The sequence below is a fragment of the Mobula birostris genome, chromosome 23 (genome assembly GCF_030028105.1).
Source record: "Mobula birostris isolate sMobBir1 chromosome 23, sMobBir1.hap1, whole genome shotgun sequence".
Classification (NCBI taxonomy): domain Eukaryota; kingdom Metazoa; phylum Chordata; class Chondrichthyes; order Myliobatiformes; family Myliobatidae; genus Mobula; species Mobula birostris.
The window spans coordinates 40,803,180-41,920,127 of NC_092392.1; the positions used below are offsets into that span (position 1 = coordinate 40,803,180).

The 1,116,948-nt window shown below is 40.1% G+C and overlaps 2 protein-coding genes across 18 annotated transcripts in view; one reads left to right on the forward strand and one right to left on the reverse strand.

Annotated features, from left to right (window-relative positions):
* The first annotated feature begins 27,790 nt into the window (after positions 1-27,790).
* On the forward strand, positions 27,791-887,923 carry anks1b (ankyrin repeat and sterile alpha motif domain containing 1B). 15 transcript variants are annotated; one of them, XM_072241221.1, is made up of 28 exons: positions 27,791-28,136; positions 146,902-146,937; positions 283,529-283,609; positions 306,320-306,476; positions 433,360-433,656; positions 435,629-435,704; positions 448,892-448,993; positions 475,901-476,020; positions 501,496-501,671; positions 562,832-562,975; positions 650,592-650,757; positions 676,972-677,105; positions 718,137-718,305; positions 748,979-749,643; positions 755,550-755,622; positions 758,720-758,826; positions 813,239-813,337; positions 826,592-826,744; positions 856,618-856,725; positions 858,476-858,538; positions 861,983-862,162; positions 865,324-865,452; positions 865,970-866,041; positions 868,719-868,802; positions 872,426-872,563; positions 875,407-875,577; positions 884,159-884,248; positions 885,668-885,756. In XM_072241221.1, the coding sequence occupies exons 1-27, from the start codon at positions 28,006-28,008 to the stop codon at positions 884,213-884,215; spliced, it is 3,888 nt and encodes a 1,295-aa protein (XP_072097322.1). In that variant the 5' UTR covers positions 27,791-28,005; the 3' UTR covers positions 884,216-884,248; positions 885,668-885,756. The 15 variants fall into 15 exon arrangements, with proteins under 15 accessions (XP_072097322.1, XP_072097318.1, XP_072097319.1 ...); XM_072241219.1 differs by lacking the exon at positions 884,159-884,248 and adding an exon at positions 60,717-60,900 and having other exon boundaries at positions 28,047-28,136; positions 885,668-887,923; XM_072241217.1 differs by lacking the exon at positions 884,159-884,248 and having other exon boundaries at positions 885,668-887,923.
* A 114,850-nt stretch (positions 887,924-1,002,773) lies between these two features.
* The window catches only part of apaf1 (apoptotic peptidase activating factor 1), a 230,212-nt gene continuing 116,037 nt past the window's right edge, over positions 1,002,774-1,116,948 (reverse strand). Inside the window, exons 18-28 of one of the 3 annotated variants that reach the window (XM_072241592.1) lie at positions 1,105,275-1,105,403; positions 1,101,214-1,101,339; positions 1,097,524-1,097,643; positions 1,090,568-1,090,693; positions 1,083,764-1,083,871; positions 1,073,839-1,073,964; positions 1,061,734-1,061,853; positions 1,054,317-1,054,442; positions 1,040,678-1,040,803; positions 1,035,986-1,036,129; positions 1,002,774-1,003,600 (exon numbers count right to left, since the gene is read on the reverse strand). In XM_072241592.1, coding sequence (XP_072097693.1) covers positions 1,003,454-1,003,600; positions 1,035,986-1,036,129; positions 1,040,678-1,040,803; positions 1,054,317-1,054,442; positions 1,061,734-1,061,853; positions 1,073,839-1,073,964; positions 1,083,764-1,083,871; positions 1,090,568-1,090,693; positions 1,097,524-1,097,643; positions 1,101,214-1,101,339; positions 1,105,275-1,105,403 — 1,398 coding nt within the window. In that variant the 3' untranslated portion in view covers positions 1,002,774-1,003,453. Of the gene's footprint in view, positions 1,003,601-1,035,985; positions 1,036,130-1,040,677; positions 1,040,804-1,054,316; positions 1,054,443-1,061,733; positions 1,061,854-1,073,838; positions 1,073,965-1,074,878; positions 1,078,920-1,083,763; positions 1,083,872-1,090,567; positions 1,090,694-1,097,523; positions 1,097,644-1,101,213; positions 1,101,340-1,105,274; positions 1,105,404-1,116,948 lie in introns of those variants that run through there. The other 2 variants (XM_072241593.1, XM_072241594.1) reach the window with 2 other exon arrangements.

Sequence of the window (1,116,948 nt, forward strand, 5' to 3'; positions counted from 1 at the left end):
CAAACTTTGAAAGTCTGGATGCAAGTCAAAAATAATGTAAGTTACTATTTTTCACGGGATGTCATCTTAAAAAATTATGGGTGGGAAATGGTTCTTCTTGCCAATGGCTGCCAATATTAGAACATAGAACAGGATAATACAGAAACAGGCCATTTGGCCCATGATGCCTATCTAAATACAGTAATCCCATCTGCTTCCACAAAGTCTATTTCTCTCAGTTCCCTGCCTGTTTGTGTGTCTATTCAAATGCCTTCTAAACATTATTTCTGCTTCTAACACTTCTGCTGGCAGCACCTTCCGGCCATCTAGCATTCTCTGTAATTTTTTTTTAATACCTCGCAAATCTCCCTTAAACCTTTCCCTTCTCAACATAAAGCTATGCCTTCTAGTTTTTAACATTTTCACCCTAGAAAAAAGACTCTGAATATCTACCCATCTTTGTCACTCGTAATTTTATATTTTTAAAGGTTACCCTTGAGCCTCTGATACTTTTCAGAAAAAAATTAAGTTTGTCCAACCTCTCCCTATAACTCAAATCAAGATATGGTGAGCCTCCTCTGAAACAGAGCTGCCACATCCTTCCTAAAGTGCAGTGACCAAAACTGCACATAGTACTCCCAAGAGTGGCCTAACCAAAGTTTTATACAAGTGCTACATGACTTGCCAACTTGTACTCAGTACCCTGACCAAATGATGTAAGCATGCCATCTGCCTTCTTTAACCCTATCCACTTGTTTTGTCTCTGTACATTTGGGGACCCTGCCATTAACTCTCTCCTTCAGCACCTAACATCCCAAATGCACTGCCTTATTTGTACAGATTAAACTCCATCATCCTTTTCTCTGTCCAAATCTCTAACTTCAAAATTATAGTGAATCCTTTGACAACCTTCCTTGCTATCCACAATGCCACCAATTTTCATGTTTTTTGCAGACTTAGACTACTGAGTTTCATTCAAATCATAATAGATCCTGTCAGAATAATACCCTTTTACCAGAATCCTTCATCTAAATCCAAATAAACCATGTATCCAATTTACCAGTTCACCATGAATGCCATGTGACTTAATCTTATGTTCTCACCTACCATGAGGGATCTTGTCACATTCATTACTAAAAGTCTACTGACACTCCACCCTTGCCAGTCATTTTCATCACCTTCTCAAAAAGTTTGATTAAATTTGTGAGATAGAACCTCCTCCATATAAAGCCATGCTGATTTTTTATATATAAGCATGGACTTTTCCAAACACAAGTAAGTTCTGTGCCTTATAATCTTCTCCTGTAATTTACATAAGTAGTAGGAAAGGGTTGGTATCTAATTTCATGCATTATCCTTATTAAATAAAGGAATAGTCCCAGCTGTTCTCCAGTATCTTGAGAGTTCTCTTGTGGCTAAAGATGATACCAAGGTCTCTCTGTCAAAGCCCCAGCAATCTTCTCCCTTGTTATTCTGGAATGGATTCCGTTGACCCCAAGGGAGTTTCTCAGTGTTTTTCAATACACCCGGCACTGCTTCCCTGTTGTCAACATATTACAAGTGTCAGTGTTATCTGAAAATTTTAAACAGTTATTTGATTAATTTATGTTGATTTCATGCTTATTCATACAATATCAGCTTCTACTCATAGCACTCAACTGTTAGAATTCAACATTTAGTAATAAACTGTGATGTGTTTATAAAATACGTGATCATTTTGTTGTATGATATGGGCAATCATGGTCTTTCCATGACCATAATTGTTCTTGGTAAACTTGATCATAACAATGATAAACTAGTTAGGTTTAATATCACTGGTGTACGTCCTGAAATATATTTTGCAATTCATCATATAAAAAACTATAAATTACAGTAAGTTATATAAAAATTAAATAGTGCAAAAAGAAAGAAAAATATAGTGAGGGGTTCACTGTCAATTCAGAAATCTGATGGCAGAGGGGAAGAAACTTTTCCTGAAATGTTGAATGTGTGTCTTGAGGCTCCTGTACCAACTCCCTAATGGCAGCAATGAGAAGAGGACACATCCTAACTGATGAGGGTTCTTAATGATGAATACCATCTTCTTGAGGTATTTTCTTTTGAAGGTGTCCTTGATGTTGGGGAAGCTAGCACCTATGATGGAGCTGGCTGAGTTTACAACTTTCTGCAGGTTTTTCCATATCCTGTGCAGAACCCCCCCACTCCCACCACTTCAACAGAATTGGTCAGTTCTTCTGCAAGGTTCTTTAATGCAGGGGTTCACAACCATTTTTATGCTATGGACCCCTACAATTAATCAAGGGGTCCATGGAACCCAAGTTGGGAACCCCTGCATTAATGCATCTGTTGCATTAAAGCAGTTCCCTTCTTTCCAACACACTTCCTGATCTACTGAGCATTTCCAGTATTCCTTAGCTTTTGGGCTTCAGAAACAATTGGCATTTTGCAGCTTTAACAAGTCTCTCTGTCTTTCCTCAATAATACTGTCCATTAATCTACTAATATGAAGGCTCCATAAACATTAGGGCCACGTGGTGAACTTTGGCTTTGCCCTTTCAAAGACATTCCCTTTGTTTTATTCATCCATCTACCGCCTTCTGCAGTTTAAAACAAATGTCTCTTCACTTTCCCAATTCTAATGAAGGGTCTTCAACCTCAAACATTATTTCTGTTTCTTTGCCTAAATGACCTTTGGTGATAATAATTTTGATGCGTCAGTATTAGATATGACTGCTTGCAACTTAGATAGTTTCATCGAATCTTGCACGTGTACTTGAGACAGAAGGTGAGACCTCAATTGAAATTTCCTTCCAGAAAGTTAGTCAACACATGGTAGTTTAGATTTACTCATGTACTGGTAGCTCATCAGTATTCAAGTGTGAATTTCATTTCATTGTGATAATGATATTGCCAAACCTGACCCCAAAACAAATCATGCATTAATTACATACACCAGCAAATAACTGCAGACATGGGAAACTGTGGATTCTGGGATTCATAGCAGTAAACAAGATCCTGGAGAAAACTAGGTTACTAACAGTCTCTTTGTTGGGCTAGGGGGAGACAAATCTAGGGGGACAATTTAAAAGGGACCTGAGGGGCCAATTTTCAAGCAGAGGGTGATGAGTATTGGAATGAGCTGCCAGAGAAAGTAGTTGAGGTAGGCACAATGATATCTTTTAAGAAGCACTTGGATAGATAAATGGAATCACAATCAGGTTTGGTATCATCAGCATACGTCACAAAATTACTTAACTTTTGTGGCAGCAATACAATACATGATAAATAAATATACAGAAAAGCTGAATTACAGTATATATACAGTGGTATGCAAAAGTTTGGGCACCCCTGGTCAAAATTTCTGTTACTGTGAATAGCTAAGTGAGTAAAAGATGAACTGATTTCCAAAAGGCATAAAGTTAAAGATGACACATTTCTTTAATATTTTAAGCAAGATTACTTTTTTATTTCCATCTTTTACAGTTTCATAGTCATAGTCATACTTTATTGATCCCGGGGGAAATTGGTTTTCGCTACAGTTGCACCATAAATAATTAAATAGTAATAAAACCACAAATAGTTAAATAGTAATTTGTAAATTATGCCAGGAAATGTCCAGGACCAGCCTATTGGCTCAGGGTGTGTGACCCTCCAAGGGAGGAGTTGTAAAGTTTGATAGCCACAGGAAGGAATGACTTCCTATGACGCTCTGTGTTGCATCTCGGTGGAATGAGTCTCTGGCTGAATGTACTCCTGTGCCCAACCAGTACATTATGTAGTGGATGGGAGACATTGTCCAAGATGGCATGCAACTTGGACAGCATCCTCTTTTCAGACACCACCGTCAGAGAGTCCAGTTCCATCCCCACAACATCACTGACCGTCAACTATTTTGTTATTTCAAAATAACAAAAAAAGTGCCTGAAGCAAAAGTTTGGGCACCCTGCATGGTCAGTACTTAGTAACACCCCCTTTGGCAAGTATCACAGCTTATAAGCGCTTTCTGTAGCCAGCTAAGAGTCTCTTAATTCTTGTTTGGGGGATTTTCCCCCATTCCTCCTTGCAAAAAGGCTTCTAGTTCTGTGAGATTCTTGGGCCGTCTTGCATGCAGTGCTCTTTTGAGGTCTATCCGCAGATTTTGGATGATGTTTAGGTCGGGCGACTGTGAGGGCCATAGCAAAACCCTCAGCTTGCGTCTCTTGAGGTAGTCCATTGTGGGTTTTGAGGTGTGTTTAGGATCATTATCCTGTTGTGGAAGCCATCCCCTTTTCATCTTCAGCTTTTTTATTTTTGCTTCTAGAATTTTCTGGTATTTAATTGAATTCATTCTTCCCTCTACCAGTGAAATGTTCCCTGTGCCACTGGCTGCAACACAAGCCCAAAGCATGATTGATCCACCCCCATGCTTAACAGTTGGAGAGGTATTCTTTTCATGAAATTCTGCACCCTTTCTTTTTCCAAACATACCTTTGCTCATTGCGGCTAAAAAGTTCTATTTTAACTTCAGTCCACAGGACTAGTTTCCAAAACATATCAGACTTGTTTAGATGTTCCTTTGAAAACTTCTGACGCTGAATTTTGTGGTGAGGATGCAGGAAAGGTTTTCTTCTGATGGCTCTTCCATGAAGGTCATATTTGTGCAGGTGTCGCTGCACAGTAGAACGGTGAACCACCAGTCCAGAGTTTGCTAAATCTTCCTGAAGGTCTTTTGCAGTCAAACGGGGATTTTGATTTGCCTTTCTAGCAATTCTACGAGCAGTTCTCTCGGAAAGTTTTCTTGGTCTTCCAGACCTCAACGACCTCCACCGTTCCTGTTAACTGAAATAAAGTAAGTATTGAGTTAGTGTTCATGGGTTCAATGTCCACTTAGAAATCGGATGGCAGAGGGGAAAAAGCTGTTCCTGAACTGTTGAGTGTGTGTCTTCAGGCTCCTGTACCTCCTTCCTGATGGTAACAATGAGAAGAGGGTATGTCCTGGGTTGGGGGGGTCCTTAATGATAGATGCCACCTTCCTCAGACACCACTCCTTGAAGATGTCTAATTAACTAGGGAGGCTAGTACCCATGATAAAGCTGACTAATTTTACAGCTTTCTGCCAGTTACTTTGATCTTGTGAAATAGCACCCCCCCCCCCAATACTAGCCAGTGATGCAGCAGGTCAGAATGCTCTCCACAGTAGAAGTTTTCAAGTATTTTAGGTGACAAACCAAATCTCCAAAAAATTCCTAATGAAATATATCTGCTATCTTGCCTTCTTTATAGCTACATCAATATGTTGCGATCCTCTGAAGTATTGACACCTAGGAACTTGAAAATGCTCACTCTGTTCGATTCCTCTATGATGATTGGTCCATGCTCTATGACTCTGACTCAAAATGCTGCCTTACTTCATGAGTGTTTCCACCATTTTTTTATTTCCATTTTCCACCATTCTTGATTCTAGAAATCAAGAATATTTCTATTTATTAGTAAGTTTATATACGTAGTCTAATCTTTTTCAGTGCAACCTTTAGAGAAGACTACCTGCTTTCTGGAAAGTTACTATGAATAGATAAATTGGGCAAAATTAGGAAATATTTGTCATACTTTGCTGAAAGCCCTTGGTTCCTCTTGCCTTAGTGCCAGAGAATGAGATCTCCCCCATGAAAGATCATTACAATTGAAATATGGAGAAAGTGTGAAGGACAGGCCGAGATCTAGGCTTTTGCACATACGCATAAGAGGTATTAAAAATAAGGATGCAATGCTTTATTTGCACCTGTCACCTTTCAATTATATGGAAGTAACATTCAGTGCGAAATCAACTGCCAAAGGACCATTCTGTACGAAAGGATACCATGATATCCTTTCTGTTACTATACAGGCTTCCCTTGCCATTTGGGACTGTACAATCACGAGAAAAATGAAAAGGAATGAAATAATTTTAAGTTGGAGTTGTGGATGAAATTTGGAACTTTTTCTGTGATCCCTTTAGGAAATCAACACCACTCTTGGAGAGCACAGTGACCTTGACTTACAGTATACACACATAGGATGGATATTTGAGTCACAGAATAGATGAAACATTATTCTTAGAATATTAGTTTCATTAGATACTGAACTAAGAGGAAGGTCATAATTATTTAAAACTAATATCTTGAATTGAAAAAAACACTTTACAGTAACAGAGGATCCAAAAACTGTTTGCTCTCCCTACTTCTAATTTACATGTGAGTAATCAAAGTTTAAACCTGTTGTAAAAAGTTCAATATTTCCAAAATGATTTCCCATAGGAAGTGAATCAACTTATGGCATATCGTGTCATTTATTTTTTATTCTCAGAGCTCTGTGAATAAAGGCAGAATCTGATCTTTACAGATTTTAGATAAGTGTAATGTTTGTAATGCCTCAACTTCAAGCATAAATAACCAGGAATCCTGCTCATTTTAGATGAAGGCCATTTTACAAATAACTGTCATAAATAAAAAGGGCAAAGAGGATGTAGAATTCAGTTAATGAAGTGTATCTAATGTAGAATTAACTAAATATTCTCGAGGTTACCAATACAAAACAAATCTTAAATTTCTTAATATCTATAACAATTTCTGAAAATATATAAAATTTCTACAAACAAAATCGGTTTCATTCTAGAAGAGAAGCTTATTTAATTCAGTGTTACTGCAACAAAACTTTATTGATTCAATAAATTAAGCAGTTAATTTAGCGAGACCAAGGACACAATCATTAGCTGCTTGATCACAGATCTAGTTTGGTGAACACAAATACTACGTGGCATTTGAGACTGATCCACTTTTAGACCTAGTAGTGCTCACAAAAATCTTGGATGGATGTTTGCCCCTTTAAAATTGTGAAAGCTGAAAACTATGCCTGTGTAATTGCGAGAGTGCTTTGAACTGGAAGTGCATAACCGAGGAATTAGTATTCACTCGGTCAGCAAAATAATGCAGGCGTACACAAATATAAAACACTTAATTTGGAAATCATCAGATTGAGTATTACTCAGCAACCCAGAGTGTGCTTACCTTTCCAAATAAAATTCAAGGAAATGATTTTCCATGAGAATTATGATTTCCCAAGACTGCCAAAAACTGTTGGGTTTGCAGGCAGCAGCATGACTCTGGAAAACCTAATTTTCTAAAAGTTCATTTGGACATAAGCAAAATGACAGGAATACTGACAAGCATATATTTCATTACCATTTTTTCAGAAATAAATATTACAGCTGTTGGAAATATCAAATAAAAACAAACTATTGCCAATAGTTAGCTGGTCATACAACATCAATGGAGAGATAAATAGACATGATTTTTTAAATTTTTGGCTTAGCCCGCATGATTCTAAGGTTGCCAAGCTCATACCAAGCTAAAATAAATCTTGTGATTCCTTCTGCTGAATATCCCAATGTTCAGCTAACAAAATAGTTGCTCGAATACCCTAATGGCCTGTTGTATCAGGTTGCAGCTGGCACAGCCACCTTTGTGCACTTGTGTCTGGTACCCATGGGCAACAAGTGCTGGAGTTAAGAGCCACATAATCAGAGAATGGCACCTGTCTGATCTGACATTCTGATGGCATAATGTATGAGTCAGAATGCACAGTGGTACCAATATTTAGCATATAATCATTTTCAATGGTAATACATGTCAGATTTTGTTTCTGGTGCCCATAATACTGCATGAATGCAGCACAGGGAAGCCCACAGCCTTAATTTACTCTGGTGTAAAGTAAATAATGTTCCACAGATACTGCTTGCTGCAATCAAGGAAAAGTTATTCAGGTGGATTGTAATGCTCTCCTGTATCTGAACAGTCCCTGCAACTGAATCTGCAACTGTAGTTGTGATGGTAACATGTAGCATTTGTCAGTGAGGGACCAAATGAATCTGAGTCTTCTCACCATTTGCCCCGAGGAGATTCCTGCTGTAAGTCATCTCCATTTACTCTTCTCTCTGCTGCTAAGGGTCTATTTCCATCTCCTCCTCCCTCTCCGACTGAAGGTCCATTTCCACTTCATCTTCTCTCTTTAAACAGGTTGTCATGCTTGGAGTACTTTCTCTTCATTGTCCCTCCACAATGCATCTCAAGAGGAATAGCAACTGACATATCCAATACAGTTGGTTATTGCCAAAGTATTTTAGTAAGGCAAATTTTTGATTCTGCCAGATCATTCTCTGAAGAATAAGAGTAATGACGTCTGGAAGTGACAAAATGTAGTTCACTCCAATCAATTAGCAACGTATCTGCAGGCAACTGATAATCTCTTTAAACTATGAGATAGTAGGGGCCTTATGTTGTTAAATTATAGGTTTACCATGCAGGATTGAATAAGTGGTGTCAGCTGCATCACTGTGCAAGTTTTAGTATTAAATCAACATACATTATAATCCCCATCCTCTCTATAATCCTTGATAATGAATGTGTCAGAATGCATAAATATCCTTCCCAACATTGCAGCTGGCAGAACACACACTAAAAATATGTGTATGAAGATAGTTCATCAAGTTGAACACTGTTTTCTTCTCATTACCCTCCTAAAAGTTTGGCCTTAGACAGCCAAATTTTTTGGGTAATGGCTAGTGTCATAATTTTCCAGGGACAGCTAATTTATGAACTTCTCAATGGAAAGAGGACACCAACTAAATAACAAAAACAGAAAAAGCTGTTAACTCTGAAGGTCAGGCTGCATCTGTAGGAAGAGAAACAGAGTGAATATTTTGGGTAGAAGTACTTACAACAGAACTGAACTTTTATCCTTAAGATTTCTCAAGCCATTATGGGACAACAAATGGCAGGTTTGTCACTAGTTCCACTTAACATAAACATAGAAAGTATTCCCCTTCATGGGAGTTTGCACAGTACTGTAGTTATTTTATGTATTGCTCTGTACTGCTTCCACACAGAAAAAAACAATTTTCATGATTTATGTGAGTGATGATAAACCTGATTCTGATAAGGGTCTCTATTGTGGACTGAGAGTGGGAAGGGGGCAGCGAGAGGGGAATAATGGTTGGGAAAAGGGGTAGGAACGGGTGAGGGAGAGGGAAGCACCAGAGAGACATTCTGTAATGATCAATAAACCGATGGTTTGGAATAAATAATCTTGCCCGGTGTCTCATGGCTGGGTGTGACTGCACCCATATCACCTCTGTCCCAGTACTCCTCCTCTGCCACCTGACCCACACCCCTACCGCAGTGGTCTACCCTCACCATTCCCAACATCCTTTGCTCCCACCAGATTTACAAACCCGCTCTCCACTCCACATTGACTAATTCAGTACTGTGAAGAAGTGTTAGTTTATATATACATAAAATATGTGCTGAAGACTATTGCAGAGTAATGTATAAACGTACATCATATTCAGTGCGTATTGATGTCAATGGTCTGGATAGCAGGATGCTTCTTTCAATCGGTAGTGATACGTTACCCGAATTCATTGAAGAATTTGAGAATGGCAAAGGAGTGTCTGTGTGGTAATGCTGGGGACATCATGGCAAATTGGAACAGAATGACTTCATACTGGTTCCCTTAGTTTGATATTTTCTTAGAACTGACAGGTTACATGGGCAAATTCAGCATTGCATCCTTACTTTAATACTTGATGCATGAATGTACAAACACTCAGATCTCAGTTTGCCTTTCACCTGGGATTTTCTCACTGTTTCATTTTACTGATCACTTGTGGGGTGCAACTCATGTCCTGGCACTAAGGCAGCAGGGCCAAGGACTTTAGAGCAAAACAATTGGAAAGATCAACTGTCTCTCAGTTCTGCCTAATTTATCTACTAACACTAATTATCTAGCTAGCAGGTACCATTCTCCATTCTCATTAGGGTTGGACTGAAAAATAGGAATGGAGACATGACTATCAGAAGGTCATGGTTATTATTTAGAGCCTTGTCTGAAGGTCCCAAGTATTAATCCTCAGACCACAGTTAAGTACAAATAATGAAGCTCAAATCACAGCCACACAGAAATTACAGTTCCATTGTTTGGAAGCTATTTTTCAGTCTTCCTAAAGCTTCCAGGGACTAATATGTAAATTCTTTATTAATAAAATTCTAGTTTAAATTGTATTCAAACTACAGTACTTCTATATGAAATTCTTGCTGACAAAGGTTAACTTGAAAAACACAACTGTCTTTTACAAATTATAACAGGCACTAGGACAAACTTCTGTTGATGAAAATTAAAATAATACCTGATGACCTCTGGAAGTGTATCTTGTTACTAATTTTGCCACAGAGGACCTTAGACAACATTAATCTTAAATTTACTGTCCTACATACATTATTGAAAATGACACCTGTGGGTTTTATAATTAGCAGTTATTCAGATAATGGATGCTTTCATTGCAGCAATTTAGATCAAATTTGTTTTTGTTCTGTTCTAGTTTAATAGCTCCTAAATATTTTGTTGCTCTTCCTGTGAAACTAATTATAATGCACATTAGTGGGTTATCATTCTGTATAAGCCCTCCAGTAAGAAGTGATACAGATGGAGTTCAGTGTAGCAAATGCTGTCATGGTTCACTCAAGCTGTGAGTCTGCTACAGAAATCAGGGTTTTGACAGTGTTGGCTGCAAGAGTACATTACTTCATTAACAAAGTGACCAGGACATATGGACAGTGCTTGAGGCAATGTTTGGCTCCACATGCCTCTATTGGCAAATGCTAGAAATAGCTGCAGAGATTCATTTCATATTTACTTATTTGCTGATTTAATCTGCTCCAAATTTACTTCTATCCCTTTTCATTTGGCTCCCTCTTCTTAAAGATGTTGCATTTCAATTCACCCAAGAATTCTTTGCCTTTTCAACCCTCTGATTTTCCAATGTTACCTGTTAGCCTCAGAGATAACTACTGAATAATTGTTAGAAACCAGTTCTATGATCAAGGAATCAATTAAAGCCAAACATACCCTGATGCAATACACACAAAATGCTGCAGGATCTCAGCAGGTCAGGCAGCGTCTATGGAGAGGAATAAACAGTTGATGTTTTGGACTGAGACACTTAATCAAGGTTGGCCAGATGCGTAGGCTTCTGCTCAATGATATTCTAAAGTCTTTAAAGCAAAAACCTTTTTTTACATTTCCATATTAATATCTGCATATTAGAATTGGTTTATTATCACATGTATTGAAGTACAGTGAAAACCCTGTTAAACATGCTGTTCATACAGATCAATTCATTAAACAGTGCATTGAGGTAGAACAAGGTAAAACACTCACAGAATGCTAATTAAAATGTAATAGCAAATTGTAATAATATACATTATGCTAAAACAATAATAGAATGAAGTATAACAGTACAGGTGGACAATAAGGTGCAAGATCATCATCATCATCATCATGTGTCATGTCATACTACGTGGGCGATCATGGTCTTCCAACAACCATGATTGTTCTTGGCAAAGTTTTCCACAGAAGTGATTTGCTATTGCCTTCTTCCTGGCAGTGTCTTTACAAGCTGTGTCTTTACCTCAGCTATCATCAATACTCTTCAAAGATTGTCTGCATGGTACCGGAGGTCACATGCCAGGACTTGTGATATGCACCAGCTGCTCATATGACCATCCACTACCTGCTCCCATGGCTTCACGTGACCCTGTTCAGGGGGGCTAAGCAGGTTCTACACTTCGCCTGAGGATAACCTGGTAGAGAGAAGGAGCACCTTACACCTCCTTTGGTAGAGGCATAACTCCACCCTGCCACCCATATCTCTACCCTGCAATGACAGAATATTGAGATAATTATGGAAAAATTCATTAGAACGAATGCAAAAATATCACCAAAAACACTACGCTGTTAATTAGAAAAGTCAGTAATCTTCTTTGTTATTACATGTCCTACCACATCCAGGCAATAGAAATGTTGATCTGACTACAATTATATGCTTTTGTTCAACTATAATTTCCCCCTTTTGAAGTAGATTTGAATGTGTTGAAATTAATCCATTATCTTGAATTTGACACTTCATCACTGCAGGAGATATCAGGTGCAGTAACACATCCTGTGAAGTATAATAAAGTTATCAACAAAGAATGCTGTGAATCTCTCTTGACTGTTCAGTCCAAATGGTGTCCTGTGTGAAAATTTCCCTCCCGTATTATGTATAATCACAAAAGCATATAAAGAGCACACTCACCTTTTAATTTGATCAGAAAAATAGGCACCATAGTCTGATTTTGGATTGTCATAGAAGATCATGACTTACCATTCCTTTCAGGGGGTTGGTGTTGGAAGAGTATCAGCAAATAGGATAAGCAAAAGTACATAATGCGATTCCTGCTTCATCTCCATGAGATGAATGAGAGAAAGTGGCAACCACCACTATTCTGATTCTGGAACCTACAGCATCATTTAAAGGACTCGTTACAACTCATGCTCTTTTTATTTGCAGAGTTTGTCTTCTTTTCCACACTATTTGGTGGCTAGTCTTTGACCATCTATCATTTTTTCCAAGTTCAAGTTTATTTACCATTCAACCATACATGAATTCAACCACGAATGCACCTGCTGGGGCCAAGGTGCAAAACATAATACCAACATACATACACAGCACAAGGCACACGAGCACATATACAATAACAAGTAAACATATAGTCACACAAAAAATATATATATTCATAAAAATACATGAAATGTTATTGTATTTTTTCCTGTAAATGTCTGTAAGAATATCTCATGGTAGTATATGGTAACCTTTATGTTAAATTTACTTTGAACTTGTTTCAGGAGCCCTAGAATAACGATGAAATATATTTGTTTCTAAAGTCAGTGCTGACTGATGGTACCTTCTCCATCAACAAACTAAGAATCTTTTGTAGCTCTCAATCTTCTTGCTCACTCTCCGGTGATATCAGTAATATTCTACCAATCACTCAGTTTGTGATTTTCAAATTTTTGTTTGCAATTTGCTGCTCTTACATTTTTCTAACAAAGGATTCTGCAATTAGAATGTACATTTTTAATCAGTATTACCTAGAATTAGTCCTCTGTGCTGTGGATTATAAAATAAATCTGTCAGGAAGTGGATTTGAAGGTAATTTTTTTAACAATTAGAATGATATTTCACTCTACATCAGATAATGCCACCTGTTTGAGCTGACATGTTTCTCTGTCGATCTTATAAACTCTGAGACTGTTCTTTCCCTGTGTCATGTACAAGTGAGCAGGATTCCTCTTCTTCTTAGGCATTTCTTTCAGATGGAGGATAATTTGATTTCACCCCAGTTTTGAGGTTCTGAGGTGGCCAATACCATCTAGACATGACCACAGACCAACACACAAAAATCAGGAGGCAACACCTATGGAAAAAAGTACAGTCGGCATTTCAGGCTGAGACTGTTCGGCAGGATGATGTCATACAGAATGAGCTGGGTCCCTGTCCCCCAGCGAGGGAACGCTGGCTGCCTGATGGTGTGGGTTGTTAAATCAGTGGTTTTGATTTTCGATGTCAATTGTAAAGCATTTGGCCAATTGTAAGGGCTTAGGGATCATCCTGCTGAAGGGTCTAGGCCCGAAACATCGACTGTACTCTTTTTCATAGATGCTGCCTAGCCTGCTGAGATCTTCTAGTATTTTGTGCATGTTGCTTGGATTTCCAGCATCTGCAGATTTTCTCTTGTTTATGACCCCAGGCTGTTCCACAGATGGGGCAGGAGGTGACCAAAGGAGTATCTGGTTCGGGAGCTTGTGGAAATCTCTGGCCCCTGACCACTTGAAATTGAAAAATGTTCCTTCTCTATTTCAAGGGCCAAAGGTTCTCAGAAGTCAATGGGGATGCTACACTTCTTTAAGGAGGCTGTGGACACATTATAGAATCTCTTCCTCTGTCTAGCTGATAATCTCTATGATAGGACTCAGAAAAGTGTGTCTGCCCAAGAGGCTAGTGATGGACATGCTTGATGTCTGCCTTCACTTTCAGGTGGCTCCCAGGATAGATAGGTGGTTCACATTTTCCAGGGGTCTCACTGTGAAATCTTTATTTTCAGATGTCAGTGTGGTTCTACAGAACAGGTTGACAGAGGACTTCTCTCTTGTTGTGTGGTTCAGTGAAAGGGTCTGCATGGCTTGGAGTTTGGCTTCTGAACATGCACAAGTGCAAATTCCATCTGCTTTCTGAGCTTGCCTCCTGAGCTTTGGGTGATCTTGGTTTTGAATGTAGATGCTGTTGTTCGAGAAGTTTCCGTGTAGATCTGAAGATTGGTTTCAATTCTGCAGGAAGTTTGTTGAAAATGAGATGCAATGTTGTGGTGGGAAAGAATAGGAAGAGTGTTAGGGTAATGGTGCAATCTTACCTAACAAGGTGCTTCCCTCAGATTGATTGTGTTGTTGATTGGTTAGTTAGGATCACGGCTTACACACTGTCCTGCAGCAAAACCAAACTGGCTATGAATTTCCAGGAGCTGCAAAATTTGAAGCAGATGCTACATTTCCTCCTGATTAATGGAATAAGAAGCTTTAGTGAGTTCGAAGAAAAGCCATGTGTTGTGACAAGTGTTGCTCTCTACGTGTCTCTCGAGTTGTCACATGGTAAAGAGCATGCCAACTGTACACCTGAATGGATGAAGTCTACACTGCTACAGGGTGCAGCATTTTGGCTAGAGGAAGGAGGCAGTTCAGAAAGATCTGGGCAATGACATTTCCTGTGGTACAGAGCAGGGAGATCTCTTTGCAGTAATCACAGTCTGACCTGTCTCTGACTGAGCATCTCTGGGATCACCAAGTATATCCTTCTCAGATACGAATGGTGACATTTCGGATTCATGACTGAAACTCCTCCAAGGCTTAAGTGTTTAGAGGGGGCACGATACACTCCAAAACCGGTTATTTTTTAGTTGGGTCTGGCTTTTGTGACTTTGCTCTTCTTGATTTGATGCTGCTTTATTAAAATTTCCTGCCTTCAAAGTGACTATTGTTGAATAGGATGAAAATAGATTTTCTGAATCAATCACAAAAAAGACCCTATCAGTGGAAAACAAGCTGTCTGCAGAATGTGCATAGATGGTGCTCAGTCTGCAGAAACTTGCATGTCTATCAAGCATCTCATCATTCAATGATTTGTGTATTTCGGCTTCATATCTGGAGAGTGGAAATATCTTTAACAGAGCTTGGCAAATACTTGTCCAATATAATTAACAGGCTTTAATTCTAATCAGACAGTGTAACTGGTTCTTCTCAACGCATCATTGTATGGTTATAGCACCAGTAAATTCACTGAGTCTGCACTGTCCCTCTGTCTCTATGCAAGTGCAATTCATACGACTTCCTGCTACTGCCTCCCTGCTCAGACACCTGCAAATTCTTCCCTTTTAGATACTAATCCAAAGCAACACACACAAAATGCTGGAGGAACTCAACAGGTCAGGCAGCATCAATGGAAATGAATAAACAGTTGACATTTCAGCCTAATAGCTATGGTGCCCAAGACTTTATTTGTCAATGTAGAGCAGAGAGCGAGTTTGTAAATCTGGCAGGAGCTAAGGATGTGGGAATGGCGAGAGTGGAGTGCCGTGGGAGGGGTGTGTGACGGAGTGCCAGGAGCAGAGTGTGAGGCAGGTGTAGACACGTTCAGCCCTGAGACACCAGGCAAGGTCATTTGGTTTGTTGATCATTACAGAAGGTCTCTCGGGTGCATTCTGCTCCCTTCTCTCTCCCTCTTCCCCTTTTCCCAACCATGATTCTCCTCTCTCTGCCCACTTCCCACTCTCAGTCCACAGAACTGACCCAGATCAGAATCAGTCTATCACGAAATTCATTTTATTTTGCGGCAGCAGTACAGTGCAACACACAGAATTACTACAGTCATGTGCAAGAGTCTTAGCCACCCTAGCTAAGGTTATGCCTAAGACTTTTGCACTACTGTACCTCGAGTGGATCTCCTCACAATCTTCTCTGTTCCAAGGAGAACAAGCCAGTTTCTCAGTCTAACCATATAACTAAGGTCTCTCTTCCCTGGAACCATTTTTAAAGCCTTCATATCTTTACTGTAGTGTGGCAGGCACAACTGGAGACAACCATAACAACTGAGTCAGAACTAGTGTTTTATATAATTTCTTCATGACTTTATTCATCTTGAATTATGTGCCTCCATTTATAAAGCCCATATTCCACATATTTTTAGACTGCTTTCTTATTATGGCCTGTCAATCTCAACATGTATACCCCCAGTTCTCCAGTGACTATACTTCTTTTAGAATTGTAGTTTATATTATCTCAATTTTCCTGTCACTGCTCAGCATTATATTTCACCTACCACCTATCTGTCCATTCCACCAGCACATCTCTTGAACTCCGGTGGGCGGCACGGTAGAGTAGCGGTTAGCACGACATTTTACTGTACCAGTGACCAGGGTTCAATTCCCGCCGCTGTCTGTAAGGAGTTTGTACGTTCTCCCCGTAACCACGTGGGCTTCTTCTGGGTGCTCCAATTTCCTCCCACAGTCGAAAGACAAACAGGGGTTTGTAGGTTAATCGGTCATTGTAAATTGTCCTGTGATTAGGCTAGTGTTAAATCTGGGTTTGCTGGACAGTGGGCTCAAAGGTCCAGAAGGTCCTATTCCACACTATATCTCAATAAATAAACAAATCTATACTTCCCTGAAGTCTGCTACTGTCCTCCTTACAGCTCTTTATGCCTTCAAATTTGATGTAATGAACTCATAACAAACTCCTAAACCCAAGAAATTCTGCAGATGCTGGAAATCTCCAACAAAATCATGCCAACTTCTTTCAAAAAATCTATATTTCTTTAAGTATCTGTTAATTGTCCCTAATTATTATCTTTTCTAAGTTTAAACTCGCTCATGAATAGTTAGTGACATTAATCTCAGACCTTTTCTTTAACATTTCTCTGGTCTCCAGGCACCACCTGCAAATGCTGGGAAATTATGTCTGGAAGCTCTCCAATTTCCCTTCATATTTCCTTGATGACCTGTTCTGCATCCCACCTGAGCCTTGTGATATGCCACCTTTTGTGCAGTACCATCTCTCTATCAATGTTTAGCTGATCAGAATCTTAAGTACATCTTTTGTGCTATCATATTCTTTTTAGTAAAGATCCATGCAATCATTTAGTAGCTTAGCCATGCTCTCTGAATCTATGAGTCAATTTCCTTTTCAATCTCTAATTGATTCCATCCCTTCTCCTGTAAACATCTATAGAATCTATATATGGATTCACTTTCATTTTTCTTACCAGTCTTTCTTCAAACTTTGCTTATATGTTATTATTTCTTTTTGTTCCCTTGAACTTTCTGTAATCATTTTCAACTTGGCAACATGGCATCTGTCATGTATTCTATTTTTCCACAGTACGTTCTATCTTTTTTTTTAATCATCCTGGGAACTGAGAGTTCTGGTTTTAATTTCTGTACTCTTTCCTTCATGGCAATGCACTGATATTTTAGTTAGAGGCCTCCCACTGTTCAATTGCAGCATTGCCTGCCAAATTTTGACTCCGCTTTACCAACACCTGATCTAATTGAAATTGGCCACTCTTCATGGAATATATTTTACCTGGCATGGTCTGTATCCCTTCCTAAAGTCCTCTAAACTTTATGGTATCATGACCGCTACCTAGAAGTTTCCCCACTGATATTTATTTCCCTTTGCCTGGCTCATTTCCCATATCCACTCCAGCAATGTTATCTTTCTAATTGGGCTAGAAACCTATTGGTCAAGGAAATTATCCTGAATACACTAAAAAGGATTCCCTCTTCCTCTTGCCCTTTAAATGATTATGTTTCAAGTTGAATAACTTATTATTATTATTTCTATATGGCTTTTCAAAATCTTAATTCAAATTTGCTGCTTAGTATCCTTCCCAGCAGTTAATGGCCTACAGATCAGTGCAATTTCACTTCACTACTATTGGTATTGAAGTGAAATGAAAGCATTATTTCAGAGCACTCTAGTACTGCATAATTCTCTTTAATCGGTAGTGAAGTTTCTAGTTCCTAGTGTTTCTGAATTCAGAACCCATTTACTTATTCCCGTTACTCCACTGGCATTTAGGGCAGTAATGAAGGTCCTCCATCTCTGTCTGTCTTTGGCCATCTTCTCTATTGTGCCCCAGGTGTAGTTCAGGGTCCTCTTTTCTGCTTCTACAGTATGGCACCAAGTTGTCTTTGGTCTCCCTAGTTTCTTCCACCCTTCAGGGGTCCAATGAAGTGCTGTCAGTCCTGGGTGCAGACTCAGAAATACCGCCGCACAACAGATGTAGGATTCTTCATTGCTGTTTCTGTAACAATTGTGTTTTATGAATCAGGATTGTTATCCCTGAAGTGAACCCCCAAGCCTGGAGAATTAGTGGACCACTCTTAGTCTGACCTCTACCTTTTGACCTGTTTGTCATGGGTGACCCTACCAAGAGCCAATGCATGAAGCCCTTACTCCAGCCAGCATAGCTCTCTGGGTCACTAAGGCATGCAAGCCTCCAAACCCTACAAGGCTGTGGTCCTCTTGGAAGTCAGAACCCATTCCTGTTCCTCTATAGTCAGGTTTCTGTTACCACCACAAGCCATAATCTGACACAGCTAATTGTGCTTGCAGTTTATCAAACTTGTTTGATTTGCTCCTTGCATTTACTGACACTTCAAACAAAAAAGAGACGCAATTTATTTAATCCTGTTTTTAGAAAATCACAGGGAGCGGGCTTTGACTTTCATCCTGGATGGAAGGCTGCCAAAAGTGGACTAGTCACTGTCACATACAACGGTTGAATTTTCTTTCCAATAGAACTTTTTGAAGGTGAACATTGCATTTGGTCCCAAACTGCTTTAGTCAGTGGGAATCAGGGGCAAAAAAACTGTCCAGTACCTTGATTCGTACATGCCAAGAAGGAAGATGGCCTTGTCTACTGGAGGTCACCACCTCAATCCAAAGACCTAACTGTAAGAGTTCCTTTGATTGTATCTTTGAAATTGTGACTTTACCTTAAGATAGGCATAAGGCCAATTTGATGATAATTTCACAGTGTCCAGTTCCATTCACATTTCTTCAGGTAATTAAGATGAGTAAGATCGAGCTAATGTTTAGGCTTTTGCAGAAAAGTAGTAAGTAACCATTCTGCTAAATAAGTGTCGAGCAAAGATCATTTCTAAAACTATAACTTGCTGAGAACCAATTAAATTACCACTGTTGATTCTCCCACCTTCAATATCCTGGAGTTCACCATTGCCTAAAAAATAAACAAGCATACAGATGCCATAGCCAACAGTACAAATCAGACACAGGCCTTGTGTAGATGTTTTGTTCCCTTCGACTCCCCAAAGCCTCACCCACCCACAAACCAACAGTATACAACAGAACAATCCCCATTGTACCCACTGAGTGCAGCTCCAGCAACATTCATAATATTTCAAAATAGAAGTTTGATCCACTGGCTTAAATATGTACTCCTTTCACCATCAGGTAATATGGCTACAGTGAATTCCACAACAGTATCCTGAAATACCCACAATCAATACCACTAGAAGAGAAGAAGGTGCACTTTCATTCTTCCAAAACACACATTATCCTCACTTCAGCTCACTGTTCCCTCTAAGCTGCGCAGGTGCCTGGCTGGGCAGTAACTAAAATGCTCCCGCGCACATAACCTTCATTGCCATGCAGGTGGAATTATCTTTTATATAATGTTAATATAATTTTAAAATCTATGTTACTATAATTGTGAAATATCCTGTGATTATGTGTTAATGAATATAATCCAGAAATTTTCAAAATAATAAATGTACTACAACCCTTACTTTGAAATATTTTAGAGTTTCAAACTATTTACATTATTAGTGTTTCAAGTTATATTTTTACAAATTATAACAATGAACACAGAATGGAAGCCAATAGCTCATTGTTAATAAGTTGCCAGCCTGCTGAATGTTGACACTGTCTAGTCAATGTTCATAGAATGCTAATATAAAAAAAAATTTAAAATGCTGTGCAGTTTTCAGGCCATATCAAAATTTCCTGCTCAGAGCAATGATTGGTCCATGCAGCTGTAAAAAATATTAGAGTGAATGTTGCTTCAGCTTCTTACCACTGAAGACAATATGGTCAAACTGAATGGAACTAGGCCCTTTGGCCTACTGTACTGACTGCTAAGCACCCATTTTATCTGAAGAATGGAAGGAACATGCTGAAACTGTACTATACCACCATGAGAGAACTCTGCTCCCATCAGTGAATTCAAAATGCTTTTAAATGCAGAGGAGAATATCAGTTATTCTTTACATTATCAGTAACTTTATAACATGCATATGATTCAGCAACAATAGCATTCGTTTTTTGTGGAAACTCTAGTGGGGTGGGATTCCCCGCTGCCCTTCACAAGGCATGTCATCACAACAATTCTCCACAACCGTCTTCTCGTACTGGCTGGAGCTGCTCTGCAATGCCAATGTGAATTATGCCCATCCAGAGATCCCACACCATATACCCTACCCCTTATGCAGCAGGTGCCCTTGGCATCAGTTACCTCTGAATCCACAGAACTGTGAATGTAAGAATGAACTCCACTTATTTGGCACCTTTAATGTATCATTAGGTCACTTACTGTATTTTGTTGCAATATTACTTCAAAGGAATGACACTATATAGAATTTTTTTTGTTTTCCTGGGCATTGTACGATCCTATAAATGCTGAAAATCTAAATGTAATATTGCTACTTCATTTTCCCTTCCACCATCCTTCCTTTTGTTCTTTAATTACTCCACCTTTCAGTATATCAACAATGTTCCCTTTCTGATCTTCTCCTGATGACCTATTCTCTAGTTTACAAGCTGTACATCACTAACATCTGCAGCTCTGATAAAATGTCATCAGTCCAAGTATTAAGATATTTTTCTTCACAAGTGATGCTTGATCTGAATATTTCCAGAATGCCCTCATTTTGTCTTAAGACCATAAGACACAGGAGCAGAATTAGGCCATTCAGCCCATTGAGTCTGCTTCACTATTCTATCATGGCTGATTTATTAACCCCTTGAAACCCATTCTTTTGCCTTCTCCCTGTAACCTTTGTCACCCTTACTAATCAAGAACCCATCAACCTCTGCTTTAAAGATGTAACCTCTATCTTCTCAGGATACTTGGCTTTTAAAGATGTTGGTACCAGAATGCCAGAATTTTGTTGCCACTTTCATATCAATGTGTGGCAGACATGTTTGTGCAACAAAGTGTGACTGGAAATTTAGGTTGATCTTTAAGCTTGTTCTCCTACTTGACTACGGTAACTGGAAAAGCCTTGAAATCGCCATAAGAACTTTGTAGCTTTTAATTCTGTCATTTTCTAAATTTTCTTTGCTGCTGAAGTTATAGCAGATGAAGAGCAAGAAAATGGAAATTGTGCCTTGGTCATTGTATTTTCATTCTTGTCACATCTTGTGAGTCTGCAATATTTGTCAGGATTAATTTAATCTGCCATTAATTTGATCATGTTGACAATCATAAATCATTTTGCAAGGACATCCTGCATTTATGTAGTGCATTCCAAATTCCCAGAATGTTTCAATTGCTCCACGTTCAATTAAATACTTTTAAGTGTTCTGTTATGCTGCAGCAAATTTATGGACTGCTATATCATACTAATAACATACTAATGACCAGAAATACAAGAGATTCAGCAGGTGCTAGAAAGCTTGAGTAACACTCACAAAGTGCTGGAGGAACTCAACAGGTGAGGCAGTCTATGGAGGGAAATGGACAGTCAACATTTTTGGCTGAGACCTTTAACCAAAACCAGAAAACCTGTTTTGATAATATTGTGTGAAGGTTAAGTATTGGCCATGACCTCAGTTTTCCTTCGAAGTAGTGATATGGAATATTTTATACCCACCTATGAGTAAAGTTGAGCCCATAATTTAAACTCGTTGAAAGACAGCACCTGCAACTGCATTGCATTCCCTCAACACAACACAGCAGTTCCAGTTTAGACCTTTGTACATATCTCTGGAGCTGGATTTGGGCCCAGAAACCTTAACATAGTGATAAGTATGTTGTTAAATAAGAATCAAAGTTCAAAGTACATACAGTGCCTCAAAAATGTACTAAACTCAAAATATTTTGAAGTAGAATTTTTTGAGCTAATCTACAAAACATTATGCATCATGTCAAATCAAAAGAAAATTTCCAAAACCTGTCAACAACTTACTTGAAAATTAAAAACCAAACTTGAGGCTGAAAAAGTACTCATCCCTTTTGTAATTACTACGCTAACTTTCCTCAGGTGCAATACTGTATATAATCATACCAACTTACCTAATTTGATGTAGAAAATTGGAGGATCACCTGTTTTTAATAAATTTGTAAGATTAAATACACCCTCTCTGTGTAAGGTCCAATAGCATGGTAGCTTTTCAACAAACCAAACCAAAGTGAGGCCAAATGAGCATTTTAGACAAGTCAGGGAAATGATAACAGAGCAGCACAAATGTGCAGAAGGGTACAAGACTATCTGAAAGTCACTGAACATACCTCTGAGCCCACTGCAGTCCATCGTGAAAAGTGGAAAAAAATATGAAACCACAGTCATGCTGCCTAGGTCAGGCCACCCCTCTAAACTTAGTCACTGGAGAGGAATGGCACCTGTAAAGGAGGCTACTGTGACGCCAACAGTGACCCTGAGTGAGATATAGAAGTCAGTGGCTGCAACTGGAGATGAGGTTCATGGCTCCACAATCTCTAGGGCCTTGCAATCTCTAAGGTGTTTTCTAGAAGAGTGGCAAGGAAGAAGACCTAGCTTTAAAAAAAGCATATCCTTGCCTGTAAAGACTTTGCAAAGAGTCACTTAGAAGATACTGTAAAGATGTGGAAGAAGGTCTTGTGGTCAGATGAGAATGAATTGGAAATTTTTGGCCTCAACATTAAGTAGTTCATGTGGTACAAATCTAATACAGTGCATCAGCCAGGTAACACCATCCCTAAGTACGGTGGAGATGGCTTCATGGTATGGGGATGCTTTTTAGCAGCAGGGACTGGAAATCTGGTTAGGATTGATGGGAAGATGAACGCTGCTAAATGCAGGGACATCCTGGATAAAAACCTACTAGCCTCTGCCAGAAAGCTTAAACTGACTTTTTCAGCAGGACAAAGACCCAAAGCACACTGTCAGAGCAACTATGAAGTGGCCTCAAAAGAAGAAAATTGATGTCTTCGAGTGGCCCACTCAGAGACCTGACCTTAACTCGACTGAACATCTCTGGCAAGACCTCAAGATTGCTGAAAACTGCCACTCCCCAACTAACCTGGCACAGCTCGAGTAATTTTGCAAGGAGCAAACATGCCAAATCTTGTTCCATCACGTTGCGGAAAGCTAGAAGAGATTTATACAAAAAGACTACTGGCTGTAATGGCTGTGAGAGGTGGGTCAACCAAGTTCTGAGCAAAGAAGATGAATACTTTTGAACTGTTGATATTTCAGTTTTTGCTTTACAATCTCCCCTGTTTTTTTTTGGGCTATTCTGTGAAAAAAGGAGTTTGTGATTCACAAGTAAAAATTCTCAGTTAAATTGATCTGGTTATAATACTTAGTTATGTGAACAAAGGTTTGGGGGCTGAATACTTTCACAAGGGACTGAGTATGTCACTGTATACAATCCTGAGATTCATTTTCTTGCAGGCATACACAGTAAACCCAAGAAAATGAATCATTGAAAGACTGCAACCAACAAGATGGACAAACAACCAATGTGCAACAGACAACAAACTGCAAATACAAAATAAAATAAAATAATAATAATAATTAAATAAGCAATAAATATCAAGAACATGACATTAAGAGTCCTTTAAAGTAAGTCCTAGGTTGTGGGAACAGTTCTGGGATAGGGCGAGTGAAGTTATTCCCTTTGCTCCCAGGCCTGGTGGTTGAGGGGTAACAACTGTTCCTGAACCTGGTGGTGTGGGTCCTGAGGTTACTGTACCTTCTTCCTGATGGAAACAGTGAGAAGTGAGCATGGCCTGGGTGGAGTGGGTCCTTAAATACTGCTTTCATGCGACAGCACTCTGTATAGATGTATTCAATGGTGGGGAGGGCTTTCGCAGTAATGGACTGGGCTGTATCCACTACTTTTTGCAGGCTTTTCTGTTCAAGGACATTGCTATTTCCATACCAGACGGTGATGCAACCAGTCAATATATTCTCCACCATTCAACTAAAGTACAAAATGACATCTTCTCTCTCTCTTTCACATTCATTTCAGTACAAGTTTGATTTTAAAATATATTACTATACCGAACTGGATGAAAATACTTGGAGTTACTGTAGAAATAAAAACCTGCGTTTAATTTTTCTTCACATTTGCATATTTTAGCTGTAAAGCCATTTCTGCTTTATGCTTTTGGACTTTCAGATTCTGCCCCCCCCCCACCCTGTGTAATTGACTGTATCATGCTAAAAATTTATGATGATTACTTTCCAGTATGTGTGTATGTAAACTTTCCATTCTCAATTCATCAAGTCTTATATTCCCAATCAGCACAGAACTGTGCTTTGGAATGCATAATAAGTTTACACCTTTTTGCATCCAAATGTATGTAATATTGTATAATCACTGTTCCCTCTAAGCTACGTGGTTTTGTGGCCTCGTAGTAACTGAAATGCTCCCTCACACAGTCTTTGTTGCCTTGCAGCTGGAATAAAGACAGATGGGAAAATGTTTACGAAACATTAAAGATTTTCTTTGTTGTACTGTGTTTCATTATACCCTTCAACTAATAAAGAAAATCAAAAGTATGTGATTCTTCAATTTTCATTCTAAATATTCATAGGATGCATATTACAAAAAAGGTTTAAAGTGCCATGCAGTTTTCAGGAAGTGTAAAAAATTTTCTGCTCAAAGCAAGGATTGGTCTGCGTAGTTGTGGAAAATCTAAAGGGGATGTTGTGTATAATGTACTGTAATTGTACAAAGCAACTCACACAAAATGCTGGAGGAATGCAGCAGGTCAGGCAACCTGTATGAAGGAAAATCATCAGGACTGGAAAGGAAGGTGGCAGAGGACAGTTTAAAAAGGTAGGGGAATGGGTAGGAGCACAAGCTCACAGGTGACAGGTAGGTCCAGGTGAGGGAGGAAAGTAGGTGCATGGGGAAAGAGGGGAATGAAAAAAATGTGAGAAGCTAGGAGATGATAGGTGGAAGAGGCAAAGGGCTGAAGAAGGAATCTAACAAGAAAGGACAGTAGACCATGGAGTGATATGGGGAACCAGATGGGGATGATAGGCAGGTCATGAGGGCAGAGAGGGGATGAGAAGAGGTAAAAGGACCTCCAGAATGATGGAAAACAAAGGGGGTTGGTTAGCAAAATCGATGTTCATGCTGTCTGGTTAGAAACCAGCAAGACAGAATATGAAGGCATCTGGCCTCATCATGGCAATAGAGAGCAGACATGTCAATGGGAGGCTGGGAACTGGAATTGAAATTTGTGGCCACCAGGAGATCCTGGCTGTCGCAGCAGATAAAGGAAAGATGCTATATGAAGTGGTCCTTCTGTCTGCATTGGGTCTCATCATTGTAGAGGAGCCTGTGACAGGAGCACCAGCTGCAATAAATGACTTCGACAGTAGTGAGCAATTATTGGGGCCTCACTATCACACAGGAAGGACTATGTCTCAGTAACTGTATGGATTCTATTTTTCAAGATAATTGTAATACAAGTCTTTCCTTCAGACAGAATGGTGAGTTCTAGTATGATTACTGATTGTCCTGTGAAATTTGCAGCCTCTGATGGGGCAGGTGGTGCCTGATGGGGTGGGTCGTTCGGAAGCTCATATGTTCCTTCCACCATCTTCACTTGGCTTCCATGTGCTGCTGATGAGGAGATGTGAGATTCTTAGTGCTTTCTTAGCTGCTCCTTCTGCATTTTGATATTTCTCCAGGGATTCCACAAGCCAATGAAGATATATTACTTTTTACAAGAAAGCTTGAATAGCTTCCACTCACCAGGTGATCTTTGTAGACAGAGCACCATGTTGATTCTATTTTGGGAGTATATTATTGAGGAAGATGTGGCCAACTCATCAGACCTGACTGACTGTAATTAGAGCCCTGAAGCTGAGAACAACACCAAAATTGATTTGCTAATCCTGCAAATGGATTAAAAAGACATTGTTCACAGTAAGCATCCAGTGCTTTGAAATGCCAGTTATAGGTAGACCATGTCTCAATTTTTTCTGGAAGAGTGAGGATCTAAAATGATGCATAATGTTCCCAATTCCATTTTTTCAAAAACGTATCCACCTACTGTTTAAATGTCTGCCAATGATCTAGCATCTCTGTTGTCTGATTAAGAGAAATCCAAAAATTAATTCCCTCTGTCAGAAGGAATCTTAAGCACCTCAAATTTTATAAGATGGCATCTTATCAGTAAGGAAACATCTGTCATATCTCCATAGGATCTTATATCTTTCAATAAGATCATCCTTCATTCTTCTATATTCTAATGAATACAGATCTAGCCTTTTTAGCCATTTATGATCCCAGGAATTTTTCCTCTGAACAATCTCCAAAGCGAGAATGTCCTTTTTAAATAAAGGGATCAATACTGCACACAGTGCTCCTCATGCAATCTCACCAACCCTCTGTGCAATTTTCAACCTTCTTTACTTCTGAACTCCAATCCATTTGCAACTTTGTGGTGAGGAAGATCAAGGAGGCGGTTTGAGCGGTAGCATAGTCTGGCTTGGTCTTCACTGGGTTGAATCACAGCTACTACGTGGTGGTGGACAGCAAAGCAGATTACTTAAGATACTGACAATCTGCTATAGAAACCCAAAATGCTGGGAATACCCAAGTGGATCTAACATATGGGGGGGGGGAGGGGGGGAGAGAGGAACTGACAGAGAGAAAAAGAATGTTACAGATCAGTGACTTTTCATCAGCTTGATAAAAGGGCATTGACCTGAAAAGTTAACTGTGTCCTGTTTGCATTAGGTTTGTGTCATTTGACTCTCCCCCCAGGGCAGCAACACTGTTTACAAAAAGAGCCAGAGGGAGTCTGTGAAGGGCCTTTGAATAAATTACAAACTCATTGCCTAAACTCCCTGTCTCTAATGTATTAATATGCACACTCTACATGGACTTAATTAGTTAGAAACCCGTTAAGCTAAGAACTGGGTAAGCATTAATAAACAGACGGAATATGCCATTACTAACAATAGAGAGAGTGCGTGATTTATGAAAATTGTATCACTAATGACTCAATTCAAAAATACTTCATTATTTCTAAATTGCTTTGGGACAGTCTGATATCGGGAAAGGACGCCATATCAACGTAAGCATTTGTTTCTGGAAACATGACTTATCACTGAGACTATTCGGTTATTGCCGATAAAGTCACCGTGTCCCCAGGTGCCGCCTGTCCCGCCCATTTCTTGAAAAGGGATTTACAGTAACACAGCACGACCACAAAAAACCCTCCCCAACAGCTATCATTAGTCCTTTTTCAAAAATTAATTGCACAAAAGCAACAAACAGGTGGTGTGGGTTATCGGCAAGTAATTAATTTGAAACCACGATAATTTGAAGCAAAAGTGGATGTAGAGAGCCCGTATCGTACTGTTAGCCTACTGACCCACACAAGTCCCTATTCCTGCGTGAGCTTTGAACTCAATGCCCATGGTGCGTGACAGAGAGCCCCAGCAATTCCTCACCGCTGTCGACTGCACACTGGGAACTGGCAAGACCCGCAGTTCACGCCCTGACGTGATTGACAGCGCGGCGGGGCGGGCTTTGCGCGACGGGAGTAAGGGGCGTGGCCATGCTGCTGGCTCCACCCCGCCCCTCCCCCCTCGAGCCCCGTGTGATAGATACGGGAGAGTGGGCGCCGGCAGTGGGAGTCTTCTGTCACACGTTTGGTGTGTCGGTCCCGTTAGCCGACGCTGGCCGCTTTGGAGTTCGCTTTGTCGGGCGCGGGCTGTGAGGATGTAGCTCGGCTCTTTATGCTGCTGAACACGCGTTGCAGATCGGAATTTGTACTATTTATTTCTCAGCAGCCCCCACCCCCTCCCCTCTCTTTTCTCCTTTTGTATTATGGGGAAAGAGCAGGAACTTCTTGAAGCCGCTCGGATTGGGAATGTAGCTGTGGTAGAAAAATTGCTAAGTGGCAAAAAAGGATTATTGGGAAGTGGATCGGGCTCCATCCCACTCTCCAGCCTTTTGAGGTAAGTTAGAGAGATTTCTCCAACCGTACCAGTTGTATTTGTTTTACTACGGTGACAAATGTGCATTTTTATTACAATCCCGCGTTATAAACAGAGCAAATAGAAATACCTACAGCTCGAATTGTTAAAGGTAAAGTGAGGTGATTGTATCCCTTCCCATTTCCTGTCAGAATTGATTTTTTTTCAAGAGAATGTGCACAGTGAGGCTCCCTTTATTTCAAACGCTGTATTGTGATTTTGTTTATTACTAAATGGGTTAAATAATTAATTAAGGATTCACTCAACGGTGTTTTCTTCCTCTACTTTCTCAGCCGCCATGTGTCCCCGTGAGAATTTCCTCTGAAAGTTTTGTAAATATTTAAGGTTCCTCTGGGGCAAGGCGATGGTGCTGAAATTGAGGCATTTACAGGTGCCAAAGTAAAAGAAATCTTAACGCGTCGAAATGTAAATAGCTGCAACAAGACTGAAAAAAGTTGCAGCATCCGTGTATGTGTGAGTTGTTGCTTTAATCGTAATGTTTAAGGATGTTTGCTTACGTACCACTGGGTTAATAAAATGTGTTTAGAAATGGACGAACGATGAATGCATCTGAAGCATATGTGGCTTTGTAATTATGCAATAGGTACAGCACATTTACATGGGGCGGCAGGGGAAAGAAATTCGAAGTACTGAATGGGGGATGGGCTCCAGGACCAGGCTGTGGAATAGTAGTAGAGAGGAAAAAAATGCAAGCTACGGGAGGATAGTGATTGGCGGTTACACACTGGAGCATCGGCGAAATAAAATCCATCAGCATGAAAGATCATGCGGCTGTCGTATTCTCTTTCAGAATCACAACGGACGTAAGGCATAGCTTCTGGGTTTGAAAGGCGACTTTTGTGTTTGGGGTGATAGGGAGCGGGACAAAGCCGACACCAGGAGGCAGTTTCTCCTGGCGGCGGTGTTTAGCATTTCATTTGTGTTACAACGAGGAGGGATGGGACACATTGAAGCCAGATGAAGCGAGCGTTGACATTTGGCGAACCCTCTGGGTTCACTCGAGTTGTTTCTTGCTGCTCACTTTCAATCTCCAGTCACCTTCCTTGTTTCTCGCTCTGCCTAGTAAATCGCGCTCTTCGATGGTGAAGGCGATATGAACCCGCCTTAGCTGGGCGCACATTGCGGTCTCGGTTGAAGTTTAGTTTTATGTTTTGGCTGGACTTTCGCCATTTGAACCGGGCAATCTTAGATCAAAGTGAGCATCTCTGATAGGACAGCCTGTTTTCTTTTTTGGGAGAAAGTACTCATAACATGGCGTTGGTTCACACACTTTACTCTTGGATGCTTGGAATAACTGAGATAGTTCAATCCGGCTTGGGAGGTTGGGAGGTTTACGGATGAACATAGATACAGTCTGCATCATCTCAATACAATGAAGATCATTCCCGTAGCACATGGCTGCCAGTAGTGCCCGTTTATTTTGATGGGAGTTATGTAAGTTGTAAATATAGGGAAGCAAATGACTTTGCTATTAATAAATATCCGTTCTGAATTGACACAGTTGAGCTGTCATTCTTTATCAACATCTCTTCATTACTGGATGTGATTGTATTGTTTGTTTTGTCTACTCCCAGTTGAAATGTTGGAAAGGTTTCTGTTCCTACCTCTGCGTAATTGTTCTTGACAACAGTATATATTTATCATTCACTTGCGATCATTCTTCATTCACTGGTAGTACAAAGCACCCCTGACCAATGGCAGAGTCTACCTGTATGTTGATGTACTCACTTCATATCCCGTTGCCATAAAGTGTCCATCGATTTGCCTCGCAACAGAAATTTTCTCCAAATACAGTTGGGAGAAATGATCTTGCTTTTTGTTCCGTTTCGTGCCCACCGACTTTCTTCATGGGAACAGCGTAAAATTAGAAACGTGCTGTTTTTGGCTTTAGTGACAGACTTTGCTCAGAGATGACCTTCAGCTCACATCCGTGAAGCCTGCTTTGAAATGCGAAATGTGGCATGTTTTGATTCCAATCTGAGCTGATCTGGGCCTGGTGCCTGACGCTCCTCATCCATTCCTTTTTTTTGTTCCCTTTACGCTTAACTGTTAAAGTGCATTCCTCACAAGCCTCACTTGTTCTTTCCTCCATACATTGAGGTCATCTAAAGTTTGCTACTATTCACATTTTCAGCAGAAATATTCACAGAAAGTCATTATCCACCCCACCCTCTCTCTTTGTTGCGAGACCTATTACGCAATGCCCGAGTGTAACAGTTTTCAGCCTGGTGTTCAAATCCCCTGTCTTTCTTCGCAAAGTTAAGCTTAATCATCCTTGAACTTAATCACTTCTTCATAGGTACTCTTGATTTCAGCTGCCAAGGGGTTAATCTCTGAAATTTTCCTCCTAATTCACTCTGCCTCTTTCCTTTCAGGTAGTTAACCTATATGTTTAGCAAGTTTTAGTTGTCTGCCTTTGTATCTCTTTCTGTCAAATTTGATAATACTTTATAAAGAACCTGATATACTCTGCAACACACACAAAGTGCTGGAGGAACTCAGCAGGTTGGGCATCCATTAGTCTTGCGAGACCATGGATCTGCACCTGGAAAGTCCTCACTCTCCAGGGCGCAAGCCTGGGCAAGGTTGTATGGAAGACCAGCAGTTGCCCATGCTGCAAGTCCCCCCTCTCCATGACACCAATGTTGTCCAAGGGAAGGGCATTAGGACCCAAACAGCTTGGCACCAGTGTCGTTGCAGAGCAATGTGTGATTAAGTGCCTTGCTGAAGGACACAACACGTTCCCTCGGCTGGGGCTCGAACTCACAACCTTCAGGTCACTAGTCCAATGCCTTAACCACTTGGCCACATGCCCACTAGGTTGGGCAACATCTATAGAAAAAGTCAACCTTTCAGGCCGAGACCATTCTTCAGGACTGAGAAGGACTAATAAACTTTGTTACTCTAGGTAGAATATGGATTGGTAAATTCTATAAGCAAAATCTATATTGTGATTTGAGAGCTGAGGGTGTATTCAAATATATTGATCTAAGAATCATTTATGGATCTGCAAAGTGCCACTAGGCAAGCATTAATTGTGACACTTCAATATTCTGGGCTCCTATAGAAGAAATAATTTGTTTTACTGGTGTATTGAATAACTTGTTAGGATGATCACATTTGTAACCTTGATGGTTACAAATTTAAAATCTGTTTACAAAATCAAACTCTGATTTGCTAAGAGTGGTCTGCACCCACAGTTTCTGCAGAGTTATCAGTTGTGCCTGGTTGGAAATAGCAATGCTGAATGTTTTTGTGTGAGACTTTCCAAGGCTCAATTGGCAAGACCTTTGCTGTGGCAGGGTTTTGTATACAGTAATCTGATTATAAGAGGGGTAGACAAAAACTGCCATGAAACTGCTGAGGAATCCTTAACAGATAGCAAAGATGTGACCAGTTTGACAATTAATGTGGCAGTGGCAAGTTTTGTTTTAGTGCATTTTGGTGTCATTCAGAAACATTGAAAAACTATTGGGATAGATCTGTTTAAGTCTGCTTGGCAGCATAGCACCAAAGCAGATAATGTGCATAGGCTGAAGGCAGTCTTCTGCAGAACAGAGCACTGGGCCTAGGGCACGTGCTGTGCCAATGTACAAGGAATCCAACAGTGCCACGCCAACTCTACTGATTTTGGTCCAGCAGATTTATCCTCTGAGCCCTGCATTGTTCACATCATCTGCCATCAGATTTCTGAATGATGCATGAGCACTACTTTGTTACTCCTGCTTTTCTTTTTGCACTATTTGTGTGATTTATAGTAATTTTTAGGCTTTACAGGGTACTGCTGCCGCAAAATAAATTTCATGTCATATAAATCAGTGATAAGTCTCATTCTCAAATCAGAAAATTGGCATGCAAGGGAGGGAAAAAAGATAAGTAGAGCTTTACAATGGGTTGTATTAAATTTACATATTTTTAATTCTGTGAATTTTTATTTTTCTTAATAGATCCTGTTATAAATATTTGTGATTATTAAAGACATTGAAACATTCATAACCTGCAGCACTCTTAACATTCAATGAAGACTGTTGATAGGATCTCATTGACTGTCAAACTGTTCAGTTTGTGCAACTGGCTCTTTATTATGAGAAACTTTAGTGCTGGGACCTTGGCATCAACCATGCTGTGAGAAACATCGGATCAGGCAGCTGGCAATTGCAGGACAGCATAAGATTTACCCTGATTCAAATTGAAATAATTACAGTATTGGTATACTGCCAAAGAAAAAAAAAATCAGTTACATTTTTATTATTTAATGCTTCTGATCAAGCACAAATAATAGCTGAGCATTGTGACAGTGTTACTGCCTTAGTGATTATTGGGTAATTCCCCTGCTGAACAAATTCAATGACCACACTGACGTAGGTAACCAAGATTAGTTTTATGCAAATACTTTGTAACTATTACCTTTTCACTGCAGTTTGCTGAAAAAAAATTGCTTTTGCCCTAGTAACATAACATCGACTCTTTATTCCTCTCCATAGATACTGCCGGAGCTGCTGAGTTCCTCGAGCTTTTTGTGTGTTACTCTAGATTTCCAGCATCTAGTTTGCTCTAGTTTGTTTTCTTGACTCCTTAATGAGACTATTTAATGAGGAAAGTGGCATTAGATGTTGCACAATGCATTTGTTGTTAGTCCTGTTACTTGTCTTGCCACCTCAGATCAGAATGGTATTGGTAAGGAAGATGTTGATTTAAAAAAAAGGTATTGCTTGCTTTTTTTCCCCTTGCAACAATGTGTTCTATTGAAGTGCATGACTCACGGATCCTGTGCCAGCCCTAACCAGCACAAGATCTGCAGTAGATTGTCAAGTGTAGCAGGTTCATGCACTCTTGGTCCATTGGTAGAGTGCACTGATGAGTTTTCTGGTTGAAGCATTTCAGCAACTTCTGAGTTTCCTGTGGATGCAGGTTGCTGATATCTGTAAACTGCTGGTATTTGTGAGTAAATGCAGGTGCAAATGGATCTCAAAACGATTCAATCGGTAATTGCTAATCTATATCTTTTCAGGAGCACTGAGGTGATCATTTTGTAAAATACAATCAATCGTGTGCCTGTTTCAGTTTTCCTTACAATAATTTTGTGGAAGATAATTTATATCCATAAAAATTATGCCAGTAAATCTACCTGCAACTGTTGAGCTTTTGTGAAATAAAAGCAATGCTTCGGAACTTGCTAATGAACATTTGAGTCCATAATAACAGTATAGGCATGATATAACAGTAGCCAATTAATTTAATTTTCACATAATATTGTGAATTGCCCGTGGTGGGGGACCAGTTGGAGGACATGTGGGAACCACTTATATTTGATGTTGGTTCAGAAGTTTATACATATAAAAATAGAAGATACTTGAAGTGTTCACTTGCTTTGGTGGCATTCTTAAAGGGAGAAAGAGAGCTAAAGTTTTAGTTCAATGTATTTTCGTTAGAACAGAGAACACTTAGAAATAAGTAATCATAAGGACAAAGAGAATGGGGGGAGGGAGGGCTAAGATGATAAGAAGTGGCAGTGTTTTCTTGAAAGAAGATAATAAACCTAGGTCTGGACAAGATAAATGAAATTTGAAGTAACAGAAGGAAGAGGAAGAATATGCCGAAAATGTGAGATGCTAGATTGGAATAGCTGGTTATCAGAAATTGTTGAAGACTTTGCATGCACTCCCCATGACTCAACAATGTGCCAGGTTGAAATATCAATTGCTATTCTTTGAGCTTCTCTTGAACTTCATTGGAACAGTGATGGAGGTCAGAATAGGAGTTGGATGGAGAATTAATAATACAGGCACCTGGAAGCCCAGGTAAATCTTTGTGGACTAAGAGTTTTTCTGTAGTATGGTATAATATTTTAAAGTTTGTTAGAAATGGGTGTGAATTTCCTTCATTTATGACTGAATACCACCATGATTACATATTGAGGACTTAACTATCTTTGTGTTAATCCTGCTAGCACTATTCATCAAGTAAGCAAATATCATTGTGCTGCTGTTTCAAAAATCTATATTTTTTTTTGATGGAGAAGGAAAAAAACAACATATCGTTTTGTACTTATTCACCTCTTCTATATCTAAATATCAGTCTTTGAATATATCCCTAGTTTGCAGATACACCAATGTTGTGGGCTGAATCTCAAGTAACAATGAGTTGGAGTACAGGGAAAAAGTCTAGTGAAGCGGTTCCCAACTTCCAACTTGGTGTCCACGGACCCCTCGCTTAATGGTATTGGACCATAGCATAAACAAGGTTGGGAATCCCTGGGCTACTGGAACGATATCATGACACCAATATTTACCTCAGTATTAACCAAAAAAAAGGATGACCATTAACTTCTGGAAGAATGTTGCATACACTCTCGTTTATGTCAATAGCACTGAGGTTGAGAAGGTTGAATGATTCATCTTCCTAGAAGAGAATATCACCAGTAGCCAGTCGCATATAGACACCATGGCCAAGAGAGCATACCAGTGCCTCTACTTGGGAGCCTAAAGTAATTTGGCATGTACCCTTTGACGGTCGCCAATTTTTGTTGATGTTCTATGGAAAACATCTTATCCAGATGCATCACAGCAGCTGTTCTGCCTGAGACCACATGAAACTGCAGAGTTGTGGACACAGCACATCATGGAAACCAGCCTCACCTCCATGTGCACTCTGCACTTCTCGCTGCCTTGGTAAAGCAGCCAGCATAATCAAAGACTCCACTCGCTCTGGACGTTTTTTCCTCTATCTCCCTCCCATGTGGCAGAAGATGCAAAAACCTGAAAGCACATACTACCAGGCTCAAAGGCAGTGACTCCTGCAAAGGTTCAAGGATTCATTTCTTACAGTAAACGTATGCATGTATAATACAATTCTGATATTTGTCTTCCCCAGATGGCCACAAAATACAGAAAAAACACTAAAGTCATTGAAAGAAAAGACATCAACCCACCATCCTAAAAGAAAAAGAACCAAACCCCCCCCCATTCCCTCCCTCGCACAAAAGCTAACCGACTGCTCAGATGGAAAATGCTTCAATCTTCCTTGACACTTTGAGATGGAGTCAATCATGGCTCCGCACCCTGTCTCTGGTCTTCTCTATGAGGCAGCTCTTGATCCACTCCAGGGACAGCAGAGTGCTAGGTCATTCGATTCGAACTCCAAACTGCACATCACAGGCTCCAACAATTTCCGAAACACAAGCAAGACAAAAAGAACAAGCAGAAGGTGTAGAAAAAGTGAAATAGTTAAAGAGATTGGCTGTCTGGAAGATGTTGCCTGAGGAATCATTGTTTGCTGGTGCCGTCTTGACCGGAACAGTTACAGTACTATTGAATGGTTGGTCCCCTGCTAAGATAAGATGGACTCTTAACCTCACAGTCTACCTCATCATAGCCTTGTACACTACAATCTGCCTGCACTATGCTTTCCCTGTAACAGTAACTCTTCATTTTACATTCAGTTATTGTTTTCCCTTGTACAATGTGCTGTTGTAATGAGACTGTCTGTGTGGATAACATGCAAGGCAAGTTTTCACTTTGTGTTGGTACATGTGGAAGCAATAAACCAATTAAACTAATTTACCCTAGAAATTTTGAAAACTAGAAGTACTCAATACTTAAAAGGAGATTTAGTATGTCACTAAAGACACACAAATTTCTACAGATGTACTGTGGAGAGCATTCTAACTGTCTGCATCACCATCTGGTATGGGGGGGAGGTGGTGGGGGGATGGGCTACTGCACAAGATCGAATAAGCTGCAGAGAGTTGTGAACTCAGTCAGCTCCATTGTGGGCACCAGCCTCCATAGTATCCAGAACATCTTCAAGGAATGATGCCTCAAAAATGGGGCATCTTTCATTATGGACCCCCATTACCTAGGTCAAACCTTGTTCTCATTGCTACCATCACAAGCCTTGAAGGCACACACTCAACAATTGAGGAACAGCTTCTTCCCCTCTGCCATACAATTTCTGAATGAACATTGATCCCATCATACTTCACTACTTAATTAATTTACCTGTTTAATATTTATACACTTAATGTAATTCATTGTTTTTTCATCTGTTATTATGTATGGCATTGCACTGCTGCTGCAAAGACAACAAATTTCACGACATATGCTGGTGATATTAAATCTGATTCTGATATCCTCTCAAAGGACAAGCAGGAAGGAGCTAAACAAATGTGATTTCATGTGTCAAATATAACAAATATGTTTCTTAGAAATTCTTGGTGTTTTCCTTTTTGTGTTTGTCTCTCTCTATTTATAGTTTCCTTATAATATTCCAGCAAAAAAAATACTGACCAAGGTCTTGAGAAAGAAAATATCAACAGAAGTTGCTACTCCATCTGTCTTTGATCAGAATTTGGCTGATCATCAGATACTGAATGATAAGCACCTAACACTTGAAAGTCTGCACCAGTTTGGGTATTACAAGAAAGCAAAGTAACTGATGAAAATCCCCAGTATAAACCATATGATGTGCAAAATCCTTAATTATTCTGGTATTTTTTTTAAATGGAGATTGCTGTATTTTGTTAGTAATGTAATGCATTTGCTTTTCCTTCATATTGCATTTTTTGAGAAGACCAAAATTAAATTTGCATTTTCAGATTATTGTGTTCTTGCCACTATGGTTGGAAAACAGAAGATTTATTTACAGATTGCAGTTAAGTGGAATATTTTAATTTTTGGAAAACCTGGTGCAAGAGTCCAGAAAAAAAAAATCATTTTTATTTGACAGCAGAAAGAAAAACCAGCTAGATAGGTTTATTGAGGTACAAAATAAGAGGTTAGTAGCAATTCTTGGTTCTCTTCGTGATATCAGAAGAGAATTTAAGATTGGCATCCCTTTGTTCAGATAGCATGGTTGTTAGTGTTGAGAACAATGGATGTTAATGAATGAAAAAGATACATGGAGGAGGGATAATGAAGAAAAGTTAGTAATGACAATAAGGAGTCAAAGGCAATGAAGTGCGTTTCGAAGTGGAACATTGGAAAGTGCAAGCCTTCATCTTTCTGGCATTGTCATTTATTACTATTCAAAGGTAAATATACTGAAGTAAGTTTAGAAGCTGCAAAGTGGGCCCAGTAGACAGTAAATCATACTTAATGAGTTTATTCCTTTGTGAGCTGTTTTCCTTGTTTTTGGATTAGGAGCCATTGGAGCATGTGTTCGTTTGTTTATTTACTTAACTGAAATACAGCACGGAATAGGACCTTCTAGCCCTTTGAGCCGCACCAACCAGCGATCCCCGGAGTCAATCCTAGCCTAATCACAGGACAATTTACGATGATCAATTCACCTTCAAACCAATCAGTATGTCTTTGGTCTACGGGAGTAAACTGGTGCACCCGGAGGAAACTCATGCAGTCATGAGAAGAACGTACAACAATAGGCAGCAGTGGGAATTGAACCCTGGTTGCCGGTACTGTAAAGCATTGTGTTAACCACTATGTTACCAAGACCAGTTAAATCATGCATGCACACACCAAACAATAAGTGTTTTAAGGATCTTTTAAAGTTTTGATTATCTGGCAGAGGAAAGATGTGCCCATGCTTTCAAAACAACACACAAAGTTACCTTATAGTTGTTCAATCTACAGTTTTGACTGAGGTGAATATTTACTCATAATAATCTGGCACTTGGCTTACTAATACAGTACCTGTTGTCTAAATTTATCTTTTCCTTAGTGTTTTTTTTTGATGTTTAGTCATCCTTCTATTAAAAATATGAAAATATCTATGCTTCGAAATGGTGCAAAGTATTTGTCTAATTGCCTTTCACCTGTACAACTTTGGATCCAAAATATCATCTTCATAAATGAGGGTTGCAAAGTTAATATTGTCACTCTGTGTGATCAGGATTCAGGGCACAAAGCTATTCAGGATCCTGAAAGCTCATGCAAAAAGTGGTAATGATGGCTGGGGTACTGATCCAATAGTGCTTTAATGTCTAGGAATTTACCTGGAGCCTTTTGGCTAATTTAGGTTCTCCTGTGTGAGTGGTGAGTGCTGAATGCTGATACTGGAAAAAGTGATATGTTAGTGACCTTAGCATGAACACGGAGTGATTTTTTTCTTGAACTGGATAAAATTGCTTGACTTTACTCTGCCTACCATTTTACTTTCAGTAGAAGTTCATAATCAGATGAAATCTCCTTTTTAAATTTGTGTTAGTATTAAATGGAAAAAATATAATATTGTTGAGGATAGACTGTTTGAGGTTTAATATCCCATTTGATCCATAATCTTGACAATATTACACCTAATCTCATGTTAACACTTGTAGGGCGAATACAATGAAATGAATGATATATTGAAGCAATACACATAAAATTTGCTGGTGAACGCAGCAGGCCAGGCAGCATCTCCAGGAAGAGGCGCAGTCTACGTTTCAGGCCGAGACCCTTCGTCAGGAATTTAGTCCTGAAGGGTCTCGGCCTGAAACGTCGACTGCACCTCTTCCTAGAGATGCTGCCTGGCCTGCTGCGTTCACCAGCAACTTTTATGTGTGTTGCTTGAATTTCCAGCATCTGCAGAATTCCTGTTGTTTGCGATATATTGAAGCAGCTGGTTTTGTTGAAACAAAGTAATTTTATTCAAATTGAAATGGAGATTCTTCTAAGTATCTTTTCAAATAGCAACACCATTGTGATTCATTAATTTATTCAGGTTTAAAAGCCCTTTGAAAGATAGGAGAGAGAATAATTGTTATTTTTTTCTCTACCTTTAGGATTTGTTTACAGAATTGTAAGAAAAGTGAAAACTTGTATATTCATGTTATTTAAGCCATTCAATAAAATTCTGAGCTGGAAGTGTCATTTGAAATATGGTTGCACATGTCCAACTTGTTCTTGTAATTCATTTATGGATGTAATGATCTGTTGTGAAGGCTAACGGTTACTGCCTTTGCTACTGAGAAGCCTTGAAATCTAAGATTTGTACAGTGAGGAGTTTCTAGATTATAATCCAGCATTAGAGCAAATTATTTATTGAATGGAAATGAAGTAGCACTTAGAAAGGAACAGGGCGATGTTCCCATTTTACCTGCTCATAAAGCTGAGATATGATGGATATGTGAGTTTCTTCTTGAAGCAGGCTTGGTGAGTTTCAGCACTTTTAAAAACTCACTCTCTCAATAGTAATAGTGATGATGAAATTTTGAGGTATTGAAATGATAGTGATCAAGTAGCTGTTTCATTGTAGGTTATGCTGAACCTCTTTTGGGGGGGGGGGGGGAATCTGCATTTGTCCAAGCAAACGCACAATATTTAGCAAACGCACAATATTTTGCTTGCAGTCAGTGTGTCTTACAGGTGGCGAAATAGTTTAAGTCAAAGGTTCATTTATTATCAAAGTACGTATCCCTATACAACTCTGAAATTTGTCTTATCCAGATAGCCACAAAACAAAGAAAAAAACATGGAAGTCATAAAGAGAGAAAACATCAAATCCAACCCCCTACACAAAAACGAATAGCATCCTGATATTAACCCTCAAAACTCCCTTACCCGCACAAAAAAATGAACACACCAGAACATCAGCCCCCCAGCCACCCTCCCCTTGCTCAACAAAATGGAAAAGGAACAGGCGATTTAAAAAAAAGAGTATTAAAAGCCATAAATTTTAAAAAATCCACACTCCAGAAACGCAGTAGTCCAGTCAGTAAAGGCAGAACCACAGTGCCATCCTACGATATCACGACATTCATCAAATGAGGAGGACACCACATGAGGCAGAGAAGCCTACGCACTTGCCACAGAGCTACACAGCGACAGGCCGGTCACAGATCCCTACCCTGGCAGCGATCAAAAGGAAAGCAGTCGATACTGAACACTCACTTGCCTCAATGTCTCAATCTTCCTCGACACTTTAATCGGCGATTAATGAACATTTTAACCGGCACAGTGGAGTCAAAGATTGGCTTGCGTCTTGTCTTGAAGTTTCTTTGCGTCAAGGCCATCTGAGTTCGTGCTTGTTTCCCAGAATCTTCTTGGAGATAGCAAAGTGTTGGGTCTCTCAAACGCTCTCCAAACTGTAAATCACAGGCTGTAAAAGGCCAAGGTAACACACTTAAGGTGAAAAACAGATGTAAAAGAAGTAAAAAAAGACATTTCATGAGCTATCGGGAAGATGTTGACTGAGGGAACATTATATGCTGGCGCCATCTTGACCGCATGGAACGCCCAGTGCCTGACCTGTTACTAAGGAATGATGCACTGGCTTGTCCAATATACAAACGTTTGTAGTTTCAGTGGTCTCTGACTAGTATGTTAATAGTGCATAATCCAAATATGGGAATGCCATTAGATTATAAAGACTGGTGTTAGACATTCCTGCTTGAAATGGATATTGTCTGATAGTCATCTAGTCTTTTGCTATTTGTCACTTATCAACCCCAGCTTGAATGTGGTCCACTCTTCTGGTCTTTGTATGTCTTATCTGAAGACGTTCAAATGGAGCATCACTCTGACCATGGGTGAAGGGAAGGACTTAATATCAATAGTGGTAGGTTACTCACAAATTGGTTGACCTCCAATGATCATCATTATCATTTCAGATTAATTTATTTATCATGTACATCAAAAGATACAATGAAACATGTCACTTGCGTCAACCATCAAAGCAACCTAAGGATGTGCTGGGGGCAGCCCGCAAATGTTCCTGATAGCTGTGGAAGCTCAGCCAATGTGGCTGGCTGATGAAATCAACCACCTCAGCAAATACTGTCTCCATTCTGAGGACTTTCTACACCAGAAATGGCTTGCCACAATAAATTGCAAGTGACAATGGACCACAATACATGTCAGAAGAATTCCGTCTGTTTATGAAGAAAAATTACATCAGACATTTCAAGTCAGGTACTCATCACCCAGCAATGAATGGGTTAGCCGAAAAGTTTATCTAAATCTTCAAAAAGTCCATTAAAGCTAAGGACAAGGAGAACATATCTCTACAGCACAAGGTGGACAGCTTCCTTTTTGTGTATCTGAACTCTGTTCATGTGACAAGAAATCAAGCACCTACAGTGGTGTTCACGAGCAGGTATTTGAAGTCTCACATAGAGCTCTTGAAACCAGATCTACAGAGGGAAATGCAGAATAAACAATTCAGCCAATTACCAAATAAAACACCAAGGAGCTCTGAGATTGGACAGGAAATCCTATGAGGGCACAGCCTCAGGATAGAAGGGCCTCCATTTAAAACAAAGATGCAGAGAAATTTCTTTAGACAGTGGGTGGTGAATCTGGAATTTGTTACCACAGGCAGCTATGCAGTCTAGGTCATTGGGTGTATTTAAGGCAGAGATTGATAGCTTCATGACTGGACATGGCATCAAAGGTTACGGGGAGAAGGTCAGGGAATAGAGTTGAGGAGGGGAATAAGGATCAGCCATGGTTGAGTGGCAGAGTAGACTTAATGGGCCAAAAGGCCTAATTCTGCTCCTATGCATTATGTCATCACACTTGTGGTGCCAACACAGCATGCCCACAATGTCTAGCAGAGCTACAGCAACTGCAAAACAAGTATCTTTCCCACCCTCCCACTCGCGCGTACGCGCACACAGACTGACCACCAACCCCAGGACAGACTATCTCTGGAGTCTAACTTCTGGGTATGTCGACTTCAGTCTTCAACCTCGGGCATAGACCCTAAGACTTGCTGATCATGGGACTTTGAACTCCAGCTCTCGTGCTTCTGACATTCAGGCCGGGGTGGGGGGGGGGGGGAGGTGGTGCTCAAATGGTCACATTTCATTTTTCTTTCCAGTTTTATGAAGGACTCCTTGATGCTGCAATTGGTTAAACAGGTGGGCATTGTTCTTGAGGATGTCAAGGGTTATGGAGAGTTTGATGATCAGACATGGTTATAGTAAACAATGGAACAGGCTGGAAAAGACAACTGGCATCATCCAGCTCCTGTTATCTGTGTTTCTTTGCTGTCAGTATGAGAAGGATATTTCAGCTCTTGGAATTCAGTTCCTTTGTCCACAATTGGGACAAAACTGTAGCCAATAGTCCTAATGGACTATAGACTTGCATCAGTAAGCAAGTTGTTGTCAAAAAAGTATTGAAAGAAGCACTGTCATTTTGCTGTTTGGCTGAATTGAATGTGTTGAGAACATACTTTTGCATCGTTGCCAGGGTTGTAACTTCGTTTGCAGTCCAAAAACAAAAAAAAAGCAGATGTTGGAAATATTTGACCTGCTGAGCATTTCCAGCCATTTCCATTTGTGCTCTGCATTGCTTTTACAGGTAGTTGATGCCCATCCCCTTGTTGTATTTAGTATACGTGCTTGTTTCTTGATGTCATGGTGATGATGTAGACTGCCAGAGGAGGCCACCAGAAATAGTGATGAAAGTTTCAGCCTTGTTCTCTGCTATCAGGGAGGACCTCTTCTTGTTAGTGGTTTAAGATGTATGAGACTGCTAAAAATTGATCAGATGTGTTGGTTCTGAAATTGCTTGCAGCATGCTGATACAGCTGTTTAGCATGCATATACATCTGCATTGTAATTTCATCACTTTTTTAGGACACTTTAAGGCAGCCTGTGGCAAGATCTTTAAGCCTTGTTAGATGAAGTAGAAGTTCTTGTAGCTTGATTGTACTGGTAAAGGTGAGAATATGAGATTACGCATTTTTGTGGAATGTTTTATTGTTATTGATATCCTTGGTGCCCCGTTGATGTGTAGTTTTAAGTTGGAATCTGTATTTCGTGCATTGGTACAGCAGTAGCTAAAGTTATTTGTGTGACGATGATCATCTCTTCTCCCATTTTCACAATGGACAATTGAGCCACGTTGTTTGGTAAGGATCAAGTTGAGTAGGTTTTTACTTTGTTCTTTCACCAGCTGTTACACCCTCTTTAATGTGCATATGGAAAAGTATTGATTCAGCAGCTGAGGTAATCTTTGTGTATTTCTTCGCCCCTTCGAAGGGGGGAGAAAAGAAACAGATGTAATGTTTTGCACAGTGTGTAGTTTAAGAGAAAACCAGGACTAAATCTATAAACCAAGGCAGATTTTGTGAACTCCAGGTTGGTTAAGTATAGTTTATAGCTTTTTAAAATGAATGAAGATTTGTCTAAAGTGCACTTCCTGTAAACATATGCCAAGATACTATCGTTTTAAAGTGCCATGTAATGTGATTTGCTATGATAATGCAGATTATCAATCATATTATAACCGTTTGACCTGGAATTTCTTGTATGTTTGAATTCTAGGGAACAATTTATGGTGCTTGTTTAAGGGTAGCTTATCCAAGTTTACTTGATCTTTCTATTGATCCTTTAATGCAATTATAATTGAGCAGAAAACTGTACCAATAACAACCCTGATCTGAATTCTTCTACGTTTATGCTTCTTTAGAGGCTTTTTTCAACTTGTAAATTTTAGCCATGGCAGGAAATGGTAATTTTTCTGGAAATTTCCTGCACCTTTTTTTTGGGGGGGGTTGAGGAATTTGAGTTTTGGATCAAATTTAATGCATTTCACACAAATAACTAAATGAGACGTGCCAATCTGAAACAGCTTTGTTATAAAAGTAAAACTATTGTGGATGCTAAGCTATGTTAAAGAAGATGTATATGTTGGGTCTGTTGAAGAGCATTAAAGTTGATAAGTCCCTGGGGCCAGGAAGAATGTATCCCAGATTATTGAAAAAGACAAGGCAGGAGATTTCTGGGGCCTTGAAAGAGATCTTTGCATTAGCTTTAGTCATAGGTTAGGTCCAAGAGTACTGGCGAATAGCCAGTGTTTTACCTCTGAAGAAGGGGAGTAGAGAGGTCCTTGAAAATTACAGGCTGGTGAACCTTGTGTTAATGGTAGGGAAATTATTGAAGAAGATTCCTGGGCGTAGAAGCTAATCATATCTGGAAAAAGCATAGACTAATTAGGGATAATTGGCATGGCTTTGTGCACGGATAGTCTTTTCTTGAAAACAAGTATTTTGAGGAAGGTGTTTAAAGGTGGGGAAGTAGATGTTGTGTCCAATAAATATTGGACTTCAATAAATATTTTGATAAGGTCTGCTGTGGTAAACTGATTCAGAAGATTAGGACACATGGAATCCACAGAGCTTTCATAGATAAATTGTGTTGCAGCTGTATAAAACATTAGTTAGATCACATTAGGAGAAGTTCCATTTCTGGTTGCTGCATTACAGGAAGGGTGTGGAGGCTGTGTGGAGGGTATAGATGAAGTTAGTCAGGATGTTGCCTTGATATAGAGAGTATTACCTATAAGGAGAGGTTGAACAAGCTTCAGTTGTTTTCTCTGGAGCATTGAGGCTGAGGGGTTGCTTGATTATAAATACGTAAAATTATGAGAGATATAGATGGCGAAGGTGAGAGTCTCTTTTCCCGGGGTAGAAATGTTGAATGCCAAATGACATAGCTTTTAGCTGAGAGGGGGGAAGGTTTTTAAATGAGATTTGAGGTAATTTTGTTTTTGCACCAGGTAGTAAATGTCTGGAAGGAGCTGCCAGGAGTAGTGCTGGAAGCAAATATGACAGTCACATTTAAAAAAAAACATTTAGACAGACACATGAGCAGGAAGGGAATGGAGGGATATACACCATATGCAGGCAGATGGGATTGCCCTGTTTTGGCATTGTGGTTGGCACAGAAACCATGGGCCAAAGGGTTTGTTCCCGTGCTGGACTGTTCTATTTTCTAATGTGCGATGTGTTGCTAAGGAGTAGTTGTAGTTGTACTTCAGGGCAAGTTGAACAAGCAAGCATAAGAAAGTGGAATAGATTGGCTTTGTGTGATGGATTTAGAGGAGCAAAAATAGAAAGAAATTCCAGTGAAGCATAAGTATTGATATGGACTGGTTGGGCCAAATTATCTGCTTCTGTCCTATTCTGACGCTATGTAATCCCCACTTCTTTTGATTCCCTTTGCTCACAGGAATCTATGTTTGGTTTTTGGTTATATTCAAAGTGTCCTGTTCACAAATAATGAATGTGGTCCATTGGCATTATTTGTTCGATACTTTTCTCAGTGCAGCAATAGTTTTTACTAATTTCTCATTTGCCTTGCACCTTAGCATATGCTAATAATGCTGACAAATTTGGTTAAGATAATATATTAACACAGTGGCTATAACTTCAGGTGGCATTTCCAGGTTGTATTGCTGCAGAAAGTTCCAAGCTTCTGTCAGGAATGCACTTGCTGTTTCCAGAAACTTGCATATCACTGTCAATTTTGCCCTTATAAATTACTGCATGTGTGTTTATAATGTAGATTGGCCATGTAAACTTTTCATTCTATAATTACACCCTCCTGTCAGGTTGCACTGCAGTGTTTCCATTGATGAGGATGAAGATACAGTATGCAAGGTAAATAATATAATATAAATTAGTTCAAAGTAATTAAAATAAATTAGAGTTTTTGAAACAGAATACTCAGGAACATAAAGTACAAGTACAAGCTGCCATCACTTCTGAAAGTAACAGCCAGAGGAGTGGATTTGGTCACTGAAAGGAATGAAAGTTAAATATAATTGCAATAAGAGGATGTGATGCTGTCATTGTGGTAAGTTTTATACCTAGATATGATTGGGTAACTGGTATATTGAAGAGAATAGGATACATGTGCTTCCTGTAGGATGTTGATTTATTTTTCCCTTTTTTAATTTTGATCTGAGAAAATGGCAGTCCTATATCCAAAATTTATTATATCATGTTGGCAGCATTGATTTGTCTCTATAGAACAGAGCGAACAAAACATAATATATTAATTACTTGGGCATTTAGTGGTGTGAATAGTGAGAAAAGCTGTCTAAGGATGTAAATCAAATGAAAGATTGGGTGAAGTGTTGGCAGATGAAATTTAATCCTGGCAAGTGAAAGGTGATGCTTTCTTCTTTGAGAAGTCAAATAGGGTTACGCCATGTACAAGAAACGATAGGAAGGTAAGGAACGCTGCTGTACAGAGGGACCTTGTGGTTCAATTCCATAGATGTATAAAAGTGGTTGCTTGGGTAGAGATGGTGGTGAAGAAGGCATTTGGTGTGCTATCAGGGCAGAGTACAAAACTTGGGATGTTGTATATTAACTTTAAAAAACACAGTGGGTAGGCTACAAATGAGGTATTGTGTGCAGTTCTTACCACAACACGATAGGAATGCTGTGCTTGTGTTGGAGAGAGTGCTAAAGAGATTTACCAGAATGTTTTCTGGATTGGAGGATGTTACTTATTTATCAATTTTTTTTTTTTTGAAATATAGCATGGAATAGGCCCTTCGAGCCCTGCCACACAGCAACCCTACTCTAATTATGGAACAATTTACAATGACCAATTAAGGAAGTTTTTGACTACAAGTACCTCGGGTCAAGAATGATGAGTTCGGGGAAGGACATAAAGATACGGAAGGCGCTGGTGTGGAGGGCTATGAACTCATGAACTCAGAGGGCTTAAAAAAAAAGGATTTTCATAGCAGTCACAGAGTCCATCCTCACGTACGGATGCGAGATGTAGACACTCACTAAGACGATGCGAAAGTCTCTAGATGGTTGCTATACACGAGTGCTCCAGATGTCTCTTGATGTGAGTTGGCAACAGCACATGACGAACGTTGAGCTCTATAACAACCTATCGAGGCGAGAAGACTGCAACTAGCAGGGCACTGTCTACGCCATCCGGAGCTACCTGCCAGCCTAGTCATCATATGGGAGCCCAAGCATGGAGGATGAACCCTGGGCACTCTCCTAAGACTATGGTCAACACGCTCCTAGAAGACAGCGGCACAGCTAATGTAGATGAACTGAACACACTGATGAAGGAGAGGGAGAAGTGGAGGGTCCGTCATCGTGCCCGACGACGGCCCCCTGGGCCTGAGCTGACGTAGTAGTAGTAGTAGTAGTAGTAGTAGTAATTAATCTACCAACCGTTACGTCTTTGGACTGTGGGAAGAAACCCACGCAGTCACGGGAAGAGCGTACAAATTCCTCACAGACAGCGGCAGGAATTGAACCCTGGTCGCTGGTACCGTAAAACGTTGTGCTAACCACTATGCTACCGTGCTGCCTATTATTAGTTACTGGGAGAGATTGGATTGGTTGACCTTGTTTTCCAACAGTATGGAGGTTGTTGACAGATATATAAAATTATGAGACGATTTGATAGAAAAGATGGTCAAAATTGTTTCCCCATGGTAAGGGTTTGAAGAAATTGTGAGGACAGGCTTAAAGTAGAAGGAACAGTTTTATAGGGAATTTGAGGGGAAAGTTTTTTTTTAACCATTATGTGATTTATACCTAGTCACTGTCAGAGGATATGGCGGAATAGCTATAATTACTACATTTAAGAAATATTTATACAGGCACTTGGATATGCAAGGGATAGAATGATATGGGCGTAATGCAAGCAAATGGAATGTGTGTAGAAGGGCAAAGATCAGCTTGGATTCAGGCCTAGGGCCCACTTCAGTGCTGTGTATCTCTGTCATTAACAATTCAGTTGAGTTTTTTTTAATCCATTTATTGTTTGGTAAGGAGAGTGATTATTTTTATACAAGTAATGTTGATATTTCAGCTTGAAGAATAAAACTGCAGTGAAATTGATCATCTCCATAAATAAAAACTCCATGATTATCTGTCCATGATCATCCACAATTTCACAAATCGCTCTTCTTTCCACTACAAATTACCAGTTGGGTTGGTTTCTGACGTATATATTCACACATACAGTAACTGCAGTTTGCTAGGATTGTTTCAGCACTTGTATATTGAAGTGTATGATCACAAAGGCAAGAATCTTTCCTGTTGTGGTTGGTGGTTCTGATGAGGAATGCCTGTGTTCAGCCATTACACAGAAATGTCTTGGACTTGCATGTCCCTGCTGTGAATCTGAGACAAAGTGAAATAACTGTGCCAAATCTGTCACTACCAAATCATGCTCGGAAATCAGACAGCAATTTGATTTCAAAGCGAATACTTGGCTGGCAGGTTATGAAGTCAGGAAGCAAAATTTTAAAGTTACTTGGTTTTGCTTAAAGCAGCTACATTCACAATGTTGTGGTTTCAAATTTTATTTAAAATACTAATTTCTTTATTATTGACATGAGATTTAATATTTTAACTGTCACAATATTGGAGATGTATAAAATCATTTAAGACCTACAAACGTTTGTGTTACATGCTCTGACAAAAGGCAAACTCCATCTGCCTCTCCTGCCTCCCCGTTTTCCCCTTTGTCTCAGTATACTTGAGGCAGGTCATCCACAGCCAATGTGCTTAGGTGCTGCTAAGACCTTGCCCCCTGAACCCAGAGTGTCAAAGGTCAACAAGGTTAGCCATCCAATTCGGATCCTGTCAATTAAGGAGAGATGTTGAATAGAGATGGCAAATCCATGCCATGGGCCAGGTCTGGGAAGGTTTTTCCCATTGCAAAACAAGCCTTTTATGCTTTTGAGGGAGGAGAGCAAAGATATTTTCTGTGAGAATTTGGATTTGTTGGTTGTTGATTTTTAAAAAAATCAAAACCTGACTGGCCCCTTCTCCACTATAAGTTTCATTCATTAACTTCAAAATGACCTTCAAGCTTTACTGATTTTCCAGATCTTGACCGTTATCCACTCTGATCTGTAAATATAGAGGAAAACATTTAAAATCCTCTAAAAGACTGATAATTTCTGTATTAATTGAGGATCCATGCCATCCTGGCACATTTTGTGTGTGATTCATTTCCTGCAGACTGATTTTTCTTTTTCCCACTACCTTAATGTTGGCACAACACTATCACAGCTTAGGGCGTTTCGGCGTTCAGTTCCCGTGCCCTTCTTTCAGGAGTGTCTGTGTGCCCTCCCCATGGAATGTGTGGGTTTCCCCCCATACCTCCAGTTTCCTTCCACATTCCAGAGATGCACCGGGTAGGTTAAATGGTCATTGTAAATTGCCCTGTTATTGGGTTAAGGTTAACGTGGTTGTTGAAGGTTGCTGGGGCAGTGTGGCTCGAAAGGCCAGAGGGCCTATTCTGCAGTGCATCGCTGGCTAAAATAAATACAATTTCAATAAGTGTGCAAAGGGCTTTGGAATAGTAATTGGCTTGTTTAGACAATCTTTGATTTTTCTGGCTTGAATGTAACTGGGCAAAGACATTACAAAGATTAGCTTTATTTGTAACATGTACATTGAAATATATAGTGACTGACACAGTCAGAGGATGTGCTGGGGTCAACCCATGACTGTCATCATGCTTCCAATGCTAATGTAGAATGCCCACAACTTACTAACACTAACCATACGTCTTTGGACTGTGGGAGGAAACCAAAGCATCCAGAGGAAATCCACATGGTCACAGGGAGAATCTACAAACTCGTTACAGACAGCTGCAGGAACTGAACCCTGATTGTTGATTACTGGCATTGTAAAGCATTCAGAAAACCACTATGCTACCATGTCACCCATGAATCCTCGAGGCACGAATGGAATTGGTCTGGAGGACTTGTTTCCTTGTTGTATAATCCTATGACTAAATCAAGCCTTGTTTATAGTCCCTTTTTTATAATAAATGCTGTCAGTGTGCTGTTTATTTGAAAGGTCGAGGCCCATTTGTGCTTGGAAGGTCATTCCTGTGACATGATCATTCTGTATAAAACTCTACATTCAGTGTTTGGTGATGTGTTTGTTAATCTTGCAGCTGCTGGCTCCTGATTTATATTTTTTAAAAAAGCTGAGCTTTTTCCCCCAGAGCCTTGGCTTAAGTTCTGACATCATTTTTGGTAAATTAAATATAAAGATGGGTGTAATAATAGCACTGTTAAATGTTTTGAGATCCTGAACTGATCATAGAATAATAGTTTTGCCCTGAGTAATGTACTTTTATTCTGATCCCAGATGCTATAATCTGTGATGTTGAACTATGATATCATTATCAAATATTCCCTGTGGTTTAATTAATGATATGATGAAGATTGACTTGTTAAATTATTAAGAATAGAGAGGTTGGGTTGACTGACCCCAGAGTTAAAGTTGTGTGAAAATTAAGCTTGATGTACTGGTTGAAGCCCTTTAGGTTGCATTTTGGTTGGACAGATTAGTGAATAGGGATACACTACAAATGTATACTTTAATGTAACCATATCATTCTTTTTTTGTAATTTTAGAGGGTAGCTTAAAGGGCAAGATAACTGTACTAATAAAATAGTTTCTCAGTTAAGAAAGAAATCCTTAATGAAGTGTGTCTTGGTGAACCATATTGGCGTTTGCTTTGGAGTCCTGGTTTTGCTTCGGCAGATTTGATAGGACATCACATGTACTTCAATCAAATATGTTATGTAAGCAAAAGCTGCCTCACAATGCTAACTGTACAGACTGTTTAATCGGCTGTGAACAGTCTGCATGTAGCAAATTAAATTGCTGTCCTGCTGTATAACAATACAGTCCTTGAACAAAAAAGAAAATCAGTAGTAACTGAATATTAACTGTTTTTACTGTCAAGCGAGAGCTGGCATCAGATTTTTTGAATAGTGCAAGTTAGCTGTATTATTTTTTTTCAAAGAAATAGGATGGCACATTCTACTGATGCAGGTTTGGTAAAGCTATATTTGGGAGAATAGTCCCTTTATCATGGACCTTTTCAGATTTATGATAAAATACATTATTTTGTTCCTGCTATTAGCAAAGGTCATGGTACAATAAATTTTTTTTATTGCAGTAAAGCCTTTGAGAAAATATAAATAAAGCCGAAGATTTTTAAAGTTTCATTTAAAAACTGTTGGAAGGAGATTTGTTCCTAACAGTTTATCAAGTCAACCTATTATTTATTTATTGAGATACCATGTGGAGTAGGCCCGCTGAGCCGCACTACCTCCAATTTAACCCTAGCCTAATCGTGGTACAATTTACAGTGACCAATCAACTTGCCAACTGCTACATCTGTGGACTATGGGAGGAATACAGGGAGAATGTACAAACTCCTTCCAGGCAGCCAAGGAAAATGAATCCAGGTCACTGGTACTGTAATTGTATGAAACTGGAAGTTGAAGAAATGTTTTGTAAGGTTTTTGAAGGAGCTTCTGTGGCTAAGACATTAAGAATTAGTTTTGACAAGTGGATAAAGGTGGGGAAGCAGGGAAAAGATGAAGGCATCCGTGAAAAAGGATGCATAAAAATGATAAGTTGCCCCTTTTTCTTCTAATTCTAATTGTCACATAACAGCTGGTTATGATGTAACACAAGAGGCCTGGGATTTACTAATGATGGTATGTCACTTGGATAGCCCTGCGAAGGTTAGCCAACAGGCTTTCACAGACATAAGGCTATTATATTGTGGGGAAGAATATTGATTTGGATAATGGGTATATTCAAGTCCAAGTAAAAGTCAGAATTAATTGATTATCATTATGGCAGAGGAGGCCATTTGCCCTTTGAGTCAGTGCTTGCTCCCTTTAGAGCAGTCCGTTCAGCCCCTTCCCTCCCATTCTGTTACCATAGCCCTGCAAATTTATGTTTCTCCAATAACTTTCTAGTTTCCCTCTGAACTTCATTCACTGCCTTCGCGTCCACCACCTTCATAGACAGTGAATTCCAAGTAATTACCGTTCGCTGCTTTTTCATATTGTTCCCTGTCACTTTCTACAGTCTAAACTTATAATTCCTTGTGACCGCAACCATCCTTGTAAATCTGGACACTTTAGAATCAGAATATAAACATTATTTTTGTTTTGAGAATTGATAAAAAATAAAGCAAGTGTGAAAATTAAATTGTAGTAGGTACATACAGTTGAAGTCAGAAGTTTACCTACACCTTAGCCAAATACAAATGTACATTTAAACTCGGTTTTTCACAATTCCTGACATTTAATCCTGGAAAACATTCCCTGTCTTAGGTCAGTCAGGATCACTACTTTATTTTAAGAATGTGAAATGTCAGAATAATAGTAGAGTAAATGATTTATTTCAGCTTTTATTCCTTTCATCACGTTCCCAGTGGGTTAGAAATTTACATACACTTTGTTAGTATTTGGTAGCATTGCCTTTAAATTGTTTAACTTGGGTCAAATGTTTTAGGTAGCCTTCCACAAGGTTCTCATAGTAAGTTGCTGGAATTTTGTTCCATTCCTCCAGAGAGAACTGGTGTAACTGAGTCAGGTTTGTAGGCCTCCTTGCTCGCACATGCTTTTCCAGTTCTGCCCACAAATTTTCTATTGAATTGAGGTCAGGGCTTTGTGATGCCCACTCCAATACCTTGACTTTATTGTCCTTAAGCAATTTTGCCACAACTTTGGAGGTATGTTTTGGGTCATTGTCCATTTGGAAGACCTATTTGCGACCGAGCTTTAACTTCCTGGCTGATGTCTTGAGATGTTGCTTCAATATATCCACATAATTTTCCTTCCTCATGATGCTATCTATTTTGTGAAGTGCACCAGTCCCTCCTGCAGCAAAGCACCCCCACAACATGATGCTGCCACCCCCATGCTTCATGGTTGGGATGGTGTTCTTCGGCTTGCGAGTCTCACCCTTTTTCCTCCAAACATAACGATGGTTATTATGGCCAAACAGTTCAATTTTTGTTTCATCAGACCAGAGGACATTTCTCCAAAAAGTAAGATATTTGTCCCTATGTGCACTTGCAAACTGTATTCTGGCTTTTTTTGGGCAGTTTTGGAGCAGTGGCTTCTTCCTTGCTGAGCAGCCTTTCACGTTATGTTGATATAGGACCCATTTTACTGTGGATATAGATATTTGTCTACCTGTTTCCTCCAGCATCTTCACAAGGTCCTTTGCTGTTGTTCTGGGATTGATTTGCACTTTAAGTGCCAAAGTACGTTCATCTCGAGGAGAAAGAATTCGTCTCCTTCCTGAGCGGTATGACAGCTGCATGGTCCCATGGTGTTTATACTATTGTTTGTACAGAGGAACGTGGTACCTTCAGGCATTTGGAAATTGCTCCCAAGGATGAACCAGACTTGACACCATTTTCTGACCTCAATCCAATAGAAAATTTGTGGGCAGAACTGAAAAAGCGTGTGTGAGCAAGGAGGCCTACAAACCTGACTCAGTTACACCAGTTCTGTCTGGAGGAATGGAACAAAGTTCCAGCAACTTACTGGGAGAACCTTGTGGAAGGCTACCTAAAACATTTGACCCAAGTTAAACAATTTAAAGGCGATGCTACCAAATACTAACAAAGTGTATGTAAACTTCTGACCCACTGGGAAAGTGATGAAAGAAATAAAAGCTGAAATAAATAATTCTCTCTACTATTATTCCGACATTTCACATTTTTAAAATAAAGTAGTGATCCTAACTGATCTAAGACAGGGAATGTTTTCCAGGATTAAATGTCAGGAATTGTGAAAAACTGAGTTTAAATGTATTTTGCTAAGGTGTATGTAAACTTCTGACTTTAACTGTAAGTATTCAGAGAAGATAAAAATTGACACGTGAAAGAACAAGTTAGTCTTAACTTTTCCTGCTTGTTTTTAAAAAAATTGATTAATATGTCAGCTTTGCAATGAAGGAATTAAAGCTCCTTCCTGGTGTTAGCGATGAGAACAAGGCATGTCCTGGGTGATTGGGGTGTTTTAATGATGGATGCCTCCTTCCTGAGACATCACTCCTTGAAGATGTCCTGGATACTACGGAGGCTAGTGCCCATGATGGCACTATTCAGTTCCTCAAAATTTATAGAATATTGCTGTACTTTATTTATACTTCCAGAATTGAATTGCTGCCATGTTTCAGAAATATCTTTTTAATAGTTTGAACGCTCATCACGACAAATGTTTTGCTCATTTCTAAATTGATTATTTTGAGAAAATTCTTGGTAAATTGGCATGCTTGGTGAATTGGAATTTACTATTTAATTTTGTCCTTATTAATCCGATTTCCTCACTCCATATAATTAAGTAAAAATAAGATTGAAGTGTCACTATTACCATATATCCTTTCCAAATACTACAGGACACACAGATTGCACTGGTTGGCTGGCAGTTCATAGTTGCATAGTTAATCTTGGACTGACATGCCTATTTGTCACTTTAGCCACATATATCAGACAATTTAAAAAAAACAGGATTCTATTTTAATGAATTGCAGGCTTCTCATTCTATTATCTTAGTGAATGCACTAGCATCACCCTTTTTTGTCACTAACATATCTGTAAACTTCCAAGGAAGCCTGTTTTATATCGCACTAAGCCACCATCCTTGCTGCCTTTCTGTTTGCATAGCAAGTGAGAGGATGGCTGTTTCTTGCATTGGTAGTTCATGACAGTTCTGAAACTACTTAAACAGATTGATTATGCCACAGTAAACTTGCAAGTGAAATAAATCTCTCATTGAGAAATCTTTTGGAAGTCATGAGGAATGGTTGTTCTTTGTGGCTTCCTACAGCGTGCCACATGAAAAGAATTTGCAGCATGAAGAATACAGTATCTTCATTTTGCAACGTTTTTCCAACAGATGAAAGCACCACAGTGACAAAAAGGTTTTGATGGCTTCCAGGGCAGAAGTTTTTCAAAGTGCAACCTGATCATTCCTTTTCCCTCTGTTTTAACATTTGAATCAGAGTCTTCCCATCCTTAGTGCTTCTGTCAAAGAAGAGTGTTGATACTCATGGACATCAGAGTCACCAGCTGTTAAAAGAACAATCTTTGTACAATTTTCAAAACTCTTTATAGTTTTTATGCTTTGCATGAATACCATAACTTCACTACCCATCTTGTTGTAAATTTCAGTGATTTGATAAAGGATTCTTGGGATCTCTTGATCTTCAAAAATCCAAACCTAAAAGGATAACGTGGTTGATGTGAACAACTACATGGAAATCTGGCCTTGTGGCCTTTCATAGTAAGAGAGATACTGGTGACAGATACTGATACTAATAAAGATATCAACTTATTCCTTTCCCATTGCACAAGTGACCTTGTTATATTTCATAGTATTCCCAGTGAGTAACAGGAAAATTGTAATAATAAAAAAAACTGCAATCCTTAATCATTTTGTTTCTTAGCTTCTTAAACATTGAACCCCTGAACACTACCTCACTACTTTTTTCGCATTACTCACTTAACTGTTATATATATTACTTATTGTAATTTAGTTTTTTCCTCTATTATTCTGTATTGCAATGTACAGCTGCTGCAAAGACAACACATTTCAGGACACATGTTGGTGATTTTAAATCTGATTCTGATTCTTAAGGTAGAAAAGAGCATTGAGGGAAGAACCTGCATAAACCAGAGAATGTGCCACCCAGAAATTTGCTATTATTTCCAGTGGAAACTCCCCGTGACATCTGTGGCATAAGGCCAGAACCCAAGAAATAGGAGTGGACTTCTACATGCATTTTTAGATTTTTGAAAGGATGACGAGTACTTTTTCCTGAAGACTTGATCTCTGAAGCTTGTATCTCTTTGAACTTGCTTTTCAGTTACCTTAAATTCAGCCACCACATACCCTTCAGCTACCGCATACTTTTATTATTTTTCTATAACTCTGAATGTCTCCTGTTAAATGTGTCCTTAACCTTTCCCCAGCAGTGTTAATAATCACAAATCCTAACCTCCTTAGTTGTTCAAAGTAATCAGTTTAGCGAGTGTTTGAAAAGGAAGGACTAAATTCCATAAACTTTGCAGTGTAGGGTTTCCAGTCTAACCATCTTCAGTGCTGTTTGCCTCTCTCGTCAGCTAAACTTTACAGAGTTCACCTTCACTGGTGTCAAAATATATACCGAAAGAGAATCCTGATGCTTACTGATTTAGTTTCAACTTCTCTAAATATGGTGAGAAATTTTCTGTCAGAGGAAATTTTTCCCATGTTTGTTATCTTGAGAATTTATGGTGCAGTGCACGCAACCCCTTCTTTTGTAGAGGACTTCATTAAATATAATATTCTTAATTCAGAAATAGCAAAATCATCTAATGCAAACAGATACCTCAGGAACTATAAAGAAAATAATTATTTTGTAAGCCCTGGTGAGCAATATTACACTTTTCCCCTTAAAACAAATATCACAAAGAATTAATTTGTTCAGAGTTTTGCTATAGTTGGTTCTCCTCTGCACAACAATCCATTTATACATTGAGTTACAACTGCACTGAGTGTGATTTCAACCTCTGCTGAATGATTTTTCACCTGTAGGTCCAAGGCTTGATGTGTATATAAAATTGGACTGATCTTGGATTAGTCCCAAGGGGCTTGCTTGGCCAGATCTTGGCAAGCACACCAGCTGCATGTTTATTTCTTGATTTAGAAGACATATTTCAAAGCTGTGTATTCCCTTCAAGTCTAAGGGATGGATATGTTGTCTGACATTTCTAATATTAGTGTAGTGGCAGATGGAATTTAATCCTGAGGTGTGTCGTAATGCTCTCTGGGAGGACTGATAAGTGTAGGATATACGCAGTGATTGGTAAGGCCCTGGGAGCATTGTGAGCAGTAGGACATTGATAGACAAGGTCAAGGATCCCTTAAGTTGGTGAAGGCCACTAACAAGATACTTGCCTTCTTTAATCCTAGAGGGTGCTGAATCGGTGGAATTCATTGGCACAGATGGCTGTGGAGGCCAAGCTGTTGGGTATATTTAAAGTGAAGATTGCTTCCTGCTTAGTCAAGGCATCCAAGTTTACAGGGAGAAGGCCAGGAGAATGGGGTTGTGAGGGATAATAAATCAGCCATAAGGGAATGGCAGAGCAGACTTGATGGGCTGAATGGCCTAATTCTGCTCCCATGTCGTCTTATTATCCAGGTATAGAAAATAAGTGCAGGAAGGCTATGGTACAACTTTATTAAAATTGGCTAGCCAATAGCTAGAGTACAGTGTACTGATCCAATCACCACGCTATAGGAATTACAGGACTGTGTTGGAGAGGGTTTTGTGGAGATTCCTGGGATGGAACTTTTCAGTTATGTTGAGTGAGAGAATCGATTGGGTTTTGTTTTCTCTGGATGGAGGACATTGAGAGGGGAAGCCTGGCAAAGGTGTACAAAATTATAAGAGGCATAGATAGGGTAGAGTGTCGGAAACTATTCCATCTAGTTAGGGATGTCTGAAACTAGAGATAACGGGTATTGGGTAAGGGGTAGGAAGTTTAAAGGGGATCTAAGGAAGAACTTTATACACCCAAAAGTCATGAAAATCTGGAATGAATTAGCTGAGTTGGTTAAAGTAAGTACTTTCACAATATTTTACTATGCATCTGGATGATCATTTGAAACGCCAAGGTACAGACCAAGTGAATAGAGTTTTGATAATGTGAATGAGCATGATGGCAGAGGGCCTGTATCTGTACTTCAGCACCAAAATGTCCTTCTATTTTGTGAATTTACTATTTGACTATTCAGAACATTAAAAAAAATGATATTCTGGAAGAATAGTGAAGACGTGTCAAATGGTATTGCTTCAACTCAGTTAACCTTCAATATGCAACAGGGTTTCAACTGATGGAAAAATCCATTGCTATTTATACCAATTTATCTGCTTGTAATGTTCAAAATGTGAAAAGGGGAGTACAATCCAAGACATTTCACTTAATCATCCTGCTCAGCACGTTGTGTATTTTTTAACTAGCCATTTTCAGATAAACTTTGTAGCCGTTGTTGCATAGGAAGTCATGTGGAGCAGCTAACAATTGACATCACTTAATTCTGTACATTATTTAGTATTCATGGCACCCAGCATGAAACTCTAGAAATGTGATGCAGCTAAAAGTGATTTTGGGTGGGCTATTATGTATTTTTGTTACATAATTTTCAAGTAGAACAGTCCAATTACTAACTGCTCTGCTGGAATAGGGTCTTGTTTTGATGTACAATATGTCAAAATACTAACAATATATTTTTCATGAATTTGTACTCCGTGGATCTTTTCCGTGGATTGTCACCTTGTCGTGGTGGAGAGGCTTGTGTGGTCCTGAGTTCCCGAAAGCGATGCCGTTGTACTTTATTCATAAAGTTGCACAGAGTTTTTTAGTGTCAAAACAGGAGATGGGTTATTAAAACATTTGTTCTGCAATATTTATTGTAATGCCTTGAGCAAAGTGGGGAAAGAAAAGTAATGCTTGAGGAACATGCTAGAGGACTAAACTCAACAATGTCTCTTGGCTCCTCCCACTTTCTCCATGGGCACTAACATGGGCCCCAGCTGTGCTTGCCTTTTCATTGGCAATGTGGAACAGTCCATGTTCTAAGCCTTCACAGATAATGCTCCTCAACTATTTTTGTGTGCTACATTGATGACCGTATTGGTGCTGCTTCATGCACTGATGCTGAGCTCGTCAATTTCACCAACTTTGCCTTCAAATTCCACCCTGTCATGGTCCATTTCTCACACATCTCTTCCCCTTTCTCAATCTCTCTGTCTTCTTTGGAGACAAGACAGTCTGTTGATAACTTTCACAAACCTACTGACTCTAATAGCTGTCTTGACTATACCTCTTGTCATGGTGTCACTTGTAAGACTGCCATTCCCTTTTCCCTATTGCTTAGTCTCATTTCTCAGTCCTGTTGTCAGGAGGAGGGATCTCTATCCAGAACATTGGAGGTATCCACCTTCTTCAAAGAATGGGCGTTTCCCTTCTTTTACCATTGATGCTGTCTTCACCCCATCTTCCAGCTGTCTTTACAGAGATAAAGTTCTTTTGTCCACTCCATGTACATGCACATCCAACACATCATTCTTCGCATTTTCAATGGGATTCTGCCACCAAATATATCTTTACCTCTCCCGCACTCTCCACTTTCCACAGGGATTGCTCACTCCATGATTCTCTTGTCCATTCGTCCCTCCCCATTAATCCCCCTTCTGGCACTTATCCCTACCCATTCAGCTCCTCCCGCACCATTATTCAGGACCCCAAACGGTTCTTCCAGGTGAGACAATACTTCACGTACAAGTCTGTCAGGGCCTAGTGTATCTAATGTTCCCCATGTGGCTTCTATATTGGTGAGATCCGGCATAGATTGAGATACTGCTTTGTTGATTACCTTCACGCGGCCCGCAACAGAGAAGATTTTCTGATGGTCATTCATTTTAATTACACTCCTCATTCCCATTTTGACATGTCAGTCCGTGGCTGCCTCAAATACCATGATGAAGACGCCCTCAGGTTGTGTCTGGGTAACCTCCAACCTGATAGAATGAATATCAATACTCCAATATCCAAAATTCTATTCCCCTCCTTTTTAAAAAATTCCCCATTCTGGTTCCCTTCTTACCCCTTCTCTTCTCACCCAACCATCAACACATTCTGGAGCTCCTCCTCCTTCCCATTCACCCATAGTTGACTGTCCTCTATCAGATTCTTCTTTAAGCCCTTTACTACTTCCACCTATGACCTCTCAGCTTTTCACTTCATTCCTCTCCTCCATCCACCTGCGGTCCCCTTACCTGGCTTCACCTAGCACCTCTAGCTTCTCACTTCATTCCCCTCCTCCATCCACCTGCTGTCCCCTTACCTGGCTTCACCTAGCACCTCTCAGCTTCTCACTTCATTCTGCTTCTCCATCCACCTGCTGTCCCCTTACCTGGCTTCACCTAGCACCTTTCAGCTTGTACTCCTTCCCCCTCACTCCAGATGACTATGGCTTCTTCCTCCTTCCTTTCCAGTCCTGATGAAGGGTCTCGACCCAAAACATCAACTCTTTATTCCTCTCCATAGATGTTGCCTGACCTGCTGAGTTCCTCCAACATTTTCGTGTGTGTTACCTTGGATTTCCAGCACCTGCAGAATCTCTTGTTTTTAGAACACGTTGTTGGAGTTGGATATCCAATAAGCTCTATTGTTAGTTTCTTCATTCATCAGCTTTTAATTTGTGTTCCAAGTGCGAGCTTGTAGCAGGACACGACTGATCTCGCGAACTGATGGGTCCGACAGTTTGTGATAAAATTGAGATTTAAGAATGAAGAAAGGAACAAAGATACCAAAGGAGAAATCGGATTGAGAGAAAAGAGATTAAGAAGAAAATTGCATTCAATTTAAAGGGGAAGAACCCTTTAAGATAATCTTACTCTGCTTAAAGGAGATGCCCTATGATTTTGGCTATTCCCTTTCTGGGCCAGAGAGATTGAATGGCACCGTGGGACCATGCCTTGCATTGCGTTGTATCAACACTAACTTGCTGGGCCGACTATAATTTGGATTAAGTAACATTTTGTTGCAAATGTAGCTGTTTCTTGAAATATCTGGGAAGTTTGACAGCCATGTCCACTTTTAGCAGAACTAACAAGGTAGTGTTTCTACCTTTTATAGATATTGGTGAGTTATTTAGGGACTATTATAAGCATACACATAAATTCCGTAGCACATTTTAGCCAAAATTCTATTCCCTGCAAAAGAAAGGCAAATTGCAGTTTTGTTTGCGAACATCTATGCTCTGTAGCATATGAGGAGTAAACTTTTAAGAAACAAGGAGTCCTTACTTACTGGTGTGGAATGTCTGTGTTGAGGTTTTGCAACAGACTTTGAATCTATATTCTTGTAACCTCTAGGTAAGCATATCATGAAAGAAGTAGCTGACTCACAAATAAAGGAATGTGTTTTTTTTTGAAGTAAAAGTCACGTTTTGTTCTAAAACAATGTACATTTTGTTTCATTTGCAGAATGTACAAAGGACTGGTTGTCAAGCTTTGAGAGGACCCATCACTCGAAGGATCCTACAAGGGATCACAGCCTGAGTGAAATGGCTTTATTAGTCATAATGGAACTGGATGCTGATCTCAACTCATGCAGACAAGCCTTCAGAGGACTCGAAGGAACTCTGAATGGCTACATCCCAGAGCATGGGTAGGGGTGGTGCAGGGAGTTATCATTTGTACCCCAAGTGTTGAGTGGATTATTTGGAGAGACAACCTGCTTCAGCAATCCTTGCGTTAGGTTTCTGAGTAATGCGATAAAGCAGGCTTCTCCACATGCAGGGTGTGCAGTGAGATGTTGGGAGCACAACACTACTGAGATGTAGCCTTGAGGCTATTGTGGGGATCCAAATATCCTTTCTGACCAAAGATTCCAAGAGGAATTTCCATTTTCCTCCCTGTGCCCCTTTCTTCTCTCACTCATATAGCTTGCAGCTGCTCAGCTCCCTTTACTGGTGTGCACTTACTGCATTCTCCTGTTAAATCACATTAGCTCAAAGAATGGACACTTAATGCTTGAACTGTAATTTCTTGTATTTAAAGAAGGTATTGAACTATTTACTACAATTGAAAACCGCAGCAGTTGATAGATGACACATTTCCAGCACTTTATTGTCCTGCCAACTTTGAATAATTTTTGGAGCAATGTAAAAGTATTTGCTTTGAAAGGTAACTTGCATAAAATGCCAAATTATCAGGCAGCCAAATGCAATGACATGGATTATGAGGTTCTATTTATTGGAAAATTAATTGCTGTGATTTTCTGCTAACCAACTGAGGAACTTTTTTGCAAGCCCAGGGATTCATTTCCTCTGCGCAATATATTCACTGTTGCATATTGTATACTTCTTTAATATTCATTAGCTTTTGTTTTAAAGGTGAGGGCTTTTGAATTCTATTTTGGTTACCTTTAGTTGAAGGCAATGATATGAAGCCAGAAAAGCATGTTGGAATTTCATGTATTAATAAACAATTCTTGTTGACTAAAATTAAATACTACCTATTGAGTGAATTCTCTTGCATTATTAGTTTTCATTTTTTATCAGCAGGGTTTTCAGAGGTGAATTTGCAGGCTGCAGGAAAAGTTTACTTTTTAGTTTATAAATACATGAGAGGGACAAATAACTACTTTTTGATGTAGCATTATCTCAGGTTTGAATATTTTACAGCAATCACAAAGGCCATCTTTGCAAGATGGAATGTGGTTTTGGGCAGTTTGGTATTGTGTACTGGAGAGTCCAATGTCTTACAATCTTTTTGCCATTTATAATTTAGAGTGTATCCAGACCAGTTAACCATGAAATGTCAATGCAGTCAATAACTGGGGCAGCACAGTGGCTTAGCAGTAAGTGCACTGCTATTACAGATCCAGCAACCTGGGTTCAATTCCCCTGCTGTTCATAAGGAGTCTGTACAGTCTCTCTGTGACCATGTGCGTTTCCTCCCACAGTCCAAAGACAAACTGTTTAGTAGGTTAATTGGTCACATGACATGGCACAAGTTCATTGGGTCAGAAAGGCCTTTTTACCTAAAGTAACTTTGTGTTTTTGTGTGAGTAGTTAATTTAGCATGGTTGCCATTAAGGAAATTTGCCTTTTGATCTCTGCAGACTGTGGCTATATTTTGAACTTTTAAAAGTGAGTTTCTTGTTGACTGACTCTTATCACGACTTACGTTTGTACAATGTAACTCTTCCTCTTGCTACAACCAGGATGACTTGTTCTAGTATATTTTTTGTAAAAGTGAAACTAGCATGGCTTATTGGAAACAAACTGACATAAAGCAAAATCAGGAACGTTTACTGTCTATCAGGATTGTGCCATTACTGCCTGTTACTGAGTAGAATGAGAGTGAACTGTCATGAAATTTACTTCTGGTTTCTTGAAAGTGAGTAGGGGTATGCTCTCATATCTAAGGAAAAGGGTCAGCTTTGATATATATAATATTATAATTATTATTGTAACAGTACAATAAACCATCCACAATAAATGTCATGTTTCTACAAAAATAAGATCCGAATAATTCTAAGAGTATGTTAATAAAAATGCCTCTAAATTTATGTATTCAGTAGTTCTGCAGCATCAAGGTACGTGCATATTATTCATGGTGTACTGTATCACCTTCTAGCCTTCCTCTGATTATACGTTGAAACTCCACATTGAATTACACTTTTGTGAAGACCTGTTGGTGAAAAGGGTTCAAACACACTCTTTTTGACAAGCATTAATTGCCATACCAAGAGTGATTTGGTAGTACTATTCCTGAGCTAAGCTAGCCTCATCCTGAAGAAGGCAGATACCTGACTATCCATTGACCATTGGCATAAGATTTTCTCATCCATCACTGCCTACTGTACATTCAGTCCTTTTTTTGCCATAAGAACAGCTTCAATTAGATGGGATGGATGTGGTTAAAATACACTGACTCAAAACAGCACCGACAGATCAATTGCTAATACAGCACTGCCAGGACTGGTTATGTTATTTACTCGCCCAATACTGTCAGCTGTGGGAGTCAAATCCAGTTCATTGAGGATTGTAGACTATGCGAGCGGTTGCGCCAAATGCCGTTCCAATCTGGTGGATTTGCAAAATAGGCCCACGGGCAGTGAAAGCACGTGTATAAATGATTTCACAATGGTCTCATCAAATTAAAACTTTGCATTCAGCCATAATTTGTTTAAATAATTGAACATCAAACATCAATGATGTTGAGTTAGAAATGTTGATTGGTAGACATATCCTGGGTTCTGAAGATTCCTACAGGCAGGATTTCTAAGCCATTTTGCTCAATCCAAGTAACATCAAGACTGGATATGGGCAAAGGAGTGGTTGTGATGTTGCCTGTTTGGAGGTCAATAGATAGTGCAGAACATGCATAATGATCCTACAAGTCCCAAAACATACCCCCCCCCCTCCCACATGTCCTTTATACATATTAAACTTCAAAGGCATTCAGGATTGAACTGCTGTTTTAACCATGGGCCTGAACGATGGATTGGAATGATCTCTTCTACTGGTGTAAGTACTGAACAGGGGCTGGAGTTATTTTAAAAAGGTGGTAAAGGGGAGAAGATTGTTCCTTCATGCTCTCCAGTGCCTCGCCTCAGTCTCTAATCATGGGTTCCTTTTGAATGTAAAAAAAAACTTCAACTTTTCCACGTGTTGCTTGTATCAATTTCTGTCTATCTAATTCTAGTTTAAATTGCAGCTTTAGTATATGGTTTCATTTTCATATTTCTAATTCTCTTTCTCTTTGCAGTATTATCCCTATTTGGCACTTACTTATTCAACTGTGAAATAATCATCATGCAGTACTGATTTTTGTCAGCAGGAAAGCTTTTACTTAGCAGGTAACTTCTCCCACCCCAATTGGTTCCTGTGCACCTCAGAAATGGCTAATTATGAATAACCCTGTAATCATGATGGGGGAGATGTTTTCTTCCTGCTCTTTGATGTGATGATTAGAAAGGTCTGCACCCATTGAACTGAATTGAGCTGCCAGCTGTTTGTTGCTCATTATATTTTTGATTTTTGTGTGCACTTGGCTCAATCTAGAAGTCTAAAATGAACTGAAGGTCAGATACTTGCACATCTGATCTGCTGCTCCATTTGGGCCTCATTATTAGTCATAGTCATACTCATACTTTATTGAGTTCGGTAATAGAGCACTGACAAGAATGTCTGCATGTACTTCACATCTGACCCCCTAACTTTCCTCAAGAGCCTTCAGATGCACTGTGACTCTAGTGATTTCAATGGAATTATAGACACTGTAGGAAAAAAAAGTAAGCGCATGAATATTTTTTAACGTTCTTAATTAAAATTATTTCTAACTTTTATGTTTTATTTCCATTTTTGCATTCCATAAATGTGTTGGAGACATTTAAAGGTAGTTCAAAAGCCTTTGATGGACAAGGGCCAATAGAACATTTTGCAAGGGTGCCTCAGGACAGCATTGCCCATTGACTCCTTGTAGTTGGGTCCTTTACACATGGTGGGATGCTCTGGTATGGAGGGTCAGATCACTCACTCATCCATATCAGGAAAGGTTACCTTTGAGCAGTCTGGACTGTGAGCTTGAGCGATAGGCTAGATGTAGTGTGATCTGGCCTTGTAGCACAGATGCTATGGTTGTCATGATAATGAAAGTGTCAGAATTTGCTTTCGTGACACAAGCAGGGAAGGTATCTGAACCAATCAGTCCATCAGTGGAAAGGCTGGTGATATTTCAGCTCTGAACAGTTTGTACAATCTAGGTGGTTATTTCTGATCTCTTAGTTCACATGTTCTTTAATTCGTGGAGGTAATTTTATCGTATAAGTAACGTATCTTATCCAATTTTGTTATTGGAAAATCAGAGTCTACTCACTTTAAAACCACAAGTGTTGAGGCAAAATACAGCATATGTGGAGGTGCGTGTGTTTGTGTTTATACAGTACTGTGCAAAAGTCTTAGATACATATATAGCTAGGGTGCTGAAGATTTTTGCACAGTACTGTAGTAAGTTTATGTATTGATCTGTACTGCTGCTACAAATAAAACAGATTTCATGACATATGTGAGTGATGATAAACCTGATTCTGATATGGGTCTCTGTTGTGGACTGACAGTGGGAAGGAGGCAGGGAGAAGGGAATCATGGTTGGGAAAAGGAGAAGGGAGAGGGGAGGGAGCAGGAAGCACCAGAGAGACATCCTTTAATGATCAGTAAACTAATTGTTTGGAATGAAATAACAGTGCCTGGTGTCTCAGGGGAGGGTGTGTCCGCACTCATAATATATATGTGTTTATATTACCTGTGAGTCTGGAATATAATTGGTGACAGGTCCTACTACATCATTACTGTGCTGCATCACTGGTCCATCTGTGAAGTCAAACAACAAGGCTTAGTCTTGCTGAGAATGTTTTTTTTCCCTCAATCCCATATCACTCAGGCCCTGTGAAGGCTGGGAGGCTCTTTTTATTTGAGTGGTGATTCTCAACCTGAAGAATGGGAAAGGAGAGTATTTTTTTAAGAATTGATTTTAACGTTTTGAACTAATGTTTTGCAAATATAATTAATATAACAATGCAAAAATAATTGTCAAACCCTTTTTAGATTTTTTTTTTTAAGAGGCAAAGCTGAATCACCAACATTACCATCTGTCAGTGGCTGTCAGAATATTCCAGGAATGGGCTCTCTGGCTATGATATCTGCAGCCTAAATGGCGTTAATGCTTTCACTGAGCATTACTGCTTGACCTCTGGACACAGAAGGTTAGCAAAGTCAATCCTTTGCAAATACAGTAATTCATAAAGATTTGGGAAAATGCAGACTGCAAGGACTGATAGAGGGTTAAGCGCCTGCTTCTGGAAGATTCTGACAAATAATATTTTCTGTTTGTCTTATATACTCCTGTCCCATTTTACTTGCAAAAAATGCTGAAATTTGTGAATTTGATTAGTGCATTCTTCTTGAGCAGTGGATTCCGGCTAATTAGGCTATCAATTAATCGAGGCAGCCATTTATTTGCGACAACTCTTGAAGGACAAAAACTAAATCGAGAAAACAGCTGGGATTCCCTTTGTTTATTTGCTGCTTAATTGGCACAGGAGACTGCTACCGAACAGTTCCAAACTAGCGTAGGTCGCATGAACTTGAGTGAGCATTCAGCATTTTGAAACAATTCCATTCATGTGATACTTATGAAACAATTTTAGATATACAGTGCAGTGGATTCTGCTTAGAGTGATAGGTTTATAAATAGCGTAAGAAGCAGTGTTTTTTGCACTGGTTGTTGGTGAGAAATAAGCAGTAAGACAATTCAGAACTGTTTCGCTCACCGCGGTTTCAAGTGTTCAGGCTTAGAGATGCCAGAAAGTGCATGGAGTGAAAGTGAGCAACACACACAGAATTCTGGAGGAACTCAGCAGGCTAGGCAGCATCTAGGAAAAGAGTACAATCGACATTTTGGGCTGAAACCCTTCAGCAGAACACAGCAGGTGCTGCCTGGCCTGCGATGTTCCGCCAGCATTTTGTGTGTGGTGCTCGGATTTCCAGCATCTGCAGGTTTTCTCTTGTTTATGCAGTGAAAGTGAAATGATTTCACTACTTTAACAAGTTAGGAATTACAAAGATATCAACAATTAGGTTGAAAATTAAGATTGGGAAGATGCAATCATCTAAAGCATTGTATGAAGGCAATCCATTATCTACAGTAGGTGACTGCATTGATTTTGTACATTTACTGTCAATCATAAGAATATGGCAGATGAATTCCTCCATCGATAGCTATTAGGAACTAATACACATTTTATAGGACTGTAGTAAGATTAGTAATGTTCTAATTTGTTCTGTATTTCATTTAAAGACATAATTTGTAACACAGTTAAATGGTAGTTTGTCTCTTTTGTACCTTTTTAACTATTTCTATGAAACTTTGGCCAATTGGGACAGCTGCTAAATTGGGCTAAAATGTACTGGACCCAATATGTCCCAATTAACCAGAATCAACCGTATATCTGAAATTGTTTCATAAATACCACATGAATGGAGTTGTTTCAAAATGCTGAATGCATATAAATCAGCACTTCAGGCACTATTAGTGGGCTGGGGAGGGGGAGGGTGGAAACAAGGAGAGAAACAGTTTTTGTGTAAAGTTGAAAGGACTTCTGGTTTGGCGGGGGGGGGGGGCTACTGCACAGGACCAAAATAAACTTAGTTGGCTCCATCTTGTGTACTAGCCTACAAAGTACCCAGGACATCTTCAAGGAACGGTGTCTCAGGAAAGTAGCATCCATTATTAAGGACGCCCAGCACCCAGGGCATGCCCTTTTCTCACTATTACCATCAGGTAGGAGGTACAGAAGTCTGAAGGCAAACAGTCAAGTAATTTAGGAACAGCTTCTTCCCCTCTGCCATCTAATTCCTAAATGGACTTTGAACCCTTGAACACTACCTCAGTTTTTCAACATATATGATTTTTGTTTTTACACAATGTTTAATCTCCAATATTCCTATACTGTAATTGATTTACTTATTTTTTTTCTTCTATATTATGCATTGCATTGAATTGCTGCTGCTAAGTTAACAAATTTCACGGCACTTGCTGGTGATAATAAACCTGATACTGATTCTGCCTTTGATCATTCTGCGAAAAATCTTTGAACTGGAATATTTGATTTGTTTCTTTCTCCACACAGTCAGTCTGAGCTGCTGAATACTTGTAACATTTATTTTCAGAATGCCAGCATCTGCTGTGTTTTGATTTTATGTTTATTGTGTAATCTTGCCATCAATTAGGAAGCATTTGCTTAATTTACCTTGGGGGGGGGGAATTTTGAAGTGTGGATATATTTGCTGCTTTCAAATCTCCTTGGAATGTAACTGCAACTAGTCATTGAAAGTTGCCGCTCACATTGTGCATGCGCTCAATTTACTAGAAATTTAATCAAAATATTAATTTTACATAGTACAAATGAACTTAGTATTACCAGCAGTTTATTTTCGAGTAGTCTAACATGTCAAATATGAACTCTTAACATATTCAACTTTAAAATTTTGTATACCACTGACGCTCTCCTTCTTCCCCTACCCCTCTCCATCCCTTTGCCTCCCAGGCTTCACCAAACCTATTTTATCTTTGTCCTGATCATTTCTTTCCCATTATATTGTCCATTTAAAAAAATTTGTTTTGCAATCCACTACTCCAGGGATTCTCATCCTCGAGTCCACAGACCCCATTGCTTAGTGGTATTGGTCCATGGCATTAAAAAGGTTAGGAACCCTTGCTCCAATCAACATTAACATTTAATTTCACATAGTTGTGTATAATATTTGTGGAACATATCACCACCTGTCTGGTTTTCTTTCATAACTCTGTACCTCACCTGTCTTGTACAGCTTCAGTTATTCTTCCTACAGTCATATTAATCCCCATGTAGTTTTCCTGCTTCAAATTCACCTCAGAAAATATTTCAAAGTTTATGTTTTACCATGAAATTTGTCTTTAGATTTTGTTTATATACTGATGCAGGCTGGAATAATTTAACAGAATTTGCCTATGTTGAAATGGTGGGTTGCTGGGAATTGTAGGCACTAATGTTTCCTGGGGGTTGTAGTTCTATTGTAACCGATAGCTGCAGAATGATCTAGGGCTTCACAGGCTTTCAGATGTCTGCAGTGGAAGACATTTTTAGGTTTTAAACCAGAAAATTCTACTGTTTATGTAAGTTTTATTATTAATTTACAGATGTATATTTACAAACCTAACATATTGTATTAATTAAGACTTTTTTTTAGATAGAATAAATATATTATTCAGCTGACTGGTCTATTTCTACATGGTAACTTTCAGGAATTTTTAGCATAACTTTTATTTCTGATGCTAAGTTTCCTTGGCAGTTGAAAGTTTAAGATGACACATAGAAGATTTTGTAAAATAATTAAACATGTTACTTTTAATTTTTATTGTCAGTGTCCTGGTTGAAACCCCTTTATTTGAACTTCACAATGGGTTTCATTTCTGTTCATTAGTTCATTCCCAATTATACAAAGTGTTTTATTTCCTTTCTTGAACCTGATGTTTGTGGATTACAAGTCTAAAATTTGCATTTATAGAAGTGATGTTGAAGAATTTAATGTGTATGAAATTATAGGCAAATAAATGCTGTGCAATGCAGCAAGCTGCTTTTAAAACTGCTGTAGAAATACACAGTGCTGTCTTAGGCCTATTCAAAAGGTGTAACAGAGGTAAATTGCGATTATGTTGTAAATGTATTGCACATGTATTTGATTAGCAAGTATTTGCCTAATCTCAAGTTTTTTTGAGCTATAAAGTAACTAATCTATAAAGAATCTATTATACTCTGATTTCATTTATTTGCCATTTTCCCATTTATCTTTTTGAGCCCTCTAGCCTATCATTTTGCAAAACCTTCTAACAAATGTTATTAATGGATGTTTTAAATTACAAAGCAAAAATGATTAGTGGTCATTTAATGACAACTAGTGGTATTCTGAGGGCATATCCTGGAGCTTCACAGGAAATGGGGAGATGCAGGAGCATCCTCTGACATGCAGCCAATTGTTTGTGCAAAACAAGTTACAGTAAAAGAGCAAGTGAGCTGGTTAACCTGTTAATGTTCATGTCTTATAATGAAAAGACAAGTTTTGTTTGGGGCACCATAAGCCTCTCTTAAACGGTATCAGAAGCCCTTGTTAGGCCCAATTCAGCACAGAAGGTCTCTGTTTAGCACCTTCTCAGGGAGGCTATTTGATAAAATCCCACTCACTTGGTACAATTCATCATATGAAGGTTGAACTCTCAATCATTAACAGCAAGCCGAGTCTGAAAATTCAGTGAAGGGATAGGAGCTAATCAGGACTGAGAGTTTTGTTTTGTGGCTATCACACTAGTGAAGAAGAGCACTACCACTTCATATCTTGATAAATCCAGTTTTCTCCAATTCTCTCTTTGGGAATGTTCACCTGTTCTTCCTGGGACCTGTTGAGCTTCCTACATATACTGCCTTGGTTCTCCATTCCAAAGATGTACAGGTTGGTAGGCTGAGAGTCTGCATTTCTGTAGCTGGGTGGTAGGGGATTTACTGCCCATGTGAGTGTGAATTGGGAAGGAAGTGGGACAGTAGATTATTCTAATAGTCAAAAAGGGATAACAAATATTGGAAATATGAAATTTAAAAAATTTGTTCTGTTTTATTTTGATGTGAAAAGAATAAAAAAAATACAATCACTGAAGCGATTCGTTGTGCAATACATTAATAGAATTCTAGGTGTATCCAGTGTATTAAATTCAATGCAGTTACTTGACCAGCTCCTCTAGAATTATCACCTTTACTATCAAGTATGTAGGCAACAGGTGGTTGGGGGCAGCGGCGACATCTCCACCTGCAGAAACCCTTCCAGATTCTGTACCGTTCGGATTTGGAAATATATTATGGGATCCATCATGATTGTTGGATTCCTAGAATAACTTTCCAACAGCACTGTGGAATTATGTTCATCAGAAAGACTGGTAGTTCAAGAAAGGCTTACCATCGTCATCTCAAGAGCAATAGGCATTACATTGTCAGCAATGATCTTAAACCAAATTATAAATAATGCAACCATTACTATTTTACTTTGTGCTGGATATAGCTGCAACTAAGGCAGTCTTCTCCTTTAATCCTGTCAACTTCTGTTTTATAGTAGCTACTTGGACCTTGGCTCAACGAGTCATTGAGATCTGGCGACAAGTGCTTCTGGCAAACCAGAACAAAAAAGGGCTGTTTGGTGGATAATCAAATATGGGTCACTTAGACTTGGGAGGCCAGATGATGAAATCTCCCTTAGTTTGTCAGACCATAGTTAGAAATGGTGAAATAATTGGCCTTTGCTGTGCCATTGTTAGGGTCCAACATTATTTGATAATTTCGGGAACCTCTGGTACAGGGCTTCTTGTGTGCAGAGTTCTCTGGCCGTGGTCACAAAGAATAGCTATGCCCACATTCTGAAGAACAATCCACTCTCTTTCAAGAATTTTTGTCTTATTAAACTGTCTTCAGAAGAGTTTTTTTCCCCAAAATTTTCCAACCACCTGGTGTCAATAACAATTGAACTTTCAACTTTTGGATTAGCTCATATGTTGTGCAGGAAGAATGATCTCAATTGCCTTGTTTTTGTGTGCTTTTTGTGTCTTGAGGGTTGAATGATAGAAGAGGCCTAAGAGCATCTCATTCACCTGTTGTGCTGTGAAGGTATGGGGTACTATGCTGGTGAAATTGCCAAACATAATATAAAGTCAAAGCTATTATTTTTTTCAGTAATATTTGATAGAAGCTGGTGCTTTATTTTTGATTTTATAGGCTTGTTATTTTCAGTCTAATGTATGTGAATCTGATTTATTTTGCTGAAAACACAGACTGTCATGATGCTTTTTAGCATTACCGGTAGCTACCAAAGTTTGGAAACATGACCATCTTGTTGTTCTTTGTTGTTGTTGAGCTGGTATAGAGTGCATGCTGTGCAAAAATATCGTAACCTATGTGGTAGTGATATGAATACGGAGGGAACTGTGATTTGAATCAAAAGTACTATAGTGTGTATGGATGCAAATGGTAATTTATATCCCTTTTTGAATGATGTGTTAACTGACTGAAATAGCTCTCATTCATTTCTTTATTACGTGATTTTGTAGTTTCATTGGTAATTGATTTTATATTTACTGTTTTCATATTCTGCACTTGCTGGAATGATAATCAGAGAGAAAGTTTGTCTCTGGTACTCACAGATTTAATACAAAATTCAAAGTAACTTTATTATCAAAGTACATATGTCAGCATATACCACCTTGAGGTTAGTTTTCTTGCAGGCTTACTTAGTAAATCCAAGAAAAGTAATAAAGTCAGTGAAAGATCGCATCCAACAGGACGGACAAACAACCAATGTGCAAAAGGCAACAAGCTGTGCAAATGCAAAAGAAAATAATAAGAATAATAAATAAGTAAACAATAACTATCGAGAACATGAGATGAAGAGTCCTTGAAGGCGAGTCCATAGGTTGTGGGAACAGTTCAGTGATGGGGTGAGTGAAGTTAAGTGAGGTTATCCCCATTGGTTTAAGACCCTGATGGTTGAGGGGTAATAACCATTCCTGAATCTGGTGGTGTGGATCCTGAGTCTCCTGAATTTACTTCCTGATGGCAGCAGCAGGAAGAGAGTGTGGCCTGGATGGTTGGAGTCCTCGATAATTCCTGTGATAGCACCTTGTGTAGATGGGCTCCATGGTGAGGAGGGCTTTACCCTGATGGATTAGGCTGTATCCATTACTTTTTGTATGATTTTCTGTCTAAGGGCATTGGTGTTTTCTCATATAGATACAGAAATACAGATGTGTTTTATGGTTACAATACAGGAGCTGAAATGAAGAATGGTATTCATATAATACAGCATTAATCAGAATCACCAAAGAACATTAAAGATTTTCCAACTAGTCAAAGATATTGGCCTCAGATGAGAAAAGTAAATTCACTTAAATATGTAGATCTTCCTATGAACTGAAAACAGAAGAATATGTTTCATACAAGTTAGTAATGTGCCCAGATTTTATTAAAGCAGGTATGTTCAAGAACATCTTCAACCTCTCACTGCTGTAGTTGAAGGTTCACACCTGCTTCAAATGGACATCAATCATGAAGCGGTATGGTAGCAAAGCAGAAGGTGTAACGTTATTACAGTGCCAGCGCCCCAGATTCAGTTACTGCCAATGTCTGTCTGTCTGTACGTTCCCCCCATGACCATGAGGGTTTCCTCTGGGTGCTCTCGTTTCCTCCACATTGTGGGTTGATAGGTTAATTGGTTACATGGATTTAATAGGGCTGCTCGAGCTTGTTGGGCCAAAAGGTCCTGTTGCTGTGCTGTATCACTAAATCAAAAAAAAAATTAATGAGCAGTGTGAGCAGGCTTAACGACTGTCACCCAATAACAGTCACGTCTATTGTGATGAATTACTTTGAGAGATTAGTCATTGTTAAATTAACTCCTCCTTGAGCAAGGACCTGGACCCACTGCAACTTGTCTACCATCATAAACGGTCTACAGCAGGTGCAATCTTACTAGATCAGCTGTGACCACCTAGATAACAGCAATACCTACATCAGGATGCTGTTTACTCATTACAACTTGGCGTTTAACACACCTCAATACTAATCAACAAGATTCAAAATCTGGGCCTCTGTACCTCCCTCCGCAACTGGATCCTTGACTTTCGGAGACCACTGTCAGTGCGGATCAGAATAACATCTCGTTCTTGCTGGCAATCAGCACAGGCGTACCTCAAGGATGTGTGCTTGGCCCGCTACTCTACTTTCCCTCACTGCTGACTGTGTGGCGAGGCACAGCTCAGACAACTTCTGTAGGTTCACCAATAGCACCACTGCTGTTGCCAGAATCTTAGATGGTGATGTGGAGTGCAGAAGTATGATACATCAGCTGGCTGAGAGGTGTCGCAGCGTCAACTTGGCTCTCAACATGACTAAGACCAAGGAATTGATTGTAGAATTTAGGCAGGGGAAGTCAGGAAAACACACACTGAGGGGCCAGCAGTGGAAGGGATGAGCAATTTCAAGTTCCTGTGCATCGACATCTCAGCGGATCTATCCTGGGCCCAACATATTGAAGTAATTACAAAGAAGACGTGCCAGCAGCTATACTTAATTAGGAGTTTGAGGGGGATTTGATTTGTCACCACACTTATATAGTACAGCGGAGAACATTCCAACTGTTTGCATCATTGCCTAGTGTGGAGGCTCCAATGCACAGATTGGAGGGGGCTGCAGAGGGTTGTAGACTCAGCCAGCTTCATCGCGAGCACTAACCTCTCACCATCAAGCACACCTTCAAAGGGCAAGAAGGTGGCATCCATCATTCAGGACCCCCATCACCCAGGACTTGCCTTCTTGTCATTACTACCATCAAGGAGGAGGATCAGGAGCCTGAAGATGCACATTCAGTGCTTAGAAACAGCTTCTTCCCCTCCACCGTCAGATTTTTGATTGGTTCATGAACAGTTCCTCATTATTCCTCCTTTGCACCGTTGATTTACTTTATTTTTAATTATAATTTAGAGTAACTTTTCTACTTATGTTTCACATTGCACTGCTGTCACAAAACAAATTTCACGACATATGTCAGTGATAATAAACATAGTTATGATTTTGTTTCTAAAATGGAAGAAACTTTCTTAGTGTGATACATATCTCGCGTTGTTTTAATGTACACAAAATTTTTCTGTGCATATCAAAACAGTATCAGGGACAAATCTTAATCATCATTATTGTGATTGAGTTTTGATGTGAACCTATTTATGACAAGTGGGGATGATTATGAATTTGTAATAGAATCATGAAAAGAGGATTTAACAAGGAATTAGGTAATGGTTTATACACGTTTGGCAAACATGATACGTAAGGTGCCTTTTTCACTTAATGCTGAACCCCATTCAGTGTCGTACTGAATTTGGCTTCATTCAGCTTTTGATCTGCAGAGAATTAGCTGATCTTTAATTGCAGGACCCAAAATAGACATTACAATACGTCATTGTGCTGAGTTTAAAGGCAACAAAGGGAGAAATAAAGGAGAGTTCTGCTATTGATAACTAAGCTGTGATTAGATGAAACATGATCAGTTCCAATGGCTTTTTCAATGCTTGCAAAAAATGCTTTGGCACAGACTTGAAAATAGTTACCTAAGGAGGGAGTGGATTGCAGGTATTTATAGAATTGTGAACAAGAATAATTGATGTTGTCAGGAAAGAAAAAAAGAGCTAATTGTTGCTTGTAAGTAAATAAATTCAGGAGATCCTAGATGTTTTACTGAGAATTAGTGTCTCTGCTGCTGCCAAGAACAAATTAATGATTTGGAAAACAGCCATAATTGTATAAATCTTTTTTGTTTATATTTTTTCCTTTTATCTTGTAGAGTTGTGCAACTAGTAGAATAGAGTTGACCTGCCTTTAGTGATATCAATTTTCTGGTTTGAAAATGCAAAGAACATGTGAAAATTGTATAGTTGTACCGAATATAAAGAGTAATTGTGCAAGCTTTGGAGGGAATCAAATAGAGTAACTCATGCAACACACATCAAAGTTGCTGGTGAACGCAGCAGGCCAAGCAGCATCTGTAGGAAGAGGTGCAGTCGACGTTTCAGGCCGAGACCCTTCGTCAGGACTAACTGAAGGAAGAGAGAGTAAGGGATAAGAAAGTTGGAGGGGGAGGGGGAGATCCAAAATGATAGGAGAAGACAGGAGGGGGAGGGATAGAGTAACTCATGTATATGTTCAGCAAGAATTTGATATGCTTCATATTATATATCTTACTCATGATATTTTAGTTTGCAGTATCTTGCATTTAAAAGTGTATTTGTGGAAAAAGACAAGAAGTATTGCCACTATTGTCTTTACACAGTTGCAAAAGTTGCATTTGCAAACATTAAATTTACTGGCAGGCTTTTATGATTTCATGTGTTATTGTTTAGAAGTTAACAAGGCACATTTTTGCTTACCTTTTCTCCTCCCTCAAAAAGAATGCAAAGTAATTAAAATATTTTCAGAAAGCAAGGCACAGGAGACTTCAGATGCTGGAATCTGGACAAGTGAACAATCTGCTGGAGGAACTCTGTGGTCCGGTAGTGACAGTTGTTGGGGGTGGTGGGGTGGGAATGAATTGTCAGTATTTTGCGTCATAAATTTATAAAGATATTTATATATACCACCTTTTAAAACTTCAGGGCATCAAAATGTTGTTACTTTTAAGTACTCCTATAAGAGTACTCCATTGGTTCTGAACTACCTTCTTGAGCAATCGCTGGTTCATTTATGTGCCGTGTCATAAGGTGCTACTCTTTGTCCAAGGGTGACCTGTGGGCTAATGGTAGGGAAGGATTGCCCTACACTACCTTTGGTAGAGACCCCTCCTCCCATCTTGAACCATAGGGATGGTAATAAATTCTGGCCTTGCTGGTATTGGCATATCCCTCCAGATGAACTAAAATTCCTCACTACAGTAATTTAGGAAAAATGAGAGCCAAGTGCTGTTGAGGATTGACCCACAAATAGAACTGGAACAATGGCTAGATGAACTTCAGCACTGGAAATAATTTGGAAAATATGTAGCTTGGGTGGTTAATGGTTGGGTTGAGTTGTTCTCTGACTTTGGCAATTCATTTGCAAACATTTCATCACCATATGAGGAGACATCGGCAGGGCACTGTTGATTGTGGTGTGTCCTCCACGTTCGGAGTTCGGAGGAGACACCACAATCAACAGCACCCTGATGGTGTCTCCTCCTCTGGTGACAAAACGTTTGCAAGTAAACTGCCAAAATCGGACCATTTTAGCATTTTAGCTAGTGTGCTAGGTGGGATTTCTACAGTGCTCTCCAAAATATTACCGTGGACGTCTGAATGTAGTATGGTTTAAGAAGGTAAGAGCTTGAAGAAATGGTTGTCAAACGGGAACTGATTTTGTCAGGGTAGGCTACGGGTATCTGTTCAAAGAATAAAGAATGTGTGAACGGCCTGAGGTCTGAAGGAGATCATTAGGATGAGGAAGGAGACTTGGAGGCTCAGAATCGGGCCTATTGTCACTGATGAAGGCCATGAAATATGTTGTTTGTGGCAGCAACACAATACAAGATACTAAAAATTACTTTAAGTTACAAAAACAAATAAATATTGCAAAAGATGAATAATGAGCTTGGGTTCATGGGCCATTCAGAAATCTGATGGTGGAGGGGAAGAAGCTGCTATTAAAACATTGAATATGGGTCTTCAGGCTCCTGTACCTCCTCTCGGATGATAGTAACGTGAAGAGGCCATGTCCTGGATGGTGAGGGGCTTCAATGATGGATGCCCCCTTCTTGAGGTGTTACCTCTTGATAAAGTCCTCGACAGTAAGGAGGGTTATGGAACTAATGATGGAACTAGCCAAATCTATAACTCTTGGCAGCTTCTCACGATCCAGTGCATTGGAGCCTCCATACCAGTGTGTGCGGTGAGCACCAGAATGCTCTGCACCACAGGAATTAGCAGGAGTGTGGAGAGTCTTTGGTGATGTACCAAGGCAATGCTAAAAATCTTGAAATTGACTCAGAAGCACTGAAGTTTGGGAAGCACCAAAGGCATGATGCTGTCACTCTCTGCGAAGGTAATTGAAAGACGATTCAGACATTTGAGGTAAGTTCTATCCTAATAATGAAATATTACATTGTCTTCAATGGAGTCCTGGAGATTCAGACAGATAAGGAATAATAAGGGAAAGCCAATATGGTAATTTAGAGGGAGCAAGTTTCTGAAGTATGGAAGATTTTGTAAGTACAAATTGATACCATTTATTGAGACTTCTGGAAGATATTAAGTGGGGATGAAAATAACAGAATTACCAAAATTGGAAATAAGCCGGGTGGAATGGAAGAAAATGACTAATGGAGGCGTTGGGATCAAGGTCTCACACAGTTGGTAGTATTTTCAATGATCTGGAATTAGTGACCAGGTTAGAAGTTTGCTCATAATGACAAAGTGGAAAATTGTGATGGGAAACTGAAAATCAAATCATAGAGTAATATACTATGCATAAGAATTGTGAAATTAGGAAGAGTTTCTCCGCTCTATCCATTCAAATAACACTTGCATATGGATAGATAGAGATTAACTTAATGCATTTAATGGCAAGTAGTTCCTTTGCTTTTGGACACATATGATAGCTCATGATATTTGTGGCATTTCTGGTTGGGAGAAGTAGTTTTGTTTTGGATTAGCATCATATATTATCCAGAACTGGAATATAGCAGTTTTACAGTGATAGGTTGACCATTAATGCAAATTATTAGTGTAGATGAATGTTAATGCCTTGACTGTATTTATTTATATTTGTAATTCAACTTTTCATTGATCTGGGATCCAAGCATCATCAGAATAGACGGAACGAACATAAAGCTGGGTTCAAGTCTCAGCGAATATGTTGATGTATAGATAGGTCATCTATATTGAAAGGAGTAGTAATTGATCTAAGATGCAAAAGGAGGTGAACTGGTTATTTTCAATAAAGCTGGGTGTTAGAATCAGCAACCTATAACAGTAGATACAAAAGTCAAATCAGTACATTTCTGCACACCACATTGCAACTTCAGCATTATAAATATTGCAGTTTGGAATTAATTTTTCAATTCTTTCCATAAAATGTATATTGAATCTAACAGTTTTTCAATTGTGTGATGTTTAGATCTTAGTTAATATCACTGATCGTTATATTGAATTTCCATGGAAGCATTCATGTATTTAAAAAAAAAAGTACATGTTTCTGTCCCTGAATGATTTCTCTTTTGCTATCTTTGGCGGTAGTTAAATGTGCTTAAAAATACACATGATGATTATTTGTCCTGTCAGAGTATTTGGAAAACTATCCATTGCTAAAGTCAATGACAAGCCTGTTTTATTTTGGAAGGTTATTTTGAATGCACGTATGTCACTTGGAATGGGTTGCTCAGTGTTTAAGTTGCCCTTTTATGATTCATCTTGAGGCACAAATCAAAAATAATTTAAAAAATCTAATGTGTCAGAAAAGCTTTAGGACAAATGTAAGATGAAAACAGAATGTTTTTGATTGTGGGGCCCTGTGGGAATGACAATCATTGTGCCTTTGACTTGAATCTATCTTAAATTTTGTCCAGTAGGGTGCAGCATTATTGTCTGAAGTGGGGTCTTTAACTTTATTTCTCAAGTTATTAGATAATGGTAAGTTTAAAAGGTATAAAGATTCATTATTACTGATAATGGCATATAAATGGCTGTAAAATCAGGGGCCAATTTTACTTCACCAGTGGTGTTCAAATGATTGTAGACAATTTTGGAATGATGCAATCTGAGATCATGTGGGAGGGAAGAATGTACTTCATTGTCTAAACCTTAAAGCTATACGTACCAAAAGTAGAAAATTCGAAATATATCCAATTAGTAATTGGGGTTTGCAGGTAATACCTTTTAGAATTTTCACCCATTCTATTTTCTGCGTTTTTATTGCTAACCTATATTAATATTTTTTGTTGCGAGTTAAATCCATGGGAAATAAAGTTCAGATTAACAATGGCAACTTAAATTCCCTGTGTTGTAATATGGAAGCAAAATCTGCCCCAATAGATTGGGGCATATTGAAACCAAAATGATTAAAGTGAAATAACCTTATTTTTAGATCTGGATTTATCCTATTTTTCCTCTCTTGTGCAATATATCAAAGACAGACAACCAATTAATGGAAAACCCTGCTAGTTTTACAACTGTCTCCCCATACAATTCTGATCATTGTACGAGAACACACTGATCATGAATTTTCTTTACTTTGCCCTTAAATTAAGACTGGCTACCAAGTACAGTAAAAACCAACAGAGACTGTGGGCGTAGGTTCCCCTAAAATTGAAAGGTTTAAAATAAAATTTATTATCAGAGTACATACATATCACCACATACGACCCTGAGATTCATTTTCTGCAGGCATTCTTAGCCAATCTATAGAGCAGCAACTGTAAACATCAGGAATTATTAATGGTAAGCAAACTGTGCAAATGTAGATATAAATAAATAGCAATAAATAATGAGCATGAAATAACAATATAACAGAGTCCTGAAATGAGTGTTGAAATCCCCTTTTGTTCAAGGAGGCTGATGGTTGAGAGGTAGTAACTGTTCTTGAACCTTATGGTGCGAGTCCTGAGGCTCTTGTACCTTCTACTTGATGGCAGCAGCGAGAAAAGAGCATGGCCTGGGTGGTGAGGATCTTTGATTATGGATGCTGCTTTTCTACGGCAATATTTTTTGTAGATGCGCTCAGCGGTTGGGAGGGTTTTACCTGTGATGTACTGGGCGGAATCCAGTAACTTTTGTAGGAGTTTCGACTCAAAGACACTGGTCTTCCTATGCCAGACCGTAATGCAGCCAACACACATCTATCGAAGTTTGCCAAAGTTTTTGATGACATGCCGAACCTCTGCAGACTCCTGAGGAAGTAGAGGCACTCTCGTGCTTTCTTCACAGTAATATTTATATTTGTATGTAATTGATGTACAAGAGGTCCACGGAGCCTGTACAGTGTTGAAGCAGGGTCCCTTTGATTGCACTCAAGTGTAGAACCACCAGGCTTCACTCAGTGCTGGATCAGAATCTTTAGGGACATAAAGCTCAGGATTCAACACATGCTGGATCTGAGCACCAGCGATCTGCCTGGACGTGGGCATGGCTCTGACTGGCACTGACCACATTTTGAAAGAGTTCTCTTCAAGGAATGATAGGTTTTGAATTACTTGAATTTCCTCTTCTGCCTCAGCTATCCTCCCATATTTTACAGTTGTCTGTGTGAGTGATACTTTGTGAAATTAAAATGTGAGCAGCTACTTTTTTGAAAAATGCACTTTTATATTTTCTCTAAATGACTCGGAGTGTTGTATTTAGATAGATAGATAGATACTTTATTGATCCCAAAGGAAATTACAGTGTCACAGTAGGACAGATATACAAATATTTGGAAGTAAGAAACAATAAAAATAAGTTACCTAAAACAGTCTAACAGGAGAGGGTCATCATTTCCCTGGCTATAGGTTGACTCATTGCAGAGCCTAATTGCCGAGGGTAAGAATGACTTCATAGTGCTCTTTGGAGCAGTGCAGTTGTCTTAGTCTATAACTAAAAGTTCAGCCAAGGTGGCATGCAGAGGGTGAGAAAGATTGTCCAGAATTTCTAGGATTTTCCATGGGGAATTTGTTCTACCACAGCCTCCAGTGTGTCCAGTTTGACTCCTATAACAGAGCCAGGCTTTCTAATCAGTTTATTGAGCCTGTTGGTATCACCCACATTGATGCAATTGCCCCAGCACACCACTGCATAGAAAGTTGTACTGGTGACAATAGACTGGTGAGAGCCCAGCATACTCCAAGGGACCTCGGTCTCCTTAGGAGGTAGAGGTGACTCTGGCCCTTTTTTATACACCGCCTCTGTGTTGGTGCTCTGTTCAAGTCTGTCATCCAGGTGCATCCACAAGTACTTGTAGGTCCTCACCAAATCCACGTCCTTGCCGTCAATAGTAACAGGGAGAAGTGCAGGCTTAGTCTTCCTAAAGTCCATCACCATCTCCTTTGTTTTACTGATGTTGAGCTACAAATGATTCAGCTTGTACCATTTGACAAAGTCCTCCATCAGGGCCCTGTATTCATACTCCCATCCTCTCTTTATACATCCAACTATTGCTGAGTTATCAGAGAATTTCTGCAAATGACATGACTCACCGTTGCATCTAAAGTCTGAGGTATACAGAGTAAACAGGAAAGGAGCCAATACAGTCCCTCATGGGGCCACAGTGCTGCTAGTAGCCATATCTGACACACAGCTCTGAAGCCACACAAACTGTGGCCTGCCAGTCAGGTAGTCCATTATCCAGCATACAATGGAAGTGCCAACCTGCATTGAATGGAGCTTTTCCCCCAACATTGAGGGCTATATGGTATTGAAGGCACTTGAGAAATCAAAGAACATGATCCTCATAGTGCTGCACTGCTTAATGAAATGGGAGTAGGTTCTGTTCAGCAGGTAGTGTTTCAGGAACATGATTAGCAGATCATATATTATAGTTTTAGTTCTCTCACTGAAGTAATTTCAAACAATATTCATAACTCCAAGAAACTCTCTGCTGATTGTGCATGAGCTGCTCCCAGGATTTTCTATTATATGTTGTAAGATTCAATGCAACGTGACTAAATCTTGCATCTGTTCAAGATTTAAACATTCAAAATACATTTATCGTCAAAGTATATATACAGAATACAACTCTGAGAATCGTCCTCCTGCAGGTGGCCACGAAACAAAGAAACACCATGGAACCCGTTCAAGAAAACAGCAAACACCCAATGTGTGAAAAAAGAACTAATTGCACAGATGTCAAAAAGTGAGTGAACAGATCGGAATGCAAACATCAAACCAGGAATCCAGTAGTATTTAGTTCATTTCAGTGGTATGCCGTTTCACTGCTGATCCAGATGCATTCATGTGCATGTTTATTTTCAATTCAATGTGTGGCACTAGACAGTAATTCAGAGCAGGACTCTGGGCTGTATTTCCTCTCCATCAATCCTTTTATCCAAGCTACTCTCAGACATAAGGACATTAATGTGAGTGTACTTTTACAATTATTGTCCAAGCTAACTGTCTGCAGATCACAAGCCATGTGTGCCCCCCCCATCATAAAGTGATGCACATCTTTATAATAGGTGTAGTTTTCTGAGCTGAAATACGTAAGCTGTTTTTGTTCATGTCAAAATGTATTTAAAAGTAAATGTGCAAGATCCCTGTTGCAATTAGCACATTAATACTTAGGAAGTGCAGGTGTTTTCAAAAGTAGGAAGCAAAGCAGCCAATTTCCTCACTCAGATTGCTCAGGGCCACTTCAGAAGATAATGATTCTGATTGAAGGATAAGCATTGGCCAAGATACTAAAAGTGTCAGTGCAACGTTGAGGGCAGGTGGGCCTGAACCTGTGTTGTTCTGTTCAGTGCTCTATGTTCTAAATTCTTATTGTAATGCAGAAGAAATCTATTCAATCTGTGCCAGCTCCCAACAGAGCAATCCCATCAGTCCTGATGCCCCCTTCTTATTTCCACGCTGGTCTCACAAATTATTCTCCCTCACATCCAGTAACATTCTCTTTGATCCTTTGCCGCTGACCTGGACTGAGGAGAAACTTGCATTCAGTAATTAATCCAGCAACACTGGGCAGGAACCCACAAAGACACAACAAGGCCATGCAAACTCTGGGTCATTGGAGTTGTGAAGCTGGAATGCTAACTGCTGCCTTCTCTGACAATACCATTGTTTCTCAAAGTCGTACCACGGGAACTTTCATGTCCACACTAGAATGTAGATGGAGTCTTAATTAATGTCTCAATCAGAAGACAGCACTTCTGAGAGTACAGTAATCCCTCGCTGATCCGCCAGGTCATGAGCTTGGATATTTTTCAGCTGAGGTGTAGACAGAAGTGCGTTGCTCTTATCTGATTCAATTCTGTTTTTGACAGTTGATTATATTACATGCTTGGTTACACCAATAAGATTGTTAGTATTTATGATGTAACAAAACCACTGATTTAAGGTGGATTACAGAAAATCTTCTAGATTATAAAAATATAGTTCCAACTGGCTTTTATCATCAGGTACGTATTCCCTTATTTTGAAAGCAAATACAGTGGATTCTGGTTAATTGGGCCATTGGTTAATCAGGACTGCTGCTTACTTGGGACAACTTTTAGAGCAAAAAGTAATCAAGAAAATAGCCGAGATTCGCTTTGTTTATTTGGGATACTATGCTGCTTAATTGAGACAGGAGATTGTTGCCAAGCAGTTTCCAATTAGCGTTAGTCGTGGGAACTTGTGTGGCCATTAGACATTACTCCATGCTTAGAGCAAACAATTTAAAACAGCATCAGTTACATGTGTTCGTGTTCAAAAGGCAATGATGTTGGTTTGTGATAGTTGGTGAGAAATAAGTAGTAAGATGACTTAGAATTATTTTGCTTGCTGTGGTTACAAGCATTCAGGTTTGGAGATGCCAAAAATGGCCAGCTATGAAACTGAAATAATGTCACTACTTCAACAAGTTAGGAATGACGAAGGATTTGGAGGTATCAACAATCATCTTGGATGTTGCAATGAAAATGAAGATTTGGATGATAAAAACCTTGAATTGTATGAAGGCAGGGCATTATTTGCACTATGTGTCTCTGCTGATTTTGTTCATTTACAGTTAATGAAAAGAACACGGCAGTGTACACTGGATGAATTCCTCCATTGATAACTGAGAATCTAATACATAGTTTTATTGTGTTGTAGTAGCATAGTTAGTGTTTAAATGAAATACGTACTAAATACATAATTTGTTACTCAGTTAAATGGTATTTTAAGCAACACACACAAAATGGAGGAACTCAGCAGGCTAGGCAGCATCTATGGAAAAGAGTAAAGTCAACGTTTCGGGCCAAGACCGTTTAGCTTGCTTGTAAACAGTACTTTGTCATTTTTGCACCACTTTAATTAGTTCCATGAAGCATCTCATTGGGGCATCTGCTTATCTGGGCCAAAAGGTACAGGTCCCGATCTGTCCCAGCTGAGTGGATCCACTGTACCATTCAAGGTCTGTATACTATTGAGTTATTGTGTTTTCTGATTGATAAACCACACAGTAAACACGAGTTTTTTGGGCACTCTGTGACTTAGGCAAGTTGTTGTAGGAGGGGTGAAACTGGGAGAGGAGTGCCTTCTCATCTCCCTTGTACGTAGACTAGAGTGTTGCTTAGCAATTATCAGAGGGTGAGATGAATTATATTATTGCAAATTTGGACGTCAGTTTGGATTATATGTAACTATTCCTCAAGACTGTTTTAAATGAACTACAAGTAAATTCATTAAGCTTGAATTGCTTTGGTCAAGAGCCTTGATCTGTTCTGAAGTGCGGAGTGGATGAAGGAAATCAGATAAGAGCAAGTACAGGTCTGCTTTAAGTGAGTTCAGAATCAGGTTTATTATCACTGTTATATGATGTGAAATTTATTGTTTTGCCACAACGCAATGCTAAGGCAAATAGTCCAAGTAAAAAGGATAATGAGGGAGTGTTCATGAGTTTATGAACCATTCAGGTGGAGGGGAAGAAGCTGTACCTCAATCACTGAGTGTGATCTTCAGTCTCCTGTACTTGAAGTAACAAGAAGCAGGTATATCACACATGGTTAGAGTCCTTAATGATGGATGTCATCTTTTTGAGAGAATGCCTCTTGAAGGTGTTCTCAGTGGTGGGAGGTTTGTGCCTGTGATGGAACTGGATGAGTTGAGAACCCTCTGCAGCCTCCTCCAATTCTGGGCGTTGGAGCCTCCACACAAGGCTGTGATGCAAACGTCAGAATGTCCTCCACCATACATCTAAGGAAGTTTGCTAGAGCTTTTGGTGGCATTCAAAATCTCCTCTACTCCTAATGAAATAAAGCCAGCTGCACGCACCCTTCATGATTGCATCTGTGTCTTTGGCCCAGGACAGATCCTTAGAGATGTTGGCACTCAGAAACTAAAAGCTTCCTATCCTTTCCACCTCTGAGGATTGGTGCATGTTCTCTCAACTTCCCCTTTCAGAACTCCACAATCACTTCCCTTGATTTTGCTGATGTTGAGCATGAGTTATTGTTACAACACCGCTCAACAGTATGATCTGTCTCACACCCCTATACCACCCCATTGCCGTCTGAGAGTTTACCAACAGCAATGGGGCAACTTATGAATTTATAAATCAGCTAGCTGCACAGACACGAGTTGACTAAGCATGCATCCTTGAGGTGCATCTGTGTTGATTGTTCAGCAAGGAGAAAAAGTTATCATTGATCTTTTACTGACTGTGATCCCCTGATGAGGAAGTTGAAGATCCAGTTGCAGAGAGAAGTATAGAAGCCTAGGTTTAGGAGATCAGTGATTAATACCAAGGGGATGATGTTAGTGAATGCAAATGGTAATTGATAAAAAGTAGCCTAACATACAGCTATGTTTTGCTGTGGTCTAGGTTCTCCATAGCAGAGAGCCAGTGAGATTGTATCTGCTGTAGACCTATTGTGGCAGTGGGTGAATTACAATGGGTCCAAGTCCTTTCTCAGGCACAAGTTAGCTTTAGCCATAACCAACCGCTTGATGCACTTGATTGTGGTAGATATGAGTGCTGCTGGTCGATGGTTATTGAAGCAGTTCACTCTACTCTTTGTGGGTTGCTGCCCTTTTGAAGCAGGTGGGAACCTCAGACCGCAGCAGTAAGAGGTTGATGTCTTTGAAGATTCTAGCTAGTTGATCAGCACAGGTTTTCAGTATCCAGCCAGGTACACCCTCAGGCCTGATGCCATGCAAGGATTCATCTCCTTGAAGTTGGCTTTCTGACGCTGGCTTCCAAGGCAGAGGTCACAGGTCAACAGATGCTATGGGAATTTGCACAGGCGTAGTGTTGTTCTTCCTTTCAAAGTGTGCATAAAAGGCATTGGGGAAAGAAGTATCGTTTTCATTAATGTTGTTAGGTTTCACCTCATTGGAAGTCATGGCATGCAATCCCTGCCACAGCTGTTTGCTGAATTGCCTCTTTAATCTCATGACGACCTTCCATAGGTCATACCAACCAATATTATTTCTTGCAAATTGAAAAGGGAGTCTAGTCAAGTTAGTTCCTCCTTTGCACCTTCCATTGTGAATATATGTGGACATCTTAGCTGTGGATAGTCACTTGTTAAGAGGTTAATTGGGAATTTTGCTATGCAAAGCTGATCCCCACTCATTTATGGTGTCTTTATTTGCTAGTAGAATCTTCAGTTTGAATGTAAGTTGTAATTGGGATTCAGTCTGTGGGCACCTCATATAGCAGCAAGCATCCCTAGAGATTGTGCTCTTTTGTTAATTACTCCTGTGTTTCATCATGAGCAATTGCCTTTATTTTGTGTGACAGACAATTTAAATGCGAACAGAAAAAGAAAGCAGTCGACTGGGTAAAATAATTAAATATTTCTCAGTAACCACCCAAAAATGCATCACCAGGATATGACATGTGTTCTCAAGGAAATTGTACCAAAACCTGAAAAATTCCCCACATACGCACTTGGTTGAAGGAGCAGAGAAATTGCATAAGCATGTTCATATAAAATTGTAAATACAGATACCGAATGGATAGGAAAATGGTTATTTGAAATTGATTTGTGTGCTCGCTGAATTTGAATTTGTAAATTAAAATTGGATATTTTTGCAATTGATTAGCAATTGGAGAGGAGTGAAATTATTTGTGTGTTCATCTATGCCCAATCTCGTGCACAGCTACATCAACGGAATGTTGGTTCGTAATGTTAAATATTTTGGAATACAAATGTACAAGTGTAATTTACTTGTAAAGAGCATTAGACAGATCTTTTCAGTTGGACTGGATTCACAAGATCTGTATTTTGCATGGACCAGGTCTAGGACACAACACAGGAATGGGAAAAAAAAAGTTTAAAAAAAAATGAAGGCATAAATTTAGATTTATTTACCTCAGTGAGGTGTTCAAATTGATGCCTCGCCAAGGATTGTCACCCTGTTGTGATGGAGAAGTTCGTGAGTTCCTAAGCTTCAGAGGTTGATGCTTAACTCCTGGTCGGGTCACCTCTCACGTTTGGGGAAAGTTCCAGACAAAAAGTGATGTAACCAAGACCTTAGTGGTGGAGTTGGCAGCCGATGATGACACATCACCATGGCAGTGAAGGTCCGCTGTTATTTTGCATTCCATGCTCTGGATCCTGACTTCGATCTGTCAAGGATCATGTGGTGGTTGCCCGTGCATCAGCCCCTCCACATTAAACAAAGTCACACACAGGCGTTCTCCATTAAGAGAATTCACCCTAACATCCCGGGACAACCTCTTTGGAGAAAATCAAAGTGCGATCACTTGACTCGAGTGATCACACTACTGCTACTATTCAAATTGAATAGGTGTTTGTTTCCTTATGTGGAATGAAATATTCCCTCTGGTGTGGATATCCAGTACAGGTACTCAGATATTTTTAACATAAAGAGAAATTTAATTTAGAACCATCTCCCACAAAGTGGACAGTTGCTGGTTCAATCTAAATTGTTCATGACTGTGATCAGTAGTTTCTTGTTGGGTTATGCTTTTCAGGGTTGTAGAGCCAACTGTGGCAAATGGAACTTAAATAAAGCAGAAAATGCAAGCTTAGGACACAACAGTGGGAAGATAAATAGTTAACTCTGAAGTGTTTTCAACTGAGTGTATTAACTCTGTTTCCATCCCACAGATTTGTCCTGACCTGCTGAAAACTACTAGCATTTTCCTTTTAGATTTCCAATACCTTTCTTTTAAAATTTTCATATAGGATTGAGGCATGGATTAACTGTTGTTATAATATTGGAATGGTGAAAACTATTTGAAAAGCTGAATGACTTAGTCCTCCTGTTCCTGTAGTTCTTTGTTATAACATCTGTGTGTGGACTACTGCAAAAGGATCTGCCGTTGGCAGAATTATTACAGGCAACCAGATTGAAAAAAGGCAGTACATTTAAAATCCATTGTTCTCAAACCATTTTCAAAAGGCAACATCAATTAATTATTACTCCTGGTTTAGAGGCACACATCTTTTGATCCCCATTTATATAATTAAGAATTCTATTTGTTTAAGTAATTATTTGTTTGATTAACTGCTGGATTGTTGTGAGGTTTGGCCTGGGCAGGACTTGAATCTTTTGTCACAAAATGTAGAGGAGAGTTGACCCAAAAACAGAGCAGCGAAGATAATTTAACAGTTTACTAATAAACTGCAAAATAACAAGCCATGAGGGGCCATGAAACAAGAGAGAACAAATTCTAAACACAACAGGCAATAGGGTAATGGCTAGGAGCAACTGGTTAAAGCTGACTCATTCGATGGGTGAATAAGGACTGTGGATGAGAGCTGGGTTTGAATAGGCTGCAGGTGATGAGTTAGAAACAAGTTGGGTTCTCTACGTCTCCATGGATTACTGGGTGAAGTCAACTGAGGTTGCAGACAGGTGGCCCAGCAGGTGCATCCCTAACTCAGTAGGGAATTGGATGACCAGACAAAGTAAGAGTCATGAGTAGAGAGCCGGGGAAACCAAAGACAAGAGGAGTGTTGGGTGAGTCGATAAGGAGGAATTGAATGGACTCGCAGTGCTCGCCAGTGCTCATGTACATAGGCCGTTTGCATATTTGGACCATCCCAGTCCCAAAGGGATATCCATCTATGGCAGTGATGCAGATGGAGTAAGAGATAGGGTCGGTAGGGAGTCCAGGCTGTACGTACAGGCTGATCCAGATTGTTGCCTGCAGTGCCAGAGTCCTCCAAAGCCTCTTGTGCACTTAGAGCCATTGGGCTGTTGAGGAGGAGTGTGAGTGAGTTGGGCTATGGTGCTGGGTTGAGGGGCCTAAGGGAGCTTAGCAGATAAGAGGCCCATTGTCCCTACCTGTTCGTGCGATTTCCTGGACACAGTGAGCATTTGATGCATTGGTGATTGGCTGCTCCACAGTAAGCACACAAGGTGTTTGATCACAGATGCTCATACTTTTGTGGGGGGGGGGGGGTGGGGTTGAGGGAACTCTCTAACTGCATGGGCTCTGGAGGTGTTGCTGGTGAGGGTCCTGCAGCCTGTAATGGTTCTGGGAATAAACTGGAGTTCTGGCCAATGGTTCTGGAAGATTGCTCTATAAGAGGGCCAGAGTGATGAGGCCTTTGAGATCAGTGGGCATCTCCCAGGTAGACAGTTCATCTTTCAAGCTGTCCGAGTGGCCGAAATGATAATGTGCCAGCAGTGCTTTCGCATTCCATCTGCACTCCACCACAAGGGTCCTGAATTCCATGATGTAGTCCAGCACCTAGTGTGAACCTTGATGCAGGCGAAATATCCGATCCACTACCTTACTTCCACTTCCCGGATGGTCAAAAACCCGACACATCTCAGCAGTGAAATCCTCATACCTGTTGTAAGTAGGAGTTTAATTGTCCCATTTACCTGCAGCCCAGGTCAGATTTCACCCTGTCAGGAGAGAGATGATAAAGGCAATCTTGGCTTGGTCTTTAAAATACAGAGATGGCTGGAGCTCGAAGTGCAAGGCATACTGGGACAGGAAGTTGTATCATCAGATAGGGGATCCAGTGAAGTGTTCGGGCAGCAGAATTTGGGGCTTCAAGGGAGGTGGACTGGTGTGGGGCTCTTGTATCGAGAGGGAGAGTTGGTTAAGAGTGGTGAGCAGCTGGTGAGTGGATTCCTGCTGCTTCTGGATTGTGTGCTCATGCTGACAGACGACTTTCTTTAGGCAAGCATACTCTGCATGGCCAATGGCTGGTTCACTCATCCTGTCAGGAATTGTAGAGGAGACTTGACCCAAATGTAGAGCAGTATAAATGATATTTTTCTAATAAACTGCAAAAAAAAGAAGCAACAAGGGTCCGCAATGCAAGAGAGAACGGGTACTTAACACACCAGGTAACTGAAGGCCAGAAACAACTGGTTAAGGCCGGCTGGTTCGATGGGTGAACACAGACTATGGAAAAGAGCTGGGTTTAAATAGGCTGCCGGTAATGAATTGGAAGAGAGTGGCAAGTGACTCCTGTTTGCTGGGTGGAGACTGGGAGGGCCCTGCATGTTCAGGCCTGACATCTTTTTGCATTAATCACTTAAAAAACCAATGCAAAACCTCTGAAGGTTACTTGGGTACTTTTTTTTAACACAGTAAAATTCAGTGCTGACAATAAATAGCGATCACGTAGAATTTAAATTTTGCTTGCACAATGCTGTATAAAACACAGACTTTTGAATAATCTTTTTGTCTCTGGTATGCACTGTTTAATGCAAAGGTGGTATTGAAGAAAGCTGCAAGTGTATTAATGGAGCTGGGGGGAAACAAATAAAGGTGTGGACAATTGCATGAAAGAAAATGAAGATTTTGCTCTCTTGATTTACAGAAATTTGCTATGGAGGCTCTGAAGCCAGATAGTAATTGAAGGGTCTGCAGGTTTCAAACAACAACTAATGGTCTTAGTAAGAGAAAGTCAACAAGCCATCTTGACTGAGGGGATCATGTTCTTTGCAAAACCCACTTCTTTGTGGACTGCAAAGTAAGCTAGTTTTTCCTCACATGTTTGAATATCACACCAGTTTGAATAATGAAATCCACCACCTTGTGAAATCGAGCAGAGAAATGGCAAAGATCCTGAACGTGTGTTTCTCCAAAGTCAGGGTTAATGAGGAAATATAGTAGTTTAGTGTAAGACTTTGTTAATTTGACTTAATTTGTATTTACCAAGTCCAAAGTTGATCTTATTGATGGAATTTTTTAAAGGACAGGGATTAACTTTCTTTTTGCTGAGCAAGTTTAAAAAAATGCCATTCTGAACTGAATGGGGGAGAAAAAGAAATGCTGATTTTGGGGGCAGTTGCTTGCTTTATGAGGTTGGTTGTGGATGGGGAGCAGGTGACCAGGGAAAAGTATGCGTTTTGACTTCTTTACTAACAATAATGTTCAAGCACTTGGATTGGTCTAGGTTCTTTCAGATATTGTCTTTTTAGGTTAGTGTTCAAGCTTTGTGTGCAGACCTGCTCTAATCTACAGTACACCTCTGGAATATTTCCAGATGTGTGAAGGGATCTGAAATGCTAGGTCTCAATGGAAAAGGAATTCAGTTACTTTTTATTTCTATATTTGAAACTAGAAAAATTTTGAGAGTACTTTACACTAAAAGGACCCCTTTGAAAATTTTTCCACTACCTAAGTGTGAGTGTATACAGTATATATGGATGCTGTGATAATATGAGTTTTCATCTTATTCTCTGTAGACAGAATGTCTCTACAGCATTGAAGAGGGAAAAATAAATTATGTAGTGCACTCAAAAAAAAAAAATTGCAAATACTAACTTTTGACATCATTAAGTATTTAAAACCATTGGATTTCAACATCTATAGATAACTTCTCATCAGGAAGCTAATTGGTTACTATAGTGCGACTTCCATTGGTATCTGTTAAATTTGCTGCATAGTTTCAGGTGGATAAAATATAAAAATAACCTTTTTCATTTATCCAATCTTATCCTTTGTAAAACACCCAACATTTGAATGTTCAGCCACCATGGTTTAGAGTTAATTTTCTTGTCTTCGAGACTTGATTAAGTTTGTGTGAGAGAGAGGAGGGCAGTGGAAATGGAGGGAGGTAGAACTGCTTATTTATTTTATTTTAGCATTGTGTTTCTATTTCTGCTGGCCTTTTTTTCTCTTGTGAGTTAAGTCTTCCTCCAACAACTTTAACTTAACAAATAGCTATTCCAGTGTGTGAATGCTTTGTGGTTTTAAATTAATTCACATGCTCATCAGTATCCAATTATTGATAAAACATTTTATTCAAACCTGTGGTCTAGTATGAAACTAGTTTCCACCTCACCAGTGGTATAGTGTTGGTGATGAATAACGTGCTGTACAACAGTGACTTTGGCTCCCTTTCTCTTCCTGCTCTTAACCTCTTCCGTACTTGAGATGTAAGCATATCCATCCTCCAAAATATCTTCAATTCTGTCCTATGGAAACTGAGTCTTATTTCAATTGTGTTTGAATATTTAGGTAATTTTTAGCTCTTTGTCTAAATACATACTGTGTTATTCTGTTGCAGTGGTATTTGAAGTACACAGCAAAGTTTATTTATCCAAGCCCTCCGCAGTAACAAGGATTTGGGCAATTGTACTTTGTTTATGAAACTGCCAAATTCCCAAAAGAGTGACAATGTGGAATGGTTAATTAGTAGCTGGTGTATAATTGATGGGTTTTGTGTAATGTCATTCTTTACTTTTGTATATTTTCAGACTACAATTTCCAGTAGGTTCTTCAATTGTGTGTTGATGTTAGTGGTTGATCAGTTCTGAGCCTTGATGTCTCATAATGGAGTACGTTCAGCTATAACTTTGGTTCCCTGAAATTAGGCAGGTACATTATGAGAAAGAAACATAGAAACATAGAAAATAGGTGCAGGAGTAGGCCATTCGGCCCTTCGAGCCTGCACAGCCATTCATTACGATCATGGCTGATCATCCAACTCAGAACCCTGTACCTGCCTTCCCCCCCATACCCCCCGATCCCTTTAGCCACAAGGGTCATATCTAACTCCCTCTTAAATATAGCCAACGAACTGGCCTCAACTGTTTCCTGTGGCAGAGAATTCCACAGATTCACCACTCTCTGTGTGAAGAAGTTTTTCCTCATCTCGGTCCCAAAAGGCTTCCCCTTTATCCTCAAACTGTGACCCCTCGTTCTGGACTTCCCCAACATCGGGAACAATCAAAGAGAAAACAATCAAACAAAAATGGTATCTCAGGAGTGCATGGCAAAACATAATGGTGTTTGAAACACCTTGGGGTAGAGGGGCAGAGCAGGAGGTTGTTAGGATGGAGCCATATCTGTGCGGGTTATAAACTTAAGCACTTTGCATGGAATGAGAGGTTGGTGGCATGGTGGGTGAGAGTTTCTCAATTGCTACTACAGGCCCTCCCCAGTTTATAACGGGGCTCTGTTCTTCAGATCTGTTCAAAGCACTTGAACAGTTTGCAAGTTGGAAGTAAGGTCACAAACTATGTCCTCTCATGGCAGAAGATACTTGGAGCTCTGTAACAGTCAGCAGATCCATCCCACTGATTCTCTCCCCCTCCCCTTGCACTCTTCTGTATATACGGGCTTCACATGTTCGGTATTCATTAGCTGGGGAGAATCTGTATGATAAACTTATATATGTCAAATCTTAGCCTAAAATACCATGGCAAATTAGTAGGAGAATTAGTAGAAAGCGCAAGTGGTGCATGCGAGCTCGATTTCAATGTTCGAGAGAAGTTTGGATAGGTACATGGATGGAAGGGCTATGGTCTCAGTGCAGGTTGATGGGAGTGGGCAGTTTAAATGGTTTGGTTCGAACTAGATGGGCCAAAGGGCCTGTTTCTGTGCTGTATTTTTCAGTGACTTTAAATAAGTTAAAATGCAACTTTTTTTTTAGTTTTGAGTATTTCCAGATCTTAACAAGCAAGAGCAAATATAGAGTTGAGCTAAATGGCCTTCAGTAGCTGCTTACAAAGTTTATCATGTATTTGTAATTTATTTAATTTAAATATAATTTTCTCAGAATGTTGCCACTTCTCTAAGCAGCAAGTTGTGAAGGATATGTAAGAATGGGCTGCCTATTGCAAAATGGCTGATAAAATATCAAAGTAGCACATTCTCTCATCAGAAGTGCACTTTGCTAACATCAGAAGAAAATGCGAAGTAACTGGTTCAGAAATGCAACTTTTTATTGTGCATCTTGACAAGGATAATATGATTATTGGTAAATTGGTTTACTATTGTCACATACTGAGGTACAGTGAAAAGCTTATCTTGCACACTGTCCATAGAAATCAAACTGTAACAGTGTGCAGAATGAAGTGGTGTAGTACAGAGGAAGTGCAATGCAGGTCAGCAATTAGGTGTAATGTCACAACGAGGTAGATTGGGAGGTCAAGAATCCACCTTATACTAGCGAAACACTCGATCTTATAAGAGGATAGAAAATGTCCTTGTGTCAGTTATGTACTTTCAGACTTTTGCATCTTCTGCTTGATGGGAGTGGGGAGTAGAGAGAGTGCTCAGTTTGGGTGGGGTCTTTGATTTTGTTGGCTGTTTTACTGAGGCAGTGGGAACTGTAGACAAGAGTCCATGGAGGGGATGTTAGTGGTCTCTGTGATGCGCTGATGGTTTCTAGTGATCAGGTGTGGAACAGTTGCTATGATGATGCATAAGTAGGATGCTTTCTGTGGTGCATCAATTAAAACTGATGAGGGCTAAGGGGGCATGCAAAATTCCTGTAGCCTCCTGAGAAATTAGAGAGGCTGGTGAACTTTCTTGACTGTGTTGCTAATGTGGTTGGACTAAGACAGGCTATTGATGATGTTCACTCCTAGGAATTTAAGACTCTCAAAACCCTTGGCTCAGCACCATTGAAGTAAAAGGAGCATGCACACAGCCCTCCTCCCCTTCCTGAAGTCAATGACTAGATCTTTTGTTCTGCTGACATTGAGGGAAATGTTGTTGTCATGACATCGTATCACTAAGCTCTCTGTCTCCTTCCTTTACTTTGACAACATTATTTTTAGATTCAGCCCACTATCATCTGCAAACCTGTAGATCAGGCATAAAAAAAGGCTGGGAAACCTTACTGTAGATAGAGCTAGAGCAGAATCCAGCCACACAGTCATTAGTGTATAGGGGGTAGAGTTTGGGGTTGAAGGTGAGCCATATGGGGCATCAGTGTTGAGAATAATCGTGGCGGAAGTGTTGAGGCCTATCCTTACTGACTGACAAATATTCGTCAAGAAGTCTAGGTTCCATTCCTCAGAAACTGATTGGAAAGCTGAGCCTACTGGGCCTGAAAATCTCCCTCTGCAACTGGATCCTAGACTTCCTGACTGGGAGACCTCAGTCAGTCCGGATTGGAAGCAGTATCTCCAACACCATCTTACTGAGCACGGGGGCCCCCCAGGGCTGTGTGCTCAGTCCACTGCTGTTTACTATGCTGACCCACGACTGTGCTGCAACACACAGCTCGAACCACATCATCAAGTTCGCCGATGACACAACCATAGTTGGTCTCATCGGCAAGAACGATGAGTCAGCATACAGAGAGGAGGTGCAGCAGCTAATGGACTGGGCAGAGCCAACAACCTGTCTCTGAATGTGAACAAAACAAAAGGGATGTTTATTGACTTCAAGTGGACATGGAGCGACCATTCTCCACTGAACATCGACGACTCCTCCATAGAGATCGTTAAGAGCACCAAATTTCTTGGTACTAACCTGGCGGAGAATCTCACCTGGTCCTTCAACACCAGTTCCATAGCAAAGAAAGCCCAGCAGCTTCTCTACTTTCTGCAAAGGCTGAGAAAAGTCCATCTCCCACCCCCCCCCCATCCTCACCACATTCTACAGAGGTTGTATTGAAAGCATCCTGAGCAGCTGCATCACTGCCTGGTTCGGAAATTGCACCATCTCGGATCGCAAGACCCTGCAGCGGATAGTGAGGTCAGCTGAGAAGATCATCGGGGTCTCTCTTCCCGCCATTACAGACATTTACACCAGACGATGCATCCGTAAAGCAAGCAGCATTATGAAGGACCCCACGCACCCCTCATACAAACTCTTCTCCCTCCTGCCATCTGGCAAAAGGCACCGAAGCACTCGGGCTCTCACAACCAGACTATGTAACAGTTTCTTCCCCCAAGCCATCAGACTCCTCAATACCCAGAGCCTGGACTGACACCAACCTACTGCCCCATACTGTGGCTATTGTCTTGTTTATTCTTTATTGTAATACCTGCACTGTTTTGTGCACTTTATGCAGTCCTGGGTAGGTCTGTAGTCTAGTGTAGTTTTTGTATTGTTTCATGTAGCTCCATGGTCCTGAAAAACGTTGTCTCGTTTTTACTGTGTACTGTACCAGCAGTTGTGGTTGAAATGACAATAAAAAGTGACTTGACTTGAATAATAATTGGTAAAAGCAGAGATAACTATTGGCAAATATTCCAAAATAGAATACGTTGTCAAAGAATGTATGGGGATTCATCTGTGTGGAGATGCAGGGAGGATCCTGAGAACGCCTTTGTTAGTTACACAGCAACTATAAGCTCAATTTCCATTGGCCTTTGTCAAAGGCGTATACCCCCCATGAAAATTAGCTGTTTGCATCAGCAGCACTCTACATCAAAAACATTAACAAACAGAAGTTAATAGAAAGTTATATTACATAAATTACACATAGCTTATATGGCAAAGTATACATAATAATATTAGTGCAAGTTCAGAATCAGGTTTATTATCACCGACATGTGTTGTGAAATTTGTTAACTTAGCAGTAGCAGTTCAATGCAATACATAATATAGGAGGAAAAAAAATAAAAAGTAATCAATTATAGTATACGTATATTGAATAGATTAAAAATCGTGCAAAAAAACAAATAATATATATTTTAAAAAGTGAGGTAGTGTTCAAGGGTTCAATGTCCATTCAGGAATCGGATGGCAGAGGGGAAGAAGCTGTTCCTGAATCACTGAGTGTGTGCTTTCAGGCTTCTGTACCTCCTACCTGATGGTAACAGTGAGAAAAGGGCATGCCCTGGGTGCTGCAGGTCCTTAATAATGGATGCTGCCTTTCTGAGACACTGCTCCTTGAATATGTCCTGGGTACTTCGCTGGCTAGTACCCAAGATGGAGCCGACTATATTTACAACCCTCTGCAGCTTCTTTTCAGTCCTGTGCAGTAGCACCCCCCCCCCCCCCCATATCAGACAGTGATGCAGCCGGTCAGAATACTCTCCACGGTACATCTATAGAAGTTTCTGAGTGTATTTGTTGACATACCAAACCTCTTCAAACTCCTAATAAAGTATAGTCGCTGCCTTGCCTTCTTTATAACTGCATTGATATATTGGGACCAGGTTAGGTCTTCAGCGATCTTGACACCCAGGAACTTGAAAGTACTCACTCTCTCCACTTCCGATCACTCTGATTGGTGTGTGTTCCTTTGTCTTGCCTTTCCTGAAGTCCCCAATCATCTCTTTCGTCTTATTGATGTTGAGTGCCAGTTAGTTGCTGCGACATCACTCTACTATTTGGCATATCTCTTGTCACCACCTGAGGTTCTACCAACAATGGTTGTATCATCAGCAAATTTATAGACGGTATTTGAGCTAAGCCTAGCCACACAGTCACAGCACACACCCCTGAGGTGCACCAGTGTTGATCGTCAGTGAGGAGGAGATGTTATCACCAATCTGCACAGATTGTGGTCTTCCAGTTAGGAAGTCGATCCAATTGTCGAGGAAGGTACAGAGGCCCAGGTTCTGTAAATTCTCGAGCTGGATTGTGGAAATGATGGTATTAAATGCTGAGCTATAGTCGATGAACAGCATCCTGACGTAGGTGTTTGTGTGTGTGATTGAGTGAGTGTGAGAGAGAGAGAGAGAGAATATGAGAAAGAATGAGAATTAATTAATTAAATCTGGTCCAAAGTAATTTTTTGGTTTATCTAGTTGGTTCAGGAACTTGATGCAGTGGGACAGAAGCAATAGATGCATCTTGAGTTGTGTGTCTTCATGCTCTGTACCTCCTGCCTGATGACAGCATTGAGAAAAGAGTATGGTCTGGGTGGATGGTTCCTCTTTGATGAACGTTACCTTCCTGAGATCCCCTGTTGGAGATGCATAAAGCTGAAATGTTTGCCTTCCTGTCTGTTTTAGTTGAATTCTTGAAAATATTTGAGAGAAACTAACTTTTCCTAAGCAATCAAATGTTTGTTAAAATATTTGAGGGATTTCTTTATGCAAAACGAATACATATTCTATGATCTGACTTACAGTAATGTTAAGTGGGAGCCTCGAAACCCTGCGACAGGGGGAAATCAGGCAGCTGGTGGAGAAAGGCAGATGTTGGTTTGCTCTACTCTATTGGAGCAAGGTACCAATTCATATTTAAATTGGAAGGAATGGTAAATGCCCAATTGTGGTCTAAAGCTGTAACACATTCATCAGATACTTGTCACGAGAATCCCAATAGACTCCAACCCTGCTGTTTAGTACAATGTGGATAATTGCTCTGAGAAAATGATAAAAGGGTGTGCTTTCTTTAAAATGCTTTGCTTTTCTAGGGTTTAGGAATTTTGTTTGGCTCAGAGTTATCCGATTACTGCTGTAGCACACACATTAGGGCTGCAAGTCTTTCAGATATTCCTTTCATGTTTTTTTTGTTATTTTCCCACACAGCAGTCATACAACTATTCTAATTTTATTTGAATACAAGAAAAATGTATGTATAAAATTATGCATCGTATTTCAACAGGATACATGCTGTGGTCTATGTTAGTTATCACTGGTGTAATAATGAGCCCTATAAAGGTGGAAAACATTGGAAAGAGTGGATGATATCAAAGGAGCAGAATGGAATTGCAAATTGCTGGTTACTTTGAACCTAGAGGCGTTACATATTCTGAGGTATTTTATTATTTGTTATTTTTCTATTTTCTTTTTCAAGATTTCTTGGCAATAACGAATCCGAAAATGCTGGAAGTATTTAGCAGATCGGAAATCATCTGCAGAGGCAGAAAAAAGCAAAGTTAATGCTTTGGGTTAATTATCTTTCACCACCCCTTTGAAAAATTATAGATCTGAGAATGTTAATACTATTTTTCTCTCTCTACTGCCTTGCTAAGTATATCTGGCATTTTGTTTGTTTTGTTTTAGATTTTCAGAATCTGTAATATTTTTCTTATGGATAATTCCTTGGCAGCAATCTTGTAGCATTGTTCATACCAGTTGGTAGAGCCTTGCCACTAAGTCAGAGTTTATTGAGCTGCAAGGTGGAATAAGTCCTTTTCGCCCATCAAGCCGCGTTGCTCCGTTCTCCTGATTTAACCCTAGCCTAATCACAGGTCAATTTACAATGACCAATTAACCCATTAATCAGTATCCCTTTGGACTGGGGGTGGAAACCAGACCATCTGGAGAAAACCCACGCATGCCACAGGAAGGACGTACCGACCCCTAATGAATGATGTTGGAATTGAACTCCGAACCCCAATGCTCCGAGCTGGAATAGCATCACACTAACCATTGTGTCTTGTTGTGTATTGAAAACTCAGTCTGAAAACTTGAGTAAAAAAAATTAATTTTGCAGCTTAGTGCAATGGGGACGGAGTTGTGAAAAGACAGTAGACTAAAGTCCCATCTGCATTTTAAAGTGGATGCAGAAGATGTTAACAGTCGTTTGAAGTACATAGGTAAATAATTATGAAGAAATCTGTTCCTTTTTATTCAATTATCATATTCTTTTGAAATTGAATTCATCAAGCTGTTATGTACTATCATCCATTTTGTCCTTCATCTGGAAATTTAATAGATTAGTTGTAGACATATATGGTGAATATATTTAAGTTTATTGTAACATGAAGGTAATAATGCTACTTCTGAATTTTTTGATCCTTCATTGAAAAACGATGTGATGATTTTAGGAGTAAAGCTTCCCCCTGCCCTTTTTTCTACAAGTTTTTATCCTCTCCAGAGTCCTTTACTTACAGTCAGGATACAGGATCAAGTGCTTCCTTATGTTGAGAATTTCTCAAGTTCAAAGTAGATTTATTATCAAAGTACATATAGGTCTCCATATACAGTCCTGAAATTTATCATCTTGAGGGCATACTCAATAAATCCATAATAGAATAATAACTGCAATAGAATCAATGAAAGACTGCATCAACTTGGGCATTCAACCAGTTAAAATATTTGAGGGATTTCTTTTTATGCAAAACGAATACATATTCTATGATCTGACTTACAGTAATGTTAAGTGGGAGCCTCGAAACCCTGCGACAGGGGGAAATCAGGCAGCTGGTGGAGAAAGGCAGATGTTGGTTTGCTCTACTCTATTGGAGCAAGGTACCAATTCATATTTAAATTGGAAGGAATGGTAAATGCCCAATTGTGGTCTAAAGCTGTAACACATTCATCAGATACTTGTCACGATGAAGTATCAGTGTGCAAAACACAACAAACTGTGCAAATACAAAAGAAAGAAACAGAAAATAAGATTACTTTATTGTCGCCAAACAATTGATACTAGAGCATACAATCATCACAGCAATATTTGATTCTGCACTTCGCGCTCCCTGGAGTACAAATCGATAGTAAATATTAAAAAATTAAATTATAAATCATAAATAGAAAATAGAAAGATGGAAAGTAAGGTAGTGCAAAAAAACCGAGAGGCAGGTCCGGATATTTGGAGGGTACGGCCCAGATCCGGGTCAGGATCCGTTCAGCAGTCTTATCACAGTTGGAAAGAAGCTGTTCCCAAATCTGGCCGTACGAGTCTTCAAGCTCCTGAGCCTTCTCCCGGGGGGAAGAGGGATGAAAAGTGTGTTGGCTGGGTGGGTCGTGTCCTTGATTATCCTGGCAGCACTGGTCCGACAGCGTGCGGTGTAAAGTGAGTCCAAAGATGGAAGATTGGTTTGTGTGATGTGCTGCACCGTGTTCACGATCTTCTGCAGCTTCTTTCAGTCTTGGACAGGACAACTTCCATACCAGGTTGTGATGCACCCTAGAAGAATGCTTTCTACGGTGCATCTATAAAAATTACTGAGGGTTTTAGGGGACAGGCCAAATTTCTTTAGCTTTCTCAGGAAGTAAAGGTGCTTGTGGGCCTCCTTGGCAGTGGACTCTGCTTGGTTGGACTAAGTCAGGTCATTTGTGATATTGACCCCGAGGAACTTAAAGCTTTTGACCTGTTCCACTTGCGCACCACTGATGTAAATGGGGTGGTGCGGTCCGTTACTCCTTCTGAAGTCAACAACTAATTCCTTCACCTTGCTGACGTTGAGGGATAGGTTATTGTCTTCGCACCATGCCACCAGGTTCTTAATTTCCTCTCTGTACTCAAACTCATCATTACCCGAGATACGGCCTACAGTTGTGGTGTCATCAGCAAACTTATATATTGAGTTCAATGGAAACTTGGCTACACAATCATGGGTGTACAGTGAGTACAGCAGGGGGCTCAGAGTGATTGTAGAGGAGAGCTTGTCCCCTATTTTTACAGCCTGGGTCCTGTCTGTGAGGAAGTTGAAGATCCAGCTGCAGATCTGAGTGCTAAGGGCCAGGTTCCGGAGCTTAGGAATCATTTTATTTGGAATGATGGTATTAAAGACAGAGCTGTAGTCAATAAAAAGGAGCCTTACATATGCGTCTTTATTCTCCAGGTGTTCTAAGGAGGAATGTAGGGCCAGAGAGATGGCACCTGCCGTTGACTTGTTGCTCCGGTAGGCGAATTGCAAAGCATCGAGGTTGACCGGTAGGCTGTGGTTGATGCGTGCCATAACCGATTGCTTGAAGCACTTCATAGCAATTGATGTCAGAGCCACAGGTCAATAGTCATTCAGGCATGCCACCTTGCTCTTCTTCGGCACCGGGATTATCGTTGCCTTCTTAAAACATGAGGGGATCTCAGACTGAAGCAAGGAACAGTTGAAGATATCAGCAAACACTCCAGCTAGCTTGCTTGCACAGGCCCGGAGAACCCATCCCGGGATGCCGTCTGGGCCTGTTGCCTTCCTTGGATTTGTCTTCAGGAAGGCCCTTCTAACGTCCTCCTCGGTGACGATGAATCTCGATGCCACGAGGTCCGGTTCATCTGGAGGGGGCGGGATGCTCCTCTTCTGTTCGAATCTTCTGTAGAATAAGTTAAGTTCATCAGGAAGAGAAGCGCCACAGTTATTGATATTCCCAGCCTTTTCTTTGCGCTCAGTGATCTCATTTAAATAAGCAATAAATACAGAGAACATGAGATGAAGGGTCCTTGACAGTGAGGCTATAGGTTGTGGGAGCATTTCTGTGATGGGGTAAGTGAAATCATCCCCTTTGTTCAAGAGCCTGTTGGGTGAGAGTTAGTAACTGTTCCTGAGCCTGGTGATCTGAGTTCTGAGGCTCCTGTACCACCTTCTAGATGGCAGCAGTGAGAAAAGAGCATGACATGGGTGGTGAGGGCTTCATAGCAGATCTTAAGACTGCAATATTTTTTTTACAAACACCAATCTGACATTATTTTTACAGTTAGCATATTTAGTTTTCAAGAGTGTGAGCCAATAGGCTGGTCCTGGACTTATTTCATAATTTACTGGCATAATTTACATATTACTATTTAACTATTTATGGTTCTATTACTATTTATTACTTATAGAGCAATGGTAACGAAAACCAATTTCCCCGGGGATTAATAAAGTATGACTATGACTATGCATACAGAATGTATTCGACATCTGCAGTATATAGGGTTTCACTTGTTGTTTGCCTTTAATTCTTTTTCTTTTCTGATAATGAGAGCATTGAAAATGTTCTCGGCTCGCAATCTGATCAACTTACAATTAATTTGTTATGAATTCTCTGTAGAGGCTCATATATAATGCCCTGGTTAAGATTTCTACTGCTGATACTTGGGGATAATTCATTTAGTAGCTTTCTGTAAATGCAGTGTGTCCTGCTGTTAGAATGTTTTGGTTTCAGCTAAAGGTAAGGGACTATGATGTTCAACTTAGGAATGTTGTGTCAGCCAGTCAGGATGGTGGAATTGGGAGAGGTTCTAGAGAGAGCTGGACGGAGAGAGATTTGTGGACACTGGTGGGGTTCATGGTCTTTTTGGCGGGAGATGTGGAGAAGAGAGGATCAACAGAGATACCTGTAGGATTCGAATCAACGGGAAGACGAAATTGCAAGGAGTGCTACATGAGACGAAGAAGTCTAAGATGAGAAGCTCTACTGGTGATTGATGTGACTAATGGTTATGCCCTGCTTTTGGAAGATATGAGCTCCAACCACGTGCACATTTGGAGTTTAACTGTAATGTGCCCTTTTATTTTTTTTCTTTCTTTTCTTTCTCTTAATAACTGTTTGATAAAGCTGAAATTGGTAATTGTACCTTCTTTATAATGTTATGCAATGTACGATCTGTTATTTTTTACCAACCAATAATTGTGTATGGACGGTATTTACACAGCATTTGCTCAAATCTAGGTTTCTTTCATTGGAACATCACAATGTTCCTGTTTGGTTGAACTCCAAATCATACCGACCCTTGACGTATGTTGTTTGTGAAAGGTGGCCTTCTCACCACGGAGTCTAATCGTAGTTTACATAATTGGCTAATGAGCCAAGTTTGCATACAAGCCCGGTGAGGGGGATACATATATTTTTTTTAATGTGTCTTGTCATTCCTGTCATTATCCCAATTGTCAACAAAATGCTAGTTTTTCACCAGAGACAAAATAACATTAGATGATTATTCACTGTTAGCTGATATATTCAGCTAGATTCATTGTAGGATTTTATACCCCTAGATTATCAATGGATCTTTGGTAAAGTCTGAGATTTACTTGTAGAATAAGATCAATGGCATTGCAGTTGAAGAGAAGAAATAGCAGGTAGTTGGAAATAAAACTTGTGGAATGTAGTTTTGAGATTTTTAAACCCATTAGAAACATTACTATCAGTGTTCTCTTTGTTTTGATGACTTTACTACTGTTGCTTTATGTGGTTACTTGAGTTCTAGATTGCAAGTTTGAAAGAAGTTCATAATCTGTAAAACAATAAATATAATTGCAAATAAATGAGTATCCAAAATTTTATGACAAGGAGTTGTGAATGCGGTTTTAATTACCTTATTCTTCCAATAATGACCAATTTTTTTGGGTTTTTTTTGGCATGTGGGTGGGGGGGTGAGTTTGTTCTTATTGCTGCTAGTGTGATTTTTTGCACATGTGGGGGAAGTTCTGTTTTTCTTTGCATGGTTCCCATGGTTTTCCTTGTGTCGAGGCTGTCTGGAGGAGATGAGTATCAGAACTATATACTGCATGTTTATTTTGATAATAAATGTACCTTTGACCTTGAATGTTTAGACCTTTTACGGAAATGGCTGACTTAACTCTTGTAAAGAACTTTACTATTGTGCTTTATATTTATCAGCTGCATTAATTCTATTTGCTCACATCATTTGAAATCAATCTTTGCTTTATTGAAAAGTATTATTATTTCCTAATTAACTCTGAACCTTTCCAATTGTTTCCTTAAAATAGGTTGGGCCCACACTTGATTTTTTTTTACTATCTTTGTTCATGATTTTGCTTGCTTCTGCATCCATATTAATGTCACAGAAGTTTCCTGTGAGTATTTCTTTCCTCTTAACTAAACTGTATCATAACCTAATACCAGAATTTCCTACAACAGGCTTTTAAGACACTGAAGAAAAATATCACCAATGTCGTAACAGCAAAACCTCCAAATTCTCAGCAGAAATATGTAAACTAACACGGGCATCCTCTCCTAGGTCAACAGGCCCAAATCCAGATGCCTGACAGAAAATCACCAGACTGTTAGAAGATGTGCAACATCCCCACAAGACTCTTGAGAATTCTGGCCCATGCATGCTCAAAGTGGAGAAGGAGAACTTGAGATGATAATGGGAACCCCAGGGCAGTGTACTGGGAGCCCACAGGAGGTCTATACAAGTAGAAGAAACAGCACATCACTATAGAAACAGCCCCTTCAGTGCCCTCCTAACCTACCTGTGGAAAGGTCTGTGGTTCCCACAATAGTCTCATCAGGACAAAAATGGAATGGAAAACAAGAAAGAGAGATTTTTGTGTATTTTAAACCTTTAAAAGAAGGTATCACAACCAAATGTGAAAAGCGTAATAATAACTGAGTTCATTCATCCACAGGTTTAAAAAAAAATCAATGTACCCATTTTTAAGAAAACATTTGTATACCAAGTGAAGATAATGGAACTTGAGTGGTCAGATAATACAAGGGAGAGTATTTCTTTTCTATCTGTGTTACTTGATCAGAAAGCGGTGCATTAGAGTAACGAGTCATGAGTCCTCATGAGTAATGCCACAGGGCGTCTCCTGGTGTTTTAATTATCGGTGCGGAAGCATGGTATTGTAGTGGTTAACAGAATGTTACAACAGCGCCAACAACCCGAGTTCAATTCCACCACCTACTGTGAGGCATTTGTCCATTCGCCCTGTCACCATGTGGGTTTTCACCAGGTGCTTTCGTTTCCTCCCATTTTCCAAAGGTGTATGGTTGGCAGGTTAGTTGGTCACATTGGTGTAATTAGGCTGCATTAGGCTTGTTGGGCCAGAAGGCCCTGTTGCCATGCTGTATCTCTGCTAATAAAAGTAAAACTCTATTTTGAGGCTAATTTATATACTAGGGATATGATTTACAAGTGCTTTAACTGATGCATCTTTAGGAAGACAGAATTATCATGGGTTAATACGCTGTAGCAGGTAACGATGATCATGTACAACATGTGAATGTGGCAGGTAAAATGGCTCTTTGGTTTGTGTTTGAAAACCTAAAGTAGATGGTTTGTGTTTGTTCATGTGTAATAAATTTTTCTGAAGGTTATTATTTTTAGTCTGCTGAATTAATATCTGGTGTTCACATTATTTATACTGAATCCAGACTTGAGTCATGTTCTTGTGCAATTCAAACATCAGTTTTGGTTCTACCAAGTAAATTTATTACATTTGCCAGTTTCAATACATTTGTACTCTTCTGTGGCAGATGCATGCATTGCAGAGGTAAGGAAATTATGACTAAAGCAAATAATTTTGCTTACTGTAGCATTCCTACTTGGTACTGAATTCTGGGGGAAATATCTGATTGTGAAGGTTTAGAATGAATAAGGGAATTACTTTTCTAAAACAGTCCAAAGTATTTATTTTAAACAATGCAAAACAAATCTTGGTTGAGATACTGTCATTGCTGAGCTGTGCAAGTGAATATATTTAAGTAATTGAAACATGGGTAAATTATTAGTGAATGTTAGTAGATTTGTACAGCTTGAACTTTTAAGTCAACTCTTGTTTCCATGTCATATCCTGGCCAATGACCTTATTTGATTTCCCCCCCCCCCCCCTTTAATCTTATTTGTTGCTGGATAATAACAATGGTGGTAGGATGTAAAAATCCACACATGAAATTTACAGTTACAGGGTTAAGGTGCTACTGACAGGACCAGCATTTGTTGATCACCACTAATTGTCCTTGCAAAGGTGGAAGTGAGCTGCCTTCTCGGACTTTTACAGTTCCTCTGGTGAAAGTATTTATACACTTACACAATGCAGGTAGTTCCAGGATGAAGTTCAGCAGCAATGAAACACAATGTATGAGTAACACACACAAAATGCTGGAGGAACTCAGCAGATCAGGCAGCATCCATGGAAATGTATAAACAGTCGATGTTTCAGGCCCTTCTTCCAGATTGGAAAGGAAGGGGGAAGACATCAGAATAGGAAGTTGGAGGGAGGGGAAAGAGGCTAGCTGGAAGATGATAGGTGAAGCCAGATGGGGAGGAAAGGTAAGGGGCTGGAGAGGAAGGAATCTGATAGGAGAGGAGAGTCGGCCATGGGAAGGAGGAAGGGACCCAGGGGGAGGTGATAGGCAGGTGACAAGAAGTAAAAGGCCAGAGTGAGGAACAGAAGCAGGGAGGAGGGAAAATTTTTTTTTACTGAAAGGATGTCTCTTTAGAATAGAGATGAGGAGGAATTTCTTTAGCCAAAGAGTAGAGAATCTATGGAATTCATTGCCACAGAAGGCTGTAGATGGCAAGTCGGTGGGTATATTCAAAGTGGAAGTTGATAGATTCTTAATTAATATGGGTAACAGGAATAGGCAGGAGAATGGAGTTGAGAGGGATAATAAACCAACCATGATGGAATGGCGGAGCAGACTCGATGGGCCGAATGGCTTAATTCTGCTTCTATGTCATCATCTTATGGTCATGTGGTCTTGTGGAAGACCTGTCATTTAAACATACTATCAAAGAGGGTGCTCAGGTGGATGTAAAATGACAGTATTTTGAAAATCAGCAGGAGAGTAATTCTTGTTCCCTGCCCAAAACATATCTCCCAAACAGCATCACATCGAGGGAAGGAAACAGATATTCTGGTCATTATCCTGTTGGTGTTAGTGGGGTGTGCTGTGTACAAATGTAATGTTTCATTTCTTTTATTACAGCAGTGACTACACATCAAAAGTATTTCTTTGGTTTTAAAATGCTTTGAAAATTTCTAAGCTCATGAAAGATGTCACACAAATGCGTATCTTCATTCAGAGAAACTAAATGGGACATCAACCGTCTCGACTTCACCGCACCTTGTCCCCATTCCAACCTCACTCCTTCCGAACGCTCTGCTGTCCACTCCCTCCGCACTAATCCCAACCTTATTATTTAACCTGCCGATAAGGGGGGTGCTGTTGTAGTCTGGCGTACTGACCTCTACTTTGCCGAGGCACAGCGACAACTCGCGGATACCTCCTCTTATTTACCCCTCGATCGTGACCCCTCTAAGGAGCACCAGGCCGTTGTCTCCCACACCATCACCAACTTTATCCGCTCAGGGGATCTCCCATCCACTGCTACCAACCTTATAGTTCCCACACCCCGCACTTCCCGTTTCTACCTCCTACCCAAGATCCACAAACCTGCCTGTCCTGGCCGACCTATTGTCTCAGCTTGCTCCTGCCCCACCGAACTCATTTCTGCATACCTCGACACTGTTTTATCACCCCTTGTTCAATCCCTTCCGACCCATGTTCATGACACTTCTCACGCTCTTAAACTTTTCGATGATTTTAAGTTCCCTGGCCCTCAACGCTTTATTTTCACCATGGACGTCCAGTCCTTATATACTTCCATCCCCCATCAGGAAGGTCTCAAAGCTCTACGCTTCTTTTTGGATTCCAGACCTAATCAGTTCCCCTCTACCACCACTCTGCTCCGTCTAGCGGAATTAGTCCTTACTCTTAATAATTTCTCCTTTGGCTCCTCCCACTTCCTCCAAACTAAAGGTGTAGCTATGGGCACCTGTATGGGTCCTAGCTATGCCTGCCTTTTTGTTGGGTTTGTGGAACAATCTATGTTCCGTGCCTATTCTGGTATCTGTCCCCCACTTTTCCTTCGCTACATCGACGACTGCATTGGCGCTGCTTCCTGCATGCATGCAGAACTCGTTAACTTTATTAACTTTGCCTCCAACTTTCACCCTGCCCTGAAGTTTACCTGGTCCATTTCCGACACTTCCGTCCCCTTTCTAGATCTTTCTGTCTCTGTCTCTGGAGACAGCTTATCCACTGATGTCTACTATAAGCCTACTGACTCTCACAGCTATCTGGACTATTCCTCTTCTCACCCTGTCTCTTGCAAAAACGCCATCCCTTTCTCACAATTCCTCCGTCTCCGCCGCATCTGCTCTCAGGATGAAGCTTTTCATTCTAGGACGAGGGAGATGTCTTCATTTTTTAAAGAAAGGGGCTTCCCTTCCTCCACTATCAACTCTGCTCTCAAACGCATCTCCCCCATTTCACGTACATCTGCTCTCACTCCATCCTCCCGCCACCCCACTAGGAATAGGGTTCCCCTGGTCCTCACCTACCACTCCACCAGCCTCCGGGTCCAACATATTATTCTCCGTAACTTCCACCACCTCCAACGGGATCCCACCACTAAGCACATCTTTCCCTCCCCACCTCTCTCTGCATTCCGCAGGGATCGCTCCCTACACAACTCCCTTGTCCATTCGTCCCCCCATCCCTCCCCACTGATCTCCCTCCTGGCACTTATCCGTGTAAGCGGAACAAGTGCTACACATGCCCTTACACTTCCTCCCTTACCACCATTCAGGGCCCCAAACAGTCCTTCCAGGTGAGGCAACACTTCACCTGTGAGTCGACTGGGGTGATATACTGCGTCCGGTGCTCCCGATGTGGCCTTTTATATATTGGCAAGACCCGACGCAGACTGGGAGACCGCTTTGCTGAATATCTACGCTCTGTCCGCCAGAGAAAGCAGGATCTCCCAGTGGCCACACATTTTAATTCCACATCCCATTCCCATTCTGACATGTCTATCCACGGCCTCCTCTACTGTAAAGATGAAGCCACACTCAGGTTGGAGGAACAACACCTTATATTCCATCTGGGTAGCCTCCAACCTGATGACATGAACATCGACTTCTCTAACTTCTGCTAGGCCCCACCTCCCCCTCGTACCCCATCTGTTACTTATTTTTATGCACACATTCTTTCTCTCACTCTCCTTTTTCTCCCTCTGTCCCTCTGAATATACCTCTTGCCCATCCTCTGGGTCCCCCCCCCTTGTCTTTCTTCCCAGACCTCCTGTCCCATGATCCTCTCGTATCCCCTTTTGCCTATCACCTGTCCAGCTCTTGGCTCCATCCCTCCCCCTCCTGTCTTCTCCTATCATTTTGGATCTCCCCCTCCCCCTCCAACTTTCAAATCCCTTACTCACTCTTCCTTCAGTTAGTCCTGACGAAGGGTCTTGGCCTGAAACGTCGACTGTACCTCTTCCTAGAGATGCTGCCTGGCCTGCTGCGTTCACCAGCAACTTTGATGTGTATTGCGGGAAAAATTATTGATGCACTATATACCTTAATAATCCAATCTATGTCTACAGGTGCACTTAGTTAATTGCATTTTACCATAATTTATAGGATTTGTATGTCCTTATAAATAAAATAATTGTGTAAAGGTTAGTCAGAAAAGGTGATGTCTCGTTATCTACTTTTTATGAGTAACATGAGGTTTCCCTAATCTGACAGGAGTGAAATATTGGTGTGGTTATTTATTTGTTTACAAGCAAGACTGTCTTTTGTAATTAAGGTGACAAAGTACCAACAAATAGAACAGTAGTCCAGATAAATAATTTATTTACTAATAAAAAGAAAATGCCTGAAAACTGTCAGCAGAACAGGCAGCTTCTATGGAGTGAGAAAGAGACATGATCCCACCACTAAGCAGATTTTTCCCTCCCATCCCCTCTGCTTTCCACAGGGATCGCTCCCTACGTGACTCTCTTGTCCATTTGTCCCCCCCGCCGCCATCCCTTCCCACCGATCTCCCTCCTGGCACTTATTCTTGTAAGCGGAACAAGTGCTACACCTGCCCTTATACTTCCTCCCTCACCACCATTCAGGGCTCCAGACAGTCCTTCCAGGTGAGGTGACACTTCACCTGTGAGTCTGCTGGTGTGATATACTGTGTCCGGTTCTCCCGATGTGGCCTTCTATATATTGGTGAGACCTGACACAGATTGGGAGACTGCTTCGCTGAACACCTATCCTCTGTCCGCCAGAGGAAGCAGGATCTCCCAGTGGCCACACATTCTAATTCCACGTCCCATTCCCATTCCGATATGTCAATCCATGGCCTCCTCTCCTGTCGAGATGAACCCACACTCAGGTTGGAGGAACAACACCTTATATTCCGTCTGGGTAGCCCCAACCTGATGGCATGAACATTGATTTCTCTAACTTTCATTAATGTTCCTCCTCTCCTTCTTACCTCATCCCTAATTTTTAATTTTTTTTCTCTCTTTCCCTCTCACAATAACTCCTTGCCTGTTCTCCATCTTCCTCTGGTGCTCCCCTCCCCCTTTCTTTCTTCCAAGGCCTTCCGTCCTATGATACTCCCCCTTCTCCAGCCTTGTATCCCTTTTGCCAATCAACTTTCCAGCTCTTAGCTTCATTCCTCCCCCTCCTGTCTTCTCCTATCATTTCAGGTCTCCTTCTCCCCGTCCCACTTTCAAATCTTTTTTCCGTTAGTCCTGACAAAGGGTCTCGACCCAAAACGTTGACTGTACTTCTTCCTATAGTTGCTGCCTGGCCTGCTGCGTTCCACCATCATTTTGTGTGTGTTGCTTGGATTTCCAGCATTTGCAGATTTTCTCGTGTTTGCAGTTAAGAGATTTGATATTTTAGATTGATGGCTTTCACTAATGTTCTCAAGTATGAGAGTTTTCATCAAAGGACGTAGGTCTGCAACAATAACTTTGCTGGTTAATTCCACAGAGTCATAAATTCATTCAACGTAGAAACACAATTTCGTTCAACACAACCATGCTGACCATACATACCCTTAGTAATTCCTTTTACCTGTATTTGGTCTGTAGTCTTTTATACCTTGGCTAACTCCACTATGGACAGTTCCAAGCCTGGCTGTGAAAAGAGAAGTGATGGACATGGGGCTAGCAATTGCACCCCATAAAAACTCTAAACAGCAGAATGCAGACGAAATCCCCGAAGACCTCATCCCTGGGATAGGAAGGATCTTTGTCTAGCGGACTGAGGACTCTGTCGAGCTGCTGTTGGTGGCCTATGCCCCAGTAGGAGTGATGGGCCAAAGAGAGATATCACATGTACTGCTCAAGAATCTACCTTAATGTTTAGAGAATCTCTTTGTCTACCACCCACTCATAGTGCTTTCCATATTGCAACAATACTCTGGGCAGAGAAATTCTTCCTTAAAAACCCATTATATATTTTACCTCTTACCCGAAACTGATGCCCTCTATTTTTTTAGACCCCTGTGCAATGGGAAAACATTTCCTCTTTCTATCCTATTGATGTCTCTAATAACTTTTACTATGTCAGGTCACACCCCTTAACAGTCTCCTGTTCTCCAAGAATATAAAACCAGCTAATTAAATGTCTCCTCATAATAGAATTTTCTCCATTCATGCAGATACCTTGGTGGATTTCCTTTGCACCTCCTGTGCAGTTGTGTTTTTCCTACACTGTGGTGACCAGAGTTGCATTGGTTTTGGTTTATTGTTCTCATTTGTGCCAAGAGAGAGTGAAAAGCTTGTCTTGGATACTGTTCATACAGATCAAATTATTACGCAGTGCTTTGAGCTAGACCCCAACAATGCAGAATAAAGTATTAAAAACTAACAAAAATGTGAACAGTGGTAAATGATAAAGTGCAAGATCATAATGAGGTAGTTTTTGAGGCCAAGAGTCCATCTTATTTTATAAGGGGGTGTGACCTGTTGTAGTATACAAAGTTATTTGGGACATCTTATCCTACAAAAAATCCATTCAGGGGTCTGATAACAGTGGGGTAGAAGCTGTCCTTGAGCCTGGTGGCAAGTGTTTTCAGGTTTTTCTATCTTCTGCCTGATGGGAGAGGGGAGGAGAGAGAATGCCCAGGGTAGGTCAGATTTTTGATTATGCCGGCTACTTTGCTGAGGCAGTGAGAAGTATAGACAAAGTACATGGAGGGGACATTGGTTCTTACTATGTTCTGATGTGTCCTCAACTCTTCGCAGTTTCTTCTTGTCACATGCACAGCAGTTTCCGTACCAAGCTGTTAATGCATCCAGGAGTACATGAAAAATATTGGCATGAGTCAACGGGGACATCAGAAATTTTTTAAGCTGCTGTGGAAGTGAAGGTGTTTTTGAGCTTTCTTGGCCATGACATTGACATGGTTAGACCAGGAAAGCTGTTGGTGGTCTTCACATCGAGGATCTTGAAGCTCTCAGCCTGAACACCGTTGATGTAGACAGGAGCATGTGTACCGCCCCTCTTTCTGAAGTCAGTGACTAGCTCTTTTGCTTTGCTGACACTGAGGGAAAAGTTGCTGTCATGGCTCCATGTTACTAAGCTCTCCATCTCCTACCTGTACTCCAGCTCATTGCGATTTGAGATGTTGGCTCACCACGGTGGTGTCATTCTGTGGATGGAGTTAGAGCAGATGATACCACGCAGTCATGAGTGTACAGGGAGTAGAGAAGAGGGCTGAGGATGCAACCTTGTGGAGCACCAGTGTTCAGAGTAACTGTGGTGGGGTTTTGCTGCATTTCCTTAATGATTATGGTCTGTTGGTTAGAATGTCAAGCGTCCAGTTTGCAGTGGGAGGCATTAACTTCCAAGCTTAGGAATTTGTTAATGTCTGCTTGGAATAATAGTTTTAAAGGCAGGAGTGTAGTCAATATATAATAGTCTGACAAAGGTATCTTCGCTGTTCTAGAGTTGAGTGTAGGGCTAGGAGATGATGTCCACTATAGACCTGTTTTGGTGGTAGACAAATTGCAGTATGTCAAGGTTGTCTGGCAAGCTGGAGTTGGTGTGTGCCATGTCCGTCCTCTGGAAGCCCTTCATGATGATAGATGTTTGAGCCACTGGGTAACAGGATGGTCGTGGTCTTCCTAAAGCAGGAGGAAGCCACAGCCTAAAGCAAGGTGAGGTTAAATATGTCCACAAATCCTCCTGCCAGCTGCTCCGCACAGGATCTAAGGAAACTGCCATGGACACCATCTAGTTTTGATGCTTTTCCCTGATTCACCCCCTGGAAGACTGATCTGATGTCTGTGATGGTGACTGTAGATCCAGGTGCACGGAGACCGTCTGCGTGGGTGGTGACATTCTGTTCAAAACGCACATAGAATGTGTTAAACTCATTAGGAATGGATGTTGGTGATGCTGCCCGACTTTGTTTCATAACACATTATAGTAAGTAAGCTCTGCCACAGCTGACGGCTGGACACAATACATGGTACTTGAACTGTACACAGTATTCTGAATGCGGCCCAGCCAATATTTTATGTACTTGTGCAATAATCTCCCTATTCTTGTATTCTGTACCCTGGCTAATGAACACAAGTATCCCATATGCTCTCTTCACCTGCTCAGTATTTTCAGCATTTTCTGTTCTTATTTTAGAATCCATCTCCCACAGCTTTTCTGTTTGATTTCCTAAAAATTTATCATCCATAATATTCAAATGAATAGGAAGACCATTGATGGTTATTTTGATTCTTCATGATAAAATTGGATATGCTAGAATGGTTTTGTAAATGACTATTGATTGGAAAAGAATGTCCTTGTGTTGTTTTTAATTCTCTGAGCATGGTGGTTTCATTTTGCATAGAAATGATTACTCAGCCATCAGAAGAGCAAAACCATTTGGGCCGTGGCCTATTTATGTCTGTCGTCATTTTGCTTTGTGTGAGGGCTGATGGTGAATACATTTGGTTTGAGATGACTGGGGTGGTATAAAAATAATACCAACACATTAGGAGGCTTCAAAATGTATCAGATCAAAATAACTGAGGGGGAAAAAGAGAACTATTACAAACAAACATTGAACCAGACTTCAAAGATTGAAGGGCATGATAATAAAGTTGATTTTTTAATCTCTATGTATAATCAATTACAGCAAATTACTTCAAACCCTAATGCTTCAGCCAGCACTAATATGGTAAAATTTAAATGGACTATGTTGTCTGAATTTAGCACTTAAATTAGTTCATACTGTATACTTGAATATATTACTTATTGTTGCAATAAGTGATAGCGATGATTTAAAGGTGATATTGGCTGATTATACCTCGACTAAGCTTTGTTCATTGTTGATTAGAATTCTGAAGTTACATATTTAATAAACTTCAATTACACCATCTGTCTTTAAAATAATTCCAACCGAGTTACTTTGGTTTAATAAGACCTTAGGGTATAGGAGTAGAATTAGGCCAATCAGGCCATCGAGTCTGCTCCACCATTTCAAACCCATTGTTTTGCTTTCTCCCTGTAACCCGTAACCTCCCTACCAATCAAAAACCTGGTCAGCCTGCTGTGACAATGAATTCCACAGATTCACCACCCGCTGGCTGAAGAAATTCTTCTTCATCTCAGTTTTAAAGGGACGTCTCTTCATTCTGAAGCTGTGCCTTTTGGATCCTAGGATCTCCTACTCATGTACATACCCTCTCCACATCCACTCTATCCAGGACTTTCAGCACCTGGTAAGTCGCAATGAGATCTCCCACCATCCTGGAGTACACAGAACTCAGCAACATGCCTTGATCTTGCCAGAGGTGCCCAACGTGGGTAGAGAGCTACAGGACCTAGACTCAGTAATAACACTATACTTCCAAATCAAGATGGTGCATAACCTGAAAAGGAAACCGGCAGTAGTGATGTTCTCTTGCACCTGCTGCTCATTTTCCACTTGTGCCGTTGGCAAGTGCTATTGAACTAGACTGAGTGAGTAACTCTGATGCATTTTGTAGGTGGTGTACACAGAAGCCAATGTACACTGATAATGGAGCACATTAAGTACTTTGAATGGTAGATGGAGGACCATTCAAGCAGGCAGATTGGAAATGAATGTAGACTACCGAGATGGAATGCAAGTTGATGTTTCTCTAATCTGCATCCAGCTTCATCTCGGCAGAGGAGGTGGTTGTGGATGGACAAATCAATATTGGAATGGGAAGTGGAATTAAAATATCAGGCCAGCAGGAGATCCTTTCAAGATTCCATCTTGGTAGTCTCCAACATGATAGCATCGGCATCAATTTCTCTAACTTCCTGTAAATACACCCCTCTGTTCACCCTAAACCCCCTTATTTTTCCTTGCCACTCTGGCCACATTCCCCCTTTTCTTCCCTTCCTCTGCCTCTGTGACCAGCCATCACCCACACCTTCCTCCTGCTGGTCCCCACCTCCTTCCTTTTACTCTGTGCTCAACTGCGCTCTCCTTCATCTTCAGCTCTTTGTCTCTGCCACCTATCGACCCTCAGCTTCTCACACCTACCCTCCCACTCTACCTGACTTCCCCATTTCATCTGGATTTACCTATCACCTGCCAGCTCATGCTTCTCCTCTCCCAAACCCTTATATTCTGGCTTCTGCCCTTTTTCCTGCCAGTCCTGTTGATGGGATTTGGCCTAAAACCTTGACAGTTTATTTCCTTCCATAGATGCTGTCTAAGCAGCTGAGTTCCTCCGGTATTTTTACTCCAGATATACAGCATTTGCCAGCTTTCTGATGTGTCCTTCTGCACTCCTCGTTGATCTAGGGCAGGCATTCCCAACCTTTTTTTCCTGACATGCAGCCTTACCATTAACCAAGGGGTCCACAGACTCCGGGTTGGGAACCCCCTGACTCTAGGCTTTATCCCTTGGCTTGTACGTTAACAGTAAAATGAGGGAGTAGTGTTGGCCCTGAGGTTGCAGGTCATGGTGGCGTTCTTCTCTGTTTTAATTGATGGTCCACAGTTGTTCATAGATGCACCTATTTGAGCTGTCAGGTCTGTGCATGAACATCCTCTATTTTGCGCACACACACACTAGAATTTAACCTGAAGCAGCAACTGAGAATAAGAACAAAATTGTTTCAGTAGTATTATTCAATGGATTACTCTGACATCAATGGACAAAATAATTTATAATTTACTTTTGTAAGATTTTACATTCTAACTATTTTTTGGATCTCAGCATTTTTAAAATCAAGTTATGATTGGATTAATGTGTCTTCCTGTAGCCAAGATATTGAATCAGCTTTGTTCTCTATGTACGATGCCAAATCTTACCTCTGAGGGAATTGGAGGAATAGATCAACTCTCATTGCAAGGAGGCTGAAGATAAACTGCCAGAAAAATACACAGGGAAGAAAGTCTTTTTCCTTTGGGTCTTGCTAATTAATGATCATGAGAGGAAATGTTATGACAGGACAAAGAAATGCCTGATTTCATTCGAATAAGCATTTTTTTTTCCAAGCTACACTAATGGAAATATATCTCTAGCGAAGTTAGAGCTGTAAGTTAAATGCAGAGGTAGCAGCATTTTCTCCATTTATGTAGTTGAGGATCATCCCCAATCATGCATTTGGGATGTCTGTGATGTTTCGCTCTCAAAAATTATATACCCTAGATGATGACATGGTTGCGTAGCACAATGCTTCACAGTACCAGCGACTCGGGTTCAATTTTTGCTGCTGTTTGTAAGGAGTCTGTACGTTCTCTCAGTGACTGCGTGGGTTTCCTCTGGGTGCTCTGGTTTCCTCCCACAGTCCAAACTCGTACTGGTTGGTAAGTTAATTCGTCATTGTAAATTGTCCTGTGATTAGACTTGAAGGGCCGGAGGGGCCTACGCTGCACTGTGTCTCTATAATTAAAAGATATAAATGATATAAAATGAGGACAGCCAATGTAGATTCTGTGCTGACCTCTGTGGTTACGAATTTGAGGCTAGAACTAGGGGACATCATCTCAAGATTCAGGGGAATAGATTTAGGATGGAGAAGAAGAGAAGCTGCTCTTCCCAGAGAGTAATGAATCTGTAGAGTTCTCGCTGTCCAAGGAAGTGGAAGAAGCTACCCCATTATATGTACCTCTTGTGCTGGCAGCTCATTCCACACTCTCGCAACCCTCTGAGTGAAGAAATTTTCCCTCATGTTCCCATTAAACTTCTCACCTTTCACCCTTAACCCATGACCTCTGGTTGTGTCCCACCCAACCTCAGTGGAAAAAGCCTGCTTGCATTTACCCTATCTATACCCTTCATCATCTTGTATACCTCTTATCAAATCTCTCAATCTTCTACATTCCAAGAAATAAAGTCCTAACCTATTCAACCTTTCCTTATAGCTCAGGTCCTCCAGACCTGACAATATCCTTGTAAATTTTTTCTGTACTCTTTCAACCTTATTTACATCTTTCCTGAGGTAGATGACCACAATGTCACACAATACTCCAAATTAGACCTCACCAATGTCTTATACAACTCAACATAACATCCCATCTCCTGTACTCAATACTTCGATTTATGAAGGCCAGTGTGCCAAAAGCTTTCTTTATGGTCCTGTCTACTTAAGACACCACTTTCAATGAATCATGGGCCTGTATTCTCAGTGCCCCACAGTTCACTATATAAGACCTACCCTGGGTGGTCCTGTGACCTACTGAAGTGCAAAACCTTGCACTTGTCTGCTTTAAATTCCATCTGCCATTGTTCAACCCATTTTTCCACCTCATGCAGGTCCCTCTGCAAACAATAATAGCCTTCCTTGTTGTCTACTACATCCCCAATCTTGGTGTCATCTGCAAATTTGCTGATCAAGTTAACCACATTATCATCTAGATTATTGATATGGATGACAAACAACAGCAGACCCAGCACTGATCCCTCTGGCATTCCACTAGACATAGGCCTCTAGTCAGAGGGGCAACCCTTTCCTACTGTTCTCTGGTTTCTCCCAGAAAGCCAATGTTTAATACAGTTTGCCACCTTATCTTGAATGCCAAGTGACTAAACCTTCCTGACCAACCTCCTATGTGGGACCTTGCCAAGTGCCTTGCTAAAGTCCATGCAGACAACATCCACTGCCTTGCGTTCATCCACTTTCCTGGTAACTTCCTTGAAAAACTCTGAGGTTGGTTAGACATGACCTACCATGCACAAAGCCATGCTGACAATTAGTTCATGTCTACCAAATACTTGTATATCCGGTTGTTTAGAGTACCTTCCAATGACTTTTCTACTACTGATATCAGACTCACTGGACTGTAATTTCCTGGATTATTTTTAGAGCCTTTCTTAAACAGTGGAACAACATTGAGTATCATCCAATCCTCTGGTACCTCACCTGTCACTAAGGATGATTTAAGTATTTCTGCTAGGGCCCCGGTAATTTCTGCACTCGCCTCCTGCAGGGTTCAAGGGAACACCCTTGTCAGGTCCTGGGGGTTTATCCATTTTAATTTGCCTCAGGACAGCAAGCACCTCCTCCTCTGTAATCTGTATCAGGTCCATGAAATTGATACCACTTTGCATCACTTCCACGGACTCTGTGTCCATTTCCTGAATGAATACAGATGCAAAAAATATCATTTAAAATCCCCCATCTCTTTTGGCTCCACACATGGATTACCATTCTGACCTTTCACAGGACCAATTTTGTCCCTTGCAATCCTTTTGCTCTGAACATATCTCTTGAATCCCCTAGGATTCTCCTTCACGTTGTCTGCTAAGGTAACCTTATGCATTCTTTTAGTCCTCCTGATTTATTTCTTAAGTGTTCTGTTGCATTTCTTATACTCCAGAAGTACCTCATTTGTTCCTACTTGCCAATACCTGCTGTGCACCTCCTTTTTTTTCTTAACCATGGTTAATTAATATAGTTTGTATCATATCTATGAAAGGATTGCTGCCTTATGCAGCCAGTGTGTAAGACAGTCTCACCAGCATTTAACGGAAAGGCTTTTCCGAAGAGCTAACTCAGTACTTTTGACAAATTTTTCATGACTGCCATTATGTGGAATTTGACCTGATAAGGGTTGGGGAAAGGCAGTGCAAAGGCATACTAAATGCCTTTTGCAGTATTTAATGCTAACTGCCCTGGCAGATGTTCTAAACGTACTTTTTCATTTTAAGCATCAACTCACAATCATCCATTATTTAAACAGCCTGAATTATGTTTTTTTTGGCTTTCCATGCAATACAAGAAGCATCTGTCTATCATTAAATAAAAGTTTTATGCAATGCCAAGTGCAATGCCCTGGTTCACACCTTTGCTGTGATGCTCTAGGTAATTCACTTAGCAGTTTGTAAGAGCTGTTTGTTCTGCTTTCAGCCTGTTTGGGTTATTGTTGAAGATGAGGCATGATGTGGAATGTGTGCCATCCAATTAGTGGGAGGTTTTTCTTGGTGAGAGAAATAAGGTTGGACTTGAGCTTTTGTTCAAGAGGAGATGAATAGAGAAGTCGCTTGGGAGAACCAGTATGATCGAGTGGGAGACCTGTTTGTTGATGGACTGCGAGCGATGTTCGGAAGCTGGTGTGTGCTTTCATGTTGACCAAGGACCCTGTGCTTGAGTGACAGAGAAGTTCAGGATCAGCTCCGACTTGTACACATTTGACTGTTTAATTAGAATGGGCCCTTGTTGTTATTCTTTGCTAACCCTTCAGTTAAGATTCATAAATATAATTCCTTGAATCGTAATGCAGTGTGCTGTCTGTTATTTCATGGCATTAATTTGTAACAGGGTAGCAAAGGACCCAGCATCCACACAAACCGGGGTTTGGGGTGGGATCCATTGTGCTTCCATCACTAAAGTTTGGCGGGGCCGGAGGTTGTCTTCCTTAGATTTACGCAGCCAAGGAAACCAGGGTGTTTCACGGGTGAGTTATCAAAATAACAAAAAGCTGCTGGAGATGCCTAGCAGGTCAGACATCATAAATAGAGAGGGAAACAGTTAATATTTCCTGTTGAACGTTGACTAGAAAAGTGAGGACATGAGTGAGATTGAAGGTGGAAGAGAAGGGGAGGGGTTGAGAGAACAAAGGAAATTCTCGTGGTAGAGTAGAGATTGGCAAATGCAATAATGGTGTTTAAGAGAAGGTAATAAATGTTTTTTTTCCCCCTAGCTGACAGGTAGGGAGAATGGATGAGGGCGGTAAAGGAAAAAAAATGCTGTAAGATGTGAAACAAAAATTGTTGGAAATCTGAAATGAGAGAGAATGGAGATCATAGTTTCTGTGGAGAGTGAGAAAAGCTGAACTAATGTAACTGAAAGGTAACCCTGTATCAGAACCAGTTAGTTATGGTACAGATGCACAGATGGGTATGTTAAACTGTTGAACTCAGTATTGAGTTCTGGGGACCGTTGTGAAGTGCTGAGGAATCTTGGTCTCCGTTCCATCACAGACATTCTCTCTGATCTCTTCTGTCCTTTTCCTCTCTGCAACTTAAAACTAGCTCAATGTTTCTTGTTCTGATGGAAAAAATAATTAACCTGAAGCATGAACTCATTTATCTCTCCACAAATGCTGTCTGATATGCTGAGTACCATCAGAATTCTCTGGTTTTAGTTTCAAAGTTCCAGTATCTGTGCTTTTCTTTTGCCTCTCTGTTTTTCAAGTTATTCTCTGCATATCCAGATCACCGAGTAACATGCTATTTCTTATTAATTTGTCATCTTATCTCCTGCATTTTAAATGCCCAATGTGGAGTTCTGTTTATGAATAGTTGAGTGTTAAAAGAGGCCACTTAGATCAGAGGAGTCAACAATTAGTTTGAGAATGGGGAAGAAGAGTTGGATGGGTGCACTGCAAAAGAATAGTCGGTCAAACTGCAAATGGGATCTCTGAATTTTTTCCCAACCACTGGTCTAATCTAGAAAGGTTGAGGGCTTCACAAACACGATAAAATTTACAGCTGCTGGAAATGTAAAGCAACACACACAAATCTGATGACGGGTCTTGGCCCAAAGCATCGACTCTTTACTCTTTTCCATAAATGCTGCCCGGCCTGCTGAGCTCCACCAACATTTTGTCAAGGTTGAAGCCTTGCTTGAGTGGACCAGTTTTACCTGTGATCCACAGATACATGCTCAGACATCCCACCCTGCAAAAACTCATTTCAGGGAGGTAGCACCCTGCCCCCCACAAGCCCATATCCACCCCCCCCCTCCCCCTGGTCGACCTCCAAGGGTGTATGTAATACTTTGTTTGGTGATTTTGTTGTCTAATCTGTAAACCAAGTTGGGTATATGCAGAAAATGTGACATTAAAATATGTACTTATATTATCATGTTTATTCTATTACAACTTTAAGCAAGTCTGCAGGGAGTTTGCCTCGTCACGTAGGACATCAATAGTGTAGCTCCTTAGCAGCCAGCCAGCCATCTAGTTTAAATAACCTTAGCTATGCTAATGAACGACTGACACCTCTTTAATGCACTCAACATCTCTTTTACATTTTAACCCACCATGGGCAATAGAAAGGTCACTGCAGCAGACAGAGCAGCGAGCAGCAGTCATTATTTTTGAGGTCGACTGTAAAGCCTGCCCACAGAGAAAACTGAATGGTCTACTTAGTAGGGGTCCCCAACCTATTTTGCACCGTGGACCAGTTTCATATTGACAATATTCTTGCGGACCGGCCGACCGGGGTGGGGGGGGTGGTGTGTTAATCATAACTGGAATATAGGTGATAAGTCAACTATAAGTCACTTATAAGTGGCTAATACACTCAATTTCATTTCTAAAAGGGTTTATCTAATGAATTTAATATTAAACACACTGCATATTTTCCTCACATGAATATGATGATAAGTCAATTATAAGTCAATAGCATCATAACATTTTAAGTAACGTTTGGATATTAAACACACAGCGCATATTTTCTTCGTATGAACATATAAAATCATTGCAACACACCAATATCGCTGAATCAGTGGGAGCCCTGGGCTTGTTTTCCTGCAACAAGACGGTGCCAGCGAGGGGTGATGGGAGACAGCGATACTCGAAGAGGGTTCCTTATGTCCAGTCTATTCCGCAATTTAGTTTTCGTTGCATTCAATGCAGAAAACTCCGCTTCGCAGAGATATGTTGGAAATGGAAGTAACGAAAGTACCTCTGTGGCTATCTCAAGATATTCAGCCTTGACTTTGATCTAGAATGCCGGCAAAGATGTTATGGCAAAAATACTTTTCAGCCTGCCATCATTTGCAAGCTCGAGGAGTTGATCTTCCCACGCTGACATGGATGACACGTGCGTAATGAACTCGCATGCGTTCAAATTCAACAGTGTGTGACAGGGAATGAAGAAAGGTGCAGCTGACTCATATCACCAAATCATACTGTTTCCTCGCGGCCCGGTGGATGGAGACCACTCTTAGCATGAAGAGAGACCAATCAGGATGCTCCCTCTCCCTCTCCCTCTTCCTCTCCAAACAATCAATTTCTGGGATATTGTATATAATTTCCGGGCATCAGGGAGCCACTATCACTATGCAGGAGACTCCCGGAACTTCCAGGAGAAGTGGGATGTCTGCATGCTAATGACACAAGGTCCTTTATTTCTTCATTTTGCTTTGGAGTACATAGCAACATTCCACCACAAGAAAAAAATGTTACCGAATAAAATCAATGTGCTTTCAAAGTTTTTGAAAAATCTTTTAAGTTTGTTCATGATGTGGAAAGCAATGTTATGTGCTGTAGGTTGGTACATGGAGAAATAAATTGTCAATATGTGGGGTCTAAGTAAATGGCACTAATTTGTGCCTCCATTTTCTTCATTCAACAGCTTATTTTTAACCAAGCCACTACATCCCATTGTGTCTCCTCCTTGTAAGCATGGCAGGAGTGTTAAGTGGGTGTCAATCTGTTAGCTGAAGTGTGAAATTTATTCTATCAGTGGCTGGTAGTGCAATTTGCAGACTGCAGATGTAAATTTTTCTGGACTAAATTTTTTTCAACATGTATGTATTATGAAAGCTTTTATCCTGCTGGTTTTTAACAGGGTATCTTAATTTCATACCAAGTAAGTATTTTCCTGCCGTATTTGTGCCTGAGAATAAGCTTTCCCAGTAGTTTACAATGTTATAGCTTTTTGGTGAATGGTATTATAAAGTTAAGCAGTAAATTTATTATCAAAGCACAAATATATAACCATATATAATGCTGAGATTCGTTTGCTTGTGGGCTTATGCTCAGTAAATCCAAAAACCATGTTAGAATCAGTGAAGGACCAAACCCAACAGGACAGACAAGCAACCAATGTGCAAAATACAATAAACTGCAAATACTAAAGAAAAAAGAAGAAACAATAGTAATAAATAAACAATAAAATATTGTATTTTATTCAGTAAAAGTTAATTTATTGTTTCTCCAAATTCCGATGTGATACAAGTAGTCTGAAGTTATATTTGTGTTCACCTTCAAGTGGTCTTTCATAAACATAAAAAATTCTGAGGATGCAACACTTTCAAAAAAAACTTCATTGTCCAGTTTTATTATGGATTTTTAGGTAGATTAAGTAAAAAAAACAGATGCTGTAAGTTTATTTAAAATTATACTGGTGCCTGTGCTTTATAAACTTACATACATCAGAGCACTAAAATATTTTTTGGTGTTAGTTCTCACTGATAAGTACATCACAACCTTATCTCTGATCACAACTGTGCTGCAGAAAGGCTGTTATAAAAATATCTGCTCTGATACAAGTTTACTTCTGCAAGTTAATATGTCTTGTTGAAGAAAACAGCTGATTAAATCTCATTCACAGAAACCATGAGGACTTGGTGATGCATTAACAGGGACATGACTCCAAATGTTTCAATGTTATGCTTCCATGAATGATCAGATTTTGTAATTTGGAAATATGAGGGTGTGTGAATAAGAAGAATTGGATAGGAAATTTATTATTCCGGCTGATTCCTTAGTAAAGCTCAGAATGACCAAGATGATGATGTCATGATTTCATGGTTGGTGAAGCCGTGTGAACATACTGATTAGTACAAGAGTAGATCTCTTGGCCCCCTCAGGCTTCCTCTGCCATTGAATAAAATCGTGGCTCATCTGATTGTAGATTCTGTGCTCATTCCAGCTGTAACCTTTTACTATCCCATCCTGCTCTGCTAATCAAAATTTTACTCCTTTTGTCTTAAAAATGCTCTCAAAATCTCTTACTTCCACTACCTTTAGGAAACATAATTCCAGATTATTGATTCTGTGAGAACAAAAGTAATTCATTCATTTCAGTTTTAAGTGTACATCCCCTTGTTTTTTAAACATGTCTAGTAAAGATCTGTGGGATTCCGGCTCAATTTTTGAATGTGGCTGTTGAGTGCTCACTGATTGATGGCATAAACATTTCCATAACTAATGAGAGATATTAACCCAAGCCATTGTTAAAGTGTTGCCCACTGATTTATCAACTGGGCTGCTTGTTAAAAGTGCTCTCTTTCTGCAGACAAGCCTGCAACTTACTAGAGAAAATGATCTTGCTGTAAGTTCTCAGTAGGTTGGACAGCATCGTACAGGGAGAAAGAAAGTTAACATTTATCCGCTGTCAGAATTGTAGCTGGGAGACAGGAAAACTGTTCTGAACCAGAGATAAAGTCAAATTCTTATCAATGTTTATATATGTGGGTCCAATGCTATCAACACTTTTGTGTGGGACTGTGAGATTTTCTCATTTGGCATGTGATGTGTCACCTTCAGTACTTATTTACTGTGCTCACAAATTGCTAAGAAAAATGATCAAATTGACAATCAAATGTTTCCCAAGCCAACCATCACAAGGGGTGTGCTGACAAAGCACTCTCAACCTCTTCAGGACTCTTCATTCACATCAATAATTAAAATAAAAAGGACTTCTGTAATGAACAAACAGATGAAATAGGCAAACAGATGTGAATGCACTCAAGCATCATGACAAGTAATGTAATATCAGTCTTGACAGCTAGAGTGGCCTCATGGCTGATCACATTAGCTCAGCAATACACCAGCATGTTGCCTTCCTTCAGCAACCGCGAAAAGAATAAAGCCAGAAGTAATGATCTGTTTATTTCAGATAAGCCAGTGGATCTTTATATGTGTGAGATTACTTCTTTTAAATATATCTGTGAAGTTATAGGTGAAGCCATCAGTTTATTTGTTTAACAACAGGATGTGTCACTCAAACCTACTGTCATAAAATAGCTTGGTTTAAGTTATCATCATGAAAAATTCTGCAGATGCTGGAAATTCAAAGCAACACACGCAAATTACTAGAGGAACTGAGCAACTTAGGATCCCTTTCCAGTCTTGAAGAACAGTCTTGGCCAGAAAGGTCAACCGTTCATTCATTTCCATAGATACTGCCTGACTTGCTGAGTTCCTCCAGCATTTTGTGTGTGTTGCTTTGGTTTAAGTTGTAATGATTTTGTTTTTAAAAGTTGCATCCCACTGCTTTGTACATATGATTAAAGCATTGATTTTAAGTCCATAAGACATAGGAGCAAAATTAGGCCATTCAGCCCATCGAGTCATTCAATCATTATTGATTTGTCATCCCTCTCAACTCCATTCATCTGCCTTCTCCCCATAACTTTTGACACCCTTACTAATCAAGAACCTAACAACCTCTGTTTTAAATATACCCAATAATTTGGCCATCACAGCCATCTATGGCAATGAATTCCACAAATTCACCAGCCTCTGGCTAAAGAAATTCCTCCTCATCTTTGATTACTTAACAACTATATTTTGCTTTGTGTTCCATTTTCCCTGATTTGACATATATTTATGGTGACCTCCAAAGATCCTGTTTCCCTATTATCAATACCAGATACACTGTAATCATATTCATCAAATTCCATTTGCTTTTGATTGGTTGATCCATTTGTAATAAATCCATTGCATGCATTGATCTCACTAATTCTTGATGCCTTGTGGCCTAACTTGTTATCAATGAACTTAATGAAAGCACCTGGTCTTCAGCGATGCTGGAGGTTATGTTACTGTAAGGATCAGAGGGAAATGTTAATAGCTAGCCACCTGATTGGAGAAGAATTTGAGCAAGAACTCCCAGGGGTCATTGGATAGGTTGACTTTGCTGGAAGCTAAAAAGCAAAAGGGACATTTTATCAAATATTAGTAGATAAGTAAATATAAGATTAACATAAACATATTTTAACAAGTAACATGTGTGACAAAATGTTCATTGTTAGTCAGTTTTTGGACGTGGCCATTTACATTGAACATTAAAATTCTGTTAGATTTTGATGAAATATTTTCTTCTTTTTCTCAACTGGACCGGGTATTGTTTTCCTAGTGTCTTTGCCTAGAATTACTGTTCAAGACCCACCCAAGTTTCATAGATAACCAGGGCTGAGTATGGATGGTTAGTCATCCTGGCCCAGTCTGCATCAGTCTGATCTGTATGACAGCCCTGCCTCAGATAGTGTGGTGGCAAGTCACTCCTGAAAGCTTCGATTGGAAACAAACCCACTGCTAGCATTGCCAGCTGTAACATCTGTGTGTGATTTTATCATGGTCTTTAAATTTTCAAAGATTCATTTTGTTATCAAAGTATGTGTGTGGAATACAACTGAGATTTGTCTTCTCCAGAAAGCCATAAAATACAGAAAAACCATAGAAGTAGTTGAAAGGAAGACATCAATCCCCCTGCACGAAAAGAAAAAGAAACAAAAACTCGCATACCCCAACACCCCAGCCGGGACCTCGCACAAAAACTAATAGATCACCCACATGGAGAAACAACAACAAGAACATCAAATCCCAAACCTCCAGTCCACCAATCAGCAACAAGAAAGAATGGATAGGTAGATACTTCATTGATTCCAAAGGAACTTACGGTGTTACAGTGGCATTACAAGTACTCAGATCTACAGATATAGCCTAATACAGCCTAATGGCCGAGGGTAAGAATGACCTCATTTAGTGTTCTTTGGAGCAGTGCAGTTGTCTTGGTCTATTACTAAAAATGCTTCTCCGTTCAGCCAAGGTGCATGCAGAGGATGAGAAACATTGTCCAGAATTTCCAGGATTTTCTACAGGGTCCTTTGTTCTACTACAGCCTCCAGTGTGACCAGTTTGACTCCTATAACAGAGCCAGCCTTTCTAATCAGTTTATTGCACCTGTTGGCATCATCTGTGTTGATGCCATTGCCCCAGCACACCGCAGCATAGAAGATGGTACTGGTGACAACAGGCTGGTAGAACATGTGAAGGAGAGGCCTACATACTCCAAAGGACCGCAGTCTCCTCAGGAAGTAGAGGCAACTCTGCCCCTTCTTGTACATAGCCTCTGTGTTGGTGCTCCACTCAAGCCTGTCTTCCAAGTGCACCCCCAGGTAATTGTAGGTCCTCACCACATCCATATCCTCACCATCAACAGTAACAGGGAGCAGTGCAGGCTTAGTTTTCCTAAAGTCCATCTCCATCTCCTTTATCTTACTGATGTTGAGCTGCATTTTTAATTATATTTTTAACCACTAAATACAGTATCAAATGAAGATGAGGCACAATACATGCAAATAAGGTAAGAGCTGAAATATCAGAAATTAAATTTAAAAATCTTTTTGAAATATTTGGATAAGGAAATTCTTTATAAAATGTAGAACTTATGACCAATAGTTTGTTAATCAGTAAAACTATGCAATACTGCGTAATTCAAAGGGAGATGAGTTTGCAAATTCTTGAAATTAATGTTTGTTTAGTTGATTTGTGAATAAAGAGGATGAATGCTTCAAACAGTTGAACCTGTATGTGCACCATATCACTGACAGAAACATTAGGAATTACATGTGAAGACTGGTAAGAGATTTGTGAGAATACTTTCATTTTCTTGAAGTAATTATGGTGAATTCTGATAGCTTGGCTGTCTTCAGTATTAGGAAACCTGGGTCTTGAATTTCAGCACTGATATTCAGGACATCATTCCAAACATTTGTACAGATGTTGCCACTTCTTTTTCTGAACATTTGTCATTTTTGAGTTCTCAGTCTAATCATTGAAAATGGTTGGATGCATGACAAAATAAGACAATTCCTGAGCAAAAAAAAATAAACTGCTAGAAGAATTCAATGGTTCAAGCTGCATCTGTGGAAGCAAAGGGATGATGAACACTTTGTGTTGAGACTCTAGATCAGGACTGATCGTTTTGAGGGAAATTGCCCAGTATATAGAAGTGGGAGACCAGCTGGTGGATAATGGATTTTACCCGTTTGGGTGGGGAGGGTGGGAAATGATGGGCAGATGGAGAGTGTTGAAATAGAATCTAGTAACAATTCCACATTCCCATTAACGGAAAAGCTTACAAAAAGTAGTGGATACAGCACAGTCCATAGTAGGAAAAGCCATTCCCTCCTTTGAGCACTGCCACAAGAAAGCAGCATCCGTCATCAAGCTCACTCACCATCCAGGTCATGCTAACTTCTTGCTGCTGTCATTGGGAAGGAGGTACAGTAGCCTTGGGTCCCACACCAGCAGATTCAGGAAAAGTTTTTATCCTTCAACCATCAGGCTCCTGAACCAGCTCATCTCAGCATTGAACTGATTCCACAACCTTTGAGCTCACTTTCAAGGACTCTACAATTCATGTTCTCAATATTATTTATTTCTTACTTCTTTTATTAGTATTATAATTTTTGTGGTATTTTAACAGTGTGTCTTATTTATTGGTTGTGTGCCATCTTTGTGTGTAGTTTTCTATAATTTTATTGTGTTTCTTTGTATTACTGTGAATGCCCACAATAAAATAAATCTTAGGTTAGTATTTGGTGACATACTTTGAACTTCGGATTAGAGTTGAGTCTGGTACTGTATACCTTTGGCAGATCTTGAATATAGTGACAATGATTTCAGGAAAAATTATTTAAGAAGATATTGCATAAAAGATTTGCTACTGTGCACTTCCCTCTGCCGATTTGAATAGATACTAGGCACATGCTTCCGACATACACAGAAAGCTATTGCAAGTTTAAATGATTTCATGATTTTAGTAAGCATAATCTCATTTCTTTCCTTTAAAGTGAAGTTTTTACCAATTTATGTTTGTTCTGGATAATGAACATGTAGCTGCACATTGTTCAACACTGTCTTCCCATGGAGGCTAAAGCCTGGGAAGGGTAGAGTCAGACAGTGATAGGAGACTTGATAATTAAGGGGATGGACAGAAGATTCCTAGACTGTGAAAGGGACACCCGGATGGTGTGTTGCCTCTCAAGTGTTAGGTCTAGAAAGTCATGAAGCTTATAAAATGCATGGTGCTTAGAAAAATAGAGGGCTATGGGTAAGCTTAGGTAGTTCTCAGGTAAGGACATGTTCAACACAGCCTTGTGAGCTGAAGGGCCTGTATTGTGCTGTAGGTTTTCTACGTTTCTGTGTCACAAAGCGGCTGCAGAATCTTCTTAAGTGGTAGGATGAGCAGCCAGAGGTTGTGGTGCAATTGCTAAAAAGGGAGGAAAGGTCCTGCACAGTGAGTAGAAGAGGATAGGAAGGAAGCTGAAGAGCAAGACCTCCAAAGTAGTACTCTCTGGATAATTCCTTGTGTCACCTGCTAGTCAGGGCAGGAAGAGGATGATAGTACAAATGAATGGGTGGCTGAGGAATTGGTTCATGGGGCAGGGTTTCAGGTTCCTGGATAACTGGAATCTTTTCTGGGGCGGGGTTGACCTGTACATGAGGGACAGGTGGCACCTAAACTGGAGGGGAACCAAAGTTACTCTGGAATTGTACTATAGACACTCCTCCCCTCCCAGTTACTACTGGGCCATTGAGGAATAGATAGGCCAGCAGATTAAGGAAAGGTGTAAAAACAATAGGGTTGTAATGATGGGGGACTTCAAATTCCCTAATATAAACTGGGTTCTTCTGAGTGCAAGAGGTTTAGGTGGAGTAGAATTTGTTAGGTGCATCCAGGAGGGTTTCTTAAATCAATATGTAGATAATCCGACAAGAGAAGGGCCTGGTGTTGAGTAATGAGCCTGGCCAGCTGACCGATCTTTCAGTGAATGAGCAGTTAGAGAACAGTGACCATAACTCCTTAAGTTTTAAGATAGTTATAAATAAGGACAAGTATGGACCTTGCTGGAGAGAGCCTTTTGATTACTAATTGGTTTGATACAACATTATGGGCCAGAGGGCCTGTTCCTGTGCTGTACTGTTCTGTGTTCTAAACAGTTTTGTCATTTAATTTTCAATCAATGCTGTTGAAGAATTTAAAGGTCTTGCAATTTCTCACATTTTTTGGTTAAATGCAAGCCAACACCCTTGTAAGTGCCTTATCCAATAAGTTAATTCACCTGCACACATTGAAATTGATGTCTTTCTGTTTGAGTTGTGTTGTTAAATACATTTCAGCAGCTATTCTCTTACCTCTTTGTGCACAGTCTTGGAATCTAACATTTCTCCTAATAATACAAAACCAATTTGCATGACAATCACTTGTCACTCAGCGAAGTTCTTCTGTTCAGGTTTTTGTGCTTGGATGAAGTAATATTGGCATGTTCGGGTTCTTCAATTTCATCTGTGTCTGCAGAAGTACAAAGAACAGTGTAAACTAATGAACTCATGAAAAGAAAAATGTCAATATCTAGACCCTAATAAGTAAATTTGTGGAGCTGACTTTTAGTAAATGTATTGCAAGTCAAGGTGTTTAAGAGCTGTTAAACATGGCATTGAAATCTGTAAGCATATGAGCAAAATTTATAGTGGGTTCCATTTCCAGTTCATTTGTGCCACTCAGTAAGTGGTGAGGTTTTATGTCTGTACAAGGCCAGCCAGTTGTGGAATGTTGGTTAATCCATGTAAGATTCTTGTAAATAATACTAAAACCACATTGCATTTAAGTGAGTAACTTGAGCACTTATCCTGGAACAACACCAGGGTGATGGTGGTATTACTTAAGGAATGCAAGGAATTGAATTTGAAGTTTGGAAAGAACATTTTGCTTAATACCTCCTGGGATAATTTCGACAGCTTCACTTTTTAAATTATTTACAATGTACCTTTAATTTTCTTGCAGACGTACTGCGCAAGACTGCACATTTTACACCACTATATCGAGCGTTTCACCTAACTTTGGTTTTCTTTTAAGTAATCATAGCGTTCCCCAGCATTTTTCAATACTTTTGTCGTCTGAAACAACAACAATTCTATTTGCATAGTCTCCTGAAGCCTTTCACCGTGAACATCACTAATCATAAAACTGATGGCAGTATAGTGATAGATATTCACTTTCCACGGCCCTGGAGGCTTATTGCTAACCTCAGCTTTCTAGTACAGCAGCTTGACCTTTCTAAAGGGGTCAAAGTTGTTTGTGACAAAGTTAAACTTCTAACAAATATTATTTGTTCAGCTTCTTGTTGTGAACAAGAACCAGATTTTAGTTCTTAATGTAAATTGCAAGGTAATCAGTTTGAAGTTAAAAGCACAGCTTTGCAATCAGTGTTTTAGAGCACAGGCTTGCTGGCCCACAGCAGGGGCTGGCTGCTAAAAACTATGGTTTGCAATGTGAACTGATCATAATACTTGTCTACATTAGCCAAACGCAGGCTGTGAGGTATGTCCTTTAGCTCATCAAACATGGTTGCAGAGTTGATCTTCCAATAGTTGGGATGTTATGTACTCAGAGAGTCAGTACTAATTGTTTGTGATTGGGATCTCTATTTCCAGAAGCCTTTAGATCACCTGTGTGAATTACTTTGTCGCAGCAAAGTTATCTGAGAAACATCACATGCAAATAGTACCAGCTAAACAGTATAAGTGTTAGAAAATATTGGTGATTGTTAGGAATGGCAGGGAGAATGACAGAAAAATGGGGTGGTAGAAAGAAGAACCAGAATTCATTCCTCGAACCGATTTCTGTGATGGAAGGCTCAATCATCTGCAACTTGCTATGTTCTTTTGGTTCATAAGATTTGTACCTGCGTTTGAAAATTGTGTGTAGTTTGTACATCTTTTGTAATTCAGAAATGTTTTATAAGAAAGAAATTCTCTGAGTATTAAAGATGTGCTCTCAACGTTCTGTCTTCTTCTAAACATTTATTATTAACAATGTGTATAAACTACTTTATTAGATGGAAGGACCTCCTCCTTGGTAGTGAATGGGGACCCACCACTCTAGCAGTGGGTATTAGGAGCTGAACCTCACTGCAGAGACTAGACAGAAGTAAGTTAGTCTTTGAAGAGTAGGTGGGTGCTATACAAACTCCCCAAAATGAGGATACCCATAGATACCTATATTAGATGGGGCTGAAAATATTCTTCTGAGCTTATGGCTTTGTGAACAATAAACCCAATACCATAACAATGTAAAGATGGATTAGAAAATTTGAAGGGGAGCCTTAAATGAAATGAAAAAGTGGAGAAACTTTGGGAGAGAATTCTTCAATGCTTGGACCATGACAGCCAAAGTTATGGCCATCATACATGGAGAAATTTTTAGGTGTGTTGGGCTCAGAAATGGAGGAGCACATCTTTATTGATTGCAATTCGGCATGCAATACCTTCATCCCCTCAACACGAATGAATAAGCTTCAAGACCTTGGCCTCAATACCTCCTTGTGCAACTGGATCTTCAATTTCCTCATTTGCAGATGGCTCGGCTTGGCAGCAACATCTCCTCTACAATCTCCATCAGCACAGGTGTGCCACAAGGCTGCGCGCTTAGCCCCTGCTTTACTCAATTTATACTTATGACTGTGAGGCTAAGGACAGCTCCAGTGCCACATTTAAGCTTGTTGGCAACACCATTGTTGTTGGCCGAATCAAAGGTGGTGATAAATCAGCATGTAGGAGGGAGACTGAAAATCTGGTTGAGTGGTGCCACAACAATAATGTCTCACTTAGTGTCAGCAAGACCAAGGAGCTGATTATTGACATCAGAAAGAGGAAATCAGGGGTCCACAAACCAGCTCTCATCTGGGGATCAGAGGAGGAGAAGGTCAGAAACTTTAAATTCCTCAGTGTTATCATTTCAGAGGATCTGTCTCGGGTCTAGCATGTAATTGCCATTATGCAGAAAGCATAGCAGTGTCTCTACTTCCTTAGAAGTTTGCAAAGATTTGGCATGACATCGAAAACTTTATAAAACTTCTGTAGGTATGTGGTGGAGAGTATATTGACTGGTTGCACCACAGACTGATATGGAAACACAATGCCCTTGAACAGAAAATCCTACAAAAAGTAGTGGATATGGCCCAGTCATGGGTAAAGCTCTTCTCACCATTGAGCACATCCACAGGGAGCACTGTTGCAGGAAAGCAGCATCTATCATCAAGGGCTCCCCAACACCTAGGTCTTGCTCTCTTCTCACTGCTGCTATCAGGAAGAAGGTACAAGAGCCTCAGGGCCCACACCACCAGGATCAGGAACAGTTATTACACCTCAAACATCAAGCTCTTGAACCAGAGGGGAAAATTTTACTTGCCTCATCACTGAAATGTTCCTATAACCTATGGACACACCTTCAAGGACTATTCATCTCATATCTTGATACTTATTGTTTATTTATTATTTAATTTTCTCTTTTGTGTATGCAGGGATTGTTGACTTTTGCACATTGGTTGTTTTCCAAACTGTTGAGCGTCGTCTTTCATTGATTCTATTGTGTTTCTAGGATTGACTGTGTATTGTATTGCCACAAAGATAAAAATCTCAAGGTTGTATAAGGTGACAATATGTACTTTGATAATAAACTAACTTTGAAATTTGTACTAGATATATACATATGAGATGAGAAATTAGACAATAGATTCATAATTAGGGATGAATCATAAACATAGCTAGTTAAAAAGGGCTACATTGTCAACTTCTCATTCATTTTTATAAATTCTTATCAGCAACTTAGAACATTTGGGTTAATAGTTGTTGCGCTGTTTACTGTGGGAGCTAACCTAGTAACTAATTAGAAATCTGATTAATTTAAATTTCTATTTGAATTTCCTCCTGACAATCAAATGATCAAGTATGTGTTGATTATTTACCAACTAACAGGAAGCAGTTTGGTTAGCTTATAGTCATGTATAGTGCTTTATAAATATAACAAGAATACACAGTGATTCAATCAGAGTAGGCGTTTTCCAGTTCTGAACATGAATTACTTGTACTAGTCAGTGGAAAATAAATGCTTAATGGTATTTTTTTTTAAAGGAAATAATTAAGCACACGACTTATAAACCAAAACACATTGTGGCAAGTACAGAGCCAATCAATCAGCATTTGAAACAGAATTGGAATTAATTGTATTTTGCATTTTTTTTCATACCTGAACAACCAATGGTGGAAACTTGATTCAGTCAAATAAACAGTACATTAGATTTCACCCAACCACTTTTTGGCACACCAGGGTGATGCATTTTGACAGTTCAAGAAGGAGATTTTACAATTAACATGGAATTACTGATGATAATTTATTCATTGTTTTCTGGTGCGAGTGTTCTCTGTCAAATGCAAGGCTTTGTGATTGCTACAGTAATGGTGTTTCAGCATTGATACACAAGGCAGTAAATGAGTTATTTTTCTCTTCATTTATGTAATTCCTTTTTAGGATATCGTACATTAGGATTTATGATTTCAACACAGAAACTTATTTTAAAAAACCTGAAAGCAAAAATTGTTTATTAATTTAAAAAAAACAAATACCATTTTCTGCTCCTTGTGCTTTTGAGCAATCATCCAGTTTGACTTGAAAAAGCGAAAGCACAGCAGAAGCTGGAAGTCTGAAATTGAAACGGAAATTGTTGTGGATACTCAGTAAGCCATGAAGCATCTGTGGAGAATGAAAAATAGTTAACAGTTCAGTCAATAACCTGAATGTTCTGATGAAAAAACAGTGATCTGAAATATAACTCTGTTTCTCCTGAGATGCAGCTTGAGCAACAATGACCACAGCAATTTTTTAATTTTGTTCGTGCCTAGGTTGATTCTACCTCTACATTTAACAGTTCAAACGCAGATATCAGTGCTATAAAGACAAATAATTGTTGATTGAAATTATTTTTAATCTAAGTAATAGTTGTGTTAAACTACAGAATGTAGACATAATATGGTTTTAATTATTTGGCTGTAATACCTGTGTTCCAGTTAAGCATGCTGTGTCACATGTGCAAATTGACTTCCATGAAACATCAGTGATTGCACCGTAATAGTTTCAAAAACCTGTGAGATACTTATGGCTATCTTGGGGAAATATCATTTTTCTAACAATTCTGTTATTAATGAAATGTACTTTTCAGATAATATTTAAAAGTAATTTGTTTTGAAGTTTAACTAATTCTGCTGTGTCTTGACTGGAGAATTTAACTGTCTCAGTTTAATTTTCTGTGTACAATATTACTTTATGAGGATATAGAAAGACATTGAGTAAATTACAACATCTATGTTCCTAAAAATTATTGTGAAGTAATTTCCTCAATTTGTATGGTGATTCCATGTATGTCATCTTAATTCACTCCTGGTTTTGCTCTGAACAATGTGAGCTTCATTATTGTTTTACTGTACTCTGCACTGTGTGCAGTAATTCTTAATTCCATGAATGGAGATTTCATTTTTTTGTGGATGCTGCCTTAATTGTTAGGGAAAGTTGAGAAAAAAGCTAATTATTTAGGGATTATGATCCAACATATTCTTCTGAACATACATTAACTGAACAGACTGAATGTTTGAATTACTCAGCCTTGATGACCTCATCATTCAGTTCTCCCTTTCCAACCTGTAAATATTGACGAGTTCTTAGCCTGAACCTTGGTGCCAACCACATAATGTATGAAAGAGATTCTTAGATGTCAATTTTAAAATAAAAATTTGAAAGAAAAACATAATCAATTTTAAAATATAATTTAAAAAGAAAATAATAATCAATGCACCTGCAGTAGGGTGGTAGGGTAGGAGATCTATCCCAGTGCAAAACAGCGCAGAACCCAAATTAATATTAACAAAATCCTACCATTTCCATTCCCCACTTCAGTACAATAACACACATTCTATAATATGTTCAATTTCATATTTAGAGAAATACCTTTGTCCATTTCATCAGCAAGCAGCCACAGAGTTAACCAAGGGAGCTTTCTGTCTGGTCTTTTTCACCGGCAAGGGCATGATACTCTTTAAAAAGTACCTAACAGTGAGTCAACAGTTATTTAATACCCACATAATAAATGCAGAGTTTGTCTCGTGGAAATGATTTGAATGCTAAAGGTATGAGAATTCTTTAATTTTGATCTCAGGAAAGCAGTCAGTTCCCAGGAGTTTTGTTCTAGGATTTTGGCAAACAGAAGACTGAGAAGTTTTTGTTTCTTCACCAAAGAAGAAAACCCTTCATGTTTTTCTCCTAATCTTCCTACTTTGTAAGAGATTTGCATAGGGAGAAGATGGCATCTTGGTAACCATGTGTGGACTACACGTGTTTTGGGTGGTGTATGTCCTAGGATCAGAGGTTGTGCTTCTCCCAGGAATGCTGAAATCCAGCTAGGAAACAAGGGGCAGAGGCCTATTAAGATTTTGTTAATTCTCATTGTAGTTGCAAAATTGCTTGATGTCAATGGGATTGACCTCCACAAACTACAGGCCCAGCCCTGGGATAGAAATGAACTGGAAGGAGGTTTTCTTAACCTCTCATCTTTGCCCCATGAAGAGATCTTCACTGGGGAGGGGTGCAAAATTTGTGTGAGTGGTGGGAACAATGGAATAAAGATATTGCAGATTTTACCAGATACGTGCTAACTGGAGGGTTTTTTGGATTCCTGAGAGCAGCTTGATTCTTGAATCCTGTCTATTTCTTTCCTTCCTCCTCAAGGCAATCCTTGGACATTCTTTTATTAATTTACATAATACGGACATTTTGGCAAAGTCACATTTATTCCCCATTCATAGTGGACCTTGAGAAAGTGGCTGTGTGCTGTCGCCATTGCATTTGGTGTGGTGTGAGTGCTCTCACAATGCTGTGAGGGATTTCTACAATTTGCTGATTTTGAAGGAATAGCAATGTATTTCTAAGATATTTTGGAATGTGATTTAGAGGCAGACTTGGATGTGTGCCCTGCCCCTCCCTCCTAAGTGGTTGAATGTTGAGGTTTTGAGATTTGCTTTCAAAAAGCCTTGGCTAATTGCACAATTGTACACAGTCAATGATAAATGCTGCCACCGTGGTGTGCTGATGGTAGAAAGAATGAAAGCTTGAAGTGGTGAATGTGGTACCAATTAAATGAATAACATCATTTTCTAATGTGTTCACTTTGAATGCCCTTGGAGTTTGACTGAATCAAGCAGCTGGAGATCATTCTATCACACACACTTGTAGGAGGTGAAAAGGCTTCAGGGACTTGGGAGGTGATTCATTCTCCATGGTGTGGCAAGCTTTTGAAATGTGAGTAAAGTTGCAGAGCTCAGTCCTTTTCAGTTAAGTTTCTGGTCAACAGTAAGCTCCAGCGTGTGATGGTGAGGAATTTGGTTGTGAATATGACATGGAATATTACAGGCACCTAAAGTCTGTTTTGTCACTGTTCATTGCCTTGCATATATGAAGGAAGATCTTTGATTAATGACTGTAATTTTGCCTCTGTCACTTTCATGGCTGCTTTTTTCCAAATGGTACTAACAATTTAAGTTTCGATCTTAATAATACTAGTAATAATGTTAACATGCCAGTATTAAATTAGATTAGCTATATTTGTCACATGCACATCAAAACATTGAAATATATAGTGTGATGTGTTCCTTTACATCAAGGACCAGCACAGTCCGAATATTTGCTGGGAGCAGCCGCAAGTAGTGTTATACTTCTGGCACCAACATTGGATGACAACTGCTTACTAAACCTGACCAGCATGGTATTTGGAATGTGGGAGGAAACTGGAACTATCAGTGGAAACCCACACAGTCACAGTGAGAATGTACAAACTCCTTACTCCTTACTCCTTATAGACATGCACGGGAATTTAACCCCGTTGAGTGATCACTGGTGCAGTAAAGCGTATTCACCCCCACGCTACTGTACGATCTCTTTGTGATGGTACTGAGTGCATCTTCTGAATCTGTGAGGTGTATCTCTTCTCTGGCTATGTGTGGCTTTGGGTCCACGCAGGTCTTCGAGACTCACATGGACTTACTGTGTGGTGCTTCTGATATTTGTCATCTCTCAGTAGCAAATCACTGATTGAATGGGTCAAATAGATGCCAGCGTCAATATGGACCAAAAAAAAACATTATGTTTCTGAGCACGATAAAGAGTCACATCCTGTATTTTAGGTTGTAAGTTGTTCTGGTGTATTCAATGCTGAACACTGTTGATGGGTGTGGTTTCAGACTGCCGGGCACATTTTACAATGTAATTTTTATGTATCAATAACTTTCCATTTATGAAATTTTCATTGTTTTAAAACATGAACCACAACAAATTAGAATACACTTGACTGATGACATTTGCATTTTTCCATTGCTTTTGAAGTTTGCAACAAATATTAGCTGCAGTGGTTATAAGGGCATTTTCACAATCATGCAATGACCTTCAATGCTGTAGTGTCCTTGCATTGAGATCCTAGAAACTGAGCTATTTCTTGTTTTCAGTTAATGCCAATTCAATTACTACATGCCCTATGAATAAATTGATTGCAATATTGCTAAAGGCTTCCCCCTTATTCATTTCACCATGTGATATAATTTAAATGAATTTTCATGGTAAGTGGAAGTTTTGATGGTATTGCTGTTGGAGTATTTGATAGGGTTCAGTCAATGTTTTCCCTGATTGAGGAAATAGATCGTCCAAATGATCAGGTGAGAAATCTGTACATGGGCCCTCTCCCTCCCTGTGGGCATGCATCCTATTTATCAGAGAACAGAGAACCTCAGTGTAAGTTCAATTACTGGGAAAGTGGTGAGGGGCTATGAGATACAAGGACTTTCAAATCGAATCAATAAGACTTCTGAAGTTTGTAGCCTATCAGTTCAGGGCATGTTTTCACATCCCACAGAATATCACCTGATGTTAAGTTGAAAGAATTCGATTCTTGTTGACAAGCTAAACTGTGCAGATGCCAGGCGAACTAGACAGGCGAGGCAGTCATCAACACTGACCTGCAGGCTAGCTGATTTAAATATTGAATTAGTGAATCTTCCATCCATGGGTACCTTGGTTCTGAACTTTCATTGATGCAATTTCATCTTGAAACCACTTTTCTCTTAATAAAAATTTAAGAACTTTTCTCTGTTCCTTGGGATTTAGAGCTGTTGTTTGCAAAAAATAAACTGATATGAAATTAGCGTTGTTCTTCAGAGAAACAGGGATGTAACATAATTATTTTTTGTTTTGATATTTAAGCAGTATAAAGTCCTTAAGGCATTCCTTATGGTAACTAATGGGTAAAAGTAAGATATTACTTTTTTTCCCACTAGGGTGTTGCATTTCATAATTACAACCTACTTTTTATGAAAACATCTTAGGATGCGATAAATATTACTGCAAGATTGCAATAATATTATGAATGATTTTGTAGTGCTTGGAGATTTATCTTCGGCACAGGTTAGTGGACACTTCGTAAAAGTTACTAGTGTGTTGAGCCCTGAATGTGAAAACAACAATTTTCAATAACCAAACATTTTGTTCCAAAATGTAAGAAGTACGCTTTAGATAAACCAGTTAATTTAGAATATTCAACCTGGCAAGTGGCCCAAAGGATGAATTTCAAACTTAGATTTAAATCCAGAAAAAGCACCTTTGGTGTACTGCAGTCTGAGTGTCATGTCCAGTCAATTTTCCACATTGATGCTACCGTTACATTCTAGAGAGAATCTAAAATCTTTTATAAACCTAATGACTCCCATGGTTATGTTGACTATACCTCTTCCCACCCTGTCTCCTGTAAAAATGCCATTCTGTTTTCTCAGCTCCTTTATCTCCACTACATCTGTCCCGGTATGTGGCTTTCCTTTTCAGTACATCAGTGATGTCCTCCTTCAAGGAACAGTGTTTCCCTTCCTCCACCATTGATGCTGCCCTCACCCACGTTTCTTCAATTTCCTGAGCATCTGCGCTTACCCAATCTTCCTGCCGCTTTAACAGCAATCGAGTCCCTCTTGTCCCTACCTACCTCCCCATGAGCCTCTGCATCCAACGTATTCTTCTCTGCAACTTCTGCCATCACCAAAGGGATCCTACCACCAAACATATCTTTAACCAGCCCACCCCACCCCCCATTCCACAGGGTTCACTCACTCCGTTATACCCTAGTTCACTTGTCCCTCCCCTCTAATCTCCCTCCTGGTACTTATCCCTGCAAGAGGCCAAAGTGCAACACCTGCCCATTCACCTCCTCCCTCACCTCCATTCAGGGCTCCAAACAGTTCTTCCAGGTGAGGCAACACTTCATCTGCGAATTTATTGTATCCGGTGCTCTCGATGCAGCCTCTTCTTCATTGTTGAGACCTGTCGTAGATCAGGGGACCACTTCGTCAAGCACCTCTGCGCCATCTGCTGAAAGCGGAACTTCCTGGTGACCAATCATTTTAATTCCAATTTCCATTACCGTTCCGACATGTTGGTCCATGGCCTGCTCTTGTGCCACGATGAGGCCGGCCTCGGGGTGGAGGAGCAACACCTCATGTTCCATCCTGAAGGCATGAATATTGATTTCTTTTTATGGTAAAAGAAATTTCCCTTCGCCCTCCACTGTCCTTCTATTCCTCACTTTGGCCTCTTTCTTCTTCTCTCCTGCCTATCACCTACTCCAGTGTCCCCTCCACCTTCCCTTTTTCCTATGGTTTACTCTCTTCTCCTATCAATTCCTTCCTCTTCAGCCCTTTACCGTTCCCACCCACCTGGCTTCACCTATGACCTTCTAGGTATTCTTCTTCCCCTCCTCCCACCTTTTTATTCCGGCGTCTTCCCCCGTCCTCCCCTCCCCTCCCCCCCCATCCTTTCCAGTACACGATGAAGGGTCTTGGCCCAAAATATCGACTTTATTCATTTCCATAGATGTTGTTTGACCTACTGAGTTCCTCCAGCATTTTGTGTGTGTTGCTTTGGATTTCCAGCATCTGCAGAATTTCTCTTATTTATCATTACTTCTGCTGACAAATTATGTAGAACTCAGCGAAGAAACCAATTACAAGCACAGTTAACACATTGAATTTCCGTGGAGAAGGAGGCTCTGACGATGCAGCAAATTATGCAGATCAAATGCCAGTACTATTCTATTTTGTTCACACTTTTGGATAGTAATTATTTTAAGTGTTTTACCTTTTATCTTCCAGAACACTCTTCCTCATTCAATCCGCATTTCCAAAGCATTCTGATTAGCAGTAGTTGAATTTATCAAACAAATATTGCTTGGGAAACAGTAGTAATCAATTAAAAACATTGTTGATGCCATGAGATGTTAAATTTCTTTTGTCTACCTTTTTGCATTTTGTCATTTTTTTCCCACCCAGTGAATGTTGCATGTCATTGTCAAGCCATGTCAAGTCAATCCCAAGGCCTTGGTGATTACAGGGCCACTTTGGGTGTTGCAACAACTCATCTGGAGTTCAGTCAGAGCTCATGTTGTTGACTTGAACATTTCTACATTTTATACCAATCAATTATTATTTATGCATTTAAATGATCTGACAAAATTAAAAGCACAATTTGCATTTAGCTTTGACAAACATTTATTACTGACTTTATTTAGTAAGTGTCTTCATTTTATCTTGCAATAGGTGAGCACCTGAGCAGCTCAGACGTGTACTAGACTTACCCAATTCTTATCACTCATTATAACACACATTGGAATAGCTTTCCTTCCTTTCAATATTTCTTTCTAGTGCCTGATTGCGGTTGTGTCGGATAGAATTAGCAATTGAAATTCACATTGCTGATTGTATTATTTAACAAATAATCAGACAAAACAGAACATAATTTTATGTGGTTTATCTATTCAATCTAACCAAATACAATGCAGAATAGGCAGAGTGAACACAGTGACCCACTGTCTTCAGGTAGTAATGGCTTCAGCTGATTGGTTCAGATACAGCGTGGAATAGGCCTATCCGGCCCTTCAAGTCACACTGCCCAGCAATCCCCCAGTCCAATCACAGGACACTTTACAATGACTAATTAACCTGCCAACCAGTATATCTTTGGTCTGTGGGGGGAAGCTAGAGCACCCGGAGGAAACCCTCATGGTCACAGGGAGGACGTACAAACTCCTTACAGAAAATGGCGGGAATTGAACTTAATATTTTAATAAGAAATGAGACACAGGAGCTGTACTAGGCCATTCAGCCCATTGAATTTGCTTTGCCATTCCATCATGGCTGATTTATTATCCCTTTCAACCCGATTCTCGTGCTTACTCCCCATAATCTATGATGCCTTTACTAATCAAGATAATCAATCCTAATCTGGCAGATCAATATTGCAATATCTGATGTTCTCACATGATAAAGATTACTGTAGAATATCTTAATCATTTCAATTTAAAATTTTTATACCACAGTAGGAGGAACAGTTCAGAGAGGTGTATACTGCAAAATTATTCTGTTTCATATAATCAGTGAAAGTTAATAATCAACCCGACCTCCCCCTAAAATATTGGAAAACTGGAATAAAACTAGGAAATTCTGAGATTTCATTGTATATCTGTCAGCATCTCCAAGTTTTGAACCGATGCTGATGAGGTTAGTTATGTATTTGGAAGACTTTCCATTTTACTTGAGATTTTATAGGTAATTTGTTTCATATTTTCCAACCCAGATATTACCCTAGTGAAAATAATTTGTTGTTTTCAACATTCTCACCTCTGAATAAAATCCTATAGCATGTCCAAGAGTGTGATTAAGAGCAGATATTTTAACTGGCTGAATATTTCACAGATACAGTCCTTGAAATTCATTAAATAGCCTGCTCTTCCTTCATGTTCATAATATTGGCCACGATTTAAAGCTTGCACTATGTAGATCAGTTGCTTCTTACAGAATGGACACAAAATGTGAGTGTTGAATGATTTATTTTTGGATTGATTTTTGGAATCTCTGGCAAGGCTATAATTTATTACCTGTTGATGTTTGACTTTGAGAAGGTGGCAGTGATCTACCTTCTTGAATTGCAGTAGTCCTCCCCCAGAACTGTTTGGGTAGGGAGTTCAAGATTTCAAACTCTGTGATGAAGAACGAGTCACATATTTCCAGGTCAGGATGATATGCAACTTGGATGATAGACCTCCTCATGGTGCCTTTTCTCTCCATTTTTGCTGTTGTCTCACTTCAAAGTTTCAAAGTACATTTATTTTCAAAGAATGTATAAATTATACAACCTTGAGATTTGTTTGCTTACAGGCAGTCACAAAGCTGAAAGAACTCAATTTAAAAAAATAAAATAACGACCAACACCAGATGTGCAGAGAAACGGGGAAAAAAACACGAATGCAAACAATGGAAGTGAGCAACAACATTCCAAACCAAATGAGTCCTTGGATCTGAACCCCCAGAGCAGCCCAAAGTAGGCCCAAAGCCTCAGTATCAGTTCATCACATTTGCAGGCACAGAGCACTGCCTTCAAGGCGATCTACATAGCCTCAGCACCATGGAGAGAGGAGTAAATATTGTGGGAAAGTGAGCGAAATTGGCTCTCGCCTCTGATCTCAACCTCCTCTCTTTCCAGTCAGAGTTGGTGGGTTTGGGAGATGCTCAGAGTAGTTTTGGTGAGTAACTGCAATACATATTGTAGGTGGTACATGCTGCGGGACCTGAGCGCCATCAATGGAGAGAATGAATTTTTGAGGTGGTTAATGAGTGCCAGTCAAATTTTCTTGAATGGTGTAAAGCCCTTGAGAGACTCTTGCTTGGTACTAGCCCATGCCTTTGGAGAATCCATGCTGGATCACTTGGAGTTAATGGCAACCTCCTAGATTGTTAATGGTGAGGGATTTGGTGATAATGACATTGAATGTCAAGGGCAGTTGTTGCCTTGCATTTTTGTTGTATGATTATTATTTGCCACTTATTACCCCATGCCCAGTTGATCTCCAACAATCTCAGCAATCTGTATGACTTTAAGCATTGCAATATTCTCCCTTTGATGCCCATTGATGTTATTTTCAGCAGAGGTGTCTTGATGTCGCATTTTGTCGAATGCTGTGTTCACATCAAGGCCAGGCTCTCTGACTTCACCTCAAATTCAGCTGTTTGGTTCAATTGGTTCTGATGAGGTCTTGAGCAAAGTGCTGCTGGCAAAACCCAAAGTGGGCATTGGTAAATAGATTAGTTGTGAGTGATTACCTATAGATGCCTCTTGTCAGTGACACCTTCAAACAAAGTTCCAAGAATATTTATTATTAAAGTCTGCATAAAATTGTACAATCTTGAGATTTGTCTCCTGACAGAAAGCCACAAAACAAGAAACCTGAAAGAATTCATTAAGAAAAAGACCAACAAATAGGTCCACAGCCTCAGCCTCACTGCAGTGGATGATTTGCTGATGACTGAGGGTAGATTAATTTGGTGTTGTTTTGTACAATTGGATTTGCTTTTTATAAAATGCAAGGACAATTTCCCCAAACTCAGTTTGATGCCAATATTGAATTCTATAGCTTGCCTAGTTGTGCATCTAGTGCAACAGAGCAGATAGTTAATACTACCACTTGGATGTTCCATATCTCTGGTAGTCTGTCATTTCTTAACATCATGTTGATTGAATCAAATTTAATTCAATAATTTATTCAGTGGTTTACACCACAAACAATGCAATCAATGATATATGACATTTTATATTTCAGTCATATAAATGTGTGTAATTAAGTTGTTGCACACAGGCTATGTAAGTTAGGCTGGTATTGAACAAACAAATTCAGAGTGCATTTAGTATCAATGTATGTATAAGTTATAGAACCTTGAGATTTGTTTGCTTAACAGGCAACACCTTTTGGGTTCCTTAACAAGGAACCTGAAAGAAAGAACCCAATTTAAATAAATAAGACCAAGTCCCAGTGCCAATGGTGAAAGAAAACGAAACAAAACATGAAAACAATAGAAGCAAGCAACAGCAGCATTCCAAACGAAATTGAGTCCTTGGATCCAAATCCCCGATACAGCTTGGATTAGTCCCAAAGCCTTGGTAGTTAGTTCATCATATTAGTGGGCAAATCGCCATGACGTTCGCAGACCCAAAGCACAGCAGCTGAGGGCAGCCTCACAGCCTTAGCATGGTGGAGAGAGGAGCCCATAGACCATCTGGGCCGGTGTTTAAATTGTCTGAACCTTACACCAAGAGTTGGGCCCCACCACAGCGAATCACTCCGGGCCTAGATTTTGCTGCCGGAGAAACCATTCTCAACCTCTCCAAATCGGCTTGGCATATAGGGGGATCCACCCTCGCACTCACATAAGTTGGACAGGCTTCGAAACTCCTCTGCTTCGTCTTCTCCCTTCTGAATTGTCCACTCCAACTCCCAGTGCATTGATTTTGCAGCACACCAGCTGGGTACATCTCTCAGTTTCACTTTGCTCTCACTCGCCTCATCATTGTTTGCAGTGATAGGTTATCACAATTTTCTTCAAAAAACTGTTATTAATAATGGTGCTATTACCTCAGAAAATAACCATTCACAAATCCTTGCTCTTTGTATAACTATTTGTGTGCAGTAAAATAGAATATATTTTTCTATGTAACTTCATATATATTGCTACTGATGTTCGACACAGTGAGTCATTTTCCGCCCAAATGAAGCATAGCTATATCGGGAGTGGATTCTAATCTGATTTCTTTTTCTAATGAAGTACTGTAAATGTGCAGAGGGTAATGGGGTGAAAAAAGTAAATGGTTTTAGGAAAGGGCCAGGGATATATCTGATCCAACAGCCTTCACCGATGGTGTGTGTCAGATTTAGCTTAGTTCTGACAAATCGAGCATGAATATGAATTTCAATTCAGATTGAAGTGTAGCTGGAAAGGAATTCTTAAATGGGGTGGATCCTATTAAACAATTATTTGTCAGTTTGGAACTCCATGGAGATTCATTGGAACCAGGCGAATGGAGTAAGGGATGTGCACACCTTGTGGATTATCTTAAATTTATGACCAGATGCAAATAAGATGATGAGGATCGGACTGTTCAAGCTGGTCCTCAACAGAATCAAGACATGGGTCGGTGTTTCAGTGGTAGTTCTGCTCAGGCATAGTAGGGAATTAATCTTGTCAGACGGGGAAGTCTTCCAAGACGTACAGTCCCAAAGGTTGAAGGGCAGTGCTCAATCACTGTGTATTCTGAATGGTCTCCTGAATGGCTGTTTAGTTCTATTTTGCATGCTTAGTCGGTCCAAAAATAAAGCAACGAAAATTCAATTTACTGGTATTCTTAGCTTGATGTAATGGATATAGAGCAAAAGAGTAATACAATTTCAATCATCTCAAAGTAACATTTCAAATAACTTTCCTATGATTCTGAATCAAACTTGGCACATGAAGGCTAAACTGTTGTAATTTCTTGTAGGTTATTTACAAATATGGGAAGGTTTCTACTCGTCGAGCTCATTAGTTTAAGGGCTGACTTTCTTCAAAAGATAATCATTGTTTATAGCTTTACATTTATTTCGTTTCATCTTCTGCCTTCCAGGAAGCGGCTTCTGCATTCCAAACTGTCACCCACAAGGTAAGAAACCTTCAAATGTGGACATTAACAAAATGCTAATTTGGCACTGCAACTGCTCGCCTATTTTAATCATTTCAACCTCATTCTCTGAAGAGATTAATCTATTATTTACTGCTCCTGCTTGCATTGAAATGTTTTAATTGTAACATGGCTCTCGCAGTCTTTTTACCTACATCTTATTGATTTCATCCTATTCTGTTCTTACGTCGGCAGCCATTCTTTGAACAGATTGTAATCTCTGAAATTCCTGACTGTTTTATCCAGAACTCTTTGTGTTTAAACCCTGCAAGCAATTTTCTGCCCAGCAACATTGGTTAAGCTATGAAAAACATTAAAATTTGAGATGGAGCTAATTCGTCTCTTCTTGTCCCTCTTGACTTGGCTACTGCCTTGAATACAATTGATGCTACCTTCCTGCACAAATACCTTGTCACCAGTAGGTGGGAACTTGTCAGTTGGTTGCTTTTTTATCTGTTACCAAGTTCAGTAAACTGCTAGCAAAGGTTTTCCTTTCTGCTCCTGTACTTTTGCTTATGTTACCCCCAAAATCTATCTATTTGCTACTTAACCAACACGCTCAAAATGCTGGAGGAACTCAGCAGGCCAGGCAGCATCTATGGAAAAGTGTAAACAGTCGACGTTTCGGGCCAAGCCCCTCCATCAAAACTGAAACGTCGACTGTTTACACTTTTCCATGGATGCCGCTTGACCTGCTGAGTTCCTCCAGCATTTTGTGTGTATTGCGTAGATTTCCAGCATCTGCAAATTTTCTTTTGTTTGTCATTGGACTATTTTCTGCTTGCTGTTTTTCTTGTACATGCCATTACTCAACAATATTAGAAATGATGTACATTTGACAGATAAAGCTAATCTCTAAGATTTTTATCTTTCAATTTCAACTTGTGTCATGACCACATCCAACTCTACTTCACCATCTATTGGAACTCTGCAGTCTACCTGAATTCTATTTGTCCATTATCTGCCTGCTTGCTGACCTTTTTTAGAATGTGTTGGTTCTTGTCTTTAAATTCTTTTGTGGTTTCACTGCTTTCTCCTTCAGTCCCATTTTGTTTTGAGATGCCTCTGCTCTTTCAGGTTGGATCTCTTGTTAATCACTTCAGCACTGCCAGAGGTCCCATCACCTGTCAAAGTTTCAAACTGTTGATTTCCCTCTAACCTGATTACTTCTACTGCTCCACTAACATGCATGCATCTTAGAAGCCATCTCCTTGATCAACCTTGTGACATCTGCTGAGATATTCCTTTATGCAGCTCAGTGTCACATTCATTTGATTGTGGATTTGAAAAGTCTTTGGAAGTTTTATGCTACATTAAAAAATTCAGCAATATGTATGTGAATAGTTCATAATGATGGGAATCTCTTTATTATCATTGATAGCATAAATATTAAGGTAGCTTTCTCAATGAATTCTTCCTTTGATATTGTGCTGCTTACATTGGCAATTCACAAATCTAAACAATTACTTGTAATTTTGCTTTTTGAACTTTTATAACTTTTCCGTATCCTAGTCTTCACAAGATAAAGATCACTATTTTTTAATCTTCCAACTGTAACTATTTAATTTTTCTGTTCAAATTTGAAAAGATGGAATTTGAAATTCAATATATTCTTCATTGATCAGGCACATTTACCTAGGAATGATACAGTAATTTCAAACTTTAACCTTATGTATCAATGAATATTTTGTTGCAGCCACTTCCATTCACATCTACAAACTACACTGCCTGTAGTTTTCATTAATTGGCTTGACTGAACAAGTTTATCGGAAGTTAAGCTTCAGGAGAAGGGCAGCATTACATTTTGCATTTCTAAGTTGTAAAATATCAGGAGCTGGTGGAGCAGTCCCAGAGATCATAAGACCATAAGATTTAGGAACAGAATTAGGCCATTTGGTCCAATGAGTCTGCTCCACCACTTCATCATGGCTCATCCATTTTCCCTCTCACCCGCAATCTCCTGCCTCCCCCCCCATCCCTTCATCCCTGACAAATCAAGAATCTTATCAATTTCTGCCTTAAATATACATAAAGACATAGCCTCTGCAGCTGCCTGTGACAACAAATTCCACAGATTCAGCTTTCTCTGGCTAAAGAAATTCCTCCTCATCTCCATTCTAAAAGGACAGCCTCCTATTCAGACGCACTGTCTACTGGTCTTAGAGTATCCCACTATAGGAAACATCCTCTCCACATCCACTCTATTAAGGCCTTTCACCATTTGAAAGGTTCCATTTAGTCAGCCCTCATCCTTCTGAATTCTAGTGAATACAGGTCCAGAGCCATCAAACACACTTCATATGACAAGCCATTCAATCCTGGAATTATTTTCGTGAACTTCCTTTGAACCCTCTCCAGTTTCAGCCTGTCCCTTCTAAGATAATGGGCCCAAAACTGCTCACAGTACTCCAGGTGAGACCTCACCAGAGCTTTATAAAGTCTCAACATTAGATCCTTGCTTTTACGGTAAATTCTAGTCCTCTTGAAATGAATGCTAACATCTTATTTGCCTTCCTCACCACAGACTCAACCTGCAAATTAACTCTAAGGGAATATGGCACAAGGACTCCTTTGTACCTCAGATTTTTGTATTTTCTTTCCATTTATAAAATAGTCAATCCCTTTATCTACCATAATGCATAATTATTCACTGCATTCCATCTGTCACTTCTTTGCCCATTCTCCTAATCTGTCTAAGTCCTCTGTAGCCTCTCTACTTCCTCAAACCTACCTGCCCCTTCACTTGTCTTCATATTGTCTGCAAACTTTGCAACAAAGCCATCAATTCCATCACCCAAATCATTGAGCTGTAGCATAGAAGGAATCGGTTCCAACACAGACCCCTGTGGAACACCACTAGTCACTGGCAGCCAATCAGAAGTGGTTCCATTTATTCCCACTCTTTGCCTTTTCACAATCAGCCTCTGCTTTATCCATGCTAGAATCTTTCCTGTAATACCAGGGGCTCACAGCTTGCTAAGCAGCCTCACGTGTAGCACCTTGTCAAAGGCCTTCTGAAAATCCAAGTACGCAACTTCAACTGATTCTCCTTCGTCTATACTGCTTGTCATCTCTTCAAAGAGTTCTAACAGATTTGTCAGGCAAATCTTCAGCCTCCTCTTTCAGAACCCTGGAGTGTATTCCATCTGGTCCAGGTGACTTACCTACCATAAGACCTTTCAGTTTCCACGAACTTCACACACTTCATGACCCCTGACACCTGGAACTTCTACCATACTGCTAGTGACTTCCACAGTGATGACTGATGCAAAATGCTTATTCAGTTCGTCCCCATTGCTACCTCTCCAGCATCGTTTTCTAGCAGTTGGATAACCACTCTCGCCTCTCTTTTATACTTTATATATCTGAAAAAACTTTTGGTATCCTCTTTAATATTATTGGCTAGATAGGAGTGGAGGGCATGCTTGAGCCTATAGAGGTGGCGTGTAGAGGTTTTGCTGGCTGCTTGGCGTGCAGAACTTGCTCTCTCCATGGCATGGCGTGGGCTGCAAAGAAAAGAGCCATCAGGACAATCACAGAGGCTGCTGAGCGAGCCTCCAGATGACTATGGACCAAGAGATGTGACTCATGGACCAGTGCTGCTGGGACACAAGCCACGGCCTGATCAACCCTGGTTGGGTCACTTAGGCAACAACGTCAGATGTTGAAAGACCCAAAAACATCTGATGACCCCATATTTCATCACTGATGATGTGTTTCAGTGCATCCTAGGATGTACAGTATCTCAGCATCATAACACTGGGGAAGCTTCCCTGAGTGAATGAAAAATTAAAATTCTGGAAAGGGCACCTTAGCAAATAGGAACTTCTTTATTGGAGAAAAGTTACAGTGCTTAAAATTGTTCTCATTCAATTACTCAAAATCAATAAAAGTTCTGTTTTTTCTTTTCTAAATCAAAATTAGAAGCATTCAAAGATACTGATAAGAAATTTGCATTCTATTGGAGAGTAAATTCAGTGTGTGAGTTGCTTGAACATATCTTAGAAATAATGGATGTTATTCAGTTGAAAGATTGTGTTTCAGATAATTTATCCCTAGTAATTCAACCTTGAGCACATGTCCTGTTGCAATTAAAACAAATTATAGTGAAATCAGTAAATTACAGATTCTTCAGGGAATGGCATCAGCTGTTTTATTTTGCAGGTGTTTTTAATTTCAAAATGAAGATAATTATTTTGAGTAATCTTAGCAAACCAGAATCAGAGCCTAATCAGCTGTAACTATGCTGAGGGTTCTTCTAAACAACAGAGTTCAGCTCTGTTCAATCTTGTTTCATTGCAATCCACTCTTACTTGCAGTATAATTTTCAGAATTAACCATATGTCTCAATTCCACACAAAAGCTTCAAGACAGGATAACAACTTGCAAAAACTGTAAAAGGCAAGCCTTTGAATGAATAGGAACTTTTTTTCCATTTATTCCATTTTTTTTCAAAAATCTGGACATTGCCAGCATTTATCATCTGTCCCAAATTGCCTTGGAGAAGGTGGTAGTCAGCAGAGCTTCGAACCATTGCAGTTTAAATTGTGAAAGTATTCCCATGTAGTGTTAGTTCCAGAATTTGGATCCGGTGATGCTGAAGGACTACTGATATATTTCCAAGTCAAAATGGTGTTTCACATGGAGGGGAACCTGTAGATGGTACCCCTACTCTTCCTTGGTGGTAGAGGTTATGAGTTTTGTACGACTGATGTAGGTGAATAACCAGACTGCATTTCGTACATGTTACGTACTGCAGGCACCTTTTGCTGGTGATGGAGGGAAGAAACACTCAGAATGGTAGATGGCATGCAGTTAAGCAGGATTGGATGTGGTCGAACTTTCTGACAGTTGTTGGAGCTGCATTCATCCAGGCAGGTGGAGAGTATTCCATAACACTCGTGACCTGTGTCTTGTAGTAGCAAAAAAGGCTTTGTAGTGTTAGGCAGTGAGTCACTCACCAGAAGATACACAACCTCTTTCAGCCATTGCAACTTTGGGGCTCATCTACATGAGTTTTTGGTCAATGGTGATCCTCGGGGTCTTGTTGTTAGTGGTGACAATGCTATTGGATGTTAAGTGTTGATAGCTGGACTCTTCCATAATGGACTCGGTCATTATTTGACTCTTTTGTGGTGCATATGTTGCAATTATTCAGCTGGAATATTGTGTAAGGCTGACTAATTTATTAAATGAAGAATTGCCGAATTGAATCAATCAAATCATACCGGACAACAGTTTTTTATCGAAAGTGTTGTTTCCTCAGATTTTTTTTTATTTATGATAGACTGCTTGAAGCTGAACACAAATATAATTTCACATGATTTGTCTCACGTAGAAATTTGGAGAAACAAGAAATTAAGTTTTATTGAATATAATGCGTTTAATTGCATAACAGTACTGATGCTTTGCAACAGTTCAACGAAGCTAAAAATGTTTTGTGAGTGATTTTCATTTGTGTTCAGTGCCTGAGGCTTCTTGCCTAAGTGTCCAACAGTAATCAGCCAGCTTTGATGGATTCCAGTTGACCTGATACTGTTCCTCCATGACTGTTATGTCCTGGTGAAATCTTTCACCATGCTCGTCAATGACAGTACCAAGATTGGCAGGGAAGAAGTCTAAATGGGAATACAGAAAATGAATCTGTTGTGTATGTGGCCGGGTTACACATCGGGGCTATAAATAAAAACACTGGAGACGGGAGCTATGTTAACAAGATTCTTTACTGACTGAAAACGAACTGAACACACACGTACAGACCAATACGCTCCTAAATGCGCATGCTCAATATGCGCCTAATTGCGCATTCATTGACGTGTTCCTACAACATAAAATAGTCCCTTATTATAATGTGGGCTATATAGTACACTCCTCCCCTTTTATTTTAATAGTGTATCAACTTTTTTTTCACTGGGGCACTATGCTAAAGAAATATGTTTACTCCTAACATACAACTGCCTACCATTTGTTTACTTAGTAACTTAATATCAAATTAAAACAAAGTTACGTAATAATATCAAATTATAACAAGCCTTTTGTTTACTTTCGGTCTAAGACCCATTTATAACTCAAGTCTCGGGGGGGGGCGACTCTGCCCACTGTGCCCTACTTCTCCAGATGATGATTATGTACCAGCGGTAACGGAAGAAGCAAGTGAAGCTGTAGCAAAATTTCGCAAGAGGTGTGATGCATTTTTCGTCGCTTTGGTTTCCAAAAGAAGTGGTTGGTGATCTGCTGTCTCTGCTAGTTACTCAAAAGTCGGGCAATCCAATGACTCACAGAAGGATCAGTACTTTACCAGTAATCTTTCACCGCTTGAAGAAGCAGTTGATCGAAATCCTGTTGTTCATTCCATTGTTCTTAAGCTGCTGTTAAAATACAGTTTTGCTGATATTAAGGAATACCTGCAGTGCTATCTGTCTGAAGTTTAAAAAAAGAACAAATCTTGGTCAAGAAAATGAGACTGAACTCTATGCACTCTTTCTGAATTGTCTGGAGGATTCTATGTATGAAAAATCCTAGTTGTGCACAGTGCAAGAAAAGATTGCTTACCTGGCTCAAGAGGGAGGATTCCTTCAGATGCACATTCAGCACAAGTGTGAAAATAAGGCATTCGTCAGTCTTGCGAGACCATGGATCTGAGCCTGGAAAGTCTTCACTCTCCAGGGCGCAGGCCTGGGCAAGGTTGTATGGAAGACTGGCAGTCGCCCATGCTGCAAGTCTCCCCTCTCCACAACACCGATGTTGTCCAAGGGAAGGGCAAGGGTCGATACAGTTTGGCACCAGTGCCCACAGTGTGAAAATACAACAATAGAAACCTTACAGTTTGCTGCCAGAATTCAACTCTGTTTTGATGCTGCTTACCAACTTCTTTGTGCAAAACAAGATACATTGGCTGAGAATTCAAAATATGTATGTGCAAAAGAAACTTCCCTGCAAAGGATTAAGTGTATGATTCTCAATGGAGGAAACGATTGGTTCAAGATTTACCTTGTGCGAAAGCTGTTCTGTTTTGAATGGAATTGATTTTGTCCAAGAGCTTTAAAAAGGAATGACCAATTTTCTTTCTTTTCAAATCTTTTTATTATTATTATCCAAAATTTACAAGAGTACATCGAAGTAAGCAACGCTTACAATGTCTCAAGAAAAAAAACATTATTATAAAGATTGAAAATATTTTGGTAATTTAAAAAAAAAGAGAAAAAAAAACCCTACTAAGCAAGAAAAAAGTGAGGAAAAAACCCCCCATTAGGTGTTCAACCCCGGAGCCAAGCGTCATACAAAAAACTTCTAAAGATAAACATCAAACCACCAGCAAGAAAAAAAAATGTACCAAAGATTTACGATTAGATCGTGGAGGAAATCTATCAATTAACTCAAATGATAATAACGAGCAAATGAGCCCCATCTTTTCTCAAAATCAGACATAGGTTTAAAGGTTCGACTTCTAATTTTCTCCAAACTAAGACATAGCATCACTTGAGAGAATCATTGTGAAAAAGCAGGAGCTGATGTATCCTTCCACTTCAACAAAATGGCCCTCCGAGCTATCAATGTAACAAATGCAATAACATGTTGGTCAGACAAAGAGATACCACAGATATTTTGAGGAATTATTCCAAAAAGCACAGTTAATTTGTTAGGTTGTAAATTAATTTTAAGTGCTTTAGAAATTGTTGAAAAAACTGACTTCCAGGACTGTTCCAGTATAGAACAAGACCAAAACGTGTGTCAGTGTAGCTGTCTCAGTTTTACATCTATCACAATAACTATCAACATTAGGGAATATTTTAGACAATCTGTCATTCATCAAATGGTAATGATGTACAATTTTAAGTTGAATCAGTGAATGAACAGCACAGATCGAAGAGGAGTTAACCAGCTTCAGAATCCACATCCAATCCTCCATCATAAAAGTCAAGTTAAGTTCCTTTTCCCAGTCTTGTTTAATTTTAAATAAAGGACGCTTATCCCATTGTAATAGTAAATTATAAATTCTTCCAATAGAACCCTTCATCAAAGGGGTCATACTCGTAATAGTATCGAACAGGTCAGCATCCAATATGTAAGGAAAATTACTTAAATATTTTTGTAAGAAATATCTAACTTGAAGGTATTGTAAAAAGTGTGAGTAAGAAAGAGAATATTTATCAACTAACTGTTCAAAAGACATCAGTCTATCTTCTTTAAATAAAAGAATTAATACCTTTATTTTTCCAAAATAAAAAAAATTGGATCACTCAAAGAAGGCTTAAAAAAGTAATTTCGATAAATTAAACTACTAAGATTAAAAAAAATTGCGGAACTAGAGCCAAGTTTGTAATGAATGCTTAATCACAGGGTATAAATTTAAGTTAGCAACCTTAGGTAATTGTATAGGTAAAGCAGCGCCCAATAACAAGGTTAAATAAAACTGTTTCACAGCTTTCAATTCCAAGTCTACCCAAATTGGCCGATCATTCTTATCAACCCAATGTAACCAAAAGGACATGTATCGCACATTAACAACCCAGTAATACATTCTTAAGTTAGGCAAAGCGAGACCTCCATCCTTTTTCTACTTTTGTAAGTGACATTTACTAATTCTTAGTCTTTTATTATTCCAAATAAAAGATAAAATAATAGCATCAATCCGATCAAAAAACTTCTTAGTCAAGAAAACAGGGATATTCTGAAATAAATATAAAAATTTTGGTTAAATCATCATTTTGACTATGTGGATGTGACCAATAAGTGAAAATGTAAATGGATTCCATCTACTAAATAAATACTTCATAGAATCTACCAAGGGAGCAAAATTAGCTTTATAAAGATCCTTATAGTTTTTAGTGATTATAGCACCTAAATATCTAAAAGAATCCGTGACTTTGAAAGGAGTATTATTATATATAGAAACAGATTCATTTAAAGGAAACAGTTCACTTTTACTAAAATTTATTTTATATCCTGAAAAATCTCCAAATTCATTAAATAATTTTAGCAAGGCAGGAATAGATTCCTCGGGATTGGATATATAAACCAATAAATCGTCAGCGTAAAGAGAAATCTTATGAATGGTCTCATTTACAAAAATCCCATAAATATCTTTAGCAAGGGGTTCTAATATTAAATTAAATAACAGGACTTAATGGACAACCTTGTCTTGTCCCCCGTGAAAGCTGGAAAAAAAGGAGACCTACAGTTATTAGTAATAACAGTAGCAATAGGAGTTTTGTATATCATTCTAATCCAATTATTAAAATTAACACCAAAGCCAAATTTCTCTAAAACATTAAATAAATATTTCCATTCCACTCGATCGAACGCTTTTTCAGCATCCAAAGAGATGATGCGTTGTGGAGTTTTAGAAGAGGATGAATATATAATGTTAAATAATCTCCGAACATTTGAAAAAGAATAACGACCCTTTATAAAACCTGTTTGATCTTTAAAAATAATTTTACCCAAAATATTCTCCAACCGATTGGCTATTATCTTTGACAGAATCTTAGCATCGACATTCAATAATGAAATAGGTCTATATGAGGCACAGATATAGAATCATATCTGATTCTGTATGATGTCAAATAGGTCTATATGACATCCTACTAAGGAAGTAGGATCTTTATCTTTTTTAAGAATTAAAGAAATAGAAGCCTCATAAAAAGTAAAGGGTAAACCACCTTTCACAGAAGAATCCTCAAACATTTCCAACATATACGGAGAAAGCAATTTTCCAAATTTTTTTATAAAATTCTGCAGGATAGCCATCAAGTCCAGGGGCCATACCAGACTGCATTGTAGAAATAGCTTTATGAATTTCGGCTTCAGTAATTTGACATCGAGTTTTTTGATCCTCAACAGAAATTTTAGGAAAAGCAATCATTCGTAAGAAAGTATTCATTTTAGAAGAATCTACTGGACATCATGATTTATAAAGTTCAGTATAAAAATCTTGAAAAATCTTATTAATTTCTTCATATTCCCAAGCCAGTGTACCATCTTTCCTACGGATTTTCAAAATTTGCCTTTTGGCTCTAGCCGTTTTTAATTGAGATGCAAGCAGTTTATTATTTTTATCTCCAAACAGATAAAATTCTCGAATATTTTTTATAAACACGTGAAAAGAAAGAATATTCTCTACTATAACGGTGTAGATATCTCCATAATTCAATCAATCCAAAATCAGTTAAAAAGGAGTTAATAAGTGACGCAGAGTGATTTGGAAGTTGCTGATTGGTTGAGCTCTTGTCAATCAAAGGATTTAAACAACAGTTAAAATCCCCACCCGTTATCAACATATATTCATTTAAATCAGGCAGTAAAGCAAATACCTTTTTTAAAAAAGAAGGATCATCTAAGTTAGGACCATACAAATTGATTTTAAAAGTCTTTTTTCGTTTGATAGGATGATTCCAACCACGTACATTCCAACTTATTACATTAACCCCTTTAACTACCATACTATAATTTTATTCTACTTTACAGATGCGCAGAGCACATACAAAGAGCTCTGTGTGCTCTTTCTATAGTAGGCGGCTGTGATAATATGGTAGGAAATAAGGTATGAAAAAGCTTACCAAAGTAAGCAGTTAAATCTCCATCTTCAGCTCCTTCTTGCAGCCCAACAATTCGTATATTCCTTCGGTGAGACCTAGTTTCCAGGTCTATAATCTAATTTTGATATTTTTCCAAATGAGTTGTAGCTTCAAACAATTTTTACTTAGTTGTCTTCAATTCCTCTTCACGTGTAATAACTTGAGTTTCCAGGTCTTTAAGTTTTCCCAGAAATGACTTCATTTCATTACTATTCTTTTCCAGTTGGTCTTTAATCGACCAATTCTGATCTTTAATTGAATTCAGTGTCCGAACCATATCTTCAGCCCATGGTGGCATTTCATCAGATCTTTCCTTTCCCAGTACCTTTATCACTAGGTTCAGACAAGTCCTTCCCACTCCTCGCTCCTCATAGACATAGACATATTGTTCCCTCTTAAGAATTAGCAAATAAAAATTTTAAATTTGAAGTTTAAACTAGGGGGAAAGAACAGAACTAAGAGCAGCACAAAAACTGCTGCTACTCCATTTACAGACAGGCGCAGTCCGGGATGACCAATTTTCCTGCATCTTTCCAAAGGAAATTGTTCAGGAGAAGACGGAGATGCTGGTCTTTTCGGAGATTTAAGCTTATTGAGAGTTCGCAGATCTTCCATTATCTGTTCATCTGTTAACAAGTAATTTAACTGTGCAGATGCAGGTTTTTGTCTTTTGTCTGTAATTGGAACAGGGTCATTAGGTCTCCTCCTTAGTTTCCTAGTCATTATTGGCTTTACCTCCATAGAATCTCCTGTCAGTTCCACCATTAGTCTCTCATTCTCAATTATCTTTTTCTCTTATTCTAACTCAATCTTTTTTCTTCAAATTCCTATACTGCTGCTTTCTTCTCTTTAATATAATTCCTTTCCACTTGTTCTGTCTCCAGTTGCAGAAAAAGCTTTGCATTTTGTATTCTTTCCTTGTATTGTTGACCTAGTTTCTTCATCCTTTTCTGATACTCCTACAAAGTGCCTTCCTGTAACTGCTGTAGCTGTCTTTTGAGAGATGTCAATTTCTCCTCGTACATCTGCTCTTTTATTTCCAGGTAGTCTTCATCATCCTGCTTATTGGCAATAGCTGTCTCCCTTGCATCCTCTGTATCTTCATCTGAGTTGCGGCCACGGATACTGCGTTCGTCCTCATCGTCGATGCTGTCTAGCTCTTCCTCATCGTCGTAATAGTCGACAATGGGTGAGAGGAGAGCTGCGGACATCTTCCCCGCCAAGCTGCCCTCCTTCGTTGACACATCTAGTGCCTTGATGGTGTGCCAACTGGATTTTCCTGAGCCATTCACGTCCCAGCAACGGTGGTCCTCCCTTTTTCAGTACATAGAGGATCAGTTGCTGTGTTTTACCTCCATGGGTCACTGTCACTTTAATTTTGCCTTCAGGACCCACTTTCTGTCCTATATAAGTCTTTAGCAGTAGTTTAGTTTGTTTCAGAGGTATGTGCAAAAACAGTCGTTTGTAGTCACGTACAGAGATCACTGTTAAAGCCGAGCCTGTATCCAACTCCATTTTCAGTCTCACACCCGCCACTTGTGGAGTGATCCATATTACTCTTCGATCATCTTTCACGCAGTGAAGTTGCAGACAAGACAATTCACTTTTGTCAGATTCGTTTTCATCAGAACTGCCTTCTTTCATTTTGTGTGCCTTGTTATATTTTCCTTTCTGGGGTTTCTTGTTTCTCTGTATTTTGACTTTTTTCTGCTGTTTACTAGCTTTGCATACTCTGCCAGTGTGGCCCAGTTTGCCACAGTTTCTGCATTCTTTGTCTTTAAACCAACAGTCATCTGGGTCATGTGACCTGTTCCCACAACGGTAACATTTCCTTCCTTCATTTCTGTTCAGTGACATTTTATTTGTAGCATATTCCAGAAATTTTTGTTGTATCTCGGAAGCACCTCGTGCGCCTGTTTCCATTGATATTGCAGTGTTCAGCACCTTCTCTAATGTAAGGTCTTTTCCACCCAGGGGCTTCTTCACAGTACATGCCACACACTAACCTGTCCCTCAATGCGTCCGATAGACCAGCTCCAAATTGACAATGTTCGGATAATTTGCGCAATTCAGCACAATATTCAGAAATGCTTTCAGTTTTGCTCTGATTCTGATTGTGAAATTTAAATCTTTCAGCAATGACCAGCAGTTTGGGGTTTAAATGCTATTGGAGAGTGTCTACTATTTGCTTGAATGTTTTGTCAGCTGGTTTTTCAGGGATTAACAAACTCCTAAACAGGCCGTATGTTTTTGCTCCCATAATACTAATTAAGACACTGGCTTTCTTTTCATCATTAACATTGTTAGCATCACAATATAACTCCACTCTTTCAATGTAAATTGCCCAGTCTTCAATGGCACTATCAAATGCTGTAATGGTTCCAATCATCACCATCTTTGTTATGTTAGTTAAGGCCTGTTCTCCCCTTATTTTCCTTTTTGACTCGTGTGTCCTTTTTGCTGGTGCCACGAGCGCACTCCATCTAGATGTGTGTGTTGTTTCTTTTTATCTCCCTTCTGGGGCAGGCAGACCGTCAGTCCCTGGGGTCACACCGGCCGTGGTCTCGGCTGTGTCTCTTGGTCTCCTGGCATTCCCAACCTGTGGCTGTACTTCCATTTCCTTTCGGACTTGCGGCCCCATTCTGCCTTGGCTCGTACCTTGTATTCTTCTTTCGAGTGTTGTTATCAATTAAGACACGGCATTCCAATATGATGTAGATTCATTAACCTTATTGCCAATTTGTTGTGCATGTGGCAGGGTTACACAACAAAGCTATAAGTAAAAACGCTGGAGATGGGAGCTAAGTTAACAGGGTTCTTTACTGACTGAATCTGAACTGAACACACACGTACAGATCAACACACCTAATAGCGCATGCTCAATGTGCACCTAATAGTGCATTCAACAACGTGTTACTACAACATAAAGTAGTCCCTTATTATAATGTAGGCTGTACGGTACAGAATCTTTAGTGACATGTTGCACTTCGTGGTTTTGTACGCTTGAAGCATGTTGTCAACCTAGCTGCATATAGTTTGGTGCTCTGTAGTTGCTAAGAAGATTTTCAACAACATCCCTTTGAGGACTTTGTTTTTGCCTGCATGGTGGTTGGTGGCGGGCTAATGTTTTTGCTGAGGCAGGTGGGGAGGGGGAGAGGAGGGTTGATGCTTTGCTGCTGCTTGTGCGTGGGAGGAGGGCCTTGGGGTAATTATGTTTTTTCTGGAAGTTTTCTTCTGTTTCATGGATGCCTGTGAAGAGTAAGAATTTCAAGTTTTATACTATATTAAATGGAACTATTGAATATCCTTGAATGTCTTCCATGCGATTTAGATTATGAAGACACGTAGTCCTCTTCTATTGTCATTTAGTAATACATGCATTAAGAAATGTTACAATATTTCCTCTGGTGTGATATCACAAAACACAGGACAAACCAAGACTGGAAAAACTGACAAAACCACATAATTATAACATATAGTTACAACAGTGCAACAATACCATAACTTATGAAGAAGTCCATGAGCACAGTAAAAGTTCAAGTCTCTCAAAAGTCCCACATCTCACGCAGGCGGGAGAAGGAAGAACTCTCCCTGCCATGCCGACCATAGTCCGACTCTGAGTCATTCGAAAACTTTGAGCTCTGATCAGCTGTCCGACACCGAGTACTGAGCGCCATCTCTGTCTGAACGATTCGACCTCAACCTTGGTCGCCAACAGCAGGCAAAGCTGGGGATTTTGAGGCCTACCCTCCGAAAGATTCCCAACCATGCAGTAGCGACAGCAGTGAACGAGCGTTTCAGAAATTTTTCCAGATGTTCCTCTGTGCTTTCATGTCCCTCTCCATCAAATCAGAATTGTCCACGGCCCCTATTTAACAGATACAATATCATTTTTCACTGGAGGGCTGCGCACGTGCAGGTGTGCTGCTCTCTCTCCTCCGGCCTAATTTTCTCTAGTCTCACTAGAAGTTCTTCGAGTTGCCTGTCATTGACATGTTTGATTTGTGGACCAACAAAAATGCCTTCCTTAATCTTGGCATCAGTTATTCTAACTTGAATTATGAATTGAAATACCAGAGATAGGTGATTTTTTTTTAAAAAAATGGTGTGTGATAGGGAAATCTCATGCCGATTTTCATGATCAGCAGCCCAAAATCCATAAGGTACATCCAAACGTATTCAGGAAGCAAAATCTTTGTTGTCCAGTGTTGTCAGATAGTATGTCCATTCCTGACTTTACAGTGAAAGGTCATTGATGAAGAATGGTTGGGGCTGCAAACCTAGAGATGCAAAATGTTGTAAGCATTCAGCGAGTCAGCATTCATAGAAAGAGAAACAGAGTTAACAGTTCAGGTTGAACGTCATTTGTCAGAAATGGGCCAAAGCAAAAGAGACAGATGGAATAAAATGAGAACTTCAGAGAATGGAATGAAACTTCGTCAAGTTCATTCATAATAGTTAATGGTGAAATAGTAATTGAAAATGACAAAAACAGCAGATGCAAAAAATCTGAATCAAGTGGGACAAATGCGCCTGCTGAGTAGGAGTTATCTTCCTTTTTTTAAAGAAAGGGGCTTCCCTTCCTCCACCATCAACTCTGCTCTCGAACGCATCTGCTCTCACCCCATCCTCCAGCAAACCAAATAGGGATAGGGTTCCCCTCGTCCTCACCTACCTCCCCACCAGCCTCCGGGTCCAACATATAATTCTCCGTAACTTCCGCCACCTCCAACAGGATCCCACCAGCAAGCACATCTTTCCCTCCCCCTCCCTCTGCTTTCCGCAGGGATCGCTCCCTACGCAACTCCCTTGTTCATTCGCCCCCATCCCTCCCCACCAATCTCCCTTCTGGCACTTATCCTTCTAAGCGGAACAAGTGCTACACATGCCCTTACACTTCCTCTCTCACCACCATTCAGGTCCCCAGACAGTCCTTCCAGGTGAGGTGACACTTTACCTGTGAGTCAGCTGGTGTGATATACTGTGTCCGGTGCTCCTGGTGTGGCCTTCTATATATTGGTGAGACCTGACGCAGACTGGGAGACTGTTTCACTGAACACCTATGCTCCGTCCGCCATAGAAAGCAGGATCTCCCTGTGGCCACCCATTTTAAATCCATGTCCCATTCCCATTCTGGTATGTCAATCCATGGCCTCCTCTACGGTAAAGATGAAGCCACACTCAGGTTGGAGAAACAACACCTGCTATTCCGTCTGGGTAACCTCCAACCTGATGGCATGAATATTGACTTCTCTAACTTCCGCTAATGCCCCACCTCCCCCTCGTACCCCATCAGTTATTTATTTTTATTCCCCCTTTTTTTCTTCTCTCTCTGTCCCTCTCACAATCACTCCTTGCCTGCTCTCCATCTTTCTTTGGGCTCCCCTCCCCCTTTCTTTCTCCCTAGGCCTTCTGTCACATGATCCTCTCCCTTCTCCAACTCTGTATCCATTTTGCCAATCAGCTTTCCAACTCTTAGCTTCTTCCCTCCCCTTCCTGTCTTCTCCTATCATTTCGGATCTCCCCCTCCCACTTTCAAATCTCTTACTATCTCTTCTTTCATTTAGTCCTGACGAAGAGGCTCGGCCGGAAACGTCAACTGTACTTCTTCCTATAGATGCTGCCCGGCCTGCTGCGTTTCACCAGCATTTTGTGTGTGTTGCTTGAATTTCCAGCATCTGTTTGCTGAGTATTGCCTGTATTTTCTAATTTTGGTTCAGATTCCACTTACAGAATCTGTAGTATTTCAAACCTTGGAATAGATCAGCTTTGTTGCTGTTATTCAAGATTCAAGATAGCTTAATGTCATTTCCAGTACTCAAGCGGGAAGGAGAATGAAAAAATTGTTATCCCAGATCTAATGCAGCACAACAAAATACAATAAGATAGAGAACACAATGATAAAAACATTACAAAAATAGAAATACATAAGAAGGCTTATATACATTGATTGTACGTCCATCAAGTGACACTAGGCACAAGAGAGTGCATAAGGTGACCTTGACAGCCAATAATACAGTAGAGGTGTTGTGGGTTGGGGGTTGGTTAGTGGGTAGAGGTGTTGATCAGCCTTACTACTTGGGGAAAGTAATGATATAATATAGTGCTCCTCATCCCATGAAGACTATTTCAATCATAAAACCAGCTGCGCTCCTGTGAGTTCCCTGTTTTAAATTGTAATGGAGTTTTATGCTTTTAATTTAGTTCTTAGATCATAATTTGCAAAGGTCAGGCACTTTCTACATTTTTAGTCTGCAAGTTGTCCAGGCCTGATTCTTGGGAGGGACCATCATAAGTCTCTTAAGACCACACTGTGCTAGAAGGAGTATTTACAAAATTTATGTTTTAAGAAAAAGTAGGATTGAAAACGTAGGATGTTTTTTCCAGTATATTTGTTCACGAATATACCATTTAAGATTTCTCCCACAACTAATTGTCGTGGCTCTGTTTGCCAGAGTTACGTGATGAAGTCCTGAAACCTCAGCTCTGACAATTGGGGAAAGTGCTTACTCTGTAGGAGTATTTTTCAATGGGGAACATATGCACAAATTCTTTTCGACCATAGCATTTCGCAGTGTTACCTGGTGCTGTTCTGTCATTGAAGCTTGTAGAATGTATCAAAAGTCTCAATACTGCAATGCATATTGAGCAGATTTTTAGATCAATTGTTAGTTTATTGTGATATTACAAGTAGTGTAGGTCCTTATCTGGAAGGCCACCACCTTGTTCATTTTTATGGAGAGGAATAAAAACAATATCAAATATAATGGAGCCAGTTAAAGTCAAAGTAAAATTTATTTCCGAGGTATTTATTATCAAATCATGTTTGCAATCACAAGTTTTAAGGCAATTACTGAACCTAATTAGCATTGCTGAATGGTCTAACATTGTGTTACCATTCCATTTTTTCTCATTGTTACTCATAGTAATTTTTACGTATTGCACTGAACTGCTGCCACAAAAACAACACATTTCAGAACCTGTTAGTGAAAATAAGCCTGAATCTGAACCCTCAGATGTTCTAACTGCATCATCTACAATAAAATAGATTCTGCCTGAAATGTTGATTTTTTTTATTACTTATTTTCATAGCTGCTGCCTGACCTGCTGAGTACTTCCAGCATTTTGTGTGTGTTGCTTTGGATTTCCAGCTTCTGCAGATTTTGTGTTTGTGTTCTACATTTTTAACATCCAATTGGACAAAATGTTTGGTAGCAATATTGTGAGCTACAGAACTTTCTGAATTTCATTGACTAGACTTTCTTTAGAAAGCTCTATATATGTCTTGAAAGAACAATTATGACACAATGTGAACTCCTATATGCAGCTCGTTCTCTCAAGACAGCTGAAAGTGCACATTAATAATTTTCCAGTTTCTGACAGTGGTCTCTACCATTGTGACAGATGGAAAATGTCAGATTTATTGAATAAACTGTTCTGGCTCATGGTAATAAATTGTGAGCCATATATACAACTTGACCTATTACAGGGCTGAACTTAGTGATTGGTTTGATGAGGCCTGGAGTCAATGTGTGAGAATAATGTTCAGCCCCCACTTCTGAAGGTCGCAACAACATTGTTCTGGCTCCGAATGGTGCAGAGGCATGAATAATGTGTTTTCCAGTTTCCGGAAGTAATTTTCTTAATTACTTACTTCTAGATATCATAATCCCACATATTGTAACATAGTTGTAGTGGTGGATTGCTGCAACTGTCAAAAATAAGCGGTTTATGAAATGTGCAACTGCAGCTGAAAAAATTAGAACTTGCAGTGTTAATGACCTGAAAATTAATCTTTATCCCCTCTCAACAAATGCTGCCTGACCTGAATATTTGTTGCATGTTCTGTTGTTATTTGTCATTTCCAGGATCTAACATATTTGGATTTTGCACATACAGCCCATTTTGGAAGAAATTAAATCTCCATATGATCATTCCAGACAAATTGCATCAAATACACTTACCTTGATCTTCTTTTCCAGTCACAAGTAAATTCGAAAAGTCTGCATATATAAGTTAAATAACTCCCAATGTTTTTTTCCATTTTTCCCATTTGTAATCTAGTTGTTCATGAGCAGAAGTTTTAATAGATCAATAGATAGATAGACATACTTTATTGATCCCAAGGGAAATTGGGTTTCATTACAGTTGCACCAACCAAGAATAGAGTGTAAATATAGCAATATAAAACCATAAATAATTAAATAATAATATGTAAATTATGCCAGATGGAAATAAGTCCAGGACCAGCCTATTGGCTCAGGGTGTCTGACCCTCCAAGGGGAGGAGTTGTAAAGTTTGATAGCCACAGGCAGGATTGACTTCCTATGATGCTCAGTGTTGCACCTCGGTGGAATGAGTCTCTGGCTGAATGTACTCCTGTGCCCAACCAGTACATTATGTAGTGGATAGGAGACATTGCCCAAGATGGCATGCAACTTGGACAGCATCCTCTTTTCATACACCACCGTCAGAATCAGAATCTGAATCAGGTTTAATATCACTGGCAAATGTCGTGAAATTTGTTAACTTTGCAGCAGAGGTACAATGCAATACATAATAATAATGTTAAATAGTTTAATTAAATTACTAGTGCAAAAAATAGAAATAAAAAAAATAGTGAGGTAGTGTTCATGGGTTCAATGTCCATTCAGAAATCAGATGGCAGAAGGGAAGAAGCTGTTCCTGAATTGTTAAGTGCATGCCTTCACATTTCTGCACCTCCCTCCTGACAGTAGTAATGAAAACAAGACATGACCTGGGTGATGAGGGTCCTTAATGATGGACACCAGCTTTTTGAGGCATTGTCCCAGAATATTACGCAATGATATTATCAAGTTGTACAATTTCACAAAATTCTTACCAGCCAATACATTTTGTGTCAACTTGCATCAAAATGTTGTTCTTAAATGCACAGGAGTTAAATCTACACAACATCACGGAAGGTGCATTTATGTCAGTTGTAGAAACTGGCTGGAAGAATTGGTTTTGTTAATGCTTTATCATTAAGGGACAATAGAAATTGGAAGTACAGTCCAGCAATAATCAAAGCATGATATTGGAATGGACTTGTTTATCTGAATATACCATGATATTCAGACAATCTTGACAACGTACAAAATTTATTATTTTTGATGTTATGAATTAATTAGACCTAGATTGAATCTCAATGATATTGTATTCTTTAGTCATGTAGTCCTGCAGTATTCTGTATTGTACAGACAAGGCTATGGTTTTAGTTTGACTTTGTGGTTCCCCCTCAACCATCTTCATAAGACAGTAGAAACCACCTTAGGGAGAGATGTAAAAACATAGTATCAAATTCATGACAATGCAGAACAGAAGAATATCAAGCACAGGTGAACAATTTTCTTTACTGGTAGTAAAGGGGTGGAAGAAGAGTTTGGCGGGATAAACTTGGGCCTTTAGGAAACTGGAAAAGGTTGCCAATGCAGATATTGGTTGGAAGCTCATCTCTGCTGAAGTACAACACCAAGTTTATCTGCCTCAGCATTGACTAATGAAGTCAATAGACAGGGAACAGGGATACTTGAAACATTTGAAAACATAGACGTGGTTGAATAGATATGCTGGGTAATTTAGTTTCCTTCTTGGAAAGTTTTAAGAATCAGCAATGGATTGTTGTTTGACTCTGTACGTGTCAAACCTGAAACTAGAAACAGCGACAAGATCAAACCTCAATGTAGATCAGCACAGATTCCAGTTTAGGGAAGCAAATTATACAATGGCAACACAAGGAATGAAAGGCAGCTGTTTTTCAATATAACCGCAGCAGCCAGCCTCTATTTCATAGCAGATGCAAAAGACCTTAAGGCATGGTGTTATTGATGGATGATTGCGTCCTGTGATTACACCATGTGGTCAAGTTCCCACAGTTTTAGTCAAAGCCAATAGACTAGCCTTGTAGCCCCACTGGCATTGATGATATCTGCCATTAGTGCCCAGTACAGACAGACCTGATCGTATGCATCTGCAGATTGTGCATGTTTCAGGATTGCAGCTGCCGCATTCCAGTAGCTGCCAAACACTGCAGAGACAGAATTTAAAAATTGCTTCCAGTCCGCTAATTGTTTCTGTCAATTACAAAAGGGAAGTCTGGCACATTCTTTTAATTCATATGCAATTAAAATCAAATTTAAGGGTGCTGAACAGATTTGTAGCATTTCCACTATGTCTGGCACCAGCAAGAGCTCTGTTCCTACTGCTTTAAAGCCTAGTGTCAGTGCCTTAATGTGATAAAGACTTGCTGATAATTATCTTTACTTTCCTGAATTGTGTTTTAACTTGCAAGCTTGATTGCATCTCTATTGTCATCTACAATGGTTTGGAATGTACAGAAATTGAAAGGCCACCTGCATGTTTTTAAATGCTCAATAAATCGCTATAAATCCTTGAATATAGCTCAATTTTCTTTTGCACCACACTTCAAAATTATCCTGATGTGAGGGTTACATATTGAATAGAAATACTATATGGGGTGGGGGAGGAGACTTGGATGTGAGAATGAAATTTTTATCAAATTGAGTGAATGGCAACATATGATGTACTGAGTAATAATAACAAGATATGCAGACGTAAATGGGGAAAAAAGTGTAGGTAAAATTTAGATTGCAGATTTCGGACCTTTTGAACAGAAAATGTAAGATGGCATGATTTAAGTTCTCTTTGATATCTACATAATTATTGTGGGCACGATTTCCATATTGTACCAATGATGCCACATCTCCTTTATACCACCTGTCCCTCTCTCTTCTCAATTTACAGACATTATCTTCAGTGCTACTTATGATGTAGTTAAAATCCACCCACCCTTTACCATTTCCCATTCGTGTTTACCCCCTCACACCTTTTCTTGTCTGCCCATCACCTCCCTCTGGCAATCTTCCCCCTTCCCTTTCTTCCATGGTCTTCTACACTCTCCTAACAGATTCCCCCTTCTCCAGCCCTTTATCTCTTTCATCAATCAACTTCCCAACTCTTTACTTTATTTTCTCCCCCTCTCCCAGTTTCGCCTATCACCTACCATCTTGTACTACTTCCTCCCCTCCCCCACCTTCTTATTCTGACTTCACCCCTTCCTTGCCAGTCTTGATGAAGGGTCTCGGCCCAAAATGTCGACTGTACTCTTTTCCACAGAATATACCTGGCCTGCTGAGTTTCTCCAGCATTTTGTGTGTGTTCCTTATGAATCAGAATCAGATTTATTATCACAGGCATGTATCGTGAAATTTGTTAACTTAGCAGCAGCAGTTTAATACAATACATAATATAGAAGAAAATAAAATAAATAAATCAATTACAGTATACGTATATTGAATAGATTAAAAATCATGCAAAAAGGTAGCTTTTCAGGTTTCCATCTAATTAATAATAGTCTTTTTGGGCAGTTTCCTTACATTCTTGAATGTCCATGAAGTGGAGGTATGTACTGTATTAGACAGTCACACACACTCAAGTTCAAGGTTAAGTCAACGTTAATTGCCATTCAGCCGGACACATGCATACAGCTAAATGAAACATCATTCCTCTGGGGCCAAGATGCAAAACACAGTGACAATGGAGTAACACACAGTACATATAGTTACGATCCAGCACATACAGTCACAAAATAATAATAGCACTAGTCCCTGAGTGTGATGGCCTGAAGATTGACAGATTGACATAAAATGTGAGGTGCATATTTATGTAAGACAGTATAATTGTACTGGCACTGTTATAATAAAAGAAACAATGGTATTATTTTGTGAAACAGCAGTAATAAAAGATGAAAAGTGACCAGTGCGGGATGAGAGTGTGTCTGTGAGTTGGGGAGAGGGGCTGGGGAGGTGGGCTTGTGACAGCTGTGAGCATTCAGACAGGGTTATGTGTGCTTGGTGGCACCACGGTGTTAAGAAGTCCAACGGCCTTGGGGGAAGAAGCTGTTGTCCAGCCTGACAATTTGTTTTTTATCCTGTGATACTTGTGCCTGCCAGCAGGAGATAAGCACAACTGTGAGAAAGATGGGAGGGGTGCCTGACAATGCTCGAGGCACTGCGTATTCGGTGAATGTGGTTCTGGACTTCAATGGCAAAGCAATTGAAACGTATGGATGAAGCTGCATGGTTAAAGGTCAGTGACCAGTGAGGATAATGAAGGTAGCTGACTTTTAGCCCATTAATTACAATAATTTCTGGGGAAATTGGATTAGTAAAATCTAGCTGTCCTATAAACTTAGAGTTCTAATTGAAATGTAAAAGGCAGAAATGTCCATATTATTCCTTGTGGAATCCTGCATAGTGTTTTGAAGATCCTGATAAGTTTTTGGTTGGTATATTGAAAAATTCTGGAAGAGTAGAGAGCTTTTAGTCTTGTGTAGAGTAAGAATGGTACAGCTACACAACTCGAATTTAGATTCAGTCAGGGTCTTCCTGTTCTTTCCCTAGGATGCATGCTAACAGAAATGTGAATACAAGTGACCTTTAAACAGTGGAGAAGATGAGATCAAAATTGTTTTTGTTGTGCTAATCTCAATCATTAAATGGTTAAAATTGTCAGATTGGCAAAAGGAACGTTTCTGAGCAACAGGGGAGTGGTACCTTTCAATTTAAGTGGTTGTTTTCCTCAAAGGAAGCTAAAATATGTAGGTAAAGCCTGAGCTGATTGGGGCTGCCAGTGAGCCATGCTCTGCCTTTTGTTTAAACCCTGCAAATTCATACAATTGCTTAATTTTGCTCAAAATTTTTACCTAGCAAATATTACCTCACTTGTCAAGTCAGTTTTTATGTAGTTCATATTGAATATTTAAATTGTTACGAAAGTAAAAGACTGGGTGAAAAAATAATTCAATGTGTTGCTGTGGTTTCAAAAGCACTGTGGTCCAATATCTCCATTTCTCTGTGTGCTCTATGCACAGGAGTCTGTTCTAATTTAAGATTTCTGGTATAGATTTTATAGATGTATGCAACAAAATGAACTCATCTTTGTAAAATAAAAGGTCAGGTACATAAAGTATTCTAAAAATAACTGAAATTTCCACATTAAGAAGTCATTACTAACATAGGAAAATTAATCATTTTAAAGATAAGTTTTTGATATGCACTTAATTTTCAAGTTTAAGCTCAAGTTGAGTTTATTTTCATTCAACCATTCACAGGTAAACTACCAAATGAAACAATGTTCCTCTAGTCCAATGTGCACAACCCAGTACATATAACTCTCACACACAACACATAAAGTGATATTACCACAAATAAATTAACAATTAATAGATGCATTTATGACACAAGTTAAAAAAAGTTGGGTCAACTCCTGACACCGGTCACACACCTGGCATACATAACCAAGGCTTAAAGCTTCCTTTAGCTGACTCTTGGGACTCTCACCCACCCCACCTCAGCCATTCTAAGTGGAGAAGGGGCATTCACGTTTCTTTTGGGAACCAGAAGGCCATGCATCAGAAGCATATGGAAGTTCTGATGTGTGAAAAGGAAACTACCCACTTGCCCGACAGCTGCTTCCGGTTCCATCTGTGGAAGGGAATCCATTTTCCACATTGTCCCATTAGCCACCTCCAGAATCCATAGAACCAGAGTGGAAATAAGTTGTCATCCTGTACACGAGCAGACTGGCTAAGAGGAGGGGACAGTAGTTATACATTTCCAGACAGGCTTTGGAATGTCAGATATTTTCTAATTCTAGGAGAGTAAATGATATGTTTACATCTTTCTCTGAACATTCCTCCTCCCTTGATATTCAAATAGGGCTGTAAGTCCCTTACAATGTTGTTCCTGGACCAAAAACTGCACTGTAACTTAACACACACAAAGTACTGGAGGTAATTATTAGATCAGACAGCATCTATGGAAAAGAGTAAACATTCGACATTTCAGGCCGAGGTCCTTCATCAGGACTGGAGAGGAAGAGCCCCTTCCTTTCCAGTCCTGAAACATCGACTGTTTACACTTTTCCATAGATGCTGCTTGACCGACTTGCTGAGTTCCTTCAGCATTTTGTGTGAGGTTTCCAGCATCTGCAGATTTTCTTGTGACTGTAACTTAACTTCTGGGTAGCTGTTTGCTTCTGTTGAGTTTTGAGTCCAAAGTGGCAACTTAAATGATTTTATTAGCCCTTTTTGTCGAAAGTGACAGAACTTGTTTTTCATCAGGTCATTGAGTTTATCGACAGAGCTTCTGTTGTGAAAAATTGCAGAGAGTGAGTGGACCACTCTGATTACTCCTACCACTGCTAGTTTCCACTGTTGTAGTAAATAAAATTCCTCCAGAGACCTTGCACACACCAACAATGAAAAGTAATTATCTGTTTATGGTACAGTGCTGACCTTGTGAATGGAAACCTTGAAAGTTCCAAGCCTGAGGTGATTTCAAAATGATGGAATATATTCACTTAATTCTAGATAAGTGGCTATATAGGGAATAATTACATGGTTTTGCCAGACTCATGGTCTACTTCCAGCAATTCTTCTTCATATTCTGTCCTTCAGCTAACTATTAGCAACAATGATAATCTGATATTATGTAGACAGATGATGTGCTGTGGACGCAGCTGTTATTATTTAGAATTAATTTGCATTAAATTCAAACTTGATGTAGGCTCCTAATTGGCCATCCTTCAGAACGGACGCAGTCATAACATAAATGCCAGATTTAAATGCTTTTTGTGGAACTTTTCCCCTGAGCCTCTGCGCTTGTAGAGTGAACTGTACTCACTCTGATCTGAAACCATAAACAAGTTCAATATATGGAAATATCCAAAATGCATAAGAAAGACTGTGCTTGGGCTAAGCAGCAGCAAGCAATCATTTCCAGGTGAAATTGTACATTTGAGGAAATTAGCTCTGGTGCTTGTTTGGACGGTATAGCTGACACTCTATGCATATCAGCCATAAACTTAAAGATGTCACAAGTTATACTATTCACACGTTCCTGCCTTAATGATTTAAACTCAAGTGTTTGGGTACACGCTCTGACTTTTAGCGGATACTTACGGTATAAGCAGGAGCATATATCATGCTTCTCTGTTGCATTTATATTTGAAAAAATGCTTTTCAGAATTTGCTGCAAGATGCTCAAATGTTGTAGAAACATCACAAAGTGTACTTAAAATCAACAGGTTAAACTGCTCTTGTACTCAATCTGTGAGCACCTCAGCAAGACCGCTCTGGAACACTCATATCATGAATCTTCCAGCTGGTGCATAGCAGGATCTACAGCAATGCAAGCAGCTGCCACACCTCTGTCTGTTTTCTCTGCGCAGTGAAGGATGTTATTTAACCTAAAGGAAGATATGGTTAAACAGTGACAGAGCTTTTAGAATTATTTATATTAGGGGGAAAAATTTACTTACACAAACACTGGAAATCTTTATAGTCTTCTACAGAATTACACCATCCATGTCCTTTCCCATTTCACTACTTCACATGTGGATTGCCAAGTCCTGGAATGCATCATAAATAATGCAGTTCTCCTTTATGGGTGAAGTCTACCTTCTGGAGCTGTCTTTGGTCCATGAGAAGTTCTTGCCTGAGATGGGCTGGGTTCTGACTCGTACTCTTGGTCAATAGCTGAAGGGTGCTGAAACTGCTGGTGGTGTTGTACACCTGAGCACATTGCTGATGCCCATGTAGGACTGTACCCTTGGGTGGGTGGAGGGTTGTGGATCTTCAGTGACCTGAACCTGCACACTCAGTGACCTCTCAGGATACGGGTAGATACGGGTCAACACTGACACTCTGACAGCTCCACTCTTGCTGCACCTCCAGACCTGCAACTGAGTAGGGAGGCAGCCTGTACTACAGGTGTCTGATCTCTTCCCTCTTCTCCTCAGAACCAGCTCTTTGTACAATCTGAGCAGCATAAAGATCAGGGGTGTGGGGTTTGTTCATTATGTGTCATAGCGAATGACCATGGTCTTTCCATGAGCATGATTGTTCCTGGCAAATATTTCTACAGAAGTGGTTGGCCTTGCCTTCTTCTGGGCAGTGTCTTTATAAGGCAGGTAACCTCAGCCATTATCAATACTCTTCAAAGTTTGCCTGGCATCAGTGGTCGCATAACCAGGACTTGTGATATGTGCCAATTGCTGATATGACCATCCACCACCTGCTCCCATGACTTCATATGACTCTGATCGGGGTGGGGGGGGCGGGGAAGCAAGTGACCTGCAGGCTTGCAGAGGGAAGGAGTACATTACATTTCTTTTGGTAGAGAATGTATCTCCACCCCCCCACCAAGGGGTTTGGGGTGTGGGGAGGGGGAGCGAATGCAAAAATGAGACAAGTTCATGCATGCCATATTCCTGCTTCTCTCAGAGCTTGATTTATTATCAGAGTCCATACATGCCACCGCATATAACCCTGAGATTCTTTTCCTACAGGCGTACTTAGCAAATCTATAGAGCAGTCAGTGTAAACAGGATCAATGGACAACAAAGTGTGCAGATGTAAATATAAATAATAGAAATAAATAACAAGCATGAAATAATAAGATAAGGAGTTCTTAAAGTAAGACCATCGGTTGTGGGAATACTAGAAATAGAATGAGTGTCTTTATCCCCTTTTGTTCAAGAGCCTGATGATTGAGGAGTAGTAGTAACTTGAACCTGGTGGTGTGAATCCTGAGGCACCTGTACCTTCTACCGGATGGCCTGGGTGGTAAAGATCTTTGATGATGGATGCTGCTTTTCTGTGACAACGTTTCCCGTAGATGTGCTCAATGGATGGAAGGGTTTTACTTGTGATGTACTGGGCCAAATCCACTGACTTTTGTAGGATTTTCCACTCAATGGCGTTGGTCTTCACATGCCAGGCTGTGATGCAGCCAATCAGCGCACCTCCCACCACACATTTTTAGATGTTTTCCAAAGTTTTCGATGACATGCCAAATCTCCGCACACTTCTAAGGATGTAGAGGCGCTGCTGTGCTTTTTTTGCAATATTATCTGTAGATTTGGAATGGAGATTTGGAGAAGAAGGATTCTTATGTGAGAATGCTGTTCTTGGACAACAGTTCAGCATTTGATACCTTAGTTCCATCCAGGCTCGACAAGAAGCTCAGAGGCCTTGGTCTTGACCCTGCCTTGTGCAGCTGGATCCTGGACTTCCTGTCAGATCACCAGCAGGTGGTTAGAGAGGGCTCCCTCACCTCCAACCCTCTGACTCTCAATACAGAAGCCCCTCAGGACTGTGTACTGAGTCCCTTCCTTTACTCCCTGTATACCCATGACTGTATCACCACCCGCAGCTGCAGTCTGCTAATTAAATTGATTGGCCTTATCTCGAACAATAATGAGATGGCTTACAGGGAAGAAGTCGTATCTTTCACCTCAGATGGTTGAGGAAGTTTGGTATGGGACCACAAATTCAAGAACTTTCTACAGGGCACAATTGAGAGCATCATAACTGGCTGCATCACTGGGAACTGTACCTTCCTTAATCACAAGACTCTGCAGAGAGTGGTGTGGACAGACCAGCGCATCTGTAGTTGTGAACTTACCATGATTCAGGACATTTACAAAGACAGGTGTGCAAAAAGGGCCTGTAGGATCATTGGGGACTCAAGTCACCCCAACCACAATCTATTCCAGCTGCTACCATCCGGGAAGCGGTACGGCAGCATTAAAGCCAGGTCTAACAGGCTCTGGGACAGCTTCTTCCACCAGGCCTTCAAACTGATGAACTCATGCTGATTTGAGTGTACTCTATATTGCATTGACTGTTTATTTATTATAAATTATTATAAATCACTATGACTGCACATTTGGATGGAGATGTAATATAAAGATTTTTACTCCTCATGTAGGTGAAGGATGTAAGAAATAAAGTCAATTCAATTCAGTATATCTGTATGATGGGTCCAGGACAGGTCCTCTGAGATAGTGACACCCAGGAATTTAAAGTTACTGACCCTCTCCACCTCTGATCCTCCAAAGAGTACTGGTGCATGGACCTCTGATTTCCCTCTCCTAAAGTCCACGATCAGTTTCTTGGTCTTTTTAACATTGAGTGAGAGGAAAACTCAGCCAAGATTTCAATCTCCCCTCCTGTATGTTGATTCATCACCATCTTTGAAACAGCCCACAACAGTGGTGTCATCAGCAAATTTGTATATGGTGTTGGAACTGTACTTAGTCACACAGTCATAGGTGCAAAGCGAGTAGAGCAGGGGGGCTAAGCACATCCCTGTGGTGCTTCTGTGCTAATGGAGAATGTGGAGGAGATGTTTTTGCCAATCTGAACTGACTGGGCTGTACAAGTAAGGAAATCCAGGATCTAATTGTACGAGGGGGTATAGAGGCCCAGGTTTTGATCTGGGCTGTCATATTAAAAGGTGGGGGCGGGGGGCAGTGAATACTTATACAATTAATTATTTTGTGTTTTCTATATTTGTAATTAATTTAGATCACTTTGTAGAGATCTGTTTTTACTTTGACATGAAAGATCAGTGTCAAAAAAGATTATTGATAACCTGGTAGTGTGAGTTCTGAGGCTCCTGGTACCTTTTTCCTGATGGCAGCAGTGAGAAGAGGGGATGTCCTGGCTGGTGGGGGTCCATGATGATGGTTGCTGCTTACCTGTGACAGCGCTCTGTGTAGTTGTGCTCAATTGTGATGGACTGGGCCGTGTCCACTTCTTTTGGTACTGTACTTTATTGTCGCCAAACAATTGATACTAGAGCGTACAATCATCACAGCGATATTTGATTCTGCGCTTTGTGCTCCCTGGTGTACAAATTGACAATAAATAGTAAAAATTTAAATTATAAATCATAAATAGAAAATAGAAAAGGTAAAGTAAGGTAGTGCAAAAAAAACTGAGAGGCAGGTCTGGATATTTGGAGGGTACGGCCCAGATCCAGGTCAGGATCCATTCAGCACTCTTATCACAGTTGGAAAGAAGCTGTTCCCAAATCTGGCTGTACGAGTCTTCAACCTCCTGAGCCTTCTTCCGGAGGGAAGAGGGACGAAAAGTGTGTTGGCTGGGTGGGTCGTGTCCTTGATTATCCTGGCAGCACTGCTCCGACAGCGTGCAGTGTAAAGTGAGTCCAAGGACAGAAGATTGGTTTGTGTGATGTGCTGGGCTGTGTTCACGATCTTCTGCAGCTTCTTCCGGTCTTGGACAGGACAACTTCCATACCAGGTTGTGATGCACCCTAGAAGAATGCTTTCTACGGTGCATCTATAAAAATTAGTGAGGGTTTTAGGGGCAGGCCAAATTTCTTTAGCTTTCTCGGGAAGTAAAGGCACTGGTGGGCCTCCTTGGCAGTGAACTCTGCTTGGTTGGACCAAGTCAGGTAATTTGTGATATTGACCCTGAGGAACTTAAAGCTTTTGACCTGTTCCACTTGCGCACCACCGATGTAAATGGGGTCATGCGGTCTGCTACTCCTTCTGAAGTCAACAACCAATTCTTTCATCTTGCTGACGTTGAGGGATAGGTTATTGTCTTCGCACCATGCCACCAGGTTCTTAATTTCCTCTCTGTACTCAAACTCATAATTACCCGAGACATGGCCTACAATTGTGGTGTCATCAGCAAACTTATATATTGAGTTCAATGGAAACTTGGCTACACAATCATAGGTGTACAGTGAGTACAGCAGGGGGCTGAGTACACAGCCTGGTGGGGCACCGGTGCTCATAGTGATTGTAGCGGAGAGCTTGTCCCCTATTTTTACAGCCTGGGTCCTATCTGTCTGGTAGTACAAAGACATTGGTGTTTCCACAGCAGGCCATGATGCAACGTCAATATACTCCCCACCACACATCTGTGGAGGTATGTCAGAGTTTTAGTTGACATTCCAATTCTTAACAAACGTCTAAGAAAGCAGAGGCACTGCCATGTTTTCTTCGTAATGGCACTTACGAAGTGGCTGAACCCAGGACAGATCCTCTGAAATGATAACACTGAGGAATTCAAAGTTGCTGACCCTCTCCACCTCTGATCCCTCAACGAGGACTGGCTCATGGATATCTGGTTTCGTCCTCCTGAAGTCAATAATCTGCTCCTTTGTCTTTCTGCCATTGAGTGAGAGTTTGTCATGGCACCACTCAGCCAGATTTTCAGTCTCCCTCCTATATGCTGATCCGTCACCACCATTAATAGTGGTGGTGTTGTTGGCAAACTGAAATATGGCATTGTAGCTGTGCATAGCCTCCTAATCATAAGTATAAAGTCAGTAGAGAAGGGGGCGAAGCATATAGCCTTGTGGTGCACCTGTGCTGAGGGAGATTGTGGAAGAGATGCTGTTGTCTATCCGAAGTGGCTGGGGTCTGCAAGTGAGGAAATCGAGGATCCAATTGCGCTTGGAGGCATTGAGGTCCAGGACTTGAACCTTAGCTTTGAGGTAAAGAAGTACATTTGACTTCTAGAATTTGGCTCTTTACCCTTGGTGATGGACTTAGTCACCTTCTGCAGTCAAGGAGGTAAACCTGGCAGCTTGCAAACCACCTTGGCATACATTTTCATCAGCAAACGTGTCCCAAGTGTGCAATTGATAATTTCAAATGGCTAAATTTGTGGTTTTGTTTTGACATTTAGAAATGAGAATAATTCTAATTATAGCTTGCAATTGACAAAGAAAGTTAAGGCTATCATCTGATCTGGAGTTATACTTCAACTCAGGGAGGCATGTCAAACTTTGTAGCTCCTCAGCCAATTTCTTTCTGTATGTTGTGTAGTAGTTCTTATAGTTGTGTGTCCAAGAATGCGCACTTTCTAGGTTAGGTGTTTTTTTTAAAAAATGTTGACGTGTTGTTTTAACTGATTATAAGTGCCCTGAAAGCAAAGGAGATACAGTATCTGCATTTCTCAGTTATGTTTGTATGTAAATTGTTTGTTAGAGGCACTTCTGATACAGAGGTTTCTGCAGAGTTCTGATTGTGTGATATTAATATGAATTACTCATCAGCTTACTGTACTGTAATAAATAACAGGATGAAAATAACTATCAACTGTAAAACCTAATGGTAGAAAAAAAAGGAGTTTTTGATGAATGCACTAGTATCCTCATAAAATTTAAATTTGGAGCATTTGCAGTAGATGTCAGAAGTATAATATTAATTTATCACACACTGAGAGGCTACAATTGTTCTTTTGAGCTGTGGCTGAATATAGTCAAAGGTAGTGAAGCTCTATAGAAAATGTGACCTTCCTCTATTGCAGGGGTTCCCTACCCTTTTTGTGCCATGGACCTATACCATTAAGCAAGGGGTCCATAGACCCCAGGTTGGGAACCCCTCCTCTTTGAAGAGGAGAGAAAACAGGCAAGCTATTGAAATAAAGTGATGCACTTAGCAGCAGACTAAAAGTAACATCTAAGAGGTTCCTTGTCTTCAGGACAGCCTTTGCTTGGTACAGCTTTATCATTAATACTTGTCAAGTTTAGACACCCTTGGGGTATTATCTGTCCTGCAGATGGATGTAAAATTGAACTTGGGTTGCAGAATTTTGAAGAAGAGGACAAGAGTTCTCTCGGTATCATAACCAATACTGATCTCTTAACTAACATGAAATGGATGGCATGGTAGCATATTGATTAGCAAAACGCTTTACAGTTCCAGTGACCCGGGTTCAGTTCCCGGTAAAGAATTTGTACATTCTCCTCATGATCGAGTGGGTTTCCTCCAGGTTCTCTGGTTTCCTCCCACAGTCTAAAAATGTACTGTTGGCAGGTTAATGGTCATTGTAAATTGTCCTGTGGTTAGGCTCAGATTAAATTGGCATTGCTGGGCGGCGCGGCTCAAAGGGCCAGAAGGGCCTATTCCATGCCGTATCTTGATCAGTCAATCAATAAATAAATAAATTTAAAATGTATATCTTATTATTCTTATGTTATTCTTCTGTGTGAAATCCCTCTGAGCACAGATTGCCTGCATAATTTCCAGTATTGACTTTCTCGATAAAAGTAATGACAGGGTTACGTTTCACTTTTGTGATAAACTGAGATTGTCAAAGGCACTGTATAAATATGAAAGTTTATGTATTCATTATGTGAAGAATTCATCTCTGACCTGTAATGAATAACTATTTCTCAATCGTCATGTAGGCTGACATATGAAGCTGCTGACCATCGTGGAAAGTTCAGTGCTTTCCCTTGTGTCATATGTGTCAATCATCAGTTTTAAAAATGGCCGCTCATGATTCAATTGAAACTCAATATGTTAAGGTTTTCACTGGGATTAGAAGTTATTGGTACAGGTCACATCAGTTAAACTGAAGTTTATCAAAACAAGTCAACTAAGAGGCCGGAGTGAAGTCTGTGGGGAAGTGGTTAGATTAGCTGGAAGGCAGAACTGTAAATAATCAGATTCACCTTTATTATCACTGACATATGTCGTGGAATTTGTTGTTTTGTGACAGCAGTGCAGAAGGTAAAAAGATTACTGTAAGTTACAAAAAGAAATGAAATAAATAAATAGTGCCAGGAGGGACAGTGAGCTAATGTTCATGGACCGTTCAGAAATCTGACGGCAGAGGGGGAAAAGGCTGATCCTAAGCGCTATTCTCCAGCTTCCTCTACCTCCTGAGAAGAGGGCATGGTGAGGGTGTTTAATGACGGATGGCACCTCCTTGAGGCAGCGCCTTGTGAGATGTCCTCAGTGGTTGGGGGACTTGTGCCTGTGATGGAGCTGGCTGAATCTACAGCACTTTGCAGGCTCTGTCGATCCTGTGCATTGGAGCTCCATTTCAGAGAGTGATGCAGCCAGTCAGAATGCTCTCCACAGTACATCAATAGAAATTTAGAAGAGTCTTTGGTGATATTCTAAATCCCATCAAACCTTCGATGCTGGTGGTGTGCCTTCTTCATGACTGCATCAATATGTCGGGCCCATGATATGTTCATGCCCAGGAACTTGAAGCTGCTTACTTTTCCACTGCTGACCCCTCAATGAAGACTAGTGTGTGTTCGCCTGACTTCTCCACAATCAATTCCTCAGACTTTCTGTCATTGAGTACGAAGTTGATTTTCGAAAATCACTCAGCCAGCTGATCTATCACACTCCTGTACTCCCTCCTCGTCGCCATCTGAGATTCTGCCATCAGCAAATTGACAGAAGGCGTTTGAGCTGAGCCTTGTCACACAGCCATCAGTGTAGAAAGAGTAGAGCAGTGGGCTAAGCATGCATCCTTGAGGTGCGGTAGTGTTGATTTTTAAGGAGCAGGAGATGTTATTACCAATCTGCACTGACTATAGTGAGGAATGAGGAAGTCAAAGATCCATTTGCAGACCAAGCTTCACTCCCTTGTGGATCTCTTTGAATGCTGATTGGTTTAATGTTGTCTTGGTTCTTTTCCTCCTTTGTATAAAGGCAGGTTGTCACAAATGAATTACAAATTGCAAGGAGCCCAATAGACACACTGAGCACATTCTAAGATGAACTGATAAAGAATGGAATATATATATATTAAAAAATCTTGTGTTTGATTTGCTTTTTGGAGTTCAAGACACCTCAAAGAGCCTTTGCAACCAATACATTTGAAGTACAGTCATTTTACAAAAAAAAGTGGAAATATTTTGATTTCTTCTTGAGGTGCTAACACATATGCTGGCTTTTATTTCCCTCATACCTTTCCATCATTTCTTCAAGGCCACAAGTAGTTGTTGCCTAATAAGAAGATCTTGTGGCTGCAGGATGAATAGGTACATTGGAGATCAAAAGATTATGTTTCTTGTGCCTGCATTGCTGTCAAGAAACATTTTTGTTACTGCAGTTGTAGGATGGCTATGATTTGGAGATTAAATAAGAGGTGGGAATGGAACTGTGACAAGTGCCACAATTTAGAAAAGGGTAGATGGTTTGCTTATTTGGGACTGAAATATAGAACTGTGAGAACTGCAAATGATTGAAGGCCTTATTGTAAGTATAATATCTTCAAACTGAAAGCTCTTTTTTTAAGATGCTTTGTGGTAGATAGTGTAAACAAAGAATACTCTTGGAGACAATTTGAAAGAAAGCAACTTTCGGTAATAACTGTTAAATGTCAGACTGGAGACATTTAAGTTCATTTGAGATATTTAAGTTCATTTGAAAATAAGTTCACTTATTTTCAATTGGGGCAAGTAGCATTTGCAGTATTTTATCTTTTTTTGATATTGTTTGTACTATATCAAAAGTTCAATGCATGGAGGTAATTCAATATGGGTAGAATGAGTGCTTTATTTTACAGGAGCTACTAACATGTTTTGGAATTGAAATTGCTTTATTGTCACAATTGAAATTTTTTTGCATGGAGCAATATATGAATTATTTCAGTAGGTCTGTAATCCTTTCTGAACAAAATGTTACCAATATTTCCTCAATGAATTTTGCTCAACATACCAATCTGGTAAATTGCCCCCATTTGCAATATGCATACAACTGAAAGCTTCACACAGTGCTCATAAGCTAAGATAGCTTAAGAAGAAAAAGTTTGTCCAATTATAACAGTTAATAAAGAATTTTTATTGAACAATTATAACAATTGTTGAAGATTCAACAGGAAATTATGAAAATGAACCAGAAGGAAACAGAAATTAAATTTTGCTGACTGCCAACATATCTGTAAAAATAAATGATTGTGATTTACAATTGCTTGAAGAAATCACAATACTCTTTCCAAATAAGATTTTATTTGCAAAGAGTAATATGGCCAAGTATATCAAAATTTCATAGTTCCTGCTGGTGAAGAGCTGGATGGCAGCTGTTTCATGTGAGGAAGTGATTGATAACAGCAAACCCAATGCTGCAGTGAGAGAAATAAAATAAGATGTCATCCTATTCTGGATAGTCAGAAGCCAAGACTTACAATTAGGCATTGACAAGGCAGCAATATATGTCATTTTCAATTTGGTGGAAATGTATTTAATTATTTATGCTGAGGTAAACAGATCTGGATACTCATTCTCATTTGATTATCTGTATAGGAAAGCTGTTGTAGCCTTTAGCTTCTATATACAGACTCTCCATGTTCAAGAGGGTAAATAAACAGGGTGTTAGCCTACTCTATCCAAAATATTCAGATGATAACAATTGTGCCACTAGCTCAAGTTTTTAATCCAACATTTTTCCCTTAGGTCAGGGATTCCCAACATTTTTATGGCCATGGACCAATACCATTAAGCAAGGGATCCCCAGACATAGATGAAAGTTTGGGCAAGCTCTGTAACCAAATCAGTTAAAATAATTTTCTCAATATGACACACTGCTGAAATATTGAGGTCAATCAATCTGCAAGCAATATAAAGAACAGGGTTTGAAGTCAGCAGCCAGCACTGTAGGCTGACTGCTAAGCTCAGTGAAAGAATCTGAGTTTACCTTCATTGTTCTCCCAGGAGTTCATAAAGAAACTTGGAAGGTTTTCATTGTTCATTGTGAGGACTTTCTGCACCATAAGAAATAGGTGATACGCTCAAATATCTAAAGGTGTACCGTGGAGAGCATTCTAATCAGCTGCGTGACCGCCTGATACTGGGCGAGGTGCTATGGTATGGGGATGGCCACTGCACAGGATCAAAATCAGCTGCAGAAAAGTCATAACCTCAGACAGCTCCATCATGGGCATTAGCCTCTCAGTGTCCAAGACGTCTTCTAGCAGTGCTTCTTCAAAAAGGTGGCATCTATCATTAAGGACCCCCATCATCCAGGACATACTCTCTAGTCTGAAGGCACACACTCAACAATTCAGGAACAGCTTCTTCCCTTCTGCCATTAGATGTCTGAATGAACATTGAAACCATGAATACTACCTCCCTGCTTTTTTTTTTGCATTGCTTATTTAATTTAACTTTTAAAATATATGTACTTACTGTAATTCACAGTTTTTTATTATGTATTTCATTGTACTGCTGCGGCAAAGTCAACAAATTTCACGTCATGTGCCAATGATATTAAACTTAATTCTGATTCTGAGGCGTATCTTAACAGAATGGCCAAAAGTAAACCTCACATCCAAAAAAAATTAAAAGAAAAATAACATCTGGTAAAGTTGTACCACCAGAGTTGTCAAACTGCCATATATTTCTGAGACATTCAGAAGCATTCACAATTTTTATAATCTCAACAGGAAACATAATCATTAATATAATAAAAAGCTCAGAAATACTTGAAGCAATTTAACACTTTGGATAAACATACTTGCAAAGACGTCGAGTATGTTTGCCTCATCATCTTAAAAAGTATTTTTGATTTACCAAGCTCTGATCTGAAGTTTATAGGGCAGTTCCCTTTCATTTAAATTATATGACAGGACCCCTTGTGCCGCCTTGATTGCAGTGTAAATTTTTATAACAAATGCAAGATGTTGATATAAGGTCATCTTAAATTCTTGCTTCAAAGCTGCTGTTCATGAACACACGAGGTTCTGCAAAGCTGGAAATCCAATGTAACACTCAGAAAATGTTGGATGAACTCAGCAGGTCAGGCAGCATCTGTGGAAAGTAATGAAGAGTCGACGTTTTGGGCCGACACCCTAATCGGGACTAGAAGGAGAGGGGGAAGAAGCCAGAAGAAGGCGGGAGGGGGAAGGGAGTACAAGATAGAAGATGATAGATGAGGGATAAGGTAGTTGGGTGGGGGAGGGGGTTGAAGCAAGAAGCTGGGAGGTGATAGGTGGAAAAGGCAAAAGGCTGAAAAAGAAGGAATCTGATAGGAGAGGAGAGTGCACCATGGGAGGAAGGACACCAGAGCGAGGTGATAGGCAGGTGAGGAGAACAGAAGAGGTGGGAAGGGAGGCAGAATCGGGAATAGAAGAAGAGAAAAGGGGGGGAGGGGAGAAATCCATGAACACAGCCTGCTTCCCAATATTAAATCACTGACAAAATCTTTGGGATCACTAAATTTGCAAATGCTAGCTTATGGACTGTTAGGTTGTTGTTTCTCCTCTTCTCTATCCCTGCCCCCCCATAAAAAAAACTCCCATGATTCCCAGCAGGCAACTGCTTTGCTCTCAGACTTGGTCACTTTTCTTTATCCGCTCTGCAGTGTGAACATGGATCGTCTGCTCACTGGTGCACATTTTCTGGACATTCTGCACCATTGAAATTCCTGGCAATGAAGCTCAAACAAAATATTCATAGACTGGCTGTGAACTAAGCAATTAATCTACAGTACCTTAATGGATGATGAGTAATTACTAAACATTTATTATTTGTTTATTTGCCAATGAAAGAATTCATAGTCTGGTCAGTACTTCCAAAAGAGCATTACAGCCAATGAATTACATTTAAAATGCATCCTTTGTTTTCCATCCTCTATTGGATGTAATCTGATTGTGGGGAACTGGTCTGATTCTTTGCATGTAGGAACCATTTATCTCTTTCTACTGTATATTGGATCTGCTGTTACCATGCATTTGGACCTATATTGTCGATTCATCAAGTTGATGGATTTTTGATTACATCTGGTGCTGCTCCTGGATTCCACATTGAAACAGGATTGGTCCCCTGGTTTGATAGTAATAACAGTAGATTGAGTAAAGTGCACTGTCATGTTCCTAGAAATAGCTATACAATAATCTGGTACTTCCAAGCTCACTCCATTTCTTGTAATTACAGATTTATTTAACTGAATCTAAATTCCCCAATTGTTTTAATGGAATTTCAATGTATTCAGTACAGTCTTTGGTTTGTTATTCTACTATTATGCTGTTGGACGCAGTAACCTCTTTTACTTTGATGAAAACTGAATTACCTGAGCACCTTGGTTATTGTCCAAGAGTTGTCTATGCAGTTGCATGTACCTTGAAATCATATTGCATTGTGAATCATCCTGTTTGTGAGCATCTATGATGCTGTATCATCAGCGGTCACTAACTGGCCAAACTGTGAAGTGAACAGAAGTAAGATTACACTAATTACCATGGTACAGTCATTTGGTAGTAGGTAATTTGGTAGAAAGAGACTACTTTGGAGCTTTAGTTCTTTCCTTGGAACATTTAGTGCAACCTCAACATTGCCCATCAGAAGGAAAATGTGATCTGTTATAAAATCTTTGGAGATAGAAGTCAGGGCCATGTTGGAATCCTGTAGTTGATTCCTATTCTGTATGAATCAATATGTGCTGCTGGCAGACCATCAACTTGTGGAAATACACTCTTCGGTCAGCCCAAACTGTTGGTCTACCAGCGCATTGAGATGTCCATGGAAGAATGGTGCCAACTGACACGTTGCACGCTGCAGGTGTACGTGCTGAGAGATGCAGCCACCATAAGGGCTGTGTGGGGAAGGACCACTGTACATGGTTCTGGGAGGAAGCCCCTCAAGGTTTGTGGTATTGAATATAGAACCTCAGAGTGCCACAGCAGTGCTAGAACAGTATGAAAAGCACTGACCATGTAAGTAAAGAATGGAAAAGCATGGAACGATTTAATCCTGTAAATAATTTCTTTCTGTGAATAAAGTTTATTTTGTTGGAAAAAAATGATATTTTATTTTGCTGGAGTCTGCCAGTCAGGCCAAAGAAAGACTAAGATTAGTTCAAGGTGTCTTATTCATAGCAGGTAGAGTTATTGCTCCAAACCAGAACTCACAGGAAAGGAAGGAGGAAGCTTGAAATCAGTGGAACTTCTGTCTTTTTTCCCCCCTAGATTGCAATACATGTAAGACACTCTTAGATAGGCTTACTGATGAAAGACAAATGGAGATCACCGTGAGAGGAAGGGGTTAGATTGATCTTGGAGAGGGATAAGTGATCTGGGTTCAATTCCTGCCGCTGTCCATAAGGAGTTTGTACATTTTCCCAGTGATGGTGTGGGTTTCCTCCAGGTGCTCTGGTTTTCTCCGACAAGATGTACTGGTTGGTAGGTTAACTAGTCATTATAAATTGTATTGTGATTATTTTACGGTTAAGTTGGGGGCTGGAAAGCGTATTCCACACTGTATCTCAATCAATCAACCAATACATAAATAAATAAACAAACAAACAACTAAATAGCTTGGCACAACATTATGGGCCGAAGTTCCATAGTCGATATTCTATGTTCATGATGTATGTAGAAAGTGCCATAATTCCACATATTTTAACTGTTAACAAATTGGAGATTCCAACTCTGAATGAATTTTAGATATTTATATTGCATTTATTTTTGCCTACATTTGTGGACAAAGTTCCTTTGTTTTAGCAAGCAAATCATGATATAAATTACACCAGACTAATTATATAAAATATGATGCACCTCAGGTGAACTGAACGGTGGATTCATTTACTTGGAGATTGTTTGTTATGTGATTACAATTTCATGCACATGTAACATTTCCTGAAAATACACAATTACAGCTAGGTGGGTGGAAATTAACAAAATTACTTTGTCAATGGAAACAAAACAAATTTGATTTAAGTATCTGAGCATCAATAACGTCTGACTTTGAGATTCCACATCCTCACAGCCTGGTGTGGAAACATGAATGCCCTTGAATGGAAAACCTTACAAAAAGTAGTGGATACAGTCCATCACAGGGAAAGCCCTCCCCACTATTGAGCACATCTACACGGAGCGTTGTCGTAGGAAAGCAGCATCCATCATCAGGGACCCTGACTGCCCAGGTCACGCTCTCCTATTGCTGCTGCCATCAAGAGGAAGGAACATGAGCCTCAGAGCTCACACCATCAGGTTCAGGAACAATTATTACCCCTCAGCCATCAGGCTCTTGAACCAGAGGGGATAAGTTTACGCAACTTCATTTGCCCCACCACTAAACTGTTCTCACAATCTATTCACTCACTTTCAAGGATTCTTCACCTCATGTTCTCTATATTTACTGTTTGTTTATTTATTGTTAATATTATTATTATATTTTTATTTTTTCTCAGCTCAAGCTGATAAAACCTGAGGTACAGGCATAGCCAAGCACACTCATTTATCACTTGCTAGGAACTTTTAGACTATTCTACTGGTGTTTACTATTGTGGCTTTCTAGAGATTTAGATAAATATTGTTGTGTAGACTTAATTGTTTAATACTATTGTGTAGTGCCTTTGGGATGATACCAGTTGTAGATATTACTATTGGGGCAATGTATATATACCCTGTTCATGTTCCATAGTCTTTCAATTTCCTCTTTTAATTCGGCATACTTCTGGTGATTTTCATTTATTGATTTCTGTACACGTGTGTATGGAATGGCTCCATCTATTGAGCAAGTTGTTCTTGCTTCTTTATCCTATATTATTATATCTGGATGGTTATTTGGGATTGCCCTATCTGTAATTATGGATTGGTCATAATATAATTTGTTGGGCTCTGACTCTAAAATTCGATCAGCCTTGTGTTTTTAGTAAGGTATTGTGTCTTTTATGAGTTTGTATATTAAAACATGATTTTGGTGAATGATTGTGTAAGTAATCAGGTTGAGTTAAACTACTGCAGGTCCCTGTAATGTGTTGGATTGTTTTTGGTTTCTGTTGACATTTTCTGCATTTATTATCTTCAATTTTTGATTTTTTTGTGTTTAATACCTGGTTTTGTGTTGCCACAAGAAACCATTCTGTTTCTGGAAAGAGGTCTCCAACTCTGAGCCAGGCTTTTGGTGCTTCCTTGTTGACATCTAGTCTGCTCAGATCATAGGGATGTCTTCGATGGAGGGTCATGTTCTTCCATTGGTTAACTTTTTCTTCTGTAATGATAATTTCTTAATTTTTCTGCATTGTGCTTTCATTTAGTTTAGCGTAGTGGTGTATACTTCTTATCAGAATTGCTTATGCTTACGTGATGGGCTGAATCCTGTTTTTGTTGATGAAAGTATATCCTCAAAGGTTTTATCTGACTATTGTGCAATTTATTGCGTTTGTTATTCCTCTTCCTCTTTGTGTCCTAGGTAGTGTTAATCTAAGTGTATTTAAGTGAACATAGTGCTTTCTCAAATTTGTCATTTCAGTTCTTATTTTTCTTTGTACATTTTCCAGATATTATGCCAAAAGAATATGTTAATATGGTATAGTGAAAGTGTTTTTTTACCTTGGTTATATTTTTACTATTGAGCTCTGTTGACAGAGTTTCTTAAGCCTTGAAGTAAGTTCTGTTGAATTTTTTTTTCCTTTATCGCACAATGGTCTATTTCTTTGCTTGTTGATATCCTTGATATCAACAACAGATTATTATTATTATGGTTATTTTTTCTTTCTTTTTGTATATGCACAGTGTCTTTTGCACACTGGTTGTCCACCCTATTGGTGCAGTCCCTCACTGATTCTGTTATGGGTATTGGATTTATTGAGTATGCCACAAGAAAATGAATCTCATTGTTGTATATGGTGACATGTACGTCCTTTGATGATAAATTTACTTTGAACTTTGAAGATTTATTCCAGGGAATAGTGACAGACAGGCATCAGGTTGTGAATGGTAAGGGGGTTAAGCTGCTTATCACAGTTGTTCAGTTCCAGCATGAACACGAGGTTTTTTTTTACCTCTGTGGGAAAAATAGAAATACTTTTGAAAATATGTCAGATTTAATGTGGCCAATAAAAGTTGAAAAAAATGTGGAGCAATATACTTCAGGTTCAAAAGAAAAAGAAATGTGTTCCTAGATAGTTTTGCGCAAATCATGTGTGTGAATTTTATTACTTTTAATTATATTCTATTTAAGCCTTTATAACTTTATATCCTTACCATTTAGAGGTAAGTTATGTTTTTGAGTTACTTTCAATGTTTTGGACTGAAATCATTCAGAGAGAATAAGTTTTAAATTATCAGTCTGTTCTTTGAATTAAAAAAATTAACTGTAACGCCTTGCATTTTTTGGTTACACTTATTATCAGAGAATGCATACAGTATACAACTTGAAATATTTAGCTTCACAGACATCCATGAAAAACAGACAAACCCCAAAAGAATGAATGACAGGAAAACTTTAGAAACCCAAAGCCCCCTCTCCCCCCTCCCCCCTCCCCCCTCCCCCCTCCCCCATGCAAGCAGCAGCAATTTCCCCCTCCCTCAGCATCAGCACCCACCACCCACCAAACAACAGCAAAGCACCCAAAGAGAGACCATAATCTGCAGTCAACAAAAACTATTGCTTACCCAACAGTTCGACATGCCACAGGCTCTCTCTCACTCTCTCCCTCTCTCTCTCTCTAACAAAGGACAGAGAGATATCACCCATTTCACAGTGAAAGGGGAGACTGACAGTCAGTGTTACAATATTAATGGTCTGCTGCATCGCTCTTTATTCCGGGATTCTCCGACTCAAGAATTGGCAGTGAACTCTCTCCCCATTGAGAGAAAGAGAGAGAGAGAATGTGACCGCTCGACCACAGAGAACTCTGTTCATACATCCGCTGCAGAAAAATCCTGATGTTCCTTCTCCCACCACACCTTAGTCAGCAACACTGGCCTGGAGTTGGTCGTTCACAGGTCCGCACGCCAGAGGTGCTGTCTTCCAAACCGCACCTGGAAAATATTGGAAAATAGTCAGCCTGCAAGCTCCAGGAATGGGAACTCATCCAGTGCGTAAAAAAATGTAGTTTGAGTGCCATTGCAGATCAGGAGCTTGATAGACCCCCAAACACCTGAAAAGCAGAAAGGAGACACTAAAGAGAGGACTTTAATCTGTTTCCATAGATAAACTTGACGAGGCAGACACTTGGCACCACTTTAACTCCCACTCTTAGTTCACAATCGAATAGTCTGCTGCCTGATGATTAACTGATGGTCAGTTGAGGATTGGCATAGTTTTCAGGAGCTGAACCTTCTTTCTTTTAAAAATAGCTAGTTCTTGAGTATTGTGAAGGTTCATTGGTTAAAATCATGAAATGCTGGAATAGCTTGGTAAATCAGCTTGCATCTGTGGAAAAAGAAATGATCAGTGCTTTGAGTCCGTGACCCTTTGACAAAAGTCAGAATAAACTGCAGGTTAATTTTCAGAAGAGAAGATTGGTAGTGGAAGTTGTTGAACAAAGGGAGTGTCTGATAGGATGAGTTGAAATGGCTTAATGGGGACATTTATCAACACATTTAACTTTTAGTTCTATGTAATGAGTTGTTTTCATTAGCTAGACTATTTGCTGTTGATTACTGCTCAGTTTATTATATGTATGTATGTTTATGTGTGGGTAGTGTTAGAATTCAACAACAGAAGGGAACTCTGTTGGATTCAACCTTTTGAGTTTCTGGAAGCAATCTCTGACAACTTTGCATTACTCAGGGGTAGTTTCAGCTACATACAGGACAGTGCAATGGATGATGCCTGCCTTGTTACCTTGGATCATCAGAAGGTCTTTGGCAGGATAGCGTTCATGTACACGATAGACATGATCTCCTAAAGGTGTTTTAGAGAGGGAATCAAAAATTGGATCCAGCTGCTCTACACAGAGATCTAGAGTGAAGATTGAATCAATGACTGGGGAACAGATAGTTTCCCTATCAGCCTGGAGTCAGGCAGGATTGTGCACACTCCCCTGTCTTGTTTGTGTACTTCATCAGACCCTTTACTGAATCTGTTAGGAAGGATGAGTGCATAAGAGGGGTGACATTGGCAGGCAATGGAGGCACCAAGTCAAAACTTCCCTGTACGTAGACGATGTATCTTTTGCTTGGATCCATGATTAGTTCTCAGATGTATCAGCATCTGTGACCAGAGTAGGTTGGCATCCAGGGCCAGAGTCAACTGCAGGAAGAGTGAGGCCATGCACTTCGTAACTGGCCTGATCATTTCAACTTCCCCTTCAGCGTCAGGCCTGTTAACCAGAAAGTGACCATAAAGTGTAGGAGCAGAATTAAGCTATTCGGCCCATCGAGACTGTTCTACCATTTCATCATGGCTGATTTATTATCGCTCTCAACCCCTTTCTCCAGCTGCCTTCCCACAATCTTTGATGTCCTGACTAATCAAGAACCTACCAACTTGCATTTTAAATATACTCAATGACTTGGCCTCCACAGCTGCCTGTGGCAAAGAATTCCACAGATTCACCACCTTCGGGCTAAAGAAATTCCTCCTTATTTCTTTTGTAAATGGGTGCCCGTCTGTTCTGAAATTGTGCTCTCTGGTTCAAGATCCCCCCACAATAGGAAATGTTCTACATCCATTTTAACTGGGCCTTTCAATATTCAATAGGTTTCAAAGAGATCCTCCCTCACTATTCTAAACTCCATTGAGTACAAGCCCAGCGCCATCAAACATTCCTCATAATATAACCCTTTCATTCCCAGAATTATTCTCATAAACCTCCTCTAGACCCTCTCCAATGTTGACACATCTTTTCTTCGATAAGGGGCCCAAAACAGCTCTTAATACTCCCAACTGCAGTCTGAACAATGCCTTATAAAACGTCAAGATTACATCCTTGCTCTTATATTCTACTCCTTTTGAAATGAATGCTAATATTTAATTTGCCTTCCTTACCAGTGACTCAACCTGCAAGTTAACCTTTACGGAACCCTACACAAGGACTCCCAATTCCCTTTTCATCTTTGATCTTTGAATTTTCTCCTTGCAGAAAGTAATCTAAACCTTTATTCCTTGTGCCAACGTGCATGACCATACACTACCCTACATTATATTCCATCTGCCACTTCATTGTCCATTCTCACAATCTGTCTAAGACCTTCTGCAGACTCCCTACTTCCTCAACACTGTCAGCTTCTCCACCAGCCTCTCTTTGTATCATCCACTTGGCCACGGAGCCATTAATTCCAATATCCAAATCATTGACATATAATGTGAAAATAAGCAGTCCAAACAATGACCCTTGTGGAACACCACTCGTGACTGGCAGCCAACCGGTACAGGCCCCCTTTATTCCCACTCTTTGCCTCCTGCCCATTAGCCAATGCTACTGTCTTTCGTGTAATTCTATGAGCTCTTATCTTGATAAGCAGTCTCATATACAGCACCTTTTCAAAGACCTATTGAAAATCCAAGTACACACCCACTGACTCTTGTTTTTCTATCCTGCTTGTTTTTTCCCTCAAAGAAATTTGACAGATTTATTGTGCAAAATTTTCCTGTAAGGAAAACCATGCTGTTGCTAACTGGCTTATTTTATCATGTGCCTCTAAGTACTCCATAATAATGGACTCCAACATCTTTCCAACCACTGAGGTCACACTAACTGGCCTATAATTTCCTTTCTTCTGTGACCCTCTTTCTTAAAGAGTGGAGTGACATTTGTAATTTTCCAGTCCACCAGCAACATTCTATTGATTCCTGCACAACCTCTTCATCAATCTCCTTCATAATGCTGGGTATCGTCCAACTGGTCCAGATAACATATCTACCTGCAGACCTTTCAGCTTCCCAAGAATTTTCTCATTCATAATAGCAATGACATTCCTTTTGCACCCTGGCATTTTTGAATTTCTGGCATACTGGTACTGTCTTCCACAGTGAAAACTGTTGCAAAATACTTGTTAGTTTGGCTGCCATTTCTTTGTCACCATTACTACCTTTCCAACATTATTTTCTAGTGGTCTGATATCCATTCTTGCCTCTCTTTTACTCTTTATGTATATGAAAAAGTGTTCAGTATCCTCTTTAATATTATTGGCTAGTGTATCTTCATATTTTATCTTTTCTCTTCTTATGGCTTTTTTAGTTGTCTTCTGTTAGTTTTTAATAGCTTCCCAATCCTATAACTTACTACTAATTTTTTTGTTTTATTATGTGGCCTCTCATTTCTATTCATGCTGTCTTTGACTTTCCTTGTCAGCCATGGTTCCATCATTCTTTCTTTAGAATACTTATTCATCTTTGAGATTCTGCACTTTCCAAATTGCTCCCAGAAACTCCAGCCATTGATTTTCTGCTGTCATTTCTGCTAGTGTCCCCTTCCAGTCAACTTTAGCCATCTCTTCGCTCATGCTTCTCTCATGTCTCCTTTTACTCCGCTGTAATACTGACACATCTCATTTCAGCTTCTTCCTCTCAATTTGCAGGGTGAATTCTCTCATATTTTGATCGTTGCCTCTTAAGGGTTCCTTTACCTTAAACTCACTAGTCACGTCTGGTTTGTTATACAACCAATCTACAATTGCCTATTTTCTAGTGGGCTCAACCATTAACTGCCCTAAAAGCCATCTCATAGGTATTCTACTCTCTTGGGATCTAGTGCCAACTTGATTTTCCCAATCTACCTGCACATTGAAATCTCCCATGATTATCTCAACGTTGTCTATTTACAGGCCATTTTTATCTCCCATTGTAATTTGTAGCCCACATCCTGGCTATTATTTGGAGACCTGTACATAAATCGCATCAGGGTCTTTTTACCCTTGCAGTTTCTTGACTCTACATCTACATCTGGATCTTCAGGATTCTACATCTTCTGATCCGGTGTTATTTGTTTCTAAGGATTTGATTTAATTTTTTTTCCAACAGTCACCCCACCCCTTCCACCTACCCACCTTTCGTTATGATATTATTGGATGTTAAGCTCCCAACAATGATCTCCTTTCAGCCATAACTCAGTGAAGCCCACAACGTCTAGGTGCTTCAGGTCTGGTTTGGAGGGGCCAAGGCAAAAGCTGCAGAGGGTTGTAAACTCAATGAACTTCATCGAGCCTCCTCACCATCAAGGGCATCTTCAAAAGGCTTTGTTTCAGGAAGGCAGCAACCATCATTAAGGACCCTCTACCATCCGCCTAAAGAGCACAGAGGAAATTTACAAGGATGTTGCCAGGACTGGAGGACCCTAGTTATAGGAAAAGGTTGAATAGTTTAGAACTTTATTCCCTAGAGAGTAGAATGAGGTGAGATTTGATAGAGGAATACCGAATTATAAGGGGTGTAGATAGGGTAAATGTATGCAAGCTTTTTCCACTGAGGTTGGGTGAGACTACAACTAGAGGTCATGAGTTAAGGGTGAAAGGTGAACTGTTTAAGGGGAACAAGAAAGGAAGTTTCTTCATTCAGATGATGGTGAGAGTGTGGAACGAGCTGTCAGCGGAAGTGGTGAATTTGTGTTTGATTTCAACATTTAAGAGAACGTTGGAGAGGTACATGGATGGGAGTGATGTGGAAGGTTGTGGTCTGGATGTAGATCAATGAGACCAGGTAGATTAACAGTTAGGCACGGCCTAGCTGTGCTGAAGGGTATGCTTCTGTGCTGTAGTGTTCTATGACTCTATGACTCAAGATTTCAGGAACAACTCCTGGTCCCCTGCCATCAGATTTTTAAGTAGTCCCTGAACTTATGAATGCTACCTCATTATTTTGCTCTTGTTTTGCACTATTTTTTTTTTTAATATTTTGTATTGTAAATTAGGGTATATTTTATGTATTGCTCTGTACTGCTTCCGCAAAACAACAAATTTCATGATGTATGTTGGTGGTAAACCTGATTCTGAATCAGGACATGCAGAATGTTCTGCAGGCACTGCAGGACAGGGACACTATGGATTCTGTGGGTTTTTTGCCTGAGCAAATGGTCCAATCCATCTGGCAGAATGCGTCCATCACCAGATTTGACCAAGAAGAACTAAGAATTGACTTGCCAGGTGGTAAGAGATGAATCTTCAGAGCCTTCCTCTACAGGTGACTAATCACACCCTTCACTGTACACTGCGGTGGGAGGAAACAGTCACCCACCTCTTTGCAAAGTGTGGACTTGCTAAGAGGAAATGGGGTTGGATGCGGGGATCTGTGACTCAGTTCATCCCCGGTAGCTGCATAACAGAGGACTCTGATCCTGGCTGTTCCCAGGGACATCATGTATACTGGAAGATTGTCAACTTGGTGAAGGACACCCTTTGGTCTTCCTAAAACTTTTAGGTCTTCTAGCACGGTGAGGTGTCTGCAAGGGAAAGCTGCGGACAGGCATGATCCAGGTTGCAGGAGTATGTGCTGAGGGTCGCAATGAAACTTAGTGCAGCCAGTGATAAGGCTCTGGGGGAAGGACCAGAGTAGAGGGAAGGACTAGAGTAGAGTCCTCTTCTGCTTCTATATGTGGAGGGCAGTTGAGTGGGGAAGCCCTCCGAGCAATGAAAGGGTGTATCACCTCAGAGGCCACATGATTGCCACTGGTGCTATATTTCTAGCATTTTTTTTTTGAAGTTTACACTACTGGATGTACTAACCACAAATATCATGATCTGGTACTGGAACTGCAAGTCCATACAATGGATTGCAAGGGTTGCTGAGCAGATTGTAGGGGGCTCTCTTTTCCTCCTATTAGAGATACTTACCAGGAATGCTGCGTATGCAGCGCCTTTAGCGTTGTCAGTGATATCTCCTGTCTGTCCAATATTCTCTTTGATCCCTCTACCATCAGGCAGGAGATCCCATAGCATTAGGACAAGAACTGTTAGGAATGGAAACAACTTCTTCCCCTAGGCCGTAAGACTACCAAACTCCCTGCTGCCATCCAGGCTTCATCATGTATTAAGCACAAGTAGGGTAAAACTGTTTACTTCTTAACTTGTATATGCACCTTGTTATTTGCTAATTGTTGATGCACACATTATGTGTTATGTGTGTGAGTTATACATACTGTGTTAGAAACATAGAAAATAGGTGCAGGAGTAGGCCATTCGGCCCTTTGAGCCTGCACCGCCATTTATTATGATCATGGCTGATCATCCAACTCAGAACCCCGTCCCAGCCTTCCCTCCATACCCCCTGACCCCCGTAGCCACAAGGGCCATATGTTGTGCATCTTGGTCTGTGTTGTTTGGTTTGCTGGTGTGCACCTGCATGTGCATAATTGAATGACAATAAACTGAACTTGAACTGCAAAAGGTTTTTGATTTTTTTTCCCTATCATGAACAAAGTCTATTTTTGGAGAAAATGTTTTGCATACCTCGAAGACATGAGCCATTTTTGACTAAACTCAAAGGTGAAGGCACAAATGCTCAACTAAAAGGAAGAACAGACTCATGTCAAAGAAAGAGTGAGAGAGAGATAGAACATGTTTGTTTCAGCCAAGCACAAATGCTCTTTATCATTTGGGAAATGGCCAAAGGCCACTGACAGCAGCACCTACTAAGCTGTCTGCTTTGTCCCCAGACCAAAAAGTAACGTACTGATTTTACTCACCTCCAACAAAGTAAGCACGCTCAACAGTCAATGGAGATCAGCAAAGAATATTGTCTCCACAAGATGCATAGCCCTGAAATACGTTTAGGTGCTGCCTTCTAGAGTTACGGCAACATTATCAGAACATGTTCAAAAAATAATGATGAGAATTGATTTAATTAGTGCAAATAAACCACATTAATTGGACACAACACTGGCAAATGCATGTTATTGCATGAAAGTGGCAATTTTGGATTTTCATTAATTATTATGCCATTAACCAAGTGTTAGTCAAAGGGAGTGTTATTTAATGAAAGTTGGAAATTTATATTGCAGCTTCTACCTTGCCATGAAAGTTACAGATCATTCTGGTCTAAGCTGAACTGATAATAATGCTGATACTCCCAATTATATATTCTTTTCATAATCCCCTCATTGTCCATGTACCATGTTATTCAGCTGAGAAAACGAGAAGTGGATAAAATGTGCTGGAAATGGTCGCGTTACTCAACATCAATAAAGAGAGGTGATGAAGCTATCATGTTGGAATAGTGATCCTTCATTAGAACAGAAAACCCCAAAGGAACAAAATCTAATTGTTGAGTTGGGTTTGGCCTTTTTAGTGCTGTATTATATCATATGAATTTTTGGATTAAGATGAAAGAGAGTTACTTATTTATTAATTTGTTGAGATAAAGAGCAGAATAGGCCCTTCCAGCCCTCTGAGCCACGCCACCCAGCAATCCACTAATTTGATCCTAGCCTAATCATGGGACAATTTACAATGACCAATTAGCCGACTAACCAGTATGTCTTTGGACTGTGAGAGGAAACCGACACGGTCATAGGGCGAACATACAAACTCCTTACAGGCAGCGGCAGGAATTGAACCGGTTTTGCCTGTACTGTAAAGTGTTGTGCTAAGCACCACGCTGCCCTGCCATTCCGTGAATTTTTCCATCTGAGAGCAATGTGAGTGATCTAGTGTGCAGGCTCAATGAGCAGGTCAGAATTTCCAGATTAGTAACCATGTGATAGTTAATGTTTATTTGTCTACATGGTTCTGTTGGGTATGGATAGTGCCTTTGGCCTGGTTCAGCAGACAGTGTGGAAGGATAAGCACCTGCCTCTTGTACATTAAACATAAAATCAAACACATTCTTAATATTCATTGTTGGGTACCAATCCCCAAATCTCAGAATCAGTGGTTATGAAGAATGGCACTAAATTCTAAATTGATACGGAATGTATTTTGAGAAGGCAACCTGCAGATTAGATTGCAGCATTTGGGAGGTAGTATCTAAGAAGCTGTAAAAATAATTCTCTTTCAGAGTCAAAGGATTCTGTAAGTGAGAACTTGCTGTGCTCCGATGCTCACTGTGATGAAACGTCAGTTCAAAAGGGTCACTGGCACCCAGCAGCTATGACGCTGAAGAACTCCTGCAAAAAGATCGCTACGAAGCAGTTTTGAATTTACATTTTAACATTATGCAGAGTCCAAATGAAGGTGATAAATTATTAATAAATTGAACATAAAATATCACAAACACGAGAATGTTGGCCTCTAGCATTTTGTGTGTGTTGCTTAAAATAAAATACGCTGGAATCCCTTCACATTCGTATGGGCAACGTATACATTACTTTCACATTGGATACGTTGCTAAGCAGAAATTAAAGATTTTACTCTTCCCTAGATGGATCATAGTTTCACCATTATTCGAAGTGAGATTGCTTTGAAAATAGTTGAAATCCAAGTGATTAACGTGGGCAAAGTGGGTGAGAATTTGGGAAGATGATGTCACCTCCATGAAGTGATGTCAAAGACACTGTTGTTTCATTTTGATTATGACCACAATCTCCTCACAAGATTTGCATCCCATTCCACGTTGCTTTTCTGATTATGACGACTGCATTTTCTTCCTTTTTTTCAGGTTTTTCCACAACCATCTTATGTTATCCTTTGCCCTAGCACTGGGTAGGGCTCACCCATTTGGACTCTTGTTGCCAGCAACTGCTTCCTCTATAGAATTAATGCTATTACAATTTGATTTTACTTGCCCTCTCCATATTATGGATTGCCTTCTGATGATGACAATGTTGAATTGAATTGACTTTATTTCTTACATCCTTCACGTACATGAGTAAAAATCCTTGCGTCACGTCTCTATCTAAATGTGCAATTTATAGTAATTTGTAATAGTATGTACAACAGTACAGTCAGTATAGCATAGAAATGCAATTGTATCGGTGTGAATTAATCAGTCTGATGGCCTGGTGGAAGAAGCTGTCCCGGAGCCTGTTGGTCCTGGCTTTTATGCTGCGGTATTGTTTCCCAAATGGTAACAGCTGGAACAGTTTGTGGTTGGGGTGACTCGACTCCCCAATGATCCTTCAGGTCCTTTTTATGTACCTGTCTCTGTAAGTGTCCTGAATAGTGGGAAGTTCACATCTACAGATGTGCTGGGCTGTCTGCACCACTCTCTGCAGCGTCCTGTGATAGAGGGAATTGCAATTTCCATACCAGGCAGTGATGCAGGCAGTCAGGATGTTCTCAATTGTGCCCTTGTAGAAAGTCCTTAGGATTTGGGGACTCATGTCAAACTTCTTCAAGCATCTGAGGTGAAAAGAGGCGCTGTTTTGCCTTTTTCAGCACAGGCCAGCATGTACAGACCACGTGAGAACCTCGGTGATGTTTATGCTGATGAATTTAAGGCTGTTCACACTCTCAACCCCAGATCCATTGAGGTCATTAGGGGTGAGCCCGTCTCCATTCCTCCTGTAGTCCACAACCAGCTCTTCTGATTTTGCAGCATAGAGGGAGAGGTTGTTTTCTTGACACCACTGTGTCAGGGTGATGACTTCCTCTCTTTAGACTGCCTCGTTATTATTTGAGATAAGACCAATCAATGTGGTATTGTCAGCAAATTTAATTAGCAGATTGAAGCTGTGGGTGGTGAGACAACCATGGGTATACTGAGAGTAAAGGAGGGGGCTTAGGACACAGCCTTGCAGGGCACCTGTGTTGAGGGTCAGAGGGGTGGAGTTGAGAGAGCCCACTCTTACTAACTGCCAGTGAACTGACAGGAAGTGCAGGATCCAGCTGCACAAGGCAGGGTGGAGGCTGAGGTCTCTGAGCTTCTTGTCGAGCCTGGAGGGAATTATGGTGTTTAATGCTGAACTGTAGTCTAAGAACAGCATTCTCACATAAGCATTCTTCTTCTCCAGGTGTGTAAGGATGCCGTGTAGAGCTGTGGCTATTGCGTCATTTGTCGATCGGTTGTGTTGGTAGGTGAATTGTAGGGGGTCCAGTGTAGGTGGTAGCATGCTGCAGATAATAGTCCTTGACCAGCTTCTCAAAGCATTTGCTTATTCCTGAGGTGAGTGCGAAAGGATGCCAGTTGTTCATACATGTTACCTTGGTCTTTTTAGGTACAGGAACAATGATGGATGTTTTGAAGCAGGAGGGCACTCTACACTGGGAGAGGGAGAGATTAAAAATGTCTGTAAACACACCTGCCATTTGTGCTGCGCATACTTTGAGTACCCGCCCCGGGATGCTGTCCGGTCCCACAGCCTTGCAACTGTCCACTCGTTGGAAACACGTGTGTACTTCAGCCTCAGAGATGACCAAGGTGCAGGTTGCTTCAGTGGCTCTTCTCAGGGGCCCAATGTTGGTGACATTGAACTGAGCGTAAAAAAAGACTTAGCTCATCTAGGTGAGAGGCAGTGATGTTCGCAACACTGCTGTGCTTGGCTTTGCAGTCTGTGATGGTGTGCAGACCTTGCCATAAGCTGCATGTGTTGTTGGTGGAGAGTTGTGTCTGGATTTTGTCCCTGTATTGTCGTTTCGTTGCCTTGATAACTTTGCGTAGAAGGTAGATGCATTCCTTGAGGTCCTGTGGGTTACTAGCCATGTAAGCTCTGTCTTGTACAGTTAATGCTGCTTGCACGGAACTGTTGATCCAGAGTTTCTGGTTTGGATAGACCCTGACTGATTTTTGGGCGACAGCATCCTTGATGCACTTCTGGATGAAGCTTGTGACCCCATCTGTGAACTAGGAGACACCTTCATCATGAAGGACATTCCAGTTGACGTCATCAAAGTAGTCCTGTAACATGGAGACCAATTGGTCGGGCCAACAGAGGATGGTTTTAACTATGGCCGCCTCTTGTTTCAGCTTCTGCCTGTACATGGCAGGAGCAAGATGGAGGAGTGATTCGACTTCCCAAACAATATCATTTATATCTCGCCGGTCCTTTCACTTTGTCCTCATAGGTAGTGGGGACATTCTAGCAACACACATCAAAGTTGCTGGTGAACACAGCAGGCCAGGCAGCATCTCTAGGAAGAGGTACAGTCGATGTTTCAGGCCGAGACCCTTCGTCAGGACCAACTGAAGGAAGAGTTAGTAAGAGATTTGAAAATGGGAGGGGGAGATCCGAAATGATAGGAGAAGACAGGAGGGGGAGGGATGGAGCCAAGAGCTGGACAGGTGATAGGCAAATGGGATATGAGGGGATCATGGGACAGGAAGTCCGGGGAGAAAGACAAGGGGTGGGGGGAACCCAGAGGATGGGCAAGGGTATAGTCAGAGGGACAGAGGGAGAAAACGGAAAGTGAGAGAAAGAATGTGTGTATAAAAATAAATAATGGATGGGGTACGAGGGGGAGGTGGGGCATTAGCGGAAGTTAGAGAAGTCGATGTTCATGCCATCAGGGACATTCTACCTGTTTTGTACAGTTGTTCTGGAGGATCCTTTTCAGGTCTTTCCTTGGGCAGCCACTAAGGTGGTCACTTATCCCTGCCTGAGCTTCTTTTCACTTTGTTACATGAGAGAAACTGAGTGAGCTGTGGGGTTAGAGGGATGTGGGAATTCCTTCCGTTCCCTTCTCCCACACTCCAGCTCTGGAATGGAGTGACTCAAACCAAAGGCATTTCCTGCATTTTCAGAAGTCCAGGGAAGCTTCAGTGTCCAGGATCTCCATAGCCTCCCACATAGCATAATCCTGACATGTAGCTTGGCCAGCCATGTCGAGGCTTTCTTTTTGTATTTACACAGATTTTCCATTAAAAAATATGCAATTGTTACTCCTCTGGTTAACATTCCATTAGATGCTGAACCCCCTCTCGGTGCTCATTTAAAGTCACTTTTTTTCAGATTTTCTGTTTTATTGTTTCAACCACTGGTTGTGAAAATAGTATTACAGCTTCTGTTTTATTCCAGACTTACTCTTGCTGCTTTACTCCAATCGCATTCTTATTGCTTTATTCCAGTACTCACTCTGTCTGCTTTATCTCAGTAATACAGTGGATTCTGGCTAAGTAGGAACACATCAGGACCAATAATTTTTATCCCAGTTGGAGCTGCCTTAATTAGTTGAAGTTTAATGGTAATAGTGAAAAAGATATAAAAAAGACAAACTACTGTTCAACTGAGTAACAAATATGGATTTAAATGAAGTACAGAGCAACCTAGAAACACTGCTAATACTACTACAGTACTATAAAACTGTATTAGTTCCTCATAGTTATTGATGGAGGAATTCATTCAGTGTATGCTGCCTTGTTCTTTTGATTGACTGTAAATGACCAAAATCAGTGCACCTGGTGCAGATAATGGGCTGCTTTAATACAATGCTTTCGATGATTGCATCTTGTAAATCTTTATTTCCCTTGTAACATTTAAGTTGATTGATTGATAGCTTTAAATTCCTCATAGTTCCTTACTTGTTCAAATAGCGAAATTGTTTTATTTTCACTCCCGACCATTTCTGACATCTGCAAACCCAAATGCTTGAAACTGCAGGGAGCAAAAGAGTTTTGAATTGTCTTACTACTTATTTCTTGCCAACTATCAGTGTCAAAAATCACTGCTTTTTGAACGCAAACACAAAACTGACACAATTTAAAAACTGTTTGCCCTAAGCACAATGTAATGACTAAAGGCCACACAAGTGCATGTGGCTGACGCTATTTAGAAACTGTTCAGCAACAGTTCCCTGTCCCAATTAAGTGGCATAGTGTCCCAAATAAACAATCAGGGAATCAGGGCTATTTTCTCAATTAGTTTTTGTTCCTTGAAAGTTGTCCCAAATAAGAGGCTGCTCTGATTAACCAACGGCCCAATTAACTGGAATCGACTGTACTTTTGTTGCTTTCTCCCAACTCCAACTTCTGTTGTTTTATCTCACCTTCTACCCTTGCTGATTTTGTCTAAGTCCCACTCTTGTTATTTTATCCTTGTTCCACTCTCATAAGTGAAAGAAAAAAAAAGTTAGTGTAATCTATTTGATTTATTAGCTTTAAGAAGCAGTGCGATTGTTCTTTCATGTGAACATTTAGCTTCTAAAATTGGTCACATTTTGAGGTTAACTATCCTTTGTTTAGTTGATAGTTTAAAATTCTGAATAGTAGTGCAATACTTTGATGTGAATTTCTGAGAAAATTCCAAATAGGACAATTTGTATAGAATTATGTAGAATTTACTGCATAGAAATTGCCCATTTAACCTCACTGGTCAATGCCTATGTTTATATTCCCCATGAACTTTTTTCCCTTCTACTTCATCAAACACTGTCAACTTGCCCGTCTATTGCTTTCATTCTCATTTGTATCATGTGTTCCCTTTAAATCCATTCATCACTATTCATCTCTGCTTTTCGCATAATGTTAAAAATTTCCAGCTATGAATCATTCAGAGTAAAGACATTTCTGTTGCATTCCTGAATGTATTTATTAGTGACTTTCTTAGATCCCAGGCCTTTGGTTTTGAACTCTTTCCAAGTGCAACCAAAAAGAAGGAAAAAAAACAAGTCTTGTTCAGAGCAGTGGGTGGTAACTAGATGGTTAGTGCTGGCTTTAATGCTTGCTTCCAACTGTTCTTAACACATACCTCAATGATTTGGGTGAGATAGTGAAATGTAATATTTAAAACATTGACAATAATACAAAAGTGGGTGGGACCGTGATTTGTGAGGAAGAGGCAAAGAGAATTAAAGGAGATGTAGACAGATTAAACAACTGGCCAAATCATGTTCTGTGTATTCTACTTGTATAAAAGTGATATTAACCACATTAGTAAGACAACATATGGTTTAAAAAGCATTAGAGTGGATGGTGTTGCAGTACAAAGCAATTGGGTGTTCTTGTTTACCAGTCACTGAAAGCTATCCTGCAGATGTGTTAAGCAGTTAAGAAAGGAAATGGTATGATGGACTTCATAGCAAGAGGATTAGATGTCATCCTAGAAAAATACAGGGCCTTAATGAAAACACACTTGAGGTATTATGTGTTATTTTTGTCTCCTCATCTCAGTCTCAAACCTCTGTGAGGTAATTTTACTGTGTCTCCTTTGTTCGCAATACGTTTTACTTTTGACTTTTGAATTTATTTAATTTTTGTACCTTTAACTATCAATTGTCTGATGAAGTCATATCAACATTGGTCCAATGCAATGATAAGAAACTTTTTTTTTAACTCACTTGTTTATTTCTGTGGTTAGGGTTAATCAGCTGTAGGCATGTTATGTTGGCAGCAAAATCCTTGGGGATTTGATTTGACACAAATGAGAAATTACATTGTGTGTTTTTTGTGTGTTATGTAATAAAGAACTGCAGTTACCAATGTGCAATGCGGGCAGTTCACCTGGAACAGGAGGACGTTGGTGGCCAGGTCGCACACGCTCATGTCAAGCTGGAAGCTAATAACTGTAAATAAATATGTGCTAGCATTTTTACCCACATTGTTTTTCTTTATTAAGAACAAACAGAACATGGTGTCAGAAGCGAGATTGAGGTCTAAACACGGAGTGTAAATGAATATCACAAGCGACTAAGAAAGAGAGGCCAGTGCCAATGGGGAACAAAAGACTGTGTTAGAAGCAAGTGAGGTTGGTAGCCGACATGGCGATACAGCACGTTGTCCAATACGTTCACCAAGAGATTAAAATGAGAGATGCCGAAAATCCTCATAATGGATAACTTAAATCTTCCCACACCTATGCAGTTTACCTGTAATTTAAAAGTTAACTGGAAACGCTTCAAATAGTGAGTCAATATATATCTAGCAGCGAGCAGAGCCAAAGGGGCAGAAGAAAACTTGAAAGGGTCTACCTTTCTACACACACTGTAATTTGGATATCTGTCACAGCTTTCAAACCGAAGACACAGCCTTTACATTGGACACTCTGATGACAAAATTTGAGGAATATTTTGCCCCAGGTAAAAACATCACTTTTGAAAGATAAAAGTTCTTTTCCCATGACCAGAAACAAGGTGTGAGCTTTGACCAATTCTTAGCTGAGCTCCAGACACTGAGCAAGTCCTGTGAATTAGGAGGTTTGAGAGACTCACTAGTTAGAGACAAAACAGTTTGTGGAACTTCAGAGAATGGCCTCAAAGACAGATTGCTCTGTGAAAAAGATTTAACAGTGGAAAAAGCTGTAAATATGTGTAGGGTAGCGGTGACCGCATAATCACAAGCTAAGGAGCTGCACAGGGCAGAAATAAAAGTGCAAGCAGTGAAAACAGAGGGACGGAGCACAAGGCATTTCCAAAAGCCACAGCGAAGCAGAGAAATAGGCTTAGGCAGCAAATGTGGAGGTAGACATGTCCAGCTTATGGAAGGTCCTGCAATCATTGTGAAGTGGTATGAAGTGGGCCTACCAAGAGAAAGATGTGCACTGTTGCTAAGGAAATGGAGGAAGTTGTTGTGGATTCTCTGTAGACTCTGCATGCTGGTAAAACAGAATGGATTGTTCCAGTGACTGTGAATGAGACAGTAATTCCATTCAAGCTTGACACTGGAGCCCAGGTGAATCTGTTGTCTATGGATGATTACAAGACTCTCAATGTTAAGAGCAAGATTTACCCAGTTAAGTTAAAAGTGGCAGGCTATGCTGGAGAGAGCAATCTAGTAAAATGGGTCTGTATAGTGAGTTTCAAGCACAAGGGGCAGCACCTAAAGGCACAGCTACTGTTTGTAGATAAAGTATAGCGAATATTAGTTCTGAATGCACATGCAAAGCTCAACCTGGTGGAAAGAGTTTTCATAGTAGCTTCACAGACCAAAGATGGCCATGCAACACTCATGGAAGAGTACATAGATGTCTTTGAGGGGCTCGGATGTTTACCTGATAAAACTCAAAAAACTCATAACAGCATCCATGAGAGATCTAGGGTGGTTATGCAAGAGAAACACAAAACTCCACCTTCCAAAGATATTCATACACTAAACCAGCATGACAGTCAGAATTTCAGTGCTAAATAGAGAGATCATGATGAAGAAGTCACCACTCTTGCTTCCGCATCATGTAGCTGTGGTTCAAAATCTGTCTCTCATCGACTTCTGGTTGAACACTGGAAATCAAAAGTATCTCCATGATCCTCTCCGGAGTTGAAGAGGAAAAATAAAAAGGAAGATCAGAACAACAGCAACAGTTCAGCACAAACGAACAGGAGGAGTTGCTATCTATGATACGCAGCCAACAGAGGGATCTCTGTGAATTGAAACAGAATCAGTTGGAACTTGTGTAAAGACTCACTGATCACATGGATGTACTCCAGGCTCCGTTATGAGGTATATGGAGCAAATTATGGTCACATAGCAAGAACAAGAACAGAGAAGAACAGAAAGGATCTTGGCAGAAGGATGTGAAAGAAGGGAACTTGTTCAGAGTTCTCAAAAAGTCTTAATATTAATACAGAAAGTGAAAGCAATACATCTGTGGAGACAAATAGCAGACCAAAAAGGATCATTAAACAGCCTCAGAGCCTGATTGAGAGTTGCTGAGTGAATAAGGGGCTGTATTTGCTCACTGCAATTGAAGTTAATGTAAATGTCTTTGTTGGAAAGCATTATTATTTCTTGCAGGTTTATGAGGATGTACTATTATCTTTGTTTTTTTTTCATTAAAGGGGGAGGATGTGTTAATATGTGTATACATAATAAAGAGCTTCAGTTCCCAGTTTGCAATGCTGGTGGTTCACGCAGAACAGGAAGGATGTTGGGGGGGGGGGGTCACATGCTCGTGTTGAGTAGGAAGTTATTAAATTTAAATAAATATGTCTCAGTATTTTTACCCATGCTGTTCTTTCTGTATTAAGAACAAACATAACATTGTTTGTTTCAATGTGCATGTGACTAATAAAGCTAATCTTTTACACATTTCAAATATAATTTCTGCTGGTAGAATTAGGGCTGGTAAATAGTGTAATGGAATTGTTTTGTCTGCAGCTGGTCAATAAAGTAGATATACATCTGTCTCAGTTTAAGATAGTATTTTACAGATTAAAATGGATTGTCTGATTTCTACTTTTTCTGTCTAAAGCAGTTGCTCCAGAGAGTTGTAAAGCCCTTTTAACGGGGAAGACGGAAACCAATAGATTTGTGGAACAGAAAATAAGAATATTACACTTTTTAGCAATTTAGGCCATCATTTGAGTCTTAACAGTTTTCTTGCCTTAGAATTTCTACAATGTGCAGATAAGCATATTTGAAGCTTTATGAAAATTATAGAACATAGAATAGTACAGCACAGTGCAGGCCCTTCGGCCCACAATGTTGTGCCGACCCTCAAACACTGCCTCCCATATAAGCCCCCACCTGAAATTCCTCCATATACCTTTCTAGTAGTCTCTTAAACTTCACTAGTGTATCTGCTTCCCCACTGACTCAGGCAGTGCATTCCACGCACCAAACACTCGAGTAAAAAACCTTCCTCTAATATCCTCCTTGAACTCCCCACCCCTTACCTTAAAGCCATGTCCTCTTGTATTGAGCAGTGGTGCCCTGTGGAAGAGGCGCTGGCTATCCACTCTATCTATTCCTCTTATTATCTTGTACACCTCTATCATGTCTCCTCTCATCCTCCTTCTCTCCAAAGAGTAAAGCCCTAGCTCCCTTAATCTCTGATCATAATCCATACTCTCTAAACCAGGCAGCATCCTGGTAAATCTCCTCTGTACCTTTTCCAATGCTTCCACATCCTTCCTATAGTGAGGCGACCAGAACTGGACACAATACTCCAAGTGTGGCCTAACCAGAGTTTTATAGAGCTACATCATTACATCACGACTCTTAAACTCTATCCCTCGACTTATGAAAGCTAACACCTCATAAGCTTTCTTAACTACCCTATCCACCTGTGAGGCAACTTTCAGGGATCTGTGGACATGTACCCTGAGATCCCTCTGCTTCTCCACACTACCAAGTATCCTGCCATTTACTTTGTACTCTGCCTTGGAGTTTGTCCTTCCAAAGTGTACCACCTCACACTTCTCTGGGTTGAAATCCATCTGCCACTTCTCAGCCCACTCCTGCATCCTATCAATGTCTCTCTACAATCTTTGACAATCCTCTACACTATCTACAACACCACCAACCTTTGTGTCATCTGCAAACTTGCCAACCCACCCTTCTACCCCCACATCCAGGTCGTTAATAAAAATCACGAAAAGTAGAGGTCCCAGAACCGATCCTTGTGGGACACCACTAGTTACAATCCTCCAATCTGAATGTACTCCCTCCACCACAACCCTCTGCCTTCTGCAGGCAAGCCAATTCTGAATCCACCTGGCCAAACATCCCTGGATCCCATGCCTTCTGACTTTCTGAATAAGCCTTCTGTGTGGAACCTTGTCAAATGCCTTACTAAAATCCATATAGATCACATCCACTGCAGTACCCTCATCTATATGCATGATCACCTCCTCAAAGAACTCTATCAGGCTTGTTAGACACGATCTGCCCTTCACAAAGCCATGCTGACTGTCCCTGATCAGACCATGATTCTCTAAATTCCCAGAGATCCTATCTCTAAGAATCTTTTCCAACAGCTTTCCCACCACAGATGTAAGGCTCACTGGTCTATAGTTACCTGAACTATCCCTACTACCTTTTTTGAACAAGGGGACAACATTCGCCTCCCTCCAATCCTCTGGTACCATTCCCGTGGACAACGAGGACTGAAAGATTCTAGCCAGAGGCTCAGCAATCTCTTCCCTCGCCTCGTGGATCAGCCTGGCGAATATTCCGTCAGGCCCGGGGACTTATCTGTCCTAATGTATTTTAACAACTCCAACACCTCCTCTCCCTTACTAGCAACATGCTCCAAAACATCATCCTCACTCATATTGTCCTCACCATCATCAAGTTCCCTCTCATTGGTGAATACCGAAGAGAAATATTCATTGAGGACCTCACTCACTTCCACAGCCTCCAGGCACATCTTCCCACCTTTATCTCTAATCGGTCCTACCTTCACTCCTGTCATCCTTTTTTTCTTCACATAATTGAAGAATGCCTTGGGGTTTTCCTTGACCCTACTTGCCAAGGCCTTTTCATGCCCCCTTCTTGCTCTTCTCAGCCCCTTCTTAAGCTCCTTTCTTGCTTCCCTATATTCCTCAATAGACCCATCTGATCCTTGCTTCCTAAACCTCATGTATGCTGCCTTCTTCCACCTGACTAGATTTTCCACTTCACTTGTCACCCATGGTTTCTTCACCCAACCATTCTTTATCTTCCTCACCGGGACAAATTTATCCCTAATATCCTGCAGGAGATCTCTAAACATCGATCACATGCCCATAGTACATTTCTCTGCAAAAACATCATCCCAATTCACACCCGCAAGTTCTAGCTTTATAGCCTCATAATTTGCCTTACCCCAATTAAAAATTTTTCTGTCCTCTTTGATTCTGTCCTTATCCATGATAATTATAAAGGCCAGGGAGCGGTGGTCACTGTCCCCCAGATGCTTACCCACTGAGAGATCTGTGACCTGACCCAGTTCATTACCTAGTACTAGATCTAGTATGGCATTCCCCCTAGTCGGCCTGTCCACATACTGTGACAGGAATCCGTCCTGGACACACTTAACAAACTCTGCCCCATCTAAACCTTTGGAACTAATCAGGTGCCAGTCAATATTATCTTTTTTAAAACTTCATAACATGAATGGAACATTAAAATACTGTGGTTGCTGATCTTTGACTAACTTGTCAAGAAATTTTGTTTATAATTTCTACCAATTGAATAAAATAAGAAAATATTCAAAATTTTGGACCAAAGCGGATTTAACTTCTAATCAAATAAAACTGTTTCAAACAGAATTACATAAATTAACACCCTTTCCAATATCTGCTTCCTATCACTTGCTTCAAATGTAGTTAGATATGCATACACCCTGCTGCTGATGAAATTGCTGCATTTTAAACCCTGGTTAGATGAACTAGATAGATACAGAAGGTAAATGGCCTGCATCCTGCTTTCCAGTTATTTGTTTGACATTCTATTCACATCAAGCTCTCATTTACAAGTAAAAATTGACTGTGAGAGTGACGTGCTGTTTAATATGCTATAAGTGTTTATAAAGGGTCAGAGATGACCAACTGGAATTTTGTTCTCAAGATAAATGTGTTTATAATTATTTACTATATTTGTGAAGCCTCCCCGCTGCCACACAAATCCCAATTCATTCCTTGGGTATGGTTTTGTCTTATAAGGAGAGAGCCTAAATTCTAACACACTCTGTTCAGTTTAGATGAATGAAATGTGATCTCATGCTAACAGTCAACATTCTTACAGTATATGGCTTGATAGAGTAGATGTTGAGATGGCATTTTCCCTGACTTGGGTGACTACAGGCAGGGATCAGAGTGCCAGGATAAAGGGCTGGCCATTCAGGACTGAGATGAAAAGAAATTCCTTCAACTAGAAGGTAGAGAGTATTTCAAATTCTCTACTTAAGTGGGTTGTGCAACCTCAAGAGAGAAATCAATAGTATTGTTATTGTAAGGAATCAACCAATGTGGAATTGTCGAAATTAGCGTAGAAGTAAAGAAACAAGCATGATTTAGGTGAATAATAGAGCCAGCATGAGAGTCTTCCCTTTTGTCCACCCCTTGTTCCATGCCTTTAGATTAACCACCAACATAGTTAAAAGTAGCCTAATCCTGCTTCTTTTCCTCAAGTTGTTATTTCCTTGTACTTGGTTTGCGTTCTGTGAAAAATGATGCCTGACTGAGGAATTTTAATTTTCTTTTTGATTTAAAGACAATTCAATTGATAAAACTTAAAAATAAGGACCTTGATGCTTGTGAGGTGAAGCCAGCAGAATGTTGCCGCCATTTCGCAATCAGGCACTCCTGGGTTTAGTTTTGTAGCTGAGCTGACATTTCCAATTGATTGGCTGCAATCAGTGATATGAAAGGTGAGAAAGGTAGACACAGCTACAAAAATAAAAAAATAATTGAGATGATTGACATTACCACAGTACTTTCCTTTGATTGTCCTTCCTTGTAAGTGCCTAGTATAACCTAATTCCCAGTTAACTTGTTATTTTTTTTGTATTTTCAGTCTTGCTGATATCTGCGACCTCAGAGATCTGAAACGCATGGATTGTGTTTGTACTATTGTCAGGATGAGATAAAATTAAGTTACAGTACTTACTATAAGATAGTAAGCCTCTTACTATCTCTTCTTTCAGTTAATCCTGACGAAGGGTCCCGGCCTGAAACGTTGATCGTACCTCTTCTTATAGATGCTGCCTGGCCTGCTGCGTTCACCAGCATTTTTTGTGTGTGTTGCTTGAATTTCCAGCATCTGCAGATTTCCTCATGTCTGCGTTTTTAAAATTAAGTTATTCCTGGTTTTTAAAAAAACCTTACATTTTAAAAGCAACTTACAAAATCTCATTAGCTGTCAAACATAGGAGTTCGAACTAGACGTCTTAATCCATGCAAGCAAGCAGTGCTGAATTTTGTACAACATTCAAGCAAGTTTGAAATTTCCTCCACCATGCACTGAAAATTGGATGGGACATAGTGCCGGTAGTATAGTAGCATCTGAACCAGACTTTGGGGTGAGAGGTCCCTGGTTCGAATCCAGCCGGCCGCTTGCACGTGTTTTAATGCTGGATTGAGCATCGAGCAACTCGGACAAATACTAAAGGAATGGAAAAGTTGGCACCTGATGTGCCTGGCGTGGGAGGAACTTTACCTTTACCTTACAGAAGACCGAAGTTAAAATTTTGGAGGAGAATTTTGGTATGTCATGATGTTTTGTTGTTTTGGCTCCCCTATTTTCCACCCCTTTTTTCATGCCTTTAGATTGACCACCAACAGAGTTAAGAAGTGAAGCTATTTTGTAGCATAATGAGAAAGCAAAGTTATCTGCATATACATAACAATGTTTATATTTAATGGAGACTGCAGGTAGATTCCTATTTTGGTACTCTACTACTGACACCGATTTAAATCAAATTTGCAGGCTTCTACTTTGGACAGTTTTACTCATTATTTCCAAAATTTGTGATCATGTCTGAAAGCCATGCAACTTGCAATAGAGACAGGCAATTTCTTAATTTTCATTGATATCAAGTTACAATTGAGGAGCAAATTCTAATTTGTGTTTCCCTTGGCCACCAAATCAACATTGCTCTGCTCTTAACATTCTCTTTTGGAATGAGTAAATTTGTGAATCTGTTCCCTGAGGAACATGAGTTTGAATCCATAGCCATTTCTGGTTCAACAACATGAAATTTTGCACCAAATCTGCTGAGATAAGCATATTAAGAGAATGAAAATATTTCCTTGCTGATTTCTTTCCTACCTAATGAAAATATTATAACGTATAACAAATGAGCATAAATGAAATCAGTAGACAACAAGAAAGGCATTCATTCAATCCTCCTTACAAGAAAGAGGAATTTTTCCAGTTCCTTCAAAGTTTCATCTATCTGCAACTTTCTTCTGATTGATGGAAGATAAATTATTTATTTGAAGAGAACCATTTTTAACATGACAATGGTGGTAACTGTAAAACCAGTGAAATGAAATTGACAAGCTCTGGCAGATGATGTTAAGTACTCTAATTAAATGGAAGTAATTTTGTTTTTTCATAATTTTGTGAATGAAGTCTTTAAATTCCTCCATAAGTATGTATTGGTGTGGGTGGTAAAGTTGTAACATGTTGATGGTTGATTTCTTGGGTAGCAACAAAGAAATATATTTCCTGCATTGAAGATTTAGAAACTCTTTAGTGGAAGTCTGGAAATTGCATATGGCCTTTTATATGACATAGAGAGAAACCGTTTGTTCTTTTCAAATGGTATTCTTCAAATAAATAATTTTTCTTTTGAGCTTAAGTTGGCCTCACAAATTTACATCATTCTGATTCTCTCATTTATTGTTTCTGTAACCCATTCTGACATGCACATCTAACTCTTACATGCTCGTCAACTTGACCTGTAAGTCTATAAACCACCCACACTGGAAGATATTTACAGTGACCAATTAACCTACCAATATCTGTTGGATGTGGCAAGAAAGCAGAATACCTAAGGGAAACCCACAGGAAGAACATGCAAACTCTATGGAGACAACATCTGAGATCAGGATCAAACCTGGCTCACTGGAGCTGTGAGGGAGCGGCACTGTTTCTCTCACCACTATGTTGCCCTTTGCTGTTTTTCACACTGGGTTTTCTCTTAGTTTTCTTTTGCTGAGTATAAACAATTGGTACAGGCTGGTAATGTTTGGTCTGTGAAAGGAATTGAATTAAATTAACATTCTTGAAGGTTCGGTCAAGAGGGGATCTAAAAAGACTTGATATAGAGACTGGCAAATAAAATGAGTTATTTAGAGCCAAAGCAACAAAGGAAAACAGAAGAAACATTTGATAAAGAGTTTGCCGGTTTCATTCCACTGCTTTTACATTTACCACCATTGTCATGTTAAAAAATTGTTCTCTTCAAATAAATAATTTGTGTTCAATGAATTGGAAGGGAGTTGTCGATGGATGACACTTTGAAGGAACTGGGGAAAATTCCACTTTCTTGTAAAGAGAATTGAATCAATGCACTCCTCATTGTCCACTGATTTCATTTCTGTTCATTTGTTATATTCTATAATATTTTTATTAGGTAGGAAAGGAAATATTTTCATTCTTCTAAAATGGTTATCTTGGCTGATCTGATGCAAAATGTCGTCATGTTGCTGAACCAGAATTGGCTGAGGATTCAAATTTACGTTCTTTAGGATTTATGTTTTGTAACTTCAAAACATAAAACTAATTGAAATAAATTATGGAGCTGGGAGATGTGTGACTTAGTTTCGTTTTTACTTTTAGAAAGGTGCACAATTATGATGTAGTGGCATAATGACATATGCAATTCAAGTACTTTAATATATAACTCGTAATGAACTATGTAAACTACAAAGAATGCTTATTTACAATAAGAATCAAATAGTCATGAAGTATTAAATACATGACAAGATTATCAAGAAAGCTCATCAAGGAATTTTATTTTTTATAAAGACCATGATTTTAGTCAGTTCCTGAATTTTGGCTACTTATACGCAGTATTTGGGATATATTCAAATTTGTGGATATATCAGTATGCACAGGTATAGTAAACTGGAAAAAATGGCTTTCAGAGGAAAATATACATACCTAATTTTGCAGCATGTGTAAATATTGTAATCTCAGTATTTTATGCAGAAGCATAACTGTTGGCTTCTATTGGGAAGTCACTGTTGAATTGCCCTATATTCTCATTTAAGCAGCTGCGAGAGCTACATGTAGTCTTGTTCAGCACCTGTTTTTGTGTAGTTTAACATTCTAAACAGTGTTATGATCCTAATATGAAACATAAGGTTGCTATTAGGATCTTTCCTTATAATTTGTACTTTCCTTGCTTCTTGTATTGATGGATGCAGAATAATTTTCTTTGACCCAACTGAAACAATTGATGATGATATATATATCCAATATTCCTAATGAGAAAATTAAGATCTTTACAAAATATGGCAATCTGCCCTTTTGAGTTCTGGAGTGAGGTTTTGCAACACAGTGATGGAGAAATGTCTTCCAGCATGGAGTCTGTGCTGAAAGACCTGTCTCTGGGGAGAATAAAATGAATTAGAGTAAGATGAATAGAAAAACGTGTGTCTGGTGGTTGGAGTGGGCTTGTTGTAACACTTTGTTTACTCTACCAGGGGTGGCAAACCTACAGTCAGGATGGCATGTGAAAATAATTAGTTGGCACGTGACATGCAGTGCAGCCCCTTGATTCTTTAAATCCCACCCATAGTGAAAAGATACATTATTATTATCTTTACTGCCAAATGATGCAGTTTATGATTTCTTTTACAACCCAAGAGCGGAGAGATGTTTTCATGGGAGGTGCCTCACGTCAGCTAGACAGTTGCAAGAACATATGTCATTGGATGATATATTTTGAAATCCTTGAAGGCCTGGTGTATAAAATGGTATTTAGGTAGTAAGTGGTTGGGCTAATTGGCAATGGCTTCGCTCTGCTTATAATTTTTCTTCTGTTGTTTGTGAGTGAACCCTGGATATTCAGTGATAATGGTAAATACTATATGTAGTTTAGTTCCTCCATGAATAGTTATTTTTCAATTGTCTTTTTAAAAGATTACTGTTGATAATTTTTGAACAGGTTCTCTAAAATGTTTCTTTTATTTCAATTTGTCTCTATTATACTTTTAGTAATAGTAAAATGCATATACAGTAAATAAGCAACAGGTTCCTATCTTTTCCTTGGATAGTCCATAATTATTGTTACTAATTGATTAATCAATGATAATCTCTGCTTAAAATTACCATGGCACACAAGAGAGTTTTTTTCACAGGATCATCAGTAATTTAGGCACACAGTTTCAAAAGGGTTCAGCATCCCTGCTCTAGACTATAAAATCCATGGCTCAGCACATTCACTTATGAGGACAATAGGTCCTGTGAATGGATAATTGACACAGGTTGATAGATAATGCTTCCTGCTTCACTTGCATTTATGCAACTCCTGCACCTAATCTTCCTTTGAGATATTTATATTTGCATATTAAATCCTCTTTAAGTTAAGAAAGAAGAAGAAAGCCCTTAACTCCGAGTGGAGTATTTGGGGCGCCGTCATGATGGCATTTTCTTTTTAGCAGGCTTTCGTATTTTTACGAGGCTGAGTTGCAAGCTCACTGCTCAACCCAGCAAGGATGGAAAACGTGCAAGTGAGCCGGCTGGATTCGAGCTTGGGAGCCTTCACTCTGAAATCTGGCATTGCTGCCACTACGCCACCAGCTGGCCCTTTAAGTTAAGACTAGCCTTAATAATGGAGCTAACATTATGGTATCTGTTGATGAACATAAAACATACTGCAAATGCTGAGAAATCAAAATGGGGGGAAAAAATTCCTGGAAGTAGTCAGGATGTGTCTATCGGAAGAAAAAAAGAGTTCATGTTTCAGGTTGGATAATATCTGACGGGTGTGGCGGGGGGGGGTTGGTGGGGAAGGAGACTAGAGAAGCCTGTAAAGCTTCAGGGAGGTTGGGGTAAAACCAGGATGACAATGATAACAGAAACACAACAGACTTGGAGGTCTTGGAAAATCTGAAGCAAAAGCTAAATTGCTGGCAGAACTCAGCAGGAAGGTCCAGATGCAGGGTCTCAACACGAAAACACTAACTATCTCTTTGTGTACACAGAATTGTTAATTTTAAATTTTCATATAGAGATTCAGCATTGTAACAGGCCTTCTGGCTCAACAAGTCTGTGCTGCCCAATTACATTCACGTAACCAATTCACCCATCTGGATGTCTTTGGAATGTGGGAGAAACTGGAGCACCAGGGGAAACCCATACAGTCACAGGGAGAATGTACAATTTCCTTCAGATTCAGAATCAGGTTCAAAATCCTTGGCATTCGCTGTGAAATATGTTACTTTATTTCAGCAATACATTATAAAGAAAACTATAAATTACAATAAGAAATATAGTTGTAAAAATATATTAAGTCGTGCAAAAAGAGCAAAATAAAAGAAAAAATATAGTGAGATTGTGCACATGGGTTCATCATCCATTCAGCAATCTGAAGCCGATGGCGAAGAAGCTGTTCCTAATGCATTGATTATGTGTCTTCGTGCGCCTGTACCACTACCTTGATGGGAGCAATGAGAAGAGGGCATGTGCTGGGTGATGGGGGTCCTTAGTGTCAGGCGTTGTCTTTCTGAGGCTTCGGCAATTTGAAGATGTCCTCGATGTTGGAGAGGCTACTGGCCCATGATGGAGCTGGCTGTTTGCAACTTTCTACAGCTCTTTCTGATCCTGTGCAGTGACCGCTCCATACCAGATGTTGATGCAACGAGTTAGAATGCTCTCCACAGCACATTGGTAGAAATTTGCAAGAGTCTTTGGTGACATCCCAAGTCTTCTCAAACTCCTAATGAAATATAGCCAGTGTTGTGCCTTCTTTGTAATTGTATCAATATGTTGTGGCCCTGGATAGATCCTCAGAGATGTTGACACCCAGGAACTTGGAACTGCTTACTCTTTCCACTGCTGGTCCCGCAATGAGGACTGTTGTGTCTTCCTTTGACTTCCTCTTCCTGAAGTCCACAATGAATTAATTGGCTTTACTAACGTTTAGTGCCAGGTTGTTGTTTTGATACCACTCAACTAGCTGATCTATCTCACTTCTTTATCTCCTTAAATTCTGCCAACAATAGTTGTGTCATCGGCAAATTTATAGATGGCATTTGAGCTGTGCCTAGCCACACAGTTGTGGAACTGGAGGGAGTAGAGCAGTGGGTTAAGCATGTATTCTTGAGGTACTGTTGTTGATTATAAGTAAGGAGATGTTATTTCTGATCTGCACTATCTGTGGTCTCCAGATGTGGAAGTCAAGGATCCAATTGCAGAGGGAGGCACAAAGGTCCTCATGATGTGCCAAATACAGAAGAGTCAGATTGCTTTTCAACAACTAAAATACACTTCAAGTAAAGTCTAAGAGAATGGTGGGTTAGCAAGAGATGAGGTGTTTACATGGTCGTTGTAATCAAGAATGGGGCACTGAGAATCAAATGCTTATAATAAGTAATTCATTACTTAAACTAAGGCTGTATTCCCTCAGCTGTCCCCCTTGCTACTGAGCACCTCCCACTATCTCTATTGCCTCCCCCGCCAGAAACTCCTGCCACTGCCCCCAGGGGTGTGACATCACCCATTTTGGGAACCACTGTTCTAGCAGTTTACTTTTTGAGCTTGCAGATGTATCGGGTTGGTGACTGAATGGGAGAAGTTAAGAGAGTGAGAATATTAACAAAGGAACCTAGACAGAAGAATGTGGTAGTTGCAAAATGCATTATAGGCTGACAGGCCCCAGCAGAATGGGCTGGGCATTTTCTTCATTGCCAGAGAGTTAAAAATGGAAGGATGGATGACTGATACAGACCATGAAATCAAGTTGCATGAAATTGTAGTATTCAGAGTTGAGTCCAGAAGGCTGCTTTGTGTGCAGACCACTAATGAGGTGCTGCATTTGGCCTCATTGTGACATAGGACAGAGTGGGAGTGAGATGAGGAATTAACGCAACAGGCAACAAGGTAGCCTCTGTGAACGGAGCACATGTGCTCTGCAAAGCGGTCACTTAGTCTGCATTTGGTTTCTCCAGTGCTGAGGAGACCACATTGTGAACTCCTTTGTGCAGTGTACTGGAGTGAAAGAAGTGCAGGTGAATGGCTGCTGCTTCACCTGGAAAGATGGTTTGGGTACCTTAATAATGTGAAGGGGGGAGGTGAAAGAACAAGAGTTGCGGTACTTCTGGTTGCAAGGACTAACACTTTCATTACCTTTGCTGACAGTTTTTTAAAGATTAGCTTTATTTGTCACATTAACATTGAAACCTACATTGAAGTGTGCCATTTGTGTCAATGACCAACACTATCTGGCTCAGGGCAGCCCACAAATGTCAACCATGCTTCCAGCAGCAACATAGCAAACCCACAACTTACTAACCCATGCGTCTTTGGAATGTGGGAGGGTAATAGAGTACCAGGAGGAAGCCCCCCTGGCCAAGGGGAGAACATACAAGCACATTACAGAGCGGGAGATGAACCCCGATCGTTAGTGCTTTAAAGCGTTGGGCCAAGCCGATATGCTACCATGCTGCCCCACCATGCACCACCTTCATGTTGTCAGTTTCTAACTCTTCCCTTTTCTGGACCTCAGGTTGACTCCTAATATCCATTATAATCCTACTGACTCTGACTCCCACAGCTATCTCTTTGTCCAAGCCTCCCTCTTCTAAGGATTCTATTCCATTTTCACAGTTCATCAGTCATATTTGCTCCAATGATGTGACTTTCTGAAATAAACTGTGGCTTCTCCTCAATCACAGTTAATAAAGCTCATGAGCACGTCATCCACTTTCCATACCTCAGCTCTGACCCTGACTCCTTTCGAACAGAGTGAGGATAGCCTTCAGCTGGAAACATAACACATCGGTACCAATGACATAGCAAGGAAGAGTGAGGAGGTCCTGGAGAGTGGGTATAGAGAGCTTGGTAGGAAGTGGAAAAGCAGGACCTCGAGGATGGTAATCTCAGGATTGCTACCTGTGCTACGTGCCAGTGAGGGTAGGAATAGGATGCTCTGGAGGATGAACAAATGGCTGAGGAACTGGTGTAGGGGGCAGGGTTTCAGATTTCAGGATCATTGGGACCTCTTCTGGGGCAGGTGGGACCTGTACAAGAGAGACGGGTTACACTTGAACTACAGGGGGACCAATATCCTTTCAGGGAGGTTTGTTAGTGCTATTGGGGAGGCGTTAAACTAGATTTGCAGGGGAATGGGAACCAGAGTGCCAGAGCTGACAGTGTGGCTGGGGTGAAAATAAATGATGTTAAAAGTTCAAGCAAATCCACTAATAGAAAGGTTGTGAGTGGTGGTAAAAATCTTCTGAGGTGTATATATTTCAATGCTAGGAGTATTGCGGGGAAGGCGGATGAGTTGAGGGCGTGGATTGACACGTGGAATTATGACGTTATAGCAATTAGTGAAACTTGGCTACAGGAGGGGCAGGACTGGCAGCTTAATATTCGAGGGTTCCGGTGTTTCAGATGTGACCGAGGCAGAGGAATGAAAGGTGGGGGAGTAGCATTGCTTGTTAGGGAAAATATTACAGCAGTGCTCGGGCCAGACAGATTAGAGGACTTGTCTACTGAGTCCTTATGGGTGGAGCTGAGAAACAGGAAAGGTATGGCCACATTAGTGGGATTGTATTACAGACCAACCAATAGTCAACGAGAATTGGAAGAGCAAATCTGCAGAGAGATAGCAGGCAACTGCAGGAAACATAAAGTTGTGGTGGTAGGGGATTTTAATTTTCCATATATTGATTGGGACTCCCATACTGTTAGGGGTCTAGATGGTTTAGAGTTTGTCAAATGTGTTCAGGAAAGTTTTCTAAATCAATATATAGAGGAACCAACTAGAGGGGATGCAATATTGGATCTCCTGTTAGGAAACGAGTTAGGACAAGTGACAGAACTCTGTGTAAGGGAGCAGTTTGGTTCCAGTGATCATAACACCATTAGTTTCAACTTGATCATGGACAAGGATAGATCTGGTCCTAGGGTTGAGGTTCTGAACTGGAAGAAGGCCAAATTTGAAGAAATGAGAAAGGATCTAAAAAGCGTGGATTGGGACAGGTTGTTCTCTGGCAAAGATGTGATCGGTAGGTGGGAAGCCTCCAAAGGAGAAATTTTGAGAGTGCAGAGTTTGTATGTTCCTGTCAGGATTAAAGGCAAAGTGAATAGGAATAAGGAACCTTGGTTCTCAAGGGATATTGCAACTCTGATAAAGAAGAAGAGGGAGTCGTATGACATGTATAGGAAACAGGGAGCAAATAAGGTGCTTGAGGAGTATAAAGAGTGCAAAAAAATACTTAAGAAAGAAATCAGGAGGGCTAAAAGAAGACATGAGTTTGCCTTGGCAGTCAAAGTGAAGGATAATCCAAAGAGCTTTTACAGGTATATTAAGAGCAAAAGGATTGTAAGGGATAAAATTGGTCCTCTTGAAGATCAGAGTGGTCGGCTATGTGCGGAACCAAAGGATATGGGGGAGATCTTAAATAGGTTTTTTGCGTCTGTATTTACTAAGGAAACTGGCATGAAGTCTATGGAATTGAGGGAAACAAGTAGTGAGATCATGGAAACTGTACAGATCGAAAAGGAGGAGGTCCTTGCTGTCTTGAGGAAAATTAAAGTGGTCAGATCCCTGGGACCTGACAGGGTGTTCCCTCGGACCTTGAAGGAGACTAGTGTTGAAATTGCAGGGGCCCTGGCAGAAATATTTAAAATGTCGCTGTCTACAGGTGAGGTGCCGGAGGATTGGAGAGTGGCTCATGTTGTTCCGTTGTTTAAAAAAGGATCGAAAAGTAATCCGGGAAATTATAGGCCAGTAAATTTAACGTCGGTAGTAGGTAAGTTATTGGAGGGAGTACTAAGAGACAGAACCTACAAGCATTTGGATAGGCAGGGACTTATTAGGGAGAGTCAACATGGCTTTGTGCATGGTAGGTCATGTTTGACCAATCTATTGGAGTTTTTCGAAGAGGTTACCAGGAAAGTGGATGAAGGGAAGGCAGTGGATATTGTCTACATGGACTTCAGTAAGGCCTTTGATAAGGACCCGTATGGGAGGTTAGTTAGGAAAATTCAGTCACTAGGTATACATGGAGAGGTGGTAAATTGGATTAGACATTGGCTCAATGGAAGAAGCCAAAGAGTGGTAGTAGAGAATTGCTTCTCTGAGTGGAGGCCTGTGACTAGTGGTGTGCCACAGGGATCAGTGCTGGGTCCATTGTTATTTATCATCTATATCAATGATCTGGATGATAATGTGGTAAATTGGATCAGCAAATTTGCTGATGATACAAAGATTGGAGGTGTAGTAGACAGTGAGGAAGGTTTTCAGAGCCTGCAGAGGGACTTAGACCAGCTGGAAAAATGGGCTGAAAAATGGCAGATGGAGTTTAATACTGCCAAGTGTGAGGTATTTCACGTTGGAAGGACAAACCAAGGTAGAACATACAGGGTTACTGGTATGGCACTGAGGAGTGCAGTGGAACAGAGGGATCTGGGAATACAGATATAAAATTCCCTAGAAGTGGTGTCACAGGTAGATAGGGTCGTAAAGAGAGCTTTTGGTACATTGGCCTTTATTAATCGAAGTATTGAGTATAAGAGCTGGAATGTTATGATGAGGTTGTATAAGGCATTGGTGAGGCCGAATCTGGAGTATTGTGTTCAGTTTTGGTCACCAAATTACAGGAAGGATATAAATAAGGTTGAAAGAGTGCAGAGAAGGTTTACAAGGATGTTGCCAGGACTTGAGAAACTCAGTTATAGAGAAAGGTTGAATAGGTTAGGACTTTATTCTCTGGAGCGTAGAAGAATGAGGGGAGATTTGATAGAGGTATATACAATTATGATGGGTATAGATAGAGTGAATGCAAGCAGGCTTTTTCCACTGAGGCAAGGGGAGAAAAAAACCAGAGGACATGGGTTAAGGGTGAGGGGGGAAAAGTTTAAAGGGAACATTAGGGGGGACTTCTTCACACAGAGAGTGGTGGGAGTATGAAATGAGCTGCCAGACGAGGTGGTAAATGCGGGTTCTTTTTTAACATTTAAGAATAAATTGGACAGATACATGGATGGGAGGTGTATGGAGGGATACGGTCCGTGTGCAGGTCAGTGGGACTAGGCAGAAAATGGTTCGGCACAGCCAAGAAGGGCCAAAAGGTCTGTTTCTGTGCTGTAGTTTCTATGGTTTCTATGGTTTCTATAAGAGAATGCAAATACTGGAATCTGCAAATTTCTTTATCATGTCCCCCTACATTTAGAATCTGAATCAGGTGTATTATCACCGGCATGTGTCATGAAATTTGTTAAATATAGGTCTACATAGAATCATGCAAAATGAACACAGGCTATTTGGCCCAACTCATCCATGCTAACCAAGGTCCCCATCTAAGCTTGTTTCACCTGCTTGCATTTGACCGATCTTTTGAATAGTAAACAGCCTTGACAGAGTATGTTTCCTATGATAGATAGATAGATAGATATACTTTATTGATCCCGGGGAGACTAGGACCAGAGAGCACAGCCTTAGAATTGAGGGGCATCCATTTAGAACATTATTACTTCTATTTCCTCTCTTATACCTGACTTGCCCTTTTTTCTTCTCTTTCTGTACCTGAGCTGATATGAAATTCACTAACTCATTCTCCTCATGTTTCACTATGGTTCTTTATTAATTTTAAATCTCATTGTCTGGGGAGAATAGATTTAATGATGGAAATTCGTAGCTTGTAGAAAGTCATTTGAGTCAATGTTGGCCACGTTACGTTGAGGCTATTGTTCACGGATGCCCTATCCCTGTTGCTGCCTGTTGTTTTTCAGAAAGCCAAAGTATCAGGTATATTTCATCTGTAGAGACTCATTGTCTCTCCTGCTCATAGACAGGTCTGTTAATTGATATAGTTCTTAAACCTTGCAGGACATGACAAGGAACAGGCCAGAGGAAATTGTGGTTGAAGTCACTGTCAGGAATAAATATCTAATTTTGACCCAACAGTGAAGCTCTGTGGTTATAACTTACCTCAGGAAACAGGTTTTAACGCCATGGAGCTCTGCCATGTAATGCACAAATAAAGATTAAGGAGTTGAGTAAGATGTGACTGTGAACACTGATCAAAATAAACAACACTCCATTAGTATTTTAGCTAAAAAAAAACCCTCTCCTTTTTTAGTCTATTACAGTGGCTAACTAGCCTTAAATTGAACTTACAATTGTTGCTCTAGAGCAGCCATTGAAAGAAGGAGGAAGATTTTAACCACCTTGTTGGTGCCATCACCAACTTTTATACACAAATGCGAAGTTGAAGGGAAGCAGTACTCACTTCACTAACTGGCTAGAAGTTGGCTCCATTTCATGTCTTGGCCATCACTGTCTAATTAATGTGAAGTGTATTTACCCTGCTATTACAGGTTTGTGGTTGCAAAACCAAAACATTGACATCTTAGACTTGAAGGCTTTGGCATCTTTGCCGAGCTGAAGTGGTGGGAAATGGAGAAAAAAAAATCAACCGTTCAGCACAGGGCTGTTGACTGGACAAACTCAGTGGTATAAATCACAAGCTCAATTGCGTTTTATCTTAGCTTCTATGTACACAGTATTTTGCAAAATATTTGCTATCATCCAATTTAATGCTAAAGATACCCTGTAGAAATAAACAATGGCCATTAAATCATGTCATTTGTATTGTTGGAAGGAGTTAATTGCATAAGAGTATACTGTTGTGTTATGTACTTGTTAGATTAGAAAGACCAAAGTGCCTCAAGGAGTCTAAGGAAACTGAATTGAACCATGCAGGAACCAGGAACAACACTAACATTCGTTATTCTTCAGAGAGCTCCATTTCTCTCTCTGTGGGTCATCAGAGTGTAATAAAGAAGGAAATGCTAGAAATTGGTACATCAAAATGTCTGCAGTGTGCTAGAGGCAAATGAATATCTTGTTCACAAGCCACCCACTAAGAAAGTTAATAGGTCAAGAGGCCTAGGGCTTTATGAGGTACTGGATCAGCCTTCCACAAGGAATGATCTTTTCTTTCTCATTCTCCATTTGTGTGGTGTAGGGTGGGGTGGGGTCCAGCAGTTGGGGAGAGAGTTAGACTAACCAGGGGCTGAGTGACTGATTAGTAACTCATGGTGTGATTAAGGGTCAGGATGTTATGGTAGCCACTGGAAATGTGGGAAGGCTATTGTCAGGGATTGCAGTTGGAGGCAATAGATTAATGGAGAAAATCAGGGTGCTCAGCATGATGTTGCATTGGGAGAAGGGATCGGAAGGGAGGGATGGGCAAACAATTTACATAAATTATGGTGTTTGATACTCATCTGAAACCTGCCTCTTCAGTCACATAGTCTGCAAACAGTCTTTGCTGATGAAAATCCTGCAAATGGCACTCAGATAGATGTTTGTCACATGTTATTCAGCAACATCACCTGTCTGGATCCTCAATTTGTTATCACATCAGGTGTACTTAGGACTTACTGATCCATGTGATCAATTGCTAACTTACAGCTATTCTTCATTTTCCTTTGAAATTGAATGACCTCCAGCAGAAAACATGGTTTTGCTGATCTGAGTTCAAGATTTAAATACAATGGTTCTGATTAATTGGGCCACTGATTAATCAGGGAAGTCATTTATTTCTGACAACTCTTAAATAACAATAAGTAATAGAGAAGATAGCTGGGATTTCTTTAGTTTATTTGGGACACTATGTTGTTTAATTGGGCCAGGAGACTGTTGCTGAACTGTTTCTAACTAGCATCAGTCATGTGCACTTTTGTGGCCATTGGACACTACACCGTATTTGGAGCAAACAGTTTTTAAATAGCATCAGTCTTGTGTGTTTTTGTTCAAACAGCAGTGTTTCTCCTCATGGATAGTTGTCAAAGGAATAAGTAGTAAGACAATTCAGAACTACTTTGCTCACTCCAGTTTCAAGCATTCAACTTGGAGATGATAGAAATGGCCGGGAATGAAAATGAAACAATTTCACTAATTCAACAAGTTAGGAACTATGAAGAATTTGAAGGAATTGACAATCATTTTGAATGTTTCAATGAAAATGAAGATTTGGAGGATGCAATCGCCAAAAGCATTGTATGAAGGCAGTCTATTATCTGTGTGATGTATCTGCACTGATTTTGTTCATTTAGAGTCATTCAAAAGAACTATTAGGAACCAATACACAGTTTTATAGTACTGCAGTAATATCAGCAGTGTTCTAATTTGCTCTGTATTTCATTTAAATTTATGATTTGTTATTCAGTTAAATGTTAGTTTGTCTTTTTTATAGCTTTTTAATTATTTCCATGGAACTTTGGCTCATTGGAGCAGTCGCCTAATTGAGCCAAAATGTACCAGTCCTGATGTGTCCCAATTAACTGGAATCCACTGTATTTTAAGTTGAGCATTGGAAAAAAAATATACAAAAAGATGGCAAAGATATTAAAACTGTAGACTATAAAATATTCAAAAAGGATATGTAATGACATGAACATTGGACAAGATGGAGATGAAGCCAACTACTCTTGCATCCTAGCAATTCTGATCTTGAAATCTCTGCAAAATAGCTCTAATTGCTTAATTTTTCATCTCTAGTTGGAACTGTTTGGATTTGTGGCTCTGGAGCTTTGCCAAAGAACCTTGTTCAGCATTATTGCTTAATTGGCAGATAAATTCTGAATACAACAGAAAGAGTTGTTATCAGATCATATGTACCAACAGTATGGAATTTGGGCTCAAACCTTGAAGTTCTAAAGGAAATATTTACGCAACTCACAAAAGAATCACTCTGATACAAGATAGGTAAAAGTTATGACACTATTTGAAGACATGGTCAGGAATTTGGTTGGAGTTGTTTCACAGAATGCTTTTGAAAACTGAGAAAGTATATAAGGAACCCAAAAATATACCTTACATAAATTAACCTAATGGTGTATTTTAGCAAATAAGATGATTAAAAAAGCATATTTTACTTTGAATTCCTAACTAAAATTGGAAACAAATAGATATACGAGCTGGTCATCATGTGTCACATTACTGGCTTGATATGGTAGTGGTCCAGGCCAGTCTGGATGAGGATGTATGGAATTGATTTGTAGGTGTTGGCTACATCTAACCAGATGACTGTGACGTCGCCTGTCTTCTGCCCGGCCTCGAGGATCAATTGACTGATTGTGGAGGTGTGTTCAAAGCACCCAGAAAAACCTCGGATGCTGAATGAAAGAGCTTCTGTTCTTTCTGGATGGAGGTGTTGATATAAAGAAAGAAGCAGTCTGAGGATGATCACTTTTGAAAAAAAAACTTGATTACTTTGTAGGTATAAAGCCCAGTGCAGGATTAAACAAAGATGATAAACATGATGCTCATGATCAATGACATAATGAGTTGAATGAACTAAACTGATTAACTGAAAGAGAAATGGGTGCGGAAAGAATCAAACTGGGCAAAGGACAACTGAACTAAAAGGTCAGGGTATGGCAGATGTGACAGTTTAACCTTCAAACCAGCATTCTTACAGCATGCCAAGAGTGAGCATAGCAACAGAACACAAGGTGGTCATCCTGCATCAGCAAGGTCCTTCCCAAGAAGAAATTTTGCAACAGACTAGAGCTTGTTTTAAGATGTGCTGTCCAAGCTCTTCTGAAGAAACACAAAGAAATGGACCAGAAATGTAGAGCTTGACTACAAAAACTGAGTGCAATAGGTGAGAGAATCAACAAATTGATGTCCCTTCTAAATCAGAAGAAGTCCAACACTACTATCAGCTCTGAACTTATAGAACCTACTGGAACCCAAGTACACCCCTCCTCAGTGTGGAGAAGTCTTGTCAGAAGTGGGCTTCGTGGTAGAGTTGTTGCCAAAAAATTATTCCTCTGAAGGGGAAACAAAGCCAAGAGACTCACTTATGCAGAAAAACACAGACTGGAGTGCTGAGCAATGGCAGCAAGTGCTTTGGAGTGATGAGTCAAAATTTGAAAATTTTGGCTCAAACAGGAGGCAATTTGTAGAATTGCTGGGTGAGTGTTCCCAGCCAGTGGTGAAGCACGGCGGAGGTTCCCTGCAGGTTTGAGGCTGCATTTCTGCAAATAAAGTTGGTGATCTGGTCAGAATTAATGAAATCCGCAATGCTGAGAAGTATAAGCATGAAGAATGGGGCCTCTGATTAGTCCCAACTTCATTCTGCAGCAGACAGTGAGCCGAAACACATGGCCAAGGTAATAAAGAACTAGATTCAGCGAAAAGCTGTACAAGGAGTTCTGCAACAAATGGTATGGTCCACATCAACCAGCTCTTAACATCATCAAGGCTGTCTGGATTATCTGAAGCAGTAGATGCAAGTGTCATAGCCAAAGTCTGCAGAAGAACTGTCTCAAGTTCTCCTAAGATGCTTGGAACGGCCTACCATCTGATTTTCTTATAAAACTTCATGACAGCGTACCTAAGAGAATCAATGCAATTTTAAAGGCAAAGGGTGGTCATGCCAAATATTGAATTGATTTAGTTTTCTTTTACTGTTTACTGCTCTTTATGGTAAATTTTATGATATTTAGAAACTTTTCACTTCATTATTTTTGAAAGCATTTTTGCTTTAGAGAATTTTTTTATATGTACTTAAGAGAGTAATGTATGTTCCACGATCTCCATTCTGGTTTTATTGAGGATAGCAAATGTAGATTGACTGACTGCTTTTCAGACTAAAAAAATTCCATACATTCTGTAGACATCATGTATCCAGTTGCCTGTTGCTTTAATTCTCCATTTTGATCTACCTCTGACATTATCCCAATGAAGCCCAGTGCAAACTTAAGAAAAACAGCTCTTCTTGCAACCAAACACATGACGACCTTCTGGAATTAGCACTGAATTCAATAAGTTAATCAGACATATCAGAATTTATTTCTCATAGTCCCCAAATTTGAGGTGAAGTGTAGTGGAGGAGTGGTGATGGGAGTTTGGTTGAGAAAACTAGGAGAAATTCTGTGATAGGTTATGGAGTAAGGTTATGGAGTGATTAAAAAACAGAAATAATGGTGTTGCTGGTTAAGAGAGGGTCATAAAGGCTATTTACAGTTAATCTGCCCAGAGGAGATATAAATAGAAAGAGAAGAATGAAAACTCTTCTGATGGAAATAAATCATCAACATGTAATGTTAAACACAAGAGATCCTGCAGGTGCAGGAAATACAAAGAAACACGCACAAATGCTGGCAGAGCAAAGTGCTGATGTTTTGGGCTGAGACTCTCAGCACAAAATGTCAACTGCTTGTTCATTTCCTTAGATGCTGCCTGACCTGCTGAGTTCCACCAGTATTTTGTGTCTCTTGAAGAGGTAACGTTAAATCCATTTCACTTTCTCCATAGATGCTGTTCAATTAACTGCATGCTCGAAGTAGTGCAAAAAAAGAGCAAAATAGAGAAGTAGTGTTTATGGATTCTTGGACCATTCAGAAGTGTGATGGTGGAGGGGAAGGAACTGTTCCTGGAAAACTGAGTCTGTGTCTTTAGGCTTCTGTACCTCCTTCCCAATGGAACTAATGAGAAGAGGGCATGTGCTGGATGGTGAACGTCCTTAATGATGGATGCCACCTTCTTGAGGCACTGCCTTTTGAAGATGTGCTTGACGGTGGGGAGAGTTGTGCCTGTGATGAAGCTGGCGGAGTCTACAACCCTCTGAAGTTTTTTTTTTTCAATCCTGTACATTGGAGCCCCCGTACTAGGAGGTGATGCAACCTGTCGGGATTCTCTCCACAGTAAATCTGCAGATTTGCCAGTGTCTTTGGTGACATACTAAATCTCCTCAAAATCCCAATGAAGTAAAGCTCCTTGCCTTGCTTTCTTCATGGTTGCCTCAATATCAATATGCTGGGCCCAGAATAAATTCTTTGAGATGCTGAGACCCAGGAACTTGAAGTTGCTCACCCTTCCCACTACTGACCTCGCAATGAGGACAGGTGTGTGTTCTCCCAAATTCCCCTTTCACAATCAGTTCCTAGATCTTACTGACATAGAGTGCAAGTTTGTTTTTCCAGCACTTGTTAACTGATTGCGCTCCTATATGCCTCTTCTCCACCATCCGAAATGCGGCTGCTAACAGATCAGAGGAAACCCAACAGTGCAAATCCATGTGTCGAGATGAGAATGTTCAAAGACCATGCAGACAGTGGCTGAGGTCAGGGCTGACCCTGGATTTCCTGGAGCCTTGTGATGGCACCTCTTCCTCCAGTCTCACCAGTGTACTGTCCCCCACTGTCAAATGATCAAGAGTTCAAATTACAAGAGAAAACAGCACTGGAAGACTGCAATTCTGGAAAAGCATTTGAAATGTTTAAACATAAGCAGTGTGTACTGTGAACTTTTTAATATTTATGCCTAATAAATAACATTGGAAAATAGAAACCAAAAAAGTTGCACATGTTAGAATCTGCAGTAAATAACAAGGAACTCAGTAGGTCAGGCAGCAACGATGTTTTGGGTCTCAATGAAGGGTCTTAACCTGAAGCATTGTCTGTCCCTTTCCCTCCACAAACAGGAAAATAGAACTGGACAGCAGATATATCATTGAGGAAAAGCAATGGGAGAAAATTTCATAGAAGCAAGAATGTGTCGATGATAGTTGAAGAAAGTGGTTATTTGCTACTCCTTCCTTCCTTCCATGGTCTCCTATCAAATTCCTTCTTCTCCAGTCCTTTACCTTTTCCACCTATCACCTCCTTGCTTCTTACTTCATTCCCCCACCCCTACTATACCCTCTCTCCTGATTTCACCTGTCACCAGCCAGCTTGGTTTCCTTTTCCTTCCCCTTCCCCTCCCCCTCCCAACCTTCTTATTCTGGATTCTTCCTCCTTCCTTTCCTGTCCTGGTGAAGGGGTCAGTTTGTTCCTTTCCTTGGATGCTGACTGACTTCAGCTGAGTTTGTCCAGCACTGTGTGTGTGTTGCTCAAGACTTCTAGTATCTGCACATTCTTTTGAGGGTATGGTTTTAAGGTGCTTGGAAGTAGGTACAAAGGAGATGTCAGGGGTAAGATTTTTACTCAGAGAGTGGTGAGTGCGTGGAATGGGCTGCCGGCAATGGTGGTGGAGGCAGATACAACAGGGTCTTTCAAGAGACTCTTGGATAGGTGCATGGAGCTTAGAAAAATATGAGGGCTATGGGTAACCCTAGGTAGTTTCTATAGTAAGGACATGTGCGGCACAGCTTTGTGGGCCGAAAGGCCTGTATTGTGCTGTAGGCTTTCTATGTTTCTAATTTCTTGTGGGTACTAGTGAAATAAAAACTGGTTGGCAGAATCTCCTGTTAAGGCTCCAGACTTGTACTGGAAAAAATGTGTAGCAGCTCCCATCTCTTTCCATTGTGTTAAATCTGTTGATTAGGAACTTGCCAGGCATTTATGATTACAATGACACTGTGATGTATTTTAAATGCATATGCTAAGCATTTTCATGTCTATAGCTCATGTCAAAATTCTAACTTTTGTAGCCGAATTTTTCACAAGCATCCTGAGTAATGAGAGGAGCAAAATCAGCAATTATACTCGGGTCCTGCATGAGACACTGAGACACGCCAGACCAAACACTGAATGCAAAACTTCTCTGAAAAGTTTTGATTGATGGCCAGGTAATGTTTCTTGGCATAAAAAGTATTAAACGAAGTTAAAAACAGAACAATCTGAAAAGATAAAAGCTACTAACTAAAAATTTTGAATAATGAAAAACTATTCTCTAAATAAATCATACTGAAAATATCAAAAGTGCCCGTAAAAAGTATTCACCTCCCCCCTTGGAAATTTTCATATTTTATTGTTTTACAACTGAATCACAGTGGCTTTTTTTGACACTGATCAACAGAAAAAGACTCTTTCGTGTCAAAGTGAAAACAGATCCTTACAAAGTTATCTAAATTAACTACAAATATGAAACACAAAATCATAGATTGCATAAGTATTAATATGACACACCAAATCATCACTGGTGCAGCCATTTAGTTTAGAAGTCACATAATTAGCTAAGGTGTCCCAGCCGTATATAAACCTATGTGCAGTTAAGGTGTTTCAATTGATTATAGTCAAAATACGTATGTATCTGGAAGGTCCAACTGCTGGTGAGTTAGTATATGGAGGAAAACTACACCATGAAGACAAAAAGACACTCCAAGTAACTCCTTTGATAAGATTATTGAAAAGCACAAGTCAGAAGATGGATACAAGAAAATTTCCAAGTTACTGAATATCTCTTGGAGTACAGTTCAGTCAATCAGCGAGAAATGGAAAGAATATGGCACAGCTGTAAATCTTGCTTAGGACAGCCTGTCCTTAAAATCTGAGTGACCCGTGCAAGAAGGGGACTAGGGAGGGAGGCAAACAGGAGACCTATTCAACTCTGGAGGGGTTACAAGCTTCGGTGGCTGAGACAGGAGAGAATGCACATAGAACAACTGTTGCCCGGGTGCTTCACCAGTTGCAGCTTTATGGGAGAATGACAAAGAGAAAGCCACTGTTGCGGAAAAAAAACTCAAATGAAATCTTGGCTAGAGTTTGCCAGAAGTCCTGTGGGAGGCTCTGAAGTCAACTGGAAGAAGGTTCTATGGTCTGATGAAACCAAAATTGGACTTTTTGGCCATCAGACTAAACACTGCACATCAACTAACACACACCATCCCTGCCATGAAGCATCGTGCTGTGGGGATGCTTCACTGCAGCAGGCTCTGGAAGGCTTTTGAAGGTAGAGGGTAAAATAAATGCAGCAAAATACAGGGATATCCTAGAGGAAAACCTGATGCAGTCTGCGAGAGAACTGCATCTTGGAGAAGATTTGTTTCCAGCAAGATAATGACCCCAAGCATAAAGCCAAAGCTACACAGGAACAGCTTAAAAACAACAAAGTTAATATCCTGGAGCAGTCAAGTCAGAGTCCAGACCTCAATCCAATTGAGAATTTGTAGCTGGACTTGAAAAGAACTGTTTGCTCACGATCTTCATGTAATCTGACAGAGCTTGAGCAGTTTTGTAAAGAAGAATGGGGAAAAATTGCAGCGTCCAGATGTGCAAAGCTGATAGGGAGCGATCCACACAGACTCAAGGCTGTAATTGCTGCCAAAGGTGCATCTCCTAAATACTGATTTGATGGGGGTGAATTAATTATTTTGTGTGTAGCCCTCTGGTAAGCCTCAGTCTCACTCAGCTCGCTTCAGTCTAGGGACAGCAGCCTTCGGCCCCGCCAAACTGGATAATCAAGTTTGTGTGGATGCTGTGTGATGTACCCCACCCCGGTAAATAACAGACAATACTCCATATGCAATTAAATGATTACACTTTATAGATCTTACTGGAACTATGTAATTAATAGTGATAAAATATAAAAGGAAAGTAAAAGGCGCCAAACTTATCAAAGTTCAACCACTTCATGCACACCGTTGGAGCTCAATTAACAGAGTCTTCTTTCCACCATTCGATCCCCTCCAACCTCCTCGACCCGCCGCTTGGAACCAACCACGGTGGGCGACCAGATGCTCCACATGAGTCTGTCTTCGTTTCCTGTCCTCGCTGAAGACCCTGGGCCTCGGACTCCCCCTCGGGGTCCGTTCCGCTGCCCAGCTTACGGCATCATGTCTCCTCTCTCTGTCCCCATCTCGCCTTCTGTCCCAAAGCCCGCAAAAAACAATAGCTTACAGACACACAAGAAAGAATAACATCTATCCCAATTGGTTCAGTTCTTCTCTTATCAATAATATAACCCAAACAAGCAGAGAGAGAGAACTCCTTACATCACAGTTATTATTACAGAAAAGCCATTTTTATTATAACATAACAAAGAAGCCATTTTGTTAGCCTTCGCAGTAACATAAAAGAAGAAACCCTTTACATGTGTTTTATATTTGTAATTAATTTGGATCACTTTGTAAAGGTCTGTTTTCACTTTGACACAAAAGTAGATTTTTTTGTCAATTCGTGTCAAAAGAAGCCAAATTAAATCCACTGTGATTCAATGTTGTAAAACAATAATACATGAAATCTTCCACGAAGGTTGGTTACTTTTTATATGCACTGTATGTTTGAACATTAATAGAAACCGAGTCAACCCTTCAGGCATGCTCTTCCATTTAATAAAAACCTGACTGAACAGATTTTTGGCCTCCTGCCCTTTCTTGCTAGATCCTGTGAAACCCTTAGTTCATTTACAATACAAGACTGTTTGAGCCTACAACAATACAATAATATATTCTCTGACCCACAACACTCTGGGAGAGAGAGAGAGAGAATACAAACTGGATGATGTATTATTTATACTTTTCTTCCTTAAAGCTGAAAATGTTGGCATAGGATCCAAGAACTGATGCCCCACCATTAATGTTATGGAAGTAACAAGTTCCCTCTCTGCATGTATGCTTCATGTGGTTTTCAATAGCATTGGAGCAATCACAGGTTCCACATTTGTGCATGAGACTGAACTTGGTGGTACTTACAAATGGTTAAGTCTGGCTCCGACTGTTCCTGCACAACTTGAGGGCGTCATAAAGTGCGCCCTGGGTACTGAAAAGAAGTAGGAACTTCGATCAATGCTTGTCTCTGGGGTGAGAAATAAATCAAATATGATAGTGCTACCACTGAGCCGAGGTTGTCGGCAGTTCATTGAAATTCAGAACTGTTGACAGCACCTGTTCCAATGTCACTGACTGAATCTCAGGAGATGTACAATTCCACTCCAGTGTGGAAATACAACTCTGCTGCAGAATCACTTTTCAAATAATTACTGTGACAGTGAAAATTTAGCCTTCTCATCCACATAAATGCAGAATTGAAGTTGTCACAAAGTGGCTTGTTAATTAATTGGATCTGGTTCTAAATAAACTTAGCATACTCAAGCATTCAAATGTTATTGCAATGTGGTTGTGTGTTCATGTATTCAAATATATCAATGAAGAACAAATGAGGTAACAGTTTTAAAAATATTTTGCCACTCTGATCCCAGTTGAAAATTAAGCTATTGAAATAAAATGTGAACTAATGTTATGTCAATTAGTTGGCAAGTTTTGTTTTGTAGTAAGTACTGCTGACACTTTTTGAAACCCTGAGCATGGCAGTCTTTCTGAACTTCCTCACTTGATTGTGTGGATAGTCAGAGACTTTTTCCCAAGGCTGAAATGGCTAACACAGGAGGGCATAGTTTTAAGGTGCTTGGAAGCAGGTACAGAGGAGATGTCAGGGGTAAGTTTTTTACACAGAGAGTGGTGAGTGCGTGGGATGGGCTGCCTGCAGCGGAAACGATAGGGTCTTTTAACAGACTCCTGGATGGACACATATAGCTTAGAAAAATAGAGGGCTTTGGGTAAACCTAGGTAGTTCTAAGATAAGGACATGTTTGGCACAGCTTTGTGGGCCAAAGGGCCTGTATTGTGCCGTAGGTTTTCTATGTTTCATAGTTCAAGGAATTAAATTAATATACTTATTGCACATTATGCCACTGGCATTTAGGGGAGCAATGAAAGTCCATCTCTGACGGTGTTCAGGGCTTCCTTCATTGTGGCAGTAGCTTCCTCTCTGGTTTCACTACTGTCAGTCACACAAGTCTTGGATGAAGACTCAGGAATACCATCGTATTCAGATGTAGAAGGATTCTTCATTGCTGTTTCCGTAACAAGTTTGTTTGATCAATCAGGGCAGTTAGTCCTGAGCTGAACCTCCAAACCTGGAGGACCAGTGGACCACTCTTAGTCTGCCCTTTACTCTTTGACATGTTTGGCATGGGTGACCTTACCAAGAGCCAAAGCATAAAGCCCTGACCCCAGCCAGCATAGCTCTCTAGGTCATTGAGGAACACAAGTCTCCAAACCCAACAACAAGTTTGTGATCTTCTTGGATATAAATTAATATACAGTACCTGTCCTTTACTGTTGAAGTCCTTTAATGATTACCTCATACTGACTGTATGTGAACACAGCTCTAACTGCAAGTCCGGCAGCCTGTTCAACACAGGGTTTTCTGTGATTTAATTTGCAGTGGAAATTATGAATTAAAATTCAGCACAAAAGGGACAATAAAACAAAATCAGTATTATTCTGAGAACCTTTTAAATTTTTGTTTTGAGACAGCTACATCTCATCCTTTTATAGAGCACAGGTTGTTTCACTGCTGCTTTCTTTCAATGGTTCAATTTAACATCAGAGAATGTATACAATATACAACCTGAAATTCTTACTCTTCACAGACATCTATGAAACAGAGAAAAAAGAAAATGTTATTGGTGAAAATTGACCAAATTTAACCAGTTAATCCAATTTAGTTTATGAATTAGAACTTCTGAAATCAAATTTTCTATTATATATTTCTACTAAAATCAATTTTAATAAGACATTTTTACGTAATTCTCTTTTGTTAATGTGGCAACAATCTACCATTTTCCTAAACTTGCATTGCAATGATGCATAATGATGCATAAAACAAGCAGGATGGCCGGGACTTGTTACCAACAACACAATCTGAATTATGTTCTGCAGTAAAATGCAGGGTCATTATAACAATGCTTCTGGACAACAGCACATTTGGCAAGGTTTAACTGGTTGACAGTAACAGATCACTGAAGGTTGCGTATTTGGTTTTCTAGCAGTCTGGCTTTCTGCTGCTGCCTGTAGCGGGTGACCTTATTCCATGAACCAATTATGAAAGAGCAGCACAGAAGTGGCTTTTGATGTGGTCTACCGCATTACTTCCAGAGAAATTTGTTAAAATTGGCATCTGAGTAAAAGCTCACTGGCCTAGAAACTGTTCTGAGCCATTAAAGGAATACTACAAGTTTGCGATGTTTTATACCAAGGATTGTTTCTCTCCTGAGCTCACTGCTGCAAACCTCAGATGCATTGCAGATCTCAAGCAGACAGTGAATACTTTCTTCACAATGGATGATGAAGCCTGTGGCTCTGTGAACTGAGCCAGGAGGAAGAAGAGGACCAGGAGATGAAAGCCCATTCAAGGCCTGTTGGAGGTGAAGCATGGCTTGCTGAATCAGGGCTAGGTGCTGATTCAGAGGTGTGTTGGAATACAGCTTGACTGGCTGGAGATTGGTGTTTTGTGTGGAGGTCATGAATCAGGGTCGGATCAGAGCAGCTGTGAGCGGGGGATTATAGATGTTAGTGCAAGTCATAGGTCAGGCAGCAGAGATCTGGGGCATTGGTGATGGAGAAATTGGGGAGGTTTGTGGTAGGTGTTTCTGGGGATTTGAAAAGTTTGAGGTCAGGGCAATGGGAGGATCAGAGAGTGGATATTTGGGATAATGTCAACAAGGATTGGCGGCTGGGCACCTTAGGGGGTGAAAATCAGTATTATAGGAGGGGTTTCTGCAGGATAGAAAGTAGCAGATATAGTTATCTGAGTGGATATTGAAATATGATTGTTCTGGAAGTTTCCAACAACAGATGTTTTGAGACTCCTTTGGGCTAATTTGTCCTGCATTGAAAAAGGCCTGGTTGGGGGTTAGAGATAGTGTTATACAAGAAAAGAGATCACTCAATGCAGATTAAATGTGGAAATCAAGTCCAATGTGCAACTCAGAATCAGGTTTAATATCACCAACATATATTGAGAAATTTGTTGTTATGTGGCAGCAATACATTGCAATACAGAATAATTAATGTACAGTAAGAATGTATATATTATTTAAAAAGTTAAAGTTAAATAAATAGTACAAAATTTAAAAAATAGTGAGGTAGTGCTCGTGGGCTCATTGTCCATTCAGAAATCTGATGGCAGAGGGTAAGAAGTTGTTCCAGAGTCATTGAGAATGAGCCTTCAGGCTCTTGTACCTCCTCCCTGATGGTAGCAATGAGAAGAGGGCATGCCCTGGGTAATGGATGTCACCTTTATGAGGCATCGCTCCTTGAAGATGTCCCGGATGAGAGGAGGCTGGTGCCCGTGATGGAGCTGACTGACTTCAAATGAAAAAGTGCCTGATTACGATTATTGTGTGATACAAAATGGTTGTTACTGTATTTTCAGTTGGAGATTGCTGAAAAAAGTAGAGTTATGTCATCACATTTCTTTGCATAAATTGCTTAACTGTATTGAAAAATGATTTGGTTTGATAAAAGATTCAATGCTCTTTCAGAAATTACCCAAGTGTGGAGTTTTGGAAGGAGCTTTTCTAAACTTTTTGCTTTTTATATACATATTTTCATTTAATTAAAATCTGTAGATAGTCGAAGTTTAAATGCCCAACTGAGCATTCTAGATAAACTGAGAGAAAACGTCAAAAATAATGGGTTTCATCCATATGATGTAGAAGGCCCTTAGAATCCATGCTAACTCATGGGAAATGCCATTTCCCCCATCAGTTTTCTTTGTCATCCCCACATACCCATCAACTCCTCCAGACAGCATTGCTCACCTACACCCCGCAGTAGTGCGTTAACACACCAAGCTGCACAACCGGGACGTCCCATACACATCATTACTGGATGCTTGTGTAAACTTCACCCATGCTGCAATGGAGATCAGGATGAAACCCTGCTCACTGGAGCTTGGGAAGGGGGGTGGGGCGGGTTTGCAGCTCCACCCACTACATCACTACATTGCATAGAACATGGCACTTGAGGAAAATCACAAACACAAGAAATCCAACGCAACACAGGCAGAATGCTGGTCAGGCAGCATCCATGGCAAAGAGTAAACAGTCGACGTTTCGGACCGAGACCCTTCATCAGGACCGGCAGAGGTTCGTGTGGCAGAGAGAGAATATGGAGCTGTGGCAGTGACTTGGACAGGGCCAGCTGGCATCTCTGCATGGCGTAAAGGGTGGCGCGTAGAATGCGGAGGGAGAAGCAGCCAATTGAATGTGAGTACCTCAATGGGTCCAAATCGAGAAGCTTGAAAATGGATCTGGAAGCCATGGGGCACAAGATGGCAGCCAAGCCAAGTTCCCAGGATGTTTATGTGGCTGGTCTGGGTGAGCACATGGTCAAAGAGTCGGAGAACAGCAGAGATCATAGAGGGGAGCAGTCAGAGAGGGTTTCGCTAAACTATCATTGAAGGGAAGATTTAAACTTCTTCAGGGTGGGCATCCCTCGAAGCAATTTCGCAGTAGTAGTAGTAGTATCACAAACATGAGAAAATCTGCAGATGCTGGAAATTCAAGTCCTGAAGGAGGGTCTCGGCCCAAAACGTCGACTGTTTACCTTTTTTCCATAGATGCTGCAGAGTTCCTCCAGCATTCTGTGTGTGTTACTTGAGCACAATGTTCCTTTCATGTATTAGTGATGTCCAGTCCCACAGGAAAGCACATGATTCCATGTGCTTCTGCCACCATGGTTGTGGTTGGTGATGGTGAAAAATGGCTATGGAGACCAATATTTAAACAAAGCTGCTATATCACCTTCTATAATAATTTGGAGAAGACTCTGGTGACTGTGAAAATGGTATAGAGTAAGTATAACCAATTATTGAGACTGGGACATCATTGCTTTCACCCTGTATGACTAAACATTCAGAAATCAAAGCTTCATGAAGCAGTGTTTATACTGCTCTATGCAAAGTCCTGTGCCTGCTGATCAAATTTTGTTTTGTGTGTCATGAGTGTATAAAGTGGAATCTCGTTTAATGAATATTAACTACTTTGCCTTCAGAAGTTTTGTTATACTGAAAGAGTTCTGAGATGAGAGTGAATATGCTATTTGTATGAATGACTTACCTTGCTCTGAAAAGCACATGAAATTACCGACAAAATTTCAAAGGGGGTTAAAGTGAATAATTTTAAGAGAGTAATTCTAAAGACTTTAATTTGTGAAGAAAATTATCGGAGAGCTAATTTTCCTTTTGTCACAAAATGATGATTAAGAAAGGGGAATGACCTGATTTTTACAAACACTGAGAGGCATGGATAATGGAGATTAAAAAAATCATTTAACTTGGGTTCCTGATTACAAAAGCAGAGTACAAAATTAAAGAGCCTTAAGCTGAATTTGAGATTTGAAATGTTTTTATCCCCCAAGGGAAGTGTGAAATAGACTCCAAGCAAAAAGGATAAATAGTGTGTCAATTAATTCCTTTGAAAAATAGCTGGATAAAGTAAGTGTTTCAGGATTTTAGATTAGCGATAAATGATGAAATGCCTGAAGAATAATGGATTATCTGCCGTTGGAACTTTAGAAATGCTATTGTTGACCTGGTTTATTCATGCAGAGTTTTAGCAACAGATTGACATGTTGGAACTTCATTTAATTATTTGGGGAGTCAGGGAGTAATTTCATAAAATATACTCCTGCGTGTGGTTCCTTACTTCCTTGGGATATTGGTTTTGTTGGATTGAGCCCAAAATAGATGAACTGGTTCATTCCCTTTGTCTGTAACATTGCTCTTTATGCTGAATATATTTAAGTGCTGTAAACAACAGTAGGAATATTAAGTTTTAAAAAATAATTCTAGAATTGAGTACATAGCACTTTCACTGGTGTACATTGAATGGTTCTGCATTTCAGATCTGTTGTTCACATTTGGAAAAGTCATGTCAAATCATTTCAAAGCCAGATACTCTGTAATTACATAATAAATGTAAATTACTTATGATCAGCCAGCCTCTCAGACTCTGAATGTTAACTATTACAGATGTACAGCCTTGTTATTTCAGGTTTTAGTTGTCTGAACTTTAGAAGTGTAATTTTTAAAACTTTTTTCCCCTCTTTCTCAATTCACTCTTTGTGTCCATATTTTCTTCTGTTATGAAATTGACTTTGATTTCTCCCACTTTAATTTACGCTTCCTTTTGGTCTCTGCTACTAATTTTTGAGCCCTTCAAATTGATGGATTAAGGAGATACACAGCTGCTTGTTCTATTCCCTATGCATCACATATGCCAAATTTTCCTTGCTGTGATATGAGCTTATAAATTCAGCAAGTTGGCAGATGCTCTTTGATGCCCTGCTGTAGCATATTATGTCCTGTTATTATGTGAGCAAGTTAGCATCATGGAAAACTCATCCCATTTGTGGCTGCCATTATACTCACATGGGGTACATCAGACTCTGGACTTGTTTCCTGCCAAGTTCAGGTACAGACCTCCCTAATGCCCTGAAGACTTAGTCCTATTATGTAAGCAATTGCTTCTCACCAGAAGCAGCAGCAGGATCAGAAGGGTTGAATAGCTTGATGATTCCCAGCAGGCTTTGGAGCTTGGCCTGGCTTCTCATTGTTGCCCGTCTCTCCGTGCCCATTGATCACAATGGTACAATGATACAGTTTGCTCTGAAATGGACCACTGTGCACTGAGGTGAATGCCGAGTGTCCTGACAAGAAAAATGATCTAAAGCTGATGCAGCCTTTCTATGGCTACTGACAATTCTTATCCCAAACCTCACTGAAGAGATTGTCAAAAATTGCTTGCGTGGAATCTTTACTTAATCTTCTAGATTTGTTTTAGTGTTGTAATTAACTTTGAGCAGTAAATAAAGTTTTGTACAAATTGCTAGTATGATGCTTTAAACTCAGATTGTTTCATTTATCTTGTAGTTGAGAGATTTAAATATTTGCCACTGTTTACTTAATTTCACTGGTGAGAAGGCAGCCAACGTTACACCGGAAGTGGTTGCAGCTGATAGCCCTTCATATAAACTGTATTCAATTCATGCACTGCTGGAGTGTGGGCAGTTAGATCAAGAATAGGATTTTCTATCCAGCGCTGTCAATTCCACTTACTTGGGTGGGCAGGCTGACAAATGGTACTTGCTGCCATGATTATTGATGAGTTTTGCTTTTATCCTCCAGCTATGCAGAATTACAAATAAAAAATACAGCAATTCAAATGAGCTGTTGAAAGAAATCTATCTGTTTTGAATAAGCTATATTTTGCTATGAAAGAATTGTTAGAGAGAGTTAATTTTAAATTTAAAACCAAGAAATGTTACCAGTGGAATTGAAAATAACACATTCAAAAATAAAGAAGGTTAATAATTTATGATGCATTTTGCAGCTAAGAATTATTTTTAAAAAAGGGTAATTATGGTGCAGATAGCAATGTTCTAGAAACAGTTACGTGATAATAATTACATCATTTGCCTTGTGGATGATGATGAAGGAAGAAATTTGCCCAGATGCCAGAAGGAGTCACTCCACTTTTCATATGATACTGTGTGGTCTTTAGCATCCTGATGAGACTTAAATGTTTTGTTGGAAACTTTGCCTCAAAAGCAGATTAAAGATTAAAGCCTGAGGCTGCAGTACATTTCATTAAAGATCATCATGATTTGGGATGTGCTTTCTTTGCATTACTACCATCCAGCAGGAAGTACAGGAGCCTGAAGAACCACAATCAATTTTTCTGAGCGGTCCATAAATCCATGAAGACTACCTCACTATTCGTCTTTTGCTCTATTTTTTTTGTGATTTATGTTAATTTTTGCGTCTTGCACCGCACTGAATTCCTATCACCTTCTGTTCTCTTTGCCCTGTAATCTGTCCACTTACTCCCTTTTTGCTCCTAACTCTCCCCTTTGATGGCTGCATAGTGTGAAGTGAATGTATCCCAGATGAACTCCAAATGTTGTGACTGATTGAAACTGAGCTGCGTGGAAGTTGTAACTGAGAAATATATACATCTTTATTCACACAAGCAACCTTCTAGAGAGAGAGTGTAGGTGAATCCAAGAGAATCTCAACAATAAATGATTAACTGTAGTTTCAATTGCTATAATCACCTTCTTAACTTCAACATTTTGAATATCATCAGGTAAATTAACTGAATTATATACTTACAATGGTTACACATCCCTACTAGCAGAGCCCTTTTGAACATCCCTCAGTACAAACTGTAGATAACCAAAATGTACCTCTTTTGTTACAGTACTGAAGGAGGGCTCCTTGAATATACAGCTATCAAAGAAGGTTAAGTGATAAAACAGATCTGTCCTGACCTGTGCCCTAAGTGGTAGGGAAACAATGTGCTTATAGCAGGAACATTCATCTACCATTTTCCTCTATGTAGTTCCTATGGGACCAAATCAGAACATCCCACACCCAGTGATTGGTTTCATGAGTCACAAAGTATCAGTTGGAAGTACAAGTATAGGTTTTAGTCCCTTGCGATTGGTTCTCATTTTAGATAATGCATAATTATCGATCTGTAATGTCATAACTCAAGAATGATCACCAGCATGGGCACAACCATTCTTGCAATGAAAGAAATCTTTAAGAGGCAATGCATTAAAAAGGCACTATTTATCATTAAAGACCCTCACCACTATTCCAACTAAGCTGCACAGGTGCCTGGCCGTGCGGTAGCTGAAATGCTCCTGCACACATAGCCTTTGTTGTTGCATAGCTGGAATGATATCTTATAAAATTATAATCTTGAAATTATGCTTACATAATCTTAATCTATGTTAATATGGAGTGTCTTGGAAAAAGTATTCAGCTCCCACAACTATTTTCACATCTTACTGTCTCATTTTCTAAATGCGCACCAGCCACAGCCCTGCAGACCTTCGCACCATGCTGCCTTCATCTTATGAGAGACGGCGCACCACATGATCAAGTTTGTCTATACCTGCTCGTGCTGTTTCTATGCCTGATGTGAGAAGGTACCCACTGGATAGAAGCTTCCTTCACTGTGCTATCAGAATCTGGAACAGCCTTTCTGATGCTGTGGTTGGAAACGTCTGCAACGATGGGGTTCAAGCCTTCAAGAGTTGAGTGCACAAATACATGTCATCTCTGGGAGGGAAGTCACATGCTTCTTCATAAGCTATCATGAAGGGGACCAGGATGGCAATGCTTGGTTGTTGGTAGGTCGGGTTAATACCTGACTTTCAAGAGCACTTGCGAGTTATGTTCCAGTTGGACTTAGTCCTTAAACTGCTGGAGAACAGTGCGGAAAGAACAGGTGTTGTTTTCTCCCGGTAGGGATTAGTTTACAATTCCAAGAGCTCCTGCCACGTTTTGTCACCCTGCAACCTTATCCTTCAATCTCTTTGAATTATGGAGGACAGCATGTGTATAAATGTCTCTCTCCAGCAGACTTCATCATAACTCCAGTATTTCTACTATTTTTTAATGTTTCTTAATTGTATGTATGATTTTTTTGTGTTCTATCGCTGAGCAGCAGTGAACCATCTGATTGGCCTATCAGAGTTCTCTTTGGGAACTAGCTGACTTGATCAGCATTTCTGATCTGGCTATTGTTCATGATTGCATTTGATTTTAAAAAATTCCCTTTGTAATTACTATGCTAACTCTCCTCAGGTGCAATATTGTCTACTACCTTACCAACTCACCCAATTTGATGATGTAGAAAACTGGAGGATCACCTGAATATATTACCCCTTCTGTCTGTATGGTCCAACAGGATGGTAGATTTCCAACAGACCAAATCAAAATGAGGTCAAAAGAGTATTCAAGGCAAGACAGGGAAATGTTAATAGAGAAGCACAAATCTGGGGAAGGTTGCAAGACCATCTGGAAGGCACTGAACATACCTTTGAGCTCAATGTAGTCCATCATGAAAATGTGGAAAAAATATGAAACTACAGCCACACTGCCTGGGTCGGGTTGCTCCTCTAATCTTAGTCAAGGGCCAGAGAAGAATGGCACTTGTAAGAGAGGCTACTGTGATGCCAACAGTCACTCTGAGTGAGCTGCAGAAGTCAATACTTGTAACTGGAGATGAAGTTCATGGCTCCACAATCTCTAAAACCTTGCACAAAAAGGGTATTTAGGAAGAGTGTCAAGGAAAATGCCCTGGCTAAAAAAAAAGCAGATCTTTGACCACAAAGACTTTGCAAAACATCACAAAAAAATACTGTAAAGATGTGGAAGAAGGTCTTGTGTGGTCGGATGACACTAAAGTGGAACTTTTTGGTCTCAGCACTAAGTGGTATGTGTGGCGTAAATCTAATACTGTGCATCAGCCAGGAAACACCATCCCTACTGTAAAGTATGGTGGACGTAGTATCATGCAATGGGGATGCTTTTAGGCAGCGTAGACTGGAAATCTGGTCAGGATTGGTAGGAAGATGAATGATGCTAAGTACGGAGAGCTCCTGCTAGCCTCTGCCAGAAAGCTTAAACTTGGGAGGAAGTTCGTCTTTCAGCCGGACAATGGCCCAAAGCACACTACCAGAGCAAGCATGGAATGGCTTCAAATGAAAAAAATTGACATTCTTGAGTGGCTCAGTGAGAGTCCTGACCTTAACCTGATCAAACATCTCTAGCAAGACCTCAAGGTTGTTGTCCACCACTGCTCCCTAACTAATTGGACTACTGGCTGTAATAGCTGTGAGAGGTGGTTCAACTAAGTACTGAGTAAAAGGGGATGAATACTTTTGAACTGACATTTCAGTTTTTGATTTTTTTAGTCTTTCATGCTTTATAGTGTTCCCTGCTTTTGAGGTTCTACTGTGAAAATATGAGCATATGATTCACAAATAAAAAATCTCAGTTAAATTGATCAAAATCTCTGGTTCTAATACTCATTTATGTGAACTAAGGGCTAGGGGCTGAATACTTTTACAAGGCACCGTAATTGAGAAATACTTTGTAATTAATTATATGTTAATGATATACATTAATCCATAAATTTTCTAAATAACAAACACTCCACAACCTTTACTTTGAAAATTTTAGAACTTCATTTACATTGTCAGTGTTTCAAATTACAACATTATTACAAATTGTAACAATATACACAGAACAGAAGTCAGTAGCTCATTGTTAATAAACTATTGGACTGCTGAAAGTTGATACCGTCTAGCCAAAACATTTTACTTTTTGCCATTGTGCCTGACTTGGTTTATTTGTTTTATGAGTTGTGGTTCGTGTTTGTTTGATGTGCATATTACAAAAAAAAGTTTAAAGTGCAGCACAGTTTTTAGGCTGTGTAAAATTTTCCTGCTCAGAGCAATGGTTGGTCCATGCAGCTGTAAAATTTAGAGAGAACATTGACCCTCACCAACCGGGTCATGCCCTCTTTGTGTTACTACCATCAAGGCAGATGTGCAGAAGCCTGAAGACCTTCACTCAATGTTGTTGGAACAGCTTCTTCCCCTCTGTCACTAGATTTCAGAATGATTTAAGAATTCATGAACACTACCTTGCTATTTGTCTTTTGCACTTTGTTTTTGAAACTTATGTTAATTTTTGTGTCTTGCACTGCCATAAAACAGTAAATTTCATGACTTATGTCAGAGATAATAATAGAGCTTTTGATTCTTGCTTAGTGGTGCGGTGACTGGTGGCACGAATTGTGGGTATCCTTCAGGGTCACCTCTGCAGTAATTCTCTGGGAGACATACTGAGCATAGATGCAGGACAGGTTAAGATCCAGAATGAAGTTAGCGGTGATGGGCCATTGCCCTTTTGGTTTACACCAAGACAGATAACACACAGTATATATTGTGCAAATGGCATTTTTTGCTCTTGGGCTATGCATGGATAGCAATGTCCTCATGTGCTTTGAACACTATTTCATGTAACTGTATACATCTGGTTGCTTGTGTGTGTAAATACACTCAATGCATAGAGCATCTGGAAACAATTTGGCACTCTATAAGAAATACAGTATCTGATTAAATTCAATCACATACTGCCCTACAACATTGAGTTACACTGAAGAATTTCTGGACCATCCTTTCGGAAAATACAGCATTCTCGGAACTTTACCCTGAGAAGCAAGTCTGATTAATTTGTTCAAGTCTCTGGTGAGGGACCGAGCCCACATATCCTTGGCTTGGAAGAGTGTTACTATACTGAGCCACGACATTACAAAACAACTTCAGGCACTCAGTTTGACTAGAATCTCAGAAACTTTTCACAAAGGCAGTGTACTGTTAGAATTCAAAATCTGAAATAAAAACAGAAAATAGTGGAATCGCTCTGGATTCTGGAGGAAAGGCAGCATCTGTGGAAAATGGAACAGATTTCAGGGCAGCACGGTTGCATAGAGCTTAGCGCATTGCTTTGCTGTCGGGACAACTATGGTTCAATTCCCCCCAATGTCTTTAAGGAGTTTGTTCGCCCTCCCCTGACTGTGTGGTTTTCCTTCAAGTGTTCTGGCTTTGCTCCCATATTCTAAAAAGATGTGCGGGTTGGTAGGTTAACTGGTCACATGGGTATAATTGGTCACGTGAGTGTGATTGGTCACGTGAGTGTAATTGGTCACATGGGTGTAATTGGGCAGTGCAGGCTCACTGGGCTAGACAGGCCTGTTACCATGCTGTATTTCTAAATTAAAATTATATACTGCTGGCAGAACAATGCTGGCATTTTTAAAAAAAATAATCTATTATCTTGAGATTTGTTTGAGTTATTGAGATCAATCTCGAGCCAGGTTTGTGGCAGGGGAATGTTCTAGTTTGTGATAGTAGAATAAAGCAGGAAGTAATGGGGCTGGTCATAAAGATCTTAAAGATTATGAACAAGAGAAAATCTGCAGATACTGGAAATCCAAGTAACACACACACAAAGTGCTGGAGGAACTCAGCTGGCCAGGCAGCATTTATGGAAAAGAAAGAGTACAGTCGGCATTTCAGGCTGAGACCCTTCAGCAGGACTGGAGAAAAGAGGATGGGAGTCAGGGTTAGAAGGTGGTGGGGGGGGCGGGGAGGAGGAACAAACTCAAGTTGATAGGTGAAGCTGGGAGAGAGGGAGGAGTGAAGTAAAGAGCTGAGAAGTTGATTGGTGAAGGAGATACAGGGCTGGAGAAGGGGGAATCTGATCTTGAAGGTTAGCTTGAGTGTCACATGTACATCGAAACATAGAGTGTATTGTGTCATTTATGCCCATGGCCAACACGGTTTGAATATATGATGAGGCAAACCCACAAGTATCGTGATGCTCCCAGTGCCGACATAGCACACCCACAATGTAACTCTTGGAGATACTAGTTGAATGAGGAATTTGGCCCAACTTTTACGTTGTTTGCCTTGTGTTGTTGGAGCTTTGCTACTGATGGAACCATTTGAAGATAAGTTCACCTTTGATTAACCTTCAGAAGTTGGTATGGAGCGTCAGTTTCACTTATGTATTTGACTGATATTTGATATTGCAACTTTCTACAAGAAGAGCTGGGGTGGGGGGAAGAGAGGGAGCATGTGTGTATATGCCTGCTTCTAGATCTAGTGTGAAATATTTGGATTCATTAATGCTATGCAATGAGATTTCATTTTAAATGTGAGCAAAATACTTGAGATGATAAAGTCATTTGTGGCTTTGCCATTGACGAATTATCCAGTCAAAGTCTGTTTATAGTGACATTTATCACCCAATGAAAATGTGCTTGCACTGCCAAACTAACAAGATTGCAAATACCAGCTTCCTGAACTTGCTGCTGATAATCTTCACAATTCAAGTATAATCATTTCATTTTTAAGCATTAAACCTAAAACAAGGATAGTCCCATTTTAAAATAAAGTGGGGAAAATCACCCAATGCTAAATGTAATGGCAGAGAAAATCCAGTGGATGCTTGCTACCTCTAATTGGTGATCCACCAACAAAGTTACAGGATACAACACTTCCAGTTATTTTAAGCTTATTTAGCCAAAAATTAAAAGCCCCAGTTTTCCTCAAATTAGTATGCGCATGACAGCCATGTTGTGCAATACTGTGCTCAATGACCATGTGAAGAAATTCTTGGTTGGTAAGCATGTACTGATCACTTATTACATGACCTGCATTTTGCCACAGCCACAGGCTGGATTGTTATGCAGGTAGACCATGCAATGAGTCTGTTCTGCCTTCTTTTTCATTTGCATTTGTCAAAAGAAGTGAATGGATTTCAGAGATCATATTTGATAAGAGTGCCAGGAATGATACTCCAAAGAGCTTTTGAAGTTGCTCGTTGGTCTCTGGAACAAGTTTAATCCAAAGGAATGTTGTCTTTATAGATAAATAGATTGACAGTAAACTGCGGTCAATGAGGGAGTTATTTGGCACTGTGGAGGGGACATTGCTCTTTAATTCCTTTAGAGATTAATATTGTCTCTCCAAGCCAGAACATGTGCTCATATAAATGGAACTTTTAAATCTGGGATTTACCAGAAAAGCAATTTGGACATCAGTTGGGTCACCTGGGAATGATATTGAACTTGTTCAGTGGGAGACTCTGTGGCCAAGTTAATTTAGTCAGGGTGGGTTTGGTAAAGATCTGTACAAAGCTAAATGAAAGAAAATAACAAGTAGCAACAAACTTCATATTACCCATAGAACAGAAAATATTTATTTATTTATTGAGATACAGCATTTAGTAGGCCCTTCCGGCCCTTTGAGCTGCATCGACCAGCAACCCCTGATTTAACCATAGCCTAATCATGGGGTAACTTACAATGATTAACTAACCTACCAACTGGTACATTATTGGTCTGTGTTAGGAAACCAGAGCACCCGAAGGAAACCCACATTGTCACGGGGAGAACGTACAAACGGAAGGAATTGAACCCGGGTCGCTGGTATTGTAAAGCGTTGTGCTAACCACTATGCTAGCAGACTATCCAGAATTTTAATGAAATTTAGATGAGCTTTATAAACATTGCTTCTTATCGGTGGTTATAACTCCTAGTTTTTTTTTAAATGAGTAGTAAATTAAAATAATTGACATTTAATTTTGTTTTCATTACTGCTATTATTATTTGTATTAAATGGAATATGCTACTTTAAAAATGCTTTTTTAGTTGTTTAGAATAATTATTCTCATCATCTAAATCAACAACTACTTTAGTATTGTAGAAACATTCTCAATTTATTAGCAAAAGTGATTAATGAATATGCACTTCATACCAGCTTATTTCAAGTGCACAGTTTGAGCTGATGTTGCAAGTAGCAAAAAAAAATCTGGGAACTGATAATATTTCTTCAGCAGTTTGATCGCTGTGCAAGTGCGTGGACGTCAGCCAGTTAGAACAGCGAGAAGAGTTTAAAAGGAGACAGCGTTATAGAGCGGGTGTCAGAGGATCGGGCATCGGAGAAGAGAGAGACAGAGTAGGAAGGCTTTGGTTCAACAGGACTTTGGCGATAACAGGTTGAGGCAAGGTAGGTTGCCTGTATAGAATGCAGACAGGAAGTATGTGTGTGAGGCCAGTGTTTTCCGTGCTCGGTGTCAGATGTGGGAATTCCAGGAGACTCCTAGCCTCCTGGATGGCCACATCTCTGCCAGGTGCATCAAGCTGCAGCTCCTTAGGGACCATGTTAGGGAACTGGAAATGCAGCTCGATGACCTTTGTCTGGTCAAGGAAAGTGAGGAGGTGATAGAGAGGAGCTATAGGCAGGTAGTCACTCGGGGGCCTGGGGAGACAGATAGTGGGGAACAGTCAGTAGAGGGAAGGGTGGGATTCGGAGGCTAGGGAACACCCCTGTAGCCGTCCCCCTTGGCAATGAGTACTGTTGGGGGGAACAGCCTACCTGGGGGAAGTAACGTGGCTGTGCCTCTCGCACAGAGTCTGGCCCTGTGGCTCAGAAGGGTAGGGAAAGGAAGAGAATGGCAGTAGTGACAGAGGACTCTATAGTTAGGGGGTCAGACAAGCGATTCTGTGGATGCAGGAAAGAAACTCGGATGGTAGTTTGCCTCCCAGGTGCCAGGGTCCAGGATATTTCTGATCGCGTCCACGATATCCCGTAGTGGGGAGGTGAACAGCCAGAGGTCGTGGTACATATTGGTACCGATGATACAGATAGGAAAAGGGAGGAGGACCTGAAAGCAGACTACAGGGAGTTAGGAAGGAAGTTGTGCAGCAGGACCACAAAGGTAGTCATCTTGGGATTACTGCCTATGCTATGTGACAGTGAGTATAGGAATAGAGTGAGGTGGAGGATAAATACATGGCTGAGGGATTGGAGCAGGAGGCAGGGATTCAGATTTCTGGATCATTGAGACTTCTTTTGGAACAGGTGTGACCTGTACAAAAAGGATGGGTTGCACTTGAATCCCAGGGGGACCAATATCCTGGTGGGGAGGTTTGCTAAGGCTGTTGGGGAGAGCTTAAGCTAGAATTGCTGGGGGGTGGGAACCGAACTGAAGAGATGGAGGAAGAGACGGTTGGCTCACAAATAGAGAAAGTTTGGAGACAGTGCGAGAGGGAGGATAGGCAGGTGATAGAGAAGGGACGCGCTCAGACCAATGGTTTGAGATGTGTTTATTTTAATACAAGGAGTATTGTGAACAAAACGGATGAGCTTAGAGCGTGGATCGGTACTTGGAGCTATGATGTTGTGGCCATTACAGAGACTTGGATGGCTCAGGGGCAGGAATGGTTACTTCGAGTACCAGGCTTTAGATGTTTCAGAAAGGACAGGGAGGGAGGTGGGGGCTCGGCACCGTTGATCGGAGATGGTGTCACGGCTGCAGAAAAGGAGGAAGTCATGGAGTGATTGTCTACCGAGTCTCTGTGGGTGGAAGTTAAGAACAGGAAGGGGTCAATAACTCTACTGTGTGTTTTTTATAGACCACCCAATAGTAACGGGGACATCAAGGAGCTGATAGGGAGACGGATTCTGGAAAGTTGTAATAATAACAGAGTTGTTGTGGTGGAAGATTTTAATTTCCCAAATATTGATTGGCATGTCCCTAGAGCGAGGAGTTTAGATGGGGTGGAGTTTGTTAAGTGTGTTCAGGAAGGTTTCTTGACACAATATGTGGATAAACCTTCTAGAGGAGAGGTGGTACTTGATCTGGTATTGGGAAATGAACCTGGTCAGTTGTCAGATCTCTCAGTGGGAGATCATTTTGGAGATACGGATCACAATTCTATGTCCTTTACCAAAGCATTGGAGAGGGATAGGAACAGACAAGTTAGGAAAGTGGTTAATTGGAGTAAGGGGAAATATAAGGCTATCAGGCATGAAATTGGAAGCATAAATTGGAAACAGATATTCTCAAGGAAATGTATGGAAGAAATGTGGCAAATGTTCAGGGGATATTTGTGTGGAGTTCTGCATAGGTACGTTCCAATGAGACAGGGAAAGGATGGTAGGGTACAGGAACAGTGGTGTACAAAGGCTGTTGTAAATCTAGTCAAGAAGAAAAGAAGAGCTTACAAAAGGTTCAAGAAACTAGGTAATGATAGAGATCTAGAATATTATAAGGCTAACAGGAAGGAGTTTAAGAATGAAATTAGGAGAGCCAGAAGGGGCCATGAGAAGGCCTTGGCGGACAGGATTAAGGAAAACCCCAAGGCATTTTACAAGTATGTGAAGAGCAAGAGGATAAGATACAAGAGAATGGGACCAATCAAGTGTGACAGTGGAAAAGTGTGTATGGAACTGGAGGAGATAGCAGAGGTACTTAATGAATACTTTGCTTCAGTATTCACTAGGGAAAAGGATCTTGGTGATAGTATGGATGACTTACAGCGAACTGAAAAGCTTGAGTATGCAGATATTAAGGAAGAACATGTGCTGGAGCTTTTGGAAAGCATCAGGTTGGATAAGTCACTGGGACCGGAGGAGATGTACCCCAGGCTACTGTGGGAGGCGAGGGAGAAGAGCCTCTGGCAATGATCTTTGCATCATCAATGAGGACGGGAGAGGTTCTGGAGGATTGGAGGGTTGCGGATGTTGTTCCTTTATTCAAGAAAGGGAGTAGAGATAGCCCAGAAATTATAGACCAGTGAGTCTTACTTCAGTGGTTGGTAAGTTGATGGAGAAGATCCTGAGAGGCAGGATTTATGAACATTTGGAGAGGCATAATTTGCGTAGGAATAGTCAGCATGGCTTGGTCAAAGGCAGGTCATGCCTTACGAGCCTGACTGAATTTTTTGAGGATGTGACTAAACACATTGATGAAGACAGAGCAGTAGATGTAGTGTGTGTGGATTTCAGTAAGGCATTTGATAAGGTACCCCATGCAAGGCTTATTGAGAAAGTAAGGAGGCATGGGATCCAAGGGGACATTGCTTTGTGGATCCAGAACTGGCTTGCCCACAGAAGGCAAAGGGTGGTTGTAGAGGGGTCATATTCTGTATGGAGGTTGGTGACCAGTGGTGTGCCGCAGGGATCCGTTCTGGGACCCCTACTCTTTGTGATTTTTATAAATGACCTGGATGAGGAAGTGGAGGATTAGGTTAGTAAATTTGCTGATGACACAAAGGTTGGGGGTGTTGTGGATAGTGTGGAAGTCTGTCAGAGTTTACAGCAGAACATCGATAGGATGCAGAACTGGGCTGAGAAGCGGCAGATGGAGTTCAACCCAGATAAGTGTGAGGTGGTTCATTTTGGTAGGTTGAGTATGATGGAAGAACATAGTATTAATGGAAAGACTCTTGGCAGTGTGGAGGATCAGAGGGATCTTGAGGTTTGAGTCCATAGAGTGGTTGTAGAGTCAAAGCTGCCTTGCAGGTTGACTCTGTGGTTAAGAAGGAATACAGTGCTTTGGACTTCATCAGTCGTGGGATTGAGTTTAGGAGCCGAGAGATAATGTTTCAGCTATATAGGACCCTGGTCAGACCCCACTTGGAGTAATGTGCTGACTTCTGGTTGCCTCACTGCAGGAAAGATGTGGAAACCATAGAAAGGGTGCAGAGGAGATTTACAAGGACGTTGCCTGGATTGGGGAGCATGCCTTATGAGAATAAGTTGAGTGTACTCGGCCTTTTCCCTTGGAGCAACAGAGGATGAGAGGTGACCTGATAGATGTTTTAAAAGATGATGAGATGCATTAATCATGTGGATAGTCAGGGGCTTTTTCCCAGGGCTGAAATGGCTAGCACGAGAGGGCACAGTTTTAAGTTGCTTGGAAGTAGGTACAGAGGAGATGTCAGGGATAAGTTTTTTACACAGAGAGTGGTGAGTGCGTGGAATGGGCTGCCAGCGACGGTGGTGGAGGCAGATATGATAGGGTCTTTTAAGAGACTCCTGGATAGGTACATGGAGTTCAGAAAAATAGAGGGCTATGGGTAACCCCAGGTAATTTCTAAGGTAAGGACATGTTTGGCACAGCTTTGTGGGCCAAAGGGCCTGTATTGTGCTGTAGGTTTTATATATTTCTATTGATAACCACAACTGGAAATCATAAATAATAATTTAGGTTTTAACAATGACCTATGGTTTTCTTAATGAAATACAGTATTGTGCAAAATTGTTAGATACATTTATATAACTGAGGTGCCTAAATCATTTGCAGAGTACTGTTGTAATTGTGTGTATTGCACTGTGTAATGCTGCCGCAAAAGTAAACAGATTTCATGACATATGTGAGTGATGATGAACCTGATTCTGATATGGGTCTCTATTGTGGACTAAGAGTGAAAAGGGGGCAGTTAGGGGAAGGGAGATGGGAGGGAGCGGGAAGCACCAGAGAAACATCCCATAATGTTCATTAAACCAATTGTTTGAAGCTGATGGCCTTGTCTGGTGTCGCAGGGCTGGCTGTGTCTCCACCCATGCCATCTTCTGCCCCTGGCACTCCTCCTCTGCCACCTGTCCCACATCCCACCCATGGTGCTCCATCTCGCCATTCTCAACACCCTTTGCTCCAGTCTGATTTACTAACTCAGTCTGCACTCCATTTTGACAAATATAATACTGTGCAAAAGTCTTAGGCACCCTAGCTATAGTAGATAGCTTTTGCACTGTACTGTATGAAAACTTTATATTTACATCTGTAAACATGGTTACTAAATATAATTTACAATATTTAAGAGGACAGATTTTGTGGTTTTTCCTTCTATGAGTTTTTTTCATGCTTGTTAAGTGATTTAAGTTCTTTTGCATTTTATACTCTGCTGATCAATTCTAGTATTTCAGTACGGAGATAAAGGATGATTCAGTGGAGGATTCCTTCAAAGCAATTTTCTTTAGTATTATAACAATATAAATGAGATAAAAACAAAAGGGATAAAATGTTGATAATACTCAGCAAGTCCAGCAGTATCCATGAAGAAACAAGTAAGAGGAATGTTGGTTTTATATTTTATGGAGAGACTGGAATGGTCCATCAAAGCCCTAGCATACTTTTGGCAGTAAAGATAATGATGGTTATGATCTTATCGCTGAGCAGGACAGTTTAAGCCGGGGGTTCCCAACCTTGTGTCCATGGACCCCTCGGTTAATGGTAAGGCTTCATGGCATAAAAAAGGTTGGGTAGCCCTGGCTTAAGGTTTTCTGCCTTTTTTTAGTAGATATCAGCTAGCAACAGGATTTTAAGTTGAAACAGAAGAATGTAATTTGTTAATTGTACTGCCAACTAATGCTGATTCGAATTCATTAAAAAAAAATTATTTGATCACTTTATTTTGGTTTACCAGTATATATGGAGCAGTATTTATTACTCCAGTTTTAAAGACTTAAGAATGGGGACGTATATATAACTTGGATGACTGTGTCCTTCACTTTCAGATATTATATACTGGAATTTTGTCACCTTTTATCAAGTTTTATGGGCTATTGCATCACTACGTTACTTTGACTGGAATGAACTAAAAGGTATGATAGACTTTTCTGTGTTAGGCGGATTTCATCTCATCCCAATACAAATTCTGCCGCGGTCTCTGCAGACCTCAAAGTAACAATACCTTTACAATCATCATCTGTTTCTTCCAAGAGAAATCAAACTAAAAATAAAAATAGGAAGCATAATGTCAGGATGAGCAGTCAGCATTTAAGACTGAGAGGAGTAACTTGTACGCAGAGGAATATAAATATTTGAGGTGCTCTGTCCCGGGGCTTTGTGTAAGTTGATTCAAGGCTGAAAATGGTCTATTTTTGGGCAATATATGTAGCAGAGGGAATGCAAATTGGCTGAGAAAGTGGAGTTGAGGTGGAGGATGAACCATGATCTCAATGGCTTTGCAAGCCGCAGCGACCAACTGGCTGTTTTCTATTTAAGCAATTATATTGTGTGGGTTTTGTCTCAGTTGTCCTGTTGGATTTCTGGACTGATGTGCTGTACCATCAGGTACAGTAGGTATTGTTTGGCTGTAAACCAAAATTCAAATGATTAACAATGGAAAGTATATCAGAGTATCAAGTTAACCACAGAGAATCATAGAAACACTGAGCAGGTCAGGCATATCTATGGAAAGAGATATAGAATTTGCATTTCATAATGAAGACCTCTCGTTGGATCCTGACTCTAAAAAAGATTCTTTGGCCTAAATGTTAACTATCCCAATAAATTCCAAGTTCTGGAGAGAAATGGTTGAGTCAGAGTCTCTATTAGTGTACTTGAGCAGGAATGGACCTTTTAAAAATGCTATAATAAGCCTGCAACCCTCAGTTTGATGAGCTATTAGGAGACTCAGGAGATTTAACACTAATGATTCTTACAAATTCTTATAGATGTCCTGTGGAGAGCATTCTGACTGGTTGCATCACAACTAGATACAAGGAGTGCTGCCACAAGAAAGCAGCATTCATTATCTAGGATCCCCACCATCCAGGTCATGCTCTCTTCTCGCTCCTGCCATCAGGAAGGAGATGCATGAGCCTTGGGTCCCACACTGCCAAGTTCAGGATCAGTTATTACTCTTCAGCCATCAGGGTCCTGAACCAGTGTGGATAATTTCACACACCACAACTGATTCCAAACCGATGACTCACTTTTAAGGACTCTATTTATGTTTGCACAGATTGTCTTCTTTTGCAAATTGGTTGTTTGTCAGTTTTTGATTTTGGGTGCTATTTCTTTGATTTACTGTGAATGTCTGCATGAAAATTTATCTCAAGGTAGTATATGGTGACATATATAGTACTTTGACACTAAGTTTACTTTGAGCTTTGAGCCTGACATGGAAACTCTTGTGCCCAGGATCCCAAAAGGCTTCAAAGGGTTATACAAATTCTGCCATGGTGTCTGCAGACTTCAAACTAGCAATACCTTTACCATCATCCTCTGTTTCTTCCAAGAGAAATCAAACTAAAAATAGAACTGAGAAGTATAATGTCAGGATGAGCAGTCAGCATTTAAGACTGAGAAGAGGAGCAACTTGTACGCAGAGGAGCACAGGTGTCCCCTCGCTTTTCGAATGTTCGCTTTACAAAACCTCACTGTTATGAAAGACCTACATTAGTACCCTGTTTTCGCTTTCAGAAGGTGTTTTCACTGTTACGGAAAAAATCAGTGCGCGATAAAAAGCCGCGCGGCCCCAAGCAGCTGCTCTCCTCCGGATTCGGAACGGCATTGCTTTAACACGTTGCATTGAGCAGCCATTTGCAAGATGAGTTCTGAGGTATTGGAAAAGCCTGAAAGAGCTCGTAAGAGTGTTACATTTAGTGTAAAACTAGACATAATTAAGCGTTTTGATCGTGGTGAACGAAGTAAGGACAAAGTGAGTTTGACTTGTGGAAGCTGACGAAGATTATGTTGAAGAGGTTTTGGCATCCCATGACCAAGAACTGATAGATGAAGAGCTGATGCAATTGGAAGAGGAAAGGATAACAATCGAAACCGAATGCAGTAGCGAAATGAACGTGAAGCCACTGCGTGAGATTTTCGCTGCAATGATAAAGTATGACTTTAATTTTGAAAGGGTACATTGGTTTAGGGGATATTTGCAAGATGGTTTCAGTCCTTACAAAGAACTGTATTATAGAAAAACGTACGAGGCTCAGCAGTCAAGCAAGCCTTCCACATCAGCCACAGCAGACAACGAACCTCGACCTTCCGACATTGAGGCAGGCAGTCATGGGAGAAGATGAGCTGCCTGCTGTAATGGAAACAGATGACGAGATGACACCCCAGTGTCCCACCACCCCAACACCCAGGCCGCGGACAGATGATGCATCAGCCCCGACTAGGAGTTGAGGATGCCATCGTCTACCTGCTGAACCGTGTCTACGCCCACCTGGACAAGCCAGCGAGCACTGTGAGGGTCATGTTTTTTGACTTCTCCAGTGCGTTCAACACCATCCGCCCTGCTCTGCTGGGGGAGAAGCTGACAGCGATGCAGGTAGATGCTTCCCTGGTATCATGGATTCTTGATTACCTGACTGGCAGACCACAGTACGTGTGCTTGCAACACTGTGTGTGCGACAGAGTGATCAGCAGCACTGGGGCTCCACAAGGGACTGTCTTGTCTCCCTTTCTCTTCACCATTTACACCTTGGACTTCAACTACTGCATAGAGTCTTGTCATCTTCAGAAGTTTTTGGATGACTCTGCCATAGTTGGATGCATCAACAAGGGAGATGAGGCTGAGTACAGGTCTACGGTAGGAAACTTTGTCACATGGTGTGAGTAGAATTATCTACAGCTTAATATGAAAAAGACTAAGGAGCTGGTGGTAGACCTGAGGAGAGCTAAGGTACCGGTGACCCCTGTTTCCATCCAGGGGGTCAGTGTGGACATGGTGGAGGATTACAAATACCTGGGGATATGAATTGACAATAAACTGGACTGGTCAAAGAACACTGAGGCTGTCTACAAGAAGAGTCAGAGCCGTCTCTATTTCCTGAGGAGACTGAGGTCCTTTAACACCTGCCAGACGATGCTGAGGATATTCTACGAGTCTTTGGTGGCCAGTGCTATCATGTTTGCTGTTGTGTGCTGGGGCAGCAGGCTGAGGGTAGCAGACACCAACAGAATCAACAAACTCATTCGTAAGGCCAGTGATGTTGTGGGGATGGAACTGGACTCTCTCACTGTAGTGTCTGAAAAGAGGATGCTGTCTAAGTTGCATGCCACCTTGGTCAATGTCTCCCATCCACTATATAATGTACTGGGTGGGCACAGGAGTACATTCAGCCAGAGACTCATTCCTCCGAGCTGCAGCACAGAACGTCATAGGAAGTCATTCCTGCCTATGGCCATCAAACTTTGCAACTCCTCCCTTGGAGGGTCAGACACCCTGAGCCGATAGGCTGGTCCTGGACTTATTTCATAATTTACTGGCATAATTTACATATTACTATTTAACTATTTATTACTATTTTATATTACTATTCTATTACTAATTATTATTTCTATGACTATTACTATTTACTATTTACTAATAGTAATATTACTGTTACTATTTCTATTACTATTTATTATTTATGGTGCAACTGTAACGAAAACCAATTTCCCCCGGGATCAATAAAGTATGACTATGACTAGATACAGTACCGATTTGTGGAGAATGCAGCAGTAGCCGGGAGACACACAGCACATCTTTAAGAAAAAAGCCGAAATAAACGTTCTAATTAATTAGGTGCCGCCCCACACGTAACTGTCGGCCCAGATCAGAGGCGATGCAATCGGCAGTCTGCACTGATCTGAGCCGACAAATATGTGTCGGGCGGCACCTAATTAATTAGCATGTTTATTTCGATTTTTTTCTTAAAGATGTGCTGTGTGCCTCCCGGCTACCGCTGTACCACTGCATGCTTCGCAACAATGTATCAGTTGGCGGCCTGGAGGGTGGGGGCCACTGAACCACCCAACCTGCGATGACTCAGTCTAACACAACATCATCAGTGTGCTCGGCAAGCTGTCTTCCCGATTACGGTAAGTGATACTGCACTGTACATACATTATTTCTACTTTATATCGGCTGTGTATTTTTACATGTTATTTGGTATGATTTGGCAGCTTCATAGCTGAAAAGTTACTGGAGAGCGCTTGTGCCGTGTTTTTGCCAAGAGCGCTTGCGTGACATTTTCGCTACGGAGAACAGTGCAGTAATGATTGTGGAAAAGTATTCCTACTTTATATAGGCTGTGTATTAATCATATCATTCCTGCTTTTACTATGTGTTACTGTTATTTTAGGTTTTATGTGTTATTTGGCATGATTTGGTAGGTTATTTTTGGGTCTGCGAACGCTCACAAAATTTTCCCATATAAATAAGTGCTAATTGCTTCTTCGCTTTACAACATTTCGGCTTATGAACAGTTTCATAGGAACGCTGTACCTTCGGATGGCGGGGGAAACCTGTATAAATGTTTGAGGTACTCTCAGAGGCTCTGGGTGAGTAGATTCAAGTCTGAAATTGATATATTTTTGGGCTATATATGGATCAGAGGAAATGCAAATTGGCTGAGAAAGTGGAATTGAGGTGGAGAATGGACCATCACAGGCATGGCCTTCTCACTATTGAGGACATCTTCAAGAGTTAGTGCCTCAAGAAGGAAGCATCCATCACTAAGGAATCTCACTATCTAGGACGTGTTTTCTTCCTGTTGCCATCATCATGGAAGAGCTGCAGAGGCCGGATTTAACAACAACTTATTCCCCTCCAGCATCAGATTACTGCATGATCTATGAACACTACTGTTAGGGTGTATTCTGGGGTTATGCAATGTAGCAAATATTAATTTCAACAGCAACCTGTCTTCGGATCTGAATGTGGAATGTAGATTGAATTTAAAATGCTTTCAGAACAATGGTCTTCCCAGAGCTGCAAATGGGGTTGATTGCAAACCAAGAAACCCCATTCACCTGAGTTGTCTGCTTAAGCATGAATGCAGCTCAGACACAGAGGTGACCAACACTCATTTTGGGTGTGTTGGTGTGAAGATCTAGATGTTTGAAATTAGGTGTAATTCAAAGGAAGCATCATGAATGCATTATAACTATAGAAATGGTCCTGTTATTAACTTTGTTCTTTAACATATAAAATGTGATGTAATAATGGGTCAGAAGGCCTTTTCTTCCAGGAGTATCTCGAGTATGATGCCTGCTTGTTGTGCGGAATAAATTGTATATATCACCAGCTTCAGTGACTTTTATGTCATATGTCAGTGCTACTAAATCTGATTCTGACTTTCATGGGAGTAGAAGACCAAAATAATTTATTTAAGAAAACTTTGTGACAAGGAAATCCGCATTCTATATTTTGTCGATTTTTAAAAATTTCTTGTTTTTGCAACTTTGTCCTTTTGTTAAGATCCTGTCAGCCATCGAAAGCAACATATTACACTTAATATATTTAATCTCTCATATGAAATGATGTCTTAACCTTTCACTGGATAAACACTTTAATTATGCTCTTCATTATTGCAATTTATTCCTTTTAAATTCCTGCTGAGTGGATCTCCTCCTTTTTCATTGTTTTCATCATTTCCACATTATGATGCTCGTGACTGTTCTCATTGTTTGAGATTTGGCCTAAAATTGGGGTTATCTTCACTTTAAACATCTGTTCCTTACTTTTATGTTCTAAGCTTCCAGATAAAGCTTATCTTTAATCGTGTTCTATGACCAATGCTCTTCTTAACTCTACACCAAAGACTCTGATTTCTTTGAACTTTATCATTTCAATATATATTGATTTTCCAATTATTGTTTAGAAAATATCACCAGATTTTTTCTAAATTGAGATTTCATCCCATTTGCTTTTCATGTTGCCTTTGTAATTCATGGCATTAACAGAACCCATTCAGTCAATTGTGTCAATGCCAGCCATAAGATAAACAATTTCAATTAATCCTGCTTTTAGCTCCAGGTCTGTAGTCCAATAAGGTCACTATACCAGCTCCTCTACCAGATGTTTACAGCATTCACCTCCCTTTCAGGGAAACACAAACCACTCAGGCTGATTTTATTATACCTTAGCTCCTCTAATCTTCTTACCCTTTATCTATTAACCCTTGATTTTGACCTTCTTACTCAGAGAAATAAGCTGTTCTTGTTTACATCTTGGTTAGATCTCCCCTCAGCTCTATCGTGCCAAAAGCAGTAAACCCAACCTATTCTATTTTGTAAACTATTCTGTATTTCCTCATAACAAATTGTTTCCATTCTTGTGTATACCTTAGCTGAATCCTCTCTGAGCCATTTCATACTTATCGATGGCAATATTGATTTTTCTATTTTGAAAAATTACATTAAAATACTGATTGCTGGCAATACTACAGCTTTGATTGTTCTCATATTTTCTGCATTTACAGAATGACTTCATCTGCATAAACCTTGTTACAATTAACTCCTCCCAAATTTGATGGTCAAGGCATTTCACTGTACTAAATCTTGGTACAAAGAACATTTATTATCAAAGTAATTATGTTGTATACAACCCTGAGATTCAGCTTCTCCACAGAAAGCCACGGGAAAAAAGAAAACCAAGGAACCCGTTCAAGGAAAAGTATCAACCCCCAAGTGGAAAGAAAACAGATCACGCAAACATTAACATAAAAAGAACAAGAAAACGCAGAATATATAACACAAAATTGAAAGTGACCAGGCATATTTAGTTCAGCGCAGCATTATTATCTGCAGGCCATCCTGATTCAAAATCACTCAAATAGCAACAAAAAAGGAGCAGCCAAAAACCAGAAAGACATCATAATGTGAACTATAGAGTCTAAGCCACAAACCATATGGATTAAACCTTGCCCAAAATCCAGGACTCCAGCACTATCCTCCGACAGCATCAAGGGAGAGAGAATATCCGGGAGATTCATTGCATTTTTCAAAAGGTGCAACGCAACTTTTCACCTCTTTATGTTTCCAAGTGGTTTCAGTTTACCGTTGCTTTTTGCTCTGCAACAATCTCTTGGCTATGTGGCTGCAACCTCATTAATTAAATGCTTTCTCTTAAATAATGTCACTTCAATTGATTTTGCAAAATCAGCATGAGGTGCCAGTAGACTGGAAGAGAGTGTATGTTGTGCCTTTATTTAAAAGGGCCACGAAGAAAAACCTGGGAACTATGTAGGTCAGTAAGTCTAAAACCTGTGGTGTGTAAGTTAGAGGATTCAGAGGGACAAATGTACACACAAGTGTTAAGGTGGGTTAGTCAGGGGTAGTCAGTACCACTTTGTGCGTGGGAGATCATGTTTTACAAATTTGACCGATTTTTGATGTTGTGATCAAGGTTAGTGAGGACAGGAAAGCCGACGTGGTCTGTATTGACTTCAGTAAAGCATTTGAAAAGGTTGCACACAAGTAGGTTGCTGTGGAAGGTTAGATTGCATGGAATCCTGCAATATTTTGCCTTATTAATCTGTGCTTTAATGCAATGCTTAAATGCAATGCTTAAGTTACATTTAAAACACAACAGAAATCTTGAACACAATGATATAGTAAGGCAAATAGATTTGCATACCATAATGTTCATCCAAACCTTCACATACATAGATACAATTAAAGAATGCCATCCTGGTATTAAGAATAGCAATAGTTTGGACTTCACATAACACTCATAGATGAAAACACAATAGATGAAATATGTTTGATTTTAATTCTGAAAACTTTGAAGAAGAATTCATAAACTATTCAAAATCAGTCCAGAATAGTCATATTGATTACGGTATTTGCCTTTCTAAAAAGAGAAGAGTGAATATGCCCAGATGAAGAATCTGTATTGACTTGAATATGCCCAGGTGAAGAATCCGTATTGACTTGAATATGTCCAGGTGAAGAACTTGTTTTGACTTGGATATGTCCAGGTGAAGAACCTGTATTGGCTTGAATATGTCCAGGTGAAGAGTCTGTATTGATTTGCTATTTATATGTTGGAAAATTGATAAATTAGTTTACTAATGGCACATATACCAAAGTACAGTGAAATTCTTGGCCTGCACCCTATTCCTACAGATCAATTCATTATAACAGTGCACTGAGGTAGCTCAAAATAAAAATGGTAACAGAATGCAGAATGAAGTGTTACAAATACAGAGAAAGTGCAGTTCAGATGGAAAATATTGCAAGGTCATTAGGAGGTAGACTGTGGGGTCAAGAGTCTATCTTGTCATACTGGGGAACTGTTCAGTAGTCTTATAACAGCAGGATAGAAGCTGTCCTTGAGCCTGGTGATATGTGTTTTCAGGCTTTTCTGCATCTTCTGCCCAATTGGGCTGGTGGGTGGAGGGTGGAGGGGTGGAGTGGAGAGAAAAAAGGATGTTTGGGATGGGTGGGATATTTGATTATATTGGCTGCTGTATCAAGGCAATGACTTGTGTCCACGAAAGGGAGGCTGCTTCCCGTGATGTACTGAACTGTGTCTGCAACGCTGTGCAGTTTCTTGAGTCACCGGCAGAGCAGTTGACATACCAAGCCACGCTGCATCTGAGTAGGATGCAGTTTATGGTTCATCGATAAAAATTGGTGAGGCACAAAAGAGGACACACCAAATTTCTTCAGACTCCTGGGGAAGTCGATACATTGGTGGAGCTTTCTTGGCCATGACATTGTGTGATTCATCTAAAAATAAGTGGCTTCCATAAAACACTGATCTCATACTCAGTAGGCATTATTGAGGAATAAAACGTAATGTGGTGAATGTGCTTACATGATGACCAATTTTTGTTCATTCTGACAACAGCTGGCAGATGTCACTCTAACAGTTATAATAGGGGCTAGAGACAAGGCAATGCTGCTTGCTCCCTTCTGATCTTGAACAAAGTTGCCTGCAAAATCCAGTGATCCTTGTGTTACATGTAAGCAGGAGGTTTGATGAGAAGAACATGAGAGGATAGATGGAAAAAGTACACCAAAAGGAGCTTCAACTTCAAGTAACATCTTTGTTTAGTTGGTTGTGCTGTCACCATTTGAGATGTGAGATTGTGGATCAAGACCTTTTGTTAAGAACACAAAGTTTCAGGGAAGAGGTAGAAGCTACCTCATTAAATATCTTTAAGACACAGTTCGACAGATTTTTGCATAGCAGGGGTGTTTAGGGGTATGAGGAAAATGAATGAATGGACTTTATTTCTTACATCCTGCACATACATGAGGAGTAAAAATCTGTACATTACATCTTCATCTAAATGTGCAATCATAGTAATTTATAATAAATAGAACAGTCAATGTAACATAGAATACACTCAAATCAGCGTGCGTTAATCAGTCTGATGGCCTGATGGAAGAAGCTGTCCTGGAGCCTGTTGGCTCTGGCTTTTATGCTGCGGTATCATTTCCTGGATGGTAGCAGCTAGAATTGATTGTGTTTGGGGTGACTCGGGTCCCCAATGACGTTACAGGCCCCTTTTACACACCTGTCTTTGTAAGTGTCTTGAATCATGGGAGGTTCACAACTACAGATGCTCTGGGCTGTCTGCACCACTCTCTGCTGATTCCTGCCATTAAGGGAGGTACATTTCCCATACCAGGCAGTGATACAGCCAGTCAGGACGCTCTCAGTTGTGCTCCTGTAGAAAATTCTTAGGATTTGGGAGCTGATACCAAACTTGCTCAACCATCTGAGGTGAAAGAGATGCTGTTGTGCCTTTGTCACCACAGAGCTGGTGTGCACATACCATGTGAGATCCTTGGTGATGTGTATGCCAAGGAACTTAAAGCTGTTTACCCTCTCAACCCCAGATCCATTGATGTCAGTAGGGATTAGCCCGTCTCCGTTCCTCCTGTAATACACAACCAGCTCCTTTGTTTTTGCGACGTTGAGGGAGAGGTTGTTTTCTTGACACCACTGTGTCAGAGAGATGACTTCTTCCCTGTAGGTCACCCGTTATTGTTTGAGATTAGGGCAATCAATGTAGTGTCATCGGCAAATTTTAGTAGCAGATTAGAGCTGTGGGTGGCGAAACAGTCATGGGTATACAGGGAGTAAAGGAGGGGACTTAGTACACAGCCCTGAGGGGCTCCTGTCTTGAGTGTCAGAGGGGTGGAGGTGAGGGAGCCCACTCTTACCACCTGCTAGTGATCTGACAGGAAAAGGCAGGTGGGTGGAACTGAGTCCATGGCCTGGTCAGCCATGATCTTATTAAATGGCGGAGCAGTTTCGACAGGTCAGGTCGTCTACTCTTGCTTCTAATAAGTAAAGAATTAAAACTCAATCAATAGAGGATTCTTCTAGAACAGAAGAGGTAATGTAATTTCACATATTATTCTTTAGCATTGGGATTGTGATGAAAATGGTGATCCTCATTATGAAATCAAGAACATTTTTTTCTGCTTAAAGCATTTTGGAGGCATAAATTCAAGTTTGTGTGATGCCTGGTGATTCAGGATTTTACCCTGGTATTCATTTGGGTGGCGGGGTGGAGATATGTCTCCATCAAAGGGAGTATAAGGTGCTCCTTCCCTCCGCTAACCTGCAGGTCACCCTTGGGCAAGGTGTAACACCTGCTTAGCCCCCCCTCACCTAATCAGGGTCATACGAAGCCATGGTAGCATCTGTTGCATATCACAAATCCTTATTATGTGACCACTGATGCCAGGCAGACAATCTCTGAAGAGTATTGATAATCATTGGGTTACCCATCGTGTAAAGGCACCTCCCAGGCAATGCTAAACCACTTCTGTAGAAAAATCTGCCAAGAACAATCATGGTCAAGGCAAAACCATGATCATGTACATCATATGACAGCACATAACGAATGAACGATTCATTGATAGAATAATTCATGTGCAATAGTTAATTTAAGGCCATGTAATGCGTAAAGGATATTAATTTGTGAATGCTGCAATGATCCCTCTACCAAAATTTTCCAACTATTCAATATTACTTCTGGGATAGAGATGTAAATGAGCTCAAGCAGTCTACCTATTTATTATATTCTCTCCTAAAGCTCAGCCTTCCACACAAAAACACTTCCAGTACATGAAACCATATGGTTTATCCAGTACCGAAGAAGGGTCTTGTCCTGAAACATCGACTGTTGATTCATTTCCATAGGTGCTGACTGACCTGCTGAGTTCCTCCAGCATTTTGTGTGTGTTGCTCTGGATTATTCTTGTGTGATTGTAAATGTGTTCTGTTCCTAAGGAGATGATTATCCATCTTATTGAAAAACAATATGAACCATAGAAAAGCTGCATTTTCTAGGTTATTTTCACCCAGAAAATGGGATGGTGTTACAAAATAAAAGCAGAAACTTGTGAGGGAGTATGGTATCTTCATTGCTGAGATGAAGCTGTTGAAGGAAAGAATGACAAGCCGTTAAAGGCCAATTTATACTTCTGCATCAAATCTATGCCGTAGGTACGTAACTACGCGTCACAGTGACGCAGACCGCAACAACTGTGATTGGTAGCATCGCATTTCCTCCTACGCATTTCCGGTTGCTTCTGAACGATGAAGCGAATCGTCAAATCTACCTGCTGACATCCGAAAATATTTGAAATGCATTTCCTCATCCATGTCTCTCAGTGGCCGGACAAGCACAGAAAATTCACCCTCCTTCTGCCTGAATCCGTTCAATGGTCGTACACACCATTTCCTCCAACGTTTTCTCTCTTTTCTGCATTGCAGTAATTTCAATAAAAGTAACTCTTGTTCAGCATTTATTAGCTTCAACTCCAACATGATGCGCTCAGTTTTGTCGCCATTGTTTAAAGTACACAAAGAAACTCAACACAGTGGCATAAAAACCCCACCACCAACTAGCGTTTTGGCAGTGAATTGGCAGACGCACCAATGCACAGGTATAAATGCTCACAACGACGTAGGCTACAGCGTAGAGCCTATGCAGAAGTATAAATCAGCCTTAAGTGTATACTCGTAGGAAGAAAGATTGACCGTCGTGCAGGCCAGAGAGGCTGTATTGTGAGCTCCATAAAGAAAATCAGTGCCTTTAACCAAAAGTGCAATTTTGTCTGTTTTCTATTGAAATTGATTATAGAGCCATTCCCAAAGGTAGAAATGCTTAAAACGTAATAAAGAACTTGCTGTATCAAATTGTACAAAGGTTGATGGAAGGATAAATGGCATGAACACAATATATTGCTTGGCCTAAGGTCAGCCTGTAGAACAGAAAAGGCCTTATTGTTCAATTAGTGTTGCTGAGCCATTCAATAACTAAAAGGATTAAGGAATGATATCCCATCAGTAACTTGTACACGAGTGGTCAATGCAGAAAAGGCATGTAAGGAGTTATGGCCAATTTGCTCATTAAGGACTATTTGCAGAACCTGACATCTGATTTCAAGAGAGGTTGATAATACGTGTGGCAAGTTGGAAGATTTGGAAAAGATTGGTGGTAAGAGGAGTGCTTCGTCAAATAAGTGTGTCACATCCTTTTGAAATCGAAATGAGTCAGCGTCCAGCTTTTTTATTAAACAAGAAAGATCAAATGTGGTTATTTCAATGAATAATCAAGGAGCTTTAGCCACACGGGTTGTCTGCAATGACTTAGACAAATGAATTATTCTGAAGTAATGCACTGAAGATGATGTGTGAGGTTTTACTGGGGGAAGTAATGGCACAAAATGAATCAGCTTCTGTGAGAATATATTAATGACAAACAGTAAACATTCATTCTCTCCACAACTGGCATATGGTCACTGCGGTGGGAGCATTTGCAAACAGCACAACGGTATTTGTCCAGGCTTTTCTGACAGCACCTCTCAGGCCCTCAACCTCCAGTAGTAAGAAGGGAAAGAGCAGCACCTCTGCCTATACGGACTTCATTAAAACGGCTGTAGGCAAGGGTGTCTCCACAGAAGCCCTGAGATCCAAAATCTGTTAAGAGCCAGATCAGAGGAATTCAAGTCTGGTGACCAAGAGAAGTTACAAGAGGTCCAGGTACAATCACCAGAAAGCCATTTAATGAGCAAAGTGTTAATTCCAGACCAAACTTGAATCAACAAGGGATGCTTGACAGTGGCTTCAGGGCAATGATGCATACATCAGGATGCTCTTTATCGACTACAACTCAGCATTCAATATCACCATCCCCTTAGAACTGTTCAACAAGCTCCAAGACCTTGACCTCAATAGCTTGTTTTGCAATCAGATCCTCGATTTCCTCACTTGCAGACCCCAGTCAGTTCAGGTTGACAACAACATTAACTCCACAAACTCAGTCAGCACAGGTGCACTATAACAGTGGTGCACCTAATTAATTAGCTTGTTTATTTCAGCTTTTTTCTTAAAGATGTGCTGGGTGAGTCGTGGCTACCGCTGCACCACTGCATTCTTCGCGGCCCGGTATCGGTCTGCAGCCCGGAGGTTGGGGACCACTGCACTATAAGGCTGTCTGCTTATCCCCCTGCGCTACTTGCTTTACATTTATAACTGTGCTAAGCACAGCTCCAAGACCATTTTCAAGTTTGCTGATGAAACCACTATGTAGGCTGAATCAAAGGTGGTGATGAATCAGCATATTGAAGGGAGATTGAAAATCAGACTGAGTGGTGTCATAACAACATCCTCTCGCTCAATGTCAGCAAGACCAAAGAGTTGATTATAGACTTCAGGAGGAGGAAAGCGGACGTCCATGACCCAGACCTCATTAGAGGATCAGAGGAGGAGAAGTTTAGTAACTTTAAATTCCCCAGTGTTGTCATTTCATAGGACCTGTCCTGGCCTCTGCGTGTGAGTACAATTACAAAGAAAGCACATCAGCACTTCTACTTCCTCCGGAGTTTGCAGAGCTTTGCTGTGACATCTCAATCACTGACAAATTTCTATAGTTGTGTGGTAGAAAGTATATTCACAGGCTGCATCACACCTGGTATGGAAATACCAGTGCTCTTGAACAGAAAAGCCTACAAAAAGCAGTGGATATGGCCCAGTCCATCACCGGTAAAGGCCTCCCCAAACATTGAGCACATCTATATGAAACTCTATCGCAGGAGAGCAGCATCCGTCAACAGGGATCCCAAGCCACTCAGGACATGCTCCCTTCTCACCGCTACCATCAGGTAGAAGGAGCAGGAGCCTCAGGACTCACCCCACCAGGTTCAGGAACAGCTCTACCTCTCAACCATCTGCTTTGAACCAAAGGGGAAAACTTCACTCAGCTTCACTTGCCTCATCATTGAAATGTTTCCACAATCTATTGACTCATTTTCAAGGACATTTCATCTCATGTTCTCAATATTTATTGCTTATTTATTTATTCATTATTATTTCTTCTTTTTATATTTACACAGTTTATTGTCTTCTGCACTCCGGTTGAGCACCCTAGTTGGGCTGTATCTCATTGGTTCTGTAAATGTAATTATTCTATAGATTTCTTGAGAATGCCCACAAGAAATTGAAACTCATACAGTGACATACAGTTTATGTAATTTGATAATAAAATTTACTTTGAACTTTGTATTTTCAATTACAAGCTGCTGCACCTAGAAATGGACTTAGAAACATTCCTTCCTCATCATTAGATCTCAGTTCTATAACTTCCTCTCCACCAGCACAGTGGTAGGTCTTTTGGAAATAAGAGTACACCAGTTCAAGAAGACAGCTCATCACAGCTTCAATAGGACAATCTGAATGGGCAATAAATAAATCAGAATTAGGTCTAATATCACCAGCATATGTCATGAAATTGGTTGTTTTGTGGCAGCAGTACATTGCAATATATAATAATAAAAATAATAATAACGGTATAGATTGCAATAAGAAATATTTATTAAAAATAAGTCAAATAGGTAATGCAAAAAGAGATCAAAAATCAATGAGGTAGTGTATATGGGTTTACCAGGAGCGCTGTGCATGCGGGGCCCTTAGTATTATTAAGGATCCCACCCATCCATTTAGCAAACCCCTTTGACTTTCTACCATCAGGCAGGAGACTATGATGCATAAAAGCAAGAATGGTCAAGATGAGAAACTTTTTCCCTCCCCAGGCTGTCAGGCTTCTGAACTCCCTGCCGCATTGTATTGAAAGTGTCACTGGTTAATCCGTACCTTGCAATATCTAATATTAATGTACTTCTGTTTGTTATTTATGTGTGATTCATCTGTAGATTTTATCCTTACCTTCGTATGTTATTATGTGTTATGTGTACTATTACGCTTTACACCCTGGTTTGGAGAAATGTCTCGTTTCTATATACATTACGTAGTTATATACATGTATATAGTTAAATGACCATAAACTTGACTTGACTTATTGTCCATTCAGAAACCTGATGGCAGAGAGGAAGAGCTGTTTCTGAAACACCGAGTGTGTGCCTTCAGGCTCCTGAACCTCCTTGATGGTTGCATTGAGAAGAGGGCATGTCCTGTATGGTGGGGGTCCTTAATGATAGATGCCGCCTCTTTGAGGCATCGCCTTTGGAAGATATCCTGGATGCGGGGAAGGCTGGTGCCCATGGTGGAGCTGGCTGAGTTTCCAAACTTCTGTCACTTTTCCTGATCCTGTCAGGTGGATCCTGGAAACCAGCCGGTGATGCAACCAGTTAGAATGCTGTCTACAGTAAATCTGTAGAAATTTGTAAGAATCCTTGGTACGTACCAAGTCTCCTCAAACTTCTGGTGAAATATAGCCACTGTTGCGCCTTCTTTGTAATTGCATCGAGCTGTTGGGCTTTCAGAATGCTGTCTTTGCCATTGATGTCCGCTCCAGAAAAATTAATAAAGAAATTTAACAGAATGACTAAAGTCATTATACCAGGAAAAGAAGAGAAGCAAATGATGATGTTATAGCCAGAAGATATCTGGGAAAGTATGTTATAAATAATCTAGTAATGATTTACTGTATATCATATATAATATCATATATAATTGCCCAAGGCCATGTAAAGTAATATTAAAATGATTAACTTTTTGACATGTATTGAGAAAATCCATAACAAAGGCCACTTGGCTGACTGCAGGGTGCGTGGAATGCAAAATGACTACCATATTTTACTCATCATAGCTCCAGCACTTCAGAAGTAGCTATAAAGAGGCCACAGTTTATGAAGTTAACTTAATCCTTTATATACGTCATTCAAATTACCTCGTAGAGGAAATCTGCAATGGTCTTTACCTCAAAATGATGTTGATTGAGGATGAGCCAAAAGGAAAGTTTAAAAACTGACGATTTCTGTTAAGCAATGTTTTGCAACTGTGCCAAGTAGATTCATTGAGGAACAAGTGACTTATCCAACTTGTGGATTACCAGTTTAATTTTATCACCATCAGTAATGTACCTTGCATTTCCTGCCTAATGGCGTAAAAGGAGGCCTGTTGAGTATGGCCGTTTTCAGACTAATTCCATCAAACCTTTCCCCCCAATTATTTATCTGTAATCTTTTTTTCTCTCTTTCCATCTCCCCTCTTATTTTTAAGATTTTTCTTCCCTGTTAACCTGTAGTTAAGGTAATTTACAGTAGCTACAGTGGCAATTGGTGTCTTTGCTTGTCTTTGAGATGTGGAAGGGAAAACTTCCTGTAGAAACCTGTTCAGACGCAAGGAGAACCTGCGAACTTCACACAGACAGAACCGGAGGCTGTTGTGGTTTGTGCTGTAGCTTTCCTTCATCTGAAAGTGTGGCAGGGATGCTGCAAACACTGAGACATACGTATATGAGCATTTGTGGAGGTTAACTGTAACTGCCTGGAGCTTGTGTTCATTAATAACTGAAGCATAATGAAAAATGTTTCCATGCCACCAGCACCGGGAAACTGTTGAACCGAATGTCTTAACTTCACTTTTTTAAATGTGTTCTGATGCTGCAGAAAGAAAGCTTAACTTGTGGAAATGAAGGTTTACAGTCGTTATGACTACAGCAAACCAGAGAAGCATCATTAGTTATTGTTATGGTGTATTCTGAACCTTAGTACTAATTTTCTCTGTATGAAATAATATAACTTCTGTTTCTGGTAGCTAGAGTTTTAGGCTCCATTAACAAAAGAAAAATCTTGGGATTTAATTAATTGACTTATCAAAATCAATAACTAATTCTATACCACATTGCACTTGGCTGGATGTTGGTCTCTTTTTTGCCACAATAAGGTACACTCAGTGGCCACTTTATTAGGTACCTCTTGTTCACATTCTTTTGCTGCTGTCATCCAACCATTTCAAGGTTCGACATGTTTGTTCAGAGATGCTGTCCTGCACACCACTGTTAGTTCCTGTCAGCCTGAACCAATCTGGCCATTCTTGTCTGACCTCTCTCTTTAACAAGGTGTTTTTGCCCACAGAACTGCTGCTCACTGGATATTTTTGTTTTTCGACCATTCCCTGTAAACTCTAGAGACTGTTGTGCATGAAAATTTCACGAGATCAGCAGTTTGTGAGAGCTCAACTGCCCGTTTGGCACCAACAATTATTCCACGGACAAAGTTACTTAGGTCACATTTCTTCCCCATTCTGACGTTTGGTGTGAACAACTGAATCTCTTGTACATGTCTGCTTTCTTGTATGTATTGAGGTTTCACATTATTGGCTGATTGGACATTTGTGTTAACGAGCAGCTGTACAGGTGTACCTAATAAAGTGGCCACTGATTGTTTATTGTACACTTTTGCAAACTTCAGGTGCCTGAGAAAGTAGATATGAGAAGTATGAAATGGGTTCTAATGAGGTGTATTAACTCAGTGCCAAGAAAATTTAAAGTTGTTTTTGAGAAATTGCATTCCGGAATTGTCATTATTACAGACGAACAATTTCTAGGTGGATTTATTGATAGAAAATTGTCGTTAGAAGCCCAAATTTCACATTCAACAACAACGTGAATGGATTTTGATCTTGAGATGTGGACATACCTGCAAAACTGTGACATGTTTCCACTTGTAATTTTAACAGAGTAGATTGCTGTGGTACGTAAAGAGGTAAGCATGTTAATTTGGAATTAACTCGACATAGGATATTTCCTTCCACAGGGAACCGTATGTAGTGAACCAATTAGTCACTTTTACTGGTGATACCTGAGTTATCCTAACTTTGTGTTAATCACTTGCTAAGCTACATTTACATTAGTGTGCTTTTTGTTCCTTCTTCCTCTGAAGGGGCTTTGAGTTGCAACAGGGATGATTCCAGTTCTTAGAACTGTTGTCCAGGGTGTGAAATTGACAAAGCTGCACTTATTTTCATTCAAGGAATGAAAATTGAGAAATGATACCATCCTTGTCTTTAAAACGCCAAGAGGCAAAGATAATGTAGATGCAAACTGACTAATTAATTTGCCAGTAAGAACAGTACTTGATGGGATGACGATAAAGTTAATTGGTCTCTAGTGAGAACAGCCTTTAAAATAAATAATTCCCCTAAATCAGTGGACAAAAGAATAGGCAAAGGTGAAGCCAGTTACTTGATCGTTCAAATTAATTGTGCAGAAGCAAGATTGAAGGTCACAAAAGTGAATAAAGTTTAACAAACTTGATAAAGTATCATGATTTCCTGACCTGCTGACTTCAACATGTCAACAAAGAAAGCTATGGACAAAGAGAAAGATTCCAATTTTCCTTGATTAGCTTTCTGGGTAAAGGATATTCACAGTGGACTCTGCAAATGAGCTGTGGAAGAAACAGAATTAACTTATAAAAAACGTTTCATATTTTCAAGTTCCTTGTGCATTCATTAACATTTTTGAAGCCAATTTTGTGGATATTGTGAATCTTTCTTGCAAGTAAAACAATCTGAATGGTAATTGAAATGATTTTTCTATATATTCCCCACACCCCTTTCTTTCAATGTTTTCAGCAACCCTATCTATATCTGAGGCACTTGTAGCCTTCTGTTCGCTGTGGATTTGCATTTGTTTTGTTCCAGAAACCAATAATTTAAAAATCTGATGTTATGATTGTGAAGTGAGGAAAGATATATTGGAGCATAACAACATCTAGTCTCTTGTGTCTCCAAGGTATTTTGGTGAGTGGGATGAAAGAAGCATTTAAACAAATTAAGTTATTCCTCCACCACCACTCCAGTGTTGTGACCTGTGTTTCCATCTGTAACACAGTCATATTCCTGTCCGCCCTAGTAACATCAGAACAAAAATTTAGATTGACATTTCATTGCAGAACTGAGAGAGTATTGCATAGTTGGAGAAGCTGCCTGTGGAACACAGAATGAGAACAGTACAGCACAGGAACAGGCCCTTTGGCTCACAATGTTGTCCTGAACCAATTAAATTATTAATCAAATGGCCAATTTATCTGATCCCCTCTGCCTATACAATGTCCATATCCTTCCATTTTCCTCACATTAATGCACCTATCTAAACATCTCTTAAAAGTCTCTAATTTATCTGCCACCACCACAGGCAATTCATTCTAGGCACCCATCACTCTCTGTATTTTTTAAAAAAAAGCTTGCCTCTCACACCTCCTTTGAAAATACTCCCTCTCACTTTAAATGCATGCCTTCTGGTATTAGACATTTCACTTCTGGGGGAAAAAAAAGATACTGTTTGTCTACTCTATCTATGCCTCTCATAATCTTATAAACCTGTCACATCTCCCCTCAGCCTCTGGCGCTCCAGAGAAAACAGCTCACATTTGTCCAACCTCTTAAAGAATTAAATCAGGACTATCAGGTGGATGCAAAAGGTTACTGAAGTCATTATTTCAGAGAGTGAGGGGACTGCTGCTTCTTTGTTAGAAGAGCGTAACAACATGATGCACACGCAAGGTTGGAGGAGCAACACCTCATATTCTGTCAGGGTAGTCTCCAACCTGAGGGCATGTACATCGGTTTCTCTAACAAATAATTTCTCCCCCTTCTCTCTTTGATCCATTCCCCTTTCTGGCTGTCCTCTAACCCCTTCTTTTCTACTCACACGCCCGTCATTTCCCTCTGGTGCCTCTCCTCCATCACATTCTCCCATGGTACATTGTCCTCTTCAGCCCTTTACTTCTTCCACCTACCTCTCCCCCTGCTTCTTATTTCATCTTGCAATTCCCCACCCATGACCTTCCCTTCCCCCTCACCTGGTTTCATCTATCATCTGGTAGATTGCACTCCTTGCCCTCCCCAACCCTCATCTTCTTATTTTATTGTCTTCTTCCCCCTTCCTTTCCAGTTCTGATGAAGGGTCTCAGCCCAAAATGTTTTCCATAAATGCTGCTTGGCCTGCTGAGTTCCTCCAGCATTTCATCTGTATTCCTCAAGATTTCCAGCATCTCCTGTTTTTAAAAATGTTTTGAATTCTTCCCATTAGTTCCTCTTTAAATGCTGAATATACAAGAAGATTGCATTGCAGAGATCTGTATTATTGTTGAGTTAAGAGTCTGAATGTTGCTGATGTTGGAGTGTCAATAACAAATTACTGAGTTGCAGTGAAAGCAAGTTCAGTAATGAAGCTTTCCCTAGTTCCGCAAGGAGTACTTTAATAAGGGTCACCAGACTATGGTTTTCAGGTGTCCTTCAGAAAACATAAGATACCATGTTGCATTACAATAAACCTGCAGTGTTAAAATACCACTTGACTCTGCAAGTCAAAATATTACTTTAATTAAAATTGTTTTTGTATCCAATGCTTTCACAGTATAAATAAAACAAAATGACTGGAGCAACGGAATTAACTGCAGGTTTTCTTTGTATCTATAAAATATATAAACTACACTTCCTGTGGCTCAAGGACTTTCATTCCTTGTGATTTTCCTTGCTTTTGTTTCACAATTCTTTCTATAGTTCCAATTGTTCCATTTAATATCAGAGAATGCATACAATACACAACCTGAAATTCTTCTCCTCGTAAGACATCCATGAAAGCAGAGCAGTGACAATAAAAACATTAGAACTCAAAGCCCCCCAACCCCATGCACAAACAGCAGCAAAGCATCAATCCTCCACTTTCTCCACTTATTTCAGCAAAAAGCATCAGCACCCATCACCACCACCCACCAAGCAAGCAGTAGTGAAGCAGCCAAGAGAAACCATAACTTGCAGTACAACAAAAACTAACTGTCCACCTGACAATTTGACATGCTACAAGCTCTCTCTCTCCCCCCCTCCCTCTCTCCCCCTCTCTCTTTCTCCCCCTCTCCCCTCTCTCACTCCTCCCTCTCTCTCCCCCTCTCTCTTCCCCCTCCCCCTCCCCCTCTCTCCTCCCTCTCTCTTCCCCTCCCCCTCTCTCCCCTTCCCCATCTCTTCCCCCTCTCCCCCTCTCTCCCCCCTCCCCCTCCCCCTCCCCCCTCCCCCTCCCCCTCCCCCTCCCCCTCCCCCTCCCCCTCCCCCTCCCTCCCTCTCTCTCTCTCTCTCTCCCTCTCTCTCTCCCTCTCTCTCCCCCTCTCTCCCCCTCTCTCTCCCGCCCTCTCTCTTCCCCCTCTGTCTCTTCTCTCTCTCTCTTCCCTCTCTCTCTTCCCTCTCTCTCTTCCCTCTCTCCCCCCTCTCTCTCCCCCCTCTCTCCCCCCTCCCTCTCTCTCTCTCCCACTCCCTCTCTCTCTTAGAAGGCAAAGAGAGGTGTCACACAGCGAGAGGGGAGACAAAAAAAAACAAAACAATGAAGTCTTTCACTTTTCTGCTCAGTTATTTTTGCAGTATTTGATTAATGTTTTTGATGTGATGTCTGTGATTATTTCTCAGACTCTTGTCTATTCTCTCCTCTAAATGTTTCTGAATTTCTCTGCATGGATCTCAACAAAGTTCTGTTGCTCAAACTTTCAGTCTCTTTTCAATGTGGCTCAAAATTTAACCCTCAAATCAATAAAAATTATCTGCAAATGTTGAACCAACCTAGAGAAGCTACTGCACAGGAATACTTGCGTGGAAATGGCATTGCCACGGTTTCATGATTTCAAAACCAGCATTCTGGATCATGTCCAGTCCTGGTAAACGGAGAGGAGTAATTTAATACTAATTGACAAAGGAAAGGCTTTGCAGACAACTCCACAGATTATGCTGGTGCAATCCAGCCTTTCGGTGCACCAGACAAGGATAAAGCACTTGTAACTATTTTTGGTCAGTTGTGTAAAGTGAATGTGTTATGTTTTGTAACTCTAGAAACTAATCAAAAGCAAAACACAGGAGTTGGGAAACAGGTCTACTTCTTCAGTGACGTGGTGGTGCAATGAAGTGTGCCTTTATTATAACCCATAATGAATTCTGTAAACAACCAAAGAATGCTTATTCAAACTATTTATTTGCAATATACACAAATATCACTGAAATATTAAAAACACTACACTCCTCCCTGCTTATACACAGTGTTCCATATATAGAACTACTACTTAGGTCTGAAGATTTAATGGCTGTGGAGGATTTCTTATTCATGTGGGATAATGTCCTTTCTGACAAGAAGGTCGCTCTGCTTCGCAGGTGAGACTAATGGTTTTGAAACAATCTCTCATTCTGGGGCCTTCTCTGTGCTCTGAACCCATAATCTTTTAATCTTTTTAACGTTCTTTTGAGATGTTGGAGATGTTCCTTGTCATCCTCACTGGTTACAATGATGTCATCCAGGTAACACTGAGTGCCTGGGCAGCCTTGCAGCACCTCATCCATGGCTTTCTGCCAAAGTGAGGGGCAGATGCTAGTCCAAAAATAAGCCTATTATAGAGATAAAGCCCTTTGTGAGTGTCTGTGGTGAGAAACACCTTGGACTCTTCTTCCGTCTGTAGGTAGGCCTCAGTTAAGTCCACTTTGTTGGTGTTTCCCTCCAAAGTTCAAAGTAAAATTTATGATCAGAGTGCATACATGTTAGCACATACAACCCTGAGGTTCTTTTTCTGTGGGCATACTTAACAAATCTATAAAACAGTGACTGTAAACTGTAAACATCAGGAACTGTTAGCTGTAAACAAACTGTGCAAATGCAGATATAAATAAAAAGCAATAAATAACAAAAATGAAATAATAATATAGGAGTCCTTTAATGAGTGTAGCTGTCCCCTTTTGTTCAAGAGCCTGATGGTTGAGGGGTAGTAACTTTTCTTAAACCTGGTGGTGTGAGTCCTGAGGCTCTTGTACCTTCTACCTGATGGCAGCAGTGAGAAAATAGCATGGCCTATGTGGTGAGGATCTTTGATGATGGATGCTGCTTTTCTACGGCAACATTTCATGTAGATGTGCTCAATGGTTATGAGGGTTTTACCCATGATGTACTGGGCCGAACCCACTACCTTTTGGAGGATTTTCCACTCAGTGGTGTTCCCATATTAGGTTGTAATGCAGCCAGTGAGCGCACTTTCCACCACACATCTATAGAAGTTTACCAAGGATTTCGATGAAATGCCAAACCTCTGCAGACTCCTGAGAAAGTAGGGGTGCGCTCGTGCTATCTTCACAATAATGTATATATGATGAGTCCGGGACAGGTCCACTGAGATAGTGACAGCCAGGAATTTAAAGTTTCTGACCCTTTCCACCTCTGGTCCTCTGATGATTACTGGCTCACGGACCTCTGGTTTCCCTCTCCTGAAGTCTACAATCAGTTCCTTGGACATTGAGATTGAGTGAGATGTTGTTGTTATTACTGCACTTGTAAGCTGATTCACCGCCACCTTCGATACAGCCCTCAACAGTGGTGCCATCAGCAAACTTGTAAAGGGTGTTGGAGCTGCACTTAGTCATAGGTGTGAAGTGAGTAGAGCAGGAGCTAAGTGCACACCCCTGTGGTGCTCCTGAGCTGCAGGAGATTGTGCAGGAGATGTTTTTGCCAATCTGGACCGACTGGGGTCTACAAGTGAAGAAATCCACAGTCCAATTACACACGGCCCAGGCCTTGGGGTCTACTGATTAGTTTTGAGTGGATAATGGTCTTAAATGCCGAGCTGTAATCAATAAAGAACATCCTGATGTATGCATTTTTGCTGTCCAGATGTTCCAGGGTTGTGTGAAGAGCCAGTGAAATATCATCTGCTGTAGACCAGTTGTTTCAGTAGGCAAATTGGATCAGATCCAAACTGCCACTCAGACAGGAGCTGCTATACTTCTACACTAGCCTCTCAAAACACTTCATCACTGTGGATGTAAGTGCCACTGGTTTGCAAGGATATCCTCTATCCTTGACAGAGGGTATTGATCTACTTTCTATACAGGGTTAATGGTGACCTTATAATCACCACAGATCATGACAAACTCATCCTTCTTATCTACTGGGACTACTAACATTGCCCATGGGCTCCAGTGAACCTTGGAAAGAATTCTTTCAGCCTCCGTGTGATCTATTTCACTGGCTACTTTCTCATGGATGGTATAAGGAACCAGACGGGCTTTGTAAAATTTGGTTGTGGCATTTTCATTAAACACTATTTTAACCTTGATATGTTTGAGTTTTCCAATGCCATCACTGAACTGCTGTGGCATCATCCAGTACCTTTTTAATTTGCTTGCAGTTGACTCTATTGCCGGGGATGTGGCATGCAAGTTATGGATGGATCTCTAATGAAGTTGTAGTTGTCTCAGCCAATCATAGCCTCACAATGTTGGCCCTCCTGCTTTTACCACATTCAAGCCCAATGTGGCGTGTTGGTAGTTGCATATCACTGTTACGAATGTCATTCTCACAGAAGTTATCTTTTTTCGAGTATAAGTTCTTAGTTGGATATCTGCAGGCTTCAGTTCTGCATTTTAATTAATTTGCCATTCACTTCAGGTGTAAACCATATCGCTTGTCTATTGATACTTTTCTCATTGTAAATCTCAAAGTCACTCAGTCCTGTGTCACTCTCATTATTATCAGACTTTTCAACAACAGCATGCATATTAGTGCTCTTTTTGAAACTGCAACTTGAGTTTTTATCTTTTCTCTTCACTGTGCAGTCCATTTATTCTTGTCTTCCTGACATGCTCTTTGTATGTGTCCTACTTTGTTGCATGTTCTGCAAGTTTCGCCTTTAAACCTGCATTGAGCTGCTGTATGTGAGCCTCTATAATAATGGTAACACAATTTGTTTGGCCAGACAGGTTTCTGTTTCATCATCATCATTATGTGCCTTGTCATCTGACATGGCGATCATAGTCTATGACCATGATTGTTCTTGGCAAATTTTCCTACGGAAGTGGTTTGCTTTTGTCTTCTGGGCAGTGTCTGTACAACATGGGTAACCCCTGTCATTACCAATACTCTTCAGGGATTGTCTGCCTGGCATCAGTGGTTGCATAATCTGGATTTGTGATATGCACCAGCTGCTAAACTAACTATCCCCCCACCACCTGCTCTCATGGCTTCACGGAACCCTGGTCAGTAGGGGGGGGGGTGTCTAAACAGGTGCAACACTTTGTCTAAGGAGGGATGGAACGCCTTACATCTCACCACCCCACCACCCAAGGTTTCTGTTTAGATGTCATTCATTACACCGCCACATGAGAGATCACTTAGTTTGTGGAGTCTGACAAGAAAGCATTCAAGAACAGTTCCTAACAGAAGCACAACTCACCTTTAAAAGAACAGTTCAAATCGCTGTATCAATGGAAACAGCAGACAGAGACACAATTGGATTGCATGAATAAAATTGACTGTGAAAAAATTGTAACATGCATTTTTTTCTGTTTAGATGTTGCAGTACTCACTATTTATGAACTCATGGCCATACTCATTGTTTGTTAATTTCGTTAATTTTCTGCCTTTTTTTAAAACTCAGCCGCCTCTCTCCCCTTTTGAAGAAACACGAGCTGTGCTTTTTTTAAAAAATTTGATTGCCTCTTTCTCCTTGTGAAGCAAAAAATGTGTTGTGCTTCAAATGGTAGGTAGTCATCTTGGATTTATGTCAAAACTTTCTCATCACCACTGTTATGTTTGTATCCCTAGAAACAAATTGAAAGTATAACACAGGACCTGGGAAATTCGTCTAATTAGTTTTGCTTCTTCATGATGTGGTGGCGTCATGACGTATGCCATTCACGTACTTTTACATATAACCTGTAAGCAAACAATGAATACTTAATCAAACAATATATATATATACACTATTGCTCAAATATTACTGAAATATTAAATAGACTACAGAATGATGCACCTCAACCTCTTTCAGAGAGAGGTCCCATGTATTACTGAAGCCAGTCTTTAGACAATTTGATTAATTCCACATGGTTATGGTGATGGTTCTAATAGCAGCAAAAGCTTTGACTCCAGCCGTTTTCCAGTCATTGTGCTGAAGACTTGCTAACCACATGCATGTTTGGGTGGCTCCCGTGCTGCTCCAGCACTGGCTCCCCACTGGCAGTGTGGAAAATTTGCCTGGAGAATTGCCTAAAAAAACTGGGAAAGTCAATTTCACCAAATTGCTGCCTCGTCTTCCACCCTGATCAGCAAATTATTAGAAAGTGTTGGCAAAGTTGCTATAATTATGAGTTTACCTACCCATTACATCTTTGGATTGTGGGAAGAAACTGGGGGACCTGGAGAAAACGCACGCATTCCACAGGGATGACGTACAGAGACTCCTTAAAGAAGATGCCGGGATTGAACTCCGAGGTGTAGTTGCATCTTGTTTACTGTTACGCTACCAGGGGGTAATTCATGCAATAGAACACCTAGACCCCTCTTGGCTCTGCTCATTTGTTGTTTCTTTCATATAGATAATTACCTGCACAAGGTCACACTTCCCAACATAAAACCCCCCATTTGCCAGGTTTTCACCCAGTCACTCCATCTGTGTATCCCACTGCCGAAGCAGAGCAAGCAGGACAATAGGACATTTGGATTGACAAATTTTGACAGACAACTTGCATGGGAAGCCAACAAAAGATTGGTCAGAATGGGAGGGGAATGTAGAATTAAACTGGCATGTGACTGGAAGCTCAAGAGCATGCTTATGGTCTGAACAGAAATATTCTGCAGGCTGCCACCTGATCAGTGATTGGTTTCCCTGATGCAGAGAATGTGAAACTATAATTTGAACATTGAATGCTGTGTGTGAGAAGTGAGGATGAAGTGCTACTTCATCTGGGAAGACTGTTTACTTACTTACTAACCATTACGCCGCCGGCGTTCAGGGCAGCAATGAAGGTCCTCCATCTCTGGTGGTGTTCAAAGCTTCCTTTGTCATGTCGGTAGCTTCCTCTCGGTTTTCACTATTGTCAGTCATGCAAGACCTGGGTAATAGCTTTTACTTATCTGTGTTACTTTTTGTTCATGCTATTCATTACTTTACTAAGGACTTATACTTGATACTTATACTTTATTGTCACCAAACAATTGATACTAGAACGTACAATCATCACAGCGATATTTGATTCTGCGCTTCCCACTCCCTGGTGTACAAATCGATAGTAAATAGTAAAGATTTAAAATATAAATCATAAATAGAAAATAGAAAATGGAAAGTAAGGTAGTGCAAAAAAAAACCGAGAGGCAGATCGGACATTTGGAGGATATGGCCCTCCATTTGGAGGTATAGTTCCAAATGATTTTTGACTATTTTTCAACTTATGGACAAAATCATCTTGAGGGCATGTGTAAAAACAGAATCCATTTGTTACCCAGACACAGCCTATATTGACAAGGGAAAAGGTGGCACTTGAGCTGGTATTTCACTGTTTGCAGTTCAACGGGAGAAGGGAGTATTTGGTCGAGAAGTAAAAAGCAAGTCAGAAGGTCGATAGGAATTGAGTAGGGAAGATGTGCCTGATGGTTGAATCTTGTTGCAGGTGGCAAAGGTCTGGGAGGTTGGTTCCTGAATGTTCAAACTGATGGGGTGCAATTTGAGAATGAAGGATGCCTCGAGTGCAGAAAATATAAACAACTGAAACATTGAATACTTTCACAAAAAAAAACACAACCAAACTAAAATACTGGAATAACTCAGCAGGTCAGGCAGCATCTATGGAAATGAATAAACAGTCGATGTTTCGGTCCAAGGCCCTTCATTTGTTGTTTAAGCTCTGGTTTATTTTGTGATGCATTCATTCAACCAGCCAACAGAATAATCCTTAGATATTGCCCTTAGCCATATATTGACTTTGTCAGTGCCGAGTTTAGAAAGTCATTAGATATTTGCTTGTTCAAAATTATTTTTCAGGTGGCTACAGAATTGAATACTGTTAAGTTTGGAAAAACTAATCAGGACATTTGAGACTAGTATTTAACAAAGATTGCTGTCTAATCTATTACAGTTCAGCAGCTGTTTTTTAAGAATAGGAGGCACTATAGAAATGTTATGCTCTGATCCCATGCGACTGTTTCCAGAGGCACTGAAGTGGAAACAAGTTGGGTGGTTCAGGTACTGCAGATGATATTAATATTCCAGTAAAAGATCCTCTGTATTAGAAAACACATGCATATTAGCAAATTAAAGAATAAAGCAAAGTATAAAGATTAATATTGCCCAACGTAAGTGTACACACAGGTTAGCGAGGAAATATATTTCATCCTTTGACATTTTATTGTTAGATTTATGGTGGTTTCATAATAATAGAGGGAAAGGATTTTTTTTAAATCTTGAACTCTGCACAAGGAAAGAGTACAGGAGTTTCAAGAAACACTTAGCAGTGGGAATAGGAGTTTGGAAACCAAATAGCATTTACATTTTGGCATTTAAAGTGGAAAGTGATGCCCTGGAGAAATGATCATATGATCTGGCAGAGCTGAACAGATAAAATAGATGTGAGTTTGTTCATGATGGAACTAAATAGAGGAACACCTTCCAAAGCCAGTTTTTCAGATTTGGTTGCTATTACATGCATAGTTTTATAATACTTATCTAATTTCCACTGAATGCTGAATGAGAAATTTGGGGTGCCACTGTGGCGTAGCAGTTAGCACGACCCTATTACAGCTCAGGACTTTGGAGTCAGGAGCTCAGTTCCAGCGTCCTGCATAAGAAAGTTTGTATGTTCTTCCCATGTGCATATGGGTTTCTGTGAAGTGCTCCGGATTTCTTCCACAGTCCAGAGACATACTGGTTAGTAGATCAATTGGTCATTGTAAGTTGTCCTGAGGGTTATATCGCCAGGTTGTTGGGTGGTGTGGCTTGGTTGGTCTGAAGGATCTGTTCCACTCTTTATCACTAACTAAAAAATATAAAAAAAAAGAAATAGAATCAAAGCATACATTAAAAACTTTAAATATCAATATGGAACACTCTAAATTGCATCTGGTTTTAGCAATTTTGCTGTACCTTCTGGTAACCTTATATAATGTGATTAGATGGCAATCAATGCCACTTCTATTTGATTTAAAAATACTTTATGGGCTCAGTATTATTGCAGATTGTATTGCGTATGGGATTGAATTTAATAAATGATTGTAACATTACTTCATCAGAAAGTTCAGCCTTTATTTTTGTATTCCCTTTCAGCATTTGGCGGGGACCCAACGTAAACTGTACAGATACTTGTGGTTACACAGCCTTACATCATGCGGCTTTGAACGGACACAAGTAAGTGATGGAAAATACACTTTTTAAAATGATAGTAATGGACCTAAATAAAACACAATAGAATATTTTTGTGAATTTTCTCCTCTTAAAATAAAAGATGTGCTTCCTCACAGTCTTGTGAACATCACAATATAGAAAATATTTCTGTTCTTGGTCAGCAGGCCTGAGTTAATAACTCATCACTATCAGATGAGTCGCAGTATCAGATCAAAAACCCCAGTGAACTGTACCTCTATATTATTTTTAAAAGAATCAAGTTTAATATCACTGGCATATGTTGTGAAATTTGTTGACTTTACAGCAGCAGTACAATGAAATACATAACAATTGAAAAAAGATGTGAATTACAGTAAGCATGTGTGCATACATATAAAATAGTTAAATTAAATAAGTAATACATAAGTAAAAATAAAAGTAATAGTGAGGTACTGTTCATGGTTTGTATTGAGATCAAAGGAGAAAGCACAAAACCAGAGTAATGATATATTCAAAGATAACCAATTGCACCTTTTTAGTTTGTAAATAGTGGCACTGAGTCCAATGGGTTGGCTGAGTTTTAGAAAAAATTCCCCCGAGAGGAGTCACTGGAACAAACCCAGATTAATTTAAAGGCAGTGCAAAGACAGTAATATTAAAATGATGGATCGAGTTCATCACTAAGAATGTGTATAAAAGCAGGTATTATTTATCAGCTCTGACTAATTTTCCTCTTTAAAGATTTAAAAATAAATTTCTGCTGACTTATGTACAAGTGACTTGCTTGCTCCCTGAGTCATTTGATTTGGCTTAATCTTCATAAAAACCAAGGAAATGCAATTGAAAATGATTGTAGTTTTATCTTCTATACTCAGATAAAGTTCAAAGTAAATTTATTATCAAGGTACACATATATCACCATGTACAAGCCTAAGACTCATTGTCTTGTGGATATACTCAATAATCCATAGAATAACAACCAGAACAGAATCAGTGAAAAGCCGCCCAACTTGGGTGTTCAACCAATGTGCAAAAGGCAACAAACTGTGTAAATACAAAAAGGAAGAAGTAATAATTTAAGGACACCCATCACCCAACACATGCCCTCTTCTCATTGCTACCATCAGGGAGGAGGTACAGGAGCCTGAAGACAACATTCAGCAATTCAGAAACAGCTTCTTCCCCTCTGTCATTTGATTTCTGAATGGAACCCATGAACACTATCTCACTGGTTGTTTTTGCACTACTTATTTAATTTAACTATTTTATATATATGTGTGGATATTGTGTATATATATTTACTGTAATTAAATTTTTTTATTATTATGTATTGCAATGTACTGCTGCTGCATAACAATAAATTTCATGACATATGCTGGTGATATTAAACCTGCTTCTGATTCTGATAATAAATAAATCAGCATTAAATAGTGAGAGCATGAGATGAGGAGTCCTTGAATGTGAGTCATTTGTGGGAACATTTCAATGATAGGGCAAGTGAAGTTGAGTGAGGCTATCCCCTTTGAGGCAAATGTCAATTTAACCATTCTACCTAATGTATTGCCACACTTAAATTCAAATGTACTTGTGGGATAAAAATAGGGTCTTTATTCTTCCTTGGAAAACCTGATGGCTGATGAAATATTTGTTTTGTGATATAATGACTTAAATATAACTTAAGAACTCAATTAAAATTTGCAATTAAAGCTTCAAGTAAAAGCAAATCAAAAATATTTTAGCTGAACTAATCCTTAGATTCTAAACTTAATTTCTAAATTTGCATCTCAGTTTTAGTTTAAATTTGAAGGTAGTATATTACATTTTTAAATTATTTAAGCTAAAATGAAACTGTCAGTGTAAGTAAATCAACTTTTTAAATCACTACTGATCTTGAAGTGCATGCTGTTCAAAACGAAAAGCCTCACCATTCTGCTTTCCAGTACCACAGTTCTCAGATGTTAGAGTTGAAAAAAAGGAATGGAAATCTATAATTTTGTCTCTTCAGCCAATTACCACTGCTTCGATGTTTTTACAGTTTCCCCAAAGTAAGGAACCTGGCCATATGCCTACTGTAGATATTGGATAAACACAGCTGCAGAGCTGAGACTATGGTTCATTCTTAGGAGTTAGATGGAAAGGTTGTCCTATATTTCAAGAGCAACAAGTAGACTTTGCAGCCAGTGTCCATTTCCACCCAGCTCCTCTGTTTATAAATACGGGGATCTGCATTCAGGGACTTCCTGCAGTATGATGTCCAAGTGACCATCCTTACAAAGATGTTATTTGTGATTGGTTAATGCAGTAAATGTGCAATGTATAGGTATGAAAACTGTATGAATTCTTTGTTCACTTGCATAACTAATTCTACCTTATTTATCAAAGAGAAGCCATTGTAAGTGGGCTGTGGAATTAGTTGCAGTCAGAAGGTTCAGGAGTTACGGATTGTGCAGGAGCTAATCATATGAATTGTAAAGGTACAGTCAGGTAATTTATAATTGTCAGCTCAGAATCAGGTTAAATATCACTGGCAAATGTTATGATATTTGTTGTTATGCAACAACAGTGCAATGAAAAACAAAAATAGAGAGGAAAAAATGTGAATTACAGTAAGCGTGTGTGTGTGTGTACATATATACAAACGTTTGTAGTTAGCTTATATATAGTTAAATTAATACTGAAAAAATAGAAATAAAAAAAGTAGTGAGGTAGTGTTCATGGGTTCAATGTCTAATCAGAAATCGGATGACAGAGGGGAAGAAGCTGTTCCTGAATCACTGAGTTTGTGCCTTCAGGCTTCTGTACCTCCTTCCTGATGGTAACAGTGAGAAGAGGGCATGTCCTCGGTGATGAGGGTCTTTAATGATGGACGTGCCTTGATGATGGAGGCATTGCTCCTTGAAGATGTCCCTAATACTACAGAAGCTAGAGCCAATGATGGAGCTAGAAGCTAGAGCCAATGATGGAGCTGAATAATATGATAAGTTTTAATCTACAATTTGAGAGAGAGAAGGGAAACTCGGAAGTGTCAGTATTAGAGTTGAACAAAGGGAACTATGGTGCTATAAGGGAGGAGCTGGTCAAAGTTCACTGGAACAATAGCCTAGCAGGGATGACAGTGGAACAGCAATGGCAAGTGTTTCTGGGAATAATGCAGAAGGTGCAGAATCAGTTCGTTCCCAAAAGGGAGAAAGATCCTAAGGGGAGTAAGGGGAGGCCGTGGCTGACAAGAGAAGTAACGGACAGTATAAAAATAAAAGAGAAGAGGTATAACATATCAAAGACGGGTGGGAAGCCGGAGGACGGGGAAACTTTTACAGAGAAACAGAAGGTAACTAAAAAGGCAATACGCGGAGAAAAAATGAGGTACGAAGGTAAACTAGCCAAAAATATAAAGAGGATAGTAAAAGCTTCTGTAGGTATGTGAAAAGGAAAAAAATAGTTAAGACCAAAATTGGGCCCTTGAAGACAGAAACGGGTGAATTTATTATGGGGAACAAGGAAATGGCAGACGAGTTGAACAGGTACTTTGGATCTGTATTCATTAGGGAAGACACAAACAATCTCCCAGATGTAATAGTGGCCAAAGGACCTAGGGTAATGGATGAATTGAAGGAAATTTATATTAGGCAGGAAATGGTGTTGGATAGGCTGCTGGGTCTGAAGGCTGATAAGTCCCCGGGACCTGATGGTCTGCATCCCAGGGTACTTAAGGAGGTGGCTTTAAAAATCGTGGACGCATTGGTAATCATTTTCCAATGTTCTATAGATTCAGGATCAGTTCCTGTGGATTAGAGGGTGGCTAATGTTGTCCCTCTCTTCAAGAAGGGAGGAAGAGAGAAAACAGGGAATTATAGACCGGTTAGCCTGATGTCGGTGGTGGGAAAGATGCTGGAGTCAATTGTAAAAGATGAAATTACGACACATATGGATAGTAGTAACAGGGTTGGTCCGAGTCAGCATGGATTTACGAAGGGGAAATCGTGCTTGACTAATCTTCTGGAACTTTTTGAAGATGTAACTATGAAAACGGACAAGGGAGAGCCAGTGGATGTAGTGTACCTGGACTTTCAGAAAGCCTTTGATAAACTCCCACATAGGAGATTAGTGGGCAAAATTAGGGTATTGGGGGCAGAGTATTGACATGGATTGAAAATTTACTGGCTGACAGAAAACAAAGAGTAGCGATTAACGGGTCCCTTTCGGAATGGCAGGCGGTGACCAGTGGGGTACCGCAGGGTTCAGTGCTGGGACCGCAGCTGTTTACAATATATATTAATGATTTAGATGAGGGAATTAAAAGTAACATTAGCAAATTTGCCGATGACACAAAGCTGGGTGGCAGTGTGAAATGTGAGGAGGATGTTATGAGAATGCAGGGTGACTTGGACAGGCTGGGTGAGTGAGTAAATGCATGGCAGATGCAGTTTAATGTGGATAAATGTGAGGTTATCCACTTTGGTGGTAAGAACAGGAAGGTAGATTATTATCTAAATGGAGTCAAGTTAGGAAAAGGGGAACTACAACGAGATCTAGGTGTTCTTGTACATCAGTCACTGAAAGCAAACATGCAAGGACAGCAGGCAGTGAAGAAAGCTAATGGCATGCTGGCCTTCATAACAAAGGGAATTGAGTATAAGAGCAAAGAGGTCCTCCTGCAGCTGTACAGGGCCCTGGAGAAACCACACCTGGAGTACTGTGTGCAATTTTGGTCTCCAAATTTGAGGAAGAACATTCTTGCCATTGAGGGAGTGCAACGTAGGCTCACAAGGTTAATTCCCGGAATGGCGGGACTGTCATATGTCAAAAGATTGGAGCAATTGGGCTTGTATATGCTGGAATTTAGAAGGCTAAGAGGGGATCTTATTGAAAATATAAGAGTGGATTGGACACACTGGAGGCAGGAAGCATGTTCCCGCTGATGGGTGAGTCCAGAACCAGAGGCCACAGTTTAAGAATACGGGGTAGGCCATTTAGAACGGAGTTGAGGAAAAACTTTTTCACCCAGAGAGTGGTGGATATATGGAATGCTCTGCCCCAGAAGGCTGTGGAGGCCAGGTCTCTGGATGCTTTCAAGAAAGAGATGGGTAGAGCTCTTAAAGATAGTGGAATCAAAGGTTATGGGGATAAGGCAGGAACTGGATACTGATTGTGGATGATCAGCCATGATCACAGTGAATGGCAGTGCTGGCTCCAAGGGCCGAATTGCCTACTCCTGCACCTATTGACTATAATTTTACAACTATCTTCATTTTACAGCTATCTTCATTTTAAATCAGTCCATTATGTCATCAGGTTTGGTTCCTTGTCTGTCAAAAATATATATTTAATTTTCATTTGATCTCTGGAATATCCATGGAATCATCATGGAAACTTCAATATTCCATGTATCTGGAGAGGGCAAGTTAAAAGATCATAGACTGGGGTAATTTGTACTCTGTACAAGGATCCCCGTAAGTGCTATTATGAAGGCCCTGGAGGAGAAAGGCTTAGTTTCAGTAAACCATTTAAAATGTAGGGCCCAACTTGGCTGCGCAATAGATTCTGATGCAGTACGGAGGACCGTTCAGCAACATATCATTAGGTCTATTAGAGTGAAAAGCTGCTTAACGGACAATCAATCCTCTGAACCAATCTTGTACTTTGCATTAATCGGCCTTTATCTGCATGCCTTGACTGTTCTGTTCAACTCCACTACTAATGGAGTCCCAAATCAGTCCCAAATTATAGAGCAACTGTAATAAATCAAACGTTAAAAAAATTATCCAGCACATGAAGAACATAAAAGCTTACTGCTTTCCTTGGGTGTTTTCTGAACGTGAACTGATGCTTTATATATGTTCTACTGTGGGAGTGGTGATATATCAGCCAGCTGGGAACGGAGGCATATTTTAAATTCTAGTAATTGGCATTACTTCTGAAATATCTTCCTATATTTAGCTATCTATGAATTATGCATAAGACAGTGACTAAAACTGTTTCAATATTACACACATTCTTTCAATAGAGAGGTTGGGATTGTAGCAAAATTCCTCTGTTATCAAAGCAAATATTGGTAATCTCACACCAGTAACATTTGCAATCTGGTCCATTTAACAGAAAGAAACAATTCACTAGAAGTTCATTTGCACAACAAACCACAATCTGTTTTTGAGGAAAAGGGATTTTGCCAACTGGCAAATCACTTCATTAACCCTGATATATACACACTCTGCCTAAAATGGCTGATTTGCTCTGATGGATGAAATAACTAAAATGATTTTGAGCTGAGATACCAAAAAAAACGGCAACAGTTTATTACAAACAGGAAGAAATCTGCAGATGCTAGAAATCCAAGCAACACACACACAAAATGCTGAAGGAACTCAGCAGTCCAGGCAGCATTTATGGAAACAGTACAGTTGACGTTTCGGGTCGAGACTCTTCAGCAGGACCCTTCTGAAGGGTCGCAGCCCGAAACGTCGACTGTTCTCTTTTCCATAGATGCTGCCTGGCCTGCTGAGTTCCTCCAGCATTTTGTGTGAGCAACAGTTTATGACAGATTTAAGTGTAGGTCCAGAAGTTAAAGGGAGAGTGGGGATCAACTAAACCTGCTGTCACCACAGTAGTGAATGCAGCTGTTCTTTCTCCTGAATGGGGTGTGCAAAGTGTTCCAGTTGTTCTGCACCCGTGTACAGTATTTAGTTGTAGTTTCTAAGAGGCAGAGAAGACATTTAAATTGGAAAACTGGTATGAGAAGAGCCAGGAATGCATTTCCAAGTGTCAGAAGATTAAGATGAGACCTTCTGATTTTTTAATAGAAAAGAGTATCAATGAAGGTATTTTAGATAAATTTGAGGAGTAATATGAATTTGCTTAATGAGAGAGGAAAGATAAGACAATGAGAGAGGAAATATTAAATAGTTTGATATACTTGGAGTAGATAATGATGTACAAAGTTGAAAGTTCAGTGTAAAGTTATTATGAAAGTATGTATATGTCATTACACACTACCTTGAGATTCATTTTCTCATTGGTTTTCACAGTAGACCAAAGAAATACAATAGATATTACAATGGATGATACAATATCACGACTACAATAGATAAAATAGATATTGGCAAAGCTGGAGATGTTATTGATGAAGAAAGATTGGAAATACTTAGGAACAGGAGATTCATTAAGATTTATAAATTATGAGCTTTCCTTTAACATTGACATTAAAAATCAGAGATAAATGATTGATAAACATTTGGTTAGAACGATTAGAAAAGACATGAGATCCCCACATTGAGCAATGGGAATCAAGGAATTATTATGTGCAAAGGTAATATAGTTATCCAATTTAGCAAATATGTGGCTACAGACCAGAAGATGGAAAGTGGGATGAGGTAGGATAGCACAGCCATAATAGACTGAATGGCTTTCTACTGTCTTTCAAATATTTAACTTAATAGGAGAAACAAACTTTTTAAGTCTTTGTTGGAGGCCACTGAGTTTAAACTTTAACATAGAAGAAGCAAAAAAAAAGAAAAAACAGAATACTACAGCAAATGAAACCATCATTTTTGGATGAAAGCATGTAGACCCAATTGATACAAGATAAAATATAGTATATTGTTGATAGGGTTTTGTTTTCATTGATCAGAATTTTTTTCTGATCTCCTTTATCATGCTTCATCTTTAGACCCAAGTACAGGATCACACAGAGACTCAGGAGGGTTAAACAAAACTGGGAATTTTATTGACAAAAGAGACCAAGCAAAACAGTACATCTTACAAAGGCTTGGATAACTTAGATAGAACTTCTCTAGGCAATGACCAAGACAACTGAGCAAATGAGGGGTTTGTTCTGTCCCTTTAAATACACCCCAGGGCACGGAAGAATCTGTGCCTAGTCTATAAAACTCCAGACTTACAAGCTAACAACTAACTATTCCAATAAGAGACAAAAGTCCAAGTATTTAATTGGACATCTGCAAAGTCTCGGTAATTAATTGGAAGTATTCAAGGTCAATTGCAACTTAAATGTAAACTAGAGAAGACCTGAGAATAACTTATTAAAAACCCCAAAGTACAACAATACAGATAATTATAATTAATAAAGCGCAGAAAATACAAAATAAACAACAGCAGAAAATTCAGAGCCATCAGAATTCTCTACCAACAACCTGAAATCGTGACATCTTGTTGTCCTCAATTCTAACATGTAAACTATTTTGGGTTCCTTTGGATAGATGAATTAAGTGGATGATTCCTTTATAATTTAAGCATGTTCGTATTCATCTACTGAGCAAATCAAGATCTAAAATCACATTCTCTTCCTTACCTCTCTTTCCCCGTCATTATTTTCACCTTTCCTTTTGAATCTGTGACCCCTGCTCCTTCAACCAGTCACAAGTATGAACAATTGTTCTCAATCAGTCATAAGATAACTAAATATCAAATGCCAACTCCTGAAATGTTACAAGTGTTGATTTAATAGATGCTAAGATTTTCCGAGGAACATAGTATGGCCCTAACACATTCTCAACTGCCTTCCTGAGCAGATGTTTTTTATAAATTCAGTAACAAGCATCAGCCAATGCACAAATCCAAAGCCAGCTCAACAGCATACTAGAAATCAGTTTCTTTGAAGTATCCACTTAGTGCCCAATATGAATTTACAAAATAGCCACAGAATCTTTTAATTTACTGAATTAAAATGACAGACTCTACTAGGTATATTTTCAAATATTGAACTAAATCCTCAACCTCTCAAAAGAGAAAAATAAGGTGGACAAATATTTTCTTTTCCCGGAATGAAGTTGTACCACAGACATGGCCTTATTCCTCGTTACTCATTTGCAAACAACAGAGCATTTATGAACATCAAGATATGTTGCTTTCTTTGTTGATTCCAGTAATAACAAGTAATCGAATGAAATATTAGTACAAACAAATCAGTAAATAATTTCAGCTAATTTTGCATTCATCTGAAATAAGTAAGGATGACAACAATTCCAAGTCAGATTAACTATATCAGTGTCTATAAACTGTAGTGATTCACTACTTCGTGGAGGGGTTTCTATGTTGACCGAGTTCCAACTGTGTCTGGAAACAGTGAAAGAATAGTAATTTTCCAGAATGCCTGATACAGTTGTTTCGTGCAAATGCAAAGCTAAATCTCTCCCAATGGCTAACTATAGTTTAATTGATAAACAATAAGATAAGGTGGGGTTTAATTCAGCTAAGTTTACACTTTGGGTGGTCAAATGTAAGGGGAAACTACACAGCTAATGGCAGGACCCTACACAGCATTGATGTACAGAAGGATCTTGGAGTACAAGTCCATCGCTCTCTGAAAGTGGCCATGCATATACAGTACTGTGCAAAAGTCCTAATCAACATTATATAGCTAGAGTGCCTAAGATTTTTGCATGGTACTGTAGTAATTTTACGTATTGCACTGTACTACTGCTGCAAACAAACAAATTTCATGACATGTGAGTGATGACATGACCTGATTCTGATATAGATCTCTCTTGTGGACCGAGAGTGGGAAGGGGGCAGGGAAGAGGGAATCATGGTTAGGAAAGGGAAGGGAGAGGGAAGGGAGTGGGATGCACCAGAGAGACATTTTGTAATGATCAATAAGCCAATTGGCCTTGCTGATGTCTCAGGGCTGAGAGTGTCTGCACCCCTCCCCCCACCCCTGCCATTTCTTCTCTGCCACCTGTCCCTGCCCATCCTGCAGCACTCCACCCTCACCATTCCCAACATCTTTTGCTCCCACCAGACTTATAAACTCGCTCTCTGCTGCATGTTGACAAATGCAATACTGTGCAGAAGTCTTAGGCACCCTTGCTCTATGATTGTGCCTTAAGAATTTTGCACAATACTGTAGATAGGGTGGTAAAGAAGGTCTATATAAATGCTTGCTTCATTGGTCAAGGTATTGATATAACAGTGAAAAAAAGTCATTGGTGTATTGTGTATATTTCTGGTCATCCCAGGAGGGAGGTGGAGACTTTGTAAAGGGTGCAGAATTAGTTTACTGGGATGCTGTCTTGATGAGAGGGTATTAGCTCAAGGGAAAGTTTGGACAAACTTGGGGTTGATTTCTCTGGAGAGTCAGAGAGCAGATAACATTTCCAAAATTAAGAGAGTCGGTCAGAATCTTTTCTCAGGATAGAAACATCAAATACTTGAGGACATACATCGAAGGTGAGAGGAGGAAAGTTTAAAGGTGATGTGCAGAACATGTTATTTTTATATGGAGTGCGGAACAGGCTGCCAAGCAGAGTACTGGAAGCAGAAATAATAGTGGAGCTTTAAAAGGCTTTTAGATAGCACATAAATGTGCAGCAAATGGAGGGATATGGATCACATGCAGGCAGAAGGGAGTTAGTTTAATTTGTTATTGTATTTGGCAGAGACATTGTGGGTCAATGGGTCTGTTCCCATGCTGTACCCTTCTATGTTCTATACATTGTTAAACATGGGCTTCATTTTCCCTCTAACACACATTTCAGCTCCTGAAATGCTGTTGGTGAAGTAATGGGTGTTCAGTGCTGATGGTTGGAGTATGAATCAAATTAATAGATTTATCCTAGATATCAATCATTTTATTTAGTGTTGTGGAAGCTGCATTTATTGGGCAAGTAGAAATTACTCCAAGACTTCTGAGTTTTAGCGCACAGAAGGCAAAAAAGCCTTGAGGTGTGAGAAGGTGGGACCAAGCTAGCTTTCGACCAACTCTTATAGCTAGTTCTTCTGATAATGTAGAAATGATGTGGTTTGTCCATTTTGAGAGAATAAAATAGAAAATTAGAGAATTTGTTTAAAGCTACACAGACAAGATGCTGGAGGAACTCAGCAGGTCAGGCAGCATCTATGGAAAGTCGAGGCTTTGGGCCAAGACCCCTCCCTTCTTCAGGACTGAGAAGGAAGATGGAAAGATGCCAGAATAAAAAGAGGGGAAGGAGGCAAGTTGGAAGGTGATAGGTGAAGACAACTAGATGAGAAAGGTCAAACGCTGGAGAAGAAGGAATCTGATGGGGGAAGAGAGTGGGCCACAGGAGAAAGGGTAGGAGGAGGGATACCTGGGGGAGGTGATAGATAGGTGAGAAGAGGTAAGAGGCCAGAGTGGGAAATAGAGGTAGGGGTAGAAATTTGCTTACTGGAAGGAGAAATGGATATTCATGCCATCAGGTTGGAGGCTACCCAGACAGAATATAATGTATTGTTCCTCCACCCCGAGGGTGGCCTCATCTTGGCACACGAAGAGACCATGGATTGACGCATCTTAACAAGAATGGGAGTTGGAATTAAAATATTTGGCCACCGAAAAGTCCCGCTTGTGGTGGCTGCTACTGAGGTTCTCAATGAAGTTCTCCCCAGTTTATGAAGGGTCTCACCATTGTAGAGGAGGCTGCATCAGGTGCACTGGGCACAATAATAGCGTGGTGTTCAGGGGGCCTGAGTGTCTTCAGGACAGTTCAGAGATCCAATGTTTGCAAAGCTTTCTATTGCTATCATGTTTACAAAACAGATTCTGAATCTACAATTACGTTTGTAGAACAACACAATTATAATCTGTCACAGAAAGAGCTATGGATGCGCCTGTGAGATTGCATTGTTTGATAGATTTCCTAGTGAATTCTTTAGCCTCCTCCAGTATACTGTGTTCTCATCTTGCTTGGGAAGGTCCACAGTTTTGTTCTAACTCAGTGATTAACACAATGAGATTCTCAACCTGCCTCTTAGGAGGGATTTACTAATCCATGAATAAATTTGGAGAAAGCAGCAGCTTGGAGGTGGCTCCCCAATGTGCTATCATTTTCGGTATGTGACAGATGGCCAAACCTACGTCAGCATTCCCTTTTAGGGCAACATCATTAGCATCAAGGCCCTAATTAGAGTCTGTCATCTCTGTTGGGCAGGCGGTATCATTCACTGACACTCAAAAGGAATGCTCTTACCAGTAGACAAGAGCTGTATCTTCAAAGTTGCATTCAAAGCTTCCTGCAAAAGTCTCTGTGACCTCTGAGAATTCTTGCTCCATAACCTCTTGTAGTGAAGAAGGAACACTTGGAATGGAGACTGACGTCCACATGTCATAGGCATTGCATTTCCTCTTGCCCATTATGTGGTAGTGTGAGCAGGCCCTGCACTCGGTTGATCAGTCACCTCAGAACTTAACAGAACTGGAGTGGAGGCTAATCATCCTCCATTTTGAGAGACTATCTAAATAGGGAAAGCAGCCTCCAACAGCATCCATACCTAAACCCAAGCCATTACACTATGTCAAATTCAGTAGATCACTGCCTCACTGCCACAGGGCTTCAATTTTAAGAGGTAATTGGTTTATACATGATTATAGTAGAATTGGGGCTGTTGCCTGCTTAATAATGCTTACACTAGCTGTAACCTAATCACAGGACAAATTACAATGACCAGTTATCCTACCCCGTATGTCTTTGATCTGTGGGAGGAAAGTGGAGGACAAGTGAAAACCCAAACATTCCATGAGAAGGATGTACGGAGACTACTTACAGAGGAGGCCAGAATCGAACTCTGAACTCCAACGCCCCAAGTTATAATAACGTTGTAGTATCCACTACACTACCGTGGCACCCATTACAGTAGCTTCAATCAGATTTTAATTAGTGGGGTTACAGCTAACACTATAGATTCCATGGCATGGAAATGCTGAGACTGAGCAAACTTCTATAATGTTCCCATCTATTTGAAGTTGATCTTTTTTTTATTGACTAGCTTGACAATTGTTATTCCATCCTGCTTGTATCTGCATTGAACTTTGCTGACTACATTTATGTCAGCATTCTACATTTTATGTGGATTCATGGAAAATGAACTCTCATGTTCCTCTGAGAAGATGAAGTACAAGATCTGCCAATCTGAATATTTCCTTGTAGCCGCAGCTAGCAGGAATCCTTTATAAACTAGTTCCTATTAATGTGCAGAGATCTGCAGTGGGGTGCGACGTGAAAGTCACAAGTAACACTGCATCACACTAGAACTAAAGTCTCATCTATATACTTCGAAAATCCTGGAACCGCCATTGTCTCATCTGTTGGAAATTACTTAGCTATCCTCTGAGTTATAACAAAATGTGCCCATTTTGGTTTTAAACATGTGGTATTAAGTCCAGTTTCTTTTAACTGCCTCCAAGTTAAGTGTGATCAAAGTCTGAACATTTTTCTATTGAAGTATTTGGCTAAGATAAATATTCAGCGTTATGATTTTTTTACTATATGATAAACTGGTGAATATCTTTTCTGAATATCATCAAAAGCAATAAATGATTTATTTTAAAACTTCTCATTGTGCTTTATTTAATATGCTTGAGATATGGTTAAATTGTAGCCAAAGAACTTCATCAGGATGAGTACATCCTTGATAAGATCTCCTCTACCACCCGCCTGGATTAGTTGAGAGATTTGACGAGCTAGCATTAACCCAGTTCTCCCATGGTGGTATGAATGCAGTGGAACAGAAGGTGTTGAGGCTGAAGCTAGAGGTGTTGAGTGAAATCCTATATCTGAAGCACATGTATTTTGCTTTTAGACTGTGCATAGTTACTTTTGCTGTTGAAAACAATCTGAAATGTAACTGTCCCAGTCCAAAAGGAACTTCACTTGATGGATTTTTACACTTTGTTGGGCATATGTTATAATGTATAAGATATTGTTTCAAGGATGATTGGAACTTCATACTGCTTTCAAAGCATAAAGTAACATGGGACAATTTTTTTTTGAAATTGTCGCTTCCTCAGAATTGTTTTCGTTTATGATTTCTTGAAGTTGAACACAAGTATAATTTCAGACTACTTGTATCACGTAGGAATTTGAAGAAACAAGAAATTAACTTTAATTGAACATAATGTGTTTAATTGCATAACGGTGCTGACACTTTGCAATAGTTCAACTGAGCTAAAAATGTTTTGTTGATGATTTTCATTTGTACTCAGTGTCTGAGGCTTCTTGCTTAAGTGTCAAACAATAATCAGCCAGCATTGATGGATTCCAGTTGCCCTGATACCATTTCTCCATGACCGCAATGTCCTGGTGAAACTTTTCTCCATGCCCGCCACTGACAGTGCCAAGATTTGTAGGGAAGAAATCTAAATGGAAATAGTGAAAATGAATCCTTAGTGACAAGTTGCACCTCATGGTTTTGTATGCTTGGGGCATGTTGTCATCCAGTTGTACATAGTTTAGTGCTCTGTAGTTGCCAAGAAAATTTTCAACAACATCCTTGAATGCCTTCCATGCAATTTTCTCCAGTCCTGCTAGAAGTACTTTGAATTGCCCGTCACTGATGGCCTGTTTCATTTGTGGACCGGCAAAAATGCCTTCCTTAATCTTGCTGTCAATTATTCTGACTTGAATTATGAATTAAACTAACAAATATAGGCAATTTTTTAAAAATGGTATGTGATAGGGAAATTTCATGTTGATTTTCATGATCAATGGCCCAAAATCCACAAGGTACACCCAGAAGTATCAGGATGTCTAGTGTAATGTTAGAAGTATCAATTCAATTATTTAATTTACATGGAGGTGGGCAACAATATGAATGTTATGGTTTGTGGTTTTTATTCCTTTCTGCACCTTGTAGTGCACCTTGCTGTTCCATTAGCATTTTTGTCTGTTTTGTTTTATGAGGCGCAGTTGCTAGCTCGACACTCACCTAGCACAGATGGAAAGTGTGCAAGGAGCTGGCCGGATTTGAACCTGGACCACTTGCCTCGAAGTTTGGTGTGGATGCCACTGCACCACTGGCTGGAACAATGTTATGGCTTGGTTAAGCACTAATTCCCTGCACTTGACCTCAAGCAAATAGGTTAATTTGCTTTTTCCCTCTTCATTGAAACACCTGTTAGTCTTTTCAAGTTGCATTGTAGAAGAAGGTTGAATATATTAAACAGAGCTGCAGTAGTTCATGAGGTGCCTACCTGATATGCTAATTTAAATAGTTAAGTGCAAGTGCCAAACTTCCTTACTGAATAACTCAGCACATTATGTAAGAACTGTAAAGCCTAAATAATTGGATCAGTCAAATTAAACGAAATACTTTTAAGGACTAACTTACAGTTAAAGGGGCATCATTTCAAATGGCCTAGTATATATAGAGTTTACGTGGACTAATCTAACACATTTTCACAACACATGCCGGTGATAATAAACCTAATTCTGATTCTGACAATTTGTAATTTATTCGGTCCTGGGTGTTGGAGATATATTAGATTATTGGATTGGTGAAATGGCTTACAATGTTTTTGTCAAAAATTTGGCAGCACAGTTGGTAGAACTGCTGCACCGCAGTTTCAGTGATCTGGATTCAATCCTGACCTAGTGGAAATTTTGCATGTTCTCCTTGTGGCTGTATTGGTTTCCTGTGGTTGGCCTATTGCCCGACTACATCCCAGAAATATGTGGGTTGATGGGCTAGGTATCCTCATGGAGATGAGTGATTGAACCCAGGTGAGAATTGATGGGAATGAAGAAAGAACAAAATGAGTTAGGGTAGGATTAGTGTAAACATGGGTGCTTGATGGTTAGCGTCGACTTGTGCACCAAAACTCTGATTTCCTTGCTGTACTTCTCAATGACTCAATTACTACCAATGACATAGGTAGGAAAAGAGAGGAGGTCCTGAAAGCAGACTACAGGGAGTTAGGTTTTCTGTTTCTATGTTACTATTGTTGCTTACCATTCTTCTAAAAGTTTGGATGCTTTACAATATTGTAAAGGATAATTATGATCCAACATCTGATCAATAGCAAAAGACTGCAGGAAGAACTCAGGAAGTCAGGCAGCATCTGTGGATCTGATGATTTATGTTTCAGGTTGAGTCCCTGCAGTAGTTCAGAGAGTATAACAGGAAGATGGCCGGTATAAAAAGATGAGGGGCTGGGTGAGGCAGGAGCAAGCAAGTGAAATGGGGATTCTGGTGAGGAGAGGTTGATGGTCAGCTGGAGCCAGTGACGGAGGAAAGATAGAGACAGTGATATTAGCTGGGAGATGATTAGTGGAGATTACCATGGGATACAGATTATGGAATCTAATAAGGAAGGAAGGAAGGGATGGTGGGAAGATGGGAACAGTAGGAGAAGGGCATATGGGACCCAGTAAGTTGAGTGTGTGGATGATAGGTAGGTGGATGAGATAGAGGAAGGGACAGAAGATGGTTTCGGAAAGAGAGGTTTTGTGAGAGGGCCTGGTGGATTAGAATGAGAAAGTAAGGGACTTTGAGCTCCCAGCTGCAAGCTATTTTAACTCCTCTCTCTATTCCCCATGGACCTGCCTGTCTCAGCCTTCCCCACTGCCAAGGTGAGAGCAAACAAATCCAGAGAAACAGTAACTCATATTCTACCTGGGTAATCGACAACCCGCGCTATCAATATCTACTTACCAAATCTCTCTACCAAACTCAGGTTACCCACATCCCTATTTTCATAGTATCAATAGTGGGGGAGGCTGAGACAGACAGGTCTATGTGGGAATGGAGAGAGGAGATAAAATAGCTTGCGGTTGGGAGCTCAAGATCGTCACCATGGACAGGGCACAGGTGCTCAGCAAAGGGGTCACACAGTCTGCAGTTGATCTTGCCGATGTCGAGGCAGGAACATCGAGAGCACCAAGTATCAGATGAGATTGGAGCAGTTGCCTGGAACAGCTGTTTAGGTTCCTGGAAGCTGGCGAGGGACAAGGTGTAGGGAAAGATGTTGCTTCTCCTGAGGTGTGTGTTTGTAAATCTATTTCTGTGTTTAATTTCCCTGCCAATAGAGAAAAGGGATTCTAGCTTCCTTGAGTCTCTCACTGCCGTTCCAAGTGTTCCTTCTTCATTTTGAGAGGTTATGGATCAAGATTTCCTTGGAGTAACTCAGAATGTTGCTAATTTTGTAGGAAGCTTTGAGTGTAGAACTGGCCCCCAGAACTGGATATTTCCCACCACAATTCTGATTTGGGGAGTTCCATGAGTGAGACGGCCCAACAACTTACTCGATTGTTTAGCGTTGATGGAGGAAGCAGATCCCAATCACTTCAGTGTATTGGTAACTGAAGGAGAATTCATTTTGCTTTTAAATCCTAATTTCTTTTCCAAAAATATCCCAAACTACAACATTTTTCTTTATCTGGTCTTTGTTACACTAGGATTATAATACACTTGAGAAATTCTGCAGATGCTGAAAATCCAAAGCAGCACGCACAAAATGTTGGAAGAGCTCAGCAGATCAGGCAGCGCCAATGGAAATGAATAAACAGTCGATGTTTCGAACCAAGACCCTTCTTCAAGACTAGAAAGGAAGGGGAAAGACGCCAGAATAAAAAAGTGGGGGGGGGGGGAGAGGGGAAAGAGGATAGCTAGAAGATGACAGGTGAAGCCAGGTGGGTGGGAAAGGTAAAGGGCTGGAGAGGAAGGAGTCTGATAGGACAGAAGAGTGGACCACAGGAGACATGGGAGGAGGAGGGGACCCAGGGGAGGTGATAAGCAGGTGAGAAGAGATAAGAGGCTAAAGTGGGGAATAGAAGAAGAAGGAAAAAACATTTTTTTTACTAGGAGGAGAAATTGTTATTAATGTAATCAGATTGGAGGTTACCCAGATGGAATATAAGGTGTTACTGCTCGTATTGGCACGAGAGGAGGCCATAGACCGATATGTCAGGATGGGAATGGAATCGGAATTAAAATTTTTGGCATATAATAAATGATCCAAACTAACCTTTGCCTTCTGTGCACATAAACTAATTTCCCAGTAGGGGTCACCGGACAGTAACCAATAATCATTACTGGATCTTATTCTAAGTAGAGATTCCTTTGATTTTGTTTTTGATTTCAAATGAATTGTGGTGAATATCATATTGTACTCATTATGTCCTGCCATGTATGATGTGAGAGATATTTATTGACATAGTATAGAACTGAAAGAGAAATTTTATTTAAATTTACATATCACATACTACATTTTTTTCCTTTTAGCAGATGGTAGGTAAAAGCACTTCTTGCAATAGATATATCCATTATTAATACCTGCAGTTAGCAACACACAAAATGTTGGAGGAACTCAGCAGGTCAGGCAGCATCTATGGAAAAGAGTAAACAGTGGATGTTTCGGGCCGAGACCCTTCATCAGGACTGGAAAGGAAGGGGAAAGGAGTCAGACTAAGAAAGTGGGAGGAGGGGAGAAAGTAGTACAAAGTGGCAGGTGATTGGTGAAACTGTGAGAGGGGGCAGTCAGGATATTCCTGGGAAAAGAGTGAAGGGAAAACCAGGAAATGATCCCACTTGTTGAGTTGGAAATATTTCCCGTGTTCAAAAAAATCTAAATATTTCTTTCACATTTGTAACACGAAGGGTACTACCTGAGGAATTCCATAAATCTGGCATTGAGACTGCTGCCACCCTCTCCTTGTTGCTGTCAGTGAGGGCTGATGGAGGAAGGGACGATTCCATACAAATACTCAGACACTTAGACATTCTACTGGCGCAACAGAGTACTTTTGAACCATTCACACGCCCTTCATGAGGATGAATCAGAATCAAGTTTCATACCAGCAGCGTCTTTTTTTTGTCTTTGCGGCAACAATACAATGCAATACCTGGTAATAGAAAAGATGTGAATTTCTGCAGGTATATAATATATTTATATTAAATAGTTAAATAAGAAGTACAAAGATAGAAATAAAAAAGTAGTGATGTAGTGTTCATGGGTTCAATGACCATCCAGAAATCTGATGGCAGAAGGAAAGAAGCTGTTCCTGAATTGTTGAGTGTGTGCCTTCAGGCTCCTGTACTTACTCCCTGATTGTAGCAATGAGAACAAGGCATGTCCTGGGTGATGGGATCCTTAATGACGGATGCCGACTTTTTGAGGCATAAATCCTTGAAGATGTCCTGGATACTACAGAGGCTAGTGCCCATGATGGAACTGACTAAGTTTACAACTCTCTCCAGCATATTTCGCTCCTGTGCAGTAGCACCCCCCCCCCCGCCCATCCAGCTAGTTAGTTATGCAGCCAGTAAGAATTTATGTGAAGTATTCCTCTGCTTGCATTTAGTGAAGTGAGGTTAAAACTATCCAAACAACTCTAGTTAGTCTTGGCAACAAAATTAGCAGAGTGGTTGCATTCCTTGTTATCTGATTTGTGGGGAGTTTTTAGAATTCCATAGGTCAACCTTTGATCTGTTACTTATTTTTGTTGTTCATACCACTGTCACCCTTTATTTTACGTTCCATTGGCATTTGCAGACTGCATTCCATGGATCGTTGGCCATACAGGGCTGGACTCGACCCATTCTCAGTAGTCCCATCTCTCTCACTAACCGCCTGACCATCCTAACCTTCAGGTGCAGTTGCTCCCAATAACTTAGAGATCATACTGCCTTGTTATTTCACAAGTCCCAATGGTCTTGCCATGGCTCAAACTGCCAAGAAGCCCTTTCATTATTATAAAATATATCTAATAATCCGAGGGGTGGCACGGTCACATGTCAGCTAGCACAACACTTTATAGCGTTAGCTGTAAGATCAGGGTTCAGTTCACACTGCTGTCTGCAAGGAGTTTGTACGTTCTCTCCGTGACCATATGGGTGTGCTGTGGGTGATCCGGTTTCCTATCACATCCCAAAGACATACGGTTAGGGTTAGTGAGTTGTGGGCATGCTATGTTAGTGCTGAAACATGGTTACACTTGCGGGCTGCCCAGCACAACCCTTGTTGATTTGATTTGATGTAAGCAGCGTATTTCACTGTATGTTTTCAGTGTGTGACAAATAAAACTGATCCCTATTTCAAGAGGTATTTAGAAACAGTTGAAAAACAATAGGTAATTAAAAAAAAGTAAAATATAATAAATTCTCCTAGGAACAATCAGTTGGTATAAGCTCATTAAAGAATTCGTAGTAATTGATATAATATCAAACAGGCCACTCACCTTAATTTACATTTTTAAGGTTGACAGGCATTTTCTAACTAGACAAGAAAACGAATACTTCTTGGAATTCTTGTCCCAGGAGGGTGTGGACATCTGTTACTGAGTATAACACATACAAAATGCTGGAAGAACTCAGGAGGTCAGACAGCATCTATGGAAAGGAATAAAGGGCAGCCAGGGTCTCGGCTCAAAACATTGAATATTAATTCATCGACCCGTAGTAGTTGTTCAGAGACTTATTCAGATTGGCTGGTTGAAATCCCCCACAACGATAGGGAAGGTCTCGTGACTACTGAACACAGTGCTGAGCTCCTCCAGTGCCTGCCTGACTTTGACCTGAGGTGGAATAAACCAGGATAATGGTGGATAAAACAGATGACACTTGACCGCTATATGTTCCAGGTCAGGTGAGCAGGATTTAGACAGAACTGCCACATCAGTGTACTACAATGAGTTATCATAAAGAATACTCCACCTCCTCTACCTTTAAAAGTCTCAGATATCCTGTCTTTGCGGTGAATGGTGAAGCTATCAGGCTGCAGTGCTGCATCCATGACAGGGGTGAGCCATGTTTCTGTGAAGCAAAGTACAACAGCAGTCCATTATGTCCCACTGGTACTGTAATCTTGCTCTGAGATCTTCAGTTTTATGTTCCAGAGACTGTACATTCGCCAGCAGGATAGTTGGGAGTAGGTGTCTAAGGCCTCTGTGTTTCAATTATACCTGCAGCCCACCTTCCGCGCTTCAGTTTTTTTTTAAAGCGGAACTGCACTTGTGACCTTAGTCTACCTTCTGGGGTCTGCCAATTTTGAGGATCGATAGACTGTTTAAGTGTCTGAAAACAATGTTGCTTATTGCAGTACCCATGGCAATGACTGTGGATCTCAGCTGTCGTAGTCCTAAATAGTAATATTTGGTGAGTCCTTTGAAGCTGCATACAAAATGTAGCCACTTATTGGCATTATCTTGTTTCTCTGAAAAGATCTCTTTAAAGATTAGCCATGGTTTAATTGGTGGTGCAAACACTAAGAGATAACTGGTCTATTCCTGTTTCTGTTTGTAATAATCCTCTGTTCTTTTGAATGGCTTTGTAATATGTACTGAAATGCCTGACATACAGTTTAGTTCTAAGGCCAGATAAATCTGTTTCTGGCCATTCTACTCACATTATTAGGGAACCCCCTCTACATTTAAAGGCAAGTCCACAGATAGAATAAGAGAGTGGTGAGCCTGCCTCAGATCTCCACTGTGATCTGAGCTGCATTGCATGGTACAGGCATAGCTGTCCAACACGCATAATGTGCACACTTCTCCATGGACCCATTGGCCAGCCATCAATGCAGTCTGGTTCACTGATATTGTATTATTAAAGATGGAATCATGAAATTTTGGACGAGTCAAGATGCAGTATTCTGGCTTCATTAATGTCATTTCCAGTACAAAATAATTGTTGCTGCAGATCCAATGCAGCACAAAAAACAGATAAAGAACACAATATTTTTTTTAAAAATGATAAATATAAATACACAGCATAGCTTATGAGCTTATATACATAGATTGATTGCATGTCCATAAAGTGACACTTGGCACAGTAGTGTCTGTTCATAAGGTGTCACTGATAAGAAAATTAAAGTAGAGGTGAGCCTTACTGCCTGGAGAAAGTACCTCTTTTTGAGTCTAGTGGTCTTGGTGTGGATGCTATGTAAACTTCTCCCTGAGCGAGACAAACTGCCCATGAGCAGGGTGAGTGGGATCTTTCATGATCTTACTTGCACTTTTCTGTACATATGTTCTTGATAAAGGGTAGGCTGGCACCAGTGATATGTTGGGCAGTTTTGACTCTTGTTGAAGAGCCTTCCTGTTCACTGCAGTGCAATTTCTTTTCCAAGCTGTGATGCAGCATGTTAGGATGCTCTCCACTGTGCATCTGCAAAATAATGTATGAATGTGTAAGGTCCAGGTCTCTTCCACCTCCTCTGAAAGTAGAGACATCGATGAGCTTTCCTGACTGTGTAGGATGTGTTCTGGGACCATGAGAGTTTGTGTGTGATCTGCACTCCCAGGAGTTTGAAACTGCCTGCAGTTCCCACTGCTGTGCCGCTGATGTAGAGGGAGTCGTGGTGGTGCGAGTCCTCCTGAAGTTGATAACCATCTTCTTTGTCTTGCTGACATTGAGGAAGAGGTTATTTGTTTGGCACCAGACCTTGAGCTCTTCCTCCTCCTCTCTGTAGGTTGTCTCATTGTTGTTGGTGATGAGCCCCACCGCTGCCATGTCATCGGCGGACTTGGAAATATGATTTCTCAGGTGTTTGGCTGTGCAGTCGTATGAACAGAGAGTAGAGCAATGGGCTCAGTACACAGCCCTGTGGTGGCAAATAAGGTGATATTTTAAAGAAAGAAGTAGTTTAAGTTTCAGCTTAATAGTGTTTTGTCAGTACTTTGAAAAGTCCCCCATCCAAAATGTTAACTTGGTTTTCTTCTCTGCATGTAGTGCCTGACCTGTTGAGTATTTCCAGGATCTGCAGCATTTTGCTTCACTTTTATTTGTATAGATCTGTTACTTTTTGCCACCCAATATGTGTCATTGATGTGATGTTGCCTGATTCATTGTTACCATATTAGGTCGCATCCACAGTACTCAGTGTGAATCAATTCTGGGTAAAAATTGCAAGAAAAAAACAAAAGTGACAATGATTTCTTCAGAAGTGATAATCCTAGACTGTATCTGTTCAGATTCAGGAGCTCTTTCATATTTTCTTCTGTCACATTTTAGGTCATTGATGTTGTCTATATTTTGACTCGTTTCTTGCAGGGATGTCGTTCTGAAGCTGCTTCAGTACGAGGCCTCCACCAATGTTGCAGATAACAAGGGCTGCTTTCCACTCCACTTGGCTGCTTGGAAGGGAGACATGGACATTGTAAAAATTCTAATCCATCATGGGCCTTCCCATTCACGAGTAAATGAGCAGGTAGGCTTGCTTCTTAGTTTAAAGATATGAAGCACTGGGAGATGCAGACTGGTTTGCAATCTTCTCATTTTCTAACCATTTGAATGCTATGGTTTGGGATGCCGAAATTGTTTTTGTGAATTAACTTTTGAGGTTGCACAACAAAATATAATTTTAAGATTTTAACAGAGAAAATCTTATAGATATCCTTTCAGTGAAGTTTAAATCTTGTCTGTTATTTTGGTTGCGAGTTGAATTATCTCCCTCAGATGGACAACATTATATTTTCTGTGAAGCATAGGTTTGTGTCTCTGCATTTGGATGCCCCAAGTGATTGTTGTAGTCTGATGACCGGTTTGGATTATTAGCCTGTGTGTTAAATGGATTCTTCAGGTCTAGGCTTTCTTTTGTTAATTGTCTGCTTTATAGAATGTATACCAATTTATGCTATTGATTGATTTCCTTTATAGCAAATGCTTTTCAATTGTCATCATCACCTGGTAAATTTTTGGATTTGCAGTTGATTTTGGAATGTTGAAATATTTTCATTGGTAAAAGGATGAAATGGATGCATAATATTGCAGTATCACAATAACTGAAATCATAGAGTCAAGGTCATTGATCACTACAGCATCTAGCCCAAGTTGAATGATTAATCTGCTTAGTGCCATCGATCTTCATCCGGACCTTAGCTCTCCATTCTCCTCCCGTCCATGTACCTCTCCAAATTTCTCTTAAATGTTGAAATCGAACTGGCATTATTCTGCACACTCACCACCCTCTGAGTGAAGAAGTTGTCCCTCATCCTGCCCTTAAACATTTCACCTTTCACTCTTAACCCATGACCTCTAGTTGTAGTCTCACCCAACCTCTGGAAATAATCTACTTCCATTTACCTTGTCTATACCCCTCATTTTTGTGTATATCAAGTCTCCCCTCAAATTAGAAATTGGAACAACTTCTTGGGAATTATTCCCATTTGCACACTATATTTGTTTATCGATGTATTTCTGTGCAGTCTCTGATTCTGTTATTGTCCTTATGATTATCTTCTGTACTATTTGCATGTCTTGCATTCTTCCTTTGGGACTTGAGGCTGGACAATGCTTTTCATTCCAGATCATGTGCTTTCTACCTCAGCCTTCAAATTCTTTGTTTTGTTTTTGCCTCTGTTAGCCAGATCTCTGGACAAACTGTACCTTTGAGCTCCAATCCTCGCAACATGAATATTATTGCAAAAACAGTATTATCTGCAAAGTTTGCAACACAGGACATGGAAAACATCTGGCATCTTTTAACTTATCTTGGTTTTAGTAACTTGCTTTTTAGTACAGTCCATTACTTTGAATGTTATTGGATGGAAATAATATGACGGATACTTTATTTATACAAAACACAATGAGACAAATAACAACTTTAGCTTCTTTTGAATATTGGTCGCAGTGGGAGTGAGGTTGTCCATACATTCGAACCATCTTTCACGATGAACAGATTTAAGAGAGTCAGTCCGAATCACTGGAACAGTTAGTGAGGGTTTTAGTTGAAGGCTTAATCAGCGAACTGTGTTTATAGTAAAAGAGCACTCTATTTGTGTAGCATTAATTTGTCTGGCCCCTGCTCATGTAGCACATAGGCCCAACGGTGTGTGGACACGCCCTGGTGCTCATGAACCAGATCATCAGCTATGGGTAAATAGCCCCACTGCCTTGTGGGCAGCATCAGGAGAGATGGAGGCTATGAGATAAACCTAGATAGCATATCCTGAGTGGAGCCCTTAATGCGGCTGGACGCCATTGAGCGCTCTTCCGGCAGCTCGTGTCAACCATATTGCTTCATAAGCTTTCCTTTGGACTACACTGGTGAGGGCGAGAGGGGGATCTTGACAACCGGGCATCTCAGGATCTCCATACCTTCCACCCAGGCTTGCAATGATGATAAGTGTGAAGTGGTTCATTTTGGTAGGTCAAATTTGAAGACAGAATATAGTATTAATTGTAAGACTCTTGGCAGTGTGGAGGATTAGAGTGATCTTGGGGTCCGTGTCTGTAGGACACTCTAAAGCTGCTGCGCAAGTTGACAGTGTTGTTAAGAAGACATGCAGGGTGTTGGCAGTCATCAACTGTTGAGTTCAAGAGCCATGAGGTAATGTTGCAGCTATATAAGACCTTGGTCAGACCCCACTTGGAGTACTGTGCTCAGTTCTGGTCACCTCACAACAGGAAGGATGTGGATACTGTAGAAAGAGTGCAGAGGAGATTTACAGGGTGTTGCCTGGATTGGAGAGCATGGCTTAAGAGAATAGATTGAGTGAACTTGGCCTTTCCTCCTTGGAGCGACAGAGGATGAGGGGTGATCTGATAGAGGTGTATAAGATGATGAGGGGCATATTGTGTGGATAGTCAGAGGCTGTTTCCCAGCGCTGAAATGGCTAACACAAGGGAGCACACTTTTAAGATGTTTGGAAGTAGATACCGAGGGGATGTCAGGGGTGAGTTTTTCACACAGAGAGTGGTGGTTGCGTGGAATGCACTGCCGGCGACAGTGGTGGAGGAGGATACGATAGGGTCTTTTAAGAGAGCTGTACATGGAGCTTAGAAAAATAGAGGGCTATGCGGTAGGGTAATTCTAGGCAGTTTCTAGAGTAGGTTACATGGTCGGCACAACATTGTGGGCCAAAGGGCCTGTAATGTGCTGTAGATTTCTATGTTCTATGCTCTATCACCCATTGATCTTCGAGACAGATGGATGCCAACCACCGAATTTGTCACTTCAGGTTATTAGTTTAGCTCCTAGTGTGGGATCAAAGCCACAATATTAAAAGGTAAATAGATTACCAAGATAGTCATTGATTGGTGAACTCAATTTCTTGTTGACAATTGGTCTAAAATAATTAAATGTCAAATTTAAATCACATAATCATGATAATTTTTGTTCAAGGATTAGGACTAACTTCAAAACCTTGTTAAATAGGTGTTTATAATTTTTAGAATACGTTTTCCATGAGATGATTAAGCCACAGGTAAAATTGGAAATGAGGGAAATATTTGTTCAGGAAAAGCAAATGTGGTACTTTTTTTTGACTGGGCAGTAAGCTTGTCATTTTGATTGATTCTGTTCTGATGAACACATTTACTATGTTTTGAGCAGGGTATGTTCAATGACAGTATGAGGTGAATGGAGCAGAACTGTTTTTTTGACCTGTGTGTGATATGTGTATAATTTAGATAGTACCTATACCCGAGGTGGCTTTGTTATACATTAATTGTGTATTAGTAGGCTTAAAGTATGACACATGAAACCTATAATAATTTTAACAGGTTTTGAGGTTAATTTGATTAACGCCTAGTAAATTCCTCCATATCTTGCTTACCAAGAAGTATTCATGGGATGGAGAACATGTTATTGTATTGGAAATTTCCATAAACACTTCAGCCATAACAAATTTAATCACAATTTGAGAAAGCTTCACCTCATCTGGCTTCATTCACGCTATCAGCACTGAAAACTGACAAATTATACCCTTTTATCATTCTTGTCTTCCTTTTGAAAAGCAGCATACCAGGAAGTGTTAGCATTCCCATGAACCTGTGAAAACTACCTCATTATTTTGCTCTCTATTTGCACTACTTTTTATATTTTTATATATATTCTTATTGGAACTTGTAGCTTTTTTATGTATTGCACTGTACTGTTGGTGGGAAACAACAAATTTCACAACCTATATCAGTGTTAATAAAGCTGATTCTGATTATGATTCTGAAACCACTAACATTCTGGTGCCTGTGTTACAAAATCACTTTGTAGTTGAACATTGTATATTTCTTGCTAGGTAACTTAAAATCTTATCAGACTCTTATCAGATTTTATAAAGGAGTGCATATTCATTAACGTGTTGGTTCAGTGTTAGATACAGATGGAAATCATACAGGCACATTCTTTATTTTACCCATCGTGCTGATGTGTCATCACCAGCTTTTTTGGAGTCCTAATCAGATCTTTTAAATCTACCTAACATCTAAATAGCATGTGACTTTTATCTCAGATGCTTGCTTCATAGCAGAAAATCAATTTTGTATCACAACAGCAATATTTAAGAACATTATTTTGTGAAATTTATATCAAAGTATCAAAATAAATTTATTATCAAAGTTCATATATGTATGATTTTCCATTCAAGGACATTGGTGTTTCCATACCAGGCTGTATGCAGCCAAACAATATCAAACAATATACCACTACACATCCATAGAAGTTTGTCAAAGTTCCAGATAGATGTCATGCTGGATCTCCGCAAACTCCTAAGTTGAAGTTGAGTTAATTGTCAGATGCACAAGTATATGTTTGTTTGCACCTACTTGCAATAAGATACACAACATTCACAAGAAAAACATACAATGGTGCTAGAAAGTTTGTGAGCCCTGTAGAATTTTCTCTTTTTCTGAAGAACTATGACCTAAAATGTGATTAGATCTTCACATAAGTCCTAAAACTAGATAAAGAGAACCCAATTAAATAAATAACACAAAAAACATTATACTTGTTCATTTACTTATTGAGAAATTGATCCAATATTAGATTATGAAGACACGCAGTCCTCTTTTATTGTCATTTAGTAATGCATGCATTAAGAAATGTTACAATATTTCCTCCGTTGTGATATCACAAAACACAGGACAGACCAAGACTGAAAAAAACTAACAAAACCACATAATTATAACATATAGTTACAACAGTGCAACAATACCATAACTTGATGAAGAACAGTCCACGAGCACAGTAAAAAGTTCAAAGTCTCTCAAATGTCCCACATCTCACGCAGGTGGGAGAAGGAAGAAAAACTCTCCCTGCCATGCCCGACCACAGTCCGACTCTGAGTCGTCTGAAAACTTTGAGCCTCCGATCAGCAATCCGACACCGAGTACCGAGCACCATCTCTATCTGAGCAATTCGATCTCAATCTCGGTCGCCAACAGCAGGCAAAGCCGGGGATTTTGGGGCCTTCCCTCGGAAGATTCTTGATTGCCCAGTAACAGCGGCAGCGAACCTGCGTTTCAGAAATTTCTCCAGATTACATGTATTTGTTGGAAAAAGTATGTGCACCTCTGGGGTAATGCCTTTAGAAGAGCTATTTGGAGTCAGGTGCTCCAATCAATGAGATAATTCTGAAGGTGTGGGTTGTAGAGGTGCCCTGCCCTATTAAAAAGACACACAAAATCAGGTTACTAACAGAGCCTGCTCTTCTCAAGAAAGATCTGTCTATGTGCACCATACCTCAATCAAAGCAACTTTCAGAAGACCTTGGAAGAAGAATTGTAGAGATGCATGAAGCTGGGAAAGGCTACAAAAGCATTTCTAAAGACCTGAGTGTACATCAGTCCACAGTAAGAGAAATTGTGTACAAATGGAGGAAATTCAGTATTGTTGCTATTCTCCCTAGGAGTGGGCATCCTGCAAAGATCACATCAAGAGTACAATATGGAATGGCGAAGGAGGTGATAAAGAACCCAAGGGTATCAGCAAAAGAACTGCAGAAATCTGTAGAACTTGCTAAAGTCTCTGTTCATGTGTCCACCATAAGAAATACACTGAACAAGAGTGGTGTGCATAGAAGGACACCACCAAGCAAACCACTGCTCTCTGAAAAAAAAATTGCTGCAGGTCTCAAGTTTGCAAAAGATCACTTGGATGTTCCATAATGGTCTGGGACAATGTTCTGTGGATAGATGAGACAAAAGTTGAACTTATTGGCACAAATGCATATTGCTATGTTTGGAGGAAAAAGGGCACTGCACAGCAACACCAAAACCTCATCTCAAATGTGAAGCATGGTGGAAGGAGTATCATGGCTTGGGGCTGCTTTGCTACCTCAGGGCCTGGACAGCTTACAGTTGTTGCGAAAACAATGAATTCAAAATTGTATCAAGACATTTTACCGGAGAATGTCAGGGTAGCAGTCTGTCGCCTGAAGTTTATTATAAATTAGATAATGCAACAAGATGGTGATCCGAAAGACAAGAGAATGGTTTAACAAGATGAAAATTCATGTTTTGGAATGGCTGAGTCAAAGTCCTGACTTTAATCCTGTAGAAGTGTTGTGGAAGGACCTGAAGCAAGCAGTTCATGCAAGGAAGCCCACCAACATCTCGGAGCTGAAGCAGTTTTATGAGGAGGAATGGCCTAAAATTCCTCCAAGTCAATGTGCAGGACTGATCAACATTTACAGGAAAGGTTTGGTTGAAGGTATTGATGTACAAGTGGATTACACCAGCTACTGAAAGCAAAGGTTCACATACTTTTTCCAACAAATCCATGTAATGTTGGATAATTTTTCTCAATAAATAAATGAACAACTGTAATGTATTTGTGTTATTTATTTGATTGGGTTCTCTTTATCTAGTTTTAGGACTTACATGAAGATCTGATCACATTTTAGGTCATATTTGTGCAGAAGTAGAGAAAATTCTTGGGGTTCACAAACTTTCTAGCACCACTGGTATATTAAAAATAAATTATACGCTAAAAGAGGATGGTTTGCAGAAATAGGAGAAGGCCATTCCAGGACTTCACAGATGGTTTAATCTTTGCGGGATAAAAAGTCTCAATGTGTTTCACCAAGGATTATCAGATAAAATTTGGTACTGATCCACAAAGGAAAGTTTAGGACAGATAAGGCTGATTGGCTGAAAGAGATAAGTTTTAAGGGCAGCTTTCAAAGAGTTTCTAGAAAACATCTTATTCTAAACCACATATAAACTCATGCAAAACCTTTTTTATGTGTACCCCAAAACATCCAAGCCAGCTCAAGGAAATCATGGTTGCCTGAGATCCCATTTCATTGTACCAGCTTTATCAGATACTGTTGATGTTCTTTGGCCTGTTCTCTATTAAATGACTGCTGTGTCTGACTGTAAGTATGCACTAAAGGTAAAGGTATGTCGCATCCGGAGTTTCTCCGGTTAGCGGACGATTGCCCTCCACGCCTCTCTGACGTAGTGGGGAACCACGTACAATGCAAGTTACAGCAGTGGTTTGCCATTGCCGTCTGCCGGGTGAGTTTCCAAAGAGATCACCAGCTTGTAACCCAGCATGGATGGAAAGCGTGCAGGGGAGCTGGCTGGAGACCTTTCAACTACGCCACCAGTTGGGTCTAAATGAGGTCACAGAAAATGTGAAACATTAGGAATATTTTTATTGATTGTGGTAATGCTTTATCAATGGAAGTTTTCTTTTTTTAATCATTGTGATCTTACTGCATTTCTCCTTAATTCTCCCCTGTTAGAAATTAAAGAAAACAAAGGTAGGAACAGGATTCTGTAGTTCTAATAAAATATCAGTAATAATTCAATAGAATGCTTTGAGCCATATGAGCAGATCCTACATGTCACTTGGATACACTATGAAGAGAAAAAGTGAAACATTAAAGGTCAGGAATGTAAGAAAAATCTTTTTAACTATGCCAAACCAAAATTGCAAGTAAGTTAGGACATAGAACTTTGGGATAGATTGAAATTAAATTCTTCTCATCTCCTGTGCCATAAATAATATTCTCAACCGAAAAGTACAGCTCTTGGGAAGTTGTGATAACAAATAATCCGTTCTAAGATGTTATTAATTTAGAGAAAAATTGGAAAATCACAGAGGTAAAATTTTAATGGAAGTCATGGTGGTTCTGATGGAAAACTTGCATAACCCAAAGAAATTTATAATCCTCACTAACTTTGATGTATAACAGCCACCTCATTGTAAAGATTTGCAGAAGAATGATTCAAAGTCATCATATGGGAATGGAAAATAGCTAACATGTACAAAGAGCAAAATTGTAGCAAATAATATTTCCCATATTAAATGTAGTTGATATACTTTAAACATATATATTTAATAATAAAAAGTCTGAATTTTGGTATAGTTTATAACTTGCAAACAAATACATCTTCAGTGATGGTGGGATAGCTTCATGCTTGCTGGGTCTCATTTTTAAGTCCGTAGAAGCTGAGCCAAAAGGGATTTGTTGGATGAATGCTGAGGGGTTCTGTTCCCACCTACAGTCACTGATGGCTGGCTGCATCAAAAACCATCAGTTTCTCTGCACAAAATAAAGGATGACTTTGCATTGGATGACAAACACCTTGCAGATAATTGCTTGTAAGATCTTCTTTGGTTCACAAGGCAAATAAGAGCCACACTTCACACAAAAATATTGCGAAGCATTTGGAATTCATATTAAATAGTGTATCAGTGAGGCAAATATGTGGTATTTTATTTTTTTCAGCTGAAATGTGCTTAATTAAAGGAATTCACATGTTTGGGGTTTCAGAATTAATAGCAGGAATTTAACCTTTCAGATGACGGTTTCTTCCCAGTATTCTGCACACATTTATTGGTTCATTTGAAATATTTTCTAATGGAATTGCTTTTAATGGCTTTAGTCTAAAGCTTCAGTTTCATACTGTGTGCCAATCAACAGGTAATTAACACAAGTAATCAATATTTAAACAAAAAATGCCATGAATATCAATGTAAGTACCGTACTCTATAGGGTAGAGTGATGGCAGTGTTTACATGACCATACCAATAATCCAGAGACTCAAGTTCAAATCCCATCACAGCGCATGAGGAATTAAAATTAAATTAATAATCTGAAATTCATAAATCTAAACAGTTGATCTTTGTAATGATGACTATGATAATTAACATCATCCAGGCCACAGAAACCCATCTGATTGGCATCCCTTTAAATTCCTTTCGTTCTACCACTGTGCTGACTTCTGAGAGCATTTCAGAGGATGTGAAGGTTTAGGATGTGGGCAAGATGCTAGTCAATTATCTGCTCTATCCTGGGTCGTGTTGAGCTTTTTGGATGTTAATGGAGAAATTTGGCCTGTGAGACACTGTACCAGGAGGAGATTAGTACTGATGGTGCCTCTGAAAGTATTCTAGATTTTCTGTGCTCCCTTGACCCACTCTCCTCCCTCCTCTCTTCCCAGTTCTGAATACTCTGTTTATTACAGGATCCTCTCTACAGAATGGCATATGCTGCAATGACTGGGTTGTGTTCCTGGGATTGTGAAACTGTTCACAATTGTAGTGATATCCTGGACCACTGGAGAAAACTAGCTGCTTGTGGGGCAGAACTGAAGTTTGTAAAGGAAGTTGTGGACTCTACAGGAGTTGCTTGTGTAAAGAAGTTGGAATTAGTTGAAAACAAGTGCAGTATCGGTCTTTCAAAATCAACACTTTTAATTATTGTTATTTTAAAAATAAAAGAATAGATTATTCTTTTTTTTTCAGTGATAAGTTATTACTTAACCAGAATTTGCAGAAAACTTTATTTAAGGCTTGCTGTGCAATAACTAGAAGTAAGATGATGATTAAGTAAAAGTCACTGTCTGACTTTAGAAGTTTCCCTGAACCAGAACAAGATCTTTATTGGCCCAGCATATATAAATGGCAACAAAGGCAAAATGTAAGCTGGCGTGTGACGTGAATGCTGATCAGTTGCCCCTGCGGATGTTCGAACACTTGTAAGGAATTACAACAATAGACACACAGCAGCACTGAGTGGCAGGTGTGGTTTATGGAAACAAATGTTGCCAGCTAAATATTGTTTTTGGCAAAGCTTAATGGGATGTTTGAAATTAATATGAAAATGATCTGTGAGTGTTTCAGATGGAAACTTTCTAGTTCTCTGTTAATTCTGGTGGTTTCTTACTTTGCTGAAAGCTCAACTGGATTTTGCATTCTTGTGTCTAATAAAGGTTTTGTACCTGTTGTCCTTTTGGCATCTGCACTGATACATGCAGTTTGGTGACTGTGAATTGTGCATGCAACAGGAACATGCACCATTATGTCAGCAGTTTGGTATAACATCCTAAGGTGCAGTGTTTGCACTATTGCGCTGTTTAAGGGCACTTTCTATTGTAAAGTATTTCCTCACTAGTAATAGATCCTATGTTGCTAGTTGGTGGAGGACAATGTCATAGACTGTTGCTTAGCAAATATTGCTTACCAGCCATTCCTTCTGTTCAAAAGATGAAATGGAAGCATTCAGTTCCAAAACACTTAAGCACTGGGTAGAATGGTTTGGTTTGTCACTAACACCCACAGCCTGTGAATGAATTAAAATTTGCATTTAATCATCCTATGGAAAAATGCTTCCAAAGACAATAAACTTGATTAGCTGAAACTGTGTTTGTACAGATGTTTAAAATACCTACAGTATTGGCAATGAAACTTAATAATGATGTGACTTTTACATTTAGAACTTTAGCATAAACTTCATGTGATGTTAATCTGACGCTCTCTTGAGGGCCAGCACTCACTACACATTCAATCCATGACTTCTGCTCAGCTCAATATCTACCTGATCCAGAAAAGTAACAGTTCAATACGGTCTGCATGGGAAATAGAATTGACAACACAATTCATCTGAAAGCCATGTTGTCAAACTTACACTGTGGTGTTTCATTACGTGCTGACAGAAAATGCTGGCCCTGCAGTTTCATTTGACATGATTTCCTGTTCAGTATAATTTTATGGATATGCAATGTTTTGCTCATATCAAGTGCTGAGCAAATAATTTTCATAGCATTTGATATTTGCACTAATTTAAAATCACTTCTCTAGAATTAACCCATTTGTGCCCTGCATGTTTGATTCAAGATTGTTTAATGTCATGTCCAGTACACAAGTGTAAAGGAAACTGAAATAATTATTAGTCCCGATTTGATATAGCACAAAAAAACACAGTAAGATAAAGAACACAATATTAATAAAAAACACAATGAATATAAATACAAAAGAAAACTTATATACACAGATTGATTGTATGTACATAGGTGACTGACAAGAAATGATAAAGCAGTGATGGTTGGTGGTGTGGAAGGGTGGGTTAATGGGTGGTGGTGTTGATCAGCCTTACTGCTTGGGGAAAGTCATTGTGTTTTGAGTCTGGTGGCCCTGGCATGGATACATAGCCTCTTCCCTAATGGCAGTGGGACAAACTGTCCATAAAACAGGGCGGGTGGGATCCTTCATGACATTACTTGCCCTTTTCTGGCATCTTTCTGTATATATGACCTTGAAAGCAGGTAGGCTGGTGCCAGTGATGCATTGGGCAGTTTTAACATAGAAAATAGGTGCAGGAGTAGGCCATTCGGCCCTTCGAGCCTGCACTGCCATTTATTATGATCATGGCTGATCATCCAACTCAGCATCCCGCCCCAGCCTTCCCTCCATACCCCCTGACCCCCATAGCCACAAGGGCCATATCTAACTCCCTCTTAAATATAGCCAATGAACTGGCCTCAACTGTTTCCTGTGGCAGAGAATTCCACAGATTCACCACTCTCTGTGTGAAGTAGTTTTTCCTAATCTCGGTCCTAAAAGGCTTCCCCTCTATCCTCAAACTGTGACCCCTCGTTCTGGACTTCCCCAACAACGGGAACAATCTTCCTGCATCTAGCCTGTCCAATCCCTTTAGGATCTTATACGTTTCAATCAGATCCCCCCTCAATCTTCTAAATTCCAATGAGTACAAGCCCAGTTCATCCAGTCTTTCATCATATGAAAGTCCTGCCATCCCAGGAATCAATCTGGTGAACCTTCTTTGTACTCCCTCTATGGCAAGGATGTCTTTCCTCAGATTAGGGGACCAAAACTGCACACAATACTCCAGGTGTGGTCTCACCAAGGCCTTGTACAACTGCAGTAGTACCTCCCTGCTCCTGTACTCGAATCCTCTCGCTATAAATGCCAGCATACCATTCGCCTTTTTCACCGCCTGCTGTACCTGCATGCCCACTTTCAATGACTGGTGTATAATGACACCCAGGTCTCGTTGCACCTCCCCTTTTCCTAATCGGCCACCATTCAGATAATAATCTGTTTTCCTATTTTTGCCACCAAAGTGGATAACTTCACATTTATCCACATTAAATTGCATCTGCCATGAATTTGCCCACTCACCCAACCTATCCAAGTCACCCTGCATCCTCTTAGCATCCTCCTCACAGCTAACACTGCCACCCAGCTTCGTGTCATCCGCAAACTTGGAGATGCTGCATTTAATTCCCTCATCCAAGTCATTAATATATATTGTAAACAACTGGGGTCCCAGCACTGAGCCTTGCGGTACCCCACTAGTCACCGCCTGCCATTCTGAAAAGGTCCCGTTTATTCCCACTCTTTGCTTCCTGTCTGCTAACCAACTCTCCACCCACACCAATACCTTACCCCCAATACCGTGTGCTTTAAGTTTGCACACTAATCTCCTGTGTGGGACCTTGTCAAAAGCCTTCTGAAAATCCAAATATACCACATCCACTGGTTCTCCCCTATCCACTCTACTAGTTACATCCTCAAAAAATTCTATGAGATTCGTCAGACATGATTTTCCTTTCACAAATCCATGCTGACTTTGTCCGATGATTTCACCGCTTTCCAAATGTGCTGTTATCACATCCTTGATAACTGACTCCAGCAGTTTCCCCACCACCGACGTTAGGCTAACCGGTCTATAATTCCCCGGTTTCTCTCTCCCTCCTTTTTTAAAATGTGGAGTTACATTAGCCACCCTCCAATCCTCAGGAACTAGTCCAGAATCTAACGAGTTTTGAAAAATTATCACTAATGCATCCACTATTTCTTGGGCTACTTCCTTAAGCACCCTGGGATGCAGACCATCTGGCCCTGGGGATTTATCTGCCTTCAATCCCTTCAATTTACCTAACACCACTTCCCTACTAACATGTATTTCGCTCAGTTCCTCCATCTCACTGGACCCTCTGTCCCCTACTATTTCTGGAAGATTATTTATGTCCTCCCTAGTGAAGACAGAACCAAAGTAATTATTCAATTGGTCTGCCATGTCCTTGCTCCCCATAATCAATTCACCTGTTTCTGTCTGCAGGGGACCTACATTTGTCTTTACCAGTCTTTTCCTTTTTACATATCTATAAAAGCTTTTACAGTCGGTTTTTATGTTCCCTGCCAGTTTTCTCTCATAATCTTTTTTCCCCTTCCTAATTAAGCCCTTTGTCCTCCTCTGCTGAACTCTGAATTTCTCCCAGTCCTCAGGTGAGCCACTTTCTCTGGCTAATTTGTATGCTTCTTCTTTGGAATTGATACTATCCCTAATTTCTCTTGTCAGCCACGGGTGCACTACCTTCCTTGATTTATTCTTTTGCCAAACTGGGATGAACAATTGTTGTAGTTCATCCATGCAACCTTTAAATGCTTGCCATTGCATATCCACCGTCAATCCTTTAAGTGTCATTTGCCAGTCTATCTTAGCTAATTCACGTCTCATACCTTCAAAGTTACCCCTCTTTAAGTTCAGAACCTTGGTTTCTGAATTAACTATGTCACTCTCCATCTTAATGAAGAATTCCACCATATTATGGTCACTCTTACCCAAGGGGCCTCTCACGACAAGATCGCTAATTAACCCTTCCTCATTGCTCAAAACCCAGTCCAGAATAGCCTGCTCTCTAATTGGTTCCTCGACATGTTGGTTCAGAAAACCATCCCGCATACATTCCAAGAAATCCTCTTCCTCAGCACCTTTACCAATTTGGTTCACCCAATCTACATGTAGATTGAAGTCACCCATTATAACTGCTGTTCCTTTATTGCACACATTTCTAATTTCCTGTTTAATACCATCTCCGACCTCACTACTACTGTTAGGTGGCCCGTACACAACTCCCACCAGCGTCTTCTGCCCCTTAGTGTTACGCAGCTCTACCCATATCGATTCCACATCTTCCCGGCTTATGTCCTTCCTTTCTATTGCGTTAATCTCTTCTTTAACCAGCAATGCCACCCCACCTCCCCTTCCTTCATGTCTATCCCTCCTGAATATTGAATATCCCTGAACGTTGAGCTCCCATCCCTGGTCACCCTGGAGCCATGTCTCTGTGATCCCAACTATATCATAATCATTAATAACAATCTGCACTTTCAATTCATCCACCTTATTACGAATGCTCCTTGCATTGACACACAAAGCCTTCAGGCGCTCTTTTACAACTCTCTTAGCCCTTGTACAATTATGCTGAAAAGTGGCCCTTTTTAATGCTTGCCCTGGATTTGTCGGCCTGCCACTTTTACTTTTCTCCATAGTACTTTTTGCTTCTACCCTCACTTTACACCCCTCTGTCTCTCTGCACTGGTTCCCATCCCCCTGTTGTGAACTAACCTCCTCACGCCTAGCCTCTTTAATTTGATTCCCACCCCCCAACCATTCTAGTTTAAAGTCACCTCAGTAGCCCCCGCTAATCTCCCTGCCAGGATATTGGTCCCCCTAGGATTCAAGTGCAACCCGTCCTTTTTGTACAGGTCACGCCTGCGCCAAAAGAGGTCCCAATGATCCAAAAACTTGAATCCCTGCCCCCTGCTCCAATTCCTCAGCCACGCATTTATCCTCCACCTCATCGCATTCCTACTCTCACTGTCGCGTGGCACAGGCAGTAATCCCGAGATTACTACCTTTGCGGTCCTTTTTCTCAACTCCCTTCCTAGCTCCCTATATTCTCCTTTCAGGACCTCATCCCTTTTCCTACCTATGTCATTGGTACCTATATGTACCACGACCTCTGGCTCCTCACCCTCCCACTTCAGGATATCTTGGACACGATCAGAAATATCCCGGACCCTGGCACCAGGGAGGCAAACTACCATCCGGGTCTCTGGACTGCGTCCACAGAATCGCCTATCTGACCCCCTCACTATCGAGTCCCCTATCACAACTGCCCTCCTCTTCCTTGCCCTACCCTTCTGAGCTACAGGGCCAGACTCTGTGCCGGAGGCACGGCCACTGTCGCTTCCCCTGGGTAAGCTGTCCCCCCCCAACAGTACTCAAACAGGAGTACCTGTTGTTAAGGGGCACAGCCACCGGGGTACTCCCTATTACCTGACCTTTCCCCTTCCCCCTCCTAACCGTGACCCACTTGTCTGCCTCCCGTGGCCCCGGCGTGACCACCTGCCTGCAACTCCTCTCTATCTCTATTTTGACTACCCATTGTAGAGCCTTCCTGTCTGCTGCAGTACAATTTCCATGCCATGCAGTGATGGAGCATGTTTGGAACTTCTCCACTGCGCGTCTGTAGGATATCATCAGTATAGATGTGTAGAGCCCAGCTCTCTTCAGTCTCTTCAGAAAGTATAGGGTTGGTGAACTTTCCTGATTATGGAGAACGTGTTCTGGGACCTGGAGAAGTTGTGCGAGCTGTGCTTTCCCAGGAATTTGAAACTGCCTGGAGTTTCCGCTGCTATGCCTCTGATGTAAAGAATAGTGTGGGTGGTGTGAGTTCTCCTGAAGTTGATAACCACCTTTTTTGTCTTGCTGAAATTAAGGAAGAGGCTCTTTGCTTGGCAACAGGCCTGAAGCTTTTCCACCTCCTGTCTGTAGACTGTCTCATCATTGTTGCTGATGAGCTCCACCACTGTAGTGTTATCAGTGTATTTATTTAGAAATACATAGATGGGGTTTAAACTAGAAATTTATGTGTGACTGGTATATCAGGAAATGTTGAAGTACGCATAATATCTTCGGATATTTAGAGTGGTTTTAAGGACCATTCTCCTGAGACAACCAAGAAAGAGGAAAAATGTTTTACTGAAACTACTTTTCATGGTGTCGTCAAAGATGATGACCACGTTTTAATCTGTATGGGTGGCACAGATAAACAGAGAACTAATTAATTTTTCAACTGAATTTGATACAGCTATATTGGTTATGAAAATCAAACACCAAATGAAGGGAAGGAGGGCTTTTAGGGTAATATTTCCAGAAGCAGAACTGATTATTTTAAGCTTTCCAATCTATTAAAAATGCAATATTTAACTAGTATTCTAAATAAAGGAAAAAGAGCCCTCAATTTTAAAAATAATTCTAACCATTGTAATCTCTTACTGTTCCCTTAATTCTCAATTGGAACAAAGCAACTTGACTGATTAGAATTTTTCTGGTGGAAATAGCATCACTCTTTTCTTGGGGAAATGATAAAGTCCAATCTGTTTTAATTTAGTGGAGCCTATCCCACAATACTACATTGGAACATGATTGAATGGGATGGATGGTTGTTCTCCTACCAATGTGTGTGGTGGTGTTCAGACAGCTGTGAATATTCTCTGTGTAACTGTACATTAGTACTTGTTTCTAGTAAGATAGGATTTGTTTCAGAATCAGAATCGGGATTATTATTGCTGACATATGTTATAAAGTTTGTTATTTTGCAGCAGCAGTACAGTGGCTGGTTGCTTAAGCCTGCAACAGAAATAGCCACATCTTCCAATTATGTAATGTGTCAGTGCAGTGAAATGTCCCAAAATACTTAACAGAATGTTGTTAACAAAGTCTGGCACTGTACTGTGAATGGAGATTTTAAATGAAATGAGCAAAAGCGTGGTCAAAGAGTGGCTCTAGAAGTAATTCCAAAGTTAAGGATCTTGACAGTTGAAAGCATGGATGCTTTTGCAGGAGCAATGATACTTGGGTGTGTTTCTGGTGCCTGAATTTGATCTCAGAGATTTGTAAGGTTGATGAAGTTTTGAAAGCAAGGTATTGCTTAATCTGGTGACCATGGATATCAGCTGTCAGGAGTGATGTGTGAATAAACTTGGAGAGAATGAATACCACAGCAGTTTTCATCTCCACAAGCTTCCAGGTGTTAGAAAGAGTGAAGTGACTCAATTACCAAATCTAAAAGCAGTCAAAGTGTGGATGAGGGCTCCATCTTGATGAAATGAGCCACTGGCATTCTCTTGGCTTGGAACTTCAAATTGGCAGGCTTCATGATGGCACAGCTCATTCAGCTGAAAACTGAATGAGGCTGGATGTGACACTAGTTTTGTACAGTTTAAAAATTCTCACTCAGTTGCTAGGTAACAAGGGAACTGATTATCTGGCAGGGACTGAAGTGATGACTTTGGTCTTCTCAATATTACATAGGCGGAAACTTTCTGTTCACTTGGTACCGAAAATGGAATGTGAAAACTTAGCATTAGTTGTGCGGCTACTGGTGAGGTAGAGATTGGGGTTGGTAGCAAACAATTTGGAACTGTTTTCAGATGCTGCTACTGTCGGACAGCTAGGCAGATAACAAATTGCAGGTGACAGGGACAGAGCCATGGGAGCGCAGCTGGAATGATGTGGGAGCAGGAGGAGAAACCAATACAGATGATTCTCATTGCTACGATTGAGTAGATAAGAAGAAAATAAGCCTGTGATTCTACCCAGTCAGATGACGATGGAGCAAGATAGTTTGATCAAAAACCATAGACAAGCCAAGGGGAAGAAGTCCATAAGACCATCAAACCATAAGACAATAGGAGCAAAAGTAGGCCATTCAGCCCATCAATTCTTCTCCACCATTTGATCATGACTAATTTGTTATACTTCTCAACCCTTACCAGTCAAGAATCTATAAACCTCCACTTTAAATATACCCAATAAATACCACAGCTGTCTGTGGCAATGAATTCCACTGATTCACCACCCTCTGGCTAAACAAATTCCTCCTCATCTCCATTCTAAAGAGATGTACTTGTATTGTATGGCTGTGTCTTCTGATCATGTTGGGTTAACTTGAAGGTGTTGCGTTAAGCATGTAATCGATTCTCATTCAACAGTTAATTAAAAAGAATTGTGAATGAGCAGCTTTCACAATAAAATTGAAAAACCTAAAAATAGGAGAATCCATCAGAACTTGAAAGAAGACAGTTAAAACATTGCCAAACGTTGTCTAGGAATTTTAACACTAAGGCAATAACCCATTTTTATTTCTGTTGCGGATATTAAAGTTAGAGTAGCTTCAGCAAAAGTGAATTTGTTCACTGTTCAGTGCAAAACAGCACGTCAATTGAATCCTAGAGGCTAGAGTTACATTAATGAAAGATAACTAGAATATGGCAGTACCTGAGAAGTAGATATAAAATGTATTGCATTATACTGTATAGGTTTTGGTGGCATGCTGTATTTTTTGAATGGTATCATGGAAGTTGCCATTCAAGTGTCAGGGTGTTTGTTTAATATTTCATCTTAAGAGGACATTTGTCCCTAAAAACTTAATTTGTCTTCTTCCCCAGTTCCAATTCATTCCTTTCCGGTTGGCTGGCAATATATAATAAAACAAAAAGAAGGACTTGCATTTATTTAACCCTTTTCATATCCTCAGTTCTTTATAGCCAAAAAAAAAAGCTGCTATTGTCATTTTTGCAAGGGTTAAAAAAAATTGCTGTATTGCAAAAAGGAATTGGTCCACTCCACACCCAGACCTGATGGTTCATTTTGCACATCGAGGGGAAGGAGGAAGTGCAAAGGAGCATATGGGGCTGAATACATGATAGAACAAGCGATAAAAGTGCATAACTGATGCAGAAGTGATTAGAAGAAAAAAATCAATTAACGTGAAAAGAAAACTACATTGATCATTGGTGAAAGAGAATATGATTGGAGGTGAATGAGAGGAGACAAAAGAGACTGGATAGTCTTGAATCTGGAGCAACAACCAACATACTGGAAGAACTCAGTAGGACGAGCAGCATCTGTGGGAGGAAAGGAATTGTCAATGTTCCTCCAGCAGATTCTTTGGTGCTCCATGAACTGGAGGTGGAAGCAGAAGCAGTAGCAGAAGGATAAAATTGATTGCTTTCATTACCTGCAGCTTGCTAAGGTGACAGCATGAATTGGAGGTGGTGGGTGGTGGTGTTGAACAACAGCTTGGATAAAGGAGGGAGGAATAACTCCCTAGCTTTAAGAAACTGAGAAGAACTCCCAAGGGTTAAGACAGTGAGAAGATTATCGAGATGAAGTGGAAGTTAATTCAGAATGCATTTTGTTAAAAAGTGGGGAATTGAAAGAGGTGTGTTGGCTCTATGCATACTTCATGGATCCAAATGCCATGTCGTACATGGGAGTAGGGCATATTGGCTGTGGTGTTGGGAACACTGTCGGGTAGGTTGAAAATCCAAATGTTATTTCTCACTATTCCTGCATTGAAGGCAATATTGGGATATAATTCGAATGTTTCAAAACATAATTAACATTCAAGTTCTAGTTCAAGTTTAATTGTTATTCAACCCTACATGAATACTCATTAATACAGCCAAATGAAACAACATCTCTCTCGCGGGCAGCTGCAATAGATGACGACTCAGCTTGAGGCCTAGACACCACTATAACTGAAGCCACGCAGCTGCCCTGTCATCTGTCTTTCTAATGAACCAGTGAACCAAACTTGCAGTATCCCATGTTACCAATTTCCAGCAGGGTCTTGCGATCACAAGAAAGATGTCCAAGACAATCACTCGCTCTGTTTGTTAGGCTGCACCCCGCCTTCGCGCACCCATTCTGACACCTTCCTGTAGCAGGCAGCAACATGGTTCTCACCAAGTCCAGCTCCGTTGCTACCAAGCAACTTGCTAATGGGGTAGGCCTGCAGCCCTGATGTTCTTGATAACCAGCAGTGTCTTACGATCGTGAGAAAGATACAAAGGACGAACAATGGTATCTTTAGTTGGACCTAGAGTGGCCGCGTGCCACATCTTACTAGAAGTCCAGCCAGAAACCAATTAATTTTAATATGAAAATGCAATTGCCCTCTAGACAGCATTTGCTAAAATTAGTTTCCAATGTTACTTTGTTAATCTGTAGCATACCTTTAAAAAATTACGTTATAAATGTATGGCTAGTTTTCCAGCTTGTCTAGCATTTGAAAGCAGTTGCATATCAATTGTATGTCAATTTAAGTAGGACACCTGACAATTATAATGGAAGACAAATCAGTGATGCGTAGTTTAATAATTGAAAAGCAAAAAAGAATTGTATACACTAGAAATCTGAAATGCAAACAGAAAATGCTGGAAGTACTTAGGCAGAATCTATGAAGAGAAAATGACAGTTCATAGAGGATGCCATATAGTGTAAAGTTTGGTGTTGTGCTGCCTACTGATTATGTGCAGATAAAAGCTAACTGTCTGGGATCGGCAAAACCTACTTGGTTCTTTTTAAACATTATAAAAACTTTATCCAGTATGTCATGCAGTTCTGGAAGAACTATCAATAAGGCTTTCTGCAATTGTGGTTGAAACAGTTAGTTAATACTTGTTTATTTTTGCCGAATTCAGATCAGAAAAATTTGTAGCTGTCTAAATAGTATCATAACATCATAAAGTTATACAGCTGGGAAACAGAATCTTTGGCTGTACATGTCCATGATTGTCTAGTTGTCTAGCTGAACTATCCCCATCTTCTCAAATTAGGCCTACTACTACGTCGACTCAGGCCTAGGGGATCAGCGTCGGGCAGAATTAGGCAAATCAGGCCCATTTCCCTCTAAACCTTGCCATGTTCTTGTCTAAATGTATTTTAAACATTATAATTATATAGTATGTCTCCATCTCTTCCCCTGGCAGCATATTCCAAATTCCCAACTCTCTCTCAAAAAGTTGCCGAGCAGGTCCACTCACTTTTAAACAATCCCCTCTGGCTTTAGGCTTCTTTACCTGGGAATAGACTGTGACCATTCATGAGGAGACTAAGCCCCTGATGGTTTTACAAACTTTTTATAAGTTCATTCCTCAGCCTTTCATGCTTCAGGGAAGGAAGCCCCTACCTATCCAACCTCTCTTTCTAACTCAAGCCTTCCAGTTCCAGTAACCTCCTTGTGAATGTTTTCTGTGCTCTTTCCTGCTTGATGACATTCTGCTTATACTCAGGTGACCAGAACAGCATAGAGTATTCCATAATATTTTATAGCTGTAATGTGATGTTTCAACTCAATGACTCAACTTGTAGCTCCATGAAACCTTCGTGACTTCTTTGAGGCAAAGGTCATGATGTGAAAGAATGAGCTCTACTTGCTTGGGTGAATGCAGCTCAGACAGTACCTGGGAAGCGTGATACAATCCAGGCCAAAACTGCCTCCATGAATGGTGTCCCATCCACCACTCCTGAACAGTGCCTGTGGCAAGTGGCATCAACAAAATCCACAGCAGCAAAGTTCAGAGTAAATATATTATCCAAGTATATGCATGTCACTGTGTACAACCCTGAGATTCATTTTCTTGTGGGCATTTTCAATAAATTCATAAAAGAATAATAAGCATAATAGAATTAATGAAGGACTGAACAAACTTGGGCGTTCAGCCAGTGTGCGAAAGACGACAAGGCGTGTAAGTACATAAAGAAATGATAATAATAATAAATAAATAAACAAACAATAAATATCAAGAACATGAGGTGAAAAGTCCTTGAAAATGAGTCCATAGGTTGGGGGAACATTTCAGTGATGGGTCGAGTGAAGTTGAGTAATTCATCAAGGCAATTTTCAATATAATCTCCTACGTCAAAAATCTTTCTTGTTTACTGAAGACCCTGGAAGTACTTGTCAGACTCTTTGTCAGATAGTCTTTGACTTGGAATGTTAGCAGTGTTTCTCTTCATAACGATGCAAGTTGATCTGCTGACTATTTTCAGCATTTTATATTTTTGTTCTTAGATATTCAGCATCTGTAGTTCATTTGGTTTTCAAACTTATTACTAAGTAGAAATAGACAGTGGAGCATGTGATAGAACAACAATAATTGCTTCTCCATAATACAAGATCCTGATTTGGAAATTATTGCTATGCTCAAGCTCTCTTCAATAAATTTCCTTCTCTGTGTGTGAGAGATCTCAATCTTATTCTCAAATGACTGTCACCTGGTTGTTTTAGTGCAGCATTTCGACGTTAAGACCTGCAAGTTCCCTTCAGCAATAACATTTCTTTTAGTAGTCCAGACTGCAAATGTCCCATACTGTGAAAATTAATGTCTGCTTCTCGATATGACTGGACAAAGTTTGATCTCACTGAATGTGCCTATCTAACTGGGAATGATGAAGCCACCTGGATTCAGGGAACCTTTTCTAACCCCCACCCCTTTACTGGCTGAGCAGAGGGAATACTAAAAAAGGACCACTCAGTCTTGATAGCAGCTCCGGAACTGCATCCTGCCATACTACAGGGATCAAATCTCTTGCCAATTTATAGACTTGTCTCCTAAAAAGATCAGTGTCTCTCTTCCCTTTGCCAAAGGGCTTGAAAAATCAGTTCTGGCCTCCTTGTGGAAGCAGTATTTGGCAGGACATCTGGAAAGTTCATGGTAAGATGATTGGACATCTTCATACCTTTGCAATTTTCCAAAACATTCATATTTGTTCTGTTATCAGTAATCCTGTCTAATCTTCCATTGATTCTACCAAGAGAGCAGGACTCTAGTGGTTAGGGGCTGCTGCTTTCTCTCCTCTCTCTCAGTCCACAGAGAAGTAAAGTAGTGGCCATAGCCCAATCCGTCATAGACAAAGCCCTCTCCACCATTGGGCGCATCTACAAGGAGCACTGTCACAAGAAAGCAGCATCCATTAACAAGGACCCCCATCATCAAGGCTATACTCTCTTCTTGCTGTTGCCATAGGAAGGGTTGTACAGCTGACTTGGGTCCACACCACCAAGTTCAGGAACATTTATCAACCTTCAACTGTCAGGCTCCTAAACGAACATTGATAATTTCATTCACCTTAACTCTGAACTGCTTTTGCCACCTTTGGACTCACTTTCAAGGTTTCAGCGCAATCTATTTATTTGTTTAAAACGTACTTTATTTGTACAATTCATCTTCTTTTGCACGTTCATTGTTTGTCAGTCTTTGTAGTTTTTCAGTGGTTCCCTTGTATTTCCCTATTCTACTGTGAGTGCCTGCAAGAAAGTGAACCTCAAGGTAGTATATTTTGATAATACATTTGAATTTACTTTGAACTTTTTATTAGCATAATGACAGAAAGGAAGTTGCTGACACGTACATTTGTAAAAGCAAATTCAAGAGCAAAATGCCGAAGGAACCCAGCAGGTAAGACAACATCTGTGGAAATGAATAAACAGGTCAACTTTTCAGGCCGAGAGCATTCTTCAGGACTGTAAAGGAAGGGGGAAGATGCCAGAATAACGAGGTGGGGGGAGGGGAAGGAGGACTTGCTAGTAGGTGATAGATGAAGCCAGGTGGGTGGGAAAAGTAAAGGGCTGGAGAAAGAAGGAATCTGATTGGAGAGGAGAGAGGGAAAAAGGGAAGAACAAGGGTACTCAGGGAGAAGTGATAGGCAGGTGAGGAGAAGAGGTTAGATGCTAGAGGGGGTAATAGAAGAAGAGGAAAGGGGAAGGGAGAAAATTTACTAGAAGGAGAAATTGATGTTCATGCATCAGGTTGGAGGCTACCTGGATGGAATATGGGATGTTGCTCCTCCACCTTTGGAGTCGCCTCATTGTGGCAGAAAATGAGGCCATGAACCGACATGTCAAAATGGGAACGTGGATTGCAATAAAAATGGCTGGCCACCAGGAAGTTGACTTTTGGCAGATGGAGCAGAGGTGGTCTCCCAATTTATGTCGGATCTCACAAATGTAGAGGAACATCAGATGTAATAGATAACCCCAACAGATTCACAAGTGAAGTGTTGCCTCACCTGGAAGGACTGTTTGGGGCTCTGAATGGGCCTCTTAGCTCTCCTCCGCATCTGCCCATCATTTCCCCTGTTGCTCCTCCATCCTTTCCTTCCATGGATCGCTCTCCATGGACAATAAGCTATTTATTTATTTTCTCTTCTATATTATGTATTGCATTGAACTGCTGCTGCTGTTAACAAATTTCACGACACATGCTAATGATAATGAACTGATTCCGATTCCTCTCGTATCAGATTCCTTCTTTTCCAGCCCCTTATCTTTTTAACTCCATCACTTTTCCTATCACCTTCCAGCTAATCCCCCCTCCCCTCCCTTACCATTTTATTCTGGCGTCTACCCCCTTTCTTTCCAGCCCTGACAAAGGGTCTCAGCCGGAAATGTTGACTATTTATTCATTTCCATAGGTGCTGCCTGACCAGCTGAGTTTCTCCAGCATTGTGTGTGTGTGTGTTTGTTACTATAGATATCCAGCATCTGTAGAATCTCTTGTATTTATAGAACAAATTAAATGCATTAACTTTCCGTCTTTAACTATCATCTGATCTATCATGCTTCCTGATGTCAAACAGTTTAATTACAGCTTATTTAGGAGAATGCATATCCTTCCAATGTTTTCAGTTGTAATTAAATTATTGTTTATTTAGAAACATCAAAATTCAATGTACTTTTATTATCAAAGTTCATATATGTGACCATATACAACCCTGAGATTTCATTTTCTTAAGGGCATTCACAGTAAATACAGGAAACACAGTAGAAACAATGAAACACCACACCCAACAGGACAGACAAGCAACCAATGAGCAAAAGGCAACAAAATATGCACATACAAAAAGACAAGAAGAAATAACAAAAAATAAATAAATAAGCAAAATATATTGAGAACAAGATGATCTGTGTATAAGATGATGAGAAGCATTGATTGTGTGGACAGCCAGAGGCTTTTTCCAGGGCTGAAATGGCTAACACAAGGGGGCATAGTTTTAAGGTGCTTGGAAGTAGGTACAAGGGGGATGTCAGAGGTAAGTTTTTCACACAGAGAGTGGTCGGTGTGTAGAGTGCACTGCCAACAAAGACTTGAGCAGATGATCGACAACTATATTTGTTGGCCTGGAATTTCCTCCTAGCAGTAAAGGAAGAGTTTTGAAGTTCACTTCATGTGCACCGACCTGCAGATTTTTTTTCTTTTCCCTCAAACCTGTCACTTTATTTTTTTCAGTGCCCTCTACAGGAGATTTGTGGGATATATAGGTAGGAGAGTAGTGGTGACACTCAGTGATCAATCATATGGAAGGGCCCTGTTGGCTGTGAAATGGGAAACAAAGAATGGAAGTACAAATTAAATGCAAATTATTACACAGCAAAGAAAACAAAAAAATGAAGGCACATGGATGAAAAAAGAACTTAACCTTAAATTAAGAACATGTTTAACATTAATTCTCTGAAGGACTAAGATTTTATATTTGAAAAATAAGATTTTTAGGGCTAGAGAAGTTGTTCAACAGTAAATATCACACTGTGCCATTAAAACTCACTCTCTCCTAATAGAACTTGCCCTAGATTTCATTGTCACTTCTAGTATAGGGTTAAGTAAATGTGCCATGTCATTTAATTTCATTGTCAACTCTATTCAAGATTGCTTAATGCCATTCTGTGTACACGAGTAAAGAAGAAAGAAACAATTGTTACTGCAGATCCGAAGCAGCCCATAAAATCACAAAAGATAAAGAACACAATAATACAAAACACAATAAATATTGACATAGCTTATCTACATAGATTGTATTTCCATAGAGTGCTGCAAGGCTTTCCATAAAGTGATTGACAGGAAATAATAAAGAAGTCATAGTTGGGAGCGTGGAGCGGTGGGTTAGTGGGTAAATTGTTGATCAGCCCTAGTGATTGGGGAAAGAAAATGTTTTTCAGTCTGGTGGTCCTGGCTTTGACGCTTTGTAGTCTCCTCTCTGATGGGAGTGGGATAAACAATCCTTGAACAGGGCGGATGGGATCCTTCATGATGTTACTGGTCCTTTTCCAGCATCTTTCTGTATATACGTCCTTGATGGTGGGTAGGCTGGTGCCGGTGATGTGTTGGGCAGTTTTGACTGCTTGTTGTAGAGCCTTCCAGTACACTGCAGTGCAATTTCCCGACCAAACAGTGACTCAGCTTGTTAGGATGCTCTTGACTGCGCAACTGTAGAATGATGCGAGAATGGATATGCTCTTTCCAACCTCATCAGAAAAAAGAGACATTGGTGAGCTTTCCTGACTGAGTAGGATATGTTCTGGGACCAGGAGAGGCTGTGTGTGATGTGCAATCCCAGGACTTTGAAATTGCCTGCAGTTTTCACTACTGTGACACCAATGTTACAGGGGGTGTGAGAGGTGAGAGTTATCCTGAACCATCTCCTTTGTCTTGCTGATATTAAGGAAAAGTTTATTTGCCTGGCAGCAGGCCTTGAGCACTTCCATCTCCTCTCTGCAAGCTATGTCATCGTTGTTTGTGATGACACCATTTCTGTGTTATCGGCGAACTCGACAAGGTGATTGCTCAGGTGTTTGGCCATGCAGCCATGTGCGAGCAGAGTGTACTGCGTGGGGCTCAACACACAGCCCTTGGGGGCGCCTGTGTTGAGGGTGATGGGGAGGAAAGAATGGCTGTGCATCCTGACTATCTGAGGTCTGTTTGTTAGTTGCACAGTGGTGTATGTAGACCACGGAGTAGAAGTTTGTTCACCAAGGTCTGTGAGACAATAGTGTTGAATACCGAACTGAAATCCAGAAACAGCATTCTGACAAAAGTGTCCTTGTTTCCTAGGTGTGTCAGGGCCAGGTGCCTGACTGATGCTACAGCATCTGTCATCAAGCAGTTCTGTCGGTAAGCATTTTAGTGAGTTTCCAAAGTGGCAGGAATGGAATTTTTGTTATGTGCTCTTACCAGCTGTTCAAAGGACTTCATGGTGATTGGCATCGATGTTACCAGGCTGTAGTTATTTAATTCCGAAGGTGCAGAGTTCTTTGATACAGGGATGAGAGTGGCTGATTAGATGCATGCAGGTATAGCAGCGTGGGTGAGTGAAATGTTGAAGATGTCCGTGAAGATGTTGGTGGCTGGTGTGCACACTGCCGGAGTACTCGACCTGGAATGTTTTCTGGCCCATCTGCCTTACAGGCCTTGTCAGTCTGCAGAGTCCTCCTCACGTCTGCTGTCGTTACAGACAGTGGCTGCTCACCTGGGAGGAAGGGATAGTTTTCATGGATGGCATTGAGTTGCATGTCTTGAAGCCTGCATAAAAGTTATTTAGACTGTCAGGATGGGAGGTGTCACTGGTGCAGTCGATTGTTGTTTTTCATGCCTAGTCAGTAATGCACTTGTTGCCCAGTCATATACGCCTACAATCATTATCGGACAGGTGTTCCTGAATCTTTTGTGTGTAGGCTGCCTTTGCGCTCTCGTTGCCTAAGATGAGGTTTCTACTGGCTACTGTAAAAGTTGTTCCATCACCAGACTGGGCAGCAGCATCCCAGGCTTTAAGTAGACAGTGCACCTCTGCAATCAGCCAGGGCTTCTGGTTGGGCCATGAGGTGACCACTCTTGAGGTACCAATGTCGCCTACACACTTACAGATGTAGTCAGTGACAGGTAGGGCATAGTTATTGAGATCTGTGTGTTCTCCATTTATGACGACCTCCCTGAACATCTGCCAGTTAGTCCATCTGAAACAGACCTGAAATATAGAGATTGGCTCATTAGGCCATCCAGTGATGGTCCTCTTGACTGGTTTCTATGAACAAGAACTGCAACTGTACACTGCATGGAAAAACCAGAGTATTTCTGACAACATTTCCATTAGGAACAAATGATTACAGTCTAGATGAAGGGTCTTGACCAAAGCTGCAGATGGAGATGCTGATGGACCTTAAGAAGACTAAGCCTGCACCGCTCCCTGTTACAATTGATGCTGAGGACATGGATGTGGTGAGGACCTACAAGTACCTGGGGGTGCACCTGGATGACAGACGAGTGGAGCACCAACATAAAGGCTATGTACAAGAAGGGCCAGAGTCATCTCTACTTCCTGAGGAGACTGAGGTCCTTTGGAGTATGCAGTCCTCTCCTTCACATGTTCTACCAGTCTGTTGTTGCCAGTATAATCTTATGTGTGGCAGTGTGCTGGGTCAAAGGCATCAACACAGGTGGCCAAGAGGCTCAATAAACTGTTGAAGGAGACAGTTTGAAGGAGAAAGGCTGGCTCTGTTATAGGAATCAAACTGGACACACTGGAGGCTGTGGTAGAACAAAGGGCCATACGGAAAATCCTGGCAATTCTCGACAATGTTTCTCACCCTCTGTATGACACCTTGGCTGAACAGAGGAGCACTTTTAGCAATAGACTAAGACAACTGCACTGCTCCAAAGAACACTATGAGACCATTCTTACCCTTGGCCATTAGGCTCTATAATAAGTCAACCTATAGCCGGGGAAGTGATGAGGCCCCTCATGTTAGACTGTTTGAGGAAACTTATTTTTTATTCATTCTTACTTCTCTTCTAATATTTGTATATATGCTTATCTGTGCACTCGTAATGCTACTGTGACACTGTAATTTTCTTAGGGATCAATGAAGTATTTATCTATCTATCTTTCTATCAACTGACCATTTTTCCCCACGGATGCTGCCTGACCTGCTGAGTTCTTCCACCTCTTTGTATGCTCCCCCAAATTCCAGTGCCTGCAGTTTCTTGTGTCAGCAGCTCCAGGATTTCTCTTGTTAACGGCCTATAACTTAGTGTCAGCAATTGCTGTCAAGCTTGTACTTTATGAAGAATGACTGAACTTTGTTCTTACTGCAACAGCCAAATCTGGGCCAATTGCAATTCAATTGTCAGATTCAAGAAAGCCAATGTTCTTTTTCTAAATCTTTATTGGGCAGTCATCAAGGCAAAACCTGTTAAGTATTAACTCCCCTCCTTCTCCCAGGCAAGCTTGGTTTAAGTTGAGCACTTTAATAAATCACATTGAATCTTATCAATTTTGTAAAGAATTAGAACCATCACATCTTATAAACTTCTGTGTTATTCAAATTTTATTATGATCCTTCTGAAGTGAATGTCAAAGTTAAAGTAAAATTATAGTTGTGGGTTTTTATTCCCTCTATTGGAACTGAGAAATCAACTGACTAATTAACTCTTGTTCCTTCTTGGTCTTGGTGCAAGAAAACAGTATTCCAATTTGGACTGTTTTACTATGATTGCCCTTCAATATATTTTAATTGTAGAACTCCTAGAATACCTTTATAAAAGCTATTGACCTCACTCATCTCATATGGCCAGTTAAGTCACCAACACTCACAACACGCTAGAGGAACTCAGCAGGTCGGGCAGCATCTGTGGAAACGATCAGTCAACGTTATGGCCCGAAACGTTGACTGATCGTTTCCACAGATGCTGCCCGACCTGCTGAGTTCCTCCAGCGTGTTGGGAGTGTTGCTTTGACCCCAGCATCTGCAGAGTATATTGTGTTTACAGTTAAGTCACCAGACAGTTCAGAATCAGGTTTAATATCACTGGCATATGTTGTGAAATGTATTGTTATACAGCAGCAGTACATTTCAATACATAATTTAAAAAATTGTAAATTATTCTAAGGAGTGAGTGTGTGTGTGTATATATATGAAGTTAAGTAAGCAGTGCAAAAAGAGAAAGAAAGTAGTGAGGTAGTGTTCATGAGTTCAATGTCTATTCAGAAATCCAATGGCAGAGATCCACTGATTCAGTATTAAATATTAAATCAGAAAAATGTTGGTTTATTTAAAGGAATAAATGTGCCCTGGAAATGTAGAATTATGGTCTGATATCATGCTGTTGTGAGTTACACTTTGCATCCTGTACCACAGGCTTTATTTAGAGAATAATCTATTCTTGGCCAAAGCTGTAAGACTGTTAAAAGAAAGTGCTGCCCGACCAAAAAAAAGTGGCTGCCAAAAAAAGTAACCATGCAATGTGATATAATTCTGATCTCCTTCAACAATAAAATACCTGGGAATTGACATGCTTTCTGTTTACTTTTGTGGAAGTCAGAAACAGGAAAGGAGCAATCACCCTCTTGGGAGTATTTGATAGAACCCCCAGTAGCAGCAGAGACACTGAGGAGCGGATCGGGAGACTGATTTTGGAAAGGTGCAAAAATAAGTGTTTTTCTCATGGGTGTCTTGAGTATAGGGTTAATGGCAGGATTCTTAACCGTGTGGAGGAACAGAGGGGTCTTGGGGTCTGCATCCATAGATCCCTCACAGTTGCCACACAAGTTGATAGGGTGGTTAAGGAGCTTTATTGTGTGTTGGCCTTCAGTTGTCAGGGGATTCAGTACATGAACTGTGAGGTCATGTTGCAGCTCTATGAAACTCAGGTTAGACCACAACTGGAGTATTGTGTTCAGTTCTGGTTGCCTCATTATGGGAAGGTTGCCGAAGCTTTAGAGAAGATGCAAAGGAAATCTACAAGAACGCTGCCTGGATTGGAGAGCATGTCTTATGAAAAATGGTTGAGTGAACTATGGCTTTTCTCTTTGAAGTGAAAAAGGGTAGAGGGGACTTGATAGAGGTATATAAGATGATAAGCATTGATGGAGTGGACAGCCAACATCTTTTTCTAGTTGTGGCAGTGGCTATTATGAGAGGGCATAATTTTAAGGTGATTGGAGGAAGGTTTAGGGTGGATAACACAGGTGTTTCTTTTATCCAGAGTGGTAAGTGTGTGGAACGCACTGCCTGGGGTGGTTCTAGAGGCAGATACATTAGGAACGTTGAAAAGGATGAGGAAAAAAAATGGAGGGCTTTCGGGAGGGAAGCCTTGGAGTGATCGTGGAGTAGGTTAAAAGGTCAGCACAACATTGTGGGCTGAAGGGCTGTCATATTCGACGTCCAATTCAAAATGCTGACCATTAAAAATAAGAGAAATCTGTTTTGACTACCAATTTTACTCTTTTTCACCACATAATTCAGAAATAGTAATAGATTCAATTCTCTCATTTTCGGAGTAGTGATGTATTCCACAGCAGAATTCTGGCAGAAGATGTGATCGACCCTGACAATGTAGCTGGTAGCAATTTTATCTCTGAAATGAAATTTATGAGTTGTGTACAAAAGCCTAGGCTAATTCTTCAGTGCTGTCCGGAAAAAGTGCTGTGCTTTTGGAAGTGTTATCTGTCTAAAGCGAAGGTAGATGTGAGAAATCTCTTAACACTACTCCAAAACAAGAAGCCCGCTTATTATTCCTGGTGTCATGACCAATATTTACCCCTCATCCAACATCACCAACACAGAATATCTGGTCGTCATCACGCTGATCTTCTTGAAAGTTATAGTCGGCCCTCCTTATCCGCAAGTTCCACATGCGCGAATTCAACCAACCGCAAATTGAGAAAACCCGGAACTGCTCTTCCAGCACTTGTTGTTCGAACATGTACAGACTTTTTTTTCTTGTCATTATTCCCTAAACAATGCAGTATAACAACTATTTTACATAGCATTTACATTGTATTAGGTATTATAAATAATCTAGAGATGATTTAAAGTATATGGGAGGATGTGCGTAGGTTATCGTGAATCAGGATCGGAAAAACTCAAGTTCTCTTAGTAAGTAAGTCGGAACAGGTACATCTGGTATTATTTAGCATCAGTTAGTCAAATGTTTGTCTTAGTATATAGTATATATTTTACCTTTCTATGCATATAAAACACTTAAGGAACATATGTTTCAGCGCCAGGCTTGGGAACGGAAATTCCCGAGTTCGATCCAGTGACAGACCGCTCCCAAGCGCTCTCCATCCGTGCCGGGTTGATGTGAAGGATCAAAATCCCAAAACCCCAAAACCCCAAAACCCAATAATTAAACCACTGTGTTGCTTAGTAATAATTGTTGCTTTAATCGGGGCAGGGCTTTTCTCACTTTATCCTTTAAAATTGTTCTGATCGTTGACCGACTGTAGCCTAAGGCTTTTCCAATGACCGAAGGCATTTCACCTCTTTCCAATCGCTTTATTAGTTCCACTTTATTTTAAATCGTGATCGTGATTATTTTCGTGAACAGAAACACTGCGGATTCAGAGCTCCGCCACCGGGTCCTAATTAATGTCCACCGCACTGGTGGATATGAGTTAGCCCTGTTGTTTAAATGTAGATGATTACTTTAACTTTACAGCTGTGGTAGGTCTGCAAGATAATTAATGTGTATACTTGTGTAGCCCTGCCTGGACTCATCAGCTAGAATTTTCTGACCACAAAGGTATCATTCATGTACAACTCACATAATGACTTGTAAAGTAGAGATCCACCAGGAATCACAAATCCCTACAATTTGCTGTGCCCTTCTGAGCATGATAAAAGAACCATCTCACTCTCACCTGATACATGTTCAATTTCATCACTGATCTTCCTCATCTTTCGTGCATTACTTGGAGATTAACCTTACCACAGAATGTTCGTAATAGTACTTACCAACATAATTACTGTTTTAATGGGATTTATGTCAATCTTCTTTTTCCTTCTTGTTTGTACTTTCCCTCTTAGTCTAATCTTTCTTCTCTTTGTATTTTTTGTATATCTGATTTGCCCCAAATCACCCTTTTGCTGAAAGCAATCTCATTATTTCAGAAAGGAGGGAGAACAAACAGGGAGTGACTGATTTATTGGCCTGAGATTAGTGATAGGGAAGATGTTACTATCCATAAAGAAGGATGTAATATTAGACTAGCTAGAAATTAAGAATAGGAATAAGCACTGACAACATGGATTTATGAAAAGGATAAGGTTTGATTAACCTTATTCAACTCTTTGAGGATATGATTAGATAAATGGGGGGGGGGTTGTTGATGTAATATATTTAGATTTTCGGCAAACTTCAGATAATGAGATCTCTGCATGAGATTGGTCAAGAAGATTAAACACTCAAAATTGGTGGTAATTTTCAGGCATGGATTGAGAATTGGTTAACAAATGAAAGCAAAGAGTTGGAATAATAGGTCTTTTTTTCTGAATGGCAGGTGAGGTACTGCAGGAATTCGACCTGTTCCCAATCTGTATGAACAATTTGATTGAGTGGAGTAATGCTATGTTTACAAAGCTAGGCAGTGTTTTGAGTATTTGAGGATATAAAAAGGCTGCAAGACTATGCAGACAAAATAACAGGGTAGGCAAGTATATAAATGAGGCATATAATGCAGAAAAAACAATTGCAAATGAATGGTACAGAGACATGCAGATGTTCGTGTGAATGAAGTACAGAAAGTTGCTGGTATGTTGGCCATTATGGCAAGTGGGTTGGTGTTTAGAAATAGAAAAATATTGAAACAGGATCTAGTGCTTGAGAAATCTGGAGAAATATTGTTTCATACTACAGGTTGAGTACCCCTCCTCTGAAATTCCAAATCTTGAAGACCTCTGAAATCTGAATTTATTTGAGCACTGACATGACATCACAAGTGGGAAATTCCACAAGGCACTAGGAAGGTTCCCAGGTGAAAGGCTGGTCTCTGTGCATCACAGCCAGTTCTGCAAAGTGACCTCACATATGTAATGACCAGAAGTTAATGAAAAATAGAAAAACACTAAATACGTAATGTGAAAATGAAGCTCTTGATCATGTATAGAAAGAATGGATTAGTCCTTGTCGGATGAACGTAGGTTGCTTTAACAGTAATTTGACCATGAAACAAGTAAAGATCTATCATGATGAACTGAAAATTGAAGGTAATTGTGAATATTCAGCAGGCTGGGTGTAGAAGTTTGAGAAAAGGCAAAGCATTAAATTTTTAAAGATTTAAATTTTTTGAAGATAAAGCATCTGCTAATCACAGCAGAGAAATTCATTGATATGTTTGTGAAGATTGTCGCTGTGGAAATCTAATACCAGAACAAGTCTACAATGCGGATTGCTTTTATACTTTATACATGTAGAACCTAAAAGCCGGAAATGATGATGATCACAAGCGATCTTATTATATATTCAAAAATCCACAGCACTTCCGTCCCCAAGCATTTTGCATAAGGGGTAGTCAACCTGTATTAGGGTGCTGTTGTAATGTTTGATTCCTTTATTTAAAGAAAAATAACAGCATTGGAGGAAGTCCAGTTGAGATTCATTTAATTGGTAAGTTAGTTTATTACTGTCACTTGTACAGAGATGCAGTGAAAAGTTTATTTTGCATGCCATCCATACAGGTCATTTAATTATAACAATGCATTGAGGTACAACAAGAGCAAACAATACAGAATGAAGACTAAAGTGCCACTGTCACAGAGAAAGTGCAGTGCATATCAACACTAAAATGCAAAACTAGGTAGGTAGTGAGGTCAAGAGTCCATCTCAACAGCAGTTGGAAGCTCTCCTTGAACCTGCTGGTTTCTGCTTTCAGGCTTTTGTATCTTCTGCCTAATGGGATGGGGGAAAAGAGAAAATGTGAAGGATAGGTGACTAGTTCTTTTGTTTTTCTGATATCGAGAGAAATGTTGTCATGTCACCATACCACTCAGCTTCCTGTGCTCTGACTCATCCTTAATAGACATTAGACTAATGACAGTGGTGTCAGCTAAAAACCTGAAGATGGAATCAGGACAGAATCTGTTAAGTGTGCAGGGAATAGTGTCGGGGTCTCAGGACACAGCCAACAGAACTGTGCAAAACTCTTAGCCACATACATATGGCTATGGTGCCCAAGGCTTTTTGCACAGTACAGTAGTAATTTTATGTTTGCCCTGTACTGCTGCCGTAAAATGAAATCCATGGCATAGGTGAGTGATAATAAACCTGATTCTGATATGGGGCTCCATTATGGACTGAGAGTGGGAAGGAAGCAGGGAGAGGAGGCATCATGATTGGGAAAAGGAGAAGGGAAGGGAGGGATTGGGAAGCACCAGAGAGACATTCTGTAATGATCAATAATCCAATTGTTTGGAATTAAATGACCTTGATTTTCAGGGCTGGGTGTGGAAGTCAGAAAGTCAGGAAGTCAGGTCAGGAAGTCAAAGATCCACTTGGAAAGGTAGGCCTTGATTCCCAGGTCTGGGAGCTGAGAAATATGTTTGCTTGGCATTATAGTATAGAAGGAGGAACTGTAGTCAATAAACAAAAGTCCAGTGTAGGTGTCTGTACTGTCTAGATGCTCCAGAAGTGAGCGTAGTGCCATGTGCCGTGGACCTGTTTTGGCAGTGGGTGAAGGGTGTCTGTGAAGTTGGAGTTGATTCCCAAAACACTTCATGATGGTGGATGTCAGAGCTACAAAGTGGTAGTGAGTAAGGCACTTTGCCTTAGTTTTTTAGGCATTAGGATGAGAATGCTCTTCTTAAAGCACATGTTAACTTCAGATTTAAATAGAGAGAGGTTAAAAATACCTGCAAATTCCCCTGCCAGCTGATCCACACAGGATCTAGGAACGTGGCAGGTGCGCCATCTGGGCCTGATGCTTTCTGCGGTTCACTCTCCAGAAGACTGATCTGACGTCTGAAGTGGTAACTGTAGACTAATTCTTGGAATGACCAAGATTGTCCTTGGATTTGTATTTTTCACAACTTTGAAGGCTAAAGGATGATTTTTTTTCTTGATACATATAAAAAGCTTAGAATCATGACAGGGTGAACGCTGAGTTATCTCTACCAGTGGGAGAGTCTTTAATAAAGTTGTAGAAACATGCAGCATAGAAACCTAGCTCTAGGCTTAACCTGTTTGTAGCAGCAAAATTTGATCAAAAATCAAAACAAGACCGTGCCAGCCCGTGACCCCACGGAGTTGTTATATTTACGTGACACGCCCACAGCTCCAATGATTGCTCCAAAGAGTTGAATGCCTTATTCCGATCCTTTATTAGCAATTAGTAAACATTCAGTTAAGCATTATTAAACATTATCTCAGCCATCAGCAAAGATTTGACCTCCGCCGGTCCCAAGCTAGAAACTGCTACAAAGTAAGCGTGAATGCGTGACTTATGTCCTTCGCTATTGCCACACCCATACTTATGTGACTAGTTACCATAATGAACACACAGCATAGAGTACATTGCTCCTACACGATTGAATCAGTCTCCCACGTGGGACCTTGGTAAGGCCTTACTAAAGTCTTTGTAAATTGCACCTACTCTCCTGCTCTAATCAATTCATTTTGTTACCTCTTCAAAGAATTCAATTAAATTGGTTAGACAGTATCTGTCTTTGCACAGTCATGTTGGCTCTCTCTATTAGTTCCTGCCTTCACATGTGATTATCAATCCTTACCCTCAGAGTATTTTCCGGTATTTTCCCTATCACTGATGTTAGATTCACTGGTCTATCATCTCCCTTTTTCCTGCTGCCTTTCTTGAAAGAAGGACCATATTTGTTGTCCCGCAGTAATCTGGTACCTCACGTGTGTCCAGCGCAGATTCCAAAATCTCAACCAGAGTCCAGGCAATCTTTTTCTTTCCCACTCATAGCAGCCTGCAGTAAATCCATCCCATCTGATCACTCTCCTTTATTTATGGAGAACTGCACCGGACTTTCACTTACCCTATCACCAAATTTTAGTTATTTAGAGATACAGCATGGGACAGGCACTTCTGGCTCAATCAGCCGTACCAGCCAGCAACCCAACTATTTTACCCCTGCCTAATCACAGGGCAATTACAATGACCAATTAACCTACTAACCAACGCATCTAAAGAGTGTGAGAGGAAACCAGAGCACCTGGAGGAATCCCATACAGTCACGGGAAGGACATACAAACTTCTTACAGGGAACGCCGGAATTGAACTCTAAACTCGACCTGTGGTGTTAATAGTGTTGTGCTAATTGCTATACTACCGTGGCGCCGAATTCTCCAACAACAGAGACCAATGAAAGTATTTACTTAAAGCATTTTCTCAAGTGTCTGGCTTCATGCAGAGATTGTTCACATTGTCATTTATAGGGACTATTTTTTTTCTAGTTGTCCTTTTGACTTAATATACATGCAGCAAGCCTTCACATTTACCGTAATCCTATCTGCTATTGATTTACATGACTCCTTTTAGGCTTCCTCTTTTTAAGAGAGTCCCTCTACTTTTTATACCCTTGACAGGTTTCCCCATATACCTTTGATGTTTCCTTTTAATCTCTTTATCCAATCCTCAATATCCCTTGAAATCCAAGGTTCCATATACACATGCAGTGGCATGCAAATCTTTTACTCGAGTGCTTAGCTATTCACAGTAACAGAAATTTTGACCAGGGGTGCCCAAACTTTTGCATGCCACTGTACAGGAACATGTTGGCCTTGAAGTATTGCTCTTTCTCCTGTGAATGCTTCCTATAATGCAGATGTAGACTTATCTACAAGAAGGGACCTTCAATCTACATTAGCTAGGTTCTACTTTATGTTAATGAAGCTGGTATTCCCCCCAAAAAATATGCAAAGTTTTGGTCACTATCTCCAAAATGATCCCCACTGAAGCTCCCTCCACTTGAACAGCTTTATTCCCCAAGATAAGGTCCAGTTATGCTAATTCCCTTATTGCTGTATCTACATACTGCATCAAAAATCTGTTTGGGTTCCCCTCTGAGCCATTAATGCTAAGGCAATCCTAGTTAATATATGGAAAGTGTGAATCCCTTAGAAACATTACCCTAGTTTTATTTCATCTCTCCGACATCTGCTGACATATCAGTTCCTCCATCTCTTATTGACTTTGGGAGGTCTGTAATACACCCCAAGCAAAGTGATGATACTTCTCTTGTTTCTAACCTTTATGCATTTGAAGAGCCTTCTACGATACCCTTCCTCAAAACTAAGGCAATGCAGTCTTTGACTTATAGTGCAATACCTACCCTAGTGTCTCAGCTGAAAATTGTACACCTTGAGATACTGAGTTGCAATGTTTTACAGTCATGGCAACAGTGAGTCAACATATTTGCAAGAGAAAAGGTGGTTATTTAAAACAGGTGTGGGAGAATTTCATCTTGCAGAGCATTCTTAGACATCCCACCTCTCCCGGAAGTACCAGGAGTCTCCCGCATATCAATAGTGGCTCCCTGATGCCCGGAAATTATATACAACATCCCGGAAATTGTCTTTTTTGAGAGGGAGAGCGAGCATCCTGATTGGTCTCTCTTCTTGCTAAGAGTGGTCCTCAGCCCCTGGGCCGCAAGGACACAATATGATTTGGCGATATGAAACAATATGAGTCAGCTGCACCTTTCCTCATTCTCTGTCAAGCACTGTTGAATTTTAACGCACACGAGGACATCAGTGACTCAAGACGTGCAAAGGAATGAGTCCGTGACCCATTTGTGAATGTCCCTGGTGAATCATCTATGTCATCGTGGGAAGAAAATCAACTCCTCGAGCTTGCAAATGACGAAAGTTTGTTTGACATAACATCTCTGCCGGCATTCTGGATCAAAGTCAAGGCTGAATATCCTAAGATAGCCACGAAAACACTGAAAACGTTGCTTCCATTTCCAACATATTTCTGCGAAGCGGAATTTTCTGCAATGAATGCAACGAAAGCTAAATTGCGGAATAGACTGGACATAAGGAACCCCCTTCGAGTATCACTGTCTCCCATCACCCCTCGATAGGACCGTGTTGTTGCAGGAAAACAAGCCCACGGCTCCCACTGATCCAGCGATATTGGTGTGTTGAAATGATTTTGTATGTTCATACGAGGAAAATATGCGCTGTGTTTAATATCCAAACGTTACTTAAAATGTTATGATGCTATTGACTTATAAGTGACTTATAATTCAGTGGCCCCCAACCTCCGGGCCGCGAAGAATGCAGCGGTAGCCGGAACGCACCCGGCACATCTTTAAGAAAAAAGCTGAAATAAACAAGCTAATTAATTATGCACCAGGGGCATCTAATCAATTAGCTTGTTTATTTTGGCTTTTTTCTTAAAGATGTGCTGGGTGCGTTCTGGCTACCGCTGTACTGCTGCGTTCTTCGCGGCCCAGAGGTTTGAGACCACTTATAATTGACTTATCACTACATGGTCCGCAGTGCAAAAAAGGTTGGGGACCCCTGATTTAAACTAGCTGGCTAGCTGCCAAGGAGCTATGCTATTGATGTCCTACGTGATGAGGCCAAACTCCCTGCAGACTTGCTTAAAGTTGTAATAGAATAAGCATGACAATATAATATAAGTACTGTACATATTTTAATGTCACATTTGCTGCATATACCCAACTTGGTTTACAGATTAGACAAAATCACTAAACAAAGCATTACATACACCCTTGGAGGTCGACGGGGGTGGGGGGGGGGCTACCTCCCTGAAATGCGTTTTTGCAAGGTGGGATGTCTGCATTCTCTGTACCCTAGAGGAACTTGGAGGCTAGATCACTGACAGTATATAAAGTTTGTGGAATTGAAGGCTAGGCACAGAAGAAGATTAAAGATGAGAAAATCTGCAGATGCTGGACATCCAAAGGAACACACACTAAGTGCTGGAAGAACTCAGCAGGTCAGGCAGCATCTATGGAAATGAATAAACAGCCAACGTTTCAGGCTGAGCCCTGTCTTCAGGACTGAGAAGGAAGGGGGAAAATGCCAGAATAAAATGTGGCGGGAGTGGAAGGAGGCTTGCTAAGAGGTGTTTGCTAGATGCTGTCTGACCTGCTGAGTTCCTCCAGCATTTTGTGTGTGTACAGAAGAAGAACTGAGCCACAGACAGATCAACTCACATCACACTGAATGTCAGTACGGGCTAGGGTTGCCAACTTTCTCACCCCCAAATAAGGGACAAAAGTAGCAGTCAAATACGGGACACTTGTGTTTACCCCAAGGAAGACTACCATAATCATGAAGCCTTGCGTGGACACCTGTGTGCGCATACGCGTACGAACCGATTTTTTTTCCTACAAATCGGTTTTGGCTTCATCTTCCTGACTACACCGTACATACATTATTTCTACTTTATATAGGCTGTGTATTTATCATATCATTCCTGCTTTTACTATATGTTAGTGTTATTTTTGGTTTTATGTATTATTTAGTATGATTTGGTAGGTTATTTTTTGGGTCTGGGAGCGCTGAAAAAGTTTTCCCATATAAATTAATGGTAATTGCTTCTTCGCTTTACGCCATTTCGGCATGAAAGCTTTCATAGGAACGCTGTACCTTGGCAGGGGAAATACAGGACAAGGGCGGTCCCGTATGGGACAAACCAATTTAGCCCAATATACGGGATGTCCCGGCTAATACGGGACAGTTGGCAACCCTAGTACAGATGTAAAAGGATGAAAGGCCTGCTCTTCAGAAATGGATTATTTTGAAAATAGTGAAGTATAGACATTCAAAGGGACATGGCTGTTGTTTGCAAGTCACTGAAAGTTAAGTTCAGATGTAGTGAGCAGCAAAGTCCATTGGCTTTTATTTCAGGGGCATTTGACGACAGGAGAATAGGGCTCTTATCGTAATTATGTAGGATATTGGTAAGAACATTTCTGCATTATTGTGTACGTCCTCCCATGAAGGATATACCTGCATTGAGAAAGTACAACAATTGATTGATGGTTCCCAGGATGACAAGTTTTCTGTATGAAGAGGGATTAAGTATATGAAGCATGTATAGTATTCTCTGGAGATCAGGAGAATGAGATAATGTCTTATTGAAATTTATAACATACTCAGAGACTGCAGAGATTGGATGCAGGGAGAATATTTCCCTTGGCAGAGGTGTGTAGAATGAGAGGGGCACACTCTCAGAATAAAATATATGTCACTTAAGTTACATAATTTAGAGGGTGGTGAATGTTTGGAATTCTCTGTCCAGGAGGGTGTAGATGCCCAGTCAGTAAATTAATTGAAACATTCCAATTCAATTCAAGTTTAATTATCATTCAACCATACATGAATACTCATGAATACAGCCAAACGAGACAGGGGCCAAGGTGCAATGTACAGTACCAACAATCACTCAGCACAAAGCACACATAGCATGTATAAGATGGAAAGATTTTCATTCAATACAAGAGTCCAAGCTCAAGCCATCTAATGCCACAGAAATCTGCAGATGGCCCCAACGGAGCTTGTCTTCTGCTGAGCGAACCCTGGAGCCCCCATGCAACACTAACTCCAGCCAGGACGCCGTGCCACACTGCCTCCAGTGGAGCACACCAGCTTCGACACCGGGATATTTGTGGATATTATAGGTATCAAAAGATAGGGGTGGAATGCAGAAAAGATGTCACTGAGGTATAGCATCAGCTGTGACTGTGATGGATGGTTGAGGCTCAAAAGGCTGTATTGCCAACTCCTGCTACTGATTCTTGTATTTTCTGTATTGGTCTTGCTGTGGCAAGTTTCGTTCACTTGCATTCGTTTACAGCCAGTATTACCTTCATTTAAATTGCTCCATACTCTTACTTAACTGTCAATGGCAATACAGAGGGTATAAGAAATAAATGAGCAAAATTACTTCAGGAAGGAGAAATAGCTCAATAGACAATGAGGTCTTTGATCATTTGTGCCACAAAGTGATAAAATGTCTTAACATGCTGCAAATTGCACATTCTTGCATTGCAAGTTGCTGCAAATATGAATCGATAGTGGATAATGTTCTTATACTAATCTAAATTAATGACGGACTGAATGGTCTCCTTTAGCTGTGTTTATTGATGAGATTGGTCTGTAAATTTATTTAATGAAGTAGATAAGTGCTGCTCTGAGGCTTTGTATTCTATTCAATTATTTACATTTGAAATGTGAAATTGAATTATACTTGAATCTTAGCAAAGAAAAATATGTGAATCAATTCATTTTCTTTCTTCTGTATAAAATTTTAAATGGATTTTGCATGATGAAATCCACATAAAAGCTCTCAAACATTATTTACTGAAGTCCCATTTATCCATTCCATTCTTTTTTCAAGTGCAGTATAATCACCTTTTGCATTTACCCACAAATTACTATATACAAATTTGAAGAAAGTAGATCAAATAGTTTATTTATTTATTTATTTATTGAGATACAGTGCAAAATAGGCCCTTCTGGCCTTTTGAGCCATGCTGCCGAGCAATCCCCCAATTTAATCCTAGTCTAGTTATGGGACAATCATACGACCAATTAACCTAGCAACTGATAAGTCTTTGAACTATGGGAGGAAATTGGAGCATTTGGAGGAAACCTGCGCGATCATGGGAAGAAAGTACAAACTCCTTACAGGCAGTGGTGGGAAGTGAACCTGTGTTGCTGGTACTGTAAAAGGTTGTGCTAACCACTGTGCTACTGCGCCACCCTGACATTACTAGACTTAATTATCTGGATTGCCAAAACTGGCAACAACAGTTTGAATTTCCAAGGGTTTGTAAAAGTCTATGTATGTGTTCTTTTCTCGGGTTTACTACATGTTTCCTTAAGGCCAAAAAGTTAGCCATTTAGTCCATCAAGTCTGTGCTTGTTCTAGGTTTGAATGTGATCTCATCAATCAAATTCCTCCACTTATTTCTCTTCACCTGATTTTTTTCCTCTCACTTACACTCATCATCTCTCCATGCTAAAGTGGCCAACTAAGTAAACTAAACATCTTTGAGATGTGGGTGGAGACCAGACCTGTCAGAGGAACCCACTTTCTTGCAGAGAGTGCTTGTAAAACTCCACAGAGACAGCACCAGGGGTGAGGATTGAACCTGGTCACTGTAGTCACTGTGCCACTCTGCAGTGTTTCTTTGCAACTATTTACTCTGAACCAATAAAGTAAATATAATATTAATAATTAACTATGAAAACTATTTTGTAGTTTTTATAGTTAATTTTTAATTAAATATATCTCAGATTCTTTTTTGTCACTTGCAATTCATCATTATTATTAATTACACTGACTTCATGTTGAGGTGTTCAGTAAGGATCTGCCATGCGGCAGGTCTTGGTCAGAAAAGAGAAATGCTGCTTGTGAAGGAAAGCAAATCAAGTTGGCAGCTTAAATTGTTTGAAATTGTGCCTGGACAGGAAACTTTAAAGCCAAGAGTTGTGGTTGGAGGTAGGGTATTGCGTAACAATTCAACCAGTCTCTAATGACTTACTTGAAGACAAAATGATGAACTTATTGCCCAGAGTGGGGAGTGGCTGTATTATAATTATTTAGAACAAAATTGAATATATTTTAGTGCATACTACTGACCATGTGCTTGTTAAATTAGTATGTAATTCTATTTATGGAAGTTAATATAGTATATAGAAAGTAGGCTTACAATAATATTTAACATCAAATGATGTAAAATGTTTGCAAAAAAATGAACTTGGGTGGATTCAAGTTCTTGTGGTATTTTAGGTCCTGTTGCAATATGCTGAACTAGATATCCCTTTTACCGCGAAGCACCAAGTAGAAATTTCTTATGTCACATTCAGCTTTCTTTCTCTAAATTATCATTAGCATAAATATATGTTGCTGATGGGTAAAAATATAAATAAGCATTTATATGAATTTACTCTTAATGAGATAGTTAGAAGTGAAATGGTATTAGAATGAGATCAGTGCAAGGAAACACCGGCGAAACATGAAAAACATTTGAACTTTGGTTCAAATCCTAAAATAAGCAAATGCCAAGTTCAACAAGGATAATTTCTTTCCATGTTCTAACACTCTGAAGGAAGATAAACATGAGATGGATACTCATTTAAAAAAAATGTTAATGGACCAGAACTGAAGGCCAGCAGAAAATGGAAAATTATTATTGCATTAATTTATCAGTTCTAAGTTTTCATTAGGGGAGACATGAGTAGTGTGTCTTTCCTGGTTTGGTGATAATCCAAGTAGGATTATTGACTTCGACGTTAATGAGGTGGAAATCCTAGACAAGGTAAAATGGATCAAAACAAATGAGCTGCCGGTGATGGATGATATTTATCCCAGGGTAGCAAGAGAGATGATGAATGAGATATGAGGGGTTCTGTTATGTATATACTGAATGGGAATCAGTGACACTGAGGAGGCAGTACTACACAGGAAACAAATGTAGCACTTTTAGAAAGAAATTGTACTACAGTTTATCACATTGCTTGGATGTCTCATAGCAATTTTTAAATAATTAATTACTTAACTGTAGCCTCACCAGTCATATTATGCTCAGCAACATCTCAGAAAAATGGAAATAAATATCTAGTTTCTCAAGGTATATATGAGATGAATGTTGGCTGGGACGCTAGGAGAATTTATGTAAAAGACTCATCGGCTTTGCATTGAGAGTACTCAAAGCTGCCATCTAAGCTTAATCTAACACAGATTCAAGGTGAAATCTGCAAATGGAAAATAATTGGCTAATTATTAGGAAGCCACATCTAGGTTGGGTCTGATTTTAAGGGGTGATTCATCTTAAAGGGGAGGTTGTAACGAAGGGAAACAACAGTGATATTTATAGCAAGTGGTAGCCCAAATAATATTGTAGTTTAAATAGAATAACTGATCTCAACCATTCGAATTTAAAAAGTTGTGAGTGGATGTTGTTTCTGCAGAATCTAGACATCCTCTGTAGAGTCCAAAGGGACAGGGCCCAGATATTACAGAAGCATTTAAAAACATAAAATCATCAATAGCTTTGCCATCTCTGCACATAACTTTGGCTTACAACAGAGCTTGTCATGGCATTATGGTGCTGGGCCACTGCACTGCACTGTTTCAGACCTGATCACCATTCAGACCTCATGCCCAAAATGATGGTGCAGAGGACTAGTAGGATCAACTCTCTGAATCCAGCCCAAGCAGATATGAGCCCATAGGATCATGGGAGGAAATCGCAAATGGACCTGATTTAGGAAGGTCTGCTTCCGTACCTAGCAGAGTAATCACTAATTTATTCCCAATTTGAAATCAGAGGCATTACAGGCGATGGAGTAGAAAATCAGCATGTTCATCTTTTAAGAAATTGAACTCTTCTGACTGTGCTGCTAAGGCACACTTCAAAAGTAGAGCTAATATAATGTGCTAAAATATAGTACTTTTCCCCATAGCTTTGATTATTAGATTTTTTATGTTAATATTTCTCATTTGCCCTGATTGACAAAGAACGGTCTCCCTACAGTGACTATTTTATTACCTTGCGTGTTGCTTTCATCACATTCAGAGTTTTATGGCTGATGAATTTGTCAAGATGCCATGGGCAAGCTTGACAGAAGTGAACTACAAATTACTGTTTGCATGACCTTACAAAATGGGGAATGAAATGCTCCTGATTTTCTTCAGCATTTTTTTGAAAGTCAAAGCAAAGACCGGATGTCAATTATTCTAATTCATTTTGCTGCAGGTCCTATCAGGCTTCAGTCACGTTACGTCAGTGTCATTATTCTTTTTTTATCTCTTTCCCACTACACTTAAAAGTACATAAACCCACAGTTATCCAAAGAAAATGATCACGAAGTGTTGATTCAAAGGCCTATGAATTTGATTCTCGGCACAATGCAAGTAAATATTGATTTTTGTTTTCTTCTGGAGTGGTAGATCGCAATTGGGCCAGTTTCAGGTCAAGTTGTACCTCTCAAAAATGCAAGATTTTGGTTGAGAATCATGTTGTGTTAGCAACTTCAGAAAATAATCAAAAGAAAAACACAGGAGCTGTGATGCTTGCCTACTGAGTTTTTCCCTCCATTTTTTTAGTGAGGTGCTCACATATGATGTGGTGGTGTAATGACATGTGTCATTCATGTACTTACATATATCATATCATAAGTTATGTAAAAAAAGAACGATTAATCAAACAATATATTTACAATATTACTCAAGTATTAGTGAAATATTAAATACACTACACACCTCCCTGCTTTGCTATAAACTCCATCCCAATATAGAATGCATGTCAAATCAAATATGTAGCATATTGCTGTCTAGTCATTTTTTATATATATATATAAAAAAATACACACACACACACACACACACACACACACACACACATACGTACACACACGATATAGTATATAATACAACTACTATATAGACATCCACAGTTTAGTCAATTTTAAATTGTCCCTTTCAGGCTTAAAAATTTAATTCCTGTAGAGGATGTCTTACTCTTGTGGGATAACGCCTCTCCTGACAAGAGGGTTCACTCTGCATGACAGGTGAGATGTGGCTGTGAAACAATCTTGGGTTCTGGGACCTCCTGTGTGGTAGTTGTAAGAGTTGACTCAGGGACTGCAGGAAGTGACTCTGACACTTTTCTTCTCTAACCATTTACTCTGCTCTCCTCAACTGAGCGATGTGTCATCTTCAGGTGACACCAGATGCGATTTCCACTGTGTAGGAGAGTGGTTCAGTTCTGTAGTCCCCTGCCAGGACTGTTTGTCCAGGAGTAAAACATTGACCCCCCCCCCCTTGTTTGAGGAGCCCTCAGTTTGTCTCAGCTGTTTATCCTCTATGTTCCTCCTGAGATTGGGTTTGAGGAGATCCCAAGCCTGAGCGTAAGAGATGACCAAGGTGTTGTAAGTGAGGAAACAGATTCGTTAGGTCTCAAAGACGAGGACTCTGGACACAGTCTTGATAGTAAAGGATTTTATTTACAGAAGCAAACATGGGAAAATGGCAACAGAAGCAACACGCACACGGACACAATTTACAGTAGTCAGATCAGCAATAAAACACACGCGGACAATTAATAAAGTCACGTGGGAACAAAATACCCACGCTTGCGCGCGCACACACACACACACACGCGCACACGCACACACGCACACACACATATATACAACCAAGGTAAAAGTCAATATGATACCCGACACCCCTTTACTCTGTGCGGGCAGGCACGGCTCTTATGATATTAGGGACAATACCCTCACCCCTAACCCTATTCAATGCACAACTCACCAACAGCAGGGTGATCCCTCAGAGGCAGCAAAAAAAAAGAGAAAGTGTTAAGCACACGTGGCTTCCTTTATAGTGAGCAGGGCTGATGAGTCCAGCCCAGGTGATTCACAGGGAAGCCAATGGCCTGGTGCCAGCAGGGTTAAGCTGATTACAAAGGCCAATTGCCCGAGGTCAAGTACAAGGCTAATTAAAGGGGCCAGTGGTTGGTGTGCATTGATGGGTGAGGAGGGGTCAAACCTTGATTGGCAGGTGGCATGTCCTTTGACCAGGTAAATGGGCAGTGCTGTCACGTGACAGTTACGACCCCTCCAATACACAAGGAACAGCATAGCTGGTGACTTGTTGGTTGTGGAGTGTGCTGTATTGGGATATGCAAGCTTCTGATCCAGTTTGTGTAGTGTGTTCTGTTGACATTGCTTGCTTCTTAGGCTCTGGAGAAACCTTTCCACCAAGCCATTTGTAGCTGGGTGGTACGGTACAGATGTAATATGACAATTTCCATTCATTTTCAGGAATGACTGAAACTTTTCCGCAACAAACTGTGGTCTATTGTAACTGATGAAGTGTTCTGGAACACCAGTCCTTGAGAAGAGGCCTCTCAACACATCAACAATGTGCAAGGCTGTGGTGGAGACTATTGGGAACACTTCTGGCTACTTTGTAGCTGCATCCACCACTACTACCAAGAAATTTGTCCCCATGAATAGTTGGGCAAAATCTATATGAATCCTCTTCCAAGGCAATACAGGTCATTCCCTGGGATAGATCAGCGCTGTTTTTGGCATCTTTGGGACTTGTTGGCATTCTGAACAGTGCATGGCAAGCTGCTCGATCTGTTGATCTTACCCAGGCTACCAGGGAAAGCTTTGAGTCAGCACTCTCAGTTTGACTATGCCTAGATGACCGGTATGTTGCTCTTTCAACATTTTAGCTCTCAGCTTGGGTGGTACAACAACTCACAATCCCCACATTAGGCAACCCCTGTCTAGGGCAAGTTTAGCCTGGCGCTGGTAAAAATGGAGAAACTGGAATTTCCGCTACACATTCCAGCCATTGTGGGTTGACATGTAGACCTGAGAGACAGTGTGAAGTCTTTTCTGGTTTCCCTTTAGATCATCTCACCTGAAATAAGGAGACTTTCAATTTGCATTATGAAGAATACACCAAGAGGAGTGTCTGCTTTTCTAACTCTTTCAGTTATTTCCTTTCCCAAGGTTAAATGGGACAATACATTAGTCTTTGCATGATTAGTCGTCCTCTTGAATTCAATCTTGTAATTGTGTCCTCCAAGAAACAGAGCCCATCTCTGTATTTGTGCTGCTGCTACTCGTGAAGTCCCTTCTGTGGACTGAAAATAGAGACCAGTGGTTGATGATCAATAATTAGGGTAGACCATACAGGTACAGGTTGAAATGTTTTACACCCCAAACCAGACTCAAGGCCTGTCGTCAATCTGTGCATAGTTTTCTCTGCAGTGGTAAGGGAATGTGGTGCAAAGGCTATTAGGCGTTCACTTCCATTGCTCATAACATGTACCATGACTGCATCTATACCATAAGGTGAGACGTCACAGGCAAGCTGCAGTGGATGGTGTGGATCATAGTGTGTGAGTACAGTGTCTGTCGCCACCATTTCCTTTGCCTTTTGTAAAGCTACCTCACATTGTTTTGTCCATTGCTATGACTTCACAGTCTGTAGAAATGAGTTCAAATGGTGAAGTGCAATAGCCAGGTTTGGCAGGAAACTATTATCGTAACTGACAAATCCTAAAAAGGACTGCTACTGTGACAGATCCAGCACTACTTGAATTTTCTCGGCACACTTGTGTAAATACTTGTGTGTCAATGGTATGACCACTGTAATTGATGCTTACTTTAAAGGATTCACACTTGTCACTTTGTGCTCTGAGCCCATAATCTTCTAATCTTTTTAACACTGTCTTGAGATGTTGGAGATGTTCCTTGTCATCCTCACTATAACAATAATGGCATCTAGGTAACATCGAGTGCCTGGGCAGCCTTGCAGCACCTGGTTCATAGCTTTCTGCCAAAGTGCGAGTGCAGATGCTACTTCAAGAATAAGCTTATTTCAGTGAAAAGGCCCTTTGTGAGTGTTTATGCTGAGAAACACTTTGGACTCTTCTTCCATCCCTATCTGTAGGTAGACCTCAGCTAAATCCACTTTGCTAATGTGTTTCCTTGCAGAGAAGGTTTGCAAAGATATCCTCTATCCTGGGCAGTGCATATTGATCTTTCTGTACTGGGTTGATGGTGGCCTTACAATCACCACATATCCTGACAGATCCTTCCTTCTTGGCTACTGGTACCATTGGCGTTGCCCATGGGTACATTCAACCTTGGAAAGAGTTCTTTAAAACTATGATGTGATCTAACTCACTGTCTACTTTATCACAGATGATATAAGGAATTGGACAGTCTTTGTAAAACTTGAGTGTGGTATTTTCAATTAACACTATTTTACTCTTGATATGTTTGAGTTGTCCAGTGCCATCCCTGAAGACTGCTGTGGTATCATCCGCTACCTTTCTTAATTTACTTTCAGTTGATTCTGTTGCAGGCAAGCAAATGGTGGATGGATCTACAGTCAAGTTGTAGCTGTGTCAGTCAATCACGGACTTACAATACTGTCCCTCCTGTTTTTACCACCTACTAGCCCAATGTAGCTTGTTGGTTGTTGTATTCCCACAGGAGTTGCAGTATCTTTTCTCCAGTGTAAGTTCTTAATTGGATACCTGCAGTATCTTTGAAATGGTGTTCAAACTCATTTTGTGGAATGATAGAAACAGCCGAGCCAGAGTCCAAATCTACTTTGATTAATTTTCCGTTCACTTCTAGTGTAAAGTATATTGTTTATTTCTTGTTAGCTTTCACATTTTAAATCTCAAGACTATCCAGACCTGTGTCACTCTAATCATTGTCAAATTTTTTTATCAACAGCATGCCGATTAGTGTTCCTTTTGAAACTACAAATTGACTGTTTATCTTTCTTCCTTCCCTGTGCAGACCATTTTTTTTGACACTCTCTTTGTATGTATCCTACTTCGTTGCATTTTCTGCAAGTTTTACCTTTAGACCTGCATTGATCTGGTGTAGCTGAGCCCCTGCCACAACAGTAACACAATTTGTTCAGCCAGACAGGTTCCTGTTTAGGTGTTGCAATCTTACGCACACTGAATTTAATCAATAACTGCAAATCAATTGCATCTCTAGCTGCTGTTTCCATTGATACGATTTCAACTGTTCTTTTAAATATAAGCTGTGTTTCAGTTAGCAGCTGTTTTTGAATGGTTTTGTGTAAGATTCCACGAACTAAATGATCGTACAGTGCATCATTAAGCCCATCACTGAACTGGCAATGCTCGGAAAATTTCTTCAATTCAGCTATGTAAGCTGTAATGGTCTCCCCTTCCTTTTGATTTCGCCTATGAGTCCTAAAGCACTCTGCAATCAACAGTGGTTTCAATTCTAAGTGTTCCTCCATTACTTTCACAATATCCGCAGAGCTAATTTCTTTGTTTGGTTAGAGCAGTTAAACTTCTAAGGAAACTGTATGCTTTTCCACCCATTGTACTCAGCAACACTGGCACTTATTTTTTATCGCCTATTTCATTTGCTTGAAAATACTGCTCAATTCGTTCGGGATGCATCATCCAGTTATCTGTTGTGCAATGAAACGCATCTATCTTTCCGATGCAGCCAGTTATTTCACCTTTCTGTTTATTTATAATTTTTATCACCTGATACTCACCGTTTATGAGCCCGTGGTTATAATCATTGCTTGTTAATTTAATTCTTTTTCTGCCTTTTAAAAAAAATTCGAAGACCTCTCTGCCCTTCTGAAGAAAAACATGCTGCTGCGCTTCAGCAGGGAGAAGGTCATCTCAGATTCATTTTAACACTTCCTTGTCATCACTATTATGTTTTGTAACTCCAAAAACAAATTAAAAGAAAAAACACAGCAGCTAGGATACTTGCCCACTTAGTTTGTTTTAGTGAGATGTACACATACATTCTTCAAAATGATGTATGTCATTTACGTACTTCTTACATATAATTATGTAAACAAACAAGGAATGCTTAATGAAGCAATGTACAGTGCGTTGTAAAAGTATTTAGATCCTGCCCTTTTGTTTACATAAATGAGTATTACAACCAGGGATTTTCATCAATTTAACTGAGAATCTTTATTTTTGTATCACTTACTCCTTTTTTTCGCAGTGGAGCTCAAAAAGAACAAGCAGAATTGTAAAGCATGAAAAACTAAAAATTCAAAACCTGAAATGTCAGCAGTTCAAAAATATTCATCCCCCTTTCCTCAGTACTTGGTTGATTCACCTCTCGCAGCTATTACAGCCAGTGGACTCTTTGGATAAGTATCTATTAGCCTTGCACAATGTGATGGAGCAAGATTTGCCCATTCCTCCTTCCAAAATTGCTCAAGCTGTGCCAGGTTAGTTGGGGAGCAGCGGTGTACAGCAATTTTGAGGTCTTGCCGGAGATGTTTGATTGGGTTAAGGTCAGGACTCCGACTGGGCTACTCAAGGACATCAATTTACTTTATTTGAAGCCACTTCACGGTTGTTCTGACAGTGTGCTTTAGGTTGTTGTCTTGCTGAAAGATGAATTCCTCCTCATTTTAGGCTTTCTGACAGAGGCCAGCAGGTTTATGTTGAGGATTTCTCTGTATCTTGAAGCAATCATCTTCCCATCAATACTGACCATATTTCCATACCCTGCTACTGAAAAGCATCCCCATAGCATGATGCTACCTCGCCCATAATTGACAGTAGGGATGGTGTTACCTGGCTGATGGACAGCATTGGATCCACACTGTAGGTTTTCACAAATAACATTGAGGCATTTTAAGTTTAAGAAAGCCTTAAGAACTCCAAATCTTGCACACTAGGCATGCTAAAAGTACTTTACATAATTACTTATGTCAGACCAGCCACTTAAAGTGAGCCCCAAACCAACGTCGGATATTGTGAATTCTACCAATTACATTACCCTACAATGCCACACATACCAGTTACTGTTGAGACCAAAAAGTTCCACCTTAGTCTCATCCAACCAGAAGACTTTCTTCTACATCTTTACAGTATCTTTAAAGTGATGCTTTGCAAAGTCTTTACTTGCAAGTATATGTTTTTTTAAGCTAGAGCTTCTTCCTTGACACTCTACCATAAATACTCTTTTTGTGCAAGGCCTTAGAAATTGCGGAGCGGTGAACTTTAGCTCTGAACTTCATTTCCAGTTACAGTCTCTGACATCTGCAGCTCAGTCAGAGGGACTGTTGGCATCACTGTACACTCTCTTATGTGCCATTCTTCTCCAGTGACTTAAGTTTAGAGGGGTGGTCTGACTTAAGTAGTGTGGCTGTGGTTTCATATTTTTCCATTTTTTCATGATGGACTACACAGAGCTCCAAGGTATGTTCAGTGACTTTGAGATGGTCTTGTACCCTTCCCAAGATTTGTGCTTTTGTATTATCATTTCCCTGACTTGTCTTGAATGCTCTTTTGTCTTCATTTTGGTTTGATCTGTTGAAAACCTACCACACTGTTGGACGTCATAGCGAGAGGGGCTGTTTATTCTTATGAATTAATTGAAAACATGTGATCCTCCAATTTTCTACATCAACAAATTGGGTGAGTTGATCAGATAACATACAGTATTGCACCTGAGGAAAGTTAGCGGAGCAATTATAAAGGGGATGAATACTTTTTCAGCCTCACAATTTTAGTTTTTCATTTTGAGTAAATTGTTGAAAGGTTTTTTCATTTTTCTTTTGATTTGATGTGATGCACAAATGTTTTCTAGATTAGCTAAAAAAATCCTACTTCAGTTTATTTTAATTTTAGAAAACGAGACAATAAAATGTGAAAATAGTAGTGGGGGCTGAATACTTTTTCCAAGGCACTATATTTACAATATTTCTCAAATATTACTGAAATATTAAATACACAACAAATTACTGCTGCAAATTTTCAAATGTATCATTCCCCGTAGATCACTCCTCAGGGAAATTTGTTCACCTTGTCTTGGGAGAGTGGCATTGATCATGCCCGACACATTGTATTTGAATTATGCTTTGCCAGGATAGGACCCAATTCAGGTCAATGCCATTACTTACCATTTGTCATTTTGGTCTCTATCCAAGCCCCGTCACCCACATTGACAACAAAATCTCACTCCTGTTGGCCCAGATGATATTCGTTTAAAGCCCTAATTTCTCTCCTGCAGGCCCCTCCATCGCCCTGCACCCCAGCACGGCGCAATGCATGGATTTCCAGCTGGTCACCACCCCAGCTGAGCCCTCTGTCAGCTTTTGCAGCAGAATGCCTACAATGGAGAGTTATTGACACAATCCATTTTCTGGGTGCTGGACAATTTCTAAGCCAAAGTCTTTAAAGTAACTTGAGCTGAATAGAGTAGTTAAATTCACTATATAAATATCATGTTGTAATATGTTACACTTTGTACCAGAAACCTTAGGCATAGTTTATTTTATATGGAAGTTCATAGGACTCAGTAGTTGCTTGGTCTTTTAAAAGGAATTAGCATGCAGTGTAACATCAAAGATTAACAGCTTCTACACCAGCATCAGCAGGATCTGCTGTCAAGAGTTCACTTTGCTGAGGAAGTGCTACAGTTCATTACTTAATACTCCAATGTTTACTGTGGGATTATTTAAATTAAGGTAGTTCTGTATTTAATTTGTTACTTTCAATGTCTTGAAAATAGGCATTCATTCCATTTCTATGTTATATGTTTCATATATCCCATGTTGATTGAAAATAAACTGGTAATATAATTAAGAGGTTCAGGACATCAAAAGTGAAGCAATGAAACATCAAGGAGAACAAACGGATGACCTGTTGGTGCTGGCGGTAACAAAGCCAAATGAGCTGAACTGCCTTGTACTGTGCTGAATTCTGCACAAAAATATGTGCACAAGCAGAGCCTGCAGTGAAATAAATTACCATAATTGCCAGCTTACCTCTGTAATAAATGGTTTCTCGCTCCTATTGGCACAGATCCGTTCATAGTACTATGCCATAAAAATAAATCAGTAAGGTGATCTGCGCTTTTCAAATTAGCATTCACGCGTGTTTATTTCTATTGTATTCTGTGCCTTGAGCAGCTGAGGTTTGAGGCTTTGACAGCAAGGATTAAAGTCACATGGTCAGGAAACCAACCACCACAATGGACATTGCCCTGGTCCTCAAAACACAAACAGTGTAAAGGTCACTAAAAGCTTAAAAGACTCATTCTCATTAATGGATTATTTTAAAGAAATAATATTAAGGGTCAGTAGCTTTGCCGTGTCAATTCCATCATTTCAAACTGGCACGTTTATCATGCAGCCAGATTCAAGTGAAATTAAATCACTGGTATGTTACATACTACATGAGTAATTAGTTCAAGTTTTGCTGCGCAATCAATGGAAAGAGATGAGAGGTGAAAAAAATTAAAATCTCCGTTTGGACCACAATGATCATGCTGCAACCGTGTTGTAAGTGCTCAGTTTTAAAATATAGTGTGTAGACTCAGATCTAAGAGCACTTTTAAATTGTACATTAAAATATCATAATTCAGCAAAGGAGTCCATGCAGTTATGAAACAGTATTTTGTATCCCATCTCACACCAAATCCTCGTCACCAATGTTGAGCTGCATTGGTTTCTGATTCCCACAATGGTTTAGTTCCAACCTTCACTCTAATTATCAATCCCTTTCGTACCTCAGTAAACACCCTTTCACCACAAAGTCTGTGCTCTCTTTCGAATCTGGTACTAAAATCTGGTTTTTTAATCCATCCACCATCATCAATCATTATGCCTAGCTGTTACCCTTACTGTCCTAATATGGTCCCCAGTACCTGTTACTTTGATCAAACTTTCGGTCCGTCATCATGTGATTCTATGCCAAATGATGTTTTCTCTCTCCATCAACATTTCCCATCTTTCTGGTAACACACATTAGGCAATAAAACAGGAGTGGTCTGTTCAGATTCTTGTGCACGCGGTGCTGTTTCGCAAAGTCAGTGACGACCTTTTCGCCTCAGGACGATTTTCCTGTACTAACTCCTTATGCCTTGTTTCCTTAAGAGTCAAAAGTCTGTTCATCTCCTTCTTGAAAATACTCAGCCTCTGCAGTTCCCATGGTAGAGAAGTCCAAAGATAGGATGTGTTCTGTGTCCAGTATAGTCAAGAACATAGAACACTACAGCATAGTAGAGGTCCTTCAGCCCATGATGTAGCCAATCTTGTATTTTGAAGGGACACTCTATCCTTTAAAATTCCTTAAAATTTTGTACATTTCAGTGTGATCATCTTTTATTGTTTTGCACTCTGGAGAATATAAACTTAGTTTGCTTAATCTAGGGTTTTCCAGCCTGGGTTAATGGTAGGGTTCCCTGACATAAGAAAGGTTGGGAACCCCTGGTTTAATCTTCCCTCATAGGACAAATCCACAATCCAGGGTTTGATCTGGTAAATCTTTCTTCCCTTTACTGCAAGTTCTTAGATAGAGAGATCAGTCCAGGTATGGTGTCAGAATATATAATTTCAGCAATGCGTCTTTACACGAATCCTTTGAATCCTTATAATGAAGGTCAATATGGGTGTTTTTCTTTCTAAGTGCTCACTGTTGATGAATATTAATAAACTTGTTTTCAAGAATGCCAAGGTCCTTCTGAAAACCAACACCATTGAATCTCTTGTTATATTTTTAAAAAAGCTGCTTTTCTATTTTTTCTCAAGTTAATTGTCTCATTTATGACACATTTCTTTGTTTCCCATGTCCTGACTTATCCATGTGTCTTTGCTTACTTACTTAACCTGAAGTCTCTGCATCTTGCTAACAACTTGCACACCGATCAGCAAATTTAGTTACAGGTTCCTTTATCTAGTTCACTAATTCCAATTGTGAATGTTTGGGGCCCTTGATCCAGTTGCTGAGGGACCTACAAACCATATCCTCCCCATTCACTGTTTTGTGTCTAATAACCAGTCCTCATCTCACACCAATCCTCAGCCCATGGGTAACATTAGTTTCCTAATGCCATGCACTCCAACTGGGTTGATAGTTTTTTATATGTCACCTTATTGAAGGCCTTCTGAAAATACAATCAATCTATTAGTTCACATTTATCAATGTACTCTTGCAATGTCAGAGAAGTGTGACAAAATTGTCAAACATAATATTTTACATAAATGCATGTTCACTCTGCCAGTCCTATGATTTTAAGTGTTCAGCTTACAACTCCTCCAATAATAATTTCTAGCATTTTCTCTGCTACTACTGTGAGGTTAAGTATTCTGTTTCACTCCTTCTTTCCTTAAATGTGAGAGGTACATTTGCTACCTTGTAATCAATGGAAAATATTCCAGAATCCTTGAAACTTTAGAAAATGATTATCAGAAGACTATATTCATAGCCACTTCATTTAGACCTCTGGGAAACAGGCTGCCTTGTCTTGGAGATTTATTGGCTCTTAGTCCCATTAATTGCACCAATACCTTTTCATTCTTAGATTAATTTCTTTCCACTTCTCAGTCACTCTCCCCTTGTCTCAACTATTTTCAGGAGGTTTCCTCTGTCATCTTCTGTGAGGATAGACATGAATTATTTATTTAACTTTTGTGTCATTCCTTATTCCTCTGAATAATTTTTCTTGTCTCAGCCCATGAGGATTTCTACTAATCTTTTCCTTTTAGCATATCCATCAAATATCTTACAGTTCAATTTTATGTTTCTTTCGAGTTCACTCTTGTGTTTAATTTTTCCGTTTCTCATCAATGCCTTGGTCCACATCTGAAAGCTCCTAATCAGCAGGATTACTGCTCTTTTGGCAATGTAATAAGCCTTTTCCTTTGATTTATTAATACCTTGTTTTACTACAGTTGGGCCAACTTTCTTGTTGGGTTTTATGTGCTTGTACTGTAAACTATGTATTAGTTCTTTAAATGTTAGGCATTACTCGTGACAGTTCCTTGAGAAGACCAGATTGCGGAGACGATTGAGCATAAGAAAGCCAAATACCAGGAGCAGGTAGAGCAGTGCCAGAGGCAGGGGTGGAGAGCACGATGTGAGCCTAAAGAGGTGGGGTTATAGAGGTTTCATTGGCTGCTTGCTCTGCAGAACCTACTCTCTTCTTGGCATTATGGAGGCTGCGAAGAGAAGGAGCCATCAGGACCATCACCGAGGCTACTGAACAAGTCTCCAGATAGCCGTGGATCAAGAAGTGTGACCTGTGGACCATTGCTGCTGGGACTCAAACCCGGCTGGGTCAGCTGGTCAAGATATCTGATGTTGAGCGACTCAAAGCACCCGATGACTCCAAGTTACATCACTGATGGTGTGTCACAGCGCATCCCATGATGTATCTCAACGCCTACCACCATACTTTCTAATTTAGCAATCTTTCGTAAATTTCACAGGGCTCACATCTTCAAATTTTTGCTTTGTTTAAATTTAAAATCTTACTTGTCACAATATCACATTCAGACTTTATATAAAATTCCATCTCTTATTATTCCTGCACCTAAAGCATCCTTAACCACCAGATTATCAATTAATGCTTTCTAGTTGCTCACAATTGGATCCAAAGTAGCTTAAACCATACTAGCAACACACACAAAATGCTGGAGGAACTCAGCAGGCCAGGTAACATTTATTGAAAGAGATCAAAAGGCTGGAGAAGGGGGAATCTGATAGGAGAGGACAGAAGGCCATGGAAGAAAGGGAAGGGGAGCAGCACCAGAGGGAAGTGATGGGCAGGGAAGGAGATAAGGTGAGAGAGGGAAATGTGAATGGGGAATAGTGAAGGGGAGGGGAGGAGAGACATGTTCCCAGGAAGGAACCTCCCACTTACCTTTCTTCCATAGCCTTCTGTCCTCTCCTATCAGATTCGCCCTTCTGCGGCCCTTTATCTCTTTCACCAATTGACTTCCCAGCTTATTACTTCACCCCTCTCCCACCTTGTATTTCTTCCTCACCTCCCCCCACCTTCTTACTCTGACTTCTCACCTTTTATCTCCGGCACTGATGAAGGATCTCAGCCCAAACCATCGACTGTGTACTCTTTTCCTTAGATGCTGCCTGACTTGCTGAGCTCCTCCAGGATTTTGTGTGTGTTGCTTGGATTTCCAGCGTCTGCAGATTTTCTCTTGCTTGTGATTGAACTATACTTGGTTTCTTTTAAATTGAGCTGGAAAACACTCTTGTACACATTGCATGAAGTTGCCCTCCCATACTATTGCTGTTTGTTTGGTTTCCACAGTCTATGTAAAGATAGATTATTTTCATAATTTTTGGATAATCTTTTATGAACTTGGTGTTGCTTTTGGCTTGTGGATAAGCTTTTCAGCAATTTTCCATGCCAATACCAGGACTGCTTATTTCCTCTCCTGTGACATTGCCCGACACCATGTCTTCTGTAGCTCATATGTTGCTGTAAAATTCTTTCATGCCATTATTACGTTTAGACTTGACAATTTCCACACATTTCCAGATGGCCTGCTTTGTGCTACCCTCGGCCAACTTGTGACTATCCAAAATTCTGTAGTTCATGTCCTAGCTGGCACCAACTCCTCTCTCTACATCACACCCATGGCTGCCAACTGGCTTCCAGTTAAACACTTTATTTTAATCTTAGTCTTGATGTCAGATTCCTCCCTGACCTTCCTATATCACCAACCCCACTGCAATAGTCTTTGAAAATATTACAGTTCTACCCCCTTGATCATATCTGAATGTAATTGTTTTTCAAGTTTTCCATGAGCTGCCAAGACACTAAACTCCAGAGATCCTTCTCTAAATTGTCCTGCCTCCCTCCTGCTCTTTTCTGCTTTAATTTGTTCTCTAGAAGTGTCATTCCAACCAGGCCCTTGTCATTCATTCTAATAATTCTCTTTTGACAAAGTGATTTAAGAAAGAATTTTTGCTAAGGCTCTTCCTGAAACATCACACACAAAATACTGGAGGAGGTCAGCAGGTCAGGAAGCATTTATGGAAAAGAATAGACAGTTGACATTTCGAGCTCAGACCCTCCTTCAGGGCTGGAAAAGGAAGGGGGAAAAGGCTAGCTGGAAGGTGATAGGTGAAGCCAAGTCAGCGAGAAAGCTGAAGGGCTGGAGAAGAAGGAATCTAACGGGAGAGTAGTGTGGATAATAGAGAGGGAAGGAGGAGGAGACAAGGGGAAGTAGTAAGCAGGTGAGAAGAAGTGAAAAGTCAGAATAAGAAATAAAGGATGTGGGGTGGGGGGGGGCGAATTTGTGAAGTATCTTCACCTGGCTTTCTAAATTAAAGGCACTGTATGAATACAAATTATTCATATTAGTCATTCTTGCTTTAAAGAAAATAAAACCTTTTACTGTGGTAAAAGAAATGTAAGTAGTTGTAACACTAAAGCAGGAAAATAACATTCTGTTAATGTGGGGGAATTTGTTGTACTCAGGACTGGGAAACAAATCACGAGTGCACTGTAGAAAAGGCGGATATCCGTTTTTAATTTAAACTATTGTCTAAATTTTTTTGCTTTTTTGTCAGTTCTGTGAACTACAAGTTGCTTTACTTCAGAATTCACTTTCCTGACTTGTGATCGAACTGTGTTACTCATTTGCATTGTCATGGTTCTTCCAAATAGGTGATTCCTGTGGTACCAAACGTGGTCACTAAGCAGGATCAACACAGATAATGAATGAGTTTATTGAATTGTTGCATTCATTGAAATGTATTTGTCTAGTTTATTTATTTATTGAGGTACAGTACAGAATAGGCCCTTCTGGCCCTTCAAGCCACGCGGCCCAGCAGTCCCCCTGACCTAATCACAGGACGAATTAACCTACTAACTGGTACGTCTTTGAACTGGGGGGGCGGTGGGGAGCCAGGGCACCTGGAGGAAACCCACATGGTCACGGAAAGAACGGACAAACTCCTTTCAGGCAGCTGCGGGAATTGAACCTGGGTCACTGGGACTGTCAAGTGTTATGCTAACCACTATGCTACGGTGCCGCCCAAGTACTTGGAAAGTGATGATGCACTTGACTTTGACTGATCTCTCTGAATATTTAGGAAGAATAATTAAATTGCTAATATCCATCATGCTTGTTAAATACAAGAATGAATTCCAATTCTCCTGCCTCTGGAATTATTATATGAAACTGTACAAAATCCTTCAGTTTTTTTGTGTTCACTTGTGATATTCTGTATGTATGTTGCTGTTGAGGTCAGCATTTAATATCTATCTTTAATTTCCTTTAGAAAATACACTGGCAACCTTCCCTCTCAAGATGTCTACTCTCTCTGTACCAATGATATTGCTCTTTCTTATTGGAATTTGACACAGTGGCAATGAAAGAATTGCAATGTAGTACTGAGTCAGAATTAAGTGACATTTTGGAGGACACTTGTAAATGACAGTATTCCACGTTGTTTTCCAAGGACAGTGGTTGCAGTCCGTTTTGTGATTGGTTTTGATTGCATCCACTGTATTCCAGCATTGAAGTCATGGTGGAGATGTTACTATTCATTCAGTCCTGGATGGTATTGAGTTTCCTGAGCAGGGATTCCCAACCTCGGGTTTACGGACCTCTCGGTTAATGGTCAGGGTCAATGGCTTAAAAAACATCTGGAGCCCCTGTTCTTGAATACATTTGGTGTTTCAACCATGCGGACATGTGTATTCAACTTTCAGACGTGGATATTGTAGATGGTTGAAAAACCTTGGTGAGTGGAGAACTGAGTCATAAACTACAGATTTCCCCAGCCACCAGTCTGTAGTTGGTGCCACAACATTTATATGGCTGGTCCAGTTCAGTTTCTGATCACTGGTGACCCTCTCAAAACATTGATGATAGGAAATTTGACAATGGCAGCACCAAAATTGGAAAAGAGACCTGGGTTTGACGTACTCACACTCGGAGGATTTACTCACCATGAATCAGAGAAACTGGAATAATGGTATGAAGACAGTAAACATGTTTTGTTGGTCAATAGTCTGGGCCATCATCAAACCTAAAAAATGAGCTCTGGTTGAGCCTACAATTACATTTTGAAACATTAATCAATTCACTCATTGGAAGTTAGGGGTACAGTTGAAAGTGTTTGTGAGGTGATTTATGCAATTCAGAGAGGCATATGTAAGTGGTTTCAGAGGGTCTTGGTGGAAACAATTACAGTAAAGCTAAAGAAGCAACTCGCCTGTTGGAAGCTAGACACTTGATGACATGATTGGACCCCAGTTTGTCCCAGGCCAGTGTGTACAGCTGCCAGTCAGGTTTTGTGCTTCACCATGTTCTGGTAAAGTGAACTGCAGGCAAGTGATATCATAGCAATTGTTGGCTGTTCCTTGTGTTTGTGCTGTGTGAGGTAGCAGAAGGCAGAACAAAAATTGGAATTACTTGTCAGCACACAAAGAATCTAATCAAAATTAATACTCATCTTTTTAAAGAGGTTCCACTGTAGAGCACATAAAACCATTACACTCTAAGATACAGTTTCTAACTGGTCATGTCAGCACATTTATTTCATCATTCTATTTGAGCTTGGTTCTCCTCATTTATGTTCTACTCATACATATATTGAAACACAAATTACAGCCCGTAGCAGGAGCTGATTTTATTTTTGCCTTTGTCACTCCCCAGTTAGAATTTTAAAACCCTTATTCTGGCATGGCTGAAATCAGGACAAACCAAGGATTACATTGAACATTTACAGCCTCTGCACCCCAGCTTCATAACTAGCTCACATGGATTCTTGCCTACATGGTGGGGTGGAGATGCATTTCTACCAAAGTAGGTGTAAAGCGCTCCTTCCTTTGCTATCCTGCCGGTCACCCTTGAGCAAAATGTAGCACCGGCTTAGTACCCCCCCCCCCCCCCACCCAGCTCAGGGTCATGTGAAGCCATGGGAGCAGGTGGTGGATGGTCGTATGTGCAGCTGGTGCTCATCACAAGTCCTGGTTATACAACCATTGACACCAGGCAGACAATCTCTGAAGAGTATTGATAATGGCTGGGGACACCCATTTTGTAAAAACACCTCCAGAAGAAGGCAATGGCAAACCAGTTCTGTTGAAAAAACTGCCAAGGGCAATCATGGTCATGGAAAGACCATGATTGCCCACATTATATGTCATGGCACATAATGAATGAACCTATGTGTAAAATCTCTAATTAGGTAATTTGCTTAATATTCTCTCATATTGATCATTTATCCAAGGTAACCATGAGATTGATGTTACAGATGTAAGCTCTATTTATCCAAGTTTATTGATTCCCTTGTAGTTGTGTATTCAAAATTCCCCAAGGTATGCAGAATTCATCAGCTCCTGCTTTTAAATATTTGAGTATTCCAATGCACTTCCACTTTCTATTCTATGCAAAGACTCATCTAAAATTCTGCTATCTCTATGTGAATCCATTAATTTATCATGTCAATGTCACCCATTGCAATCATCGTTGCTTGATAATTTCCAATTAGCCCTTACAACATGTAAGGTGTCCATTTGGCCCATTGAATTGTTACTGGTTCACAATGCAATCCCAGCCTCTTGACTGAACCTGGTCACTGAAGCTTTGAGGCAGCAGCTTTACTAACTGTCTGAAAGATCTGATAAACTCCTTAGAGGACTTTCAGTGCTCCAGGGGCATGTATGAATGCAGCCTCATACCATTGTAGATTATGTAAATTAATAGGAATTTTATTGTTTTGTGTTCTCCCTTTATCTAGTTGCTAATGATCATAAAGTTGCACTGTGTATTATAAGCATTTTGTAAATAGACTTGTTGTCATTGTTCCTTTTCACTCCTTGTGGTACATTGAACGGGATTTTTTGCCATTTTCTTTAGCATTTGTCTGTTTTTTATGAGGCCGAATTGTTAGCTTGATGCTCAGCCCAGCATGGATGGAAAACGTGCAAGGGGTCGGCTGGATTTGAACCTGGGACCATTCACCTCAAATTCCAGTACTGTACTGATGCAGGCAAAATAGACCATAAAGACTATAAAACATAGGAACAGAATTAATAATTTTTTAAAAAATTTATTGAGATTCAGTGCAGAAAAGGCCCTTCCAGACCTTCAAACCATGCCACCCATCAATGCCTGATTTAACTCTAGCCTAATCAAAGGACAATTTACAATGACCAACTAACCTACCAACCAGTATTTCTATGTGGGAGGAAACCCACACGGTCATGGGGAGATCGTACAAACTCCTTACAGGCAGTGGCAAGAATCGAACCTGTGTTGCTGGTACTGTAAGGCATTGTGTTAACCTCTATGCTACCGTGCCACTCGTCATAGGTTAATATTTGCTTTGTTGAGGCAGGAGTGTGATCAGTGATGTGATTAAAAGGAAATGCTTAAAATAGAAATTAATATTTTAAAGAAAATGTTATCAAGAATAAGAAACCTTATTTTCATTTAAATTAGTTATTGACAGAATTAGCAAATGTTAAATTATAGCAATAGTTGTAGCACACTTTAGATGAAATTTATTAATGTGCAGTTGCAATATATAGTAGTTTCTGTAGGATTGAAAAATATCACTGGACACAATAAGAGAGTCATTTTATGTGTCCACATCATATATTGTGTTATGCGTTTTTAATTATCTCATTAATCAGACTAATTTTATTTACTGTGGCTATTATAGTTGTGAAATTAAACTCGTGTTTGTCATGTGAGCTCACATCCCAAGGCGAATCAGAGTATCCAGGGGTGCACATAATTGCTCTCTGCAAGTGACATTTCCAGCAGCCCTTACTGAGTAGCATTGAATTGTTCATTAATAATAACTGAATAATTCATGTATGATTGTTCAATTATCCACGAATGTATTCATCGTAGAAATTCACTTGCACTCCTACTCGTAAGAGATCGTCTTTGATTGCCTGTTTTAGGTACTTCTGAAAAAAGAACATCTGCAGAGCATTCCTTTACAGACGATCTGTCAAAATCTGCTCTCGGTGGCAGAAGAAGGCACGATAAAGTGATTATACCAGCAAGTGTTTATGTATTGATACACATTTCATTCCATATCAGTAATTAATTTTTTCTATGATTAGTTATTTTGTATAATTGTTGAATGTTATCCTATTTTTGTTGCATGTAGTGCCAGCACACTACAGCAATTGTCTAATACATGTAAATATACCCGGCAAATAAAGTTTATCTCTGATCCTTGAAGTGTTTGTGTTGTGTCCTGTACAGACTGAGGAGGAATCTCTAACATGCTACTGGATGATATAAACCACGTCTCTCTTAGCTGCTGATTATAGTGATGCAGAAGCTTGGTGGATATTCGTTTCAGGAAAGGTCTGTCTTCAACAAAAATCAAATGTCTGCGTCAACCAGGAACATGATTTCTTTTTAAATTTTCTATGTGAGCAATCCTAGTTATCTTCATAAACATTCATCATATAGAAAGTTTGCACCAATATGTTAATCAGCTCATTAAAATCGCATTTGAGTTAATCTTTGCAAATTAAAATTTGGCTCCTTAATACTCTCAAGCTCAGAAACAACCATAACTTTTTTAGCCATCCATGATGACACTTAACCTCTAATTCTCACAAATGAAAAGAAAAGCGCAGTCATCTCTAAATACTCTTCTGGATTCAATATTGGCCTTTCAACTATATTTCCAAGTCATGATGGTGCACAGCTTACAGAGGAACCAGCAGACAGTGTGTTCCCATGCTCTTCCATTCGCTGTCCTTCTTGGAAATAGAGGTAATTGAATTGGGAGGTAGATTGTCTTTATGAACCTCTGCAGTGCATTTTCTAGAGGATATACTCAGTGGCTACTATGCATTGGTAGTGGAGGGAATTAATGTTTTGGCTGATTGATGTAGTACCGTTCAAATGGTCTGCTTTGTCTTTGATAGTGTTGCACTTCCAAATGTTGTTGTTTCTTCCGTCATTCAGACAAGTGGCTGTATTTCGTCACACTCTGTGTCTTGCTGGCTTACTTACTGCCTGTTACTGCTGCTTGGCATTTAGGGAGCAATGAAGGCCCTCCATCATAAAGGATTCATTATTGCCGTTCCTGTAGCAATTGTGTTTTGGCCAGACAGGGTTGTGAGCCCTGAGCTAAACTCCTAAAACTGGAGGCTTGGTGGACCACTCTTAGTCTGGCCTCTACCCTTTGACCTGTTTGGCATGGGTGGCCCCACCAAGAGCCAAAGCATAAATCTCTAACTCCAGCCAACATAGCTCTCTGAGTCACTGAGGCACGCAAACCTCCAAATCCTGCAAGGTTGGGATGTGTCTTGCAGATGGTGGAAAAGTCTTGGGGTGTCAGGAAATGAATTGTCGAGAGCAGTAATCTGTTTAGATAATTTAGCTCTGTAGTCCTTGTGTAGGCCAGAACTATGATGGAGGCTAGAGCTGAGTTTTCTTGGTAAAATACAAACAGGGCATCAATGAGTAGGCAGCTTTAATTACTTGACTGATAACTGAAAATAGACAGATCGGGCAGTTTTTAACCAGCTTGGATATGCCTTATTTTATCTTGAGAATAGGACATACAAGAAACTTTATAAAAGCTGAGCTAGATGCTTGTACAGTAACTGGAACTGCTTGATTTAGGACAGCGGGTCTTCAGAGTTCAAATCTGTCAGTAAATTTATTGTCAAAGTACATATACAGTACTGTGCAAAAGTCTTAGGCACATATACATAGTGAGGGTGCCAAAGACTTTTGTACAGTACTGTATTTGTCAATGTGGAGCGGAGGTAGTTTCTGTGGTAACTTCTGAAGAAAAATACTCAATAATTCTGGTTTTGTTTTCTACTGTGATTATCAAAGGATTTATATGGGTATCCATTTTTGAGAAGCTTTGTACTATTCTGCTTTTGATATTGGTAACCATGAACAGGTTACGACTCTTCTTATTATGTCATTCCAATTTGTAATTCTGCTTCTTCCTTTGATTTTCCAATCTTTTCCCGAATATCTGTGAGCATTGTCTCTGCTTTCCCCTTTTGTTTCCAATTTTTCTTGCACTTTTTTTATCCCTCATACTTTATTACTGATGATAGTAGTTTTTGTTCTTGGTTGAATATATTTTTCCAGAACACTATCAATCGTGTTTTCAAATGTTTTCACTGCTCTTGCATCACTTTACCTGTCAGTATATCATTTGTCCATATTACCTTCCCCAGTTCCATTTTCATACTGTAAAAAATCAGCTTTTTTTTCCAGTTTTGTCATTTCACCAGAATTTCAATGGTCATTTGGTCACATGATCACAGTTCTTCACACCCAAGACCCACTACCCTAACTCTTCATCTTCACCTAGTTAATGATATTTGGGTATTTTTCATTGAAACTATAGCAGATACAAGATGTAACCATTTTTATGCACAGTGTTGTCAGATGCAGCAACTCTATGCATTTCTAATATGTATAGTATGTGAACATTCCTTAAATAAGAACCTGCCCATTGTGATTGTTATCATTCTTTGTCCCTTTCTCATTGTCATTCTGATCATTCCACCTTTTTCTACTCTTTACGTGAAGAAAGACTAACTTTCACTTCAGCTTCTCAATAGATCCTACCGTGCAATTTCTAATTACTAACAACACCTTGCAGTCAATGTCAGTAAGACAAAGCAATTGATTGTGGTCTTTAGAAAGAGGAAATTGGGAGAACACATAGCAGTTCTCATCGAGGGGTCAGCAGTGGAAAGGATGAGAAGCTTCAAGTTCCTGGTGTCAACATCTCTAAAGGCCATAACATATTGCTGCAGTTATGAAGAAGGCTATATTTCATTACGAGTTTGAGGAGATGTGGTATGTCACCAAAGACTCTAGCGAAGTTCTATAGATGTACCATGGAAAGCATTCTGAGTAGTTGCATCACTGTCTGGTATGGAGGCTCCAATGAACAAGTTTGAAGGAAAGCTGGAGAGGGTTGTAGCGCAAACACCAGGAAATCTGCAGATGCTGGAATTTCAAGCAACACACATAAAAGTTGCTGGTGAATGCAGCAGGCCAGGCAGCATCTCTAGGAAGAGGTACAGTCGACGTTTCGGGCTGAGACCCTTCGTCAGGACACAGAGGGTTATAGACTCAGCCATCTCCAGCATGGGTATGAGCTCCCTCCCCCACCAAACCCATCAAGGACATCTTAAAAGGGTGATGCCTCAAGAAGACGATATTCATCATTAAGTACTCACCATCCAAGACATGCCCTCTTTTCATTATTACTATTAGGGAGGAGTTACAGGAGCCTGACACTCACTGCCTCCTACCAATCAGCCAGTGCTGTAACCATGCCAGTAACTTTACTGTAATACCATGGGCTCTTAACTTGGTAAGCAGCCTCGTGTGTGGCACCTTGTCAAAGGCCTTCTGAAAGTCCAAATATACAACATCCACTGCATCCCCTTTATCTATCCTACATGTAATCTCCTCAAAGAATTCCAACAGGTTCGTCAGTCAAGATTTTCCCTTAAGGAAACTATGCTGACTTTGTCCTATCTTGTCCTGTGTCACCAGGTACTCCATAACCTTATCCTTAACAATTGACTCCGACATCTTCCCAACCACTGAGGTCAGGCTAACTGGTCTATAACTTCCTTCTGCTGCCTTCCTCCTTTCTTAAATAGTGGAGTGACACTTGTAATTTTTCAGTTCTCTGGCACCATGCCAGAGTCCAATAATTTTTGAAAGATCATTACTAATGCCTCCACTACCTCCTTCAGAACCCTAGGGTGCAGTTCATCTGGTTCTTAGGTCTTTTAGCTTTTAGAGCACCTTTTTCCCTGTGGTAGAAACTGTTCTCACTTCTCTTCCCTCACACCCTTCAACATTTGGCACACTGCTAGTGTCTTGCACAGTGAAGACTTCTGTAAGATACTCATTTAGTTCACCTGCCATCTCCTAGTCCCCCGTAATTATTTCTGTGGCCTCATTTTCTAGCGGTCCTATATCCACTCTCATCTCTCTTTTATCTTTTGCATACTTGAAAAAGCTTTTACTATCCATTTTGATATTGTTTGCTAGCTTGCTTTCAAATTTCATCTTTTCTCTCCTAATGATTCTTTTAGTTGCTTTCCGTAAGTTTTCAAAAGCTTCCCAATCCTTTATCTTGCCAGTAATTTGTGCTTTGTTGTATTCCCACTCTTCTGCTTTTCATTAGCTTTGACTTGCCTTGTTAGCCACAATTGTACTATTTTGTCATTTGAGTATTTCTTCAATTTTGGAATACATTATGAAGACCCTAGAGAGGTGTCCTGGCTCACCTCTGACCCCTGGTCAGATCAACCCATGATCCCTTGTCCCCCGGTAGCACATTAGAGTTGATGATGCTGCCATCTACCTGCTGAACAGAGTCTACTCCCATTTGGATAAGCAAGACACTACTGTGAGGATCATGTTTTTGATTTCTCGAGTGCCTTCAATACCATACAGCCCTCATTGCTGGTGGAAAAGTTCCGTTCAATGCAGGTTGGCACTTCCATTGTATCCTGGACAGTAGACTACCTGACTGGCAGAGCACAGTTTTTGTGGCTTCAGAGCTGTGCGTCAGACATGGCGGTAAGCAGCACTGTGCCCCTCGGGGGACTGTATTGATTCCCTTCCTATTTACCCTGTATACTTTGGACTTCAGATATAACACTGAGTCATGTCATCTGATGACTCAGCAATAGTTGTGTGTATAAAGAGAGGACAGGAGGATGAATACAGGGCCCTGGTGGAGGACTTTGTCAAATGGTGCAAGCTGAATCATCTGCAGCTCAACATCAGTAAGACAAAGGAGATGGTGATGGACTTTAGGAAGACGAATCCTGCACTGCTCCCTGTTACTATTGAGGACCTACAAGTACCTGGGGGTGCACCTGGATGACAGAATTGAGTGGAGCACCAACACAGAGGCTGTTTTCAAGAAGGGCCAGAGTTGCCTTTTCTTCTCATGTTCTACCAGTCTGTTGTCGCCAGTACAATCTTCTATGCAGTGGTGTGCTAGGGCAATGGCATTGAAGTGGGTGACACCAACAGGTTCAATAAACTGATTAGAGAGGCTGGCTCTGTTATAGGAGTCAAACTGGACACACTGGAGGCTGTGGTAGAACAAAGGGCCATACGGAAAATCCTGGCAATTCTGGACAATGTTTCTCACCCTCTGTATGACACCTTGACTGAACAGAGGAGCACTTTAGTAATAGACTGAGACAGCTGTGCTGCTCCAAAGTGTGCTATCTGAGGTCGTTCTTACCCTCGGCCATCAGGCTCTATAATGAGTCTACCATGACTATTATAACATTGCTCTTCTGACATGTCTTTTCTATTTCCTGTTGTAATCTGTGGTCCCATCCCAGCTACTGCCATCGGGGTCCTTTTACCCTTTCAGATCATTACTAATGCCTCCACAATCTCTTCAGCCACCTCTTTCAGAACCCTGGGGTATACACCATCTGGTCCAGGTGACTTATCTACCTTCAGACCTTTTAGTTTCCCAAGAACCTCCTCTCTAGTTGTGGTAACTTTATGCAGTTCATGACCCCTGACACCTGGAACCCACCATTACTGCTAGGATATTCCACGGTGAAGACTGTTGCAAAATACTTATTCAGTTCATCCACCATTTCTTTGTCCCCACATTACTATCTCTCCAGCATCATTTTGCAATAGTGTGATATCCACTCTCTCCTCTCTTTTTCACTTTTGGTATCCTCTTTAATATTATTGGCTAGCTTATTTTTGTATTCCATCTTTAGCTTCTTAATGACTTTTTTAATTGCCCTTTGTTGGTTTTTAAAAGCTTCCCAATCCTCAACTTCCCACTAATTTTTGCTCTATTATATGCCCTGTCTTTGGCTTTTATGCTAGCTTTGACTCCTCTTGTTAGCCACGGTTGTGTCATCTTTTCTTTAGAATACTTCTTCCCCTTTGGGACGTATTTATCCTTTACCTTCCGAATTGCTTCCAGGAATTCCAGCCATTGCTCTGCTGTCATCCCTGCCGGTGTTCTTTTCCAATCAATTCTGGCCAACTCCTCTCTCATCCCTTTACTCAAAGGCTCGAAGGTCCAATTTAATGTCAGAGAAATGTATACAATATACATCCTGAAATGCTTTTTCTTCGCAAACATCCACGAAAACAGAGGAGTGCCCCAAAGAATGAACGACAGTTAAACGTAAGAACCCCAAAGTCCCCCCCAGCTCCCCTCCCTGTCATGCATAAGTGGCAGCGAGCAATAATCCTCCCTCGCCCCACCGGCAAAAAAGAGCAAGCATTGGCATTGAACAACGGCCAGTCCTGAAACCTGGAGAACGGATCTCATTCCCGCAAAGAACCGAAGTCAGCGTGTAACTCCAGGTCAGGGTCTTCGAAGGAACCCTGAAAGGGAAAAATAAAGATATTAAAGATGGAAGTAGGGCTGTTTCCGAAGATGCAACAAGGAGTCGCCATTTAACACCATCTTAACTTCACTCTGCCTCCACTGTAATACTGATACATCTGACTTTAGCTGCTTCTTCTCAAAGTTCAGGGTGAATTCGATCAAATTATGATCACTGCCCCTAAAAGTTCTTTTACCTTAAGCTCTCAAATCAGTTCTGGTTCATTACACAACACCCAATTCAGAATAGCTAACACCCCCTCATGGACTCAACCACGAGCTGCTGTAAGAAGCCATCTCATAGGCATTCTAGAAATTCCCCTTCTTGGAATCCACACCAACTTGATTTTCCTTATCTTCCTGCATTTGAAATCCTCCATGACTTGTAACATTGACCTTTTGGCATGTGTGTTCTATCTCCTGTTGTAATTTATAGACCACGTTCTTACTGCTGTTTGGGGTTTGTATACAACTCTCATCAAGGTCCTTAGCACTATCCACAATCATTCAACACCTTTCAACCCTATGTTACCTCTTTCTAATGATTTGATTTCATTTTTTACCAACAGAACAGTGACGCCCCCTCTGCCTTACTGCCTGTCCTTTCAATACAACTGGTATCCTTGGATAGTGATACCTGCAATGTCATACATGCCAATCTGCAACTGTGCTACAAGTCCATCTACCTCATTCCGTATACTGCGCACATTCAAATAAGTACCTTCAGTCCTGTATTCATCCTTTTTGATTTTGTCCACCTTTCACGTTGCAACTCATCCTGTTGACTGTAATTTTGCCCTCTCAACAGTCTTTTCTCATTGTACATTGCCTCTGTTTGTAAACCAGCTACCTCATCTTCATCCACCTTTGCTATGATACTTCTTGAATTGAAATATAGGCAGCCCAGGACACTAATTGCACCATGCTCAACCTTTTGATTCCTAACTATGTCTGAGGTGTCACCAACATCTGCCTCCACTAACTGTTCTGGCACTCTGGTTCCCATCCCTCTGCAGTTCTTGTTTAAACCCCACTGTGCAGCATTAACAAACCTTACTGCTAGGATATTAGTCTCCCTCGAATTAAGGTTAAACCGTCCCTTCTGAACAGGTTCCGCCTTCCCTGGAGGAGAGCCCAATGATGTAAAAATCTTATGCGCTCCCTTCTACACCAACTCCTTAGCCATGTAATAACTGTATAATCTTCCTAGTTCTGGCCTCACTAGCACTTGGCATAGGTAGCAATCCTGAGATCACCATCCTGGAGGTCCTGTCCTTTAACTTAGTTACCCTTGACTCCCTGTGCAGAACCTCGTCACACGTCCTGGCTATGTCATTGGTACCTATGTGAACCACAACGTCTGGGTGTTCACCACCCCACTTAAGAATGCTGAGGACTCAATCCAAGATGGCCCTGGCACCTGGGGGTTGACATACTATCCAGGAATCTTGTTCTTGCCCACAGACCCTCCTGTCCATTCCTCTAAGTAACGAATCCCCTGTCACCACAAGGTGCCTTTTCTCCTCTCTTCACTTCTGAGTCACAGACCCAGATTCAGTGCCAGAGACCTGACCCCTGTGACTTTCCACTGTTAGGTCAACCTTGTCAACAGTATCCAAAGTGATATATCTTTTGTTGAGGGGATGGCCACAGGGGTACTCTGCACTGGCTCCTTAACCTTCCTGACTGTCACCCAGTTTCTTGTGTCCTGCACCTTGGGTGTAACTACCTCTCTGTATGTCCTGTCTGTTACCCCTTCAGCGTCCTGAATGATCTGGCATTCATTTCTTATGTTCTTATGTCCATTCAGTTCCAGCTCCAACTCCTAAACGCAGATTGTTAGAAGCTGCAGCTGGATGCACTTCTTGCAGTGGTAGTGGTCCGGGACTCTAGAGCTTCCCCTGCCTTCCCACATCCTGCAAGAAGAGCATTTCGCTATCCTGCCTGGCACCTCTACTGTCCGAGCTGAGCAGATACAAAGAACGGAAGGAGAAAAAAAACTTTTGAGTTTTTAAAAAAAAATTAACCTTGGGTTTTGTCATATACAACATCATAAGGCACATATAAGCGCATATACGATAGCAGTAAAATACAGTCACACAATAAAAATAATCCGATGAATACACAAAAGTCCTTGACTCCATGAATGTTGCAGCAATCTGCAGTCAAACACAATGCAGCTTGTCTTCTGCTGAGCGAACACCAGTGGGCAGCATAGTTGCCGCCAACATGGATGATGCGCCTCATTGTCTCTGGTGCCTCTCTCCTGGATGGCTGCAAACAGGCGACTCTGTGGCTTGAGGCCTCGTCCTCACTATGACTGAGGCCCCTGCTGTTCACCAACAAACCAGTGAACCAGACTTGCAGCCTTCCACATTACCAATGTCCAGCAGGGTCTTGTGATCACGAGAAAGCAACTAAGACAGTGGCTTGCTATTAGACTGCACACTGCCTTTGTGCACCACCTCCGATGCATCTCTGTCGCAGGTTGCAACACGGTCTGCACTCAGTTTCTCCCTCAACAAGCAACTCACTGATGTGATAAAGCTGCAGTACTTTAAGTTCTTAATGTCGAGCAGGGTCTTGTGATCAGAAAAAGTATTTTTAAGTAACACCTTTGGCTGGCCCTGTTGAAGCCATGGCATTCGAACACACCACCACTTACTGGAAATACTAAAATTGACAAAAATTGACTGAATTCATTCAAATTAACTGAAAGATTTTTAAGTGTTATTAGTGTATCTTACTTCTTTTAATTACTGCCATTTTAATGTGTTCTGTTGGTAAAACTAATAGTTCTTAGATTATGTATATTAGGGACATTCTCAAATGTTTATTCTGATGTCACTGATCTGGGGATACAGTTTAATTGAGGGTTGTACAAGATCAGATGTGTCATGTGGCAGTATTTACAGTCGGAAGGCCAGCTGCTTCATCTTCATTGGCAAGATATCTATAATCAATTCTTTTATTTTATGAACCTGTGCAGATTTGTGTTGCAAGAAGGAATGTTAATAAATATACAAGTTGCTGAACATCTTTTAAATAGCGCACTTGTGTACACATGGAAGCGCAACTTGCTTTGTAATTGATATAACCATGGCATCTTCACAGGCAACCATTCTGGCTCTGTTATTCTCTGTTGAAATATGCTATTGTTTGAAAGATAGTTTTAATTTGATTTGCAACTATCAGTGTGAAATGTTTCTCTGGAGGTCTGCTAATACATAGGGTGGTGTTTTCTATGGAGAGAGAGAGAAAGAGAGCAAGCAGGATAGTATTTATCCTTCTGTTATTGAACTTATTCATTCCTCACCCTGAGACCCCACATCTATTTTAACTATTTTTAATATCTTTATTATTTAATATTTGTAATCCAGGGAGTGTGAAGTGCAGAATCAAATATCGCTGTGATGATTGTACGTTTTAGTACCAATTGTTTGGTGACAATAAAGTATAAAGTATTTATTGTATTCATTTACAGGATTCATTGCTCTTCCTTGGTTGAGCTGGGCAACTCGGTACTGAGCCACATACTCCAGCTCTGGAGAAATTACACCAATTGTACTGTTGGATAAGGAGTTCCAAGGTTCAAATTCAGGAGGAAGGATTTATTTCTGATGGGTCATTGTGTGATTTGGAGGAGAACCGTTCGGTGATAGTGTTCATTTCCCTTTGATGCCTTTGTTCATCTTGGTGGTAGAGCTTGTGGACGTAAGAAATGCTGTTGGAAATTGTTTAATAATAACAATAATAATAGCTTTATAGAGCACTTTCAATGCAGATGATGTAGTTCAAAGTGCTTTACAAAGGGATAAAAGTATAAACTTGAAAATAAAATTAAAAAATAAAATAAACATGAAAATAAAATATAAAAGGTTGTCAATTAAAAGCAAGGTTAAATAAATAGGTTTTGAGCTGGTGTTTAAAAGTTTCAACAGAGTCTACATAACTTATAGTATTAGGCATTGAATTCCACAACTTAGGAGCATTGTACAAAAAAAGCTGACCTGCCAAATATCTTTTGAGGGAGATTGTTTTATAAATTTAAGAGACTGGTAGAAGAAGACCTGAAAGCTTTTGGTAGTTAACAGCAGTGCATTCAGCAGACATTATTCAATTCAGCCAGGTTGTGCTTGGAGTGAAGGGAGAAAATCTTTAGGGTTAAATCAAAGTTGCCAGCCCAGCCTAGTGGGTTGTTTTTTTTGTGGGTGGCGTTAAGCATCGCAAATGATGTGGCTGCTGCACTAATCCAGTGAAAAATAATGACCAGTGGTGGTAAAGATGTGTGGAGTCAGGACCCAGACCATGCCACAGAATACAAAGCCTCGCCACAGGTTTTACAAACTTCACATTATGTCGGTGGCCCATTTGTTTGGTCAGTGATGTTGGCAATGTTGTTAAATGTCGGGGCATGTAGTTCACTTCTCTACTGTTGGAGATGGCAATTGTGTGGAATAATCACTACCTGCCACATCAGTCTCCGTGTAGATCTTACTTTATTTAGCGAGCACCTGGGGAAAACCTACGGGGAGGACGTAGAGAGACTCCTTACAGAGGGCGCTGGAAATGAATTTCAATCTCTTGCACCCCAAGCTGTACCAGCGTTGTACTGACCGCTAGGCTGCTTTGTTCGCGGACGAGACACAAATGGAAATGAAAATTGCACAAACATCTCCCTTTCTGAAAGACAGAAGGAAGATCAGTGATGAAGAAACTGAAGTTTAGCCTAGGATCACTGCCCCCAAGACCTCCGATAGTAATGAGGATGAGTGAATAATCTCCAATGATCACAACCATCTTCCTTGGTGTGCGCTATAATATCAGCTGGGGGAAGTATTGCCTGGGTTCCCATGAGGACTCCTTGATGCTGTATTTTTAAACTATCCAGGTAGACAAATTTGCATGATTTTACAAGTGAGGTTTTATTTTATAAAACATCATTCTTCTGGTCTGTACTTCTTTCACCAATACTTTCATGGTCAATGTGAGCAGCAGTGGTTGACAAGCCCCCCAGATGGATTCAATCCAGATTTCCAGTTGGACAACTTCTTCCCCTTTCAATGATGTTTGAGAACGGCTGACTTTGAATCTTCCCAATTGTATTTAGCCTGCTTGAATACAATCAGCATGATTTTATTGGAAAGAAAGATTTTCCTCAAAGTTTGGCAAGACCATCCTGTGAGTTGCCAACTCTGATGCCTGCATCATGGCCAATTCCAGCAGGTACTTAGTTAGGATCAGGCAGACAGAGCGTTGCTGTCTTGATTGGTCTGAGCTCACGGTGTAGAGCAATGTAATTGGTGAAACGTACATAATTCACAACCACCGACATTGAGTTGGGGTTCACTTGAAGAGGCTGGTCTGACGTGATGAAATAAATAAGTAAAGGATTTTTACCATGCTTTGTGTTCAGATTTTGGAGTTCTATAAATGAATTGTTTAGGTTTTTCTTAAACATAAAATGCTTAACATCATTTTATTTGTAAAAATCTACAACGGCAGTAGTTCTATTGTTTTGTGTTTCCCATCCTTCTGGCAGATGCTGCCAATGACTAATGTCCTCTGTATCACTAATCCATAAAAACCCTAACACTGAGGTGGAAGTTTACTGTATAATGACTGTGTGTTTACCAAGTGATAACAAAGGAGCCGATACATGGGAAGTGGGATGGTTTGTGTGCAGTATGACTGGGATACTGTTTTTACTTTCTGCCAGATTCTTTGTTTAATTGTCATTTCTGTCACAGAGATTTGCTGCACATCCTCCATTGTGTTCAACTTCCGGATTCTGCCAACTCCCCAACAGTTTTGTGCTGAAATGCTGCTACCCCTTTGCTAGAACCTGCAAATGCAAATGCATGCAGAAGCACACTTCACACTCACACAGACCCACTTAACTTGTGACCACAAACAGGGGATTGATTTTTCTATGCCAGTTACTAACTCAAGTCTTTAAAATGGACCTGCCTTTTGTTGGTTTTATCTCACAAGTTCCTTTCTATTTCGCAAAACCATTCAAAGCTGAAATCCATCCTTTTTTGAACTTTGTGATAATCTCCTCACTGACTAACTCAGTCTCAAGTTTCTTATCACAAACAAGAGAAAATCTGCAGATGCTGGAAATCCGAGCAACACACACAAAGGGTTTTGGGCCAAAATGTCGACTGTACTCTTTTCCATAGATGTTGCCTGACCTGCTGAGTTCCTCCAGCATTTTGTGTGAGTTGCTCAAGTTTCTTATCTGAGATGGCATTAAATGTTGAAAAATTTCAGAAGTTTTCCTTGAAGGTATTAAACAAAGTCAACTGTTGTACGCTCAGTGGCCATTTCATTAGGTACACCTGTACACCTGCTTGTTAATGCAAATATCTAATTAGCTAATCTTGTGGCTGCAACTCAGTGCATAAAACCATCCAGACATGGTCAAGAGGTTCCGTTGTTTTTCAGACCAAACATCAGAAAGCTGCTGATCTCCTGGAATTTCCATGCACAACAGTCTCTAGAGCAGAAGTCCTCAACCTTTATTATGACATGGAGCCTTACCGTTAATCGACGGGTAGGAACTCCTGTCCTAGAGCTTACAGACAATGGTGTGAAAAATAAAAAAAACTAGTGACCAATAGTTCTGTGGGTAAAAACACTTGTTAATGAGAGGCCAGAGTGGTTTAAATGGACAGGAAGGCAACAGTGATTCAAGTAACCACACGTTACAAGTGATGTGCAGAAGAACATCTCTGAATGAACCACACATCGAACTTTGGATGGGTTACAGCAGCAGATCATGACCATACACTCAGTGGCTACTTTTTTAGGTTAAAGTGGTACCTAATAAAATGGCCTCTGGGTATATGGTCCTATAATACATTTCCTGCCTGTTCTAAAAGATTTTAAATAATTTGATTTAAAAGTACCACATGACAGTAAACTTGGCTTCAGCCTCTGGTTTTAGTTTGTGAGTGTTGGATCTCTGTTTAATTTCTGATCCTTAGGGTTCTTCCAGGAATCAAGAATGGCTAGCAATCTTAATTCCAAGATTTCCGTTTACCTTAGAGTACAAACAAACATACAAATACTAAGCAAACTGAATAAAGAGCTGAAAAACTATGCTCAGAGGGAAATTAATGCTAAGGGGTGTAAGGCAAAGGAATAAAGTTCAAAGTACATTTATTATCAAAGAATGTATAAATTATACAACTTTGAGATTTGTTTGTTCACACAAGAAACCCAAAAGAACCAAATTAAAGAAATAAAATAAAAGGCCAGTGCCCGATATGCAAGAGAAAGAAAAAAAAAACACAAATCGTGTAAACAATTGAAGCGAACAACAACATTCCGAGTCGAAAATTGAGTCCTCGGATCCAGAGTAGGCCCAAAGCCTCGTTTCTCAGTTCATCGTATTAATGGGCACGGAACACAACAGCTGAGGCAGTCTTCATAGCCTCAGCGCCATAGAGAAAGAGGAGTGTCCTTTGCAGAGAACAAGTGAAATTGGCTCTTGGCTAGGATCCCAACATCGTTTTTTCAGTCTACCTAGACCAGTGTTTAAATTGACCAAACAATGGAACAGCAAAAGACTCTGGCACCATGGAGAGAGGAGAAATCATCGTGGAGAGCGAGCAAAATCTGCTACTACCTCTGATCTGAGCTGACGTTTAAATTGTCTAAACAGTGAATTATACCTTACACTAGGACCCAGCTGCATTGAAAAGCTCAGGGCCTAGATCATACCACCCAGTGACTCACTCCAGGCCCAGATTCTGTTGCCCTAACCTGAAGCCGCAATCAAATCAGCTCAACACCCAGAGCGATCCAACCGTACAACCAGGCTAGCTATACGGGCACCAAATCTTGTCTGCCCTGGCCCTGACTTCTCCACTTGGTGCCCAGAGCGATCCAACCTCAGTTTCAGGCCAGCAGTATGGGCAGCGGAACTCCCTCCTACAACAATTCTGCAGTACACTGCCTCAGCTCATTCCCTGAACTCGCCTCACCATTGCTTGCCCCTCCACTGTTTGCAGTAATAATTTAACGCAATTTACCTCAAACATGCAACCATTGTTGGCAGAATTTCAGATGGTGGTGAAAGGGTGTATAGGAGCAAGATATAGCAGTGAGTTGAGTGGTGGCGCAGCAACAATCTTGCACTCAACGTCAGCAAGACCAAAAAGCTGATTAAAAGAAATAATCTTCTGTTATGGGGTTTTGATTTTGCTTTAGATTAGAATAAAATATACCTTTTCAATATTATGGTTAATCTACTATACATAGTTATGGGGCATTTCAATCTTGTTTCTGTTTCCATAATATCATAATGTATTTTGTATTTGTCTATACAAGTAATTAATACAAATATTGAAAAAGAAATGAAATAAAAGATGACACTTACGAAAAAACTCTCTTTGTTAAAGATAAGAGAAAGAAGATTTCTTAGATATTGATGAATTAATTAATAGGCTGCATACTTAGAACTATTACAACACGTGGGTAAAGTGCTTGATACCTAGCCAATGAAAAATGAGGAGGGTGATAAACTTACTTTAATTGCTCTACCACTTTCTGCCAGTTAGTGTGAAAAATACATGAGTTTGTTAAAAATCTTATAAAAAGTACTATTAAAACAACAATGGTTTCTAACATGAGTAACAGAAAACATTTGCTTTTAGAAGCTGGCATCTTTCAGAAATCAGTATTTTCAACTGCTGTGCAATTACTTAGTTGAAATGCTGTTTAAATAGATAGCAAAGCCACTTGCCCCTGTACAGAATTTGGTTATACATTGATTCGTGAATGCTTGGGCAAATAATGAGTGTACTATGGATGAACGAGGATGAGTGTTCTTAAATATGATAGTTATTCACAGGCAGTGGTGAGAATTCTCTTTACAGCTGAGTAGTTGAATGTCATATTCAGATTTGGCACACAAGAAGCTTTTCACTTGCAAGTAACACCTGCTAACATTTGACGGACAGTCCTCGGTAATTTAATTAGAGAAATGAATAGAAATTTAAATTTATGACATAATTTCATGAAAAGCCTTACTAGATTTTAAGTGTGCAGTTTGTCCAATGACTTGTTTTTAATTTGCTAAGAATAAATAGCCACAATACAACAGGCAAGGGATGTACAAATTCATTTCTTAAGTAATTTGATTTTTTTCTTCTTGGCTGTCTGTATAATGTGGTTTATTGCCTCTGCTGATCAGAAAACATGAGGCTGTGTGTCTTTGGGATATTGTCATAATCTTCAGGGTGAAGATTTCAGAAGAAGTGTCTGAACCTGAGAAATCCACAAAAAAAGCTGAAGGTTTCAGCCAATTAAAATCAGACTGATTTTGTATGGTATTTTAAAAATACCAGCGCATGACATAGTGCTTTTCATAAAAATATATATCTCTGATAAGCCTATTTCCTCTAACTAGGAAAAAATCTATTTCTTTTGGCTGGGAGTCAAAGACCAGGTGGAATAGATTTTGCATGATTTACAGGATTGGAAGGGAGATGAGGAACAAATTTTGACCCAGCTGGTGGTAATGATCTAAATCTCATTGCCTGAAGGTGTGGTAGAGGGCAGAACACTCATCATATGTAAAATGTGTAAACACTCATCATATGGCTGAGTTCTTGAAGAATTGTGACCTCAGGGACTTTAGACCTCATGCTGGAGGATGAGATTGGGTGAGATCATGCTTTCACAACTGACACAGACAGAAATGACTAGTTGGCCTTCTCATTCAACTGCTTTCCATTATTCTTTCCTTCATGGCAGTTTTGTGCGAATGTGGGAATGGAGATTGACAATGCAATCTGATGTTTGCATGAAGTAATAAAAAATAATGCCAGAAATAATCAGCTGGTCAGAGAATGTGGAGAGGCGAGCAGTGTGGGTATATCAGGGTGATGACCTTACATTAGAATTAGAAACCCTAAAATCTAGCGGGTTTTTAGTTAAAGCAAGGGATGGGGTGAATGAGCACCAAGTGATTGGTGGGAGACCAAGAGACAGAATGATGTTAATGGTGGTGCCAGCAGGGTAGAGTGGGGGTGGCGGCGGGGAGGGTGGTTGGGGTGAATGTTTATTAACCACAGCCGATGTAGAATGTTAAAGGCAAGTAATCAAGCAAAGGTTTAAGGAAACAAGTGAGGAGGGAGAGAGAAGAGAATCTGTGCTGTAGCAATGAGGTTTAAGAGGCTCCATTGGTTGGAAATTTGAAATAATAAAAAATATTTTAAACACCTAATCAATCAGGAAGCATCTGTGGAGGAAAAAAATTGAATTGGTGTTTTAGTCTGATCAGATATTAACTTCAGAAACTGTACCAATAGCGCCTTACATCCGGGTCACTTATTTAGATGGTAAGCTACTTCTGGCAGACAACACATTTCATCTTGCCAATTCAGAAAAAAGACCCATTAATTAAATCAAAATGGCAAAGGGAAGTTAAGACCAATAGAGTATCCACAAGAGATATAATTGGAGAAGATAAATCCATATAATGCACTCTTACTTTAATATTATTGGTCTTGTTATGTTTAATATCTCCAAAAACTAATTGGAAAAAAAAAATAGGAGTTGGAATACCTGTCTACTTGTGTTTTTTTTCCTTTTCAGTGCGGTGCACACACATAATGTGGTGATGTAATGACATATGCCATTCATGTAGTTTTACATATAACCCATAATGAATTATGTAGGCAAATGAAGAATGCTTAATCAAACAATATATTTACAATATTCCTCAAATATTACTGAAATATTACATACACTACAGTTCTTGACTTATTTTTAGTGATACTTTATTCATCAGTTTCGCAATTTTTCTGGATGGAATGAGCTCTGCAAAGTTAAGAACTATAACAGCACCAATAAACCAGATTCAGTGTTAATATACACATGCAAGATTACCATTGCATTTCTACATAAGGCTGTCAGTTGGAGTAAAAAAAAACAAAAATGCACATGTTGATGCTGAGGGATGATGGGAAAGGGTAATGTGTGAGAAAGTTTGTCCTCCATTGACTTTTGTGACCACAAAAAGACAGGAAGTAGTGTGCAAATAATTCAGAACAGATGACAATGTTGAGGGCAGGAATTAGTATTTCAAAGTGAAAAGTTATATGAGGAAACTAAGAATGTTATGTTTATTGACCAGCAACATTTGGTTAAAAAAATTACAGGTATTTACACATGGAAACATTCTAGCATGTCTATAAATTCAGTCTATGAAGAGAAATGTGTTTCTTATGGAAAGCAGTATGAATCTGTCATTTAGCAACACATGGGAGAATGCAATGCTGTCTCTTTCTGGATCATATTTTATTAAAGTCACTTTGCTGCCCCAGGCTTCATTATATAGTTAATAGATAAAGGCCAAAAAATGTCAACCTTAATATCATCTCCCTTCATGTCATAGCAGTTCAACAAAATTTATTTAAAATTAATTTTGTAGGCAATTTATGGTTGTGGGTATTTAGTTATGAAAAAGGCACATGAATGAAGCAATTGTGGATGAACACATAGATCACCAACTGATATTGAACTTGGAGCCTTAGACATTTACAGCACAAGCAACTATTCAATCTAAAGGCTCTTTCAAAGAACTATCATGCATAGTTGCATATCTTTGTTAAACGCTGTTTAAAAACAATGAAATGCTGTCTAACAACAATGAAATACTATCAATCCACATGAAACGCTGTCTAGGTAAGCAGCATCCATCATCAAAGGACCTCTCCACCCAGGACATGCTCTTTTCTCACTGCTGCCATCAGGTAGAAGATGCAGGTACCTCAGGATTCACGTCACCAGGTTCAAGAACAGTTACTACCCAACAACCATCAGGCTCTTGAACAAAAGGGGATAACTACACTCATCTATTGAGATGTTCCCACAACCAATAATCTCACTTTAAGAACCCTTTATCTTGCTATTTCATGCTCTCATTATTTATTGCTATTTATTTATATGTATTTGCATTTAGACAATTTGTTGTTTTCTGTGCGCTACTTGATCTTTCACTAATCCTGTTACAGTTACTGTTGTATAGATTTGCTGAGTAGGCCTGCAGGGGAAAAGAATCTCATGGTTGTATGTGGTGACATATTTGTATTCTGATAATAACATTTACTATGAACTTTGAACTTACCTTTAAGTTGGTATCATAAAATCCCTGTCCCACTCCCTTTAACTCCAGAGAATGTTTCCACCATCTTTCAGGTACCACTTTCCAGATTCTGTCAACTTTGAGTGGAAAGTAAAAGCCATCTCATCTCCTCTCTAGATGTTTTACCAGTAGTCATAAATATACTCCCTCTAGAGCAGCAATTCCCTTTTCATGCCATGGACTCCTACCATTAACCGAGGGGTCTGCAGACCCCAGGATGGAAACCCCTGCTCTAGAGATTTAACCCACTTAACTGACACTTTCTGTGCTGCCTCAAATTCTCAGCATCCTAAAGACCTCTATTTGCCCACCTCTTCACCAAGGAAACTAACTTCTCACAAATGAGGTCCTACATCCCAGAAAACCTCCTCGTTGTTCTTCCTAAAAGCTAGAGTTCGTTGTGAAAGTGTTAGTGCTCAGTGTTCAGCACAATATCACAACTCCATTCTAAGCAGTAAATTATAAAGTTCTTGCATTATCTTTTTGCATTTATTGCACTTGTTCCTCTATTTATATATCCAAATAATCTATACATGTTTTTAATTACCTTAACAAATTGCTTTCCCACTTTTAAGGATATGTGCTAGGGTGGCGGGGTGGAGATACGTCTATCCTTCTCACCACTAGCCTGTAGGTCTCCCTTGGACAAGGTGTTTCACCTGCTTAGCCCTCCTAATCAGGGTCACGTGAGGCCGTGGGAGCAAGTGGTGGATGGCGTATGAGCAGCTGGTGCATATTACAATCCTGGTAATGTGACCACTGACGCCAGGCAGACAGTCTCTGAATGGTATTGACAAAGGCTGGGGTAATTTGTCTTGTAAAGACACTGCCCAGAAGAAGGCAATGGCAAACCACTTCCGTAGAAAAATTTTCCGAGAACAATCACAGTTATGGATAGAGAAGAGAATAAGGACAGCAGAGTGAAGGGAGTCTTTCCCACAGGCACAGATTAAACACAAATGGAAGACTATGATCACCCACGTCATATGAGACAGCAGATAATGACGATGATGATGATGAAGGACATGTGCAAATAAACAGTAATTTTTCTACACTTTGAGAATTCCTGCTACTTGTTGTCCTTTTCTGATTGAACACTTCTCTCGATTAAATACCATCATACATGCTCCCATTTCACCACTGTAGCGATGCTGAGCTGATATTTAATCAACTTTATCATGTTCTGTTGCTTTACCCAGGTTCAAATTACTATTTCTGAAAACCTTATAAAACAGCTTTCTATACTTATAACTCACCTTACACTTATGACTGTGTGTCGAAGTACTGCTCCAATGCCATATTTAAGTTTACTGATGCGACCAGTGTTGTTGACCAAATTAAGGGTGGTGACAAATTTGCATAAGGAGGGGGAGAATGGAAGTCTGGTTGAGTGGTACCACAACAACGGCCTTTCACTCAATGTCAGCAAAACCAAAGAGTTGATTACTGAGGCAGCACGTACAAAGTGCTGGAGGAACCCAGCAGACCAGGCAGCATTTATGGAAAGGAGTACGGTTGACGTTTTGGGCTGTAAATAAGCTGTCTCCAGAGATAGAGACAGAGAGATTGAGAAGTTGGAGGGAGGTGTCAGAAAAGAGGGTGGGATGGAAGTTGGAGACAAGGTTGATGAAGTTGACGAGATCTACATGGGTGCAGGAAGCAGCGTCAATGCAGTCATCAATGTAGCATAGGAAAAGTTGGGGAGTGATAGCAGTGTAGCCTTGGAACATAGACTGTGCCATGTAGCCAACATAAAGGCAGGCATAGCTGGGACCCATGTGAGTGCCCATGGCTACACCTTTTGTTTGAAGGTAGTGGGAGGAGCCAAAGGAGAAATTATTGAGAGTGAGGACAAGTTCCACCAGACAGAAGAGAGTGGTGGTAGAGGGAAGCTGGTTGGGTCTGGTGTCCAGAAAGAAACAGAGAGCTTTGAGGCCTTCCTGGTGGGGGATGGAGGTGTATAGGGACTGGGGAAGCATTTTGTGTGTGTTGCTTGAATTTCCAGCATCTGCAGATTTTCTCTTGTTTATGAGTTGATTATTGATTACAGGAGGAAGAAGTCGGGGGTCCATAAGCCAGTCCTCATTGGGGGAATCAAAGGTAGAGAGGGTCATTAACTTTAAATTCCTCAGAGGATTTATCTTGGGATCAATACCTAAGTGCCATCACAAAGAAGACACAGCAGCCCTGTTACTTTCTTAGAGATTTGTGCAGGTTCCACATGTCATCTAAAACTTTGACAGACTTCTACAGATGCACAGTTGAGAATATCCTGACTGGTTTCATCATGATCTGGTATGGAAACACCAATGCCCTTAAATGGAAAGGCCTACAAAAAGTAGTGGATGCAGCCAGTCCATCACAGGATAAGGCCTCCCCACCACTGAGCACATCTACAAAGAGCATTGCCTCAAGAAAGCAGCATCCATCTTCAAGGGCCCCGACTGTTCAGGCTGCTGCCGTCGGAAGGAGGTACAGGAGCCTTAGGTCCTACACCACCAGGTTCAGGAACTGTTATTGCCCTTCAACCGTCAGGCTCCTGAGCCAGTGCAGATAACTTTACTCACCACAACAATAAACTGATCACAAGCACAACCTATGGACTCCTTTTAAGGACTCTCTTTCTTTAGATTTGTTTTCAATACTGTGAATTGGTGTCTTCATAGCAGACGATGATGCAGCCAGTTAGAATGTTCTCCATGGTGCATCTGCAGAAATTTTCTATAGAGTCTTTGGTGATCTACTGTATATCTTGAAGTCGTAATGAAGGAGAACCACAGGCTTGCCTTTGTCATGATTGCATCAGTGGGGTGGGCTCAGGAGTTGATGATGCCCAGAAATGTGGAAACTGCTCACCTTTTCCTCTGCTGACCCCGAAGAGTATTATTCATTTATTTATTTTCTATTTGCATAGCTTGTCAGTCATTGTTTGTGTGTAGTTTTTCATTGATTCTACTGTATTTCTTTGTTCTATTGTGAATGCCTGCAAGATAACGAATCTCAGGGTAGCATATGGTGACATATACGTACTTTGATAATAAATTTACTTTGAATTTTGAACTCTATGGCCAATTAAAAATAACCGAACCTAAAGAAAGAGACAATCCAACATTGCACCTTGTCTGTTGTCATTGAGATAGTTTCTCGACCCTCTTAATATCGAGGAATTCCATCATCTTTATAAGCCTCATATGACATTTTGTTGAATGGACTTTCAGAAGTCAGATAGGACAGCGGTCCCCAACCACCGGGCCGCAGAGCATGCGCTACCGGGCCGCGAGGAAACGATATGATTTGGCGATATGAGTCAGCTGCACCTTTCCTCATTCCCTGTCACGCCCACTGTTGAGCTTGAACGCACGCGAGGTCATTACGCACGCCTCATCCATGTCAGCGCGGGAAGGAGATCAACTCCTCGAGCTTGCAAATGACGGCGGGCTGAAAAGTATGTTTGTCATAACATCTCTGCCGGCATTCCGGATCAAAGTCAAGGCTCAATATCTTGAGATAGCCACAAAAGCACTGAAAACGTTGCTTCCATTTCCAACATATCTCTGCAATGAATGCAACGAAAACTAAATAGACTGGACATAAGGAACCCCCTTCAAGTATCGCTGTCTCCCATCACCCCTCGATAGGACTGTCTTGTTGCAGGGAAACAAGCCCAGGGCTCCCACTGATTCAGCGATACTGGTGTGTTGCAATGATTTTATATGTTCATACGGGGAAAATATGTACTGTGTGTTTAATATCCAAACGTTACTTAAAATGTTATGATGCTATTGACTGATAAGTGACTTATATAACCATATAACAATTACAGCACAGAAATAGGCGATCTTGGCCCTTCTAGTCCGTGCCAAATGCTATTCTCACCTAGTCCCACCGAACTGCACTCAGCCCATAACCCTCGATTCCTCTCCTGTCGAGATACCTATCCAATTTTTCTTTAAATAATATCAAACCTGCCTCTACCACTTCTATTGGAAGTTCGTTCAACACTTCAAGCTCCCCGTCCTCCCCTGATGATTGACTCATCACTATGAAATTGAGTGTATCAGCTCCTTATTACCAATATTCCGGTCATGATGAACACCCCCCACCGAACAGAATCGCCAAAAACACTTTGCAGAGAATAATATCCTGCGCACTGGTGCCCGTGCAAGGCTTCATGATCATTGTAGTCTTTCTTTGACAGCTACTCTAGTCCGTTGGCAACCCTACCCGCTCCCCCCCCCACCCCTGGGTCGGCCGGTCCGCAAGAATACTGTCAATATTAAACCAGTCCACAGCGCCAAAAAGGTTGGGGACCCCTGAGATAGAAGCCTGCTGTACATCCTTGTTAACATTTCTTCTTAGCTCATCAGATTCCACCTACACTACCTCATTTCCATGAAGCAGATGCAACTGTTTTCTTTCTTGGACTGGAGACATTGGTCTAGGGCAGGGATTCCCAGCCTTTTTCATGTCATGGACCAGTGCCATTAAGCAAGGGGTCTGTTGACCCCAGTTTGGGAACTCCGGAGCTGGCCGCTAACACTGAAAGTGTCAGCGTTTGCCTCTTTCACTCAGTTTTTTTAAAAAATTGGCAACAACCTTGGATTTCCTTGTTTGCAGAAATGTAAAGATGCTAAAATTGTTGCCAGTCACTTGCAGCAATTTCCCTTCTGCAGACTGCAGTGTTTTGCAGCTTTGTTCACCAAACCTAGGGAAATCCATTGACCTGAAGAGGATCTGGGTATTAATGAAATGGCTTCCATAATAAAATAATGATAATGTTATAGTTGGTTGTATGAGTTACCGGTCTGAGCAGTATGCTAATCATAATTTATTTTTCTATACAGAGATTTTCTCCTTTGGCAAACACATTGCATTTTGGTTTGTATTACCATCAGTTCCTTCAGTTTCAGTTTTTATTTTTAACTCTGAAAATTTTGGAGCTCTGAGGAATTTGTGATTTCAAGGCCAATATAATATATGCTTTTCAAGATGAGGGTGTTGCAAAGGGGGCGTTGGAAGCAGACCCAAGCGCAGGACACTGACACATAGGTAGCATTAACAGAAGAGTGTTTATTAACAGTTGCAAGGAAGGCCGGAGAGTGAGGATTAAATGCTCACGTGGATGTGAACGTTGGACAACAAACCGGAGGAACCCGGACTTGGGCTTGGACACGGAGCCGGGACTCGGGCTTGGACGCGGAGCGACAAAACCAAACAACGACAAACAATTCGTATCTTGACTCGGAGTAGCGGCAAATGGCCAGCAATCCTCAGCTGGTGAGGAAAACGACAGAATTCGTATCTTGACTTGGAGTAGTGCCTGAAGCGGCAAATAGCCGGCAATCACTTAACTGGACATGAAGGGACAGAGTTCCCGACTCGGAGTAGCAGCAAACGGCCGGCAAAACTCAGCTGGACACGAAAAGGACAGAATTCCCAAAGCAACCCCAGGTAGCGAAGCAACTTAGAGTCCACCAATCTCGGCGGTCCGGAACGCGTATTGCCACACTGGCTGAGGTGATGGTCCAGCCCCGAGTAGATGTAAGCTGGAGTTTTTATGTTGCCAGTTCAGATGAGAGTCAGGTGCCTTAATCAGGGAGCCAGGTAAAACACGGGGAAAAGGAAATTAACAGAAATAGGGATCAACAGACCGGACCTTGACAGTACCCCCCCCCCCCCACCCAATGGGAGCCTCTAGGCAAACCAACAGGCTTGCCTGGATTGTCAACGACCCGGGCGGGTGGAGGGGGGTTTGGCAGGAGGGCACAACGGCTGACAGGCACAGGTCCCTCCTTTGTGGAAGTCAGTGAAGGCTTTTCTTACTCAATTGGTGACAGTTCCTTAATCCTAGCTCAGAAGTATAATTCAGTTCACAATGACACATTGGCTTCTTCTAATTGTCATTGTAATTGCACATTTTTCTCATTTGATACCTGGGAGCTCTGAGTCACTCTTCAAACCCACAAGTTGTTTTCTGGACAGGATTCCAGTGGGGGAGTCTAGTTAGTGAGAGTTTGTAAGACGGTGTTTGTGTCCGGTGGGTCAGTGTTTGGCAGGACCATTCTGTTGCAAGGAGCGAAGGGAGTGGATCCAAGTGCAGGACACCGACACGTAGGTAGCATTAACAGAAGGGTGTTTATTAACAGTTGCAAGGAAGGCCAGAGAGCGAGGATTAGATGCTTATGTGGACGTGAATGTTGAACAACAAACCGGAGGAGCCTGGACCTGGAGCTTGGACACGGAGCCTGGACTCGGACTTGGACACGGAGCGACAAAACCAAACAATGGCAGATAATTCGTATCTTGACTCAGAGTAGCGGCAGATGGCCAGCAGTCCTCAGCTGGATATGAAAACGACAAAATTTGTATCTTGACTCGGAGTAGCACCTAAAGTGGCAAACGGCTGGCAATCACTTAACTGGACGCGAAGGGACAGAGTTCCCATCTCAGAGTAGCGGCAAACGGTCAGCAATCCTCAGCTGGACACAAAAGTGACAGAATTCGCATCTTGACTCGGAGCAGCGGCAAACGGCCAGCAAAACCTAGCTGGACACGAAAGCAACAGAATTTGTCTGACAGTGACAGGTATATTCCAAAAAAGAAGAAATTTTCGAATGGAAAAAGGATGAAACCATGGCTGACAAGAGAAGTCAAAGCCAAAGTTAAAGCAAAGGAGAGGGCATACAAGGAAGCAAAAATTAGTGGGAAGACAGAGGATTGGGAGGTTTTTAAAAGCTTACAAAAGGAAACTAAGAAGGTCATTAAGAGGGAAAAGCTGAACTATGAAAGGAAGCTAGCAAGTAATATCAAAGAGGATACTAAAAGCTTTTTCAAGTATATAAAGAGTAAAAGACAGGTGAGAATAGATATAGGACCCATAGAGAATGATGCTGGAGAAATTGTAATGGGAGATAAGGAGATGGCGGAGGAACTGAACGAGTATTTTGCATCAGTCTTCACTGAGGAAGACATCAGCAGTATACTGGACACTCAAGGGTGGCAGGGAAGGGAAGTATGCACAGTCACAATTACGACAGAGAAAGTACTCAGGAAGCTGAATAGCCTAAAGGTAGATAAATCTCCTGGACCAGATGGAATGCACCCTCGTGTTCTGAAGGAAGTAGCTGTGGAGATATTAGTGATGATCTTTCAAAAGTCGATAGATTCTGGCATGGTTCCAGATGACTGGAAGATTGCAAATGTCACTCTGCTATTTAAGGAGGGAGCAAGGAAGCAAAAAGGAAATTATAGACCTGTTAGCTTGACATCGGTGGTTGGGAAGTTGTTGGAGTCAATTGTCAAGGATGAAGTTACAGAGTACCTGGAGGCATATGACAAGATAGGCAGAGCTCAGCATGGTTTCCTTAAAGGAAAATCCTGCCTGACAAACCTATTACATTTTTTGAGGAAATTACCAGTAGGCTAGACAAGGGAGATGAAGTGGATGTTGTATATTTGGATTTTCAGAAGGCCTTTGACAAGGTGCCACACATGAGGCTACTTAACAAGATAAGAGCCCATGGAATTACGGGAAAGTTACATATGTGGATAGAGCGTTGGTTGATTGGCAGGAAACAGAGGGTGGGAATAAAGGGATCCTATTCTGGTTGGCTGCCGGATACCAGTGGTGTTCCACAGGGGTCTGTGTTGGGGCCACTTCTTTTTACGTTGTACATCAACAATTTGTATTATGGAATAGATGGCTTTGTGGCTAAGTTTCCTGATGATATGAAGATAGGTGGAGGAGCCGGTAGTGCTGAGGAAACAGAGAGTCTGCAGAGAGACTTGGATAGATTGGAAGAATGGGCAAAGAAGTGGCAAATGAAATACAATGTTGGAAAGTGTATGGTTATTGCACTTTGGCAGAAGAAATAAATGGGCAGACTATTATTTAAATGGGGAGAGAATTCAAAGTTCTGAGATGCAATAGGACTTGGGACTCCTCGTGCAGGATACCCTTAAGGTTAACCTCCAGGTTGAGTCGGTGGTGAAGAAGGTTGGCATTCATTTCTAGAGGAATAGAGTATAGGAGCAGGGATGTGATGTTAAGGCGCTGGTGAGACCTCACTTGGAGTACTGTGGGCAGTTTTGGTCTCCTTGTTTAAGAAAGGATGTGCTGACGTTGGAGAAGGTTCACTGGAATGATTCTGGGAATGAGAGGGTTAACATATGAGGAATGTTTGTCCGCTCTTGGACTGTATTCCTTGGAGTTTAGAAGAATGAGGGGAGACCTCATAGAAACATTTCGAATGTTGAAAGGCATGGACAGAGTGGATGTGGCAAAATTGTTTCCCATGATGGGAGAGTCTAGTACGAGAGGGCATGACTTAAGGATTGAAGGACGCCCATTTAGAACAGAGATGCGAAGAAATTTTTTTAGCCAGAGGGTGGTGAATCTATGGAATTTGTTGCCATGGGCAGCAGTGGAGGCCAAGTCATTGGGTGTATTTAAGGCAGAGATTGATAGGTATCTGAGTAGCCAGGGCATCAAAGGTTATGGTGAGAAGGCAGGGGAGTGGGACTAAATGGGAGAATGGATCAGCTCATGATAAAATGGCGGAGCAGACTTGATGGGCCGAATGGCCGACTTCTGTTCCTTTGTCTTATTGTCTTATGGTCTAATTCCCAAAGCAACCCCAGGCACCGAAGCAAGTTAGAGTCCACCATTCTCGGCAGCCTGGAACTTGCATTGCCACACTGGCTGAGGTGACGGTCCAGCCCCAAGTAGATGTAGGCCGGAGTTTTTATGTTGCCGGTTCGGATGAGAATTAGGTACCTCAATCAAGAGCCAGGTAAAACACGGAGAAAAGGAAATTAACAGAAATGAGGAATCAACAGACTGGACCGTGACAGAGGGTTCTAAACTATACACAACACTCCAAGGTGACTTAACAAGGGATTTGTACAACTGTGCTGAAACCTACTTATTTATATTCAATTTTTCATAATGAAAAGATAAACATAGCTTCAACTTCTGAAAATTATGTTTCCTGCCTGGCTATTATATTTGGGTAAATATACCTCCACTGAACTGGACTTTTCAGTGTATAAAAATAGCCAGGATCTCTTAATGTCCAAAATCGATGACTCACACATGAAATCCATCTGTCACTGTATTGCTCATTGGCTTTCACAATGTCATTGTAATTTCATACTCCTGTCTATTGTACTTACTGTACCTCCTGTCCTTGTCATCAACAATCTTGGATTGTGTCTTATTTGACTCATAAGTAAATCTAATAAATAAACCTGAGGCCTGGATTCTGATCTCATTGGGATATTCATTACTTCCTTCAAATTCAATTTATTCTTGTTGTCCTACTGTAAACTACAGATGGGAGTTTGGCATCGTATTTGTGCTTAGCCCACTGCTCTACTCTACACTCATGACTGTGTGGCAAGGCACAGCCCAAACTGCATCTATAAATGTGCCCATGGTACGAGTGTTGTTGGCAGAATCTCAGATAGCAATAAGGAGGAATACAGAAGTGAAATAGATAGACCGATCGAATGGTGTCATGACATCAACCTTACATTCGATGTCAACAAGGCCAGACAACTGAGTGTGGACTTCAGGAAGGAAGGGGAAGTCGGGAGAATGCACACCAGTCCTCATTGATGGATCATTGGTGGAAAGGGTGAGCAGTTTCATGTATCTGGGTGTCAACATCTCAGAGGTTGTATCCTGGGCTCATGCTATTAATGCAATCATGATGAAGGCACACCATCGGCTCTACTTCATCAGGAGTTTGAGAAGGTTTGGTATGTCACCAAAGACTAGTAAATTTCCTAGTTATACCATGGGGTGCGTTTTGACTGGTTGCATTACCGCCTGGTCTGGAGGCGCCAATGCACAGGATTCTAAGAGGTTATGGAGGGTTGTACATTAAGACAACTCTATCATGGGCACATGCCTCTCTACCATCGAGGACATTTTCAAAAGGCCATGCCTCAAGAAGGTGGCGTCAATTGCTAAGGACCCTGGCCAACTGGGGCATGGCCTTTGCTCATTTCTACCATCAGGGAGGAGGTACAGGGACCCAAAGACCCACACTCAATGTCTTAGCAACAGCACTATAAACAAAACCTTGCTATTTACCTTATGCACTATCTATCTATAAAATGTAGCTGTTTATTTATTTATTTATTTTAATTGCTGTAATTTGTTATGCCTGCACTGTACTGCTGCCACAAAACAACAAGTTTCACTACTAATGTCAGTGACAATAAACCTGTTTCTGAATTCTGAATAATCAGGAGTGTACACAAAAATTTAAATTAGCCAGCTTCAAGAGGGATGCATGTGCCCATTCTTGCTGTTGTGTAGTTATAGCATTTAAATCTGTAACTTCAAAATGTACGATTGTTTATGATAGTCAGAAATGGACCCAAGCCCTTGACTATGCACTGTCATTTACCACTTGGATATTTCTGCCCCACTGAAGTCAGCATGGGACAAGAAGTTATTTTTAGATGCACAAGCTGCTTGTGATAGATTCTTAAAACAACAAAGACTGTACACTTGAAAAAGCGACTGTTGGTATTTTTTATTTGTTGCATTAGAGCTTAGAACAATGATTCTGCCAACGACAGTGGTGTCATGGGCAAATTTTATGGATGGCATTTGAGCTGTTAAATAGTCATGAGTGTGGAGAGACTGGAGCAGAGGGCTGAATGCATATCCTTGAGGTGCACCTATGTTGATCGACTGCAAGGAGGAATTGTTACTTCCTCAATTATTCATTTGGATATATGTCTAAAAATGTATTCAGGCCTCTTCCTCCTCTGTTGGCTGACTGTGTGAAAATCTACTTACTGCAGAATTTCTGAGTTTTAATAACACAGAGGCTTTTTTTAAAACTTTCACTTTTACCATATTCTTCTCAATAGTTATTGCTTAGCCTCAAGGAGAGCCAGAAGCATTTATTTACCCAGCCCCTGCAATTTATGTCCATTTTAAGCAAACAACCAAAAGGATCCTTTCAAAGTTCCTCCACAGTGGAGTAATTACGCAGCTGAGGAAGAACTAATAGCTTTTGAAGTTATATAAAAAAGTTTTTATATTTGACAGTTTGCAACAGAACCTTTATTGTGTATAACAACAGGAATTCTGCAGATGCTGGAAATTCAAGCAACACACATAAAGGTTGCTGGTGAACGCAGCAGGCCAGTCAGCATCTCAAGGAAGAGGTGCAGTCGACGTTTCAGGCCGAGACCCTTCGTCAGGACTAACTGAAGGAAGAGTGAGTAAGGGATTTGAAAGTTGGAGGGGGAGGGGGAGATCCAAAATGATAGGAGAAGACAGGAGGGGGAGGGATGGAGCCAAGAGCTGGACAGGTGATTGGCAAAGGGGATACGAGAGGATCATGGGACAGGAGGTCCGTAGGGATCCCTGAACCCTCCCCCCGTCTCTCTGCATTCCGCAGGGATCACTCCCTACACAACTCCCTTGTCCATTCGTCCCCCCCATCCCTCCCCACTGATCTCCCTCCTGGCTCCTATCCGTGTAAGCGGAACAAGTGCTACACATGCCCTTACACTTCCTCCCTTACCACCATTCAGGGCCCTAGACAGTCCTTCCAGGTAAGGCGACACTTCACCTGTGAGTCAGCTGGGGAGATATACTGCGTCTGGTGCTCCCGATGTGGCCTTTTATATATTGGCGAGACCCGACGCAGACTGGGAGACCGCTTTGCTGAACAGCTACACTCTGTCCGCCAGAGAAAGCAGGATCTCCCAGTGGCCACACATTTTAATTCCACATCCCATTCCCATTCTGACATGTCTATCCACGGCCTCCTCTACTGTAAAGATGAAGCCACACTCAGGTTGGAGGAACAACACCTTATATTCCGTCTGGGTAGCCTCCAACCTGATGGCATGAACATCGACTTCTCTAACTTCTGCTAATGCCCCTCCTCCCCCTCGGACCCCATCTGTTACTTATTTTTATACACACATTCTTTCTCTCACTCTCCTTTTTCTCCCTCTGTCCCTTTGAATATACCCCTTGCCCATCCTCTGGGTCCCCCCCCTCCTTGTCTTTCTTCCTGGACCTCCTGTCCCATGATCCTCTTGTATCCCCTTTTGCCAATCACCTGTCCAGCTCTTGGCTCCATCCCAAGCCCTCCTGTCTTCTCCTATCATTTTGGATCTCCCCTCCCCCTCCAACTTTCAAATCTCTTCCTCACTCTTCCTTCAGTTAGTCCTGACGAAGGGTCTCGGCCTGAAACGTCGACTGTACCTCTTCCTAGAGATGCTGCCTGGCCTGCTGCATTCACCAGCAACTTTGATGTGTGTTGCTTTATTGTGTACAGGTACCTTGCTCCTAAACACCATATGGTACATAGTTTTAGAGGAAATATTAAGCAGATTAAGCAGTGAATGTAATATCTATCTATTTGTAGAAGTGCTTCACAGGAGTCAGGCTCTTGTAGTGTCGAATCATTCTTGACAGTTTGCATAATTCGCTGTTCTTATTCTCCAGGTGACTTCCAAGTGCCTTCACTAGGTAAACATTATAAAGGAGAGGGATGTTTCTGACTGGGGTTTGCACTTCAGGATTTTTAGTTGCATTTTTTGTAAGCTGAAAATACTGCAAACTTAATTACTTTCTGTTCATTAACCCACTTTTTGCTTTGATGTATAGTCAGAAGGTTATATATATAATACACTTTGAAAATATTTTCTTTTTGGAGTTCGTGTGTTGTGTTCAACATTGAATGTGCACATTATGAAAGGGAGTTGTGGCTTGAATCAGGCAGTCCACCAGACTTTAACTACTTAAACTTTGACTTGAATTGAGAGTGTATGAATTGTGAATGTGTGAGAATTTTCAGCAGTCATCAGCCACTTCCTCATGAATTCTCTGAATTATGAGGTTGAAACAGAGTGCATTGTTACTTCCCTTAACACTCGGGATGTGTTCCCCAGAGAAAGATTGCTAATAGAGTCATACCTAAAAGGAGTCAATATTCATTACACATAGAGATGGTATTCAAACAGCATTAAAAACCTCTGAGTGATAAATGAGTGCTTCATTGAGAATAGGTGACGGGTGTAACCATACAATGAGACTTAATGTAAAATACAATGTGAACTGATAAGTGGTAAACCCAATGATTTATTAAGGCACAGAATGTCTCTGGTTCAAAACAATACAATAGGACAGAAAAACATCACAGTCTATTAGTGTAATTCAGAAATATTGTGACCTAAAACAAGAGGTCCTCCTGACCACTTCCCTTTATCTGTCTCTACCTGTCAACCTCTCCTGACTGCATACACCCTCCCTTCACCCAGCTCTGTCTGCCCTTTACACCACCACCTCATGTTGTTCCACCTATCTCCTGTCAGCCACTGCCTGTCCCCTCCCTCCCACTCCTCTATACTGGCTTCTGGCACTCTACACTTTCAGTCCTGATGCAGGGTCTCGACCCGAAACATCAACGAGCCCTTTGCCTCCAGAGGTGTGCGTGACCACGGAATTACTCTAGCCGTTTGATTTTTCTTTCTTTTTTAATCTTTTTATTCAATAAGTGTACAAAGGGTAAACCGTAAAGGCACTAATACACTGTTAGAAATTACAGGAGGTATTAATACAGAAGAAAAAATTGATACAAACAGTGCAATTTAAACATAAAATAATATGGTAACATAATAGTATACTGATTTATATATATATATATATATATCAATAGAGAAAAGGAAAAAAAAACCCAAAAAAAAGACCCCAAAAAAAACCCACCATGCAACTAAACTAAAAGCAAAGCAAAGCAATGGGCTAACTTGGAAACAGGTAGAGTTAAAGAACTTAAAATCACGTCCTCAAACCCGACCTCCATTAAAAACAGTTAAAAAAAAGGCAAGAAGGGAATATAAATATGGAACAAAAGAGAAAAAAAATTACATTAAATGAAAATATTGAATAAAAGATCTCCAGGTCTGTTCAAATTTAAGTGAGGAATCATAAAGATTGCTTCTAATTTTCTCCAAATTTAAGCATAATCTGGGAAAACCAAAAAAAGGTAGTTGGAGCATTAGTCTCTTTCCAATGTTGTAAGATACATCTTTTCGCCATTAAAGTAAGAAATGCAATCATTCTACAGGCTGAAAGGGAAAGATTACTGGAAATTTTAGGTAATCCAAAGATAGCAGTAATAGGATGAGGAGAGATATCTATATTCAATACCATTGAGATAATATTAAAAATGTCTCTCCAAAAAGTTTCCAGAGTAGGACAAGACCAAAACATATGAGTTAAAGAGGCTATCTGCCCCGGACATCTATCACAAAAAGGATTAATATGAGAATAGAAACGAGCTAATTTATCTTTGGACATATGTACTCTATGAACAACTTTAAATTGAATTAGGGAATGTTTAGCACAGATAGAGGAAGTATTGACTAATTGTAAAATCTGCCCCCAGTCATCCACGGAAATAATAGAACCCAATTCTTGTTCCCAATCTGACCTAATCTTATCAAATGGAGCTCTCCTAAATTTCATAATAATGTTATGAATAATAGCCGTTACACCTTTCTGACATGAATTAAGGTTAATTATAGTATCTAAAATATATGTAGGAGGTAGTGTCGGAAAGGAAGAGAGTATAGTACTTAGGAAATTTCTAACTTGGAGATATCTAAAAAAATGTATTCTTGGTAAATTATATTTATTAGATAATTGTTCAAAAGACATAAGGGAACCATCTAAAAATAAATCCCAAAACCGTGAAATACCCTTAGTCTTCCAAATTTGAAACGCACGATCCGTGAAAGAGGGAGGAAAAAATATGTTACCTAAAATAGGGATTGCTAGCCCAAATTGGTTGAGATCAAAAAATTTTCTGAATTGAAACCAAATACGCAAGGTATATTTAACTATCGGGTTAGAGACCAGTTTGAGGCGTTTCAAATCAAAAGGAAGAGAGGAACCTAAAATAGAGCCAAGTGCATAGCCCTGAGCAGATTGTAATTCCAATACTACCCATTTAGGAATGGATAGCGTATCTTGGTCAAGTAACCAAAATTTCATATGTCGAATATTAATTGCCCAGTAATAGAATCTAAAGTTAGGTAATGCTAGACCTCCATCTCTCTTGGCTTTCTGTAAATGTATTTTACACAATCTCGGGTTTTTATTTTGCCAAATATGATTTTTGCACAAAATAGTTTCCTTTGTGTATCAAAGGCGGTGTCCATCATCAAAGACCCCATCACCCAGGACAGGTTACCATCAGGGAGGAGGTACAAGAGCCTGAAGGCACACACTCAATGATCCTTCCCCTCTGCCATCAGATTTCGAAATGGACATTGAACCCATGAACGCTACCTCACTACATTTCTTATTTCTATTTTTGCACTGCTTATTTAATTTAACTATTTTATATACACACTTACTGTAATTCAGTTTTTTCTCTCTGTTATGTATTGCATTGTACTGCTGCCGCACGGTTAACGAATTTCATGATATATGCCAATGATATTAAATCTCATTCTGATTCTGACTCAAAGCTCGAAGTCAATTTATTATCAAACTGTATATATGTCACCATATACAACCCTGGGTTTTATTTTCTTGCAGGCATACTTTATAAATCCAATAGCCACAATAGAATCCGTGGAAGACTGCTCCAACAGGGCAGACCACCAGTGTGCAAAAGACAACAAACTGTGCAAATATAAAAAAAACAATAACAATAATAAAAATAAATAAGCAGTAAATATCAAGAATGTGTAAAATGATATAGAATATCATTATTATAATGAGCAATGTGTGATTAAGTGCCTTGCTCAAGGACACAACACCTTCCCTTGGCTGGGGCTTGAACTCACTACCTTCAGGTAGCTAATCCAATGCTTTAACCACTTGGCCCCGTGCCCAGATTAGGAGGTACTGAGACACATTTAGACTGGTATGCACCACGTGAAGGCAGATGAAGATTGGCTTCATGGTTGGCACAGGTATGATCTGCCTAAGGGACTGTTTCTTTGCTGTCCACGGTTATATTAAACTCTGAATTAAAGGACTAAATTAACATAAGTTCCAGTCCGGCTGAATCCCTAAGGTCCAAATACACCGCCTAACGTAGACCAGGAAACTGAGCTCAGCAAGGAGCGATGGCACTGTACTGGGCCCAGAACATGCGGTTGCGCCGCCACGCATAAGTGGGCCGGCACCACCCGTTCCGACGATGCTGGTGCCAAGCTGTATGGGTCCTAATGCCCTTCCCTTGGACAACATTGGTGTCATGGAGAGGGGAGACTTGCAGCATGGGCAACTGCTGGTCTTCCATACAACCTTGCCCAGGCCTGCGCCCTGGAGAGTGAAGACTTTCCAGGCGTAGATCCATGGTCTCGCAAGACTAATGGATGCCTTTACTTTACTTTAATCAGAAATATAACTAGCAGTTCACCTTTCATCGTTTGGTTCATGTTTGTTGTCTATCAATGTAATTGTTTTTAATCCACCAATTTGGTACATGTCATTTGAGCAAGAAAGTTACGCGATTTGTTTTAACAAAAGGGAGATCCGGAGCATGGGTGGGGGGAACTGGAGCGGTGGGGGGAACTGATCTCAGTCCAAGATGTTTCAATGGAAGTTGCTGGAAAATTCCTGTGAGAAACAGGCGGTGCTGTCAGTATGGCAGGGATGTATTGTTACTGAGTAGCATGGGGTCATTGCAGGATGCAAAAGAGACACAAGACGAGCAGCCTCATCCTAAATTATCAAATGCATTTTTATTTATGGCAGCTGATTTAATTTAAATCACCTTTCACAAAGCCTTGCCAAAAGCAATGCTTCTATTACTGAAACTAATTCTAGCTGCTGACTTTGCGATCATTAGCATTTAAATAACCAAATAAAACAACCATCCCATCAGAGTTTGCAATCACACTGGCAATCGGAAGCCAGGAGCAAGAGTCCACACATCTGCTGGTATGTGTAACGTTTAATCGTGTTCAACTTCACCATAGACAGAGCCGGTGAAAAGAAGAGACAACATCTACGGGGGACAGAAACAGACTTAATATGTCAGGCAACACACATAAAATGCTGGAGAAACTCAGCAGGTCAGACAGCATCTATGGAAAAGAATAAGCAGTGTATGTTTTGGGCTGAGATCCTTCATCTGAATTTAGAAGAAAGAGAGAAGATGCCAGAATAAAAAGGTGGTGGTGGGGTGGGGGGGGGAGAGGAAAGAAGCTAGCTGGAAGGTGATACATGAAGCCAGGTGGGTGGGAAAGGTCAAGGGCTGGAGAAGAAGGAATCGGATAGGAGAGGACAGTGAACAAGATATACTCAGAATGGTACTGAGACCATCAGAGAAAGGGAAGGAGGAGGAAACCCAGGGGTATAGTAATAGGCAGGTGAGAAGAAGTAGAAGGTCAGAGTAGGGAATAGAGGGAGGGGCAGGGATTTGTTTACCAGAAGGAGAAATCGATACTCATGCAACAGGTTGGAGAGTATCCAGATGGAATATAAAGTGTTGCTCCTCCACCCTGAGGGTGGCCTCATCTTGGCACAAGAGGAAGCCATGGATCAACAGGAATGGGAATTGGAATTAAAATGATATAATAATTATTATTTCAGATCTTCCCACAGGGGCTTCCTGATTTTCTAAATGTTTCCAGTTTTTCTGAATGTTTCCAGTATTTGGTTTCAGAATCTTCCAGTGTAATTCAGGCCAGTGTCTCCTTTTGCAATCATGATGATTTACTTTCTCCCTTTTGCGCATTTTGTTTTTACCTCATTATAATTTAGGAGTCACACTCCTTTTGTTTTGTCATTGTTATCTATGGGGAAAAACGAGAGAATGCCAAGGTTTGAGGGTTACTATAATGTAAATGGATTTGAGTCCGTGATGACCTCAAAGCCTTCTTGGTGGTGAGGGAAATTTAAAAAAAAAGCCTCAATATTGAGCCTTTGTTCTCAGTACCATTCTGAGGGCACTCTGGCCTCTTTGATTATTCATGACTAATCAAAGACAAGATATACTGAGAATGGTATTGAGAACAAAAGCAACACATGCAAAATGCTGGAGGAACTCGCCAAGTCGGGCAGCATCTATTGAAATGAATCAATAGTTAAAAATTTCAGGCTGAGGCCCTCCTTCAGGAGTGGGACAAAATATTGACTATTAATTTCCATAGATGCTGCCTGACCTGCTGAGTTCCTCCAGCACTTTGTGTGCGCTGCTCTGGATTTCCAGCACTTGCTTTCTCATATTTATTGAGAACAAAAAAGCTTGGTATTAGCAGCAGATGGAGTGCACAGCCATGCAGACTTTCCACACACCTGGTCTTGATGAACAGTCTTGGCCTAAAACATCGACTGCATAGATACTGCCTGACCTCCAGCACTTTGTGTGTGTGTGTTACCCATTAACTTCCTTTTCTCTCTCTCTCTCTCCCCCTCTCTCTCCCCCCTCTCTCCCCCTCTCTCCCCCTTTCTCTCCCCCCTCTCTCCCCCTTTCTCTCTCCCCCCCTCCCCTCTCTCCCCCTCTCTCCCCCTCCCCCTCTCCCCCCTCTCCCCCTCCCCCTCTCCCCCCCTCTCCCCCTCCCCCTCTCCCCCCCCTCTCTCCCCCCCTCTCTCCCCCCTCTCTCCCCCCTCTCTCCCCCCTCTCTCCCCCTCTCTCCCTCTCTCCCCCCTCTCTCTCCCCCCTCCCCCCTCTCTCTCCCCCCCTCCCCCCTCTCTCTCCCCCCTCCCCCGTTCTCTCTCTCCTCCTCTCTCTCGTCCCTCTCCCTCGAGTCTGTGGCTTCCACATCAGCCATATCACAGTAAAGCAAGTCATCCACAGTCCCCAGTGACTGCTGGAGTATAAATAGAAGCCAAGAGACTTAGTGAGGTGCTGAGCTAGGCTGCTCACCATATCTTTTCCCCAAGTCTGAAAATAAACAAAAGCCAAGAGCAAGGGTGTGGAGTGGGTGGGGGTGGGGAGGGGGTATGCCAGCGAGCTCCTTGCAGGCAGGAGATTGTATTTCTGTAAATGAGCCTCTTGCCAAGTGCATCTGTTTATTGGTAAGCCTGTTTAGGGAATAACTGAATAACTACCCATTAGTGTTTCAGCAGCATTAATTAAGTGAGAATGCTTCCATAAGTAAAACAACCATGCTCACCAGACAATCAAATCATTTGTTGTGTAAACTTGAGGAATAATTTACTTAACAGAAGTGTTGTTCTACTACAGGTTATTTTCATGAGCTGTGATGTAAGAATTGCCCTTTATCAACAAGATCCCAATTGTTTAATTTGCTTACATAAAACAATGCCTTGGGCTAGGTGTTCTGCCTTTTTTTGTAGTTGTGATGGTGATTACCTTTGCTTTGGAAAACTTCAGAAATATAGACAAATATACTTTCAGGGCTGGTTGTGTTAATAAATCCCCAGCTCAGAATGTAAAATCAAAACCTCCTAGTTTGTTAAAGCTTGGTGGCAGTCCAGCACTAATCTCCAGTTGATGCTGCAAGCCCAAGGGGTTCTGCGTTGTCTAGCCCTGATGTCTGCTTAGCGGCTTGCACCTGCTTCAAGATTAGAGCTGTGGTGCATGATGTATGCTGCGCATATTGTAATCAGAATTGAACGCTGACATATTTCAATGCTCAGAGCCTGGAATTCTGTAAACATTTGCTGGCAGAAGGTAAAATTCTTCATCATTTTCTTCCTCCTTATTTGAAGCAATGGGTTACCTGAACTTGAAGAGCAGCAATGCCATGTGGCCCATGATTTTGAAATATATGTTCCTTTTAATTTTTAATCTGATATTTTATCCAAAGGTTGATGGAAACTCATGTTTTAGTTGTAAGACTGTAATAAAGCAGTGCTGAGTGGGACAATATGGAATTCAAGAAATAGCTGTAGGTTTTTATGGGATTCTGAAGCACATCTGGAGATGATGCTGAATTTGATGAAATATGAATTGTTTTTATTGGCTTCCCGCCCTGTTGGAATCATCCTAGATGTGATTCATTTTGGTCCAGTTTCAACAAAATCCTTGAATTAAAGAAGACATAAGAAACTGCAGGTGCTGGAATCTGGAGGAAGGAACATTAAAGGCCCTGGAGGAACTCAGCAGGTCAGGCAGCATCTTTGGAAGGAAATGGGCAGATGATATTTTGGAAACAAGAGAAAATCTGCAGATGCTGGAAATCTGAGCAATACACACAAATGATGGAGGAACTGAGCAGGCCAGGCAGCATCAGTGGAAAACTATCTCACCTGGCAATCCCTTAATTTAATCCTAGTTTAATCATGGGAAAATTCAGAATGGACCAGTTAACCTACCAACCAGTACGTCTTTGGGCTGTGGGAGGAAACTGGAGCACCCGGAGGAAACCCATGTGGTCACGGGGAGAACATACATACAGTGGTGGGAAGTGATCCCAGGTCACCACCATGCTATCATGCCCTTCTTTTCTAAAATCCATTTTCATAATAATTTAGGGTCATCAACAGGACAGCAAAAGTCCAGACATCCACAGTCACCATATTTGGACAGAACAGTTGGGTGCAGTTTATTTTTTAAATTGAGACTCCTAGTCAAGGCACTGGTTCACATCAGTTTCTCTGGAATTTCCTCATCTGTCTGTGTGATGTTGGAAGAATTTCCCCATGGGTTCAACATAAACATTTTCCCACCATTTTGAAATAATCTTTTGCAGATGTCATGTACATACCCCGAGGTTTTCAGCTGCAGCCAAAGATAAATAGCTGGATGAATACGAACTGAGGTTAGTTCCCCCCCCCCCCCACCCGCCCCATTTGACATCCCAAAGGGATGTTCTCAGAGGGGAGAGGGGAGATGTCTATAGTGTCCGGGCCAAGCCAGTGCACTAAGTGAATGGTATATCCATAACTTCTACTACAAATTCGTGACAAGTTTAGGGAATTAACCAAGTCAGTCAGTTTAAGACAATGAAGTGAAGAAAGCAACTACTTTATTATGTCTCTTTCCCCATTTTTATGCATGCTTACCTCGCATTGTGTTTTGTTGGAAGTTGAGATTGTCTATTGTAGTCCTTGTTTTATTAAAGAAAGTTTTACAAATTCCAGATGAGTCTATGCTGCAATATAGCCATGTGAGTGTTATTCTGGGAAAATTACAGTCTTCAAGGCTTAACAGTGAGTACAATTCCACATCATCAGCATTTTAAATTTGGATTTCTAGCATTCCATTCTGCTCTTTTCCTTGATCTATCACAGTTTTATCATTTAATCTTTCCTGCCTTCTGAAGCAACCCCTTTTGTTCACTCTTCCCCTTCCTGCTTTCTCTTTGTGCTTAAAACCAGCTTTCCTTTAACCTTATCACAAACAAGAGAAAATCTGCAGATGCTGGAAATCTGAGCAACACACACACACAAAGTGCTGGAGGAAGTCAGCAGGCTAGGCTCGTACTATGGAAAATAGTACAGTCGACATTTCGGGTCCAAACCCTTCGGCAGGACTATATCGACTGTACTCTTTTCCATAGATGCTGCCTGGCCTGCTGAGTTCCTCCAGCATTTTGTGTGTGTGTGTGTGTGTGTGTGTGTGTGCGCGTGTTTTTATCCCACTTTAACCTTTCTCAGTTCTGGTAAAGGCTGTCAACCTGAAGTAATAGAAATGTTTCTGTCTCTCATGGTGTTGCATGGCCTATTGAGTATTTTCAATATCTTCTGCCTCCATCTATCCATCCTGGAATAGGCCCTTCTGCCACCATCATCCCCCCCCCCCAAGAAAATTAACCCTAACCTATTCATGAGACAAATAACAACGACCAACTAATCTGCTAACCAGCATGTCTTTGGACTGTGGGAGGAAACTGAAACATCTGGAAAAAACTCATATATTCCACAGGGAGGACATACAGACTCCTAGCAGGGAATGCCAGGTTTGAACTCTGGCGCCCCAAGTTGTAATATCTGTGCCCTACCAAGGTATTTAACATTTTCACCCACCACTTGTAGTACTTCATTCTTATACATTCTTAGGAGAGTCTTTTCTCGCTCACTGCACTTGTACACAAGTTTGGGCATCATACAAAGTAGCACAGTGTACAGCCGGCTGACTGAAATTTATTAGCCTCTCAAGCAGCTGGCATGCTTATACAGACCTAACTCAGTTGTCCCACAATAAAGACAGTCCTTACTCATTGTACTTTATAAGGAGATAGTGCCCTGTGTCATATACACTACTTGTTACAAGCACCACGATTAGCTATAAAGACTCTGGTGGATATAAATATTCAATAACAATGCTGATGAGCTGGAGGAATGCAGATGTGAACATGTTGGTGGAATTGATAGCTACAGATCGGACTGCTGCAGCTATAGAACGAACAGACCACCTTTGAAGAAGTTTTCCTCTTCAGAACCAATACTTTCTGCAAGTTTTATGGGTATACCAAAGTCCCTTCTGAAGTTTCGTGTTAAGTATGGGTAGAATCTAATCACTTAACAGACAAATTCTAGAATTGTGTACAGTTGAACCTTGTGACAAAGATCAGATGCCCATATATTTCACATATAAGTGCAATTCCCCAAATTATAATTATATCTTTAATTTGCCTTTGATATATTGCAAGACTCAATGTGGAGAATCATAATACAGCACTTAATTATGCATTTTCCTCTAAATCAGGGGTTCTTAGCCTTTTTTATGCCATGGACCCCTTTGGCAGTTCAGTGAAGCCTATGGTAATGGACATCAAAGTTGCTGGTGAACGCAGCAGGCCAGGCAGCATCTCTAGGAAGAGGTACAGTCGACGTTTCAGGCCGAGACTCTTCGTCTGTCCTGACGAAGGTCTTGGCCTGAAACGTCGACTGTACCTCTTCCTAGAGATGCTGCCTGGCCTGCTGCGTTCACCAGCAACTTTGATGTGTGTTGCTTGAATTTCCAGCACCTGCAGAATTCCTGTTGTTTCCTATGGTAATTGCCTCGGTCGGTTAGCGTTAAACATGGATATTGTGTCTTAGCTGTCTAGATATGCAATCCTGGGCAGTACAGTATGGAGAGCAAGCTGTTGCCCATGTAGCATTTTTTTAAAAACCTATTCATGTGAAGGCTGTTGTTGCTTAGCTTGAATAAGAACATTAAACTGTAATGTGATGTGAAAATATCTGTATTTTCTGTGGGTGACAAAGTCACAGGTACTGCTAATACTACTGTGATTTGTCGCCTACATTCCTAATTGAAGGGACTGCCAAATTTCAGTTAGGGGTTAGCGAAAATAAGGATGTACAATTTTTTTTCCCAAACAAATTCACGGACGCCCTGGAAACTATACCCAGATTATTCTTAACTCCAGGTCAAGAACCCCGGCCGCAAATAACTTCTTACGGATTTCTGGACATTTTGAGGGAGTTTCCAGTGGGGAAATATGCAGATGTAATAGGAAGTTTATGCACTAAGTAAATCTACATTTGTTTCTTTCATCTTTTCTCATGTGCTCCCTAAGTTTGATAGTATGTGATAGGTAATTTATAAAAATGATACTGCGTTTATATAGGTCAATTAAAACTTAAAATGATCTCAGAAGTCTTTTCAGCTAATAGTGTTTTTAAAGTACAAACACTTTTTATTTTATGGAACAGTGGTTCAAAGCAAAGTCCTATAAACAGGATGTTGGAAGGAAATCCTTGTTCTTCAAATAGTGCCACTTAATCTTTAATCTGCAATTGATAAACAGACGTGCTTTGGCTTAATAATGTCATCAAACAGAGAGACCATTTCGTTCCTGTACCAAATTGAACTCAAAACTTGCCCCTTTTGAACGCATGAGTTGAAATTATTACCATTGAACTATGCTTACAGTTAGCCAATTTGTCATCTGACGGGAAAGAAGCTATGAAGAGCTATTTCATAACGCAGGACAAGGAGACAGAAATCCTTTGACGCTGCTCCCCCTTATTCAGGTCCCTATCTATTTTACTCTGTTACCAGGGAAGAAAATATAAGAAATCAAATGGTTGCAAACAATATTTATTTTCTTCATTTTAAAATGTAGGAAGAGACGCTCCTACTACATGGCCTGGTAACATATTCCATAGAACATATTACAAAATTGATTGAGCTTGGTCTTAATCTACTGAAAACAAATCATAGAAGAAGGAAATGATATAAGGTTAAAAAAAAAATCCAAACACTCAAGGCAATTTTTGCTATTCTCAAGAAATGGTTACAAAATGCAGAGAAAGTCTTGGGAACAGATTGAAATCATCATTGCGATGAAAAGAGCAGAAAGCTGGGATCTGAAAGGAAGGAAGAAAACTAACATGATGAATTATTTAAGTTACATCTTTCTTCAAAGTTTTATTATTAATATTCTCCTCGCCCCAATCCTAACCATCGAAACAGTCGTATCTTATGGAACCATTTGGAGTTGATCTCGCCGGAAGGGTACATTACAATCCTTATCCTGATACTTTACTCCAGATCTCTTACATGGTAACTGCTCTGTCCAAGATCCCAAGAAAATTGCAGGGAACAGCCCAGTCCTTCACAACCCTCCACTCCATTGACTCTATCTGGACGTCCTGCTGCCTCTGGAAAGCTGCCAACATCATCAGAGATCCTTTCCAGCCCATCATTTGCTCTTCTCCCCCTTTCCACTGGGAAGAAGATTCAGAAGCTTGAGGGCGCGAATCACCAGACTTGAGGACAGCTTCTATCTCCATGTTATCAGTTACTTGAATGGCTGCTCATACACGAAAAGGTGAACCCTTCATGGTCATTGAACATTTTATCCCCTGCACTGCATTTTTTCTGTATCTCCTGTTGCATTCTTTTTATTACCTCAATGATATATGACATAATGGAGATTATAAACACAAGAGATTGTGCAGGTGCTGGAAATCCAGAGCAACCCACACAAAATGTTGGAGGAACTTAGCAGGTCAGGCAGCATCTATGAAAATAAACAAACAGTTGAAGTTTTGGACTGAGACCCTTCATCAGGACTGGGAAGGAAGGTGCGAGCGGGAGAGAAGGAGGACAAGCTAGAAGATGATAGGTGAAGACAGGTGAAAGATTGTAGAAGAAGGAATCTGATAGGAGAGGAGCATGGACCATAGGAGACAGGGAAGAAGGAGGGGCACTAGAAGGATGTGATAAGCAGGCGAGGAAAAGAAGTAAGAGGCCAGAGTTGGGAATAGAAGAAGAGGGAAAGGAAGAGGAGAAAAAAATTACCAGAAGGAGAAATCGATGTTGGCTAGATGGAATATGAGGTCTTGCTCTTCCATCCTGCGAATGGCCTCATGGAAGAGGCAATGTACTGACATGTCAGAGCAGGAATAGGATAGGAATTAAAATTCTTGGCCACCAGGAAATTCGGCTTTTACACATGGAGTAGAGATCCTCAAAGTGGTTCCCCAATTTACGTAGGGTCCCACCACTGGACAGGAGGCTGCATCAAGTGCACCGGACACAATAGATGACCCCATCAGATTTGCAGGTGAAATGTTGCCTCACCTGGGAGGACATTTGGGGGCCCTGAATGGAGATGAGGGTGGAGGTGAATGGGCAGGTGTAGCACTTCTGTCACTTGCAGAGATATGTGCAGAAGGGAGATTAGTGGGGAGGGACAAATAGGAAATTGCGGATACAGTGATCCTTGTGAAAAGTTGGAGATTGGTGGCGGGGAGGAGGGAGTAAAGATGTGTATGGTGGTAGGATCCCATTGAAGGTGGTGAAAGTTGCAAGAATGATGCGTTGGATGTGGAGGCTCACGGGATGGCAGGTAAAGGAAGGAGGAACTCTATTACCATTAAGTTCGAGGGAAAATGGGGTGAGCGCAAATGTCTGGGAAATGGTGGAGATATGGGTGGGAAATGTCTGGGAAATGGTGGAGATATGGGTAGGAAATGTCTGGAAAATGGTGGAGTTATGGGTGACAGCAGTATCAATGGTAGAGGAAGGGAAGCCCTGTCTTTTGAAGAAGGAGAACATCTCTGATGTTCTCAAAAGGAAAGCCTCATCCTGGGAATAGATGCAGCAGAAATGAAGGAACTGAGAAAAGGAAATAGCATTTTTACAGGAGACAAGGTGGGAAGAGGTATAGACAAGATAGCCATGAGAATTGCTGAGTTTATAAAAGATGTCAGTTGACAGTTTGTATCCAGAGATGGAGACAGAGAGACTGGAAAGGGGAGAGAGGTGTCAGAAATGGATCAAGTGAACCTAATATCACAAATGACCTGACTTGGTCCAACCAAGCAGAGTCCACTGCTAAGAAGGCCTACTGGCACCTTTACTTCCTAAGAAAACTAAAGAAATCTGGCCTGTCCCCTAAAACCCTCGCTAATTTTTATAGATGCACTGTAGAAATAATTCTTCTAGGGTGCATCACAACCTGGTATGGAAGTTGTCCTGTCCAAGACCAGAAGAAGCTGCAGAAGATCGTGAACACGGCGCAGCACATCACACAAACCAGTCTTCCGTCCTTGGACTCACCTTACACCGCACGCTGTCGGAGCAGTGCTGCCAGGATAATCAAGGACACGACCCATCCAGCCAGCACAGTTTTCATCCCTCTTCCTTCTGGGAGAAGGCTCAGGAGCTTGAAGACTCGTACGGCCAGATTTGGGAACAGCATTTTTCCAACTGTGATAAGACTGCTGAATGGATCCTGACCTGGATCTGGGCCGTACCCTCCAAATATCCAGACCTGCCTCTCGGTTTTTTGCACTACCTTACTTTCCATTTTTCTATTTTCTATTTATGATTTATAATTTAAATTTTTAATATTTACTATCGATTTGTAATCCAGGGAGTGGGAAGCGCAGAATCAAATATCGCTGTGATGATTGTACGTTCTATTATCAATTGTTTGGCGACAATAAAGTATAAAGTGTAAAGGAGAGGGTGAAAGTTGGAGGCAGAGTTGATGAAGTTAACAAGGACAGTATGGGTGCCTGAAGCAGTACTAATGCTATCATCAGTGTAGCACAGAAAGAGTTGGGGAGCATTGCCAGGGATACAGAGCACTTTAGAGGCGAAGTCATTAGACCATAAGACCATAAGACAAAGGAGCAGAAGCCGGCCATTCGGCCCATGGGGTCTGCTCCACCATTTTATCATGAGCTGATCCATTCTCCCATTTCGTCCCACTCCCCAGCCTTCTCACCATAACCTTTGATGCCCTGGCTACTCAGATACCTATCAATCTCTGCCTTAAATACACCCAATGACTTGGCCTCCACTGCTGCCCGTGGCAACAAATTCCATAGATTCACCACCCTCTGGCTAAAAAAATTTCTTCGCATTTCTGTTCTGAATGGGCACCCTTCAATCCTTAAGTCATGCATTAGGTGTATTCAAGACAAGAGTTTGATAGTTTCTTATTTGGTAAGCGGTTTAAGGGTTACAGGGAAAAAGTAGGAGAATGGGGTTGAAAAAAAATCAACCATGGTTGAATGGCAGAGCAGACTTGATGGACTAAATGGACAAGTTTGGCTGTTATATCTTATGGTCTTAGGACCTGTCTAGAAGGCATACAAAATTTTAAAAAAATGTTCATTCCATCTTAGTGCATGTCATAATAATGAAGCAAGAGGCTGCTGGACAAGTATATGGAGGAATTTAAGGTGGGGGATTATATGGGAGGTAGGGTTAAAGGGTCGGCACAACATTGTGGGCTGAAGGGCCTGTACTGTGCTGTACTACTCTATGTTCTGTGTTCTAATACCAATACTTTTTGATGACACAGGAGCTTTAATATTAGACATTAACTTAACTGATTGTTTTTTCCTTTCTCTCTTAAAGATTGCTGGGTTGGCCACACTGATGCCCAGAAATATAATTAGAACTGTATACCATCAGGTGTAAGAGAAAGATAGCAAATTGTTTCACAGTATATATTATATTTGGCTGTTCATTTGAGGTATAACTTAGCTACTTTTGAAAGAGAAGTTTCCGTCAATTATTGTCATGTGATGAAGAAATATTTATTTTGAGAGGAAAAGTAATTTCTGCATTTGTGAAAATTTGCACTTAGTTGAAGTGCTCTGTGCCTGATATTTGGCAAGAGGGCATGAGAACACTGTCATCTGCTTACTATTTCATTCTATGACGCAGAGTTTTGGCGACTTTTCTTGTTTACAGTTAGAATATCACATTGAACGTTCAGTCATTGTGGTTTGAAGATGATTTACGTAAAAGCTGAAGTTTTTGGGTCATCTTCAATCTGTTTACTTTCTATAAATGGGAAGATTAATTATTTCCTGTTCTGGGTTAAATAATTTCAAAGCTATTTTCTTCCCATCCTCTAGTTCTTATTTCAGTGCAGCTGTCATCACCATTAGGATGGTTTTTATTTTGAAGAATTTTATTTCAGTATAATTTTGTACCAATCATTGTGGGTTCATGAAAGTAGCAAAGACTGACTCTGCCACTGAATATTTTTCCATCTATGGTTTGTATGTAGAGATTAGTTAATGTGGAGAATTACACTTTAGACTAGTTTATAATGGATCACATTGCTGAACCAATCCAGTGGGTAATCCTTTTTTCAGGGTAGAAGAACTAATTTCATGAGAAATGTTAATAATTAGTAAATTTTTCTTATTCATTTTACTGTCCCTTTCCATAGGAAAAGCAGCAGAATGGCTTGGAAAATGTGTTTTTCTTAGAAGTGTTATGTAAATATCTCCCGATATTGCTGATCCAAGATGAACCCCAGCTGCAATTGTGACAGCAAGATTATGACTAATATTTCCTTGGTCCATGTGAAACTTGGCAAGATTTAGTATATGAATTTTAAAGTAACTTTACTGATGTCAGCACCGTTTCACAATGCTTGAGTACCATTTGGAACCTTCTAGATTTTTTTTTAGATTATGAGGACATGCAGTCCTCTTTTATTGTCATTTAGTAATGCATGCATTAAGAAATGATACAATATTCCTCCGGTGTGATATCACAGAAACACAGGACAGACCAAGACTGAAAAACTGACAAAAAACACATAATTATAACATATAGTTACAACAGTGCAAGCAATACTGTAACTTGATGAAGGACAGGCCATGGGCATGGTAAAAAAAAGTTCAAAGTCTCTCGAAAGTCCCACATCTCACGCAGACGGGAAAAGGAAGAAAACTCCCCCTGCCATGCCTGGCCACAGTCCGACTCTGAGTTGTCCGAAAACTTCGAGCCTCTGACCAGCCCTCTGACACCAAGCACTGAGCACCACCTTTGCCGAGCGCTTCGACCCCAGCCCCAGTCGTCAGCAGCAGGCAAAGCCGAGGATTTGGGGCCTTCCCTCTGGAGATTCTTGATCGCACAGTAGCAGCAGCAGCGAACCGGGCATTTCAGAAGTTTCTCCAGATGTTCCTCCGTGCTTCTCACAGCTGTCTCCATCAAATCAGAATTGTGCACGGTACCCTATTTAACAAATATGATATCATTTCACCGGAGAGACTGTGCACGCTGTGTCGTGCCGCCACATTCTCCTCCCACCGCCACATAAAATGCACTTCATTGCATGATGATAAGGAATAAATTTGTCTTTGGTGACTTGTGCCACATCATAAAGATGGGAAAATCTATAGATGCTGGAAATCCAAAGCAACACCCACATGGAATGCTGGAAAGGCTCAGCACTTCAGGCAGCATCCACGGAAATGAACAAACAGTTGACGTTTCGTGCTGAGACTCTTCTTCAGGACTGAGAAGGAAGGAAGAAGATGCCAGAATAAAAAGTTGGGAGGTGGGGAAGGAGGATAGGTAGCAGGTGATGGCTGAAACCAGGTGGATAGGAGAGATAAAGGGCTGCAGAGGAGAAAGGAGGGCGACATCAGTATTCAAGCCATCAGGATGGCGACTACTCAGACAGAATATATTTGTACTTGGACTTTCAGAAGGCCTTTGACAAGGTGTCACACATGAGGCTGCTTAACAAGCTATGAGCCCATAGTATTACAGGAAAGATTCTAGCATGGATAAAGTGGCTGACTGGCAGGAGGCAAAGAGTGGGAATAAAGGGGAGCCTTTCCTGGTTGGCTGCCTGTGACTAGTAGTGTTCCACAGGGGTCTGTGTTGGGACCGATTCTCTTTACGTTGTATGTCAATGATTTGGATAATAGATTTGAAGGATTTGTTGCAAAGCTTGCAGATGATGCAAAGATAGGCGGAAGGGCAGGTAGTTTTGATGAAATGGGGAGGCTATAGAAGGAGTTGGGTGGGTTAGGAGACTGGGCGAAGAAATGGCAGATGGAATACAGTGTTGGGAAGTGTATGGTCATGCACTTTGGTGGAAGAAATGAAAGGGTAGACTATTTTCTAAATGGAGAGAAAATACAAAAAACTGAGGTACAAAGGGATTTGGGAGTCCTTGTGCAGGATCCCTAAAGGTTAATTTGCAGATTGAGTTGGTGCTGGGGAAGGCAAATGCAATGTTAGCATTTATTTCAAGAGGACTAGAATATAAAAGCAAGGATGTTATGTTGAGACCTTATAAAGCACTGGTGTGGCCTTACTTGGAGTACTGCGAGCAGTTTTGTGCCCTTTATTTTAGGAAGGGTGTGCTGAAACTGGAGAGGGTTCAAAGCAGGCTCCCAAAAATGATTCCAGGATTGAATGGCTTATCATATGAAGAGCATTTGATTGCTCTAGGCTTGTATTCACTGGGAATTAGAATAATGAGAGGTGACCTGATTGAAACCTATCAAATGGTGAAAGGCCTTGATAAAGTGGATGTGGAGAGGAGATTTCTTATGGTGGGAGTGTCTAAGACCAAAGGGAATAGCCACAGAATAGAGGGGCATCCTTTTAGAATGAAGATGAGGAGGAATTTCTTTAACCAGAGAGTGGTGAATCTGTTGAATTCATTACCACAGGCAGCTGTGGAGGCCAAGTCATTATGTACATTTAAGGCAGAGATTGTTAGATTCTTGATTGGTCAGGGAATGAAGGGATACGGGGAGAAGGCAGGTGATTGGGGCTGAGAGGGAAAATGGATCAGCAATGATGAAATGGTGGAGCAAACTCGGTCGTTTTATCAGGTGTTGCTTCTCCACACCGAGGGTGGCCTTGTCTTGCCACGTTTGGGAATATTTGGGAGTCTATTGGCTGCAGATAATATTTACCATTTATGAGATATTTATGTTTATTTTTCTGAGATAATGAAGATGTAGTCGACTTCAAACTGTTCACACTCTTTTCACCCTGGCAACCAGTGTAAAATTTTTCACCATTAAGTGAGAATAGCCACAAAATCCATTTAGGATCCTCCTGCGTCTTATGGACTTCACCTCATCTCCTTAAGCCTTCCCACTGGTGTTGATCAATAATCTTGAGGAACTTTGTGATTATCAAAACCTACTTTGTCTAGGCGCAAAATCAGTGTTATTGAATCTATTTGAAGACATTAAAAGGTGGGACATGAAATTGGTGACCAAAAGACTGCCACCTTCTTTGTTGTAGTTGAATTGTAATTGGCAAGTTTTATTATTGACTCTTTACCCACACAGGTAAATCAAATCAAACAGTACTTATTAATGTGTTTGGAACTCACAAGAAACTTTTTTGAGCAGCTGTTGATGAAGCTTTCCTCTTCAGGCTTGTATTCAAACTTTCACATCCAGTCCACTGTATTCTGCAGTAAATAATCTTTTTAGCCACTAATTTTATTTGTGGATTGTAAATGTTATATTTATTTCTTTCACACCTGTTCAGTGTAGGCTGCTTATTTCATCTGCAGCTTTCCTTGTTTCATTTTTAATTTCATCTTGCATTACTGAATAGTGTTAATTGCATAAGCTTTCTTCATGGTTTGAACTTTAAAGTACTGTAGCCATCCATGTCACTATCCTCTCAACTCCATACAATGCATACCAAATAAAAAACAATGATCCCGTTGCATAAGGTATGCTGTTATTGACCTACACCAGCCTGATTTGTACATTTCTAGTTTGCGCTGGGAAGGAGGAATAATAGATTGTTGGAATGTGGTTGTCAAGGTTCTCATCAATTGGATAAGGTGGAGCAATCCAGGAATGTGACCCAAAAAAAAAGATTCAAAAGTTTAATACGTCAGTGAACTTGTACCTCCTATAGTGCAGAATTGCACATCACGATCTGGAACTGACCTTCCTATTCTGTAAGTGTCAGCTTTATATAATATAGCAGGATATTGTTCTGTATTCATGGAATGTGAACTTCATGGGCAAGGACAGTCTTTTTGGCCTATCTCTATTGGTCTTTAGACTGATGACCTGCTGCCCATATTTTATATTTCAATTATGATACCATAGTTTTAAAATTGTGACATGAGAGATCTAGAGGTGTGGGTTAATGAGCCAGGGCTGTGAGTTCCATTAACCAATGGATCACAAAGCAGTAGGACAAGGCCTTCATGACCCAAGTAGCATGTGGCATAAACCCAACTTTCCCACATGCATGGTTCTCACAGCTTGACCGACACTTGGGGCCCTTCAGACGCAGGTCTCGGGTCCTGAAGCAAGCACATCATCAAACACCAGTGTACGTGAGGCTGGGCTCTGGGCTCTGGGTCACAGATGAGACCAAACCTGGAAATGGGGATCCAGGAATGAGCTTCACAGGGGATCATTCTAGCAACAGACCATTTCCCTGTCTACCTGTATGGTTCTTGAATACATTAGAAAACAGTTAATATTATAGACAGAGAACATCTGCTATAGGTCCATAAATCAGACTAAGTAAGGATAATAAATTTCCTGCCCTATAGATTATTCGCAAACCCAGTGGGATTCTGACACTGTGGAAGTTACATGGCTGCTATCACTGCCACAAACTTTCTTAGCTCTCAGATTTAATTAATAAACTTGATATAAATTCTCCAGTGGCTATGGTGAGAATTCAACATCGCTCCAGTGTAGTTCAGGCTTCCGAATTTCTAGGACAGCACATTATCTTTCATCTATCACAGCCTATAAAATGGATGCACCCAAATTTAATTTGCTTTATTAATAACTTGTTACATAGTGACAGAATACGTTCCATAAAATGTTAAATGGGTTTTCTTTCTTTTTGCCAGTGGAGATAGATAGTTGGATTTAACTTTGATTTAGTTCTGATTAAAATTACTTTAGATGGGTAATGTCTTGCTATTGTTGTAGGTTCTTTTAGAGAACCAAATAACATTCCAGCAGCTTAATTATAAAAGGAGCATTTTTATGTTGTAAACTTTTAATTGTTAACTGAATTGTCTTGTTCTTAGTGACTTCAGGACATTTACCATACCTCAGGATATCTATTTAATTGGCTCAGATGCTTTTGAAGGCAAGCTAGCCAATTACCAAACAAGTTATCTGTCGACATAATTCAGCAGATTTACAATTAATTATATCAGCTAGGAGATTCCAAATAATTAGAAAAGTAAGCATGTGTAACTGATATTTCCTCTTGAAAGTTCAAAAAATATATCTGTGCCCCAAGGTTTGGTCTAGTTTGGATTAATATATTGTGGAGGTGGTCAGCGAGTTGCGTATTGAATCTAATGCTATGTGTTTGTAATTAGTAATTACATATCTGTTTAGAGCTGGATTTTCTTTTTCTTGATGGAAATGAGGATGTAACAGCTTAAAAATTGGTGAGTTGCACTTTTTCTTAATTATTCATAGATGTTTATTGCCCAACCCCCCAAACTGTTTGACATATTGCCCCTGAGCTGTTTCCATATTGCCCCTGAGCTGTTTTGCATTTTCCCCTAAACTGTTTTACATGTTTAGAGGATGGTTAAGCAGCAACCACATTGGCGGACCTAGATTTATATTTAGTCTAAGTGGGGTAAGGTTAGTAGATCTCCTTCTCTGGAGGACATCAGTGAATTGATGATTCTATTTTCATAGTGCCTACCTTTATATTTACTACCATTTCATTCAAAATGTATTTAATTACTAGCACTAAAATAGCATGGTGAGAATCAAACATATATCTCCAGAACCCATGTCCATGTGTTGGATACCCCTCCATCGGTTTATACTAAAAGTAATTGTTGATATGCTGTTGGCTTGTTCACTCCTTTGTTTCTGTTCATTGTTGTAGAGCAGTGGAAACCCACACGAACCAATCAGGCAGCTTCTCCTTTGGCTCCCATGGTGCAATCTCCATGCGAGTGTATAGTCTGTCTGTGGTTGTCCTCCAAGAGGGCCACAACCCGTCGTGGCGTGCAGGCTTGCGTGCCTCAATGACATGGAGAGCAATGCTGGCTGGAGTCAGGGCTTTTTGCTTTGGCTCTTGTTAGGGTCACCCATGCCAAACAGGTCAAAGGCTAGAGGCTAGATTAAGAGTGGCCCACTGGTCCTCCAAGTTCGGGGGTTCAGCTCAGGGCTAACAACCCTGACTGGTAAAAAAAATTGCTTTGGAAGCAGCAGTGAAGAGTCCTTCCACATCTGAGTGGCCAAACAGACAGATGGAGGAACTTCATTTCTGCCCTAAATGTCAGCAGGCGTAACGAGCAGTAAGTAAATAAGTTTGAGGTTATAATGTCCCAATGTTTGTGAGCTTTTCTCCATTCTGGATTTTCACATTACCAACAATGACAGCCCAATGTGGGAGAAAATTGCTTTTTCATGACTCACTTGAAGAGGAGTTTTGGAATTTTAATTTAATTGATTTCTATCGGTCTGAACATTGTTTTCTTTGCTGTCGTGGCACTGTCAGGGTAGGCTTGAGCTCAGGAGAAGTCTGAGTTGTAAGTTCATTGTTTATTTATTTTATATAGCAATTAATTATTTGTGCAGAGCCAAAAGATGGCACATTGAGCATTCTGCACTGTCTGATGTGAAACAACTGGCAGTGTACTTGTTTTTTCTTTTGATTCCTTTCTGCCAGAGGTCTTGAGTGCAATGTGGTTAAAATACAATAAATTATAAATCCTGCCACAATTCTGGAAAACTGCGGCAAGTGTTGCTGCAGTGCACTATCTTTTGTAGACATTCAATAAATATTTTGCTGCATATTATCTAATTGGTGACTTGATGGAGTTGAGACAAAGGAGAAGAAATTCCATTCAAGTTATGTGATGGTTTGGACTTTGAGAGGCTGTTTCCTGGTTGGTAAACTATTGGAGCCATTGAGCATGGTCTTGGGGAAAGGGGCCAAGGATCTGAGACTGTAATGAGATCTGTAGTCACTGGTTTATGAGTCATTGAATTTTTTCCACAGTCAGACATCCCACCTCTCCTGGAAGTTCCGGGAGTCTCCTGTGTGTTAATAGTGGCTCCCTGATGCCCGCAAATTATATACAATGTCCCAGAAATCAATTTTTTTGAGAGAGAAAACGAACACGAGAGAGACCACGAAAGAGAGTGCGCGAGAGTGACCGCGAGAGAGAGCGCGCAAGAGAGAGTTCCAAAAAAAGAAAATATAAAACATACGTCATTCCAGACTACACTAAAGTGTACCCCTGCCTAACAGGGGTCAAAAATAATGACAGTGTTGCTCGCTGCACTGTTTACAACAGTGACCTTTCTATTGCCCTTGGTGGGTTAAGACTGTAAAAGACATGTTGAGGTGAGTTTAACAGGTGTCATTCGTTCATTAGCATAGCTAACGTTATTTAAACTAGCTGGCTAGCTGCTAAAGAGCTACTCTATTGCAGACATCCCACCTCTCCTGGAAATCTCCCGCAAATTTATGGTGTTACCTACCTGAAATAAGTTTTTGTAGGGTGGGATGTCTGCCAGTAGACAAAGATACTCAGTTATTGAGCATGGACATCATGAAGTTTGAACTTGATTGACTTTGGGATAAAGGAAACTGTAGGATGTGACAATTAATCAGTAGGGAAAGTGGACTTGAGACAGTGAATCAGCATTTTTTTCTTGTTGAATATTGGAACAGATTTGAAGAATTATCATTCAAATGGTTCCATTTATTATCAGAGAATGTATGCAGTATACAACCTGAAATACTCGTCTTCACAGACATCCACAAAAAGTAGAAAAACCCCAAAAGCTTAAATGACAGAAAAAAGTTAGAACCCCTCCCCCACACAAGCGGCAGCAAGCATCGACGTATCAACTCCTCCCCTTCCCTCCCACCCGTTTCACCCAAAGAGAGACCATGATCTGTGGTCAACAAAAACTATTTTTTACCTGCCAGTTCGAAATGTAACGGACTCTCTCTCTCTCCCACTAACAAGGGACAGAGAGTTATTACCCATTTTCACAGTGAAAGGGGAGATGGACAGTCGCTATTACAATATCACAGTCTGTCGTGCCGCTTTTTATTCCGAGATTCTCCAACTCGAGAATCAGCAGAGAATTCCTATTACTTTTTCTGATATTTCCAACCTTCTTACCATCATAAATCTAGATATGCATTTGTTTGACTCTCTTCATGGCAGCTGGACAAATTAATTCAAATAATAATTAAAGGATTAAAATAAAAGCCAGCATCAGTGAGAGTAACTGAGAAAGTAATAGATTTTCACATAAACCTATTTGATTTGTTAATATATTTCAGGGAAGGAAATCTACAGCTATACGGTCTAAATCAGGGATGGCCAACCTATGGCGCATTGCACCCCAGTGCAGTGCAATAATAATAAAAAAGTAAACCTACTCATGCAGAAAGTATTAACCAAAAACCGATTTGTAGAAAAAAAAATCTGTAACAGGAATTCAAGTAGCTTAGAGCTAGAAATGGGTTTTATTGAGAATAATGAGTGGTGTCTATCCTGTGTTGAATATCTACACGTATGTGCAAGTTTAGAGATATTAGTCTGCGGTTTGCTGAGTGTGCCAGGCTGAATGTATGAAAGCTAGGAAGTATGAATATGTGTAAAGGTGAATGTATTAAAATTAAATCATCGGTCGGTAACTGTAGGTAGTGCAGAAGCCTTTAAGATTGTTGGTTATGATGTCTAATGCAGGTAATGCCGTTACTACCTACTCAGCAGACATTGGGGTGTATTTTATTGTATTCATCCTGGTCTTGCACCCTACTTGAAGGAGCAAAGAATATCTAACCTTTTTTAAACAAATAAACTTTATTCATAATAAAAATTATTTACAAGGAAACGCCTTTTCATTCTTTACATGCATGGTCAATGCTTTCCACACAGTTCTATTGCACTCATACATAGTAATAGCACTGCCACCACACATGTGGCTCTCTGTGGTGTTGGATTAACTTCTACAATAATCGAGGGGACCTCCCACTTTAGTAGGAGAAGAACCTTACACCATGATCCTTCCCATTTGAGTACTTGCGGTGGTTACACCAAGCATCAGTGCGTCCCTCGGCATGTACACCTGCATCCCGGAATGTGACAGTCAGCAGCTTTCTTCCATGGACGTCTCGACGTGCTGCTAGACCAACAAGTTTCAGGCCAACCAAAGAGCGTCTTTCACTGAATTGATGATCTGCTGGCAGCACTTGGTGTTTCTGTGTGTGTGTGTGTGTGTTTCTCTGGGAACAGCCCAAAGATCAGATTCCTCTGTGACCCAGCTGCTCAGGATGAAATGCAACACAGGCCCATCCATCTTCCTCCTGACCCTCTTTGTAAACCCATAGTCTGTCAAGAGGTGGGCCAGTGTCTCTTCACAAACAGGAGAAAAATCTGCAGGTGCTGGAAATCTAAGCAACACACACAAAAGGCTGGAGGAACTCAGCAGGCCAGGAAACATCTATGGAAAACAGATTGCAATGGTTCGGGCTGAGGCCCTTCATCAGGACTGGAAAAACAGATGAGGGCTCAGAGTAAGAACGTGCACACCACACACACAAAATGCTGGAGGAACTCAGCAGGTCGGACAGCATCTATGGAAAAGAGTACAGGACTTTTTGGGCGGAGAGCCTTCGGCAGGGCTGGATGTTCATGGCATCAGGTTGGAGGCTACCCAGACGGTAAGGTGTTACTCCTTCAACCTGAATGTGGCCTGATTATGACAATAGAGGAGGCCATGGACTGACAAGTTGGAATGGGAATGGGAAGTGGAATTAAAATGGGTGGCAGACTGACCTCTACCTTGCGTTTTCTGGCAGACGGAGCATAGATGCTCAGCAAAGCAGTCTCCCAATCTGCATCAGGTCTCACCTAAGGAGAACTTATTATGAATGAGGACAAGTTCACCATACGGAGAAGAGTGGTGGTGGAGGGGAACTGGTTGGGTCTGGTGTCCAGAAAGAAATGGATAGCTTTGAGGCCTTTCTAGTGGGGGATGGAGATGTATAGGTACTGGACATCCATAGTGAAAATAAGATGTTCAAGGCCAGGGAACTTGAAATCATTGAAAAGATCAAGAGTGTGTGAAGTGTCATGGATATAAGTAGGAAGAGACTGAACAAAGGGGGATAAAACTGAGTCAAGATATACAGATATGAGTTCACTGGGGCAAGAGCAAGCAGAAACAATGGGTCTACCTGGACAGGCAGATTTGTGGATCTTGGGTGAGGGAACTATGAGGTTGGTGGCAGTGGGTAGGAGATCCCCACCCAGAGTTAATAAGGTCGATGATGGTGAGGGAGACAATGGCCTGGTGCTCCTTAGTGGGATCCTGTTTAAGGAGTAAGTAAGAGGAAGTATCTAAGACCTGTCGCTGGGCCATAGCAAGGTGGAGGTCAGTCTGCCAAACTACTACAACAAGCCCCCCCCACCCCATCTGTGGGTTTAATGGTGAGGTTAGAATTAGTGTGGAGAGAGTGGAGAGCAGAGCATTTGGAAGCAGTGAGGTTGGAACTGGAAAGGGGAGTGGTGAATTTGGGACAGTTGATGTCCCATTGGCAGTTGCAAATGAAAAGATCCAGATCAAAGGAATGGATGGAGCCAGTCAGCTCCGTCAGGGTCTGTGGTTGGTCCAGACTCTCCTGCTTGCTGTCGTCTAACACCTCCGTGATAACTTTTTCTAACTATGTTGAACCATCTGCGGAAGTGGACAGTGTGAATGCATTGGGGAAGAGTATCAGTCACGAAGTTACAAGTGTGTCTTGTAGCCAATAGGAAGTGGTTATCACTCATCATGAACCCCACACCCATTTTTGTAGATAGCCCAAGTTCCCCTGAGTCCTGGTTCAATATAGTTTGCATCCAATAATGATCAAAAACAAATCCGTTATGACATTGCATTGGCAAGTTCTCACATTGTTATCATTTCCAGGGTTTTAACACAGATGAAAAGCTCATATATGGGAAAATGTACAAAATACTCACAATTCAGGAGAATCGTCTTACGTTTTGCTTTTAGTTTAAGAGATTTTGGATAATAGAAATGATTCTGGGTTCCCTATGGTACTGGTTGGCATTATTTGAAACTGCTCCCTTCAGCTGTTATATTCATTTGTAATGGGTTTATATTTAAATTAAGTACAACCTTAGGAGAAATGTTGAGGCATGAATCAAAAAGCGCATTATGATAAAAAAAATGCAAAAAATATTTTTATGTGGCAGGCACTATGAGGTATTTGTGGGATTTTTTTCATATATATATTGAGCACAACGTACCTGTGCTGTATCAAGCAAAGCAGTGCATTATTGGTTTTTAAGATCCTGCCACCTTGCTCAAGACTATTAACACATTTGAGGTATAACGTTGTGGTTGAAGCTTAAAATTTTATCTCAGTCCTGTGTTTCACATCCACTCACCACATGACAGCAAATGTTTCAGTTCATCTTTCGTGCTGAACTCAAATGCTCATGCACCACTGTGTGGGGTTTTCGGAAATGTTGCAGGCACTTGCACTGTGGCTGAGCAAAAATGATACTTGTAGAGTTCATCACTTATCAGGCTTATTTAAAAAAGGAGTTTAATTTTATCATCTTCACACAAAATAAATGAATTATGCCACAGTTAGTTTAAGATTTCTCTTTTTTTTCTTATTTCGTATAGAAATATAAGCCATTATATTTCAGAGGTAAACCAAGACACTTGCTCTGTGTCAGAATTAATAATTTCCTTGCGTCTTCACAGACAACTCATGGCCATGTTATGATTCTGTTTTATGTTCATTCTGCTAGATGTTGCAGCTCAGGAGTCTGTAATTTATGCTTTTGATTGGCATGATGTGGCAGGTCCATATTGCCCGTCAACTTTAATACATATCACTTTGCCTCAGTTATTTCTTGATTTACTTACATCTCAAATACTAGAGGATGCATCTTTGATGGGAGCAGGGGTCGGGGGGTGGGGTGGTGTTGCAGGCTTTAAAGTAGTGTCAGGGTGACAGTTTTATTTGCACAAAGAGTTAGTTGCCTGGAACATGATGCCAGGGGAAGTGGTAGAAACAGAGAGGATAGTGATGATTAAGGGGCATCTAGACAGGCTTGTGAGCATGCAGAAAATAGTGGGGTATGGATCATGTGTACCAGATAGGATTAGTTTAAATTCGCATCATGGTCCGTACAAGAATTTTGGGCTGAAGGGCATTTTCCTGCGCTGTGCTGCTACAGATATACCGTGGAGGGCATTCTAACTGGCTGCATCACCGTCTGGTATGGGGTCTACTATTGCACAGGATCGAAATAAACTGCAGAGACTTGCAAACTTAGTCGGCTCCATCATGGGTACTGACCTCTGTAGTAGCCAGGACATCTTCAAGGAGCGATGCCTCAAAAGGATGGTACCCATCATTAAGGACCCCCATCACCCAGGTCATGCCTTGTTCTCATTGCTACCATCAGGAGGGAGGTACAGGAGCCTGAAGGCACACACTCAACGATTCAGGAACAACTTCTTTCCCTCTGCAATCCAATTTCTGAATGGACGTTAAACCCATGAACACTACCTCACTATTCTTTTAGTTTTATTTTTGCACTACTTATTTAATTTAACTATTTTATATATATATATATATATATATATATATATATATATACACACACACTTACTGTAATTCACGTTTTTCTATTTTTACCCATCGCATTGTATTTCTGCCGCAAAGACAACAAATTTCACTACATATGCCGATGGTATTAAATCTGATTTTAATTCTATGTTCTAATTTTGTACAAATGCAAAAGTTAATAATTATATATATCTTGTATATATTCTATTTTTGAAACTTTCTTTATCCACATTAAGTAATGAGGAGATAGTTTTATGTCAAACACCAATTAGATTTGAAAAATGAAATTTGACCTGGAAACCTGGTGCCTGTGTCCACAGGAAAACCTTGGCTTTATCTGTGTACTTTGTGCTTGTCTGACTATCAAATCCATTGGGTCTGTTTACTAGTATTGACATTGAATGCTTGATCCCACATTCATCAGTAGTTCTAAAGGGTTCAGTTCCTTTCCATTATTCAAAAATGGACACAGGAAATCCTGTTTGCAGTTAGTACCTTAATGAACACTGGAAGTTGAGCTTACTCAGTTTTACAACAGATTCTTTGTTAATTGTTTAAAGGGGAACATTTATTTTACTGTACAATAACTCATGACATCGAAAGCACAAGGCGCTAAATTATTCTTTCTGCCTAAAGCAGCTACCAATGTTAATGCTCTTCATTGCATTCAATGTGTTCGAGTTACATTTTAGAATTGATGATTCCAGAGAAATAATTGACTTAGCCTTGTAAAGCACATATTCGATCTTTAATGTGCTGGTTGTGAGGTTTACGTATATTACAGGAAGAATCATTTTCTTACTATAATATCAATACAGATGGAATTGTAAATTATATTGCAACACAGAATTTTATTTTGAAATCCACTAGGATATGTGAAAAATCTTTAAATGCATCTAAGACTCAAGGAGATGATTGTTCTCATCTCAGTGTTTGAGGAATAATCCATTTTCAAGTGCAGTGTAGTACAACAAAAAAAACGTCATTTTAGGCTTCACTTAAACTTCACAGGTGCAGGACTTTTTTAGTGTTTACCTACAGTGCCTATAAAAAGTATTCAACCTCCCCTTGGAAGTTTTCATGTTTTATTGTTTTACAACATTGAATCACAGTAGATTTAACTTGGCTTCTTTTGACACTGATCAACAGAAAAAGATGCTTTTGTGTTAAAATGAAAACAGACCTCTACAAAGTAATCTAAATTATAAAACAAAATAATTTGCATTTATATTTTTGTATTTTATATTTGTGTTTTATATCACTTTGTAGAGATCTATTTTCACTTTGACATGGAAGAGTCTTTCTGTTGATTGGTGTCAAAAAAAAGCCAATTAAATCCACTGTGATTCAATGTTGTAAAACAATAAAACATGAAAACTTCCAAGGGGGATGAATACCTTTTATAGGCACTGTATGATCTGTTACTTGCACTGTATCTGGAATAAGTACAGGTCCATGGAATAAACACATGAGATTCTGCAGATGTTGGAAATCTTGAACAAAACACACAAAGTGCCACAGGAACTCAGTAGGTTAGGCAGCATCTATGGTTGGGAATAAACAGTCAACTTGCTGGGCTGAGCTCGGTAACAGGGGAACTGCTTCCTTCCCTGCCTGACTTCAGATATTGTCCAACCACTGGGCAGCAGCAGAGGAGTGCTCACCAATAAACAAGTCCACAGTCCTGCAGAGTGCATTTCTGTGAGGACCCTGAACCAATGACTTCGCGATAAAATTCACCCTTTCTTATTTCAAATACTTCAGAGAGATCTCAACTTTGCTGAACATTCTGGCTGTCACAGTCTAAAAGTATGGAATTTTCTATTTAAAACAGCGATATGGCAAATTTTCTTCTTTTGGAAGGTTGTGAGTCGGAGAGGAACACAAGATAATATGACCCTGCATTGCTATTCAACCCTGACTGAACTGCCCAGGCTTTCTCTTCTTGCCAGTTCCATGCAACCTCACAGTCTCTGCTCTTACAATGACTTATCTTCCTCCTCTTTAAATATCTGCAGTTATCTCACCTGTAGATCCTCTGTGATGGAGATTCACTTCGCTCCAGATTTAGTTAACAGGTCCTCATATAGTTGATACATCAGGGTCCTTAGATAGTTTACAGGATCCTGGACTTGCTTATTTTCTGGTACTCCTCTGCTGAAGGGCCCTGAGGTTGGACGAGGAATGAAAGTGAGCAATTCCCCTACTGGTTATGCACTTTTGTAGAAGGAATGAAGACATAGACTATTTTTTAAACATGGAGCAAATTCAGAAATCAGAGGTGCAAAGGGACTTTGGAGTCCTTGTGCATGATTTCCTAAAGGTTAACTTACAGGCTGAGTCAATGGTAAGAAGGGCAAATGCAGTGTTAGCATTTATTTCGAGAGGATGAGAATAGAAGAGCAAGGACGTAATACTGAGGTTTTATAAGGCATTGGCTAGACCGCACAGAGTATTGTATGCAATTTTGGGCCCCTTATCTAAGAAAAGATGTGCTGGCATTGGAGAAGGTCCAGAGGAGTTTCACAAGAATGATCCCAGGAATGAAAGGGTTAATGTATGAGGACCGCTTTATGGCTCTGGACCTGTATTTGCTCGAGCTTAGAAGAGTGAAGGGTGATCTCACTGAAACCTATTGAATATGGAAAAGCCTAAAGTGGATGTGGAGAGAATGTTTCCTGTAATGAGGAGTCTAGGATCACAGGGCACAGCTTCTGAATACAGGGACATCCATTTAGAACAGAGTTGAGGAGGAATTTCTTTAATGAGAGGTGGTGAATCTGTGGAATACATTACACAGACAGCTGTGGAGGCCACATCATTGGGTATATATAAAGCAGATGCTGATAGGTTCTTAATTAGCAAAGTTATGGGGTGGAGAGGGATAATGAATCAGCCATGATAGAATGACAGAGCAGACTCAATGGGCTGAATGGCCTCATTCTGCTCCTATGTATTATGGTCTTGTGGTCTAACACCAAGCTGATGAGAGTTTCTTCCTATTCCAGATATGTAACAAATTAAACAAGTCCAAACCACTGTATAGTAAAAGTGAACTTTAATGCAATGGATTCTTGTTTTTTTTTCACTGCACTTGAAAATAGAGAATTCCCTTATTATTGGGATGAAGGAAATGGGTTCTCTTTGCATCCTGATTTTAAGCAACTTCTCTCCTTGTAACAATCACCTCTCATTGGCGCTTCCTCCGCCAGTGGAAACATCAAATTTGCTAGATTCGTTTAGATCCTATATATTTCACTCTTATCACATCTCATACTTCTGAGCTCCAAAAAACACAGATTGCTGGTCATGATAGCACAAACCAGTGACCTCTTTTGAACTGCTTCTAGTGCTGGTTTATGTTTTCTTAAATAAATTTACAAAAATTTTGCATCGTGCTTCAAGATAAGTGCCTCATCAACACCCTGTTCAATTGTAACGGTATTTCTCTGTATTAACACTTCAATCTCTGAACAATGAAGGCCAACATGCCACTTGCCTTCTGAATTATTTGTTACCTACCAGCCTGCTAATTCATTGTAGTTCCTGCACAAGAACAGCTAGATCCATTCATCTTTCAACGTCTCCATTTAGATTATAGTCTGTTTTTTGAATCCTCAAACTGAAGTGCATGAACTCATCATTTCCTACATAAAATTGAATGAAACGGGCAGTATCATGTTACAGAATCGAGATTATCTTCATTACAGTATTCCCTACCTGCCGCCCAGTCATTGAATTTCTCTTCAAAGGCCAGCAGAGTTAGTGATTTCAAGTATTTAAGTAGATTCTTAATGAACAATGGAGTAAGGGAGAAGGCGTAGATGAGGTTACAATTCTGATCTTATTGACTGGAACATCAGCCTCAAGTGGCTTACTCCTACTCCTGATTTGTATGTTCATGAACTGAAGCCTGAATGACATAAGAAGGAAACATAGCAAGGTATTGGTTTCTGCATCAGAAACTCATACAGGACTTGTTATAAAGCTTTTGCCAATGGTAGGAGTATGCCGTTTACCCAGAAGAGATGGGCATACTTTCATATCCGTCTCTAATATGTCAGGAAGACTGACCTTGATTAGATCGCTGACCTTAATAACATAAAATACTTCCAGCTTTCACTGTAACCATAATTTACATCTAAGCTCTTTCAGAAGAAAATTGTGTAAGTTAAATTAAAAACTTTCGTTTTCCTTTTAATGTTTTCATTTAAACAATAACTTTTTTGCTTCATTATCCTCTTTATTGAAAGGTATGTTTTTGCTGCCCACTTTGTAATTGAGTGTCTTTCTTGTCTTGTCTCAAACAGAACAACGAGAATGAAACCGCACTGCACTGTGCAGCGCAGTATGGACACTCAGAAGTGGTTGCTGTTCTCTTAGAAGAATTGACTGATCCCACCATAAGGAACAACAAGTTTGAAACACCCCTTGACTTGGCTGCTCTCTATGGTCGTCTGCAGGTGGTCAAAATGTTGATAAATGCACATCCAAATCTAATGAGCTGTAATACCAAAAAACATACTCCTCTGCATCTTGCTGCACGCAATGGGCATAAGGCTGTGGTTCAAGTCCTGCTTGACGCAGGCATGGAAGTGAATTGCCAGGTGAGTACAAGTTCTTTATATAAGACTGCATATAATTCAATTCTATTTTGTTTACTGCGCTTGTGCCAGCTATTTTAAGGAGCCATCTAATTAATCCCGCTGCTCTCTTCATTCAGCATACACCAGTAAAGTTTTCCTCTTCAAGTAAAATAACAAGTGAATTTTCTGCTGATCAATAATGTGGACTATGTCTTTATAAATAGAACAGAAGTATTAAATCCCAAATAGATAATAAATTCTTTGAAGTAATTTCCTCTGGTTCTGGGCTTTCATGCTCACACATAAATTATGTTCACATTTTTTATGGATTGATGATAGTCTCTGTGAAAACAGTTGACATGAAATGACTCAAAATGGTTTTGAACAATTTTGTAAAGATTTGAGTGTCACACATCACCACAAAACTAGTCTCGTTTAGTCTTTGAGAATTACCTGTTTTTAAGCAACAAATAATCTGCTGGAGGAAGTTACTGTGTGCAGCGGCAATGGGGTGGGGTGGGGTGGGGGGACAACTTCAAAGGAATTGTTGATGTTTTGGGTTTGAAATCCTGCACTTGGACTGAGTATGGAGATGGGAGATGTCCAGTATAAAGAAGAGAGAGCAAGTGGTGAGACAGGAGCCTGAAGTTATTGGTGGACAGAGGTGATAGGCAGATTGTGCCAGGTAGGAGAAGGGTTCTGGTTTTAAATTGTGTGTCTGCCATAAAGTTTCAAATAAACTATTTCACCTTTTTAATTTCTCCCTAAATTTTATAATGCAATGAATTCAAATGATGAAAGAGCCACCTGACCAATAAAAATTGTGCTTGGTACATCTACTGTGTATCTAAATTATTCTCACTACCTCCACTTGTAAGCATCATGGTTCTTTTAAATTCCTCTCAGTTATAGACTGTCTAACATTGATTTCAAAATAGTGCAATAGTGGAAACCCCATCTAGAACATCTGAAAGTTGCGTATTATTATAATAACATTCATATTGGGTAATATCTGATTGGGAAATTAACAGCTCAACAAATTAAAGAAGTGAATTACAGGCGTCACCCTTATTACCATGGGTTGCATTCCTAGAAAACGTTCTGCATCATGACTCTGTAACACAAGGCTGCACTGTGTGCAAATACGTTAAAAAAAAGCACATTGAAAATGTGTTGAATTATTTACATTTTGTTTGCACATGAGAGTGCATTTTATTCCATATCTGAAGTTTTTGGGTATTGATTTGACAAATACTGTATGTTAGGGTGAATTTTCAAAACCTGAACCACCATCTCTAATGTGACTTCAGTTTAATGTGTGTCCTGGTTATCAACAACGTTTGCAGGAACACCGAGTACATGTTATTCTCCAGTTAAATTCCTGGAAATGGTGTGGCATGAGCAATTTCCTTTGCTTGACATCATCAATTTCCAATCACTTAAAGGAAACAAGACCGGAAGAACCTTTCTGAATAAGCCCAGGCTTTTGCATCCTGTGCATCCATTTTGTATGAAGGAAAACAACTTAAAGTGTTGCAAAAAGCTTTGCTGTCTCTTATAACAGTATCTCTGCAGCCACTGTTGCTTAAGAAAGACAAAGATGGCTTTTTTGATATAAGTTAAGCTCTGAAGCAGTGAACAACCAAAACCACAAAGGGATGTAGTGAGCTTCAAAGTCCTCTAGATGCACTCGTTTTCAACCTCTGTTCATTTGCTCATTGCGACAATCTTTAAGACGTCAATTTTATTTGACTTGTGCAAGCAGTCTGGACGTACCAAAGCAAGAGGTAATACTTTTGTTTGAAACCAGCACTGCTTTGTTTCAAGTACCAACAGGACACTTTGTAATAATTACCAAATGCTTGTTTAAAAAAAACAGAAACTAAAGAAAATTCTGCTTAAGTCATGGTATGTTTTTCAATGTATTTTCTAGAAGAATTGAGCACTTAAAAATGAAATGGTGTTACAGGTATTTCATATTTGTGCTTTGCAGACTGAAAAGGGTAGTGCTCTTCATGAAGCTGCCTTGTTTGGCAAGATGGATGTTGTCCGAATTCTTCTAGAAGCAGGTAAGATTTAATTACGTTTTCTTGTTACACATCTGTGTTTTCCTCTAGAATTTCCTTTCGCCAGTTTAAGAACACATTAGAGGAAAAGTTGTCTTTCATCACGTTTTCTTAAACTTTCAAGGAAAGTTGATTTTAGGTATAGACTTTAAGCTTTCCTTCTTGTGTAATTCTATCTGGTTGCATCACCGCCCGGTACGGAGGCTTCAATGCACAGTGTCAAAAAAAGTGACAAAGGGTTGTCACTCAGCAGGCACCGTCGTGGGCACTAGCTTCCACACTATCGAGGACATCTTTAAGAGGGAAGAAGGTGGCATTCATCATTAAGGACACTCACCATCCAGGGCATGGCCATTTCTCATTACTACCATCAGGGAGGAGGTACAGGAGCCTGAAGACACACACTCAAAATTTTAAGAACAGCTTCTTCTCCTCCAGCATCTGATTTCTGAACAGTCTACAAACCCATGAACACCACCTTAATATTGTGTTCTGTTTTTGCATTGTTTATTCATTTTTTAATATTTTTCTTTGTAGCTTATGTTTTTGTAATATATTGCACTGTAGTACTGCCACGAATTTCATTACGTGTGTCAGTGATAGTAAACCTGATTCTGATTCTAATGGGACTGCTAATGTGTGGAATGCACACAGTTTTGAGGACGTTCTGTTAATGCTGTTTCGAACAGCAATTGTTTTATCCCCTATTGTGAATAGATGTTTTTCTGAAATTTAATTGATGTAGTACTTTTGTTAATAGCAGTATAGGCATGCTCCTTGACTGTCACTACATCTTAATTACTGTGTCAAATAAATGATTCCAGATAGTTAGTAGTTTTTAACACATTCTGAGTACTGTTAGATGCAGAGTTAATCATCACATATTTAAGGGAAGGGACTTGTGATATTGCATTTTAATGGTTATGCAAAGAGTGTCTTATTCTGTACTTTTAATGAAAGGCATCTCTTGTTTTTGCTGAGCCATGATATGTGTAGATCAAAACTACATCAAGGGCAATAGATTTTAAAATCTAGTTTGAGATTACATTTTATTTATAAAATATGTTTCTTAACCAGCTGGGAGAGAGGCTGCAGAGTTAGTAAATGTAAGGAACACTAGAGCCAAGATTAAAGTAGCTCACCCTATTAAGACTAATAAGGTTGATAATGGCTTTGGTTGTATAACATTGACGCTTCACCTTATCTCTTGGCATTCTTCATATTCAGTGCCTTGTGTCAAGATTATTACAGCTCGTGGGCAGCACAGTAGCACAGTGGTTTACATCACGCTTTGCAGTACCAGCCACGAGGGGGCAATTCCCGTTGCTGCCTATGTACGACTTTCCCGTGACCGCATGAGTTTCTCCCGGATACTTCGGTTTCCTCCTACAGCCCAAAGGTGTACTGCTTGACAGGTTAATTATAAATTCTCCCATGATTAGGAAAGAATTATATCACTGATTGAGATACAGTGCAGAATAGGCCCTCTGGCCCTCCCAGAGCTGCACCACCCAGCAATCAATCAATAAATAAATAAACAGAAGACTATTTAAGGAATTGTATTGAAATACACATGCCAGACCCAATTCTGGTTGTCTCCCTTCTTCATTTCCAAATCTCCAAACTTACGGATTTGCTCTATTCTGAACTCCATTATATCCTGGGCGTCTACAATTCCTTATTCCTTAACCGCATTGAGTTGTGCTCAAAGTATCCTCAGGTCTATTGATTATAAAATTTCAAAAGGGCACCACAGTAACGCAGCCTTTAGCAAAACACTGTGACAGCTCAGGGCATCCGAGTTCTAAGTTCAATTCCAGCATTCTCTAAACAAGTTTATATGTTTCTTCCTGTGGATGCGTGGGTTTCCTCTGGCTGCTCCCACTGTCCAAAGACGAAGTAGTTAGTAAGTTAATTAGTCATTATAAAATTGTCCAGAGATTAGACTAGGATTAAAATCGGTGGGCTGTTGGGTGGTACAGCTCAGTGGGCTGGAATAGCCGTTTCCGTGCTGTGTCTCTAAATAAAATAGAATAAAGGTAAATTTATCATCAAAGTATGTCACCATATGCTACCCTGAGATTTATTTTCTTGCAGGCATTCACATTAGAACAAAGAAATACAATAAAATCAATGAAAAACTACACACAAATATTGACAATCAGTGTGCAAAAGAAGACAATCTGTGCAAATACAGATGATAATAATAGATAAGTAAATAAATAGCGCTGAGACCATGAGTTGTAGTATTCTTGAAAGTGAGTCCATAGGTTGTGGAGTCAGTTCACAGAATAATTATTCCTAAACTGCAGGAAAGGACTATGTTTGGATTAACAAGACAAGGAGAGAAAGATAAAGGAGTCCCCAGCTGGCTTCTAAAGCAAATGTTAATAATGTATGACACGACTATGGAAAAGGGCAGAGATATTCTTTAGTCTTTTAATTTCAATTTTTTCAGTAACTTTGAACATGATGGCACTTGTATTAATTAAATTTGTTTGCTTACATGGATGTTGTAACTATATATTGACCTTTAAGAGCATGGAAAAAATTTTAGCCAATTTTTTTGTTATCCTTCCTGTCATGGCATTTCTTGAAAATTGAGCTGTCTTTGAATGAATGTCACTGAGATTCCCACATTTAGAATTCTATTTTCTTGTACCACAGTAATGTGTCTATTTGGAATGTTCACAGATAAATGCCGCACTCTGTTTCGAGGATCCTTTTAAAACAATTTTCAGTTTTTGTTATAATTTGAGAATGTTGGTCCCTTTGGCATCGTTCAGTATCTTGGGAGAGAGTGTGCATGATAAGTGGTCAGTAACCATGGGAAAATATGAATTGTAGCAGTGATAGGGGAAAGCAATCAACTGCACCCAAGGGAACACAGAGTTGCTTGTTCTTGAAAATACATTTTAATGGCAAAGAAAAAGATTATTAGGTATGTAAGAAAGAATGTTAGTTCCTCAGGATGGAAGGGCTTGTAAGTGAATTGTCTCATGTGTAGCATCACTTCAACCATAATACTCAAACTCACTTCCCCGAGTTTGAGTATTACTTGCTTTCACTGTATCTTACTGTAGCTGGTCAGGTCAATGTGGAATCTATACCAGTGAGGAAAAATCTGTATGGTGAGTAATTCTGGAGGTAATGCACTCCATACAGTATTTACACTGTACTTCTATTTCTCAGTAAGTGTCTCGTTATTGAGTATCCTTGGGCCAGGGTCTGTGGAGATGCAGGCTCATGGAGGTTTCAGAACATCAGTGAATTATTTCTAATGTCCTCATGGTAATCCCTTCCCATGACAAAGGATGAAATAGAGTTGCCGTTTCAGCAATCAGATCTAGGATCTAGAAATGAAGTGGTCTCCCTATCAGAGCCGAGTGAGTGTAAACAGGGTTACGGTGCTCTGGGTTTTGACCTTGGAAGGACACTGGCATTGGTTTGTACATCATACCAGTGTACTTGGAGGATCTTGTGATAACAGCATCAGTGATTCTTTCCAGTGCTTTGCCGTACTTCTTGCAGACTGACCCAGTTTTGGATGCATGCGGGAGGATAGGGGATCACTTCTATCCTGTGCACAAAATATATCTGCTGAAGTTCAGGCCTTGATTATCAAACATTCTTTTCCTCAGATGGCCAAGGCTGTGCTGGTGAATTTCAGTTTGTGCTTTGGTTATGAGATACCTCCTGAGATACAAAACTGAATCAGTTTTTTGGGATCTTTATCATTAAGAGTGGTGTTGTACAGGAGGAGGTCTTTATTGTGTGGATTAATTGTGTAAGACCTATTCTCTCTTACCTTTGGCTCAGCCTCTAAAGGTGCACATATGTAAGCCTTGCTGCCATACAGCACTCAGTGACTGAAGTTGATAGTATCTGGGTTTTGGAGTGGAAGCAAGGTGGATTAACAAATTGTCCTGTAGATTAGCTCCATTTCAGCATCAAGATTGCTGGAGGTGGGTTGGATCGTTGCAGGAAGAATGATTGAGAAAAGTGATAGTGACTTGCTTGAAAGCATTATGCAGTGTGTCTGGGCCTGCTGCAGACCTGTTAATTAAAGCCACATGGATAGTCTTGTTCCTAGGGAAGTAGACTTTAAAACTGAAGGATATCAATGTAAAGTGAGAGGGAAAAATTTAAAAGAGATCTTAGAGTAAGTTTTTTCACAAAATTGTCTGCTCTTGAAAATGCCTTTTGTTCTACTAAAGGTGGTGGGTATATGGAATGAGCTGCCAGCAGAAGTTGTAAAAGTGGGCATAATTACCATGCTTAAGAGACTGTTGCCTGTTCAAAGCAGAACACAATAAGATACAACAGATAATGACTTTGCTTAACAACTATATTTTATTACATTCAGACAGCTCAAAGATTCATTACATAGTTTCAAAGAAGAGAAAAACTATTATTTAATTTGCAAGCAACACACATAAAAGTTGCTGGTGAACGCAGCAGGCCAGGCAGCATCTATAGGAAGAGGTACAGTTGACATTTTGGGCTGAGACCCTTCATCAGGATTAACTGAAAGAAGAAATAGTAAGAGATTTGAAAGGGGGAGGGGGAGATCCAAAATGATAGGATAAGACAGGAGGGGGAGGGATGGAGCCAAGAGCTGGAAAGTTGATTGGCAAAAGGGATAATTTGCATCTTTTTTTAGTTACACAACTCTTTAGTTTACTTTAGCAACTTCCATAACCCACTACTTGTATTCAGATACACAAGAAGAGATTCTGCAAATGCTGGAAATCCAGAGCAACACAAACCAAATGCTGGAAGAACTCAGCAGGTCAGGCAGCATATATGGAAATGAGTCGATGTTTTGGGCTGAGACCTTTCATCAGGACTGCAAAGGAAGGGGGAAGATACCAGTATAAACAGGTGGGGGGAAGGGAAGAAGTACAAGCTAGAAGCTGATAGGTGAAGCCAGGTGGGTGGACGGAGGCAATAGGTGGAAAAGTTAACTAGCCGGAGACTAAGGAATCTGACAGGAGAGGAGAGTTGACCATGGCAGAAAGAGGAAGAGGAGGGGCACCAGGGGGAGGTGATAGGCAGGTGAGAAGAGGTAAGTGGAGAGCCAGCATGGAGAATTGAAGAAGAGAGGAGGGGTCAAAAATTACTGGAAACTGGAGAAATTGATGTCCTGTCGTCAGGTTGGAGGCTATCTGGGTGGAATATAAGGCATTGTTCTCCCACCCTGAGAGGGGCCTCATCGTGGCAGAAGGGAAAGAATGAGGATTGGAATTGAAATGGTTGGCCACTGGCAAGTACTGTTTTTGTGGGTGGAGCAAAGGTGCTCGACTAAGCAGTCCCTCAGTTTACGTTTGGACTCACCCATGTAGAGGAGGCCGCATCAGGAGCATCAGATAGAAGAGATGACCCAATAGGTTTGCAGGTGAAATGCTGCCTCACCAGGAAGGACTGTTTTGGGCCCTGAATGGAGGTGAGGGAGGAGATAAATGGGCAGTTGTAGCACTACTTCCACTTCTGATGTCATGGAAAGCAAAGCCTCATTCTGGGAACAGATGTGGTGGAAACACAGGAACTGAGAAAAAGGAATGGAGTATTTACAGGAGACAGGGTGGGAAGAGGTATAGTCAAGATAGCCATGGGAATTGGTAGGTTTATAAAAGATATCAGTAGACAACTTGACTCTAGAGATGGAGACAGAGAGATTAAGAAAGGGGAAAGAAGTGTCAGAAATGGACCAAATGAATTTAAGGGCAGGGTGGAAGTTGGAGGCAAAGTTGATGGTGTTCATGAGCTGGGGAGCATTGCCAGGAAAGACTTGGAATGTGGACTGTTCAGTAAGAAGGCAGACATAGCTGGGGCCCATGTGGTGTCCATGGCTAGACCTTGAGTCAGGAGAAATGGGAAGACCTAAAAGAGGGATTGTTGAGGGTGAGGACCAGTTCCACCAGGCGGAGGAGGGTGGTGGTGGAGAAGAATTGGTCGGGTCTATTGTCAAGAAAGAAGCTGAGAGCTTTAAGGTCTTCTCAATGAGGGATAGAAGTATATAGAGACTAGACATCCACTGTGACAATGAAGTGATCAGGGCCAGAAAATTGAAAGTTGTTGAGGAGATCAATGACGTGAAGTGACGTGGATGTACATAGGTGGGAAGGGATTGAACTAATGGGCTAAAATGTGCTCCCTAACTCTTTCCGCATTGCATTGACAGCTGTATCGGTGCTGCTTCATGCACCCATACTGAGCTTGTCAATTTCATCAACTTTGCCTTCAACTTCCCCCCTGCCCTTAAATTCACTCGATCCATTTCTGACACCTCTCTTTAAAAAGAAACTAAAATCTGTTGTTGCAGTAACTGAAACAAAGAAAATGCATTTGAATCTAATGATGTTCAGCAAAGCTGCCTTGGAGCAGTTTGTAAACTCAAAGAAATTAAGTGAAGGTGCAGGAGATAAAATAAATCCATATTAATTTTGAAAATTTTAATATTATTGTAGGCAATACTTTGGCAAAAATGCACTACTGTTTGCCGCTCAAGGATTCGATTCTGGAATGGCACCAGAGTGGTTGAAGAGTGGGCATAAAAGGGGCCTTTTCTGGTTGGCTGTCGGTGACTAGTGGTGTTCCAGGAGTTGTTGGGACTGCTTGTTTTAACATTATATGTCAACGATTGGATGACATAATTGATGGCTTATACCAAGTTTGCAGAGAATACAAAAATGGTGGGAAGGAGAGGAAGGCAGTGTAGAGGAAATAGGGAGTTTGCAGAAGGACTTAGGCATATTAGGAGACGGGCAAAGAAGTGGCAGATGGAATATACTGTAGGGAAGCGTATGGCCTTGCACTTTGAAAGAAGGAATACGGGTGTAGACTATTCTCTAAACACGGGAAAATGTCTGATATCAGTGGGACTTGTAAAGGGACTTGGGAGTTTTCGTACAGGATTAACTTGCAGGTTGAGTCAATGATAAGGAAGGCAAATGTGATGCTGGCATTCATTTCAGTAAGATTAGAATATAAAAGCAAGGATGTTATGCAGAGGCTTTATAAAGCATTGGTCAGACCACACTTGGAGAATTGTGAGCAGTTTTGAGCGCCTATGGAGGAAACGGTGTGCTGGCACTGGAGAGGGTCTGGAGAATATTCACGAGGATCATCCCAGCAAGGAATGCATTGAAGTATGAGGCTCATGGGCCTGTACTGGCTGGAGTTTAGGAGGATAGAGCATGGACCTCATTAAGCCTATTGAATATTGAAAGGACTGGATAAAGTGGGCATGGAAAGGATATTTCCTTTAGTGGTTTAGTCTTGGACCAGAGGGCACAGCTTTAGACCAGCAGGACGTCCCTTTATGTCAGGGATGAGGATGAATTTCTTTAGCCAGAGGCGGGTGAATCTGTGGAATTCATTGCCACAGACGGCAGTGAAGGCCAAGTCATTGGGTATAATTAGAGGTTGATAAGGTCTTGATTAGTCAAGCCATCAAAGGTTACAGGGAGAAGAGAGGAGAATGAGGTTGAGAGGGATAATAAATCAGTCCTGATAGAGCAGAATCAATAAGCCGAATAGCCTAAATCTACTCCCATGTCTTATGATTTTATGTTTATCTTAACTTCTCTTTGTGCCTTTTAGCCATTGCTGATGTCAGTTTGAATCAATATGCTGGTCATGCATAGCTTTCTAAAGTTAATACCATCCCCAGAAAATCTGTTAAGTATATCACAATAAAATAGCTCCTGTCATGAAATACATAAAACACTTAAAATAAGTGGGCTATGATATGAGTCGATTGTTCACTAGCAGCTTTTTATTTCTCTTGGATAATTGCCAAAGAAATAAGATGACGTTGTCAGTGAATTACTGGTACCTAATAACTGGATCAACCTTAAGAAGTATATCAAAGTTATAAAATCAACAGTACATATTGATTATGCTACATTAATTATTTTTCCATATTGAAAAAATGTTACTAATGTGACCCTTAGAAGTGTAAATTCTTAAGTGATGTCAATTTTATGTGGGATAAAAATGTCTTCTGTTTTTTCAATTTCCTTCTGTGTGGATTTCCCTTTTCAATGGCAGGATGTATTGTCCTTCCAATTTTGAATGCTGGGATTGATTCACATTAATTGGATTCAATTTTTTGTTCTTTAATGGTTGAAAGGGAGAGATGACTCTGAGCTTCCTGTTACCTTCTGTTTTAATCCTGAATTCTGCACCATATCTGACATCTGTTTGTTCCGTCCTGAAGTTGTTACAAATGTCCTTCTGTGGCTCAATGCAAGGTAGGGGAACAGAACCCCACCTTCTACCTTTACCTTACAGACTCAATACTAAAGGCAATGCGCTTTCTCCTTCCGTATCAAAACTACTTTAAGTCACCCATCTGTTATTTTGGCTCAGCCTTTCTTTCTCCACTAGCTCTAGCTAATAGACCTCCTCCTTTCCACCTCCCCTTCACCCCCATTTCCTCTTTTTCCCTCTGCTCTCTTCCCCCTCTTCCTCCCACTCCCTCTCTGCTCTCCCTTTCTCCTGCCCCTCCTGTGCCCCACTCCCCATCCCACCTCCACCTCCCTCCTCTCTACATCTGCCCTCTTTGCCCCACTCTACCCACCTCTCTCTACCCCCTACCCTGTCTCCTCTCTCCCGCTCTCTATTCCCGTTCTCTGCCTCCATCTCTCTACCCCCTGTCCCTCTGCCTTCCCCGTCACTCTACCCTCATCTCTCTAACCTCCAACCCCTCCCTCTCTATCCCTCTCACTCTTCCCCCTCACTCTCTACCCTCTCTCTCTATAGATGCAATGAGACCTGGGTGTCATTGAAAGTGGGCATGCAGGTACAGCAGGCGGTGAAAAAGGCGAATGGTATGCTGGCATTCATAGCAAGAGGGTTCGAGTACAGGAGCAGGGAGGTACTACTGCAGTTGTACAAGGCCTTTGTGAGACCACACCTGGAGTATTGTGTGCAGTTTTGGTCCCCTAATCTGAGGAAAGACATTCTTGCCATAGAGTGAGTACAAAGAAGGTTCACTAGATTGATTTCTGGGATGGCAGGACTCTCATATGATGAAAGACTGGATCGACTAGGCTTATACTCTGGAATTTAGAAGATTGAGGGGGGATCTTATTGAAACGTATAAAATTCTAAAGGGATTGGACAGGCTAGATGCAGGAAGATTGTTCCCGATGTTGGGGAAGTCCAGAATGAGGGGTCACAGTTTGAGGATAAAGGGGAAGCCTTTTAGGACCGAGATTAGGAAAAACTTCTTCACACAGAGAGTGGTGAATCTGTAGAATTTTCTGCCACAGCAAACAGTTGAGGCCAGTTCGTTGGCTATATTTAAGAGGAAGTTAGATATGGCCCTTGTGGCTAAAGGGATCAGGAGGTATGGAGAGAAGGCAGGTACAGGGTTCTGAGTTGGATGATCAGCCATGATCAGCCATGATCATACTGAATTGTGGTGCAGGCTCGAAGGGCCGAATGGCCTACTCCTGCACCTATTTTCTATGTTTCTATCCTGCTCTTTCTCTAGCCCCTCTGTCTATCCCCCTCTTACTCTACCCACCTCGCTCTAACCCCCCTCTACTCTCCCTTTCAATCCCTAGTCCCTCTCTCTACCTATCTCTCCTTCACTCTACCCTGTGCTCTCTACCCCACTCGCTCCACCCTCTCTCTCTCTCCACCTCTATGTTATTTTGTTTCTCCCATTTCTCACAGTTAACCAAAGAACCCAGATGTTCTTTGTAATTTATACCTATGTTGGCCACTTCCTATCAGAGATATTCCCTTTTCTCATCAACAGTCCCCGACATCCCCGGCAGCTAACTTGTTTCCCAGTGTTCCCTGATCCTAGTTTCAGCCAGAAATATTAACTGTTTCCCTTTTGATAAATTCTGCCTAACCTGCTTAACATTTCCAGCATTTTTGTTTTTATTTCAGCTTTCTAACCTTGTCATTTGCATTTTTCTTAAGTTTTATTAGGGATACCCCAGCACTAAAGTTTGAGGTTCTCTTGTGAAATATATGTAAGCACAAACAGGTTTATCCTGTGGTTGTATGGGTCAAAGTAGATGTACAAGGAACCAGGTTTTGAACCAGCCTTCCATACCATTGGCAAGCTAAGTGACAGCCATCCTGATACTTAAATAAAAACAGAACATTCTCAAAATACTCTGCATGTCAGGAGGCATTTGTTGAAGGAAAATCAATTAATGTTTCAGAACAGGTATCTTAAGTTCTTTTGATTTTCACTCTGTTATTGTTCAGAGACAATGTTAGCCATATAAAGTCTACCAAAAATGGTGATATCTTTGAGTGACAATGTGAACAAGGCTAAGGTTCATTACTTGGGCTGAAAGGAACTGGAATTAGGTCTATAAACATGAGAAATTCTGTAGATTCTGGAAATCCAGAGTAACACAAAGGAACTCAGCAGGTCAGGCAGTATCTATGGAAATGAATAAAATGTCGATGTTTCGGGCCAAGGTCCTTCTTCAGGTCTGGAAAGGAAAGGGGGAAGATGCCAGAATAAAAAGCTGGGGGCGGGGAAGGAGGAGAAGCTGGAAGGTGGTAGGTGAAACATCAGAATCAGGTTTATCATCACCGGTATGTGTCATGAAATTTGTTAACTTAGCAGCAGCAGTACAATGCAATACGTAGTATAGAAAAATAAGAGGAAGAAAAAATAATAAATAAATAAGTAGATTAATTATAGTATATGCATATTGAACAGATTAAAATCGTGCAAAATAGAAATAATATAAATTTTAAATGTGAGGTAATGTTCACGGGTTCAATGTCCATTTAGGAATCGGATTGTAGAGGGAGAGAAGCTGTTCCTGAATCGCTGAGTGTCTGCCTTCAGACTTCTATATCTCCTGCCTGATGGTAACAGTGAGAAAAGGGCATGCCCTGGGTGCTGGGGGTCCTTAATAATGGACGCTGGCTTTCTGAGTCACTGCTCCCTGAAGATGTTCTGGGTACTTTTGTAGGTGTGGTAAACCATGTATATAGGTTGTAACTGGGTTACCTGTCTGGACGTGCCTGGACGCGCCCCTCTGCTGACTGCTCCTGTTGCTCCTCCCACAGATCCCAGAATAAAGGCGATTATGTCACTGCTCCTTCCTCAGTCCAGGACAGATACTTAGTATGGATGTGGGTCCATTTACTGTTAATAAAATCCTTTCAGTATTTACTCTACTTAGAGTCTTTTGTAGTAATTGATAGTGTATCAGTAGGCTAGTACCCAAGATGGCTGACTAGATTTACAATGCTCTGCAGCTTCTTTTGGTCCTGTGCAGTAGCCCCCCACCCCTGCACCCCAATACCAGACAGTGATGCAGCCCGTCAGAATGCTCTCCATGGTACATCTATAGAAAGGTAAAGGGCTGGCAAAGAAAGAATCTGATAAGAGAAGCGAGTGGATCATGAGTGAAAGGGGAGAAGCAGAGGCACAAAGAAGAGGTAATAGGCAGGTGAAGAGAAGAGGAAAGAGGCCAGAATGGGGAATAGAAGAGGAGGGAGGGGGAGGGAAAAATTGTACTGGAAGGAGAAATTGATGTTCATGCCATCAGATTGGAGGCTACCCAGATGGTGAAACCCCACGTAAATTGGGTGACAATGAGGTCACTCTCAGGGTGGAGGAGCAATAGCTCATACTCGTCCAGGTAGCCTCCAACCTAATGGCATGAACAGTTTTCAGTAATTTGTTTTTGCTTTTCCTCTCCCCCTTTCCTCTTCTTCTATTCCCCAATGTAGCCTCTTATTTTTTCTTCTCATCTGCCTGTCACCTCCCATTCATGCCCCTTCTTCTTCCCTTTCAGCCATGATCAAATTCCTTCTTCTCCTGTCATTTCCCTTTGTCATCCACCTACCTTCAACTGTGTCAGGCATGAAAACTGGACTGGGGGATCTTCCATGATCTCCAACATTTTCCTGAATAAAAATGCACATTTATCAAGTGGTTTCTAAGAACGTTCATAAATTAATGGGGCACTAGTTCTTAAGAGAAAAACAGACTACCTTTGCCCAATAATCTTTGTAATTAAGCAACAATATACTTAATGGACTAAGTGATATTCTTACATTCAGCAGGAATAATACCTTCCCAAGAGTGATAAATAGTGCACAGATATAGGTGTTATTAAATCACTACCCAAAGACCCAACCTTTTAACTCTGGTGAACTGTTAAGCTATGGTTGAGCAGAATATCTGCTCTTGCAGAAAAGATATTCCAGTTGATCATTCAAGACATCTCTTAGCAAGATGAGGCTAGGTGGGAGCAAGGACTGTGACTATGCATCTGTTTCCATGAAGAGCTGAAAATGACTCCTACAGTAGCTAAAAATGTTGAAATGTTTTTGCAAAGATTTTGGAAAATTATTTACTGAGTGAAATAGATTCAATTGATGATGCGATTTATTATACAAAGATTCAACATTCCAGAGAACTTATGTGCCTACTGTAATGATAGAAATCATGAAAATAACAGGTTTATTAACTTAATAAACTAGCTTTAAGTCATCTTGGGCTCCAATCTTGGATTGCTTCTTAACATTGCATTTTCATTTTGCAGACGTCAGAGTATTTAATTAAGTGTAGACAAGTCAATGTCAGGACTTTCCCCAAGGCTAAAAACACAATGGTTACTTCATATTGTGCTTAAAGTTGCAGGTTACCATGAGATGACCTCCATTTGTAAAACCATCTTTTCAGCCATGCCCCACCCAAGGGTCCTTATTCTGACTATGTTCTCATCAATCTTCCTCTTCTCCTGGGACATTGATTCATTCATACATTAAAGCTGCATGTGCACTGAGCTTTTTCATACATGAGCTCATCTGATGTCAGGATCAGCACCTTTATAGAGACGTTGTTGTGACAATAATAATAATGAAACTATTTTCAAACTAAAAGTTTTTTTCCAATTCTTAGAATTGGCTTTTGCATGATGTGTGTGTTTGTGCTCTATAGCATACATATATTGCTCTTGTTTAGATATAACATTACTATTTTCACCTTTTTAATGGTGCATAACAGAAATTTATTCTCTGTGTTTTTCACACATGAACAAAATCTGTAAATAATCTAATGAAAAGCACTTTTCAAATTAGGGAAGAAGGAAAGGCATTTGAGTGCTTGTATCCTAACGAAGCGTTTCTGAAAGCTTTTCATTTGCTTAACTGTAGGTAATTTAAAATGTGTGTTGTTTCTCTAGGAATTGATGCTGGTATTAAAGACGCACAAGACTGGACTGCATTAGATATTCTGAAGGACCATCCATCCCAGAAATCACAACAAATCACAGCTCTCATACAAGGTAATGTGATATTCTATCATCAATTGAAATTCTTCCTTTGAAGCATTTGCAAAACAGTTCAGTTCTTCATCACCTGAAAATATTACTTATAAGTAAATGAAGAATTAATTTCACTTGAAGGTGAACTGCTTCTCACTTTGAGTTCAAGAATGAGCCATTTTGTTCATGAACCTCAGCAGTTTGGGCTGAGGAAGTAGTCCTTCTTAATAAAATGGTATGGCATGTTCTCATCATCCAGCCTTGTAAAGGTTATGTGGATAATAGTGAACTGAAAATAGATTGTGAATTCCATAAGTTAGGTTTAGGCCAGGTGCACTATTTAAACTAAATATTTCATAAAGTAACTGTAGAATGCTATTGTGGATCTTGTTCATTAAACATCATAAATCCAGCTTGTAAGAGAAAGGTTGGAAGACTCTCTGGACTAGTAAAGCATATTTCTACTTAGTTCTGTGCAGTTCCTATCACATACAGTACTTTGCAAAAGTCTTAGACACATATATCTATAGCTGCGCTGCCTAAGACTTTTGCGCAGTACTGTACTTGTCAATGTGGAGCAGAGAGCGAGTTTGTAAATCTGGTGGGAGCAAAGGATGCTGGGAATGACAAGGCTGGAGTGCTGCGGGAGGGTTGAGGGACAGGTGGCAGAGAAAGAGTGCCAGGGACGAGGGGGCTGGTGCGGATGCAGACACACCCAACCCGGAGACACCAGGCAAGGTCACTAGACTCCAATCAATTGTTTTATAGTTCATTACAGAATGTCTCTCTGGTCCTTCCTGCCTCCTTCTGTCTCCCTTCTCCTTCTCCCAAAAATGACTCTCCTCTCTCTGCCCTCTTCCCACTCTTAGTCCATAAAAGAGACCCATATCGAAATCAGGTTTATCATCACTCAATTTATCATGAATTTTGTTTTTTTGTGTGGCAATGCAATATATAAAAATAACTACAGTACTCTGCAAAAGCCTCAAGGACCCTAGCTATAGACATGTGCCCAAGACTTTTTCACATACTGCACAGTAGTTAAATGTCCACAATTATTACCACAATAATAAGCAATATTGTTGTGATGGTTTTTCAGAAATTCTATTGTATTCCTTTATTTTCCTGTATATGTCTGAAAGAAAATGAACCTCAAGGTAGTACGTAGTGACATGTATGTACATGGATAATAAATTTACTTGCTTATAATATTCAGACAATCTTTGACTTCTATCACCAACTTTGACTTGAAGGCTGTTGGTCATTTTCAAGATCCCTAATTCTTACTGGTTAATTTCTTTTCATTTCATCGAGAGTTATTCAAAATAAAAGCTATGCTTTCAGAGCGTAGCTGAATTGATGGTTTTAAGTTCTGTAAATAATATTAAGGCAAGAGGGTGAATATTAATATGAGATGTGTTCGATCCATTTTTGACACAGAACATGTGTTGCCAGAGGTCGAGGAGTTGGGTGTGGTGGGTTTGTAGGTGGTGGTGACAGTGGTTGAAAAAGATGCTTAAGTGGCATTTAGATGGGCACAAGAACAGTCAAGAAATGGGGGGACTGGATCATGTGCAGACTGTGACACCATGGTTAACATCGACATAGCTAGGTGAAGGGCCTGCACATGTGCTGTACTATGGTCCATATAATGTGTTGAATTAAATCCTCTTTTTAAATCAATGTTTATTAAAAGAAATGATTACAGGCTATTTCATGAGATATGCTGTTCTATGCAGTGTATAATACTGCAGGAAGAAGTTTAGTGGGTAATGGTGAAGGGATGGTGACCTTGAACATCCTTAAGTAGCCATATTGGAAAAAGGTTAGCTTATTTTTTTCAATAGAGAAGCTGTCAGGTGTAAATCAAGGTGGTTTAGTAGTGGGGTGTAAAAGGAGGTGTAATTCTCTTATCTTAATCTGACAGATAGGACATCCCTCTTATTAATGCTATCACAATTTTTTTCGTGGAATATCAAACCCATAAAACCCTGAGCACTCATTTTCTGTTTAAGTGCAAGTCAATAAATGCAGTTGATAGAAATTTTGAAATAAAAACAGCAGGTGCTAGAACCAGATAGCAAGTCAGGCAGCATCTGTAGAATAAGAAACAGTTAATATTTCAGTTTGATGTCATTCTGAAAAAAATAATCTTTGTCCTGAAACATCATTTCAGTTTCTCTTTCTGTCACCATCCACATTATGTGCCGTGTTGTATGTCATGGGTGATCACGGTCTTCCCATGTTGTATGTCATGGGTGATCACGGTCTTCCCATGTTGTATGTCATGGGCAATCATGGTCTTCCCATGTTGTATGTCATGGGTGATCCTGGTCTTCCCATGTTGTATGCCATGGGCAATCATGGTCTTCCCATGTTATATGTCATTGGCAATCATGGTCTTCCCATGTTGTATGTCATGGGCAATCATGGTCTTCCCATGTTGTATGTCATGGGCGATCATGGTCTTCCCATGTTGTATGTCATGGGCAATCACGGTCTTCCCATGTTGTATGTCATGGGCAATCATGGTCTTCCCATGTTGTATGATTGTTCTTGGCAAATTTCTCTACAGAAGTGGTTTGTCATTGCCTTCTTCTGGGCAGTGTCTTTACAAGATGGGTGATCCAGCCATTATCAATATTTTTCAGAGATTGTTAGCCTGGCATCAGTGGTCGCATTACCGGGGCTCTTTATTAAAATTCATGTATTTGTATCTAAGGTATGAAGTCTATTAAAACTCTTACTTCTGTCTTGTAAAACAAAGTTGTTTATAAAATTATCTGTACTTTCCTGAAATCCTGTTTTCCATGCAGCAGAAGCTGTCCACATTAAAGTTAATTCCAGGTATTGTTTAATGGATATCCTGCACAGAGCATATGACCGTTACTCACTGAACACTCAATTGGCAAATAACTTAGTCATTTTTTTAGTAACTGCACTTAGTCAGTATCTGAAATATAGATTGAGGCAAAAGTATTATTGAAAAATTTGAGTAGTTCCTTCTCAGTGGGATAGCATAGCAGTTGTGGGCACACTATACTGGAAGCACGGTGACACTGGTGGGTTGCCCCCAGCGTATATTCCGATTATGTTGGTCATTGATGCAAACAATGCATTTCACTGTATGTTTCGATGTACATTTGACAAATAAAACTAATCACTTTACCTTTGAATAGTATTGCAAAATATTTACAAAGGTTATTATGCTGCACGACCTCCATCTAATCCTACATTCTTTTGTTTTCCTTTGAATTTCACTTTAGATTACTGTTTAGGCATAACATAAGATTGCACAAGTTATACCAGTGTAACAATCCCACATATTAATCGGAGCATATTTTATTTGACAAAAAAATACTTTAGTTAAAGCATTCAGTTTACATGGTAAGTGAACACTTAAAATGAAAATGGTGCCTATTAGGCTGTAATTGGACTTGCCAATAGATGGGTTGACATTATTGAAATAATCAGATAAACAGGTAATATATCTTAATTCGTGCACATTAAAGTTGCCGACTTTATAAATGGATCATTAATGAACTATACTAAGAAAGTAATGTTTCCATTCAAGACTTATTTTTATTTGCTAAACTGTTAAGTTTTGTTTTAATCTAACTATTATAACATATTATTATTATTATAACTACTATAAAACCTGGTGGTTTTACAGCAGGACATACTATTGAGGAGTTGTTTGAGTTTGGAATCAATATAATTAACTTGAAATAGCAGCCAGAATGGGTACCTGCAAGCATATTCTTGTTGATGGTAATGAAGAGCATGGAAGGGATTGAATACGTATAATCTCTACAAGTGATGACAGCTTTCCATTTGAGTTTCCAGTTTCCAAACACCAAGCTACTAAAGGTGTTTGTAATAAACCCATATTCTTGTCTGTGAGATGCATTTACAATTATTTCCACTTACGTAAGATTGTCTCTTGCCACCTCTAATGCATAATTTTGAGGAGAAAATAAAAGATTGTGAGCCCTGTCTTTCCCTGTTCTTTTCTCTTGGTTGCTCGTTTACTGAAGTCTGCACAACCCATGCCAATCTGCCAGCTGTTCCTCCTGCCAGTCTAATTGGTATTTCTGATTCATCCCAGTCATCTCCAGCTATCTGATCTGTTGGCTTTGGCCTTGCATTTTTTTTTTTCAGTACAATCATCTTGTTTAAATGGTCTCTTTTACTTGTGACAAAAATATATATGTTTACTTTTGCTTATTCAGAATTCGGAGTACCCATCCATAGTTTATCTTTTCAATCATAGACACCTGTGCAGTACTGTCCAACTCTATATCCTAAGAAGTTTGAGCATTTGTTTGTGGTCTTTTCCAAGGAAAAATTATGCAGAGATGTAGCTTTTCTTCATAGTGCTATAGGATTTTATAGAATATAAGAATGTGATTTGGGCCTTGGTGACATATTGGTTCTTTGTAGAATTACCCAAACAACTTCACTCTCATCTCCTTTTCCAATAGCCACGAATATGTTTTATTTCTCTTAATTTATCTGTTTATCTGTTTTGGAACATGGTTATGAATCTGTTATAATGTACATTTCGAACATTAATTGTGTTCTTTGCAATATGCCCTCTCTAATCATGCCAAAAACCTTAAATATGTACCGTCCTTCTGTCACAGCAAAACATACAGTGAAATGCATCACAAGTTTCACCAGGCTTCTGACACCAACACAGCATCCCCACAACATGCTAACCCCAACCTGTATGTCTTTGGAATGTGGGAGGAAACTGGAGCACCTGGAGGAAGCCTATGGCATCACAGGGAGGATGTACATATTCCTTTCAGACAGCAGTGGGAATGGAACCCCAATCTTCCTGCTGGCACTGTAAAAGATTGCACTAACCACTGATCTACCATATTGTCCCATATATAAATACCTATCTGTTATTTATTCAATTGGTGAAATTTTTGTCACATGTGAACATTGAAGTCATGCCCTTTTGTGCATTAATATGCAATACAAAAAGTATAATCCCAACAATGATCTAAATACCTTTTCCAGTTTGAAAAGCAACCATTCATTATTTCTCCCTTTTCACTCCCTTGGCCAATTTGATCTCCGCATTGGTTCTAAATTTGTTCATAAGTTCATCAGATATTTTTTGAAAATTTGCATACAAAACAAAAGCTACATATTCCTAATCTACAAAGTGAAAACTGTGAATAAAATATAAGTTACTTCTAACAGTTTCATTTTTCACTTATGTCCATTCTTCTCCAAGTAACGATTAATTCTATATGAGATTATTTTTTCTCAAAGCCTACTAAACTGACTAGTTTCCAGATTTAAAGCTTACTTCTTTGAGCTTTAAGTGTCTGTTTACAGAAAGCTTTTTTACTTTGAGAGCTACCGGTGTAGCATGGCATGTGCAAATGCTAGCGCTGAGGCAAGGAAGGTACAGGAAATTAGATTAAGAGTGAAACCAACAACAAAAGTGTTTTGCAGAGAATATATTTTTTTCGTCTTCTAGAAAATATTTCAATTTATATCATCCGTTACTCCAGTCCAACAGACACCAGGTTGAAAATTCATGTGAGCAATATCGGATTAATATTCAGTTAACTTTCATCAGGTTTAATAGAAACAGTATATCATTTCAAATAAAGGACCGTGCTGCAACTTATAAAGTAATGATGAATAATGATAATAATGTGTGAGGATTTTAAGTATTTGTGTATTAATGCTTGCAATATCTTCATGTTCATGGGTTATGTGGACCTTTTATACTGATGGTACTTCTCCACCTAAATCACTTCTGCTTTGAGCATAGTTTCAAAGCTGGTTGAATTGTAACTGTAGCATAAAAATAGATTATGTTTGGTTTAGGGTATCCTAAGAATTCAGTTGAATAAGAATGTAATGATTTTTCTGTGGTCATCCCATAGCTGAGATACTTCGTTCAGTCCACAGTTCGTATTTAAGTTTGCTGACTCAATGGCCAAATCAGTGGTGGTGATGAATTAGCATATAGGAGGGAGATTGAAAATCTGGCTGAGTGGTGCACAACAACAACCTCTTACTCAGTGTCAGCAAGATCAAGGAGCTGATTGTTGACTTCAGAAAGCGGAAACCAGAGGTCCTCATTTGGGGAATCAGAGGTGGAGAGAGTCAGCAACTTTAAACTTATCAGTTTTATCATTTCAGAGGAACTGTCCTGGGTCTTGTACATAAATAAAATTATGTAGGAAACATGGCAGCTCCTCTAATTTCTTAGAGGTTTGTGAAAATTCAGCATGTTATATAAAATCTTGATAAACTTCTGTAGATGTGTGGTGGAGAGTATACTGACTGGCTGCATTACAGCCTGGTTTGGAAACACCAATGCTCTTGAACTCAATATCCTACAAGAAGTAGTGGATATGGCCCAGTCTATTATAGATAAAGCTATTTACAACATTAAGCACATCTAGCACTGTTGCAGGAAAACGGCATCCATCATCAGGGATATCCACCTTCCAGGTCATGCTCTCTTCTCGTTGCTGTCATCAGGAAGAAGGTGCAGGAACCCCAAGACCTACACTACCAACTTCAGGAACAGTTAGTCCCCTTCAATCATCAGGCTCTTGAACCAGAGGGAATAACCACTCACCCCATCACTGAACTGTTTCCCCAACCTATGGATTCACTTTCAAGGACTCTTCATCTTGATATTTATTGCTTATTTATTATTATTATTATTATTTGTATTTGTACCATTTGTTCTCTTTTGCACACTGATTGTTTTTCATGTTGCCTGTGGTCTTTCATTCATTTTATTGTTTCTTATGTTTGCTGTGTATGCCTTAAGAAAATGAATCTCAGGGTTATATAGTGTGACATATATGTACTTTGATAATAAATTTACTTTGAACTTTGATGATGTAACTCTGTTACTACTGCTAACAGAAAATGGAACTGTGGAACATTTAGCTGATTGTAGACAAAACTTTGAGGGGTCCTATTGCCTCATTTGAAATAGATTTTGATTTGCCTAAGCAATGTTGAGCTGAATTCAGTTTAGTTGAGAGATGAGGTTGAAGATGCTGTATTGAAGCACCAGGCTAACTAGTTCAATCGGTATGTCAGGTGAAGGTTACATATTGAAAAATTAAACCTTAGCTTGTGGATCGAGTTAATTTGTAAAATATTACATAGTGTGGGAATTCATTTCGGTGGATCATCATCATCAAAGAGCTGACATTACTTCTCATGCCTTGACTGTAATGTTTCCCAGGAAAAGATTTTAGTAATTAGTCTATTCAGTCCATTTTCTAAGTAGTCAATGGTTTAATTTCTTATATATGTACAATTATGCAAGGCATAAGTACTTGGAAGAAAGTTTGAATGATGAAAGCTCTTGTGACTATAGGTCAGGATAGTCTTGATAATATTGAAATCTTCAAATTAATAGGTGTAACTAGAGAAATCAGTGTAACTGAGGTCAACAGTACAGTGAAGTATTCTTATTAATAGTTATGCAGTGCAGCCATTATCTGTGCTTGGTTTTACATTTAATGTTCAGGTAACTGTTGTCATCTGTGGTTATATATAGAGAAATGCCAAAAATATTTTCAAAGTAATTTTCTGTTACTGCTTTTTCCACTTTATTGGAATCATTGCAGTTGATAAAGAGGATTAACACAAACCAATTATTTATCAAAATTTCTGTATTGGCCATACTTTCCTGTAATTCAGACTGATTGACAAATGTGAAGTTATTGAAGGATCCGCATTATAGACATTTAACATATCAAACATTGAATAAAGCAAAACCAGTTCCAAGCTGCATGATAGAAGTCTATTAATTACAACTTTAATAAATGAGCAAGCCTCCCCATTGTCTTTTCAATAAAGTATCAGATTTGGTTAAAAATTCCACAGTTATCGTTGGTAATGTTGCTCAAACCAGTTGACCAAATAATTGTTTTGTAATCACTCCCAGGTACAATTTTCTCTTGCAAGCTGTACTATTTGTTTTTTAGTAGCTTCATAATTCTGAGTAAGGAGTAGAGCTGGGAGTTGTGCTGATGTGCTTGTATGTAGAAGCATGTTGTAAGTTATACTAAGTGTCCCGGGAGTGAGCAATAATTTGCTTGAGCAGGTAATCATCCCCAGAAAGAAGATCCCAGCATGTTACTGACAGCTTAGTTAATTAACTGAAGAAATGTACTTCAATAAAAAAACAAGCCTCATTTAGTAACAGACAAAAATTGATGTCTTGAAGGAATTAGGTATTCTGAATTATTCAATGTTATAAATTCTCTGAACAGTTACTTTTAAATTTGATTTTTTGGTACTTCCTTAACCAGGGTCCCTTTTGCTGAATGTGTGGAGAATTTATTAATAACCATATGAAGGGCCAAAAAGATTTCTTTAATGTCTTGCACTGTACTGTTGCCACAAAATAAAAAAAAACGTCATGCATATGTCAGTGATGACGAACCTGATTCTGATAGAGATTTGAATTAATAAAGCACTAGTGAAATTTGTAATGCATTTTATCACATCCTTGGAAACATTTCAACCAGAATATTTGATTATTTTAAGTGTTTTAATATGGACAAGTATGTCAATCTAACCCATCAATAACAAAAATGAGATGAATGAACACAGGTTCTGTCAGCTAAGTTGAGAATTGTAATGAATTATTGAGGGATGTATTTTAGAAACTGTTGAATCAGTGACACAGTTTTGGAGTGATATAATACAGAAACAGCTCTTCTGCCCACCATAACATGCTGACCTTCTAGTACTCAAATATATGAATCCCATTTATTGGCACTTTGCATGTGAAGACCACCTTTGCCTTGGTGTTCCAAATGTTCATCTAAATGCTCCTTAAATGTTGTGAGAGTACCTGCCTCTCCCACTGACTCAGGCATTGTATTGAATGAAATGAAAGAGAAGGTTGGTAGCTTTAGGGTTGTTCACTAATCCTGGAGGTTAGGTCACAAATGTTTTGTTACCAGTTGAGGTGACATCATCAGTGCACAATTGAGTGTTGTTTCTGCAGACTGCTTGTGTTTATGTTGATCTGACTCGTTATTTTGATTTGTTGGCTATCGTACTGGCCACTAGTCTCCGCTGGGCCCCAGCCGACTGGATAGTTGAGTGATCTTCGCTGACCCATATCCCTGGTTATTGGTCATTGTGAGCGTTGGTCCTTCAGGTGTTCACGGTTCACCTCTTGGTCCAGATCCCGCAGACGCATAGGTTCGTAAATTGCGTCCAGTTCAATATGCTTGTTAATAGAGTCTTCCCTTGAGAACCAAGCTTCTAAGCAGTCTCTTGATTTCTTATTTTGTGCTTCTGCCAGGACTTTTGTAGTTTCCCTGAAGAACTTGTGTCCTTCTTGGCCTTCATGTAGTGAGATGAGTGACAGAGGAGTGTGTCTTTTTACGGCTAGCTGAAGTTCATGTAGTCTCGTGGATAGTTTTCTCCCCATCTCTCCTATATAGTAATTGGGGCACTCCCCACATTGAATTTGATATTAGCTACTCCAGCTACCATCCAGGTGAAAAATTATTTTCAGCTTCCTTCTAAATCCCTTATCTCTTATCCTAAACTTGTGGCCTCCAGTTACTTTATGTGTATGATGGCATTCAATCTGAGAGCAAATTTGGGGAGTTCCTGAATTGCAGAAACTGAAAAGTGATCAAAGAGAAGAATATTAAAATATTTGTCAGTGCCTTCCCCAGTCTATTGCTCATAAACCCATACACCATTTGCTTTCTTGCCCTGTAAATTATATCTGCAAGTCAGTGCAAACAAGGATTTAAATAAATTTGCTCTCACATTTTTCAGCTTTTTCAATTGGAAGGCTCCTAGTAAACATACTTGTGAGTGAAATGTGATGTAATGACATCTTGCATATTTTTTTCTAATTAGCATGCAAAATGCTTTAACCTGCTTTGCACACCTCCTTGTGGCTGGAAACAGAGCAGCATTGACAGCCATTGGGCAAATACATGCTTGAATGTACAGTTACAGATTGATTGAACCTTTCCTGTGGAATACTAATTTTAGCTGAAATTTCATTTTGAAATATATTGTCCATAATTGTGGTGATAAACTTCAATTGCAATATTTTAGAAATATTCTTGGTGCAGAAATAGATCTTTGAAAATTCTTCACAGAAGCAATCATACTTTAAGGAAGATTTTTTTCTTTTAAATATAGTTTATTATAGATCTTACATAGTGAATGACCTGAGTTAAGTATTTCTAAATATACATAAATACATTGTTTTACATAAATTCGCCACATCTTGTTTAAAGGAGGCTTCATGGAAAAGGTGAGTCAGCAAGAGTAACCGTACCAATTTATTAAGTAGTGGGATAGTCGAGATGAATGAAAACTTTCCACAAGTATAATATTACTTTTTTTTCCTGCAATCTGAAAAGAATGCCCACAGGAAAGATATAATGGAATATTTATTTATGTAGTGATACAGCACGGTTACAGGCCCATCCGGCCCAATGTGCCTGCACCACTCCGTTACACTCAATTAATCTACTAACCCATATATCTTTGGAATGTGGGAGGAAACCCACACAGTCATGGGGAGAATGCACGAACTCCTACAGACAGCGGCATGAAGTGTACCCCAGTTTCTGACTCTGTAATAGCGTTATTCTAATTGCTACACTACCGTGTCACCCATTTGGAATAATTTACTAAATAAGAACAATGATTTCCTTCCTATTTTGTAACTTACTTGTGAAGACTTCCATCTGTTACAACAGTTGTAAGTATTTTATTTTTACAGTGCATTTAACAATGGATTTCTGATCAGTGATGATGTGATGGTGAATTTGAAGAGTAAATGTTAGCTGAAAGGCTAACAGCATCTTGGGCAATGTATAACTTTTGGACAGTAATGGAAAGAATTATCTAGTAAGTGTTCAGTAGATGGATTTCCAAAATGCACATGATAAATGCCACATAAAAGATTATTCCACAAACTGTGAGGAAGTGTGTTTGAGGGTAATTTATTGGCACTGATAGAGAGGTGGTTAACTAACAGAAAACAGAAAATTAAAATCATTGGGTCAGTTTCAGATTGGGATTGAGTTAATGGTGGGTGTAATGATCATGACAGGGTTAGTTTAGGAATGGATAGGTTAAATGAGTGGTACGTGTCCACAGTTTTGTTTTCCTGGGAGTCCATGCTTGTGTTTACTGTGAGCGTCATGTGTCCCATACAGTGAAATTCATTTTATTAACAATCAACATAGTCTGTAGGTCTGCTGGGGGAAGCTGCAAGTGTAGATTATAGATGATAAAATGATAGACTATTAAATTCAAAACAAGGTGAAATTAATGCAGAAAATAGTCAGTTTGTATATATAACTTAGAAGTTGATATAAAAGCGTTGTGTAGGAAACGATTCAATTGTGAGGATCTACAGGATTTAGAAAGGTCTCCACTTTCACCAGGTGACTAATGAACTTGAAGAGTAAACTGAGTTTCATTGCCAATCCGTTTGTTCACTTTTAGAATTGTCACTCTAATGGTTGTATGATGTTGACCCTAGAAAAGATGAAGGAAGAGCACTATAAATCAGGCGAGTATTGAAGAGAGCATGGATTTCGTGGTCATCCCTAGATGGTGACAGAACAAAAAATCCCACAGGACTTCAGTAAATTCACTGGGGGATGTAGGAGAAAAAATATCCATCCATTGAGTGGTTAGGATGTGGAGTTAAGTTACAAGAAGGAAGAACTAGTGTAAACGTAACTTTGCTGAATCAAATAACGACAGCACAAAAAGATCGTTACTTATCTTTTCACCCGTTTATTTCTTCGAGCTCAGTCGGCGAGTGAACTTGGACCCAACATCAGGGAGAGACCCTTTCTCATTTCCCCGGCAGTTCTACAAGTTCACTGGCCGATGTCAGAATTGTCAGAAGTTATAAGGCCACCGATACAAAAGAACGATCAGTTTGATAACCATTCCAGCCAAGTCAATGGACTATTGATACAGAGAACAATTAGTTCGATAACTATTCCGGTCAAGTAAATGGACTATTGATACAGAGAACAATCAGTTTGATAACTATTCCGGCCAAGTGAATGGACTATTGATACAAAAGTACAATCAATTTGTTAAACACTCCAGCCACATTAATTAAAGAAAAGAATGTCCTACCTGGTTTGCTGGAGCCACAACTTAATGACAAAGATAAGAACCACTGTCAAATTTGTGCTTTAATTAAGAAAGGAATGATCTGTCTAATTTCCATCAGGTACTGCTTTTTGTCAAAATCAAAAGGTGTGAAAAGCCCAGAGACATCTTATGTCGATCTGGGTGAACTTTATCCTTATCTTGCTCCAAAGAAAGCAGCTGTGAGACATTATTCAAACACACTGCAGTCGCAGACAGAGTCAGTACCGAATCCATTGTTTACAGGAATCTTGAGAATCCCCCATTCCCTTAAACTTTATCACTAGTTTTGGCCACTTTAGGGAAGATGGAAAAATAAATGAGGTTTAATGTTCTAGCTCTGTATGAAGAAGTCTGGGAGCTTATTGTACAATGTAAACATTAGCAAAAAACTATTTGTGTTGTAAATTCTGTGTTAAGGACAAGCTTATGTCTATATATCATCTTCCATAGCTTTAAGATGTCACAAAGGCAATGTTAAAGTGCAGTCACTGCTGTAGTGTTGAAAAACGTATGAGCCAATCGGGGCAGTAATTAAACAAAATCTTTATTTTTGATAGAGACAAATAATGGGTGGAGTCGTGGACACTCTCTTTTTGTCTGTAAGTAGTTCACTGGATTACGACCACTTAGATGTTACCTTTAACTCTGGGAATGCAGATTCATGATTGCTTGAAAGTAGTATCACATGTAGATAGATTCAAAGGTTCAAGGTCAAAGTATGTTTATTATCAAAGTATGTATGCAGTATACAACTTTGAGGTTCATATTCCCACATACAGACAAAGAAGAAAAGCATGGAACCTGTTCAAAGAAAAGCATCTGACCCCCAATGCATTTTTGAAAAAGGAACAAATCGTGCAAGCAGCAAGAAAAAAAAACAAAACAAAAAACACAGAATATAAAACACCAAAACCATACAAAACATGAAACAGTCCAGGGATATTCAGTTCAGCTCCTTTCAGTTCAATCTACTGTTGTGTGGTTTGTTACCTTTAGGCCACAGAGCCTGTCCGTGCTAAGCAAAATGGCACAAAATAACACCAAAAATGGGGCGATCATAATGTGAACTATAGAGTGCAGTCCACAAACCACCTCAATTAAACCTTGCCCAAGACCCAGGACTCCAGCACCATCCTCTGGCAGCATCGAGCAAGAGGGAGAGAGAGACCATTCAAATGCAGACACCTTCCTTCAGGAGCAACGGATGAAAGCGATAGAGAGGCCGGTCACTCGCAGGTAGATGGTACTGCATATCCGTTTGCCTTCCGCTCTTGCCCTCGATTTCAGTCTTCCTCGATGCTTTAATCAGTGAGATCAGCGAGAAATGGAATCAATCATTCGCTGCACCCCTTCTCTAAGCTTCTTGGCCTCCAGGCTGCAGATTTCACTCAGAACCTCAGCAAAGCACCACATCACAATTGGCCCCAAAACACATCACCAAAATGTAGATCACAGGCAGATAGGATCATAAAGAGAGTTTTTGGCACATTGGCTTTTATAAATCAGAAAATTGAATATATGTCCCACCTGAAGAATGATGTCTCCTGCATCAGGAACACACATCAAGGTTGCTGATGAACGCAGCAGACCAGGCAGCATCTCTAGGAAGAGGTGCAGTCGACGTTTCAGGCCGAGACCCTGCGTCAGGACTAACTGAAGGAGCTTCAGTCCTGCGTCAGGAAGCTGTTTATTGACTTCAGTTCACCGAGCAAAACGATCTTTCCTCGGAAACATGGGTAAACTGTCCTCTGTATCTGGATCTTGGACTTCTGGACAGATATACCTCAGACAGTCCATGTTGGCAGCAGCATCTGTAGCTCCATCACACTAAGCACTGGTGGCCACCTGACCATGCCTCCCCACCCAACCCCCAGGGCTCAGCCCACTGCTGGCAAACAACTGTACTGCGAGATCCAGTTCTAACCATGTCATTAAATTTGCTAACGATACAGCAGTATTTGGCCTCATCAGCAATAATAATGAGTTTGACACAGAGAGGAGGTAGAGCAAGTTATGGACTCCTTTTCTCATTAGCATCCAACTCCAGATTGAGTCAAGGCTAAGCTTGGTTGTGTTAGATTTTAACCTTATAACCTGTGTAGATGAATATTAGCTGAATGTTAATGGAGTAAAGAGACAATTTATGACACTTAATTAAACATTAATAGGAATTGAGGTAATAGATTACAAGGTGAAATAGGCACAAAGTAGTTTTATTTTAAGAACAGATCTCTTGCACAGAGCTGGACATGTGTTGGTTAATTTTGTTTTCTGTTTTATGGATTGATTATTCCTGATAGACTTTGGTGCCTGTGAGCAGAAAATTTGTAATGAGTTTGATGTTACAGCACAGATCCTGTGAATAATTTATTGGTTCCAACCAAACAAACTGATTGGTTGTGACCAAGGTTCCTTATGTGGTTTACCATGACTCTTCTGGCTTATTCAATATTGTGATGAGGAAGCCTTCCTGACAATATTTAAATTAAAGGTAAACTATTATCATGTCTTGCTAGAATGTGTAGTTCATCCAGTAGCTTGGTTTGTGGTGTATGATAGTTTGTTTCTACATGACAGGCCAGGTTAGCCTTGAGCTGAGGTTCTTATAAATTACCTTATCCTGCAGAAAATAACATATCTGTTCATGAAAACAAAAGTTATGCTCAACCTCTTAGAAAAAAAAAGTTTGAAAGCCTGGATTCCATATTTTCCCTCTAAGATATCATTGTTATTAAACCATGTTTTTGTACACTTGTATTAAGCTTTATTACTTAAATGCTCAGTAGGTTAAAAGGTTTAAACTTCAAGTTTTTATGAGCTTGCAACCTAAATTTTAGCAGGTTATATAGCAGGCAGGTATTTTCGGAAGTTAAAGTGGTAGCCATTTTAACAAGATTAAATAGCAGCACCAGGTTCGAAAATGGATCTGGCAGATTTGATAACACTGATTATTAGAAGTTGAAAGTGTGGTACTTGGCTAATTTAAATTTCGACTGCTTCCAAGCAAAATTTGGGGATTTTCCACATTTTTGAGTAAGTCAAATGTTAGACCATAAGACAAAGGATACATTGGAGCAGGATTAGGCCATTCGGCTCATTGAGTCTGCTCCACCATTCCATCATGGTTGATTTATTAACCCTCTCAACCCCATTGACATTTGATGCCCTTACTAATCAAGAACCTACCAACCTCCACTTTAGATATACCCAATGACTTGGCCTCTATAGCCATCTGTGGTAATGAATTCCATAGATTGAACATTCTCTGGCTAAAGAAATTCTTGCCCATCTCTGTCTCTCTCTGTCTGAGGCTGTACCCTCTGGTTCTAGACTCCCCCACTATAGGAAACATCCTCTAGGCCTTTCAGTATTCCATTCTGTTTTCCATGTTTTATATTTTCCACATCTTGCTTCATTATACTAATCAATATATTCAACGCAGTTCTAAACTAATTAGCCAAGTCAAAAAACATGAATTTAATGGTATAACTTTTTAATTGGTTGCCACGCAGCTGGAAGCTGTTTCTTAACATTAACATTATGAACAGGTCCTTTAAATTATATTTACAGGGAAAGGAGTGTAGATTATTAAGAATGTTAGGTAGTGATAAACTATTGATAATTTATAATATATGTTCCTGTAAACTTAAGGAGAAAAGGGACATCTCATATGTATGATCAAACTGGGGCAAGATTGACAATATCACAGCAGACAGGATTTAATATGTACCTGTCACTGAGTTGAACAAGGTATAATAAGGGAAGTGGATAGATCAGCCACAAGGGAAAAGGCAGAAGTTGAAAGTTAATTATGATTAAATAGTAAAACAAAGAAAAATGAAGTTACAGCAAAAAAAATGCAGATAATGGAGTCACAAGAGGAATTTTAAATGGGATTGTTATACAAAGGTGAAGCTTGTATCTCCTGGGTGTCATTTGCATCCTGCTAGTTAAATCTCCATCTGAATTAGCTAGAAAATAATAGCTGTTTGTTAGAGATCAGGATGCTATCGACAGGCACAGAAAAAAGGCCCAGCACCAGGAAGTCTGATTGCACAGTGGGGTTTTGGGTGTCAGTCTCATGGGAGGTGTTTGAGGAACACATCTACTTTGTGAGTTGTCTGAGTCCTACTCATCAAAGTGAGAGTATTCTATCATATTCCTAACTCGTGCATTGCTAACAGTGGAACGGCTTTGAGGATCCTGAATGGGAGTCACCTGTTGCAGAATATGCGCTGGTCCATCCAAATTGTGTGTGTTTTAGTGAGAGGATTCAATGATGTAATAAACACAAGAGATTCTGAAGATGCTGGATATCCAGAGCAACACACACAAAATGCTGGAAGAACTCAGCAAGTCAGGCAGCATTTATGGTAAAGAGTAAACAATCAACATTTCAGGTCAAGACCCTTCTTCAGGACTGATGTGTTTTTTCAGGCATCAAAAAGTTTCTAGGTCTAGATCTCTAGCTGCCATGTTCTTTGTGCTAGATACGGCTTCATACAGTGGAGAATTCTTTCACTGGCTTTAGTTTTACTAGGGTTCATTGATGTCAGATGATCAAAAGATACATCGATGTCAGGGATAGTCATTTTCAGCCCAGCAATGGAAATCCCTGTTGCTCACTTCTCCCATTGGATCCTATTACGGTTTGTTACCACTGGAACTGTTCGTCATGCTCACATCAATGTAAATTTCTCCTTATGTAAGGTAGCCTGTGGTCTGGCAGTGATGTGAGTGAACTCAGTAACTGTGTGGAAATGCTCTGTTTCATACCAGAGACGTTTCTGGAGTTGCCACTTTCCATTGCACTGAGCCACATTACAAGCTCAAAGAGCAACATTTAAATAGGAACATGAACATGCAGGTAATGAATGAATGGATATAGACCACGTGTAGGCAGATGGGATTAGTTTAAATTGGCATCATGGTTGGTGCAGACACGGTGAACTAAAGACCCTACTCCTGTGCTGTGTTGTTCTTTGTTTTATATGGATAAGGGGTAGCCCACTCTCTGATGGCCTTGAACTTGAGTATCTGTGCACTGCAATTCAGATGCCTCAGAATCAGGTTTCAGGTTGACAATCATCAGCATATGTCATGAAACTTGTTAACTTTGTGGCAGCAATACTATGCAATACATGAAAATATAGAAAAAGAACCGTGAATTTCAGGAAGTATATATATGCATATCAAATAGTTAATTAAATAAGTAGTGCAAAAACAGAAATAAAACAATAGTGAGGTAGCATTCATGGGTTCAATGTCCATTTAGAAATCAGATGCCAGAGGGAAAGAAACTGTTCCTGAACCATTGAGTGTGTGCCTTCAGGCTCCTGTACCTCCTTCCTGAATAGGCATGTCCTGGGTGATGGGGGGCCTTAATGATGGACACCACCTTTTTGAGGCACCGCTCCTTGAAGGTGTCTTGGATACTACAGAGGCTAGTGCCCATGATAAGGGTTGACTAATTTTACAACTCTGACCTTCCATCCTACCCCTGGACTTTGTACTCTGTGCACTGGCAGTTTCAATTGGTACTCAGGAGAGAAACTGGAAGGTATCTATATCCAACCTATCAGCCTTTTGCCATCCCTGCCTACTGTATAGTCAGCAATGCCAACCATTTGAATGAGAATCACTGTGCTTCATTGGTAAAGCTCGGGTTAATGGTTTGATTATTTCACAGTAATCCATGCTTTTAATCAATTTATAGCAGTTTAATGAAGTTATTTTCACATTTTAATTATTTACGTCCATTTAAACTGCTGTGGGTCAGCACAGTGCACTGTAGGCAGTGCAGTTATCTCAGCGACTCAAGTTCATTTCTGATCCCCAGTGTTCTGTGAAGTGTTTGCACATTTTACCTGTGACTAACAGAGTCTTAGGTTCAATCAAGAGAGGGCAGGGCCTCAGATTCTACAGCCTGAGGCCCAGTCACCAAACTTGTTAATTGAAGGTCCTGGAGTGGAGACCTCTAGTACAGGGGATTGTGTGGGTCTGTGTGAAAGGACTGTGCAGCATGGGGAATGTGCAGGAGATGAGCGCAATGTTTAGCGTAGGCCAAGCATAATCCAGCCATTTTCATCATCTGCTCATTCCAGTGATCAACTGTGCTCTTACCTTCTTGATAATCTAGTAGGCTTTGTCCTTGCTCCATTGCCTCTCTCCCATCTTTCATGTACAGTTTGAATACACTCACAGACTGTAAGTCAAAAGACACTCTAAACTCGGTGCTCCCAAATTTTTTAAGCTGAGGGGTATGTGGACCGCAGGATGGGAACCCCTGCTTTAAGCCATTGTGTTTCCGTCTTCATTCTTTCACCACTCTCAGGACAATTGCTTCTCACAAATGTGTATTTAAAATAATCAAAGGACACCGAAAAATGGGAAACCACGACAGAAACAGGTAGCTAATAAGAAAAATGACAATTTTCTTGCTCTTTCAAGCAGCACTTGCAGTTCTAACATTTTAAGCATCTGAATCTAAAATTATCCTTAGTAAAAATCTTGAAGAGTATATGTTTCCTTTACAAAAACATTCAATACTTGGCTGGTTTACTGAGGCAACCGGAGGAATGAAGTATATGCTACCTAGTGCACATGGTTCCGTAATTCAGATCAAAAGGCTCATGACCATCCAAGGCTTTTGGGAGATTCCAATGCCTTGATGTAAATATTAATGAAATAAAATAAAACATATTAGAATCAATTCGAGGGGTATAATTTACCATATTTATCTGACGTTGCATGTCTGATTAAGTAGCAGCACTTGCCGTCAGTTTCCCATATATTTTTTGAACGAAGATTTGCATTGATCTTATATAGTGCTGGGCAACTGTGATGAGTGAAAATGAGTAAAAAAGATGACACAGCTCTTTAACAAGTCAAGTGGAAGAATACACAGAGACATGCAAAATCAAAATGAGGAAGTACAAGTTTGGGGGAAAAAAAGAGTAGATTGTGAGATAAGCAGTGATACTCATTGAGAGCCAAGAAAGGTCAAAATGCTTATTTTTTCCATACCTTCAGCACAAATTAACTTCTGACTAAATGAGATAACACATTTTTAGAGTTGTATTTCGGAACCAGAGGTTTTAGTAATAACCATCATATAACACAGCTAATAGTTAATTTACTCGCAAATGTCTATTTCGTACAATAGTGTGGCAACTTCATGTTATTGCATGTAATTCAAGGTTCTATCCAGTGCACCCTTTCAAGAAGCAGGATCATTTGGATTACAACATTTGCACTTGCTGTGCACTATGTAAACAGTCTCCCAGAAAGTTTTTTGGGTTGTTAGTGGCATTGGTTCCAGCATTACAAAGGAGCAGACATGAGATTCTGTGGACGTGAAAGAGACATCTGGATGGTATGTTGCCTCCCAGAGCCAGAGATGTCTTAGGCCAGGTCCATAGCGTTCTAGAGAGGCAGGGTGAGCAGCGGGAAGTCATGGCATGCATTGGTAGGGAAAGGGAGGAGGTCCAGAAGAGAATATAGGGAGGTAGGTAGAAGGCTGAAAAGCAGGACCTCCAGGATAATAATCTCTGGATAGCTGCTTGTGACACACACCAGTGAGGGTAAGAATAGGAAGACTTGGCAAATGTAGGTGCCCCTGAGGAACTGATGCAGGGGGCATGGTTTCCAATTTCTGGATCATTGGGATCTCTTCTGAGGAAGGGGATGGGTTACACCTGAACCCGAGGAGGATCCAGTATTCTTGTGGGCAGGTTAGCTAGAGCTGTTGGGGGGATTTAAACTAATTTGGCAGGGAGAAGGGATCTGGAGTGGTAGGGCTGAGAATGGGAGCAATTAGTATACCAGTGTGTAGTGAGACTGAGCAAATTTGCAGTCAGTGGAATGAGTTGAGATGTAACATGGGGGCATAATCAAGAGTGTGACAAATACAGGACTGAAGATGTTATATTTGAATGCAAGCAGTGCATGGAATATTAGACATCGGCAGGTATGACTTCGTAGGCATCATTGAATCGTGCCTGCAAGAAGATCATAGTTAGGAGCTTCACATCTAAGGATACACATTGTATTGAAAGGACAGGCAGATAGGCAAAGTGGGTGGGGTGTCTCAGTTGGTAAAAGTTGAAAATAGCAAGAGGTGACATAGGATTGGAAGATGTAGAATCCTTATGGCCAGAGTTAAGAAACTGCGAGAGTAAAGATGCCCTGATGGGAGTTATATGCTGGCCTCCAAATAGTGGCCAAGATGTGGGATACAAGTTACAACAGGAGACAGAAAAGGCATGTAAAAAGGAAATTATTAATATAGGCATTGGGGATTTCAATATGCAAGTAGATGCAGGTTGGTGCAGGATCCCAAGAGAGGGAATCTGTAGAATGCATGTGAGATTCTTTTTAGAGCAGCTTGTAGTTGAACCCACGAGGGTAAAGGCAATTCTGGAGAAGGTGTTGTGTATTAAACCAGATGTGATTAAGGATCTAAGGTAAAGGAACCTTTAGGAGACAGTGATCATAATATGTTAGAATTCGCCCTGCAGTTTCTGAGGGAAAAGCTAAAGTCAAATGTATCAGTATTACATTGGAGTAAGGAAAATTACAGAGGCATAAGAGAGGAGCTGGCCATCATTGATTGAGACACTAGCAGAGGTGATGGCAGAACGATAATGACTGGGGTTTCTGGCAGCAATTCAGAAGGTGTAGGATAGATGGATCCCAAAGATGAAGAAATATTCTAAAGGGAGAATGGGGGAACTGTGACTAACAAGGGAAGTCAAAGACTACATAAAAGCAAATGAGAGGGCATATAATAGAGCAAAAAATAGTGGGAAGTTAGAGGATTGGGAAGCTTTTAAAAACCAACAGAAAGCAACTAAAAAAACACAAGAAGAGAAAAGATCAAATACAAATGTAAGCTAACCAATAATATAAAAGAAGGTACCAAAAGTTTTTTCAGATATAAAAGAGTAAAAGAGAGGTGAGAGTGGATATTGGATCACTGGAAAATAATGTGAGAGAGGTAGTAATGGGGAAATTTTGCCTGACAAATCTTTTGGAAGTCTTTGAGGAAATAACAAGCAGAATAGACAGAGGAGAGTAAGTAGATGTTGTTTACTTGGATTTTCAGAAGGCCTTTGATAAGATGCCCCACTTGAGGCTGCTTAAAAAGATAAGATCTCACGGTATTACAGAAAAGATACTAGGATGGATTGAATCACAAACGAGAGCAAATCTACAGATGCTGGAAACCTGAGCAATACACACAAAATGCTGGAGGAACTCAGCAAGCCTGGCAGCATCTAGGAAAAGAGTACAGTCAATGTTTCAGGCTGAAACCCTTTGGCAGGACTGGAGAAAAAAGCTGGAGTAGATTTAAAAGGTGGGGGGAGAGGAGAGACAAAAACAAGGTGTTAGGTGAAACTTGGAGGGGGACGGATGAAGTAAAGAGCTGGGAAGCTTATTGGTGAGAGAGGCAGAGGCCGTGGAAGAAAGAAAGAGGGGGGAGGAGCACCAGAAGGAGATGTTGGGTGGGCAAGGAGATAAGGTGAGAGAGGGAAAAGGGGATGGGAAAATGGTGAAGGAGTGGGGGTGAGGCATTACTGGAAGTTTGAGAAATCAATGTTCATGCCATCAGGTTGGAGGCTACCCAAATAGAATATAAGATGTTGTTACTCCAAACTGAGTGTGGCTTCATAAGGACAATGGAGGAGGCCATGAACGGAAAAAGCAGGATTTCACAGTGGCCACCCATCTTAATTCCACTTCCCATTCCCGTTCCAAAATCTCTATCCATGATGCTATTTGTTGCCTGGCCTGCCGAGTTCCACCAGATTCTGTGTGTGGAGCCTGGATTGAAGAATGGCTGACTGGAAGGAGGCAAAGAGTGGGAATAAAGACAGCTCTTATTATGGTTGGCTGCAGTGACTAGTGATGTTCTGCAGAGGTCAGCGTTGGGACCACTTCTTTTCAGGTTATATGTCAATGATTTGGATTACAGAATTGATGACTTTGTGGCCAAGTTTGCAGAAAATATGAAGATAGGTGAAAGGGTAGGTAGTGTTGAGGAAGCAGGGAGTCCACAGAAGGACATGGACATATTGGGAGAAGGGGCAAAGAACTGGCAAATGGCAGAAGGAATAAAGGCATAGACTATTTTCTAAACAGGGAGAAAATTCAAAACTCAGAGGTGCAAAGAGAGTTGGGGGACCTCTTGCAGGGTTCTGTCAAGGTTAACTTGCAGGTTCAGTCAGTGGTAAGTAAAGCAAATCGAATGTTAGCATTCATTTTAAGATGACTAGAATGTAAAAGCAAGAATGTAATGCTGTGGATTTATAAGGCATTGTTCAGACCATACTTGGAGTATTGTGAGTAGCTTTGAGCTCCGTATCTAAGTAACGATGTGCTGGTATTGAAGAGAGTCCATAGAAGGTTAATAAGAATGATTCCGAGAATGAAAGGATTAACATATGAAGAGCGTTTGATGGATCTGGGCCTGCACTCCTGGAGTTTGGAAGAATAGGAGGGAATTCTTATGAAAAACCTATCAAATATTGAAAGACCTAGGCAGAGTGGATATGGGGAGGATGTTTCCTATAGTAGGTGAATCTAGGACCAGAATACAGTCTCAGAATAGAGGGACATCCATTTAGAACAGAGGTGAGGAGGAATTTCTTTAGCGAGAGTGTAGTCACTCTGTGGAATTTATTGCCACAGATGATTGTATAGGCCAAGTTATTGAGTATAATTAAAATGGGGGTTGATAGGTTCTTGAATAGTCAGGGTGTCAAAGGTTATGGCGAGAAGGCAGGAGAATGATGTTGAGAGGGATAACAAACTAGCCATGATGGGCCAAATGCTCTAATTCTGCTCCTTTGTCTTATGGTCTTATTATTAGTAATGCACAATGAAGCCGGCTGTTGAAAATATGTCCTTGCTTTCTTGAGTAAAATTTTTAGACACTTGAAATTTTAGTTTCTAATTAGACTTGTGACATAAGCTAGTCAAGGTATTTTGATTTATTATTGTCAGATGTACCAATGTACAGTAGAAAACTGGTCTTGCATACCACTCATATGCACAGCTAGATTTTCCCTGTCAATTCATGACAATGGTAAGGTGGTTCAAGATAAGGCCATAACAGAGTGCAGTATGAAAGTGTTAAGAGTACAGAGAAAGTGCATTGCAGGTAGAGATAAAGCCTTCGTGTGTGGCTGCATCAGGTTGTATGTGGCACCCGGATATGTGGGCACCAAGTACCACTATGTGCCCAGGTTCTACCTGTCGCCCTGGCTACAAAGGATGGGTGTGGCCCCACTCCCTCGCAACGCCCCAGTCAGCTGGTCGTTGCCGGCATACCTGTCCTTCGTAGAAAAGTTCTTCCAGGTCAACGCCTTTGACCACAGGGCCATCAGGCAGTGAGTGGTTGGCACGTTATGTCCTGCAGGCACTGCAGGAGAAGGACGTGATGTACACAGTGGGGTGGTTCCCTGAGCAGATTGTCCCGTTCTTCTGGCAAAATGCCTCATTGCCAGACCTCACCAGTAGGCACCAGGACCTCGCCTGGCTGGTGGTGAGAGGGTCCCTCCCAGTCAGATCCCTCCTGTACGCCTGGGACGTCGTCTGCACACCCTGATGCCCACGGGAGCACTGCAGTGAGGAGGAGTCAGTAACCCACCTCTTTGCACACTGTGGGTTCGCGGAGAAGGTGTGGAGGAGGATGGACGGGCTAGTGTCACGTTTCATCCCCAGCAGCTGTGTAACATAGGACTCTCTGATCTACGGGCTATTCTTGGGAACGCACACGGAGACTAACATCCGGTGCTGCTGGCAGATCATCAACTTGGTGAAAGACACTCTTTGGTCGGCCCAAAACTTGATGGATGGTCTACCAGCACATGGAGATGTCCGTGCCAGAATGCTGCCAACTGGCACATTCTCAGCTACAGGAGTACGTGCTGAGGGACGCACTGAAACTTGGTGCAGCCACCACAAGGGCCTGGTGGGGAAGGACCACAGTTTAGGGTTCTTCTCCCACGGGAGAGGGAAAGGGAGGGTGGCGGGGAGTATACCCCTCAACAATGGTGTGTAAAGATGATTCAACAGAGTGCCACGTGAGTGGCTGAAAGTGTGGAAATGTATAGAATGTAGTGAAAACGTCTGTAAAGGATTGGAAGTCATTGAATGGTTTATTGTAAATAATTCTATTTTTGAATAAAATATATTTTGTTAATAAAAAAATTGAAGCAATTTTCAGGAAAAGTAGCCACCTGGAGGCCAGTTAATGCATTTATTGAAGGATCCTAGAGTCACAGATAGGCAGGCTAAATGTAATTTGCAACTGAATTTATGCAAACACATCATCAGAGATGGAGTGAGTGGAGGCATAGTTGTTGGATAGATGAAGAGGGCAAGGTATATGGTTTCGCTAATGTAGATATTTGGTTCATGGATGGTTTTTGTCAGAGTACATAATCATCAAGTGTAATCCGCATCTTTAAATAGAAGTGATTGATTATTCTATTCATCCATGTGTTCTGCAATTACAGAGAATCATTCTGTTGAGCTCCTTGGCAAATATAAGAATTGAGAGTGGAATTAGGGTTTGTATGTCTTCAAACATGAAATCTGAATTGATCTTAGGTATTTGACGGGTTTAGGGAATATGGCTTCTTTGTAAATTCAATCAGCATTCCAATGATAAAAATAATCAGAACTAATTTCAAAATGTAATTGCATTTTAGTAGGGGGAACACGTTAATTGAAGTATGAATGTGCTTGTGTTTGAATGCTATTCGCAATTAAAATGCATTTTGTGTATGCTGGGTTTCATTTAAGTAAATGTCTTTTATTTTTGATTATATTTTAACCCTACATAAAGTGTGTTCTGTTTGGACATAAGCATATGGACAGAGTCCTGCTCCACCGGTCATCTAACTGGAGGAATTCCCATTCCCTTCTGGAATGCTTCCCTTGGCAAAGATTCATACTCTTCATAAAATTTAATCATTTCAGAATTAATCTTAATGTTATACTTGCTGTCAAATGATTGCCAGAGTATTGACAAATCAGAGTGTAGCGAAATTACAAGTAGAGCCACCTTTGCTAGCAAAATCATATCATCTGTTACCCATTTAGATGTTAACAAGTTTGTAGTTGAGATAGTCGAAGCATCATTGGGATAATCATATCGTAATGAACTTGTAACATCTAATATTTTAGTTTTATATTTACATCAGATTTTACACCAAGTGGCCACTTTATTAGTTATGCCTGAACACCTGCTCATTAATGCAAACATCAAATCATCCAATCATATAGTGGCAACTCAATGCATAAGTGCATGCAAACATGATCAAGAGGATCAGTTGTTGTCCAGACCAAACATCATAATGGGGCATAAATGTTATCTAAGTGACTTTAACTGCGGAATGATTGTTGGTGCCAGATGGGTGGTTCAAGTCTATCAGAAACTGATCTCCTCGGATTTCCATGCACAACAATCTCAAAAAAGATACAGAGAATGGTGTGAAAAACAATTAAATATCCAGTGAGCAACATTTCTGTGGGTGAAAATGCCTTGTTAATGAGAGAGGTCAGAGGACAATGGACCAGCTGACCGGAAGGTAACAGTAACTCAAAAAACCAGTGCACAACACTTCGAACTTTGAAGTGGATGGGTAACAGCTGCAGAAGGCTACAAACATGAACTCATTGACCATTTTATTAGGTACAGGTGGCGTCTAATAAAGTGGCTGCTGAGTTCATCTTCTCCCTTACTACTCTTTAGTTTCTGATGAATTATTTAACTCTTTTGCACACTCTGTCTTTTTGATCCATCACTTTATACAAAAGCAGATCTTTCATAATCGGAGAAGCTCCTTTGAATTCCAATTGTCATTGTAATGTCAGACACAGCAAACAACAAACCTCCACAAAAAGAATTGTAATAATCACCATTTAAGCGTTTTAATAATCTTGTCATAGAAACATAGAAACATAGAAAATAGGTGCAGGAGTAGGCCATTCGGCCCTTTGAGCCTGCACCGCCATTTATTATGATCATGGCTGATCATCCAACTCAGAACCCCGCCCCAGCCCTCCCTCCATAGGGGTTCATGCCAATCGGCATACTGTGCATAACTTCGCTACCCTTTCAAGAAAAATTGCAATAAATCAAGATGACCTTAATTTACCATTCTACCTTGGGCAATGCAGCACTCAGTACTACAATGGAGCGTAATAATAATTTTGTGCAGAAGTCTTTGAAACCACCAGAGGGGACATACATTCCTTATGTATTTGATGGTTGCTTGGTCATTTGTTTTCCATATTTAAATAAAATGCAAGATCAAAGTGACTTAAAATTGTCATTACTCACTGAAATGGAGGAATAAATGTGGGAAGATCCTTCCCATGAGTAAGGAGCATGAGTTATATAAAGTGAAGTATGACAAAAATGCACAATCTTTGTTGATGCAGTTTTAAGATACCAGAATGGCCACATTCCACACTGGGGGCAGATTTTCTATAAAAATGTTTGAAAAAAAAAGAGAAGTCTGTAGATTCCAAAACTACCAGGAAGTTAAAGTTTATGCTAAGACATGAAATAGATGGAAGTGTCAAGGCAATAAGATTATTCTGATATTCTGGCTGGATCACCTGCATTCTTCCTCCTTCCTCCTTTAGTGTTTCAAAAAAAAAGATAAAACTTTATCAACTAAAGGTAAATATAATAGCAGGTTGTCATGTCTCTTGCTGTTTTCAAATCTACAGATTATATCGTGCAAAAGATGAATCTAAAGGGAGCAGAAGAACCAGGAAAGCAGTGTCCGGTTCCCACTCCTCAGTCTTCCATTTCATCACCAGCAGCCTCGCCTTCCCTTATGGGCAGAGGTAAGGGAATATGGCCAGCCTGCTATATCCAGGCAAAGGTTATGTTACTGTAGGACTGAATACATTGCATTCAAATGTACAGATCTCAAGTGTCCATTGATTAACAATGAATTTACATTGTACACAAGCTAACATCTCGTTGTATGATGGTAGTAGAATCCTGTAGAATGATGTCTAGCTTTACGACCTAAGATATGACATCTGATGTGGTCATATCAATGTTGGCCATGTGGTGCTTTAACAAAGTTTTGTTTGGAAGAGGGTGGGAGTCCTTGATTTTGAATTAAATTGTCTGGCAAGTGTTGCCACAGTGGCATTTAGGACTTGACTTTATTTTCCACTGTTTCAACTGTTTCTCCACTTCAGCAGAGTTTCCCAGGCCTAGGAAATGAGGCAGGTTAACAGAAGTAGGAGATGTGTCAGTGCATTACTCTTAGGCTACGTCCACACTAGACTGGATAATTTTGAAAACGCTGGTTTCGAGTAAAAACGACCGGCATCAACACTAGGCATTTTTCAAAATATCTCTGTCCACATTAAAACGGATATTTGGGCGAATCTACTCCTACTGGGCATGCGCAGACACATCCACAGAAAAGAAGCAAAGAGGAAACAGTATAATATTTACGTTTCCGTGGCGGTGTTGTGCTATTTCCATTGGCCAAAAACTAGAGTACCAACAACAACAGCGAAAGAAAGTTTTCAACAATGTCTTCGAGGAATACAAAGAAAACCTGCGCTGGAAAAAGCAGACTGGACTTCTTCGTTTAGACAGACAATGAATTCGAGCTGTTTCTGTGAGTTACAAACGACTACAAAGTCAGCAAAGCAGTGGAGAATGTGGAGATGTTTAACTCCAAACAAGCAATTAACGTAGACAATAAAGTAAACAACACACACATGAAGCCGTCCTCTACCCAAGATCAACAAGAGAGTGGAATCTTCTGCCGCCAGACCTGCACAGTATTTCTGACATTAATATTTTTAAAGATAGACTCAATCAAATCAATTTAGGGGATCTAGTCAAAGAAACTCACTTTAGAATTTAACTCTCACGCAGTTCACACCGACTGTGCGTTATAACAGCTGTCTGGCAGTGCTTGCGCAGTACCAAGCAGAAGCAGAAAAAGCATTGTTGTTGTAGTGTTGTCATGACAGCGTTTTAAAATGTCTCCGTTTACCCTGTCCACTCTACAACGTGCTGCAATCGTTTTCAAATTTACACACTCTGGAGAGTGTTTTAGAAAAGCTCCGTTTTTGGGGGATGAAAACGCCGTTTCAATGTGGACAGAGGGTCAAAATAAAGAGAAAAAGCTTCGTTTTCAAAATTATCTGGCGTAATGTGGACGTAGCCTTAGACTGCGGAGCAGGATATTTTTCTATTCTAGATTATACAATAGGAGTAAATTGATATTGACAATTGTTTATTGCCAGATTCATTACACTCAAACACTGATATTTTCGTTCATTTGCACATCAATTATTCCTTTCTATTCCTGAAGCTATTTTTAGCCAGGATATTGTTGGAGGCATAAGAGACTGCAGATGCTGCAATCTGGAACCAAAACACAAACGTCAGTTCCCTGCAGGGGCTCACTCTAATATTTCAGCCTTCCCCCCTTTGTCTGACACAGCAGTTTTTTTGTTTTACTTTATAGTTGTTCTCTAACGTCGTGCTCCTTTCTGGTCAGCATCTATTATCCATTCTTGATACCTGGGAACTGAATGCTTACTAAGCTATTTCATTTTACAGTCAACTATATTGCTGCAGTTATGGAGTTAGGACAGATTAGGGAAAAACAGTAGAATGTCCTTTCCTGTAGAAAACCCGAAGGCATTGGAGGGAGTAGGTTCAAGGGGGATGTGAGGGGTAAGTTCTGAACTCAGAGAGTCGTGGATGTCTGGAATGCATTGCCTCGTATAGTGGTAGAAGCAACTACATAAGAGGCTTTTAAGAGACGTTTGGATAGGCACATGGATGTGAGGAAAATGGAGGGATATGGACATGGTGTCGGTAAGAGGGATTAGTGTTTGGATGTTTTTGATTTGCTTTTTAGCTGGTTTGGCACAACATTGTGGGCCCAATAGCTTGTTCCTGTGCTGTACTGTACTGTGTTCTGTGCTCTGCATTCTACACGTATGTGCAGAACAGTAGGATGACTAGAGTGAGGGTAGGGCTGATCAGGGACAGAAGCGGAAATAAGAAGGTAGGTGAGGTCCTTAATTGATACTATTCTTCAGTATTCACCAGTGACAGGGACCTTCACAGTTGTGAGGGCACTGTAAAACAGACTGATAAGCTAGGACATGTCAACGTTAAGAAAAGCATGTGCTGGAACTTTTGGAAAAATGGTGGAATAGATGAGAGTTCTGACGAAGGGTCTCGGCCTGAAATGTTGACTGTACCTCTTCCTAGAGATGCCGCCTGGCCTGCTGTGTTCACCAGCAACTTTGATGTGTATTGCTTGAATTTCCAGCAGCTGCAGTATTCCTGTTGTTTGAATAGATGAGAACCCGGGGCCGAATGGGATATACTCCAGGTTACTACAGCATACAAAGGAAGAGATTGCTGTGCCTTTGGTGATGATCCTTGATTTCTCACTGGCCATAGGAGTAGTACCAGATGATTTGAAGGTGCAAAGGTTATTCCTTTGTTCAAGAAAGGCAACAGGAGGAACCCTGAGATATACAGACCAGTGAGTCTTTCTTCAGCGATGAGTGTGAACAAATTATTTGATAACATTTTTAGAGACAGGATTTATTAGCGTTTGGAGATGCATAGTCTGATTGGCGATAGCATGGCTTTGTGAAGGGCAGGCTGCTGAACCAGCATACATAAATTCATTCACCTCAACACTGAACTGATTCAACAACCTATGGACTCACTTTCAAGGAGTCTACAATTCATGTCCTTAGTATTAATTGATTGATTGATTATTTATGTGTGCAATTTGTCTTCTTTTGAATATTGGTTGTCATTCTTTGTGTGTAGATTTTCATTGATTCTATTGTATTTTGTTCTACTGTGGATGGTGCAAGAGAATGAATCTCAAGATGGTATATGGTGACATACATATACTTTGATAATAAATTTACTGTGAACTTTGAACTTTGTGATCATGCTTCCTAAGCCTGATTGAATTCTTTGAGGATTTGACAAAGCAGATTGATGAAGGTAGAGCAGTGGATATGTGTATATGGATTTTAATAAGATGTTTGATAAGGTTCCCCCTGGTGGGCTCATTCGGAAAGTTAGGAGGAATGGAATCCAGGGAAAGCTGGCTGTGTGGATTCAGAATCGGCTTGCCCATAGAAGGCAGACATTGGTTGTAAATGGAATGTTTTCTGCCTGGAGTTCAGTGACATAATCTCCCACAGGGATGTCTTCTGGGGCTCTTTGTGATTTTTATGAGGAGATGGAAGAGTGGGTTAGTAAGTTTACAGATGACGCAAAGGTTGGTTGAGCTGTGGATATTGTAGAAGCTTGCGTAGGTTACATCAGGACATTGACAGGGTGCAGAGCTGGGCTGGGAAGTGGCAGATCAAGTTCAAACTGGAGAAGTGTGAATTGATTCACTTTGGATGGAAGGATGAGAACTGACTTGATAGAGGTATACGAGATGATAAGAAGCATTGTTTCAGTGGATAGCCAGAGACAACTTCTCAGGGCAAAAATGGCTAATACAGGGAGCATAATTTTAAGGTGGTTGGAGGGAAGTATAGGGGGGGATGTTAGTGATAAATATTTTACACAGAGGGTGGTGAATGAATGAAGTACCATTCTAGGAGTGGTGGTAGAGGCAGATATATTAGGGATATTTGAGAAAATCTGAGATTGCATACGGATGAGGTCTATGTAGGAGGGAAAATGTGGATTGATATTAGAGTAAGTTAAAAGGTTGGCACAAAATTGTGGGATGAAGAGCCGGTACTACCCTATAATGTCCTATGTTCTGTGTTTAGATGTTTTCATGGTCACTATTATTGATATTACTGTTTTATTCCAGATAATTATATAAATTTAAATTCACATCATCAATCCCAATGATGAGATTTGAACTCATGTCTCCAAGTTAATATTGCAGAATTAGATTTATATGCCATTCCTTCATTATGTACAAATAAACATGTTCAATTTCTTTTCTCGTTTATGAAAGTGGTGTAATTGGCATGACCTACATTTATTCCTCATTCCCAGTTGCTTATCAGAAGAGCAAATCGCCTTCAGGTGCAGTTACAGTCTGCTGGGTAAAGATGCTCTTGTAATGCTGTTTTAATATGGAGTGAAAGGTATTTACTCAAAGTTCAAAGTAAATTGATTATCAAAGTAGATATATGTCACCGTATCCCAACCCCGAGATTCATTTTCTTGCGAACGTACTCAGAAAATCCAAGAAACGCAATAGAGTCAATGAAAGACTGCAGTCAATAGGACGGACAAAAAAAAACCAGTGCAAAAGACTGCAAACTGTGCAAAAACAAAAAGAAAGAAAAATAATAATAAGAAGAAGAAATAAGTAAGTAATGAATATCAAGAAAATGAGATGAAATGGAGGCACCTCTTTTTCCTTTATTAGGGAGAGAGAGAGCCTGTACTATGTCAAATACTGGGTGAACGAGTAGTCTTTGGGGTACTGCAAGTCTATATTTTTGCTGTTACTTCGCTGCACGCTTGAGTGCTCGATGGTGGGTGCCGATGCTTCTTTTTTGCTAGTGAGGTGAAGTGTGGGGGGAATCATTGCTTGCTGCTGCTTACATGCGGGACGGAGGGGAGCTGGGGGGGGGTACTTTGGGGTCCTAACATTTAACTATAGTTCAGTCCTTGGGGGGCCACTCCTCTGTTTTTGTGGGTGGTTGCGACGAAAAAGCATTTCAGGATGTATATTGTATACATTTTTCTGACATTAAATGTACCTTTGAAACCTTTGACGTGAGTCCATAGATTGTGGGAACAGTTCAGTAATGTTCAGGAGTGAGCGAAGTTATCCCCTATGGTTTAAGAGCCTGATGTTTGAAGGATCATAATTATTCCTGAAGCTGGTGGTATGGGCCCTGAGGCTCCTGTGGCTCTTCTTCCTATTGACAGCAACAAGAAGAGAGCATGGCCTAGATGGTGGGGGTCCTTGCTATGGATGCTGCTTTCCTGTGACAGCACTCCAAGTAGATGGTGAAGAGTGCTTTACCGGTGATGGACTGAGCCGTATCCACTACTTTTTGAAGGCATTTCAGTTGGTACTTCCATACCAGGCCATGATGCAACCAGTCAATACCCTCTCCATTGCACATCTATAGAAGTTTGTCAAAGTTTTAGATGACATGCAGAAACTTTACAAACAACTAAGAAAGTACAGGTGTTGCTGTGCTTTCTTCTTCTCTCCTTTTGACTTTTAAAGGTGATGGTCAGTCCAACTTAAAGGTGCATTACTGCCACCAACTGTACTGGAGTGTGGAGTAGAGAATTGGGGGAAAAAACTTTACTACTTCTCTTTTCAAATGAAAGCTAAATTACACCAAAAAAGCCCTATGGATTCTAAGTAATGAATGTCGATCTTGTGTATTAAATTAAAGTCACTCACATAACTTAAGTTTTTTTAAATGAAACCTATCAACCCCCAAAGTTTGTAATGTAGCCTGCATTTGAGATCTTTCAATCTTATATGCTTCACATTGTAATAGAATGTGTTTAGCTGTTTCATAATGTAACAACCCAGAGTGATGTTTTCCAATAAGCTATAAGGAATAAATAAGCATTGTATGCCCAATACAATTCCTAATATAATTCCTTCCGTTCTTGTTCTGCCCCCTCTCCCATACGCCATCAGTTTTATATATTTTGTAAAACTGTCCCCCATAATGCCCATTATCCCACAGGTCTTGCCATAAGCCCCTAATTCTTATCCCTCCCAACCCCTTAGCTTCTGGTTTGCTAACTGGAAGGTGTAGATACACTGCATTCTTCATTATTACCAAAAATGAAGTAACAGCCGGTGATTCCAAGTCAGGACATATCGGGCTATCTTTCTAGGAGACAGAGGCTGTAGTTACTTTGAGAGCTGCTGTCAAAGTAGCATTGGTAAGTTGCTGCAGTGCATTTTAGGAGGTCCTTATTGTGCAACCAGGGTCAATTATTGATGGAGAGGGTGAATAAGTAGGGTGTGGGTTGAGTATAAGCTAGACAGACTCCGTACACCCTTGAATAGTGTCTTGTAGGTGGATAGACTGTGAGGTCCTATCTAATAATCTTGAGGTCAGATTCTATTTATGTAAGTTATGAGAATATTCTGGAACCTACTTGCACATTCTGCAGAATTTATCCAGCAGGCAATTTGCCAGTGTACACACATAGTGATGAAGAACTGGGCATGTGGCCTTGGATTGGTCAAATCGTAAGAGTCTTGTTTCTGAGTGATGACTAGTCTGTATCAGTCTTCAACATGGATAAACCCCCACCAAATCTTATATTCTCTGCTTATAAACTAATTACAGAGTTTAAAATCATCTGCTAAATGGAGCTGAGAACAATAGAACTGCTTTTGAATAACATAACATGTCATGAATGACATACTTGACTGATTGGGTCAGTAAGAATGGGAGATAGGTACTGTATGTGTTTGTGGTTTTTGAGCGAAACATTCGTTATGACATGAGGCATCAGCATGAGAGTGTGCCCGTGTTCCCTAAAAGATGAGAGCAGAAAACTGTCGAATTAGGTAATTGGCAATAACATGCATGCTTTGTTATTTTTTGAGTTCATACAGTTCGCTATGTTAGACCAAAATCACCGTAGCGTTATGGCTTGGAAGGAGTAAATGTTGCCCATTGAGCCCCTTCCAGCTCTATATGATCACAGTCTGTGTGACTCCCTGACCCCTTTCAATAGTCCTGTTTATTTTCCTTTCAAGCACTTATTGAGCTTCCGTTTGAATGTCAGAATTGAATGTGCCTCTGTAACTCCCTGAGCTAGTGTGTTCTAAGCTATAACCAGTTGCTGTATAAATGATATTCCTTACGTCACTTCTGGTTCTTTGCTCATCTGCTTCATTTTTTTAACCCCTTATCCTTGGCTCTTCTGCCAGTGGAAGCTCTGTTATTCTGTGTTTTCCCCCTCAAGATTTTAATTGCTTCCATAATTTTTCCTGAACCTTCTATATTCCAAGGACAACAGCAGTCTTGTAACTAAATCCATATATCCCTGGACTAATACTAGTAAATCTCTTCGATCCCTTCCAAGGCCTTGACATCTTTCATAAGTCATGATGTACAGAACTAGACACAATAGTCCAGTTGTTGTTGAAACAATAACTTGAATCGATAATTCCCTGGCTCTGGTATAATCCAAGACCTTGTATGATTTTTTTAAAAACTGTTTTCTCAAATTCCCCTGTCTTTTTCAACAAGGGGATCTCTCTCTGTATGTCTTTTAGAATTGTGTCCTCTGGTTTATACTGTCATTGAACATTATTTGTACAGAAATATAATTATCTGCAATAATTATATTTTTAAATTTGTTAATTCCCCAGAGAATATTCTGTTACATTTTTACTTAGATCTACTTTGATGTCATGCTAGTAAAGTACTACGAACTTCAGCAAAATCTCATTCTCACAGAGTGAAGTTAGGGCAACATAGTTCCCTTGGGAGTTCTAATCCTCACCCTCTGTCAATGTTACAAGGAGAGATCATTAAAAAGAGACTGTATACTCCATACCACAAACTTGATAAGTATGACTTCAGTGGTTAATTCTTACAAATGCACATTAGAATGGATAAATTGGATCACGAAATGGCGTAAAGCAAAGAAGCAATTACCAGTAATTTATATGGGAAAAATTTTTGAGCATTCCCAGATTCAAAAAATAACCTACCAAATCATACCAAATAACACATAAAATCTAAAATAACACTAACATATAGTAAAAGCAGGAATGATATGATAAATACACAGCCTATATAAAGTAGAAATAATGTATGTACAATGTAGTTTCATGAACAGGATCTCCAAAAATGATTTGTAGAGAAAAATCGGCAGGTACACACATGAGCACACAGGTGCCCGCGCAAGGCTTCATGGTCATGGTAGTCTTTTCAGGATAAACACATAAACACAAGTGTCCTGTATTTGACTGCTACTCCTGGTCTGTTGGCAACCCTAACTCCACACCCCCCACCCCCCACCCCCCACCCCCGGTCAGCCAGTCCACAAGAATGTTGTTAATATTAAACCGGTCCGTGGTGCAGAAAAGGTTGGGGACCCCTGCATTAGATATGGTAGGGCATAGTCTGGAATTAGGGTATATAGCAAACATCAACTTCAGCAAACAATCTTTAGAACTGAATGTGGATTGTAGATTAAATTTAAAATGCATCCTTGGACAATAACTTCCTGAAGCTGTGGACAGCAGTTAATTGAAAAACAAGACAATGCTAATTAGCATTCATTTTGGGTGTCTGGAGTGTAGGTGTGAAAAAGGAGGTGTGAAAATTATGTGTAATTCAAAGGAAGCATTGTAGATACATATAAAATGTCATAATATTGGGTCGAACAGGCCTCTTCCTCCTAAAGGGTCTCAATATGATGCCTTCTGTTCATTTTTGTTGAACAAAACACTTCTATATCCACTGACTTCAGTCTCTCACCATCATATAACAACAGATATAATTTGTGATGATTTCCTGTACGTGATTAGCAAGTTGTTTAACAATAGATTTGCTAGAAAATTGAAAAGATGTAGTATAAAATAAAATGTTGCAAAATGGATGAATTACAAGCTCTCAGGACAAAAATATTGGAGTAAACTATGTTGCTGAAATGTGTGTGTGCTTTATAAGGTTGAGGCTTTACCAAGTCACCTCCACCTAGAATGCACCTGTTAGGGATAATAACCATGGGTTCGTGTGCGGAATGTTATGTCCAACAAACTTGATTGATTTTTTTGTGATGACAAATATGATTGAGGGCAGGGCAGATGAAGATGATCAATGAGGGTGGGGCAATGGATGTTGTCTATGTGAACGTCAGTAAAACAGTTGACAAGGTCCATCATGGTTTGTCGATCCAGAAGATCAAGATACATGGAATCCATTGACATTTGATCAGTTGAATTCAAAATTAGCTTGGCCATGGAAGAGAGAGTGTAGTGATGGAGGGATGTTACTTTGACTGGCAGACTGTGACCAGTGGTGTTCTGCCAGGATCAACGCTAGGACCTCTGTTTCTGAGATATACACTGTAAATGACCTGGTTGAAATGCAGGTGTTTAGCAGAGTTGCAGATGACACAGAACTTTGTGGAGTTGTGGATTGTGAGGAAGGCTGTCATAGATACAGCAGGATGTAGTTTAGTTTAATATACAGCTGGACAAATGGAGCTTAAACTGGACAAGAGTCAAGTGTTGCAATTTGTGAGAAAAATGTAAGAGGAAAGTGCACAGTAAATGGACGAACTCTTAGGAGCACTGATGTGCAGGGGAGTCTGGGGTGCAAGTCCATAACTCCCTGAAAATGACAACACAATTGGATAGGGTCATAGAGAAGGCATATGGCATGCTTGCTTTCATTGGATGGCGCACTGAGTATATATGTTGGCAAGTCACCTTGCAATATTGATTGGAAGGCTGGAATGGCGGTTCAGAGATGTTGATGATAGGTCATTGGAGAAAGGGGATGGTTGTAAAGTGATGATGGGGATAGCTGTTGATGCCTGGGGGAGTCAGTGATGAGTGACGGCAAGGAGCAAAGTGTTGATTGGGCAGTTTTTTTGGATTGGGAGAAGGAAATCATCTTTTTTAATATTGCAAGAAAAGTGGGCTTGACAGGCTTAACTACCCATCCCTAGTAGCCCTGTGTGTGATGACTGGGGGAGAAGGGGGTCAGAGTGGTGATTGGTGTCCTAGTAATGAGGAAGTGTAGGGAGGCTGCTTATTCGACATGCCAGGGTTGTGGTGATAGGGGTGGGGGTGCGGTGGTGGCTGAGTGATAATTAGGTTGGAAGCTGTGGGTGGGTTGAGTGTTTGGGAGGGTTGGTGTTGGTTTGAGATCCAAGAGATGATGTCTAATTAGCAAGGAAGGCAGAGAACATCACTAAGGATGATGAGAAGTGATGGAACACCATGGTAATGACCTTCAGTGCTTGAGGCCGTAGCTGGTAGTGAGCCCAGAGAGCATGTTGGCGTACTGTGCACTTGATACATTTTGATGTCATGCTGAATGACTACACTCTGCAAACCTACAGCCTCCTCATTAACACACATGCGTAGAGTAGCTCTGTTAAAAGTGTTGAGGCGTTGCTTCAAAAACATTGTGCTTGAGAACTTCTGGGTGATGAGGCATCATTGGTTTAAAATCTGAGCTAAATAGAACTCTGAAAAGGTTTTTTTGAGCATGAAACATGGACATTGGTGAAGGAGCTTTGCATTTGTCAAGTGAAAATTTCATAAATATTTTAAAACAGAAAAAATTTTCTCTGTTCCAGCAAAGAATTAGTGCATTGAAATGACCTCCTTCGTTGCAAATGTCTTTTCGTCAATGAAAGCAATGAATTTGTATTAAATAGATACCTGGAAAATACTAGCGTGCATGATAGTGTTAAACAGTCCCTGTGAATATTGGTCTGTAGTAATGTTTTTATACTGAAGTGCAGACACTGCAAATACTAACATTTTCTAGGACATAATTTTTTTTGGCCGGCTGCCATTGAGCCTCTTATAATGAGAGTTGACTGCGCTTTCATGTTAAGGTAGCATGAAAATCACTTTCCATTTTGAGACACAGGAAACCACAAGCCATTTTTGTCATAATAAAATCACGGTGATACATGTTTGTGAACCAAAAACAGTTTGCCAATTATTTTTTTCACAAAGGCAGTGCTCCATTAAAGTGTTCCTACCTCACTAAGGCTGTTCATTAAATTGATGGTTCTATTCTGAGCTGCAGAAAAGTACTGACCATGGAGAAACATTCTGTTTTATAAATAATTTTATCTTGAAATACATACTTGTTTCTAAATCCAAGTGACATGCAAATCACTCTTGCACAATAAGCTGAATGTAAGAATTGCACTCTGGATCTGGTAATGCGTAACATTTTTAATTTGACAAAAGTGGAAATTAACAATCTTGATTCTCTGGTTTATACTTTCAAGCACTAATGTAATGTATTATTCAAATGTAGTAAAAAGAAAATCTTAGCAAGTCTATATATCTTTCAAACAAATTATGCTGCAAGGGTAAGTGAAACAACACACACACACACACACACTCACACACTCAGACACACACTCACACACACACTCACACACTCAGACACACGCTGACACACACACACACACACACACACTCACACTCACACACACACTCACACACACACACACTCGCTCGCTCGCTCTTTATGCAACAGATTTTGATATACAAAGTGAAACTGGTTCCAGTGATGCAGAGATAATCAAAGGTCAAAATCTACACTTGGGAATGAAGGATGTCTGGGGGAAGAGTGAAATGGGTGTGTGGAACTGTGCTGGATATAATACGAGTCAATATTTTTGTTGTGTTCACTCACCTATAACTGCTGATGAGACCCAAAGCCAGAAGACAGGACAAAGCCAGAACTCGAGATACTTCTTTATTCAGTAAAACCACACAACTACAAATCTCAAAACTCAACTGTACATCCCAAAGCATGACTATTTAAATCAGGGATTCCCAAACTGGGTCCACAGACCCCTTGCTTGATGGTATCGGTATTTCTGTGCTACTGTTACACTATGGCATTTAGGGCGGCAATGAGGGGCTTCCCTTATCATGTCTGTAGCTTTCTCTTGGTTTTCACTACTGTCAGTCTTACCAGTCCTGGGTGGAGACTCAGGAATACCATCGCACTCAGTTGTACAAGTATTCTTCATTGCTGTTTCCATAAAAAATGTTGTTTTACCTGTCAGGGTTGTTAACCCTGCCCCAGAACCTGGAGGACTGGCAAATCACTCTGAGTCTGGCCTCAAGCCTTTGGCCTGTTTGTCATGGGTGATCCTACCAAGAACCAAAGCATAAAGCCCTGACTCCAGTCAACGTACGTCTTTGGGTCATTGAGACACGCAAACCTCCAAACTATGAGAAGGTTGTGGTCCTTTAGGAGGAGTGGTATTGGTCCAGAGCATAAAAAAAGATTGGGAACCCTTGATTTACATGGTTTACTCATAGAACATTCAAGATGTTGAATTGGCACAATGATCAATTAGTGAAAGTCAGCCTGAGATTGATTGTCAGCTATCCAATAGGTGTTGGTTGTTTCGGCTTGCCGTAATAATTTTAGATAAATTGGTCACAGAAAGTGTAGGAAGCCCAGCTGTTATAATATGGGCAACTGTAAACCTGTCTGCCTTTGTCAAGAGAATAGAAAAACGTAACAGACCACTCTTCAAAGGGATCAATGATACACTGAAGATTAGAATGCAAGTATATCAACTAATTGGATTATAATTCAGGGTTTAGTCTTTTTGGTTCTTTCTGCTCCCTCCCTCTTCCTTCCCCTTCCCCAACTATGATTCAGCTCTCCCTGCCCCCCTTCCCACTCTCGGTCCACATTAGAGATCCATATCAAAATCAGGTTTATCATCACTCATATATGTCATGAAATTTGTTTTTTTTTTGCAGCAGCATTATAGTACAATACATAAAATAACTATAAACTGTGCTAAGGTCTCAGGTACCCTAGCTATATATATGCACCGAAGACTTTTGCACTGTACTGCTTAATGTGAAAAGAAGCTGTCCCAGCACTGTCCCCTGCAGAACACCACTAGTCACTGCCAGCCAGTCAGAATAAGCCCCTTTATTCCCATTCTTTGCCTCCTGCCAGTCAGCCAATCTTCTATCCATGTTAGCATCTTCCCTGTGATACAAAGGGTTTTTAATTAGTTAAAAATAAAAAAAGAAAAGACAGAGTTATTATCTACTTAAATAGAATAAAGAACTAAAGGTGGGAATGAAATTACAATTGAAAGGTAGGTGCTTGCTGACAGGACGTGTGCAACTGTGCCAACAGTTTTAATTGGGGAATAAATCTGAATACTTTCAGATTTGGAGCTATGGGAACACTTACTGTAAAACCGATTATCCCAGAACTCACTGAGCGATCATAGTATTAGTTCCTCTTTGGATGAGTTTCATTAGGTAACAGCGGTTGTGCCATTACAATCTGGTTCATTTCCTTTGCTGTTTCTCATTTAAATCATGAACAGTTTGTCTCAGATAATTTCTCTGGGGAATATAGTTGAGACATTTTAGGTAACTGCCAAATTATTCTAGCTGAATCAAATTCATCATGAGATTCAAGTGCATATAACTGTAATATCACATGCTTATTTAGCAGAAGGAGGAATATGTCTACTCTGATGTTGCAGTATCAAGAAAACTAAGGATGTGATTCATGGTTCTTTGCTGCCCCTAGTGGTGGTAGATCTCCATCCAAGCAAGTTGTCAAATATGTTTGAAAATGCTTAACAAATCCAATGTTAGGAGTTGTTCCAACAATGATATGTTTTCTACTTTTGTCTTCCTTAGATTTTCCAATGATAAATAACTATAATTGTACTGCACCAAGGGTAGTTCTTTTCTCTGAAAGTCATCTTTGTCAATTTCACTCGAGAGGCACAGGTTCACTTTTTTTATTTTCATAAACAATATCTATAAGTCAACTTTTATTCTTTCCAAGCTTGTCACCCAGGCTGAGATGAAACCAATGATTACTCACACCATTCGCAGGAAACAAGTATATAGAAAGTGCATATACACAAGATGGTGTTTCTATTTAGTGTATGCCATTTCAGTTTGGGTTTACCCGTAGCTCTTCTCACCAGCAACTAAGCTTCAAGGTGCATGGTGCTACTTGAAAGGGTGTTGAGTTTTTATTATAATGGAATATCTGCTCCAAGAACTATGGTCTAGGTGTTTGGGGTCAACTTGAGGGCAGGTTAGAGGAAGGGTCAGTAGCTGGAGACAAAGAATTAGGGCTGGAGGTCAGGTACCTGAGTGACTGTAGTGGGAAAAAGTTGATGGCAGTGAAAAAGGGACAGGATTTTGGGTCTAAGATCAGGTTAGCGATCTGTTAGTTGGTGAGAAGGAAGGGGTTGGATTGAGGCCTCCATCAGGGATCTCAGGGAATGGCTGGATCAGTAGCCTGGTCAAACCATACATTCAGACGGAGAAAGGTGTTCTTAGAAAGAGGAAGTTAGAGAGTGGGATTTTCCAGGGTTGTTGAACATGAGGAAGTTGGGAGCTTCTAGGTCTTTGGGTATCAGGAATGAGATTGGTGATTGAGATAGGGTGAAGAGTACAAGTGATAGGACCAAAGGTAAATTCGGATGTCTGCCGGAGTTCTAATTCAGCATAGTGTTATTAAAGCTAGTTGATGAGAGAGAGAGAGAAGATCATGACCATTCCTAGAGTACCTTTGGTGCTGTTTCTCCCCATGTGTTTCATAAACAAAGTTCCATGAGTAATGATGTCATCCTGAGTGCAAGTGATTTGGAATTTGTATCAGATGGACAAGGGTGAATCACTCCAAGAAGTGGCAAAACACATTTTCCAAATGATGCGAACTGACTCAGAAATAGTTATGGTCATTCTTTACTCCAGATGGTCCATTCCCAATCTCATTATACTGACAAATGCAGCATTATGCAATAGAATTTCTAAGGCAATTTGTTTTTAATCAGTCAGCAAATATATTAGAAACTGTTGTACTATTATGCTTCATGTGAAAATGAAAAATGTATTATTGTAAAAACATCAAATAGATCATGGTCAGTTAAAAAAATTGCTTTGTAGAATTATCTACCACTCCATGAGTCTCTGCATCCAACACACTATTCTCTGCAATTTCTGTAATCTTCAACAGGGTCCAACCACCAAACACATCTTTACATCCTTCCTGCAAACCGCCCCCCCCAACTCTCCGCTTTTTGCAAGGATTGCTCTCTCTGTAATTCTCTTGTCCATTCAGCCCTCCCCACTAATCTCACGCTTAGCACTTATCCCAGCAAACGACAGAAATGCTACAGCTGCCCAATCACCTCCTCCCTCAGCTCCATCCAGGGCCCCAAATAGTCCTTCCAGATGAAGTAACACTTCTGCAAATCTTTTGGTGCTGTCACCAGTGTCCGGTGCTCCCAATGTAGCCTCCTCAACGTTAACTTAGGTTGGGGGACTGCATTGTCGAGCACCTTTGCTCCATCGCAAAGGGGAGGATCTCCAACCATTTTAATTCCAATCTCTACTCACATTCTGATATTCCAAATTGTTGATATATCCACAACTGCCACAATGAGGCTACTTTCAGGATGGAGGAGCAATACCTCATCTGGGTAGTCTCCAACCGGTAAATTCTCCCTCTCTCCCTTCCCTTTTCTTCCATTCCCCACAATAGCTTCCCTCTTAACTTTGCTCTTCACACCTACCCATCATGTCACCTGGTGCCCCTCTTCCTTTCCGTTCTCCCATGGTTCACTCTCCTCTTCTATCAGATTCCTTCTTCTTCAGTCCTTTCCACCTAAAAACTCTCAGCTTTTCAGTTCATCTCCCCCTCCCTTACCCACCTGGCTTGCCTATCATCTTCTAGCTTGTTCTGCGTTCCCTTCCCTTCACCTTCTTATTGTAGCTTCTTCTCCCTTCCTTTTAAGTCCTGAAGAAGGATCTTGGTCCAAAATGTTGATTGCTTATTCCTTTCTGTGGATGCTGCCTGACCTGCTGAGTTCCTCCAGCATTTTTTATGTGTTAGTCTGGATTCCCAGCATCTGCAGAATCTCGTGTGTTAATGATTTGCAGCATTTTTATCCTTTTTAAAAGTGTACACAAACTCAATGTTATCCTATTATTTTCCTTTGGTTATCCTCCAATGTAAAAAAAATGTTCAATGATACTGGAACCTCCAAGTTTCTTTTTCTGATGGCATATTTAGATTGCTTCTCCCAGTCATGTTATTTCTTGCTGAGAGTGTTTGAATAAGAGTTAGGGATTTACAAGCTAATGCATTGTGTAGTGTGATTGTGAGGAACGACAGGCAGAGCATAAAGCAAAATTGGAGTCAGTGGGATGAGTTGTCGGGCAGGTGGACCTCATCAGCCTTGGATGGCAGCCCACCTAGGAGAAGGAAAATTCTGATTTTAAACTTCTGTTGCCTTGTGGCCATACCTACCCATGGGAAAGGCTTTGGGAGTAAACCCTGAGGAAGAAATCTGGAGCCAGGGTTCCTAAGAGAATTTGATGTTGTTTACAACTTCACTCTGGCAACCTCTGCAGCGACACTGGTGCCAAGCTGTATTGGTGCTTGCCCTTCCCTTGGCCTACATCAGTGACGTGGAGAGGGGGAACCTGCTGCATGGGCAACAGCCAGTTCTTCAAATCTTCCCACCCAGGCTTGCACCCTGGAGAGGACACAGTCCACCAGAGGTGCAAACCCATGATCCCCTGGGATCGATGGCTGCCAACAGGGATGAATTGAAGTGCAACATGGGGACTAAATTGAAAAGGGTGACAAGTAGAAGGTATGAAGACGTTATATTTGAATGCATGCAGTATACAAAATAAGGTCTTGTAGCTCAGTTAGAGATTGGCAAGTATGATGTTGTGGGCATCACTGAGTCATGGCTGAAAGAAGATCATAGCTGGGAGCTTAACGTCCGAGGATACACATTGTATGGAAAGAACAGGCAGATAGGCAAAGGGGTTGGGTGTCTCTGTTGGTAAATCAAATCTTTAGAAAGCAGTGACATAGGATCGGAAGATGTAGAATCCTTGTGGGTAGAGTTAAGAAACTGCAAAGGTAAAAAGACCCTAATGGGAATTATTTACAGGCCTCTGAACAGTAGCTAGGATGTGGGATGTAAATTACAATGGGAGATAGAAAAGGCAATCAAGACAATGTTATAATGGTCATGGGGGATTGGAAAAATCTGGTTGCAGCTGGAATCCAAGAAGGGAAATTTGTAATATGCCCATAAGATGGCTTTTTAGAACAGCTTGTGGTTGACCTCACTAGAGGAAAGTTAATTCTGGATTGGGTATTGTGTTATGAACCAGACTTGATTAGGGAGCCTTAAGGTAAAAGAACCCTTAGGAGACAGTGATCATAATGTGAAAGAATTCACCCTGCAATTTGAGAGGGGAAAGATAAAAATAACACATCAGTATTACAGTGAAGTACAGTGAATTAAATATGTATGAGAGAGGTGCTGGCCAAAGTTGTTTGGAAGGGACACTACCAGGAATGATGGCAGAACAGCAATGGCTGAAGTTTCTGGAAGTAATGTAGAAAATGCAAGATAAATACAACCCAAAGATGAGGAAGTATTCTAAAGGCAGGATAATGTAACTGTGGCTGGCAAAGGAAATCAAAGACAGCATAAACGCAAAAGAGAGGGCATATAACATAGCAAAAATTAGTGGGAAGTTAGATGATTGGGAAACTTTTAAAGAAAAACAGAAGGCAGCTAAAAAGCCATATGGAGAGGTATGACAAAAATGAAGGGAAGCTTGCCAGTAATATAAAAGAGGATACCAAAAGTTTTTTTCCAGATATAAAAAGTAAAAGAGAGGCAGGAGTATATATCACACTACTGGAAAATGACACTGGAGAGGTAATAATGGGGGATAAAGAAATGGCAGACAAACTTAACAAGTTCAACATGTCCTGATGGAGTATCTGGTACAGCTCTGAAAACCTGTGCCAACCAACTGGCGTGAGTGTTCAAAGGCATTGTATGTCTACTGTGGATGTGATCTCATTGGCTCTTCAGGTGGCCTTGATACCTGGAAAATACTAATACCTATGCCAGGATGCTGTTTATTGACAGCAGCTCAGCATTTAACACAATCATTCCTACAGTTCTGATCTAAAAGCTCCAGAACCTCTACTTCTGTACCTTCCTCTGTAACTGGATCCTTGACTTCCTAACCAGAGGACCACAATCTGTGTGGATTGGAAATAACATCTCCACTTCACTGACAATCAACTCTGGTGCATCTCAGGGATGTGTGCTTAGCCACTGCTCTACTCTCTCAACATTCATGATTGTGTGGGTGAGGCACAGCTCAAATGCCGTCTATGAATTTTGCTGATGATGCAACCAATGTTGGCAGAATTTCAGATAATGATGAGAGGGCATGCAGGAGTGAGATATATCAGCTAGTTGAGTGTTGTCACAGCCACTACCTTGCACTCAATGTCAGTAAGACCTAAGAACAGATTGTGGTTTTCAGAAAGGGTAAGATGAGGGAACACACACCAGTTCTGATAGAGGGACCAGACATGGAAAAAGTGAGCAGTTTCAAGTTCGTGGGTGTCTGTGTCTCTGATGATCTAACCTGAACCCAACATGTTCATGCAGCTACAAAGATGGCAGAGCAGTGGCTATAAAGATGAGGAAATTTGCAGATGCTGGAAATCCAAGCTACACACACAAAATGCTGGAGGAACTCAGCAGGCGAGGCAACATCTATGGAAAAAAATAAACAGTTGACATTTTTGGGCCGAGACCCTTCATCCAGCACTAGGGAAAAAAAAAGATGAGAAGCTAGAGCAAGAAAGTGAGGGGAGAGGAGGGAGAAGTACAAAATGGTAGGTGATAGATGAAATCTGGGAGAGGGGGAGTGGCGAAGTAAAGAGCTGGGAAGTTGATTGGTGAAAGAGATAAAGGGCTGGAGAAGGGGGATTCTTATAGGAGAGGGTAGAAGACCATGGAAAAAAGGGAAGGAGAGGAGCACCAGAGGGAGGTGATGGGCAGGTAAGGAGATGAGATGGAAATGGGAACAGGAATGGGAATGGTGAAGTGATGGGGGGGAGGTGGTCAATTACCTGAAGTTTGAGAAATTGAAGTTCATACCATCAGGTTGGAGGCTATTGACAGAATATAGGTGTTGGCTCCTCCAAACTAAGTGTGGCTTGATTGAGGCAGAAGGGGAGGCTACAGAGTGACATGTCGGAATGGGAATGGGGAGTAGAATTGAAATGGGTGGCCTCCGTGAGATCCCGCTTTTTCTGACGGAGGGAGTGTAGGTGCTCGGTGAAATGGTCTCCCAATCTATGTCGGGTCTCACTGATATACAAGAGGGCCACACTGGGAGCACTGGATACAGTAGATGACCCCAACAGGTTCGCAGGTGAAGTGTTGCCTCACCTGGAAGGACTGTTTGGGTCCCTGAATGGTTGTGAGGAAGGAGGTGTAGGGGCAGGTGTAGCACGTTTTGTTTGCACTGATCTCAGAATGGAGGTCAGTGGGGAGGGATGAATAGATATGGGGGTTAGTGGGGAGGGATGAATAGATATGGGGGTTGTGTAGAAAGCGATCCCTGTGGAAAGCGGAAAGTTGGGGGAGGGAAAGATGTGCTTGGTGGTGGGATCCCGCTGGAGATGCCAGATAGTGACTATTTTTCGTTAGGAGCTTGAGGAGATTTGATATGTCACCAAGAACACTTGCCATTTTCTACAGGTCTAGCGTGGAGAGCATTCTAACTGGCTGCATTACCATGATATGTAGAGGGGGGCCACGGCACAGGATTGAAGTAAGCTGCAGAGAGTTGCGAACTTAGCTCCATCTTGGGCACTCGCCTCTGTAATATCCAGGACATCTTCAAAAAGGCAGAGTCCATCAATAAGGACTCCCATCATGCCTTGTTCTCATTGCTTCTATCAGGAAGAAGATACTGAAGCGTGAGTGCACACACCCAACACATCAGGGACAGCTTTTTCCCTTCTGCCATCCATTTTCTGGATGGACATTGAACCCATGAACACAACCTCACTACTTTATTATTTCTATTTTTGTACTATTTATTTAAGTATTTGATGTATGTGTGTATATATATTTTTTTTTAAAAATCTAATTCTGTTTTTCCTATTTTTATGTATTGCATTGTACTGCTGCTGCTGCTGCTGCTAAGTTAACAAATTTCAGGACATATGCCAGTGATGTTAAACCTGATTCTGATTCTGATATATTTTTTATCAGTCTTCATTGTGAAAGATACTGGCACTATGCCAGAAATTTGAGAGTATCAAGGGGCAGAATGGATGCAGTTGCTGTTACTAAGGAGGAGGTGCCTGGGAAGCTGAAAGGTCTGAAAGTAGATAAGTCACCTGCACCCGATGGACTACACCCCATGGTTTTGAAAGAAGAAACTGAAGAGATTTTGGAGGCACTATTAATGATCTTTTAGGAATCACTAGGTTCTCGAATGTGTCTAACTAGAAAATTACGAATATAAGTCCACTCTTTTAAAAGAGAAGGAGGCAGAAGAAAGGAAATTATACACCACTAAGCACATCTTTCCCTCCCCGCCTCTCTCTGCATTCCGCAGGGATCACTCCCTACACAACTCCCTTGTCCATTCGTCCCCCCCATCCCTCCCCACTGATCTCCCTCCTGGCACTTATCCGTGTAAGCGGAACAAGTGCTACACATGCCCTTACACTTCCTCCCTTACCACCATTCAGGGCCCCAAACAGTCCTTCCAGGTGAGGCAACACTTCACCTGTGAGTCGACTGGGGTGATATACTGCGTCCGGTGCTCCCGATGTGGCCTTTTATATATTGGCAAGACCCGACGCAGACTGGGAGACCGCTTTGCTGAACATCTACGCTCTGTCCGCCAGAGAAAGCAGGATCTCCCAGTGGCCACACATTTTAATTCCACATCCCATTCCCATTCTGACATGTCTATCCACGGCCTCCTCTACTGTAAAGATGAAGCCACACTCAGGTTGGAGGAACAACACCTTATATTCCGTCTGGGTAGCCTCCAACCTGATGGCATGAACATCGACTTCTCTAACTTCCGCTAGACCCCACCTCCCCCTCGTACCCCATCTGTTACTTATTTTTATGCACACATTCTTTCTCTCACTCTCCTTTTTCTCCCTCTGTCCCTCTGAATATACCTCTTGCCCATCCTCTGGGTCCCCCCCCCTTGTCTTTCTTCCCAGACCTCCTGTCCCATGATCCTCTCATATCCCTTTTGCCAATCACCTGTCCAGCTCTTGGCTCCATCCCTCCCCCTCCTGTCTTCTCCCTTGAAGATGAAGGAAGGAACTGAAGGAAGATTTTGGATCTTCCCCTCCCCCTCCAACTTTCAAACCCCTTACTCACTCTTCCTTCAGTTAGTCCTGATGAAGGGTCTCGGCCTGAAACGTCGACTGCACCTCTTCCTACAGATGCTGCCTGGCCTGCTGCGTTCACCAGCAACTTTGATGTGTGTCGCTTGAATTTCCAGCATCTGCAGAATTCCTGTTGTTTGAAATTATACACCAGTTAGCCTGACTTCAGTGGGTGGAAAGATGTTGAGTCCATTAGTAAGGATGAGGCTTTGGGGTACTTAGAGTCACATGGTAAAACAGGCCAAAGTCAGTATGGTTTCCTAAAGGGGAAATTTTGCCTGACAAATCCATTGGAATTCTTTGAGGAAATACCAGACAGGATTGACAAAAAAGGAGTCAGTGGTTGTTATTTACTTGGATTTTCTGAAGGCCTTTGAGAAAGTGCCATACGTGAGGCTGCTTAACAAGATAGGAGCCCATGGTATTACAGGAAAGATACTAGCATGGACAGAAGATTAGGCTGACTGGCAGGAGGCAAAGCATGGGAATAAAAGGGGCCTATTCTGGTTGGCTGCCAATGATTAGTGGTGTTTTGCAGGGGTTGATATTGGGACTGCTTTTTTTGCACTTGATATGTCAGTGATTTGGAGGATGAAGTTGAAGGCTTTGTTTGCAGACAGTACAAAGATAGGTGGAAGGGTAGGTAGTGCTGAGGAAGCAGATGGTCTGACAGATTGGGAGCATGGTCAAAGAGGTGGCAGATAGAATATAATGTAGGGAAGTGTATGGTCATGCACTTTGGTAGCCAGAATAAAGATATAGAACATTTTCGAAACAGAGAAAAATCCAAAAATTAGAGATGCAAAGGGATTTGGGAGTCCTTGAGCACTTGGTTAACAAAAGTTAACTTGCAGGTTCAGTCAGTGGTAAGGAAGGCAAATGTAATGTTAGTATTCATTTTGAGAGGACTAGAATATAACAGCAAGGACATAATGCTGAGGCTTTATAAAGAATTGCACTTGGAGTATTGTGAGCAGTTTTAGGACCCTTATCTAAGGAATGATGTGCTGGCATTGGAGTGGATCCAGAGAAGGTTCATGAGAGTGATTGAGTGAATGAAAGAGTTAATGTATAAGGAGCGTTTGATGGCTCTGGGTCTGTACTTGCTGGAGTTTAAAGGAATAAGGGCCGACCTTACTGAAACCTATTGAATATTGAAAGGCTTAGGTAGAGTGGATGGGAAGAGGATATTTCTGTAGTAGGTGAGTCTCGAACCAGAGAGGACAGCCTCAGAATAGAGGATGTCCCTTTTGAACAGAGATAAGGAGGAATTTCTTTAGCCAGAAGGTGGTGAATCTGTGGAATTCGTTGCCATGGGTGGCTATGGAGGCCAAGTCATTGAGTATATTTAAAGTGGATGTTTATATGTTCTTGACTAATTAGGTCAAAGATTATGTGGAGAAGTCAGGAGAATAGGGTTGAGAGGAATAATAAATCAACCATGATGGAATGGCAGAGCAGATTTGATGGGCTGAATGACCAATTCTGCTCCTATGTCTCATGGTCTTATAGCATATGTCTAAATATTTCTACAATGCAACATTTTTCAGCAGCTCTTATTACAACTGTCAGTTGGCATGTCAGCTTTTGATTTTATTGTATGAGAAGTGTTAGTCTCCAATAGCAGATTATAATCCAATTCTTAAACTTGCTTTCAAACTTCATAATGTTCAAACTAAAAGGGTCGATAGTCTTCACTTATTGCTTTATCCGTGTTAAGTAGTTCATAGGAGTGTCTACAAGTATACATTTCCCAGTCATTCCCAACACACATGGTGGATATATCCACCCAGCCATATTTTCAAGATACAAAAGCACTGTGGTGAGGACAGCACAGTAAAACTGACTGTGATGTAGAAACTGAATGCAGGGTCAGTGATGCGTATCATGAATAATGACATTTGACCACATTACATAAGTAGTCTGATCTTTGAAGTTAAAATACTCACGGGAATTCACTGCTGAGCATATATGATATAATGTACATTTACAATTCATTCTGCGGTTTTAATGCAATAATTGGAGATATTTTCTGTTTATCCGACTTCCTCTGAGACCTTAAGAAGAATAAGTATAGATTTTAACAGAGTGGGAATTATGACAAACAGGCCCCCAAATCAAAGCCCAAAGTAAATTTATTATCGAAGTACATATATGTCACCATATACAACCCTGAGATTCATCTTCTTGCAAGCATACTGAAAAAACCCATAGAATCAATGAAAGACTGCACCGACTTGGGCGTTCAACCAGTGTGGAAAAGACAACAAACTATGCAAATACAAAATAATAATAATAATAATAAACAAACAAACAAACAAGCAAGCAAGCAATAACTATCAAGAACATGAGATGGAGTCCTATATATAGTTCATAATTTATAAACCAATTTCCCCCGGGATCAATAAAGTATGACTATGACTATATAGTTAATATATATATAGTTAAGAATTCTTTCCCAGCAGGTAATGCTACATGGACTAACAAACGGTCTGACAATGCAGAATTTAATGGAATTAATTTCCAATGCAAAGGCTGTTTCTTTTATTGGCTGTAGTTATTGTTGATTGGGATGAGTTCCCAGGCAATAATCTTACAGAGTCTTGAGGATGTAAAGAAACAATCCAGACCACCGTACATTATTGATGACTGCTGGCCTACCACTAGATTGCTCGTGAATGTAAAGAAAAGACAAAGCAACTGCATTAATATAATGTCTTCCATAGAACTGGGTCATCGCTTCTTGCTTTTCAGCTTATTTGAAGTTACTGTGTGAGAAACAATTAGGTTATGGCATGACATATTTATTGTACTAAACAAAAAGTAAATAAGTTATTTACTCCTTGTCATATCATTTTTGTAAAACTGTAGGTTTAGTCTTAGAAATAAAAGTTTTAGTGTATAGGACTGTTGTTCAGGTTTAGTTCTCAGCATTAATTGTAACCAGTGATAATCCACTTGGTTGCAAATCCCATAACATGCATCAGTTGCTTCTCCTCTTCTTTTTTCATCTTCTGAAGCTAGCGACAAATATTAGGGTCTGTCTCCCTGCCAATTGATGGCCTTCCTGTGCTATTAGCAGACTTTTGCACACTGTGGGGAGGGTCAGTCCTACACAAGATCCACTGTTGTGCTTTGACAATGACAGAGTACGATCATGTGCAGACAGACATCTGCTCTGCAAGTTCAATTGTACTCTACTTGCTGCCAAAGTGGGTTCTGTGAATCCAGCACAGTCTAGAATTGGCTAACTCATTTGTTGACATTGTCATCAGCAAAGCGGCTGAAAAATTGAAGCTGCTTTTTAATCACACAACCCACAAATTTTTTTGTTCTTCTCCTGCAAAAAAAATCATGTCTCTGTTAAAGCTCCAGTCTGACTTACCATTTTCATTCTTACTTGCTCCTAAGATTTTTTAACAGTTGCAAAGCTTTTTGAATGCAAGTTGCACTCTTTACATTAGCTCCCCATAAATGACATTAGCTGCTCTTTCTAAGCAGTTGTGGTTGATTCAAGGATTCCCTGAGACTGCTGGCAGCCCTGTGGTTTAGACAACTACAGCACCAATTGTGCTTTTATTGATTTTTACATTGTGGACATTTAAGCTCAATTGCCTCACCAATCTCTTGCCCTGCCAATGTTTGGAACGACTGCCCTAAAGTATTACTCCCTTTGGGTGAGAACTTTGGATTCTGTATAGTTTATAAGATCCTTGCACCTCAATAAACAGACTAAAGAATGCGTGAAAATTTTCTACACAGATAAATTTTAAAAGTAGCTGATCTTCTCTGCTCAGCCTCAAAGAGGTGTCAGTGTGCTTGTTAACGTCCAAACTGCAGCTTGGTGAAGAATGTCATGTCATGGCTAACTCATTTGTCAAGGACAGTGTGCTTTGAGATGTTGTAAAAGTCAAATAGTTCTGAATTGAAACAAAAATATCTCCTACAAGACAGTAGCATCACAGTAAATCTTATTTGTGTGAACTTCACTTTAGCTTTACTAATTCAATTGCTTTGCAGTAATACTAATCAATGCCGGATAAAGTAGGCTTTTGTGACTATTGTGTCTCGAGTTATCAGGGATTTAAATAGCAGCTGAGCTGATTCAGGACTGCAAGTCATGCACTGTGCTGAGGCGCATTATCTTAAGTTATCAAACGAAGTATATATTTTCTGGGTATAATATGATATTTAAGTCTTTCCCATTTCAACTTAACTATAAGCATAATTCCTTATGAACTTTAATATCAAAAGAATTTGTAAAGCTTGCTTATCTATTAAAGTGTTGAACATTTTCACTTTCATTGGAATAATTGAGCATTTTTTGTTGGCAGGTGAGGCACTACCTGGGGAGCTATCAAAGCTTCTGCTGGAAATCAGAGAGAGCCGCGATAAGGATTTTGATGACTTGTGCCAAGCAATTTCTTCATGTTCAATAGACAGTTTCACCAGTGTAAAGATATCTGATGATGACTCTGCAAAGTGTGAAAGCCAGCCTAAACATTCCAAGGTTAGTGCTGAACAAGGAACAGATATCCCAGAGGGAATATAACGTGTTAATTCTTAGTTCTTTTTGAGGTTTTATGAGTTAAACTCTGCATCAGAGTAATTCTTAGTCTTTCTGGATCTGAGAATTATGGCCTTAATTAAGTAAGGTGATTCATGAATTCCTAACTTCTTAAGACAAGCTCTTAAAATAAATAATATTGATATTAATATCATATTTTGATTAAGTAGCATTTTATAGCATACTGAGGTTTGGAATGACCACTTATGGAAAATGCTATGAATATAGCCGTCACTCATATCTCCAGATACAAAACAGAAAATATCTCAAAAACTTAGCAGGTCTGGCCTCTACTATAGAGAGGAGAAATAATTCACATTCCAGCCCAATGGTGTATAATCAGAGCCGCTCTGATAAGTGTCAACAGCTTGAAACATTCACGTTTTTCCTCTTTCCACAAATTGTTATCTGACTGTTATCTAAAGCAATTAGCTTCTCACGTCAGATTTCCAGCATCCATAGTATTTTGATTTTGATTCATAGGCCCGTGGTCAGTGCTTATTGGAGTTGTGTTACAGAATTTTGGCACATATGTTCACTGAACAATGTCTTATGTAAGTCTGTGTGCTGCGTTCAGAAAATAGCAACTTTCTTATGAATATTATTGGGACTGAGGTTTGTGTAACGTCAGAATGGAATCTTGAAAATCTGATGGATTTTAGAAGTGGAGGGAGACAGTAAAGCTCTGGGATCTTGGCCCAGCGAGGAAATATATCACTGAGAACTGGGTACATTTCAGGCTGACGCTGGGATTACAGTGAAATGTGTGTGTAGTCTAGACATTTGTTCTACGTTTTAAAATGATAGGTCTCTTGAGATGTCCAGCAAAAGCTTAAAAAAAACTGGACGTTTTGAGATAATCTTTTGAGATACCTTAAGTGCAAAGCTCTGGCAATATTAGGAGAATGGTCCTGATAATCCTGAATAGTTAATCTTAATCTGTGAATGCTTTATGGTTTTTTAAAATAAGAATAATTGCTGGCCTACATACTTAAAAGAATTGCTATCTGCTTTGTTGGAAAATATTTTGAGATAAAAAATAGGAAGTTTTAGAACTCCACTTTCTGAGTCGAAGTCTCCATTTCAACTTGTGATCATGCAAATTCCATAGAGCATTTTACAAATTGCAGGTAGTTTGATTTAAATATTTGGACATTCTGAAAAATGGTCTAATCTACACTCAGCGGCTACTTTATTAGATACACCTGACACCTGCTCATTAATGCAAATATCTAATCAGCCAATCATGTGGCAGCAACTCAATCTATAGGTACATGCAAGAGGTTCAGTTGTTGTTAAGAGCAAACATCAGAATGACGAAGAAATGTAACCCAAGTGACTTTGACTGTGGAGTGATTGTTAATGCCAGGCAGGTGGTTTGTGTATCTCAGAAACTGCTCATCTCCTAGGACTTTCAACAACGGTCTCCAGTGTTTACAGAGAAGAGTGCAAAAAAAAAATATCCAGTGAGTGTCAGTTCTGTGGGCAAAATGAGAGAGGTCAGAGGAGAATGGCCAGACTGGTTCAAGCTGACAGGAAGGTGACGGTAACTCAAAAACCACACATAACGATAACGGTGTGCAGGAAAGCATTCCTGAATGCACAACATGTCGAATCTTGAAGAGGATGGACTTACACCAGCAGAAGATCATGAACATGCAATCAGTGGCCACTTTATTGGGTACAGGAGGTACCTAATAAACTGGCCACGGAGTGTATAAGAATTAGCAGTACAAAACAATTATTTCACCCCTTAGACCTGCTCCATTATCAAAGAAATCAAGGCTAACCCTTTACTCTTCTGCTATAACCCCACATCCCTTGTTTTACATGCTAACTAAAATATGAATACTCAACAGCAACCACAACAGCACTGACTGAATATTCACTCTCTTCAGAGTGAAGAAATTTCTTCTCATTTGGTCTGCAATAACTGACCCCTTTAAACATATCACCATGGGTTCTGGATACCCAAACCTAAGGAAGCCTCATTCCTGCATTGAATTTATCAAGTCCTGTAGAAAGTTCATCTGTTTCAGTGTAATCACTGCCCATTTTTCTAAACTGTACAGGCCAATTCTACTTAATGTCCCTGTAATGTATGAAACTACTTTTTTTAGAGCAATGACTCCCCCCCCCCTCCTCCCCGCTCCCCGGGGTACATATGGATCTGTTGTCTGCAGATGCGCTGTTGCCTATGTATGCACATTGTTCTCTTGTTCTCTCACTACAATATGAATACACCAGTTAAAGCCATCTCCCGCGTGTGTGCCTTTATATAATCGATATGCGGTTGCGCACAGACACAAGAGTCGCCTCAGAAGTAAATCCTTCCATCTGAAGAACCATTCTGGTGCAGCTTTGTTGCACTTCCTCTAATCTATGTCATCCATCACTTGGGTAGAACAGCAGACCTGTTAACAATGTTCTAAATGTGGTATTATCAATATTATCAATCTAAATATTATCAATGCCTTGTGTTCATGTATTGTTATGTTTACACTTCTATCAATTCACATTAGATCATGTGTTCCATAATTATATTTAATAACCTTTGGTTTGGGACCTTATTGAAAGTCCAAATGAACCATTTCCCCCATACTGTAATGTCTGTAGCCTCAAAAGCAGATTTAGAGCTGTAGTGCCAATAGAGCAGAGAAATAGGTCCTTTTACACATGTACCTATCTACACAAATCAAAGATTTCCTCTTTTGAAATCTATGTTGCCACTGCCCAAACCTATTACTATTTTTTCTGTGTGTCATTACCGTTCCCCTAACTATAGGAACCACCAATTTCCCTGAAGATGACATCAGGCCCTGCAGTCTAGTTCTACATTTACCTTCTGTCACTTTTCTTCAGTAGTGGCCTTACAATCTTTATCTTCCTGTCTATGGGAATGGAATTTTGGATGACAATAGTTTGTACATCTACCATCTCTTTCAAAGGCTTGGAATGAAGGTAATCTATTCCCAAGAATTTATTTTCTTTCAGTCCCATTAATTTATCCAGAATAGATGTTACCTGTGAGGTTCTGTACAGTGGTTGTCCGGGGGGCAAATATCTTCTCAAGGCCCAGGCTTAGAAACAGGCTGAGATCTTCAATAAAACAATTCATTTAAATTACTTTTTAGAAGAAAAAATTACATGGCTCATACAATAATAATAATAATAACAAAAAGTATTTGATATTGGTATGGCTTGCATGATACATGTTGACAGATTTTTTTTAGTGATATATTAATATCTGAAGTTTCCATTACTGAGGTACAACACAGGACATAATTTTGTTGTGGTCAGGAAATGACATCTGGTGAAATGTACCAGTAAGTTGCTTATCCACTATCCCTGAGGTAATAAATGACAAGATTATGAAGAGATTCTGAAATCTACTCCAGGTTGCCACCTTGTGTTTAGAGGTAGAAACAATATTGTGATTCCTGTTAACAAAATTGAATACGAAATATTAATATCACAGTTTACTTTGGTACATGTCTGATTGGCACAATGGTGGCATAGTGGCTTCCGAAAACACAAGATTCTGCAGATGCTGGAAACCCACAGACAAAATGCTGGAGGAACTCAGCAGGTCAGGCAGCATCAATGGAGAAGAATAAAGAGCTGACATTTCGAGCTGATCCTTCATCAGGTATTATCAGTATAATCAGCTTGCTACAACGTCATGGACTGAAGGTTCTGTTCCTGTATTGCACTGTTCTGCTGTATGTTTGAAATAAACAACTTATATAGTACAGGCAGGACCTTCCATTCTGCACTTGAAATTTGTGTCCATTGACAAATCCATTTTTTCTCCTATTTCATTTGAGCAGAATGTTAAGTCATTGCTGTACATGCAGTTATTACTACTGACTGGCAGTTATATGCAACATAGGGGAAGAGAGCTGGTGTATTATACAAACAGGAGAAAGTCTGCAGATGCTGGAAATCCGATTCAACACTCACAAAACGCTGGAGGATCTCAGCAGGTCAGGCAGCATCTATGAAAAAGAGTATACAGTCAACGTTTCAACGAGACCCTTCTTCAGGACTGAGGAAGTATTATATTCAACCCAATGACTGTGCCTCAAAGTATGTCCAGTTCCACCCTCTAACGGATCCATTCAGTTGTTTCCAGTCCAAGGATGGCTGATACCCACTGTGATGCTTGCATACCCAGAATATAAGTTTAAGACATCTCTAGGTTTTGTTTCTTCCTTCCCATTCATAGAAGGGATGTGGGCCTCACTGACAAGCAAATTTCAGTAAGATCACAGAGGATGCCCTACCTCAAATGCAACTTCCCACACTAATTACAGGTGAACGCTGGTGGGTTGTAGCCTTGCCAGTGAGACCCACAATCCTTGTATGAATGGATTCGGATAACACAAAACCCAATCGTGTCTTAAACGTTAATTCTAGATACATACGTGAGCATCGCTGTTAGGGATACTGGGTTCCAGCGACCCTTGTTTGTGCTGAACACAACTTAATGGCTCCATCAGAGGGTGGGACGGGAGTTGTAGAAGTAGGAGGGACTGAGACAGAGCAGCAAATTTCCTTCCTTCCCTCAAAGGACCTCAATAAACGTTCTTTTTTTTTGCAACGTGCTGACAGTTTTGTGATCACTTTCATTTTGTATGTATAATTGAATTCAGATTCCCTTATTGTAGCAGTGCTGTTAATCTTACGATCTCTGGATTATTAGTCAGATCCTTCCAAGCACTTGACAGGATCATTTCTCCTGTATCCTGTATCTGCTCAGACGTATCCAAATTAAATTGTATCGGCCATTTGCCGATTTTATTAACTTGCTTACTGTTTAATCTTTGTTAGCTTTGATAGATTTCAACATCAGGCTGTGGATCAGCTGGTAGTACTTATCCCTCAGAGTCTGAGCTTTGCTGATTCCAGAGAACGGAGAACAAACTCCAGGCTGAATTTCCATACCAAGCCTATCCCAAATTCCAGGGTCAGGAATGTTGTGCTGCCTCTAAGGCAAGTAGATCCTACCTAATTTAATGAAACTAGGTGTGGTCTCACCAAAGCTCCAGGTTATTACCACAAAATTTTTTTACTGATATGGATTAATTTCTTTGTAGCACTATGCAGTGCTATACACTTCCCTTTATTGCATCTGCATATTAAGTTTTTTTTTTGCACAAGGACATAATACCAATATTCCAAATTTTCAGCTTTCAAAACAAAACTCTAGTTTACTATGATTTCTACTGGTAGATGACTTCATATTCTTCCACATTATACTTCATCTGCCAAGTTTTTACCCATTCAGTTAATCTGCTTATGTCTCTTATTAGCTTATGTCCTTTTCATAACTTTGTTGTCTCTAAAACCAGCAAACTTGGATACATTGTACAGGACTGTACTTGCTAACAGAGCGGAGAGCAAGTTTGTAATTCTGGTGGGAGCAAAGAGGGTTGGGAATTGCAAGGGTGGAGCACCACAGGAGTGGTGTGGGACAGGTAGCAGAGAAGGAGTGCTGAGGCAGGGATTGGTATGGGTGCAGCCACACTCTGAAACATCAGGTAATGTTATTTGATTCCAAACAATTGGTTTGGTGATCATTACAGAATGTCTCTCTGGTGCCTTCCTGCTCCACCCCTCTCCATTCCCCTTTTCCCAACCATGATTTCCCTCTCCCTGCCATCTTCCCACTCTCAGTCCGCAATAGAGACCCATATCAGAATCAGGTTTAACTTCACTCATATATGCTTGGCTGAACGTGCAGTGGCATGCAAAAGTTTGGACACCCCTGGTCAAAATTTCTGTTACTGTGAATAGCTAAGCGAGTAAAAGATGACCTGATTTCCGAAAGGCATAAAGTTAAAGGTGACACATTTCTTTAATAGTTTAAGCAAGATTTCTTTTTTATTTCCACCTTTTGCAGTTTCAAAATAACAAAAAAGGAAAAGGGCTTGAAGCAAAAGTTTGGGCACCCTGCATGGTCAGTACTTAGTAACACCCCCTTTGGCAAGAATCACAGCTTGTAAACGCTTTCTGTAGCCAGCTAAGAGTCTTTCAATTCTTGTTTGGGGGATTTTCGCCCATTCTTCTTTGCAAAAGGCTTCTAGTTCTGTGAGATTCTTGGGCCACCTTGCATGCACTGCTTTTTTGAGGTCTATCCACAGATTTTCGATGCTGTTTAGGTCAGGGGACTGTGAGGGCCATGGCAAAACCTTCAGCTTGCGCCTCTTGAGGTAGTCCATTATGGATTTTGAGGTGTGTTTAGGATCATTATCTTGTTGTAGAAGCCATCCTCTTTTCATCTTCAGTTTTTTTACAGACAGTGTGATGTTTGCTTCCAGAATTTACTGGTATATAATTGAACTCATTCTTCCCTCTACCAGTGAAATGTTCCCCGTGCCACTGGCTGCAACACAAGCCCAAAGCATGATCAATTCACCCCTGTGCTTAACAGTTGGAGAGGTGTTCTTTTCATGAAATTCTACACCCTTTTTTCTCCAAACATACCTTTGCTCATTGTAGCCAAAAAGTTCTATCTTAACTTCATCAGTCCACAGGACTTGTTTCCAAAATGCATCTGGCTTGTTTAGATGTTCCTTTGTAAACTTCTGATGCTGAATTTTGTGGTGAGGATGCAGGAAAGGTTTTCTTCTGATGACTCTTCCATGAAGGTCATATTTGTGCAGGTGTTGCTGCACAGTAGAACAGTGCACCATCACTCCAGAGTTTACTAAATCTTCCTGAAGGTCTTTTGCAGTCAGACGGGGGTTTTGATTTGCCTTTCTAGCAATCCCACGAGCATTTCTCTCAGAAAGTTTTCTTGGTCTTCCAGACCTCAACTTGACCTCCACCGTTCCTGTTAACTGTCATTTCTTAATTACATTACGAACTGAGGAAACGGCTTCCTGAAAATGATTTGCTATCTTCTTATAGCCTTCTCCTGCTTTGTGGGCATCATTTATTTTAATTTTCAGAGTGCTAGGCAGCTGCTTAGAGGTGCCCATGGCTGCTGATTGTTGGGACAAGGTTTGAGGAATCAGGGTATTTATAAAGCTTTGAAATTTGCATCACCTGGCCTTTTCTAACGATGATTGTGAACAAGCAACAGCCCTAACAGGCTAATTAAGGTCTGAGACCTTGGTAAGAGTTATCTGAGAGCTCAAATCTCTTGGGGTGCCCAAAGTTTTGTATGGTGCTCCTTTCCTTTTTGTTACTCTAAAATTGTACAAGACAAAAATAATACATTTAATAAAAATAGTAACATTTAATTTGCTTAAATGTTGAAAAGAATGTTTCATCGTTAACTTTATGACTTTTGGAGATCAGTTCATCTTCTACTCACTTAACTATTCACAGTAACAGAAATTTTGACTGGGGTGCCCAAACATTTGCATACCACTGTAGTATGTGATTGTTTCAGCTCAGGTGGGGGTGGAAAGAGAAGGCACAGGAAATGCCTTACTTACACCTAGCAGAAAATAAAACCCAGTCAGTTATTCCCCATCCGTCCTGCTGGTCTCTGAACAATCCCTTTGTATGTACAGGATGCCCATCATTTGGTCATTCATTACCGAGGGAGGACTGGTATTTTTATTAGGCTGGATGGCTCTCCCTTGACCCTCCTGACCTTATTTTACCGAATCTATACTTTGCTTAACAAACCCTACTGTTGGTTTTTGATTTCAGTTCTTCTTGACTTCTCATCCTTCATTATTTTAAAGCCCATTTTTCTCGCTATTTGATTAACTATTCACTGGCCCAGACTATTGGGTTAATGAACAAGACAGGCCTCAAAGAGGGGATATTCAACATGGCTGTTAAATTTTAGGAGAAAAAGTGCTTCCTGTTTTCTCTCCCAAACATTTATCTCTAATTTTGTCTGTTGTCCTATTTGATGTGAGTTCCGATTTCAAAGGAAATAAATTCTCAGGATGTTTACTGAACGATTATATCATCACAAGCAAATAAATGAGATGTCCTAAAGTCTTGTAAATTCAAAGGAACACGAGACAGGCTCATGCAAACTGCCCTCATTATTTCACCCAGTAAGCCTTCAATACATTATTACTGTGTACACGTTAATATGCATGTCCTCTTTGAATCTGTTGGGATAACTATTGTGTTTACCTGGTAACCAGTCTTGCCTGTTTTTTTTAGCCTAAGAAGTGACTTGGATGTGAAACTATTAAAACTCTGAGAATGAACTTCGAACACAGAACAGTACATAAGAGCAACAGGCTCTTTGGCTCACGATGATGCCAATTTATACCAATTCCAACATCACACACAAAATGCTGGAGGAACAAGTAGCATCTATGAAAAAGAGTAAACAATCGATGTTTCGGCTTGAGACCCTTCATCAGGACTGTACCAATCTCATCTGCCTTACATAGTTTATACCCCTATATTCTCCACCTTTTAAACATTGCTCATGTAAAGGAGCAATAACATCTGCCGCAGTTATATTTTAAAATTCATGCTTCACTGTCTTCCTAATGACACAGCCAGCTTTCCACAAGCTTTAGCAGCTGAAAATGAGCAATCAAGGCTTTTACAGCAAATCATAAACACCAGAAATTCTGCAGATGCTAGAAATCCACAGTGATACATATGCCTACTGTGTATTGTGTTAACAAAATGTATTTCCTTTTCTCAGTTCTGTCTTGGCTACACCTGTTCCCAGGATGCGGTTTTCCTTTCCAGGACATCAGAGATATCCTCTTTCTGCAAAGTACCGTGGTTGCCTCCTCCACAATTGATGCTGCCCTCAACTGCATCTCTTCCATTTCCCGAACATACACGCTCACCCCATTTCCTGTCACGTTAACAGTGGTAGATTTCCTCTTGTCCTTCCCTACTACCCCATGAGCATCCCCATCCAACACATCATTCTCCACAACCTCTACCATCTCCAAAGGGATCCCACCACCAAACACATCTTCACCTCCTACAAACAAGAGAAAATCTGCAAATGCTGGAAATCCGAGCAACACACACAAAATGCTGGAGGAACTTAGCAGGCCACACAGCATCTATGGAAAAAAGTACAGTCGACATTTCGGGCCAAAATGTATTCCTGTAAGCGGCCACCAGCCTGTTCACTTCCTTCTTCCCAAATGGTCCTTCCAGGTGAGCAATCTGCTGGGGGTGTCTATTGTGTCTGGTGCTCCTGATGTGGCCTCCTCTCTATTGGAGAAACCCCTCGTAAATTGGGGAACCGCTTCATCACACAAGTCCACCCCATCTGCCAAAAGCAGAACTTTCTGGTAGCCAAACAGTTTAATATCGATTCCCATTCCTGTTCTGACATGTCGGTCCATGACTTCCTCTTGTGCCAAGACAAGGTCACCTTCAGGGTGAAGAAGCACCACCTTGCATTCCATCTGGGTCATCTCCAACCTGATGGCATGAATATCGATTTCACCTTCAGGTAAAAAAAAATTCCCTTCCTCTCCCCCTCCTTCTATTCCCTCCTCTAGCCTCTTACTTTTTCTCAACTGCCTCGGATCTTTCTACCCTTTTTCCTATGGTCCACTATCCTTTCCTATCAGATTCCTTCCTCTCCAGCACTTTAACTTTATTACCCACCTGGCTTCACCTAACACTGTCTAGTTAACACCACTCCCCTCCCCCCCCACCAGCTTTTTAGTTGGGCAACTTCCCTCTTCCCTTCCAGTTCTGGAGAAGGGTCTCAGCCGGAAACGACAACTGTTCATTCACTTCCATAGAGATTGCCTGACCTGCTGAACTCCTCCAGCATTTGCAGCTTTGGTTTCAGAGGCATGGGAATGCGGGTATTTATGGAACTGAAGATTGATCCTTAGCTCAGGAGCGTACCTCCAGAGAATCTCCAAAAATGTGATTGTGCTTCCCATGCTTTCTCACATTCCCATGCCGTCAGGCTTTCCAACCCTACAAAAAAATGTAGCAGTAAAAGAGGTTTTTTTGGGAGGGGGAATAACAAGGATGTAATAACAGGTGGATGAACTAAGAGACACAATGAGATAATTTGTAAAGAATGGGCTTTCTCATATTTTCATCTCATTTCTGTAGTTTATAGGAGGAAGCCATTCAATCCATCGTCTATACTAGCTGTAAGAACCATTCTATCAATCCCATTCCTCCAACCCTTTCCTATTCAACTTCATCTCACAAAAAGAAACTGGTTATGTTCCATCCTAATTTTGCCTGCAATAGTTCTTCTGGTGGATATATTTAACCAGGGTGTCTATAAAAAGCTTTCTCTCGTGTCTGAGTTGGATCACATAGGTGGGCGTTTATTTTCAAGGACAACTGAACCACCTCTCACCTATTGTTAAGTTGATACATTTATTTGTGATGACTGTACTTCACACTATTACAGCACAGAAGACCGGGTCAATAGCAAGTCTTTCATTCTGAACGATGGAGTTCATATCAGTTCATATGAACTGAATCTCCCGGCTCCCTTTTATCTGATTCATCATAAAAAAAATATGTTGAGAAGTTTCTTGCAACGTTGTATGTCCTTCCTGCAAGTCACCATAGGCTGCTGTGTAGATTACAGATCACTATTTAATTCAGTATGTGCTTTGCTCTCATACGAAACAAGTGTTACCCTGATTTGATAATACAGTCTAGTTTATTAATAGTTAAGTTTTTATTTTATCTAAAAATCTTAGTGCCTGTTTTTTGCACATACAATGCTTTGTATTCTTTCAGTGGCAAAGTTAGGTTGGTGAGAATGCTTTGATACTTAGGTATCTTCAGAAAATTAACTGTAATTACACATTATGGAAAGCGTTTAATAACTCTCTACATCCCAGACCTCAGGTCCATTTATCACTTGGTAGAAAGCAGACAATAATTTGCTGGAACTGCAGGACCCACTTATGAAAAACATCCACTTATGCTGTGGCAACCCCATGGGCCAGACTACTGTGACTTCCAACGCTGTCTTCAGGACAGCTGCTTGGAGTAGCTGAGCTGTTTTCAGCAGCTAATCCAATGGACTAGGGTAATAAATTAGTTGTCAGTAATTCTTCAAGTTCACTCTGCTAGTTATATATATTTAGAGTCCCACTACCTCCCCTTTTTGTGTAGCTCAGTGGTAATTTTCTCAGGAGTGAGGAGAAAAGTTGAAATGACCAATATACCATGGATTTCTGTGTTATGTCATAAACATGTTATGCCTCATCTGGGGTAATAGAAAGAGCAAGCCACACATTACTCTCACCTCATGTATTGTAACCACTGCTGTGAGCGTCGCTATGTGATGAATGATTTTAATTAAACGTTAACAAAGACATCAATTACAGAAAATGTACAATAAAATATTTATTGATTGCAGATTAAAAAAACAGGATGGGAAATTAGGTTACTGAGGAATCCTTGTAGATAGAACACAGAACAGTACAGCACAGGAACAGGCCCTTCAGTCCACAATGTTGTGCTGAACCAGTTAAAAAGTAAATCAAAAACCCCCTAAAACTAATTCCTCCTACCTACACAATGTCCATCTCTCCCCCCCCCCCGCCATCTTCCTCATATTCATGTGTCTATCTAAACATCTCTTAAAAGCCCCTAATGTACTTGCCTCTACCACCACACCAGGCAGCACATTCCAGGCATCCGCCACTCTCTGAGTAAAAAATTTATCCCTCACTTCCCCTATGAGCCTACCTCTTCTCACCTTCAATGCAGGCCCTCTGGTATTAGACGTTTCTGCGCTGGGGGAAAGATACCCCTGTCTACTCTATGCCTCTCATAATCTTTATAAACCTCTGTCAGATCAGGATGTGTGGGACCTACATTCTTTGCTCTAAGAAATATACATTTTTATGCAAATATTGGAAGTTTAGGCATTAAATGTAAAGGAGTTCCTGTATATCCATCTTTAGTCCTGTAATACAAAAGGCACCTTGACTCCTAGAGAAATCACATTTATTTCTACACTTGCTGCCACATCTTAGTTATTATTCTGGGCCATAAATGAAAGAGTTTAAAGGTTAGGAACTTGATGTAGTTTCTACTATTAGCCAATGAGATTTTGCCAAATGAAGATGTACACAATAGACTTGAAATAACATAAAAGGAGTATGCCTAAATCTACACCTATTCAGAATAGATGCAGTGACATCAGGTGATGGGTAAATGGGTGGTTGTCATCTGAATGGTGGTATTGTGTGTTTAGGTTCGGGACAATAGCATCTTGTTTTTTTATCTCTATATTAGCGTTCATTGAAAGTCATGAATTTGTTGGCCTTCCAAAGTGGTTACAAATTAATGGCACTGTGAATACTTATGGCCAATAATTTATACCCTTTTATACATGTCATTATTGTTAGTACTAAAGTCAACCTCAAAAGTCCTGATAAATTAATGATTACAGTTGTTCAGACTTCAAGGTTTAAAACTATAAGACCATAGGAGCAGAATTAAGCCATTTAACCCATCGTGTCTGCTCTGCCATTTCATCTTGGCTGATCCATTTTCCCTCTCGGCCTGAATCTCCTGCCTTCTCCCTGTACCCTTTGATGCCCTGTACCCTTTCATGCCCTGATTAATGAAGAATCTCTCAACCTCTGCCTTAAATATACCCAATGACTTGACCGCCACAGCTGCCCGTGGCAACTGAATTCCACAGATTCACCACTCTCTGGCTAAAGAGTGGTTTATAAAAAGATTTTTAAAATAACCATTTTATATTCTTCTGTTTACATTTTTACATTCTCTTTCTCTCTCTCTCAATCCAATAAGTCTCTCTTCTCTTTATTTCTTTTACTATTCTAGATTTCGATTCAGTCCCTCTGCATTTTCTTCCAATCTTCAAGTAACTGCATAATGTGTTGGTTGCCTTGCTTACTACGGTCCCATGTGCCTCATTTTCTTAAGGTAGTTATCAGTTTGCACTTTCAGCAACTTTGTGGACATATCTGAGCTTTAAGATGAAGGCACAAATCAAACTATTTACAGAGGCGTTGCTCCTGAAGATGTTGCACAAATAACATTGGAAACAGATGTACAATAGGTAATTAAATACTGCTCTGTTAAAGTAAGTACTTCCCATTACAGGGAGGTGCATCCTTGTGGTTAAACATCAGGTCCAGAAATTAGCATCTTGTATTGTCAAGAATTGGTATGGCATTGAATTTATTTTTCTGATGAAAGTTCTGGTTGCAACTTTTAATAAAAGATACTTAAATATTATGCGCTTTCTTTCACAATTTACAGAAGTATCTCAGACTAATAGTAGGCATATAATTTACACTTCTTTAACAGAAGCATTGTTATCTACTCGTTCAGTGTGCAAGAGTTTTCAATACCTGGTTAGTCCAGGTTTAGGTTCCAATTACTTTCAATAACAAAGTTTCCTTTTTGAGGCAGCAAATTTTAATGTCAGTGCTAATAAAGTACTTGTAACAGATAAAGCCATGAAAATAATATTGTAAGAGTGAAACCTTTCCCTTGCTGGTGCAGCCTTTCTCCTTTCATTAGATCTCGGGGAGCCGTACAAATTCTTTTCCTCAGTTGTTGACAAAAGTTAATTCAGTCCAGCTGAAAAGGACGTGAAAATGGGTGCTTCTGCGAAAGAATATTAGTGCCTTAAAATTCATCCCTGTTTTATGCAACTAAGGAGCCATTATAAAGGTAGAAGTGCATTGTACTCTACCCAAAATTCAGTTCCATTGAAGTCTGTGGAATAACCTGTTCTGTACCTTACAATATTTAATTTATGCACTTTAGTTATGCGTAATTCATCTGTAGATTTTATCCATACCTTCCAAAGTTATTGTGCGTTATACAATACCAAAGAAAGTATTCACCCTTCTTGGAAGTTTTCATGTTTTATTGTTTTACAACATTGAATCACAGTGGATTTATTTTGACTTTTTTGACACTGATCAGCAGAAAAGGATTCCTTTGTGTCAAAATGAAAACAGATCTCCACAAAGTGATCTAAATTAATTACAAATATAAAACACAAAATAATTCATTGCTCAAGCATTCACCCTCCTTTAATATGACACATCAAATTATCACTGGTGCCATCAATTGGCTTTAGAAGTCACATAATTAGTTAAATGGAGATCACCATATGCATTCAAGGTGTTTCAATTGATTGTAGTATCTGGAAGCTCCAACTGCTGGTGAGTCAGTATCCTGGCAAAAACTACACCATGAAGACAAAAGAACACTCAGGAGATGGATACAAGAAAATTTCCAAGTCACCGAATATCCCTTGGAGTACAGTTAAGTCAATCATCAAGAAATGGAAAGAATATGACACAGCTGTAAATATGCCTAGAGCAGGCCGTAGGGGACTAGTGAAGGAGGCCACCAGGAGACGCCTGACAACTCTGGAGGAGTTACAAGCTTCAGTGGCTGAGATGGGAGAGACTGCGCATATGACAACTGTTGCTCGAGTGCTTCTCCATTTGCAGCTTTATGGGAGAGAGGCAAAGAGAAAGCCACTATTGAAAAAAAACTCACATGAAATCTCAGCTAGAGTTTGCCAGAAGACCTGGGAGACTCGGAAGTCAGCTTGAAGAAGGTTCTATGGTCTGATGAAACCAAAATTGAGCTTTTTGGCCATCAGACTATACATTATGTTTGGCGTAAGCCAAACACTGCACATCAACAAAAACACACCATCCCTACCGTCATGCATTGTGGTGGCTGCATCATGATGTGGGGATGTTTCACTGCAGCAGGCTATGAAGGTAGAAGGTAAAATGAATGCAACAACATACAGGAAATCCTGGAGGAAAACCTGATACACACTGCAAGTGAACTGCGACTTGGGAGAGGATTTGTTTTCCAGCAATAGAGCCAAAACTACATAGGAATGGCTTAAAAACAATAAAGTTAATGTCCTTGAATGGCCAAGTCAGAGTCCAGACCTCAATCCAATTGAGAATTTGTGGCTGGACTTGAAAAGGGCTGTTCACTTACAATCCCCATGTAATCTGAGAGAGCTTGAGCAGTTTTATAAAGAAGAATGGGGGAAAGTTGCAGTGTTCAGATGTGAAAAGCTGATAGAGACCTATCCACACAGACTCGAGGCTGTAATTGCTGCCAAAGGTGCATCTACTAAATACTGACTTGAAGGGGTGAATACTTATGCAATCAATTATTTTGCGTTTTATACCTGTAATTACTTTAAATCACTTTGTCAAGATCTGTTTTCACTTTGACATGAAAGTCTTTTTCTATTGATCAGTGTCAAAGAAGCCAAATTAAATCCACTGTGATTCAGTGTTGTAAAACAATAAAACATGAAAACATCCAGGGGGTGGGAGGTGGTGAATACTTTTTGTAGGCAACTGTATGTGTGTGATGTGTACTTCTATGCTTTAACTCTGGTTGAGAGAAACGTCTCATTTGAAGGTTTACATGTATAGAGTGAAATGACAATAAACTTTACTTAACTTGATTTGACATGCTTGCATATACAGAACACGGGACATTCTACTTAGCTCTTCCACCCCTACCTTGTCTTGTCTGGCTGATGGTTGACACTAATTCCATATTATGACTTGGAGCATTGCCAATAGCCTGACTTAGTCCAACCACATTGATGGCACAGCTGAGAAAGCTCACCAGTGCCACTACTTTCTCAGGAGGCTAAAGAAATTGACATTTCCCCTCTGATCCTCACCATCGACCACAAGAATCTTAAGAGAGTTGTCGATGCAGCTGAGAAACAAGCCTCCACTCCATGGACCCAGTATATACTTCTGACGGCCTCAATAAAGAAGCCAGCGTAATCAAAGATCCCATCCTCTCTTCCTCCCCCTCCTATCTGGCAAAAAATTTAAAAAATCTTGAAAGCATATAGCACCAGGCTCAAGGGCAGCTTCTATCCTGCTGTTATAATGCTGTTGACTGGTTCCCTAGTATAATAAGATGAACTCTTGACTCACAGTCTACCTCATTTCAGCCCTGCACCTATAGTCTACCTGCACCGCACTTTCTCTGTACTGTAGCACTATTTTGCTTTATTGTTGTTCTACTTTATACGACTGTATCTCAGTGCACTGTTGTAATGAATTGATTTGTGTGGATGGTATTTAAAACCTTAGTACAAGTGTCAATAATAAACATTTTACCAATTTATGAGATCAGTAATGTAAAAAAAGGTGGAAATAATAAATTCCAGTGTTGCTGGATGGCCAGCAGATGGCAGTCTTCTCTTCGAACCTGCCTGCCATCTGTAATAGCTTGGCATTTCAATAAGTTATATAAAAGGAATAAATGCAGGTGGTGAAGTCTTTCAAATTTAGACTTCCTAAATTCTCTATATTGTAATATTGAATTCAATATTGCCTTTCTATTAAACACAGACGTGTGTGTGCATGAAATATTGACAATCTGTCTTCAGTCATCCACCATGCACTAATAATTCTCACAATTATTTCCAAAGCTACATTGATTTCTAAGTTTATGTTTCATTTCCTTCTCTCCTTTGAGCATCGCAATGCTGTTGATCCTGCTCATATAATCATTGTCCTTTGTTGCATTCACATTATTAATTTATTTTAAAATAGAATTTCACTTCCTTTCCTTTAGCTGTTCCAAAGGATTTCAGGCAGGAACAGACTGAAGACCATGCCTGTAGCCATATGATGCTGGCAGATTATACTGTTTGTGCATGGCAAAGCAGCCAATAATGCAATCTTTGCGATGGCTTAACAGTTCTGACCCACATATTGTTTTGTCTTATTCCGATTATGTTGCACCCCAGTGACCACATTCAAATTACTGAATATTTTTAAGTATTTTAATTGTTTAAGCTATTCTGTTTATATTGTCATCCAAATTGAGAGAGGAAATAGCAAAATTAATTGCTTAATCTGTCTTACAGTTCAGAAAGCCAGAAGACTTTGATTAAATTATAGCACACCTCCTAAACTGTAAAATTGGGATTGATTAAAATTCAAAGAATATAATTACAGTTTGTAATCCATTATCCCTTTGTAAGGGCTATTGGTAAGATAGAATTCTGTTTAGTAAAGCTCATATAGGAATATTAGATAGGCCTTTTAACTGAATAATTGTGGAGTTATAAAGAAATAAATTTGTTTGCAAATCTTAATGGATTTGATGTAATATTAGCCATAATGTTTTTTAATGTTGTTAATGATTTATTCTCGGTGAAACATTTTATATTAGGCTTATCATTTAGTTAAAAGCAATTGGGAAAATTTGCAGCTCGGCCCTTTTTGCAATTAAAGATAAAGAAAATTCAAACACAGTAATTTTCTTTCCGTCTTTGTAGAATTGTACAAACTAGACGTCTCTTGGAAGTCTACAAGATTTCTTTCCTATTTCTGTCTTTAGCAGTGTAACAATAAATACACCTGATAGATAAACATGCATCAGCTTGTTAGAGGGACAGAGGATTATCAAAGGGCACCAGCATTCCAGCAACTGACTCAAAAACTTGGGAGGAAAAAAGGAAGATAGAGGATTATAGCAGGGGTTCCCAATCTTTTTTATGTCATGGATTGCTACCATTAACTGAAGGGACCTTGGACCCCAAGAAAAGCACATTATTACACTCAGAAAAAGATGATGCATGAGCTGGCATTTTAGAGTGTAGTTCATTTTACTGCTAGTTATTCCAAGCTCTACTGGAACAACACTTCAACCATACTCCTTCTGTGATCAAATTTCTTAAAGAACTTTAAAATAAGGTTGAATTAGAATCCAATAATTTTGTAAAGGTAAGCATCCATAGAGGCCGCCTGGCCTGCTGAGTTCCTCCTGGATTTTGTGTGTGTTGCTTGGATTTCCAGCATCTGCAGATTTTTCCTTGTTTGAAATTCTTTCATGTAGTTTATTCTTGACAAATAGCTTGCAAAGTATTGTCATCAAGGACTTTCATACAATTCCCATCAAAACATGCTGGGACTTGTATTATTGTCCTTTAATGCACAGAGGTAAATGTTGGTATACAATTGAGAATGAATGGATTTCAGCCATGGCTCCAAGTGCTGTCGTTATACTCTGGAGAATTTACCAAGTAAGTAGTGTTATAATGTAGAATGCACTACAAGTTCCTCTCAATCATTGCTACAATGTTCCTAGTGAAGTAAAATCTAACAAGAAATATTTTATATCTGAAAAGGCAATGCTACATCTGAACTGTTGGGTTCCGAATCTAAATGGACCTGTATTACAGTGCCAAGTTGAGAAGTCATCAGATGCTACTGAATATTCATTGCAAGATAACCTGGCTAGAACTCATGCTGCATCCAGGGCTCATGGAGGGGTTAGGTCTACTGAGTCGAGAATCAAGGCCTGGGGTTGGATGTTCAAGGCAGGTCAGTGGAAAGGAAGCCTAGTTGTAGGGGTCAGTTTTCAAGGAGGATTACGTTGTGGAGTTCGGGCAGTTTTCATTTCATTGGTGGAAGGGTGGGTGGTGAAGATTGTGGCACTTATGGAAGCTGTAGAGGAACACCTGAACAAGGGCCTATGCCAGTCAGGTGATTGGAGAGGGGAAAGGTTGGCAGAAAGTTGTTGTGGTCTCAAGGTTGAAGGTTCTCTAGCTTGAGTCTCATCAGGGCCTGCAAAATTTTGGCATTCAGTGGAGGAGGAGAGGGGAAGGTGGATGGGTGTTGGGTGACCTTGAGTGTTAGAACATTGAAGAGAGACGATTCCACATCTTAGTTGATGTCATGTGAGTAGCGAGGCATCAAAGGATCTGAATGTCTGGAGATCAGGAGCCTTGAATATCTAAAGATTGAAGCCTGAATCTTGGTGAGTCAAAAGCAATACATTAAAAGGAACATTGCACAAGGGATAATACAGTCCTCTGCATGTTTGCTGTGGAAACCACAGTTGTATCAGCTATAGAATAGTGAATCAGTACTGGAAATGCCTGGTTGAATTTTCAGAGTAATGTAGGAAAAACCTGAAATTGTCATAATTGTGTTTCATTCTGGGTAAAGTCAGCTTTCATTTCACTGATGCCCTGAAAATCTCCGTTATGCTCCTTTATTTCTAGGCCACTGACTCTACATTCATCATGTTGTACTATGGGCTAAGAACATTCAGTTACGTGTATCATTATTATATACTTAAAACAAAGCAGAAAGGGGCCATTCAACCTATCGGGTCCACTCCAGCTTGCTGAGGAACAACCGTGTAACCTCAGGCCTACTCCCTATTTACCTGTACCCAGGTTACTCATTCCCCTTAGATTTCTTGTTGACTATTGTTGATCCTTTGTGGCATTAGGCTGCATTAAGGAGAATTTTCAGTGGCAGGTTATCCCACCAGCACATCTTGTCAGGCCTGCATCCTCCCAGTCTCCACCCAGCTGACAGGAGTCACCTGCCACTCATCTCTAACTCATTACCTGCAGCCCATTTTAACCCAGCTCTCATCCACAGTCCTTTGTGCACCCGTCAAATCAGCCAGCCTCAGCCAATTGCTCCTAGCCTTCAGGTTGCCTTGTCATTGTTAGCCATCTTCTCTCATTTTGTGACCCCTAGTGGCTTGTTATTTTGCAGTTTATTATTAAAGTTATCGCTCACTACTAAATTATTTCTGCTATTGTGCATTTGGGTCAAGACTCCTCTACCTTTCCAGACAGTATGAGTGAAATGAATGATTGACCCAGCAGAGTATGTTCATCTAAAGGAAGTCGTCCGTCAACATGAGCACACAATCTAGAAGCAGCAGGTAAACTGGTCGTCTGGGAAACGTACGGTCCAGGGGAAGAGTTCCTGAGTGCCGTCCTGTTACATCTTGCATCCGTTGCTTATCAAGGAGTTCCAGAGGTCACATCAGGATTGTCCTGCATGCTAGGCATTGGGGAGGGGTGCACGCTGCTGTCAGGCCTGCACACGCAAGCTGCTCCCAGTCTCCATCCAGCTAACAGGAGTCACCAGCCACTCATTTCCAACTCATTACCTGCAGCCTAATTATACCCAGCTCTCATCCACAGTCCTCGTTCACTCATACAAACCCGCCAGCCTCAACCAGTTGCTCCTCACCTTCAGTTTCCTTGTTGCCTTGTTGTGCTAAGTGTCCATTCTCTCTTGTTTTGTGCCCTCTCGTGGCTTGTTATTTTGTAGTAAGTTACCACTCACTGCTCAATCGTCTCTGCTGCCCCATGTTTGGGTCAAGCTTCCTCTACGCTTCCTGATACACCTTCAAGATGCAGGAGCAGAACACCTATGCGGTAACAGAGAAATGTGCAGATTATGCACGGACAGGACCTGGGGTCAGGACTGAAACTGCTCTCTGGACCTATGAGGTTATCCAGATTGCTGGCATTGACATTTGATACTTAATTCATTCAAGTTCCTACAATTCATGTTTTTATTCAAACAATTTGATCTCCAGTGCTAGACATTTCCTGTACAAGTATCAGTTGCGATGAGCTTGTCACATCAAACAACATGATAACAGTTAGTTCCGTTGCCCAGATCATGATAATAAATTGTGGCATTTAGTTTAAGAAAGCTGAATAATATTTAAGCATTTTGTATCCAATCTACTTAAAGACATTTAGTGCAAAGACTAATCAGACATCATAAAGCAATAATGAATGTCATTAAATGTATAATGGTTTTCCATTCAAATTTTACTGGGGTATTTAGGTTACTGAACTGGAACCAGAGAGCTAGACTTTTGATGTTCAAGTCAAATCCTGTCTAACAATTTGTGAATTTAAATTCAGTTGATTAAATCAGTCGGGGATGAAAAGCTGGCCATAATGGTGACTACAGATGATCTAGATTGTTATAAAAGGCTATTTGATTTGCTCATATAGGGCAAATATACCACTGTAATATACCACTCCAGACTCTTCACTGCTGAGTAAAGTTCAAAGTAACATTTTTATTATCAGAGCACATACATGTCACCACATACAACTCCAAGGTCTTTTTTTTTCTGTAGGCATACTCAACAAGTCTATAGAATAGTGACTATAAACGGGATCAATGAACGAGCAAGTAGAGCATAGAAGACAACCACTGTGCAAATGCAAATATAAATAAATAACAATAAATAATAAGAGCATGAAATAACAAGGTAAAATGCCATTGGTTGTGGGAACATCTCAATAGATGAGTGTAGTATCCCATTTTGTTCAAGAGCCTGATGGTTGAGGAGTAGTAACTGTTCTTGAACCTGTTGGTGCGAGCCCTGAGGCTCTTATACCTTGTACTTGTTGGCAGCAGCGAGAAAAGAGCAGGGACTGGATGGTGAGGATCTTTGATGATGGATGCTGCTTTCCTACAAAAGCATTTCATATAGATGTGCTGAATAGTCAGCCATTCTGTTCATCAGTCAAATGGAGGTGAACATAAATGGCCTTGCCAATAGTACCTGCATCCTGAGAATAAATAAAAGGTAGGTTTGCACATATCTCTAGATATCTATGTATTAATGAGTTGAAGGACAATACAGAGGAGCTGCAGAGACAGTTTCAACAGATTAGGAATCTTGTCACTGGGTTTCAGAAGTAAGATGCTTTTTGCAGCGCAAAGTAGCTAGGGTTGAAATGTTAAAGAAGTCATATTGATTGAAGATTAAGGAACAGTGTATAGTTAGTAGGGTAAATGGCTAAACTCTGGGCTTACGTGCCAGACATGAAACATGCATTCTGTGTGCTGCAAAACCTCTGAAGATGGCGAAGTAGAGATTGTGCGTAGGTTGTAAGCAGTATCTGGCAGTCAATAAACTACTTTAATATCATTAGAGAAAAAAGCAAAGATTTTGGAAAGCTTTAATGGTCATTTCAAAAATGTCAACGGACTTTTGTGGCAGTGGCAACTGTTTGTGAAGGGCAAAGAGGTCTGAATTTGTAATGCCCATTGAACTGTTAAACCCAACTCAGTAAATGGGCACAAACTGGAAAAGAATAACTGTGCAGAAAAAATAGCCAAAATAATGGTAGGCTTCACAGCCTGGGCCATGTTTGTTCAGCTTCCTACCGGGATTGATGTATGAAAACGTCATAGAGAAGTCCATCGTTTGTTCGTTATGTGCTGTGTCATATGATATGAATGATCATGGTCTTTCTATGACCTGATTGTTCATGGCAAATTTTGCTACAGAAGTGGTTTGCCATTGCTTCTTCTGGGAAGTATCTTTACAAAGTGGGTAACCCCAGCCATTATCAGTACTCTTCAGAGATTGTCTACCTGGTGTCAGTAGTTGCATAACCAGCACTTGTGATATGCACTGGCTGCTCAAATGACTATCCATCATCTGCTCCCATGGTTTCTCGTGACCCTGATTTGGGGCGGGGGGGTGCTAAGCAGATGCCCAAGGGTGACCTGCAGGCTAGCAGAGGGAAAGAGTGTCTTACACCTCCTTTGGTAGAGACGCATCTCCACCCGCCATCCAGAAAGAGAAGTTGCTTACTGCATTTGTACATTTATTTTCAATTGGCTTTGATACAGCACCCAGACTGCTTGGCATATTCAGATTAATAGTTTTTCAGAGTAAGATAAAATCTTTCACTATCTTTTAAAGTAAAGTTAGTCAGTAAAGGAGAAGGCTGGCAAGGTGCATGAGGGGTTGCAGAGGTGAGGAGGAATTGTCATGTTGCTGGAATGGGAATTGAAGGTTATTGAGTTGGTTGCCCAAGGGATCTATCTTGGAAGGTCCTCCATTCCTATTCTACATAACTGGATCATCTCATTGCACAAGTACTGTCTCTTTGCAATGAGGCTCTATAGAAGTAGGAACTAAGATTCTGAAAGAGAGACCGAAGGGAAATAGATTTATTTGCTAAGGACAAATTAAATCATACATTGAAATGGAAAGAAGGGATATATCTGATTTTTTTGCAGTTCCGCATAGACCTGAGAATCATGAAAAGTGTACCGTTGAAGGAATCACTAAGGGATGTTCTCAGGGGTCCAGCCAAATGTAGAGCCCTTGGCTCAGGACAATATACAATATGTCACCATATACAACACTAAGGTTCATTGTCTTATGAGCATACTCAATAAATCCATAGAATAATAACCATAACACAATCAATGAAACACCACATCAGCTTGGGTGTTAAACCAGTGTGCAAAAGACAACAAACTGTGCAAATACAAAAAGAAAGAAATAATAATAATAAAGAAAGAAACAATAAATATTGAGAACATGAGATGAAGAGTCCTTGAAAGTGAGTCTGTAGGTTGTGGGAACATTTCGATGCTGGGCAAGTGAAGTTGAGTGAATTTATCCCCTTTAGTTCAAGAGGCTGATGGTTGAGGGGTAGTAACTTCCTGAATCTGGTGGTGTGAGTCCGGAGGCTCCTGTACCTTCTTCCTGATGGCAGCAGTGAGAAGAGAGCTAACCTGGGTGGTGGGGGTTCCTGATGATGGATTCTGCTTTCCAGTGACAGCATTTCATGTAGATGTGCTCAGTGATGGGGAGGGCTTTACCCATGATGGACTGGGCCATATGCACTACATTTTGTAGAATTTTCCATTCAAGGGCATTTTGGCAGTAAGAATATAAAAATATACCTGCACCTTTGAAAGAAGGAAATGGAGAAAGTGTGACTTTGGTGTAACATTTCGTACAAAGGTCCCAGCCACAATAATACATACGCCCCCAGCAATACCAACACCCCCAACCCATGTTACATTGTGTTACTCTTACTTGTCTGTCATTACAAGTAAATTTGCCATTATAAGTTGCCTTACCGGTTAGAAGAGCAAGTAAAAATATTAATAAATGGTGGTGCTGCTTGTGAGAACTGCACAGCTCTACTTACTAAATAAAACTCTGAAGGACTGAAGAAAATATTAACACAGATTCACAAGGATCGTGTCGGAATTGAAAGATTGTAGCTGTCGGGGAAAAATTGAAGAGGCTGGGCATTTTTCTGTAAAGAAGGAAAAGCTTAGACTAATTATGACTTCTACATTGTGAATGGCTTAGATAGTACAAGTGGACAGAATGTTTTCATTTGTAGGTAAAATCCAAAATTAGGGTCCACAATTAGACGAAGATCACCAATACATCCAAAATAAATGAAAAATTGTACAGCATAGAAGCAGATCATTAGGCCCACTGTGTCTAAGCCAATCAACATGCCTATCCATGCTAATCCCACTTGCTTACATTAAATCCAGATCACACTATTCAAGTACCAGACAAGACATCTCTTAAATGTTGTTTGTTTTCTTGCTTTCATAACCACCTCTGGCTTCTGATTCAACTATTAGACTCCAACTATTAACTACTCTGTGTAAAAAGAAGAATATTACCCTTCAGATCCCCTTTAAACCAGGCCTCTCTCACCTTAAACCAATGTCCTCTTTTTTTTGTAAACATTATTAGCATGGGAAAAGGATTTTGGCTGTCTCCCCAGTATTTTCCTCTCAATGTTATATACCTCTATCATGCCAGAAGCCTATCCAATCTCCTATGATCATTCAAACCCTGCAGTCCAGGAAACATCCTTGTGAACCTTTATCAGCACCTCTTTCTAGCTCAATCTTGTCTTTCCTATGGTGTAGCAACTAGAATGACACACAATATTTTAAATGTGGCCTAACCAGTGCTTCTCACAGGTGTCACTTCTCTCATGCAGAGAATGGTAGAATAGAGCAATGATTGGGACATAAACTTAGCGCAGTTTTAAAAGACTGAAGAAGCGGCTTTGAACTTTGAAAAGTACAAGTGGAAATAGTAAAGACTGAGATCTGAAAAGTGAAGAGGACCAAGTCGACTATAACTACCAATAATTGTGTTCAACCTTCTGCTTGCTTTTCATAATTCATCTTCAATGAATTATACAGGTATATGGAGGAATTTAAGGTGGGTGGTTATATTTGTTTAAGGGTTGTCACAACATTGTGGGCTGAAGGGCCTGTACTGTTCTACGTTCTAAGTACAAAGGCACAACTACTGGCAAAGTGTGCTTGTGCTTGAAAATGTCATTTTATTGTGAATTGTGTCACATTCAAGGATTCTAACTCTTTGTATATTTTACTACTTACTTCGTGGAGGATGGCAGTAGAGATTGGATTATGCTTGGATTATCAATGCCTCCCATGTTCCCTCTTTGGGATCCCGAAACATAGCACCAGTTAAATACAGGATTCCTGAAATGGAGATAAGCAGTTAGTCTAATTGTTAGTTGAAGGTAGATATGGGACAATAGACTAAGAGAAATTCATGGCTCTCCTTGGAGTGCTGTGATGTGATATCTACAAATGTCTAACTAGGCAGGCAGAACCTGTGCTCCAATAGACGGCACTGATACTCTTGCTATTCCACTGGCTGGTGTGTTAACTGATACCTTTAAATTCTCACTTTGGCAGTGTGTGGTATTCCATCTGCTTCAAGCAGGCTTCAATCATATAGGTGCCCAAGAAATGTGTGGTGACCTGCCTCAATGACAATCGCTCAGTTGCACTTACATCCAGAGTAATGATGTGCCTTGAGAGGCTGGTGATGAAACATATCAGTTCCTGCCCGAGAGGTGACTTGGATCTGCTCCAATTTGCCTGCCGGAGCTACAGGTCCACAGCAGATGCCATCTGATTGGCTGTTTACACAACCCTGGAACATCTGGACAGCAAAGATGCATACATCAGGATGCTCTTTATCAATTACAGCTCAGTACTTAATACCATTATCTCCTTAAAACAAGTCAATAAGCTCCAAGACCTTGGCCTCAATACCTTCTTACGCAATTGGATTCCGGATTTTCGCACTTGTAGACACCAGTCAGTTTGGATTGGCAAAAACATCTCCTCCACAATCTCCATCAGAACAGGTGTATCACAGGGCTGTTCTTAGTCCCCTGCTCTATTCACTTCATGTCAATGACTGTGTGACTAAGCACAGCTCCAACACCATCTTCAAGTTTGCTGATGACACCACTGTTCATAAGGATCTGCCAACACAACCACATCAGGGTGTCTGTATACAGGCAAGGGTCATCAGCTACGTCAGCAATGTTAACTTCCCACGAAGTCTTGGAGTAGGTTCATCTCAGAGTCAACAGAGATGAAGATGTTACCATCAAGCTAAACTGAAAGTTCATACTGAAATAGCAGGTATGTGCACTCCATAGGAGGAACAGACCTTTTGAAGGGAATATTAGGAGATCGAGGGCTGTTTATGTTAGGTAGTAATGCAGGGCACTTGGTTACATACGACCGCTCACTAAGTCAGCTGATGTGATTTAATACTGCTCAACGCTGCACGACAGCTTCCTCCAAAGTAATGTGGATTAATTCTTTACTGGTTTAAATATCTTGATCAAAACAACAAGCAGAAGCAGGGGTAGTCCAATCAGCCCGCAGTCCCCTTTGGACCCTCTGATATTTAATATTACCGTAAGACATAGGAACAGGATTAGGCCATTGGGCCCATCACATCTGCTCCATCATTCTGTGCTGGCTTGCTTATTATCCCTCTCAACCCCATTCCCCATAACCTTTGACCTTACTAATCAAGAACCTATCAATTTTCACTTTAAATATATACAAAGACTTGGCCTCTACAGCAGTCAGTAGCAATGAATTCCACAAATCACCACCTCTGGCTAAAGAAGAGGAAATTCTTTAAGAGTAAGCAGTGGACATTTTGGGCCAAGAGCCTTCATCAGGACAGATAAAGGGTTTTGGCCCGACACATCAACTGTTTACTGTTCTCCATAGATGCTTCCTGGCCTGCGAGATCCTCCAGCATTTTGTGTGTATTACTTTGATTTCCAGCATCTGCAGATTTGCTCTTGTTTAAGAAAGCGTTGAGGTCATTCAACATCTGTCAGTCACAGCATCTTGTATACTGCCTTGACATGCTGGATCAGTACATACCAGACGAGATATCCATGTATAGATGCCTACTGGAATTATTGTCATTTCTTTAGACTCAAGTTTGGGTTAAAATTTGTCCTGAGTATAATTAGAACAGGTGTTGGTGGGAGAACAATCAGCTATTTCTTCTCACCTTGGACTAAATAGTATTCACCTTCTGTGAAAGGCGTGCATATCTTTCTGAAGTGATAGCTTACATTGAATCGATCTTCACAATCCCGTTGTGATATCTCTTTCAATCCCATCCGTTGTGTTTTACTACTTCTACTTATATGCGTGATAGTTTTCTATATGAACTGTCTATATTTTCTACTATATGAACTCATATCTCCTAATTTTTTTTTGTTTTCATCTCTTTCAGAGAGTATCATCCAACAGATTGATTCAGTGTAGTATTTAGTACATTGGCACCACATAACTCATAGATTTCAATTGTATCATCTCAAGATTGATGATCTGCTTTGAGAGGATATGTCATGCTGTTCTAATTCTAATGCTCCTGCTTACCCTTGGACTATGATCTTGGCATGAATGCATCTTCTGTGTGCTCCTACCACAGAACTGATCTTGGTTTGCATCAGTTATTTATCTATTTATTTATATTTAGCGATTATGGTGCGGAGTAGACCTTTCTGGCTCTTTGAGCCGCACCGTCCCAGCAACCCCCGACCACCCTGATTTAACTCTAACTTAATCACAGGACAATTTACTATGACCAATTAACTTACCTGGTACATCTTCTTTGGACTGTGGGAGGAAACTGGAGCATCCAGGGAAAACACACGCATTCCACAGGGAGGATGTACAGAGACTCCTTACAGACAGCGCCGGAATTGAACTCTGAACTGTGAAAGCATCACTCTAACTGCTGCACTACTGTTGTCCCCACCTCCTAATTACATTGCTTCCAACTAATACTCTAAAATTGATCCAGCTTCTGTCCCAGTATAGCTTGTCTCATGCATTCTATTTGTTTTTGATATCGTCTCCCTCATGCATTGTTTTTGTAAAAATGATTTTCCAATCTACATTGCTCATTGTCTTTCTCATACATAGGGCATTTTTTGCCACTCATAACACCCACAACACATGAAACGTCCAAGTAACCTTGACTTGAAGTGTCCCTCTCTGCTTTTAGTCTCACGCTTCACTGCCTGTCTGTCCTTCCATGGCCCATTACACATTTGTGTTGTAACTTTCATAGCCCTGCAGCTTTTCACATCTGTCCACACTGCCCTAGAATTCAACTCCATCTCACTCAATAGACTTACCTTTATACTGGGGTCCTGGATTCCAAAAATAATGAGAACTCTGAAGATCAAGTCTTTATATCTTCTGGATGTTTATTTATAATAGTCAACTGTTACATTTCCAGCTAGGTTATAAAGTGCTAGTAATGCTTTTTATTCATAACCTTGAGGGCTTCGTAACATAATGCAATTTATATCCAATGTAATCAATAAGATAAAAACAACATCCATACTTTGATTTATCTGTCACAGTTCAGTGTACCCAGTAAATTCTTTCTTCATTCTCTCTATTGCTTGCATGGAAATTAAACATCACTTACAGTAACACGTACAAAATGCCATAGGAACTCAGCAGGCCAGACAGCACTTATGGAAATTAATAAATTACAGTGTACTAAAGCTGATGCTTCAGGCAGTGACTGTTCGTCAGGACTGAAAAGGGAGGGGGCAGATGCCTGAATAAAATGGTGGGGGGAGGGGAAGGAGGTAGCTAGAAGGTGATAGTTGAAGCCAGGTGGGTAGGAAAGTTCAAGAGCTGGAGAAGAAGGAATCTGATGGGAGAAAAGAGTGACCATAGGAGAAGGGAAGAAGAGGCACAGAGGGAGGTGAGGCGAACAGGTAAGAGGCCAGAGTGGGGAATAGAAGAGGAGAGAAGGGAAAGGGAAAAAAAATTCTTTAACGGAAGGAGAAATTGATATTCACGCCATCAGGTTGGATGCTACCCAGACAGAATATGGGGTGTTGCTCCTTGACCCTGAGAGTGGCCTCATACCAACAGAGAAGGCCATGGACTGACACATTGGAACAGGAATGGGGATAGGAATTTAAATGGTTGGCCGCTGGGAAACTCCGCTCTTGACAGATGGAGTGGAGGTGCTCAAATTAGCAGTCCCCTAATTTATGCCAGGTTTCACCAATGTTGAGGAGGCCGCATCGGGAGTATTGGATACAGTGGACAACTCCAACATTTTTGCAGGTGAAGTGTTGCCTCACCTGGAAGGACTGTTTGGGACCCAGAATGGAGGTAACAGAGGAGGTAAATGGGCAGGAGTAGCAGTTCAGTCACTTGCAGGGATACATGCTGGGAGGGAGATTAGTGGGGAGGGATGAATGGACTAGGAAATCACAGAGGGAGTGATCCCCCTGGAAGGTGAAGAGTGAGGGAGAGATGAAAGCATCACAGAGTGAGCGATATGGTTTTATTTTGTCCTGTTGTGAAGAATCATACACAATGTCTCATTTCGGTTAAAACAAGGGATCTAGCTTTCAACCATTGCCACTTCTCATACCACATTTCCGCATTTCTCATGTTAACTCTCTAAGATGCTGGAAATAATCAAAATCAAAAGTACTTTATTTGCAAAATACCTTCAGAGGCAGCCAGCATGCCTACAGTTGCCTTCCTAAATAAACCTTCCCACTGGGACTTCCATCATCAAACCGTGTTGCAAAAAGAGCCTGTAGTTAGTCACATGAAGCAATCCTCAAAGGATGACACCATTTGAGGAATAAATTCCCTACGGATCAATTTTATATATGATACATATGTTACCATGGTAATTGGTGATTGTATTAGAAAGCTACTGAGCATTGGAACCATCCATGGAAAACAGGGGTATCTTGCAGACAGCACAGAATTAGATCTTTTGCATCTGAACAATAAATTATTAGTGAATGGAATATTTAAATTCATCACAAATACTTTGTGTGGTGATGGCTTGACAGTAATTGCTTTCTCGATTTATCTTTTCAAGTTTAAGTGAGATTATGCACAAAGAATGTGTCAACCGTTCCTTCTTTTAATTGGTTGCAGAATCTTGTCAAAAATAGAACATTCTTGGTGTCAACAACTAGAGCAATTAAAGTATGCTTTATCATCCCATAAGGATTACCAAAATTAAAGAAGCTTACTGTAATCAGAGAAAGAGTAACTAAAATAAGGTACAGTGGATTCTGGTTAATGGGTACATATTGGGACCAGTACATTTGGCCCAATTAAGTGATTAGCCAGTTTCATAGAAATAGCGAAAAAGGTATAAAAAAAGACAAACTACTGCTTAACTCAGTAACAACTTATATATTTAAATGAAATACATAGCATATGAAAACACTACCAATACCTGTACATGCTATAAAACTGTGCCCTCGTTCCTAATAGTTACTGGCAGAGGAATTCATCTGATTGACTGTAAATGAGCAAGATCAGCGCAAACACCCAGTGCAGATAATGGATTGCCATCATACAATGCTTTAGATGATTGCATCTTCCAAATTTTCATTTTCATTGTAACATTTAAGATGATTAACTTGTTGAAGTAGTGAAATTGGTTTATTTTCACTCCTGGCCGTTTCCGGCATCTCCAAGTCTGAATGTTTGAAACTGCAGTAAGCAAAACAGTTCCGAATAGTCTTACTGCTTATTTCTCACTAACTAGCAGTGACAAAAATCATTACTTTTTGAACACAACCACGCACAACTGACCACTATTTTAAAAACTGCCCACTCTAAGCACAGTGTAATGTCTAACGGCCACACAAGTGCACGCAACTGACGCTAGTTAGAAATTGTTCAGCAAGTCTCCTTCCCCAATTAAGCAGCATAGTGTCCCAAATAAATGAAGGGAATCCTGGCTAGATTCTCAATATAGCCTTTGTTCTTTAAAAGTTGTCCCAAATAAATGGCTGCCCCGATTACCCGATAGCCCAATTAACCAGAATCCACGGTACTTTTTAATACTTCATTGTCTAGAAATGCTTTTATTGTAAACAGAAGAGCTTCTGCAGATGCTGGAAATCATGAGCAACACAAACAAAATGCTAAAGGAACTCAGCAAATCAATCAGGGCCTGGCGAATGGTCTTGGCCTGAAATATCCAACTGTTTATTCCCCTCCACTAACAAGTGCTGCTTGACTTGCTGAGCTCTTCCAGCATTTTGTGTGTGTTATTTATTCAATGTGAAGTTACTACTACCAGTTTTGCTGAAATTTTCTAAGTATTGATCTTTATTCCATTACAAAATTAGGAACATTGGAACAGAAGTGGGTCAATGATCCTGTAACACAGGGGTTCGTAACCCTTTGATGCCATGGACTCCTACCATTTACCGAGGGGTCCATAGACCCCAGGATGGGAACCCCTGCTTTAACACCTGTTCAGCTTTTGCATGAGGTCATGCTGATCCGTAACCTAATTAGAAGGGGATTTTACAGAGCAAGAATTATAAGTAAGAATTAATAACAGCTTGTGTTTCTTTTACTGAGAATAACTATTTTTTTAAATTCCTGGACCAGATGACCAGTTCAGTTTTGTATTTCCCCACCACCAGTTGTCAAGATTTTTGTCCAGACCCCTCTTTCTCATCAAAAGAACAATTCTTTTGTCAAACCATTTGATCATCTTAAATATATCAATTAACAAAATTTAATGATTCCAAACACTTAACTGACTGTTGGTCATCCCCAATACTGAAAATAGATAGTGGAGGTTACCAGTTGCGGGAGTGCTTTGTGACAATATTCTAGACCCAACCAACATCAGTTGCGTTATTAATGATCTTCCTTTCATCACATCAAACTTGGGGTTTTCACTGATAATTTGGTAATTTCATTTCCATTCATAACTTTTTAGATCTTGCATGCACTAAGATCTTTACTATATTCAGATTCCAGGCAATTAATTTTCTCCAAGTGGACAGGTTCTAAATATCTACCCTTGATATTCACTGTTGTCTTCAATCCCATCACAGTTGACACCTTGAAGCTCTGATGAAACTTAACAAGCTCAATGTATTCAGGAAAAGTCAGCCAGCTTAATCAAAAGCCCATTCATCAATAACCCTCTCCATTACCAGTGTTCCACAGGACACTCTGCATTCACTTGCTGGATGTTATCTCTCAAACTTGTAACATCTACTGCCAATTCTTAATAACTTCTTAATAATTCAATAAAGTCAGTTCTTAGAAAGAGAAAGGCAGCAAGTGTATGTAACAGCATCAGTTGCAAATACTCTTCCAAGGAGAATGTTATCCTGACTTGGAAATATTTTGCTAGTCTTTCATCCTCACAGATTCATAATCTTAGAATTTCTGACTGAACATATTTCAAAGTTCAAAGTAAATGTTTATTATCAAAGTGCATATACGCTATATGTACCACCCTGAGATTCATTTTCTTGTGGGCATACTCAATAAATCTATAAAATAATAACCATAGCAGTATCAATGAAAGACTGACCAGGGCATTAAACCAGAGTGCAGAAGACAACAAACTGTGCAAATACAAAAAGAAGAAATAAATATCAAGAAAATGAGATGAAATGTCCTTGAAAGTGAGTCGATTGGTTGTGGGAACATTTCAATGATGGGACGATTGAAGTTATCCCCTTGGTTGAAGAGCCTGGTGGTTGAAGAGTAGTAGCTTTTCCTGAACCTGATGGTGAGTCCTGAGTCTCCTGTACTTTATAGTGCTTTATTGAAAGAGCAAATTGAAGAAGGTGGTTAACCACAAGTTTCTTGTGTATTTGGAAATAGTCATTCACTGCAGACCTTGCCAACGAAGGCTAAGCCTGCGTCAGAATGGAAATCAAATTCACAGATTGCATTTGTGAACGCAGTTTCAAGTATTTTTATGCTGGTTTTAGCAATTTTTTTTTAAAGCCAATATAAACAAGAAGTCCAGGACACTTGTTTTCAATTACAGCTAATTAATTTCAACAGCCATAGCCACAATTATGATACTTAAACACTAAGAGTACTATACCTGGACTTATGATGATGACTGCAAAATGGAGAAAGGTGGAAGTCAGAGGTCACAGCAAAAGAGACAAGAGGAAAAGTCAACGTACAAAGCCGCATTAAACTGAAGCAAAAAAGAGAGATGATTAATAATAGAAACAAAGTTGTCAAATAAATGGAGTAAGAGTAAAAAGCAAAGTAAATGAAAAATAAGATGTGAAAATGAGAAATTAGATCAAGATGGACAGAATGTATGAGGAACAAAAGGAGAGCTACACTACTTTTTCCTTAAAGTTCTCACCCGATATAGGTATTTGTGTGAATATTTAACACTGTGGCTTGCTCTAAGTACAAGGACAAATCTGTTGAATTAACTGCAACACTAATTCTAGCTTGAATCACTTCAGTCACAGACTTCTGAGAAAGCTTATTTTTGTCAGTTTTAGTTTCCTAATTTACCAGTGTAGCTTTCTGCATTAATTTCCAATTTCCAATTACATGCTGTCATTAACAACTTCACTCAAACGTTCTTCAGATTATATTTAAAAGAGTCTTGTTCAAATTTGTATTCAGTTCACCAGTTGTAATATAAATTGAAATGGTGAACTGAATAAATCCCAGATCAATGATTTTGATCCTGTTTGTGACATCTGGTTGCATTACAGGACCAGTGACAAAGACATCTTGAAATTGTCTGCAACTGTATCTCTCACAACCTATTCTAAATCAGATTATAATGCATCAGTAAACATTATTCATTTTGTTCAAAAGCCTTCACTTCCCTTTCAAAACCAATTTAAAGGATACTTAATGGAGGTTTGTGAAATTCAAAGTTTATTCCAAATTCTCAGAGCGTCTCCCCACAAGTAGAAAATCTAAAGAAATTGTTATTATAATTAAGATTGCTCTCTTGTCTTTGTGTGTGTTTGTCCATCATCAACGTCGATGAGGACCTCAACACCATTATTGATGGTGTCGAGACTAGTGCGTCACTTGGATTTAAGTGGGGGAGAGTTGCACAGCGTCAGCCTCACTCTCTCTTCCCAATTCCCATCTGGATCCAGTGGCAAGACAGAGTTGAGACGGCTGGAGATGGGACTAGGCGCAGTGGATGACCAGGACGTCTTCTGTGTCTTGTCCTGCTCTACACCTTCCACGACGCTTGCAGAGACAGCCTTCTTGACCGTTGGACCTTCCATTGGTCTCGTCCGCTCAATCCGCCGGAGTCTGTCTTCACATGCTGGGATAGACAACTCCCTATCTCACCGAGGGTTTGAGACCCGTCGGCTACGCTCACCTGGTTTAGCCGGCTTGTCGAAGCTGTTGCCCGGGGTGTGGCCGCTGTCGCATGCAAACAGCTACGGGGAGCCACAGGTGAGAGCTGAGTGCCAGGTGGGGACCAAAGGTGGACTAACCACCTTGAAAAGAACGCGACATGTTACCCCACCAGAAGTGCTACCCCTCCCTGACACCCCATACACTCTCTTGTCTAGATAATATATGTACCACTATTACTTCAATTTTTTTCACAATCTAACTAATTTAAAAAGGTCCTTTAACATGTCCTTTTCGGTGCATATTGGGTTTGGAAGCCAAATAGTTTCCTCAATTGTGTATGTTGGTGCCAAGTATCTTCAGCCTTCCTGATACATACTTCCACTATTACATCAACAGGAGTCCACTGACTCATTTTCTTTCTGAATGCTGTTGTTTACTTTGATTGTGTGCACAATGTTTTTTTTTTCTCTCTGCACATTGAATGTTTGTTGGTCTTTTTTTCCCAATGGGTTCTTTTGGGTTTCTTGTTTTGTGGCTGCCTATAAGGAGACAAATCTCGAGGTTGTGTAATGTATACATACTATGATAATAAATGTACTTTGAACTTTGAGGAGTGCTTGATGTGAACTGCAGTTTCGATTGGGGTTCCTTCACCACTACTTCATGCTGCTTACAAAAGGAGGTAGAATTCTAGGAGTGGAAGAAGAGGTAGTGAACAAGGAATCTCAGTGTTAAATGTTTCTGGAGCAAGAAATGATACACTGGAGGAACTAAGTGGGTCAAGCAGCTTCTATGGCAGGAAAAAAACTATCAACATTTTCAGTCAAAGCTTTTCATCAGGCTGAATATTTCTGCACTTCTAGATCATGGGCAGCCACCCCATTGCAGAATACTATAACTGATGATCCTTTCACAGACTGAAATGGTCAGATAGTGTCACGATTGTTCAGGAGGGCATCCCCACTGGTGTCTGCCAGTCATTATTAAGCAAAGGAGAAATTTCCTTAAAGGCCAAAAGGTTTATCGTTCAGTCAGCATAGTTAATGTTGGATGCAGTCAGATGCTGAATTGAGGCAATTTCATTGCTGTGGCATTTGACTCCTTTTTCTGTTTTTGTGAATTTTTGCTCTATCTCAGTTGCCATATTAAAATCTGAGGTAATGTGGGAGTTGGGTGGCGGGGTGGAGATACGTCTCTACGAAAGGAAGTGTACAGCTCTCCTTCCCTACGCTAGCCTGCAAGTCACTCTTGGGCAAGAGGTAGTAACAGCTTAGCACCCCCACCCCACCAGATCAGAGTCATGTGAAGCCACGGGAGCAGGGGGTGACTGGTTGTTTGGGCAACTGGTGCATATCACAAGTCCTGGTTATGCGAACACACACCAGGCAGACAGTCGCTGAAGAGTATTGATAATGGCTGAGGTCACGCATCTTGTAAAGACACTGCCTAGAAGAAGGCAGTGGCAAAACACTTTGCCAAGAACAGTCACAGTCATGGAGAGGCCATGATTTCCCACGTCATACGACACAGCACGTGACGAACAAACGTGGGAGTGAAACGGAAAATACTACAAGCTGTGTGAATAATGAAGCACAGCAAATGTTCTGGATGCTTTACTGCATTTCATTGTTTACATAGCACACTAGGTAATTGAAATTCCCCTGATCCAGGGGCATATTAATTGCAGTGTATGGCCACCTGCTGAGCAATTCATCATGTGATGATACATTTGCCTAGTTTTTCTGAATTCACATGTTTGCTCTGGTTTATTTAGATGTCTTTTATTTACCCAAAAGTGTTTTTTTTTGCTCTGAGTTATCATTGGCATTGGAAGTCAATTTTAGAAAGGCTGTAAAGAAAATGAAGTAGTTACCTTCATCCAGGTAGACTAATGATAGTTTTTAGATTTTGGCATGCAAATTCAGGAATGTGGTTTTGTGATCATTTGTTTTTTAGTCAAGTATCAATTCATATTGTTGTATAACAATAACTGTTGTATCAATTATTATATCAATACATTCAATAATTAAATTAGCTCAGCAGATTTGGTGATAGTTATAGGATATTTGCACTATTGATACATTATTCATTTTATGCATTTGTTTTGATTAGCTTGCAGAGCAGAAATGATGAAAATCTATTATTCATTTAAGAATTAATTATTCCAAATATTCTTTAAAATTACCAGCATGTGCATTAGCAGAGGGCATGGAAGGAAGACCAGTGAGAGAACAAGAGTGTTGTCTGTGATGATAAATCGCTTACAATGCATGCTGTCAAATTCTGCTGCTTTGCTACATAATGTCTTATTTATTCAACACAGCAAGTAAAGGCAATAAAATATGTAGAAGGAAGCATTGATACAACTATGCCATTAAGATGAACTCCACACAAATGTGTATTTTTTAGTGGCCAGATGGTGGAGGGCAAGTGTTTGACTTGTTCTGGTGACAGATCATGGACCTGAAATGTTCATTCCACAGCTGCTACTTGCACTGCATTTCTTATTTTCTTAAATTTTGACTTTTAATCAGGAGAGCTTTTAATTTGCCTTCTTTCTGAGGAATGTAAGTGAAACTTTTGCCAGCCTTCTATTTTGCTGTGCATGTCCCACCAGCCACTTATTCATTGCCAAACTGCAGGTGTCCTGGTTGGGTCTGGGACATTCAATGATTCGCTATTGTCGCCTGTCTTTGACTTCCAAATTGCAAACAATAGTGTCAAGTAAAATGGCAACCTTTGTTCCAAAAACACTTCCCATGCTGTTCAATTACGTCTTGAATAGAGATGACATCACCAACAATTATAGTTTATTACAAAACCTTGTAGGTTCAATTGCCTAACTTGTTCTGCAAAAAAAATGTTACTCTTAAGGTTAATATGCTGTTATATCCTTGGTTACACTATGTTCCATCTGAATAGACATTCCCTTAATTCTTTATTCTGCATTTACTAATTGTCTCATAATGCAACATAGCAAACCAACTCTTTTTGGCAATCTTTTCTTGTAATGGAAAAACAGCCAATTATCACAGTCAATCCAAAAGATGAGACTGAAACAAAGAACCAGTATTGTTCAACAATAGAGTAAGTGAGCAACAGGCTTCTCAGACTGAGTAGTAGAGCCTATTATTTGAATACAGCAATGGGACACCTGATAGTATATGAATCCTAGAATTTGAAATGTAGAAGGGACATTATTGTACTCGAGGATTCGAGTACAGGAGCAGGGAGGTACTACTGCAGTTGTACAAGGCCTTGGTGAGACAACACCTGGAGTATTGTGTGCAGTTTTGGTCCCCTAATCTGAGGAAAGACATCCTTGCCATAGAGGGAGTACAAAGAAGGTTCACCAGATTGATTCCTGGGATGGCAGGACTTTCATATGAAGAAAGACTGGATAAACTAAGCTTGTACTCGTTGGAATTTAGAAGATTGAGGGGGGATCTGATTGAAACGTATAAAATCCTAAAGAGATTGGACAGGCTAGATGCAGGAAGATTGTTCCCGATGTTGGGGAAGTCCAGAACGAGGGGTCACAGTTTGAGGATAAAGGGGAAGCCTTTAAGGACTGAGATTAGGAAAAACTTCTTCACACAGAGAGTGGTGAATCTGTGGAATTCTCTGCCACAGGAAACAGTTGAGGCCAGTTCATTGGCTATGTTTAAGAGGGAGTTAGATTTGGCCCTTGTGGCTACGGGGATCAGTGGGTATGGAGGGAAGGCTGGTGCAGGGTTCTGAGTTGGATGATCAGCCATGATCATAATAAATGGCGGAGCAGGCTCAAAGGGCCGAATGGCCTACTCCTGCACCTATTTTCTATGTTTTTATGTATCCATGTTGGTCAAAAGAAGGATCTATTCATACTAATCCCATTTGTCAACCCTGCCTGAAGCCATTTATGTTAAAGCTCTTAAAGAGTTTAAGGTTTACTGTGATAAGGATTTTTGTATCTACTTCAGTTTCAGGTCATGAGTTCTAAACTGCCAAACATATTTTGGTGAATAAATTATTTTGCAGATCCCCAAAGGTTAACATAAATGCATGGCGCTCATTTTTAACCTCTTAGCTAATGCAAGTCACTTCTTCCAGTCACTCTGACTTGGATTATCAAAATCTCATGTACAACAGTCAAATCTCAGTTAAATCTCCCTACCATGCTTGAGCCAATCTCTCCTCATTATTAAAATTATCCAACTCTGACAATACCCTATAAATCTCTACTAGGTTCTATCTAGTGAAACAATGTTCTTCCTATAATGTAATAAACAGAAATATAGGCAGTATATTAATCATAGTGTAACTATTCTTATTGTACATGATTTCATTTCTCTTATTGTGTGGCTTTGCTGATAAAGGTAAATATCTCATATTGCTTTTGAAGCATCTAAAGTATCTGTTTGCTACCGGGGATTTCTCGTTATGCATTCTAAGATCTTTCTGACCATTTACACTTCTTGATACCTTATCACTTAATGTGCAATTGTCCTTGTGTATTATTCATACAATAAAAGAACTGAAAATGCTGGAAAATGTTGTTTTTCTTCCCACAGATGTGGCCTGCCCTGCTGAATACTCCCAGCATTTTCTGTTTTTGTTTTAGATTTCCGGCATCTGCATTTGTTGTTTCATGTACCGTACTGTGCAAAAGTCTTGGGTGTAAATATGTGCGTTTGTAAAACTGGTGTGAGCGAAGGACTTGGGAATGGCAAGGGTGGAGAATCGCAGGAAGGGTGTGGGACAGGTGGCAGAGAGAGAGAGTTCCAGGAGCGGAGAGTGGGGGCGTGGGTACAAACACACCCACTCCTGAGACACCAGTCAGTGACTTTTGATTCCAAACAGTTGGTTTATTGATCATTACAGAATGTCACTCTGGGACATCCCACTCCCTTCCCCTTTCCCAACCATGATTCCTCTCTCTCTGTCCCCTTCCCACACTCAGTCCACAATAGAGACCCATATCAGAATCAGGTTCATCATCACTCACATATGTCGTGAAATTTGTTTTTTTTTTGTGGCAGCATAACTGTGCAATACATAAAATTACTACATTACTCTGCAAAAGTCTTAGGCTCGCTAGTTTTATATCTATATATATATATACACACACACACAAAAGTTTGGGCACCCTGGTCAAAATTTCTGTTACTGTGAATAGCTAAGCGAGTAAAAGATGACCTGATTTCCAAATGGCATAAAGTTAAAGATGACACATTTCTTTAATATTTTAAGCAAGACTACTTTTTTATTTCCATCTTTTACAGTTTCAAAGTAACAACAAAGGAAAAGGGCCCGAAGCAAAAGTTTGGGCACCCTGCATGGTCAGTACTTAGTAACACCCCCTTTGGCAAGTATCACAGCTTGCAAACACTTTCTGTAACCAGCTAAGAATCTTTCAATTCTTGTTTGGGGGATTTTCTCCCATTCTTCCTTGCAAAAGGCTTCTAGTTCTGTGAGATTCTTGGGCCGTTTTGCATGCACTGCTTTTTGGGGTCTATCCACAGATTCTCAATGATGTTCAGGTCAGGGGACTGTGAGGGCCATGGCAAGACCTTCAGCTTGCACCTCTTGAGGTAGTCCATTGTGGATTTTGAGGTGTGTTTAGGATCATTGTCTTGTTGTAGAAGCCATCCTGTTTTTAATCTTCAACATTTTTACAGACAGAGTGATGTTTGCTACCAGAATTTGCTGGCATTTAATTGAATTCATTCTTCCCTCTGCCAGTGAAATGTGCCCTGTGCTATTGACTGCAACACAAACCCAAAGCATGATCGATCCACCTCCATGCTTAACAGTTGGAGAGATGTTCTTTTCATGAAATTCTGCACCCTTTTTTCTCCAAACATACCTTTGCTCATTGCAGCCGAAAAGTTCTATTTTAACTTTATCAGTTGACAGGACTTGTTTCCAAAATGCATCAGGCTTGTTTAGATCAGGCTTTGCAAACTTCTGATGCTGAACTTTGTGGTGAGGATGCAGGAAAGGTTTTCTTCTGATGACTCTTCCATGAAGGTCATACTTGTGCAGGTGTCACTGCACAGTAGAACAGTGCACCACCACTCCAGAGTCTGCTAAATCTTCCTGAAGGTCTTTTGCCGTCAAAAGGGGGTTTTGATTTGCCTTTCTAGCAATCCTATGAGCAGTTCTCTCGGAAAGTTTTGTTGGTCTTCCAGACCCCAACTTGACCTCCACCATTCCTGTTAACTGCCATTTCTTAATTACATTACGAACTGAGGAAACGGCTACCTGAAAATGTTTTGCTATCTTCTTATAGCCTTCTCCTGCTTTGTGGGTATCATTTATCTTAATTTTCAGAGTGCTAGGCAGCTGCTTAGAGGAGCCCATGGCTGCTGATTGTTGGGACAAGGTTTGAGGAGTCAGGGTATTCATAAAGCTTTGAAATTTGCATCACCTGGCCTTTCCTAACGATGAATGTGAACAAGCCATAGCCCTAACAGGCTAATTAAGGTCTGAGACCTTGGTAAAAGTTATCTGAGAGCTCAAATCTCTTGGGGTGCCCAAACTTTTGCATGGCGCTCCTTTCCTTCTTTTTCACTCTAAAATTGTACAAAACAAAAATAATACACTAATCTTGCTTAAAATGTTGAAAAGAATGTTTCATCTTTAACTTTATGACTTTTGGAGATCAGTTCATCTTCTACTCACTTAACTATTCATGGTAACAGAAATTTTGACCGGGGTGCCCACAACTTTTGCATGCCACTGCATACATGTGCCTAAGGACTTTTGCACTATACTGTCTTTACTCATAATTCTCTTGGTAGAATTGGATCTACTGCATTTGCACTTACCTTTTTCATCCGTGCAGACTCCTCTTCTAACCCATAGCTTTCTGCCCCATGTTAACAAACAGTCAATTATGGTGTGAAATGCAAACTTTTAATCATGACTTTTCCTTAACACTAAGTCAGTAAGAAGCATACAAACAGCCTACTACTGAACCCCCTACTTTCATCTTCTGCCTTCCAAAATTTCCATTTCCCTTTGCTTTCTGTGATTTCAGCTTATCACTTTAATTTGGATCATTTGTGCTTTTACTTTAACAGTCAGTTTACTGTGTTGGAGTGTGTTAAATGCCTTGCTAAAATCCATGTGGACTGCATCAGATACATCACCCACATCTTTACTTCCGAAAGTGTTTAAATAACTTAGTCACATTTTCCCTTAATATATCCTGATCTTCCCATAACCACTGGGCAGAGCTGGATGGGTTTATGAAAGGATGTTTGACCAATCTCAGAGAGTTTAGTTAATGCTACTATTAGTAGGAAATGCACTGCAGGCTAGTGGTTACAATGCATCTGGACTTCTAAAAAGTTTTTAATGGGTGCTACAGACAAGATTGTTTTAAAAAGTGAGGTCTTACAGACATGGAGGGTAATATATTAAAATGGGTAAGGAGTGAGTTAGCAGGAGAGAAAGCAAGAGTAGAAATTCAAGGACATTTTCAAATTTCGTTGCCTTTTGCAATCACATTCAGAATTATTATCATTGAACTATATTGTTCAATTTATTGTTTTGTAGCAAGCATATATTGCAAGAAAGAAAAATGACCATAAGTTACAAATAGTGCAAAGACTAACACGTGAATTTTCATGGGTTAACAGAACGTGCAGAAATCTGTTGTCAGAAGTGAAAAAGCTGTTCCTAAAGCACTGAGTGTGTATCTTCAGGATTCTGTGCCTCCTCTCCTTTCTTTTTAAATCTTTTTATTAATTTTCCAAAATTATACACAGAATAACGGTATTGATACAGAGAGATTGGAATAATCTTACTGTTGATAAACATGTACAAAAAAGACTTCAAATAATACAGGTGTAATAGACTTCCAAACTCTTAATATAGTTAATCATAGAGAAAAAAGAAATAAAAATAAAAAAAAATGCAAAGAACCCCCCCCCCAAAAAAACAAAAAAAAATAAATACTAAACCCAAAAAGAAAGCAAATGCAACAAAACAAGGCTAGACCAATATCTTAAATCGGATACATTCAATAATGTCGTCAACTCCGCTCCTCTATTCATATATTTTAAGTTAATAAGAGGGATTCGGGAAAGGTCAAATTACATCATATGAAAATGTTCTGTGCCTCCTCTCCAATGGTAGAACCCTAAAGTGGGCATGTCCCAGATGTTGAGGGTCTTTAATGAAGGATGCTGCCTTCTTCAGGCATCATCTCTTGAAAATGGTGGGAAATATGCTCCCGATGGAACCACAAACATCGCTGTTGGGCCCTTTGCTATTTACAATTAAAGTTATTGGCTTAGGTGAAACACAAACAGGCTTAGGTGAGACATGATATATTGTATTCAAGGTCATTAAGAATGGAACTAGCAGTATAAATTTAAAAAGATATTAGATAAGGAACTAAATGAGTAAATATGAAATAAGTAATTCTATGAGGAAGAATACAAAAGCAAAACACTTTCTAAACTATTGACATGCGGAAGGATTTGAGAACTTTTTGCACAGATCACTCAGGAATGTTTTTAGAGATACCTTGTAGAATAGGCCCTACCAGCCCTTCGAGCCGCAATGCCCAGCAATCCCTAATTTAACCCTAGCCTAACCCTAGCCTAATCACAGGACAGTTTACAATGACTAATTAATTTAAAAACTGGTACGCTTTTGAAATGTGGGAGAATTCCGGAGGACCCGGAGAAAACCCACACATTCCAAGCAGAGGACATACAGACTCCTTACAGATGATGAAATTGAACTCTGAACTCTGACATCCTGAGCTGTAATAGCGTAGCGCTAACCACTACGCTACCGTGGCACCCCTTCCCCTTTTGATGAATGGAAGGCAAATTTTGTTGGAGAGAGGGAAATATGCTCAAGTTTGGTGACAGTACAAAAAACAGGTAAAGAAAATAAATTGCAGAGAGGAGCAAAGAAAGAGCAGTGGGGTTAGACACCAGTCAAATGACTGGACAAGAGCTAGGTAGTTGGAATGCAGTGTTGAGAAATGTGGTTATCCATCTTGGTAGGGACAATCGAGCTGCTTATATTTTTTTTAACTATAAAGAAACTGGGAGTTCAGGAGAACTGAGATATCCTTGCATAAAATTCATCTCAGGAAGCAATATATAAAAACCTATATATTAGCCGACATGAGCTGGACCAGATCTGTGCTGTATGGCAAAAATAGAAATTTAGTATTTTAAACATACCATAGCATTTATTGCCAAGGGATTGAAGAAAAAGAAGTTTTACTGTACCTACATAGGACATTCATAATTACTGCAAACAGAGTGATGTGTTATAGGTTTAGTCTCCTTCCTCGAGAGGCATCTTCTCATTGGGGAGATGCTTCCTTCAGTATATACCATCTGGCACCTGGATTATTGTTAAAATCATTTCACCTCACCATAGCCTAACCTACCACAAAATACATATGTTTGGAAACTTATCCTTTGTCAGGAGGTCTTAACAACTGTATAACAATGGTGGTTCAGTGCACTCTCTTTCTGAAATTCAGTCCTGTGAGCTTTAACGAAACCCAGTTTTAGAAGTGGAGTACAATGTACTCATGCCCCTGTGTTACATATTTCCAACTAGGGTTGATTTTCTACAAACTTGCTTCTGAATGTTAATTTCTCCTCTGTAAACTTCTCCCACTTTAGTGCTGAGTATCCATCTTTGCCACCTGAGCCAAACACAGATGGACATCTTTGGTTGACAAGGATTAGCTGAGCCGAATGGCCTGTTTATGTGCTGTTTGACAAAAATATACTTCTATGTTTGTAAAGTCTTTACTATCCATTGAACTCCTATTTTTTAAACTTTTAACCATTTTTACTTCAACTCATAAAATTGTACTACTAATATCTGTACAAGCTTGCCAACTTTGTAGCAATTTAAACTAAATTGAAACATGTCTCTTTTGAAAAGCTGTACAGTCCATAATAGTCTCTTATATATCTTATTAACTTAAGATTGCTGTTTTTAATTTTTTTTAGATTTAGATTAGATTAGATTATGAGGACACGCAGTCCTCTTTTATTGTCATTTAGTAATGCATGCATTAAGAAATGATACAGTGTTCCTCCAGAATGATATCACAGAAAAATGAGACAAACCAAGACTGAAAAAACTTGACAAAACCCACATAATTATAACATATAGTTGCAACAGTGCAAAGCAATACCGTAATTTGATAAAGAACAGACCATGGGCACGGTAAAAAAAAGTCTCAAAGTCTCTCGAAAGTCCCATCATCTCACGCAGATGGTAGAAGGAAGAAAAACTCTCCCTGCCATGAGCTTCCAGCGCCGCAAATGTGCCGATGCAGCACCCTGGAAGCACCCGATCACAGCCAACTCTTGAGTCCGTCTGAAAACTTTGAGCCTCCGACCAGCCCTCCGACACCAAGCACCGAGCACCATCTCTGCCGAGCGCTTCGACCCCAGCCCCGGCAACAGGTAATAGGCAAAGCCGAGGATTTGGGGCCTTTCCTTCCGGAGATTCTCAATCGTACAGTAGCAGCGGCAGCGAAGCGGGCATTTCACTAGCCAGATGTTCCTCCGTGCTTCTCACATCTGACTCCGTCAAATCAGGATTGTGCACGGCCTCTACTTAACAAATACGATATTTTCCATCCAATGACTAAATGATCATCCTTCAAATACGGTACAGAAGGAAAAAATGCCCTTGTACAGAATGACATTTTTGTGAACAAATACTTATGGAATAATTTGAGATACAACAACACATATTTGCTAATGGAGCAGAGGTCAATATGCCAAATTTAGATCTATCTTCCTGAAAGCAAAACTGTCTGGGTGGGATACTAGCGAGATTTATTGATCTGGACAGCCGTTGAATGAGACTCTTGCCAGGAATACTAAGTTATTAATCCATCATCAGGGAAATAATAAATCGATAGAAAGTATCAAATAACAATTTTATTTTGTCAATTAAGGATTGTAGGAGATGCAATTGGCTTGAATGAAGGAGATCTGTTATCCTACTTGATATCATTGTTCAAAACACCAACCCAAAAGGGTGTGTGATCTGTCAATCCATGAATCAGATTTTACTCAAGTGTTCTTGCATTTTCATTTGATTTACACCTCAGAAGTTTGAAGTTTGCTTTGAGGAACTCAGCCTTTCCAAATTTACGTGCTTTATAGACCACCTGAGATAAAATGTTGAAATGATGCATAAAGTATCAAAAACAATGGAACTCATTGGAATTCCAAAACAGTCCTGATTGATAATCCTCTGTGTTGACTATCAGGAAATCCCTGCAGCAAAGATTTAGGGAAACTTGTATATAATGAACTTTACATGATCACTGACTTTAAATATTTTTATTATCCTTTATAAGATGGGGAGAGAACGCTAAGAAGAAAAAAAATACAGATGAAAGTCAATCCAGATATATGGATCAGAAAGCAATATCACTGCTGCCTAAATAAGTCAGCATGTAATAAATGCTCGCATTATTATATGAACAGCCTTCCCCCAATAATTCGATCAAAAATGCTGCTTATAGAATCAGTTGAATTCTATAACCAGCTGTTGCATCAAATCACATCACAGTAAATTAGCAACAATTTTCTTAAACCAAACTTTTTAATTTCATTCTTATTGATTGTAGTATTCATAAACCCTATATTGTCAGTATAAAGTGTAATTGTGCACTATTATAGATCCACATCCATATTTTCTCTTTGATCCTTTCACAGTATGTGGATAATAGTCCTGTCTATAACTAGGTAGTATGCCTGAATGATTGGCGCCCTGTTGCACTCACCTCAATTATAAGCAAATGCTTTGAGAGGCTGCTTAAAGACTACATCTGCAGCATACTACTACCCACATTGGACCCACTACAATTCGCCTTCGGATGGAACTGGTCTACCGATGATGCCATAGCCACACACCGTCCTCATTCACCTGGAAAAGAGGGATGCATAAGTTAGAATGCTCTTCCTGGACTACAGTACAGTATTCGACACCGTAATTCCCTCCAGACTTGACAGGAAGTGCAGAGACCTCGGCCTGCACCCCACCTTGTGCAGCTGGATCCTAGACTTCCTGTCGGATCACCGAAAGTGGTAAGGATGGATTCTCTCACCTCTGCCCCTCTGACTCTCAACACAGGTGCCCCCTAGGGTTGTGTCCTGAGCCCCTTTCTCTACTCCCTTTATACCCACGACTGTACTGCCACACACAGCTCCAATCTGCTGATCAAATTCGCAGATGAGATGACTTTGATTGGCCTTATTTCCAGTGGTGACAGCCTACAGTGGTGCCAGGATAACAACCTCTCCCTCAATATCCAAAAAACAAAAGAGCTGATTCTGGATTACAGGAGGAATGGAGACAGGCTGGGCCCGATCAACATCAATGGGTCTGCAGCTGAGATAGTGAGTAGTTACAAGCTCCTCGGTATACACATCACCGATGATCTCACCTGGACTGTACACACTGGCTTTGTGGCAAAAAAGACAAAACTGCATCTCTCCCATCTCAGGCGACTGAAGAAGTTCGGCAAGGCCTCCAAATCCTCAAGACCTTCTACAGGAGCACTACTGAGAGCATACTGACTGGCTGTATCACCACCTGGTACAGGAACTGTGCCAACCTTAATCACTGGGCACTACAGAGAGTGGTATGGACAGCCCAGCGCATCAGTGGATGTGAACTTCCCCCCATTGAGGACATCTCTAGTAGCAGGTGCAGAAAGAAGGCCTGGAAGATCATTGGGGCCACCAGTCATTCCAACCACAAACTGTTTCAGCTGCTTCTGTCTGGCAAACAGTGCCGCAGCATTAAAGCCAGTACCAATAGGCTATGGGACATCTTCTTTCTATAAGCCATTAGACTTTTAAATTCACATGTCTGTACATTGCGATGGAGTCATAACGCAAAGATTTTTTACTCCCTCGTTGTGGCATGGATGTAAAATTTTAAATAAATTCTGTCTAAAAAATTCTATCTAATTCTTCCCTTGACCTACCGCTTGGCTATTAGAACTGCTGCCTCATAGCTTCAGCAGCCTGGGTTCAATCGTCAACACTGGAGCTGTCTGTACAGAGTTTGCACATTCTGTCTGTGACCGTGTGAGATTCCAGCAGGTGTACTGGAGCTGTCTGTATAGAGTTTGCACATTCTCCCTGTGACTGTGTGAGATTCCAGCAGGTGTACTGGAGCCGTCTGATTAGAGTTTGCACATTCACTCTGTGACCGTGTGAGATTCCAGCAGGTGTACTGGAGCTGTCTGTATGGAGTTTGCACAGTCTCTCTGTGACCGTATGAGATTCCAGCGGGTGTACTGGAGCTGTCTGTATAGAGTTTGCACATTCACTCTGTGACCATGTGAGATTCCAGCAGGTGTACTGGTTTCTTCCCACATTTCAAATATATGTAGGTTAGTATATATTCAAAGAATTCAAATTCAAAGTACATTTAGTATGTAAGCAGTATACAACCCAGAAATTTGTGCTCCCACAGACAGCCATGAAACAAAGCAAATCATGGAACTCTTTCAAAGCCTCCCTCTACCCCCCGCCCCAATGCATGTGTAAAAAAAACAAATCACACAAATGACAAGAAAAAGCAGCAAAAACACAATACAAAAGACCAACCCACAAAGTCATTGGAAGAGTCCTTGTATATTCACTTCAGCTCAGTTCAGTTCAATCTAGTGCTCTGTCGTTCGTTATCCTAGGCCCCCCCCCACCCCCCCAATCAAAATCGCACAGAGCAGCAACAAAAAAAGGAGCACCCTGAAACCAGAAACACATCATAGTGTGATCTTGAGCCCAATGGACATGCATACATCTTCTTCCGGCAGCAACAAGCAGGAGGCTGGTAGATCCGCTGAACACCCACTTACCTTTCTCTCTCGTCTTGATGTGTTTTCAATCTTCCACTTTAATCTCCAATTTAATCGGCGGGATTGGCAAGAAATTGAGTCAATCATGGGCTCGCGTACTGTCTCTAGACTTCTTGGCCTTGAGGCCACACGCTTCGCTGGAAGCCTCACCATCCCCCTTGGAGACAGCAAAGTGCTAGATCGCTCAGTCAGCCCGAAAACACACCACCGACATGTAGACCACAGGCTCCAATAGTAGCAGAACCATATTTGAATGAAAAAGAAGACATAAAAGAAGTGAAAAGTAGATTTGTGAACTGTGTACAGTGTTAATGAACCTCTGTAAATTGCCCCTAGTGTGTAAGTGAGTGGTGAGAATATGGGGAGGATAGGTTACAGAGAAAGATCAGAGGATGTGATTATTCTGTGATCAAGAGTAGACCTAATGAGCTGATTGACCTTCTCCTAGGAGAATTTGAGAAACACGGAACCTTTATATGTTGTTATGTACAGTACCTGTAGCCTTCTTCCTTTTATGTGATAGATTCCGGGTTTTGGAAATCTTATTAGAGAAGCTTCAGCAAATTGTTGCAATTAATTTGTAGATGGTACATGCTGCGGTCACAAAGTGCACCAGATACTGAGCAGTGAATGTTTAATGTGGGGGAAGAAGTGATACCAATCAAGCAGGTTTATTTTGGATGGTGTTTGGGATTCTTGTTGAAGCAGCACTCCTCCAAGTGGAGAGTATTTTATCACACCTCCTGCAGATGGTGGGAAGGCTGTGTGAGTAGTACTGAGTCATGCACAGCAGAACACTCTGTGGTTGGTATGTTTAGGTTTCTCACCTGTGGTAACTCTCAGAATGTTGATGTTGGAGATTGGGGAAAGTAATGCCACTCATGATCAAAGAAGATGGTTATTCCTGCTTTCTCTCCCCTTTTCCATGCTGTATCTCATGCTCTTGTTGGTGGCGGGATGAAGCTATGTCTCTGCCAAAGGAGGTGTAAGATATTCCTTCCCTCTCCTACCTGTAGGTCACCCTTGGGCAACGTGGAGCACCTGCTTAGCCTCCCCCCACCCCCCTCGCCAATCAGGGTCATGTTAAGCCATGGGAGCAGGTGGTGGATGGTCGTATGAGCAGCTGGTGCATATCACAAGTCCTGGTTATGCGACCACTGACACCAGGCAGACAGTCTCCAAAGAGTATTGATAATTGCTGGGGTCACCTGTAAAGACACTGCCCAGAAGATGGCAGTAAATTTGCCAAGAACAATCATCATCGTGGTCAGACTGCCCAAGTCATATGACATGCCACATAATGTACGAACAAATATCTCATCTGTCTAATTCATTGAGTCTAACTAAAATCTGTAGAGGTGTATTGATAATTTCAGAACCAGATTTTTTTTAAAATACCAAATGCCTTGTAGAACCATTGGAAATAGGAGCAGGAGCAGGGGGCCATTCATTCCTTTGAGCTTGCTCCATCATTTAACACAGTGGTTCCCAAAGTGGGAAGATTCACCCCACCGGAGTGGGTGGGAGTTTCTGAGGGAGGGTGCAGTAAAGATAAAGGGGATGGTGGAGGAGGTGCTCGGTAACAAGGGGGCAGCTGAGGAATTATAGGTCTAATTTAAGAAATGATCCTCAGTGCCTCATAATTAAAATGTTCTCCTAATCAACTCATCTCTTGGTAACCCTCTGTAGCTCTTCTCTTAGACTTTGCTTGAAGCATGTTATAGTTGTTGAAATGCAATATGACACTTCTGTACTTAACATATCTTGAGAAATCTGGATTGAAGACATTGTGTTATTTCTGGGCCTGGCCCACAAATTATTGCCATTCACTGCTGCAGTACAGTGTTACCTAGTACAATGCCCATACTCTAATCACACCATGATGCAATTCCTGTGAAGTGGTGTAAAGTGCAGAATCTGCCCTTTCAAATGATCTTGACTGCGTTTTTCTAGCCCGCTGCCCCACTTTATGTACCTTCTTGCAGAAGTCAGCTTTAGCCTGTACTGTGATGATGTCACAACTCCCCCCTTTGTTGATCACAATGCTTGAGGTTGGAGTTGAACAATAGTCAACTGGCCGTGGTTGTTAATCCGTAACGAAAATGACAGAAGTAGACCGAACAAAAAAGTGTAATCAGTACAGTGTGAAGTATCTGTAATATGGATTTATATCAGCACTGAGCAACCAACACCAGCCAATATATCTGTTGTGTGAAAAAGTTTTTCGAATGAGGCAATGTAACCATCCAGACTCCTTGAACATTTCAAGAGAATACACTCTGATAAAGCAAACAAGAATCTTGACTTATTTCAGTCACTTTGTGAAAGCTTTCAGAAAATGAAAACACTTTGAAATGTGTTTGCCAGCATTTCACAACAAAACAATGCTGGTTTGCATGTTTCATATGACATTTCAATGCTCATTACTAGATCTGGAAAGCTGTATACAATTGGAGAAGAACTGATTCTGCCAGCAGTAAGGCAGATTCTGAGTACGGCTTTGCACATAAGTCACCAGACCGAATAACTAAAGCAACAACTCTGAGCAAAGATGAATAGATGAAATTTCTGAGAATGTGGAAGACACATTGTGCAATATACTTTGAACAGAATTTGCTCTGCAGTTGGATGAGTCAACTTTGGTAGTCAACAAAGCTTTTCTTTTTGGTTATATTTGCTTCATAAAAGATGAAATCATGGTTCAAGTATTCTTATTAGCAAGGGGACTAGAACAGTTACGAAGGGGGAGTCAATATTTTGGATAGTTGAGCAATATCTCAAAGATAAGGATATCCCACTCACTAACATTCTTGCTTGTACAACAGATGGAGCATTGTCAATGTCAGGACACTACTGTAGGGTTATTACCGTCTTGAAAAAAGCTGTATCTAATTTATTTAGTATTCACTATGTAATTCACAGACAACATCATATCGCAAAAAACCTAAGTGATGAGCTTCACAAATCCTTAAGTACTGTTATCACAATGGTAAAATAAAATTAAGTGTCATGCTTTAATTTCTCGACTATTTCGAGAGCTTGTATTATATTGATGAACAGTTTGTACATTTGCTGTTGCATACAGAAATCAGATGCCTCTCAAAAGGGAACTGCCTGAGACACCTTTATGTGTTTTTTGAAACTGTGATCAAATTCTTTGAAGACTTGAATGCTTCATTCAGTAATCAGCTCAAGAATATTAGACTTGACATTGCTTATTTGTCAGAATTATTCGCAAAATTTAATGAAATCAGTTTTCAATTGCAAGGAAATTATGGAAATCCTTATCAAAGTCAAATCAGTTGTCTCTACATTTCTGTCTAAGTTAACTCTATTTAAGTAGAGTACTGGCTGCTGTGATCTTCTCCAATTTCTGAGCGCCTCTGAGTTGGAAGAGAAAAAAAGAATACTGGATGTTGATCTTCAGTTATTCTGCCACCACCTGGGTGAGCTGCAGAAAAACATATCACAGAGATTTCAGGATCATCTCTCATTAAAATTCCAGCCTGGGTAACAAATCCATTCTTGAACACTTGTAATGAGGAATTAACAGAAAAGATGGAGGAAGAACTGAACTCACTACAAAATTAGTTTGAGCTGAAACCGAGGTTAAAAGAAAAGCAGGACTTTTGGTTGCAGAAAGGAAAATCTGAATTCTATACTGCACTGTGAACAAAGGTCAAGCTGTTCTTAATTGCTTTTCCAACATCATATGTAGTGGATCACAGTTTCAGAGCAGTTGCCCGACTTCTTTCAAAACAATGAAACCGACGGCAATTTACTGAACGTGGGTCTCTGAGATTCCTTCTGAGTGACGTTCAGCCTGACGTTGAGAAGCTGCTATCACTGCACCCAGCACATCCATCTCATTGAAAGGTGTAAAAGCAATAATGGACAACTACTGTACACTCTAAAATTGTTGATGAAATTTTACTGTAATTAAATTTAAAAAATTGAAACTTTAAATACAGTTGAGTATTTTTTGCAGTTATCTGTCACTGCTTGGAATTTGCAGTTCCTATTTTCTTTCACTGCGGATCGTAAAGCAAAATTCTTTATGGGTTTTATGTAATGGCCAGAAAGGGAGAGGGAGGCACTGGGGATGTGGTCTAGAGGCCAAGGGGGCAGTAACCCCAAGGAGTTTGAGAACCACTGGTTTCACACGATCATGACTGGTCACCCAGTTCATTATTCTGTTCCTACCTCCTCCCTATATCAAGAAGAAAAAAAGACCAACTTTCTGCATGAACGCATATACTGACCTGGTATCCAATGTTTCCTGTGATGGAGAATTCCATAAGTTGATCACTTCCTGTTTGGAAGAAAAATACCCAATCTCAGTTCTAAATGTATACTCTTGTCATGAGGCAGTGCCACTGGTTCCAGATGCTCCAACCATTGGAGATTTCCTCTCTGTATCTATTATAAATTTTATAGTTTAAAGTTTATAATTTTAATCTATAAAATATAAACCACTGAATTTTATAGGTTTCTGCGAGGTTTCCTCTCACCCGTAAAGACATTGGAGCAAAATTAGGCCATTTGGCCCAGTGAGTCTACTCTGCCGTTCCATCACAACTGATGCACATCCTTCTCAACCCCATTCTCTTGCCTTCTCCCTATAACCCTTGTCATCTTTAGTAATCAATAACCTAATGAATTCTACTTCAAATATATCCAGTGACTTGGCTTCCAACGCCGTCTGTGGCAATGAATTCCTCAGATTCACCACCCTCTAGCTAAAGAAATTCCTCCTCAGTTCTAAAGGGACATCCCTCTTTTCCAAGGCTGTTCCCTCTGCTCCTGGACTCCTGCACTATAGGAAACATCCACTCCACATTCACTCTATCTCACCCTTTCAATATTTGATAGGCTTCAATGAGACTTCCTCCCCCCCCCCCAGTAAGTACAGTAAATAGAAACTGAACAGAACCAATAGCTCGTCATCCATCCCAGGGATCAGGTTAATATAATGTTGTCGTACTTCTATAGCAAGATCAAGATTCCTCTCATAAGGAGACTAAACATGCACACAAAATTACAGATGGGCTTTCACTCAGGCCCTGAACAACTATGATGAGATATCCTTGTGTTATGTTTTGTACCTTCAAAACATTACACTAATTCAAAGGAAAACCAAAGAACCGGGAATGTGAGTCTAACTCTGTTCTTTACTTTAAGCCAGGTGCGCACGTATCGTGGTAGCATCATGATGTATATATTTCATGTATTTTTGCATACAGTATTACCATAATGAATTATTTAAACAATGAAGTATGCTTAATCAGTGAATATATTTACAAAATCACTCAAATATTACTGGAATATTAATTACAGAGCACCTTGCTCTTGTATTCATATTATTTTGAAGCAGAGGCCTGCATACCATGTGTTCCTACTGCTTGATGCCCCGAAGGTTTGCTTTCAGCAACTGGTATGGAAGGTTTTATTGCACCTTCTGTTCCTCCAATCTATCACCATTCAGAGAACAATGCCTTTCTGCTTTTTGCGCAAAGTAGCTACCCTTGTCTTAAACTACACCTGCCATTTGCCTTTCTAGTCTAAATTACATTGGAGATTCTTTATATCCTCCTCACAGCTCATACTTCCCCCACATCACAACAAATGAGGCCCAATCATTGATCCCTGCAGACCTCAACTAGTCCTACCATCCAGAAAAACTGTCAAATCTACCTTTGTCTTCTGTCAGTCAACCACTTCTCAGAGGTTTGCAGTATAATACCCACAATCCCATGTGCATTAATTTTGCACCTTAACGTCAAATTTGGGATCTCATTAAAAGCTTTCTGAAATCCATATACTTGTTTGTTATATGTTCTAGTCATACTTTACAAATATCCACCAGATTTGTTAAGTATAATCTTCCTTTCATAAATCCATCTTGACTTTGCCCAATGCCTTCAATGCTTTCAAAGTATCTGGTGTTCCCGATGCGGCCTGCTCTACATTGGTGAGACCTGTCATAAATTGAGGATCACTTCATCAAGCACCTACACTCTATCTGCCAAAGGTGGAACTTTCCGGTGGCCAAACATTTTAATTTTAATTTCCATTCCCATTCCCATTCAAACATGTCAGGCCATGGCCTTCTCTGGTGCCAGAATGAGGCCACCCTCAGGGTGGGGGAGCAACATCTTAAAATCCATCTGGGTAGCCTCCAACCTGGCGACATGAATATCAATTTCTCCTTCTGGTAAAAAAAAAATTCCCCCTCCCCTCATCTTTTATTCCCCACTCTGTCCTCTCACCTCTTCTCACCTGTCTATCACCTGCCTCTGCGTCCCCTCCTCCTTCCCTTTTCTCCTATGGTCCATTCTCCTCTCTTATCAGATTCCTTCTCTCTAGCCCTTTATCTTTCCTACCCACCTGGTATACAATACGACCTCCATGCTGAGTGTCTGCCCCCAGACTGAGGGGGAAGGGCAAGGCAAAATCACCTTTATTCAGGATTCTGTGGGAGGAGCCACAGGGGCAGTCCAGACAGACAGTTAACCCAGTTACAACATATATATGGTTTACCACACCTGGCTTCACCTATTACCTTCCAGCTAGTCTCTTCCCACCCCTGCAACCTTTTTATTCTGCCATCTTCCCCCTTCCTTTCCGGTCCTGAAGAAGGATCTAGGCCCGAAACATAGACTGTTCATTCACTTCCAAAGATGCTGCCTGATGTGTTGAGTTCCTCCAGCATTTTGTGTGTGTTGCAATGCTTTAAAAGTGTTCTGTTATTATATCGTTTATAATAGATTTTAGATTTTTACTGACTGCTGACCTTAAGCTTACTGATCTGAAATCCCTGTACTTGGAATACTCTGTTTTTAAATATCAGGGTTACATTAGCTCCTCTCCAATCTATAGGGATTGTTCCAATGTCTAAAGTATTTTAGAAATGTTTTCTTTATTTCCAGGGTCATTTCATTTAGTATTCTGATACCATTACAAATGCAATATTTTAGACAAATTTGTTTAGCTGGCAGAATATAAATTCTTAATCTGCAAATGTAGGATTTGAACTTGCTTCTCCCAGTTCATACTTCTGGGTTATTCAACTAGTAACATAACTAGAAGGTGGCGGTTGAAGATTGTTTTTCACAATTTGTGGCCAGTGATTAATGTTGTGCCATGGGGGTTAATGTTGGGACCCTTGTTATTTATTATTTAAGTAATTAATTTCTATACCAATGTACAAGGCTTGATATCCCAGTGCAGTGGCCAGAATGCTCCCACATCTCCATTCAGGGCCCCAAACAGTCCTACCAGGTGAGATAGCACTTCATCTACTGGGGTCGTCTATTGTATTTGGTGCTCCTGTTGCGGGCTCCCCTACATCGATAAATTGGGGGACTGCTTCATCGAGCATCTCCGCTCCATCCAATTCCTCTTCCAACATGTCACTCCATGGCCTCCTCTTGTGCCATGATGAGGCTACCCTCAGGATGGAGGAGCAACATCTTATGCTCTGTCTGGGTAGCCTCCGACCTGATGGAATGAATATTGATTTCTCTATACAGCAAAACATTTTTCCCTCCCCTTACCCTCATCTATTGCCCACTCTGGCCTCTTACCTCTTCCCTACCTGCCTATCACCTCACCTCCCCCTCCCCCCCATTGCCCTTCCTCCTTTACTTTCTCCTGTGGTCCACTCTCCTCTCCTATCAGATTCCTTTGCTGTGTAGCTATCCTTCTCCTTCCCCTCCCCCCATCTTTTTATCCTGGCTTCTTCCCCCTTACATCTCAGTCCTGAAGCAGGGTCTCGGCCCGAAACTTCTACAGTTTATTCATTTCATTGATGCTGACTGACCTGCTGAGCTCCTCTAGCATTTTGTGTGTGTTACTCTGGATTTCCAGCATCTGCAGACTTTCTCATAATAAAGACTACTTAAGGTAGCAACCAATGAAAATATATCAGTTTAATTGCCAGTAGCATTTTTTGCCATGAATGTATTTCTGCAATATGTAAAAACTTTTACATCTATGCCGATATTCTGGGTTGACATTTTCTAACTAGAAGATGGAAGGCAGAGTTCAGTAAATGCCCCTGTTGTATGCCATTATTATCCATTCTTCTGTGAAAAATTTTAAGCTGATATTTTTTATTAACCCCTTCATTTCTTTTTAAATTTTCAGTGTGGAAGTACAAAATAATTGAAAATTATAGTCATATTATATCTTTTTTTATATATTCTTTTTATTTTTTATTACAAATACACAAACAAAAAAACAAAAAAAAAAGCACATCCACAAAAACCACGACCTTAACAAAATCAAATTAAATATTGAGCAGCAAAAGGGAGAAAAATATAAAGGCAAAAGTAAACATACACAGCAGAGGTGCACCGCACCAAAAAACCTCAGTCCTCACCCCGTGAGAAAGTCCAATACAGGGCCCCATATCCTTTCAAACATGTCCCCTCTGTCCTCATTACATAGTCTCAGTCTCTCCAAATGTAAAGTATTTGCCAGTTCTCTCAGCCACAGATCGTACGTAGGCACAGAATCTATTTTCCACATTTGCAGGGTTAACTTTTTAGCAATCACCATTCCAAACAATATAGCCACTTTTTCTTACTTATTGGCTGAAGATAAGGAGCTTGTTGCTCCAAGGATGGCTATGAGCGGGTCTGGTTCCCACCGCTTCCCAAAAGCCTCAGAGGAACGGTGAAAAATACTTTTCAAGTATGCATAAAGCTTACAACATGACCAGAATGCATGTGACAAGTTACTGTTCACAGATTTACATCTATTACAAACTGGTGAAACATCAGGGTAGAAACTGTGCAACTTTTCTTTGGAATAATGGAGTCTATGTATTGTTTTAAACTGTATAGGTCTGTGTCTGATGTTGACCAAACAATCATATATGCTCTTTAAACACCTCCTCTGTCAGTTCTATACCCAATTCATCCACCCATGCCTGTTTAAGACCTGCAGTATTCAACCGAACTCCATTATGTAGGATCTGATAAAAATAGGATACCGCACTACAAGTAACAGGATCAAATTTATTTATTGCCTCCAGGGACTCATGTTTGTCTAAAACGTCGAAGTTAGGTATATAAGATTAGATTATGAGGACACTCAGTCCTTGTTTATTGTCATTTAGAAATGCACGCATTAAAAAATGATACAATTTTCCTCCAGAATGATACCACAAGAAAACACAGGACAAACCAAGATAAAACTGACAAAATCACATAATTATAACATATAGTTACAACAGTGCAAATCAGTACCATGATTTGATAAAGAGCAGACCATGGGCATGGTAAAAAAAAGTCTCAAAGTCCCGATAGACTCATCATCTCACGCAGGCGACAGAAGGGAGGAACTCTCCCTGACATGAACCTTCAAGCACTGCCAACTTGCTGATGCAGCACCATTGGAAGCACCCGACCGCAGCGGACTCTGAGTCCATCCGAAAACTTTGAGCCTCTGACCAGCCCCTCCGACACAGCCTCTCCGAGCGCCATCCTCTGCCGAGCGCTTCGACCCCGCCCCGGCCACTGAGCAACAAGCAAAGCCGAGGACTGGGGGCCTCTGGAGATTCTGGACCACACAGTAGCAGCAGCAGTGAAGCAGGCATTTCAGAAGTTTCACCAGATGTTCCTCTGTGCTCTCACTTCCGTCTCCATCAAATCAGGATTGTGCACGGCACCCTACTTGACAAATAACAGACATCACCACCGGAGTGGCCGCTGTGAGCTGCATCGCATCACCATCTTCTCCTCCTCCTCATTATCATTCAATGCTTGTTGGATTCCTGGCTGTCAGGATATCATACCTAGAATGAGAACGTAAGAGAAGTAATTTGCCAATATATATTTAAATGAAACACTTAGGAAAGACTTATCAAAATATAATTTGTGCATGACAATGTGAGGTTAAATATTCAAGAATCTCAAAAAATTATTAGGACCACAAAGCTGTTGACATTCCTTACCTTGTTGGATGAATGGACAAAGGGCTTTTAGTTTGAAATATCACTTGTTTGCAAGGAGTGATTTAATACATGCTGTGGTTCTATTGTCAAATATTTCTGTCATACTGTGCACATGAGACATTGAAGAGATCAGTTAATAGTGTTCTTGTATAATGTTGTCAAGTTATTTCTGGTGTAAGTTTATGAATTTTTGATTTTCTTTATTACATAGCCTCCCAGATGCATTAAAAGCAAACATACATAATACTAGAATAATTTTTTCATCACTCTATACGTATCTTCTAAAACAGTTTTCAACCTCCTCACAGTGTTGTCAGTTGATTATTATCAGAACAATTTATATTTTATTATTGTGTGTTCATTCTGCATTGGGTAGTGCTGAGTTCCAACTCGGCAGATAATTTCAGATCCTGACTTATTTCCCGGGTGCACAGGGGTGACTGAAAGTTACAAGGAAGAAATAAAACGCTGTATTAGAGAGTCAAGAAGACAGGAGGTGACTAAAAGTTGGAGACAGAATTAAGGACACTGTTTGGATAGCTGCTTTCACATTTAGCACATTCAAATGATGTATTTCAGGTTTGTAGATTGGAATGGTAATTTTGTATTGAGGGATTGAAATAGAGTTGAGCATAAAATTTTTGTGTCTCTTATTTCTTTAACCAAAACTCCTGTTATATTTCCATTAGAAATAGATGGAGAAGGCCAGAGGTGTTAAAATATTTTCAGTGGATATTTTTGATAGCATTTATCCCCAGGCAGAATTGTTAAACTATTTGATGTAATTTTCAGTTCGACAGTATGTTTTCTTATAAGTGACTTAGCAAATATATTTTTAAAACAACCTTTGTTCAGTGTATCTGTGAAGACTCTTATATTGTTCTTAGTTTTAAGGATGCTATATAACTTATTTTTGAGGCTGCCTGTTAGGTGATGAATCTCAAGGTTATATAATGTATACATATTTTGATAACAAACGTACTTTGAATTTAAATACAAATTATTCTTGTTACTTCGTAGGGATTATACTTGTGATAAAGTTAAAGAAGGTATTCCATAGAGCTGGATGGAAATCTAGTAGCAAATCATACATATAACAAATAGTTGTTCAAAGTACTTGAGAAATATGAAAGGTTCAACAACCAGACAATGGAAAGGACATGGCTTATCATTCTCTCAGAGAATCTTTCAGCACTTTTATGGACAGTGCCTCATTGGTGGAGATTGTGCTGACTTTATCCAGCAAGTTTCTGTTGGGAGATCCGCATAACTAAAATATATTCATTTTTAGTATCAATTGCAAGCATGAGTAACTTCACAATGACCAAAAATATAAGGAGATGGTGGGCATTTTGTGTGATTATTTAATGTTAGAATTTAAATCAGAAGAAGACACCATGGTGGATATCCCAAGGAAATTAATGATAAGCTGTGGATTCACCAAAATAATGGCACAGAAGAATGTTAAATCCGGAGGTGATCTTGTTTTCCATCCCAGGATTTTATGGTAGATAGGTGAGAAAAGTTTGCATAGCCCATTATCTGCCCAAGTTCTTTTTCATTGTAAAATTGCATCTGTTACTTTTCAATTTTGAGAAGTATGAGGGTTATAGGCCAGATAGCCTGATACCTATTTTGGGAATTTATTGGTGTCTGTGAGAAAGTAGAGTGGAACTGAGCACCTTGAATATTTTAATAAATGGACTGAGTTAGACTTCTTCAAAAAAGTGATTAAAATAAGTGGAATGTTAAGTCTTTTTGGCTTATTGACTTCCAAAAGCCTTTGATAAAGTGCCTTAGGTTAAGTTGAAATTTATGGAATTAAAGATAATATTGAACTTACTGGCAGGAGGTAGATTAGCAAAAGCACGGACAGGAGATAATGATTAGGCACAGTGTAACTAATGTAGTTTTACAAGGATCTATATTGAGGCTTAATACATTTACTGGCTTCGTAATGACTTCGATGATAAGATAGGTTACCTATATATCCAGGGTTTGAGATAATTCAAAAATGGGGAATAACATAATCTGTGTAAGTGGTAAATACTAAATTACAAAGAAATGTTACAAGGTCAAGCAAATGTATTTCAGTTTACAACAACTTATTTTGGATCTAACCAGGTGAAAAGATAAACATTTAAAACCTTGGAGGTACAAATATGCCTGGGATTTAAAATGCAATTGATGCGATGCAGTAAAAAGACAAAAAGCCTTGTAGAGTGTTGGCCTTCATGGAGGAGTGTACTTCAGCTGCTCCAGTCCCAGACTAGAGCTAAACTGGAGTATGACATGCTACTCTGGGCAACCTCCCTCAGCTCAAAGTGGATAAATGATCTCATCCTTTTCATACAATGCCATGGCTCTTATCTCAGAGTGGGCTCCAGTGTTTTTCCAGTTACATAAGTTTAATAAACCTAGGATCTGATTTGCGATTCAGTTTGCGCATGACAGTAACTCTTTAGAGTGAGGTGTAAACAAGGTGATCAGGAGAAAAAAGACTTTGGAACTTCAATTTGGAGTGAGAAGCCTCAGGATTAATATTCACTTGGGAGAAGGCAGGAAAGCAGAAGTATCTGGCAAGTTGACCAACCAGCAACAGGTCATTTTGGCACCAAGACTATAGAAAATTTGGTTTGGGAAGTGAATGTGTCAAGTGGAGGAGGCCTGGTAATAGCAAACTATGAGGTGCAGGTTTCATTAATTATATATTTAACCCAGGTATTATATTTCACCAGTCCTAAATGGATCTGTTTCGACAACTACAAATACAGCTTCATAAATAACGTTATGCACACAATATGTAGAACAAAATGAAGTATTCTTCTGTCAGAAAAAGTAGGTGTGAAGCAAAATTTTGTTCTCCCATTACTATTGGCCTTTCTTGCTGATGTTTTTTTTAAACTTAGTGTAAAGATACTGTGCGAAGTTCATAAAGAACATCAAATAATAATTCTATAAGCAACTGAATAACACATGTTAAAGTGTATACTGAAATCTACCATTCAAAATATTGGCACATACTGTCTATTGAATCCACCACCACTTTGCTTAAGTTCTAGAAAGAAGTGCTTCTGCTACTATAAATGGTTTAGCAATGGATCATAATGTTGTGCTCTAATTTTGATAGTTTGCTATTTTTCCCTTCTCACCATCTCCACCAGTTAATATACAAGTGTGACATTAATTTTAATCAAAAAGGTTATGTTTACACATTAATTTTATCCATTTATTTTTCCAGCAACGAGACCAGCCATCTCCTCCAAAAGGCACACCACTGACCGATGAGGAAGAAGGAGAGAAAAGCTGTGGCCCTGCAGGACTATGGGAGGCATTCACTCCGTGTAATGGCTGTCGACCCCTTGGCTTCCCTATTTTAACACAGGTTATATTTCTATATAATACCTTGCTGCTTGAATTACAAATCTATTGTATTCTTGTTAAATAAGCATGTTTGTTCAAAAGTGATGCATCAAATATGAATGAAGAAATGGACCCTCAGGAAGGTGCTGGTGAGCCACTTGTTGGACCACTGGAGGTACTTCCAGAGTGCTGTTTGGTAGTGAGTTTCTGAGTTTAGGATCAATACCAATCAAGAAGTGGCAATATGCTTCTATGTCAGGATGTTGTGTAACATAGGAAAGGACCCTGAAGGTGAAGGTGTTTCTGTGCACTTCCTGTTCTTCTCCTTCTTGGTGGTAGACATTGGAGGCTTTGGAGGTGCTTTCACTTGATTCCAAAGGTGGAGAATGTGAACATATAAGTTGATGGATGGTGTATTAATCAAGTCAGCTGCTTTGTTCTAATGGTGAACCTTTTGAACCTTTTGTATGTTGCTGGATTTGCATCAGAGAGTTGTGGCTGAGACATAAACATCGAAGGATACACATTTATTGAAAAGTCAGGCAGGTGGACGGAGGGTCTTTTGAAACACAATAAAATCAAGTCCTTAGTAAGAAGGGACATAGGATCAGAAGATGTAGAATCCTTGTGGGTAAAGATAAGGAATTGCAGGGGTATGATGAAGGAGACCCTAGCAGGAATGATAGTCGAGCACATTGGCAGGAGTTTCAGGAAAATGCAGGATCATTTCATCCCAAAGAAGAAGAATTATAAAGGGATGATGAGGCACCTGTGGCTAATAAAGGAAGTCAAAAAAAAAACAAAACGAGGGCATGTGATATTGCAAAAACTAGAGGGAAGCGAGGGGATTTGTAATCTCAAAAACCAACAAAAGGCAATTAAAAAGCAATAAGGGGAGAAAAGATGAAGTGTGAAGATAAGCTAGTTAATAATATAAAAGAGGATACCAGATTTTTTTTAGCTATATAAAAAGTAAAAGTGAGGTAAAAGTGGACATTGGACTACTGGAGAAGCAGTAATGGGGAAATTACTACTTATTCAGTGAATGAAAATGAATAAGCATTTTCCTGTGATATGCCAGGCATTCAAAAAAGTTGAGAGGGGTGAAGAAGTGAGAAGTCGCTATTAATAAGGAGAATGTGCTTGGGAATCTGAAAGGTTTGAAGGCAGGCAAGTCACATGGACTGAATGGACGAAACCCCAGGGTTCTGAAGGAGATAGTTGAAGAGATTGTGGAGGCATTAGTAGTGATCACAGAATCATTAAAATTAGGATTGGTTCCATGGGACTGGAAAGTCAATAATGTAACTCCACTCTTTAAGAAGCGAGGGAGGCAAAAGAGAGGAAATTATAGGTCGGTCGGCCTGACTTTGGTGGTTGGTAAGAATTTAAAGTCTATATGAAGTTTTGTGGTGAAGTTGGGGCACATGTGCACCACAAGGCTGTGTGCTTAGCCCCCTGCTGTACCCACTTTACACTTAGGACTGTGTGGCTAAACACAGCTCCAATTCCATGTTGATGTTTGCTGACAACATTACTGCCATAGGCCAAATCAAAGGTGGTGCTGAATTAGTATATAGGAAGGAGATTGAAAATCTGGCTGAGTGGTTGCACAATAACAATCTCTTACTTAATGTCAGCAAAACCAAGAAGCTAATTATTGGCTTCAGGAGGAGGAAACCAGAGATCCATGGGCCAGTCCTCATTGGGGGATTTGAGGTGGAGATGGTCAGCAACTTTAAATTCCCTTATATTATCATTCAGAAGACATGCTGTGGGCCCAGCTCATAAGTGCAATTATGAAGAAAACATGGCAGCACCTCTACTTCCTTAGAAGTTTGCAAGATTCCGCATGACATCTAAAACTTTGACGAACTTCTACAGACGTGTGGTGGAGAGTGTATTGACTGGCTGCATCACAACCACTGGAAGCACCAATGCCCTTGAACTGAAATGCCTACAAAAAGTAGTGGGTACAACCCATTCTATCATGGGTAAAGCCCTGCCCAACATTAAGCACATCTACATGGAGCGCTGTTGCAGGAAAGCAGCATCCAACATCAGGGAACCTCACCACCCAGGTCATGCTCTCTTCTCATTGCTGCCATCAGGAAGAAGGTACAGGAACCTCTGAACTTACACCACCAAGTTCAGGAATAGTTATTAGCCCTCATCCAGCAGGCTCTTGAACCATAGACGGTTTTTTGTCCTTTGCACACTGGTGGTCTGCCCTGCTGGTGTTATCTTTCATTGATTCCATTATGATTATTTGATTTATTGAGAATGCCCACATAGACCATGAACCTCTGTTATATTTGGCGACATATATGTACTTTAATAATAAATTTATCTTTGAACTTTTTTGTACTTGGAAAGTCAATGGATGTTGGTTACTTGGATATTCAGAAGGCCTTTGACCAGGTGCCACACTTATGAGACTGCTAAACAAGATAAAAGCCCATGTTGTTACCGGAAGGATAATAGCATGAACAGAAGATTGGCCAGCTGGTAGGAGGTAAAGAGTGGAAGTAAAGGGAGTCTTTTGTAGTTGACTGCTGGTGACTATGATGTTCTGCGGTGGTTGATGTTGAGTGTCGTATTTTTCATGTTATGTTAATGATTGGAAGATGGAATTGATGGCTTTATGGCCAAGTTTGTGGGATGATACAAAGATAGGTGGAGAGGCAGGTAGTGTTGAGGGAGTAGGGAGTCTGCTTAAGTGCCTGGACAGGTTGAGAGAATTGGCAAAGAAGTGGCAGATGGAATACTGTGTAGAGAAGTGTATGGTCATGAACTTTCATATAAAGAATATAAGTATTAATTCTTTTTGAAATGGGGAGAGAATTCAGAAATTGGTGGTGCAAAGGGAGTTGGGAATCCTTGGGAAGGATTCCCTAATGGTTAACTTGCAGGTTGAATCAGTAGTAAGGAAAGCCAATACAATGCTCACGTTCATTTTGAGAGAACTAGAGTAAAAAAGCAAGGATGTAATGCTGAAGCTTTATAAGTCAGACTGCACTTGGAGTATTGTGAACAGTTTTGAGCCCATGCTGTATCTAAGGAAGAATGTGCTAGCATTGGAGAGTGTTGAGAGTAAGTTTATATGAGTGATCCTGGGGTGTTAGGGCTATTGTATGAGGAGCATTTGATGGCTCTGAGCCTGTATTCTTTGGAATTTAGATGGTAGGGAGGGAATGCATCTGATTGAAACCAATGGAATATTGAAATGCCTGGATGGAGTGGATGCAGGGAAGATGTTTCTGGTATTGGCAGAATCTAGGAGCAGAGGGCACAGTGTCAGAATAAATGGACATCTCCTTAGAACAGAGATAAGGAAGGATTTTATAGGCCAGAGGGTGGTGAATCTGTGGAATTCATTGTCAGAGATGGCTCTGGAGGCCATCTTTGGGTATATTTAAAGTGAAGGTATTAAATTCTTGATTAGTAGGGGTTTCAAAGGGTATGAAGAGAAGGCAGGAGAATGGATTTGAGAGGAAGAAAGAGATTAGTTTTGACTGAATGTCAGAGCAGACTGGAGGTGCTAAATGGCCTAATTCTGCTCCTATATCTTAATGTCTGAGGTGCTTATCTGGGCAAGTAGAGAGTAGTCCATCATATTTTTGTCTTATATCTTGCAGATGGTAGAAAACTATAGGGCTGTGAGCAGGGCAACCACTCACTGCAGGGTAACCAGACTCTGACTTGCAGGCATTCATGTGCCTGGTTCAGTTGATCCTTGGTGACAAGGATGTTGATGGTGAAGGCTTCAGTAGCCATGATGCTATTGAATATTGAGGGAAGGTGATCTTTGTCTGGTACTTTTTCAGCCCAAGCCTGAATGCTGTCTAAGTCTTGCGTCATGCTGACATGGAAGTTTCATTTGCTGAAAATAACAAATGGAATTAAATATTATGTAACCATCACCAAATACCCCCCCCCCCACCCCCGCCACTTGATGAAAGATAGCTCATTAATGAAGCTCCCCTCAGGAACTCCTGTACCTATGAAGCACCTTCGATAACTCCAAAAGACTGAAGTTGGGTAAAATACTGGAAGGCTTTTATTCGCTGTAAAACCTCCATGCTGAGTGTCTTCCCCTGGACTGAGGGGGAGGGGCAAGGCGAAATCACCTTTATACAGAATTCTGTGGGAGGAGCCACAGGGGCAGTCAGCAGAGGGGCTTGGCCAGACAGTTAACCCAGTTACAACATATATATGGTTTACCACAACCTATGTCCTGGGGCTGGGTTAATTGATCTCTGAACAATCACAGCTTTATGTAAGATAGGCCCTAGTGATTAGAATGTTTTCCCCTTCTGGCCTAGTGATTTCAATTATTTCAGGATTCTTTGATAGTATGCCATACTGCAAACGGTAGTCACCGTCTAGGCCATGTTCTTTTCTCACTGCTGCCATCAGGTAGAAGATACAAGAGCCTCGAGACTTGCACTATCAGGTTCAAGAACAATTACTACCTCTAAGCCATCAAGCTCTTGAACAAAATGAGATAGCTACACCATTTTATTGAGGTATTTCCATAACCAATGATCTCACTTTAAGGTCTCTTTTATCTTGTTATTCCATGCTCTCATTATTTATTGCTATTTATTTATTTGTTTATATTTACATTTGCACAGTTTGTTGTCTTCTATGCTCTGCTTGATCTTTCATTGGTCAAAGTTCAAAGTTATAGATTTTCAGAATATGCTGCAGGAAAAGAATCTCAGGGTTGTATGTAGTGACATGTATGTACTCTGGTGATAAAAATTTACTTTGAACTTTGAACTATAATGTCTCAGCAGTAGAATTCAGCTTTTTTGGTAAATTTTGGAACTAACATTGTGTTAAGTCCTGAAACCAAGAGTCCCAGGGTCATACAGTACAGAGTCACTCAATTCATGCAAATGGTTAAGCATGTATGACAGATGACAAACCATAATGCATATCCTTGAGATGTGGGAGGAAGCTAGAACATCCCAGTGAAAGTCATGTGACCACAAGGTGAACGTATAAACTCTATATGACTATCACCAGAGGTTAGGGTTAAACCTAGATAATGACAACTGTGAGACAATAGCTCTGCTACCTACAGTGTTGTGGCAGGCACCCTGTAGCAAAACTTGGCAGTATGGAGGATCAGAGGGATCTTGGGGTCTGAGTCCATAGGACACTCAAAGCAGCTGCACAAGTTGACTCTGTGGTTAAGAAGGTATACGGTGCATTGGCCTTCATCAACTGTGAGACTGAGTTTAGGAGCCGAGAGGTAATGTTGCAGCTATATGTGACCCTTGTCAGTCCCCACTTGGAGTACTGTGCTCAGTTCTGGTCACTTCACTACAGGAAGGCTGTGGAAACCATAGAAAGGGTGCAGAGGAGATTTACAAAGATGTTATCTGGATTGGGGAGCATGCCTTGTGAGAATAGGTTGAGTGAACTCGGCCTTTTCTCCTTGGAGCAACAGGAGATGAGAGGTGACCTGATAGAGGTGTATAAGATGATGAGAGACATTGATCATGTGGATAGTCAGATGCTTTTTCCCAGGGCTGAAATGAGAGGGCACAGTTTTAAGGTGCTTGGAAGTAGGTACAGAGGAGATGTCAGGGGTAAGTGCATGGAATGGGTTGCCAGTGATGGTGGTGGAGGCAGATACGATAGGGTCTTTTAAGAGACTCCTGGATAGGTACATGGAGCTTAGAGGGCTGTGGGTAACCCTAAGTAATTTCTAAAGTAAGTATATGTTCGACACAGCTTTGTGGGCCGAAGGGCCTGTATTGTGCTGTAGGTTTTCTATGTTTCTATGTTTCTAAAATAGACATTGGTGAGACTTAGACAATCCCTTGGGATTGATGATCATTTATTTCCACTCTTGTCTTGCAGATCAGAGTCATAGAGTGAAACAGCACAGGAACAGGCCCTTCAGACTAACATGTCCTTGTTGACCAAGTTCCTGAACTGGACCCATTTCCCTACGTTTAGATGATATTCCTCCAAACTTTTCCTATGCACATACGGTACTGTGCAAAAAACTTATACACATACACTATATATTTAGGGTGCTTAAGACTTTTGCACAGTACTGTAGTAATTTTATGTATTGCACTGTACTGCTGCCACAAAAAAAACACAAATTTCATGACATATGTGAGTGATGATAAGCCTGATTCTGACATGGGTCTCTATGGTGGACTGAGAATGAGAAGGGGGCAGGGAGAGGGGAATCATGGATGGGAAAAGGGAAAGAGAAAAGGGAGGGAGTGGGAAGCACCAGAGAAGATGTTCTGTAATGATCAATAAAGCAATTGTTTGGAATTAAGTGACCCTACATCTTTCTGACACCCTCTCTAGGTTGGTCTGAGGGCTGGGTGTGTCTGCACTCACGCCACTCCAATCCTGGCACTCTGCCACCTGTCGCACACCCCTCCCGCAGCACTCCAGCCTCACCATTCCAAACATCTTTTGCTCCCGCCAGATTTACAAACTCGCTCCCTGCTCCATATTGACAAACACAGTACTGTGCAAAATTCTTAGGCACCCAAGCCATATATGTATATGTATCAATGATTTTTGCACAGTATTATGTGTGTCTAAATGTATCTTAAACCACATCTTTTGCTATTTTTTTAACACTTCTCCTGGCAGCTTGTTCCATGTGGTGGGTATATGGAACAAGACCTGATGCTCAGATCCCTTTATATCTTTCTCCTTTCAACCTTAAACCTCTCTCTCTAGTGTTAGTCTTTTTCTCATCTGTGACAATTCATCTTATCTATGTATCTCATGGTTTTATAAATGTCTGTAAGACGCCCCTTTCAACCTCCTTCACTCCAGGGAAAACAGTCCCAGACTATCCAGTCTCTGTATATACCTCTAGCCCTTCAGTCCAGACAACATTGTTGTGAATCTTTTCTATACCCTCTCTAGATTGGTTACATCCTTCCTATGGTGTAACAACCATAACTGCGCACAGTAGTTCAGGTGCAGTTTCACTAACTTCTAGTACAACTCTAGCATGTATTCCCAACCATTGGACTCAATGCCCTGACTTGTACAAGCAAGTGCACCATCTGTCTTCTTCACCACGCTGCCTATCAGCGAGGTCAATGTGTGGACTGTGGGCTCATCCAGAAATGGGTCCAGAGGGAACTGATGAAGTTGGGTAAAAAGTCTCAGTATACTTCTAATGTATGTGTGTATTGGTGAGCAAATGCTGCTTGATAGTACAGTTAATAACACTTTCCTTCATTTGGCTGATTTGGTTGTTTTGGACTAAGTTTTTCCTTCATTTGTGAATAGGGAATATCTGGGTATTTTCCACATTGTAAAGTAGATGCCACTGGCACTGCAGTCTTGGAACAGCTTGGTTTGAAGCATAGCTGGTTCTGGAATGCTAGTCTTCACTGTTACAGCTGGAATGTTGTCTGGCACAATGGGCTTGGCTGTAAATTGTGCTTTTGGTGTTTTTTGAGATCCAATGGAATGAACTGAATTGGAGGAAGACTGGCTTCTGTGATAATGAGATCTCAGGAGAAAGTAGAGTTAGATCATCAACCCTTTTTACATCTCATTTTAACACTGGCTCTTTTATTTAGCACCTCTCTAACCTTTCCAATGCCTCCTCAAGACTTTTGTTCGGTAATAGTATTTTTTGTGCATTATCCATTCTGCTCCCATCTCCATAGAGTAATTGGGAAATGTGACCATGTTTATTGGATTTGCACAGAACAGGAGTAAGCTCCCTGGCCCATAATGTTGTACCAATCTAATTACCCAAGTAATAAAATGCTTAACTAAATTAATCTCTCTGTTCTGTGCAGATCCATATCCCAACTAACAGCCTCTTAAGTATCTTTATTGTATTTTCTTCACTAGCATCCCTGGCAGGGCATTCCAGGCACATTCTGTGTAAAGAATTTGTCCCACACATCACCTTTGAACCTACTCCTTCCTTACCTTAAATGTGTGCCCTCTAATATTAGACATTTTGTCCCTGGGGAAAGAAGCTACCAGTTGATTTCTCTGTCTTTGTCCATCACCATAATCTTACTTGAGGTCTCCCCTTAGCCTCTGTTGTTCCAGAGATAGCTAACCATCTTTGTCTAACCTCTCTTCACGGCACTTAAGAACATAAGATATAGGAGAAGAATTAGGCCACTTGGCCCATTGAGTCTGCTCTGCCATTTCATCATGGTTGAGCCCCAGTCTCTTGGTTTCTCCCCATGTTCCTTCAAGCCCTGTCTAATCAATAATCTGTCAACCTCTTCCTTAAATACATCCAGTGATTTGGCCTGCACAGCCGCCTGGGCAATGAATTCCACAGATTCACCACTCTATAGCTAAAGAAATTCCTCATCTCCATTCTAAATGGATGCTCCTCTATTCTGAGGCTGTGTCCTCTGGTCTTAGGGGGACTCCATCATAGGAAATGTCCTCTCCACATCCACTCTATCGAGGCTTTTCAACATTCAATAGGTTTCAATGAGATCTCCCCCCCATTCTTCTGAATTCCAGTCAGTACTGGCCCAAAGCAAACATTCCTTTCAATCCCGAAATCATTTTTATGAACCTCCTTTGAACCCACTCCAATGCCAGCACATCTCTTCTTAGATAAGGGGCCTTGAGAACAGGCAGCAATCTGATAATCTACACTCTGTCCAAACCCTCCAAATCCTTCCTAAAATGAGTCAATGAGAATTGAATGAGAAGAGCAGCACTCTGGATGTGGGCTAAGTAGAGTTTATAAAGTTTATATAAGGAGTTTTATGTAGTGTTAATAAAGCTTTGGACTATATATTAGTTCAGATTATTATTTCATAGTCTCTAAACTGCTGTGAGATCTTCCATTAACTGAGAAGTTTGTGCACTTTTCTGATGCAATGAGGATGGTTTATGAAAAAAGTGGCAATGGGTGGAGGTGATGCTTCAGCTGCCTTCACTTTATTTGAGCTTATTTGCAATATAATCTAAAATTATGAGCTTTATTAAAATAAATCTTCTATTTCATCCCTGGTTGTTTCATAAAAATATACTTTGCAGTGGGAGGAATCTCAGCAGACAGTGGAAATATTTTAACCAGCAGGGCACTGCTGAGGTACAGACGTCATGATACACTTCTATTCTAATTCCCTGTGTTTAAAGTTGGAGGCAAGCAACAAGGCTGTGAGCAGAACGGAAGGAAGTACTATATTTGGTTATAGGAGGATTCTGGACTGTAGTGATGAGGTGCCATGGTTATGAACAAAAGCTGTGAAACTGAACTACATACAGGACTGACGTCGGAATAATTGTCTTTAGAAATGCAAGGAAAAAAAAATCACTGGATGTTTTAACTCTTTGAATGCTGAAGTACTTAAGCTAAAATATAATCTGCTTAAATCATTTCAATTTATTCAATTCCTGCTGACAATAAGTACATAGTTGCCTTTTTCTACAATTTTACCTTAAAGTCAACAATAGTGATTTATTTCAGTTTTATGAAGAGTTACATTATTTGGATGAGTAAATAAGGTTGTCAAGTAAGCTCAAACAGTGCACAAAATTTGAGGAGAATAAATCGATGGCAAATATGTATACCCTCATTGATGATGTGTAATAACAGTTGAGTATTAAAATACATTTAGCCTTTTCATCAAGTACTTGCCAAGCAAAAGATTCATTAGTAATGTCAAGAACATCACACCCACACAGTCACACTGTAGTGAATCCATAAGGGACTCTAATACGTATTCAGGAGATGAGTAATCAGCAGGAGCTAATGATACCCTGCTGCAGACTGATGTAACATGCAAACATTAAAAAGAAACACAAAAGGAAGTGTGCATTAGCAACTTTTTAAAGCCATTGTCAGAGCATCTTGTACCTAGATGATGAAATAACAAATTATTGAGTTTTTTTAAAGTGGTTATGTCTGTGAGTTCACAGGCAGACAAAACCATTGGAAATTTGAAATTGGGGGACTGCTTTGACAAGTCCGCCAACAGTAGAATTTCCCGGTGGCTGACCATTTTAATTCCTATTCCTGTTCCCGTTCCGACATTTCGGACCATTGCCTCCACTTCTGGTATAATTGAGGCCACTCTCAGGGTGGAGGAGCAGCACCTCATGTTCTGGCAACACTCACAAAATGCTGGAGGAACTCAGCAGGCAAGCAGAGTAAACAGTCACCATTTTGGGCCAAGTTACTTCATCAGGACCTCATATTCCTCCAACCTGATGGCATGAACATTGATTTCTCGCTCCAGTAATTTTTTTTGTTTTCCCTTCTCCCCCCCCCTTCCCTCTTCTATTTACCACTCTGGCCTCTTACCTCTTTTCTTCAACTGCCTACCTCCCCCTGGTGTCCCTCCTTCTTCCCTTTCTTCCATGGTCCACTCTCATCTCCTATCAGATTCCATCTTCTTTAGCCCTTTACCTTTGCCATTCACCTGGCTTCACCTGTCACCTTCTTGTTTTTTTCCCCTCCCCCCCACCTTTTTATTCTGGTGCCTTTCCTCTTCCATTCCAGTCGTGATGAAGGGCCTCGGCCGGAAATGTTGATTGCTTATTCATTTTCATAGATGCTGCGCAATCTGCTGAGTTCCTTCAGCATTTTGTGTGTGTTGCTTTGGATTTCAGCAACTGCAGAATTTCTTATGTTTATGTCTGTGTCCCCTTGATTTACAAATGGGAACAACTGAAAAAATGCATCCTGTTTCCTTTCAGTATTTTCCTACCTAGCTTCTGTGCCTCCATATTTTTTAAGTAGAGGAGGTGTTGCTCTTAGCAACACAAACTCCTTGGTTACCAATTTTTCTAACCTTGTAAGATCATTGTAAGGATTAAAAATAAATTCAAACCAACTGTTGTATACTTGCAAACTGTTTGCTGATGTCAATCCATATCATCTTTGCATTACTTTCGCATCCCTGCATTAACATTCTGTCTGGAGCATCCAGGGGTATTTTTAGAGGTAAAAGGAATAGTTTTACGAGACCACATTACAAAAATTTCAATGGAATCAGTACTTAACTGATACTTCTTTGTTGTCAATATGCATGGCAATTTATTTAAAATCAAACCTTCCCGACTGTTTGTCAAGAAAATTATTTTACTTTCTTTTCAATATTTTGATGTCCTGGAAATAATAATTGAACTCCATAAACACTTATTAATTCAGCATGATGGATACTGGTATCTTGCCTGGATCATGACAACCCACTGTTATCTCAACCTGCACAAGTAGGCAGATTCATTAACCGTGGGCTTGTGCATATTGCTTACACCCCTTGGAAGTCTGCAGAGTCAGGAAGCGATGACAACAATTTGTACCTTCACAAATCAGCTGATATCATCTGTTAAAGTTCGGCAAAGATCCTGGAAGGAGAGTTGGTTCTGCATATTTTATTGGGGTTTCATTGTTGGATATCATGCCATATCAGAAGCCGTGAAGGTATGACTAAGTGTAGGGTTTAACTTCATTGACTACTTGCAGAAATGGGAGGCTTTCATCAGGATGGAAGGAAGCTCCACAGAGCTGGGTGATGAATTAGAAGAAGGAAAATGTAGGTGGTCCTACTTACAATGTTTTTTTTAACCCCTGTAGTTCTTTTCCAATAACTTGACAGAGACACATACTGGACCAGGCTTTTCTTCTTTAAGGAAATCCTAATTTTTGTCCATATCTGTAGATATACAATAGGTCTAGAACCATCTTAACAGCAGCAGTCAAATTAACAAGTATTTTGACTTTCCACGCTTTCTGTTCCTTGCAAGCGGCTGTTGTGGACCTAATCAACATCTTATAATGTTGATAGCACTGTTGTGATAGGGAAGGTTTGTAATTATGTTGACACCTTCCTTCTTTACAGATAGAGAGCAGTAAACAGATTTCCCAGAACGTTGAGTTTCCCCAACGTAGAGCCACGGACTGCACACAGGTTACATTCAGAGCTCCTCCACAAAGCCTTCAGGTACTTTAGAAGTGAAAGGTTAATTTTACTGTTTTCTTGATCATGAGACAACTACATCAGCATTTCAAATGTAGTTGTATATCTATGCTTAAGAACTCAAGTTCATTTGTCATAGGATGACAAAAGGCTACAGAAGATAGGGTGTTGATGTCCATTTTGGCCTTTGGCATACTTTATATGCTAATGTTGTGTCTGACCTCTGAAGTCTTCTCTCACTTTTGCTGGGTAGGAGGCTGGCAGTGGTGGCATTAGAGCCCAGGTTTTGGCCAGGAGTTGGGTTCACGACTGGAGAAGAACCAGCATTTTATACTTGCTGGAACCATGGAGGGAAGGACAATTATAGTGCTGTGAGGGATTGGGGAAGTTGGGGGACAGCAGAACATGAGGTGGGAACAAGCAAGGTTCAGAGGGAGGGAGGCAGGTAGTGCACTAAAGAGGGAAATCAGGACCGTCACCAAATTCTGAATTTAGAGGGCAGAGATGGTGCAAATTGGGGAAGAGGAGTAGACAAGACGCTAGGGATGTTGGGGCAGTGGAAATGAGAGGTAATTGAGATAAAGGTAAGTGATTTACTCACCAAGCAGAATTCCCTGTTGAATGCTGTGGAGTGTCCAACAAGCGTCCCCAGTACAGCATGGCCCACGTTTCTCCATATTCCTCCAAATGAACCATTCCATGCATGGCTGACCCAGAAATTACATCAGGCAACCAGCATGATTGACAAAGAGAGTAGTTGACATGTGACACAAAGGTGGTTATGATCAGATTTCATTATAGAAAATATCAATGTGTTGCAGTTGAATTTTGAGACAACGGTCATGACAAAAACAAGCATCATCCAGTCCAAGTTTTATGTTATTCTTAATATCATTTTCACTCAGCCTTTGCCTCTACTATTGAAAGAGATCACTTGTATGCTGGAAAGAACAAGTCTTTGGACCTAACTGTTAAAATGGTCTAATATGCACCTCCTTATTATTGAAGTGCTCTGATACACAAAGGAAAAATTACAATGAAAACAGCTTCTGGCATTGAAGAAATTGATTTTCCTTCAATATAACCGTAACATACTTTTAGTATCATTAATTTCTATGTATATCTATGCTCTTTTCATGCACTGGTCCATTGAATATGACCACCATAAATACACTGGAGCTCTACATAGGGGTGAACTTTGAACACCTCAGTAGTTGTTTTTCTTCTGTAATGTTGTAATCAAGTTGTGCTAATATACTGGTTGTCAACTATAAAATTTAATGACCATTGAATTGGCAAACATTTCATTGATCAAACATTTTCAAGTTGTTGCTTGACAAGCATACTTTACGGGTTTCCTCTGAATTGCGGGCATGGTGCTATTTATCATTTTTAAATTCCAAGATAAGTGCTTGTCATCATGCTCATCCTTAATCATGTTCTCTTTTAGTATTTAATGGAAAATGGGTTATCAGGAAATAAAGATACTTCATATGAAATGACAGTTATTATCTTTTTATATAAATGTTCTCGCCTAGCCAAGTCAATAATGTATGTTGAATACAGTAGTAAATATAGAATATTCAGTTATAAAATAGATTGAATCTCATTCCTTGAGGACAGCCAACAAGTATTCATATAACATGTACCAAGGTTTTTGTTTCCTATGGGCCACTATTAGGGTGAAGGTTTAATGCTTCCATGTTTCTCTTTGCACATACATGCCAAAATTTTTGGGAGACGTTCTGAATCTGCACTGTATGTAAGTTAGGGCTGGTGATCTGTGAAGAAGGTGAATTAAGTGTGAGAATTAGCTTTCAGAAACGTGAGGCAATTTGAATTGCATTATGGAGGGGTGCTGAAGAATTAGAGTGACATTTTGTGGGCTGTGATGTTCTGTCAGTGACTTTGGAGAGATAAGTCTGAAGACCACCCACAACCAAAGAATGTATTTGCTTGTTGACAACTGAATGAAAGGAAGGTTCAGCTGAAAGCCAAAACAGCTGAAAGGCAGCAGTGTTTCCTCTCTTCTCCAGTCCTGGATGCAGGAACAAATTAGAGTCTAAGTACTATGAGACTAGACCCATCTCCTAACACCCAAATACCTTTCTACCATCTACAAGAAATAAATCAGGAGAATGATGGAATACTGTCCACTTGCCTTGATGAGTGCAGCTCTGAGAACACTAAAGAAGCTTAACATTACATAGCATTAGGCAGCCTAATTTGATTGGCACTCAACCCATCATCCTAAATATTCCCGTCAGCCACTAGCAGACAGCAGTGTGTACGAAGTTCAACATAGACTGGAGTTGTTCACTCAGCCAACTCCTACTGCACCTCACAGACACGTGACCTCTACCACTTCAAAGAATAAAGGTGGTTAAATGCCATGACTTGCAGGTTTATATTCAATTCTGACTCAAAAACATATTGATGATCCTTCGTTGCCACTGGGTCTAGATTCTGGAAATGCCTCCTCATGTACATTTGTGAGTGTACGTTTACCAGACAGACCGCAGTGGTTGATGAAGACACCTCAGCTCCCACTTCTGAAGGATAATTAGAAATGGTTAATTGGTAATCAGTTTATTTTTGTTATGAGTACTGAGCACCACTGGCCATTATGCCAATGATGTTTAGGGTACCAATGAAGATCCTCCATCTCTGGTGGTGATCAGGGCTTCCTTCATTGTGTCAGTAGCTTCCTCTCGGTTTCACTACTGTTAGGCCTGCAAGTCCCGGTGGAGACTCAGAAACACCATCACACTCAGATGTAGAAGGATTCTTCATTACTGTTTCCATAACAGTTTTGTTTTACCAGTCGGGGTTGTTAGCCCTGAGCTGAACCCCTGAACCTGGAGGACCGGTGGTCTGCTCTTAGTCTGTCTTCTACCCTTTGACCTGTTTGGTATGGGTGACCTTACCAAGAGCCAAAGCATAAAGCCCTGACTCCAGCCAACATAGCTCAGTGGGTCATTGAGACACACAAGCTTCCAACTCACAACAAGGTTGTGGTCCTCTTGGGTGAGTAGTGAGTTATAGTGAAAAAGTTTTGTTTGCATGTCAGCCAAACAGATAATTTCAGAACTTAAGTACATTGACATAGTACAAAAGAAAAGGCAATACAGAATGCAGAATAGTGTGTTACAGTTGCCATTGGGAAAGAAAGGGCAGTGCAGGTAGATGCAAGCTTCACTGTGGTTGATTTAGAGATCAGGAATTCGTGTTTATTGTTGAAGTTCTGTAACAGTGGGACAGAAGCTGTCCTTGAGCATGATGGAGCTTGCTTTCAGATCTTTCTATCTTCTGCAAGATGGGGTGGGGGGAGAAGAGAGAATTTCCTGGTTAGGAGGAAGGTTTTTGACTATATTGATAGCTTTACCTTTGCAATAGGAAGTATAAGTAGAGTCAATGGAGGGGAGGCTGGTTTTCATGATAGATTGAGCTGTATCCACAACTCTGTAATTTTTGTGCAGTCTTGTGCAACACACTTGCTATTTCAAATTGTGATGCAGGCGGAGTGGAAGCTTTCTATTGTGCAGCAATAAAAATTGGTAGAGTCAATGAGGACTTGCCAAACTTTGTTAGTCTTCTCTCGAACTAGTGGCACCAATGAGCTTTCTTTGCCATATCTAGATGGTTGGACTAGGTCAAGCTAATGATACATCAAGGGATGGGAAGCTCTCCACCATCTCCATCTCAGCACCATGGATACACACAAGGCAATAAATAAACATGAGGAATTCTGCAGAGGCTGGAAGTCCAAAGCAGCACACTAATATTCTGGAGGAACTCAGCGGTCCAGGCAGCATCTTTAGAAATGAATAAACAGTAGATGTTTCAGGCTGAGAACTTCCCCCCCCCCCCCGGGAAAGGAAGGGGGAGGACATCAGAATAAAAGGGTGGGGGAGGGGAAGGAGGATAGCTAGAAGGTGATAGGCAAAGCCAGGTGGGTAGGAAAGGTAAATGACCAGAGAGGAAGGAATCTGATAGGAGAGGAGAGTGGACCATGGAAGAAAGGACTAGTCCCTCCATGATTCCCTTGTCCATTTGGCCTTCACCACTAATCACCCTACCGGCACTCATGCCTACAGTGACCGGTACTACACCTGCCCATTCACCTCCTCCCTCACCTCCATTTAGGGCCCCAAGGTGGCCTTCCAGGTGAGGCAACACTTCATCTGCGAATCTGCTGGGGTCATCTATTGTGTCCAGTGCCCCCGAGGCAGTATTCCCTACACTTGTGAGACCCATTGTTAATTGGGGTCGAGCACCTCCACTCCATCGGCCAAAAGCGGATTCCTATTCCCGTTCCAACATGTCAGTCCATGAGCCACGATGAGGCCATGCTCAGGGTGGAGGAGCAGCACCTGTTTGGGTAGCCTCCAACCTGATGGCATGAATATTGATTTCTCCTACTGGTTAAAAAAAATCCTCCCTCCTCTCTTCTTCTGTTCCCCCCTCTGGCCCCTTAACCCCTTAACTCATATCACCTGTCTATCACCTCCCCCGGGTCCTGTCCTTCCCTTTCTCCTTTATCCTATGGGATATGTAGATTGCTGTCAAGATACCATTTATTGCCCTGAGAAACACACATTTTGTGTGTGTGTGTGTGTGTGTGTGTGTGCTGCTGAGGGCAATAAATGTTGCCTTGGCAGCAATCTACATATTCTATAAAGAAAATACATCAGGGGAGACTATCATCCAGGTATAGAGCTGGTGCTGAGGGCTTTTGCTGTATATTTGACTTTGAAATAGTCCACAGGACAAATCCTGACAACTTCCAGTAGTTGTAATGTAATTTGTCTCCATTCACTGTGCAACATTTGAATCAGTGCTACGCCCATATCCTTCATTAAAATGGAGCAAAATCTGGCGGAGCAGCACTTATCATCGTTATGTTGGCAACTTGCCACAGCCTTTTAATGGACTTATGAATGACATCACATGGGTACCAGAGAGATATTTCATTGTTGTGCCCTTCGCAGAGGACCTATGGGCTTTACTGAGCAGGAAAGCAACAATGTGTCTCTTCAAACAGTTAGATTGAAGACCCTTTATTGAGAATTGCAGCTGCTCAGTTTGATAGTCCCCCAAACAAAGCCGGAGTTATGAAATTAGCCCGCACTCTTTGGATGGAATCCAGGCAGCTTGCCAACTTCAATTATTTTAGTTTCCAGACAGATTTACAACACTTTTCATCACTTTGAGGTGGCACTGGTGGCACAGGAAAGTGAATGGCTTATTCCGTTAAAGATTGTCTGTATTGCTTAAAGGTGAATATCACCTTACAAAGAGCAGGGACAAGGTAACCAAAAGAAAAGTTGGCAGTGAAGCAAGAAACAAGTCTAACCTCAAAAAGATTGAAGGACAGAAAAACATGTGAGTTGCAAAGTTATGGGCTGCTATAATAGAATCTGTGCTGGAAAAGGCGTGAAATGGAGAAATCTTGTCTGATTGGGACAAAGGTTTTCAATGAGAGGTAGCAGCAACGAATTATTATGAAGATCACTGGCAAGAGCCCATGGACCTGTATGCAACGCGGAATGATCGATATTGAATGCATTAGGTGTGAAAATCATTGAATGCACCGATTGTGCAGAATTCCACCAACTGCTTTGGAAATACTTCAGTTCACCAGAACCCTACCCTTTATTCACCAGCAATCTCTCCCAGTCAAGACTCATACCCAAACTTCAAATGCTGTACCACATGCTCATTCTCTCAACACTTCCTGAAGCCTCTCACAATCTCACAGCTTGCACACATTGTAAGCTGTTCAGCCATGTCCGCCATATCCCGAACAATGCTTACATGAAGCCCAATGATGCATGCTCCACTTGTTTACAGGAAAAAGTGGCTCGAAACTGGAAACAGCAAGCACTAACTGGAAGGAACAGCTATCTTTGTATGTCCAAGCTCTCAGAGGATATGGCATTGGCCATTACTGGAAGTTACATGGAGGATCATCGATGGTGAAATTGGTGTCTTCATACCTGATTCTTCTCTTGTCATGCCACCACTTTTCATTCTCCATGTTTTAGGTTTTCTTGCTGCACGCAGTGTTAAAGATTTACCTCTATTTTCAATCCTTCCTTGACCACAAACTCACCTTTGTCACTTTATCATGTAGAATACACAAAACTGCAGGCTGATGAAGGAAGTGAAGAATAACAAAAAAAAATAGGTTATTCAATTTCATACAGACAAACACCAGATTAGTTCTTGACACCTTGTGTAGTTTAGAAGACATTATTGAAGTTAGATCTGTGCTTGATTGGACTGCGGCATTTTGTCTGAGCCAGGACAAGGACAGTAGAAGTCGGTTTGCTGGAGAGTGAAGTTACACATATTTTCTTTTAATAAATTCTTGGGATGAAAACCCATGAACTGATTACATATAAAGCCTAATGGATGTGCAGAACATTATTTCACAGGACAGTCCAGTAGAAAGCCTTCATTCAATGTGAAGAAGTCAGCCATTAACTTGGCACAAGCCCTCATACAGGTATTAGATTGTACCCTTTCCAGTGTGTAAGTAATGGCCCACAGTAATTGCATCCCATTGGACCCAATATTCAAACAATGTTCATGAAAAGCTATCGTGAATTTTCAATCATTCTATATTGAGGTAAACTATTGAAGATATTAGACTAAATTATTGCTTAGTAACTAATGACAATCAGCAAACAGGATTATCAAGGACTGTAATCCTTTACACTAATTGACAGAATTGGCTCAGATGTTTGGAGATTGATTAGAAATAGCTGCTTAGTATGGATGCATCAAAACCACGCTCAGATATTCTGTTGGGAAAGTATGTGAATATGTCTGTGAAAATTGACACACATAATGTAGTATATATTTATCTTGCCAGGTATATAGCTAATATATTCTAAAAATCAATATGTGTTGAAGAATTAGTAAATTGAGATTAAGAGCAAAAGTCGCTCACAGCTCAATTAGTTCTCAAAATTTGCATAGTCCACATTAAAATGTACTTATCTGAATCCATGCCCCAACTTTCCTGGATTCTTTGGTGGATATCTTAATAGATGAATACAGTAACAGTACGATGTTCATGCGTTTCATTGCAAATCCCTTGGTAAGGTGCATGTGTACCAAAGCTTGTAAAAGTGCAGGAGAATTCAGATGGCCAAATTTGATTGCGTATATGGAGACATTAGATGTTGCTTGAAAATCAAAAATCTACAGATGTTTGAGATCCGTAATAAAAGCATTAAATGCAGGAAATACTGAAATCACATTGTGTCTGTGAATAGAAAGATAGGATTAATTAACGTTGTTGCGCGGTAGCGCAGCCACACTGTAACTAAAATGCTCCTGTGCACATAGCCTTTGTTGTCACACAGCTGGAATTTTCTTTTAAATAATGTTAATATAATTTTGAAATCTGTGTTAATATAATTGTGAAGTACCTGGTAATTAATTATGTCAATATAATCCATAAATTTTCTAAATGATAGATGTACCACAATCTTTAAAACATTTTAGTGCTTCAACATACAGTATTTACATTATCACTGTTTTAAGTTACAAATTGTAACAATACACACAGAATAGAAGTAAGTAGCTCACTGTTAATAAACCGCCGACACCGTCTAAAGTGCTGTGCAGTTTTCAGGCCATGTAAAGATTTCCTGCTCAGAGCAATGGTTGGTCCGTGCAGCTATGGAAAAATTAGAGCAAAACTTTGTGACCTTTCAGAAGAACTGCAAAAATTTATAAGTTAGACACATATACAATGAAGAAGGAGGAGAGGACAAAGGAAATGTCAATGATAGAGAGATCAAGAGGCATGGTGAGGCTAATATTGGTTCTGACAACTTATAGATTTACATCGCAGTCTTTCTTGGTCAGCTCCTGATCACAGACAGTCCCTTTGTTCTCTCTCCAAGCTAGAACATGTTCAATTCCTAACTCTTGGTAGTTCTGTTGAAAGGGCATTGACCTAACATATTGAACCTGTTTATCTTTTTTTACTGATGTTGTCCTATCTAATGATTTTGCCTTGCCCACTGAGATTTGCAGTATTTCTATTTGTACATTGGATGTTAGTGTCCAAATTACTCTGTATTTTTATAAAAATTAATTGCTTTTCATTAATCAGAAGATGCTAATCTGTGAGTAGTAGCAATAAAACAAACAGAGCTAAAGGAAAGCACTTTGGCTACTCCACGTATTATAGTGGGGCTGATATCCCACAGCTGCCACCTGACTGAAAAGCTTTGAAAAGGCATGCGCTGCCTGGAATAGTAAATATTTGGCAATGCTCCATCTTTAGCTAAACTCTTCATTAACATTCTGTGGCATTTTCTTTAAAGTTAGGACATATGCTGAGGATGAAACAATGAATAACCCAAGCTTCATGAGCTGCAGTTTATTTGCTACTAGTTAACTTACTCATGTAGATCATAAAAGTCATGTCCACAATTAGGCAGCAATTAAACTCCAGTGGTATGTGCTGGTTAAGTTATATGAGAGCTATAATACTGGTATGTTCTAACCCATTGTCAGGTTGAATTAGGCGATTCAGTACATTGAATCGAAGATAATTAGCTGTTTTCTAGAATAATGCTTTAGACAAAGTATTGAGTTAAACAAGGAGAAATATTGACCTCATATCTTACAATTGAGTTCTTTAAAGGAATAGAAATCATTGCTATAAGCAATCTGAAGCCCAAGATAACCAATTTCTTAACTGATACATAATCTTAAAGCTTCAGTAAGGACGCAGCTTAAAATACTAACCAAATATTTCTGTGAAATGCCCAAACTTTATCTTCCGTCTAATTGTGACCATAGAGATGCAACAAAAGAGCTTAATGTGTTCAAGGTACTTCTACTAGTATTGACAGGATAACAGATGGACTTACTTTGACCTATCCTGCCTTCGGCAATTTTGAATCTTAGAAGCTTGATTAGCTTCTTTCAGTTCGCTCCATATTCAGTGTCCTCTGCGGGCTGTAGAGGTGGATCAATGCACTGACAAGATCTAGAATCCATTCGCAGAGCTTGAACGACAGGATATACATTTATAATCATTGAATGCAGTTTTCAGCTTTCTCTCCTCCAAGCTAATTGCAAATCTTCAGGCATCACCTGCAGGTCCATACCATTATTTGGCAGTATTCCACAGTAACTGATCAATATTGTAAGTAAATGTGAAGATGATCAGTTGACTGCAGAGCCTTGTAAAAGTATTCTGCCCCCAACCCTTTGTTCACATAAATGAGTATTGCATCCAGGGATTTTGATCAATTTAACTGAGAATTTTTATTTGTAGATCACATGCCCCTTTTCTTTCACAGTAGGGCTCAAAATCAAGGAAAATTGTAAAACATGAAAAACTAAAATTTCAAAACCTGAGATGTCAGCAATTCTAAAGTATTCATCCCCGTTTGCTCAGTACTTAGTTGAACCACATCTTGCAGCTATTGCAGCCAGTAGACATTTTGGACAAGTCTCGGTTAGCTTTGCATAAGATGCTGGAAGAAAATTTGCCCATTACTCCTTGCAAAATTGCTCAAGCTGTACCAGGTTAATTGGGGAGCAGCAGTGGACAGCAATCTTGAGGTCTTGCTAGAGATGTTTGATTGGGTTAAGGCAAGTACTCTGACCGGGCAACTCAAGGGCATCAATGTACTTCATTTGAAGCCACTTCATCGTTGCTCTGGCAGTGTGCTTTGGGTCTTTGTCCTGCTGAGAGACAAACATCTTCCCAGTTTAAGCTCTCTGGCAGAGGCTAGCAGGCTTTAATGCAGGATCTCTGTATTTAGCAGCATTCATCTTCCTTTTAATAGTGATCATATTTCCAGCCCTTGCTGCTGAAAAGCATTCCCATAGCATGATCTACCTCCACCATACTTTACAATAGGGATGGTGTTACATGGCTGATGTGCAGTATTAAATATTTGCCACATATACCTCTTAGTGTTGAGGCTAAAAAGTTCCTCTTTAGTGTCATCTGACCGCAATACCTTCTTACACATCTTTACTGTATCATATAACTGACACTTTGCAAAGTCTTTACAGGGAAGAATATGTTTTTTTATTAGCCAGGGCTTCTTCCTTGCTATGCTTCCAAAAATACCTATTTTTGCGCATGGCCTTAGAGATTGCGCAGCCATGAACTTCATTTCCAGTTGCAGCCACTGATTCTGCAGCTAACTCAGAGTGACTTTTGGCATCACAGTAGCATCTCTTAAAAATGCTATTCTTCTCTGGTGACCAGGTTTAGTGGGGCAGCCTGACCTAGGCAATGTGGCTGTGGTTTCATTTTTCTTCCACTTTTTCACGATGAGCTCTGAGGTATATTCATTTCCAAGAATGATCTTTTGTCTTCATTTTGGTTTGATCTGTTGAAAAATCTATCATACTGTTGGACCTTACGGACAGAGGGGGAAAGGGGATGAATACCTTTTCACCCTCACAATTTTAGTTCTTAATTTTTAGTAAATTTTTTACAGGTTTTGGATTTTTTCTTTTGATTTGACATGATGAACAATGTTTTGTAGATTAAATCAGAAAATCCTGCTTCATCTTTTTAATTTAGAAAATGAGACACTAAAACGTGATAATAGTTGTGGGGGCTGATTACTTTTTCAAGGCACTGTATATTTTACATAATCTCAATCATGAATGAAACAATGGTTCATTCTTCTTCATCCCTTTACATTTTCCACCTATCACCTCCCAGCTTCTCATTTCATCTCCGCTGCCCCACCCATCTAACTTCTCCCTCAGCTGGCTTCTCCCATCACCTTCTAGCTCGTACTTCTTCCCCTCACCCCATCTTTTTATTCTGGCTTCTTCCCACTTCCTTTCCAGACCTAATGAAGGGCCTCATCCTGGAACATTAACTCTTTATTCCTTTCTATAAATGCTTCCTGACCTGATGATTTCCTTGAGCATTTTGTGTGGGTTACCCTGGATTTCCAGCATCTGCAGAATCTGTTTATGACTGAAAATATAATTTATGATGACAATGCATCATAAGTTTTGTTTTGTTTCTTGAGTTTATGAACTTGGCACTGGTTGAGGTTTAATTTCAAACCATTATTTTTCAGTCGATTCTCACCCATATTTCACTCTAGGTCTATTCATCTAATTAGAAACTGGCTATTTACTCACTGTTTATGAGTTATTTTTGATGAGAATGCACAACCAAGCATCAGACATGCATTCTATATTAAACAAAATTGAGCTCCTATATAAACATATACAGACCTATGTCTTCTGTAATGCAAGAATGGTATTGGTGAATTGGAGTCTCAAACTCAGCACATCAGAATCAGCTTATGGAGACACAAGAAATTAAAATTAATAGCAAAGAATACAGAAAATACTCCATCGGCCAGTCAGCATCTGCAGAAAGAGAAACTACAGATACATTTTGGGTTTGTGGCTCTTCATTAGAAAGGAATTGTTGCAATTCCAAACTTGAGCTTAGCTTTGGAAAGAATCAGCCTGAAGCCCTGAACCAGTACAGATAAACACATTGCTGAGATACTGAGGGCAAGTACTGCTAAATTGGAATTTATGGCAGAATTCCACCAGCGTCTACTTGGCATCAGTAAACATATTGTTAGCCCTTTATATTTTTATGCGCATATCCAGTAACTTCTAGTATTTTTCCCACTTGGACATTCTTATGTCACTACAGTTCAGATTTTCACATTCAGAAAATGCATCGGTCTGTCATTTTTTTAGGTCTGTACAACCTCACATTTTCCTGTATTGAGTTCCATCTGTCAGTGATGTCTACTTATCTAATGGTTGGTTTTGCAGTTGCCTTGAAGAAATATGGACATAGCAATCTTTCAGGTTTTGAGATTCCCTTTGTACACATCATACTGTGACATCAAATTAAATGGATCTTTGAGGTCAAACTAAATAACAGTAACATTTCCTAAAGTTATCTTCTCAAAGCTGTATTCATAAAGGTGAAAAAAAGTCTGCTAAGTAATTATGGGTCAGTATAACCTTAATAATAACTTGGGCATGGAGCAATGTGTTTTATGTGTTGGAGCCTTGTATCTGTTTTTCGTCCCTGTTGTATTTTGTATTGCTTGTTTAATTATGGGTTATGGTAATTTATCAAGTGGATTGGGGTGCGGTAGGAGCAATGAGTATAGTCATGTATTTACCTTTGTGTTATTAGTTTAGTTTAGTTAGAGAGGGAGTGAGCCACGGAATTAATAATTTTTTTGACCTCTTATTTCGTTATTTCACTTGTTTTGCTAATTCTGATATGGCTGATTTTGATTGCTCAGTTTTGCTGGTTTCCTAATAAAAGATCGAATATACTTTTCTCAACTTGGAACTCAGTTATTTGGAAGTGTGTCACACAGTGTCGATTCCTGTACTCAGTCTCCCAGCAGTTTTGGTTTGTTCTTCAAGTAAGCACTATATTATGGTTAGACTGTTTTGTAAATATCTTAAGTTCATGTCAATTCCACAGTTTTCTGTGATTCAAACAAAAGATTCCAGACAGTGCTGCACCAGAGTTGAGTCACCAATGGCAACTGTGGGACTTTGAAGTGAAACTACGAATCTCCTGTCTCACAATGAAATAATGACAAACACCAACAGTTTCCAACATCTTTACTTCTGCAAAATCCATCCCGGTCTGTCACTATCCTCTAAGGACTTTTATCCCCAAATGGACACCAGAGGGAAGGAAAGGCGTCGCCTAGTTCAGGAGGAGGTGAGAGCAGTAGTGGAGGCGATGAGAGCCTGCAAGGTGGTGGGAATGAAGCAACAGGGAGCTTGGACAAGATGGGAGAATGCGTTTGAGAGGAAAGTGACCTGGGCTGATCTTTGGAAAGCCGAACCACACCGCATCCAATTTCTCATCCAGGCAGTGTACGATGTGCTTCCAAGCCCATCAAACCTGCACACATGGGGCAAGGCAGAGTCACCTGCGTGTCCACTGTGCTCCAAGTGAGGAACCCTCGAGCACGTCCTCAGTGGCTGTGCAAGGGCACTTGGTGAGGGACGGTACAGGTGGAGGCATGATCAGGTCCTGAAGACCATCGCTGAAGCTGTCAGCGCAGGAGTTGAGTGGACGAAGCGGTCCCGACCCTCCAAGCAGACCGTTGCCTTTGTCAGAGCTGGGGAGCAGCCAATTCCTGCCAAAAGAACATCTGCAGGCATTCTGACCTTTGCAAGGGACTGGCAGCTGTTGGTGGACCTCGAAGAGCAGCTGAAGTTCCCCAACCATATCGCAGCCACCACCCTGCGACCAGACATTGTCCTAGTGTCTGAGTCTACTAAGCAAGTGGTGCTGCTGGAGCTGACAGTCCCATGGGAAGATAGCTTGGAGGAACCCTTTGAAAGGAAGCTCTCCAAGTACGCAGGACTGGTCAGCAACTGTCAGCAGGCTGGATGGAGAGCAAGGTGTCTCCCAATGGTGGTTGGTTGTAGGGGATTTGTAGCCCGTTCTTTAGTTAGAGCCTTCAGCATTTTGGGCATCGAGAGAGAGAGGAAGAGGAGAGCCATCCGCAGTACCACCGATGTGGCAGAGAGGGCCTCAAGATGGCTGTGGCTCAAAAGAGGGGAGCCATGGAGTCATAAGTAGCTAGCCATCTGGACACAAGCTGGGGTCTGATCAGCCCCGGCTGGGTCACCTGGAGGAGGTTGTATGATGTTGAAAGACCTGAAACACCCGATGATTCCAGGAACATCACTGAAGGTGTGTCCAGAAGCATCAATAGATGTATGTACACAGCATCCATGTTACCCACTGTACCATCTAATTTAATGTTATCAACAAACTCAGACTTCAAGCCTACATTCCTTCATCATGTCATATGAAACGCTCATTAAGATTTAAGGCAAAATTTATACCTTACCTCAACAAACGTTTCCTAAACCAGAAATAAACTATAGCTATGGTAATGGTTAATGTGTAAGCAAATGCAGCAGCCATTTCTGATGTAAAAGAGCCCACAAATCTCAGTAATAATAACCTGTTTTTGGTGACAACGGTTGAAGCACTGAACCAACCATCTTCAGCTCTTGTGATAATTTTTACAGGGATTCTTAATTTTATAGGGATCATTTTTGAAAAAGGTGGATGAGGCATTCATTTAAAAAAAAGATTTGTTCACAAAATTATGTAATGTTGGGACTGGCCTTTTTGCCCATTGATGGCTCTCCTGTCTCTCCATGTGGCTCAGGTGTCCATTGAGAGGCCATCAATCATTATAGTAAATGTATTTTCAGCATGCTTACAGTTCGATTGCAATAATCAACCCTGTCCATGCTGCTGTTGCTATTCAGTGGGGAAGGAACTGAGAGCACTTTTGAAAGGAGCAATCTGCATCTGTCAGTAAGCTACATTCACAACTCCGTCATTTCTTGCAGTTCTTGACAAAGCAGTTTCCATACCAAGCTGTGATGCATCCAGAGAGCACGCATTCTTTGATGCATTTATAAAAATTGGTAAGAGCCATCAAAAATAAGCCAAATTTCCTCAGCCTCCTTTGGGGGCCTGGTAGTGTAGTGGTTAGTACAATGCTTTACAGCCCCGGCGACCTAGTTTCAGTTCCCGTCACTATCCGTGAGCAGTTTGTGCGCCCCTGACCACGTGGGTTCCTCCGGGTGCTCTGGTTTCCTCTCACAGTCCAAAGCTGTACCGGTTGGTAGGTCACTTGGTCATTGTAAATCGTCCCGTGATTAGTCTAGAATTAAATCAGGGGTTGCTGGGTGACCTGGCTTGAAGGGCTAGAAGGTCCTTTTCTTTCTTTTTAAATATTTTTATTAATTTTCCAAAATTATAAACAGAATAACAATATTGATACAGAGAGATTGGAAGAAGGTCCCATTCCATGCTGTATGTCAATAAAGAAATAAAGACGTGGGTGTGCTTTCCTGACTGTAGAATTCACATTGCTGGCCCTTGACAAATTGTTTTGTATTTGTATGTTTACAACAATGATACAAGTTTTAAAGTGAACAAGTATATTGTAGATCCTACAGGGGAAAAGGATATCAATAGTTCTTTCAGATGAATTGAATTATATATCCTTTTTTTATTTCAAAGAATCAGTCCACAGCACATGCATGGATATCTATCCATTGCAGAATTGTAATTTGTAATTCAGGTTAGTAGCACATTGGCTGACACTGGAAGGAACAAGGCATCCAAGAATGAAGGGTTGTGGTCACCTTGACAGCCAATTGCATTGCTGCTTCTATTTTTAAGATTTGAATCCTTTGTGGCATAGGTCTTTAGTTGAATCTCTGCTAAATAGGGATCAGTACTGTTCAGTCATTGTCAGGTGCAGTATTTCAGTTTGCAGAAGTGATAAATGTTGACAGCATGCATCGGGTGCCATTTGACTTCTGGCAGATTTTCACTTCTCCGGCACATCGCTCTTTACTAGATCAAGTGCCAGCAGAGCATGGAAAGCGACTTTTATTGCATAATTTGCATTATAAATGCATTTATTATTAATAATTAATATGGTATAATTTATTAATATTTATTATTGTTGACATTATTAATGTGCATAAAATTGGCTGGAAGAACCTCCTCTCTGATATTGCTATTGGTAATGTCCATTGTGAGACCAAATGTCAAGTTCCATAAAGTTATGTAACATTATGTGAGCGATTTCTTGCATGAAAGAATTAAGAACTTACTCAGAGTCGCTGTCACTTTGAAGATTTATGTTTTAAAACAATTTCTCAAGTCATCCTCGCAAAATAATGGGTGAGGGAGTTACTGGAAAGTACTTCTACTCTAACAAGATTCACAGCACATTTGTGGTTCAGTAACATCAGCAGCGTGTGAGAAGCCTTGAAAGGTCAAGGCCAATATTTTATATCATTATGAAATCATTCAGTCCCAGGATGTTTGTGTACTTTGTATCGTGCTTCTATGATCTTAATTAGGAATGATGGTACTAACGTGTTTTTCACTACTTTTGTACATTGTAGTCATTAGAGCAGCTTTAGGGTCTCATAGATAACAATTTTATAGTAAGTATACTTTAACAATGTAATATTTTGAGGGCTTAGGCAAAAGATGGTGTCTGTCACATTTCCATCATAAATAAAATGGGTTGGAATGTGCTTACCCCAGTCGGCAATTCCGGATTCTCTGCTATACCTCCAGACTGCGCCTGAGTCCAGCTTTGGTCCACTTTACATTTGGTCCTTCAGTTTTACACCAGTGGAGTTCTGGTGTAGGAATGGTGAATGAGAACCCCATTCCTCTTATGGGCTCGCCTAACTGGTGGAAAAATTTAAGTGTTTGAGTTATCAGTGTATTTAAATATTTATTTATATTTAATGTGTTTTAGTTAAAATTACATTTTAATTTCTTTTAGATTTTTGAAACAATTTTGCCTTCTGAATTATTTAACTCTGTTTGAATAACTTCTAAATGCCTCTTATTAGAGATTGTGACACTGTTCAGAAGCCTTTGATATAGTGAGCTGTGAAAGTCCATGCAGAAGTAGTGTTCTGATACCTGAGCCCACTCCACCCTGCATTTCTTCAATCCATTGTTTAGAGAACTGACTGTACATATATGTCACCATATACTACACTGCGTTTCATCTTCTTATGGGCATTCACTATAGTTTCAAAGAAACACAATAGAATCAATGAAAAACCACCTCAACAAAGTCGGACAAAGAACCAACGTGCAAAAGACAACAAAATATGCAAACATAAAAATAAATAAATATCAAGAACATAAGTTGTGAAGTCCTCAAGAGTGAGTCCACTGATTGTGAAATCAGTTCAAGTGTTAGGGTTAAGTGAACTTATCCCCTCAGGCTCAGGAGCTGGGTGGTTGAGGGGTAATAACTGTGACTAAAAGTGGCGATGTCAGTCTTGAGGCTCCTATATCTCCTTTCTCATGGCAGCAATGAGAAGAGAGCATGGCCTAGATGGTAGGGGCCTTTGATGATGGATGCTGCTTTCATGTGACAGTGCTCCTTGTAGACATGCTCAGTGGTTGGGAGGGCTTTTCCTGTGATGAATTGGGCTGTACTGGCTATTTTTTTGTAGGATTTTCTGTTCAAGGGAATTGGCATTTCCATACTAGGCCATGATGAAACAGTCAGGACACTCTCCACCACGGACTTATAGAAGTTTGTCAAAGTTTTAGGTATGTATCTACGTGTTTACCATTACAAAGTAATAAGAAACAATGACTATACTCAAAGTGAAAAAAACACTTAGGAATGGACTGAGATCATGGTATGAATTTCTTTATTAAATTATCATGACCAAATTAAGTAATTTTTAGTGAATTGCAAGTAAAGAATGAACACATCAAATAAAAAAAAAACAGTGGAACTATTTTTAAAGGAAAGTATGCAGCATTTTAATGTTTATAGTTTTTTAATGTCAAAAATGAAACAACCATGGATGGATGATGAAGGAATTATTGAGGTAGATCAATGGATTTTATCATTCATATGCTGGATATTGCAATTCATCTGAATCTGTCTTGCTTACAAATTAAGCACCTCACTAAATTAAGAATCCTCAATAATGCAGTATACACTATATAACATGCATTAGTAAAGTAGCTCAGGTTAAGTTGAAAAGGAAAAAGCATTGTTTCTGAAAACAATTACTAACTTGTATTTTTATTTCTGATAACCATGCAGTCCAGTACCACCAGCAAGTGTTCAAGGGAAAAAGAAACTTGCATCTATATGTGGACTGGCTCAGAGTTAGACTGGGGCAACCTCTGTCAAATAGTCCTCTATGAGCAAGCAAATTAAACCTGGACATACTTAAGGATTCTAAACTTTGAAAGTACTGATATTATAAAGTTTCTATTACTTACCAAATTTTGAGTTGTTGAATAAGATTATGAATTTACTGTTAACTTTACAAGTAGACTGGGGAATGCACTCGTATAATCTTGTGTGATAACATCGACATACGTCATGCTCCTTATGTTTGTTTAGTTAATTGGAAATAAAGTAAAGCAAGTTACTCCAGTTCAAGATGCTTAAATGGATAGAATTTCTAGAGTTATAAATAGCACACCAAAATTCCCATACAAGTTCTAGCTTCGTGATTTCATGGTACGCACTCAATGATGCAGGAACAGCTTCTTCCCCTCTGCTGTCATATCATGGGACACTGAGCCCATGAACACTACCTTACTAATTTTTTATTTCCATTTTTGCACTACTTTTTTACTACTTAATATATATATACCTACTCTAATTCATGTTTTTTCTCCCTTATTAAATGTTACATTGTACTGCTATTGTAAAGTCAACAAACTTCACAACATATGCCAGAGATATTAAACCTGATTCTGATTCTTACTGTAGAGTATTGCTTTCCTGAAGCATTGCTAGTTGTTTTGGTCAGTGTTAATCACTATATTGCATACATTTTTTGAAAGCTTCTTAGCAAATTGTAGCTCCCAACATGATAATTTCACATTGCTTTACTTGACTGATAATTTTCTTGTTATTTGCCATATCAGTGATTAACAGCCTGGAATTATGCACAGGGAAACTTTAATGGACACACAATTATTACTGTGTGTAAACAGACATATAGTACTGTGCAAAAGTCTTAAGCAAATATATATATAGTTAGGGTGTCTAAAACTTTTCAACTGTACTGTATTTGTCAATGTGGAGCAGGAAGCGAGGAGCAAAAGATGTTGGGAATGGTGAGGGTTGATCGCCACGGAAGAGTTGGCAGAGGAGGGGCAGGGCGTGGCATGGGTGCTAACACACCCAGCCCTGAGCCACCAGATAAGGCCATTTAATTATGATCAATTGGTTTATTGATTATTACAGAGTGTCTTTCTGGTGGTTTCTGCTCCCTCTCCTCTCCCTGCCCCCCTTCACACACTCAGTCCACAGTAGAGACCCATATCAGAATCAAATTTATCATTACTCATATATGTCATGAATTTTGTTTTCTTTTTTTGCAGCAACAGTACAATGCAATAGGTAAAATTACTACAGTACTGTGCAAAAGTCTTAGGTGCTCTAGATACATACATGTGCCTCAGACATTTGCACAAAACTATACATTGATTTAAATATCTGTTGGCTTGTGATTGTCAGAAGTACCGAGATGCAGTGAGAAGTTATCGCTTTTTGTGCCATCCGAACAGATCATGTCATATATTATTGCACCGAGGAAGGAAAAAGAAAGCAGAATGCAGAAAATATAGTGTTGCAGTTACAGCAAAAGCAAAATACAAAGGGCAAATAAAGTGCATAGATAAGATAAATAGATAAAGAGATCATTTTTCAGTGTATAAGAAGTTTGTTAACAGTGAGATAGAAGCTGCCCTTGAGTTTGGTGGTATGTGCTGGCAAATTTTCGTATCTTCTGCTTGATCAGAGAGGGGAAAAGAAAGAATGACCAGAGTGTGAGTGGTCCTTAATTGCTAGCTGTGTTCTTAAGGTAATGGGAAGTGTAGGTGGAGTCAGTGGAGGGAAGTCTAGTTGATGTGATAGACTGGGCTACATTCACACTCTGCACTTTCTTGCTGTCCTTGGCAAAGCAGTTGCTATACCAAGTTGTGATGCATCCAGATAGTATGCATTCTTTAGTACATTTATAAAAATAGGTAAAAGCTGTTAAGAATAAACCAAATTTCCTCAGCCTTCTGAGGAATTGGAGGTGTTGTGTGCTTTTTTGACTGTGGTGTTCACTTTGCTGGAGCTGGACAAATCGTTTTGTATTTGCAAACGAGAGAAAATCTGCAGATGCTGGAAATCCGAGGAACACACACACAATGCTGAAGGAGCTCAGCAGGCCAGGCAGCATCTATGGGAAAGAGTAAAGTCGATGTTTCGGGCTGAGACCCATCAGCAGGTCCTGCAGAAGGGTCTTGGCCCAAAATATCGACTATACTCTTTGTACAGTCTGCTGAGTTCCTCCGGCGTTTTGTGTTTGTATATTTGCAACAATGATAAAAGTTTTAGAGTCAACAAAAACATTGTAGATCCCGCAGGGAATATATACATATATACATATATATATATCAGTAATTCTTTCAGTTGTGAATTTTAATTTTTAAAAATCAGTTCACATCAAATGCTTGGATTTCTACCCATTTCAAATTTGTAATTTTGACGTTGTTTTCCTAGAAAAATTGAGAAAATCTCCAAGATATGAGAGGGCAGATGCTGAAAATCTCGAGAAACACACGAAGGAGCTGAAGGAACTGAGTATGTCAGGCAGCATCTGCCGCATCTTTAAGGGTTCCAACCTGAAACGTTGATTTTCTGTTTTCCTCCAGAGATGCTGCCTGACATATTCAGTTCCTTCATCTCTTTTGTGGGTTGCTCCCAATTGCCATGCTTTTGCCTTACTATTGGAGTTAACATTAATGATTGCAAACGCGAGTGCTTGAGCAGTCAGAATTTAGCTGTGTGCTTTTCTCTGTGCAAAGAAACGTTCATCTCAGTTCTGCTTCATGCTTAGTTTTCTCGCCTCTGTTTCTAAAATTCAAATTCTTGCTCCTGCTTTATTGTGTCTTGCTATGGATTGCAGACACTTGCAGTATTATTTCTTGAATCCAGTGTATCATCAAAGAGCTATAGCATGGAAACAGGCCCTTCAGCCCATTGAGTCTGCACTAACCATCAACCACCCAGTTACGTTAATGCTATGTGAGCCCCACTTTCAAAATTCTCCCCATATTCTCATCGATTCTTCCCCAATTCTACCAGTCATCTACACAGGAAGGATGAGTAGCTAATCAGCTGACCAACCTTTTCGTCTTTAGGGCATAAGGTGATGCCAGAAAACCTGAAGGAAACCTGCGAGGTTACGCTCCACACACGTATCACCTGAGGTCACGATGAGACCTAGGTTTCTGACACTGTGAGGTAGTGGCTCTACCAGTTGTGATACTATGATTTGTTCTAAATTTAAGATATATTATTTTATCCAGAAAGAGGAGTAAATAAGTGGTTGCCTAAATTACCTTATTGCAGATTAGGCCAGTATACATATTAATTAAATTACAAATAGCTCCTAGAGGCAAAAGGCTGATGCTAAATAATCCTGGCTGTCAAGTAGTTAATTGAAATAATAGATTGTTTGGCTGTAGGCTGACTAAAAGGAGAAAGTGAGGGAGAGCCCCTTTGCCAGAGGAAAGAAGGACTTGTGAATATATCTTTTGTTTAATTGATACCTTGAATGTGATTTGTCTTATATTTAATTTTAACTCATGAAAATAATATAGCAGAGTGGGTTCCCCAAGCCACTCTAAGACCCAGATTTAATGTGCGTTTTGTGTGCAGAGAATGCTGTAAGGTTTAAATACCTGCGTCAGTCAGTGGGTTGCATCAGATTTGGAATGTGTATGGGCGGGAGAAACCTCCCAATGCGTCAAGCACTGTTTGTCCTAGATTTCCCACACAGCTATGTAATAAAGCTGAATCAGAGACAAGCAAGACATTTTTATAAAGTTGCTACTGTATGCCCCTCAGCAACTAATGAGCATCACAGTGTTCCTTCTTGCTGGCAAATTAAGGGGAAATGATGTGAAGTAAAATATGAAATCACATTGTACTAACTGAAACATTAGTAATTAGATTTGAATGTAGTTAATTGTTTTGCTGATGGGTTTGGAGATGTGCTGCGTTAAAGGCCAGTGACGCAGCTGGCAGCTGCATTAACGTGTTGTGCAGCAGAACGTTGGAAGAGGAGGCAAGCCTTACGTCTTGCAACACTGAGCTCCCTGTATCTGTGGAGCTCACTCAAGGAGAGACAGCAGTTCAGTCAAGTCACATCCTCAGAGACAGGACAGAAAATCAGAGGGTCCCATGCTGTTCCCATCTATTTCCCAGCAGGCACTCTGAAGTTACTTTACATTTCAGTTGGGATTAATAATTAACCTGCTTACCCCTCTCACTTGAGGAAGTGATCAGAGAAATCAGATTTTTAAACATGGGAGGAAACAGTAAAATGCTATAAATTAATTAACTCAACCAATGGAAATATACTGAAAGAAGTATAAAGCCCAATGTGTTGATGTGGTTATGATGCCACACAATATATTTATGTTGTCAGGTCAATTTATTTACTGCAAAAGACTAATTACAAACTTTGTAACAAACATTAAAAGATATTTTAGGTCTGGATGAGTAACATAAATACCCCCATAAGAGAGATGGATGAGTAACATAAATATCCCCATAAGAGAGATGGATGAGTAACATAAATACCCCCATAAGTTACATTGCTTCAATGAGCAATCGCTCAATCATTCTAAAGTTCGGAACCATTGAATGCACATTTCACCAAAGTTACAAGGCTAGATTTCCAGAGTATTTGAAGGGTGTTTTTGATCCAAGGTTATATAATGAGCATTCCATCTTCAGCCAGTCTAGTAATTTTAATTTAAACAGTTGTTACTTACTTTGGTAAATGCTTTTTTTATATATTTAACTTAAGCTAAGAGTAGGCCATTGCAGATCCTTCAATTCAGTAATAATATTTTCAAATCAATAAACTGGGTAATCAAAAAGTTATTTAATTGTTGAGGAAAGACAGTAACTTGATATCTTTAAAATTCAGAATGTTTATTTAGCTGTGGCCAAAACACAAGCAGGAGAATAGAAATGTGTTAATTTATGTCACTGAGATTAAGTTTTGAACGTTACCATATTTCAAAGCATCTTCAGTTTGGTGGAAACCACTCAATCACAAGGCAGAAAGGGAAGAGGGTTGTTGAAGAGAGGGATTTTAAAGTGGTGGGGAGAAGTAGTAGGAAAGTAAAAATAGGGAAGTTCTTGAGAGAAGGAGCTTATAGTTAATGACACTACAAACATTTATTTATTTCATTTAGTGATACATACAGAGAAGGAAATTTTGCCCTTTGAGTGGTGCCACCCCAGCAACTCCTGATACCCCGATTTAACCCTAGCCTTATCCCGGGACAATTTACAATACTTGCCCGGTATGTCTTTGGGCTGTGGGGGGAAACTGGAAAACCCACACATTCCACTCGGAAGACATACAGACTCCTTATAGAGGATGCCAGGATTGAACTCGGAACTCTGATGCCCCGTGCGGTTAAACCCTGCACTGCTGTGGTGCCCTCCACAGTATTGCATCGTGGAGAGTGGAGAACAAAGAAATCAAGGGGATGAAGTGTAGGCACGCAAACTCCTGATGAGTAGGAATGGAGGGGTTGGACATTGAGAATTCAGGCTGCAACACTAAATGAAATCACAAAAGCTATCAGTAAACCATATTAAATTGATGAAAAAGTAGCGACGTTTCTGTTGTAAAATTGTCTGTCATCAGTTTCTAAATGAGCTTGGAAGATTCAGATCGAGTAGGAGCTTGTTGAATTCACCATTATCCATAGGGAGACTTAATTTACTATAGCCTGGGGAATGATTTGATCAAACATATCTGCCACTGGGTGTATTATGTATCGTATTATTTCTTCTCGGTGTACAGAATATGTGATTGTTTCCACATTAAATTAACATAAACCAAAGCAATTTCCTGCTGAGCCTCTTTTTAGTTATAAGCACAAGAGAAAATTGTATTGGTAAATGGCAGACTAATCAGTACACTGGTACCCAGAGTACACGACTGCACAGAGTAGTGATTCATCACAGGAGGGGTTCTCAAGCCTTTTTATGCCGTGGACCAATACCATTAAGTAAGGGTTCCGTAGACCCAGTTTGGGACTGCTGCATTGTAGTTAGGGTTGCCAACTTTCTCACTCCCAAATAAGGGACAAAAGTAGCAGTCAAAAACGGGACACTTGTGTTTACCCCAAGAAAGTCTACCACGATCATGAAGCCTTGCGCGGGCACCTGTGTGCGCATGCGTGACGTGCACATACATGACGTGTACATGTGTGTACGTGCCAATTTTTTTTTCTATAAATTGGTTTTGGCAATCCTGTTCAGTGAAACTACACTGTACATACATTATTTCTACTTTATATAGGCTGTGTACCAAATCTTACTTTTGCTATATGTTTGTGTTATTTTAGGTTTTATGTGTTATTTGGTATGATTTGGTAGGTTATTTTTTGGGTCTGGGAATGCTCAAAAATTTTTCCCATATAAATTAATGGTAATTGCTTCTTCGCTTTATGCCATTTCGGCACGAAAGGTTTCACAGGAACGCTTTACCTTAGCGGGGGAAATACGGGACAAGGGCGGTCCCGTATAGGACAAACCAATTTAGCCCAATATACAGGATATCCCAGCTAACACGGGAACCCTAATTGTAGTGTTCATGCTCCAGCAACGTAAGCCAGTCATCAGCACATATCCTGCCGTACCTCTGTCTGCCTGCTGCTGTGCCAAGAGCCAGTCAGAAACCCCTGCTTTCTGCTGGTACCCCTCCAGCCAAATATGGGCTTTTCCCCACATTGCTTAGTTTGGAGTGAGCCACCAGCACAGTGCACAGAGGCTGCCAGCAAGGGCTGGGGCAAGCGGCGTAGCCCTCAGTGGGAAGATATAGGTCTGAGAGCGGGCCAGAAGCTGAGAGCTGGCGTCACCCGCTGTGAGTCAACAGTATGCCCGGATCCTCCGGTTTCCCTTATCGTCTCCTGTTGGGTGTGATGGAAGCTGCCATCCTTTCCTCTTCCTTGCCTGTCTGCAGAGCTCTCCCAACCTGGAGATTTCTCTATGGTAACAAGCTCACTTAGTGGTTGCTGTGGACTTGTTGCCATAGAGAAAGCTCCAGGCAGTGTAGGGCAGTGCATCCAAATCAGGCAAGGAGACAGCAGCTTCTGTCACATACGATATGAGGTGATGAGGGGGATTGTTGGATTCAGGTGGTCTTGCAGTACAAGGAGCAGTCAATGCTAGTCCTTAGCAAAGGCTTAGTGTTACTGTGTCATCTAGGGTATGGCCCTGAACTCTACATCTCAGTGCCCAACAGTTGCACCAGACAATGCTAGTTCCCACAGGGAGTCATCAAACCTGCCATAAGAAGCCACTGCAAACACAGGCGTGATCCAGTGAGATCGCCTTAACAGCTTCATTGCTGTGGGGACCTCAAGCAGGTTTCCAACATAGCAATGGGTAGGGCAGAAGTTCACTCCAGGTTTCCAGCATTGCCAGTAGCATATTGCTCCACATTGTAAGTTTCAAATTAAATTTGAAGCATATTTATTATCTAAGTACGTACATGCCACCTAATAGTACCTTAGGATTCATTTTCTTGCAGGCTTTCACATTAGACTGAAGATATATAATAGAATGAATGAAAAGTTGCACACAAAGAAAAACTGACAAATGACCATTGTACAAAATAAGCAAACAAATAAATAACAGACAGATTATATAGAAAAATAAATAAATAATACCGAGGACAAGAGATGCAGAGTAAGTCTGTAGGTTGTGAATTGGTTCAGAGTAGAATGAATTTTAATTTCTTTAGGTTGATAGAAATTTTGGAAGTATAGATTTTAAAATCCAAGCAGCAGACTTGTTACGACCAACAGCTAATTCAGCTCTGTTTATTTTCTGGGGTGAACATGTAGGAAAAATGCATATCAGAGTGTTGTCACTGAGGATTATTAAGTTGTTGCCTGAGTAGGGCACGCATACTGTAGACAACTTCCTCAGTGAGCAATCAGAAGAATTTACACAGAGGAGCAGGAATCGTCATCACATTACTCTTAAGGTCAGTAAACTGACTTAACCTTCCAGATTCACAAACAGTGCCAAAAATCATTGAGGAACAAATCATGTAAGTAATAGAACATAGAGAATTTCATTCATAATTGGCAAGAGGGAGAATTGATGTGTTTTAAACTATCTCTCTAGTTTTCCAGTGAGTTTTAGATGTGTCCTTACTTTGTAAGAAATAATTCATTATAAATACCAGTAGGTATTAAATTAACAGGTTAGCGGGGTGGAGAAACGTCACCACTGAAGGAGATGTAAGGTCCTCCTTCCCTCCACTAGCCTGCTGGTCACCCTTGGGCAAGGTGTAGCACCTGCTTAGTCATGTGAAGCCATGGGAGCAGGTGGTGGATGGTCATCTGAGCAGCTGGTGCATAACATAAGTCCTGATTATTCGACCACTGGTGCCAGGTAGACAATTGCTGAAGAGTATTGATAATGGCTGGGGTCACCTGTCTCGTAAAGACACTGCCCTGAAGAAGGCAATGGCAAACCACTTCCATAGAAAAATTTGCCAAGAACAACCATGGTCATGGAAGGATCATACAACACGACATAGAGTGAACAAACATATTAAATCAACGATTCTTATTTGCAGAGTCATTTATTTATTTATCTATCTTCCTTCTTTCCCTCCGCCTTCAGGAAGGGGGAAGATAAGACAGTATCTTGAAGCACTGCAGTTCTTTTGGTGAAGGTAATATCAGATTGCCGTTTTGGTTGGAGTTGGTTGTGATATAACAGTAACAGGGATGTATTTCTAAGTCAGGGCTGTGTGAACTTGGAAGGAATGTGAACGGGTGTTCTGAAACTTCCTGCTGTCCTTGTCATTCTCAGTGGGTTTAGGAAGTACGTTTGCAATAAGCCAGTTGAGTAACTGCAGTGTATTTTGTCAACGATGCACACTGCAGCCCACATCATTCCAGAGCTGGAAAAAATGAATTCTCAATGTGGTGAATAGGGAAACAATCAAGCACTTAGTTTTATCCTAGATACTTTCTAAGTGGAGAGACATTTCTAAAATCAGAACTGTAAAGACAGTCGGGAGTTCTAGTGCAGGATTCTCTAAAGGGTAATTTGCAGGTAAGGAAGACAAATACAATTTTAGCATTCATTTTGAGAGCGGTAGAATATTAAAGCAAGAATGCAATGCTGTGACTTTATAAGGTGTTGGTTAGACCATATTTGAAGTAATGTGCCCCCATATCTAAAGAAGAATATGTTGGCATTGGAGAGCATCTGGAGCAGGTTTACAAACATAATGTTTGAGAAGCTTTTGATGGTTCTCTGCCTGTATTATCTAAGGTTTAGAAGGTTGAGAGGGGGAGGGATCTCATTGAAACCTACTGTATATTGAAGGGCCTGGATAGAGAGGCTGTGGAGAGGATGTTTACAAAAATGGGAGAGCCTAGGACCAGAGGGTACCATCTCAGAATAAAAAGGCATCCCTTTAGAACAGAGATGAGGATGATTTTTGTTTATCCGGAGGATGGTGATTCTGTGAAATTAATTGTCACTGATGACTGTGGAGGCCAAGCCATTGGACATGTTTAAAGCAGAGACAGATAGGTTCTTGATTAATAAGACTATTGAAGGTTATGGGGAGAAGGAAAGAAAATAAAGTTGAGAAGGAGTAACAACTGAGCTATGATTGACTGGCACAGCAGACTTAATAGATTGAATGCCCTAATTCTGCTCCAATGTCCCATGGTCTTATAGAGTTAGGCTTCTTGAGTGTTGTCAGAAATACTTTCACCCAGGCAGTGGGAAGATATTTGAGTGCACTCCTGACAAAGTGTCATGCACGTGATAGAAATATTTTGAGTTGTCAGGAGGTTAGAGAATACACACAAGGTATCTAACCTCTGACCTGATCCTGTCACCACTGTGGTTAATCCATTTCAGCTTTTGGTCATTGGTTTGTGTTCTTGTCAGGGATCTCAGCAAAAGTAATGCCATTGAACTTGAGGGTAGCTGTTAAAAATCACTTTTGCTGATGACAGACATTGACAATTACATGAAGTTCAAGATACTAATAGATAATAGAAAAGGATTTATAACATTGCAAAAAACTAGTAAATCTGAAGACTGGAAAAACTGAAGAACTTGGCAGAGCAGGACCAAAGCATCATTTAGGAAAAGAAAACTAGAATAGGTGAGCAAGTAACACTGGGGGAAAAAAAAGCAAGAAGCTCCGTGCTACAGTCATACAGGTAATTGAAATTTGTACGTACATAAAAATTTGAGATATGGAGTAAAGTTAGCATTTATGGAAAAATAAATAGTCATAAAATGCAGAAGAAACAACAAATTCTGTCATTTTTTATTTATAATCACTCAATATCATGTGGCTATAAGATTGAGATATGAAGTCACCACATTGTTTGAGTTGGCAGTCATAGCCAAGTCCTTCCCTTGCCGTACCCTCTCTAGTCTGAGGACATCTGAACAAAATCCTCAGGGCACAGCGCTGCCATGCTCATCATCTGTGAGGCAAGTCACTGATGAACTGCATCATGGGGAGTTGCAAAAGCCATGGCCAACTCTTGAAGTAGTTCCTTGGCCTTCACAACCCCTAAGTCACTGTGCTATAACCCATTACCCTACTGAACTTCAGTACTTCCTGTCAGTACTTGAAATACTTGATATCGCCTTTCTAAACTTTTCTAATTCGTGAGCCTTCCATAAAGTAGGAATCATCCGTAGGAGGTGAAAAGAAATTGTGAAAAATGGTAAAGAAATTAGACAAATATTTTGTGTCAGTAAAGCCTGCCAGAAATTGTGGAGGATTCTAGGTTCTCCTACAACAAGCTCAAAGGAGCAACTAGTATTAGAGAAAATATTAAGAGTGAAATCTGATAAATCCCTAAAATCTGATGAACTGCATTTCTCAGGAGATAATTCCAGAGCTGGTGGATGCATTGGTTGTCAACTTCTGAACTGCATAGATTCAAGAACAATTTCAACATTGGAAGGCAGCACAAAAGAGCGAGAGAGTGGAAAACTGTAGACCTGTTAAGTCAAACATCAGGAGAAGGGAAAATATAGTTATTAAGAAAGCTGTAGCTGGGCATTTCTAAAATAATAAAAGATCAGGCAGTAGCTGCATGGATTGATGAAAGGGAAATAAGGTTCCTGACAAAGGGTCTCGGCCTGAAACGTCGACTGCACCTCTTCCTAAAGATGCTGCCTGGCCTGCTGCGTTCACCAGCAACTTTGATGTGTGTTGCTTGAATTTCCAGCATCTGCAGAATTCCTGTTGTTAAGGTTCCACAAATCTGTTGGAATCAGGTCAGGACCATAAGTTGTAACTGGCAAAGTAGATTATAGTGAACCATCTGCTGTAGGTTATTTGAACATTCAGAAGGTCAGAGGATTATGAAAGACTGAATACTGAGAAAATATTATGGCATAGATTAAGAAATGGTTAATGGACAGAAAACTGAAGGTAAGAATAAATAGGTCTTTTCAATTTGGGAGGCTGTGGGCAGTGGAGTGGTGCAGGGATTAGCATCGGGTCCCCAGCTGTTCACATTCCATATGAATCATTCAGTTTGGAGGATTAAGTTTAATACATCTGGGTTCTCCACTGAGCTAGGAGGCAGCTGTAGACTGTGAGGAAGTTGCAGAAGGGCCTTAGCTGAGTAAATGGACAAAGAATTTCTGATGCAATACAATGGAAGAAAAAAATAGTTCTTAAGTGGTGGGATATTGAATTTGCTGCCTTCATACTTTGATCACTGTAATAAAAGGCAAACTGTATGAACAACATGTCTTTTCCACCTACCAGAGAAAGGATATACAGTACATTAGAACAGGGGTTCCCAACCTGGGGTCCACAGACGCCTTGATTAATGGTATTGGTCATGGCATAAAAAAGGTTGGGAACCCCTGATTCCGAGGGAGGGCAACAAAACTTGCCTGCTTCCTGGTGTAGTATCATTGTCATTGTGGTAAACCATGTATATATGTTGTAACTCGGTTACCTGTCTGGACACACCCCTCTGCTGACTGCCCCTGTGGCTCCTCCCACAGAGTCCTGTATAAAGGTGTTCGCCTTGCCCCTCCCCCTCAGTCCGGGGGCAGCCACTCACTGTGGAGGTCGTATTGTACAGCAAATAAAAGCCTTTCAGTATTTTACCAAACCTCAGTCTTTTGGAGTAATTGAAGGTGCTTCAGTCATTTAAAGAGAATTTAGCAATATCTGTAGTCTCTTGAGTTTAGAAGTTTGAGGGGTGGTTTCATTGAGATGTATAGCCTTCTTATAAGGCTTGACTGGGATAGATGTCGAGCCAATGGCTTCCCTGGATGTTGTGTCGAGAATCGGGCTACAATATCAAAGTAAAGGGTCAGACATTCATGACAGAGATAAAAAAGCATTTCTTTACCCAGTGGATAATGAATCTTTGGAATTCATACTGGTCATTCAAGACAAATTGATAGATTTTTAGACGTTAAGAGAATCAAAGGGCTATAAGTGCTGTGAAAAATAAACCACAGAGTTAGTGGATCATGGAGCAGACACAAAGGGTTTCATTTCTTTGTTCCTACCTGGTACTTTATTTGCCACTTATCATGACTGGCATCTAGGACTTCCTACATGTTGGCAGAGGGAGTTTCAATTGCTGAAGAGGTCCAAATGGAATTCAACAATTGGCAGCCATTAATTAATATCCCCAAATGGAAGGTTATTGATGAAACAAACTGCATTACACCCGCAACAATACCCCAGGCTGGAATGATTAACATCTAACAATCACTGACATTTTCCTGTGAACAAAGTATGACTAAAATTATTGGAGTCTTTTTTCCCCTTGATGCCCAATGACGTCAATTTCACAAGGTCTCTTTAATGCCACATACAATCAAATTCTACTTCTTGTCAAGGACAATCATTCTCATCTTAGCTTGGAATTAAGCATATGCATTATCAATGCTTTGAAATTTTCTTTGTCAAGAAGTGCAGATTCATAGATACTAATCTTATAAGTAAAAATGAATGCTTATACAATTGGCTTTATTCAATGGATGCTTCCAGTAGATTTGTGAACCAATTCTGTCTGTTGGTGAATATACTTAAAGAATAAATTGAATTATCTTCAGTGTCACTGAAAGAGATAATTAGTGTGTAAGCAAAATGTTTGAAATTTCCTATCTATCACTTGGCCTTGGTAACCACTGCTCATTGGTCCTTAGCAACCACATGCATGTTTCCTTGGTAACTGCAGTGCATTGAGCCCTACAAAACACATGAGTGTTTCCAAGGTAACTGCTGTCTTTTGGTCCTTGATATTTCGACATTTTAAAAGCTGTGTGGGTTTGGGTATACTGGAGGCCATTGTTCATGTCATTGAGCCTGTCTCAGATGCTACCAGTGGATAATGGAGTATGACTTAGCTCTGTTAAAATGAGCTGAAGCTTAGAGTCCAAAGTAGTACTATTGTATCACCCATTGTCACTCCAGTTTTCCAGTGAGTGACATAAATTGACTTATTCAAAAGTTGTCATAAAATATTCCTCCCATGAGCAATATAATCAGGTAAAATGATTTCCTCTCCCCCACCCTCTGCTTTACACACAGATTGTTCCCTTTGAGATTACTTTGTCCATTCATTCCTCTCCCCCGCCCCCCCCCCCAACTCCACTAATCTCCCTCCTGGCACTTAACCCCGCATGTGGCAGAAGTGCTATACCAGCCCATTCACCTCATCCTTCACCTGCATTCAGGGCCCCAAACAGTCCTTCTAAGAGAGGCAGCTCTACACCTGCAGATCTGTTGGGGTGATCTACTGTATCCAATGCTCCTGATGTGGTCTCCTGTACATTGGTGAGACCCGATGAAGATTGAGGGACTGCTTCGTTGAGCATCTCTGCTCCATATGCAAAAAGTGGAATTTCTCGGTGGACAACCTTTTTAATTCCTTTTTCTAGTCCCATTCTGACGTGTGTATCTATGGCCGCCTCTTCTGCCATGATGAGGCCACCCTCAGGTTGGAGGAGAAACACTTATATTCCATTTAAGTAACCTCCACTTGATGACATGAACATCAATTTTTCCAAGTTACGGTAACCTTTTCCCCTTCTCCTTCCTTCTTCTTTGAATCCCCACACTGGCCTCTTTCTTCTTCTCCACATCTGTCTATCACCTCCCCTGGTGCCCCTCCACCTTCCCTTTCTCCTCTGGTACACTCTCCACACCTATCAGATTTCTTCTTCATCTCTTCACCTTTTCCACCTATCCCCTCTCAGCTTCTTACTTCATTCCCCTTCCCCCACCCACCTGGCTTCACTTAACACCTTCTAGCTTGTCCTCATTTTCCCCTCCCCACCTTCTTATTCTGCCATTTTTCAGTCCTAGTGGAGGATCTCAGCCTAAAATATTGATTGTTTATTCATTTCCATAGATGCTGCCTGACCTACTGGGTTCCTTCAGTATTTTGTGTGTGTTGCTCTGAATTTCCAGTATCTGCAAGATCTCTTCTGTTTATTAACTTAATTATTGTTTTGGGATCTATCTTGTCAAATAACTGTCATGTCCACTTACATAACAAAGTCTTAGATTCTCTTGTGTTCTGTGATTTATAAGACCATAAAACATAGGAACAGAATTAGGCCATTCAGCCCATTTAGTCTGGCCACCATTCCATCATGGCTGATATATTATCCATCTCAACCTTATTCTCCTGCCTTCTCCCTGTTATCTTTGCCAACCCGATTAATCTAGAAACTATCAACCTCCGCCTTAAATACACCCAAAGACTTGGCCTGTGCAGCTATTTGTGGCAATGAATTCCACAGATTCACCACCTCCTCATCTCTGTTCTAAATGGGCATCCCTCAATTTTGACAACAGGAATTCTGCAGATGCTGGAAATTCAAGCAACACACATCAAAGTTGCTGGTGAATGCAGCAGGCCAGGCAGCATCTCTAGGAAGAGGTGCAGTCGACGTTTCAGGCCGAGACCCTTCGTCAGGACTAACTGAAGGAAGAGTGGGTAAGGGATTTGAAAGTTGGAGGGGGAGGGGGAGATCCAAAATGATAGGAGAAGACAGGAGGGGGAGCGATGGAGCCAAGAGCTGGACAGGTGATTGGCAAAAGGGGATACGAGAGGATCATGGGACAGGAGGTCCGGGAAGAAAGACAAGGGGGGGGGGGGACCCAGAGGATGGGCAAGAGGTATATTCAGAGGGACAGAGGGAGAAAAAGGAGAGTGAGAGAAAGAATGTGTGCATAAAAATAAGTAACAGAAGGGGTACGAGGGGGAGGTGGGGCCTAACGGAAGTTAGAGAAGTCGATGTTCATGCGATCAGGTTGGAGGCTACCCAGACGGAATATAAGGTGTTGTTCCTCCAACCTGAGTGTGGCTTCATCTTTACAGTAGAGGAGGCTGTGGATAGACATGTCAGAATGGGAATGGGATGTGGAATTAAAATGTGTGGCCACTGGGAGACCCGACCTGGAGTTCAAGGCTGGCGTCGCAGTTGGTGGCTGCTTCTTGCACGCATGCAGAACTCGTTGACTTTATGCGCTGCTTCCTGCACGCATGCAGAACTCGTTGACTTTATAAACTTTGCCTCCAACTTTCACCCTGCCCTCAAGTTTACCTGGTCCATTTCTGACACCTCCCTCCCCTTTCTAGATCTTTCTGTCTCTGTCTCTGGAGACAGCTTATCCACTGATGTCTACTATAAGCCTACTGACTCTCACAGCTATCTGGACTATTCCTCTTCTCACCCTGTCTCTTGCAAAAACGCCATCCCCTTCTCGCAATTCCTCCGTCTCCGCCGCATCTGCTCTCAGGATGAGGCTTTTCATTCTAGGACGAGGGAGATCTCTTTTTTTAAAGAAAGGGGCTTCCCTTCCTCCACTATCAACTCTGCTCTTAAACGCATCTCCCCCATTTCACGTACATCTGCTCTCACTCCATCCTCCCGCCACCCCACTAGGAATAGGGTTCCCCTGGTCCTCACCTACCACCCAACCAGCCTCCGGGTCCAACATATTATTCTCCGTAACTTCTGCCACCTCCAACGGGATCCCACCACTAAGCACATCTTTCCCTCCCCACCTCTCTCTGCATTCCGCAGGGATCGCTCCCTACACAACTCCCTTGTCCATTCGTCCCCCCCATCCCTCCCCACTGATCTCCCTCCTGGCACTTATCCGTGTAAGCGGAACAAGTGCTACACATGCCCTTACACTTCTTCCCTTACCACCATTCAGGGCCCCAAACAGTCCTTCCAGGTGAGGCAACACTTCACCTGTGAGTCGACTGGGGTGATATACTGCGTCCGGTGCTCCCGATGTGGCCTTTTATATATTGGCGAGACCCGACGCAGACTGGGAGACCGCTTTGCTGAACATCTACGCTCTGTTCGCCAGAGAAAGCAGGATCTCCCAGTGGCCACACATTTTAATTCCACATCCCATTCCCATTCTGACATGTCTATCCACGGCCTCCTCTACTGTAAAGATGAAGCCACACTCAGGTTGGAGGAACAACACCTTATATTCCGTCTGGGTAGCCTCCAACCTGATGGCATGAACATCGACTTCTCTAACTTCCGCTAGGCCCCACCTCCCCCTCGTACCCCTTCTGTTACTTATTTTTATGCACACATTCTTTTTCTCACTCTCCTTTTTCTCCCTCTGTCCCTCTGAATATACCTCTTGCCCATCCTCTGGGTCCCCCCCCCCCTTGTCTTTCTTCCCGGACCTCCTGTCCCATGATCCTCTCGTATCCCCTTTTGCCAATCACCTGTCCAGCTCTTGGCTCCATCCCTCCTCCTCCTGTCTTCTCCTATCATTTTGGATCTCCCCCTCCCCCTCCAACTTTCAGATCCCTTACTCACTCTTCCTTTAGTTAGTCCTGACGAAGGGTCTCGGCCTGAAACGTCGACTGCACCTCTTCCTAGAGATGCTGCCTGGCCTGCTGCGTTCACCAGCAACTTTGATGTGTGTTGCTTGATCCCTCAATTTTGAGTTGTGTTCTCTGGTCCCAGATTCCCCCACTATAGAAAACATCCTCTCCACATCCACTCTGTGGAGGCCTTTCAATGTTTAACTGCGATTGAAATATTTCAGACTAAATAAATGTATAAGAACTTACTGAAACTATAACACGTGCAAACCCCCAGTACCCAGGATAATTTCAAATATGGCTCAATGATAGTAACACTCACCATTCTGGTCAGAAGGCTATGTGAAAGCTCCATTGTTGAATCTTGACTATAATATAGCTGCAATGCTACATTTTCAACGGTGTTGTGTTTTGGCTGGATTATTAAATGAGATCATTTACCCACTGATACAAGATTCCATTGTGGAATTTCAAGGTAAGAAACAAGTTCTCCTCAGTACCCTGAACAATATTTATTCCATAGTCCTTATCTCTAAAGTGGATTATCTGGTCATTATCGCAGTGCTGTTTCTTGGAGATCGCGGTGAGAGACTCTGCACTGTCACTTTATCTGAGTGATATTGTTACTGCACTGGCTTCTTTGCCTTCTAAAAAGCTACGGTATATATGAGTCTCCTTTACCTAGATAAAGCATCAGATGTTTCTGTAGTTCCACTATATGAGATTTAACTGATATGTATTCAAGATACATTGTTAATAGCACTAATGAATTACACTTCAGTGTGATTTAATATACTCATGACCAAAAAGGTGACTGTTATTTTCAGAAAATTAAAGTACTTGTCAAAAGAGAAAAAGTTTCTCCTAGAGTTATCTGGAGCATAGATTATTCATCTGTAGTTGCAGCAAAAAAAATCCTTCTTCAGAATTTCTGTGACAAAACAAGTAGTAGAAAGTTTTGATGAATACAGCACATGATATAATACACAATTCACTGACATAATGTACTGTTGGAGCAATTATTTTGAAAACTGAGTGTAAAAAGTTGAAAATGACTCAACAAATATGATTTGGAGGGGGAAATAGTGGCAGAAATAAAGAAAATAAATTTTTAAATTATCCTTTTTCGACTTTAGATTCCCCTGGAGTTGTACCAAGACAGCTATGGTGAGGAATTGTGTGACTAATGGAGATTGGAGGATGTGCATTCCTATATTGGTCTATATTACAATTTAAACAGGAGAGGGGTTTGGAGGTTGATGTTCTTGTTGCATTTCATGCGCAGGAGGGGGGTTGGAGCTGAAGGTTTGATGGTCATGTTGGTGGGTTTGCTGTTTCTTTCTAAACTGACTTCCATGGTTTTTCTTTGTTTCGTGGCAATCTGAAGAAGAAGAATCTCAGAGTTGTACATTGCATACAAACTTTGATAATAGATGAACCTTCAAACCTTTGAATTTATTAAATTGCAGTTTCATTTTGCATGACCTGTTCACTTTGATTCTCATCCCAGGGACAATGCTGCCCTAACACTTCAGTCGGAATCTTTTTCTATTCTGAGGACTTCATCAACAGTGAATCCTTGCCGACTGGACTGTGCAGTCTTTCTGCACCATGACAATGAAACCCACTTGGTGGTTCATTGTTTTCAGATGATTTCTCAGAAAGCTATAAAGAGGGTTTTCACCAGCACCAAATACCCACCACAAAGTGGGAATGAAAAGGAAATCTACTGTCTTGTTACATTTTTAAAAGTTATAGATTCTAGAATATGAATGAGATGATACAAGCCAAAACACCAAATAAAGCATACTTAGAGTATTGTGTACATTTGTCATTTCTTTGTTATAGGAAAGACATTAAACTGGAATGAGTGCAGAGAAAATTTACAAGGACGTTGCCAGGGCTCGAGCGCCTGTGTTATAGGGAGAGGCTGAGCAGACAAGAACTTTATTCCTTGGAATGTAGGAGATTGAGGGGCTAGCATACGGAAGTGTATAAAATGAAGAGGAATATAGAATATAATGCTGAGGCTTTACAAGGCACTGGCGAGGTCTCACTTGGAATATTGTGTACAGTTTTGAGTCCCTTATCTAAGAAAGGGTATGCTGACATTGGAGAGAGTTCAAAGGAGGTTCACGAAAATGATCCTGGGGATGAAAGGCTTATCATATGAAGAGTGATGGTTCTGGGCCTGTACTCGCTGGAATTTAGAAGAATGAGGGGAGATCTCATTGAAACTTATCAAATGTTGAAAGGCCTAAATAGAGTGTATGTGGAAAGGATGTTTCCTCTCATCGGGGGAGTCTAGGATGGAGGGCACAACCTCAGAATAGAGGGATATCCTTTAAGAATGAAGAGTAGGAAGAATGTCTTATCCAGAAGATGATGAATCCATGGAATTTTTTGCCAAAGGTGGCTGTGGAGGCCAGGTCATTGGGTGTATTTAAAGCAGAAGTTGATAGATTCTTGATAAGCCAGGGCATCAAATGTTACAGGGAGAGGCAGGAGAAGGGGTTTGAGAGAGACTGACGAGTGGCTAATGTTGCATCTCTAAGAAGAGAACAAGGAAAAGTCCTGGGAACTACAGACTGGTGAGTTTCATATCAGTTGTAGGGAAATTGCTGGAGAAAAGTTTTAGGGATAGGATATATGAGCATTTGGAAACTCATAGGAGAGCCAGTATGGCTTTATGCTTGGCAGGTCATCCCTTACCAACTTGAATGAGTTCTCTGACAAGATGATGAGGGAGATTGATGGGGGTTGGCCAGTGGATGCTGTCCACGTGGATTTCAGAAAGGCATTTGACAAAGTCCCTCACGGAAGGCTAATCCAGAAGGTTAAGATGTATGGAATCCATGGAGAATTGATTGTTTGAATTCAGAACTGGTTTGCACATAGGAGACAGGGTAAAGGTTGAAGGGACGTATTCGAGCTGGAGGTCTGTAATTAGTGGAGTTCTGCAGGGATCTGTGCTGGGACCTCTGCTGTTTGTAATGTCTATCAATGGTTGTAATATTGAATCAGGTTCGCAGGTCCGGCAAGTGAGACAGGAAATGCACTGACTTTGAATATGTATGTTAATCATTTATTTACAAATAGTAAAAATTTAATCATTCATGTTTCCCAAGTTACAAACAATACAAAGCTGAATATTCAACAAACATGCTTAGTTAAAAGTGTGCACAGAGTATACCTTCTCAATAGTTATGTCTTAAACAAAGGAAGAAGAGAGAGTCCCTTCCACGTGCAATTTTATATATTCAGGATACTTGAAACTGGACACCAGGCATCTATCCAATGGGAAAAGCAGTTGCAGCTTCTACACTAATCAATCACAATGGAAGCAACTTTTGATATTCAGATTAAGGCATTCCCCCCATGGGATAATGACCTGGATGAAAATGTAGATGGATGGGTTAGTAAATCTACAGATGACACCAGGATGGTAGAGCTGTGGATAGTGTACAAGACTGACAAAGAATACAGCATTGATATAGACCAGTTGTAGATATGGGCAGAGAAGTGGCAGATGGAGTTTAATCCAGATAAGTGTGAGGTTCTGCACCTTGGTAGGGCAAATGCAAGGAGCCAGTACACTGTTAAGGGCAAGTGTTGCTGAGCAGGGAGATCTTGGGATCCAAGTTCATAGCTCCTTGAAAGTGGTTACACAGGTCAATAAGGTGGTTAAGAAAGCATATGGAATGCTCGCTTTTATTAGTCAAGACATTGAGTTCAAATGTCAGGAGGTTATGTTGCAATTTTATGAAACTGGTTAGACCACATCTGGAGTGTTGCATACAGATCTGGTTGTCCTACTATAGGAAGGATGTTGAGGCTTTGGAGAGGGGGCACAAGAGGTTCACCAGGATGCTGCCTGTTTTAGAGGGCATGTGCTATCTTGAGAGGCTGGATAAAGGTGCTTTTTTCTCTGGAGTGCCAGAGGCTGAGGGAAAAACTGATAAATGTTTACAGGATTATGAGAGGCATAGACAGAGTGGACAAGGAGTATCTGTTTCCCAGGGTTGAAACGTCTAATACCAGAGGGCATGCATTGAAGATGAGTGGAGATAGGTTCAAAGGGGATGAGAGGGGTAAGTTTTTTTTTACTCAGGGAGTGGTGGATGCCTGGTATGGTGGTAGAGACAAATACATTAGAGGCTTTTAAGGGACGTTTGAATAAGCACATGGATATAGAGGGATATGGACATGGTGTAGGTAGGAGGGATTAGTGTTTGGATATTTTTGATTTGCTTTTTAGCTGGTTCAGCACAACATTGTGGGCTGAATAGCCTGTTCCTGTGTTGTACTCTTCTATGTTCTAGAGATAGGCACCAGCCGTGATGAAGTGGCGGAGCAGACTTGATGGACGGAATGGCTCAATTCTGCTCCTATGTCTTATGGTCCTATAAATAGTGTGAGCACACATATTTATTGTTATGGTCCTATAAATAGTGTGAGCACACATATTTATGATTATGATCCTATAAACAGTGTGAGCACACACATTTATGATTATGGTCCTATAAACAGTGTGAGCACACATATTCTACTATTGCTGGGAAGAGGAACTGGACACTAGAGGACATAGTTTTAAGGTTGGGGCAAAAGATTCAAAAGGGACTTGAGGGACAATTTCACACAGAGGGATGCATATAGCAGATGAACTCCCAGTGGAAGGCTTTGAGGCAGGTACAGTAATAATCTTTAGAAGACATTTGAGTAAGTACATGCATAGGAAGAATTTAGAGAGGTATGGGGCAAACACAGGCAAATAAGACTCCTGGCAGGCACAATGGATCAGTTGGGCCGAAGAACCTATTTGTATCCTGTATGACTTTATGTCTCTATGTGGCAGTAGCACACAAACTAGCAATATTTCAAGACAGCTTTTGCGTTTTAAGGATCTGGAAAAACAACTAAAATTATAATTTGGACCTTGAAGTATTAAGTTGCGTGTGAAAAGAGACCCTCTATTTCAACCAGAGGTGTCTGGATACCGAGCTGTGAGCTCCTTCTAAAATGCTGGCAACCAATGGTTGAAGATAATGGAGTACCAAATTTTGATGCTATTTTGGCAGGAGAAATATGTTAAAACTCACATCTTAATTCCTAGAAAAAAGATCAGATCAGGACCATAAGGTAGAGTTTGTTTGTTTTTAAAAATAACATCATCTGCAATGTAATCTGTTTGTGGGTGTATAGAATTTTCTGGTAACGTCTTCAAAGATGAGGTAACACATGATCATTACACCATAAAATAAGCAACCGGGGATGGGGGTGTTTAGATGATAGAAAGGGTCAGCTATGTTCAAATTTTAGTTTGAGCATTACTGGCATACCAATAAGGATTTTTGTCTTATCAGAAATTGTCACACTCTGAACGGCAGGTAACGTATGCTAAGCTGCTTTTAAGAATTCATGCAGTGGTTCAATTTGCAGGGTAAATTTAATTCTAGAAATAGAAGAACAGGCTATGGAAATAAACTGCATCTTGTTACCTAGGAAATGCTTTCCACATAATCAGTGCAAATTTAATCTGTGTAAGCTCTGTAAAAACCAACCATGGCAAAATTATTCAGATCCTTTTTCCTAGTCTCTCATTAAAATTTTGAACAGACACTGAGTATTTACCATAATTAACTAAAATTTATTATTTGTTCTCTTAAAATCATGTAAAGTAGCAAAGTACTTGTGAAAATTCTAAGTTAGGAATGCACTATAAAAAAGGACAGACAAAAAATAATTTGCCCTTTAGATTCTGAGTAGAATAACCAAAGTCTGTGTAATAACCACTGTAGAAAATTATTTTCCACTGAGGCCAAACTGCTTGGCTGCTTACAATTTTAAAAAAAAGGAGGCAAAGGTCCAGTTGTCTGCAGAATTACCCTGAATGATCAGAACTAATAGACATGTCACTTTTCAAAATTATCACCTTTATTATGTTATTCTGTGAAGAATCCCAGCAGCCCTCTCTGCCTTTATCATTTCATTCAATCATACATCATATATAATAGATCTGGTCCAGCAGCTTCAGTTAGTTGTTTTGCTTGTTAGCATTGTATGGTTTGTTGTGGGTTCTTTTTTACATACTGATTATGCTGCCTCTGAGAGTCCATTTTATCCACATTTTCTTAGCACATCACCTGTCCTTCAATGCTGTTCCATCAATAATAAAACAACTGGATTATCTAAGGTGCTGCTCCCCATCTGCACAGAAAATACTATTTCTGGTGCCTTGAGGAAATGTGGCTTTAACTCACTGTAGAGAAAATTTCAAGAGCAGCGTGGTGTTGATGGCAGCACTCTGACCCTTGTGTGAAGAAGTTTTGCAGTGTATTCTCACTCAAGTAGATAATTTAGGCTGATATCTTGGCTGATGGCCAAGAAATTCTTCAGTGGAAGTATTGGAGAGAGATGCATAGAAGTGGGGCAGGTGGACCTGCGTAGCTTGGTGTGTTCAGAAACTGTGAGGTGTGGAAACATGCTTGCTTATACGTGCAAATATACACAATTGATTTTCATCTACGTCATCACACCACTATATAATGTGGAGTAGGTGTATCAACAGTGGATTGGAAACAAGAACATTGAGATGGTTGATGAAGAGTGAGACGTGGATAACGGGTGGAGGAAGAGAGATTAGAAGTGATTGTAGGATCTAGGTGTTCTTGGTGTAGTAGAGAAATTATCAGCAAACACACAGTAGGAGCATCAAAATGATCTTGAGAAACATTTGGGTTGTGGGGCTTGGGGAAATAATTGGGGAGAGAAACAACAGGAGGTCAGTGAGAGCTTCAAGGGTTAGGGCTGTGAAGAAGTTGGAGGAGGGCATTGGGAAGAGGCCAAAAAGCTGTTGACATTCTAAGGTGAAAGAGTGCCAGGAGGGAACAACTAAGAATAAAAAAAAGTTAAAGAAGCAACCAATAAGAGAAACATTTTCCTGAGCAGCCAATACAAGGCAGGCCTTTTACCTAATACCAAATCAGGAATAATCCAACAGTTAAGACCTGCTGACAGATAAGTGTTCGGGACTGCATTACTAGTGAGTCCTAGTACACATTAAAATTTCATGGTAATGCAGAGAGAATATTTAGTCTGATTTTGTTTTAAGAAGTGATATTAAGACAAGGATTGATTCATTGTTCACTATGCATTTCCATTATTCCATTTGTAAAAGCAGCTGAAAAGTTCTCCCATTGTGTTGGACAATAATTATTCTTTATCCAATGCTACAGTAACAGATTACCTGGATATTTATCTTACTTGCTGACTGCAAAATTATTTTTATGTTTGTCTCCACAAGTAATTTATTTGCTGGGATAGACATTTGGACATCCTGAAAATGTTCTTTTTTCTCTGTGCAGTGATTCAGTGAAGTTATAAACAATTTTTTGTTAAAACTGTTTGGACTTAGTTGCAGTTGGGATACTAAAGCAATCTCCCACTTCCCCTCTCCTACACAGTGGAATTTCACAGATAATCCCTAGTCCATTCTCCTCAGATTAATTCATTCATTATTTAACTCTGTGATATAATGCTGAATATATGTTCTTGAATAATTTTGAATGCCAGAAGCTTCTCTTCTTTACACAGTACTCAAAATTTATAAATCGCTCATTTATCGCCTCGTGGTGAAATATATGTGTGGAGCACATCATTATTTTTGCAGTAATGTTTTTTGAGATTCAGTGCAATTCAATGCCAATCCTAATGGTAGTAAGGGAGCCAGTTTGTTTAATACTCTGGTATTCTAAGATCCAATTATGTAGGCCTATTGATACAATCATGAAAATAATTTAATATTAACAATACCTGTGTCCATGTTTTCCCTCTCTATGACCCTAATAATGATTTTCTTTTTTATACACACAAACATGATATTAGGGAAAATATATAAATACTCAATAAGGTAAAAACAAATGCTAATCAATATATAATAGTTATCATTTTGGGTGAGCTTCTTAAGAAGTGATATGGACATATGAAAATCTTTTTATCAAAGGTTTCAAAGGTACATTTAATGTCAGAGAAATGTATACAATATACATCAATGAAAACAGAGGAGTGCCCCCAAAGAATGATGACAGTTAAATGTTTGAACCCCGAAGCCCCCCCGCTCCCCCCACCCATTCATAAGCAGCAGCAAAGCAATGACCCCACCTTCCCCACCAGCAAAAAAGCATCGGTGCCCCCCACCAAGCACTCAAGCGTGCAGTAAAGCATCAATAAAGACACAGACTTGCTGTACCCCAAAGACTACGCGTTCACCTGGTAATTTGACACACCACAGTCTCTCTCTCTCCCTAATAAGGGAAAAATAGGTGTCCCTGTTTCACAGCAAGAGGGGAGACATAACAAACAACTCGCTGATTTACAATGTTAAAAGTCTGTTGCATCGCTTCTTCCGAGCTCTGTGCCCAAAGAACGCGGGTCTCTGGGCACACAGCCAGCAGCCAGCTTGCTGCTTTCGATCTTCTGTCTCCCATGACACCCCAGTTTCCTGCAGCGGCACTGACCTTGAGTCTGCCCCCCCTCCAGAGCCACAAAATCCTGGAACCTTGAAAGTGCACTGGTCTTCTAGGCCGCGTCCTTGACATATCGAATAGCAGCCAGTTGTGAGACCCCAAGAGTGGGTCCCATTCCCACAAAGAACTGAAATCAGAATGTAACTCCAGGTCAGGGTCTTCAAAAGAACCCTGACAGGGAAAAATAGAGATATTAAAGATAGAAATAGAGCTATTTCCGAAGATGCAAGCAAAGGAGTAGCTGTTAGGCGCCATCGTTCTCCTAAGCTCCTTTTATGGGAAATTCGCTAACACTTCTGTAATTAAATTCACCAGAAGACAACCATTAGAATTATCAATCTGTTAATATCTTGAAGTTCCAAGTACATTTATTATCAAAATACTTTCATGTCACCATATACTATCTCGAGACTCATTTTTTTGCAGGCATTCACTATAAAGCATAAAAATACAATAGAATCAATGGAAAACTACAAAATAACAATGTGCTGGAAACAGGATATACAATATAGTCTAAATGTCAACTCAATCTTCTGGTTTTTGGAATGATTAAAGAGTATTAATGACATTGCCACATTGGAGAGAAGGGTATGCAATGTGAGCATAAGAATAAGCAAGAGAGTCTGGTCAATTGTTAAGATTTTATGTTTTGAAGTGCATCAGGTGATGATACATCATGGATGAGTGAATTCAGTAGTTTAGAATGCACAGACCGAAAGGTGAAAAAAGAAGAAAAATTGTGAAGGAAGTTTGAACAAGGAGCATACTCTAGTTAAAATGGTTGCAGAGCGACATCTATTTTCCCAAGTGTGGAGAAGAAAAAGAAGCCAATATACTTGAGAAAAAGAGGTGTATACTTCTATCTATATGGTTCTACAGGAGAATGTTAAAAATATCATGGACCACACACACATCAAATGAAGAAGTTCTCAGAAGAGCCCAAGCAGTTCGATCACTCATACCAACAATAAGAGAAAGACAACTCAGATTCCTAGAACACATCATGCGGAAAGATGAACTAGAAAAACTCATACTCTCTGGAACGATTGAAGGGAGCAAACCTAGAGGAAGACCTCGGCTTATGTACGTCAAAAGCATAGCCAGGTGGCTACACATCGAGGAAATGGAAGTCATCCAAAAAACGAAGGATAGATCTACATGGAAAACCATGGTCACCAAAGTCCGCATCAGATATGGTACCTGGACAGACAGACATACTTCTATCAATGTAATACTTTGCTCCAATAAAACATCCTCTAGCTCATGGTGTAACTTTCAACTCTACAGTATGGTTTGGTTACATATTAGAATGAACATGTGGCTCAAAGGGTTCCATTCACGTTACGATTGGATGGACTTTTATGGTAATCACTGGGAGTTGAACATTGGACTTCCCTTTCTTTTTCCAAGTATGTTTTCAATATTTTAATATCTAGAATGAAAATCGCAACTATGCTTTATATAGCCAGAAGTTAAATAGTTATGAACTATTTATTCCTTAGTGTATTTTTGTGCATAATATAATTTGCACCATGAATTAGATTAATCATATGACATTTTTAGTATTTAATTGGCTCTTCTTTCCAATTTCTCACTAATTTAGAAGTCTTTGCATGGTAATGCCTATATATTCTAAGTTCTGATATAATTAGCTTTCGTGATGAAAAACATTTAACTTTTCCCAAGTCTCCTTCACTTCTTCATTTAAGATGCCGCATTTTGTTGGAATTTATTTAACTACTATATATACCAAAACTTCAGCAATGTTTTGCCTCAATATTCCTCCTTATGTCAGTGTATGCAGTAAATAGACATGGACATTCTCAAACTAAGTGTCTTAAATACCATAAGATATAGGAGTAGAATTAGGCCATATGGCCCTTTGAGTCTGCTGCACCATTCCGTCTTAGCTGATTTATATCCTTCTCAAGACCATACTCTTGCCTTCTCCCCATAACTTCTGATACCCTTACTAATCAAAAAATCTAATATCCTCCACTTTAAAAACATACCCAAAGATTTGGCTTCCACAATCATCCATGGCAATGAATTCCACAGATTCACCTCGCTCTGGCTAAGAAATTCCTCCTCACTTCTGTTCTAAAGGGATGTTCTTGTATTCTGAGGCTGTGCCCTCTGGTCCTAGACTCCCCCTACTATAAGAAACATCCTCTCCATGCCCACTGTTTCTTGCCCTGTCACTATTCAATAGGTGGCAATGAGATCCTCCCTCTTTCATCTACACTCTAGTGAAGTACAGGCACAGAACCATCAAACAGGCCACTTACATTAACCCTTTCATTCCCAGGATTATTTTCATGAACTTCTTCTGGACCCTCTCCACTGCCAACACATTGTTTCCTAGGTAAGGGGCCCAAGACTGCTTATAATACACTAAGTGCAGTCTAACCAATGCCTTATTAAGCCTCGGAATTTCATCCTTCCTTTCCTATTCTAGTCCTCTCAAAATGAATGCTAGCATTGCATTTGCCTTTTTTACCACTAACTCACCTTGCAAGTCAACCCTTAGGGAATCCTTCATGAGAATTCCCAAGTCCTTGTACCTAAACTTGCCAATATTAGTCAGAGGATAGCCATCAGGATTATCTTTCTTGTTAATTATTCTCTTTCCTTATCAGTCCAAAGAAGCTAAATACCAGCTATAATTGGCTATAAATCAGAACAAACTCATTTATTAAAATACTAAATGAGGCAAATCCTATTAGCTATCAGAGCATCAACGGTTTGAGTATGTCACAACTTAACTGGTGTGTGTTTATCATCTCCCATTCTGATCACATCTGGTTGTCCTTCAGAATCAGTAAAGCTTGGAATTCTAATTGCCTCCCATTCTGTGCTGCAGGAAGAATGTAATAAGTCAATTGTATTTTCATCCATTACTTTTTTGATATAAGTAGCAGTGATTTATATGAGTGTCTTTTTGAGTTTGTTTTTATTGGTAAAAATGCATCCTGTCAGATTAATACCATTGTTTCATCTTTCAAGTGGGCTAGCTGGGGAAGGTGGTGGGTAAAAAAGTAGAAGTGCATAGGTCAAGCAGTGGAAGTATCTGTGTGCTTTGTCTTACTAATGTCCATTTCAGGATAAGCTATTTGTTCTTTGCTTGTTGAAATCAGAAATAAAGCCATTCAGTTTATCCTGATCTGCCTGGCAAGAATCTGACTGGATACAAATGACAAACCTCAGCGAGTATTGACCTCTGAGTTATTTGAGTGTGAAATTGGACAGATGTAAAATGGGCAGCCAATCCATTCTTGGACGATTCCCAACTCTGGGTTGAATTAAAATAACTCAATGAATAAAGTACAGTTAAGATATTAGAATGTTGTCCACTGTGTCTGGTCTGGAAAATAAAACTACCAGAAAACCCCAATCCATGATACACTTATTCAGAAGCTGACATGGCATTTTGTAGTTGATAAAATAGTTGCATGAAAAGGAGCTCAAGTATTTGTGAATATTCCTTTAATATTGTAAAGCAATAATTAGCTAATGGTCTGTTATTGTCACATGTGCCAAAGTTCTGTGCAATGCTTTTGTTTGTGTGCCACCCAGGCAAATCATTTCCTACATAAATACTTTGAGATTGTACAAAAAGCAAACAAAAGTCTTCAGAATATAGCTACAGTTACAAAGCAATTGCAGTGTAGACCAATAAAGTGCAAAGGCCATCATGAGGTAGACTGAGAGAGCAAGAGCTCATCTTTATCATATAAGAGGTTCATTCAGGATTCTTATAACAGTGAGGTGGAGCTGTTCCTGAACCTGGTGGTTCTTGTTCCCAAGGCAATAGAGACTGTAGAAAAAGTCAGGGAAGGGTAGACTAGTTTGCATGATGGGCTGGACTGTGCCTTTAGCTCTCTGCAACTTCTTGTGGTCTTGCGATGGACAAAGCAGTTACCATACTAAACTGTGAAGCATCATGATAGGATAATTTCCATGGCACTGCTAAGCTCCTGAAGTGTTTTTATTCTGCTATATTGTTATCTGCACTTGTGTAAGAAGTTTTGAGGAAGGTTTAAGTGGCACCCTTTGGTGCAATAATAGTTTCGTGGAATAGGAATTGTAAAGAACAATTTGTTGTTTGATATAATGGACAATACTAAATATTGGTGTTTGGATGTACTTGCCTCTTGATTTTTGGTTCTACTGAACTGGGTCTAACATAACACAAAGTGCTGGAGGAACTCAACAGGCCAGGCAGAATCTATGGAAAAGTGTGAACAGTTGATGTTTCGGCTGTTGAAGGGTCTCAGCTGTACTGTTTTCTATGGATGCTGCTTGACCTGGTGAATTCCTCCAGCATTTTGTGCGTGTGTTGCTTGGATTTCCAGCATCTACAGATTTTCTAGTGTAGGTGCAACAGAATGTCAGGAAGTGATTACAGTCACTTCAGTAACAAATGTTATTAATAGTAGTTCAGATTTTTTGTTGGATAACTCACGTTTCCTTTGCCCACTAAAAATATATTTAAGCATCATAAGGTTGAAACTCAGGATTGTAGTCTTGTAACGGGCATAATTCTAGGAATTATGTTTCATAGTTGTGTGAATTCTGCCCAGTGGAATATGTAACTGGTGTGAAGAAATTAAACTATATTAATATCGGAAGTTGCAACCAATTCTAACAAACCATTTGCCGCTGCTGGTAACAGGGCATGGGTTGTTATCCCTGTATGATGTGTCCTCCAATCAATCCAATAATAGTGTTCCACAAAGTCAAAGAAATGTATTCAATCCTTCATTAGCAAATAGCATTCATACAATCTTGAAGCAATGTAATTAAGCATTTTTAAAGGTAATTAAGCGGTCAACAAAAGATAAGACACCCGATGGTCCCCAGAACCAAACTGCCGAGAACAAAGCACAAATACGTAACTTATTCCCTTCGCTATACCATGCCCCCACCCACCTGACTAACTACCATAATAAGCATAGTAAATGCACAACACAGAATGCAATGCAGATAGAGAACAGATACATGGCTCCTACAGTGGAGTAAAGAAGACCAATAGGAATACCTAAATTTATCTTCAACTGTTATCCCATTAAAAGCTGGCAATAGTCTAAATTATATGCAATGCTGTCGCAAATTGGTGATGTTTAGTTCCAATTTACAGCACAGGGAATGGATTCTTCTCCAAAACCTGTCACCATTCCAATGAATATAAACAAGATTTAGAAATAATAGTGCATTTAATGGAACAAACCAAATAGGTTTGTGGAAGGAGTGGTAATTGAGAGATGTTTTCCTTTTATGGCATTATCTGTAGCTCATGAAATCCTTTATGAGTCATCCAGCTGCCCACTCATGTAAAAACTGCTCAACACATACACTCAAACTCACCAACAGCAGGGACTGCTTGTTTTATGAATTCTTCCCAATAGCTAGCAACTTATCTAATATAGAAAGAAACCTCAGAATCCAAATAATATATAATTTTTCATGGAAAGTTTAATAATGAAAAAAATTATAGACATAGGGGATTTGATAGTTAGGGGGACAGATAAGAGGTTTTGTGGGAGAGATCGAGAATCCCGGATGGTCTGTTGCCTCCCTGGTGCCAGGGTCTGCGATATCTCGGATCAAGTTCTCAGTATTCTCAAGAAGGAGGGTGAGCAGCCAGATGTCGTGGTCCATGTAGGGACCAATGACGTGGATAGGAAGGAGGAGGAGGTCCTGCAAAATGAGTTTAGGGAGTTAGGTGCAAAGTTGAAGGACAGGACCTCTAGGGTGGCAATCTCAGGATTGCTACCCATGCCACGTGCTAGTGGGGCTAGAAATAGGAAGATAATGCAGCTAAATACGTGGCTAAGGAGTTGGTGCAGGAGGGAGGGCTTCATGTTTCTGGACAATTGGGCCTTGTTCCAGGGCAGGTAGGATCTGTTCCAACAGGACGGGTTGCACCTGAACTGGAGGGGGACTAACATCCTTCTGGGAAGGTTTGTTAGTGCTGCTCCCGGTGGGGGGGGGGGAGGTTTAAACTAGATTTGCAGGGGGAGGGGAACCAGAGTGTTAGAGCAGATAGTGAGGTGGAGGAGGATAAAGGTCATGCGAGAACTGCAAGTATAGTGCATGGAGTAAAGCCAGATCAAACATATAAAGAGGCTTTGAGGAAAGAAAAGCAGAATAAAGAGTGTAAAGGTAGTAAGGTAGAAGGACTAAGGTGCATGTACTTCAATGCAAGAAGCATCAGGAACAAAGGTGATGAACTGAGACCTTGGATACATGCATGGAATTATGATGTAGTGGCCAGTACAGAGACTTGGCTGGCACCAGGGCAGGAATGGATTCTCAATATTCCTGGATTTCAGTGCTTTAAAAGGGATAGAGAGGGTGGAAAAGCGGGAGGAGGGGTGGCATTTCTGGTCAGGGGTACTATTACAGCTACAGAAAGGGTGGGTAATGTAGCAGGATCCTCTTTTGAGTCAATATGGGTGGAAGTCAGGAACAGGAAGGGAGCAGTTACTCTATTGGGAGTATTCTTTTGGCCCCCTGGTAGCAGCAGAGATACCGAGGAGCAGATTGGAAGCAGATTTTTGAAAGGTGCAAAAATAACAGGGTTGTTACCATGGGTGACTTTAACTTCCCTAATATTGATTGGCACCTGATTAGTTCCAATGGTTTAGACGAGGCAGGGTTTGTTAAGTGTGACCAGGACGGATTCCTGGCACAGTATGTGGACAGGCCGACTAGGGGGAATGCCATACTAGATCTAGTATTAGGTAACAAACTGGGTCAGGTCACAGATCTCTCAGTGGGTGAGCATCTAGGGGACAGTGACCATCACTCCCTGGCCTTTAGCATTATCATGGAAAAGGATAGAATCAGAGAGGACAGAAAAACTTTTAATTGGGGAAGGGCAAATTATGAGGCTATAAGGCTAGAACTTGAGGGTGTAAATTGGGATGATGTTTTTGCAGGGAAATGTACTATGGACATGTGGTCGATGTTTAGGGATCTATTGCAGGATGTTAGGGATAAATTTGTCCTGGTGAGGAAGATGAAGAATGGTAAGGTGAAGGAACCATGGGTGACAAGTGAGGTGGAAAATCTAGTCAGGTGGAAGAAGGCAGCATACATGAGGTTTAGGAAGCAAGGATCAGATGGGTCTATTGAGGAATATAGGGTAGCAAGAAAGCAGCTTAAGAAGGGGCATGAGAAGGCCTTGGCGAGTAGGGTAAAGGAAAACTCCAAGGCATTCTTCAATTATGTGAAGAAAAAAGGGATGACAGGAGTGAAGGTAGGACCGATTAGAGATAAAGGTGGGAAGATATGCCTGGAGGCTGTGGAAGTGAGTGATGGACCTCAATGAATACTTCTGTTCGGTATTCACCAATGGGAGGGAACTTGATGACGGTGAGGACAATATGAGTAAGGTTGATGTTCTGGAGCATGTTGATAGTAAGGGAGAGGAGTTGTTGGAGTTGTTAAAATACATTAGGATGGATCAGTCCCCGGGGCCTGACGGAATATTCCCCAGGCTGCTCCATGAGGCGAGGGAAGAGACTGCTGAGCCTCTGGCTAGGATCTTTATGTCCTCGTTGTCCACGGGAATGGTACTGGAGGATTGGAGGGATGCGAATGTTTTCCCCTTGTTCAAAAAAAGTAGTAGGGATAATCTGGGTAATTATAGACCAGTGAGCCTTATGACTGTGGTGGGAAAGCTATTGGAAAAGATTCTTAGAGATAGGATCTATGGGCATTTAGAGAATCATGGTCTGATCAGGGACAGTGGGCATGGCTTTGTGAAGGGCAGATCGTGTCTAACAAGCCTGATAGAGTTCTTTGAGGAGGTAACCAGGCATATAGATGAGGGTAGTGCAGTGGATGTGATCTACATGGATTTTAGTAAGGCATTTGGCAAGGTTCCACACGGTAGGCTTATTCAGAAAGTCAGAAGGCATGGGATCCAGGGAAGTTTGGCCAGGTGGATTCAGAATTGGCTTGCCTGCAGAAGGCAGAGGGTCGTGGTGGAGGGAGTACATTCGGATTGGAGGGTTGTGACTAGGGGTGTCCCACAAGGATCGGTTCTGGGACCTCTACTTTTCGTGATTTTTATTAACGACCTGGATGTGGCGGTAGAAGGGTGGGTTGGCAAGTTTGCAGATGACACAAAGGTTGGTGGTGTTGTGGATAGTGTAGAGGATTGTCGAAGATTGCAGAAAGACATTGATAGGATGCAGAAGTGGACTGAGAAGTGGCAGATGGATTTCAACTCGGAGAAGTGCGAGGTGGTACACTTTGGAAGGACAAACTCCAAGGCAGAGTACAAAGTAAATGGCAGGATACTTGGTAGTGTGGAGGAGCAGAGGGATCTGGAGGTACATGTCCACAGATCCCTGAAAGTTGCCTCACAGGTAGATAGGGTAGTTAAGAAAGCTTATGGGGTATTAGCTTTCATAAGTCGAAGGATAGAGTTTGAGAGTCGCGAGGTAATGATGCAGCTCTATAAAACTCTGGTTAGGCCACACCTTGGAACACTGTGTCCAGTTCCGGTCGCCTCACTACAGGAAGGATGTGGAAGCATTGGAAAGGGTACAGAGGAGATTTACCAGGATGCTGCCTGGTTTAGAGAGTATGGATTATGATTAGAGATTAAGGGAGCTGGGGCTTTACTCTTTGGAGAGAAGGAGGATGAGAGGATACATGATAGGGGTATACAAGATATTAAGAGGAATAGATAGAGTGGACAGCCAGCGCCTCTTCCCCAGGGCACCACTGCTCAATACAAGAGGACATGGCTTTAAGGTAAGGGGTGGGAAGTTCAGGGGGGATGTTAGAGGAAGGTTTTTTACTCAGAGGTGGTTGGTGCATGGAATGCACTCATACACTAGTGAAGTTTAAGGGACTACTAGACAGGTATATGGAGGAATCTAAGGTGGGGGCTTATATGGGAGGCAGGGTTTGAGGGTCGGCACAACATTGTGGGCTGAAGGGCCTGTACTGTGCTGTACTATTCTATGTTCTATGTATTTTAGGGAATATGAACTTTGGTAAAATGATAACATGGATGAGATTTGTGAAGATGCAGAAAGAAGGCTAGATGTTCTTGTGCCTGGCCCAACAGCCAGAGTCACCATCTGTGGTGTCCCTGAGCACAGGTTTTCCTGCTCGAGATGTGCAGGGCCTATGAAGCACCCCAGTATATTTTTGTGGTGACAGCAGCTCTACCAAATGATTCCTGGAGGTTTTGATGGATACAAATGCCTATCTCCTGGTTGAAGCATGAGTATAGCTTATGACATCCAGCAACGTTAAAAAACCAGTAAAATTGAAATAAATAATTGGAAAAAATTAGAACAGATTAAGCAAAGACAAGTAAAATAGTAGAAACAATTGAAACAATTTATGTAAAAATGGAACATACCTTCATCCTTGATCCCTCATCTGTAGGTGCACCAGATGTAACCCAGTATCAGACCCAAGAGATGGTTTGTCTAGTATATTATTTTTGGGAAAGGGCTCTAAGATTAGGTATTCTAAATCTTCTGGTGGGTCTGTGACATAGACCTTTTGTGTAATGCATTAACAGAAATGTGAAATTCAATGCTGTTAAGCAGTTAAATATCGGTATTTGGGTCTGCCAGCATCAGACAACGCTGTTGTCTGTTTTTTTAATATTGTTTAATAGCAATAATCTTAGAAATGAATATTATATATAATGAAAATGCATGGGATTTCATCATTTTCCCTGTTCTGCACTGACACTACTGAAACAAAAATCTAATTGGAAAATCTTTGACTGCTTGATAAAGTATTTTTAGTTTACATTTGAAACAGAAGCAGTAAGTATTGGGGAATTCAACAAAGTTGAACTAATTCACAAAATGAGCTGAAATCCAATCAAATGTAAAGCAGTTAAACTATTTGGCACCGTAGAGCTAAAATTACCCATGTTCTGTAATCCACTGGTGATAGCCATGCAATCACTTGTTGAAATTTGTAGGTCCATTTTGTCCATTCCCTATTTTTTTCCTCTATAAGCTTTATTCCTCTCTGGAGTTATATATCTTTATACAACTGTTCTTCATGGATTGCACAAGAACTCTAATAAAATTAATTCTAATGTATTCATATTTTCCATTATTTCTGTGGGAAAAAGATAATGTGGTCTTTAGAGATTGCAGCTTATCATCCAGGAAATGGTTTTTTAGAGTTGTAATGTCTAGCAAGTGGGAGACTTTTAAAAGTAAGATAGGTAGAAATTAGGACCTGGATTTTCCTTTTTGAGTGAAGGGCAGGTATGGCATGACTAGGAAGCTTTGATGAATAAGGGATATTGAGGGTCTTGTCAGAAGAAGGAGGTATAGGTCGAGTAAAAGCAGCTGAGATCAATAGGATCTCTTGTGGAGTATGATGGAGCAGTACACTTTAAGGATGAAATTAGTCGGGCAACAAGGGACCATAATATATCCCAGGCAGATAAGATAAAGAAAATCATAAAGATATTGTTTAAGTAGGAGTATTGTTTAAGGATATAGTGGATCTTCTTAGGATCAGTGTGGTAATCTATGTGTGGAGCTAGGGGAAATGATTAAAGTCTGTCACGAGCCTTGTGGCCCATCAGGCTGGTGCTTATGCCGGTTTTCTGTGGCGTGAAGCGACTGAGAGTACGAGACTCCCCCCCCCCCCCCCCAAGCCCCAGCATTTTTGCCGGTACCCATTCTCAGCTGAGTAGACTGGAGCATTGTGCTTAAGTGCCTTGCTCAAGGACACACGCTGCCTTGGCTAAGGCTCGAACCCACGACCTTCAGATCGCTAGTCCAACACCCTAACCACTTGCCCACATGCCACACTAGGGGAATAGGGGAAACTAGTGAGGTCTTAAATAGATAAGACCATAAGATATAGGAGCAGAATTAGGCCATTTGGCCCATCAAATCTGCCCTGCTATTTCATCATGGATGATCCATATTTTCCTCCCAGCCCCAATCTCCTGCCTTCTCCCTGTAACCCTATTTGTTGTAGAGAAGACATGGCACTTGTGAGTTCTGGGAAGGAAACAGTGATAACCTGGAGCATATCAACAAATATGGAGGGATTGGAGATCCTGAAATAAACAAAGGTGGATAAGTGCCTGAGGCCTGACTAAGTATATCAAAAGATGCTATGAGAAGCAAGAGAGGAGAATGCCAGGGGACTCACAGAGATTTTTGCATCTTTGTCAGTCATAGGAAAGGTACTGAAAGGCTAATGGATATCTAGTTTTGTTTCTTTAAGACGGACAGCAGGATAACTAATGCCAGTGAGCCTTGTATCAGTGCTGGGGAAGTTATTGAAAGGAATTCTGAAAGTCAGGATTTATTTTCATTTGAAAATGCAAGGACTGATTCTGGATAGTCAGCATGGCTGTATGTATGGGCAATCTTTTCTTGTATAATGGATGGAGCTTTAACATGGACTTTAGCAATGTCTTAATAAGGGTTCTGCATGATGGAAGGTTAGAATGAGCTAACCAATTGGATACAAAATTGGTTTGGTAGGAGGAGGCAGAGTGTGGTATGGAGTGTTGTTTGCAGACCAGAGGCCCCTGACCAATGGTGTGCACATATATCAGTTTTGGGTCCACTGTTCTTCGTCATATATGTACATTATTGAGTTGAATGAGAATGTAGATGGTATGATTAGAAAATTTGCAGATGGTCCCAAAATTAGTGGTATAACGGAGAGTGAGTCAGAATCAGGTTTATTACAGGTTGTATTTATCATGAAGTTTGGTGTTTTGCGGCAGCAGTACCATGCAATACATAAAAAGAATACTATAAGTTATAATTAGAAATATAAATATATAAATAAATAGTACAAAAAGAGATCAAAACAGTGAGAAAGTGTTGAAGGATTCATGAACCATTCAGTAATCTGATAGGAGCGGGTAAGAAGCTTTTGCTAAAACATTGACTGCGTGTCTTCAAGCTCCTGTACCATAGAACAATAATGAAAAGTTCAAGTTCAAATTTAGTGGTCATTCAACCATAGTCAAACAAAACAGCATTCCTCCAGGGCCAAAGTGCAAAACATAGTACCAGCAGTCCCACATAGCACATAAAACATGTGTGAAGTCCAGAACGAGGGGTCACAGTTTGAGGATAAAGGAGAAGCCTTTTAGGACCGAGATTAGGAAAAACTTCTTCACACAGAGAGTGGTGAATCTGTGGAATTCTCTGCCACAGGAAACAGTTGAGGCCAGTTCATTGGCTATATTTACGAGGGAGCTAGATATGGCCCTTGTGGCTAAAGGGATCAGGGGGTATGGAGGGAAGGCTGGTACAGGGTTCTGAGTTGGATGATCAGCCATGATCATACTGAATGGCGGTGCAGGCTCGAAGGGCCGAATGGCCTACTCCTGCACCTATTTTCTATGTTTCTATGTATAATCACGATAGCAGAAACATAGTCAAAGTAATAGTGCAGTCCAAGTCCCTGAGTGTCATGGCCTGTAGAATGATGGTGCATGGATGTTGTCCTGGAGCCAGGTTTCTAAAAGAATCAGACAGCATGTCCTAGATGGTGAAGGTCCACAGTCATGGAAGATATCATGTTATACAGGTGCAAAACATTGGTTAGACTGCTCTTGGAGAATGTTGAAAAGCTCAGCTTACTACGCTACAGGAAATACGTGATTAAACTGGACAGAAAGGATTCATAGGATGGGATCTAGATTGATGGGCTTGAGTTATAATGAGATATGGATGGGCTGGATCTGTTTCCAATGGAGAACAGGAAGCTGAGAAGTGACATGACTGAGGTACACAGTTTATGATTATGAGAGACGTAAATAGGGCAGATAGCCATACTCGGTTTTTCCAACGTAGGGGTTTCTAAAACTAGAAGGTATAGATTTATGGTGACACAGAGGAGGTTTAAAGGGATCTGAGGGCAAGTTTTTCGTACACAGAGTTTTTGGTATCTGGAATCAGCTGCTAAAGGAGATGGTGGAAGCAGGTGCAATAGGAACATTGAAGAAACATCTTGATTGATACTTGAATAGGCAAGGCAGAGAGGGATATGGTATTAATGCAAGAAAGTGGGACTAGTATAGACAGACTTGCTGGTCAGTATAGAGGCAATGGACTGAAAGGCCATGGTGTACAATTCTTTGACTCTAGAATTTTGCTTCATATTTTAGCTGCTCTGCACATGTATTGCATTTGTTTTGATATTTTGGTCCAGTGTGTCAGCTTTTCCAACTTTGCATATTAATGACTTCCACTTCAAAATCTTTCTCCATGGAAAGCGAGTCGCACTTCGAACTTCACTTAATGTTTCTTCCTGAAGCTGGTGTGTTGCTTCCATTAGTGCAGAAGTACCTGTGTTGACACATGCATCTGTGAGTGAGTCAGGAAGTAATGAGTGCTGGACTCATTGTCACTAATGTCATCTGTTGCTTGGTTTATTAACAGAACAGTTCTGCAGCGTTCATGTGGCAGGAATTGCTGCGCTGTTCACTGTGTGAAATTTACACAGTGAAAAGAGGAAGGAAGGATGATAAGCAAGGAAAGACTGCTGTTCGTCTTCATCCACTCCTCATTCACTGGCTCTCTGACTGCAGGCCCAGAATTTTCATCAGTTTTCCCATCTCTGTGCACTGCTGCTCCTATTTCTGTCGCCAATGGGCTCCACAATGCAGCAATAAAGTGGAGAAATGATGGTTTTGAAAAGCAGTTCATTTCACCCATTTGCTGTTTGACATTGTTACTTTTCTCAGAACCAAACTTGCCAAGGTTAGTGTCCCAGTTGTTTCATGTTTCGTTATCATGTGTGGCAATGTTTGGTCCAGCTCAGTGGCAGAGTTGGAGGAAGCACCACCTCAGATCTCCAGAGGCCAGGTTTCACTGCTGGCAGGCCTACCATTAACCAGACCCTAAATCAGAATAGGCTTATTAATGAGCCAGTCCAATCGCAGCTCAGAACTAGCCTTTCAGTTGTGAGTGACTCACCAAAACCTTTCCAGTATCTGCAAGAAGCAAGGAGTGTGATTGCACTTTTTGTATTTGCCACACTGGAGTCCAAGAACAGTCAAGAAGCTTGTTGCTGTGCAGGGCAAGCTAATCCATTGGATTAACACGCCATTTTAAATATTTTATCTCTTTGCTCATGTGATGCTGCCTGGCCTGCTGCGTTCACCAGCAACTTTGATGTGTGTTGTTAGTGAGGTAGTGTTCATGGGTTAAACGTCCATTCAGAAATTGAATGGCAGAAGCTGTTCCTTAATCGTTGAGTGTGTGCCTTCAGGCTCCTATACATCCTCACTGACCTGGGCAATGAGAAGGAGACATGTCTGGGTGCTGGGAGACTATAATGATGGATGTCTCCTTTTTGAAGCATTGCTCCTTGAAACTGTCCTGGATGCTAAGAGGCTAGTGCCCTTTATGGAGCTGACTGAGTTTACAACTTCCTACAGCTTGTGTAGTAGCCCCTCATACCAGACAGTGATGCAGCCAGTTAGAATGCTATCCACAGTACATCTGTAGAAATTTGCAAGTATCTTTGGTGACATACCAAATCTCCTCAAACTCCCAGTGAAATATAGCCACTGTCATGCCTTCTTTGTACTGCATCAATATATTGTGGCCCAGGATAAATCCTGAAAGATGCTGACATGCAGGAACTTGAAATTGCTCACCCTTTCCACTTCTGATCCCTCTGTGAGACCTACTGTGTGTTCCCTCATCTTACCCTTTCTGAAGTCCACAATCAGTTCTTTGGTTTTATTGACATTGAGTACAAGGTTGTTGCGACATCAGTGAACTAGCTCATATATCTCTCTACTGTACATCTTCTTGTCACCATCTGAACTTCTGCCAACAATGGTTGTGTCATCATCAAATTTATAGATGCTATTGAAGCTGTGCCTAGCCACACAGTCATGGGTGTAGAGAGAGTAGAGCAGTGGGCTTAGTACACATCCTTGAGGTGTGCCAGTGTTAATTGTCAGCGAGCTGGAGATGTCACTTCTGATCTGCACAGACTGTGGTCTTTTGATGAGGAAGTTGCAGGATGTCCTTCACACCATCCTGATTTGCAAGTATATTATCTTTAGTGTTTAGTTACTGGGACAAAATCCTGGAACTATCCATCTTTTGGTATTGTGGGGATCCAATCAATCATTAAAGTGCAGCGGTTGATGAAAGGATATCACATTTGCCTTTCTATTGTACAATTGTCCATGTTTTGTGAATGAAGAAATTAAAAGCAAATGCATATCCTCTCTGTAACGAAACTTTCCTGTTTTACCACTTCATTCGTTCATTTGTTATGTGACGTGTGGTATGACATGTGTAGTCATAGTCTTTCCTTGACCATGATTGTTCTTGGCAAATTTTTCTACAGAAGTGGTTTGCCATTACCTTCTGGGCAGTGTCTTTACAAGACAGTTGACAGCCATTATCAATACTCTTCAGAGATTGCCTGACATCAGTGGTACATAACCAGGATTTGTGATACGTACCAGCTGCTCATATGACCATATACGTCTGGCTCCCATGGCTTCCCATGACCCTGATCAGAGGTGGGGGGAGGGGGGTTAAGCAGGCCAGTGGAGGGAAGGAGCACCCTACACCTCCTTTGGTAGAGACATATCTCTGCCCTGCCACTTCATAGCATGGTTATTAGCAAAGATATATTTAAGAAACTGTTACATAATACTCAAAGCAAGAAAGGATCAGAAAGATTTGGCAACAGATTAAGTTGAAATAATGTGAGTAAAATAGTTTTGAATGTAAACCGATGTCTGCTTGTTTGAATTTTATTGCAAGTTTCTGCCATGAAAATATATAATAATTTACAATGGGATCTCAATTACCTGACATATTGGAAATAAGCATTTATATCATTCTGGAGGCAATTAGTATTGGTGAGTTGAGCAGTGGTAAGTCCTGCATGAACCTTTGTCCCTGAAAATTGATTTTCCTGGGTTAACATGGCAATGCAGTCCAACACTTAATCACTTCTCTTCAGTGACATTTTTTGTCAACCAGCCAGATTTCAACAATATGGCAGAGTATTTAATTTAGTTGTTTCCACAAGTAATAAGAAATGTGTGAATTGCTGATGCAGACAACATTCACTCATTCGACAGACTCAATAAATACATACAGTTTGGATGCATATTTGCAGATGTAAGATTAAAGATCCTGATTATAGATCAGAATTTTACTGAAGTTTATCAATCTACATCATATAGATTTCCCGTGCAAAACTGGAACTTAATATTTAAAATTTTTGCAGTGAATATTTACTTGCAACTTGTTTCAAATGATTCTTTACAATACAAAATATTTGATTGATGTGTATTTGAAAGAACGGCAAAACATTTTTGATCTTGTGCCAGATTTGAACCCTGCATTCCTTATGATTAGCGGTTTAGCTTTCCTGTCCAGTAGTTAGTCCGTGATTATGAAGCCTGTGTACAATTGCAGTGAAATATTTAGCAACATAAGCTAGTTTCTGGAATTCTGTGTGTATTTCCATTTTAATTTCTCCAAGCTTACAAAAAGAGTGACTGATCCATAATTTGTTAAAATGAGACCAAAGATTAATTTATTCATTAATTTATTTTACAAGCAGTGAATTGAATGGAGCTTTCTTTGTAACATGCTTCATAACATAGATATAAAATGTTAAAAATTTTCAGTACTCATTTTTGCATATTGAATATAACTTTTATGAACAGTTCATTCTTTAAGATGACACTGTATGTCACTCCATTTGTATGTGTTATTCTTTACCGGTTCTTCCACTCTGGCCACTGAGGTATATTCATTTGTTCGTTCTTAGTTAAATTGGAAACTTAGAAGTTCTTAATTTCCCTCCTACTCTCTCAGGGGAGTGGGTAGCTGATTAATTATCACTGCTCCATCTCCATTGGAAATGTTCGTGGTTTCAGGTGAATTGGTCACCAAACATCCCCAATAACTAGATGTAGAGTTTCACAGAACTGGTTAAAGAGCATTTGTTCATTCAGTCGGGGAATGTTGTTCTGGGTAGATACAAGACTGAATTGAATTTTGCAACTTCTTTTAGTTGGCTGCCATTTTGACATAATTTAAAATCCCCAGCGACAGAGATTAGCATTGCTGATCGTCATTTCATCCAGATAATATTTTTATCTAGTGACAGTATCAAATATGCTTAGATGATATGTGACACAGATCAAATGGAACGTGAGCTTAGCCCAAATGTTAATTTCATTTGGAATCTGAGTTTCCACTGTACCTCAATTATTTTGTGACAACTTGTTTTATCATCTTCATTTCCTTCCTGAAGTACTGGAAGCAGTACAAAATAATTGCAGAGATATCTACTGATTGGCCTGGATTTTCCCAGATGATGGTGTGGGAATGCTACTCGCCATTAACCTGGAAGGAATCTGTCCAGAAAGATTAAGTGATTGATTTCGCTTTTTTGGCATGATTTGCAGTCAGGCACCAGCCAAAAGGAATTAATGGTGCTCAGCTCCAGTGATATCATAGAGCAGGCAGAACAGCCAATCAGTTTGATGAATTCTTACAGACAGGAAACCCTGGAGCAAAAGCATTTATGCTATTGAACACTGTGTACTTTTTAGAGAAAGTGAAGTAAAAATTCAGACATACAATTGGGATGAATGTGAAAGCTGAAATATCATACACAAACATGGAATAAATACTGCACATCTTGGGAATTTTTTTTCAGGAATGTATAGAATTTTTATGCTCTAGTTATGATTTAGAACGCTTTCAAAATAACATTTGACAAAGTTTAATATCATATCAGTGGTTTTTCCAGTGAAAAATGTGTAAAAGTATTGTTCACAGCAAACCGGTATTCCTATGTTAATTGGCTTGGTAACAACTGCAATGATTTATCCTGTCAAAGAACAGAGCATTAGTAACTGTAACCCATGTTTCACAATGCTCATAGCTTAACTGATGATTAGATATTTAAGATTAAGCTGTTTTGCATTTATATCTGTCTCCAGTTATTTTGTTTTTTCTCTCTCTGCCATTAACGTAATTTTCTGTGTTTTGATTTTTTCTCTCTCTCTTCACTTTGACTACTTACCAACTGCAGCCTCGAACTGCTGCTCTAAGCTCACCTTTGTTATATGACAAACCGTTTCAATTATGTGGGTTGGTTACAATGTCAGGACAGACTGAGGGGCAGGAGATCTGTCAGGACGTCAAGAACCAGTCCTCCTATCTTTCATTTTGGTTACTTGTTCACTTAAAGCGCTAACCTGTCTGATACTACAAATTGTTCACTTAATGAATAACGCTGCCTATTGAATGATGCCTCTTTTAACGAGGGGGAAAAGCCAGTAGCTGTTGTACTTAAGAGGTAATCGTATTACACAGATCTAAAATAATTGATAAATTCCAGTTCCTCCATCAGTAAAACATTGTGCCAACATTTTTGATCCCACTATTTACTGAGAACATTGACATTCACTGACTTACACTTTCATCAAATCTGTATTATGCTGTCCTGTCAGCTTGCCTTAAGCCTTGATCACATTGACCTTCTTGTCAGTGATGACAGACATTACAATTTGACCAGTATGACTTCACTAATTGCTACTTATACATTCGCCAGGATAAAAGTGAAAAAGTCTCCTGCCTTTTTCAAAGCAGCCTGCAAAACTCTTTATAGCCAATGAACCACTTATGAATTGCAGTCGCAATTGTAAAATTTGAAGGAACAAATTTACGCACAAAGTAAGCACATGTAACCAGCAATTAAAGTAATGACTAGATCTCCTTTTCTTAGTGCTGCTGGTTAAAGAATAGGTACTGAAACTGCATTGTGCTTTTGGAAAAGTGGAGTAGGATCCATTGTGTCCAGTCGACCAGATTCATTCATTCGTGATGCGCCATGTCGTATGACATGGGTGATCATGGTCTTTCCGTGACCATAATTGTGCTTGGCAAATTGTTCTACAAAAGTGGTTTGCCATTGCCTTGTCCTGGGCAGTGTCTTTACAAGAATGGGTGACCCCAGCTATTATCAATACTCTTTAGAGATTGTCTGCCTGGTGTTAGTGGTCACATAACCAGGACGTGTTATATGCACCAGCTGCTCATACGACCATCCACCACCTGCTCCCATGGCTTCATTTGACCCTGATCATGGGGCTAAGCAGGTGTTACACTTTGCCCGAGGGTGACCGGCAAGCTAGCAGAGGGAAGGAGCGCCTTACACCTCCTTGGTAGAGACACTCCACCACCCAAAACAAGATTATACAACATTATAGGAAGAATTTTACCTGCCCCTACATCATTTCACTTTATCAAATAAAAAAATTCTGTTTGTCCCAACCATTGCCTTCCCGAACTCTCTCTGCTACCCAGACTAAATTGTTTCTCTTTGTCTCAGTTCTGATAAAGATCCCAGACCTGAAACATTAACTACTTTCCTTCCCTCAACTGCTGCCTGACCTACTACATTTTTCCAGCATTTTCTCTTTTGAATATATAAGAACCCTTAGTGCAAAGATTTATGTGAAACACCAGACCTGGCAGTGCAGCACTCGCTTAGGGCTGCAGTGAAGTTACAGCCTGAATTATGAACTTATGCTTCCAGAGTTAATTTCGAACTTTTGATCTTCTGCATGCGTCAAATGTTCTTCATCAACTATATCTCGATGGGTAGTGGAGAGTAGAGAGTATATAGACTAGCTGAATCAAACCCAGGTACGGGACACTAATGCCCTTGAATGGAAAATCCTACAAAAAATAGTGGATACGGCGCATTCGATCACAGGTAAAGCACTCCACACCATTGAGCTCATCTACATGGAGTATTGTCACAGGAAAGCAGCATACCTCATCGGGGACCCAAACCACCAATATCGTACGCTCTTCTCGCTGCTGCCATCAGAAAGATGGTACAGGAGTCTCAGGATTCCCACCACCAGGTTCAGGAAGAGTTATTACCCCTCAACCATTAGGTTCTTGAACCAAAGGGGATACCTTCACAACTTCACTTGCCCAATTACTGAACTGTCCCACAACTTATGGACTCACTTTCAAGGACACTTCATTTCATGCTGTCAATATTTCTTGCATATTTAGTTATTGTTATCATTTTTCTTTCTTTCGTATTTGCACAGTTTGCTGTCTTTTCCACACTGGCTGCCCGTCCTGTTGGTACGGTCTTTCGTTGATTCTAATGCGGTTATTGGATTTATTGAGTATGCCTGCAAAAAAAATTAATCTCAGGGTCATATAGCGCAAACACGAGGAAATCTGCAGATGCTGGAATTTCAAGCAACACACCCAAAAGTTACTGGTGGATGCAGCGGGCCAGGCAGCATCTATAGGAAGAGGTACAGTCGACATTTCGGGACGAGACCCGAAAGGCTTCTTTCAGTTAGTCCTGACGAAGGGTCTCGGCCCGAAACATCAACTGTACCTCTTCCTATAGATGCTGCCTGGCCTGCTGCGTCCACCAGCAACTTTTATGTGTGTTGCTGTCAGGGACATATATATACTTCAGTAATAAATTTGCTTTGAACTTTCTGAGTCCTGATAAGAGCTACAGATGAATTACTGCTGACATTAATGATCTTATACAGATAAAATTCTAATTTTTTATAACAATGAAAATTATTACTGATTTTCCTTTCCTTTGGCTTTTTAACTGATTACTATCTATTGTTACATTTAAATGAGAAAGGATGTGTGATGACCAGGTCTCTCAATCTGATAATTCATAATGAATTCATAAATGCAGCAGAACAGGGTTGACTGATATGAATAGGCTTTAGATACTATTTGTACTTTCTTGTCTCCACGAGTCTTCTTTCATTATGCTGTGCAAAGATTGTTGACCTTTATTACAGGCCATACTTGAAGTAATCATAAGGTTGTTCAACCTCAGATTTTGCTTTTAATAAAGCAAATGAGTTGATCAGTGAATCACAAGCAAGAAGCCTTGGAGGTTGATAACCTCAATGCCTGTTAATAACTTGAAGCTAACTGAAGTTCCTCCTTGTACATCCTTTTTATAGAAGAATCATTAACAATGGCAATGTTCTAGCTTCAGAATATTTTAACCCAATCATATTTATGTAATGTGGTAAGTGTCAGGCTAGCTTTCCGCTTTAACCATGTTGCATTCTTTCATGATCTTTAATCCTTTTTGTCCACTGTACACAGTGGCCACTTTGTTAGGTACACCTGTACACCTTCTTGTTAGTGTAAATATCGAACCAGCCAATCATGTGGCAGCAACTCAATGCATTCAAGCATGCTGGCATGGTCAAGAGGTTCAGTTGCTGTTCAGATCAGCTGTCAGAGTGGGGAAGAAATGTGATCTAACTGACTTTGACTGTGGAATGATTGTTAGTGTCAGACAGGGTGATCTGAATATCTCAGAGACTGCTGATCTCCTGGGATTTCATGCACAACAGTCTGTAGAGTTTACAGAGAAATGTGCAAAAAAACAAAAAAAAAAGAACATTAAATGAGTGGCAGTTATGTGGACAAAAATGCCATGTTAGTGAGAGAAGTCAGAGGAGAATGACCAAACTGGGATCAAGCTGACAGGAAGGTGAGAGTAACTCAGTAACCATGCATTACAACAGCGGTGTGCAGAAAAGCATCTCTGAATGTACAACACGTCAAACCTTGAAGTGGATGAGCTACACCAGCAGAAGACCACACCAGGTTCCACGCTTGTGGCCACTTTATTCACTGTGAATTTAGAGGCATGTTAAAATTATGATAGGTAATTCTGTGTAAAATATAAAATGTCAATAATTTACCGTATCACTAAATGTCATTTTTTTAGGAGGTGACCTTTGGGCATTAAAAGCCTCAGCTGCTTAGAAGACGATCATTTTACAGGTGAAATGACTGAAACCCTTGTGATAGGTCATGAAGGATTTTACACTAATAAAATCACTGAATTGTTTTAGGGAGGCCTATTTGGAGATAGGTCCGTGTAAAATCTGTAGAATAAGATGGATAAAGCAGTACTAAGCTGTGGAAGAGTAGAAGGTTACCATAATAAAACAACAGAACAGAAACAAAGTATTGATTGAAGCTCAATGCTGATCTTGTCTGGGTGATTGCTGTGGACTGCTCCTTTTGCAATGAATCTGACCTCAATTTTTGAATTGAAATCTTTTATATTCTTGGAGTTACCATCCCAATCACCACTGACTGATTCACAAATTTACTTTGCTGAGCTACACAAGGAACTTTATAATTATCAATTTTTATCAATTTCTGTTTTTTAATGAAGTGAATATGTGAAATTTATGTTGGAATAATTTCCCTTGTTAACTGATAAAATACATAAATTTGATCTTCACTTGTACTTCTAAGGACATGTATGTACTCTGATAATAACTTTACTTTAAATTTTGAACTTTGTGTCTACTCAACAATAGCTTCTTTAATAAAGGAAAAAAACATTCTTCCTTGTGCTGTTGTTGCCAGTTGAAATGTCTCAGCATGACTTAAAGGATAATCATAAATGGATATCTCATAGAAAGCATTGTTAAACAAAATTGTTAATATTTTATATATCACAAACAATGTTCATTTAGAACACCAGCCAGTTCAGAGATGTAGAATGATCTGTAAAGCTGTACATTGATTTGGACGGTCATACCAAGAAAGTTTTCAATCAGTTTCAGAAACTAAGGCCAAGTTTCATATTAAAAGGAATAGATCCATTACAATTCAGTCAAACTAAAACAACTTTGATCTCTAATCAATTTTCCTGCATCGTTCAACTAGGAATTTGTTTTTGCTCTAATTTGATGTAAGTGCTGAAAGCAGCATGGGATAGTAACAGGATACCTGGGCCACAGGTGTTCCATTGGATCAATAATGTGTATGCTTAATAATTGAAGTAAGGAACTGCAAAGGAGAGAGTGGGTGCACAAGAGTCATAACAAGGAATGCATGTTTGTAAATTGGACTTTTGAATCTAATCATATGAGAGCTTGTTCATATATACTGGTAAGTTGGGCATTTGTAACCCAGAAAAGTCTGCATTACCGTTTTGTTCATTATCCAAAGGGAGAGGATTTTATGTTTGTTAGAAATGATCATAGAAATTTTTGAAGGTTTTTTGTAAGCTTCCTTCAGTATCAATCCATCAACATAGTGTAGTCTCAGAATGACGAAAAGGACAGTGCGGTAGATTTATAATGAAAGTAATACTCATTCTCCCGGCATATGCTGTATTGATTATGAGAAGGTTTCCCTTATGATTGACTATGACCTGACTGTGGAGTAAGTCAGTTCATAAAGTTCATCAAGAGCTTTGAGTTCTAAGAGGAGCCTGAAACACCTAAAGGAAAGTGATCTGTGAGGGGCTGAATCTTGGGCGAAACTTGTACTTGCTGCAGATCCACACTCACTCTTAATGCAGTGTTGAGCAAGAATCTATAAAAAATGACAGCTATCTAGAATGGGAGTGCAGGTTGAGTGCAACAGTGACCTTGACCTCAAATGGTAGGGAACCGCAATGCCAGTTGCAAAGTCTTAAATTGACACCTTAGAAGGTGGCAGACGTACGTGACAACCTTAAAACTTACTGAGGAGATTAAGAGATAGGAGCAAAGGTTTCTTTGTTGCTGGGGGTAAAGGACCTTTCTATACCTTCTCATTTGGGGTCCCCATCCGTTCCTGCAACCTCCCCAGTGCTGCTCGTCCCGTTGTAGCATTGTTTATTCTTGCACAATAATTCATGGCAAAATTGTAAAAACCACCTTTATTTTTAAATTCAAAGTTAGCGCAACTGTTACCTTTTTAGTATTCTCAGCACTCACCTGAATTAGCTTCTACTGCAAAGAATGATTGCCTTCTCACTCTTTTGAATTCAGTCAGCCTTATGCCTTTGATATCTTACAAATGACTGTATGTTTCAGTCTGCTATAACAGAGGTGACATGGATCTCCTCCAGCATTCAAGGGCTACTTTGATGTAGGAAATTCAATTGTATTGTGTAAAGAGGTGAAATTAATGTATTTAGAACATGTTAAACATGAATTCAACTTTCTTCGATTTGTTTTAGTGCATGTTGTTTATAAAGTTTTCTTTCTTCAAAATCAAATCCAATAAGGCTAAAACATTAAGGAATTATCAATCAAAAAGAAACTCCAATAAGGAGCAACACACATCAAAGTTGCTGGTGAACGCAGCAGGCCAAGCAGCATCTGTAGGAATAGGTGCAGTCGACGTTTCAGGCCAAGACCCTTCGTCAGGACTAACTGAAGGAAGAGTGAGTAAGGGATTTGAAAGTTGGAGGGGGAGGGGGAGATCCAAAATGATAGGAGAAGACAGGAGGAAGAGGGATAGAGCCAAGAGCTGGACAAGTGATAGGCAAAAGGGGATACGAGAGGTTCATGGGACAGGAGGTCCGGGAAGAAAGACGGGGGGGGGGGGGACCCAGAGGATGGGCAAGGGGTATATTCAGAGGGACAGAGGGAGAAAAAGGAGAGTGAGAGAAAGAATGTGTGCATAAAAATGAGTAACAGATGGGGTACGAGGGGGAGGTGGGGCCTTAGCGGAAGTTAGAGAAAAACCCAACAAAAAGGCAGGCATAGCTAGGACCCATACGGGTGCCCATAACTACACCTTTAGTTTGGAGGAAGTGGGAGGAGCCAAAGGAGAAGTTATTAAGAGTAAGGACTAATTCCGCTAGACGGAGCAGAGTGGTGGTAGAGGGGAACTGATTAGGTCTGGAATCCAAAAAGGAGCGTAGAGCTTTGAGACCTTCCTGATGGGGGATGGAAGTATATAAGGACTGGACGTCCATGGTGAAAATAAAGTGGTGGGGGCCAGGGAACTTAAAATCATCGAAAAGTTTAAGAGCGTGAGAAATGTCACGAACATAGGTCGGAAGGGATTGAACAAGGGGTGATAAAACAGTGTTGAGGTATGCAGAAATGAGTTCGGTGGAGCAGGAGCAAGCTGAGACAATGGGTCGGCCAGGACAGGCAGGTTTGTGGATCTTGGGTAGGAGGTAGAAACGGGAAGTGCGGGGTGTGGGAACTATAAGGTTGGTAGCAGTGGATGGGAGATCCCCTGAGCGGATAAAGTCGGTGATGGTGTGGGAGACAATGGCCTGGTGCTCCTTAGTGGGGTCACAATCGAGGGGTAAATAAGAGGAGGTATCCGCGAGTTGTCGCTGTGCCTCGGCAAGGTAGAGGTCAGTACGCCAGACTACAACAGCACCCCGCTTATCGGCGGGTTTAATAATAAGGTTAGGATTAGTGCGGAGGGAGTGGAGAGCAGAGCGTTCCGAAGGAGTGAGGTTGGAATGGGGACAAGGTGTGGTGAAGTCGAGACGGTTGATGTCCCGTCGGCAGTTAGCAATAAAGAGATCCAGAGCAGGCAGAAGACCAGAGCGGGGTGTCCATGAAGAAGAGGAGGGTTGAAGACGGGAGAAGGGGTCATCGGTGGGGGTGGAAGAGTCCAATAAGGAGCAGAATTCTTTAGAAATAAAAATGACCTGTTTACCATTATGAAAAGGACAAAGTGGAGTGTTTCAGATATTGATCATACTGAGAGATCAGGGACTTAGAAGCAGAATTGTTCAAAACCCTGCACAAATGAATGTTAGGATGAATAAAGTTCATCACAGATGCCAGGCAAGTTTATTCAACCAATGCAACACTCACAAAATGCTGGAGGAATTCAGTAGGCCAGGCAGCATCAATGGAAGTGAATAAACCAGTTTATACAACCAGCTGTGAAAATAGATATTTGACCTCTCTGATGTTGGGAAGTGCAGCTCAAAAAAAGCTAATGAAATTTGTTGGGAAGTTAAGGGGAAAAATGGTATAAATCAACTTCTAAAGTGCAAGTGAAAGAGAAAGATTGCCTCTATTTGCCACACGTTTATTTGAAACATACAGTGACATCATTGATTGTGTCAAATCAGAAAGGATGTGCTATGGGCAGCCCTCCAGTGTCATTACGTTTCCAATACCAACATAGCATGCCCACAATTCACTAACCCTAACCCGTACGTCTTTGGAATGTCAGGGGGAGGGTGGGCTGAAGTAGCCGTATGAAACCCGTGTGGTCACGGGGAGACCATACAAACTCCTTACAGACCCAGATCTTACAGCTGTCGTTCAGTTCCCGCCACTGTCTGTAAGGAGTTTGTATGTTCTCCCTGTGACCACACGGGTTTCATACAGCTACTCCAGCTGTGCTAAAACATTGTACTAGCTGCTACTCCACTGTGCAAGACATAGGTGGACAGCAGCAGTAAGAAAGGTGTCTTTGTGAATAGTCTGAGGAAGGGGATGCACAAAGTTCAAAGTAAACTTTATTATCAGACTACATACGCTCCATATCACTAATCACTACATACAACCCTGAGATTATTGTTACTGTGGGAATACTTTGCAAATCCATAGAACAGTAACTGTAAGCAGGATCAAAGGACAACAAATTTATAGAACAGTAACTGTAAACAGGATCAAAGGACAACAAATCTATAGAACAGTAACTGTAAACAGGATCAAAGGACAACAACTGAGCAGATGCAATTATATAAAAAGGCAATAAATAACGAGAGCATGAAATAACAAGATAAAGAGTCCTGAAACTGAGAAAGAGTCCTTAAAGTGAGACCCTCAGCTGTGGGAACACCAGAAATAGAATGCGTGTAGTTATCCCCTTTTTGTTCAAGAGGCTGATGGTTGAGGAGCGGTAACTGTTCTTGAACCTGGTAGTGTGAGTCCTGAAGCACCTGTACTTCCTACTTGATGGCAGCAGCGAGAAAAGAGCTTGGCCTGGGCAGTGAGGATCCTTGATAACTGATGCTACTTTCCTACGACACTGTTTCATGTAGATGTGCTCAATGGTTGGGAGGGCTTTACCCGTGATATACTGGGTGGAATCCACTACCTTTTGTAGGATGCTGTATAAGGGCTTGAATGCTGCTCATGCTAGAGCAAAAAAGACCATTGAGACATCTGCCAATTCAGTTTAATTTTAGCTGTCAGTATATGTGATGTGCCTATGCTGTGAATTGTTGCAGCATCATGTCTGACTGAACCTGAAAGCATCAGTCACCATTTAATTTATCATTGTCTCCATCTGTTAAGGAGCTGATGGAAATCACTCCTTGTTCAATACTGCAAACCCAATAACAAGCCAAGCACTGCTAATGTATATACGTACACCTGTCTGAATCTGAACCTGCATCTCGTGTGTGGAAGGGACAAGCTGGTTGCTATTGGATAGAAATATTCCTGACCAATCTTTCTCCCTGTCCTGCAGCAATGTTGTTTCATGATTCTGCTAACATGTTGTCATTCTTATAATAGAAGCTGTAAATGTTTCTCTTTATAAAAGAGGGAGGAAACAGGTGTGGTTACTGTCACACTGTTATGACCTAAGCTGTAAGATTCAAAAGCTATTGTCAATGTACAAGAGAGCAAACTCTGAACAACTATAACTTGCTGAATTATAATTTGTGGAGCATGAAATCTGTAGATATTCCATTGGTATTAAGATCTATTTCTAATCTATCATCAGTGACTCATTACTTTTGGATTTCCATGACCGTCTGTTGCTGTTATCATGGACTTCCACATAATGATCATTTGTTTGAATGTTTTTACACATTAATGACATCCTCCTGCATTTCTGCTAAATAAACTACTCTCTGTACATAAAGCAGCCCATCTGAAATGATATAATATAATTCACATGTCTTGCGGCTTAAAGCAATTTTGGAAAGGCATGGTGTGAACTCCTCACAACATGCCCCTGGATGTTGTCAGATTCTCACACTAAGACAGATCAGCTTGCATGTGGTGCTAGTCATTTTCTTAGGGAATGAGTCAGCATGGTCCTATGTGCTACACTAATTAACAGACCGGAAATATAATCAAACACAGTGCTGATAAAAGGAGGTGGCTTTTGCTCCCATTTAAGTACACAGGCCGGGCCAACCTATTGAACATGCGGTTTCCTTGTTTCCGACATATGATAGTCATTTACACATTGGTATTCAGAAATCACATTGTTGTGATTTCAAAGAGTTACTTAACCTTCTGTTCTTTAATATTGTAAGAAAAACTGGGATGTGGGAATGAATGGTGTTGAGCTGAATACAGAAAGAAGTTCAAGGATAATCTACTTTTGGGCTTCACAGTAGATTTAGGGCAAACAGATCACTAGATTTTGTTACTAAACTGCCTGAGCTGAATTTAGATAAATTCATGTTTTAAATTGGGCATCATTTTAATCTAGTTCAATTTTAGTTTCTGAAGCAGAATGAAAACTTCTGAACTCTAGAGGTTAGAGAGAGTAGGGCTAGGGGAGTCAACCATGGGACTGTGTAAGATAAAATGAATATACAGGGTTAATTCTGAACAGATCAACCAGAAATGCAGAGCAAGGGTCAAAGCAAGAAACTCATAAAAGCTAAGTCAAGATTTATATTCAGTTTTGATGCCAAATAATTTTTATTATTTTAAAAATCTAGGCAGTGGATGTTGTTGAAGTATACACTGGGTTCCCTCCTGGGTCTGCACTTCCCATTTTAGCAGTTACATGCACTAAACATTTTAAAACAGTGATACAGTGAACAGTGAAGAGTTGGAATTGAGAGGGTACAATCTTTGTCAAGAATAAACCCACAGAGTGATTGTGCTCTTGGTAAAGCATGATGTAACAGCTGCAGAAGAGACAGATTTCACAGCAGAAGGGAGAGATTAAAAATAGAACTGAATAAATTATTAATTGGAAACATATATAGTTTTCTAACTACCTGCGATTTTGCCAAATTCTTCAGTAGATTTCAGCAGGTGTGATAGCATTCCACTTAATTGGATCTGTCATTAATCTAGTCCAAGGGATAAGTAATGAGTGCACCTGAAAACAGATATCTGTGAAATTGTTAATACTGTTAGAAGCGATTAGGACCTGATTAGTTTGGTGATCTTTATAATTTTACTCACAATGCAATGGACCTGTGAATATGTTTACTTTGTAATTCGCCTGGTTTTTGGGCATTTCTTTACCTCAAGGTGTAATGGTGACCTGCCTTTTGTGCTTTGCTACATCCCTTGTACTGTTAAGTGTGAAATTCCAGGATTTTAATCCAAAGAGGGAAGATCAATTGGATGTTTTCAAACCACAATGGCTTTGTGATTTGAGGGGGCACTTGCAGATAGCAGTGTTCCTGTGCAAGCAATACAATCCAAGTGTTAAAGGTCCCAGGTGCTTGGTAGACAGCCTCAGCAAACTGTTCCTCTGCATCACCATATGGAAACAATATGGCTACAGAACGCAGGTGGTAAAGTGAGTGAAAGTTTAAACTGGTAGGAGGGCTGCGCTATTTAGGTGTTTTAAGGTTCTTTCAATGTTGCTGTTATGCTCATTTGTGACAAATTGAGGATATTCCTTCACACTTCTAATGTCTCTTAAAAGTTGGTGAAGTGATTGTGATATCAGGAGATGAACTGTCCATTTTAGAAAATGCTACCTCTTACCTGATTGTATCTGCAGTAACTTCACTGGTTCAGTTACGGTCAATAGTGATCCACAAGATGTAGACGATGAAGAATTCAGCAAATGGCATGCAATTTATCATCAAACGAAACTGCGGGAAATGTTCTTTATTGGACTTTGTGTTATGAATGGATGTTGCTTGTCAAAACAACCCAAGCCCACTGGGGCTTGCAGCCTCTGCTGTATTCAGCCTGATTTGCTATTTTTTCACAATCACATTGAGTTAATGGGTTGCCCTTATGTCTTGGTGAGAAAATTGAAAGGAAATTAGAATAGAACATTTACGCAGTAGTTGTGGATGAAAATATTCACCAACACTTCACTCTTTCTCACCCACATTCTGTCCTTCACCTTTATTGCAAGCAAGGATGTTCGTGGAGTTTTTCTTCCCAATAGTTGTTAGTTGTTGAATACCATGCATAACCGGATGTGGCCAAGTTGCAGAGATTTTATCGAATCTGCTGGCTATGGGATTATGTAGCTTTGGCTAATACAACCACTTGCACTGTTCAACACGAATGTAATCCTGTACTGTAAGCTTAATAGTTGCCACCTGTTTTGTAGGTAGTGGCTGGTGATGCCCCTGGAATGCCCCTTTTTGCACAATATTGAACCATTATTGCTTCACTAGATGTTAAAGTGGGTGATCAGTTTGCTTTGAATTTACACATTGTGGTGGAGTGCACTTTTGTTGCTGCTTATTGTCCAGTTTTGCACTTTTAAATACGTTCTCATTCCACCCCATTTAACATGGTGCTGGTGCCATACAAAACAATCTTATTGTGCAAAGATAGGACTCTGCTTTCACAAAATTGTTTGGTGGTCACACTTGTCTATACCATCACAAGCAAGTGGATGGTGAGGAAAATGTCAAGCAGTTTTTTTTTTGTATTTCCTTTGGATCTCTCTTCATCTATCTTAACCTTCAAATGTGACCATCTCTACCCTCAGCAGAGTTTGTGCACACTCCCTCTTTGACGGTACTCAAGGCTGAAACTGGTTTTGAACAGGGAGAATTAGAGGACACAGGCATCATATGACAAGGAAGATTTGAGGCATACCATCAGTAGGACAACTCATGGTTTTATGATTTCATTTTCCTCATGTAATTTACATTGACTTCCTACACTCTGAATTCATTCAATTCTATCAATTTTGGTAGAAAATTACTGATTTATAAGTTAAAGAAAGGTGGTAAATGCCATGAGATTTCATAAGTTTAGGAATCAAAGTGGAGGACTTCCAGTGTTATCCTTGCCTGACTGTTTACTGCTGTACCACCACAGAGGTAAATCTGTAGAATAGTAACTATAACAGGATCAATGAAAGATCAACCAGAGTGCAGAAGGCAACAAACTGTGAAAATGTAAATATAAATAAATAGCAATAAATAACTAGAGCATGAAATGAAGGGTCCTTGAAAGTGAGTCCATTAGCTGCGGGAATATTTCAATGGTGGGGCAAATGAAGTTGAGTGTAGTTATCCCCTTTTTCTCAAGAGCTTGATGGTAGAGGGGTAGTAGCTGTTATTGCACCTGATGGTGCGAGTCCTGGGGCCGCTGTACCTTCTACCTGATAGCAGCAGTGAGAGGAGAGCATGACCTGGGTGACGGGGATCTAAGATAACACAGTCCAGACTGGATAAGATGGCAGATTTCTTTTCCTAATAGATTTTTACAGTTTCATGGTAATTATTACTGATTTTAGATTTTTATTCAGAGTTCTATTAATAAATTGATTTTATAGTTCTTAGTACATGTGGCAGGTTTTGAGCTTCATTGCATATTTAGCTTGGGGCACTGGATGGAACTCAAAAATTTGCAGATGCTGGAAATATGACACAAAGAAAATATGTGTAGTCCAGGACTCTGGATTGCTACTCCAGTTATGAACATGCTGTGTTCAATTGTTGAATAGCTATTCCAAATAGTGTTGAATTATGCTTTATGATGGCATTGATTCACACAATGCTCAAACACAGGAATAATGCTCTGCAGAAAACCTTATAAGTAACACAGGCAAAATGCTGGAGGAACACAGCAGGTCAAGCAGCATCTATGAGTCAACAATTTGGGCTAAGATCCTTCTTCAGGACTGGAAAGGAAGTGGAGGGTTAGAAAGTAAGAAGCTGGGAGGCGATAATTGGAAAAGACAAAGGAAGAGAAGAAGGAATATGATAAGAGAGGAGATAAGGGAGAAAGGGAAGAAGGGGGGAAGTGGGGGTGGTGAGAGGTAGGTGAGGAGAAGAGGTAAGAGGCCAGAATGGGGAATAGAAGAAGAGGTAAGGGGAAGGGAAAAAATTACTAGAAGGAGAAATCGATATTCATGCCATCAGGTTGGAGGCTACCTAGACAGAATATGAGGTCTTGCTCCTCCAACCAGAGAGCGGCCTCGTTGTGGTAGAAGAGAAGGCCGTAAACTAACATGTCAGAACGACAGTGGGAAAAGGAATTAAAATAGTTGCCCATCAGAAAATTCCGTTTTTTGCGGATGTAGCAGAGGTGCTTGACAAAGCGGTCCCTCAACTTATGTCTGGTCTCACCACTGTAGTGGAGGCCACATCGGGAGAACCGGATGCAGGAGATGACCCCCAACGTATTCACCAGTGAAGTGTTGCCTCAACTGGAAGAATTGTTTGGGACCCTGAATGGAGGTGAAGGAGGAGTTAAATGGGCAGGTGTAGCATTTCTACTGCTTGCAGGGATGCATATCCAGAGGTAGGTTAGTGGGGAGGGACAAATGGGCAAGGGATTCATGGAGGGAGTGATGCTGTGGAAAGTGGAGAATGGGGGGGGGGGGGCGGTAATAAAAATATGTTCAGTGTTAGGGCCCCGTTGAAGATGGCAGAAGTTGCGGAGCATGAATTGTTGAATGTGGAGGTTCATGGGGTGGTAGGTGATGAAAAGAGGAACTCTATCCCTGTTAGGGTAGCAGGAGGATGGGGTGAGCACAGATATCCAGGAAATGGAGGAGTTGCTGATGAGGGCCACATCAATGTTACTTAACTAATAAATGAGACTTAAGAGTTTTCTAAAAAAAAACTGTACACATATACCACAGATTAACAAAACATTATTTTGACAGAGCAAACTAAACTGCTTTGAAAATGTATTTATAACCAAACAGTACAATCAGATTAAAGTCCTTAAATCACATTTTTAAAAATCTTTTGCAGGAATCAGAAACACAGAAAGATGACCAGACTCTGGACATGAGGCTATCTCCATCATTGGACAGTTTTCCTCCAGAGGAAGAGGACAATCCTTATGAATTCCTGACTACTGCAGTCACAAAGAAACCTCGTTCATTGGAAATATCCAGGGTATCTTCAGGAATAACAGGTAACTGGAGAAGGGGAGAGGTTTAACCTTGTCCTTTCATATCTGTAACTTTGTCTGAAATTTAGCTGTGATATACTGTGTGTGTGTATACAAAGTTACATATATATAGAAGCAAATGAGTGAAACTTTACTTTACTTTACCTTTATTGTCGCCAAACAATTGGTACTAGAACATACAATCATCACAGCGATATTTGGTTCTGCGCTTCACAGTCCCTGGATTACAAATATTAAATATTAAAGATATTAAAATAGTTAAAATTAGTAAATATTAAAAATTTAAAACTTGTATGCATCGGTGCCCCACTGGACACAGCCCACTTGCTGATGTAAAGTCAATTCATTTGTTGCAGAGATACATCCCAGGATGTGCTGGGACACGTCATCAGTGATGTAACCTGGGGTCATCAGGTGTTTCAGGTCCTTCAATATCAGACACCTTCGCCCAGGCAGCTCAGCCAGGATTGATCAGGCCCTGGCTTGTATCCTAGCAGCACTAGTCCACGGGTCACACCTCTTGATCCATAGCCATCTGGACACTCGCTCAGCGACCTCTGTGATGGTCCTGATGGTTCTTTTCTTTGCAGTCCCTGTAGTGCCAAGGAGAGAGTAGATTTTACACAGCTAGCAGCCAGCAAAACCTCTATACCCCACCTCTCTAGGCTTGCGTCGTGTCTCTGGCACTGCTCTGATAGCTCCTGATATTCGGCTTTGTTACACTCAAACACCTCCTCAATCCGGTCTTCCTAAGGAACTGTCAATTCTACCATGACCACCTGCTTCGAGGTTTCTGACAGAATGACCATGTTAGGCCTCGGGGATGATGATGTGATGAAGTTAGATACATCTCTGAGATTTCTTGCAATTAGGACTTGATGGGCTGAGGGCACTTCTGTGAACAAATATGAGGGGCAGCATTTATCAGAGGTCAACCTCAAAGATGACACTTCAAATCCTACTAAAGGTCCATGTAGAGCCCAACCCCATAGTACTTTGTCCTTTGGCAAGGACAAGGTCATGCAAGAGGGAAAAAACTGGTCCCTTAGCATGTACTTGTTAATGTTGATGATAAATTATTCCTTATGTTTCATTTATGGACATGTGTGAGAGAGAATGAGACTAGTGGGATTGCCTCCCTGGGAGCCAGTAAGGCCACAATGTCTTGGAATAGAATCCTTCTGGGTCATTATAAGATAAAATATAAGATTTAAATATCTTGAGTGTGTTAAATGCATGACATTAGAAGGATCTAGAAGGCTTTAAGTGAAATGAGATGCTCAATATCAATAAAATTAAATTATATGCATGCTTGATATAAAGATATACAAGTGCTTCACATCATCCTTCGTTCTGTCCCTTCATATGCATTTTCTCCCTCTAATTTCCTCCTTAATCCATATTGAACATCATCTGCATTTCCTTCTGCTTGTTTCTCTTTATGCTACGCTCTTATCTTTCCTATCTCTCTCCTTTGTTACTGTCTATCTTACCTCCAATGGTAAGGCAAAAGGACATACAATAGTCTTCATTTAGGAATCAGAAGTAAAGTGAGCAATTTCAAGTTCCTGGGTGTCAACATCTCTGAGGATCTATCTTGAGTCCAACATGTGGTTACAAAGGAGGCATGACAGCGGCGATATTTCATTGGAAGTTTGAGGAGCTTTGGTATGTCACCAAAGGTACTCACGGATTTCTACTGATGTACTGTGGAGAGCATTCTAATTGGCTGCATTACTATCTACTATGCTGGGGGCGGTGGGAGGCTACTGCACAGGATCAAAATAAGCTGTAGAAAGTTGTAAACTCAATCATTCCCATCATGAGCACTAGCCTCCCCAGCATTCAGGACATCTGCAAGGAGAGATGCTTCAAAAAGGCGGCATCCATCATTAAGGACCCCCCATCACCCAGGACATCCCTCTTCTCATTGCTACCATCAGGGAGAAGGTACAGTAGCCTGAAGGTACACACTCAGTGATTCAGGAACAGCTTCTTCCCCTCTGCCATCTGATTTCTGAATGGACATTGAACATATGAACGCTGCCTCAATGCTTTTTTTTCTGTTTTTGCACTACTTATTTAACATAGCTTTTTGATATATACTTACTGTAATTTACAGTTTTTGTTATGTATTGCAATGAACTGCTGCTATGTTGCAAGCAAATTTCATGACACATGCCAGTGATATTAAACCTGATTCTGATTCTGTCATCTAGCTCTCCTTTCTCTTTTATGAACTCTCCTTTCCTTTTATGTCCCTTTGTCTTCAGATCTCTATTACTGTCCTTGCAAATTCAACTATTATTAAAACAAAGTCATATGTCTTGGCTTTTGCTCTGTCTTTCAATTTGATGTCATTTCTGAAACTTGCATGACATATACAGTTATCGTCATCATGTCAAATTGGATCTTTTCCTTTTTATCACATTCCCAGGCACCCTGTTCATAATCATAGCCTGCTTATTTAAAAATATATTAACTCTGCTGTTTCATTTTTTAATTATTTGTTTTCTAGAAACATGTTCTTTCTGGAATCATAGAGTTATACACCATAGAAACACACCCTTTGGTCATACTTACCCATGCTGACTAAGACACCTATCTGAGCTAATCCCATTTGTCTGGGTTTGGCCCATGTCCCCCTAAACCAGGGGTTCACAACCTTTTCTGTGCCTTGGAGCCTTATCATTAACCAAGTAGTCTGTTGTCCCCAGGTTGGGTAGGTGAGTCCAAAACTAGAGGACACAGATTTAAGGCGAGAAGGTTTGGAAACCTGAGGGGTAACCTTTTCCAGACAGATGGTGCAGGATTTTGGACTCACCTAGTTAGAAAAAGACTGTGACCACTTATCTATGCCCCTCATGGTTTTATTTACCTCCTATAAGGTCACCCCTCAGCCTTCTACGCTCCAGGTAAAAGAAGTCCCAGCCTATCCAGCCTCCAGTTATAACACAAGTCCTCCAGTCCTAGTAACTTCTTTGTGAATCTTTTCTTCTACCTTTCTAGCTAAATTACATGCTATAGCATGGAGACCAGAACTGTGCAGAATTTTATTTAAAATCTAGAGGACCTTTGGTGATAATTGGCTTATCATCTCCTTAAGAATGTCAAATGGTGCAGCACAACTTCCTGCTGTATTCTGCAAGCATCCACTTTACCAATGAGATCTACTGTGTATCAGTCTTTAGGCTGCTCACCTATATACATATAAAAGACAAAATTGTGTATCTTTCTAGTGTTCTTTGGGCATGGAATGTTGATCCCTAAAATTTGAAATGCCATTTTCTCTGTGTTTAAAAAAAAAAGTGCTCAATATCTGCAGCATAGCGGTAAGCGTCACATTTTACAGCATCGGTAACCCAAGTTCAATTCTTGCTTTTGTCTGTAAAGAGTTTGTTGGTCCTCCCTGTGACGGCATGAGTTTCTTCCAGGTGCTCTAGCTATCTCCCACATTCCAAACATGTACAGTTAGTAAGCTGTAGGCATGCCACGTTGGCACCAGCATCATAACAACACTTGCGGGTTGCCACCAGCACAGCCTTGGACTGTGTTGCGTGTTGATGCAAATGACACATTTCACTATATGTTATGATGCGCATGTAATAAATAAAGCTGATCTTTTTTCTTTATAAAATTTTCAGTTCCTCTTTTTGTAAAGTTTAATCTACTCTTCACAAATTTCCAAAAGAAAATATTTGTTTAGTTACGTTACCTTTTATGTTAATATGTTCTTTATTTTTAATTAGACTGGCATCTTAATAAGGATAATCCATTTATATTGAGCTAGGTGATGTATTTAAGTAAAAAAAGATGAAGTAAATTTAAATTGTTTCACATTCTTTCAGTTTAACGTAAACTAATTATATCTTAGATCAACTCACGGCTAATTGACTCCGATTATCTTTCAATTCAATGTAGCTAGTATCTCTTTTATACTCTTTACTTATTTGTTCAATTTTGAAGATGCAGGCAATGCTGAGAAGACCAGCATTTATTGTCCATCTTTAATTGCCCTTGGACAGTTGCTGGTGAGATTTGTACTTCATTTGCTGCAATCCTTCTGGAGAAAGTACACTCTATTGGGAACTGCTGTTTGGGGAAGAGTTCCAGCGATTATACTCAACAATAACCTTGGATGTAGTTGTGGTTCTCAGCTGTAGCAGACAGAAGCAGGAATATTTGATGGTTTCCATCGGAGCTGCTTGTACTGGTCGCCTTCTTGACGGCACCTAGGAGGTTAAAAAAACTCAAAGATTCAGGACAACTTCTTGCTCTCTGCCATCCAATTTCTGAATGGACATTGATCCCTTGAACACTACCTCACTACTTTTCTATTTCTATTTTTTGCACTACTTATTGTATTTATCTACATGTATATATATATATATACTTACTGTAATTCACAGGTTGTTTTCTATTATTATGTATTGCATTGTACTGCTTACACAACAAATTTCATGACATATGCCGATGATATTAAACCTGATTCTGATGATGAAGGAATAGTTGCCTTTGTCCTTCTTGGTGTTAGAGGTCACAGGTTTGAGAGGCGCTCTGGAGGAGTAACCTCAGTATTTTGTGGATGGTATGTCATTCCATCCATCGTATGACCATGATGGACGGAATAATATTGAAAGAGGTTGATGGCTTGCCAATAAATTGAGTTTCGACGGTTTTGGGCTTCTTGGGTGAAACTCATCCAATCAAGTAGAGAGTATTCCACCACATGTTGCAGTGCCTTCTGGATGGTGGAAAGACTTTGGGATGTTGTGAGGTTAGTCACTCATCGTAGAATATTCAGTCTCTAACCTGTGCCTGTGTCTTTAGCTGTGGTGTTCAAGTACAGATCCACATTAGTTTCTGGTCACTGATTAGACCCTGCATGTTGATAGTCCAAGTAATTCTATTGAAAGTCAAGGGCACATGGATAGGCTCTTTTTGGAGAGGATGATTGCCGTTTCTCAGTTTATGTCTGAATATCTTCTAGGTCATGGTAAATGCATGGACTGCTTCAGTTTCTGAGGAGTTGCAGTTAAAATGGAACATTGTACAATCACAAATTAGTTTCCTCACTTTTGATCTTTTGGTGGAAATAAGATCAGTGATGACACAGTTGAAGATACTTCAACTGTGGTCAGTAGTCCAAAGGATCCTTGCAGTATCCATTTTTCATGAATTAGTGCCGTATTGTGTTTCTGCACTTTTATAGTATATACTGTAGGTGTATCCAGGATATGGTGTTAGTTCTAAATAAATAGTGGAGAAGACATAATGTCTGACTTGTTGCAGAATGAATTGAACAGTCAGTCTGATGTTACAAATAATTTTTCCTTTACCATTAATTAATCAGTTTATCATTGTTATGTAATTCCTCTTCATGTTTGTATTCTACTGGATCAATAAAACAAATCAATAAGTAATAGATAAGTAATAAATTCATTCATAATCACACAATCTTGCAAAATGACTATAATCATAATGTTTGAAATATGATCTAGCAAAGAATCTGGGCATTTTGAAAAAAAATCATACTTTGAGTACGTCCAGCTCTGTGTTCCCTGACTAAACAAATCTCTCTTTTTATTGGTTTGAAGAAACTTGTAGTATATTTGCTAAGAAAAGATTGTGTGCTTTGTGCCTTTACTACAAGCTGTTTTGATGTTAACCAGTATTGAAGTTTGCATTCTGATTCATTCTTTTAATGATCAAAGGATTAAAAGTATGGCTTTGTTACAAATATACTTTTAACTGATTTTCATAAGCTTTTTTAACAAGTTAGCTCTCATCCAATTCACAACTTCACCAAATTTCGATAAGTGCACAAGCTTTCAGTACACCAAAAAAGAGTAAATAGTGGTTTACAAGTATATTTACTATCTAAAGATCAGCAGTAATATGTTACAATAACTAATTGTTTAGAAAATATAACAAAATAGCAAGTATTCTATGTTAACTTTAACTCACACACTTGAGTACTATTGCTATTCATTTGCTCTGAAATAAAACAAGGTGTATCATTTCTGCTGGCGGGACAAGTTTGTTTTTGTCAATATAGAAGAACTACGTTATGTTTTTATAAGAAGTGTTCTGCTACAGGGCTATTCTCTTTTTACGTTTGTTAACCAACTCTCACAAGATCAGCAGGTGTTATAATATCAACCAAAAACTATCAATGGTAAAATTGCACATCCATTGGAACAGTGGAAATTGAATCTATTTGATTTTAATAACTCTTTCCTGATTACCAGAAAATATTAAACTCTTGGTTGATTTGTTGCTGAACTTAATGACAACAGTAACAGTTAACTCCTAATATTTTGTCTACGAGGATAATTCCCAATGTGGCTCCTGGGAACCTTTATAGTACATTTTAATCAGGATCTTAAACCAAAGCATGCTGTCAAAATTGCTTACTATTCGAATCTGTTGAAAACATAATTGTCTAGTAATTTTGCTACATTCATAGAGAGGCATTAGGGAACCTGAGACTCAGAGGGTCAGGAGCTAGATGGGAAGAGTATGTGGGGCTGCCAAACCCATATGGTTTGAAGAGTGGGAATGACATTCCAGAGGACACACAAGGGGCATAATTGAAAAGTCTCTTTGTGTAATGCTCTCGAAACAACTTTTCATGAGGTGATTTTTGGTAGTTGCTTCTGGGAGTACTGCAAGGCAAATGAGGCCAGTCCATTTGCAATTGATACATAATTGTAACTAGTAGAGAAAACTGGGTATTTCTAGGAAGTAATACACACAAAATGCTGGAGGAACTCTACAGGTCAGGCAGCATGTATGGAAAAGAGTGAACAGCTGACGTTTCAGGCCAAGAACTTTCATCAGGACTGGGGAAAAAAAGATGAGAAATCAGAGTAAGAAGGTGGGAGGGCAGTACCTCCCTCTGGTGCTCCTCTCCCTTCCCTTTCTTCCATAGCATTCTACCCTCTTCCATCGGATTCCCCCTTATTATCTCTTTCACCTGTCAGCTTCCCAGGCCTTTACTTCACCCCACTCCCTCTCCTGGTTTCACCTATCACCTACCACCTTGTACTTCTTCCTCCCCTCCCACCACGTTCTTGCTCTGACTGCTCATCTTTTTTTTTCCAGTTCTGATAAAGTGTCTCAGCCCAAAACGTCAACTGTTTTACTCTTTTCCATAGATACTGGCTGGCCTTCTGAGTCCCTCCAGCATTTTGAGTGTGTTGCTTCGACATCCAGCATCTGCAGATTTTCTTATTTTTGTACTACTAGGAAGTCATGGGTTACATTTCTGGAATGATGTGAAGCAACCTGGGTGTTGCTTCATTTCTCTTCTTGCAGAGTTGATTCTGTGAAAGGTCAACAGTGATTGTAATTATACTAATCAATTGATTCATGGAAGTATTTTTCTTTTAAATTCTCCATCACATGTTCTAGCAGTGTCTTCAACACAAACATTGTGTTTATGACATCTCTAGAACAGGAAGATATGAATAACCAGGACTGGAAAATAGCGAGACATTCTAACTAACTGATAATCAAAGCTCAGTCCTATAATATGGATGATGACTAGCATCCCAACACGAATTTAGCTTCAGAATGAATTAATCAATTACAGAATTGTTGTACAGTTGTATATTAGAGTTAGTTCCTCAAAAGAATTCGTGGAAAATTTTGTAAATTTAATGCATTCTACCTGGTAGAAAATAGAGATGGTTATGTAAGAGTAAGTACGTAAGATTATATTGAATGATTCAATTTACTTACCTGCCCTGAAGCAAATGTGGGGAAAATCCATTTTCAGACAATATAATGGAACATATCAATAGGTTCCTCCAAATAATATTATGATCTGAGCATTTGTGCAAGATATGCCTGAGACTAGTTCAGTGAATCAGCAGTAACATTTCGTTCCAAACCTATAAATAACTGCAATATCCATTTTATTTAGAAAATTTAACAAGGTAGTAAGTATTCTACAGTACCTTTGATTCACACTCCTGAACACCATTGCTATTCATTTACTCTGTGAGATAATACCAGGTGTATCATTTCTCAATGCTGAACAAGTTCCTTTTTGTCAATATAGAAGAGCCACGTTGTGCTTTTATAATAAGTGTTAGGTTGCAGTGCCATTCTCTGATTTCAGTTATTAACTAATTCCTCACCAGGTCAGCTGGTGTCATATCCTCTTCCAAAACGAGCAGTGGTAAAATGGAAATAGTTCAAATTTAAAAGTACATTTATTATCAAAGTATGTATACTATATACAACCTTGAGATTTGTCTCCTTACAGGCAACCACTAAACAAAAATAAACAATAGAACCCATTAAAATAAGAAGACCGTCAAGCACCCAATGTGCAAATAAAAGAACAAATCATGCAAACAATAAAAAGTAAGCAATAACGTTCAAAACTAGAGCTCATGCAAGTGAGTTCACAGCCACGAAGAAACAGAGTGGAGAAGTCCAGTTTGCAAACCGGTTGTAAAAAGGCAGAAATCACTTTTACTTTCCCTAGTGCGGACAGACAAAAGTATAGATGCTCCTTTGGGCTTTTGTACCCAGTGAGGGAAACTTGGATCTCCCCTGCCGCAAGCTCACTTTGTTCTTTGATGACCAGGAACATCCAATGGACTGTTCAGCAACTGCTTGTTCCCCCCATTGCCTCCAGTCCTCATCATCATTTTTCCTCTAAAGCCGCCAGGGTGATTTTTCAGCAATTCAGACCAGCTAGTTAACCAAAAAGGGATCTAGTTATGGTAAAATACCCCAGAATTTCAGGATCCATGAGTGAGTTTCTAGTTCATATCAGTGCTCACCCAATGCAGATGTGAAGAGGACATCACAGCCTTGTCAGAGGGTACACTTTGGGGACTTCAATCCTGGGTGGTCTCCTCCGCCACTGCCTGCAGCATTTTCTCTTCCATGAGATGTATATCACTCCTTTTGTATAACTTAGCTACTGAAAAAGCAAACATCACAATGATTTTTTTCATTCCTTCTTCCTCTCCTTCATAGAAAAGTGATCTTCTGATATTTTCCTACTCTCAAAGGTTTAGCTGATCAGCTATCTTTTTCAACCTGTTCTTTATGCTCATCTTCAGCTTTGAAAGCAGTTAACAATTAAAGATTCTACTTTTTGATGTTAACATTTTCAGCTAAATTCTGTTTCATGTGTAATTCAAAGTTTCTTTTTAAAAGTTTCCTAAAGGTAAAGAAACTGTAATCATTTACTTTTTGCAAGAGTAATTTGCCTTTAATCAGTCAGTAAAGGGGATTGACAGTAAAACTATGTTTCAATTTGCTCTCTTGAAAATTGAACAAGAGAACAGATTCAGTTTCTCAAGCTATAATTTTGCATAACACTATCAACTATTGTTTGATTTAATAGTATACTTTTTGCATTTTTGAGACAAAATTTATGTGAGACAGTTTTTGGTTTTCAATGGACAATTTATGTTCATAATGATTTCAGTCATTTAAAGATTATAATAATTGTATTCTGTGATATATATAGAGAAGACATTTTGCAGAAGGAATATGAAAGAATCCTTATAAATTGTAACGACTGCAATTTGAAGATCTTATGTTCTAAAATCTTATGTATTAAAATAATTATTTAAGAGTTCATGTGCTTTTATGGCCATATTCTGAGCTTGTGTAACTTGATTAATCTATCCATTGAGACATCTCCAAGCATTTGATGGAGCAATCAGAATCTGCCCACTACTCAGAATAAAAGCTTTTGCAACTGGTGAAGTGAAACTATGGACTTGTATTAAAGTTCCTTGCTTGTCAGATATAGTAAGGAGGGAATTGGTTAACATAGTGTTGATGGGAATATGTTGTATTGTCAAATATAATCTCTGAATGAATATTGCTATTTCTTTGTTTACTTAGATACTGTCAGACCACCTGTAATTGATTCACAGATAGTAAGGCTATTTTACCTATCTTGCTAAAGTAAGGATGGTTAATTTATTCTCAGATTTAAAGCAGTGGCATTCCTAAGTGCCCATTTTCTTGCACAGAGTAATGAATAATGGCTGATGATGAATTGTCTACCTAATCTTCCCTTCATTTTTTGCAAAGTAAGTTTTATTAATTTTAAATTAGTTATGGAAAGGGAGAGATCTGGTCCACAAATTAAAATTCTAAATTGGGGGAAGGCAGACACAGGAACTTGTAAAGGTTGATTGATGTAGTTGCTTGCAGGCAAAGGGACATTTGGCAAATGGGAAACAAGAGAAATCTGCAGAAGCTGGAAATCCGAGCAACACACACAGAATGCTGGAGGAACTCAGCATTTCGGGCTGAAACATCAACTGTACTTTTTCCATAGATGCTGCCTGGCCTGCTGAGTTCCTCCAGCATTTTGTGTGTATTGTTTGGCAAATGGGAGGTTATTCGAAGTGAGATAGATTTCAAGGTCTGCATATTCCTTAGAGTGAAGAACAAGACTGGCAGGAGTAAGGTATCTTGCATGATCCTGGAGAAAGAACGAGGCATGGGTCAGTAACAGGCAGTTGGGATCAAGTGAATCTCTGCAGGAGACCTGAGGGATGCTGGAGTATACCTAAGAAGAAAATCAGAAGGGCAAAAAGAAGCCATGAGAGCTCTAGTAGAAAAGATTAAGGTGAATCCCAACAGATCTTTTAAGTATCAGAAGGTGGGGGAGAACCTATGGGCCTCTCAAAGATAATTGTGGACACATTTGTGTTGTGCTGCAGGAGAAGGGTGAAGAGTTCAATGAATAGTTGTCCTCTCATTTTACTGTCAAAAAAGACATGAAGGTGGAACTTGAGATAGTTTGTAGGGATGTCTCAGAGATAATCCACGTTATAGTGGAGGAGGTACTAGGTGTCATAAAATGTATGAAGATAGGTAAATCAATGGAGCCTGAACAGGTATACCCAAGAACACTATGGGATGCAGGTGAAGATATCGTGGGAGCCCTGGCTGAGATAGATATATGCATCATCATTAGCCACAGCTGAGGATTGGAGAATGGAAAATATTGCACTTTTATTTATGAAGCATTGCAGAGAAAACCCTGGGTCCTATAAACCTGCAACCCTCTGTGGTAGATGAGTTATTAGAGGGGATTCTGGGTGAAAAGATAGACATAGACGTGTATATATATTTGGAAAGCGCAGGATCAATACACCCCAAAGAAGTAATATTGTAAAGGGAGGATGAGGCAACCACGGCTGACAAGGGAGGTCAAAGAACAGCATAAAATATAGTAAAAATTAGTGGGAAGTTAGAGTATTGGAAAGCTTTTAAAAAGCAATAGAAGGCAACAAATTTGCCATAAGGAAAGAAAAGATGAAATATGAAAGTAAGCTAGCCATTAATATAAAAGTGGATGCCAAAAGTTTTTCAGATATATAAAGAGTAAATGAGAGGCAAGAGTGGATATCACATTGCCGGAAAATAGCACTGGAGAGATAGCGATGGGAGAATGAAGAAATAGCGGACAAACTTAATTAGTATTTTGAGTTAGTCTTTACTATGAAACTTCCCAGCAGTATGAAAGAAATCTGTGAGTGTCAAGGGATAGAAGTGAATGTAGTTGCTATTACTAAAAAGAAGGTGCTTGAGAGGCTGAAGGGCCTGAAGTCAGCTGCAGTAGATGAACTGCACCCAAGGGTTCTGAAAGAGGTAGGGAAAAGATTGTGGAGGCATTATTAGTGACCTTTAAAGAATCACTAGACTCAGGGATGGTTCTGAACAACTGGAAAATTGCAAATATCAGTCTATTCTTTAAGAAGGGATGCAGGCAAATTAAAGGAAATTAAAGGTTAGTTAACCCGACCTCAGTAGTTGGGAAGATGTTGGAGACTGCTGTTAAAGATGAGGTTTCAAGATACTTGGAGGCACATAATAAAATAGGCCAAAATCAGCACGGTTTCCTTAAGGGGAAACCACGACAAACCTGTTGGAATTTTTTTGAGGGAATAACAAGCAGGATAGACAAGGGAGAGTCGGCGAATATTGCTTACTTGGATATTCATAAGGCCTTTGACAAGGTGCCATATATAACGCTGATAACAAGATAAGAGCCGATGGTATTATAGTAAAGATACTAGCATGGATAGAAGATTGGCTGACTGGCTGGAGGCAGAAAGTTTGAATAAAGGGGCCTTCTCTGATTGGCTGCCAGTGAATAGTGAGGTTCCGCAGTAGTCAGTTTGGGACCACTTCTTTTCATGTTATGTGTAAATGATTTAGATAACAGAATTGATGCTTTTTTGGCCAAGAAAGTAGGTCAAGGTATTGGCTTTCGTAAATAAAATAACAGGGATGTTTTAAGTTTAAAGGAAACTGTAACAATTCCTTTATTGTTCTCCAAACACTGAACATAAGATGCAGTTTAAAAAATCTTAAGGTAATTAAGGTAAATCTTAAGGTAATCAGACCAGCCTCTTGAAGTGAACCCAACTCAATGCTGGTGGTTGTTAATTATGTATATGTTTCCACCCATTTTTTTGTGTTCGTCCATCGTTGACGTCGATGAGGACCTCGACAACATTATGACTAGCGTGTGATTTGGATTTAAATGAGGGAGAGTTGCTCAGCGTCAGCCTCACTCTCTCTTCCCAATTCCCATCTGGATCCAGTGGCAAGACAGAGTCGAGACGGCTGGAGATGGGACTAGGCGCAGTGGATGACCAGGACGTCTTCTGTGTCTTGTCCTGCTCTACACGTTCCACAACGCTTGCAGAGACCGCCTTCTTGACCGTTGGACCTTCCATTGGTCTCGTCCGCTCAATCCGCCAGAGTCTGTCTTCACATGCTGGGATAGACAACTCCCTATCTCACCGAGGGTTTGAGACCCATCAGCTACCCTCACCTGTTTTAGCCGGCTTGTGGAAGCTGTTGCCCGAGGTGTGGCCACTGTCGCATGCAAACAGCTACGGGGAGCCACAGGTGAGAGCTGAGTGCCAGGTGGGGACCAAAGGTGGACAAACCGCCCTGAAAAGGACACGACATGTTCCCCCACCAGAGGTGCTAACGCTCCCTAACACCCCGTACACCCATTACATTACCATACAATGGGGCAGGTGGTATTGAGGAAGCGGAGAGTCTAGTGAAGGACTGAGATGGATTAGGAGAATGGGCAAAGAAGTGACAGGTGGAATGTAGTGTAGGGAAGTGTTTATTCATGCACTTTGGTAGAGGGAATAAAGGCGTAGACTGTTCTCTAAACAGGCAGAAAAGTTAGAAATCAGAGATTCAAAGGGACTTGTCAAACCTCGTGCAGGATTCCCTAAAGGTTAACTTGCAAACTGAGTCCGTAGTAAGGAAGGCAAATGCAATGTCAGCATTTGTTTCAGTGAACTAGAATATAAAAGTAAGGTTGTAATGCTAAGGCTTCACAAAGACATTGGTCACCTATGATCCTAAGCAAAACCTCTGTGCCTCTTTCTCCTAAATTTGTGTAGCTGAGATGAGGAATATGGAACACACCATTCAACCCATTCTTTAGGGGCGGTATGGTTAGCACAACGCTTTACAGTACCAGTGACCCAGGTTCAATTCCCACTGTAGCTTGGAAGGAGTTTGTACATTCTCCCTGTGACCATGTGGGTTTCCTCCCACAGTCCAAAAACATACAGACTGGCAGATTAATTGGTCATTGTAAATTGTCCTGTGATTAGGCTAGGATTAAATCGGGGGTAGCTGGGTGGCACAGCTTGAAAGACCTATTCCATGCTGTATCTTAATAAATAAATAAAAGTTAAGTACTCTGGTCCTTTGAAACTATGCTCTAATGCATAGCTATCATTGTGCCCTCATTATGAAAATGATTGAGAGTAATAATGCCAGTTGCATACATTTTTGATCTATATCAGGAAGTGACTCACAGCAATTTCCTGTCTCAGCTGCAGAGGCATATTAAACAAACTTGTCATAGTGTCCACAATGGTGATATTCTGATGCAGTATGTGTGCTTAGTTAAATCCAATATTTATTAACAGTGTAGCAGATCATTTTTCATTTTCTCCATGTTATGGAACAGGGCTGGCAGAATTTCCATGTGATTCTGCCATGCCCTTACAGCAAAGGATGAGCTTGTCATCCAACAATAGTTGTTTGCTTCAGAAAATGTTAAGAAAAAAATCATGTAAGGAGCATTTTACAACGTCTTTAGGATGTGGGAATGTGATTCATAACCAAGTAATTAATTACAAAATGCATGTCATAGTTTGTTAGCAAATATGCCTGTTAAATTTTTGTACAGCAAACTCCCACGAGCAGTAAATGGGTTTCTTTTTATAGCAAAAAAAATGATTGAGAAATTCTGTTGACCAAGCCTCAGGCAGACTCAGGATTTTAAATACCTGACAAGGAGACAATTATTCCAATAACTGAGTGAAACTGATTCCAGGCATTGATGCTGTGGGCCAGATGGCCAGATTCTGCTTCTGTGTCTGATGTGGATAATTTTCAGGAAGTGGCAAAAGTAAGTGGGAAGCATTGATTCACTGTAATGTCTTTCCTGTAGGTTGGTGAGCAAAACTGGACACAGAACTCTAAATTAGGCCTCACCAAATCTCATACAATTTCAACATAATGTCCCATCCCCTGTACTCAGTACATTGATTTATGAAGGCCCATGTGCCAAAAGCTTTCTTTGCATCCCTATCTACCTGTGACACCACTTTCAAGGAATTATGGATCTGCATTCCCAGATCTCTTCGTCGTACCACGCTCCTCAGTGCCCTACCCACATTGAGTGGGTAGGGCCTCCCAAAGTGTACATGTCACACTTGTCTGCATTAAATTCCATCTGTCCTTTCTCAGCACATTTCACCAGCTGATGCAGATCCCACTGCAAGGTTTGATAGTCCTCCTTGCTGCCCACTACACCCTAAACTTTGGCGTCATCTGCAAATTTGCTGATCAAGTTTACCACAGCATCGTTATCCAGAGCATTGATATAGATGACAAACAACAACAGATCCCTGTGGCACACCACCAGTCACAGGCTTCCAGTCAGAGAGGCAACTATGTATAACAACTCCCTGTCTTCTTCCACAAAGCCAATGTCTAATCCAATTTACTATCTCATCTTGAATGCCTTCCTTCTTGATCAACCTCACATACAGGACTTTGCTAATGTCCATGTAAATATCTACTACCTTGCCTTCATCAACCTTTCTGGTAACTTCCTTGAAAACTCAATAAGATTGGTTAGGTACGACCTACCACACACAAAGGTATGCTGACTATCCTTAATCAGTCCATGTCTATCCAAATGCTTGTATATCTAGTTCCCTAGAATAGCTTCCAATAACTTTCCCACTACTGATGTTAGACTCATCGGCCTATAATTTCCTGACTTAATCTTAGAGCCTTTCTTAAATAAACAAACAAATATTCCGGCACCTCACTTGTGGCTAAGGATGTTTTAAATATCTTTGCTAGGGCCCCTGCAATTTTACACTAGCCTCTCACAGGGTCTGAGGGAACACATTTTTGAGGGACACTGTCAGGCCCTAGGGATTTATCCACCATAATTTGCCTCAAGGCAGCAGACAGCTCCTCTTCTGTAATCTGTTTAGGGCCTAATTCCTCAGTGTTGCATTACCTTACATTTATAGACTATGTCTGTCTCCCAAGTAAATACAGATGCAAAAAAATCTGTGTAAGATCTTCCCCCAACTCTTTCAGCTCCACACAGAGATTACCATTCTGATCTTCCAGAGGACCAATTTTGTCCCTTGCTATCTTTTTGCCCTGAATATATCTGTAGAAGCCCTTAGGATTCTCCTTCACGTTGTCTGCTAGAGCAGCCTCATGTCTTTTAGCGTTCCTGATTTCCTTCTTAATTCTTCTCTTACATTTCTTATATTCCTCAAGTACTTCATGTATTCTTGCCTGCCTACACCTGCCATGCACCTCCTTATTTTTCTTAAACAGGGCCTCAATATCTCTTGAAAACCAAGGTTCCCTCAAGCTGTTTCTTTGTTTTTTATTCTGACAGGGACATACAGACTCTGTACTCTCAAAATTTCACTTTTAAAGGCTCCCCACTTGCTAAGGATGCCTTTGCCAGAAAACAATCTGTCCAAATTCACAGTTGCCAGATCCGTTTTGATACCATCAAAATTGGCCTTTCTCCAATTTAGAATCTCAACCCGAGGACCAGATCTATCGTTTTCCATAATTACCGTGAAACTAATGGCATTATGATCACTAGATGCAAAATATTCCCTATACAAACTTCTGTCACATGCCCTGTCTCATTAACTAATAGGAGATCTAGCATTGCACTGTCTCTAGTTGGGACTTCTGTGTACTGGTTAAGGAAACTTTCCTGAACACAGTTGACAAACTCTCTCTCATTCAGCCCTGGGAGTCCCAGTCCAAACGCGGAAAGTTAAAATTACCTATTATCACAACTTTATGCTTCTTGCAATAGTCTGTGACACCTCGAGAAATTTGCTCCTCTAAATCCTGCAGACCTATTATATAATCCCATTAATGTTGTCACGCCTTTCTTATTCCTCAATTCTACCCATAAAGCCTGACTAGCTCACCAGTCTGTCCTGACTGAGCACTGCTGTGACTTTTTCCCTGACTAGTAATGCCACCCCTCCCCCTTTAATCCATCCTGTTCTATCACGTCTAAAACAACAGAATCCCAGAGCACTGAGTCCAGCCACTCCTGCAAGCAAGTCTCACTAATGGACACAATATCAGAACTCCACGTGCTGATCCATGTCCTAAGCTCATCTATTTAAGTACAGTTGTTTTAGGAGAGGAAGAGGAAAAAACAATGAAAATCGAATATGTTTTTTAATTGAGAATTGAAATAATCAGATTAGAAATGGTATATCAAAATACATAACATGCCATGGAATAGACTGTAAGTATAACTACTGTGTTTAATGTCGAGAGAAGTTCTAAGGGAAAATGTCGTTAAAGAATCTGTACACACCTAAGATTTGGGCATTTTGTAGAATATTTGACCATGTAAAAACATGTTCAGCTTCAACACCATTGTATTTCAAAGTCTATTTCATAACCAGCAATAATCCTTTTGAATGTGATATTTTCACAATAAATTTATCATAAGCCATCATTCCTGTATTCATCGAGGTATCTGTCTATTGAATAAATATTAATTCAAGCCCTTCATGAATTTCTTCCGTCTATTCATGTTCCCTATTTGCCAGCCAAACAAAAAATGTAAAGCTAGTGGCTGCACTTTAATATGATTGCCACTTCTTGGTATGGACATTTTCATTGGGGACCACTTGCTCAACATGTGTGTTACTAAAAAAAGAGTGAATTAATTCTTTCTCTAGTTTGCATTGTATGCTCCTAAAGCATTATGGGTGCTTGGGCTATGTTGTAAAGATAAAGGACATACTATTCCTCTGAGAATATCTGATCTCCTTGTTCATAAATAGCAGGAAACTAAACATCAAAGAAAGGGTGCTATTATATTAGAATCTACACCAATTAAAAATCTGACAGAGTGGAAATGCAGTTCAGACACTCTAATCCAACGCACAGTATCTAATGCCATCAATCCTAGGATCCATTAATAATCTATGCTTGTCAATAAACTGGATTTGATCTGTTTAGGTGCACAGATGAAAACTAGCACCAAACCCATTCTGTAAAAGTCACTAATTTGATGAGGGTGAAAAACTTTGAGAAAATTTTGATGAAAAAACTTTCAAGTTTTTGTAAGTGCCCTGATGTACTTCTTACTTTAACAGAATTGTTAAGTCTTGGTCTGTGTGTTTCTTCGTGGGAGCCTCATAAAAAATCTCATCATTCTTTGCGCATTAGAATATAAAAGAACATCTCTGCATGGGTGCTTAAAAGATAGTTATGAAGGAGCAAAACTATCATCATTGTCTGTTAACAGCTCCTCCCACATGTGAGGAATTGTCTTGAATCTGTTCCATGCTATGAATGTTCTGCCATTAATACAAGGTGAGGAAGCAATCGCAGGAGAGTGCACCAGGTGCTTAAAAGAAAATGGCTACAAATAATGATGCAATAAGAACAATGTTGTGCAGTTATTTTGATCATTGTAATATACGCCCATCAGATTTTATTCTCGTAACATCGAAGTCAGACTGGAGCAGGGGATTCTCAAACTGGAGTCCATAGAACCCTCTGTAAATTGAGAGACTCCATGGCATAAAAAGGTGTTAGAAATCCCTGGATTGGAGTCACTGAGGATTTTCTCTGATTGTCTTACGACAGTCATTCTCCCGCTGTGGCAGGTTCCATTCAATCAAGGTGGTGTCAAAGGTGCAGTGCTGACAGTAGCACTACTTTGCACGATCATCTGACTCTGCAAATGTTAGGTTTGGTGCTGACTGGAAAGCCTGGGCCAGATTCATGAAGATCCTAATTTCCCAGCTACTCTCCCTCCCCAAAGAAAAAAGATGCTCATGTGTTCATTCTAGTGAGGATTGACTTTGGATTGCACAGCCCTAAATAAACAAGCACAGTGCAGTTGAGATATTCCTTAACCCTTGACTGCAAGTAAACAGTAAAATATTCTGCACAATTATCATGCAACAAGAAGTGATATTAATAAAAAAGGCACATTGATATGGTGACTTTGGCAAGATTGTAGTTGTAATTGTAATTGTTTTTGTATGATTTTCTCGTGCCATTTAATTAAGAATAAATTCCAAGCTTTTATGAAGCTCTGAAATCCAAGTGTTCGGCGATGTTTTTAATTTGATGCAAAAATATGGATAGTTCTAATGTAGCGATTTCATTCATAATTGATATTTAATGAGAACATTCTGTGATTTAACAAATTAAAGCAGAATAAAAATTACCTGTTGATCTTAAACCACCATAGTTGATGATAATGAACTCAACAAAATGCATCTGACTAAACATCACAAAGAAAAGGGAAGTTATGTTATTTGCCTACTCGTATGCAGATTAGATGATAGATGGGAGTATGCATTATGAGAATTATAAGGACGATGTAAACTTAACAAGTCTAGGTGAAGCCTGTCCTCAATCTTTGAAATGGTGTAGTTTGCTGTCATTTCTTCTACACTTTCCTCTTCAGATATATTTTGATCTTCCAGAGTAATGCTTTGTTTTTAAGTTTTACTATTCTATGACATTTTAATCAGTTGGAATACTTTCTGGAGTCTTGAAGTTTTAATTTTTTTTAAATATAAAGGAAAGCTTGATAATTTTAGATATGCTAGGTATGTTTTGACGTAGTTGAGGTCCAATCCATCAGATAGTTGGACCAAGTAGTTTTGGTCATCATTCATTTAATTTTGTCTGACAATTCTTCAGCATCACTTATGCAAATGATGCCATCATCAACACTCACCACACTTATTTCTGCCTTCACAATAGTAATGAAAACAAAGGCACCAGCGAGTTTTAATTTTAACTCCATTAAAAACAGGAAATAAGTCCCACAGAAAGTGGGTCAGGAAACCTAAACTGAAGGCTTCCAGCTGGAACGTTGGCTGTCTGCACCTTATGGCCTGTGATTATTTGTTACATAATTGTTAGGTCTTACAGTAATTACTTCAGACATTCAAAACCATGTATGGTACTGATAAGCTGTGCTCTCTGCTTTAATTATGAGCCAATAGCTTGTGTGGGGCTCCTTGTGTGGCCACGCATTTTAAAGACAGCTACCCACCATCCATGGCAACCTTTGCTATCAGTCTGCTGTGGCTTATACGGAGTATATTCTTTATGGCTGTGATTTGCTTCCCAAGGTTCTTGGTGGTAATGGTGTGGAAACTGTAATCTCTGCAGGGTGTTGTCATTCAAAACCACATAGATCTTACTTAACTGCACCAGAGATGATAAAAACCACAATGACTTTTTTCAAGGTAATTTTTCTGTGTTAATTTTATACAAAACACTGGCCTCGGATTCTAGTTTTTCGCAATTTTCAACTGAGATACTGTATGTCTCACTCTCCTGAATTCCTGCAGATATAAGCCCAGCCTCTGCCCGGTCTTATACAGTAGGTCAATATTTCCATTCCAGAAATCAGTTTAGTGAACCTTCTCTGAATTACAGGGTATTACCAGACAACTTCTCGACTTTTGTATTTGTTTCACATTGCATGAATAATAACATTGTGCTGGCTTTCCTAGTTACTTGCTATACCTTCACATTAGATTCTTGCAAATTCAGAACACCTAGAATCCTCTGCACTTCAGATCTTTGCAATCTCCACTGTTTAGTACAGCACATCTACATGAAATGCTGTCATAGGAAAGCAGCGTCTATCATCAGGGATCGCCCACCATCCACGGCATGTGCTCTTCTTCCTGCTGCCATCAGGAAGAAGGTACAAGAGCCTCAGGACTCATACCACCGGGTTTAGGACCAGTTATTACCCCTCAACCGTCAGGCTCTTGAACAAAAGTGAATAACTTCACTTGCCCCATCATTGAAATGTTCCTGTAACCAGTGGACACACTTTCAAAGATTTTTCACCTCATGTTCTTGATATTTATAGCTATTTATTTATATTTGCATTTGCACAGTTTGTTGTCTTCTGCACTCTGGTTAAATGCCCTAGTGAGGCAGCCTTTCCTTGATTCTGTTATGGTCACTATTCTATAGACTTATGAAGTATGCCCACAAGAAAATGAATGTCAGGGTTGTATATGGTGGCATATATCTACTTAGATAACAAAATTTACTTTGAGCTCTTCGAACTTTAAATGGCATGTTGTTTAAGTACAATGTCTTGCTCATTTTGTCAGTACCTCTTCCTTTGTAATTGTAATTTTCCTGGGTTCCTTCTCCACTTCAGTTCATGATTTACAACTATTTCTGGGATGTCATTTCTCTCCTCCATAGAGACCTGTTTAATTCATCCTTCAGTTGTTAAATCCCTATGGTCACTTTCTGTAGGACAAATGCACACTCAAATGTTTTTGTTTTAAGTATCCATGGAAATGCTTACCATCTGTTTTATATTTCCCAATAGCTTTGTCTTAAACTATGGCTATTCCTTCTTTATTAACTTACTCAGTCATTCTTACTATTTGTCACATTCTACCCAAACTTATGACTTGTTACTTTATTTGAACAATATTTTTTTTTCTTCCTCCCAAGTTCCCCTTGCCTCAAGTTCTAATGGACATTATCTTAGCATTTTGAGATACATGGCTAATGATATTGATAATGTTGTAGTTTTATTTTTCCAAAATTCCAAAAATCTGAGAAAGATGCCGTAAAAAAATCTCAGATTCCACTTGTTGCAAAGCTTGATATATTTTTCTGATTTTTGTCATCTGTGCAGAATGTGGAACATATAATCTACGTAGACTGCAAGGATTTTTTTTACTAGTTCAGGTCGTTGTATTAATCATGCAAGCTTCTGGGACTAAATCTAAACATCAGGAAAACCCAGGTTCTGCACCAAGCTGCTCCAGATCAAGCTCCTAAAACTCTAACTATCCAGGTTGACAACATTTCTCTGGAGAACGCTGATCATTTCCTATATCTTGGCAGCCTTCTTTCTTCAAGAACCAACATAAACCTTAAAATAAATAATAATACGACTGGAGCTTTGGCCAGGCTGAGAAAGATGGTGTTTGAAGATCGGGATATCAAGACCAATGCTAAGCTTTTAGTCCATAAAGCTATAGTCCTTCCCTCCTTGTTATATGGAACAGAGTCATGGACAACATATAGCAAGCACATGAAATCCCTAGAAACTTACCATCAAAGATGTCTCCAAAAGATTCTGAGAGTTAGCTGGAAGAACAGACGTACTAACTCCAGCATCCTGGAGGAAGTTAACATTAACTCCATAGCCACGATCTTGACTCTATACCAATTGCAATGAATTGGCCACATCATCCATGTGCCTGACTCCCGCCTCCCTAAACAACTCCTGTTCGGCCAACTCAAGGATGCAAAGCGCACTCCTGGAGGGCAGTAAAAGCGGTTCAAAGACAATATCAAGATCCACCTGAGGAGGCGCCACATCAACCTGAATAGAAATTAGCACAGGATAGGAAAAGCTGGATAAGGACTGTGTGTGAGGGGACTGCACAGCTCGAAGAATACCTCCACCATGCTGCTGAGACTAAGCAGCTTCAACGGAAGGAGAGACTGGGAAAGGCCACTTCTTCAATGACCTGTACTTCTTCATCCACCACTTCTTCAATGATCTGTACTTGCCAACACTGCAATAGGATTTGTGGATTATAGATTGGCCTCTTCAGCCATCTCAGGATCCACAAGTGACTAGATCAACCACCAGCGGAAGAATCATACTTGACTATGAGTGATCACTGATGATGGGGATGATTAATCTATCACAAGGGAATAAGTAATGTTCTAATGAAGCATTGGTTCCACCAATAGAAATACATTTCGATTGATTTTTATGGTATTAAACTAAAACATGGAGATGTCTATGATTTATTTTGCCTTCATAAAGTACAAGTTAGACCTCAGCTAAGGCATTGTGTTGGTTCAGTCTGCCACACTTTTAAAAACATACCAAGACCTCAGAGAAGGACTGCAGCATATAATGTGGTGCGAGGGATGATGGAGTTCACTGAAGAAGTGAGTTTGGAGAGCCTGGGGTTGTTCGAAAATTGGTAAAAGTTTAAGAGAGGCTTCGATAAAGATGTTCAATATTTAGAAAATGATACTGAGGTCCAGACTAACCATTAATCTTAAAGAGAATGAGGTAGAAATTTGAAGAGATAAATGTTCACAGGGTAATGTGAAGAAGAAAGGAATGGAGTTAATTGCACATCTCTATCACAAAGTTCATACTGGATTCACACATGTTGGCATTGCGGACATGGTCAGAGTATATTAAGCAACACACATAAAAGTTGCTGGTGAACGCAGCAGACCAGGCAGCATCTCTAGGAAGAGGTACAGTCGACGTTTCGGGCCGAGACCCTTCGTCAGGACTAACTGAAAGAAGAGTTAGTAAGAGATTTGAAAGTGGGAGGGGGAGGGGGAGATCCGAAATGATAGGAGAAGACAGGAGGGGGAGGGATGGAACCAAGAGCTGGAGAGTTGATTGGCAAAAGGGATAAGAGAGGATCATGGGACAGGAGGCCCAGGGAGAAAGAAAAGGGAGAGGGGCGGAAAAAAACAGAGGATGGGCAAGGGGTATAGTGAGGGGGACAGAGGGAGAAAAAGGAGAGAGAGAAAAAGAATGTGTGTATATAAATAAATAACGGAGAGGGAGGTGGGGCATTAGCGGAAGTTTGAGAAGTCAATGTTCATGCCATCAGGTTGGAGGCTACCCAGTTGGAATATAAGGTGTTGTTCCTCCAACCTGAATATATTAACTGTCTTGCAAAAGTGGTGGTGAGCTGCACCACCAGGTTCAAGAACAGTTATTACTCCTCAAACAATATTGAACCAGAGGGAATAACTTCACTCATCTTCACGTGCCCCAGGACTGAACTGTTCCCACAACATATGGACTCACCTTCAAGGACTTGGATGGTTCAATTTAATATCAGAGAATGAATACAGTATAAAACCTCAAATTCTTAATCTTCACAGACCTCTATGAAACAGAAAAAAACCAAAGAATGAATGACAGAAACATTAGAACCTCAAGGTCCTTTACCCCCTCCTCCCATGCACAAGTAGCAGCAAAAGCATCAGCCCTCCCCCTCCCCCTTTCCAGTAGTACTGACCCACTCCACCACTCACCATGCAAGCATTAGCAAAGTCCCCAAAGAGACCATAGTCTAGAGACCATCAAAAAACTACTGTCCATCCCAGCACTTTGATACCTCAAGCAGGCTCTCTCACTAGCAAAGGACAGAGAGGTATCATGAGATATCATTCTTCAGCTCATATTCTCGATATTTATTGCTTATTTATTATTATCATTATTACTATTTCCTTTTTTTCTCTTTTTGTATTTGCACAGTTTGCTATTATTTTGCACATTGGTTGTTTGTCCATCCTGTTGGGTGTGGTCTTTAATTTATTCTATTGTGTTTCTTGTACTACCTGTGACTATCCATGAGAAAATGAATCTCAGGGTTATATATGGTGACATATACAGTATGTACTTTGACAATAAGTTTACTTTGAACTTTTGAACTTCAAGCCTGTGCCTTAAATGACTGCAGTGCCCCTGATGTTGTTGGGTAGGGAGTTCTGAAGTTTATCTGATCATCAACGAAAAAAATAATGATACCTTTTCAAGTCAGCATGGCCTTTTGATGGAGAATTACCAACCATCTCTCCACTATTAGTATGACTTCAACTCCCAATAAATAGTTTCAAAATTGCACTGGTATTACTCCAAGTCACATGGACTGGGTTTCCAATAAATGTTAAGTCTGCTATTGATTGGTGATTCCATATGTTTTTGGGCTTGCATTTTATTATTCTGAGACAGAGTTTACTTTATTGACAAAAGGCAATAAACTGAAAATCCTAAATTCAAAAGCTGACATTTTAAAGGAAGAAGACAAAATTGCTTTTGAGAATGAGGGAGTTTCAACTCTAACATGAATATAGCCATAAAACACAGCCTCCTGAGCATTAGATGAGTTTGAATTTTGACAGAACCAGGCAATAAAATTGATGCAGCCTCCAGGGTGATAAATAATTTTGAATTTAGCCTAAAGTTGGTCAAGTTTTAAGTACAAATTATAGCAATACTTTTTTTCACATTGCATGATCGGTAGTCATTGCAAACTGAGCTAAATAGGTTTACTTATTGGAAAAAAGTTAGTAAAATAGATTGTGTATTTTGGAGGTAATAAATAATATCTAAGACCCATTGAGTGACTTGGTTTAATCTAAATTATATTCTCAGCTTGTTAGGAATCACAGTAAAACTATGCAATAGGGTATGTGTAATAGGACCATAAGTTCATATTTGAAGTTTTTATGCCAGGATCTTATTTGGTTCCATGGTCATATTGGTAGTCCTCACAAAGCTATAACCCCATCCCAATCCAGAGAACTGAAAGCAAATTCAGGCAGAAAATTCAGTGCTCTACAAATGCTTTTAGACAATACATTAAACTAAGACTGCCTTCTTAGATGGATGTAAAAAATCCCAAGGTTTATTTCCCATAAGATTAAAGGGCTTCTTCCTGGGGCAGTTGTTATTTTTCACCAAACTTTAGTAAAGCCATTTATCTGTTCACTATCATGTTGCCATTTCTGGGAGTTTACTAAGGAAAAATTTTAACTGTTAACAATTTTATTTTCTATATTGTTAATGAAGCAAGACATCCATAATGTGCCCTCTTCTCGTTACTACCATCAGGGAGGAGTTACAGGAGAGTGAAGACCCACTCTCAACAATTCAGCTTCTTCTCCTCTGTCATCAGATTTCTGATTAATCCACGAACCCTTAAACACTTTCATTGTTCCTTTTTTTTGCACAATCTAATTATTTTGTAATTTTAGTAATTTATGCTTTTGCACTTTACTGCTGCTACAAAACAACAAATTTCACATCGTACAAGACGGTGATAAGCCTGATTCTGATTCTGACATCAAAAGTGCCTTATTAAAGCACATTCATGCATCCTGAGCATAAAAGGCACTACATTTCAAACATCTTTCAGAAAACAATTGTGGATCACATCCAGAATATTTGCCTATAATCTGCCATGTGAGCAAAATAAATTCTAAGGATAATATCCTTGCTACCATACATATTTCTGCAAATGAATACATTAAAGTTTCAGAGAATTGACTTTAAGAATGTTAAAAGCATATAACAAGGAATGGTCATCAACATATCTTTCTTTCTCCCAAACAACTGTAATAGAGTTTTTATGATTTTATTCCATCAGTTTTGCAAAACAATTTTCATAATTATTCCATGTGCTCAGTTTAATGGAAGGAAAATCCACAATATTAATGCATCCTCTCATTTAATAAAGGTATATAAAATTGCAAAAGGTATAGAAAAGGTTTATAGTCAGAATTATTTCCCTGTGAAAAGTGTTTCAAAAGCAAGAGGGGAGAGAGAAGAGAGTTTTAAGGGGGATTTGGTGGGAATCAAAATCAGAATTAGGTTTAATATCACTGACATATACAATATATATATTAAATAGTTAAATTAAATAAGTAGTGCAAAAATAGAAATAGTTATTGTCAGTGTAGATAAGTTCCTTAACAATTTTTTGAAATTCTTATTAATAAAATATAAAGACATGAAATAATATCAAAACAAATATAAGTCTGGTTACGATGCATTAAAGCCATTTATTCTATCTGCAGAGGTTGCAACTCAAGTAACTATAACTGCGCCAGGGTCTAATCACCAGCGGAAAAATACAGGCCCCACCCCAGACTGTTCACCTCCGTCGCCTGATACAGCTCTGAAGAACATCGAGAAAGTTATCCGACCCCAGGTGAGTTGCAGCGATATATTGGGTTGAATATTGTCAAAAGTGAATTAATTCAGTGATAATGGTAGTTTATTTATATGTCACTACACAAATGACCACTTTTTAATTAAAATGAATATAGACTTAGTTCTGTTTGACCTTCTGTTTTCAATACATGTGTATTATCGTGCTGATGGCACACTGATTTCTTGCAGTTGGTTCCCAGTGTAAATTTATTCCAGGTTCATATAGACAGAAAGGAACCAGAGCCATATTTTTATCGATAATGTGGCCAGTCATTTACGAAAAGGTCATATGAATTGGTCCAAGATGAATCTCACATCAGACGTATATTTTACTTCAGATGAGTATTTCATCAGCTGCTCTCACCTACTCAGTCAGGAATTAAAGTGTTTGATAATATGGGTCAATTCTGATCTTTGACCTCTGCTGGACAAATTTGGGGATGACAATAATTTTGCAGTTTTGCCGCCACAATGTCAAATCAAGTGATCAGAGATATACATCCCTCCTTTCACTTTCCAGTGTGTCATTATTAATGAGCTAATTTGCTGAAGCATAATTTTTTGTATAAAACGTTGGCGCTTCAGTATATGTCTTACAATAAATTAAACTTAATTAAATAAAACATTAGTTCAGGTAGGAATAACTTCCAATTTGGAGCTACTGATATGACCATACTTTGTCTGCAGCAATATGTTTGATTAATGATAAAACATTCTACTCGGGCATTCTAGCATAAAGCAGGAATACACACAGTGGCACTTTATTACATACACCTGTACACCTGTTCTTTACGCAAATATCTACTGTACACTCGGTGGCAGGTTGTCAGGTACACCTATACACCTGCCCGTTAATGCGAATATCTAGTGTACACTCTGTGGCAATTTATTAGGTACACCTGTACACCTCATTAATTGCAAAACTCTCATTAGCCAGTCGTGGCAGCAATTCAATGCATAAAAGCATGTAGACATGGTCAAGAGATTCAGTGGTTGTTCAGACCAAACATCAGAATAAGGAAGAAATGTGATCTAAGTGAATTTGACTGTGGAATGACTGTTGGAGGCAGATGGGGTGTTTTAAGTACCTCAGAAATCGCTGCTCTGGGACTTACATGCACAACAGTATCTAGTGTTTACAGAGAATGTTGTGAAGAATTAAAAAACATCTACTGAGCCACAGTTCTGTGGGTGAAAACATCTTCTTAATGAAAGAGGTTAGAAGAGAATGGCTTGAAAGTTTCAAGCTGAAGGCAGGTGACAGTAATTCAAATAACCACTTGTTACAATAGTGGCTTGCAGAAGAGCATCTCTGAAAGCATATCTCGAACCTTGAAGTGGATGTACTACAGCAGCAGAAGACCGCAAGCATACAGAAATGCACTCACTCAGTGTCCACTTTATTAGATACCTCATGTACCTAATAATGTGGTCACTGAGTGTACTCTCCTGCTCACGGTTTCCAGTCATGAGCTGGAGGGATATAGTTTCCTGCTTGTGTGCTACAGTTATGCCAAAGTGAAAAATATGCTTAAGTCCACATGAAGATGTTCTAATAGTTTTTTCTTCATTGGTGCATGTGAGTGTGGTGTAGCTTTAAGGATCAAGTGTACCATATGGCTTGTCTTTGATATATTGATGTACCAGCGATTGCTTTAAGATGACCATTGTTTGCCTTAAATAAACAATTTCTGTTTTTGGCTTCTGCTCTATTTTTGCTGTTGACTTCAGTAAGCAGTGGCTCCATAGGGTCTACAAATACTTCATCTGCCTACAGCTCAACCCGTTCCTGGAAATGTTCCTGATGTTCTGAGGGAGGTGGTCAAATTTACTCAGGCTTTTTGAATTACAGAAAACAGCAAAATTCAAGACATTAAAAAGAAATACGACAGTTTTCAGTGTTTCAGTACATCTCAAAGTACAACACAAACAGAGCTCTCGTGCTCTCTCTTGCTTTCTCTCTCTTGCTCTCTCTCAAAAAAATTGATTTCCGTGATATCGTATATAATTTGCAGGCATCAGGGAGCCAGTATTAATATGCGGGCGACTCCCGGAACTTCTGGGAGAGGTGGGATGTCTGAAGCCAGAAGGGGGCTGGGAGAGGGGAATCATGGTTGGGAAAGGAGGATGGGAGAGGGGAGGAAGTAGGAAGTACCAGAATCAATTGATCATTTATTGATTCTGTAATGATCAATAAACCAATTGTTTGGAATCAAATTAGCAAAGAATCTGAAAGGAAGAGAGAGAATTGGAGAGGTTGTGTTTTGAGGATTGGGGTTTAGAGAGTGGAGGAAGTGGTGGACTGTCTTTGGAGTTGGGACTGTAATAGTTTAAAGGAAGGAATTGCAAATAATAAGATTTAGATAACTGAGAGCACAGTGACCGAAAGAAGTGGTTGAGAAAGGAGAATATGCACAGGGAAGACTGGCTAATCTCCTTCATGCCCCCCCCCCATCAGCTGACCTTTCAAATCATAGTCTTATACCTAAAATCTGGTTTCCTAGATATAACAACATACCGAATAGGAAAGCACAAAGCTTTTGAGCTTTTTCTTCTATTTAATAGTCATAGTTAATCTGATGTTTGGTGCCTTCTACCTGAATCTCAAGTTTTATGCAGTAGCAATATCCTTACCCTTATTTCCCAGCTAAAGCAAAATACTGCAGATATTGGAAATCTGAAAGGAAAACCAATAAATGCTCAGCAACTCAGGAGTAGGGTAAGTATGCAACCTGACATAAACTTTGTTTATCCCACAAACTTTACACTCTTTCTTTTCATAGTTGGCCCTCTACTTATCATGAGTCTCAACTGCTAATAGTTGACATCCTAGCACAGATCTCCGAGGTACTCTGTAGTTACAGCCTGAAGTAATACAGAGCAGATTGAATACACCTGACTGTTAACCAATCGTGGATAAATGATCATGTTAAGCCTTTTTTTTCTTTTATTAACTTCTAATGATCTTGATAAATAGGGGGACACATAAGATTTTCTCTACAGAAGTGTTAATAGTCTTTATAATGGCTATTAATGAATGGAAATAGAAAAATTTTATAGAATACCATGATTGATAATTATTGGCAGACTTGTAATCCTATGCCATTAATTATTATATTAGGTCTCACTTATGATACAAGTTTTTATAAATTTCAATATCTTATTCCTTGTTTCAATTGACAGAACGCATTGTTTGTAATTGAATGAATGAATTCAGTCAGCATTTTAATTAAAGCTTGTTTTGGAAGTAATGACTACATTTTCATGATCAAATATTCATTACTGTAATTAGCTCATTTTCTCCAATATTATATGAATTCATTGATCTGCTTCAGAGGTAATTAAAACATATTTGGAAGCAGAAGGTGAATTCAAACTGGACAGCATATTCCACTATCATCATTGTATGATTTTGTATAACAGCAATTGGACGTAACATCTTGCTGTGGCACATAGCTCCAATTTAGTATTCATTTATATTTAAATTATGCATAGCCCAGTTCAGTCAACCACTCCAGCATATGAATGATTTGAAGTTTAAGTGTGCAATTTATAGCTGGGGAGAGTAGACAAATGCAATAGTGCTCCAATAACAATGCTTAGAATTGTTTCTAACATTTTGAATGCTCTGTGATTTCTGATCAAGAAAATTCAAATAACACTTGACAACAATTTTCTTTGAAAGTGTTGCTTCCTCCAAAATTTATGTTTATGATAGACCACTTGAAGCTGAGCACAAATATAATTTCAGACCACTTGTATCATGAAGGAATTTGAAGGAACAAGAAATGAACGTTTAGAGAATATAATATGTTTAATTGCATAAGGGTGCTGATGCTTTGCAGTAGTTGAACTGAGCTAAAAATGTTTGGTTGACGATTTTCATTTGTACTCAGTGTCTGAGGCTTCTTGCTTAAGTGTCCAACAATAATCAGCCAGCATTGATGGACTCCAGGTGCCCTGATACCATTTCTCCATGACTGCAATGACCTTTCACCATGCTCGTCAATGACAGTGCCAGAATTTGCAGGAAAGAAGTCTAAATGGGAATGGAGAAAATTTACTCTAAGAATGAAACAGTATTTCAAGTACTTTGAGCTTTATCCTGAGATTTATTGCCAGTGGACAAATATGTGGTTGTACATTTTTTGACTGAAAATTAACTTGGCCGAGTTTGGGGGGACATCGTGATAGACAGAGACTGAATAGTTAATATTGCTGTTTTTTTTTCATCTATCTGTGTCACCCAGCTCTTTGTCGTATTTAATAAAAAGGAATTGTGTATTCAGTGTTGAGCCCAAGTCTTTAACCTGGAGCTCAAAAACAATGGTGGAAGAAGAGGAATTAATGATCCATTAATTAGTGAGGACCCTTTTAATTACGGGATTTGAGTGATACATTCCAAAATAGATTCATGTTGGACTTGGTAGCATTGGTAAAGACATTGGTGAACAGAATTCTGAAGGAATGTCCCCCTTAGGAAAGTAAGTCATTGGAAAATAAAGCAACACACATAAAAGTTGCTGGTGAACGCAGCAGGCCAGGCAGCATCTCTAGGAAGAGGTGCAGTCGACGTTTCAGGCCGAGACCCTTCGTCAGGACTAACGAAGTTCTGACGAAGGGTCTTGGCCTGAAACGTCGACTGCACCTCTTCCTAGAGATGCTGCCTGGCCTGCTGCGTTCACCAGCAACTTTTATGTGTGTTGCCTGAATTTCCAGCATCTGCAGAATTCCTGTTGTTTCATTGGAAAATAAAAGTGGTTTTGATGGAGAGAGGATATACCAAAGATGTAAAAATATTTGTTTTAATTTGCGGATATTTCAGCAGCTAAAGCTAGGTAGCTCATCTCTGGGTCTGATACCGCAGCAGTATTGCAAACCATGTCGTTCAGCCTGACATCATTGCCAATGAAGAGAATAGAGTCAATGAGTTAGAATCAATAATTTGTGGCAGACATTTTCTTGTTTTGAGTAAAACTTAGATGGACTGTTTTTATTTCAAAGAAATGTTGCAACGTAAGTCCAGGTAAGTTCAAAATCTGAATTGCAATTGATTTGTTAGCTCAGCAATCATGGAAATCTACAGCACATTGCAGGCCCTGCAGCCCACAATGTTGTGCTGGTTATGTAATCTTCTCCAGAAACTGCCTAGATATTCCCTACTGCATAGCCCTGTATTTTTCTAACCTCCATGCGCCTATCTAAGGGTCTCTTAAAAGACCCTATGTATGAGCTTCCACCACCCTCACTGGCAGTGCATTCCACACACCCACCACTCTCTGTGTAAAAAAACTTACCCCTGACGTTCCTTTGGTACTTATTTCCAGGCACCTTAAAACTCTGCCCCCTCATGTTAGTCATTTCAGCCCTGCAAATAAGCCTCTGGCTATCCACCCAATCGATGCCTCTCATCATCTTATACACCTCTATCAGGTCACCTCTCATCCTCTGTCGCTCCAAGGAGAAAAGGCCAGGTTCACTCAACTTACTCTCCAATCCAGGCAGCATCCTTGTAAATCTCCTCTGCACTCTCTCTATAGTATCCACGTCCTTCCTGTAGTGAGGTGATCAGAAGTGAACACAGTACTGCCAGTGGGGTCTGATCAAAGTCTCATATAGCTGTAACATTACCTCATGGCTCTTGAACTGAATCCCACCGTTGATGAAGGCCAACACACCATACATCTTCTTAACAACACTGTCAACCTATGCAGCCGCTTTGAGTGTCCCATAGACATGGACCCCAAGATCTTGCTGATCCTCCTCACTGCCAAGAATCTTACCTTTAATATTATATTATGTCTTCAAATTTGCCCTAATAAAATGAACCACTTCATACCTGTCTGGGTTGAACTCCATCTGCCATTTCTCAGCCCAGTTCTGCATCCTATCGATGTCCCGCTGTAACCTCTGACAACTCTCCAGACTATCCACAACACCCCCAACTTTTGAGTCATTAACAAACTTACTAACTCCTTCTACTTCCTCAACCAGGTCATTTTTAAAAATCACAAAGAGGAGGGGTCCCAGAACAGGTCCCTGCAGAACACCACTGGTCACCATCCTCCATGCAGAACACGAACCATCTACAACCACCCTTTGCCTTCTGTGGGCAAGCTAATCCTGGATCTACAAAGCAAGGTCTCCTTAGATCCCAAGCCCCATTACTTTCTGAATGATCCTTGCATGGGGAACCTTATCAAATGCCTTAATGATAATATGTGACCACAATACACATACAATAGCAATAATAATATATGACCACAATAGACTTACAGTCACATTGATATTCACTGTCCCAAATATTGTGATTTTATTTTCTTCTCTGGTTTTCATCCTTTCTCTCCTCCCCTGAAAGAAGTGATCCCTTAGCTTTGTTTCATAACTGCCTTTGGCTCCCTGCCATTCATCCAGTATGAATTCTAGGCAATTTCCCTCTTCCACATGCAGTAGGCCCTGTTATGTCCTTAATATCTCCCCTGTTCTTCTTTGAACTGTTGGTATTGTATGTTCTATGCACACCTGGGACTGCAGATGGGAACTTTGTTTAAAAAGGCACCAGTCTAACTGAGATAATACTTCCTCAGTACTACACTGAGGTGTTAGCCTCCATTTATTGCTCAGGTCTGCAGAAGTTACTTCAAACATCTTCAGTGTAACTCTAAGGAGAGAGTGTTGCCAACTGAGCCACAGTTGTCAGTAAAGGTAAACTCCCTCAGTAACTCTGAAGCACTGTCAAAGCTAATCTAAGGCTATAATGTTGTTAGATTTGACTTGAACCCATGTGAAGGTTCTGCATGAATTAAAGTCTATTGCTTATAACAGAAAAGTCTTAAAATAGGATACATCCCAGACACTTTCCAGGGAAGGCAGAAATTTTCTTTTTGTCAGGCTGACATATTGCTGTGTCCGACATTTGTCAGGTAGACCACGGGCAATTTCAAGTCTTACTGTGTAAATCCATCAATGATCGATGTGTGTTTTCAAATGAGACTATAGAATTGTGTGTAATACAATCTAACTTTTCTATGTTGAATCTCTCCTACCCCTCCCTCCCCCAAAAATTACCAATATTATAAAAAATATTGTCAATGCTGTCAGAGGATTAATTACAATAAGAAAGCAATTACATTAAAGTAGTGCAAACGATTATTTGAACATATTGATAGTCACAGTTCTAGGCAAAATTAGACAGTTTGATGACAGTCTCTGTTGAATTGGTGAAAGAAATAGAAAATTTCTTCCAACTGTAGTTGGAGATGCTCTTCCACTGAATTTAACAAATCAAAATGCTAGATGTTAAGATCTGATTACTTACTGTTATTCAATTTTGCTATAATAAAATTACTTCAATTGTTCAGATAAAAATCAAAAACTGTGTGTTTGAAATGGCAAACTGTTGCATGCCTCAGTTTCATGAGTTAATATCTTGACGAAACTTATTCTTTATCTGTTACACACTTGGAATTCATTGAGTGTTCGAAAATTAACCCTGTTGCTGTTTTCCATGTGAACCACTATATGATTTGTTTTCCATTCACTGCCAGTCTCAAGTGTGTATCCACAATTTATAGCCTGCATTATGAAATTGTTCCACTATATTGGCACACAAACTCCACTTTTTAAAAAAGGAGGGAGAGAGAAACCAGGGAATTATAGACCGGTTAGCCTAACGTCGGTGGTGGGGAAACTGCTGGAGTCAGTTATCAAGGATGTGATAACAGCACATTTGGAAAGCGGTGAAATGATCGGACAAAGTCAGCATGGATTTGTGAAAGGAAAATCATGTCTGACGAATCTCATAGAATTTTTTGAGGATGTAACTAGTAGAGTGGATAGGAGAGAACCAGTGGATGTGGTATATTTGGATTTTCAGAAGGCTTTTGACAAGGTCCCACACAGGAGATTAGTGTGCAAACTTAAAGCACACGGTATTGGGGGTAAGGTATTGGTGTGGGTAGAGAGTTGGTTAGCAGACAGGAAGCAAAGAGTGGGAATAAACGGGACCTTTTCAGAATGGCAGGCGGTGACTAGTGGGGTACCGCAAGGCTCAGTGCTGGGACCCCAGTTGTTTACAATATATATTAATGACTTGGATGAGGGAATTAAATGCAGCATCTCCAAGTTTGCGGATGACACGAAGCTGGGTGGCAGTGTTAGCTGTGAGGAGGATGCTAAGAGGATGCAGGGTGACTTGGATAGGTTGGGTGAGTGGGCAAATTCATGGCAGATGCAATTTAATGTGGATAAATGTGAAGTTATCCACTTTGGTGGCAAAAATAGGAAAACAGATTATTATCTGAATGGTGGCCGATTAGGAAAAGGGGAGGTGCAACGAGACCTGGGTGTCATTATACACCAGTCATTGAAAGTGGGCATGCAGGTACAGCAGGCGGTGAAAAAGGCGAATGGTATGCTGGCATTTATAGCGAGAGGATTTGAGTACAGGAGCAGGGAGGTACTACTGCAGTTGTACAAGGCCTTGGTGAGACCACACCTGGAGTATTGTGTGCAGTTTTGGTCCCCTAATCTGAGGAAAGACATCCTTGCCATAGAGGGAGTACAGAGAAGGTTCACCAGATTGATTCCTGGGATGGCAGGACTTTCATATGAAGAAAGACTGGATGAACTGGGTTTGTACTCGTTGGAATTTAGAAGATTGAGGGGGGATCTGATTGAAACGTATAAGATCCTAAAGGGATTGGACAGGCTAGATGCAGGAAGATTGTTCCCGATGTTGGGGAAGTCCAGAACGAGGGGTCACAGTTTGAGGATAGAGGGGAAGCCTTTTAGGACCGAGATTAGGAAAAACTTCTTCACACAGAGAGTGGTGAATCTGTGGAATTCTCTGCCACAGGAAACAGTTGAGGCCAGTTCATTGGCTATATTTAAGAGGGAGTTAGATATGGCCCTTGTGGCTACGGGGGTCAGGGGGTATGGAGGGAAGGCTGGGGCGGTGTTCTGAGTTGGATGATCAGCCATGATCATAGTGCAGGCTCGAAGGGCCGAATGGCCTACTCCTGCACCTATTTTCTATGTTTCTATGTTTCTAAACCATGAACAGAAAACTGTTAACTTTCATAAACCTGCTCCACACTGAGGCTGTGTCACTGAGAGTTCACAACTCTGCTACATGAATATTAATACGCAGGGATGCTTCCTGCTACGAGTAATTACTGCCTTTTCAACATTTCTTAGACGACCTATTTGGAGGAGTGGCTGAAGCCAAGGACTTGCACAGTGGAGAATTGAAAGCCCTGCTTGTCATTTCTAATTAATTTCACTGAAATTACACTGAAAAGTTAAGGAATCTGTGGGGATTTTTTTTTAATTTTGAAGTAAAGCAGCCACATTTTTTAAGTTGATTCTCTGCAGCATTTGACTTTATAATAATTATTCAATATTTGTTCAGTATATCACCATAACAACATCTTTCCTTTGACTTTTATCCTCTTAGGTATTCCCTTAGAGTTGAGGATGACTTGCTTCCATTCCAGTTTTATGGGTTTTGAGGTGCCTGATGATATTAGTCTGGGACCTGAAAATTTTCCACACATGGGGCCAGAGGTGTTTAACTGAGTAGGGCAGGAGCATAGGTTGGGAGGAGTTCGTTCTGTTATTCATGTCGGTCTTCCATGCATTCTTGGTAAATACCCTTGAGGTTCTCAGTGACATTCAGAAAGCTCCATCTCCATTTTGAATAGGGAATTTCTACAGGTGGGAGGCACAAGGGATTGGGCATGCTGGAATTTGGAGCAGAAAACAAACTGCTGGAGGAACTCAGCAGGGCAGGCAGCATCTGTGGAGTGCAATAGATGGGTGACGTTTCGGGTTGAGACCCTTTATCTGTGCTGAAAGAGTAGAGGGTAGAGTGCCAGTATAGAGAGGTGAAGGGAAGGGGTGGGGCAGGAGCAGTTAAGCAATAACTGGATCCATGTGAAGAGGGTTGATTTACAGAGGGTAGAGGTAAGAGTGAAAATACTGAGAGATAGGGGTAGGCTTTCATTCTAAATGACTCTTCATCTCATGTTCTTGACGTTAATTGTTTATTTATTATTATTTTGTTTTTTTTTCTTTTTGTATTTGCAGAGTTTGTTATCTTTTGCATGTTGGTTGTGTGTGTGATCTTTCATTGTGTTTCTTTGTATTTGCTGTCAATGCCCACAATAAAGTAACTCTCAGGGTAGTATATGGTGACATATATATACCTTGACAATAAATTTACTCTGAACTTTGATAGGTAGAGGCAACAAAGAACAGCAGATGATAGAATCTGATTGAAAAGGAAGGTGGAGCATTGAACAAAATAATTCTGACAATTTAAGAGTGATGTTGCAGAATTTTTAAAGGAGTTTTCAGGTTATCCTTGAATCATTTCCTCTTTCTATTCTGTAGTCTCTTATTGTAACAAAGCTCTGATTTTTGTTTGAGAGTTTAGCATTGGCTAAATGATACACATAACCATGTGTATCAGTCCCAAAAGACTGAGTATAATTTGTGCTCCAGTGCTAGGATGTTGATATGGGAGAGAAGATTCATTAATGCTACCAGTGGGTTTGGGAGATTTTGCAATTGCAAAACTGTTTGCCACTCTTTGATACTTTGAAACACATTATCTTATGTAGTCCATATCTCCAAAATGTGCAGGAGGGCATAGACGATGAATTTTGTATTGAGTTTGAGATCTTGATCTTCGCATTTTTTTTTCCTCAGACAACCAAAGGATGTTCCCCCAGATTAAAAGAGATGGTGTGTTTCATAATCAATACCTGTCTTTGCTGAGAAATCCCTCTCAAAATATGAAAAACAACCCAGGTTTCCCAGCATCTCTTCAAAGCCGGGATCTTCACTGTAGGGGTGGGGAGGGAGAGATTGGATGGTGAACAGAAATCGTTGTTTGATAAAAGCCATACATTTACCAGATGTTAAGTGCAAGACCCATTCTCCCGTACGCTTCTGTGAACATGTTGACAATAACTTGGAGCCGGAACTCCAAATGTACATACTCCACATTGTCCACATCTTGTGGTGTGGCGACTGAGGTTGGAGTGAGCCTTGTTCTGTTGTAGGTGTCTCCTGGGCTGAACAATGTTCTACTTGTCCTTTAGATTAATTCCACTTGTGGGAGATTATTTGGATGTGAGGTTCAACATTGGAATGGTTGAGAAAAATATTGGGTCACACACAAAGCCTTGCTTGATATAAATCTGCATTGATATTTGGTCTAATGTAGTCCTGTTGCTTAAAATCATGTAGCAGACACAAGAGGGAGATGACTTTCTGCAAGTAACCAAATTTGAGTATGATGCTCCACATTCACTCCCACTAAATTAGGACAAAAGACTTCAATCAGATTGAGAAAGATCTTGCATAGTGTTGCAAAGCGCATTTCCTTTGAAGTTGTTCTTATGTAAAGATCATGTCTATTTTGTTTCTAGATGCTAAGAATCTATTCTGTGATTTTGAGGAACACCATTCATGTCTGCTTCAGAAAATAACTATCATTTGATTCAATAATGCTCAAAGATTTTCGGCTTCTTTTACAATCCACTATGCCTGGTAAATTAAAAAAAATACCTTATTCTTTGTGCCTTTTCATTAAAGCTTAGAAGCAATTTTATTCAAATAACTTTTTTTAATAGGAAAAATCCATTTTAGGATTGAGGAAAGAATGCTAGGTTACAGTGATAGTGCTAGACATGAAGCTAAACTTGAATTTTTTCAAAAAATGAAAAATTGACATCATTCTTGTTTTCCACTGATAGAATGTGAGAAACACATTTGCTATTTGGAGTGTTTGCTTCATGATCACTGGTAAAATAGTATAATCTTTCAGTGTTAATTGAGCACTTGGCTGGGAAAAGAACTGCCTACCCTGAAGAAGTTTAAATCTTTTCTCCAGTCCTGCCGAAAGGTTTCAGCCCAAAACGTCCATTGTACTTTTTTCCATAGATGCTGCCTGGCTTGCTGAGTTCCTCCAGCATTTTGTGTGTGTTGCTCAGGTTTCCAGCATCTGCAGATCTTCTCTTGCTCGTGATTTCTTTACAACGGAAACTTCCATATATTCGCTGCTCACAGATTCTTCAACTGTATTTTAAGCCCATTAGTAAATGTGAGTCTTACATTCAGGCGTGCTACTGTTCCTTCCCAATATCTAATCCTATGATATAGTTATTTTACAGGACCTTTTGTGAGGTTAATCAGGAAGATAATGCCTTTGTAGTTTTGCTAATTAATTACCTGTGAACTAAGAACAGTGAGCTAAAGCAGCCCTAGTCATTTAATCTGTTGGGTTTTATTGAAACCAGTGCACAGTGTAAGAATTCTCAGCAAATCTCATTTTAATCTAACTAATTTCTGGTTTACCTTGTGAAGAATACAACATCAACAATATCAGCTTTCATTTATATAGCAGTTTTCATTAAACATCAACATACCCAAGTGTTTTGCAGGAATATTTCAAAAGGAAATTAACACTGAACCATATAATGAGACGTTACTGCAGAGGACCAAATGCTTTATCAATGAATTGGTTTTAAAGTCCATCTTCGACATGGACAGAGAAAATGAGATGCAGAAACACAAGAGATTCTGCAGGTGCTGGAATTCTTAAGCAGCACACACGAAATGATGGAGGAACTCAGCAAGTCAGGCAGCGTCTATGGAGGGGAACAACACACAAAATGTTGGAGGAGCTCGGCAGGTCAGCCAGGAGTACAGAGTTGATATTTCGGGCTATGACCTTTCATCATGATCGAAAAGGAAGCACAGAACCCAGAATGATAAAGTGCGTGGAGGGATTATTAAATACGTGGAGTGTTCACCAATATCTTTAACTTCGCGCTTGAGCAGTCTGCGGTAACCACAATTACACCGGTGCCTAAGAAGGACATGGTAACCTGGCTCAATGACTGCTGTCCAGTAGCACCAGCATCCACTGTGATGAAGTGCTTGGAGAGGTTGGTGATGAAACATGGAATTATGATGTAGTGGCCATTACAGAGACTTGGCTGGCACCAGGGCAGGAGTGGATTCTCAATATTCCTGGATTTCAGTGCTTTAAAAGGGATAGAGAGGGTGGAAAAGCGGGAGGAGGGGTGGCATTACTGGTCAAGGATACTATTACAGCTACAGAAAGGGTAGGTAATGTAGCAGGATCCTCTTTTGAGTCAATATGGGTGGAAGTCAGGAACAGGAAGGGAGCAGTTACTCTATTGGGGGTATTCTATAGGCCCCCTGGTAGTAGCAGAGATACAGAGGAGCAGATTGGGAGGCAAATTTTGGAAAGGTGCAAAAATAACAGGGTTGTTATCATGGGTGACTTTAACTTCCCTAATATTGATTGGCACCTGATTAGTTCCAAGGGTTTAGATGGGGCAGAGATTGTTACGTGTGTCCAGGACGGATTTCTGTCACAGTATGTGGACAGGCCGACCAGGGGGAATGCCATACAAGATCTAGTACTAGGTAATGAACTGGGTCAGGTCACAGATCTCTCAGTGGGTGAGCATCTGGGGGACAGTGACCATCGCTCCCTGGCCTTTAGCATTATCATGGAAAAGGATAGAATCACAGAGGACAGGAAAATTTTTAATTGGGGAAAGGCAAATTATGAGGCTGTAAGGCTAGAACTTGCGGGTGTGAATTGGGATGATGTTTTTGCAGGGAAATGTACTATGGACATGTGGTCGATGTTTAGAGATCTCTTGCGGGATGTTAGGGATAAATTTGTCCCGGTGAGGAAGATAAAGAATGGTAGAGTGAAGGAACCATGCGTGACAAGTGAGGTGGAAAATCTAGTCAGGTGGAAGAAGGCAGCATACATGAGGTTTAGGAAGCAAGGATCAGATGGGTCTATTGAGGAATATAGGGAAGCAAGAAAGGAGCTTAAGAAGGGGCTGAGAAGAGCCAGAAGGGGGCATGAGAAGGCCTTGGCGAGTAGGGTAAAGGAAAACCCCAAGGCATTCTTCAATTATGTGAAGAAAAAAAGGATGACAGGAGTGAAGGTAGGACCGATTAGAGATAAAGGTGGGGAGATGTGCCTGGAGGCTGTGGAAGTGAGCGAGGTCCTCAATGAATACTTCTCTTCGGTATTCACCAATGAGAGGGAACTTGATGATGGTGAGGACAATATGAGTGAGGTCGATGTCCTGGAGCATGTTGATATTAAGGGAGAGGAGGTGTTGGAGTTGTTAAAATACATTAGGACGGATAAGTCCCCGGGGCCTGATGGAATATTCCCCAGGCTGCTCCACGAGGCGAGGGAAGAGATTGCTGAGCCTCTGGCTAGGATCTTTATGTCCTCGTTGTCCACGGGAATGGTACCGGAGGATTAGAGGGAGGCAAATGTTGTCCCCTTGTTCAAAAAAGGTAGTAGGGATAGTCCGGGTAATTATAGACCAGTGAGCCTTACATCTGTGGTGGGAAGGCTGTTGGAAAAGATTCTTAGAGATAGGATCTATAGGCATTTAGAGAATCATGGTATGATCAGGGATAGTCAGCATGGCTTTGTGAAGGGCAGATCGTGTCTAACAAGCCTGATAAGAGTTCTTTGAGGAGGTGACCAGGCATATAGATGAGGGTCGTGCAGTGGATGTGATCTATATGGATTTTAGTAAGGCATTTGACAAGGTTCCACACGGTAGGCTTATTCAGAAAGTTAGAAGGCATGGGATCCAGGGAAGTTTGGCCAGGTGGTTTCAGAATTGGCTTGCCTGCAGAAGGCAGAGGGTGGTGGTGGAGGGAGTACATTCAGATTGGAGGATTTTGACTAGTGGTGTCCCACAAGGATCTGCTCTGGGATCTTTACTTTTCGTGATTTTTATTAAAGACCTGGATGTGAGGGTAGAAGGGTGGGTTGGCAAGTTTGCAGACGACACAAAGGTTGGTGGTGTTGTAGATAGTGTAGAGGATTGTCAAAGCTTGCAGAGAGACATTGATAGGATGCAGGAGTGGGCTGAGAAGTGGCAGATGGAGTTCAGCCCGGAGAATTGTGAGGTGGTACACTTTGGAAGGACAAACTCCAAGGCAGAGTACAAGGTAAATGGCAGGATACTTGGTAGTGTGGAGGAGCAGAGGGATCTCGGGGTACATGTCCACAGATCCCTGAAAGTTGCCTCACAGGTGGATAGGGTAGTTAAGAAAGCTTATGGGCTGTTAGCTTTCATAAGTCGAGGGATAGAGTTTAAGAGTCGCAATGTAATGATGCAGCTCTATAAAACTCTGGTTGGGCCACACTTGCGAGTACTGTGTCCAGTTCTGGTCACCTCACTATAGGAAGGATGTGGAAGCATTGGAAAGGGTACAGAGGAGATTTACCAGGATGCTGCCTGGTTTAGAAAGTATGCATTATGATCAGAGATCAAGGGAGCTAGGGCTTTACTCTTTGGAGAGAAGGAGGATGAGAGGAGACATGATAGATGTGTACAAGATAATAAGAGGAATAGATAGAGTGGATAGCCAGCACCTCTTCCCCAGGGCACCACTGCTCAATACAAGGGGACATGGCTTTAAGGTAAGGGTTGGGAGGTTCAAGGGGGATACTAGAGGAAGGTTTTTTACTCAGAGAGTGGTTGGTGCGTGGAATGCACTGCCTGAGTCAGTAGTGGAGGCAGATACACTAGGGAAGTTTAAGAGACTACTAGACAGGTATATGGAGGAATTTAAGGTGGGGCCACCCTCAGGGTCGCTCGACTCGCTGTCATCTAGGGAAACAGCCCTCGGCCCCGACAAACTGGGTAATTCGTTTGTGTGGATGCTGTGTGAGGTACCCCACCCCACCCAAATAACAGGCAATACACCAGATGCAATTAAATGATTTACAGTTTATAGATATTATTGGAACTATATAATTACAAGAGAATAAAATATAAAAGGAAAATAAAAGGTGCTACACTTATCAAAGATCAATCTCTTCGTGCACAAAACAGTTGGAGCTCAAGGACCTTCTTCACCCTGCGACCCCTCGGACCACCTTGACTGGCCGCCTGGGACCACCAACGGTGGTCGACCAGACACTCCACACGAGTCCGTCATCGTCTCCTCACCGAGCGCCCTACTCGGGGTCCGACCCTGTTAGTGGACATCACAGCACCTCGTCCATCCTCTGTCTTGCTCTCCCGCCTTCTGCCCCAAAACCCCGCACATACAATGTCTTCAAATACACCAAAGCCATAACAACTATCCCAATTGGTTAATAGTACCCTCTTATCACACTCTAAAGAAAAACAAGCTGCTAGCGCAAACTTTCTCAGCGTTTAACACAACAAAGCCACATTCCCCAGATTAACATAACAAAGACGCCATTTTAATTAGCCTCCGCAGTAACATAAAAGTCAAAACCCCTTTACATATGGGAGGCAGGGTTTGAGGGTCGGCACAACATTGTGGGCTGAAAGGCCTGTACTGTGCTGTACTATTCTATGTTCTGTATTCTATGTTTAACTCCTGCCTGAGAATGAAATTGGATCTGCTCTAATTTACCTACCATCACAACAGGTCAACAGCAGATGCCATTTTATTGGCTCCTCACTCAACCCTGGAACATTTGGGCAGCAAAAATGCATTCATCAGGATGCTCTTTATCAACTACAGCTCAGCATTCAGTACTATCATTCCCTCAAAACTAATCAATAAACTTCAAGACTTCAGCTTCAATACCTTCATGTGCAATTGGATCCTTGATTTCCTCACTTGCAGGCCCCAGTCACTTTGGATTGGCTACAATATTTCTTCCATGACCTCCCTAAGTACAGCTGCACCACAGGTCTGTGTGCTTAACCCTCTATTATACTCACCTTATACTTATGATTCTGATGCTAAGTGCAGCACCAGTGCCAAATTTAAGTTGCTGATGACCCCACAGTTGTTAGCCGTCTCAAGGTGGTGACGAATCAACATATAGGAGGGAGATTGAAAATCTGGCTAAATGGTGCCACAACAACAAGCTCTAAGCCTCATTTAAAACTTTGCCACACTTCTATACATGTGCGATGGAGAATATATTCACTGGTTGCATTGTCCCCGGTATGGAAGCGCTAATGCCCTTAAACAGAAAATCCTACAAAAAGCAGTGGATACAGCTCAGTCCATCTCAGATAATGCTGTCTCCACTGTTGCGCACGTCTATACAGAGCACTGTTACAGGAAAGCAGAGCCCATCATCAAGGACGTCCACCATCCAAGACATGCTCTCTTCTCACTGCTGCCATCAGAAAGAAGATACAGGAGTCCCAGGACCCATCTCAACAGGTTCAGAAACAGTTATGAACATCAGGCTCTTGAACCAAAGGGGACAACTTCTCTCAACTTCTCTTGCCCCATCACTGAACTGTTCCCATAACCTATCGACTCACTTTGACTCTTCCTATCACATTCCCAATATTTATTGCTTATTTATTTATTATTATTTGTTTTTTTTTTCTTTTTGTATTTGCACAATTGCTTTTTGAAAATTGGTTGTTTGTCATATTGTGTGCGATCTTCCATTGATTCTGTTGCATTTTTTGCATTTACCATGAATGCCTGCAAGAAAGTGAATCTCAGGGTTATAAGTGGTGACATATATTGATAATAAATTTACTTTGGACTTTGAATTAGCTCTCTTCGTAAACTGACGTTGAGATACATGCTAGACACACCATCAGTGATGTAACCTGAGGCTATCAGGTGTTTCGGGTCTTTCAACATCAGACATGCTCACTCAGGCGACCCAGCAAGAGTTGATTAGGACCAAGATTCTGTCCAAGCAGCATTGGTCCACAGGTCACATCTCTTGATCCATAGCCATCTGGAGGCTCGCTCAGCAGCTTCTGTGATAGTCCTGATGGCTCAGTTGGAAAATTTATCTCTCTCGTTCCTGGCCTTCTAATCAAGCCTGGTGTAGCCACCTGTAAGTAGCCCTACCTGCCCTGCATAATAGGGTTCCCAAAGTATCATTACATCTTGCCAAAATGAACAGTGAAACATTGCTGGATTCTGTCTTAAACAAATGATTTACAGTGTTGCTAGAAAGTTTGTGAACCTTGATGAATTTTCTCTGTTTCTGCATAAGTATGAACTAAAGTGTGAGCAGATCTTCACTTAAGTTCTAAAGCTAGATAAAGAGAACCCAATTAAGTAAATAATACAAAGAAACATTATACTTGTTCATTATGTATTGAGAAAAATGATCCGATATTGCATGTATTTGTTGGAAAAGGAAAGTGAACCTTTGCTTTCAGTAACAGTTATGACCCCCTTGTACAGCAATAACTTCAACCAAATGTGACCAGTAACTGTTGATCAGTCCTGCGTATTGGCTTGGAGGACCTATAGGCCATTCCTCCTTACAAAACTGCTTCAATTCTGGGATGTTGGTGGGCTTCCTTTTATGAACTGCTTGCTTCAGGCCCTTCCACAACATTTTTGTAGGATTAAGGTCAGGACATTGACTCAGCTATTCCAAAACACAAATTTTCATCTTTTTTAAAATTCTTGTGATTTATTCTTGCCTCTTGAATCATTGTCTTGTTGCATTATCCAACATTGATCAAGCTTCAGGTGAAAGGCTGCTACCCTGACATTCTCCTGTAAAATGTCTTGATACAATTTTGAATTCATTGTTCCCTCAACAATTGCAAGCTGTCCAGATCCTGAGGCAGCAAAACAGTCCCAAACCATGATGCTCCTTCCACCATGCTTCACAGTTGAGATGAGGTTTTGGTGTTGGTGTGCTCTGCCCAGTTTCATCCAAACATAGCAATGTGTATTTTTGCCAGAAAGTTCAACTCTTGTCTCATCTGTCCACAGAACATTGTCCCAGAATCATTGGAGAACATTCAGGTGGTATTTTGCAAACTTGAGATGTGCAGCAATGTGTTTTTTTTAGAGCGCAGTAGTTTGCTCTGTGGTGTCCTTCTATGCACACTATTCTTGTTCAGTGTTTTTCTTATAGTGGACACATGAACAGAGACTTTAGCAAGTTCTAGAAATTTCTGCAGGTCTTTTGCTGTAACCCTTGGATAACCTACATCACCTCCTTCAGCATTTCACATTGTGCTCTTGGTGTGATGTTTCCTAGGGAGAGTAGCAACAGCACTGAGTTTCCTTCATTTGTAGATATTTTCTCTTACTGTAGGCATGCATCTCTACAATTCTTCTAAAGTCCTCTGAAAGTTGCTTTGATTGAGGCATGGTGCACATAAACGGATCTTTCTTGAGAGAAGCAGGCTCTGTCAGTAACCTGAATTTGTGTGTCTTTTTTATAGGGCAGGGCACCTCTGCAACCCACACCCTCATCTCATTGATTGGAAAACCTGACTCCAAATAGCTTTTGCAGAAAGCGTTACCCCAGAGGTTCACGTACCTTTTCCAACAAATACATGAAATATTGGATCATCTTTCTCAATAAATAAATGAACATGTATAACATTTCTGTGTTACTTATTTAATTGGGTTCACTTTGTGTAGCTTTAGGATATGTGTGAAGATCTACTCACATTTTAAGTCATATTTATGCAGAAATAGAGAAAATTCTACAGGATTCACAAACTTTGTAGATGTGATGTCTACTCATACCAGTGGACCCAGACTCTTGATACCCAGAGAATGGAACTGCCCCAGTGTAACTGCTTCTCCACCTTAAAAACTGTCCCACACGGGTTTCCTATCGTTGTCGGATATGACAAACAACCACCAGTAGTATTGGTAGTGTTCTAATTTATTCTATATCTCACTTAAATATATAATTTGTTACTCAGTTAAATGGTAGTTTGTTTTTTTTTTATACCTTTTTAACTATTGCTATGAAACCTTAGCTAATTGGGGCAGCTGCTTAATTGGTCTAAAATATACTGGTCCTAATGTGTCCCGATTCACTGGAATCCACTATATTTGTATCAAATCATTATTTTCAGATTTAGTTATGTTTTCTCTTTTAAATTTTTTTTTGATGTTCTTCCATTTGGCTCTAGAATTTCTTACAATTAAAACATGAGGAAGCAAAATCAATAAGGACTAATTAGTAGATTTCTCATTGATCGCCTTGAGTTATTCTATTGATCACAGCTATATCAAAGAGATTAGAAATAATGCAAAGAGGAGTTTATATACCTCATAATGTTCACTTGACTTACACTGCATTTTACATCTGTCACGCATCAAGTACCTCCGATCATTTTTGCTGGTTGAAAACAACTACCTGGAAAACACGATCACATTCCAGATTAAATCAATCACCTTTTGAGTTTTGAACAAAAGTATATCAAGAGGCCATTAAACTTAAGTAAGTTTATTTCACTTGAAGGACATTAATGTTCATTATTTATAAACATTAAGTTTAATTCAATTTACTGAGGAACTGACAACTTCATCACAATAGGATTCACAGTTGGTCATGGTGATTTTAAAAGTAGCTTTTTTTATAACATGTTTTTATTTTTAAATGCATTTTATATGATGTGGGCTTTGCAGACAGACTATCACTTATCTACTTGGAAGTTCATCATCATTACAGGAATCTTGGAATCTACTACTAAAGATGTCACTGGTGAAAAACTGCGACACTTTGCGGGCAGCTTTGATAATAAATTTACCTTGAGCTTTGCACAACCACTATTGGTGATGAAACTTTTTCACAGTGTTTGTAGCAGCTAAATAAGGCATTTGCCACCACCTTTCCAAGGATGATATATGACCTGGTGGGGAAGCTGGATGTGGTGGCACCCCTGTGCACTTGCTGTCCCAGTCCTTCATGGTGATAGAGGTTGCAGGTTCAGGAAGAACTGTCAGGATAGCTGAATTAATAAATCACACATGGTTAACACTCCTAAACCTATCCAATGTCATGAATATAGATTTATTTTTAATCCTAATATTTTTTGTAAACAATATTGTTCTAAAATATTTCCTAGTTATCCCATCTGTGGCAATATTTTGGTCATATGCTCATACTTTTAAATGGAGACGTGAAGAAAAATCTCGACCGAAAAAGTGAGAAATTTTGAGGGGAATTTTCAGCTTGATTGGTGATTGTGCATAAAGTAGAATCTTTACCTCACATTATCTTGCACAGCAAACTCAATATAAGCAACAAGTTGGAGGGTGTTCATAATAACTCAGTATTCATTAGACTTATCTGTGTTATTCTTGTCAGCTATAATTAAGTTTATGCAGTGTTAATACAGTATTAGCTCAGCAGTATTAAATGGTAAATGGAAAGACATAATATACAGTACTATACAAAAGTTTTAGGCACCCTATCTATATATACCTGCCTAATACTTTTGCACAGTACTGTATTGAGCCCCGGCCACAAAATCTTGTGTTCAGGATGAGTCCTCTGCCTCCCACAGCATCATCAACTGTATCAGAGAGGTGACAAATAAAGAATTACTGGAAAGTAAACAAAAACAGCATCACAGAAACAATTATTGACAAAAAATTGAGGCCAGTATAATTGCGCCTTTGTTTTACCATAAGAAAATTAAGTGAGAATGCACAAAGCAAGTCATATTGTTTGTCTAATTGTATAAAATCCATCGTGGGCAAAGCCCTCCCCACCATTGAGCGCATCTACATGGAAAGTTGTCACAGGGCACAGAAAAGCAGCATCCATTATCAGGGACCCCCACTGCCCAGGTCATGTCCTCTTCTTGCACTTGCCATCAGGAAGAAGGTACAAGAGCCTAAGGACTCACAGCACCAGGTTCAGGAACAGTTATTACTCCCCAACCATCAGGCTCTTGAACCAATGAGGGTAACTTAACTCAGCTTCACTCGCCCCATCACTGACCATCACAACCTGTGGTCTCATTTCCAAGGATTCCTTATCTCAGGTCCTCAATATTTATTGCATATTTATTTATTATTATTATTTCCTATTTTTTCCCTTTTGTATTTGTATAGTTTATTTTCTTTCGAAGATTGGTTGTTTGTCCATCCTGTTGAGTGCTGTCTTTCATTGATTCTGTTACTTTTCTTGGATTTACTGTGTATACCCACAAGAGATTGAATCTCAGGTTTGTATATGGTGACATATGTGTAGTTTGATAATAAATTTATGTTGAACTTTGACCAGGTATGCTATTGCTAGATTGAAGAAGTTATTGGTTGATTTGACTTAAACTATTGCTACATGATTCATTTTTGTAGCCTGCATAAAATAAAATGAATACCTTAGTTTGAATATTCTTTGCATATATTAGTATTGCATTCGTAAGACCATAAGATCATAAGATATAGGAGCAGAAGTAGGCCATTTGGCCCATCGAGTCTGCTCCACCATTCAATCATGGGCTGATCCAATTCTTCCAGTCATCCCCACTCTCCTGCCTTCACCCCACACCCTTTGATGCACTGGTTAATCAAGAACCTATCTATCTCAGCCTTAAATACACCCAATGACTTGGCCTCCACAGCCACTCATGGCAACAAATTCCACAGATTTACCACCCAGTGACTAAAGTAATTTCTCTGCATCTCAGTTCTAAATGGACATCCTTCAATCCTGAAGTTGTGCCCTTTTCTCCTAGAATCCCCTACCATGGGAAATTACTTTGCCATATCTAATCTGTTCAGGCCTTTTAACATTTGGAATGTTTCTATGAGATTCCCCCCACATTCTCCTGAACTCTAGGGAATACAGTCCAAGAGCTGCCAGACATTCCTCATCCAGTAACCCTTTCATTCCTTGTATCATTCTTGTGACTCTTCTCTGAACCCTCTCCAATGTCAGTATATCCTTTCTAAAATAAGGATCCCAAAACTGCACACAATACTCCAAGTGTGGTCTCACAAGTGCCTTTTAGAGCCTCACCATCACATCCCTGCTCTGATATTCTATACCTCTAGAAATGAATGCCAACATTGCATTTGCCTTCTTCACAACCAACTCAACCTGGAGGTTAACCTTTAGGATATCTTGCACAAAGACTCCCAAGTCCCTTTGCATCTCTGCATTTTGAATTCTCTCCCTATCTAAATAATAGTCTGCCTGTTTATTTCTTCCACCAAAGTGTATGACCATACACTTTCCAACATTGTATTTCATTTGCCACTTCTTTGCCCATTCTCTTGAACTATCCAAGTCTCTCTGCAGGCTCTCTGTTTCCTCAACACTACCCGCTCCTCCACCTATCTTTGTACCATCGGCAAATTTAGCCACAAATCCATTAATATGTATTCCAAATCATTGACACACATCGTAAAAAGTAGTGGTCCCAACACAGACCCCTGTGAAACTCCACTGGTAACTGACAGCCAGCCAGAATAGGATCCCTTTATTCCCACTCTCTGCTTTCTGCCGACCAGCCGATACTCCGCCCACACTAGTAACTTCCTGTAATTCCATAGGCTCTTACCTTGCTAAACAGCCTCATGTGCAGCACCTTGTCAATGGCCTTCTGAAAATCCAAGTATACCATGTCTACTGCATCTTCTTTGTCTACCCTGCTTGTAATTTCCTCAAAGAGTTGCTGTAGGTTTGTCAGGCAAGATTTTCCTTTCAGGAAACCATGTTGGTTTTGGCCTATCTTGTCATGTGCCTCCAGGTATTCCATAATCTCATCCCTAACAATCGATTCCAACAACTTCACAACCACTGATGTCAGGTTAACAAGTCTATAGTTTCCTTTCTGCTGCCTCCCACCCTTCTTAAATAACAGAGTAACATTTGCAATTTTCTAGTCAAGAAATTATTCAAGAAAAATTATCTAACATATTATTCAAGAAAAATTATCTATCATATTATTCAAGAAAAATTATCTAACATATTATTCAAGAAAAATTATCTATCATATTAATACTACCTTTACCTAATTTTTATTAAAATATTTACTGAAATATATTTATTCCCAAAGGAATGGTTCTTAAAATTTTAATTGTTCTGCTCAATAGGTTAATATATTCATGACACTTACTCTGAAGACAGCCTAAAAACTCTGCACAAGCAAAATTTATGGAATAGTAACTGAATTTAGCTGAAGGCTTGGGAATATAAAAGCATATAACTATGTTGTAGTTTACCTAATGATACTCAATCAGCAGTTTTGCAGGCAAGAATAAGAGTAAGTCCATCATGATAAATAGATCCCAGCGCTGACAAATTGCAGTACTAAGCAGGCAGACTAATTAGCCACATATGGCATTACCCCAAACTCTTAAAATGAGATGCACAACACTGCCTAATTCACATTTTTATTTTTTGTTGTCTGTAGACTACTAGGGACTGTGTAACTAGATGCTAGAAACTGAACATTAATGTCCACTTCTGTCTTTTCCCATGTCCTGCCTTTCTGCTGTATGTCTAGCATAGAAGCTCTCCATATCAATATGAAAGCTACCTGTAAGGTTATGCCATCTGTATGACATTTCACCAACAAGTTACTAGCCCATTGAATGCACACTGTTTAGTATACATAGATAGAACAATATTGAGTGAAAGAGGGTGTTTGTAATTTGGCATACTATTTCAAACATGATAAAACAAATCCCAACATTAAGATGACAATGACAGGGTTCTTGAACCAAAGGGGGTCAAGTTCACTCAACTTCACTTGCCTTATCATTAAAGTGCCCTCACAACCTATGGACTCACTTTCAAGGAAACCTTCATCTCATGTTTTTGATATTTATTGTGTATTTGTTTATTTGTTTTTGTATTTGCACATTTTGTTGTCTTTTACACACTGGTTGAATGCCCAGAGTGCTGCTGTCCTTCATTGATTCTATTATGGATATTATTCTGTTATGGATTTATTGAGTATGTCTGCAAGGAAATAAATTTTTGGGTCGTATATGGTGATATATACAGTACATACTTTGATAATAAATTTGCTTTCACTTTTTATATCTTCAGTGTTCAATTCATTACCACCTTTATGTTTCATGTTTCCTTGCTGCATGGAAAGAGGCTATTCTTTTTTTTTGTAATTTATTTTTTATTGAATTTTAAAGAGGCTATTCTCTCCATCAATTCTGTGCTGACTCACTTCGTAATTCCATTCCTCTCATTGATTTTCCTGGCAAAGTTTCCCATCAATTCCCTTCAACTTCTGCCACTCACCTACACAGTACGGGCAGTTTACTGTGTCTAGTTAACCCACCATCTCACATGTTTTTTTTTGGGATGTGGGAGGAAATTAGAGCACCTGGAGGAAGACAACAGAGTGGCTAAGAGAATTTTAAAACAACAGAGACAGCACTAGAGATCAGGATTGAACTCAGGTAAATGGGACTGTGAGTCAGCAGCTCTATCAGTCGTACTTGGCATGCTTAATGCCTATATCCATGGATACTGTTGGCTGATGTTCTGAAATCCAGATAGTGAAATGTATGATAAATGATGCGTTAAATGCAAAGTGCACTTATTGCCTGTTTTACTGCTGGTGTTTAGGGCAGCAATGAAGATCCTATATCTCTCTCTGTCCTTGGCCACTCAGACGTAAAAGGATTCTTCATTGCTGTTTCTGTAACAATTTTGTTTTACCAGTCAGGGTTGTTAGCCCTGAGCGGAATCCCCGAACCTGGAGGACCAGTAGATCACTCTTAGTCTGGCCTCTACCCTTTGAACTGTTTGGCATGGGTGACACTACCAAGAGCCAATGCATAAAGCCCTGACTCCAGCCAGCATAGCTCTCCAGATTACTGAGGCACACAGGCCTCCAAACCCTACCACAAGGTTGTGATCTTCTTGGAGGAAATGAATGCAAAGTGTGCAAAGTACAAAATGAGTACAAGTCTTGAACAGAGTGTTGTCTAAAAAGGTAAATATGGGTTAATTATGTACTTGTTAGACTATCAGTCACCTACTTAATATAACCCGTGCTACAAGCTACACAAAATGAATGGTGTCCTGTTAGCTTTATAGAAGAAGTCTATTGTCCTTCAGAGCTTGCTGGCTCCTCCAGGCTATGTGATGTTTTGCTCCACTGTATGATGAATTGAGGTTGAGACCATGGTCTGCTTTGGCTGCTTCAGCTATGATTTTTGAACCCACTTTCATTCTGAATGCTGTTTGCTTGCTTTTATTGTTTGGATGATTTTTTTTCTCTCTTTGCACATTGGGTGTTTGTTGGGATTTTTTATGAGTTCGTTTGGATTTCTTGTTTTGTGGCTGCCTGTAAGGAGACAAATCTCAAAGTTGTATACTGTATACATACTTTTGATAGTAAATGTACTTTAAGCTCTGAACTTTGAAGTTATCAGCAAAGTTTGAGGTTATTGTGACATTGAAAGTCATTGGCAAAGTGTGGTTTCAAGTACAACATGTCTACTGCAGGCCGATGCAGCAATCTCATGACAGATAAACCTAAGAATCTGTCTTTATATGATGCCATAAGCAGCCAGTTTGTGTTGAATTACTGTAAAGACTGCTGATGAGGTGTTTATTAGTGTGCAGGGGATGCTTGAGGATATCCTGAAATATTGCAATTGTTATCACACACGAAGGAAGTACAAGCGTATCAGGCGCTCAAATATAAAACTCTTTGACACTTGATATAATTGTCTTTTTGTTGCAATGTATTTTGGGAACTTCACATATATATTTAACAGTTTAAATAAATCTAGAACACAGTGAATATTATGCCAACTTCCATATAACATACAAGTCATAAATGAATGGATAATTAAAGAACCATTATTTTCAAAGGCTTTTCAAGTGAAATGAATTTAAATATTTTAAAGAGTACCATCAATATCCCAAGAAGGAGTTTACTGAGTAAAATGTCATAGCAGCGTTACTTTAGAATACTAACTAATATACTTAAAGCAATGGAATTCTTCAGGATTGTTATCACATTTATGCACATATTCTTTAGGTGGATATAGAATTACTGGTATTCCTGAATTCATGTCATAAAGTTCTATATTTAAGCCTATTAAAGATTAAATTAGAAACATAGAAAACCTGCAGCACAATACAGGCCCTTCGGCCCACAAAGCTGTGCCGAACATGTCCTTACCTTAGAAATTACCCAGGGTAACTCATAGCCCTCTATTTTTCTAAGCTCTGTGTACCTAAATTACTAAAAAAAAGTAAACAAAAAAGGGAGGGTGCTTTAGGTCTCTGATGTTTCTATCATTCATTCTATGGGGTTCTTGTTTCGTGTTTGTCTATGATGAGTACGAATTTCAGGTTGTATACTATATACATTCTCTGATATTAAAAGAACTTTGGAAGCTTTTGAACAAATTAAGTTTGTTGTTTTGGAATTCAACTTTGCAATGAGAAGTCATTGGTAATGATAAATGGGAAAATGCTCTCATTATGGAGTTATGAATAACAGAGTTATGGTTTGGTTCCCTTTGGAACTTATGCTGTTAATAGGAGATTGTAATAGAGCCTTCCTGCTGATTTAACAATGCTGTCAGATCACAGGGTGGAATATGACTTAAATTGGTCTGGGCATATGAATGGGTTGTGACCAGAAAAATAAAATATATTTACTATGAATAGCTGTAACAAATGTACTATGAAACAGTGAAAATTAATGTAATGTAACAAATATCCTAGGAAAGCACTTGTGTCTGCAAATAAGGAAAAAGAGGAATGTTGGAACATTGGCTAAAATGATTAAACTTAGTGTAATTTCATCTAACTCCTAGCTTGAGGTTGCATTTGAATTATTGAGCTAAGTAAGGTTCTTGGTGTATTGGTAAGCATTTAGAGGTTAGCATTAATAATGATTCTTATCATTAATTCAGAGTTATAAACAGGAGTCAAAAAACCTTGATTTGAAAAGGGAGAATCTGAAGCCATTATAACCTATCATCAAAAAAGAGAAAGGCCAAGGTAGTGGAGATACAATCAAGACATTTCACTCAAACTGAATTTGTCAACTAGGAAATGCAGGGAGAACATTAATAGGCTTTGAACTAGATTAAAGACCAGAACAGTTATTTTCTCATTCTGTTAAGATGTGTAGAATAGCTAGTTGCTGTGAAAATACCTAATGCAATGCTGTTTAATTCCTTTGAACATATCAGGTTAAGATTAGAATTGAAGGTGACAGTGATAAACATAGACGTAGATGATTAAATGCTTAATTGAGCACCGGGATAAGGTGCATACTATTTACAGGATTTAGCTGGGTTTCTATAAATAGATGAATATCTCGTAGTTTCACTGGATTATCTTAAATGTTTAGTGAAAAATTCCTCATACATTTGTTTTCTTATTGTTATTAGGTAATTTAGAGTAATATATCCAGAAGTCCAAAAGACCATGAAATTCACACTGACCATATGGACATTTTTTTAAAAAATGCTGAGTATCTACACTTACACTTTGTGGTGACCTCATTTCAAAGGAACTTGCTAATTGAGGATCATTGCCAGAATATGTTCATACTTTTCTGCTGCTGTTGATATTTAAATTTTGGAATCTACTTAATGCATGATGCATATTTTTATGATGTGTGATGATTAATAGTTTGGTGCCCTTGCACAAGAAATTTACTGACTACAAGGTTCCTTCACCCTCTCATCCCCAACTTGATTATATCTGTCTGTTTTTCCCTTATCTGCTTCCACCTGCCTCTGTGGTCCAACACACCCCTTTCCTTCCCCATTGACTCCATCTGTCCATCATACTTCACCCCTCCTTGCTCCACCTATCACCCTGGCACCTTTCTTCCCCCCCTTTATGTTGGCCATATATGGATGGTATTAAAAACAAAGATTTTCACTGTATCTCAGTTCACATGACAATGATAAGCCAATGACCAATTCCTTCCTCTCCACTCTCAGTCCTAATGCAGGATCTTGACCGATAATGTCAACAGTTCTTGTTATGTTTTGTAATTTCAAAACATTAAATCAATTCAAAGGAAACTCGGGAGTCCAAGAAAAGCAGGTTATAACTTCAAATTTACTTTTAACGAGGCACACACGTATCATGTGGTAGGGTGATGACATAGGCAATTAATGTATTTTTACATATAACCTATTATAAATTATTTAGTGGAACAAGAATGCTTAATCAAACAATAGGTATACAAGATTACTCAAACATTAAATACACAACAGTTCTTTTCACCCTTCCCACACCCCACATCCACATCCACAGATGCTGTTTGACCTGATTGCTGATTGCCTCCTGTCTGTATTTGTAAACTTTATGGTGAAAAAAATTATGTCCCAGAATGTCTCCCTCCCTTCACTATGGGGGGAAAAAAAAACTAGGTGTCAAAGTATAATCTTATCCTCTTGTTGCGAAAAGCACTTTTATTCCCTTAAATACAATCAAGAGGAATGTTTTGTTTTAAAAATTAAGATTAATGCACAATCACACTTCTCTTTCTCAGTAATATTTCATGTCAGACACATTAATTTCAAGGGGACGATTTACACTTACAGACAACATTTGACATCACATGACACCTTATATGATGAAGTACCTTCAGTTAAAAAGATTCTTTTTGATGAAGAAGTGCATTAGAAAGTGAGGCATTTACCAACTATGTATTTGCATTTCATCTGTCAATTGAGTGTCAACAGTGTTACGGTTTTCACTTTTCCCCAATCTTTGCAGTTGATGAAAACTGTACAATATTCTACTCATGGGGGAAAAAAAGCATTTGATTTAAATTGATCTTCAAGTTGACCACTCTTATTTAGATGCTGCCTTTGAATCCTTTACAAATTGTGATACTATTCTAATACGGCTCTTCAATTTCTACTAAGTTACAATGTATGGAATATGTTCTAAGTAAAATATAGCATCAAGCAGAAGAAATTTCAAAAGTAGGATTGGAAAATTACTCTTGTGAGATCAGGAAAAGATAATTTTTCTCCTGTGAACTCCACAAAGATAATGTGTGAAACAAAGAACTTGAAAACAGCTTCCGGTTGCAAACTAACCTTATCCCTCACTGCCCATGAGTTCCCCCCCCCCACCCACACCAACCAGATCTACCAGACATACAAAGGACATATTATCCTGCAAGCTGCTACCTGATCTGATTGCAGGCTGCTAGTGGCTAGGAGACAGATCGTAGGTTGCCCAAAACCGGTGAGCTGCAATATGACTCTCGACTAGTCCACAGAATGTACAGGTGTTATGGTAGTCAGCTCTGGTCTTCATAGCAGATGAGAATTCATGGCAGAGAGATTGAAAACAACCACACACTTGCATCAGAGGTTTAAAACCCGATCATTATAATCCCCTTCCCTAATGTCAACAACAAAGACAACACTGTGCCGTTGAATACCCCATTCAGGAGTTCCCAACAGTTTTTATGCCATGGACTATTACCATTAAGCAAGGGGTCCGTTGCCCCCAGGTTGGGAAACTCAGCTCCAGGTACTTCATAGAAGCAATGCAAATAGTGACCGTTAGAGAATAGTTGAAGAGTTTATATTCTAAGTTTGCAAAAGTGGATTTAGAAATTTTTAAAAATGGTCTTTTAAATATTGCACTTAACAAATATACAAGGAAATTATGGATCAATTGCCCCATGTTTTCTCTTTCATAAAAGCATATTGACTCCAAATAAACAGACAAGTACCTTGTAAGTGTCCTTCTACTGTATCGGCAGTAGTGGATTCCAACATTTTCCCAACAATTGATGTCAACCAATTAGCCTGTAATTCTAAATTTTCTCTTTCACTCACTTTGGGTATTGTGGTGCTATATTTACTAACTTCCACCCATTAAAACTTTTCCAGAATCCAGGAAAATCACACTCACATCATTTTATGTTTGTTACTCGCATCTACAGGTGCCTTTATAGAATCCATAAGATGAAGGGGCAGAATTAGGCCATTCAGTCTATCGAGTCTGCTCTGCCATTTCTTCATGGCTGATCCATTTCCATCTCAATCCCGTTCTCCTGCTTTCTCTCAATAACCTTTCAAGCCTTGTCTAATCGAGAACCTGTCAACCCTCTGCCTTAAATACATCCAATAACCTGGCCTCCGCAGCCACCTCTGGCAACAAATTCCACACCCTCTGGCTAAAGAAGTTCCTCCTCTCCTTTGCTCTGAATGGACATTCCGCTATTCTGAAGCTGTGCCCTCTGGTCCAAAAGTCCTGGGCATATAAGCCATCAGATCCTTTTCTGCCTTTTCTGAGGTTATCCCTGTGGCACAATCAGTCAGCACGTTCAGCTCTTAACTGAAAGGTTGGTGGTTCGAATCCTGCCGATCATGAGGGCAGCATGTCCATCAATGTGGGTAATGTTTGAGGAATTGCTAATATGGGCCAAACACATGCAAATAGGATTATCTTAGTCAGCATGGATGATTTGGTCCAAAAGGCCTGTTTTCATGTTATATAGCTTAGTGACATTGCCCCAAAATTTCTCCAGTACTTCCCCTTTTCTAATATTAGTTTAGTTTTATGACTTTTAACAGGTTCTTGATTTTCAAGTATATCTATTATATTAAGATATACAGAGGTTAGTGCAACGCTTTACCCAGGTTAGTGACCCAGGTTCAATTCCTACTGCTGCCTGTAAACGATCAATACATATGTTTAATATGTCAGCCATTTTCTTATCCCCTCCTGAAACTCCCACTAACCCACCATTTTGCTGTTAGGCCGCTGTGGTTACTTTTGCTACGTGATGTTGATTCAATAAGACTAATTGAAGAAATCATTCCAAATTGATCACTATTTATCTATTTATCATCCTTAAGAATGTGATTGAAATATATAAGTTCCGAGGGGTATGGAAAAGATCTTCCATTCCTTTGGAGAATCTAGAACTGGGAGGGATTGCTTAAAAGAAGAGGCTGCACATTTAAGACAGTGATAAGGTGAATTTTTATTGCTTAAGGTGTTCTCTTCAAAGGGAAGAGGAAGTTGAACTTTTGAGCATGTTTTAAGGCAGAAGTAGATAAATACTTTTGATAAGCAGTGGTATGAGAGGTACCACAGATAGGAGAGAATGTAGGGATGGAATGTGCAGTTTTATCTACTGTGATCTGATGAATGGTGGAGCATGGCTCAAAAACCAACAACTTTTCTTAATTCGTATGCTTGCTTACAAGTTCATACATTGGCAAGCCGCAGAATTTAAAGGTTCGATCTTTACAAGCCATTAAGCTTGCCAGGGTGACCTGGATTTTTCATGGTGCCTGTTGAAGAGACCGTTAACCCTTATGTTGAACCATTCAACTACAGGAAACTACGTCTCTGTCGTTGTGTGTCATCTGCAGTATGGGCACAGGATAACTGCCAGTGGGAACTATAGGTGGCAGGAACCAAAGGGAGATGGTCCTTCGTTTTTGGATAACAAAACTTATGTAACTGAGTGAAAATTAGTGATTGTATGTCGCTATTTGGAACTTTATTTTGACATAACTGGCACTGAATGTTAATCTCTCAAGTATATGGCTCAAATCTCAGACAAGCAATCCTTTTTCAGCATAACACCTCATCAGTAATATTGTTCCATAATTTAACTCAATGGCAGAAGTAACTCAGTGAAATGTTTCCACTACAAGATATTGACAAAATTGATAGATGCAGAGTCATGGAGCTTTATATCACAAATAGGGCCCATGTGGACCTATTCCACATACTGACAGTTTGTTAGAGCAAATCACAATTGCTCCAGTTCTCCCCATGAACTTACTTCATCTTTTTTCAAATATTTATGTATGCTTCCTCTGAATGATAAATTGCTCCTTGTTGTGACTAATCACATCTAAAAAATAAAATTCTGCTTGAGCTTCCTGTCATACTTACTTGGACTCTCAGTGTGGAAAAGCCAGGGCCACCAGTTAAAGCTGCATTCAAATCTCAGTGATTCCATCATAACCTGAATTGCACATGTAAGAAAGGCTCACAGTCAATCAGGACAAGTGGATTGAAGGGAAAGCTATTGGCAATGACTTAGGTACAGTAAAAGTTACGGACATTGTACTTCGCTTTCTTCCTTATGTGTACAAGGGCTATTCCTCTTCAGTTCTCTATTGGCAGTAGCTTGTCTTAGTTCTACATACTAGGGAGTGCTTGACACAATTTAATTGTTGTCTGGTTAGATCATGTGATTTGGCATTTAATTCTTGAATACAGACTTTACAAAAGTTTGTCAAAAGCCTCAATTAAATCCCACCTTTCTACAAACAGCAATGTTTCTGAGTATGCTTTATTTTCATATAGGATTAATTGGTGTCAGTTTGGCTTCATCACTGCCTTGGTGTATTGTATTCTGTGCTGCATTTTTCACTTAAGTCATTTTCAACAGAAATACTACTGTCCTGATAAATACAATGGAAACATTACTTCTGCCTTGGAATTCAGTTATTGACGAGATACAAGACAATTACTGACCCTGCACAAGACAATTTGTCGGGGCTCAGTATAAATGCTGAATATACTAGAGAGTGATTTTGGAAAATTAATGACACTGTCCTCAAATTTACCTCCTCACTGAAATGTAATGGGAGAAGTTGTTCTCTCAACCACAATTGTTATGGCTGTTATCCTGTGCAATTGAGTGCAGACCATATCTTAGGGTCACAATAAATTAAATACTTTGGAAGGACATTGGGGCCAAACACTTCACTGTGTGAGCATATACTGCAAGTGAAGACCTCTGGCACAACTGAATGCTATAAATGATGCTGGCAGAAGAATGTTAACAATGTCTTTGGCATGGATTCAAATTTGTGCCATGACTAATGTAATCACTCTTTCCAATCAATTGCTGAGATCAAAGTAGCCGTGTACAGTTTAACACCCACTTCTTTTATTCATGCAAAATCCGTCCTCAGGAACACTTACGAACATTTCTCCCCCGCCAACACAACTAAGTGGAGAAGTCACAAACAAGAGAAAACCTGTGGATGCTGAAAATCTCACAGAAAATGTTGGAAAAGTTCAATAATCAGGTTATACATGTAGAAAGAGAAACAGAGCTAATGTTTCAGGTTGAAGAGAACGTGTGTTCTCAATTCTACCTAGAGTGTCCCCACCCCATTTTGAGTAGCCATGGGTGAAGTTCCCAAGAGGCAGTGGGAATGTGCAATTTCTTCATGATCCTTGAATCGTTTCCTTTGTCCACTTGGTGATTATTTCCATTGACATGAGTCAGAATAAAATATTTGTTTCGAGAGTCTGAAATGACCTGCTGTTAGTTTCCACTGGGTAATCCAGGGCCTAAATACTGGGAATACAGTATTAGCTGTGGAGAGCACGCTAATATTGGTTTATTTGACCATTCAGTGAATTTGGAAGTTTCTGCAGAGACAATATTGATTTTTTTTTTTGCTCCCCCATGGGTTCTGTAACTGAACCACATCTCAATAGCATGCTGGAGGGCAGAGATCACAGTGGAAGAGTACACTCTGAGTTTCGGGCCTGGTCTGTGATCTTGGTTTTCAAATACTCTTTTCCTCAAGTGGCCAGAGGGTTTACTGCCACAGTGAAGGAAATGGTGAACATTATCATCAATGTCTACTACTACCACTACGTCAACTCAGGGTCGGGCACGATGACGGACTCTCCACTTCTCCCTCTCCCTCATCAGTGTGTTCAGTTCATCTACATTAGCCACGCCACTGTCTTCTAGGGGCGTGTTGACCATAGTCTTGGGAGGGCGCCCAAGGTTCATCCTCCCATGCTTGGGCTCCCATATGATGACTAGGCTGGCAGGTAGCTCGGGGTGGTGTAGACAGTGCCCCGCTAGTTTCAGTCTTCTCGCCTCAATTTTAGTGGTGAGCATTGGTAGGTCGTTATACAGCTCGACGTTCGTCATGTGCTGTTGCCAACTCACGTCAAGAGCCATCCGGAGTTCTTGTCTACTTCCACCTAAACCAGAAGTTCTCAACCTTTTTTTGTATACCATGGACCAATACCATTATGCAGGGGATCTGTAGACCCCAAGTTGGGAACCCCTGACTTAATTCCAGTGGGAGGGGAATGCTCTATGATTTGCCATTTCATATTGTCAGCACAGTGAGGTGAAGCAGGTTCAGCTTGGTAGGGGTTAGGGTTATGGCTAGTCTTGCTGGAATCTGCTGCAAAAGAAAACCTGAGAGAGGTATCAGTGACTTGAGCAGCATCTATGGAAGCATAGGGACTTGTACAAGCGTCCATAGGTCCTGCTCTACCCACTGAGTTCTTCCAGCAGTTTGTTTTTTTATCTTGAATATTGAGATTTGGTGGTAGGGTGGAATAACGTCTCTATCAAAAGAGGTGTATGGCACTCCTTCCCTCTACTAGCCTGCTGGTCACCTTTGGGTAAAGTATACCACCTGCTTAGCCCACCCCCACCACACCATCCCAATCAGGGTTACATGAAGCCATAGGAGCAGGTGGTGGATGGTGCATATCACAAGTCCTGGTTATGCGACTGCTGATGCTAGCCAGACAATCTCTGAAGAGTATTGGTAATGGCTGGGGTCACCCATTTTGTAAAGACACTCTACAGAAGAAGGCAATGGCAAACAACTTTGGGAGAAAAATTTGCCAAGAGCAATCATGTTCATGAGACCACAATTGCCCATGTCATACGACACAGCTCATAATGGGGGTGATGATGATTGAATGTGAACTCCATATTGGTTATACTTAAGTCAATGCCACCAATGTGTGTGTGCAAATGCACATGCCCCAGATGATCTAGGACCCAGGATGGCTGGTGTTTACAAGATTTCTTGTGAATGTGGAGCAGCTTATATTGGCCAGACAGGATGCACGGTGGAAACCCGCATCAAGTAGCATAGGAAGTGTATCCGTTTGTGTTACCCGGGGGAATCAGCAGTATTTGTAATGGCCACAGGATTGACTTCGATGGCACAAAATTACTGTGCCGCGCTAATGGCATTTGGGGCCACCTGGTGAAGGAAGGCAGTGAAATAAAACTAGGGGCAAAGAATTTTAACAAAGATGAAGGTCTCACTCTAAGTAAGAACAAGGTAGGACAGTAGAAACCTGATTGGATGAGGACTAACCAATCAGGAGGGATGACGAAGGCTACTGGACTAGACATGCCCAGGCATCTTCCTGATGAAGATGGCAGAGTTTGTCATCGAAATGTCGGATAAAATCAATACCTGTACCTGGCTGGAAGCCCGAGAAGAGTTTATTTGTCAAATTTATAGAAGTTGTAAAGATTAGCTCTTCTCACACTGGTAACTTGTTGAAGGTAAGATGTAACAGTGCGGCAAGAAAGATTGAGAAAGATGTACGACAATGGAACAGCCATGTTTGACTCCTGATTTCATGAAAAATTGTTCTGTTGTAGAGCTACAGTATGAGATGGAGGCCAGTGTCATTATGGAGTGAGTGCAAAATGGAGATGAGTTTCTGTAGGCAAACTAATTTGTGAAGGGTGTTCCATAGTCCATCCCCTTGGATGGAGTCAAAGGTTCTGCTGTGGTCAAAAAATAGCCTACATGCATTGGTGTTGGCCCTTGCATTTTTTCTTGGAGTTTTCAACGGATGAAGGTAATGGCCATGTTGTCTCTGAATGGGCAGTACATTTCTTTGGCCACTGGGAGGAGGTGTCATTGTAGATCGTGGCAAGAACTTGCCCTGTGGCAGACAGCAAAGATGTCCCTCTGCAGCCACAGTCAGACTTGGACTCGGTCACAAGCACAGCATCTCTGGGGTACCTGGAAGATACTCCTAGTTGTGGAAAAGATACAGAAGAAACCAGAGCACCTTGTGGTCACAGGGAGAACAGGCAAACTCTATACAGGCAGCACTCAAGATCAGGATTCAGCCCTGGGTTCTGGAGCAGTGATTCAACAGCTCTGCCAGGTCTGTTACTGTGGATACGGAGGCTGTGGAATTGTGACTGAGAGCCAGTCCCTACTGCTTTCATCTGATCTGGTTATCCAACTGAATGGTCTTATGTGAGCAAGGATAATAAATTAAGCGCTATCAATCAGACTGAAGATAATTTGAAAGGAATACATTTTGGGGAACGAAGGCTGAAGTCTTGAAATGACTTCTCATTTGCAGTTTCTTCTTTATCTCCAAGGAGAGATCTTGTGTGGATTATTGGCTGTATTCTCATGTAATCATCTCTGACCTATCAGCTGGCCTGATACATGCTACCGCTGACAACTTCTTTTAAAGTACCCTGCTTCAATAAATAAGTTATAATTTGATCACACATAAGATTAATAGTCTGAAGGTCCTATAGAAATATTTTTTTAAAGCAAGAACGACTTACACTTCAGCATTTTACATATCAAGGTAGAATCATAGATACTTAGGATTCATAAAAGATTGGATGGCTGTAGGTTAGTGATTATGCAGGTGATTAACTTGGGTGTCTGCGTGGGATGAATGAGAGACTTTGGGTTACTGAATAAACAAGTAACAGTGTGAGTAAGAAACTACTTGCCTGCCTGAATGACGATTATGTATGTGGGAGTTTTGCTTTCAGCCAAATTCACTGCTGGATTAACTATTACTGAAGCCACAAACTTCCAAACAGGGACTTAGCTTTTTTTTAATTTGTAGATGAGCCATTGGGGGTATAACCATATCTCAGGTATAGAATGATGCTCTTTGGGTATCACTGCCGTCAGCATTTTTAATGCTTATTACCAGAAGTAACTTAACTTGGCAACAGTCCAAGTGCTTCCATTCTCCAACAGTAATGCTAGGTAGAAAATTCCAGGATTTTCACTCAACAGATATGAGAGAATGGCAATGCCAAGATGGCACTGACTGGAAGGGGAATTTCCATGTGAACTTCTGAAGTAGGATCAAGAGTAGACCATTCAGCACCTCGAAAATGCTCTACCATTTAGTAAGATCATGGGAGTTCCTGATTTTAACCTCAGCTCAGCATTCCCTCCTACTCACAGTAATCTTTCACCCCTTTCCTTTACAAATAACTATCTCTGTCTACTTTTAAAAATTGTAGTAAACTCCCTCAGTCATTCTTGGAGGAAGAAAGTTCCAAAGATTACATCACTCTGAGAGAAATGATCTTACATAATCACTGCTGTAAATGGTTGAGCCGTTATTTTTAAACAATGATGCCTAAATCTAGATTTGCTCCAAAAGGAAACACACTATTCACATCTGCTCTATCAAGATTCCTCAGGATTTAATATGTTTCAATCAAAACATTTTTAACTCATCTAAATTCCAGCAGGTTCATGTCAAGGCTATCCAACCTTTACTTATAAGACAACTCAGCTATTGCAGGGGTTAGTCTAGTTAACATTCTATGAATTATTAAATCTTTACTTAAGTAAGAAGACATGGATCTACAGATGAACAATCACAATTGCCCTTCTGTATTCAATTCACTAGCAATAACTTACTGCCCATTACGCCATTGGCTTTTAGGGCAGCAATGAAGGTCCTCCATCTCTGGTGGTGTTCAAGGCTCCCTTCACCATGTCAGTACCTTCCTCTTAATTTTCACTACTATCAGTCATGCAAGTCCTCGATGGAGACTCAGAAATATCATCACATACAAATGTAGAAGGATTCTTCTTTGCTGTTTCCGTGACAATTTTGTTTTACCAGTCAGGGTTGTTAGCCCTGACCTGAACCCCTGAACCGGGAAGGATGGTGGACTAGCAATAAAACATTGTTAATTTTCTGAATTAATTTTCCCCTACATGCTAGCCTTTTGCAAATCATGCACGAGGGCACCCAGATCTCTCTACATCTTATTTCCCCACATGATACTGCACTTGCCAGGTCATTGCCCAATTATTTAACCTGTCTACATCCCTTTGTATTTACCATATGTCATCCCTTGGCTTACTTTCCTATTTATCTTTCTGTCATCAACAAATTTTAACAACCGTACCTTTTGTGCTTTTGTAACTGTAAAAAAAAGTGAGTTCAGGCCACAATACAGTTTCCTGTATCATACACACAGTGTTCAGATGACTAGAAAAAGACCCATTTATTCCTACTCTTCTCTTCCTTTTAGCCATTTGACAGATGGCATGTGTATGTGTATCATTGCCTTTCTAGGGGTTAAAGTCACAGATTTGAAATGCTGGCAATTTGCTTGTGGTAAAGATAGCATACATGGTGCACTGGTGTATAGGGAACGTTTAGGTGGTGGATTGGGTGCCAATCAATTGGAGTGTGAAGTGTTGGATAGGGATGCAGTTCCAGTGTGTCCTTGGAGCAGCAAACATCCAAATCTGTGGAGAGCATTCTAGTTCCCTTCAGAGCATTCTATTTCCCTAAGCTGGTGGAAATGTTTCAGGGAGTCTGAATTTGAATTGATTACTATAGAATGTCCAGCCTCCAAGCTGCTTTTGTGGCTGCAATATGAACTTAGCTGGCTCACAGAAATTTTTGGTCACTGATGATCTCCAAGATGTTGGCAGTGGGGGCTTCGATGACGGGCGTGGCAGTGGAGTGGTGCAGTGGCTGCTGCTTCTGCCTCACAGCCTCAGAGACCTGGGTTAGTTTTTTCCCTCAGTTGTCACCTTGTGGAGTTGCACGTTCTCCCTGTGACAGCGTTAGTTGATCCACAGGTGCTCCGTTTTTTTTCTGTCGTGCCAAGTGTGTTGATTGGCAGGAGAGTTGGCTACAATAACTCATGTAATAACATGTGTATTAACCCACTGTATATATAACTTACAATCTCCTGCATTATTGCCAACAACCTGTTAAGAGTTAAAAATAAAATTTCCTCATGCGCACCGGATTCAAACTGATAGTATAATGTATGACATCTAAACTGTGCCGTGCACATTTTAAGACCATTCACATTCTAGCACCATTCATTGCAAATGCTGGGAAAGTTAATCTACTTTAACTGAAATAAAGGCCAACATATATTTGATTTTCCAGAAGAGCTATGTAAGAACTGATGCTTAAATCATCCATTTACAATGTTGATGCCATAATTCACTGACCTGACTGTGGCTTGCTTGATGCAATATTCTGTACCTCTCCACATCTTTTCTGCTTGCCATACTCCTCCACTTGTTCATCACACATACAGTATCAACAGACCATTTAATGAAGTGTCGTTAAAGGCATTGTGTTCTTAGCAATGGGTAATGCCCATTTGGGGAACTATCATAAATCTTGCTCATTGTGATCTAGCAGTAATCAGTTGGTATCATTTAATGATTGCTTCATAAACAGTAGGTACTATTTAATAATCCCAGTTGTAAATTACAGACTATAGGTAGCCAAATCTATAATTACCATGTCACTTAAATATTCCCTTCAACTAGTAGGTAAATTGAGAAAAATTTGTATAGAAAATGTATGAAATGTATTTTCTTCCATTATTACTTTTTGAATAAACTGACTTTGTAACCATTTTTCCGAGGCTTCAAATATTTTGTGAGTTGTTTCATGTTAAATAATAACCAAGCAAAAGAAACCATGCATCAGCACTGCCAGAACTAGATTCCTTTAAGTTCCCCCTCAGATTTATTTCTTATTGCTTATTTTGGTGATTAACCACGTGTGGTACTATTCACATTGTGCTGTTGAATTTGTGCTGCTTCCTACCTCTACATTTTGGTATTGGAGAAAATTTACAGACTTGCAAGGATTAGATTTTTCTTAATTTAGAAAGTCGGTGGAGAATCGTCTGGTTTATAATCTGACTTTCGATTTTCATGGAGTGATCTAGGTGCTTCATTTACAAAGTCCCCGTAGCTGTTTTGCCAAAAAAGAATCATGTCCACAACAGTTTGATTAAAAATAAGAAAAAATAATTGAAGTATTACAATGTAATTTATAATTATTACATTTATCTGAATTAGGTTAAGCGGAAGCTTACTTAGTTGCTCATGGTCTGGAATATTAAGGGTACCATAGAAAGTACATTAATGTTGGCAAGGACTAAGGCTAGGCATCTCTCCAAGGGAGCAAAAAATGGGATTAAATGAGCAACTCTGTGCTTCCGGGAAGACAACAAAAGATTGCATTCAGCTGCTTCTCCATGTCAAGCTTGGAGATCTGTGATGAATAACAAAGGCCCTCAAAATTGCACAACTAATAATTCTATGCTGCATTATTAGGAGTCTCTCTTGTGCAGCTTGCATTTCTTACCAAATAATTTAAAAAAGGAGAGAGTGCAGTAAAAAAAAATCTGGAAGGCTTTATGTTGACAATTTTATTTTTTATATATTTCAGCCCAAGCAGAGAACTTCACTAATTTCCTCACAAGAGGTATACAGGCCAAGTCACGTGTATGATCAGTCGGAGGTCAGTTCATCTGCAGGCTATGCCAGTGTTAATACCACACCTCCTATTAGCCCTGCCAACTATTCCATTGGATCGATGGAGGGCAGTGATCTAACAGGTAAGATATCAAATTGTGAATATGAAAAGCATTTTATGTTTTTCTGTTTTAACAAATATTGATTATATATTTCCTTCTCCAACCTAGTGTATAGCCCAATGTAGTTAAATGGTTGCAACATATTGAAAAATATATGGTGCATTTTTAAACATGTTAATATAGTTGACAAATCATAATTTCAAGAGAGTAATTCTGAAGGAACACCCAGTCTGAAGTGCACTAAGAGATCTGAAATGGATAACTTATTGCTTTTCAGAATCCAGCAATTTCTTCAAAAATGAATTCTTAATAGAACCTTGTTTAGAGCGTTGATTTATATGTATAAACCAAAAATGCAAATTAGGGGCAGGAATCAGTATTAGATACCCTCTGAATTTGCTCCACTGAGTAAGATAACAGGCTAATTTGATTGTAATGTCTATTCACCACTTCCTATCTGCCTGTAATAACCTTTCACCCATTATAAAGAATCTATCTATCTTGGCCTCACAAAATATTCAAACACTCTGCCTTTGCCATCTTTGAGGAAGAGAGTCCCAAAGATTGGCAAAGCTCTGACAGGAGGAGAAGCTCCCCTGTAAAGTGAACAACCTTTAAGATTTAAGTAGTTCACTTGCTATGGATTCTCCCATCAGAGGTTCCTCTGATCTGTCGCATGTAGGCTTTTTCTTCATTCATCACACAGTAACTTAAATTTTCAGTTCAAGTTGGTCTAAGGATATGAATATGTAAACCGAGGTGACACTCTGATCAATATTTAGAAAGGACCATGACAGAACAAGTTCATGGCAATTCATGTAGTATTTTGATGACACCCTGGAATTTAATGCAGACAAGCGTGAGGTGTACAAACAAGAGGAAATCTGCAGATGCAGGAAATCTAAGCAACACACACAAAATGCTGGAGGAACTCAAAAGGCCAAGCAGCACCTATGGAAAAGAGTAAACAGTCGACGTTTCTGGCCAAGACCCTTGAGGTGTTCCATTTTAGGAGGAAAAGCCAAGGTAGGTCTTGCATGGCGAGCAGGAGGGCACTGAGGGGTGCAGCAGAATAGAATGTCCATAGTTCCTTGACAGTGGTGTCACAAGTAGATTGGTCATAAAGAGAGCTTCTGGAATATTGGCATTCATAAATCAAAGTACTGAGTATTGGAGTTGAGATGCTATACTGAGTTGTATAAGAATTTGGTGATGCCAAATTTGGAGTATTGTGTACAGATTTGGTCACATACCTACAGGAGCAATATCAATAAAATTGAAAGAGTGCAGTGAATACCTACAAGGATGTTGCCAGGACTTGAGGACCAGAGTTACAGGGAAAGGTTGAACAGGTTAGGACTTTATTCTCTAGAGTGTAGAATAATGAAGAGAGATCTGATAGAGGTCTAAAACAAATGATGAGAGGTATAGAAGGGTAAATGCAAGCAGGCTTTTCCCATCAAGGTTTGGTGATACTACAACTAGAGGTCATGGGTTAAGGGATTAAGGGGAACATGAGGGGGAACTTATTCACTCAGAGGGTGGAAAGAGCTGCCAGCACAAGTGGTGGATTTATTTATCAGGAGATACATTGTGGAACAGACGCTGCCCAGCAGCCCACCAATTTAATCCAAGTCTAATCACAGCACAATTTGCAATGCCCAATTAACAAACTAACTGTTACGTCTTTGAACTGTGGGAGGAAACGGAACACCTGGAGGAAATCCAAGTGTCATGGGAAGAACGTACAAACTTTCTTACAAAGGACACCAGAATTGAGCTCCAAACTCTGATGCCCTGAGCTGTAATAGTGCCGCGCTAATTGCTACGCTACCATGGCACCCGATCCACATTCAATCTCAGCTTTTAGGAGAACTTCGGACAGGTACATGGATAGGAGGGGTATAGAGGGCTATGGTCTATGGGTTATCTGTAAAAATACGTTAATTGTATATGTCATCAGGTTGCCATGTGATAAGACTAAAGTAAACTTGAACTACACCTGCATTCCCAGACTCCCGAATCTTTCTTTGAATTAGTTTAATGTTTTGAACTTACAAAACATGGACCAGGTCAATGGGACTAGGCAGATTAATAGTTCGATGCCAACTAGATGGGCTGTAGAGCCTGTTTCTGTGCTGTAGCAGCCTATGACTCTATGTTCCTCTCCAAACAGAGATCATTAAAATGATTACCTGATATATATCTCTCTTTTGTTAGTGGACCTTGCTTTATTTAAATTGGTTGCCACGTTTCAACACTGTAATAGTAACCACACTTTATAAAGTGCTGTATTGAGAGTGAAGCACTTTAAGGAACATAACGAATAAAGCAGGAGTAGCCATTCAATAAGATCATGGCTGACATGGCCATGTAATCAGTTCCATCTCTTTACCTTTTCTCCATAATCCTTAATTCTCCTACTGTGCAAAAATCAATCTAACTTGTTTTAAACACGCTTAATTAGTAGCCTCTTCAGTGTCCTTGGGCAGAGAATTCCACAGGTTCACTGTCCTCTGAGAAAAACAGTTAATCCTCATCTCCATCCTAAATCTATTCTCCCAAATCTTGAGTCCATGTCCCCTAGTGCTATTCTCACTATTAGTGGAAATAACTTTCCTGCTTCTATCTTGTCTATCTATTTTATAATTTTATATTTTTCTAGAAGATCCCCTCTCATTCTTCTGAATTCCAGTATTTATAGTCACAGGTGAAACAGTCTCCCTGATTTGGCTCCCCTTCATATCCAGAATCGAACCTGCGAACCTCCTTTGTACTGCCACCAAAGCCAGTTTATCTTTTCTCAAGTAAGGAGACCAGAATTGCATGCAGTACTCCAAGTGTGGCCTCAATAGTGCCCTGTATCTCCTTGCTCTTAAATTCAATCCCTTAAGTAATGAAGGGCAAAATTCCTTTTCTGTTCCCGATAAGCCGTTGCACCTATAAAGCAACGTTTTGTGATTGATGCACCAGCACTTTCAAGTCCCTCTGCACAACATCCTTCACCATTTAAATCAGTAATTCCCTATGGGGGCAGTTACATGTCCTAAGGAGGAGTAAGGGGAAATAGAAATCGTCGGGTGGCGTTCAAGATTCTTGTCGGGGGGGTGATAAGTGGCACCCTAACTTGAGACACGAAACCAGACCGACTCTGTCAACTCACTGCAGTCATTGACATCTGATAGGCATTCCCAGTTAGAGTTAGTTTTTAATTTTAATTTAGCCCCGTTAATGATGAATAAATACCTACAGCGCAATCTCTATAAGCCTGAAGGTGGTGAAGCCTTGAATTCTAATTCTGCCAAGAAACAACAGAAAGTGCATCAATACAATGTTACGTACGTGGAGTATGGTTTTATTCCATTCCTGTCAGATCACCTGATCTTCTATTTCTTTTTCTAAAGTGGATGATCTTGCATTTCTCGACATTGTACTCCATCTGACAGACCCTGCCCTCTCAGTAAATCTATCTATATTTCTCTGCATCCTCTGCACAATTTGCTTTCCCACTCAATTTAATGTCATCAGCAATCTTAGATGTGCTATATTAGGTCCCTTTATCCAAATTATTCATGTATATTGTGAACGTTTGTGGGCCCAGTGCTGACTCCTTTGACACCCCACTCACCAACCGGAGAAGCACCCATTCAACACAACTTTCTACCTTCAATTAGTTAACCAGTCCTCCATCCATGCTGATACATTGCTCCCAACACAAAGCATCCTTATCTTATGAATAGATCATTTATGTAGCACCTTATCAAACATCTTCTGGAAATGCAAGTATAAAACATCCACCTGTTCTCCTCAAAAAATTCCAATAAGTTTGTCGAACAGGATCTGCCCTTCTGTCCAGATGTCTCATTGTTTCTTACTTAGTGACTGTTACAGTATGCACCTGACTGTCCCAGCCTCCGGGGTTTAGATGCTTGGAGTCTCCAGAGTATCGATAGCTGTTGCAATCCCTTTAAAGATTCTGACCCATTCTACTAATTAGCGGCCATGTTTTGGCACCAAGATCTGAATATGTAAAGAGCATCTGAACTCCAGTTTAGTGCTCAATTGTCAGCTGAACTTTGGTTCAGTCTGTGATTGCGTTTAGGATTTCTGTCTCATTTGGATTCTCATCTAGTCTCCTCAGGTTCTCATCTAGCTTCTAATCAAGAACCCTGTTCCTATCTCAGTCTCAAAATCATGTCTTAGAGAAGTACAGCATAGAAACAGTTCCTTTGGCCCATCTAGTCCATACCAAAATTACTTAAGCTGTCCACTCCCATCGACCTGCAGCCCTCCATATCCCTACTATGATTCTAGACTCAGTCACTCTAGCACTTGGGCCCTTACCATCCTCACCTTGGCCTCTCATCACATAATAGCCTTAAGCATTTTCCTAATGACAGGCGTCAAGCTAACTGGCTTATAATTTCCTGCTTTTACCCACATTCCTTTGTAAACAGTGGTCTGACATTCAGTGTCTTCCAATTTACTGGGATTGGCCCAGAATTCAGAGAAATTTGGTAAATTATCACAAATACTTATATAACTTCCACCATTCTTTTCAGTATCCTGGGATGCATTGCATCAGGACCAAAGGACGTATGTACTTCGAGTTTGCTCTTCAGTGATAACATTTGTATCGAGGTCCTTACTTCCCATTGCATCTACAACATCTCTCCTTGGCATATTAAACACGCCATCCACTGTGAAGACCAGCACAAAGTTGTTGTACAGAGCTTCAGCCATTTCTGCTTGACCCACTATTTACTACCCCTTTTCCTCTTCAAGGTTCCTACGTTCGCTTTAGCCGTTCTTTTCTGCTTTATATAATTATTGAAACTTTTACTATCTGTTTTTATATTTTGTTCTAGTACACCTTCATAATCTATCTTACCTTTCTTTATTGCTTGCTTTATGGCTCTTGTTACTTTTTTAATCTTTCCCAATCTTCCTGTTTCTCACTACTCTGGGCAACTTTGTATGTAGTTCGATGCCTAACTTACTTAAGGCTGGCTTGCCCTACCCTTACTGTAGTTGCATTTAACTGGAATATACTTTTTTGAGGACTATGAAAAACGTTTTGAAAGTTTTCCACTGCTCCTCAATTGTCCCACCATATACCCTGTGTCGCAGTCTATGCGAGTCAACAACTCCCTCATCCCATTGTAGTCTCGCTTGTTTAGTTTTGAGATTGAACTATTGTCCCTTCCTGTTTTGAATACTATGGGCATGCCAATAAAGTGCACTTACACTTATTGTTCTTTTAGAATTTTGTCCTCTTGCTGTCTTTTGTATTTGGCTTTCCTCTTGTTGTATTATATAAGCAACATGTTAGAGTTTTAAGGGAAGAAAATATAAGGAAAGTGCAATAAATATTGCAATTTGTGTCCTTTTGAGATGTCTCTTAGTATGAAAATAAGTTGTGACTCATAATACATAGAATTCAAATAGGATTTTGTTTCTCTCTCATTGGGCTAGATTCTATGGTAATATGATCATACACATTATCACTATAAGCATGTTAGTTTTAATAAAATATAAATAGAAATTGCTGCCAAAAGTCTGGCATAGATTACCACCTGGATACCCTGTTGTCCTGCACCCTCACTTTTGGATCTGTGAAGCCAAACCTGCTGCATGAGAGCATTCTGACCCAATCATCAAGACCTTGCTTAATTGGATTGTGAGGCAGAATTAGGTCATGTGTCAAATATTAAAATAAACAATTCAAATATCCCATTTTAAAAAAATCAAAGACAGTTATAAGTACTTAAAATGTATTACAAGCACAAATAATTTAATAAAACCTAGTCTACCTCAATTGTGTGTTACCTTAATGTTAGTTTTCTTTCTCCAAACGTCTTTGTCTAAGGTGTATGAAGAGATTTCTCAGCGTACTTCCCCAATAACAGGAATTTTCTTGCCAAATGCAAGAAAATACAACGCAGCACAAAAAATAATAATATATTCAAAATTTCTGTCTTGGTTGAGGAAAACTTTAAGACTGATTGGACTTAAGTAGTTGATTATTTATATATTCAAGTGGCCATCTAAGGAGTGCTTCAGAAAGGTCACAGGCATAACTTGAAACCCAGCACTTAATTTGGCTCTCCAACTAATAAAATAAACCAGCAACAATTGTTTAGCAGGCTTCTGGATTATTGTTAAGCATTAATGCATGACAGGTTTATGGAGAGAGTGGAAATCCTTATGGCTGACATATGTCTTTATGTTGATTGGTCACAACCAAGTCTCCATATGGCTTTACTAGCCTGGCAAAATGAAAGGTAAATTCTATTAAATGATAAACTGATTGTTGTGTTCTATAAGAAGAATGAATGAATTAATTAAATAGCACTTGAGATCAGTCTGCTCATCAGGCCCTGAAAAGAGTTGATCATGGAACCTTGACTAATACCTTAACAATCCCTTCGATTTAATTGCAATAAGCCTGTGGCCACAGTACAATGTGAGACAGCTGAGGTATTTAAGCCATAGGCAGAGCAGCTGGAATTATTGAGGAGTCAACAATAACATTTGGAAAAACTTTCCAAATGAGCCAGAGTCTAAATCTACAAAACCTGCTTTTTTTTTTATCTAACTTGAAATTGATCTGTGGCTGCATATCCTTTCCCAGGAGTCAGGCTTCCCAACTGTTCTATCTGGCGTAAATGCAGAAGTGGTACTTTCAGAATCAGTCAATATTGTTTCTGGCAGCACTATGCTTTTAGTTCAAAAATATGATTCTCAGCTGATTCTACATAAGTTCAAGATGATGACTATTTCTAGAAAGAGACCCCAACCTGTCACCTCCCCTTTATATTCAGTAGCATGATCATTGGCAAATTTCCACCATAGCATCAACCACAGGAACACCACATAAATGTCAGAGGCCTTCATTGCTGATACCTCCAGTTCTTTACTGGGAGCATGAGGGAATGCCACCCTCTGGATAAGTGCAGTTTGCAACACAAGAAGCCCAACTTTATCACCTGGTAGAGCACTTAGGTCAAAAAGTGTGCCATTCACAAACTTTCAGTCATGCCTTTCTTTGACTTTCTACATGATACTCTGCAGCAAGTTGACAAGGCTTCTTCAGTACTACCTCACAAACTTCTTTACCTTTGGGAGATACTTTATTCTCATCACCCTGCAGATCAGGGTAAAATATTAGCCTGGGTTTCTGCATCAGATCCGTATCCTATGATTCCTGAAAGCTACACCAAGGTAGACATTACTAAGTGATGTATTTGGGTTTGGGTGTTGAAGGGCATGTCATGTTGGCATATGGGCAATAATTATCCTTTTGTGCTCTCTGTCCTTTAAGGATAGTTTCACGTGACTAGTTGCTGGCTAGAGTTGCCATTGGGTTTTCTACAGAGAACTCTGGCAGAAGGCTATTTGAAAACAAAACACCTACAATAATACAAGTTGACCCTGTTAGCAATTTCATAAATAATGCACCTTTGTAGATAGTTTAAATTGCTATTTACAGTGTCTTAGAGAGTGAAGAAGGAAGATACCAAAGCATGGAATCAAGAGTGCCAATCCATGAAATTATGTTTTAAATGCTGTGCTTTGATTGGAATACCACACATTATCCCCTATGATTTGGTTTAGTATGGATGTGCGCTAAGAAAATGCAAAATATGAGATTTGATTGAGGAGTACCTGATGGAATAAATATAGCCACTGGAATTCCGGAAGTATTGTTACATTTTGTGATTTCAAAATATTAAAGTAATTTAAAGGAAGGCATAGGAGTCCGGGAACATGGGTCTAACTTCCAGTTTACTTTAAGTGAGGCATGTAAGTATCATGTGGTAGCGTGATGACATGTGCAATTCACATATTTATATATATAATCTGTAATGAATTATTTAAATTAACAAGAATGCTTAATTAACAACATATATACAAAATTATTCAAATATTTTTGAAATATTAAATACACAACAAGTATGTAACTGGAGAATGGTGGAAAGTTTACACTGTAAATTGAGACCATGAAGGATAAAACAGTGCAGAGAGAACTACGCTATGCCAGACAGAGAGCTGCCCTAAGTCCGCATGCTGGTACTCGTGGTGCATACTGCCTGCCCTGGCATGTGCCAAGCCAGCCCTTACAGATCAGATTCCTTGCTGGATTTGTGCCGGTTCCTTGCTATCCGGATTCCTAGTGTAATGATGGGGAGGGAAGGAGTTCCCACAAGTGTAACAATGGAGAGGACAGGAATTCCTGCAAGTGAAACAATGGAGAGGATAGGTGTTCCTGAAAATACAGCAATGAGGAGGACAGGAGTTCCCACAGGTGTAACAATGAGGAGGACAGGAGTTCCCACAGGTGTAACAATGAGGAGGACAGGAGTTCCCAAAGGTGTAACAATGAGGAGGACAGGAGTTCCCACAGGTGTAACAATGAGGAGGACAGGAGTTCCCACAAGTGTAACGATGGGAAGGACAGGAGTTCCCACAGGTGTAACGATGCAGAGGACAGGAGTTCCCACAAGTGTTACGATGCGGAGGACAGGAGTTCCCACAGGTGTAACGATGGGAAGGACAGGAGTTCCCACAAGTGTAACGATGCGGAGGATAGGAGTTCCCACAAGTGTAACGATGCGGAGGACAGGAGTTCCCACAACTGTAACGATGGGGAGGACGGGAGTTCCCACAAGTGTAATGATGGGGAGGACAAAAGTTCCCACAAGTGTGACGATGGGGAGGACAGGAATTCCCACAGTTGTAACGATGGGGAGGACAGGAGCTCCCACAAGTGTAACAATGGGGAGGATAAAAGTTCCCACAAGTGTAACGATGTGGAGGACAGGAGCTCCCACAAGGTTCCCTGAGCAGCAGCACCTTCATTAATGTATTCCTCTGCATACAATGCTGCAATGACCTCTTCAGTGCTGATTCTTTTTGTGTTCCCTCTATCCTGGGAACATATCCTACTCACTGGATAAGATAGTAAGTGGTGTAAAGGTGGTTTTGTAGCTCAATTATCACTATAGAAAAGAACTGAATAATTCTTCAAAGCCCTTATTACCAGTAATTAAAAGTTACAATGCTTTATATTTAAAAATATGCTGACTTCTGTAAATTAATTGTTTTCCCCTGTCCAATAATTTGATAACTTGGTACTTTTAATCTTGTAATGGCAAACATTTTACCCTGATGTTAAAATCACAGTAGATTGTTAAATCAACACACTCAAATCAAGGTGCCATTTTCTAATGTCAGTAAATCAGATAAGGTAAACTAGATTTGCATTAATGGCTTATTTCTGTGATCATCAGAAATTGCATTGGAATTGTTTCAAGGTAAAAATATTAAAACAAGTTTGAAAAGCAATTGTTTTTGATAGATCTATTTTTTAAAACCGATGAACAGTTTAAAAATCATCAGATTCCAATTGAGGGATCTGTCAGTCTGGCAGTATTGCTCAATAGAATCTGCATTACTAATAACATTAGCTTTTCCATCTTGGCAGGAAGTTATTTTGCTAATATGGTAATAATGCAAATGATAAATAAGTTTAATGAAACTAGTAGAAATAACTTATGAAACTAGAGAAGCAAAACATATCTGGAGCTGCTTAATTTAGTGAGATCAAATAAACTAATTTTAATAATTCTTGTTATTTGGACTATCCTAGACATAGAAATAGTGAGAGCCCAATTGCCATCTATATTTGAAGAAAGCACCGAAAGCAGCGTTTATTCCTGCCATTGTAGCCTATCTTGTTCCATTGAAATGCTCAGTATGATGTTAGTAGGCGTTGAATGATGCTGGAACAGTTCCATTATGAGCTCTCTGCTGTTACAGTGAAGCTGCAGGGATAATATGACAGTGTGAGTCAGATTGCTTCTGCAGCTGACGCACTTGGGAGATGTTTTGCAGCTCTGGAGAGAGCCTGGCACTACCATACCTGAAGGGGCTTACTTTTCATAGAGAGCACTGATTACTAAGAGTACCAGACCCACTTCAGCTGCTAGTTTATTTTAAAATCCTGCTTGGACAAGCTAATGCACTGATGTTGCATGCTTTAGTGACTGTGCCAAAATGGCAATCTGTCAGCAGTGAGCACAAAGTAGAGTTCAATTTTTTCCACAGGATTGGATTTTTTGTGTTCTATGTTATTAATTTTATGACACCAGCTGTACTGTTTCCAAGGAAACAGGCACCGTGCAAGCAACGTGCGTATTACTTTGTATTTTTCTGTAAAAAAAAGTGGAAAAGGAGGTTTCAAACAATATGTGCAGAAGTATTCTCATTTTTAAGGTACCACAAGCATTACTCCACACTTAATTCACCTGTTACTGTAATGTGGTTTTAGGAACATGTGTTGTCTGCTTATATGAGTATTAAACAAATGTCACATGTTATGGAAAATAATAGAAGCTGATGAATGCAGTTGTCCAAAAGCACTTTTCTTAGAGTGTTTAGTTCCCACAAGAATTGGTTTGTGTCTCATTAAAAATTAGGGCCAGCAGTTCTGACATTCAACAAGTCTGATAGCAAGGTGCTTCTTAGACAGTATCAAAACAAAATTTCATGTAATCAAAAGTATTAATAGACACAAGGTGATTTTTTTCAGTTTAGTTTTGAGTACCCAGAATTGTATAACCCATCATATTTAGCTTCTGGAACATTACTTTTAAGTGTCTACCTTGGTTCAATAGCACATGTTTTATCTCTGGGCCAGTAAACTGTAGTGCAGGAATTATGGTACCAGCTGGCACCCAACAAACCCATACACAGTGTAATGAAATAAATAAACTGATGGTTTAAGGACGTGAAAATGATCACACACTGCTCCAGAAATCTGAGCATAACTTCAAAGTTGATATTCATATCCTATGGACGGCCATCTTTCAGATGAGCGTTTAGCCTTGATCTTTCAGTTAAAAGGCAGCACTTCTACAGATGGTGCAGCTGTGGCTTGCCATTCGATTCCATAGATTTCTCAGCCCTCAAATTGGGAAGTCTGTCTGCAGAGCCTCTCCTGCTGCCCTAGCACAAGTCCAGTTGGTCTAATGATTTTATTCGAGGAAATCAAGTGGAAAGGAAGTTAAGTACAGTCTCATTTTCTTTTCAAGTGAATTAATTGATTTAAATGTATGTAATGTTCTGAGCATTATGAAGTGGGTTTAATCTTCAATTGGTTTAAGAATTTAAAGCATATTCATTGTCAATTGTTTTTAAGTGATTTTGAATATTTATGAATGTAAAAGGCATTCATATGTACTCAATCTCCTTTACTGTTTTGACAGCCAGTGAATGTGGAAGTACATGTTTTCCAGTTTCCAGGGTCATTCTGGGAGAGAATATTTCAACCAGACAGGCCCTCTGTTGGTCTGGGTCCTCCAGATCAGCAGGGGGGACCGAATCTGAGGCCCAGTTCTAGATAAGAATAAGCTGTGAGGGTAGGCAACTGGCAAGCTCAGGAGGTCCACCAATCATGAGTCAATACAATGTTTCCTCACTCCTGGCTTGGTGCAACTGATTCCATGACACTCCATGAAGAAGATATCCTTTTTGCCTGGTCAACATTCAGCTTCCTTTCAACTTCATTAATGTAAATTATGGACTCAAGCACAGATGGAGCAGGTGCTGAATATTTGAAAACACTAGAATGCGAAGGAGGTCAGGAGAGGGAAAGAAACCAAGAGTTAACATTTGAGATCACTGATGACCTTTTCTTAGTTTATCAAGACGTTTAGTTCACTGCTATTTGTGGGTGAGTTCACAGATGCCAATTGGCAGCATTTTCTACAATATAGAGTTCTGGTGCAGCATGTAATCATGAAAGATGGTAAATAAATGCAAGACTTATTTACTTCCCACCTTCTACTTCACTTCCTAACACTTCACCTCAACTGATCTCATTGCTTAACTGAGACCTAAGTTTAACCGTCATCCTTGTGGTTGAGGCTGAAAATAGTGACAACCAATAGATACTTTAATTTCTCTGGTGCATTAATGAGTCTATGTTAATAGAACCTGCTAGTGCTAGGTGGGGTTGATGTTATGAAGATACATAATGGATGGGCTTATGCAAAATGGAGAGCCGGTGTTGTAATTATTCAGTACTGCTTATTGCTGACTGGGTTTAATCTCTTTCTGACAGTGTAGGAGTATAGCTTGGCGTGTTGTAATGAAGATGGGCTATGACTTAGACATTGTTGACTAAGTTGTTGACAAAGGTTCTATTTTTAATGTGAGAAGCTAATTATTTGTTTGTTAAGGATGAGATATAATTTGCTACACAACGATAAATGCAATTTTACAGTACCTTTGATGCTTAGTGATCTAAAATGTAACAGAGATTAGGAAACAACTTTTTTGATGTGACTGTATATACAGCAGATTCATTTTATCATTGCATTTTAATGATTTACAGCTCTATCAAGACAATGTAAAAAGTCAGAAATATCATAAAATTACACTTGGTCAGTCCACAATAGCTTTTATTTACAGTAAAACATAATGTATGTATATGAGTATTTGAAAAGGGGAATTTGAGAAAATGCTCAAAAGGCAGTTTAGTGAATATCATATTTTTGCTAATTAACAAAGTAGGTATCTTTTGGATTTCAAAGAAATGTCTGAGAACAGCTTTCAAAGTATTGTCATGGATTAATAAAGAATTTGAAGAACAGATGAAAAGACACCAGGATTTAATTTTCTACCTTGTTGCCCATTAGTGCTATTGATTTAAACACAAAAGGTAAAATGGGGAGGAGTGTCCATGAGGGAAACGTAGATGATATGGAACTCCAAAGACAAAAATGCCCCACAACTGACGTAGAATCTAGATTTGAGGTCTGGAAATCAGGAGGACTGTAACAGCATGGATGGAAAACAGGTAGGTAACAGAAAACAGAGAGTAATAGTGAAAGTTATTTTTTGGACTGAAGGGGAGAATAAAATAGAGCTTCTGAGCTCTATTACTTCCCTTAGTATGTCTTCATGACTTGGGTTGTGATGTACAAGGCACAAATTTCAAACTCACCACTGACACTAAATATGAAGCTTTGGTAATCTGAGAGAAGAGTTGTCGTGGCCATCAAAGAAATACTAAGATCAGACAGAATGTGTGGATGACACTTAATACTGGGATATACACAGTGTAATTTTTTGGTACGAAAAGTGAAAAGCCCCAATAAAAACTAGGGAGTATAATTCTAAGAGGGAGAAAATCGGAATCTATATGTGCACAGTTGCTGAAAGTCACAGGGAAGCTAAAGATAGTGGTTTAAAAAAAAAAGTTTGCAGCATCCGGGACTAAATTGAGGCACAGGTCGCAATGGCAAAAAAGTCACATTGAAGTTTTATAAAGTACTGACATGGCCACAATTACAGTGTCATGGCGTGTTTGGATGTCACATTTTATGTGAAGCTGAACTGGTTGGCACCAGGAAAAGGATGGAAACAAGATGGAGAAGAACTACTTTCCTTGAAAATAGGGTCAGGAACCAGATGACGTGGAATAAGAGTGACTGGAGAACAACCAAATGTGACATGAGGAAAAACTTGTACGTCAAGTGATTGGGATCTTGATTTGCACTGGCAGTAATAGGAGTGCAAGTGAAGTCTTTGAAAAGGAGCTAGAAGAATATCTGAAAGAGCCATGGGATTAGCTGGATTGCTTATGTGGAGCTGATATGGACACAGCAGGTCAAATGGCCTGCTTCCTTTTTATAATGTTATGTAATTCTATGATGCAATGTGTCAATGACATGGCATTTTAAAATGTTTTAAACAGTAAAGCTACATAGCTTCTATTGCAATGCACTCCCTCCCGCACATACATACACACACAAACTCCCATCCCAGAAAAACAAGGTAAAGATCTTAGCATTTAAATGTATGCCACGTTAATTACTTAATAAGAACAATTAATAGCGCAAGTAAGTTAATAAGCATTTAATATTACCTAATGAAGGAGTAATAATGTACAAAATATGTACAGGAAAAGTCTCTGTTGTGATGTCAGAATTAACTGAAAATTGTCCACAAAATTAATTATGTCTTAATCTTCCAGTAGCTGTGAAATGTCATTATCACTTTCACCTGTAATCTATTCCCATTTGAAAACTATTAGAGATAAAAGTGCTAATTATCAGAACTGTTAATGTTAATAATTGACATCTAGAACCCCTAAAATACTGCTAACCAATCTTGTCAGTATTCATGTATGTGTTTCAATTGTATGTGAATTGACAATTTTGCAAGTTTCAAGGCAAGAAATTACTGGGAACATAGACTCATAGAGAAGCACAGCACAGAAATGGGCCTTTCAGCCCATCTAGTCAATGCTGAACCATTTAAACTGCCTACTCCCACCAACCTGCACTGGAAGCATTGCTCTCCGTACCGCTGCTATCCATGTACCTATCCAAACTTGGCTTAATCTTTGAAATCGAGCTCGCATGCGGTACTTGTGCTGGCAGCTCATTCCACGCTCTCAAAACACTCTGACTGAAGAAATTTCCCCTCATGTTCCCCTTAAACTTTTCACCTTTCACCCATAACCCATGACCTCTGGTTGTAGTCCCACCCAACTTCAGTGGGGGAAAAAAACCTGCTTGCCTTTACCCTGCCTTAACATGGCAACATTTCTGTATCTTCCTTTGCTGTGGGTGAGGTACCAGACAGCTAATGTTGTGGCGTTATCGAGTAGGACAAGCCAGGCCAGTGAGCCTAATAAGACTGTGGTGGGAAGATTACTAGAGGGGATTCTGAGAGACTGGGCTTATGAGCATTTGGAAAGACAAGGGCTGACCAGAGATAGTCAACTTGGCTGTGTGCATGGGAAATCATATTTCTTCATAATTTAATTGAGTATTTTGAAGAGGTTACCAAGAGGACTGATGAGGGTAAGGCAGTATATGTCATACATATGGATGTTAGCAAGGCTCTTGACAAGGTCTCATAAGGTAGGCTGGTTTGGAAGGTGATCATATGGGATCCAAGATGAGCTAGCCAAATGGATAAAAAAGTGGCTTGGTGGTAGATGCATAAGAGTGTTACTAGGAGGATTGTGTCTCATATCATCGGCCTGTTGCCAGTAGTGTGCAGCAGATATTGTGCTTGGTCCCCTGTTGTTTGTCATTTGAATAACTTGGATGAGAATATAGATGGCATGATAAAATCTGCAGATGACACAAAAATTGGTGGTCTGATGGCCAGTGAAGGAGGTTGTCCAAGGTTACAATAGAATCTGGACCAATAGGAAAGTGGGCAAAATGGCAGCTGGAGTTACTAGGACAATTTACCCGGGGGGGGAGGGGAAATTACACTAAGGGGTGACCATAGGTAAGGTCAATGCTTCGGGTCTTTATCCTAGGATAGTGTAGGATAAAACTCGAGGGTATCAATTTCAAGTAAGAGGAAAAAGATTTAATAGGGAACTGAGTGGCAAGTTTTTCACACAGACAGTGGTACATGTGCAGAGAAAGGGCCCTAAAGCACACAATGAGACTAGATCAGGAAGACACCTTGGTCAGCATGGACTAGCTGAGTTGCAAGATCTGTCTGCATGGTTTATGACTCTTTTATAAGCCTCTAGCTATGACTCTATGTTCTAGGTCTTGTGGCCTACAACTGCCTAGCCTAGCATGTTCCTAAGAGAAACTTTAAAATCTTATGATCTGCAATTCTTATATTGACTGCTATTCACAAAAAATGCTGGAAGAACTCAGTAAGTCAGGCAGCATCAGTGGAAGTGAATAAACAATCAATGTCTCAGGCCAAGACTCTTCTTCAAGACTGACCTGACCTGCTGAATTTCTCATGATATTGATGTGAAAGAAAAGAAAACGTTTTCTGACAATAGCCTTCTTCCCTTCACACAGTGAGACAGAGTAAAATTCAGTTATGTCACCTAGGAGTATGATACTTAAGCCAAGTGAGGCAGAGTGAGTGCATTGGCAGCTGCCACCTCTGTCTTGTAGACTGCAAAGCAGCACAAGAATCAGAGCCACGTTCTGGCAGGAAATTTCTTATTCCTTAAGGAAATAGTTGGTGTGAGCTTTAAAAGATCAAAGAAAGTTCTTTAAAGCATTCAATTTCAGTCAGTGTGTAACTATTCAATTAGAAACATTTAACACACTTGTATACATCTCCTGTCAATTTCTCCCATTAGAAATTACTTTTTCTTGTGATAGACATTGTTTGTTTTACCCTGACTTCCCTGTGTTGGGTGTTGTGTGAGCCCTTAATGACCAAGATGAAATGTGGAGTCTGCACAAACACTTGTGGTACAAGTTGTGGTATATGCCAAATTGGTGAAGATGTCCACCTATTTGTTGATACCTGAAGCTTATTATCCCAACTGATCCATCTCTATTCTTTAACCAAGTTTACTAGCAATCCACCTGTCAGATTCCTCTTACAAAAAGCTAGAATGTATGCAGCAGGCTGAATAACCCTGCCCAGTAGTAGTGTTCTGTATTTCTATGATACCCATGCTGTTTAATATTCTAGAAAACTGGTGCGTGTTACAATAGATTATTCATATTGCAACCTGAATTAGACAAATATGTATTGATTATTTATGCCCATTGCAGTAATTAGTAAAAGGTTAATTTTTCATGCTTATTACCAGCTTTCAATTAATTTAGCATTAATAATGCCATCAGCAACTTTTTCAATGAGCAGTATAACAAGATTAAAAACACGTGCCATCATTAAGTGATGAAGGAGTTGTAGGAATTATAGTATTCCATCACAGCAACACTGCTTGCCAGTGTCACAATGTGCCCCACAATATGTTTGTCTTCAAAGTAAAGGCTTGCACAACACATTTCCATTTAAGAAAAATGAACCCAGCTCATCATTTCAAAAGCTAGACAGTTTCCTAGATGACATATATGTTACTTTTCACATTATAACAAATTCTATTCTAGTCCTAACCCCTATAGTGGATTACTCTCCAAGGTCATCTGTATTTTCAGCTTCTGTTATGTTAGAGTACTTGTTTAAATGATGAAAGGTTATAGGCTGTTATTGATTAGTCTAAATTTTCTGTGCGCTAGCCACACAAAGATCCAACGTGGAGGCATATCGTACTGGACATTATTTCCGTCAATGCTGATCTTCTGTAATCAGTCTTAATTTCTTATTGAATGGAGGGACTTGGGTTACAAGGTATCATAATATAAATCCTGTTCATCTTGTAAAGGAGAAAAATGCTTTAAATACATGCAACATACACAAAATGCTGGAGGAACTCAGCAAGACAGGCAGCATCAATGAAAAAGAGTAATCAGTGGACGTTTCGGGCCGAGATCCTTCATCAGGACTGGAAAGGGAGAAGTCAGAAAGGGGGGGCAGGGAAGGAAGAAGTACAAGGTGGTAGGTGGTAGATAAATAAATGTTAAGTTTTCCATAAAAAGAATTTTATCTACATTTTTATTGGTCTTTATTTTTTTTTGGTTTGGCACCCAGTACTTTGAATGAATTTGAGTTTTGTGGACATATATTTCTTCTAGAGGCCTTTACTTCCTTTTCTGTCCTACCAGTCGAGAGGCTGGTATGGCCGGGTGGGTGGACATTTCAGATGCAGCATTTGACTCAGAAAGAACAACGGCATGGTTCGCTTGCGGGGGCATCCATCATCAAAGATCCCCATCACCCAGGACATGCCCTCTTTTCATTGTTACCATCAAGGAGGAGGTACAAGAGCCTAAAGACACACACTTAGTTTTTCAGGAGTAACTTCTTCCCCTCCACCATCAAATTTCTGAATGACAATGAGCCCATGAACACTACCTCTGTATTTTTTTTTGCTTTTTCCCTTTGCACTACTTACTTAATTTATTTTTTATGTATATATACTGTTTGTTATTTATAGTTTTTAATTCTATGTATTGTAATGTACTGCTGCCACAGAACAACAAATTTCGTGACATATGCCAGTGATTTTGATTCTAACTAAAGATGTTTCTGCATTCAAATTACAAAACTAATTGTTAACATTTTTTTAACAGAATCACTTCAATTTTTAATTGTGATGCTGCTTTTTAAGTTGTGGCTCTTGAGTAGCTATTTTATTCTGTGCTTAATTTTTCTATTTGAATTTGCATTTTGACTGTTATTTATTTTAAATGTCAATTTTACAATTAGGTTTTTACAATGCAACTCCTTTATTATCCTGTCCTCTGTTTTTATCATTGGAAAATCTATAAATATTATAAATTATGAATAAGCAAGTATTCTTTTCACACAAAAGGGCCCATATTTCCTAAGTAGGCCAGCTAACTGCATTTGCTGTTGCTATTCCAGTTCACTGACTCTGGAAGGCCTCTCATGCTAGCCCAGACAGTCCTGAAGCCAAGTAGTGGGCCCTAAGCAGAGCCTCAAGCAAGGTAATGAATGACATGGATGGGCAAATCCAAGTCCTGCCCAAGAAACTCCCCTCAAAACCTTAAATTGCCAAAAAAGCCATGATCACAATTGTCAAAGCTGTCAGTGTATATCACTGTTTCCGAATGCCTCAGCAATTTCAAGACATTTAAAAATTATTTAAAATTATATAACCTTGAGACCTAAAATTAAAACTCAATTAAAAATATAGATAGCATTAAATGAAACACAAATAATTGTAGATCTTATAAATAAAATAAAAGATGTTTCAGTCTCTAGCTTGGGGCAGAGTCTGAGAGAAGATTCCCCAGTGTAAATGACGAGAACTTTAACAAGATCTTATCCCACTTCTTACTTTGCCTGGAAGATAGCTGGTAAAGCTCAGCTAGTTAGCTTGGAAATTCCATCTTGCTCAAATGTGCCAAGCATATGCCATACATAAATTGATAAATATGGAAAGTTTCATGTGGAAGTGGCTGGAAAATAAACAGATTGCAGCAGAATAATTTGAAATTAATTTTCACAAATGGTGTAAAGGGTTACCTTTACCTACTGGGAGCTGTTTACTGTTAAATACGTATTTGGACACTGCTCTTTACTGTCATGGAATCCTAAAAGCTGAAACAGTGTTTCCACACCATAACACAGATATTCTCCAGAGTAATAAACACAAAATACAAACAGAATAAATATAAATAAAACTACTTTTTAAAATTTCCCCACTTTATGCTATCAGAAGATGGACATCGAGGATTCCTTGTGTAACGGCACCATAAACATCTTATTTATGGACATACTCGGAGAAAACGTTCTATCATAGCTAATAGGATTATAGACTCCCTGCAGCTCATATTCTTGCACTACGCTCTAAATTGACTGATTAAACGTGAATTGTCAGCCCAAAGGTAAAGAGAAGTGACTTTTACTGCTGCAGTTTTTTTTTTGATTGACAAATCTCTCCAATTTTAATGAATAAATTTCCATCAAAATAGGGAAACATTGCCTATTCTGCCAGGTTGACGTCTGTGCCTCTGATCAGATGGTACCCTATAATCCTAGAGCTGTAATGTCAACGTTCAACAGCTTCCCAGCTATTTATTCAGTGAACCTTGCAGAGCCAATTTTATGAATTTTCACTCAGCTGAAAGGGACTCGTACTATAAATGCACAGTTCATAGATATAGGTCTGTAAAATCACTAGCCTTTTTCAAAAGTCTGAGGCAGTGGAAGGATTGAGGGGTAAATGTGGCTGTGAGGAATGTTAAATTATGGTACAGGCATGCATAGGCCTATAAGAAGTATAATCATTAAGCTTATCGCAAGTGGCATTGACATCCTGAGAACAAGCCTGCTAGAAAAGACTTCCTACATGATTATTAATGCTTTTGAAAGCCATATTTTAATTCTTACAATGATATTTTTCTCCTTGTATTACTACATTTTTTCTTCTTATTTATTCCTTTCTTTACTTGCTAAAGGGTGCCAAAATGTCACCATAAGCTATTCTGACATTAGATTTCAGTTCATAAGTTCCAAGTACACTGCATGATTCAAATTGTTTCGTGGATTCCAAATGCCGCCAATTTGTCTATAAGCAGCACAATCCTGGGATCGCTCACAGAATGAATCAGAGAGGTGATCACTCCACTATTTCCCCTGTACACCACAGGCTATCAACATTGCTATTTGCCTCAGGCAACATGACAAGTTGATTACAGATCAGCAAAGTCACGACTGTGAGATAAGGTCAGCTGTTAGATCTGGTCAACAGCACACACACACAAAATGCTGGAGGAACTCAGCAGGCCAGGCAACATCTGTGGAAAATAGTACAGTCAACGTCGCGGGCCAAGACCCTTCTTTTGCTTGTCTTGTTAGATCAGATGTTCTGCAGGTCATGTGCATCAAGCAAGCCCTGAACTCTTTGAGGGACAACAACTTTTTGCATGGAGATCATGAGATGGGCAAGGTGCAGAGATTTTGCTGTGTAGCCAGATGCTTGTGGGCAAAGCATCATGAAAACTACCCATATCACTTTTCAAAGACCACATGACCAACAAGGCTTGCGTTGTTTTAATGCCCGGTACATTCTCACCTCAGCAATATTATTTTGATTGCTTTTTTCCCCAGAAACAATTTTAAAGCCATTGTTATCTGTTTTGAAAACATGCAAAGCAATAGCAGGATGTCTGTAGGAAAATTTGGGCTGACTTTGGCTGTTAGCCCCACCAAGAATGTGTTCCAACAAAAAATCAGTGTTCCAGGTAGGAAGCTTGAGCATCAGTTAGTTTGTTGTTCAGCTGCTGCCCTGACCCATGAGGAATATACAGCCAGGTTTGGTGCAATATTTTAACATGGATTAATTATGTACTTTAAGTGGCATTCTGCAGAGAAAGATAAGCAGAGATAGAAACTACGTATTTCTCTTGGTCTTCTTTCTGATGCCAGGAAACAGCACCTGTCCCCTAATGCAAGTGAGTCTTATCCTATGTTGGTCTCATCGTCCACATCAGAAATGCACTGAGAATGAGTCAGCCTGACCCTGAGGAAATACCTAGACAGACAACAGAGCTGAGAAAGCATCAGCCCATTTAGCAGTGTCACTTAGTTTTCATTTATAGGGGCTTCATGTTCACATCTGTCACCTCTCTATGGCACACTGGCTAACCATTTCTTCCAGCTTTTCAACATGGAACACAAAGTGCTGAAAAATCCATGTTTCAACACTGTTTCCTCCTAATTAATCGGAACATCTTCCTGTCTGGCTTAGTGGTAAGCTGCACCTCTTACGATCCCCTGTTTTGTTAGACCCCACTGCCATGATTATGAACAATGTGGTTGTTTAGCCTCCTGAACATGAGGGAGCATGGAAGCACTTTCCATCAAACAGTATGACATGGCTCTGGTCTACTCTTGAGGTAAAATTATGTTATGCATCAGTTCCTTCTCATTTTTGGGCTTGTCTTGCAAAACCGGAGCTGTTATTTTAATGTGCTGTTGTTTAGAAAGGAACGCATTCATAGAATATTATTAATATGCAAAAACGTAGTTCACATCGTATCCAGTTAGCTTTCGCTCATGAAATTTGTCAGCTCGAAATTAATGATGTCGCTGGAGATACTGGCTTGGTGGGAAAAAAGAAGTGTTTTAGATTTGTACGTTTGTGAATTCGAGAGTATACTCAGTTGAAAGGAAATATTTATATAAGACCATAAGATATAGGAACAGAAGTAGGCCATTTGGCCCATCGGGTCTGCTCTGCCATTCATTCATGGACTGATCCAATTCTTCCAGTCATCCCCACTCCCCTGCTTTCACTCCATACCCTTTGATGCCCTGGCTAATCAAGAACCCAGCAATCTCTGCCTTAAATACACCCAATGACTTGGCCTCCACAGCTGCTCATGGCAACAAATTCCATGGATTTACCACCCTCTGACTAAAGTAATTTCTCCGCATCTCAATTCTAAAAGGACATCCTGCAATCCTGAAGTCGTGCCCTCTTGTCCTAGAATCCCCTACCATGGAGAAATAACTTTTCCATATCTAACCTCTTCAGGCCTTTTAACATTCTGAATGTGTCTATGAGATTCCCCCCTCATTCTCCTGAACTCCAGAGAATAAAGCCCAAGACCTGTCAGACGTTCCTCATACGGTAACCCTTTCAATCCTGGAATCATTCTTCTGAATCTTCTCTGAACCCTCTCCAATGTCAGTATATCCTTTCTAAATTAAGGAGCCCAAAAGTGCACACAATACTCCAAGTGTGGTCTCACGAGTGCCTTATAGAGCCTCAACATCACATCCCTACTCTTACATTCTATACCTCTAGAAATGAATGCCAACATTGCGTTTGCCTTCTTCACAACCGACTCAACCTGGAGGTTAACCTTTAAGGTATCCTGCAAAAGGACTCCCAAGTTCCTTTGCATCTCTGCATTTTGAATCCTCTCCCTATCTAAATAATAGTCTGCCCATTTATTTCTTCCACCAAAGTGCATGACCATATACTTTCCAACATTGTATTTCATTTGCCACTTCTTTGCCCATCTAATTTTCTCTGCAGGCTCTCTGTTTCCTCAACACTATCCGCTCTTCCACCTATCTTTGTATCATCGACAAATTTAGTCACAAATCCATTATTACCTTAGTCCAAATCATTGGCATACATCATAAAAGCAGCGGTCCCAACACCGACCCCTGTGGAACTCCACTGGTAACCGGCAGCCAGCCAGAATAGGATTCCTTTATTCCTACTCTCTGTTTTCTGCTGACCAGCCGATGCTCCACCCACATTGGTAACTTCCCTGCAGTTCCATGTGCTCTTATTTTGCTAAGCAGCGTCATGTGTGGCATCTTGTCAAGGCCTTCTGAAACAAATCATGGGCTATATCTATATTTAAGACAAACAGACTGTACCCAGACTTCTACCATTTGCAAGTGAAGCCCAACTGCTAATTTAGTATATGGAAAGAGAAGATTATGAAGCCCTCTTGTCTGTACTGCCAATCAATAAGAGCATGGGTAATCTTTTACCATCCCCCACCCCCACTAACCATGTGTCTCTTAATACAATAAACACCTAAAAATCTACACATTGCTGATGTGAACCTACTAAAGAACTGGCCTCCACAGGGGAGACAGCTCCAAAGATGCTCCCCCCAGGGAAAAACTTGCCCAAATGGCTGACCCTTATTTTGAGAATGTTACCCTTCTTCTCGATACTATAGCCAGAGGAAACATCAGCTCTTCATCTACCTTGTCAAACTTGAGACAACTTTATACATTTCAGTGAGCTCATCTCTTCTTATCCCAGACTTGCAGAGGATAGGCCCAGTCTGCTTATTTTATTCTCATGTCACGTATGACAAACCCACTATCCCCAAGAATTATATTGAGATACACAAGGAAACATGCACTTCAGTAATGATAGTGAAAACATTCCTAAGGCAAAGAAGCTTTAGTTGTCAAGAGCTTTAGGCTCTGGCAGATCAAAGACTGACAGAAATATCAAATATTTCCAACAGAAGTTGAACAATCTCATTACAGTTAAAATTGAATACAGTAAGAATCTCCACCGTCTCACTTAAATATTTTTTCCATCTTCTGAGGTGTTCTCTACTTTTTTTAAAGTTCAACTTTCAAGTAAATTTATTATCAAAGCACGTTCGTGTCTCCATATACTATCTTAAGATTCATTTTCTTTCAGGTATTCACAGTAAATACAAAAAAAATTGTATCAATAAAAAACTGCACGCAAACAACCAATATGCAAAAGACAACAAGTTGTGCACATACAAAAAAGAAAAGAAAACAATGATAATAAATAAATAATAAATATCGAGAACATGAGAGGAAGAGTCCTTGAAAGTGACTCCATAGGTTGTGGAATCAATTCAGTGATGGGGTGAGTGAAATTGAACACTTATCAAATTAAAGGACTAGAAATTCCATGATAGTTGCTTCAGTTTTACAGGAGCTTAAGTGAGAAAATATAGTATAAAGTTTATTTAAAAAAGGACTACCTGAATGCCTTCTTTCTACACAGACTAATTTAATGAATTCCTTAGGTCTTCTGTAAAGTGTATCAGTTGCTTGATGAATATCATCTCGATTGATACCATCATGATCCAGCTGTGCTTTTAAAAGTTGAATGCTATCATCACCTTCATAACCACAGAGGAATGTGAAGAGCTGACTGTGGTGGCAGATCATCTATCAGTGGACTTAGAGCTCACCAAATGGCTAGATCCTCACCAGAATCCTACCATGATCATCGCACTTGTCTCACTTCATAAATGACATGGACTGTTTGAGGCATTTTGCACTTCTGCTCCTGCTGTTCCTCTGGCAGCAGTGAGATGGGTAGCATGTATCTTTGTTTCTGTCTGGAAAGCAGCTATCTCAGCAGAAGGCACGTGCCATTGAGCAAATGTTATGTGATGATGACACTGGACCATTCAAATAGGTTTATCATTTGGAACTCAGCTTCTCCCACAGCCTTTGAAGCAGCAGTTAGCTGATCTCCACCACCAGCAGCTCCTCGGAGATTTTGTAGAAAGATGGGAGTCCTGGCTGAGTGAGATCCGACAAAGGAATGGACTCTGTGGCTTGGGCAGGATTTGCGGGCTAAAGTTCAGGAGAGGTAGCAGAAAAGGCCTCAATGCAGACCCCCAAAAGTTCGGAAAGTTGTTGAGTGTTTCTGGCATGTGGGTCTTACATTTCACCTACATGATAACTGTTCTGCATTGAACAAGCACTCCAAAGTTAGCATTTTCATCTGGTTGCACTCAGTGAAAATATTTCTTTAATCAACATCATTAAAATGGATGAAATGGTCAGATAATTCATTGCTCCCTGTGGTTCAGCTGTTATTAGTGTACTGTATGACATTACACTTTTCTTTCATGGTACTGTTCATGTTTGACTGTGTATCTTTCTATAATACTGTATGCATCTAACTAAACTCCCAAGTAAATTTATTATTGTCACCATATACTACCCTGAGATTCATTTTCTTGCAGGCATTCACAGTAAATACAGAGAAACACAACAAAATCAGTGAGAAATAAAACAAACTGTGCAAATACAAAAAGGAAAATAAACATAATAATACTAAATCGGAAATAAATATTGAGAAAGTGAGATGAAGCGTCTCTGAAAGTGGGTCCATGGGTTGTGGGAACAGTTAAGTGTTAAGGTGAGTGAAGATGAGTGATGGTTGAGGGGTAATAACTGTTCCTGATCCTGGTAGTGTGGGTTCTGAGGCTCCTGTACCTTCTTCCTGATGGCAACAAGAGAAGGGAGCATGGCCTTGATGATGGATGCTACTTTCCGGCGATAGTGCTCCTTATTGATATGCTAAATTGTGGGGAGGGCTGTACCCGTGATGGACTGGGCCATATCCTATACTTTTGTTGGCTTTTCTGTTCAAGAGCATTGATGTTTCCAAACCAGGCCATGATGCTACCAGTTAGTGTACGCTCCACAGCACATGTGTATGTGTGTGTGTATATATATATATATAAGAATTTCATGATCTCAAACTCTGAACATTAAGAACAATAGCACACACAGAAGCAGCTGTACGAATGAAGTCAGTTCCTGTTGGAAGAGACAGCTGAACTCCATCAGAAGGTCAGGAGGTGTTAGTAGGAGTATGCTGAGCAGATCATGCTGTGACTGTAAGGTTAAAAAGCTGTCAAGTGGCAGGTTACCTGTTCCAGACTGTTATCATTTACTCGGAGATACTGGCATGCCCAGTTTTAAGAAGCCTCCAGTAGGGATGGATGGGTTGGCTGAAATCGCCTGGTTGTCTTTATGTTCTCAGAAGCAATGTGAAGAAAGTCTAGTCTTGTGTAGCCAGCAAACCCAAAAAAAAAGAAAGTACAACCCCCAGCTCTGAATCCTGTGGTATTCTCAAGCATGCAAGCTCACTAGCTGTCTCAACTATCCATCACTACAGAATAGCATAAGAGTTTTACATATGAACACCAAGTTCATAGTAAATGTTAAAAAAAACTAATAGAAATGGCACAATTAACTCCCTTTCCAACTTGCTATCAAAAAAGTTCCTTAGTGTGAATATATGGGAATTTTATGAAAGTTAATTTTTCAACACCAATATTTCACTGTCTGTTGTTTTTAGAACCATTTAGTTGGTTTCAATGAGAGCTTAAGGGTAACCATGCCTATCAGGTAACTTACCAGTTTTTGCTATTTCTCCCCAAATCAAGGGGACAGAGTTGCCAATATGCAGATGTATAAAGGGACCTCGTTTAAAGCAAGAATGAATGACAAAACAATGCTCTCACGATTAACATCACACAAAAAAACACAAAAAGTATAATCACATTGGGTGACAGTGTGAGTTCTGAGGAAGGTCGATGGGATATAAATATGCTAAGTGAATGGTGAGGACATTGCTGGTTTATGGTAGTAGAATTGCGGCAGGTTAATGTAGTAGAAAACAGTGAAATCATCAATTTTCATAAGAGAAATGAGAAAAGAAGGGTGTTTTAAATAGTAAGAATTGAAAAATATTAGCATTCAGAGAGATCTGAACCTCCATGTCCGTGAAACACTAGAAGTTAACATGCTATTATAGCGAAAATTAGAAATAGCGTTTAAGACTTATGGTTTTTTAATACCTTGCCTATTTAAGTGATTATTTAACTGTCTCTTAAACAAAACAATTGTACTTACCTGCAGCACTTCCTCATGCTGTGAGCTCCAGATAGCAACATTCTCTGTAAAAAGATTTTCCTCTCTAATCCCCTTTAAAACTCCTTCCTCTCAAGTTAACTCTGTGGCCTTTCATCTTTGATATCACCATGAGCAGAAAAAGATTCTGAGTATCTCCTCTATTTATGTCACTTATAATTTTATGTGCCCTCAAACCTCTTTCATTCCAGGGGGAAAACTATCCTGTACAATCTACACACACAAAATGCTGGGGGAAATCAATAGGCCAGACAGCATCTATAGAAAAAAAGTACAGTCGACGTTTTGGGCTGAAACGAGAAAAAGAGCTGAGGTTGCCAATTCAGGCAACATCTTGGTGAATCTCCTCTGCACTCTTTCAGTCACGACAACTTTCTTCCTATCAAAACAGCTCAAAATTCTCCAAGTACAGTCTAACCAATGCTTCATAAAGTTGCAAAAAAAAACCTCAACTTTTATATCCTACATCCTGAAATGTGTAGGTAAGCATACCTTATGCCTTCGCCACTCACAGGATCTGTGTACTTGAACCAATGGTCCATCTGTCCATTAACATTTCTTAGTGTGGCACCACTTGACTTGACTTCCCAAAATGCATCACCTCACACTTGTCAGGATTAAATTCCTTCTGCCAATACTCTGCCCAGCTTTTCACTTGATCTGCATCCTGCTGTCCTACTGACATTTCTCACTATCCACAAACCTAACAACTTTGTATCACTGACATACTTATAATCATTCCTTCTACATTTACATGTAAATTGTTTCATGAATCTCAGCACTGATTGTTAGCTCTCAGTGGGTAGGGTCTTAGTATTTGGGTTATAAATGCTCTTTGCAGTACTGAAATTCATCCCTTCATTTAAGTCATTATTTTCATCTGTAAATATCTGAATCTCAGCACTCTCCCAGTGACATATTTGTTTGTGCTCTTTTCTCCTCTGTGTGATAACCAAATTCTCAGCACTATCCTGAATGTCTCTTTGACTGTGACCCCACACAATTCTATTGTCAATGAACTCCTACTCCCCAAACTGATTAGACTCAAGTGACTAGGTGTTTCCAGCCTTGTTGGAGAATTTAAAGTTACTTTTAAATCAAAGATAAAATTGCCAGCGAAAGCAGTTATCCTAAGGATTAGTCGCTAAGAATGGCTGGGAGACTAAAATAAAAGTAATCTACTGAGAAATATCTTAAACGGTTATATGAGCTTTCAAAGACATGTAAATATTTTTAAAAGTATGAGGAAATATGGTCTTTGACAGAGAGAATGTAATGGAGGATAAGGAAATGGCGGAGAAATTCAACAGATGTGAGTCTGTTTTCATGGAAGAAGGCTTAAAAAATCTGTTCAGAACTGATGTAGATCTAAGCTCCAATGCAAATGAGGAAATGAAAGAAATAAGTTTTAGTAAATAAAGAAGCTGAGAGAAGTTAATGAAGCTGAAAACTATTAAATCCCAAGGAATCCCAGCGCAATGGAAGAGTCGGCTATGAAAAGAGCAGATATTCTGGTTCATCAGCTTCCACAATAGATTTTGGAATAGTCTCGAAGACTGGCGATTAAACAACATTGACTACAATTCAGGGAAACAGGGGAAGTAAAAACAAACTCCTTTGTATCAGGAATAGGGTAAATGCTGGACTTTATAATAAAGGATATATTATCAAGGCTTAGAAAACAAGCCTTGCTTCCGCTTATTAAGTTATGTATAATTTATGTCAATTTAAGTTTATTTACTTACATTTGCCGTTTCTAATTTGCTTCTGCCGCAAGAACCAAGTTTTCATGACACTTACACCTGTGCAATGATAAATTTGAACCCAGGCTTGAACTATTCACGATCAATATCAGCAGTCTGTATGAGGTGACCAAGTGCGGTATTTTCTACTTTGGTAATAATGTGAAGCAGAATGATAACTGTGGGTAGAAATGAGGATGCAAAGAAGTTTCAAGAGCTTTTTGACAAACTTAGTGAATGGAGCAACAACATGACAATAACGTACACTGAAAAGAAACGTGAAGGTTTTCACTTTGGCGGAAAAAGCAGGAAAAGGAGAACTTTTTTAAGAGATGAAAAATGGCAATATTATTGATTAATGAGGCTTGAGTGTACATAAGTCACTGAAAGTTGAAACATAGGGGCAACAGGCAATGAGGAAAGCAATGGATAAGTTGGCCTTTATTGCTAGAGGATTATACCTGAAGTATTGTGTATAGTTTTTATAGATGAATTTGACCAAAGATTCACCAGGTTGGTTCCCTGAAATAGTGGGTCTGTCTTATGAAGGGAAATTAAATCAACTAGGCTTCTATTCTCTACAGTTTGGAAGAATGAAGGTGATCTCATTGAAACAGACAAAGTTTTTAGTGCATTGCAGTTCAGATTTGGGATGGGTGATTTCCTCTAGCTAAGAAGACTAGAACAAGAGGCATTTGTCTGAAATTAAGAGGTAGGCCATTTAGGATTGTTGCAAATATTTGGAATTCTGCCTTCATATCTAACATCAGTAGCGTTCCGGGTATTCAGGGAATCCAGGGATATAAGAATAGGCCTTGATATTGTTGAACAGAAGGATGTGCTTGAGGGGCCTTATGTTGCTTCTTATCCAAAAACTTCTCTTCAACTTCACCTTTTAAAAGCCATTACAAAATCCATCTCTATAGTAGAGCTTCCAATTATCTTTCTTGCCTTCTCTTTTATTATCCATTACCATGTTTCTATTTGTGAAACACCTTGAGGCATTTCTTTTTAATTGTCAATACATAAATACAATGTCCTACTTTTGTCAGTATAATGTTATAGTTGCGCAGAATTTAAGCGTACCTGAATGGCAATGTATTTTTTTTCCTTCTCAGCCAAAGGAAAATGATAAATCCTGAGGTAGTCAGTAAGTCATTCACTGAGCATATAAGGTTTAAGTTTCTGTTCATAAAAGCTAGTGCTTGTCAATGAAACATGTCATCTGCAATGTGCTTAAAAGTTATGTTGGGATGGAGTTTAGGTAGTACAAGCTATTTGCTGAATTTATTGATTAATTCAAAGGTTTCAAAGCTTTCAAAGGTACATTTAACGTCAGAGAAATGTGTACAATATACATCCTGAAATGGTTTTCCTTCGCAAACATCCACTAAAACAGAGGAGAGCCCCCAAAGAATGAATGACAGTTAGAACCCCAAATGTTTTGATAGAGTAATTATGAATACAATAATTTCATTCACATCATATGTGTTTTTTTTTGTTTATTTCTAATATTAGCACCCCATAGACACATCCTTATCCTGTTCTCAATGTACAGATTTTGAAGGATATCTCTCGTAGGAATCTCTCTCTCTCTTGATTTATCTTGTTCAAAACATGTTGAAATAAAACTAAAGCATTTCAAAGATGTAAGTGCAATATGTTGTGAAGCTCAAAGAAGTGAAATATTTCAGTAATGTGGAACTTGACAACGTTTGCTTAAGAAATCCTTCAGTCTGAATGAAGCAGTAAAAATGAAATATATACCAGTGTTTCAGCACTAGTGCTGCTGCCTCAAAGCTCCAGCAGCTGGGTTTGACTCTCACCTTGGCTGCTACCTGTGTGTAGTTTTCACTTTCTTCCTGTGACCTCCTAGGTTTCCTCTGGGTATTTCAATTTCTCCCTGCCTCTGGTGGATAAGATAGCTGGTGTAAACTGCTCCTACTGTGCTTTGGTTGCAGAAGAATTGTGGATAGGCATGGGGGGAGGGTTGGAATTTTTGCCCATTTCGGAGAGAATAAGTTTCTAAGGAAATAAATGGGAGAATAACACTGATAAGATTCCTCTGAGAGCCGCTCTAGATTAAATGGGCTGAATAGCTTCCTTGTAATTTATAAGAAAAAATTTTTAAGTGCACTATCAGTTCCATGGCTGAAAAGATAAGAAATAAAGTAAAGCAGTTTACCAATCCCTCTTTCACTCTTGAGCTCATGTTCTACAGATGAAAGAGAAATTGATAAATTGTCTGTTACTTTATTTCTGAAGAAAACAACCTCTACTTTAATTAAACGCAATTCATCGTTTAATTGTTTTTTGTATAGAATTTGAAATTACTAACAGCTTATCCCTGTCTTTGCCAGAGGAGAATCTTTGCCAACGTGAAGCCTCAGCAGAAGAGGAGCTCCATGATGGGCATGTCCCTAAGCAATTTGCAGGTTTATTACATGGCTCTTCCCCAGCTTGTGAGTCTCCAGAGAATCCTTATCATCTGTACACCAAAACAAATAAGGAGTTCACCAATGACAGCGCCTTGAGAATCAAAGAGTCAACCCAGGAGCCAAAGTTAATTAGAACAGATTCACTTCAATGTAGCGATGAAACAAATGAGTCACAAGTGCAGCATAATAACAGCGATGCATCAATATCAGACAAAGAAGCCAGATCACAAGTTGTTTACAAGACCATTTTCCATACAAAAGTGAACCATAATGACAGTGACACTTTTGTCAGCACTAGAACTTTTCGGAATGACGATCACTGGATAAGCAACACTGGAGAAAAGCATGGCTTTGAGGACAGAGCTTGCACTTTAGGAAGGGTAAGGTCAGGAGGAAAGACTCTCCTTGAATTACAGTTGGGCAGAAACATTTCAAAGTCAGACTCCAATCTTATTACTTGCTCACCAATCGAGGAAGAATCAAGGAACACACGCTGTGAGTCTGTTTCAAACTACTTTAAGGAAAGCAAACAATGCACCGGGAAATGTTTGGAACGAACACCTTCCTTCACAGCTGAATGGGAAGAGGTAAGAATCATTATCAAGGTAGTATCTCTTCCAAATGTCAGTTAATGAAGTTTCCAAGAAGACACAGTATTTAATTTCTGATGTGTATTGGAAAAACTATGACATTGATAAACCAATGCAAAGTACAATCATTATTTAGAATAGATCATGATGTCTAGTTCTTTGTAGCATGTCATACAACAAATACAGTAAACTAAAGTTCTATTTTTAATAAATGAACTATATTTGCCAATTTATTATTTATGACACTGTATAAACCAGCTTGATAGGATAAACCATTGTATGTTTGTTCTGGCATTTTTATATTAGGGAAGTATTTATTTAATAATAGAGATCTGAACTGAGTCTCTCACAGGTTGTTTGTCTAAGCTAATCCTGAAATGTAACAAAAATCAAAATCATTTTAAGAATATTAATTCTACTATTGGAAATGTTAAGCACTTTGGGAGTGACTGTTGTGGCTTGGATGTTCCCACTACTTACCCTTCCCTCACCCCCCACCACCACCTGTACCCACCCTGAGGGCCCAAATGTTACTGCAGCTAAAATAGAAATAGGCATCCTTTAGTCTCGTGAGACCATGGATTTGCACCTTGGAAGGTTTCCAGGGCGCAGGCCTGGGCAAGGTTGTATGGAAGACCGGCAGTTGCCCATGCTGCAAGTCTCCCCTCTCCACGCCACCGATGTTGTCCAAGGGACGGGCACCAGGGCTGATACAGCTTGGCACCAGTGTCATCGCAGAGCAATGTGTGGTTAAGTGCCTTGGTCAAGGACACAACATGCTGCCTCAGCTGAGGCTCGAACTAGCGATCTTCAGATCACTAGACCGACGCCTTAACCACTTGGCCACGCAACAATACTTAAAGTCTCCTGAACATGAGAAAGTCTGCAGATGCTGGAAATCCAGAGCAACACACACAGCATGCCGGAGGAACTCAGCAGGTCAGGCAGCATCTATGGAAATGAATAAACAGTCAACGTTTCAGGCCAAGACCCTTCATCAGGACTGGAAAGGAAGGGGGACGATGCCAAAATAAAATGGTGGGGGGAGGGGAAGGGGGATAGCTAGAACGTGAGTGGGAAAGGTGAAGGGCTGGAGAGAAAGGAATCTGTTAGGAGAGGATAGTGGATATCAGGACGAAGGGAAGGAGGAGGGGACGGGGGGGCGGATTCGGGGGGTGATAGGCAGATGAGAGGTGGTAAGAGGCCAGGGTGGGGAATAGAAGAGGGGAGAAGGAGGGAATTTTTTGAATTGCAAGGAGAAATCAATAGTTATGCCATAAGGTTGGCGGCAACCTAAATGGAGTACAAGATGTTGCTTATATAAGGGTGGTCTCATTGTTGCACAAGAGGAGGCCATAGACCAACATGTCAGAAAGGGAATGGGAATTAAAATGTTGGGCTACCAGGAAGTTCCACTTTTGGTGGATGGTGTGGAGTCTCTCAATGAAGCGGTGCCCCAGTTTACGATGTATAAAGCCAACGTAGAGGGGGCCACATTGGGAGCACCAGACACAATAGACGACCCCAGCTGATTCACAAGTGAAGTGTAGCCTCATCTGGAAGGACTGTTTGGGGCCCTGAATGGAGGTAAGGGAGGAGGTGAATGGGCAGGCATAGCACTTTGGCCAGTTTCAGGAATAGGTGCCGGGAGGAAATTGGTGGGGAGAGATGAATGGACAAGGGAATCATGGAGCGAATGATCCCTGTTGAAAGTGGAGAGTGGGTGGGAGGTAAAGATATGTTTGGTGGTAGGATTCCTTTGGAGATGGTGGGAGTTGCAGTGAATGATGTGTTGGATGTGGAGGCTCATGGGGTGCCAGGTAAGGCTGAGAGGAACTAGCACTGTTAAGGCAATGAGAAAGTCAGTGAGTGTCGATGCGTAGATGTTCAGGAAATGATGGAAGAGATGCAAGTGAAGGCAGTATCAATGATGAAGGAAGGGAAATCCTGTTCTTTGAAGGAGAAGGAAATCTTTGATGTTCTAGAAAGGAAAGCTGCATCCTGGGAACAGATGCAACAAAGGAACTGGGAAAAGGGAATAGCATTTTACCCAAGGCAAGAGGAGGTACAGTCAAGATAGCAGTGGCAATTGGTAGGTTTATGAAAGATGTTGGTCAACAGTTTATTTCCAGAGGTGGAGACAGACAGATCAAGAATGGGGAGGGAGGTGTCAGAAATGGACCAAGTGTATTTATGCACAGGATGGAAGTTAGAGGCAAAGTTGATGAAATTCATGAGCATGAAGCAGCACCAATGCATTCATCAATGTAGCGGAGGAAGAGTTGGGGAGCATTTCCCGTGAAGCTCTGAAGTAAGGCATATCTAGGGCCCATGTGGGTCCCCGTGGCTACACCTTGAATTTGAAACAAGTGGGAGGAATCAAAGGAAAAATTGCTGAGGGTGACGACCAGTTCTGCCAGATGGAGGAAGGTGGCGGTGGAGTGCTGGGGGTGTTGTTGCTGTTGATGCAGAAGAAAGATGAGTCCTTTTGTGCCTTATCTTTTTTCCTTTGACAGATCTACTTGTTCACCTTTTGCCTCTCTTTCCTCATGTGAGGGAACTCTCTGCCTACAAGCAGCATCTCTGCTTTCATTGACAACAGCAATTGTTGATATGAATCAATGCATTGTTCCTGGACAACCACAACAATCTCCTGGATGGTATTCCTGTGTCCACTGAAAGCAATGCACTGCTCTTGAATGGAGTCCCTCTGCTCAATGAGGACAACAAGCTGTTCCCTGGTGTGTCTTAAGTGCTTCAAGCTGCTCCTGTGTGGCAAAGACCAGAGACAAGAGACCAGAATTATTCTGCTATCAGCCAGGATCAAACTTAATGTGGCCTCCACACCTGCTTTCATGTGCCAGTGGCAGTTTTCTGCTTGTATTTTTTGCTGAGTTCCATGAAAAGATGTATTTGCAGTTTCTAGAGTGGAGATCATGGTCTCCTGGCTCCATTTGGTCTCCTATGAGAGGCTAGAAATGCATTTTCCCATATTTTTTGTGATCTGCTGCACCTGGTGAGGCAGGACCAACACCCAACATCTGAATCAGCCCAGCCGGAAAGCAACCTAATCCTGGGTGGATGTGTAGACCATCCCTCTAGCGAGCTCATGCACCGGATTTTCTATAACTGGTGCCAGACTTCAGTCCACTACTGCCCTTGTTCATTCTGATGATGTGTTCTCCTCTATTCATATCTGCACTTCCCTGTGGTAACATTCTCTGGGATGGTTCTCTAAAAATGTCCCTTCCGGCTTCTGAGGGTGGCTTATAGCCAGAGATGAAATAGAAGCTTGTTACATTTGTAGGTGTGACCAAAATCATTTTATGATTATGCAGTATCATAAATATAGGGAAATGTATGGGCATGCACTTTGGTAGAAGGAATAAAGACACAGATTATTTTCTAAGTGGAGAGAGAATTCAGAAATTGGAGGTGCAAAAGAACTTGGGAATCCTTGTGCAGGATTCCCTAAATTTTGGGTTAACTTACAGGTTGAGTTGGTGGTAAGGAAGGCAAGTGCAGTGTTAGCATTCATCTTGAGAGGACTAGAATATGAAAACAAGGATATAATGCTAGGGCTTTATAAGACACTGGTCAGAGTGGACTTGGAGTATTTTGAGCAGTTTTGGACACCTTATTTAAGAAAGATTTTGCTGGCATTGAAGAGGGTCCAGAGCAGGTTTGTGAGAATGATTCTGGGAATTGAAGAGTTAATATATGAGGAGTGTTTGATGGCTCTTGGCCTGTACTCACTGGAGTTTAGAAGAATGAGGGAGGGATCTCGTTGAAACCTATGGACTATTGAAAGGTCTAGATAGGGAGGATGTGGAGAGAATGTTTTCTATAGTGAGGGAGTCTAGGACCAGAAGACACAATCTCGGAATACAAGGACATCCCTTAAGAACAGAAATGAGGAGAAATTTTTTCAGCCAGAGTGTGATGAATCTTTTCTACATACGGCTGTGGAGGCAAAGTCATTGGGCATATTTAAAGTGGAGGTTGATAGATTCTTGATTAGTAAGGGTGTCAAGGGTTATGGGAAGAAGGCAGGAAAATTAGGTTGAGAGGGATAATAAATTAGCCATGACTGAACAGCAGAGTGGACTCTTGGACCAAATAGTCTAATTCTGCTCCTATGTCATATAGTCTTACGGTCTAGATGTCATTGAGGTATTAACTGATGATGAAATCAAAAGGGATTTAATGATGATCTTGAAATACTATTAGTGAGCATACTTGCTGGTTGATTGCAGAGTGTTCCTGAGGTGGCTCGTGGCTTGTGACTCAGTAGCCACTCTGCCCACAGGCACAGATTGTCTGCTCCATATGGGTGAGGTATTGAACATGCTTGGTCCCCCTCTCCTATGTGATGCTGTCTCTCCTATTCCTCAATTTCTTTGTCTGAATGGAGATTAAACACATTGAGTAACCCTTTCATATCCTTCTTTTGAAAGCTGCTGGCTGCCAGAGATTTAACGTCATTGATAATGTGAGAGTGAATGTCTACATGTTAGAATGAAAGAACAGCATTTCTCTTATTCCAGAGCTCACCTTGAATACCTTGTGTAGACAAAGAAGTCTTGCTTTTGATCTGTGCCGCACCGATTCTCTATCCTGAAGGAGATGATGGTGACCTCCCCTGCTATACTCTCAAAGGTGGTGCTGGGGAAGTCTCCTAAACCCCAAGTACACTTGACCCACTTATTTTTGGCATTTCTTGGTGAACTTCACACAGCTCTATCTTGTGCCCTCTTTTCTCTTCGTGGAGCCAAAATGTTTCGTGCCGCTGCCTGGGTGCCATGGTGAATGTGCCTTTAAAAACCAGTGAGTTCCTGTTTTTGGTGCCACAGCAACATGTTTCTAACTGATCTAAATTTAGTGAGGCCCCTTATGGAACCACACAAATCCTCCTTTACAGCGTGATTCTGGATGCAAAGCACCGTGGCATTTTTTTTTTTGGCCAATTTAAGGAGCTTTTGAGCTGCATCCAATTAGAGATTAACACTCTGCTAAACACATAAAAAGAAAGGTAAACTCCATTTTCTGGGCAAAGTTGTCTCATGACTTCCATGTTCAATTGACAACATAGCCAGAACAATGGGAATATCTTTATCTTGTCAATTGCTTATTGAATTAAGTCGTGGAAATTTTCTTAATTGATTATTTCACATTCTGGTCACCTCACTATAGGAAGGATGTGGAAGCATTGGAAAGGGTACAGAGGAGATTTACCAGGATGCTGCCTGGTTTAGAAAGTATGCATTATGATCTGAGATTAAGGGAGCTAGGGCTTTACTCTTTGGAGAGAAGGAGGATGAGAGGAGACATGATAGATGTGTACAAGATAATAAGAGGAATAGATAGAGTGGATAGCCAGCACCTCTTCCCCAGGGCACCACTGCTCAATACAAGAGGACATGGCTTTAAGGTAAGGGTTGGGAAGTTCAAGGGGGATATTAGAGGAAGGTTTTTTACTCAGAGAGTGGTTGGTGCATGGAATGCACTGCCTGAGTCAGTGGTGGAGGCAGATACACTAGTGAAGTTTAAGAGACTACTAGGCAGGTATATGGAGGAATCTAAGGTGGGGGCTTATATGGGAGGCAGGGTTTGAGGGTCGGCACAACATTGTGGGCCGAAGAGCCTGTACTGTGCTGTGCTGTACTATTCTATGTTCTATGTTCTATTTATGTGCAATTGTTATATTTTGTCAGATAAAATAAATTGTGTTTTGTAGTTATTCAGTGCAGGTGTGTAACTATGACCATGTCTGAACAAACAGTTGTAATTGATCCCTTGGCGAGTTTAATCGGAACAGAGCAGTCTTAGCTTCTGCAGGTGCAGACTGTGGGCCCGCGAAGCATCTACTGAAAGTTTAATGGTTCTCACTGTGTTCCTTACAGATTGATAAAATCATGAGCTCTATTGGTGCTGGAATCAATACTGGCCTGAAAGGAAAGCATGATGAAGCTTCAGGTGAGGAGTCAATTCTGCATCCACATTAAATTCATGATAGAAAGTATGAATGAGATTCTTCATGTCACTTGTCTGCCAGTTGATATTTTTACAGCCTTGCTAATTCAATTGAGTGAACATTTTTTTTTTCTTCGACTTATATTGGTGGATGCTTTGTTAGAAAAAGCATGGAAAAAATGAATGAAAGCCTATAGAAATTTGTTAAAGTCATTTGTGTGAAGTTGAGGGTTGCAGAGGACAGTGCAGCTGTTAGGAGTATATAAAGTTCCAAAGCTACTTGGCAATGTGCCACATAATTCAAAAAAAAGTAGATTAAAGAATTTAAAAAGAAATACAATGTGTGTATAAAATTGGTTGTAGGACAGAAAGTAAAGAATTATAGTGAATGGTGATCCCTGGAGACTGGTAGTAGGCCCCCTGTTTCTTAATGTACATCAATAACCTAAAACTCAAAAATGTGGTTAAAAAGGGCATATCAGTTAGTAAAATGATGGATACATAGTCACTGAAAACAAATGCAGTGAAGTGTAAAGTGACTTATGTATATAAGATGAATTAAGACAGACAATAAAAGTTAAAAGTATAAATGAAATAAATATATAGGATACACTAGAACATGGAGAGCTGGGAGGATCAGAGTGCAGATAAGTCCTTGAAGATGACATAACAAGTTGGGAAGGTTGTTACAAAATCTAGAGGATCCTTGATTGTATTGAAAAAGGCACAGAGTGTGTCAGAAAGCGAATTATTTGGTAGCTTCTTGAAACATCATTTAGGACTCAGCTTGAGAATTCTCAGCACCACATTTTCAGAAGTATGGCAAGGGCTTAATGAGGACACAGCAAAGATCTCCTGGAATAGCACCAAGAATAAAGCACTTAATTTACAAGGAAATGCTGGAGAAACCGACATTGTCCTTAAAGCAGTGTAGGATAATATACAAAACGTTTGTATATGCAATGAAGAGGTGTCCAAACTCATGAGCGTTTTTGACAGAATAAATAAGAAAAAGCTGTTTCCATGATAGACGAGACAGATTTAATCATTGGCAAAAGCATCAGAGGTGGTAAAAGAATCTATTTTTTGATGCAGTGAGTTGAAGTGGTCCTGAGCACACTACCTGGGACACTGATTCAGTTATAACTTGCAATGCAAGTTGGATTAATTTTGAGGGGAAAATATTTATAAGGTTATGAGGAAAAAATAGGGAGTAGAATGTAATTAGATTGTTCTACTAAAGTCCCAGAATGGTGATCCAAATAATTTTCTACTGTATTTTTATGGCTAAACAATTGACTCATCCTAGTCCATGGTTCTAAATACATCAAATATTACACAATTTAATGAATTCAAGTCTTATCTCCATCACCACCCCAATCCCACAAACATCTTCTCAAACATTTGGTTCTTCTTAACTCTGGCTTGTGCACTTCCATCTTCCTTCTACGCATGATTGGTCCTGCATTTTCTGCAGTTAAAGTTGATTCCTGCACTAAAGCTCTCAGCCTTTCCACTGCCCTCTTCTTCAACAACAATCTTCCTCAAAAAATATTAGTGCTTGCCCCTTGCAATAACACTTTCATTGAGTTGGTATTGTTTCTTCATTGATAGCACCAAAGTGAAGCGTTCTGGATGATGCATTGTTGTGCTTTAATAGTGTAATATAAAAAGACGATTAAGTGTAATTATGTGGCAAAGACAACTCTTATACGACAATATTAATTCTCACTGCATCAGGAAAACATTGACTATCATAGTTGTTATAGCTTCTTGATTTACTTACGCTCCCTAAATAATAATTTTATATATATATATGTGTGTGTGTGTGTGTGTGTGTGTGTGTATGTATGTGTATTATATATATATATATATCAATAAAGAATAATCAGAGATTCTAAGAAGGATTATTGGGATAAGTTTGATATGTGGTTTGTGGTTCTGTCATGGTAGTATAATATACTTTGTGCTAGGAAAAAGAGAAGTCTGGAACAGCTACAAATGTAACTCCCCCTCTGGATCAGCAAATTTATTTGTGAGCACAATATTAGTTGGACTTAACTATTACAATGTTTTTTAGTACTCCTTTGGTGTAACTGTAAGTGCCTTTTCCTGTTATACCCATAAAAATGTTTGCAAATCTCTGTTGCTTTTGAAGTTTTAGTATTCTGGAAATGTATTAAACTGTAATATTGTGTGAATATGTTGTTCAGGATTGCTGCCTCTGAGTTCCATGCAGGAGGAAACAGTAGAATTTACTGTAAGCACGCACAATAATTTTATACAGTCCTCTTTCCTGCATTTGTTTTAACTGAACTCATCATTCAAGGTTGGCGTAGATCTGTGTGTGTGTGTAGGAGGAACAGCATCAGCATCTGCATCAGCAGCAGATTTACAGATAGCAGACAAAGAAATCTAGATTTCTGATGGCCTTTATAGAGACTGTGAGGTGTAGCCTGGGCTGGGCAATGAACAGGAGAAGGGGGGGAGCATGAAGCATGGTACAGCATACTGATGAGTGTGGGAGTACTTGATAAAAAGAATCCTAGCTGCTGGCAGAGCAGTGCTTACTGTGGAGAACTGCGACATTCACACGTTAAGGGACCAGTCTGCTCTTAATATTTTCTCTCTCTCTCTCTCTCTCTCTCTCTCTCCCTTTCTTTCTCCCTTTCTCTCTTTCTCCCTTTCTCTCTTTCTCCCTTTCTCTCTCTCTCTCCCTCTCCCACCCCCTCTCTCTCTCTCTCCTTCTCTCTCTCCCTCTCTCTCCTTCTCTCTCTCCCTCTCTCTCCCATGTGTTCCTTGGTCAGAGAGAGAGCACTATATATTTATAAAGGGAAAGACACCTTGGCATGCTGGACCCACATCTTGTGCTGATACCTGCTGGCTTTGAGAAGCATTCCAGCATTTAGTCAAACTACAGAGAATAATATTGAGAATATTGAGTTGTGCACCACAAAAGCTGTCAAGCTGGCGGGCTCATTCGACAGTCACATTCCGAGAAATGCGATGTGGCAATGCCACCTCTCAACCTCGGAATGCCCCTACTACCGGATTGATGGTATGTCACTGCTGAAGCGGCTTCCCCTTCAACCTCTTACAGGACCCAGAGTTGTATTTCAGACTGTGGGACGGTGGCTGGAGAGCATAGGACTTCCCCAGTATGAAAACCACCTGCTGGCAAATGGATTTGACAACATCCAGTTCATGGTAAGCTATCTTCTATTTTTATTTTTGTACGTGAACAGTTCATGTTTTCTCAAAACTATGCTACTTTGTATTACCCTCTTGTCCTGCTCGTCCCATCACCCACTGTTCTCCTTTTGTCTGTCCAACTATGTTATGACCTGTTGTCCTGTTGCCTCAGCAACTGTGGACCTGTGTGGACCATTGTATTTAATATTGCAAAGCTCTAAATTACCATTCAGGAAGGATGGCAGGAAGCTTCAGTTTAACTACAGTTAGCCCTGATGGGCTTAGCAGTTTCAATTGCATCAAAAAATGATAATTTCTTTGACTGGAATGTTAAAAATTTGGTTACAGCTTGAATTTTTTGTGTATATGAGTGAATGCTGGCATTGTATTTATGCAATTGATTTGTTCTCTATTCTTAACTGAAAATATTTTTGTAATATATATAAAATTTGTGCTATATACATGTATATCATTATTAAAATCCTATTAACAACTATGGAAGAGATGAAAAATTCCATATAAATATTCTAAAAAAGTTTTGCTGTCTGTAACTAACTTAAGAAGGAATTTGTATGCCATTGTAATGAAAATAGTAGGTCACAAGAGACTTTGAGTGCCCAAAATTGTTACATTTTAATGACTGCTATAATATTTTGAATGTATATTCACAATCGTTACAAAACGATGTTTATATAAAATAAAATGAAAGGCCAGATCTGATCATTAAAATATTGTATTGTAGAAGTCACTGTCGAGTCACCTATGAAGATACCTCCATCTAGGTGCTTGTAGAGGGACAGGAACTTCTCTTCCTGCTTCACAGAAGTCATATTTGAAATTTATTTTCACTGTGTATTGCTCACAGAAGTATGTGATGAGTTTCAGCCAGAGAGAAAAGCAATTATTTTAGTTACTAGGAGACCTGCTATAATTAGCTATTTCTTGCGGAGAGTGTCAATCACTGATATAATGCCTACATTATCATCTTTCCCATCCATGCCAAACTATAATCAGGTTTGATTTTTAAAACAGATGTAGATAAACTGGATTGGAACGGAATTTAATGTTGCTTTTCATGTTTTTTTTATTGATGAGGTAGAATTAGAATTCTTTAGATAATTTCTATCATTTCAGTGCAAGGATATACTGTAGGTTGCTGACTCTTGTAGAATGGCAGTTCATTTCTAACAAGTGTTTATATGGTGAATATAATTTCTTGTGCTGTTATCAGGTCTTTTAAATCACAAGTATGGCCAATAGAAAAAATTCATCCCATTCCACAAGTCATTACCTCGTTGTTGACAGAGAATTACATTTATTATATGTAGGAATTAACCAATAAAATTGCATTTTTATGTTATGCTGGTTAAAATTCTGAAAGTAAACTGTTGAAATTTTTGAAAACATGTTCGACACTAGCTGAATAAGTTCAGCCAGTTATTTATCACTGAATAATAATTCCCAATGTTTTCATCATTTTAGAGAACAGTATGATCATATGATGCACAAATATGCTTTTAACCAAATAAAATGATCAGATGTTTCTCAGTAAAATAACTGTTGCCACCTACAAACAAGTACTTGAACTCCCTTATTGGCTTTTTCTTAACAATGCGAAAAATAATTTTTCTTATTATCAAATTAATTTCTTCAGAAATTTGAAAACTATTCAAATTTAGGGGAAGGGAATTATTCAGAATAAAGAATATGAGAAATCAGTCCTCTAATATTTAAATATTGTGATGTATAAATATGTATCATATCTTAGACAATAAGCATAGGAAAAAAGTAAATAAAATCATTGAATTTAAATAATTGGAAATGAATTATTTATTTTATTATCATTGCTATGTTTGTTATTAATGTTTTGAAAAAATAAATCATCAAGATGATATCAATGTTAACACCATTTCCAAACTGCTTCAAAAGAAATATCTTTATTTTTAAATAACCCTTCACTGCTTGGGGTAAACACTGTTTCCGGTTATCTGTGTTCTTTTATCAGCCCACCCACATGCATCATCATCTCACCTCAGTGTGTTGTAGGTGAAATATTTTCATAAAGATATATATTGATAATTCACCCTTTGTAATAGATAAAGATATCAGTTCACACTGGAAAAAAAGTTTATCTTACAGCTTTATTATTATCCCTTGAAAATGTCTTTAAGTAGACACTAATTTGAATTATCTGTTGTACTGTATATTTCTGCATAGGTTGGGATACTGAGGCCAGGCTCCTTTCTTTATGAATCAAAATAGTAAAATAGATTTGTTAACGATTCTGTAAGAAAAAAAGCTCTTCTCATTTCTGCTACAGTTGGACCTGATGTATGCTCCCAATGCTCCTGTTTTTATTCAGCATTTGGCACAACAGCCACTTCCAAGTTTGTCTTTTTTTAAATCCCAGTGTAACCTAGCTGCTATATGCAACAGAAATAACACAGTAGACATTAACCTGAGATATTTCTTTCCGCTTACTTCTTTTAGTGGTGTATTCATCTGTAAATATTATACCTGTCAGCACTTACTTTATATTTTCACAATTACATAATTGACCTACCTTCATGCATTTATTAATCCATAAATATTATAAGACCTTAGATCAACTGGGAAGCATCCACATTACAGTTACTACACACTATAATTAGATTAAGAACTATTTGCCACAAGGAACATTGCCTTAAATCAAATTTCCAAAATGAGTATATGTATTTTCCTGTGCTCTTATGTTAAAGGTAAACAGGCCAAATATTTTATAACTAAACTTAGAATTTTTTAAATAAAAAATGTTGTTCATAATTTATTGGATGGTGATTTGTAGCCTGGAAAATATTGTCCACATGTGAGACAACAGTTCCTTGCTTCTGTTACCACCATTGGCTCTGAAAGAAATTTGAAACATTTTTAAAAACTGAAAACATAATTTATCTTTCCAGTGTTTTTCAAGAGCATGAGCTGAATTTAGCTTTCTTTTGCATTTATCTGCATTAAATTATATGCTCATTAATTTTCACTTGATGAGGAAATGAGAGAGTTGGGAATATATTGGGTAATTAGAGAGATCAGATTTTTAAATGATATTTACTTAGTTTATCATTCTTCCAAAAACTTTGTATCTTCGCCCTTTCTGTTTAAGAAGCACTTCTTTTTGTTCATGAGCGTCAGTTCCTCTTCTAATTTTTGAGTTTCTCATTCATTCACCTTAGGTGTGTAACTTCCTTCGATGATTGAGAGATGTATGAAATCCCAATTCACATCCCATTTAGGATGTCACTAAACCACATTTACTCACTTTTTCTTTTTCATGCCTTGACATTGATAGCTTATTCTGTTAGAGCAACAATCTGCCTACCATCAACTATTAAAAATAGTTGAGTCTATTCTTCATGTTATATAAAAGGTACCGGTTGTGTTTAATGAGAATAAATGAGGTGTCTATTGTCAGCTCAAAGTATTCAGCACATTTCAGGAGGTTTGTTCTCTCTTCAGATTGCTTACTGACCCAGAAAATTACAAAGGGGCACAAGTTACTAGTTAGCAGACCTGCACATTTTGGACACAGGTGATCACTTCAGCAGTTTTCTCTATTGTATCTGTTAAGTACTTGTGGAGATTTTTGGTGTAATAGAATTCTGGATTTAAGTTCTCTTTCTAGTACAAGAATGCAGTCCTTATTGGCACTGATGAGACCAAGTTGCAAGTATAGAATCCCAGTAGACCTACCCAGGGATTCTGTCAATGTGGAGAGAATAGTCTTTCATGTCTCATTATAAGTCATATAGCTACAGTAAATACTACAAGATTTGGTAATTTGTTACAGAATGTTAAAGCAGCAGAGAGTTGTAAGCTTAGTCAGCTCCATCATGGCCACTAGCCTCCATAATATCCAGGACATCTTCAAGGAGTAATGATAAAAAAAGGTAGCATCCATCATTAAGGATCCCCATCACCCAGGTCATGCCTTGTTCTCATGCCTTCCATCAGGCCTGAAGCCTGAAGGCACACACTCAACGATTCAGGAACAATTTCTTCCCCTCTGCCATCTAATTTCTGAATGGACATTGAACCTATAAACACTACCTCACCACTTATTTGTTTGTATTTTTGTACCACTTATTTAAATTTTATATATATAGCTATTTAATATATATAGTTACTGTGATTCAGCTTTTTTTCTGTTATTATGTATTGCATTGTACTGCTGCTGCAAAGACAATGAATTTCACAACATATGCCGGTGATATTAAACCTGATTCTGAAATTTGACATTTAGAAGAGGCAGATTAAATGACCGAATGTCTTCAGATTGAACTTGGATCAAACTGTTTGCTTCTTAAATGGTTTCATTGGTGGGATCACACGTTCTTGCAGCCCTGTGCTTTCCTATTTCTGTTTTCCGAGGATTTTACAGAGGGGAGAAAGAGCCCTCTGCAGTTGTATCTGTCGTTTAGCATGTGTTGCACTAGGCACACTAAAATGATTAGTACTAAAGTGATAATGAGTACTGCACTGTAGAGGTGTTCCTGGACTATTAATCCAGAAACCTGGACTAATGATCTAATGACATAAGTACAAATCACAGCATAACACAAGGGAATTTAAATTAGGTTAATTACAGTATTCAAATCCGGAATAAAAAGCTAGTATCAGAAATAGTGACCATGAACCCACCAGATGGTCACAAATTCCCAGCTGCTTCCTTCATTTCCTTAAAGTAACGAGATTTTCCACCCATCCCAGCCTGAGTGTGAACCCAGAACTGTATAATGCGGTTACCTCATAACGATTCTCTGAAGTGGCCTAGGAAGTTTCTCAATTGCAGGAAATCAGCAGTACTGAGTAAAATATAGAATAGCATAGATGGATGGCTTTGTGGCAAAGTTTGCGGATGATACAAAGATAGGTGGAGGGATAGGTAGTGCTGAGGAAACAATGTGATTGCAGTAGGACTTAGGCAAATTGGAAGAATGGGCATAAAAGTGGCAGATGGGATACAGTGTTGGGAAATGTACGATAATGCATTTTGGTAAAATGAACAGTAGTGTGGACTGTTAATCTAAATGGGGAGAAGGTTCAGACATCAGAGGTGCAGAAAGACTTAGGAGTCCTTGTGCAAGACTCCCAGAAGGTTAATTTACAGGTTGAGTCTGTGGTAAAGAAGGCAAATGCAATGTTGGCATTTATTTAAGGGAAATAGAATAGAAAAGAAATGAGATAATTCTGAAGCTTTATAAGACACTAGTCAGGCCACAGTTGGAGTATTCTCTACCATTCTGGGCCCCATATCTCAGAAAGGATGTGCTGTCAGTGGAGAGAGTCCAGAAGAGGTTCAGGAAGATGATTCTGGGAATGGAGGGGTTAACATATGAGAAGCCTTTGGCAGCTTTGGGCCTGTACTCACTGGAATTTAAAAGAATGCGGGAGTACCTCATTGAAACCTACCGAATCTTGAAAGGACTAGATAGGGTGGATGCAGAGAGGATGTTTCCTATGGTGGGAGTATCCAGAACTAGAGGCACAGCCTCAAAATTAAGGGGTGACCTTTTAGATGAGGTAAGGAGGAATTTTTTAGCCAAAGAGTAGTGAATCTGTGGAATTCTCTGCCACAGACTGCGGTGGAGGCCATGTCCGTACGTATATTTAGGCGGAAATTGATACTTTCCTGATCGGTTAGGGCATCAAAGGGTATGGTGAGAAGTCAGGTGTATGGGGTTGAGTGGGATCAGGGATCAGCCATGATAAAAAAGAGCAGACTCAATGGGCTATATGGCTTCTATGTCTTATGATCTTATGGCAACAAGACACCAGCTCTATCAAATGTGTCCAGTTCTTCCCACTCATATTTATACACTGTGCCAGCTTTGGAAGAGATGTTCCAAAGACACACCAAAAAGTTCCACATAGTCATATTCTCTGAATTAAATATTTTGCTGTGGTCTTAGATTTACCCATCATCATCCATCGTGTCATGGCAGGACAGATCAACTAGAGCAGGTGTTCCCAACCTGGAGTCCATGGACCCTTTGGTAAGGCTCCAAGGCATAAAAAAGGTTGAACTAGAGTTAGGGTACAGTCAGGACTAAGTAGTCTTGGGAGCCTTCAAAAATGACTCTAGAAACAATGAATGCTCATGGTTTTAGGTTAAAAAAATGCACATGGATACTACCTGTTAATAAGCTCCTGCACTAAGCAGAAGACTTCCATGTCAATAGTAGTTACCTGCTAGCACCACATCTGACAAAACTGAGGTGAATTTTGAAGGGTATGACATGCTGATTATACCTATGGCATTTGGTAATCCATCTCTGTCTAAGACCCCTACCATCTGAGAAGCCACTCTTCAGGCATTTTGATTCACTTCACGTGACATTAAGCAGCAACTGAATATCCCAGATACAGCAAAGGAAATTATCGCTGATAAAATCCCAGCTCCAGTGCTGAAGGATAGTGCTGTAGAACTGGCCATGCTTGTAGCTAAGCTGTTAGAGAACAGTTATTGCACAGCAAATAGCACAGAAAGTGTAAAATTGATATTACAAGCAGAACAAATGCAATCTCGCCAGTTACCATCATGTCAGCTTCTTCCCAATCGCCAGCATAGTAAAGATAGGAATAATTGACAAATTGTACTTGCTTAGTGATATGCAGTTTCATTTCTGCCAGGGTCAATCAATCCAACTGTCATTACGTCTTTGATCTAGATCTTAACAAGAGTAGAAATTCCAAAGGTGAGACAAGAGTAATTACCCTTGCTATTGAATATCACTAAAAAAACTAGTAAAACTTGTACCAGTTAGGATCAAGAGGAGAACTCACCACTGGATATGGTTAAACCCAACTCATAACAAAATGCATGAATTTGTTTTATGATCTATCATGTCACAGTGTCATGGGCCCCATGATCTTCTTTTTCACTTCTAAGCTTATTGAAAGTTTTAACTGATGTTGCAAAGTGCTTGGTTCTGTTGGCACTTCTTCAGTTCTCGAAATAGTCTGCCCTCCCTACAGCAAGATCTTGACAAAATTCGAGCTTGTCTTGATGAGCAATAAATAATCTTGCCACAGAAGTGTCAGATAATACCTCCAAGATTGTCATCCTCCATTTCAACATCATTACCATTTCCAAAACTCTTACTGTTAATTTTCAGGATGATGAAGACCTACTTCATAAGTACTTGTATTCTACAATGAGGGTTATATCTTGACATTCCTTCATCTGTTAAATGACAATCCTGGAACTTTCTATCTTGAGACAATGCACTATACAAATCTGTTTGCCACATAAACTACACTAGTTCAAGGAGGCAATTCACCAACTTCTGGAACCCACTTAGGGATCGGGAGTAAAGGCTGCTTTTGTCTCATAAAAATATTTAAATGAAAGAAACTTTAGTAACCCTTTCCTCATGATTGTACACTTCAATGACATAGTGATAAAGAATGCTGAAGTCAGTAATGATTTCATTGTGTCAGAAGGAAAAAAAACAGTTCTAAGTTTCTAATTTGCTGAGCTTTTCATACTTAACCAAAGATATGTAACCAAAGAAAAAAATCCCTGTTATTACATGTTTGATATTATCGAATATATATAGCATTTGGAGACATTTGGAGTCTGTGATAATATCACAAGATGACTTATAATTTAAGTCAAGTATACATATTTCAATGCCAAAACCCTCCTTCACACTCAAGTCTTTGATTAAACTGTTATTTATCACTGCAGTACTCTACTGCTTTCTGTTGGTGCGCCCAAAGAAATGTTACATATATCAAAAGAAATCCTGCTTACATCAAATATCGACGGAGGGAATGTCTAGCACATGAGGAACGTCCCACAGGTGGTTCCAAATGTGACATTGATTGCAATTCGAATTGCTTAATACCATTTTCGCTTTATGCCAGTTGGTAGAGTCCCAAACCAGTATTGTAGTGGCCTAATTCCAATCTGAATTTCCGTGGGAAACTCTCATTTTGTTTACCCAGAATGAACTAAATAATTTTCACTTAAAATGTTCAGCTATTTAAATAGAATACTTATTAATCCATGTGGAACCTGGTCTAGTGACTTACTCAATGAGCCCTTAATTATTTTACCATGCTTGGCAATTTACCAGTTGTTATTGTAGTTGAGGTCAATATGGAGTAAATTTCAAACATCCTGGAGAATTTTCTTATGTTTGAAACCTTTCAAGGTACATTTTTTATATTTTATGGCATCATTAAAACTGGTTGATTGAACTACTGGCTTGAAACCAACTTTCAACCACTCATATCCAATCACAATACATATTGAGAACACTTATGCCAGTTATAAATAAATTCAACCATATCGGATGTTCTTCCAATCTGTATGCAAAAAACAAACAAAAGCTGTTGTTTGAAAATCAATATGTAGGGAATGAAATTAATTTGGTGCATTTATTATGCAAGTGTTCCTCACTTATACTGATTTCCTGAATAACAAACAAGTCCATTCAATTTGTAAAGATTTTTAGTCTGCAAAACTCAAAACAATTAGCTTTCTCGCTTTCGGCAGAACCTCTCGTGTTAATGAGCTTTCTCATTTTGTTTGCACCCTATACGAAAAAACTGCCTCAGGATAAAATTGTGCCATCGGAGAAATAATTTGAAGTAGGGATAGGGACTGTGAGTTGTGTTGGTCCAGAAATTTCAGTTTTGTGGACTTTGAAAAGGCTTTTGATAGCATTCCATGGAGAGTCTCTGACGAATTCTCAGATCATATGGGATTCCTTCCAAAATTGGCCAATTTATCCAGAGTTTCTATGCTAATTTCACCAGCACAGGTGGGGGGCTGCAATTTGTGCTTTGAAGTCAAGACAGTAATTAGGCAAAGCTGTGTGATGTCGGTGATATTGTTTAACCTGGTGAGGCAGACAATGAAAGATAACCAGAGAGGCTTTAGGTGGACAATCTTCTCTACTTTAGAAGATCTTGACTTTGTGGGTGACCTTGCATTGCTATCAGATACATTCAGCACATGCAAGAGGAAACTCAGTATCTGCATATCGTTGGTGGACAGATTAGACTCAGAATCAGCCAGAGAAAGACTGAGTCTATGACCACCAAGGTAGAACCTCCTGTCAAAGTATTATGGCATTGACTTACCCAACACTGGGAGATTACCCTACCAGGGCAGCATCATTCTGGAGGATGGTGGGACCAAGGACGACATCCAGTGCTGACTCAGCAAAGCTAGAAATGTCTTCAGATCGGTGAATAACATATGGGGAAGTACAACATCCACATCAAGGTGAAGCTGTACCAGAGCTGTGTTCTGTCCACACACTTGTACAGGTCAGAATGTTGGAACACGACAGAGAATGACCTTGCCAAGCTGTTGTCATTCCACATCATGAGCCTTCGGAAGATCCTCCATATTTTCTGGACGAGAAAGATCTCCAACCATGCCCTACTCCTTCAGCATCATCAAGAGGACATAGCCACAATAATCATAAGGAAACAATGGAGATGGATTGGGCGTGTGATAAAAGAGAGGCCAACTCCTTCATCAAGACAACACTTCATCGGACCCCTGAAGGGCGGAAGAAATGCGTGAGATCAAGGACACATGGCACCGTGCAGAAGAGGCAGAAATATGGACCCTGAACCACATCTGGGGCACGATAGAGAAGATGGCCAAGAACAGACGGAGATGGAGGACCCTCATTGCTGCCCTAAATGCCAGCAGCGTAATGGGTAGTAAGTAAGAAATTCCAAACCAGCAAAAGCCATTGTTGAATATTGTCACTACATTATAAAAATACCAACTTCCAACATCTGCACACATGTAGTTAACAGCAGAAATAAAAGTTGTTCTACGAGATATCTCCACAGTCTACACTTTTGCTGTCTTTGTGAAAATAAGTGATTTGGCATTAATTTCAACTGTTCATGCACCACCTCTGCTGTAAAACCCATTGTAAGTAATAGCCAAGTTGAGTAAGGTATGATTTGAGTTTCTAGTTGGCATTCTAAAGCATAACAATTGTTGAACAATCTCTCTAATCTTGATAAACTGAGTTACAAGCATAGATTGCCATTCTCAGACCATTTATAGGATTTGTAAAGCTAACATAATCAGATTTAGTATCACTGGCATATGTGATGAAATTTGTTAATTTCATGGCAGCATTACAATGAAATACATGACAAATAAATATGAAGAAAAAGCTGAGTTACATTAAATGTGTGTATATAACTATTAAATAGTTAAGTAGTGCAAAATAACAAAAAAATAGTGAGGTGGTGTTTAAACGCAAACAACAGGAATTCTGCAGATGCTGGAAATTCAAGCAACACACATCAAAGTTGCTGGTGAACGCAGCAGGCCAGGCAGCATCTGTAGGAAGGAAGAGGTGCAGTCGACGTTTCAGGCCGAGACCCTTCGTCAGGAGGTGGTGTTCATGGGTTTAATGTTCATTTAGAAATCAGATGGCAGAGGGGAAGAAGCTGTTCCTGAATTGCTGAGTGTGTACCTTCAGGCCTCTGTACCTCCTTCCTGACAGGAACAGTGTGAAGAGGGCATGCCCTGGTGGTGGGGATCCTTAATGATAGACACTGTCTTCCTAAGGCACCGCTCCTTGAAGATGTCATGATACTACGGATGCTGATACCCATGATAGAGCTGACTAATTTTACAATCTTCTGCAACTTATTTCGATCTTGTGCAGTAGCCCCCCTCACCAGCTGGTGATGCAGCCAGTCAGGATTATATATATTTTTCATTTATTTGAATCCAAAGTAGTATCTCTGGTGTTTCTCTTGCTTTGAGTGAAATGATTAAGAAGATGAAATTGCACTTTTTTTCCATTCTTATTTACATTTTTACAATCCATTTACAGTTCTATATTTTAAAGTTCTACCATCTAATTGGTTGTTTGAACTGATTGACAAAGAACATAATTAGGTCAACACAACATTACAGAGAAGACACTAGACAATAGGTCATGTTGGAAAATGCTAAATCATGGAGGACAGTGATTTTATGCTCGGGGTAAGCACTGGTCCTTCAGTGTTGATTGCAACGTTCAGGTCAAATTTCTGATGTTTAATAACATAAATTGGGAGCAGATATTGTCAGGGAAATGTACGGCAGAAATGTGGCAAATGTTCAGGGAACATTTGCATGGCATTCTGCATAGGTATGTTCCATTGAGGATGGGAAAGGATTGTAGGGTAAAAGAACCATGGTGTACAAAGGGTGTTGGAAATTTAGTTAAGAAGAAAAGAAAAGCTTATGAAAGGTTCAAAAAACTGTTACTGTTAGAGCTCTAGAAAATTACAAGGGTGCCAAGAAGGAGCTCAAGAATGAAATTAGGAGAGCTAGAAGGGGTCATGAGAAGGCCTTGGCAAGCAGGATTAAGGAAAACCTCAAGGCATTCTACAAGTATGTGAAGAGCAAGCAGATGAACCGTGTGAGAATAGAACCAATCAGGAGTGATAATGGAAACGTGTGTGGAGCCGAAGAAGGTAGTGGAGGTACTTAATGAATACTTTGCTTCAGTATTCACCAGTGAAAAGCATCTTGGCAATTGTGGGGATGACTTACAGTGGACTGAAATGCTTGAGTGTATAGACATTGAGAAAGAGGATGTACTGGAGCTTTTGAAAGATATTAAGTTAGATAAGTCACCGTGACCAGACGAGATATACCCCAGGTTATTGTGGGAAGCAAGGGAGGAGATTGCTGAGCCTCTGGAGGTAATCTTTACATCATCAATAGGGATGGAAGAAGTACCAGAGGATTGAAAGGTTGCAAACGTTGTTCCCTTATTCAAGAAAGAGAGTAGAGATAACCAAGGAAATTAATGACAAGTGAGTCTTACTTCAGTGGTGGGCAAGTTGTTGGAGAAGATCCTGAGAGGCAGGATTCTTGAACATTTGAAGAGACATAATCTGATTAGGGATAGTCAGCATGGCTTTCTCAAGGGCAGGTCATGCCTCATGAATTTGATTGAGTTCTTTGAGAATGTAACAAAACACATTGACGAAGGTAGAGCAGTGGATGTAGTGTATATGGATTTCAGTAGGGCACTTGATAAGATTCCTCATGCAAGGTTCATTCAAAAAGTAATGAGGCATGGGATCCAAGGAGACCTTGCTTTGTGGATCCAGAATTGGCTTGCCCACAGAAGGCAAAGGGTGTTTGTAGATGGTTTGTATTCTGCATGGAGGACGGTGACCAGTGGTGTTCTGCAGGATTCTGTTCTGGGACCCCTCCTCTTTGTGCTTTTTATAAATGACCTGGATGAGGAAGTAGAAGGGTGGATTAGTAAGTTTGCTGATAACACAAAAGTTGGAGGTGTTGTGGATAGTCTGGAGAGTTGTCAGAGGTTACAGCGGGACATCGATAGGATGCAGAACTGGGCTGAGAAATGGCAGATGGAGTTCAACCCAGATAAGTGTAAAGTGGTTCAGTACAGTAGATCAAATTTGAAGACAGAATGTAATATTAATGGTAAGCTCTTGGCAATGTGGAGGATCAGCAAGATCTTGAGGTCTGTGTCCTTCGGACACTCAAAGCTGCTGTGCAGGTTGACAGCATTGTTAAGAAGGCATATGGTGTGTTGGCATTCATCAACCATAGCATTGAGTTGAAGAGCCATGAGGTATTGTTACAGCTATATAGGACCTTAGTTAGACCCCACTTGGAGTACTGTGTTTATTTCTGGTCACCTCACTACAAGAAGGATATGGATACTATAGAGAGAGTGCAGCAGAAAATTACAAGGATGTTGCCTGGATTGGAGAGCATGCCTTATGAGAATAGGTTGCATGTACTTGGCCTTTTTTTCTTGGAGCAACAGAAAATGAGAGATGACCTGATAGAGGTGTATAAGATGATGAGAGTCATTGATAATGTGGATAGCCAGAGGCTTTTTCCCAGGGCTGATGTGGCTACCACCAGGGGGCATAGTTTTAAGGTGCTTGGAAGTAGCTACAAGGGGGATGCCAGAGGTATGTTTTTCACACAGAGAGTGGCGGGTGTGTGGAATGCACTACCAGTGACGGTGATGGAGGCGGATGAATTAGGGTCTTTTAAGAGTTTCTTAGATAGGTACATAGAGGTTAGAAAAATAGAGGGCTATGCGGTAGATTCTCAGCACTTTCTAGAGAAGGTTACATGGCCGGCACAACATTGTGGGCCGAAGGGTCTGTAATGTGCTGTAGGTTTCTCTCTTCTGTGTTCTATGTGTCGCATTTACAGAATGGAAGTGTCAGCTTTTGTTGGGCCTACTTACTTGCTCTTGAGAAAGTAATGGTGTGGCACTTCCTTGAACCACTGTAGTCCTTCTGGTGAAGGAAATCCCAGTGTGGCGTGGGCTGTGAATTTCAGAATTTAAACCCCAGCAATGATGAAGCAACATCAGAAGCTATGCAGCCTGGAAGGGAACAGACAGTGATGGCATCTTCACTTCCTTTTGCTCAACCCACTTGTGATGTTGGGAGACATTGTTAGGAGGAACCTGGACAGAGAAATACAATGCACTATGTAAGTGATGCGCACTGACATCACCTTACGCATTGTGGAGGAGATGAATGTTTAAGGTGACGATGAATGTTTAAGCTACCAATTTGTTAGGTTTCTTTGACCTGGAGATTATTTAGCTTCTAGGGTCGAGTCTATTAGCTGCTGTTTTCATTTAGACATCTACATGTTATTCCACCGTGCTTTTTGATTTGTGTCTTTTGAATGGAGTTAAATCCTTGGGAGCCAGGAGATGACTAGTTTGCCATAGGATAGATAGATTCGCACCCACTGCTGTAATCCTGTAATATTCATATAGCTGTATCAGTGGTGTGTCTGGACAATTATGACCTCCAGAGTGGTGATAGTGAGCCATTGAATGCCGGGTATTTTGTTATGTCTTTTATGACATGGCCATTAGCTTGTACTAATGTAGAGCAAATGTTACTGACTAGGCGTATCTGCATGCTACCTAGACTTTGTTGTGAGAAGGCATGGGTATTCACTGTTTTCCAAGATGATTAAACATGGTGCAATCATCAGTGAGCATCTGCACTTCTGCTAGAGGGAAAATCATTGATGAAGTTGCAGGAGATGTTTGGACCTACAGTTGTGCATTCCCCTGAAGAACTTCTGTGGTGATCTTCTGTGGTTGGGATGACTGAACACCAATAGTTTCAACTGTCTCCTTTTATATCATATACAGCTACAACCTTTGGAGAATTGTACCTGATTCACATTGTTCTGAGTTCTACCAAGGCACTATGTTGTCACTCCATTGACAATGAATTCAAGGATTTATTGATGCTAGCATGTATTCAAAGGCTAGATCACCAATCTCCTTCTTGAATAGAGATGAAACTGTGGACAATTTTTCTTTCATTTAATACAAGTCATCCATAAGACCTAAAGACATAAGAGTGGAATTAGGCCAGTCAGCCTATCGGGTCTGCTCTGCTATTCCATCATGGCTGATTTATTATCTGTCTCAACCCCATTCTCCTGCCTTCTCCTGGTAACCTTTGATGGCCTATCAACCACCGCTTTAAGTATACCTAATGACCCGGCCTCCACAGCCATTTGTGGTAATGAATTCCACACTGGATGGCCAAATGTCAGCTCAGTATTTAGGGTCCTCCAGACCTTGCAGTAAGGACTGAACCCAAACGATTCTGACATTGAGGCAAAGTGGATTCTTTGTGGAGACGATGAATTATGGAAGTCATTATAATCTGAGGAGATAATTAAGTGGAATAGAATGTAGCATCTTGAGGTGGTTAGAAAAATGGAACAGGAAACTGAGATTAGGCATAACCGATACTTTCTTTGGCTGGCAAGATATAACAAGAAATGTGCCACACAAATTGGTGCAGTGGCATCAACTTCCTTAAAGATTTTGTAAATATCTTGGGCAAAGGCACCAAAGACGTGGTTGTAAAGTTTGCCATTAGTTGCAAGTAGGTAGGAAAATAAATTATGAAGAGGTTATGAGGAGGCTGGATGGGTTAAGTAAATGAACAAATATCTGTCAAATAGAATAATATGGAGTTAAACTTAAATTCTCCATTTTAACCAGAAAATTGAAAATGAGTTACATTATGTAAATGCATAGAGGGTTTCTGGGTGTCCTTGCAAGTATGTAGGTACTACAAATAATTTAAAATTAATATAAGATTACTGTTTATTGTGAGAGGGATTAAACAGGATGGGTTTTACTTCAGTTAGGCAGGGCAGTGTTGAAACTGTATCTGAAATGCTCAGTGCAGTTTTGGCCTCCTTATCTAGAAAAGAGTGTTAAAGAATTTTGAATAGTTAAAAGAAAATTTACTGGTCTGGAATGGGCAAGTTATATTATGAACCAAAGTTTGCCGGGTTAGGCTTGCATCGGCTGGAGTGTAGATGAGTCAGAGCAGAGTTGATGAAAACACATATGATCCTAAGGGGTTTTGATATGGTGGATATGGAGAGGATTTTTTTGCTTTGGGAAAACTTTGATTTAGCAATTACTGTTTAAAAATTAGGACAGAAATGATTTGTTTGATTTTTTTTTCTCTGAGGTTCTAAGTTATTGGATCTTCCTTCTTAAAGAACAATGAAAGGGAGTCTTTGAGTTTTTTAAGGTAAATGTTGATAGATTTTTGAAAAATAAAAGCTGAAAAGTTGCTGGGGTGAGCAGAAATGCAGAGTTGATGTTGCAGTCGTAATTAGCCATGATCTTCTCAAGTGGAGGCGCGGGGCTGAATGTTGGTGAATGAAGAAAGAAAGCAGGCTTTGTTAACTGGAAGTTCAGCTTTTCAGAGAAATCACATATCTCAATATAGCAATAAAGCAGCAACATTGTATTCTCAGAGTTGGAAAATGCTGCAGTTCCTCACTCAAAATCCCACTCATACCTGGTAAATCAGAAGGCAACCAATCCCAAGTAAGTAACGTGGTTATTGGATACAAAGCTCTGAAACACACGTGGATAGTTTATTCCTTGAGATTTTAATAGTCATAGTGCTGCTTGAACAGATCTCAAGGGATCACTGCTGCAGTTAACCTTTCATACTTAGGACATATAATAAATGTGTTAATAACTGCATTAATCCAACCTCATATTTTTCTCCCAGTAATATTAATTACTTCTTGCAAGCAGTAATCTCTGGAGTCTAGAATTGGTGAAAGTAGATAAATGTGTGCGAGATGGGAGAATTGAGAGCTATTGGAAATGGCAGAGAGGAAGCGAAGATGTCATTGATGATCACATTGAATGGCAGGACAAGCTTGAGGGCTGAGTGAGCTCCTTCTGTTCCTATTTAAAGTTGTTATGACTTGTGATACAGTGGTCATAAGCACATATACATGCCAGGGAAAACCTTCTCAACAAGGAATTCAAGAAATAAGCAAGGTAAAGCTGCTTCCTTTCACTCCAGCTGTGTTCTAGAAGTTAGCCGCTCATGCTGAAGTATGTCCTGGATTTACATGAAACCACTTACTGCCACTGGCCTCATCTCCACAGCTCAACTCCACTTGGAACCCAGGAACCAAGGTGGATCCTGCTGAGTTTCATCTGCATTATGTTGGGAAGTTAACTCTAATTCCCTGCGTGGTCAGACCTGCCTCAAGACCAGGTGCCTTCATTTGAATTAGGATTCTTGATCTGCAGAATAGAAAAGATACGCATTTTTCAGAACTATTGACTTGAACTTTCTTAATGATTTAGAAGTGATTCTGTGAATCTTCTCCATTGTTTTTAAAAATATTTATTTTTGAAAATTATTTATGTGTACTTTAACAGTTTTTTTTATGCCCCTGAATGACAGAGACTCTTAAAGTTAAATTGCTTTGACAGGAAGTGAACATCCATGTACAGTTTAGACGACAGCTTTAGGACTAAGCTTTCTGAGGCCTACAGATCATTGGAGGCCTCATTATACTTTGCCAGATCTATCCAAAGGCCTCTAATTAGCATGGACATGGGGACAGCATGGGCAGTAGTCTGTTTCCAGTTCAATTTGGCCCATTCAGCTGCTTATATTCCAGCTAGAAGCAGACATCCCACCCTGCAAAAACTCATTTCACGGAGGTAGCACCATCAATTTGCGGGAGACTTCCGGGAGAGGTGGGATGTCTGCAATAGAGTAGCTCTTTAGCAGCTAGCCAGCTAGTTTAAATGACATTAGCTATGCTAATGAATGAATGACACCTGTTAAACTCACCTAATCACGTCTTTTACAGTCTTAACCCACCATGGGCAATAGAAAAGTCACTGTTGCAAACAGTGCAGCGAGCAACACGGTCATTATTTTTGACTCCTATTAGGCAGGGGTACACTTTAGTGTAGTCTGGGGTGACGTACGTTTCATATTTTCTTTTTTTGGAACACTCTTGCTCTTGCTCTTGCTCTCTCTCTCTCTCTCTCGCTCGCTCCTGGTCGTTCTCACTTGCTCTCGCTCTCTCACGCTTGCTTTCTTGCTCTCTCCTCTTGCTCTCACTTTCGCGCGCTTGCTTTCTCGCTCTTGCTCTCGTGCGCGCTTGCTTTCTCGCTCTTGCTGTCGCGCTCTCTCTCTTGTGGTTGCTCTCACTTGCGCCTGCTTTCTTGCTCTCGCTCTCTCTCTCGCTCTCGCGCTTGCTTTCTTGCTCTTGCGCTCACTCTCTCGCTCTTTCTCGCGCGTTCTCTCACGCTCGCTCTCAAAAAAATCAATTTCCGGGATATTGTATATAATTTGAGGGCATCAGGGAGCCACTATTAATATGCGGGAGACTCCCGGAACTTCCGGGAGAGGTAGGATGAGAAGTGAAGTACCCAATTTAAGCATGGTTTAGGAAATAACAAAGTTCATGTAAATATCATACATCGAATTACTGATTACGTTCACTAAAGCAATGAGCAAGTTCACGTCTGAAGCAGGAATGAGATGTAATGTTAAATTTGTTTCGTCACGCAGAGTAAATGAATATTGAGATTCCATTAGTGTTATATGGGGGGGTTAGTTTACTTGTTGGCCGAAAGCCACTTCTACTGTGCCGGCCATCGATCTGCCATTTGAAGGTTGCAACAGCTTTTTCCCATTGGTTGACTTGTGTGCCACGGCACCAGTGTCCAATTTCAGGCACCTCAGGGGTTAAGAATAGCTCATACAGGAGACTCGGCCAAGTTCACACTGAGGTTAGGACCAGTGTTGAAGAACCATTGAGAAAGTATGCTCCAGATTTAGGAGGGCCCATGCGCACTCTTGACTAATTATCTGTTGTTTGAAAGTTTAGTTTTGTAGCTGTGTAACTTGGGGGGACTTAGTCGTTTGGTCAAATGTTTTACTGTTTGGAAATGAATGATTAATGTCCTTATTCACAATCAGTGTGTTCTGTCTCACTTACCAAACCCATGAAAGTACTCCCTCGTAACAGTAAAGTTGTTGGGAAATTTTGATTAAATGGAGATGAGCTGAATTTTTTTTTAGGCAGATCGTGGTGAATCTGTGGAATTCATTGCCACAGACAGCTGTGGAGGTCGAGTCATTGGGCATATTTAAGGCAGAGGCTGATATATTCTTCATTAGCCAGGGCATGAAGGATTACAGAGAGAAGGCAGGAGATTGGGGCTAAGAGAGAAAACAATCAGCCATGAAGAAATGTCGTAGCAGACTTGATGGACCAAATGGCCTAATTCTACTCCTGTATCTTACGGCTTTATGGTGTCAATATGTTAATTCATTGTTGTTACTTAATGGAAGTTTCACTGAGTGAATGGTGGTGTTCGCCCTTAACCCCTACAACTATAAGCTGTAGGGTAAAATGCAGTACAATGTATTGTAGAGTGAGACAATGTTACTGTGCTCCTACTATCAATTCACCAAGAATTTTTAAGAAGGGAGGCTGAAATTCAAACCATTGTTAAAAACTTAAAGTCCCTTATAAACTTATTAGAATAGGACTTTAAAGGGATTACACTTGAGAACTTTACAAGCTGAGACTTTCTAAGGTCTCTATAGTTACACTTCTGAATAATTAAATTGTTCATGAAACAAGGTCTGATTGATATGATTACTACTTTCTAAAAGATACTGTTCAGTGTAGCAATAATCAAAGCCTAGCTTTGTCCTTTTCATTTGTGTTATTAATGCCATATCTTACCATTTATAGAAGAGTAGAACACGGGAACAGACCCTTCAGCCTACAATGTTGTAGCAAACCATTTAAATCAGTAATCAAATGGCCAACAAAAGTAATCTCTTCTACCTACACAATGTTCATATCCTTCACATTTCCTTCACATTTCCATCACATTTTTCCATCACATTCATGTGCTAATCTATACATATCTTAAAAGTCCCTAAATTATCTACCCCCACCACAACCCCAGGCATGCATTCCCGGCACCCACCACTCCCTGTGCAAAAATAACTTGCTCCTCACATTTCCTTTGAAATTACCCCCTCTTACCTTAAATACTTGTCCTCTGGTATTGGACATTTCAGCCCTGGGAAAAAGATTCTGATTGTCTACTCCATCTATGCCTCTCAAATCTTATAAACCTCTATCAGATCTCCCCTCACCCTCTGCCACTTCATAGAAAATAACATTAGTTTGTTCAAGCTCTCGTTATAGCACTTGCCCTCTAGTTCAGGCAACATCCTGGTAAACCTCTTCCGCACCCTCTGCAAAACACCGTCACACTTCTAATAATGGGGTGACCAGAAATGTATGCAATACTCCAGATGCAGCCTAACTAGAGTTTTTTAAAACTGAGACATAACTTACCAAGTTTTGAAATCAATGCCTCAATAAATAAACGTGAGTACTCCACCTTATCAACTTGTGCAGCCACTTTCAGGGAGCTATGAACTTGGACCCCAAGATCCCTCTGCTTATCAACACTGTTAAGGGTCTTGCCCTAATAGTGTACTGTTTCATTACATTTGACTTTCCAAGGTGAAACGCTTTACATTTGGCTGGGTTAAGCTCCAGTTGCCATTTCTCTGCCCATATCTGCAAATGACCTATATCCTGTTATTCTTTGCCAGTCTTCTACACTATCCACAATACCACCAATCTTAGTAGTATCTTCAAACTTTACTAACCTATTCATTTACATTTTCTTCCAGGTTATTTATATACACCATAAAAACCAGAGGTCCCAGTAGTGTCGATCTAGAAATCAGAATTATTTACTGACCATTTATGGCTGCCCATTTACTTGACCTCATTCAATGTTCATAGTTGATTGGACTTATCACTTCTTTAGGATTTCTTTCAACAAGATTATAGTCTAGATAACTAAAATACAGAAAATACATTGGAATCATTTCATGTGGTTTTAGTTACTTTGCAAGGATTTTGTGTTTGTGATGTTGTAGATGCCAATGAATGGCTGTCCTTAACAGTGGAACTTTTAGTGGCAAAGACTGAGATTCATGGCCAAAGAATGCAACTTTTCAGGTGGAATGTTATGTCAGTGCTTTTCAACAGATTCTCATCTTTGGTTTGTGGTGGGATTTAGGTGTCTGTTTTGGATACAATGAGCATTTAATGAATACTAGTACTGTAATTCTTCTAATCATATCATTGTATTTCAAGTTTCCATGCACTTGCCATCTCTAACACCAATAAATTCTGGGAGGGAAACCTTTGAAGGAATAGTAATTCAGAGGATCTTGCCTGACGTTGTGACTGTATCAGCTTTTGAGAAGAGATGTTTGAAATTGCTTTTAGGATCCATGGGAAATGTGTGCCCATAGGTACAGCACATTTGTCTCTGGAGCAGGACATGAACCAAGATCAGAAATTGAACCCATAAAATTGGACTGTGCCTGACATGGCTCTGGGTTGTAGGCTCAGTATGATGGTTGGTCCCTAGTTCACTCATTGGATGTGTCCCTGTTTTAGCATGGCAAAGACTCTCGATTCAAGTGGATCTGGGAGGTGAGGTGGGAGAAGTGAAGTGTTGACTTTTGCCTCCACTTTTCTGCTCCTCTGGGTCACTGGAGACTTGAATATGGGGCTCCCTGGGAAGTTTTGTGAAGCTTAGAGCGAACCGAAAGATAAAGTGGAAGGTTCCATATGCATAACAGTTGCTTGCTTCCTGCCTGATGTCAGCAGTAGCTCAGGTCTGGATATCTCCTGTCTACATGGAACAATGATGTGTGAAATTAGATGAACCGTACATTGGAGCGTGAAATGGTGTACTAATGTATGTGTCTAATATCCAATGTTGAAACTTGTCAGTTATGCTTTTCAAAGAGCTACCAAAATTATTAATACCCACATTAAAATAAAGGTAGAATGATAATGAACGTCCACAACAGAGTTAATTACATCACAGTAATCCAGGATTTTCCCACTGATCCATTCATCCATTTAATTTTGCTGTACCAAGTACCATTAGCTCTTGAGCCATTCTTCCTTTTGATGAATATCATGGTTTGGCTGTATTCAATACATTTAACAAGTTTTTGCCTAAACTCTCACATGAATACTAGCTGCATTCAAGAATAGACCATTGCTGATGTCCAGCGATAAAATGCATTTCAAAATATAGAGGTTAATTTTTCAAGTAACCAAAGAATAATCCATGATGCTACTAATATTTAATAGGTGGTAATTTTATATATAAATAATAATACCCTCACACTTAAAGAATAGACATGCTTAACATTTGAGAATCTGAAATTCAGTGGTTTATTCTCCTGCCACCTGCTGTTGCTAGTATAGTCATCATTCCATGGATTCAGTGAATGAGCTAAGGAACCATGAAACAAGAATAAACCATCACAGAAACACTGTTATCAATCAACCAATAGGACTGGTGAATATTATCACCAGAAATGTAGATAAAGCTTTGCTGATTTAATTCTGTAAGAAATTCTACACCTCAAGAGTTAACAGTGGTAAGTACTTAATGCAGGAAACATTGAGTTTGATAAAACCACCTGAGTTGTTGCTACATCCACACTTTTAGGTTGCCCCCATTGATCCAGTCAACTTGAGGTTCAATGCTGTGACCGCTTTGCAAAGTAGGGTGGTTCACAAGCGGTGACTACGTTCCAAGGAGCAGATCCTGTTACCCCTTGACAATCCTGCTGGCCTTCTAACAGTTCATTGTTGTCAAACATAAATGTGTCAGATTATCAGGAACCATTTTCAAGCAACTGAGAACCATTTAAACATTTTTAAAATATTGAGGAAAAAAGATATAAATTTTCTTTATAATACTTTAAATGCTAAAAATCAATTAACAACATTAAGCTAAATAAAGAAAATTACCAAACCGCTTACCGGGATTTATCTTTTTAATCAAGTTTCAGGAAATCAATTAAATTATTGAAAATGTGCAAGATGTGAGAGCACGTTAGTTCCAGCACCACCCCCCCCCCCCCCCCGCCATTCAGAATATTTCTCTGCCCCAGCACTCAATGCTAAATCCAGTGGTGAAGCTAGAGGCCAAAGGTACCAGCACCTGATTTTCAGCCTCTACAATGCAATGCACAGTGGGGAAGTTAAGAAAGGAAGCTGTCTATGCAGCTAGCTGGAATTCTCCCCTGTTCTGCCAGCTTGCAAGTAGCATGATCCAGCCCATTAAGTTCTGCAGGGCACCTATTAACTATTCTAAGTATGATTTGAAAGGATTGTATAATACTCAGGAGTCTTGCTTCATCAACCTTTGGTGGTCAGGGGTCAAATTCACTGAACAATACTCTCCTGGATTTTTTCCAAGTGGTTGCTCATTTCCTGCCTCAGGAGAACTTGGATAGTTACTTTCAGAACAAATGATGAACCAAATTGCCTGTCTTCACCCCAGGTTCTTATATTCTGAACGCATCAATTTTTTTTTTCACTCTTCAACTGGTATATCACTGAATCAAAGGAAACCTGTGGCTCAGGCATCCGTTCATTGTGTCCACACAGACGGAAAATTTGTTCTTGGGCTAAATCGTGTTGGCTGTGCCCAGTAGTAAATTGGGGACTTCCACGTGGCATCTCACTCTGGAGCCCAGACATCCTGGAAATCTCTGGACTTTATGCTGGGGAGTTGACAGTAGGAACCTGTGGCAAAATCCAAACACAAGTCATTGTAATGGAGCTTGTATGGGACTGTTTGAAGATGCAACAGAGAAGTGAATGTACATTTTTGAAATAATTTTGTTTCATATTACTATTTTAATTATTTTTAAGTGTTTCAATGAACTATCCAACATGCTCTTTAAAAATCATGTACGTCAGTTGTCAGAAACATTTGATCCCCACAAATCACTCACAGAAGGCCACATTCCACCCCCAGCCTTGCCTCCTGTCAGGGGTTGTTGGAGTGATTTGTGTGCGGACCCTCCACATCAAGTTGTGTGAGGTACTGCAGCTCTCCAAATGCAACGCTGTACTCCAGGGTGTGAAATGCCAGCAGTATAGGCCAAACTGATGTATGCAGAGGCTGTGATTCTGGGCAGGAGGGTGAATTGAGGGTCAGCACATTCTATGCTTTTGAGCCCTCAGTCCATAGTGCTTTAGGCCAAGAAATGCCGAATGGTTAGAGATGTCCATTTTCTGTGGATTTCTGCCACTGCCACCATTCAGGCAGTAAGTTCCAGAACTTCACCATTCTTTGGGAGTATTGTTTTGCCTCTCCTTTAACCAACGGTCTTAAAGCTTGTATCATGCTGACTGAACTCTTACTGCAGAAATTGGGTCCTTATCCAAGCTATCCAGGCTTCTAATCTTCTATGGACACACAAGAGATTGCAGATGCTAGAAATCTGGAGTAACAGATGAAGGAGCTGGAGGAATTCAGCAGATCAGGAAACATCTATGAAGGGAGATGGACAATCGATGTTTTGGGAAAAGATCTGGATTGCAGAGAAAGAGAGGAGAAAGCCAGTATAAAAAGTTTGGGGGTGGGGAGGGGTAGAGCACATGGTTGAAGAGCTGGACATCTTAATCTCCCTTTAGCCTCAAAGCAAAGCTCAATCATGCTACCTCTTCACGTAATAAAACATACGTCTTTGGCAAGTGCTTCATAAGTTCCCACTAAACAAGGGGATCCCAGCCTTCTTTTTATCTCATGGACCAATACCATTAAGCAAGGGGTAGTTGGACCCCAGATCGAAAACCCTTGCTCTAAGCCCCTTCCAGTTTTCTCAGATCCTTATCAGAATTCAGTGACTGGCAGCTGCAGCCACGTAAGTTTTTTATGCTGTTCAACTAATAACGAAAAGCATCTTGTATCCCCATAGCCATCTGTTTTATATGCCCACTTGCAAACGACGGTCTATCAAAATGTGTACCTTTTTGGTCCATCTTTTTCTCCTCAAACAGGGTCACCAAGGCATCTTCCCTCATTGACGTATCACTTACTGTGTAGTCCCTGGCTGTGTTTGCTCTCCTGAAGTGCATTTCTTCACAATTCTCGGGAATTAATGTCATGTGCTACCTTTTGGCTCACCAAATCAGTCAAACACCATAAGATATAGAAGCAGAATTAAGATATTTGACCCATTGAGTTTGCTCTGCTATTTCATCATGGCAAATCCATTTTTCCCCTCAGCCCAATCTCCTGTCTTCTCCCCATATCCTTTCATGTCCCACAGATTCACTACCCTCTGGCTGAAGAAAATACACCTCATCTCCATTCTAAAATGACGCCTCTCTATTTTGAGGCTGTTCTCTGGTCTTAGACTACCCTACCACAGAAAATATCCTCTCCACATCCACTCTATCGAGGCCTTTCAACATTCAGTCAGTTTCAATGAAGTCATCTCTCATTCTTCTGAATTCTGGTGAATACAGGCCCACAACCATCAAACGCTCCTCATATGACAACCTTTTCAATCCCAGAATCATTTTTGTGAACCTCCTTTGAACTCTCTCCAATGTCAGCGCATCCTTTCTGTGGAAAGAGTCTACTGACCTCTTTCCACAAACTCCCTTCCTACATCAGTATCAGCTATGCACCTTTTATTGTGTCATTTTGTATAACTTGAACATTCCCTAATCATGATCCCTTTCATATGACTCAGAAATAACAGTGAACTCACTTTAATCAAAGAGTCACAAACAGCCATAAACCATTATACTTTGTTGTAACCAGTTTTGTCGCCTTCCCATGGACTTCTACTTAACTGATTACTGTGACATCTGTCAAATGTCTTGTTAAAATCCAACCTCCTCAAAATCTCCAATCACATTAGTCAAACATCACCTTCTTTCATCAAAACCACGTTGACTCTCCTTAATTAATCTGTTTGTTTTCAAGTGATGGCTCTCAGAATCTTTTTCTGATAATTCCTCCAGTATCAAAGCTTGCCTGTTCATCTTGTAATTACTTAGTCACCTTCCTCTTTAATCAACGTAGTTCCTCTGTTTTCAAATGCTAGCAACTTGATTGTGAAAATAGCATGATTTAAAAAAATATAAAATTACAATATTCAAATCTCATAGATTCTGTAGGATACTTAATAGGATGAACAATATAAGATTCATTTTAGCTTTTCTGTCTGTTGAGGAATAAGAATGTTCATTCTCATTAAAGAAAGAATGAGGAAATACATTTCAATGACAGTTTAACACAAACCAATTAGTTTATAATGTGACCACTGAATCAAAAATTATGATCTCCAGCAATCTGTTAAGAATTTATGTTCTTTAAAAGAATGATTTGCCATTATAGAAAAAGAATCATGTTTTTGAAGCAAAATGTAGCTCACTTATTTCAAGGTCACTCTTTTCTCCCCTTTTCGTTTAATTCATTTTCAGCTGTTACCTTAGCAACAGTTTTTCGCAATAGGCAGAATGGGGTATGTTCACCAATTCTTTTTTTTCAGAAAATGGAGATGAAAATATAATCCTACATGCTTGCTGAGAACACAATTCATTTTTGAAGTGGTTAGGTAATTCACAAAACCTTCAATATTACATAATATTATGAGAACTAAGCTATTTGTTCTTCAAAATTCTTTTGAAATTCTGAAACTGGGTATTGTTAGTGCTGTTCCCATGAGTTTCATCCTTCAATGATTGTTGACCATCTCATTCCATGTATAATCTTTGATCCTTCATGACACAAATACCAGATGCTCATGTTAAACTGCTTCATTTTATTCCTGTTGTATTCTATATACACCGCAAATCATAGATATTTCTTACAGGAATATATATGCACAATTTTCTCCCCTATGAACCTAACATAGATTTATCAATCTATCATACTGTTGTGAAGAGAATGTCTCATCTTCACAGGGACAGTTCCTCAACTGTGTTTAGTGCATCGCTGCTGTGGAACGTGAAATTGATCAAGTACATATCCAGCAGCTGAAAACTTGCCATCCACTTACTTTGTAACAATTCTAACTTATTCATCAAACCCGAAAACAAGGGTGGTGCCATTGTGGTCTGGTAGACTGACTTCTATCTTGCAGAAGCCAAGTGGACGTTCTCTGAATCCTCCTCATAGCTGTGGTTAGAGACCATGACCCCACCAAAGAACACCATTCCACTGTCTTCTGGACTGCCACAGATCTCATGAGATCAGATCTCCTTACATAGCATCCAACTTGATCGTGCCCCAACCTTGAATTGCCCACTCTTCTTTCTTACCAAAATAAACCACAAATAGGATGCAGGGTTTCACTCTGATTGTCAATAATTCTTCTCATCCCACGAATGTTGCTTGACCCATTAAGTTCCTCTGAGAAATCGTTTGTTACTCCAGATTCCAGTATTTGTAGTCTCTTGATTCTCCATTCTACAGTGCCTATAAAAAGTATTCACACTCCTTAGAAGTTTTCATGCTTTATTGTTTTGCAATATTGAATCACAGTGGATTAAATTTAGCCATTTTTCGCAATGATCAACAGAAAGATGTCTTTCATGTCAATGTGAAAACAGATTTCAACAAAGTGATCTAAATTTGGCTAGAGACGATATATCAGGTATTATTTTGTCAGATGCATGAAATATTCCTTTTTCCAAACCTCCTCTGGTACTAGTGGCCAAATCCTTCTCCATTATTTTCCAACTAAATCAATGATACATGTATTCAAATTAAATTTGTCAATTGTAAAACCTTCACTACTCAGTTCCACCCACCCTAAAATTTGCTTGAACTATTTCTGATGCTTCTCTGCTTGTTCAAGATCTGACTCCATTTCATATCCACTGGCATTTACTCGCAACCGATTGACTCCCACACCTACCTTGACTACCCACTTCCCAATCTGTTTCTTGTAAGCATTCCTTTGCTGTTCCTTTCTATCAGTTTCTCCATTTTCACTGCATCTGCTATCAAGATGATGCCTTCCTTTCCAGAACGTCTGAAATGTCCTCTTTTTTCAGGAAGCATTGCTTCCCCTTAGACTGCTTGATTGAACTCTCTCTTGTAATTCCTTCATTTCCCAGATTTCAGCTCTTACCCCTCCCTGACAGGACAGAGAGAGAGTTCTCATCTTTCACCCCTCTAGCTTCCATATCCAACATATTATCCTTTGTCGTTTTGGCTATCTACAACGGAATCCCACCATTAGTCACTCCTGGCTTTTCCCACCTTCTATGCTTTTTGCATGGACCATTTTTCCTATGATTCCCTAGGCTGCTAATCCCTCTCCATCTCCCAGCAGTTTTCCCTGCAAATGGAGGAAGTGCAATACTTCTTTCAACAGCTCCACCCTCATCACCATGCAAGGACCTAAACACCCCTCAGGTGAAGCAGAGAATCATGTGCAACTTTGTCTACTGCGTTCAGTGGTCTTCATGTGGCCTCCTCTACATGTGGACACCAAATGTGGACTGGGTCCTGCACCAGCATTCTGTCTGCAGTGACCATCCTGATCTCCCAGGAGCATGCCATTTCAGCTCCCCTTCTCATTCTCACAGTGACCTGTCAGTCCTCTGTGTTATCCATGGCCATGGTGAGGCCCAACTTGAAGAACAAAGCCTCCTAGTCCTCCTGGATTGTTTACAACCCAGTGGTATGAATATTGATTTTTCACCTTCAGATATCTCTTAATCCTGTGTTCCTCCTCTGTCTTTCTGACCTATTTGGATCCTCCCACCCTCTCTTCTTCATACAACCCCCTCCACTATCACATCACATAGTTGGACCCCTTCCCCACCTGGTCCTCTCCAGCCAACACCTACGTACAGTATTTTTTCCCAGTATGTAGGTCTAAGGTTTGGCAGTTCGCTGATAATTATTGGGTTTTCAGGTCTATTTGCCATTGCAGTCTTTGCTCCATGCCACAAAACCATAGCAACATCTAAACTTGATGTGGCACGGTGTTGTCAGGCAAAGAGCACATCCATAAAAATAGAGACCAACTATCTTTCATGGGATTCACTGGTTTTGCCTTCAATAAAACCTTTTCTGTCAATATCCAGAAGTTGCCTTTATCGTATTGTTTCAGATACCATGGGCACCTTTGCAGGTTGGCGACTAGGTATTATCTAGTGATGGCACAATTCCTCAGTCAAAATTCTGGTAGCATATTTTTTATTTGTCTTTAAATTTCCAGCTACCAGATTATTACAAAAAGTTAGACACTGTCCAAGGCAGAGCAATCACTTGATCACATTAGTTATCCTCACCAACAAGGTAGAAGGTAGGACCTCACCAAGATCCAGAAAAAAAAACTCATGTCCTTCACCTCCCAGATGATCCAAAGGAAAAGGCACATGAGAATTACATCATCTCTAAATCATACACAGAGGATGCAAATGTCACTGGGTCAGAACTATGATTAAGTATTATGCTCAATTACTTCTTCACAAGGAAACCAAAGATGGGTAATAAATTAATTGCCAGTGATTCAATATTATAATTGATTTTTAAAGTTTTTTTAAATTTTTAAAATATTGATAATAAATACTTCATTTATGAAAGACTACTTTTATAGAAACATGAAGCTTGTAATTCAAGAATATGTTCTCTAAGAAATTATGCTTATTAGATCAGTTCATCTTTTAAGATACTGTTAAGTGTAGTGGTGCTTGTAGTTTTAATTTGATTACAAACACGGGAAGTGTTCTGTAATCATAGGCAAATCTATTGAGTAATTTGTGACTATTAAATGTATTTTGTATCTCTTTTTTTTGAAGTTAGACCATTAAAATGCTATAGCTCTTGATTGCACGAGACTTTTGTTTGGCTTTCTCCTGCAAGAAGCATTTTGATTTAGCTTTTCCATATTAATGCAGCAGAAGTATAAAATGAAGTAATTTAACATAAATATGTCCTGATGGTGTCACAAAAGATGAAAGATAACACAGGGAATGTGATGGTCAACAGGTTCCACATACCATTTGAAAAATGAAACACATAACATCCTGCTGAGAGCAGCAGTAGCAATGTCCAGTTCAAGGAATTCAGAAGAAATTTGAGGAAACTTAGGTGAAATTAATGTTCTCAGTTTTGTTTCAAACTCAGTAATGCCTTGCACATTTGAACATTGCTTTGCTGCTGATACCACTGTAGCGAAGATGCCTGCAAACTAATTTGTCCGAGGTCTCTCCCTCTTTTTCGGTCACAAAGGTTTTTCCCTCTTCTTCCTCATTATCCAGAGTCACTGCTGAAGAAAACCTGCTTTGTCTTTTTAATTCATTTACACAATATGGGCATTACTAGCAAGAACATCATCTGTTGCCCATCAGTTACAACTACTGAGAAGCTAGTGGTGGTATTGTCTTGAACTACTGCAGTCTTTCAGGTGAAGGTACTCCTAGAAAGATTATTGCAGTGAGGTGCTGGAATTCGATTTAGCAACTGGAATATACTTCCATGTCAGGATGGTGCGTAACCTGGAGGGAAATCTGTAAGCGATGGTGTTTTCATATGACCATTGCTCTTTTTCTGGTTTTTATTGGTTAAGAGTCTGGTTGATGTTGTCAGTGAGCTATATCAATGGTATAGCTTTGGGGCAACACAGCTCCAATGTAGCATAGTGGTTAGTACAATGTTTTATAGTGCAGTGACTCGGGTTCAATTCCTGCTGCTGCCAGTAAGGAGTTTGTACGTTCTCTCCGTGACTGCAAGGCTTCATCCAGGTGCCCTGGTTTCTTCCCACAGTACAAAAACATACTGGTTGATAGGTTAATTGGTCATTGGAAATTATCCCGTTATTGGGCTCAGATTAAATTGGGCGATTGCTGGGGTGGGCGGGGGGTGTGACTCAAAGGGCCAGTAGGACCTATTCCTGTTTCATGCTGTATCTCAATAAATAAATATTTTAGTAGCTGATACAGACCGTACTCACAATATGCCTGTGGTGGATGAAGTGAATGTTTAGGGTAGGAGATGATATGTCAGTTGAGCAGGATAGCTTTGTCCTGGATAGTGTTATGTTTATTTCAGTTGCTGGGGCTGTTTTCATCCAGGCAAATGGAAGCTCTCCCATTGTATTCCTGATCTGTAATGTAGATGACTAAATGTCTTTAGAAGTCAATGCCTCCTTCTGCAGTTGGATCCTTGACTTCCTGACTGACACACCAAAATCAGTAAGGATGAGAAACAACATCTCTGCCACGATTATTCTGAACACTGGTGCTCCACAAAGTCCTACTCTGCTCCCAGTACACTCATGACTGTGTGGTCAGATTCTGATCTAATTCCATCTACAAGCTTACAGATGACACTACAGTAGAGGTGGGGTGGGGGCAGGCTTATCTCAAATAATGTTCATTTGGAATACAGGATGGGGATAGACAGCTTAGTGGCATGATGTCATGACAACAACTTCACCCTCACCGTTAACAAAATGAAAAAGCGGATTATTGACCGGGGTGGGGTGGGACTGCACATGCATCAATGATTATGGGGCTGAGAGTTTCAAGTTTCTAGATGTAAATCTTACCAGTAGCCTGTCTTGGGCCAACCATGTTGATATCACAGCCAAGAAAACTCATGAATGCATCTGCTTCCTCAGGAGACTGACATCTTTAGTTGGTGTGGTCTTTCATTGATTCTATAATGGTTATTACTCTATAGATTTATAGAGTATGGCCACAAGAAAATGAATTTCATGGTTGTATATGGTGACATACATGTACTTAGAAAATAAATTTACTTTGAACTTTGAAATTCAGTGTGTCCCCATCAAACCTTATCAATCTTTATCGATGCACAATAGAAAGCATTCTATCTGGGTGAATAATGGGTTGGTAAGGGTACCAAGGGCATGTGTCTGCAAGAAACTGCGGAGAGTTGTGGAAACAGCGCGGCATGTCATGGGAACCAGCCTCTCCTTTATGGGCGCTTGTCTATAATTCACACTGGCTGAGTAAAGCAGCTAGCATAGTCAAAGCCCCCACCCACCCTGGACGTTCTCTCTCATCCTCTCTCCCGTCGGGCAGAAGATACAAAAGCCTGAAAGCATGTACCACCAGGCTTGAGGACAGCTTCTATCCCACTTTTATCAGACTCTCAAATCAACCTCTTTTACAATAAGGTGGACTCTTAGCCTCACAATCTACTTCATTATGAACTTGCACTGTGTCATTTACCTGTCCTGCACTTTTTTTGGTAGTTTTTACACTCTATTCTTCATTGTTATTGTTTTACTTTATTCTAGCTCAAAGCACTGTGTAATGATTTGATCTGTATGAACAGTATGCAAGATAAACTTTTCACTGTATCTTGGTACCAATGCAACAACAAACCAATATCAATACCAATACACCTGCTGCAGATACCAAGCTGTTGACATGTTTTCTGATCCCAATGCAAATGTCTGGACTGGTTAATTTTATTAACGACAGATGGGATAGTCATAGTCATAGTCATACTTTATTGATCCCGGGGGAAATTGGTTTTTGTTACAGTTGCACCATAAATAATTAAATAGTAATAATACCATAAATAATTAAATAATAATATGTAAATTATGCCAGGAAATAAGTTCAGGACCAGCCTATTGGCTCAGGGTGTCTGACCCTCCAAGGGAGGAGTTGTAAAGTTTGATGGCCACAGGCAGGAATGACTTCCTATGACGCTCTGTGTTGCATCTCGGTGGAATGAGTCTCTGGCTGAATGTACTCCTGTGCCCAACCAGTACATTATGTAGTGGATGGGAAACATTGTCCAAGATGGCATGCAAGGTGGATGATGGCGGTGCCATTATGGGCCATTGTTAGCCTTTCCATTATTGATCGTTGTTGCTTGGCATTGATGTAAACCTAATGCTACTTATCATTAACAGCTGAAGGTCTTGTTAACATGCACGTTTGGATTATTTAATTTTCTGATTTGTGAATGGAATTAGATGTTATGCAATCATTGGTGAACATCTAATATCATGGAGGGAAGTCTATTGAATTAAACTATAACATAGGCCTAGACATAACTCCAAAGAATTCAATCACAAACAAGAGAAAATCTGCAGATGCTGGAAATTCAAGCAACACACACAAAATGCTAGAGGAACTCAGCAGGCCAGGCAGCATCTGTGGAAAAGTTTACAGTCAATGTTTCTGGCCGAGACCCTTCAGAAGGCCCTTCCTGCTGAAGGGTCTCGGCCCAAAATGGCAACTGTACACTTTTCTATAGTTGCTACCTGGCCTGCTAAGTTCCTCCAGCATTTTGTGTGTGTTGCTCCAAATAATTCCTTGTGTTTGACTGAGATGATTGACCTCCAGCAACTTCAACCATTTTCTTGTACTAGGTTTGGCTCCAGCAAATGGAGAATTTATCAGATGATTCCAATTTAACAAACTCTTAATGCAACACTTGATTAAATGCTGATATTTAGAGTAATTCTTCTCACTTCATCTCCAGAATTCAGCTCTTTATCCTTGTTTGAACTGAAGCTATAATGAAGTCTGGAGCAGAAAAGCTTTGTCCAAGCTGAGCAACGGTGAGCACCTTTTGGGCAAGTGTCACTTGTTAGCGTTGCCAGCAGTACTCTCCATTGCTTTGCTTATAGGTGACTAACAAGTAGTAATAGGTTCAAAGTAAATTTATTATCAATGTACATTTACAGTAGATACAACAAAACCCAATAGAATCAATGAAAAGCAAATAAATAAATGGATCAATTAATGAATGGTATTGAGGACATGAGTTGTAGAGTCCTTAAAGTGAGTCCATAGGTGTGGAATCAGTTCACTGTTGGCGTGAGCGAAGTTATCCGTTCTGATTCAGGAGCCTGATGGTTGTAATAACTGTTCCTGAACTTGGTAATGTGGGACTTAAAGCTTCTGTACCTACTTCCTGGTAGCAGCAGTGAGAAGAGAGCATGTCTTCGATGCTGGGGGTCCTTGATGATGGATACTGCTTTCCTGCAACAGTGGTTCTTGTAGAGGTGCTCAACGGTGAGGAGAGCTTTACCTGTGATGGACTGGGTTATATCTACTGTTTTTGTCGGCTTTTCCATTCAAGGACATTGATGTTTCCATACCAGGCCATCATGCAACTGGTCAGTAAACTCTCCACTGCTCATCTATAGATAGATAGTTACATACTTTATTGATCCCAAAGGAAATTACAGTGTCACAGTAGCATTACAAGTGCACAGATATACAAATATTAGAAAAGAAGTAAGAAAGAATAAAAAATAAGTTACCTCAAACAGTCTAACATTGGGGTCGCCAACCCATCGATTGCGATCAACCGGTCGATCTTTGAGACTTTCCCAGTAGATCCTGAAAAAATTCAAAAATAAGTACACAAATACTGTTGTAATGTGAGCATCATAAAAATAAGTTATACTAATTAGGATAATGGTGATATAGCAATACTTTTGCTACAAAGCTGTTTGTAAAAAGAGATTGTTTCCGGGTTGCAGGGTTTTAGTTCCGTTCTTTTCTGCCCAGTGCGCATGTGTGTAGCACCCCTGCCATGAACTGCATTTTCAGCGTAGCTTGTGCTGCATCAAAGTGACCAATTAAATTAGGTATGCAGTGGTCCCCAACCACCGGGCTGTGAAGAATGCAGCGGTACAGCGGTAGTCGTTATGCACCCAGCACATCTTTAAGAAAAAAGCTGAAATAAACAAGCTAATTAAGTAGGTGCCGCCCGGCACGTAAATGTCGGCCCAGATCAGAGGCGGTTGCCTGATTGCGTCGCCTTGAACCTGGGCCGACATTTATGTGCTGGGCGGCACCTAATTAATTAGCTTGTTTATTTCAACTTTTTTTCTTAAAGATGTGCTGGGTGCGTTCCAGCCACTGCTGTACTGCTGCGTTCTTCATGGTCCGGAGGTTGGGGACCACTGGATAAGAGTACAGACTGTCGCAAACATCTATATACGGCACTCGCTTGTGATATCCTGATAGTATGGTGGAGGCTCCACGAAAGAAGGCGAAAACATACAAATTCCATCCAGAATGGGAAGAGGAATTTCTATTTACCTTGGTGAAAGACAAGTGTGTATGTATATTGTGCCACCAAACACAAGCACTAACTAAAAGAGGGAATCTGGAGTGGCACCACAACACCAATCACTAGGAATTTAAAGACACCTACCCCACAAAGAGCGCAATTCGTGCCAGGAAAGTTGAGCTGAAATCAGGGTTGAAGGCCCAGCAATCGTTTTTCACAAAACATGCTGCTCAAAATAAGGCTGCTGTTGAAGCATCATTTTGTGTAAGTCACCGTTTGGCTAAACACAAGAAGCCTTTTACAGATGGCTATTTATTCAAGGAAGCAATGGCCATTACTGCGGAGACTGTTTTTAATGACTTTAAAAACAAAAACGACATCACAACCACAATACATAATATACCGCTTGGCCCTGCAACAGTGACAAGGAGGGTAGAGTCACTGTCAGAGGATGTGGTTATTTTTCACTACAATTCGATGAATCCCTGGATGTAATGCAAACAGCTCAGCTTGTTGTATTTGTCAGAATGGCTTTCCAGGATTTTACAACAAAGGAGGACTTCCTCACTCTTTTGCAATTAAAGGAGAGAACAAGAGGTGAGGATATTTACAATGAGTTTAAAAAAATATGTCCGTGAAAATGACACCCCCATTCATAAACTGGTGGCAATTACTACTGATGGAGCCCCAGCAATGCGCGGTGTGCGCGTTGATTTTATAGCACTAAAAGCCAGTGCCTACTTCGGGTCAACTTATCCATGTGAAATTGCATTTTCACAGATGAAAAATTATTAAATGGAAGTACAGGAGCTGTCTTACTGACAGACATCTCACAGGCTGTCTCAGACTAGCTGTCTGTAGTTATGAGCCAAATTTCAGGGAACTAGCAATAAATATTCAGCCCCAGTCATCACACTGAATGCAACAGTCAATTTTTATTCATTTATTTTTCGTGTTGAAATAAAATTAAATAATGAAACAGAATTAGAGGTGTGAAGTATTGTAATATTCTTAAAGAAAGATATGCTAGTTACAGTGTTTTCTTGTTTGAATTAATTTGAAAGTTTGACAAAAGTATTTTATGTAATTCAAATACAATTAGCCCAAATAAAAGGCCTCAAATTGGAAGTACAATCGGAGTTGTTTTTTCTCTAAATGATTTAGTAGGTAGATCTTCCCTTTCACTAAGGTCGAGGTCGGGGATCTTGGGCTTAAAAAGGTTGGTGACCACTAGTCTAACAGGAGGGGATCATCACTTCCCCAGCTATAGGTTGACACATTATAGAGCCTAATGGCCGAGGGTAAGAATGACCTCATATAATGCTCTTTGGAGCAGTGCAGTTGTCTTAGTCTATTACTAAGAAGTGCTTCTCTGTTCTGCCAAGATGGCACGCAGAGGGTGAGAACCATTGTCGAGAATTGCCAGGATTTCCCATATGGCCCTTTGTTCTACCACAGCCTCCAGTGCATCCAGTTTGACTCCTATAACAGAGCCAGCCTTTCTAATCAGTTTATTGAGCCTGTTGGCATCACCTGTGTTGATGCCATTGCCCCAGCACACTGCCACATAGAAGGTTGTACTAGAGACAACATATTGGTAGAACATCTGAAGCAGAGGCCTTTTTCTTCAAAGGATAGACATTTATCAAGGTTTTAGATGACATGCTGAATCTACATAAACTTCCAAGAAAGTAGAGGTTCTGCAGTTTCTTCTTTGCAATGGCACGTTCTTGCTAGACATAACCGAATCTCTGGAATAATGATACGGAGGAATTTAAAGTTACTGACCCTCTGGATCTCTGATCTCCTGATGAGGACTAGTTCACAGACGTCTGGCTTCCTCCTTCTGTAGTCAATAATCAGACTGATTTTCAGTCTCCCTCCTATGTACTGATTTGTCACCAGCTTTGTTTAGGCCTATGACTGTGTTAAATATGGCATTGGAGCTGTACTTAGCCTCACAATCATGACAGCAACTGAAGCGAGTAGATTAGGGGGTTAAGCACACAGCCTTGAGGTGCACCTATGGTGATGGTGATCGTGGAGAAGATATTGTCGCTGATCTGAACTGACTGGGGACTGCAAGTGAGGAAATCGAGAATCCAGTTGCCCAAAGTGATATGAAAGCCTAGGTCTTGGATGATAATGTTGGATGCAAAGCTGAATTTGGTTTTCCTGCCTTTTGTGTTCTGCACATATCTACATTGTCAAGTGAATGTCTGTACTGCAGCTGTACTGTTTTACAGCGAATATGTTTTCTGCTCCCACAGTCTTTGTGACTCAGTGCTTTCAACCATTTCCTGATATCACATGTTCTGAATCTAATTCACTGAACACTGGCATTAAGGAAGCCAAAATGGATCATCTATTTGGCTCTACACATTTCAAATGCTTGTAATAAAAACCTAACACATCACAGTCAGAAATTTCATTGAACATAACCTTCCAAGGATTGGCAATCCTCTGCTCAGTGGCCTCACAAGAGACCAACTCCCAAATGATTGGAAAGTATCGACATTGAATGGCCACATAAAATATGATTCATAGCACAGTGTAGAATTATTTTTGGTTTTAAAAGCAGTATTATAAATTGTCATTTCAAACTAAAAGGAGTGTGCCAACTATAAACAAATACCTTTAGGTGCACACTGTAGGATGGATTCAATCTAATCATTTAGTTTGTACACACAATTGTCAATTTACCCCTAATTATCACTCAGCATCACATACCATACTGCTCTTGAAGCATTTGTAGTTTTACAGAATGTAGATTTTACAAAATCATGGAGAGGTTACTGCACTAAACGTATGATGCATCAAGTTAAAGTTAGTTCTATGTCAGAGCAATCCTGCTAAACCACTTTGTACCCTGACCAGATAGCAATGTTTTCCCCTTTCAAATACTGATTCAGTTCCCAGGGCCACATAACAAAAATCAGCCATGTTCTTACTTAATGGCAGATCAGGCACAAAAGGCCAAGTGATTTACTGCTACTTCCAGTTTATATTTACAGATGCATGTTCATGTGTATCGGATGCCCTTTCAACCTCTGTTCCAAGGAGATCAATCATAGTTTGTTCATCTTTTCTACATTGGTGATTGGGCAGGAAATCTGAAAGAAGCTGGTTTTTGCAAATTAGTTCAAATCATGACAAGCCTTCTCAGCAATACCAGGGAGATCATAATCTGAGAATATATGTATTAGTTATGATTATTGGTTCAAACAGATTGTAATCACCAAAGATGTTCATTAGAGCTATTTAGAACCATGTTACATAGTTCACATTGTGAATTTGTTAACTGGGAGAGCGAATCATTTATTGTATTGAAAGGTACAGACTGTCAGGCTGTATTTGCAGCCGTCAGCCTAGCAGTCTGTTGGATCACATTAGCCAGAGCAGAATTCAGGAATAGATGTTCAAAAAGCGACAGCATTTTGATTCAGCAGTTTCTGAAAATTCCAATTCCGGGCAGAAATAGAGAAAGGAGGTTTTTCACAATGACTGGAAGACCTGATTGTTGCTTACATACCTTTCCAACTCTGGCAAAAGTGAATTGGGAACTGGTACAGTTCAGAGTCTGCAAGGCTGCACTGACATGCTGAGCTTCAAGCAGAAGTGTAAGGACAGAATTGTTTGTGGGTGCTAACTGAAACCAGGTACTCTAGCTTACACACCTTTCTACATTGGAGTTTCAATCTCCCATGTAGAAAAGTCAGTAAGTGCAATCATTGTATGGATTATTACAGGCTTTTCATCCACAATAATGTTAGTAGGAGTGACATCATATAAAGTCTCATCTTCCTAACGAAGACAACCTTCATTGTGTGGTATGGCACTGTAATTGTGCAAATGGAACAATCTCAGAATAGAAGTGGCAGCTCAAAACTGGCTTTCAGTGTGAAATTGTAGGTCTAAAGCACCTTTGCAGAAATGTACATCAATGCAATCTACAAAACCATTACTGTCACATGAAGGATACAACACTCTTTCAATGAGCAGTGTAGAGCAGATGATGGCAACCAAAGAAGGCCTACCTGAAAATAATGCTAGGTTAGTGAAGTGGAAAATAATGTGCTGGAGGATCTCGGTCATGTTGGGGAGCATCTTTTGTTGAGGTGGAGGGCGGGTATTGTCCTCCAACACACGCAAAATGCTGGGCCTCCACCTCCGTTATGGCAATGAATTCCACAGATTCACAACTTTCTGGCTAAAAAAACTTTCCTCATCTCTGTTCTAAATGGACGCCCCTCTGTTCTGAGGCTGTGTGCTCTGGTCCTAGATTCTCTCACTATAGGAAATATCCTCTCCACATCCACTCAATCTCGGCCTTTCAATATTTGGTAGCTTTCAATAAGATCTCCCCTTATTCTTCTAAACTCCAGCAAGAACAGGACAAGACCCATCATGCACTCCTTATATGTTAATCCATTTGTTCCCAGAATCATTCTAGTAAATCTGCTCTGGACCTTCTCCAATGCCAGCATATCTTATCTTGGATATGGAGTCCAAAACTGCTCACAGTACCCCAAATGTGGTCTGACCAAAGCCTTTCAAAGCCTCAGCATTACATCCTTGCTTTTATATTCTAGTCCTCTCAAAATGAATGCTAACCTTGCATTTGCCTTTCTTACTACCAACTCAGTCTGCAAGTTAACCTTTAGGGAATCCTGCATCAGGACTCCCAATTCCCTTTGAACCTCTGATTCTTGAATTTTCTCTCTGTTTAGAAAATAGTCTGTGCCCTTATTCCTTCTACCAAGCTGTGTGACCATACACTTCCCTACACTATATTCCATCTGCCACTTCTTTACCCATTCTCCCAATCAATCCAAATCCTTCTGCAGATTCCCTGCTTCCTCAACACTGCCTGCCCCTCCACCTATCTTAATATCGTCCACAAACTTGGTCACAATGCTATAATTTCCATCATACAAATCATTGCTACATAATGTGAAAAGTGGTTTAACACTGACCTTTACGGAACACCACTGGTCACTGGCAGCCAACCAGAAAAGGCTCACTTTATTCTCATTCTTTGCTTCCTGCCAGTTAGCCAATCTTCTATCCAATGCTAGTATCTTTCCTGTAACTTCCAACAGATTTGTCAGGTAAGTTTTCTCCCGAATGGAAGTATTGCCTATTTGACCTATTTTATCATGTGCCTCCAAGTACCCCAAAACCTCATCCTTAATAACGGACTCCAACATCTTCCCTACTACTGAGGTCAGGCTAACTGCCCTATAATTTCCTTTCTTCTGCTTCCATCCATTCTTAAAGACTGGAGATATATATGTTATTTTCCCATCTTCCGGAACCATTCCAGTGATTCTTGAAAGGCCATTTCTAACACCTTCATAATCTCTTCAGTTACCTCTTTCAGAACCCTGGGGCATAGTTCATCTAGTCCAGGTGACCTGTGTACCTTCAGATCTCTTAGCTTCCCAAACACCTTCCCCTTAGCAATAGCTACTACTCTCACTTCTGCCCCCAACACTCTAAGATTTCTGGCATACTGCTAGTGTCTTCCACAATGAAGAAGGACACAAAATACTTATTAGATTCATCCGCCATTTCTTTCTCCTTCATTACTGCATCTTCAGTGTTATTTTCCTATGGTCCAATATCCACTCTCCCCTCTCCTTTACCCTTTATATATCTGAAAATACTTCTGGTACCCTGTTTTATATTATTGGCTAGCTTACCTTTATATTTCATCTCTTCTCTCCTTATGGCTTTTTTTTAGTTGCCTTTTGGTTTTTAAAAGCTTCTCAATCCTCTAACTTCCCACTAATTTTTGCTGTATTATATACCCTCCCTTTTGCTGTCATGTTGTCTTTGACTTCCCTTGTCAGCCACAGTTTCATTATCCTTCCTCAAGGATACTTCTTCAACTTTGGAATGTACTTATCCTGTATCTTCTAAATTGCTCCTAGAAACTCTAGCCATTGCTGTTCTGCCATCATCCCTGCCAGTATCCTCTTCCAATCAATTTTGGCCAGCTCCTCTCTCATGCCTCTATAATTCCCTTTTCTCCACTATAATATTGATACATTTGACTTTATCTTCTCCTTCTCAAACTATTGGGTGAATTTTATCATATTATGATCACTGCCTCTGAAGGGTTCCTTTACATTAATTTCCCTAATCAAATCTGATTTATTACACAACACCCAGTCTAGAATTGCCTTTCCCATAGTGGGCTCAACCACAAGCTACTCTGAAAAGCTATCTTGTAGTCATTTTACAAATTCCCTCTCTTGGGATGGAGCTCCAATCAGATTTCCCCAATCTACCTGCATACTGAAATCGCTATGACTATCATAATATTGTCCTTTTCACATGCCCTTACTATCTCCCATTGTAATTTGTCTCCCACATTCTGGCTACTGTTGGGAGGTCTGTATATAACTTCCATCAGAGCCCTTTTACCTTTGCATTTTCTCAACTCTACCCACAAGGACTCTACATCTTCTGATTCTTTGTCACCTCTTTCTAAGGATATGTTTTCATTTACTATCAATAGAGCCACGCCACACCCTTTGCCTTCCTGCCTGTCCTTTCGATACAATGTGTATCCTTGGATGTTAAGCTCCCAACTATGCCCTTCTTTCAGTCATGACTTAGTGATGCCCACAATGTCATACTACCAATCTCTAACTGTGCTACAAGATCATCTACCTTACTCTGTATACTGGGTGCATTCAAATATACAACCTCAGATACTATATTCATCACCCTTTTCAAGTTTGCCCCTATGTTACACTTCAACTCCTCCCACTGACTGTAATTTTGCCCTATCATCTGCATGTTCTTCTTCGCAGTTTCGCTGCATCACATATACTTCTATACTAACTGCCCCATCCTCAGCCCTATTATTCCCCCTGCCGAATTAGTTTAAACCCTCTTCCACAGTTCTAGCAAGCTTGTCCACAAGGATATTTGTCCCCTTTGGGTTCAGGTGCAACCTGTACGCTGGTTATACCTGCCCTAGGAGAAATTCTCCAATGATCCAGAAATCTGAAAATCTGCCCCTGCAACAATTCCTCAGCCATGTATTCATCTGGAAAATCATCTTATTCTTACCATCACTGCAGCCATTCAAAGGTTACTACCCTTGAGATCCTGCTTTTCAGCTATCTACCTAACTCATTATGTTCTCCTTTGGGGACCTCCTCCCTTTTATGTTGTTGCTGCCAATATGTACCATGACTTCTGACTACTCAACCACCCCCTATAGAATGCAGAAGACAGATCCTGGGACCTGGGAGGCAACATACCATCCAGGTGTCTCTTTCTCATCCACAGAATCTCCTGCCTGCTCCTCTAAATATGAAATCTCTCATCACTACTGCACTCCTCTTCCCCCACCCGCCTCCCTTCTGAGCCACAGAGCCAGACTAATTGCTGAGACCTGGTCGCTACAGCTTACCTGGTACATTGTTCCTCTCAACAGTATCCAAGGCGGTATATTTGTTTCTGAGGGGAATCACCACAAGGGTACTCTGCACTACCTGTCTATTCCCTTTCCCTCTCCTGACAGTCACCCAGCTGCCTGCCTCTTGCAACTTAGTGGTGACTACCTCCCTGTAGCTCCTATCTATCGCCTGCTCATTCTCCCATATTAGCCGGAGGTCATCGAGCTGCAGCCCCAGTTTCTTAATTTGGTCTCTAAGGAGTTGCAGCTTGATGAACTTCATGAAGATGTAGTTATCAGGGGACTGGAGGTCTCCTAGAGTTCCCACATCTCACACAAGGAGCATACCACTAACCCTGGAACCATTCTCGCTGCACTAGCTATGTACTAATGGACAAAGAAGCTGCAGCACACTTCTACGTGAATGCTAAACAACAAAAGTAGCTTTCAAAGGACAGAGCTAAGCAATCACATAGAAAGTGGATCAGATTAAAGCTCTATTGAACTACTATGTCAGCCCATTCACCGCAGATGCATAGTGAGAAGAAGAGGTTTCAAAACATCCCGCTCCTCACTGGTGGCAGATCCAGCTTGTCAAGGGTGAAGCCAGTGATCAATCAGCTCAATTTTATTGAGAAACACAAAGAGAGTAAGAACACAACAGAACTGAAGACCTGCTAGCCAGAAGTAGTTGTTCATTAGTAGTTACAGCACTGGTACTATCTGACAATGTGGAAAATTGCTCATGTATGGACTACTCAAGATGGACAAAATCCAGTTCAGCTCACTGTTTCTCTGTGTCCACCCTCAATCAAAGTGATGAAAGGCATTATCATGAGTGCTATGAAACAACACTTACCACTAACCTGCACAGAGATGCCCAGCGTGAGTTTCACTAGGATCATTTGTTCTCAGACAGTACTGTGCAAATGTCATAGGCACGTGTATACAACTAGGGTGCCTAAGACTTTTGCACAGTACTATAGTTGTCAACATGGAGCGGAGAGCAAGTTTGTAAGTCTGGCAGGAGCAAAGGATGTTTGGAGTGGCAACGGTGGAGCACTGCAGGAGGGGTGTGGGACAGGTGGTAGAGAAGGAAATGTGGGGCAGGAGGTTGGCACGGGTGCAGACATACCCAGCCCTGAGACACCAGACAAAGTCACTCAGTCCACAATAGAGGCCCATATCACAATCTGGTTTATCATCACTCACGTATGTTATGAAATTAGTTTTTTTGTGGCAACAGTACAATGCAACACATAAAATTACTACAGTACTGTGCAAAAGTCTTAGGCACCCTAGCTGTATATATGTGCCTAAGACTTTTGCACAGTACTGTATCTCATGAAACTTTCAGTCCAACATGGACAAAGAGCTGAATTCCAGAGGTGAGATGAGAGTGACTGCCCTTGAGAGCATGACTGAATTTAATTGAGTGTGTTATCAAGGAGCTCTGTCAACTCTGAAGTCAATGGACAATAATGGAGGAAATGCTCCAAAGACTGAAGTTTCATATAATACAAAGGAGAATGTTGGTGGAGGTCAGTAAGAACTCCACAGCATCCCCAGGCCCAACCATACTTAGCTGCCTCATTGGTATCTTCCCTTCCAATCATTTCAGGAGTAGGATAATTATGCAAGTTTCAAATCCTTAACAATTGAACTAGACCTTGCCTACAACCAGGCCAAGACAACATGCAAGCCTTTGACAGTGACAAAGAACATCGTATAAGTGATGAACTGTGGAAAATCTCCAACTCCCACTTGATTAGTATTCCATCAAACAGTCTGAGCTTTCATTCCATTGACCACTGGCACACAGTAGATACAATCTCTACTCTCTACTATTATTTGCCTGGTCAACTCTGACAGCATCTCCCAAATCCATGACCTCTACTATCAAGAAATTTCAGAATACGCCACCAGCTCCTGGTATTCCCCCATGTGACATAGCATCTTGATTTTAAAATATATCACAGTCCTTCATCATCTCTGTGCCTATTCCTGGATCCCTGACCCAACAACATTGTGAGATTACATTCACAGAAAAGAGTACAGTTTTTCATGACGGCAATTTGCCAATACTTTGGGCAATTAGGGATGTGTAAGGCTAGGAATCATAAATCCCAAGAAGTGAATGACTAAATAAATAATCCATTAATTTTAAAGCTCTAGCCTTTTCAAATGGAATAATAAAACACCTGCACTTTTCCTCAGATAACAGTTTTAGTTTCAGGAACAATTAAACCAGTAATTATCTCTGTCCACTCTAATGTGTCTTAAGTTTGACATTTTAAACTTTAAAACTCTTAATGGGCTCTTAATGGATTTTTCTAAAGTTTAAAATAATTATTTCCTCAGCATCCTTTTGAATGCTTGACAAAAGAAGGTCCAGACCTACAGGAAATCTTCAGTAGCAGCCATGTATCTGCAAAATTGACTCTTTGCTGATAAACTGTCAACTGAGATAAAGGACTCATCACCACATTTTTTGAGCTAACTATTTAGTATTAGTATTCAGCGATCAGCATAAATACTGAGGCCACCACTGAACTCCCTACAAACTTACTGAAAAAAATTCAATTATCAGGCTTATTTTGTCCTGTTTTTAAACCCATTTTGGATGGCGGGGTGGAGATATGTCTCTACCAAATTAAGTGTAATGCACTCCTTCCCTCCGCTAGCCTGCAGGTCACCCTTGGGCAAGCTGTAGCACGTGATCAATACCATATGAAACCATGGGAACAGGTGGTGGATGGTTGTAAGAACAGTTGGTGCAAATAACAAGTCCCAGTTATGCATCCACTGATGCCAGGCAGACAGTTTATTGATAGTGGGGTCACCCATCTTGTAAAGACACTGACCAGAAGAAGACAATGGCAGAACACTTCTGTAGAAAAATTTGCCAAGAGCAATCATTGTCATAGACAATGGTCGCCTATGTCATACAACACGGCACATAATGATGATGATGATTTAAATCCATTAGGTACTGGACATGCAAGTAAAATATATCTATCTCAATCTCAATAAACAAAAAAAACATTAAGTAAACACAAGTCCATCTGACCTACTTAATCAACTTCCTACAATGCAAAACTTTTGGCGAATTTCAATCTGAATCACAATAGGTGAAGGCCTTGAGAGGGTGCAGAAGACATTTACTACCATGGTTCCATGAACAAAGGATTTTGGATACCAAGTTGGATGGGAGAAACTGAGCTTATTTTTCTTGGATTTAAGGTTGAGAGAAGACTTGGGAGTGTTATACAAGATTGTGGAGTTAATTGAGAGAAGTTTCTCATGTTGCTGGATGCTTCAGTGTACAGATTACACCATGCTTAGGGCATAAGTTGAAAGGGGGATGAGAAGAACCAATGCTTTTATGGAGAAATTAGTTATGTCTGAAATTTTCTATTATAAAAGTGGAAGAAGTTGGTTAATCAAAAGGAAAGCCAGAAGAGAACTTGAGGTTAAATGATTTGCAGAATGAAGAGACAAGAATGAATCGGACTGGTGAAATTGTTCTCAGGGCTGCTTTAGCCCTGAAAAAAAAGCTTACTCAATTCCACTTCAGAAATCCTCTTAAGTTCTTTACATGTATCAAACTGCCAACAGTTTTGAAGAGAGAAAATCAGCACAGCTAAATTCTGATGTTCTTATCTGGTACTCCTTTTCAGATTTACAACATCTGCTGTTTGATTTTGATTTTCAGATAACTCACTTTCTCGGAACTGGCCATTTCCATTGTTACTCATCCACATCTGAAATTGGTTCAGCTTTTCACTCTCTCTCTTCTAGCACAGACTGACCTGCAGAACGTACCCTCCAGCCCAACCATTTACAACACAGTATACCTCGTTGCTTATTACCTCTAATTACCTCCACTAATTTATTTCACTAGAAAACTTATATGACCTACCCTGTGACAATGTTGGACTCACCCTAGCAGTGAATTTGTCTTTGTCCTTTTGATCCTCCTCCTCCACCAGCTCTGTAACTTCAAGCTAAGTTGTTGTTTTCTGACCCACTTTTTTATTTACTTGTTGAGATAGAGGAGTAAGCCCTTTGTGCCATAATGACCAGTAACCACGCCCCCCCCATGGCACAATTTATAATGACCAATTAACCTACTAACCGGTACATCTTTGGACTGTGGGAGGAAACCCATGCAGTCACTGGGAGAGCATACAATCTCCTCACAGGCAATGGCAGGAGTTGAACCTGGGTTGCTGGTGCTATAAAGTATGCTCTGTCTGATGATACGTTAACCCTGTTTCTTTCTCCATATATACTGGCTGATCTGATGAGTGTTAATGGCATTTTCTATTTTTATTTCACACTTTATAAAATTATAAATCTAATGACTTGGAAATTACATCTCATTGTTGTACGTTGCGATGTTCTGTTTGCAGGTATATAGTTAGGTATTGAGAGCACTCTACTCAAGCCAGTAAATTATTATCTTGTTGAAACAGCATATGCATGCATGCTTTTAAAGCAAAATCATATTATTCTATCTTCTGATAATTACATGGATTTACACTAATCCATATTATTAAACATGTCATATTTCTGCTATTAAACACATGGACTCTATGGTCTAGATCATTAACATATAGAATGTTGAAAAGTTTGGCAGGTCAGACAGTATTTAGTACACATAATGTGTTAGTTTGATGCTCTTTGTCAGAACTGGGAAAAGTTAGAAATCAACTATGCTTTCAGTTGCAGAGAAGGGGAATATGGAGAGAACAAATAAAATGTCTACAATAGGGTGAAGACCAAGAGACTCTGAATGACGTAAGTGGCAACAGTATTGGCTGACAGATGGTGGTGAAGACTTGATAATCACAGTTAATCCGTCTGGAGAAGATACAAGTAGCAGAAAATATGGAAATGAGATAGGGGAAAAGATTTAAACATTGCTGGAACAAAGAGGTGCATACCGCAGAAGAGATATTAGAAATCAAAAAAAAATAGAAACACAACTGGTGGGGCAGTATCTGTAGAGAAACAAACAAAATTAATCTTGCAGGTTCATCAGACTTGGACAAAAATGAACAGTTTTCAGAATTTTTGAATTCAGCATTGGGTATGGAAAGAAGATGAAACGTTGATTGTTGAGCTCATGTTGGGCCCCATTGGAATAGTTAGGAGATCAAAAACAGGAGGGGGAGAATGGGAGAGTTAAAGGAACAATGCTAAGTGTCTTTCTGAAATCCAGGCACCCATTTTCTTATCTTAACTGCAAAACAGTATCAGGTCAATTATTTGCCTAAATAGGAAGTGCTTCTCCTAAGTACATATCAGATGTGTATAGTTAGTTCCACATCTTGATGTAATGCTTTACTATTACATTGTTCCATTAGAAAATTGCTCAACGATCCATAATTTGACATTTGTTGAACCCTTTTTTATGTAAAAAGTGGAAATCTTTGCTATTTTTTAGTTTTTACGATGTAAATAACTGATTATATTTTAAAATCAATTCCATGACCAGTTAGCGCCTTTTGGTGTGATGCTCCATCTTCCTTCTTCCTGTTCTCCTCTTCCCTTTTAACATCCCCCTGCTGTTGGACAGCTGAGCACATTCTCCTTTTATTTATGTATGAGAGCGTATGAATAGAATCACTTCAACTTACTTGCGGTAGTCCAGAAGAATATCCAAAATAATGACCCAAGATGCTACTATCAGTGCAAAATGAAGGTGGATAAAAGTTTTTTCATTGATATTTAATTCTGGCATTCATGCTATATGTATCACAACCTCAGACTATCGGAAAGCAATTTAGAGCCACTGATGTATTTCAAAGTTCAAAAAAAATTGTTATTAAAGTACATACATGTCTCTATATACAACCCTGAGATTTATTTCCTTCTGGCATACTCAATACATTCATAATAGTGTAATAACCATAATAGAATTAATGAAAAACTGCACCAACTTGGGTGTTCAACCAGTGTGGAAAAGACAACAAACTCTGCAAAGACAAAACGAAAGAACCAATAACAATAAACAAATAAATAAGCAATAAATATCGACAACATGAAATGAAGGGTCCTGGAAAGTGAGTCCATAGGTTGTGGGAACATTTCAATGAAGGAGCAAGTGAAGTTGAGTGAAGTTTTCTCCTTTGGTTCAAGAATCTGATGGTTGAGGGGTAGTAACTATTCCTGAATCCGGTGGTGCAAGTCCTGATGCTCTTGTACCTTCTTCCTGATGGCAGCGGTGAGAAGGCAGCATGTCCTGGGTGGTAAGGGTCCCTGATAGTAGATGCTACTTTCCTGCAACAGCATTTCATGAGGATGTGCTCAGTAGTTGGGCTTTAACTCGTGATGTACTAGGCCGTATCCACTACTTTTTGTAGTATTTTCCATTCAAGGGCATTGGTGATTCCATACCAGGCTGTGATGCAGCCAGTCAATATACTTAGACTTGTAAATCTTGTACATCTTAATTTTAATGTAACTTATTTTTTATTCTTTCTTACTTTTCTAATATTTGTATATCTGTGCATTTGCAATGTTACTGTGACACGGTAATTTCCTTTGGGATCAATAAAGTATCTATCTATCTATACTCTCCACTATATATCTATAGAAGTTTGTCAAAGTTTTAGATGTACTTCACATCTCTGTTGAGGTGCATATTATAGCTTTAGGAAAAAGCTGTTCAGCTCAGATCTGCATTAAAGCAGGGAAGATTAGGACTTCTGCATAAGTATACAGGAACATGGAAAGTCCAAACTTTGTGGCAGGTATTCATAGGACCTTTCCCACTCATTTGTACTGTTGGTTGCCAAGATTGAATATGAACTTCTTGTCGTTCTCAAGCTTTAATGCAGGAGAGTCCACCCATTAAACATATGGTGAAATAAGCATATGTGAGGACAATTCCATCACTTCAATGAAGAGTAACAACTGAGATGAATCCAGGTGTTCAGTGATATTCTAATATATATGTTGAATATATTATTTAAATATTTTAAATAATTTTAAGAATATTTACATTTTAATTGTGTAATTATTTAGTATTATTAACAGTTTTTGAACATCTTGGAATGTAACAGACAATCGAAGATATATGTTGAACAGTTTTGACAGCCAGCTAAGCTTCAGTATTTCTGGTTTAATGATATGATGGAACTTGTGTATGGATGGCTCTATACTAAGTTGAGAATTAGGATGGCTTCTGAATTCTCACTGGGGGATCTGCGCAAGGCAAGTGTAGACCTAGTGTGGCAAGGAGTATAGTTGGTTTGATATTGCCAGGAAGGCCCTGGGTTCAAATAATGTATACCAGGCTTTCCTTGGAGAAGGAGTTTTGTGAATTTTCCTATTGGAGTTATGAAAAAAAGGGTGCTGATCCTTAATGGATGGGAACTACTTTTTTGGAATAAACAATCTGAGACTTTGAACTCAGCCATGAAGAACAAGCAATATTGAAAATGCTGCTTTAATATTCCTTTATCTGAAATGCCTTTGGCCCATAGGAAATGAGGATAGACTTTGTAGTAATTATAAAAATGTCTTAATTTGTTTATTATTTATTGAGACAGTGTGGAATAGGCCCTTCCAGCCATGCTGCCTAGCAACCCCAATCTAATCCAAACCTAATCACGGGACAAATTACTATGACCAATTAACCTACCAAGCAGTACACCTTTGGAGTTTGGGAGGAAACCGGAGCACTCAGAGGAAACCCAGGCAGTCATGGGGAGAACGTACAAACTCCTTACAGGCAGCAGTGGGAATTGACCACAGATCACTGGTACTGCAAAGCGTTGTGCTAACCACTACGCTAATGTGCCACTCAAATTCAGCGTGTTAAAATATATCTTGTCAACTAATATGATTAATCCTAAACAGACTTGATTTTGTCTATAGTTAAAGTGACATATGTCAGGTAACAAAGATTTTGAGTTTCTGGGATTTAATTCAGACTTTGTATGTTTGTAGTCTGGGTATTTATTGAACAACTGCCAATCAGTAGTCTGCTCTAATTATATCTGAGGACTATAGATTTAATCTTTTTTTTATTGTTGATTGATGTGACTATACCATGTGAGCTCTGATTCCATCTATTTTATCTCACTATTTCCTTAAGAAAGTATTATTTCATTAGACCTTTTGCAGTATCGGTCTATTCAATCACATCCAGGTTTGGGAAAATCAAGCCAGTGATTATTTAGTGATTTTCTGAGGTAAAGAAAACCCATTTGGAAAGGCATTAAGCAAAACATTTTCCCAAAATATGTTACAGATTTAGAAACATTTTAAAGTGCAATAATAGCATAGTCTTGCTGTCAGAGCTGCATTGCGCCAAAGATTGCAAAAATAATAGGGGTTTAACACTTAATATTGGATTTCTTTTGAGAGATCAAAATATAATGGGAACATACACAGTACAACAAGTGGCAATGGTATCTCATGTCAATTCTGTACTGGAATAAGAGAAGGATAAAAAGAAGAAATAAATTCCAAATTTCAGTCAGCTTTTACCAAATGACATTGTGGCCAAGTAAATAAATTCAAAGATTCAAAGCATATTTGTTATCAAAGAATGTACAAATTGTACACTGTGAAATTTGTCTGCTTATAGGCAGCTACAAAGCAAAAAAAACTGGATAACCCCATTTTAAAAAAGGTCAAAAATCACTGCGCAGAGAGAGAGGGGCAAAAAACATGTTGTGCAAACAATAGAAGCAAGCCAACAGCATCCAGAACCAGACTGAGTCCCGGATCTGCTCCCAGAGCAGCCAGAATAGGCAAAGCCAAGCGGGGCAGGAACGCAGAGCAGCAGCCAGCTCAGTTCACAGCATTGGTGCCGCAGAGAAGGGACAGAACATTCGCAGGAGAGCAAAGTGAAATCAGCCGGACCCTTACCCCCACAACCCCCCCGCCCCCGTCCCCAACAATTGGGCTTCTAGTCTATTTGTGCTGGCATTCAAATTGTCCAAGCACTGAGTAGTGCCACATTCCAGGACCCGAATCCAGCCATCCCGCCCAAAGCTGTTCTTGGTCTACCAAATTGGCTCAGCGCTTGGAGCAAACCAACCTTGCACCCGGGTTAAGTGGACCGGTATCGAAGCTCTTCCGCATCGACTTCTCTCTAAATTGTTCATTCCATCTCCAGTAGCGATACAAACTCCAACTGTGACCCCAGTGGCTTGAACACATTTCGCCTTGCAATGCCCCAGCAGTATTCATCCCCCGAACCCGGCTCACCTCCACCTGCCTCCTTTCTGTCTGCAGCAATGGTTCACCACAATTTGATTCATGAAATATGTTATAAGTAATGCTTTTAGTCGATTCTCTTGCCTTATTTACCAGTAAGCTGCCGCACATCTTCAGTACTGCCGTCTTAAAGTGGATAAGATTAGCCCATAAAATGTAGGATAAATGACTAGTCAGAAACACAAGAAAGTCTGCAGATGCTGGAAATCCATACCAACACGCACAAAATGATGGAGGAACTCAGCAGGTCCAACAGCATCTGTGGAAATGAATGGACAGCCAAGTTTTCAGACCAAGACTCCTCTTCAGGTCAGAAAAGGAAGGGGGAGGATGCCAGATTAAAAAAGTGGGGAGAGGGGAAGGAGGCTAGCTGGATATCGGTTGAAGAATTAACCTCACTCAAGTCAGTAAATTCCCACGGACTTTTCTTCAAGTGGCATAACTAGATCTTTAGCATCCCTTGAACAAGGAAGTGAGGAATTGAAATTTGGATTTCAAAATTCTTCCCAGCCTCTGATGGTGATCAAAGGTAAATTCCAAATAACAATTAATCACAGTGGTTAACGGTGAGCTGACAGAGCCCAATCCAACTCATTACCAGTTTGCTGCTAACCATACAGTGCAACCTCGGAGATAACCAATACTTAAATAATATGGCCAACAGAAGCCTATATTGCTTATACTTAATTATTCTTTAAACAAATCACCTTGCTGGATCATGAAAGGTCTTCTCTTTGTTTCAGTTCTAGGCTGTAATAGTATAGTTGCCATTTTTATTCATCTCATGGTAGTTGGACAGTATTAGCTGTGGCTTGGTCTGTAACACTCTCACCTCTGATTATGTGTTTACATTCCACTCCAGTCTTCAGCACAAAACTGCTAAGGCAGCTCTGTAGGAATGTTACACCATCAGCCATGTCTTCTTAAACTAAATACTGTATATTATCCCAAATAAAAGTCCTGTAGTACTATTTCACAGTAGGGAAAGGATTTTGTGCACAATATTTATCCTTCAATCAACATCACTGGAGAGATTGCACTTATTACATTGTTTTATGTTGGATAACCTGTGCACAAATTGGTTAGCATATTTGCAATTACAGCTGTACTGCAAAATGATTGATTGCCTGGCATGTTTTTGGGACAACCTGAGGTTGTGAAGGAAGCTATATAAATTTATTCCTTTCCTTCAGAGAACCAGGGATAATCCTGAAAACTATAGATAAGTGAATCTCATGCCAGTGGTAAGGAAGTTACTAGAGAGGATGCTTAGGGATATGATGTATGAGCATTTGAAAAGCCATGGCCTAACTAGAGAGAGCAGGCATGGTGTGTAGGGCAAGTCAGGTGAGTATTATTAACTTGATTGAGTTTTTTGACAAGGTGACGAAGGCGATTGATGAAGGCAAGCTGTGGATGTTGTCTACATGGATTTTAGTGAGGTATTTTCTAAGGTCCCTCATGGGAGGCTCATCAGAAGATCAACATGCATGGGATCCATGGTGAATTGGCCATTAAGATTTAGAACTGGCTTGCCCATAGAAGGGACTTATTCCAGCTGGAGGTTTGTAATTAGTGGTGTTCTGCAGGGATCTGCACTGGGACCTTCGATATATATATGATCTGGATGAAAATGTTAGATGGGTGGGTTAGTAGGTTTACAAACGATATGAAGATTGGTAGTGTTGTCAGTAACATAGATGACTGGTAAAGATATAGTGGATATATATCAATTGCAAATATGGATGAAGAAATGAGAGATAGAGTTTAATCTGGCTAAATGTGAAGTGTTGGACCTTGGTAGGTCAAATGTAAAGAGACAGTGTACTTTTAAGGGCAAGATCCCTAACAGTGATGATGAGCAGACGGATCTTGGGGTCCAAGTTCATAGCTCCATGGAAGTGGCTGCACAGGCTCATAAGGTGGTTAAGAAGGCATTCGGCATGCTTGCTTTATTAGCTGAGGCATTGAGTTCAAAAGTCCCAAAGTTATTTTGCATCTTTATAAAATGCTAGTTAGGTAGCATCTGGAGTATTGCATACAGTTCTGGTCACCCCATTATAGGAAGGATGTTGAAGCTTTGGAGAGGCAGCAGAAAAGGTGTACCAGGGTGCTGCCTGAATTAGAGGGCATGAACAAATTTGGGTTGTTTTCACTGGAGTGTTGGAGGCTTAGGTTTACAAGATTATGAGAGGCATAGATAGAGTAGGGAGGAAATATTTTTTTCCCAGAGTTGAAATGTCTAACACCAGAAGGCATGCATTTAAGGTGAGATGGGGTAACTTCAAAGGAGATGTGAGGGGCAAGATTTTACACCAAAAGGTGGGTGCCTGGAATACGCTACCTAGGGTGGTGGGAGAGGCAGATACATGAGAGACTCTTAGGAGACATTTGGATTGACACATGAATGTGAAGGAAATGTAAGGATATGGACACTGTGTAGACAGAAGAGATTAGTTTAGCTGGGCATTTGAGTACAATTTAATTGGTTTAGCACAACACTGTGGGACAAAGGGAACTGTTCCTGTGTTAGACATTTCTATTTTCTTTATTCTTTGACCTTTAAAATACAATTTACATTTCATAATCTCCAATGTTATCAGCTTGAAATATTCAGGAATGAACTATTATGTTATTGGTCAAAAACTGAATTGGGATTGAGATTGCATCATAATAAAAGGATCTCATACTACGAAAGTTCAAAGTAAATTTATTATCAAAGTAAGTGTATGTTATCATATACTCCACGAGATTCAATTTCTTGCAAGCATTTACACCAAAAAAGAAACACAGTAGAATTTATTAAAAAATATACATGAACAGACCAGGACTGACAAACACCAATGTGTAAGGAAGACAAACTGCGCAAATAACAATAATACTGAGAATGCATTGTAAAATGCCCCGGAAAGTGAATCTGTATATCATGGAATCAGTTCAGAGAGGTGGTAAATCAAGTTATGCATGCCAGTTCAAGAGCCTGATGGTTATATAGTAGTAATTATTCTTGAACCTGGTGGTGTGGGACCTAAGGCTTCTGTACCTGGGTGGTGGGGGTAGTTGATGATGGAAGCTGCTTTCTTGTAGCCTTTTCTGTTATTGGTGTTTCCATACCAGACTGATACAACCAGAGTGGCATACCAGTCATGCTGATGGATAATGGTAACACGCTGTACACTGTTGACCAATGTTGTAAACCTTGAGGAGCTGGCTGTTGAGGACAAGGGGTCTTTCTTTCTGTGCACAGAATCAATAAGGTCAACAAAAAACCAGTTTTTGACATCTGCTTCCTTTATTTTGGTTACAATAGTTTTCATTCTACTATGACAACTAAATAAATGAACATCAAAGGTGTTTCATAGCACAGCACTGCTATTTTGTAGTTAGTGTTCACCTGCTGTTTACTGTGCAGTTCCATCCACAGCATAGATGTTGATTAGACATGTGCGGTCACAAGTGGACAGCGGGATTTACTTCATTTTTCTCTCTTTTCTCTTTCCAGGGAAGCAATGTTGTGGAAGACCAGGATTTGTTGGAGATAGGCATCCTTAACTCTTCGCACAGACAACGAATTTTGCAAGCTGTTCGTGGACTTCCTCGAGTGAGTTGAGATATGCTTTAGAAAAAAATCATAACAATATTGCTTTAAATAATGTTGGGAAATAATTCATCCAGATTGAAGAGCATTGAATATTACTATCTTGTGGATTAAACCAGTCTGAGAAACCTCCCAATTTTGATCTTGTCACAATAGGATGCTTATGAACAAAATTATTTTTGATGTGTATCAAAATTCATACTGGCCACACTCAGTGGGAATTAGTTTGCACTTTAAACAACTTCAAAACAAGCACAGTGACAAGTTCTATGTCATGTCATTCAGTAGGTGTTTCAAATGAAGTAGAAACAAATTCAGAGTAACTTGCAGTGGTTTAAGAAACTCTTACTTGTTTATTCACTCTATGTTATTTAGTTTTAATTAAACAATGGCTATGTTTTGTTCCAATCTATTATTTTACAAATGCATGTACAGTGCATGTCAGGGCAGAGTAAAATAAAGCAAAATAAATAGGAGCTGTGGCAGGAATGAGCAAACTTAATTCAATATGCCAACTTGAGACAAATTGTAGCTTGTTCACTACTGAAATACAATGAAAATTAATTAAGTTAGCTACTGTAAAAGAAATATAATAATATCTCCCTTCTAGTACAGCAGTACTATCTATTCTATTTCAAAAAGCAACCTTTCCACCTATCCTACTATTTGTCCTTAAAATATTAAAATGAAGTTTTCACATTAGTCAATTTTCACCAAGTACTGGATTTAACACTAAATACTGGGTTCTGTTATGTTTGAGGTTCTGGGAAGGGGGATGGGCTGTGAATTACACAAATGAGAGACAGAGAGGCGAAGCACCAACATGCAGCTGTTCATTTTACTTGTCAGTCATCTACCCAGAATGTTAAGTACAGAACACACAGGGAAGCTTGACAGCAACACAGACAAAATGCTGGAGGAACTCATCAAGTCAGGCAGCATCTGTGGAAATGAATAGTCAATGTTTCAGGCCGAGACCATTCTTAACGACTGAGAAGAAGAGGGGAGGATGCCAGAATAAAAAGGTGGGGAGAAGAGAAGTAGGCTAGCTGGAAGGTGACAGGTAAAGCCAGGTGGGTGGGAAAGGTCAAGAGCTGCAGAAGAAGGAATCTGATAGGAGAGGAGAGTGGACCATAGGAGAAAGCGAAGGAGGAAGGGACCTAGTGGGAGGTGATAGGAACTTGAGAAGAGGTAAAAGGTCAGTGTGGGGAATAGAGGAAGAAGTAGAGGAAAGTTGTTTATCAGAAGGAGAAATTGATTTTCACCGTATCAGGTTGGAGGCTGCCCAGATGGAATCTAAGTCGTTGCTCCTCCACCCTGAGGGTGGCCTCATCTTCTCATTGTCTCTATCTCCCTATGCAACTCCTTTGTCCATTCGTCTCTCCCCACTGATCTCCCTCCTGGTGGAACAAGTGCTACACCTGCCCCTACGCTTTCTCCCTCACTAACATCCAGGGCCCTAAACAGTTCTTCCAGGTGAGGTTACACTTCACTTGTGAGACTGTTGGGGTCATTTACTGTGTTCGGTGCTCCCAGTGTGCCCTCCATTACATCAGCGAGACCCGACGTAGATTGGGAGACCCCTTTGCCAAGCAGCTATGCTCCGTCCACCAAAACAAGTGGGATCTCCTAGAAGCCACCCATTTTAATTCCACTTCCCATTCCCATTCTGATATGTCCATCGATGGCCTCCTCCATTGTTGTGATAAGGCCACACTTAGGTTGGAGGAACAACACCTTATATTCCGTTTAGGTAGCCTCCAACCTGATGGCATGAACATCACTTTTTCAAACCCAGTAATGCCCCCTAAACCCCCCCCCCTTCTCTATTTCCCATTCCCTTTTCCCGCTCTGACCTCATCTCCTCATCGCCTCCCTCTGGTGCTCCTTCCTCCTGTTTTATTTTGTGCATGGCCTTCTGTCTCTTTCACTAATCAACTTCCCAGCTTGTTACATTGGAATGGAAATTGGATTTGTAGTTTAAAAATGTTTGGCCACCAGGAATTCCCACTTGTTGACAGCCACCTATTAGGGTCAAAATATACATGAATACATAAGATATCCTTCCCCCTTATTTTAAAGGTTTCTCCCCCATCCCATACACAGACCAGCTGCTGAGTAATAGTCAAATCCAACCAACAGCAAAAAAAGCAACACACATTAAAGTTGCTGGTGAACGCAGCAGGCCAGGCAGCATCTCTAGGAAGCGGTACAGTCAACGTTTCAGGCCGAGACCCTTCGTCAGGACTAACTGAAGGAAGAGTGAGTAAGAGATTTGGAAGTTGGAGGGGGAGCGGGAGATCCAAAATGATAGGAGAAGACAGGAGGGAGAGGGATGGAGCCAAGAGCTGGACAGGTGAATGGCAAAAGGGATACGAGAGGATCATGGGACAGGAGGTCCGAGAAGAAAGACAAGGGGGGAGGGGACCCAGAGGATGGGCAAGGGGTATATTCAGAGGGACAGAGGGAGAAAGTGAGAGAAAGAATGTGTGTATAAAAATAAATAACAGATGGGGTACGAGGGGGAGGTGGGTCATTAGCGGAACTTAGAGAAGTCGATGTTCATGCCAACAGGTTGGAGGCTACCCAGACGGAATATAAGGTGTTGTTCCTCCAACCTGAGTGTGGCTTCATCTTTACAGTAGAGGAGGCAGTGGATAGACATGTCAGAATGGGAATGGGATGTGGAATTAAAATGTGTGGCCACTGGGAGATCCTGCTTTCTCTGGCGGACAGAGCGTAGGTGTTCAGCAAAGCGGTCTCCCAGTCTGCGTCGGGTCTCGCCAATATATAAAAGGCCACATCGGGAGGACCAGACACAGTATATCACCCCAGCCGACTCACAGGTGAAGTGTCGCCTCACCTGGAAGGACTGTTTGGGGCCCTGAATGGTGGTAAGGGAGGAAGTGTAAGGGCATGTGTAACACTTGTTCCACTCACACAGATAAGTGCCAGGAGGGAGATCAGTGGGGAGGGATGGGGGGGACAAATGGGCAAGAGAGTCGCGTAGGGAGCGATCCCTGTGGAAAGCAGAGAGAGGTGGGGAGGGAAAGATGTGCTTAGTGGTGGGATCCCGTTGGAGGTGGTGGAAGTTACGGAGAATAATATGTTGGACCCGGAGGCTGGTGGAGTGGTAGGTGAGGACCAGGGGAACCCTATTCCTCGTGGGGTGGCGGGAGGATGGAGTGAGAGCAGATGTACGTGAAATGGGGGAGATGTGTTTAAGGGCAGAGTTGATAGTGGAGGAAGGGAAGCCCCTTTCTTTAAAAAAGGAGGACATCTCCCTCGTCCTAGAATGAAAAGCCTCATCCTGAGAGCAGATGCAGCGGAGACGGAGGAATTGCGAGAAGGGGATGGCGTTTTTGCAAGAGACAGGGTGAGAAGAGGAATAGTCCAGATAGCTGTGAGAGTCAGTAGGCTTATAGTAGACATCAGTGGATAAGCTGTCTCCAGAGACAGAGACAGAAAGATCTAGAAAGGGGAGGGAGGTGTCGGAAATGGACCAGGTAAACTTGAGGGCAGGGTGAAAGTTGGAGGCAAAGTTAATAAAGTCAACGAGCTCTGCATGCGTGCAGGAAGCAGCGCCAATGCAGTCGTCGATGTAGCGAAGGAAAAGTGGGGGACGGATACCAGAATAGGCACGGAACATAGATTGTTCCACAAAGCCAACAAAAAGGCAAGCATAGCTAGGACCCATACGGGTGCCCATAGCTACACCTTTAGTTTGGAAGAAGTGGGAGGAGCCAAAGGAGAAATTATTAGGAGTAAGGACTAATTCCGCTAGACGGAGCAGAGTGGTGGTAGAGGGGAACTGATTAGGTCTGGAATCCAAAAAGAAGCGTAGAGCTTTGAGACCTTCCTGATGGGGGATGGAAGTATATAGGGACTGGACATCCATGGTGAAAATAAAGCGGTGAGGGCCAGGGAACTTAAAATCATCGAAAAGTTTAAGAGCGTGAGAAGTGTCACGAACATAGGTCGGAAAGGATTGAACAAGGGGTGATAAAACAGTGTCGAGGTATGCAGAAATGAGTTTGGTGGGGCAGGAGCAAGCTGAGACAATAGGTCTGCCAGGACAGGCAGGTTTGTGGATCTTGGGTAGGAGGTAGAAACGGGAAGTGCGAGGTGTGGGAACTATAAGGTTGGTAGCAGTGGACAACAAAAAAAAACATTTTTTCTTAGCTTAGTGAAGAGGGTAGACTACCTCTATTCTCAGACATAACCCAGGGGATTATTCTGCCCCATGTGCTGACGGTTAGTCACTAAAGTAGAGATTCAGACAGTCTGGAGGCTGCCTGTTCCTGTGAGAGTATCAGTAACCTGGGGATGATGCCAACGTCATTTTATCTCTTGGTGGTGTGTGTGCAGATCTTGGCTTGGATACTGCATTGTCAATAGGGGGAACCTCAGAAAGCACAGGTGATGGGAGAGCACTGGCTGTGTCATTTGATCTCAATGGACGTTCTGCAGTCACTGCCTCAGAATCGTGTCCCATTTCTACAAATGGAACCGGATTGGTCAATTTGTGTTGATTTGCCTCAGAAATGGGCAACAGCTGATCAACGTGCCTTCTCCAGATGTTGTGGTCACTAGTTTCCACTATGTATGACACAGGGCCAGTTTGTGTCACCACCATCGCAGGTATCCACTTTGTTCCAAAGATGTCAAATCTCTCTTTCCTGCTGTGAAAGTTCTGTACTGAGCTTTGGCATGTCTCCCTGCTTGGGTTTTCTGTTCATTTAACACTATCTATTTTGTATTTTGGGGGCTTAAGCAGGTCTAGCTGTCTTTTTATCAGTGCAGTGGCTGGAACCATTTTGGTGGTGGCATATGGTGCATCGTGGTATGTCAGGAAGAATTTGAGGGATCCATTTTGCACTGAAGTCTTGAGAGCTTATTTCAGTGTTTGTACAAATTGTGCAGTAAGGCCATTGTGCAGATGGCATTGACTTAGTGTTCTAAATGTCGTCTGCTTCATAAATGTCATTTGTTTCATAAATACCTTGAACACTTAGACAGGAGTTGTGGGCCATTGTCACTTACAAGCTATTGAAGAAGCCCAAAATGGCTGAAGATGGAATGTAACTCCTCAATGCATTTTTCAAATGCTGTTTATGATGGCAACCTCAGAAAATTTGCTACAACCAAGAACATGTGGCCTTCTATAGGACTTGCAAAATCTATGTGAGTTTCTACCTATGGTTCTTCAGGCCATTCCCATGGATGCAAAGGGTCAAGTTGAGGAACATTTTTCACTTGCTGACAATGTGGACATGCTTTGGCCTCCTCTGCAAGGGTTACATCTAGTCCTGACTGCCAGATGTAGCTGCATGCAATTTCTTTCATGCGCACTGCACCACAGTGTCTTGCATGGAGCTCGTCAAGCACTTGCTTTCTTAGTGGTGGAGGAATGACAACACAGTAGCCCCACAGTAAACATCCTGCTTGGACTGTGAGTTCCTTCCATCGAGCCTGGTAAGGGTTCATTCCATGGCTGGCTCTCCTTTCCATTCATGAGTTATCATGTCTACCACTTTAAATAGAACAGGGGCAATACATGTGTGCTTCTGGACTTGCTCCACAGTTATTGGAGCTGTGTGTACTTCCTTGAAGTAACAGATCTCTTTCAGAGATAGCTCTGGATCTGTGACAACTGAGGGAAGTCTAGATAGTCCATCATCATTCGACTGGTGCTCAGACCGCCTGTGCTTTATACTGTACTGATGTGCAAATGGTAACAGAGCCAACATTGCATTTGGCTAGCACCCAGGGAAGGAATGCCCGCATGTTGACTAAAAATTGATATCAAGTGGTGATAATCTGTCAGTAGCATAAATCATCAACTGAAGAGGAACCATTGGAATTGCAAGTGCTTCCCACTCAGTCTCCCCATTCACGCTTTCTGCCTTGCTTAATGTCCTTGATGTGGGAGTCATTGGACAGCATGATGTGTGAGATACTGCCCTGCAACAAAGGGTGATCCATCGCAGGCCAACTATATGGACATTCACATATTGAATTGTGTGAATGCTTCAGATTGTGACAAAGTTGTTTTGGCCTTTTTAAAAGCCTCTTCACGGCAATCTGCCCACTGCTAGTGTGCTGATTTATTTAAAAGCTCATGAAGTGGTTTCAGCATGCTAGCTAGGTCAGGAACAAACTTCGTGAAGTATGTTTGTGGTCCTAAGAAAGATCTTAATTGACTTACATTCTGTGGTGATGGATCCTCCATGAAGGTCTTCAGCTTTGGTGTCTTGTAAAGCCCCGAGTTGTCGATGACAAGGTCCAAATATTCAATCAAAGGTTGGAAGAACTCACACTGTCCTCCTGGATCCTGAGCCCATATTCCCTGAATGTTTGTAGAGCAGCATCCAAGTGTTGACTCTCATTTTTCCCAGTAATGAGTAGGTCATTCAAATAGCAATGCACCCCTGTCAACCCACTCAAGATCAGGTCCATTGCTCACTGAAAAAGTGTGAGAGCTGAGGTGATGCCAACAGAACCTTTGGTAACTGAACATAATGTGAACCAGTAGTGAACCATTATGTTTAACAATTCCTGTGACTCTCTGGTTCCACATGAATCTGCAAGTATGCTTGACACAAGTCAGTCATGCTAAATGTCTGCCCACCAGCCAAACCTGCAAAAAGTCACCAATGAGCGGAAGAGGGTATTGTTCAGCTCTAAGAACCAGTTTAATGGTCAGCTTGGAGTCTCCACAAAGCTTTGAACACCCATCACTTTTTTAGGACAGGAGCCACTGGAGTTGCCCGATTACTTACACACACTGGTTCCAATACCTTAGTGTGGATCACTCTTTCTAATTCAATCTCTGCCTTTGGTTTGAGGGTATCTAACAGTGATTCCCTAAATACTGCCTAGTTCTCCATTGAATACTTCTGCATGTTCCTTCAATACCTCTTCATTGCTCCTACTGATCAAGTGCACTTCATATCGGTTGAGGTTGAGCTGCTGCAACCACAAGCAGCCCAGAATCGCAGGATAACTACCTTCAACAACGTACAGTAGAAGTTTCTTTCTCTGTTCATTAATCTCCACTGTAACATGTACAATTCCCCTCACTGGAACAACCTCACCAGCATAAGTCTGTAAAGTCAACCTTACCCCTTCTGGGGTGAGATAGTGTAATTTCTCCATGTAAACTCTGTCCGACACCAGTGATATTTCATCACCCATGTCTACCCCCATCCTCACTGTGGCTCCATCCAACCATAGGGTCACCCAATGGCCATCTTTGTATCCTGAAACAGATAAAAACTACAAAGCTTCTTCAACCACAGAGGGAGAGTCACTCATTCCACCCTCAGTATGCTCCATCTTGGTCATGTTTCTTTTGGTTTTTCTGAAAGTAGTGATTCTTCATTAGTGTTTTTGGTTGACAGCATCTTTTTACCATTATAGGCATGTTTAGTACTTCCCTTTTTGCCACAGCTTCAGCAATCTAAGTCCTTATACCAGCATTCTTTTGCTGAATGTCCAGTTTTGCCACAACAGTAATATTGATTGCCAATAGGTAATTTATTCTTAAAGTCAGGAGAAACTTTATGAACTTGGGAAGGTACACTTAATAGCTGTGCTTCTTTTGCAGTCATCTCCATAGATGTACTAATCTCACTTGCCTTCTATAATGTTAGTCTGTCTTCTGTGAGCAAACGTTTCAGAATTGCCTCACTACGCAGACCATATATGAGTCTATCACATAGTGTGTCATTCAGCAATTACCCATAATCACAGTGTCCATACAATAGCTTCAGCACCACCACAAACTGAAATAGACTCACCTTTCCCTTGATTCCTTTTATGAATTCTAAACCGTGCGCAATAATCAAAGATTTAGATGAATAGTGGTCCTTAAGAATTTGATTCATAAGACTTATCACCAGGTTAGCAGGTTGCACTAGACTGTGTAATAAATTAAGTGTTTTCGCACCCATCACAGTTAGAAAATTTGGAATACAAATATCATCTGAAATTTGATTTGCCAGTGCAAAATATTCAAATCTTTCAGTATGAACTTCATCGCTTTGTTGTTTCAACATACAGCCCCAAACTTCCAAAAATTGTCACCATTTTGAAACACAATCACATTCCAGAAAAGTTAACTAGTCTCACCCATCTCTCCCTCCCTCTCTTATTTGTTTCATTTAACTGTCACAACCCCATTCTCGCTCTCGCCCCTCAAATCCTTCAGGCATGACATTTCCTGCAGCTGTTTTCTTTTCGCTTGCCCGTATTACTCAGCGGTACACCGGACTTTTCTTGCCAATGGGAACAAAAAATTAGCTCTCACCTGAGGATTTGTCACCTAATTGCCAGTTGCTATGCTCGTGGTCGTGGGAAGCCAGGTGGCCATGAATAACACACACAAGAGACGTGGTGGGGGGGGGGGGGGATCAAACATGCTGCTGTCTATTTTACTTGTTAGTCATCTACCCAGAATGCCCTCTCACATTACAATCAGAACGTAACTCATAGGAAAGCTTGACAGCAAACGATAAGTGTCAAAATATACATGAATACGTAACAGCTTTGAATTTATCAGATTAATGTTAACTGTTCTGTTATTTTAACATTTTACTGGATAAATAAAGGTTAAACCTATTTTCAGCCTAATGAATTTTTTTCTCTCTATTGTTACATCTCTTCATTGTATGATGTGGCTATGTAACAGTACTTGGTCTAAAAGGTATATCTCGGAAAGAAAATTGTTCAGAAAGGAGAAAAGATGTGTGCAATAAATTAAGACAGATTTAGATTAATTGGACAGAGTGATGGGTAATCAAGCTGAAAGCTGATATTTGGGGTTGTAATTTTATGAACTGCAGCAGTATTTAAATAAATAGAAGCATTAATTATGTAATGCTCTATTGATGATGAGTACTAAACTTTTAAATATATTGATTATTATAACATTATTTGTTTAAATGTCAGAAAATTAGCTTAAAATTTTCTGGTCTAGGTGGGCTATTTTCTAAAATTGTACAGAAATGTAGTAGAAAACAGGTTCAGCATGAGCAATTAACTTATTTACTAGTCTAGCAATTGTGTAAGAGGCTGCTAATTAGAAGATGATTTTCCTGCTGTAATGTTTAGATTAAATGTATTACCAGATAAAAGAGTGCTTATACTAATTTTGAAGATGTTCTGATTGCATCAGTTCATGTTATTTTTCACATTAGTTAGTGTAGAACGAGAGATCCAGAAACACATTTAAGCCACTTAGAAATCCAAAATGACAAAACTAATATCTTTCTAGGTATAATTTTGCATGATTAAAAGCTGTAAGAAGATAACTAGTTTTAAAATGATTTCCTACAATATTTTTTCTTTCTGGAAACACACTACACTGATGCATAAAGACCTACTCAGATTGTCATTTAACCAATAATGTTCATCAGGTTGGAACCTAGTATTTGCTATTATGGCCCTATAAATTTTAGCCCTCAACAAGAGTTTACTTACCCGTCCCCTCATCTTCATACTCAGGTTTCTGCCTTCTTTCATTCCAGTCCTGATGAAGGATCTCAGCTCGAAACATCAACTGTTCATTTCCCTCCTTAGATGCTTCCTAATTTACTGAGTTCTTCCAGCATTTTGAGTGTGTTGCTCAAGATTTCCAGCATCTGCAGAATCTCTTGTGTTTAAGGTCATACTTAAGGCTGATTTATACTTCTGCATCAAATCTACGCCGTAGCCGCGATCCCTACGCAGAGCCTAAGCGGATGCATACGTCATAGCCTGACACGCGCCTCTCCCAAAATGTAACTACATGTCGCGGCAACGCAGACCGCAACAACTGTGATTGGTCCGCTTGGTAACATCGCATTTCCTCCTACGCTGCAATAGGGCGACTGAAGGTCAGGGAAGGAACTCTGGCTGCAATGCTTTCCATAAAGCTTTACAGACCTCCAAAATTAAAGAGGACACATTTCGCTTTTACAAGAAAAGGTGCTTGCTTTAAACTTGTTTACCCCGAGAAAGACTACCATGACCATGAGGCCTTGCACGGGCAGGTGTGTGCGCATGCGCGATGTGCCCAAATTGCAGAGTGACGCAGACACACCAATGCACAAGTATAAATGCTCACAACTTGTGTAGGTTATGGTGTCTATTTGACACAGAAGTATAAATCAGCCTTTAGTCACGTACTTACTGCACGTTACACTGCTAGTGTTTAGGGCAGCAATGAAAGTCCTCTGGTGGTGTTCAGCGCTTCGTTTATCGTGTCAGTTCCTTCCTCTCAGATTTCACTATTGTCAGTCATGCAAGTCCAGGATGGAGACTCAGGAACACCATTGCACTCAGATGTAGAAAGATCCTTCATTGCTGTTTCCGTAACAAGTTTGTTTGACCAGTCAGTGTTAGCCCTGAGCTGAACACCTGACTCTGGAGGACCAGTGGACCACTCTTAGTCTGGCTTCTACCCTTTGGCCTGTTTGGCATGGGTGACTGGACCAAGAGCCAAAGCATAAAGCCCTGACTCCAGCCAACATAGCTCACTGGCTCATTGAAGAAAACAAGCCTCCAAACTACGACAAGGTTGCAGGATTTTTTTTAATTAAGCTTGCAATATTACCAGCCTTTCTACATTGATAACTTTGTATTTAGCATTTTCTATTCATAAATAATGAGTCCTCCTGCATTTTGATGGAAATGAAAACTAATTTTAAGACATGAAAGGCAGGCATACAATTCCTCATTTAATGAGTTTATAGCTGAGTATCTTGCCAACTGAGTTCTCTTGCACTCCTCCAAAATCTCTTGATTCTCTTGCTGCTCAAAATTCTATTAATCTCAGTCTTAAACAATCTGCTCAACTGTGCATTTGGTTAGACATTTCAAGTGATTCACCATCAAATATGCGTAGAAAATTTCACTTCAGTCCTAAATGACCAGCCCTCAAATTTAGTCCTGAACTCCAGGCAGGGAACATTTTCTTGGTCTACACTGTCTGAATTTTGCATGTTTCACTGAGATTATCTTTTATTTTTGTAAACTGGATAATATACCCATTCACACGGTCTCTTTTCATAGGGTCATAGAAAAGTGTAGCACAGAAACAAGCCCTTCTGCTCGTCTAGCCTGTGCCGAACTATTTAAGCTGCCTACTCCCATCGACCTGCATACCCTGACCATCCATGTACCTATCTAAACTTTTCTTAAGCATTGATATCGAGCTCGCATGCACCACTTGTGCTTGGCAGCTCATTCCGCCCTCTCACAACCCTCTGAGTGAAGAAATTTCTCCTCATGTTCCCGTTAAACTTCACCTTTCACCCTTAACCCATGGCCTCTGATTATAGTCCCACCCAACCTCAGTGGAAATAGCCCGCTTGCATTTATCCTATCTATACTCCCTATTATTTGTATACCTCTATCAAATCTTCTCTCAATCTTCTATATTCCAAGGAATAAAGTCCTAATTATTCTATCTTCCTTTATAACTCAGGTCCTCCTGACCCAGCAAAATCCTTGTAAAATTTCTCTGTACTCTTTCAACCTTAATTACATCATTCCTGTTGGTAGATGCCCAAAACTGTACACAATACTCCAGATTAGGCCGCCCCAATGTCTTATACAGCTTCAACATAATATCCCTTCTCATGTACTCAAGACTTATTAAGGCCAATGTGCCAAAAGTTTTCTTTACGACCCTATCTACCTGTGATGCCACTTTCAATTAATTATGGATCTGTATTCCAGATCCCTTTGTTATACGGCACTCTTCCTTGCACTACTGTGCACAGTATAAGACCTACCCTGGATGGTCCTACTAAAGTGCAACTCCTTTCACTTGTTGCATGAAATTCCATCTGCCATTTATCAGCCCTTTTTCCCAGCTGATTCAGATCCCACTGCAAGCCATAGCATAGCCTTCTTCACTGTCCACTACACCCCTAATCTCGGTATTATCTGCAAATTTACTGATCCTTTACTTTATCATCAAGATCGTTGATATAGATGACATCAACAATGGACCCAGCACCGATCCCTGTGGCACTCCACGAGCTGCAGGCCTCTAGTCAGCGAGACAACTCTCTACTACCACTCTTTGGCTTCTCCCAGGAAGCCAATATCTAATCCAATTTACTACTTCACTTGAATGCTAAGTGACTGAGCTTCTTGACCAATCTCTCATGTGGGACCTTGTCAAATGCTTGCTAAAGTCCATGTAGATGACATCCACTGCCTTCCTAGTAACTTTCTCAAAAAAGCTCTAAGATTGGTTAGACATGACCTACCATGCATGATGCCATGCTGACTATCCTTAATCAGTCCACGTCTATCCAAGTACTTATATATCCACTCCTTTAGAATACCTTCCAATAACTTACCCACTACTGATGTTAGGCTCACTGGTTTATTTTTAGAACCTTTCTTAAACAGTCAAACAACATTGGCCATCCTCCATTCCTCCAGTATCAGAATCAGAATCAGAATCAGGTTTATTATCACCGGCATGTGATGTGAAGTTTGTTAACTTATCAGCAGTAGTTCAGTGCGATACATGATCTAGCAGAGAGAGAAAAAAGTAATAATAAATAAAGTAAGACATAATAAATAAACAAGTAAATCAATTATGTATATTGAATAGAATATTAAAAAATGTGCAAAAATAGAAATACAGTACTGTATATTAAAAAAAGTGAGGTAGTGTCCAAAGCTTCAAAGCCCATTCAGGAATCCGATGGCAGAGGGGAAGAAGCTATTCCTGAATCTCACCTGTCACTAAGAATTATTTGAATATTTCTGCTGGGGCATTGGCAGTTTCTGCACTTGCCTCCTGCAGGGTCCGAGGGAACACGTTGTCAGGCTCTAGGATAGTCCTTTGATTCTGGAAATCCATCTAATGAGCAATTGATTTGATCCTTGTTGTAAAAAACATTGGAAATATCCTGAGCCAAGCTGCAGTAGATTATATATAAATTCCAAACCTATCAACTGCCATTCCTATGAAATATTCTGGTGCAGATGTTAATTCTGTCACAATAATTAACATGTTCTCAGACACTGTGATGGCAGCATGATTATCTCTGTGTTTAGAGGTAACTAAAAAGTTGTAAGCTTGATATATAATCTGCGGCGCCTGTCCATGCAGGTATTGTCTTTTCATGCCACTTTTTTCTAATGTTTGAGATGATAATTGGTTAAGGATTTGATTCTATGAAAAAGAACAAGTTTGCTATCCATAATTTCATGCAGCTCTTACACGTATATTTATCTCTTTCATTTCAGGTGAAGGTTATTGGATATGATACAAACAGTCCAACATCTGTGGCGGATTGGTTAGATTCCTTAGAACTGAATGATTATATCAAGACCTTTCTGGCAAATGGTTATACGTCAATGGATCTTGTGAAAAAGCTGTGGGAAATTGAACTCATTAATGTAAGTTCATGATTTATGTAATATCTTGAAAATAAACCATTAGTGTTGAAGGGATTTAAATCTGAATGATGTGGCTACACCAGTGCTGCACTAGGAAGAAGAATTGATATAGCCATAGATTTTCATAAATCATTAATCTCCAATGAACTTTATCTCTACAGTATAGGTTAGTATTACACCTGACATAGGTGGACTAATCAGTGTCTCTCCAGCTAAAGTTTCACTGCAGTTATATTTCTGTGGTTGAAATTGACTCATCTTTAGTAAGTATGTTTTCTGGAATTTAGAGTTCAGAGTTTCAGCTGAAGGATGATTAATCAGATATAATTGAGGCACAACTTGGATATTGGGAATGGTCTTGCTAGCACATTTGTGAATCATATTTTGAGCAATTTCATCTCTTGAGCCATTGATGCTTCTGTTTATTTTCATCTTCAGGGCTGAAAATTTTGTTTTTAATAGATAAATGTAATCAATTAGAGTTATTTGATAGTGTGTGGCCATTCAGTGTTTAATTGTTAGGAATTGTACTGTCTGCGAATAGTGTGTTTCTAATTTAAAATTTACACCTTGTTAATTTATTATAGTAACACCAAAATCATTTTTGCATCCAAAGTTGTAGATCAGGACCTTGGGTGTAAAGACAGCCAGAGTTTTAGGAACAGCACCTCCAGGTAACCACACAAGGTTTGGAAGGACTTGTAACATTGATACGCAACAAGTTGCAAAAGTCAAAGGCAGCTGGGGTATTTGGTGATGTGGCTTAAAGTACTATTTGATGAAAATCTTTGTGCAGCACTCTCTGATCCAAATACCCAATGGTGGATCCAGAATAGAGTGCCATCATGAGAATTCCTTACCTCCACCACATTTCATATCAAGTCATACAATGACATGAAATGTAGTTGTCTTGAGTTGGTAGTCTTCCCACTCCCTACATGGATATGCAGTCATAGTGAAAGAGAAGCTATTTCCACTCTGCATTGTTGTCTCCATTGATGTGGCTATAAAGGAGAAGGGCTCTGAATGCCAAGGTAAATTTTAAATAAAAAAGTAAATTTAAATTTATTATCAATTTACGTATATGTCACAATATTTTTTATTGTAGGCAGGAAAATAAAATATTCAACAGTTTATGAAAAACTATACTTAAAGATAGACAACCAATGTGCAGAAGAAGGCAAATTATGCAAATAAAAATGTAATAATACTGAGAACATGTGCTGTAGAGCCTTTGAAAGTGAGTCTGTAAGTTGTGGAATCAGTTCAGAGTTGAGGTGAGTGCAGTTATTTCTGCTGGTTGGAGGGTAATAACTGTGCCTGAACATGGTGGTGTGGGAGCTAAGGCTCCTGTACCTCCTTCCGGATGGTAGTAACGAGAAGGGACCATGACCTGGATGGTGGGTGTCTTTGATGATGGATTCTGCTTTCTTGTGGCAGTGCTTCTTGTAGATGTGTTCGATGATGGAGAAGACATCATTCTGTGAAGGTAAATAGAACCTAGAACAGGGTGACAGAAGTTGCATTGGATTATATCAGATGCTTTAGTAACCAAATAACCTGCTGCTACATTCTTTCTTGAGAGTCTGAAAGTTATACAGTAAATTCCACTGTGTCAAGTAGAATAGTACTGAGGGAATAGACAGATAAGTGAGTATTTGGATCAGTGTGTAGTTGAGAAATTTTATCTGAATGGGAGTTCAATGAGACAGATTTGTTTCACACACATGAGCTACCATACTTACTTGATGAAGTCAGACCTGAGTGCTGCTTTCAGCAACTGGATGTTTATGGGTTGAGTAAGGCAGCACATCATTTGCTCAACAAAGCATCTGTCAGCATTTAGTGTATTTCCACAGAGCCATGACTCTGCCTACCTTGGCATTCAGAGCCCCCCTCCTTAACATCCATATCGGTGCAGTGTACACAGAAGCAGCTCCTCACTCACTATGGCTGTAGATCCAGGTGGGGGAGACCACCGATTGACGGTTCTAGTAAAATAGAAGCAGCACCAGGAGGGCGGAATGCTTGCTGAGTAACAATACACAGGCATAGTATGTCAGCTCAGGCGTGTGCCTGCAGAAGATCAGTGATGGCTTGTAACAGCATCTGAAACCTTCCTTTTGTGTCTGGGGCTGCCATAGCACCGCAGAGGAAAGCTGACGAGTGAAGTGGGGAAGGGCTGGCATTTTCCTATGGCACCGTGGAGAACTTACTGCCATGGCTGTCATGCATGGATTGCGTAGATGTCATAATACACTACTAGGATATGTAAGATGGCAGATTTTGTCTTTGGTTGTAAGTCTACCTCAAGCTTCTTAAGGAAGAAGAGAATTCATTGGGTCTGGTTAGTAGGGATGGAAAGTCTGTACCCTTTTTGATCTGGTCTAATTGTGGCCACAGTCAGGTGTGATTCAGGTAACTCTTAACCGCCCTCTGTCTCGGTCATAACAAGTTACTGAATCATCAACAACAGTGTGACACAAGTCAAACAATACGCAGCTAATTTTAATCCTCATTGTCCTCCTCATAAACAAGGACATGTCAAAGTTAGGAGTTGTGGTTATATTCAGTCCCTCTTTCACTGTTGTTTCTTTTGCTGTTCTGCTCTTTGGATATGAAGGACATTTCCCCATTGGTGGGGGAGTCTAGGACCAGAGGGCAGATGCTCAAAATAGAGGGAAGTCCATTTAGGACAGAGATAAGGAGGTAATTCTTCAGTCAGATGGTGGTGAATCTGTGGAATTTGTTGCCAAAGGCAGTTGTGAAAGCCAGGTCATTGGGTATATTTAAGGCGGAGGATGATAGGTTCTGGATTATTCAGGGTGTGAAAGGTTACGCAGATAAGGCAGGAGAATGGGGTTAAGAGAGAAATGGATCAGCCATAATGAAGTGGTAGAGCAGATTCAATGGACCAAATGGCCAAATTCTGCTCCTATGTCTTATAGTCTTATGGTCTCTGATGAAATCCTCACCAGACTCATTACACTGCCATGTGACCTTCTTAGGTCTTATTCTGGCCGCCTCTTGTCCCATGTGTTTCCAAGCTGTCCTGATGCATGGTCTCATCATGAAACACTGGCCATTCCTTTGCCTCCACAGATGCTACCTGAACCATTCAGTTTGTCCAGCAGCTTACCCTTTCATCTTCTTCAAACACTGAATTATAATGGGCATGTCTATGTATCCTTAACTGACCTCACGGTTCCAAAGTAATAAGTCATGATTCAGTTCAATACCTTCTCCTGATCTAGACCAACCCTTTGCATATGTTGGATTGGATCCAGGCTGTTGTATTTGCAGCTGATCCAGCCAGAGACCATGAAAGAGAAAAATAGGTAACATTTCTTCAGTCTAAAAAGTTGACTCTGTTTCTCCTCCCACAGAGGTGGATTGACCTGTTGGGTATTTTCAGCATTATCTGTTTTTACTTTAGATTTCCAACATCTGCAGATTTTTTTTTGATTTTCAGCCTAAAACTGTTCTGGTGTGATGTCTATGGATCATGCAGCGATTGTATGATTACTGGTTGAGCACAGAATGTTTCATAGGGATGGTCAGACTTTGCATTTAAAGTTCTAAAGAAAGTGTTTGGAGTGAATGATAACCAATCAATGGTGACACTAAATACAAAGAGATCCTCTGAGATAGAAATCCACTGAGATCCATTGAGAAAAAGTCAATTGCTGGCAGGAGATCAAAGAGAAATAAGTCAATGGACCAGCCCCTGCTACAATTAGTGTCCCTGAGAGGCTGAATTAGATAAATAGAGATACTTTAATGATCCCAAAGGAAATAACACTGTCACAGTAGCATTACAAATGCATAGATATACAAATATACAAACCTTAGAAGAGAAAAAATAAAAAATAAGTTACCTCAGTCTAATAGGAGGAGGGTCATCACTTCCCTGGCTATAGGTTGACTCATTATAGAGCCTAATAGCAGAGGGTAAGAATGACCTCAAATAGTGCTCTTTGGAGCAGCACAGTTGTCTTAGTCTATAACTAAAAGTTCCTCTGTTCAGCCAAGGTGGATGCAGAGGGTGAGAAACATTGTCCAGAATTGCCAGGATTTCCCATAGGGTCCTTTGTTCTACCACAGCCTCCAGTGTGGAATAAAAAGACAAACAAAGCAAAATGCAGCTTACCAAGGCAGATGAACCAAGAAACTGTTTGGAAAATGTAAACGTGAACTCCACTTCAAGATGTGATTTGAAAACAGCACAAAGGAACACAAGTCTGGATGATGAAAGACACGTTTGGAACATGTGCCAGGAAGTTCTTTGAAATAAACTGATCAATGTAATCAGAGCAAACTTCTGCTCAAACTGTGAAGATTCTGGAGTCAATTTAAAATTGTGCTGTCAAGCCTAGGTTTTCAAAAATATTTCAAACATCACCAAACCTTTATGTGTTCAGTGATTTAATGAAAATAAGTTTGTCAGACACTCGCACAATGGCTTTACATGAGTAGAAATATGGACGTTTTATTTCTCTCTGCTTTCTTAAGTTATGGCAAGAGACCTAGACGAGGATGGTAAGGACCCAGATGCTGGAGTATCAGAGACTAGAATCGAGACACAGTACGAAACTGAAATGAGGACTATATTATAAGCTAAATGCTAGATGAGAGTCCAAAGTAGAGCTGCCGATTAAACACCGAACCTCAGTTCAGGTGCCCTTTAGGTATAAAAACCCGGCACCAAAACATGGCTGCCAATTAGTGAGGTGGGCCTGAGACTTTTAAGGGGTCACACCAGCTATCCATATTCCGGAGTGTTGGGTGTCCAAACTCCGGAAGCTGGTGTGGTCAGGTGCATTTTGTAACATAAACATTGTTAATTAGGCTGCTTTACAAATTCTTTCTGAATGCCTCCATTATTTCATGGAATAATGTTCTAAATACTTCTGATATGTTGTGAGAGTACCTGGCTCCATGTGTCAGTGAGTTTCCAGACTTTCACACCAGCAGTTGTATCTAATGCAACCTACACAAAATGCTAGAGAAACTCAGAAGGTCAGGCAGCATCTGTGGAAATGAATATACAGTTAACAGTTCGGGCCAAGGCCCTTCTTCAGGATTGGAAAGGAAAGGGGAAGATGCCAGAATAAAAAATGTTGGGGGGAAGGGAAGGAGGCTAGCTAGAAGTTGTTAGTTTAAGCTAGGTGGGTGGGAAAGATAAAGGGCTGGAAAGGAAGGAATCTGATATGAGAGGAGGGTGGACCTTAGGTGAAAGGGAAGGAGTAAGGAACCCAAGGGGAGATGATAGGCAGGTGAGAAGAGGTAAGTGGCCAGAGTTGGAAATAGAAGAAGATGGGAGGATTGGGGATTTTTTTTTACTGGAAAGAGAAATTAATATTCATGCCATCAGGTTGGAGGCTACCCAGAAGAAATATAAGGTGTTACTCCTCTACCCTGAGGGTAGCCCTATCATTGCACAAGAGGATGCCATCGACTAACATGTCAGAACAGGAATGGGAACTTAAGATATTTGGCCACTGGAAAGGTTCGGTTTTAGCAGATGGAGCAGAGGTGCTCAACGAAGTGGTCCCCCAATTTACAACAGGTCTCACCAATGTAGAGGGGGCTGCTTGGGGAGCACCGGACACAATAGGTGTCCTCAACAGATTCACAGGTGAAGTGCTGCCTCACCTGGAGGAACTGTTTTGGGTGGGCCCTGAATGGAGGTGAGGGAGAAGGTGAATGGGAGGTGTAGCACTTAGGTTGCTTACTTAGGTAAGTGCCATTTGTGACAAATGGACAAGGGTGTCACCAAGGGAGTGATCCCTGCAGGAAGTGGAGGGAGGGGGAGAGGTAAAGATATGCTTGGTTGGTGTAGGATCCTTTTGGAGATGGCAGAAGTTGTGGAGAAGAATGTATTGGATGCCAAGGCTCATGGGGTGGTAGGTAAGGACAAGAGAAACTCTATCACTTTTAAGGCGGCAGGACGATGGGGTGAGTATGGATGTTTTGGAAATAGAGAAGATATGGGTGAAGGCAGCATCAATGGTGGAGGAAGGGAAAACACATTCTTTGGAGAAGAGGACACCTCTGATGTCCTGGAAAGGAAAGCCGCATCCTGGAAACAGATGTGGTGGAGATGAAGAAAATGAGAAAAGGGAATATCATTTTTGCAGGAGATAGGGTGGGAAGAGGCATAATCAAAATAACTGTGGGAATTGGTAGGTTTATTAAAGATATTGGTCAACAGTTTGTCTTCAGAGATAGAAGAGAGATCAGGAAAGGGGAGGAGTGAGTCAGAATTGGACCGAGTGAATTTAAGGGCAGGATGGAAGTTGGGGGCAAAGCTGATGAAATTTGCGAGCTAGCGTGGGTGCATGAGCCAGCACCAATATAGCCGGCAGTGTAGCAGAGGAGGAGTTGGGGAGCATTACCGGGGAAGGCTTGGAACGTGGACTGTCCTACATAGCCAATGAAAGGGTATGCATAGCTGGGGACTGGGACCCATGCAGGTATCCTTGGCTGCTCCTCTAGTCAGGAGAAGGTGGGAGGAACCAAAGGAAAAATTATTGAGGATGAGGACCAGTCCTGTCAGACGGAGGAGGGGAACTAGTTGGTAATTTTATTGCAAAAGAAGCTGAGAGCTTTAAGGCCTGCTGTTAGGTGAACAGAAGTGTATTGGGACTGGACATCCATGGTGAAAATGAGACGGGCAGAACCAGGGAATTGAGAGTTAGTGAGAAGACTGTGAGCATCAGAAGTGTTGTGGATGTAGGTGGGAAGGGACTGGACCAATTGGGATAGAATGGAGTCGAGGTATGAGGACACGAGTTCAACGGGTTCAGTAGTTGTATCTAATATCCTGCTCTATCCATGGATTTATCTCTGTATTCATAACAAAGCTAGAACAAGATACATTTTCCTTTAAAGCTTTATGCCAATCATAACTAGCATTTGTGGGGCTGCTAATGTTCATTAAAAGTAAGTGAAGGTTGGCAGTCTGATTTCTTTTAATTCATGTTAATTAATATTAGTGTTTTAGTAAATGTACATCAGTCACGTGGATTGATTACTTTTATTTTCTCTGCATCTGTTTCCAACTGCCTTTGATGATCAGAGCTATTTGGAAACAGTGAAGTGGCTACTTCAAAGCACAAATCGCATGGCAGGCCCTCAAAGTGCTCCAGCACAGAGTTAAAGGCTGTGCTGCCAGGTATCCAGGTGTCAATTGCAGTCCAATTTCCCTTGGAGAAAGACAGAGACACGATGGCGCTAAGGTTGTTCGAAACTGCACAGCCACAATGCTTTCCAAATAAGTAATGGCAACAGATTGGCCAACAATCGTGGGAGTAATTTACAGCCCTGACACTCGGTGGTACACTTGCAGCCTCCCACCAGCTGTTTAAATAGCCCACCCAGCTTTCCTGCTCATTGATTTGTTCTGCTGCATTTGGCAGCAGAATAGTTTGCCCCATATGTGCGACAGAGAAATAAAAAATAGAAAATGCTGGATAAACTCAGCATTTGTGGGAAACAAAGTGTCAATATTTTGGGTCTGTGACCCAAAGTATCACTGTTCCTTTTTCCTTTAGATGCGGCCTAACTTGATGAGTTTTTTTCTGTTTTATTTAAGTTTTAGATTTCCAGCATTGCAGTTTTTTTCATTCCTTTAAATTAGTAGAGAATAAATAAACAAAGTGCCTTCATACTAATAAGATTGCCTTTTGATAATTAAATCAACCTGGAATGCAAAGCTTTCATTGCATGCCGAAACCAACTAGGTATGTTTCCTTACAGTTAATTATAGCTGATTGGTTAAGGGTAATGGTAAATATCACTAGAGCCTGTTAATCCAAACACTGACTGTGAGTTGTCAGCTGAAGAAATGGGTATACAATCCACATTCGGTTCACGTTAGATGAACGTCTTGCAGTAACATATTTGAGCACTTGGTGGTGCAGTTGGTCAAGTAACTGCATCTAAAGGGAAATGCAATTCATCAGTTCAATAATGTGAAATAATGGATAAAAAAGTGGAATTTCTGATCAATATAAGCACATGGTATTATTATGAGTGCATTTTAGCCCTTTATATACTATTGTTTGTGATGGTGTGAATTAAATTAAATTAGACATACTCTTCCCAACTCTGTTCATGCATCAGATCACATCAAGTTATTAGAAAATCAAGTTTATTTGGCCTGTCACAGAGGTGGGCGTGAGCTTTTTGGTTTCTTAATATACAATATGTGGCACTTTTGCTGCTAAAATATTACAATTGTATCACTGTGTCACTCTCACACAAAGTCAATCAATACGATACAAAATTAGAGTGCTTCTTCAATAAATTACAGATTGCTGACCATAAAGCTAAATCACATTGTAAATATGATTTCACAGTTGATTTTATTCCTCTGTAAATAATTTAGGGGGTCTTAAAAATTGAAGTTTGCTTTGGCACACGTTATACTTTAGAATTATATATCTACTTGATTATTTGATTTCAGACATAAAAGCAAAATCTAAATATAAATGAGTTAATAAGAATAACAGAAATTGGTGAATTGTTATGATTATGAAGAAGTACAGATTATGTCTTAGTTCATTTAGTTGATGGTGAATTTATGGATTGGGTAAAAGATTAGGGGATTAAAATTGGACTTGGTTGTACTCACATACACAGTGGAAAATAGTTGCTATAAATCCAGCTTAGAATCCGAGTCTCCTTCACTCCAAAGCACTTTTGACATATATTGATTGGGATGCTGTAATGATGCCCTCACTGATCCCTATAATCAGGTATTTGGTCTTCCGAATACAAATGCCTGTTTCAGTGTCCACATGAGAAAGTGGTTCTGCATCCAGCCTAACCAATAATTATGAAAGAGACAGCAGAAGCTGCCCACCAAAAGGTGGCCTTTATAGTAAAATAATTCACTGAATTCCTTTCCTCATCTGACACTCTCTTAGAAAATCCTCAAAAGGCATCTCAAATTGCAAGATCTCCTTGCTCTGCTTCCTTCTTCCCTCTGGGTGGCTGCAGTTCACTGTTAATATTCTACTGAGGCTGGAAGACCAGTTTGTTCCAGTCTAACCAGCAGGTTCATTGACCATAGGTCATCTATGTTCAAAGCTACAGTGGGGATGATATTGATGTGTAACTGAAATTACGTTTTGACTGGTGGCCCTGAGCAGAACTTTGGGAGTGTTGCATTAGCAACAATGTCACTTGGAGATGAAATTTTTAATTAATGTCCTTTCTGCTGACTTAGGCAGTTCAAGGTCCCATGACAATACTTAATAATGATTGGCATTTTCTGCAGATGTTTTCTCTTAACTAATATCACCAAAACCTAAAGTTTTTGCAAGAATTTGAAAAGATACGTAACCCATTAAGAAATTTTAATTATACCATATAAATTCATCATCCTTCTCATTTCTTATTGATTTTCCCATTTACTATATTTTATCACATTAAAATTTTGAACATTTGCTGTTGGAGTTTGAATGTTGAGAGTGTGTCCGTTAATTGATACAATGAATGGACAGGGTGGACTAACATGCATGTGTGTGGAGAGAATGAGGCATTTTGCATTCACATTTGATTGAAGAGCAGAACAGCAGGAGAAAACTATCATGTCCTTATACCCTTCAGTCAGTTAAGAGACACCGTAGTCATGTACAGTATGTTTCTGTAATGTTAAAGGATCTGCAGAATGCATATTTTTCTTCAACTAGTGTGCACTTTCCAGCCTCCTGCACTGCATGTGTCACTTTTTTAAAGATTAATTATAGTGAAGCTTCAGTGTGCTTCGTTATTACTCAAACCTCTTAGTTAAATCCTGAATATTTTATAACAAAATTTTACTTATTCCGAAAAAGATCTTGGAGTTACCTTGAAATTACTCTTCTTAAATTTCTACGTATATCTTTCACCTGGTGAAGCTATTTACTTTATGAGACAGCACGGTAGTGTAGTGGTTAGCACGATGTTCTTCAGTCCGAGACGAAGGGTCCTGACGAAGGATCTCGGCCCGAAACGTTGACTGTTCGTTTCCACAGATACTGCCCGACCTGCTGAGTTCCTCCAGCGTGTTGTGCGTGTTGCTGTTTCCCCTGCCCACTCTTTTATGGTGGAGGAAGTCATGGCAGGACATAAAGTGATGTTGGGAATGGAGGAGAGGGGTGACAGTAGGGGAGATTTGAGATCTCGAAGGTGGTCAGGATATTGGGGATGGAGATTGGTAACTGAAGGATGTTGGGTTGTGGTCAGCTGGGGAGCGTGGAGGTCACCATCTGGTTGAAGCTAAAATATAGTGCTGGGTGTGGAGAGACACTTGGGTAAATAACAGTGACATCAATGATTCTGAATGGGTTGTGAAGCCATACCTGCAGAACTGAACTTCTTAGATGTAATATTCGATATTCACAGTGTCTTTACACATATCTGGCCTTTATTTGTGTCAAACACATGGAAAATACAGAAGCAAGTTTGCATGTTTCAGAAATCAAGTGATAGGTGCTCCATTGCTTACATAGTGATCAATTTTCCTCTAAAATTCTACCCAATTGTCCAATTTCCAGATCTAGATCTCTTTATTTGATGAACTGAGGGTGTCACAAAGTTCAATAAAATGTATATATAGTGTCATGTAGAAAAGTATGATTTTGAGTTAAAAACACGAAAGCTTGTATTTACCACGTTTATTATGTGTCATTTTAGTAGGTGCATTTTAACATGGAGAATCTTTAAATGGTTACTATGACAGCTGGAAGTTGCTATGGTGATTGTAGCACAGCAGAGAACAGACTTTCATTAGCAGATCCAATTCCCAGGTTACAACATTTAATAGTGCAGTCTTTTAGGTTAATTTCCCACACAAAATATAACGAGCTCATGACTCATTTAGATTTGGAGAAATGGATGTGCCCTAGCCAGCCCTCGTGCCTTATTTCAATGAAAATGTTGCGTTTTCTCCAACAGATACTCTGCCCCTTCGCTTTTTTGTGTTATGGTACGGAGAGGTTAGTGATAATTAATGTCATCTTTATGCATGCACGCATGAGTTAAACAAAGGCGATGCTTTCGGGTGCTTTAATTCGCTGCAGGAGTCGAAATGTTTCAGCCTTGCAGTTAATAGTGCAGTTTGGATGACCTCAAATTGTATCTGGGAGCTACTTAATTAGTTACCATTTGAAGAAAGTTGTTTTTTGTTGGCAGCTATAGAAGTGATGGTCTTCATTTCAGGTTATTCGGTGTATCTTTCGAGCGCTTCGGGATTTTATTTAATGGTGGATGCGGAAGTGGCATTTCGAGATCCCAGAAACTAATTTAGCGTTCAAAGCACTGTATGTAGTTGTGGCTGGGAGCCAGAAGTAATCACAATAAATACATGATATCTCTTTGAATGTGTGAGGAAAAAAGGTATCCAGTCATCTGGGTTGTGAATCAGTATAGCAGCTTGGCGCCCTGTGTGTCAGAGTATTCATAATAACGTGACTGCAAAGGCACGGGTGCAGTCGAGAAAGTGCCTGCTGGTGAAGACTTACTACAATTGTTAGGGCAGTAAACTGATGCAGGGCGTGTTTATTTCTGACCTTTAGCCAGAGCAGTTGTTATTTATGTCTTGAGCCTTTTTGTCAGATTTTTTAAAAAAAGTGCGCGTCTAATTTTCTCTGATGCTTTGGTGTGGTATGACGCATCAGAGGAGTAAGGTGCTCACACAGCCTGGATTCGACTGCAGATCTTTTCTGACTGTGAAAAGGACTGGGAATTCTACATAATTCCACTCGTGCTTTGGGGTCCAGGTGAGTCAGATTTAACCGTTCACTTTGGAAACTTTGAGACAGTTAACGGTAGCAGACATAAAATGGAAGTCGAGACGAGAGACAGATACGCATTTCTGAAATAATGCGAAGGTAGGGGAAATGTTCAGCTAACGGTAACGGCTGAGAGCAGTGAACCCTGTAGTCTTTGACCGACCATTTTACATCAATTGCGTCTTTTGTACGCTTCCAGTTTCAAGAAAAAAACAATGCAGTTTTATCGGTGCTGTGTTTTAACTGCAGTGTTTGTGTAAATAACGCATCGATGTTGTTACGTTAACCAAGTAATGTGATAGTACACAGCTTTGACAGAGGGAGTACAGTGAGCTACATCTATAGTAGCAGCACTTATCACGTTTCAAGGGAAATAAATGGCATAATTTACACAAAGAAACTGCTTTTTTTTTGAGTTTCGTTTTTTTTGCCTTCTACAATGTTATTCTTCCATTTGTGCGCAAGGTTTGTTTTAACACGCTTCGACTTCAGATTGTGACTATGCTTCGGAGACCAGTCTTCTAGTTTTGTACGTTCGTGCTTGCACCTGCCAACAAAACAAAGAGCAATTATCCCTATGTTGTATGCTTTGAGTAATAAAATTAAGTAATCACTTGTGACAACAACACCGCATATAAAATGTATTATTAATTGAAGTGCTGATGGGAAGTGCATATATTTTGTTTATCAGCTCTTGAATAATATCTAGGATGAGTAAACACAAATTACCGTAAGCGTAAAGCTAGGGTTATGTTAGGAGCTAGTGTTCATAAATTGTTGAAGTAGTATTATATTTGGTTGTCCAACGAATCTGTGCAAATATTCTAACTGTAGTTCACCAGAGCGCGAGTTTGATAGCTGGTGATTTTTTTCTAATGGGTGCTTCTGGATCTGAGTTTTTTTTTCAATTAAAATGTTCGAGTAGGGGATGATATATTTTGACTTTTATTGATTACTGAACATTTGGTAATTCATAAAAATGTTGAAAAATCAATAATACTTTGGACTTGTCATCAATGAAAGTCGTTCCTTGGCAGCCCTTCCAAAGCTGTAGTATTGGATCTGGGGAGGTATAGTGAGAATCTGATCTGTTTAGATCAGCAATGTGTATCATCCTGATTTCCTTTGACATTCACTCGTCAGAGTGAGTGACCTTAAAATGTGTCCCACTGGGAGTGTGAGAGGAAATGGGACACCTTCCCCACAAGAGACTGTATTCTGAAGGACCCTGTCCATATCCACAGACACACAGCAGGATAGTTCAAAATAAAACTGAGAGGCTGAAAGGAGTACCTCCTCAAGAAAAAAATATTGTTACATGGGGTGGAGAGGGTGGAAGGGGGCAAATTCTGCTACATGGAATCTTATTCCCAGAATCTTATTACTTATTGGGATACTGTGCAGAAGAGGCTCTTCCAGCCCTTCGAGCTGCACTGCCCAGCAATCCCCAGATTTAATCCTAGCCTAATTATGGGGTGATTTATAATGACCAATTAACCTGCTGGCTAGGTCTTGAACTGTGGGAGGAAACCAGAGCACCCAGAGGAAACCCGTGCAGTCACAGGGAGAATATACAAACTCCTTACATACAGTGGTGGGAATTGAACCTGGGTCGCTGGTACTGTACAGTGCTGTGCTAACCACTACACTACTGTGCCAACTCAGTTGTCAACCTCCTTCTCTGGAAGGGTTACTCACAAGAGCTGGAGTGAAATATGAAATTTAGCAGCCTGTTTATGCAGTTAATGTAATTATTAGTTAAAACTCAGGTATCTTTCAAAACAAAATGATTTCTGTTTTAATTCAGTTTATTTTATTCAGGCCATTAACAAATTGCAGCATTGATGTTGGAAACTGTCTCAAGGAAATATTATCAGACAGCCTTGAAACCAAGTTTGATGAGGAGACAGTGAAGCTAAGAAATAGAAGTTGAGTTCGCCATTTGGCCCTTTGTGCCTATTCTGCCATTAATCAAGATAATTTCTCCCATTTACATTGGGACCACTTTCCAGGACCAATCCCCATATCCTTTGATCCCTTTAATACAAGGGTTCCCAACTTTATTTATGTCGTGAAGCAATGTGATTAAGCAAGAGGTCTGTGAACCCCTGCTTTAATATCTAACAAAAAAAATCTCTACATCTCCTGAACTTCCTCAGGAAACGAGTCTCCAAAGATTTCTGCAACTGAGCGATGAAATCTATTGTCATCTGCCCGGAATTGCCAACGTCTTCAAGACTATGACCTCTGGTTCCAGCAACACCAGCAATCCTTGTAATTAATCTGCCATGCCCTATAAGAACTTTGGTTTCAGTGAAGTCACCTCTCAGTCTCATCTCATGATAGGCTACTGAAAGTTCAGATGGAAGCAGTAGTTTATAAAGGCAGGGAGTAAAGTATTGGGACAGGGCACTTAAGGGAGAAATTCCAAGAGATTAGTCGAGCAAGTTGGAGAAATGTCCATCAATGGTGAGGAAAAGGAAATCTAGAATGAAACAAGAATTAAGGGAAAGATACCTTCTCTTAAGAGTAGTGGAGCTTGAGATAGTTACATGGAAAAATGTTATATTTTAGTCTAAGCTGCTCTGGGAGTCTGTGTGGTTCATTGAGCCAAGATGAGAGGATTTTGTGTGTTAAGGTCAGGCTCCAAATTTTAAAGAAGCTTAAGTTAGTTAATTTCTGATGTGTGGAAGCAGTTAGTTGTGGAGTAGTTGGGGACATAAGTCGGGGGTATGGTCAAAAGGATGTAACAGGAGCATGGGGTAGATTTTCAGCAGCTATTGAACTAAGGTATGATGAGCAATTTTATTGAGGTGTCAAACAAATGCCAAAAGATGAAGGAAAGGTTATGGGTCAGTCAAATGAAGTTATGAGTAATAGTGAGGGAATTAAAACCTAATGATAAGGAAATGGTTTACAGAGGAGCCTTGTTTAAAAACTTTCATCTCTCCATGGCAGTCTGAGCAGGGATGACAGGCAGATGCACAAATTGGTCTGTGCAATTTCCCACAAAGGTTTGTGTCCACAACTCTGCATTGTTTTAAAAACAACTTGGATGATAGGGTAAAAGTCCACATATTCAGATTTGATGATGGCACTGAGATAGGCTGCATTGTAGGTTTTTGGCAATATAATGAAATTCTTTAATAAATGATGAAGGGCTGGAAAAAGTAATTGCCCAAAGAATGCTGGCTTTGAGAGCAAGAGGGGTGGGATGCAAAAGGGTATTAGTTATGTCACAGCTGGATCAATCCTGAACACTATAAGTTAGGAAGAATGTATTGGCCTTTGATGGAGTTCCGGATAGATATTCCAGAAGTCTACCTCAACTCCAAGCATTACTCTGAGAGATGTGCCCTGGAATTTGGGCCAATGCGTTAAAGTTTGTTGAATTACTAATGGTAACCATAAGCTTACAGAGAAATAATGCCTGACTATAAAGAGTAACACTTGGGGCATGATCTTGTACATTGAAAACCAGCCTCTCGGGAGTAGAATGATGGTGTTCATCTGTATGGAAGCAGTGGCAGGAATATGGAAGTCTTCCATAATCCTGGAAACAGGAGGAGGAATTAATTCTAGATCTATGCTTCATGTAAGTTCATAATACATTGCTTTATGTTAATATATATACCTAAGATATTATTTATTACAGTGCAGCCATAATCACATCGAATGTCACAAGTTCACAGAAAATACTCAACTTTTATTTGGTTAGGCTTCTGCAATTATAAATGCACTGCCTTTATTGTGGATGGTGAATCTCTGAAATTCTCCACTGCAGAGGGTTGTGGAGGCTAGATCATTGGGAATATTTAAAGAGGATACAGATAAATTATCAGAAAATGATGGACTTAAAACTGGCACAGAAGAGAAGTTGAGGGTGTTGCCAATGAATCAAAAGAAGCAAGAGGCACTCAGATACATTTAAGATTAGGAAGAGTTTTGATAAGATGGATGGGCAAAAAATATTTCTTGTTAATAAGTTGATTGTGAGAAGTCATAATTTAGATATATTCAGGTATTTTGTTGGAGAAATACATTTTGTATAAAAATACTACTCATTTTGAGTCAGAATAATGTAACGGAAATAAAGGTGCAAGCAAAGATTGTTAATAGCCTTTTAAAGAGAAAATGGATTCCTGTTTGAGAAAGGAATAGAAAAGTAGATTTTAAGGTAATGAACATGATATAAAATTAATGTCATTAAAATTAATCTATTTTCTATCCAGTCTTTTCCAAATTATTTAGCACACTCTGCTGCAAAGCATCTATCAGATGTGATGTATTTAATAATTAGGATAAATGAGGACTTGAGGGTGCTTCATTCCAGACCTAACTGTTTGTGTACTCGAACATATTTGACTATATCCTGAAGAGTGCCAGTTTGTCTAACGTGGTGCTTTTGAATTATTTTAGTTAACTATTCATTTAATGGTTTGTGGCATTATAGTGTTATTGATAAACTTTAAAGCAGATTTCCTTTTGTCTTTTGACATTCTTGGGAAACTTATTGTATTGTTGCAATATTTATTCCCTTTCTTAGCCCCCACCCCACCCCCTCCCCCCTTGCCCTTTTGTGGCCCACTGGACTGGCAAAATTTCTTTAATCTTTTAGGAGCAAATCCTTAATACCCATATTAACTGGTGTTCTGTGCATGATGCCAAAAGATACCAGAATATCAAGGGATTGTTCAAAGTTTATTTTCTGCTTTCACCAGATTAATGTGGTTTATATTTCCAAATGCAGTTTTGGTTGAAGATACCATACGTTTGCCGTTCCTTCATTTTGAAGAATTAAATAATCTTGCAGCACTATTAATACAAAGATTTTACGGTGATAATTCTTGTATAAAAAGAAACCATAATTCTACCAGAGGTAGCAATTAAGTCTGAAGGACAACATTTTGGTTGAGGTAATTTGAAAGAAGTGTGATCATCTCTTGGTTAGAATAAATCATTTAATTAAATGGTAGTTATTTTATAATTATTGTTGGTATTAGAATATTCATGAACAGTAATACTTTTACTATATAAAATTAAGCTATGTTATGAAGATGCATTAGTCTTGCCTGTTGCTCTTAATGAGCTAATTAAAGTTTCAGATATTAGCAGGGGATTTTCTTGAATTCTGTATAAAATGTCTTTTTAAAAGTCTTCAGAAATGAAGAGTACATTGAAATAGTTTACTTGCAAAGTGTACAACTTGTGTGAATAGAAATGGAAAAACTATTCAACAAACAAGCAAGAAAACAGAATAGCAGAATATTTTTTGGTTTTCTGCTTGTGTCATTACACCTTCCTCCTCACTTTGTTTTACCTATCACCTGCCAACATGTACTCGTTCCCCTTCCTTTTTATTCTGGCTTCTCTCCCCCCACCCCCCACCCCCAACCACCTCCCCACCCCCAGCCTTTCTTTCCGGTCGTAATGAAATGCCGACTGTTTATTCCTCTCCACAAATACTGCCTGACTTGCTGAGTTCCTCCAGCATTTTCTGTTCGTTCATCAAGATATACAGCATCTGCAAAATTTTTTTTTAGTTTTTGGCAATTAAGAATAGATCGAAATTGGTATCATTACCTCATAAGTGATTGTATTGAAATCTGAACATTTATCCCTTTAGTCTCATTAGTGAGGAGGTTTCTTAATATGTTTCCTTCATGCTATTGATTATGCCAATGAAGTTATCCTTAAAAACACTTCTTCAGAAAGAAAGCCACTGGAACACATTTGTTCCATGTACCTTGTTGTCTATGGTTAAAGACCATTAGCTAATGCTATTCGCATAATTAGTCTTCAGCTCTAAGCTAAGGTGGTGAAAGAAACTAAATTAAACCACTTGCTCAAATAGGAAAATAATCCTTCTCAATTGTTATTCAATGGCTGCATAAGTAGTCACTTCAGTGATAGAAATCTTAGTATATAAGTACGCTGCATTTGATATCTTGATGCAGCGTTAATTTGTTTCACATTAATGACAGAATCATAAAGGTTACAACTCTGCTGTACTTTTATCTTCAGACATAGCAAGTTATTTAGTATACAGATATGATGCTTGGTAGTTGGTTGTGTTTGCAAATAGCAGATTAGTGATGGGAGTGTACTAAATCTAAAGGTCATGGACCATATCTGGATTACAGAAGAGGAGGTGTTTGCTGTCATGATTCAGATTGGGTTGGATAAGTCCCCAGTGTCTAATGAGGTGTCCCGTTGGCCCTAGTGAGAGGCTGGTGCAGAAATTGTAGGGGTCTTGGCAGAAGTATTTAAAATATCCTTCACCATGTGTGAGGTGCCAGAGAACTGGAGGATTGCTAATGTTAAATAGTTTGTTAAAGAAAGGCTCTAAGAATAAGACAGAAAATTACAGGCCAATGAGCCTGACACCAGTAGTGGGTAAATAATTAGACGGTATTCTAAGGGACTGGATATATAAGTATTTGAACAGACAGGGTCTGATTAGGAATAGTCATCATGGTTTTGTGTATGGTAGGTCGTGTCTAACCAATCTTAAAGAGTTTTATGAAGTGATTAGCGGGAAAGTTGATGAAGGAAAGACAGCAAATACCTACATGCATTTTAGCAAGCCCTTCGACATTGGTCCAGGAGGTTCAGTCACTTGGCAAACGGGATGAAGTAGTAATTGGATTCAGCATTAGCTTAGCAGGAGAAACTGCAGAATAGGAGTAGATGGTTGCCTCACTGACTGAGGCCTGTGACTAGTGGTGTGCCGCAGTGATTGGTGCTGGGTCTGTTGGTGTTTATCATCTATATTAATGATCTGGATGATATTATGGTAAACGGAATCAGATTATTTGCAGATGGCACCAAAATTGGAGCATATTGGACCGCAAGAAAGGCTATCAGAACTTGCAGCAGGATCTGGACCAGCTGGAAAATTAGCAGAAAACTAGCAGGAAGAATTTAATGGAGACAAGTGTGAGGTGTTGCACTTTTGGAGGACAATTCAGGATAGGTCTTGCACAGTGAACAATAGCACACTGAGAAGTGTAATAGAACAGAAGAATCTGGGAACACATGCATATTTCTTTATAAGTGATGTCACAGGCAGATAGGGTTGAAAAGAGCTCTTGGAGCATTGAATTTCATAAATCAGGGTATTGAGTACAGGAGTTGGGATGTTATGGTGAAATTGTAGAAGACTTGGTCAGGCCTAATTTGGAGTATTCTGTGCAGTTCTGGCCATCTATCTACAGGAAAAAAGTATCAATAAGATTGGGGAAAAAATCAATAATGGTAAATTTTCTCTGTACTCTTTCAATCACTTTGCTAAAACATGAGGACCTGATTTAAATAGAGAAGTTGATAGGTTAGGACCTTATTCCCTGGAGTGTAGGAGAATGAAGAGAGATTTGATAGAGATCTACAAAATTATGAGGGGTATAGATGGAATAAACGCAGGGATTTTTCCCACTGAGGTTAGGGGAGACTAGAATAAAACTATTTCATCTTTTACCCTTAATTTATGACTCGTCCTACAGTCTGGGTGTAGTTGACAGACTTGGCAGAATAACAGTTCAGCACAGATTAGATGGGCCTAGGGGCCTGTTTCTGTGCTGTCGCGCTCTATGACCTTTGAAAACAGAAGCATAAGCAATGAAAACTCCATTGTGGGGAGGGGGGGTGGTATTTAAATCCCAGCTGTGTCTGTCACTTAGGCTTGCTTGTGCTCACTGGGTGAGATTTGCCAGTTCTCAGCAGGCCACTTCGCATACACAGCCCATTACCTTAAGAAGACAAACCATTACCAACTTTCAGCTGATTGGAGAAACTGCATCCACAGCTGCCAAAGTGAGAAATTCTATCTTCGCAGCTCAAGGAAAATGCCATGTCAGTTTGCAGTAGTAATATTAAAGAGGGGAAAATATGAGAGAACATGAAGGGGATAATTCTGCCGAAATCCACAATCAGTACACACAGCTAACCTTTGCTTTTAGAAAGATGGCATTTAAAGCTCATATCAGCCCATGAAAACTTAGAACTTAGGACAACCCCAAAAGGAGAACTGAAATTCCAGTTGATTTCTGGTACATACTGATATGTTTACTGCCAGCATACTCTAAGTAGTTTATCTACAGGTGAAAGTTTTACACTGGGGAAATGAAACTACTTCCTCACCATGACTGTGGTCCCCTGGTGGTGTCTCTCTATGTGCTGTGGCATCTATTTGTGGCAATGGATGACAGCAGATGAAAACAATCCAAATAACAAATCTCAAAAGGGGTTAAGAAACAGTAATGTACTCTGGAGACAGCACAATGATTTTTTATTGACTGCTCAAACTTTACTTCTCTGGCCAAAGCAATTTATTTCTGGATCCTTTGAGCTAGTTACTTGTAAAATGATGTATAGAGTCAGAACCATATCTAAGCTCATCTTGTTGAAACCTGGCAGAACTTTATAAATAAATTATTATGTATTGTTTAAAATTTGGGTTTATCATTAATTAAAAGTTGTTTATCATATTGATAAAATGTTTGTATCACTTCCAGATACATGTAGGTCTGTACATTGTGATGAAGGCATAACAATGATTTATACTCTCCCACATTGTGGGATGAATGTAAGATTTAAATAAATTCAAATTCACTTTGGAGCTCTTTATATTGAGCTCTCTTCAACCATAACTTCACTCAACTTCACTTGCTCCATCATTGAGTTGCTGCCACAGCACTTTATTTATTTATTATTTCTTCCTTTTTGTATTTGCAGTTTGTTGTCCTTTGCACACTGGTTGAATGCCCAAGCTGGTGTAGTCCTTCATTAATTCTATTATGGATTTATTGAGTACAGCACTAGAAAATGAATCTCAGGGTTACATATGGTGACATATATGTACTTTGATAATAAATTTGCTTTGAACTTTAATAACAAACTATATAATTGCTGTAATATTGTGCTGTGAAAAATTATTGTCCAGTTCCTTGTACATTCTTTACCTCCTATGAGAATATTTATTGCATATTTCTTAGTAACTAATTTCAAAGTATACAAATAGATTACTCATGATTTAAGTCATATTAGCTTTTTAAAGTACCAAGTAGACAATTGTTGAAGAAACTTGACCTATTAGGCCATTTTAGTTTAATTTTGGTTGTGTTCAAATGTGTGCAGCTAATTTTGTCTACATTTGAAGGTAGGTTATTATAATGGTTAAATGATTCTCTAGAAAAAAATACTGCATGAGTCACATTTGCATATCATCTTATTTCAAACTGGTTTGTTAAAAATAGTTCCAGCCTGTCATTCAGTGGTTAAATGGTGCATTGTGAAGAGAATCCAGGGATAGCTTTAGCTGTGTGCTCATTTAGCTGCTGGTGTCATCAGGGGAAGATGTGCTATTATTAGCTTGAATGTGCTTAGGGAAGTGAAAAGGAACTTTGACTCAAGTTCTCTCTTCTGGCTGATATCAGATAACTCCCCCAGAAAAGTTAACGTTTACAGACATTTAAGAAGATCAGGGGCAACTGTGCGGACCTGAATGGTCAAATGATCTTAAGTCATTATTCAAGCTTCTGCCATTCCCTGTATTGGGGTATTGTGTGGGGCAACCCTCAAGATAGCATCCTTTAAAAGAGGTAAGTGCAAAAAAAAAAGAAAATCTGTATGTATACTGCGCCTAGTCATAGTTTTTTTTTGTTTTATTTATCCATGTCTTTGTGTTCTCATTGTTTATCAAATAGTTCTTGTGTTTAATCCACAATACCAACATTATCGGCCGTTGGTTCAATAGAGAATGTTTTCTTGCATTGAAGACTCCATCATAATTGTCAGCTGTGCACAGTTTCAGATATTTATGTTAAATAGTAGTCTTTTTTTGCTTTCACTGTCCTTTAACTAGAAGCAAGTGAAGCTTAAAACTGGAGAAACGAGGATTCAAATTTTTGAGGGTAATTCCAAAGGAATATGATGGAATAATTCCTTCAAAGGCTTAGAGTTAATTCAATGAGCTTTATGGACTAGGTATTTGCCAAATTCAATCTAGTGTGTGATTTATCTCGGGCCCCGAAGCAGTTGAGGTGTGATAATTGGTGTCAGTGCCCTTGAGTTAGAATAAAGTCTGTCAAGGTTTCCACCCTAGCTGGGATATCTTTGTTTTTAATCACAGTGAACTTCACATTTCAAAATGCTCACTTGGGAACTGCTTGAGGAGATATAATTGTCCATGAAACTGTACTTCATCAAGAAATCAAAGCCTTAGGAAGGTAAACTGGCTCTGATGAGAGAAAGAATGAAATGCAGTAAATAAATCTCTGCTCCATGAAGCAGTGGAGGCTACCTCAGTAAATAAATTTAAGACAAGGTCGGATAGATTTTTGTATAGTGGGGAAATTAAAGGTTATGGGGAAAAGGCAACTAGGTGGAGATGCGTCAATGGCCAGATTAGCCATGATCTTTTTGAATGGCGGAGCAGGCTCGACGGGCCAGATGACCTACTCCAGCTCCAATGTCTTATGTTATATTTCCACATTGTGATGGGCATGATAAAGTATGAGCACTCACTAGTCACACCCTGAATAGCATTTTCATATTTATTCATTACATCCTGTCATTGTATTTCTTTAACTTCCTGCAACCTTTTAGGATCTCTCTGCTCATCCAATTCTGACCTCCTGCCTTTAATTTCCTCATCAGTAGTAGATAACTCTTCATCGATCTAAACCCCAGTCTTTAGAATTTACTCTCGAAAACCATCAACTGCTGTGTCCTCTCCCCAACTTAAACATCCTCAAGTGAACTACTTTGATCTAGCTAAAACCTTCTGGCATAGCTTGGTATTAGAATTGGTTTGATAATGCTTCTGTGCATCACTTGATACATTGTTTTAAATGCCATTATTGTAAGTTGTATAATAGTATTTTTGTCAACATTTAATATGTAGTTGGCATTTATTATACCAATGAAAGCATATTAATAGTTTTGGTTACAGTATGAGAAGACCCTGATCTATCTATTCATTTATGCCAGTTGTTTTATTTCTTGCTTTGTCATTTCTGAAGACCTCAGCCATTCAACCCATTGGGTCTCATACTAGCTCACCAATTACATCAATCTAATTCTATTTATTTCTCTGTAGCCTATAACTTCTCACATGCCCAATAAGACTCCCCTGCTTCTCAAATCACACTCCTAAAGGAGGGGCAATTTACAATGGACAATTAATCGAGCAAGCAGCACATATCTGGCACAAAAAAAAACTGGAGAACCCAGGAGAAACCCATACAGGCTCAGAGGGAATATGAAGATTTCCCAGAAACAGTACCAGAGGTCGGAATCGAATCCTGCTTTGCTAGTATTTTGAGTCAGCTGCATCATTTGTCTCAAGACTCGCGATGCACATTTCCAGTCACCAAATATTATTAGTAAACATATAAACAAAGTTGCGGGACTTGATCCATTTAAGTAGCAACCTACTGACCTCTGTGATTTGTATCGAACCTTGCATAGCACCAGTGCTCTATATAGAGAATAGTTTAAAATTGACTAGTGTCAACTTTTGGCCAAATACACTTTACGGGAAGATGTCAACTTCACGCCATGCATCTATTTAAATATGAACATTTCAAGTCTTCATCTATCAATCACATAAGGGAAAAAAAAACAATGAAATTCCCTTCCAGTGCATCCTTCAATTCATGAAAAAAAGATGAGCGGAATAAAGAAGAAAGTGATAATAATTGCCAGTCGTATATTTCCCTAATTTCAGAATGCCAGCAGGCTTCAGTATTTTTGCAGATACTGAATTTTGATGCATAAATGCAAAGCATAAATGACAACTTGATACTAAAATTAGGTGTTGTGTACAAAGCAGGAATTTCAGTATGTAGAAGGAGAACCAAAACCTTTCAAAGTTCAGTATTAAAATTAATAGTTACAAAATATTTTGAGTGTTTTTTCTAATTCTTGGGGATCTCCCCACCCCTATCCATCCATTCAAGCAATTAAGTCTGGAGAGCAGCTAACATGTCACCTTGATGTTCATATTGCATTAATTTAAGTGCATTCCTGTGTCTGGCTGCAGGAAGCCAAACAATTGCATAGTGCCAATCATTTACATGGTCATTCCCATGATGGTAATACATTTCAAAAACCATTTGAGAATCTATAAAACAACGAAAACATGCCCTGAAAGGCTTTTGGATCGAATTTGTTTTAAAGAATTTTTTTAGCTGAAATCTCCTTGTGCAGCACAATCAGAAATTAACACTTTTTTTTCATCTGACAACGACTTGCATCCAGATTTATTGGCTATTGCAACTGAATGTAAAAATGGATACACGTAATACAACTCAGCCCTCGAGAAGAGCCAAATTCACACCAATTCCTTTAAATATGAAAGTCTCAAGCCATCAGCTATTGTTGGCATGAACAATTATGAAGTTCTCTCCCAGTGCATCTCCGAAGGTAAAGTGCAATGGACTTGATGTACCACATAGTACATTCAACGCCACAGATTGGAAATGAATTCCTGGATGAGCACCTTTATGAACAGGTAATCTTACGACAAATATGAGAAATCAACGATCTGAAAAATATAGAGCCGATCTTGGGTGAAGAAACAAATCATTCACAAAGAGCAAAAATTGTTTTTTGCTTTAAATATCAAAATTCTGGACTTTAAGACTGTTGTGAGTGCTTTTGTGTTTACTTAATGTTGAGACATTAAAATGAGCCAAAAGAGCTTTTGGGGGCAGGTGAAATCGATAAGTGCAAAATGCTGAGAAAATGGAGGCCAAGCACAATTACATCATGGCCTTCATTCAAAGCTCTGATTATATTTCACTGTTTGGAGCACAAAGCATATACATGCATTTATTCTCTTTTCTGTTAGTACATATGTACTAACAACATTTTTTTTCAGAAAGACCAAAATGAAATCTGAACAATGGCAAATAATTCAGAATTTTGTTTGCTGCAACAACATAAAAGCAGCATTTACAAAATTATTCAGATCTGCAATGTTACAGCTTATTTTTCACTGGCATTTTAGAGCTCCATAGAAATTGCCTCTGCAGTGATATTGTTCATTGTGAAGCATTTTTCAAAAGAATGGAAAGTCACGATTGAGACTGTGAAGAGTAAATCTGCACATCAGAGTGAATAGGGGGAGTGGTGTAATTTTAATCTCTTTACAAAATGTCTTCAAAGTGTGCTTCAAAGAAGATTGGCTTATAATGATTTGATGTGGTGTCTGTATCTTTATATGACCCATATCAGGAGAGCATTCTTTTTCATATGTCATTATCTTGTATGTACCCTTTGATCAACATTATCCAATCAACAATGCATAATGTATTCTGAAACAAAAGAGTACTTTATTCAGATTCTGGAAGAATTTGAATTTCTTTTCCAACCTCCATTATAAAGTTAATTAAACCTTCAGGTCATTGCTTGGTCCTAGAGTCTTGGTTGTGCTCTCTCATGCGCTCCCTCCCCCCCAACTCCAGTTTGTGTTCAGAATACTGCTATGATGCTGGATTGGACTTTCAATCCAATGTTACGTATTTGAATCCCTTCAGTATTGAAGAATTTAAATTAAACTAATTTTATAAATTTGGAATTTGGAAAAATACTAATAAGAGTTAAAATGAATCTGATTGTTGTTAAAATGTCATCAACCTCACTAATAGTAGGTACATTACTCAGTCTGTACGTAAATATTACTTGAGAAATACCAATTTTGTTGACCCCTGACTACCTCCTTGCAGTCAATTGGGGATGTAAACAGATTAAAATAAATTACAAGCAGTTATTGACAAAAAAATAGAAATTGTAAAAAAAAATCATGTCGTTGTTACTAATTTCAGTGTAGAAATCGGCTCCAAAGTGAAATGGCATTTGGTTTATGCATCTTTGTGTATCAGCATGGTCTGGGAATTGTAACCTTACATTTGTGGTGGAAAGATTGTGGCAACCAGCTGTGACAATCCAGCCCTGGAGCCAAGTGGACACCAAGGCCCCTCATTTTACTGGCATAAGGCAGTACATATATGGTTAATCAGTGTGTTGTAATTAATTATTTAATTCAGCCCCCACCCCACCCCCGCACTCAGGTAATGCCAGTTATATTTTCCACAAATTGTAATTACACAATTATCTATTAATTTATGGAAAAACAGGAGTCTGTCATTTATTTACATAAAGTGCAAGGGTCAATTGCGCAAGAATATTCACGCTAAAGTTCCTGTCGCCAAATAAACAAGCGAAGCACTATTCTGTTCTAATATGTGCTACACTATTTGAGAATATGAAATATTCTCCAGATAAAAGGCCATTCAGCCCATTGAATTCTACTAGCTCTCAGAATGTTCCCATTCCCCATATTTCTCTCTGACCTATTCTCTCGCATATGCCTGTTAATTCCTTAATTCTTTTGCTTCTATTTGCATTAGGATTAACTTACAGTATTCAATTAGCTTAGAACCATCATACCTTTGGGATGTTTAGAAATCCACGTGGTCACAGAGTGAAACATGCAAGCTTCATGCAGTTGGTACAAAAGTCAGGATTGTGATCTGGTTGCTGGAGCAGGGACTCCAAATTAAAATGTATAATTAGAGTACATACATGTCACCACATACAACCCTGAGATTCTTCTTCCCCTGGGCATACTTAGCAAATCTATAGAACAGTAACTGTAAACAGGATCAAGGGGCAACAAACTGTGCCAGTGCAGATATAAATAGCAATAAATAAGAGCATGACATAACAAGATAAAAGTCCTTAAATGAGTGTAGTTACTCTCTTTTGTTCAAGAGCCTGATGATTGAGGAGTAGTAACTATTCTTGAACCTGGTGGTGTGAGTCCTGAAGCTGCTTTACCTTTTAAGTGATGGCAGCAGTAAGAAAAGAACATGGCCTAGGTGGTGAGGATCTTTGATAATGGATGCTGCTTTCCTGCACCACCATTGTAGATGTGCTGAATAGTTGGGAGGGTTTTTACCCTTGATGTACTGGCTGAATCCACTGTCTTTTGTAGGATTTTGCACTCAAAAGCATTGGTGTTCCCATACCAGCCTGTTATGCAGCTAGTCAGAATACTTCCCATGCATCTATAGAAGTTTGCCAAGGTGTTTGATGGCATGCCAAATCTCCACAGACTCCTGAGGAAATAGAGATGCTGCTGTGCTTTCTCACAATTATATTGAATTGACTTTATTTCTTACATCCTTCACATACATGAGCAAAAATCTTTATGTTACGCCTCTATCTGAATGTGCAATGTGCAAATTCTAGTAATTTGTAATAAATAGTATGATGCAGTAGCTGCACTAGAAGTGATTAGATATCAAGCTTGATTTTTCCATAAAAGACTAAAAACCAAGAGGAAAATGTTTAAGAATTACTTGTACTGTAAGTTTGACCCAATTTATACAAACAAACTCCTACCACACAAACACTTGTGATGTTTTGGTACTAGACAATTCAAAGTTTTTGGCAGTGGATTGGGAAGACCGCTGATACAACCTTCTTCCGTGATATGATCCTTGGAGGATGACAGAGATCATTACAATGAAATAGGTCATCATTATTGCCACCAAAGACACGCACAAATTTTTTCTTTTGTACTGTGGAGAATATTCAAACTGTTTGCATCTGGTATGGAGGGACGACTGCACTGGATCGAAATAAGCTGCAGAAAGTTGTAAACTCAAGTCAGCACTATCGCAGGCACTGGCCTCCCCAGCATCATGAACATCTTCAAGGAGTGATGCCTCAAAGGCGGCATCCATCATTAAGAAGCCCTATCACCCAGAACTTGCCCTCTTCACATTGCTACCATTATGGAGAGGTACAGGAGCCTGAAGACAATGTTTTAGGAATAGCTTCTTCTTCTTCTCCTTCACCAGCAGATTTCTAAATGGAGAATGAACCCATGAACATTACCTCAGTATTTTTTTCTTTTTGCACTAATTATGTAATTTAATTTTTTATGCACACTTACTGTAATTTATAGCTTTTATTATGTATTGCAATGTACTGCTGCCAAAAAAACAAATTTTGTGACACATGCAAGTGATAATAAACCTGATTCTGATTCTTGTGCTAGGTTTGAAGTTCTGGATGTTGAATATTCTTTTTCACCGTTTGCCAAAGGATGTAATTGGCATGACAGTGAATTTAATCATCTTATCTTACTATCCTAAGGAATGGCTCCTGAGATATGGGAATAGGCTCCATATTTCCTGAGGCCTTTATCACAGAAGAAGGTTGTTGTTCAATGGGGTTAGGTTGGCTCTTTTTAATGGATGTTAAGTATGAGGACTGTTCTCTCATGTGCTTCTGAGCCAGTGAACCACTCTGCCTCTGAATGTATACACAGTGATGTGTCTGCATTGGCAGTGCCTGTACGAAATTAGGGCAGCTGTGACTGTGGTGGGCAAAGTAGCCAGCCACAACTATGATGCAGTAATGAAGTGAAGATGGCATGAATTTGTCAGTAGCTGAATACTGGAGAAAGCATGACATGTTTTAGTACATTCTGTATACTTAAGTCAGTTCTGACGTTGCCCATGAGATGTGTATTTGCGAACTGGAATAGGTCACTATAGTGTATCAGGATTAAATTTGCATCATTCTGTTATCTGCTGGGAGTACAATGTATTCCAGGCAAAACCTTGTGTGAAAATACCACCTAACATCAGTTAATTAATCCAATTTCTACATTCCTGTGTCAGAATATCCAGGAAGCTTGCAGAATTATCAGACTTTGTTGCTGGTGTATTGCCATCTTTGCTCTCTCTTAATCTATATGTGATTAATATCCTCAACATGAATAACAATATTTCTGAAGGCCAAGCTTCAGTCTAAATGAAATGTGATATATAAATGCCATTTATACAGTCTCTTTGTGGCATCAATCCATTTCTTCTGACGTTAAGTGAGATTTTGGAGTTAATGTAAATATTTAATTGAGAAGTATTATTTGTTGAAATAAACTGGAGTTTATTTTTTCATAAAGGAAGCAAGAATATTTTGCAAACCATTCAGAATTCAAAAATGTTTTCTTTTCCATTCGGATAAAGAAGAACTTCTGTTACTCAGTCGCCCTCTTCCCAATCTAATTTGAGTGGAAAGTATCCTCAGTTGATTACTGTTCTATCACAGAAATAATAAAAGCAAGGATAAAGTGGAATTGGCCAAACATAAAAGCTATAGCTAATGGCAAAAGAATTCCCTCCTTGAGGTATTGGATAAATTCTAGGACATGGAAGCTGCTTACACCATGTGTGAAAATATCCCATATACCCTGGTTTTGCTGCATAATGATTTGTATACATTTGTTTGATTTGGGTTTTCAGGCTGAACATAAAGGCTAATAGTGATTTTAAAAACACAGCAATTCTGAATGTTGTTTACACAGCATTTAAATTGCTCAATAAATCAGGTTCAGTGTTGATTTTACTTTTAATGATATGTTTTTCAGTGAGTGTTTTTGATGTCAATACTGTTAAGCATATTTTATTTAAGTTGTGTTAGAATATGGATATGATGCTCTAACCATTTCCTTTAAACAGGTAAGCCTTACACTTGCTTTCCTACTTACTATGAGCTGAATGTTGTGAACTGCATAATTTAAAAAATGGATGACGCCCAATGTGGTCATTCAATTTGCACCTTTCTAATCTAGACTTTCTGTGAAGTACTTCATATTTTGGAGAAAATGCTTAGCCTTTTCACCAGTCTCGCACAGCTACAGGAGTGATGAAGATTTGAAGCTAAGGAATTAAATTTTCATTTATAGATATGCTCTTGGCTATTTCATCCTAAAGCACTGCAGAGAGCTTTCGGGAAACGACTTAAGCTACATTCTCTACAACAATGAACATTTAAGTCTAAAAAAGGTAGATGAGCGTTGATTTCCTTCAAGAATTGTACCGCGCCTTGTTATCATGGCACATTCGGAAGAAGAAGAGTTTTTCTGACAGCTAATTCTATAGCCACACTTCAATTCATCGATCCAATTTGATATCTCCCTCTGCAAAGTCATTTACTAGTTTGAAGATTTTTTTTCTCTAACCCTCTTTATTCTGAGAAAATTCTAACTTGTATCTCTGAACCTTTTAGGTACTGAAAATCAACCTTCTGGGTCATAGAAAACGAATTTTGGCATCACTTGGAGACAGACTTCACGACGAGCCTCCTCAGAAGCCTCCACGAACTATTACTCTGAGGGTAAGCTGTGTTCATACAGTGTTGAATTAATACTGTTACTCACATGAAATGTAGCTCAGTATGATTTTAATTAGTGTTCTTAACCAAGCCTTCAGCATTGGCATGTATCATTATTAGCTGCTTCTCTCAGTAATCTTTCTTGGTTCATGACCACTACCAATGTCCTTGTTTTGTATATGGGAATATTCCCTGAAGATCTTCTGAGCAATATTGTAAAATTAAGAGGTGAAAAAACTCATTTCAGGTTTTCATTATTGTGACCTTTTGTTCAAATCCAACCTGAAAAATCTATCAGATCTTTCAGTGGGTGTTAAAGAAAGAAAAATCAATAGCTATTCTCATTAAAAAGTAAACTCTATTTGCCACAAATGTCAAAGCCTTTCAGCTATCATTCAGGTAGTCACTGAGTTGGTCTTAGCTTTAGACTGCATCACCTTTTAACCCTTCATCAACAGCACTTACACGTAGTTTGATGTTTATTATATAATTTCAATTTTTCAAGAAGGTTATCTAAAAATTACTTGAACTATTTGGACCATTTTCTTTAATCAGAATTTAAAAATTTATTTATAGTTCCTTTCATTTTTACTCTTTGTATTTAATCGTGTTTTTTACTTGATTACATAAAGCATTGTACAGACTAAAAGCCTGCACAATGCTTAAGGTAATCCTTAATGAGTGATTAATTATCTAAGCATGTAGAAAGCAGATTAGTTCTAAATAAGGTTTTATGAAGACAGTTGGGTTACTAAAGAATCTATATGGTTGAAAAATCCAGTGTATTAAGATCCCACCCAGATCCTTCTGCATGTTTTCTGTGTGTATGTGGGGGGGGGGGGGGAAGAAAAGTTCTTTTGTATTTTTTTTGTGCATCAGGCTTGCATCTTGGTCTGTTTGATTTCATTTTTTTTAATGCCTTCAGCATTAAAATGTAATAAAGAACTCATGGTAAGGTCTTTCACAGTTGTGCTCACATTAAAGAAAGAGAAGTTCTTCCAAAGAGTTGCGTATTTTTCAAATAATTTACTATTCAGTTGAAAAGGGAGTCATGCACATGCTGGTCATACAAGCACATAGAATATGGGAGAAGGGAGTCAGGATATTTCAATTATTTTATTATTGCAAAAGGTTTTATTTTAAAGTATTTCAAAGTCAGTTTTTAAAAACATATTTTAAAACATAATTTTACCATTATTTGTGTTCTTTTCTCAAAGCAAAATATCGGTTTTTAAAGCTCTGTTGTACCATAGTTGGCATTATTTTACACGCTAAGAGCAAGAGGTCAAAATAAAAATAATAGAAACCTTAAATAACAGTGAAGTGTTGGAATTATTTGTCTTCCAGTTTCCAGTTCTAATAAATGGTTTACTTTGGAAACATTAGCTCATCTTTTCTTTCTTCAGATATTACTGTATATTTGACCATTTTACTTTTTCTTTAAATTGAATTCTGCCATTTTCTTTTTTTTAAAAAAAAGCAGGGGAAAAATAACTGTTTCCAGGCCAATATTTGGGGATTCATAGAAATGTATCCACGGATCTGTGTAACTTACATGGAACTACTTGTGGATTCAAACCCGCTTCCCACTGCTGGAAGCAAATGGTGTTAATTCTCATGCAAACCACTAGGTGAAGCAGCATGCTGTGATAGGACCCTCCATCTTGGAAGGAGGGAACAACTGATGAGTGGTGGAAGCAAAAGCCACTCATACTAGGTGCTATTCAGATTGGATCTCTTTTTATATCAATAGGTCAGTTGTCCTGAATCCAGCAATGCCATCTTGCAAGATGATGTATATATCGTATCTTGGATGGTAAGTCACCTCTGAAGTAAGCTGGACAACGTGGAAATGAGGCCTTCTCCCCACAATAAAGTGCATGTACACTTCCAAACTTCTGATACCTGCCTTCACCGCAGGATGTAATTACTTCTGCGCCATGCTTTTCCCAAGAAACAGCTAACTTGAAATTCTAGTGAAGGGCAGAAACTGGTCTTTGTACCTGCTGAGCTTGAATCGGAAAGGGTTGTCCAACTTCTGTCACACATTTATACGTCGTCCTGAAAACGAAACATTATTTCATATGCATATTATAGAAAATACTATGAAAGCCATTGTTTGAACAAGTAGTTTCAAATCCCTGTAACCACTAAATTGTAATTAAAGCCAATTATGCTGTTGTGTGTATACAATGTATTTTGCCTATTCCTTTCTCTGCTACACAATCACCGTCTGCCAACGGAAAGTGAGCACTGACTCTTCAAGTAACAGAAGACTGTCTATGAATTCCAAGTGCAGTTCCTGTTTAGAGGGAACTCTTTGTTGTGTAGTTATTGCACGTCCGGACCATCTGCAGCTTGTAATACGTAAAGTCTAATGTCGGCAAATCTAAGTGGCCTCACGGCAAAAGCTTTAGATTTGTTCTCACCTCAGTTAAACCTCCTGCTCTCTCTCTACCCCAATCCCATCTATCTATCTATCTATCTATATATTTTTTAAAAAGTACCAAATATTGTTATCCTTGGGATGGTAACGTTTTTGCATAATGTCTGTCACTGAATTCATTTCGGATGGCCTCAGGGTGCAAAGGGAAACAGTTAATTGAAGATACATAACCCTAAAAATATTATTATGAGCAAAGTGCCATTTGAATTGTTTCTAGGTATTTGGCCCTGGGAAACAGTTAATAAATCAAAGTTTCTTCTGGTGCTTTCATTCAGATCATACCTATTCATACTTTTTTCATGATCTTTTTCTTTTTGACACCACACATAACATAACCCAGTTATAAACAAATGTGTTTTAATCAGTAATTTAGTTAATATCATGCTAAACACTACTTCTGATTTCCAATGACAGATAAGTGGAGCAGAACATCCCCGTCCTTCTCTACTTCCCATTGGTTGAATTGAGAAAATCCACTGTTCCACAAGTCTTATTTCAGAATTATAATGCTGCAAATTTTCTGCTGTTTCAGACTTGAGAAAGATGTGCAAGAGTCTGAAAGGAGGAAGCCACATTATTTGAGGGAGAGCCTCACATAAATTGATTATAAAAGACACATACATTGTTCATTACAAAGGATAATTAACATTCATTTCCTGCCCCTCTCTGCATTATCCATCTGCACAAAGACATGGTCCAATCCTGCTTCTCTATGCCAGCCCTATAATCTCAAGTCTGTCACCATGCTTTCCAAATGCTTGGCTAACTTAAAGTCCTGAATCAGTTATAATTTTCCCTAGCTTGGTGAGAGCAAGAGTAAAATAATACTGAGTGACTGATACCTGTTAGTGTCCAGGCCTCTGATGTTAACCTAGTCCTCTTTTAGCTGTTCACTACTTTTCATACTCCCTGAACTAGGTGTCAAATCCACATCCAGTTTGTCATAAAGACTGCTAGCTTTATTTGGCTGGCCTAATTCCCATTATACCATGCGACCAATCGGTCATCAAAACCCATTGCTTCCTCAAATGATTTCCCCAACAAACATCTTTCATTCGTATCTTAAAAGTTTTATTCTACCGGATGTGAACTGGACCTCATTTAGAATTCCAGTCTTGCATCCAGAGCCACATTTGTTTTCTTAATAAGTTCCAGTCTTGGTTTTCCCTTCCGCAACATTGACATCAAACAACATATCATCCATTTCTTCTGATATTTTGCTGCCCCCACCTTTTGAAAATCTACAACCCACCTCCCAACAGTTAACCGCAATAGGTCTGCAGGACTCTTCCCAGTCTCTTTAAATTATTACCTCTCTTCCACATATTCAAAAGACTCCATCCATATCTGGCATTAGGTACTGGCTCCTTGTTTGGGTCATTCATGAAAAATAGTAAGTTAACATGCCATTTTAGTTCATGCAGTATCTGTTGTCCATGATACGTGACAACTGTTAGATGAGCAATGAATCCCTTTACTTTGGCTGCATCTTTTAGTAAGTGACAGAGGTAAATTTTAAACATCAGCTTTTTGCATGTTATAGCTAACCTCATTCAAAAATAAACACATCTGAAAATCCCATTTAAAAATTCTAATCATCATCCATCAAATGTTCACTTGTGCTTGATTAAACTGCAGCTAACATCTTTTGAGATTCAAAGCATAACATGTCACAAAGGTTCACTAAGTTCTTCATATTGAACTGAAAGAGCCTGGGTAAACATTTGATCTATCACCATTCATGGAATCATTCAATCACCAACATGGATAAAATTCTTTGGCCCACTGAATAGGTATCCAGAGGGTGTCAGAAGAATACATAAACTCTACACCAGGGGTTCCGAGCATTTTTTTTATGCCATGGACCAATACCATTAAGCAAGGGGTCTGTAGAAGCTAGGTTGGGAACCCCTGTTCTACACAGATAGCACCAGAGGATAGGATTGAACCGAGTCACTGGAACTAAGAGGTAGCAGTTTTTGTAGCTGCACCACTGCATCATGTCCAACAATCATTGACATTCAACTCTCCTGACTCTTCCAAGCACAGAATCTGCAAAAGGTGTGCATTTATAAATTCCTGAACAGATTTCTTACAAACTTTGGCACATGCAGCACAGTTGGTTGGTGCATCATAACGTGTGAAGTGAGAGGAAGGTTTGATCTCCACCTTTTCCACATTCTATCTTCAAACTCTTGATTTCTGACCTTTTAGCTGTGTTGTTGTGGGGAAGCATTGAGTTGGTGATGTCTAAGGGGAGAGGAAAGTTACCTGGGCCACAACTGAGAGTCTGATAGTTGAATGTTAGATGACAAAACCAATGGAGAAGGCTGGCAGAGGTTGATTACAGGAAGAGAAGAATCTTCAAATGCAGAGTTTATTACACTAATTGTAGCTCAGTTTCAGAAGTATTTAATCTGAAGGAATGAGGAGAAGCCAATTTATCTCATTAAAACATATTACACAAGTTTGTTTTATATACTTTTGTGTTCTCCAGAATCACATTTTATACCATTTTCATGTTAATGCTGAAATAAATTATCTAAAGCAGTTGTTTAATAATAATCTCTACCAAACAGTTTTTGTTAGATTATTGCTTTTATGCCAAGATTAAACTAACTGATAGATCCATTCATTTGAGAGAGATTATTTAGGCACAAGGGCTGTAAAACTGTTCAGAATGCTTCATCAATTTGAAATGCTTGGAATTCACATTGATGAACAAGGCAGAGGAACTAAACCATTAGGGTTAGGAGAGCTTCAGTACATAAATCATAACATTAATTAATGCATTGCTATTTGCTTCTGGAACAGGACCCTGGGAACAACACTCCTCCTCAACTTTCCCCATCCCTTAGCCAAAGCACTTACACTGGTGGCTCTCTTGATATCCCCTCTTCCCATTTAATGATGCAAGGGGACGCAAGAAGGCGAATCAATGACAGCTACTTTGAGGATATGCCTAGGTCAAAACTGGAAAGACAAATGGCTCAGGTAAATTGCATTGAATAACATGCAATAGGCTGTTAACCTTGGGTTCCCTTTGCACTAGTTTGGCTTACTTTCCTCATAATTTTATTTTGTAAGCTTGCTTGCCATACTATACTTCAGCACAACCTGATAATCTATCAGTTCTGTCTCTGTATTAACTTATAGATTATTCATCATCAATAATTAAACCTTCATCATTTGGGTACTCACTGAGATAATCTTTTAGTGAATTATGGAGAATTTCAGCTTCATGCTTTTAGATCTTCTGGCATGTATAATATTGAGAGGTTGTTCCTACTCAGAGTTCTGACAAGTGTGTCTCATCTGTACATCGACTGGCACGTTTTGTTATAATTCTGAAATAAAAATAGAAAATGCAGGCAATGCTTAGCCAGCCAGGCACTGTCTGAGGAGAAAGAAATAGAATGGATGCTTCATGTTGAAACATCGTCAACTTGAAAGATTATTCTTGTTTCATTTTCCATGGATACTGATCACTTCCAGCATTTTCTATTTTCCCAGATTTTCAGCATCTGCGGTGATTTTTGTTATTATTCTCTATATGGCACTTAAAGATAAGTTGATATTATTAGGTGTTTTCTATAGTCTGTTTGGATAGCCAGATGTCCAAAGCACACACAAGCATTCATTTTTTTTAAAATATCCGAGCCAAGGGACTTTAAGCTATCTAGTTTTCTGCCAAATGTAGGGCATACCCCACAAACCTTATGTGAAAAGAATATATTATATAAAGATATTAATAGTATATTAGGACCAGGGAACACCAGTAAACTGTCTGTGGCCACCTAGATTAGCAGGCATTGGTTTGCACACCTGGCTGAAGTTGGCAGAATTCCAATTACAAAATGACTGATTGTTTCCCTTCTAGATTCCTCCTATGAACCAGTTGGAAGACTGTTTGATAATAGTAACGACAAATATTGCAGAACTACTTATTTTGGGTATCAGATTAGGTCTTCCCAACCCTCCACTGCCAGGTAATCAAAACCAAAAGCACTCTGCCAAGCTTTCATCTTGTGCTTTGCCCTCCTGTTATCTTGCAGATACCTGTCCTCAATGCAGATATCATACATGTAAGGATAATTCAAAATGCTTAAATAGAATACGCAGCAGAGGTTTTAGATAACATTTGACTCAGAAGATTTAAATAAACCCTGCTTTGTAAGGTTCCTACTAAAGTCAGTGAGGATTCTTCATGGCGCTGATTTCTTTGACATTTATAATGACATGAAGTTTATTAGAGAGTGTCAGAACTACCATTTCAAAAACCCTGTGAATAAAATATTGGCAGCTGAACAGTCAGGATGTGGATGACGAAGATCTCATTGGAGCATTAGGATCAATGAACTATTTGTTGCTTGTCCAGTTGGGACCACCCTCATCGTTACTAGAGATAGGAGGACACTCCTGCAACTCAGCACAAAAATAAATGGAATGCACACTCTGAAGTAAGGCAGCAAACAAATAACTTCAGGAACAGAAATGTGTATATGGTTTATCAAAAAATATTGTAGTGATCCAGATTCATTGTATCTAATTTAAAATGACAGTTATCATACTTAGTGGCCTAATCAGGCCAGTGCATTATGAACTCTCAACTTAATTCCTGGGATTTCATATCTGTTGTAGTTATGTTTATTTTTCAGTTCGCCACATTACCTCGACTTTGAAATTGATAAATGTCCTGCAAAATTCAGGCCCTTAGTTACACTTTGTTTAACTTCTAACCTTCATGAAGTACCTTTGCCACTTTTCATTTTGCTCAGTAATGTTAAACTTAATTCAACATTGGATACTCTAATAGCATAACTGAGCCCAAACTTATTATGAACTGCTGCCGGAATCATCTGGTTTAGCTTCACTTTGATATTTTCTTCAAGCTTAGTGTGTTTATCTCTAATTTGCATTCGTATATTATGTGGTAAAGAGATACTGGTGTTTTAAATGGAGATCCTTGTGGTACTTTGCTCTAGATTTCCTCTTGATCTGCACATCTTCATGAGCTCAATTGTGTTTTACCCCATCCAAAATCTATTCTATATGGAAGATCTTTTGAGAAGTAAATTTAAAAAAAAATCAAAGTATTTTCACCGGCTGAATTATATTTCTCAAAAACATGAGAATATTTGGCCAGAAATCCAATTATTCATTCACACCGTTGATCGCAGATAATGCCCCACCACACATCTTGCATTATTTTATCTCAGGAGTTCCCAGCCTGGGGACCATGGACACTTTGCATAATGGTGTTGGTCCATGGCATTAAAAAGAGGTTGGGAGTCCCTGATATCTGCTTTTAGTCTGTGACAAAGAACTTGTAGTCAATTGAGGCAAATACTTTACTCCCTTTTGAAACAAAGATACTAAATTTTCTTTTATATAAAATCTTTCAGTTCCCAGTGATACTTTCATAATCATAGTCAATATCCTGCAGAACTTTGGAATACATGACAAGCATCAAACCTTTTTTTTTCCCCTAATCTCTGCTTTTCATGCAAGTAAAAGCCACAGATAGGTTGTTCTTCTTTCTTATACTTTAGTTGTTTCACTTCATGGGTTTTTGAGATGGACTTGTTGAACATATTTAAAAGTTTAATCACTTTCAATTTTCTACAGTTGATTTATTTCTGAGAATATTGTGCTTGATATTTCATCCTATTGAGCCTTACCTTGGTAAAACAGAATTTCCATTCTAATACTCAACAGTGCTGGTTGCTATGATGTTTTAACCACTCACCACTATATAAGATAACATGCAACTTTGTTTTATTTTACGATTGAAACAAATGGTATTTCTGTAAAAGAAAGTAAATTATTTTTTTCTTCCCTAGATCAACTATGGGTCACTGAAATGTTACATTAAATAAGGGATGCAAACAAAGAGAGTAGATTGGGGGGGGGGTATCAGGCTTTGCATGATTCCATGATTATCCATCATTATAAATACAAGCTTTCCGCATGCCTTTTCTTGAATTGGATGTCCTTTAATCATAGCTGGGCTTGAATGGCCTGCACACGAATGGACTTCAGAGGAAGAGAAATGTCACAAATCGTTTTTAGTCACATCAATATGTTTATAAGCATCCTTTGCTGTTGTCACAGGCTCATTTTTTCCCCTGGCCTAATGTTACTTTCCTATTCAGCAGGCAGAATGGAGTGAGCCTTCCATTACTCTTCGGCCTCCAAATGAAGCCACCTCATCGACACCTGTGCAGTACTGGCAGCATCATCCTGAGAAGCTGATTTTTCAGTCCTGTGACTATGAAGCATATGTAAGTGCTCAATGGTTGAGCGATGAAGCAAGTTAGCATGCTGCAGTGTTTTATCTGCATATTCTTCTCTTATTTTGATGGGTTTCATATTAAAATTCAACTGTTAGGTGGTAACCAATGATACTATCCTACAAACACAACAGGTCTGTGCTTAGCGATAACATTTTTTATTCCTCTTTTATTAGCTCATATATTTTAGTGTTCACCTTTAATGCTTGCTTTATACTATTAGTACCAAATTATGCAAATACCAATTAATGCTTTACCACTTTCCTATATCCCTGCAAGACGTCAGTTTTTTCTTTATTCTACTTCAATTCACTCATAAATTTATTCTATGAAAGCTGCTTCAGCATACCAACATTTTTCTCTGACATAAATTTGCCAGATATTTATTGCTCAGTATATTAACTATGATTGCAGAAAGCAATTCAGAGTCATTAAAATTGGAAATATTTATTGCATGTTTTAATAATGTTAAAGCACAGAAGAGAGCAAAAAAATTACTTGTGTTTAGTATTTAGGTTCTATGCTGGTCAAGGAATTGCGAGGAACAGAATCAACACAAGATGCATGTTCTAAGATGCGGGTATGTTGCTTATGTGTAATATTTAATGTGCCAATGCAAAGTTCTGTTTATGGAATTCTGACAATTATGGGGCATTTGCTAAGCAGAAATTTAAATTTGGCGTCTCACCTCAGGGTTCCATTATGCCAGGGGTTCCCAACTGTTTTTATGCAATGGACCCTTAACCATTTACCAAGTAGTCTATGGACCCCAGGTTGGGAACTCCTGCATAACACAATGTCCCATGTTTTCTCACTGAAGTCAGCAATATAGACGACAACGTTATTTCATGACAAACATGACCATTTAAATATTACTTTTGGTTGGGGGTAGGGGAAGAAGTATTTATATCACTTACATTGTGGGTGGCAGGTTGGAGATGCATCCCTACTGAAGGAGGTGTAAGGCACTCCTTCCATCCGCTAGCCTGCAGGTCACCCTGTGGCAAGGTGTAGCACCTGATCAGGGTCACATGAAGCCATGGGGGCAGGTGGTGGATGGTCGTATGAGCAGCTGGTATATATCACAAATCTTGGTTATGCAACCGTTGATGCCAGTGTATTCTGAAGCGTATTGATAAGGCTGGGTTCACTCATCTTGGAAAGACACTGCCCAGAAGAAGGCAAAGGCAAATCACTTCTGTAGAAAAATTTGCCACTAACAATCATGGTCATGGAAAGACGAAGATCGCCTACATCATACAATGCGACACTTAACGAATGAAGCATTATCAATAACCATCCTTCTCTGTATACACGGCAAATCCACTTTGGTGGCATTGGTGCCTGACTGCTCAGACCAGTGGAAAACAAGATAGTTGGTGCCCGATCCAGACGGAAATGAGGCTCAGCTTCCCTGTGCAGTTTATTCCTTTCAGCAAAGATGGCAAGGGGCAGGAACGAATTGGTATATTTACTTCCCTTCTAAAATAAATCATGACAATTCTTAAAACATGATCACCTTATCAGGAAAAACAATATTGATGCAAAAAAACTAATTAGCTGTGCAAAAGGAGCTGGCTGGCGGTTTGAATGTGAAGAATTTCTAACAATTTACAAGAGAGAATTAGTGGGGATCAAATGGTTAACTGTATTAAGGCATGATAAATTGTTAAGCCGTAGGTGATCTACAGATGATTCCTATTATTTTCTGGTACAAAAACTTAAATCCTATTGTATTTTTCATTTGTTCCCTGTGGTCTCTACAAAGAAAGCATTTTCAAGTATAATACAATGTAGGCATCCAACCAAGTACCGATGGAAATAACCATTGTGAAATATTGAGTTTTTGAAGTAGTTTGAGTTTTACTGGTAAAGGGGTTGTGCTAGTTTTTTTCCTAGATGTTCTTTTGGATGTCAGTGCATGTATGGCATTCCCCATTGTAGGCAACTTGGGCTGGAAATTGCTCTCTTGTTACCATTTTTTTGAAAGTAAATAGCATTGTGCGTCACCCTAATGAATTTGGAGAAAGTTGCATGAAGAGTAAAAATTCATTTGCACTGTTCACTCAAAAGAATAGGTGGGTTTCACTCTATTATTCTGTTTGGACAACATTTCAAGGCAGCCTTTCTACTAATGTGCTTTAAGTTTTCAACATGTAGCACAGCACGTGTGATTGTTACAGGCAAAGAGATGTTCTGCACTCTTCCATTTACTGATGAGTGTTGCTGCGGTTGAATAGATCCTACAAGAATGGAACAAAGGCATGAACGTACCATTGATGGCACCGGGGAATGAATAGGTTGTGAAGAACAGTGCTTGTAGCAGCCATGCTGCTTATCCATGAGACCCATGGAAAGCCATAGTCCTGCAGGCAGAAGTTGCCACGATAATCTTTGCAAGATAGAAGTACTGTTGCTGAATGCTTGCATTTTGGGTAAATGTCTTTGTCACTTTCCCTGCTGCCTTAAAGGTAGAGTTTGGGTAATTTCATGTAGTAGATAGCAGAAGACTATGAAATGTTGCAAAAATCTTGAAGGATTCTGAGGCCGCCATGCTGAGAGTGGCCATAACCTAACCTCGTTAGGCGAAATGGTCACAGTAGTAGATTTCGGTGAGAACTGTTTGAGTGTTTGCCCCCCCCCCCCCCCCCCCCAGATCTGTGAGCAAATGAGAGCCATGCTTTCTCAAGAGATGTCAGGTTGAAAATCTTACCATAGACAGAGTTTGCACATTTCATCGCAGTTGATGTTGGTTAGGCGAATTGTACACCAGACAAAACAACTAGAGGAAAAAGAAAAAAATCTGTTTTAAAGAATAAGGAGACAAATTTCTCAATCGGTATTGAGACATCCAGAAGTGTGTGCAAGGTTGCTCTGTACATAGCGTGCACTATTTTTTGACAGTACAGTATTGTTTTTAATTTGGAGGTGCAATTTTCTTAGTGTCTGGATTTTTCTTCCTTGAAAACTTCCTTGAAAAATTGCTAATTGCTCCCTCATTTTGTTGATTGACTAGCTAGCACTAACATTTCTGAAACAAATCTGTTACCAACAAGTATTAAAATGAAAATCAATTTGTTTAAAGAATCATAAAGATTGTTTCTCAAATATGACTATATGATTCTCAGATATGAGATTTTGATTCTCAGGTATGCAGTCTGTGATGAGGTACAGTAATGCTCATTCAAATTAAGTATGTTTCATGTCCTTAAAGTCATAATCTTTGGAAAAATTAGTTATTATTTTTTGTCCCCCAGGCTTCGGAACAAATGAAGAAGATTCCTACAATCGTACTTTCAATCTCATACAAAGGGGTAAAATTTATTGATGCTACAAATAAGGTATGTGGGGTTTTAAAAAAAAAAGGATCTAGCCACTGTGTCAGTTATGGTCAATATGGTGAGCTGACTAGATACTGCAAACGCAGAGATCTGGGATAAAGAAAACCTTCAAATGGCTAAATAGGACTGAGGCTTGTTAATCAGCAAATATCAAGTCAACGTCAGTCTGTACCATGTTTGTTTCAAATATATATATTTATGACTTCAGAACAAATTACATGCTGTGTTGGTAGATGAGGGAAATATTGTAACAAAAAAGTATTTTTTAACAAGCAAGTGTACAACAATGAGAAAATTTAAGGAGATTGTAAAATGCAACATGCGAGAGCGTAAATCATGAAACCATGAAACAATCAGCTGCCCCAGTCTTCTTTCCAGACACTGGCTACAATCTGCTACTTTATCAACATTGCCTATTGCAGTTAATCTTCCATGGACAGGTTCTTTAAAGATATGCTGGAAAAGAGATAAATTAAGCCTCTCTAAAGATTGTCAATCTAACCTTCCCTTCTATATCGTTCACCCTTCACCATTCACAATTTTGAACTCGTTATATTTGAAGTTTGGAACAATATTTTTTGTACAACAAAACTCTTAGTTATGTGCCTATTTGTATAGCATTGTATTGGCCAAGTATTTCCACACCAGTTACTTCTGCTTTTATAATAAGGGCAACATTGTCATTGGACTAAGCTTAAGTTTGAATTTTGTAATTCCACTAGTTTACTTTGAATTATGATCTCTCTACATAATTTACAACCGATCAATGTAGTCTTAATATCTACAGGTGATCCCTAGTACTTTCTGGATGCAAAACTGTATGCATTCCTTAAATCCTATTGTATGCTTCATTTGTTGCCTGAGGTCTGTGCACAGAATGCACTTTCAACTACAATACAATGTAGGCGTCCAATTAACTACCAATGGAAATAACTATTGTGAAGTTTTTTGATTTGCAGGAAATTAATAGTAGTAATGAGCTGCTTTTAAATGTCTGCATTAAAATGGTTCAAGGAACTTTTACATCAGAGAATTTTCAAAAGGCTCATGATCAGTCAGCCCCGGGCCTACCTATCACTCCTGGCCCACAGCACTTCGCTGGATGGCATGGCACCAAGACCTGACATTTGATGAGAATCACAGAGCCACAAATGATAAGTGAGTGCAGTGGACAGGTCAGGCAGGATCCCCCAAGTGTGTGAAGTAAAATAGTTAATTAAATACTATGTTGCACCATACCAAGACTTCATTGGCTAAAAGAGGCAAAGTAAATTTGTCTAACTGTCTTATGTACAAAATAAAATGTAGTATAATGATTCCAAAGTTTTATTTATATAAAATAACTCTGCAGTTCATGCCACACGGAAGATATTTTTCGTCACTTTATTTCCATGTTAGAATCAGGTTTAGTTTCATCAGTATATATCTTGAAATTTGCTGTTTTTGCGGCAGCAGTACATTGCAATACATAATAGAAAAAAACAATTACAGTAAGTGTACATGTGTGTGTATATTATATATTAAAATAAGTAGTGCAAAAATTTTAAAAAAGTAGTAAAGTAGCATTTGTGGATTCAATGTCAATCCAGAAATCGGATGGCAGAGGGGAAGCAGCTGCTTCTAAATTGCTGAGTGTGTCCTTCAGGCTCCTGTACCTCCTCCCAGATGGTGGCAATGAGAACAGGGCCTGTCCTCAGTGTTGGGATCCTTAATGAAGGATGCCACCTTTTTGAGGCATCTCTCCTTGAAGATGTCCTGGATACTACAGAGAGTATTGTTCACAATGGAGCGGACTAAGTTTACAACTCTCTGCAGCTTATTTTGATCCTGTGCAATAGATTTGAGACTTCATAATAATAAAAAGTTATCAGCAATTAATCAATTTAACAACAAGATGTGTAACATTCTATGTCCATTGAATGTAAATTGAGTGAACTACTGATCCCAGGCTAGAAGATCACATTCCACTAAAATTAATGGCACTACATTTCCTCACTGTGCAAATTCCAAATTGGTATTGTTTCATCTATAGCCCAGACACTGAAATGTTGTTTGAAAAGGAAGTAATTTAAATTTAAGAAGTGTGAGAAAACAAAGTGTTCACTCAGAACCAAAAGATACCAGAGAGAATTGACCTGTGGTAATTGAATTTCAGTTGATAGGTTATCATCTTTTAAAATAAGTTCTCTCTCTGTAATTGCAGTTTGCTGGAGGTCTCAGTTGTAATGTGCCTTTGCATTTCAGCTTGAAATATTTGGTCTCGGGTTGAGGTATTTGGTTTCATGGAGATTGGTTTTCACTGGTAGTTAGCTGCTGGACCTACGGAGGATCAAGAACAGCTGCTGTGACCATAGCAGTGGTATGTTTTGGACTTGCATGTCCATTCACTGCAGCATAGAAGAAGCTGGAGACCAGGAACACACTGGTGTTTGGTGTGCACACTGCCCCTGAATTTGACTCTTTATTAAGACCAGGGATGTTCTGTAGATGACTGGGCTGAGGAGCCGGATACACTTTTTGTATCTGGGCTCTTGGCATTATGGTTGAGATCATTGGCATGCCAAGTGCAGCCTCATCATCTTGGGTTGTTGATTTTCATTTAAAAGATTTTAGATTAATCTTTTTCCTTAATTATTGGGAGCTTTATGCCTTTAAACTTTAAGTTCTTATTTTTTCCTGATCTCTGCTCGCCTCTGCCATCAGATTTCTGAACAAACCGTGAATGCTACCCCACTATTCCTGTTTTGCACTATTTATCTATTTACTGAATCTTGTCTGGATTTTTTTAAATGTCATGCACTGTACTGCTGACACAAAAGAGCAAATTTTACATCATATGTCAGTAATAATTAACCAGATTCTGACCATTCACACCCTCACAGTCAGGCCACAGAGGCCGTGTTGTCAGAATATTCATTGTGCAGCCTCAGAAGTTTAGTATAGCTACAGGGGTAGCCTGGGAGGCGGTTCTCCATATGCTCCAGCATTTCTGTAGAGCCGCTGATTCAATTTTCCTGACCCACATTCATTGCTGGTTAAATCCTGACTCCATCTGAAGCCTTTCCTCCAGTTTATCAAATAGTGGTTTATTTTTTATTATGTTTAGTATTGATCAGTACTAACAGGGAAAAGACTTTGAAGAGCAGCTTATAATACACTACTTGCAGGAATAATTCAGAGGGGCAAAAACAAATATAAATGTTGTGCTGAGTATCTCCATCATTATATGAGTAGTGTTGTGATAGACAACTAATCCTGCATGATTATTTAATGCTTGCTGTTGTCCACTTAAAAAACTGCTGCATTGAAAATGGAGGGATAATTATTGCCAGCTCACTGAAAACAACGTAATCAGAAAATGTTAAGATATGCATACATTTTCAAAAACTTAAACTGTAATATCTAATAGCATAGAGAAAGACAGTACTCTAATTTTAAACAGGCAGTGACTCTTAACGAAGGTTTGATTTGCATGTGAATTAAACCATTACAGCTTTGCTCATCTCAAAAAAATCATAAAATCTGTCTTGTGTGTTCTGATTTATGAGCTATTGTGTACTAAGTTCATATATTTTTGTGTTCAGAGTTGTGGATAACATAAACTCTCTTTTTTAACTTGGCAGAATATCATCACAGAGCATGAAATTAGGAATATTTCTTGTGCTGCTCAGGACCCTGAAGATCTTTCCACCTTTGCCTACATCACTAAAGACTTAAAGTCGACTCACCACTATTGTCATGTATTCAGTGCTTTTGATGTGGTCAGTCTCTCGCTATTTTTCATCTTTTTGTTTTGAATTTCAATAGAGTTTCTGGTGTGATTTTTCTTTCCCTGTATGTGAATCATGTTTCATTAGCGAGGGATCTATTTCAGGGGTTGGTCTGCACTCACTTTTGATGCAACCAATGTGCTCTGTTTATTGGTTCAATTAATTCCTGCATAAATTGGATTCATGGAGACTTTGACAAAGATTGTGATTGTTCCAGTTGTATAAGCATTAACGATGTACAGTACCACTGCATATATTCTTAGCCCTCGCATGTAAAGTGTACTACCTTAATATTGACCCACAACCAAAACAAGGTCTGATATCTGTGTTCCGACTGCACTCCGTGGCCACTATATTAGGTAGATCCATATATCTGCTTGTTAATGCAAATATCTAACCAGCCAATCATGTGGCAGCAACTCAAATATATAAAAGCATGCAGACATGGTCAAGGGGTTCTGTTGTTCAGGCCAAGCATCGGAATGAAAAAGAAATGTATTTCACATCATATGTCTGCTTCCTGTCAGTTTGAATTAGTTTGGCCATTCTTCTCTGACCTCTCTCATTAACAAGGCATTCTTGCCCACAGATTTGCTGTTCAATAATATTTTATTTTTGTTTTTCTAAGTGACTTTGACCATGGAATGATAGTTGGTGCCAGACAAGGTGGTTTGAATATCTCAGAAACTGTTGATTTCCTGTGATTTTCACAGAAAAGTCTCTAGATTTTATAGAGAATGGTGCAAAGAGAACCCAAGAAAGCGTTATTGAGCAGCAAATCTGTGGGCAAAAGCGCTTTATTAATGAAAGAAGTCAGAGGAGAATGGCCACGCTGATTTAAGCTGACAAGAAGGTGGCAGTAGCTCGAATAACTGAATGTTACAAAATTACTGTGCAGAGGAGCATCTCTGAATGCACAGTACATTCAAGGTTGAATACAGCAGCAGAAGACCACACCAGGTTCCACTCCTGTACCTAACTGAAGTGGCCATTGAGTGTATATTATTAATTGACAAGGCAATGTTATTATTTTCAAAAGAGTAACATTTACTTGATATTTAAATTGTTCTGGTCAAGCAGTGAACTTTTGAGGATTACATTGGAAGTAAGGAAAACCCTACAATCCACAAGTTTTTGTATGAAATGACACGTATACCTAAAGAGTGAATTAAATAATGTACATTATAATCTTGGTGGCCAAATGAATTGCGTTAAGATTGTATTAAATAAGGAGACTTTTACTTTAATGTGGCTCTTTGACCTTCGTGCATTCTTCATTGAATGGTCATTTAGATTAGTGTTCAAGACCTCAAGACCTTATATTTACAAGACCTCATATGACAACTTTTTTTATAAAATAATTCAATGAATGGATATTTGAATGAATATTTATGTATCTCCAAAGAATAAAAACACACAATTGACAATTGCTCATAGCTATCCTTTGGAACGCTCATGCCAATCTTCTCAGCAACAGCTAGTGTTCTAACTGAAACCTTTTCCCATAATGTTTTTCATATTCCTCACAATGTTACAATTCAGAGATGAACGAAGTACTCATATTCCTGATGTTCAGGCTGATTGTGTGGCACAGCTGGTGGTCAGATTATGTGAAAAATGCATTCCAGACATGAATCTTTAAACTCTGCTGAGTGAAGCTGTTACTGCACACTTGCACAGCAGCTATCATCACAAAATAAACTGCTTGCTGTTTGTTAGCCACAAAATTACCCATTACACTTTGTAGATGGATAAAATATAGCCTAACCTGTATTAAAAGTGTTAGTACTTTATAAAATCTTGATATTTTGTAGATATAAATTGGAAATATGTAGAAATTTAAAAAAAACTCTTAACCAGTTTCTGTGATTCTCAAAAAGACAGTTTAAATGCAAACTTAGATTCATCATAATTGAAGTGAAACTGGGTAGTGTGGGAATCTGGGGCAGTGGTTGATCTTAAAGGTTGCAAGAATTGTTTTATAATATATTTTACAGGCACTCTTGCTACTTCCAGTGGCCATATTTGTTCTACTCTCACCATTTTAGACAAAGGCAAGAATTGCTTTCTATTGCAGACACACATTTGTGATCTCTAAATGCGTGTATTTTCCAGCCAAGGTTCCATCCACTTTCAGTAGGGTAGTAAGTAGATTTCATCTTTTAAATTGGCAAGATTTGGCATAAGTGTACATATTGGAGGTAGTGTGAGCTAAAATGAATGCCACTGCTGCAAAAACAACCTGACAGAATCAAAAATAAAACTGCTGTGGGAAAGATTGTTTCCATGGAGATATGGTCTTGCAGTTAATTTCCTTTTGGGGAGTAAGCACATTAAGATATTAAAAATCTCAATTTTGAGAAGCGTTGATAAGATGCAACTTTTGAATCATAATTTATGTTGCATTGCCTTGAGCAATGTACAATTCGGTAGTGTGTATAATCTGTCAAAAATAATTACTGGATTATTTATTTAGATATAATGCCTTGTGATGTCAACTCGCCATCCTGTTGAGAGAAAGCAGCAACAAGAAAAACAATTTTGGTATTAAGCTGCTGGAACATGAATTCAAAGTAATATTATGTCTGATTGACTTGGCTTTATTGATGAAACATGGCAGTTTTAATCTAATACTTTAAATAAGCAAAATCAAAAATAAAAGTGATCAGGTGGAGCATTCATCATTCTAATTTTGATAATGTGAATTACAATAAAAATAAGACCAAGTGTTTTCCTTGTTGGTGATACTGAATCATTAATTATTAACATTGGATGGTGGACTACAATTATTTTTCTTAAATTGTCTTCAAATTGCTCATGTTTTCCTTCACCAGAATTTAGCCTATGAGATCATTTTAACTCTGGGACAAGCCTTTGAGGTGGCTTATCAGTTGGCTCTGCAAGCCAGGAAAGGTGGCCATGGCCCGCCAACAATGCAAGACAGCCTTGAAAGCAAAGCTGGCAAACCCATCCCAAAGCCGCGAGCAAGTATCCGGAAATCTGTGGTAAGAGACTAATAAGCAGATAGATGTATTGCAACAAGATGGACCCTCTTCTGCTTGTAATTGGCACCAAAGAAGTCTTGGCATCCTACATTTGAGACAACACGTCTCCTGATATCAATTGGAAGCAGAATTGCTGAACATGCAGTAAACAGTCAGAAGAAGTTCCAGTTAACAATGACCTTTCTATAGTAATTATATAAATGAATTGCTATGTGAAATGTGTGTGGTTATACGTGCTGCTGGGAGCTGTTACAGACAGTAAATCAAGACTGAGATTTCTCCAATGGGACCTGTAGCAAGCCCAAGCTTGCCTTTGTCACCAATGACGGAGTTGTAATCAGTCAAAGAAATTCATTTGCTGGCACTGTGTTAATCATTAATCATATGGGCTTTCTAAACTCTGCCATTTATCAGTGAATGAGCAGAGGAAATAGCAAATTATTTATAATCTAGTCTTCTGAGCACTAATATTTGAATGTGAATTAATTGAACCTATTTCTTCTTATTTTGCTACAAGGTGCCCAGTGCCATTTTTTGGAAGGTGATTAAGCAGTGACCTCTGTACCTCCTGTGCCCAGTTGTAAGGTTGAATGTGCCAGAAGCCTGGCAGCAAGCTGCTGGCTCATTCTCCTAGCCCAGGTTTGGTAACCAGGGTAGATTTAAATATGGCTAAATGCAACACTCATGCCAAGTAGCTAATGTAGATTGTTTTTATTAATGTGCAACATGGAAAAAAATACACCAGCTCAAACACATTTCTGCTTGAATACAGTCTGTCTTCCAGTTCTTTAATGATTCCAGCTGTGGTGCTTAAAGACTAAACATAGATTTAATAGCTGGCTACAAAAGTACATTAGATCAAATTACAAGGATGGTATTTCATATTTAATTCAAAGATGTCCTTAGTTCTGTCCCCAAAATCTGCAGGAATTCTTCAGCTTCATGAATGTTGAAAGCTGGACCAGATAATCTTTAAAATGCACCTTGTTTCAAACGGGTTATGACCTGCTGTTAGATATGTCAGAGATAACTGGAGCTGCCTCATGAATAAGATGTGAGGGTACTTATTGATGCTGTTTTCACTATCTTTAGTTTCTTACCCTCTTCAGTTTTGAAGCGTTAAACAAAAAATGATTTGAACTTTATAATTCACAATCTAATTAAACTAATAAAATTAATAACTGATTTACACACCGTTCAGGTCTTCCCCCTTCCCACTAGCACCAAATCCACCCCCATCCAAACCGCAGTCCTCAGCCATCAAAGAGTAGTTAAACAGTCAAGATTAAAAAATAATTAAAATTCTTGTGCTTTGTAACAGGTGCGAAGGATGATTAAGCTCGGTATGGTACCTCAAATTCGATGAATGACAATAGTTTAGTGTCTGAGAAGCAGAACAAGCCATTTCCCCATTGCATCTGTTCATCAAAGGCATGCTGCTTATGTCCAGCAATTGACAAACTCTTAGTTTCTAGTATACAGCTCAGATTATGCTGGAAACACTGGCAAATACTTCTCACTGTAAGATGAATCAAACTTAGCTTTTGTATAAAAAATAATAAACTAAAATTGCATCCTATACCTTGGTATAAAAAAATCACCACCGTGCAAGTAAATTCAGCTTAACACTCCCATAAATAGAAGTTGTTAAAACATCTCGTGAGAAATTCAGAAATTTGAAGAAGACTTAGTGTTTTCTGACAAAAATCAGATTCAAGTATATTTCTAAGGCCTTTAATTTGAAGAGGAGTGTGTTCAAGATTAACTGGGTAGATCTGAATTATTGTTAAACTTGAATTCAAACTTAGTGTCAGTTGGAGCAACAGGAACAGATTATTATAATATTTTCTAATCTGTTAATCAATCAAATTTGTTTTATTGTCAACAGCCTTGTCCATGTCTGCTCCATCTCCTTGTGTTGCTGTGCCACTATCTTTACTTTCTGTCACCTGTATGCAGACAATTTCTTTTAATAGTCCTGAGCTGAGGCATCCTTTCTGAACACTTGCGCAGTCGGCATATTCAGGCAGTTCAGGAAACAATGATTAATGAGAGAATCATTCCTGGATTTTGCTTGCGAATTGCCTGTTCTGGCCTCATTCACAGCACTGCTGGTTATTAATAGCAGTCACATGCTGCAGGCAAAACTCCACAGCTTCCCCATAAATTTTCAATATGACAGCTTGGCCTCGCCCTGTTGAAAATAGCAGTATATTTTATTATCAGTAATACAGAGCATCAGTAAAGCACCCCACAAGTGAGTAACTGGTGTTAAAGGCAGCTAAAAATGTACTAAATGGTCTGTTCATAAATTGCACGGTCACATTGACGTCACTAGCCATACTAGATTACTCATTCAGCTGACGGCTAGGATGAAGGCTAAAATTTGTATATTGAGCAATATACAGAAAATGGTAAAAGATAAGCTACTTTGGCAAAGACCCAGTTAGAGACCATGCACCAATTCCTTTTATGCTGATGTTGTGATGAGGTACATCAGCCTCTTGAGCTTCTCCTGAGTGAAAGCTGCTTGGTTCCATCTTGGGCATCATGTAGCATTTCCCCTGTGAATAGTAAGTTACTGTGCCTGCTTTTCTTTAATTGAATCCAGCCACTTTCTTAGCTTAATGGGGGTTTTTAGTTTCTCAAGCACCATAGAGAAATTCACCTTAAAATGAAAGAGTCAAACTGTTTGTTCCAAATCACCTCCCAATACTCTCAATATTCCACTCAGCGGTTAAAGATAGAGCATTTGCTGGGCTGAAGCATGCAACAACTGAGTAGGAAGGATCAATCAGAGTCATTTTTAATATCACCGACATGTATCGTGAAATTTGTTTTGCAGCAACAGTACATTACCACACGTAGGAATAAAAACAATAAGTTACCATAAGAAGTGTATCTTAAAAATAAATAAGTAGTGCAAAAGGAAAGGGGAAAGATAATGAGGAAGTGTTCATGGGCTCATCGTCCATTTGGAAATCTGATGGTGGAGGAGAAGAAGCTGTTTCCGAAACGTTGAGTGTGGGTCTTCAGGCTCCTGTACCATCTGCTTGAGGCCGCAGTGAGAAAAAGGCGTAGATGGATGATGGGAGTCCTTAATGATGGATGCTGCCTTCTTGAGGCATTGACTTTTGCAGGTGTCCTGGATGCTGAGGGGGCTAGTACCCATGATGGAGCTGGAGTTTATGACTTTCTGCTGCTTTTTCTGATCCTGCACAATGGCCCCTCCATACCAGATGATGATACAACCAATTAGAATTCCTTCCACGGTACATCTGTTAAAAACAAAATTGTGAGAGTCTTTGGTGACATCCCAAGCCGCCTCAAACTCCAAATCAAATATGGTAACTGTTGTGCCTTCTTTGTAATTGCATCAATATGTTGTGGCCTAGGATAGATTTTCAGAGATGTTGCAGCCAGAAACTTGAAACTGCTCACCCTTTCTACTTCTGATGCCTCTGAGGGTTGGTGTGTGTTCCCTTGACCTTCCCCTTCCTCAAGTCTACAATCAATTCTGTGGTCTTGCATTGAGTGCCAGGTTGTTGCTGTGTCAACACTCAACCAGCTGATCTATCTCTCTCCTGTACACCACCTTGTCACCATCTGGAGTTCTGCCAACAATCGTTGTGTCATCGGCAAATTTATAGATGACATTTGAGCTGAGCCTAGCCACACAGCTGTGGATGTATAGAGAGTAGAGCAGTAGACTAAGCACACATCCCTGCGATGCACTAGTGTTGAATGTCAATGAGGACCAGGTGTTGTTTCCAATCCGCATAGACTGTGGTCTCCTGGTGAGGAAGTGAAGGATTGTGTTGCAGAAGAGGTACAGAGCCCAGATTTTGGTGCTTTTTGATTACAACTGAGGGAATGATTGTGTTGAATGCTGAAGAAGGATGAAGATTAGAAATGTGGTATTAGAAATGGATCTGTGCTTCTCTTTGGCAGACTAGCTGAGAAAGAGATATTAGCCAGTAGGGTGGAGTGCTATTAATCTGCCCATGTATCTCCCCCAGGTGTGTAACAGAAGCCAAGGGTAGTTGTAAATCTAAAGTATGACTTTAGAATTATGAATAGCAGATGGTAAGGTTAAATATTGGCTCTTACCTATTGTTCTGACTGGAATACTATTGTATCCCAGAGAGCTGCAATGCAAATTTAATGCTTTATTGGAAGACAGTGAACCAATTTATATTGTGCTTAATTTATTTCCAGCATACTTGTTCTTTGAGATACTTGTTGTCTGGAGATTTATGCTGAAGGAAGAATAGAGAAGGCCTAAATAGCAGGAGAACTTAGCAGAACCAGCGGCACATGACCCAACATTAATGGCAGAGTCTTGTCTGTATTGAGTTGCCTCCCTTCTTGCATAGCAGAGACGGAAATGGGCACCCTACCCGGGATAATAATGCCAGGAGATTTTCCAACCATTGTGGTTACGGGCTAGCATCGCTCGAGGGGAAGGTGGGTGTGATGTTGGGAAAGGGGTTTGGGAAGGCTACATGTCTGTGGGATTGGGAGGAAAATTCCTACCATCAAGATAAGCCATTAAGCTGTACAGTGAATAGGTTTTACCTCTGTGTAATAGTCCAACCTATTTGTTAATCATCCAGAGAATGCAGCAGACACTGTAGTATTAGTTGTCATTTCGCCTCTGTGACACACCCACAATGGGTTGCATCTGTTTATTTTATCCCAGTCCTGGCCTACCTTAGTGTCAGAATCAAGTTTAATATCTCTGGCATATGTTGTTATGCAGCAGCAGTACATTGCAATAGATAATAAAAACTGTAAATTACAATGAATATATATATTTAAAAAGCTTAGTAGATAGTGCAGAAAGAGAAAAAAAGTAGTGAGGTAGTGTTCGTGGGTTCAATGACCATTTAGAAATCTCCCACATATAATGATTCAATTTATATTGAAGATATTACTGCTGTCGTTTTTAACCGGTTTCTCCCCCTCAGCTGATTCTGTGTGTGGTTCCACAGAAACCAGGCATCCTTCGGAGTGCATCAGTTATCCATCTCTAACTGAAAGAACTTGAAGCTCAGTGTGAAAATGCATCATGTCACTGGCAATGTTGGCAGACATTCTCAGCGATGTGACATGATTTTCATTATGAGCCTTAAAAAAAACATTCAGATAGAGATGGGCAACACAAAATGCTCCCTCCCTAACAAGTCATACATACCTGATGTAGTTTATTTCTTTCCAAGACCCCTGTCAACTAATGCAGTCAGGTTAATAGCTTAACAAGAATTTTACTATTTCTGAAGTTATGCTAGATCAGATTATATCATTACATATCTAACACCTCTCGTATGCTGAAACCTGCCCTATCCTGAACACAGTTAAACATTTTTTTTTAAATTGCATATGCTAGAAATCTGAAATACATTTTTTTTATAAGTTCAAGCAGCTTCTGCAAAATGAGAAACAGTTAACATTTCAGGTTGAAGTCCCTTCATCAGAAAATAACACAGTATTTTCCAGGAAATTACTGTTCTTTCATTATTTTATTGAACAGGCATTGGGAAATCATTGACAGAATATTCACTCAGTATAAACATAAGAAGAATTGTCTACCTTCATCTTTGCTTCAGTCTGCCTTTTCGTGTTAGTCTTGATTCTAATTGGGATACGAAGTGATGATGGTGGCTTTACAGCACTCTGAATAGATGGTAGTGCTAGTATATCAGATCAGAAGATACTGCCATGTTTGTACAGTAGATTATGTTTATGAGCAGTAAAGCCACTTTAAATCAGTCATTTAATGCAATACAGTTATATTTGATAATTTTTGAACAAAATGAAATTATGTTTCTAATGAAAAATTGGCAACCTTTAAAACTAATAGATACCTATCTGCAAGATTAAATGGTACAAGATAGGGAATTCTTCATGTGCACCTAATTTTTTTCATTGCATTTTCCAAATGTTGTGGCAGTGTAGTTCAGACAGCAGAATGTGCACACTCTCTTGGGCTTATTCAGGATGGCAAAATTAGTGTTGTTTTGGTTTAAGGTTTGACTCAAAATCAGATAATAAGATTGACTATAAAATTCTGAGGCATGAAGATCAGTCAGTGGTCACCATGCACATTTTCTGCCCTTTTGCAGACGGACACTGGAAATGGGTCATAATGAAACATTACTGGCCACATGGGTTCTGCATCACAGGGCATAGATTTGATCATGCACCCAACCTAGAAAAGAGGAGTTTTCTTTTTCAAGAAGCAGCCAGTGTTTCTTTTGTTTAGAAATGTTTTTTTAATGATGCATATGTACAGCTATGTTGTAATTTCCACTTTATTTTTCAGGTGAAACATCCAAATAACAGATGGTCCCTAGATCATATTTACACCCCTCACAGGCCTCCCCATCCTCCTCCTCCTCTTCCTTCCAAGTTTCATCACTCTCTGCCGCACAACTTTCAGGTTTTGTTTCTCCTTTGTGTGCGTTGCCTAAACAGCCCCTCCCTGAGTTTTGTTCATTGACTGGCGCATTTCGTTATTTACTGTACAAGGCTAAAATTCATCTTGCCTGATATCTCATTATGCTACTTTGAACTTGTGTTTTGTGATTCATTTTGCACTAATATAATGGAAAACCGAGCAGGATATTGTTCTAAGGCTTTAATGGGCTCCAATTCAGGAAAGACAGTGCGATCACTAATGTGGGCATCTATTCCCAAACCTGAAACTGTTCAATCTCTCCTAGTAAACACCACAATATTAATTTAATCGCAAATTTATAATTGGCTCTTGAGTGAACGTTCTGTATTTCATTATAGAGCCTTGGTGTTCAATTATTTCTAGAATGATGAGTATAAAATAATTACATGCATTAAAATAGAATATTAAACACTGAGACCCATTGCTTCTTATGGAGTCACAGCACCACATAGCATGAATGTGTCTGCATCTTCATCAAAGCTTGCTCAAAATTCATGTATCATATAAATTCTAATGAAAAATGAGCCTGAATTTATGTGATTAGACTTTGTAGGGTGTTTTGATGTCCATTTAATAATGAGAAAAGCATTATTCCAACATTGCTTTAATGATACCACAACCTCAAAGTTCTGCTTCTCAGCTCTTAATTAAGAAAGGAACAAAAAGTTCTGGCTGTCTTTGGAATGATGTTGAATTTTAGCCTAGACAGTTTTCATTGTTCATTATTAACACCAGAAAATATTGACTTCATTACAGACATTTCGAACTGACCTTTTTTTTGTGAAGTGTGCAGTGTGAAAGCATGTGAAACTTGCATTCCTTGTGCATTATTACCTCCTTGGCGTCTTCGTTAATGCCCAGCAGTCTTACATTGCATATGATCTATAAGGAGCAGTCTTTTGGTCAAAGCCATTCATATTAAAGCTAGTACTGAGTTATCAGAGACTCTTAACTTTGAGAAAAGAAATGTGATGTTTGGCACACTGAAAAATACAGTTCAGGCAAAGAATGTCTGTAGGGAACACAGATCCATTAGTATTTGGATTCTTGTAGAATTTTGAGCTGTTGTATTGTTCAGAAACAGATGGTACCACATACTTAAAAAGTTCAAAATTATTCCAAACCACATGTAACCTCTCTAACTGCAGCAGTATACTAATCTTTAATTTTATCCTTCATAGTCAAATTCAAATCAATTATTAAACTACTTTCTTGTCTTGGACCTTACAGGAAGCTTACTAATGTGACATTGGAAATTAGTACTTTAATTGGACATTTTTCAAACTTGTTTGAATTACAGCTTTTCTTTCTTTTAGATTGCCTTATCTGGGATTAACGAGTAGCTCCAGGGAAATCTATATCCACCGCTGTGGATTTAACCTTGTTAAATCTGCCCCATGCTATTCTGTTGGTTAATATAAAATGATGGTTTGAGTATATGGAACTGGGCAGCGTTTATCTTGTTGCAAATAGGCTTGCTTTGTAAACAGGATATTTGGTACATCAAATATCCATTTGATTCCTCATTCCTGGAATCTGTTTGATGCACTATTTCTGAATCCTGTATTTTGGTCACACCAGACTAAAAGCTTTCCTTAACCCACTTGACAGTAATCTCCATGTTGCACCTTCCAGGTTTTCAGATGTTTTAATCAGAACCAGGTTTATTGTCACCGACATATGTCGTGAAATTGTGTGTTTTGCGGCAGCAGTATAGTGCAAGACATTAAGAAAAATTACGATGTTACAAAAACTAATGAAAAAAATGATGAATTTGTAAGCTAGATGATGGGTTTTGTACTAATCTGTTAAGTAAATAATTGAAAGTATAGTGGAGAAGCAAACCCATTCTTGAGTTTTATTTGTTGCTATAATTATATATATATATATATATATATATATATATATATATATATTAATATATCTTGGTTACACACGGTCTTCATGGAAGGTGCTTCAATATATCTGTTTTACTCAGGTTATAGATAAATGCCTTAACATACAAGTTACACTGTAGTTGATTAGTGTTTTTTTTAAATGATGTATTGTTTACGCACAATAACAATGAATTGTGCTGTGGTGAGATTTCCCCTTTAACAGTTTTAATCGCACCGTCTCTAGGAGATGCAGAATGGTAATAAGCCGGATACCAACAACGAATGGTCTTTTTTTACATGATTTCATCAAAGACCAGTTTCTGTAAAACACTAGGTACGTGTCTTTTGCAGCTGGCCTATGCTGTAATCGTCTAAATAGTATAATTTAAAATAAGCACAAAGCAATTCACGTTACTAAAATTCCAAGCATCGTGCAGCAGTGGGTGTGGGGTGTGAAGTTGCGGATTGAGTGTCCAGTTCTGTTTCTTTATTACTTTTCTTTCTTTTGCTTTCTTTTCAAATGCTTTTTCCTCAACACACGAGTGAATGGACTACTCCCTAGTAATCTGTATTGAAGCAGTTGGTAATGCTGTGTTAAAGTGGCCTGGGGTGAACCTGTCTCTGTTTTTTCCTTTGTTCCCTACCTCACCTGTGCAGAAATGCCTGACTTTCCTGGTGGACCAACTGAGTTCAGGAGCATCTCTGTGTGGGAAGTTGCACATCCAGCCCTGCAACCTACCACACCAGCCATCTTGTGATGGTGCACCTGCTGCATACCATGCTGCACTTGGTGACCATTTGGTTTAGCTGTTAGTTTAATTCATGTTAAAGGTACCTTACAGAGTTATTGCTTGTCCTACATCATCCCTAGAATCAAACTCAAAAATAATATACTTTATCTTCTAAATTAGTGTAGACTCCCAACAATGAAAAAAAAATCACATCAGCTACAAGTCATAAAGGCCTTTTAGAAGCACTCTTATTAATGCCAATGTTCCCTACAGACCAAACAGTGCATTCATTTGATCCATCACTTCAAACTTTTGCAGTGTAATAAGTCTATTTATCCAGCTAGTAAAACTTTAGCTGTAAGTTTTTTAAAAATTGGCAGCATTTTTTCCATGATGTTATAAACATAGTTGAGTGTTATCCCTGCCTAAGCAATCATAACACTTCAGTAATAATTAAAATGCTAAGAACTGATTCTCTGAAAAAATTGCACTACGTTAGTATGAAAGTTTTTATAGTGTACACAGTAAGATAAACATTTATTTTGAATTTAATTGATGTGAAAGAGCAGCTCTACACAAATGCATACATAATATATTAATATTAATCTTTATTTTAATTATTTTGTGGATAGAAAACTAATACATATTTCAGATGACTGAAGGTGTGTGTGTGTGTGTCCGTGTGTGTGGCGCGCGCGCAAGCAGGCTGTACTTGTTGGAGTGTTTCCCCCACCCTCCTGGCATCCGATATACCTGAGATGTTCAGTACGTACGGAAGCCAAGTTTAACATTCGTATGGCTGAGGAAGTTGTGATTTGTTGTTAATAAGACATAACTACTGTTTTTTTCAGTAGAATTGAAATGTAGTATTTCCTCTCTTTATCTCGTACAGAATTTGGATATGATAGTTCGTGAAGAGAGTAAAATTGTATTAGATGTATTAATTTTTATGAGTCATATTTTATTGATACATGAAGGAAATGCCCAGTTAATGAAGCAGTTTTTTTCTCCATTGTCTGCAGATTGATCAACCTCTTCTGGAACAAAAGACTCATACTAATGTACCATGGATTGTGGAACCAGTGCAAGAATCAAAAAGGGGAATGAATACCAAGTATGAGACCACAATATTCTAAGCCCCATGTCTCATTCTCCTCTGTCTGTGCCTTCGCACTCTTGAGCAATCACTGCAAGCAGCACATTTTGTCTCCTCTGGTGACCTCTGACCCAGCGGAGAGGAAACTTGCACTCGCTGAGTGACCTTTATACAGTTACTGTCATCACTGCATGAAGCTGCTTTTCTCCTTGACATTCTTCCCACCGTAGCAACAGGAACAACACAGACACACGACATCTATCCTTAGGTTACTTACAAACTAATCCATCAGAAGGACTTAAACTGATGCTGTGTCAAGATTTTTCTCCGTCTCAGTGTAACATTTTTCTTCAATCTTTTCCGGCTCATCACAAATTTAGAAGATTTCAGTGAACTCTCTCTAACTCTGAAATTCGCTTCTGTCCATGTGATCACTTCAATGCTGCTAAAAGCTAATAAAAAGTCAAAAGCTTTTTTTTATCCCTTTGGACTAACACTTTTTAACTAAAAGCTGCAGTTTCTGAATTGCAGCCTTTGGGATAATTTTAAAAAAACAGCTAAAGCTAAAAATCTTTCAATGACTGCTTTCGTTTTGAAATGACTGCACTGTTTTGGTGGTTTACTAACTGCTTTAGGCAATTGTTGTGAATTTCACTATTGTTTAATGGAAATTTCACAGCACATTTATTCAATCCCTGCAGAATTTCTAGCCCTTGTTTTAAATTCAGATCTGTGCTGACGATAATGTTGTGATTTATTTTTTTTTTAAGTGATGTGGTACTGCAAAATTTAGTATGGGAATATTGTTATTTCTTTTTACTGTAACCAGTAGTGATTTTTATGACATCTTGCTCCTAAAATGTGAAAGAAGATTGTATGTTATGAAGTAAGAAACCAATTAGGAGTTTTACACAGATGATGGTTTCCAGTCTTATTTCTAAACTGTGTATGATTCATGATTACTTTTAAAACAGCTTGTACATCAGCAATTGAGGAGTAAAATACTGGTTTTTGAAAATACTTTCACTGAGGGAGAAAAATCCTTCATTCTGATGTAGCTTATTGTGATGTTGCTGAGGTTCCTTGTGGAATGCAGATGGTGTTAGTGTCTGAAACCCAACAGTGTGTTGCACTACAGATGGAGGCATACTGCATGTTCACGCACAGCACTGGGTCGGTTAGCAGTGCAAGTGGCAGTGCTGAATGCAGAAGAGGTTGTCATTCAGATGAAAAATAATAACTCTCTCAGAAAATATGGTTTGCATGCATGGTTGTTGAATTTAAATGAAACCTGGCACAATTTAATCTATTTTTGTTCTGTAGTACAAAAGACAAAATTTCAGGAATAGTGACATGCTCGGCAGTGTGAAGCGACTTCCACTTTCGACAAAGACTATGATCTATGACTGATTTCTCTCAAAACAAAGCAGCAGATGTTTTTTTTTAATAAACATGTGAAACCACAATCAACTGATTTACTACCTGGAGCAATCAATGTTTGTTAAATATGAGAATCATCCTCCTTCTTTGTTTGCAAAAAAAAATGTAGCAGCACATAACACAATTCAGCTGCATTGCCTATTGAAAACCACATTGAGCCAAAGTTTAACTGTGGTGTGCACGGGCAGAGTTACAAACAAATGGTTTAATAACAGTTATCTGACACTAACTGTTTAAAAAAAATTATTGTGAATCGATTTAATGTTTATTTTAGAATCCTTATTGAACTTGTGTAATAATGGTCTTAAGTTGTTTCAATGTTACATTATTTTTATATGATATAGAAACTAAGCTGGGCTTAATGATAAAGGTCACCCAGATATAACTTAATGGATGACTATTAGAGCTTGGGGTGTAATTGATAATCAAATGTATATTGTATGGTTGGACTGAATTTTAGTTCAATTCAGTGTTAATCTTTTAATACGGTATTACAGTACTTGAACAATGCAGTTTCCTGTACATATTTTGCCTATTCACTGTTGATACATGTACGTAGTAATTTGGCAGTTTAAAAATAAACCCACTGTAAACATGGTACCAAAATGTATGGGGATAAAATAGTGGCCTCGCTGCAACTAATAATTGTATATATGCTTGGGCTTCCAGTTACAAATTTTGTAATTTTGTCATTATTTATATCCTGCAAAAGCACATTAAATAAACAGGATGTATAAAAATATGAGTGCTTTACAATTTGTTTTGCTATATTGTAAAAATATCTCCATGTTAGCTAAACAGACGAAGCCTGGATATTGGTCTGGTTGTGGATTGGATGCTGGTTTATTCTCCCATTCACAGGAATGTATCAGATCAAATTTCATTAGTTTACAGTAAAATGAAAACATTGTGAATTTCTTTATGATCCCAGAGATTATGATGGTATTGTGAATTCACTTGGTTCTTCATTTTAAGTCAATGCTTTCATTCACCCTTATGAAAATATTCATTCAACTCGGTGTAGAGCATACAACCTAATTTGGAGCATATTAGATCAGCAAAGAAATCATCTCCATTAATACAGGTGTATGGGCATACTTCATTTCTTGATTTGATATTCTTCAATAATTCAGATGAAATCTTAAACACCACTCTAAAATACCTTTCTTTCTAAACTTGTAAAACCCAGAATTCTTATTTACCCCAATTAAGCATCAAATTACTTCATAATTTGATTTCAGTTTATGTGAACATCAAATGGATTACATAGGAATGAGGAACAATTGAGAAACTTGGACTTAAAAAATGTTTGATATATGGTGCAGACATTTAAAGAGTTTAAATTCCATCCAGAAACAGAAATCGCACAGGAGATGTCAACATTTGTCTTTAAGTGCAGAAGTTGAAGATGGTAATGGATTATGCAGTCAGCATGATGATTACAAAGTTCAAAGTAAATTTTATTAATCAAGTACATATGTGTCACCGTATACAACCCTAAGATTCATTTTCCTGCAGACATACTACAATAGATCACTAAAAGGAATTGACAATGGAGAAGAAAATAGAGCACGTGTAAACCATAAAATATAAAATGGATCATAAGAACTTTTGAGTGCAGAAAGAAGAGTGACAAAAAATGTAAGTGTTGGAACCTTGGAAGTCAAAACAAGAGGAATAGTAAAGGGAAATAAGGAAATGGGAAAGGCACCTACTTTGTATCTGTCTTCACAATCAAAGACATAAAAGGTGAATCAAAAGTAATGGGTTATCAAGTGGGTAAAACAGAGAAAGACTGAAATGGCACATCTAGAGAAGATCTAAGTTGGATGAAGGCTGACAATCCCTTGGACCTGATGAGATGTATCCAACCATCACCTCCCTTAGATTCTGGGGAGGTTCCAGAGGATTGACGAGCAGCAGCTGGCATACAGCTATTCAAGGGTGAGGTGAGAAAACCAGGAGCTACAGACCTTTAGACTAACATTGAGTCTGGAAAGTGTTGGAATTTATTATAATAAAACATAAAATGATGAGGTAGAGTTAATATTCTTTCATGAAAGAGTTTCCACAAATTTATTGTGCAATATGGATACAAGATTAGTAAGCAGACAAGGAAACGATGAGGATAAATAAGTCATTTTGAAGTTAGCAAGTTGGAATGAGGGTGCCTTGGTGTTTGGTTCTCAGGCCTCAACTCTCTATGGTGCTGCTGAGACCAGACCCAGAGTATCGCTTAGAGTTTTGCACTTATTAGTTAAGGAAGAATATACTTATTTGATTGAGGTGTTTCTCTTTGGAAGAAAGGTTAGCCTCTACTTAGAGCTCATTAGAATGAAAGATGATCTCATTGAGACATATGTAAATCTGAGGGGGCATGACAGTGTAGAAGCTACAAGGTTGCACAACTACTTGGCCATAGAGGAATTAATGGTAATGAGGTTTAGGCAGGGTGATGAAGTTGAGGCCAAATATTGAACTATTGATCAATCCAAGGTTCCTATTGAATAGCTCAAGGGGCTGAAAAGCTGACTGTTATTAATATGCAAATAAGTCATACTGTGCTTACTTCAAAGGATGAAAATGAGATTTTTCATATACACGTGGAATACAGTACTTATCACTACTAACATAAATCCATTCAAGCATTCCTTCTAAATGTGTTAATACTGTCAAAATTATATCAGTAACATGAATAAATATAAAGAATTGTGAGGATAATTAACTCTGTCTTTATTGTTATTTGACAGAACGTAGTAAAAATAATCTGTAATTATAAGAAACTCTCCAACCAAAGAACTACTTTAGTCGTTGTAAGCAAATATTACCATAGATCTGGGGGCTAATGTTTCAGCCTTTGCCATTAATTCTCAACAAGGTATCTCAATTGGGTAGGTTTGTATTGTTGTACAAGCCTACCCAATGTTGCCATTGTTATGTAAGATGGTCAATGGACTAAAACAAGCAGCCATGTGATGTTAGCCAGATACTTATCAGGCAATACACACAATGTGCTGGAGGAGCTCAGCAGGTCAGGCAGCATCTATGGATGGGAATAAGCAGTCGACATTTCAGACCGAGACCTTCCATCAGGACTTCGGCCCAAAACATCAACTGTTTATCCACAGATGCTGCCTGAACTGCTGAGCTCCTCCAGCACATTGTGTGCATTGCTCTAGATTTCCAGCATCTGCAGTACCTCTTGTGTCTACTCATCAAGCACTTGGTTTCTACAGCATCTCTGAATGAACAGTGGTCTGAAATTTTTCTTCCTACTAAAAGATGTGATGCAGCATTTAACATAATATCAACAGTTTTAAATATTTAAACAAGTGATATAACCTGAAGCTGTTCTGTTAATGATACTGCAAAAATCAGAATGAAGAAAAAATATCATATTAATATTGCAAATTTATGCATTAAAATGGTGACAACATTATCCTCTCCACAAAAATTCATTCAATGCAAAACAAGAAGATAAAGTTTTTCATGCACTAAATTCATTAAAGTTGAATGTGCTTTTTCCTCCTAATAACAAGCTGGAAATTCACATGTTTTGAACCAAGCAATTTATTCCAGATTGTGTTTATTGATGTGTGCCAGCATCTAATTGGCCAATCAGATTGCATTGTGGTAATACTGCTGAGAGCCTTTCAAGCTGGCAATAAGGGAGTGAAAGAGCAGAAATCTTACCCGATTGCTGCTGCCTTTGATCTGTGAGCCTTTGTACATAAGGTCCCTGCATTCACTTGCTTGAATAACATAGCCACTTTTTGAGGTTAAAAATAAAGCAGATGAATTTTAACTCTTTCTGCAATTAATTTAAGAAGTGACACACAACACATTTATTGATAAAACTGAGTAAAAGGAGGATTGGCAACATGAATACGAAGCTAGTTTTGGATAGAAAGTGAACCTACAGCCCTAGTTCTAGGATGAATACTGGGGGCTTTGCTATTGGCTTGGATGCAGAGAGTACGTTCAAAGTTTCCAGGTGCACATTCATGGATGTACAGAACCAATTTAAGGGACTGGCGATCTTCAAGAGGATACGGGAAAGCGGACAAAATGGGCAGAGTTTATGGCCAATACTTGCAATGGTCAGGCTATCTTACAAGGAAATGTTGGACAGGCTCTGCGTCTGTCCACTGGAGTTTGGTAGATTGAGGGGGTCTTGACAAACGTGTATGAAGAGCATGCATCCTTTCTTGGAAGCATCCAGAATTAGGGATCACTCAAAATAAAATCTTGCCCATTTAAGACTGATTTGAGATGAAATCTTCTTTCTTAGGCGGTCCTGAGTCATTGGAACATTCTTCCTCAAAGGATAGTGAAATACAAGACTGATATTTTTAAGCAGTTTTGTAGATACTTGATATGCAAGAGGGTGAAATGCTTCTCTGGTGGATGAGAATATGTAATTGAGGTTACAGTCTTATCAGCTATGGTTTTATGAAATGGCAGAGCAGACTTGAGAGGCCAGGTAACCTACACCAGTTCTTTAATTTTTATGTGTGTGTATTTGTGTAGCAAAGAAGCGCAAGGTGATACTGTAGTTTGATCACTGATATCTCCTTCAACATGGAAGGAAACTATTTGGTCCATTGAGTCTGTATAATCACTTAACAGATTCCCATCTTCCCACATTCCTCTATTTTCTCAGGTGCCCATCATCTTGGTACTCCTGCACCTATTTTCTATGTTTCTATCTTCCTTCTCATTTCCCCATTAACAATCTACACTAGAAGAAGTTTACCAATTAAACGTACCAATGAACCTACCAGCATGTATTTGAGAGTTGGGAGGAAACCAGAGCATCTGTGGGTTCACAGAGAGAACGTATAACATGCAGACTGAAAACACCTAAGGTCAGGATTGAACTTTAATCTCTGTAGCTGTCAGGCGGAAGTGTTGACTGCTATTCTATTGATCCACTAGTTCTTAACAGTGGATGGGCAGCTTGTGAAAGCAGTTTTAAAAAGTGTGGAGAAAATCCTCAGTTTCATTTACAAAAGCAGAGATTATTTTAAACTTCTATTATTTGAAGCTTCCGAGGGAACGGCAGAAAGAGTTAGTCCAATGGTTCTTGGGGTAAAGAACGTTTGTTACGTTGATCTACTAGAGAAGCCATGTTTATTTTCACTAAAATATAACAGGTTGAAAAGTGATTTGCCATTAGGGTTCAATATTATAAAAGGCTTTGGCAAAGTAAGTAAAGAGAATTGACTCAATTTATGGAATGGGCAAGAATCAGAAAATGCAGATTTCAAGTGATTGCTAAAAGAACACAAGGAGGAATAAGGTTAAATTTCTCACATGGCAGCTCATCGTGATCTTATACGCTGAGGCCTTTCTTTGATTGGAGTCAACCATGGATGTCGCGTCCCAGCTGTCTGCATGACATGCAAGCCAGGGCAGTACGATATGGAGAGCAAGCTGTTGCCCATACAGCAGGCTCCCCTCCTCTATGCAACTAATGAATCCAAAGGAACAGCAGAGAACGAAAAGCAGTTTGGCACCAGTGGCATAGCAAGAATTGCTAGTTAGCAATGAACTCAACGTGGGCCGCCTTAGGGACTCCAGGTCTGGATTTTTTCCATGGGGTTTACTCCCGAAACCTTCCCTGTGATTGGGTATAGCCGCAAGGCTCCAGAGGTTTGAGATCCGAGTTTACCTTCTTATGAATGAGCTGCCATCTGCCCCAAGTGACTGGTTTTAGGGCACCAGTAAGTAACCTGCCTTTGCCCCTTTTCCAATCAGTAGTAATAGTTCTGCCAGGTTTAGTAGTTAAGCCACACATGAAGGCCAGGAGATGGACTTGGTTGTCAGAATCTATCAGGGAGATTGCCAGAGATTGTCAGGGAGGTAGTAGGAGCTTATCCCCACTATCATCCCCAGTGATAACAATCTTAAAGAACCAAAAGGAAAGCTAAGTTACTACTTTCAAGATTGAATTGTATTTGAAAGGGGGCAAAATTACAAGATTAGAGATTTGAGATTGAGACAAATTGGATTACTGATTCAAGTAGCGTCTGTGCTGTAAAATTCAACAACTTAATTATGGAAAAGTAAAATAAGACCAGGGTAAACTAAGGAGCAAGTAATTGAAAACAGATACATTCTACTCCCTAGGTCGAAAATAGTTGCTAGATTTTGTGCACTCCCTCCTCCCGGTACTTCTTGGTCTTCAGGCAAGACTTATGTCAACAGTTGATCTGGTGGATAGAAGCTGCATTAACTCTCTGGATAAACACATTTAGCGAGCATTTGCTACTTTGACCCATGCAAGTGTCTCAACATCCAGACTAAATTCCCTTCCAGTTGTTACATTCAATCCAAAGTCTTTGTTTATGCTTGTCAGAATCATGTCAGCACTTTTATATATTTTTGTATTTCCCCCCCCCCACCCCTGAGGCAAAAATAGTGAGGTATTTGTTAATACACAAACAGTCCTTCTTTCAACACCTCAGCCGGAGTTCAATCTCTTTCTGCAGTTTTTCCAGATGCTAAGGAGATGAATGACTTTTCATGCTCAGAAGGCTATATATGAAAGGTTGTCTTTGGTCTGACATCTGCGAGTGCATTTAATCCTTATTCGGAAACAACAATCTCATGAATCAAGTTCCTGATAATATTCTATCCAGCAAAACATCTACTTACTAGAATAACACACACAAAACACTGGAGGAACTCTGCAGACCAGGCAGCATTTATGGGAAAGAGTCAGCAGTCAACGTTTCGGGCCAAGAATTAATTCAGGATTACTTACTGGAATCACTGATGTTTCTGGTGAGAGGTACAAAGTAGTGTGATCTTATATGATACCTAATTCTCTCGGATCTATTTTTCAAGAAACAATTATATCACCTTGCACAGAGTTAATGAACATTCTTGAGACTTCCTCTTATACACTGCACATTGCACTTAGTTATTGTTAAGAATCCTCACCTGTTTCTGGGAACACACATCAAAGTTGCTGGTGAACTCAGCAGGCCAGGCAGTATCTCTAGGAAGAGGTACAGTCGACGTTTTAGGCCGAGACCCTTCGTCAGGACTAACTGAAGGAAGAGCTAGTAAGAGATTTGAAAGTGGGAGGGGGAGGGGGAGATCCAAAATGATAAGAGCCGAAGAAATTACGGATGGGGAGCAGTGAGAGATGGTTTCACTGAACTCCCGTCGAAGAGCAGATTTAAACTTCTTCAGTGTAGGCATCACCGGAAGAGGCTTCGCAGTAGTGAATTTAAAAACGCAAACACGAGGAATTCTGGGAGTTCCTTTTGTAGTGTGGCTTTTGTTTCAATACCCAGAATGATTTATTCATAGAATGTTGCAATCCAATTGTCACAATGTTCAAAAAAGGTCTATTCTCCACTTGTCACACTTGTCAACTTTTCATCAATTTTTTGCTGTAAGAATTATCTTGACAAACCATCTATGTATTGCAGTCCTAGAAATAAGTGTTATACAAAATGTTATTTTGTTTTTTTTTCATCCACCAATTCAAACACGTGTGTGTAGTAGGATATGCACAAACTAATGATGAAGTATCTCTGCTGCCAAACAACCTGCCATCGTAATCTAGAGTTCATTACTGTTTACAGCCTTTTATTGATCTGTGTGTTGCTTGCACTGAACAGCCAATATTCTTGATTAAATCCCTACCCAATTACTATCAATATATAACCTGCAGCACCAGAGCTCCCAACACACTAGACCACTGCTACACTAAGATAAAGAATGCCTACAGTTCCACTGCCTCTTTTCAGGAACTCTGATCGCTTAGCTGCCCTTCTCACACCCGCAAACGGGCGGAGGCAAAAGAGGAAACCTCCAGAGATTAGGACACCAAAGAGGTGGTCTCAAGAGGGAGACGAGCAGCTATGGGATTGCATCATGTTGGTGGACTGGGCCATGTTCAAGGGGTCATCTGTGAATCTGAATGAATACACCACGGTTGTCACAGACTTTATAAGAATAGTCGTAGTTGAGCATGTCTTCATTCAAGATCTTCCCAAACCGGAAACCCTGGATGAACCATGAGATCCAGCAGCTGCTGAGGGCCAGATCAGAGGCATTCAAATCTGGCGACCAAGGAAGTTACAAGAGAGTATGATCTCCAGAAAACTATCTTGAGGGCGAAGTGGCTATTCCAGATTAATCTTAAATCAATGAAGCATGCTCAACAGCTGTGACAGGGCTTGAAGATTACCACCCCTTTTGAAGTAAAATCAAGCAACATAGGGAACAACAGGGCTTCACTTCCAGATGAGCTCAATGCCTTCTATGCTTGCTTTTACCATCAAAACACAGAGGAAGCCTTACGAACTTCCACAGCCCCAGTGGGCATCTGATTTCAGCCTCTGAGGCCGACATAAGAGCATCCTTCAGAAGGGTGAGCCCACGGAAAGCATTTGGCCCAGATGTGGTACCAAGCCGAGTACTAAAAACCTGTGCAGATCAACTGGCTGGAGTGGCCGCTGAGATCTTTAAACTCTCGCTTCACCAGTCCGAGGTACCCAGCTTCTTCAAGCAGGCTTCAATTATATTGGTGCCTGAGAAGAATGTGGTAACCTGCCTCAATGATTGTCAGCCAGTAGCACTTGCATCTTCTGCGGTGAAGTGTTTTGAGCAGTTGATGCTGAAACATATAAACTCCAACCTGAGAAGCATGAATTATATAAAAAAAATTACTATGCTTATCTAACAAGAATTACCTTGATAGACGGTAAGCAAGAGTGTCTTTTCTATGCATCAAAGGTCAAATTGAAGGTTGTTCCTCACGTCTCTCCCCATGATTATAGTATGACCCAATTTAGTCCAGAGAGTGAATGCTTTCCAGAGATAAATCACTTTTGCCATGGGCCAAATGCTATTTTTAGAATGCTGCCCCGTGGTTCAATGAATATGGTGAATTCCCCATGAAATGAAACTCAATTTACAAGAGCTAACTTCTCGAAACATGCAAGCTATCCAGGAACCCAATCTATGTTGGAGAAATTTGCTGAGATACCATCTAATACAGAAGTGACAGATTGTTCATGCATGCTTGATTAGATTGAAATGATGTACAGCATGTTGCAACTTGGTCGTCAAGGAATTTTGCACAATTTAAAATTGGATCCATTCAGAGAGTAGAAAGTGCTGATTCAGGATGGGAGCTTGTTACAGATTTTTTAGAGGACTACAGAAGGAAAAGATTCAGGATTTCTCCTTCTAGGAAAAATTGCCACTAGCGCCTTTCTGTTCTGGAATGATAAGTGTGTGGCAGAAGGGTCAGGACAGGTGACTTGTAAAGGGAAATGAATACATAATGTAATCTAAACACCATTACATAAGCAACAAAAAATCTGCAGATGCTGGAAATCTAAGCAACGCACACAAAATGCTGGAGGAACTCAGCAGTCCAGGCAGCATCTATGGAAAAAAAGTACAGTCGATGTTTCTGGCCGAGACCCTTCAACAGTCCAGTCCTGCTGAGTTCCTCCAGCATTTGGTCTGTGTTGTACCATTACATAAGTGTAGATTACATTAGTGGTTTTAACATTACTGGGGAAGAACGTCACTTATTTGTAACTTTTCCAAACATGAAATGTTATCGAATGTAATCCAGTAGAAAGTTTCAATCTGTTCATTCATTTGTTTTGTCTAAAAGAAATCTGATTGTCAGTTTGCATAAACACGAGAAAGTCGGCAGATGCTGGAAATCAAATTAAAATGCTGGAGGAACACAGCAGGTCAGGCAACGTCTATGGAAATGAATAAACAGATGACATTTCGGGCCGAGACCCTTCATCAGAACTGAGAAGGAAGGGGGAAGACAGCAGCATAAAAAGATTAGCTGAAAGGTGATAGGTGAACCCGGGTGGGTAGGAAAGGTAAAGGGCTGAAGAAGAAAGAATCTGATAGGAAAAGAGAGTGGACCATAGGAGAACGGGAAGGAAGTGGCAACACAGAGGGATGTAATAAGCAGGGGTGGAGAAATAAAAGGTCAGAGTGGAGGGGGGATTTGTTCACAGGAAGGAGAAATCGATATTCATCCCATCAGATTGGAGACTACCCAGAAGGAATATAAGATGTTGCCTCTTCACATTGAAGGTGTCCTCATGTTAGCACAAAAGGAAGCATGGAATTGCACATCAGAACAGGAATGGGAACAAGAATAGGAATTGGAATTGGAACTGGAATTAAAATGTTTGTTCAATGGGAAGTCCCACTTGCGGCAGATGGAGTGGAGGTGCTCGATGAAGCAGTTCCCCCCCAATTGATGACAGGTCTCACCAATATAGATGTGTACAGGACACAATAGACAACCACAGCAGATTCGCAGGTGAAGTGTTATCTCACCCGGAAGGATTGTTTGGGGCCCTGAATGGAGGTGAATGAACAAGTGTAACACTTAGGTTACTCGCAGAGATAAGTGCTAGGAGGGAGATTAGTAAGGAGGGACAAATGGACAAATGTGTTTGGTTCAAATGAATGCTGTCAGGAATAGCATAGGGAAGATGTTGGATGCAAGTTCAAGCTCATACAATTCCTCCTTTATTTTCAAATGGGCAACACCGGGCAACGAGAATTTCTGAGCTTGTGACAATATCCCAAATCATTGACCGTTATACCAGGACAAGATACAGTATGTCCACTGGGGAGTATCCCCACTTAACAACTTCCAAGAGAAACACACCTTGCAACACGTAGGAGGTCATTATTGGCCTGGCTGTCTGTCTGATCGACTGTATCCTAGGTTCAAAGTCGCTAACTCTGAAACCAAGGAAGTGATGTCACTGGCAAGGGCAGGGTGGGTGCTCCTTCCATGATTTTTCAGGGGCGTACGACCCGTGGCGAGGCTTAATCAGAGGTTCTGCGGTATAACTGATATTGCTCCTGTGGTGAATGTTGCGGGTAAGTGATGGGGTCGTGTTACATTCTTGTTTTAATGTGGTTTGGGGCTGTAATGTATTGCATAATTAACCTCCATTTATTTCTTGACTAATAGCACCAAAAAAACTGTGATACTGTTATTTACATGAGATTTACTCATTGCTGGAGGTGTGTATAAATAAAGTAAGTTCAGTTTGTGCATAGGTAGGTACAATGAGAAAGACCCATACCCCATAGCCATGCCATTCTCTCAGACTGCAGCCAGTGCTTCAGGTAGTAATGGAAGATCTGTTTTTCCCTACCACATGGAATTCCTGACCAGAGCCAACAATTTACAGCCAGTAACCTCCCAATGCAATTCCTGTCAGCATATCTATCTCGAGAGAATATTTAACTAAGGCTCATGCTTGGGGATACATATGTAAGGAAAAACTTGCACTGAGATGGATATTTATGAATTAAAATTTGATTGTGTTTTCACTGACCGAAGGTTAATTCTGACAAATACATTCCTAAGTTAAACCCTTGTTGTTGTGTCAAAATTCTGAATATCAACAGAATTGTGGAATGGATCAGTTCTACAGTGCCTTCTTAAGTTATTTAGCCCCCAACACTTTCATCACATAAATGAGTATTACAATCAGGGATTTCGATCCATTTAATTGAGAATTTTTAGTTGTGAATCACATGCTCCTTTTTTCCACAATTGATCACAAAAAAAGGAAAAATTGTAACACATGAAAAGTAAACATTCAAAACTGAAATGTCAATAGTTCAAAAGTATTCAGCCCCCTTTGCTGATTCACCTTTTGCAGCTACTGCAGCCGGAAGTATTTTTGGATAGGCATTGCACAATGTGATGGAGCAAGATTTCCCCATTTCTCCTTGTAAAGTTGCCCAAGCTCTGCCAGGTAGCTTGGGGAATCCTGAGGTCTTCTCAAAGATGTTCGATTGGGTTAAGGTCAGGACTCTGACTGGGCCGCTCAAGGACATCAATTTTCTTTATTTGAAGTCACTCCATGGTTGCTCCGGCATTGTGCTTAGGTCCTTTGTCCAGCTGAAAGACTATCTTTCTCCTGAGTTTAAGCTTTCTGGCAAAGGCTAGCAGGCTTATATTCAGGATCTCTCTGTATTTAGCTGCATACACGACCAGATTTCCAGTCCGTGCTGCTGAAAAGCATCCCCACAGCATGATATACTTTACAGTGATATACCACCATACTTTACAGTGGGATGGTGTTACTTGGCTGATGTGCAGCTTTAGATTTACACTGCACGTACTGCTCAGAGTTGAGGCCAAAAAGTTCTACTTTAGTCTCATCTGATCACAAGACATTGTTCCGCATCTTTACAGTATCTTCTACATTACGCTTTGGAAAGCGTTTACGACAAGCTAGGGCCACTGTTCCATAAATACCCTTTTATTGCAAGGCCTTAGGGATTGTGGAGCCATGAACTTCATCTCCAGTTCTGCAGCTCACTCGGAGTGACTGTTGGCTCACAGTAGCTTTTGTTACAAGTGCCATTCTTCTCTAGCACCTGACTAAGTTTAAAGGGGTGGCCTGACCTTTGCAGTGTGGGTGAGGTTTTGTTTTATTTCATTTTTTTCACGATGGACTACACTGAGCTCCAAGGTATGTTCAGGGCCTTTGAGGTAGTCTTGTACCCTTCTCCAGATTTGTGCTTCTCTATTATCATTTTCTTGACTTGTCTAGAATGCTCTTCTGTCTTCATTTTGATTTGTTCTGTTGAAAATCTGCCGTACTGTTGGACCTTACAGAGAGAGAAGGCATTCATTCTTAGGAATTCATTGAAGTCAGGTTATCCTCCAATTTTCTACATCAACAGATTGGGTAAGTTGGTAAGATAACACGCAGCATTGCATCCAAGCAATGTTGGCGATTATAAAGGGGATAGTAAAATTGTTGACAAGTTTTGGAATTTTTCTTTTGATTTGACATGTGTTTTGTAGATTAGCGCAAAAATTCTACTTCAATATATTTTAAATTTAGAAAATGAGACAGTATAATGTGAACATAGTTGCGGGGGCTGAATATTTTTTCACAGCATTGTATATTACACAGATAAATGAAGTACCTGTATATCTAAAAAACAACTGGTAAATTACTTGGGCAGAATTGAATGGACGGATAGATGCAGATTTATAAACTCCCAAAGGTAGATTGCCAAAAAAAATTAAGTCCAAGTTCATGAAATTGATCTCTGTTAATCAGAAATGTTCTGTGGGGGAGGAGGTGGTTGGATGTCAATTGCCCACTTTTTCTCAGTACAAGCCATGAAACAATTTGATGAAGGGATATTGGAGACAGACTTTGGCAATAAATATTCCTCATGGGTTAGTGTAAAGTTCAACATATGTTTCCTCTGTGAGTGCAATGGCAAACACTGAGAAGATTGGAATTACAGCAAACTTGATATTTGTTTCTAAAGTCATAATTAGATTGGACCAAGGGGATTTAATCACGTCTGCCTATTTTCCACAGGGTCAGCTTTGGCAATGCTCACCATGTGAAAGTACACGGCCAGTTGAGCTTGATGTCAAATTTAATCTGTTTATGCCTTTCAGAATTGCTATTTATTTAGTTTTAAAAAGATTTGGATTCATTTCCTTAAACAAGAGTGACTGCAGTTATCTCTGATAACAAACTCCCAATCTCGCTGCAAATAAAGCAAATCAAAAATATGCTGATTATTTACAGATAAAGAAGACAGAGCCCATAAATATACATACTGTATGATATACTGGGATGGAAGAACAGCATCATAAACAGAGTCAAGATCCTCATCAGATGCTCTTTCCTGTTTGTGTTTAGATTCTTAAAGATTTCCTTGTCATCTATCTCTGCTACAGAAGCTTGGGGAGCAGTCCCTCGAATGTGGCTGTAATGCAGTGAAGAATATCAGAACGCAGTGACATTACTTAATGATAGTTTCTCCCTCCCTTGATTCATAGAAACATAGAAACATAGAAAATAGGTGCAGGAGTAGGCCATTCGGCCCTTCGAGCCTGCACTGCCATTTATTATGATCATGGCTGATCATCCAACTCAGAACCCCACCCCAGCCTTCCCTCCATACCCCCTGCTCCCCGTAGCCACAAGGGCCATATCTAACTCCCTCTTAAATATAGCCAATGAACTGGCCTCAACTGTTTCCTGTGGCAGAGAATTCCACAGATTCACCACTCTCTGTGTGAAGAAGTTTTTCCTAATCTCGGTCCTAAAAGGCTTCCCCTTTATCCTCAAACTGTGACCCCTTGTTCTGGACTTCCCCAACAACGGGAACAATCTTCCTGCATCTAGCCTGTCCAATCCTTTTAGGATTTTATACGTTTCAATCAGATCCCCCCTCAATCTTCTAAATTCCAACGAGTACAAGCCTAGTTCATCCAGTCTTTCTTCATATGAAAGTCCTGCCATCCCAGGAATCAATCTGGTGAACCTTCTTTGTACTCCCTCTATGGCAAGGATGTCTTTCCTCAGATTAGGGGACCAAAACTGCACACAATACTCCAGGTGTGGTCTCACCAAGGCCTTGTACAACTGCAGTAGTACCTCCCTGCTCCCAATTCAACACCCAAACACTCAATTTCAGCTATGGAGCCACAGGTAAACAGAATGGTTAAGAAGGCCTTTGGTGTACTGGCCTTCATAAATCAAGGCAGTGTGTATAAAAGTTGGGAGACCATGGTGCAGTTGTACAGGCTAAGGCCGCACTTGAAGTATTGTTTTCAATTTTGGTCACTCTGCTATAAGTAATAATAATATAATAATCATAATAAGTACTTTAATGATCCCAAGTGGGAAACTATTTTGTTAAAGCAATATTTAAAAACACACTTAGCAATAATAAATAATAAACATAAATATAATAATAACTAATAATAAAATACAGAATAATAATTTACCAATGTGCAATAATAATGTACAAAATGATAAAACAGAGACTATTGTACCATGATGTGTGTTCTCCTGATGCACAGAGATGAACTGTTGTATATGCTTATTGTATTTAGTAGGAAAGATTTTCTGCAATATCTTTGTGACAGCAGAGCTGAAAGAGCCTGTTCGAAAGGGTGCTCTGCTGTATAATCAGTCGGTCATGGAGAGGATGTGCCTGATTGTCCATAACAGATAACAATTTGTTTAGTGACCTCCCCTCCACCACTAACTCAAAAGAGTCCAGGTTGTAGCCAAAGACAGATTATGAAGCTTGAAGGAGGCTTCTTGGTTGGCTTGGACTAGATGGGCCGAAAGGCCTGGTTGCAAGCTACCTGACTCTACAGTACTGTGCAAAAGACTGAGACACGTACTGCACATAGCTAGGGTGTGTAAGACACTTGCATAGTACTGTAGTACTTTTATATATTGCATTGACTTGCTACTGCAAGAAGAAAAAAAATTCATGTCATTTGTGAGTGATGATAAAACTGATTCCGATATGAATCTCAATTAGGACTGAGAATGGGAAGGGGGCAGAGAGAGTGGAATTGTGGTCGGGGAAAAGGGTAAGGGAGAGGGAGGGGAGCGAGAAGCACCAGAGAGACATTCTGTAATGATCAATAAACCAATTGTTTGGAACCAAATATCCCTGCCTGGTGTCTCAGGGCTGGGTGTGTCTGTACCTGAATCGCCCCCTGCCCTTGGCACTCTCCTGCCATCAGTACCACACCCTTCCCACAGCGATTCACCCTCACCATTCCCAACAGCCTTTACTCTCGCCAGATTTACAAATTCGCTCTGTGCTCCATGTTGACAACTACAGCACTGTGCAAGTATCTTAGACAGCCTAGCTATATAGGCGTGCCCAAGACTTCTGCACAGTACTGTATGATGAAAAGTTTAGCTGAATTTCATCCTTAAGACAGCTACACCAAACGCAATTTTCTCTTTGGCAGTACACATCAAAGTTGCTGGTGAACGCAGCAGGCCAGGCAGCATCTGTAGGAAGAGGTGCAGTCGACATTTCAGGCCGAGACCCTTAGTGTGTTTTCCTTGGGGGTGAGGGATCTCATCAGAAATGCATACTAAAAAACTGTAGAACCAGAAAACTCAGCAAACAATAGGCAAACAATACACACTGCACTCAGCAAATACTGATCCCCTACCTCGCCTGCTCTGCCAGTGCTTCACAGGCACATGATTGAACATCTCTTATACACCATTGTTAAACTGTTTGTTGCAGACACATACTCACATCTAACTTCAGTACAGTGGATTTGATGGATGGTTCCCATCCTGGCTTTGAGTAGTCTCATACATGTGTGAAAACTCACAACAGATCTTCACCGGTGATTGCATTGACTGTTTCCATTCCAGTTTTGAAGGTGCTTAATGAGTCCAGTAAAGAAACTGCAGACCATTCCAGAGACAGGGAGGAGTGGCTGAGAGGAAAGATAGGTGGGTAGTTTTTGAGAAGGTGCACTCCTGCTGGTTTTGGAGGGCATCTGTGGGCCTCCTGGCTTCTTAGCACATCCCAAGAACATCTTCTCCCATTTGATCAGTCATGGGACAGAGGTTCTCAGGAGTCAGAACGATATTGCACTTTTTCACCTTGAACACCAGAATCTTCTGTCTGTATTGCAATGGTGTCCGATGACAGAGTTTGGAACACAATATTTGTATGTCAGCCATATGAATGACATGCTTGCCCAGTGTTACCAGCTGAGACTAGCCCCACATTCTTTATCCATATTCCTTTTCTCGTGCTACACACTTACTGCTTCTTGAAGTCTTATTCTAACACTTTTAGCAACAGTATTAATATGAGCCCATGTGATTGTATCTGTAATATAAACACTGCATATAGATAGGAAAGGTATAAATTATCAATGGAGACTTGCCTTGGGATATCTAACATAACTTAATAGCTTACAAATCAGAGAAAATTTGTACAGAGAATTTTACCTTAAGTGGGTGCACTCAACAAGAAATTAAAAACTAGGCTACAAGCAGGGCTACCACTAATTTAAAAGAAGATGTATACAAGGAAGGCAATGGACAGCTGAGATTTAAAGTTAGGACTTGAAAGTGTGGATTGAGGATTTTGACCTTGATCCAGAATTAAATGGCAGATACTTCCAAGATCTTTGCAAGATTTGGAATCAAAGACTAGGTACCTGTGGGATGCTGTGCTGACCTATTATGGTATTTTCTATTAATATTTAATAGTCTTTCTGTCACTTCTGAAGGCAAAGCTACTTCTAGAAGAACAGACTGTAGTATAAACCCTACATGTTTAGCATTTAAAAGCATTGACTACCCTGATATATCAAAGGCTGCACATGTGATGCAGGGAAATTTCTTTCGAGCAGTCTGTTTTGAAAGATACCTTCTGTCCCCATGTGAACGAAATGAACTACAATTAATTTTTATGTTTTGATTCTGGTGTCAATAGATTTCATTTAGGTCCAACATGTTCCTTGTGTGAATTCTCTCATTTGCTCTCGTTCTCACTCACCACATTCATCTATTATACGGTGACAGCTAAGTCATTCTGTCACCCAGAACTTCGTCTCCTCCCTTTTCCAGACCTTCCCTTTCATTCTTTCTGCTCGTCAGATCATTCTCTGCACTTAATTTCATCTTTCATTACAACGAGGAAAAGAAGAAAGAAAGATTATCAATCAGAAATGTTAAACCCATTTCTCTACAGAAGTTGCCTGACTTGCTGAGTGTCTCCAGCAGTTTCTTCATTCTTTCAGATATTTTGCTTCTGTGGAACTTAAATTTTAAAGTATTAGGAGTTAGTTTCCTTTCTATCCTTTCTCACTCACTGATGGTAATGTTCAGATTAAGGATTTCAGGATTTAAAAGCTACCAACAGCAAATTTTATCATGCTTTTTGTCACTTTCCATTTTACAAAGCAAAAGACTTTTGAAATGGCATAGGCAAAAACGTTGTGTAATATTAGATTAGATTAGATTAGATTATGAGGACACGCAGTCCTCTTTTATTGTCATTTAGTAATGCATGCATTAAGAAATGATACAATATTCCTCTGGTGTGTTATCACAGGAACACAGGACAGACCAAGACTGAAAAACTGACAAAAAACACATAATTATAACATATAGTTACAACAGTGCAACAATACCATAACTTGATGAAGAACAGGCCAGGGGCACAGTAAAAAGGTTCAAAGGCTCTTGAAAGTCCCACATCTCACACAGACGGGAGAGGAAGAAAACTCTTCCTGTCATGCCCAACCACAGTCCGACTCTCAGTCCGTCCGAAAACTTTGAGCTCTGATCAGCCCTCTGATACCGCGTACCGAGAACCATCTCTATCTGAACACTTCGACCTCAGCCTCGGTCGCCAGCAGCAGGCAAAGCCAGGGATTTTGGGGCCCTCCCTCCGGAGATTCTCAATCACACAGTAGCAGCGGCAGCAAACTGGACGTTTCAGAAATGTTCCCCTGTGCCTTCTCACGTCTGTCTCCATCAAATCAGAATTGTGCACGGCCCCTATTTAACAAATACGATATCATTTCACCGGAGAGCTGCGTGTGCTGCGTCACACCGCCATCTTCTCCTCCCGCCTAGGGAGGAGTAATATTATTAAGTAATATTACTTAAAATATAGTAAAAGGTAATATACATTTAAAGACACCACTATTCTTTTTTCAGGCAGCCCCTTGGGAATAAAGGTAACTTGCTTCTACGTTGTTTTGTGAATGCTGAGACTGATGTGGGAACTACAGACTCTTCTGCAGATAGGGCAGAAGGTGCCTGATTAGGTGGACAGGTGGGAGGTTTGTGAAGTGGTTCCTTCAGCTGCTGTCAGCATTTCTATGGACATGCATCACTGGAATCAAAAGGTCATAATATTGGATCAAAGAGTATCGACAAACCATCAGAATAGTGACAAAACCTGTTGCCCGGAATTTAAGCTTCAAGTGTAAATGTTTTTGTTTGGGTTGGATAGGTGCACTGAACAAATATTTCAGAACAGAGGTTAGTGCTGTTAAAGTAATGATTGGAATATTTCCTCTTCAATTTCCTAGACACTTCCAAGGTGTAATTTCTAAAGTTCTTTGCTTGGCACTTTCTGTTGTAGAAAAATGAAAAATCTGAGATTCAGTGTCACAGAAGTGGAGCTGCTCTGTGTTCTAACAGTATTTTCTTTCTCTCCCGATTTGTGTTCGTTCTTTCATCACTGACCATATTTTCTCTCAGTTGGTTTGTTTGCCTTGTTCTTAGGCAGGCTACTAGATGCAATCAGATGGAGTTAATAACATATGGCAGGTAATTTGCCAGCCAAAAATTGGTGCTATTGAATCAACATTCCCTTAATAAACTGCCTGATTGTCCTTTCAATTATATCAGTGGGACAGATTGTGGGCTAAGCAGGTGACCTGGTCCCTTAGGTTTCTTCTGTGTGGAACTTCCTTCCACAAGTGCCCATCTTAAAGAAGAATTGTTCCTCTCTCAGGGATTTCTACCTTGTCCATGGGGTTGGTTTCTGATTCTGCTTCTGATGACGTGTTTATCAAAATTCATTTCCCTGGCCACCTCTCTTAATGGATCTTCTCAGCTTCAGCTTATTCTACATGGATCCCAGATGAAATTCCACTATTTACATTTCAGTTCAGCAATGAATCGCTTGTGGAAGGTCTCCCTGATGGACTGCCCACGTTCGGGTGAGACAGTAACCTGGGGATAAAAATAATCCCACGAGGTGGCCGTGTAGCCTCTCAGTACAAATGTGAGTACTGTGGAAAGGTCTTCTCAGTCCAATGTATTGCATTTGGTGCTCGCAGTGCAGAATCGATCCACTAAATGAATCTTAAGTTTCCAAAAACCGACCACATTAGTAGTCCATCGCAGTCTCATTTTTGGGCCAATTAAACTGTTCCAACAAAACCCAAGGAACAGCATCTAAACACTCGACAAGGTGCATTCCAGCCCTCAGGACTGAATATTAAATTCAGCAAATTCAGATAACTTGCTTTGGCGGTTTTGATCAGAACTGACCACTTCTGTCTGATGAAGGACTATCAGCCATGGACTCTTTGTCTCCCCACCACAAATACTACACTATCTGTTAACTATTGCCAATATCCTTTTTCTATTAAAGATTTCTGGCACCTGTAATGTCTTGTTTTTCATAATTCCAACATAACTTACTTGCCCCTCCATTCCTTTTAATCTCTTTACTTGCATCTCCTCTAGTCTGGTTATTCAAATTTAATGGTCTTTCACGGCCCTCTAAGTGGAGCAACATTTATCTTTTATCACAGATATTCCCTTTGTTCTTTCCACTCCCTGGGCAACTTAAAGCATATGCTTTTTCTCACTTTGCCAGTTCTGTTAAAAGAGTATGCCCCTGAAATGTTAGTTCTCCTTTCTATACAGGTGTTGCCCACCCTGAGTGTCTGCAGCTGGTCCTGCTTTAATTTCAGTTTTCCTACACCTGCAGTATTGCGCTTTGTTTGTTTTGTTTTTCCCACAGGAATCATGAATGCTTGATTACTTTAAAATTACTTTCATACAACTTAACACTTCAATTTCTACCATTTAGTGTATTTGCCTTTTCCATTTCATTCTTCAGATGTATTACACTTCTTTTTCTTCATGTAATTTTATCTGATGTCAATATTAATATGGCCAAAAATGCTTGAAACACCAAGTAGATCAGATAACATCTATGGACCAAGCAACAGACAATGCTTCAGGTCTGATGAAGCGTCTCTTTCCAGTGTTTTCTGATTTTTAATTCAGATTTTCTGCATCTGTAAATTTTTTTCATTAATCTCTCTATATTGTGTGATCAACACATACAATCATCTTCACAGTTAATCTTGTCCCAATGTTGTTGTGATGGTTTGGCTCTTGCACTGGAATTGATGTCTCACACAATATGTTACTTCTCCAGAGAGCAAAGCAGCCTGCTCGACTACATTCGCTCTTTGCATTGTATGCTGCTTGACCTACTGAGTTCCTCCAGCATTTTATGGGTGTTACTCTGGATTTCCAGTATCTGCAGAATCTCTTGTGGTATTTGAAATTCCTAGAAGATTTGACAGGGTAGATATATTGAAGTTGCTTCCCTGGCTGAGGAGACTAGGATTCTTAGTTTTAATATGAGAAGGCAACCGTTCAACTCTGAGATGGGGAGAGTTTCTTCAGTCAGAGGGTGGTGAATCCTTGTTCCCGAGCGCTGTGAAGGGTCAGATAGAGATGGTCAGATTTCTAGATATTAAGGGAATCAATGGGTTACTATTAAGGTAGAAACTCTGTGATATTCTTGTTTAATAGGGACAGAAACACCGAAATGGCCTCAAAGTTCAAGCACGTCATGTTTTGCTTCATGCTGTGGTGAAGAACATCTATTATGTCATCACAGAAACATTTGTTCTAACTCCCTCAATAACAATAGGAATTTCCTGCCTGTTTTATTGTATAAACACATCCCTAAGAAGAAGTAGCATTCCAAAGGGTGGTGAATCTGTGGAATTTGTTGTCACAGGTGGCTGAGGAGGCAGGCCATTGGGTGTATTTAAGGTGGAGGTTGATAGGTTCCTGACTAGTCAGGGCATGCAAAGTTGTGGCAGGAGAATAGGGTTGAGAAGGAAATGGATCAGCTGTAATGAAACGGAGTGCAGAACGATGGGCCAAATTGCTTAATTCTGCTCCTATGTTTTATGGTCTTTTACTAATTCATTCTTGCATAGATCCAATTGCCAAAATAGTATTTTGCAATTCCCATTCCCATTTTTTAGTGTATGCCTTATTAACATGTGCTTTGGCCACAATTGCTAACATTACCACAGAATTAAAAGACTACACATCTTGAAGTGCCCCAGTTTCTTGTTATATTTCCAGCAGCTCCCTTATTGCTTTTACTCATTTTTTCCTCGGTGACCAATCTTTGCGCAGTTTGGGTTTGTGGTAAATTAATCAAAAATACTGCACACATGAGCCCATTGCTGGAAACTGTTTTTGTTCTCTTCCCCGATCCCCAGTGAGATAACACTTGGTACAATGATGTAAGCTGCCTTTCCACTTCACATGTAAGAAAAATGTACAGCAACCTCATTCGTGCAGCGCTAATTATATGTGACAATGGCAAAAGAGAAATAATATGTTCATTGTGAGTCCTGACAGTAGATTTACATTGATGCATCAGCTAAATTACCTTTTCTCAACATCCCCACTACACCATCTCCCAAGCTTCTTGTCAAAGGGAAATATATTCTGAATAGAATGAAATTCTGGCAAGGTTTAATTCCATTTTCTTTGTAAAGTTGTTTGCATTGAGAAGATGAATGACGGAGTAAAAGTCAGCATGTCATTTTACATCAGAAACCCATGCTTGAACCAAAACTAGACTGATGGGGTGAAAGCAAAATGATGCAGATGCTGAAAATCTGGGACCAAAAAAAATAAAAAACAATACCGGAGGCACTCATAAGAACATAAGAAATAGGAGCAGGAGTAGGCCACCCGGCCCATCAAGCCTGCCCCGCCATTCGATAAGATCATGGCTGATCTGTCCATAAACTCAGCTCCATCTACCTGCCTTTCCCCCATAACCCTTAATTCCCAAACTATGTAAAAATCTATCTAACTGTATCTTAAATATATTTAGTGAGGAAGCCTCAGCTGCTTCCCTGGGCAGAGAATTCCACAGATTCACCACTCTCTGGGAAAAACAGTTTCTCCTCATCTCCGTCCTAAATCTTCTCCCCTGAATCTTGAGGCAATGTCCCCTAGTTCTAGTCTCACTCACCAATGGAAACAACTTTCCTACTTCTATCTTATCTACCCCTTTCAATATTTTGTATGTTTCTATAAGATCACCTCTCATTCTTCTGAATTCCAGAGCGTATAGTCCCAGGTGACTCAATCTCTCCTCATAGATTAACCCCTTCATCCCTGGAATCAACCTGGTGAACCTCTTCAGTACTGCCTCCAAAGCCAGTATATCCTTCCTCAAGTATGGAGACCAGAACTGCACACAGTACTCCAGGTGCGGCCTCACTAGTACCCTGTATAGTTCTGTGGGGAGAGGTCCAGAATGTTTCCAATTAATCACCTTCTGTTAGAACAGGAAAGACGAGTAACGAATGTGAGTTGGAGAATAAGAGGGTAGAAAGAAGTGGAAGACACGGTGAAGGACATTGGGACATCCGTCAGCTAGCTCCACTCCTCACCTTATCACATCCCTAAAAAAGAAGGTACAACAATGACTATATTTCATTAGGAATGTGAGGAAGGTTTGGTATGTCACCACAGACACTTGCAAGTTTCTACCGATGTATCATGGATGGCATTCTCACTGGCTGCATCACTGCCTAGTACGGACGGGCTACTGCAGAGGATCAAAATACTCTATAAAGAGCACTTGTCTCCCTAGTGACTAGGACATTTTCAAGGAGTAATGCCTCAAAAAGGCGGTATCCATCATTAAGGTCCCCCGTCACTCAGGACATGCCCCCTTCTCATTGCTACCATCAGGAAGGAGTTACAGGAGCCTGAAGGCACACACTCTTCAGGAACAGCTTCTTCCCCTCGGCCATCTGTTTTCTTAATGGACAATGAACCCATAAATACTGCCTCACTACCTTTTTTATTTCTGTTTTTACACTACTTAATTTAAATATTTAATACATACATATACACTTACTGTAAATCTGTTTTCTTTCAATTATTGTGTGTTGCTGTATTGCAACGTACTGCTGCCACAAAGACACCAAATTTCATGACATATGCCAGTGATTGTAAACCTGATTCCGATCTACTCTTCTTGTTCCACCCCTCTCTGTTTTGTTTCTGTGCAATGAAGTGAAGTCCATTCGTACAGTTTAGCAACGGCATTGCGCCACCTTCCATGATGGGTAAAGTATGCACTGAAATGAGACGGATAGGGAACCACAAAGCTCTCAGCGTACTTTCTGTACCACTTGGAAGTCAGAATCACTGTAGACAGTGACACTTAAGAGCCCATCAATAAAACCTGATGGAGGACATTCCAGACATTGTCAGCTGAAACCTATCTTGTTTGCAATGGCCAGACAGTGACATTATTAATTTTAACAGACCTTGTGTCACACTATCCCCAGATATGTGGACTTGATCTCAGCAGCAAGTGAAATATGATGATCTCCATAATGCTAAATTGCAACATTCCTAACCTGTCAGTGCTAATTCGATTTCTGCCTGTGCCCTCATGGGTGGTGTCAAGGCTGTTGGTGGTCCCAGGCAACTGGAGGAGAAGCAGAATCATTCTGGGAGTGTTCTGTAATAGGACTCTGGCGTATCTAGCCCAGGACAGAAGTGCCTGCACCTCCAGTAGGTCACAGGTTACTGCTGCCCAAGCTCTGAACATTGCAAAGTAGCATCGTGCCCTGGGGCACTCACCGAATAGACAAGTAACTGAGCAGCAACAGGGAAGCACTGACAGGCATTCTACCTAAAAATGATTTTACAGAGAATGGAGTCGGTCTCAAATATGAGTGGGCTTATGTTGGCTGCAGCTATAAGCTGACCTCCTGCAATAGGGGATGACCAGCATTCCTGGATATCATAAATTCCAAATCATGTGTCCATGCAACCCCTTTGCTTTAGACCATAAATGAGAACAGACCTGCTACCTTACATTGTATGCAGCTGAGTGAATTGTAACAATGTGCATTGAGTCCTGTGGTGGATAAGTGGGACCTGGAAGTCAGAATCAGAATCAGGTTTAATATCACTAACATGTGTTGTGAAAGCTGTTGTACAGCAGCAGTACTTTGCAATATATATAGTAAAAACTGAATTACAGTAAGGTGCGTGTATTTGTGTATGTGTGTATATATGTATATGTATGTATATATGGGTTCAATGTCCATTTAGAAATCTGATGGCAGAGGGGAAGAAGTTGTTCCTGAATAATTGAGTGTGTGTCTTCAGGCTCCTGTACTTCCTCCCTGATGGTAGCAATGAGAAGAGGGCATGTCCTGGGTAATGGGGGTCCTTAATGATGGATGCTGCCGTTTTGAGGCATCACTCCTTGAAGATGTCCATAATGCTAGGGAGGCTATTGACCATGATGAGGCTAACTGAGTTTACAACTACCTGCAGCTTATTTCAATCCTGTACCTACCTACTGCCTCACCCTCCAATGTGCAGGTGTTGTCTCGCCCAAGCGTACTTGGAGCAGGGTCCTCACTGGCTCCAAAACACAGGGGTGTTGGCCAAGGGCATCTCAACAGACAGATCGGAGCAGTCTGAAGCACAGGAATTATACCATTTAGGGCTTGTATGAAATGAAAAGTAAGGCTCTGTGGATGCAGAAGCATGTAACTGCATAATGTGTGTGAGAAAATGTTGGTTAAATTTCTATTCCGTGATTGGATCACATAAATTTTGTCAGGGTGGTGCAGTTGTTAGAACTGCTGTCTGACCACTGGTCTTGTCAAGGTAGAGTTTGCATATTCTCTCTCTGTCATGGTCCGGTCCTTGAAATCCACATTCTGGTTCACAGTCCAGTCCATGTTCCTTATTCCAGGTTTTCCGGTTTTCCCCAGTTTCTGTTGAGGAAGCTGATTCTTGTTTGTGCTGGCTTCATAAATAGCTTCAGGAATCAGCCTCTGGTTGCTGGATTGTTTCTGTCCATACCCTTGTCTGAATCCTTTCCCTTCCCTTCTGTTGCCTCATGGATGTGGGGGTAGAAGGGTGGGTTGGCAAGTTTGCAGATGATACAAAGGTTGGTGGTGTTGTGGATAGTGTAGAGGATTGTCAAAGATTGCAGAGAGACATTGATAGGATGCAGAAGTGGGCTGAGAAGTGGCAGATGGAGTTCAACCCGGAGAAGTGTGAGGTGGTACGCTTTGGAAGGACAAACTCCAAGGCAGAGTACAAAGTAAGCGGCAGGATACTTGCAACACACATCAAAGTTGCTGGTGAACGCAGCAGGCCAGGCAGCATCTCTAGGAAGAGGTGCAGTCGACATTTCAGGCCGAGACCCCTCGTCAGGACTAACTGAAGGAAGAGTGAGTAAGGGATTTGAAAGTTGGAGGGGGGAGGGGGAGATCCAAAATGATAGGAGAAGACAGGAGGGGGAGGGATGGAGCCAAGAGCTGGACAGGTGATAGGCAAAAGGGATACGAGAGGATCATGGGACAGGAGGTCCGAGAAGAAAGACAGGGGGGGGTGGACCCAGAGGATGGGCAAGAGGTATATTCAGAGGGACAGAGGGAGAAAAAGGAGAATGAGAGAAAGAATGTGTGCATAAAAATAAGTAACAGATGGTGTACGAGGGGGAGGTGGGGCCTAGAGGAGGTTAGAGAAGTCAATGTTCATGCCATCAGGTTGGAGGCTACCCAGACGGAATATAAGATGTTGTTCCTCCAACCTGAGTGTGGCGTCATCTTTACAGTAGAGGAGGCCGTGGATAGACATGTCAGAATGGGAATGGGATGTGGAATTAAAATGTGTGGCCACTGGGAGATCCTGTTTTACCACTAAGCACATCTTTCCCTCCCCCCTCTCTCTGCATTCCGCAGGGATCGCTCCCTACACAACTCCCTTGTCCTTTCGTCCCCCCCATCCCTCCCCACTGATCTCCCTCCTGGCACTTATCCGTGTAAACGGAACAAGTGCTACACATGCCCTTACACTTCCTCCCTTACCACCATTCAGGGCCCCAAACAGTCCTTCCAGGTGAGGCAACACTTCACCTGTGAGTCGACTGGGGTGATATACTGCGTCCGGTGCTCCTGATGTGGCCTTTTATATATTGGCGAGACCCGACGCAGACTGGGAGACTGCTTTGCTGAACATCTATGCTCTGTCCGCCAGAGAAAGCAGGATCTCCCAGTGGCCACACATTTTAATTCCACATCCCATTCCCATTCTGACATGTCTATCCACGGCCTCCTCTACTATAAAGATGAAGCCACACTCAGGTTGGAGGAACAACACCTTATATTCCGTCTGGGTAGCCTCCAACCTGATGGTATGAACATCGACTTCTCTAACTTCCGCTAGGCCCCACCTCCCCCTCGTACCCCTTCTGTTACTTATTTTTATGCACACATTCTTTCTCTCACTCTCCTTTTTCTCCCTCTGTTCCTCTGAATATACCTCTTGCCCATCCTCTGGGTCCCCCCCCCCTTGTCTTTCTTCCCGGACCTCCTGTCCCATGATCCTCTCGTATCCCCTTTTGCCAATCACCTGTCCAGCTCTTGGCTCCATCCCTCCCCCTCCTGTCTTCTCCTATCATTTTGGATCTCCCCCTCCCCCTCCAACTTTCAAATCCCTTACTCACTCTTCCTTCAGTTAGTCCTGACGAAGGGTCTCGGCCTGAAACGTTGACTGCACCTCTTCCTAGAGATGCTGCCTGGCCTGCTGCGTTCACCAGCAATTTTGATGTGTGTTGCTTGAATTTCCAGCATCTGCAGAATTCCTGTTGTTTGTGGCAGGATACTTGGTAGTGTGGAGGAGCAGAGGGATATGGGGGTACATATCCACAGATCCCTGAAAGTTGCCTCACAGATAGATAGGGTAGTTAAGAAAGCTTATGGTGTGTTAGCTTTCATAAGTCGAGGGATAGAGTTTAAGAGTCGCGAGGTAATGATGCAGCTCTATAAAACTCTGGTTAGGCCACACTTGGAGTACTGTCCAGTTCTGGTTGCCTCACTATAGGAAGGATGTGGAAGCATTGGAAAGGGTACAGAGGAGATTTACCAGGATGCTGCCTGGTTTAGAGAGTATGGATTATGATTAGAGATTAAGGGAGCTAGGGCTTTACTCTTTGGAGAGAAGGAGGATGAGAGGAGACATGATAGAGGTGTACAAGATATTAAGAGGAATAGATAGAGTGGTTAGCCAGCACCTCTTCCCCAGGGCACCACTGCTCAATACAAGGGGACATGGCTTTAAGGTAAGGAGTGGGAAGTTCAAGGGGGATATTAGAGGAAGGTTTTTTACTCAGACAGTGGTTGGTGCGTGGAATACACTGCCTGAGTCAGTGGTGGAGGCAGATACACTAGTGAAATTTAAAAGACTACTAGACAGGTATATGGAGGAATTTAAGGTGGGGACTTATATGGGAGGTAGGGTTTGAGGGTCGGCACAACAATGTGGGCCGAGGGGCCTGTACTGTGCTGTACTATTCCATGTTCTATATTCATCTGAAGCCTTGCCTCACCTCGTCTGAAGCCTTGCCTCGTCTCACCTGAAGCCATGCCTCACCTGTAACCCTATCAAGTTCCATCGCCGGAGCAAGCTAAGGAACTGTCTATCATTGTTTTGAACTGTCTCTGTGTCCTCACCTTCGCTAGGTAGGTCCGGCCATTTGCCGCTACCTAGTGTTAGGAACCGTCTGTGTCCACATCTTTGCTAGGTAGATCTGATCTGGCCGTCTGCTGCTGCCTTGTGTTGGGAACCATCTCATCGTATTCTGCATTCTGTGTAATGAGTCCCAGCCCTACGTCCTGTACCCAAGGAGGGGTCCCAGCTCTGTGTTCCATGATCCTGTCTCTCCCTCGACCAAGGCTCTGCGTTCCTGTCTCATCTAGTCCTAGCCACGATCCAAGAACCTTGTCCTGCCCAAGCCATGGTTTTGTGTACTTGCCTTGTCCATGTGTCTCTCCCAGCCCAGGAGTACCTTGCCCAGCCCGGTGCTGGGGTTCCTCGTCCTGTGCTGCGGTTCCCTTGTCCTGTCCAGGAGTCTCACATCCAGTCCTGTTGCCTCTCCTCCTCCTGTAGCCATGTCATGTCCTCGCCTAGTTCTGGAGTCCGAGCCTGAGTCAAGTCCCAGGTTCTGGGTCCTTGCCCTGTCTCTGGCTCGGAGACAATACCCAAGCTTCAAGGTACCCTAACCTTGAAGAACCCAAGCCTCATCACGTCTTCGCCTAGATCCGGGGTCTGAGCCCGAGTCAAGACCCAGGTTTCGGGTCCTTGTCCAGTCTCTGGCTCGGAGTCCAAGCCCAGGCTCCTAGTTCCAAGTTCCATGTCCTGGTTCCGCTGTCCAGTCAAGTCCTAACCCAGGCCCTGAATCCTTGTCTCATCCAGGGCCTGTGTCATGTCCAGCGTCCTTTCTTCCCCACTTCCCTTGCTTTCTTGACTACCTAGTCCTGTTCCTTGTGCTTCAATGTCTATGTCTTGCATTCAGGTCCGCCACCAGCACCCCCTTATGACACTCTCTGACTTTAATGGTTTCCCTGACTACATAATTTTTCTCCCACGTGCCTGGGAGGTTGATTGGATCCTGCCTTTGCTCTGTAGGATAATGGCAGAATCTGGTGAAAGTGGACAGAAATGTAGAGAGAAGAGAATAAGATCATGATAGGAGTCGTATGAAGAGGTACATGGTATTTGATGTGTATATGGTGGGCTGGAGGAGCTGTTTCCGAGGTCTGAGTTCACTTCTGAGCTGTATAGAAAATTGCTTGCATTTTGAGTGGTGGTGAAACAATGGGCGGAGACTGTCATTACACTAGGAAACCAACAGCAGCTTTAACGTTTTGCACAGATACAGTTCAATATCAACAGCTTTCTGCTGTTCTCTACTACACACTGCTAGCTGTTTTGTAATATTTTCTGTAACTCTGTTTTGTAATTCTTTAGAAATCAATAATCCGAGAACTTCAACTGTTTATAAACTGACTCTGCTGTAAAGAACTCAAACGTGTTGTGTATATTTGCATAAGATGTAAATAAAATTTCATGCTGTAGTTAATTCCTACTTTTATAAATGCTTTAGCCTTTAATAATTTATTTATTGGTGTTTCCGTCAGGTAAATACTTTGATAACTTAAATTAGTAGTAGTGTTATCTATTGTGTATGTTGCACTCTGCATTTCAAGCTCTGTAAAATTTTTATAATAGTCGTTAAAAATGATGCTTTTAGTTCCTGTTTATTGGGATCTTTCCAGTATTGATGACATCACTGTTACTGGCCGCCATGAATTCTCTGGAATTGATGACTAACAGCAATAAGTGTCGGAAAAAGGACCAGTAAGAAGCATTACATAACAGGATAGGCATTTAATGCCAGCTTTGACAATGGCCAATATCCTGTGCACAAATAAAAATAGTTACCTGAAGCTAATCTTCTGCAAGGTAATGGATTCTGGTGACTCGTTTTTGCTGTTTTGTGTGTGGTTCGGTCGGTGTGGACTGGTGCCTTGCAGAAGACTGACTCTGCGACCTGTCAGTGCAGAGCTGAACTGAACTAAACTGAATACTCTTGGACTCCTGGTTTGATGTTGATATTCTATGTGTTGTTCACTCAATTTTTGCCATTTGTGCAATTTGTTCTCTTTTCATGTGTTGGGCGTTTGATGTTTTCTTTAAATGAGTTCCGTGGTGTTTCTTTGTTTTGAAGGAGAACAAATCCCAGAGTTATATTCTGCACACGTGCTTTGATAATAAATGTTCTTTGAATATTTGATCTGCTGCATATCTCCTGATCCAATCACATTGGTAAGCTTCATTAGTCAGAGTATCAGCAGTGAAGGTCGGAGGGAGTATCTTTGAATCAGAATCAGAATCAGGATCAGGTTTATTATCTGATATTATCTGCATGTGATGTGAAATTTGTTAACTTAGCAGCAGCAGTTCCATGCAATGCATAATCTAGCAGAGAAAAAAATAAATTAAATTAAAAAAATAAACAAGTAAATCAATTATATATATATAGAATAGATTTTAAAAACGTGCAAAATCAGATATACTGTATATCCAAAAAAAAGTGAGGTAGTATCCAAAGCTTCAACGTCCACTTAGGAATCGGATGGCAGAGGGGAAGAAGCTGCTCCTGAATCGCTGAGTGTGTGCCTTCAGGCTTCTGTACCTCCCACCTGATGGTAACAGTGAGAAAAGGGCATGCCCTGGGTGCTGGAGATCCTTAATAATGGACGCTGCTTTTCTGAGACACTGCTCCCTGAGGATATCCTGGGTATTCGTAGGCTAGTATCCAAGATGGAGCTCACTAGATTTACAACATTCTGCAGCTTCTTTTGCTCCTGTGCAGTAGCTCCTCCATACCAGACAGTGACGCAGCCTGTCAGAATGCTCTCCATGGTACAGCTATAGAAGTTTTTGAGTTTCCTGATAGCCTTCTCTTAGGCGTGCTTCAAGGTCAGAAGATACCAAGCCCTTGCGTCACTCCAGGAGTGAAGATCTGTGACAGCCTCCTTAAGCCTTAATGATGCTCCAAAGAGACCAGGAACTGTTATGTATAGGCACTCCTGTACCTTTGGGAGTCAAGGAGGAGCCAAAAATCTCAGGACTTGTTCATTGTGACTGACATCATTACTGGCCCGGCAAACAAGTCGTCAGTTCTTGTTATGGATGAGCTGTCTGCCAAGTGAGTGATACTGGGTCTGTAGATACTGGCCCAGCAAACTACAGCCAGCCTCTGCAGCTCTGCTGCCACTGCAGGATTTCCTACATTGGGGTTATTCTCTCTGCAGCAGACAAAGTGCCACCATTCTAATGTGATGCAACGATCTTCCAAAGTACTTAAAAAGTGGCAAAAATTCTTTGAACAATGCTCCCCCTAATAACAAGGAATACTGAATATTTGCTCAGTTTTCCTTAATTTCATTGGTGGTTTAGTGTTTCAGGAGCCACCATAAATTTCAAACATTGCTATACGTACAAACGTGCAGACTGGGGGTAAATAAAACTGACTATCTCAGAGCTAGGGTGCTGTATCAGAGGGATGTTAGGAACACGTGTGTCCTTCGTTTTGCAGAATCTTGGTTAATCCTTTCCATGCTGCAAACAACAATCCTGAAATAGACGGTTTCACAAAACACCATCAAGATAGGTTGGTCAAGTCTCTCAAAAGCAGAGGGGGAGGTGTCTGCCTCATAATCAACTTCTCATGTTGCACTAATGTGTCGGTGATGTCCCAATATTGTTCACCAGGTGTGGAATACCTCACAATTAAGTGCTGGTCATTTTACCTGCCATGAGAGATTTCAGTGATCTTTTTGGTAATGGTTTACATTCCACCTCAGGCTAATGTCAAGCAAGCTCTAGATGAACTGAGCAATGTAATCAACAGGCATGAAATAGCTCATCCTGGTGCTTTCCACATCATTTTGGAGGATTTTAACCAAGCCAGCTTGATAAAGTCACTAAATAATTATTATCAACCAATCACTTGTAGTACCTGAGGAAATAACGCACTGGGCCACTGTTACACGAAGTTCGAGTGTCTGCTGTGCTATTCCATGCCTGCACTTCAGAAAGTCTGATCACCTGACTGTGCTTCCACTCTCTGAGTACAGGCAGAGACTGAAGACTGCAACACCCGTAGTGGGGAACAAGAAGGTTTGGACCAGGGAGGCACAGAAGAACTTACAGGACTGCATTGGATCAGTGGACTAGACTGAGTCCAGATGAGCATGCCGCAGTTGTCACTGACCTCATTCAAACCTGTGTGGATGAGTGTGTGCCTCTGAGAGCTTACTGCGCATTCCCAAGCCAAAAGCCATGGAGGAAGCAGTCGGTTCAGAGTCTGCTGAGGTCTATATCTGTGGCATTTAAGTCTGGCAATCCAGGTCTGTGTAAGAAAACCTGGTCTGACTTGTGAAGGGGTATTTCAAGAGCCAAAAAACAATTCCAGGAGAGGTTGACGGAGTCATTGGATGCACATCAACTCTGGCAGGATTTGCAGTCTATTACTTCCTACAAAGTGAATCCCAACATCATGAATGGCAGTGATGCTTCACTACCAGACGAGCTCAGCTTTGAAAGGGAGAATAAAACAGCTATGAGGATCCCTGAAGCATCCGATGGCCCTGTGATACCTGTCTTGGAGGCCAATGTCAGGCTGTCTTTTCAGAGGGTGAACCCTTGCAAGGCAACAGGTTCCAATGGAGTACTTGGTAAGGCTCTGAAAACCTGTGCCAACTAACTGGTGGGAGTATTCAAGGACATTTTCAATCTCTCACTGCTACAGTCAGAAGTTCCCACCTGCTTCAAAGGGCAACAATTATGCCAGTACCCAAGAAGAGCAGTGTGAGTTCCTCAGTGGCTATCGTCCAGTGGCACTCACGTCTACAATGATGAAATTGCTTGAGCGGTTGGTCATGGCTGGAATCAACACCTGTCTCAGGATGGACCTAGCCTGACTGCAATTTGCCTATTGCCACAATAGGTCTACAGCAGACACAATCTCAGTGGCTCTCCATGCAGCCTTGGATCACCCGGACAATGCAAACACCTATGTCAGGATGTCATTTATTGACTATAGCTCATCATTTAGCACCATCATTCCTACAGTCCTGATCAAAAAGCTACAGAACCTAGGCCTCTGTATCTCCCTCTGCAACTGGATCCTCGACTTCCTTATCGGAAGACCACAATCTGTGCAGGTTGGAAATAACACCTCCTTCTCGCTGATGACCAACACTGGTTCACCTCAGGAGTGTGTGCTTAGCTCACTGCTCTACTCTCTATACATCCATGACTGTGTGGCTAGGCATAGCTCAAACAGCATCTATAAATTTGCTGATGATACAACCATTGTTGGTAGAATCTGAGGTGGAGACAGGAGTTCATACAGGAGCGAGACATACCAGTTAGTTGAGTAGTGTTGCAGCAACAACTCTGTACTCAATGTCAGCAGTACATAAGAGCTGACTGTGGACTTTAGGAAGGATAAAATGAGAGAACACAAACCATTCCTCATAAAAGGATCAGAAGTGGAGAGAGTGAGCAATTTCAAGTTCCTGGGTGTCAATATTTCTGAGGACCTAGCCTGGATACAACACTTAAAGAAGCTATAAAGAAGGCAAGGCAGCAGGTATATTTCATTAGACTTTGAGGAGATATGGTTTATCAGCTAAAGCACTTAAAATCTTCTACTACGGAGAGCGGGAGGAGAGAGAGCAGCGCGCTGCGCGTGCGCAGCCCTCCAGTGAAAAATGATATTGTATCCATTAAATAGGGGCCATGGACAATTCTGATTTGGTGGAGATGGACGTGAAAGCACAGAGGAACATCTGGAGAAATTTCTGAAATGCCAGTTCGCTGCTGTTGTTACTGCGCGGTCGGGAATCTTCCGGAGGGAAGGCCTCAAAATCCCTGGCTTTGCCTGCTGTTGGCGACCGAGATTGAGGTCAAATCGTTCAGACAGGGATGGCGCTCGGTAGTCGGTGTCGGAGAGCTGATCGGAGGCTCGTAGTTTTCGGATGACTCAGAGTTGGACTGTGGTCGGCATGGCAGGGAGAGTTTTTCTTCTTTCTCCCGTCTGCGTGAGATGTGGGACATTTGAGAGACTTTGAACTTTTTACTGTGCTCATGGACTTCTTCATCAAGTTATGGTATTGTTGCACTGTTGTAACTATATGTTATAATTATGTGGTTTTGTTAGTTTTTCAGCCTTGGTCTGTCCTGTGTTTTGTGATATCACACCGGAGGAAATACTGTACTAGATGACAATAAAAGAGGACTGCGTGTCTTCATAATCTAATCTAATCTAAGACATTCTGACTGGTAGCAGCATCATCTGGTATAGTTGGGGGGGGGGTTTGCGGGGACTACTGCACATGATCGAAATAAGTTGCAGAAACTTGTAAAATTAATCAGTTCTGTCATGGGTACCAGCCTCTGTAGTATCCAAGACATCTTCAAGGAGCAGTGCATTAAAGAATCCCACCACCCAGGACATGCCTTCTTCTCTCTGTTACTGCCAGGAAGCAGGTACAGAAGCCTAGAGGCACACACTCAGTGATTCAGAAACAGCTCCTTCCCCTCTGCTATCCAGTTTCTAGGTGGACATTAGACCCATGAACACTACCTCAATACTTTTTTATTTCTGTTACTTTGCACGACTTATTTTAAGTAAACCTAGATAACTTAATATAACATACTGAGCGTAACTCAGTTTTTTTCTTAATATCTATTTATCTTAAAGTTAACAAATTTCATGACATATGCCGATGACACTAAATCGGGTTCTGATTCTGATAAATATCACTTTAATTGGATTAGTAACGTCCAATTGTTATTTGTGTATTTATTGAGATAGAGCATGGAATAGGCCCTTCGACCCTTTAAGCTGCTCCTCCCAGTGCCACCACCCCCCCTCCCACCCTATTTAACCCTAGCCTGATCACGGGACAAGTTACAATGACCGGTACACCTTTGGACTACGGGAGGAACCCACATGGTCACGGGGAGGATGTCCAAACTCCTTACAGACAGCGGCGGGAGTTGAAACCGCGTCACTGGTACTGCAAAGCGTTGCGCTAACCACTACCCTAGCGTGCTGCTCCCAGCTGTCAACCTGCTTCTCTGGAAGGGTTCCCTGCATCAGCTGGAGTGAAATATGAAATTCGGCAGCATGGTGTGCTGTAGCTTTCCATGGTTTCAACCCCTGGCCGTGATCAGATTCAAGCATTCCTCTGTGCTAATGTGACCCATCTCACTGGAAGAGTTTAGGATGTTTAATCTTTCAGATTTCTGTGTATCGTATTTGTTATTTAACTCTGCCTCCAGTGAGTGGAATCTGTCTGCCATCCTTTTATGTGAGATATAAATCATCCCTATAAAAGTTGCCATATCGAGAATATTTACTCTTCATTGGATCTAGCTGTCTCTTGAAACAACTGTGACTGATATAGTTGGAAAACCTGTTTAGATTACTCTTATTATAGCTTGTGACTTTTCTAGTCCCAACTTTTCAAAAATCTTTTTCAACCGTCACGTGGCATTAACATTAATTGTTGCCTCAGTATGATCCATTGTGCCTTTCTCGTGAGGAAGCTGGGTTGTATTCTTTAGAACAGTGGAGGCTGAGGGCGGATCTATAGAGGTTTATAAGATTATGAGGGTCATAGTAGACAGGAGTATGTTTCCCAGGGTAGAAATGTCTAAAACCAGAGGGCATTCATTAAAGCTGAGAAGGGGTGGGTTCAAAGGGGATGTGAGGGTTAAGTTTTTTTCCTCAGAGTGGTGGATGCCTAGGGTGGTGGTAGAGGCAAATACATTAGAGGCTTTTAAGAAACATTTAGGTCAGCACATGAACGTGAGGAAGATAGTGGGATATGGACATTGTGTATGTAGGAGGGATTAGTTTCTGGGTGTTTTCAATTTATTTCTTAGCTGGTCCAGCACAACATTGTGGGCCGAGGCGCCTGTTCCTGTTATATGTTCTAAGTTAATCCTGTGTAGAAATAACAAATTCCCATTAAACAAAGCTTTTTTGGGCACTCTACTTTTTTAATTTGTTGATATTTGCATCATTCATTGTTATCTTGATCGGGTGCGGCTACATTTGGGTCTTATCTCTTATTATTTCTTTCCTTGTTCCTTTATGTGAGATGTTTTTTCATTGTAGCTTCATGGTTATCAGATATCTGGATCATTTTTCTGGGCCCTCACTTTTAACAGTATCATCTATTTTTACATAAATTACCACATTGCCTTCATAGAGGTGCTCATTACTGCAATCCAACAGTTGCTCTGGCGACAGTAAACTGAAACAGCCAGCACTATGTCACACATTTAGAAAACTGGTGTGACAAAAGTGGATTTGGCTACAGATCTATAGAGAGCTTGTTGATGTAAAACATGAAATATGACTTTTACATTTACTGTAAATTTATTAGCTAACAGTGGCTGAGAGCATATGAGTGAAACTTTGTTGCTGCTGCACTTCACAGCAGTGTCCCATCACCCAAAACATGCCCTCTTCTCGTTGTTACCATCAGGAAGGACGTACAGAAGCCTGAAACCACACACTCAGCAATTCAGGAACTGCTTCTTCCCCCCTGCCATCCGATTTCTGAATGGACATTGAACCCATGAACATTACCTCACTTTTATTATTTCTGTTTAGGTATTTAATATACATACTATATACATATATACACACACACTTACTGTAATTGATTTACTTTTTTTCTATATCATGATATATCGCACAGTACTGCTCCTGCTAAGTTAACAAATTTCATGACATATATGCCAGTGATACTAAACCTGCTTCTGATTCTGTCACAGGGCTAATTGTTGGTCCTATTACTGGAGACCCGTATTGATTGTTGATGGCTTCCAGTCCTTAATGGAATGGATTGGAGGGAGGAGAAGATGGCGGCGCGACGCAGCTCGCAGCGGCCACTCTGGTGGTGATATCTGTTATCTGTCAAGTAGGGTGCCGTGCACAATCCTGATTTGACGGAGATGGACATGAGAGCACGGAGGAGCATCTGGTGAAACTTCTGAAATGCCTGCTTCGCTGCCGCTGCTACTGTGTGATCCAGAATCTCCGGAGGGGAAGGCCCCGAGTCCTTGGCTTTGCTTCTTGCTCGGCGGCCGGGGAGGGGTTGAAGCACTCGGTAGAGGATGGTGCTCAGTGTCAGAGGGCTGGTCGGAGGGTCGAAGTTTTTGGATGGACTCAGAGTCCGCTGCGGTCGTGTGCTTCCAATGGTGCTGCATCGGCAAGTTGGTGGCTCTTGGAGGTTCATGGCATTGAGAGTTTCTCCCTTCTACCGTCTGCGTGAGATGATGAGTCTATCGGGACTTTTGAGACTTTTTTTTACCATGCCCATGGTCTACTCTTTATCAAATTATGGTATTGCTTTGCACTGTTGTAACTATATGTTATAATTATGTGATTTTGTCAGTTTTAGTCTTGGTTTGTCCTGTGTTTTCTTGTGATAACATTCTGGGGGAACATTGTATCATTTTTTAACGCATGCACTTCTAAATGACAATAGACGAGGACTGAGTGGCCTCATAATCTAATCTAATCTAATGCTGCATTGCTCCTTTGCCCCTCACACGTGGTGCTACATTGTCATCATACTCCACACCACCATTACCAAGCAACACAATGACACTCATCCCTTCATGGTCTTTACTCTATATGTCCTTATTTAAGCTCTCAGTAACAGAAGGGTTCAATTTCCCAGTCAGTTGTCAGACTAGCGCATAGAATCACAAAATTATAGATGTGCTCATCCAACAGAAAGATTATTTCCATCTAGTTTAAAAAGTTTCCCTGGCAAGTCTACCACAGGTCAGATCAGCAGATGTCTTGCATTTTTATTAGTTCACGTGCCTCTTGAAAAGATTAAAAGATGCAAAAACACTGAACTAAATTCACTTGTCAATTTCTTAGCAAATTATTTCTACCACTGTATATTCTGACATAACCAGTAAATTGTTTTCACATTGATCTTAAAACAATTATAAGTGGTTAAAAACAGATTATTCACTGATCACAAACTAGACACTGATCTAAAAATGCTTAGTTTTGTGATAAACTCCATTTTAGCTACATTAATAAAACTGCATAAGGTCACGAGACTTAAATGCAACAAGGAATATTTTTAATACAATATTTTACAAAATATTAAGTTGTAAAATGGAGGCTGGTTACAGTGCTGCATGGAAGATATTACATTCATAGACATTCAAATACAGGAAGTGTCAATAGAATTTTGAGGGGACAAAGCACTCTCAAAATCCTTTGTAATTTGGAGCTTGAGCACTGAATGTATCTGAAGCTGAAGTCTTAAATGCAATTTAATTAATCCAAATATGAGGAATGTTCTTAAAAAATCGCTGTGGGAGGAAGACAAATATTCACCAATTAGATTACAGAAAATGCTAGGAACACTGAGGTAAAGCAGTGTCTGCAAAAAGGGAAAGAGTTAATCTCTGGAATCTGCGAACCTTTGTTAAACTGTTAGTCCTGGTGAAGGGACCTAGGCATTAAACATTAAACAATTTTATTTTTTGTCCACAGACCCTTTGTGAACTGCTTAGTGTTTCTGTTTTTATTTCAGATTTCCAGCATCTGCAGATGTTTTTTTAATTTAACTGACACCAATTAAAATACGACTGTGATTATCTAGCTTTTAATCTCATTCTTTCTCATTGATATTTTTTGGATCAATGCGATCCTCATGCTTATTATTACCTTTTCACTTCTTATTGATCATTGCCTGCATTTGAAGCTCTCCTGATAGTGTGAAAATTGTAACAGATTCCACCCAAACCACCAAATATGAATTCTCCAGGAACATTAGAGGCGGCTCACTCTCCTCAGCGTATTGCAAAGATTTACAGGCATTAATTGAGAACTGAAGTGCAAGGGTCTCTGCAATTCTGCAACCCCACCCCTCCCACCACCACTGTGGTCAAGGAAGTTCCTCCATGATCACAATATCTTTCTGACCTTGCAAAGCAAATTGTTCACCAACTCTGATGCACTTTTACCTCAGCTGGTTTTGGAAAAGTGTACATGCAGTGTTCATTAAAACATGAGAGTAGTCAAAAATCTTACAAAATGTGCACCAATTCCCTATAGGCATAAGTTGTCAACTATGCAGTAATAATTGAGTAACATAATCTGAATTTGTATATTTTGCACAAACTGTAGCCGAAAGCATGGCCAAGTGGTTAAAGCATCGGTCTAGTGACCTTAAGGTTGCTAGTTCGAGCCTCAGCTGAGGCAGCGTGTTGTGTCCTTGAGTAAGGCACTTAACCACACATTGCTCTGCGACGACACCGGTGCCAAGCTGTATCAGCCCTAGTGCCCTTCCCTTGGACAACATCGGTGGCGTGGAGAGGGGAGACTTGCAACATGGGCAACTGCCGGTCTTCCATACAACCTTGCCCAGGCCTGCGCCCTGGAAACCTTCCAAGGTGCAAATCCATGGTTTCACGAGACTTACGTATGCCTATATAGCCCAAAGCAGATTTGGTCTTCAATTCAGCAAGTTTGTGTGTACCTCGTACTAATGTATATTCCTAAAGTTCCCATTCTAAGAGCACCAGGTCTAAAACAAAGGCTGGATTTGTATCTGAATTGCTTAGAAACATTTTAGATAAGTTGAAACATAATGATATTATAAATATTATTAGGAAGCCTTTTTCCCTTTCAACATCTTCAGGAAAGCTTATGTTACCCTAATTCTATACAAATGGAAATATGGTTTTGCCAACAACTTTGGGCATCTCAAAGATCTGCATCACTGAGTTGACAGTGCATAAGTCAAGCAGTTAGTTGGATATAAACAGGGGTGTTGCTGAGCGTTTTAAAGATCTTCTAGGGACAAATGGGAAGTGTTTAAGTTTGTCTTCAGTTTCAGCACCTTGAAGGTTCATATATATAGTGAACTTTTGCCTTTCCAAACAGGCAATTAGAAGGGAAAGGAACCTAGTCCCAAAAAAAAGGGTTGGTTTTATGTTTTGTTTTTAATGAGCTGTGAATATTCTATCAGAGTTTCGTTTAATCTATCTTTCTCCGAATAATTTGGAATCCAACCACATGCACTATAGTTTTCAAAATTCTCAAATATCTATTTGCAATGAAAATTCATACTATTACAGGTCTACATCTTTTGTGAAGCATATAACACTGTGATGCATTACAGAGGTATTACTGGGGGTGGGGTGCAGGGCTTCCTCAGACATGGTTTCATCATTTGTACTTGTGTCAAGAAATGAGAGTTTAAAAAATTACATCTTTTGTTTATTTAATTTTTTCACATTCTCTATCTCAAAATTTTGTGCAGTAATTTGTGAATGCTGTAAGAGCAAACTTCCATTAACTAAAGGATCATAGCGCAGGGGTCGCCTCCTTGAAATAAAAAGTTCACTCTGTATAAAATAGATAATGATTGCATATGGTGATCATAATACATCCAATGATGTATATTCTTTAAACAAATTATGTAATTCCCTTTCTCTGTAATAATGAAGCTAATTACCAGTGTTATATTTAATAACTAAGTTCAAAGGGTTCATTACTGTGTGTTAAACTGTTGAATTATATGACCATAGTGAATTTATTACTGGATTAAATAAATTGCTACCAGGATTAATTCAGTGATGCAATACCACTCATGGTGCTTGGCTATGAATATGCACAGTTTGCTTGTTTATCTCCACAGGAGCTCCAGCACAAGTACGCGGAATGATTTCCCACAGAGGCAATGAAATGTTGTTATTTTTATCTGACTCCTAGGCCCTGGATTTGGGACCTGGTGATGAACAGGGCTTTCCTTTTCATACATATCCCTGAGATTTGTAGGAAATGTGCTGTTTCCTAGGGCTACATTTCATCCCAAGTCATGACCAAGAAGCTTCATTTGTGATCCCTTTAGTGATTACATCAGTTCTTCCTCTAGCCATTAAGCTTATTCAGTTCTGAAGGCTGTTTTTAATAATTGATTCAGGCATGGAGCAGCAAATATTTAACCAAGTTAATTTGTCCCACTGCTCCAGATGTTCTTACCAAGGATATTACTCTTTTACTGCATTCTTGCACCTTGACATTACACAAATAATGCTCTCTATTTTCCCTTTAATTCCAAGTTGAGTCGAATTAGACTGCTCTGCATGCCACAGCCTCGTTGCTGTATAACCTGATTAAAAATTAATGAAATTTCACACAACTTAAATCTGATGTTCTGTCAGTTTGCAGCTTCACAGAAGATATGTCCTGATCAAAGGAATTAGACCAAAACTTTGGCTGTTTATTCCCCCTCCATAGATGCTGCCTGACCTGCTGAGTTCCTCCAGCATTTCGTGTGGTTGCTCAAGATATCCGGCATCGGCAGAATCTCTTTTAGATATATAATTTAATATATTTAGTCTCATCTAGATGATAAATGCACAAAGAAATCTGAACATGTACATCAAGATTGCAACAGCAAGAGTTTATTGAATGTAGATGAGTTTTTTTAACCAGTAAGTAACAAAGGCAATGTTGATATGAGTATCTTTAACCTGGATTCAGGTGAAGATTTCAACATACCAAGCTGACTTGCTGTTAACCAGCAGCTTACTGTTAACAAGAAGTTTTTGCTGTTTAACCACTAGGCCTAATTTCACAACCACCAGTCCATTTCCACAATGGTGCATTTGAGAAAAGATGTTACTGCACAGGATTGGGAGGCCTTTGGCTACCATTAACTGGAAGGTGGGTATTCAGGACATCCTCAGGTGAATATGGTGATATTGGAGATATATTTTAAAAATGAGATGACGGATTTCATGCAGTTGTCAATCCTTCTGCTCAAGTCCTTACATAATAAGTTTCTGATTTTTTGCGGGGGGGTCCCTTCATCCTTACTGACAGATGCAGAGCAGTGACTTTTGTCCTCAGAACTCTGTCAAGGATCCAAGACATTTTAACAACATCAAATTTTGATTTGCAATAACTCAAGAGGCAGCATCCCACTTCAGACTAACATCTAGGCTGTCACCAGGACCAGGACGAAACTTGCCTCTCAGGTCAACAAAATGTCTGTGGCAGCTGACTGACTTAAACAATGATGCTGACTGAATAAGGAAAGGTTCCTAGCTTTACATCAAACATGATCTCAACAATTCTGGGGTCATCTTGGGATTTTGCACAAGGGGCTACTTCGTGATAGCAAATTGCCAGCACTCAATTTCCATCTGCAGCTTCAAATTCCTGGGTGTCAACTTCTCAGAGGATATATCCTGGGCCCAACATATTAATGCAATCACAAAGAAAGCATGACAGCATCTATACTTCATTAGGAGTCTGAGATTTAGTAGGTCGGCAAAGATATTCTTGCAAGTTTCTATAGATGTACAGCGGAGTGCATTCTGATTGGTTGCATCACTGCCTGGTATGTAGGCAGGATCAATGAAACCTGAAGAGGTTTGTAGATCAAGCCATCGTGAGCTCAAACCTCCCTACAAACAAGTGAGGACATCTTCAGAAGGCAGTACCTCAAGAGGGCGGCATCAACCATTAAGGACCCCTACCCTCTGGGACATGACCTCTTCTCATTACTATCATCAGGGAGGAGGTACAGGAGCCTGAGGATGCACACTCAATGTTTTAGGAACGGGTTCTTCCCTTCCACCATCAGATTTCTGAATGGTTCAGCAGCACTATCTCACTATTTGCTCTCTTTTTGCACTATTTAGTTAATTTTGATATTTTTTTGTTGTAACCTATATTAATTTTTTTATGTATTGCACTGTACTGTTGCCACAAAACAGCAAACTTCATTCCATTTGTCAGTGATCTGCCATTTATCTGAGGAAGAGAACCAGGTTAGATTGTGATCGTCAATATAATACAGTATATGAACAATAATACTGTCAGTCAATGAGGGATATTTCCTGGACTTCACTCCCCTTCTTTCCCATTATTTTCCCCTTATCCTTTAGTTCCCAGAAGACTTGAAAATTGTAAAAATCTAACTTTTTTTTTCAGGGTATTTAAAATAGTCATTAAGCATCATTTAATTGCAGGAAATAGAAAACGGCAAAATATAAGTAAGAAGCAAGCATGTCTCCCACCCAAATCTTCCAAAATAAAAACTTTCTGTTATCCAAAATATAAATATAATAATTATTTTTTTTAAAAAGGGCAGAAAGAAATGGCAGTCGTACTGAGACTTTGACAATATACTGTATGTGTGTCACAGGCACAGGAAAACTTTAAACCTGTTTATTCAAATGTTTTTTTTGAAGACTTGGTGTGTCTCTTGCTCATTTCTGGTGATAGCCTGCAATGGTAGCACTCAAGCTACATGTACGACCTTGTCAAGCCACAGTCGCCTGCCTTTTTAACTCCTCATCAACGAACACAGGGCACTGGACAAATTCTCTTGCTCACTCGCTATTCCAGCCATATACAAACATTGTCTATAATAAAGTTAATATAACTATTTAAAAAAAAATTTTAGATTTGTTTCTAAGCACAAAATTGTAATTTGCACCTTTTCACTTGCTTGGACAAGCCATTATGTATGTGGCAAAGATGTATGTCAGGATCTAGGAAAAAATGTATGAAAACACCACCTTTAAATGAAACACTAAAAAGCATCAGAGAAAAATACACTTCATGAGTTCCTATTGGAATTGTCAAATTGGAAGTCTCGAAGATAGCACCTTGTAAATGTTCTAATTTCTTTGGGGATGTTTGGAGGTATGTTATTACCTTATCTTGAAAACATTTTCAATCTGAAACATGTTAATCTTTCTGTCATATTTTTTTAAATGTGCACAATTGATGGGACATATTTGGGATATATTGCCAGTGAACAATACAGATTTGTGGATCTATAAACTATTTTTGTGTAATGTATCCAGAAATAGCAGACTACAAATTTAAATTGATAAAAGATTGACAAACCGCAGCTGGTCCATGAACGTTGAATGTCTTCTGAATTACAAAGGAGGTATGAGACTGCCAACATAGCTATATATGGATATCAAGAATCCTACCAGCATTGAATCCTACCCATTGCCTGGAAGTGCAGGAAGTGCAACTCTGTCTTCATTTTATAGTGTGGACTGACTGATTTCCTCTTTTTCCAGTGCACTAGCATAATCCATCTGCATTGTGGCAATAACTTATCTATTCAGAGTGCTTCTGCAGTGATTATATAAAAGCAGTCCCTGGATTACATAAGGGTTCTGTTCTTGAGAACTATCCATAAACCAGCTTTTCACCAGGGTGAATTAACATGAGCATTTATTTCTTTTCTTTCCCTGTGTAGCTGCAATGGCACAGAATCCCAAAACTCCTACATCCAATAGCTAATTTCGATGGCCTTAAAACTATCAATGAACGTTGCACTTTTGATAATATCATTCACAAATGTCAATAGAAGAAATTGCCTTTGTCAGTTTCCAAATCAAATCTCTTAAATGGCATCATTTAAGTCAGCATCTGTGTTAGGAAGAGCCAATCTTTGATTGCTATAGAGAGGTTATATGTGTACAGTATTTTTAAAGAGAGGTTGTTGTTTGGAAGAACAATGCCACAACCCTGTAGATGGTTGCATTTCTGCAGCTAACTTCCTATTTTAAAGAAAACCTTTAAAAGTTTATGGGAAATTGAAGTTGATTTCCCATATATTTGGTCTTCCATACCTTGGGTAGCCCCTGCATTGATTAAAAAAATTAAACATACAAGTCCTCCCTGGGTTACAGACACCCATGTTATGGACACCCCATGCATATGAATGTTTAGGCACATGACAGAATGGTTGTAAATGTTGTTCTCTGACTGTTACAGGTATCTTCTGCCAAGTGGAAATGGGCAATTCTACATACGTTCTGTCCCCAACACCTGTTGCACTTATTGGGAGTGAGATTGGGTTGAACAGAGCTGGGAGCACTGCGTAGATTCACTCACTGAGTCTGTGAAGCCTGCCAGTGGTTGCTCTTTGCGTGCATGCCTATTCTCCCATAACAGCCACTTCTAGGATCTTTTTTCCACATATCTGTTTTTATTTCTAACTTTGGAACAATTTGGGTTTCAAACAATTCTCAGAGAAGGAGCCCTGTCCTAATCTTGGGACCATCTGAACAATTAAGCGATTCAGCACACTGATTAGCAACTTGAAAGAAATGGTTCAATTCATAAATAGTGTCTGCAATTAGTCTCATTACCTGCTGTTAGTCTGTATATAAAGTGAGCCAGTTCAAGATTACTTCATAAAATTGATCAGCAAATTATTGTTGTACCAACTCAGAGGCTGTTTTTATAAACATTTTTAAGGACTAATTGAAAAGGGTGAATACAGGACTGAAGCTGTCATATGTGTACGCAGTTTGGCGCTGGATTCCAGGAGGGGAATTTCTAGAGTGCCTATGAGATGGCTTTTTAGAGCAGCTGGTAGTTGAGCCCAATAAGGGATCATCTATTTTGGAGTGTGCAATGAGCCAGAATTGATTAGAGACCTTAAGGTAAAAGAATCCTTATGATCTCATTCATCCTGAGATTTGAGAAGGAGAAGCTAAAGTCAGATGTATCAGAATTACAGTGGAATAAAGAGAATTACAGAGGCATGAGAGAGGATTTGGCCAGAATTGATTGGGAAAGGACACTGGCAGGGATGATGGCAGATTAGCAACAGCTGGAATTTCTGGAAGCAATTCAGAAGGCACAGGATATATACATTCCATAGAGAAAAAGGTATTCTAAAGGAAAGATGACACATCCATTGATAGCAAGAGAAGTCAAAGCCAGTGCATAAAAGCATCAGACAGAGCATATAATAAAGCAAAAATTAGTGGGAAGTTAGAGGATTGGGAAGCTTTTAAAAACCAACAGAAGACAACTAAAGAAAGTCATTAAGAAGGTAAAGATGGAATATGAAAGTAAGCTAGCCAACAATATTAAGGAGGACACCAAAAGTTTCTTCAGATACATAAAATGTAAAAGAGAGGCGAGAGAGGATATCAACCACTGGAAAACAATAATGGAGAGGCAATGGGGGACAAGGAAATAACAGATCAACTGAATAAGTATTTTGCCTCAGTCTTCACTGTGGAAGTTCCAGATGTCAGGGGTCATGAAGTGTGTGAAGTTACAATTACTAGAGAGAAGGTTCTTGGGAAACTAGAAGGTCTGAATGTAGATAGGTCACCTGGGCCAGATAGTGTACGCGCCAGGGTTCTGAAAGAGGTGGATGAAGAGATTGTGGAGACATTAGTAATGATCTTTCAAGAATCACCAGATTCTGGAATGGTTCTGGAAGATTGGAAAATTGCAAATGTCACTTCATTCTTCAAGAAGGAAGAGAAGCAAAAGAATGGAAACTATTGGCCCATAGACAGAGGTTGATAGATTTTTGTTTGATCAGGACATGAAGAGATACAAGGAGAAGGCAGGAGATTGGGGCTGAGTAGTAAATTGAAGCAGCAATGATGAAATGGTGGAGCTGACAGGATGGGCCAAATGGCCTAATTCTGCTCCTATATGTAATGGTCTTAAGGACTAGTGCTGTATACCTGATAGTTGTGAATATAATGGCTATAATGTTAGGGGTTGCTGTCATTTTAAGGACATTGTCCAACAGTTATATTTGGAAGTGGTTTATTTTTTCACCTATACTGTGGTACAGTGAAACACTTGAAAGCATACTGTTTGGACAAATCAGATCAGTAAACAATGCACTGAAATTGAACAAGGTAAAACAAATGTAATATCTAAGAAGAAAATGCAGTGCAGGTAAACAATAATGTGCAAAGTCATAATGAGGTACCTTGTGAGTCAAGAGGCCTTCTTGTACTAGGGAATCATTTAGTAGTCTTACAACAGTGGGCTTGAAGCTGCTCTTGAGCCTAGTGATATGTGCTTTCAGGCTTTTGTATGTTCTGCCTTATGGAAGAGGAGAGAAGAGAGAGTGTCCAGGATAGGTGCAGCCTTTGATAATGCTGGCTGCTTTACTCAGGCACTGAGGTGTACAGACAGAGTTCTTGGAGGGGAGCAGCACACATCAAAGTTGCTGGTGAACGCAGCAGGCCAGGCAGCATCTCTAGGAAGAGGAACAGTGAGAGGGGAGGCTGGTTTCTGTGATATGTTGAGCTATGTCCATAGTTCCTTGCCATTTCTTGTGGTGATGTGCAAAGCAGTTTTCATATCAAGTTGTGATGCATCTAGATGTAATGTATTGGGTTTTAACGGTGAGGTTCTAAACTCAAACAAAGACCTTAAGCCCGGTACCTTCACTAAAGGGAACTTATGGTGTAAATACCCAATCTTCAAAGACAAGTTCACTTCCCTGTTTTTTCTGCACTGCGAGTTTAGCTGCTAGTATCAATTATTTGAGCAGTGGATCCCCCCTCCCTACCAAAGAGAAGATACTTCCAACTAACAAAGTAGTTTAAACACAGTTCATTTATTTTTAGTGATATATGTTTAAATCCAAACAACATTCTCAAAACACATATAAAACCAATGATTTAGATCTTATGAAAGAGTTCCAAATCAGAAGCCATTTCTAAAACACAAAGGATTTCCAAAACACAAGTAAAGTTCCTATAAGCTATAAAGACATATCAACAATGCAGGTAAACAAATTGTCTGTTGTAGAAATCAAAGCCAAATGAATGGATTCTAGTTCACCCTGTGTTTCTTTCATTCTTTCTATCAATGTTCTGTAAACATTCCTAATAAGGCTGAACAGTTCCCTACATGATTTTTCTGCCACTTTACCCTTTTTACACGGTCTTAAAGTTTCTTGGAGACACAGTTGCCAGGTACCCACAATTAATACTGTGAAGCTGACTCTTTACGTACACAAACCTCCCAACTTATTAATACATCAGCCATTTGATCTGAGGCCCTCCGTTGGTCTCTGTCTACCATGTTGTGCCCAGTTCTCTACATGGTGAGCAAGCCAGGGCAGTACAATATGGAGTGCAGGCTGTTACCCATGCAGCTGATGCATCCAATGAACGGCAGAGACTGATACAGTTTGGCACCAGCAGCATCGCAGTCGTTGCCGGTCAGCGTTGAACTCAATGTAGGACTGCCTTAGGGACGCCAGCTCTGAATTTTTCCTCATTTTTGACTCCTGAAGCCTTCCCCATGAGTGGGTATAGCCGCAAGGAGGCAGAGGTTGGAGATCAGAGTTTTCCTTCACCTAGAGGAGCTGCAGCCATGGAAGGTGAGCCCGATCGGTCCGAAGCAACTGGTTTTAAGGTGCTGGTAACCCGCCTTTGCCCCTTTTCTTGTCAGTAGAAATAGCTCCATCGGGCTTAGTAGCTAAGCCACATGTGAAGGGCAGGAGCTGGACTTGGTTGTCAGAGGCTGTTTGAAGCTCACGGGCTGCGTCTGTGCAGCTGCATATCAATTAAATGAAGTCACGCATGCGGAGGTGGCTTTAAGTGGTGTATTCACATTGCAGTGTGAGAGAGAGAAAGAGAGAGAGCAATTCAATGCGCACGCTTAGGTCTCAGATCATTGTGCATAGGTAAGTTATCAGTCCAGAAGTAGTGCTAAGGGAAGTCATTGCTCTAAAAGAAATAGATCCATATATTACTCATTCAATTGGGAGTACTGAATAGGCAGTGGGAGCTTATCCCCACTACCGCTCCCAGCTATGACAAACTTATGCTTAAGGAACCAACCATTTTCAAATGCTAAGTGATATTATCCATCTGGTCTGTAAGCTTCCTTGAACAAAATAACTTAACTAGCACTGTCTGTTTGAAACAAGCCGAATTTACATAACCCATTGTCTTATACTGCACATCTTGAGAAGCCGGTCCAGGTGATGTGACCCAACATTCTGCTTTCTGTAGACATTGTGTCTGTTTTGCAAAGTTGTCCTTTCAATTTTAAACTGATTATTGCTTGCCACTTACGTTAAATACCGAAGACAGACTCCCTTTTAAAGTTCAAAGTACATTTATTATCTAAGTATACCATATGCAAACTTGAGCTTATTTTATTCGCAGGCAGTGACAAAACAAAGTACAAGAGTCCATGAAAAAACTCACGTAACATAAACCATATCCAAAAGAATAAATCATGCCAAAAATAAAACATACATAAACAAATAATACACAGAACATGTACCACTGAGTCCCCAAAACTGAGTCAGCAGCCATGGAGCCAGTTCAGTTCTGCCCAAGTAAAGCTTCACAGAGTAGTGAGCTGAATACCAGTCCAACTCACCCTCGGCCTCAACAACAAAATCTTCTTAATCAGGCTCAGCGCTTAAATCGGCTAAACACTGGTTCATTTTTCACTCTCCACTGCTTCAATCTGACCCAAAATCAAGAGTCCAGTTCAGCAGTTCCTTCAGGATGCTGCAAAAGCACTAGTACAGACGGTTGAAAAACACAGCTCACAAAGGGAAACTACAGTCTGTGGATTGCTGTGATTGTAGTCCAGAGAAAGTATATTTAGTAGACCAGTTAATAGTTTTGCTAGCTGTCCGCAAAACAACGCCAAGTATCACTGACGCTGGGTTTCTTGGGTTTACAACTAGAAGCTAAACAAAAGAATATTAGTTGGAAGTTTATCTTATTCAAAACAACCCTTTGATATCTAAGAGTGCCAGCTGCTGTGTTTAGAAAGCAGGGCTGGGCAAAAAACATAAGAAAGGTCTAGGAAGTGATGTCCATTACACAAATAGCATGCTTTCTAGAGTGTATCAATAGAAATCTGTAAGTATCTTGGATCCATGTCAAATCTCTTTAACCTCCTGAGAAAGTGAGCTGTCTCGGCAATGGCATCCCTGTAGTTAGACCAGGAAGGCTATTGGTGCCATTCACTCCTAGGAAGTTCAAGGTCTCAACTTCGACACATTGATGCAGACAGGAGCATGTGCTCCCCTCCACCCCGCAACCCGCTAAAGTCAATGCACTCTTGTTTGCTGACATTGAGGAAAAAGTTGTTGTCATGACGCCATGCCACTAGTCTCTCTGTCTTCGTCCAGTACTCTAACTCATCATTATTTAAGATATGGCTCACTACCGTGGTATTACCTGCAAACTTGCAGATGGAATTTGAGCAGAATCTGGCCACACAGTCATGAGTGTACAGGGAGCAGACTGAGGGGCTGAGGATGCAACCTTCTGGGCTTCCAGTCTTTGGGGTAACTCTGGTGGAAGTATTTCAACCTATACTTACACATTGCAGCCTGTTGGTCAGGAAGTCAAGGATCTTATTGTAATATTTTAACATACTGTAACATATTATTTGCTTGAAATTTGCTGATCTTTATGTGCAAGATTTCCTGCCACAAAGGTTTTATGGCAGGGTTGGTGTGCATACTCCACTGGGTGCTGAGGATCTGCAGCTCATATGGGGGAAAACTGAGTTATTGCTCAGAGAATATTGGAAAGAAACACTGACATTATTCTGAAATGATATAAACCTTGCAAGCAAATGGGATGATATGCCTTTTCTGTGAACGGTCACAAAAATTATTAAGTACAGTGGATTCTGGTTAATTGGACCATCAGTTAGTTGGGGCAGACACTTATTTGGGACAACTCTTAAAGAACAAAAACTATTCGGGAAAACAGTCATGATTGCCTTTGATTATTTGGGACATTATGCCATTTAATTGGGACAGAAGACTGTTGCCAAACAGTGTCCAACTAGTGTCAGTCACATGCACTTATGTGGCCATTAGACTGTACACCATGATTAAGAGTGAACAGATTTTAAATTGCATTAGTTGTGTGTGTTTTTGTTCAAAAGAGCAATGAATTTTGTAACTGATAGTTGGTGAGAAATAAGCAGTAAGACAATTCAGAACTGTTTTGCTCATTGCGGTTTCAAACATTCAGGCTTGGAGATCCCAGAAACAGCTGTTAGACATTACAGATCGAACAGTCTTTAAATAATGTCAGTTGTGTGTGCTTTTGTTATATTATCCATTGGGCAGATTTTTGACAATTTTGCTTTTTAGGTGCTAACTATTAGTAACTAATACACAGTTCTACAATGCTATAGTAGTATTGAGGGTATTCTAATTTGTTCTGTATTTCATTTAAATGCTTACTCAGTTAAATGGATGTTTGTCTTTGTTATGCCTTTTAACTATTTCCATGAAACTTTGGCTAATTGGGCCAACTACATAATTGGGCCGAAATGTACTGGTCCCAATGTGTCCCAATGAAACGGAATCCACTGTATTTCCAAATTCTACAAAGTAGAACTTTGGGAAAATTTTGTATTTTGCTTTATTCTCATTGCAGTGCCAGTAGTAAATCCAATTACTACTTATTTGGAAGAGGAGAAGATGGCGGCGCGATGCAGTGTGCGCGGCCTCTCCGGTGAATGATATCTGTAATCTGTCAAGTAGGGTACCGTGCACAATTCTGATTTGATGAAGACGGACATGAGAGTACAGAGGAACATCTAGAGAAACTTCTGTAATGCCCGCTTCGCTGCCGCTGCTACTGTGTGGTAACCGGAATCTCTGGAGCAGAAAGCCCCGAATCCTCAGCTTTGCTTGTATCGGCGGCCGGAGCTAGGTCAAAGGCGCTCGGCAGAGGATGGTGCTCGGGAGGCTGTATCGGAGGGGCTGGTCGGAGGCTCGAAGTTTTCGGATGGACGGACTTGGTGTCGGCTGTTGTCGGGTGCTTCCAATGCATCGGCAGTTGTCGGTGCCTGGAGGTTTATGGCAGGGAGTTTCTCCCCTTTGCCGCCTGCTATCGGGGACTTGGGAGTCGATCAGGACTTGAGACTTCTTTTTACCGTGCCCATGATCTGTTCTTTATCAAATTATGGTATTGTTTTGCACTGCTGTAACTATATGTTATAATTATGTGGTTCTGTCAGTGTTAGTTTTTGGTTTGTCCTGTTTTTCTGTGATATCACTCTGGAGGAACATTGTATCATTTCTTAATGCATGTATGAGTGGACAGAGTGTTCTCATAATCTGAAAAAAAATTATAGATTAGTTCATAGAAAACTATACTTCGTAATGTCCTGAAGCCAATATTTAGATAAGGTACAGCAGTTTGTATCCATCAGTTTTTACTTTCTCCCATATCTACTGATGAATGGAGCAGAGAAAAAGACTTATATGTTCCTTAAAGTCATCAATTGTATGGGAATGCCTTTGAAGTGATAAATAAAGTAAAGCAGATTCTTGAAGCTGCCTATGCCAGTGCAAGGAATCTGTATCTGAATAATTTCACCAAAATAGAAACAATTCTACTTAAGGCCATTTAGAATCCCAATTGCTTCATAAAGGTAAAATAAGATGAAAAAATAGCAATACCATCTCCCCACACCAATCTTCATCAACCCAGTTCTGCTAGTTTGTGCTCCAATGACAACTTTATTAATTTTTGACATTATTTAGCAATGCTACAAGTTGAACAAAAGAATCCATATTGAGCAGGTCTGTTTGTGAGCTGTTGTAGGGGCTGATATACTTTGCCAGATTATATGTCTCTTCAATACTTTGCAATTTTGGCAGTGGATTTTATGCATTTGACTCTTGTTTTGTTTTCTCATTGGGATCATACTCAATCTAAGGATTCTTTTTTGCTGATTAAAACTTCGGACTTGTATCAGACATCCATCATGTGTGAAGGCAAAGCACAAAAAAGCTATTCCCTACGTAGTGAGAGAGTATGTTAGGGTTAATTTCGATGGGGTAAAATATAGTCCCTGAGTATTCACAGAGAGTGTTCAGCCTAATATCGATGGGATATAATATTTAACTGAAGGTTAAGTTCCTTTCATTAGGATGATTGTGATCCTGCTCTAGGGCCATACTTTGTATTGAAATGGTGATCAGATTTTGTGCATCTGGCTTTTTAGTTTACTCATGCAGCCCTGCTCCGGTCTCAACAATAGAACATAGAACAGAGGACCTTTGACCCATAACACTGTGATGATCTTTTAATCTACTCTAAGGTCAATCTTAGCCCTTCCCTCCTACATAGCCTTCCATTTTTCCAACATTCATCTGTCTATCTAAGAATCCCTTAAATACCCCTATTGTATCTGCCCCCACCACCACCCCTGGCATTCCACACACCCAGCACTCGGCAAAAAAAAACTTACCTCTGACATCCTGCCTCTACTTTTCTCCAAACACCTTAAAACTTCTGTCTCCTAGTCACCTTTGACCCTTTTTCTCACCAAAGAGAAAACCCCCAGCTCGCTAAACCTATCCTCATAAGATATACTCTCTAATCCAGGCAGAAACCTGGTAAATCTCCTCTGCACCCTCTCTAAAGCTCCTACATCCTTCCTATAAAGAGGCAACCAGAAGCGTACACGATATTCCTGATGATGGGTCTGGGCCCGAAAGGCCGACTGTTTACTCTTTTCCATAGATGCTGCCCAGACTGTTGAGTACCTCTAACATTTTGTGTGTGTTACAATTTTCCAAGTGTGATCCAACCAGGGTTTTATAGAACTGCAACATTACTTCATGGTCTTTGAACTTAATCTCTCAACTACTGAAGGCCAATACACCATATGCTTTCTTAGCAACTTAACGAGCTTGCATAACAACTTAGAATAATCTTTGGATGTGGACCCCAAGATCCATTTGCTCTTCCACACTGCTAAGAATCTTGCCATTAACCCCGTATTCCACCTTCAAATTCAACCACTTTCCATTTTTTCAGGAACTCCATCTGCCACTTCTCAGCCCTGCTCTGCATCCTGTCATTGGCCCGAAGTAACCTCCAACAACCTTCTACATCTGTCACAAAGTCATTTATAGAAATCACAAAGAGTTAGGGTCCCAGAACAGATCCTTCAGAACACCTTCCTCTAGGCAAAATATGTTTCATCTACAACTACCCTCTGCTTTATATGGTCAAGCCAATTGTGAGTCCACACAGCCAAGTTTGACTGGATCCCATGCCTCCTGACTTTCTGAAGGAGCCTACTATGGGAAATCTTGTTAAGTGCCTTACTAAAATTCATATACAGCACATCTACTGCCCTACCTTCACCAAAGTGCTTTGTCATGTCTTCAAAGAGTACAGTCAAGGTTTTGAGGCCTGGCCTGGCCCTCACAAAACCATGCTGACTACCCCTAATCAGAATATGCTTTTCCAAATGCTCAATAAATCCAGTCCTTAAGAATCTTCTCCAATAATACTTCCACAACTGAAGACTAATGGTCTATAATTCCAGGGTTATCCCTACTCCCTTTCTTGAGCAAAGGAATAACATTTGCCACCCTCCAATCATCTTGTACTACTCCTGTGGCCAGTGGAGGACACAACAATCATAACCAAAGGTGCAGCAATCCCTTCCCTCACTTCCCATAGTAACATAGGCTATATTCTGTCTGGCCCCAGGGAGTTATCTGTCCTCATGTTTTCCAAAAGTCCTAGCACATCCTCCTTCTTAGCGTCGACATGTTCTAGTATATCAGCCCGTTTTAAGCAGTCCTCACAAATATCAAGGTCTCTCTCACTGGTGAACATGTATTAATTAAGGACCTCCCCTACCTCCTCTGACTATTGTAAATCAAATTTGTAGAACATTATTGTGAAGAGATCCAGATTATAAATGTATCCTGGCAGGTTATAATGAGTTCAAAATCAAAGCTATTTGACATTTCCATTAAGTCTTGTCTCATCATGTCTACTTATCAATGAATTGCATGCATATGAAAGAAAAATAGTTTCAAGGCTGAAGAATGAAGTGGAGTGCAGGCTTAGTAATCTATAAAGTACACTATCTTATAATGAAGGTCGTCTTAATGCTGTTCTGAAGGAAGTATTAAGGAATATATTAGAGAGAATGCGGTTATTGGTGCCTCCAACATGTGATCTATAGGTTGATCCAAAATTATCCTAGTTATTTTGAATGTTTGAATACTAAACTGGATTCAAACTATCCATCAGACAAGAATAGCAATCTGAAGATATGAATAAAAGGAAGCTATTCCTATCTTGTAGGTGTTATTGACCCTTTGCACCTTGCACAATGGGTTGAGGGCTCCCATAAAGCTCCCTGATGCCACTATACAGGATATAAAGATCTTTACTGCCAGGTGAAGGAACATTCACATTACAAATTGTCAGACAATAGACAGTAGACAATAAGTGCAGGGGTAAATCAGCCCTTCGAGCCAGCACCGCCATTCACTGTGATCATGGCTGATCATCCACAATCAGTACCCTTTTCCTGCCTTCTCCCCATATCCCTTCACTCCGCTATCTTTAACAGCTCTATTTCTTGAAAGGATCCAGAGAATTGGCCTCCACTGCCTTCTGAGGCAGAGTATTCCACAGAACCACAACCCTCTGTGTGAAAAAGTTTTTCCTCAACTCCGTTCTAAATGGTCTACCCCTTATTCTTAAACTATGGCCTCTGGCTCTGGACTCCCCCAACACCGGGAACATGTTTCCTGCCTCTAGCCCTTAATAATCTTATATGTTTCAATCAGATCCCCTCTCATCCTTCTAAATTCCAGTGTATACAAGCCCAGTCGCTCCAATCTTTCAACATATGACAGTCCCGCCATCCTGGGAATTAACCTCGTGAACCTACGCTGCACTCCCTCAATAGCTAGAATGTCCTTCCTCAAATTTGGAGACAAAGACTGTACACAATATTCCAGGTGTGGTCTCACCAGGGCCCTGTACAACTGCAAAAGGACCTCTTTGCTCCTATACTCAACTCCCCTTGTTATGAAGGCCAACATGCCATTAGCTTTCTTCACTGCCTGCTGTACCTGCATGCTTACTTTCAGTGACTGATAAACAAGGACACCTAGATCTTGTTGTACTTCCCCTTTTCCTAACTTGACACCATTCAGATAGTAATCTGCCTTCCTGTTCTTGCCACCAGTGGATAACCTCACATTTATCCACATTAAACTGCATCTGCCATGCATCTGCCCACTCACTCAACCTGTCTTATTCACCCTGCATTCTCATAAAATCCTCCTCACATTTCACACTGCCACCCAGCTTTGTGTCATCTGCAAACTTGCTAATGTTACTTTTTATCCCTTCATCTAAATCATTAATGTATATAGTAGATAGCTGTGGTCCCAGCACCGAGCCTTGCGGTACCCCACTAGTCACTGCCTGCCATTCTGAAAAGGACCCATTAATCCCTACTCCTTGTTTCCTGTTTGCCAACCAATTTTCTATCCATGTCAGTATGCTACCCCCAATACCATTTGCTCTAATTTTGCCCACTAACCTCCTATGTGGGACCTTATCAAAGGCTTTCTGAAAGTCCAGGTATACCACATCCACTGGCTTTCCCATGTCCATTTTCATAGTTACATTCTCAAAAAATTCCAGAAGATTAGTCAAGAATGATTTCCCCTTGGTAAATCCATGCTGACTTGGACCTATCCTGTTACTGCTATCCAAATATGCCGCTATTTCATCTTTTATAATTGATTACAGCATCTTCCCCACCACTGATGTCAAACTAACAGGTCTATAATTGCCTGTTTTCTCTCTCCCTCCTTTCTTAAAAAGTGGGATAACATTACCTACCCTCCAATCCGCAGGAACTGATCCTGAATCTATAGAACATCGGAAAATGATTACCAATGCATCCACGATTTCTAGAGCCAACTCCTTAAGTACCCTGGGATGCAGACCATCAGGCCCTGGGGATTTATCAGCCTTCAGTCCCATCAGTTTACCCAACACCATTTTCTGCCTAATGCGAATTTCCTTCAGTTCCTCTGTTATCTGGCCATTATTACATCTGGGAGATTGTTTGTGTCTTCCCTAGTGAAGACAGATCCAAAGTACCTGTTCAGCTCATCTGCCATTTCCTTGTTCCCCATAATAATTTCACCCGTTTCTGTCTTCAAAGGCCCAACTTTGGTCTTAACTAATTTTTTCCTCTTCACATACCTAAAGAAGCTTTTACTATCCTCCTTTATATTCTTGGCTAGCTTACCTCCGTACCTCATCTTTTCCCCCCATATTGCCTTTTTAGTTATCTTCTGTTGCTCCTTAAAAGTCTCCCAATCCTCTGGCTTCCCGCTCATCCTTGCTATGTAATACTTCCTCTCTTTTATTTTTATACTGTCCTTGACTTCCCTTGTCATCCACAGTCGCCCCTTACTCCCCTTAGAATCTTTCTTCCTCTTTGGAATGAACTGATCCTGCACCTTCTGTATTATTCCCAGAAGAACCTGCCATTGTTGTTCCACTGTCATCCCTGCTAGGGTATCTTTCCAGTCAGCTTTGGCCAGCAACTCCCTCATGGGTCCATAGTCCCCTTTGTTCAACTGTAATACTGACACTTCCGATCTTCCCTTCTCCCTCTCAAATTGTAGATTAAAACTTATCATATTATGGTCACTACCTCCTAGTGGCTCCTTTACCTCGAGTTCCCTTATTAAATCTGGCTCATTACACAACACTAAATCCAGAATTGCCTTCTCCCTGGTAGACTCTAATACAAGCTGCCCTAAGAATCCATCTCGGAGGCCCTCCACAAACACCCTTTCTTGGGCTCCAGTACCAACCTGATTTTCCCAGTCTACCTGCATGTTGAAGTCCCCCATAACAACCGGAGAATTACCTTTGCGGCATGCCAATTTTAACTCTTGATTTAACTTGCATCCTGTATCCAGGCTACTGTTTGGGGGCCTGTAGATAACTCCCAGCAGGGTCTTTTTGCCCTTACAGTTTCTCAGTTCTATCCGTACTAACTCTACATCTCCCGATTCTATGTCCCCCCTCACAAGGGACTGAATTTCATTCCTCACCAATAGAGCCACCCCACCCCCTCTGCCAACCTGTCTGTCCTTTCGATAGGATGCATATCCCTGAATATTCATTTCCCAGCCCTGGTCCCCTTGCAGCCACTGTCTCTGTTATTCCCACAACATCATACTTGCCAATTTCCAACTGAGCCTCAAGCTCATCCACTTTATTTCTTATACTCCATGCATTCATATATAATACTTCTAATCCTTTTAAAGTAATACTTTTACTCCCCTCACTTTTCACATTGATTCCTATTGCACTTGGCCATACTCTCTGATCCCTTCCTGAGCTTTCTGCCCCTTTAATTCTGTTGTCTTTCTTAACTTTTCGTATTCTCTCTTTCCTTTTATTTCCAGTTCGTCCCCTCCCCCCCACTACTTAGTTTAAACACACCCGTGTAGCAGTGGCAAACCTGCCTGCCAGAACGCTGGTCCCCTGTCTGTTAAGGTGCAACCCGTCCCTTCTGTGCAATTCATCCTTACCCCCAAAACATATCCCAGTGGTCCAAGAATCTAAATCCCTGCTCCCCGCACCAGCTCCTCAACCACACATACAGATCCCCTATCTCCCTGTTTATGTCCTCTCCAGCACAAGGAGCTGGAAGCAAACTCGGAGATAACCACCCTGGAGGTCCTGCTTTTCAGCCTTCTTCCGAGTTCTCAGAAGTCACGCTGCAAAATGTCACCACTTCTCACCCTCTCCAACTGTGGTGTAGTCTCCTCCCTCAGCCTCCTCGCCGAAGACTCTCGAGACAAAGACTCACACTTTTCTCACAAGGCACTCCCTCGACAAGGCCGCTCCCCTAGAGCAAACCTTGATTATATTGGCTGATAATATTGTTTATCAGACTGGAAATTTTCCATTGCTTCACAGGATCATTGAAGGAAAAACATATGAAAACAACAACAGCAAAGTTATCTTTGGTGTAAGCAAGATCTTCTGCCGATGTGCTTGCAGTAGAAAACGCTGTCCTCCATCAGTAAAGGTTTGTGTAAGGTGCTGGGAAACGTGGACGCTTGTTCCACAGAAGTCGGTATGTTGCAAAAACCTTTGCGACTTTCTACAGTGTACTGTGGAGAGCATTCTAACCAGCTGAATCAACGTCTGATATAGTGCACTGCACTGGATTGAAATAAGCTCCAGATAGTTGTGAACTGAATCAGCTCCATCATGGGTACAAGCCTCCCCACTCCCCAGCATCCTGAAACTCATCACGGAGCGATGCCTCAAAAAGGCAGCATCCATCATTAAGGACCAGTACCATCCAGGACATGCTCCCTTCTCATTGCAATCATCAGAAAGGAGGTACAGGAGCCTGAAGACACACACTGAATGATTCGGGAATGGCTTCTTCCCCTCTGCCATCAGATTTTTGAATGGACATTGAACCCACGAACACTACCTCACTACCTTTTTTTTTCCTCTTTCTGCGCTACGTACGTGTTTGTGTCTGTGTGTGTGTATATAAAATATACTGTAAGTTACAGATAATAAACTCGGGAAAGTATACGAGACAATAGTAATGCTTTATTATTATGAGTTGCAATACACCGCTGCCGCTTAACAAAAAAATTCATGATAAGTGCCAGTATAAGATTCTGATTCTGATTCTGAGCTGAAGAGGAAGTAATCAAAGTTGGTTTGCAGATGAGATCATATGCTGGTTTGCTTTTGAGACTAATTTACTGAATATAGTTAGAAAGATGCTGGAGATATACAGCTCTTATTTCAGTATGCAGTTTTTATTTAATTTCAAAAATAAATTATCCTAATGTGATGGAATTTTATATCAAGCTTAAAGTGATTTGGTTCAAACTGAAACCAGGATCTTAAATCTAAATAAGACCATCAATATCTGTATGTGGCTTGAATTGGAAAGATACTTTAGAAAGCTTTGACTTCATCACTCGGTATGGATTGTGGAACACATTAGTCAGATTTGGCTGCCACAAACATTTTACCTAGTTTATAATTGCAGGGTAGCATCCTAATCAAAGGCTCTATAATGGAGCCAATCTTAGTGAACACTGATTACAAACAAGTACACAAGTACATATTTGCACTAACACTTCTATCAAATTCTTTCTGCATTTGTGCTTCTTGCTTGTCACAGGAATGAAGCTAACGTTCAGAATTAATTGAAAGCAGCAAGTACACTCCAGAAACAAGGTCCCCCAAACCTCAGTATCTAAACTGCAGGATGCAGACAACACTAACGTCTGCACATTCTCAAAAGCTGAGCTCCGAGGTACCTCGGCTCATTCATTGAAGCAGATTGGAGAATGGATCCCATGCTCAATTCAGTAAAAGGGTCCCGGCCCGAAACGTCGACTGTACCTCTCCCTAGAGATGCTGCCTGGCCTGCTGCATTCACCAGCAACTTTTATGTCCGTTGCTTGAAGTTCCAGCATCTGCAGATTTCCTCGTGAACAGTAAAGTTATGATTGCTACACCCCTGAGACTGAGCTGCTATACAATAGATACAAAGCACTTAGAACCAAGTGCTGTGAAAGCAAAGCACGTGCATTTTGCAGAAATAGCTGAGACTATTAAATCCAGAAACAATTTCCTGCTCCTGCCTGTAAGGAGTTTGTACGTTCTCCACGTGACCGATTGGGTTTCCTCCCAGAGTCTAAGGACTTACTGGTTGGTAGGTTAATTGGTCTTTGTAAATTGTCCTTTGATTAGATCGAGATTAAATCGGGGGATCGCTGTGCGGCGTGGTTCAAAGGGCTGGAAAGGCCTATACAACGCTGTAATAATTATTGTAGACTCTGATTCAAAATGGGTAACACCTGCAATACTTCAAATAACATTAATTTACTTCAAAGTTCAAATTAATCATTCTTTGAATTGCATTCTCTGTTCTCATAATCTGACAAGTCCCTTTGCTCTGATTAGAAGGAATGAGAGGTTGCTTGAAGTGAGAGAATCAGTTGTATTCAGGAAATAAGGTTGTCAACTTCACAACAGTACCTGGAGAGAGCTAAGCAAATACAAAGAGGAAGAATGTGTCTGTCGTTTAGCTGGGAGTGCATTTGGCTGCTGGGAACAGTAATGGCTTCCTGCAGCATTCTCATGCCAGTGGAGCTCTTGAGGAAAGACCTCGTGGAGATGCAAATTATTAATATGGCATAGACTATGTGTCAGTGATTGAAAGTTCAAAGTAAAATGTATTATCAAAGTGCACATGTTACCATATACAACCCTGAGGTTTATTTTCTTGGGGCCATTTACAATAGATACAAGAAACACAATAGAATCAATGAAAGACTATAGCCACCAGGATGGACAACAACCAATATGCAAAAGCCAGCAAACTGTGCAAATGCAAAAGGAAAGAAATAAAAAGTAATAAATAAGCAATAAAGAGTAACATGGAACCTTTAATACCAAAGTGGTATATTCCTTTGGAAGTGCAGACTTTAGCAGTTGCAGAGGTTTTATATTACTTCAGTGACAGTTGTCATTTTAAATGGAATATTTTGATCACAACTATTACACTCCTTTAGGTAATTATTACTTCCTAGTGTTCGGAGGAGAAAATCTGCAGATGCTGGAAATCCAAGCAGCACACACGAAATGCTGAGGGAACTCAGCAGGTCAGGCAGCATCTATGGAAAAGAGCAAACAGTCGACATTTCGGGCAGAGACCCTTCATCAGGACTGGAAAAAAAAAGATGAGAAGTCAGGATAAGAAGGTGGGGGGAGGGGAGGAAGAAGTGCAAGTTAGTAGGTGATAGGTGAAATCAGGAGAGGGGAGGGAGTGGTGAAGTTATGGGCTGGAGAAAGGGGAATCTGATAGGAGTGGGTAGGAGACTATGGAAGGGAGAGAGCATAAGAGGAAGATGATGGGCAGGTAAGGTGAGAGAGAGAAATGGAAATGTGGAAATGGTGAGGGGGTGTTGGTGGGAAATATCAGAACATCCAGAAATCAATGTTCATGCCATCAGGATGGAGGCTATCCAGATGGAATATAAGGTGTTGCTCTTCCAACCTGAGTGTGGCCTCATCGCAGCAGTAGAGGAGGCCATGGACTGACATGTTGGAATGGAAATGGGAAGTAGAATTGCAATGGGCCATTCCCAGTCTGGGGTCCATGTACCCCTTGGTTATTGGTAGGGGTCCATGGCATAAAACGTTGGGAACCCTCTAGAGAGATGAAATTGCAACCTTTGATATAATATTAAGGAAAGTTCTCCACTCTAAGAGGTGCTGTTTTTAGAGATAAGCATAAAAGTAAGACCTTGCCTATGGTCTTTATTGAGGGAATCAAATGTAATTCATTCATGTTTGCTGATAATACAGCATTGGCTGTGAGGATGTGATAGATGGATTATAATGAGGTTTTATATGAAGTCATCCATGAAATCTGAATAATTTTAAAATGATGAATGGTATTATTGTTTAAAGGTACTTGCAACAGATAAAGCAAGAAAATAAAGTCAGATATAGGCTGTTGTCAGTTAGGACCACCCAACTAGTGGACACTCCTGCATATGGATGAGCTCTCATAATATTATTAAATTGATCTTTCTTTTCTTTTTAAATCTTTTTATTAATTTTCAAAATTATAAACAGTAACAATGTTAATACAAAGAGATTGGAATAATCTAATTATTAATAAACATATACAAAAAAGATTTCAAATAATGTAGATATAATAGACTTCAAAACTCATGATGAAAGTAATCATAAAGAAGAAAAAGAAATAAAAAGAAAAAAAATATATATACAAAGAACCGCCCCCCCAAAAAAAAGAAGAAAAAAGGAACTAAATACTGAGCCCAAAAAAAGCAAATGGAACAAAACAGGGCTAGACCAATCTTAAATCGAACACGTTCAGTAATGTCGTCAACACCGCTCCTCTATTCATATATTTTAAGTTAATAAAGATTCGGAAAGGTCAAATTACATCATATGAAAATGTTGCATAAAAAGTTTCCAAGTTTCTTCAAATTTAACCGAAGGATCAAAAATATCACTTCTAATTTTTTTCTAAATTTAAACTTAATATAGTGTGGGAAAAGCATTGGGACGTAGTAGGAGGATTGGTTTCCTTCCAGTTCAATAAAATAGATCTTCTGGCCATTAAAAGACTGACTGACTTCTGTCAGTCTTTGTATATAGTTTTTCATACATTCTATTTCTTGTAAATGCCTGCAAAAAATGAAAGTACATATATATGTGCTTAGATGATAAATTTACTTTGACATTGGCCTCCACTCTATTTATCCAATCTCATAAGCATCAATATCTGTCTTTCAATTTCTGAGTTAACACTTTTAAGGGAAGATGCTGTTAATGTACCTTTCACACCAGTGGCTACAAATTACATCAACTAGGGATGCTCCTGTTTAGAAGACCCTTTTGAAGGGTGATCTGTGGATGTGCAGTTAGAACGATTAGATTATTAAGCAAGAATATTTTTAAGATCTTATGATTGTAGTTCTGTGCTTTCTATTGTGGTACAACCACAACTCATGTTCTCAGTATTATTTACATATTTATTTATTATTATTTTTGAATTTACATAGTTTTTCTTCTTTTGTACATTGGTTGTTTCTCAGCCATCACTTGCATATAGTTTTCATTGATTTTATTGTATATCTTGTTCTAATTTGAATGCCTGCAAGAATCTCAGGATAGTATATGGTGATATATACAGTATATACATTGATAATAAATTTACTTTGAACTTTGGTTTCTATGTTTGACTGTTTTATAAGGGGACCTTCATTTGTTTGGTTATAGTGTAAAACAATATAACATGTATCTGCAATTTAACCTACTGTACTATCTAGCTTTTAAAACGATATCATGTTCCAATTGGAACATTCTCTTTTAAATTCAGGCCAATGATTGCTCTAGTTTTTGCTGTTTAAATTTGGTTTTTCCCTTGTTTTCATAATCCTAACAAAATGCATCACTTGTCAGGCCTGCATTGCGATGGATATTTTTACTGAGCAAGGCTGCAGCGTGCACTAGTTAATAGTTATTTTAAATATGTGTATTTAATCAAGGCAATCCACTGAGGTGATGCAAAATACATCCTGCAGGGCAATGAATGAAATGCATGTGGAGTGTTAATAATAGGAATTAACAATATAAGCATCAAATAATTTACTCTGGTCACATTCTTTATTTGAACCCATCTTTTAGCTCTTTCAAATTCTTTACCTTGTGCTTGCTCTTCAACTCCAGAGTACACCCATCCCCTGGCAAGTGGCATGATGCACAGGACAACTCACCTGTTGTCGGAAGTTATTGCCCTGCATTTGTTCCACATTGTGGAAAGTTGCCATTCATTTGCTCAGCGTTTGCTGTGATGGAGAGCGACTGGAGAATCACATAGCAAACATTGGTTTCAGATATCTGGCAGATGACAATAGCGTCAAACAAGAATCAAGGAAATTAAGTGAAGCTGAAACATTAGATGCCAACTATTGAGGTTACATCATTTCATTCATTCATATTGATAAAATTCTCTTTTTCTCCACTTCCTGTGCTCCTCTGAACCCAGTTGCTAGGAGGCTGACAGCATGCGAGAATAACCAGCCAATAACCTTGTGATTCCTTTTTTTCCTGCCTATCCCTGTGGCTTTTCCTTACAATAACGTGGCTGAGCTTGGAGAACAGCAGCATGGAGAGAGAAAAGCAGTCGTTACGAATTCATTACCATGGTGTTGAAATTTAGATAAATGATGTGTTATATTTTAATTATAATCTGGCGAGAATCTATTTTCACTGAGCCTAAAAAATCTGAGTTTGGGTAATTGTATTCTCATCAGTACTAATCAGAGACTATCCGGCCTTTTGGGTTGTGTTGCACACTGCAAAAAAAAATGAAACAAGGGCAGCCAATCAATGATAGCCCTTAGACTGAAGTAATTGGCTGTGATTATTGATCACCCACTGAAATTACCCAGTCAATATGAGGCAAACATCTTAAGATTGCTCAAATGTTAAATCAATAAAATCCAGTTTACCTCTGTGAAATTCTGTGATAAACCACACATTCTGAACGTTCCCCTGAATAGTCTAGTCATCGTTACATTTCAGATTCGGGGAGATGGTCCTGCTGGTGTTGCAGACCACATGCTGCAAGCTGCAGAACACGGTGGTCAGCTGGCTGATTTCATATGCGCTCATAGATATGCACATTGTCATCCCCTCATCAGACACCACCCACCACCCAGGTCATGCACTTTTCTTGCTGCTACCATCGGGAAGAAGGTACAAGAGCTTCAGGACTCACACCACCAGGTTCAGGAATAGTTATTACCCCTCAGCCATCAAGCTCTCGTACCAGTGGGGATAACTTCACTCAACTTCACTTTCTCCATCACTGAACAGTTCCCACAACCTTTGCACTCACTTTCAACAACTCTACTTCTCATGTTAGACGATAAAACATAGAAGCAGAATGAGGCCAATCAGCCCATCGATTTTGCTCTGCCATTCCATCATGGCTGATCCTAGATCCCACTCAACCTCATACACCTGTCTTCTCGCCATATCCTTTGATGCCCCGGTCAATTTCTACCTTAAACCTACACATGGACTTGGCCTCCACTGCAGTCTGTGGCAGAGCATTCCTCAGATTTACTACTCTCTGGCTAAAAAAAATCATCCTAACCTCTGTTCTAAAGGGTCGCCCCTCAATTTTGAGGCTGTGCACTTTAGTTCTGGATACCCCCACTATAGGAAATATCCTCTCAACATCCACTCTATCTAGTCCTTTCAACATTCAGTAGGTTTCAATGAGATTCCCTCACATTCTTCTAATTTCCAGTGAATAAAGGCCCTAAGCTGCCAAACGCTCCTCATGCTAATCCATTTATTCCCAGATCATCCCCATGAACCTCCTTTGGACTCTCTCCAATGACAGCACATTCTTTCTGAGATATGGGGCCAAAACTGTTGACTCTAAGTGCAGCCTGACTAGTGTCTTATCAAGGCTCAGCATTATCTCCTTGATTTTATATTCTATTCCCATTGAAATAAATACCAACATCGCATTTGCCTTCTTTACCACAGACTCAACTTGTAAATTAACCTTCTGGGAGTCTTGCACGAAGACTCCTAAGTCCCTCTGCACCTCTGATGTTTGAACTTTCTCCCCATTTAGATGAAAGTCTGCACTATTGCTTCTTTTACCAAAATGCATTATCATATATTTCCCAACACTGTATTCCATCTGCCACTTGTTTTGCCTATTCTTCCAATCTGACTAAGTCCTGCTGCAATCGCATTGCTTCCTCAACACTACCTATCCCTCCACCTATCTTTGTACCATCTACAAACTTTGCCACAAAGTCATCAATTCCATGATCTAAATCACTGACAAACAATGTGAAAAGCAGCAGTCCCAATACTAACCCCTGAGGAACACCACTAGTCACCGGGAGCCAACCAGAAATGGGCCCTTTTATTCCCACTCACTGCCTCCTGTCTGTCAGCCATTCTGCTATCCATGCCAGTATCTTTCAGGTAAAGCCATAGGATTTTATCTTGTTAAGTAGCCTCATAGAAACACAGAAAACCTACAACACAATACAGGCGCTTTGGCCCACAATGCTGTGCCAAACATGTACTTACTTTGGAAATTACCTAGGGTTACCCATAGCCCTCTATTTTTCTAAGCTCCATGTACCTATCCAGGAGTCTCTTAAGAGACCCTATTGTATCCGCCTCCACCACTGTCGCCGGCAGCCCATTCCACACACTCACCAATCTGGGTAAGAAACTTATCCCAACATCTCCTCTGTACCTACTTCCAAGTACCTTAAAACTGTGCCCTCTCATGCTAGCCATTTCAGCCCTGGGAAAAAGCCTCTGATTTTCCACACGATCGATGCCTCTCATCATCTTATACACCTCTATCAGGTCCCTCTCGTCCTCCGTCGTTCCAAAGAGAAAAGGCTGAGTTCACTCAACCTATTCTCATAAGGCAATGTGGCACCTTATCAAACGCCTTGTGAAAACCCAAGTAAATAACACCCACTGTCTCTCCTTTGTCCACCCTGCTTGTTACTTCCTCGAAGAACTCCAACGGATTTATCAGGCAAAATTTTCCTTTACAAAAACCATGCTGACTTTGACATACTTTATCATTAGTCTCCAAGCACCCCGAAACCTCATCCTTAATAATGGACTCCAACAATTTCGCAACCACTGAGGTGAGGCTAACTGGCCTATAATTTCCTTTCTTTTGCTTTCCTCCCCTCTTAAAGAGTGGTGTGACACTTTCAATCTCCTAGTCCTCCAGGACCATGCCAGAAGCAAGTGATTCTTGAAAGATCATGACCTATGTATCCATTATCTCTTCTGCAACCTCTCTCAGGACTCTGGGATCTAGTCCATCTGGTCCAGATGACTTTTCCACCTTAAGACCTTTGAGTTTGCCTAACATTTTTTCCCTGGTAATAGCAATGGCATTCACTCCTGCTCCCTGAGACTCACAGACCTCTGGCATACAGCTAGTGTCTTCCACAGTGAAGACAGATGCAAAGTACCCATTAAGTTCATCTGCCATTTCTTTGTCCCCCATTACTACCTTACCAGCATTATTTTCCAGTGGTCCAATATTAACTCTTGCCTCCCTTTTATTCTTTACATAACTAAAGAAACTTTTGGTATCTTGCTTTATCATATTGACTTCCTATAGCTTTTTTAGTTGCCTTTTGTTTGATTTTAAAAGCTTCCCAATTATACAACTTCCCACTCACTTTTGCTACCTTATATGCCCTTTCCTTGGCTTTTATGCAGTCCTTAACTTCCCTTGTCAGCCATGCTTGACTACCCCTGTCATCTGAGAACTTCTTCCTCTGTGGGACATACCTATCCTGTGCATTGTTCCCAGAAACTTCAGCCATCGCTGTTCTGCCATCCTCCCTGCCAGTATTCTTTTCCAATCAAGCTGGGGAGGCTCTTCTCTCATGCTCCAGTAATTCCCTTTATTCCATTGCGATACTGATACATGTGACATGCTTCTCTCTCTCTCAAATTGCAGTATGAATTCAATCAAATTATGGTCACTGTCTCCTAAGGGTTACTTTACCTTAAGCTTCCTAATAAGATCTGGGCTATTACACAACACCCAGTCTAAGATAGCCTTTCCACAAGTAGGCCCAAGCACAAGCTACTCTAAAAAGCCATCTCATAGGCATTCAACAAGTTCCCTCTCTTGCAATCCGACACCAACCTGGTTTTCCCAATCTCCTTGCATATTGAAGTCCCCCATTAAAATTGTGTCATTACCGTTACTACATACTGTTATCAACTCCCTTTGCAATCTCAACCCCACATCTTGGCTACTATTTGGAGGCCTACATATGATTCCCATTTTGGTATTTTGACCCTTGCAATTTTTTAACTCCACCCTCAAAGATTCAACATTTTCTGACCCTATGTCACCATTTCTAAAGATGTAATTCTATCTTTTACCAGCAGAGTCACACCACTACCTATGCCATCCTGCCTGTCCTTTCGATACAAATATATCCTTTGATGTTAAGCTCCCAACTATGGCCTTTCAGCCACGATTCAATGATGCCCACAATGTCATACCGACCAATCCCTAATTACGCTATGGGTTCGTCTACCTTATTCCAAATGCTATGTACATTTAAATACAGCACCTTCAGTCCTGCATTCTTCTCCCTTTTGAATTTTGCCTTGTGGTACAATTTATCTCTTTGCTCTGTCTGCATTTGTACCCAGTCATTGGCTTGTACTTCCTTACATTCATGTTACACCCATCATCTACTTGTAACGCTGCTGGCTCGTCCTCGGCTCTATCATCCTGGTTCCCATCCCCCTGCCATGTAAGTTTAAACCACTCCCAACAGCGCTAGTAAATCTGTCCGCAAGAATATTGGTCCCCTCAGATTCAAGTGCAACCCGTCCCTTTTGTACAGGTCCCACCTGCCCCAGAAGAGGCCCTAATTATCAAGAAATCTGAATCCAATACTTCAGCCATGCATTTATCTGCCACCTCATTCTATTCCCATCCTCTCTGTCATATGGCACAGGCAGCAATCCCAGGATTACTACCTTAGAGGTCCTGCTTCTTAGCTTCCTTCCTAACTCTTTATATAATTTTTTCAGGACCTCCTCCCTTTTCCTTCCAATGTCATTTGTACCAATGTGCACCATGGCTTCTGGCTGTTCACCTTCCTTTCTCAGGATATAGTGGACACGTCCAGAAACTTGTACCCCGGCACCTGGGAGGTAAACTACCATCCGTGTTTCCTTGTTGCATCCACGGAATCACCTATCTGACCCCCGACTACAGCGTCCCCAGTTACTGCTGTCATCCTCCTCACATCCCTATCCTTCTGAGCCACAGGGCCAGACTCAGTGCCAGAGGCATGGCCGTTATTGTTTCTCCCATGTAGGTCCACCCCTCCAACAGTACTCAAAATGGAGTAATTGTTGAGGCGGAAGGCCACAGGGGTGCTCTCCGCTATCTGACGTTCTCCCTTCCCTCTCCTGACAGTCACCCACTTATCTGTCCCCTGGAGCCTTAGGGTGATTACCTCCCTGTATCTCCCATCTATCACTGCTTCATTTTCCCTAACAAGCTGTTCTCGATATTTATTGCTTATTTATCTATTACTCATTTTTCTTTTTGTACTTGCACAGTTTGTTGTCTTTTGCACACTGGTTGTCACCCTGCTGGCTGTGGTCTTTCATTGACTCTATTATGGCTATCAGAATTCCTGAGTATGCCCACAAGAAAATGATTCTTAGCGTTGATTATGGTGACGTATATGTACTTCGATAAATTTCCTTTGAACTTTGAAATTGAAGGCAGCAGAAAACCTCTACCTGACAAATGGAGCATTAACTGAATACTGCAATGAAGTCCAGTGATGTAACTCTTGTGTAACACGGTTGCCTGCTCTTCCAAACAAGATGAGCTAAGGTTGCTTGGAAACTGTGAAAATAAATGTATTTAACAACTACTTGAGAAAAAAAAACTATTTTTCAACATTTTGAGGCCTTTCTCAATGTACTTTTTGTTTTTCTTGGTAATTATCACTCTCAGCCATTGTTGCTAATTGAGGGTTGTCTGCTTGTACCTCCTCCAGTAGGACTTGAAATTCATCTATACTTATCATTATAGGAAAGTTCCACTCCTTACTTTCAAAGGCTTGGCCATTTGCTACACTTTGCATCCTATTTGAAATTGGTAAAAGCATATTCAGTGGTATTAATAAATGGAAATGCCAAAAATGCTGGACATTTGAAAAAAAAGGATGAAAATGTTGGAAATACTCAATGGATCAGGCTGTACCAATGGAAAATGAAACTGTTAATGTCAGTGAATGAGCATTAAGTTGCAGAGAGGGTGGAAGAGAAATCAATTCGAGAAAGAAGATATTCTTTGAAAGATGGAACCAGGATTACCATGCCAGGATAACTGTTGATAAAGCTACTTGGGTGACTGGAAGATTAGAGTGGTTTGCATAAGAGGCAATGAAGTGACATGCAATATCTGTGGAAATGTTGATTAGAAATCAGAAAATGTTCAGTAGACAAGGCAATGTTAGTACATAGAGAAAAAAAATTCTGAATATTCCACCCCACCCTCGTTTTAAATCAAAACAAACTTGTTTTTCTCTCTTTCCTTTTAAGATGAAGGATCTTTGATCTAAAACATTCATCCTATTTTTACCACAGATGTTACCTGTCCTGCTGAGTGTTAGCAGCTTTCGCTGTATTTATTTCGATGTTCAAAGCAAGCAGCTGCAATGAAAATGGACAGCAACTTGTTATGGGCACATGTAGTGGCTGCCTCTATCACTCCCAATGATCCAAAATACAGACGGAAGTGAAAAGATTAATGGTAGTAATGGCACAGTCCATAGGTAAATGAATAAAAATATTACTTAATAAAGTCTTCCCTCCACATTTTCGTAGCATTCTACTGTATCAGTGAAAAGCCAATAGCATATGTGAATACAATGGATTCAGTTAATTGGGACACATCAGGACCAGTACATTTTGGCCCAATTAAATGGCTGCTCCAATGAGTCGAAGTTTCATGGGAATAGTTAAAAAGGCTTCCCCGAGTAACCGATAGCTGTGGAAGTTTTAGAGAGGATGCTGCCTAGATCAGGCAGCATGTATCATGGAGGCTGGGTGAGCTAGGGCCTTTCTCTTTGGAGTGAAAGAGGATGAGAGGAGACTTGATAGAGGTGTACAAGTTGATAAGAGGTCTAGATAGAGTGGAGAGCCAGCACCTTTTTCACAGGTCAGCAATAGCTAATTCAAGAGGACATAATTTTAAAGTGATAGAAGGAATATCAGAGGGAGGTGTTTGTACAGAGTGTTGGGTGCATGGAAAACACTGCCAGAGGTGTTGGTAGAGGCGGATACATTAGGGTTATCTGAGATCCTCTTAGACAGGTACATGGATGAAAGAAAAATGGATGGTTATGTGGGAGGGAAGGGTTAGATTGATCTTGGAATAGATTAAAACATTGGCACAACACTGTGGGTTAAAGAGCCTGTACTGTGCTGTACTGCTCTATGTTGACAAGTACTGCCATTTAAAGGTCTTCGCGTCTGATTCAGAACATGTTCCTGTAAGAAAGAGAAACAAAAAATGACAAGGTTCAAGAAGCTTGGAATGATGAGAGATGCTGCAAGTTTAGTCAGAAATAAAAAAGGAAGCTTATGTAAGAGTCAGGAAGCTGAATTTGGACAAGACCCTTGAGGAATATAAAGGAAGCAGGAGAGAACATATGCAAAGAATCAGAAGGGTTAAAATTTTCCAACCCTAGGTTATTGTGGGCAGCAAAAGAGGAGATTGCTGTGCCCCTGATAGAGATATTTGCATCCTCTTTAGCAATAGGTAAGTTTCCAGTGTGCTGGCGACAGCCATTTTTGATCCCGTTTTTTTAAGAAGGGCAATAAAGGGAAAACAGGAAATTATAGGCCAATGAACCTTGCATCAGGGGTAGAGAAATTATCAAAGAAGATCCTTGAGGATAGGATCTACTCGCACATGAAAGAGCATTCATACAGCTGGGGAGATGTTGTTTTGATTAGATGATGATGAAGTCTCATGAACGTAGAGCAGTGGAAGTTGTATACATAGATTTTGGTGAAACTTTTTGACAAGATACCTCGTGGTAGGCTGATTCAGAAGATTATGGCACATTGGCTCCATGGCAAACAACAGGAATTCTGCAGATGCTGGAAATTCAAGCAAAACACATCAGAGATGCTAGTGAATGCAGCAGGCCAGGCAGCATCTCTAGGAAGAGGTGCAGTCGATGTTTCAGGCCGAGACCCTGACGAAGGGTCTCGGCCTGAAACGTTGACTGCACCTCTTCCTAGAGATGCTGCCTGGCCTGCTGCGTTTACCAGCAACTCTGATGTGTGTGGCTCCATGGCATATTGGATTCAAAGTGGAACACTCACAACACGCTGGAGGAGCTCAGCAGGTCGGGCAGCACCCATGGAAAAGATCGGTCAATGTTTCGGGCCGGAACCCTTCATCAGGATTCAAAATGGGCTTGTCCATAAAAGACAGAAGGTTGTGATGGAGGGGTGTTATGCTGTCTGGAGGTCTGTGACCAGCTATGTTCTGCAGGGATCTATGCTGGGGCCACTGTCGTCTATAAAAGCCAGGAAATTAGTAGCAGATGTTTAAGACCTTGGTTAGTACTCATTTAGTATATTGCATTATAGGGAAGAACTGGGGGCTTTGGAAAAGGTGCAGTAGAGCTTCGCTAGGTGTTGCCTAAGCTAGAGTATTTGCTACAAGGAGAAATTGGACAAGTTGGATTGTTTTCTCTGGAGCATTGGCGGCTAAGAGTTGTCCTGGTATACAACAAGATAATGAGAGGCATAGATATAATAGATGATCAGAGTCTTTCTCTCCCAGGGTGGAAATGTCCAGAGCATGGGTTAAAGATGAGTGGGGAAAGTTCAAAATAGATTTTTGAGGCAAGTTATTTATACAGAATGTGCGCGGTGCCCGAGAGATACTGGCAAGAAAAGTGATAGAAGTGGATACAATAGCAATATTTTAAAAGGCATTTAGACAAATAAATGGATAAGCAGGGAATTCCTGGTATCTATACAACAACGTTCTCAGCTGTTCAAAAGCTTTTGCTGAATCACTTGAGTCCAATCTCAGAGTGGAATTTGGATATTGTTAGTGATTTTGGGATGTGTAGTACTTTCGTAGCTGCTCAGATCCTGCATGTCTGCGTGGTTATGTAAATGCTGGCAGTTCCAATTGAAATAATCTGCAATTCCAAGGTAGATATGCCCATTAAGATCACAGTGTGAATGTGTATAGGCCTGTAGTGGCGGCAGCAGAGAGAAGAATGCTCCAAAGGGATCAGTAGCTTTAATTAGGGAATTAATTTTCATATATATTGGGATACAATAGTAAATTCCATGAGGGCATTCATATTAGCACTATGTATTAATTCATATCAAAAAGGTGGAGAGCATATTCAACTTACCAATGAACTAGAATTAATAAACAGGCTAATGATGCATAAAAATGTAATTTAATTAATAGTGACTGCAATATGTTAAATTTCTGTGGAATACCCAGAGGGATGGAAATACAAAATGACCACTACTATTGCAAATTTAAGTTAGACTGACTTCTGTGTGACTAGGGATGTTCAGCAGGGATCGGTGCAGGGTCCATCGTTGTTTGTCATCTATGTCAAGATGATAATACTCAAAACAATTTTATTATCAAGGCATATATAGGTCACCATATACAACCCTGGGATTCAATTCCTTGTGGGCATACTCAATAAATCCATAATAGATTAATAACCATAATAAAATCAATGAAAGACCGCACCAACTTGGGTTTTCAAGCAGTGTGCAAAAGACAACAAACAGTGCAAATACAAAAATAAAACAATAATAATAAATCAATAAGCACAAAAACAATCAAAAACATGAGACGAAGAGTTCCTGAAAGTGAGTTCATAGGTTGTGAGAACATTTCAATGATGGGGCGAGTGAAGTTATTCCCTTTAGTTCAAGTTCCTGATGGTTGAGGGGTAACAACTGTTCCTGAACCTGATGCTGAGAGACCTGAGGCTGCTGTGTCTTCTTCCTGATGGCAGCAGTGAAAAGAGAGCATGGCCTGGTTGGTAGAGGTCCCTGCTGATGGATGCTGCTTTCCTGTGTCAATGCTCCGTGTAGATGTGCTCAATGGTGGGGAGGCTTTTAGCTGTGATGGACTGGGCCGTATCCACTACATTTTGTAGAATTTTCCAACCAAGGGCATTGGTCTTTCCAAATAAGGCTGTGATGCAGCCAGTCAATATATTCTCCACCACAATCTATAGAATTTAGTCGAAGTTTTAGATGCTAAATCTTCACAAACTCCTAAGGAAGTAAGCGCTGCCCTGCTTTCTTTGTAATTGTACTTACGGAATGGGCCAAGACAAGTCCTCCAAAATGATAAAACTGAGGAAATTAGAGTTACTGGCCCCATCTACCTCTGATTTTCCTTTGAGGACTGGCTCATGGATCTCTGGTTTCCTCTTCCTAAAGTCAATAATCAGCTCCTTGGTCTTGCTGACGTTAAGTGAGAGGTTGTTGTGGCACCATTCAGCCAGATTTTCAGTCTCCCTCCTATATGCTGATTCATCACCACCTTTGATTCAGCCTACAACAGTGGTGTTGTCAGCAAACTTGAATATGGCATTGGAGCTGTGCTTAGTCGCACAGTCGATAGTGTAAAGTGAGTAGAGCAGGGGGCTAGGCATACAGCCTTGTGGTTCATCAGTGCTGATGAAGATTATGGAGGTGATGTTGCCAACCCGAACTGACTGGGGTCTGCATTGTAAACAAATCGAGAACCCAATTGCACAAGGAGGTATTGAGTCCAAGGTCTTGAAGCATATTGATTAGTTTTGGGTGAGTTAACTGGATCGCCAAATTTGCAGACACCAAGAATGGGGCCATAGTGGACAGCAAGGAAGGCTATCAAAACTTGCAGTGGGATCTGGACCAGCTGGAAAGATGGTCTAAAAAAATGGCAGATGGAATTTAATGCAGAGAAGTGTGAGGTTTTGCATTTTGGGAGCACAAACTAGAGATGGACTTGTACAGTAAGTGGTAGGGCAAAGGGATCTGGGAATATACATCCATAATTCATTAAAAGTGACATCATACGGTCATAAAGAGAATGTACGGCACAGTGGCCTTAATAAATCAAAGTAATAAGTATAGAAGATGTAATATTATATTGAAGTTGTATAAGACATTGGTGAGGCCTAATTTGGAGTATTGTGTGCAGTTCCAGTCACCTACGGATAGGAAAGATATAAATAGGTTTGAACAAGTACAAGGATGTTGCCAAGACTTGAGGATCTGAATTATAGGGGAAAGTGGAATAGGTTACGACTTTATTACCTAGAGTGTAGGAGAATGGGGGGAAATTTGATAGAGATATATAGTACAAAATTATGAGGGTCATACATAGGACAAATGCAGTCAGGCTTTTTCCACTGAGATTGGGTGAGACTACAACTGGAGGTCATGGGTTAAGGGTGAAAGGTGAAATGTTTAAGGGGAACATGAGGGGAAGCTTCTTCAATCAGAAGGTGGCAAGCTTATGAGACGAGCTGCCAACAGAGGTGGTGGATGCAGGTTTGATTTCAACATTTAGACCATAAGACATAGGAACAGAATTAGGCTATTCAGCCCACCGAGTCTACTCCATCATTCCATTATGGCTGATATATCCCTCTCAATCAATTTATCTCTCTGCTCTCTGTAACCTTTGATGCCCTGATTAATCAAGAACCTACCAACCTTTGCTTTAAATACACCCAATAATTTGGCCTCCAAGGTCATATATGACAATGAATTCCACAGATTTCCACACAACTCCCTGGCTAAAGAAACTCCTCCTCACCTCTCTTTTAAATATACGCCCCTCTAATCTGAGGCTGTACCCCCTGGCCCTTGACTCCCCCACTATAGGAAACATTCTCTCCATGTCCACGGTATGTAGGCCTTTTGGTATTTAATAGTTTTCAATGAGATCCTTCCTCATTCTTCCAAACTCCAGCGAGTACATGCCCAGAGTCAGCAAATGCTCCTCATACATTAACCTTTTCATTCCTGGAATCATTCTCGTCATAGTCATAGTCATACTTTATTGATCCGGGGGGAAATTGGTTTTCGTTACAGTTGCACCATAAATAATTAAGTAGTAATAAAACCATAAATAATTAAATAGTAATATGTAAATTATGCCAGGAAATAAGTCCAGGACCAGCCTATTGGCTCAGGGTATCTAACCCTCCAAGGGAGGAGTAGTAAAGTTTGATGGCCACAGGCAGGAATGACTTCCTATGACGCTCTGTGTTGCATCTCAGTGGAATGAGTCTCTGGCTGAATGTACTCCTGTGCCCAACCAGTGCATTATGTAGTGGATGGGAGACATTGTCTCCTCTTTTCAGACACCACTGTCAGAGAGTCCAGTTCCATGCCCACCACATCACTGGCCTTACGAATGAGTTTGTTGATTCTGTTGGTGTCTGCTACCCTCAGCCTGCTGCCCCAGCACACAACAGCAAACATGATCGCACTGGCCACCACCGACTCATAGAACATCCTCAGCATCGTCCGGCAGATGTTAAAGGACCTCAGTCTCCTCAGGAAATAGAGACGGCTCTGACCCTTCTTGTAGACAGCCTCAGTGTTCTTTGACCAGTCCAGTTTATTGTCAATTCATATCCCCAGGTATTTGTAATCCTCCACCATGTCCACACTGACCCCCTGGATGGAAACAGGGGTCACCAGTACCTTAGCTCTCCTCAGGTCTGCCACCAGCTCCTTAGTCTTTTTCACATTAAGCTGCAGATAATTCTGCTCACACTATGTGACAAAGTTTCCTACCGTAGCCCTGTACTCAGCCTCATCTCCCCTGCTGATGCATCCAACTATGGCAGAGTCATCCGAAAACTTCTGAAGATGACAAGACTCTGTGCAGTAGTCGAACCTCCTCTGGACAATCTCCAATGTCAGCTCATCTTTTCTTGGATACAAGACCCAAAACTGCTCACAGTACTCCAAGTGCAGTCTGACCAATGGCTTTTAAAGCCTTAGGTTTACATCCTTGCTTTTATATTCTATTCCTCACAAAATGAATGGTAACACTGCATTTGTCTACGTTACCACCGGCTCATCCTGCAAGTTAACTTTTAAGGAATCCTGCACAAGGACACCCATGTTCCTCCTGCAGACTCCCTGCTTCCTCAATGCTACCAGCCCTTTTACCTGTCTTCATGTCATCCACAATTTGGCTGTAAAGCCATCAATTCTATCATCCAAATTATCCAGAAAAGGCCTCCTTTATTCCCACTCTTTGCCTCCTGCCAGTCAGCCAACCTTATATCCATGATAGTACCTTTCATGTAATATTTATGGGCACTTATTTTGTTAAGCAGCCTCACATGTGGCACCTTGTCAAAGGCCTTCTGAAAATTCAAGCATACAACACATACTGACTTTCTTTTCTCTATTCTGCTTGTTATTTCCTCCAAGAATTCAAACAGATTTGTCAGGCAAGATTTTCCCATAAAGAAACCATGCTGACTTTGGCCTATTTTACCATGTGCCTTCAAGTACCCCAAAATATCATCCTTGATAAAGGACTCCAACATCTTCCCGATTATAGGCTGGCTGGCCTATAATTTCCTTTCTTCTGCTTTCCTCCCTTATTAAAGAGTGGAGACATTTGCAATTTTTCAATCCTCCGGAATCATTCTGGAATTAAGTGATTCCCATGCCTCCACAAGCTTTTCAGCTATCTCTTTCAGATCCCTAGCACATACTCCTTAGTAACAGCAACTACGCTCACTTCTGCCCCCGACACTTGAATTTCTGGCATATGCTAATATCTTCCACAGCAAAGACTGATGCAAAATACTTATTACATTCACCCACTATTTCTTTGTCACCCTCATTACAACCTCTCCAGCATCATTTTCTAGCGGTCAGATATCCACTCTCACCTCTCTTTTACTCTATATATCTGAAAAAGAACTTCAGTATCCTCTTCCATATTATTAGTAGCTTACCTTCATATTTCATCTTTTTTTCTCCTTATTGCCATTTTAAGTTCCTTATGTTTGTTTTTAAAAGGTTCCCAATCCGCTAACATCCCATTAACTTGTGCTATATTATGTGCCCTCTCTTTTACTTTTATGCTGTCTTTGACTTGCGTTGTCAGCCATGGTTGCTTCAACCTCCATTTAGAATATTTCTTCTTTGCAATGTATCTATCTTGTGCCTTCAGTAGAAACTCTAGTCATTGCTGTCCTGATGAAATCCCTGCTAGTGTCTTCTTCTAAACAACTTTGGCCGGCTCCTCGCTCGTGCCTGTGTAATTCCCTTTACTCCACTGTAAAACTGATATATCTGAATTCTATCATATTATGATCACTAAGGGTTCCTTTTACTATAAGCTCTTAAATAAATCTGGTTCATTACACAACCACAACATTACATAACCCAGAACTGCTTTTCCCCTAGTGGGCTGAACTGCAAGCTGCTTTAAAAAGCCATCTCATAGGCATTCTTCAAATTCCCTGTCTTGGGATCCAGCACGAACCTAATTTTTCCAATCGACCTGAATATTGGAATGCCCGTGACTTTTGTAACATTGTCATTTACACATGGCAGTTAAATCTCCCATTGTAATGTGTACCTCACAAGCTGGCTACTGATTTGAGGTCTGTATTTAATTCCCACCAGGGTCTTTTTACCCTTGCAAGTTTCTTATCTCTGCCCGGAAGGAATCTACATCCTCCAATCCTATGTAACACTTTCTATGGATTTGATTTCATTTTTTTACCAATAGAGCCACGTACCTGTCCTTTCAATACAATGTGTACCATTGGATGTTTAACTTCCAATTGTGCTCTTCTTTCAGCCATGACTCAGTGATGCCCTCAATGTAATACCTGCCGGTCTCTAACCTTATTTCATATACTGCGTACATTCAAATATAACACTTTCAGATACTGTATTCATCACTCTTTTTAATTTTACTCCCATGTTACACCTCAAATCATCCCACTGACTGCAATTTTGCCCTGTCATCTGCCTGTTCTTCCTGCACACTTCATCTTCCTGTGTACTAACTGCCCCATCCTCAGCCATATCAGTCCAGTTCCCATCCTCCTGCCAAATTAGATTAAACTATTCAGCTTCAGCAAATCAGTCCACAAGAATATTGGTCTCCCACAGTTCAGGTGTAACCTGTCCATTTTGTGGAGGTCATACCTTCCCCAGAAGAGATCCCAATGATCTAGAATCCTGAAACCCTGTCCCTCAGTTATGCATTTTAGAGAAATTTGGATAGATACAGTATATGGATGGAAGGGGTATGGAAGGGTGCAGGTGGATGTGATGAGCCAGTTTAATAACTTAGCGCAGACTAGATGAGCCAAAAGGCCTGTTTCTTTGCTGTAGTGTTCTATAAGATTGTTTGTAATAAACTGGGGAAATTTGCTCATGTGACAAAAGGATTGGCAAAGAAGGTGGGAGTGGATCATGGATCATCTGAAAACTCAGTAAATGTTGGAACTTGCAGGTCTAAATGATCTGCTCCTGTTTTCATGTTTCTAAACATTGACTGTTTAATTAGCTTTAGCAGTTTGACAGCTAATCACTCCTTATCTTTTATATTTTCCTTCTTCCAAGAGCATAGTCTGGTCTGAAAAGAAAAATATTTATCATAATTTTAATGTATGTTAAACTGTAAATCATATACAGACTTTTTCAGGCAGTATTAATACTAATCAAATGAAATAGTTCAGCTTATTATCTGGGTTTCAGAACTGGGAATTGCAATTTGAAAATTTGCATGCAGTGACAGTCAATCTGTTCCAGCTGGAAGCTCAGCAAATTCCTGCAATTCATTCACTACAACAGAGCGCTTAAATTCAAATATTATGTAAGGAACTCTATGGGTCTAATTTACGATTCCAAGAACGAGATCACACTTAACTGAATCCTTTACTCAGAGGAAAGTGGAGGCAGAAATATCAAGAATAATGAAAATATTATTAACTCCTGCATTCTGTATTTCATAAAATTTTGGACATTTGTTAAAAGTTAATAATATTGAATAATGATGTATGTACATTTTTTGACTGGCTGATATCAAGATGATGCTAAGATATCTGACTCTCTGCTCTTATTGAAAATAAATTAACATTTGTTTTATGAATAATAGATTATAGCAAGCTGTTTATACAGGAACAAATTAAATTTATACCAGGATGCTGTCACTCACATCTTCATAAATAAGTTATTTTAATCTGAAAATAGATATTTAAATTGTTTTGCTAAAGGCTGCAGAATTGCCAGAGGTCATGTGATGATCTCATCCAAAACTATATATAAATACACAAAAATGGAAAAAAAACTAAGTATGATGAAAGCTGAAATATGGAATTATCTGGAAATGTTAATGTCTCTACTCAGGTTGGCACGGTATTAAGGAATTAGGGTTCTGTGCATTTAAAAACACACACACACACACACACTCAACTCAATAAATTATCATCCTGAAATTGAGATTCTCCAAAAGCTATCACATTTAGCAGTAGATACTGCTGGTTTCTCACCTTGTCAAGACTAAGCATACTTGCATTTTTCTCCAGTCACATTTCCTGCCCAGTTTTTAACATCCTTCAGTAAACACCAGCAAAAACAATTCAGTTATTTTTTGCTTCTTTTAACTGATGAACGATGGGAAAATTAAAGCAAGGAAGAAGTTGCCTGGAATAACATTAGGCTGAAGTGGATTCTGGACAGTCCTGTTTGTTGACCTGGGAAAAGAGCGAGAGACAGTCTGGGGGAGGGGGTGGTTGGGGTAAGTGAAATTGTAATCCGTAGTGGTGTAACCTGTAGGGCAAGGGCAGACATTCCAGAAGTAAATCTGTCATTTTATTTGACCTCATAAAATAAGATATTTCTATGTATGATTAATAAAGATGCTCCATTTTCATTCTGCTATTTGCCATTGTTTAAAAGAGCTTTATTTATTCCAGTAATATTTTTGGAGAGGGATGAATTGACATATGAAATGCAATATTCATTCCATGTTCATCGATAATTTTTCGTAATTGACAAATGTGATTCTTGTGGTGTGTATACCAGTTTGAGTTGCAAGACATCCTCGTCAATTTTTGGAGGAAATTGGATTGCTTTAATTTGATTCTGCTGCATAACGCATTGGAATATTGTATTATTCACGTTGTTTCTCATTATATGCAAACTTTAGCACTGCTGGCAGCTTCTCCATTCTACATAAACCAGAGCAGGCTACAAGAATTCTGATTGACAAAGAACCAAGCAAGATACATGCAGTACTCATAATAATAGGGAACTGTTTTAATCTTGTCAGTTAAAAAAAACACTTTTTACCTGAGCAATACAGCATTTAATTTGCACAGTACTTTTAAAAGTTTTCTAATAGTGTGTTAATATGTTGTACTTTGTGAGTTAATGAAAATGGAATAATCATTAGTTTTTGGCTAGCGTCTTCTGATTGACGTTTTAAAAGTGTGTACCCAGTTCTCTTTTTCTGCCTGTTGACTGCTTACAAATCACCAATTAATGTGAATTGTGCTAATTTACTTCATGTCAGTGTTGCATTAATTTCTCTCAATTAAAGCTAATCCTGAAACACCACAGGGAACCAGTAGTATTACAAAGGGCACGACGCAATTCTGGATCTTGTCCAAAGAAAGTCAACAAACTCAGTACATTTTTGTTTTTCAGTTGTTTTACTGATTGGAAGTTATGAAGTGCAATCTGGGCAATTAGGGTTTAATTTAACATTGTAGAACATAGGAACATTAGAAATAGGAGCAGGAGTAGACCATCTGGACCGTCAAGCCTGCTCTGCCATTCAATAAGATCATGTCTGATCTGGCCATGGACTCATCTCCACCTACTTGCCTTTCCCCCATAACCCGTAATTTCCTTACTTGCAAAAGTCTATCCAACTTTGTCTTAAATATATTTACTGAATTAACTAAATATATTTACTAGCATTGTCAATAGCTGTACTCATCTTGTCATTGAATGCTTCAGCAAGCAACACACTGCTCCGCATTTAGCCAATTGATAAAGAGAAGTCTGAAGATTAAGACCATAGACCTGTCAAAAACTTGGGTGTAAAGGGCAGAAGTAATCCTTGCCCCCTAATGTGGTTCTGAGACCTGGAACACCAATGGTAAGCAACCCAAGGCATTGAAAAATACAGTCCCTGCGAAGCCCTCCACATTGACTCTCCTCTCCCAGACTAACATCTCCAGCAATGAGACACTCATTCTTCCCAATTGGCCAGATTTGGCAGGCCACATTATTTGCACACCTTACCCCAGACTCTAAACCAGACACTCTGTTCCAAGCTTTGTTATGGGAAGAGTTTACCAGGCAGACAGAGAGAGAAAAAAACTTAAGGATATACTCAAAGCTTCCGTAAAGAAGTGCAATAGGCCAACTGACTCCTGGGAACTTCTGATCCATGGCCGCTCTGAAGAGTGAGCATTTTGGGCAACATTGAAAGCTTCAAGGCAACAAATTAGGAAAACACACATAAATCTGCACACCTCACAAAATAAATCCCAACCTCCTGCTCAATCTTATGAAGTGTTTGGAGTTGGCTTCAGTAGCCACCTTGGAGTCCGCAAAATGGGAATTAAAGTCAAGGAACTCAATAAACGCCATTCAGGTTTACAATGCGAATTAAGGACAAACAACACTGATGAAATGCAAGATAATGCGAGTAAAAACTGGTGAAGCTTGTTTTTAAAATACAGAAACAGAAAAATTGTTTTAGAGCAATTACCCTGAAAACAAGGTAATGGAGCCTCTAACTTGCAAAGGAGGAAATTCTGTTGTTCTGTGAGATAGCAAAGCCTGAATAAAAGCTGCACATTTCTTCTTCAGCCATGAAGAAATTATGTAGCATGGTGGTGTAGAAAAAGTAATCTAATCTGACAGAAATGAAGGGGAAGAGAACTGGTTCGGAAAGACAGGACATTGTTTCCTGAAAAATTAAGGGATCATAAAATATATCGGTTGTCAGTCAGACATTAACATTAAGCTTCAGAAATTTTCAACATTTCAATTGATAGGAGTTTGAAATGGATGTGTCTTAATTGTGTTGAGATGCAAAGAAAAGGAAGAACAAAATCACGAAGAATTGATGATTTCATTATGCAGGCATGCATGAATTTCAAAGCTTTAAGTAGTCTAATAATATGCAGCTCCATTATTAAAAGATAGGGAGCAGATAAATTTAAAAAAAAAGTCATACCCCTCAGAATTGCAGCCTTAGGTGGTATAAATATTTCCACTTCAGGGAGCTGAATGGCAGTGGACCACACTGATTTTTGGAAGTGTCAAAACAGTTGAGGAGGAGAAATGGTGGAAGATACCCAAAAACACAGCCCTTGTCCATTCATTCTGATCTGGTCTGTTGACACCGTAAATGTTTAGATCACCTGCCTGCTTTGTAAACTGCCACAATGCAGTATTTGAACAAATGTATTCTAAACATCCCTTTTAGAAATTATTTCACATTGCTAATTACTTTGAAATCTATGCTGGATAAGGTCTTTCTACGCTGGTCCCTTTGGAAGACAAGGAAAAGCATTGGATTCGAGAAAATGAAATTGAGATGCTTCATGAACATCTCAACCATGAAAATATGATGGAATCTGTATTTAGATAGAGATGTGATCACTTACCTCTGGGAGCTCCGAGGTGATTCTCCCAGTCACAAAGCAATACACAGCTGATATCTGCTTCACAACTAGCACGGCTCTACAGCATTGGTGTCACAAGTAGACAGCATTTAGATTCAAGGTATCGAGTATAAAAGTTGGGATTTTATGTTGCAGTTGTGCAGGACATTGGTGAGGTCACACTTGGAGTATTGTCTTCGGTTTTAGTCACTTTGCTAAAGGAACCATCCCATGAAGGTGGACAAAGATAAAGACAGAGAAAAGATACGTGAAGATACTGCCAGAACTTAAGGAACTGGTCATAGGGATTGGTCAAATTGGCTTTAGACTTTGTTCCTTGGAGCATAGGAGACTGAGGGATGATAGTGTGAATAGGTCTTTCTCTCTCTGGGTTTTAGAATTAGGAATCAGAAGGCACAGGTTTAAGATGAGTGATACAGAAGGAGACACATATATGAAATGAACTGCCAGAGGATTTGATTAAGGTAGGTACATTTCAGAAAAATTTGTAAGTACATGGATAGGAAAGTTTTAGACAGATATGGGGACATGGGACTAGTTTAGATAGGCATTTTGGCTGGCATGGATGAGTTGGGTTAATGGGCTTGTTTCAGTGTCGTATAATGAGACCATAAGATACAGGAGCAGAATTAGGCCATTTGGCCCATCAAGACTGCTCCACCATTTCATCATGGCTGATCCAATTTTCCTCTCAGCCCCAATCTCCTGCCTTCTCCCCATATCCTTTCATGTCCTGACCAATGTATCAACCTCTGCCTTAAATACACATAAAGACTTGGCCTCCACAGCTGCCTGTGGCAAAGAATTCCACTGATTCTCCATTCTCTGGCTGAAGAAATTCCTCCTCATTTCAGTTCTAAAAGGACGCCCCTTTATTCTGAGGCTGTATCCTCTGTCTCAGACTCTCCCACTGTAGGAAACATCCTCCCACATCCACTCTATCAAGGCCTTTCACCATTTGATAGGTTTCAATGAGTACACCCTTTATTATTCTGAATTCTAGTGAATGCAAGCCCAGAGCCATCAAACACTCTTCATACGGTAAGCCATTCAATCCTGGAATCATTTTCATGAACTTCCTTTGAACCCTCTCCAGTTTCAGCACATCCTTTCTAAGATAAGGGGACCAAACCTGCTCACAATACTCCAAGAGAGGACTTATCAGAGCTTTATAAAGTTTCAACACTGCATCCTTGCTTTTGTATTCTAGTCCTCTTGAAATGAGTGCTAACATTGCATTTGCCTTCCTCACCACAGACTTAACTTGCAAATTAATCTTTAGATAATCCTTCACAAGAATTCCCAAGTCCCTTTGCACCTCAGTTTTTTGAATTTTCACTCATTTTAGAAAATAGTCAACCATTTTGTTTCTTCCACCAAAGTGATTGACCATACACTTCCCGACACTGTATTCTAGCTGCCTTTCTTTGCCCATTCTCCTAATCTGTCTTATCTCCTAATGATTATATTACAGTGGACAACAAAATTTTTTTTGGAAGTGTTGCTTCCTAAGAAATTTGTTTACTGTTTAGGATAGACTGCTTGAGGCTGAATATATAGAACTTCAGACTACTTGTATCATGTAGGAATTTATAGAAATAAGAAATTAACTTTTATTGAATATAATGTATTTAATTGCATAGTTCAACTGAGCTAAAAAAATATTGTTGACAATTTTCATTTGTACTCGGTGTCTGAGGCTTCTCACTTAAGTGTCCAACAATAATCATCCAGCATTGATGGATTCCAGTTGCTCTGATACCATTTCTTCATGACTGTAATGTCCTGGTGAAACCTTTCACCTTCCTCGTCACTGATAACACCAAGATTGGCAGGAAAGAAGTCTAAATGGGAATGCAGAAAATAAATCTTAAGTGGCATGTTGCAGTTCATAGTTTTGTATACTTGAGACATGTTGTCAACCAGCTGCATGTAGTTTGGTGCTCTGTAGTCACCAAGAAAATTATCAATATCTTTGAATGCCTTCCATGTGATTTCCTCCAGTCCCATTAGAAGTCCTTTGAATTGCCTGTTATTGATGACCTATTGATTTGAGGACCAATACAAATACCTTGCTTAATCTTGCCATCAGTCATTTTCACTAGAGTTATGATTGTAAATAACAAATGTAGGCAATTTTTAAAAAATGGTTCATGATATGGGAGGAGAAGATGGCGGCGTGACGCAGCTTGCAGCGGCCACTCCAGTGAATGATATCTGTTATCTGTCAACTAAAGCGCTGTGAACAATCCTGATTTGATGGAGACAGACATGAGAGCATGGAGGAACATCTGTGAAACTTCTGAAATGCCTGTTTCCCTGCCGCTGCTACTGCGTGATCCAGAATCTCCGGAGGGGAAGGCCCCGAGTCCTCGGCTTTGCTTGTTGCTCGGCGGCTGGGGCGGGGTCGAAGCACTCGGCAGAGATGGTGCTCGGTGTCGGAGGGCTGGTCGGAGGCTTGAAGTTTTCAGACAGATTCAGAGTCGGCTGCGGTCGGGTGCTTCCAATGCATCGGCAAGTTTGCGGCACTTGGAGTTCACGGAAGGGAGAGTTTCTCCCTTCTACTGTCTGTGTGAGATGATGAGGCTATCGGGACTTGAGACTTTTTTTTACTGTGCCCATGGTCTGCTCTTTATCAAATTATGGTATTGCTTGGCACTGTTGTAACTATATGCTATAATTATGTGGTTTTGTCAGTTTTAGTCTTGGTTTGTCCTGTGTTTCTGTGATATCTTTCTGGAGGAACATTGTATCATTTTTTAATGCATGCATTTCTAAATGACAATAAACGAGGACTGAGTGTCCTCATATCTAATCTTATAATCTAATCTGATGGGAAAATTTCATGGTGATTTTCATGATTGGCAGCCCAAAAATCCATAAGATACATCCAAAAGTATACAGGAAACAAAGTCTTTGCTGTCCAGTGTTACCAAAAGGATTCTCAAGCACATAGGGACATTTGTGACATGAGACTGCCCAACTGTACAAATTACAGCTGTACAGTTGTACATCTTTTTCCACAGAGTTCTAAAGCACATGGCACTAATGATTCCAGCAATAACTTCAAAAGGTTTACAGGGGAAGGTAAGGAGGACACTACTTCTTCAAGCATTTAACATGATTGATGCTGCAAATTAGTTTAATGCATTAACAAACTGATTGATTAATTATCCTTGAGCTGACCAGAGTGAGTTGCCTAGATAAAGTACAAGGGTTAGACATTTGTCATTTTGAAAAATATCACATGCTGGAACCATTCCTATTAGTGCCTTACAGTTTATATTATGTGTAGCATTATTACAACTGGAAACGTTTTACATTTCAAACGGGGTACCCAGTGTGCCCATCCTGGCTACATAATCATTGCTTCTCAAGCCTGCTGAGCTATGGTGTATGTGTATTTTCAACTTAGCCTAACCACCCTATCCATTCCCAGTTTTACAAAAAAAGCTAAATTACCAGCTGTAGAGCCACAAAGAAGCATTTTTTTTTGTGACTGACAGATCTAAGTATTGTGCAGAGATAAGCAATTACAAACTTCACACCAATTGACTTTGTCACATTTTTCCAGGAACCCACTTTTGAGAATGTCAGAAGTTGATGGACCTATTTGACACTGAGGTGATTCTTTGCCATGTCTTCTTTCCACCTAATTCAAGGCTGTCAAAATATTTAACACGGTGTTAATGAGGTATGTTGGTCTGTTATAACTGAAAACTTGGATTTCCTCTTGTGCATATCACTTTGAAACATCTCAGCTGACTTTGCAATTATTTTTGATGTGTTGCTGAAAGTTATGTGAACAGGCCTGATATCAAATTGTCCAGCTTGGGATCATCATCAAAACTGAGTTCATTTGTTGTCATAAAAATTGAGTCCTGACCCACTTAGATTAGTTCCTTTCTAACTGCTTCACAGAGAATGGAAGTTTTTCTACAGGAGGAACGGAGACAGGCTTCGCATCAATAGGACTGCAGTTGAGAGAGTGAGTAGTTTCAAGTTCCTTGGCATAGACATCACCGAAGACCTCACCAGGACTGTACACACGAGCTTTGTGGGAAAAAAAAAGCACAACAGCATCTCTTCCATCTCAGGTTTCCGAAGAAGTTCGGCATGGGCCCCCAAATCCTCAAGACCTTCTACAGGGACATCATCGAGAGCATACTGACTTGTCTGTATCACCACCTAGTACGGGAACTGCGCCAACCTTGATCGCTGGGCACTGCACAGAATGGTAGAGACAGCCCAGCGCATCTATGGATGTGAACTTCCCTCCATTGAGGACGTCTCTAGCAGCAGGTGCAGAAAGAAGGCCTGGAAGATCACTGGGGACAGCAGACACTCCAACCATAAACTGTTTCAACTGCTTCTGTCTGGCAAACGCTACCACAGCATTAAAGCCAGGACCAACAGGCTACAGGATAGCGTCTTTCTACAAGCCATTACACTTTTAAATTCACGTCTGTACATTGCAACGGAGTCATAACGCAAAGATTTTTACTCCCTTGCATTGTGGGATGGATGTAAGAATTAAATAAATTCTATTCTCTTAGCAACTGTAGGCTAGTGTCAGGTTCTGTGATAATGACATTATAAAATATAATAGTCACTTAAATGGATTTCTTACAGGCTTCCAAACAGGAAGCAGCCAGTTTGCTTCATGTATTAGCAGCATGAAGTCTAGAAGGGGGTGAGATCATGTTTCCAGTGTGCTCTTTGGAATTTGAACACATCACTGGAGCTCGCACTTCATTGCATCACCGAGGGACCCCTGTATTGCTGCAGTGTTGAGCTGTAAATGAGATTCTGACAGTCGAGGGCCCCATCTGTTCGGTTAGGTGGATATGAAAGATCATCAAACTGTAAAATGTTCAAAGGAATTATCCCCCTGTTCAGAATAAAAGTCCTGCCTGAAAGGAAACTGGGGAAAAAAAACCAAAACAGATGTTTTCTTCATTCTTTTGATAGCTATGCGCATGCTGCTAAATTAACAATTATTAATTCTCAAGTGAAGATCTGGTTGTAAGGTATACTGGGATGCAGGAAATATAAATGCAATGTATTCCTGTCTTACTTCTTAATGCAGCTCTGAATAGGCTACATCTCGTCAGAAATTGTACATCAAATATGTCGCCCATTAGTTAGCTTATAAATTCACTGTATACATTTATCCAGTCTACAATACAGATTAAAGATCCGTTCGGAAAGTTTGACAATGCATTCAGCATATATCAATAATAATGTTTGAGTTTCTTGTGTACTAGTTTGTGGTAATGTCTTTCCCGACCCTTCTCAGTCTCAAACAACATTGCAAGTGTAACTCGTGGGATTTGGGTCCTCTCAAGTGTAAAGTACTTTCAATCTACTTTTCACCACATTCAGCAAGACTTAAAACAAAGGAAGCCTATATACCTTGTCTTATGAAGAAAGGCTGAGCGAACTAGGGCTTCCTCTTTGGAGTGAAGGAAGATGAGAGGGGACCTTACAGAGGTGTACAAGAGGTATAGTTAGTGCCTTTTTCCCAGGGTGGAAATGACTACTACAAGGGGGCATAATTGTAGGGTGTTTGGAGGAAAGTCATGGGGGGCCATGTCAAGGATAAATCTTTTTACACAGAGTCGTAGGTGCGTAGAATGCCTGGCAGGGGTGGTGCTGGAGGCAGATACATTAAGGGCATTTAAGAAACTCTTAGGCACATGGAAGCTAGAGAGGTGGAGGGTATACAGGAGGGAAGGGTTATATATTATTGAGCGACACAGTAGCATAGCGGTTAGCATGATGCTTTACTGTACCAACAACCTGGGTTCAATTCCCACTGCTGCCTGTAAGGAGTCTTTACATTCTCCCTGTGACCATGTGGGTTTCCTCCGGGTGCTCTGGTTTCCTCCCGCAGTCCAAAGACGTACCAGTTGGTAGGTTAATTGGTCATTGTAAATTGTCCCGTGATTAGACTAGGATTAAAACGGGAGTTGGGGGGAGAGAATTGCTGGCTGGCACAGCCAGAGTGACTCATTTTGCTCTATAATTTTCTACATTCTTTGTTTATGCAGTCACCGACTTGAATACTGTATTCATTACGAACTCACCACTGACTTCTCCTATTTGCCCTCATTTCCTGTGGTAAATCACCTTTGCATGAAAACTAGAGTAATTGCTTCAATCTCCATGTGGGAAAACCCTTTAAAATGTAATGGTTAGGAAATTCATGCAGAAGAAAAATAATGCTAAATGACTCTTCAGTATATTTGTCCATGTAGCATGAGGTCAGTAAAGTCATTTGCTAATTAATATGTTAGGTATTGTACCTGCTAAACCTACTTTCAAATCATACTAAAACAGTATAATTATTCGGTGACAGTGCACATTTCAACTCTGTCATGTAGAGTAGCTATGTCTAGAATTTAAACAAGAGCCCAAGGCAAATCTAATCACTTGTATACATTGAATTGTGACAAAACAGCGATTAAAGAATGGTGATATACTTACTTCCCTCTCCGGGTTTCACCTATAACCTACAGCCTTGTACTTCTTCCTCCCATCCCCCCCATCTTCGTGCTCTGACTTATCATTTTTTCCCCAGTCCTGATAAAGGGATTCAGCCCAAAATGTTGACTGTTTACTCTTTTCCATAGTTGCTGCCTGACCTGCTGAGCTCCTCCAGCATTGTGTGTGTGCGTTGCTTTGGATTTCCAGGATCTGCAGACTTTCTTGTGTTTGTGATATTCTAACTAGACAGGATGCTGATGATATTCAGCACCTGCTCTGCTTGGTCTTCTGCAGGCAACAAATCACGGGAAAGAAAGCGAGAGTAAGAGGTAGATCTGGTGGAATGAGTTGGGTGGGTTGTTTGGAGAAGAAAAAGTGAAATCCTTTGCCAACAGATATGAGCTTTAAAAAACAGATGAAGGTCCAAAACAACACATCTATCGTGGAAACTGCTCTGATTGATTACCTTTTCCAATATATTCAAACCCCATCAAATAAAAGAGCGCATTACAAATACACGCCATAGTAATAGAGCAAAAGGGAATCAATAGCCATGTTCAGAGTCCAAGCAAATCTGTCCACTCTCTGGCTAACGTTGTACCTCTATTTAAGAAAGAAACAAGGGAAAATCCACGGAAATATACACCGGTAAGTCTTACATCAGCTGTAGGGGAATTGCTGGCAAAAATTCTTAGGGATCGGATATATGAGCACTTGGAAACCATGGCCTAATTAGGGAGACCCAATATGCCTTGCAAACTTGATTGAGTTTTTCAACAAGGTGACAAGAGAGACTGATGAAGATAGGGCTGTGGATATTGTCTACATGGATTTTAGTAAGGCGTTTGACAAAGACCCTCATGTGAGACTAACCCAGAAGATTAAGATGCGTGGGATCTGTGGTGAATTGGCTGCTTGGATTCAGAACTGGCATGCAGATAGAAGACAGGGGATAGTGGTTGAAGGGACTTATTCGAGCTGGAGGTCTATAATTAGGGGAATTCTGCAGGGATCTATGCTGGGACCTCTGCTGTTTGCAGTGCATATAAATGACCTGGATGAAAGTGTTTATGGGTGGGTTAGTAAATTTGTGGAGGATACCAAGATTACTGGATTTGTGTATATTGTAGAAGACTGGCAAAGAATACAGTGTGATACAGATCAGTGGAGATATGGGCAGAGAAATGGCAGATGGAGTTTAACCCAGATAAATGTGAGGTGTTGCACCTTGGTAGGGCAAATGCAAGGAGACAGTACACTGTTAAGGGCAAGATCCTTAACAGAATTGCTGAGCAGAGAGATCTTGGAATCCAAGTTCATAGCTCCTTGAAAATGGCTACACAGGTCGAGAAGGTGGTTAAGAAGGCATTAAGTTCAAAAGTCAAGAGGTAATGTTGTAATTGTTTAAAAATCAGGTTAGGCCATGTCTGGAGAATTGCATACAGTTCTGGTTGCTCCACTATAGGAAGGATGTTGAGCCTTTGGAGAGGGTGCAGAAGAGATATACCAGGATGGGTTAGAGGGCACATACACCATGAGAGGCTGGATAAACTTGGGTTGTTTTCACTGGAGGCTGAGGGGAGATCTGATAGAGGTTTACAAGATTATAAGAGGCACAGATAGAGTGGACAGAGAGCATCTGTTCCCCAGAGTTGAAAAGTCTAATACCAGAGGGCATGCATTGAAGCTGAGAGGGGGTAGGTTCAAAAGAGATGTGAGGGGTAAGTTTTTTTACTTAGGGTCATGGATACCTGGAATGTGCTGTCTGGTGTGGTGGCAGAGGCAAAGACACTGGAAACTTTTAAGAGACATTTGGATAGGCACGTGGATGTAAGGAAGGTGGGGGGATATGGACATGGTGTAGGTAGGAGAGACTAGTTTTTTGGTGTTTTTGAATTGCTTTTCGGCTGTCAGCACAGCATTGGGGGGCAAACGGCTTGTTCCTATGCTGTACAGATCTATGTTCAATGTAAAACTGAATGGAAATTTTGATTCTGAAGACCAATAAAAAAATTAAGAAAACCTTGCAAATGGCAATTTGATAATGAACCGACCAGAAATTCACAAAAGATAAAGCCAAAAGGGTTTTAATCTGAGAAACCTTAGCAGCATTATGCTTTGACACAAATTGGCACATACATCTTTCTAATGGAAAAAAGCTCTTTAGAACTGTATAACATCTTCAACTGGGTCCGCAGGCTTTGTGAAACATATTCCAGTGACCTCCGAGCACGTACATTAATATGCAAAGTATTCATGCATGCCAGTGTAAACTAAAATGCAGTAAATGTATTTAGATTACTTGCTGAATCAAATGCCAAAGCAACCAATTAAGTATTCTTGCAGGAAAAGTAAGCTATTCCCTATGGATGCATTGGAAACATAAAAGAATATGGAGGTTAAAATCTATCCTAGTGTGAAGGAAGAGAATTTAATGAGCTGAATAAAGTGTGATTAATAGTTTAGAAATGTTATTCTCAAAGTTAATTTCTCTAACTAATAGTACTGGTCTACTCTCAGCTGCCTAGCTCCTGTCAGACAATGCTGTAAAAGTAGATGCTTTCCTAAAAGCAATTTCATTTGATAGTAAGACATGGCAAAAGAAATAAAAAGCACTGTTAATATTTAGTAAACTATATGTTTTAACAAGAACCTTAAGAGACAGTAGTATTAAAGAAACTGTAGCTTTACATATTTCATAATAACTAAAAAGAGCTCTTTATATTTATATACCATACGTAGAAATTATATTTACATCTGAAAGCATTCATTACCTGCATAACACTGTAAATCATATATATCATACATCAGTAATTGGGTATCTCAAAAAGAAACGTCACAAATATGCAAATACCCATGTCAGGATGCTGTTTATTGACTATAGCTCGGCAGTTAACACCATCATTCCTGCAATCCTAATGGAAAAACTACCTCCCTCTGCAGCTGGATCCTGGACTTCGTTAACCAGAAGACTACAATATATGTGGATTGGAAACAACATATCCAACTTGTCGACAATTAACACTGGCGTTCCACAGGGATGTGTGCTTAGTCCACTGCTCTACTCTCTCAACACCCATGACTGTGTAGCTAGGCACAGCTAAAAGAGCATCTATAAATTTGCCGATGGTACAACCACTGTCAATATCCCTGAGGATCTGACCTGGATGTAACATATTGATGCAGCTATAAAGAAGGCAGAACAGTGGTTATATTTCATTTGAAGTTTGAGGAGATTTGGTTTGTTAACTAAAACACTTGCAAACTTCTACAAATATCCCGTTCTGACTGGCTACATCACTGTCTCATATGGAGGGTAGGGGGGTGGGGGGTGACTGCACAAGATCAGAATAAGTTGCAGAAACTTGTAAAGTTAGTCTGTTCTATTATGGGTACCATCCTCCATACTATCCAAGACATCTTCAAGGAGCAGTGTTCTAGGAAGGTGCTGTCCATCATTAAGGATCCCCACCACTAAAGACATGCCCTCTTCACACTGTTACCATCAGAAAGGAGTACAGAAGCCTGAAGGCACACACTCACCGATTCAGGAACAGCTTCTTCCCCTCTGCCATCCGTTTTCTAAATGGACATTGAACTCATGAACACTACCTCACTACTTTATTTCTGTTATTTTGCTATTTAATAAACATACACATACTTAAAGTAACTCAGTTTTCCCTTCTACATTTATTTATCATGTATTTCATTGTAATGCTGCAGTAAAGTTAACAATTCTCACGACATATGCCAGTGATATTAAATCTGATTCTGACGTTAAATTTAAATTTCTTGTGAATTTATTCTCAATTTAAAACTGTTTAAATGAACCTGTGGGATGACAATTGATATTAGTGGCATTTAAACTCAAATGGAAAAATGCTGAGAGTTTGCCTTGGTATTTGGTACATGTAAACATCATCATGCAAATATTTTTCTGATGAATGGTCTTTGATATCAATTACCTCTACTCTGCCTCTCTACTTAGTCCTAATGCTGATAGCCACTCTTCAAATGGCCCTTGGCATCCTCTTTCTTAATAGATTTTAAACATCTCTAATATTTAGAACACTTTATAATTCTTATTGCAAGAGTACATTCCTAAGTACATAGGTAGATAGCCTAGATGAGGGGTTCCCACCCTTTTTTATGCCAAGGAACCCTACCACTAGCTGAGGGGTCCATGGATCCCACGCTGAGAACCCCTGGACCAGGTAGACCTGGAGAGAAGAATTACTCCAGTGGAGTAGTCTAGGACCAGAGGGCACAGCAGCAGAATAGAAGAATATCCCTTCACAACAGAAATAATGTAGAATTTATTTAGCTACAAGGTGGTGATCTGTGGGATATATTGCCACAGACAGCTGTGGAGGGCAAGTTATTGGGTATATTTAAAGTGGAGTCAATTTCATCAACTTTGTCTCCAACTTCCACCCTGTCCTTAAACTCGCTTAGTCCATTTCTGACAAATCCCTCCCCTTTCTCAATCTGGCTGTCTCCAACTCTGGTGACAAACTATCCACTGATATATTTTATGAACTTACCGATTCTCATGACTATCTTGACTATACCTCTTCCTACCCATGCTATCTATTCTCTTTTCACAGTTCCGTTGTCGCGGATGCATCTGTTCCCAGGAAGAGGCTTTCTTTACCAGCACATCAAAGATCAAGGAATGGGGTTTCACTTTCTCCACCATTGCTGCTGCCTTCACCCACATCTCCTCCATTTTCTGGACATTCGCACTCACCCCAACATCCTAACAGGGCTGCCTTAACAGGGATAGAGTTCCTCTTATCCTCAACTACCACCCCAAGAGCCTCAACATCCAATAGATCATTTTCCGCAACTTCTGCCATCTCCAACGGGATTCTACCACCAAACATATCTTTACCTCCCCTTCAATTTCCACAGGAATTGCTACTTCCATGATTCCGTTGACATTTGAACCTCCCCACTAGTTTCCCTCCTGGCACATATTCCTGCAAGTGACAGAAATTACATGCTTGTCCATCCACCTCCTCCCTCACTTCCATTCCGTGCCCCAAACAATCCTTCTAGGTGAGACAACACTTCACCCACGAACCTGTTGGGATTGTCTGTTGTATGCTGTACACTCGAAGCAAACTCCTCTACATTGGTGAGACCCCTTGTAAATTTGAGGGCTCCTTCGTGAGCACCTCTGCTCTATCCGCCACAAGCAGAATTTCCCAGCCGCTGACTACTTTAAGTCCTATTGGCATTCCCATTTTGACATGTTGATTCCTGGCCTCCTCGTTTGTCATGATGAAGCCACTCTCAGGGTGGAGGAGCAACACCTCATATTCCACCTAGGTAGCTCCAACCTGATGATATGAACATCAATTTTTCCTTGCAGTAAAATTTTTCCCTCTCCTTCTCTCTTCTTCTATTCTCCACTCTTACCTCTTCTTCCCACCTGCCTATTAACTCCATAGATGCTGACTGACCTGCTGGGTTCCTCCAGCATTTTGTGTGTTGCTCTAGATTTCCAGCACCTTCAGAACCTATTGGATTTATAAAGTGGAGGTTGATAGATTCTTGATTAATAAGGGTGTCAAACGCTATGGGGAGAAGGCAGCAGAATAGGATTCAGAGGGAACATTAAATAGGCCATTATGGAATGGCAGAGTAGACTTGATGGGCCAAATGGCCTAATTCTGTTTCTATGTCTAAAAACAAAAATGATTGAAAAGTAATTGAAAAGCTTGAACTCAAACAAGATAATTAGAAATAGAAGCTCCTACCTCACTTCCATTGAAGCCAATGGTGTCTCAAATTCCAGGATCTGAAATACCAGAGAACCCCAAAAAGACTTTTGTGTGGAGTTCAGCAGCCCTTTGAAACACAGAAAACCTACAGCACTATACAGGCCCTTCGGCCCACAATGCTGTGCTGAACATGTACTTACTTTAGAAATTACATAGGGCTACCCATAGCCCTCTATTTTTCTAAGCTCCATGTACCTATCCAGGAGTTTCTTAAAAGACCCCATCGTATCTGCCTCCACTATCATTGCCGGCAGCCCATTCCACTCACTCACCACTCTCTGCGTAAAAAAACCTACCTCTGACATCCCCTCTGTACCTACTTCAAAGCCCCTTAAAACTGTGCCCTCTTATGTTAGCCATTTCAGCCCTGGGAAAAAGCCTCTGGCTATCCACACGATCAACATCAGTAAATCCAGGGCATATGAGGAAGTCCCAGACTTCACAGCATCATAGAATTGTTATAGCACAGAAGGAAGGTGTCACCCCATCAAATACATCTACCTGTTTACCAGAGAAACGCCAGCTCCATCCACCAGCCATTTCTCCATTGCTTTGCATTTTTTCTTTACTGAATAGCTTTCTAATTCCCTCTTGGTCATGATAGCACATGCCTTTCCCATATCTCCAGATAAGGCTGTCCAGATTACAATTGTAAACTGCAAAAAAATTTTCCCTTGTGACCTTATTATTTTTCAACCCTTTATTTCATCTGTGACCTTGAGATTTTCATCTATCCAACAATCAGAACCTCTGAAAAGATCCTTCTTTATATCCATCTATCAAATGTCCCATTCTGTTTTTCCTGACTAAATATCTTTTCTTTTATAGAGGTTCCTCTCATTCTTCCCATCATCTGACATAACTTTGAATTAAACCTCACCTGCCATCAGCACACAATCCACGTGATCACAAGATTGCCACATTTTGTGTCATCGGCAAATTTAGAAATTGTGAATTGCACATCCAAGTCAGGGTCATTAAAATAGATCCAAAGAACAATTGGACCCATTATTCACCTTTCTTCTGTCCTGAGCATCTGTCCAGGAGAAAGGTGAATAATGGGGCCATTTTCTTATTGATCAACTACTCACTGTGACTAAATAATAAATGCTCCAGTCGGAACTTGTGGCATTAGCCAATAAGATAAGGTTCATTAAGCTACTTAGTGTACAAGGACATTTAATTCTTTCAGTGGATTAATTAAATCAAACCTCTTCACTGCCACATTCGTGACCAGATAAAAAAAAACTGAAGTTGTAATGAAGCTAATTAACAAGTTATTTTTAAAAAGACAACACCTGCTGCAGTATCCAGGAAGAAGTTCTGCACTGGCCAGACAGGGCTGTTAACTAAAATTCTCAAATTGAAATGTAGGTGCCAACACTGTGGCTGAAAGGAATATTTAAATATAAAATGAATACCGCTAGTCGACCTGATAGTCCAACTAGTAGAGTGGTGCCGCAGTAACAACCTGGCACTCAACATCAGTAAGACGAAGGAGTTGATTGTGGACTTCAGGAAGGGTAAGACGAAGGAGCACATACTAATCCTCATAGAGGGATCAGAAGTGGAGAGAGTGAGCAGCTTCAAGTTCCTCAGTGTCAAGATCTCTGAGGATCTAACCAGGTCCCAACAGATTGATGTAGTCGTAAAGAAGGCAAGACAGCGGCTATACTTTATTAGGAGTTGGAAGGGATTTGGCATGTCAACAAATACACTCAAAAACTTCTATAGTTGTACAGTGGAGAGCATTCTGACAGGATGCATCACTGTCTGGTATGGAGGGGCAACTGCACAGGACTGAAAGGAGCTTCAGAAGGTTGTAAATCTAGTCAGCTCCATCTTGGGCACTAGCCTACAAAGTACCCAGGACATCTCTAGGGAGCGGTGTCTCAGAAAGGCAACGTCCATTATTAAGGACCTCCAGCGCCCCTTTCTCACTGTTACCATTAGGTAGGAGGTTCAGAAGCCTGAAGGCTTAGCAATTCAGGAACAGCTTCTTCCCTTCTGCCATCCGATTCCTGAATGGATATTGAAGCTTTGGACACTACCTCATTTTTTAAAAAATATACAATATTTCTGTTTTTGCACATTTTAAAAAATCTATTCAATATACGTAATTGATTTACTTGTTTATTATTGTTTTATTTTATTTATTATTATAATTTTTTCTCTCTCTACTAGATTATGTACTGCATTGAACCGCTGCTGCTAAGTGAAAACATTTCACATCACATGCCCGTGATAATAAACCTGATTCTGAAAACTGGGATCTCAAATCCCCACTGCATTGTGGCTACATCCTCCCAGGGGGAAGGCTTCAGCGGTAAACCCCAAGGGAATAATCTGGAGCTGGAGTCTCTGAGGCAGTCCTACATTGAGTTCATCGCTGTCTGGCAACTCCTGTGAATGCTGTTGGTACCAAACTGTATCAGTCTCTGTCGTTCCTTTGGGTTTATCAAATGTGTGAAGGGGGTGAGCTTTCTACATGGGCAGCAGTTTGCTCTCCATACCTTACTGCCCAGGCTTGTGTATTTAGACAGGTAAAATGCAATATCTATGGTCAGCTCTAACCGATGGAAGACCTCATCTCACAGTACAGTGCAAAGATCTTAGGCATATACTTTATATATAGCTAGGGTGCCTAAGACTTTTGCACAGTATTTCAGTAATTTTATGCACAGCACTGTACTGCTGACACAAAAAAACAAATTTCATGATATTCGAGAGTTATGATTAACCCGATTCTGATATGGGTCTCTATTGTGGACTGAGTGTGAAAAGGGGGCAGGGAGAAGGAAATCGCGGTTGGGAAAAGAGGAAGGGTAAAGGGAGGGATTGAGAAGCACCAGAGAGACTTTCTGTAATAATCAATAATCCAATTGTTTGGAATCAAATAACCTTGACTGCTGTCTCAGTGCTGGGTGTGTCTACACCCACGCCACCTTCTGTCCTTGGCACTCCTTCACTGCCACCTGTTGCATGTCTCTCCCGTGGCATTCCACCCTCGCCATTCCCAATATCCTTTGTTCCCTCCAGATTGACAAACTTGCTCTATACTCCATATTGACAAAAGGCACCCTAGTTATTTATCTGTGCCTGACTCTTGCATAGTACCTTAACTCGTACATGCATTGATTTAGCAGTGCTTTACTGATCTTTAGTGATTAAAGATGTACATTCAGACAATTATCCTCTTTCATTAATTCATATGTGAGAGACTTTTAGTTCTAAATAATTACTTTCTTAGTTTTTCATTTATTTCCCTTTCTTGGAAACATACTGTGATTCCTTCATGTTTTCAAGCATGAGTTATGTATACAGTATATACATAAGAACTAAATTATCTTATAAAAATGCACATCCCAAACTGGAACCTATCAATCTGAAATTCCCTCTCTCCAACTGTAGTCAGCCTTGGGAAAATAAGAACAGGAAAAGGCAATTCAACCTTATCCACCAGGGAGTAAGACCATAGTTAATCTGTGACCGAACATCATGTACTTGTCAGACACACAAAATGCTGGAGGAACCCAGCAGGCCAAGCTGCATCTAAGGAAAAGAGCCGAGACCCTTCATCAGGACCTGTACTTTATATGTAATCTAAGTATAATATGATAGTGTATGATATACATAACTAATGAGAACACAGGCAAGCAGTAGAAATTGGCTGAATTAGTTTTAAAATGCATTATAAAACCATTAGTACAAAATGGCATCTTGTATCTTGTTGCTTGATATATAAAATTCATTAAGCAAATTTAGAACAAAGTCTTTTGACCCTGAACATAACTTTACCAGCACAATATTACAAAGCTATAGAAAATATAATCTTTGAGAGGCCTATTTATGGTGAGGAAGTGTCTCACCAAATGGCTACATTTTGCAGTAAAGAGAATTAGAGGCATGGGAGAGGAGTTGGCCAGAATTGATTGGAAAAGAACACTGGCAGGGATGATGGCAGAGCAGCAATGGCTGAAATTTCTGGAAGCAGTTCAGAAGGCACCGGATATATACACTTCAAAGAGAAAGAAGTAGTCAAAAGGAAAGATGACACAACCATGGCCAGCAAAAGAAGCTAAAGCCAACATAAAAGGCAAAAAGAGGGCAAAAACTACTTAGAGGATTGGAAAGCTTTTAAAAACCAACAAAAGGCAACTAAAAAAGTTATATGGTAAAGATGGAAGAGGAAAGTAAGCTAGTCAATAATATTAAAGAGGATACGAAAAGTCTCTTCAGATACATAAAGTGTAAAAGATAGACAAGAGTGGATATAATAAGACCAGAAGACATTGGAGAAGAATTAGGTCACTTGGCCCATCAAGTCTTCTCCGCTATTCAATCGTGGCTGATCCTATCAAACTCTGCCTTAAATACACCCAATGACCTGGCCTCCATAGCCGCCTGTGGTTACAAATTCTCCACCCTCTGGCTAAAGAAATTTCTCTGCATCTCTTTTAAATGGACACCCCTTTATCCTGAGGCTGTGCCCTCTTGTCCTAGAAACCCCACCATGGGAAATATCCTTTCCATAACTACTCTGTCAAAGCCTTTCAACATTCAAAAGGTTTTAATGAGATCTCCCTCATCCTTCTAATTTCCAGCGAGTACAGACCCAGAGCCATCAAACGTTCCTCATATGATAACCCTTTCATTCCTGGATCATCTGTGTGAACTTCCTCTGAACCCTCTCCAATGCCAGCACATCTTTTCTAAGATGAGGAACCCAAAACTGTTCACAATGTTTAAGGTAAGGCCACACCAGTCCCTGATAAGGCCTCAGTATCACATCCCTGCTCTTGTATTCTAGACCTCTTGAGATGAATGATAACATTGCATTTGCCTTCCTCACCACTGACAAGTTAACCTTTAGGATGTTCTGTACAAGAACTCCCAAGTCCCTTTGCATCTCAGATTTTTGGATTTTCTTTCCACATAGAAAATAGTCTGCACATTTATTTCTTCTACAAAAGTGCATGACGATGCATTTTCCAACATCATATTTAATTTGCCACTTTCTTGCCCATTCTCCTAAACTAAGTCCTTCTGCATCCTACCCATTTCTTCAACACTACCCGCCCCTCCACCAATCTCTGTATCATCTGTAAACTTGGCAACAAATCCATCTATACCATCATCTAAATCATTGATATATAGCATAAAGAGCAGTCACAACACCTAACCCCTGTAGAACACCACTAGTCACTGGCAGCCAACCAGAAAAGGATCCTTTTATTTCCACTCATTGCCTTCTGCCAATCAGCTAATGCTTTAACCATGTCAGTAACTTTCCTGTAATATCTTGAGCTCTTAACTTAGTAAGTAGTCTCATGTGTGGAACCACGTCAAAGGCCTTCTGAAAATCTAAATATAGAACATCCACAGCATCCTCTTTATCTATCCTACTTGAAATCTCCTCAAAGAATCCCAACAGGTTCATCAAGCAAGATTCTCGCTTAAGGAAACCATGGTGACTTTGTCCTATCTTGTCCTGTGTCATCAAGTACTCCATAATTTCATCCTTAAAAATTGTTTCCAACATCTTCCCAACCATCGAGGTCAGGCTAACTGGTCTATAATTTCCTTTCCGCTGTCTCTCTCCTTTTTTAAAGAGTGAAGTTACATTTGCAATTTTCCAGTCAACAGCAGAGTCAACTATCAAGGATGAGGTCTCAGGGTACTTGGAGGTACATGATAAAATAGGCCATAGTCAGCATGGTTTCCTCCAGTGAAAATCTTGCCTGACAAATCTGTTGGAATTCTTTGAAGAAACAAGTGGGATAGACAAATGAGAATTGATTGATATTGTGTACTTAGATTTTCAGAAGGCCTTTGACAAGGGGCCACACATGAGGTGATTAACAAGCTACGAGCCCATGGTATTACAGTAAAGAATCCAACACGAATAAAGCAGCATTTGATTGGCAGGAGGTAAAGAGTGGGAACAAAAGGAGCCTTTTCTGGTTGGCTGCTGGTGTTCAGTGATTTGGATGACAGAATTGATGGTTTTCTTGCAAAGTTTGCAGACGATATGAAGATAGGTGGACGGACATATAGTTTTGAGGAAGTAGAGAGGCTACAGAAGGACAGATTAGAAGAATGGGTAAAGCAATGGCAGATGGAATACAGTGTCAGGAAGTGTATGGTCATGCACTTTGGTAGAAGAAATGAAAATGTTTTCTATTTTCTAAATGGAGAGTAAATACAAAAAAACTGGGGCACAAGGGGATTTGGGAGTCCTCGAGCAGGATTCTCTAAAGGTTAATTTGCAGATTGAGTCTGTGGTGACAAAGGCAAATGCAATGTTGGCATTCATTTCAAGAGGACTAGAATATAAAAACAGGGATTTAATGTTGAAACCTTATAAAGCACTGATGAGGTCTCACTTGTGAGCAGTTTTGAGCTTCTTATTATACAAAGGATGTGTTGAAACTGAAGAGGGTTCAAAGGAGGTTCACAATGATGATTCCAGGATTGAATGGCTTGTCATCTGAAGAACTTTTACTGGCTCTGGGCATGTATACACTGGAATTCAGAAGGATGAGGGGTGACCTCATTGAAATCTATTGAATGATAGAGTGGATGTGGAGGGGATGTAGGAGAGTCTAAGACCAGAGGGCACAATCTCAAAATAGAGGGGCTTTCTTTTAGCATGGAGATGAGGAGGAATTTCTTTAGCCGGAGAGTGGTGAATCTGCGGAATCCTTCAACACAAGCAGCTGTGGAGGCCAAGTCTTTATGTACGTTTGTATATTTAAGGCAGAGGTTGATAGATTCTTGATTGGTCAGGGCATGAAGGGATATGGGGAGAAGGCAGGAGATTGGAGCTGAATGAAAATTGGATCAGCCATGATGAAATATTGGAGCATACTTGAGGTGCCTAAAGGCTTAAATCTGCTCCTATATCTTATGGTCTTATTTCATTGTCAATTTTGATTTTTTGGCACATGGCATATTTTGGAGTTCATGTTGCAGGATAAAATACTATTTTCTAATTTAGTTAGATTCTAATTAGAATTTTCAAATTTAATCCAGTACTGATTGGCAGACAGTAGTGTGACAAATCAAAGCTCGTGGAGAGCACAATGTGATTTGGGGATTTGTCTCAACAGTGAACTAGTAATTCCTCGTGTATGTGATTAGGCACAATATTTACATGAGAAGTGGGAGAGGGGAAGTACCTGCAGGTGACCCCATTGATGATTATTACCAGACAAATAAGAGCTGAGTTTAGAGGAGATACTAGACGACAGCGATATAGTTAACAAGGTTAAAGGCTGCAGACAAGCTCAAAAATGTGTGGAGGGTTATTTTATCCTGTTTAGTAATCGGTCACACAGAGGAACTTATCAACTTTAATGAGGACTATTTTATTGTTGTAGCTGCAAGGTAAATTGACTGAGAGTTGTTCAGACACGTTAGCAAATTGTGCGCAGATTTATGAAGTGAAGGAATGTCGGAAGTCTTTGGAAAGGATGGTTGGTAAACACTATCTATCCTGTTGACCACGGGGCAGCATCCTAGTGCAAACACAATTATCAGCTGACAAACCTAGTCCACAGGTGCTCAAACCCATTACAACACTCCCAACGCTTTAATCAGCCGACTTTACAGCGAGTGACTTGTGTAGATATTGTTCCTCATCACATACACAAGGAATTATCTATTCTGCGTGGCTTAATACTGTACCTTGACCACTCGGGCAATAAAGCAGTTCAACAGAGATGCCTGTAATTATGTCGGAAAGAAAAGCATTGTGTTCACAGCTGCAGTGATGCATGGATAATAAACCCAGAAAGAAAAAGCTAACAGTATTTAAAACACATCACATTTATTTTTAAAACTAAAAGTGACCACGGGGGCTGAAAACCACATAAAAACTAAATCTTTTCTAAAAAATCTTGTGTCAGTCGAGGTAACTCTGCTTTGAAACCTTCATTAAAATGTAATCAACTTCCACAATGTATAATCAAAGTGTTATGTGCAGACATTTATGGTTGATTAAAGCACAGGGCAATAGAATGTTCATTCCCTGTCTGCTCATTAATGAAATAACCTCGTGCAGGATAGAAGGAAGTGATTAACGAAAGTTAGCTTTAAGGTTACATGTTCAGAGAGAGGCTGCAGGAAAGAGATGTTGCAAAATATCTTTTGGCCTGTTCTCAACATTAAGTGAACTGTGAAAACAACTTATCTCGTTGCCGTTGTAGTTTTATAATGCACCTCAGTTGATGTACATCAGTGGTAGGGGATTGATAATTCTTTGGAATTATGTAATTTAAATAAATTCCTTTTAAGTAGCTAGTGAGTTAGTTTGAAAACGCTAGCTTTTCTTCTCCCCAATTGGTTATAATTATTTGGCATTAAATCCTTCTTTCTCATCATTAGGGGATTCTGACTCTGCTGTTTTGTATTTCTGACTGACCACAGAAACGTTAATGTTTCTGACATGGCACCAGTTTGAGAAGTCCCACAGAAATGTTGCACGACAAAACAGTGTCAATCTAGCTGCCGAGGGAATTCTCTGCGGTCATTTCTGGTGGCGGTGCACGTTCCGCCCCCTGGCAGACGTCAGGCTGGCTCTCAAGCTGACCATTGTGATCAATGGTCATGAGAGTGCATTCCGTTGCCTTCCCAATCACCAAGATTAAGGCCAGTTTGAAGATGTCTCTACCGCTACTGTGTCAACTGGGGAAATGGGAGTCAACACACTCGGATCACTGTCACACCATCATCAAGAACATCCCACACCCGCACTTTGGCAAGTCTGATCACCTCGCTGTACTTCTACTCCCGACATACCATCAGAAACTAAGGACTGTGGTACCAGTAGCTCGGATGACAAAGGTATAGGCAAGCGAGGCGGAGCAGCGCTTACAGGACTGCTTTGAATCACTGGACTGGATCACATTCAGTGATTCATCTTCAAATCTGAATGAGCATTCCACTGCTGCCAATGACTTTATCAAGACTTGTGCGGTTGTGTGTGTACTTTCTAGAATTTAGCGAGTCTTCCTAAACCAGAAGTACTGGATAAAACAGGAGACTGCTGAGGGCTAGATATGTGGTGTTCAAGACTGACAATCCAGAATTTTATCATTGAATCAGGTTGACGGGTTTGGTGAGTGAGCCAGAAACCACTGTCTGCGAATAAGTATTTAATCATTGATTTACAAACGGTAAAAAAATAACCAAACATTCTTGTTTCCCCAAGTTACACAAATTACAAATCTAAGATTACAACAAACAGATACTTAGTTAGAAGTGCTTGCGGGGCTTCCCAAGGGTTCTGTGCCATGAGACCCAGAGACAAAAAAGAAAGAGAAAAATCTTCCGCTGTGCTCAGAACATTTGAAACTGGACACCAAGCAGCCAACCAATGGGAAGGGCAGTTGCTGCGTCTAAGCTAACCAATCAGGACAGAAGCAGCTTAGACAAGAAGAACAAGCCACATCCCCACAGGGCACTTCACCCCTCGAAAGTCGCTATACCACGATGATCTGACCCTCAGACTAGCACCCAACAAAGCTACATATAAAACACAAACACAACACTCAGTACTGTAAAACCAATGGTCTCCCACTGCCCCCCCCAGTATACTACAGTAGTCCACCAGCCTCCCTGCGCCCGAAGGGCCACCAGCCCCACCCAGAAGTGTAATAGTTAATGAGCTGATCCTCCCACTTAATCTTATACACTGTTGTCATCAACCAGGTGAGTGATGTTAACCAACCCATCAGGAATGTAGGTGCAGCTTTGCTGACCAACTACAGTACAGGTGCCACCTTTGTTTGTGAGCAGGTCATCTAAGGCCATCAAAATCAGTTCCGGGGACAGTCTGGACATACCATGCTGGGAAAGCCTATCAGTCAAAACCTTCCTTCCTTTGTAATAGCTCTTACTTTGCCAACCAGCACGGGCAAGGTGCTCAATCAGGGCGTTGGGGTGGTGTACATATGGCACCACATATCAACCGCGCCATGCTGTAGGGACCATGGGTAGGCATATCCAGTAACTGCCATTCATCCCCATCCCCACAGTAGGATCGTCACCCTGCCACATTAAAGCTTGAGTCTCAACAGTATTGGATGGCCAATGTGCCTGACTGGCAGCTTCTAATTGCTGTACCTTCAACAGCTGACAACCTCTCGCTACTTTCTTATCTTCTAACTTTACAGCCCAAGTCTGGGCCATCAACAGTAAGTAATTCTCTCAGAATGTTACAGCACTGATTTAGGTCCTCCACCTCATTCTTAAGACGCACAATCATTTTATACTGGTGTTGTACGAGATGATAACTGCAAACAGCCAGAAAGCATCCCGTCAGCTATCCTTTCTCCTGGGAAAACCCAACATTTGAAGTATGGAAACAATGTGCTGTCCCATTTCAACCCTGGTGAAATCTAATTGATTTGACCAATCTACTGGCACTCCATACCCATCAGTAGGTTAGTGTGTCTCCCAAAGCCTGTGCTATTATCCAACCACCCTAGGGCTCAGTACCCCTCATACTGGGGGTGGGGGGGGGTCCTCTCTTTTAAATTACCTTTGAAAGAAATGTATTTTCTGCTCAAACAACAAACCCTGCTTGCAGGGCCAGATTTATTTATTTACAAACAGTAAAAAATTCAACCAAGCATTCTTGATCCTCCAGGTTACACAAAATACAAAGCTAAGTATTCAACAGATATTTAGTTAAAAGTGTGCATGGGACATACCTTCCCAAGTGTTTTGTGCCATGTGCTCCAGAGACAAAGGAAAGGCGAAAAACTTTCTTTGCTAGTCTTTGTACCCAGGGTATCTGAAACTGGACACCAGGCAGCCAACCAATACCATCATCCCCTCAGTACTTAACTCACTGATTCCTTTGTGCTTTTGAGAATTAAAAACATTGCAAATAGAACTCCCAAAGTGTTTGAACTGCTGTATCTTTTAATTTTGTTCTATTGGCCAATGAGGAAGAAGCATCTTCCAAATGCAGATTTTACGATTTCCCAAAGTCAGAAATATAACTGGATGCTGTACAAGTACACAAGACACAGCACTGCCCCTTTCCAGTGAAACATTGTTGAAGACACAAACACAAGAGATTCTGCAGATGTTGGAAATCCAGAGCAACACACACACAAAATGTTGGAGCTACTCAGCAGGATAGGCAGCATCTATGAAAATGAAATAATAGTTGATGTTTCCGGCCAAGAACCTCTATCAGGACTGATAAGGGAGGGGGAAGATGCCAGAATGAAGAAGTGATGGGGGGGGGAATGGAAAGAGGGCAAGCTAGTTGGTGATAGGTGAAGCCAGGTGTGTTGCCTCCCAGGTGCCAGGGTACGGGATGTCTCAGATCGGGTCCAGAATATTCTGAAGGGAGAGGGCGAGCAGCCAGTTGTCTTGGTACATGTTGTTACCAATGACATAGATAGGACAAGGGAGGAGGTCCTGAAGAGAGATTTCTGGGAGTTAGGAAGGAAGCTGAGAAGCAGGACCTCCAGGGTAGTAATCTCGGGATTGCTACCTGTGCCATGTGCTAGTAGGATCAGGCAGATGAATGCGTGGCTGAGAGACTGGTGCAGGGAGCAGGGCTTCAGATTCTTGGATCATTGGGATCTCTTTTGGGGATGTATGACCTGTTAAAAATGGACAGGTTACACCTGAACCCGAGGGGGACCAATACCCTGGTGGGAAGGTTTAATAGAGCTGTTAGGGATAGCACTGGATACAGTACTCAGCTTCCTGAGTACTTTCTCTGTCATAACTGTGACTGCACACACTTCTCTTCCCTGCCACCCTTGAGTGTCCGGTATACTACTGATGTCTTCCTCAGTGAAGACTGATGCAAAATACTCGTTCAGTTCCTCTGCCATCTCCTTATCTCCCATTACAATTTCTCCAGCATCATTTTCTATCCGTCCTATATCTACTCTCACCTGTCTTTTACTCTTTATTTACTTGAAAAAGCTTTTAGTATCCTCTTTTATATTATTTGCTAGCTTCCTGTCATAGTCAATCTTTTCCCTCTTAATGATCTTCTTAGTTTCCTTTTGTAAGCTTTTAAAAACTTCCCAATCCTCTGTCTTCCCACTAATTTTTGCTTCCTTGTATGCCCTCTCCTTTGCTTTAACTTTGGCTTTGACTTCTCTTGTCAACCACGGTTGCATCCTTTTTCCATTCGAAAATTTCTTCTTTTTTGGAATATACCTGTCTTGCACCTTCCTCACTTCTCCCATAAACTCCAGCCACTGCTGCTCTGCCATCCTTCCCGCCAGTGTCCCTTTCCAGTCAACTTTGGCCAGTTCCTCTCTCATGCCACTATAATTTCCTTTACTCCACTGAAATACCGACACATCAGATTTCGGCTTCTCTTTTTCAAATTTCACAGTGAACTCAATCATGTTATGATCACTGCCTCCCAAGGGTTCCTTCACCTCAATCTCTCTAATCACCTCCGGTTCATTACACAATACCCAATCCAGTATAGCCGATCCCCTAGTGGGCTCAACAACAAGCTGTTCTAAAAAGCCACCTCGCAGACATTCTACAAATTCTCTCTCTTGAGATCCAGTGCCGACCTGATTTTCCCAATCCACTCGCATGTTAAAATCCCCCACAATTATCATAACACTGCCCTTCTGACAAGCCTTTTCTATTTCCTGTTGTAATTTGTAGTCCACATCACTGCAGCTGTTTGGAGGCCTATAAGTAACTGCCATCAGGGTCCTTTTACCCCTGCGATTTCTTAGCTCAACCCATAAAGATTCTGCACCTTGCGATCCTGTATCACCTCTTTCTAATGATTTAATATCATTTACCAATAAAGCCATGCCTCCCCCTCTGCCTACCTTCCTATCCTTCCAATACACCGTGTATCCTTGGACGTTCAGCTCCCAGAGACATGCATCCTTTAGCCAGGTCTCAGCGATGGCCACAATATCATACCTGCCAATCTGCAACTGTATGACAAGATCATCCAACTTATTCCTTATGCTGCGTGCATTTAAGTATAACACCTTAAGACCAGCATTTGGTACTTTTGGCTTTGATTTCACTGCAACTTTATTGCACTGCAGCTCATCCCAATGGCTACAAATTTGCCCCATCACCTGCCTGTCTTTCCTGACATCTTTACTGCTCACTATCTTAGATTTATTTCTGTTTTTCCCTTCCTCTGTTCTATCATTCCGGTTACCATCACCCTGCCAAATAGGTACAAGAACAGTTTCTTTCCGTATGCCATCAGTCTTATGAACACTTGAATTTTAGTCTATTATAACCCAAGTCCACCTGTACATACACAGGTATACCTCATTGTGTATAGTTCACGATTATTTGCACTATTGTTTTGTTTGCTTCTTGATTCTGTACAGCGAGAGCTCAGGGAAACCGGCATCAAATTCCCTGTATGTGTCCACATACTTGGCGGTAATGAAAGATTCTGATTCTGATTCTATAGCGAGCACCTCCAAATACAACAGATGTACTGCAAATGCTATTTCCACTGGCAAGAGAAGTGAACCAATGGGAGTGCCCTCTTCAAAGACAACAGAGCCCCAGAATTTCCAGACTCAATTCAAAACTCTGGCACAGTAAGAGGTTATGAAGGAGCACAGGAAAAGATTCAAGGATATTCTTGAAACCTTTAGAAGCAAAATGCAGTTTCCTAACCGAGTCCTGGAATTCCTCAACATGGAGAAGAAGCATTCACGGCAGCACTGGGAACTTAGAGCCCATGCGGTGGGAGTACTCACAGTCCATTGTAACCAGTGAAAAGAATGTCCTAATTACCTGTCACTCCTGTACTGCCTCAGTGAACATCACCAGTAGCATTCACATCTACTGTGACAAAGTGCTTTGAGAAGTTGATCATGTTTAGAATGAAGTCATGCCTAAGCAAGGACCTGAAGCAGCTGTAATTTGCCTACTGCCACAATAGGTCTACAGCGGATTCAATCTCACTGGCTCTCCACTCAGACTTGGACAACCAGGCTGCTGTTTATTGATAACAGCTCAGTGTTCAACACAATCATATCCTCAGTACTAACCAACAAACTTCAAAATCTAGCCTCTGTACCTTCCACTGTAACTGGATCCTTGACTTCCTCACGGGGAGACCACAGTCAGCGTGGATCAGAAATAACATCTCCTTGCGGAGTATCACAGATGCACCTCAGTTATGTGTGTTTAGTCCATTGCTTTACACTCATGACTGTGAGGCTACGCAAAGATCAACTGCTATCTATAAATTCGCTAGCGTCACAACTGTTGGCAGAATTTCAGAAGGTGACGACGAGGTGAACAGAGAGATGTCGCTACAATAAGCTTGCACCCAATATTAGAAAGATCAAGGAGTTGATTGTGGACTTCAGGAAATCAGGAGAACACACAGGAGTTCTAACTGAGAGGTCAGGAGTGGAAAGGGAGAGCAGCTTCAAGTTCCTGGGTGTCAACATCTCTGAAGATCTATCCTGGACCCAACATATTGATGCAATTATGAAGGTGGCAAGGGAGTGGTTATACGTCATAAGGAGTTTGAGTTGATTTAGTATGTCAAAGACTGGCAAATATCTACAGATACACCATGGAGAGCATTCTGACTAGTTGCATCACTGTATGATATTCAGGTGTCAATGCACAGGATTGGGAAAAAGCTGCAGAGTCTTGTAAATTCATCCAGCTCCATCATGGGCACTAGCCTTCTAACCATCAAGGATATTTTCAAAAGGTGATGCCTCAAGAAAGTGGCATCCATCATGAAAGACCCTCACCATCCAAGATGTGCCCTCTTCTCATTACTACCATCAACGAGGTAAAGGAGTGTGAGGATGCACGCTGAACATTTCAGGAGCAGCTCCTTCCTCACCCACTCCCCCCCCCCCACCTTGCCTGCCCACCATCAGGTTTCTGAATGGCCCGTGAACCCATGAACACACCTCAGTATTTTGCACTATTATATGTTCTTATTGTAGTTTTTTTGTATTGCAAAATTAATTGCAGCAAAACAACGAATTTCACGACAATAATACACCTGATTCTGATTTTGTAGGTGCCACACTGGGATATTATTGGTTACCTCAGAATCTAAAGAGCCAGAGTTGAAGCATGCTGGATCCTTAGGGGCCTCTTAATACATTGTATGCTGAGCAACAGCGAAGGAGATATTTATAGGAAGATGGGACAAAAGGAAAAGCTACAATTAGACCTCTTTCAGAAAGCCATAACAGCCAGGGTGAATCAAAAGGTCTCCTTTGATTGTGCAAGATTTTTGTGAATTTGTAATTAAGTTCTGAAAAAAAAACCTTGACAGCTGTATGAGATCGAAAAAATATATAGCATCACAAATGGTCTGGTGTTGAAAATGAAATAATTTTACAGCAGATTCAAATGTTTCAATTAATTTCATACAATGTACAGCCTAACAAGAATGATAGTTATAGAGAAGTTATTAAGTCCACTACTTTATAAATGAACACATAAATAGAATTTGGTCACAGTTGAGGAAAAACTTCTATGCACTTAGCAATTTATCCTTTCACTTGCCAATCTTGAGCACTCCATGGTGTCTTAAACTGTCTGCTAATTGTTCAACTGATTCGCAACAACAGTGCTGTGTTTTAAATATATTTTCTTTCTGTTATACAATAATGCTGGCAGATAAATACTTACCTGCAGAGCCTGGAATTATTCCTGATCTCCTGTGTGGTTCCTTCTGCAGGTTTATCAAGAGGTCTATTTAAAAATATGGGATGTCTGCAAAAGTGATTAGTAAACATAATATCCAAACTGTGCGTGAAAATGACTTGCAAACTAATGAAAGTAATTATCTATAAGATAGGGACTTCTGTATTTGTGTGTCCTTTATGTTTCCAATTTGCAGACATTATTCCAGCTTCCCTTTAGATGGCCCTGGGATTTCCTCAGAACTGTTTAATTCCCACTAATCCTCTAAACCTATAATTACCTACAGCAGATTCCCTGGGATGAATTTCCTCAGTGAAGCAGGCACTAATCCGATTAGCAAATTCAAAGTAAATTTATTATCAAAGTACACGTATGTCACCTTATACAACCCTGAGATTCTTTTCTTGTGGGCATTCTCAGTAAATCCAAAAAACACAATAGAATCAATGAAAGACAGGACGGACAAACAACCTATTTGGAAAAGACAAACTGTAAATACAAGAGAGAAATAAATAAGTAAACAATAAACACTGAGAGCCAAAGATTTGAATAGTTCCATTTAGTATCAGAGAAATGTATACAACATACAACCTGAAATTCTTGCTCTTCACAGACATCCATGAAAACAGAAGAGTGCCCCAAAGAATGAGTGACGGTAAAAAATGTTAAAACCACAAAGCCCCCCCACTCCTCCTCCCAAGCACAAGCACCCCCAAAGCAACTACCCTCCCCCTCCCATTTCAGCAAAAAAAAAGCATCAGCACCCTCCACCCCCAAACAAGAAATAGCAAAGCACCCAAGAAAGACCATGATCTGCATTACAACATAAACTAATCGTTCACCCAACAAATCAATATACCGCAGGCTCGCTCTCACCCCAATAAAGGGGCACAGATGTGTCACCCTTTCACAGCGAGAGGGGAGGCGTAAACAATTCGCTGATTTGCGATGTGAATGCCTGCTGCATCGCTTTTTCTTCCATCCCTCCCCCCCAAGTGTTCTCAGATTTGAGAATTGGCAACAAACTCTCTCCCTCTCTCTCACCTAACAGTCGGCAGCACCAGCATAAAGTTGGCTCACGCACAGAGTCATGAAGCCACAGAACCCCAAAGGCATGCTCGTCTCCTAAGCCGTGTCCTTGGGATATCAAAAAGCGACCGGTCGTGAGCCCCCAGGTGTGGGTCCCGCCATCGCAAAGAACCGAAGTCTAAGTGTAATTCTAGTCAGGGTCTCTGACGGAGTTCCATCCACCTTGAAAAGGGAGAAAAGACAGATATTAAAGGTAGAAATTAAGCTGTTTCCACAGATGAGCTCAAAGGAGCTGCTGTTAAGCTCTTTCCTTAACTTGTGGGAACAGTTCAGTAATGGGGCAAGTGAAGTTGAATGAAGTTATCCCCACTGGTTCAAGAGCCTGACAGTTGAGGGGTGATATCTGTTCCTGAACCTGGTAGTGAGTCCTGAGGTTCCTGTATTTTCTTCCTGATGGCTGCAGCGAGAAGAGAGCATGACCTCAATGGTGGAGATCCCTCATAATGGATGCTGCTTTCCTACAACAGCACTCCATGTAGATATGCTCCGTGGATGGAAAGGCTTTAACTATGAGGGACTGGGCCATATCTTCTACTTTCTGCAGGATCTTCTAATCAAGGGCATTGGCGTTTCCATACCAGGCTGTGACACAACCAGTCAACATGCCCTCCACCACGCACTTTTAGAACTTTGCAAAAGTATTAGATGTTATGCTGAATCTTTGCGAACCCCTAAGGAAGTAGAGATATTGCTATGCTTTCTTCATAATTGCACCTATGTGCTGGGTCCTCCGAAATGTACCACCCAGGAATTTAAAGCTGCTGACCCTCTCCACCTTTGATACCCCTGATGAGGACTGGCTCAAGGATCTCTGGTTTCCTCCTCCTCAAGTTAATAATCAGCTCTTTGGTCCTGCTGACATGAGTGAGAGGTTGTTGTTGTGGCACCATTCAGCTAGTCTCCCTCCTAGCTACTGACTCATCATTACCTTTGATTCAGCCAACGTCAGTGGTGTTGTCAGCGAACTTAATCTGGCATTGGAGCTCTGCTTAGCCGCACAGTCATTAACTGTAAAGCAAGTGGAGCAGAGGGTGAACCTGTGCTAATGGAGATTGTGGAAGAGGTGTTGCCAATCTGAACAATGTGAAGCTATCTATCAAACAGCTTGACTGTTTGGAACATCTTAAACTTTTAAAATCTATGCAATTTTTACCTTAATTTAAATGTAATCTGGGAAAATGTGGACAATTAAGAACAAAGCATCAAATATCACACCACAAACAGAGAAAATCTGCAGATGCTGGAAATCTGAGCAACACTCACAAAATGCTGCAGGAACCCAACAGGCCAGGCAGTATCTATGGAAAAAAGTAGTCAATGTTTTGGGCAGAAACCCTTCGGCAGGACACCATCCACTTTAAGATATTATAGGGGTGCATGCAGCTCCAAAATTTTTCTGAGAGTCCATTGATGATTTTTTTGGGAATTCCTCCCTCCTAATTCGCAATTTAGTTTTGTTCTGGTAGTTTAACAAACAGGAAAAATGATAAAGGGTGTTGGCCTGAAATGTTGACTTTTTATTCCCATCCATAGATGTTGCCTGACCTGCTGAGCTCCTCCAGCACAGTGTGTTTTGCTCTAGATTTCCAGCATCTGTAGTACCTCTTGTGTCTGGGGAAAGTGACTAAAACCTAGTGCACTGTAATCATGTCAATTGATTGATATATTTTAGTTCATATTATTTATATTTCTAACATGAAATAAAAATATTACTAATGTTTTCAAGGAGATTTTATAGCAAATCGAACTCAGTACACTGTGGTTTCTACTCTGAGCAGAACTTAGGCTTAATGTGTTGAATCATTTGAACTCTGTAAACATTAAAACAAATTTTCCTGTACTTTAAAAGAGGTCAAATGATCCTGTAAAATAACTCAAGACTTTTAAAAGTTAACTATGACACCATTTCCAAGTAATGTTAAACCAAAATTCTGTAAAACCACTTTCTCTTGGCATCTCAAGCCTCATTTTTAACCCTAACCAATTGAATAGTCTCTAGGTTCTTTTTCCATGCATAAGTAAATTGTATTGCTATTTTAAGCAAGGTTTTTCCTGAATTATCCTAGATATTGGGATTAATTTTTATTGGTGTTAAATTTAAGATGAACTGCAATAGCAATGCTTGGTGTATACCACCAAACATTATCATATAAATGTAAATTAATTGAACCTTATGCATACTTAATTATTTTGAAGGAGACCATATCAAAAGTACCAATTGCAGGACCAGCTTCTTCCTTGTTTATCCATTTCCAGAAACCTAAATATTTGACACTGCTGATCTCAGTTCTGTAAGTTCAAACATGGACATAGTGTATGTTCAGTTGGCTGGGAGCCATTGACCCTTCCTGCCTGCCTACAGTAAGCTAAGGGTCACAAGCAAGAATTCGGCTGAGTTAGGAGGTTGTACAGCCTTTTTTACCTGCGGTAATCCAGAGTCCTTCCTTAGACTCTGAGACTCTTAGATTTATAAATTTTGGGAAATGATGTTAATTCCTGATTTTCAAGGTTTCTTAGCTTTTATGTACATTTTCTCCAAGAGAAACTGAAAAATATCAAAATGCCCCTCATGGATAAGGTTTCCCTCAAAGACTGTAAGTATGGCCAATGCTCCTAGATTACCCAAATCCAACAGTAATCTAAAGTAATCCTGTATAGACAGTTTTGTCATACCAACTATGTTGTAACTGGGAAGTTGAACTGCATGTGAGCTAGATAGATGGACTCAGACTCCAGCCCTCCTATAATATCCTGTTCATCCAGATTGCCCAGTTTCGGTTAGCACCAGATTTCAATGTCACGTCCCATCATCATATGATTTAATACACTATTGCACAAAAATGCTGAGGTAAAGTATTTTGAAGGTCAGTATTACTCCAGAAAAAGGCATAGTGGGAAATGTGCTCTATAATATTTTTCACACAGAAAACATAAATATTTTAAATAGTAATGAAAATTTTAATTGCATGAATTATGAAAATAAGAATTGGTAGAAACAGAGGCGTGAAGTTTAAATGAACATTTTTAGGATCAATACTCTTCAAATAAGATTCTTATTCAGCTCTGATTATAACATTCTCTGAAAAACTGTTCCTGAAATCCTGCAAGCAATCCTCAGGTATCAAACAGAACATCTTTTCTTATCAAATGAAAAGCTGCAAACCTGAGTAGAAAAGTAGTCAGTGTGTGTTTTTTGTAAACAGTATCAAGCACATATTGCAAAGTGATCAAGTAGCCTTGAGCATTTGTAAACCAGTCACGTACTTTAAACCCTCTGTAAGCTGCTCACTGTGCTTAAAATCTTTAATGCGTTCCGCCACAGTCTCAAAGCAATAATATACCAGCAGTGGAGTCACTGGATGCAGGAGGTGTGAATAACAGAAAATATTATCACATGCTGTTCTTGCATGTGGCACTCTTAGTTTCCGTGTAGCTGAAATCACCAATAAATCTCCATGGCTCAGTAGCAATTTGTTGGGTATGAAAAACATTAGAAAATTTACATAAAATGGCTCATAGTCCATAAGCTTGCTCTGCTCAAAGTTTCAAATAAAGCATTTTAAATACAATAGATGTAAATCCTCTCAGCAGAAATCACAAAAGCTGCTGTTTTGTCTCTTCAGAGTAATGTATTTCAGGTTATCATTTTCAAGATGTAGAGGATTCCAATATTGTCAATAGTCACAAAGATCTTGAAGTCAGATGAAACATGTATGGATTTCAAGTTTGTCCCATTTGTGTAGAATGTCTGTAGAGATTCTCCAGTATTCATATCCCACCACTGTAAAAGAAAAAGTAATGTTATTGTAGATTTTACTGTACAATACTATCATCCAATTTGTTCTCTACCTATCCAAATGGGATTTTTTTCATCCACTTTGAAGTCAATCTCTCTTTCTGACATTGACAAACACAAGAAGACCAGATTAATTTTACAGTTGACGGTCCACAGTGCACCATGAAGCAAAAAGCAAACCAGTTTTATTTGCAGCCATTTGCCAAAAACAATTGAGGTTTATCATCAGGTTATAAGAACCTCACTATGTTAACAATCTAAAGGAAACATCCTCAGAGCACATTCCACATCAATTTCCCTAAGAAACTTGTATATTTTAGTATCATATGGACCTAATTTATAGAATCTTTTCTTATGATGCAACTCATTAACACAGAAATTGGCCTAACAACTCAGTTCAAGTTTAAATTTAGGGACAGACTATAAATGTTCACCTTGTGTACAGTACATATCCAGTTCCCACCAAGAAAGAAACAAAATGTTACAATACCCACACAAGCCCTTTCTCAGATTGAGGAGGAGACAACCGACACTTTTAAAGCTGCAGGAAAGGTGAAAGAGGGGAATGTCACTCGAAGGGTGAAACCTGGTGACCACAGGAATAATTCAGAGTGCTCCTTTTGCCCCTTATTCTAATACATGTTGACCTGTCTGGCCTCAGATTAAGTACATCTTTCTTTTCAAATACTATTTCCAAATGCCTCTTGTCTTTAGCTCTCCAGATTTCAACGAGAACCCTTGTGTCACATCACCAGGGCAGACAGTTCTTATTTTCCTCATAGCTAGCACAGGATAAAACAGGTAGGTACTGCCATAGAAAGCTGATAAAGGCGGGCAAGCCATTTATAGTCCTGCTGAACTCGCTCTCAGTTTAAGCAAATTACAATGCCAATGAGACATAAAAAGAGACTAGCAGACATTAGATGTGACTTGATGCAAGTTTTTAATAAATACACTTTCTCTATATCAGATTCCAATGCTGTATTTACGGCTTTCTGAACCACTTAATTGTTCCTTTTATTGTCTTGCTTTGTCCACTGACACTTGAATCATCCTAATTTGGGGGCTGCTCAGTGATTATCCATACTTCTGCTTCAAATATGTGTCTGATTATAGAATGGAATGATAGTGTATTGAGAAGTAGATTTCAGCAGAGGTTTCCAAATTGGAATAACTGTTACCAATTTCAGTTTACGTTTGAGTGCCTGTACATTACTTTGAACAATTTATTGCTGAGCCGCTGATCTCATTCAGGCAGTGAGATGGGTATTCTCAGGTTTCAGGCTAAAGGATGATGCTGGTGCAGACTGGGTACTATGGTAGTGTAGCAGTTAACATGATCCTATTACAGCTTGGGATGTTCCAGTGTTTGGAGTTGAATTGCGGCACCGTTGTGTAAGGAGTCTCTGTACGTCCTCCCCATGGAATACGTGGGTTTTCCCTTGGGTATTCTGGTTTCCTCCCACAGTCCAAAGTCATACTGGGTAGGTTATATGTTAATTGGTCATTGTAAATTGTCCCGTGATTAAGTTAGGATTAATTGGGTTTATTGGGGCGGCGTGGCTCGAAGGGCCAGAGGAGCCTAAGCTGATTAAATTAGGACTGACGAAGGAATACTTGACGCAGAGCCCAGATGCAAAACATGTGTAAGATTATTCCATTATTTAAGACTGTTTAATGTTATTTCCAGTACACAAGTGTAAAGGAGAACAAAATAAGTGTTACTCCGGATCTGATACAATGCCAAAAAAAAAACGCAATGAAGACAAAGAATACAATAATTTAAAAAGCACAATAAATATAAAAACATAAGATAATTTATATACATAGACTGATTGTATGTCCATGAAGTGACACCAGGCACAGGAGAGTCTGTACATAAGACAACTGACAGGAAATGATAAAGTCATGATGGTGGGGAATGTTGGAGGGTGGGTTAAGTGTGTGGAGGTGTTCATCAGTCTTACTGTTTGGGAAAGTAACTTTATAAACCACTTCAAATAAGGAGAAGCTGTGTCGCTTTCACACTTTCAAAAAAGGCCAGTAATGCAAAAATCCAGCGATTATAAGACTCCTTTTGTTTTAAAGGGTAACAAAATGAGTTCATTTTGAAGTGCCCTTTTCACTACTATAATTAGAAGTGACTGATCTAATCAACAAAAACTATTGAGCTCCTGCAAGTAATAGGAATGTAGCTTCCTGTCAAGTGATAGGTATTTTAAATTAGTCAGTTTAAAGTACTTCTGCTCTCCTGAATCTCATTACCTCATTGCACAAGTGTAATGAGTATAGAAGTGTCTCAAAGGTAGCTGAACAGCTTTGAATTACAATTCATTTAATGTCAACACCTGAGCTTTATTGGCAATCCGAAAACTGCAGATGTCAGAAATCTGAAATAAAACAGGAAACAGGTCAGGCAGCTTGTGTAAAATGAAAAACAGCTAATGTTGTAGGTATGAGACCCCTCAACAGAAAAATCAGTAAACCTTTTCATTTCTAACACATTTTCATAAAGTAACTTAAACATTACAAACAGTCAGAATAAAGTGTAACATCTTTAATGCAGTCCCTTCCCATGACAGATTTTTCAAAATTTACAACCCCTTCAGCAAATAACTGCAGCGTTACTGATGTCAAAAGTTATTCAGTCCTATTGAATCACATTATTGCTAACGTTCTATAAGGACAAGCTCCTTCAATCAAAATATCATTTATCCAACGAAGACACAGTCATCCTCTCGGAGGGAAAACTAACTGCTCTGCACATCAGAATGGCCTAAGTAGCTCATCAAAAAAAATGCCAAAGTGAATCTGTCAAAAACATAGCTATTATTTCTAGAAACTCAAACCTAAGGGTTATTTCTGCTTACGATTTTCTACAATGGTGTTTGTCATATATTGTGTTCCAATTGGTGCACTAACAATGAATGAAATTTCCGATTCATCTGAGTAAGGTTTCAAAGGGAAAAAAACACTGCCTGCAGTGTCAAACCAACGTTCTTGGATCTTAAAAATTTATTTTCCCGATGGCAAACCCACTAAGGTTATTCATCGCTGGCTCTCTTATACTAAAACACTTTAACACAGTCTGATCACAGAAAGGGAGAAATATTGAGAGATATTTCACTCCCCCCATGAAATACCTTTTCAGTCTTATTCCAACATCTGGAAGAGCCAGAGGGATCAACAATCACCACAGTTCATCAAATTAAGAAACCGTACTGCATTCAAGAAACATTACTAAACTCAAACATTACTAAGATGCATTAATTGTTGCAACACAACATCTTCCAGTTAAAAGGTGACCAGAAGTTTTCTTTGCTGACTGTTATGCTTTACCCTGATTCAAGTCAGTGTCAGCAGAAATAGATGTGGTAGGAAACGAACGTCAGAAATAAAATTCAGACAATGAAAACAAACTATAGGGATTGTTTCAGCGCACTTCCTCAAGATCTATTATCATGCAAACATTGATATAGCACTGCACTCCAGATAATTACATTCTATTGGACTTTGGGGTTTAACCATGGTAAAGGCAACCACCACCTTATGGGAAGTTGGGGGGAGGTCGAGCTGTTAGTACAGCCTGTAGTACAATTTTTCATAACATAAAATCGTGTCATCTACTCTTGCTTCAATAAACACAAGTTGAAAAAAAACTTCTTAAAAAAACGATAAATTCCATGAGAGTGAATTTTATTCTATATTGCTAGATTTTGGATGGCAATTTGTCAGTTCTTTAAAGGTGAACTTCTGTAACTTGAACTGATATAACCCAGGTCAGCAGTATTCTTTTAGACCACAGACTGAATTTTGTAGAATTCCACAGATGAAGTCCTGTTAGAGTGCAAATGTACAATACAAAATTAATTACCATTGCTGATAAATACTAGCCAACATGGCTGATTAGTTACCAGATAATCCTGATTGTGTGTAATTATATTGGATTTTTTGTTTTTTATTAATATTTTCAGATTAGATTTAGCGACTTCATCGTGTATTTTATTAAAAAGAACAGAAGAGAACAGAAAGAGGACAGAAATGGGCCCTTTGGTACCTGCCTATCGCCTCCCTCTGGTGCTCCTCCCCCTTTTCTTTCTTCCATGGCCTTCTATCTCCACCTATCAGACTCCCCCCTTCTCCAGCCTTGTATCTCTTTCATCAATCAACCTCCCAGCTCTTTACTTCATTCCTCCCTCTCCAAGTTTCACCTATTACCTTGTGTTTTTTTCTGCCATACCCCACCTTTTAAACCCACTCATCTTTTATTCTCCAGTCCCGCTGAAGGGTCTCGGCCCGAAACGTTGGCTGTACTTCTTTTTCCCCCCATAGATGCTGCCTGGCCTGCTGCGTTCCTCCAGCATTTTGTGTGTGTTGCTCGGATTTCCAGCTTCTGCAGATTCTCTCGTATGTGCTTGTGTTCTGTATTCTTCCATGCTTTTCTTACTTCTGTGCCTGAATTGATGTCTCTTGAACAATGTGATTGTTTCTGATTGCACCATTTTATCTGGCACTGAATTCCAGTTACTAAATGGGGTTTCCTTATGAATGCTGCTTATATGATGCTATGTGGTTGTGATGCTGTTGCAAGCTTGCTGTTGCACCTCTGCTTGCGCATATGACAATAAACCTTGATTTGGACGTGTCTAACAAAATGTTTCCCTCAAATTCCTTGTAAAACTCATTCTTCTCACTTTATATCTATTACCCTCTTATTTTTGATACTGGAAAATATTTGACCGTCTACCCCATCTATGCCTCTTGTAATTTTATATACCTCTATCACGTCACCAGTCAGCCTCTCTCACTCTAGGGAAAACAAACCCACTCTCTCCAACCACATCCTCCTCATGGTGTTACAACCAGAACTGCATACTTATTAAGAAGGACAGAAGAGAACAGAAATGGGCCCTTTGGTACCTGCCCATTGCCTCCCTCTGGTGCTCCATACAGTATTCTCCATACCATATAGTACTCCAACTGCAGACCAACATACAAATTTCTATAATCTACGTCCTAACCTATGACCTACCTATGCCTTCTTCACTATCCCCATCTACCTGAGTTGTCACTTTCAGGAAACTATGGACTTGAACCCCAAGGTCCCTCTTCATTCCTTAGCACCTTACTATTGTACACACCCTGTCCTATTTGGCTTCAAAAATGTATTATCTCACAATTCTATCTGCAAGTTCTTCACCCAACTTTCCATCTGATCTATATCCCACTGTAACCTTAAGCAGCTTCCTTGCTATCTACATCACCACACTTCCGTGTCATCAACAAACTAACTGATCACACCCGGACACCATGGTAGCCTAGCGGTTAGCACAATGCTACAGCATCGGAGCTCAGAGTTCATTTCTGGCGTGCTCTGTAAGACGTTTGCACGTTCTCCCTGTGACTGTGTGGGTTTCCTCCAGGTGCTCCTGTTTCTTCCCACAGTCCAAGCATATACTAATTAGTAAGTTAATTGGTCATTGTAAATTGTCCTATGACTAGGCAAATGTTAAATATAGGTGGTTTTTGGCATTGAGCTGGAAGAGCCTTTTAATGTGCTGTATCCCTAAGCAGATAAATGAATACCTACAATATTCACATATATATTGCAAAGAAGAACAATCCCAACACTTACCCCTGCTGTACGCCACTTCCAATGGGAGAAGCATCCTTACACCACTACATTATGCCTCCTATCACCAATCCAATTGGATTCAATTAACCAGCTTGCTTTGCCTTGTTTTAACCTTCTGGAGTAGCGTGCTATGTGGGATATGTGAAATGCCTTGCTAAGGACAAAATCTATTGTCTTGCCTACTTTATTCTTACACTGAAAACTGAACTCATCGAATAAAAGTATGCTTTGTTGCTTCACCAGTACTGATAGAGTTTCTGATCTGAAACTCCTGGCTTTTGCAATCTCTTGGTCTGCTGTATGAGCATCTGAATTTATGTTTCCAAACCCAGTTGTAGGGAACTTAGATAGTATCTATGTTTTGTTTTAGTGTTTTAATTTTATTTTCTACTATAATCTGTTTGAAATTCTTTTCTAGAGCCTCACATTTTTCCGAAAATCACAAATAATTCTCTTGCAGAGGGAAGTACTGTTGCCTCTGTAAAAACAATGAAACCCTACATTCTATATCTGTGGGATTTCCTGAGAGTTCAGTGTAACAGGACAACAATTAGCACAAAATAAATGTTTAGGTTTAAACCTGAAGAGATTCAACAGTAATCAAAGGATCTTACTACAGTGTATCAACTTTGTTTAGATCTTCATGATAGCCATTTTGAACTTTACTATATTGAGCTTCATGATTGCAATGGCTTCCTTTGAGGGTCAACTAAGTTATTTTGTTACCCCAACAAATTTTTCCACAGTTTTGAAATTTTAAAAAATAGTTCTCATCATAATTCAGTCTCTAAATACTTTACTAGATATTAAAATATCTAGTTCTGCATCCTGCTGAACTGAAGGCCAGTCTTCTAACGTTATAAAAAAATCAGAGAGCATTTGGAGCATGTAATTATAAATAATAAAGTCATCCGTTAGTCTTGCAAGACCATGGATCTGCACCTGGAAAGTCTTCATTCTCCAGGGCGCAGGCCTGGGCAAGGTTGTATGGAAGACCAGCAGTTGCCCATGCTGCAAGTCTCCCCTCTTCACGACACCAATGTTGTCCAAGGGAAGGGCATTAGGACCTATACAGCTTGGCACCAGTGTCGTCGCAGAGCAATGTGTGATTAAGTGCCTTGCTCAAGGACATAACACGTTCCCTCGGCTGGGGCTCGAAGCGGCTCTCAAGCTCTTCAAATCAGCTTGGCAAGCAGAGCAATCCAACCTCACACCTGGGCAACATGTACGGTCATTGGAGCATGTATTGGGTGCATTATTACAAGTCTAACCTCTATTTTTAAAGTTTGGATTCCTTCGTATGAAGCAGGTAAGCTAAAGACAATTGGGAAGCCTTAGTCTCTGTTCATTAAGCCTCTAGAGTTGATCCCTTGAGATATGCTCTTGTTGATCCAGTCTATGTATTCCAATTTGTCTTTGATGCTGCAACTTCCTCTATATATTGTGCTCATCTTGTAAATCACATTTAAGGCACTTCTGGATTATTTTGTAAGGATTCAATGTTGATGTCACATTCAGTGTTTCTGCCACTAAAGTAACATTTCCAGGAGAGGAGGGATGGGAAATAGAGATTCAAATTTGAATTGTCATTGCACAGCACGTCGAGCAGCACCTGCATAGAAAGACGTAAACATTTCAACTTTTTTTTAAATCAGTGAAAAGGCTGCGATGTGCCTGGAACCTTGGCCAATCTTTATGGAATAGTGCAAAAGGAAGAGGCCCTCACGTCAGAGTAGTAGTGGGACAAGGAATTGAAGCATCAGGCAGCTAACACAATTGTGCAGAGAAGTGTCCTGCAAAATGATCTTTCAATCTGAAATAAAACAGAAAATTCTAGGAATACAGTAGTAGACAGGCCAAGCAATATTAGCACAGAGACAGAGTTTCCACTTTGGGTCAATGACCTTTCCTCAGAACTACATTTCAAAGTTTGTTTTTCTCATGTGGAGATCACATCAAATACAAGACAAATTGAAACTGCTGAACTAATACCTCAGTTACCACTTGGGATTCATTCCTGAGAATAAAAGTTCTAATTGAATTAGCTCCATAGTACTCTGGGTTTACACCTCCTCTGGCACCTTGTTCCATATACTCACTGCCCTTTGTGTGAAAAGCTTGCCCTTCAGATCGCCTTTGAATATTTTCCCTTCCCTTCTCCTTCAATGTGCTTCCTCTAGTTTAGACTCCCCTAACCTTGGAAAAGGACAATCTACACCACTTATAACTTTAGAAAAGAAACTCCAGCTTCCTGCACTCTGAGGAGAACAAACACAGCTGATCCAATCCCATCTTGTAATTAAAGCATTCCATTCCAGGCAACATCCCAATGAATCTTTTCTGCACTCTTTCTAGTGCTTTCTCTGATGTAATGACCCGAACTGCATACAACTTGTTACATACACCTGTTAGGATGCATTGCTATTTTCAGAGAACTATAAACTTGCATCCCAATTTTGCTCCATATATTAATGCTTGAAAGATCCCAGTTCCTTGTTCACATGTCCAGCTAGTATTTGACAACTCAAAATATATTATCATTGGAGAATAATTATGAACAATATGGCCACGTGCTGATAAGTTAACAAATTTCACGGCACATGCCGGTGATATTAAACCTGGTTCTGATTCTGACATTCATCAAGCTGATAAGGTGCAAGCCAGTGACCTTTGACAGTTTTACTCTTTTTACTTGTCATTTCTCTGTGAAATGACGCTAAGACTGGATAACACTGTACAAGTCAAAACGTACCTCCAGCCTACCATACACATTAGCATTTTGACCTGCTCCCCTCCGCTTCCTGCACTCCTCCTTTCCCTTCAGTTGCTCTCTGAATGATTTCAGCAGTCCACAGTTTCAAAAAATGTAAATAGCAGAAGAGAAACTACATTGCAGTCAATGGATTACACTGCAATACAAGTACTAGACAAGGTGAGTCAACTTCGGAGCACTTACTGGAATGACTAATGCCGCTAAACTAGAGAAAGTTAACTGTTAGCAGGTTCCATATTCATAACTTATTTTTAACAGCTTTCTTTATAATGTAAATGTTACACTGCTGTGTTATATATAAAGCTTTATTATGTATTTAACATACACCCTTCAACTGTAAAATAGCACAGAAGCATTTGAACTGTTAAATTTTTCAATATAATAGTCCATTTTCAATGGCACTGAAGAGTCAAGTCTAAATTTTTATCTTCAATTAAACAAATTAGAAAGTTAGATAAGTGAAATAAAGGCAATGTAAGAATACTTCTAACCCCATTTATAAAGTATTCTATCTTTTTTAATTTTATATATTTCCATTTATTATTTATTTGCTTTGTAAGATGTGTTAATTTGAGAATTGGAGTACAATTCTTTTATGTTTTGGTTGACACAAAATTGAGGTATTGTAGCTCCATCACTGGAGAGAGACCAAAGGGAGTGAGTGTGTGCATGTGTGTGCGTGTGCGTGCATGTGCATGCGGACACTGGCAATTTCTAATGTAAATGAGGTCAATGGAGGTTATTACACGGTTATTACAAAAAATGAGAAAATTAAATGAAAAAAGGTGCTTGCAAATGTAGAATTTTTAGAATATTTTCATAGAAATATCTTTAAAATAGGTTTTTCAAATACTAGATTAAAGATTCAAAGAATGTATAAATTATACAACTTTGAGATTTGTTTGCTCACGGTTAGCCACAAAGCAAGAAATCCGAAAGAACCCATTAAAGAAAATACAAATAAAGAACCAACACCCAATGCACAAGAGAAAGAAAAAAAACACAACTCGTGCAAATTGAAGTGAATAACAACATTCCAAACCACACTGAGTCCTCAAATCCAAATCCTGGAGCAACCTGGAGTAGGCCTGACCATGCTGCCCAGCGACTTGCTCCAGGCCCAGATTCCACTGCGCAGTCCGAAGCAGCTCTCAAGCTCTTCAAATCAGCTTGGCAACCGGAGCAATCCAACCTCACACCTGGGTAAGTTGTACGGGCATTGCAACTCCTCTGCCCCAATTTCTCTTTTCGTTGCCCAGAGTGATCCAACCTTGCACCGGGGCCAGTTGTATGGGCATTGGAACTCCACTACCCCGACTTCTCCTCACTGAATCGCTCACTTCATCTGCATCGAATCTGCAATACACCATCCCAGCTCATCCCCCAAACTCGCCTCACCATCCCTCGCCTCCTCACTGTTTGTGGCAATTTACCTCAGAAAAAATGTTTTTAGTGATTTTTTAGTTGAATTTCTTGCCTTTTGAACTACCAGTGTGCTGTTGTGCATATTTGATAGTGCCATCTTAACTAGAATTACTAGAACTAATTATTAAAAAATGGGATGGAGAAAAAAGGTATGGTGCTTCAACTAGAGCAAATCTATCTTGAAAATATTACTAGCAAAGCTTACATAGATGTGCATGCAAATATACATAAGTTACATTATATATACCCTTGTGAATTCATGCAGACAAAAGCAATATTTCTTGATCAATGGCATTTGTCAAGCTGACAGTCTCCTATAGTGACAAGAACCTCACGAGCTAAGAAGTGACATAAAAAGTGACATTACTATGACTCCATTGAACTGTTCCCACTCATTTATTTCTGGGAACTACAGGAAATAGCTCCAATGTGAGACACCTTACAGGAGGCAATTGCTTAGAGTGATGGATCCTAGACTGTGGACTGAAAAATTGATGAAATCAATAGATTAGCAACTTTCACAGCTACCCAACCGCAAGACAAAAATTGATTTAAGCATATCTGTAAAGGCATGGAAGATTATATGAGCTATCATGGAATTGATCAATATGCCTCTTGCATCTCTGGAGAAAAATAATCAATATATAAGTTTTATATATATAGATATATCTACTTCCAAGTCTTTTTATATTCTTTCTGAGTAGATTCTAGCATTAGTAAAAACTAACAAATCATATGAGAAACTGGGAACGTAATATTCAAGCATTATGTTCAAAGTGAAAAATATTAAAAAGGCAAAAACATTCACTGTATTAAATGAATTAGAAAATTTAAAATATTCAAATAAAGAAATAGGATACGTTTCATCAGTGATACAGAAAATGAACAAAAACAGTAACAGTAGCATTTCAGATCATGAGCTGCATTATACCTTTACCCCCTTCATTTTTGGTTTATTTTGTATTAAACAACCAAGTGACTAATAAATAGCTAATCTGGAAGTAGACCAACAATACAGGACACTGGCTTGCCTCCCTCTCATTTACAATATGATACATGCAATAACCGTGCGCTTGTATATAATTCTGAAATAAAAATATTGGAAAAGAATGAAGGATCTGAGAGTGTCTAGCTTTTAGTGTCAGCTTTATGAGTAGATGCACTAGATCAGATGTAAAATTAAAAGGAATAAGGTATTTTCACAATATGAAAACCAAATAAATTATTTAATGCACATTCATAATTTATTCTTGTATTTATCCCCTGGCATTCAGTTGCAATTATAATTTGAAGATTGAGTATCAGTCAAGTCTATTTATTTTAATATGGCATTTCTGATTATGTGTAATTCATACTTCAATTTACTTGCTTTCTTCCAAATGAAAGAAATCTTACTAAACTTAATGACTGCAATAAGCTATAAACAAATAGGTACTTCACATATGATCACAGAGTAAAATCAAATTATGTATTAAAATCATATAATGTTTATTCATATTTTCTACCTCATATCTTTATACTGTATCAATTACAGATGGTCTGACTTTAAACAAAATAATCTGTTCTGTTTCAGCCTGCTTTAGTTTCTTTTCCCATCGCTGCCTGAATATTTCCTATCAGACTATATTCTGAGGGAGGTGTCAAATTATTCTCCATATTTTTCTCTTGGTTAGAATATTTCATCTCAATTTAGTAATACGGTTAAGAATATGACAGCTAAAACTCTAGTCAGTAATAAGGATAAAAATAATTTTAAAACTTACTAACATCTATTTGAAACAAACAATGTACTGTATTTTTGAAAAATTTTCAATGATTGTTTCCATCTTCCCAATAAGTGCTGCAATAAATTTTCTTGTGAATTAAATAAACACGAGTCAAAATCATCTAAAATATCCTCATTGCAGTTTTTAACATGCTTGAATTATTGTATAAGAATGACTCATTCATTCATATGGAATCTTAACGTATCTCTCTGAAGTACTTCAAAGTGTTCCACCTACAATTAAATAAGGTTGAAATGTTACACCATAAGTAACTTAAACAGTCCCTTGTACAAAATTTGAGAAATATAGGGGCATTATTGGCTTAAAATTATAGTTAATCAAGTCAGAATTAACCCATAATATTATTACTTTTGCCCAAGTTAGTTTATCCTTAACCAAACATTACTCCAAAAAGATCCTATTTTAACATCTCAGATGTGGTTAACATCCCAACACAGTTGCAACTTCTCAAACAGCATCAACTTTGTTCAGTAGAGCTATTCATATCTCTTCAAAAGATTTCATAGTACTGTTCAAGAACTGAGAGGATGGTAGATTGGATGCTTGGCTGCGATCAACATTCCTTTTTCCACTTTCAAACTGGTTGTAGTGTGAGAAGGGAATGGAACAGGGACACTGCTCATTCCTTGGAAATAAAGACACTGAACGAAAGAATCTTGGTTTGTGCAATATTAAAAAGATCGAAAATCAAATCCTGTTAATGGCACAAGGTAGGGAAAGGAAATACTGGAAGTTAATTTCCTAAGTAATACAGGTCGACCTTCGACCTGAGCAGTGCCGGATTAGTGAAAATGCCGAATTACAGAAGGATCACATTAAGCAATAGCTAACAGCTTCATCATACCTTTAAGATATTAAAGGATTCAAAGGTTCATTTAATGTCAGAGAAATGTATACAATATTCATCCTGAAATGCTTTTTCTTCGCAACCGTCTACAAAAACAGAGGAGTGCCCCAAAGAATGAATGACAGTTAAATGTTAGAACCCCTAAGTTCCCCCCCCCCGCTCCCCCCTCCCACATGTAAGCGGCAGCGAGCAACAATCCCCCCCTCCCCACTGGCAAAAAAATAAAGCGCACCCATTACTAGCACCCAAGCATGAGCTAAGTGATAGCAAAGACACAGACTTGCAGTTACTAAGGGAATCTTCCTTAGTTTCTTTTCCTCTGTTTAGTAATATGCTTAAATTCAGTGGGTCACCATGTCTGATCTGAGGTTGTAGGCAGAAGAGAATGGAGCACTGGCCGGGCGACGCCAGAGGGTAGTGCATGACTGCCGGCAGGCGGGCGGGTGGGTGAGAAGGTGGACCAACCCAGCACGCGCTAGTTCCCTCACCGCTGGCAGGTGAGACGAGCAGGTGCTGGGCGGCTGTGCCTTACACAAATTATATTAATAAATTCAGGAAAACAAGCAGGAATCGCCTGTTTGTGCTTACAAGAGCACGCCAACATGTGAACAGATCTAGCACAACCAAAACAATGTTCAGAAGATTGGTACGGTGGCCTGGAAAATTTGAAATTACAGTTGCGCAAAAATTTGAAATCTGTGCCGGATTACAGGTAGTTGGATTAGTGAAGGTCAACCTGTAGTTAAAAAAACAAAGCAAGGACACCAGTCTTCTGCTTAAAAACCTGCAGATCATTCAGATCTGGTGGCTTTCACACCCAGCTTCGTGGAGGCTCAGGAAAACCAGAAGAGGAGTATGAACTCTTCAGGTTCTCCAGGTTGAGGTATCTGCCCACTGAGCCGAGCATGTGTCCAAATGGGCCCATAAAATCAGTAAAGAAATCATTATAAAGAGAAAAGTGAGCAGAAGCTAATGTCCTTTCACATTGTGATCAATTTGGCTAATTTAAGTGGCCTTAATTTAATCATATGCAAGTGCTTTCCATTTTTATTTTAGATTTCTTAATTTAGATTCAGGTTGTTTGTGGATATGTGGATCAATGGCAGCCAGTGAGCTTGGAGATAGATCCTCATGTGCTGTCAGGGCAAATCAGGAAGCCGAATCTGTCACTTGTGTATAGAAGGCCCTGTACTGCTCTGGAAGCCACACTGCCAGCAAGACTTCATATGAGGGATTTGTTGCAAGTCAGAACATCCTCCAGTTTCAAGTGACTGACAAACTTGGGTGGCAAGCATGTCAGGAGAAGATTCAGTCCCTCAGGGCCTCAAACTTCCACCCCTAAATACTGAACATAGTCTGGTTACATCACATGGAATATTGCATTCAAACATGCTTTCCATGCTACATAAAGATTAATGAATGACTGGAAAAAAATTTATAAAGATACCACGAGCTGAGAAGGTACAAATGTTGAACAAAACTGAACAGGCAATGGCTCTTTCTGCTGGAAAACAGAAGATCAAGAGACCAGATGGAGAGTTTAGAATTAGCACAAGCAATTTAATGGTAGATATGAAGAAACTGTTTCTTCTTGCTACATGACTGCAGCAAGAAGACACAAGTGTCAGTTACTGATACGAAACCAGGAGTTTCCAACCTGCGGTCCATGGAAGCCTTGGTTACTGGTAAGGGTCCAAGGCATAAAGAAGCTTGGGAATCCCTGAATTAAACATACAACAAACATATCAACATCACACTGAGCAGATGAAGGAGTGAAACAGAGTTGATACCAACATGAAAGAAGAGGCTAGAGATGTGCAGGGAGAAGATGGAAAGAGATTATTAAAGTGGGAGGAGATTTAATTTGTAAAAATACAAGCCTTAATCAGCTAAACTGAGTGACCTGTTCCTGAATTATAATTTTATCATTCCAGAACAACCTAAAAAATTGAAGTTCAAAGCTTGCATATTCAACTGTTTCCGGGATTTTACTGAGATAACTGGCTAAAGTAGGTGATAAATGTTGTTTCTATATCCAAACATCTGCCTTTCGATGGATGAACTCTGCATGTTCTTTATTTAGTAGCTTTTGCAATGTTATTAACTACATGTTTGATTTTCCTTTTAACTCACTATATTTTAGATAACTGGGGAGGTAAAGTATCATTCAAGGTATCTTAAGGGGAAAACAACTTAGATTTGCATCACTTCTATATCAGACCCAATGTTTACCAACCAGTAGTTATGAGAAAGCAACAGTCACACACCAATGTGCTAAGCTACAAGTTAAAAATAAGTTGGTGAATGAACTTGGCTGCAGGGCTTCAAACTGACATACAAGTGTACCAACTGAGTAGTCTCAATTGCATTGTCCAAAAATACTGCTCACCGTAAAGTCACAGCAGGACATAAGCAAACCTTCTTTGTAACTGATACCACTGGTTGAGACAAACTCAGAACAGGGTCTCCTGATTGCTGTGAAATGAACAATTCTTTTCTTTCATGTTGCAAGTTTAATGCCTGGTGCAGAACAGGTGGTTCTGAGCCAGAGCATGAATGGCATGGCTGTTTCCTTGGGCTTTCAGAATGGGGGTTCCTGCTGCTGAAGATCATGTGGTACACATTAGCTGAAAACAGAAATGCACACAGCTGCTGTGACCCTGTGGTTGAATAGCTTGTCTGATCAATAACCTACACTTACAATAAAGGGAAAGGAAGTGCCTGGACAAGACACCAAAATGCAGTAAGAGTTAAATTTCAGGATGAGTCTTCGTTTCGTGGCTATCTAGAGAAGACAAATCTCAGAGTTGTACACTGCATATATATTTGGATAATAAATGAACCTTTGAGCAGTCACTTCTAGCTGTTTTTCAGGACCATTTCTTCTACAAAGATACCAAAGTACAACAAAACAAGAAATTATGCTCCCTTGTATTTGCCATTCATGCCCTGAGAAAAAGTTTTTAGCTATCCACTCACTGTATGCCTCGTTATCATCTAGTAGACCTCTATCAAGTCACTCTCCTCCTCAAGCCAAAAAGAACAAAGCCCAAGGTTGCTCAACCAATCTTCATAAGACACGCCCTCTAGTCCAGGCAGCACCTGGTAAATCTCCTCTGCACCCTCTCTAAAGCTTCCAAATGAATGAGTTTCTATTTTTTTAAGTGAAGAAGTATATTTGATGACTGAGACATTGCGTCTTTAAAGCTGCATGAAATGCTTGATATGATTCACATTCATAACTTGTAACCGAGAACTAGTTTCCATGCGTCCCAGTGCAATGCTAAATATAAATTATTAATTAGAGGTGACTTGGTTTTGCAGTTTTACTGAAAAAATTGTGCTTATTAAATTGAGGGAAAACAGTGCAGAGAAATAGAATATTCTTTTGTCAGTTCATAATAAATCTTGCTGAATGTTGTAAGTTGAACATGTATTTGCTTATTTGAAAAGCTAAAAGCATTTCCTGCACAATGTGATAAATAACACCAAGACTTCACCAATAAGCATTTTGGAATGGGTTTCACGTGAATCCTGCACAACTGTATGTGAATACACAGGGTAAAACCATGCTCTCAACAGAAATGCAGATGTACTTTACCAACCTATATAGTTTCAAGAAGTTTGCTTCTATTTTGTTACACAATATCAAATTCCAGTTACTGTTTCATTCTTTGTCACATTGTTGCATATTCTCAAAACATGTTGCCTATTAAGACTTAAACATGCTTTTGTAAGTCCACATTTAAGAACTACCGCCAAGGTACAAGCAATGGAGAAAGCAAACAATACAAACATTAACAATGCATTCGGTTATGAAAAGCTGAGGAATTCACTCCTTCTATAAACAAATACTCCTTTGAAACAGTATGCTGAGAGTCATGATGTGTTGTATATCATACAACATATTCTGATCATCTATTTAAAGCAACAGAGTAAAAAACAAACTACCTTTAGCCTGTCTAATCCATTCTGATTTCCATCAGTCCCATTGTTCTTTCAAGTAAACTGTTCTTCCTAACTTCTGCAAAATTATGTAAAAAGCTTCAAAATAATCAATCTTATTAACAGGAAACAAAAAAGTTCAAAATAATCAATTTCATTAACGGAACAAAAAGGTTCAAAATAATCAATTTCATTAACAGGAAACAAAAAGTTTCAAAATAATCAATTTCATTAACAGGATACAAAAGTTATCTAAATTGGACACAGGAGATAGTGTGGTAAATGACACCCATTTAAAATAAAAACCAAAATAATGATTTTACCTATTGAAGATGACAATATGGTTCTGCATTGGTACAACACTCTGGTCTCCTCTAGACTTCAATAATGAGTGGAATATTTGCAGTACTTTTAAATAATGTTTTCATGCACACAAATCATCTGGTTTATGACAACTATCATAAGTCACTGGTAGGTCACTTCACCATAGGTCACATACAGAACACAGTAAAAGCATGTCAACCTCTCAGAGGATTTTTAATGGACCCAACATTTTGATGCAATCACGCATGTTGAAAGAGTGGTTAAGAAACTGCATGATGTGTTGGTCTGCATTAATCAGGGGATGGTATTCAAAAGTCGTGCAGTAAAATTGCTGCTCTATAAAAGGAGCTTTTATGTTATTTCCATGACTGTGTGAATTTACCTGAGTGCTGCTGTTTCCTCCAACATTCCAAAGATGTATGGTTAGAGTTGGTGAGTTGTGGGAATAATATATTGGCACTGAAACATGGTGACAATTGCAGGCTGCCCAGCACAATTCTCACTGATTTGATTTGACGTAAATCATGCATTTCACTGCATGTTTCGGCGTACATGTGGCAAATAAAGCTGATTCTAACTGGTTCGACCACATTTAGAGCATTGTGTTCAGTTCTGGTCACCTCGTTATAGGAAGCTTCAGAAAGGGTGCAAAGGGCATTTACCAGGATGATGCTCCCTGGACTAGAGAACATATCTTATGAGGAAAGGTGAGTAAGTGAGGGCTTTTCCCTTTGGAGCAATGGAGGATGGGTGATGACTGAAGGTGTTATATTTGAATACATGCAGTATACGAGATAAGGTAGATGACCTTGCAGCACAGTTAGAGATTGGCAAGTATGACATGGACAGCACTGAGTCATGGCTGAAAGAAGTTCATAGTTGAGAGCTTGACATCCAAGGTTACACCTTGTATTGAAAGGACAGGTAGGTAAGCAAAGAGTGGGATGGTCCTGTAGGTAAGAAATAAAAACAAATCAAATCCTTAGAAAGAGGTGACATAGGATCAGAAGATGTAGAATCCTTGTAGACAGAGTTAAGAAATTGCAAAGATGGACACATCCTGATTCTAATTATGTACAGTCCCCCAAACAATAGCCAGGATGTAGGATATAAATTTCAACAGGAAGTAGAAAAGGCATGTAATTAAGGCAATGTTATGATAGTCATATAGGATTTCAATCTGCAGGTAGATTGGGAAAATCAGGTTGGTGCTGGATCCCAATAGAGTGAATGTGTAGATTAGCAATAAGTTGGCTTTTTAAGAGCAACTTAACAAGATAAGAGCCCATGGTATTACAGGAAAGAGAACAGCATGGATAGAAGATTGGCAGGAGGCAAAGAGTTGGAACTACTTCTTTTCACATTATATGTCAATGATTTGGATGACAGAATTGATTGCTTTGTGGTGAAGTTCACAGACAACACAAAGATAGGTGGAGGGGCTGGTAGTGTTGAGGATGCAGTGAGTCTGTAGAAGGAATTGGACAGATTGGGAAAAGGGACAAAGAAGTGGTAGATGGAATATAGTGTAGGGAAGTGTATGGTCACACACTTTGGTAGAAGGAATAAAGGTGTAGACTATTTTCTAATTGAGGAGAAAATTTAAAAAAATTAGAGCTGTGAAGGGATTTGGGAATCCTTATGCAGGATACTGTAAAGATTAGCTTGCAGGTTGAGCCAGTGGTAAGGACTAGAATATAAGAGCAAGGACGTGATGCTGAGACTTTATAAGGCGATGCTGAGACTTTATAAGACTGCACTTGGAGTATTGCGAGCAAGTTTGGGCCCCTTATCTAAGAAAAGATGTGCTGACATTGGAAAGGGTACAAAGGAAGTTCATAAGAATGACTCTAGGAGTGAAAGGGTTAATTAGTGAGGAGCATTGGAAAACTCTGGACCTGTGCTCACTAGAGTTTAGAAGAATGAGGGGAGGATCTCATTGAAACCTATCGAATATTGAAAGGCCTAGAGTGGGTATGGAGAGGATGTTTCCTATTGTGGGTGAATCTAGAACCAGAGAGTGCAACCTCAGAATAAAGGGACATCCAATTAGAACAGAGAAGAGATTTCTTTAGCTTGAGGGTGAATCTGTGAAATTCATTGCCACAGGTGGTTGTGGAAGCCAAGTCATTGAGTATATTTAAAGCAGAGATTGATAGGTTCTTGGTTAGTCATGGTGTCAAAGTTTACAGGGAGAAGGCAGAAGAGTGGGGTTGAGACGGATAATAAATCAGCCATGATGGAATGGCAGAGCAAACTCAATGGGCTGCGTAGCCTAATTCTGCTCTTGTGTCTTACGGTCTTAAGACTTCAAAATGGTGTACATGATGGACAGATAGATAGCCAGTGCCTTTTTCCAAGGGTAACAATGGTTAATAAATGATGACATAATTTAAGGGTGATTGAAGGGAAGTATGGGGCGGGGGGGGAGTCAGAGGTAGTTTTTTGTCAGAAACACAGAGCGATAAGCGCATGGAACACACTGATATGGCTAGTGGTGGAGGCAGGTACATTCGGGACATTTAAGACTCTTTTAGGCACATGGATGAAATAAAAATAGAAGGCTATGTGATTGGGAAAGGTAAAATTGATCTTGGAGTAGGTTTAAAGGTCATCACAACATGATGTTTTATGTTCTAAACCTCTTCTGCACACTAAGGCCTCTACATCCTTCCAATAAAGGGATGACCAGAACTTAATGCAGTGCTTCAGATGTGGCCAAACCAGAGTTTTATAAAGTAGCAGCAGAACTTCCTGACTCTAAATCTTGGTGCTACAACTGATGACGAAGGGTTTTGGCCTGAATTACCAACTCTTTATTCCTTTCCATCAATCCTGCCTGACCTGCTGAGTTCCTCCAGCATTTTGTGAGTGTGTTACTCGGGATTTCCAGCACCTGCAGAATCTCTTGTGTTTAGCAATACATGGCTTGTTTAGGCCTGTCCATTAGATTGCATTACATTGTCCAGGAGCCTCATCACTGTCAATTGTGACACCAAGAGATATGCAATGTTAAATCTTTACTTTGTGTGTAGGTAAGAAGCACAGGCAACATTCTGCATGCCACATCCTTGACCCATTTATTCTTCGTTATGCAAAGTTCGTACAGCCAAAGTCTAATGATTAATCAATTGTAATAAAGTTTACTTCCGAACATGTGGGAAGTCCCTTCATATTATGTTGGAAGACAAAATCTTAACTTAGTACTATATACAGAGTAAAGCTACCTAACTACTGTACAAAATAATCTCTTTTACAAGGGAATTGTTTTACAATTCCAGCTGCTCCACTCCTCACAGTAAGGACAATTATGGATGAGCAATAGTTTCTGCTCTTGTCAGTCATGCCAAATCATGAGCATCAACTGAAGGGAGCCAGAGAGGAAAAAAAAACAAGGTTTGATTAATGTGGTGTGGTTAATGCAACACTTTATAGCACCAACTGTATTACCGGGGTTCCATTCCTGTCACTGTCCAGAAGGAGTTTGTATGTTCTTCCTATGATGCTGTGGGTTTTCTCCTGGTGCTCTGGTTTCCTCCCACATTACAAAGGCACACATTTACGGTTAGTTAGTTGTGAGCATGCGATGTTGGTGCTGGAAGCATGGCAATACTTTTGCTGCCCAGCACAATCCTCGTGACTTGATGCATATGATACCTTCGCTGATCATTTCAATATTCAATGTTCGTGAGCTTTATTAAAGCTCATTTTTCTTTTAAAAAGCAAGCTGCACAGTAACTCCTGTTTAATCTCATGAATATTTAATATTTTAATAATGGGAGTCAATAGTGCATAACCTTGTACAAGCTTAGGTCTGCTTTAGTTATTCTCTCAGGTACAGCAGCCTTGCAAATATTTCAATTGTTCCTATACAGGTGCCTACACAATTAAAAATTTAAATATGTGCTATTAGAATCCACGTGATAACAACAGCCATCTTAGAGAGCAGACTAAAATATATCTTTGAAACTAGAACAGTTAGGAATCATCAGCCTGTGAAATCATGACCAATGAGCATGAGGAAAATCACTAAAAACAAATCACACTTTCTTTGCTCAATATGATTTTACACTATAAAAATAGCTCTGACTAGTCCTGTATTCACAGTATTACCTTTTCTTCTGGTTATTTCTGGCTGTAAATACTGAATCTGCGTTCTTTGGGTAGGAGCCAAGCATTATGTTTCACAGAGCATCAAATTGGATCATCCTCTGCTTGTCTGCGCTTCTTTTTCTAAATCTCTATCCATTTATAACAGTTAAAAAAAAATCAACTCTTAACAACAACTCAAGCCAACAGTCTGCTCTGCAAAAGGAAAGAACATTAAAAATACTAGGCACACAGTATGTCAGCTCATGAGTCTAAAACCCATATTGTTCCTTGTTTGTTTTTTTTTTACTGCTGCTGCGTATTTAATGTCTTCAGCGTGCTATTCACAGGGTCACCTAGTCCTCCTTCAGCTGAACGCTGTGGTTTTAATTTTCTATTGATATTTCCTCTCTCCATCTTTATCACCTTCCCCCTCCCCACAAATATTTGGTCTGTCATTCCTGCTACTCATACCCCCTTCTGCCATCTTTGCCTGATCCCTTTCCACTATTTCTTTTCACCGTTTTGCCAGCATATTCCAGTTTAACAATCAAACAGAATATACTGGAAAGAAGGAAGTCTCCACCTCCAAATCGTTTTTATATTATATATTAAAAAAAACAATGAAACCAATCCAGATTGCTAAACTCTAATGGCAATCATCATTCAGCCTGCTAGAGGGATTATCCTTCACTTGTGTAGACTGAGCCCACATCTGATCCAGCCTAATTCAGAGAGATCAAAGTTAATTTTCCATTTAAAGAATGCACTTCCTTCTCACCTTTCAGATATCTAACAGTTCTTCAAGATCAAACAACCTAATTTACGAAGATGGATGAAAGTGCACTGAAAATGTGCATTCATGACTAGTGGTGCTCCAGTACCTGCAGTACTGATAGTACTGTGTGAGTGAATGTTTGATCCAAAAGGATCTCGAGTTCACTGATAAAATAAATCAACAGAGGTGAAAATGCCAGTTACCAATGTTACATCTATGCCAATCTCAACCTAATGGGACATGTGAAAAATAATACTGCCACAGTAGCATAGTGGTTAGCACGACACTACTACAGAATGGGGTGTCAAAGCTCAGAGTTCAATTCAGGCACCATCTGTAAGGAGTCTGTATGTCCTCCCAGCAGAATACGTGGGTTTTTCCTGAGTGCTCTGGTTTCCTCCCGCAGTCCAAAAATGTACCGGGTAGGTTAACTGGTAACTGTAAGTTGTCCCGTGATTAACTTAGGGTTAAATTTCAGTTGTTAGGGGTTGCTGGGACAGTGCGGCTCAAAGGGACGGAAGGACCCATTCCGTGCTGTATCACTAAATAAATAAATATTAGGAAAACAATGCATCATACTGGACAATACTGAAAACATATATATGCCTGGGCTCTGCATAGAGAAATGAAGCATGAAATTTGACTTTGAATGCTGGGCTCCCAATTAATTTACGATTGACTCAAATTGACACGAAGACAAAGCTGTGAACTAATGTTATCTAGTAACTAAACATTCATGTTAAAAATAGGAATGAAAAGATTCTAATTCTATGAACAGCTTGAACAAGTCAAGGGCAAAAACTGAACTGAAAGTCATTGCAATAACAAAAATGTTGAAAGGATAATACCATTGCAGCTCCCAAGGAACATTCTTTTCAGGGTTTTGAAGCCATTAAAAGTTAATGTGTGTTTTTTTATATAACATCAACTTAATGTACGAAAATGAAAACAAATAATTGCAAGATGGAATTCAAGTCATTTATTCACAAAAGGTGTTTGCTCTTTATGACTAAAATACTAATGTAAGTTAGAAAGGAGGTTTTGTATAAATGGAGGGACTCTGGCAAAATTGATGAAGTAAACAATAGAAGGTGTGAGATGGAATGATACAATATGCCAGAAAGATCAATAAATACACGAAAAGCTAGAGGAACTCAAGTGAGTCAGGCAACACATTTGCTGAGTTTCGTTAGCGTTTAGTGTGTGTTGCTCTGGATTTCCAGAATCTCTTGTGTTAATAAATAAATACATTGGGTTGAAACAAATAAGGAATATACAAGGATTAGGAAATTGGTGGGAGCATCCCACAGGACCACCAAAAGGTCACAGGGTCCGCAAGTACCAAGATGAGGGCAGGTTTCTGAGGTGCAAAAATAATAAGGTGCACGCAATATTGCGAAACTGGCAAAATATTGAGGTACAATTGCTGCACATTTCTTAAATTTTAGAAGTAGTACATAATCAAGCCTACTAAGAGAAGAGCTGTTACTAGGGAAGATTTAAAGTAGTAGAAGGAGTGGAAGTGGGAGAACACAAGTGAAGTGGAGGCACAATCATGATTTAGTTATGTTGACCATAGCAGCTGGAAAGATGATTGATTGGGAGTAAAAATTTAAGCTGGGGCAGGCAATTTTACTGAGCTAATTTGTGATGGGACTCAAAGTAGCTGCTGATGTAGATAATAACGATTCAGAGTCTTTTCAAGACAAAAGAATTAACTCACACAATTACAACCATATTCCTATATTCCTTCTTCACTGAAAGCCAACAAGCATACAAGGTGGGATAAAGGCAAAGAAGGGAAGCTGATACCAGAGACAGTGTTCAAGACCTGGAGAAAGACTATTTAATCGGGGGGAGGGGGAAGGGAAGAGAAAAGGGGGTGAATTTAACAAGAACATTGAAAAAGTAAAGAAGTTACATAAGAATTACAGGCAATTAATAAAAACACAAACTCCTAGATACTTTACAATTATCAAAGGGAAGAGTAGCCCATAGATCAAAACTGTAACCTTGGAGCAGAGGTGAAAGAGATACAGTACTAAATGAATATTTTCTCTTACAAGATGGAAATAGGCCCTTCATCAACTGGTCCAAGCCAACCAAGACACCCATGCAAGCCATTTCAATCTGCCCAAGTTCGGTCCATATCCTTCTAAACAAAGGAGATCCCAACCTGGGGTCACGGACCTCTTGCTTAATGGTATTGACCCATGGCATAAAAAAGTTTGGGAACCCCTTGTCTAAACCTTTCCTATTTATGTACCCGCCCCAACATTTTACTCTGACAGCTCATTCCATATAGGCAACATTCCCTGCAGGGAAAAAATACCCCCCTCCCCCAGGTTCCTATAAATCTCTTCCCTCTCACCTTAAGCTTATAGCCTCTAGTTCTTGATTCCCCAATCTTACAGAAGGGTGTGTGCATTCACCCCAACTATGCCCCTGTGACTTTATACTCCTCTAAAAGATCACACCCCAACTTCCTATGCTCCAATGACTAGAGTCCTAGATTATTCAATTTCAGTTTGTAACTCAGTCCTCAACATCTCTGTAACAACTTTTTTTGCAATCTTTTTCAGCTTAATTGCATCTTTCCAATATGGCCTTGCCAACATCTTTTACAACCACAACATTAACATCCCAACTTTGAGACTCAATGCCCTGAATGATGAAGGCCAGCCTGGTAAAAGACTTCTTCACCCTTTTCCTTTTCTTCCTGTGATGCCTATTTGAGGGAATTAAGTACTTGTACTACTAAGTCGCTTTGGGCCTACCATTCAATGTGAAGGTTCTACCCTGACCTGTCTTCCTAAACTGTAACACCTCACAATAACCTGAATTAACCTACGTTTGCCATTCCTTAGCCTAGTTGCACAGGTAATCAAGATCCAAATTTTAAAGTCATCTGTAAACTTAGTAACCATACCTTGTACATTCTCATCTAGGCAAAACACACAAAGTGCTGGAGGGACTCAGCAGGCCAGACAGCATCTATAGAAAAAGAGTAAACAGTCAACATTCAGTCCTTCAGGGTCTCAGCCTGAAAAGTCGACTTTTTACTCTTTTCCATAGATGCTGCCTGGCTGCTGAGTTCTTCCAGTTTTCTTGCGTGTTGCTTGGATTTCCAGCATCTGCAGATTTTCTCGTGTTTGTACATTCTCGTCCAAATTGTTCATGTAGATAACAAAACAATAGGCCCAGCACCATCTACCGAAACACACCTTTATCCACAGGCCTCCAATAAATATATTAAAAAAAACCTTCTACCATCAAGACAATTGTGTAGCCAATTAATCAGCACACCCTGGACCTGCAATCTAACACTGTATAGCAGTCTGAAGTGCAAAACCTTATCAAAGACCTTACTGAAATCCATATGGACAATGTCTACCTCGTCAATCTCCTTAGCTACTTCTTTACAAACCTCAATAAAATTCAAGAGACAAGATCTCCCACACACAAAGCTGTTCCAACTACCCTCAATCAACCCACTTTCTAAATGCTTATATATTTTATCCCTCAGAATCCCCTCCAGTAACTTACCTACTACAGATGCTCAGCTTACTTGACTTCACTTCCCAGATTATTCTTTGTAGCCCATCTTAAATAAAGACCAACCATTAGCCACCCTCTAGTCTTCTACCGTTTCAACCTTCGCTAACAAAAATGTACAGTAGATTTACCTAGCTAAGATATTCAGCACCTCTTCTGTGGTGATGCAGACAATCCTCAAGACATCCCCATTAACTATCTCATGTTCTGAAGTCTTCATGTCTCTCTCCACAGTAAAAATCTGAAATATTCACTGATGATCTTGCCACATCCTGCTGCTCCACACATAGATAACTACTTTGATCTTTGAGAGACACTACTCTCTCCCCAGTCACTCTTCATTCCTTAATACATTTATAAGGTATCCTTAGATTCTTCTAATATCTACCACGACAGATATCTCATGCTCCTTTTTGCCCTTCTGATTTCTTCAAGTATCTTCCTGCATCCCCTACACACCTCCAAAGATTTGCTTGTTTACAGCTGTCCACACTTGACCCATGCCTTCTTTTTCTTGCCCACAACTTCAATATCCTTCAGCATCCAGGGTTCTGTAGCCCTGTCAGCTAACGCTATTCGAAAAAAGTCTGAGCGTGAGAAAACAAACAGAATTACATTTGTTCATTTCGTTCTCCCCACATTCCCATCAAATCCCCCAAGGTTCCACAATCACCAACAAACATGGGATAAATTTAGAGGCCAATTCAGCTACCGACCTGCAATCTTTGAGATGTGGGAAGAAAACAGAACACCTAGATGAAGCCCACACAAAGACAGGGAGAACGTGCTGACTCCACTGAGACACTACAGGTCAGGGTTGAAGCAAGGCTGCTACACTAGCTGCTGACCCCGTGTGTCCTGTTCATTTACTCTATCTACACCTCTCACACGTTTATCTACCTCAGCTAGTTTTCCTTTCAACCCCTTTCATTCCACAGGCTATATAATCTTCCTTCATAGCCAAACTTTGTCAGTTCTGGCAATACCTGATAAAGTCTCCCGTGTACCATTTACTCTGCAATTACTTCCTTCCTGCTCTGTGATACTCATCCTTTGCTCCAACAATAATTGTGTACAGTTCTAACATTACCTCCCTGCTCTTATATTCTTAGTCTCTGCTCACAAAGGAAAATATTCCAGATGTGTTTTTAATAATTTTATCACTGCTTTGTGCTACCTTTAAGGATCAATGGAAATACATTCCTCCGTATCTCTCAGATTAATTGTGGATGCCTGTACCTCATTTCACTACTCCAAAAGCATGCCCCTCGATTTCATTTCATCCACTTTTCCACCCAAATAACCACATCATCTTTGTCTTCCTAGAGTCTGAAGCTTTCCTTCTCACTGACAAGCCACAGAGTACAAGAATGGAGAATCCGTGCTTTAAAACAGTTAGATGACAGCTACAGTGCTATTTACAGATCTAGTGGTCACCACACCACATGAAAGATGGGATAGCATGAGAAGAGGTTGCTGGTGACCCTATGCACTGTTGCCCTTAGTGAGTTTCGATCCCCACAAAGGCAACTCGTTGTTGAAAATGTTACGTTCATAGCTGTCCTTATTTTGTCCATTCATTTTATTGGTGGCCTTCCTCTCTTTTGTTGTCCTTCCACCTTGCTGAGGATGATACCCTTTTCCAGGGAGCTGTTTCTTTGCATCATGTGCCCAAAGTACAATAGGGGGGAGTCTTATCATTTGAGCCTCCAGAGAGAGACTTGGTTTGATCTCATTGAGGACTGATTTGTTCATTCTGTGAGAGGTCCACGAGATGCATAGTATTTTTCTCCAGCACCCCAGTTCAAAGGCGTCGATATGCAGATACAATAGGGTCTTTAAGAGGCTCCCGGATGGGTACAAGGAGCTTAGAAAACTAGAGGGCTATGGGTAACCTTAGGTAATTTCTAAGTAAGTACATGCTCGGCACAGCATTGTAGGCTGGAGGGCCTGTATTGTGCTGTAGGTTTTCTATGTTTCTATGATAAGAGGTACAAGGATACGATGGAGGCATGAATGATTTTAACTCTTTAAGGGAGATAAGTCAGGTTCAAGGTAGCAGAATTAGTAAAGATTTGGGAAGGAGAAATTCATGCCTGAAAGGGCAGTGGAAGCAATAACCCTAAAAACATTAAATAAATCTTTCAAAAGCTGAACTCTGCGAGGCTCCAGAATGAAAGCTGGGATTATTCTTACATGGCTCACAAGAACGCAATGGATGATCGGCCTTTTCTCTGTGCTGTAGATTTCCATGATTACACAGGTAGCTAATTCCATTTGTCAGATCATCCAAATGGAAAACATAATTGGATGCAGCACCTCTTGATCTTGCTTCCAATTACTGTCCAGCTTGTATTTACAAGTATAAAGGTGTAGTTGCAGAGTAAGTACCCCTCACAGATGAATAATTTGGTGAAATACGATTGTTTTGGCAAATTTTAAGAATATGGTTGGTGACAGACTCGCGTCCATTAATAAAGGCGTTGCTATTTTACCCAAAATAATTGCAACTGAATGTGAACATCACCTGAAGAGTCAATGTTACCCAAAACTTCAAAAATAATATTGAAAAAATATTCTCCAGATCCCTTAACAAAATTTGCATGCAAATGTTTTCTATTCACATTTTTCCAGGAGTGTTGCTATAGTAACAATGATTACACAGTATTTGTCCAGACCAGACTAGCATGATAACACTGTTAGGATAATTCTCAGGCATGACTCCAACAAGGTCTTAATTAAAATCGTAACAGGACATAAGCACTGTGCACAAATAGCATGGACTCTGCAGGGTTGCTTGAGACCTTTACAAAGGATGACTGCTTCAATGTGAAGCATTTATTCAAAAGCTAATTAGGTGATTAATGGACAAGAATAGTCTATTAACAACATCCTATCCACAAAGAATTAATTATCCCAAAGGGCCATGATTTACAATTGTCTGATTCAGATTTAAGATCCCTCATAATGGAAATAAAATTTAACTCTTCCTACTGAAAACTATGAACAGACAATAGATTACAAAAAACTATTTTCTGAAAGAAATGATTTCCTTCATGCCTTTAACACCTAAAATATGCCATGATGCTTCACAGAAGCCTGAGGGAAAGTACAGAAAGGAAAAATAAAATACAATAAAGTAGTAGATTTCAAAGACAAAGAAGAAAGCAGAGGAAATGGTTATAAACAAGAGATTCCGCAGATGCTGCTAATCCAGAACATCCACAAAATGCTGGAGGAACTCAGCAGGTCAGGCAGCATCCATGGAGAGGAATAAACATCTCTTCAGCTTTCTCTACTCCAAAAAAAATAAAACCAGTTGATCCAGTCTCCCCTCATAAACAAAACGGCTAACAATTCAATTCCAGACCATGGAGCTTTGATTAAAAAAAGGCGCTAAAAATGGTGAACCAGAGGAGGGTTGCTGCACAAGAGACTGAAACAAAAAGCAGTAATTATGGAGTCAGAGGTTGGAGGAGGGCTAGAGGAAGACACAGAAACTTGAATGTGCTTTCCTGGATTGAGACTAGGCTCAGGGCAACCCTAGATGCAAAAGTGTACAGAGAGTACAGAGAGGAAATTAAGAACCTGGTGGCATGGTGCGAAGACAATAACCTATCCCTCAACATCAGCAAGATGAAGGAATTGGTTGTTGACTTCAGAAGGAGTAGCAGACCGCATGACCCAATTTAGATCAGTGGTGCGCAAGTGGAACAGGTCAAAAGCTTTAAATTTCTCGGGGCCAATATCACAAATGACCTGACTTGGACCAACCAAGCAGAGTTCACTGCCAAGAAGGCCCACCAGCGCCTTTACTGCCTGAGAAAACTAAAGAAATTTGGCCTGTCCCCTAAAACCCTCACTAATTTTTATAGATGCACCGTAGAAAGCATTCTTCTAGGGTGCATCACAACCTGGTATGGAAGCTGTCCTGTCCAAGGCCAGAAGAAGCTGCAGAAGATCGTGAACACGGCGCAGCACATTACACAAACCAACCTTCCGTCCTTGGACTCACTTTACACCGCACGCTGTCGGAGCAGTGCTGCCAGGATAATCAAGGACACGACCCACCCAGACAACACACTTTTCGTCTCCCTTCCCTCCAAGAGAAGGCTTAGGAGCTTGAAGACCCGTACGGCCAGATTTGGGAACAGCTTCTTTCTGACTGTGATAAGACTGCTGAACGGATCCTGACCCGGATCTGGGCCGTACCCTTCAAATATCCAGACCTGCATCTTGGTTATTTTGCACTACCTTACTTTCCATTTTTCTATTTTCTATTTATGATTTATAATTTAAATTTTTAATATTTACTATCGATTTGTAATCCAAGGAGCGAGAAGCGCAGAATCGAATATCGCTATGATGATTGTATGTTCTAGTATCAATTGTTTGGCGACAATAAAGTATAAAGTAGTATAAATTGTCATAAAATAATGCAGCACAGAAACTAGGCATTCAGCTCACCATGCTGACTATCAGGCACCCTGTACGTTAATTTCTTATATAGCCATTCCGTCCATCACCTTCTACGCTATGGCAATTTTAATCTCATCTAGATGCTTGTCAGAGTCAAGTTTATTCTCATTTAACTATTTACATGCATGCTGCCAAACGAGACAATGTTTCTCCAGACCAGGGTATAATGCACAGTAGTATACATAACACATAATAACTTGCGAAAGTAAGGATGAAATTTGCAGATAGATTACACGTAAATAAACAAACTAAAGTGCATAAATTAAATACTATAAGGTGCAGAAGAGATTAATCAGTAACACTTTGAATGCGATGTGGCAGAAGCCTAATGGCCTGAGGGAAGAAACTATTTCCCATACTGACTGTCCTTTTTATGCATTTGAGTCTCCTGCCTGATGACAGAGAGTCAAAGAGGATGCTGGATGGATGGGTGGTATCCTTAATGATACTAAGGGCCCTGTGTATGCAGCGTTCCTGATAAATGTCCCCAATGGATGGTAGGGAGACCCCTTGGATACTCTCAGCTGTTCTCACAGTCCTTTGTAGGACTTCCAATCTGATGCCAGATGAAGACGCAGCTTGTCAGGACATTCTCAATGGTGCTCCTATAAAATTCAGTTAAGATGGCAGGGTTCACGCTTGTCTCAATCTCCTTAACTCCTTAGAAAGAGTATCTATCTTCATCACTCAGCAAGACAGTACATTCCAAATTCCAGCCATCCTTTGTGTAAAAAAAATATTTTTCAGATTTCTTCTGAAACCTCTTATGCCTTGTCCTAAACCAGGGGCTCCCAGCCACTTTTATGCCATGGACCCCTACCATTAACTGATGGGTCAGTGGATCCTAGGTTGGGAACCCCTCTCCTAAACCTGCATCCGCTGGTTCTAGACTGCTCTGCCTTTGATGGCTTTATATTCTCCTATCTGGTCTCATACCATCAGAGTTCTCTACTGCAAGGGAAATAAACCTTGCCTCTCCTCACAACCAAAATATTTCATCCAAGGCAAACTCCAGGTAACTTTCCTCTGCATTTTCTGAAGCACAGTCACATCATTCCTAACGTAGGGGATTGTATACTCCCTGGATGATGTGTTTTTGTGACTGTAAAGACCTTAGTCTAGATATTGCAACAATAATAACGCAGAACCACTGGTGATAACTGACACAATCTTTTGAAACTGACAGCAATTTTGGGAGTTTTGTTCTAGGTCCTCTTATGTGGAAACCCCAAAGTTGCTGTCTATGATTCAGGCTGCACTGCTTCTTGCACTTCCCCTGCAATAAATGAACATCACTCCAACAGATGTGAATTTTGGGAATTACTAATATAGTTTGTCAAATACCCTGAAAATCTTAAGCTTGGTTACATTAGGTCTTTTCCCTTCCTTTTCTGTCAAAGAGATGGTTCCAGAGATACTGAATACGCTGATGGTAATGTTCCAACATGCTTTGGTCTCTTCATCAGTTCCTACAGTTGAGTTGCTAAGGTAACCTTAGTTATATAAAAAAAGAACAAAAACAAGGAATTATAGGCCAGTTGTGATTCATCAGTAGTGGAAAAATATATATAAAGATATAAAAGCAGAGCATCTGAAAAACAGTGGATCTGTCAATGTAGCATGGATTTACGGCAGGGCAATCATGCACACAAAATTTACTGGAACCTTTTAAGAAAGTAACCAGTAGAGTGGATGAGGAGAACAAATAGTCCTGGTTATTTGAACTTTCAGAACCCCTTTTATCAAGGTCCACATAAGAAATTAGTGCACAAAATTAAAGCATATGAGATCATATACTAATTTTCTAAACTGACAGAGAACTGCTTGGTAGACAGGAAACAAAAGATTATGAATAAATGGGTCTTCTTCCCAGTGACAGGCAGAGACTAGTATGGTTCCAGAAGACACAGTAAGTACAGGGACTACAGCAATAAATTAATGACTTAGGTGAGGGAATTAACATAAATATGAATTTTAGATATTACGTAACTGATTTCTGCAGTTTATGGATCCTCAAGTTTCTGTAACCTGGAGTCATCCTTTGGGAGGAACCATGCAGTCAACACTCACCTTAATAATGTAAATTCCACCTTAACAGTCATTTAAAAATTAAATTGACTTTGAATCCCTTTTCTCCATATATTTTTTAAAGAGTATTTTCAAATGTTTTTGCTTAGTTCTTATTGTATAACAGTGAGTAGGTATTCATCAATAGTTTCTGTAGATTTGCTTTATATGAATTGCAAGACTTTCAGCAGAACTAAATTAAAATTTATCAAAGATGTGATAAAGGTTTAAAAGCGACTGATGATGTTGGTGCTGCCAAAGATATAGGCTGCATTGATAAATTTCTTGGGGGATTAATTCACCACATTATTTCATAAATAATCACTGTTCTTCAGAAGTACCATTAACAAGCAGCCAGAGCTTATTGGTAGGATTTGTGGTTTTGGAAAATCATCAATTATTAAGATGGATAAAGAAAAGGTTCAACAAAGTTATAGGCAACACTACATCACAGTTCAATAATTAAAGCGATACTGTTCTCAAAACTGTATGTATGAAACTAAATATTAAACTTGCCTAAGAACTTGCCATCTGCTCATCTCGAAATCTGCTAATCAACTGTTAATAGTCTTAGAATTCAAAATAACATTAGTTACCTTCTGCCTTAACTTGCAGCCAAGTGAACAAACAAAATCTTTTACAGAAGCTGTGTACACGTGCCCTTACCTTTATATACCCTCCAGTGGAGACCAAAATCCTGCTGTTGGGAGAGAAGTGAAGATCTGTGACCCAGCCTCCATGTTTGGAATCCTTGATCTCTGCATCATTCGGACAAACATGAAGCAGAGAACCATCTCTCACCCTCCAGATCTATACAAAGAAAAAGAAATCTCTTTGAAAATTAATAAATTGTAACAACTAACTGAGATTATCTACTTTGACTTCATTTGACTTGAATATCGTTCACTGTATTAACCACATTTTCATTGAATATGTTCTGAATAGCTTTGATATGCAGCAAAAGAACATTAAACTTTCAATTCTGGAGTGAACTAAAAGATGGGCTGGGTAGGAGATTGAAAGGGGAGATAATAGTGGCTACAGTGCATTTGTGCACAAGTTGCATGGAAGTTCTACCAACAGTTTTGTTCCACAGACCTCAAAAATGACCTAACATTGGCTTAAATTAATGCAGTTTCTTCATCCAGCTAGGTGACAATCCTGGGTGTTGGCTGCAGATGGTGTTCTTATAAAATAATGCAGACCTTTATAAATGCCAGGAAATTACAAGACTAACAAATAAGACGTTATTTTCCTCTTTGTTACAATATTCAGTTCCTGATACTATCATTTCCTAAATTAATGGAATCTCTTCCCATGACAACATTAAGGAGGCTCGCATAGTTGTAAATAATGTATTACCCAACTGACAGGTGCAAACTAATTCTCCTTCCCCTTACTGATCAGTCTGCACCCTTGAACCAATGCCTTTCATAATTGGACGCTTGTTTATCTATACATTATTAACAAACTATTTGCAATGGCCTTCCACTCACATCAAATATAACTTCCAGCATCTTCCTTTGGCCATAGCATTTGAAAGCCACCAATCTTCATTGATGACATTCAGTTCAATGTCACTAACACCACTTTCAATTACCCTAAATAGCCACACTGTCAGATCAGGATAGGAAAATGAGACCTACATGAATTACCAAAGATTAGGTATTGACAGTTTTAAAGCACCATAAGGTGACTTGGAAAATAGTTTGCAGAAGGGATTAAACGTGTTTCTTCTTTTACTTAATAAATGAAGTTTGTCATCAAGTAATACAGTAACACAGCACAGAATTTTAGGCCCTTCGGCCGAACTCACCTGACAAACCAAGATGCCCAGCTGAACTAGCCCCATTTCCCACATTTGGTACATATCCATCTAAAACTTTTCTATTGATAGAACTGTCCAAACGTCATCTAAATGTTGTCATATCTGCCTCAATCACTTTCTATAGTGGTTTGTTCCATATACTGTACGTATCAACCTCTTTGGGAAGAATTTCCCCTTTAGGTTGCTTTAAGATTTTTCCCCTTTCACCTTAAACCTATTTCCTCCAATCTTATAACCATATAACAATTACAGCACAGAAACAGGCCATCTCCGCCCTTCTAGTCCATGCCAAACTCTTACCCTATCCTATTCCCACCGACCTGCACTCAGCCCATAACCCTCCATTCCTTTCCTGTCCATATATCTATCTAATTTAACTTTAAACAACAACATAGAACCTGCCTCAACCACTTCTGCTTGAAGCTCATTCCACACAGCTACCACTCTCTGAGTAAAGAACTTCCCCCTCCTGTTACCCCTAAACTTTTGTCCTCTAATTCTCAACCCGTGCCCTCTTGATTGAATCTTCCCCACTCTCAATGGAAAAAGTCTAACCACGTCAACTCTATCAATCCCTCTCATAATTTTAAACACCTCTATTAAGTCTCCTCTCAACCTTCTACGCTCCAAAGAATAAAGACCTAACTTGTTCAACCTTTCTCTGTAACTTAGGAGATGAAACCCAGGCAACATTTTAGTAAACCTCCTCTGTACTCTCTCAATTTTATTGACATTTTTCCTATAATTCGGTGACCTGAACTGTAAAGAATACTCCAGATTTGGCCTTACCAATACCTTATACAAATTCAACATTACATCCCAACTCCTATCTTGGATTACTTTTCCCTGTGAAAAGTACCGTGTGCATTAATCTTATCAATGCCCTTTGTTACTTGGTGCACCTCTATAAGAATATAGAATGTAAAATAGTGCAGCACAGTACAGTTCCTTCAGCCCACAATGTTGTGCTGATCTTTCAACCTACTCCAAAATCAATCTAACACTTCATCCACATAGCCCTCCACTTTTATTCCATCTATGTGCTTGTCTAAGAGTCTTAAATGTCTTTAGCATATCTGGACATTTAAGGACCATCACCCTGACAGTGCATGCCATGCACTTAATAGCTACACTTACCTCTGACATCCCCATTATACTTTCTTCCAAGATTATACCCTCTCGTTATTAGCCACTGTTGCCCTGGGAAAAAGTCTCTGGCCATCCACTTGATCAATTCCTCTCATCATCTTATTCACCTCTATGAAATCATCTCTCACACACCTTCATCCTAAAAAATAAAAGCCCTGGCTCACTAGACCTTTTCTCATAAGACGTTCTCTCTAATGCATGTAATATCCTGATAAGTCTCCTCTGCAGTCTCTCTAAAGCTTCCATGTCCTTTCCTTAATGAGGTGAGCAGAACTGAACACAAACTCCAAGTGTGGTTAAGCAATGTTTTATAGAACTGCAACATTATCTCACAGTTCCTGAACTCAATCCCTGGCTACAAAGGCTAACACAGAATAATCCTTCTTAACCACCTGTCAACTATCACGGCAACTTTGAGGGATCTGTGGGCGTGGATCCTGAATCTCTGTTCCTCCAAATGCCCAGAATCCTGTCTGCCATTAACCTTGTATTCTGCCTTCAAATTTGACCTTCCAAAGTTTATCACTTCATACTTCCCCAGACTGAACTTCATCTGATACTCCTCAGCCCAGCTCTGCATCCTAACAATGTCCTGTTGTAACCTACCACAAATTTTTACACTATCCACAACTCCACCAAACTTACTAACCCACTCTTGCACATCGTCATCAAAATCATTCATAAAAATCACAAAGAGCAGGGATCCCAGAAAAGATCCCTGCAGAACATTACATTTACTGTTCGATCTTCATCAATTTCTTTAGTCACTTCCTCAAAGTCAATCAGGCTTGTGAGGCATGACCTAGCCCTCACAAAGCCATGCTGACTACCCCTAATCAGACTATGTTTCTGCAAATGCTCATAAATCTTCTCCAATAGATTTCCCATCACGGATGTAAGACTCACTGGTCTAGTATTCCCAAGATAACCCCTATTACCTTTCTTAAACAAAGGAATAACATTTGTCACCCTCAAATATTCTGGTACTACTCCTTTGGCCAGTGAGGATGTAAAGATTATTGCCAAAGGTGCAACAATCTCTTCCCTCGCTTCCAGTAATAACTTGGGGTATATCTCATTTGGACCAGGGGACTTATGTGTCCTAATGCTTTTCAAAAGCTGTTCCCCATTTCCACCACTGGTCCCACAATGAGTACGGGTGTGTGTTCACCCAACCTCACCCCTTCTGACGTCTGCACTCATCTCATCGGTCTTGCTGACATTGAGTGCAGGGCTGTTGTTGGGACACCACTCAACCATCTGATCTCTCTCACTCATGTATGCCTCCTCCTCATCATTTCAGCTTCTGCCAACAATACAGGTGTCATCAGTGAACTTATAGATGGTGGTGGAGGTGTGCCTCTGTTGATTACCAGCAAAGAGATGTTATTACCAGTCTGTACAGACTGTGGATTCCCAATAGGGAATTTGAGGATTCAACTGCAGAGGGAGGTATATTTGAGTTTTTTTTTCAGATTCTAACCTCTTGAGTTACCCTCATCTCAACCTCTCCACATCTGCCAGCCATTCTCAAGGCCCAAGCAGTGTAATGTTCACCATAAACTCCTCAGCCACCTCTCTCTTCTTCAGCCTCCAAGCTGCTCCATGAAAACAACTTCTTAGGATAAATGCTGTGTCACGTGCCCCAATATCTCCTGAAGTAACTCCCAGTGATGTTGTGGAGATGGAACTGGACTCTCTGACAGTGGTGTCTGAAAAGAGGATGCTGTCCAAGTTGCATGCCATCTTGGACAATGTCTCCCATCCACTACATAATGTACTGGGTGGGCACAGGAGTACATTCAGCCAGAGACTCATTCCACCAAGATGCAACACAGAGCGTCACAGGAAGTCATTCCTGCCTGTAGCTATCAAACTTTACAACTCCTCCCTTGGAGGGTCAGACACCCTGAGACAATAGGCTGGTCCTGGACTTATTTCCTGGCATAATTTACATATTACTATTTAACTATTTACGGTTTTATTACTATTTAATTATTTATGGTGCAACTGTAACAAAAACCAATTTCCCCCGGGATCAATAAAGTATGACTACGACTATTAAAATTTGATTTCATTATGCTCGTGTGAAGGGCACTGGATTTTTTTTCTCTAGAATTAAAAATACAAAATAAATTTTAGTTATTGTTATGGTGGTCCCATTTGAAGTTTCCTCTTTTATTCTCTGCAAGTGAAGTATTGGACTTCCTTATTTTAGTTGGATATCTGGATAAGCTGATCTTTAGACATAATTCTGTAACACTTAAAGGCATTTATATATATTTGCAAAGAAATCTCATTTCCTTGTATAAACAGATCAAAGTAAACTTAGCAAAAGAAATAAAAAGATACTATTGTATTTTGAGTTAAGTGATGTTTACCCTGATTTCACCATTGTCATCTCCAGTTGCCAAGTATTCGTTATCCCAAGTAAATCTGCAGCTCCTAACACAAGCATTGTGGCCGGCCAGAACAAGAGGAGGCATGGTGTTCTTCAGGCTCCAGATCTAAAGATAAAGGTTAAATGATTGATAGATATGCAACACCACCATTAAAAAATACAAGAAATATACTTCCCAGAAAGTTAATTCAAACGATATTTCTTACAGGCTGCCAGAAAAAGTTTGACAAGGTGTTATGATAGGTAAATAAAAGCTTGGGTTTAAAGGGCATATGTTATCAGAGAGGCAGAGGGAAAGAGAGGGGGCAGTGAGGCAGAGGTGGAGGAGAGGCAAGGGGCAGGTGGGAAGCAGGGGAGAGGATTAGGGTAGGGTGGGGTGGCAAGAGGTGGCTGTGGGGGGGGTGAGGCAGGGAGGGAGACAGGCAGAGAGACAAGAGAGAAGAGAAAGGACATTTTCAAGTTGCAGTAAAATAATTCTCCACAACATTCCAAGAGAAACCTTTGCATTTGCTGTAAAGCATGGATGCAGACTGTAACAGAAAACTAAAGTGGCAGCGTGCAGTGAAGGAATTATGTTTTTACCATGAATTCTAATATCTAGTGCAAAATTTGTAATTGGCATTTCACACCGCACCTCCAATAAGAGAAAGTAATGTAAAATAAATATCTGGCACATAGTCGGAACATTTTTAGCCAGATGCTACAGACCACCGATGGAAAATTTTATAGATCAATGTTATATAATGTCAGGAGTGATTCTGCAAAAAGCCCAGGAGTGATTGTGGAGTAAACCAGGAGGGTAAAATCAGAGTATTTATATCCACTGTGAGAAAGCCCAAAATAGGAGCCAAAGCATATAGATTTTAGCTATATCTTTAGGAAATGCACTAAGAAGTGTATGCAAAAACCCACCAATCTCAGACTTAAAATCAAGAATACACCCGAGTCTGGCAGCTTTTTATTAATCAAGGATAGAACAGGATATCAAGTAAGGGCCACCATGCAGGAAAGCAGATGTCTTTCAAAATGACTCAAGATAAAATTCCTGTCCCTATTCCCACATTGACCAGTTTTATCACAACGGAATTAAAAGCTGAAAATCAAGATTTGGCATATTCCACATCAGCAACGGCTTCTGATGGCTTTAAAAAGAATCTTACTCATTTTTATATTAATGCAGTACACAGGTCGTATTAACAAATGTAGCCTGAATAATTTTAACACCAAATGACAATAATCATTTGGATTCTGGAAGTGTATCTGAAAGACTGCCATAATTCTGCATTCATACATTTAACTGCAGCAAACCTCCTATGCGAATGCTGAGCCCTGTAACAGCGTTAGCATTTTCAAGTAGTGTCACACAGTGCTACATTCTTTATTGACAGTATTTTGAAAACAAAATGTTGTGACTTTGCTGTGTCCAAAGATGATTTTTTCTGACATTTGAGACAGCAAGAGACAGTCCAATAATTAACTCCATTAAAAATTGCCATAAATGATAAAGGTCAAAGAAGAGAAAATACCAATCCACATGGAAGATAGAAATCTACTGGACAGGAGCCGGCCATTTGTCCTCTCACATCATGCCAGCTAAAAACTGAGCTACTTAGATTGCTTCTACTTTCCACCTCTTCCTGAATGTTGAAGCATTTCAAGTGCTGAACCTTTAAAGGTAATGAGAGCTTCTCATCCATCATTCTTTTGGGCAAAGAATGCCAGACTACCACTGTTAATTAGGTGAAAGTACTTCACCTCATTTCTCCACTAATCCTTAAATCTATGTCCCTTCGTTATCAATCTTAACCAAGTGCACACTTTGTCAATGACCTTCACAACATTGCAAACTACAAATTCCTATATTAGAAATGAAATTAATTTATTTGACCAATTCAAAATAAAGGCATTCAAGACTTTTCTCTACATGTGGATGGACAGAAAAATAAATATTCAATTTTTTTGAATTAAGCAGCACATACCGGCAGACATAGATTTAAATCCTATGTATTGCAAGTATCATGAATTTTCTTCCCTCTTCCAATTTATAGATTCTATCTTTGCTTCTAAAATACTTTATCACCCCTCATACAGATGAAAGAGCACTTCAGTATTACCCAAAATTTCTATTCAAGAATTATGCAAATATTCATAATAAATTTCTTTCTGCAAATCTTCCAAAGCATCTTCAGTTTCAGTTTTATGTACCAACCAGCTTACTAGACTTTAACAATGTAATGCACTGTGGTGTCATCATTGACAGTGAAGGGTATCAAAAATTACAGACAGATCTCCATCAGCTGAATAAATGACCTGAGGAATGGCAAAAATCATTCAATTTAGGTAAGTTTAAGATTTTGCATTCTGGGAAGTCAAACCAGGGTAGGACTTGCACATTGAACAGTTGTGCCTTGGGGAAGGAGTGTTGTAGAACAGAAGGACTGAGTACAAGTTCATAGTTCCCTGAAAATGGTGGTGATGGAAATGTCTGGCACACTGGGAAGTTATGTTGCATTTGGTGAGGCCACACTTAAAGTAGTGATTTGATCTAATTAATTAATTAGAGCTAACAAAAAGGATGCGTCTTAGAGAAAAATTTAAGTAGTAGTGGTGAATAATTGAATGATTGAATGTTAATGTATGGAGGTACTGTAGCTCCAGCAACATCCCCATCCTCAGCGACAGCACAACCAAAACATGTAAGTTTCTAAACAAGGTTGCTGCATTCTTGGCCACATTTAGCCAGAAACAGCAAGTGAATGATCTATGTTAGCTTCCTCCAGTTACCCTCTCTTACAGTTCCCAGGATTTTCCCAATTCAATTCACTCTACATGATCTAATGATACAGTTGAGGGTCATGAATGCAGAAAAGTCAATAACAAGGTAACAATCTGGCTCCATCAGTGAAAACATGGCCGGCTGGTGGCGCAATGGTACCAGCGCTGGACTCCGGAGCGAAGGCTCCCGAGTTCAAATCCAAGTCAGGCCCCCCCCCCTCCGAGCATGCTTTCCATCCGTGCCAAGTTGAGTGTTCAGCTAGCCACTTGGTCTCGTAAAAAGAAGGGTCGAGTCAGGAACATTCATATTGTGACCCGGTTAATCCAAACGGAGACCAATCCTGACACCACGCGCCAGACAAGAATGGCTGGTGCAACACGCTAAAAAAAAGTGAAAACATGCTCTGGAAGAGACTGCCTTCAAGTTGTTCTAATATGCAATACCAAAAGAATATGGTAATATCCAGATATGCCCTGCCCCTACAAAGTAGACCAATTCCAATATGACTGTCTAGGGCCTAGTCAGTCTGCTCTCAATCAAAGGCAAAGTGACAGATGGCATTACTGACAGTACTATCAAGTGGAACTTATTCTCCAAGAATACCCAGTTTGGTTTTCCATAGGACCACCTAGCCCAGACTGAATCACAGTCTTGGGACAAACATATGCCGAAGAGCATTTAGCCAGATGTGAGGAAAAGGGTGATATGAAGGCAGCATTTGACTGAGCATGGCAGCAAGGAACTTCAGAAACTTTGATCTGTGGATATTAAGGGAAAATATCAAAGGACTGCTATCATAATTCGGACAAGATAAAATTATTGTGATTGTTGGAGATCACACATCTCAGCCCCAAGATATTGCTGGAGGAGTTCTTCAGGACTGTATCCAAGGCCAAACCAACTTCAGCTGATTCATCAATATCCTCCTGAGTATCATAAAGTTAAACTGAGAAATGTTTGCTGGTAATTGTACAATGTTCACTTCTACTTGCAGCTCATCAGGAAGTGAAGAAATGAAACACAACACAGTAAGACCTGTATGATATTCAGGCACGCGTTGTTAAATCCAAATAACATTTGTGCTCTAAGTGCCAGGCAATGATCACCTCCAAAAAGAGAGAGCTTCACCACCTACCCTTGACATTGATTGGGAATATTAATATCATGTCCTTAATCTGCGGAGTTATCTCTGATGATCTTCAACAAAATACCTCTCCCATTCTCTTCAATGCTACCAAGCACCACAGTTACTACCCAAGACTCTGACATATAACATCCCACACACTGAGAATGACAAAGGGAGCAAGAGCAGTAGCTGAAGGCTCCCTTTCAGGTTGTACACCATCCGAACCACTTCCTTCATTGTTACTGGATTTGAATCCTGGCAAGTCCCCGAACAGAAGGTTGTGGGAGCAACACACACAAAATGCTGGAGGAACTCAGCAAGTCAGGTAGTATTGATGGAAAAGAGTACACAGTTGACATTTTGGGCTGAGACCCTTATCCAGGTCTTGACAGACGTGGGAGTGTCTGCAGGACTAATATTTCAAGTGGGCAACTCAACATCACCTTAAGGATAATTAGGGATGAGCAATGAACTCTGGTCTTGCTGGTGATGATGATATATCCCCAAATAATACATAAAAAGTAGTAAGATTTAAGGGCTGTTCTAGATTCATTGAATATGCCTTTTCTGAAGCTGCCTAAAATATTGGTACTGAGTGTGTAACAAAACTTCAAACATTTTCGCATGATTTCCCTTACTAAACAGTGCAGAACATATTTTTCCAGCCTTTCAACACTTGGCTTCAAAGAGAATGCACATAGCCTAGGCTTCACCAGTATACTTGGATCTGATGAAAGGTGAGAACAAGGCATATTTATCATCAGGCAATGGATTCTCTAGTCCATTTCCCTGAGTTCTCTCTTTTACTGCAACACACATCAAAGTTGCTGATAAACGCAGCAGGCCAGGCAGCATCTATTGGAAGAGTTTCAGTCGACGTTTCAGGCCGAGATCCTTCGTCACACACATCAAAATTGCTTGAATTTCCAGCATCTGCAGAATTCCTGTTGTTATATCTCTTTTACTGTCTGTTTCTTTTTACTGCAGCAGAAATAAATAATTACAAGGATAAAAAGACTCAACAGCCATTACTTGTTGCAGAAACACGGGTTTAGAAAAAGGTTTATAAAGTGATCTGAGAAGTCTTCCTTATGCAAAGATCATGTGAAGTAAATTAAGTTTTATTAACACCATCGTTCACACTTCCATTGTGGCTGACACACTGGTGCAGCCGTCACTAACCCTCCCTCACACCTCCGGGAAATGATTCAATCTGGTTTTCTCTCCAATCCCAAAAATATTCTGAAGGGTTAATTGTCAACTGTAAATTAATCTTGGTGTAGGCAAGTGGTAAAGTAATCAAAGTTCAAGTTCAATTGTCATTCAACCACATACATGAATACAGCCAAACAAAACAGGGCTCCCCCAGGGCCAAAATGCAACACACAGCACCAACAGTCATACACAGCACACAGAATTATGATGACAGTAAAACATGTAGTCACAAAAAAACAGCCCAGTTTTCTGAATGTCCTGGCCTATAGGTTGATGGTTCATGGGATGTTGTCCTGGAGTCACGTTTCTACAAGAACAAGCACACAGTAGTCCTCATCACATGCTAGTGCTTCCACCGAGTGAACACTGGAGGGCAGCACCAACAGGAGGGACCAGCACCTAATCCAGCAGCGGCAGCTCTGCTCTCCCCCACACTATCTCCAGCATCTGCGACAGGCGACCCCCACGGCACGAGGGCCAGGTCTGAGCAAAAACCAAGGGCATACAGCTTTCTCGCTGCCAGTCTCACCAATGAACCGGTGCACCAGAGTTGCAGTATTCTATGATACCAATGTCCAACAGGGTCTTGCGATCACAAAAAAAAATGCCCAAGACGATCATTTGCACCATTTCTTGGACTGCACAGTGCCTCTGATGCCTTTCTAATTGAGTATCTGATGAAGGCTGCAACATGGTACGCAACAAGTCCAGCTCCATCACTATACAGCAACTTGCCAGAGGAGTAGATCTGCAGTACTTGATGTTCTTCATATCCAGCAGTGACTTGCCATCATAAAAAAGACAATTACACTTTGGCTTGGACCCAGAGAGGCTGCTGCAATCAATCTCACTGCCATCTTACCAGAAAACAAAAAGGTGTTGATGGTATGCATGTGAGACAGAACAGGTTGCAAGGTGGAACAGAACTGATAGAATTGCTGTGCTGAGAAATAACATGAACCTAACAGGCCAAAAGGTCTTCTATACCATTTAAGTTTAATTAGCTAACGTAATGCAAGTCAAGCAATCCAGCACTTTTCCAATGAAGACTCCATTGCAAAGCATTGAAGATTCCAGACCATGCTCAACAGAAGTTATTACCCTTCAACCATCAGGTTCTCGAATCAGCATAGGTAACTTCACGCACTTCAACACTGAACTGATTTCCACAACCAATGGACACCCTTTCAAGGACTCTGCAAGTCATGTTCTCAATAAAAATTTATTAGTGTAGTGGTTAGCACAACACATTACAGTTCCAGAGATCCAGGTTCAATTCCTGCAGCTGCCCACAAGAAGTTTGTATGTTCTCGTGACCGCGTGGGTTTCCTCCCACAGTCCAAAGACATACCAGTTGGTAGGTTAACTGGTCATTGTAAATAGTCCTGTGATTAGGCTAGGGGTAAATCGGGGGTTGGTGGGTGGCGAGGCTCGAAGGGCCGAAGGACCTATTCCGTGCTGTATGTCAATAAATAAATTTTTCACATTGGTTGTGTTATCAGTTTTTGTTTGTGTGTAGTTTTACATGGATTCTACAGCATTTCCTTGTTCTACTGTGAATACCTGGAAGAAAATGAATCTGAGGGTAGTAAATGGTGACATCTATATATTTTAATAATCAAGTTACTTTGAATGTTGAATGGTTGATATTGAATGGATTCTAAATATTGTCAGAAACAACATACATCATTTACATCATTGTGTGAATAAAGGATTATACTAGAAATACCCAGTTGACCAAGCAGCATCAGAGCTGGAATGAGATAGACGGGTAGTTCGGAAAACCCCAAAGAGCATCTTGCTCTCTCACAAGTGCTCAGTTCTGAATACTGCGCCTCATGCCAGTATTCTCTTTCATTTCCAAGTTCCAGTAAGAGCAGCAGCAGATCACTGTTTATAGCCTTTCTTTCTCGCTCTCTCTCCCTCCTCAGTACTCCTTAGCTTATCTCCTCCGAACAGATCAGCTGTGCTTTATGAGTATCTCAAGCTGGCACCATCACGCTCACACGATCTGGCCTCTCTTGGCCGCCACAGGCATTCCCTTCATTTTCTCCACCTTCCTTTTTCTGCAACTGAAAACAAGTTTGATTTCTAACTTCTCACAGTTCTGCTGAAAGGTCATCCACCCAAAACATTAAGCTAGTTCCTTTCTCCAAAGATGCTACCCAAATACCATGTAGCTCTAGCGTTTACAGGTTTTAATTCCATGACAACCCCCTTGAAACCTCCTGTGCAAGATATAATGTAGAAAGATCTGGGCTTGTGATTTGTCTCTTACTCAGATAAATGCCAGGTTGTTAAATTCATAAATAAAATGAAAAAACAAAATTCTGGAAGCACTCAGCTACTGAAGTGGAATTTGTCGAAAAGGGAATTCTTCTAGTGAGGGAAGCAAACACATGTTTTTGAGATTCCAGGGCTGCAGGTTGTCTGCCCTCCTCGTGCGAAGGTTAAGGATATCTCCAAGTGGCTGCTGCAAATTTTGGAGAACAGAGAATATGACCATCAACAAAAAGAGCTAAGAAAAAGAATAGAAGGTAGTAATCTCTGAGGTGGTGCAGGACGAGGGCTTCAGATTTTTGTATCATTACGCTCTCTTCCAGGGAAGGTGGGACCTATACACATGGAACAGTTTGCACCTGAACTGGAGGGAAACCAATATCCTTGCAAATTTCAAAATTTCAAAGTACATTATCAAAAAATATATTAATTACACAATCTTGAGGTTTACCTGCTTACAGGCAGCTACAAAACAAGAAACCCAAAAGAACCAAATTAAAAGGAAGACCAGCACCTAATGTGCAGAGAGAGAGAAAAAAACACACAATAAGAGCAAACAGCAGCATTCAGAACCAAACTGAGTCCATAGACATGAAGCCCAGATCAGCCGGAGCAGTTTCAGCCTCAGCGCCATGGAGGGCGGAGCAAACGTCACGGAGCAGCCAGCACAATTGGCCTGACCCTCGCCTCCAATCCCAACACTCTGCCTTTTCAGTCCATCTGGGCTGGAGTTTAAATTGTCCAAACACCGGGTTTTCCACCATAGTAATATGCTCTGGGCCTGGACCCCACCGCCACATTCTGGCTGGTACCCGATCTTTTCAAATCAGTCCAGCGCTTAGGTCAATCCAACCTCGCTCTTGGTTTAGGCAGATGGGCTCCAAAACTACTCCGCTCGCTCCAACTCCATCTCTGGCTCCGACCGCGTCTTGAGCATGCCTCAGTCTTGCGCCAACTACTTCTCTTCAAACATGACATGCTCTGACTTTGCATCGCTCCCCCACACCTCGACCCTCGAGTCAGCCTCATTGTTTGTGGTGATCGTTTACCACAATCACCACAGAAAAGCTGTGTTATTAATAAATTAATTAGTTGTATTTCTTGCTTTATAAACCACCAGTAAACTGTCACCCATCTTCAGTGGCGCCATCTTAAACCTGAAGGTTTGCTGGTGCTGCATGGGGGTGGGGGTGGTGTTTAAACTAGAATTACAGGTGGATAGGAACCAGAGTGCCAGAGCAGATAGTGGAGTGGTTGTAGGAAAGATATTGTTAAGTCTACAAAGTGAGGAATCAAAAGGTTGAGCATGGTAGGGCTAATGTTCTGAGCTGTATATATTTCAATGCAAGGAGGATTGCAGGAATGGCAGATGAGGCTGGGGCATGGATCAGGATGTGGAATTATGACATTGTAGCCATTAGTGAGACTCAACTGCAGGAGAAGCAGGACTGGCAGCTGTTGTTTTAGACATGATAGAGCAGGTGGGATTAAAAGGGGAGGGTTGGCAGGACTAGTCAGGGAAAATGTTATGGCAGTGCTCAGATAGCACACACTGGAGAGATCGTCCACTGAGGCTATTTGGGTGAAACTGAGGAATAAGAAAGGGATGACAACATTAATGGGATATACAGATCACCCAATAGTCAGCAGGATTTAGAGGAGAAAATTTGTAGATTGCAGACTGTTGTAAGAAACAGAAAGTTGTAATAGTAGGTGATTTGAACTTTCCACATATTGATTGGGACTTCCATACAGTAAAAGGGCTGGATGGGATAGTGTTTTTTTTTATTGAGAAACAGAGTGAAAGAGACCCTTTGAGCCTCTCCACCTAGCAATCCCTCAATTTAATCCCAGCCTAATCATAGGACAATTTACAATGACAAATTAACCTACCAACTGGTACGTCATTGGATTGTGGGAGGAAACCAGAGGTCCCAACTAGAGGGATACTAGATCTCCTCTTAGGGAATGAGACAGGGAAAGTGACAGGAGTTTGAGGAACACTTTGCATCTAGTGATCACAATGCCATTAGCTTCCATATAATTATGGAAATCGATAGGTCTGGTCCTCAAATTGAGATTCTAAATTGGAGAAAGGCCAAGCTGAAAGAGATGGGGGAGATCTTGAATGAATTTTTTTTGCATCTGTACTTACTCAGAAGACAGGCACAGTCTTTAAAAGTGAGGCAAAGGACCGTTTACAGCTTTCAGAGGAGTAGGCATATGCTCTCTTGAGGCAAATTTGGGTGGACCAATCTCCAGGACTTGACAAGGTGTTCCCTGCGACCTTGTTGGTGGCTAGTACAAGAAATTGCAGGGACCCTAACAAAGATATTTAAAGTGTCCTTAGCAATGAATGAGTTGCTAGAGGATTGGAAGATAGCTTACGTTGTTCTGTTGTTTAAGAAAAGCTCTAAAAAATAAGGCAGGAAATTGTAGGCCAGTATCAATAGTGCGAAGGTAGTCTAAGGGATGTATAAACACTTGTATAGACAGAAACAAATTAAAGATCATTAACATGGCTTTGTGCATGGTAGCTTGTGTCTAACCAATCTTATTCAGTTTTTTGAGGAAGTTACCAGGAAGTTGATGAAGGCAAGGAAGTGGATATTGTCTACATGGATTTCAGCATGACCTCTGACAAGATTCCACATGGGATGTTGGCCAAGAAGGTTCAGTTGCTTAGCATTGAAGATGAGATAGTAAACTGGAATAGACATTAGTTTCACAGGACAAGCCAGAGTGATAGTAGATAGTTGCCCCTCTGTCTGGGAGCCTGCGACTTGCGCTGTGCCACAGGGATCAGTGCTGAGTCCGTTGTTCTTTGTCATCTATATTAACAATCTGGACTATAATATAGTAAACTGGATCAGCAAATTTGTGGGATGACACCAAGAATGGGGGTGTAGTAGACAGTGAGAAAGGCTATAAAAACCTTGTCTTGGGATCTGGACCAGCTGGAAAAGTGGACTTAGAAATAGCAAGTGGAATTTAATGCAGAGAAGTGTGAGGTGTTACAGTTTAGAAGGACAAACCAGGATAGGACTCAAACTGTGAGCAGTAGGGCACTGAGTAGTGCAGGAGAACAGAGAGATCTGAGAATATAGATCTATAATTCCTTGAAAGTAATGCCACAAGTAGATAGGGTCATAAGATGAGCTTTTGACACATTGACCTTCATAATACAAAGTATGAGTACAGGAATTGGGATTTATGTTCAAGTTGTCGGTGAGGCCTAATTTGGAGTATCATGCGCAGTTCTGGTTACCTACCTACAGGAAAGATCTCAATAAAATTAAAAGACTACAGAGAAAATTTACAAGGATTTTGCCAGGACTTGAGGAGCTGAGTTATGGGGAAACATTGATTAGGTTAAGACTTTATTCCCTGGAGTGTAGGAGAGTGAGGGGAGATTTGATAGAGGTATACAAAATTATGAGGGGTATAGATAGGGTAAATGCAAGAAGGTTTTTTCCACTGAGGTTGGGTGAGGTGATATCTAGAGGTCATGGGTTAATGGTGAAACGTGAAATGTTTAAGGGGAATGTGAGCAGGAACTTTTTCACGCAGAGGGTGGTGAGAATGTGAAATGAGCTGCTAACTGAAGTGGTGCATTTGGATTTGATTTCAACACTTAAGAGAAGTTTGGATAGGTACATGGATGGGAGGGGTATGGAGAGGTATGGTCCAAATGCAAATCGATGGGACTAGGCAGATTAATAGTTCGGCATGGACTAGATTGGTCGAAGAGCCTGTTTCTGTGCGAGAGTGTTCTATGATGATGGCTCCAAATTACTCCTTAAGAGTTTAGGAACAGGAACGCAATGCAGATGAATCCATGCTAGGGCAGAGAACTTCAGATTCTTACACCAGGACCAGCTCCATGGAAAGTGGTTCATACAGATACTAGTCAGATTACACTAGCACAGATCTGAGACCATCACCTTCAAAAGAAAGGTTTGCTTTCGTCATGAGGAAATGTCTAAAATAATTTTATGGGGCAGGCAGATGAAGGTGGCGGTGAACAGAAGAAAATACATACAATAAAAGAAGAAACAAAGATTTTAGGCAGATCCAGACTAAGAGAGAGTTCATTAAGACCAAGATGATTTTATATAGACACACACACACACACACACACACACACACACACACATACATATGAAAAACTGTTCCTGTTGGGGTAGGGCCAAGAATGAAAAGTTGGAATACACAGGCAAAAGAATCAAAAGTAATCAAAACCTTTTTACAATATCGAGTGGTTAGTTCTGCCACAGATAGTGGTGCAGGTACACTGGATTAAAGCAGTCGAAAAGGGCTTGCTGTGTACTCAGCCAGAAGCTGAACTGCTGCCTTCCTTTTCCGTAACCATGCTGAGACTGCTTTTGACTCTTTGGGTCCATATTAGAAGTCTGTTCAAATCACCCATGGCTTTGACTTATAATATTAACATACAGAAACAACTTGAAGAGATGGCACAACCTCAATTTATATATAAAAAACTTTAGCCAGTAGATGCATTAAAAGCTAGTGAACTATAGGTACCAACCTGACCCCATAATGAGATTTTTGATTATCCTTCCCTTAGAAAGGGTGCAGAAGAGATTAACTGCAATAGCACAAGACTTGAGTAATGTAAAAAAAACTCAAGAAATTGGTACCATTCTTCTCAGAAAAGGATATAATTACAGATGTTTAATGAATGATTTTGATTAAACAATAAGTGGAAACTGTTTCATGTTTACAGACAAGGAGATGGAGATTTTAGACAATGGTCTATAAAGCATCAGACACAACATATGGAACATTTTTCAAGAAATAAGTCATGAATTGGAATGCACAGCCTGAACAGGTGATGGAATCAAATGGAAGAGGAATAGTCAAAAGAAAATTTAGAAAATACATGAAAAGAAACTTAAAACTACCTTGCTTGGCTTCAGAAAGCACAGGGTTTTTGGGATTCATTGGCTTCTGATACCATAGAGCTAATTTAGTTCAACAGGTCAAAGAATTTCTTTGTGCTGTACAACTTTATGATACCATTCTGAATGTCTTTCTTGTTTAAAATTGGTCCCAAACTGATCTACAATTCTGCCAGGTTTCCCAGTAAATCAAACCACAGACTGACTTCATAAAAGATTTCTATCTTCAACAATATGTTCCTTTGAGTTGTTCACCCAAGTTAACTGGCCTGAGACAAAAACTACCAAATTTTCTGATAATCCACAATTGGATTACCCAGAACCTGATGAAAAGTCTCAACCTGAAACACTGACTGTTTACTCTTTTCCTTAGATGCTGCTTGGCCTGCTGAGTTCCTCTAGTATTTTGTGTGTGTTATCTTAATTTCAGCTCTGTAATTTGATCGAAGGATCAGCGCAAGACCCTAAGAAAAAAAAATAGCTCAAAGCAGAGAGGGAACTTTCAAGCTGGTGTTGAGAACCTCAACATGCATGCATCAGAAACATACTGAAGCTCTGTGCAATTGGCAGGTGATGTGCATCACCTCACAAACTATCCACCTGACTGCTTGTTTAGGCACCTGCTACCTGATCTACAGAAGACTCAATAATTCCCCATGTTGACCTCATCAGGACTTCTGAAGCCAGAGAACCACTATGGAAGTTATCAGTGATCCTGAGATACTGCTTCAGAATTTACAAGTGTACAAGCACTATGATGCTACTGTTACTGTCTCTTTCTAATCCGTGTATATTTACAGGAACAAAAACTACTTTTCCATTTTTGTAATGCAAAACTATTGTTTTCCCTAAACTTCACAGAGGGATAAGCACCCTTCCACATCACAAAGTAAATGCCAGAATCAATTTACTGATTAGTTAGCATGTAATCCCGTTCTGTTGTCATCCATCAAAATACAAAATAATCATTAACATCGATGTGATTGTTCCTGTGTCAATGCCTGACTTCTTATTTATGAATTATACAAAAGATGTCAATAAAAAATGAATTTCTTGTATTAAAGTCTGTGAACAAATGTTCTAGCTCTTTTGTAACAGCCAGATGTGCTGGCTCATGAAAAGAACTACTGTTTTTTTTAAAAGACTGCATCATACACAAGTCAACAGAGTAAGGAACATGTGCTATATTTCAAAACTACAGTCTCAGCCAGATTTGCCTTAAATAGGAAGTAGATCCATTATTTTTAAATACAATGACAGATATTTAGTTCACATTTCAGAAGGAAAAATAAACACCAACCTTGGCACTTTTATCAGCAGAAGCAGAAACAACTTTATTGCCATCAGGTGATGCATCACACGATAGAACTGCTCCATCATGACAACGAAAGTTCTTCAGCAACTCTCCAGTAACGAAATTCCACACCTACATTGTTAAAGCAACTTATTTGGTGAGATTTAGGACTCTTCTGAACTGAAGTTTAAAAAAAAATTTACCTCAAATTTGCATTAACCAAATAATCAATACTTGTCTGAAATTTGAATAATTTTTCTCGATTAATGGATCATGGTTCAAGTTAGATTTAAGTGTGAATTAGCAAGGAACTGAGCTGTACTTCCTCAAATCAATAAGATCTGATAATAATACTTCAAATATCCTTCAGTCCAATCAGTTTTAAAGAGGGAGACCAATTCACGCTCTTCATGTACTCTGGTACCCCACTCTGGACCACCCTGCAAAGCACTGATCCCTTCTATAGCACTCTTGGTTCTCTACTTTAATTACAACTACATAAGCCCCTGAACTTCAGTGATGGCATGACAGGAATGAAAGGTGCACCTCTACAACTGAAATGAAACTCCCTCCTTAATGCCGCTGCCTTATGTCAGGAAGTCTGGACAAATATATTGCCATCACTGGTAATGCTCTCACAGCAATGAATGGATTGGTGTGCTGCTTTCCCAACACCAGCCTTTGTAGAAAGCCCTGGGGCAACTTACTGCTGGATTTGCTCCTTCTTCCCAGCACAGGTGCATCATTGGCAATGCAAAAGACCCCAATCATCCCTGTGAAAGGCACCCCGAGTGCTAATATAGCATCATTGTAACACTTGTTAGAATTTATCTTTGCAATAAAGAAACAGCAGTTTGCTTTAAGGAAAAATGTAATGAATTCCACTCCTCCGAAAAGATCACAAACAATAAACTGATTAGTGAATTCCATGCATGTGTGCGAACAAGAAGAGATGCATGCCTACAGCTAGTTTCATTAAGAAGCTGAAACACAATATTCTTTATGAAGTTTTGTTGTGCTTAGTTTCATTGCCCTGAGCATAATTATCTTTCTCTTTGGTCAAAGTTTCATTGATGGAACTTCACCCCCACGGCATAGGTGAGAAACAACCTGAAGATTAAAGCTATACAGTATAATATTTATGCATGTGTGTGAAGATTCGGTGAGAAACAGGTACTGTATAGGGAAGATTTCAGTATATACAATTTAAATAGTCCTTTTCTAATTTCCACATTTAGTATTAGATTTGAAGGTAATTGAACATTATTTTGGCATCTTCCACCACCCCCATCCCCAACCTTACTTCTCAGTGCTGAAGAAGGGTCTTGGCCCAAAATGCTTCTGTGTATTTATTTCCATAGATGCTGCCTGACCTGCTGAGTTCCTCCAGCATTTTGCGTGTGTTGCACTGGAATATTTTGTCAGATTTATTCGTCACAAATGGAGAATGCTGACAGTTAACCGTAACTCAAAATCTGAACATGAATTTACAGAATTTACCTCAAACCTTCCCACTAAATCTGTCAGAAAAGGTTGGAGATAGCCTATTTGCAAATGCATTTTAACTTTATACTGTGTGATATCTTCATTATTGCCAAACAATGCCCCTGGCACTAGAAAATTACTTCTACAAATATGGAGTCCCATTCTATTAAATTTTAATCATTGTTGAAGATAATGAAACAAAGATTTCTTTTACTTTTTTCCCCAGTTGCTTTTGTTACTCTCAAGCCCATCTTTCTTTCCAACTGGGTTATCCATGCCCAGTTTTACACTGAGTTGCCCAATCTAACCTGCACATCCGAGTTGTCTTTGTACCGTCTTCAAACTGATAGCTAAATGAAACACAATTCCTTGTGCTGTTAACATTTGCCCTCCTCCTCCGTGAAGGGTATTATCTACAGGCTTTTGGATTTTTGTTAAGTTTCATTGCCACAATCCATAGAAGATCGATGTGCATGTAATTATAAGAACTGTCAGGCATTGTTAACCTCCAACTCCAAAATCTGGTCCAATGTGTACTGGCTGTTAAAAAAAAAGAATCAGCGGCAGCATACCATCCTCCCAAATATTGATTCTATATTTCTGAGGTAGAAAGATGGCATGTTGTCATGTAGCTTCAATTCCCTTCAGTGCTTTAAATTAGTAAACCTCACCAATATCATATTATCTTTCCTATTTGCTGAAACTTAGGGGCGATAATCTAACAATTGGAATGTCAGACCACGCCCAGTTTAGTTATACATTTTACTTGAATGCAAGCAAGATATTGTTTAGACGCATATTTCTGTGATTTTTCATATAAAAAAGTTCTTCCCGCATCGTTAGGCACATTGGGTGGCAACCTTGCTGTTTCTTTAGCGTTTGTCTGTTTTACAAGGCAGAGTCACTATGTCGACGCTCAACCCAGCACAGGTGGAACTCATAAGTGGGCTGGACATCCTGCAGGTGAAGAGTCTCTCACTGCCTCTCCTTTTCAGGTGTAGTGATCGCCGCAGTACCACTATTTGGCTTGGCATGTAGGAGGTCACTCGCATATGGCCTCTCCTACACTACCGTGCCCATGGCATCACCTTCACATGGCGTCCCTGTTCTTACTGAGTTTGCTAAATCATGGCACAATGAAGGGTCCAGCGGTATAACTGGGTGGATAGGCTGGGCTCATCAGCCTTGGCTGGTAGCCAGCCTAGGAGAAGATCAACTCCGATTCCAAACCTGGGTAGATGGGACTCATTAGCCTTGCCGGGCAGTCTATCTAGAGAAAGAAACTCTGATACTCAACCTATAGCCTTGCAGTTGCCGCCATCGTCACAGCTCGCTGTGCCATTGTGGAACATTCCCCAGCCTAAACCCAAGCAGCACAGGTGGGAAGGAAAGTCCTACAGCGATGGAGAAGGGGTGACGTCCCTCCTGACCTTCACAAGCGAAGAACCAGCCATCATTATCAATGTTCATTATTCTGGGCAGAGCTGTTCATCAAATTGCATCAATCTTTTATCAGAATGATGCATAAATATTCAACATATTTCATCTAAATTTCTGAAATAATGTCATGTTGTTACATCCTTTTTCTAATCTGGTGTTTTTTTAATAGTCAAGCACAACCTTTGACCAGATATCACAGGTTCTGAATAAAACCTTTTGCAGAACTGTTAATTACGGCCTCTTGCCAATGTATATTATACCTTCTTTGCTTGACATACTATGTGGAGCTATGTACTAATGGAGCAAATGTGAAGCAAAGGAAGTTAACTTAAAACAATAAAATTATGAGGCTGAGAATATTCTTGATTTTACCTCAGCTAAGACAAGTACAGGCATTTCACGTCATTTCGATACAAAAAGATCTGTATCATTTCTCCTATAGAAATGATTCCTATAGATGACCCACACAATCATCCATAACAGATTGTAGCAAAGCTGCTTTTCATCTAGGTTTTGCTGTTTCTGCTTTTGATTGCTTCTATTGCCTTTATTGTTCTAAGTTCCTCAAATATAGAATATATAGGATTCAATAACTGAATAAATACATAAAAATAATAAATAATAATCTTCCAATGCCATGTAGTCAGAAATCAGAGCTGAAAGTTTACTGAAAGCAAAAAGATTAGAGAAAGCTTTTTTCCCCTTTCTGCTGAAAGAGAGATCAAAACAGCCTAAGACTGCACAACAAATAAAGCAATGACACCATTTACTGAATGGCGTTGCTGCTTTATTTTCTGTGTGGTTTCGGGTGTTTTGTAGTAATGGCAAAAGCCTGGGTATTAAAATGTAACATCTTTCTTTAAAAATGATTCAATAAACTGTCAGAATTTTACCATTTAGACAAAAAAAAGCTCAAAATTTAATAAATAGCATGAGATATATAAAGCTTTCAGAAACAATTCATATTATCATAAACAGCTGCAATTCACAAAAGGATGTGCAGAGGGGGAGAAATTAAGCTGGGTAACAAGTGCAGAGGCCCCACTAAACAATCATTAAAGACACTAAAGGGTGTGTGTGTGTGTGTGTGTGTGTGTGTGTGTGTGTGTGTGTGTGTGTGTGTGTGTGTGAGAGAGAGAGAGAGAGAGAGAGAGAGAGAGAGAGAGAGAGAGAGAGAGAGAGATTGAGATTGATTGATTGTGTGTGTGTGAATGCGTGCATGTGTGCTCAATACACACGGTGGTCGGCATAAAGGATTAATATTATGAATGACTGAGGGCTATTTCAAAGAATAAGACACAAAGAAACTGAAATGCAGCAGGACAGAAAATGGAGGTTCAGTGGCTACTGCAAAAAAAAACGCGTTGTTCATTTCCATAGATGCTGTGTGTTGCTGCAAAAATTGCTTTCTTACTCAGTTTGCTGAGCAGTTTATCTTCAGCAGTTGTCCGATTACATTTCACAAGATAGGGGAGTAGTTTAGATTCAGTGATTAGGTCTCGATAATGGAATACTTTTGACGAAAGCAGCAAAAAAAATATAGTAACACAAAAATATCATTGTTCAAGGCAAACTTGGTGGATTAGAAAATATGACACAGAATTTACTGAGTAGGTCCTGTACGACAGCTACTCTCTCCCTTCCAATTTCCCCCCATATGCACACTTGAAAACTAGAACACTGGAACAACAGCACCTAGGGAGGCTAAAGATTTTGGGTTGAGACTGTATCAGGACTGAGACGGAACAGGAAAGATGGCTAGAACATAGCAGTGTGCAGGGCATGGGGTTGGAGGAGAGTGATGTGCACACCGAGGAGCATCACTATGAAAGTGATGGGAGTAGAGGAGAAAATGTGACTGATGGTGGGATCGTGGTGGAGCTGGCAGAAATGGGGAGGATGGAGTATTGGATGGACAAGCTAATGGGATGATAGGTAAGGGCCAAGGGAAATCTATTGCTGTTTTACTTGGGAGAGAAGGGAGTCACGGTAGTTAAGTGGGATGGAGGACATCTACAAGATAGCTTGATAACAGAGAGAAGCCACAATTCTGGAAGAAGAAAGAACTATTTAGAAACTCTAGAGCAGAAAGCCTCATCTTTCTCCACCTTGATGGAGAAATTGAGAAAAAGGGATGGCAGTGAGGAAACAAGGTGGGAAGCAGTAATTGGATTCTGCAGTCTCATTTGTCCTTATACCCACAAACCACCCTTATCCAAAATGGCTGATCTTAGAGTCTCCTGGTGCCATGTGGCAAAGCCTTCAGTGACCCCAGCCCAATAGCATATCTAAGAACAAGCAATGCACAAGAGCAACAAAGGGCCAAGACACTTCTCAAGGACAACCTGGATGCCTGGCAGAAGCCCTGAATTCGTTCTTAGTAGTTAAAGCTGGTTGTTGTTTCACAAGTGATGAGACAGATCTGGAAATCTCTCTTAGAAAGTGTTCCACTGTTCCCCAACTGTCTCATCATATGTGTATCCAGCGAACATTACCCATCTCCTCCTCCATTCCATTGTAGTTTCCTTTATTCCAACATACTACACTGGTCTTAGATAGACCTGTTGCCCCCTTCATTCATACGTGAAATTTAGTCATGCTGTGATCACTCTTTTCAAGAGGATCCCTAACAAGATTGTTAACTTTACCTGTGGATTGCACAGTACTGGATCTAAGATAGCACTTTCCCCTGTAGATTTACTCACATGCCACTTAATGAAGTCCTTCCCGAGACTGCCTTGCCCAAACTATGTGCGAGTTAATGTTCCCATGACAACAGCTGTTCCATTCTTACATGCTCAATTCTTTCTGTTTTTGTTTCTGCAACATTCATGTTTAGCTGGAATAGGTCTGACTTGAATGCACACAGCATATTCAACTCGCTTTTTAATTTTTTTAAATTGAGAAACAGCGTGGAATAGGCTCTTCTGGTCCTTCGAGCCACGTGGCCTAGCAGTCCCCTGTTTAATCCTAGCCCAATCATGGGACAATTAACAATGACCAATTAACCTACCAACTGGTATGTCTTTCGACTGTGGGAGAAAACTGGCATACCCAGAGGAAACCCACGTGGTTACAGCGAGAACGTACGATCTCCTTACAAACAGTGGTGGGAATTGACCCCCAGTCGCCTGTACTGTAAAGCGTTGTGCTAACCATTATGCTTCTGAGCCACTGCACTTCAAATGGCCACTCTGGATTCAAAAATATTGTTCGTTTTCTATTTTTTTTCCACTCCTGGCTTTGCTTCAAATCTAACTTGTCAGGCAACTTACCTTTTGAATTCTGAGAATTTGAGTTGAACCAAAAATGACAGGTTAAGTTTTCCCTCACTGTGTTATTCTGCTGACTGCACCAATGTTGCATGAAATTAATTTAGACCATAAAGACAGGATTTGGCAGCTTCCAGTGGACCTAGGCCCAAAGGAAAACACTTCCCAATATCTGACATAATGGTGTGCATACAGACAGGCCATCGAACAAAATAACACAATGTAACAAAGGGTTCACTTTTGGGGCATTATTAGGTACTGTAGTAAAAGTCTTTGTACAAAAGTTTTGTGTGTGTGTGTGTGTGTGTGTGTGTGTGTGTGTGTGTGTGTGTGTGTGTGTGTGTGTGTATCTCTATTATACACACACACACACACACACACACAGGGCAGTGGAGCTGAATGATCTGTTCGAAAGGGTGCTCTGCTGCTCATTCAGTCGGTCACGGATAGGATGTGCCTGATTGTCCATAATGGATAACAGTTTGTTTAGTGATCTGCTCTCCAACTAACTCAAGAGTCTGGGTTTTAGCCAAGGTTGGATCCAGCCTTTTTGATGAGCTCACTTAGTCTTTTTGCATCACCAGCACCAATACTACCTCCCCAACATAAAGCCACAAAGAAGACTGCACTCACTACAACAGACAGGTAAAAGAGAGGAATCATGATTGAGAAAATGGGATGGGAGAGGGCAAGGAGTAGGAAGCACCAGGGACATTCAGTAACGACCAATAAACCAATTGCTTGGAACCAAATGACCTGCCTGGTGTCTCAGGGGGGTATGTCTGCACCTGAGCCAACCCACACCCCCCACCCCTGGTACTCCTTCTCTGCCACCTGTCCCACACACCTCCCACAGTGCTCCACCCTCACCATTCCCAATATCCTTTGCTCCTGTCCGATTTACAAACTCACTCCCTGCTCCACATTAACAAATACAGTACTGTGCAAAAGTCTTAGGCACCCTAGCTGTATATAAGGGCTAAGACTGTATTTTTGCTATGGACATGCTGTATTTAACTTTTCAATATGGTGGCACAAATGGGTAACAAACCATGTACAAATTTCCATATTATTTTGCTAGTGTCAAATTTAATCAAAATTATAGTAATTCAAATTATTCTTCCATATGAATTTTATTGTTAATTTGTCACAAGGATTACAATATATTTTGACTTAATATTTTGAACTCCAATTCAAATAAAAAATGAAGTCTAAGACTTCCTTACCTTCATAGTGCCATCAAAAGACCAGGATAGAAGCTGTGATCCTCGTAACAGCTTGAAGTTTTTCACTTGTTCAATGTGTGCTTCAAGGACTTTGCATTCCTCCGTGTACCAATTCCATACCTATGTTTAAAACCGAAGAATCAGAATATAAGATTTTCAGCACGTTCTCTGGCTTACTGTTGAGCGATCTGAGTCACATTTGGGTCAGTTATGAACCCTGTTGTGACAACCAGAGAATACAGAAGGCGCTACATAAATGAATATTAATTCTTTCTTAAAAGGTCAATAAAAAGACACCACAAATCTAAGAAACCAGCCAGTTGGTTGAATCCCTCTACCACCATTCAACAAATGATCCAATCCTGCCCTAAAAAAACCCTCTTCCCTTATCCCTTGTAGTCTGAGTGTCCGTTAATTTCATTCTTAAATATATTCAATGCATTTTCCTCCATTGCTCTCTGAGGTAGGAAATTCCAAAGATTCACAATTTTCTGAGAGAGAATGAATGAACAACCTTTTACTGTTGAATTATGTTCCTAATTCTGGATACACTCAGATCCAGTCATCATCAAACCTGTCAATTCCCCACAGAATCTTGCATTCAAATAAGATCATTTCTTATTCTTCCATACTCTAATCAACCTACTTATCCCTTTTCATATTTCAAAACTTCCATCCCAGGCATAAAATTGATGCATCTTCTCTACACAGATATCCTCCATATTATGACTGTTGGGGTGATGGAAATTCATCCTTGCAAAATCATTAGCCAAGAATTCGAATGGTATTCAATTTAATTAGTCAACAATTCATATTACTGAAAACTATATTACAGACATGCAGAACATTTTCTATGAACCTCACAACCCTGCCTCTCTAATGCCCCCAACTCATAACGGGCAGTCAACTATAATGCCTCAAGTGAAAGTGTATTTCTTAAAGACACTGAAATGGTGTCCAGTACTCCAGGTGTAGTGTCAGCAGCATCCTGTAAAGCTGCATCACAATTTATCTTCTTGCATACTTCATACCCATTCCAACAAAGGACCAGCTTCCCAGCGTCCATAATTATTTGGTGTCCAGTACCTGCTAGCAAACTCCTTGTGTTTCTCTATGTATCACAATATTTTATAGTCTCAGACCATTTTAATAACAAATTTCCTTTCCATTCTTTATTCCAAAAGCACCAAGCTCAAATTTTACATTATATTTCCATTATGCCAACATTTTGCCTGCAAAATTCACCTATAGTAGGCAGCGTTTATGAAAAAAAATCACATTGTAAAGTCATAATCACTTTCAAAATTATAATAAATTGATAATTATAATTAATTGATAATGTGTGAAATTGTTTTAATTAACATTGATAAAGCCTCCAGTTTACTCTTACAAAGCATTAAAAATAAATCTACATTTTTGAGGAAGCAATAGATACAATATTTGTGCATGTACACAGTATGACCTTCAGTTTCTTGGCATACATCTTCAAATGCATCATGCTCAGTTCTGAAGAAGTTTTGTCCAGAATTATTGAAAGTAGAATATTTTCCCAAAGACAAACTGGAGTTACAAATACAAATTTTTAGAATGGAATGTAAACTACATAAGCACCAAATAACAATGGAAACAAATAAAAACTTTTTATAATGATGTAGTGGTTAATTTTTAATTTATGATTTTGTGACCCAGATCTATAATCCAGAATCAGCAGCCAAATTCACAAGGGCCACAATCTGCTGAATGCCTCAATTCCCTGTTTTTTTTTGGCACATGTATATGCTGCTCATTTTAGACACAAAGTATACAGGCACAGGGGAGTCTCACACATGGCAAGCCAGCTGTTGCTGAAGTGTAGAGGGAGAAAAATGCTGGCTCTAAAAGATACAGTTGACACTGCCAAGTTACTCAGCCAGGCATCCAAATCAGCAGCACCATGAAGCCATGTAGGTCATACTTGCCCAGACGGTAATTCAAAAAGTTTCAAGCGATAAGCAGCAATTGGACTCTGGAAATGAATCACAGCTCCATCTGTTTGTATAAATCATGCCTCTTTATCCTGATAACATAGAATACAAAAGCAAAGCTCACGTAAAATCTTAGCTTAATTAGTTTAGCACAACAATGTGGGCTGAAAGTCCTGTCCTGTTTTGCACTGTTCTATTTTCTGTGTAATTGGAATATTGCACAGTTTTGGGAACTTTATTATCTGAGGACAAAACTTTGGCTACAATGTTATGAGAAATAAGGTTTTCACGCCAAGTACAAAACTATGGAGTGTTTTCTACCAGATCTAAGAAAATTGATGGTAATTTGACATGGATCAGTCATAGAGTAAGAGTTAAGTAGCATGAAACTCTCTGGTCCGACTCATCCACTGCAAAGACAGCGCTCACCAAACTCATCATGTTCCGCATACCCTTCAAAACCTCTCCAATCAATGTTCTTATCCAAATTTCTTTTACGTTAGTTTGTACCTGGCTCAATCACTTCCACTGGCAACTCTTTCCATATATTCACCACCCTCGGCGTGAAAAAGTTGCCCCTTGAGTCCAATGTTTCCTCCAATTTGTAACGACCAGTGTGTCCAAAAATCTTGTGCTGTGCAATTTTTTGCCTAGTGACAACAATATGTGCGCACTAAGTTTTATATATAGAGATATTCATTTTAACAGCTCGCAAAACACTGTCAATAAGAACTCTGATCTCCTCTGGGTTGAATCATTTTTGCTCTTGTTCATCTGCACTCTCACAAAACATACATAGCAGGCCTGTAGCAGATAATGAAGGATTTTCTCGCAGAAGCTTTTGCACACTGTACACACATGATTTGCTTGATAAATGACACTTTAAAAAGTCAAGTTTCCAAAATCACTCCACTGCTTCCCACTTGCATCACAGTAATACACGCAAGTAACACCAGCTTTTGTATTGTACATAAATTTCTCGTAGCTGCACATTCCTGACCCCATGAGCTTTTGGTGTAGCAGTTTCTACTGTTTCAGTAAGCTATTCAGCTTTAAATAAACTAGCATTTCTTTGCTCTTCATGCCCTTTGCTTCTTTGATATTTGAGATAGTGAATCAATAATTTCTTCAATAAAAACAATATAAATAAGCCAGTTCTAAACTCTGCAGACAAATCATCACAAACTCCATGTTGTCAACACTATTTGCATCAGAAATCGGAAAAGGATAAATGATTGTGTATAATTGGGAAATATACTTAACATGCCAAGGAGATAGAGAATAACAACCTTTTGCGTGAAGTTTAAATTCCTTTCTGCATTAGTAGCAAAAGATGTGTGCACACATGCACGCAAACCTTACAGGGAACATTGCTGGGGTATCTTTTAAATCTTACATCTCCTTGTAATGTTGGAATTAGGTTCACAGATCTGGCAAAACTTCGAATAAGCATATTCATTTATTCAAACTGTAAAGATTTGACCAAACATTCATATTCCCCAAATTACAGAAACTGCAAAGCTGAATATTCAACAAATATACTCAGTTAAAAGCTCTCACAGAGTATACCTTCCCAATGGTCATGTGCATTGTTTGCCTTAAATAAAGGAAGAGTGTGAACCTCCCAAATGTGCTCTCTATATACTCAGGATATTTGAAACTAGACACCAGGCAGCTATCCAACGGGAAAAGCAGCTGCAGTTTCTAAACTAACCAATCACGATAGAAGCAACTTTCGACAATCAGAATAAACAGTGCCCCTCACCCCCCACAGGATACTCCCTTAAACCAATGCCCTTGAGTTTTTGTTCACCTTCCCTCGGAAAAACACTGGGTGCATTCACCCTAGTTATACCTCTTGTGATTTTATACACCTCTGTATGGTCTCCCCTCAAAGAAACAAAATTCTAGCATTTCCAATCTCTCCACGTAACTTAGGCCCTTGAGTCCTAGCAGCATTTCCGTAAACCTTCTCTGCACTCTTTCCATTTTAATTCAAAACTCTACAAGATTTTCCAAGTGTGGTCTTATGAATGCCTTGTACAACTGCAACATTATGTCCCAACTCCTATCTATATTCATTGCACTAAAAGATGAAGGCCAGTGTGCCAAACGCCCTTTTCACTACCCTGTCCACCTGACGGGTTGCTTTTAATGAATTGTATACTCCCTCTGTTCCACAACAGTCTCCTCATGTACTGAGCATTCACTGTGCAAGTCCTATTCTGGCTGGTCTCCCCAAAATGCAACACTTCACACTTACCCGAATTAAGTCATTTCCCAATCTTCAGCTCTTTTACCTAGTTGAACAAGATCGCTGTAATTTTCAATAACCTTCTTCACTGTTAATGATGCCACCTGTTTTAGAGTATATTCTCATCCAAATCTTTTATATAAGGAACAAACAACATAGGTCCCAGCACTAACCCCTGAGGCACACTACTAAGCACAGGCTTCAATTCTGAGAAACAACTCTTGACCATAACTCTCTGCTTCCTACTATTGAGCCAATAACAAATCCCTATTTGCCTCATATAGGACTTCACCTAAAAGGACAAAATTGGCTTGTGATCTACGACTAATGCTTTACCTGGCAGCAACATGCAGCACTTGCTGATTTTGAATATTACTGCCAGAGCCCCTTGATCAATCTGGACATAACTTTTGTTTATATTCAGTGTTCTCATAATGTGAGCTATGAGTCTTACTGTTCTACCATTCATTGTATCACCAGTCACCAAATCAATTCCATACTTTGCGACACTCAACCCCCAACTACCAGCGGAAGTGGTGCATATGGATTCAATCGCAACAGCTCAGTGAGGTTTGGATAGGTACTTGGATGAGTGGGGCACCGAGAGCTATGGTTGCGTGTGGATAAATGGGACTATGCAGGAAAACGGTTTGGTGCAGACTAGATGGGCCGAAGGGCCTGTTTCCTAGCTACAGTGCTCCTTGACTCTATAACTTGAGTGCTCTATTGAAGTCACTATGTTCAAGCTGAGAAACATCTTGCAGAACTGCAAACACCTTCTGCTAGTTCTTGGTCTACATCCATTTATTATCCTTAAGTGATGCAGAAGGAGGTGCAGTGCTATAGTCAAATCAGGAAGTCTGCACAGTACTGCAGCATGCCTAAAGAGGAATACTATTCTAAAATACTTGAAAGATTGAAGCCTTCATGATAGTTGCTGTTAACTCCTTGACTGGCTGCCAACTCTAATTAGTCACCTCGAGACCTAAAGAAAACTATTTTATGTCATACATTGTATTTGTAAAATATCTGTAAGATTTACTCCTGAATCATAATATTACAAAATTTTGTTTGCAGGCATCTATCATTTCTGTCTATTAGCTGATCCATTGAGGCTTGAAGTATCTTGGGAGCTGACTTAACTTCAAAAAGAAGCATGTTTTATTATTTATTTTCAAAATAATGGTTCATAGTTAGACATACAGTAAGGATGAACCAACCAGCTCAGCATACCAACCTTGCGCAGAAAGGAAAGGATATCTTTCATCCTCTAATCATTGTAACTTTATAAACTGCCAAACAACCAGATTGTGGTCTACTTTTGAAAGCCCCACAATGGTGGTGAAGACTTAAGGCAAGTTTTCACCGATAAGCCATTCATTACAAGCTAAGAGAGCTCTTCTTCTGTGTTCTAAGCAGTATGCAGCTCAGTGTAATTTTTAGTACATGGCTTTAGATTTTCACATGGTTTTAAAAGTGTTTTATTCTCCTGATGGAGTCTCGAAAAACATTTGTGTACCTAGCAATCAGATTTGAGCTGCTTTTGACAACTGTACACAAAAAAATTTCCTTCCACAGAATCTTTCAGCCAATCCTCAGTGAACAAACTCAGTCTTTCTTTGTGAATGTTAATAACCACAGGGAGTTGGATCTTTTGCCTCTGATAGTCCACTCTGCTCTCTGGCTTCCCTAGATTGGAGCTGAGTGCTTCTGAAAACACTAAAAAAATGCCAAGTATGAAACTATATGTCCAAGTACTGTCACAGAGGTTCCAGCATGTAATTCTCTAGTCAGCCGCAGAGCCCAACTGTATCTTAAGCTTACTATTAACCTTCAACTTCACCTGAAAAGATTTGTATACATACTTAATGTGTAATTTATTTCCCAGTCATAAAACAATGATATGGAAAGATGCAATTCCCATATTTCAAAGTCTGATCTGTTACAAATTACTCTGCCTTAGAGGAAGGAACAAGAGAAGATCATCCACATAATTCAATTCTTTGAACAGTCTGTACAGCCACTCTGACAGGAGCATATCTCATATACAGTGCAAGGGCACCTGCTGCTCAAATGAGGCAAGATGCTGTCTGTTACACAATTTGATGCACAGAGGTCAAGTCCTACCAGAATTTAGACACTATCTGAAAGACAGGAGAGTACAAGAATCCAAATGGTTCAAAGGATGACTGCACATCCGAAATAATTCACGCGCGCCAAGAGAATTAAGTTGTCAGAGTTACAGCCAAAAGCCCTGTCAGTCATTAACACACATTGGATAGTAATTCACCTGAAAACCAGATTCAACTGCAACGTTATCAAATTGAAATCCATCTTGCAAGGAGGAAAAAAAGTGTCCTAGCAATGGAGAAAATGAGTAATGTTGAAAATAGTTAACTGCTGCTGATAGGAACAATCAACTTCAGCAACTAAAACATTGCACAATGTTCTTGCTTTAATTCTTCCAAAATTTCAGGCATGCCTTTACAGCAGGAATTTTAATAAAGCAACCCACAATTACAGTGGATTCTAGTTAATTGGGCCATCAGTTAATCAGGGCAGACTCTTATTTGGGACGACTCTTAAAGAACAAAAACTATTTGAGGAAATAGCCAGGATCCCCTTCCCATATTTGGGACACTGTGTTGGTAAAGTGACTCAGGAGACCGTGCCAAACAATTTCTAATTAGCTTCAGACAAGTGCACTTAGGTGGCTACTAAACACCACACCTTGCTTAGAGCAAACAGTTTTCAAATAGCATCAGCTGCATGCTCTTGTGTTCAAAAACCAATGATTTTTGTCACTGCTAGTTGGCCAGAAATAAGCAGTAAGACAATTTAGAACTGTTTTGCTCACTCTGGTTTCAAGCATTCAGGCTGAGAGATACCAGAAATGGCTGGGAGTGAAAATGAAACAATTTCACTACTTCTACAAGTTAGGACCCAGTCTTCAGATGTAGAGAGAGAGAATAGAACTGCCCCAGTGCCATGTGCGATGGACTTCCCACTTTAAAAGCTCTCCCACATAGATTTCCTGTTATCATCGGATACGACGGACAACCAGCAAACCTACATAGTTTTACAGTACTGTAGTAGTATTGACAGTATTCAAATTTGTTCTGTATTGCACTTAAATACCTAATTTATTACTCAGTTAAATGGTAGTTTGTCTTCTTTCTACCTTTTTAACTTTTTCTAAGAAACTTTGGCTAATTGGGGCAGGCGCTTAATTGGGTCAAAATGTACTGGTCCCAAAATGTCCCAATCAACCAGAATCCCCAGTATATAGTAAAAACAAAGGTTGCAAATTTGGAAAGAAAAGCTCTCATTGATATAAAAGGATACCTTCACTGAGCCCAGTCTGTTAGCTGATGATTGCATTTGCTTGGGTAAAGATGAAGGTACAATACTGAGCTGACTTGTACCACTTGTGTACTTTACACAGGAGGAAGGAACCCAATTTTTCTGAACACTATGAAGACATTTCAACCCACTGGCTTATGGAATAGCCCAAGGAGAACATGTAATGTTTATTGAGGAATCAGGATTGGAATGAAGCCAACTAAAGCAACATCCGAAAGAGTCTGTCTCTTCAAGGACATCCAGGTATTCAGACTGGGCTCCAAATACAGTTAATTCATTATGCCATGATAAAAGCTACTGCAACAAGGCCCCCAGCAATAAGGTAATCTAGACAAAATATTAACAGCCAACTTGTTCACATCCCAGGGTCCATTGTCTCACTTCTCATACAACTTGTGCTATGGTTTCACAATCTATTTAAAGAATCTTAGCCAAAAGGGCATAAACTGGGTATCTACCATTTCAAAAACATAACCAGCCAATGAGTACATTGATAAGATGGATTAATACACCTCTGAGCAGTGGTGGACATTACCTTTGAAAGTCACAATCAATATTGTTTTTTTGAATGTGAAAACCAATGATCAGAGCTGTCAGAAGCCAGGAAACCTGACACAGCACTGAGAACAGGAGCAGAGCGTAATGCAGTCAGAAACCAGGACGCACTGAGAACAGGAGCACAGCGTAATGTACTGAGCGGAGGAACTAGATGTACATCCTCAGAAGACGAGCTTTGGAAATATAGCTCCATCCATATGAATGAAGTTGTTAATTTTCATAAAGATAGAGCAAATAATTTATTATTTTTCACTCTATACTTTTAATTACATTTTAGTACTTTAAACCATTAAATTCATTTGTAATTTGTTTTTAATAAGCTTTATTTATTTTGTTATTTATATCTAGTTGAATCTTTTAAAATCTCTGATTACATTATCACTTAGAGCAGACAGTGCCTATAAAAAGCATTCACCCCCCCCCGCCTTAATCACAGTGGGTTCAATTTGTCTTTTTGACATTGATCAACAGAAAAAGACTTTCATGTCAAAGTGATAACAGATCTCTACAAAGGGAACTAAATTAATTACAAATATAAAACAAAATTAATGATTGCACAAGTATTCACCCCCCACCACCTTTAATATGACACACCAAATCATCATTGGTGCAGCCAATTAGCTTTGGAAATGACATAATTAGTTAAATAGAAATCACCTGTGAGTAGTCAAGGTGTTTCAACCGATTGCAGTAAAAATACACCTGTATCTGGAGGTCCAACTGCTGGTGAGTCAGTATCCTGGTAAAAACTACACCATGAAGACAAAAGAACACTCCAAGCAACTCCACAAAAAGGTTATTGAAAAGCACAAGTCGGGAGATAGATACAAGAAAATTTCCGTCACTGGAAAATATCCCTTGGAGTACAATTAAGTCAATCATCAAGAAATTGAAAGAATATGACACAGCTGTAAATCTGGCTAGAGAAGACCGTCCTCAAAAACTGAGTGACCATGTAAGAAGGGGACTAGTGAAAAAGTGATCAAGAGACCTATGATAATTCTGGAGGTGTTATAGGCTTCAGTGGCTGAGATGGGAAAGGCTTATGCATACAACTGTTGCCTGGGTGCTTCACCAATCATAGCTTTATGGGAGGATGGCAAAGAGAAAGCCATTGTTGGGAAAAAAAAACTCACGAGAAATCTCGGCTAGAGTTTGCTGGAAGGTATTTGGGAGACTGAAGTCAACTGGAAGAAGGTTCTATGTGGCTGGACTTGGAAATGGCTGTTCACTCACGATCCCCATGCAGTTTGACAGAGCTTGAGCAGTTTTGTAGAGAAGAATGGGAGAAAACTGCAGTGTCCAAATGTGCAAAGCTCATAGAGACTTACCCACACAGACTCAAGGCTGTAATTGCTGCCAAAAGTGGATCTACTAAATACTGACTTGAAGGGGGTGAATACTTATGCAATCTATTATTCTGTATTTTATATTTGTAATTAATTTAGATCACTTTGTAGGGACCTGTTTTCACTTTAATATGACAGAGTCTTTTTCTGTTGATCGGTGTCAAAAAAAAAGCCAAATTAAATCCACTGTGATTCAATGCTGTAAAACAATAAAACAGGAACACTTTCAAGGGGGGGTAAATGCTTTTTTTTAGGCACTGTAAGATCTGCCAAAATTCTATCAAAATGTTCAGGGGACAGGGCCTCAGGATACATTGCCACATGTAACTTGCTCCATTTCACAGGATAACCATGTCAACCAGTCCTCAAGATCAGTTGGCACTACAAATTACCAACATTCAGGTAAAAGTGCCAGTGAATGTGGAGATACACGTGTGGATGAAGAGACAGATCAGGGATAATCAAACTGACCCTAAAATGTTACAGAATGAACAACTGAACTGTTTCATCATTCTAGCTTCAATGTAAATCCATGTGCTGGGAAGTGTATATGATTAAATTAAAGTTAATCAAACTGTATGTGAATGCACCAATGCTACATCTTACACTGGCATGAAAGACTGATTTTTGAACTTGGGAGAGGATAGTGGCAGTCACTATACAATGAGATGCATGAAATATTATCATTGATTTGGATGGATTCCCAACTTCAGCTCATTAAAGGAGGCAGAATTTATTTTATCATCTCTAGAATTTCAAAAATAGAATAAAAATAATAGTTATACTGTATGTACATGTACATTTAATGCTGTTGAATCAGAGGGGCTTGTGTATAAAAATACATACTGCATGAAAATTCAGATTCAATCTATAATCTCACAACATTCCCCCGAAAAATCTAAGAACCTTTCCTACATTAGAACGTTTAAAATTACTGTTATTTAAAGAAAAGCTACAAGTCCCTAGACAAGATCATTTCCTCCTGTTCAGGAACACACACACACTCCCTTTTATGGTGTGGATATGACCCCAAATTCAGAGAGAGATTTTGTTTTGCATGCAGTATTCGCTTTCTTTACCTGTTCTCTTTCTCTTCACACACTGTCAGTCAGAAGATAGTCTAAACCAAGCTGCAAAATTCTCCACAATGCTGCACATTGAAACCAAAGCAAACTACTCTGAACACTCAGTTAAATATCACACTCAGCAACAGTGACCATAGATAGGTCTGCCACATAAACCTGTAACCTTTAATTCAGGAAACAGATGCTTCATTTTTTATTTGAGGCAAGGTGTCAACTTAACACTTTGAGCCATAAAAGAAGATCATTACATTATTTATTATTTGATCTATTGTGATGAATTTACTATGCATATCACACACACACCTATTTCAGAATGCAAGCCTGCACTAAATCAAATTCAATCCACAGGTGTTACAAAACTGTAAAGCAGAAAACGATGGAAGGTGTAGACAACTATTCTTTCGAACTGCACTAAGGAACAATAATCTGTTTACAATTGTCAGTTTTGGACATCATTGAGACTACATGGCTCAAGTCTCATCACAGTCTCGAACTAAACCTGGACCAAAGAACTGAACTCCAGAGGTGACTGTTCTTGGCTTCACAGCAGCTCACAAGCAATGAAGGAACCTTTGTAAAATTGGAATTAAGCAAAGACATTATCCACCAGCTGGATTCATACTGCACATTAAAGCAGATTGCTCATGCCAGCCTCAGAAGACTGGTAAATGGGCTGTTTATGGCAATGACCACAGCCCAACAATAATCAACCGCTTCAGTTATAATCTTCCCTCCATGAGGTGATCAGAAATGTTCATTTATTTCTGAAGACTGTAAACCGCTCAATTCCACTTGCAACTCCTCCAGTAATAATCAGCCTCTGCCTGCATGCAACAAGCTCCAATCAAAACTCAGGCATGGTCTGTTAAGTGGCAAAAAATGTACATGGCACAGAAGTATCCATGTCAAAATTTAATCAGCTGGTTATTGGTCATCCCTTAACTGTCCAAGTCAGGAGAATGATGGAATAATCCCCATTTGAATAGAGCTCCACTGATGCTCAAAAATCTTAGATCCACTAAGGAAACTTGAATGACATGGGACCTTATTCAACAGCACTGTAGTTCTCCATTCACTGGGAGGACAGCTGACGTTCAATGCCTCAGCTCAGTTACTTTTTGAAGGGCAAGTTAGGGCAACGTCGCTCTCCTTGTTGATGACACTCAAATCCCATAAAGTCCAGTTATACAAATTCCTGGCAGACTCATTGCAAAACACTAACATCTTGTTATACTTAAGACTAATATTCTAATTCACTACTTTCTGGAGCACCCACGAAGATTGTGTGATTTATCAAAATAAATCACCAAACATAGAATTTAACTGCCTTGAGGATTATTCTAAAGCTTTGCTTTCACTACATTTTCCAGGATATTATACCAAGTATTGATCACTTCATGAGAATAAAAGTTTGAATACTTTACTTTCCACTGTCAGACCAAGCAGACATACCACAGATGGGAAATGGAATGGTTTTTCAGTTTTTTAAAAATAATACAAATGTAGAAAAAGATTTCTAAAATACATCTTACCCTTATCGTAGCATCGTCAGAACTGGAAATAAGCACATGCTCATTATGTGTAAACCGGCACTGTTGAACGCTTTTCGTGTGGCCTGTTAATGTCCTGATAATTTTACCACTGGGAAGTTCCAGAACCTGGAAAGGAAAACAAATAGTTCAACACTGTAATCATCAGAAGAGTGAGAAGAGATGGCTTTGAAAATGAAAACATTGACTTACCTGCAGCTAAAAGTGCAGTTTTTCACTATTGTTAGTTAAATAATATAGCGTGAAAGCAATTATATAAATCAAATGTTAGCTTATAATTTTAGCAAGCAAAATTTGCCTAAGTGTTGCTGAGAGCATGCCTGCTTTCCAGTATTCCAATTTTAATATTCCAATTTATCCATTCTGCATTGACTTTTAAATAAAGTATTTAGACCACAGCCTCCTCAAAAACTGAAAGCAAAGAAGTGCTCTACCTGATTTGCATAGTTACTAGTCTTTACAAGAGAGTTGCTAGATGATACTGTTTGGGGGAAAAAAAACTTTCAATTTTTAAATATTAATAGAATTAAATACCAGCATAGTGGTTAATATAACTGTTGGCTGAACATGTTATACCAGTTCCCCTTGGCACAATCCATTGTTTTTACCAACCTGTCATTCTCCTATCTTTGTTTTATTAATGTCACTAATTTCAAAGTTGTTTCCATTTCCTGTGGCATCCTAGCTGCAATGTTCTTCATAAACTTCTGTGACTCTCGATGCTGCCAGATTCAGACACAAATTCTACCATCATGCTGGTTAGATTCCACTAATACATTTCGCTGAATAACATCTATTTCAGGATACTTGTCCTTGAAGATTTCCACAGCCTTATCACATGACATCTATCCATATATCATCTCCCAGGATATCAATCCTTCCCATCTTAAATTGCAGATTGCTCTCCACTATTCTATTCCTTCCCCTGAAATCCTAAAATAATGCTTCATCATAGGGTGTGTTACACTTAACTGATAATATGGCATACAAATCATCGAAGGTGAGATCAAACTGTTACGTACCCTGTAACTGGGTTGCCAAACCAGCAGAAATGGATCACTCAGTTGGAGTCTGGATTACTGGAACTAAGAAAGTTTTATTAAAGAAATAAGCAATACAGTACTCTAATAGTAAGGATATAAATGCAACAGGTTAGCTATGAACAAACACACATGTACACAGAACTAGGATAATAGGATCAATCAAGCTCTATCGTCATCTAGGGGTAAATGACCAGTTTCAAAGTGACAGAGTTCAGCTTAGTTCAGTTTGCAGTAATCACCGTCGCTGTGGGAGAGAGAGAGAGAGTGAATGAATATTCAAATTGGATTCCAAACAGACCTTCGATATTCCTCGCAGTCAGCTTTCGGGCGAGCTCTTTGTAATGTCTTCTGAGGTCACCGACTGTGACCCCTTCGTTTCAGATACGATCGTTCCTCAGCGGTGAACCCGGCACCCAAGCAAGGGCGGACACACACCGGGTTCCCGCCGATCGTACCTTTCCACGCTGTGCGTCTCTGGCTTGGTCCCGCGACCAGCCCTCCAAAAACTCCCACCGACTTGTGGGAGGCGCACCGCTTCCAGGGTCTCGTTACCTCGTGGTGTCGTGTGTGTCCTGCCTTAGCGAACCTGTCCCTTTTTATCCTCCTGCTGGGGTATCGCCTGTCCATCACGCTTCAAACAGTTCAGGGTTCAAAAAGGAGCCGATCTTGACAGCTCTCAGACCGTGTCTCCTTCCGTTAAACTCTCCCGTCTCTTTATTAACATTTCCAAATGCTGCTCCATTGTCTTCCTCATCTCGCTTTCTCCTGAAGACAGGTGGCAGATCAACTGCTGATCCCACTGGTGCCAGCACAGGACAGTTAACATCTTAATCTATGTGTACTCTTTGTAACCCTCTTTCGTCACACCCCTCACCTTTAAGGATTTTTACCGGGGTAAAAACTACAAACATGAATACATTATTAGATACACACAAATATACATCTTCATCAGCTATTTGGCTAATACAGAAAATTTTAAGTTGTCAACACCTGACAGACAGTCAGCAATCACATTTTCTGTTCCTCTTATATGTGTTATTAATAATCCCCTAAACCAGGCTCCAACTTAGCAAACTTCATAGTGGCCGAAAACACTGATGAATTGCGATCAATGTAACCTCTCATTGGGTTTCGTCCCATCCCGACTTAGTTTTCTCTCGCAAGGGCTTAGTAGGAGGGGGAGGGGTAGTAACTGCAGAGTTATTGCAAAACTTCCTACGGTACCCCACCATCTCCAAGAGCCTTCTGAGAGCCCTCTTGTCTGTCGGGTTTGGGATGTCAGAGATAGCCTGCACTTTAGCTTGCATCGCTGCCAGCTGCCCCTGTGTCACCACAATTCCCAGGTAAGTGGCCTTCGTGTGGCCGAACTCATTTTCTTCAAGGTTCACTATCAAGCTGGCTTCAGACAGCCGTATTACATCGCCAATACACACCTCTGTGTTCGTCAGCCCTTTTGTCACTGAATTACTCATTCTATAGGGCTGTTGCTCGCTAGGCTGTCCTAGCGTGACAAGCACCACCCAACGTCCCAGTTCTTTGCATCGCCTTGGGACAATCAAACACACGTGTGCGAGCCGTTTAATTACTTCTCCTAAAGAGTCGCTTTGTTCGGGGATTAAGGGAGAGACCTTATCAGCAGAGCTGGCCAAAACAATAGCCTTCTCCCATCTGGTCGATACCATACTCATCTTTTCAAAATGGTTTTTTTTTTCTTATCGAGGGACCCTAGCTTCATTGATTTCCGCGCTAACACCAACTAGGTTTGTTAGCATATCAAAAGCCTGTGACCGTCTCAGTTCGCGTCTGCCATAATCAATAACATCCTTCCTCCTGTGCAGCCAGTAAACCTCTTTCATGGTTCCGCCGACTGTTTCCTTCAGCACCTCAAAATGTCCACCGAGGGGTACCTTGTGGGCCAGGTTAAAAATCTCATCCCCAGAGATTTTTGGCACCATCCCCCATTCCTCATCTGCGGTACTTGGTCTCCCTTCCTTCCTTAGCACCTCCTCCTCCACACAATAGCCTACTGGCTCTCTTTTTAATCCTGCTTCAGACAGAGCTGTTTCCTCGTCTCGCTCCTGTACCTGTATAAAGTCCTTCTTGGTTAATGCTAAGTCTGTCTCAGCTTCCTCACTACCTCTTGTTTCACTACACTCCTTCTTTTCACTTTCTACCTCCTCCTGGTACAAGGCTGGTAGAAACGTCTCAGCTAAATTTACTTCGGCAGCCCCGGGATGAACCTGTGAGTCCATGGGCGGGGCCTCAATGCTGGCAGGCTGACCTGTCAAGCTCACTGTCAAGAACACAATTTCCCCGGCGAGGTCATTACCGAGCAAGACTTCCATGCCTTTCATCGGTAATTCGGGCCTCACCCCGATCGTGACTAGTCCAGAGATCAAGTTGCTTTGTAGGTGTATCTGGTGCAAAGGGACTGCCTCTGTCACTTCCCCAATACCTTTGACCTTGACCTCCCCAGTCTGGGTCTCTGAACTAAACTCTAATACACTCTTCAATATCAATGACTGACACGCTCCCGTGTCTCTCCAGATCCGCAATGGAACTGGGTTTAACCCCTCCTTCACTGACACCAATCCGGCCGAGATAAACCTCTCGCGCCCTTCCTGAACTTTGGCAGACCTTTCCTCTCCTAGCGGTTCGTTTACCAGCTCGATACAGCCAGTCACAATCGCCGTTTTTCCTTTTCCCGTCTCCTTCTTTGGGGCAAAGCACCTGGACGCAAAGTGTCCGACTTTCCCACAATTATAACAGACGACCCCAGGAGACTTCCTACCAGACTGCTCCCGGTCTACCTTATCCTTCTCACTAGTCCCCGGCTTACTTACTGACTTTTCTGGCGGACTCTCCCCGCCATCCTGATGACCCTTCTGGTAGCCTTTACTCAGGGCAAACTTCATTTTATGCGTCAACGCGTACTCATCCGCTAACTTAGCAGTTGCGGCTAACGTGGCCGCCTCTTTCTCATCCAGGTAGGGTCTCATACCCTCAGGGACACAACCTTTAAACTGCTCAATCAGGATCAGCTGTAGCAGTCTGTCATAATCCCCATCCACCCCCTTCGAAGCACACCAACGCTCACAATATGTCTGCATCTCACGGGCAAACTCTAAATACGTGCGGTCCCACTGCTTCCTCGCATTCCGGAACCTCGGCCGGTATGCCTCCGGGACCAACTCATAAATCCTGAGGATGGCCTCTTTCACCACCTCATACCTCCGGGCATCTTCCGCGGACAAAGCTGAGTAAGCTTATTGGGCTTTCCCTTTAAGTACACTCTGAAGCAAAACAGCCCACTTATCCCTCGGCCAGTCCTGACTTGTAGCAACTTTTTCGAAATGGAGAAAGTACCGATCCACATCGGTATCGTCAAATGGGGGAACCAGCCTAACCTCCTGGGACGCCCGGAACCCTCCACCTTGGTTCGGCACGGGCCCCTGCGCTGCCATCATCCTTAACTTCTCCAGCTCAAATTCCCTTTCCCTCTGTTTCTCCTCTCACTCCAACTGCCTCTCTTTCTCCTGCCTTTCTAACTGCTTCTCTTCGTGTTCTAGCTGCCGCAACCGGAACTCGTGCTCGAGTCTCAATTTTTCAATCTGCACCTGTACTGTGTCTTCATCAGGTTTTTCAATAGACACCACCTCCAGCTCCCCTTGGGGAAACACACCTTTAGATACATAGTGCTATACGATAGCTCTGTGTATCTCCTCTCTCCTCATTGTCGACTTCCCCTTAACAAAATTCAACCGTTTGGCCACAGCTGCCAATTCCGCTTTCCTGGCATCCTCTAATGCCTCCAGTGTCGGCGCCTTTAGAAATTCCTCAATCTCCATTTCTGCTGTTTGCCTTTTCTTTCTTTCGGGAATTTTAACCCAATCAATTTACCCCGTCCCAAATTTAGCGTTCAAAATCGCGGACGAGAACCCCACTTATGTTACGTACCCCGTAACTGGGTTGCCAAACCAGCAGAAATGGATCACTCAGTTGGAGTCTGGATTACTGGAACTAAGAAAGTTTTATTAAAGAAATAAGCAATACAGTACTCTAATAGTAAGGATATAAATGCAACGGGTTAGCTATGAACAAACACACATGTACACAGAACTAGGATAATAGGATCAATCAAGCTCTATCGTCGTCTAGGTGTAAATGACCAGTTTCAAAGTGACAGAGTTCAGTTTAGTTCAGTTTGGAGTAATCACCGTCGCCGTGGGAGAGAGAGAGAGAGAGAGAGAGAGAGAGAGCGAATGAATATTCAAATCGGATTCCAAACAGACCTTCGATATTCCTCGCAGTCAGCTTTCGGGCGAGCCCTTTGTAATGTCTTCTGAGGTCACTGACTGTGACCCCTCCGTTTCAGATACGATCGTTCCTCAGCGGCGAACCCGGCACCCAGGCAAGGGCGGACACATACCAGGTTCCCGCCGATCGTACCTTTCCACGCTGTGCGTCTCTGGCTTGGTCCCGCAACCAGCCCTCCAAAAACTCCCACCGACTTGTGGGAGGCGCACCGCTTCCAGGGTCTCGTTACCTCGTGGTGTCGTGTGTGTCCTGCCTTAGCGAACCTGTCCCTTTTTATCCCCCTGCTGGGGTATCGCCTGTCCATCACACTTCAAACAGTTCAGGGTCAAAAAGGAGCCGATCTTGACAGCTCTCAGACCGTGTCTCCTTCCGTTAAACTCTCCCGTTTCTTTATTAACATTTCCAAATGCTGCTCCATTGTCTTCCTTATCACTCTTTCTCCTGAAGACAGGTGGCAGATCAACTGCTGATCCCACTGGTGCCAGCACAGGACAGTTAACATCTTAATCTATGTGTACTCTTTGTAACCCTCTTTCGTCAGAAAACATATTGGGCGAGGTATGTATTGAAGGCTGTTCAGCAGTGTTATAATGAATCACTACAGTGCAACACAATCTGGATGCCACTGAGTTATCTGTCGAGTTGTGAATGCTGAGATATTTCACATGAGACCCGTTAGCAGCCAGTCATTTGAATGGGGTAGCTGACTTTCATTTAGATGCTAAATTTAGATAAGTTCATGTTTATTCTTTACTATAAACTAGACAAAGAGGGCAGAGCCACGGTTTACAAAACCCAGGTACGAAGTATCATGGAGTATGCCTGCTTATCGTGGATGAATGCCTCACAGAGTGTCCTCAGCCAGCTTGATTCCATTCAAAGAAAGGCTCTCAGGATTATAGGTGTAGATGAAGCCACAGCTCGTGAGAAGCTGGCCATCAGTAGCTTACACCACAGATGACAGGCTGCTGCAGCTACTGTGCTATACAAAATGCACACCAGCCACAGCCCTGCAGACCTTCGCACCATGCTGCCTTCATCTTATGAGAGACGGCGCACCACATGATCAAGTTTATCTATGCCTGCTCATGCTGTTTCTATGCCTGATGCAAGAACCTACACATTGGATAGCTTCCTTCACTGTGCTATCAGAATTTGGAACAGCCTTCCAGATGCTGTGGTTGGAAACATCTGCGACGATGGGGTCCAAGCCTTCAAGAGTCAAGTGCACAAACACCTCTCTGGGAGGGAAGTCACATGCTCCTTCATAAACTATCATGAAGGGGACCAGGATGGCAATGCTTGGTTGTTAGTAGGTAGGGTTAACACTTGACTTTCAAGAGCACTTTTGTGTTATGCTCCAGTTGGACTTAAGTCCTCAAACTGCTGGAGAACAGTGCGGAAAGAACAGGCGCTGTTTTCTCCTGGTAGGGATTAGTTTTTAGTTCCAAGAGCTCCTGCCACGTTTTGTCACCCTGCAACCTTATCCTTCAATCTCTTTGAATTATGGAGGGCAGCATGTGTATAAATGTCCCTCTCCAGCAGACTTCATCGTGGTCATCATGACTCCAGTATTTTTTAATGTTTCTTAATTGTACATATGATTATTTTGTGTTCTATCACTGAGCAGCAGTGAACCATCTGATTGGCCTATCAGAGTTCTCTTTGGGAATTAGTTGACTTGATCAGCATTTCTGATCTGGCTATTGTTCACGATTGCACTCAACAAAAAAAAAAATTACATATATACATGCACACATACATGTTCCTTAAGTTTATCGTAGCTGGAGGAGGTAGGGGGATAAGCTCCCCCAGCTATTAAAGGCTCCTAATGGCATGCATCTCAAATAATTTCTGGCAACCAAGTCCAGGCCTTGGCCTTCATGTGTGGCTTAGCTAATAAGACTGGAAGAACCAGTTCTACTAACAGCAGGAGGGGCAAAAATGGGTTACTCGCACTTTAAAACTAGTTGCTATGGTTTCACCAGCCATGGTTGGCAGCTCATCTGGGAGAAGGAAATCTCTGATCTCAAACCTCCACTGCCCTGCAGCTGCACCCACTCAAGCAAAAAGCTTCAGGAATAAACCCCGAAGAAAAATCCAGAGCTGGACTCCCCAAGACAGTCCTACATTGAGTTCAACGCTGACTGTCAACTACTGTGACGCCACTGCATTGGTCTGTTCCTTCCCTTGAATTCATCAGTGTGGAGAGGAGGAATCTGCTGCATGGGCAACAGGTTGCTCTCCATTTCATACTGCCCTGGCTTGTGTATCACATACATAACAAGGACATGGTTGATCCCAATACAGTATATATACAAACACACACACTTAGGCTTTAATTAGCAGCAATGACAAGCAGATTTAAGCAACTCTACATTCTGATTTAAAAAGTACTGAACAATTATAAAAACTCCTTTGAACATTCTGACAGCAGGAGTCATCGGACATGGTGGCCCGTGAGCAGGGTCTCTAGTTAAACTGTAGTCTAAAAAGCTGAAAAAAAAATTAGCATTCCTACAGAATGGAGTTATGATGCCCTGCCCTAATGCTCATTCTTTACTTAATAGAAAAACACAGTTAAATACAGACATGAAAGTTTGTAAGATTACAGTAATTATTTTTAGGTAACTTGGCAGAAATAAAGCTAGCTAATGAAAGGGTACATTTCTAACACAGACAATGCAATTTTTGGAAGCAAGGCACTGCAAAAGTATTTCAGTAGGAAGGAAATTGATCACTTCTAATTATACAAATAAATAATTTTCACTTTACCGCTGTTTCCATTTGTCATATTAATTGTAAGTAAATGAATGACAAAATACAATGATTCATCTTTGTGAACAAAGTAATAAACATAATACTAGACACTAACTGGTTAGTTATACTGATGTTACAGCAAGAATTCTATTTCTGAAAGGTCAGAATCTGCATTGTTAATTAAGGTGTTATTCTCCACGTCTCTAATCACTACTAACAATGCATAAATACTGCTTTTCTCACGTCACCTTTCCTTATTTTATCTATCACTTGTTTCTTGAAGGAGATCTTTTATGGATAATCACCTGTGCTCATAAATGATACCCAGAAAAGCTGATATGTTGGATTTCTTCATATGCTTAACTGTAATTAATATTAATAATCAATATATTGTTGCATTAATGGATTTTCCACACAAAGTTTACAAGGGTGACCTTACAGAATCTTTAAAGATGATTTTCTGAAAGACTTTCAAATGCAATTCCCTTTCACTCCAAGGGCTAAACAACTGTTTGATTACACTAATATTATTCACTGTTGCAAATATTTTCAATTTGGAGCCCTAAAATTGTACAAAATCTACTTCTGCATTTGAAAATTACATCAGTGAGAAAGTTCTCAACAAAGCTGCTTAATTTCCTCGTGTCTTCTGAAATTAATCCTCCCGTATTCTTGTTGGGATTGACCCCATTTAATTGGCTGAACTGTGCAGAGCAACTTCACTTAAGTGCAAAAGCACTTAAACTACAGTCGGCCCTCCTTATCCGCAAGGGATTGGTTCCAGGACCCTTCGCGGATACCGAAAAACGCGGATACTCAAGTCCCTCATTCAACCTGTCTCAATGCGGTGGACCTTAGGACTCAGCGGAACCCTGGACCTTATTTAACCTGTCTCAGTGCGGTGGGCATTAGGACCCGGCGGCGGAGCTCTGAATCCGCAGTGTTTCTCTTCATGAAAATAATCACGATCACGACTGAAAATAAAGTAGAAATAATAAAGTGATCGGAAAGAGGTGAAACGCCGTCGGACACTGGAAAAGCATTAGGCTACAGTCGATCAATGATCGGAACAATTTTAAAGGATAAAGTGAGAAAGGCCCTGCCCTGATGAAAGCTACAATTATTACTAAGCAACGCAGTGGTAAATTATTGGGTTTTGATGTTTTCGGTTTTTGATCCTCACATCAACCTGGCACGGATGGAAAGCGTGCTTGGGAGCGGTCTGTCACTGGATCGAACTCGGGAATTTCCGTCCCCGAGCCTGGCGCTGAAACATACGTTTCTTAAGTGTTTTATATGCATAGAAAGGTAAAATATATACTATATACTGACAAATGTTTGACTAACTGACGCTAAATAACACCAGATGTACCTGCTCCGACTTACTTAGTAAGAGAACTTTCAGTTTTTTTCCGATCCCGATCCACGATAACCTACGCACATCTTCTCGTATACTTTAAATCATCTCCAGATTTATAATACCTAATACAATGTAAATGCTATGTAAAATAGTTGTTATACTGCATTGTTTAGGGAATAATGACAAGAAAAAAAAGTTTGTACATGTTTGAACAGCAAGTGCTCGAAGAGCATTTCCGAGTTTTCTCGTTTCGCGGTTGGTTGAATTCACGCACGTGGAACTCGCGGATAAGGAGGGCCGACTGTATAAGTTTACCAAACCTCTGAAGTATCATTCTCAGCAACACTCAGTAACTACACCAATGGAGTTGCGTTTAGCAGAAAGCCATGGTTAATAAAATTCTTAGGTGCTTAAATTAGACCTGCACCTTCACTATGCCATTTTCTAGCCCTATTGCTATCAACAGGCTCTTCTGGAATTGCTGTCTCTTCCAACCAATGTTCTGTAGGATGAACTTGGCCGACTTCATGCCTACCTACATCAACAATATAAAAAGACATTGAAACCATTAAAAAAACTAAACATTAAGCATCAATGTGCATCACAAATAAACACACACAAGGGTAGCTATTGAAGACTTTGGCATTCCTCTCTTCTTCAATCTCATACAAATTGATAACATCTATGCCAGAAACGAATGCCGCCTGTTTTATGTGTGCTGCTCATTTATCATTTCCTTCATTTGATCCTCTTTGATTTCACAGTCGCTTCTGATCGTTGCTGCTCCTGTATACACCCTTACTCGCGCAGTCTCACCGATCTGATGTCAGTTCTAATGTAAATTACATTCGTTTGACTGAATAAATAAAATGTTAATTTATGCAGCTTTCAAAAATATTTTAACTAAGTAACTCAAATTTTCTAGTGTTTATGATAAACAATAGAGGTCAAATCTGCTCATAATTAGAAATAATCATATTACAATGGAATAGTAACATTAGGTTTAAAGTTAGAAGGACTGGCTGCAATTGATCGTTATATATATATTTTTTTTTAAATTAAGAAACTGACTAATAGAATATTCACAATTTATCAATGCACTGCCTCCTTGCGCCAATAAGGAAAATTTTTAAATCCACACTCTGAATACGGTACTTGTTATAAATTTTATCTATTCATTACTCTCTTAACAGTGCTGGATTACATAATTATAAATGGCTATTTGCTTAAGAATAGCTCAGTGGAAGGAGAATGTATTCAAAGGATTGGGCATTGCTGGAAAATCCATTATTTATTGCCATCTCTCATTACCTTCGGGAAGGTGATGGTGAACTGTTTACCTTTGTATATATGGTTGATGTGGAGTATGAAATGTTAAGGTAGGGAGTTTTGACCTAGCAATAACAAAATGATGGTGATACTAATTCAAAATCAGCAGTGTATGCAACTTGGAATTCATGTTTTTTAGTGCACTGACCTTATGACTTCCACCACCTCAAAAGATAAATATAGGAAATGCTGTCAAAGACTTCTATTGTCCCACAGTCTCAACAACAGTTTAAGATTTTTAGTACTTTTCTTAACCTCCTCAGTTAGTCATGTATCAATATTTCCTGGAGATTTTTTTAAAAATCCACAGAATATGCATTAATAAGCATTCTGAATACTCCCTGCAAATGCTTCCTAACATATGTAATGGTAATCTTTTTTTGTTATCTGATTACCCAATCTACCTTAGCCCATGCAGAACCCATAGTTATATAATTGGCTTTAAGTTTCCAACTGATCCTCATTACTTATGAAATTAATAAAACGCTATCACATTGCAATCACTTTTCCACAAAGTATGAAATTAACCTGGTCTTATTACACAAAGCAGCCTGCTGCCTAATTGTTTTTACAAGTACTGTTCAAGAAAATTATCTGAATTGGACTATAGTAATTTGACCTGAAAAGTATTTTAGACAACTTGATTTTCCTAGTGCATACAAAGTTTAAATTCCCACTAATGCTACAGGTTTTTATTTAAATTTGCTAGCACGAGGGGGTATAGTTTTAAGGTGCTTGGAAGTAGGTACAGAGGAGATGTCAGGGGTAAGTTTTTTTTATGCAGAGTGGTGAATACGTGGAATGGGCTGCCAGCAGCGGCGGAAATGACAGGATCTTTTAAGAGACTTTTGGATAGGTACATGGAGATTAGAAAAATAGAGGACTATGGGTAAAGCCTAGGTAGTTCTAAGGTAGGGACATGTTCAGCACAGCTTTGTGGGCCAAAGGGCCTAAATTATGCTGTATGTTTCTATGTTTCCCTCTGCAGCTGTGTGCTTTTAAAACAGGACCGTACTTTGTGTTTATTTCTATCCCCACTGACACTACAGTCCTGGGCCAAAATCATTCCTTTTTCCTGAACTTAAAACATTCTGTATTATCACCAGTAGCCTGCCTACATTTTGTTTGTCCCTTCAAGTTCTCAAGAACTCTTAAGTATTTAATTTTCAATCTGAGTCATCAGCCAATCCTTCAAAAACCACTAGGTCGCGCAAATTCACCTGTATGTGCCAAGTATTTTCTGTTAATATTATAAATGCATCAATGGCTATGATACACTTAATTTTTTGCCAACCATCTTTGAATTGACAATAACTAATGCACCAGAACTATTAGATTCTCTATCCCTTCCTTTCTCATTCTACCTATATTTCACCTTGGAGCTTTAATACTTCCAGTCATGTCTTTATTTTTATTCATTTAGAGATGCAGTCCAGTAACAGGGCCTTCTGGCCCCACAAGCACACCACCCAATTGACATCCATGTGGCCAACTGACCAATTAACCCGTATGTCTTTGGAATGTGTCAGGAAACCTGAGCAGCTGGAAGAAACCGACACAGTTACTTGGAGAAAATACAAGCTCCTTATAGACTGCAGCAGGAATTGAACCCTGATTGATTATCACTGGTGCTATAAAGCAACTGCACAAACTGCTATGCGACAGTGCCATCCCTTTCCTTATCCTTAACCAAACCATCCACTTATTTCAACTTAAAGCCCTCTGGTATCCTGGCAAATTAGATAACCAAGTTCAGCTGAGGATGAATGGATCCTACAGTGCTCTTCCTTCTGGTTCTGAATTCAGCATCCCTTTCTCCCACAACATCCCTTGGGTGAATAATTCCATTTTGGTCAGTCTCAAGTTTTGAATGTTTGACGTCCCTAAGATTATTATTCTTGAATTTTAATTTGATTCCAAAGTTCTATCAGCAGAAACTCATTTCCACTTCAAGAACCGAAATTCCTCAAATTGCAGATGTGATTGTCAAAGACCTTTCCGGTTCATAGACACTCCCACGATGCTGTAGCTGTCCTATTATCCCTATTCAAATACCTTGCATGTTAAATGAGGCTTCTGTTTCCCTGTAACTGATTAGCTTACAATTAGTGCTTATTACTTCTACAACCTTTGTCTAGCTTGTTGTAGCTCGTTAAAGAGCACGTAAAGTTGTTTTTATTCCCTGTGCTGATTCTCTCGCCATCAGCTGCAGATCGAGCTTGGCACTGACATCATTCAGGAGTCAGTCCACTCACTCAGTTCTCTTGAGGTTGAGAGCTCCTGATGATTCACTGAAGATTTCCATCCAGGTCCATTCCCAGCCTTTGATATCCTGGGTGTTCCTTCCAAGTGTCATTCAGTACAGAGGAGGACTGATTGTCAGAGTGAGTTAGGTGGGTGATAACCAGCAGAAAGTTTTGCTGTTCATGTCTGCCCCGAAAACAAGAGGTCTAGACTCAGACTCAGATGCCCAGGTCATCATACCTCAACTCTATACTACTGCAATGTCATTTTTGGTACATTTGCCCTGTTGGTGGGAAAGGCATAGTTGGGCAGCATAATGGAGGAGTTTGGAATATTAGCAGCAAAGTATGGTTCTATAAATACAACCATATCAGTTTTGCCAGTTCCTCAGGTGTTTGAGAGGAAAGTTAAGTAAGCTTGGTATCGCCTTGCCAAGTCTGAATTCAATGCTGAATCACCTAGCTTTATTCTTATCATAGCATTTCGTAAAGTTTGTGACACAAATGACCGTAATCTATCATTCCTCAGCTTCATTGTTTATTGGCCATTTCACAGTTGGGAAAATTGCTGAAGGCCTCTTCTTTTTGAACTATTAAATACTGTTCATGCAAGGGGATTTCTAGGTGATCGCACATCAAGTGATATAATTATGTCTTAAAAAGTTCTGACAAAATTAAGCAAGTTAGATAGAATGCAAGTCCAACTTCACTTTCATGTCTTTTGAGATCTAGAAGCAATTCTGCAAAAGGATTTTTTAGCTGAAGACTATCTAAACAATGAAACAAATTTAAGGTCTATCCTAATATTTCATGTAACACTTTTCTATGAGAATCATAAAAAAACCTTATATTTACATATTTAGGATAAATATTTACATACTTATTAGTTCCTTACTTTGTATTATAGATGTCAAGACAATAAATCTTAAATCAAATAAAACAAAGCAGCTAAAATCAAGGTCAAGTTATTAAGTCTTCCACTGAAGTGAAATGAAACATTTAGTTATTTGAAAATTTACTCTTCAAAAGGTTGCGTCTGTCTGCTTTGTTTTGCAGTTGTGTCCATGTTGAACAATTTCAAAGATGACAGCTAGGCAAATCTGCCTGAGCTCCAAGGATTTAACACATGACTCTTCTAACTTGCTGCCCTGGTGAGAATAGTAGGCTATTCTGACTCCTTTGTCAGTTCTGTCACATAGTTGCCATAGATCTACACCCCTTAATATCAATAACAATTAAAATGTATAATACCAGAGGGCATGCATTTAAGGTGAGAGGAAGCAACTTCAAAGGAGACACGAGGGGCAAGTTTTTTTTAAAAAAACAGAATGGTGGGTGCCTGGAATACGCTGCTTAGGGTGGTGGGAGAGACAGATAAGTTTAGCTGGGCACATGAATGTGAGGGAAGTGGAAGGATATGGACATTATGTAGGTTGACGGGATCGATTTAGTTGGCCATTTGATTACTAATTGAATTGGTTCAGCACAACATTATGGGCAGAAGGGCCTGTTCCTGTTCTATGCTCTATAAGTCCATATGTTCAAATTGTACTGGCCATTGCCATCCATAACCTTATAGAGCAGTTCAGTTTCTCCAAATCTATTCAATCAAGTTGTTTCTATGTTTTAAAGAGATTAATAAATTCCTCATACTCAGAAGAATATAAGATGGTGTATGCAAACTATCAATTTTATCTTTTAAGCTGCCAAGTCTCGTATAACCTTCCTACAGTATACTGTCCAGAACTGAAATCAGTAACCCAGATGGAGACAAATCAAGACCATAATCTATCATTCCTCAGTTTCATTTGATCTACCAAAGAAATTTAATCTGCTGGTATCCCTTTGGAACCTCTCCTCCCATTTGCTCTGCTTACTACTAATTTGATGTGAATTGCAAACTAGGTCCATATTTTTTCCTCTGAATCATGGATAAATCTGAGGACATAGAACTGATAACTGGATCAAACTACCAACCATATCTGGCCAAAATAATTTCCCACTCTTTATTGCCACTCTCTGCCTCCTAACCGCCAAACCAAATAAATAGAAGTATTTGCAAATCCATGCAAACTCACTACTGGTAATTTATATGGAATCTGATCAAATACCATCCAGAAATCTATTTAGCAAAATACTATCAGTGGACAGATCTCTGCATTTCCTAAAAGCAAATTCAACAAAATAATCTATATCAGACTAACATAATTGGATTTAATGAAGTCACACTGGCTTTCATGATCATCTCCTATTATTTTCATTGCTCAATAACTATCAAGAATGATATTTTCTAGTGGAAATAAATATAAGAATATAGCATCAGGATGTAGAATTGATTATGTTCTTATGGACTACTTACATAGATTGCTGACATTAAATCAGGAGGTGACATTTCAGTTCATTCATAGTCAGAGGTTAGGTTGAGACAATTATTCTCAGACCTACTTTCACCCCATTGTACATAAGATAAGGTATAAAATACAAACACAAATGGTTACATAACTGAAATGACAGAATGAAGAACATTGCTCTGCTGTATTCTCTTGTTACTCTTATTCTCTTATTCCAGACAAATACAAGATTTGTAAAGCTGTAAGATTAATCAATACCAAATCCTCAAAAAATATATATTGAGTGTGTTGGGTGCATGAATAAGTTCAAAAAATTAGCCTGTGGTTATAGATTTAATAAAAGTGTATTACTAAATTACACGGAAGGTGGTTAATCAGTTAATAAGCCTTAGGTGCATCGTTAAAACCTCTGTGGAAATTCATTGTTATGTTTTAATGATACAATTCTGACTAGTCAAAAAGATTCTTTGAAATAGTATTAACAAAACACTGAATTTTTACAATAAAGATGAAACAAAGGCCGTCTATCATAAGGAGAGCCAATAAAACATCAGGTCATCAAACTAGCCAAAAACTTCTATTCTAATTATAGGAGAACATGGACCATTTGGCACTAAACAAGTGTTAACACATTAGGCCACACATGGTCTGAATGTGGGCTCACGATTATTTGTCAGAGTGTACCTGCAGAGAGGGTATGGCATGTCAGCATCATGTCCACTGGAGCAGGATAAAGTCAACATGGGTTGGTTATGAGAACATCTCAGCAGCTGGCAAAGCTACAGGAGCAGATTGTCTGCCTCACTCATTGACAGGGGAACAGTAAGTAGAAGGAAAAGACACAGGAGGTGGTAAAAGGTGTTTCAAAAATGAAAAATCAACATAAGGTAGAAAACTCTACATCAATGTCTTTTTATAATCAATACAGAACTATAATGCTGTAAAGTTCAATTAGTCATGCAGTGGATATAAGCAGATACGGTACTGCACACATCATATAAATGGTTTCAGAAGATATGAATCTTGTCCAAAGACTAGAAATAATTTCAACAAGACAGATGCAATCAAATTTAAAACCTTTATGATCTTTATCCTGTCTTAAGCAGCTATTCACTTGAGAAATTCTTTACATTGACACTGAATGTTATCCAATTTCCACGCTCACTCAGATCCAATATCATCATGTGAGACTTTCAAGGTCAGCCAAATTTTATGTGCAAGACAGAAGCATTAAAGCCATAGTTGTGAATAAAGCCATATTTTCCAAATGACAATGAAAAAGTTTCAAAAATAAATCTGCAATCGTACCTTCAAGATTCCATCCCCACACCCAAATGCAGCCAGATTAATATCTTGATTGAGGCAGCAACAACGAATACGAGACTCCTGGGCGTCACTCTGATGCACTGCATTGCCAGTTTCCCCATTAATTAGCTGTTTGCAACAAAAATAACTGAGTTAATACAGAAATTATCTGAGCATCTGAAAAGACAAATAAAGGTATAATTTATACTCAAAATGACAAGGACACTAATAAAGTTGGGAAAAACATGTTTCTAGCCAGACAGGAGTACTGCAAACAGATCAAGCAGATTTAGTGCTTAACAGACCTATCAACATCCAACAGATTAAACTTCTGAAATGAAATATAGTGAGTGACACAGAATACTAGTTTCATCTGATTATGAGTGTAGGATAACATGACTGGACAATAAAAAATCATGATAGATAGACAAGTCAATCACTTCAAAAAGTGTGAGGGAAGTTACAATGTACTTTATTTGAAGTGGTCAAATTTATATATCAGACTCAAACAACAGGAATTCTGCAGATGCTGGAAATTCAAGCAACACACATCAAAGTTGTTGCGTTCACCAGCAACTTTGATGTGTGTTGCTTATATATCAGACTATTTTGTATCCCCATTGACCAAAGGAACTCAAAAAAAAAATCTCATATCCACTTGTACACAAGTTTTTTATTCCTGAGACCCAAAAACTAATTTTTTAAAAATCTTCTGACATTTGTTAGAATATTATGTTGAAAATCGTCAATCTTCATCTAAAATTACATAAATGATATAGGGAAATTATATTGCCTTATCAGCAGATATTTTTGGGTGAAGGAGTTTTCTTTAATGGCTGAATTATCTCTCTCAACTTCATTCTCCTGCCTTGTCAAAGAATTCCAGATTTGTCAGGCAATATTTTCCCTTCAGAAAACCATGCTGACTTTGGCTTATTTTATCATGTACCTTCAAGTACCCCAAACCCTCATAGTTAGTAATGGACTGCAACATCTTTCCAACCACTGAAGCCAAGCTAACTGGCTTATTATTTTCTTTCTTCTGTCTCTCTCCCTTCTTAAAGAACGCGGTGACATTTTACAATTTTCTCATCCTCCCGAACCATTCCAGAATCCAGTGCTTCTTGAAAGATCATTTCTTATAACTCCACAATCTCTTCAGCTATGTCAGTTGTGTAGTCCATCTGGTCCAGGTGACTTATCTACTTTCAGACCTTTCAGCTTCCCAATCATCCTCTCCTTAGTAACAGCAACCGCATTTGCTTCTGCTCCTGCTCTCCCAACACTCTAGAATTTTTGGCATACTGCTAGTGTCTTCTACAGTGAAGACTGATACACAATACTTTTTAAGTTTGTCCACCATCTCTTAGTCCCCATTTACTATCTCTCCAGCATCATTTTCCAGTGGTCCAATATCCAGTCTCGCCTCTCTTTTACTCTTTATACAGTATATCTGGGGGAAAGGACCTTTTGCAATCCTCTTTTATATTATTGGCTAGCTTACATCTTTTCTCACCTTATGGCTTCTTTTTTAGTTGCTTTCTGTTGGTGTTTAAAAGCTTCCCAATCCTCTAACTTGCCACAAATTGTTACTATATTATATGCCCTCTCGTTTGCTTTTATGCTGTCTTTGACTTCACCTGTCAGCCACAGTTGCCTCATCCTCCCTTTTAGAATACGTCTTCACCTATGGGATGTATCTATCCTGTGCCTTCCGAATTTGCCTCCAGAAACTGTCAGCACTCCTGCTAGTGTTTCCTTCCAATCAACTTTGGCCAGCTCCTCTCTCATGCCTCTGTAATTCCCTTTACTCCACTGTAATAATGATATATCTGACTTAAGCTCATTTGCCTTCCTTGTACTGACTTCGGGTTTAAAATGGTGTTACCCAATGCATGCAATGGCTCACTGGTAGTTCAAAAGGTAAGAAATTCAACAAAAAAACATTCCTAATAACATCTTTGCTTAAGTAACTTGTGGTAAACTATCACTGTAATCATGGAAGGAGCAAGTGGGAGTGAAGCTAATTCAAAGGATGGGCAGTGCAAATGCATTCCAAAGCCAAGGAGCAATGTGTTCAAGATGGTGTCGCAGACAGAGTTGGTACTGCTGTCGCTGTTGCAGTGAACAACTTGGAGAGGAGCTGTTGTGGAATAGTTTCGGTGCCAGTCCACCTAACCTGAGTGCGAGGTTGGATTGCTCCAAGCACCGAGGTGATTTGGTGAGACCGAGAGTGGCTTCAGGTTGTGCAGCCCAAGCCTGGTGTTGCACCAGGATCCAGATCTTAGAGTGAGGCACTACCTGGTGTTTGGACAATTTAAACTCTGGTCCAGATAGAACAGAAAGCACAAGTGTAGGGACCAGAGGCAAGGGTCAGTCTGATTTCACATGCTGTCCCGCGATATTTACTCCTCTCTCTGGTGGCTGTTGTGTCTGTGAGCTTCGCTGTGTTTTTGCCCTGCTAATATGATAAACTGAGATCGAGGCTTAGGTCCACTCTGGCTGCTCTGGAGAGCAGATCTAAGGACTCAGTCTGGTTCGGAATATTGTCCTTTGCGCCTACTGTTTGCATGATGTGTTTGTGTGCATGTTCTTTTTCCTTTCTCAGCACAGTGGTTACAGTCCTTTTTTTTGAAATTGGGTTCTTTGAGTTTCTTGCTTTGTGGCTGTCTGTAAGCAAACAAACCTCAAGGCATATAATTTACAAATTCTTTGAAAATAAATATACTTTGAATCTTTGACTCAACCTGCACATTAACCTTTAGGGTATCCTACATTACACCTCTGATTTCTGAATTCTCTCCCATCTATAATCTTTGTTTCTTTACCAAAGTACAAGACCATACACTTCCCTACATCGTACTCCAGATGATACTCCTTTGCCCAATCACCCAACCTGGTCCAACTCCACTCGTAGACTCTTTGCCAGTACCACCTGCTCCTTCACCACAAGGTTTTTATCATGTGCAAACTTGGCCACAAAGTCATCATTTCTGCAATCTAGATCATTAATGTGTAACATGAAAAATTGCAGAACCAAAACCCTATACAACACCACTAATCGTCAGTAGCCAAACAGAAAAAACTCCATTTCCACTCTTTGTTTCTGCCAGTCAGCCAAACACTTATCCATTTCAGTACCTTTACCTTAATAACATAGGCTCCTATGTTGTTTAGCAGCATTGTGCAGTACCTTATCAAAAGCCTTCTCCAATACAAGTAAACAACGATTACTGACTCCTCATTGTCTATCCTGTGTATTACTTCTTCAAATAATTCCTACAGATTTGTCAGGCAAGATCTCTCTTTAAGGAAACTATGCTGATTTTGGCCTATTTTACCATGTGCTTCCAAATACAGTTGAAACTGGTTTATTGGGCCAGCGCCACTTATTTGGGACAACCTTTAAACAACCAAACCAAGTCAAGAAAATAGCTGGGACTCCTTTTACTTATTTGGGACAGGAAACTATTGCCGAAGAGTTTTTAAACTCGTGTTAGTTGCGTGCATGTCATATGGCCATTAGACACCATACACCGTGCATGTGTTGGAATTCATAAAACAGTAATTTTTGTCATTGATAGTTGGCGAGTAATAAGCAGTAAGGCAATTTAAAACTGCTTTACTCACTGCAGTTTCAAGCATTCAGGCTTGGAGATGCCAGAAGCAGATGGGAGTGAAAAAGAAATGATTTCACTACTTCAACAAGTTAGAACCTATGAAGAATTTGAAGCTATCAACAATCATCTTGACTGCTACAATGAAAATGAAGATTTGGAGGATGCAATTATCGAAAGCATTCTATGAACGTTATCAAGTCAGGCTAAACAGCCTACAAGTTCCTACTTTTTTCCTACCTTCTTTCTTAATGAGTAGTGTGACAACAGTGATTCTCCACTCTCTGGATTCACTCCTGAGTCTACTGATTCTTGACAGATCATTCCTAATGCCTCCACAATCTCTTCATCCACCTCTATCAGAATCCTGGAGTGTCATCTATTCAGTCCAAGTGACTTAGCCACCTTCAGGCCTTTCAGCTTCCCAAGCACCTTCCTATATGTAGTGACGAGACTCACTTCTGCCCTGACTCTATCAAATTTATGGCACATTGCTGGTGTCTTTCATAGTGAAGAGTGATGCAAAATACTTATTCTGTTCATCGCCATTTCTTTATTCCCCATTACTACCTCTCCAGTGTCATTTTCCAACAATCCAATGTCTACTCTTGCCTCTCTGTTACACTATACATAGGAAAAACTTTTGATATCCTCTTTTGTATTTTTGGCTGTCTTGCCTTCATATTTCATTTATTTCCTCCACTTATTGCTCTTTTTGTTTGCCTTCTAATAGTTTTTAAAAGCTTCCCAACTGTCTGGTTTCCCACTAATTTTTGTATTATTGTATGTCCTCTCTTTTGTTTTTATGTTGTATTTAATTTCCCTTGTCACCCATAGTTGCCTCATCCTCCCCTTTAGAATACTACTTCTTCGGGATGAGTCTCCAATACCTTTTTATGCTAACTTCTTTCAGCACATCATTCACTCTTACCTATTGGTTTCCATTAATTTCAAGCTTTTTTTGTGAAATACAAAGCAACACACACAAGGAGGGTCTTGGCCTGAAACATCAACTGTTTACTCTTTTCCACAGATGCTGCATGACCGGCTGAGTTCCTTGTGGATGTACAGAGGAGGTTTCCTATAGTGAGAGTGTCTAGGATGAGAGGGCACAGCCTCAGATCAAAGGTCATCACTTTAGAACAAAGATGAGGAAAAATTTCTTTCGTTAGAGGGTGGTGAATATGTGGAATTCATTGCTACAGATAGCTGCGGATGTTAAGGATTCTTAATCCTTGGGCTCTCTTTGTTTTAATATAATCTTTTTTCCTCAGGATCAAGAATGTCTTGCTTTGCTCAAGTTTTGAAAATTTTGAGGTGACTGATATGGCCAATGTCAGAACTAAACTCTTCTACAGGGTGGGGGCAGAGACGTCTGAGTGGTGTGCTCCTTCTGACATTTACGCAAGGTTTCTCTGTGGTTACCATGTATGTACTCCAGGTTCTCATCACCATCCTGAATGTTCCTTCTCCATTTTTGGTAGTCTTCAGCCAGGGATTCCTCAGGGTCAATGGGAATATTGAGTTTTCTCAAGGAAGCAAATGGTGAATTCCTTCACTGTTGTCCACCTTTCAAAGCATATGCTCCCGAAACACAGCAAGTTGTCCACGTTTCCCAGCACCTCACACAAACCTCTACTGACGGAGGGCAGTGTTTTCTACGGTAAGCACATTGGTAGAAGACCTTACTTTTACTGAATTGAGCATGGGATCCATTCTCCAATATGCTTCAATGAATGAGCCGAGGTACCTCGGAGCTCAGCTTTTGAGAATGTGCAGACATTAGTGTTGTCTGCATCCTGCAGTTTAGCTACTGAGGTTTGGGGGACCTTGTTTCTGGAGTGTACTTGCTGCTTTCAATTAATTCTGAACACTAGCTTCATTCTTGTGAAAAGCAAGCAGCACAAATGCAGAAAAAATTTGACAGAAGTGTTAGTGCAAATATGTACTTGTGCACTTGTTTGTAATCAGTGTTCACTAAGATTGGCTCCATTATAGAGCTTTTGATTAGGATGCTACCCTGCAATTGTAAACTAGGTCAAATGTTTGTGGCAGCCAAATCTGACTAATGTGTTCCACAATCCATACCGAGTGATGGAGTCAAAGCTTTCTAAAGTGTCTTTCCAACTCAAGGCACATACAGATATTGATGGTTTTGTTTAGATTTAAGATCCTGGTTTCAGTTTGAACTAAATCACTTTAAGCTTGATATAAAATTCTATCACATTAGGATAATTTATCCTTGAAATTAAATAAAAACTGCATACTGAAATAAGAGCTGTATATCTCCAGCATCTTTCTAACTATATTCAGTAAATTAGTCCCAAAAGCAAAACAGCATATGATCTCATCTGCAAACCAACTTTGATTACTTCCTCTTCAGCTCAGAATCAGAATCTGAATCTTATACTGGAACTTGTCATGAATTTTTTTGTTAAGCAGCAGCTGTGTATTGCAACTCATAATAATAAAGCATTACTATTGTCTCGTATACTTTCTCGAGTTTATTATCTGTAACTTATGGTGTGTGTGTATATATATAGTGCAAAAAGAGGAAAAAAAAAGTAGTGAGGTAGTGTTCGTGGGTTCAATGTCCATTCAAAAATCTGATGGCAGAGGGGAAGAAGCCGTTCCTGAATCATCCAGTGTGTGTCTTCAGGCTCCTGTACCTCCTTTCTGATGATTGCAATGAGAAGGGAGTATGTCCTGGATGGTACTGGTCCTTAATGATGGATGCTGCCTTTTTGAGGCATCGCTCCATGATGAGTTTCAGGAAGCTGGGGAGTGGGGAGGCTTGTACCCATGATGGAGCTGATTCAGTTCACAACTATCTGGAGCTTATTTCAATCTAGTGCAGTGCTCCCCCCCCCCACTATATCAGACGTTGATTCAGCTGGTTAGAATGCTCTCCACAGTACACTATAGAAAGTTGCGAAGGCTTTTGCGACACACTGACTTTTGTCAAACTCCTAATGAAATATAGCCACTGTCATGTCTTCTTTGGAACTGCTTTGTAGCTTTCCTTTCACTGATCTTTTCTTCTCTGCATTAAGTATTCTTCCTTGTGTACCAAATGAACTTTAAATGCCACTACATTGGAAGTATACAGCGAATAGAAAATGAAGCAATTGAAGTACATTAAACTGATGATTTTTGTTTAGAAAGATTTTATTTGTTCTCACTTTCTCCTTCTTTTGAATCAGCAAATGGAAACAGCAAATAGACGATCTGGTCAGATCTAATAAATTGGCTGCTCTGAGAAGAGCTGCTTAAATCAACAATACAGAGAGCCACTGAGAATCCAATTCATAACCTTCTCATTAGGAACAAAAAAATGCTTACCTGTAAACATTTTTTATTGTCAGATACTAGAACAAAAGTTTCATTCTGTTGGAAGATTGCATCCATGCACTGTATCAAAGAAGCAGCGGAGGAACTATGCACTTTATTTGTCTCCCATAGCTGTCAAAACAAAATATAATTTAAGTGTTATAACCAGAAGATTTATGAATAATTTCACTGCTCTAGCCTATTATCCACACAATACAACCAATTCACCCAAACCAAATGACATTAAGTTTCATAAAAAAGTTTAAAAGATATTAAAGTGATATTGGAAAAACCCAGCACCATCTTGCTGGTGTGTAATCTATTTGATATCCTAAAAAACAAGTCAGAGGAAAGTAGAGGACAATACAACTTTTGAGATAACATAAAACATAATGCTTCACTATGAAAAAGGGTTATAGTGTAATGCAGAAACTAATTAGATTAGATTAGATTATGAGGACACGCAGTCCTCTTTTATTGTCATTTAGTAATGCATGCATTAAGAAATGATACAATGTTCCTCCAGTATGATATCACAGAAACACAAGACAAACCAAGACTAAAAACTGACAAAAACCACATAATTATAACATATTATACCGTAATTTGATAAAGAACAGACCATGGGCACGGTAAAAAAAAAAGTCTCAAAGTCTTTCGAAAGTCCCAACATCTCACGCAGACGGTAGAAGGAAGAAAAACTCTCCCTGTCATGAACCTCTAGCACCGCAAACTTGCCGATGCAGCACCCGGGAAGCACCCGACCACAGCCGACTCTTGAGTCCGTCCAAAAACTTCGAGCCACCGACCAGCCCTCCGACACCGAGCAACTCTGCCAAGCACCTCGACTCCGGCCCCGGCAACAGGCAAAGCCGAGGATTTGGGGCCTTCCCCTCTGGAGATGCTCGATCGCACAGTAGCAGTGGAAGCGAAGCAGACATTTCAGAAGTTTCTCCAGATGTTCCTCCGTCTGTCTCCATCAAATAGGATTGTGCATGGTACCTACTTAACAAATACTGATATCATTTTGGAGCGCCCGCACACGCTGCGTCGCGCCGCCATCTTCTCCTCCCCTCCCCAAAATTAACGAATCCGTGCATCACTGAAAACGTTGTCTGAAAACTAAATACTATGACCACCAGAAGACTAGTCTTGATAGAGTGGATGCGGAGAAGATGTTTCCTATGGTGGAGGAGTCTAGGACCAGAGGATACAGCCTAAGAATAGAGGGATGTCCATTTAGACGTAGATCAGGGGGTATTTCTTTAAACGGAGTGGTGAATCTGTGGAGGCCAAATCATTAGGCACCTTTAAGGCAGAGGTTGGTAAGATTATTGATTAGTCAGGGCATGAAGGGTTACAGGGAGAAGGCAGGACATTGGGGCTGAGAGGGAAATGGCCATTTAATCAGCCATGATGAAGTGGTGGAGCACACTCAATGGGTCAAATGGCCTAATTCTGCTCCAATGGTCTTATTAGTGAATATTTTACCATTAATCAGTGAGCTCAAGCAATTCATTTACTCGAAAAGACAGAAAGAAGCTCATTCACTTATTTATGTTGTTCCAGTGTTCCCTGCCTTCCATCTAAAGAGGGAATACTTTGCAGTGTAAAGTTTTCCTGACAAGACAATAATACTAACAATGCTTAGTCCACCGTATAGCAAAGTAAATGGCTAGATCTGCCTACGGTATTTCAGAAGTGCTAAAATTAGTTTTGACTTTGAATGGAGTTTATCAGTAGCAAACTCCATTCAGATGAACTTCCTTTTCATTGCAGGTTGAAGGTGGTGAAATATAACGAGATTTGTCATCAGAATACACAGTCTTTAGAATAAAAATCAGCAGATTTTACTACTGATGAAAGTCTGCTGCACTGCAGATCATTTCAGAAAGGACAAAGCACTCATGTGCTACAACATGAAAGTGTAACAAGAAGGCGGTTTCTTTCATCTATTCAATAACTTCATAGGATGAAACAGACAGAGGGAATCTGTGCAACCAAGCAATCTGAACAGCTCTACTTTTAAGTTGGCATGCTACAGCAGTCCAAAATATTTAGTCAAGTGGAAATTCAGAAAACTTTAAAATGTTTTTTATTACGCTTCTGAATATTATGGACAGATGCAGTGACAGAGGGAGTGGAATGAAGTTCCACCAATTTAATTTTTAAGATGTTAGGTTTGTCATATCTGAGAGCCAAAAGACTGGGTCTGAACTGTCTAAAGCAAGGGTTCTCAACAGTTTTTTTATGCCACAGACCCCCACCATAAACCAAGGGGTCCGTGGGCCCCAGGTTGCAAACCCCTGGTCTAACGTTTACACAAATGAAAGATGTTTTCATTGATACATACAAAAATGTTTTGGGGTTTCATATGAATAAGAGATCACTTTCTGAGAAAAGGAGGTCAGTATTCCTAGTAGAGATGAGGAGAAACTTCTTCACCCTGGTGTTCGTGAATTGTTGAAATTCTCTTCCTAAAAGGACTGTGAAGATTCACTAGTTGAGTGTTTGGAACAGAAACTGATTAGTTTCTAAACACTAAGAGAATCATTGGATTTGCAGTTCATGACATTGAGGTAAGTTCAGCCATGATCAAACTGAATGGCAGAGAAGGCATGAGGAGCATTTTCCTGGAAAAATAAAATCCCTGTAGGAAATTAGATTTCTATAAGCAGTAAATTTCACAAAAATTTTAGTACAGTGATGAGAATAGCAAATCTGAAACACTTTGAAATTATAGGTCTATGAAGCCAAGGGTGGTTGGTGAGAAAACCATGAGGCTGGCTAGACCGTGGGCATCAGGTTTAGTTGAGCTGAAGTTTGCAATTTGGAGGACAGGAGGCCAACAGATCTTCAGAATAATTGAGACTGAAAGGTAAAACATCAGGAATCTAGATAATAGTATGGTGCTGAAGGCAGGTACAAAGTTGAGCAATGCTACAAAGACAAATGTTTCACTATTTTTGTGAGGTATGGATTAGTTTAATTCTGATTCAGGATGGAGTTGGATAAAGGGGAAGGAAATACACCCTGATTTAGCTTGAGACAATGAGTGGGAAGGAACCAAGAGTACATCAAGTATCAGAAGCTATGAAGGAGTGATCGATACTTAGTAGTCAATTAATCCTACCAGCAATACTTGAACTAAAGGTAAAAATCTTATACAATAATAAAACTTTTAAGTTACATTATATTCTCACATTGATTAAAAGTGCAGATCATTTACATGTTACTACAAGTCTGACAGCTCAACCTTATAAATTTTTCTTGTGGTTTCTCAGTCTAATATATACAACATAAAGATTATTCTTGAGAATGAGAAATGCTTTCCCTCAAATTTGCTGAGAGGGGAAGGCAGGGATGATAAAAAATTAACATTTGATACAAATCTCTTTTCAAAATCATTTTTTTCCTCTGGCGATACTATTCCAGTACACATGCTTCCTCAGAGATTAACCACATACAATCTTACTGTACATCTCAAAAACTGGAGCATAATTTTAAATGCAAGAGAAGGAAATAGGTAACATATTGTGGGAAGATGGAGCAATTATCATTTGGGACATATCGAGATAGATGGCTCTTTGTTCCATAATGATGTTTTTGCAGAATTGAAACTAACCAAAGCAACACTGTATGTGTAGTTATTCTGCATAGTGTTTTTTCATTCACAGAATGATTTATTAAAATCATACCTACCCTAACGGTTTGGTCATCTGAAGAGGACAATAATTTTGAACCATCGTGTGAAAATTGAACACAATGAACCCAGCTCAAGTGTCCACTGCAGTCAGCCACTCTCTTAAGTGATACCATGTCCCATAACTAGAAGGAATTGAACAAAAATATTAAATGCCTTGGTTAATTTTGTTCATATTACAATATGAGAGATAGTAATTCATTGACGAGTCTTGGGTATGACTCTAAACTGCAACCGGTGATTGGGGGACTTTCAGAGCTTTGGAGAAAGTGGAGTTACCCCTTAGTCATTCATTGCTCCCAGGGTAGGTATTCTGGAATAATACCAGAAGAGATGAAAAAAAATCAGTATTTATCACTCTTCTAAGAAACCTGGAGCAATAGAACGTGAATTACATAGGACCATTAAGTTTAATGAGTCATATCACCAAGAAACTTCTAAGAATTTTGATGACAAGAGCTAAACGTAAGATACAAGCTGAAATAGGTAAAGAACAATGTGGCTTTGTGAAAGACACAGGTACAAGAAGCACGATATTGATGATAAGGATACTATCAGAACGAGCTATTCAAGTGCAAAAGATTTGTTTGTTTGTTTTATCGACTACACAAAAGCATTTGATAAAGTGAAGCACAATAAGTTATTCGAAATATTACAGGAAACTCTAGATCTAGATTCAAAAGACCTCCACCTAATCAGAAATCTGTACTAGGAACAAACTGCCGCTGTAAGAATAGATGGAGTCAGTTTACGAAAATCAAGAGAGGCGTTAGACAAGGCATTTTCTCCCCTGATTTGTTTAATGTGCACAGTGAAATAATATTACAAAAAATAAGAGACATCTTGGGAATCAAAGTTGGTGGCGAAAACATCAATAATTTCAGATATGCAGATGACACTGTGTTAATTGCAAGTACGGAGGAAGAAGTACAAAACTTAATGGATATAGTTGTTGAAGAAAGTGCAAAAATGGGTCTATCAATTGCAAAAAGACAGTGTATGGTGATATCTAAAAAGGAGGAGAATCCTATCTCTAGGCTGAGAATAAACGGGGAAGACATAAAACAAGTACAGAACTTTTGCTACTTAGGAAGCTGGGTGACATCAGATGGCAGGTGCAACATGGAAATCAAAAGGAGAATAGGGATGGCAAAAGACACCTTTACGAGAACAAAGAGTATACTGACCAACACTAAACTAGGCATGACAACCTGCCTCAGAGCACTGAAATGTTACGTTTATCCAGTTATGTTATATGGCTCAGAATGTTGGACAATATCTTGTAGCATGAGGAAACGAATTGAAGCAACAGAGATGTGGTTTTGAGGAGGATGCAAAGAATATCATGGACGAAATGAATATCTAATGAGGATGTCATGAACAGAGCAAGCACAAAAAGAGAAATAATGTTGAGATCATGAAAAGGCAACATGACTTCATTGGACATGTGATTAGGAAAGAGGAGTTAGAATGCACGGTAATTATGGGAAAGATTGAAGGGAAGAAAGCAAGAGGAAGGCAAAGACAAATGATGGTGGAGACAGCAGCCAGGGAACTGGAAATGAATACCAATGAACTGATCCACTTGACCCGAAACAGGGGTGTGTGGGCCATGACAGTCAAAGCTCAAACTGAGCATGGCACCTGATGATGATGATGAATTCATTGACAGTGACTTTGAATGTAAAATTGAGATGTAAATTAGTTTAATCAAACTGCCACACAGCCAGCTCTTCCAGGAACGAGGTGGCAAAGTGGACGTAGGAGCTGATAGTTCAAGGTAGTGAGTGATTTTTATGGCAATCCTAAAGTATCAGGATCATGATCCCTCAAGGAAGCCCTTAGGCAATTGAGGCCCCTCTCACCAATGGTGAACTTTTCTCTCTACTTCCAATTACGAGCTATCACCAGCTCAGCAGACCACAATTTCTAGCTTCAATCCTCTGCCGAGAGAATTATTCAAAAGTATGCCTGGCATTGTGATGCCACTGGCTCCCCACCAGGCAACTGATAGAAGACGAGATCCTGCAGTTTACTTCAGCAGGAAATTGCAGCTGATTTCTCCCCACCCCAAATCTATCCTCTCTATAAATATTCATGCCCATGGACTGGGAAACACTGCTGATGTCAGAGACTCTGGAAAATGGTTTGATAGTTCTGTATGTGCTCCCACAAGATTCATGAAATGTAACCCAACCAATAGGCTCGTTGGAAAAGTGTGAAGCAAAGGAGTGTGGCCCTAAATCAATAAATTATATGAAGAAAATACAATAAAATTCAAAAAGCCTGATCTTTTTTAAAAAGCAAGAAAACTCAGGACTGATGATTCAAGATAGAAAAGTGGGAAATTGCTGCACATTGGGCAAGAAGATAAAAGGGAACATTGAATCATAACAATCAAATAAACCCAGAGATTTAATAAACAAATCTACAAAACTATGAGCATTCTATGTACAATGTGGAAGTCATGACAACATACAGGGTTTTATTAGGAGAGAGATAATCCAGTGCAGTTAAAAAGGAGCGATCTCATTAATTTTATTTTGATTATTTTTCTGAACTATAAAAAGGCAGATGACACAAAGGCACTGCAGGTGGTGTGACTATCACATTGTACCAGCGGCACAGTTATAGTCCTGACCTCTGATGCTGCCTGCATGGAATTTCCATGGTCTCCTGGTGACCATGCTAATGCCCCAATATGCTCTCATTTCTTCACAAGATCATGCTGGTCTATTGATTCACTGTAAATTGCCCTGAATGTTGGTGAGTGAAAGGAGAACCAGGTGTAGTTGCTGGGTATATGAGAGAGAACAGGCTACAGAGAAATAGCTGGTGAAATGGGAATGCTCCAAGAACCAGCAGAGGCGTGATGGGTCAAATGGCCTCGCACTATGTCATTTTGAAATCTGAAACTTGATGCTGTTCGTCAGAGAGCACCAAGTGTTAGACCCAGCAATAACAATTGAAAAGTCTTTTATTTCTAAGCAAGATGGTGTAACACTGAGGATAATCTATAGGTGGTACTATCCCCAGAATTGTCTGTAGCTCTAGTTAAAAGTAGAAGTACCAAACATATCTTTACCTCCCGCACTCTCTCTGCTTCCTGCAGGGATCACTCCCTCTGTTATTCCCTTGTCCATTCATCCCTCCCCATTAATCTCCCTTCAGGAACTTATGTCTGCAAGTGGCCAAAGTGCTACACCTGCCCATTCACCTCCTTCCTCACCTCCATTCAGGGCTCGACACAGTCCTTCCAGGTGAGGTAGCACCTCACCTGCAAACTTGTTGGAATTGTCTATTGTGTCCGGTGCTCCTCTACACTGGTGAGATCCATTGTAAATTGGGGGAGCCATTTCAACAAGCACCTCTGCTCCATCCGCCAAAGGCTGAACTTCCCCGTGGCCCAGTATTTTAAATCTGAGTCCCAACATGTGCTGCCCGAGTTAAAAGTAGTAGTATTTCAGCCCTCATAGAAATGAAAGCCAATAATAATACAAGGTAACAGAAATATAGAGTATGAGGAAATGCTATGGTTCAATGTTTAGATATGGGGATGTAAGGGGACTATCACGATAGGTATTATCAAAATTCTTCCTGTGATATTACTATGAATGAAATTGCAAGGGACAGAGGTTAAATAAAATTAAGTATAAAAACACAAGGAGCTGAGCTGCATTATGAAAATGGCTCAGTTAGGATGACTCCTAAGAAAACAAGAGATGGATTGACCCATGTCATGTTTCTCAGGACTTAATTCTGAAACGCTCAGGAACATTTTCTTGTGAAAATAAAGTACAAAATTCCACTCAATGATTTCTGAGGTGTCCCTCACAACCTTGAAGTCATTTCATTTTGGTTTGTGGGTCGTTCTCCCAATCCAATATCAGCGTCCAAGCCTTTCACTGTTTCTGACCTCTGCTCTGCAACACTCTTCTGAACACCCATCCATTGCTCAAAGCAAATTTAAGCTTTCACTTACAAAACTTAGTTTGGTGTCTCCGGAGTGTTTGCATTAATGATGCACATAAATGCACATTTCTCAGGACCATCCACTTACCTCAACAGAATTGTGAGACAAAGCCACAGCCAGCAATGGTCTGGTAGGAGAAATATCACAAGACTGAATAGTGCTGTAACGGCTCATTGTTAATTCATTTACCAAGTCACCAGACATTACATTATAAATCTGAAAAATAAAGTAAAATAGCCTGGTAATAACAACTTGGGAAAAGATATGTTAATAAATAAAAGTCAGTTTAATTAGTACGATTTGTCAGGGGTGTCTTAAAAAAACTTACCCCCTCCAAATCCCTTTAAAGACATGCATTCAGAGATAATGAAAGCAACCAAGCCAAGAAAACGGCACATGAAACAAAAACAGTAGGCATCAAAACTATTCCAGTGCTGTACAATTCTTTCATTATTTTTTGCGAATTGTAAACTTGTGATCCTCCACATGATGTTTTCAATCACATTTATATACAGTACTGCGCAAAAACCTTAGGCACATATATATAGCTAGGGTGCCTAATACATTTGCACAGCACTGTAATAATTTTACGTGTTGCATTGTATTGCTGCTGCAGAAAAAAACACAAATTTAATGACATATGTGAGTGAGAGAACCCAATTCTGATACAGGTCTCTATTGCGGACTAAGAATGGGAAGGGAGCAGGGGGAGGGGATCATGTTTGGAAAAAGGAAGGGGAAGGGAGCAGGAAGCACCAGAGAGACATTCTGTAATGACTAATAAACCAATTGATTGGAATCAAGATACCTTGCCTGGTGTCTCAGGGAGGGGTATGTCTGCACCTGTGCCACCCCTCAGCCTCAGCACTCCTTCCCTGCCACCCGTCCCACCCCACTCCCGTGGCGCTTCACCCTTACCATTCCCAGCATCTTTTACTCCTGCCAGATTTACAAACTCACTCTCTGCTCCATGTTGACAAATAGAGGACTGTGCAAAGGTCTGAGGCACCCTAGCTATATACCTATATGCCCAAGACTTTTGCATAGTAATCTCAACTAACTGATATACCTACCTACCTTGAAGTCAAAGTACATAATTAATGTAATTAACCTTGAATCTGTGGTGAACTCCTGCTTCATCATACTATCTGTACATATCGTACAATAAATATACATGAGATTAATACCAAAGGATATTTGATCCAGTTTCATTTTTTGTTTAAAAAATATTAATTTTATTTACCTTAATACTTTCTGGGCTTCATTTACATTTTTGTGCCCATCCTGGCACGTTTCAATAATTGTGATGTTTCAAAGCGACCACTGAACAGACTTGAAGCAGGGGGCACCAAGGCAGTGTAATGGTTAACCCAAAACTATTACAGCTCGGGGTGTCGGAGTTCAATTCCGGCATCATTTGTACAGAGTTTCCATAAATACTCCCATGGAATGTATGGTTTTCCTCAGGTCCTCCCAGGCCAATGACATACCAGTTGCTAGGTTAAATGGTCATTGTAAATTGTCCAGTGATTAAGGCTTGTATTAAATCAGGGGTTGCTGGGTGACGTGGCTCACACTTATTCCATGCTGCATCTCTAAATACAATAAATCTCTTTGCTTGGTTTTCTTCTCACCAGTAGAACCGAGGAAAAGGGAGAAAGTAAACTTTGTGATGAAAAAAAATTCTGGTTTGTCCCAAAGTAATTGTAAAAATGTAACTGGCTCACAACTAAATACTAGGATTTTAGCACAGGTAACACTTAACATGATCAATGTGTTAGAAATTAATGGTTGATCAGTGTCACTTTCCTTTTAAAATAAAACTTGTTATGTTGGATTGCAAAGCAGTATAGTTAAAATGATGAGAGGAGGTTGGTTAATTTCCAAGCCACAATAAGCCATTGTTCCCTTGCACTGGGCTTTGAGCCTCCCAGGCACTCTATTCAGTACTGGAGAATCTTTCTCTATGCATCTTCTACAGACCTCTTTTCAAACCAATAACACACTTTTTATACAAACTTTCTAACCAAAATGCTTACTTGTCATACAATGCAAGCATTTAGTGTCAGTCTTGCTGTTCACTATGTGATAGTTTCTTGTTTATCAGGAAAGGGCTTTAGGTTCACGTTTTCAGGCACCAGAAGAAAGAAATTAAAATAGATAACAGCAAACTTGCAATGTTATATCCTAGGTTGCAAGAAAATAGTAGTTAGTTAGATCCCTCCTGATAAATTCTTATTCCATTTCTCTCTCGGTGGAGGTCTAAGTGATTGCTGGCCACCTCTGTTGGAATAAAACTGTGACTAAGGTCTACTGGCCTGAAGGGAAATATATGGATTTAAATTGTAAGGAGCTAGAGGAGAAAGTGAAGCTCAAGAGAAAAGCAGTATAAATGAGGAATGTGAGATCAACAGAAGAACATTAGCCTGTCAAGATAAAGTAAAAGAACTGATAATGAGCATCAATAGTTTTATGGGTTTTAAACCAAATCTTACTTTTCTGAGATAAAGACAGATGGAAGACTGTGATCGCTTACGTCACACAACATGCTACATAATGATGGTGGTGATGATGATGACTACTTTATTGAAAACTACTTTATACCTTGACAAATTTGTACAGAAATGTGGTGGAAAGTGTGCTGACTGGCTGCATTATGGCCTGGTATGGGAACACCAATACATTTGAGTGGAAAGTCCCCTACAAGAGGTAGTGAATTGGGCCCAACAGATCACGGGTAAAGTCCTTCCAGCTATTGAGTATATCTACATGAAATGCTGTCATAGGAAAGCAGCATCCCTCAAAGATCTTCACTACCTAGGTCATGCACTATTCTTGCTGCTGCCATCAGTTAGAAGGTACAAGTGCCTCAGGACTTGTACCACCAGGTTCAAGAACAGTTACTACCCTCAACCATCAGGCTCTTGAACAAAAGAGGATGACTACACTCATCTATTGAGATATTCCCACAACCAATGATCACACCTTAACGACTCTTTTATCGTTATTTCATGCTGTTATTTATTTATATTTGCATTTGCACCATTTGTTCTCTTCTATACTCTTGCTCTTTCATTGATCCTGTTATAGTTACTATTCCATAGATTTACTGAGTATGCTCGAGGGAAAAGGAATCTCAGGGTTGTATGTGGTAACGTGCATGTATTCTGATAATAAGTTTTACTTTGAACTTCAAAATTACTTAACACATGTTTTTTCTGTGGATGAATGCTGAGTCCCAAAGGAACACAACACAAAAGACACGTCAACGTGAAACACTCTGGTTTTAATGAATTTGTAGGACATCAATGCCTACAAAAATTGGAGATGTTAAAAAGGGAGTTGTCTGACCAGCAACCATCTTACAGATGGTGCAAAACGAAATCAAAAACTAAATGGTAGTAAACTATGAAACTGCTTTATAAGTTATCAAGGCATCAATATACTAATGACAATTTTGTGAAATGCTGTTTGCTAACAGCAGGGAACTGTGTTCCACTAAGCCTCTGAACTTCATATTAAAAAAAGGTAATTTTAAATTTTACAATGTTTTCAGTTCTGCATGCCATGTTTGGGAAGTGACATTTATGGGAATAGAAAGGAAGCAAGAAAAGATTACTGTACTTCCCCCGGTAGAATTTTAAACTTTGGACTGTTGTTTAGTGTGATAAATTAAATGCCTTCCAGGTTTCATGATGAACTCGAAGTACTGGCATACTTCCATGCAGATACAAAGTGCATGATCTTGTTTATCAACTCCAGGATAAAATCAGGTCTCTGTGATGTCATGGGAAAAACTGACTAGCATTTCAAAGATGGTGCTCCATAATGAAAGGTAGCATAATGAAATAATCACAGATCAGCAGCAGTATCTGAAACTAAAGCTGAGCTGGGTAATCAGCATTTGCTGAAAGAAAAACTGTTTAATGTTTCAGATTGAACACCCTTCAGCAGAACTGAAACTAGTATCTGGTTGATTGAAGATTAACTGTTCTTATTTCAATACATTATTCAACAGCAAGACCTATGTGAGACACAAGATGGATGCTGTTGTCTCCCCAGTCAACTCCATAACGTCTCTTAGACTCAACGACTGTCAGTGTAAAGAACCTTTAGAAAGAATTATTGCGTGCACTGTTTTGTGCAGAAGGTGGGTGGCTCAGTGAGGTATTGAAAACATTTAGAATAATACTACTGGAATTCAACATTTTGATAGCAAAAGGAACAATTTATGTATGGCCTCGTCAGTTAAATCATACCTTTCTGGACTAAACTGAAAGTCTTAGCACACTTGCAATGAGGTGATTTCTCTTACTTTCATATTTGATGGGTTCTTCTTACAAGCGTAATAACAACTTGTGGGAAGCTATGGTATTTATTTGAAATGTTCAGACTGTGTGCACACATTGAAAACCTAAAGTTATTTGTTGATCCATTTGCACCTTTCCCAGAAACAATAAACTGAGCATTCTCTTTAAAATTATCAGACTACAGATGCTACAGCAAACAAAGAAAATCTACTCCATTTGTGCAAATGGCTTGATTCTAATTTTTTTGAAATTTCAACATGAAGCCAAGCATATTCATTTGCAAGTTAGCATTCTCTCTACTGAGACTAAGACAGCACGATTGTATTCCGTGTTTATATATCTGGTAAATGGAAAATATAGCTCTTATCCCCAGAATGGTCTCCCAGACACAGTGCAACATATCACATGAATCCTGAAATGTAATCAACTGATAAATATGTATTGTTTTAATTTTATTTGTAAACCAATTAATATTTTTAAAATCTTGGATGAGATCCCAGCTGGAGTAAAAACACACATTGACAGTCCAAGACTGATAAAGAATTAAATACGTTTTCATGGAAATTATTGTGTTAAATATCAATGACCATTATTCATAATGTCTCAACCTCCAAGAGGACCACCACTTTGCTGTGTTTTGGAGGCTTGCATGCCTCAATGACTTGCAAAGCTATGCTGGCTGGAGTCAAGACTTCACGCTTTGGCTCTTGGTAGAGTCACCTTTGCCAAACAGGTCAAAGGGTAAAGGCCACACTAAGAGTGGTCCACCAATCCTACAGGTTCAGGGGTTCAGCTCAGGGCTAACAACCCTAAATGGTAAAACAAAACCATTATGGAAATAGCAATGAAGAATCCTTCTACATCTGAGTGTGACAGTATTCCCAAGTCTCCACTCGGGATTTGCATGACTAACAGTAGTAAAAACTGAGAGGAAGCTACTGACAAGATGAAGTCATCCTCACCACCACCAGAGATGGAGGACCTTCATTGCTGCCCTAAATGTCGGTGACGTAACAGCAAAAAGAGAAAGTATCCTGAACTTTAAGATTCCAAATTGATATTCATGGTTGCTTGGCAAAAATCTGAACAAATCTTTCAATATATTTTCTATCTTCAAGCATATGAATGAAAATATCAGAATTTTGTAACACAGGATTACAGAAAACACGTTTTACTAATGGTCCTCAGAAGAGATTCAGAATTAAAATTGTATTGCAAAAACACACTCCTAATAAACATGCAGCCAGCCCTGATGAAGGGTCCTTGCCCGAAACGTGGACTGTTTATTCCTTTCCCTAAATGCTCCCTGACCTGCTGAATTCCTCCAGCATTTCGTATGTGTTACTATGGGCTCTTGATACAATGCTTTACAGTTGTTACAACAAATATGCAGAACAAAGCCTATTTTGTGCTATAATGTTAAATAAGTTTGCCGGTGCTGACCAATAAAATGAGTAAAACAAGATCTAGGTGTGTCCTTTCTTCTCTGAGAGAAATAAAACACTAAAACAGAAGCTATTCACATAATACATTGGACGAAATGGACCAATTTATTATCTGGAGGTACACATTTACATACCAATCCAAACTATGATTCTAAAATCAGGAATCAGAAAAGTAATCACATTTTATGAAGTCTCACTAAACACCATCATTCTTGAAGGAGATGATGTCTCTCATTAGCTAATTACTTAGTAAATTACAGATTGTCTGCTTTTAACTGCAATTACAGTCTTACCAGTTGAGTGATCTGTATATACAAATGAAATAGCTCAATAAATTCAGCCATCTATTAGGTATGGTTTCTTGGTGTGAAACACAAGCTACTTTTAAGCAATTGGTTTATTACTAATCATTGCACATCAAATGGCATGCAAAGCATAATAGCAACTTAATTTGCTTTACAAGAGATTTTAGATTTTTTAAAAATCATGATAGATTTTCCTCATCTCCCTGGTAGAGCACATTGCTTCATAAAAGGAAGCAAAAGAAAGTCTGTTCAAAATTATGATAAAAGGAAAAGAAAATTAAATAGTATTTTCTTTAATATTTGCAATCTCCTTCCAGTGGCTGTATACCATAGCTCCCTCCCTCCACTTTATTACATCTGTGTGTTTCTTCTTTTTCCTCTCTCTTTTTGTCTGCCAGTCTACCATCCATCTGCCACAATCTTCCAACTCCATCCCTGCTCCCGTCCCTACCTGGCACATACAGGGCATTTCTGGTATGATGGCAGTGCACTCAGACACCACAGCACTCTAGGTCCAATCAAAGGAGCATTTATTCATCTTGTAATGTTGTTCTTACAATCACACGTCACTGCTGGATACCAAGAACATCAAGGACTATCCCATCAGTGAGTTGCTCAATAGCGATGGAGCTGGACTTACTGTATATTGTTGTCAACTGGACTTGTTGCATATTGTTGTGCCGAAATGTTGAGTGAGTGATCATCTTGGACACCTTTATTGGGATCGCAAGACCCTGTTGGACATTGGTAACATAGAATACTACAAGTCTGTTTATTGGCAAGACAGGCAGTGGGGGAACCGTGTTGCCTCAGTTGTGGTGAGGACTCGGTCTCAGTCTCGGTGTTGCTTTGGACACAGCGGCCTATTGCAGTCACCAAGGGGAGAGTGCAGAGGACTCTGCTGGGTGCACTGGAATTGTGCTGGGTTGGGGTTAGCCCTTCCCATCAATTCTTCCTTTAACCCTGGTGTTCACTCTGTGCTGCTCTCCAGTCTTCACTCAGTGGAAGAACAAGCTAGACCAGGACAATTTACAGTCATGCCTGTCGGGGACTTGAGCTACATATTTTTTTCTATGTTTTTCTGAAATCGTAACCATATGTGCTATTTGCAGTGTGCTGCTGGTAATGTGTTTTGCACTTTGACCCCTGAGGAACGTGGTTTTGTTTGGTTATGTTCACGTATGGTTGAATGATAATTAAACTTGAAATTAAACTTTTAAGTTTATTTGGTTCAGGTTTCAGAGCTTTGCTCTTGTAAAGTGAAATATGACTTGAGATTAACAGCAAAAGAAACAGCTAGTTAACTTGAAGTTGGCCACATTACCATTCTTCACAGTGCTTACAAAATGGTATAAACTATATATGGGGAGACACTAATCATGTATGGTCTGCAGCTTTCTTGAAGACAGGGTCACACAGTTAGGATCAGTTAGTACACCTCAGAAATAGGTCCTTCAGCTTCACATCTACGTCGACCTCTTCACCAATCTACTCTAATCATACTTTCCTGCACTTGGTTCTTATCCTTAAGGCCTTGTCTAAAATTCTCTTAAAAGTAGTGATTTTATCTGGCTCTACTACCTCTTCTAGCACCGAGCTCTAAATATTAATCAAATCCACTTTTAAAACTCCTTGTCATCTTAAATCTATGTCTTGTTTTCGTCATCCCGACTGAGGGAAAAGGATTCTGAACATTCATTTTATGTTTTCATGTACAATTTTATATATCTTCGTCATCACCCCTCAGCTTCCTGTACTCCAGGGAAAACAAGCTCAGCCTACCCAATCTCCCGACACAGAAGTCCTCCAATCCAGGTGGACCTGCCAGGTCACTTCATCAAAGTGGAGCTCTAACCAGTGACCAATCCGGGTATCTGAAGTTTTGAGAGGAGCGGGTTTCACTCAGGTCAAACGCCCGAGTAGAAAAGGGAGCAGCGGGTCACTTCAGCGAAATAGAGCTTTGACCAGTGACCAATCCACATTTGATCAGCAAGAGCAAATTAAAGGAAGGCAGGGCTAGCGCAGCAGCCATCACTTGAGTAGACAGAGTCAAAGTGCTGATCTTGAGCCTTTAGCTCTTTGAGACTGCAGTCAAAGGTGGCAAAAAAAATGCTCAAGGTTGTTTTTTTCTCCTTCCCTTCTTTATATCTGCTCAGCTGGGACAGTAGAGATACCAGACAGGATATAGAATGCTCCTCTTGTGGGATATGGGAACTGCAGCTGCGAGAATTGCATCCTGCTGCAGCTTCTAACAATCCGCATTAAGGAGTTGGAGCTGGAACTGGATGAAATCCGGATCATTCTGGAGGCTGAAGGGGTGATAGAAAGAACATACAGAGAGGTAGTTACACCCAAGGTGCAGGACATAGGAAGCTGGGTAACAGTCAGGAAAGGGAAAGGGGTTAATGAGCACACATGTAGCCACCTCTTCAACATTAGGTATTATCACTTTGGATACTGTTTGAGGGGGAATGATCTAACAGAGGAAGGTCACAGTGGTCAGGTCTCTGACACTGAGTTTGGCTTTGTGACTCAGAATGGAAAGGGGGAGGGGGAGAAAGGCACTTTGTAATGATAGACAATTCGTTAGAGGAGCAGACAGCAAGTTCTGTGGTCAGGAACAAGATTCCCAGATGGTATGTTGCCTCCTGAGTGCCAGGGCCAGCGACATCTCGGATTGACTCCTCAGTGTTCTTAGGTGGGAGCGTGAACAGCCCGAGGCTATGATCCATGCAGGTACTAATGAAATGTGTAGGTCAAGTGACAAAGTTCAAGAAATTAGATGCTAACTAGGAAGATTATACGGTTTAATATGCGGCTGCAGAGTTGATGTTGGAGGGAGGGCATAAAAATTTTGGATCATTGGTGTCTCCTTCCAGGGAAGGAGGAACCTGTACAGAAGGGATGGTTTGCACCTGAACTGGAGGGGGACTAATATCCTAGTGGGAAGGTTTGTTAATGTTACATGGTGGGGTTTAAGCAAGAGGCAGGGGGATGAGAACCAGAGTGCCAGAACAGTTAGTGGAAGCAGATGCTGGTATGATCTCAGACAAAGTTAGGAATCAAAAGGTTAAGCATGCTGCATTTAGTGTCCTTAGCTGCGTTCAATTTCAATTTAAGTAGTATTACAGCGAAGGTGGATGAAGATGAGGTAGATGGTTTACAAACAGAGGCATTGTGTAGTGAGGAGAGGCTATTGATAGGGCAAAATTGAAGTCAACAGGATGGGTTGGAATGTAAAAGGCAGACAAAATCGAAAAGGGTGAACACAGGACTTAAGGTGTTATATTTAAAAGCACGCAGTACATGGAATAAGGTAGATGAGCTTGTAGCACAGTTGCAGATTGGCAGGTATGTTGTTGTAGGCATCACAAAATCATGGCTGAAAAGATTATAGCTAGGAGCTTAATGTCAAAGGATACACATTATATTGAAAGGACAGGCAGGAAGACAGAGAGGGCAGTGTTGCTCTTTTGAAAAAAATGAAATCAAATCATTAGAAAGAGGTGACATAGGGTTGGAAGGTGTTGAATCATTGTGGATAGAGCTAAGGAACTGCAAGGGTAAAAAGACCCTGATGGGAGTTGTTTACAGACCCCCCAAGCAGTAGAAAGGACGTGGTTTACAAATTACAACAGGAAATAGAGAATGTATGCCAAAAGGGTAATGATCTTTGAAGAATTTCTAGATTCTGGAATGGTTTCAGAGGACTGGAAAATTGCAATGTCACTCTACTCTTCAAGAAGGGAGAGAGGCACAAGAATGGAAACTTATGGGCCAGTTAGTCTGACCTCGGTGGTTGGAAAGATGTTGGAGTTGATTATTAAGGAGGAGGTCTCAGGGTACTGGAGGCACAGGATAAAATAGGCTGTAACCAGCATGGTTTCCTCAAGGGAAAAACTTGCCTGACGAATCTTTTGGAATTCTTTGAAGAAATATACAGAAGAGATGTCAGGGGTAAGTTTTTTTTTTACGCAGAGAGTGGTGAGTGCACGGAATGGTCTTCTGGCAACGGTGGAGGAGGCAGATACGATACGGTCTTTTAAGAGACTCCTGGATAGGTACAAGGAGCTTAGAAAAATAAGAGGGCCATGGGTAACCCTAGGTAATTTCTAAAGTAAGTACATGTTCAGCACAGTTTTATGGGCCAAAGGCCCTGCATTGTACTGTAGGTTTTCTATGTTTCTAAATAACAAGCAGGATAGACAAAGGAGAATAGGTGGAGATTACGTACTTGGATTTTCAGAAGACCTTTGACAAGGTGCCACATATGAGGCTGCTTAACAAGCTAAAAGCCTATGGCATTACAGAAAAGGTTCTAGTATGGATAAAGCAGTGGCTGATTGGCAGGAGGCAAAGAGTGGGAATAAAGAGAGCCTTTCCTAGTTGGCTGTCGGTGACTAGTGGTGTTCCATAGAGGTCTGTGTTCAGACTGATTCTTTTTATGTTATGCGTCAATGATTTGGATGAAGGAATTGATGGTTTTGTTGCACAATTTGCAGGTAGTTTTCAGGAAAGTGAGGCTACAGAAAAACTTGGAGAGATTAGGAGAATGGACAAAGAAATGGCAGGTGAAATAGTGTCATGAAGTTTATGGTCATGCATTTTGGTAGAAGAAATGGAAGGGTTAACTTTTCCTAAATGGAGAGAAAATACAAAAAACTGAGGCACAAAGGAACTTGGGGTCCTTGTGCAAGATTCCCTACAGGTTAATTTGCAGATTGAGTCTATGGTAAGGAAAGCAAATATGATGTTAGCATTCATTTCAAGAGGATTAGAATATAAAAGCAAGGACGTAATGATGAGTCTTTATAAAGTACTGGTGAGACCTTACTTGGTGTATAGTGAGCAGTTTTGGGCCCCTTATCTTAGAAAGAATGTGTTGAAACTGGAGAGGGTTCAAAGGAGATTCAAGAAAATGATTCCAGGATTGAATGGCTTGTTACACGAAGAGCGTCTGATGGCTCTGGCCCTGTATTCACTGGAATTCAGAAGAATGAGAGGTGACCTCATTGAAACCTATCAAATGGTGAAAGGCCTTGATATGAAGAGGATGTTTCCTACGGTGAGCGAGTCTAAGATCAGATGACACAGCCTCAGAATAGAGAGGTGTCCTTTTAGAATGGAGATGAGGAGGAATTTCTTTAACTTGAGAGTGGTGAATCTGTGGAATTCTTTGCCACAGGCTGCTGTGGAGGCCAAGTTTATATGTATATTTAAGGCAGAAGTTGATAGATTCTTGATTGGTCAGGACGTAAAGAAATACGGAAAGAAGGCAGGAAATTGGGGCTGAGAGGAAAATTGGATCAGCCATGACGAAATGGCGGAGCAGACTTGATGGGTCAAGTGGCCTAATTCTGCTGCTATATCTTGTGGTCTTATGAATCCCTCTGAACACTCTCCAGCACAACCACATCCTTCCCAATGTGCGATGATCAGATCTACACATAATACTCCATCTACACTTCTCCCCGTCTCAGTAAAACATCCCACATAATCAAAAATCCCATCCACCCTGGATATCATCTCTTGTTCCCTTCCCTTCGGGCAGAAGATACAAAAGCATGAAAGCACATACCACTAGATTTAAGAACAGTTTCTATCTCTGTTTTAAAACTATTGAATGTTTCACCAGGACGATAAGATAGGCTCAACCTCATGATCTATCTCACTGTGACCTTGCACCTTACTTTAACCTGCA

Coding starts and splice junctions, on each gene's coding strand:
- anks1b (XM_072241217.1), top strand. CDS start 28,006: ATGGGGAAAGAGCAGGAACTTCTTGAAGCCGCTCGGATTGGGAATGTA. Junction 146,938..283,528: donor TCCAAACTGTCACCCACAAG/GTAAGAAACCTT, acceptor ATTCCCTTTCAG/CATTTGGCGGGGACCCAACG. Junction 875,578..885,667: donor CAAGTATCCGGAAATCTGTG/GTAAGAGACTAA, acceptor CATTGTCTGCAG/ATTGATCAACCTCTTCTGGA.